At 41.4% G+C, this 1,153,433-nt stretch overlaps 3 protein-coding genes and 4 non-coding genes across 7 annotated transcripts; 5 read left to right on the top strand and 2 right to left on the bottom strand.

The window, feature by feature from the left end:
- The first annotated feature begins 19,862 nt into the window (after window positions 1-19,862).
- Window positions 19,863-25,932, top strand: LOC124556076 (golgin subfamily A member 6-like protein 7). Its single transcript, XM_047130103.1, has 2 exons — window positions 19,863-21,062; window positions 25,894-25,932. The coding sequence occupies exons 1-2, from the start codon at window positions 19,863-19,865 to the stop codon at window positions 25,930-25,932; spliced, it is 1,239 nt and encodes a 412-aa protein (XP_046986059.1).
- A 145,391-nt stretch (window positions 25,933-171,323) lies between these two features.
- Trnat-ugu lies at window positions 171,324-171,398 on the top strand. The gene has a single exon. It is a non-coding gene; the product is annotated as a tRNA-Thr (tRNA).
- Window positions 171,399-327,979: 156,581 nt separating this feature from the next.
- LOC124554842 lies at window positions 327,980-839,578 on the bottom strand. The gene is made up of 47 exons (XM_047128504.1): window positions 839,240-839,578; window positions 788,441-788,644; window positions 742,300-742,524; window positions 721,483-721,560; window positions 721,053-721,118; window positions 711,055-711,144; window positions 708,293-708,382; window positions 707,569-707,658; window positions 685,579-685,674; window positions 681,030-681,125; window positions 650,200-650,286; window positions 641,120-641,212; window positions 632,145-632,231; window positions 629,515-629,607; window positions 616,553-616,639; window positions 598,369-598,449; window positions 578,218-578,307; window positions 563,860-563,946; window positions 546,598-546,690; window positions 532,694-532,786; window positions 530,630-530,722; window positions 526,075-526,167; window positions 525,589-525,654; window positions 516,481-516,567; window positions 506,089-506,193; window positions 502,818-502,892; window positions 497,124-497,210; window positions 482,237-482,299; window positions 477,722-477,784; window positions 472,423-472,485; window positions 463,275-463,337; window positions 461,504-461,566; window positions 452,275-452,337; window positions 447,572-447,634; window positions 437,259-437,321; window positions 435,500-435,562; window positions 418,586-418,648; window positions 410,941-411,003; window positions 397,429-397,491; window positions 391,524-391,583; window positions 390,218-390,316; window positions 388,553-388,621; window positions 385,251-385,313; window positions 384,079-384,138; window positions 380,474-380,566; window positions 366,851-366,888; window positions 327,980-330,811 (listed from the first exon to the last, which is right to left on the bottom strand). Exons 1-47 carry the CDS (start codon window positions 839,255-839,257, stop codon window positions 328,678-328,680), a joined length of 5,922 nt encoding a protein of 1,973 aa, XP_046984460.1. The 5' UTR covers window positions 839,258-839,578; the 3' UTR covers window positions 327,980-328,677.
- A 104,849-nt stretch (window positions 839,579-944,427) lies between these two features.
- Window positions 944,428-944,502, top strand: Trnas-uga. Its single transcript has one exon. It is a non-coding gene; the product is annotated as a tRNA-Ser (tRNA).
- Window positions 944,503-1,002,954: 58,452 nt separating this feature from the next.
- Window positions 1,002,955-1,003,029, bottom strand: Trnas-cga. The gene has a single exon. It is a non-coding gene; the product is annotated as a tRNA-Ser (tRNA).
- A 146-nt stretch (window positions 1,003,030-1,003,175) lies between these two features.
- Trnas-cga lies at window positions 1,003,176-1,003,250 on the top strand. Its single transcript has one exon. It is a non-coding gene; the product is annotated as a tRNA-Ser (tRNA).
- Window positions 1,003,251-1,030,654: 27,404 nt separating this feature from the next.
- Window positions 1,030,655-1,097,615, top strand: LOC124556075 (speckle-type POZ protein-like). Its single transcript, XM_047130102.1, has 3 exons — window positions 1,030,655-1,030,712; window positions 1,061,676-1,062,234; window positions 1,097,123-1,097,615. Exons 2-3 carry the CDS (start codon window positions 1,061,687-1,061,689, stop codon window positions 1,097,613-1,097,615), a joined length of 1,041 nt encoding a protein of 346 aa, XP_046986058.1. The 5' UTR covers window positions 1,030,655-1,030,712; window positions 1,061,676-1,061,686.
- The last annotated feature ends 55,818 nt before the right edge of the window (window positions 1,097,616-1,153,433 follow it).

Here is a 1,153,433-nt window from a genome sequence, read left to right as displayed (position 1 = left end):
TAGAATTTTCATATTCGATTTAAAGAAGGAATTGGTGTATAATATTATGAAACCAAAATATAGAAAAAATATTGAGGTTTCTTATAACGATTTATCAGTGACATAAAATATACAAACAGCATATGTTTATGAAGATATGAAGAGCTTGCTTGATAAATTTGAAAAAAGTCCGAAAATTTTCAGTTGACGTTCTGCTTCATCTTCCTTGTGCCTTACCTTGCCATTTTTAAGAATATGTTCTGTCACACACATTTTATCAGTAAGAGATGAAGTTAATCCTACTAAAAGTGAAGAAGATATAAATGGATCTTCGATTTTATATAAAATATTCCTTCTTATGGTAACAAAATCAAATAGTCTTGCTGTATAATTACAATTAAATTATTATTAGATTTTCCATCATACGTGAAATAATCTCTTCAGTGAGCAGTAATATTTGTAAAGCTTATATAAAAATAACTGAGCATCATCGGTATGTAGCCAGCCATCAGTAATAATTATGTTAATTTCTACATCTTTATTTGGAATATCAAAGTTAGTTCCATTTTTCTCATTCATAGGAAAATAATAAAAGCTTTAGCCCTCAATCTTGTTCATTTATATAATGAATATATTTTATTAATTCATTTCTAAAATAACTGTTACTGTAGCATCATTAAAGTGAATCAATTTATGTGCATGGTGATGAAATATGCATTGCTTACGATAATTCCAAAAAAAAAACTATTATATCTACTTCAATTTTCTCTCAAGTTTTCTTTAGTTACATTAATTGTAGGTCCCTTTTTGTTTATTTTATAACCACTATTGTATAAGTATTTTTAAAAATCTCTTTTTAGTATTTTATCCTTATTAGGATATAATAAGTAACATTCTTTTATTGCTTGTTCTATTTCTTCTTCACTGACGCCATCTAATTATATTTTAGCCATTTTATTATTATTGACTTTACCTGTAAGCTCTTGAATGGGAGTGACAGAACATGTATTCTGATGATGTTACATGATTATCAGGTAATTTCCTTTTACTTTCATTATTATTAAGATTAGATTTGTTTAGCATTAAATTCATCAACAATAAAGGAACCTACTGTTTGTAATATTTAATATCTACAATTTCACATTATATATATATATATATATATATATATATATATATATATATATATATGTGAAATTGTAGATATTAAATATTAAATATTAAATATATATATATATATATATATATATATAATGTGAAATTGTAGATATTAAATATTAAATATTACAAACAGTAGGTTCCTTTATTGTTGATGAATTTAATGCTAAACAAATCTAATCTTAATAATTATGAAAGTAAAAGGAAATTACCTGATAATCATGTAACATCATCAGAATACATGTTCTGACACTCCCATTCAAGAGCTTACAGGTAAAGTCAATAATAATAAAGTGGCTAATATATATATATATATATATATATATATATATATATATATATATATATATATATATTCGTCTGTATTTTATATAGACACCATTGATTTAATTGGTTTTCTAGCTCTATCACCAACTCCAACAACATAACTTTCTTAAGTACATCTGCTGTAAAAATATAAATTACATCATTCCACCTTGTTTTAAATTTGTTGAATTTTACCATTCTTACCTTTATAATCTTCATTTTTTCTCATTCTAATTCTATGGCAGCCTGGCTTTGCTCTTCTTCTATTTTAGTTTATTTTCAAATGCAACTATGAGTTGTCCTCTTTACACTCCTGAAAATTGAAATAAGAACACCGTGAATTCATTGTCCCAGGAAGGGGAAACTTTACTGACACATTCCTGGGGTCAGATACATCACATGATCACACTGACAGAACCACAGGCACATAGACACAGGCAACAGAGCATGCACAATGTCGGCACTAGTACAGTGTATATCCACCTTTCGCAGCAATGCAGGCTGCTATTCTCCCATGGAGACGATCGTAGAGATGCTGGATGTAGTCCTGTGGAACGGCTTGCCATGCCATTTCCATCTGGCGCCTCAGTTGGACCAGCGTTCGTGCTGGACGTGCAGACCGCGTGAGACGACGCTTCATCCAGTCCGAAACATGCTCAATGGGGGACAGATCCGGAGATCTTGCTGGCCAGGGTAGTTGACTTACACATTCTAGAGCACGTTGGGTGGCACGGGATACATGCGGACGTGCATTGTCCTGTTGGAACAGCAAGTTCCCTTGCCGGTCTAGGAATGGTAGAACGATGGGTTCGATGACGGTTTGGATGTACCGTGCACTATTCAGTGTCCCCTCGACGATCACCAGTGGTGTACGGCCAGTGTAGGAGATCGCTCCCCACACCATGATGCCGGGTGTTGGCCCTGTGTGCCTCGGTCGTATGCAGTCCTGATTGTGGCGCTCACCTGCACGGCGCCAAACACACATACGACCATCATTGGCACCAAGGCAGAAGCGACTCTCATCGCTGAAGACGACACGTCTCCATTCGTCCCTCCATTCACGCCTGTCGCGACACCACTGGAGGCGGGCTGTACGATGTTGGGGCGTGAGCGGAAGACGGCCTAACGGTGTGCGGGACCGTAGCCCAGCTTCATGAAGACGGTTGCGAATGGTCCTCGCCGATACCCCAGGAGCAACAGTGTCCCTAATTTGCTGGGAAGTGGCGGTGCGGTCCCCTACGGCACTGCGTAGGATCCTACGGTCTTGGCGTGCATTCGTGCGTCGCTGCGGTCCGGTCCCAGGTCGACGGGCACGTGCACCTTCCGCCGACCACTGGCGACAACATCGATGTACTGTGGAGACCTCACGCCCCACGTGTTGAGCAATTCGGCGGTACGTCCACCCGGCCTCCCGCATGCCCACTATACGCCCTCGCCCAAAGTCCGTCAACTGCACATACGGTTCACGTCCACGCTGTCGCGGCATGCTACCAGTGTTAAAGACTGCGATGGAGCTCCGTATGCCATGGCAAACTGCCTGACACTGACGGCGGTGGTGCACAAATGCTGCGCAGCTAGCGCCATTCGACGGCCAACACCGCGGTTCCTGGTGTGTCCGCTGTGCCGTGCGTGTGATCATTGCTTGTACAGCCTTCTCACAGTGTCCGGAGCAAGTATGGTGGGTCTGACACACAAGTGTCAATGTGTTCTTTTTTCCATTTCCAGGAGTGTATTTTCGTAATTCATTTTCACTGTATTTTCTAGTCCATTGTGAAATATCATTTGTTACCGTTTTTTCCATTTTTTTTACTTTACTAGATGCTAAAATTAAACTGTATAATACAGGTTTCTCAATAAATTTTTAGAATTATCCATATCTGCAATGGACATGCATCCCATTGACAAATAGCTCATTAGAGAAGGACTGCGAGCTCAGATTAGGGAAGGATGTGGAGGAAATTGGCTGTGCCCTTTAAATGGAACCGTCCTGGCTTTTGCCTGAAGCAATTCAGGGCAATCACAGAAAATCTAAATCTCGATGACCAGGCATGAGTTTGAACTGTCATCTTCCCAAATGCGAATCCAACATGCTAACGTCAGCGCCACCTCACTCCGAGTAAATTCTCTAAAAAATTGTTTCTTACTCATCATCACTGTGTTTAAAAGGGTTATGTGCATGATAATCTTCTACTATTTCATTAACATGTGTACTTTAAGTCATAGATTATTTCTTTCATCAATGAACTTGCAGCTAACTGTAGAAAATGACTATGGGAGATTTTATGTATCACTAAAAATGTTATGTAACAAAATTTCTTTCATAAAAATTATTAGTTTTTAGTTTTATTTATTTTTCAGACACATCACATAATATTTATAAATATAAATTACAGAAATTAGAACACACTATTAGCTTTTAATTTTTTTCTAGTATATTTCTTTCTCTTACATCAATGATATTAAACTAAAAAGTTCAAGTCGTGTCGAATTCTCAAATTCAGAAGTCAATTGGCAATTTTAATTTGCAAGACTATACAAAAGGTGGTTATGGGACAATCTGTAGACAACTTTTTAAGAGTATCATAAAAAACATGTAGTTTTAAGTGATTTCTTTGTATATGTGGAAACATTTTTGATGTGATGCTCCAGGTAGATATGAAATTGACTGCAATGATTAACATTCATAATATTATAATCAATGGAAAATTATGAGCAAACTCAGTGTGATAAGACATGTATTAACTCACAATAAGTTTCTATTGTTTTTAGTTAAATTCATATTCTGGAGGTAAGCTTACTAGTAAATATAAAAATTGTATTTGGGAAGACAACAAAAGAATACATATAGCATTATCCAAATTGAGTTCGAACTTATCATAGCAAATAAATAAATGTTTAGATGTACAGAAATTAAAAATTTCCAACGATTTTACTCAAATTCATCATCAATAGTCAAATATTTAAGCAAATGTAAAAGCTGTATCCCAGAAATTATCAAAAATCTTAAAAAATTGCGATAGAGCTTAAATTAACCTAATCTAGTAATACCTAAAGTTTTGGCCCCATTACTTAGAAATTGGCTCAAAATTATTCATTTATTTTATATTTTCATAATCAGTATTTCTCATTTTCTTAAAAAAAGGTTTTCCCTTATAAACTTTGAGCAAATTGAGACAGTTCATGATTGTTAATCTCTGTGATTTTTGTGAGAGATACAAAATTATTGGACTTAGTAATGGTATAATTGCTTTTATAACCAAGCATTGTGATGTTAAGAAAAATATTTTGAGACTTGTTCTCATTTTGAAATTAGAAATAATGAAAATTTAATATGATGAAAGTAAGGAATTGTAAAAGATATTTTCGATCCCTACAAATATAGCCAGGAAACAAAAAATAGAAAAATGGTTAATCACATTCTAATCAATGAACAATTCGAAATTAGATTACAGACTATAAATTTAAACAACAATGTTAACCTCATTGATCCCAAATTCTTTAGTAATGCATCATGTACTAAGTTATGAAAAAGAGAAAGAAATAAACTTCCATAATGGACTGAAAGTTAATTTTATACTTTTCGTGATATTAAAATAAAAATCATCCGATTCTGAAGAAAGAATAGTTTTAAAATATCAACTATATAATTACAATCATGAATGAAATAAATTTGGTCAAAAGTTACAAATATGATGAAATTGAAAATATTTCAGGAATGTCTGAATTTCGAGCTCAAGGGTCTAGTTGGAGTCTAAATTATTCGATTACAGTCAGTCATTAATAATTACATTACATTAAGATGTCCATCTTCCATCGAATTACGAGAAATTATAAAAAATAAAAAAGCTTATGCTAGTATCAATAATAATGAAATAAAAAGAAGCCAGTGGTGTGTAAAAACCTGCATTTTCTCCTGTACATAAAAACGTGGACACAGTTACATAATATAAAAATGTAACAAATTTCAATTTCTCATTATAGTTGAAGATTTCCAGAAACTGAGACTAAAATTAATGTATCTATTAATGATTATTCAATTGATGAAAGATACCAAGTATAGTCATTGAAAACAACTAAGTGTAAACAAGACAACCAAATTACATTCAAATCCTTTAAAGATGAAAGTAATCACATATTGCTGAATAAAAAAGCTGACACAATTAGTTCTAGCTCATTGAAAACAACATGCAGGTGTATAAATTATTTATTATATCTGTTTTACAAATTTTAACCACAAAAAAATTGAACAAACATAATGAAAGTTGTTTAGTTAACATAGCGTTAAAAGCTGAATTATCAGTTAAAATTTGTTGTATAGGTTTTAGAAGTTATCGAGATCACAATGAAAGTTCCATTTGTCATTTATGCTGAAATTTGGAACTTTGTTTTTAATGATGAATAATTTTCAAGCTGATCCTGAAAAGTAATATACAATGAATTATCAAAAACTTGAAACAAGTGATTTTTATTGTACTTTAATGATTTGAATGTACAGTACAAAGATATAGTTGCATATAGAGGACCACAAAAATTTATTAAATGTTTAAAAGAATACAGCAAAGAAACTGGTATTTTATATTCTGCAATTGAAGAAATGGAATAGTTAAACTGTGAAAAAACAATCGTTTTATGCTAAATCATTAACATATTCATTATGTCAATTTCATTATTCACAAAAAAACAAAAAAATGCATCATCATGCTTGCTAAACTGTGATAATTTGTAGATTCATTATGTAATAACATTAATTATAAACCAAAGTATCCAGTTTTCTTTGGCAATTTAGTTATATAAGCTCCCATAATATAAAGCCCATTTGTTTGTAACTCTCATGGTTATGATGTAGATGAAATAAATTGAATCCTTAACAATGAAGATAGATGTATTTTTTTGGTAAAAAGGCAGAAAATTAGAAAATGAGGTTCATTGAAACATTTATATTTATTGTTTCAAGTCTCAATATACTTTCATCAAATTAAGGGAAGAATTAGTGACGAAAGTCAGAATACTTTTCCCAGAATTTCCAGTCAGTTTAGTAATTAAAAAAGGCATGGGGAAAAAAATTTAAGAAATCTACCTACCACTGACACATAAATTCCTTAATAAAGAGAATTAATGTTGTTGTGATGGGAAGATAATAACCGTGAAAACTTGATATAAGAAAACTTGGTGAAAGTCAGGAATTATATCTCAGAACTGATATTTTTTTATCTCATGTTTCTGAAAATTTTTGAGAAACTTGTACAGAAGTGATGATTTTCTTCCACCTTGGTATTTTGTAGTGGCAGGTTTAGGTTGAGTAAACATAAATTCCAATTATTAGATGATTATGATATGATATTTACGTTTGAAAGAGGTATTAGACATGGTATACCTGAATATTGTAATAGATATGTAAAAACAAGTAACAAATATTTGAAAGATTTAGATTAAAAGAAAAATCCAATTATTTAACATATATAGAAGAAAATAATGGGCTATGAGTCAATATTTACCATATTGAAATTATGAGAAGAAAAATAAATCAGATTTTGGTGTGATAAATGTCCAAAAAATGTAACTGATAAACATAGAGATTCACCATTAGCTTCTGAAAATAAAAATATTTAAGGACCATTTTGAATGATATAAATAATTACACAGTTCGTTTTAGAGATATTAAATAGCTTTTCTCTAGGAACGAAGTTAACAAAAATACACTTAAATCTATACTCGACGTTAACAAATTTTTCTTCTTCAGAAACGCTTTCCTTGCCACTGCCAGCGTACATTTTATATCCTCTCTACTTCGACCATCATTAGTTATTTTCCTCCCCTAATAGCAAAACTCATTTAGCACTTCAAGCTTCTCATTCCCTAATCTAATACCCTCAGGATCACCCGATTTAATTCGACTACATTCCATTATCCTCATTTTGCTTTTGTTGATGTTCACCTTATATCCTCCTTTCAACACACTGTCCATTCCGTTCAGCTGCTCTTCCAGGTCCTTTGCTGTCTCTGACAGAACTACAATGTCATCGGCGAACCTGAAAGTTGTTATTTCTTTTCCATGGATTTTAATTCTTACTACGAATTTTTCTTTTGTTTTCTTTACTGCTTGCTCGATATACAGATTGAATAACATTGGGGATGTGCTAGAACCCTGTCAGACTCCCTTCCCAACCACTGCTTCCCTTCCATGCCCCTCGACTCTTATAACTGCCATCCGGTTTCTGTACAAATTGTAAATGGCCTTTCACTCCCTGTATTTTACCCCTGCCACCTTCAGAATTTGAATAAGAGTATTCCAGTCAACATTGTCAAAAGCTTTCTCTAAGTTTGCAAATGCTAGAAACGTAGGTTTGCCTTTCCTTAATCTATTTTTTAAAATAAGTCGTAGGGTCAGTATTGCCTCGCGCCTTCCAACATTTCTACAGAATACAAACTGACCTTCCCCGAGGTCAGCTTCTACCAGTTTTTCCATTCGTCTGTAAGGAATTCATGTTACTATTTTGCGGCTGTGGCTTATTAAACTGATAGTTCGGTAATTTTCACAACTATCAGCCCCTGCTTTCTTTGGGATTGGAATTATTATATTCTTCTTGAAGTCTGAGGGTATTTCGCCTGTCTCATACATCTTGCTCACCAGATGGTAGAGTTTTGTCAGGGCTGGCTCTCCCAAAGCTATTCGTAGTTCTAATGGAATGTTGTCTGCTCCCGGGCCCTTGTTTCGACTTAAGTATTTCAGTGCTCTGTCAAACTCTTCACGCAGTATCATATCTCTCATTTGATCTTCATATATATCCTCTTCCATTTCCATAATATTGTCCTCAAGAACATCGCCCTTGTATAGACCCTCTATATACTCCTTCCAACTTTCTGCTTTCCCTTCTTTGCTTAGAATTGGGTTTCCATCTGAGCTCTTGATATTCATGCAAGTGGTTCTCTTTTCTCCAAAGGACTCTTTAATTTTCCTGTAGGCAGTATCTATCTTACCCCTAGTGATATGCGCCTCTACATCCTTATATTTGTCCTCTAGCCATCCCTACTTAGCCATTTTGCACTTCCTGTCGATCTCATTTTTGAGACGTTTGTATTCCATTTTGCCTGCTTCATTTACTGCATTTTTGTATTTTCTCTGTTCATCAATTAAATTCAGTATCTCTTCTGTTACCCAAGGATTTCTATTAGCTCTCGTCTTTTTACCTACTTGATCCTCTGCTGCCTTCACTATTTTATCTCTCAAAGCTACCCTCTTCTTCTACCGTATTTCTTTCCCCCATTCATGTCAATCGTTCCCTGATGCTTTCCCAGAAACTCTCTACAACCTCTGGTTCTGTCAGTTTATCCAGGTCCGATCTCTTTAAATTCCCACCTTTTTGCAGTTTCTTTAATTTTAATCTACAGTTCATAACCATTACATTGTGGTCAGAGTCCACATCTGCCCCTGGAAATGTCTTGCAACTTAAAATCTGGTTCCTAAATCTCTGTCTTACCATTATATAATCTATCTGAAACCTGTCAATATCTCCAGGCTTCTTCCATGTATTCAACCTTCTTTTATGATTCTTGGACGAAGTGTTAGCTATAATTAAGTTATGTTCTGTGCAAAATTCTACCAGGCGGCTTCCTCTTTTATTCCTTACCCCCATTCCATATTCACCTACTACGTTTCCTTCTCTTCCCTTTCCTACTATCGAATTCCAGTCACCTTCATCATACATTTCATCACTCTCTTCATCATATGCGGAGCTTAGTCAGCAAATAAACTTGTGCTACTGTGGTAGCGTGGACTTTGTATCTGTCTTGCACACAATAATGCGTTCACTATGCTGTTTGTAGTAGCTTACCCGCATTCCTACTTTTTTATTCATTATTAAACCTACTCCTGCATTACCCCGTTTTGATTTTGTATTTATAACCCTGTATTCACCTGACCAGAAGTCTTGTTCCTCCTGCCACCGAACTTCACTAATTCCCACTATATCTAACTTTAAGCTACCCATTTCCCTTTTTAAATTTTCTAACTTACCTGCCCGATTAAGGGATCTGACGTCCCACGCTCCGACCCTTAGAACGCCAGTTATCTTTCTCCTGATAACAACGTCCTCCTGAGTAGTCCCCGCCCGGAGATCCGAATGGGGGACTATTTTACCTCCGGAATATTTTACCCAAGAGGACGCCATCATCATTTAACCATACAGTAAAGCTGCATGCCCTCGGGAAAAATTGCGGCTGTAGTTTCCTCTTGCTTTCAGCCGTTCGCAGTACCAGCACAGCAAGGCTGTTTTGGTTAGTGGTACAAGGCCAGATCAGTCAATCATCCAGACTGTTGCCCCTGCAACCACAGAAAAGGCTGCTGCCCCTGTTCAGGTACCACACGTTTGTCTGGCCACTCAACAGATACCCCTCCGTTGTGGTTGCACCTACGATACTGCTATCGGTATCGCTGAGGTACGCAAGCCTCCCCACCAACGGCAAGGTCCAGTGTTCGGGAGGGGGGGGGGAAGGGGGGGGACATATTTGTCCTTATCTTTGTTGGTAAATTCTCATCCACCATTTAAATTCTGGTAAATCTGGAAGGCATTTGGCAACCTCAACATTTGGTTCTGATGTGACTTCTTCTGTCTGCCTTCTTTTGATGAGTGGGCTAAATATTTCCTTTTCAGGACCTACTATAATAACATGTTCTCTTTCACTTCCCCTGCTATAGTTCTTGCTGGAGACATGACTTGGTACAGAACTTTAGTATGAATCGCCAGTAATACGAGAACATTCCGATAAATCTTCTTATATCATGAATGTGCTGAGGAATCAGGCAATCTGTGACCGTTCTTATTTTTATCTGGATCAGGGTGGACTCCATCGCTATTATCGAGGTGCCCTATTTCTTCCATTTCTTTGGCTAGGAAAGGTACTTTTATGAGAGGAGGTGGAGCACTCCAGTGTGAACACATTTTAACAGTTATCAGTTGGTGTAGCTGTTCTTTTAGTGTTTTGGAGAAAAGATAGTGTCTTCCACAAAGCGCACTCCAGTGTGAACACATTTTAATACAGTTATCAGTTGGCGTAGCTGTTCTTTTAGTGTCTTCCAGAAAAGATAGTGTCTTCCACAAAGCAAAATTCATTGTAGATTTAAGACGTCGGAAGTCGGAACAGGTTGTCCATCATGGACCCGTAATCTTCGATAAGGCGCGTACTGCTTATGGGTTACCGAAGATACATAAGGATGGGACGCCATTTCGCCTTATTCTGTCCACAATAGGTTCTCCAACATACAAGCTAGCGAAGTACTTGCCCAAGCTCCTCGCTCCGCATGTGGGACACTGCGAACATCATACAAAAACCTCAGCAGAATTTATCAGCAGAATCAACCGTCTACGCCTTAGTGAGGATGATATTATGGTCTGATTTGATGTAGTGGTGCTGTTAACGAATGTGCCTATCAAAGACGTCTTGGACCTAATTTTTCAGTACTTTGTAAGTGACGTGGTCGAGCTATTTAGACACTCTTACGTCCTCCTATTTCGTGTACAACGACCAGTATTACGATCAGACAGACGGCGTAGCAGTGGGTAGCTCGTTGGCTCCAGCTGTTGCAAACCTCTTCATGGAGAATTTTGAGGATATTGCCATAGATACTGCGCCATTAAAGCCGAAGTGTTTCTTTCGATACGTCGACGACACATTCGTCATTTGGGCACACGGACGCGAAAACTAGACGAGTTTTAGGAACACCTCAATGGCATCAACAGTAATATCCAGTTCACCATGGAGGTGGAAAAAGATAATGCATTGCACTTCCTCGACGTCCTTGTCCACCGTAAACGAAAAAGGTGCCTTGACCATAGCGTCTATAGAGAACCCACCCACACAGACCTGTACCTGCACGCCACCAGCCATCATCATCCAGCACAGAAGCCCACAGTATTTGCCGACTCAAAACATGCCCATATATGGCAATGTCAAGGGCACCAGTGACGTCACAGCCGGCAGCTAGCGTATATAAGGGCGCACCAACAGCCCACTGGCAGTAATACCACTTGACAATGGCCAAGGAGTGCTTGGTCGTAAGCTCGTGTAGTTTTAAGCAATTGACGTGGTTGGAAACCCGAGAACATTTTATTCAATGTTATCGCCGCGAGACTCTGCATTCATAAGAGACGTAAACTATTTGATAATCCAAAAGTAACAAAACTGTATCGTTATAGAACCCCTGATGATGTCTTAGAACAATAAAAAGGCGAAACGTATCTGGGAAAAATAAATTAAGTGGCACCAGGAAGAGACGGTTTTATTTACAAAACAAGTATGACCACCATTTGTTTGAAGGTGACCAAATGGAATTACTTTGAACTCATAGACCGTGCCAGCAGCTATGAAGGTAGTCTTTTCCCAGTAGGCCTCAACAAACTTGATTTGCCAGTAGCCTTTCTGCTTGCCCACAGTTGATGGTAGTTGACGCAGGAGCACCATATGCCACCTTCTGTCATTACAAGGACCAAGGAAAGGTCCTAGGACTGTCTGAAGATTCAGTGATATCATTTTGCAACATTTTCGTTACCTCCTTCCGGATTATCTGTCATTTAGCTTTCTGGGTAATTGCTGAATGATCCCCAGTGTTGACAAAATATTTTACATGGGCTGTCTGGTCTCTAATTTCTCCGCTCTGGATTTGTAAGCACATGAAAACTATGGCAGGACAGCTAGTTCCGACGTTGTTCTTCAGTCAGGCCAGCTCCTTTTGACATTTTGATAGTAGTTTGCACCGATGTATAGCATGTAGTGATAGCAGAGCACAATCATTCAGTGATTGCACAAAGTGCCCTTCCTGGAGTAGTTTGGCTGTTCCTACACACATCCCTTTAGGTACGAGATGGGGCTGCTCATGACAGAACTGTTCTGATGGTTGACGACTGGCGGCGCAGTGGACGTCGAAAACTCATATTCTTTCTCTGCAATAGCGTACAACCTAACCGTCCTGTCCGCAGTGGAAACAAACTAGCGTTATACTTGGCCGAGGAGCTGGTTGTACCTGTGTTCGAATGCTGAGTTGTCGTTGAACGGCGTGGGCATAAGTTCGAGTTGGCCGAGTTCATTCTTACTGCTGCATTTGATTGGCGGCTGAGAGTGGTACTAAAGACTGATACAACAGTTCTTCAACATTCTCTACTGTCTCTTGACGTATACAGCTGACACTGGTGGCTGCTATTTCTTGCTTATTCTCCCAATTGCTCATATACCGATATATCTCTTCTCTGTTTTGCTGTTGCATGGGAGAGATCAGGTCCTGATGGCCTTCCACAACTGTCATAAGGATCAAATGGTTCAAATGGCTCTGAGCACTATGTGACTTAACTTCTCAGATCATCAGTCCCCTAGAACTTAGAACTACTTAAACCTAACTAACCTAAGGACATCACACACATCCATGCCCGAGGCAGGATTCGAACCGGTGACCGTAGCAGTCGCGCAGTTCCAGACTGTAGCGCCTAGAACCGCTCGGCCACTCCTGCCGACCCATAAGGATCACATTCAGGATTCCGTCATACACTTTTCTGTTGCTGTCCTCGACGTCTGCTATACTTCCACAGCCTGGATTATTCTATGACTGAATAAACTGCTTTGCCCACTTGATGAATTCTTTGTCTTTGTGACATCCTTGACATGAAGAGCCTGGCACTTATCCCTTGCGGCTCTTTTCGTCAAGTATGATACTACGCCGGCTTCTGACATATTCGTATTTACAATCTGGCATAGAGCTAAAAAATTCCGTATGTAAGACTATCGTTTCTCTGTGCTGTGAGCTGTGCTCTTCGATTGTTCCTCCGTTAAGCGGACTTGCTACCAATTTTTACCAAATTTCTACTTCAGTTTGGCCTGGAATTTGTCCCAAATTCAAATGGCTCTGAGCACTATGGGACTTAACTTCTGAGGTCATCAGTCCCCTAGAACTTAAAACTACTTAAACCTAACTAACCTAAGGACATCACACACATCCATGCCCAAGGCAGGATTCGAACCTGCGACCGTAGCGCTCGCGCAGTTACAGAGTGTAGCGCCTAGAACCACTCGGCCACTCCGACGGCAATTTCTCCCAGCTATGGAGCTTCTCTTCGTGGTTCTCGAACCACTGCTGGGCTGTGCCGTCCGAGTAAAAGTGCACTTTCACCAAACAGATCATGTCATCCCAAATGTTGTATCTTGCGAGTCGGTAGAAGGCTTCGAGCGATTTCGTCAGGTCCTGACCAGCAGCTCCAGAAAACATTGATGGACGCCTGACTGGCAGATGACTTGCTGCTGTTTTGGAAACTATTGACTTCCTAAATACACGGCCTTTGGGAACGGTATACTACTTGTATTCCGGTTCCCACTACCTTAAGCGACGGCTTCAACAGTGCTGAAATGGAACCACGGTGATGTGTATATTTTGAAGTATCTAGCGTCTGCATCAAAGAATGTCACGTCGCAACCATAATCAAGTCCAGACCTAAAAACAGGGTCGTCAATGAAATACAACACATACCACTGTAAGCAAATTTATTACGAACCTCGACGTACATACAGAACAAAACTCAGTTCCTAGATGGAGAGCGCTGCTATTTATTCAGATATTGAACATTACAGAATATGCAAATATTATAAACATAGTCCGCAGCTCGTGGTCGTGCGGTAGCGTTCTCGCTTCCCACGCCCGGGTTCCCGGGTTCGATTCCCGGCGGGGTCAGGGATTTTCTCTGCCTCGTGATGACTGGGTGTTGTGTGATGTCCTTAGGTTAGTTAGGTTTAAGTAGTTCTAAGTTCTAGGGGACTAATGACCATAGCTGTTAAGTCCCATAGTGCTCAGAGCCATTTGAACCATTTTTTTATTATAAACATAAGAAGTTCTGCGAACGTTCCAGCAATGACAAATACTAAATAATAAATAACTGCCGATGGTCCGGTTTTAAATGGTGACCTGCAGCATACAAGAGGGCGACGCTAACTGAGACGCTGCACTGAACACAGTACAATGTCGACAATCATTTTTGCATCACGTCTTCTTTGCCTTCCTTGCCCCTTCTTATGCGCCTCCCTGCCCGCGATGTCTGCTTCCCCCATAGATCACCATTATTACTCAGGCGCTAAGTCGCTGCTGCTGAAACGGTTATTCTTCGCATTTTTCTGTCCCTGTTAGTACATGTCGCTGAAACGAATATCGCATTAGACTAACGTGGAACAGCTCTATCGAATGGTTGCGAAAAATATCGCATTTTTGTTTTACTTATTTATTTCTTTTTGCAACTGGAAACATACAAGCGCTTTCTTTCCATTGGTACTGGGCGTCAAATGAAAAGTGTGATGACCTGTCTTTGGTCTGGCCGACTGTATCTACTTACTGCAAAAACAATATTGAAAATACAATTCTAAACAAAAGAGAAAATGTGCCAGATGTCTGTTAGGAGAAGCACCCTGTATATTATTTTGCAATTCGTTCTGATTTCTTAATAATTTTACTAGACGGTAAACGAAAGCATCGTCTGCAATCTTATAATTAATATCGATTAAAAACAGCAGACGCCTACAACCCTTGGAGAATCCCAGACATAATATCGGTTTCACGTAATGCCTTCCCGTCAGTTACGACGGACTGTGATCTTCCTGACAAGAAATCACGAATCCAGTCTCATAGATGAGACGATATACCGTAGCCTTCAATTTTATTACAAGCCACTTCTAAGAAACGGTGCCAAAAGCCCTCTGGAAATCAAGATATACAGAATCAAGTTGACTCCTGTCGATAGCATCCATTATTTACTGGTAATAAAGAGGCAGTCCTGTTTCACTGGAAAGAGATGTTCTGAATTCGTGCTTGTTATATCTCAACAGATCGTTTTCGTCAAGGTATTTCATAATATTGGAATACAGCACAACTTCCAAATTCTACTATTTACAAAACACTGCTTTCCACTTACCAGACAATATTACCGGAAATACCCAGATGAACCTGTCCATACCACTAATCTAGCAGCCTGAATAGTCTTTAGAAACGCAAACAACTGCCAGCGTAACCTACTTACAAGGGAACGCTCCAATCCAACGTCTCCAAACCTGCCCTGAAATATTTTATACAGAAGGAATGCAGCGAAAAAAACAGTGTCAAAATTTTAGCTGCTATGACACACTGCAAGCATTTTTTTAAAAAAAAGTGTCGAAAACTGTCAAATTCATAGCTTATCAGGTGCTTGAGAACACCTATCGAGGTTGTAGCGGACAGCACATGCACAACACAGCAGACACCATAGCATTAGTTGACAGCACACAGGTAAACAGATAACGTGGCACAACGCCATCATAATTTGTAAAGCCAATTTCAGATTCCTTTCTTAGTTTCTGTGATACAATTCACAGTTAATATTTGCTCAAATTTGCAATTCATTTAATATCCATAATAGTTAGCACCTACATTTGCGGTGTCCCTGAGCGTTCACGATGGTGTTTAAACTGAATTAATTTTCTTTGTGATTTCTTCGTAAGTGCTTGCTAACAGCATCTGCCTTTGTACATATTCCAAAGTTTCACAGTTAATGTGGTTTCGAATTGATGTCCCCTACCTTGCAAAGATGTAATATTAAGAATATGGTACGCAATCGAAATCATTTACTTCTCCTGAAGCCCTAGATACATGTTCTTTATTTGTTATTTTCTAGGACATTCATGGTGTTGACATTTCGTTAGAAACTGTGGTAACATTAGATGAAACAGAAAAGTCTGTATTATGTGTGGTTTGAACGATAACTGTTGTGCTCATTGAAGTGCATACCAAAAGTGTAGTACCTACCTGGCCCAAAGAAATCACGTACAGTATTAGCTTTCCGAGACAAAGGAAAGACTGTAAATGTTTTGATTAAACGAAGAATGGAGAAAATGCTTAAAGTTAAGCAGTGCGCAAAGCCGGCTTCATTTCGTAAAACCTGAACGTGAACTGTATATATGGAAGAAATACACTCCTGGAAATGGAAAAAAGAACACATTGACACCGGTGTGTCAGACCCACCATACTTGCTCCGGACACTGCGAGAGGGCTGTACAAGCAATGATCACACGCACGGCACAGCGGACACACCAGGAACCGCGGTGTTGGCCGTCGAATGGCACTAGCTGCGCAGCATTTGTGCACCGCCGCCGTCAGTGTCAGCCAGTTTGCCGTGGCATACAGAGCTCCATCGCAGTCTTTAACACTGGTAGCATGCCGCGACAGCGTGGACGTGAACCGTATGTGCAGTTGACGGACTTTGAGCGAGGGCGTATAGTGGGCATGCGGGAGGCCGGGTGGACGTACCACCGAATTGCTCAACACGTGGGGCGTGAGGTCTCCACAGTACATCGATGTTGTCGCCAGTGGTCGGCGGAAGGTGCACGTGCCCGTCGACCTGGGACCGGACCGCAGCGACGCACGGATGCACGCCAAGACCGTAGGATCCTACGCAGTGCCGTAGGGGACCGCACCGCCACTTCAAAGCAAATTAGGGACACTGTTGCTCCTGGGGTATCGGCGAGGACCATTCGCAACCGTCTCCATGAAGCTGGGCTACGGTCCCGCACACCGTTAGGCCGTCTTCCGCTCACGCCCCAACATCGTGCAGCCCGCCTCCAGTGGTGTCGCGACAGGCGTGAATGGAGGGACGAATGGAGACGTGTCGTCTTCAGCGATGAGAGTCGCTTCTGCCTTGGTGCCAATGATGGTCGTATGCGTGTTTGGCGCCGTGCAGGTGAGCGTCACAATCAGGACTGCATACGACCGAGGCACACAGGGCCAACACCCGGCATCATGGTGTGGGGAGCGATCTCCTACACTGGCCGTACACCACTGGTGATCGTCGAGGGGACACTGAATAGTGCACGGTACATCCAAACCGTCATCGAACCCATCGATCTACCATTCCTAGACCGGCAAGGGAACTTGCTGTTCCAACAGGACAATGCAAGTCCGCATGTATCCCGTGCCACCCAACGTGCTCTAGAAGGTGTAAGTCAACTACCCTGGCCAGCAAGATCTCCGGATCTGTCCCCCATTGAGCATGTTTGGGACTGGATGAAGCGTCGTCTCACGCGGTCTGCACGTCCAGCACGAACGCTGGTCCAACTGAGGCGCCAGGTGGAAATGGCATGGCAAGCCGTTCCACAGGACTACATCCAGCATCTCTACGATCGTCTCCATGGGAGAATAGCAGCCTGCATTGCTGCGAAAGGTGGATATACACTGTACTAGTGCCGACATTGTGCATGCTCTGTTGCCTGTGCCTATTGAAAGGTCTCTGTTGGATTCCTTTCATGTTTGATTTCTTAAATCTGTTGTCATTTATGGAATAAATTCCTCTTCTAAATTTACTTTGGCGTTTCTGACTATCTGGGAGGAGACTGAGTAGTGGAACGTGTTACTTTTACACGTAAACAAGAACGATCTGTCACACTACTACACTTTAAAACACAGTTTATATGTAATTCATGTCACACAGTCTCATACGGAACCTACATCCGCTTTCTTTTATATACTGTATATGATAAGATACTGTCATCCCCCTTCCCTTCTGTGTGAGAGGATGAATGATCAAATGTGTTTGTAGTTGCATGCTTGAGGGTAGCAGACAAGCCTGTCTGCTAGAGAACAGTAGGACCAACGTCGGAACAGGTAGCTACGCTTCCTAAAAGCAAAGAGGTTTCTATCCTTAGTATGGTTCTGTCCGGCCGTTGTCATGTTGGTATAGGAAGCTGCCCCTCTGGCCACTTCCGTTTGTCTTTGTGAGCCACCCTCAGGAAACACGCTCGGCAGTAGGCAGTTGCAGGGTGGCCGTGGCGAGCGTCTGAAGTGGTAAGATCTCCGGCTAAGCGCGTGTCTGCTAAGTCCATAGGACAATGGATTTGTTAAGTTCAGCCTAACTGAAAATTTAATCATCTTTATTTCGGTTTTAACTCTAAAATATCTAAGGTTATCTTAAATTGCAGCGTAGTGTAATTCTCGTGTGAAGTTCAGATTATTTTGGGGTAGTTGCTTCGTCATTACTTTGCGAGTAAAGTGGAACCACGTGTTGATCAGTAACTCTAACTAAGTTCATCAGTCTTAAATGTGAATGCTTGTGTGATTATAACGTCTCGTCTTGACAATATTTTACAATATAACAACTTTTCTTTATGCTTTTCTTTATGTTCAACCCACGTGGAGTGTACTTTGCGAGACCAGTACCACGTGCTTATATAACTGTTTGACCCATCAGGTTAATAGTAAGACGTTAGTAACCAGTTCAAGGTTTTGCTTTTGTCAATTGCTTTTCGATCTAATGTATTTTAATTATCAAAATTATTGTGGAGTTGTACGCTTTGTGTAAACCAAGTTGACCACGTGGAGCATGTGGTGTAATCATCAAAGTAGCCCTCAGCTATTCTTTTTGGGAAGATTTCACAAAGAGTTAATATGAATTTAGTATACCAGTGTGTGGTAATTACATGACGGACAGGATTGTGGTATGAACGTAATTTCTTTGGGTAAAAACTGAATCTGTTGGTTGTGGTTAATTTCTTCTTGCTTATGTTTCAATGTTCTTCGTGAGTTATTTTATGAATGCAGTGTCGTATGCAGTCTCCCAATCTTGGCTCCATATTTTATGTGTTCCGTAAGATTACAATCTCACATTTTTCAATCGTAAATAAGGCACCAGCTCAGTTATAACTCACGTATAATATGCTGAAATTTCAATGAACAATCATAAAATAAATTTCCAAATATAAACTGATTTCTTTCTTTTTATTTAAATTCTCTTTATATATATATATATTACCGGTTTTGTATGACTATTAAAAGATTATCATTAATGTTAGTCTGCTTGGTAAACCTAGACTAAATATCTGATGAAACAGTTGCCCAGTAATCCACGGTTAACGTCCCCAGACAGATCACAGCTTTTAACCCGGTTTTATTGTCAGTCAGTACCGCTTTCATCATACCAAATTAAGTAGCAATATTACACATGGCGACCCTGTTCTGCGATTTCGCTAGACTCTGGAATCTCTGAAACGTTAGATTGCGAGCGTGTTATAATCTTAATTTTTTTTCTACAGGGCTCAAACAACTTCTGTGTTGTTTCCGAGCAGACTTTCAAAAGATTCACGGCGTTGTTGATCGGCGTTGCGGTGTTTGTCTTGTTTTGTTTTTTATATTTGTGTGTTTTATATGTCCGTGTGTTTTTTATTCTCGCTTGTATATTCCACTGTTTCGATCAAAGATAAAAATTTGTTTTGCATGTGAAAAAGTGTGTACTAGGTTGGGTATCTTTCGTGTGACTGTCGTAATTTTTGGGGGACACATTTATTGTGATTAGTGTGTTGCGTACTGAGTATAAATTGCACTAATGCAAACACGTAACCAAGCTAAAAGTAAGCGGTCCAACAACTTAAGCAACATGGACAAAGGGGATAATTTGATTTCCAATATTAACGCGTCGGGCGGTTCCGAAAATGCAATGGGGAATACTTCAGACGAAATGCAAAACAGCACGAACGGGCTCACAGCAGAGCCAGAAATAAATTTGCCTCCTACTAACCAAATTGATTTGGCAGAACTCATGAAAGCCTTATTGCAACAAAATAAAGAATCATCCGAAAAATCGATCCGCGAGCTAGGCGAACAAATGACGCAGAAATCGGAAAAATCGTTCCGAGAACAAAAAGAATCATCCGAAAAATCGATCCGCGAGCTAGGCGAACAAATGACGCAGAAATCAGAAAAATCGTTCCGAGAACAAAAAGAATCATCCGAAAAATCGATCCGCGAGCTAGGCGAACAAATAGACGAAAAACTAATCCAGCAGACAAATAAAGTCGACAAGTCGATGCAGAGAGTGTCCGATGATATCTCACAAAGAATAAACAATCTGGCAAGTGAAATAAAAAGTGATATTATGAAAGAATTAGGCCGTACATTTGAACAAATCGATGATCGTCTGCAAGCCTTAGAACAGAGCAAGAGGAGTCGCGATGCCGAATCTAAAGAAAGCGAAAAACGGCTACTTAGGAATTTCCAAGAGCTGAGGGAAGAATGCCAAAGGGAACATCAGCAGGTACTCTCGAGGGTCCAAGAGGCAGAAACGCATTGTCCCACGTCCGTTAGCAACACAATAGCGGACAACAGTTTAGCGATCCACGCGTTGGAACAGCAAGTAGAACAATTGAAGCAGACTGGGGCGGAGGACAAGAGACAAATAGATGATAAGATTGCGGCATTAGCGGACATTGTAGGCATGATGAAGCTGACGGAAAGCGAGAACAATACTACACTGGTAGCGGCCGCAGAGACCGAAGAAGTGCGTTCGCTTCTGAGATTTCAGAAGGGACAATTCGAAGTGAACAGGCAACACAAGGCTGTAACAGGCGAATTACAAGAACGCGTGGCGCATCTGGAAAACCGCATGGCGTGTGATTCCGAACTCGCCAATAGCACTAAAAATAGCCGTACGAACAGTGCAGAGAGGGACTCCGGCCACGAGGGAGATTTTGACGACAGGGAAGAATGTAATTTGAGGGGCAGACATAAAAAAAATAGAAACATTCAAGGGCCTCGACAGGAGGAAATGCGGGGATTTGATTTCAAACATTTCCTTACGGTAAGAAAGTTTGAGATATTCCGAAATTCGCAAAAAGGTATACATCCACGTGCATGGCTCGAGCAATTTGAGTTTTGTCTTCCCCCCGACTGGTCAAGTTCACATAAGATAGAATATATGTGTGGCTATTTGGAAGGCGAACCGGCGAGTCGCATGAGGTCGGCAGCGCGTCACTGCAACTCCACTCGGGAGTTTCGACAAGCCTTTCTCTCCGCCTATTGGTCGGAAGCGGCACAAGACAGGGTCAAACATGGCATAATTATGCTGCCAAATTTGAACCAGTCTGGTTTCGGCAGCCCGGCACGCCTATTCGACCACATGCTGCAGGCAAATCAATTTTTATACGACCCATACGGGCCTGCGGAACTAATTAGGATATGCATCACCAAATTGCCGATGCACTTGCGGCACGTCATTCTTGCGGGACGATGCAAAGAGGACGTGGAAACGTTTAAGACGCTTCTCCAAGAGTTGGAATACAATACAGGAGAATGCCCGCCTAATCAGGCACAAAGTTATTACGGGGCACAGCAGCGCGACCGCAGTCGTGGCCGTATTACTAATCAACGGCGTGACTGGTCGTCGCGACGCGAACGGAACAATAATCGGGACAGGCCGTATAGAAACTGGGGTGACAGTCGCGAACACAGGTGGAACAACAGAAATGATCGAGGACGTAGACAGAATCGTGAACGGAACAGTTACGGCAACCAGAATCGATACTACGGTGAACACGGTGGGAATAGGACTATAGGCAGAGCACCTCATGATGTTGAAATTCGGCCAGCTAACCCTAGACATAATCCAGCAAATGGAAATGAACAAAACCGGCAATGACAAACGATCAGCGCAGAAGGCGCCCAATCGGAAACAATGAACGACATGGCAAAGGAGTGCATACGGTATATAGAGAGGGAAGATATTAGAGAGGATTTGTTGCAAGAAACTACGAGTACTAAAATTTCGGGAGTAAATCCAGTCGTGACAGTTGCAGTAAACGAAATATGTTTTAAGTGTGTCATTGACACTGGAAGCCCTTTCTCGATAGTGAGCGAGGCAGCATTTCAAAAATGCGAAGGGACTGGGACTTGGCCCGTTTTTCAAGTGCGAGGAATTAAGGTGAAGGGCGCAATCTACGGTAAGAGCATAGAAATCCGAAGGCAAACTCGGCTTAATTTCACCTGCCAGGGAAGAGAGTTTGAGTACAACTTCTTTGTGCTCCCAATGCTGAATGTGGCAATGATTTTAGGAAATGACTTCATGAATGCCCACCATGCAGTAATTGACATGGGTGGAGGAGTAATGACAGTTCAAGTAGGGGATCAGCCAATTTGTTTAGAATTTGATGAATGCATATTACGTGCAGAGTCAGAAATTAGTTGCCTAAAATTTCAAGCTCAAACCGAGTCGCAACCCAGACTGGAGCTACTCGTGAACTATGTAAGTGAGTCGTGCTCTACGTCTGGTGAGCAGGGGAAAGATGTTGCTATTGCTGATGCACTGAGAAAGAGCATCGCGAGTGTCAGAACCACGGACAGGGAAAAGGAGAAATTGTATTGCCTACTTAGGAATCATGAACGGGTATTTTCTGAGACTCCGGGGGCTATTAAGGGTTTTACGTACCAATTCAGAGTACGTGACCATCAGAAGTTTTCTGTTAGACCATACCCTATTCCCGTGGCGTATAAAGCCCAGGTGGAGAAGGAAATAAACAAGATGTTAGAACAAGGAATAATTGAGCGGGCAGTAAGCTCGTACAACTCACCCTTGCTTGTCGTGCCAAAACGCGACAACTCAGTTCGTTTGGTGCTAGACTCGAGACAGATAAACACAATTATTATGTCGGAAACGGACAGGCCTGAGAGCCTTGAGGAACTCTTACAACGTTTCCACGGGGTAAAGGTACTATCATCTGTCGACCTCCGTTCGAGTTTTTGGCAAATCGTGCTACACCCATCTTGCAGATTATATACAGCGTTCTTGTGTTACGGAAATTGTTTCCAATTCCGGCGTCTCCCGTTCGGACTAAACGTCTCATCAGCTGCTTTTATAAGGGGATTAAATAGCATTTTACCTGATGATTTGAAACAGCGAGTGACAATTTACGTGGATGACATATTAATTGCGGAAAAGTCGTGGGAGGACCATAATGACGTTCTGAACAGACTACTGGATGTTTTTGAGAAGGCAGGTGTAACAGTCAACTTAGATAAGTCACAGTTCGGACGAGAGAACATAAAATTCTTAGGCCATATTGTCTCAGCAAATGGAATACAACCTGACCCGGAGAAAATTGCGGCGATAGCGGAGTGTGCAATTCCGACAAATAAAAAACAGTTGCGAGCATTCTTAGGCCTGTGCAATTTTTATAAGCGATTTATAAATTTTAGTGTACTTGGTACACCCCGTCTATGTGGACTAACAGGGAAGAACGCTTTGTGGGTCTGGGATCAAGAGGCACAGGATGAATTTTATAAATTAAAAAAGGCATTGGTAGAGGCTCCCATCCTCGTGCATCCCGACCTGACACAAGAATTCTGTTTAATGACGGACAGTTCCTTGTCAGGATTAGGTGCGGTACTGTTTCAAACGGGAGGAAATGATGATATTACAACTTGGAAAACAATCTCGTTTGGGAGCAGGGTGCTCTCTCGATGTGAAAAAAATTATTCTGTCACGGAACTCGAAGCACTCGCGATAGTTTGGGCATTCTCAAAATTTAGGTATTTTTTATTTGGGAGGACCACCAAGGTGTACACTGACCATCGTGCACTCCAATTTCTTATGAGCACAAAAATCACGCATGGGAGACTAGGACGCTGGGCACTATACCTACAGGAATATAACTTCACTGTAGAATACATTCCTGGACAGAAAAATGTAATTGCTGACGCTTTATCGCGCATTCCTATAGGTTTGGTTCACACAGAAGAAAGGGAACTCGGTGAAAATAATTTTAGCATCCTATACTTACAGAATGTAGCGTTCGAGAATTTTGTTACCACCTCTTTAGGGAGTATAGCGGACGAACAGGATAAGGACGCAGTATTGAAAGATATAAAGAAGAAGTGGGAGGACAAGGAGAATGTAGGAATACGCCAGTACTACTTAGTGCGCAATAGAATATTATTCAAGAAACGAGCCCCGGACGACTCCAGATGGGTGTTGGTGATTCCGGAGGAACTCGTAAACAAAATTATATGGTACATACATTTGAGTTATGGTCACTTCGGAGCACAGAAATGTTGTGAAAAACTGAAAGAGACATGCTATTTTAATAACATGCTACGGCGTATTCGTGGTGTACTTAGAGTGTGCGGAGCTTGTCAGCGAGCAAAGGCGGCCACAGTGACTTATGCTGCATCATTGCACCCGATAATACCAAGAAAACTTTGTGACCTCGCGGCCGTGGATCTATTTGGGCCACTAATAAGATCTAAAGCAGGTTTTGCATATGTTTTCGTAGCGGTGGAGCTAACCTCCAAGTTTGTGTGTCTGACTCCGTTGAAGAGAGCCACAGGAAGGGCAGTGGCAACTGCATTTGCAAAGCAGTTTCTGCATGAAGTTGGGAGCGTGAAAAGGGTTATCTCGGATAATGGACCACAATTTAGATCACAATACTGGCAGCGGATGCTTCGAAGAAGAAGAATTAAACCTATATATATATCTCTCTTTCACCCCAGCTCGAACCCCAGTGAGCGTATTATGCGTGAATTAGGAAAATTATGTAGGTTATACTGCAGTCGTGATCACCGATCGTGGGACATACACCTAAAAGGATTTCAGAACATAATTAATGAGTTGCCTAATACGTCAACAAAGCTTCCGCCAATCACTGTGCTAAAAAACAAGGAGCCCCCGAGCAAAATCAAAGAGGTGGTGCCTTGGCCACTAGAGCCGAGACTACGCCGGAACGCAATTGTTGACTTAGCTTTACGCAACATCAAGCGTGCAGCAGAAGCCAGAGTCAAGGCGTATAAGAAACACGTGAGAAAAACAGTGTTTCATGTAGGACAAAAAGTTCTTATCAGATCACACAAGCTGTCTAACAAACGGTCAGGTGTCTGCAAGAAATTTTTTAATCTCTTTAACGGCCCGTATCGGATAAGGAAGATTCCCCATGAAAACGCCATAGAAGTGGAAACTCTTCGATCGAAGAAATCAAAAGGGCTACACCATGTGTCAAACGTAAAACCATACATTGAGTAGAAAGGGTAGTGGGGAGTAGAGAGGACGGTGAAGAGAATGAATTGATTAGTTTAAATTTGTGACATGCATTTTGAATAATATGTTGGTAAAAATTAATGATAAAAATGTTTTTATGTGATTGATTGAAGTGATGTTGTTAATTTGTTTTCTTTCCTTGTGCAATTAGGATTTAGTTTGATTCAAACGTAAAGATAAAAGGTTTCCTTGTGAACGAGTGAAATGCTGTTTATGTTTTTTTTGTGTGTAAATTGAAAAGAGTCGCTCCTGAGGAAAGCAAGATCGTTGCTGAATTAGTGCATAAACTCAGGGGAATATACGATCTGTGGGTATTATGGGTCTGGCAAACCCAGGTCCCCAGCTGTTAGTAGCCTTGTTTCCGATTTTCTGCTTTCAGTGCTACTATCTATCTATTACTATTCTATATCTGTCAGTATAAATGAGGATCTCTTACTATAGTATGTGTGCTGTATGAATATTTTAAGACAGGAGAACTCTGAGAAAGGAATGAGTAAATCTGGAATCTTGAAAACAGGACGCGATAATACGATTGTTTAACCATTGGCTTCCCAATATGCGATGATATGTTAATATTGATGATATATGTCTTTTTTGTTCTTTATAGCTGAGTACGGAAAGTGCTGTCTGTGGATTTCGTAAGTAGATTGATTCCCTTCAAGGTGAAAGAAGAATTGTGGTTTGTGTAATTTACGTCGCCCTGAAATATTATTGTGGCAGTCAAATACGAGCAGTTTTCCAGCAAATGGAGAATGGAACGGAAATGTGGATCCTTTTTGTAGTCTTCACTGATGTTGAGCCAGAGCCTAAAAAAATTATTCTGCGTTAATACTTGTCCTAGAAAAGCGACGTTTATGTATTTTTGCTGATGCTGTGAGCATTACAGCTTACCGTTTTCGCTGGTGCGGGATGCACTGCAGCCTATATGATTTGTACTGAGGAAATTTCCCTCTTGAAGGTAGAGGATGATTAAATAATTTTGATTATGGGAACGAAGGAAAGCTTGGTTTAAGGTAATAAGGATGAAGCAAAACATTTGTCATTTAAACTGCAGGAGGATTCGGATCTTTTGTGTCTGTTGTAAGTTCAATATGTTAAGATGATACTGTTTTACAGAATAGAGGTGACCACAATTTTGCCATTCATGAGAAATGAATCCAGAATAACCACCACAGGCAAAATAACTGATTTGGAAGCGAAAGGTAACTTAAAGAAGGAACGAAATCGCAACGAAATGGGTAAGAAAATGTAGTATAACCTGTATAATTAAAATATTTGTACCCTTCTCAGAGCCATCTGTGTGATTAATTCTTGTGATAACGTAATTTTAGATGAAATTTTCTTACTGTTTTATGTGTGAATATATGAGTATGATAAATGTATAATTGCGAGTCTCTTTTCAGGTGTGCGAACTGGTATAAATGTTTTGGTGTGTAAATAACCATTGTTTTTTTTACTGTGTATGTTTAAGGAAAGTTTCTCCATATTTATCATGTGACAAGACGTATGCCGCGAGCGTCAAGAAGAGGACGAATTAGAACAATGTTGTAGTGGTATATACACGGTGTTGAAATAGCATTGAAGTAGCTTATTGGCTTAACTAGTAGTGGATAGAAGTAGAGTATTGAGTAATGCATGTTTATGGGTAGTTAGTTTGTAGAATAGACAACAGGTGTGCATGTATGTGTGTGTAAATAACATGTGAACCCTATGCTGTCCTGACCTATGCTTGCACAAGGCATAATCCTATTCATTTTAGTGAATTAATAAATAGCATTGGATTTATTAAAACATAAGTGAACCACATTAGTGATGTGGATTTAAATATTATATTGTCAGTTCATTTAATTCTTATTTTTTTTACATTGTAAAGTCATTTCATTTTTATTCTTTTACATTGTCAAGTCATTTAACTTTTATTTTATATTGTCGATTCATCTAATTATTTTTATAAAAAAAAAATTAAGTCTCACTTTGTTCTTAAAAATTGTGAAAGACAATACTAAGTGGTAATATGTATGATATTGTGTAATCACATAAGGATGATGAAAAATTTCTGTGAATGCAGTTGAGAACGTGAAAGCGAACTGGCAAAACTCTTAAGAGACAGCGGGAGCAGCCGGACTAGTTGTAAACTGGCGGGTTTCCCAGCGGGGGACGCTGTCAACCGGGCCACTTCGGGAGCGCGGTCGACCACAAAAGAAGGGCATGCGGCAAACACTTTCCCTTGCACCTGGAGCTAATGGGCGGCCGCCCCGTGCGACCCTTCCTGAAGGCGACGACCTGAGATGGGCGAGCGGTCCACCGCGCGGAAATCCATCTGCTGGCAACGCACCACACGCACGCGACCGTGACGAGACGGCCGCGGAGAAACAACACAAGGGGCGTGGAGCTTTTTGACAGGTACTGTCCAGAGAAACTGGCAGACTTCAACGATGCCTATCAACATTTCCTGATGGATGCCTACTGTCAAGCGACAGTAAATCATGGTTCGATGTTCTCTGGTCGCTAAGGGTGGCACAAAAGAAGAGCCACTAAGTGCCATCCTTGCCCAGGAATATAAAACTGGCGTGTCAATCGAGGATACTGCACGAATTTGACAACACAAACATGGAACCAAATCGAGATGTACATGACACAGACCACCAAGAGAAACTTCATGAGAGGGCAGAGACGGCGGGATTGCACGCAACAGATGGACAAAAAAATCCCTACTGACAGCGGCGGCGACGCACCCCCTTCCCCTCCCCTTATATTGTGCCTCGGAACAGTGGAACTAGTGAGTGTATCAGTGAACAGTGATTATACGGTTCTTAGTTCAATGCGTATACGTGTGTTTCTGTCACAGAAACTTTGACTCGTGTGTGTTGCAGGGATTCGATTTATTGGTGTTTACTAGACTGACTCTTGTATTTTGCAGGTGTTCTATTTATTAATTTTTTTTAGACTTTGACTCTCGTATTTTGCAGGTGTTCTATTTATTAATTTTTTTTAGACTTTGACTCTCGTATTTTGCAGGTGTTCTATTTATTGTTTATTTTAGACTTTGACTCTTGTATTTTGCAAGGTGTTTTATTATTGGTTTTTTTTTAGATGTTGACTAGTGTACTGTTTTATTGATCAATGTTTGTTCTTGTGTGATGTATTAGATTTGTGTTATTTTGTTTCGTAAATTCATTCATGTGGCATTGCATAGTTTATCAGTCAGATTGCTATTCATTCTCATTGGACTGTGATCGATTAGCCTTTGCATGGGGCATATTTATTGTGAGGAACCCCTTAAGGGTAACAATCACATAATTAATTGCATTTTCAGTATAATGACACAGTGCTCATTGTTTGCTAACTAACTGAAATATAGTAGAGTGATTAAATTAATGCCACATAGTTATGTTAATTCTACAAATTATTAGTTTTATAAAATATAGAATTTTTTTGCGATAACCACTTTGTAAAACATGTTTTTTCTCTTATCATTTTTTTGCTTTTGCGGATTGTGCATTGTAATGTTCTGCTTTATAATACCGATGTTATTTGATGTTCTTTTTTTAATTGCTGTGGCATCTTTGCTATTTTCATAAATTTTACTTGTTAATAAACAGTCATAAATTTTCCTGTGATCAGTTGGCTCTTGCAATGAGCAAATACTGGTGAACTCCATAAGGGTAACAACCAGAAATTGTTTTCATATTAATGACACAGGAACCATTGTTTTTACTTGCTGACCGAATTAGGTCTACACTACCTTTTAAATAGGTGTCACAGATTGTGTTCTTTTTTTTCTGTTTGAAATTGGTAGATTCTAAAGATGTGTTGAAATTATTGTGTTTTAGCAAGTAGCTGGTGTCCTTTTGCCTTTTCTTTTACACTTTTGGTTTAAGTAGGGTGTGAGAAGCCTGCTTGGGAATGTCCTAGCATGGCCAGAAAATTCCCTGCACAGTCTTTTCCCGGAGCGTTGGGGTTATGAAAGGTCTCTGTTGGATTCCTTTCATGTTTGATTTCTTAAATCTGTTGTCATTTATGGAATAAATTCCTCTTCTAAATTTACTTTGGCGTTTCTGACTATCTGGGAGGAGACTGAGTAGTGGAACGTGTTACTTTTACACGTAAACAAGAACGATCTGTCACACTACTACACTTTAAAACACAGTTTATATGTAATTCATGTCACACAGTCTCATACGGAACCTACATCCGCTTTCTTTTATATACTGTATATGATAAGATACTGTCATCCCCCTTCCCTTCTGTGTGAGAGGATGAATGATCAAATGTGTTTGTAGTTGCATGCTTGAGGGTAGCAGACAAGCCTGTCTGCTAGAGAACAGTAGGACCAACGTCGGAACAGGTAGCTACGCTTCCTAAAAGCAAAGAGGTTTCTATCCTTAGTATGGTTCTGTCCGGCCGTTGTCATGTTGGTATAGGAAGCTGCCCCTCTGGCCACTTCCGTTTGTCTTTGTGAGCCACCCTCAGGAAACACGCTCGGCAGTAGGCAGTTGCAGGGTGGCCGTGGCGAGCGTCTGAAGTGGTAAGATCTCCGGCTAAGCGCGTGTCTGCTAAGTCCATAGGACAATGGATTTGTTAAGTTCAGCCTAACTGAAAATTTAATCATCTTTATTTCGGTTTTAACTCTAAAATATCTAAGGTTATCTTAAATTGCAGCGTAGTGTAATTCTCGTGTGAAGTTCAGATTATTTTGGGGTAGTTGCTTCGTCATTACTTTGCGAGTAAAGTGGAACCACGTGTTGATCAGTAACTCTAACTAAGTTCATCAGTCTTAAATGTGAATGCTTGTGTGATTATAACGTCTCGTCTTGACAATATTTTACAATATAACAACTTTTCTTTATGCTTTTCTTTATGTTCAACCCACGTGGAGTGTACTTTGCGAGACCAGTACCACGTGCTTATATAACTGTTTGACCCATCAGGTTAATAGTAAGACGTTAGTAACCAGTTCAAGGTTTTGCTTTTGTCAATTGCTTTTCGATCTAATGTATTTTAATTATCAAAATTATTGTGGAGTTGTACGCTTTGTGTAAACCAAGTTGACCACGTGGAGCATGTGGTGTAATCATCAAAGTAGCCCTCAGCTATTCTTTTTGGGAAGATTTCACAAAGAGTTAATATGAATTTAGTATACCAGTGTGTGGTAATTACATGACGGACAGGATTGTGGTATGAACGTAATTTCTTTGGGTAAAAACTGAATCTGTTGGTTGTGGTTAATTTCTTCTTGCTTATGTTTCAATGTTCTTCGTGAGTTATTTTATGAATGCAGTGTCGTATGCAGTCTCCCAATCTTGGCTCCATATTTTATGTGTTCCGTAAGATTACAATCTCACATTTTTCAATCGTAAATAAGGCACCAGCTCAGTTATAACTCACGTATAATATGCTGAAATTTCAATGAACAATCATAAAATAAATTTCCAAATATAAACTGATTTCTTTCTTTTTATTTAAATTCTCTTTATATATATATATATTACCGGTTTTGTATGACTATTAAAAGATTATCATTAATGTTAGTCTGCTTGGTAAACCTAGACTAAATATCTGATGAAACAGTTGCCCAGTAATCCACGGTTAACGTCCCCAGACAGATCACAGCTTTTAACCCGGTTTTATTGTCAGTCAGTACCGCTTTCATCATACCAAATTAAGTAGCAATATTACACTATGTGCCTGTGGTTCTGTCAGTGTGATCATGTGATGTATCTGACCCCAGGAATGTGTCAATAAAGTTTCCCCTTCCTGGGACAATGAATTCACGGTGTTCTTATTTCAATTTCCAGGAGTGTATTTACACAAATTATGAAATATCCACTAAAATAAAACTCGTCAAAGTGTGAAAGAAAAGCTATAGGAAAGACTTAGAACTGATTTTGAGAGTCATTGCATCATTATCAAGTGAGATCCACGAGACTGGACCCTCTGAATTGCAAGTGAGATGAACGTAACTGATTTCCAGTCTTCATCGATCTAGTTAAACAGATTCAGAAAATTATACAGAAAAGGAAGTCGTAAATTTATGACGTTTACTTCAAATAAAAGTATAGAGGAGATATCATTAACAGGTAATACTGCAGAAAAATTCGTAGCTGACATGAAGACAAAACTTCTTGCTATCTCCTAAAATGTTGTGTATACAAGGTGCGTTCCATAAGTAATGCGACCAAATCCGTAAAAAATCATTTATTGAATATATTCGTACAAATAATGAAAAATTTTCAAAATAGCACCCTCTTGCGTCGATACACTTCTGTAGGCGGTGTTTCCATGACTGGAAGGCAACCTGGAATGCCTTTTCCGGAATGTCCTTTAGAGCTGATGTAAGATACGCCTGGATGCTTTCAGTTGTGTCCCAATATTTTCCTTTCATGACTCCTTTTAACTGAGGAAACAAAAAAAGTTAGCGGGAGCCAGATCAGGACTATAGGGAGCATGGGGAATCTATGGGGTCTTCGTCCTGGCTAGGAAGTCGTTGACAATGAAGGCGCTGTGACTCGGCGCGTTGTCATGATGAACTCTTCATGTGTCCTTGATGTCGCTTTGGGAGCGCGAGACCCTCCTTTTCAGTCTTTTGAGCTCTTCCAAGTAGAAAGCTGAGTTCACTGTGGTCCCAGTAGGTAAGAATTCGTGGTGGACAATGCCTCTGACGCCAAAGAAGACAATGAGTATGGTTTGATCGTGGACTTCCTCATGCGTGCCTTCTTGGGATGGGGCGACGATGGTGTGTGCCACTCAGAACTCTACCTTTTTGTCTCAGGGTCGTACTCAAAAAACCACAACTCATCACCAGTGATAACTGAGTTTAAAAATGAGGATCATTTTCACACATTTCCAACATTTCTCGGCACCAAAGCACTGACATTGCTTGTGTTCGTCGGTCAACACTTTTGGGACGAGTTTAGCACACACCTTTCTCATGTTCAAATCTTCGGTCACAATGCGGAAAACAGTTGTTTTTGACATGTTTAGAGTTTGTGCTATCAATTGAAGGCTCAGCCGCCTGTCAGAGTTCAAACAACCGTGCACACGCGGCACATTTCCGTCGACTCGTGCGGTTGATGGCCGTCCACAGCGAGGTTCGTCGGTGATCTCCTCTCGGCCCTCCATGAACGACTTGTGCCATCGGAAAACTTGTGATTTGGACAGGCGATCATTCCCAAAGGCATGCTGAAGTAATGGAAACGTTTCGGTGGCGGACTTCTCAAGTTTAACGCAAAATTTGATAGCGTAACGGCCGGCCGGGATGGCTGAGCGGTTCTAGGCGCTACAGTCTGGTTCGAATCCTGCCTCAGTCATGGATGTGTGTGATGTCCTTAGGTTAGTTAGGTTTAAGTAGTTCTTAGTTCTAGGGGACTGATGACCTCAGGACTTAAGTCCCATAGTGCTCATAGCCATTTGAACCATTTTTTTTTTTTTTTTTTTTTTTTGATAGCGTAACGTTGCTGTACAGCATGATTCATTGTGCCGTGTTACATAAACTCAAAACAGGGTTGACGGAAACGCACGTCCTGACTCTCCGGCAGCTCGCAACCGAATGAGGCAAAGAGCGTTTTGAAGCTAACACCCCCATCCACTTAGCCCAGCCGGTTACAACACACTGTGGTGTACCGTTGCGTCAGAAAAAAATTGGTCGCATTACTTACGGAATGCACTCGGTAAAGCCAATCAGTCAGGTTTCGTGCAAGAACTGCGTGCAGACCATACTTCATCATTTCGAGCAAAAACGAAAAAAGGCAGAGTTGCTTGTGCAGTCGATAAATGCTGTGGCACATTCATATACAACAATGCCGGTAATAAGTATCAGTGGATTACTGTTGGATTACTGTTTCCGCAGCTTTATATCTGTTTTTGGGAAACTCAGTGCTAACTAGGATCAAATATTGAAAAAGAGACTCTTTAGTTGCAAAAATCTTGTAATCGGCGTAACAAAATCTGGAATAATGCGAGACTATAATTTTCAATATTACATCTCAAACGACTTCTCACCAGTGGCAGAAAACAGTTCAATGCTTTTGCTGGACTCTTCGCCTCTACATTACACCTCTTTCTTGACGAGGGTGACAGAAAGGCTGTTAATATAATCCGGATGTGATCTATAGCTAGTAGTGTGATTCAGAATTTCGATAAAGAAACTTTTTGACAGTATAAAGCATTTTTCAGAAAATTGTTGGACAGTATGGTTTCCGATACCTCTTTGTTATTTCAAGTTCATCAGCAGAACAATATTGTTCAGCTTCAGTCGTTACTGCAGTGTCAGTTTGCATCACCACGACTACGAATTTGAGCAAGTATGCCTGAAACACACAAGTGTAGAAAACTGGCCACGACTATTTCTTACTGCGTCAGAATTCAATATAAATAAAACTAATAATTACTGTGAAGTGCCTGAATGAATTAAGTTTTCTTTTTTCTGGTGTGCCTTATGTAAGGATAATGCCGGCCGGAGTGGCCGAGTGGTTCTAGGCGCTACAGTCTGGAACCACGCGAGCGCTACGGTCGCAGGTTCAAATCCTGCCTCGGGCATGGATGTGTGTGATGTCCGTAGGTTAGTTAGGTTTAAGTAGTTCTAAGTTCTAGGGGACTGATGACCACAGCAGTTAAGTCCCATAGTGCTCAGAGCCAGTTGAACCAGTTGTAAGGATAATGTTTATTTCCGTCATCCCACACACACTTCGAATTTTTGCGATGACTGCAGGGAATAAACAAGGAACTCTTTCATTGTTAATAAAATATGGCTTAAGTATGGTTTAAGCGCTTAAACGCAATGTGTGTGCAGCTTTTATTTCGCGCTACGCGACGCTACGTTCTCTTGTCACGGCCAGGACTGCTTATTCGTTGATTCACACGCTAGACAGGGAGGACTATGCAAACCGCTGTTTGCGCCAAAAATGAGTAATTTTAACAATATTTTTAAATACCTGCAGCGCACCTTACCAGGTAAAATTTTGACAGAGCATTTCTATCAGTGTATTGTTCCTGTGTGAAAAATTTCAGGCTATGTTTCGACATGTCGAAATAGACCATTCCATTGTTACATCTGCTCCATGTAAAATAGCACACCTAATGCAAAATGTCAAACTATTTTATGAAACCAGCAGACACCTCCTGTTTGTGGCAGGGTCTCCCTCACTCGCCGTAGCCCCTACAATCCACATTGAACCATCAGTCATTTACCGTCGCCATGTCCTCCAGTCAATAAAAACCCGTTACCTACTCCGCCGTCCTAGTGCAGACATAGCAGTAACATGCTGCCAGCACGACAGCTACAGAGAATGGCGATCATTGCCGCAAAGTTCCACAGTGCGAGGGAATCTTCAGTGACATGCACATAGTGAACATTCGCTATACAACTGTCTCTTGGCTAAAGACTACAAATTCGTTTCTAACGCTGCTACTACAGTCGACAGTGGTACGACGGGTAATAGCACCCCTCCATCTCCAGTTCTCCATAATATTCCAGAATGACCGCGCCATTTACAATAGGAAGCATTATGTTGCTGTTTCTTTTCACCATGTCCAAGCACTGTTGTTATCGCGTCTTTGTGTAGACCGAGGGCAGTCTTTGTTATGGTTTCGCATGGAACAGTCTTACGCAGTCTAGTCCTATCGGTCGTATGCAACCCAGTCGCACCAAAAAGGTATGGAAGGTTGGCAGATGTTGATCAGATGTGAGTTTGGAAGTTCTACGTCTAATAGCAGAGACGAGTGAATGATTAATAGATTTATTCGCAGAGAGTGTACGTAACTACATAAGAAATCATGGGGCAAATCAGTGTCGTTATTCTTAAGCACTAGCACCTATTAGCGGGTTATATTACTACTTGAAGAGTTGTTAAGGTTACCGTGAACCTCTATTGCGTCTTAGTTTCATTTGGGAAAGCAATTCAGCAATGACAAGCTTCAGCATGAAAGTAGAACTGAATGTAACTACTAATATCAGCGTGGATGGGTCTGCACATTGTTAGGGAATGTGGTAATTACGAACTGAGTAAATGAAGTAAATGATATGGACTGTAATCTTTCCAAAGCTATCTTTTCACTTAAACTGAAGAGGTGATGACTAATACTCTTAAAGTAGAGAATGACGTTTACGTTCAGGCATCACGTTCAGGTTTCGAACGAAGCGTGTTCTCTCTGTTAACTATCTCTTACTATGTCCGACGGCCGCAAAATGTAGTGGACACTTGAAGATTTAAAACTTCATAGACGTTACACATTTGTATATGACCATTCCAAGTTAGTCTTTAACTTTGTTTTTTTTTTATTTGTTCCTCTATCATTCCTTCTGGGTAATAAAAGATCATTATTGTAGTCCGTTCTTTCCAAGATAGAGTTCCCTCCTGTCCTTTAACTAGGAATGATTTGTACAGAGCAGAACAGTGCTACGCCTCGTGCTGTAGCGGACGCTCTGGCAGAGCCACACAGACACGCACACGCATACGCAAATGTAAAAACACTCTTCCTGGATTGCTGAAGTCTATACCTATTCTCCTTTTTTTACCGTTGTAGCCTTTCCACGGCAGTGGAAAGGCTGCGAAGAACATTTTAAGTGGTCTTAGCTCTGAGCTCGTAAGAGTTGACTACGAGGGCACGAATTTTTTAAAAGTTTAAGCCGTGACGATCCGCGCACGCACTTCGCGGCTTCTTGAGCGTGTTGCGCACGTGCTCTGCGAGGCACTGGGCTCCCGCGAATTTAGCAATTGTTCCGCACGGAAGAAAAGCCTCGGAAGGCGTCTTTTTCACGACTGAAATGACACTGCAGACTTTGCTAAGCACCGTAGTCGTTGTTTCGTAAAATGTGCTCTTCTGTGAGCAGAAGGCTCGGAAGGAATACTGGATGACACTACTCCCATCAAACTCACGATTCGCCGCTTTCCTTATTTGTTTATAAAAAGCTACCGTTGAAATTGAGCGAATTGAATACAATGAATACCAAAATATTTTGCGTGAGCAGTATTCCACACCAACGTATTTCAAAGAAAGTCACTGTACTCAGCCAAAAGCTGTTTTACTTCCTACTTTCTTTTTTATCGAAACTGCTCCCATTCACATAAACAGCTGAATGATCCGCTATTCACGTCGGGAACAAGTCGATATGGTGTTTGTGTACTGCCAAGAAGACGGAAACAATCGAGAGGCAGCACTACTATACCAAAACAAGTCCCCTCACATACACCAACCACTTCACACAACATTTCAAGGGCTTTTTGGGCGTTTGTGTGATCATGAGTCCTTTCAGACAGACGAACGTGCAGAGAGGCGGTGGACTGTGCGTATAGCAGATCTGGAGGACCGGATTCTACGGGATATTGAGGCGAACCATGCTCCAGGCAAGTGGTCTGCCAATACATTCGTCTGTTTGAAAGGGCCCCTGATCACACAAACACCCAAAAATGGCTTGAAATGTTGTGTGATGTGGTTAGTGTCTGTGAGGGTACTTGTTTTGGTACAGCCGTGCTGCCTCTCGACCGTTTCCATCTGCTTCGCCATACACAGACACCATTTCGGCTTGTTCCATACGTGATTTCCGGACCATTCTGCTGCCTGCAGTACACTGCATAAGTCGCACAGCTTGCAACACACAAAGAGCACATGGCACGTGGTTAGACGAACTTTTATTCGTAACGCCATCTACTGAAGGAAAGATGCTTCTCCGGACGCATGTTCATATGACCTTTTTTTCGTCTATTTCCTGTCAGAAACCTGTCCCTGAAGTTTGTCGGTTTTATAATGTTCACTCTGTGTATAAGTAAAGATAAACAGAATAATTTACCAAACAGGTAGATATTAACATGAATATGAAGTTTTAATTTAGCTGTGAAGCCTGTTAGACATATTCTTGGCGTTAAAAAATACAGAAACATTACAGTTATAACAGTAAAATAATGTCATATCACTCCTACAAACTTTGGGTCTTAACATCACTGCTTGCATTCGAAAAAAATGGGAATTGTTAAAATACGAATTTTTATGCTTCCATTCGACATTGCTACTACCTAGTGAGCACTGACATTGTCCAGTTCCAATGATGCAACGATCCTAGGCCTTCGATTAGCTGACAGGGATTATGCGATGCCGTAGCTTCCGGATAGTCGATCATATACATAGATCAGTCGAAGATACATACACTGAAGCGCCAAAGAGCCTGGAATGGCATGCGTATTCAAATACAGAGATATGTAAACAGGCTGAATACGGTGCTGCGCTCGGCAACGCCTATATAAGACAACATGTGCCTGGCGCGGTTGTTATATCGGTTACTACTGCTATGATGGAAGGTTATCAAGATTTAAGTGAGTTTGGACGTGGTGTTATAGTCGACTCACGAGCGATGGGACACAGCATCTCCGAGCTACCGATGACATGGGAAGTTTCCCATTCGACCATTTCACGGATGTATCATGAATATCAGGAATCTGGTAAAACATCAGATCTCCGACATCCCTATGCCCGGGTGCAAGAACGTGACCAGTGACGACTGAAGAGGATCGTTCAGCATGACAGAATCGGAACCCTTCCGCAAATTGCTGCAGATTCCAATGCTGAGCCATCAACAAATGTCAGCGTGCGAACCATTCAATGAAACATCATCGGTATTGGCATTCGGAGCCGAACGCCCATTCGCGTACTCTTGATGACTGCACGACACAAAGATTTACGCCTCGCCTGGGCCCAACAACACCGACATTGGACTGTGGATGGTTGGAAACATGTTGCCTGGTCGGATGAGTCTCATTTCAAATTGCATCGAGCGCATGGACGTGTAAGATTTTGGAGACAACCTCATGAATCTATGAACCCTGCATGCCAGCAGGGGACTGTTCGAGCTGGTGGAGGCTCTGTAATGATGTGGGGCGCGTGCAGCTGAAGTGATAAGGGCCCCTGACAGGTAACACGTACGTAAGTATCCTGTCTGATCATCTGCATCCATTCATGTCCATTGTGCATTCTGACGGACTTGGGCAATTCCAGCAGGGCTATGCGACAACCCACACGTCCAAAGTTGCTACATAGTGGCTCCAGGAACACTCTTCTGAGTTTAGACACTTCCGATGGCCACCAAACTCCCCAGAGATGGATGTTATTGAGCATATCTGGGATGCCTTGCAGCGTGCTCTTCAGAAGTGATCTCCACCCCCTCATAATCCTACGGATTTGTGGACAGCCCTGCAGGATTGATGGTGTCACTTCCCTCCAGCACTACTTCAGACAATATTCGAGTCCATGCCACGTCATGTTGCGGCATTTCTGCGTGTTCGCGGGGGCCATACACGGTATTAGGCCAGTGTACCAGTTTCTTTGGCTCTTCAGTGTATATGTTCTATCCTTATATAAGGTTGTACACTTGTGAAAGGATTTTCAACCAAATAATTTTATTAGTTACACTGTTCAGCGCCTGGGATGTCCGCAACTCGTGGTCTAGTGCCTAGCGTTGCTACTCTGGATCACGGGGTCACGTGTTCGATTCCCGGCCGCGTTGGGGATTTTTTCTGCCCGGAGACTGGGTGTTCGTGTTGTCCTCATCATTTCATCACCATCATCATCATTCGTGACAGTGGCTGGATTGGACTGTGTAAAAAAATAAAAAAAACTAGACTGTGTAAAAATTGGGACTTTGTATGGGCGCTGATGACCGCGCAGTTGAGCACCCTACGAACCAGACATCATCATCAACGCCTGGGATATAACAGTTTGACATGACAGATTATCGATAAAAGTATATACCTGGAAACCGAAGGGAAAATCAAAAACGATTTATTTGGAATAATTAGCTCCACCATCCAGCTACTTCTCTAAATAGTCGCCGCTCCGACTTAGACAGTCGTTGTAGCGTGGTGTCAACTTTCCAATATCCTCGTCACAGAAAGCAGCTGCCCGTGATTCCTGCCAATTCCCTACGCTGATCTGCAACTCACTGTCTGGGCCAAAATGCTGTCCTCTTAGCCACCGGTTAATGTGATCGAAGAGAAGAAACTCAGAGGGCGCCAAGTCAAACACTGCAAAACGCTGCAGGAATGTCTTCACTTGCTCCTGCTGTATGACGGCGAGACTTGTCACGAACAAAGAAACGCTGGACAGTAACGTTTTGTGGGCTGCATGACATCAGGTGGTGCTCTCTTGGCGTCTTTAAGCGTTCACTGTGCGCTCAGTACTGCAATGTGAGACGCGATGCAATAGACCTGCATACTAGAGACACTGTGCAAAATTCCACCGGATTTTCACTGTGGTTTTAATTTCGAGATCGATCGGAGGTTGATAAAAAACCAGCCCTCGTACATATACAGCAATACGAGAAACTAACTCATTTTCATTATTTCATTTTATAGAAAGTTCAGACTGTACCCCTATCGCCTACAACAAACTGACTTACGCCTACTTGTTCGTGACATGGAGAATATCACAGACCATAATATTTTCGCTACGCACTGCGTTACTATGCTATAACGAAGTTACTACAACGCTTACAGTTCTTTGTGGACAACAACTTCCTACTAGAATGAAGACCCTATTTGCAACAAATGATATGTTAATACATAAAAATACTCTCTATTTGAATTTTTAGCGGTTGCACAAATTAAAATTTATGTAACTTAAAATATTTACAGCTTAATGTAAAAATTCGATCATATGATTTGAATATGTAGAATGTCATGTATCCGAAGACCTCAACGAAACAAAGTAGTAGGTTTTTGTAGAAACCACAATGTCATTTAACGCATCGGCCGTTACATATTTGTGTACACTAGGCGAAAAGAGCGTGCATCACATATGATTTGAATATGACAGTGTCTCTCTCTCTCTCTCTCTCTCTCTCTCTCTCTCTCTCTCTCTCTATCTCTATCTGGCTCTGAGCGCTATGGGACTTAACATCTGAGGTCATCAGTTCCCTAGAACTTAGAACTACTTAAACCTAACTAACCTAAGGACATCACACACATCCATGCCCGAGGCAGGATTCGAACCTGCGACCGTAGCGGTCACGCGGTTCCAGACTGAAGCGCCTGGAACCGCACGCCTACACCGGCCGGCCTATCTGATTTAAAAATGTATATATATTTACATATATATGTACATTTTTCCAGATCATATGATCGAATTTTGTATCTGAGTATGTGAGTATGTTATTAAATTATATATGTCATTTATTTCCTAAAATAAATGTTACGATAATTTGTAGAATGTCATGTATCAGAGGCTTCCGGAATGGATAATGTCCGAAGACCTCAATGAAAAATAATAGTAGCTTTTTGTAGGAACCACAATGTCATTTCACGCATCGGCCGTTACATGTTTGTGTACACTACGTGAAAAGAGCGTGCATATCCCGTCGGAGTGGCTCCAAGCTTCCTTCTCCCTCGCACAGATGCCAGACTCAGATACAATGGTTATTGATGATCTGCATTTGCGTACATCTATTAAATTACAACGCGATATAAGAGACTAAAGTCCTAGCTTCTCAATTTCATTAAATGATAACTTGTGTATTCAATAAATGAAACGAAAAGTCGGATGAGAAAACAGTAATCCCTGATTGGCCAATTTCAAGAGCCTTTTCGCGGTCCGAGGGAGAGACTTATTTGCAGAGTTCCAGTTAGTAGAAGTGTATTCTCGATCACTTCGAGAACGCGATGGTTTACATGTGCAGTTACGTTTCTGCTGTTAATGTATTTGAAGTAATGACATGCTCTTCGTGACATTACAATCTGAGGAGATAGTATTGAACATCATGTAGTTTAAGTAATGTTTTGTTACAAAACTGATGGTGTTAAGATTTCTGGTAGTTTTGCATTTCGTATGCTAGTAATTTAAGCACGATATACCAAGGCGTGCTGAAAAGCAATGCCTCCGAATTTTTATACTGTTCCCTATATCGGTTGAGGTATTACACGGAACGTATATTACTAAGTCGAATTTCCCCGCCTAGTTGCAAACCTCCGCCGTTAAAAGGCTTCAAATTGTAGCTTGTAACATGGCGGTTTGTAACGTAAATATATAGGAGTGTGAAAAACAGCGTGCTGTAATCGAGTTTCTAATCGCAGACAATGTGCATCCAATTGAAATCCACATGGAGCACCACCCTCTCCTTCAGCAAGTCAGTGCCAGATCACACACGAGCGCTGAGCCTACGGCAGTAATCCGACGACTTGTGTTCACTGTCATCAATCATCCTCCATACAATCCCCACTTGGCCGATCCGATTTTCACCTGTTTCCAAAACTTAATGGACACCTTCGAGGATTTCACTTTGAAAGTGATGAAGCGGTGCGGAGATGACGTTGTGGCTCCGAGGACTTCGCTTTGTAAGTAGTGAAGCGGTGCGGAGATCACGTTGTGGCTTCGACAACAAAGTCAATCATTTTACAATAACCAGCAAACTGGTTCGAAGTATGTACATCGCCAGGGTGACTATGTTAACAAATAAGTGGCTGCACGGTTTAAGGCGCCATGTCACGGATTCGAGTCCTCCTTCGGGGGTGAGTGTGTGTGATGTTCTTAGCATAAGTTAGCTTAAGTTAGTTTAAGTATTGTGTAAGTCTAGGGACCGATGACCTCAGCAGTTTGCTCCCATAGGAATTCACACACATCTGATCATTTTTGAACAAATAAGTATATATAAAGACGGAAATGAGCGTTTGGCGTCATTGGCCGGGAGGCCCCTCGCGGGGCAGGTCCGGCCGCCATATCGCAGGTCTTATTACATTCGGCGCCACATTGGGCGACCTGCACGCCGGATGGGGATGAAATGATGATGAACACAACACAACACCCAGTCCCAGAGCGGAGAAAATCTCCGACCCAGCCGGGAATCGAACCCGGGCACAGAGGACGGCAATCCGTCACGCTGACCACTCAGCTACTGGGGCGGGCATGTATAAAGATGAAGAAAGTTAACAAGGTTCAAAATGGTTCAAATGGCTCTGAGCACTATGCGACTTAACTTCTGAGGTCATCAGTCGCCTAGAACGTAGAACTAATTAAACCTAACTAACCTAAGGACATCACACACATCCATGCCCGAGGCAGGATGCGAACCTGCGACCGTAGCAGTCCCGCGGTTCCGTAACAAGGTTCGTTTAATGTAAAAATCTTTAGAGTTTGTACGTAAAAAATTCAGGGGCACTAGTGTTCAGCAATTCCTTGTACAAATGTTGTCGCCTATTCTGCAGAGCAGCATGTTCTTATTCTGGGTGAAACCCAGCCGGGAATCGAACCCGGGCACAGAGGACGGCAATCCGTCACGCTGACCACTCAGCTACTGGGGCGGACATATATAAAGATGAAGAAAGTTAACAAGGTTCAAAATGGTTCAAATGGCTCTGAGCACTATGCGACTTAACTTCTGAGGTCATCAGTCGCCTAGAACGTAGAACTAATTAAACCTAACTAACCTAAGGACATCACACACATCCATGCCCGAGGCAGGATGCGAACCTGCGACCGTAGCAGTCCCGCGGTTCCGTAACAAGGTTCGTTTAATGTAAAAATCTTTAGAGTTTGTACGTAAAAAATTCAGGGGCACTAGTGTTCAGCAATTCCTTGTACAAATGTTGTCGCCTATTCTGCAGAGCAGCATGTTCTTATTCTGGGTGAAGTTTGAAATGCATATCAACGTGTTCTAATTGAGACAACAGAAAAGTAGGATAGCTATGGAATGGTGGCGTTAGAGTCCTATTTCTTAATTTCACAACGGAATATAAATTCATTAAGGCCAAAAAAAGTATTAACTCACGGCCATTGCGATATTACTTATTTTCTTTCCATACAACAAACTCAGTTAGATAAATCAGCATACATTGTGGAAACAAATCGCAACTCCAAAACATAATTAATGTAAAGTAATGACATTTCGGGATTAAATTTGTACATTTGTCTAGGTAACATACTTAAGTGGTTAACACAGCAAAATCACAGATTAATGTAAGCGCGAGATAAGTCACTGCAAACGTGAAGCGCTGGTACATTAATAATCGTTGTAATCATCAGGGTGTTGAATACAAGTATGGATTATGTTGTAAATGTGACGGATGTCAGTTTGTGAGGGGAGTTCCATTCCTGGAGCACTTGGCGGTCATTTCAGGAACGGTTAAAGCTGTTACAACAGCGGTATGTGAACGAAAGTTGTCCTGTTGGAAAATACCCGCTGGAATGCTGTACATTAAAGGCAGCACGACAGGTCGAATCACCAGATTTGACTTACAAATTTGCAGTCCGGGTGCGTGGGATAACCAGGAGAGTGCTCCTGCTCTCATACTAAATCGCACCACACACCATAACTTCAGGTTTAGGTCCAGTGAGTCTAGCACGCAGAAATGGTTGCACGCCGTCAACTGGCCTTCTAACCAACACACGGTCATAACTGGCACCGAGGCAGAACCAGCTTTCATGATAAAACACAAGATACCTCCATTCTGACCTCCAATGGGCTCTCGCTTGGCACCACTGAAGTCACAAATGTCATTGGTTTGGGATTAGTGGAAAGCAAGCTAAAGGGCGTCTGGCCCTGAGCTGTCCTTGTAGTAATTAATTTGTAAAGTTCGTTGTGTCACTGCGCTGTCACCTGCTGCTCATGTTGCTGCTGCAGATGCAGTACGATGCGCCACAGCACTGGGGCGAACACAATGGTTTTCCCTCTCAGCAGTGTCACGCGGGCGTCCGGAGCCCGGTCTTTTTTCGATCGTACGTTCTCGTAACCACCGCTGAGAGGAATCACGTATAGTGGCTACACTCCTGCCAAGTCTTTCTGCAAATATCGCAGAAGAAACATCCAGCTGCTCGCAGCCCTATTACACGATATCGTTCAAACTCAGTGCGGTGTTGATATTGTCTCCTTAAAGGCATTTTACACTAACATTAAGTCACCACGTCCAATCTTAAAGCTAACTAAGTCACCTGATTTGTCTCCACATAGTGGTGCTACTAGCGTCACTTTCACGCGACTGGCGCGATATTTCAGTAGACATAATCTTTCAGATATAGAAACGCGCCTACCAACTATCCTTTATGTCGCATAACTCCTTACCAGTATTTTGATTTCTTGCAGTCAGTGTATATTGATATAAGAGTTTGTAATTCTTTCAAAAGATTTTTAGAAGTTTACGAGGTATGCCCATCACACATCTAAAATAGAGTCAAAAATTATTTTTTAAACTCTTTGAAAACATCCCATTAAAAGACAATGGAATTGAACAAATTCTACAGAACTGTTAACGCTTAAAATATCATTTAAAATAACCTACATCTTAAAAAATTTCGAAGAAACCTAAACAAAGTGTACACCTATAAAATAATATAACTGACATGTAATAAATACCAGCTCCTAATAATAAGTAAGAGGAGATCCGTTACAAACAACACAACTCCCAGCCTCATCAATAGTTGACGGGGCCGATTAATTCCCTTCAAGGACAATCTGTGGTAGCATACAACTTTAACAGTATGGGAAGCAGCCAAGAACTGTAACCAGACTGCAGCCACAACACTCCTGCTGTAATGCAAACTAGCTGACGCCACCTCTTCCGTACGCCACTCATGCATGGCAACTACCTGGTAGTGGAACATCCTTCAGTAATTTTCTGCAGTTTGACCGACTGCTGCCTGACAACAGCCAGACCCCAGTCGTTGACCTCTTTCCCCTAGGTTCCGAAGCGACACAGAAACATGGCTCTTCCGCAGACTTAGCGCTAGGCAGCAGTGTTTGAACCCCCATGTAAAGTTCGTCATCATCACCACAGTTGGACGGTACTATGACGTACAGCCTGTGTCAGTCGTCGCCATACTTACGACGCAGCTGCGTTCGGTGTGTCTGAGCCACGAAGCAGGATCCGCAGTCACTCTGCCTGAACGTGGGCCGCTAGCCACCCGCCGCCGCCTCCGTGGTCCAGATCATGCAGTGATTTCCAGTTGGTGTTGACCGCCACCTGCTGCCGCTCTCCAAACCGCAGTTCCACGTTCATCACTAGGGTAGCAACGCAAGGCCCGGCTTTCTGGTCCTGGCTGCCACCTGACTCGTCGCTTCCCACCCCTTGCCGTCTTCCTCCTGTAGATACATTGTTCTATGTCCATCTATGATTGTTAATAAAGAGTCTGGCAACAGATTGGCTGCCTATATCATCTGCACCTTCACCTACCTCCAGCAGAGAATGAGTCACCCACACCTTCCAGAAGCTCAACCCGTTACAAATCATTACCCCTCACCTGTAATTGAGTGGAAAGTAATTCGAAAATGTGGCAGGAAGAGGAAGACATTCTGGGCAGCCAAAGGAAGGACCTCCCCAGTTTTTCTGACGAACAGGTCCCAGAAGCTGCCTGTGCCTGATAAAGATTCTGAGGCAGATGCAGTTGCTTGCCCTATTTCAGAGGACCCTCTCACCCTTCAAGATCTGGCCATTAACAGAGGGTGGTATTATTGGTAGTTGAGAGCTCCAATGTCGAACGCGTAATAGGCCCTTTAGGGATGTGGCTGATAAGGAGGGCAGAAGTCCAGTGTGCACTCTGTGTGCATACTGGGTGGAGTTATCCTAAACGTGAACGGATGTTTCCAGATGCCATGATGAGCTCAGGATGCAGCTGACTGTACGCGGTGACTCATGTCGGTACTAACGATGTGTGTCGCTTTGCATCGGAAGGGATTCTCTCTGGTTTGAGACACCTATCTGAAGTTGTAAAGTAGGCCAGCCTTACTTGCGAGATGAAGGCAGAGCTCACCATCTGCACCCTCGTCGACAGGACCGATGTGGACCTTTGGTAAAGAGCCGAGTGGACGGACTGAATCCGAGGCTACAAATCTTTTGGCTTGTGACATGGGGTGGTGGGGTAACAGGTCTTACGTCATAGGTCAGGGGTCTACTACATACAGGTGGCGGCTTCACGGGTAGTGAGGCTATGTGGAGCGGACTTTTTTAGGTTCTAGGTCCTCAGGATAATACAGAAAGGGTGTTGGTCTTGAACGGTGCAGCACAAAAGAGAGACGAGAAAGAGCTAGCAACAATAGGTATTGGAGTTTTATACTGATGCAGATGTTTTGGGAAATAACCAGGGCTCCAAGCGCTAATAGAAAGTACTGAAGCTTAAATCGTTATAGGTACTGAAAGCCGGCTAAAACCGGAGATACATTCGGATAATTTCCACAAAAGGCGTAACGGTATTCAGAAAGGATAGATAAAATACAGTTGGTGGTGGAGTGTTTATTGCTGTTGTAAGTGGTTTACCGTGTAGTGAAACTGATATGAATAATTCCTGTGAGTCAGTATGGGTATAAGTTATACTTGACTCCCGGAATAAATTAATGACAGGTTCCTTTTACAGAGTTCCCCGATGCAGTTGAGACAGTTGCTGAATAGTTCAAAGAAAACTTGAATCCCATTTCAAATTGGTATCCCACTCATACTATTATTCTTTGTGGTGACTGCAATCTATCCTCGACATGTTGGCGAAAATACAAGTTCATAGCTCATGGTAGGTATAAAATATCGTCCGAAATTGTACTGAATGCTTTCTCTGAAAATTAGTTAAGGAAAACATACTTGACCTCTTAGCAACAAACAATCCTGAACAAGTAGGGAGCATCATGACACATACAGGGATTAGTGATCACTAGGTCATTGTCGAAGATCACTAGGTCATTGTCGAAGGACTGAAAACCGTACCATCCAAATCCACGAATAATAAACAAAAAATATACCTATTTAAAATAGCAGATAAAAATTCTCTTGACACCCTCTCAAGAGAGAGTCTCCACTCCTTCCAAACAGACTATATAAGCGTAGACCAGATGTGGCACCAGTGGTATCGACAGCAATTGAGAGATTTATACCAAGTAAATTAACAAAAGACGGAGCTGATCCCCTATAGCGCACAAAAAATGCCCGCACACTGTTGTAGAAACAATGAAAACAGAATGCCAATCTCTAAGATAGGCGATGTTTTACTGAAGTACGAAATTTAGCGCGGACTTTAATGCGAAGTCCTTTCAATAGTGTCCACAACGAAACTCTGTCCCGCAATCTGGCAGAAAATCCAGAGATTCTGGTCGTATGTAACGTACACCAGAGGCAAGGCACTGCCATTACCTTCGCTGCACGGTAGCAATGGTAATGTTACAGATGACAGTGTCACTAAGGCGGAGTGACTAAACACGGTTTTTCGAAATTCCTTCACCAAAGAAGACGAAGTAAATATTCCAGAATTTCGACCAAGAATAGCTACCAACTTGAGTAACTTAAAAGTAGATTCCCTAGGTCCAGATTGGACACCAGTTAGGTTCATTTCAGAGTATTCCGATACAGTCGTTCCATACTTAGAGGCCATTCACTACAGCTCACTCGAGAAATGATCTGTACCGAAAGACTGGAAAGTTACGCGGATCACGTCAATACTTAAGAAAGAAAATAGGAGTAATCCGCTAAATTACAGACCCTACCACTAATGTCGATTTACAGTAGGATTTTGGAACATATACACACATCAAAAAAAGTTTTACATCACCTCGGTTCCGAGAGTTCCGGAACCTGTACAGAAATTGGAGTAGAGATCAACATAAACATCTTTTCCGACCTTTTTATTGCTCATGAAAATCGTACATTGCATGTTTTACCACCAGACGGTGAGACCTTCAGAGCCGGCCGGGGTGGCCGAGCGGTTCTAGGTGTTACAGTCTGGAACCGCGCGACCGCTACGGTTGCAGGTTCAAATCCTGCCTCGGGCATGGATGTGTGTGATGTCCTTAGGTTAGTTAGGTTTAAGTATTTCTAAGTTCTAGGGGACTGATGACCTCAGAAGTTAAGTCCCATAGTGCTCAGAGCCATTTGAACCATTTGAGACCTTCAGAGGCGGTGGTCCAAACTGCTGTACACACCGGTACCTCTAATACCCAGTAGCATGTCCTCTTGCATTGATGCATGCCTGTATTCGTTGTGGCATACTATCCACAAGTTCATCAAGGCACTGTTGGTCCAGATTGTCCCACTCCTCAACAGCGACCGAACGAGGTGGCACAGTGGTTAGACACTGGACTCGCATTCTGAAAGACGACGGTTCAATCCCGCGTCCGGCCATCCTGATTTAGGTTTTCCGTGATTTCCCTAAATCGCTCCAGGCAAATTCCGGGATGGTTCCTTTCAAAGGGCGCGGCCAACTTCCTTCCCCGTCCTTCCCTAATCCGATGAGACCGATGACCTCGCTGTCTGGTCTCCTTCCCCAACCAACCTCAACAGCGATTCGGCGTAGATCCCTCAGAGTGGTTGGTGGGTCACGTTCGATAGCGTTCATGTCTGTAGAACATGCTGACCACTCTAGTCGAGCGAAGTCGTTATCCTGAAGGAAGTCATTCACAAGATGTGCACCATGGAGGTGCGAATTGTTGTCCATGGAGACGAATGTCTCGCCAATATGCTGCCGATGTGGTTGTACTATCGGTCGGAGGATGAAATTCACGTATCGTACAGCCGTTACGGCGCCTTCCATGACCACCGGCGGCGTACGTCAGCCCCACATAATGCCACCCCTAAACATTAAAGAACCTTCACCTTGCAGCACTAGCTGGACAGTGTATCTAAGGCGTTCAGACTGACCAGGTTTCCTCTAAACACGTCTCCGACGATTGTCTGGTTGAAGGCATATGTGACACTAACCGTTGAAGAGAACGTGATGCCAATCCTGAGCGGTCCATTCGGCATGTTGTTGAGCCCACCTGTACCGCGCTGCATGGTGTCGTGGTTGCAAAGATGGACCTCGCCATGGACGTCGGGAGTGAAGTTGCGCATCATGCAGCTTATTACGCACAGTTTGAGACGTAACACAACGTCCTGAGGCTGTACGAAAAGCATTATTCAACGTGGTGGCGTTGCTGTCAGGGTTCCTCCGAGCCATAATTCGTAGGTAACGGTCATCCACTGCAGTAGTAGTCCTTGGGCGACCTGAGCGAGGAATGTCATCGACAGTTCCTGTCTCTCTGTATCTCCTCCATGTCCGAACAACATCGCTCTGGATCAATCCGAGACGCCTGGGTACTTCCCTTATTGAGAGCCCTTCCTCGTGCAAAGTGACAATGCGTACGCGATCGAACGGCGATATTGACCGTCTAGGCATGGTTGAACTACGGACAACACGAGCCGTGTACCTAGTTCCTGGTGGAATGACTGGAACTGATCGGCTGTCGGACCCCCTCCGTCTAATAGGCGATGCTCGTGCATGGTTGTTTACATCTTTGGGCGGGTTTAGTGACATCTCTGAACAGTCAAAGGGACTGTGTCTGTGATACAATATCCACAGTCAACGTCTTCAGGAGTTCTGGGAACCGGAGTGACGCAAAACGGTTTTTGATGTGTGTATTAGTGTCTTCTGTCTTCTAGTGCTTCGCACTGGAAGATCAACTGTGATATGGTATCATTCCCCACACCATATAGTCTACACTTAGGAGCTTCTTTCCCTAACTGATTCATGTATAGATGTTTCTTAAAATTACCATGGGCAGTCATGACTTAACTCTGCCTCCTTTTCAACCTCAGAATTGCAGAACTTCTCTTTCAGTGTGGTTTGGGTGTTATTATTTTCCATCTTTTTATTTTGGGCTTCAGTTCAAAGTTCTATGTGCTGGCTTCTGATACAGCCACGTAGTGTCCAACAAATAGAGTCATTGCCACTGTCTTGGTTAGTCTATCAGCTTGTTCATTACCAATAACACCTGAGTGACAAGGAACCCACAGCAAGTTTATCCTGCTGCTTTCTCCTAACCTCACACGCACTTGATGACATTCTGCAGCAAGTTTTGAACTCGTTGCAGGGGCTGAAAGAAGATTTCAGAGCTTCTTAGCTCTCTGAATGAACGTAGATGCTACGACCCTTGAAGAACCTTTGTTGATTCTCCCCCACGTACTCTATTACCGAGTATGTCCAACTCTCCCCTGAGGGATTGCGAGCTTTTGTCGACGGTGTACCCTGTATACACCAGCCTCAGCACCATCATGTTTTCTAGACATCATTAAACCAGGGAATGTCACACTAACGCTATTGTGGTCAATTCTTCCACTGCTCCCTACTTCCAGTTGAGAGGGTTGTTGAAGCATCTGGAAGCTATTGTGTTGTCAGCGGTAATCTTCTCAACAATTTCTATATTTACGACATTCATTACATTTGTGTGGTATTCTGGATGGCCTAAATAACTCCACATTTTCGCGGTTTTTAACCTGTATCCCCCTGCCTCATTGTAACCAGAATATGCAATGAGGGTATGACCGGCTTGGTCTCTATCTCAGCAGTGGATGTACTGATAATAACACCTGTTATGGCTAAGCAGGCCAATCTGCACCTTCTCGAGTTTCTTAACAGGTACCTTCCGTTCTACTTTATTCCACAGTATTTTAGCCCCATATATTATCACAGGTCTTCTTACGGATGTGTAAATCCAGTACATGCTGCTGGGACTTAGACCCTCGTTTTTTGTACAGGCCTTTCCAGGATACATGAGGGCACCTTTTGGCTTGGAACTCATATTCTTTAAATGTGGTGTCCAAGTAGGTTTCGCGTCCAGGGTTATACCTAGATACTTCACTACACACCTACAAGCAGAATTTCATCGAAAAGCTAAAGTTTCCAGTCTACGTCGTGGATATGCTTCCTCGTGAACTGTTTCTTGCATCAGTTTTACACAGTGCTCAGAGCGAGCTGTGACAGTGTGCTAAAAGAACTTGCAGATTTATCCGGTCTTACCATGACTTTAGGTATTACTATGACTTCACAGTAGTTTTCAGAGTATAGATGTAGATGTAGCTGCAGCTGTAAATCGTTTGCGTATCCTTCACAGAAATAACATTTAGCATTTACCTCTATAATGAGCCCATTCACCACCACCTTCCGCAATATCAGGGACAAAAAAGTCGCCTTGTAGACACCCTCTGGTGGTGTTGGTCACCAACTTCACATCCATCATGATGGCTTCTATCTTCTTCAGCATGGTATCAATTCACCAACATAAATGGCCTTAATGCCATGCTATTCTGCAGCTCTATCAGTGGATTCGAAGGAAGTATCGCTAAAAGTCCCTCTGTATCTGGGAAGATGCAGAGAGGGCGAACAATTTCCTGAAAAGTAGAGCTTTAGTCTACCTTCTCAGTAAATCGGTGAAGTTCTCTTTCGCATGGTTTGGCTGGTTGATATGTATGTTGGCTTTTATATAAAAGAACCCCAGTTAGCTTGAGGAATATTGTAACCCCCAAATCCTCTAGAGATAAACGTAAAATATACCTATTCAAAAATGCAGGTAAAAATTGACTTGACGCCTTCCTGAGAGACAATCTCCACCTCTTTCAAATCAACAATGTAAGTGTAGACCAGATGCAGCTTGAATTTCAAGAAATGGTATCTGCAGCAAATGAGAGATTGAAACCAAATAAATTAACAAACGACGGAGTTGGTCCTCCGTGGTACACAAAATGTGTCAGAAAACTGTTGCAGAAACAACGAAAAGAACATGTCAAATTTAAACAGACAAAGATTGGCGATCTTTTATAGAAGCTCGAAACTTAGGGCGGACTTCAATGCGAGATGCTTATAATACTTTCCACAGTGAAACCTTGTCTCGAAACTTGGCAGAAAATCCAAAGAGATTCTGGTCGTATGTGAAGCATAATAGCGGCAGGACACAATCAATGCCTTCTCTGCGAGGTAGCAATGGACATCCTATCGAAGAAGATGCTGTCGAAGACAGTGCTGCCATAGCAGAGTTACTAAACACAGCCTTCCGAAATGCCTTCACAAAAGAAGACGAAGTAAATATTCCAGAATTCGAATCAAGAAGAGCCGCCAACTTGAGTAACGTAAAAGTAGATATCCTGGGAATAGTGAAGCAACTTAAATCACTTAATAAAAGCAAGTCTTCTGGTTCAGACTGCATACCAATTAGGTTGCTTTCAGAGTATGCTGATGCAACAGCTCCATACTTAACAGTCATATACAACCGTTCATTCGACTAAAGATCCGTACCAAAAGACTGGAAAGTGGCACAGGTCACACCAATATTCAAAAAAGGTAGTAGGAGTAATCCACTATATTATTGGCCCATGTCATTAACGTCGATATGCAACAGAATTTTGTAACATATAATGTGTTGGAACATTATGAATTACCTCGAAGAAAACGGTCTATTGACACACAGTCAACACGGATTTAGAAAAGATCGTTCTTGTGAGACACAACTAGCTCTTTACTCGCACGACGTGTTGAGTGCTATCGACAAGAGATTTCAAATTGATTCCGTATTTCTGGATTTCCGGCCGGGTTTTGACACTGTACCACACAAGCGGCTTGTAGTGAAATTGCGTGCCTATGGAATATCGTCTCATTTATGTGACTTGATTCGTGATTTCCTGCCACAGAGGTCACAGTTCGTAGTAATTGACGGAAAGTATTGCTGTGCGGTGTGGGATTCGCATCAGATGGGACTGACGGATGACATCGAAAAAGAATAAAGAAGAGCAGCTCGTTTCGTATTATCGCGAAATAGGGGAGATAGTGTCACAGACATGATATGTGAATTGGAGTGGCAATCATTAAAACAAAGACGTTTTTCGTTGCGACGGGATCTTACCATGAAATTTCAATCATCAGTTTTCTCCTCTGATTGCGAAAACATTCTGTTGGCACCCACCTACATAGGAAGAAATGATCATCACGAGAAAATAAGAGAAATCAGGGCTTGCACAGAGAAACATAAGTGCTCGTTTTTCCCGCGTGCCGTTCGAGAGTGGAACGGTAGAGAGACAGCTTGATGGAGGTTCATTGAACCCTCTGCCAGGTACTTTATTGTGAATAGCAGAGTGATACCGTAGATGCACGTAGATGCAGAATGTCATGGAGTAAAACAGAAGTGATTTTTGGCTTTCCCCAAGGTGGTGTTATGGGACCTTTGCTGTTCCTTATCTATATAAACGATTTGGAAGACAATCCTAGCAGACGTCTTAGGTTGTTTGTAGATGACGCTGTCGTTTATCGACTAGTAAAGTCATCAGATGATCAAAACAAATTTGCAAAACGATTTAGAAAAGATATATGTATAGTGCGAAAATTGGCAATTGACCCTAAATAACGAAAAATGTGAGATCATCCAAATGACTGCTGAAAGTAATCCGTTAAACTTCGGTTACACGATAAATCAGTCAAATCTAAAGGCCGTAAATTCAACTAAATACCTAGGAATTACAATTACGAAGAAAATTAAATAGGATGGAGCAAATAGAAAATGTTGTTGGAGAAGACAGCGTTTTATTGGCAGGACACTTACGAAATGTAACAAATCTACTAAGTAGACTGTCTACACTACGCTCGTCCTTCCTCTCTTAGAATACTGCTGCGTGGTGTGGGATCCTTGCCAGATAAGACTGACGGAATACATCGAAAAAGTTCAAAGAAGGCTAGCACGTTTTGTATTATCGCGAAATAGGGGTGAGAGTGTCGCTGAAATGATACAGGGTTTGGGATAGACATCATTAAAGCAAAGGCGTTTTTCGTTGCGGAGGAATATTCTCACGAAATTTTGATCACCAGCTTTCTCCTCCGAATGCGAAGATATTTTGTTGACGCCGACCTACATAGGGCGAATCGATCACCATGACAAAATAAGGGAAATTAGAGCTCGCACTGAAATATATAGCTGTTCGTTTTTTTCCGCGCTCTATACTTGATCAGAATAATGGAGGATTGAGAAGGTGGTTCGATGAACCCTCTGCCAGGCACTTAAAGGTGATTTGCAGAGTATCCATGTATATGTAGATATAGAACCCCCTTTCCCAAACGTGTGATTTAACCAGTCTTTCTAATGTGTTTAAAAGAAAGGAGGACTGGCTGACTGATCTCATATACTTAGCCTTGGTATGATCAGTTCTTTCTGGCTTCGGAATGAAAACAACCTTCACTGGCCTCCAAGCATTAGGAATAACTAGTGCCACTAGACCAACTCCAAACAGTCTGCAGAGAAGTCTAATTAATCATTCTCCTCCTTGTTACAGTACTGCTGTATGAATTCCAGTTGGGCCCTGTGATTTGAACGGTTGAAACTTTCCCACCATTTACAAGACTTTTTAAATCCACACATTCTTTGAAATATTCCCAGTTCTCCCATTGGTTACATGTAAACCATTACCACACACAGACTTAATCTTGGCCTGTGTCATCTGCCAGAATGCATTGAAAGAAGTGAGTCTTGAAGAATACACTCAGATTCGACTTAATCTTGGCCTGTGTCATCTGCCAGAATGCATTGAAAGAAGTGAGTCTTGAAGAATACATTCAGATTCCCATGTGCTGTCCATGTATACTCACCACCCTCCTTCCTTCATGTGTACCTTGGATTAGTTCGTCTTCTTGGCAGGATTTTGTCATAACTAGCCCTTCCATCATGTAGAGTTGAACAGTGTTCTTAAGTTGTATTTTTTTCTTGTACTTCTTGGTGACTGGACAGCTGTATAGGAACGAAATTATGGTGGAGGACGTCGCTTAATCTCCCATTTCCTCTAAATCTACAGAAATTTTTCATAGTTTTAATTTCAGATAAGCATTAGCTCATGTCTTTCCTTTATGAAGCCCAGTTTTCTCCTAGAATTTCTATATGCCATGGTCTGTTTGGATCCATTTAAACACCAAACAATTTACATGTAGTCAGGTTGAGAGGTGGCATGAGCCCCTCTCATTTTTCTATCTTACTCTGAGTATTTCGATTTTCCTCTCTAATTGCATACAGTGAAAAGTTGCTATTCCTTCACACACGGACTTCTCACGCCGTCTCTCGTTACCCGGGTTTTCTGGTGACGGCGGGTTCTGCTGATCCTGACAGGGTTAAGCCGACGGGTGTGAGGGAGTCGAGTGGATGCTTTCCAGACGCCGACATTGTCATAAGAGCGGGAGCGACACGCCCACAGGGGCCTGAAGGAGTGGCTGGGCTCGAGATTCCGTTACTTCGCAGAAACTTGGTGAAAACACTTTCTGGCGGGCTACCAGCGAGCGTGGGAATGACTTGTGTTCCCAGGTAGTCTTGGTGGGCAAATTCCCGTGTTTTCTGCAAAATCGTAACTGTGATTGGCTTGCTCAGGGCATAGCTCCGTGACGTAGCAAAATCGGCGTAGAAAATGGCGCCAAGAATCTCCATTGGTGGAATGGTAGTGCTTCAGCAATAGAGTGGAATTTTTCGCCGGTTTTCGAGTTGCTGACTGGAACGTTTAACCACGGCCACTGTCGTTGGGGTGGGAATGTTCTGTGTTCGGCTTGTGTGGGTGCTCTAGAGGTAGTCGGCTCTCGTTTTTCGGTCGGGGTAGGTTACAAGACTGAGCTCTCGCTGCTCTGGACAGTGTCCCTTCCGTTGGCAGTCTAATGTACTTTCATTTCATTGTAACTGTGTGACGAAGTTGCTGACGTTTCGACTTCAACGTAACTTTCCGAGTACAGTTGGCAATTGAGCGTTCTGCGTACAAGCGGCCTATGTTGTCCATCTTAAGCAGTTTTGGCTATAGTTGACTGTATCAGAGGTACTGTGTGACTTCGCATGTTAAAATCAATAACTGTACCATCAGTGATTGTGTGGCGAGCCTTCTTCGTCTCCCTCAGAGGTGCATTTGTATTGATAGGAAGTCTTCAGTCTGGAACAACCAGACCAGGACAATTTGTTTTGGGCTATAGTCGCGACATTATCATCACCACGACGGGACGTCGAAGCAACCAGCCATCGCTTCCGGTACGCCATAACATGTCCTTGCAGTTAAGAAGACAGCTTGGTAATGTATGTCCACATTTTTAGCAGGACAGGACGATTGGGTCATTGACGAGGAAGGTAATTTGGTAGAGCAACGTCGCCACCGTGTTTATGATAGTGAGGTAGAGGATGAAACAGAGACAGGCACTCAGGTCGAGACGGTAGCAGAAGTTTATAGTCAAACGAACGAGAACAGACAGAGGCCAGCTCGGTCACGTCAGAGCTCTAGCGCCCAGGTGTCCAGAGTTACATCGCCCATGTGTGACGAGGATCAAAAAGATGACATTAACTCAATACTGAGTTTCCTACGATCAATGAAAGAAGAAGCTGACGAACAACGTAAGAAGGAGAAGGAAAAAGATGAGAAACAGCGTAAGAAGGAGAAGGAAGAAGATGAGAGACAGCGTAAGAAGGAGAAAGAAGAAGATGAGAAACAGCGTAGGAAGGAGAAGGAAGAACCTGACGAATAGCGTAAGAAGGACACTCAGGCAATAATTTCGCATATAGGGGAAATTAGTGGGGAATTACTAACAATAAAGAAAGAATGTAGAGACGTAAAACAAATGTCAATGGTTGCACAAAAAGTAGCTGGCCTAGCCAAAACGGCAGCAACAGGGGCAATGAAAATCGCAAAAGCAACTTCTAAACTCGCAGGGCGCTTGCGATGTGCGACACAAGCCCATTCAAAATCCCTAGCATTCTTAAAAACCGAAGCTAATATCGCGGTTACGAACATCACGAAACGAATGGAGGAATTAGAGAGTAGGATAGCAAAACTAGAGCGAAACGGGCACACGAGCACTGCGCGTTCGGATACTAAGGATGTGTCTGCGAGGAAAAGCCCGCCGCGCTCTAGCACAGTGACAGAGTGCGGATCTAACAGTGCATACGCAGAAGCATCGAGTAATAGCTCCAATAATTGCAGCCCAGTTAGGAGAGTGAATGCTGAATTCCATTTCCACGGTGATACAGAGGTAGCACATCACAGTTACCAGCAAGATAGATCAGGACACTCAGCAGAAGTGCGAGAATCGGAAACGAGTGACAACATGAACGCGAGGATCAGACAGGATTTTGATCACAATCACTTCCTGTCGATACTAAAATTCCAGAAGTTCAAAGATAATGGAGGGTCAATGCATCCCAATAGCTGGGTGATGCAGTTTACAAATTCATTACCGTCATCATGGCCAACCCAGGCAAAATTAGAATTCATGTGTGGATACATCGAAGGCCAAGCCGCGGAAAAGATGCGGGGTGTGGCAGCGACGTGTCGTACATATCAGAAATTTGTTGATGCGTTCCTGCGGACCTACTGGTCAAAGGAAACGCAAGACCGGATTAAAGAGGAAATAATATTTTTTCCTGAACTGGAAGTGTCTGGGCATAGGACCGCAACCAAATCTTTTGATGATTTACTTAAGAAGAATCAACTTTTAGATAGTCTATATAGCAACGGAGAAATCATTAAATTTTGCTTTTCCAACTTGCCAGTTAGGTACCAACAGACACTTGTCGGGAAGTGTGGATCTGACATAGAAGCATTCAAGAGTCTATTGCGTGAACTCGAGGTTGTCTTTGACAAACAAGACGCAAACGACAGGAAGAAGGGGCAGAGTAACAAATACCAACGACCAGCAAGGGAGGACGACAACAGATCGCACAATCGCACTGGTCATTTAGGAAACCAGGGTTACGGAAATCAAGATTACGCTAGCCAAGGTTTTGGAAATCAGAGACACGGAAACCAGAACGTCAGGGAACAGGGTCATGCTAGACAAGGAAGCGGGGACAGGACGAATAACGAACGGCAAAGCGACCGTAATTGGAGAGAGCGAAATCAAGGACAACAGGAGAACCAGAAGATTGAAATTAGACCTGCAAATCCTAATGCACGTCAGAGGAGGGGGAGTCTAACAAGGGATTGGCGCTAGTCCATAGGACTCCACCACATCTCTCACACAAAGAAGTTCATGGAATAATAGTAGTTTAAGTGGTGTGCATAGTAGAATAGGAAAATATATGAACCTTTCTTCGGGGAACAATAATCGTTGCATTAATAGATTAAGGTTATTAAAGTATTAATTCGCTGCGTTGTCTCGCATAAGAATTTACTGCTGCTATCCTTTTTGGTTTATGTTCGCGACTTACAATGTCGATGGAGTAGAAGGCACTACCATTCCATGAGCGATGTTTTTGACCTTTCCTGTATGGTGTCCATGTTGAGGGATAATGATGAGTGAGAAGAGGTCGCACAAACGGGCGCATACAAGAACGTGCTCCTAGAAGCGTTCTGGGAAGTCGTGATACGCTCCATAGCGGCCACAACCAGTCCGCGAGACGTTCATAACAATGGTTGCAAGCACGCGTCAGTGCAGTGCAAGATTGTGGTATATTGCGTGATTTCGAGGATGAATATGGGCAGTATTGTTTTTACAGTGGTGCGCCAGCATCGTTGTCTTGCAAGTCGGGGTGAACCTGTGAGCGTTTGACTCCAGTGGTGCCCGATACAGTAGAAATGTGGGCATAAAGCCTACCACGCCAATGTGCTGGTTGGGGATTTAGCGTGCTGTTCGTGACTGTCACAGATAAATAACCAAGGAATTATACTAGGAGATTCGTGACATACTGTGTAGCTGGCATGTGGTGGGCGACTGAATCCTCAACAGGAACCAGTCCTGGCTTGGTCATATTACATTGCCTCTGGAAAGTTGTGCTTTGATCACAAAAACCTCATCACATAGAAAAAGAAGTTGCAACTATAAATTTATTGTCTTGTATAGCCATGGCCAACCCAGTCTCTGGAGTTTCAGTGAGGCGTAGTGAGAACTCGGAGGCCATGTCGTACGGCGCACACATCACTGTCGTCAATAGCGGCGAGCAGCGAGACATCTCAGGGTAACAGGAATTATGTTAGAGTATTGTATAAGGTATAAAAAAAGAGTACCATATACTAGGATAAGTTAAACTTTATGATTTAACAATAACTAGATCCTTAATATTGTGTAATTTTTCTACTACAATTAGGAATGTTTGGCGCGCGCCTGTTGGGATGCTATTTTTCAGGTCACCAAACCACAGACCCGAGATGGAGGGACGACGGGCGAGCAAACGTAGAATAGTTGCATGTTCTTTATAACTCAATAAAACTTCCACCTGCATAATAAGATAATTTATTCAAAAGACGTAGAATGTAGATCGTTGGCAAATGGTAATTAACTCTTGAGCATATCTACTGTCACTCTCATTTAGTTGTTCATCCAATATAGCATCACACACCATGTACAGTAGTGAGATCGGTCTCTATCAAGATAAATTATTTCCATGTCTAGATTAGACACACCAAGATTTTGTTATAATGATAGCCATAGATTGATAACTATAAAATTAAAATAATAGTGTCTGAAATGACAGACCATCAGTGTATCGTTATGTAAATTTATTATAACATAGAAGGTCATGGGAAAAAGTTAGGCATAAGATTTTTGTCAGAATTGTGCAGATGACGGGGATCGTGGCAATGCAGAGCCCAGCCGGAGCAAAAACAAAAGGTCAAAGGCTATCTGCAAGAAGGGGAGTGTCAGCACGCCACCTGACGAGAAAGGCGCGGGAACGTCCGGTCCTACAAGCTGTCAGTCACCGGGCCGTATACATGAGGGATTAGGCAGCAGACAGCCCTCGCCGGGCCACAAGCGAAAGTGTGGCTGGCCGTTGACACTGACACACGACCAACACGCAACAGCCAGCTAGCTCTCCGGACGCGGCAGCGGTTTGAATGGATTCCCTGCGGCAGACCACGTTGTGGTGAGTACACGGAGAAGATCACATACGGTGTCAGAACCTGCGCCTCATGTGCCTCAGGACAGAAAGTGACGCTATATACTCACCTGTTTGAGTTTTTACAACTCACTAGCATTGGCCGATCTGCATATGCAAAGCAGTATCATGCCACAAACTCTAAAAAATGAATTGTCTCACTTCTAACTTCTCCTCTCACTTAGTGAGCAGTTGTAGCAAACGTCGCTCCTAGTTCGATCCTGTCTGGATGACCTCACACACTTGTGGAGTCACTCCACTTGCCATCAGCCCTCATCGAACTGCAATATTGGGAAACGTAAAGTACTGACCAGGGAGAGAAGGGATCTGGACTAGTGATGTATCCCAACTGGTAGACCTCAGAGACAATTAATCGACGTGAGGAGAGCCTGACACTATGTCTTCCTACCGTACTGCCCTGCTCACATGCGTGGGTCTTGCTGCAATCTCAAAAGCGTACTGCAGATGCTCCAGCACACCCTATTGCTGTTGCAACAACGTAGCAACAACACCCAGCGTTTAGCACTATGTGATGTCAGTACTGTGGCCCCATCCCAAAAGCCCCCTCCGATGCTAAAGACATGGAACCACTTGCATCAATGCATATGACTCAACAGACCAGCCCCCTCAGAGAAACCAACGAATTTGTGAAGTACTTCGAATATTTCTAACTTTTTGATTTAGTGCCTCATTCTCAGCATAGTCATAAACATTGTGCAATGTGCAAGCACAACTTGACACCCCATGAACCTTGTTTTTTTTCTTAAATTTATTTCTCTAGTGTTGTTTTTGTAATGTATGTTACACCTTGTATGTGTTTGTGTTTTGCACTGTAATTCTGATTTAAGTGATAGAGTAGGGCGCACAAATTACTGTATTGTTCTCTACACCATGTTTTTTCATATTCTGTATTTCTTGTTGTGTGTATGCAAACAGTGTGCCTGAAGTCCTCATAAACTGAAGCAGATATCAACACTGTCATTGTGAATGGACCATCAGTTCAGGGAACACTTTGTAAAGGTTATTATTGCTGTGATTGGCTTGCTCAGGGCATAGCTCCGTGAAGTATCAAAATCGGCGCAGAAATTGGCGCCAAGAATCTCCGTTGGTGGAATGGTAGTGCTTCGGCAATTGAGCGGAATTTTCCGCCGGTTTTCGAGTTGCTGATTGGAACGTTTAACCACGGCCACTGTCGTTGGGGTGGGAATGTTCTGTGTTCGGCTTGTACGGGTGCTCTTGAGGTAGTCGGCTCTCGCCTTTCGGTCGGGGTCGGTTACAAGACTGAGCTCTCGCTGCTCTGGACAGTCTCCCTTCTGTTGGCAGTCTAATGTACTTTCATTTCATTGTAACTGTTTGACGAAGTTGCTGACGCAATGGTAGCAGGCTCCGAGTGAGGCTGGAAGCTTCTAGTCTGGACTCTCCACACACCACTTGGTCATAAATGTCACAATCTAGTTTATGGACAACCTCATATTCACAGCATTTATTTGAGTATCCAGTTTTGATGTATTGTAAATGTTTCATGTGTTTTGTTTACTATTTTGAGTTTAGTCATAATAAATCAAATTGTTATTTTGGACAGAACTTTCATTCTGTTAATCGATAGAGCAACCCTTTCATTTCACACTACGTTCATGAAAGTTTCCTTTATCTACTTAATTTCTATGAAATTAAATTATTGCAGGTTCCAAACTTTTTTCCACTCCACTTGCAGGGTCGATTACAGTCAGTTCGTGTTTCTTCTTAATCCATGTGCAACAGCAAAAGTCGGAGTTAGAAAAGGGGGGGGGGGCTTAGAGAATCATTTCCATATGAAGATTCTAGAAGAATTTAGTGTTAAATACACTGCTAACCCCGGCACCTCGCAAGATAAGGATAGCTCAGTCGCCACATGCCAATGTTGTACGTAACTACTCATTAAAATGGACCCAAAAGTTATGTCAGTCAGTTCTTCTCAACTTTTATTTCTGAAGGTAGGTTCCTTAACCCTATTCAAACTCTCTAGATTGCTCTCCAGTACGTATTCAAGTTGGTATTCATCTCTGCTGTTGATGTCACTACTTCCCCACACCAAGTTGTGAGGATTGGCCGCTTACTGTGTTGCAGGTTCATCTGCAACACTTAGAGCAGCCAATCTGCCGTCATTGTGGCTTCTGATATCCTTAATGATCCAGACAGTAGCCTACAATGCCCCTTAGTACAGTTTTAGGTCCCATTCTCGTACTGCCTTCAGGCATTTGTCACCGACTTCTGCAACAAGGGGGTTGGCCTTCACATGAAACCTTCCAATTAATTAGCCTCCAGTTAGGTTCTCAACGATCGTGGAGGCGGAAGAGGTCATGCCAGACGAACTGGCTGTAAAGGCGCCGCTCAGCCATCATTGAGCTCGCGGCAGTTCGTTGCAGTTCTGGTACCTGAAGTCACATGTCACATACATATGTGCCGTGATGAATTGTTCCAGAATCATAGTGTATGGGTCACTTCCTCGCAAGCTGTAATCCACCTTAAACAAATTCACGCTAATGGCAATTTCTCCTGTCATTTTCTCTAAGGACAATGGTAGCAGGCTCCGAGTGAGGCTGGAAGCTACTAGTCTGGACCTGCACATTGGCGGCAGGTGTGTGATGGTCGCCTTCCTGAGAACCCGTCCTGCATCTGCGACTGGGCAGGCCTATTTAGGATGACCGCTGCCCACCCTGAATGGGGAAGGCCCTAGAAAATGTGGGCTAAACATCGGAAATCACACTTGAACCGGGCTGGAAATCCGCACCCAGTATGTCACTCCTTATACTGCGGACGTAAACAAAAGAAGAATGAAATGATTATGACAATAGGAACATGGAATGTCAGGACCCTCCTGGACGTGAACAATTACAGGCCAGAGAGAAGAACCGCTCTTATCACCCAAGAACTAGCCCGGCTAGATATAGACATAGCTGCCTTGAGTGAGACAAGACTCTCAGGTGCCGGCCGCGGTGGCCAAGCGGTTCTAGGCGCTTCAGTCCGGAACCGCGTGACTGCTACGGTCGCAGGTTCGAATCCTGCCTCGGGCATGGATGTGTGTGATGTCCTTAGGTTAGTTAGGTTTAAGTAGTTCTAAGTTCTAGGGGACTGATGACCTTAGATGTTAAGTCCCATAGTGCTCAGAGCCATTTTTGACTCTCAGGTGAGGGATACATTAGCGAGGTACGTTCAGGGTACACCATCTTCTGGAAGGGAAAGGATGCAGGAGAACCACGCATCCATGGTGCAGGATTTGCCGTAAAAACGAAAATAGTGAAAGATCTTCGACTTACACCTGTCTCAGTTAATGAAAGACTGATGACTCTTAGAGTACCCATTGGTTCAGACAGATTCATCACCTTCGTCTCTGCATATGCTTCTACTTTAGACAGTGATGAAGACACAAAGAATCAGTTCTACCACCAACTGAACAGTACTCTCTCTAAAATACCCATTCAAGATAAATTAATTTTACTTGGTGATTTCAATTCCAGAGTGGGAAGGAACAACCGTTTTTGGAGACACGTCATGGGTAAACAAGGGGTGGGAAACTGCAATGCAAATGGGTTGTTACTTCTTGGTCTATGTGCTGAGCACGAGCTTTTCATCTCCAATACCCAATTCCGCTTGCGTAACCGTTGTAAGACCACATGGGTGCACCCACGCTCCAAACATTGGCATCTTATAGACTACGTTATTACGCGACAACGTGACAAGAAAGACATTCTCATCACAAAAGCAGCAATAAACATCGATGAGTGCTGGACTGACCATAGACTTTTAGTCAGCCGTTTGAGAGTACCGAAGTATCGCAAGCCACGATCCCACTTTTCAAACCCACCACGCAGAAAATTCAACATAAGCAACCTGAACAACAAAAACGTTCGCTCACACTTCCAAGACATACTGTCTGAACAACTTAACAAAGCTCCAGCAACCACAGATGACGTCGAACAAGAATGGACCACATTAAGGAACATCATCAAAGAAACTGCTGAGAATGTTGTTGGTTTTAGTGCACGGAAAAGAAGTGACTGGTTTGATGACAACCATGGAGAAATCCAAGCCATCATCAATGCAAAGCGGGATGCTTACCTATCCCTTGCTCAAGATCCGTCCTGCGCAGAAAAGAAAGCACACTTTCAAGAACTCAAGCAGAAATGTCAAAGTGAAATACGAGTAATCAAGAACAAATGGTGGCAACAGAAAGCCACAGAACTCCAAAATCTTTCCGATGCAAGGAACCTGCGTGGCTTCTACGCTGGTATTAAAGAGCTGTATGGACCTATCCGCTCCTCATCAGGAACACTGAAAGCTGCTGACAACTCCACCATTCGTACTGAAAGTCAGGACATCTTAAATCGTTGGAAAGAGCACTTCAGCTCACTGTTAAACCGCCCTTCTACTGCCGCTGGAGATTTTCTCAAAAATGTCCCACAGCACCCTCCAAAACCCTGGATGGCTGATCCTCCAACTTTTCAAGAATTTTGCAAGGCACTAAAGAGTGTGAAACCTGGGAAGGCTCCTGGACCTAACAGCATCCCGATGGAGCTTATTGAGGGTGGCGGCTTGCCTCTAAAAGCTAGACTCTTCTCACTCATTCTATTAATGTGCGAAACCCGCAACGTACCAGCTGACTTGAAGAACTCCACAACTGTCACCATCTTCTAGAAGGGCGACAGAAGCGTCTGTGGTAACAACCGGGGAATATCTCTACTCTCTGTCACTGGCAAAATGTTTGCAAGAATCCTTTTAAATCGCCTCCAGACACTTTCAGAGACTATACTACCTAAGTCTCAATACGGGTTTCGACCTTCAAGAGGGACAATTGACATGATTTTCTGTGCACGACTACTAAAAGAGAAGTGCAGAGAACAGCAAAAGCCTTTACTACTTGTTTTCTACGATCTACGAAAGGCCTTTGATACAGTTCCCAGAGAGCCATGTGGATGGTCTTAAAACGCTTCGGCTGCCCTGAACATTTTGTTGACCTTATTGAATCTCTCCACGATGATATGACTGGACAGGTCCTCTGCCAGAATGAAACGACTGGTGAATTCCTAATAACAAGTGGACTTAAACAAGGATGCGTTCTTGCACCAACATTATTTGCATTGTATCTGGCAGCTATGCTTTACGAGACAACCGTAAACAATGCAGGAATAGAACTAAAGTACAGGTTTGATGGAGGATTATTCAACCAGTCCAGACTCCATTCAAAAAGGTTCACCAGTACCACTCGTGTGACAGAGCTGCAGTATGCTGATGACAATGCTTCTCCAGCTCATTCACCTGCAGCGTTGCAGCTGTCAGTTGATTCCTTCAGCAGGGCGTACGAACGATTTGGTCTCTCCATCAATATTCCAAAGACAAAAGTGATGGCGCAGCCAACTCCTGGCTCCTCCGTTCCTGACTTCAGAATATCCATTAGTTGTTTTCTTTTCTTGGAAAAAGTGGACCATTTTCTCTACCTGGGAAGCATACTGTCATCTAACTGCTCATCTGGAAAAGATGTGGAGAATATATTACGTGCTGCCCATGTAGCATTTGGACGTCTTACAAAGCGTGTCTTCCTGAATAAAGACCTAACACAGTACACCAAACTGATGGTGTACAAAGCTGTAGTCATTTCCACCCTGCTGTATGGTTGCGAAACATGGACGTTATATCGCTGTGATCTGAAGGAACTAGAACGCTTCAACCAACAGAAGCTAAGATATATCATGAACATGAAATGGGATGACTTCATATCCAACACAGCTGTTCTTGAGAAAGCAAAAATGTATAGCATGGAAGCTCTTATCATTGGGCATCAACTCAGATGGGTCGGACATGTCCAGCGGATGAAAAATGACAGACTTCCACGCCAAATGCTGTACAGCGAAGTGAGCACAGGTAAAAGGCCACGAGGTGCCCCTCTCAAACGTTATAAGGATCAGTACAAGAAAAATCTGAAAAACTTGAACATCGATCCGAGTAATTGGTCCACAATAGCAGAAGACCGAGGTCGCTGGCGCTCAGTTACCTCAAATGCTCTACAAAACTTTGAGCTGGAACGTCGAAGAATGGAGAATGACAAACGCCGGAGACGTAAACTCCTCCAGGCTCAGCCACGTCCTCCACCTTCCACTAGCTGTAATGTCTGTGGCCGCCTGTTCCACGCTAGGATTGGATTGCTAAGCCATCAACGACACTTCCACGCCTGAACCGTGACAAAGGAAATCTCAGGAGAGAAATGAAAACTCGGATACGAGTATCAGCCGACGACGACGACGACCTGTCGAGACTTCCTGACTCTTAACCGGTACTTTCTCGAACAGGGTCTTTGAAGGAACATTCTTAAATGGTTTAGGTACCCATATTTATGATTTACTCGGTTCTGAAGCGTTCCTCTGCTATCTTAACCAACAGATTCACGTCCTTCCACCGAGATATCTTGCGCACCATCTCCTTCAGTCAATCTACTGTTCCCATCACCTCACAGGCAAAGGTGGGAGCACATTTGTTACGATAGACTGCTGAATGTGCGGTCTTTACTTCCGTCTTGACTAGTCTTTGTAATGACAGGCATCAAGAGCAGCTCCTCCTGCTGCGAAGTGATGTCAACAAGTGGATATCCTTGTTGGATTACCAGTACCTTAAAAACTGATACTGTAGTAATTTAGGTCTGTTTACTTCCTTCTTTGGTCAGATTTCTCTGGATCTGGTTATTACTGGAAGTGGGAATAATGGACTCCTCTCTCGTCCTTTTATTCCCCATTTTGGAAGTAGGAGAGGGGGTGTGTGTTTACCCATTTCAATCTGACAAAGTCTTTTCTTGGGGGTCTTGGGTTCAAGACCTTTTAATTTCCTCCATTCGTTCTCTCCCCTTCTCTTTATTTTCTTAGTTGTTTTCTTTCATGTGCCCCAGACAAAGTTTGAAGGCTTTGGTATTGATCTGGTCCAAATTATGAATGAAGTTTTCCACTTCCTGGATTAGTCGTTACCGCATTTCAGTTACAGAAATAGCTTCCATCGTTCCCACCAGAACTGGCCATATATCGATCCATACTAGCGAAGCCTCACGCCAGTGTAAGGCTGATTACTCAGGGAGGTCACCCAGTAGCCCTGAGCCTCTATCCACGACATAGTTTCCATAAAGGATGCATCCATCGGCACAGATCACGTCACATCTTGGTTTGGGCGAATGCTATTGTTCCGTCCTGCTTGTTAAATCCGACACAAATTTTATTGTAAGATGGACAGCCGAATGAGTACTTATCTCTCTCATCCCTAAACAGATCTACTTTTACATGGGGTCAAGTTCTACAGATAAAAGTAATCACACTCTCGAACCTCTATTGCGTCAACAGCACTATTTGCCACAACCAGCCGGTGCAGCATTTTACCACCATGCCTGTCTAAGTACACTGGCATATTCAGCTGGTCAATGATCAGTGGTGTTACCGAAACCTGGGACGCTTAAGCCACATTGCAGAAAGTGGAACACATGACCATCAGGAAGCGCCCCTTGCAGGCATAATTACTCGCCGTCCAGTTGCCAAGTGACATCTAAAGGAAGACTGCTGTAGAGTGGGCTACTACAATCAGGACATCGTCACTCATGTTCCATCCGCTGAAGCAGTCATCTCCATGCGTCATCCCATGGGACCACGTACTGGGTTTCCACAAATGTCACATGTTACCAGGCAGACGTGAAGGCCATCCTGGATGCATCCGTCATTGACTACACCTGGGCAGGCCTCCAATGTGCCTTGCTAGCAGCACAGCAAGGGCAGACCACTCCGCCAGAATCTGACATAGCTGAGGAATATTTGCCACGTAAGGTCACCGCATTACATGGTAGCACTGGACAGGGCGTCTTCATAGCTACACATCGCGCACTGGGGACCGTGGGTTCGATGTCAACCATCCATTTGTCACATCGGGGGAGGATGTTTTGATTTTTGTGGATAACCTACTCACGGCCGCGAACTTAAGACTATGGAATTACGATCAGTTGTTGAGTATGGCTCTGTTGTAATTCACAGTGGGACGCAAGGATATATGTGATGGGCCATGGCAAACTGCAGAATGCTCGCTCCTTCCAGGACTTGCGGGAAGATGTGCTGGAACGCCGTAGGAGGAATAATATTTCTGGGTATTATCGAGAGCAACGCAGTAACATTATGAAAAGGCAAGGGGAATCCGTGAAAAGTTTTGTAACCAAATTAGGGAGTTAAATATTAAAACTTATGAACTAACATATAATGACGTCGTCAAAAAAGCCATTCTTCAGAAGGCAGACCAAAGGGCGCCAGATACATTCTTGGAGGGTTAGCCAGGTGAAATTTTCCATTTCGTATTACATAGTGAATTTCCGATGTTTTTAAACAAAGCTGACCGAGCGGTCTCGGGCGCTGCAGTTACGGACCGTGCGGCTGGTCCCGGCGGAGGCTCGAGTCCTCCCTCGGGCATGGGTTTGTGTGTTTGTCCTTAGGATAATTTAGGTTAAGTAGTGTGTAAGCTTAGGGACTGATGACCTTAGCAGTTAAGGCCCATAAGACTTCACACACATTGAACATAAAGAAAGCTGAAGCAACTGCAACGGCTTTGACAGAAATAAATGTGCTGACCTGAACTGGGATAGGAGTGTCATTTTTAATGTGGCAGTTGCATATTATCGGTGTGCGCGTTTCCTAGTAAGTGTGAACACGGGAAATCCGTGTGCGGAATCAGTGGAAGATTACTGTTTGACCGTCTGTATAGGAGAGGATTGAAGGTAACTGTGGCAAGTCAAACTTTTCAACCCGCCTCATGTAGATTGGCGTAAGTGATGATACGTTCATTCGCTCAATAAGGCTTTAATAAATTATCGAATTGAAGAGAAAGATTACCAGGCTTGCGTGGAAGTACTTTCTCAGGCTGCACCAGCTACGATCTGATCATCGACTGGAGTTTTCCCAGTGATCATCAAGTCAAAAGTCGATCTTGAGTGGTGCTCAGTCGAACATTACGGTACATCATTCTGTTTAGGCATTACTGACAGGAAGACTGAACTGCTGCAGGGCTCATCCCAGGCGCAAGGGAAACTACTTAGCCTGCATGCACAGTCGCTTAGTATCGATAAGTGTGATGAAATACCTCGAAGTACAGGGAAACTAGCCTGGGTAGGTGCACAAGCAGATTTGCCAGTTAGTACTTTCTGTGTAGTTGAACCGTTGATGGGAAATGAAGTACTCGGTAAATTACTGTAGTCTATAGTATGTGCAGTAGATTGACGGAAGCTGGGTAATGGCCGTTAGCATGGACAATTTTGGTTCTATGTAAGCAGAACAATCACGAGATGTACACACAATCCACGAACGGAGAAAATCTCCAACCGGGCCCACTGCATGTTAGGCAAATACGTTACCACTCAGCTAAGCAGGCTGACTACCGAAAGAGATTATCCAGTTGCTTTAAGGTCAATACTGTATGCAGCTTAGAATGAACTATATGCTGCACAGCAGGATTTTAAATATTATTTAACACACATTCCCGGCAAATATCAATAATGAGTTCTTTTGCAGATGAAGGTTCCACATCTTTTGCTCCACATTTTGCCTCAGTTTCGAGAGTGTACACTTTTGAGCTCACTCTTATGAATTTTGCAATGATTTCCTCTGATAATTCATCTTCCACTGAACTCACTTTCTTTTTATTGACACATAGGACGTTATAAACGTGACTATCAGTGTAAGCTAAGTGCGAAACCACTTATGCAAAAAAATGGTTCAAATGGCTCTGAGCACTGTGGGACTTAACTTCTGAGGTCATCAGTCCCCTAAAACGTAGAACTGCTTAAACCTAACTAACCTAAGGACATCAGACACATCCATGCCCGAGGCAGGATTCGAACCTGAGACCGTAGCGGTCGCACCGTTCCAGACTTTAGCGCCTAGAACCGCTCGGCCACTCCGGCCGGCCCACTTATGCAAATCACTTTTAATAATATCATAAATATTTGCCGTAGTTACGTGACATAACTATCCATGTCTGTGTGCCACTTTTATTACTTCTGACTACAATTTCTTCAGCATACAACCATAATGAAAATCTACAAGTTGCGTCTCAGAAATGTATAAAATAGCCATCCCACAGCTATAGATTTATCAAAAACAATGTTAAGTCTTTTAACACAGCTGCAACCGAATTTTCATTAAATACAACATCGTGATTGAAATTCGGTCTTGCAGTCAGAGCAACACCTCTGTATCTACCTTCCCACCTTTTTACTTCATTCACACCACACATATTTCGTAGATTTTGTAAAGTTTTCCCACAAACACTGTTTTCATAAGTTTCAGAATTTTTTTTCGTACTGTGACACATTTTGCGATGTGCTCGTGCAAAAGGGAAGCTTCTAACTATCTTCAGCTTAAAAATGTAAGTATTAAGGAGCTTACTACCAATAGTCTTAACTTTTTTTTTACCAAAGGTTTCAGAGAATTTTCTTACAATTCTTGGAGACACAAAACATGACTGGAATAATGTGACGTCTTACAGTTTGCTGGTGAAGAAGAGGGGATGGATGAGATACCTCCCAAGCCTGTTAAAATCACAGATGATAGAATGAGTTTGCGTGGATTCAGATTTTAAACGGTGAACATGTACTAGCGTAAGAACCTGTCATGCTGGGTTTAAGGATCACATACAGTTTAATGCTGCATATCTCCCAGTTTTCAGTTGAGTGAGATAACTGAACCAGCCACTTAAGATAAACGTCTCACATCTCTGTAAATTCCAATTGCCCATATCAGGTGAGATCGCGGGCATGTATACGAAAAACAAAAATGCATCTCTTTCGTCGTCTGATACCATCAATGACTGATACTTAACCACTGTCACAGAATGACCTTTAAAATATTAGAGACTTTCCAAGTTACGTTTCCAGTTGAGGGTTAGAAAAGATTTTGGATCTTAGTATTAACAGGCGTATAAATAAATGATTTTATGCAGAGATCCACAGAAAACTACCAAACTGTGACTATAAACAAAAAAGGTGTGATAGATATTCACTCATATAATGATAATTATTGCTTCCAGTGGTCTGTTATAGTTGTTTTGCATCCGATAAATGGTTATGTGAGCCATGTATCTAGTTACCTTCCTTATGCACATGCATTAAAATTTGAGAATACTTTATTTCCTATTGAACTGATGTGGAAATATTTGAGAAAAATATTGAAAATATGTTTGCTAATGGGTGTGGCATACAGTACTCCAAGAACAAGTGGATGGTTTAGGAGGGACGGAATATCGTGAAAGAAAGAGTTTCAAATGGTTCCAAAGTATGTCTCAAAAAGTAATAAATGCGGGAAGCATTGAATCTCTCAATGCTGCCTGGTGAAAACATAGAAATTCACCATCTTTTGAGACTAGCCCACAGTAGCATTACTGCTCATAAACAGTCATCTGAATTATGTGAGCGCCGTCTGTGATGTTTTCACACCAAACAGAAGTTAGCTACACATTTAATTGACTGTTGGCAATTCAGACTAGCCAAATGCATCATGCCCAAAGTAGAAAAACAGTTCATAAAATTCGACTTGTATAACAAGCAATTAAAGCTACTGCTTGTCATATATGCAGATATCGACTGCTTGGTGCAACCAGATGTTAGTAACGAACTTCCTTTACACAAACGTCATAATATTGCATTCCATGTGCACTACAGTTACAGTAAGGAATACTCACAGTCGCAGCTGTACTCAAGTGCCGACGGCACTAATTCGTTTAGCAAATAGCTGTGTCAGATTGCAGTGCACATAAAAAATTACTTGTTCCAAAAAAGTAATTGATTATTAGTGCAGAAGAAGAAGCGTTTTTAACAGCATAAATTTGCCAATTTTGCAAGGAACGCTTCACAAAGACTGATGTGAAACCCAGAAATAATTGTCATATTAAGCCGGCCGGGGTAGCCGAGCGGTTCTAGGCGCTACAGTCTGGAACCGCGCGACCGCTACGGTCGCAGGTTCGAATCCTGCCTCGGGCATGGATGTGTGTGATGTCCTTAGGTTAGTTAGGTTTAAGTAGTTCTAAGTTCTAGGGGACTGATGACCTCAGAAGTTAAGTCCCATAGTGCTCAGAGCCATTTGTCATTTTAAGGGCGGATTGCATGGAGCTGCACTATAATTTAAATTACGTACCAAATTCTATGGCGCATGCTATGTTTCACAATTTTACAAATTACGTTGCACATTTTACAATTATAAACTTGCGTGGACGAATGGAAGAAATTACTAAAACAAATACGAGCCATCTTTCTGTGAAGGCGGCGAACGTAGTAAAATTTAAAAATATGCTAAATCTATCGGACTGGTCTATCAAGCCATATAAAAATCAGTTTATAGATTACATCAACTGTCTGACGTGCTCTTTAAAAAAAATGCGTCTCATTTTTAAGGTCTGATGAGTTGAAAGCAACAAGAGAGTATTTCCCCAACAGCAACCAGTTTATTTTGAACAATAAGAAATGCATGTTTCCTTATAAGCATGTAACTGACGAAGCTGATTTGTTGGAAGAACAGTTGCCACCAATAGAGCCATTCGAAAACTTGCTGTGTGGTGAAACTACAGTCAAAGAATTGGAGTATCAAAGAGCATGCAAAGTGTGGAGTTTATATGAGTGCAAAATATTAGGAGATAACTCCAATTTATATTTGAAAACTGATGCCTAGCTTTTGTACGATATCTTTGAAAATTTTCGTGCACGCTGTCTTAAAACGTATGGTTCAAATGGTTCAAATGGCTCTGAGCACTATGGGACTTAACTGCTGTGGTCATCAGTCCCCTAGAACTTAGAACTACTTAAACCTAACTAACCTAAGGACATCACACACATCCATGCCCGAGGCAGGATTCGAACCTGCGACCGTAGCGGTCACGCGATTCCAGACTGTAGCGCCTAGAACCGCACGGCCACTCCGGCCGGCTAAAACGTATGAACTAAATCAGTACTGTTATGTTACTTCACACGACTTATCATCTGATGAACTGCTGGAACCTAATAATGCAAAATAGCCGTTTATTATGGACATGGAACATTCGGAGCCTGTTGAGTGTGATGTCAGAGGTTGTATTGTTCACTGTTCACACAGACATGCAGCTGCAAACAATAGGTCCATGGCTGATTACCATGAACATAATGACGAGCCTTATGTACTTCGATGTTAACAGTGTGAATATTTGGGCTATAATATACGGCTGTGCACACCAGTGGCTGAGTCGGACGCATTAGGTTGATCAGCGTATGGGTTCTGCGCCCGCGAATTTGTCAAGCCTGAGACGCTAGGATTTTAGTCTAAGGCAAAATACCGCACTTTATGCCTATCAAACTCTGCATCCGCACGGCAAGGGGAATGCATGCCAGTGTGGGATGCTGCGTGGTGGGCTTATAATGGATCTCGTAGGTATACTTACTTAGGAACAACGACCACCGCTGCTGTTGCTGTGCCGTCTTATCGGGAAGTTTCGAATGGGGACTGAACAGCGAAATGAGGTGTTTGTGATTGCTGATTAGATGAAACGTAGCACCATAGAGATACTTCATGACGCAATATTGGGCAGAAAAACTTTTCCTCAATTTGAGAGTAATTCCGCTAAGTCACATTTAATATTTTAGACTATTCCATGCTGTTGACGTATTTGTGGGACAAAACGGCACCAGTGACACATCAGAGGCAACCATTAAAGGTTTTAGAGTATGGAACGTTGCTGAAAAGGGGTCTACCTAACTTTTTTTCTAAGCTGCCTTCGGACGCGGCTCTGACAACACAAAGTAAACAGCTCTTTCACGCCACTAACTAAGTGGATGGGAAACCTGGACAGCTTTGGGAGTAAACTTCACATCATAATTTACTTTTGAGAGGAACGATTGTAGCTCCTTGAGGTTCCTAGGAGCTAGTAAGACAGTGGGATTTCTTAACTACAACAGTGGACATAACCCATTGGCTGTAGATACTGAGGATACTTATCTAGCTGGATTATAACTTGGTTATGCACAGCGAAAAGCACTGGGCGATCTCTACAACATGTAGGCACTCTTGTTTGCTGTAAAGACACGTGGACCTGGAATCCTATTGCACAACCTAATGAAGATTTAAACAGCTGCTTAAATTACACGTGTAACGCATCAGGTTCTCTGAATGGTATCGCTGTCGAAAAGAGATTTACTTGGTCCTGAAACTAAAAACAAAAAAGCGCTAAAGCGTCTGAACAAAATTGTTAGTTGTCGTCGAAGAGTTGACTACTGGAAACATTAGCTGCCGAGCTATCTTTTTATACTTAGCTTCGACTACGGTCTGACCATTAAATGGGATCGATTGGCCACTGAACGTCACCACTTTGCTCTGAAGCGACCACAGCTGCAGGGAGCCGATGCACCGGTAACTGTCGTCATTAATCAGAGACACTGTCGTGCCTGTGTCAGACTGGAAATCCGCCATCGCCCCATTAATGCCCAGTTACAACGTGACATGCTACATCCTGTCTGCTGTTGCCACGGGCACCGTCAAGATAGAGTGTAGCACTCTGGCGGCCGAAGTTTTTGGCACACGCAGGACGAGGCAGACACTCGTTAGACGCCTTGGTTAGCGGCATGCAAAACAGATTACATGACAGAAAGGACAATGGTGTCGTTGATGATGGGCCGAAACCTGGTGGCTATTTAATACCAGAAACGTTTCTGGGACCCTTTCACGATAAAAGAGAGGAAAACGATGCATGAGCCTCCACTCACTTTGTGAAACGCCGACAGTGAACAAAGTGCTTCTGTGTTGGCGCAAATACCGACGACGCGGGCGATAGATGGCTAATTGTGCAATAACTACTAAATCCTGATACTATTAAAAACGTGGAGACCAGACGAATCGTGAAACATAACATGTACTGATTCAGTTACTTCCTGAGCTTTGACAATTTTTAACACGTCGCTCATGATGAGATCAGATGCCTCTAAAGCCTTCACACTAATTTCTCGATGAGGAGCGAACCGGATAATATCACAGATTAAGGAGTCCGCAAGCGATTCACCGCACTGTTTACAGGGAAAAAAATCCCTTCTTTGCCTAGCTTGTAAGTCAGTAGTTCGTACTGAGTAGGATTAGTTACGCCCAGTTGAAAAAAAGTCAGTTTTGTGACGGTAATAGTCAATCAACAAACCACAAACATCTGAAACAGTAAATGTACTAGTGTCCGACGGGCGTAGTTATTGCACCACTCGTACAGTTTATTACTCGAAGACAGTAAGAGCACACACTGACGTTCAGGGTAATGTATGTGAATTCCCTTGCATTGAAGGAAAAAGCGAAGTAAATAGATATCCCAACTCTCGTTTTCCTCGTCGAAGCCAACGAATGACGGTGGGGGAGGTGAGAAAACTGCACCTGTCGACTGTTGTTGGTTTTGCAGCAGTAGTAACAGTAATGTCTGCTGATCCTGATGTAATTCTCATTGTTTTTCTTGCTGTTCTTGTTGTTTTCGTTGTTGCTGCAGGTGCAACTGCTGCTGCCACAACTTTAGAAACTCAAGATCCATGCCTCACTGTAATAGTTGCACAATTAGAAAGTTCTTTTCACAGTAGACTGAACCGAGATTATGATCGCTCGCACTGGCGGTAATATAGAGACTGGTGAACAAACAGGCGGTTTCTGATAGTAATGCTCAAGAAATGAAATGGTAACCAAACAACGTCTATGGCGTAGCAAGTCGTCTTAATCGTATACAGTGGTCCAGGGAGCAACCGAAATCACAAACATAAGTCGTACAAGATCAGGACTACTGTTCTATGACGCATAATTAAAGGCTTCAGAGACTAGCAAGAGACTGACTATTACGAGCAGGACCACAGTTATTTACCAGGATACACGTGTCAGAGAGCCGCGCCACTTAACGTGCTTACGGCAGCTGCGGCGCCCCGCATGGGCGCAAGCTGCGGCTATAGTATAAGTATGAAGCCGAGTATCTCTGATGTCTTCTCGCTTTTGGCACACAGGCTGGGCTTGGAATCCGAATCACAGTCAGATACTAAAGTTAAAATACCTGCCACTCTCTGATTTTCCATGGGTGTCTGAGTGTGATTTTGATATAAGGAGCATACCAGAGGAGTCAGATATAGATTACATTTTAGAAGTGGATCTTAGGTATCCAGAAAATTCACGTGTACGTCACTCTGCTCTGTCATTACGTTCAGTGTAAACTGTACCACCACCTATCCTCAACAAACCAGAAGTTCAAATTAAACTTATTTCCACATTATAAGATAAGAAAGATTATATGAATCACTATAGAAATTTAAAGCAATGTCTAAACGGTAATCTTACTCTAACCAAAATTCCCTGGATGTTGCCATTCAGTCAAGCTGTTAAAATGTAACCATGTATTGATATTAATGCGAGAACTTTGTGAATGCAGAAAAAATTTCAAAAAAATATTTATGAATAACAACATTTTCTCAAAACTATGTAAAATGTTCTAAGGATGAGTGATGTGAAGCTAGTAACAAGCTGGGGAGGTAGATACAGAGCTGCTGCTCTGATTGTGAGACCAAATTTCGAGAACAACGCTATATTTAACGAAAATTCGGTTGCAATTGAATTAAGCAGACTTAACATCGTTTTTGAAAAATCAGTAGCTGTAAGAATAGCTATTTTAGACATATCTGAGATGTGGCTTGCACGTTTCTATCATGGTTATATGCTGAAGAAATATAAGGCAAAAAATGTTCATATATGTTACGCAGACACAAGTAGTTTGATACATCTTGTAGCTACCTCAGAGGTTTATGATATTATTAAATGTGATGCGGTTGGGTGGTTTGACACTTTAACTTACTCTGATAATAATATTTGCAACATCCCATGTGTCAATAAAAAGAAAGCGAGTTTAGTGAAAGATGAATTATCAGGGGAGACTGTTACAGAAATCATAGAGGGGAGATCAAAAATATAGGCTCTCAAAACTAAGGCACAATGCATAATGCATAGAGTGAAATATGTGAAAGGTTCAACAGAAAAAGAACTAAGCACTGATATTTACTGGAAATATGTGTTAAATACTATTATAAAACTGACTGTGCACTGTATGGTTTGTCCTAAGATGCATACAGTTTCGAATACAAAGCAATGTAAATTAGCACTTATAGCTAATGATATCATACTAGATGACATTCTTAGCACAGTTGTATGGGGCCATTGTTGTGTGTGCAACTGTTGATTTAGCAGTAACCTATGGTAATTGTAGCCTATGTGTTGTAGAGATATAGAAAAGATGTCACAGAGAAATGTGAGACAATTGCTGTATATAGAAAAAAGATGTATAATGAAATTTTTATGAGTGTATTGCAAATATGAACTTTGAACGTAGTCTAAATGTTGTAGATATAGAAAGGATGGAAACTGATAATATAAACTAAATGTTGTAGATACAGAAAAAGATGTAAACTGAATTTTTAATCTTTGTATATATATAATATATATATATATATATATATATATATATATATGTTATGGTGTATACTTATTGTTTTAAGTTTTATAATATACTGAGCAACATAGCTCAATGGTATTCTTGTGATCTATGCCTGTTATCCCTTTTCGGACTTCCATACCAAACACAGTATTCCATCTCCTTCTTCCATTGAATATTTTTTAACTCTTGATTGCTTTCTGAGTAATAACATGGCTTCATACAGACAAAAAGAGTATATGGATTACGTTATGCAATTGTCCTCACTACTAAAGGGAACCGATAGCATGTCTCATCATATGTAGCACTCTGATTAGCATATTTAGAAGAAATAATGTTAAAAATGGTGCAGGTAGCATTTCTTCAGAAGTAATTGAAAACTTGGCTGACACACTGAAATATTGGGCTGTAATTGGCTGTTTCGTTTTAATAGATGGTAAAAATACTGGACTTTGATGGTGGAGTAGTGAGGGGTCGGGAGAAGAGGAAGGGTGCAGAGCATGGTATCATAGAAAGTGGTGTGGCCTAGGAAGGTAGTATGGTCTCCACCTGCCACTGTCAAGGCCACCAGTTTCCACAGTCTGAAGAACAGCCAGGGTGCATATTTGGCCCCTAAACCCCATTGCCTTCCTACTGAAGAATATGTAAATCAACAGCTCCATGATGGGTTTACACAGGAGAGTACCAGCCCTTGGTGGCTTCCAGTAGTAATTGTGCCTAATAAAGTTTGCACAGGAATAAGTCCCATAGATTCTATTGTGAAAAGCGGTATTTAAATCAGCATATAGTCACGGATGTATACCCAGTGGGGAGTATCACAGAAAATTTAGATAACTTTGGGCAATACCGTTATTTTATGAGTACGGATTTGTGGTGGAATACACACCAAAGGATGAACCAAAGACCGTGTTTACAGTTCTGTTTGGTCATTATCAGCTCCGCCTAATGCCATATTCCAGTGCCTGCTAGACAGATTACTACAATATCCACAACCAAAGCAGTGTTTGGTATACTTGGTTGATATTACATTGTTTTCTAAGAACATCCAAGAATATGTATTGTGCGTACAGGGCGTGTTTAATCACTTGAGAGTGGCACAGCTAACACTGAGTTTGGAACTGTGTCCATTGATCTTGATGGAAGTTTACTGTTAAGGCATATTACTTTGGCAGGATTGTGTGCAAACAGATCCGCAGCTCGTACAAGGTGTGTGGGAATCTCCTACTAATGGTGAGGAAAGAGAGCACAATCCTTTTTAGGTTTTGATAATTATTGTACGACGTTTGAATTCCGATTTTCGAAAGCTATGAGATCCCTTCTACATCTGTTGAAGAAAGAAATATAGTTAAAGGCTACCCGGCCATTGACCTTCTTCTGTGTGCACGCACACGCTTTGCCCGAACTCTTACGGGACTCGTCAGCTTAGAGTAATGAGTGAATGGGCAAATATCTATTAGGACCACTACGAATGTAGGTTGTGGACAGTTGGGGATGTGGGTCTCACGGGAAGCGTGCAAGGGATAAGTCCCTGCAGTCGCACTATCTTCTGTGCCCTCGTTGGTTCAGATGGATAGAGCCCTGGTGAGATGGAACGGATGGAGAAACTTATAACTGATAGGATGGATAAATGTCACTGCAGATTTCATTGTCGGGGAGAGCGAGACAGTTGAATTTTCCTTGTGAGAGGATGTGGAGAGTATGTTTGTGTAGGATTCGTGTAATGTGGCGCCATAGCGGTGGCAGCGTACTAAGAATGGAAATTAAGAAGGAGATAATAGCAGCATTGTATTCCAGTTTGCAGCTGGTGTGGAATGTTCGAAGGTCTTCAGAGTACGTGAAGAGAGATGGGAATTTGATGAGATGTAAGGGATCCTTGTTGGGGAAGGTAAACGGATGCGGATAGCAAGTGGATTGCATGGCGTTATAAATTTGGAGAGACTGATATGGCTTGGGACAAGCGGATATCGATGCAGTGTTTGTATAGGAGACGATGGGGCGGATCGAAGTTTCGTAGGTGCGGAGGATAGTGGAGAAGTGTAATCTCCAAGTTCGGGCAGTTAGTATTTTTAGTAGCTTTAATCGATTGTTTGATTTCTGTTGGATGGTTAGTAGGTGAGGTTTCCGTGATAGTTTCCGATCGACGCTTGGTCCAAGATGTTTTAGTGTCTTAGTTAATGAGATGAGAAGATTGTAAATAGAGAGTAAAGTAACAGGTGGTTCTACCTAAAATTATTGCTTGGGTTTTGAAAGGGTTGATCTGGAGGAGCCATTGTTTACACCAGAAGGCATTTTTAGGAATCGTTGGAATCTCTGAACTATATGGTAGAGGGCTGGGAAAGAGGGTCATCAACATACTGATGGAGGTGGACTGCAATGACGGCCAGTCGCACCGTCAAAGTATTGTGACAATTTGTGTTGAAGATCCGGTTGCCAACTCAAGAAGAGTAGCACAATGCGCACGATTTTTTGTTTATTTGCATATTTATTATTATTCTTTTTTTGCATTATCTCTCCGCAGTCCTTCAATGTAGTCTCCTCGCTTCTGAATGACCGCATGCCAACGTTGGAGCCGGTTACGTTAGACGCAAATTTTCTGTAATTTTCATTGGGTGCAACTTGACTACCATATTAACCACATTAAACGTACAGAAATGACGTTAATTTGTTTAAGGTAATAAACAGCAGCATAGTCGGACAAAACCCCACTGCTAGACACACTCATTCACTTTCGCTTATAGGGCAAGGTTCCGTGCGCCCGTCGCTAATTAGTGGTCGTTTTACGGCCGTAGATCCACAACGATATATTTCCGACCTTACCTTGTTCTCACCTTATTAGCAGGTTGTTTTTCTCCGCTGTGTATTTTACCTCTAGATACAGTACAAACTTTTGAAATACTTGATCGATATTAACATTATTGAAAAATATGAGTTGAAACTCAAACTTCCTTCACATTACCCTCATTGTACAGAAATTTGCCAATTAGCGAACGGCAATAAAAACAGACAGTTGAAGGTAGACGCAAACTGTTTTGCGAAAGCCTAAATACAAAGTTTCAAGAATCAGTATGAACTGAACAATCTTGAGATATTGTCTATTTCCCTACGTATCATTCCTGTCAGGACCATAAAGATGAAATTAGACTAATTACAATATGCATAGAGGAATTCTTCCCACGCTTCATATCCGACTCGAACAGGGAAAACATCTCTATATGTGGTACAATGCTAAGTACCCTCTCCATGCACTTCACAATACTTTGCAGATTATGTATGTAGATGTTGACATATGCGTTAAGAGCATAGGTTAGCAAAGACCAGAAAAAACTGTTCAATAAAGATAAGATAGCGAGGTTGACCCGGATGTGAGCGTCCTTCTGGGTGCAATAACAGCGACGGCTCCTGTCAGCCCGGGATGACATGGCGCTGACCTGGCCGTGTTTGCTGCCGCTGGTGAGCGTGTTTGCATTGTCGACAGCGCCGGCCGCTGTTAGTATTGCGAAACTGCGCGCTGTGCCTTGTGGCCGACCTATGTCGTATTCCGTGCCGCCGAGTTTCAGTATCCATCGTGATAGAGCTGCCTACACAGCTGTCTCCGACAAAGCTACTGTTGCATAGCAATCGACGTTGTATGACTCACATTAACAATGCGGTTGAAGACACCGCAAGCACTACCCTAACTATATTGCCAGCAAAATAAGATAACTCGTTGAGTGATCCAGTGAAGCTTAAAAAAATCGGTTGATTTTTGTGTCGAATGCGCGACAGTTTTCACTTCCTCCCGACCTTTTGTTTACTATAAGGAATCATTCCAACCGTTAGCAAGTAGATACATTCCACACTACATTCGAAGAATGTTCTAAGTATGATTACTTTGTGTTTACTTGCGTCAAAACCCTTGCAAAATTTAAAAAAATAACGATATTTACCGGCTTGTTTGTTATTAAACGTATTTATTCTTATTAACGATGTAGTCCCATTAGGCCATTCTTAAGTTACGACCGTAACAACATAAACTTCTTCAAGACCAGTTCAGCTTTAAGAATACTTCCCTTCTCAAAACATTGTTTTTATAAAAATTTATGCATGCTTCACAGGGAGGTGCGTTAATGGATACTCGATCTTTTAGCGGACACAGACCTCGTGTGAAATATTATACAGCATTTCGTATGTATAGTGGGATCTATTGTAGTAAGCAATGTGTTTATAGAATGTTGAGTGAATTCTTGCTGAACCATTTGGTTTGACATAACGTTCACGTTGTGGTGGAGTGCTACGCCCTTTTATGCAGATGCCAACTACTGTCTTATCGCACACGAAGTACTGTGTATTATGCTTTAGACGAGGTTAATGTCCGCCTAAAAGGAACGATAATTCATTGACACTCTTCAATATGAGGTAGGACGTGGCATAATTTTTTTTTACAAAAATAATATATTTGATAACGAAGTTTATTCCTAAATTTGAACTGTTCTTAACTAATATATATTGATACAGTTGATATTTGAGCATCGAATAATAGACTTAAATCGCGATTGTGAATGTATACATTTAATGACACTTCTGCCGGATAATATTGTCATTCATAAAAAAAGGGAGTAATGAGTTTGGATAAACAACAACGCACTCCTCTATTTGTTGTTTAAACCCAGAATAACAGGGAATGAACATCTTTGACGAAGAAGCTTTAGTTCTTAAATGGCGAAATGGCTTAGGAACCTCAATAACACTGACAGTGTAGATTAAATGTGTTTTAAATTGTATAAACTGATAGAAAACTGCAATCACTCACATTTTATTTTCTTTAGTTATTGTACCGTCGCCGATTTCAAACCAAACTGGCACATCTTCAGAAGTAAATATCGTTTGCGGAGTGTTGAAATAATTGGACGAAATACAAAAGTTTAGAGTAATAGGTTCAGGTTTTCTGTCAGTTTATGGTGCCTAAAACAGCAGTCCACGAAAGCAGACCTTAAAAAGTAGAGATATGTCTAGTGGTACTATCAATACAACTTTGAATGTGCATATTTTGCTGTCAGAAAGATGGATGGGACACCTGGCTGCAATAGCACTGTGTATGACAACCGTTCAGTGTTGTTTTTGCTATTGCTAAAAAAGATGTCTATAACTGTTATAGGAAGTTATGAAGGAGTAACAGAAACATTCTCAACTATTTAAAATAGTGATATTTCTTTATTGCACCATATGCTTTGAGTCATCACTGACCATAAACCTCGAGGCAAACAACCGAGTTAATGAAGGGCTGAATCACTTTTCAAAGTGGGTAGAGGATAAGGCAAAAGTAGACGGCATTTAATACGTAAAAATAAAAGCACCCGGAATATTCCAATACTAAACATAGAGCTTCGATGTGATGCAGTTATTGCTGCAGAACTGATTATCTAAATGGTGATGCCATTAAACAGTAAGCATGATGAAGATCATTTCCGTTATTTTACAGTAGGAAGCTCAATTGATCAGCTTCCTTTGATTGAGTTCTAGAGGCACTTCCAAATAGAGTTTAATTCCCGTTTCTTGCAATGTAGCATGTGTTAGTACGTAGTGTGCTTCAGAGTATATACTAACTCTTACTCATTTACCCCGCTCCTAGAATGTCCTGAATGAGACATAAGCCTCTTCAGTATTTGACTTTCAATAGCTAAGTGTATAGAACAGTCCATTCTACAAAAATCATGATGTTGTAAAGACAGTCAGTGTTAATATAGCTAAAATTAAATGAAAAGCACCATTATGTTCCTCGTGTAGTTCTCTGTCTGTTTGATATATCTCATGACCCTCTTTCCATTAGATAATTACGAGCTGCATCCAGGATGTCGGCTTACAAAATGGCTATTTAGCCTCACAAGTTTCCCCCTCTCCCGTCTTCTTATACTATTTTTCTTTAAATTTCTGTTTATCCAGCTGTTTTCGTTTTTAATGGACCACCCTGAATATCAGAAACCAGTATCAACCCATCCACTGTGTTTCGTCAAATAACTACCTCATCCATTTCAGCATTGCGTCCTATGACAGCACGGTAAATGACCAGAAGCAGAGGAAGTACGCTGGACAGAACCTGTGATTTACTCTCCAATTAGCCAGATACATTATACTCTGTCATCAAATGCTCCGACCGGGCACTGATTGCTCGCCGTCTACTGCAGTAGTACGAGAAATGTTTGTGGGAATGCACTAGAGATAACTTCGAGTTACTTACCATTTTACCCGATCCTTACCTCTCTCACCGTCTCTCTCTCTCCCTCTCAGTCTTTCTCTCACGCACTCACTGACTCATTCACTCACTCTCTCTCTCTCTCCTTCTCTTGTTATTCCTATTCTTACTCAGTGACCTTCCTTGGTGCACACACCAAAAATTATACTTCAAAGAATTGCACACCGCACGAACCATTATGACATAAAGTGCCCAACTTCAGTCTAGCGAACACTGCATTCAAGGGAGCTCTAGCTAGATTAGTTCACTTAAAATAGTCCATCATTCATTATCAGCAGGACTCAATTTGTTCATGTCACATAAAACAAAAAAGAAATAGGGAAAATGTCAGAAGAAAATAATTTTGCAAGTTGAGTCTTCCGTATTCCTGGGACTGTATACTTATAGATACCTAAACTGGCCATTTGATGTACTTAACCTATTTAAAAGACTGAGTTCTGCAGCAGTTACCATTTGTTCGACTGCATCTATTTGTGACATGGAAACAATGAAAGCTGCACACTTAGAATATTTCCATTCACTCTTGACATAAGCCATCATACACTGCAGAATCAAGTCCAGATCATATCAAGTCTTTATAGTACAGAAGAGTGTCATCGGAATTATGAGTACACTCCACCCTAGAGGCTCTTGCAGGAATTTATTCAAACAGCTGGGGATACCTGTCATGCCATTCCATTGCGTTGTTTCACTTGTGGGCTTTAAAAGCAACCATCACACAATTTACAAACTGAACAGCGAATACTAAGATCATTGTACAAGAAATAAACATGATCAACACAAAGATATAAAAAACTCATAATGGAACAGAAGGGAGTACATTATTCCAGCACAAAGGTATAAAATAAACTTCTAATTAATGCAAATCAATTATTAAAGACCTGTTAAAAGTAAGCAAACTGCTGGAACTTTTGCCTTTTGGGTAGCTCTTCCTTTTTTGCACATGAATTTTTTTGACAGTGTGTATAGCTACATGAACTTTGACGAATTTCAAGCGTTTCTGCATGTTTTCAGAATAGAATCAGTCTCCAGTTGCAAATATCTTTTTATTTCACTTTATCGGTTTCGACAAATTAGTTTGTCATCTTCAAAAGCCCACAAAATTAGGGATACGATAAATCTTTAGACCTTGGCTATTTGTTTATGTAAATTATAATAAGTGTATTACAAAAACTTATGAAGTACTGATTTAGCATCTGTCAATATCTTCTTCACACAAGCATAATTCCATGATATGTCCAAAAGGACATATTGTATGTGATTATAGTAAACCCAGATTGACAGATTAACAATTTACAGTAAATGAATGACATCTATGTACATGTCAAGCTGTTGTGCCAGCAGCAAGAAACATTCATAAAAGCATATAAAAAGTATAACTAAGATGTATGTAAGGAAGTTATATAGACTGCATCAGAAACAAACATGGCACGCACTTATACTTCTCAGTGCAAGCTGATCATTCAACAATCTTTCTGAATTTAGATGGGAATGTTCATATGTTTCAAATTCTTCTAAATGTTTCATTCTGTAGTGCTTCTCGACTAAATGCAAAATTTCCGTGTTGAGCAAGGATAGAGGAGGAAGAGTGTGTTTCTCAGCTTAATGAAATTAAGGGATTTATGAGTTTTTTGAGACTCATTCTAAGAAACAACTACTTCAGTTGCAATCAGCTATATCAACAAGATGAAGGCGTTGCTATGGGGAACTGCCTCGTTGGATTTCCAGCTGACATCTTCATTAATAATTTTGAAATACTTCTTTTTAATTCCCACCTCATTTTCGCCAGTAACATTTCTCTGTACGGGCGATATCTTGATGATACCATCAATGCTTTAACCCTTTCGCTGCTGTGGGCGTGTATACGCTTCTTGCTACTCCGCTCGCCAGATGTTGTGGGCGTGCATACATTCACTGCCTGGATTCTCCTAGAGTGCTAGGGACATCTGAATACGTCCTCAGCCGCCAACCTCTTACTGCTACGGACGAGTTGCTTCCATATGAAGCATATAGTGAAAGAGGTTTGAGTACTTATCATACAACATATGTGTCTTATTGGGTGCTATACTTTGCAGAAACCCTGGTTTCGATCGTTTGAATCATTTATGAGATATGACGATTTTTATGATCACATTATTCCCGATGCGCAAGTATTTCAATGTGAGCATCATGCGCGACAGTCCTTCGGATATACAAGGCAATAACTCGAGAACGAAATGAGATACCCTTCTACTCTTAATTTTAAATAAATTTTAGATATCTACATTCCATTCACTACAGTGTATAAGCTGAAATCAACCATATGTATAGTCTACATAAGCATTTGGTGAGCGGTACAGCTATAACAAAGCCAACCTCAGCACAGAATGCAAATAGTTCGTCTGTAACAGCGAAAGGGTTAAAAGGAAATGTGAAGGATGTCACAATAATTAGTGCGTCATTCAACTGCTTCCCCCTAAAATTTATTTTACATCTGAAATACAAAATCAACATAATGAACATGGTTTTCTGGATCTGAAACTGTGTTTAGTAGATGGCAAAATTAACTCTGGTATTTACAGAAATCCTACCACAACAGATAACATCCCTGATGCCTTTTCTTGTCACCCTTTTAAGCATAAATTGGCGTTCTTTCACGCTGTGATCAACCTTGTCATTGAGGTGTCCCTAATCCGTTCTGCTATGGCTACTGAACTTAATAACTTAAAGTACATATCGTTCAAAAACTGATGTCAAACAAGCTTTCTACACATACTTTATAAAAATTAAACCAACAAGAATATAAATTCCTCTGCATGCAACAAAAATGGCGTTACTGTTCATAAATACACTACAGTCCCATTTCTAGGTGACATTTCGTATTGTATAGCAAATTTATTTAAAAAATAAGACATCAGTGTGTCTTTTACCACCAGTAGTGTCATCCATTTGATCTTTATTCGTACTGACAAATCTCCGACTAACAAATTTCACAGTCTGCAATGCAATACATGTCTGAGTTTTTATATAGAATGAACTGGGCATTTAATAGGCCTACACACTTTCGTGAGCAGTTGCTCAATGAAGACAGTGAGAACTGATATAAGACAACTTTCGCAGAACATATCAAAATTGAGAAATACACACTTCCTCCGCCACCCTTGTTAAACATGGAAATTTATCATCTAGTTGACAACAGCTACAAGATGAACCTTTTAGAAGAATTCCAACTTAAGTTCAAAAAAATTGTCAGATAATCAGCTTGAATTAAAAATGTACACTACCTCTATTGTATATAATTTCTTACGGAATGTGTAAATTAGTCAGTTCTTTTTGTGTATTAGAACTGTGTGCCATGTTTCTTCAAATGTATTCTATATAATTTCTTTATACAACTTAGTTATAGATTTTATATGTTTCTTGCTGCTCGTACAGCAGCTTGCCACGTACATAGATGTGACTCATTTGCTTGTATAGTAAATTATTAATCTGTCAATATACTTTACATAAATATACAGCCAAGATATATATTTATTTATAATATCTCCAATTTTGTATGCTACTTAAGATGATAAATTAATTTGTCAAAACTGGTAAAACAAAATAGAAATATATTTGAAACACGTCTGAATTATATTCTGAAATATGTACTGCAGTTGCTGAAAAATAAGAGCTCTCAATAAAATAGTATCCTGAACGAAATGCGTGGTGGGTCTACCTATGAGCTCTATCTCTGCCCTACCTCGGACCTACCCCCCTGCGAGAAACCAATACTCAAACATACAAAAAAGTAGCACAAGTTCGCTAGGTGCTTGCAGTTCGCCTACATTTAGAAGCTAATTTAGAATACATGGCCAGAAGTGACATCATGATCACGTGACCAGAAATGTTGGCATGTGTGATCTTTAGAGTAGGTTACATACGAAGGGCTTATTTCAATAGTGGTACAAGTCCATTTTTTTTTTCATTCTGAGATACAGCGTCCTAAAGTTAAAAGAGCGCTGAAAAATCTGCTGTTGAGATACCAGAAATATTCAGGTATATGTAAAAGGAGCCTTAAATCAGGTCGCCCTGTAACAAGTAGAGATTCGTGCGTCTGTGGAAAGATGATGTTGGAGAGGTATATCAGTGGGTAAAACTGTTTCTTTGATACGATACTTGTAACCTGCACAGAATGGAGACACTTCCACATTCATCTCCTGAATCAGCACTGCTCTGCAGAAGATTCGGTTAGCTCATCCTAAAGAACATACAATGCGAGGCTGGAATCTTTCCAAGGTTGGTCTTTAGCTGCTAAGCAACATCCTGACAAATTAAGTGAAACTTCTTATTTTTATAACTGTGACAGCGATAATACAGAGTGTTTGCAATGTGGTGGAGGTTTGAAATACTGAGATGAAACGAATAACCCATGGGTTGAACATGCTACGTGGTTTTCCAAGTGTGTGTTTGTGTTTGCTGTAGGTGTTGTTTGTGAGACGGAAAGCTTTTTGCACTAACAGTAGAATGCTTCGACTTCTGGGGAGATAGCCATATTATTCTCGAAGGCTGCTGCTGAAAGGGCTTTCCTGGTTATTGACAACTGGAAGGGTAGAGAGCTGTGTCCGAAATAACCCAGAGCCGACTTTGTCTGTGAAAATTATTGATTCTTATGTTACATTGGTGATAGCGTTTTACTTAAACTTATGGCTTAACCTTTTTGGATTCATAAACATTTTATTTTATCTGTTATTACTTTTATGTTGTAATTTCATGTACTGACACGTTCCATGACCTAGGAGATTTGCTCCTCAATTTGGTCCTACGAAATTAGACATGTTAATATAAATAATACACTCCTGGAAATTGAAATAAGAACACCGTGAATTCATTGTCCCAGGAAGGGGAAACTTTATTGACACATTCCTGGGGTCAGATACATCACATGATCACACTGACAGAACCACAGGCACATAGACACAGGCAACAGAGCATGCACAATGTCGGCACTAGTACAGTGCATATCCACCTTTCGCAGCAATGCAGGCTGCTATTCTCCCATGGAGACGATCGTAGAGATGCTGGATGTAGTCCTGTGGAACGGCTTGCCATGGCATTTCCACCTGGCGCCTCAGTTGGACCAGCGTTCGTGCTGGACGTGCAGACCGCGTGAGACGACGCTTCATCCAGTCCCAAACATGCTCAATGGGGGACAGATCCGGAGATCTTGCTGGCCAGGGTAGTTGACTTACACCTTCTAGAGCACGTTGGGTGGCACGGGATACATGCGGACGTGCATTGTCCTATTGGAACAGCAAGTTCCCTTGCCAGTCTAGGAATGGTAGAACGATGGGTTCGATTACGGTTTGGATGTACCGTGCACTATTCAGTGTCCCCTCGACGATCACCAGTGGTGTACGGCCAGTGTAAGAGATCGCTCCCCACACCATGATGCCGGGTGTTGGCCCTGTGTGCCTCGGTCGTATGCAGTCCTGATTGTGGCGCTCACCTGCACGGCGCCAAACACACATACGACCATCATTGGCACCAAGGCAGAAGCGACTCTCATCGCTGAAGACGACACGTCTCCATTCGTCCCTCCATTCACGCCTGTCGCGACACCACTGGAGGCGGGCTGCACGATGTTGGGGCGTGAGCGGAAGACGGCCTAACGGTGCGCGGGACCGTAGCCCAGCTTCATGGAGACGGTTGCGAATGGTCCTCGCCGATACCCCAGGAGCAACAGTGTCCCTAATTTGCTGGGAAGTGGCGGTGCGGTCCCCTACGGCACTGCGTAGGATCCTACGGTCCTGGCGTGCATCCGTGCGTCGCTGCGGTCCGGTCCCAGGTCGACGGGCACGTGCACCTTCCGCCGACCACTGGCGACAACATCGATGTACTGTGGAGACCTCACGCCCCACGTGTTGAGCAATTCGGCGGTACGTCCACCCGGCCTCCCGCATGCCCACTATACGCCCTCGCTCAAAGTCCGTCAACTGCACATACGGTTCACGTCCACGCTGTCGCGGCATGCTACCAGTGTTAAAGACTGCGATGGAGCTCCGTATGCCACGGCAAACTGGCTGACACTGACGGCGGCGGTGCACAAATGCTGCGCAGCTAGCGCCATTCGACGGCCAACACCGCGGTTCCTGGTGTGTCCGCTGTGCCGTGCGTGTGATCATTGCTTGTACAGCCCTCTCGCAGTGTCCGGAGCAAGTATGGTGGGTCTGACACACCGGTGTCAATGTGTTCTTTTTTCCATTTCCAGGAGTGTATATTTTGGATCGAAGGATGCTGTCATATATATCGCTACCTTAAAAGGGAGAAGCTTATGCACTATAGAGACATTGTACCACTTTCCATAGTAAAGAGTAGGTGTATATTAGAAGAAAATGGTATGGATGCAGCAGGGATATGAAAATTCTATCTAAAGCAGAACTGGCTGACGTTGAACTGACCCATTAGCCTGTACTATTGCTATGTCCTTCCATGGATGACTATTAGCTTAAGGATTCGTATAAAACGCTAGACATGTTTAGCAGAATGGACATGTGCCACCACATGACGTTTGAGCGAAAAGTTTATATCTTCCTCCACTAAAAAAAATAAAAAATAAAAAAAACTGGTTTTTAAGCTCTGATTTATAACTATGGAAATGGACTGTTCGAGTTTGATCCTGCCTAAATGCTAGCGATACGGAAGTACATTTCAGAAATCAGAAATCAGAGCCTATGTTACACGCCTTTGATTCCATTGCACTGCAGGATTACCAAGTATCTTTTTCCGTTTCTAACCAAATTACATTTCGAAACCTGGATGGAATCTTTATGCGTGTATATGGCATGGAAGACTTTAGTTTAAATGGAACATTTGTTAATGGTAGGATGGAGTACCACACACAGTGGCACTGTGCTTAGATAGCATTAACTTACATTTGGAGATTATGCGACAGTATTTCGCAAATAATTGTTTTTGTATACTTCGAATTCTACATTTATTCCATCTAAAACCTGTTGGAGTTAGCTTTCGCTGATGTTAGAATGACTGAATGATCGAAATCAGAAACAGCACCTCTCCATCTCAATGCTCCCAATGTCTTAAGCAAGGCAGTATCACAGACCTAGTCTCACTCCACTGCAGCACATATAGCCTTCTGCAGCCCACATGTGAATGACATTTTTATGCTCCAGTAATACTCCCTGCAATGACTCTCGAGCTGTTAATTTTAACGTAGGAACATCAAGCGCAATTAATATTGATGCACTAACACTGCTGCTGTCAGAGACGGGAATGCCGTGACAGAATGTATCATACTTAGCCGTCCACGATATATATGTCAGTTTGCCGCATAGCTTCTCCCATTCTATTTGAATGAGCCTTACCTTCGTACCTCATCATACTGTCTCAACTTCCACTATAACTTTGATGTCATTATCGGCTGCTATCCCGAAAGAGCCGTTTGATGGCTCAACCTTAACCGCGATAGCCGTTTTGTGGCATGCTTTCGATTTAAATTATATTCTCAATCCAGTTTTATTTGTATTTACTTACAGAGTACGTTTGGGCAGATGGCGACCCAGCAACTTAAAAAAATGGTTCAAATGGCTCTGAGCACTATGGGACTTAACTTCTGAGGTCATCAGTCCCCTAGAACTTAGAATTACTTAAACCTAACTAACCTAAGGACATCACACACATCCATGCCCGAGGCAGGATTCGAACCTGCGACCGTAGCGGTCCCGTGGTTCCAGACTGCAGCGCCTAGAATCGCTCGGCCACCTCCAGCAACTTAAATTTCAATCAATTTTAAAAATAACTAAAGTCACTTTCTTTCCAAAGACTAGGAATGCAGTGTAGCATCTTCATATGATATGATATTATATGTGGCTTCCACAGCCATAATCGACATCAAGAACCATTTACGATGTAACAGCAAACAGTCAGAAACTTACAACCCGTTTGTGGTTAAATGATATGTACTGATGAACAATAACATCGATTCGACAGCTCAAAACTACATAACTCCTGTCCATCAATCATGTGAGCCCACATCAGTTCGTGTTACGTGGCTGACCAGTGCACCCGCGGTAAAGCGAAGCTCTGATGTCGCCTCGGTGTTATCATCACTTACCCAATCCCGAAGCATTTTTCCACAGCTTGTACGTACAGATCAGATACAGAGCTTGTGTCCTTTTGTGTGCTTCCATACGGGTAACAGATACGGGTAACAGAAGCGGCGAGAGCAGTATTCTAGGAGTTTTCCAAGATATATATACCTCCTGGTGGATGTGTAAGGTCTTCTACAACGCTCATCATTGTTCATCTAAGACGTGAATTTCACTAAATCCAAAGGGAAGTTTCCGCTAAGATGCTTGAAAAGTAGTTGCTTTAGATGTGTTACAAGCTGATGGAAATTTTTTTTTTTGCAATTTCACGACTTCGATAGAAAATCGAGAAATCAACTGATATTATTAAGAACCGATTCTGTAGTATCTGGACAGAGTTATGGAATTTCTCTCACCTAGCACCCACTACAGGGATAAGTAAAAGACATTCTGTGCGGGTATGTTGTTACAGACATCCGTCAGATTTGATTTAGATATTATATGAAAGCGTGTAAGCATGGCAGTAGAAGTCCAACTACCCCTCGTCATTCGATTATGAGCATCCTCGGTTGCCGTTCACGTAAGTTTTCTAAGAAAGCAAATGGCCCCGCTGTAAGATTACTGGATTGCGTGAAATCACCGTCAGCATTTTCACATTATGTGTGTTCTGCACTACAGGCTTGTGTGCATACGTCTGATTCAAAAAAGTTGAAAAAATTGCCCGCCAATTCAAAAATTACACTGCTCGTCTGAAATGTGTATGAAACTTTCTGACTGATACAACTAAAGATCTATATCGCTAGCGCTAGTCGGCTCTTCAGTTTTGGAGAACGTATATACAGTCCTGGAGACAATACTCTGTCCCATTCAGTCTATCAAGAGGCTGTTTAATCCATGTCAGACAGAATCGCAACTCTTGAAAGAGGTGGACCAACACAGCAGAATACAGTGTTGAGTTCCGAAATATTCAAGCGAGAATTATGACTAAATTGTGGGTTCTTACACGCTGTAATCCAGTAACACAATCACCACTTCAGAATCGCACTTAGTTGTGCTGAATTCTGGACCTGTCCTCTTGTATCCCTCAACAAACATACATACACATACATAGTAACGACATTTCTAAAAAGGAAGACGCTAGTACGATCGATTTTAGAGCGTATTACAAACAGATATCGAACGAACCCATAGACATCCTGCTAGGATCAAACATTTACGTCTACGTCAGAGGAAAGTGTATCAGTATGACGCGAAATTCACCTCTTTTGCTAAAGTTTTAATCGATTTAAGCACAAAGTTGTGTAATTTGGAATGGACGCCTTACGTGAGATGTGAATCGTTCTGCTACCTACCTCAACTGTGAGTACTGTAAAGTTTTGCACCAATCTATGGAATTGTAGTTGTTAACGTATATTTTCACTGTCCTTGTATGGTTCTTACACATTGTAATCCAGTAACGCCATTAGCGCATGATAATTGCACTTATTTGAGCGGAATTCAATCCTGCCCTGTTCTTTCCTTGAAAAAAAAAATATATACATACATCGGTAATGACTTTTGCTGTAAAGGAAGGTGCTAGTACGACTGATTTTAGAGTGCCTTACAAACAGATACTGAACAAACTCATAGACCTCCTTCTAATAGGTCAGACGAAAGTGTGGCGGTATGAAGTTAAATTCGCTTCTTTCAGTAAAATTTTCATCGATTTAAGCACGAACTTGGGTGATTTGGTTTGGATGCCTTACTTGAGACGTGAATCATTCCTGTCTCAAGTGTGGGTCCTGTAAAGTTTCTCGCGAAATAATCGCCCAGACGCCTCTCAGTTGGCTTGTAATTGGTGGAATGGAAGTGCTGCATTCTCCCATAGTCACGTCCGAACAGAGAGATGAAACTGAATACGCCGGTGTGCTTAGTACTGCGTGCATCTCTCACACTGCAAACAAATGTACTACTCTGCCCACTATTTTTTTTTTTTTTTGGGAAGCAATAGGAATGCTTTTACAGGGCTGTATTCTGAGGGAAACCCAGGTCTGTAGGCTCATACACGTTTGGGATGGAGTTATCGGTAAACAGGTATTTTGCTATTGTTCACTGGATCAGTCTTCCCAGCATATTTCGGAAACATACCTCAGAAATTTTGGGTTTTCAGGTGGAAACATATTGTTCAACATCCAGGTACTTACCCCAGTGACAAGCCGGCCGGAGTGGCCGTGCGGTTCTGGGCGCTACAGTCTGGAGCCGCGTGACCGCTACGGTCGCAGGTTCGAATCCTGCCTCGAGCATGGATGTGTGTGATGTCCTTAGGTTGGTTAGGTTTAAGTAGTTCTAAGTTCTAGGAGACTGATGACCACAGCAGTTAAGTCCCATAGTGCTCAGAGCCATTTGAACCATTTTTGAACCCCAGTGACACTTAGGCACCCAATCCTTCTGAGGTGGATAGGATGGCTTTTGTGAGTCTGGAACCATCAACAGGTGAATGCTCTGATTTCTGGGGAAAGAGCGACACAAAATAATACCCATGTTACTGTTTTGCGAGTCTGGAACCATCAACAGATGAATGCTCTGATTTCTGGAGAAAGAGCGACACAAAATAATACCCATGTTACTGTTGGTGGCTGCTGTTGAAAGGGATCTCCTGAAAGTATTACTTATCTCTGCTGTAGGTGTCGTTTGTGAGACGGAAAGCTTTATGCACTAACAGTAGAATGCTTCGACTTCTGGGGAGATAGCCATACTATTATCGAAGGCTGCTGCTGAAAGGGCTTTCCTGTTTCTTGACAACGGGAAGGGTAGAGAGCTGTGTCCGAAATAAACCAGAAAGGACTTTGTCTGTGAAAATGATTTATAGAGTTCTTAATTTGCGAACGAAGAGGATCACTGGCTGTGTAGCACAGTATTCGAAAATACCAGTTGTTCGCCCCCTGCAGTTCTGCGTCTGTTATTCCAGACCGGCGCCAGCCGATAGAAGAAGAAACTACACTGGAGTCGATAAGAAGATCCAGTATTGGAGAAAGAATTTAAACGACCTCTGGAAGACTTGAGTTTCAAATAAAGCAGAAGGGATATATTACATTTCATCAGGACTTCTAAAATCATTATGGGGAAAAAGTGACCAAATTACTATTCAAGTTAGTGTGTAGAATCTATGAGACTGGTGGCATACCATCAGACTTTTCGGGAAGTATCTACCACATAATTCCGAAGATTGAACAGCAAACAGGTGCGCAAACTATAGCAAAATCAGTTTAACATGACAAGATTAATATGCAGAGGAATGCAAAAAGAAAACTGAGGATCTGTGGTGCAATGATTTCGATATGTAGAACAAATTACATTCACACATACACATCTGATGGGTACATGACACAGTTGTGTGAATAACTACATAACAGTGATTGGAAAATTCTATTTCACTGAAGGCTGCTGATGGTTCATTAACAACTACAGCTTTGCAGATATACATTTCAAAATCAGGGTGACATAAATCAGAAATTTATGTGTTGTAACTCATATTAATATCCACACACAGGTGTCTGTACACATTTGATAGGATGGTGTTATGGGTGCATGTGCCAGTTTCGTCGGTATATTGGTGTTCCATCTACTTGAAGGTATGTATACTCAAGATCTGGCCACTAATTTAGTGGGAACCAATAGCATCTCTTCTACAGGGGGAAGACCCTGGTTAGCAGGTTCAGACACGTGAGGTGGTGTTGTCCCACGAATACAGGTGAAACAGCAACCAGTTCTTCTTCTTCTTCTCCTTCTTCTTCTTCTTCTTCTTCTTCCAGGAATGTTCACCAGTCCTCCTCGGAGACTATGTTGTCAGCTACATCAAAGCTGGTGCATAATCCTCAGGGGCTTGGTATTTGCTCACAAGGTCAATGTCTCTGGAATGTCTTTGTCGGCGTTCGCCAGTCAACTCTAATAAATCGGTTGTCAGCTGCATCAAAGACAATGCCCGTCTTCCAGGAATGCCTTATGACTTTTCCGACAACTTTGAAGCAATTGCTCGTGTGTGGAGACAGGAAACGCACCGTTGTTTGTTGGTGTTCGCCTGTCATTCTAGCAAGGCTTTTCAAGCTGCCACTACAGGTCTGCTGGCCCAAACATGTTGGAAGACGGCGTGGTTCTCAAGGAATGAACATATTTCAGACATAATGCAGGAAGTAAATTGTTAAGTGAGTACTTCTCCCAGGGATATCTTTGATGCAACCGCTGGAAGCTAACAGATGACATCAAGGCGAGACCGATACAAAGACGAGCTGTTTCTGGTCTGCAGATAAAGCGCCATGTGGGTGCCGCAGTGGTTTCTCACGAGACCACGCTACAGCATTGGCTGTCTGTATGCATCTCCAGCTTTGAGTGGGCGAGGCAAGACCTAGGTGGAGCGTTCAGTTCGCATGCGTTATAGACCCATCAATACGGTCTCGAGCATGTGTTCGGTGCCCACCTTGCGTGTTTTTCTTTACTTTTTTTTCCTCACAGTAAGTAAAACATCTTCAGCACTGTGTAGACGATCTTTAGCACCATGTATTGGATACGTTTTTAACTGAGGTCTTTAGCACTGTGTATTGCGACGTTTTTAACTGTCTGAGGTGCTGCTTTTTCACAATATGTATGTTTTCTCGCCGGTTTCTGCGCGTTTTATAGGTGTAAAATCGTGTCAGTTCAGTTTCCCACGGCTTTCGTTATTATTATTTACCGTGACGATGTTATTAACTACAGTTTTTTTGCTATATCTACTATTTACCATCAAAAAGACCTCTGCTTTGCCAGGTATGCCTGGACTGACTATATTTGATGCTACGACTGTGATCTGTAGCACTGTAATTACCAGTACGTGAAGTGAGTGTTTCTGTTGATGTTGGTGCCAATTTCATGGCAGTATTGCATGCATAACCAGAAAAAAGGTATCTATTTCCGTAGTTAAATACTTTTTGACAGGATTATAACTTTTTCAAAGTATTTTACAGTACCTCCACCTTCCAAAATTAAATAAACAGCAGAGAATTATGAGCTTTCCCCACCAAATAGTGAGATAAAACCTTGCAAATTGTTATGCAAATTGAATTTTATAGACAAACAATATATCCTCTGGAATGTAACTGACACTATTGGATCATACGGGAAACCATCCCTCTGGATCACAAGCATTGCCTGAAAAGTATTCTTCTTCTTACGCTCCTCTATTGTCTTTCCTTTCCAGTCCCCATTTACGGTGCTATGGACATAGTTCTTGATTGAATGCTTACATGTAATACAGTTATTAAACTCTTCTCTGTCCAATCCAAAACATCATCAACTGAACACAATTACCAACAAAAACTTGAATTTGCACCCAATTTACAACAGGATAACAGCGAAAATAAACTATCCTATGTCCTCTCACACCAGCAGCTCAGCAAAGGCAGAGCTTTCTTCCCACCAATTCCCAGTGGGTGAGGGGAGGGGAAGTGGGGAAGGGGTGGTAGAGGACGAGGTAGAGGGATAGGGGAGAAACCCCTAATGTCATCAGTGCGACATTGTCACATCTACACCAGGAGGCAGAGATGGGGAGAGGATCTGCCGTCCTGAATACATTTGCCAACAATGCAGACTGCACCTTCTTCTGGGGCGCATCTTCTGCTGGCATGTGAACAAATGCTATCGTTTAGCCAGTTCGTTCATTTCCCTAGCGCAGTACAGTCAGAAAGGTGATCAGTTTTTAAGACAATTTGTCATAGGCCATGAAATATGGGCAGCCCACATTATACCTGAATCAAAGCAGCAATCCATGGAATTGCGACATTCAACATCACCTAAAAAAGTGAAGTTCAAGCAAACAATTTCAGCGCAGAAACCCATGTGTACAGTAGTTTTTGGGACACGAAGACCCGTGTTGGTGGACTTTTTGTCTCGTGGTAGCACCACAAATTCTACAGCTCATTGTGAGACCCTAGAAAGACTGTACCATGCAATTGAAAACAAGAGGCGTGGCTTTCTGGGTAAGGGGATAATTTTGCTTCACGCAATGATCATCCATATGCGGACAATATAACTCAAGAGCTGCTCAGATCTTTTGGCTGCGAACAACTTTATCATGCTCTGTTCAGCCCCGATCTAGCACCCAGCAACTACGACATGTTGCTGCATTTGAAGAATCATCTACGTTATCAGCGCCACTACAATTACGAAGGTATAAAAACGACTATGTAGCAATCGTTGTCTAATCAGGTGGCAGATTTCTATGAGGGTGGTATCCAAAAGCTAGTTGCGTCATATTATAAGTATCTTAATACCAGTGGGAATTACACAGAAAAGTAGATTAATACACTCCTGGAAATGGAAAAAAGAACACATTGACACCGGTGTGTCAGACCCACCATACTTGCTCCGGACACTGCGAGAGGGCTGTACAAGCAATGATCACACGCACGGCGCAGCGGACACACCAGGAACCGCGGTGTTGGCCGTCGAATGGCGCTAGCTGTGCAGCATTTGTGCACCGCCGCCGTCAGCGTCAGCCAGTTTGCCGTGGCATACGGAGCTCCATCGCAGTCTTTAACACTGGTAGCATGCCGCGACAGCGTGGACGTGAACCGTATGTGCAGTTGACGGACTTTGAGCGAGGGCGTATAGTGGGCATGCGGGAGGCCGGGTGGACGTACCGCCGAATTGCTCAACACGTGGGGCGTGAGGTCTCCACAGTACATCGATGTTGTCGCCAGTGGTCGGCGGAAGGTGCACGTGCCCGTCGACCTGGGACCGGACCGCAGCGACGCACGGATGCACGCCAAGACCGTAGGGTCCTACGCAGTGCCGTAGGGGACCGCACCGCCACTTCCCAGCAAATTAGGGACACTGTTGCTCCTGGGGTATCGGCGAGGACCATTCGCAACCGTCTCCATGAAGCTGGGCTACGGCCCCGCGCACCGTTAGGCCATCTTCCGCTCACGCCCCAACATCGTGCAGCCCGCCTCCAGTGGTGTCGCGACAGGCGTGAATGGAGGGACGAATGGAGACGTGTCGTCTTCAGCGATGAGAGTCGCTTCTGCCTTGGTGCCAATGATGGTCGTATGCGTGTTTGGCGCCGTGCAGGTGAGCGCCACAATCAGGACTGCATACGACCGAGGCACACAGGGCCAACACCCGGCATCATGGTGTGGGGAGCGATCTCCTACACTGGCCGTACACCACTGGTGATCGTCGAGGGGACACTGAATAGTGCACGGTACATCCAAACCGTCATCGAACCCATCGTTCTACCATTCCTAGACCGGCAAGGGAACTTGCTGTTCCAACAGGACAATGCACGACTGCATGTATCCTGTGCCACCCAACGTGCTCTAGAAGGTGTAAGTCAACTACCCTGGCCAGCAAGATCTCCGGATCTGTCCCCCATTGAGCATGTTTGGGACTGGATGAAGCGTCGTCTCACGCGGTCTGCACGTCCAGCACGAACGCTGGTCCAACTGAGGCGCCAGGTGGAAATGCCATGGCAAGCCGTTCCACAGGACTACATCCAGCATCTCTACGATCGTCTCCATGGGAGAATAGCAGCCTGCATTGCTGCGAAAGGTGGATATACACTGTACTAGTGCCGATATTGTGCATGCTCTGTTGCCCGTGTCTATGTGCCTGTGGTTCTGTCAGTGTGATCATGTGATGTATCTGACCCCAGGAATGTGTCAATAAAGTTTCCCCTTCCTGGGACAATGAATTCACGGTGTTCTTATTTCAATTTCCAGGAGTGTAGGTTAAAGTACAGGCTTTCTTATAAAAATAAAATTGCTAATAATAGTCTGTTTCTTTTATTTTTATTTCAAAATGGTGCTTACAAACTTGCCTCGTTGCGCTAGGTAGAAAACGTTATGAGATCATTCCACTCTCAAATTCTTGCTGACACTGATATTTAAACTGCAGGTGGTGCTGTGCAGTTTAATTGTAACAGCCCGCTGCATTCTGTGGCGGGGCGGGGTTGGTGCGCTGCATCGTGATTTAATTATTGATGTCCACTTACCTCAGTATAGCGTCCATTCACCACCCGTTGCTCTGCACTCGTAGGTACTATGTAGACGATGAGAAAAGCAGCGTTGAAGAAAATCACCGTCCATACTTACGATTACAAAGTCCGCGCAACTCAAGTAACAAGATAAACCTGTAAAAAACTATTAATAACGGGCAAAGTGGGTGCTTCCTCCCTTCATTGAAAATGTTTGTTCGTAGATACTGATGTTTTATTACAGTCATTTTCATTTATGGTGTCACCAAGCCCACATTTACGTTGGTAGTACATCTACCACTAGTTCGTGCAGCTTATATCACACGTAAGACAGCCAGGAATGTGGTAAGTCCAACCCAAAATATTACGAGATTCACACAGGCAACACACTGTAACAAAACGAGTTCGCATTCGGTCCTTTTCACTGGATTCTTCGAAAGAAGATGCTCGCCAAAATGTTCTGTACATGCATACGGAACACGCCACGCAGAACATTCACAAGGACGGATAGTTTCACACGCGGTTTGTTCTGCAACCAACATTCCAAAAGCTCTCAAAACTTCACCAAAATGTCAGTAATTGCATTTGCTAGCACGGCGATATAAACCGAGCGCGATTTAACCGTCATTTCTTCATCTACGGACAATTTTTTCGGACACATTTAACATGACCTTCTCGTCTGACAGCGGCTCCACGAGTGACTAAATGCCGTCGCTCACAGAGCATATAACTCATTCAATTACGCGGGAAACACTCTTCTCTCATTGCTCGATCAAAACGATCATCCAATCATATTAACCCCTCATGATCAATTTCGCGCGCAATCCACTTTACTCCAATCAGCATTCGCAGATGCATCTATTTCTTTTCATATAACAAAAATTCACAAAATGTTCCACAAAACCAAACGAAACGAAAATTAAAAGAAAACTATGTTTGAACTATACTTTAAAACTAATATCCTGTTACTATCTTTCTGGCTGTCTTATTACAAAAGCAGACGCTCCTAGACGTACCTCATCCATTAGTTAGGGGGCTTCACCATTTTCAGGACATCCTGGTTATGTAACACTTGCTAGTTACCGATGGTGTAATACACTATAAAATTGTAATTTGACGTATGTCCCCACATACACACTCACATTCTCTCTCATCTACTCCCACCCTAACACAAAATATAAATATCAACTTTTAAACTGTTATTTCCATTACAAAGGCAAAAAATTATTACAAGTTAGAATCAAAATTCCTTAAAATTAACTTGTTCACACTGAGAGTGCTGTTATTGTTTTCAGATAACAAAGAAAATTAAACTGTCATTATTCCTATCTGAATTTACTTTAATAAGTGTCGGTTAAGTACTTTCGTAATAGGTTTTTATATTTTCAAAACTATTAAAGTTATCCACATGAAAATTTTACACACTGGTCTTCTAAATTATAGAAGCAGATCATATTTATCATAATTATTTAGTTTCTTACGTGAGATGAATAATTAACTAAAAATTTTTCTCTGAAACGGTTTTTATGTTTCTTATAAGTTTTTTGGCTGTAATGATTATTTTCCTTAACTATACCGACACTTTTCATTAAACTGTATTTTCCAAAAACAAAATTTTTCATTTGATCAAAATCATTTAAATAATATAACATCGTCACAAGAGATATCTATTTACATCAGTTGCTCATGGCTAGGATATGATGACGTACAAGAAATTTATTGTACAAAAGAGAAAATTATTTTTCATCAACCGAAAAGAAATAACACATCTAATGCTCTTACAGGATTCGACATAATCAACTTCCAAAATTTTCGTATAACAATATTCACTTTAGTTTACATTAACAATTTTTTTTACTGAAACCTAAAGTTATCTGGCGATATAGAGGTCGTCCGTCCCTGCAGTGAATTCATTCCCTAACACAACTGTGTTCTTTTCCACTAACAAAGCAAATGAATATAAACATAACTGACACTTCACCTTTAACCATATAATGGCTCTTCACTGGGGATGTAGTGTCTGGCTCTATTTCGTCCTGGAGTTCTTTCCCAGCGCTGTATCTGGCTGTGTAATATTTTTGCGTACCTGCAATATAAAGCCCTTATCAATGTCCATTCTTAATTTCTACATCTTATTCCTAACACACATATATACTTTAGTCCACAATTGCTGCTCCCAACTCAAAAGTAAAGACTTCCATGAAAAAAAGGGACTTTTTTTTAAAAACTTTACTGTCCTCCAGAAATTATTTCTTATTTACTAAAAGCTTTTTTCCTTTCTCAGGCCAATTCCTATCCATTTTAACTCAACATGTTAATTAAATCAGTTGAAAATGAAATAACTGCTATTAAAAATCTTTAATAGAGCACCCAAGATTGGCACTACTACTTAAATCCTATTTTCAAAATCTGTTTTTAATTATTAAGCAAGTTGCTGCTACAAAATCTACTGCTCCAAAAAATAAATTTAACCTTTTTTTCAGAAGACTGGTTAGCTTTATACATAATCTATTATACACAAAGAATAATTACAACATCAGAAAATACACTGAAAAACTACTTCTGCCACTCTCAGCGGTGCTGAAAATTGTCATTATACATTACACAAATAGATACAAAATTGTTGAGGGCTGAAAATAATTCAGTCCACCTCCTGCAGTTCCTCCACACTTCCTATATACATCATACAAAAAAGAGAAAACAGTTTTAGAACATCACTACAATTACTCATGTCCTGCATACTACTATATACAAAGAATACCTATTCCATACAAAGTTATACTTAGAAGGAGAGACAGCATTGGTCGTATTTTTGTTATAATAACCGCAAAATCGATTTTCGGTCACTTAGTGACCATCCTCAGTGCTGTAATATACAATTTAAATTGGTAGGCACTGGTGTCAACAAGCTTAGAGCGATCACATAAACTGCTATTAAAAATCTTTAATAGGGCACCCAAGATTGGCACTACTACTTAAATCTTATTTTCAAAGTCTGTTTTTAATTATTAAGCAAGTTGCTGCTACAAAATCTACTGCTCCAAAAAATAATTTTAACCTTCTTTCAGAAAACTGATTAGCTTTACACATAACCTATTTCTAGAGTTTATGTGATCACTCTAAGCTTGTTGACACCAGTGCCTACCAATTTAAATTGTATATTACAGCACTGAGGATGGTCACTAAGTGACCGAAAATCGATTTTGCGGTTAATAAAACAAAAAAATACGACCAATGCTGTCTCCCCTTCTAAGTATATCCATTATCTGGTCGTGGTGCACAGGACACTGCATGGAGTTGCCAATCACTACCATACAAAGTGTCCAGGAAACGTCTTTGAAAAATATCCTAGCCAGCTTCAGTGGCTCAGTACAGTCTTCACATTTAACACACATAAGAAATACATATTTGTTGGCAAAGCACACCAAAAGTCTTAGTAGAAAATATTTAAAAATTACTCACGCCACTTCTGTGGTGCTACTCATCGTGTACACAATCTTCAAGAAAAACATATATGACTGAAAATATTAAACACACTTAAGTCCACCTCTCTGTGTCTTTCAAAAGTCATCAAGTACAAATTTTATCTTCACTCTTTCGGCAGATAATCCTCTTTTGCCACTCAACATATTAATTTTTTCACAAACTTCTGACAACCCTTCACACTACGGTAGAGTCACATGTGAGCATACTTCTCCACATTGCTTTCAACTGTTCTTTTCCGTCATCAATAGGCAAATCTCCCTCATCTGATTAGTTATTTTACTCCTGTTATAAAATTTACTAGCTATAGCATTATAAGGAAGGAGGAAAAACAATAAAAAAATTCTGAATGATGAAGAGCAAGGTTGTTAAGAATGCATAAAACGAGACTCGGCGGATTCATTTGATTATTCATGTTCCCATTAAGGTAACTCAGTATTCCCTATTCGAGCATTTTTTGAATCATATCTCACACTGCTCATTTTTGTACTTCTGTTACAGTGAATGGTTTTCGGAAAAAATGTGCGTCCTCTTTTACTGTCAAATAGCACTCATAATTCCGAATTAGGTCCGCTTGGTCTGAAAACACTTCACAATAGTTATTCAAAATCTGTCTCAAATCTTTCTTTGCACATCATTCAGCTCTGTTAATTCTTCCTATTTTTCGTCGATCGTAAGCCTGACATTTTCTATCTCAGAAGGATCCACTTCCTTTCTTTCGCCGTATTCGTTATAGCCCTCGATTGCCTCAGTGGTCCTACAGTACCTTATTGGAATATCACTTTGTTCATCCTCTACCTTTTGTCTCTTCCCTATAAAGAGAATAACTACAGGTTTCTCATTTATTGTAATAATCACATCCTTTGTCCGAAAATTAACCCATCCTTCATATTGATGCAAGAAGTCGACACCTACTAACATTTCAACACTGAGTCTATTAATAACCAAAAAATTTAGTTCTATTTGTACTCCAATTACTATGATTGGTAGCAATATTTCCCGTTTAACCACCTTCTTACTTTTCCCAGTGGCCACCACAATGTTCAGCCCACTTATATGCATTATAACAATCTTCCTACTTTTAGGGAGAGCACTCACAAAATTCTGAGACACTGCACATACTTCCGAACCAGTATCTATTAAACAAGGGACCTTTTCTTTAAACACTATCACCTCAATTATAGGTTGTCCAATATATTCTTTTCTGACTACAGACTTCGGTTCATCTAGTAAATCCTGCACCACTTCACGCCTATCAAAACCTTCCTCTTCTGTGGAAAGCACATTTAATTTAACTGGCCCCCCTTTCGCTCATTATTAGTGGTAGCTTTCACTATCCGTTCCACTGCAGACAAATCAAAATATCGTTCTAATTTCTCACCCTCCATACTACTCTTTGTATCTGCAACCCTATACAGAATTACTTAACTCATTCACTTCTTCTTCCTCTTCCGTCCCTCCATCCTCACTCTCCGAAATTACTTGATGCAGTCAATTCACAATCTCCTCTTGTATCCCCCTAGTGTTACTTCCACAGTCTACAGGTAGTCTCACGTCGGTTTCGCAGTGCTGATTTACCCCCACCTCCTGATCTGAGTCTTCACTTCCTGTATTTAGTTCCTTCTTAATATGGTTAGTGGTTTCTTTATTTGAGCTCTCCCTTTCACAAAAACCTATTGCATTTTCTAAATAACCCAATTGTTTCGTAGTATCATTCTCCCTTACCCTTTTATTTTCTAGTATGCTACCCCCATGTTGTTTAGTAGGTGCCTTCTTAATAAAGGGCGTCGCTAGCAGGTTTAACTTGCGTGCCTTCAGCCTGCAAACGTTAGCGTCATTACCGACTGCTAACAGTTTTCCTCCTGTATGACGTCACTGCCTCTGACGTTTGTGTCACCTGTCGGGCCGCGCTTACCCGTTATGTCATCGTCTCTCAGCTGATAGTAGGTGGCACGCAAGTCCGGGTTAATAAACCTGCTTCCTGCAGTACCTCCTCTCCCTCTGTATCCACCCCGGTAGCCATTACCTCTTTGTATGCCTATTCTGTTTACATTGACTTCGGCTCTGTTGTCATTTGACCTAACAGGAGGCCTATACTCTCTTCTGTCATTTTCCTCTTCTTTTAAGATGTTTTCTACTCGCTCAAGAAAATGAATAAACCGGTCAATGTCATCCCCAGTTGCCGAAATAATCTTATTTCTCCAACACAACGGCAATTTATTTTGAATCCCCATAATGATTTGCTGTGTTTCAACCTTAGCAGTTAAATATGACAAAGTAGTTACCCATTTCTGTATAAATCTTTTAATGATCTCTCTCTTTGGATCGTACTCTTCCCCTGACCAAAATTTATTTAAAACCTCGATTTGTTTCCGTTTTCTCCAATACACTTCAAAAAAGGCTTGCTCAAATTCCGCTAATTTATCGTATTTATCTGAGGCAGAGTTTCCCCGAATTATTGCTTCTCCCATCAAATTTGAAGTAATGAGTCCAATCTTCTGTTTATCATTCCACACTTTTGGCAAAATATCCTCAAAGTCACTCCAAAATTCCTTTGGATGAACATTTTTGCTGGGATCAAATGTTTAAAACTGTCAGTGGGTAACATATGCAATTTCATATCATTCTATTCCACCACTGGAAACAATACAGCCACTAATGTTGTTAACATTTTGTTCTACTTTTGTTAGTTTACGTTCATACTCACACAGCTGCTCATTTACCTCAGTACTAAACTAACTAATGTTAGTTTCAATATTACTGATTTTATTAGACACTTGCACTCCAAATCTTGAACACACATCTTTCCCTTCTTTAATTTGTGTTTCCAATACCACATGACTATCCTCACAGTGTCTCTCTACTTTGTGACCCTGTTCATTAACTTTGTTTAATTCTAAATTTATTTTCTCTTTAATTTGTTCGCTATCCTCAGCAACTTGCTCAATTCGCGAATGTAATTCACTTTTCACCGTTACAATGGCAGCATTACATTTTCACCTGACCCGATTAATGTCACTTTTAACATTAATACTGAACAAAGTCATATCATTTTTTAAAGACTCCTTCAACTCCGACATTTTATCCATTTTAGATTCCAGTTCGACCGACAAGTTATTAAATCCCTGATCAAATTCGGAATGCAATTCATTTATTTCTGAACTTAACATACTCATTTTGGAATCCATATCAACAACTTCAGTGCGTAATTCCTTTATTTCAGAGCTTAGTGAAGTTTTTATGTCTGACCCCAGTTTGGTCATTTTGGAATGCATTCCACTTATTCTGCCATTAAGTTCTAAGCCCATTTCCTTTACATGTGGTAAAATATTTGTTAACATTTCGGAAACACTATCCTTTGGAACACTAGTAACTAACATTGTTTCCTGTTTTGTTTTTGGAATAGCTACAGGCATTATCGGGCTACTAGGATCCGATACATTGTGCTCACTATCCGTCCCATAATTAGCATACATTGAGTCTGTCAAGCTGCTACTCGCATTTGCTTGTGATACTTCAAAACTGAAATTACTACTCATCGAATCATTTTCAGCTTTACCTTTCTTCAAATCTACCTCCAGTTTCTCATCTACAATTTCCTGATTTTTTACAGCCATTTCATACAGTTTTCAGCACACACACATAAAACTTTGAATAGAACACTACTTATCTTTTCTACCTTGCGATCTGCACGGCGAGGCAATACAGCGGGTCCGTTCTCCGGGCCCTGCTTCCACCGATCCAGTTTACGGGCCAGCACTCCGTCCATAGCTGCCAACTGCTCCGTCTGCCTGACTGCTTTAGCGCGACGTCACCTCTCGTAGCTCCGCTGTCGCTGCCGAAATCTGCCGCCTCGTTCCACTCGTTGTCGTCCCACTCGTTGTCGTTCTACTCGTTGTCATATTTTCAACGCACGTTCAATTGCACACGTGTCTTTAGTCCTACATTCCAATTCCTTTTTTCACACCGTGTGATCACTTAACGAGTTCAATTAAACACTGCTGCTTTTTCATATACAGTTCCTACTCTCCCGAACTCTATATTGTACAATTTTATTTGATTACCAGGTCGATGCACCAATGGCGGCGGGGCGGGGTGGGTGCACTGCGTTGTAATTTATTTATTGATGTCCACTTACCTCAGTATAGCGTCCATTCACCACCCGTTGCCCTGCATTCGTTGGTACTATATAGACGATGAGAAGAGCAGCACTGAAGAAAATCACCATCCATGCTTACGATTACAATGTCCGCGTAACTCAAGTAATAAGATAAACATGTAAATCTTTACTAATAACGGGCAAAGTGAGTACTTCCTCCCGTCATTGAAAATTTTTGTTTGTAGATACTGATGTTTTATTACGGTCCTTTTCATTTATGGTGTCACCAAGCCCACATATACGTTGGTAGTACATCTACTACTAGTTCGTGCAGCTTATACCACACGTAAGACAGCCAGAAATGTGCTAAGTCCAACCCGAAATATTACGAGATTCGCACTGGCAACACACTGTTACAAAACGAGTTCACATTCGGTCCTTTCCAGTGGATTCTTCGAAAGAAGATGCTCGCCAAAATGTTCTGTACATGCATACGGAACACGCCACGTAGAATATTCACAAAGGCCGATGGTTTCACACGCAGTTTATTCTGCAACCAACATTCCAAAACCTCTCAAAACTTCACCGAAATGTCCGCAATTGCATCTGCTAGCACGGCGATATAAACCGAGCGCGATTTAACCGTCTTTTCTTCATCTTACAGATAATTTTTTCGGACACATTTAACATGACCTTCTCGTCCGACAGCGACTCCACGACTGACTAAATGCCGTCGCTCACAGAGCATGCAACTCATTCAATTACGCGGGAAACACTCTTGTCTCATTGGTTGATAAATCGATCATCCAATCAGATTAACCTTTCATTATCAATTTCGCGCTCAAAAAGCTTTACTCCAATCAGCATTCACAGATGCATCTACTTCATTTCATACTGCAAAAATTCACAAAACCAAACGAAACGAAAATTAAAAGAAAACTATGCTTGAACTATACTTTAGGACTAAATATCCTCTTACTATATATCTGGCTGCCTTATTACAAAAGCAAACGCTCGTAAACACACGTCATCCACCAGTTAGGGGGCTTCATCGTTTTCAGGACATCCTGGTTATGTAACACTTGCTAGTTACGGATTGGTGTAATACACTATAAAACTGAAATTTGACGTATGTTCCCACATACACACTCACATTCACTCTCATCTACTCCCACTCTAACACAAAACATAAATATCAACTTTTAAACTATTATTTCCATTACAAAAGCAAAAAATTATTACAAGTTTAGAATCAAAATTCCTTAAAGATAAATTGTGCGCACCGAGAGTTCTGTTACTGTTTTCAAATAACAAAGAAAATTAAGCTGTCATGATTCCGTGGCCGAGCGGTTCTAGGCGCTACAGTCTGGAACCGTTCGACCGCTACGGTCGCAGGTTCGAATCCTGCCTCGGGCATGGATGTGTGTGATGTCCTTAGGTTAGTTAGGTTTAAGTAGTTCTAGGTTCTAGGGGACTGATGACCTCAGAAGTTAAGTCCCATAGTGCTCAGAGCCATTTGAACCTTTTTTTGTCATGTTTCCTATCTGAATTTAGTTTACTAAGTGTCTGTTAAGTACTTTTTAATAGTTTTTTTATATTTTCAAAACTATTAAAATTATCCACATGAAAATTTTACACACTGTTCTTTTAAATTATAGTCGGCCGAAGTGGCCGTGCGGTTAAAGGCGCTGCAGTCTGGAACCGCAAGACCGCTACGGTCGCAGGTTCGAATCCTGCCTCGGGCATGGATGTTTGTGATGTCCTTAGGTTAGTTAGGTTTAACTAGTTCTAAGTTCTAGGGGACTAATGACCTCAGCAGTTGAGTCCCATAGTGCTCAGAGCCATTTTTTTTTTTCAATTATAAAAGTTCCTATACCAAATTTGAAAACAAACAGATCATATTTATCATAGTTATTTAGTTTCTTATGTGAGATGAATAAGTGATCTTAGTACACTCCACACAGAGCAGTTCTCACGGTCTGCACACCGCGACAGATGGCATTATGACGCCAGCAGCAGACTACGCAATGGCCGGGGCTGGAGGCTTCATTGCGAGCCTCAAATACAGCTCGACTTAACGGAATAAAACTTACTGCAAAACTCTGCAGCCGTGTAAATAGCTGCGACGTTGCAATTCTTGTACTAACGCCACCACCACTAATACTTACTTGCCACTTGGCTGAAGGAGGAGGCGAGTTGCGATACATGGTTTGGTATCTTCACACTTTATCAGTTCTTACTCGACTGGTGTAGTGCTATTTTAAACTGTCATTAATATACAGTATTTGCAGTAGTGTATGAAACAACAGAAAATGAAAAAAACTACATGCATATATATTGGTTTCAGGTATATATATATCGGAAAAAACACTTAGAGATCTCCACCATCAGTTCACCACACAATAAAATGAGTAAGATTATGATACCACATTATTCGTTAATTTACACACAAGTAACAAGTGTATGCTGTAAGTGCAGTTCAGCACTCTGCAAGTGTAGTTCAGCACTCTGCAATAGACCATTAAGATATTATTAATGGAAAAAGACGATTGCGAGACGTTGATGTTCTCAGAAAATGTGCAACGTCCAGCCATTCTAAATTTTCAAGAGACAATTATATTTGAATATATGACGATGGCGGAATCAGAGTGTCGATGCATATTACATATTTTCAATGCAACAGATTACTACATGTTTCCTATGATACCAGCTTTGTGTAGTATTACACACACATATTTGGGAAGGCACCTCCAGTGTTTCAGAGTGAAGAGCTTATTTTGAAGTATGACTCTCGTGATTAGCATTTTGAGTCGGATGGATATTGTGAGGTTGATGGACCACAGCTTATTAAACTGTGCTGTGAAGTTTCTCAGAAAGGGATCGAATAAAAGCAACATGTCTTGTCTACTCAGAACAACATATCAGAGTATTGTGACGCGGTGTTCTGAGTAGACAAGACGGGTTTTTGATGAAATTACTTACATCTGAAGATGGTCCAGAGTAATTGAAACACGTAATAGATTAAAAATAGTGTGCAACTGAGACGGAACAATAAATGAGAATTATCCTTAAATATTTACCAAAATTTCATACTTAAATTGAAATTATTGCTTTTCCGCTTTGCTAATGTTAGATTACAGTACTATTGTCATTACAGTATGTTCTGCTGTTGCCAAAGAATCCTTGTTTTATTCCTTCACTACTTTTTGTTAGGTTAAACTATTCGTTTTCGAAAACGTTGTGTGGATATAATGATTAGGGATGAGCTCTGTAAATTGTCGAGTGCGCGGTAGGGGGGAGGGGGCGAGGGGTATGGACGTAAAATGAATGTACTTACTTTTCGTTGATTCCGCCTTTTCATTCCTCCACGGGGTGTGTAATCTTCGCTTCCTAATATGCACTGTGTCGTTGTTAATCAGATGTTCATTGGTTCCACCGTCTGGTTTTGTGTGTTCTGGGCGGGAATTTCGATTTTATAAAGACTTTGGTCTTTGGGGCGTCTTTCCCTCCCCCCCCCCCCCCTCTCTCTCTGTCTCTCTCTCTCTCTCTCTCTCTCTCTCTCTCTCTCTGTGTGTGTGTGTGTGTGTGTGTGTGTGTGTGTGTGTGTGTGTGTGTGTGTTTTATGTACCTTGATCTTCTGATTGTTCTTTTAGAACTGAGGACAAGATTCCATTACAGAGTGCTGCGTATTCGTTTTAGACAGGAGGTTCAAAAAAAGGACGTAGCCTGCGAGCCTATGCCCTCTTCGCTAAAAAATAGCCACAGCGCAGAGTGCTCTCGATAAGCTTTTCTGGAGAATTCTCCAGTTCTCCAGCGTCTGATGACACAGGTACCCTTCCACCGCGGAAGACGCAGCGGAAGGCCCCGCGCAGACCGCACGCCTTACATGGTGAAGCGTGTGCTACGTTCGGTGGCAGAAACCCCTGGGACCAGTGTGCGGCGATTAGTAGCAGCAGAAGGCGTGTCTCACTCTCTTATCTGGACGATACTTCATGAACAATTACTGTACCGTTATCATCTATAGCGCGTCAAGGCCTTAAGGCCACAGAATCATCATGGCAGACGGCGGTTCTGTCAATGGCTGCTGCAGAAGTGTGCCGCAGACCCACTGTTCACATCCAATATTTTACTTGCCGATGAGGCAGGGCTGATAATAGATGATTTTGTGAATTTCCATAACCAGAATGTATAGCCAGACGTAAATCCCCAAGAAATTCAGGAAAGAGGGCATCAACACCGATTCTCAATCAACGTATGGGCAGGCGTACTTGGCGAAAGATTAATAGGACCCTACGTGCTACCACAAAGGTTAACTAGGGCGCATTATCTCGACTTTCCCATTAATGTATTGCTTGCCTGACTGGAAACCATACCATTGCAACAACGAATACAAATGCGTTTCATGCATGATGGTGCACCAGTACATTTCCATCACAATTTGCGCGAACGTCTGACGCAGACATTTCACGACAGATGGATTGTTCGGGGAGGCATACCTTGGGACACACCTTGGTCTGCTCGTTCCCCAGACCCCAATCCTCTTGACGTTTGGTTTTGGGGACACTTGAAGGAATTTGTCTACGCCACGCCTATCAACGATGAGCGGACGCTACAGGGTCGCATCTTCGCAGCGTGCCGGCAGTTACAACAACAGGTTATACTTCAAATGGTGGGTCATTTCTTACGCCAGAGGACAGAGGGGTGCACTGTAATGAATGAACACCACGTTGAACACCTCCTGTAAACACATGTTTATCGCAGAGAGTATGCATTTCCGGACCCGTGTTTATTGAACTTATCTTAGAAAGAATGCATTTCTGGACTCTCAAAGTATTCGACACTTTCGTTTTGAACATTTTCCTTCCACTATGGCTTTTTGTATATGGTTATTTTCTTCACTATCAGATTCTGTGGAGTGCTGTTGAATTTAAGAATTTTTAGACCGGCTTTTATGTCTCCTGACCAGTGGTTCATGTTCATAAGGTGATTTGCAAACATAAATAACAGCTGTTACTCTTAAGTGCCCATTTCTATTCATTGTTAAAATTTCCACCTGTCTCCCCGTCATAACTTGACTTGCAATCTTGGCATGTGAATTGATAGATTCTAGGAGAGTTGTGTTTGCCTGTATTATTGTTGGTTATCGTCAGTTTCTTTTGTGAAGAGTTGTCTGTTGTGTAGGCTATTTTCAGTGCTTCGTTTCTGAATATGTGCCATAGCATGTGACCTGCAATGTTGTTAGGAGTGAGTATGTACGTTTAATTGTTGTGGATTTCTCTTGGTCAGATGTGCTGTATGTGTTTGTGTTCTGTGTGTTTATATTCTGTGTGTCTGTGGCTGTGCGTAGTTGTTGATCTGTTTCATGCTGTGTGTTAGTATCCATTCCACTTTTTTTCTAATTTTGTGGATAGGTTGTCTAACTTTTTTTTATGAAAGAGACACCCAACAAACAGCCACTTAATATCCCATCGAAAGGCCTTCAACTTCAATGACTGTCTGCAGTCTGCAAGGGGGGAGTCTATTATGTGGATAAATAAATCTCTCATTTTCTGCCACTTCCTCCAAGGCAGTTAAGATGACATTCCGAAGGTAATCACGGTTTCTTGGCGAGGGTTCAGATCAGTTTTCTAGCATATGCTGTTTCGTCCCTGCCCATACGTTTTCAGTGGGATTTAGGTCTGGTGCACAATGAGGCCAATCGAGAAGAGAAATCTTATTCTGCTCTGGAAAATACTCCTGTGTCATCGCTGACATATGTATAAGAGACTTGTCATGGTTCAGACTGGTTACTCCTTCATAATATAGATGTCACACTGATGGGAGAATAATAGCACTGTTAACATGGGTATACTGGGCAGCATAAAGTCGACCATTTATTTTGTGAAACGTTCCAAGCCCACGTGAACACTTCCAGCCCCAAACTGCTACATAAACACAGCCCCTGTGAAATGACTTATAGATGTATTTCGGGTCGAAACAGGCACCTTGCGCCTGTATCCTCGTACTGGACCATCATTTGCTTAGGACAATACTGATTTGTCAGTCAATATCACGTCTCGCCAGTCAGGATTTACATTGTTCTCGTCAAATGGTAATCAGCAGAATCGATGATCGACCACCGATCCTCTCCTTGATGGCGGTAAGTTAGCTAAGTAATCCTGCCTCCCGGCGCCGAATTGTATCCAATAACCTGGAAAACGCAGTAGGATGTTACAACTACACGACTTGCAAAAAAAGCATTTTGCCGTAACGTGTTGACAAGTTCATTACCCTGGACAGGTGTTGCTGCACGCCAAAGTCCAGTACCCACGGAGTTATTGGATTCTCCAGCATGTTTTCCGCAGCTCGTGGTCTAGTGGTTGACGTTGCTGCCTCTGGATCACTGGATTTCGGGTTCGATTCCTGACCGGGTCCGGGGTTTCCTCTGCCCGGAGACAGGGTGTTTGTGTTGTCCTGATCATTTCAGCATAATCTTTCTCGACTGGGGCTAGACTGGACTGTGTAAAAAAATTGGACTATGTAAAAATTGGGACTTTGTACGGGCGCTGATGATCACGCAGTAGAGCACCCCACAAACCAAACATCATCATCATCCAGCATGTCGATAACGTTTTATCATCGTCGCGCAGTGTGCTTAGGAACACATACAGGTCCCTGGCCTCCGACGCTGTCAAATTCCCATCCTCTACAAGAGCAATGACGCGATCACAAATAACCTTTTGACGATGAGGGTCGTAGCACGAAAGATGTGATTCGACTGAAAGTCGTGTAGTTTAGGTACTTGGCCTTGCTCGCGTATTGTCATTGGCTATTACAGAACGAACTGTGCACTTGCAGACCTAACTCGCTGCGATGGCCTGTTATTCTGTTACCGTGTAATATCAATGAAACTTCGTAAATAATTATCATGTATTATGTCAAATACAGCCAATGATATTAAGTTTTCGGCCCCATCATCGGAATGTGTTTTATATAAAACCATCAGGGGTTTCATAGACAACAAATTGTTGAACCGGAAGACTGTATCTCCTCTGGCGGAAAAAAGGATTCTAACATGAGACACTTCACATATAAAGTCTGTATGTTTAATTTTCTGCTACAACGATCATTTATGAACTTATATCTATTCAGTTAACATGCACTATATTATTAGATAATACCTGCTGTTCTGTTTGGAGAAATGATTTTGTGCCTTCTTGGAACAAATCTGGAATCCTGAGAAAATCTTTTTCCTATAATTTTTTAATTAAAATTTTCTCGTTGACATGTTTCCAAGGGACATAGAAAAATACATAATGATGCATCTCATTGGCGTCATTGCTGTACTGTACTAACTGTGCCTGCGATTACCGCCGGCCAATTTTTGTGCTGTCAAGTGTACAATGATATTTACACCACTTTTCTGCGACCTACTGGAACCCGGCAAAACAGGCGAGTGCAGAACTGCGCATCTATTTGGCACAGTATGCGTCACAGTGGCACCAATCCATGGCAAATTATGCTGCTCATTTTGACATTCTCGCAGGATATTTGGACGACAAAATGACAGATTAGGAATGATCTAGTGCACTTCAGGTATAATTTCCTGCTTACATACAGCATGCAGTCTTTGGGATGGCGTCGAGAGAACAGTTCCTTGGCATTTTAAGCTCGCAGGACGACATGGAAGAAGAAGCGTAGCAAAGGACGCCGCACCTTAGCGCACAAAGGATGTAGGATGAGGCGGTGAAAGTGTTCGCGCAACGCAACGGCAGGCCAAACTGGCACAATGTCAGTGGAAGAAGATGTAAAAGAATTAGGTGACACTAGGACAGACCAAGTGGCCTACTCCAGAAGAAACGATCCCAGAACAGATGACTGCACTATCTAAGCTGTGTCAATTGCGTTCAACCATCGCGCAAACAGAAGCAGCGCGTAAGTGAGGTGTGTGCACCACCACTGGCCTGATCCACGGCAGTGATGCGAAAGATCATGCAAAAACGTGACCAAAGACAACTGGGTTTCCCAAATGATACCCAATTACAGAAGGAACATCACCGTGCGGTATTAGTACAAGATGAGACTGTTCAGCATTGTGAAGATCCAATAATTCCTGAGAAGGTAGATAATCGGAGTCCCCTCATCAAAATAACCATGAATGGAATGAAGACCAGGATAAGCCTGTATCTCGCTCGGAGGCGAAGGCACCTTCTACGTCATTTTACCAAAACTGATAGAGAGGCAGCACGTTAATGGAGATACCCGCTAATGAGCTGTCACCGTTTCCCGCGTTCAAGAGAAAAAGAAGAGAGTGGAAATATAGATCTTGGTGTCTCTAAGCGACAGAGGGAAAAACTTTCACGTGAATGCAACTGTTATCGGTATTTCGTCACTCGATTTTATAATCGGCAATAATTTGCTCTCTGACAGACACGTGATCAGGGACTGGACAACTAAAACTGCAACTGATTTGTTTGAAGATCCGATCGCATGTACTACAAAGGGCACTAAAGGCTCATTTAATTTAATTAAGTGTAAGGAGGATGAGAAAGTCTTAATACATGAGTCATGGAAGCTAGACGGTAATTTATTAGATGTGTCAGGAGTTTCAGATGACGTCATTTTACCGTCCACAGGTCGTGAAGTAGAATCTGACACACATGTTGTAACTGCTCGTGGGTTAGAGAGCGTCGTACAGGTACTCATAGAATTTAGAGAGCCAGAGGCTCTAGAAACCCCACACCGGCCATGCGAATACAGAAGTCATGTACTGAGAAGAACATATTTGTACATGGCGTCAAGTCTTAATCAAACGACGAGGCGATAAAACTATCGATAAGCGAGCGTTTTGTGAACGTGTTGCGTGTAACAAGAATGAATATGTGTTTCTTGTGGTTACATAGTAATTTCTGTGCGTGAGGATAATATTATATTAGTATGGATATCCAGAGATGGCACGTCGAGAGCATGTAGGAGTGCACTTGGTACATGGGCGGGATTCAACGCAGTTTGTGCTGGTCACAGCCATTTATTTTATGCTATTCCTTTTGTTTATGCATAATTTTAATCTGATGTGCCTATATTTTGGTGTACTGTCAGCTAATACATAGAGTTGGATGACGCTAACAAGGTTGATGAGAGTCACACAATCGCAATGATATTGTAGCTTTACGTTGCAGCTTATTAGTGAAAGGGAACCAGGGAAAAGACGACACAGGCTACAGTGTTACTATATCTCCACCCCTACCACTCTGTCCCCTTCATCCTACCAACTTGTAGAAAGCTGGATAAGGTATAAATGGCAGAAAATTAAAGAATGGGGAAAATGAGGAAGGGATCGTTGTCCTACTGGTAAGGCTACTTGGTAGTCAGATTTCTCAGGTGTATTTAGAATCTAATTTATGATCCTATTAGCTTATCGCTACAATTTATGGTTATATTTATGTCACCCTTATCTTTACTGATGTAATTCCTAAGCCAAAATGGCTGCTGCTGTAATTTATAATACAATATGGCTGCCTTACCTTGATGAGCATATCGTGCGACCTAAAATGTGTGCCACTAGAAAAACATGGCTGCCTCTATACTTACGTTAGCCTTATAATTATCGCAATAATTTATGACTCAATATGGTGACTCACTACGACGTCACTTTCAGATTGCTCTGGGCAATTCAGACACTATGGTAGTAGAGTAAAAGAGTAAAAACGGAGGGAAGCTAAAGTAAAGCAATCAGTATTATGTTAATAAATACACACTGCACGTCATAAAAAAAGACATCGCTAAAGAGAACTGATATCCCATGGCTCCTTGATTAAACATTACGACAGGCATTTTATTTACGCGGTCACGCTATACCACCGAGTGCAGTAGCAGAAATGGAACATTTGTGATGTCTTTATGTAAAACAAACGAAATGTACGAAGAGAGCTGTTGCTGTGTGTTCATAACTGTTTCCGTACAGGCCGGCCGAAGTGGCCGTGCGCTTAAAGGCGCTGCAGTCTGGAACCGCAAGACCGCTACGGTCGCAGGTTCGAATCCTGCCTCGGGCATGGATGTTTGTGATGTCCTTAGGTTAGTTAGGTTTAACTAGTTCTAAGTTCTAGGGGCCTAATGACCTCAGCAGTTGAGTCCCATAGTGCTCAGAGCCATTTGAACCATTTTTTTTTTGTTTCCGTACACGCCGCTCCAGTTCTGGCCATGTCGGTAATATTTTGCGCCACTGCAGCCAACTCTCTTGCAACTATCCTCCTCTCACTACAGGCACAGCAATGTGACCGCAGGGAACGTCAGGCAGGCAGCGGCCAGCAGGGCATTGACTGGAGACGTGTTCCACCCCATCTTGAGGCTGGGGCAGCAACCGCTGCATGTGCATAAGAACTTAAATCGCTCCTAACATGCCGGGGGCATATAAGGCGTGTCACTCGCTGCCACCGTACAGCCCATCAGAAGCATCATATAAACGTACGCTGTACGTAGTGAGTGGCCACCCAACTTACACACTTGAACACATTGCAATTTTACATATAATTGTAACATTCCCAGGAATGAGACGTAACTGTTAACATTGCATCATCTTGATGTACATATTATCCCTTGCGATGTCCTCCCGTACAGAAATCCAACACACTTCAATCTCAACTTCAAAAAGGATGAAACTCCTGTACAATAAACACATAGAAGCTGCAAGCACCATATAACACTGCCAAGGTCAGAGGTTTCCGATAGAGGCGTTGGGCTGTCTGTCGCTGATTAAACATATCTTTCTTTAACCTCCAGCGTTGTCAGCAGCTGTTGCCAATGGGCATCGCTGTGGGGGACTGGACGTGGGGATGTGGGGATGCAAAGTACCCTTCACCTGTGATCTTTCGAGGTGTGGCAAGCAGAGAAAGACTTTCTGGGGGACCGATCGAAGGGCCCCGCCGGTTTGTCTGACTAACAGGTTTCGGGAACTGTCTGTGGCTGGCAAAGACGCTGAGCCAGATGCAGTCGCTCGCCCTATTCCAGAGGAAGCCTCTCGGCCTGTAAGAGCAAGGCATTCACAGGGAGTGGGTTTACTGATAGTTGGGAGTTCCAGTGTAAGGCACGTAATGGGACCCCTTGGGGATAAGGTTGCCAAGGAGGGGAAGAAATCCAGCGTGCGCTCACATAAGCGTACTGGGAGGAGTTATTCCAGATGTGGAAGGAGTGCTTTCAGATGCCATGAAGAGCACAGGGTGCAGCCAACTGTAGGCGGTGGCTCATATTGGTGCTCACGAAGTGTGTCGCTTTGGCCCACAAGGGATTCTTTCTGTTTTCGGGAGGCTAGCTTAAGTGTTAAAGACTGTCAGACTTGCTAGCGAGACAAAGACAGAGCTCATCATATGTAGCATCATCGACAGGTCCGACTGCGGACCTTTGCTACAGAGCCGAGAGGAGGGTCTGAATCAGAGGCTCAGACGGTTCTGCGACTGTGCAGGTTGCAGATTTATCGATTTATGCCATAGGGTTGTGGGGTTTCGGGTTCCGTTTAATAGGTGAGATCTCCACTACACGCAGGAGGCGGCTACGGGTAGTGGGGCTGTGTTAAATGGACTGGGAAGTGTTTTTGATTAGAGAACCTCGCGAATGTGCAAAAAGGGCTTCTGATTCAAAGGGTGCATGGCGAACACACGAAGAGGGTAGACATAGCTAGAATCAATATTGTAGTTCTAAATTGTCGTAGCTTTGTTGGGAAAGAACCCGAGTTCCAAGCTCTAATAGAAAGCACTGAATCTCAAATCGTAACAGCTACCGAAAGCTGACCAAAGCCTAAGATAAGTCCAGCAGAAAGTTTTAAAAAGAACCTAACAATACTTAGAAAGGATAAATTAAATACAGCTGGTGGCGGCGTCTTTGTTGCTGTTAGAAGTAGTTTATGTTGTAGCTAAATTGAAGCAGATAGTTCCTATGACTTAGTATGGGTAGGCGCTATACATGACAACCGGAATAAATTAATGATTGATTCCTTTTATCGACCTCCGACTCAGACGATACAGTTGTTGTACAGTTAAAAGAAAACTTGAGTCTCATGAAAAATAGTTACCCCGCTCATATAATTATAGTTAGTGGTGACTTGAGTCTATCCTGGTGTTGTTGGCGAAAATACGTATTGAGAAAGCGAGTGAGCCGGTGGTTCGTACAAAACGCCGTAAAAATTGTACTAAATGCTTTCTCCGAAAATTATTTTGAGCAATTTGATCAGGAAGTGTAAATGTTTGCGAAAATATACTTGACCTCTTAGCAACAAATATTCCTGAGAAAATTGGGAGTATCATGATGTATACAAAGATTAGTGATCACAAGATCGTTGCAGCGAGACTGACCACCGCAACATCCAAATCCACCAAAAATTAACGGAAAATACGAGGTGCATTCAAGTTCTGCGGCCTCCGATTTTTTTTCTAATTAACTACTCACCCGAAATCGATGAAACTGGCGTTACTTCTCGACGTAATCGCCCTGCAGACGTACACATTTTTCACAACGCTGACGTCATGATTCCATGGCAGCGGCGAAGGCTTCTTTAGGAGTCTGTTTTGACCACTGGAAAATCGCTGAGGCAATAGCAGCACGGCTGGTGAATGTGCGGCCATGGAGAGTGTCTTTCATTGTTGGAAAAAGCCAAAAGTCACTAGGAGCCAGGTCAGGTGAGTAGGGAGCATGAGGAGTCACTTCAAAGTTGTTATCACGAAGAAACTGTTGCGTAACATTAGCTCGATGTGCGGGTGCGTTGTCTTGGTGAAACAGCACACGTGCAGCCCTTCCCGGACGTTTTTGTTGCAGTGCAGGAAGGAATTTGTTCTTCAAAACATTTTCGTAGGATGCACCTGTTACTGTAGTGCCCTTTGGAACGCAATGGGTAAGGATAACGCCCTCGCTGTCCCAGAACATGGACACCATCATTTTTTCAGCACTGACGGTTACCCGAAATTTTTTTGGTGGCGGTGAATCTGTGTGCTTCCATTGAGCTGACTGGCGCTTTGTTTCTGGATTGAAAAATGGCATCCACGTCTCATCCATTGTCACAACCGACGAAAAGAAAGACCCATTCATGCAGTCATTGTGCGTCAACATTGCTTGGCAACATACCACATGGGCAGCCATGTGGTCGTCCGTCACCATACGTGGCACCCACCTGGATGACACTTTTCGCGTTTTCAGGTCGTCACGCAGGATTGTGTGCACAGAACCCACAGAAATGCCAACTCTGGAGGCCATCTGTTCAACAGTCATTCGGCAATCCCCCAAAACAATTCTCTCCACTTTCTCGATTATGTGGTCAGACCGGTTTGTGCGGGCCCGAGGTTGTTTCGGTTTGTTGTCACACGATCTTCTGCCTTCATTAAACTGTCGCACCCACGAACGCACTTTCGACACATCCATAACGCCATCACCACATGTCTCCTTCAACTGTCGATGAATTTCAATTGGTTTCACACCACGCAAATTCAGAAAACGAATGATTGCACGCTGTTCAAGTAAGGAAAACGTCGCCATTTTAAGTACTTAAAACAGTTCTCATTCTCGCCGCTGGTGGTAAAATTCCATCTGCCGTACGGTGCTGCCATCTCTGGGATGTATTAACAATGAACGCGGCCTCATTTTAAAACAATGCGCATGTTTCTATCTCTTTCCAGTCCGGAGAAAAAAAATCGGAGGCCTTAGAACTTGAATGCACCTCGTATATCTAGATATATTTAAAAAAGGCATACAAAAATTCGCTTGACTTCTTCTTAAGACACAGCCTCCATTGCTTTCCAACTAACTATGTAAATGTAGACGAGATGTGGATTAAATTCAAAGAAATGGTATATCAGGCAGTTGAGAGATTTATACCAAATAAATTAATAAAAGTTGGTGATGATCCCCCATTGAACACAAAACAGGTTACAACACTGATGGAGAATCAACAAATAAAAAACTATGCCAAATGCAAAAGAACACGAAGTCTCAGAGATTGGCAACGTTTTACTGAAGTTCGAAATTTATTGTAGACTCCAGTACGAGATGCTTTTTATAGCTTCCACAATAAAACTCTGTTTCAAAATCCGACTGAAAGTCCAAGGAGAATCTGGTCATACGTATAGTACACCAGTGTCAACACATAGTCAATACCTTTACTCCGTGATAACAGTGGTCATGTTGCTGTTGATAGCCCCAATAAAGCAGAGTTATTCAACACAGTTTTTCGAAATTTCTTCACCAAAGAAGATGAAAAAATATCTCAGAACTCGAATCGAGAACAACTGTCAACATGAGTAACTTAAAAGTTGATATCCCCAGTGAAGCAAAGCAGCTTACAGCATTTAATCAAGACAGGTCTTCTGGTCCAGATAGTATACTAATAAGGTTCCTTTCAGAGTATGTTGATACAATAGCTCCATACATAGCAATCATATATAACCGTTCGCTTGACGAAAGAGCCTCACCAAAAGATTGGAAAGTTGCACAGGTCACACCGACACTTAACAAAGGAAATAGGAGTAATCCGCTGAATTATAGACTCATATTACTAACGTCGATTTGCAGTAGGATTATGGAACATATACTGTGTTCAAGCACAGTACCTTAAATGTAAAGGCCTATTGACACACAATCAGCACAGATTCAGAAAATATCGTTATTTTGAAACACAGCTAGATCTTTACTCACACGAAGTAATAAGTGTTACTACAGGAATCCCAAACTGATTCCATATTTCTAGATTTTCAGAAGGCTTTTCACACCGTTCCTCACAAGTGACTTCTAGTCAAATTGCATGCCTATGAAGTATAGCGTCACTTGTACGATTGGATCCGACATTTTCTCTCAGAAAGGTCACAGCATATATAAATTGACAGAAAATTATCGAGTAGAACAGAAGTGATATCCGGCGTTTCCGGAAGAAGTGTTATAAGCCATCAGCTGTTCCTAATTTACATAAACCATTTAGGAGTTAATCTGGGCAATTGGTGCCAAGTTCTATGAGACCAAACTGCTGAGGTCATTGGTCCCTAGGCCTATACACCACTTAATCCAACATAAACTAACTTACACTAAGTACATCCATGCCGGAAGGAGGACTCGAACCTCTGACGGGGGGAGCCACGTGAACCGTAGCAAGGCGCCCGAGACCACGCGTCTACCCCACGCAGCAATCTGACCAATTCTCTTATATTGTTTGGAAATCATTCTGTCATTTACCATCTAGTAAAGTCACCGAAAATCAGAGTCAATTGGAAAATCACTTCGACAGGATTTCTGAATGTTGGGAAAAGTGGCAGTTTTGTGTTGAAAAGGGAAAGTGTGAAGTCATCCACATGAGCACAAAAATGTACCCGCTAAATTTCGATTACACATTACAAGTAGTGGGGCTACAGGGCCGTCACCCCACATTCCATTGTCGCCAAGATGGCGGCGCTGACGTCATTCAAGATGGCGGCATGTAGACTTGGCAACAGCACATGACGTCATCCAAGATGGCCGATTTTGGCGGGAAAATAGGCCAATTGTGCTATGTCCACTAACGTAACCTCCAGGAAAAGTGGCGGGGATTTTGAATTTTGGTGGGAAAATAGACCAATTGGGTTACGTCCACTAACCTAAGCCTCCAGAAAAAATAGACGCGAAATTCAAATTCCAGCAGGATAATGCATGCAAAATAATAATTATTCATTATTATTGATTATCATTTATTATCATTCATTATAATTTATTATCATTTATTATTATTTATTATTATTAGCCTACCTCCACCAGAAAATTCACCCCAAATTCAAATTCCAAAATAAGAGCCTACTCATCCTCTCCGAAATTGTATAGTGCCCCCAGAAATAGTTAACGCTCACTTTCGTGTTTTCTCAGCTTATTTGTTAATACAAATTCTTACCCTCACAGAACTTGTTCACGAAAATAATACTGAATGCGCTCCTAACCTCCTACCTTTCCAGCTCTCAACATACGCAAATGTTCTAAACCCTCCTATATCACAGCACAACCAATTGATCATTCTTATTCCTTTTTATCGAATTTACTGGCCTAATTTACTAAGGACCCGTTATTGAAGTATCATCCTGCTTTCCTCTCTGAGGCTTTCTGTGCCTACTTTTACAGATATCGCTAAATTGCCTCCACAGCCCCCTCAATCTACACACACACACACACACACACACACACACACACACACACATACACACACGGTCATCGTCTATACTCATCCCATAACATAAGCGATACTAACTTTACAATCCATTACATACAAACCCTACACAATGTAAGCCACAGTAACTTTACAATACCGACTACATGCCCCAATTCTATCTATTCCTAAGGAAGCACTGTGAACCTGCTCTTTCTTTCTACACACGCAACACTCAGCGGTAATCAGCCCTTCTACATCAACGGAAGGTAGTCCCTCTCAGAACTGTTCCACAAATTCGGCGATCGCTTCCCCTCAACACAAATGCGTTGCTGTCTCTTCTTCAAATGGTTCAAATGGCTCTGAGCACTATGGGACTTGACTTCTAAGGTCATCTGTCCCCTAGAACTTAGAACTACTTAAACCTAACTAACCTAAGGACATCACACACATCCATGCCCAAGGCAGGATTCGAACCTGCGACCGCAGCCGTCACGCGGTTCCAGACTGTAGCGCCTTTAACCGCTTGGCCACACCGGCCGGCGTCTCTTCTTCTTCCTTGCCTGCTCGCTTTTTTTCTACAAAACATCTCCAGACTCATAGACTACAACAACACACCAAAATTTTTCTAAGTACTTCATCCTGTAAATCACTGAGTAACTAGAAACAAACAGACCAAAATATGAGATCCGCACTCTCTAATACCGAAGTCGTTGATGTCATTATACTTGCATTTAAATCTTACAATCGCGGTCTCAATTGATTCGCATTCCACAACGAGCTAAGTATCGGAAATACACTCTCTTGACCGCTGTTACTCTGGAAATATTTCTACCGTCCTTACGACTTCTTCTCTACTCTTCACATAATATAAACAATATTAACTTTACAATGCAATATATACAAACGCTACACAATGTAAACCACAGTAACTTTACAATACAGTATATACACATTTGACACAAAACAGTGCAAATATCCAATATATCTCTACAGCATGCGAAGAAAATATCCTATTCCTACAGCGTCTATATACCGCAATACTCTCCAGTCCTAGGAAAGCACCGTCAACCTGCTCTTTCTCTCTACAGACCCGACACTCAGAACTAATCTTCCCTCTTACATCAGCGGACCTAAGTCATCCTCAGTACTGTTTACAAATCCAGTATCGTCCCTGCTCAGCAGAAACGACTTACTGTCTTTCCTTCCTTGTCTGTTCGCTTTTCTACTAACATCCTCAGACTCACAGACTGCAAGAATACATGTACTTTCTCGATAATATTACGCCATTTTAGCAGTACTTCTCAATTTCATGCACTAGGCTACACCCTACCAATCACTAGTTCATCATAATTCCCAAGATATAAACGTCAAATTAATTCTCTACAAACGCTGAACTTTATCTACGTGCAGCATGCTGTAAACCACTGACTAACTAGAAACAAACATACGCAAAATGATATTTCCACTCTCGAATACCGGTCTCAGTCATGTAACATATTCGAGATCTTGGCTATCATTTACACATCAACTAAGGTCTGTCGCAGGTCTAGAGAACAGACAAGCATGTATCCAACACACCACAATCGATCTTCACTCATCTAAATAAAGGAAGCAAATGTGCAGAAGTAGTCAACTGAACAATCTACATCCCATTGAATAACACTCCAACGCAAATCAATCATCTTCTCAAATTCTCACTTGATCACCAAAGCTGCCCAACACATACTATTACTTCGCTATTCGGTTGCCTAGAGAACATCAAAGTTAACTCTTTCAGATTGATACACTCCAACAAGTCTCTGCATTTGGACAGGTGTTCCAGTTATTTATTATTATTTGTTATCATTTATTATTATTTATTATTATTCTTTTTTTTATTTTGCGTATGGCTAATACAGACATATCATGAAGTTACATATACATATGTACATACTGACACACAAGAAACTTTAGTTTGTCTTTACAACTGAATATCCAGTCCTTCAATCCAGTGCACTGCATCTGGAGTTGCTAGCAGGAAGTCCTCTTTGGCGCCGTGATAGGCTCGAATCCTGCATTCACTGACAATGTGGTGAACAGTCTGGTATGGAGCCCCGCAGTCACAAGCTGGATCAGGCAGCTTCTTCCACTTAAAGAGAGCATCCCTGCATCGCCCATGGCTGGTACGGATTCTGTTGGGAGTAGACCAAGTCTTGCATGGTAAGTCGAATCCACTTGGAAGTTTAGCACCTGAGAACCTGTTATGCAGGTGCACATCTGTCACTGCTTCCCACCGACCTTTCCATTCTTCAAGAGGTTTGAAATTCTTAGCAACCATGTCAGCAGCATCACACAGAGTTGGATGACGTGATTTCAGTCTCTTGTGATTTAAAAGTGGCAGGTCGCTATGCACGGGTAGGTTAGAATTCCTGGAGATCTTGTGGAATTCTCTCATAAGGGCAGTACATCTGCGTAGATCAGGAGGCATTATACCGATTAACAGTGGAAGCCAATAAACTGGAGTAGATCTGATTGTGCCAGATATTATGCGCATTGTCGTATTCAGCTGGGTATCAACAAGCCTTGTATGATGACTATTCATCCAAACAGGTGCACAATACTCAGCACTTGAGTATACCAAGCCCAGAGCTGAAGTTCGCAGGGTGGTTGCTGAAGATCCTCAGGTAGTTCTGCATAGCTTATGGAGGATGTTGTTTCGAGACCGCAGCTTTTGAGCTAAGTTAAGAAGGTGTTGTTTGAAGCATAGTGTACGATCCAGGATGACACCAAGATATTTTGGGTTCCAATTGTGACGAAAAATTCTGCCTCTGAAACTTACCTCCAGTTTTACGTTCGTCAACTGGTTATTTAGATGGAAGCAACACGCTTCTGTTTTACTCACACTGGGTTGGAGTCTCCAGATTTTGAAGTAATTGTCTAATGCAGACAGGTCATTGGCTAAAATCTCTTCTGTTGTCTTCATTTCCTGGTGTTTGATGGATAGAGCCCGGTCATCAAAAATGGTTCAAATGGCTCTGAGCACTATGGGACTTAACATCTATGGTCATCAGTCCCCTAGAACTTAGAACTACTTAAACCTAACTAACCTAAGGACATCACACAACACCCAGCCATCACGAGGCAGAGAAAATCCCTGACCCCGCCGGGAATCGAACCCGGGAACCTGAGCGTGGGAAGCGAGAACGCTACCGCACGACCATGAGATGCGGGCGCCCGGTCATCGGCATAGTAGTATTTTCTGGACGAAGTGTTAGGTAGATCAGATAGATATAGGTTGAATAGTAAGGGTGAGAGAACTGATCCTTGAGGCAATCCGTTGTTCAGCTTCCTCTCCTTACTTATGTTGCTTCCAGTGATTACCTGGAACTTTCGATCACTTAGCATGCTGTTAATCAGTCGAGCCATTGTTCTGCAGGGTATGATGTGGAGAAATTCGTAGATAAGGCCTTCCCTCCACACAGTGTCGAAGGCGGCAGTTAGATCAACAAATGCCACAGATGTTTCCTGCTTCATTTGGTATCCTGACTCTATGAAGGATGTGAGAGACAATACTTGGTTGCAGCAGCTACGCCCTGGTCTGAAGCCTGCCTGATCAACTGGAAAGTTCTCTAAGATAGCGCTACTTATTCTGTTACATATTAGCCTTTCAAAAAGCTTGTAGCAGCAGCTGAGTGGGGGAAATGGGGCGATAGTTTTCTACCTTGTTGCTGGGTTTGCCAGGTTTCAGAACAGATATTATCTTCACCTTTTTAAACTCAGATGGAAGTTGACCAGTCAGCAGGATGTCAGTGAAGAATTCTGTCAGCCATTTCTTAGCTTTTCCTCCCATATGGATCAGGAATTCTGGATGGATACCATCGAATCCAGGTGCCTTAAGAGGTTTGAGGTCCTTCAGTCCAGAGTCAATGTCTGAAACTGTGAAGGGATGGGTATACTCAGATGAGGGAGATGCCTTCTTTTTCAGGTCACGAAGCTGTCGTCTGATATGTCTTGTATGTTTCTTGTCAGGAGGTACTCTTGAGGTAGTAATGATGTGGGAAGCAATTTGGTCTGGTGTTACTTCGGAATTTTTTCTGCATGCTGGTGCACTTTATTATTTATTATTAGTTATATCATTTATTATTTATTATTAGTTATATCATGTTCGTGTGTTCGCCACGAGGTCTGGAGTCCAACTGGGTTAGTACACATCGCCACCAGCAGAGGGTCTCATTCAAGATGTCCGATTTTGGTAGGGAGTTTGAATTTTGGTTGAAGATCATACAGTTCGTTTACCTAACAAAAATGGCTCCTAGTTCAACTGTGTTTAGCTCCTATCTCAACCACCAGAGTGCTCTGTTATCACGACAGTTGATTACGCAATTACTATTATTCAAGATCGCTGCACAAAGTGCGAAACGTGTCACCTTTCCCGAACCTGCATGCTACAGTAAAATTCCAATTTGGCTTTAGTCACATGCTACACATCGTTCAGCTGACCCCATTTCCAGATCTTTGCGCATCTGACATCTGCAACTTAAGTCGGAGAAAGACATATCCATTACCTTCTGCAGCCTGTCTAGAAACAAAACGACCTCAGTAACTGCAACAGGACCTTGTCTTGACCATTCGCCGGAAATGCGAGCGCAGCCGGCGGCATGTCAAAGCCACATATCTGCCCATCTAAACAGCCATCCACTCAGCCCCCAGGACCAGCACGCTTTCACAGAACTTGTTCTACTTATATGCCACCCACCCTGTTATAATAATTTTGTACAAGCATTTACGCCCCCACGTACACAGACATCTCCAGACTCGCGTACTAGAAGACCAAAAATATTTTAAATATAATATTATAAAATTCACCTCATACTCGTCGATATTAAGCACAGTCCTAGTACTTTAGCGTGCCATAGACCTCTGACTAACTAGAATTCCTGCCTTGCACAGACATTAACACAGACTGATGCATGGCCTCTAACAGGAAACTATAACTTGCACCTTGTAAATCATATTCTTACGATCGATAGCATAACATTGAATGATTTTAAATAAAGGACAGCCACAACACAAGGAAACTAGAAGAGCCTGGTGGCGTTGTGGCGACTTTCCAAACTACCCCCCGAAAGTGGTTGACGGCCTCTACATTTAAACTCATATGTCGCAATAGTTGATAACTCTGTGTTCCATTTCTAGTGATTGTTCATTTTACACACCAGTACAGGATCACCGTTTTCGGTATTAGCAATCCCAGAAGTTGCGGTCCATCAACCAAAATTTCTTCCCCAACTCAAACAAGCATTGTCACTCAACCATTATGTTGTACCCAATGGGATGGATAAGACACCACCGATCTACTGTAATATTATCCATCACAGCTGATATCGCGAAAAATTTTACAGTAAGTCCAACACTGGCCAATCATGTGACAGCATGTTTTCCTAATTTCAGTATCATAGCTAACCCATACCTCCTCTACTTTGCAAGTATCATTGCGAGCATTGATAGATGACTGCTCAGTACGTTCATTCACACTTAATTCTCGAACACATAAAAACGATCAAAGTATACCAGACAACGATATACATATTTCTAAGACCTCGCGCATAGTACTCGATCATTCTCTCTGAGTATGGCGGTCACAGAGCAATCTCGCCCTCTTACGTTAAAAGACCACCCTCACTTCGGCATTGACCAGAATACCCCGCAACATCGCTACCCAATTAATCCTCAACTGAGCAGACGAATATAGCTACACTTCACCTCTCTTGACTGAATAGAGCTTTCCTAGTCCTAACCCCTCCAAGTGCACCACATTTCTTGAGATGTAACCAAGTCTTGGAGCTTAGCACACCATATCCATCTATAGTAACAGATCTCAAAGTGCCTTAATTTAATAGCATACAGTTAAGAAGAACAAGAACGGAATGATATTTATACACAACGTAGTTCTACACGTTTTTACGTAAATCATCCAATCTATCACGTGTAAAGTATTGTACCTGCATACGACTAGAACGGTGCTTTCCTAGGACTGGGGAGCATTGCGGTATATAGACGCTGTAGGAATAGGATATTTTCTTCGCATGCTGTAGAGATATACTGGATATGTGCATAGTTTTGTGTCAAATGTGGATATACTGTATTGTAAAGTTACTGTGGTTTACATCGTGTAGCGTTTGTATATATTGCATTTTACAGTTAATATTGTTTATGTTATGTGATGAGTAGAGAGGAAGTCGTAAGGACGGTAGAAATATTTCCAGAGTAACAGCGGTCAAGAGAGTGTATTTCCGATACTTAGCTCGTTGTGGAATGCCAATGAATTGAGACCGCGATCGTAAGATTGAACTGTAAGTATAATGACATCAACGACTTCGGTATTAGAGAGTGCGAATATCATTTTTTGGTCTGTTTGTTTTTAGTTACTCAGTGATTTACAGATGCTGTACTTAGAAAAATTTTGGTGTGTTCTTGTAGTCTATGAGTCTGGAGATGTTTTGTAGAAAAAAAGCGAGCAGGCAAGGAAGAAGAAGAGACAGCAACGCATTTGTGTTGAGGGGAAGCGATCGCCGAATTTGTGGGACAGTTCTGAGAGGGACTACCTTCCGTTGATGTAGAAGGGCTGATTACCGCTGAGTGTTGCGTGTGTAGAAAGAAAGAGCAGGTTCACAGTGCTTCCTTAGGAATGGAGAGAAATGGGACATGTAGTCGGTATTGTAAAGTTACTGTGGCTTACATTGTGTAGGGTTTGTATGTAATGGATTGTAAAGTTAGTATCGCTTATGTTATGGGATGAGTATAGACGATGACCGCGCGCGCGCGCGCGCGCGCGTGTGTGTGTGTGTGTGTGTGTGTGTGTGTGTGTGTGTGTGTGTAGATTGAGGGGTCTGTGGAGGTAATTTAGCGATCTCTGTAAAAGTCAGCACAGAAAGCCTCAGAGAGAAAAGCAAGATGGTACTTCGATAATGGGTCCTTAGGAAATTAGACCAGTAAATTCGATAAAAAGGAATAAGAATGATTAATCGGTTGTGCTGGGATATAGGAGGGTTGAGAACCTTTGCGTATGTTGAGAGCTGGAAAGGTAGGAGGTTAGGAGCCCATTCAGCATTATTTTCGTGAACAAGTTCTGTGAGGGTAAGAATTTGAATTAACAAATAAGCTGAGAAAACACGAAAGCGAGCGTTAACTATTTCTGTGGCCACTATACAATTTCGGAGAGGATGACTGGGGGGGGCGGGAGGGGGGGAGGGCGCTAGGATGTGTGCAGACGGTGTGTGTGAACTCGCTCTCGGCTATTCTGACAACAGACGTGAAGGTGGAGATGTGTCGCAAATAGGCCGGCAAGCCACGGAATGCGGCCTTAACGTGTGTGTTTGACCACACTGAGTTAGGACGGTGACAGACGACGCACGCGGCCTGGCTTGGATAGTCATGTTCGGCGTGTAGGTGATATGAATTTCTCAGGTGTTAAATGTGAATGTGGTTGTCACCAAGTCATGTTTGAGGTGTTTAAGAGAGACCTTTGAGCGAATTGAGAGCTGTCGGACGTGTGACTTAGTGTGGGACAGGTTGATTGCGCGCGTCTGTTGAGTTACTTTGCTATGCGTTGTTTGGACAGGTTACGTGTACTCATGGTGTTTACAGTTATGTGTACTGCATTATTTAGGAGCAGTTTGATATTGTGCAACGAAATTAGGAGCTGATTGCGTGTCGACCGACTGTGCAACATGACACCAAGTACATCAGGGCGAGTGTTTTTTGAATGAGAGTGATAGATATATTCGATGCCTAAATAAAATGTACGTTAAGTATTTGTGGGACGATATAGAATATGAGAGAGTTCGAGTTGGTTATTATTTTTTCTACTAGGAGGTTTTGTTAGATCAAATTGCTGAGGCAAGTAGCTACGAGAGCGCGAGGGGTGTGATTGCAGCCTATCTCCGTCTCTCAACGGTTAACTACAGGTGGGGCGAGTGATGTACTCGGCTTAGGTACTGGGGGTGTGCTCTGGCCATGTCTTAGACCGTGTGGATTGAACAACAGTTTTCTGATCATAGTTTAGCTAGAATGTTTACAGAGGAGTATTTCCGACGCGAGTATAAAGGTCCAGGCTGTGACGTGGGTGGTCTCGCGCTCGTGGTGTGTGAGAGAGGCAAAGCAGACGATTTTGAGTCATCACAGGTAACTTAAGTTAGTGGCTTTGTTTCCCACAATTTTCTTGTGTTGGTAGCGAAACACGAACTGACCATCAGATTTCAAGCTTGCTTTATTTGTATAGTCAAAATGTGATATTAGTTCATGTAGGTTAGTACACGTTAGTGCACGTTAGTAAACGGAAGTACACTTTAGTGTATGTTAGCCAACAAACATGGGTCGGTAAAGGGACGTGGTGGTCGGTAGGGATTTTAACTACTCCATTTCAAGTCCAGGTGGGCGTGGCAGTGGCGAAAATTGATTCCAAGTCTAGGTTGACGTGGCAGTCTTCCGCATCAGAGAGGTTAATTAACTGATCAAATTAATTAAGTAGTCATACGAACTTTGTTACATTCACTTGCGGAGGTACTAAGCTAGGCGCGCGCGGTGGCTCATGTGTACAGACATGTGTTTTCGCGACGATCTTGGATTAGGTAAGCGCAGAATGTGAATAATGTGAATAATGAGAGTCGGGTGATCAATTAACTTAGCGAGGGACGTCGTGGCGAGCAATAGTGCTGGACAACCTGTTGCGACGTCATGGCGGATTCCACTCTCGAGCAAACTTTGGCGCCAAACGTGCGGCAGAGCGTTCTTGGTCAACCAAGTGCTGTATCAACCGACCTACTGCTATGAAGTCGACAGGTTCCAACCTGTCTAGCGTTAAATATTCGCAGCCGCGCTCCGTGTAAACATATTTACGTAGGTGGACTCTGCAGCACCGGCGGGGGAGCGCGCGCCGGCCCGGCGACCAGGCTCCAGTCGCCCGGGAACAGACGCGTGGTAACGATGATCGGGGCAGCCTCCTCTACAGGCGACGATATGAACTAAGTCAGTCGGAGCGTGGACCTCGTGCTGAGTGCACAGGGTGTTGCCGCGATCTCGAGGATGTGTACTAAGTCAGTTGGAGAACAAGTGATGACGGTACTGTTTGAAATAAAGACTTCAGTCCTTTTCCCATGAGTTCACAGGAGGTGACTTACGTTAGTAGAAGTGCAGTTTATTACTATTTGACGCGATTTTCATAGCTTAAGAGTGAAACAAAAAGTGAGGGCGAAAAATCCAGACTTCGTAAGATGAGGTCGACTTAGGTTAGTGCACATGGCCCAGGTGGTCTCTTTTTTTTTCGTAGGTGTGACAGATTATCGTGTTTGAATTTGAATTTGTGAGAGATTTTTTGTTATGGAAGTAAGGGAATTGGCTTTCTTGCCACAAAAATCGACCATCTTGAATAATTAATAATAAATAGTAATAAATGCTAATAAATAATAGTAAATGATAATAATAATAAATAGAAGTACCGTTTTCCAGAGATTATGGAGTGTGAATTTGAACTTCGCGCGATTTTCTATGTTAGTGGAGGTAGACCAATAATAATAAATAATAATAAACGATAATAAATAATAAATGATAATAAATAATAATAAATGATGAATGTTAATGAATAATAATAAAGATAAGTATGCTTTTGCAGCCATTATCGTTTTGGAATTTGAATTTGGGGTGAATTTTCTTGTGGAGGTAGGCCAATAATAATAAATGATAATGAATGATAATAAATGATAATCAATGATAGTGACTAATAATAAAGACAAGTATAGTTTTGTACGCATTATCCTGTTCGAATTTGAATTTCGCGCCTTTTTTTTCTGGAGGCTTAGGTTAGTGGACGTAGCCCTATTGGTCTATTTTCCCGCCAAAATTCAAAATTCCCGCCATTTTTTCTGGAGGTTAGGTTAGTGGACATTGAACAATTGGCCTATTTTCCCGCCAAAATCGGTCATCTTGGATGACGTCATGTGCTGTTGCCTAGTCTACATGCCGCCATCTTGAATGACGTCAGCGCTGCCATCTTGAATAAATTTGACAACAATGGAATGTGGGGTGACGGCCCTGTAGCCCCACTACTCTTACAACACACAAATGTGAAGGCTGTCAAGTCGACTACATACCTAGTAATTACAATTACGAACAGCGTAAGTTGGAACTATCACATCGATAATGTAATGCGAAAGGAAAACCAAAGACTAAGTTTTATTGGTAGAACACTTAAAAGATGGAATAGATCTACTAAAGAGGCTGCCGACACTACACTTGTTCGTCCTCTGCTAGAGTAATGCTGGCGGTGCTGTATGGGATCCTTAGCAGACAGGATTGATAGAGGACTTCGGAAAACTTCAAAGAATGGCAACTCGTTTTCAATTATCACGAAATACGGGAGATCGTGGCATGAATATGATGAGCGAGCTGAGTTGACAATCATTAAGACAAAGGCGATTTTCGTTGCGTCAAGATCTTTTCGTTAAATTTCAGTCACAAACTTTCTCCCCTGAATGAGAAAATATTTTATTGCCACCAACTTACATAGGGAGAAATGATCCTCATAACAAAATAATAGAAATCAGACCTCGTATAGTAATATTTAAGGGCTCATTTTTCCCATGCCCTTTTAGAGAGTGGATCAGTAGAGAATTAGTCTGAATGCGGTTCAAAGAACTCTCTGCTAGTCACTTAAGTGTAAATTGTAGAGGAGTCATCTAGATTTAGATGTAGATGTCATCAGTTTGAGGAGGATATCGTTTCATGGAACGGAGTGCTCTGACTAAACAAACGTCGATACCTTGTGAACTATGTATTATCCTTAACAGAACAAGGTCTAATTAAGAAACATATGCATCATTGCACAGTTGCTGTACCTGTAAAACATGTGGAACAAAATGATTACATATATGAATTTTCAGTAATTGATACCGCAGATCCATGTCATAATTTCTATAATTGCCGGAATGAGGAGTTACGATACGTGCGTATTATAACATTCGAAGCCCCATACAACTTTCCAGTCGCCTTTACATACTGTTACTTAAACAACAGACGTCATAAACTAACTTGAGGAGGTATTATGGAAACATATGACGTTAATTATGCAGCGACCGTCTGCAGCAGAGAGCAACAGTGAAGAACTGCTATACAGGGTGTTCTTGCGAAGTTCTAGGACTGAGTAGAGGGGACTGATTAGATATTATTTTGGATTGGAATCCATGTCCGGAAACGTACCGTTTCCGTTCTGCTCTGAAGTGCCAAAGAGACTGGTATAGGCAAGAGTATTCAAATACAGAGATATGCAAACAGGCAGAATACGGCGCTGCGGTCGGCAACGCCTATATAGGACAACAAGTGTACAGCGCAGTTGTCAGATCGGTTACTGCTGCTACAATGGCAGGTTATCAAGATTTAAGTGAGTTTGGACGTGGTGTTATGGTCGGCGCACGAGCGATGGGACACAGCATCTCCGAGGTAGCGATGAAGTGGGGATTTTCCCGCACGACCAATCACGAGTGTACCGTGAATATCAGAAATCGGGTAAAACATCAGATCTCCGACATCGGTGCGGCCGGAAGAAGATCCTGCAACAACAGGATCAACGACGACTGAGGAGAATCATTCAACGTGACAGAAGTGCGACCCTTCCACATATTGCTGCAGATTTCAATGCTGGGCCATAAACAAGTATCAGCGTGCGAACCATTCAACGGAACATCATCGATATGGGCTTTCGGAGCCGAAGGCCCACTCGTGTACCCTTGATGACTGCACAACACAAAGTTTTACTCCTCGCTTGGGCCCGTCAACACCGACATTGGAATGTTGATGGCTGGAAACATATTGTGTAGTCGGACAAGTCTCGTTTCAAATTGTATCGAGCGGAGGGATGTGAGCGGGTAAGGAGACAACCTCATGAATCCATGGACCCTGCATGTCAGCGGGGGACTGTTTACGATGGTGGAGGCTCTGTAATGGTGTGGGGCGTGTTCAGTTGGAGTATATGGGACCCCTGGTACGTCTAGATACGACTCTGACGGGTTACACGTACGTAGGCATCCTGTCTGATCACTTGCACCTATTCATGCCCATTGTGCATTCCGACGGACTTGGACAATTCCAGCAGGACAATGCTACACCCCACGCGTCCAGAATTGCTGCAGAGTGGCTCCAGGAACACACTTCTGAGTTTAAACATTTCCGCTGGCCACCAAACTCTCCAGACATGAACATTATTGAGCATATCTGGGACGCGTTGCAACGTACTGTTCAGAAGAGAACTCCATCCCCTCTTACTCTTACGGATTTATCGACAGCCCTACATGATTCATGGTGTCAGTTCCCTCCAGCACTACTTCAGTCATTACTCGAGTCCATGCCACGTCGTTTTGCGGCACTTCTGCGTGCTCTCCGGCCCTAGTGTACAACCACTTCACAGCATGTTGGTAACGCGACAAGTTTTACAAGTAATTTATTAGGCAAGAGCCAGTACATCACTTGTTTTACGAGTACAGTTCCACTCATCAATAACCAACTAAACAAAAAGGAAGCTTAATTATTTTTCCAAACATCGCTGTTTACAGTTAAACAGTTTGTGTCCTTTTCAAAGGAGGGTTAGCATTCTGATCAACTACAAGTAGGGTTTAATATCGCTCCAACGAAGGTCAGTACACACATTGTACCTACGAATGATGTTTTCTTCAACGTCTCGCAGTACGGACTCTTCCACTTCAGGTGTGCGGCGTCTCCTTGGAGCACCACAGCCACGCCTGCTGACGGTGGAGGTACCCCTTATTCGAAGCTGTTGCGTAATTGTAGCAAAAAGGGCACGCGATAGAGTCGGATGTTGTGAATAACGATCCTGATAAAGGTGACGAGCAGCTCTTCCATTGTCGCGAGCTTCACCATACAGAAGGATCATGTCCGCGTATTCTGCAAATGTGTACTCAGCCCTGTATCTCTAACTTTCATATGCATGTGAATGAGGCTCTAACCGATCCGACGTAACCACCCCGGCCCCACCATGACTACGCTGTTGCAACCTGCCTAGCAAACATTTTTTCAAACGGCTGTTGCACGGAAACGGTAAGTTTCCGGACGTGGGTTCCAACTCAAAACATTGTGTACGCAGTACCATCTACAAGTCTTAATAGTTTGTAACATAATCACACTAGAGTATTGCAACAAGTAAAATGTGTGTATTTTGTAGGAACTTATATGGAATTCCATGGAGGAACAACAATATAGTTCTTGCCAAACCTTGTTCGATATGCAGAGCACAATGTGACTAAATTATCAAGAGCAATTCCAACACTTCATTTTAGGTCATTGATATAGGTTTTTGGGTAGGAATACCGTATGCGTCCTGCCACTTGAGCAATGTGTATGTGCGAACTACCCTATTAGTTGCTTGTAGTGCGTTGTGCGATCTACATTGTGCGTATACTGTTTGATCAAAAGTATCTGGATATCTGCTATGGAACATTAATGTAGATTGAATTTACTAGTCGAAAAGCACACTGTATTTAGGTGTGCTGGCTCTTTCATATGACACTCTACTATTCTGCTATTTAAGTTGCGACAATCGCAACAAAATTTATACTTCTGCATTCCATCTGATAACTTCTGTGGTACAATGATGTCAGCAGCCCCTACCCCTTCCCCAGGGACTAGTGCGTTCGATTATTATGCCATCGTTCAAATGCTGGCTGATAATTTTTTCAATAATTGGTTTTAAGTGACTGGAGACTATACAGTCCTCGACACAGGTGGTTTTTCTTCATTTGGAATTTTGTATTGTGTTATGGCTGTCGCTGGAAATGTACGATGAGAATTAAAACAGAACCTCGAGTTTTAACAACTTCTGCATAGCTACTCTCTCAGCTCCCTTCAAATGTTCCACTTTTTCATGTAACGCAGCTGCACTGGCTGCACCTTGTGACACCACATCACTGCCCCCCGCTCCATGTAACCTATAACGTGGAAGGTTCAATTGTTTTTCACACAACAGAGGCAGACATGCCTCTGATGCCTGCACCTATACCTCGAAAAAAAATTTATGCCTCTTACCATTTACAACAGCTACTAAGTAACACTCTGCATCAGTGTATGTTTCCGTAACGTTAAACCGACTGGGAACCACCACTGGCGAATATGCAGTACCTGTTGGTGTGTATCACTTCAGTATTCAACCTCAGCCCATTTCGTTTTACAATCTTGCAATCCTGCTGCTGGTATCCAAGCACACCAATCTTCTTACATTGTGGTTCGTGACACTGCCTCTGGATGAGGCCCAAATTTCCACATCCATAATACCATACCTCAGTAGAAAAGATGCCTCTTTTACGCTTTACTGACGTTACTACACCTATCACCTCAAGCTCCATAGCTAACATGATGGCAGCAGGCAAATCCTTCACGGTTTCCAACCTGTACCCTCTGCTACATATCGGATGAGAGTCCCATTAAGTAAGCATCTAATGCAATATGCCTCACCTACTGGAGAATAACTTTTTTTGCTTCGTCATTTCCCATCACCCTTACATATCTGCATTATGTTTCTTCATTCTGTCGGCAAAGTATTCTATCTGCCTCTGTGATGCCTCACTCAGCTACTCCTGAAAAAATTTCAAGCTATTCTCCATCCTAGAACTATAGGAGACCCCCTTTTAGTTGTCAGAATGTAAGCATTTTTGTTAACTGATCATCATACCTACGACTGTGTTCCACCATCGTGGATCTGTAATCATATACATGTATTATGGTAAGTAACATGCGTGTGTCTTTTTTGTATGTATAGTGTTACTCTATACCTCCAATAAGGGCGGAAATTTAAAGGTGTATATTTGTTAAAGTATCAGCCTTCGTGTGTTTTTAATGTGAGATGTCACTCCCAAACAAACATTACATACCACCTGACAACTCAGTAGAACAACCAATACAAAATGCAAGAGTAACGCTAGTCAGCTGTTAACGTTGGACATGACGATAGTCTGGGGATCACTGTAATATATTAATGTCACAGATACAGGTATTAGCAGAACTAACAAGGGGAGGCCGCCAAATGTGAAATTCAGATTCGATTCATACTGCGCATAATAAAAGCCCATGGCCAGAGGTGTAATGTGGCAAAGCACCAAGATGCACTTCTCAGCCGTTATCGAGAAAATCGAGTTACAAGAAACCGTTGCGATGAAATACTCTCTACGATTAATAATTTTCTACGGCGTCGTGGCTCAGCGGATGCCGGCACGGCTCAGCGTGTTCGGTCAGAGGGTTAGCTGCACTCTATAATAAAAAACCTGAGTTATTGGATTAACAACGAACTGAAACGAGTGTCTTGCGATGTCCGCGCCGAGCAGATGCAACGAACTAAAATGAACAAAATGAGTTTAAAAAGAAGTGATGAAAAAAAATTTAAAAAATGCGGTAAGAGCTCGGGTTCGTAATCCGAAGGTCGCCGGATCGAATCTCGCGCCATGCAACTTTTTTATTAGTTTTTTGTATCATAAACTATTAATGAATTGCTTATGCATGTTGGTGAAGGCGGATCGCTCTCCAATTGTACCGCCTCCATTTTTCCGTTAGTTTAACAGGGTGTACTAAAGCTCTCCCGTTCGCACTGATTTTCGACGATGTTATAAGTTGCGCTAGGGACCGCATCTACCTTCTTTCGAAGTTAGCAGGTAACTACGCTGTTATGCGGCTGCTCGTCTCGGCCCATTCAACATCTGTCCTTCAAGTGTAACGAGCGAGTAACGGAGTTTATATTTCATACCTGCCACAGCAAATTTGTGTTCGTGGGGTCTCTGTTCTAATTCGAACGTTTGACTTACGCTACACGCATTCGTTTCGGAATATCGTTTCTACGTCTTCCGTTAACTATACGTGGTTAACATTATGAAGACAATTAATAACATTTGTGAAATACAACTTTGTTTGCGGAAAACATAATGATGTTCGAAGTCGCCAGTTTTTCCACGAGAAACGAGTTTCAACAACTTATTATATGCATAATTGTTGCAACTGACTGCCGGGAATTATATATATATATATATATATATATATATATATATATATATATATATATATGTGTGTGTGTGTGTGTGTGTGTGTATATATATATATATATATATATATATATATATACACATTAAAATTACAAAAAACAAATACTAAAAAAAAAGATTGCATGGCGCGAGATTCGATCCGGCGACCTTCGGATTATGAACCCGAGCGCTTACCGCTGCGCCACGACGATGTAGAAAAAAATATTAATCGTAGAGAGTATTTCACTGCAACGGTTTCTTTTAACTGTCGATTTTCTCGACAACGGCTGAGAAGTGCATCTTGGTGCTTTGCCACATTACACCTCTGGCCATGGGCTTTTATTATGCGCAGTATGAATCGAATCTGAATTTCACAATTAGCGGCCTCCCCTTGTTAGACGAGCTTGGTGAAAAAATAGTATAGACAATTCAGACGTGGAATAACATTGATTACTTTGTTAGAAAGATCAAAGAGCAAAGGAATATTTTGTAAGTGATCAGAAATCTATAAACATACCTGTCTTTAAGATAAGCAGCCTGATCATGTATGAATAACATTTGTTCGGACAGGGGGAAAGAATGTCATGAGATGACAATCAGTAAAACAATGAGAAAATATTCTGGTGGAACCTCCTACATAGGGACAAATAGTCAACATTATAGAATAAGAGAAACCCGAGGTGCCACAAAAAGATATAGGTGTTTAATATGTGCTTTATGGATTTTCCCACGTGATGTTCAAGAGCCGAATTATCGAGAAATAATCTGCGAACCCTATGCCAAGAAATTGGATCTCCACTGCAGAGCAGTTTTTCTACAGCTGCTTTGCTGCAACATATAGATGTATTGAGTAAATTATCACAGTCTTTTACTTATCTCTAACCAAGAATATTATCAGGAATCCTAAAAGAATATCTTGTACAAGTCGACTTTGACACCAAATTCATTGCTTTCGAATCAAAGGCAATGATTTAAACAAAGGATCAGCAGATTTTTTTCTTAGAATTTCAAGTATCTATCGTTTTAGATATGCTTCTTTGTTTTGACCGAAAGGACTGACTAAGATATAAACTTAGATCATTAGAAATAGCGTCACTTTGTAATACTTATGCATTTCATGTGATGCACAGCAGTCTGAAGTGTTGGATGTGGTGGGACAGCTATACCAGATGTTAGCCTGGGTGTGCAGCACAGGATTGCGCCCTATGGGTGGACTACTTAAAATGGGTATTACACGACGATCCGCCGCGAACGGTACTGGTCTAGTGTGACAGCCATCTAGCGACAGAACTCGGGGAAACTACGAAAATTAGCAGACACATTATCCGTGCGCCAGAATAGACGGCAGTTCTAAACTGCCATCAATCCGCGCATGCGCACTAGATAGCGATAACTCGCACATGCGCAGAGGGAGGTACCTAAGTGATTTCTGCTGTTATTTACTTATTGTTTGGCGGCTAGTAGCTAATTTCAGTTTTCATGTTGGGGATTTTCCGCCTTTTTTTCAGTAAGTAGGTTTTCATAAATGCAGAAAAAAAACTTCCTTTTAGACTAGCTGTTTGCGATAGCATTTTTTCTTTTGATTACTTCGTATTACAGAAATTAAATGGAGCAAAGAGGCGTTAAGCGTCTTAATTCAGGCATACAGCGAGGAGATGTGTCTATTTGACCCGCTGCATCATAATACTGTACACTGGCAATCCTTTCTTTCTGAGTAATATGCGTATAACGTTACATGGTTATTTTCGATTTGTATCGTAATGCCTTAGCTTACCAAAGTTCATATTTGATTTGACTGCATTTCTTGTTTTATTTAAACATGCCAGAAAAGAGATACTGACAGTGATGGCGAGAAAGTGCGTGCAGCAGTTTCACCCAGTGGAAGGACTGCAAAACCCTGAGTAGCACTTTGCACATTTCATTCCATTTTCCAAACTTGGAAAAATAACGCTAGTGCACCTTTAAGTATTTGTCCTTTAAAGTGTTGTAAATTTCAGTACATACACCCACAACAACTTTTGAAATGGTGGGCTGTACTATTCTGTGGCTAAAAGAATCCACAGTCGCCAGGAAACGTAGTCTTACAACCAGCGTGCAACATAATAGGACATGTACTGGTATTTTATCAATGATCTAGGTTGGTATGAATACAAAACATATAAATATATGATTTAATTCTTACTTTCGAGAAGGTGAGATAGCCTCCCTCGTGACTGTCACACTTGCTAATTCCATCTTCTATCGCAGACAGCAGCTTCTCGAGAAACTCCACAACATCTAGCTATTCGTTTTCGTCGTTGTTTCGCCATAATCCGAAGATTAACTGGTACTGTCAGGGCAATAGCTCCAAAAACAAGTGGGTCCTCCAGGTGCAAAATGTAGATTTAGGTATACATGTACCTGTGTACCAAGTGTCTAATATAAAACTAACTGTTGAGTCTGTAATTCAGAACAGTAGTAACCTACGTAATAGAATAACAGTTACTTAATAAATACTGATAAAAAACAATTTCTTATTAAACAGGAACCTTGATATCACATACATAATTTGAAAGAATGACGTTCCTATATGCCACATGGTCCGCCTTGTGTTTCGCGAGGTAGAACGAACGACTTTACAAGAGATCAGACGGTTCGGTTTCCGTTTCGCGCGTTGTTACCGACTACTGCGCATGTGCGGCAGATATATCCTGCGTGGACGGCATAGAGTAAATATCTCTGGAGTGAGCATTGCTTTCTGCGCATGTTCTCAACATTAAACCAGGATTGCCACGTGTTTTCGGGACTTCGCTGTGCGTGTGTGTTTTCCTCAGAGTTTGAAGTTTATAATATCAAGAGTTTTTGTTGTGTTTTCACCGTTTGTTGATAGTGTAACAGCGATGGTGAATTACTGTTGTTGCTACGGATGCAAAGAAAAATATGTGAAAGGAAGGATAGTAACTTTTCATGGGTACTATGTTTAAACATTTCGAGACGCATTATAATTAAGGCTTGATTCTGTAGACCTATTTTTCTACGATTTTATGACTATATAATAGATGTTACGGCTCATACAAAAGCTTACAAACAATCGCTTCCTCTTGTAAATTTGCTAATGGAACAGGAAAGAGAATGGTTAGTTGTTTCAGCAAATACTATCCTTCATTCATTTATCAGTGACTTGTCGATTATGTATATAGATTTGAAAGACGAGGGACAGATAAATTCAACAGAGTGGGAGTCTGTAATTTTCTTGGTATAATATGTGTGTCCAAACCTTTTTGTTTACTATAAAGTTACAGTAGGAGACCATGTTAAGTGTGTCTAGGACATGGAGATTGATTATGTGTGATTTATATTTGAGTATCCCGAAGGATGAACAACGAGTAAAGATGTGGCTCCAGAAAATAAGGAGGAGTAAGTTTGTCCCCACAAAATATTCCAAAGTATGTTCAAAACACTTTGAAAAGGAATGTTTAGAAAGAGAAAAGTTTGGACGTGTGTGGCTGAAGGTAGATGCTATACCAACTATTTTTAATTTTCCACAGCACCTACTACCAATTTCTGCATTCATCTTAAACACATTTTCTGCACAAATCAAATAAAAATAGTGTAGCTAATCAAAGTACAGATTCATCTTCTTTGGTGTATTTTGCCTTCAATTTATTTTCTTCACCATTTGATTAAGAAGCGTAAAATATTAGTAGCTAAACATGTCCCCAAACTCTTTCATTTGTGTCACTTTCCACTTCCCTTAATGGTGTTATATGGTTTGACTGTTACATGACCAACTGTGTTTGCTTTACAGTACATTTATTCTCCGATCGCCTTTTTTCCCCCTTCTTACTCAGTCTACTATTTATTTAATAAACTGGTAGCAAGTACGTAAAATGTGTTAAATAAACATTTCAAAGTGTCATCAGTAAGAAAAATTGTTCTGTAGGTCGCAAAAACGAGAAAACAAATACGCAGAAATAGCAGAAAAAAGGACGAATTAGCAGGGATATAATCGCTAATGTGAGGCAAATTCGGTGTTTTTCGGACACTTGCGAAAGTACTAGCGTACTGTCAAGTCGTTTTGCAAGACTATCACTGCAAAAATGTACGTCAGACTCTGTAATACTATAAAGTGCCGTATCATACCGAAAACTACCAAAAATCGAGTGCATCTGAACTGTGACACCCATCGAAAAGAAGCAGAATGCAATATCACTTGCCCTTAAAAGTTACTTAGGTGGTTTATTCCCGGTATCAAATGGATACTGTTAAAATATCAACATATATAAATAATCCGCGACACGTACGAAAAGAATCCGTCTGTACTAGGGATATAGTGACATTCAAAATATGCAGTGCTCTATACGGACAAATACACAACGTCCCGAGAACACGTGACCAGGCCGGCAATGTATGTTGACAAGACAAAATCTGTTCTGCGCATGTGAATGCTCACTCCAGAGATATTTACTCTATGGTGGATGGTGTAACTGGTCTACATGAACCCGCTTGTAGTTACAGATATGCACTGTTGGGGCGCTGATGCATAGGTGTATGGTTTACTCGCATCGTGTAATAGGGGCTAACCACATAGTGGCTCTATGTGGCATGTCTGCAGGCATACCACTCTCTGTAGCAATCTCACAAGCTACTGCAGATGTTCATGTAACTGAACTAAGACAATGAAGTAGATAAACTTCTGTCCTAGAATAAAACACTGGCGTACATAACCATCCCACAATGTGGCAGTAACACAATAGTGAAGCGTTTAAATAGAAACAATGTGACTCAGATATTGACGAGTAGGTAATCATCTCACTGACCTTTAACAAAATCCCCTTATTTCCTTCTCTCTGGCTAAATTACATGCTATAAAGCACTACAGTGAGGTTAAGCACTTCTCATACCAAGAAGCAGTATTCTGTGCTGTGCTCTTCAATATGTCCACTGGGGTTATAAGAATACCTTAGTAAGTATATAGAAGCTAAACAGCCGTTTCTCGATTTTTCAGTACGCTAGAATTACTATTGTTTAGGACCATTCATTCGATGAAGTGGTTTACTTGGATACTAACTATGTGTAAATTGATTACACAGACTCCAGCTCTATATACGATTAGTAGTAAGTGGAAATCTTGAATTCACTAGGTATATTTTTAATCCAGAACTTTTTTTACAAATTCTTAAAAGCTGTCCACACACACACGCATATAAAATTCATGAAAAAGGTTGACATTAAAAACATGTATAGTGTTCTCACTGTACTTTCTTACTACAGTAGATTGCATTGGAAATAATGGACACTTTGAGTGCACTAGAATTAAAAAAATTAGAGAGGTTTTTTCATTCCTAATCACAATCTATAAAGAATTAAATCAAATTTTAGTTAAAAATAATGGGGATTTTGAGCGCACTAGACATGATTTAAAGCAAAAAGTTTTGGTCATTAAATTCATTATCATTATATTTAAGTTTCTTCATTTCTTTCTATCTTAGTTTAATATTCCCTCCTTCAAGAAATTGAAAATCCCAACCACTAATCAGTTTCAAATATCTGCCTAGCAAACTAATTTCAAATTCATTATTCAGTTCCAAAAATATGTTATCTCCATATCCAGTATTCAAATATTCACAACTGGCAATGTTGTATAAAAACTGCTTTTAGCTTGCTGATCTTTTAAAAAAAATTAGTATTGCTAGTGTTGCTGAGCTTCTTCAGTAAGTCCTCCATTTATAGAGAATAAATATGCATTAATAAAATTTAAAATCCATATGATACTGTATCACATTTTCTAAAATTATTCTTTTATCACACTAAAATGAGAGTTCTTTCATAGCTTGCTTGTTGATTAAGTCTTTAGTATTTATTTCGATAGTTAGTTGGTTGTATTTAGTTGTATCCTAATTATATCTTTTCTTTCACTTCATCCTCAATTAATGTTATCATAGATCCACCATTCAGCTTTTCAATATTCTTGCAGTTTAAAGTGAATTCCTTTCTTTTCAGCTCTGTATTTTTATCTTTTTCTCAAAATAATAATTTGTTGGTCCAGTCAAAGTCCAGTCTGTAATCCAGTTATTTTTTAATTCATCAGTCCATTCACCTAGCATACAGCCTATTTTCCACAGTTTTTTAACCATTATCAATATATACTATACTGTCTGTATCAAAATATGTAACAGCACTTTCTAGCTTATCTAACATATCACATAAATTGAGTCTTGCATTTGATGTAGTGAATGCTGCCATAAAAATATTTGAAGCTGTGCTTTTTTGCACATAATACTCTTTGAAACTGTAACTCATCTAAACCATATTGCCATTAATAAAATTTATATCTATATTATCTAACCAATCATCCAGTAGCATCTTATAAAATTTTTGTAAATCTGTAACATACTCAGCTTTATTCATACTTTGACATTGCCTAAATTTCCCCCATAATGAATTCATTTTCCTGAGTTTACTTTTATTCTCTTTAGATCTAATTCAATACCTATTTTTTTCTTTTACGTATATTACATACATCTTTTCAGTTTCAGACTTATGAGGGCTGGTTTCTAATTTCATTTCCATAAAGTTCCTCATATAATTTTCAAAGAATATATTGCATTTACTTCTAAAATTCCACACTTCATACATATCTAAAATTTAACATCCTTTTTCTATAGCTTCATTTATTTTTTTATTTCATCCGTTGTCCATGTTCCAACAAAACTTCTTTTGGTATCGTTATGATTACATTTCTTCACTCATTCTTCTGCATACCTCTAATCTTAAACCCTCCATTTTAGGAAACACACCAACATGTGACCACCTTACATTCGTTTTTACATTAAATGCATATATCCTGTATTCTCAATTCGTATAAAGAATGTATGCATACAAGATGTTTAAAGTAATTTATAAATGTCACTTGCATCTTAGCTATGACACACTCAGTTTCGAATAGAAGTTTATAGTTTTCCTTAGTGGTAGCTATTTGCACCAGGTACCATTGTTCTATTTTTTTGGCCTCAATCCCTTTGATTTCCAGTTTTCTACACTAACTGCACTTAAAAGAGTGATTTCTTTAGTAGAGACCCACTTAACTCTATTCATTACATTGATTCATTTTCTTAAGGCCTGTGATATGGCATTATTAGTGGGAACAGTAACAGTTTTTTTAAGACCTGTGGAATTGTGGAACAAAAAGATACACAATGCATCTGTTCATACAATATAACAAGCCTTTTCTAAACAGATACAAATATAAATGGAGGTTTACAGATCTTTCATATGTCCCCCAATGTAGTAAACACCCTCAAATCCATCTTTTGTGCAAACACTCTGCTGTGTGGCCTTTTACAGTGACCATTTACATTAAAAGCAAATATCAAGTATTCCTCATTTGTATCCAGATGTTTTTCCATATGCTGTGTGTAAATGTATATGCAAAGTTTAATTAACTTTTGTCCAAGATTACTTGTTTTCTTATTCATTTATTCCTACCAGGTGTGTGTTGGCTTCTATAGCATCTAACAGTGATTCAGATACCCCCAAGCATCCAGAGTATCAACAGAGTGTCACTTCTTCATCTTCTTCCAAATGTCTACACACAGAAACTTCCGCCAACACTATGCTACATTAGAAAGACGCCCCTGATATGCATTAAGACAAATGGATTGAGGTGGACATGGAATGGAGGTCGACTGTGCCTCATCGCGTGAACACCTTACTGCATTCATGTACAGCGTTATGCTATGCTGTCAAGAATGTACTGTACTACCCAGTCCAGGCACTGCATTCAGGTACAACTGTACTACATCATCCAGCTAATGTAGTGCACTGTAATGTCAGTGTATCACATTGGGGTTTCAGTGAGATACTATACTGTTTGGCTAATGTACTTCACTACCCCTACGTAAGGATGCTACTCAGGAGGGTCAGTCTCCATCCCTGCCATGTTCATCTTGCGTGCTTCCTCTAAGACTATTTCCAGCTGTTCCATACATATTGGGTCTTTAGAGTATATAAGATTTGACAGCAGCAGTTGATGAGTATTCCGTGTTCTCAGTATACAAGAAAGTAAAAATTATGACATAATTCTTTAGTGGTCATGGAGCTAGATTTTGCACGAATTAGTGTGCATAAAGCTGTATTTAAGATAGCTAAAGTCAAAACAGCTGGCTATGATACGCTAAAATTGTACCTCACTCTACCTCCATCATAATCCATGTATTTTAGCGCATATAAGGGGCGGTCTTGACAGCTACATTGCTTAAACAGGAGTTTCCCTGAGGGACATTCGGAAGGTGGAGGAAGAAGTGGTCTTGCAAACACTGGCTGTGTAGTGACGGCGATCTGAAAATTTAAATTGTGTCGCTGTACAAGATACTATGGAAAGTGCATAGAAATTGTAAATGCATAACTTTGTTAAAAAAAAGTCAGTGTCATTCTGTTTCTTTCAAAACTGAAGTCACTATTGTTTTTATAAGCAATGAAATCATAAGCATGATGGCAATGCATTGTAAACAATAAAGTGAGAGTAAATTATTCCCGATTCCTGTAAGACAGTCTTTGGTACAGGTTTCAAATGTACTGCATACCCTGTGAGACTCATCTCTGATCATAAAGTCCACACAGCACACCTTTTGTGATGACTGCATGATCTGGGACCGCTGCACCCAGTAGTTAATTGTTCTGTTTTGTAATAATTTATATTTAGACTTGAATTTTTTAAGTGTTAGCCAGCTTTCTCGAAGTATCCACATTCGCTTATTCTCTTTTTATACGATCGTTAAGGCGATTACCTAATAATAAATAGTGTCGGAGCTTGCATTCAACTTAAAAATTTTAACACACGAATATAGTAATTCCAGAGTTTTTAGAAATTGACTAACTGCTTCCTAGCTTCTAGATGCATACCATGGTATTCTTAAAACTTCAGTGGACACATTGCAGAACACGGAACAGAATACTGCTTGTTAGTGTGATAAATGCCTAGCCCCATTGTAGAAATATAAATTATAGCTTTATACCATGTTCTTTATCCAGGGAGAGGCAAATTGGGGGATTTGTTATTTCATTAGTGAGATGGTTACCTAATCGTGAATGTACACTTCGCATTGTCTCTATATAAACATTTCGGTAGACTGTTACTACCACATTGTGTAGTAGGTTGGTAATATAGGCCAGTGTTTCATTCTAGGATTGGAACACTGGTTTATTTATTTCATTGTTTTATTTCAGTTACATGAACATCTATAGTAGCTTGTGAGACTGCTACATCGAGTGGTATGCCAGCAGACATGCCATGTGAGGTGCTATGTGTAGTCTATTCCTCAATCGACGGAAGTCACTAAGTAGTCAACCCAAAGAGTACAGTACTGTGCTGGGCACATAGGCTAACATCAGGAGCAGCCGTTTGACCCCATCCAACATCTCTAGCTGCTGCTTACCATACACAAGTATGTTCATAGAGTTCTGATCACTTGCAAAAAAATTCTTTTATATTTGTACCAGAGAAATCATTGTTATTTCCACTTCTGAATTTTCTATATTATTTGGTCAAAAATTGATCTTAGTCCTGCTGACACCTGAACCATCTTAGTATATTATTGTATGATTATAGTGACACCCATACTAAGGTCATGTCCAAAATTAACAGCTGGCCGACATTGCCTTTCTTTCTGCTTTGCACATTCTATTAAGTTGTCGAGTGGAATACAATGCTTGCTTGGGAGTGACATCTCACATTAAAAACACGTTGTGCTGATACTTTAATAAACATACACCTCTAAATTTCCTCCCCAATTAGGTGTGTAGAGTAACATTATGCATACAAAAAGATACATGCATGTTAATTGCCATAATACATGCATATGATTACAGATCCATGATGGCGGAATACAGTCATAGGTATATGACGATCAATCAGCGAACTTGCTTACATTCAGGCAACTAAAAGAGTGTTGTATAGCTCTAGGATGCAGAATAGAATTAAATACTTTCTGGAATAGCTGAGTGGGTTATCAAAGATGTGGAATGAGTTAGTAGAAAGTTTTCCAACTGAATAAGGAAAAATAATGAAAATATATAAGAGTCATGAGGAATGGAAAAGCAAATAAAGTTATTCTCCAGGAGGTGAGACGTATTGATTTAGATGCTTGTGTAAGAGGATTGTCACCTGATATATCACAGTGGGTACAGGCAAGAAACAGTGAAAGACCTGGTTGCCGCCATCGTTTTAGCTATGGAGCTTGAGGTGATAGATGTAGTAACATGAGTTCAGGATAAAAGAGGTGTCTTTTCTGCTGATTCATGGTATTATAGGTTTGGACATTTGGGCCATATCCCAAGGCAGTCTCATAAATCACGGTCTAAGAAGAGTGGTTTGCTAGCGTACCAGCAGCAGGATTGTGGGAATGTAAAACGAAATGGGCAGAGGTAGAATAACGAAGTTTTAAACACCGACAGAAATTTGAAATCCACCTGGGTCGATCCCTGTCGGTTCCAGTGATACAGAAACTTACTCAGATGCAGATTGTTACTTAGTAGGTGTTGTAAATGGTAATCAGATATAGGTACATATCTCAGAGGCATGTCTCGATCCCTTGTGTAAAAAGTAGTTGAACCTTCCACGTTATAGGTTACATGGAGTAGGGAACAGTGATAAACCAACAGGTTCACCATTATTGAGTTCTCAGTTTGGAGCAGAACGTTCCTGGACAATGTGTAAGTTGTGTCCTACATTGTGGAAGGGTATGGCGCAATCTTGCGTTTGGAGTTACCGTTTAATCATGATGATTAAACTGATCTTCTCTGGTGCACAGTAGGACTCAGGTTGGGGGAACTTTCGTCAGTGACATACTATTGCAAAGATCACCTGTCATCAATTTAACTGCAAACTATATCACTAAGGCTTGAGTCACATGGTAAAGAGCCACAGTACACTGGTAAATTACTTTGTGCTAGCGTATGGACAGAACAATCTATTGCCATATTGTGTAGTAGTAATATTATAGGGGAACTGTTTATTGAATGGGTCATGACTTTTTAGTCATAGAAGTTGCGTACACTTTGGGGATGTAGATAGTGGTTCCTGTTAGTGTGGATGGTATTGCCGCCGATGAAGTATGTCTGTTTAAGGACTTGTTACATGCTGATTTAGATGTGTTAGATGATTCTGATCTACACAGATCAAATATGCCCTGTAGGGAGAGGCAAGCCGCCAGTACAGCAGCATTACATGCAAAAATCCAGCAAAGACGGTAGCAATGGAAAAGCTGTTGTTGTTGGAAATCGAGGACATGTTTAACGCTCATCTTCCGTAGGCAACGACATCCATAACACTACACGGAATTGCAACTGGAGAAAAACCTCCCAGTATCGACAATCTTAGTGATCTTCAATCACTTACGACCGATTGTGGAAGAATTTATCAACCAGAAATCGAACCATAACATAATAAAGGAAGGTACTAATTCCTGGGGAACTGCTTTCGTCATTGTGCCAAAGACTTCATCAGGCAGAAAGAATAAATATAGATTTTGTTGCGATTATTGCTTCTTAAATAGTAGAACAGTGACAGATGAATATCCCATGGCTAACATTAATGTAACTCTGTATAATTTAGAGCAGCGTAAGCACTTATCCACAATACACCTAAAGAGTGGTTACCTTCAGTCAGAAATAGTGTCGGCGAATCTAAATAATGTGCACGTTTGAGCCAACAGACACACACTAGCCGGCGTAAAGATTCATTAGATCCAATGCATCTGCATTGGATAACACACTAGGTCATTGGCTGGCTGGCCACTGTACTGTGCTGAGCGGGCTGCTTGGACGCCCCGCGACGCTGATTAAAGTGTCTCCGCGGACTGCTGGCGGCCTTGTTACATAAGCCAGCCGAGCGGTTCACGTGCCAGCAGTGTGTGCACTCGACGCTGGTGTAACTGCTATGGGCCCAGGTGGCACCTGGATGCATCTCGGCAGGGGCTGACCACCTCGGTGAGGTGCCCATCCTGCGATGGCGGACAATGGCTTGTGTCAAGGAGGAGCGACCTGTAGCCCCCTGGGCAGGAGTCATCTGAGCTGTTGGAGTTGACGTGGGATGGCCAGCTGCGTCATGGTACTAACAAGGGAACCTCCCCATCGCACACCCCTCAGATTTAGGTACACGTTGGCACAGTGGATAGGCCTAGAAAAATTGAACACAGATCAATCGAGAAAACAGGAAGAAGTTGTGTGGAACTAGGGAAAAACTAAGCAAAATACACAAACTGAGTAGTCCAGTGACTTCTACAGGCAGCTCCATGTGGTGACCTCGTCTGGCACAGCCCCATCTTCCTGGTAGAATAGCGAGACTGAGAATAATTTCGTTACACAATGTCCAGTACTTGTATTCAGCAGCGGCGTGCACGTTATGCATATGTGCCACTACCAGTCACGTATTCTAAAACTACACTTCCCTGTCAGTGTGGGAATATGCCTTGCCCTTGCTGCACAAATTTGTGCAGCACCACCAAGTTATCTACTTCAGGAGGCCTACCTGCCTCGCAATACTGCATCGGTCTCGTTGAATTATTGCAATCACAACATTCCGCTCTCGCCTACCGTCAGCCTGCCGAGCTCAAAATCATTTCCATAGTACACTACATGTTCGTACAAAATACAACGAAACTGATAATCAAAACAACTGACAACCTGCCCCCAATCTTACTTTCTATGCTGCTTATTGCTACTTGCTTACGAGTCTGTTTGTTACACTTGTTTTAGCCTTCTGGCAATTTAACCTTCGCAGCCTGTCTCGTTACTTCCTTTTCTCTTAACCCGCAGTTGACACCTTCTCCCGCATTTACCTACAAGGTTACACTCTCCCTCTCCCATATAATCTAGGCATCTAGTCTACTATAATCTGGGCTAATGGTGGTTTATGGTAACAGTCAGCTCCTCGCCTCAAAAGAATAAAAGCTATGCACGGCAGAATTAGAGCCACTGTGGCAGTCGGTATTATGGCACTCAAAATCACTGTCACGTGTCGTTGTTCCTTTCTGAGCCACTCTACATGATGCATTAACTACTGAAATGCGTCCTTCCCCTGGTAAGGAATCGACTCATTGAATGGATTAGATCAGGTTCTGGAGTTTGATTTAGGAGTTTTATAGTCGGTGCTGGCAATAATTTTAAAGGTACAGCTAGCCAGTATAGCTATGGCTGTGAAACGCTCACTTGCTTGATTCCTGTAATCGTTGCTGCTAGATGGAAGCTTGGCCCTGTTATGTCGCATGTAGTCCCATTGACTAATAACCCACTTCCCTTAAGTTCAATCTGTCTGGCCTCAGTGAGATTCTCCTGCTCATACCAATTCGCCGATACTGCCATGTCATTATAAGTGAGGTAAATCATCCAGTGAAAACCTACATGCAGGAAATGTAGTCTGGGTTCAACTATATCCTTCGGATAACCTAGTCCCTCCTGTCTGGCTAAGATCAACTGTACTGCCCATATGCGCTGACTGGCTTGTATCACCCTGGTCGGACAACTTCACTGGGTGTGAGTGAATGGCGTAACACTTAAACTGCGAATGTCTTCCTGTTACCGGGAATAGAATTAGAATATACGATAATGCTTGGTCAGTTTTCACTTCTACTGGTGCTCTGTTGTACTAAGAGGAAAGGTTTTGTCTACTGAGTTCCATGATCAGGCGTAACTCAGGAGGTAACTTTCTCTGTGCCTTTTGTAACCTAGACAAGTACTGTCCAGGCGACGGAACATTAACACTAACTTGTCAGAGCAACGCGTGATGTATGGCTTCTTGCAGGTTGCCTTTAGAACCGAAAGTACGTCGGGGAAAAGGGGTCGTCATAACGTCTCACAGAGAAAGAATAAATATTTACACTGTTATGTTTATAAGATAACATGTGATGACTGACAAAAGAATTAAATTGGAGAAGCAGGCCGAACATTTAAAACTCGTTTTAATGAATATGTTTATATATTTGCGTATGTATAGGACTATAGTGAATAGGTTACTTCAGTGTGAAGATGTCTTCTATTGTTTTTATTGTATATGGGTGGGCCTGCTAGTGATGCTGCATTCTGAGGAGGGAGAAATTGTGATATTTGTCTCTGTCCTTAGGTTCTGATGCGTCAAGGGCAAGATTGGAAGGAATGCGAGACGTAGCAATATTGCATTTCGTCCCCTGGATTGAGAAAGAGGCTTTGCAGAACCAGAACCTGGAGGGAGGAGTACTGTTCTCGAGGGAAGAGGATGCGCTAGTTACCAGCGGTCAGTGGACGCTGAAGGTGGTTTTTAACGCATGGGAAATGCGGAATGGGATGAGAAGGTTGGAAGAAGTATTCGACTGACTTGGGCGAAGTGGCAAGGGAATGAGGGCACTGATGGAAGTATCAGAGGAATGTGATAAAGTACACAGATCCTACGAGAGCAAATGACACCGTGCAAGTATTAAAAATAGTCAGAGGGTAGTATGTTGGCAGAAGGGTGGCACGCTACACAGATAGCAAATTTGGTGAGCGAAGTGCTTAACAAAACGCGGATGATACGGACTGAGGGGTAGAGTATTATTCATTAAAATGAAGGCAAATTCGCAAAGTTTTAAATACGCTCGGTGATTCTGCACTGTCCTTTAAAATATATAAAGAGAATAAATGTGTATGATACAAATGTGCTGTCAGTATGTTTGTAACATTTGCGTTTATCTTATTGTGTAACGCATCTTTACTATTGAAATTTTCTACATTAACGCAGTTATTGTTATGTCGTAACTAGACTCCTTTTCTACCCCCCCCCCTCCTTCTCCCCAACCACCCCCTTTCACACTACAGTAAGAGTCATCAGTGTATTTCCATCTTTTTGTTTTGTTTCCATTAAAATGAAGGCAAATTTCTTAAAGTCTCAGATTATGTTCAGCAATTTTGCACTGGCTTTTTAATTCTTTTGAAAAGTATACGTAAACAAGAACGAAAGTGTACGATTAACGATGTACTCTAAGGATATCTATAAGACTTGTTTTTATCTGTTGTTGTGGAGTGCGTCGTTTCTGTTGAAATGTACTAGACTAACGTGTCCTTTAATTGTGAATTTTATTATTTTTTATTTAATTACATAGGGGAAATAGTTTTACACTGTTTTAATGTACAAATCTATGAGTTATGCACTGCCCATATACGCTGACTGGCTTGTATCACTGGTTTTTATGTAAGTTTCACAACGTTGACAAACTGCACTTTGCGCCGCAAGTTACATGTGATTTCATGATTTTTGTTGCCATTTCTACTATACATGAGACAAGTGTTCGTAACATCACACTTCATTAAAGCCATTATTGTTCTTGCCTTTTTGTTCCAACCTAGACCTGAAGACAAACTGCAGCTTAGATTGAAACTGGTTGTCAGCAAATAAAAAGTTGTGATGCAGATGGTATTTGTTTATTTACTGTAATAAATTGGTCACGGTTCCTAAGATATGACATCAATTATGAAATTTCTCAAAGTATTGGTTTTCATTTAGCCACATCACTGAACCCCACGATATGATACCCTCCTCGAGCTGATGACAACTCTGAAGCATGAACATAAAGATACGTTTAATCAGTGAGATGAAACACAGCTTTTCTATCTGAGACTCCTGACCTCAGCAGTGGTATATAATCGTTGCAGACTATGTGATTATTGTAGAGGAGTTTCATCATTTTTAAACTTTGAGATCAAGGTGTGTGTCGAGTTGTATACAATAGAAACTTGATAGGAGCAATATGTAAGTCAGGTTAATGGAAGGATAATAATAACTTGTCATTCCTGTAAATATTGCAGCTTTAACACTAGAGTGTGTTTAACTGTGTGAGACTGGTGGCTACTCCCTACATATATCTTTCATTTAGCCAGTGCCCCTGGCAGACTTTGCGATGGCTCAGAGAAACACATCTTATCTGTTCCTGGGGTGCGAAGGGTGATTTAATTTGTCTATGCATGTGCACTGGTCACTCCTCCGCTGCCCACCCACATCTTCTCCCACTCCCCCAGGCTCGCAGTGCAGTTGGGAGGCGTGTGCGTCCTGTGGACTCCCAGAAGTTTGCTGCCTGGCATTTCCTGCATATCCTCGTAACATGAGGAAGACGGACGCAAGATAGGTGGCAGCGGCAGCGTTAAATATTGCCTACATGGCCGGAGTCGCCACACTGTCAGCAGGCTTACTGTCGAATACACTACCATAGCTGGGTTCATACATTTTGTTTTGTTTAAAATAAAGATGTCACATCGTCTCATTCCTTCTTCTTATATCTGGTGGAAGTGTATGACTGCGTAGATAAAATGTCTATGGTAATTGTTAAACACTGAGCCATGGGATATCAATTTAATTTAGCCATGCCTTTTTTTGACCTGCCATGTGTCTTTCATAACACAACACTGACTTCAATTTCTTTTATTTCCCCCAGTTTTACATGTTTAGTCTAATTTCGGTGTCTCACTTACCCTGGGCAGCCTGATAGCGACGTCATAGTGTGTTGGTGATATTAAGTGATAAATTGTAGCGATAAATACAGAATGACATAAATACAGAGACAGCTGTGTTTCGATAGAGGCACAAGTTTTTGGCCAAAAGTTATATTGTTTAAGATAAGACTGCTATATTTCATTATAAATGAAGGCAGTTACCAAATTGAGGTTATAAATTATCATCATAAAGATAAGGGTGACTTGAATACAGCCACAAATTGTAGTAGTAAACTACTTGGATCATAAATTCGAGCCAGCCAAAGTGGCCGTGCGGTTAAAGGCGCTGCAGTCTGGAACCGCAAGACCGCTACGGTCGCAGGTTCGAATCCTGCCTCGGGCATGGATGTTTGTGATGTCCTTAGGTTAGTTAGGTTTAACTAGTTCTAAGTTCTAGGGGACTAATGACCTCAGCAGTTAAGTCCCATAGTGCTCAGAGCCATTTGAACCATAAATTCGATCCTAAATATAAATTGTAAATCTGGCAAACATGCAGGCTGTGCCAGCTCTCTCAACTAACAGTACATTGCCCAATACCCCACTTTTGAATTTCCTGCCACCTGTACCTTACTCGCTTGTCCTAGATACGGTGGGAGAGGGAGGGGAGGGTTGGAGATCTGGCAACAATGCAGGCAGTACCAACTTGCCCCTTGTTCCCGTGCTTACGAGTACGCACAAAGAGAACCGTACATTTGCCAGAGAAGCACATTTTTTGTAAATCAGTGCTTGTGAAGTAGACTGGACATGTTAAGTTTTTTCTGCATACTCCAAATCAAGGGTCGGCTACAGCAGCTTAATCCCATTCATGATTTATGTTTTTTGACATTTGAAGGACACAGAGATGCCTCAGAAGAAGTAATTTTTCATGCTGCTTCGTAAAAAACCTTCAAACGTTGTGTTATGGAGGTCTGTCAACTTGTTTTCAGACTCTGAAGTCAGATCCCTGTATTCATTGCGATGTCTGTCGTCAGCTTGTGACGCGTTCTTTTTCCATTCCATGATAAATGGACCTTCTGACAGTCTCACGATTCATTCACTAACCAGCCTGCTGCCTTTTCCTTGTCTGACCTCGGCTTTCAAATGTTACACTGACACCACCACTGTGAAATAACCACTTCAGATGCCGAGGGAAAGGACAGTAACACAATGCCAGCGTTGTGCAGCACTCTGTCTGTAGGAGGATTAAGGAGGAAGCGTGAGGGTAAGCTGCTTAGGGCGTCGTCTCAGTGCTGAGGACACCGGAGACGGAGATTGCCTACTGTCAGTGAGCGGAAATCGACATGTCGCGCTGACATAACATTAGCCGCCCATACCTGAACGTGGTGATATGAAGCGATAAAACACTCCCCCCTACTTACCCAAGTACAGAGCCTTCTGTGTATCATAGCAAGCCTAGATTTACTTCAGTTATTACAAAACAGTTTACTTTAATAAAACTATTTCACTTAACTTAGATACGTTCCATGTCCACTTGAACAACAACAAATATTTATTACTTTCGACGAGTACAATAATACTCTTTTTACTGACTAGTACTGAAGGACAGTCACACGTCAGTTTAATTTTATACTACTACAACCAATAGTTCTGACTAATAATGCAAGTACTGCCGGATCTGAGCTATGTTGACACTGCAGTCTTCATCGATGATCACTGAATGGGTAGAGTCGCGCTGTGCTCTAACTTAAGTATTCTTCCGGTAGTAGCGGTGTATGAAACCTCTAGAGGGCATGTCTTCGCTGACGACTCACGTTCGTACCTGCATCTGGCAGCGAGCGTCTTTAGTTTGTGGAGCCTCACCAACTATAACCTCAGACATTACTCTTTGGATGAAACCGCATCCCCCCCTCCCCGTCCGCCAACCTCATCATCATCACCGTGTAGTGCTGGTCACGTGATGATGCTGCGGGGAAGACCTGAATGTGGACGTAGATGAAGAGACATGGACTGTAGCGACAGCCAGTGTCAGCTCCCTGTTCCCACATTGCGAGTGACCGAGAACACCGGCTGAAATACGGGCTGCAGGGTGCATGTCCTCATCCAGGTACAAAGATGCTGTGGTCTACAGGACAGCAGGCGCAGTTCCAGGGGCGTCGTGACGGCTGTCCACTGGCGGCACCTCCATGGACTTTGGCTCCAGTTGCAAGATCAGTGGAAGTAATGGTGTCTGTGACGGAATATCAATCTCCAGCGGCACCGCTCTAGACGACGCCGACGACGTCGGGCGGAGAGACGCAGATGACTGCTTTGCAGACCCCAGTGCCGTGTTTGTTCAAAATGTTCAAATGTGTGTGAAATCTTACGGAACTTAACTGCTAAGGTCATTAGTCCCTAAGCTTACACACCACTTAACCTAAATTATCCTAAGGACAAACACACACACCCATGCCCGAGGGAAGACTCGAACCTCCGCCGTGTTTGGTCTGTGGGCAAAAATTCTGCGGCAGAGTAGCTGACATAAGAGGGCCGCAGCTGGTTCTAGTCACGCCCGTGCAGCACATAGGGATCTTGAATAATGTAATACATCTACATCTACATCTACATCTATACTCCGCGAGCCACCTTACGGTGTGTGGCGGAGGGTACTTATTGTACCACTATCTGATCCCCCCTTCCCTGTTCCATTCACGAATTGTGCGTGGAAAGAACGACTGCTTGTAAGTCTCCGTATTTGCTCTAATTTCTCGGATCTTTTCGTTGTGATCATTACGCGAGATATATGTGGGCGGTAGTAATATGTTGCCCATCTCTTCCCGGAATGTGCTCTCTCGTAATTTCGATAATAAACCTCTCCGTATTGCGTAACGCCTTTCTTGAAGTGTCCGCCACTGGAGCTTGTTCAGCATCTCCGTAATGCTCTCGCGCTGACTAAATGTCCCCATGACGAATCGCGCTGCTTTTCGCTGGATCATGTCTATCTCTTCTATTAATCCAACCTGGTAAGGGTCCCATACTGATGAGCAATACTCAAGAATCGGACGAACAAGCGTTTTGTAAGCTACTTCTTTTGTCGATGAGTCACATTTTCTTAGAATTCTTCCTATGAATCTCAACCTGGCGCCTGCTTTTCCCACTATTTGTTTTATGTGATCATTCCACTTCAGATCGCTCCGGATAGTAACTCCTAAGTATTTTACGGTCGTTACCGCTTCCAATGATTTACCACCTATGGCATAATCGTACTGGAATGGATTTCTGCCCCTATGTATGCGCATAGTTTCGTGATGACACCATGTTCCCAAATCTGTTTCTTTCCAAAAACTTTAAAGAAAACTTTATCCTATGGCTGAAACTTTGTCTGACCCTGGCGGAATTAACTTTTTCCATGACGGCCCCAGAAGATGCGACAGAGTATGATTATGTAACCATGTGATAACTGTGTCAATGACTTGCCACAGAGTAGCAAGAAGTGCTCGGAGGAATGAAAAATCTTCAAGGTTTGCTCCTATGTGTTGGAGGAACGGAATTCCTCCATGTAACAATGGTACATTGGAACGAACTGTTCAGCTTCACTGTCAGGTTGGGGATGAAAAGGAGCAGCGTTACGTGGTATTACTGTTCTCGTCGCAAAACTGTTGAAAATCGGCTAACGTGAATTGTGGTCCTGAGACAAGGTTGTCAGGAAGACCTTCGAGACGAAAATTGGAGGACAAAACCGTCACAGTACTAGCAGAAGTGGTGGATGTCAAGGGGATTACAAAAGGAAATTCACGGTATGCGTCAACCACAAACAACCATGGAGTGTTCCAGAACAGACCCACGAAATCAAAGTGCATGTGTTGCCACGATCAGGACGGACGCGGCCACTGAAAACGCATTGGGGCAGACAGGACTGATGCTCTGTACAGATATTACAATGAGAGGTCATTTGCAGAATCTGGCCGTCCACGCCCCGCTAAGTATAATGACACCAGGCTAGTTGTATTGCGTGAAAGATGCTCCTGTAACCTTGGATCAGCAATGATAAAACTTCTCGCTGGATCTAATGAGGAATCACAAACCGTGAATCTTCACGGTCTATATACAGTAGCAGAACACCTGACTGCACCGATAGCGGGTTATGATGCGAAAATTCATCTTTCAAACTACATGGCCACCATAGCGCAAATACTACAAAACTACCTGTAGAGCTTGGAAAGAAGCAGTTGTTCCAACAATATGCCGAAAATCGAGAGGATAATTGTGAAGAATTTCAAAATCTTAAATATCGATTTGATAACACGATTCCTCAGACGAATCGAACTCTGGGTCGGTAGTGAGCAGTAACTGAGACAACTAGTCAGCATTCGAATACTGTGCAGCGGGCCTGCACAAGAGCCAGTATTAATAATTAGACAATAATAGAGCCCAGAGTTGCAATTTTTGTGCTGTCCGTGGTGATACAGTCGTGGGAGGATTGAACAAGGTCATTACAGGCCGGTTATCTGAAATCACACAGAACTTTCGACTGTGCCTGTTTTGCAAGTTGACTATAATTGCGCTTTTTTGAGAGTTTTGAGGCAAATGTGACTATCCGATGAATCTCTTCCGTGGAAGAGCACAGCTCCAATCCCCTAAGAAGAGCCGCGCGGGGTAGCCGCGCGGCCTGTGGGATCTTGCTTGTCAAGGTCCATGCGGCTCCCCCCGTCGGAGATTCGAGTCCTCCCTCGGGCATGAGTGTGTGTGTGTGTCGTCCTTAGCGTAAGTTAGTTTAAGTTAGATTAAATAGTGTGTAAGCTTAGGGACCGATGACCTCAGCAGTTTGGTCCCATAAGACCTTACCCCAAATTTCCAATTTTTTTTCCCTAAGAAGATTCATCCACAGCTAACACCACAGGCTTAGTGGGATCAAAATGAATCAGATAATGACGACTTCACAATGTTTCCTTTAACTTCTGAAATGCGTCCTCACGTTCCTGGGACCACACAAATGAAACATCTTTCCAAAATGTTCAAATGGCTCTGGGCACTATGGGACTTAACATCTGAGGTCATCAGTCCCCTAGAATTTAGAACTTCTTAAACCTAACTAACCGAAGGACATCACACACATCCATGCCCGAGGTAGGATTCGAACCTGCGACCGTAGCGGTCGCTCGATTCCAGACTGAAAACATCTTTCCAGCACAGCCAGTTTAGCAGAGCAGGAATTTACGCAACATTTGCAATTAACTTAACGCAATGTGTTGTCTACCCTATGTCGGCCTGTAGCTCTTTAATGTTATGGGGCGTCAGCAAATCTTCAAATGCAGCCCATCAATAAGCAATATGAATACCCTGTGCGTTTATGACATGTCCCAAATGTCCAAGTTCTTCATGGAAGAAGGAGTACTTTTCATTGTTACGCTTTAAGCCACCCGTGGCAAGTGTGTTAAACAAACATTCTGAATCTGCCAAATGTTCCGCAGGTGTATGAAGTGCGACAACAATATCATCCAGGCAGTCTGTATATGAAGGGACTTTTGCTGATAACTTTTACAGGAAACGTTGAAAAATAGCAGGAGCTTCAGAACTGCCGAACGGTAGTCTTTGAAACTGGAACAGACCCAGGTGAGTATTGATCACAAAATATTACTTGGACTGCTTGTCCAGTGGTAATTGTTAGTATGTTTCACGTAAATCAGTCTTGGGAAAAAATCTGTACTGTCCCAGTTTGTCCAGTAATTCTCCGGTCACTGGAGATGAAATGAATCCGCAATTGTTTATAGGTTTACCATGGCCTAGAAACCAGAACACAGATGTAAACCTCCTGATGTCTTTTTAACTATGATTAATGGGGATCCCCACTAACTTATAGAAACCGTTTGTATTACCCCACTGTCTTTTCATCGTTACAGTTACTGAGGAATCCCCACACATACAGCATGGTGGACAGGGCTAGCACAATGTGATCATGGTTGCGAATTATCTTTAACAGTAATGTGCACCTCAAAATCTTGAGAACTTCCTAATCCTAGTTCAAAAATTTCACACTATTTATTGCCAAGTCAGAAGCTTTAGTGTGAGGCACTGAAACATGGTTTTGTAACTCTCTGATCTGTATGCACAGGTAGAACAAATCAAACAAGTCCAAGCCAAAAAAGTCTGCACTGTTTCTAGGACATAGAATATGAAATGGAACATACTTTGTAACGTCACAGAAAGTTGCTGGCCAGCTACACACGCAAAATAATGGTATTCAGTGTCCGTTATAAGTAGATAAAGCAGAAGTAGCATGGGCAACCAATCATTTCAAAGGTGTCTTTATCGATTAGGGGAACATATGCACCTGTGTCTAACTGAAATTTAATTGCATTTTGAACCACTCTTACTTGGACGAAAAGTTTGTATTCTGTCTGTGAACGACAGCAGAAGGTTTCGCGAAGCAGAAAAGCGAACATTCATCGGTGCCGGCAGTGTTGGCAGTGCCGACACAACGTTTACTTTCCGAGAGCTGCGCTCGAGCCGTGCGGTTGCCTGGCGCCTGCCCTGGCAGCATTGAAAACAGTTGTATGTATATTACCTTCTTTACCGCACCTGAAACACTTTGCATCACGACAAGAACAAGCTTTTCTGTCATGATTTGAAAAACACTGAGGATAAGACACCCTCTCCGTATTCTGAAGTACGTACATCTCGTGTAGCTTATGACTGAAAAGTTTTACCTTCAACTTTCCTTCCAGTCTCATCGCTGTTTTTATTCACATCGACATCAACTGTGTGCCTTGTGAATTATGAGAAAGTGAAATAGACGGAGCCCTAAAATCACAGTACTTTGTGTCCCTAGAATTGGCTAAACTGTTTTCACATCCAGATCTGGCAATTTGGGGACAGCAGTGCATACAGTATGTGTGTGTCTAACATGTTTTGCTTTATCGCATCATGTAACACAAAATCATTATAACTTATTCCGAGAGAACACTTGTACTTGTAATGCCTTGTTAGCCCTTTGAGATCAGCAATCAATTGTTTTAACGACTGTTCAGGGTGCTTCTAAAGACGAAAATATTTAAATGTCATCGCAGCAACATGAATCTGTGCCTCTTAATTCTCGTCGATTTTTTGAACAAGTTCGTCATAATCAACATCTGCCGGACGAGAGTCGGGGAATAACTGTGAACACAGTCTGTAAATGTCGGCTCCGACAGATCATTAAAAAAATGCTATGCGCGCCGTAAGTTTAAAATGCATAGTATGACGTTGGTTACCAGTTGAGCGTGGTGTTCAAGCCAATCCTCTTCTTTGCTATTGAACTGAAGAAACCTGGACGCGGCAACCGGATGTGGGCTGCTTGTTGCGGCAGTAAGCTCGTCATCTATTGTACAATGAGCAGCGGTCGTTCAATCTGCTGCGCCTGAAATTGAACAACTTCGTTTAGAGACAGTTCTCATTGTGGGTAAGACATGGTTAAATACTTTGTGTTTAATAAAACACAATATTACGTTGGTCACTGAGACTAGTCGAACACTTCGGACATCTACTAAGCAGGTGACGAAAGTCTACGCAACTGAACAGTCGTTGGACCAGGATCATCATCGTTTTACATGGCGGAAAGGGAGTAACAATGCATGACAAAAACAGTCATCATTGCCGCCATTTCTGGGTATCGTAGGAAGCCTAGATTTACTAACAGGAGGAGGTCGAGCAGTTACTATTACACACACAAAATATTAGTTCATTTTGGCAAAACACTTAATCTCTAATATCATGTCTAATAGAATGTACATTATTGCTGTCACCGACTGTAACAATACTGTTTACACTGAATAGCACTGATGGACAGTCACGTATCAACTGAACTTTAAACATTGGTACACAGGTGCGATTAATAATACAAGCGCTGCCGGGTCTGACCAATGTTGACGTTGCAGTTCAAATGGCTCTAAGCACTATGGGACTCAACATCTGAGGTCATCAGTCCTCTAGAACTTAGAACTATTTAAACCTAACTAACCTAAGGACATCACACACATCCATGCCCGAGGCAGAATTCGAACCTGCGACCGTAGCGGTTACGCGGTTCCAGACTGAAGCGCCTAGAACCGCTCGTCCACTACGGCCGGCCGACGTTGCAGTCTTCATCGACAGACACAGAGTGGAGGGAGCGTCGCTGCATCCTGACGTAAGTAGTCTTCCAGCAGTGGTGACGTATGGCACCTCTTGAGGGGGCGTGTTCACCGATGACTCTCATTCGTGGCTGCGGCTGGCAGCGACTGTCTTTAGCTTGTAGTGCTGTTGTGAGGTACCAACTGTAAGCACAGTCGTGTCTATGCCCATCCAAATCAATCCTGAGAATATACATGTATTGTTCATTTGTGATTGATACTACTAATAATAATAATGATAATGATAAATATAATAATAATAAATATAAATGATTCCATGTACACTTATGTTCAGAAAAAAACAGAACACCTTGAACGACTAGAGATAGGACGTTCGTACACGCGGGACATGTACAAAAAATGGTTCAAATGGCCCTGAGCACTGTGGGACTTCACATCTGAGGTCATCAGTCCCCTAGAGCTCAGAACTACTTAAACCTAACTAACCTAAGGACATCACACACATCCATGCCCGAGGCAGGATTCGAACCTGCGACCGTAGCGGTCGCGCGGTTCCAGACTGAAACGCCTTGAACCGCTCGGGCACAACGGCTGGTGGACATGTACACTACTATCTTCTGCAAAAATGATTAGCATTTCAGTCACCTCGGTTCAGCATGGACCTGTTGCCTATTACGCACTGCGTCCTCCATTGGCCCTGATAACTTGTTCCATACGTCATGGCATCGAAGCGTACAAAACGCGAATGATGTCCTGTGGTATAGCCATCCATGCTGCATTCACCTGTTTCCAAAGTTCATCTTTGGTCGTTGGCATTGGATCACAGCGCTGCACCCGTCGCTTCAGCATATCTCACACATTTTTGATTGGCGACAAGTCTCGTGACCTGGCGGGCCAGTATAAAAGGCTAACATCCTGGTACATCAAGAAGGCGCGTGTTCGTGTAGCTACACGTTGTCGTGCATTGTCCTGCTGAAAAGTAGCGTCTGGGGTGTTGTGCAGAAAGGGTATGGCTAAGGGTTGCAGGATGTCATTCACGTAGGTCACACTGGTCACAGTGCTCTGGACACGCGCCAGCTGTGATTTGTGGTTCTATCCAACAACACCCCCACCGTAAGGTCTCGAGTTGGCACTGTGTGTCTTCTGCGAATGCAGTCACGAGAATACCGCTCTCTCTGTCTGCGGCTAACCAAAATACGACAATCATTTTCAACCAAACATAACCTGGATTCGCCCGAGAACGTTATCGGATTCCGTTCCTGTTCCCAGTGACGCCGTTCCATACACCATTGCCCTCTACCATGTTTCTAATGTCAAGGGCAAGCTGAGAAGTGGACGACGCACACATAACCTATGCAGCAATAAACGGCGACGGACTGTCACCCTGATAGTGTACGATGTGTTCCTTTGTTCCACTGTTGCGCCAGAGCCGAGGAGAACTCAGATCTCTCCTGTGATGCTATTCAGATGAGGCGTCGATCTTCTGGGTGGTGCGACCTGACGCATCTCATCGTGTTCCATGGCCTTCCGTGAGCGATTCTGCACACACCCGTTGCATTGCCGGAACACTTCGACCCACACGAGCAGCAATTTCCTGGGTGGATGCATCAGTTCTCTCATGCCAATAATGTTCTTTCAATCTCACTGATTGGAACGGTTCACGCATACGTCTGCCAGGCATCCTGCACGCCTGCTCAAGTCACATTGATCCATTACCATTCTTATAGGGGCAACAAGAGTCCCAGGCACATTTTACCGGTAGATGGTGTTGCGCCACAATATCAGTGTTGACCTTGAACCCGCGCGCCGATGTGGTTCAAATGCTAATATTTTCTGCAGAAAATACTAATGCACATGTATTGTCAATATGAACATCCTATCTCTAGTCGCTCAACGTGTTCTTTTTTTTCTGAATATGAGTCTATTCGTCACTTCTCAGCTCTGCTTGCTAAATTTTTGGTACCCAGCGTGCAATGGCCGTTTGCGTATTAATCCCTCAATCGATTGAATTCAGTCACAACATGGCAAGGAGCTATGTTCTGAGGAAACTGGATAATTTTTATTTGGTCCGTCTCTGTCGCAATGACGTAAAATTCAGCTGTAGTGGTTTCCAGTTTCGGGCCTACACGCCCATTCTCAAACCATACACCTTGTTATTAATCGTAATTATTTAGTTATTCAGTTGCGGTTAATAGCAAAGTGTGTTGTATGAGAATGGACGTATCAGCCCGAAACCGATAACCACTACCACTGAATTTTATATCAATGCAACTGGGACGGACGAAATAAAAAAGTATCCAATTCCCGCAATAACGAACAGTTGTGGACCTACCATCCCGTGGCAGCATGTCTCCAATAAGCAAGGAGCTATGTAATATGTCACCGTCGGCTACTCCGGAGAAAAGGCCTCCAAATAAACCACATTCCGGACACCTGAGACTATCCAAAAACGTAGGCAGCTATAGTTTAAATGAAATGTTTTCTTTGCTCTGGAAAGGTCGTCCCATTTAAAAAATGACTTACAGCAGAGGGACATCATCGACTCCCAAACGCCTGGAGACACTTGAACAAAGCATAGCCATTCCCATTACAAACATGCTGGTTTGTCGCTAGGCTGATACCTTATTGACATTTTAGAAATGAAGGCAAACACTTGCAGTAATTCCTAGATATGTTTACGATAAAATTTGCGAAATAATCTGCTACGGAGCCCCCAGCCAACCTGAGTTGTACCACAACAAGGAACCAGAATTGGGACAATGTGTGAATGTCCAATGGCACATGTCAGCTGCTGTCCTAGGTCGTTTCGACACACAAGATCAAGAATTATTGTCACCTTGTGTCTATCATTTATTGGGAGGGATTACGCATTGGACCCACCAATGACAAAAACAATACATTAGGAAATTTAGTGTCCTGGAGGACAGAATGACTGAATCATGAAGAAACCTGCTGAACAGCGGCAACCACTAGACCAGTCAGACAGTCAGTAAGAATAGAGGGACAGTGATGGCTTGGACAGTCAGTGAGTGAAGATAATGATTTATAGATAAGAGAGAAGACTACTTTGAGATGCCTGAGAGGGAGTTGTGTTGGGTTGTTTCGGGAAGGAGACCAGACAGCCAGGTCATCGGTCTCATCGGATTAGGGAAGGATGGGGAAGGAAGTCGGCCGTGCCCTTTCAAAGGAACCATCCCGGCATTTGCCTGGAGCGATTTAGGGAAATCACGGAAAACCTAAATCAGGATGGCCGGACGCGGGATTGAACCGTCGTCCTCCCGAATGCGAGTCCAGTGTCTAACCACTGCGCCACCTCGCTCGGTCTAGCTTTGCCTTCTGGAGACATGTCACCCTTTCGTCGACTCAATTCTCAAGACTGCGTCAGAGTTCTGCATTCTTTCCAGTGTTTATTATCGGTCACCTTGTGATAAACTAATTTTCTGTTCCATGCCAAATGGAGTTTCTAGGGAGTCGGTACTTCAATCCAGCTGCATTTACCTTGTCTGACCTTAGATTTCAAATATTACATTGCTAAGGCTTTTGAGAGATAATCACCGCAGACAACAGAAGCTGCGGGCGAGGGCAACAGCACTTTGTCGGCCGATGAGTAGTACTCTAGCTGGAAAGGGGTTGGTTCGCTAAGGGCTGGGGCTGCCACAGCTGTAAACAAGGTGTCACGCATGCGACTAGAAGCGATCGACAAATGGTTCAAATGGCTCTGAGCACTATGGGACTTAACATCTATGGTCATCAGTCCCCTAGAACTTAGAACTATTTAAACCTAACTAACCTAAGGACATCACACAACACCCAGCCATCACGAGGCAGAGAAAATCCCTGACCCCGCCGGGAATCGAACCCGGGAACCCGGGCGTGGGAAGCGAGAACGCTACCGCACGACCACGAGATGCGGGCAGCGATCGACACCTCGTATCAACACTGCATAAGCTGCCCATGCCTGCAGGTGGTGAAATGAAGTGATTAACACCCCCAACTTGCTTACTACCTGAGTCGTGTCTATTGCCAGTCAAATAGACTATGAATTTATATTTGTATTGTTGATCTGTGAATACTAATCATAATAATAATAACAATCAACATGAATGGTTCCATATATTTATCAAATTTTAACTGACTACACCCATTTTTAGTTCATTAGCAGTTCAATTCCTGGATTTATTTACCACATTTTGGCTCCCACCATGAGGGCGACTTAACTAGATTCAATCACAATATTTTGGTGTCTAACGCAGAGAAACACAATTAGCATAATCAACTCTATATCATGACAATAGCGACATCAGCAATTCTCAATGCAGGTGATGACATGTGATTTGTGCTATGAAGCACTCTTAATCCTGTCATATGGAGCTTCTGATATAATTCTATAGAATTCTCTGCTCTTTTTGTGAATCAAAGATCGACTGTGAGCACTTGATTTGTACGTACTGTAATTGTTTGCTTCAGCAGCGAGGCTGTTCTTTCATCGCAACATAAACTGTGGCGTAATAAAACTTGGCGGTGATGTAACATGACATACATTTTCTGCTACTGCATAAAACTGATTGAAATTATCTGTCTCTTTCCATATCCATTATTTTAGTTACATTTACTTTATTAGTTCCCTTGTCTGTATTTATGTCCTTCTTATATGAGTGCACTGCGTATGAAAAGCTTCCAAAAGCAATCGAAGTATCACAGTCGATGTATAAGATTGAAATACCGCGATATAGGTAACCTGTGAAACAAATTTAACATTTTGATTTTTATGTCAACCTCATTTTGTTTTGTGTTCATTCTGACCTTTTAATAGCGATTTTCGTTTTCTTATGTTTTAGCCCTTCCGTTACCATGTCAACACGGTTCAACCTACAGATTTTGAACGTTATTTCCATGCGAACAGAACTTACAATCTGTGGAGGTCTCCGAATTCTATTTCGATCCACTGAATCATATTGAAGATTAGTCTAGCGTGTCACTGGAAATTGTACATAAGACACGTCGTAATTCTGATGGAGGGCTTGCTTAACCCCATTAGAATCACGTAGTAAACCACCATAATTACAAAAGCCACCTCAGCTGAAGGTGGGTAGTTCTGTGCAGTTTTCAAGGACATTAGGACAGTTACTACCAGAGTTGCGGGAGCCACAGTTTCAGAATACACTCTGTGTTTTCACATCTAATAAACAGTATGATGGCAACTTTGACGACGCTGTACTGAAGAGGAACAATGCGTTTTTATTTAATGGTGAATAATAATACGTAAACATCAGTCACAGCCTTCGTTTCCTATTAAAATCTCCTCAAACAATGATGAAGTTGTGAACGTGCAACCTTGATCAAATCAACAAACAAGAGGTAAGTATATCCGCCGGTGTTATGAATTTGAGACTTTATTAACATAAATACGCCTTCCACGGCAAAATAGTAATAACAGATGATGTGAAACTCACATCGTCTTGCATCGTCACCTGCCTAAGCTGTTGTTATTATTACGGATGTTGCGTAGGTTATGGACTTTGTATCAGATTACCGCTACGTGACTGTATTACTTTTTGTATATTGTAACTGTAGAGTAAACGACTCAGCGTATAAAACATTGGCGAAGAGATTATTCAAACTCAACATGACACTAATCTGGTTTTAGCAACAACCTTATTTAAGCAACAGTAACTGGTACTTGTACTGCAACAAACCTTACAGCAAAAGAACGACGGCAACATTAGGTAGAGCTGCACTTTCAGCAGCAGCATCTCTTTCCCGACTGGTTCCTGCAGCAATCCATAAATTCGAGTGCGCTAAAAGAACAGGCGCTGTCTATGATTCCGCGTATCTTTTGATGAGGCCTAGAAAGGTTGACCGAGCGAGGTGGCACAATTGTTACCACACTGCACTCGCATTCTGGAGATCGCCCGTCCAAATGCTGGTCCGGCCATCACGGTTTAGGTTTCCCATGGTTTCCCGAAATCGCTTACGGTAATGCCGAGATGGTTTCTTTGAAAGAGCACGGCCTATTTCCTTCCCCAGGCTTCCCTTAACCGAGCTCGGTCTCTGTCTCTAATGACCTCGTTGTCGATAGGATATTTAATTCCAATATTCCTTCCTGTTTAGAAAGATTGGAACTAACATGTTCAGTGATTTCGGCGGTATTTTCAGTCTTTACACGTTTCAGATGCTAAACTTCAGAAGCTTCCTTCTTATCGTAGTGAAATGAAACTAATGTTGCCTTGCTCGGTTGCTCAAACTAGTTCTTTTAGTGAATCCAGTAGACTTGACTTTTGAGGAAATGTGTCAGGTCTTGGACAGCTATTTCTGTAGCCTTACGTTTATCGTAATGTCCTGGCTAACAGTCCATAACAAATACGCAAACGACAAGATCAGTTATATTTTCTGTAGGTTGTCAACCTCCACCGCTGTAGGCGTAAACCTGAATTCAGTTTGTTAAACGTGTCAAAACATTGTTCAGGATAGGTAACCTGCCATGTTGTCTCGCGTTGGACATGTAAAGCACAAAATTGTCTGATCCAACCTTATAGGAAATGCTGCACTGTTGGCGTAATGTGGATCAGACACAAAGAGCGAGTGACTGCGTGTGAGATCGCTCTCTAAGTTTTCATATATTTTTAGGTTTCAGATACATATTTTAACGGTTTTTGTGATAATATTTACTATATAAGTGAACTGATAATTAAATGGACAACCTAGCTGCAAACAGGCGTTGATGTTCTTCATTGGGGACATGTTGAAAATGTGTACCCCGACCGGGACTCGAACCCGGGATCTTCGGCTTACATGGCAGACGCTCTATCCATCTGAGCCACCGTGGACACAGAGGACACTGCGACTGCAGGGACTTATCCCTTGCACGCTCCCCGTGAGGTCCACATTCCCAACATGTCCACACCACTACATTCGTAGTACGCCAAATAGATGTTTGCCCATCATACTCATTACTCGTCGCAGATTAATCTACCAAGTCCCGTACGAGTTCGGGCATAGCGTGTGCGTTCGCACAAGAAGGTCAATGGCCGGGAAGCCATATTTAACTATATTTGACGGTAGTATCTGTTCCCGAAAGAACAGTTACCGTGGGTGACCATGCAGCTTTGGTAGAAATGAAATGATAATTAAATGGACAACCTAGCTGCAAACAGGCGTAGATGTTCTTCTAGCAAAGCTACATGGTCACCCATGGTAACTGTTCTTTCGGGAACAGATACTACCGTCAAATATAGTTAAATATGGCTTCCCGGCCATTGACCTTCTTGTGCGAACGCACACGCTATGCCCGAACTCGTACGGGACTTGGTAGATTAATCTGCGACGAGTAATGAGTATGATGGGCAAACATCTATTTGGCGTACTACGAATGTAGTGGTGTGGACATGTTGGGAATGTGGACCTCACGGGGAGCGTGCAAGGGATAAGTCCCTGCAGTCGCAGTATCCTCTGTGCCCACGGTGGCTCAGATGGATAGAACGTCTGCCATGTAAGCAGAAGATCCCGGGTTCGAGTCCCGGTCGGGGCACACATTTTCAACATGTCCTCAATGAAGAACATCAACGCCTGTTTGCAGCTAGGTTGTCCATTTAATTATCATTTCATATCTAGCAAAGCTGCATGGTACCCCACGGTAACCGTTCTTTCGGGAACAGATACTACCGTCAAATATACTATATAAGTGACGTATTAGTGGTTTCTTCATTCACCTCTGCCTTTCTTGTGTTGTGACCTGATATTTGTGAGTGTTTCGTATCGAGCAACTGAACCTCTTGCCTGTGTTTACATTCCGCGCTGACCAGTTGCAGCTGTAGCGGCGCATCGAAAGCTAAGTACTAATTAATTGTTTGTGTATAGTGGTTTATTTAGGAACTTTAGTAGTCTTCAATCGGTGTTTTCTGGTGAAATAATTTCAGAAGAACCTTTTGGGAACTGTTTTCAGCTTCGTTACTGTGTCATTAGACGTTTGATTCTCTTTCTGTATTAGTCTTTTGTTATATTCACATTTGTTGTTTGTTAATACTGTTAATAATAGTAGTTACCTCCCTTGTAGAGTAAGTTTGTGATTATTGTAGTCTGGTTTTTAACATCTTCTTATTGTAGTAGCGGAACTTAGAAAATGTAAAATTTTACCATGAGTGAGAAGTGTGGGCTTTGCCGTAGGTTCGTGAGTAGTGGATTGCGCTGTGAGACTTGTTCGAAGTATTTTCACTGGTGGGAATGCAGTGGGGAAGCCAGTGGGCATTCTGGTGAGATCGTCTCCTGGAACTGCAGGTTATGTAGCAAGAGTAAGTTGATAGAGGAGAGAAGCGTAACATATGTGCCCTTCAGGTGCAGTTGAAAAACGTACAGGAGGAGCTAGATAGGATGAGGAGGGAGAAAGGGGTTGGGGAATGGGAGGTGGCTGTTGGCAAGAGATCTGCTAGGAGAAAAAGATTTTCAGATAGTTTTACTATTGGTGTTTACAAGAGATATGACCAACTGTCAGAGTCTAGTGGAGAGGAATCTCTAGTAGCTGTAGATGTAGGAAGTATGCAGCAGACCTCAGTAGTTACTGTGCCTAGAACAGTTGCAAAATCGAAGAGGAAGAAGAAGGTTTTGCTGTTAGGTAGTTCTCATGGCAGAGGTGTAGGCCAGCAGTTGCAGGAAGTGCTGGGGAGTGAGTACCAGGTCACCAGCATTGTGAAGCCTAATACAGGGTTGGCTCAGATGACTGTTAACATAGGGGGGTTATGTAGGGATTTTACTAAAGAGGATCAGGTAGTGATTGTGGGTGGGGCTGGTAATAGTATTGATAGGGATGGGGAGTATAACATAGATGGTGACCTGGAAAAGATAGCCACTCAGACTGGCAACACGAGTGTGCATTTCGTGGAACTGTTTCAGCGTCACGATCGGCCTCATCTTAATACAGCCGTCAGGCGTAATAGCATGAGACTTTGGGGTGCGCTGATGACAGAAAGCATGGGTCACATTTCAGTGGTGTCGGTGGAGTCTATCAGCAGGACGGGTTTCACTAGACATGGCCTGCACCTCAACAGGTATGGGAAGGGGAGGTTGGCAAAGCTTATAGGTGACAGCATAGGTGGGGTTGGTGGGATCACACATGGGAAAATTCCTGCAGTAGTGGGTGTTAGAGCTGCACCTTTTTTAGATTGAAGTCAGCTGATAGGTATTCCTGCTTAAGGGAAGTCTCTCTAAAAAGGGAATCACTTTTGACAAAGCTTAGGTATCCGAGTAATGAGGGAATTAGTATATTTCATCAAAATATACAAGGTATTAGAGATAAAGTTAGTGAACTGCTTATAGATGTTGACTCTGAAATTATTGGTATATCTGAACACTTCTTAAATAAGGAGATAATTCAGAGGCTTCCTTTACCAGGATACAGGTTGGCTGGCAGCTTTTCGAGGAGCTCTTTGCGGTGTGGGGGAGTAACCATGTATGTGAAAAACGGCATCCCATTTGAGTCAATTGATGTTTCAAAGTACTGCACTGAAAAGGTGATTGAATGTTGTGCAGGTGTGGTTAAATTTAACGGAGCTAAACTTCTAACTGTTGTTATTTATAGATCCCCAGACTCCGATTTCACAACATTTTTGCCAAAGCTAGAGGAGGTTCTTGGTTCACTTTATAGGAAATACAAAAAGTTAGTTATATGTGGTGACTTCAATATTAATTGTATAAGAGATTGTGCAAGGAAGAGGATGCTGGTAGACCTCTGTAATTCATATAATCTTATGCAAACCGTGTTATTTCCAACGAGAGTGCAAGGGAACAGTAGAACAACCATAGACAACATTTTTGTTCATTCCTCATTACTAGAAGGGCATTCTGTTAGCAAAAAGGTGAATGGCCTTTCAGATCATGATCCACAAATTTTAACTTTAAAAGATTTTTGTGCTGCAACACGTGTTAAATATAGTCATCAGCTCTTCAGGAAAGCTGATCCAGTTGCTGTAGAGACCTTTATAAACCTTATAAAGGAACAAGAGTGGCAAGATGTTTATAGCGCTGATACAGTAGACGATAAATGTAATGCTTTTTTCAAGACTTTTCTCATGCTCTTTGAAAGTTGCTTTCCGTTAGAACGCTTAAAACAGGGTACTAGCACAAACAGGCAGCCTGAGTGGCTGACTAGAGGCATAAGAATATCTTGTAGAACAAAGTATCAATTATATCAAAACGTTAGAAACAGTCAAAATCTAAATGCAGCAGCCCATTACAAACAGTATTGTAAGGTGCTTAAAATGTTATTAGGAAGGCAAAAAGTATGTGGTATGCAGATAGAATAGCTAAGTCTCAGGATAAAATTAAAACCATAAGGTCAGTCGTAAAGGAAGTTGCTGGTCTGCAGAGACAGGTCGACGATATAGAATCAGTGCGTAGTGGGAATGTCCGTGTTACTGATAAGTCGCATATACGTACAGTATTTAATAATCACTTTCTGAATATAGCAGGTGAACTAAATAGAAACCTAGTCCCAACAGGGAATCATATAGCGCTCTTAGAAAAAAGTGTTCCGAGACTGTTACCTGAAATGCTCCTCCATGATGCTGACAAGAGGGAGATTGAGTTGATAATTAAATCACTAAAGACAAAGAACTCTCATGGATATGACGGGGTATCTAGCAGAATACTGAAGTATTGTTCTATGTATGTTAGCCCAGTTCTCAGCCATATCTGTAACTTTTCCTTTAGGAGTGGTCGGTTTCCTGACCGATTAAAGTACTCGGTAGTGAAGCCACTTTATAAAAAGGGAGACATTGATAATGTTGACAATTTTAGACCTATTTCTATGCCATCGGTGTTTGCTAAAGTTATCGAGAAGGTTGTATATACAAGGTTACTGGAGCATTTAAATTCACATAATTTGCTGTCAAATGTTCAGTTTGGTTTTAGAAATGGTTTCACAACTGAAAATGCTATATTCTCTTTTCTCTGTGAGGTTTTGGACGGATTAAATAAAAGGTTGCGAACGCTAGGTGTTTTCTTTGATTTAACGAAGGCTTTTGACTGTGTTGACCACAAAATATTACTGCAGAAGTTGGGCCATTATGGAGTAAGGGGAGTAGCTTACAATTGGTTCTCCTCTTACTTTAAGAACAGAAAGCAGAGGGTAATTCTCCGCAATATTGAGAGTGGTAGTGATGTTCAGTCCCAATGGGGCACTGTTAAGTGGGGCGTTCCCCAAGGGTCGGTGCTGGGGCCACTGCTGTTTCTTATTTATATAAATGATATGCCTTCTAGTATTACAGGTGATTCAAAAATATTTCTGTTTGCTGATGGCACCTGCTTGATAGTGAAGGATCTTGTGTGTAATATTGAAACAGTAACAAATAATGTAGTTCATGAAATAAGTTCGTGGCTTGTGGGAAATAATTTGATGCTAAATCACAGTAAGACTCAGTTTTTACAGTTTCTAACTCACAATTCAACAAGAACCGATATTTTGATCAGACAGAATAGGCATATTATAAGCGAGACGGAACAGTTCAAGTTCCTAGGCGTTCGGATAGATAGTAAGCTGTTGTGGAAAGCCCATGTCCAGGATCTTGTTCAGAAGCTAAATGCTGCTTTATTTACCATTAGAACAGTATCTGAAATAAGTGACACTTCAACACGAAAAGTAGTCTACTTCGCATATTTTCATACGCTTATGTTGTATGGTATAATTTTTTGGGGTAATTCTTCTGATTCAAAAAGGGTATTTTTGGCTCAAAAACGGGCTGTTCGAGCTATATGTGGTGTAAGTTCGAGAACCTCTTGTCGACCCCTTTTCAAAAATCTGGGAATTCTGACATTGCCCTCACAGTATATATTTTCTTTAATGTCGTTTGTTGTTAGCAATATTAGCCTATTCCCCAGAGTTAGCAGCTTTCACTCAGTTAATACTAGGCAGAAATCAAATCTGCATGTAGAATGCACTTCCTTGACTCTTGTGCAGAAAGGAGTGCAGTATTCTGCTGCATCCATTTTCAATAAGCTACCACAAGAACTCAAAAATCTTAGCAGTAGCCCAAACACTTGTAAGTCTAAACTGAAGAGTTTCCTCATGGCTCACTCCTTCTATTCTGTCGAGGAGCTCCTGGAAGAGCTAAAAAATTAAGCAATACCAGTGTTACATTGTTGATTTTCTTCATTTAAACTTACGACTTGTCACCTGAATACGTTTTTTATATTTCATTTTATCTGTTTCTAATATCGTGTTATAATTTCATGTATTGACTCGTTCCATGACCATGGAGACTTCTCCTTAATTTGGTCCCACGGAACAATAAATAAATAAATAAAAGAATTGCAGGAGCAAGTGCCCGTATCACACGTACAAAACTTGTCCCAGAGATTGCCCTTTCTCTTTGGACGAATCAAAACAAACACTAAGTTAGCCACTTAATATGATTTGTGTAGGGTAAAAAGGATAATCCACCCATTTGTTCTAGTTGTAAAATATGTTTTAGAAATGAGTAACGCATGATAGTTAAAGTGTCTCAGCAAGTTTTTTGCACATTGGCTTCAGCGTTGCAGTGAAAATGGAAATACTTTTTTTTCATCCTAGGCACTCTAGCCTGGATCGTTAGAAGTTTGTGAATATTTTAGAAACCCAAGCCACGTATCTGATGTTTGTTTAACCAAGCGACAGTGTGAAAGTTGAACTCCCGCAACCGAACACAGTTTTAACACAATATGTTCCCGGCACAGAGTTGCTACGCAACGTTTTCCTATCCGTTTGCGTCCAGGACAACGATATAAAATTTCGGATTGGTATGTCTCCTTAGGCCCCTTAGATTAATTTATAGATATGCCAGCTAGTTTGAGCCACATCTTCATCATGCAAGGCACAATGACTTGCGTCTCTGAAGAAGTAAAAGCTTCGAGTGTAAGCGAAATTTACAGGGAGATCTTAACAAGAAAGGTAGCAGACGCGTCGGGCACTAGCCTGGTCTATTTAGTACAAGTGCAAAAAATCTTTGATTTAGATACTTGAATGGCGTTTGATTTCTCAATATAGAGTTCAGTAAATATAGTTTCTACCATTTCTTTCACGGAAATGAAGGATCTTTATCAAGAGTTTGCACAACTACTTGAACCCTTACTGGGGTGCTCTGTTCTCAGATCAACATCAATCCTAAAGTTTTGTAAGGCTCGACTGGCTCCATTCATTTTCAAAGAATCACGTATTTTAGAAATGGACATATTTCAAAGCACGGGAATTTTCGAAGCTGTTTCCAAATGCGAGTGAGCCACACCCATATCAGTCTCGAAGAAACCAAACTAATCGTTAAGAGTTTGAAAGGCATTAAGAATTATTATTATCGTAAAAGCAATTTTGCTCACTTACCCTACGCGTCGTCTGATTGTTTTTAAGCTAAATTAGCGGTTGGCAAATATGGATGACTACTTACTATGTTTCGTAGGTAAGACGTCGTTAAGAAGTGATGTAATTAATATGCCTTTCGGGTGCCGTCACTTTCGTTGGAATGTCAAGTGCTCCAGCAATGTTCTAAAATTTTTGAGAACACCTAACAACATATACCATACTATGCAAACTATCTCAGTGACGTTATACAGTATCACTAGAATAACTCCAGTATTTTATTTACTGTGCTTGATGAGACTTAACCTAAGAAAATGTAGTTAGAATATCTTATTTGTGTACTGAGGGCGACAGTTGTTTCACTACAGAGGTACACATGCTTTCAATTGAAGCGCTATCAGCTGCCAAAAGCTTAACGGATTTACAGGCCTTGTTACGCTGGGTAAATTACTATAATAAAGTCATTCCCAAGGCTGCACAAATTATGCATCCACCAAATAGCCTGCGCCGCAAAGAAGTGCACTTTCACTGGTCATCAGACTGTAAGCAGAATTCAGAACTCCTAAAATAATCCACGCCTCACACTATCTTTTGTGACGTTCACTCTAGATCAACTGCGAGACACGTGAATGCGAATGATCTTTATAAATTCCAGTGGGCCGGAACTACAGTTTCAAGAGCAAGGAATTCTGCATTTCCAGCTTCATAATGTTCTCAATGCGGTGGTGGACTGCTTTCTTGTTATGGTTCTAATTTCGAAATTTACGAAACAGGACCTCATCTTAACGCGTCTAATTGCGTTACATTAGAAGCGAGTGGTCCAATTTTAGCACTAAGGAATCTGAATTACGGTCCCTTCTCCTCAGAAGCATTAATCGGCAGTTGTACAAGGGGAACCAGAAACCACAACACCCCAGACCAACATCATTCCGTTGTTTCTCAAATCGTTCACCAAGATATTTTAGCACTCCTACATAGAAACCACTGAAAAGAATGCATATATATCTACCTTATTGCTCCACAAGCTACTGTACAGTGCATGGTGGAGTGTACCGTATCATTTAGATAAAATAATCGTTCAAATTGTATATGGAACACATGAGTAACTTACTAGCTACATCGTGCGGGTATTATCAGTGTTCTTTCGTATTCCATTCATGTGACGAGCAGGAGCACCCTGCCGTCGGATTGCCACAACGTGTACAGTGAATCGTCACTCACATAACTTTTTCCACTGTTCAGTTGTCCAATGATTACGCTCCTTACACCAAGCGAGGCGTCATTTGGCATTTACCGGCGTGATTGGCGGCTTATGAGCAGCCGCTCGACCATGAAATCCAAGTCTTCTCACCTCCCACCTAACTGTCATAGTAATTACAGTGGATCCTGATGCAGTTTAGAATTCCTGTGTGTTGGTCTGAATAGATGTCTGCGTATTGCACATTACGACACCTTCAACTGTCGGTGGACTCTTTCAGTCAACAGACGAGGTCGGCCTGTACGCTTTTGTGCTGTACGTGTACCTTCACGTTTCCACTTCACTATCACATCGGAAACAGTGGACCTAGGGATGTTTAGGGGTGTGGAAATCTCGGGTACAGAAGTATGACACAAATGACACCCATTACCTGACCACGTCCGAAGTCCATGAGTTCCGCGGAGCGCCCCATTCTGGTCTCTCACGATGTCTAATGACTACTGAGGTCGCTGATACGGAGTACCTGGCTGTAGGTGCCACCACAATGCACCTTATATGAAAAACGTATGTTTTTGGGGTTGCCCGGATACTTTTGATCACATAGTGTACCAAGAACCGACAGAACAGTCACTCAGTATTCCCATTTACGTTCAGTATTGTCTATGCTGACCTTCTGCGATCCTACCAGGGCATCTCTGAATTTGTTGTCATGCTCAGTTGATGAGAATTCCAAACTCTGTAATAAGATTATAGAATTAATCGCAGTAGCGCCTTATCCCTTAGAGATGCAGTGCTCTTTCCCAGAAGCATCCCCTCACAAGTCTTCCATTCGCTTTTTCTTAACACTGGTTTCACGGGATAATCCTGTTTCATACAGCTTCAAAGTATTACCCCTAAATATTTATATTGTATGACGTACTCAACATGTTCACTATTAATCTCATAATCATATGCAATACTGTTCTTTCTCTTTGTCACAGCAGTGATCTTAAATTTATCCACATTTAAATAGAGCTACCACTCAATACACGAAGTGGAAGTTTTGTCCAAACCTTTCAAGAATTCCTTACCATCATCTAGCGACGATGCTTCCTGCACACTCCCACATTGTCAGCTGTTGATCCTATTTGATAAATCATTTATACACCGTAAACTGAAAACATTAGAGGTCCTGTTATTCTTACTTGGAGCACATCCGACGCTACTTTCGATTCTGTGGACTCGTCCATAAAATCGTACTGGATTCTATCAGTCAAAGATTCCTCCAACCAATCACATATTTTCGAAGATACTTGTATTTCGGTTAGTAGCCGACGGCTTGGTAAAATGTTGGAAACCATACGGAAACCTAGGAAGACGCAATCTACCTGATCCTATAATGCACAGATTTTAGCGATATTACTCTACAATTCTGTGCATCCGACCTATCATCTGTTTTATAAGCAAGAGTGACTTGCGCTCTGTTCCCGTCACTGCGAGAAATATGAGCTAGAAAAAGAGCTGATTCCGTGGCGTATTCAATTCAAAATGTTCCATCAGGGCCTGTTTTCAAGTTCCCTTTAAGTAGTTTTGTTTGTTTTTCAGTACATGAGGTGCTATCATCGGTAACATCGGTGTTACCCATTTGCCTTAATACATTTTTAAATGTGAAATTTCTCTCTGCTCTCTTCAGTTTTGACACGAGATGAATACACGTGTAATCGAATGGAATATTTGTGATCATTCATTGACTTTAAATATGACCAGTACTTCCGAAGATTTTCTGATAACTCCGTAAATTACGGTAGACGTCACGCATCCTTCAGATACTTGAGTTCTTATTAACTTTGTTCTGTCAGAATACGTACAATCTCTCTTGTAGCGAGAATGTTGTAGTCTTTTTTTACGCAACAGTGTGCGAATGGTACTATTAAACAAGGGTGGGCCTTTGGTTTATCTTATTACTTTACTTCGAACGTACTTACCCTGATCACGGTTTATAACTTCTTTCACCATTAACCACAACTTTGCCACGGTTGTCACATATGAACTAAATAGTCTCAGTTCGTCTTTTAAGTGAGCTAAAAGTGACGTTCTATCAGGTAAACTCAAATAATCTCCTAGCTTGCTTAATGATCTTTTTACCTTTGGTAACCGCCGTTCCTGTAATAACATCATGGTCGGTAATCGCTTCCTCACTGGTGACGCACTCGAAAAGATCAGATCTGTAACTAAGAGATTTAAAATATTTATTCTGCGTATGGGTTGTCGGACTCGTTGTTCGAGGCAACTGTCAGACTAAGTTTTCAACTGTTTTAAACAGGCTGATTGTCCTTACTGCCGATAAATTACGTGTTATTTCCCTAGTCGGTACTGGACAGGTTAAAGGTACCTTCTACTGATGCCGTATCCTCATGGTGTTTCCATGCTATTGACTTTTGACTATCTTTGAACGTCTGTAAGACCTATCTGGCTGCATGTTGTGGTCGGTGAAAACACCTAATTACTAATCTAACAAGGAACCCCTTGAGTGCGAGATCGCAAAGAGCCAATAACGTTTACGGCTTTCGACGCCCCACATATTGTGTATCACACAACCACGGTATTGGCTGCTAATAGCAACAGGGGACGGGACTAGAGGTGAGCCCAGCAGAGGCTACAATGCATATTTGAACTGTTTAGTCGACGAGTAACAACAGTGCCACAGCGCTAGTGGTGTTCATACAAAGTAGAGCAATGGCAAAGATAAACAAAACAGATTATATCTACAGTAACAGTTGACGAAATTGAACTTTCGTCAGAAAGGAACCCAAGGAAGTTCACAGACTCAGAGAGAATGAAATATTAGCGTTTCTGCAAGGTGAGTCAGTGGAATGTGTGGTGTCATGTACGCTCGACTGTGCGGAAAATCTACATGAGGGGTACAATGACGACGACACGTGCTTAACAAATGAAAGCGATACCGAAATAGGTGTCGACTTATGTAGTTCGTCATAATTGTCTGACAGAGAGCCACAAATTCCGTTTCCAGTCAAAGTTGATAGAGGAAAATCGTTGTCCAAGGAGCGGGTACTAAACTTAATTACGTGCACGGAAGATCATCCATAGCATAGTAAAAAACCATTTGTGGACAGCTTCCGAATAGGCCCGCAGCCATATGTCTGTGTAAGGATATTCAATGGAGGATAAGGCGCACTTGTTACAAAATTGGTGTTTGCGCGTTTCAAGGATGCTCGATACAATTTACACGATGTGCATGATAGTGAACTATTACGTTATGCTCATCAAATTGTGCGGGACATGGAGTACAGCGATTTCAAGGGACGAAAGGGATGGTTGCATAACATCAAACAGTGCTACAGAATTGGAAGGCGTAAGATGACGAAATTTCAAATAAAGTGTCAGCTTGACGATGCACAGCAAACTGCGGAATCGACCCGAAAATTTGTAAATGGTATAAAAAACTTATCCCATAGTTCAGTAAGGAATTTGTTTTCAACTCAGACCAGTCGAGATTTGAAAAGAAAATGTATATGAAAGGAACCCTGGAAATTAGAGTTACCAAGAGAACTGTATCAAGATCAACTAACATCGATGCCTTAACGCAATCGTATACAATTGTGCTGACTGTTAATCTGGATGGCAGATTTTCTGGAAAGCTATTTATTGTGCTGCAAGAAGCGGAGCTGCTCTACCCCCTACGACTCTCTCTAATGTGCATGATCTTGCAAGAGTAGTAGGAAATATTTACGTCACAGCAAGCAAGAGTGGGGAAAACGGGCGTAAGAGAAGTACAAGTATGGTATGAGCACTGCTTTTGGCCAATTGCTGATGAAAATAACTTGCTTTTGTTTGATTCCCGGTCCGTATATAAAAATCAGGCCCGTTTAGAGCAAACTATCTCTCTTGAAAAGTGTACAATATTGCAATTCGTCCCACCTGGAACCACTGGACAAATTCAACTTCTGGTTGTTTACTTTTTACGTGCCTATAAAACATATTATGGCACTATCTGCAGCAACGCCTCAAAGTATAATAAGTTGCATGATAAGCTCCATGACACACCGTTTCGTACTCGATTACATGCCATCACACTCCATCAGTTCTCAACACCCCGTTGCACCAATGTGATTCTATATGCATTTTTTAAGAGTAGATACCTAGCTGAACACCCTGCACTGTTTGTAATTCTCAAGGAGTTCACCTTCAATCGTGACGGTGCGAACCTTTCTGATTACTACGGTGCGCCATTTTTCACTTAGTGTTCATGGTGCTAGTTAATGGTTTGTTTTGAACATTTCTTGAATATGGACGATGTCCATTTTGTGAAGTCTAATACATACATCCCACTCAAGATTGATCTCTACACCTTCCAGACATTCATTTTCGGTCTCCCTCCTGTTGCGCACGGTGAGTCATTAGCAGATAATATTTTTCCTCTCATAACCTTTGACACAATACTTTGCAGTTAGCCTTACTAAAGACTGATCTTGCGACATTGCACTCAGAGGGTTCCTTGTGAGACAGTTGTGCATGTCATACTTCGCTGACATCAGCATCAACATTTCCTTATATTCAAAATCATTCCAGGGATCATGACATCCTGCCACATCCTAAGGTGTGAGGTGTGGGAAGGAGGAGAGGAGAGAGGAGTGGAGGTGACGGGAGGGCCCTGCCACCTTCCCAGCCACCCTGCACTTCTGCAAATTCTGCATGAAGCACCCCCCCCCACCCCTCAATCCAAAGTGCCCCCAATATGTCCATTTAATCCTAGAGTGTGTGAAGAAAAAGTAAATGGATTGCAGCTATAGCTCCGATAATAAAAGTTACTACAAAATAGATTGTAAAAAATCGATTTAAAACTACATTATCTGTATCAAAACTTCCTCATACTCACTGAACTAAATCTATTCCTAGGTATGGAATTGCTAATAATAAATTTGTACAGTAAAACCCCAAGAGAAGTCACTCCCTTAAGCCGACCCCACTTTAAACCAACATATTTTTAAATAAACTTCCATAGGGCCAATGCACCTTTATCCCCTTTAAGATGACCACCCCTTTTCCCATTCAACGGCCACCCTTTAACTATGCCCCGCCTTTAAGACGACCACAAACAACCGTAGAAGAGGAAATTAGAATACTGTATGACTGTAAGGTTTCTAGTCGACTATGTGACAGAATAATCTCTAAAATTTCATTGTCATTTGTACTTCTAACAGAGAATAGCTCTGATTTTTCATCTCTAATGAACAGTCATGGCTACTTCAAATAAAAGAAAAACTTGTTGTTCTTCACAACTACAGCGAATTTCTGTTATTAGAGAGAGTGAAAAAGGAAAATCTCTGTGTCAGTCAGTGAGTGAGTTTAATGGTGGAAAAAGTCAAGGACAGTACATAATTGCATACCGCGGCAGGTGTTAACGAATGGGAAGGAACGCCAACAAAAATTTAAAGAAAAGACGGTGACAACCATTTCAAGACGTTAATAATGCTGTTTTAGAGTGGTTTAATAGAGCACGTGTCAAAGGATTGACTATTAGTGGACTGATGCTACAAAAAAGCTCTTAAATTTGCTTCTAATCTTGTAATTCCTAATTTCAGGGCAAGCAACGGCTGGTTGAACCGATTTCGTGTTCATCGCCATATTGTTTCCCGAACAGTCTGTGGGGAAAGCGCAGAAGTTAATCAAAATATGTGGCAGTCGAGACGTAGTGTAATTACAAGTTGCTAATGTGACAGTGACATTTACAGCATGGATGAAATTGGTCTATTTTTTATAGCTATTCCAGACAAAACACTAACTGTGAAAGATGAACAGCGCAAAGGCGGCATAATCACGAAACAAATATTAACGACCGGTCCTTGTGCTAACCTCTGTGGCGAAAAGGAAGAACCACTAGTGATACATACAGATATCATTCACTGTGCTTCAAAAAAAATCACATTGTTTTGCTTAGAGTCTCCTGGCTTGCAAATAAAAATGCGTGACTAATATTTGGTATTTTTCGATGTTCGCCTGAGAACTTAGATTGAAAAATGAGTATTCACAAACGTAAAATGCTACTTTTCGTAGGTAATGAACAATGTCATTGCAGCGAGAACTTATCAAATATGGAAGTAAAACTTTTTCGTGCCAGCACAATATCGTGTGTTCAGCCACTTGACCGAGGAATTAAATACCGAAAGAAACTTCTGTGTTCCATAGTTCGGAAAACTGACGTCACATCCGTGATTAGCCTAGCAAAGTTTGTGACAGTAGGTGATGCTGTCCACTGGATTAAAAGTGCGTCAAATGAGGTGAAAATTGAAACAATTAGAAAGTGCTTCATTCATTCTGGTTTTCAGTCTTCGCGAAATGTGGGTTCTGGAGAAGAAGAAGGTGGTAATGAATCCATAAATACCCTGAATAATGTGTGTGATACTGCCAATACTGAATTGCACATTTCTGCAGTGATTAAGAAAACTGATTGCTTCAGTAGTGGTGATAATTGGGAAGATGTCATTGCAGGAATGAACCCAGATCCTCAGCGTATTGACAATCAAAACAGTGATAGTTAAGATTAGTTAAGATGATGCTTTCCTTTAGATGCCGACCCATTAGGCAATGCCTTACATAGTACTGCTAGACACAAGTCAGTTGCTTCTGAACTTTCCACCCAGAAATTACAGTGCTTACTATCCGAGATGGAAAAGGAATATGAGAATGAATTGTAAACAAATGTTTGAAGAAGTATGCACATATGTCAGTTTCCAGATATTTTAATATGTAAAAGTATTATTACAGTTATTAATACATCATAAAAGCTTGTTTTAGGTTGTAGCAGTTGTTGTGATGGTAAAACATATATATCTGATCCATAATAAATTCCCTATTTACATGTAAAGAAATATAAAAGAAAAATTTGGACGCTCCATTTGCATATATTATTTAAATAATTCAGCCAATATTTATGTTTCAACCAATTTGAGCTACTCTTGTAAATGCTGTTTTTATTTTGGGAGCAATGTATAGCTAAAACAATGTGGTTGCAATTTGAATTACTAAACACAGTCCTAATGATGATCGGAAATTTCAACAAAGTGTTCGTTGGTGCTGGTAAGTCAACTAGAGAGTAATGAATCATTGTAATTAAAGGGTGTCTTAATCATAAGGGCTTATTCATTGGTCCTAATTGTCTTATTTATGGATATATCCTTGAGTAATGTTAGTAGTTATGACAACTGCTAGTAATGGTGGAAGTGAATAAATTATTATCATTACTTCAATAATGAATGTTGGATTGTTATGTAATTGTTCTTGTAGTATTGTTATTTCTTGATAGTTAATTGAATAATCAATATTTGTAGTTTTGGTAGTTTTCATGAATTCTGTAAGTATAATTATATCTAAGACAATTAATGTAGATATAATGGTAGTTCATATTGTGAAAGTAAAGCTTATAGTAATTGATTTTGATTTCATTTTACACAATTCTTGTAATATAAACAAATATAACTAAGATACTACCAAGAAATGCTGCAAGTAAAATGAATGATAATCAGTAACATACTATTATTTTTCCAGTTACTAAACCAATATGTGAGGTTTTCAGATTACTATAATTACTTAATTAAACAGAATTTACATTTATTACATTTGATAGTAACAAAATTATTATTATGTTCTTATTTTTAGATAATATTTATAAATGTAAATATATGATTTTTACAGTGGGAATGCAATGTTTTATTTAAGCTGTTTAAATGTTAGATAAATGTAAATATATGATTTTTACAGTGGGAATGCAATGTTTTATTTAAGCTGTTTAAATGTTAGAAATATTAACAGAATTTAACCACTAATGTAAAGAATTCCTTAGTTGGAACTTAATAGTTCAGTAGTATTATGAACAGTAAGATGACTCCTTTTGCCTTCAGTTAATAACACTCATGTTCATAAATTAAGGATAATTCCAGAATGTGGTGCCACACAACGTGCCACTACACAGATCTGTCGCTAATAGCATAGGCACATAGGGAACACACACGACACAGATCTGTAAGTCCATGGTATTGGTGATAAATTGGGAAAACCGTCCCAAAAGACATGTGCTACAAAACGCCACTGTTTCCTGCACATGAACCCCGACATCAATATGGGATATGATCACCATGCACACATACATAGGCCTCACAATGGGCTGGCATACTCTGGATCAGGTGGTCGAGCAGCTGCTGGGGTATAGTCTCCCATTCTTGCGCCAGTGTCTGTCAGAGCTCCTGATGTGTCCTAGGGGTTTGAAGATGAGCAATGACACGTCGACCGAGAGCATCCCAGAAGTGCTCGAAGGCGTTTAGGTCTGGACAACAGGCAGGCCACTCCATTCACTTGATATCTCCTGTTTCAGGGTACTTCTCCACGATGGCAGCTCGGTGGGGCCGTGCGTTACCATCCATCAGGAGGAAGGTGGGACCCACTGCACCCCTGAAAAGATGGTCATACTGGTGCAAAATTACGTCCTGATACACCTGACCAGTTACAGTTTCTCTGTCAAAGACATACAGGGGTGTATGTGCACCAATCATAATCTCACCCCACACCATCAAAGCACGACCTCCACACAGGTCCCTTTCAAGAACATTAAGGGGTTGGTATCTGGTTCCTGGTTCACACTAGATGAAAACACAGCGAGAATCACTGTTCAGGCTAAACCTGGACTCGTCCATGAACATAACCTGGGACCACTGTTCCAATCACCATGTACTGTGTTTTTGACGCCAGGCTTTACAGGCTCTCCTGTAACCAGGGGTCAGTGGGATGCACCTTGCAGGTCTCTGGGCGAATAAACCATCTCCGTTCACTCGTCTGTAGACTGTGTGTCTGTAGACAACTGTGCCAGTGGCTGCGATAAGGTCCCGAGCAAAGCTACCTGCAGTAATCTGTGCCGTCTGCGTGCGCTGATGGTGAGATATCGGTCTTCTTGTGGTGTTGTACACTGTGGACGTCCCGTGCTGTAGAGCCTGGACACGTTTCCTGTCTGCTGGAATCGTTGCCACAATCTTGAGGTCACACTTCGTGGCACACAGAGGGCCCGTGCTACTACCTGCTGTGTTTGACCAGACTCCAGTCGCCCTAATATTCTACCCCTGATAACGTCATCAATATGTGCTCTCTAAGCCATTTTCAACACACAGTCACCATTAGCACGTCTGAAAACGTCTGCACACTTACTCGCTGCACCGTACTCTGACATGTACCAACACGCCTCTGCGTATGTGGACTGCTGCCAGCACCACGGTGCGACGACCGCCGGTCAAATGCACCGCATGAGCATACCCCGAGGTCATTTAAACCCGCAAACTGCCCACCTGAGCGTTGTTTCACCATTTATCAGCATTATCCTTAATTTATGAGCAAGAGTGTAGATTAAAAGTATATTTTACCAAACCTCCAGTTCGAAACGGACTTCAATAATTCACTTCTTACCCTCCATAAAGTCGACTGATCAATATCAATAACTTTCGAATGCAACTCAATTGTTATAGTAAACTACAACCCTTTATTCTGCTCATTGTAGGACTCCTTGATTTTATTCGTGATATTCCTCCTAGAAGTACTAAAATAGGGAATTCAGTTTACACTGTACAGATTATAAGATTTGATACTTTTATAATGATTACAGTTGGTAAAATTAATGAAATTTCTACATCAAAGATTAGGAAGATTAAGGCAATTAGTAAGAAATGGAGGGAAAAGGATGTTCATGGTGATATTTTTGGATTGCATCCACATTCGAATGTTGATCCATTTTCTTAATCATTAATTAAGTTTTTTAAGGAATTGTTGCAAGAATTATGACAATTATTGGAACAATAAGACTAATAAAAATTATTGTAGACAGAATGGGGAATGTTTCCATAAGTGATTCTATAACAATTCATTTTGGTAAAAATCCAAGGAAGGGTGGTTATCCAAAGGGATATAATTGATAAAAAAATTATGGATTTAATTCCTGTTATCATATTTCTTGCTGAGTAGATTTTCTTTACGAAATATAATTTATTTTCTTGACCAATAGTACAATAATTATTACTAGTAATGAATACAGAACAAAATAATATTCTGATATTTTTTCTAACGATTAGTGATCTGATTATCACCCTAGGTTTCTAATAAATAAATATGCCAAAAGTTTTAGTCATGTTTGCTCTAAACCACTTATTGCTCCAATAATTCTTAGGGTAGTAATATTTCAAATAAATGTTCTTAATTGGATAAAATATAAAATGACTCGTGTTAATGGAAATTTTGTCATCCTATTAGAGTTAAACCATGATTTCAACTTGATTCCCAAATAACTTCCGGAAAACAAAGTGAAATTGGGCTGCTTGCATCTTTAACAATCTAGATCTGACTTTTTTCAAACAACTTATTTGAATTCAGCCAGGTAATATTAACAGCGACCGCCGACATTTCGGTGGGAGCACACCCCGCCTTTTTCAAGGCAAACTGCAATGGGCAGGCTATGTACAGGCAAATTTAAAACCTCGGTTCTTGGACTAATGCTGGAAAGATAACATACACACTGAACACTAGTGCCAACAAAGATGACCAAAGTCAGAGATCGATAGTGAGACTACGAACTAGCAGGTAAGGTAACACTGACTCTGTCCTTCTGGGTTTTGACAAGGGAGAGAGCAGCATTCCAAACAGAGTTTAAACAAAAACCTCCATTCCTGTTTACAAGTTGCGCGCTAATTTAATCTCGAGTGCGTCCTTAATAACATTGTCCCGATAGCTGGACGTGCATGCCAATATCTCAGTGTTGTTGTATAACCTATGGTGACCAGTATCCAAGCAATGTTTGGCAATAGCAGATCAACTTGACTGCTGTAATCGTGTGTGCCGCTAATGCTCAGTACATCAGTTCTCCGCGGTCCTGATAGTTTGACTAATATATGCCATGCCACAGCTAAAGGAAATATACACCGTCCTTACGCAAACGAAGGTCATCCCTAACGGAACCCAAAAGCACTCTAATATTTGATGGAGGTCAGAAACATTTCACATCGTATTCCCGTAAAATACGATCGATCGTGTTGGAAGTGCTTCCTACGTAAGGCAAAAAGGCAGTAGACTTACGTCTCGACTCAGTATTATCATCAATTACCCGATGCACAGTTGGTCGATAACGCAACGCACGTTCAATCTGTCTTTCACTATAACCATTTTGACGAAACTTAGCTTCAAGATAGGACAGCTCAGCCGGCAAAGTCTCAGTGTCGGAAATGACACGTACCCTGTGTACGAAGGTACAAAGTACGCCTTCACACTGAGCCGGATGGAGACAAGTATTAGCCCGTAAATACAAGTCGGTGTGAGTACATTTCCTGTAAACATGTTCGTCCCAGTGATCCATCATCCTTCCCCATAAGCAAAACGTCAAGAAAGGGAAGGCAACTATCCTCTTACACCTCCATCGTAAAATGAATGTACGGTTGATTGAGTTCAGATGTTCTATAAAGGCATTCAAATTCTCCCTACCACGAGGCCTAACAACAATGGTATCATCAACATATCTCAAGAAACAGGAGTGTTTCAAAGGCGACGACTCCAATGCACGCTCCTCAAAGTCTTCCATAAATAAATTTGCGATAGCAGGAGACAACGGACAGCGCATCACAACTCCATCCGTCTGTTCGTAATACTAATCACTGAATAAAAAGTAGATGGATGTCAACACATGCCAAACGACATTAGTTACTTCGGCACCAAACCTAACTTCAACTAACTGCAGCGAATCAGATAGAGAAACACGAGTGAAGAGAGAGAGCACATCAAAACTTACTGAAATATCAGAGTCATTCAACCGTAGTCGCTCCAAACGACGTAAGAAATCAGCTGAGTTCCTGATATGATGTTCACACCCACCAACTTGTGGACTCAACACAGAAGCAAGATGCTTGGCGACACGATATGTCGGGGCGCCGATATTACTCACTATAGTTAGGAAAGAAACCCCTTCCTTGTGTACCTACAGGAGGTCATATAACCTAGGGGAAACAGCACTATAGGTGTTAAGACTCTTGATAGTGTCCTGCGACAAACCACTTTTCTTCAGAAGAATGCTGGTCTTTCTCAACACTTTTTATGGAGTCAGCATCGATTCTGTGATACGCTGAGTCAGATAATAAACGTTGCAACTTTTGTACATAATCCTGTTTGTTTATAACAACAGTGGCATTGCCCTTGTCCGCAGGTAAAATAACAATATCAGGATAACCTTTAAGACGGACTGAGTCGATTGTACCTCACCTGCTAGTTCATAGTCTCACTATCGATATCTCTGACATAGGTCATCTTTGGTGGCACTAGTGTTCAGTGTGTGTGTTACCTTTCTTGCATTAGGTCAAGAACTGAGGTTTTAAACTTGCCTGTAGATCGCCTGTCCGTTGCAGTTTGCCTTGAAAATGGCGGGGTGTGCTTCCACCGAAACATCGGCGGTCGCTGTTAATATTACCTGGCTGAATTCCCGTAAGTTGTTAAAAAAACTGTATACGCCAAGAGAAACTCAGGTCTTACATTGATCTGTCAGTTACTGATGGAATGAATTCTCTTTGTTAACCTAATGGATCTCATATTTGAATCAATAGAATTAAAATTAATATTTTTATTTCTATCACTTCAACAATAAAAAATCTCATTTGTTATTATATTTTTATTTCTTGTTAATGGGAGAATTAATGACAGTAAGTTGGTCTCTAGCCCTATTACACTCCAAATCAGAAATTTGATGAGATGGACAGGATTATTGCTCTCATTGGGTTGACGGGGAAAGACGTTCTGCAGAGTTGCTAGTCATTAATAAGAAGAGAACTGACATCTCTATAAACGAGGTATGAACTCATCAGAATCGTTAGCTTACCTTTTTATATTACATTATGGCATATAGCACATGTTAGTTTTGATACTAACAGTGGTAGTTTCATTCTATCTCATGTAACATTAATTAATTAATTAATTAATTTAACCTGATCAGGCCCTCTCTTACATTGGACCAGTGTTCCACACATGCAGCATTTCACACATCAGAGCTACATCATGACAATAGTTTAAATGAGAAAACTAGATTACTCTAGTGACAATATGAATAAAGAGTAATGACAAAGACCTAATAAAGTAAGTGCTGGCAGTATTTTTGCAACAGGTGCTGTACATACAAATTATGATAAAAGCAATAAGAATAACAGTAAAAAAATCCAATAATAATGATAAAATGAGAAAAATTGGCAATATAAATGAAGATTTGTGCAGGTGTATATTAATATCTTGGTGTGTAAAGTAGATGTTTGCTAGTATAGCGAGTTTTGGGGAAGCGGGATTTAAGGGGGGGGGGGGGGGAATGAGATGAAGTGCATTCATGTACAGAGGAAGGCATTACTGTTGCTTAAGTAGATACGTCGTTAACTGTTTTTCTGAAGCCACACATGTTTTTAAGTTCTCTAACATAACGAGGGAGGTTATTCCTGCCGGCCGAAGTGGCCGTCCGGTTCTAGGCGCTGTAGTCTGGAGCCGCGGGACCGCTGCGGTCGCAGGTTCGAGCCCTGCCTCGGGCATGGATGTGTGTGATGTCCTTAGGTTAGTTAGGTTTAACTAGTTCTAAGTTCTAGGGGACTAATGACCTCAGCAGTTGAGTCCCATAGTGCTCAGAGCCATTTTGAGGTTATTCCAGAGTCGGGTTCCCGCTACTGTGAAGGACTTGGAGAAGGTGACTGAGCGATGCAGTGGAACAGAGAGGATTTTATTATGATGGGAACGTGTGTTTCTGTCATGTTGTTCCGACATAAACGTTAAGGACGAGGAGAGATATAAGGGACAGTGTACATTTATAAGGGAGTAGATGAGACAGAGTGTATGGAAATCTCTGCGTTTGTCTGCACGCAGCCAGGACAATTTTGCATATGCTGGTGAAATCTGATCAAAAAGTCGAACGTCACAGATATATCGGACGCAGGAATTCATGACCAGTTCGAGACGTCGCGAATTTTCCTGAGAGAGGCCTTGTAGGATAATATTGCTGTAGTCAATGATTGGGAGTATAAGCGTTTGTACTAATTTCTTTTTCAGATCGAAGGGGAAGAGTTTTTTATATTTTTGTAGGACAGGAAGGGATGCTGATGCTTTTTTGCACACTGCGGTTACGTGCTCTGTCCAATAGATTTTCATCTATTATTACTCCAGAACTCTTTGCTGAGGGAGAGAAGTTAATATTTGTTCCATTTAGGATAAGAGATGGTACGGATTCCCAATGTTTTGGGCTAATGAGCTTAGAGTGACCAACAAGTACCGCTTGGGTTTTAGATGGGATTAGTTTTAATCCTATGTCCTGTGCCCATTTTAATAGTGCATTGAGGTCAGTATTGAAATTTTCAATAGCTTTCTTAAGATTGCTTGGTTTCGCACTTAGATACAAGTGAAGGTCATCAGCATACATATATTATTTTGCAATAGGTCAGAACCGATGACACATCATTGACATACAGAGAGAAGAGTATAGGTCCTAATACTGAGCCTTGGGGATCGCCTGACACTACCTGCCGCCATTGTGATTTTATTTTCCCGGACAGGACGCATTGCTGACTAGACGTCATATATGAGCGAAAACATTGCACTGCACTTGGTGAGAAATTTAGACCGCTAAATTTGGCTAGTAGGATGTCGAAGTCGACAGTATCAAATGCTTTGCTGAAATCTAAAAAGCAAATGATAGTCGCTTCTTGCCTGTCCATGGCAAGTTTCAGGTCATCTGTCACCTTTATCAGTGCGGATGTTGTGCTTCGATGTTTACGGAAACCTGATTGGTATTCGTAGAAGGCAGATTGGGCGCTAGTCAGAGGGTGCTGTGGCGATGTCCTTTTTAGGCAGTGGCTTAATATGTCCCAGTTTCCAGACCTCAGGGAAAACACTTGTGATTAATGAATCGTTGAAAATGTCTGTTATAGAGGGCAGTAGTTGATCAATAATAAGTTTTACCATGTGGATAGTGATGCCATCATGTCCAGTAGATGCTGATCTAATCCGCATTATGGCTTTCTTGATAGTATTGCAAGTGACGTGCTGTAGATAGAATTTTTCTTTGCTACAGTCGTTCATCCCCATGAAGTAATCAATGATTTTCTCTTTTTTTGCGGTTCAATTGTGGTTGTAGGTAATGTGAAGAATCGGTTTAGTTCTTCAGCTGGGACCATGGGATTTTCTGCAACTTTTATTTTGCCTAAACCGAGACTACGGAGATTTTTCCACGGGATAGCTGGTCTACATCTATTGTCAGCTAATGTACGGGCATGCCTGAGCTTAGCGTTTCTCACCGCAAGACTGACTATGGTGCAAGTTTCGCAGGAGAACTTCTGTGAAGTTTGGACGGCAGGAGACGAGGTACTGGCGGAAGTAAAGTTGTGAGGACGGCTTGCGAGTCGTGCTTGGTTAGCTCATTCCCGCTTCGTGCGTCGGGCGACTAGGATGTGCTATTACTTCTGCGTCTACCGTAGCGCTGCGTGTTTTCCTCGTGTCCGTTTTAGTGTCGTGTTGGTTTCTGTGCGCGTCGCATCGCTGGTTGTCGGCTTGTGTTTGGTTTCGTGCGGCCCTTCTGTCGCGGCGTCGTCTCGCGCCGTGATGTCCACCATGGTTCCCACGAAAATTCCGCGTACAGGTACTGTCAGCTTCACCTTCGACAAATCCACGCGTCACGTCCATCCCGGTACTTTGGAGATACATGACTGGTTAGTAGATACAATTAAAGTCACTACTGATCAGGTGCATACTGCGTATTTTGACAGCGAATTGTACGTGTCTTTTGGTAAGTTTCTTGACCCACTCCAGGTTGATAGGATACTTTTTCGTCACGGTTCTCAGGTACTCTTCACGCACAGTGATGGTTCCACTAGTATGGTTCTCTTGGCAAATACAGAAATGATATACACGAATGTCCGGGTGTTTAACCCTCCGCCTGAGGTAGACGACTGTTTTCTGAGGCCTGTTTTGCTTCCTCATGGGGAAATACGTCATATTCGAAAGGAACGCTGGTCTGCTCAGCACCGCTTACAGGTCTATAGTGGTATTCGGTCAGTGGAAATGATGGTCAAACACATCCATGCCTGAGGCAGGATTCGAACCTGCGACCGTAGCAGTCGCGCGGTTCCGGACTGAGCGCCTAGAACCGCTAGACCACCGCGGCCGGCCCCTTCGGACGTTTAATTACGAGCAGCATCCGGTAAAATTATTTCGTCCTCCCTGGATGCACAATATAGCCTATTTACAGGATACCTCTTTTGGTGTCGTCCTGGAGGACGTATGGGTTCGTTGTTCTCGTACTATGGACCGGTACATGTCTATTGTGGCATGGTGGACACTGCATGCTAAACCACAAATCCGTAGGGCTCTCATGGGTTTTGGAGCTGCGAAGGTGGCAGACGATCGACGAACGCAAGAATTTTACTACTCACTCTTACGTCTACTGTACGATAGTGCTACGCATGCTCCCCTACGGGTTACTGATATACCACGCATCAAAGCCAAATTGCTGCAGCTCAAACGCATTCAAATGGAGGGACTGCGGACGAGGTCTCAACCACGTTCCGTTTCACAAGATGAATTGACGTCATTATACCATCTAGTCTGTTTATGGGCGCGCCGGATACGTGTGTGCCTTGCCTCCCTCACAACCGCTGACGGCCGCATGTTCACCTCTCACCGTGACATTTCCGACTTTATTTACACCTATTTTACTGATCTGTACGATACCCATGTCCTGGCTGAAAACTCTCTCGACAACTTTACATCCTTGCTGCATCACGTCGTCACTCCTCAATTAAATGACGCCTTTCTGCGTTCCTTTCACAAGGATGATATATATGATGTTGCTACAGGATCTCAGTCCCGCTGGTCGCCTGGATTAGACGGTATTCCTAAGGTGTTTTATGTTCAGTTTTGGCCAGTCATTGGTGTCACATTAACGTCAATGGTAAATGAAGTGATGCGGGGAGTCTCACTTCCTGCTCCTTTTCAGGAAGGTCAACTGGTCCTCCTCTCGAAATCCACAGGTCACCCTGCGATTGATTCCCTCCGTCCTATTACTCTCCTTAACTTCAATTATAAAATTGTCACTCGAGCATTTAATATCCGTCTCCCTAAGCTCCTCGATACTATTATTGCCGAAAAAAAAGAAAAAAAACTGTGTGCCTGGACGCACGATACTGACTTCTGTTCTCGAATGTCGCGATATAATTTCGGTGGCGGCTGCCGCTAATATTCTAGGGGCTTTGCTTTTTCTTGATTTCCAAAAAGCGTTTGATCGTGTCAGCCACGATTTTTTAACGAGAGTGCTCACCGCTGTCGGCTTTAATAATGATGCTCGACAGGTCTTAATTCACCTTTTTACCGGTATCAGTGTTTCGGTGATTGCGAACGCTCACCCTACCCCCCGGACATCGATCAGATGGGGTTTACCCCAGGGAAGCCCCTTATCCATGTCACTTTTTGTCTTGTTCTTAGAGCCCTTACTTCGCCTCCTCGCCATGCAGTTACTTGGCTGAACTATATTGGGGGAACTTCTTTCGGTCCGTGCATACGCCGATGACGCCATGGTTTTAGTACGACATGTCGAGGACATACCGAGGCTTTTCAGCTGATTTATTCAAAATATATATTCCTGAGACGAATTGTTTCAAAAGAATTAATTGTTTAAATTTTTATATTTTTTCTATTGGTTTATCACCTTATTCTTTTCGTTTGTTTTATTATTCAATATCTGGTGATATAACCTTTTATTCAGCGATAGCCTTTTATCTTGAGTGATTTTTCCAATCACTTGTATAACTGCTTTACTTGTTATTTGAAAATTCTAATTTGTTTCAGTTTCTCATCTGGCTTACATTATTTCTGAGTTTCACTTTTTCTCACAATTTTTCTTTTGTGGTATTTGTTGTTCTGTATGATTTATACATTATCTTTCACCTGCATTTCTTAGACATTTGCCTTTAAAAATGGGTTGTTATTCATAAAAGTCGTTGGGGAGATTTATTAGGCTGTCTGTGTTTATACACTTTGTTTATTTATGTAACTGGTTATATCCAAAGATGATACGAGTCTGTTTTTAAGTTTTATATCTTAAATTTTATTTTTTGTTGTATTTATTTGAGTTGTATTATTTTTATGCTACTTAAATAGCCTTTAATTAGAGCGTGACACTGTAATGTATTATGTAAACTGTATAAATGTGGGAATTGTTGATGAAATTTAACCACTAAAATAAAAAGTTAACAGCCTTTGTATCTCTTTGCATTTCCTTAACCTGAACGTAAGAGTTCAGTTATATTATTAACAGTAATACACCGATTTTTGGTTTCAGTTAATGTAGAATTAGGATTATATTAACCAAAGTGCCAAGTCGGAATGGACTTCAATAATTTTATTCCTATTCTATATTATGTTGATGGATTAATATCAATACTTATTGAATGCAACTCAGCTGTTATATTAAATTTCTTTCTTTCACTTTCGCCTTTTCTCGCAGTTTTTCGCAAGGTCGGCATGGTTACGATGGATTTGGCATGGTTAATGGAAAGGGGTGGCCAGATGCCCTTCCTGCCACCACCCCATACCCCCCAGGATGGAATCAGTATACCCCAGCTGTCTGTGTCTAGTATAAGTCAGGAAAGAGTGCGAACGTTTTCAAATATCTGTGAGTTGTGTAACTGAGGCGGAACTTGGGGACCAGCCGTGTATTCACCAAGTGGGATGTGGAAAACCGCCTAAGAACCACATCCAGGCTGGCTGGCATACCGGACCTCGTCGTTAATCCGCCTGCTGGATTCGATCCGGAGCTGGCGCGCCTACCCGAGTCCAGGAAACAGCGCATTAGTGCTCTTGGCTACCCTGGTGCATCAACTGTTATATTAAATTACAACCCCTTATTCCGCTCATTGTAGGTATCCTTGATTTCATTCATGATATAGTCCTCCAGAAAGAGTAAAATGAGGAATATTGTTTGTACTGTTCACCTTATAATAACTGATTGTTTTATAAGGATTACAACCAGGAAAATCATTGAAATTTATACATAAGAGATTGAGAAGTTCATGGCAATCAGAAAGGCTTCAAGAGAAAAATGTATTTGTGGTGATCTTCTTCTTTTGAATCCACATTCAAATGGTAATATTTTTTCTGAGCCAGTAATTATTTTTTGAAAGGAATTTGTAACAATTATGATACTTATTGGAATAAAAAAACTAATAAAATTATTGTAGACATGACTACAACTGTTTTCCTTGATTGATAATCAAACTTTTTGATTGGAAATCAAGCTGTACTATTTATACTGAAAAAAGAATTATCTACTTCATCAATAACCTGAGATTAATAGGATCAATTAAGCTACATATACAAAATGTCAGTATCATACTGCAGCCTCAAATCTGAAGAGGTGTCTGTGTGAATTGATTCATTGCATTTTGAAGTAAAAATGTTGTCAAAAAAATTGTTTCAGTAATGATGTGAAGTCCATGAAATGTTCTGGCAAACAAAATTGTTGATGTGATTGATGTGAATCGTTTGTCTACATCTTCTTCTTGAGTTATGTAAGTGTCAAATCCGACATCTATAAAATCTGAGTATTCATAGCTTGTCATCCAATTGTTTCCTTGGTCACAGAGTAAATATAATTATCACAATGAAGGCCATGCAATCAAATTATTTCAGTTGCTTGTTATGCTCTTCAAATGGTTTAAATTAAATATGCAGAAAGTATGTTTCGATTTGTATAAGCAATGACTAATACATAACTAAGAGCATAACCAGCAGTTACCGTAATTAATAATAATACAACTATATTATGGTTATGGAAGAATGATAATTGTTCAGTTAATGCTTAAGATCTGTTTTAAAGTAATACATTTGATCAAGCTGCCATTGACTATTTCTAACAAAAGATCAAATCCTTATTTGTAGAGCTTAAATCTATTCTAATAATATGCCATACTAGAATCTGGAAGTGAATGATGCTTCAGAGTAACCATGGTCTACAGGTGATTTATTTTGTAGTCATTCACTTTATTTACTTATGTTAGTGTCAAATATCATTCTTTATTTGTAATTATTCTTTCCCACATCATTACAACAAATTCAATAATACAAACAATTTAGATTGTTGATCCAATACTTGATTTATATGCATCTGGATAATCAGAATGCCAATGTGGTATCCCTGTTAATCCTAGAAAGTGTTGAGTGAAGAAAGCAAAGTTTACTCTCATAAATCTAATGGGGAACTTAATTTTTAATCATGTGTTATTTATAGGTAGTATTGTAAATGAAGTGTATCATTGGATAATACTTCCTATAATTTAAAATACTGCTTCCTGTAGATAATGCACTACGAAAGTGTGCTACAATACCACAACAAGTGTCATGTAGGAAAATATCAAGGCATGATATTGCTAATATTAATGTTATAAATTCATTACGTTGTAAATTTTAAAATGAATGCCAGACTTCATAACAACAATGGGTTAAACTTGAACTTGGTTCCAGATGATGTTATTACTCATCTGAATAGCTTAATTCCTGTTGGTATTCCAGTATTTATTGTTTCTGGTGTGAAACATGATTGTGTATCAACATCCAGTCTAACTGCAAATATGTGATGTGCTCATACAATATATTCTATTAATATAATTCATAATATTGCATATATTTCATCTAGTCTTACCAGTAATTCAATTTTTCCACTTGCTTGATATACAATGTGTCAAGTAATGCCTAATCTGTAGAACAGGATCACCACCGGCTGCAGGGCCAAACACTGATGTATTTAAGTTGTGATCAGCTAATAAAATAGTAATAGCACATATTGGGACTAGACGTGTGAAAAGAAGAACAAGTGCTGTAGTAACAGCTGATCTCACAAATAAAGGTGTCTAAGCTAAAGTCATTCTTTCTGATCGTATATTAATAGCTGGTGCAGTAAAATTTAGTACTCCTAGAATGGATCAAATAAGTACTAAGTGTAATGATAAATTGACCAGCTCTACTGAATCTCCAAACTGAGCAATAGGTCCTGCTAGTGGAGGGTTAACTGTTCATCTTGTACCAGCACCATTCTATAACACATTCTATGTAAGAAGGAGGGTCAATGATTGAGGTAATAATGAAAAATTTATATTGTTTATTCAGTGAAATATCTGGCTCTTTCATTATTAGTGGAACAAGTCAGTTACAAAATAAATCAGTTATCACAGCTATTCTTCTTTCTTGGGTCCTTTGTTCCACTTCAATGCGAGGTCGGCCATGTTACTATTGATTTGGCAGTCGTTGTGGCTGAGGATGGCCAGATGTGCTTCCTGCCGCCAACCCAAACTCCCTGGGACGGAATGAGTGTACGGCAGCTGTCTGCATCTATTGAAGCCATGGAATAGTGCAAAGGTTTTCTAATGTTTGCAAGGCGTGTAACTGAGGTGCAACGTGGGGACCAGCCCAGTATTCACCTAGCAGGATGTGGAAAACCGCCTAAACACCACATCCACCAGGTGGATTCGACCCAGGGCCGGCGCGCCTACGTGAGTCCAGGAAGCAGTGCATTAGCGCTCTCAGATACCCTGGTGGGTAATTATCATAGCTACTGCTATCAAGGAAATCCTTATGAATATGTGAGCTGTCAATACAGATTTGATAATCTCCAATAATATAACTATAGTAGGTGTAAGATTATCTATACACTTGTTAATTAATAATCTTCATCTACCTAAAAGGTCATAAAAAATATTTGATAAATGAGAAGAACATGAACCATGGCCAACTACTAAGGAAAGTGCACCAAGACTTCGACTAAACTTGATGAAAACAAATAAATCTAATGATAAACTGCATGATAAATATAAAACTAAACAAAAATAATTGTAACTCAAATAAGTCATAACATGTATTACATAAAAAATACAATATCCACCTAACTTCGTTAATAACAGCAAGAATTATTCTATCAGAAATAGGAGCATGTACAACAGCCTTTGGATGTCAAAGACGAATAAAAACTTTAGCATCTTCACCAAAAAAGCCATAGTTATAAAAAATATAAAAATAACATAGTAAGAACCAAAATCAAATATCAAAGTAAAAGAAAGTGTGTTAGCAAAATCATCAACCTTAAGAAAAACTAATCATAAAGGTAATCTAGTTATTATAATATAAAGGATAACTCCGACCCAAAATCAAACATAGGGTAGGAACCAATCTATCCTCAAAGAAAAAATAAAAACAAAGTAAACTTAGTCTAGCAAACAAGCAGTGGAGCAATATTATTAAAATTAAAACCACAAAAATAAAATAGAACGATAAGAAGATAAATCAACTGAATCTCTAGTAATAATTATTAAAAACAAGTTCAAAAACTTAACAATATGAAATGAAAAGAAAACTAATTGATACCAAAACAATGGCTTATTATATTTAAATCATTATAACAATCTATACAAACCATAAAATAAACCTCAACAGCAGTATCAAAGAATGAACCAACTATTAACAATTAACTAGTAAATAAAGAGGGATAAAAGAACTAAAATCAATACTTAGACTTAAAGAAAACACAAGTGAATTAATGAAACAGTGTCCATGATAACGAATCAATGAAATTATAATAAATAGTTCTAAAGCCCCTTTGCAAAAAACAAAACTAACACGAAAAGAGTAATAATCATAGTAAAATTTAGTAAGAGAATTATTATTTAATAGAAAGCAAGAAAGAACAATGTATTCTAATATCAACAAAACCATTAATAAATGATTGTTTTGAAGAAAAAAATAAACAATAGCAAAATTACAAATTAAGGAGTAAATCATTTATCCATTAGTTTTAGCAGTTTAAACAAATTGGCCTTATTAACCAGAAATAAATCTAGCTCCCACTTTTAAAACGGCCTAAAAGCAAAGTTTTCATAAACTGGTCATTGTAATATATGCATAACAAGTACAATACAGTCACATGTAGTAAATATTAATTTTATTCAGTTAACTCATTAATACTGTTTGGTATTCTGCAAAAGTGCGTTAGTGGTTTATTGAAAGGAAATTTAATTGAAAGTTTTTGATTATGTTACTGTTCATTTTTATCATTTCTCTTTATTTATTTATCTTACAAGAATTTTATCAAATGAAATAGTTCAAAGAATATCAGTTGCTATAATCTTTACTTTATCAATATGAATTAAAATTATTCTTATATTACCTTTTTATACATAATAAAATGTATAGCCTTCCATAAAAATTCAATATTCATTATTACAATAATGGTAACGATTTATTTATTTCTAACATTATCACCACTGGTCAAAATTATTTACATTATTCACGTATCCATATCTAAAATAAGGTAACTGTACTAATGAATATCCTTTAAGAGTACGGAACCATGTCATTCATTTATTAGGAGTAGCTCATTAGTTGACTTATCAGCATCAACAAATATTTCATTTTGATAAAATTTAGGATCATTATTAGAATTATTTTTAGTAATTAAACTGTAACTACATTATTTTTAGCTATACATTACACGTCAGATGCTTAAATGGGATTTAGAAGTGTAGTTTGTATTTGTCAATATGTAACTATTGGTTCAGTTATGTGCATATTATACGCAAATAGGGCAATTATATTTTTAATTTGCATTTACTTATGCATGGAATGGGGAATTTAGTGTGGATGTTATATGTATATACTCACGTGAATAACAGGAACAGTAATTCTACTTTTAGTTGCTGCAACTTCATTCACAGTATGCACTTTACCTTGAGATACAACATGTCCTTAAGAGAACAGTAATTACAAATTTATTTTCAGCAATTCCACATCTAGGAAGAAAATTTAGCTCAATGAATATAAAGAGATTTTGGTGTAGATGATGCAAATTCAAATCGATTTTTTACATTCCATTTTGTATTACCCTTTATTACTGCATCTGTAGGTGCGATCCATTAATGTTTTTGTGACCAGATAGGGATTAATAGCACTCCAGGATTAAATGGGGAAATGAAAAGCATTCCATTCTACCTATCTCTTAAATTGATGGCCTCAGCTACATTCATATTAATGATATCATTATTAATAATGTTATGGTTAATTAATCTATACCTACTTCTTAACTGACATCGACATAGGAAATGAATGAGCCAGATTAATTAAGGGATGCATATTAAGTAAGTTATTTAGCTTAGGAAAAGCATATGTTTCGAAAACATACAACTTCAAGTTTAACTCTTCCACTGACTTCTTATTGCTTAAAAAATGTCACTAAATAAGTGAAATGAATAAATTTTTAATACCAATAAATGAAATAAAAAATTAAAGATAAAGGTAAAAGAACTTTCAACCCAAATAAAGTAAGTTATCGTAACGAAATTGTGGCAAAGTAAATCCCACACTAATAAATCCAAAATATGTAACCGCAAACCTAACAAAAAACACAAAAGAATAAAAATTACTGCCAAAACAGATTGAAGCTAATACTCTACTTTTAGATATATTTATAGTACACTCTGCCAAAAAAGTGAAAGAAAAATCACCAGCACCACACACAATATTAAATTCTGAAATTAATGCAGACTTTCCATCAGCAAAATCAAAAGGGGTACAGTGAGTGTCACTCACAAATGGAGCAAAGCAAGCTGAAGGTAAAGGCAAAGAAATAATAGTAAATCAGCAGGAAAGCTGATATTTAAAGAAATTAAATATATGAAAACTATCAGTTAAAGTAATTGAAGATAATAGAATCAACGCTAATGTATAATCATGCAAAACAGTCTGAGCCACAGAAAATAAGAAGTTTTATAAAGAATAATTTTTATTTGATGACCAACTAGCAACTATTATAATACGCCTAATCTAGTACAACATAAAAAATTGAATACACTATAATAAACACAACACATATAACGTGAATAAGTAATTATTACCCAAGCAGCCAAAGAAATTATTAAATTCACAACTTGAGAAAAATAATAAGGCATATAGGTTTCATATCTTAGGAATAAGTTGCTTCTTACAAGCTAATTTAATTGCCTCACTAAAAGATTTGACACTTTGAGTCAGTCGAAAAACCTTACTTTCTAATGAAATTAAAAATGGTACACTAATTAGAATGCAAATAATTAAATGCAATTATTCAAAACAAATATAATTGTAGAGTATATTTGTAGAAAAAATATATATAAATAAATTCTAAATTCAACACATGAATCTCTGAATACACTAATAAAATATTATTAATCAGTAATAAAAAGAATGTTTTATCCATATGCTCCTTTCATAGTTCAGGAACAGGATGCTTTCTGCTTGAAAAAAAAGGAGTATAAGATTTTATTTCTTTTATCTTGTATGTTGAATCCATGTTTTTGGCTTCCAAATCCCTCGGGACAACTTTCTGTGGCAAAATGTACTTTTGGCAATTTTTCAGGCTTTCTCCTATTACTCGGAAACATTTTATCCAATACTAAAATGTGAGAGCATTAAATTTTGCATCGAATGACCTACTTAAATTTCAAAATCGGTACAGCCGTTTGGCAGCAATCAGCTGTGAAATTTCGTTCATTTGTACTGAAGTGACTAAAAAGTCGGTTCCAGCGCCTGTAAGTCAAAATCAGCTACTGCAAATAAAAAATATCTAGTTATCAAAGTTGTAGATCATGATATTTTATTTTACAAAAGCATCTAGTTTTTCAATTTTAGGCACTATTAAGTTCTCATACACTAGAAAGGCAACATAATTCCATTTTGTTGTTTTTTTTTGTGAGTCAAATTTATTGAATGAAATGAAATTTACAGTGGAAAAATGGCTCTCTGATGAGCACATAAGCTTTTTTCTATGTATACTTTTTTAATTTTCTTCATTCATATGAACTATTATTCATTTTTATCCATGTTTTAATTGGTAAGAGTGGCTTCCTAAAATGAAAATTGTGTACATAATAATGGGCAATATTTATTTTCATATGAATAATGTAAAAATTGGTACAAATAAACAAATAAAAGGGCATGGTAATATTAAGAAAAATTTAACCATCAGAGATTCATCTATTTTCAAATTTCATTTCCATCAAACTCGTTTGGGAGACTATAACAGGTCCTGGTCCACTATTCGATCCTCAGAATTGATTGTGGCACTCACCAACTTCCTCATCCTCGTCGTGCTTAATTTCTGGGACGTTTTCGCAAGATAAGCCACACCAGTGTTTGCACGTCAATTAATAGTTCACATCTGTAACACTCACATACTGCTGTGCACCCTGTTTCGTATGTGCAGGATACCATCTACAGTGGCATGTGTAGTGCTGTATCTTTCGTCATCGTCACAGGAAACAAGCCTGATAAGTTTTTGTTCCAGCTCCACTGGCATTGATTAGTTTTCTTCCCCAGCCATGAATGCACTTGATGGTAGGATCGCAATGAGTACCACCTTGCTTCGTTCAGTGTTGACAGGCTGTACAAAAAGCTCGTACCTGAGCTCATCCAAAGTCACACAGTTGGAATTCCCATACAAGGCTAACACAGCTGTTCTGCTGCCTGTGGTATTACGTCTTGGGAGGCAGAGGGTTTAACAAATTCAGAAGCTTGCACTTCAGTGTGTGGTTGTTGCTCCATAATGTTTGGTAATTTCTCTTTAGCCTGGCCAAAAGAAAGGGATGTGATATCACATCCTATGATGGTATGGTTGAAAGGGCAAATACAGGATTACTGGTGTACTACACTGCTGCTGATTTCTCTCTTCCCAGTTTATGGAAGTAGAAGTTGTAGCTGTTTCCTCCACACGTTAGGAGAATATGCACATCAATGTCCATGCTCACGACTGTCACACTGCCACACTCGGGAAACACAATAGCACTTGAATATCTCCATCCTCAAATTTCTGCTTGAACATCAAAGTGAAACGGTTCTTGTTCGTCTCATTTGCAAAAAACCTCTCATGTATGACTACAGAATTTGTATCTTCATCATACCTGATAAAGAACCTGGTGTCTTTAATCGCTGACGTCTTTCAGAAGAATTAGTTCCCCTTTGCAAAGCATCACTTGGGTAGCCATCGAATGTATCTGTGATTTCGGATCTGTGTTTCTTTCTCAAATAGCTTTCATATTTCCCACAGATGCGTCTTTGATGTTCCAAACAACCTTATGGAGTGGATGATCACTGTATATAACAAAACTTTTTATTTTGGGTGTTTCATTCTGTTTGAGAGGTATGAATGCATCATAGAGATATGATTTTTTACGCTTTTTGAGACCATCTTCCATGAACTACGATATGAGGTATGGGGAAAGTTCAGAGAAGAAACAGAAGTTCAAGTCTTTATCAGATTGCTTTATAACACACAGTCTGTGAAAAAATGTTAAGGGGTTTATGGTAGGAATCCTTTTCTTCCCTATCTTGAGAGCCATAGTTCAGGATGTGAGAGTGTTATACCTTTGTGGTTCTGTTGAAATGAGACATTTTTAAACATTTCCTTCAGTTCTGGTGCCCCCCTTAATTCCTTTCACTAATGCTTCATGGCAATTATTAATTCATCACCAATTACTCCACTGCTTACTGACATAAGCACATTACGTTTTGGAAAAAGTGAATGTTTCAACACCTAATCATTCAGTTTGTCAGTGGCTGCTGTACTTCTTTTCTTCGTGAAGAGCTTAAATGCACATGTTGCTCACTTGTTTTTTATGATATATCACAGAATTTGAAAACTTTTTGGAAATTTGTGATAAGTTCCTATGGAACCAAACTGCTGAGGTCATTGGTCCCTAGGCTTACACACTACTTAATCTAACTTAAACTAACTTACGCTAAGGACAACACACACACACACACATGCCTGAGGGAGGACTCGATCCTCTGACGGGGACAGCTGCACAAACTGTGGCAAGACGCCTGCTCCGCGTGGCTCCACAGAATTCTTCACACTACTGCACTCTCTGGCCGGCACACCGGACCTCAACACTAATCTGCTGAGTGGATTCGTGCCGGGGACCGGCACTTTTTCCCGCTGAGGAAGCAGCGCGTTATACCGTGCGGCTAGCCGTGTAGGCTTAAATCAACCTAAATCGAAATAAATATATAAGTACTAAAATTTTGATAAATCCCGACACAAAAGGTACAACAAACTAAATTTACTTCAGTAAATTTCAATAAACATTTCATAAATCATATACATTACCAGGAAACTATAGTATAAAATAATCAGTTTTAGAAAATATACTAAGACAACATAATGCAATAAAATTATTTTATTTAATAATAAAATAGAAAAAAATTCCACATTCCACAATTAATAATGAAGACATCCTGATTTGCACAGAGAAATTCCAGTGTAAGTGAAATACGGTACTAATAAATTATATCTTGACCTCTTCCTAGATACACTTTCCTCTATGTATACTGTGTTACAGCTTACCTCATCTAAACTGAAGCTACCTTATCAAAACAATTTATAGAATAATCAATAATGAGAGTGATGAGCAATGTGTACAGAGCCATATGACACATTTTGTAATTTTAAATGCGTTACGTAATTGAAAAAGAATGGTCATATAAGTCCATACAATTTCCTTAAAATTATCCTACCTATGCCATAAGCATGGCACATAGAAAATCATTGTAGTGACACAAAAAATGGCAATGGAATTGTGTGCTACTTTTAATGCTACTCTACTGGCCATTAAAATTGCTACACCAAGAAGAAATGCAGATGATAAATGGGTATTAATTGGACAAATATATTATACTAGAACTGACATATGATTACATTGTCACGCAATTTGGGTGCATAGATCCTGAGAAATCAGTATCCAGAACAACCACCTCTGGCCGTAATAACGGCCTAGATACGCTTGGGCATTGAGTCAAACAGAGCTTAGATGGCGTGAGCAGGTACAGCTGCCCATGCAGCTTCAACACGATACCACAGTTCATCAAGAGTAATGACTAGCGTATTGTGACGAGCCAGTTGCTCGGCCACCATTGACCAGACGTTTTCAATTGGTGAGAGGTATGGAGAATGTGCTGGCCAAGGCAGCTGTATCCAGAATGGCCCGTACAGGACCTGCGACATGCGGTCGTGCATTACCCTGCTGAAATGTAGGGTTTCGCAGGCATCAAATGAAGGGTAGAGCCACGGGTCGTAACACATCTGAAATGTAACGTCCACTGTTCAAAGTGCCGTCAGTGCGAACAAGAGGTGACCGAGAAGTGTAACCAATGGCACCCCATACCATCACGCCAGGTGATACGCCAGTATGGCGATGACGAATACACGCTTCCAATGTGCGTTCACCGCGATGTTGCCAAACACGGGTGCGACTAACATTATGCTGAAAACAGAATCTGGATTCAGCCGAAAAAATGACGTTTTGCCATTCGTGCACCCAGGTTCGTCGTTGAGTACACCATCGCAGGCGCTCCTGTCTGTGATGCAGCGTCAAGGGTAACCGCAGCCATAGTCTCCGAGCTGATAGTCCATGCTGCTGCAAACGTCGTCGAACTGTTCGTGCAGATGGTTGTTGTCTTGCAAAAGTCCCCATCTGTTGACTCAGGGATCGAGACGTGGCTGCACGATCCGTTACAAAAAAATGTTCAAATGTGTGTGAAATCTTACGGGACTTAACTGCTACGGTCATCAGTCCCTAACCTTACACACTACTCAACCTAAATTATCCTAAGGACAATGACACACACCCATGCCCGAGGGAGGACTCGAACCTCCACCGGGACCAGCCGCACAGGCCGTGACTGCGCATAAGATGCCTGTCATCTCGACTGCTAGTGATACGAGGCCGTTGGGATCCATCACGGCATTCCGTATTACCCTCCTGAACCCACCGGTTCCATATTCTGCTAACAGTCATTCGATCTCGACCAACGCGAGCAGCAATGTTGCGATACGATAAACCGCAATCACAATAGGCTACAATCCGACCTCTATCAAAGTCGGAAATGTGATGGTACGCATTTCTCCTCCTTACACGAGGCATGACAACAACGTTTCACCAGGCAACGCCGGTCAACTTCCGTTTGTGTATGACAAACCGGTTGGTAAGTTCCCTCATGTCAGCACGTTGTAGGTGTCGCCACCGGCGCCAACCTTGTGTGAATGCTCTGAAAAGCTAATCATTTGCATATCACAGCATCCTCTTCCTGTCGGTTAAATTTCGCGTCTGTAGTACGTCATCTTTGTGACGAAGCAAGTTTAATGGCCAGTAGTGTAATAACCAGCTGATACACTTGTGTACATAATTATGTATGGAAAAATAAAAACAATACGATGCACAATATAGAACACTTAGCGAAAAATGTTAAATCAAAACAAACAATGAAAGAAAAAACAGAAGTATTTTATCTTTCCCTTTTTTTAATTTTTAAAACTTTCAAATATTTTGGTTACTGTGTGAGAAACGTTTAGAAATAATATAAAGGACAGTTACAACTGTTTTGCGAAATATATGGAAAACTACACATTGGATTACAAAAAGGTAGGAATAATAGCTATTCATCTCGATGGGGGTCATTCAGTGATACGGAACTCGAATCTCTGCTCCACCTCCAGGGATTTGGAGGGGGATAGCTATGAAATATTCGATAGGAACCCTTAATTTTTACTGCGGATACGGCTTCTCCGGAAAAGATAAGTAATTTTTCAATGGAACAGTTTTTACCGTTGGGTGATAGATGGCGTCGTAATCGACACAAATCAAAACGGGTTACACTCATCTGTAACATGATGGTATCTCAGGAAATTACCTGAATGATCAGGATCACAGGAGGGTAGAAGGGTTGTATTCTTACATACCGTAATGCAAAACCAGTGTTTTGTTGCATCCTGACGTGATTGTCTACACCATAACACATTACGATGTCCACATTGTTGGTGTAATTACCTTCACATATGGCGCCGAAATGGAAAGCGGTTGTAACAGGTCACTAGCCTGTTTATCAGTAGAGTAGCAACTACATTTAGCGTTACCCATGAGCAACTATGTGGATGTAGTAGTAATAGTAGTATTCTGTTCCCTTGTACGTGGTTTTTTAATGTGAGTCCCCTTGCCTGTCACCATCGGGGTGCTTATTTTAGGTGAGTCTCCTTGCGCCTCACCATTGGGGTACTTGTCTTAGGTACATGTCCTTGCCTCTCACACATCTTTATGTTTTATTGAAGCAAATTTCGAAATGGTGCCCGTTAACTGCAATACAAGCTGCAACCCTATTTCTGTAAGACAATCCTACGTCTCTAAGTTTGCACATGCATCGATCAGGATAATGTCGATTCATAACTTCACGAGATATCCACAAATAATGCGCTGGACAACCATTGTGTTGAAACACATATCTACTCCTGTTTGAAGTGAGACGTCTTCCAGTAGTACTGACAAAATATTATCTAAAATGTCGCCATACATTCGACCATTGACACTACCGTCTGTAAAGTATGGGTCAAATATCCCGGTACCTAATACACTGCACCAGTAGCACTGAAGCTCGACTTCCCTTAACCAGTAGGTATTCTCCACTGCCCAGTGTGACTATGATTCCTAAACGCTGCTTCACCAGAGAAAAGTACCTGTGAATGAAAATCATCATTGGCTAGTAGTTATTGTTGTACTCAAATGCTGAACTTCAAGCGGCTTTGAAAGTCGCCCCTGTGTAGGGCTTGATGCAACGACATGTGATATGGGTTGTATTTGTGTTCAGGAAGAGCACTTTGTCGTGAAATACCTGCACCTCGTGCGATTTGCCGCGAACTAATGTGACGCAGCAGCTACAGCTAAAACATCCACTGCGGCGTTTTCGTTCGTCGCAGGCCGTGAGCGGATTCTTCGTGTGCGTTGAACACTTCCAATTGCAGTAAACGGTTGGATAATTCTGCGAAATGTCGTTACAGAAGGTGCATTCCTCTCAGAGAACAGGTTCCCATACCGTCGACGAGCTTCACCCACATGCCTATTTGAAGCAAAGTACGAATCATTGATATTTACCCTGACTGCAATGGTCAACATCGTTGCACGCGTAGGAAGAGATGTTTGCTGCGCGAATGTCTGCAGTAAGGTGAACCGCGACCGCTTCGCCCCGCTGTTTCCTTGTCCGTTACTCGCGGTACGGCCACAATCGTGCTCGACACAATGAAACTATATCCTTGCACCTAGACGTGTTGCACTTACAGCGAGAGTTTGATCACGGACTGTGACGCATGTTCGTCGTCCGTGCATCACAGACGGTTATTTTAATGGTACAAAACGTATCTCGAACGATGATTAATATATCGAACATTCCCCTATCACTTTTCAACAGTATGTAACCCTTTCTGATTTGTGTCGATTTCAACGCCATCCTTCACGCAGCGATAAAACTGTTCCTTACCAAAGTTACTATTTTTTCCCCAGAGAATGCGAATCGGCAATAAGAAATGGGGTTTCCTTTTGAAGATTTCCGAGTTGTCTCCCTTCCTCCTCCTGGGGGTGGGGCAGGGGTGTCAAGTTTAGTGTCATTGGATGTCCCCTTTCGAGACGAAAAACTTTTATTACAAGCTTTTTCTCATCTGGGTTGTAGAGCCCACATATTTCCACAAACATATTAACCGCCCCACATTGTATAAAGGCAGGAATAATGTGCGTACGCAGTTGAATACATACTTGCATTTTGTTTGCGTGCTTTTCAAGGTAATGACTTATAAAAAACAATTGGAAGCACGTTACAATAGCACTGTCACGTAAATGCTCATGCAATGGTGTGTGATGTGTTTAACATTGTTTACTTGCTTAATGAAGTATTCGCCTTTATCCGATTAGTAACACTTTATGGTTCACATTTCCGTTCAAGAACATAGGCGGGGATAGTTGTAGATGTCATGTGTATCTACATCATCCTCAGATCCATACAGCTCATTCCTGGAAAGCATGTTATTGCCACGGCCACGGCACTTGTTAGGACGAAAGGCAGCAACGTCTGTGGCACTGACGACAATTTACATGCACTCATCGTCCGAATGTTGCCACTAGCTAGAACCTGAATTTCGTGATAAAGCTGCTACCCCTCGGGTTATCGTAGAACTTTCAGCTGACATGTTTTACATGTAATAACTCAGTTTCCTAACGAGGGTCACTTATCATTTTTAACAGCCGAGATCTTCATTCCATGTCTCATGTAAAGTAAAACATAGAATTTCATGAACAGTACATTCACTTGCAATAGGCTCGTATTCAACTTTTCATAGCTCTCGTCTACCACTTTCACTGCAGGGAGAAAATGTCATTCTCTTGGCAGTGGGTACTCTGCACGTACATTGTTCTTTGGATCAGCTGATGGCACATCAGTGATGCATGAACCTGAATCTTTATCTTCCCATCTACTGTTATCATCATTCTTTCGACAACTAGAATCAGCTGATGGCACATCAATTATGCATGGACCTCAATCATTACCTTCCTATCTACTGTTATCACTGTTCTTTTACTACTACGGCAGTGATCACAGGTATGACTGAAGCTGCTTCTTCCTCTTCTGAAATTCCTGATTCCATTTTGATCAGGGAAATCCTCCCAATTTCTTTGACTGTCATAGCCATGTCTGCCTCTATCCAAATCATGTTGCCCACGATCATAGTTTCTGTTCCTCTGTGGTCTGGGTTCAGGATACGTTAATTGATTGTCTCCAGAATTAAGATTGTTCTTTTCATCACTGGCATACTATATCACTTGGAGTACACTGTGGAAATCTTCAAGATCATCTTTGCAATGACGAGAAGGAATGATTTGTCATAAACGAGTGGCAAGTTTCATTATACAAATGCGAATTAACTCAGCAGGTCTGTATTGGGTGTTAAGAATTGATTTTTTAACAACACATTTTCAATGAAATGGGTATGATTTGTGAAATTCAACTGACTGAAATTTGTCATCAGAAGAATTCCATGTTTTACTCTATCTTGAACTGCTTCAGACCAGTGTGAAGACAAGAAAAAGTGACGAGATTCGTTGTGCGACTCTTAATTATGAGCTAATGTAGGCATACACAGAATAGTTTCTCCTTCCAAGTAAACACACACAAATTCACTTTTGACAGACAGATGAAGTGGGAGGAAGTGAAAACTCAAACTGCTCTAACCAAGCATGAGGATGAATGCTGTCTGATGTGTTTCTAAACATTTGAAAATTACTCACTGATAAGAAAATATTCTAATCTAACCTAAGTATCCCTGTGAGGTTCAGGATCTGGCTCCTTTCCATGACCCTAGCGGACATCATCAGGCACATCACTGGCCATAGCAATGAAGTCCAGAAACTTTAACCTATCCTTGCTTCAATTTTAGACATCCGTTCTTGCAATTCTTGACCTAACGCTCTCCTTCTCCTACTAATTGCCACCCGACCTTTCTTAAATCTTAACAGTGGTGTCACTTCTTCCAAATCAGCAAAGTTTACTGGCACTGTCTCATTTGAAGTTTGTTTAGCGGTAACCACTAACTGGTCTATAGCACTATCTAGGTCATCATCGTTCTTAACAGCCTTTTTCATCTCTTCCCAAATGTCTACAACATCTCTTTCTGACCTGATTTTTAATACTTCAGTACCTTTTTTAATACTTTGTAACACAGTAGAATGATTCAACACCTGTTCATGTATTTGATTAACGAACCTCTGAGTTGAGACAGCATCTAATCTCTCTGACATATCTATCTTCTTTTTTACACACTCTCCCTTTAGAATATAGAAATCCCCTTGGAATGATTTATGCTTCTCATCCCTAATCTCTTTCAATTTAACCTGACTCACCTCTACAGTAACAGTTTTGTTCTCCATAGAAGCGATTTTCTCATTCATCCAGTTAACCAATATGAAAATGGCAGGCAGTACAAACGGAAGAATTATCTGGTCAATATCAGAACTACTAATGGATTCTAGTAGTAACATCACCTCAGAATCACTAACATCCCCACTCATAGTAACATTACTAATCTCCTCAGTCACAACAGCTGAATTACAAGCCTCTCTACTCTCTACTTGACTATTTAGTATCACACTAATCACTCGGAAGCACCTTTTCATCACCATGAGTAGCAACAGCAGCCTACGCATCACTTGCGTCAAACTGCACTACCAACTTAATACTTTTCACTTCTATCTAAACTCCTACCCAGCTTATTGTTCTACGTACCTCTCTGACTTGTAATAGACTTCTCCATTTTTAATGAATAGCAAAGGAGCCATAAGAGTAATCCACTCACTAAGATTAACACACCAAGCCACAGAAATGCAATGGGCACAAGTCAAACAGCTGATAAAAAAATTATTCTTCACTGATCCATTAAATTCGGTATTTAGCATGTGCAGATAACCAACAGAAGACAATAATATTCAATCCTTCTCCTGAATAACCAACAGAATATTCAAAATTTAAAAAATGAACAAACACCACCATGCATGAAAAAATTTAAATTATCGCTTCACAAAGGCTTAATATTCATGAAAACTGCGGTATCATCAAAAAATTGCGGTACCACACCGAAGTCAGCAATGCGCATCGATACCACAGACATTAGTGATGTCACTGCAATCTGCGGTTAGAAGTGGAAGGAGCTTCTGAAGACATGCCTTCTCTCTCAGCACTGGAGTGTCACAGCACAGAGGTCGATTTAGGTCCGAGCATGGACTTCCTCAGGACCAGTTCTCTACCCCTGGTGAAGCAATCAATATTATCGAGTTAGAACACTAGTGCTATTCATGTCTCAGACGAAACTGTACTTTTATAAATGCTGTACTTCAACAGAAAAGTTTGTAATTGTGTGCATCAAGTGATGTCTTACTATTCAAACACAGTTGTAAATGTTCGACACACTCCTGTGGCAATGGACATTATAAAGTTAAGTACATCTTTTTATAATTCTAATAAAGTGAACTAATGTTTCATATGTTGTAGTTCTGATCAGTCATCTCCCGGAGCAATCAAAGAACCCACAGTTCTGACCAGACAATTGTTGTTTCGTTATGTCATAACAAAAACCAATAGCCAGTTAGTGTTAGAAGCATGAAATCTTTCAAACATGAAATCTTTCAAATCACAGCACACATTGTTCAATAGTGATTCAAGCCTGTTCAGATCACAAATGTTTTCAAAGCTTAAAATCCACTGTTTCTAAGTAAATGAATATTATAAAATCATTAAAATTGTTTATTGCAATTTATTTAGCGCCCTTAAGCAATATGACAGTGATTTTACACTCAACTATACACAAAGTCTCACTCAGCTTCACCATAGGGGGTGAAGGACTGAAATTTTTGCTCTACAGCCTGTGTGCCAACCTCTCTCCAGAACTGATTTCCGCCACTGGACAGTTAAGCAAACTCGTTCCAAACTTTCCACTATAATGAGACTATTTGTTTCAGTAAGCCAAAAGAGCTCCAGTAACGAATTCCCTTCGTTACTAATTGACAACGTGGCAAATCCAAATGTGTACTCTATTGTACAGACATAACTCCAATGAACCATTAATAACAACTCTGAATCCAAAATACCACAAAATAAAATACATTTAATGCCCATCAGAATTTCACACCTCAGGTAGAATAATGAAACTTGTACACACAATATTGGTACAGACAGTCAGTTCTGTACACTTCCTGGCGGGAAGTTCATATCTCCTGAACGCAGAATGAAAATCAAAGAGAATATCATTTTCACCGAATAATAAGCTATCATTGGTCCCATGTAATCTGAAAACACGCCTCAGATATCTGCAGTAACATACAAAGAAAAAATTCTGAAGAAAAATCATTGTAGCTTGCCTGATCTCGACCACACAGCAATACTACAATAAATTCTAAGAAAATACTCACCAAATCTTTGATTCAAAATATTTCGCTCCTCATAGTCATTCACAAGTACTTTACAACTTTCTTGACCAATAGCAGACGACATAATAGCTATAAAACTCCAATGCATATTCCAAACACAAAGTAACGATGAATTCACTTTACAGTATGACAAACAAAATTTCTAACTTCAATTTAAGCGCAAGAAAAAGCAGAAAACGTTTCATTGCTCTCTCGTTAAGCACTTCCACACATCAGTAACAAATTTTCACCAGCATATGTTTACAATATGTTGAATAATAAGTGCATAAGTATTAAGCTCTGATCTCAATAAGCGTAGAAAGGCAGAGCAAAACACATAAATATAATTACTGTTTGCTCAAGCATGTTCTTGGAATTCAAAAGCATTTTCAACTGGCCCAGAGCCACTCATACAGAGTGCTTTCAACATCAAAAATTTAAATACAGGCAAATCAAATGCAATATAGCACCCAGATCTTTTTAAACGTCCAGACATTTAACTAAGGTTCTCTATTGTTATTTATAAATGATTTCACAGTATTCTTAACTCTGTCATCTGCAACATACAGTAACAGGGCTTACAAACAGCTAAATAGCGTACACAAGTAAGATACATCTCAGTGCGTAATAAGCAAATACAACACAATGAAATCAATACTGTAAGAAATAATCACTCAGCTTCATGTAGAGTGAAAACACATCAGACATTTTTTACGCAATCCTGACAGCATAGATTGTAGTTCACACTGAGTACTGTTACCTGCAGAAAAATGTACTGACAAGGAATGTATTTGGAAATGCTAGCCGTAATTCAATTATACGTATGTGATAAATATTAATTAATACCTTTCAGCCATATTAACTACACTCAGTACTTGAAATCAGTAGATAACGCAGTAGTAATATACACCATTACCGAACTCAAAGAACATAGGACAAAGGAGGAAATTTTATATCATTTCGATTCCAAAGATAAGTCATTACTTGAACGCTTGCACTCGAACTAGTGTCGACTCAGTCTCTACCGAGGTCGCCCCACCAAACCCCCACCTTCTCATAGAGCTGCAGTTCGTCCTGCATCTTGTAGACTTATTGACTTGTCTGATAGACTCCAGCTTACTGTCGCGATCTGTTGTTGCAAAACCAGGGGTCCGTCTGATGAGAGTAAACTTGCAACTTACTTGTCTGCCAGACCGCGTGAACATTAGCGTCGATTTTGTAAGAGATTTTAACAATAGACTAGGAACTTGTGCATATACTAGCGGTTCCCACGCGTCAGTCTCTGGTACTTCTGCCTAAAGTGGTAAGTGGACCAGAGCGCTGGTAGTTGCAAGTGTGGTGTCCTCTATATATGATGGTTTGTGGTGTTTAAATAAAATTCTCTCTTCCTTACTCTTTTTCTCTATTGTGAAAGTCTTGTCACTGCTTTTAATCACCCTAAAGGGACCTGTAAACAGTGGAGTGAGTGGAGGTCTTATGGCGTCATTCGTCAGCCACACACACTTAAATAAGTCCTTGAAAAAGAACATTTTCCTTTCTCCATGCTTCACAGGGTTTTACGGCATTGTAAGACGCATATGCCAACATAATTGGCGTAAGAACGCTGCCGAATCATCTTGCGGAAGCTGGGGAACAAGTGCGGCGGAAAAGAACTCTCCCGGTACTCGTAACCATTTACCATACCCGAGATGTGCGGCCAAACAAGCCAAATTCCTTTTATCGCTGTGGGCAATCCCCGTAGCACCAAAGGCAGTGCGTCTTATCGGACTTCAGCGCGACGTGTCAGTGACGCCCTTAAACAGTGATGCATATGTTCTACCATCCCCACTGCTTGCGGGATGATTGTACGTAGTGTGAAAATGTTTGCGTCAGATTCACTTCAAGAGCTCCTCAAACAACTAACCCTCGTTCTGGCTGCCCCTGTCCATAGTAATTATCTGCAGAGTTCCCAACTTTGTGAACCAACAATTGGCTAGAGAACTGTATGTTAATGCAAAACAATGTCTGGGACAGATGGTGCTTCAGACCACCTGGTTAACCTATCAGTCATAGTAAGTAAGTATCGAAATCTGTGAGAGAATTGGATAGTATCCACAATGTCAATACTTATGTGCAGATACCTTTCTGAAGGGGTAGGGAAGCAATCCACAGGCGTAAATACATGCCTGTAAACTTTTCAGCTTTGGCATCCCCTATGAGCATCATCTTACCCATGACCAGTTTTGCAGATGTTTTAATGCTGGGATGTGACAGAGTATGGTAAACGTTTAAAATCCTATGTCACCATTTTGTAGAAATGAACGAGCGTATTATGCTATCCAATGTGTCACACCAATACCTCTTGATGTGTTCCCTGCTTCAGTACGTGCACTAGCCACAACACGGTGGAATCTGAGTTAACTGTAACCTGTCAGAGGAAAGTATCTGTTTTTGTTCCGCCACCAAATCACCCAGTCAACTGCACTAAAGCTTGCACAGTTCCAACACAGAAAGTCTGTTACGACATTGTTTTCATCTACAGCCCTGATGGATGTCAGTCGTAAACTGTGCAATGAACTCAGCGTGTTTGCACTGATGAGGCAAACTGAATTCTGTCACTTGTTGCAAGATCTGTAAAAACTTTGGAATGATGGCTTTCCAGTCAACACCTAAAATGTTTCACTGCCAAATATTTCGCAAGTGATTTTAGGTTATACACTCCATTGTGGTGTTCAGCCAAAAGATGTTTAGAAAAGAAGGCTGGTGGTTACAAGTTTGCAGAAACGAACTGTTGCAACACTATATCTTCAGCCGTCTCACTCGCATCAAGCATGAATGCCAAAGCAGCACCTGCAACTGGGTGTGCTAGCATGGTAGCGTTCGCCAGTCCAATTTTTAAGTCACGAAATGCACCTGCAGCTTCTGTTGTCAAAGGAACCCTTCTGCTGCCAACCGTGTTTTTATCGATGAACAGTCTATTTAGAGGTTTCTGTACCTGTGTCGAATGTGGTAGATGTCTTATATATCAGTTCAACATTCCTAAAAATCTTTTAGGTCTTCTTACGTAGGGGGGCAGGAGAACCTGCAGAATATTGCCCACATTTTCAGGAAGATGTGAGACACCTGCGTGAGATACTGTATGGTCTAAACACTACACTTCATCTTTGGCAAAGACACACTTATCACAATTGGTCACTATTCCAAAACTCTCTAGTCTTTCAAACAGCATCCACAAATACTTTATGTGCTGCTTCCCTGTCTCAGAAAACACCAATATATTACCCTGGTAGCAGAAAACGAAAGCAATCCCTTGCAGAACTTCGTGCATGAAGTGCTGTCATGTCAGAGCAATGTTCCTTTCGTCGAAAGGCATAGTATTATATTCAAATAGCCCGAATGGGTTTAGTGCTTATTTGTCTTTGCCATCGGTATTTGTGAGAATGTCTTTGTATAATCTATCATGCTAAAAATACATGCATCAGACACGGTATTCTTAAAATCAGCCACATTTGGAAGTGGATATCTGTCTGTAAAGGTATGTATGTTAAAGACTCTATAGTCCTCACACATTCTCCACAAGACATTCTTTTTCCTAACAATTTGCAAACCTTGTGACTGTTCTCTCTGAATGCATTTTATTGAAATCTAGCAATGTGGCGTGTAATTTATCCAATGGTAAACGCCAAGGTCTTACAGTGAGAGGTTGTCCAGGTATGGTCTGGATTTGATGTTGTGTGGAATGATACCATTATCTCTCAGTCAGTACTGTGTCTGTGAGTACAGGAACGTCTTGGAGCAGCTGTTGACAGAGGTCTTCGTCAGCATGCATCAACACATTGGTAGCTGGCACAGAGATATCCATATAACTCAGATTGGGTAACTCAGCAGAGCAGTCCAAACACTGCAATAGTTTCATGACATTGTCCAACTCAGTCTGCATAGCAGCAGTTTTAGCTCTCTTTTGTAGCTCACCTATGATCACATGAACCTTGACATGCTTCACTTCGATCTCACAGATGCCTTGTGCTGAATATCTCATAAGCTTCTCTCCACGTCGAAGTTTCGTTAACACTGAGCACAGTCTGTTTTGAGTTCATCCCGTGTTACATACGCATGTGTTTTTCTTCTTGTGATGAGTGTCGCAGCGAGTTACGTAAAACCAGCACGGAAGTCGCCTTCCCGGAAATCTTCAAGCGATGCTTGTAAACAGCATCACACACTACACGACCCGATGCAGAAGAGAGGCATTTGATTAAACAGCAGTTGGTCAAGTCCGGCACTGTGGAAGAATGGTGAAGGACGTCTGCTTCACTAATTGTACCACTCACATCCACTATCAGAAATGTCGACATGGGGCAGAAATCTCTATCCAGATCTGACAAAATCTTCTGTCCATATGTGGCAATTGCAAAATTATTCACTGCCATAAGTAAGGGAAGTGCTGAAGATGTACAGAATTCATATAGTCCCTTAGGTTACACACTGGTTCCTGATCCTGTGTCTATAGGGTAATGGCCACTGTTCACACTGCCTTGTACAAAAAGCTGGCGAGAGCCGGTAGCCGCCGATACTATGATGTTTTTACAGCAAGTAAAGTGCTTCATCTCCCATTGATGAGCACGCATTCCCACTTCATACTCATAATTTAGATTTATCGCAGTAACGATAACGAATAACAAAAATAAATCTAGTCCATCATTGAGCGAAGATGTGAGACAATAAGTTGCAAAAAGAAATATTTTTACAAGTAGATTTATTGCATCGCAAAAAACTGATAGGGTACAGTGGAGTAAAATTAAGAACCCTGACATGGCTAATGCAAGAAGTCGCATAAGCAGATAAGACCACCGCTGACCGAACATTATCAAATTGTGGGCTGTTTGCAGATACATCAGGAATCGACAATACCATTCTGGGCTATTATCACATCGCCGCCGGCCGCAGTGGCCGAGCGGTTCTAGGCGCTTCAGTCCGGAGCCGCGCTGCTACTACGGTCGCAGGTTCGAATCCTGCCTCGGGCATGGATGTGTGTGATGTCCTTAGGTTAGGTAGATTTAAGTAGTTCTAAGTCTCGGGGACTGATGACCTCAGATGTTAAGTCCCATAGTGTTTAGAGCCATTTTGAACCATATCGCCAGGCAGAGCCAAACGACCAGAGTTGAATTATCACCAACTCAGCATGAAGACAATGCAGGATTGATGGCCAACTCACATCACATCTGAGCCATGGATCTGTTGTGGCTTACATGATCAAAACCAATATTGTAGCAAAACAAGGGCACAACACCAGTCTTGAGGCAGGGACCTATGCTGGTCCACGAATCTATGAGTCCATGAATCTACACTCCTGGAAATGGAAAAAAGAAGACATTGACACCGGTGTGTCAGACCCACCATACTTGCTCCGGACACTGCGAGAGGGCTGTACAAGCAATGATCACACGCACGGCACAGCGGACACACCAGGAACCGCGGTGTTGGCCGTCGAATGGCGCTAGCTGCGCAGCATTTGTGCACCGCCGCCGTCAGTGTCAGCCAGTTTGCCGTGGCATACGGAGCTCCATCGCAGTCTTTAACACTGGTAGCATGCCGCGACAGCGTGGACGTGAACCGTATGTGCAGTTGACGGACTTTGAGCGAGGGCGTATAGTGGGCATGCGGGAGGCCGGGTGGACGTACCGCCGAATTGCTCAACACGTGGGGCGTGAGGTCTCCACAGTACATCGATGTTGTCGCCAGTGGTCGGCGGAAGGTGCACGTGCCCGTCGATCTGGGACCGGACCGCAGCGACGCACGGATGCACGCCAAGACCGTAGGATCCTACGCAGTGCCGTAGGGGACCGCACCGCCACTTCCCAGCAAATTAGGGACACTGTTGCTCCTGGGGTATCGGCGAGGACCATTCGCAACCGTCTCCATGAAGCTGGGCTATGGTCCCGCACACCGTTAGGCCGTCTTCCGCTCACGCCCCAACATCGTGCAGCCCGCCTCCAGTGGTGTCGCGACAGGCGTGAATGGAGGGACGAATGGAGACGTGTCGTCTTCAGCGATGAGAGTCGCTTCTGCCTTGGTGCCAATGATGGTCGTATGCGTGTTTGGCGCCGTGCAGGTGAGCGCCACAATCAGGACTGCATACGACCGAGGCACACAGGGCCAACGCCCGGCATCATGGTGTGGGGAGCGATCTCCTACACTGGCCGTACACCACTGGTGATCGTCGAGGGGACACTGAATAGTGCACGGTACATCCAAACCGTCATCGAACCCATCGTTCTACCATTTCTAGACCGGCAAGGGAACTTGCAGTTCCAACAGGACAATGCACGTCCGCATGTATCCCGTGCCACCCAACGTGCTCTAGAAGGTGTAAGTCAACTACCCTGGCCAGCAAGATCTCCGGATCTGTCCCCCATTGAGCATGTTTGGGACTGGATGAAGCGTCGTCTCACGCGGTCTGCACGTCCAGCACGAACGCTGGTCCAACTGCGGCGCCAGGTGGAAATGGCATGGCAAGCCGTTCCACAGGACTACATCCAGCATCTCTACGATCGTCTCCATGGGAGAATAGCAGCCTGCATTGCTGCGAAAGGTGGATATACACTGTACTAGTGCCGACATTGTGCATGCTCTGTTGCCTGTGTCTATGTGCCTGTGGTTCTGTCAGTGTGATCATGTGATGTATCTGACCCCAGGAATGTGTCAATAAAGTTTCCCCTTCCTGGGACGATGAATTCACGGTGTTCTTATTTCAATTTCCAGGAGTGTATAAGTCTACGACTCTGCTATGCTATGTGGCTCAACCAGTTACCCTCTTCGCACGCTGTCACTGTTGGTAGCTAGGGTTCTGCTGCTGGTGCCAAGTCAAGTGCTCTGGGCTTAGCGCGCTCCAGCCGGCATGCCACATATAGGCTTACTTAAGATGCTGCCTGCCTCCTACACTGAAGGTCTACAACTCAGCCTGGGACTGTGCAACTGTTCAATTTAGTGAGAGAGACAATCCTCTCTTACTAGTCGAACTGTATGCGACGATATGGATTATGAATAGTGAATGGAGAACCTAGAACTTGTTGGTTCCTGAAAATAATTGTTCAATCAATAGCTCGTGAGCCCTAACGTGCAACTGCACAAAAAATTATAAATCAGAAAGTCACTGTTGATAAGGCCTCCGAACTATGTGGTTGGATTTTTAAATGTTGGCTATGCTGCAGGCTATTGACCAACCAAGACATCTGTCACATTAACCCTAAATAAATCCAGTCACAAATTTCAAATAAATGCAAGCAGAAATCTGTAGCGCAATTAACGTTCACTACTCGCTGTGTTTTAAATTTTAACAAAACTGTGTTTATTTCAATTTCAGCAACACTTAGCACAGTTAACAATCGTTCATCACTGAAATAATAATCGTCTGAGTGAGGGCTTAAATAAAACAGAATACTATATCATGTTCACACAAACTTCTGGGAAAATCACAGAAAAAAATAACTGAAGTTCCTTTAGCATAAGTCTAAATTTAAAGTCCCACAACTATGAACAAACTAAATTCCGAGTGCAGATAACTCTCAAAAACAACCACAGCAAATTTTTAAAGTTCATACTAGATTACCTAACTCGAAATATCCAAAGTCCACACGTTAAAAATATTTTAGAGTAAATGTTATCGATACATGCAAATATTACAAGACCAAAACTCAGTACTTAGAAATATTTTGACCTGCTCGATAGGCAGTCCACTACTGTACATACGTACAGTCTGTTCCAGATCTCATAACTATAAACTGAGTGTTAAATTACATAATAATAGATTCCATAATTTGGAATTTTTGGTGTGAATTTCTTATCTTACTTAATTTACTTGAAGAGAAAAATATACATGGGATCTCAGAATGGGTGAGCATCCCCCTGGAACTACTAAACAAATAATTTAAAGAATAAAAAATATATTTCAAATCAATAAAATAAAATATAATATAAAAAGTGTATATAAAAAATTGGTCATTTTCTTTCTCATTTGCTTCATTATTTTTCCTAGGATTGAGTTGAATGCACTGAATGATTCAAAAGAAAGCAGAATCCTTTTGTAGGTTCTGCTTTTTTTTCTGTAGAAAAAATGACATAAATCGCGAAATTCTGGGGGAATCTGAGAGATTTTGTGATTTATGGAGATTTTTTTTTCGTCGAATGATCGTTGAATGATCTAGAACCTGCAAAAGAATTCTACCTGCAATTCATCACACCAACTGGAAATTTTGTATAAGTCATCTTGATCCTCCTTATAGTCAGTCAACGATGGCAGCTTCCCATGTACCTCAATACCATAAGCAAACAACAGTAGATTGCTGCTCATTCTGTCCGACAGATCACTTGTGTATACAGAAAATAGCAGATATTCTATCACACTTCCCTCGGGTACTCCTGACAATACCTTCGTCTTTGATGAACACTTCCATCTGAGGATCACGTACTTGGTTCTCTTACCATCATCTCTTTAGATATTAAAAATTCTATGTAAATAAACCCCTTTCTGAAACCATTAACATTACTGAAGAGAATTTACTGTGGTCTAAAGTTATGAACACAGATTAAAGAGATGAGTTTATATACCTGATGCAAAATACCGTCAGTTTCAATTATTTTTCATTTAATGATGAAATATATTATCAAAGATGTGACTTATCAATGGTAAATTCTTTGACCAGTACTGTGACTGACATTTTTGTAAATTTTATTGAATCACAATTTTTTAAAATCAATCAGCAGATAGCAAATGAAATTCTCTACTGCAAAAGGTATGTGAATGGCTCAATAATTTCATATAATGGGCCCAAAGAAGAATTAGATGCTGAGACTAACATTTTCAGCAGTATTCATACAAAATTAGTCTTTATGATTAAAGATGAGAATAATGTAATTATAAATTTTCTCGATTTGACAGCCTCTGATTGCAGTGGTAAACAGTGTTTCAAAATTTAGAGAAAGCCAACTGCATCTGGTGTGATCATAAATGTATCATCCTACTAAGTTTAAAAAAGCATTTTTTCGACCAGCAATTCACAGAATGCTGAAATTGTCCTCGAGCCTATTTGTATCCAGAGACAGTTAGGTATTTTATAGCAAATTGGCACACTCAGTCATTTTGACGCTGATATAGTTGATACTTTATTTCATAAATTGCAACAGTCCAATAGCACACCTGTAGCTAGTAGCAGAAAAAGTTCTAAAATGATTTATACCGGAATTATTTATGACAGAATAAACAGATTACTTAAAAACATTGAAGTGGCCACTGCATTCTCTACTAACAGGCTACTACAAAGTAAAATGAGAAACACGACTGTCGAGACAATAATAGGTATGCTATTTAAATTTAAGTGTGTATAAAACACCGTGCCAGGGATGTGATAAGCACTATATTCGCCAGAACGGAAGAAACTTTGCTTTGCGGTTTAAGTAATATGCAGTAGGTACCTCTTGCAACAACAGCAGGTACCTCTTGCAACATATCACTGTTCAGTCAACATTTGATGCAGATTAAGCGTTCAGAAGGTTCCATTGACACTAACTTGATTATTCTTCATAACACTCTTATGGGATTACTACTTAATATCCTTAGGAGATGGAAATTTGTGCACATTTTAAAGGCGTTGAATGAACAGCTTGACTTTAGAGAAAGATATTTCTTTGACCTTTTTGACGATTTATTGTAAGAGAACTGCAGCCTTCTCTTCATGTATAATAAGAAATCAAGAGCTCCATTCAGTATCACTTGCCATTCGTTCCAACAATCCTAGTTAAGAAGATTATGGTTGTATCTATTATGATACCATAGTTACATCCATTATATCCATGGATGACCACTCAGATTCTCTCTCCTTCAACCAAGCATTTTAGGATTTTGATGTAAATACTACATTATTTGACAAACTCTTTTCTACAGCAGTTATTCACTCTCTTACTGATGTAACTGACGCATATTTTACATATACCAAATACGCTATTTTATTTGCACGATTTTCTGTCGCCAGTTAGTGGGGTGAAGAATTTATATTTTTTGGAGTACTTTACTCTCACCTTATTTAACACAGAATTTATTTATAAGGTTAATGCGCTATTGTATGTGGGAAATATTTCGTTAGTTTTGAATAGTAAATAGAGATTCTGAAACCAGTATTTGTCCGAGTTTATAGCTAGGTTCTTTGACAGTAGTCTAGAAACCACGCTAGTGATCACGTCAAAGGTTTGACTGACCACTGGAGGCCGAATTGTGGCAGTCAGTATCTTTGCTTCTATCGTCTACCGAAGCTGAAACAGGACTATCGACTTCCAAGTCATCAGACAGCGGCTGTATCCTCAGCGTTCCGTCCTTCACCATGGTGTGTATGGTGTGCCTCGCTGGAGTGTGACAATCGATACCGACAAGCTATTCCTATACTAATCAAGTACAGCCAACTCTGCTACGCCTGCTACGCCTACTTTCGGCATGATCATCAAATGCCCATATACACACAAAAACGACCAAATCATGTCTGTTATTTAGTTTCTTTACTTTAAATTAATTATGATAGGATTTGCTGTGAACATTTATTTATGTCGTACTTGTATATATTTATATATCTATTTTTCTTGTAAATTCGACAACACCATTCAGTATAGCATCCGTCATATAAGAAGTACATGATTGGTTTTCAATGATGTAATGCTGCATTCAGTGGGTGGATCTTACAGTATACATCCCTTTCACTGCTGTGGTCGTCTCTACACATCCTGCTACGCCGTTCCTCAGCTGTTGTGGACGTATGTACGCGCACCCCTTGGATTTTCCTACAGTGCTATATACGTCTGAATGTGTCCTGAGCCGCCGACCTCTAATTGCACCGGACGAGTTGCTTTCACATCTTGTCAAATAAAAAGGTTTCGATTATTTATCACAAAACGTATGTGCCTCACTGCGCCCTATCATTTGCAGAAAACCTCGTTTCAGATATCTTGAATCTTTTTGAGATATAACGATTTTTATGAGCGCGTGATTGGAGATGCGCAAGAACGTGAGGGGGTGCGTCGCGCGCGCCCGTCCCACTGATATAAAACCCAATAACTCGAGAACGAAATGAGACAGCCTTCTGCTCGCAATTTTAAATAAAATTTCGATATCTTGTTTACATTTCATTCCTGCGATGTATGAGGTCAAATCAATCATACGCAAAGTTTACCCAGTCCGTTTTTATCTCTGCGAAGTCTTTAAAGTTTCATATCATGTTTTAGTTAATTTGATGCAACGAACGGATAACGAAATAGAATTCAATTCCTTATCAAGTGAATATATCGGTCTGTAAGATGTGCGAAAATCAAATATTTTCACCTAATAGTCCTCGAAAAATCGAATGATAAGTATTTCATATCGGCCAAAACGCCGTCTCTCAGCACTGGCACCCACATTTGCCTAGAAGTACAGTCATAACATAAGCACCCTAAGCACGGAAAGCAAAGAGCTCGTCTGTAGCAACGAAAGGGATATTCTCGAGTAACGCTGTCTTATTCAGCAGTTGACGTCCGTGCTCTTTCGGATATTCATCTGTCCGCCGTCACCAGCCTCCATCACGGGTATAAAATCGTACATTATTATCGTTGTAGCTTTTGTTTTAGATGCTTTTTAGCCATATTATCAGCTTTTTGTGCAGAAATCCCTCCGAATACGTTCTATTGCAGTGCATAGGCCTGAAGATGGTCTAAGGTATAGACCGGAACTGGTTGCCAACCTAAATAAACTTCTGTTACGATCGAGACTGTTTTACTGAATTTTAACATTTTATACCATTCGATGTTTACGCTACATTGATAGAAAGCTTTCCAAAATTTTCTGTTACTTCAGACGTTTTCGATCCACTCGCATATTTGGGAACCTATTCTGTAGGCGAGTACCGTCGTTAACAGTCTGCGGTGGGGCACAGCGTCACACGCTTTTCGGAAATCAAGGAGTATGGAATCTGCCTGTTACCCTTCATCCATAGTTTGCAGTATCTCATTTGAGAAAAGGGGAAGCTGAGTATCGCATGAACGATGCTTTCCAAAACAGTGCTGGTTCATCGACAGAAACTTTTCCGTCTCAAGGAAATTATATGAGAACTGAGAATATGTTCATGAACTATACAGCAAACCGATGTCAAGGATATTGGTCCGTAATTTTGCGGATCTGTTCTTTTGCCCTCCTTATATACAGGAGTGACCAGCGCTTTCTTCGGTTCGCTTGGGACTTTGTGCTTGGAGAGAGATTCACGATAAATGCAACCTCAGTAAGGAACCAATGTCATAAAGTGCTCTTTGTGAAAGCGAGTTGAGATTCCACCCGGGGCTGGAGACTCATTTGTTTTCAACTCATTTAGTCGTTTACCCACGCCAGCGATGGCTATTACTATGTTCATACGGAAGTCTTTGCGACCGTCACGCGACGGTATGTTTGTACAGTTCTCCTGCCTGAAAGATTTCTTAAAAGCGAAATTGAAACTTCGGCTTTCCTTCTACTATCTTCTACAGGGTGAAAAGTATTTAGACCGACAAACTCTGGGAGGTTGTAGGGGACATCAAAACAAATATTTTTTCCTAATGTCATTTTCTCCTATGAGGAGTATTTAAACCGGTAGAGGAAGATTTCTCTGGCGGCAAATTAATTAAACCAACACACACGTTTCCATTTTTTTATGACCAAGAGACAACACATTAACACAACCCAATTTCAATTACAGTAGGTTTTCAAAAATGCCTTCATTTTCACGTAAACAAAGGTTACACCGTCGGATCATGTTCTGTCTGACACTGGCAAAAACCCCAGGAGTATCCTGAATTGTTCCTGCTGCTGCTGCTACTATCCGGACAACCAGATCCTCTTCTGATGCAACAGGAGTTGCGTAAACAAGGTTTCGCATCTCTCCCCACACAAGAAAAGTCCAGACGGAGATATCTGGGGATCGAGCAGGCCATGGTACAGGATCACCTCTGCCAATCCACGTTTCCGGGAGCCGTCGGTCCAGGAATCGACGCACACGACTACTGAAATGTGCCGGCGCCCCGTCATGTTGGCACCACATGCGTTGTCTTGTAGGGAACGGGACGTCTTCCAGCAGTTCTGGCAACGCTCTGGCGACAAAATTGCAATAGTGCCGCGCATTTAATGGCCTAGGTAGCAGTTACGGCCCAATTAAACAGACCGCAACAACACCGAACCACACATTAACGAATAACCGCACTTGATGAGTGCTAGTAACTGTGGCATGTGGGTTATCCTCACTCCAAACATGCGAATTGTGCATGTTGAAGACTCCATCACGCCCGAACGTTGCTCCATCGGTAAATAACACAGAGGATGGAAATGTTGGATGCATTTCACACTGTTCCGGGTACCACTACGAAAACTGTGCTCTGGGTGGATAATCAACGGGTTCCAGGTTGTGGACACGCTGTAAGTGAAATGGACGTAACAATTGCTCTCGAAGCACTGTTCTTACATTCGTCTGATTCGTCCCCATGTTACGTACAATTGCGCCAGTGCTGATTGAAGGATCCCGCTCCATATGCTGCAAGACAGCTTCTTCAAATTGCAGCGTTCTTACCGTGCGACGGCGTCCCTGTCCAGGTAATCTGCTAAATGACCCGGTCTCACGCAGACGTTGGTACACATCAGCAAAGGTCGTATGATGCGGGATACGGTGATTAGGATATTATTGTTGATAAACTCACTGTGCAGCTCGTCCGTTGTGGTGCGCTACGTAGTACGCACCAACCATACCAGTGAACTCACTCCAGGTGTATCGCTCCATTAGTAAACAGGGACAATGCACTACTACAAATGAAGAGCGTAATACGGCGCCTATCAACTGAAGAGCGTTAAACGGCCTCCACCGGTTTATATAATCCTCATAGGAAAAAATGACACTAGGGAAAAATGTTTGTTTTGATGGTCCCTACAACCTCCCAGAATTTGTCGGTTTAAATACTTTTCACCCTGTCTTACAACTCTAGACAGGCCGACGAGTGACTGGATAGGAGCTATTGACCCGCTTAGTGATTTTATGTAGGACCTGAATTTTCTCCTGTCCTCTCCATGAACTTTTGCTAAGGTATGGCGGTGGTAGCTGTTGTATACTTGGGGCATAGAACGTTTCACTGACGCACGATCTCTGCTAACCCTTTGCCTGTCTCGTTTGCGCGTTCTCTTTTTTTGAAGCGAAAGTGCAACTGCCTTAACTTTCTCACCGTTTTCCGAATTTCGTCTTTAAAGCACGGTCGGTCTTTCCGTTATTAATCCACCTAGAAATTTATCTATTCAAATGACATCCTAAAACCAGATCTCCTTCATTCATTGGTTTAGCTTTTATAGCCTCACAAGAGAGTCGAATTACCACTGACCAAATGTTCCAATGAGTACGTCTGTATTGTGATGAGCTGCGCCACAACGTCAAGACTTAAGTACCTCGGTTTCTGGTCCTGTCGTGATTCTGAATTTGCTTTGTGTAATCTAGAGCTCCAGGGGCTAGACAAAAATGTGGGAGCACAGCGGGAAACGAGTTCTTGAACATAAATGCAGATGATAACCAAGCCTGCACGTTGCGCTGTTGTGTTAAACCATGAACAGCAACTGTGCAATCTCCCCAATACGTTGCAAGTGTCAGTCGTGGTCAGAACAGTATTCTGTGTAGTGCTTTAAGTTAGAGCTAAGAGAATTCGAACGTGGGCCAATTGTTGGTGCTCGTCTGGTGGGTGCTTTCATAACCAAGGGAGCTGCAGGTTTTGGTGTATCAAAACGTATCCTATCGAAGATTTATAACGCGTACAGGGGAAGTGGAAAAACATCATCGACTAAGTCACAACGCGGACGGAAGTGTGTTTTAAATGATCGTGACAGATTGTCATTGAAGAGGATTATGGTGAAAAATAAGAGGACGAGAGCTGCAAAAGTCACTGCAGAACTAAATGTCGCATTCGCGAACACTGCCAGCAAACATAAAAAATTTAGTTACAAATAAAGATCAGTTTAAAAGGTGCCTGAAAGACTTACTAGTGGCCAACTCCTTCTACATCTACATCTACATACATACTCCGCAATCCACCATACGGTGCGTGGCGGAGGGTACCTCGTACCACAACTAGCATCTTCTCTCCCTGTTTCACTCCCAAACAGAACGAGGGAAAAATGACTGCCTATATGTCTCTGTACGAGCCCTTATCTCCCTTATCTTATCTTTGTGGTCTTTCCGCGAAATATAAGTTGGCGGCAATAAAATTGTACTGCAGTACGGTGTGGCCGTGCGGTTCTAGACGCTTCAGTCTAGAACCGCGTGAGCGCTACGGTCGCAGGCTCGAATTCTGCTTCGGGCATGGATGTGTGTGATGTCTTTAGGTTAGTTAGGTTTAAGTAGTTCTAAGTTTTAGGGGACTGATGACCTCAGATGTTAAGACCCATAGTGCTCAGAGCCATTTGCAGTCAGCCTCAAATGCTGGTTCTCTAAATTTCCTCAGTAGCGATTCACGAAAAGAACGCCTCCTTTCCTCTAGAGCCAGTTCCTGAAGCATTTCCGTAACACTCGCGTGATGGTCAAACCTACCAGTAACAAATCTAGCAGCCCGCCTATGAATTGCTTCTATGTCCTCCATCAATCCGACCTGATAGGGATCCCAAACGCTCGAGCAGTACTCAAGAATAGGTCGCACCAGCGTTCTATAAGCGCTCTCCTTTACAGATGAACCACATCTTCCCAAAATTCTACCAATGAACAGAAGACGAGCATCCGCCTTCCCCACAACTACCATTACATGCTTGTCCCACTTCATATCGCTCTGCAATGTTATGCCCAAATATTTAATCGACGTGACTATGTCAAGCGCTACACTGTTAATGGAGTATTCAAACATTACAGGATTCTTTTTCCTATTCATCTGCATTAATTTACATTTATCTATATTTAGAGTTAGCTGCCATTCTTTACACCAACCACAAATCCTGTCCAAGTCATCTTGTATCCTCCCACAGTCACTCAATGACGACACCTTCCCGTACACCACAGCATCATCAGCAAACAGCCGCACATTGCTATCCACCCTATCCAAAAGATCATTTGTGTAGACAGAAAACAACAGCGGGCCTACCACACTTCCCTGGGGCACTCCAGATGATACCCTCACCTCCGATGAACACTCACCATCGAGGACAACGTACTGAATTCTATTACTTAAGAAGTAATACTCCATTGACGAATTTTTTAATAGAAACAAATGATGTATTGTATATATGCATACTATTAGTATCGTTATTTCAGCTTTAAAAAAATTGACATGTTCCACATCTACGATGATCTCCTCACCACGGATCTATGGAACGAAAACTAATCTAATCTAATCTGTCTAATCTGTCAGCACCAGTGAGACCTCTCAGTCCCTGCAACTGTTTAGTGTAACTTATTTTCTAGTTCACGCATACACTGTCCTACCCCTTGTGCTTGCTATTGCTCCCAGAGTTAGGCTAAAAGAGGCAAAATAGGTTGGCAGGGTCCGGCCTGTCTCCGATGACGACTCACAAAATCTCCCTCACCTACACCTTTAGAATTCCTATACGTAAGACCCTCCATAATCTGTTTTAAAACAGAATTTAGCGTATTCTTTCTCCATATTATTTCAGGACAAATGAACTCGGTTTTACCACAACTCACATATCTAAAGCTAAATTAACTCCTTTAATGTGATCGCGTGTATTGTTATGAGGTTCTTATTCATTAACTGGAATACTACGTTTGGTCCACGAGTCCTGACAAAATGAAAACGTCCTCTCTATGGGCTTGTTAACTTCTTTGACGGCCTCTTCTCACATTTTCATCGTGTAATAGTACCTCGTCTCCTGCGATGAACTACGTGGAGTTTTGAGTACGACGGTTAATATGTTGGAAATGCAGGAGGACGGCGTAGGTTATCTTCAATCAGAAAGGTTCCCAAGAATTAGTAATAAAATGATATTTATCAAGCATGAAAAATACTCAACTTAAATGATTCTTCTTGTGGAATGAGCAGCACAATTAAACGTTTGAAATTATTACAAGCCCTCTAAAATATTAACTTCCCGTCACTGTGCCTCTGAATGATGCCTACGTAGAGTCCACAGCTGGTCTACGATGCCTACAGAGCCTAGGTCTCAGAGACGACGGACAAACACTGCGCTTTGTAGACTCCGCGGTAATTGGAGACTGTACACGACTCGGCGCCCTGAAGAGAACTTCCCGCCGTAGCTCAGTGCTTCGGTATTTAACGAGGAGGCATCGACCGATCGCTACGCACACACACGTGACGCTCATGGGTTGGCGGCTGCGTCCCTGGCAGACCTCGGGTGTTTCGAGCACGGCTTATCGAATGTGTTTCCGTACTCTCTGGAATCGTGAGTACCGTCAACACATAATATTTCCTGTCTTCTCCTTACATCCATTATTAAAACACCTTGTCATTTAATGCATCTGGCGCATCCATTCCTTTAGTTCCGTTACGTAACCATCATAGTTGTATTTGGCTAGATCCCAGTGGGGCATCCCGGGAATGTTGCATATTCTCCCGAAAAATACTCGAATGGTGTGAACGTAGTTGATGAATACGGTATGGCGTTATATATAAAAATGACAAAATGCATCTATTTACCTCAGTTTTCCTTCTTCTTTAACACATAATGACATAGCCATTCTGTTAGAGTTCGATGGGTTGTTTCGACTGCTCCATTCGTTTGCGAATGGTATGCACAAGACTGAATCTTCTCAGTCTTCAGTAAACGGCAAACCCTGTTTAGGATGTCACTTGGGAAGGTTGTTTCTTGGTCACTCACTAATATTGATGGCATTTCGCAATTGGAAATTATTCTCTATACTAAAATTAGCGCTATTGTGTCAGCAACCGGTTGTGCTATACGCTCTGCTACAACGAATTTCGTGAGGGCAAGCTGAAACGTTAGGGTGTATCTGTTCCTTTTCTTTGTTATTTGGTGCAGTCTGACTACGTCGATGTCACAACGAGAGAATAACTGGTTACATATTTTGGTCAGGACTAACTTCACCTTCACCTTCTTCTGCGTAATCTTGTTCTTCCGACAACTCTACGAACTTCGAATGTACTCTTCTATGTCTTACTTCATACCTCTCCATGATCCATACCTTTTAAAACGGTCATATGTACGACTGATTCCTCGGTGTCCATCTGTTGGCGAATCATGAAACTGCTTCAGAACAGCTTCTTTCTCCATTTCATTAATCATTGGTTGCTGTTCGTCTTGTCCTTCCTCTTCGGTCTCTTCCGTATTCTTAATGGCATCAGATGGGTCCTCTGCTATGCGTGACAGTCCATCTGCTTCTGTATTTTGTGGTCCCTTTTTGTGTATTATTAGGTTTGTGCATAAGTTCATACCGTTCTTGTTTTGAAAGTTGGTATTCCTTTGCTATTGGTTTATTTACGGATTTTCATTTTTTATTTGTAGTTGAGTGTTGCTATTTCCGTTTACATATTGTCATTTTGTCACTTACAGATAGTGAGTTGAGATGTGGACGCTAGAAAATGGAGTGGTAAATGGGGAAATCGGAATGCTTCTCACGTATCCTTCTGTTTGAGTTCAGTACAGTGGTGCCAGCAGCGGAGGCAGCCAGAAACATTTGCCCCGTGTATGGGAATAATTCCACTGGACAGAGCACGGCAAGAAAATGGTTTGCTCGTTTGAAGGAGGATCATTTTGACATCAGTGACTCTCTACGATCAGGAAGACATTCGCGGTTTGATGTAGATCGTTTAAACGCATTAATTCAGAATTATCCAAGTCATTGTACTTGATAACTGGCAGCTATGATGAACTGTGATCATTTTACCACCTTGCGACATTTGCATGCAATGGGGAAGGTTCAAAAATCGGGTGCTCGGCACCGCGTGCGCTACGCTAAACTCACAAAAATCAACCAGTGGCCATATGTGCATCTCTACTTGCCTGTCATTAATTGGATCGTGAACAACACCGACCAGTCCTATCCTGCATCGTTACTACTGACGAAAAATGGTGTCTTTATGCTAACATAATGAAAAGAAAGGAATGGATGAGTCCAAACAAAGCAGCAGCTCCCCGTACGAAAACCTGCTCGCATCCACAAAAGATAATGTTATACATCTAATGGAACAGCGACGGTTTGGTATGTTACGAATTGCTTCCTCGAGGTGTAACCATCACTTCCGACATTAATTGTCAGCAACTGAGACGTCTTGTAGACGCAGTCCAAGAACAATGACCAGGAAGACTGTGTGAAGTGATTTTACTCCACGACAACGCCCGCCGCGTTCTGCTAGACTGACAAAAAACACTATACAGGAGTTGGGTTTGGAAGTCATTCCGCACCCATCTCATTCACCTTGCGCCCTCAGATTTTCACCTTGTGTGCTCTTTATCAAACAGCCTTCAAGGAACTTCCTTTGCTGATGAAAATACACTCTGAGCCTGTCTCAACGAGTTCCTCGCTTCAAAACCAAATGATTTCTGAAGTCACGGAATCGGATATTAACCCCAGCGTTAGCCGACTGTTGTAAATAGTAATCGAGAATATATTATTGATGACCACTGTCTCTGTTGTGCGTATCTGTTGTGCTTAACGCTATGTACTTATGCACTAATCCAATACAATACAATAATTAGACATTTAAAATTCTGTAACCTACAAAATAAAACTCCGTTTATTTGGAAAGTAAAGCAAAATATTTTCTGCAGGTGGAAGAGATTTTGTTTTTCTTGTTGGTTGAAATTGACCACAGTTCCATTGATTGAGGATGTGATACACATTTAAAACCACAAGTAACTGGATAATACAGGGTGTCCGAAAAGTCTTTCCCTGATTACATAAATTGATAACTCAGGCTAGAAGTAAGATACAAATATGAAACTGGTGTCTAATTGTTTACAAACTATCAAAGTTTTTTCCACACATCAGTAAACTTCCACATGAGCGCCCTTGGTAGCACGTAGCACAGCTAGGCGATATTCAGTTTCCGTCCGCACATTATCCAACATCACTGGAGGGATCGATTCAACGACTGTGGTTATCAGTTGCCACAGGGTTTCAAGATCTGGTACACGTGTTCGATAGACCTCGTCCTTGACATAACCCAATAAAAAGAAGTCTAATGGGGTTATGTCAGGAGAGCGTGGAGGCCAAGTCGTTGGCCCATCACCACCAATCCATCGCCCAGGAAAGGCCATATCGAGATAGGCACGGACGTCCAAAACCCAATGCGGCTGTGCACCGTCTTGCTGTAACAAGACATCGGGGTGATACTGAAGCAGCTGAGGAACAGCATGCAGTTGCAACGTGTCCAGATACGCTGCAGATGTGATGGTAGCCTCAGCGAAGAGGAATGGTCCGATAATTCGATCGTGCAATAGCGCGCACCAAACATTCACCTTTGGACTGCCTCTGGTGCACTCTTTGACCTCGCCAGGGGGTTGTGAACCGCAAATGCGCACATTATGACGATTCACCACTCCACTGACAAAAAAGGTCGCTTCGTCGGAAAAGGCAATTCGTCTGAGATAACCATCATCGTCCTCAATACGTGATAGCATTTCGACCGCAAAGTCATATCGACGTGTACTGTCATTGGGCAACAAGGCCTGAACGATTTGCACTTTGTATGCACGAAACAATAAATGTTTGTGTAAAGTGTCATGGAGAGAGCTTTTTGGCAACTGTAATTTACGTGAGGCCCTGCGCACCGATTTCTTAAGACTTCGCAGAAAAGACTGCCTTACAGCTTCCACCCTGTCTGCTGAGGTTCTTGGTCGACCAGACCTCGGAAGGTCAGCAACCGATTTTGTGTTCTTGAACTTCTCATACCAGGCTTTAATGCTCTTGACATCAGGTGGATTCCTTCCAAATGTTGTCTGGAAGTGTCTCTGCACTGTGGTTGGTGATCGTGTCTCATGGTACCACAGGACACACTGTGCCTTCTCCTGATTGGTTAACATGGCTTCTTGGGCACTGCACCTCATCCACTACTTACGTACTGCGAACCTAACACAGAAAGAAAACTTTGATAGTTGTAAACAATTCGACACAAGTTTCATATTTGTATCTTACTTCTAGCCTGAGTTATCAATTTATGTAATCAGGGAAAGTCTTTTCGGACACCCGTATTAGGTATGGTCTGTCTAGTCATTTTGGTAGAATCTAAGTTGGGCAGATCTTAACCAATATGAAAGTAATATGGCTTCAAATTATATAAAATATTTCAAAACATCCAATAAGAAGGGTAGGTGTTTTTTGCGGATAATTAGTAGTTACTCAAGAGTTTTCCTCATTTCAACACATTTTTTAGCAGATAAATCCACTAGAATAGGAGAGTGTTGTACCTTGGAGCACATTTCAGACATCCAACTGTAGCTAGTCCTGTAATAAATGTTTAATATACTTCTATAAACTCTATGACAAAAAAAGATGCACCGTGAAGGAATTCTCCGAATGGGATGAAAATCGGTAGGTGATATGTACATGTACAGAAAAAAAGTTTATAATTTCGGAAAAATTTAATACTTTATTCATGAGCTATACATATTTAGCAAGTGAATAACGCATTGGTCCGCCTCTGCCCGTTATACCAGCTATTAATCGGTTTCGCATTGATTGAGAGAGTTGCTGGGTGTCCTCCTGAGGGATATTGTGCCAAATGATGTCACATTGGCACCTTAGATCGTAAAAACCCAGAGCTGATTGGAGGACGCTGCCCATAATGCACCGAAAGTTCTCAGCTGCAGAGAGATTTGGCGACCTAGCTGACCAAGGTAGGATTTGGCAAGCATGAAGACAAGAAATAGAAACTCTCGCCGTATGCGGAAGGGCATTACATTGCTTAATGGGAAGCCCAGGGTGGCTTTCCATGAAGGGCACAAAACAGGGAGCAGAATATCGTCGATGAACCGCTGTGCTGTAAGGGTCCACGGTTAATAGCCAAAGGTGTCCTGTTATGAAGCCTGATAGCACCCAAAACCACCATTCCTGGTTATCGAGCCGCATTGCGGGTGACACTCAGGCTGGTATACCACCACTATCCGGGGCATCTCCAGAAACGTCTTAGCAGGTCATTAGGGCTCAGTTCGAAGCAGGTCTCATCACTGAAGACAGTTCCTCTCCAGTCAATGAGATTCCAAGGCGAAGAGGTCTCTGGAAACGCCCGAGACAGCGGCGGGATACCAGCCTGACAACCAGGACTGATGATCTGAGGTGACATTTCGTTTCGTAGCAGGACCCCTTTCGTTGTCATCCGTGGTACCCTTACAGCACTGCGGTATGTCAACAATATCTTGTGCCTCATTTTGTTGTCCTTCATGGCAAAACCATCCTGGGCTTACATTTCAGTAAGATAATGACCACCCACACAAGGCGAAATTTTCTACCGCTTGTCTTTGTGCTTGCCAAACCAAAACTTAAAAACCAAGGTCGCCAGATCTCTGCCAAATTGAGAATGTTTGGAGCATTACGAGCATGGACCTCCAAACAAATGGGGATTTTCACGATCTAAGTCTCCAGTTGGTCAGAATATGGCAAATATCCCTCAGGAGGACATCCAACAACGCTGTCAATCGATGCCAAGCCGAATTATTGGTTGCATAAGGCCCAGAGGTGGACCAGTGTGTTATTGACTTGCTCAATTTCTGAAGCTCTTTCTCTTCAATAAATCATCCGATTTTTTTTTAATTGTAATCATTTGTTTATGTATACGTGAACATCACATCTACCGATTTCCGGCCCATTCAGATAATTCCTTCGTGCTGTGTTGTTTTTTGTTTGTCTTAGAAGGGTATTTTCTTAGTCCATTTTTAAAAGATGGTATTCACTTTTTATATGCTTCAGCCTTTTCTGAAATTATGAAACTTACTACAAAAAGTAACATTTTTCCAAATGTTAGGAAATGCTCCAACGTAGGACGTGGTCATATATCAAGGAACAAACATTCTGTTGAAATTTAAAAGCATTCCAACCGAAGAAAAGAATTTTAGAGTTTAACATCCTGTCAACAATAAGACTGGTAGAGACGGAGCACAAGCACGGATTAGAGAAGGATGGTCAAGGAAACCGGCCCTGCCCTTTTGAATGTAACAATACCTGCATTTGTCTTCAGTGATTTCTGAACATCACAGAAAATTTAAATCTGGATGGTTGGACGATGCGTCATCGCCCCAACTGTGAGTCAAGTGTACTAACCACTGCGCTACCCGTCTCCATTCCAGTCGAGAAAATGTGTTCATCTCTGTATTTAACGTTATACCTGTTAATATTTTTACTTTACTACATACCAATAGCCACTAAGTGACATCAAATTCAACATATAGCTGTTATAAAAATCTAGTTACAAGTTAAATCAGTTTTGAAAATACATAGGTGCTATTGAAAACTAACACAAATTTTCCATTGGAGAGGCAGGTAAGGTTGATAATACATTACGAAAATCATCTTATTTACAAATATAACACACATATGACTCCATTCATTCTTGCTAATGCTAGCACAAAGTTCGTGACACCATTTGGGCACTTTAAGGAACGAATACACTGCTCTTCATTCTTTACTTCACAGCGTGACTGATTAAAAAAAGCACGCTATTCATTAGCACTGTCCTCATCATCATTTGAGACCACTGGCACAATTTAATCTTCAGAGGAAGAAGGAAGCACGACTTGTCCTTAGGCTGATTTCTCAGATTTATTTGGAATGTTGATGAAGTCGTTCTTTCACGCTGCATTTTTGTTGAGATCCTCTTTGCCATCAGTGATTGTGTATCTTGTTTTTGAAGACTATCAATGACAGTTCATGTTTTGTTAGCTTTTCATCCAAAGTTATTAGCTTTCCTAGCCATTGCTTTACGATAAGATTGAGTTTCCTCAGATGTTATGAGTTTATCTCCTGTTATGGGTTTCTGACTGCTTAACCTGGGTTTTTCAATTGAGTTGCCACCTCCCATCTCAGTAGGAGCAGGGACGGAGTGTTAAGGTGCGGGGCCGAAATTATATTACTAATTTTGCTTCAGATAATTAATTACTTAAATTCTACCTTCACTTTTAAAATCCAAAAATCTTGTTTTAACTTTCACTGCGTGATAAATGCATGCTATGTACTCCATATTGTTGTGATGACATCGTGCTATAAGAAATAACAGTTTAACAGTGAGATGGTTATCCACATGAAGCCAAGTTCAAACCACAAATTTTACACACTAACTATAGCTCAAGAAAATATTTCAGAACTGACGTCAGTTTCATAGAGCTTATTACCTAAGCTATTTGTGTTAGTTTTCAATAGCACCTATGTATTTTCAAAACTGATTTAACTTGTAACTGGATTTTTATAACAGCTATATTTTGAATTTGATGTCACTTAGTGGTTATTGGTATGTAGTAAAGTAAAAACATTAACAGGTATAACGTTAAATACAGAGATGAACACATTTTCTCGACTGGAATGGAGACGGGTAGCGCAGTGGTTAGTACACTTGACTCACAGTTGGGGCGATGACGTATCGTCCAATCATCCAGATTTAAATTTTCTGTGATGTTCAGAAATCACTGAAGACAAATGCAGGTATTGTTACATTCAAAAGGGCAGGGCCGACTTCCTTGACCATCCTTCTCTAATCCGTGCTTGTGCTCCGTCTCTACCAGTCTTATTGTTGACAGGATGTTAAACTCTAAAATTCTTTTCTTCGGTTGGAATGCTTTTAAATTTCAACAGAATGTTTGTTCCTTGATATATGACCACGTCCTACGTTGGAGCATTTCCTAACATTTGGAAAAATGTTACTTTTTGTAGTAAGTTTCATAATTTCAGAAAAGGCTGAAGCATATAAAAAGTGAATACCATCTTTTAAAAATGGACTAAGAAAATACCCTTCTAAGACAAACAAAAAACAACACAGCATGAAGGAATTATCTGAATGGGCCGGAAATCGGTAGATGTGATGTTCATGTATACATAAACAAATGATTACAATTTAAAACAAAATTGGATGATCTATTGAAGAGAAAGAGCTTCAGAAATTGAGCAAGTCAATAACACACTGGTCCACCTCTGGGCCTTATGCAACCAATAATTCGGCTTGGCATCGATTGACAGCGTTGTTGGATGTCCTCCTGAGGGATATTTGCCATATTCTGACCAACTGGAGACTTAGATCGTGAAAATCCCCATTTGTTTGGAGGTCCATGCTCGTAATGCTCCAAACATTCTCAGTTTGGCAGAGATCTGGCGACCTTGGTTTTTGAGTTTTGGTTTGGCAAGCACAAAGACAAGCGGTAGAAAATCTCGCCTTGTGTGGGTAGTTATCATCTTACTGAAATGTAAGCCCAGGATTGTTTGCCATGAAGGGCAACAAAATGGGGCACAAGATATTATCGATATACCGCAGTGCTGTAAGGGTACCACGGATGACAACGAAAGGGGTCCTGCTGCGAAACGAAATGTCACCTCAGATCATCAGTCCTGGTTGTCGGGATGGTATCCCGCCGCTGTCTCGGGCGTTTCCAGAGACCTCTTCGCCCTGGAATCTCATTGACTGGAGAGGAACTGTCTTCAGTGATGAGACCTGCTTCGAACCTTCAGAAAATATTTTGCTTTACTTTATAAATAAACGGAGTTTTATTTTGTAGGTTACAGAATTTTAAATGTCTAATGGTTGTAGTACTGCTATATTGTCATGCGCTGAAAATATATTTCTTACATTGTAATATTGATAGCGTTGCATTCTGTGTGACTAATAGGTCAGAAACTGCAACGATCTAACATTATAGCCTGTTTTAAGTGCAATACTGTGTAGCCTTAGGAGTGTATGTGTTTATGTTCTCTCTTACCAATGTCTTTTGGCACTGATCCCAGACAGTAGAACAATACTTTAGAATTGATAGCGTAGTTTATTTACGTAAAATGCTTCGAACTCCGTCCATCTGAAGCTGGATTATGCCTAAAATCCACCCGTTTCTTGTTCTTCTTAACTGTCTGCTATTATATCACAATACTTTCATATCTCCTAGTATGCACCGGTAAGGGCTGCTAACGTCCTCGACATGCACGCATCTGGAGAAATCCTTGTGCACCTGGATGGGTACGGAACAGCAGTTATGGACTCGGTACACTCTATTCATTCACTAGACGCGGAATGTAGCGGTCTACTTCTGGTCAGCTGCAGATTAAGTCGGTGACAGTGCTGTAGGGTGGGCTGGTCTACGACAGTGTGAGGAGATCTTTCAATCTCTAACATTTATCCTAAGGATTCGAGAATGCCCTGTGACTCCCATCTGCATACAGAGAGATCATAAATTACCTGCTATACTCGAAGTGCTAGAAATATGTAGATTGCTGTCTGGTATACTTTGATGCATATGTTCGAGAATTAACAATGAATGGACGTACTGCACAGTCATCTACCTACATTCGCAATGGTAGTCCCAAAGAAGAGCAGGGGCGGTTTAGCGATGATACAGAATCTGGGAAGCATGCTGTCGCATCGCTGGTCGATGCTGAAATTACTCTAAAATTTCTTAAACTGTCTGCGCTATCAACTGTGATGCTTATTATTGCAGCACATCGATGGTGTCTTTTCCATCCCATCCGTTCACTGGAACGCTGTTGATTACCACATAATGACTGTCTGAGATCGCTTGTTTGAGAGGGAGAAAGAGTCTTTCTGGAGGGGCAACATCTTATGGGGATGGCTGGCACCGACACAGAGATTGCGTACATGACTACAACATGAGGAACCAGTCGAAATGGAACAGAGAGCCATCAGCTATTCCGTCACTGTGAAATATGAGTTTAAATGTAGAGACTGTCAATCACCTTCGGACAGCAGTTTGGAAACGTTCCACAGTACCTCAAAAATCTTCCAGTTTCCGTATTTTGTGATTGTCTTTTATATAAAATAATCCAGTGTGTGTGTGTGTGTGTGTGTGTGTGTGTGTGTGTGTGTGTGTGTGTGAGAGAGAGAGAGAGAGAGAGAGAGAGAGAGAGTGAGAGTCTGCACGTGTGTTGTGGTAGCAGCAGTCAACAACATGATTTACACCATGCAACATCTCGTATTCTGCGAGAGGAAATGGATCAGAACGTGTTAATGTCAGTTTAGAACCTGACACAAATCTCGAAGTCGTGGCGGAAAAAACAAAATATATGGCAGTGTACAAAGCGGGTAACAGCAGAAATAAACAGTATTTCAAACAAAGACACAGGGACCCTCTCTTGTAACTTATAGTCTGTGGGATACGGTCATCCTTCTACAGGCCTTGCAATAGATCAATACCTGTATGTTTGATAGGATCGCTGGATATTCTCGATGCCGGTAAGTATTCGGTATTTGCTTTGGAAATATCGAAAGAGAGAGGTGCGGTGAAAATCTTGTTGGATTCTCTGTCGGATAAAGTTAGTGGAACTATTATAGTTCGTAATTTTTCTCTGCTGAATGGTACAGAATAGCGATGATAAAATGTTGGGGTGATATATGTGAATGGGCCCTGAGAGATGTGGATGTGCTTCGGACTGCAGTTCCTATATGATGTTGAATCTTCCTAATTATCCTGATAAGAAATACTACCACAACTGTTGGTACTGTCTTTTTTATACTACCTCGTGTTCCAGGAACAGGCTTCGTTTGGCGCTGACCTTACACACTGTACATGGTTGGCGGTGCTACAATAGTGTGCTCCCTTTTCCAAACAATAGTCAAAACACGGTCCTCTTACATTAACTCAGGTCACTCTGTTTTACACAGGTTGCAGAATGCGATAGACGTCTGCTCAGTTCCGACTTACATTGGAACGATCGCAAATCTGCAGAGATGGCAGGGCAGAGTCTGAGGAGCAGTTATAAGATGCATAGGGACTATTTAAAACCACACTGGAATTTTACTGTAACAGACAGGTTCGAAAAAGGTGAATCATTTAGAGATATGAGAGTGCCACGAATATAATTCACTTGTGGCTGTAATCATTAAATTCTCAATCAACCATCACCTATAACCCAGTGGATACATTGCAGAACCTCTGATCTGGCATTGAGACAAAATGCGCTACAAATACTGGAGAAATATCTAGCAGTAGCGTGAGGGAGTTGCAAATACCGATTTCATGGAACGTTCCTTAGCCGAATCACTTCCTAAATTTGGTGTTTTTATGATGAGCTTACACCGTCGTCGTTTTTACACAAACATCTGCACAGACAAGATAAGTTCCTAGTTACTCAGTAGTTTACAGCACAATCCAGCTCGCTAAATTTTCGAGTTTCTAAAGATATAATTTCCAGTCTATATCTTTGGAATTATACTGTGCAAGTTTATAGCGGTATGCAAGCGATATTGCTATGTGTTTGATATCCTGAAGTATCGCGAAAATGGTATGATATTCTGGCAAACCATATAAAAATACATATGTTCTTGTAATCCCACAGTCTAGCGATGGGTGAAGAAAGCAAGCAAGCAAGTGGGTCGGTGCCAAAACAGTGAGCCTTCGTGCTGAGGGCAAACGACCAAGCCCTTGTGCAACAGTTCGGTGAGTGACCTCTGTCTGCTGAGGGCGCTCTGGTCATGCATCGAGCCAGTGTATATGTGAGGGCAGATGACTTGTGACCATTCGCTGCAGTGAATAACCTACTGGGCTGCAGGAGATATCAAATGCTGCAAGGAGTATTTACAAAATGGCTCTGAGCACTATGGGACTTAACTTCTGAGGTCATCAGTCCCCCAGAACGTAGAACTAGTTAAACCTAACTAACCTAAGAACATCACACACACCCATGCCCGAGGCAGGATTCGAACCTGCGACCGTAGCGGTCGCGCGGTTCCAGACTGTAGCGTCTAGAACCGATCGGCCACCCCGGCCGGCGGAGTATTTACAGTACATGTGCTTATGCTATCTGTCTTTGTGGTATATGTACTAGTGTCTGGCGGTCGATAGCTATATGCAGGATACGGAAGTGACGATTTTGTATGGCGCAGGATACGAGTTGTGTGTTTACTACAGCTACATTGTTGTGATGACATAGCCGGATTGAAGGTTGGTTTCACGCTGAAATATTCAATCTTTCATCGTCAGTGGCAGAGCAGTGTAATTGAGGAAGTGTCTCACCGTATTTCATGATTTGTAGATCACTTTTGCAGGGTTTAACTGTCAGTGCGATAAGGCGATCTGTACAAAATAGTTTTCTTTCTGAAAGTCTCATCTGCAGAGAAAAATGGCGGACAGTGCTCCCTCACTGACAGCATCAGTGACTTGGTGGGTAAATTCAGTAAGAGCTAATCAGAGTGCCCCATTCAATCACAACACATCCATGTGATGGGGCATGGGAGCCTCTACAGACTGCTTCGAACAAGATGGGGGCAAGGTATCTACAGAAAGTTCTGGGAGTAACATGATGTCTTCTTTGTTCAAGTGTTCAAAGACAACTTGAAGGAGACCAGCCATCTCTAGCAGGATGCTGTCTCTCATCATCCACTGTGGCATTCGGACACTCCAGATCAACAGCTGTAGGACACCGAAAATTCCAGCCATTTCTGTTTCCATAATTGGTCTTATTTTCCGATTTGTCTTAGACGGTGATCCCTTTCCAAACAATAAAAATGTTTTTATGATTATCGGTGTTTTCGCAAACATGATGAAGGCTTTTAGCGGCGAGAATGTTTACCGCTTCTGAGACATATGTTGAAATCAGGACGTTACAACTTCTGGGACGGGTAACACATGATGGATGGGGTGTCTCGTTAAGACCATCAGGAAGAATTCAGTCGGTGTTATTCTGGGCTATTTTCGTAAACAGGTCCTGTTAGAACAAGAACTTCCATACAGACAAGCTGAGAGATGACGAAAACTCCTACAACAACAAAAGTGACGGTTAACTATTTCTGTGACACTTTAAGATTTGTGTGAGGGGCTGATATGTAATGGATAGGCTGTACCATTAGGATTGCTGGGAAGAATGCCTCCTTTGTTATTCTGGGATATTTTCATAAAAACTTTCTGGGTGCAATCCAACAGATTTCTATAGCGCATCCAGAGGAAGACTGGCTGTTATTTACATAGACAGGTGACGTCAGTACAACACTAACAATCTTTTAGCATTGCCTGCAAGGTTGAGCCGCTGTGCAAACAACTCGTTGGACCCATATGTACAAAGACTATGCGTCAGCCACAGTGGCTAGCTAAACACGTGTTTTGACAGGAATTTCTGAGGTGTCAAGTATGAAAGGGATGCCGGCACCTCATGCTTGTGAGGCATGAATGGACATCTGCGTGTTCCTCAGCCGCAGACAGGCGCATTGTCACTCTGCGGGGCAGGCCACACCAGCGTGTGCATGCCGCCCAGCGTTCACGTGTTGGACCTCTGTAGGGAGCAGTTCACTGGTAAGTTGTGGTCGAATTTCTTAATGACAGTTCGGAAGCTTTTTATGTGCAGTGATTGTTTGTGCACTGCATTATTTTCGGCTGTTTAAGCGTTGTGAGCGTGTTTGCAGAGCTTTATACATGCATTAACGGTATGATATTCTGGCAAACCATGTGAAAATACATATGTTCTTGTAATCCCAGATTCTAGCGATGGGTGAAAAAAGCAAGCAAGCAAGTAGGTCAGTGCCAAAAGCAGTGAGCCTTTGTGCTGAGTTGTCTGCGTATCTGTACATCAGTGTACTGAATTATTTCGGTAATTTACGAGTAGTGTGCACGTAGTTCCAGTTTACCACAGGAAATAAGTAACGTACACACCTTCTTCTCCAGCAGCTGGACACAGACTGAGTCCTTTTCCCACCATTTCTCCCCAAACTGTCATCTTGGATTATGCCACAGGAGGGACGTCAGTGCCCTCTGATGGCAGTACTGTGTTCTAGGTCAGTTGGACTCAAGACCTCATGGTGAACACACTGGATGGAGCTACTGCCTATGACACCTCAAACTGTTTAAATAAACACTGCATGCAAAATAAAGACTTATGTCCATCCTGTCCAGCAGTCCAGTACAGGCTGAGTTCTTTTCCCACTAATTCCGTGGAAGAGGTGGTGGTCAGATGACTTATGTTAGTGGAGATAGCCCAAATGACCTTTTTCCCAACAAAATTTTCTCTTGATTTTCTTAGTTTTGTGGAGCTATTCCAAGTGACCTTTTTCCCACCAAAATTTGAACATCCTGCCATGATGTCATAGCGATGTTGCCTCATCTATCGCCACTATCTTGAATAAATTTGAATAAATTTGGCAACAATGAAGAGTGGGGTGACACAGGCCTTGCCCTACTACTCTAGTCATATAACCCATGACAAGAAGCTTGCACTGGTGGGGTGGCATTAGCCCACGTGCTAACGGTTAGTACCGCTATATGATGCAGTTTTCCGCTGAGTGCAGATAGCCTCATCTCGCAATTTCCTTATGCACGCAGGCCGGTGTGGCCGTGCGGTTCTAGGCGCTTCAGTCTGGAACCACGCGGCCTTCTATGGTCGCAGGTTCGAATCCTGCCTCGGGCATGGATGTGTGTGATGTCCTTAGGTTAGTTAGGTTTAAGTAGTTCTAAGTCTAGGGGACTGATGACCTCAGATGTTAAGTCCCATAGTGCTCAGAGCCATTTGAACCATTTGAACCTTACGCACATGTTTTTCTGACCCACATGTCACCATACTGCGGCCACTAGCCTGTGGCTGCTAATGCGGTACTTCATGGCTGCTTTCTCACCACTTCCTATTACTTTTGCTGAAAGACTGGGTAGCAACACTACACTGCCCCCCTCCACAAAGGAGACCCTTCTTTTGGGTCTTGCTTTGGCCCAGTTCTCTATTTAAATTACCTACACCCTTAATTTGTGTAATACGTGTAGACTGCTGAAGTTAAAATCTTCAGGGTTGTTAGGCCGCAGCGTATTTCCTCTGAAATAATCGACATTTCGACCCCTCTGCTGGGATCTTTTTAAGGATCTTCCGGTGTCCAATACTGCTAGCAATATTGGAAATCCCAGAAGAAGAAGACCCCAGCGGAGGGATCAAAATGTCGATTACATTAGAGGAAATATTATGTGGCCTAACAACCTAGAAGATTTTAACTTTAGTGACAACAGCCATGAAAGCCTGCAGACCTGCATATATACTCCTATATTGGCTATTACTGAATACTATACAGGGTGACTTTTTCCAGCATGTACAAACTCTATGGGTTGATTGATGGGAGGATATGGAACAAAAAGGTCTAATGAACTTACAAAAAAATGGTTCAAATGGCTCTGAGCTCTATGGGACTCAACATCTATGGTCATCAGTCCCCTAGAACTTAGAACTACTTAAACCTAACTAACCTAAGGACATGACACACATCCATGCCCGAGGCAGGATTCGAACCTGCGGCCGTAGTGGTCACGCGGTTCCAGACTGAAACGCCTAGAACCGCACGGCCACACCGGCCGGCTAATGAACTTCCATATGGAAATACATGGTTTCCATGCTAGAGACCATTATTCGACCATATATTGTTACAGAGACTGCAGTCTAATACGCACTGTACCACGCAGCCCCAGTTACAGTATGTGTTGAAAAAGGTTTCCATGTGCCTCAACATATGCATGTACGTGCCGTAGCATGTTCAGTCTCGTCGTACACATCGGCTAGGCCGCATCCAAATAGTGGGAAAGGCAACAGCAGGCGCTGCTCCAGTGTCTCCACATCTGGAATGGACTCTGCATACTCCCACAACCAGAAATCGCATGGGTTGAGATCCAGTGGTTGCCTGGTGAATAAACCGGTGACAAAACTATTCCTGATGTGGAAAGTCTGTCACTAGTAAGCCTTGCACACGCTATAAGCGATAAGGGTAGTAACAGTTGCGATGGGGAATGTTCCACATGGTCCTCTTGGCTTACCCTGTACTGGCAGGTCAACTGCCTGGTACTGACATGGCGATCGCTGTCAACAGTGTTAATCGCATTTTCCTGCAACACTGGTGTCCAAACATTTTGGATGCATCCTTCATGATTTCCTGCTTCCTGAAACGACCGTGTCGCCATGCATACTGTAACTGTGGTTGCATGTTACTAGGCATATTACATTGCAGTCTCTCTAACAAAGTATGATTGAATAAATGGTCTCTAGTATGGAAAACAGGCGTTTCCAGATAGAAGTTCATTAGACTTTTTTGTTCCATATCCTCTCATCGATCAACCCCAAGAGTTTGTACACTGTGGAAAAACTCACCATGTACAACTACTACTTCAATCCTCAACTTCATAAATCCATTTTTCGTCCCTCGCTAAGGAAATCCAGGCCACAGGTACGTGAATTACACCTGAATAAAATTACTGCATGGCTCGTCATTTCAGACACATAAAATCTAGACAGAGAAAAATCGTTCCTTATGACAGTAGGGACTGTCACAGATCACGAGCATCTGTTGTCTACCACCCTGATACTGTTCCACATGCTGCTGCAACTGCTCCGCAGTGATTCGCCCCTCCTGGGCGACTACCATCTGGCTTAGTGAATGGTCCAGGTTTAGTTCCCAGGTGTCGTTTAAAATGGTTAGGTTTTTTTGGATAGTATGTCTAGAGGTCTGTCTGCCCAGCGTAGCTGTGGCTGTGTTACATTCAACAGAGTATCCCCCATCATTGTTGCTCATAAATGAAACATAGGCCATGTAACATCACGCATAGTGCCATTGATCAACAGTCCACTGCCTAATAATTCCGTATGTCTTGCTCCCATGAGCTTGCCTTGCCCATGGCAACTAGCTACCACTATTATGCCATCACATACTGACGGCGCCCAATGTAAACCTGTTCTCTGAAAATACGGCTTTGGTTACATCACCATTTTTGGCAAGGATAAACTGCTTTACCCCTGCATAATGCATGTGCTTCCACCCATCATGACCTGATGAGTTAGGAACATAGTGGCCATCCTTCTCAGACATTGCAGAAGCTCACCCTCAGTCAACATCACTTGTCAATTCCCATTTTATGCCGTTAGTAATACCCTCTCCTCTCTCATTTGCACATATCTCCCAATTGCCACAGGCTTCACTGGACAGGTGTACACCATGCAACATTTAAACAACGCATGCTTATTCGATACTGGGCTCCTCAATGATAGATACAACCATGCATTACCTATTATCAAACCCATAGTTGTTCCACAGTAGTAGAATGGCAAGTTCATGCTACTCAGCTCTGCTACCAACTGTAATTCCAGTGGCAATTCCCCCTGCATCTTTATCCATATACCAACCTGAGGACAGGGATCATTATCACCTCCCCTTACGTCAGAAGCCTGCTGTATCCCAATAGCACATGTTATTGCACTAAGGATAATTTCTACCTTAACGTAGCATATAACCTTATCCAAAATAACTTCTATAATATATACGATACATCAAAAGGAAAATACCCAATAACAAAATAAAAAACAATGAATGTATACAGAGACTGAGGTATATGCACCACCTCGTCCCATTGCTTATCTTTCCGCTTCTTCTTTCTTGCCTCATTAATCGATTTCATTAATGCCTCACATGGAACTGCTTCTGTCATACCCTTGAAGGGTTGTTGGTGCCGATATGCGCAGTCGTTGACCTCGTTGGTCACTGTAGTTTCATATTTGCTGATGATGTGGTTTCAATTACTTGGTATGGGCTCTGGTACCATGTTACAAACTTTATCCTTTCCCCCTTTGGAGTATATGGACTGCACAACATCATCCATTGGCGTATTTACTGAGGTAACGTTGCCATTCGCTTTACTGTCTTTTCATGCTTCTCTAATGCCCTAGTATTTTGCTTGCGGTACCTTCTTCCATGCTTCCCCCACTGCTCTCGCAAATTCTCAGACCAACTCTCCATTCCTGCATCTTCCCAACTGTCCAGTGAACTCATTCTGTCCTTCTGTTAGCCTGAGAATAAAATGGACTAGTTCTTAACTTCTTTATTTTTAACAGCCGGCACAAGTCCTTCATTAGGTCTGACATAAAGTTCGTCCCTTGGTCCTTAAGTATTGTCTCCGGCACCCCAAACATCAATACTTACCTATTAACTAGCGTATACGTAACTGTACCTGTTGATCCAGCTCTGGCACAACCTCGATGTAATGAGAAAAATGGTCTCTTATGGTCAGTACAAATCGATTACCTGCAGGTGTTTGGCTGAATGGTCCTAAAACATGCACACCAATGAAACTAAATAGATCCGTTGGTTTTTACAATCTCTGCAATAATACCTGCTTCCGATTCAAATCTGCATGCTGACCACATTCTACACAATTTTGGATGTGCTGATCGACATCATTCTTCCTTCCTTGTCAGTGCTCCTCACTGTCTGCCATTCAGCAAGCTCCTGACCCAGTGCTTGTACTACTGCTGTTTTCCTACTTAACCTGACTGCATTTCCGTGCTTCTTCCCTTGTTTGTGGAGTACTTCATAGTCATATTCACTGGGGTTTAATGCCCGTCTCATCAGTCGACTGGGTGAGTCCTTCAGACCGTGCAACCAGTTCAAAACAGCATGGCCCATCACATCCTTAAACTTCTTTCTGCACTGGTAACACTGGAAGTATATTACTCCGTACACCAATCTAAGCACCTCTCTCTCTATTCTAAAACAATTATTCTTCACACCATTCAAATGTCTTGATGCAAAGGCAATAGGACGTTCTTAACCATCGACCTCGTGGCTCAAAATGCAGCCTAGAGCATGGTTCGATGCATCACACGACAATGTAAACTCCTTCCAAAGGTCCAGAAATATAAACACTGGACTCGATGTTAACACCGTCTTTAATTCAACAAATGATCCCTGACATTCCTCTGACCACACAAACTGAACACCCTTCTTCACCAACTGCATAGATAGTCATGCAATATCTGCAAACCCGTTCACGAACTTTCTACAGTAATTTGTGAGGTCCACAAAACACTGTAACTCCTAGGTTGTTCCTAGTACCAGAAATCTTTCAGTGCTTGGACTAATCCAGGATCAACTCATACGCCGTCCTTACTAATTACGTGGCCGAAGTAGTTGATTTCCTGTAGGGGAAAGTGTGCTTTTTCAGTATTTAGTGTTAAATGAGCTGCCCATAACCTCTTGAATACATCTCTCAGTTGTTGTGTGTACTCCTGCGTATCTCTCGAAAAGACGATCATGTCACTGAGATACACGAGACACTGACATGGTTTTAATCCTTTTAGTATTCCATCTAATAAACGCTGGAATGTTGCTGGTGCTTGTTTTGAACCAAGCGGCGTTCTTCTGTACTGACACTGTCCCCTAGGCGATGAAAACGTGATTTTCACTCTATCCTCCAGAGCCACTTCTAACTGATGGTATCCCCTCTTCAAGTCCATTGTCGAGAAGTACCAGCATTGTCCAATATTATCAATTATTTCTGTGATGTTCGAAACTTAGTAGGCATCTGTCATAGTTTTACTACTTACATCAAAGTTGATATTTCTTCGAACTGTTCATAGACTTGTTCGCTACAATTCCTGCCCTCCAGGGGCTACTACTTTCTTCTATCATATCATCATCCCATGCTGATTAATAAATTCTTCGAAAATTTGTTGCAGAGATAATAGTATTCATTGTGGTAGTCTGTATGGTCTCTGATACACTAGTGCTTTATTCCCTGTCAGTATCCTGTGATGTGTTACTGGAGCAGATGGTAACGGCCCTTGCGCGAAAATAAAAAAAAAAGACAGATCTTCAAATTCTAGCAACTGTTCCTCTATGTGTGTCCTTTCTGACCCCTTCAAATGCCTTAATTTTTCACAAAATGCTGTCCTAGCGTTCACAAAATGCAGTCCTACCCGCACCCTGTGCCCTATTACAGCGTACACCACCTGTGCGGTAATCTTCCTCGTACAGAATCTCCAATATACCCAATAATGTTGCCTTCAACAACTTAACCTCCTTGACTCCAAAATTATACACATTCATGGGTCCTACCTTGCTTCTTGAACGTGTGCCATACTACATCTCACCAAACAAGATGCTGCATCCAATACCTCAGTATCCACTATATACAACATATTACTTGCTAATTTAGGCTCCACATTCACTCGTAACGACTTTTCAGTGCCACTCGAAACACAGTCATGAGAATTAAACCATAATATACGGTGTCTGATACGCTAATGCTTCATTGTTCGCGGTTTAACTGGATTGTCCTGTACCCTAGATGCGCCACGTGAAACATCAAACGGTCGCAGGTTCGAATCCTGCCTCCATCATGGATGTGTGTGATGTCCTTAGGTTGGTTAGGTTTAAGTAGTTCTAAGTCTAGGGGACTGATGACCTCAGATGTTAAGTCCCATAGTACTTAGAGCCATTTTTTTGAAACATCAACACTAACAACAGCTTTGTCAGCAGTGGCATGAAGTGAATGCAAGAAGTCTAACTCTAGGATAATGCTGTAGCCCATGCTTGCATGAGATGATCGGCCCTTATGGTCGTGTATCACTAACCCTACTCGACACAACATGTAACAAGGGGGGTTCCAACGTCTCCTACTTACTAACTCTATTAAGGCCCTCACACCTGTTGACACATAAATGTTATCATACTCCAATGCTAATCTAACAACTGCATGGAGCTAATCAGGGATCCCAGTGCGTACCTTCCTAGACTTCTGTGGTGCTAAACTTCTTAGGAAAGCATCAAGCACACACTGGTCAGCTTTCTGTAGCAACACTCTATTTACGTCCTCACTCTTTGTTAACTAATAAATATGTACATTAATCTATTCGCAAAGGCTCCTACTGCTTCATTATGCCGTTTGAAAAACACTCAACTGCTCACGGAAAAATCATGCACACTTCTGCTTCCTACGTCATTGTTCTAATCCTCGTCTGAGCTGATCAAAAGTCTCTGACTGGCACAGTGCCTCTGTACACGATACAAAGGACTCAGCTTCTCCTGTTAACGTAATATTGCTATCTGTCATTGCTTAGCTAAGCAATTTTGATGCTCTAGTGATTGAGCTATTCGAGTTTTCTGATATTTCTTAATGCAGATGTTGTTGTGAGATGATCCTTGAAATCATTGGTTAGCGGGTATAGTTGGGCAGTAATGAAGAAGGTCTATGCAAGACCTATACATGCTCTCAGTGTTATTGTAAGTGATTATGTATGAACAATTCTGATAACCTGAAATAAAAGGAACATGGCCATTATTGAGGATTCCATAGATTAGACGCCAGTGCAGCAAGCACTATAGTTGTTCGAGGTGTGAGAAAGAAAATTGTTGCCTCAAAGGATGAAGAAACCCAATATTTCATGAAGACTTTCATGAGATTTGGATTTTTTATGCATCTGTAAATAAAGTTATATTAATGAGATTTTATTTCCAGATGGATGCAACTTTGTAATGGATTTATTGAAGGACATGAGATGAAATGTGAAATATACCACCACCAGCTAAGTGTATTAACAATTATGGAGATGTAAATATGACAGATTAATATGGGCATCCAGTTACCATCCTGCCGCAGAAAGATTCTATGTTAAGGAAACAAATTGAGGTTTGGAAAGTAAAGTGAGTGTAACCTAATTGATACCATTTCTGAGGACATGTTTTGTGGGTGATTATAGTTCACTATTTGGCTACTGTCAGTAATTCAGTGAATGAGGTAGGTTTCTACGGTAATAGGAAATGAAGATAACCTTAAGTAATGTCTTTTGAATCTTTTTCAATAACAGAAGTGAGAGTTAAATTAGAAATTTGGGTGTCCAGTATGTACGACCATGCTGTGTGTGTGTGTGTGTGTGTGTGTGTGTGTGTGTGTGTGTGTGTGTGTGTGAAGATACTGTACAAAACAGTTTCCGTGGATGGAGTGAAATAGTAAAGGGACAGTGAGGAAAGAGCATCCTTAGACATTAAATTTAAACATGTAAGTACAGACTAAGTACATGTTAGAATGGTTAGTGAAATACGGTATATATTTTTATGTCTGTGACGATAAAGTCGATAACACACTTATTGATGTGCCAGTGATAGTGATGAACAACACTTTAATAAGTCAGTAAACATGGAATATGAGTAATAGGAAAATGAAGAGTTACTGCTTGATGACAAGAACGAGATAAAGAGGCACTTCTAGACAACGAGAAACAAGACTACTTTGCATCCACTAGTAAGAAGGTTTAGTTAGAATCTAGGTTTGATAACTGAAGTAGAACTGTCTCACAGTGCTCATCAGTGCGCGTCCAGAAGTCAGTGTTTGGTAGTGAGCACATGTGGACCTGGTGATGGCCAAATGGATTGAAGTATGTAGGGCAGGCAGTGTCTAGCAAGGCCACTGCTGGGGGTTGAGAGGTGGCTGTGTAGTAATGGCATAGCAACTCGTGGAGCGCACTGTAGCTGAAGTTTTTCCAAACTGCGAATGGCGGTGCTGCTGGTTTGGCTACTGATGGAGATGGCTGGTGCTGGAGCTTGCAGAAAGACTGGCTGGCTGTTGGCTGGGCAGCTGGTTAAGTACATGCCTAGTGAAACCATAGACAAACAGTTTCTGTGCAGTACATGGCCAGCATAGGAAACAGGCAAGTGATTGAGGCGCTGCCTGGAGTGATACTGGCTCTGCAGTGTTACGCAGTGCTTTCCATAAGTTTGTCAGTAAATATGGTTCAAATGGCTCTGAGCACTATGGGACTTAACTGCTGAGGTCATCAGTCCTCTAGAACTTAGAACTACTTAAAGCTAACTAACCTAAGGACATCACACACATCCATGCACGAGGCAGGATTCGAACCTGCGACCATAGCGGTCGCGCGGTTCCAGACTGTAGCGCCTAGAACCGCAAGGCCACTCCGGCTGGCCTCAGTAAATATGCTTACGTTTACTACCCACAGATACGAAGTATCGCGTTTGTTTTCCCATGATAGAGTAATGGCAAGACAGTCACTGGAAGGCTGAATGTAGTGCAGTGCAACCAAATCATCCAGGGTACTGCATCAGAGGTACTGCACCTTTCCCCATTCAATGATAGATGGTGAAGACATCTCGAGAGAGTGACGCTCTGAGGGTGAGGGCATGAACCAAAGAGGAGACACACGATGGTGCACTGTAAGGCAGAAGCTAATGCATCGGTGGGTCATATGAAGGGTCAATGTATAGTGAGGCCAAGGAGGTGTTGGTAGGTATCAGCATCCTGAAGGCCAATGATGGAAGTAAGGGTGCTAAAGGACTCACCAGTAAAATGTGGTGAGGGTGTGGCAGCACCAAGGTTGATGTTGTGGTGAGTGCAGCCATCAGGCAGCAGACAGGATGTGAAGCCGCTGTGTGTGTGGCCTTGAAGATAATGGCACCTCCACGTCATAGACCACTGATGGGAGCAACTGCCAGTGAGAGCTCCAAGAAAGGGGGATGGGAGAGTGACCAGTGTGTGCCTGGAATGTAAAGTAAAGAAGAGGGTTGGATTGTTTGGGGGAGGAGACCAGACAGTGAGGTCATCGGTCTCATCAGATCAGGGAAGGACGGGGAAGGAAGTCAGACGTGCACTTTCAAAGGAACCATTCCGGTTGTTGCCTGGAACGATTTAGGAACATCACGGAAAACCTAAATCAGGATGGCCCGACTAGGGATTGAACCGTCGTCCTCCCGAATGCAAGTCCAGTGTGATAGCCACTGCGCCACCTCGCTCCGTAAGGAAAGATGAATGTGAGTGCATGCAGAAGGCTGAAGAACTGGGAAATAGTTCAGGAATGCCAGTGATCGAGGACAAACCAGAGAAACAGAGAGGGCATATGGTGGAGTGCATGCTTGAGCCTACATATTGGCGTGTGGAGAGGTGCGGCGATGTACGTTGTAACGTGAAGAAGAGCGTTCATATGCATTGTGGTGTCTATAAGGGAGTTGGCATGCATTGTATCACACAGAAGGCTGATGGTGTATGTTGGAGCGCACACATTAAAAACAAGGGAAAGGAAAATAGCTGTTCAGTATTGTACTGGAAAAGCGCAAGGAGAGTCACAAAAGACGACAACCAGCAAAGGAGTGATGGTGGTCATGGGAATTAACAACAGGACATCAATGCCAATGGGCTGTGGACCGTTGAACGATGAAGCCAGTGTCAGAAGGGTGAGCAGCGAGAACAGGAGGCGCCAGAGGAGCTGCCAGCGCGGAAACAGGTGGCGCCCAGTGAGCTGTTGGAGAGTCAGCAGCATTCGTGGTGCAGGAGTTGGTGGGACCCACAGTGCATCAGCTTTTGGGGCCTGAGGCACAGGGAGGACAAGAGGCGCGCATGCGTGTGTGTACCTGTGTTTGTGCGTACATGAGTGAGTGTTTGTGTGTGTGTGTGTGTGCGTGTGTGTGTGTGTGTGTGTGTGTGTGTGTGTGTGTGTGGAGTTTAGGCGCACCCAAAAGCGATGTTATTGGTGCCAATACAAATATTAAAAGTAACGAGAGAGTGAAAGGGAAGTACACTCCCACCTCACTTGGATTGACACATAAAATCACTTCAGCTCATACATCATCACATCATAAGACAATCGAGAAAGGGTGAAAGGTGCTAAACTTGGGATTAAAAGATAACGAAAACGACAGAGGGGAACACCACAGGGAAATTTGACTGACTGACCACTTACAAAATATGGGTGAACCAGTCTCCCTGTTAATACATTAGGAAATTAAAATTTTAGGCAACAAGCTGAACAATTCACAAAACGTTAAAACTCTAACCACATCCATTTGAATGCACTTAAAACAAAGGGCAGATTTGATGACATATCTTTCACTGCCCTCTGGTCTGAAAATAAAATACAACCTAGTAAAACATGGCACGCAGGAATCTGTATGCCATAAGCACGACACATTAGAGGGTTCTCTCATCAGAGAAGGAAGCCATGTGTCATAGGGCCATGGCTTATGCAAATATGAGTAAGGAGGACTCTTCATCCCGTCTGCGTGAGTGGAAGGAAGTATGCCATGGTGTTGTGTATTTTACTGGAAGCAGCTTATCGTCTCTCACTTCCAACCACTCTCCTTCCCATCAACGTATGACTCTTTACCGCAACAGTGAGGCGATAGCATGCAGATCAGTGACACACTGAACAAACTGAGCATAACGACACACCTCCTTGGCTGCTCCATCCATCCTTTCATCCCCCACAATACCTGTGTGCCCTGTCACCCTGTAGAAATATACCTCCTTTCCCAGCCTTTGTAAGTGGAGAAGGTCGTCCTGGATATCGTAGACTACTTTCTCGGCTGGATACGTGAGTTGCAGAGACTGAAGGGCACTCATGGAGTCAGAACATACAAGGAATTCAGCTGGCACAGCACATCTCATATACTCTAGCACCCTCAAGACCGCAGACAACTCAGCATCGAAGTCTGGAGGCAACCAAACCTTGAGGATACGATCAGGGAAAACAACAGAGCAGTAAATGGAATCCACCTGTTAAGACCCGTCTGTGAATACAGCTAGATATTTATGGTGCTTATTTAAAATCTCAGAAAATATTGTACTAAAAACATATTTAGGAATGCAGTCTCTCCTCTGCTGCACTAACTCTATCATCATTCTGGACCTTTGCAGTAATTAGGGTGCCAGTCGGTTAAAACCCCGGATTTGAGTATCTATGTGTCCTACACCAACGGACTCCAGCACACAATTCACGCAGATCCCAAATGGCCTTGTTGACTAGCGGTTGGTAAAGAGGCACGCTGCAGCTGGAGAACCAGCGGTATGGTATGCCGACGAGGTGGGAATTGCGAGGAACTTACACTCCTGACACACGTCGAGGAGTTGGCATTGGATGGTAAGTGGTGAGTCACCAGCCTCAGCACAGAGGCTGGGTATGGGGCTGCTCCTACAAGCGCCCATGGCCAGCCTAATCCCCTTACGGTGTATAACATCAATGATCCTCAGATAAGAAAGCCTCGCTGAGCCATACACTGTGCACCCATACTCAAGTTGCCATCACACAAATGCCCTATAAAACTGGAGCACATGTGCCCTGTCTGTTCCCCAGGACCTGTGGCTAAGACGCTTCAAGACGTTCAGTGCCTTCAGGGCGCTTGTCTTCACGTCCTTTATGTGTGGTAACCACGACAGTCTGGAGTCAAAAATGGTGCCCAGAAACCTCATAAAGTCTTTAAAAGAGAGAATGGGGTCCCACATACGCAATTCAGGTAAACTGAAAAGACGATGACAATGATTAAAATGAACAAACACACACTTCTCTGCAGAAAATGTAAAACCAGTCTTCGCAGCCCACTCCTCCAACGTTTTCAATGTAAACTGCAACTGACGAGTCACTGCTTCAATATTGGAGGAAGAGCAGAAGACCGTAAGAACACCCACAAATAAGGAGCATTGCACATGTCTCTGTACTGTAGACATTATACTTTTGACAGCTATGACAAAGAGGATGACACTTTAAACACTGCCCTGGGGAACAGAATTCTTCTGCACAAAACTGTCTGACAGCATGTCACCGAATCTATGCATCAATGGCGTCTTGAGAGGAAGGACCAAATGAAGATGGAGAGGTGTCGATGAAAGCCACACTGGTATAGATGACTGAGAATATTGTCTCCACGTAGCGTCATGCGCATTACTGGCCTCAAGAGATACCTCTAGACAATGCTTTTTATGCAGGAACGCCTGCTGGATTTTTGCCTCTAGCAGGGTCAGGCTGTTGGCAGTTGACCGACACGTGAACCCATGCTGCTATCGGCTAAGGAGTTGCATGGTCTCTGATAGCCAGACCACATGAAGGTTGACCGTGTACTCTAGGGTCTTTCCACAGCTCTCTATGGCGATCCTCTGATAGCTACTGGGACACATTCAGTCCTTACTGCTTTGGGGAGAGGTATCAAAACTTCCTCTCACATGTCGGGAAATCGACCTGTCAGCCATATCGAACTGAAGCATCGTAAGAGGATTTCCTTTGATACTGTTGGCAAGTGCTGCATCATGCTATACCAGATTTGATCGTGAATGGGCGCCATATCACAAGCAGCAGACGACACTGATAGCTTCTCATACTATTGTGGAACGAGTGGAAAGGTCGACAGCGTCCAGGAACGCTTGCCATGACCTTTTTTTACTCTCCTCGATGATGTGGTGAGCTCTGGCCCTCGTTAGTCCAAAGGATGTGAGGTTTTCCGCCATTCAGCAGCACTTAAACTGTTGTGGGACCACACTGCTGACCTGGATTACTGAACAGCACTCTTCAATCAACAAAGTGTAGGTTGCCTCCAACGATGACTGGAGAAGTTTAGGATGGAGACGACAGCGGAACGGTGGGTCACTTGTGTGATGTGGTCTGCCCCTCTTGGATGCTGTTGCGGCGTTCAAACACAGCCAGCTGGCTGAACGTCGTCCAGTTGGTTCTGCTGATCATCATCATAACTGTGTGTTTTCATGGACAGTTGCTTCAAGTAGGTGACTCTGGAGTGGGACTTGGTAACTAGTACGAAGGTCGTCAGTGTCTTCCAACTGAACAGCATACACAAGGGCTGGAGAGTAAAAAGAGTGATCGATGGATGAGGATGACCCTAGTAGCAGCACAGAAATGGGTGGGAGCACCTATGTTGGGGGTGCACAGCTTATGAGACATCATGAGGTTCTCCAAAATCCTACCCCTAGGGAAAGTATAGGTCGAGCCCCACAAGACATGATGGGCATTGAAGTCCCCCAGTAGTAGAAATGGTCAAGGGAGTTGTTCTACAACATCTGTGAGAGCCTCAGGGTCTATCGCAACTTGTGGAGTAATTACAGCAAGCAAACAGCGATCTCCTGGCACACATGAATTTCAACTGCAACCACTGGTAGGTCTGTAGCCAGGGAGAGAGCAGAAGAGTGGGGAGTGTTATTGACAAACACAGGGACCCCTTCATTGACCCTCTCCTCAGTGGAGTCATCATGGTGATGGAAGGTACTGCCTCAGAGTAGAAGCACACGGGGCCTGCTTTTGTTCTTCCACATGTGTCCTAAACCCACTGATGTTCCACTGTAGTAAGAGCGCCATTAATCACTGGGGCTGTACTTTTACCCTTCTTTCCACCTGGAGCCCGCCTTGGATAGAGCTCAGTCTTATGGCGGAATGAGTGCCCAGGTCGACATCAAGCTCCATCGGCTCTGAAGATGAATCGAGAGCGACGTCAGGCAGAGTGACATCGAGAGAGACATCATAGAGAGTGAGATCTACATCTTAAGGCCGTGTTTTCCCCGTCTCTGTCAGTGGTTGACGTGTGACTTCAGAGCTATAATCACGGCAGTGGTAGTGACAGCGCAGATTGAATCATTGGAGTGGTATCGAGCTCCAAAACGTCAGCAACCACGGCCTTTTACGATGTTCTAGGGGGAGGTACGGGCATCAAAACAATTGTAGCTGCACAAATGCATTGACAAACACTAATACAGACGGTAGCCACATCTGTTCGTATAGCAATATTGGCTTTCTGAACAGGCTTTTTAAGAACTGACGCAAAGGTGGTAGTGAACATGTAAGGCAACAGGGCCTTATACATCTTTTTGACTGGACTGTAATAAATGTTCTTCGTTGTTTTAAGCTCTTGTAACTTCCATTCATCAAGATATACACTGCAGTCCGTACTCCGGACAGGATGACACCCAGAGCAATTCAGACACACAAAACGAGATGGACAAATGACTCTTGGTGGGTGACCTTACCACATTTACCATAAATAGCTTCTCCCTTACATCCTCAAGTGGTGTGCTCAGAACGCTGCCATTTAAAACAGCGCATTGATTTGGGGACATAAGGCTGCACGTTTAAATGAACGAAACTGACTTTGACAATCTCTGTGAGTTCTGTGCCATTTAATGTAAGGATAATGAAGATAGATTGTTGTATCCTACCTAGTTGCCAAAGATGGGGTGTCTGGGAAATCTGCTTCTCAGATCGCTGGACAACAATTCAAGCAAGTCATATTAATGAGTTTTATTAAAGAAAATAAATGACAATACTTAACTACATCTACATCTACATTTATACTCTGCAAGCCACCCAACGGTGTGTGGCGGATGGCACTTTACGTGCCACTGTCATTACCTCCCTTTCCTGTTCCAGTCACGTATGGTTCGCGGGAAGAACGACTGCCGGAAAGCCTCCATGCGCGCTCGAATCTCTCTAATTTTACACTCGTGATCTCCTCGGGAGGTATAGGTAGGGGGAAGCAATATATTCGGTACCTCACCCAGAAACGCACCCTCTCGAAACTTGGACAGCAAGCTACACCGCGGTGCAGAGCGCCTCTCTTGCAGAGTCTGCCACTTGAGTTTGTTAAACATCTCCGTAACGCTATCACGCTTACCAAATAACCCTGTGACGAAACGTGCCGATCGTCTTTGGATCTTCTCTATCTCCTCTGTCAACACCGACCTGGTATGGATCCCACACTGATGAGCAATACTCAAGTATAGGTCGAACGAGCGTTTTGTAAGCCACCTCCTTTGCTGATGGACTACATTTTCTAAGGACTCTCCCAATGAATCTCAACCTGGCACCCGCCTTACCAACAATTAATTTTATATGATCATTCCACTTCAAATCGTTCTGTACGCATACTCCCAGATATTTTACAGAAGTAACTGCTACCAGTGTTTGTTCCTCTATCATATAATCATACAATAAAGAATCCTTCTTTCTATGTATTCGCAATACATTGCATTTGTCTATGTTAAGGGTCGGTTGCCACTCCCTGCACCGAGTGCCTATCGGCTGCAGATCTTCCTGCATTTCGCTGGAATTTTCTAATGCTGCATCTTCTCTGTATGCTACAGCATCATCCGCGAAAAGCCGCACTGAACTTCCGACACTATCTACTAGGTCATTTATATATATTGTGAAAAGCAATGGTCCCGTAACACTCCCCTGTGGGACGACAGAGGTTACTTTAACGTCTATAGACGTCACTCCATTGAGAACAACATGCTGTGTTCTGTTTGCTAAAAACTCTTCAATCCAGCCACACAGCTGGTCCGATATTCCATAGGCTCTTACTTTGTTTATCAGGCGACAGTGCGAAACTGTATCGAACGCCTTCCGAAAGTAAAGGAAAATGGCATCTACCTGGGAGCCTGTATCTAATATTTTCTGAGTCTCATGAGTCCCACACGATCGCTGTTTCCGGAATCCATGTTGATTCCTACCGCGTAGATTCTGGGTTTCCAGAAATGACATGATGCGCAAGCAAAAAATATGTTCTAAAATTCTACAACAGATCGATGTCAGAGATATAGGCCTATAGTTTTGCGCATCTGCTCGACGACCCATCTTGAAAACTGGAACTACCTGTGCTCTTTTCCAATCATTTGGAACCTTCCGTTCCTCTAGAGACTTGCGGTACACGGCTGTTAGAAGGGGGGCAAGTTCTTCCGCGTACTCTGTGTAGAATCAAATTGATATCTCGTCAGGTCCAGTGGACTTTCCTCTATTGAGTGATTTCAGTTGCTTTTCTATTCCTTGGACACTTATTTCGATGTCAGCCATTTTTTTCGTTCGTGCGAGGATTTAGAGAAGGAACTGCAGTACGGTCATCCTCTGTGAAACAGCTTTGGAAAAAGGTGTTTAGTATTTCAGCTTTACGCGTGTCATCCTCTGTTTCAATGCCATCATCATCCCGGAGTGTCTGGATATGCTGTTTCGAGCCACTTACTGATTTAACGTAAGACCAGAACTTCCTAGGATTTTCTGTCTAGTCGGTACACAGAATTTTACTTTCGAATTCACTGAACGCTTTACGCATAGCCCTCCTTACGCTAGCTTTGACATCGCTTAGCTTCTGTTTGTCTCAGAGGTTTTGGCTGCGTTTAAATTTGCAGTGAAGTTCTCTTTGCTTTCGCAGTAGTTTCCTAACTTTGTTGTTGAACCACAGTGGGTTTTTCCCGTCCTCACAGTTTTACTTGGCACGTACCTGTATAAATTGCCTTGAACTTTTCCCATAAACGCTCAACATTGTCAGTGCCGGAACAGAAATTTTCGTTTTGATCTATTAGGTAGTCTGAAATCTGCCTCCTATTACTCTTACTAAACAGATAAAACTTCTCCCTTTTTTTATATTCCTATTTACTTCCATATTCATGTATGCTGCAACGGCCTTATGATCACTGATTCCCTGTTCTGCGCTTACAGCGTCGAAAAGTGCGGCTAAAAAATCGTGCGACTGACAAGGGATCGAACCCGAGACCTTTGTATTTGTAGTCTTCCACTTTAACACTTTTTTTTAAATCTCATTTTGTTCGTTTTCGTTCGTTTCATCTGCTCGTTGCGGACGTCGCAAGACACCCGTTTCAGTTCGTCGTTGATCTCTTAACTCAGTTTTTTTTTTATTATTATTATTACAGAGGGTAGCTAACCCTCTGACCGAACACGCTGAGTTACCATGCTGGCTGCCACTTTGCCACCATGTAGGCGGTAAATACATAAATGAATACATACATGCCTCGCAAGCAAAGGGCAACATGCAATATAATCAATGTTTTTCAGTATAACGATTCCAATACAAGTGAAGTAATACAATCGATGCTTCTATCCAGGTCACAGAACTCGATGCTTGTGTAGAACTAGGCTGTGGCCAGACAGCGCACCGCTTATGTCCTCTTTGTGTAGAGAGCGCTGTCATCGCATTGTCATCCTGGAGAGGGGTCAGTCAGTGTGCAATTTGCTGACATCTCTTCACGGCCCTCTCTTCTCTTTCATTCCCGTCTGCCATACTGTGGCTTGACTTTATGCTGGAATTTTCCTCACCCCAAAAGCGATGGAGTGCCATCACATACGGAACTCGATAATGGCGGGGGAAGCGGGATTGTGGATTCTCTGAGGAACTGGAAGCTATTGCTGTAGGGGACGTCAGGCTTCCAGTCTTACCCCGCCATCCGGCCTTCGCTCTGGCAGAAATGTCCCCTGGAAAACTACCAGAAGGGTACGCGTCCTCCTCCTGAGGCCCATAGCAAGATACAGAAGGCGTGGAGAGGCGAAGGCTCTGACTCCATGAGGTCGTCCCGCGGCAGCACCTGTGGCCACGCTGTCCTCAGGATCAGTGAATCTGGGGGAAGAGACACTAAGGATCACTGTGCACGTGATAGTGGCGAATTTGATTGTGATGTCGGCGCTGCAATCTCTCGGGGCCTGAAATGAGATACATGCATGCACCAAGTCGACGAAGGATCTCGCCTCGCGCCTACCGTCTGCTGCTGCTAAAAACTCTGAAAAACGCAATATTATGCTATGCAAAGCGATACTTGCAGCCTTCCTTCGGCGCTGGATGCTGCGACAGGGCGATAAATAATAAGAACTGCGGTTGAAGGAGTGTTCACATGAATGTGTATATACAAATGTTGATAAAAAATGTTATCGCAAATTTTGACTCTCACGTAAGTCTCAGGGGATGATTTCCACACTTGGTGCATTAGTACACTTCCACACCCGCGCATTGTTATAGTTTTTGAATTAATTATTCACTCAGACATAAGTACAGTTTATGCTAGGGAACAAGAATTAGGCGATTATTATAGCAAAATCAGTTTTTTACGACACAGTTCAATCACTATTTATTGGCGTTGTTCTTTTCTTTCACACAATGAAATTAGCACTGGTGAGACGGTTTACAGTTTTACTTTAATAATAGTTTGACTCCGAGCCCCCAATAGCAGTAATGTAGGCTGCTATAAACTAAAATTACTCAATCAATTCGAACAGAACCACAAGTCCCACTGTCCTTTTTGTTCTAACAGTTTTGGCGCGAAAACACAGTTCGCCACATGTTCACTTACGACGATGTATACCTCGTAAATCGTACTCACACAAACAATCGTAGCACTTCCAGTTCACCAAATATATGCTTGCACACTTGCACTCTTAAACAATACTCTTTGTCGAAATAAATCGGCGCGAAAAAGAATTCTCAAACGACCACATGGGCCACCCTCAAGTGGGGCTTGCTCGCCACCCACCCTCCAAAACGACTGCCCAACGACTGACCTCTGACCAAGATGGCCGCTCGCTTATATAGGCTCGGACGTCAATCCCCTGGTTATGCAAGTACCAATCTCACCAGTTAAGGTTACAAATTTTGATACATACATCCCTCGACAGAAATAAGTTCAGCATCGGAACCGCGCTAAGAAGTTCATCTTATTTACTATGTTACATAAATTTCTAGGATTATTCTATCGCCCGTAAATCAAGTTTTAGTTTTTGCAATATTTCGCCACTTAGCGCAGATTTGTTTGTTGACATCTGTGCTGCAAAGTTTTAACATAGAACTGGATATAGCAGCGTTTTTAGGCGTAATCTATAGTGATCTACACATTGCACTGCTCAAAATCTTCATATCTATATTAATTAATTAAGTATGAGCTATAAATGTTAATAATAATTTGCAAACAATGAAAATTATTGCAAGTTAAGTGTATAGTATAACTTAACTAGTTTAAAATACGTGTGATGCCACCCAAAATATTATATAGTGCCGTTCTTTACGTCATGAATTTTCTATTGAATTTTATAAACAATTTCCCCTCAAACTTTGTTTATTGCTCTTTATAGGCTTCATTATTTATGAATCTTAACATATGACTACGGAACTCGATCCGCTATGACGAAACGTTTTTAACGAGTGCTTGCTCATCCCTGTAAGTTGTTATTTACTATTTTTATTAATCTTTCAGTATTCGTAATATTAACCGATTTTGAGGTTACTATAACTTTTGCGTCTCGTGACTTGAAATAAAGATCGATCTTTCAGAAGTGCATATTGTTGACGACAATCCACTGCCGCATCGCTCTTCACCGTAAGTTACATAGTTTTCGCGAAATGCGCGAAAAACCTAACAATGCCCCAAGCTGCAGGCCACGTGGCCACCCGGCAGCGGAGACAGTTGAAAATCTCGCGCGGGCGCGCCACGCGCTTCCGCGGATCTCGCACCACGTCGCGCTCACTCTCCACAAAGTAATCCGTGCATACTAGAAAAATTCATCTAATAACGGGGGTTTGTACCGTCACAATGCTGAGGAGGTGGGAGCAGGTGGAACAGTGTACGAAGGCGGCGACCGTGAAGCAATTCCGCCGGCGATGGTCCATCTTGTGGATGCGAATGATAGGGGCGAGAACACACTTTTTGAGATGCTTCATCTAGTGCTATCTAGAGATATGCGTCGCTCAAGTCAATTTTTGAAAAGTTACGACCAGTGCCTAATTTGCCCATGAGATCCTCTGGGCATGCCAATGGATAAGTATCAATCATAGTTCGTGGCTTAACTGTAGACTTAAAGTCAACACAGAGTGAAATGCGACAAGATAGTTTGGGGAGCAAAACCAGTATACTTGCCCATTGACTACCTTGTGTGATGTCCTTAGGTTAGTTAGGTTTAATTAGTTCTAAGTTCTAGGCGACTGATGCCCTCAGAAGTTAAGTCGCATAGTGCTCAGAGCCATTTTTGACTAGCTTGTATGGGCGCAATAGCTCCGCTATCTTGCAATTCTGAAAGTTCAGCAGCGACTTTGTCCCATAATGCAACGGGAACAGTTCTGACCCAGCAAAATTTCGTCTGAGCATTGTCTTTCATAATAATATGTGCAACAAAATTGTTAGCCTTGCCTAAACCTTCAGAAAAAAGTTCAGGGAGTTCTTTCAGCAAGCTAGCTACACTGTCTTAAAAGCAGTGAATGCAGTCACTGATAACACATTGTCTTGAATTAGAAATCCAAACAAATCGGGGCCAAATACGTTCTCACAATTGCGTGATTGTAGCACTGTGAAAGTCACAGTTTACGTATGCAAACGAAACATGGCAGGCAAAGTAAATTTTCCGGGAATGGGAATGTCTTGTCCATTATAAGCCGTCAGGTGTGTGCTAGTTTTAGAGAGGCGTGAGGAGCCTAACAGTTCATATGTATTACGAGTCAGCAATGTCCAACCGAAATTTCACACGTTTTCCACTAATATGCAAATGAACAAAAAGTTTGTTGGAGTGGCGTAGCACTGAAGAAACTGTTCACTTGCTGGTTTTGCTAATTTCCATAGCAGGCTTTGAATACACTGCATTGATTACATGAGCCCTGCGACTATACTTTTATGAGTCGACGGAATTCTTATGTTTATACCATTGCAAACATACAGAGTTTATGTGACCTTTCTTGACACAAGCATAGCACTGTGCTTGGCATATGTGCTGTGAACGGCACCGAGGGCATGACTTAATTCTGTTTGCCTGTTCAGAGAGCTGTTTACGCAGCATGGAGAACTATTTATGTGGCGTGGCATGTGCAAGCTGTTGCTGCCTAATGGGCCGGTCGCGGACAAGGGGTGACTCGACACAGCAAATTTGTGGCTGCTCAAATTCATCAGCCGACACAGCACCTGAATCGTACTGATAGAGTATTTGCACTACATGCTGCAATGATGGATCGGACTGTTTCAAACTCTGTTCTCTTAGTCTGACATCATCTACATTGTACACGATCGCAACACACAACATACCATCTGAACATAAAGCACCACAAGCACATCTGAATTTGCGTTTCCTCGTCATACCCAGCAAATCTGTTACCTGATTGTGATAAGTTTGTTCTGAGCTCTTCTAATAGTTAACGAATCTACAACCTGATCACAAGAAAGTTCATTCAGAGTGTCGTTAGGGAACAACTTCCGTATGAGGTGAAACATTGCTCTGCCTACAGTGGACAAAAAGAAATGGCCTTTCACAGTACGTGGTACATTGTGAGCAATTATGTGGGCTTCAAACAGTTGCAAACACTCAAGCCATTCCTCTCGTTTTTCCTTAAACTGGCGAAACGGCTGTTGCACATGGAGCTTGCAGCTTGTTGTCCTGTAGCGGTGGCTCAAGTTGTCAAGAGTTGTTGTACTGTGTTTAGCAGTGCTGATATTTGCTGGATCTGAAACTGAAACATCCGCATTACTTGAGTTGCATCTATTGCTTGCAGCTGTGGCGCCTGAGCAGGGGGTGGGAGATGTGGGTTGCTCATTGTGAGAGAAACAAGTGCAATAAAGGGACAAAGCAAGCAATAAAAATAAGTACACAAACTATGAAAATTTCTTCAACGCCCACCTGAAAACGCTGATTAGCAAAAAGTACTATAAGAAACACTATTAAAGCAAGCAAACACACACCTTCAACGAAAAAAAGACAAAGTATAATTAAGGCGCCAGCAAAACACAATGTCCCACGAAAAATCAAAAATTTGTAGCAGCCAGCTGCGTTATTCCTCTTTTAACTCATCGTCAATGTTGTATCCTGGCTCGTTTCCAAAGATGGGGTGTCTAGGAAACCTGCTTCTTGGATCGCTAGACAACAATTCAAGAAAATCGTGTTAATAAGTTTTACTACAGAAAATAAATGAGAATACTTAACTTTGAGAAATACAAAGATGTGTCGCAGGCAAAGGGCAATATGCAATATAATCAATGTCTTTCAATATAACGATTCCAATACAAGTGAAGTTATACAGTGGATGCTTCTATCCAGGTCACGGGTTTTGATGCTTTTGTAGAACTGGGCTTCAGGCAGGCGGCGCGGCTCTTATGTCCTCTTCGTGTGGAGGGTGCTGCCGTCGCATTGTCGTCCTGGAGAAGGATCGGTCAGCGTGCAATTGACTGACGTCTCTTTACAGCCCTCTGTCCTCTTTCGTTCCTGCCTGGCGTGCCGGCACTTGACTTTACGCCGGAACACAGATTTTGCTAGATTCCTAGCCACCCTTTTCATGATATTCTGCACATCAGCAGTGCTCTCTTGAGCCCACTCAACTGTCAGTTCTTCTTTGGGAATGTCCAGCAGATGCCTGCACGTAACAACACCTTTTATGTAGCTTAACGTCGTGTGTAGCTCATTTGCAATAGTATATTCAGCACGTCTTCTCATGTTCTACAGATTTGTCGCTTATTAGGAACTAGAGGTTTCGACCAACAGCATCCCAAGCCGCAACCGCTTGACAAGATTTTAATGTACTCACTATTCCTTCTCAACGCTTCTCAGTGTAAAAAGGTGGAACTTTCTCCATGCTTCCCTTCCTCTCCAGGTGGTAGTCTAATTAAAGAATTGCCATGTTGCTAATGGTTTCATATTAATTTGGAATAAGGCATCGAATCCGAAATGAAAGTGTTACCGAGAAGACGTCAGGTGCTGTCATACCTTAATCGTTATTGGGTGGTTTATTTCGTGCAGTAACGATCGGCAGAAATGAAAAATGGAAAAAATAATACGGAAAGTAGCTAGTGAAATTTTCGTCCGAAATGATGAATTAATTTTGGCGCTGTTTGGAAACTACTGTAAATGAACGGTCGCCAGCTCACTTAGTGTGAGCGAAATCAATTAAAACTCTTGACTTTGTGATTAAATTACGTTACTATTGTAACATGTTGGCAGGCGAGGACAGTAACACAGGCACTGACTTGCGCTCATAATCCAAACACAATGATCACCCAGAAAAATTTCAGTCATGGACAAAAGCAAACTTGCAACTGCTTCATGAAGTTAATTACTAGTTCTCCACACTACCTGTTACGTAACAACTGAACTGCGTTTCTCGCTTTAACGCTAACTCCTATTAAGCTGTTTTGTAGAAGGTAAACTTTTCGAAAAGAATAATTTTAGTATTTAAATTGGCTGTTCTAAAATAATAACTGCTTTTTAAACTGATTACGGAGCTCGCTACTTTGACTGATTGTTACGTATGTTACTTCGCATACAAAAATGTCTGAACATGAATTGTTAAACATACTGCTTTGTCATATTACTTGTCAATAATCAGTACTTAATTAGCAACTCCAAAAAAACAAACTTTTTGTTACTTAAATTACTTCCCACAGAAAATTGTCTGAACATGAAATATTGTTAACTACACTGATTTGTCAAATTATTTGTGAATAATCAGCACTTAATTAGCAAGTCCAAAAAAACTAACTTTTTGGTTCAATTTCATTTAAACTATTAATCAGTTCGATAAACTTTACTCTTCTTACCCCACTTACTTTCACTTCATTAATGGTTAGTTACGGATACAGAAAGGATACTATCAAGTACCTGTTACTGAGGATTACACACCGTAACGCACGTAAGTTGCTAAGGTATTTGTTATTCAACGATTTTCAAATAACACTGGCAAGTCTTTTACAATTCTAAATGATAAACTGGTCGGGTCTTACTTCATGGCGATGTGGTCGGTGCGGCGAGGTCCATTATACCACGACAATGTACGCCACAGGTACTTCACCACAATTAACTCTGGGCCTCCAGCGCTCTTCTTAGACACTGGTTAATCTCGATCCCTTTGCGCTGTGTCCAATTACTTCTCCACATTATGCCTGACGATGCCGTTATTGGGATCTTGCAGTGAAACAAGTCTTGCGTCTTCTCACAGCAGAATTCCTCCTTTTCGTCCGACCCGCTTACTCGTTGCTAATCGACTCTCGTTACCATCTGACAAACACTGCCCAACGGCGCCGCGCTCCTGCGCCCAGCCACAGTACGACAATAACAATAACCACTTTGGTTTAAAAACGGCTCTGAGCACTATGGGACTTAAATCTGAGGTCGTCAGTCCACTAGACTTGGAACTACTTAAATCTAACTAACCTAAGGACATCACACACATCCATGCTGGAGGCAGGATTCGATAGAACATGTGCACATCACACTAATATACACAACATTTTTATATACTTTATTAAATGTACACTGTTAATAAAGCAGGAAAAAATTGTATGTGGGCAATGTGTTGTTGTGTCACACCCTTTCCCGTTTTAACTATCAAAAACAAATTCTGGCTTGCAGTATGTTTTCTGTTACTACTCAGGGTGCTGATTTTCACTGAAGGCATTGAAATATCTCGAAACCTACACATCTGATCAAAAAAAGTTATAAGTCCAGTTTGTCTGTCTCAGAGAGGGAAATCAACGATACCACACTCGACCCGCCACCCCACGTCCTGCGTAGATGGCAGGGGGCTACTTTGAAATCCTCAGTGGGAACCCTCGTTTTTTATTGCTGATCTACATACGTTTTGTCTGAAGCATTTTGTTAGTTTCGCTACAGATAGCGCTGTAATCGGAGCAATAGAAATGGGTACATGATCCTAATTTACGACATGCTGCTCAATGGTCCCTAAATATCCAAAGGCACATGAGAACCCACCTCCATGCTTCAAAGGTATGACAGGCCAGTGTTTCATAGCTTCTAATTGGAAGCCCCATTCGCAACATTGTATTCCTCTAACATATCGAACAGAGGACTACTCGACACTCCACTGTGTCCGTGTAGCGAACTCCGACGTATCATAACAAGCAGTACACGGTGACCGGAACTCACGTCATGCAAACGTAAAACAGATAGTAGCTCTAAACGCTAGAGTACGAGTGCAATGTTTATTGCCTGCATTTGGAGAACAGACATGCAAGTGGACGATGAATGTTGTAACCACAGAAGAAAAAATTGAAATGATCCTCATTTATGGAGAATATAGGAGAAGTTTTGAGGCTACTGTTGCCACGTATGCCGAGCGTTTTCCGGAGAAAACTCATTCTCGTTCGTTCTTTTGCAAGTCTGTGAACGCCTTTATGTCTGATGGCAGCGTAAAGACCTGCAAAAGGAAACAAAGCAAACGTGTTACAGGACAATGTAATGAAATAGCTGTACTACCGGCAGTGCACCACAACTCACAAATAAGTGCCCAGGAATTACACAGCGATTCTGGTATGTTTGTAGGTAGTATTGTCACAATGCTGCATCGTCATAAGTATCGTCCATACCACATGTAAATGAATCAAGAACATCATGGCGCCGACTTCCATAACTGGGTAGAGTTTTGTGAATGGACATTCCAACAAATGCAAACGACTCCCACCTTCTTTGACAAGGTACTATTTCCCGATGGGTCTACATTCTCAAACAATCGAAGCATTAACCGGCATAATATGCATTACTGGAGTGTAGACAATCCCCAGTGGTTATGGCAAGTTGACGGTCAGTGTCCTTCGTCGGTTAACGTGTGGTGCGGCACCATGGGGAACCAACTCACTGGTCCGTATTTAGTCGATGGCACGTTGAATGGACGCAAATATCGAATATTTTTGGAACAGGAACTACCAAAACTACTGCAGAATGTTGCCCTGGACGTTCGACAACGTATGTAATTTCAGCATGACGGCTTCCCAGTGCATTATGCAACTGAAGCACGGGAGGTATTAGACTATGTTTACACTGGTCGGTGGATCGGCAGAAGTGGCTCTATTAATTGGTTTGCTAGGTCGCCGGACGTCTTTCTGTGGGGATATTTAAATGATAAGGTGTACCAGCAAGTGCAAACAAACCATGAAGAGGTGGTCGGCTGCATTAGAAACGCCTGTGCTGACATTCCCGCAGATATGCTTCTGTTCTGTGTACCATCATTTGAAAAGCAGATTACTGAGTGCACTGAAGTTGTCAGTACTACGTTTGAATATTTACTCTAATTGGAAAAGCCACAGCCACAGTGGTGCGTTGAGGAGCCCGTGTTCGATATGTCGAAGGAATACAACGTAGTGAATGGTGTTTCCAAATAGAAGTTATGAAATAGTGGCCTGTCCTACTCTCGCAGCATAGAGGTAGGGATCCCACGTGCCATTGGATATTCAAGGGCCATTGAGGAGCACGTCGTAAACTACGACTGTGTACTCATTTCTATTCCTCCGATTACAGCATCTTCTGTGGCGAAACGAAGAAAATGCAATCGACAAAATGTACACAAATTTTTCCGTAGAATCTTAATCTGGAACAAAAAATGGAGGTTTCCACTGAAGATTTCAAAGTTGTCACCCCCCCCCCCCCCCCCCCCCAACCCATGCACAGGGCAGGGTGAGGGGTCGAGCGTGGTTTCATTGGATGTCTCCCTCCGAGACAAACAAATTGGAATTGTAACTTTTTTTGATCTGATATGTAGTTTTCGAGATATTTCAATGCCTTCATTTAAAATTAACACCCTGTGTACTAAACTAATCTGAACAAATCTACAGTTGGGAAAACTCGCAGCGTGAGGCCGCTTGAGAGGTTGGGTGTGAGTTCGTATAAGCTGCCCATCCATTCCACTGGGAGGAGGAGAAGAAAATTTCGAAGGGTCCCATCTCCGTCCCACAAGCAGCTAGAGAAAAAAGGGACCACTCAGACAGACGGCACTTACCTGAGTAAGCCTCATACAACCGAGGTGCGGGAGTTTCCCCAGAGGTCGTCCACTAACGACTGTTCTAACTCAAAAGCAATGCAGCTTATCAGCACACAGAATACCTTGCGATCAAAGGATTTTTAAAGAGATTTTTACTGATCTCGTGACCTGAGCAGTTAAGCTAAGATCCTCATTCCCTGTGACACACAAGATTCCACCGCTGCACAACTCAGTAGTCACTCAGGCATGCCCAGAGCTTATCGCGACAGAGGACTGGCGGCACTTACTCCACTCCAGCTCAGGAACTCCAGAGCCGCCAAGCCCATACCCAGGAAATGCTGATCCCCTGAGGAAACAGGAATAGGCGCATGGACTGGTGTTATGCAGGGTGGTGGCACGGAGGCTGGAGTAGACAGGCCAGTAACGTGCAGACTGGTGGCATGCACGCCAGCGGGATGTGGGCTAGTGGCATACCAGCAAACACTGGGCTTACCAGCAACGAGAGCACCAGTGGCGCGCAAGTCAGAGCCTGAGGTACTGCAGCAGGAGGCCGAACGGAACCAGGGCATGGGTGTGGAGCAGTCTGTCTGCATAATGTCTGCTGCACCTCCTGTTGAGAGACCCATAGTAGTTTTCAGCTGCAAAAGAACTGGGTCCATAATAGTCACGATAATGAAATAAACGTCTAGGAAAGAAGTGTTACACATGTTCACACATGTAAACCCATTCCTGGTTGCAGCTTTTATATCTCTGACCACAAAGGAGATAACACATTTACTTATGTGCCACCGATAGTGATGAATAACACTTTATGAAGTCAGTAAACGAGGACCAAGAGTAATAAGAAAGTAAAGAGTTACTGCTAGATGACAAGATCGAAATATAGAGTCACATCTAGGCAATGAGACAATGAGTTACTTTGTATCCACCAGTATGAAATTTCAGTCAGAGTGTAGGTTCAATCACTGAAGGAGAATTGACTCACAGCATTCATAATTGACAAGTCCATGAGATAGTGTATTTCTCACTGACCTCAATAGAAATAACAGTCCATTTTTTGGAAAATCGTAGCAAAATACAGACAACAATACTTAAGATAATAATCAGATTATTTAGCTGCCTGCAGTAGTATTTGGCAGTCTATGTTTGCAAACACTTAGCCACATATTTACATAGAAAATACTCAAAAGAATTTCAATTTTTTGCACATTGCACATCACTGATGTATGGTATTCCATGATAAACGTACACTCTCTTGCCCCAGTTAGGCAAGTCCTTATTGCTGGCCGCATTGTTTTCAAGGCAGTCCTTTCTCATTTTCTTTGTCGTTGTTTGTCTGCCCCGTAACAGCCTCGGCAGTCCATATACTCATACTGCAATACTTCATTATCGCAGTCTTTCTACATCTCATAGTCAGGAACATATATACAGGTATATAGTACATTTCATTTTGTTATATTGAATCTGAAACTTACAGACAGGCATTAGAAATTTGGTAACAGAAAAAAAATTCTTTACAAAATGACAACACTTGGTAATAACTGTGAAAACAAAATCATATACATTAAGGTGTATATATAGAGATCATTTTCACTGCCTCTTATTGTTCGTTTCTGTGGACATACAGCTTTATATCTACAATATTGCGAACCCCTAGTGGATTTTTGGTTTTGGGGTACATGAGATAATATGCATTGGTGTGCAGAGTTCCTTGCACTTCAAAAATACACTCCTGGAAATTGAAATAAGAACACCGTGAATTCATTGGCCCAGGAAGGGGAAACTTTATTGACACATTCCTGGGGTCAGATACATCACATGATCACACTGACAGAACCACAGGCACATAGACACAGGCAACAGAGCATGCACAATGTCGGCACTAGTACAGTGTATATCCACCTTTCGCAGCAATGCAGGCTGCTATTCTCCCATGGAGACGATCGTAGAGATGCTGGATGTAGTCCTGTGGAACGGCTGGCCATGCCATTTCCACCTGGCGCCTCAGTTGGACCAGCGTTCGTGATGGACGTGCAGACCACGTGAGACGACGCTTCATCCAGTCCCAAACATGCTCAATGGGGGACAGATCCGGAGATCTTGCTGGCCAGGGTAGTTGACTTACACCTTCTAGAGCACGTCTGTGGCACGGGATACATGCAGACGTGCATTGTCCTGTTGGAACAGCAAGTTCCCTTGCCGGTCTAGGAATGGTAGAACGATGGGTTCGATGACGGTTTGGATGTACCGTGCACTATTCAGTGTCCCCTCGACGATCACCAGTGGTGTACGGCCAGTGTAGGAGATTGCTCCCCACACCATGATGCCGGGTGTTGGCCCTGTGTGCCTCGGTCGTACGCAGTCCTGATTGTGGCGCTCACCTGCACGGCGCCAAACACGCATACGACCATCATTGGCACCAAGGCAGAAGCGACTCTCATCGCTGAAGACGACACGTCTCCATTCGTCCCTCCATTCACGCCTGTCGCGACACCACTGGAGGCGGGCTGCACGATGTTGGGGCGTGAGCGGAAGACGTGTTAAAGACTGCGATGGAGCTCCGTATGCCACGGCAAACTGGCTGACACTGACGGCGGCGGTGCACAAATGCTGCGCAGCTAGCGCCATTCGACGGCCAACACCGCGGTTCCTGGTGTGTCCGCTGTGCCGTGCGTGTGATCATTGCTTGTACAGCCCTCTCGCAGTGTCCGGAGCAAGTATGGTGGGTCTGACACACCGGTGTTAATGTGTTCTTTTTTCCATTTCCAGGAGTGTATGTTTGAATTTAGAAAATTTCATGGTTTATTTTGCTGGATTTTTCATGAGTTTTTACTAAAATAAAATCACCAATTTTGAATTTAGCCACTTTGAGGCCCTTATCGTGCCTTTTAGCTCTGGCTTCCGCTTTTCCTTTCATTCTTTTCCTAACCGAATCTTTTTTTTCTTTCAGATCAAGATCTATAATGGGTGGAAATTGCAAAGTTTCTTCCATTACACTTTTACTTTTACAGTTTAATAGGTTTTCTTCAGGTGTAAAACCTGTAGTTTCATGAAAAAGGGTATTCATTATGTTTTCAAAATATGTAACAAACCTGCCCCAAGCCTTGTGATTGTGGTGGCAGTAAATTGTTACTTACTGAACGATCACCTACATCTGGTGGCTTCTTTGGTCTCCTGCTTTCTACATCTTTCACTATCCCATTCAACTCTTCCAATTGTATTGTATCATCAGGTGGCTCTTTCGGTTTTGACAGTTCAAAGTCTTTAACTACTGTAATCAATTTCTGCCCCAGCATCATGCATCATATTATCTGGAGGCTCTTTTTTTCGGTCAGTTTCTACTGCCGGGTTTTGTTTTGAAAGAAACTTCATTGGGTCTTTCATATTCATTTTCACTAAAGTAGTGTTCCTTTTCCTCTATTTCTATGTATTCTTCCTCAGAACTATCACTGGGTTCTTCCTCAGTATCTGAGTCAATCATGAATCCAACCATGAGACAACGAGCTAAATCATCAGTTGACGTTTCATTATTTTCAGTTTTTCGATCATTTTTTTAAATGCTTCACTTGATCTACTGTTTCAGGCACTTCTTCAACATCACTTTGAATTATTTCGGCTTTTATTTCGTACTTGTTGTGATCATTATGCACTTCAGTGATTCTCATGTTACAGTCGGACTCAACCTCATTTTCTCTACCACTGACAATTGCATGTCCAGGATTTTTGTTAGTCATAACCTTATTCATATGTTAGAGAATTTCATCCTCCACCCTATTTCTGTTTATAATGGCCATTTTATCACCTTCTGCACTACTTTCCTTAATAACGGCAGCTCACGTACCTTGCGCGGCACCTTCATTTCTTCCTCTAACTTCTACCACATTCGCTGCACGCACACCCTGCATGGGAAATCCTATTTCCCTCTCTTTTCTATTTATTGATACTGTCTCTACTTCTACGCCTCCTCTCTTTATTACATTATCCTGCTCTTTTTCGCTCCTTGACAATTCCTTCCTGCACAACATTTCTCTCTTATTGCCTCCACTAGTTAATATGTCCAAACTACGATTTGCTTCGGAGACCTTTACTACTGAAATTTGTTCACTGAAGTCTTCGATTCCATCATCTCTTTTCACCACAGCTATCTTGTTCTCACAGTGGCCAGCAGAACGCTACACAAGGTTCATCGCACGCTGTGGCTTATTTTGCAAGTGCCTGCCTGCCTTGGTGCCCGATTATGACTCGCATGCAACACCTGTCGCCCCGCGTGCACCAACTAGTGACACATTCCTGCCATTAGCTCATTGTGTGCATTCATATTTATTATTTCCGTATGATTTCTCTCGTTTGGGCATGAAGTCATTGTCCGCGTGAATCTGGCCCATAATACATGCTGGCCCTAGTTTACTGCATCGTCCCTATTTTGAAAATTTTGCTGCGTAAATCCCCTACCGCGAACTGAACTGTTACCGCATCCTCCACCTCTGCTTGTCTGTATCATGTTTACGCGATATTGATCATTCTCTGTTTGTTCGTTTTGGTCATGGTTTTCCCTTAATCGGTTATTATTGATTGGACGATAGTCACGGTTTCCTCTCCAGTGATCTTTGTCCTCTACTCTCTCCAAGAATTATGAGAAGCTTATGTGGTTGCTTCCCACATATCTTTTCGAATCCTCTGGAAGCTTCTTCCATAATTCCCACACTATTTCAGATTCTGTTCACCTAGATCTTAAATGAGTCAATTTTCTGTACCATATTTCACTGAATTCTTTCATGGAATTCCTGCCCCTAGTATCGTACAGTCTGGCCATAATAAATTCTCTCCACAAATAGTCCTGCTTCTGCTCTGACCAGTATTCCTCAATAAATTTTTGCTTAAATTCCTCATATGACATCTGGTCTGTTTCTAGATTTAATCCCCACCTTTTTGCGTCACCTGCTAAAGCACTGATCATCACATTAATTTTCTCCTGATCTGTCAAGTAATCAGGGAAATTTCTTTCGCAATTTTTCAGAAAGTCTAGAGGATGCCATCCATTATGTCTTTTTGCAGGGTCGAAACGTTCTTTGCCCTCTAATAATTTGCTATAAATCATCCTTTCGGTAATATGATTAGGTCTTTCTCTTATCTTTCTTTCAAGGTCACACATTTTGCCTTGAATCTCAGAAGTGTTTGTTTGCACTTCTGTCGCAGTTTGTTACTTGTTTACAGAACTCTCTTTCGGATTCTGTCACCGATTGTCTCATTTGAGCAATTTCGGTGTTGCATTTAGTTATTAGACTGAATACTTTTTCGTCAACTTTAGTTATTACTATAGCTTCTACCTTGTCTTGAATTTTCATCATCTTGGTGTCAAATCGATTAATAATTTCATCAATTTGCCATTGCATTGTGGCAACATTTCCATTGATAATATTTATCTCACTTTTTAAATCGTTAATGGCATTGCTCACTATCCCTATTCTTGAATATATTCATCATTTTGTTTCCTGATCTTGATCCTTTGTATTTCAATTTTCTGACCTTGTGTTTTTATTTGTTTGTTAATATCACTACTCGGCACTCTCATTTGTTGACCCTGTGCTGCAATCTGTGCATTAATATTGCTACTGTGTACTGCAAGTTGTGCAGACAACATTTTTAATACGTCATTCATGCTCATTGGTTTTTCGCTCTCCTGTCCTAATGCATTCTCATTCACTTCACTTTTGACTTTCGATTACTCCAACATATCCATCGATTTGTTGATATACCCATTGTTTTTGATTGCGTCCTCTTTCCTGTCTTGTTCCATTTGAGATAAGTTCATTATTTGATTCCGTTCATTTACGTTTGTATGATATTCCACGTAAGCCTGCTGCCATCTCATGGCGTCATCTGTGGTTGCACCTGTCGAACTACTGCCACCTAATGCATTCTGTACTTTCCCGTCCCGCTCGTCTTGTTCTACTTTTGCTTTTGTATCCATCTTTTATATTCTGTTACTGTTTTATATCTTTATTTTTCAACTCTGGGAAACTCTCTACAAACTATTTCACCTTATATGTTACAAGCTCGTGCCGCTGGACGTTTACTACACGTTCTGGTGTTGTTTTTCGCTCAATATTTACGTTTTACACTATCTCTGAGACGAAAACTGAATAACGTCCTGGACGCTGCGCCAAGTACAACGCTACCACGGAATTTTAAATGTGCCAAATATCACCTTAACATACAGCAAGCGTTACCCTCTGGGAGGAACTTTGAAAAGTTTGATCATGCATTAACCTAAGGGACAGAGGGAATTGAACGTGAATTTCCTAAGGATGGCAATTAGTAGAAAGCAGGAAGACTATAATTTAGAAAATAATGAAAGTAGAGAAAATTTACGTAAATGAAACAGAAAAAACGATCGCCAGTCTAATTAGGCATAATAATGTGCAAACATTATTGTCAGTGGGTTTATATATACTCTTGCAAAAGCAGCTTTCATTAATTCTTTCTTAGTAAAATGCAATGAACACCTATAACGACCACGCGAACTACACAGTGGGTAGCAGTAATTATCAACAGTATAGGTTAGCATTCACAGAAATGTAAAAGAGACTTTCTCCCTGTTAACTACAATCATCACCTCAACCATTAACTAATTCAGCACAGAAAATGTTCTCAAAAAACAACACGATACTAGGTGGCACCAGACAAGAGTTCAAGTTTAACTAACATACACATACACATCACAAATGCAATAATATGACACTGAAATAACACATTTCATATTCATACCACAGTGGGAATGTTTCAGATTCATTTGCAAAACCCAGATTCAAATTTACTTTCCCCTGCTAGTAAAGATTAAGTGGAGGCCCTTAAACTGTCCCTTTCTTTATAAGTAACTATGCTCACATTTCAGAGACACTTTGCATCGCATAAATGCTGAACTGCAACTCCACTTAAGATTATTTAGCTCTCAATGGTTTAAAACAATTTACGCTAGCAATATTCTGATTAAGCTTTGGAAATAAATTGAAGTTCAAGTTAAGTTTCAAATAGGATCAAATTTAAGTGCGTCATAACACCTCTAGTGAAGCAAGTGATCAAACTAACCACATTTATGTTCATTAGTGCTAAACTTTGACACTTTCAAATTAAAGCAGTTCATAGCAAATTAAAACTTTTCATCAGTTAAATATTATGTGTCTCTCTTTTTATCTGTGAAACAAATGATTACCTTGCAACTTATATATGCTTTAAAACTGAATTTACGCACATTTAAATGGAAACAAATTAGCATTTCTTCATAATTAGGATACTCGGTGTTTAGTACTAACAGGATAGGACTCTACTTGGTATCATGAAGAGGGAACTTAAAAGTCTAAACACATGTTTTGCAACACTGATTATTATTGCAAAAGCACAGACAAGCACACTAGTTCACACTGACATATATACAGGTATCTGTTTCCCAAAGTAGTTGAAGCAGTTGCGCAATATTGGTGGCAAGCACCTGGTGCCTATCAGGTCTCCTTTTGGCGGTTTTAAGCACTATTTAATTCTTCTTGGCGGTGATTTCATCATCTTTAGAACTTTTCCAAATATGAGAGCACCCTTTTTACAGCTGGAACCACATCTGATGCCATTCCATTGTAGATTTGGTTACAGATCGCCTCACTTGTCACCTGCGGTGTTGACTATGCGACTGCTGGCTACTGGCTGCATAACGTGCTCTATCTCTTGCCGCCCAGAATGACCGCCATTTCCACATTTTCTTGCGCGCCAAGCCCCTTCCGTGGTGGAGGGGGTTCTCTACATCTTTTCTTTACATACAAAACCACTCCCTAAGTATGAACCAGTTATTTACATTCAGTTTTGTTTTCATAAACAGACATATTAAATAAAGTTTCATTATTTAAGCACACTGGTAAGCTAAACAAAAATATATCACAAGTTTTCCTTTCCCTCCAAAAATTCAAAGATCTTAACTCATACAGAATAAACACTTCATAATAAATTTACACTGTACAAATTACTCACAATCGATAGTGGTGTTACAGGTACTGAGAGTGGTTGCACCTGACGACAACGGAGTGGATTGAAGGACGTAAGGTAGGTGGTGTCCAGCAAGGCCGCATTCGGCCGGTGAGAGGTAGCTGTGTGTTGATGGTGTAGTGGCTCATGGAGAATACTGGAGGTGAAATCATTCCAGGCTGCCAATGAAGAGCTGCTGGTTTGGCTGCTCGTGGAGGCGGTAGGTGTTGGAGGTTGCAGAATGACTGGCAGGCTGTTAGCCAGGCAGCTGGTTGTGTACACGCCCAGAAAAAGCATAAACAAACAGTTTCCAGGTGGCATGTGGCCGCCTGGAGTGATACTGGTACTGTGGTGTTCAGCAATGCTTTCCGTAAGTTGGTTGGTAAATATGATTATGTTTTATACCCACAGATGTGAAGTCTCGTGTTTGTTTTCCGTGGCCAAGTTATGGCGAGAGAGTCACTCGAAGGCTGAATGTGGTGTGGTACAGCCCAGTTATACAGGTGTACCCCAACAAGATACTGCATACATAAATTTTTATTATGTGCGCAGTGTTGGAAGATGAATCTGATGTGTGTCAGAAAAGTTACATGAGTAATAGGAAGTGATACCAGCCAATGACTTGATGTCAACTGATGACAAATTCTAACACATCCTCGGACGACCGACCAGAAAAGGGAGAAATGAGGTTAGCAACAGCCAGATCCACTTCTAGAGCCTGCGAGTTTAGCAGTCTTATCTACTCATTTTTCTCCACTAGTTTGTAATCTGAAAGTAATTTATTTGCGCTTAATTGAACTATCAGATGCACTAATGACGATCTAGCCTCCTCTCTTGTAACACTTCGTGTCTCTTATTTTGCCAGTGCCTCACCGTTACTCTCTGTCATGACTCAGAATTAATAATCTAAAAACAACACATGAATAATAATCCAATAACAACACAGCTAGAACACTCTGTGGCTACCTGTGCTACCAACCCACTTCTTTTGCTTCATCATGAGCTAGCTGGACTCTATATTGTCTAGCCATGTGCTCAGAATGATTACACATAAAACGAAGAATTGGTATAGACTCAGCACAAGGGACAGAGTGCCAAATCAAATAACTACTTGTGTGCAACGCACAGGTTCTAACCATTCACCTCTAGAATTACCCTTAAACTGTGAGCAGTCCACTGGTTTTTAACCCTACTATTATCATGCCCCCTAATCTCCAACCCCATGATTTTCACCACAAAAGAACAAAAATAGTCTCACTCACTACAAACGACGATATTGTAGGCTGTGGATCAGAAGTTGGACTGTCGACTGGGGTGACATTGGTTCCCCAGACACCACTCTGAAGAGTTCAGTTGCACTTGGTGTGGTGAGTGGTGTTGGTAAGGGGTCAGAATGCTAGTGCAAATTCAGCTGACAGTAAAGAATGCTTTATTCAACGGGGTACATGCTTTGTCATAGGTCAACAAGGCAAAACACATCTCACTCTCAGGAACCTAGCTGGTGCTGATGTACAGGCAGAAGCTTACACCCTGGTGAGAGGATGCTGTGGAGGCACCCTCCATTGCTAACAGAAGGTCCAAAAGTGGCTGACAGCCGCTGTAGGCTACAGCCATTATACCAGCAACGCACTATTTCTTCACCAGTGATGGCATCTGGAGCAGCCCCTTGGCCCATCACACGTTTACCACAATGGCTCATGGAGACTGTCCACAAGAGTCTAGCTGCTGCCTTCTGACAGGAGTTGGAGGCTGGCTGGTGCTGAGACACCAACTCTCATGGGGAATTCTGTGCTGGTGGCAGCAGCTGTGGATGGAAAGTTGGCAGTGCTGGTTGGTTGGTTGGTTTAAAAGAGGGGGGAGGGACCAAACTGCTAGTTGATTGGCCCCTTGTTCTGATTAAAATAATTCCGCAAGGATGGGAGTAAAGTAATCTAGACATACAAAACACAGCTGGAAGAAAGGAGAAAACCACAAGAATGACAGAAGGGCAACAAACACTAAAATGGACAAAATCGGACAAGAACACCACAGAGAGACGCAAGAAACATGTAGAAGAGATCAAAACAAGAGAGCAGATTACCATGGCTGGCTGACCATGAGAATAAAACGGAGAAGCCAGCCACTCTGCAACGCATTAAAACCTCCACCCTAAAAGCACTAAGGTGGAGGACACAGAGGGACAAAGGACATGCACTAAAACTTAGATCAAATGATAAAACCCACCCTCACGAATAAAACGAAGAAACTAAAGCTGCTGTTGAGGCATTGTCATCCAACACCGATGGTAGGGTGCTGTGAAAGTTAAAAGTATGCAGCAGAGTGGCTAAAAGTGGTCAGTCCAGCAAGAGGTGGACTACTGTCATTTGTGAGCCACAGTGATACCGAGGTGGGTCCTTGTGATAGAGGAGGTAACCATGCATTAGCCAAATACGACCAATGCAGAGCCGGCAGAGGACAACTGATTCGCTGTGAGAGGACTGCACAGAAGACTTCCACACAATCGTAGCCTCCTTAATGACATGCAGCTTGTTGTGCGTACTGTTATGCCATTCCATCTCCCAAAACTGAAAAACCCTATGGCATAAGACAGAACGCAGGTCAGTTTTGGAGATGCCCATCTTCAGAAGCAGTTTCCGCGTAGCCTGTTTGGCCAGCCTCTCGGCAAGTTCGTTGCCTGGGATTCCAAAGCGTCCTGGGGTCCTCACGAACACCACTAAATGATGGGACCGTTCCAGGGCATAGATGGACTCCTGAATGGACGCTACCAAAGGATGGTGAGGGTAGAACTGGTCGATATCTTGTAGTTAGAAGGAAGGTCAGCGTTCGCCGTAATTTTGATGGTTTATTGCTGTCAATAAACCATCAAAATTACGGCCAACGCTGACCTTCCTTCTAATTTCACATATATGGTCGTTGTGCACAAAGCATTCTATGGAGTCGCAAATCGATAGGTTGTAGGCTGCTCAAGGAGTCAGTACACAGGAGAAATGGCTCCCTGTAGGTGCCACTTAACAACACCAGTGCTGGAGTAGCAGTACGAAATGAAGAAGTCATCTGCATACAGAGAAAGTGAGACTGACGGTTCTAGAGCTGCTGCTAGACCATTAATGGCCACTAAAAATAGAGAGACACTCAATTCGGTGCCCTGCGGAACGCCATTCTCCTGAATATGGCGGGAACTATGGGAGGTACCGACTTGGACACGGAAAGTACTTTGCGACAGCAAGTTTTCGATAAAAAATGGGAGCGGGCCCCAGAGACCCCACTCATACAATGTGGTAAAGATATGATGTTGCCAGGTCGAGTCGTATGCTTTACCTAAGTCAAAAAAGAAGGCAATCAGATGTTGGCATCTGGAAAAGGCTGTTCGGATGGCAGACTCGAGGGACACAAGATTATCAGTGGTAGAGCGACCCTGGCGGAAGCCGCCCTTACATTGATCTAGTAGGCCATGTGACTCCAGGACCCAACCCAACTGCCGACACACCACATGTTCCAACAGCTTACAAAGAAAGTTAGTGAGGCTGATGGGATGGTAACTATCCACATCAAGCGGGTTTTGACTGGGTTTGAGCACTGGAATGATGGTGTTCTCACAGCATTGCGATAGAAAGTCGCCATCACACCAAATCTGGTTGAAGATGATGAGGAGATGTCTCTTGCAGTCAGATGAGAGATGTTTAATCATCTGACTGTGGATCCGATCCAGTCCAGGAGCTATGTCGGGGCAATGTGCAAGGGAGCTGAGGAGCTCCCACTCTGTAAATGGAGCGATATAGGGTTCACTATGGCGTGTAGTGAATGAGAGGACTTTCTCTTCCAGCCGCCGTTTGAGAGTGCGAAAGGCTGGGGGGTAATTCTCCGACACAGAGGCTCGAGCATAGTGTTCAGCAAAGTGCTCGGCTATGTTAATAATAGGAACACCTGCTGGAGTCTGGTACCCAAAAAGACGTCTAATCTTCGACCAGAATTGGGAAGGCGACGTATGGTACCCAACGGTTGACACGTACCTCTCCCAACACTCCTTGTTCCGTCGTTTTATAAGCTGGCGAACGCGGGCACAGAATCACTTAAAGGCTATTAGGTGCTCGAGGGAAGGGTGCCGCTTATGTCGCTGAAGAGATCTCCGACGCTCTTTAATTGCCCCACCGACTTCCGGCGATCACCAAGGTACTGTCTTTCGCCAGGGGCAACCTAAAGAACGAGGGATCGCTCTTTTCTGCTGCAGAAACGATCGTTGTAGTAACCTGCTCAACGACAAAATCGATGGAACCATGTGGGGGAGGTTAAGCAGTGACAGCAGAGGTGAAGGGTTCCCAGCTGGCCTTGTTTAAAGCCCATCTGAGTAGGTGTCCATGGGCAAGACGCCGGGAGAGTGACTGGAAGATGGGAACTGGTCACTACCACACAGGTTGTCATGTGCTCTCCAATGGATAGGTGGGAGAAGGCCAGGACTGCAAATCGAGAGATCAATGGCCGAATATGTGCCATGTGCCACACTGAAATGTTTGAGGGCACCTCAGCCAGTAAGCATGGCGCCACCCCACAAGGAGCTATGCACATTTAAATGTCCAAAAAGTAGGAAAGGTGCAGCCAATATGTTCAGGAATACTACACCATCTGGAGGGAGATATACATTGCAAACAGCTATTTCCTGCATCGTCCTTATCCTGACAGCCGCAGCTTCAAGAGGGGTTTGAAGGGGCAAATGTTCACTACATACTGACACTCTATTATAGTCACTATGGTTCGTGTAACATCCCTTACAGCCACAGACGGCAGGGGTCTGCATTGCCAGGAACCAGATTTCCTGGAGGGAAAAAGTGGTGGAAAAAATCACCGCAATTCTGCTGGAGGATTACGTGATAGTGATACTGGGAAGGCATGAAACGCTCAATGAGGCAGTCTACGCCTCAGTGTCACCTGCTGCCACCAGATGAGTACCCGTGCAATCGACATCCATTGTATCTGAGTGCCCAGCGAGATCTAGGTGATCAGTGGATGCCAGAATCTCTACCTCATCCTCAGACATAAAGCTTGTAGGTAGTGGTAGTGTGGGTGCGACTGCAGTGCCTTGGTTCTATGGGGTGTTTTTCTTTTTAGGTTTCTCTCACTGCTCCTTAGGTTTGTCCAACTGGGAGGGCTTCACTGATTTAGTCTAAGGGACTGAGGAGGACTGTGAAGCCCTACCACCAGCTACCTGTGGTTGCTTCAGCCACCGGCAGGTGTCAGCTTTGCCACTGGTAGTAACCTGGGGAGGGAGGGAACCAAGGGATCCCTTCCTGGTGAGAGGATCTGAAGAAGACTTACGATACTCCAGCTGAGAAGTGGTGACTTAAGTCCCCAATGGTTGAGGGGGGGGGGGGGGGTGTTGCTCTTGAAGAAGGTGAAACCTCCCCTTAGAAAAATTATACATGACTGTGCTTAAACTGACACACAATATTTTTAGCGCAACGCAATCTGACTTTCAATAATCCCTACAAAAGAATGGCCCTGACTAACATTAAACTATACCTTTCACAGATCACTTACCTCACAAAAATCTTCGTTACTCGAACTACTGCAATACAGCGAGCGCCACTACTGCCAGCTAAATAAAAGATTCTAACTACTGAAGGCACTAACTACTGATAGGCATAGTTAGCAAACGAAAGATTTTGATAGAGAACAAACAATGTATTTACCTTAATAGTGTTCAAAAGTCATAATATATATAGCAGTTCATGACATCCATTCTTACAAATGTACTGTTTCTGATGGACACACGTCCAGATCAGCCGCTTTCAAAATTCCGCCATTTCTCTCCCCACATCCACCACTGCTGGCGGCTCACCTCCAACTGCGCAATGCTACGCGCTGTTAACAGCCAACTGCCCAACACTACAATAGCAAATTCATACAATGCCACACAGCCACAGACTGCACACGGCACAGCCAGTGATTTTCATACAGAGCGCTAGGTGGCGGTGGCGTTACCAATATAAGAACCTAAACAGCCTACTTACATAGCCCCTATGCTCCCCACAAAAAAATTTACAAATTGTTTTGGGCACTGGCCAATATATATTTGTTAAAATTTTTCATAATCATAATTACAATAACAAAGAAATCAAATGCACACACTTATTGATACAATGTTGGTCAAAAGCTAAAATTTTCTCACAGTCCATAACGACAGTCCTGATCGTTCATCAAAGTAAAATAGCAGTGTTTTTCTCAAAGTCTGAGCAGTAAAAGAAAATGCACACGGAAGTAGTGGATTTCCATGCAGTATTGAAGAAGTAGTGTTGTCCTTCCAACGGAAAGACAGTGCTGACTCTTGACATGCAGACAGGTAATGGGCCACAACAGAGCAAACCAACAGCAGAGTCAGTCGAAGTTTTGAAGAATATTGGTAGGTAGGTCATCACAGAGCAGATCCACTGTAGTCTTGGTAGAGATTATGGTATTGGTGGGACACCAGAGGTGCAGACCCACTGCAGTCCTTGTAGAAATAATGGTATTGGTAGGCCATCAAAGATGCAGACCCACTGTAGTCCCTGTAGAGATGGCCAGCAGCCATCTGTTGCGACTGTGCAGGTGCACAATCACGGAGAATACAGCAAGTCCATAAACCACCACTTGTGCACGCACAAAGTTTTTGGAATTGTTCTTAGAACCAGCAATGCTGTTAATCGGTCCCTTGCTGAATTATTAACAAACGTGCAAACACTAACAGTCCCTACTTCTCACATATTGTCCATATACAATGACCAACAGAAACGTGTGCAATGAAATGTAACTTACAAGTTACTTAATTTGATCAACTGGTGTCAATTACAATTTTATAACATAAGAATACAATAACAAAGGTACAAAATACATCATTAAGGAACATAACAGTACGGATAACATCTGTAATAACACAGGCCTTACAAAAGAATAGAAATAAACATATACATCAGTGTTACAGAAATTATGATATAAGTAAATACATAAAAGATCAGAATAGCTTTTGAAACATCAACTTCACACATGAGCATTAAAACAGAACAGAATAAATAATGTCTAAACATCTTTACAAAGTAAATAACATATTATTAGAAAAATTCTACAATATAACTCTTATCAGATAGACACATAAAAACAAGAAGAACACAAATACACAAGGGTACACAAAAGGAAAGGACAGGGATTGTTTTACTGCAGTATTTTGCAAACAAAACCTTTTTTCTTGGAGATCTCCCTTCGTTCATCATTATTCCCAATAAGTCCTATCTAAGCCAGCTTTCTGTATTCTATTCATCCTCTTTTAAAATAAATGTTTCTCATTGTACAATACTCATTTTTGCCAAAATCTTTTTCATATAACTTCTCAATGCATTCTTTCCCTATTCTTCATAGTTAGTTTCTTATATAGTCTACTCCCTCTTAAGCTAACTTAAATCTACTGAGCTCAGATATATATAATAAGGGACGAGGCAATGCAGCAGCACAAAACAATTAACACAAACAGCAATGACAAAAAATGCAAATTGGCAAAGCAAGCAGCAAATAATATAAATTAGCAAAGCAAATGCAACATTATCACTAAGCCGGACGAAGTGGCCGTGCGGTTAAAGGCGCTGCAGTCTGGAACCGCAAGACCGCTACGGTCGCAGGTTCGAATCCTGCCTCGGGCATGGATGTTTGTGATGTCCTTAGGTTAGTTAGGTTTAACTAGTTCTAAGTTCTAGGGGACTAATGACCTCAGCAGTTGAGTCCCATAGCGCTCAGAGCCATTTGAGCCATTATCACTAATATGAGCCAATGTGCAGCAAAGAGAAAAATAAATCAGTAGTAAAACTGGCTTAATACAATGCAAAATTCAGTAGAACTGTACCCGACAAACACTAGCAGCAAATGCTATAACTTATACCTAAACATGACAAAGCTCAAGCAGAAAAAATATTACAGTAAAAATGGCCATGTTTAATACCTGTGTCACATCTTAACACTAGAGTGATGCATCACAATATTTCTTATTGTTCTTTCCATTCCAAGTGCTCCTTTCTCGAGGAATGTGGATCATAAAATTATTATTTAATAGATCCGTTGGCAGAAAGTGTTCACATTAGCAAATGCACTTAATTTTATTTTATAAAAGCAATGCTGCAACACAGCTGGAAACCAGATATTAAACAAAATGAGCAATCTCTCAACTAGAAAGACAATAGATGTAAAATGTTTCTCATCATTTCATTAGGCATTTTAGTAAATATCGTAAATTAAGAGCTCCACAGTATAATCATATGTTTTCAAGTTTGAGCGTGTCGTATTTGCAACGCTTTCTACAAAGAAATTTCAATAGCAAGGATAATGGCCTCCTTTTCTCTCCACCTGTGCCTCTGAAAGGCACACACTAATGGCTTTTTTCCAGGTGCCTGTCACGCAGCTGTGTGCCCATGACGCATTATGTGAAGGTCACTTAACTTTCTTACCGAAATATTTACGACACCAGTTTGCACTACAGTGACAGTCTCATATAAAAAATTTCACAGGTCGAGAATTTGCGTTGCAAATGTGTAGAAATGAAATCCTATGAATATAACAGTGTGCAAAAAATTTTTGCCTGCATTGTGATACATTTACGCATTTACACACATTTCATAACTCTTAAAGTACAATTCTTGGTTTCCAACATCCTTTTTCACAAACCAGAGTCCATAACCACTACTCATTATTCCTTACCTTATTACACGTATACATATTCGTTGACACTTCTTCAATATTTCATCATAATAAATACATATCATAATAAACATTCCTCAACAGCATAATACACATCGTCGCCGTAATAATAACATCATAACACCTCAGTCAAATCTCAAAAACGTCGTAGCTTTCTGAATAATTTCAAAACCTAAAAAAAATTCTCTGCTCATTTCAATAGTGTCATCTGCATCAAACGTACTTTAGTAATCATGATCCCATACCGAATGCATCATTCAAAGCTCTCATAGTATCACAATGGTTCCGAAAAATATATGAACAGTTCACAAAGTACAGGCAAAATACAATTTCGTAAGTGTGAAGTTATCCAACGGTGTAAATACGTAAACATCTGTCACTGATGTTGTGAAATAATTTTTTGTCTTTCTCAGTTAAATGATCAGATAGGTGTGTAATTTATGTGTTAGAGAAATGTGGTACCGATGTGTAAAATTGTATAAGCAAATACCATATTTGCTAGGGCTCCTTGTGCTTGCCAGACACATGGTACACAAAGTAGGTGGATACCCCCCTGAGGATTAATGTAATTATACCATCAAGTGTTACAAATTACAGCAATGGAATGAAATGTATCATGGAAAACCTTTGTATCTTTGTAATTCAAAAATCTTTAAAAACAAATGTTTTAAGTACAAAATTAATCACTCAAATACGTGTAATGTAGTGCTAAACTGTGCGTCTTGTTGTAAGATAATCTCTGTCATTACTTAACGGTAAAAAATGTGCCAAGTGTCGTTATTATCGTCGTCCGTAAGTAAAGTTCTGTGGAAGTCAATGTACTTACCTCGTAATAAACAGAAGCGAAATGCTATGGGTATAGATATCGTAGTTATTACGTACAGTACCGTGATCAAGAAAGTACTACCCTGTAACGTATTGCTGTGTTACGAAAAAGGCTCTCTCATTGTAGCTATACCACAAAAGTTACTACTAAAACATGTTTTACTTTCCAGAAGAATTCAGAAGAACTGTGCAGATATAAAACAGATACACCACAAAAGCAACAATGTAAATTGTGTCACACATTAGTAGCGTCGTGATATAATCGTGTAGCTATCAAAGAAACCAAATGCTAAGTCATCTTTAATCCCACAGAAAGTACTTCAAATAAAGAATGTCTTTTCAACTAAACCAAAATGTTGCATGAAAATGTCATTAGCAGTGCCGATATATGTTCTAAGTATGTAAGCCTTATAGTCGTTACGTAATCGTGCAACTAACAAGCAAGAATGTACACACACAGTAACACTGTGTCCTCTGTTCACTATAACAATGCTTTTGTAATTACTTGTCTAAATAAGTTCCCTAGGTTCTTGACTGGATAGTTAACTTTAGAACATAGTTACACGTTAACAGTTTCTAAGTGTGACAAAGAGGACTAGTAACACGAAGTGAAAAATTTTATAGCAAAGACTAAGTTAAAAAAACAGATTATCCTTCAATAAACGGTTTTACATGTGAAATGTGGTGTAAACCTTTACTCTTCCTACTATGCAGAGCTCCAGCTTCAACGGAATTATCATGTGGTATATGGTACATTGGTAAAGAATGCTCAAATTTTTCTCAAGGTTAGCGTCTATGTTATTTTTCTCTGAGCCAGCCGGCGCACGTGGCTGCCTGCGGTGCGAGCCATTGTCTGTCTCTTTGTTGGCGTGCATCGTTATTGGGATTTGGAGATCTACAAATTCACCTTGCCGAGACGGCCCAGCCCTGTTCGAATCCCGCCAGTTCTGATGAAATTCAGGTCTGTCGTTATGATTATATCGTCTGTCGTCATGTCGGTAGATTCCACAGTTTTTTTCTTGTCGGTCACGAGATGGAGAATTTCTCCCTGAATCGTAACTGCGCGCTGAAATGTTGCGTCTGAAGTTATTCTGTCTCCCTTGATAATAGCTGTTTTGGTTCCCATATTGTCTGTTTCCTTGGTTATCTCTGTCATATTCATTATAACGGAAATCCGATCTTTCTCTGTAACTATTATTCTGCCAACGGTTGTCATACAGGTGGTGTCTGTTTTGGTCACGACTTACGTTGTAAGAACAGCCTTGTTGTGTCCAGTTATTACTTCTTTCATCGTGGAATTGTGACGGATGTGATCTGTAATTGTTGTGCTCCTGTTTTCGCGTTCCGCGATTGTCAGTGTCAGTTTCCAATTCTTGTAATAGTCCCTGAAAAACTTCAATGTCGTCTTTGCAACGTCCTGCCAAAATAATATGTCGTAAATGTTCAGGCAATTTGATTAAGCAAATGCGGATGAGTTCTGAGGGGCTGTAAGGGTTTGACAGGCACTGATTCTTGTGCAACACGTCTTCAAAATATTTCACAAGACTGGAAAATTCAGATTGTTCGAAATGTTTCATCATTATGATGCTATGTTTTACTCGATCTTGTGTGGCTTGAGACCAATATGCTGCGAGGAAGGCATGGTAAAATTCTCCTTCACTGTGGCAATCGTGAAATGACCGATCGCATTCTTACAGCTGGTTCATTCTCTAAATAGCCACACATAAATTTTAATCTGTGCTCTAATGACCAGCTGGGAGGAAAACAATGAGAGAATTGATGAAGCCACGCTTGTGGGTGAATGTCGTTGCCAGAATTCTTGAATGTTTTGAATTTGCGTGTAGTAATGAACAGCTTACAGTCAAAATCATCGTGTCGGCGAGTCGCATGTCCATCATTGTTACGTCGTGTCGGCGGTTCCATCACAAAATTCGGTGCACCTTGCCAATTTCTTTCATAATTTCCGAAATGCCCTGTGTTATTATTTTGCGGCTTTTCCGTATTTCTAAGTCCCTCTTCCCATGTCGGAGCGCGAGTGTCCTCTGAAATATGTAATTTTTGTATTACTTGTGCCAACTGATCTTGTACTTCCCGGATTTCTCTTTTGTGTTGCGTGTTAGTTTGATTCAGATTTTGTTTGAATTTCTTAATTTGTTCATACTCTTCTGTGTCAGTGATGGCTACAGGTCTTGTGTCATTCAGATCATCATCTACCTTTGTAGATAAGTTAGTGAACTGATCCGAAAGTTCGGCTACTTTTTCCGATAGTGTACTTATTTCCTCAGTGTGTTTTTCTGAACCAAGTTTCAGAGTGTCCATTTGTGTTGAAATCGTATCTACTGTGTCCTTTACGTTTTCCTGAGTTTTTGCAAGTTGCGTAACCGAATCGGTAGATGCAACTGAGTCAATTTTAGCTTGCAAGGTCTCATGATTTTCATGAACAATAGTTTGCAATTCTTTTATGGCTGTTTCGTGATTCTGTAATGTATTTTCATGCCGCGAAAAAATAGGTTGAAAATGCTCACAAATTTGTGTTTTTACGTCATTACAGACTTTTTGACATTTCGATTCGATTTTATGTAACTCAGTAGTTAAATTTTCACGTGTTTGTTCAAGTGTGGTGTCTAATTTTTGAAGATTCTGTTCCATTGCGCCTAACTGTTGCTGTGTTTGTCTCTGGTGTTGTTCCATTGTGTCTAACTTTTGAAGATTTTGTTCCATTGTGTCTAACTTTTGCAGATTTTGTTCCATTGTGTCTAGCTGTTGCTGTGTTTGTCTCTGATTTTGTTTCATTTGTTGCATTAATTGCAATAATAATGTATTACTGTGCGGAATCTATTCCTCTATGCTTTTCGGCAGTGCATTTGAACCGGCAATATTTGCATTTTGAAAAGCAGAAAACGTGTCTTGACTTATTTGAGAAAACGGCGAGGACCCAAAACCTGAATCTACAGTATTTACGAGATTGTGTACTGTCATTTCGGATTCCTGAGGTGAGCTGTTGCTGACCGATCGATCGATAATGCTTCCCTGTTCACTAATTGTTTCACTGTCTACACCATTATTTGCAACCCCCCTCCATTCCGCTATGCACAATTACCAAATTACTACTTTGAACGTTAGTTAATTCATTACACGGTGGCACTAACACACTGCTTTCCTTCTCACTGTCATTTCTCAGTTTACTTTGGAATCTAGTATTACGTTTTTCACACGCCATTATTGTCACAAAATTTCACACGATAACACAGAAAAGCACAATTTGAAGAGCAAAATAGGAAAACACATTAACATAGCATTGAAAATAATATCTCGTTAATTGCAAGCGCAGCTGCGAAATACTTGGTGCAAATCTACATCTATGCCACAACTGTTTTACTGTACAACAATGAAAAACTACAACTACAAAGGAAATTCTCTCTATAATTAACAATAAACAATAGTTACACTAATTACACAATCTACAAGAAAAAATCAGAAGATTCCAGTGAGGTATCCTCGGCTAAGCGTCGATGTATGAAACGTCCCCTTAGAAAAATGAATGAATGACTGTGCTGATAGACCTCTTACATTATTTGATTTTCAAACAGCTCAGTAGAACTGGACGTACTCAGACATTTCGCTCTTTACCTGTTCTGATCAACACTAAACTGACACACAATATTTTTAGCGCAAGACAATCTGACTTTCAATAATCCCTACAAAAGAATGGCCCTGACTAACATTAAACTATACCTTTCACAAATCACTTACCTCACAAAAATCTTCGTTACTCGAACTACTGCAATACAGCGAGCGCCACTACTGCCAGCTAAATAAAAGATTCTAACTACTGAAGGCACTAACTACTGATAGGCATAAGCAAACGAAAGATTTTGATAGAGAACAAACAATGTATTTACCTTAATAGTGTTCAAAATTCATAATATATATAGCAGTTCATGACATCCATTCTTACAAATGTACTGTTTCTGATGGACACACGTCCAGATCAGCCGCTCTCAAAATTCCGCCATTTCTCTCCCCACATCCACCACTGCTGGCGGCTCACCTCCAACTGCGCAATGCTACGCGCTGTTAACAGCCAACTGCCCAACACTACAATAGCAAATTCCAACAATGCCACACAGCCACAGACTGCACACGGCACAGCCAGTGATTTTCATACAGAGCGCTAGGTGGCGGTGGCGTTACCAACATAAGAACCTAAATAGCCTGCTTACAAAGGTTGTTCAGGAGCACCTGCCCCCCACTATCAAGGAGGCAGGTGGAGTCTGTACGTGGAGGAATGGAAGATGGTAGAACTGTTGTCATAGCAGAGGCGTAGGTTGACATCATATGCAGAGGATGCAGCTCTCATATTTTTTCTTAGCCTCAGGGTAGGTCAGTTGGTCCAGGGTCTTGTACTCCATTATTTTTCTTTCCTTCTAGAGAATCCTGCAGTCTGGCGAGCAAGGTATATGGTGCTCTCGGCAGTTGACACAGATGGGAGGCGGGCCACAGGGAGTATTGGGATGTGAAGGACGTAAGCAATCCCGACAGGTGAAGCTGGAAGTACAGTTGGAAGACATATGGCTGAACTTCCAGCACTTAAAGCACCGCATCGGGGAAGGGATATAGGGCTTTACGTCACAGCGGTAGACCATCACCTTGACCTTCCTGGGTAATGTGTCATCCTCGAAGGCCAAGATGAAGGCACTGGTGGCAGCCTGATTATCCCTCAGACCCCAGTGGACGCGCTGGACGAAATGGACAACTCATTGGTCTAAATTGACATGCAGCTCATCGTCAGACTGCAAAAGAAGGTCCCCGTGAAATATGATACCCTGAACCAGATTTAAGCTCTTATGGGGTGTAATGGAAACAGAAACATCCCCCAGCTTGTCACAGGCGAGTAGTGCCCGTGACTGGGCAGAGGACGTTGTTTTGATCAAGTTCAACCCGGACTGCATTTTGGACAAGCCCTCCACCTCCCCAAACTTGTCCTTTAAATGCTCCACAAAAAAACTGAGGTTTCATTGACAAGAAAGATGCCACATCAACTCTCATTCATATGAGGCACCGGGGTGAATAAGCTTCGTTGCCATCCTTAGCTTGGCGTTCTCCCATAGTGTGGCCAGGGGGAGGGGACGATTTGGGGTCGTATTTCTTAGCCCTGAAGTTAGACCTTGCCCGCTTAGAGACTGCTGGTGTTTGACCACCAGCAAGAGATGACGTACTACACTTAATGGCATGTCATCCACCCTGATGCCACCCACTCCGACCAGGGGCCCTCCCCACAGGTGCCACCCAGCTGCAGCAAAGGCCACCTAGCAGGATGGCCAGTGCCGGGAGTCCCAATGAGCCATGGTGATGGACATCTACTCCTTGGCATACGTGGGGAGTTAACAGCGCAGGCATCAACAGAGCGATCCCTGTGTAGTCAGGGGGTTACAACCAACAGGGTATATGGCAGCCCCACCACAACGGACTGGTTACCGTGCTGGTATCAGGTGCAAACGAACTAAGATGCCCATTACCGTCGACAGCACAGAAAGCGATACTGCACAGAGGATGGAGGATAACGCACCCAGGAAGGTGACCTCGCCCAACAGCTGGAGAATCAGCGGAGGTGCATATCCACATCGATGAAAGATGCGAGAGGTCTCAGCACATGAAGGACACTATGCACCATATAAGGTGTCCTTCCCCAACTTGCTCGCTCTTCGGGAAAATTTTGGGAAATGGAGGTCAAACCCTACAGGGGACCATCACATAAAAGCCAAATGTGTGAGACTCCATTTAGTCGCCTCTTACAACAGGCAGGAATACCTTGGGCCTATTATAACCCCTGGGCCCACAGGGGGGATTGGCAGTGCTGTAGCTTTTAACTCCCTTGAGGAACACAGTGCTGGCAGCGACAGGTGCAGTCTGCTGTTGAACCCATGGCTGCTGCTGGTGATGCCCAGTCTTACTGCTATCCAGTGCGGCCTTGGTCTCATGGTGGTGCTGTTGGACTCCTGCAAAATAAAGTGCCTCTGCCTGAAGGAAGATTCACATATTTGAGGACTGTGTTTAAAGAAAATAGGTACTCTGTGGACCAGATTCGTCAGGTTATGGAGTTTGGACCATCCCTGGAGGTGCATGAAGAAGAGTATAGATCAGTGGCCTTTATTCCCTATGCTAGGGGCATATCCTTTAAGACTGGAAGGACTATAAGGAGTTTTAAGATTAGGTGTGTTCTGTCCACCTTCCAAGATTAAAGCACTACTCGGCTCTGTCAGTAATGATTTGGGACTTAGGAAGCCTGGAGTATACAAAATTCCATGTCAGTGTAGCGCAGCTCCCAGCAGCCTGAAAAACTGGCAGTAGAGGAACATTGTTTAAGCGAAGGACATGGAATGAAATTTGGCGAGACTTTGATAGTTGGACTGTACATGAAAAGAATTGCTACACCATAGTACACAAAGTAACTGAATGAAATACGAGATGAGATGAACAGAAACGACACTTCTATTCAAAAACATTATTACATCGATGTCACTGTCATTTATGATGGTTCCCTGGAGAATAAAAAAGGCAGGTCATGGTTTTTAGGACGATGACTGCCAAGAGACTGCTAGTGGCGCAGCAGAGCCGCCTGGTATGGCCGCCAGTGGCCACAAGGCAGTCAATGCGTTGTAGGGTGTGTGATCACCATGCTCTGCAACATGCTCCCATGATGACCATAAGTTTGGTAAGGAGTTCTTTTGGTATGGTGTTCCAATCTTCCGCCAGCAGAATTGACAACTGTTGGATGGTCATTGGCGCATGTGAATGTGCTGCAGTACATCTTCTTAGCACATAGCATACATGCTCGACTGGATTTATGTCAGCAGAACGGGCAGGCTAGCCCATTCGTCAAATATACAAGAGCTCCTCCATCTGAGCAGTTGGATACAGTCGAGCATTGTCATCCATACAAATGAAGTCAAGCCTCAATGCGCTCCAGAAAAGACGCATAAGGGAAAGGAGTACAGTGTCACAATAACGCTGACCATGAGTTTACGATATTCTAAGATCTGGAGGTCAGCACGCATGTGGAACATTGTGCCTCTCCATACCATAACATGTGGCCCATCAAAATGATTACATTCGACACTGTTCCTGGGTGCAGTGTATGTTCCCACCTCGCGCCATATATGGGTATTAATACACCAAGGAATACTATTTAACATGACCGTTTTGGTGGTCCGGTATTAGACCGTGGGGAGGCATAAAGTTGTATAGATTTACCGACCTCCAGATATTTGAATATAGTATGCTCATCAGTCAACGTTATTGTGACACTGCAATCCTTTCCCAAGTCCATCTTTTCAGGGATGCGTTCAGTCCTGACTTAATTTTTATGGATGGCAATGCATGACTTCATTGAACTGCACATGTGGAAGAGCTCATGGAATGAGACAATATTTGGCGAATGGAATGACCTGTCTGTTCTGCTGATCTAAATCCCATCGTTCTTGATCCATGTGTACCAAAGACCATCCAGCAGTAGTCAACCATTTTGGTGAAGGATTGGATTGCCCTATCACAAGAACTCCTTAATAACCTTGTCGTTAACATGGTAGCACATTACATAATTTGCATTGTGACCCAGGGTGATCACACATGCTATGTAAAACCATGTCCCGCCATTTGTAATATTGAGTGAACAATCATTAATTGCAGTGCCTTCAGGGTAATCATTGTCTTTGAATAAAAGTGTAATTTCAGTTTGTTTGACTGTGTATTTCTTTCAATTATTTCCCGTACTAAACTGTAGCAGTTCCTTCTATGTACGGTAGAAATTTCATTTATCTATGTTTCTTAGCACTGGCGCATCACAGGAAAGTTGCTTTTGTCCTGAAGTGTGGCACACCAGTGTGTATATACAGAGCAAAGCAAAACTCCATCAACAAACTTCCGAAGGTTGTTCATGGATACCTTCAGAGTATTTTAATGTGAAAGACCCATGATCTCTGGTGGCTCGTTACATAGTTATTGCATTTCATTTGGTCGGCAAGGGATGGTCACAGTGGTCCTGTTCCATGCCCAGCTCAGCTCCCAGATATGAAATTTTTCCAGGCCATGTGAGTCTTGAGCATGTAAGACAGTAGATGGTGCATTACTGCGCGCACTACCACAACCATGGTGGTCGACATTTTCAACAATATCTGTAAGGTAAAAGTTCTGCATTTGTTACATGCTGTGTTGTACACTGATAGAACAGACTGAGCACACTGCAATGAAAGTACGTGTTTCGACTGAGCATTGTTGCAGTACTCTGTGTTGTATGTTGTGCGTTTTTGTTGCTGCAAACTACGCGCTTCTTCACGGCTGTGAAGACATATTACCAGTCATAAGTTTCCGATCACCCACAGTAAAGGCTATATACTTTATTTGAATGCACCAACACATCATACAAATTTAATAGACCAACAAAATAAAAATTCCTGTGTCTATCATTACGTACAATGCAACATGTGTTAGATTTTATCCTCTTTGAAGTAGCCACCTTTTACCCACAGAAGAGCTGCAAAAACTCTTGGCATTCTGGAGATAACATTTGTAGGGTTTTTGGAGATATTGCATTCCAATATACAGTGGTGGCTGGCGTGCAAGAGCACAAGTGCACAAGGACATTCTAACTTTGGGCATCTTGCAGATTTATTGGTTATGTTTCTTTGAATGGTATTAAACAGGTAACATAGACGCTGCAACCTGAAAAATATGTCACTTAACTCTACCTCGTAACTGCTCTTCTAGACTCTGTGAAACTTGGCAACATGAGCGTACCTTCAGTTGCGCACATTTTAAGGAGCTTTTGCACATGCACAACTGGCGTGACGTAATTGCCTTATGGGCCAAATATATACGGATTTGATAAACAGCATGCGCGGTTCACACTGTGCACGGAAAGCCCTTGCCACTCAACTAGAAGTTTATGTCAGTGCCACCAGATGGTAGCACACCACGGCAGACTTTCATCCCTTTTCGCTCGGCATAAATCGTGCTAGATTATAGCGCACATCTTAGATGTTCTAATTCACTCACTATGTACTGTAGTAAAATTAAACCGGACGTCAGTATATCTTAAAGCTGTACTGGCAGTAAACCTATTTTGTGGGTTTTTCAATGAGTTAATAGCATATTCAGTTATGTATTTTACAGTTATCCATTTGAGGTGCAGCGAAACATAACGGCCTAAAGCACATCACCATCAATTGTGAGACTGTGGCATTTACTCATGCTTCTGAAATATGCTGATCTTATGGTGAGTCAGGCTTATTTGTGTTGTAGGCCCACTTTGTATATATGAAAATTCGCGAACAGCTGTATCACCGGTTTCTCTGATATTTACTTAAATGTGGGATCGACGACAGTGTGCTTTGGGCCCTTGTGGATCTCAGTGCCTATTCTAGTCAAGTCACCATGTTGGTAGACATTACTACTTGAGCTTAATCATTTCCACAAACTCCACTTTGTGTTTGGAGTTGGTTGTTTACTATGCGGGAATCGACTTTAGTGTGCAGTGTAAATGTGAACTGTGCTGAATCTGTTTTAAATACTAACCAAAAAGTAAAACTGTGAGGAGGGATCGTGAGTCGTGCTTGGGTAGCTCAGTTGTTAGAGCACTTGCCCGAAAAAGGCAAAGGTTCCGAGTTCGAGTCTCAGTCCGGCATACAGCTTTAATCTGCCAGGAAGTTTCATATCAGAGCACACTCCGCTGCAGAGTGCAAATCAAATTCTGGAATAAAAAAAGTAAATTACCACGAAAAGTTAGCCGCAAACGAACTAGGGCCTCCGAGAACAGATCCATTGGCTGAGATAGTGACGAAATCAAAAAGACTGACTACAAGCGAACATTTAAAAAGGAAGTGTTCAGTCAGCACAAGCTGTTGTGTGGGTGCAGCTTAAGAATATCTGATTTTTAGCCCAGAAGTAAATTCGTGAACTAATATATCTGTTAGGAATCTTGCACATTCGTCTGAAAAAATGGAAAACCATGAAAACTTTCACTTACACAAAAATGCGATATGGAGAGTTGCGAAAGCCTGCACTTTTTTCGTTATTGTCCTAAACTGTGTTAAATCATGTACAAAAAACAACAAAATTCTAAAAAAATATTTCTTTTGTCATATAAGTTACGCATCTTGTTATTATTATTGGCAGTGGCTATATTTGTATAAACTTCTTGATAAGTGTAACTGTTATACAGCAGATGCTATTCATTTCACACACTCATATTTATCTGAATCTAAAAATTTGTGAACACCCAGAATGTATACTCACGAGCCGCCACTGCCAATAATCATTCCAGAGATCTTCAACATTAGATAACCTCAGTTTCCTGGCCTCTCTGTAAAGTCCATCCCATAAGACTTCATTGCGATTTCAATGTGATGTCTGACTTGGCCAAATTATGCTCTTCAGCTCCCCACATTTCTATTTCCTATTGACGTACCCAATGCACGATTTAGCAGCATGTCCGGGATCACTGCCCTGCTCCAGAACAAATTCATGACCACTAAGTCTCTTGCCAGGTGGTACAGCATTGTTCTTAAGTATCCTCTGATACCCTTCCTTCCTTAATATTCCATTAAGTCTCACTAGATAACCTACTTTATAGCTTGTAAAACATACCCACACCATGACTCACCCTCCACCATGCTTCACCATTGGTGTCACCCACTAACTTTTCATATGTTCTCCATGAAACCAACGAACAAACGTTCTCTGATAGCCTCCAAATACCTCAAACTTTCATTTGCCTGTGAACAACGCGTTGGACCATAGCTCCAGTTATGTTTCTGTACCCACTGTAATCTTTTCACCTTATTTTGTTCATGACTAAAGGTTATCTGGCTACTCTGCACAACCTTGACACCTTTTTCTCGAAGACGGCGTTGCACTGTTGAGATGGATATTGGAGCTGCAGGTGGAAAACGCCACAGAAAATCCTTTTGTTAACAGTTAATTGGGCTAAACTGTTTGGATCCTATTAGTGTTTAAATTTCCAACATAGGAGGTTTTGTGATGGACATAGTTCTTAAGCCAATTCCTAATTGCGTAAAATACCAGCTTTTCATGATCATTAAACAAATTTGGTATGAGGTAAAATACTCAGAAATGGCTAATTCTGCACACAAACCATGTGAATTAGCTGACAACTGGTGTTAGTTGGTAAAAGGCAGTTAAAGACATACGTTTATGAAACATTCGCGCAATGTATGAGGTAAGGTCATTAGAGAAGGGCAAGAAAATAGTTTTCTCGTTTTAAGGAGGATCAGTTTGACATTGGTGACTCTCCACGTTCAGGAAGACCTTATGGGTCATTCCACCATTGTGTGACATTTGAGTCAATGGAGTAAGTTAAAAAATCGGGTGTATGGGTATCGTATGCTCTAAGCCAAAATAACAAAAATCAAAAGGTGGTCACATGTGCATCTCTGCTTGGTTGTCATCAGTTTGCTCATGAACAACACCAACCCTTCCTACACTGCACCATGAAATGAAATTGTTGGCATTTATTGGTCGGGATATCCCCTTCGGGGTTCGGCTGTCATATTGCAAGTCTAATTTATAGTTGACGCCACTTCGGCGACTTGCATGTCGATGATGATGAAAATGATGATGAAGGGCAAACAGCACCCAGTTCCCTGCCTGGAATTGAACCCAGACCCCCTTGTGTGGTAGGCGGTAACGCTACCCCTGTGCTACGGAGGCGGACGCTGTATCAGCGACAAGAAATGTTGTCTACATGGAAACATAAGGAAAACAAAGGAATGTCTGAGCCCAAAGAAAGCAGCAACTCCCTATACAAAGACCTGTGCACATCCAAAAAGATAATGTTAAGCATCTAGTGGAACAACAGCGACAGTGTGGTGGAATATGACTTGCTTCTCCAATGTATAACAGTCATTGCTGACATTTACTGTGAACAACTGAGTCTTCTTGCATATGAAATCAAATAACACCGACCAGGACGACAGGGCGCAGTTGAAAACATTATACAGGAGTTGGGGTTGATCTTACAGCCTCAGGTTTTCCACTTTTACTCTTTCTATCGAACAAAGGTGGGAATTTAAGGAGATTGTGGGAATTTAAGGAGATGGGACCTGGATAAACTGAAAGAATCAGAGGTTGTAGAGAGTTTCAGGGAGAGCATTAGGGAACGATTGACAAGAAATACAGTAGAAGAAGAATGGGTAGATTTGAGACATGAAATAGTGAAGGCAATAGAGGATCAAGTAGGTAAAAAGACGAGGGCTAGTAGAAATCCTTGGGTAACAGAAGAAATACTGGATTTAAATAATGAAAGGAGAAAATATAAAAATGTAGTAAATGAAGCAGGCAAAAAGGAATACAAACGTCTCAAAAATAAGATCGACAGGATATGCATAATGGCTAAGCAGTGATAGCTAGAGGACAAATGTAAGGACGTAGAGGCATATATCACTAGGGGTAAGATAGATACTGCCTCACAGCAAAATTAAAGAGACCTTTGGAAAAAAGAGAACCAGTTGTATGATGAATATCAAGAGCTCAGATGGAAACCCACTTGTAAGCAAAGAAGGGAAAGTAGAAAGTTGGAAGGAGTATACAGAGGGCCAACACAAGGACAACATTATGGAAATGGAAGAGGATGTAGATGTAGATGAAATGGGAGATATGATACTGCGTGAAGGGTGTGACAAAGCACTGGAAGACTTAAGTCGAAACAAGGCCCCAGGAGTAGACAACATTCCATTAGAACTACTGATAGTCTTGGGAGAGTCAGCCCTGACAAAAATCTTCCATCTGTTGAGCAAGATGTATCAGACAGGCGAAATACCCTCAGACTTCAAGAAGAAAATCATAATTCCAATCCCAAAGAAAGCAGGTGTTGACAGATGTGAAAATTATCGGATTATCAGTTTAATAAGTCACGGCTGCAAAATACTAACACGAATTCTTTACAGACGAATGGAAAAACTGGTAGAAGCTGACCTTGGGGAAGGTCAGTTTAGAGTCCATAGAAATATTGGAACACGTGAGGCTATACTGACCCTACGACTTATTTTAGAAGAAAGATTAAGAAAAGGCAAACCTACGTTTCTAGCATTTGTAGACTTAGAGCAAGCTTTTGACAATGTTAGCTGGAATATTCTCTTTCAAATTCTGAAGGTGGCAGGGGTCAAATACATCGAGAGAAGGACTATTTACAATTTGTACAGAAACCAGATGGCAGTTATAAGAGTCCAAGGGCATGAAAGGGAAGCAGTGGTTGGGAAGGGAGTGAGACAGGGTCGTGGCCTATCCCCCATGTTATTCAATCTCTAGGGGAGCCTGGCCTAAAATGAAATGCTAGGATAAAATGACACACCACTTGTTTCTCGAATACCATGATACTCAGCTTTGAATCTAGTGTAGTGCGCAAGTAATAAGTTGGTTGTAGTGGTACTGTGTTAATGGCGTGCGCCTCTTGCGTCTATTTTCCGTGCTAGAGCTCAAAGTCGTAATCAACAGTTGCTGATCTAATATCGGTAAGCCACATAATGCTCTAAACACGTGCTTTATTATATTGTTGTCAAAAATGATGTAAATTAAGGTCACGGAACCGTGTTCTCTTTTTTTTTTTTTTTGACTACAAAGTTTTGTTGATGGACATAAGCTGGTTATGCGTCTGTTGTTCCGAGTACAAAATGGCTGTACAGGGTAAAATGTTACTCCAGTTACTTGGGTATAATGAAACAGTGGGTCATTTACCCTGGCAGATAAATCGTATATTTTGAATGTTTATTGCTGTGTTTACGTATTAAAATTAATTATAATACTAAAAACAACAAAACGGTGTCAATAAGATAATGAAATTATATATCATATGTATGTGCATATGTGTGTGAAATCTTATGGGACTTAATTGCTAATGTCATCAGTCCCTAAGCTTACACACTACTTAACCTAAATTATCCTAAGGACAGACACACACACCCATGTCTGAGGGAGGACTCGAACCTCCGCCAGGACCAGCCGCACAGTCCATGACTGCAGCGCCCTAGAGCGCTCGGCTAATACCGGGCGGCAAAATTATATATCGTAAATGTTTTATATACAGAAATATTTATGGGCGTAGGCTATAACTGCTGGTTGATAGTAATTGATGCAATATAATAATATCATATGCCTAACTTTCTAAGTATGCCGTCTATGTAGGATCATAAAACATCTTTCTTTAGTAACAAACATTGATGAAGAGCGCGAAGAGACTGGCAATGGAGAGGTTACAGTGGAGAATATACACTCCTGGAAATGGAAAAAAGAACACATTGACACCGGTGTGTCAGACCCACCATACTTGCTCCGGACACTGCGAGAGGGCTGTACAAGCAATGATCACACGCACGGCACAGCGGACACACCAGGAACCGCGGTGTTGGCCGTCGAATGGCGCTAGCTGCGCAGCATTTGTGCACCGCCGCCGTCAGTGTCAGCCAGTTTGCCGTGGCATACGGAGCTCCATCGCAGTCTTTAACACTGGTAGCATGCCGCGACAGCGTGGACGTGAACCGTATGTGCAGTTGACGGACTTTGAGCGAGGGCGTATAGTGGGCATGCGGGAGGCCGGGTGGACGTACCGCCGAATTGCTCAACACGTGGGGCGTGAGGTCTCCACAGTACATCGATGTTGTCGCCAGTGGTCGGCGGAAGGTGCACGTGCCCGTCGATCTGGGACCGGACCGCAGCGACGCACGGATGCACGCCAAGACCGTAGGATCCTACGCAGTGCCGTAGGGGACCGCACCGCCACTTCCCAGCAAATTAGGGACACTGTTGCTCCTGGGGTATCGGCGAGGACCATTCGCAACCGTCTCCATGAAGCTGGGCTACGGTCCCGCACACCGTTAGGCCGTCTTCCGCTCACGCCCCAACATCGTGCAGCCCGCCTCCAGTGGTGTCGCGACAGGCGTGAATGGAGGGACGAATGGAGACGTGTCGTCTTCAGCGATGAGAGTCGCTTCTGCCTTGGTGCCAATGATGGTCGTATGCGTGTTTGGCGCCGTGCAGGTGAGCGCCACAGTCAGGACTGCATACGACCGAGGCACACAGGGCCAACACCCGGCATCATGGTGTGGGGAGCGATCTCCTACACTGGCCGTACACCACTGGTGATCGTCGAGAGGACACTGAATAGTGCACGGTACATCCAAACCGTCATCGAACCCATCGTTCTACCATTCCTAGACCGGCAAGGGAACTTGCTGTTCCAACAGGACAATGCACGTCCGCATGTATCCCGTGCCACCCAACGTGGTCTAGAAGGTGTAAGTCAACTACCCTGGCCAGCAAGATCTCCGGATCTGTCCCCCATTGAGCATGTTTGGGACTGGATGAAGCATCGTCTCACGCGGTCTGCACGTCCAGCACGAACGCTGGTCCAACTGAGGCGCCAGGTGGAAATGGCATGGCAAGCCGTTCCACAGGACTACATCCAGCATCTCTACGATCGTCTCCATGGGAGAATAGCAGCCTGCATTGCTGCGAAAGGTGGATATACACTGTACTAGTGCCGACATTGTGCATGCTCTGTTGCCTGTGTCTATGTGCCTGTGGTTCTGTCAGTGTGATCATGTGATGTATCTGACCCCAGGAATGTGTCATTAAAGTTTCCCCTTCCTGGGACAATGAATTCACGGTGTTCTTATTTCAATTTCCAGGAGTGTAGTTTGAGCCAACACATTCAGAAGAACATCGTATCCAGAATGACCCGACTTCAAAAGTGCGTAATACTCAGCTTCTTTTCAACCCAAATGGTTGGGAGATACATGAGAGAGACAGATCGTCAGTCATGGAACGAAGACTCAATGAAACAAGCTATTCAACCTATTGAAAGAGAAGATATCGGATGGCTAAAAGCTTCAAAGACATTTGGTCTTCCGAAAGCTACATTACGTCGAAGAGTTATGGGAAAAAATAAACATATCACTGGAGCAGACAAAGGATTGGGAAGAGTCATTCCTACATTTCCTAAGAGACTTGAAACATTGCTAGTCGATCACATAAAAGATTTAGAATCCTGAATGTTTGGTTTTAGATGTAACGATATACGAAAATTAGCTTTTCAGTTAGCAGAGCCAAATAGAGTACCTCACAGATTCATCAAAAAAGATGAAATGGCAAGCTGGGATTGGCTTAGGGGATTTCGAAAGAGAAATCCAGACATTTCTCTCAGAAAAGTTTTTTAACAATCTTGAACAAACATTACAGAAAAATAATATTGAGCCCGCTAGAGTATGGAATATTGACGAATCAACACATTCAACACTGCAGAAACCTCAAAAAGTGTTTGTGGCAACTGGTAAAAAGCAAGTTGGGACAATCACCAGTACACAGAGAGTACATCATGTTACTGTTGTATGCCACATGAGTTCATCAGGAAACTTTATCCCGCCAACTCTACTTTTTCCAAGGAAAAGATGGAAGCACAAGCTTTTAGATGGCGCACCTGCAGGATCACTAGGGCTGCCTAGTGAGTCTGTCTGGATGACGGGAGAATCATTTCTCACTCGGTTTAAACATTTTCAAAAGTATCCAAATGGAAGCAAAGATAACAAGGTTTTATTACTATTATATGGACATAGTACGCATAAAGGCTTAGAAGTAGTCACTTACGCGAGAGAATACGGCATAATTATGATTTCTTTTCCTCCTCATTGCACACACAAGCTGCAACCTCTAGATGTATGTTTCTATAGTCCCCTGAAGAATTACTATGATCAGTCCGCCACAATGTAGTTAAAAAATCATCCTGGAAGAGTCATAACTCAATTTCAGGTAGCTGAAATATTTTGTGAGGCATATGGCAAAGCTGCTACTATTAGTAGCCTAGTGCCTTAAGTGGTTTCAGGAAAACCGAAATTTGGCCGTTCAACCCACAAATATTTCCGGAGCACGAATTTTTGCCTTCTTTAGTAACAAACATTGATGAAGAGCGCGAAGAGACTGGGAATGGAGAAGTTACAGTGGAGAATATAGTTGAGCCAACACATTCAGAAGAACAACGTATCCAGAATGACACGACTTCAAAAGAAGACGTTACGCTTCCATACGGTTCTAATGAAAATAGTGAGAATAGTCCAGATCTAAGGGGAACATACTGTTCCGAGACCCAACATACCCGAGTTTACCACAGGATATATTACCAGTCCCATCAGCTTCTGGATCTTATGTTCGAAGCAAAAGAAAACGGGATGGTTCCCAAATTTTAACCAGTAGTCCATATCTATTGAACTTACAAGCAAAGGTTGCGGGAAAGTGTTGTGAACATAGTTCCGTGTAGTCAGCGCATACACAACTTTCCCACTAGAGCGCGCCCCGCTAAGCACAACAGCGCAGGCGCAGCGCTTGTCCGTCTCTGCACTACGAGATGGCGCTGCCATGGAGACAGACCAAATTCTGCTTCCGCCGATCCGCGTATTAATATGTAACACAGCCAGTGAGATTGCTGCTAACGTAGAACCTTTTCTCCTAGCGGATCACACTCGTGCAGTGATACATGAACGCGTGAGATATTATAATGAGTGTACAGACCTCCGATTAGTCAGTCTGCATTTGTCTGCACCAGTCTGTACCAGTCTGCATTTGTCTGTACCAGTCTGTACGAGTTCTACATTTGTCTGTACCAGTCTATAGTCAAGTTTCAGTCTGCGCCTAATAAGATTACCATATTCCTGTACATAGCCATGAAGATAAATTTTCCCCCAGTAACTAGGGTAAAATGAAAGACTGAAGTAATTTTGCAATCCTAATTTTCTGAAAAAAATATTTTCTTTTTATAAAATATCTTGTGTACGAAAACATACGTTTGTTAGTTATCTTCGTGTTTGCAACTTTGTACAAACAAATATCAACAAATATCGAGTATAGAGTCAGTTTTGCTTAGGGTGTGTTATTTTAGGCCAGGTTCCCCTATATTGAGCAAGCAGTAAAAGAAAAAAAAGAAAAATGCGGAGTATGAATTAAAATCCATGGAGAAGAAGTAAAAACTTTGAGGTTTGCCGATGACATTGTAATTCTGTCAGAGACCGAAAAGGAGCTGGAAGAGCAGTTGAATGGAAAGGTCAGTGTCTTGAACACCAACAAAAGCAAAACGAGGATAATGGAATGTGGTCGAATTAAATTGGGTGATGCTGAAGGAATTAGATTAGGGAATGAGACACTTAAAGTAGTGAATGAGTTTTGCTATTTGGGGAGCAAAATAACAGATGATGGTCGAAGTAGAGAGGATATGAAATGTAGACTGGCAAAGCCAAGAAAAGCGCTTCTGAAGACGAGAAAAGTGTTTACATCAAGGAGGCCCTATAGATTTATGTGTTAGGAAGTCTTTTCTGAAAGTATTTGTATGGAGTATAGCCATGTATGGAAGTGAAACGTGAACGATAAATAGTTTACACAAGAAGAGAATAGAAGCATTTGGAATGTCGTGCTACAGAAGAATGTTGAATATTAGATGGCTAGATCACATAACTAATGAGGAGGTACTGAATAGAATTGGGGAGAAGAGAAATGTGTGGTACAGCTTGACTAGAAGAAGGGATCGGTTGGTAGGACATGTTCTGAGGCATCAAGGGATCACCAATTTGGTATTGAGGGGCACCATGGAGGGTAAAAATCGTAGAGGGAGACCAAGAGATGAATACACTAAGCAGATGAACAGGATAGAGTAGCATGGAGAACTGCATCAAACCAGTCTGGACTGCAGACCACAACAACAACAACATCGAACAAATTTAAAGGGACTCTCTTTTTCGAATGAAAATGGACTCCAAACGCGGCTCGGCGTGTTCTTCGCCTCAAAACCACGCCATTTCTGCTGTCGCCGAATCGAAAATGTTACCACAGCATCGGCAGACGGTTGTAAATAGTGAAGGAAAATACGTCATTGATGGCTAAAGTCTCTGTTATGTCTATTTGATGTGTTTATTATTATATATTGTGGAAAAACACTACGAACTTACGCACCAGTCATGTATTGGTTCTTAGATGCTGTCTTGATGACCTTTTACGTTAATGCACTTGTGCTCTGATAAACGCTTCACTAAAATTTTTACTTTATTTGAAGCCTGTGATTTCTCTTCCCTCTTTACACTGTTTTTCAATCTGATTTGTTTTTGTTATGAGCATTAAGTATTGCTTAGTCATTTGCTAACTTTTTTGCAGCAAGCACCACTTCCTGTATTTGCATCTTTGACAGAAGTTTAACCCCAGCTTCTGTTTAACGATATGCTTGAAAAATCTCGAATTTTGAGCTTCAAAAGAGCTCTTTTATAAGCGTGTAGTCTGATTGACATATCCATTGCAGCTATGTCTTTTATTAATTGACAGTAATTACGAGATGATCCAATATCTTTTACATGTACAACACCGTGTTCACTATCAATATTTATAACAATACGATCATTTATTGATACTGTGGTATTTGTTACACTTGTTGTATATGTGATTAAAGAGAGATCCTTATATTAGCACTGAGTGTTTTGTACACAGAAAGAATGATTTTTCTTAAATACCGATGATTCTTTGTTTTTTTTTTTTTTGGTAAGGTGATGTCTGAGTTTCAATCCTGTTCGCTTACACTCACAGTGTAAACCAGAGCTGATTGATTGACTGATTTCTTTATTAATCCATGTAACAATTTACATTGTGTGGATTTCGTCAGCAAAATCATATACAATACAATATACCTACAATTTGTACACATAAAATTAATATTTACACACATTTTTAAAGTATCTTACATTAGTTTTATATCCTTGTGTACATGGAAGAACCCTGGAGATACTAAAAGGTATCAGATAGATTATATAATGGTAAGACAGAGATTTAGGAACCAGGTTTTAAATTGTAAGACATTTCCAGGGGCAGATGTAGACTCTGACCACAATCTATTGGTTATGAACTGTAGATTAAAACTAAAGAAACTGCAAAAAAGTGAGAATTTAAGGAGATGGAACCTGGATAAACTGAAAGAACCAGAGGTTGTACAGAGTTTCAGGGAGAGCATAAGGGAACGATTGACAAGAACAGGGGAAAGAAACACAGTAGAAGAAGAATGGGTAGCTTTGAGGCATGAAGTGGTGAAGGCAGCAGAGGATCAAATAGGTAAAAAGACGAGGGCTAGTAGAAACCCTTGGGTAACAGAAGAAATATTGAATTTAATTGATGAAAGGAGAAAATATAAAAATGCAGTAAATGAAGCAGGCAAAAAGGAATACAAACGTCTCAAAAATGATATCGATAGGAAGTGCAAAATGGCTAAGCAGGCATGGGTAGAGGACAAATGTAAGGATGTAGAGGCTTATCTCAATAGGGGTAAGATAGATACTGCCTACAGGAAAATTAAAGAGACCTTTGGAGAAAGGAGTACCACTTGCATGAATATAAAGAGCTTTGATGGAAACCCAGTTCTAAGCAAAGAAGGGAAAGTAGGAAGGTGGAAGGAGTATATAGAGAGTCTTGTACAAGGGCGATGAACTTGAGGACAATATTATGGAAATGGAAGAGGATGTAGATGAAGATGAAATGGGAGATATGCTACTGCGTGAAGAGTTTGACAAAGCACTAAAAGACCTGAGTCGAAACAAGGCCCCCAGAGTAGACAACATTCCATTAGAACTACTGACAGCCTTGGGAGAGCCAGTCCTGACAAAACTATACCATCTGGTGAGCAAGATGTATCAGACAGGCGAAATACCCTCAGACTTCAAGAAGAATATAATAATTCCAGTCCCAAAGAAATCAGGCATTGGCAGATGTGAAAATTACCGAACTATCAGTCTAATAAGTCATAGCTGCAAAATACCAACGCGAATTCTTTACAGACGAATGGAAAAACTGATAGAAGCCGACCTTGGGGAAGATCAGTTTGGATTCCGTAGAAATGTTGGAACACGTGAGGCAATACTGACCCTATGACTTATCTTAGAAGAAAGATTAAGGAAAGACAAACCTACGTTTCTAGCTTTTGTAGACTTAGAGAAAGCTTTTGAAAATGTTGATTGGAATACTCTCTTTCAAATTCTGAAGGTGGCAGGGGTAAAATACAGGGAGCGAAAGGCTATTTACAATTTGTACAGAAAGCAGATGGAAGTCATACGAGTCGAGGGGTATGAAAGGGAAGCAGTGGTTGGGAAGGGAGTGAGACAGGGTTGTAGCCTATCCCCCATGTTATTCAATCTGTATATGGAGCAAGCAATAAAGGAAACAAAAGAAAAGTTCAGAGTAGGTACTAAAATCCATGGAGAAGAAATAAAAACTTTGAGGTTCGCCGGTGACATTGTAATTCTGTCAGAGACAGCAAAGGACTTGGGAGAGCAGTTGAACGGAATGGACAGTGGCTTGAAAGAAGGGTATAAGATGAACATCAACAAAAGCAAAACGAGGATAATGGAATGTAGTCGAATTAAGTCGGGTGATGCTGAGGGAATTAGATTAGGAAATGAGACACTTAAAGCAGTAAAGGAGTTTTGCTATTTGGGGAGCAAAATAACGGATGATGGTCGAAGTAGAGAGGATTTAAAATGTAGACTGGCAAGTCAAGGAAAGCATTTCTGAAGAAGAAAAATTTGTTAACATCGAGTATAGATTTAAATGTCAGGAAGTCGTTTCTGAAAGCATTTGCATGGAGTGTAGCCATGTATGGAAGTGAAACGTGGACGATAAATAGTTTAGGCAAGAAGAGAATAGAAGCTTTCGAAATGTGGTGCTACAGAAGAATGCTGAAGATTAGATGGATAGATCACATAACTAATCAGGAGGTATTGAATAGAATTGGGGAGAAGAGGAGCTTGTGGCACAACTTGACTACAAGAAGGGATCAGTTGGTAGGACATGTTCTGAGGCATCAAGGGATCACCAATTTAGTATTGGAGGGCAGCGTGGAGGGTAAAAATAGTAGAGGGAGACCAAGAGATGAATACACTAAGCAGATTCAGAAGGATGTAGGCTGCAGTAGGTACTGGGAGATGAAGAAGCTTGCACAGGATAGAGTAGCATGGAGAGCTGCATCAAACCAGTCTCGGGACTGAAGAACACAACAACAACAATTGTCTTATAGTACTGTACAATTCTGGATTTCATATTATAATTATATCCTCATGTATTACAATGCAGGTTACTTTAATTACACTAAATGTTTTAATTCAGATAGTCTGTTACTGCGTAATAACTTTTATTTAATAAATTTTTTTAGTTTTGTTTTGAACTGTCCAATTGTGTCAATATCTTTTATATTTTTGGGTAATTTATTATATAATTTAGTGGAATTGTACAACAATCTCTGCTGAGTTTTAACTTTATTTTTCCTCTTTACATGCAGATTGTACTGGTTTCTAGTTTCATAGCTGTGTACTAAAGAATTTTTTACACAGCAGTCAATATTTTTTTTTACATACATAACACTTCGAAAAATGTATTTACAGGGGACAGTTAGGATATCCAACTTTTGGAAATGTTCAAGGTAGTGAGCCCCACTGCCGCTCTTGGTTATTATACGAATTGCTCTTTTCTGTAACTTGAAAACTATTTGAATATTTTTACTGTTGGCTTCCGAAAATATTATTTCGTAGGTAATAACAGAGTGCATATAAGAAAAATATACAGATCTGACACTGCAGTCAGAATTCTAAGAGCATAGCATGCTGCAGCGATTCTGTTACTGAGTATTTTAATATGTTCTTCCCACTTTAACTGTCTGTCAACATGCAAAACAAGAAATTTTGTGTAGTCTACACATTCTATAGTTTCATCGTTTAACTTAAAGTTGTTATAGTGTGTTTTTTTTTGCAGACATGGAAGTTAACAGCATTTTTTTTTTTAAATTTAGAGTTAGTTTATTATTGGATGCTCACTCATGTACACCATTTAGTGTTTGTTCAGCTTTTCCTTTCAGTGCATCTGGTGATTTGTCACTGATTAGAACATTTGAGTCATCTGCAAACAATATTGTTTATCCATGCTTGATGCTCTGTGGGAAGTCATTTATGTAAATGAGGAATAGTATTGGGCCAAGGACACTGCCCTGCGGGACAACTATATTTACATAATTTGGATCTGAAGTATACTTTACAATATAGTTTGAGCAACTTGAAATACATGAGATTTCAGTTATCTGTCTTCTATTTTTTGATATGACTGTAACCACTTTTTTCACAAGTCACCTTATTCCCAGTTCATCTAACTTATTTAACAATATGTTGTGGTCAACTGTATCAAACGCTATAGTTAGATCAAGAAATACACCTGTTGTGTAATTCCCTTTATCTAATGCTTCTAGAATGTGTTTTGTGAGGTGTACTATTGCTGATTCTGTGCTTTTCCCTGATCGAAATCCAAACTGATCAACAGACAGCAAGTTGTATTTATTTAAATAATTCATTAGCCTATCTTTCATAAAAGTTTCTAATATTTTTGCAAAGCATGAGAGTAGAGAAATTGGCCTATAATTTTCAATTTTTCCTGCATCACCTTTTTTGAAGAGAGGTAGTAATTTAGCACATTTTAAATAGTCTGGAAAGTAGCCCTGCTTGAAAGATTGATTTCTCTCAACTAAAGGTGGATGCAGGCTCTTGATACAGTCCTTAATTATAAAAACGGGGACTTCATTCAGACCAGCTGAGTTTTTGTTTTTCAGTTTGCTGACTGCTTTGTAGACTTCTTCCTGTGTTGCAGGGAATAACACCATTGAGTGTGATACACCATTATTTGGCTTTTCGATCTGAGGGGCTGTTAGAAAATTTTCCTTTAGTTTTATTTCTATGCTATTAAAATAATCATTTATATAGTTTGCTAAATATATTGGGTCTTTTATTAGAGTCCCTTCCTCTTTGATTTTCGAGTCTGACAGATTCATTTTCCTGGTACCCGTTTCCTGCTTTACAATCATCCGTACTGCCTTATTTATGTTTTCAGCAGAGAGAACCAGTTTGGAGAGAACCAGTTTGGAGTTATGAGCTCTCTTAGCTGCAAGCAATATTTTCCTATATCTTTTATAAAGGAGTGAGAAAGCAGGATTAGTTTGGCTGTGTTTAATGGAGCTCAGGTGCTTTACTGTTTCAGACGATTTTTTGTTGCCTTTTGTGACCCACTTGTTTTTTCCTGCTGTTGATAATGGACATAACACTTCAGGAGATGTTTGTTCAAAATTTAATTCAAACAATGTCATGAAATTTTTGAATTTTTCATTTGCATCTACCTCTATACTGAGTCCCATGTTTGTCCTGCTATCTGTTTGGCAAACTCATATCTATTTTGTTTAGAAAAAATTCGTCTGTAACTATGTGTTTTCTTTGTTTCTTCTGGAGCCACTTTTATATTAATGATTGGACGTGAGTGATCAGATAATCCTAGCTCTGCTACCACCACCTCACAGTTTTCTTTGCCTAAATCTGTTAATACCTGATCAACAGCTGTCTTTGAGTATTTTGTTATTCTTGTTGCACTGTTAACCATTGGAACTAGATTGAAACTTTGAGCAAGAGTTAGTAATGAATCCCATGTAGCATCAGGATTCAGTTTATCTACATGTAGGTCTCCACATATGAGAATGTGGTTCTTTGGAGTGGATATCTTGTCAAGAACATGATTAAGTTTGGAGAAAAAGATGTCGAAGTCTAAACTAGGAGATCTGTATATACATAAGATAATCAAATTCCTACACCTGTATTGGTCCCTGATTTCAACTGTTGCCAGTTCAAAATGTCGCTTTTCACTGATTACACATAAATCGCTTCTGGTCTTATACTGATAATTTTGTTTTACATAAATACAACACCCTCCACACTTCATAGAAGTCCTACCGTATGCACACAGTAAATTATAAGACTGCAAGACTAATTGGTTAATTTCAGCCTCATTGCACCAACGCTCAGTGAGACAAACAACTGAGCACTCTGTAGACTCCAGCTCCACTTCTAGCTGTTGGGTCTTATTTGCTAGGTTACATATATTTTGGTTAACAACTGTTAAGTAATTTTTTGCTAACACTATTTGCGTTCCCACTTCTTTTCGTTTTAATGTCGTTCTGTGTTGGTTCAACTGCTTCCTTATTACGATTAGGGGAGAGTGGGGGAAGTACACGCACCTAAGGATAAATCGATGTGAACCATTCGTTACGTCATTAAAACCTACGACAATAAGTACATACCATACACTGGACATTTCTCCACATATTCCAATCGTCTGTAAATTGTTATATACAGTACCTTAATTTTGAACATTAAAATAAAAAAAGTGCAAATGCGTGGTATTCCCCACACCTGAGGGTAATGACACGCAAAGTACTGGTAATAACACGTAAAACAAACAGACCATAAAAGTGTACAATAATTGCTGTTTTTATTTGCTTATTAGTTACTACAAATAGTAAACAGTATATTTAAGAACGAAATAATGTAATTCTACAAACATCTCTTATAATTTTCGTTTTTTACATTTTTATTGATGTGAAAAGAGTTCATTTTCTCATACAGCAAAGATCGCACTTGTAACCTTTTGGAGTGTTCCAGCCACTACATTCTTCATGACTCCATCTGCTACAATAAATACATGGGTACCATAGTTCTCCATCTTTCCCAAACTCTCCACAAATTAAACAGACATCTTCTGAAACCGCCAATGGATCAATATCATCCATGTCATCGTCATCACAAATGTTCTGCAAGTCCAGATTTAGGTCATCCTTGCTGCTACTTTCACTTTCTTGGTGGTGTTTCTTCTTATACAATGTCTGTTTCTTCTTTGAGACTTTTTTAAGTTGCAGATTTCTGCACTTATCTGCTTTATCCTTAAGATTTCTTTTTTTGTTTCCTTCAGCTTTCTTTTTCATGGCTTCTTTTCGTTTCTTTATTGCTAACTCCGTTAGCAGTTTATTCTTCTCTGGAGTTGCTGTAAGGATAACTGACTTTCCCTTCGGCTTTCTCTTGGCTTGTTTCGTCTTAGGAAGAACTTGTTTTTGTTTTGGAACAGGAGATATGTCAAATACACTAACGTGCTTGACACATGCACTTTTAGTTGATGTTGTGACCTCTTCTAGGCTTACTAGAAGTGGAACATCTTCTGCTGAAGATCCAGGAATCTGTTCTTGACTCCTTTTGGGGATATGCGGCTCGTTTGTAGATGCAATCACTTCATTTCCATTTGCTGCATTCAGAACATGTTCATCTTCAAGGACAATATCTCTGAAGATCTCACATTGTTGTAAGTCGTCATGCTGAAATTTGTTTGGATTGAAAGGGCAAATCCCACATGCCTTAAACCCTGACTGCCCTTTGTCCATGGTAGCGACCTTAATATATGCCTTCTTAAAAAGTTCTGCTAACTCATATGGTGTAATTTTTTGATACACCTGTGACTTCATATACATGTCACATTCACGATTGATAGCTGATTTCAAAGAGGATGGCTCTGAGCACTATGGGACTTAACATCTATGGTCATCAGTCCCCTAGAACTTAGAACTACTTAAACCTAACTAACCTAAGGACATCACACACATCCATGCCCGAGGCAGGATTCGAACCTGCGACCGTAGCAGCCGCGCGGCTCCGGACTGAGCGCCTAGGACTGCTAGACCACCGCGGCCGGCACTTCAAAGAGGAAAAGAATGTTACATCTAGTGGTTGAAGCTTGTGAGAAGTGTGTGGAGGTATGGTTACCATGACAATAGAAAGTTTTTTACAAAATTCAAAAATATCAAGTGAAATGTGGCTGCTGTGATTATCTAAAATCAGCAGCACAGGGTCATCAATAGGTGATTTTACATTGTTCTGAAAATGTTGGATCCATTCGAAAAATAATGACTCATTGGACCAGCCATTGACGGAACAACCATATATTGCTCCAACTGGTCCACCTTTACTTAAGAGATTTGACATCCTCTTCCTGGGGAAGATAAACATAGGGGGGATGTAGGTACCAGCAGCACTGAAACAACATATCACAGTAACGTTTTCCCCCTTTCCCAAGACGTGGCCCCACCTATTTGTTTAACACCTTTAGGAGCCAAAATTCTGTCAGGCTTTTGTACAGTATTTATGCCCGTTTCATCGACGTTGAACACTCGCCCCTCCTTAAATTTACATTTTTCAAAGACACGTTCTAAATTTTTAAAATATGCATTAACCTCTTCATCATTAAATGCCTGTATTCTGTTAATGCTAGTTGCTTCAGGTTTTCTCATGCTAATACTTGGGTTTCTTTTTAAAAATAGAGCTAGCCAATCCTTTCCAGCTAACCTAGATGACTTATCAAAATTGTTTGCAATGTTGTTAGCCTCTGCATACTCAAATGCAATCTTTCGCAGCTGGATGCGTGTAATGCCATAGAACAGCTTGGCCATTGTAATAATATGATCCCTAATCTCAATTTCCTGTTCTGTCGAAAATGTTGGGTTTCTTCCAAGTTTTGGACCCTCGGTATTTTTAACCTTCATTCTCGTTCGCAGTGTAGCTTAATGAATCCCGAAAGCTCTTGATACTTCTCTTATTTTTCTTCCAGATTTGATGGCGTCAAGAGTCTTACAAAGTTCCTCCTGCGTCCATTTTGCTTTCTGGGTTTTTCTTTTATAATATCTACCCATCTGAAATTAAAAAAAACCTCGTTAGTATTGAAAATATAACCTGGAAGGGGGAATACCACGCACTTCAACAGCTGCGTGGCATTACCCCACCGTAAGTTCGATGACTAACCTAAGCATAACTCGGCACCTAATTCAAATAGCGGGACAAATCTAAGATATAATTAAAGGTTTCATCTAGGGTTAGTAGTTGATACGCAAGAATTACATTAAAGCAACTTATAGTAGCACTTACCTTGCAAAATACAGCTGACCAAAATTACATCAGACACACCGAAAATAAACAATACTTCACTGCTCCAACAATGGCACTGGAAAATGGCTGGCGTAAGCTGCATAGTAGTTGTTACTCCTGCCGGCAGGGTGTAGCACCAACTGGGAACAGCTTGTGATATTCAAACTGCATAAATCAGCCTGCGTGGGATTACCCACATTCGTGTAATTCCCCCACCTTCCCCTACACTCGCGTTTTCTGTTTGCATATGGTATTCTTGGCTAGTGACCCCCTTCAGACTGTATTAGTTTCCCTTATTTTTTATAATTTTACGTGAGTCCAGGAGAATTTTGCTGAAAGTCACTGCACCTAGTCTGTTTAGGTGCAGGCCATCCCTACCAAGACATTTGTCGTCGAGAAATTTATTTTGGTCAACAAATACAACACCAAGTTCGTCGCACTGTTCCCTGATGCCAGTGTATATTTTGTTTATATACGTGTTACTCACCGATCTTCTTTGTGGAATTCCGTTGATAACAATTCTGGAGCTTGTAAACAAACCTTTGGCTGACCGAATTACTTTACGAATATCATTTATGATTTCGTCTTGTCTGCTGCTTCTAATAGAGTTGGTCCCTACGGGAATTATCACGCCTCTAAAATTTGTGTTGAAATCATTGCTGTTTTGGTTGGATTTTTCCGTGTTCCTAATGTTGTTGAAATGTTTCACACTCTGCTGTGGTCGGATTCCAGGGCGAACATAGACTTTACAGTTCGGAACCACTACATTCTTTTTTTTACATGGAATCTCCAATAACAAATAAATCACTTTTGTCGATCTGTTTTGCTGGATTGCTTTCACATTTATCATTTTTCTTATACGTCACAGTTTTCCAGTTATATTTGATTACAGATTTACCGCATGATTCGTTTTCCGCCACTGTTTTCACTGGGATTTGCACATGCGAGTTTACACAGGTTTCTTTACTTCTCAGTAACGGAGTTTCCACGCGGGAGTTTACGGAATTACCACATGTTTCGCTTCCCGCCACTGTTTTTGCCGGAATATGCACATGTTAGTTTTCACGGTTTTGTTTTTTGCTCGGTAACGGAGTTTGCACACAAAGAGACCTCACATTTGTTTGTTTTGTTCTGTAATGGGTTTCCACATACGCAGCTTGCCGATTTTCTTTTTAGCTTTGCGTTTTCTTCTTTCAGAGACTGCCTCTCTTTTTTGAGGGTTCCGATATCACTTTGTAGCACTTTAATTATTTCTTCTTTCGATTTTATGGTACTTAACAAGTTCTGATGTTTCCCACTACAAACAGTCGGTGCATGTCCACGGAACTCCGTCACTAATGAATTTTAGGTTCACTTTTGCGCACCTCTCATGGAGCCAAAAATTGGACTTTACGCACAAGACTCCTTTTATCACAAGTTTTCTGCATTTCTTACGTGTAGAGACAGACGTGTCGTTACACTTTTCATTCGGCGCCATCTTGACTCCAGTGACAAACGTTCAGAGGTTGTTCAGTGATACTTTCTGAGTATCTCGATATAAGAGACAAATGGACTTGCTCGTTACAGTGACATAATGTACTTATGATTTATTTGGTTTGTTGCCTGAATCATCCTTGTTTCTGTGAAAATACAGTCAGGTCTAAAGTTTTTGATCAATTATGACAACTATGGATTTACAGTTAAAACAGAGATTTCATTTTGAATATTCTATCATATCCCTGTTCTGATGATATATACATAAAACGTGTAAAGACTATGTGCTTTCTGTTGTGTATTTGACTGTTGTTCACAAAGAAGGGTGCTGATGAGTATTCACAACACAGACCAGCTTTTACCTAAGACGGTTCCATTCAAACACGGCTCACTCATTCAGCTGTCTGTGTAGCAATCAGTTCACGTTAGTGTACAGTACACAGTGTGCATGTAGCAGTTTGTGTACCTGGTCAAGTTCATAGCATATTACCTCCTAATGAGACATAAGTGGGAGATTGGAATTAAAAAACGTGTTCTAATTGTAGCTCGGTATCAGGAAGGCTATTCTAGCAGGAAGTCTATTCTAGTAAGACAATAGCAACAAAAGCTGGCGTAGCCCAATCTTTTTGCAGAGTTTCTTTCAACAACATGCTACATATGTTGTGAATTTGATTGTATTTTGGTTTGGATATGTGGAACACAAAGCATTTCCTTCAGTATATTTTCCAGTTCCCTAATTCTACCTATTTTCTTTTTCTCCAAATGTTTAGCTAATGTCTGCATATGGTTAACATATGATGCCAATGAGCATGCACACTTGAAGCCATAGTTTTTACCAGATAATAATGGCTGTTTTACAAGAATGTAAATACTACAAAATGTGCAAGTTGAAGTCTATTACAGATGGATGATCATTGCAAAAATGTCAAAATAACATTCAAGTGGACCTTGTCTAAATTGTGTTGTCGAGACATAGAGTCTGAATTCTGTTTTCCGTTAGTACTCAGATATTGCTGATGTACATCCAATAGTTAATCTTTTGTAAATTTCAGAGATGTTTTTCCAGAACTAGTGGCAAGAATTTATGCTTGAAGCAATGCTTTTACCCAATGAGTGACTTAATTTTTAGAAGTATGCTGTCTAGAAGAAACATCACTTTTCAATTGGCACCTCAGTACGACTGTATCAACCATGATTTTCTGTTCCTTCCTGAATTTTGTATGATCTAGGAAATACCATAGATTTGTCTTCTCCTTTTCACGTGCAAACTGATGTCTTTGTGGACTTATTTTTGTAGTGGCTATTCTAAGTTTATTTCACAATCATAAAATTTTTAGTCACTAACACTTCACTATTATTTTTAATGAAACTGTTGTTGCAACTAGCATGAATTAGTTCCATGCGTTTTATTGGACAGAGGAACCTCTGCCAACATTGCAGTCATTTTATTTTCTATAAAACAGTTTTTCTATTGTTATTATTGGCTGTTTTCTTTTGTTTAATGTCTTCAATGGGTAAACTTGGACGAAAATGTGGAACGGTTCCAAACTTTTAAACACCATCTTTCTCTTGGAAAATCAACTTGTTTATCACAGAGGATAAACAAGACTGCTTCTGTTATAAGCTACTCTATGAAATGCGAACTGCTCTCAAAACTGTTAACCATCAGGTTTGTAACTTTCTCAGGAATTGCTCACACACATTTTAAAAAAATTCTGATTTAATTTTTGGAGGTTTAAGGAAATGTATACCTTTACTTTCATTGCAGCCAGACCTGCTCAACTTTTTCATCATAGCCTTTAATTTCAGGGTTTACAAACAATACCATTTTTAAAAAATTACAAAATAAGCACAATCAATTTTAACAGTCACCATCCAATAAAGCAGTATCAGACCAACCTAAATCTCAAATGACCGTGCTGTTAGTTGCTTGCATAATGCAATCTGTCCTGTGCTGTTTGTGTTAACACATGAAAGAACATCCTGAATTCTACTATCTCTATGCTAGTCTCTCTGTGACCTAAAATTTATATCACCATTGTGAAAAAGTAAATACAATGTGCATAACAGAAGTTACATCATATATTTTAATTTGGAAAATCCGCAATTTACCTAGATGCTTCCTTGTCTATTGGTTTCTCAAAATTAGTAAGGGGAGGTGGTCAAATCCAAAAAAATACGATTTTTTGCTATCAAAAAGTGATGAGAAAATTCCTCTTTAATGCAAACTTTGAATTATTGTTCTATTCGCCCTAGAAGTGGAGTTATTACCATTTTCTCCCACGCCTGCGGAGGAAATTGGCGGCGCCACTGAATGCACCTGACACCCTCTCGTGATTTCTTGGCAAACTACTTGGCATTTTCTCGTCCTGAAGTTGTATATTTCCTTATGTTACCCAGACAGCGAGTGTGCAGAGGTTGGCTACATTGCTTTCTGTGACAAATGAAGCGCTAGGGGCATCGAACATCATCTCTTTGTTATTGATTGGTCTGAATTACTTCAATGTTGCGCCGGTTGTTAGTAATATTATGCTTCTTGTGTAAAGCGTTCCTCTGTTTGTGATGCCATTTTTGGTAATCGTGTATATAAGAAGAGGAAGAATGCAGGGAAAAGAAAATTAACACTAATACCCAGTTGTGATGATGTACTTATGGAAATAATGCGTTCTTGTGCTAATCAACACATGGCTGGCCATAGGCCTGAGACATCTTCTAGCAAGAAGTTGACTGGTGGAAGTGACAGATTTTGTGAATATATGAGTGACATGATAATATTAATGAAGTACTGAATATCGGACTGTTATTTTCTCTGCTGAAAGAGTGTTCTGTGAAAAATCCGTTCAAGTGAAGCAGTACGACTAGAGATAACAAAGAACTTTGGTTTAGCTTGTGAGCTGAAGATAATCTGTACATGTTGTAAGTATGAAGTGACTTTGTACAATGCCAGTCTCTTTGGAGAAAATGGGCAATCTAAGGGTTTGATGTGAATGTTTGACTTGTACATGGTCTTTGATCCATTGGAAAAGGATCTGCTGCTGGTAAACTTTTTTGTGGCATTATGAAATTGCCATTGCCTCCATGCAACTTTGGTTACTACTGTGAACTGGTAGGATCCTCTATTGAAGATGTGGCTTTAAAACCCATGAAGGAAGCAGTCAAGGAATCGATAGGGACTTTGTAGTCGCATCAGATGTTTGCTGGCAAAAGAGGGTTCTTAACTTCCTGAATGGGGTCATAACTGCTACTTGTGGTGATAGTGCAAAAGTGATAAGGCAATATTGTCAAAACACTGAAAGTTCATAAATAAAATCAAAGGAGAGCACAGTGGTACCTGTGAGGCAAATTTTAGTGGATCAAGTTGAGCTATGGAAGTGGAAGGAGTGAAACAAATTTCTGAACGTTCAGTTCCCAGATACAATGTTAGGAACAAATACTACCCTGGGGATGGTGACTCCAAAGGTTTCAATACTATAAAGGAACTGAAACCATACGGAAATGAATTTGTAGTTCAGAAGTTGGAATGCACTGAGTATGTGCAAAACTTGATGGGTGCACAGCTTCAAAGGCTCAAGCAAACTTTGTGTTCAAGTAAGCTCAGTGACGGAAAGTCAATACAAGGGAGAGGCAGGTGTACTGATGAAATGATTGAACGTCTACAGAGATACTATGGGTATGCAGTAAGGTAAAATACTAGTAATGCTAGTGACATACAAAAAGCGGTGTGGGCATTGTTCTTCGTAGTGCCTCTTACAATGAATGCCCTCAACACAGTCTGCATCCAAAAGATTCTTGGTGCAAATATACTGCCAAAAAGGACTTGGTTTTCCAGCAGATGTGATAAAGGCAATAAAACAAGTTTTTCATGACTTAACACAGCAGGAATTGTTACACAAATGTGTACACGGAAAAACGCAAAATCCTAATGAGAGCGATAACAATTTAATTTGGACAATGATTCCTAAAATGGTATTTGTAAGCATAAAAACATTTCACTTTGGAATTTATGATGCAATAGCAACCTACAATTGAGAGAACAGTGTGAAGTGTGAAGTACTGAAGGCATTAGGATTTCCAGCTGGGTTAAACACTGTATGAGCACTAAGAAATATTCACAGAGAGAGGATAAGAGGAGCAGAAAGAAGAGGAAGGGATATGAAATATAATGGAACAACAGGCCAGAAAAGAAGAGCAAAAAGGAAGCTTTTGGAGGATGAAGAAAAAGACCCTGATAATCCATCCTATAGTGCAGGAACGTATTAAGAAACTTTGACAGCCATTTCTTGTAAATTAGAATTTTCTCAAAATTCACTCAAACTAGAGAGCTGAAATTTTTAGACAGCATTCCTTGTGGTCAAATTTATATTGTAACACAGCCATTTGGCAATATGTTGAGTAGTTTTGTCTCAATTTGATTAAATAAAGCAATTCTTTTGTAAAAAAATGTTGGGTCAATAGTGAAAAAAATTACTGAAAGCAAACTAGAAAAGATACTCCAGATCATAACTGCAATACTAAGCCACTCTATGTATTGAAAAAAGTTGAAATTTTTCTATTTGGTAGATTATTCATAAATGTTCCTCAAACTTAGCAATTTTTACACGGGTAGCATAGGCACCTCTTAAAGTGTGCTTAAAGATCTACACTTGAGTCTGTCCTTTTTCATTACATCCAAGTACACAATGTGTAAAAATATACTAATAAAGATTTATCGTTGGTCAGTCTTCAACTAGTAATTGTCTCGTGACTGTGTGCAAGAGAGTAACATCCAGCTTTCCCAAATTGGTTTTCAAATTGTTGTAAAACGCCAATGGTATTTACAAGGAGAAACTTATCAGTCCGACTGTCTTTTGCTCAAAATATGACCAGTATGAAAATTTTGCATCTTCTAATTGGATATTATAATTTAACCTGATTTTTATGAAACTGGCATTGTATCAACACAAATTTGCTATTGTGGTTGAATGCCCATATATAGGTAACACAAAATAGAGCCACTTTGTAATTTCATAAGTGAATGGTTATCTTTGACCAAAAATTGTCTTCATACATAATAGGTGTTGTACAACGTTTTGCAATAATAAATGAAATAAAATTTTAAAATGTCTTGAACATTCATTGCCAGTAGAAAAACCAACCTGGATCATCAATCTTATTATGTAGGTATAATGTATATACTTACTGAGACAGTAAGCTTTTCAAAACTTTTAATCAGACAAATAAAATTATTAATTAAGAACCATAAAAAGTGATGATCATCAGAGTATTTTTCTAGACTGGAGCAAGGAAGATACAATAAAAACAGCCCACAAAAATCAGAAAACACACTGAAAAGGTAAACGGAACCTGCCAAAAGAAGACAGTCATATCTTTCAACTTCAAGTTATCTGAATTGACATGAAGAGATAAAAGGAATTACAGTGTGACAGCAAATTGCGTAATAAGCAATTTGAGATTCAGAGAAGGAAAATATATTCGATTTGTACTTGACAGTAACAAAAAATCTTAGATGATGGCTTACCGTATACGCAAAGGATAATCTTTTGGGACTGCTAAAGCGCTGAAATGATGCCCTTTAACTAGATATAACTGTATATTTCATCACACAATAGTATCAACAGGCTGACAGCTTGCATTCATTATCTGCTAACATTCTGGCTATCTGGATTCATGGTCAGAAGTTAGTGACAACCTACTCAAAATTTATTGTTGCATCAGTTTCAGTACAAGAATAATCCTAGTAACACTAAATCTTTTGTGGGATTCATTCAGCTTTTGATAATTTTGTCAGGTTACAAATCAGGAAACCTAGCACAGGTGTCAATCTACTACAGACTTCAATTATAGTTCTATGTGCTGTACATGGAACACAGGGAGTCCAACAGGCTTTTCTATGGGATCTGTAGCTATACCTCAAATTAATGTATCGTCCATAAATTGGATTTACTCTGAGAAGTTTCTAAGAAAACATAATTTGATGTTTAGATTCTAATCATGTCAATGTAGCTGATAGTACTTGATGGAGGAAATATTTTTCATGTGTCTTGGCTCTGTAACAAGTGGTGTGTGTATGTTTTATATAACAGATTAACACTTTCCCCCCCTCTTATAGGCAACAGTCATATTATGAGTGAATCATACCATCAGTGTTGGCAGTAATTTTTCTATGAATTGTTGTCATACCATGCGCAACTGAGTACATGATACATATGCACATATATGCACTCACTACTGTCATGCATAAAATCTATATTTATCAGTGTTGCAAAATATTATGCTTACCAGGCTTTGGCCTAGTGTAGCACAATTTTCGAAAGGACACTATCTACCCCACATTTCTTTCTTGTTCTTGAAAGCATGTTCATAAATCGGCAACTAGTTTAATTGTGAAAAAGCATTAGGAATGCAAAGAAACCTACGACCAGTTGATGAATGAGAAAGGTGAAAGATTCATAACAGTCAAATGATCTGTTGCAGCGAAGTTTAAATATAAATAGTGGAAAGAAGGGAGCGAGCATGTATACAATGATACAATTCTGCTGTGTCTAGTTTCCTGAAGCAGTTAGTAACAACTAATAAAGTGTATTGTGGTAACATAAGAAATGAAAATACAATGAGGAGACAAAACTCATGGGATACCTTCTAATATAATGCTGGACCTCCTTTCGCCCAGCGTAGTGCAGAAACTCAACATGGTAAGGACTCTGCAGCTCATTGGCAGTCCCATGCTGAAATTTTAAGCCATGCTGACTTTAATAGCCATCCATAATTGCACAAGGATTTGCCAGTGCAGCATTTTGTGCACTAACTGATCTTTTATGTCTCATTAATATTTTATGGGATACATATCGGGCGATCCGAGTGGACAAACCATTTATTTAAACTGTCCATAATGTTCTTAACATCAATGATTAACAATTATGGCTCAGTGAAATGGTGCACTGTCATCTACAAAAATTCCATCATTGTTTGGGAACATGACACCCACAAATAAGTCACAAATTAAAGCACACTTGACAGCACTACTCAGAACCCTACAGTGACAGCCTAGATATCTGCAGAATGTACTCTGAACCTTACTTTCCTTCTAATCTCATACACATATTCTGACACAAACTATAAATCAATGTCAAACTTAATAATGTGACTATTTGTATGAGATAGCACTATTTTCTAGACAAAAAATGTCACATATACTAATTAGTATTTCTGTGAATGGAAAATAATAGACAATAAACATACAGAATTTTGAATGTACCAAGATAACTGTAACACAGTGAAACAACATCTGATGTAAAAACAAACATATTATGTAGAGTGAAACACTTCAGGTGCATTTCATTTTCTTACAATACAGAAAATAGTATGCAACAATAGTTACAGTGTTTGCTAAACTGATAAGAAAATGCTCCAAAGTGTCATAAAAGGTAAAATAGTTCCAACATAAAAAAACTGTTAGTAGACATAAAGACTCAAAGTGAGATGAAACTACTGCCATTATCCACCGTTTATCCTCTGAAAAAGCAGTTACAAATATTTTTAGACTTATTAAATAACACTGAAAACACACATTCGCTCACATGGATATAGACCAGTAACCATTACAACACAGCGTGATACACAGCCCCCCAAATACCAAATCCATTGCAGAATGAAAATATCGTCAATAAATACTCTATTTTATAATCTGACTCATTAAACCTCAGTTCCCTGCATATAAAATACAAAAGATAAATTGAGACATAAAATTTATTTTCATACATTATACAAATTTTTGGATTTCAATACATAATTGTGACAAAATAGTTTGAGACATTACATTATCTTTACAAATATGTATTATCTTTTTAACATGCTGAAAAATATCACCACATGGTACCTGTGATAAATAGATAATATATTAGCACAACAGAAATACATCTCACAACATTAATCCAAATTTATGTATCACCAGAATAATGCCAATATCTTTTAAATATTGTAGCAATATCCAGCCAATATCTTTCAGATACTGTAATCCTATCATATGTATCACCAGAATAATGCCAATATCTTTTAAATACTGTAGCAATATCCAGCCGATATCTTTCAGATACTGTAATCCTATCATTCATACTAGGTTATGCACATTCAAGAATAACTTTCAACAGCCTTATACAAAATTTGCATTTCTGAGGGCTGATGGATGCATCTTGTACAGAAAGCCAATGAGTCCGAACCTGCAGCACAGGTTATTTTATGCCATCTCATAATACTAAGTTTAAACATACATCATACACTTTACACAGTGAAGTTCTCCCCAGTATGTACACTCATAAAATATTTTTATTATCTCTCTACAACCCAAAATTATGTGACACAAAATTTGTATCATTGTATCTAAATGCATCTTATGCTAAACATACAGAAGACAGTACCATGTGCACACATTACATTGTATTATGTACTCTTAAATGTCGCCTCATACTGCTGGACTGGTTAAAAGTTTTTCCACATACTTCACATTTGTATGGTTTTTCTCCAGTATGTACATACATGTGTATCTTCAAATTACCAGATCCAATAAAAGATTTCCCACAAACATTACACTTGTAACGTCGTACTCCTGTATGGATAGCAAGGTGTTGTTTCAGAAGACAATATCGATAGAAGTATTTACAACAAAAGGTACATTTATATCGCCTGCCTTCACTTGGGGCAATGCATGAATGCTTTTTCAGCGTAGTGGACTTGCTAAAAGATTTAAAACAAATGTCACACCTATAGCATCTTTCCTTTGCATGTGTATATGTATGCTGCTTCAAATTGCCAAGAAGACCAAAAGTTTTACCACAAATTTCACACTTGTGTGGCTTTTCTCCTGTATGTACAACTTTATGTTTTTGCAATGAGCCTGATTGCTTGAAACACTTTCCACAAATGCAGCACTTATGAGGTCTCTCTCCTGTATGGATACGCCCATGCCTCTTCAAATGTTCTTTCTGCTTAAACTGTCTATTGCAAACATTACACGTATACGGATATTCTCCTGAATGTGACATCAAATGTCTCTTCAAATTGCCCATCACACCAAATGATTTACCACAGATATTGCAGATGCAGTTTTTTTCTCCAGTATGCGTACGTCGGTGTGTTAAAAGGTTACTTGATTTTTTAAAGGGTTTATCACATAAATCACAAAGATACATTTTCACCTTCCGTCCACTCCTAACTGACCATTTGTATGTGACACGTATATTCTTAAATTTGGAATTTGATGACTGTGCAGCACTAGTAGATATGGCCAACTCCTGTTGTGACACATTATAAATCTGAGGCAAAAACCTTTTCTTGTCAGAAAGGTCAAGGTCAACAACACCGTCTCTCTGTTCTACAGCTGTGCACTGTTCCTTTCTGCTCATGTGCATTTCCAAGTGAAATTCTGTATTGAAAACCTTGCCACACTGTTTACAGTTGTATGAAGGGGCATATGTAGTATCTATATGAGTAAATTCATGTTTCGTAAGACTATCTTTTGATAACAAGACTTTTGGACATGAACTACATTTGAATTCAGAATGAGTAGTTCCTCCTGTAGTTCTGTCAGACTTATCTGAGCAATCACTCATTTTCTTTTCTTGTGTCCTCCTTTGTATTCCATTAAGGTACTGTATGGAATCATCTATTCTGCTACAAAGTTTCAAAAAATGTTTTTTCAGTCTTGATGCCGTACTAAACGTTCCACCACACACACTGCAGATGTACGAGTATGTTTCTTCGCCATCAACATGATCATAGACATCTTTTGATGATAACTCTTTATTGTTGGTGTTGGGAGCATGTTTAACTCGTGCCACTTCTTCCTTGACCACTTCATTCTCCTGCAAGTTCCTGTGATCATGATGTGTATCTTCTTGCAACTGATTATCGCTATTCCATGATTCAACACGATATGACTTCTTACAACCATACTTATAGTGTCTTCTCAAGCTAAAAGCTGCACTTAAAATCTTGCCACACAATTTACAAATATGTGAAGGTGCCTGTACACCATCCATATGAGTAAATACATGTCTTATGAGACAATATTTTGATGGAAAAACTTTTTCACAAGAACTGCAAGTAAATTCACCATCTGCACTTTCATTTTTGGCCAAGAAACTATTAATATCAGTTTTACATTTCCCTTCTTGAGTCTTATGACTAAAATGACAGGGTTCTTTGTGCAATATTCTAGAACAACTCTTTTCATTGTGTCTCTGCAATTCAACATCTGAATTAAAAACTATCCCACAAAATTTACAAATGTGTACAGGAGCATCCAAACCAGTATGGGTAAATACATGTTTGATAAGACTGTATTTTGATAAGAAAACATCTGAGCAGGAATTGCAATTATAATTACAAGCAGAATCTCCTACTTTTTCACAGTCCTCTTGGTTGGAATCTTCTGTGATATTTTCAAGGCTCCCTGACCTGTTACGGTGACCTTGATTTCCATTTCCTGGAATATGATTTGTGTAGTCTTCTGACAGTGTCACAATACAGCTGTCAACCTGCAGTTGATCTTTTTTTGCCATATTCCTAGAGAAAAAAAACCATAAAATAAAAATACAGACACTGCTATCTTAAACCTAAGAGAACACAGTATACATAGTTACAAAATTTGTAAATCACAAGCATATTTTCTGGAAGGCACAAGGATGCTAAACTACTGGTGTTCAATTTATATTGGAAAACCTGTGATTTATCACTCACACTTTTTAGCTCTGTTGGAAGTTTACTGACAAAATAACCTGGAACAGTGCACATCATTCTGTATAATGGTCAAGTAACTGTTATCAAAACGCCTGTTATTCTAAACACAAATGTCACCATGGAATATATGTACTGGGATGGCACAGTTAGACTTCCAATATACCTGTAGACTGAGCTGCACAAACTTCAAGTACAGAAAAAAACTTACATAAATTGGGAGCAAATCTGATAAAATTAAACAAATATATCATTTCCATTTATACTATGAATATAATAGAGGGAAACATTCCACGTGGGAAAAATATATATAAAAAACGAAGATGCTGTAACTTACCAAATGAGAAAGCGCTGGTATGTTGATAGACACAATAACAGTCGAGGCGGAAGTATAGAGGCAAAGATGTTTTTGAATGACAGGTGAGGTATGAGGGGCGGCAACTTGAAATTAGAGGAGGTTGAGGCCTGGTGGGTGACGGGAAGAGAGAATATATTGAAGGGCAAGTTCCCATCTCAGGAGTTCTGATAGGTTGGTGTCAGTGGGAAGTATCCAGATAGCCCGGACGGTGTAACACTGTGCCAAGACATGCTGGCCATGTGCCAAGGCATGTTTAGCCACAGGGTGATCCTCATTACCAACAAACACTGTCTGCCCGTGTCCATTCATGCGAATGTACAGTTTGTTGCTGGTCATAGAAGGCTTCACAGTGTAGGCATGTCAGTTGGTAAATCACATGGGTGCTTTCACACGTGGCTCTGCCTTGATTGTATACACCTTCCAGGTTACACGACTGGATGGCTTGGCTCTGAGCACTATGCGACTTAACTTCTGAGGTCATCAGTCGCCTAGAACTTAGAACTAATTAAACCTAACTAACCTAAGGACGTCACACACATCCATGCCCGAGGCAGGATTCGAACCTGCGACCGTAGCGGTCACGCGGTTACAGACTGAAGCGCCTTTAACCGCACGGCCACACCGGCCGGCTACAGGACTGGAGGAGTAGGTGGTCATGGGAGGGTGTATGGGACAGGTTTTACATCAGGAGCGGTTACAAGGGTAGGAGCCAGAGGGTAGGGAAGGTGGTTTGAGGATTTCATAGAGATGAACGAAGAGGTTATGAAGGTTAGGTGGATGGCAGAAGGGCACTCTTGGTGGAGTGGGGAGGATTTCATGAAGGATGGATCTCATTTCAGGGCAAGATTTGAGGAAGTCGTATCCCTGCTGGAGAGCCACATTCAGAGTCTGATCCAGTCCCGGAAAGTATCCTGTCACAAGTGCGGCACTTTTGGGGTTCTTCTGTGGGAGGTTCTGGGTTTGAGGGGATGAGGAAGTGGCTCTAGCTATTTGCTTCTGTACCAGGTCAGGAGGGTAGGGTAGTTGCGGGATGCGAAAGCTGTTTTCAGGTTATTGGTGTAATGGTTCAGGGATTCAGGATTGGAGCAGATTCGTTTGTCACAAAGACCTAAGCTGTAGGGAAGGGACTGTTTGATATGGAATGGGTGGCAGCTGTCATAATGGAGGTACTGTTGCTCGTTAGTGGGTTTTATGTGGACGGATGTGTGAAGCTGGCCACTGGACAGATGGAGGTCAATGTTGAGGAAAGTGGCATAGGATTTGGAGTAGGACCAGGTGAATGTGATGGAACCAAAGGAGTTGAGGTTGGAGAGGAAATTCTGGAGTTCTTCTTCATTGTGAGTCCAGATCATGAAGATGTCATCAATAAATCTGTACCAAACTTTGGGTTGGCAGGCTTGGGTAACCAAGAAGGCTTCCTCTAAGCGACCCATAAATAGGTTGGCATACAAGCTGACCATCCTGGTACCCATGGCTGTTCCCTTTAATTGTTGGTATGTCTGGCCTTCAAAAGTGAAGAAGTTGTGGGTTAGGATGAAGCTGGCTAAGGTAATGAGGAAAGAGGTTTTAGGCAGGGTAGCAGGTGATCAGCGTGAAAGGAAGTGCTCCATCGCAGTGAGGCCCTAGATGTGCAGGATGTTTGTGTATAAGGAAGTGGCATCAATGGTTACAAGGATGGTTTCCGGGGGTAACAGACTGGGTAAGGATTCCAGGCGTTCGAGAAAGTGGTTGGTGTCTTTGATGAAGGATGTGTGTCTATCAACATACCAGCGCTTCCTTGTTTGGTAAGCTACAGCATGTTTGATTTCCATTTATCAGCTGTATTATCCCATTTGCCCACATTTCTTTCAATACAGTAAACTGTGCCTGATTATACCCAAAATCCTGGACTAGTGTGAGCATAATTCGCAATCTGATGGTTCCACACAAACTGAATTATGTATATAGATAATGATGTTGATGATGACAACAACAATAATAATCATAATTTAGTGTGGTTCAAGTGCAAGTCTTTCTAAGTGACGTGAGTACCCCTATCCTACCCCAATTATCCAACCAGCGATATGGGATCTACAGTTTAATGTGTAATATGAACCACGTTTTGTTTCTGGTGACTCATCACACTGTTGAGAGCTGAAGGTTAAGTTAAAACAAAGGCTGAAAGATCTGTGGTCCGACCAAGATTTGATCCTGCAACTTCTCAGTTTCGAGATAAACACTTTACCACAAGACCACCAGGCTTGGCAGATTAAAGTGTTTACACCACGAAGGGACCTTAAGCACTTTACCACTAGACCACCTGGCCTGGCAGGTTCAACTGTTTACTCCACCAAGGGACCTTCATTCCTGACATAAATATCAACTTGACAGCTATACTCCTTCCTGAGAAAAAGGGTTCTTAACAGATTCATGAGAAAAGTGGGTTTAACAGATGGACAGGCAGACAACACAGTGATCCTATAAGGGTTCCAGTTTTACTGGCTGAGTTATAGAACCCTAAAATGAATGAAAAATAATAATTATATTATGGTTTCTTAAACAATTTTTTTACACTATACTTCTCACATATGTAGGTTAAGTATGCTCACACATGCTGTATAAACATAAAATTTCCATTTTAAAGTATGACACATGAACAGGAGTGGCAGTTTATTATAGGAGTACAGTGAGTGCTTGATGAGCACTTGATGTGTTCCTTCCCTTCCAGTTTTTAATATTTTTATAACTGTTTATATTCATTAGCAATTTTACATTTTTGTTTTTTTAGATTTAGTTCGGATGATGGTTCATTGAAGTCAAAACCTGTTAACTGTAATACAACCATCAAATATAATAATGGCATTTGGGAATGAAGTGTCTCTCAAATACATTTGTGCTCCAGTTTGACAATTTCCAATTCAAACAAATTTTATTTTCCGCATATTATCCTCTTCTTACGCCAGATTGGATACTGAGATGTGTTATTACTCTCAGCTGTACTCAAAACCACCAGTAGCATGGCAATTGTCTACATTATCTCTCTATCCCTTTTTATAGGGTCATTTTAATAATGAGCATTTCAGTCTATATGTAAACCACCCTTAAGTCAAATATATGTAGCACAGGTCACAGTAGCCAACCAATGCATGATGAACTGATCTTAATTAAGTCTATTTGATACTACATCACATCCATGCAATGTATCCATTTTCAGCGATTTGATAATTGCTTCAGTTTTCTCCTTGCTTGTTTCCTGCAGCTGCATGTAGCATAATTGGCTTTGTGTACTAACTTTTAGAAGTTCTGCACATTTGCCTACATTCTGAACAACTCTTCTGGATCACTAATAGTATCCTTCCCCACAGAATAGATGTGATACCTTGAACATCCACATTTTGTCCTAATACTTCTTTAACTGACCATATTGCTTTAATTTTGTTTCAAAAGCTGCTTATTCTCCTGATGTGATGTGTTGTTTCAGCCTATGTAATGACTTTCTTCAGCACTTTGCAGTATTACCTGTAGGGACATTCTGTAACTTGCCTATGACTGACGACATTATTATACAACTTCAGTTTCCTCCTAATTCCATCAGTTACCCAAATGAATTGCTTTCAAGTATACTTCGAATCTGCATAAGAATATGTGCACTATTTCTTTCCTATATTTCATATTTCTGTCTGAAAGATAGTAACACCACTGCCATCCGAACAGCTACCAGAGCAGCTGATGGGAGCTTGTGGAACCATTTTGAGCTTTTGTAGTGGACAGCCTTACCATACCTACTGCAAGTTAGGTCTTTGCACTACACGATGGTGGTCCCAAGATCAACTGCTATATAGCCATGAAACAAGCACATGTAATTTGGAAAATATGAGCTACTTCTTGATGGATCCACACTGCTGATGACTTTATACACACATGCAGCACTGGCAAATTAAATATAAACATAAAAACCCCTGTTCTCTAATGCACATCATTAACAGGACTTCCCTTACATATGCGTTACATACTTCAGTTAATGCTCTATACAAGAATTTAATTACACTCTATAATAAATACCTCCCCATTAGGTCATTAACACTTAAAAAAATAGTGTGTTTGCCTTTCAGTTTGTTGTGGCTTCAACTAAATTTGTCTTCCCAGCAGTCACTTTTTTCCACCCGAGTTCTGTCTGTAAATCAGAAAAGGATCTTTACTTAAGGTTGGTTGGTTGATTTGGGGAAAGGGACCAGACAGTGAGGTCATCCATCCCATTTGATTAGGGATGGATGGGGAAGGAAGTTGGTCACGTTGTTTCAAAGAAACCATCCTGGCATTTGCCTAATCGATTTAGGGAAATCACAGAAAATGTAAATCAGGATGGCTGGAAGTGTGTTTCAACTGTCATCCTTCTGAAAGCAAGTCCAGTGTCCTAACCACCGCACCACCTCGCTCAGTGGTCTGTACTTAGGACGATATCTGTGGATGATCACATACACAAGGTCACCATAAAAGTCAGCAATTCTTTGATTAACATCATCTATAAACCTGCTTTCAACAATCACTTGAATCAAATACTTTATTCTCTGCATCTTCTCTCCTGAAATCTACCTAGGAGATTTTAACAAGCGGCATGAACAAAAAATGCTGAATAGTGAACAAGGACAGGGATGGCCTAGTACACCGGGGTGAAGAAAGTAATCTTAATTTAGCTTTTGATGCAAATGATGGTAACATCTTTCAATTGAAATCTTGGAGAACTGAAAGCAAGCCTCATCTTTATTTTGTCACAACAAATGAAAACAACCTATCTTTGCAGCCTTCCCTTGAGCATTGCCTAATTTTCCTCATTCTCCACATTGGCAAGAAGTACTAGGAGAGGGAATTACTGTTCTTATAATAATATCATGCTTCACACCACACAGAATTTCTGAAAAGCTAACTAGCTTCTCTAGGTAGTTTGATTTGACAGGCAGCTTGATAGGATTCCTACAAATTAACAGAACAACAGTACAAACTGGGGTGATATGAGCACAATGAGGAACTCTTATAACCAATTCTTCAAAGGTTAAGGTAGGGAGGTTGAAGATCAAATTCTATATATCCATGAAATAAGCAAATGGTTAGACATAATGGAACAACTGAACTTCTCCAGAACAAGTAGGAAAGCAAGATGTCTGCTATGCTGGCTGTGAGAAAGCAATCTGTTTACATGAAAAACTAACCACGTATCAGCAACCTGCAAAACAAAGCTGCAAATCACATCACAGAAACTTACATGGCTGTAGGAGTCTGAGTTCTTACCACCACATAAAATGATGATGTAAAAGGCTATGATCATTTGCTGATAACCTGCCTTGATGACAAACTTTTTGAAGTGATGAAATTACTGCCACCCTGAAAAAAATGAAAGGCTACTAGTTTCAATGGTACTCACTAAGTGTTCCTGTTTCACTGCTGTAAATATCCAATTAGGAGGCTCTCACGATTTATCACCAATACAAGGGGGTGGGTTGTTTGGGGTGAAGAGACCAAACAGTGAGGTCATTGGTCTCATCAGATTAGGCAAGGACGGGGAAGAAAGTTGGCCATGCCCTTTCAGAGGAACCACCCCGGCATTTGCCTGGAGCGATTTAGGGAAATCACGGAAAACCTAAATCAGGATGGCCGGACGTGGGATTGAACCGTCATCCTCCCGAATGCGAGTCCAGTGTGCTAATCACTGTGTATCACCAACACAATGCAATCAGGTAATAAACTTCACTTTATCAGGAAAGCATCAATAGTCACCATGCTTACATCAGATAAATCAAATATGCCACAGTTGCCACACGAATACCCTCTTCTGTATATATACAAGTGTCTTGAGAGGGTAATTTTTAGTCATATGAGCTGTCTCATACTGTCACATAAAACTGAGGATCAAATACCAGTTATGGCAACAGAGTCAACAACAAGAACTCACACTTCCCTCTGAATGATGTTTATTAAGCACACACAATGTACCGATAGAGCTGAACTGCCCATCTCACCAAACTGTGCTCCTATTCATACATACTTATGAAGTTTCACTGCATTCTATATTCCATAAATAAGTCACAAAACTTCCCAAGTCTTAAATGATAAATAATTGCAGTAGACATGAGTAGAACTGGTTCCCCACATATTACAATCCTGTGACCTATAATTGTTACTCCATGATGGACTACATCTTCCTGGATCAATCTAGCCTGTGGGCTTTCATGTGGCAGGGATGATGGAACCCCAAATACTGGCTGTGTTTTAACATCCTCACGGCCAGTGTGATGTTCAAATGGAGTTACTTCCATCAAGCCATCATAATTGTTCGTCAAATCTTCATGTTCTTGTATTGGAAACACCTATTATCAATCTGTAGATCAAGACTATAAAGGATTTCATGCAAAGGGCGTGATTGACAACTGCACTGTTGTCTCCTCTATGTAGGATAACTATCCGTGGCTTTCTGGTACTGTATGATGAGTAACATAGCATTCAGTAGAATCCAAAGAAGCATTTTAATCATTTTTCTGGTACACCAACATTCCACACAGAAGTAACAGTCAATATTATTCCCCTGAGTTTAGCTTACAGGTCTGTGTTTGTACATAAAAGGTCTTTATGCATGCCACCTGTTTTGTTTCTTCAGCTTAAGTGAAGAGCTGTTTGATGTAAACATCCTCAGCATCAACAGGTTGAAACAGAAACAATGTATCCACTGTTGTTTCACCTTCTGAAACATACAGTGTCATTCTTTGCTGTGTTGTATATTAATGGCATGACAGGCAGTAACATATTCCAGTCTCTTTGTTAAGTATCAACATACATTAAGAGGTTATCTGCTAATGTCTTATTAAAATGTTCTGTGAGGCCATTCATCTGTGGCTGGTAAGCAGTGTGTGAACAATGTTGCATAAGCATCTAGTTACTTCAAATAACAGTTTGATAGAAACTCTTTACGAACAATGTTGCGTAAGCATATAGTTACTTCAAATAACAGTTTGATAGAAACTCTTTACCACAATCAGAAATTATCACACATGGTGTAGCAACTTAAAAAAAAAATTATTTCTTGAGTATTTCCTGGTGCTTTGGCAGTCAGAATAGCAAGTAAAGTAGGATGTTTCATACTACCCTTAATTTATTCACATCTGTTAACTTGGGAAGCCTATGCAAGAGGTCAATTCTGATTCAGTGAAATGTAGGACCTGCAGGAGGAATTGATGCCTAATGAGCTTAGGGTAACTGAGGCACACCTCAGTTGTCAGAATTCCCTATGATGGCTTACATACTGCCCGACAGATTATACCTGCTTCTGATCCTATAACAGTCTTCACAGATCCCCAATGGCATGATGTCATATGTTTCAGATGGCTCTGAGCACTATGCGACTTAACTTTTGAGGTCATCAGTCGCCTAGAACTTAGAACTAATTAAATCTAACTAACCTAAGGACATCACACACATCCATGCCCGAGGCAGGATTCGAACCTGCGACCGTAGTGGTCGCTCAGCTCCAGACTGTAGCGCCTAGAACCGCACGGCCACTCCGGCCGGCGCATGATGTCAGAAGATCATGAAAGTACTTCTGGGCTGTATGGCTGTGGTCCATGGAACTTTTCTATCTCTGACGTTTTGTCCAAAGCTACTTTTATTTTTTATTTTTATTTACACGTCAAGTTCCGTAGGACCAAATTGAGGAGCAAATCTCCAAGGGCATGGAACGTGTCAGTACATGAACTTACAACATAAAAGTAATAACACATAAAAATAAATGTTCATGAACCTGAAAAAAAGTCTATCCATAAGTTTAAGTAAACGCTATCAGCATTACAAAAGAATCAGCTTAACTTTTCAAGGAACTCCCCGACAGAATAGAAGGAGTGACCCATGACGAAACTCTTCAGTTTCGATTTGAAAGCGCGTAGATTACTGCTAAGATTTTTGAATTCGAGTGGCAGCTTACTGAAAATGGATGCAGCAGTATACTGCACACCTTTTTGCACTGGAGTTAAGGGAGTCCGATCCAAATGGAGGTTTGATTTCTGCCGAGTATTAACCGAGTCAAAGCTGCTTATTCTTGGGAATAAACTAATATTGGTAACAAGAAACGACAATAAGGAATATACATATTGAGAGGCCAATGTCAAAATACCCAGACTCATGTACAGAGGTCGACAAGAGGTTCGTGAACTCACACCACTTATTGTCCGAACCACCTGTTTCTGAGCCAAAAATGTCCTTTTAGAATGGGAAGAGTTACCCCAAAACATAATACCATACGACATAAGTGAATGAAAATAAGCAAAGTAGACTAATTTGTGGGTCGAAGTATCACTCACTTTTGATACCGTTCGAATAGTAAAAATGGCAGTATTAAGTCTTTGAACAAGATCCTGAATGTGGGCTTTCCATGACAGCTTACTATCTATCTGAACACCTAGAAATTTGAACTGTTCAGTTTCACTAATCATATGCCCGTTCTGTGAGATTAAAACATCAGGTTTTGTTGAATTGTGTGTTAGAAACTGTAAAAACTGAGTCTTACTGTGATTTAACGTTAGTTTATTTTCTACAAGCCATGAACTGAGGTCATGTACTGCACTATTTGAAACCGAGTCAATGTTGCACAAAACATCCTTTACTACCAAGCTAGTGGCATCAGCAAATATTTCACAGTTACCCATAATACTAGAGGGCATATCATTTATATAACTAAGGAACAGGAGTAGCCCCAACACTGATCCCTGGGGCACCCCCCACTTGACAGTACCCCACTCAGATCCCACGTCACAGCCGTTATCAACATTATGAATAATGACCTTTTTCTGCCTGTTGCTAAAGTAAGAGGTGAACCAATTGTGAGCTACTCCCCTTATTCCGTAATGGTCCAACTTCTGGAGCAATATTGTGTGATCAACACAGTCAAATGCCTTAGTTAAATCAAAGAATACGCCAAGTGTTCCAAACTTTTTGTTTAGCCCATCCAGTACCTCGCAGAGAAAAGAGAATATAGCATTTTCAGTTGTTAAACGACTTCTAAAGCCGAACTGTACATTTGATAGCAAATCGTGCGATATAAAGTGATCAATTAACCTTACATACACAGCCTTTTCGATCACTTTTGCAAACACTGATGGCATAGAAATAGGTCTAAAATGATCTACATTATCCCTTTCTCCCTTTTTATAAAGCGGCTTTACTTCTGGGTACTTTAATTGCTCAGGAAACTGACCATTCCTAAAGGAAAAATTACAAATATGGCTAAATACATGGCTAACATGTGCAGCACAGTACTTTAATATTCAGCTAGACACTCCATCATAACCATGAGAGTCCTTAGTCTTCAGTGGTTTAATTATTGACTCAATCTCCCTCTTGTCTGTATCACAGAGGAGTATTTCAGATATCAATCTTGGAAAGGCATTTGCTACGAAATTTATATGATTTCCTGTAGAAACCAAAATTTTTATTTAATTCACCAGCAATGCTCAGAAAATGATTGTTAAATACTGTACATATATCTGATTTATCAGTAACAGAAATATTATTACTGCGAACTGACTTTATATCATCAACCTTGTGCTGCTGACCAGACATTTCCTTCACAACTGACCATATGGCTTTAATTTTATCCTGTGAATTAGCTATTCTATTTGCATACCACAAACTCTTTGCCTTGCTAATAACATTTTTAAGCACTTTACAATACTGTTTGTAATGGGCTACTGTAGCTTGATTGTGACTACTTCTAACATTTTGATATAATTCCCACTTTGTTCTACAAGATATCCTTATCCTACTAGACAGCCAACCGGGCTGTCCATTACTGCTAGTACCCCGTTTAGAATGTTGTAATGGAAAGCAACTCTCAAAGAGCATGAGAAATGTGTTATGGAAAGCATTGTATTTATCATCTATATTATCGGCACTATAAACATCTTGCCACTCTTGTTCCTTGACAAGTTTTAAAAAACTCTCTATTGCTGTTGGATTAACTTTCCTACATAGTTTGTAATTAAATATGACATTGGTTTGAGTACAAAAGCCTTTTAGTGTTAAAATTTGTGCATCAAGGTCTGAAAGGCATTTTCACCCTTTTACTAACAGAATGCACATCTAGTAATGAAGAATGAATAAAAATATTGTCTACTGTTCTCCTGCACCCTTGTTGAAAAAAACACAGTATGCATCAGATCATATGAATTTAGGAGATCTACCAACATCCTTTTTCTTGCACAATCATATACAAAATTAATATTGAAGTCACCACATATAACTACTTTCTGGTACTTCCTACAAAATGAATCAAGAACCCTCTCTAGCTTAAGAAACAGCCAGCTAATCTGTAGCCTGGTAAAGGAAGCCTCTGAATTATCAAATTATTTAGGTGGTGCTGTGATATACCAATAATTTCAGAGTTAACATCTATTAGCATGTCATTAACTTTATCTCTAATACCTCTTACATTTTGACGAAATATGCTAGTTCGTTCTCTACTTGGAAACATTACATCCTCTGAAGCTGAGCCCTTAGTTAGAGGGACTTCCTTTAAGCAGGTATATCTATCAGCTGACTTCAATCTAAAAAAGGTGCAGCTCTAACACCAACTATTACAAGAATTTTTCCACGAGTGACACCACTGCCGCCGCCACCACCACCACCACCACCACCCACTACACTGTCACCTATAAGCTTAGCCAGCCTCCCCTTCCCACACCTATTGAGGTGCAGGCCATGCCTAGTGAAACCCCATCTACTGATGGAACGAACTGGCACCACTGAGATGTGATCCATGCCCTCCACCATCAGTGCCCTCCCCTACGTTGGACATCTTCGGAGGTGCCCCTGGTTGTGCTGAGTCTTGCCGACTGACGAGTCGGACGTTGAAGAACAGCCTAACCTAAATACCGTCGAAAGTGGGCATGGTCTGGATTTCACATGATAGCAGAAATAAACCTTGTCAAGGATAAAATATAGCTATCGACCGTAGTACGTCAAAAATAACAACTTCTCATCGATTCTGTAGCACCACTGTCCTTATATTGCTGAGTTTCATAGCTTCTTCTTTTCTGTTAAAATTATCCCCATGTTTATATATTCCAATGGCTTCTCTATATAGCCATGGATAATAGTTTGACATAATACATAAAACTTCTGTTTCCGAAAATTTCACTATGTGATCACCTGATTGACGAGCATGTTATGCCACAATTGACTTGTCTGTTTTCCCTAATCAGTAAAGACTTTTATGTTCCTACAACCATATATTCACACTTCTCTTTGTAGTTCCAATGTAGACCCTACCACATGTACACGGAATCTTGTATACGTCACTTGCAGACAGAGGGGGTCGTTTATCCTTAACAGAATGAAGTGCTTGGCCTATTTTCTTAGTTGGTCTGAAAATCTGTCGAACATTATGTTTCCTTAAAATCTTGCCAATTTGATCAGTTACTTTTTTGATGAAGGGTAGAGAAACTGTGTTCTTTCACCGCTGTGTCCTATCGTTGTCCTTAGGCCTCCTGTTATTTGGTCACAAAACTCTATTTATTTCCTTACTAGAGTACCTATTCTTCTCAAAAGCCTGCTTTCGATGTTTTAACTCGATGTCCAGGTATTCCAGCGCACTAATCCTTTTCGCTCTGTCCACTAGACTTTTAATTACACCTCTTTTCTGTTGTGGATGATGATTGGAATCCTTATGAAGATATCTGTTAGTATATATAACTTTCTGAAAGACTATGTTTCAAGCTGCCATCAGTTTGTCTTATAACGAAGACATCCAAGAAGGATACTGCATTGTCTTCCTCCATTCCCATGGTAAACTTCACTCCTCACCAAACCTTTCTTCTCCTCCTCAAGCTACACCTAAAAAAGTACCAGTTGAGGAGATAATTGTGAACGTAGAAGCAGGGACACAAACCCTCCCCAAGGAAACTGCAAATGCAATTCGAATTGAAACCACCAGGGTCTTAATGAGTGAAGCTATACGTCCCACACTTTATGGCCTACCTAAAGTTCATAAGATTAACCGTCCTCTGTGACCCATTGTCAGTGCTATTAATTACCCAATGTCCCAAATAGCAAGATATCTGGCATCTTGTTTACAACCGCATATTCGCCAAACTGATTCTTATGTAAAAAGACTCATGTCATTTCATTGAGAAACTGAAGGTACTAACTTTGGCTCCTGAGGATATTCCTGTCAGTTTTGACATAGTGTCTTTATTTACGATGATTCTGCTTAACGAAGTTATGGTTTACATAGCAGATGCTTTCCCAGCAGATTTGACTGCTCTTTTCAGACACTGCTTCACCTCTAGTTAGTTCCAGTGCGAGGATGAGTTTTATGAAAAGGTTGATGGTGTGGCCATGGGTAACCCATTGAGTCCTAAGATCGCCAATTTTCACATGGAAAAATTTGAATAATTAGCTCTGCAAAAAGTAAAGAAGAAACCATGTCAATGGCACAGATACATTTGTGGTTTGGTCACATGGCACAAAAGCTTTAGAGGAATTCTTTTGTTATTTAAATAGTTCAAATCCTAAAATCTAGTTTACCATGGAAATGGAGAACGACAATGCAATATCCTTCTTGGATGTCTTCGTTATAAGACAGACTGATGGTAGCTTGAAACATAAAGTCTTTTGGTAGGTTACACATACCGATAGATACTTGCATAAGGATTCCAATCATCATCCACAAAAGAAAAGAGGTGTAATTAAAAGTCTAGTGGACAGAGCTAAAATGATTTGTGTGCCGGAATATCTAGATGTCGAGTTAAAACATCTTAAGCAGGCTTTTGACAAGAATGGGTGCTCTAGTAAGGAAATAAATAGAGTTTTGCAACCGAATAACAGGAAGCCTAAGGACAACGATAGGACACAGTGATGGAAGAACACAGTTTCTCTACCCTTCACAAAAAAGTAACATATCAAATCGGCAAGATTTTAAGGAAACACAACGTTCGACTGATTTTCAGACCAACTAAGAAAATAGGCCGAGCACTTCGTTCTGTTAAGGATAAATGTCCCCCTCTGTCTGCAAGTGGTGGATACAAGATTCCGCGTACATGTGGTAGGTCTACATTGGAACTACAAAGAGAAGTGTGAATACATGCTTGAAGGAACATAAAAGTCTTTGGTGACTAGGGAAAACAGACAAGTCAGTTGTGGCATAACATGCTCTTCAGTCAGGTGATCACGTAGTGAAATTTTCGGAAACTGAAGTTTTATGATTTATGTCGAACTATTATCCACAGCTATATAGAGAAGCCGTTGGAATATATAAACATGGGGATAATTTTAACAGAAAAGCAGCAGCTATGAAACTCAGCAATATATCGACTGTGGCACTACAGAATCAATGAGAAGTTTTTATCTTTGACATACTATGGTCGATAGTTATATTTTATCCTTGACAAGGTTTATCTCTGCTATCATGTGAAATCTAGACCACACCCACTTTCCACAGTATTTAGGCTGTTCTTCGATGTCTGACTCATCAGTTGGCAAGACTCAGCACAACCAGGAGCACCTCCATAGATGTCCAACATAGCTTTGGACGAAACATCAGGGATAGAAGAGTTCCATGGCACAGCCATACAACCCGGAAGAGTTCTCGGCAGCTGAAACATCCGGTAGTGAAAGCCTTCATTGTATGATCATAAAAATACTTCTATACAGCTATTTGTAAATCAGCAGGGATGACAAGCAGCAATTTTGATCCCCTTGGGTCATACTTTCTTTTATACAATTTTCCGTATATTAGTCTGAATTATTCTTTGGCAGTTTCTGCCTTCTGTAAGGCCTCTATCATCGCCCATTAATGCTGGATCTTCCTTTTTTTCAGCTGTGGCATATCACTAGCATTGCACTGCTCTTCCCATGGATTCCATGACAGGCAGTTGGCAACCATTTTTGTACACTGCCCAGAAAGTTCTGATACTGATTTCATTCCTGGCATAAGGCAATGTCAGTGTAGTAACTACTATGGCAATCTGAACTAACAACTGTAAACAACAGATGCGCATTTGATCAGTCAATTGTCAGCAGGCAGTGTTAAGCCAGTATTACATGTCACACCTAACGTGTACAAGTCAGATGCAGATGGCCTGCCAGCTAACAGCAGAACTGGTGCAGCTATGATTTTAGCTGATGGTTTATCCATCAATGAGAAATGAGAACCTTTCTATTCTGCCATGGATCCACACATACACAGTAGAGAAAGTGTAAACACGCATGTACAGAACACAGCATTTCAAGTGGGCTTTCTGCTTGTTACTGTTTCCACCTGTGGTCAGCAGATAAAATATACATGATCTCTTGAGGACTCTTTCTTGCAATTGCACAAGACACTTTACACGTTTTTCAATGAATAATTTTTTTTATAAATACAGTAATAAAATCAACAAAAATTCCCATTTTTTGTATTGCCACTGAGAAAGTTGTAAATCTAATGACAGCTTCTTACTGTGATATGGAAAGGAACAAACAACATTTAAGCATGCTTACAGAGACACACAGCAATGAAAGGTGTCTATATGATCCTCTAGATACACTATACCACAATGAGGTATGTCTACAAATGTTAAATTCCGAGTTTATACGTTTTACATAAATGAACACACAATTTTACTTTTTATATGAGCATGTAACACCTACATTAGTGAAAGTAACACATGTTTGATTTGACTGCAGCTTTTGCATTATTACAGTGAGCAAGGATGGATAGTGTTGGGAGAATAGTCACAAGAGTAAGAGCAGTTGTGACACCTATGACCAGTGAGGACAGCAAAAGCCGTTTTGCATCTTTGCGGATGTACTATTGAGCTGAAAAAAATAAGAGAGACTGAAACAAGTGGCACAGGCATCATAAAAATGCATAAAATGACAGTGAAGTGGTTCCCTTACACGGCTTTCTTAACACACCATGTCACTCCTAAAAAATCCCTCAAGAACATCCACCTCCCGTGGATCTTTCAGCCTCGGCTCCTTCATTAACAGAATGTATTTGTCCGTGCCTTCATCCCATCTTCTGAGTCAGCATCGAACTTAGTTGTTTCTTGGCATTACATCATCATTCTGTCCTGCTCTTAACAACTACAGTGGCTACTGTCACAACAAGTGCTGCAGAGGTAATAATTTGTTAGTATCAGCACGGCATGAAACTAACACTGTAGTCCATAATTCTGTATAATTATAACGTAATTTCATGACAGCTGCACAATTAATAAATACAAACCCAGACCCCTCAGAAATTTTAATATGAGTAAAAAGCAGCTTTACAAAAAGATCAGTTTTTCCAATTAATGTCATAAACAAGACTGCAGTTCAAAGTATGTACCCTTGGGGTGCTTGTACAGACTTGTACAAGTTAGTAGTATTGTGTAATAAGGAAAATAAAAATTTGGCAGTTCCAGGCTTGTACACTTGGGGTGCTGGTGAAGACATGTATATGACATGTGTACCATGTAATGGGGGCTTTATGTAGTGGACATGTGGCTGTAGTGTGTGAACACTGTTGTGTCACAAATTGCAATGGAGCAACATCTCTAAATCAAGTATTCAAGACACACTGCAGAATGAATGGAAAATGAGAGAAGCATGTGCAGAGTTTGCACTGCACACCTTGACTCCCAAACAAAAATTATGACGTGTGGATATCTGGTGTGACTTGATTGAAATGAAAATACAAACTGTGGTGTCACTGCCAGACACCACACTTGCTAGGTGGTAGCCTTTTAAATCGGCCGCGGTCCGCTAGTATACGACGGACCCGCGTGTCGCCACTGTCAGTGATAGCAGACCGAGCGCCACCACACGGCAGGTCTAGAGAGAATTACTAGCACTCGCCCAGTTGTACAGCCGACTTTGCTAGGAAAGGTTCACTGAGAATTACGCTCTCATTTGCCGAGACGATAGTTAGCATAGCCTACAGCTAAGTCAATTGCTACGACCTAGCAAGGCGCCAATTATCCTTTGCTATGTATCTAAGGACGCATATACTGTATCAACAAGACCAATGTTCACCAATTGTGGATTAAAGTTTAGTATTCCAGCAGCTACGTACTTTTCTTTATAGCATTCATTACGTATCCTGTTTCAGACCTCACGCCAGCCTGCGTGAGTTTAAGCGCGTGCTTTTCGGTTAGCCGTCACTGTGGATTGGCTGTCTTGCCAATCCACAACATTATTGGTGACGGCGATTTAACGGTTGTATTGCTCTAATTTCCTTGTCATGGCTTCACCACAATCTCCAGATGTACTGTCCGAATTTTATCGCTTGCAGAATCAGCAGACGCAGGCCTCATTGGATGCCCTTGGACAGCTCGTCTAGGGTCAACGTGCGATGCAAAACGATGCGGCAGCCGCCGCTCAACCGCTACCGCACCCACAACATGCAGTTGCACCACCGTTTCGACACTTCGATGCGGCGATGGAAACCTGGACGGAGTGGTCACGCCAATTTGGATTTCATCTCCCCGCCTACAGAATTCAAGGTAACGAGCGGCAGCCTCATTTATTGGCGTGTGTAGGGGTGCAAACGTACCGTGTGATAGTGAAATTATTTCCCCGACGCGACGTAGCAACTCTGTCTTACGACGAAATTTTGTCTGCTTTAGATGCCTATTTCAAGGAATCAGTTAATGTAGTTGCAAAAAGGTATACGTTCTTTCGTACAAAACGTACGGCCAGTCAAACTAATCGGGAGTGGGTTGCAACTTTGCAAGGCCTTACCAGGGATTGTGCTTTTGAGTGTGAATGTGGACTCCCTTATTCCGATACTATGGTGCGTGATGCAATTGCACAGAACGTTTCTGATGTTCATATACGGGAGCAAATTTTGAAACTAGTCAATCCCTCCCTTCAACAAGTGATAAACATATTGGATAGGCAAGACACGCTTGACTTTGCTCAGGAATCATTTGAAACTTCGCCAGCTGTGTGTCACATTAACCGGTCCGCCGGGCGAGCTACACGGAACTGTAAACAGCCCTCGCGCTCGTCCGTGCAGCTGCCGCCAAGCTCTCAACCACGTGTCCCGCGGCAGCAAGCAAATGCGGTGCTAAAATCATGCCCGCGGTGTGCTACTAGACATTCGCGTGAGAATTGCCCGTCATGCCAAGCTATTTGCTTTTTCTGTAATAAAAAAGGACATGTTCAGAGTGTTTGCCAGAAAAAGCTCAGATCAGACACTCACAACCATTCCAGGCGCTTTGCTTCACGCCGGAATCGGAATCGAACCAAGAATACTCAGGCTCGTGAACCTTTGCCCATGGACATTCATGTGGTTAATTCCACTCTGCCCAGTGCCACTCTCTCTAAAAGTGACTGTGTTCGTCCCACAAAAAGTGTGCGTCGACGTCGCTGGAAATCACGTCAATTGGCAAGTGATTCTGTACCAGTGTCTGTTCAAATTGCACGAGACAGTCGCTCTTGTCGTCAGCAGGACAATAAACTTTTTGTAGACTTAGACATTAATGGCAACGTGATACCATTCCAGCTCGATACAGGAGCTGCGGGTTTTCCCTGATCAATAAAGACACGTACAAACAACTGGGCACACCTCCGTTGCGTGCCGCTAATGTTAAGCTAACTACATATTCAGGACAGCATATCCCCGTGTTAGGACAGTGCAGCCTTCTTGCAACATACAAAGGACAGACAAAACTTGTGTCTTTTTACGTCCTTCGTTCTTCTTCTGCTGTGAACTTGTTTGGTTTAGATTTATTTCAGTTGTTTAACTTGTCTATAGTCATTCAGGTCCTATCAGTGAACCAGACTGTGCCTTCAGATAGTGTTTCTCGTCTGTGTGAAGAATTTGCAGACATTTTTGCACCGGGCCTTGGTTGCGCTAAGAACTATAAAGCACATTTGGAACTGAAAGTAAACGCGCAACCAAAATTTTTCAGAGCGCACAATGTTCCTCACGCATTGCGTGATGAGGTAGCAAGAACATTACACGATTTGGAATCACAAGGTGTGATAGAACGTGTGCAGGCTTCTCTCTGGGCATCACCCTTAGTAATTTTGCCAAAACCTTCCGGTAAATTGAGATTTTGTGTGGACTTCAAAGCTACAGTGAATCCACAACTAGTGATTGCCACTTATCCTTTACCCCGCCCGGAAGATCTTTTTGACAAACTGTGCCCGGGTAAATATTTTTCGAAGTTGGACCTGGCAGATGCGTACTTGCAAATACCAGTGGACAACGAATCTCAGCGCGTCTTGGTGGTTAACACACATCTTGGTTTGTATCGATTCAAAAGACTGCCATGCGGGTGTGCCTCCGCCCCTGCATTGTTTCAGCAGTATCTACAAACTGTTTGTGCGTCGGTCCCTACTGCAGCAAACTATCTGGACGATATTGTGATCTCCGAAAAGACAGAAGAGGAACATTTAGCCAACCTCCGAACATTGTTTCAGGTCTTGCGACAAAATGGTCTTCGCTTGCGGAAGGACAAATGTGTGTTTTTTGCTCATGACTTACCATATTTGGGACATGTAATCAATGCACAAGGCATCCATCCTAGTCCAGAGCACCTCCGTGCCATACAAGACTTGCCTTCGCCGCAGAATTTGAAGCAGCTACAGAGTGTGCTGGGAAAAATTAATTAGTATAATAAATATATCCCGCATGCCTCTTCCATTTCAGCTCCGCTTCATCGCTTACGCCGTAAAGGTGTTCCGTTCGTCTGGACGACGGAATGCGAACGCGCCTTTCGCCAATTGAAATCGGCGTTGCTTTCTAATACTTGCCTTGCGTCATTCGATCCTCAGAAACCCCTTTTGTTGATGGTAGATGCATCGGATTTCAGGATCGGAGCTGTGCTTGCGCACAAAGATGGCTCGCATGATCGCCCTATTGCCTTTGCGTCCAAATTGCTCTCGTCAGCGCAAAGGAATTATTCACAGATAGAAAAAGAAGCTTTGGCTCTCGTCTTTGGTGTTACTAAGTTTCATGATTTCTTGTATGGTCGTCACTTTACCATCATCACAGACCACAAACCGTTGACATCGCTTTTTCATCCGAACAAGCCTGTACCTCCACGTACAGTGCAGAAATTCATTCGCTGGTCTATTTTCCTCTCGCAGTACCGCTACGATATCTTATATCGGTCCACTGCTAAGCACGGAAACGCCGATGCGTTGTCCCGCTTGCCTGTTGCTGAGGATAGAGCATTCGTTTCTTCCGAGCTTGCTTGCATGTTCATTGATGCAGAAACCGATGACGTGGTCGAATCGTTTCCGATTGATTTTCGTCGTGTAGCTACAGCCACAGCTGCTGACCCTGTCCTTGCTACCGTTTTGCGTTTTGTTGCTCCGCAATGGCCCTTGTCAAAGTCACGGATCGAGGATCCGTTGCTTCGCCGATTTTTTGCTCACAAGGAGAGACTTTTTGTTCGACGTGGTGTTTTGTTGTTGCGTTCTGATAATGATCAGTCTTGGGTCGTGGTCCCACGTTCATTACAGTCCTCTGTTTTACGGCTTCTCCACCAAGGACATTGGGGTTTAGTGCGAACGAAACAACTTGCTCGTCAGCACTGTACTTGGTTCAGAATCGATGCTGCGATTACGAATATGTGCTCTTCTTGCACGGCGTGTGCCGAACAACAATCCGCACCGCCATGGAAATTCTTTGCATGGCCGAAAGCCACTTCCCCTTGGCAACGCTTACACATCGATTTTGCTGGTCCATTCTGGAATGCTCGATGGTTGGTTGTGGTCGATTCTTTCAGTAATTTTCCTTTTGTTGTCCGGATGTCTGCCACGACGTCATCTGCCACCATCCAAGCGTTATCCGCTATCTTTTGTATTGCAGGTCTTCCACAGACTATTGTTTCCGACAATGGCCCACAATTCATGTCCGCAGACTTTCAGTCATTCTGCAAGGCCAATGGTATTCAACATCTGACATCCGCGCCGTTTTCGCCTCAGTCAAACGTTGCCGCCGAATGACTGGTCCGGACTATCAAGTCACAGATGTTGAAGCTGAAAGAGTCGCATTCTCGGGAGGACGCATTATTGCTCTTTTTGTCTTCGTATCGCTCTCAGCCCCGAGATGGTCGCTCGCCGGCTGAGTTGCTCCACGGTCGTCCTCATCGAACCTTGATGTCTTTGCTACATCCGCCGCATCAGGTTCCTGTGCAGCGGCAGACGCTTGCTTTTGCTCCAGGCGACGTTGTCTACTATCGCGGTTCACAGCGTTGGCTCGCAGGGCGCATTCTTCGCTGCCTCGGCCTCGCTATGTATCTGGTTTTGGGGGCCTCTGGTGAGGTGCGTCGGCATCTCAATCAGCTGCGCCTCTGTCGTCGCACGGGTTCTGCCGCTCCCTGTCTGCTTTCAGTGACGGTGCTGTCCGGTCAGTGCCCTGGGGACCCATCTACTGGCTCGCCTCATCCCCAGGTGTTACCGACGCTGCCTTCCATTTTGCCCCATGGCGTCGTGCCGCCGCCGCCTGTTATCCCGCCAGCGGCGCCCGCAGAGGACGCGTCGCTGCTGCCGCCGGGCGCCTCCCTATGTCACGCGCCACCGATTGCTTCCCGTGACCAGCTGTCAGCTGACATGGAACTCTTGCCCGCTCCGGACCAGATGTCGTCTTCGTCAGTCGGGTGCTCCGACTCGATGGAGGTCGACCCGTTGGCCCCTCCTGACTATCTACGGGCGCATACACCGCATGTTGGCGTGCACCCTGGACTAGGTTTTCAGGCGTTTCCTAGCTCCCCTCGGACCGAATGGCAGGGTGCGGGTGGCACAGCCTTGCCTGTTGTTAGGCTCCCCACCTCGTCGCATACGCCAACATGGGGTCCTCTCCACGGCGGGCAGAAGCCTTATACCACAACCGTCCGCCGATTTGCGGGGGAGGAATGTGGTGTCACCGCCAGACACCACACTTGCTAGGTGGTAGCCTTTTAAATTGGCCGCGGTCTGCTAGTATACGATGGACCCGCGTGTCGCCACTGTCAGTGATAGCAGACCGAGCGCCACCACACGGCAGGTCTAGAGAGACTTACTAGCACTCGCCCAGTTGTACAGCCGACTTTGCTAGGAAAGGTTCACTGAGAATTACGCTCTCATTTGCCGAGATGATAGTTAGCATAGCCTTCAGCTAAGTCAATTGCTACAACCTAGCAAGGCGCCAATTATCCTTTGCTATGTATCTAATGACGCATATACTGTATCAACAAGACCATGTTCACCAATTGTGGATTAAAGTTTAGTATTCCAGCAGCTACGTACTTTTCTCTATAGCATTCATTACGGATCCTGTTTCAGACCTCACGCCAGCCTGCGTGAGTTTAATCGCGTGCCTTTCGGTTACCCGTCACTGTGGATTGGCTGTCTTGCCAGTCCACAACACAAACAACTCATGTCTAGAAATAATCATCACGAGTGAGAAGACTTGATGTTATCAAGATGAACCTACTACAAAATGACAGTCTGGAAATTCACATGAAGGTTCAACACTTTGATGACATAACCGATGTTCAAGCTAATGTGACAAGTTGGACAAAATGTCAAAGAAGGACTTTTCTGACAGTTTCGTATGGTAGTGCTAATGTTCTGTGCATTGTTCTCAAGTGGGGGGAGGCTACATAGAATACTGTAAGTCTTAAAATTATCATCTTAACGTTTCTACATTTTTTATTAATCCTGACCTGAAACTTTTTGGTCTGGTGGGGTATACTACTGGGGCGACATACTACAGAAGCTTCAACGCCCATTTTGCAAATGTACCGGATAGATGCTTCATGCTTGTCAATCTGCATAAATAATGGCAGTCAGTCACAACAGGAAATGGTCTATCATATCAACTTACTGATTGCCTAAGAAACTGCAAGACACACTTTCTTACTCATAAAGTGGCTCTCATAGTTAGGAACATACTGTGGAGTTGCAAGGCATCACACTTTCTGCACCTTCCTGGTTTTTCACTAGAACTGGGCCTATCTTTTAATCACGAGCATCAGAGTGTAGTTACATCCCTGTATTCTTGTCAAAAAGTGCCATGAGTGGAAAAGATGTCAGTGTCTCCTTCAAGATATGGGAAGATCTTCTTGTTGGTCTTAGAAAATTTTGTGTCTTTGTAGTGGTCATGTCATCCAACTGAAATTCTTTGAGAAGCATCTGTAGCACAATACTTCCTAAGGAAACCTCGCACTTCATAAATTTGCAGAGTACTTAAAAATCTGTCATGCCTCTTACATTTTCTGGATCCAGACACACTCAATTCCAATCAACTATATTCCAGTTACAATTACTTTGTGGCTGATAGCCAGTCGAGCAGTAGAGGCCAGCCACCAGCCAATCACTGTTCTTTGTCAAATGACACTTTCTCCCTGGATTGCATGTATTGCAGGTTACGTGCAGCACTTATAAAGCAAGAATGGCTGCATACCAGCAACATTTTCTGCCCCCCCCCCCCCCCCACTCTCCCTGCCACTGCCAAATACCCATCACAAAGTAGTAATTTTAGGCAGAGTACAGGAACTCCAAGACTTTTACATGCTGGCCATTTGTCTCAAATTGCTCTATCACATATAAACTTCATAACATTAGTCAAATGGCTTACATGTGGTTCAAATATCTTCCAAGAAAATGATAATGTCATCACAATGGGAAAGAAACATTGTATATTTATGAAGCCAAAGCAGGTTGTCTATCATATGCCCAAAGGTGGCTTTGTACATTGTACATTCAAAACAGTATAACACTGATCTCTCAGAGGCCATCCATTATTATGAAAGCACACTTTTCCCAGTTAGTCTCACCATCCTCAATCTGTCAGTCTGGAATGGAAAAATACTTCACTCCTTTCAAACAGTTCATGCCATCAGTTCAAAGCAATGGTAAAAAATCCTTTATGGTTATTTTGTTCAGCCACTTGCAATCAACACAAATGCCATACATCATCTTTCTTCTTCACGAGGACCCTAGCGGATGACCAAGGACTCTCGATGACTGACTGATGATGACCTGAAGCTTCTTCTCAATTTCCTTTTGAATATCCATTGCACAGCTGCAAAAACCACATAAAAGCATTGACTGAGGGGGGGATGAGCCCTAGTGTTGGTATGGTTTTCACACTGGGTTGGCTAGTCTGCCTTGTCTCCTCTCCAGATTTGAATGCACTGAAAAATTTATGCAGAATGGCCAATATTCACTGAAGTCAACACAGGACTTATTGGCAGCTGGATGTAGATTCCTCTGATGAGTAGCCCATGATTTGGCAGTGTGATATGATTCTCCATTGATGGCAGTGACCTGACCTCCTGGGAATGGTTTGGCTTTACCTATCCACATACACGCAAGGATGAGTTGTGACTATTCATGGCAACTGGTGACCCACTGCTCTCCTTGTCTACTTGTGATGGTTATCATCATCTTTAGCACACAGATCTGTTTTGTGAGCATGAAGACCTTTTTTTTCACTCCACTAAAAATCCACAGGTTAGCTGAGCTTCCATGTTGTTGATTAGAACTCACTGATGAAGATTTGATAAGTGTATCTTCAATAGTTGACAGTCATTGAGAGCAGACATTCTTGTGTGAACTTCTTTGAGTAGCATCATCAATTCAGAGCTCTGATCTTGCATTTCATGACTGCTTGTGACACCTGCAAGAAGTTCTATCCTAAGGTAATACTGTGGCTGCATTTTCATAAAACAACAAATTTGAAGAGTTGTTTTGTGTCACAGATACCCACTGTCACAACACAGGTTCTGCCAGCTGGACATATTTTCCATTTGCAACCATCTGCACAATGGCCTTTGAATATCCAGATATAATACACTGACAGAAAAATAATTGCAACACCAAGGAGGAAAAAAAGTTGGTAGGTGTGTTTCTACATCTGAAAAATTATGTCCACTCCTATTTCAAGCCCATCACATTACAGTGGCACCAGTAGAGAATGCTAACCAGGTTTGCTTTAAATTCACGTTGTGACAGTCATCATGAGCATTACTTAACTTTGAGATTGGATGCGGTGAGTTGTTTGTCAAGAATGCCTTTAAGGTAATAAAGGCACCATTATCAGCACCTCACAAGATTGAATTAGACCATGTGGTAGAGCTCCGAGAAGCTGGATGTTCATTCTGTGATATTACAGAAAGTGTTGTTAGGAATGTAGCCACTGCACATGACTGCTGGCAGCAGTCGCCACAAGACTGTACAGTTGCAAGACCAGTCTCTGGCTGGCCATGTGGCACTACTGACAGAAAAGATAATTGTGTTTGGCATATGGCTCTGGTGCATCATACAGCAATTGCAGCAGCAATCTGAGCACCAGTTGGCACCACAGTAACATAACAAACTGTTCCAAACTGGATACCTGAAGGACAGCTCCAGGCCTGATGCCATGTAACGTGCATTCCACTGACTGCCATTTGCGATTTCAGCTGTATGAAGTGAGAGCTCATTGGTGAGTAGGGTGGAGGTCTGTTGTTTTTTCTGACGAAAGCTAGTGTTGCCTCAGTGCCATTGATGCCTTGTGTTGGTTAGGAGGAGGCCAGCAGAACACCTGCAACCAACCTGTCTGCACGCTACACACACTGGACCTACAACTAGAGTTATGGTCTGAGGTGTCATTTTGTATCATAGCATGTGCACCCCTTTCATTAATGAACTGTATCCTAAAGAGTGTTTTCCAACAGGATAATGCTCACCCACATACCACTCTTGTAACCCATACATAGTTTTGGCATGTTGTCTTGGCTTGCTTCATCACCAGACCTGTCTCCAGCTGAGCACATGTGGGACACCATCAGACAACTCTTGCATCCTTTTTTTTTATGAACTACATTTTAACCATCAGCTGTTTATTTGTCCCATTAGCCATCAACCAGTTTTAGTTATTAAGCATCATCCATGATATAGGGTACAACAGATTGGTTAAAAGCATTGCACATTTTTTTAAAGCTGAACAACATTGAAATTATCCAGTGAAAATGTACAAGCACCGGACATAATCTGTCTTGGAATACTGACAGTCATATCTCATGTCAAATAGACAGACATCTTATTTTCCTTGTGACATCTGTCTATTTGACATGAGATGTGACTGTCAGTATCCTAAGACAAATTATGTCAGGTGTTTGAACAATTTCATTGGATAATTTTCATATTGTTCAGCTTCAGAGGAATATGGGATGCTTTTAACTAAATCCTGGATGTTGGTTAATAACCGGAACCAGTAGATGACTAATGGGACAAATAAACAACTGATGATTAAAATGCATTTTTAAAAATACTTTACAGCTGTTGAACCTCACCTTATGGAAACATTACAAACTACAGCTTCATTCACAAACAGTATTAACTGTCTCTGTACAAACTGACCATCTGTAACAGGAAAGAACTCTATCCGACAAACTGATATCTGACACCTGCACAACATGATGCGTGCTTGCATTCAACATTCTGGCTGTGACACAGGTTACTAATGTACCAGCATTTCTCATTTGCACAGGCTTATCTCATTATTACATTAGCCTATGCTCTGGCAATGTTAGTCACGTAAATACTGGGCGGTTATAATTCATCTTTCTCTATTTAACATGTTATAACACAGAAAATATTACAGTACGAGTACAAAACTTGGTAGCATTAATGTCCAGAGTATGGGGCATACGACTTCCATGCGTCACAGCGCCACTGTCCTGTTCCAACTATGACCACCAGGTGCCGTGATTCACAGTCTCATACACTTGACCAGTCATGGTGCACTTGTTGACGTGTCAACATGTGCTTGGACAAAAGCAGCAGGGCATTATTGGTGAAGCTCTATTATCAAAACAAAAGTAATGGCTGCAGCTGCACTTCAAGAATATCACCAACTGAAAGGATTATGGAAGGGTACTTTTTCTCTACCTGCTGTGGGGAGCATGATGATGAAATTCGAATAAACTGGAGAACTGAGCGTCATGCCAGGAAGAGGCCGATGACCGGTTGCACCACAGGTGGTTGATGAAATCACTGTTGCTATGGCAGACAATGCTGCACGCTATTCCTGATCATCAGGCAGTGCGCATGCTCTGTCATGACAGTTGAACAACCCACGGTCACTGTATGGAAGGTGCTTTGAACCATTCTCACATGGTAGCCATATCGTACAGCAGTTTGCACCACAGGATACACAACGATTGCCAGGATTGAAATTGACAAGGGCTGGTTCTGGACAATCCTATAGGCAGACGAAGCTCATTTTTCTCTGCAGGTGAGGTGAACACACAGAATTGCCAAATGTGTAGATCTTCACTTCCAGTCATTGTACATGTAGTTCCTTTGTATGGTGAGTGTGTCACCGTGTGGTGTAGCTCCATGGCTACATTAATCATTCGTCCACTCTTTTTTGAATAGGTTAGTGCTCCAGCACCTGCTGTGTAGTGTGACTGGCCAGCATTACTGCGATATGCTTCGCCAGCATGTCATACCCGTCCTATAGGAGAGAGATGCATCGCACTTGACTGTTTTCATGAAAGATGAGGCATCACCGCACATTGCTCGTGAAGTTCACCAGCTTCTCTGAAACACATCTGGAAAAACTTAATTATCAGCCAATCATTTCGAAATGCTTGGCCAGCACGAACACCTGATCTCACTCCCTGTAATTTCATGCTGATCTGAAGCGCAGCATATCAAGAGAGGTAGCCAGCATACCCATGTACATGCTTTGTTCTGCTGTGCAGAATGCAATCCTGCACTTTTAGACTCTTCTGGACACTAATGGGTGCCATATTGAGCCCTTTTTGTAGCAGTAATGGTACCGGTATGTATCGTATGATGTACCATAGCAGCACACTGAAAGTGTTTCAATTGAACTTATTCTCCATTTTTTTTCTTCCTCACATCCTTGACATTAATGCTACCAAGTTTGGCACTGATATGGTAATTAGTTTCCGTGTTGTAATGTGTTAAATAGGGAAAGTTTAATTATAGCCACCTGGTATGTTACCTAGACAAACGGATTCCGAAATTTCATTGCTCTACATTTATTATACTCTGGTGTTGCGATTTTTTTTCTGTCAGTATATTATAAAGGATGAGCCAGTCAGTAGAAAAATTTTAATTTATTTTATTAGCTCCCAGAAGTAACTTCATTTTTCCATTACAGCCAAGCCTTGGCCGGCAGCGTCGGCTGCCACGCTGCAGTGCGCGCCCTGTGCATGTTTACTGGCACAGCCACAGCCCGTGTGGAGCAAATGTGGTGGCCAGTGGGCACATTCCATGCGCAAAGTGCACGGCATCTTGCCGGAAAGAATTAAGTGTAGCGACAAAGTCGCTACGGAAACGGATCCCACTTCTGCCACCAGTTGTACACGATGGGCAGATGGGAAGGCAGTGGGCGTAATTAATTCATCAGGATAACATTTAGACAAAGGTCATTTATTGGCAAAAGCATGATAAAAAGGGGTCACATAGCCAGGCCTAGGGAGGTGAGGGTGAGCCAGAAGGTAAAGGATGGCGAAGGTTGGTATCTGCGAAAACTAAGTCCACAGTCCCGCAGCACCGGGAGAAGCGGAAGATGTTCACTGCTACAGGGTGCGCGTCCGACTTACAGGAGAGCAAGAAAACAAGAGTGTGGGCCCAGCAATGAGCGGCCGGGTATATTCAATGCACCGTGCGGCTTCCTCCACCCTGATTGGTCGGGATCGAGAAAACCGTGCGGACGGCATGGAACTTTCCAGAGCGCCGCCTGCTAAGCAACGCCTGGGGCAGCATTACCTCGTCAGCACACGAGGGAGGCACGGGATCAAGGTGCTCTTCCTCATTGCTGACTTCCTGTTGCTAGACCGTGGGACGAAAGAATCTACAGGCAGCCAATATTGCCAGCCATGACTTTGCCGTAATGGAAAAATGAAGTTACTTCTGGGAGCTAATGAAAGAAATTAAAATTTTCCTACAAACTGGCTCATCCTTTACAATATTATTCAGCTGGTGACAAGAAGCATTATACGTCACAGAAAATAATGCCTCAGAACTGACTAAAACCTGAACAGATTTGTCATCAAAACCACTGCTGTTCTGTACTATTCAAGTAAAAGTAGATGTTGGCACAAAAGTAGACGTTTGTGACACACACAATTTCATCCACCTGTTGTATTTATCAGTAAGTTCAAATTCCTTTAGCTATTTTGTTGGATCCTGGTTAGCTTCAGCTGAAAATACAGCATCAGAATCATTACACATTACACTCATTGAAACAAACAAATGTGGCTCAAAACCCAAAAATTGTTCCACACTCATGCACTTGAATTGACCACAACATCTCATATGTGTTAAAACAACAGAGAAAAAGTACAAGTAACTATACACGAGTTTAAAACACAATTAAAATGAGAAAGGAGCTAAAAGAAAGGTGCAGGCAAATGTCACTGGCTGACCACTTACAAAAAGCGTGGGTGAGCTAGTAATTCCGTTAACATATGAAAACCATCTCCCTAAATTCTTGGGAAAGATGTTGGAAACTTAACAAAACTTTAAAACTCAAACCACATTCGTTTGAACATTACTTAACATACTGGACCGATCCATCAGAAAATCTGTGATGGTGTACTGGTTGGGAAATGAAATACAGTCCAATAAAATGTGGTGCACAGTGATCTGTATGCCACAAACACCACAAAGTGGTGGGTCCTCTCGCCGTAGCAAGAGGCCAGGCATGATAGTGCTGTGCCCTATGCGAAGACGAGTAAGGAGGACCTTATCACATCGACATTCCTGGAAGGAGGTACTCCATGGCTCCATTGCGGCTTTTATAGATGGAGCTTATTGTCTGCCACTCCCAGCCACTTGTCTTCCCACTGCCGCTTGACTTAGTACCTCAACAATGAGGTGATAGCCTGCAGTGGGATGGTACACTGAAATAACTGAGGATCACAACACACCTTCCTGGCTGCTACATCCACCCTTTCATTCCCCACGATATCCATGTGCCCAGGTACACAGTAAAAAGACACCTCCTTTTCCACTCATTACAGTTGAAGGCAGGCATTCTGGATTATTTTATCTGCTGGGTACAAACATTGGAGACAATGAAGGGCACTCAAAGAATCAGAACAGACAAGAAATTTAGCACTGGAAGAACATCTCATCTGCTCCAGTGCCATCACATATAATTCTGTGTCAAAGAGAGTAAATGCTTGAAGCAGTTGGAGCTTGAGGACTTCATCTGGGAAAACGACAGAGCAACAAACAGAGTCCCCCTCTTTGGAAACATCCACGAAGACAGCTACATAGTTGGGATGCTCAGTTAAAATGTCAGAAAATATAGCATTAAAAACAGGAGGAGGAGTGCAATCTCTCCTATACTGCACTAAATCTAAAAATCACCCAAGGCCTCTCCAGTAACCAGGGTGGCAGACAGTTAAAACCTTGGATTTGGGGTTTACTCACTCCACATCAAGTGACTCCAGCACATGCTGCGCGCAGATCCCAAACAGCATTGTGGCTCATGGACGGTTGGAGAAAAGGCGTTCCACAAGTGGACGAACAACAGTATGGTATGCGGGTGACGCCGGAGGTGTGAGGAACTTACATGCCTTATGCACCATGACGAGCTGGTGGTTCGCACGCCTCACCACAGAGACTAGGTATGAGGCTGGTCCTATAAGCACGCATGGCCAGCCAAATCCCCTCATGGTGGACAGCATTAATGATATTCAAATAAGAAGGTCTTGCCGATCCATATACCGTGCATGTGACTGTAGGCTTTCCCGGTGTGAACTATTGATGAAGGTTTCTCGGGTATCCAGCTGGGTGGTAGCATTGATATATCGCGATGCAATGCTACCACTGGGCTGGAGACCTGAGAAACCTTCATCAACAGTTTATACTGGGAAAGCCCACAGTCACATATATGACACCTCTATGAGGAGGAAATAGTCTGCAGCTTCAAACGGCTGTAGAGAGAACGCTCCAGAAAAGCAAAACTTCTCAGTACACTGGCTTTGCTACAACACTGTCGTGACACTATGCCAGAAGATGGGTAGTATGACACTTCCCGAAACGTCACGATATATCAATGCTACCACCTGGCTGGAGACGCGAGAAACCTTCATCAACCATATATCATGCACCTGTAGTCTAGTCATGAAAGCATGAAAGTGCTATAAAATTGGAGAAGAAATGGCCTGTCCTCTCCCCAAGACCTGTGGCTATGGCACTTTATGATGTTCATGTGCCTTGAGGGTTCTGGCTTTCAGGTCTCTCAGGTGTGGCAACAACAACAACAACAACAACAACCTGGAATAAAAAATAAGGCCCAGAAACCTCACTGAGTTTCTAAAATGTAGGACTGAGTTTCCTTATATGCAACTCAGGTAAATTAACAAGACAATGAGAACAATTAAAATGAACACACACACACACACACACACACACACACACACACACACACACACTTATCTGCAGAAAACTGAAAACCCATCTTTGCAGCCAACCCCACAAACCTCCGCAATTTAAGTTGCACCTGACAGTTTGCTGTTGCAACATTGGTGAAGGAAGAGAAAACAGCAAAATCATCCAGAAATAAGGAGCGCTGTACACCGACCATTGCTGTGAAAGTGATACTGTCAATGCCTATGGCAAAGAGGGTAACACTTAAAACACTGTCCCGAGGAACACCATTCTCCTGCTCAAAATGATCTGACAGCGTGTCACCGACTAAGGTTCTAAAACACTGCTGAGACAAGAAAGACTGTATGAAGATGGGGAGGTGGCCACAAAAGCCCCACTGACAGAGTTGTCCGAGAACACAGTGTCTCCAAATAGTATTGTACACCTTGCTGATATCGAAGAATACACCAATACAGTGATGTTTACATAGGAAAGCCTGCTGAAGAGCCACCTTGAGCAAGGTCAGATGGTCAACAGTCGACGAAAATCTCCAGAATCCACACTGAGAAGCGCTAAGGAGTTGTCTGGTCTCTAACAATGAGACCAGATGACAGTTAACCATTCGCTCCAGGATCTTTCCTACTCAGCTTGTAAAGGCAATACTCCGATAACTACTGCGACATGTGCAGTCCTTTCCTTGTTTGTGGAGAGGTACCAAATTTGCCTCTCTCCATGAGTTTGGTAATTGACCTGACTGCTGTATTAAATTAAAACATTTGAGGAGGATTTCAATTGATACTGCTGGCAAATGTCGAAGCATGAAGTACTGGATTTGATTGTGACCAGGTACGGTATCACGAGTCTCAGACAGTGACTACTCCAGCTCCCGCATGGAGAAAGGGCAGTTGTAAGACTCAGAATCAGGGGATCTGAAAACCAAATTGCCCCTCTCTACAGTCACATTGTACCGGTGAAATACTGGATCTCAGTTGGCCCTGGCAGTAGTTGTCGTCAATTGCTCCGCCAGTGTCTGAAAGATGGCTCCGGGTGTTGTTTGGAGACACCCCTTTTTCAGCACTGCTGCTGTCAGTAAATGACTGTGTTTATCAAAAATCCTCTGGATGGCTTCCCATACTTTTTTAGAACATGTGGAACGATTGAGAGTCCAGGAACACTTGCCATGACCTTTTCTTGCTATCCTTAATTACATGTTGAGCCTTGGCTCTGGTGCCTCTAAAGGCTATGAGTGTGTCAGCTGTCAGACAGCATTTAGAATGTCTGAGCCACACGCCTGTCCTGGATTGTTGAATGGCACTCATCTGTCCACCAAGGTACAGGTCACCTCCTAAGACCAACTGAGGACTTTGGAATCAATAGGTCAGTGGCAAGATGGATCACTTGTGTGATGTGGTCCACCCATTCCCGGACACTGTTGCAGTGTTCAAACAAAGCCAGCTGGCTGAACAGCATCCAGTTAGCCTTACTGACCATCCATTTTTGTGGCTTCTCTTCAGGAAATGCTCCATCCAAAATGTGAAAGCCGAGTGGGAGATGGGTCACTAGAATGGTCAGCAATGAGCTCCCACTGAACAGAGTCTGCAAGAGCTTGAGAGCAGAAAGAGAAGTCGATGGCTAAGAATGACCCAGTAGCAGTACAGAAATGAGTGTGAGTATCCATGTTGAGAGTGCGCAGCTCATGAGATGTCATGAGGCTTTCCAAAACCTGACCCCAAGGGCAAGTATAGATTGAGTCCCACAAGACATGATGGGCACTGAAGTCTCCCAAGAGGAGAAATGGTCATGGGAGTTGTTCCACAAGACCTACGAGAGTCTCAGAGGCTAATGGATCTTGTGGAGGGAGATACAGGGAGCGCACAGTGATCCTCCAAGAGCAGACGAGTGATTCGCATTATTGACAAACACAGGAACACCTCTCTTGGCTCTGTCCCCAGTTAGGTCATCCTTGCGGTGAAAGGTATAGCCTTGTAGCATAGGAGTGTCAGTGGCTTTAAAAATATGTTTCTTGTATACACAGTCACATGGGGCGTTACTGCACTAGCAGTTTCAGTTCTTCCACATGTGCCCTGAAGTGATTATTGTTCCATTGTAATGTTGGAGCCTCTATCATGTGAGCTGAGCTTTCACCCAGTCTTTTTGCTGAGCACACGAGCCTGTAATGGGCGTGGAGCATGGGGCGAAACGATTACCCCAGTCAGACAACGTCCATTACTTCTACCAAAGAGTCAAGGGAGACATCAAACAGTATGAAATTGACATAATCAGACTGCTTACTTCCCAACTCCATCGGTAGCTCAGATGGTAGAGCACTTGCCCGCGAAAGGCAAAGGTCCCGAGTTCGAGTCTCGGTCGGGCACACAGTTTTAATCTGCCAGGAAGTTTCAGACAGTCTACCTGGTTTAGCAAAACTGTGACTCACCCAAGGAGCCGACATATTTCCAGTGATCGACAGTTGTATCCCAATGGTTCTGGGCCCACTGCAATCATTATTGAAATGTTGCAGGGTCAACATGTGAACACATGGGGATGGTCTGCTGCACAGCTACATTTTCAACAATGTATGATGAACGGTGTGCTCTGAAAAACTTGGGCGTGCACCAGCATTGTGCACTTTTGGCAGGGGTGCCACAGACCACGATCTATCCTACTTTACAGAGCATTAAGTTCCAAAGCCCATATTCTGTGAAGAGTTGTGGATGTCCAACCATTCAGCATCTAGTAGTAGTTTTACTGTCCTCCTACCTCTTTCCATAGATGCTCATAACAGTAGCACCTGAACATTCCACCAGCTTTGCCATTTTTGAGATACCGGTTCATAGACACTGTGTAATAATAATCTGCCCTTTGTCAAAGTTTCTTATCTCAATGGATTTCCTTATTTGCAGCCCATACCTTCACCAGGTGAACCCTCGTCTGTATCTGCTCTGCTTACATACTTTTCCTACTGCTTCAGGTACCGTGGCACCACTAGGAAGCATCCAACATCACGATGGCAGTGGTCATAATGTTTTGGCTTTATCAGTGTATATTTTACATGGCTTAGTAAAACATCAGCCATAAAATTGGCGTGATCATTCATTTTGCCACACACACAGCTAGTGCGATACTCTTCTTTCCATCCAATGTTAATATTATTTTATTGGCAATATTTGAAGAAATGGCATGTTTGCTATAAGAGTCAAGAAAAAGCAGTGAATCAGCTATTGATCTTAACAAAAACTTAAACTACAAGAGTTGGGGGCCATAAACTCTGCTACTACTAATCACACGTCTACTATTTTATTACTACAGTAAGACAGCTGGTAAAATATAATTCATCATCTTGATGAATCAGTTTAAACTGCAGCTGAGAACCTTTTATATCAGTGTGTTTTAGGACACAAAAATATTTTGTACCTCTCCACACTTCTGCGTGTATACAAATCCAAGATTTGGGAGTATGGTTACAATCAAGCTGCCATCAAACAAAGCTTTGAAACTATTTAACAGCTTAAAATACACACGTTAAAAACGTTTTGCATCACCCAGTCCCCAGAACTCCTGAAGATATAGGTTGACTGTGGATATTGTATCATAGACACAGTCTCTTTGACTGTTCACAGATGTCACTAAACCCACCCAAAGATGTGAACAACCAGTGCCTATTAGATGGTGGGGTCCAACAGCCGATCAGTTCCAGTCATTCCACCAGAAAGGAAGTACACGGCTCATGTCTGTAGTTCAATCATGCCTAGATGGTCAGTACCACGGTTTGATCATGTCCGCATTGTTACTTTGTGCCTGGAAGAGCTCTCAATGAGGGAAGTGTCCAGGTGTCTCGGAGTGAACCAAATTGATGTTGTTCAGACACAGAGAGAGAGAGAGAGAGAGAGAGAGAGAGAGAGAGAGAGAGAGACAGACAGACAGACAGACAGACAGACAGGAACTGTCGATGACACGCCTTGCTCAGACAGACAGACAGACAGACAGCAACTGTCGATGACATGCCTCACTCAGGCCGCCCAAGGGCTACTACTGCAATGGATGACTGCTACCTATGGATTATGGCTTGGAGGAACGCTGAGAGCAACACCACCATGTTGAATAATGATTTTCGTGCAACCACAGGACATCGTGTTATGACTCAAACTGTGCGCAATAGGCTGCATAATGTGCAACTTCACTCCTGACATCCATGGCGAGGTTCATTTTTGCAACCATGACACCATGCAGCACGGTACAGATGAGCCTAACAACATGCCAAATGGACCGCCCAGGATTGCCATCACGTTCTTTTCACTGATGAGCATTGTGTATGCCTTCAACCATACAATCATTGGAGACGTGTTTAGAGGCAACCCAGTCAGGCTGAGTGCCTTACACACACTGTCCAACAAGTGCAGCAAAGGTGGAGGTTACCTGCTGTTTTGGGGTGGCATTATGTGGGACCGATATACACCACTGTTGGTCATTGAAGGGCCATAATGGCTGTACAATACGTGAATGCCATCCTCCGACGAATAATGCAACCATATTGGCAGCACATTGTCGAGGCATTCATCTTCATAGGCGACAATTCGCGTCCCCATTGTGCACATCTTGTGAATGACTTCCTTCAGAATAACGACATTGCTCGACTAGAGTGGCCAGCATGTTCTACAGACATGAACCCTATTGAACATGCCTGGGACAGATTGAAAAGGGCTGTTTATGGATGACAAGACCCACCAACCACACAGGGATCTACGCCGAATCGCTGTTGAGGAGTAGGACAATCTGGACCAACAGTGCCTTGATGAACTTGTGGACAGTATGCCACGACGAATACAGGCATGCATCAATGCAAGAGGACTTGCTACTGGGTATTAGAGGTAGTGGTGTGTACAGCAATCTGGACCACCACCTCTGAAGGTCTCGCTGTATGGTGGTACAACATGCATTGTGTGGTTTTCATGAGGAATAAAAATGACAGAAATGATGTTTATACTCCAATTTTCTGTACAGATTCCAGAACCGAGGTGATGCAAAACTTTTTTTGGTCTGTGTAGAAATATTATTTCACTTTCCAAGCACATTATTCCACACAAAGATAGATTATTGTCTATTGAGTATAAGTCGAATGCATTCTGTAGAAACCACCACTGGTCACATACACTGACTTCTTTGGAAAAAGGAATGAAAATCCTTACCTTATGTTACTCGACTTTCTGTCCCTCACGTGAGATTCCTGGAACAATATGTGAAAGTCTATTTTTTCAGCCTGTAGTAAATGTGCAACACACATCTAATATTATAGCACTACTAATTCAGTTTTACATCTTAAAATAATATGAATGAGATACTTATTTATAAAATATGGCTCACTTTAGAGCAATGGCTAACTCCTGCTGTTATTCATAGACACATGAAAATGTTGAATTTACTTTTGGCCAAATTAGAATATTATTTTTTCAAATGGTTAGCTGTCTAAAGTTAAAAAAAATTCGTCCTTCCTGTTACTAGTGTATCTTACGTATTCTACCTGGTAACTGCTACATTAATTGCTACTTTTTTCACAAATTTCTTTGAGGATAGACAGAACACAGACACTCAATAGGTTGGCATAGGATGATGCCATTTACTTACCCATTGCTGTACCATAGATTAGTTTGTAGGTAAGGAGAAGTAATTGTTGTTGAGGATGTAGTTTAACTTGGTGACCATCCATTTTAGTTTGTTTGTATTTTTTGTGATATGTCCATGTATTTTTACACTTTTTATTATTGACTATGAGCTGCTGTTATATTCATCTGTACCAATACAGAAATGTTTCCCTACCTCTAGTGAGACAGCAATCCTACCTAATGTTCCTTCATTGTTGCCTAGGTCATGAAATCCTCCCAAATGGCCTCACCATCAAATTATCCATCTCTGGCTGCAACGTGTCTTTCCACAATGAACTCTACCTGTTTAAATTCTGTCTGTCCATAGCCCTCATCAACTTAGCCTTACAAAACCATATACATCAGGTTCAAACCACCTTGATCTACATTCTCTCCACCATACGAAACCCTTGGCTGCCAACAATTAGAGCAGCATGCACAATGCCACCTCAAAAAAAAAAAAAAGAGTTCAATGTATTCACCTCACACTCCCACCTTTGACTACCACTATCCATCACCACCAGAGCCTGCCTCAAACTTCCTCTGAATCCCTACATATCCGCCAAATGCTGCCTTGAAGACATATGACATTTACCACATCTGCAAAAATTCACTCGCTCCACCCTACAGATCCCAGAGCCTAAACAGACCTGCAACACAGTCATGAACTTGTTGTCCACAATCCTCAATCCCAAAGAAGTATCAATCAGTTCAAAGACCCCACATTTTGCCCCACTTCCAAATTAAATTACACTGGACTTGTCCCCTTTACCCAGTACCTATAGGCAAACATTTTTTTACCATTAATCCTACCAATCAGATCAAAACCAATTCTGAATCCCACCCTACTCAATTTACTCCTCCATCTGATTCTGATACCCCACCATCCCCAAATAATCCCCTGTTCACTTTCCAGAATTCCCTAACCTTGAACCTTGCATCACCATCATTCCCCACATCCATCAACATGAAAACCAATCTCACATCCACAGACAGAACTACAATCCACCACCTAAAAACTGATACTCACCTTACTACATTACCTGCCAAGCAAGGCCATTATGATTATGAATTGCAGGGACTACCTGGTGAAGGGAATCTGCCAGCTGTTAGGCACGTCCATCTACAAGCCCTGCCACAGTGAACCCATTCCAGAAATCCAGCAGGATCTACAGTTCTTCCTCAAATCTCTAGGTACATCACAGAACATCTCCCCTGAGTCTATCTACCAACTCACCCCTCCACTCGCCGCACTCCTACCTTCAACATGCTTCCTAAAGCACTTAAGTCCAACCACCCAGGACATCTCCTCGTGTCTGGTTAACCCCCCCCCCCCCCCAAAAAAAGAGAATCTTTGCCCTTGTGGACCAACACTTTTAGCATATTATCTGTAACTTTCTCGCATACATAAAAGAATCCCACCAGTACCTCTACTGACTCTCCACAGTTCTTGTTCCTTTACCTACTGGCATCCTGCTTGTCCCTGTCAGTGCCACCCCCCTCCATATTAATATGCCCAATGACCATGGCCTTCTCGTTACTGAACGCTACCTTTCCCAATGCCTGACTGATCTCCTTCCTGGTCACCAGAACCAACTATATCCTCACCCAAAATTACCTCTCCATAAAACATATCAACCATAAACAAATCCAAAATTCAGCACTGGGTGCCCACATTACACCATCCTATGCCAACCTGTTTACGGGCTATCTCGAAGAATCCTCCCTAACCACCGTGAATCCAAAACCTTTAACACCTGGTTCAGATTCATTGATGACATCTTCATGATCAGAGTAGAGGGTGTATATTCCTCCAGATCCTCAAAACCTTCTCCCCCATTCACTTTACCGGGTCCTTCTCAGCCAAACAAGCCACCTTCCTCATTGTCAAACTCCACAAACTCCACCTAATGGATGGCTCCGCCAGTACCCCCCCCCCCCCCCCCCCCCCACACACACACCAAACCTACCAACCACCAACATCTCCAATTTGAAAACTGCCACCCATTTGACACAGAAAAGACCATTCCATATACAATAGCCACCCATGGTTATACCATCTGTAGTGATGAGCAGTCTAAATATTCTGAGGATCTCACTAAGGCCTTCAAAGACTGAAATTACTCTCCCCACCTTGTCTAGAAATAGATCCCCATGTCTTCTCCCTCCAGTTACCTACCATCCTGCACATACTCACTGCCCAGCCAAAACAGAGCATCCCTCCCATGACTCAGTACCACCCATGACTGGAGCAACTGAATCATCTTTTGTGCCAGAGTTTCAGCTACCTCTCATTGTGGTCTGATATGTCCTTGCCATCCATCCCACAGTGAAAGTCTGCCACACAACCAACCCTCCCAATATCTACATCTACATCTTTACTGACGGTGTGTGGTGGAGGGTGCCTTGAGTACCTCTATCGGCTCTCCCTCCTATTCCAGTCTTGTATTGTTTGTAGAAAGAAAGATTGTCAGTATGCCTCTGCGTGGGCTCTAATCTCTCTGATTTTATCCTCATGGTCTCTTTACTATTCCGCCCCTGCTCCCAACCCCTTGCTCCATGATTCATATCCCTGCAACAGACCTACATGCAAGGCCTGACCTGTACACCTTCCCAGTACCACCGACTCCAGTCCTGTCACAGAAATCTATTACCCCCTCATAGGCACGGCTACCAGTGAAAGTAGACATGTGATCTACTAACTTAGCTGCAACCATCGTACTACATTCTATGAGGGCACTAATGAGCTGCCTGCATGAATGGCCACTGATAAACTGTGCCCAAGAGACAGCTGGACTACTCAGTTGTTGAGCATGCCACCCAACACGACGTGCCAGCTTTTCTTAACTGTGCAGGTGGGAATTCTCCATGCAACATATTCTTGGTTCCCATAGCCCCCTGGCTTCAATCTCTACCAGTGCTGGTCCTCCACTTGCCTATCTCCTTTCTTGCTCTCACTCCTACCCTACAAATACCTTCTCCCTTGCCAGCACACCTGCACAGTCCATTCTCTCCTCTACATCTCTCCACTCCGATTTGCCCTCCCCCTTACCAAGACAAACTCCGATGTTGTACCTAACAGCCCACTACGCTGTCCCCATCACAACCTTGCATGCTCCCACTGGAAGCACTAACACTGTCCCTCACCCCAACTCTGTTAGCCTTTCCTCTCCCATCACTACATCTCAATGGTCATGAACTATCCTCCCCTGCAAGTCTGTCACTTAGCATACGGAGTTACCACATCAGCTGTCACTCAATTAAAAGTGACACACAAACACAGTGGGACACTTCACAAGTGCTACAGTGCTACTCATGTAATGTGGATCAATGTTCAAAGCAGCTGCTGTCGGGTATGGTGGCAACATGAGAAACTCCATCCACACACTGATTTTAAGTAACAAAACTGTGACTGATGACGTGTTTTGTAGTGCTGAATTTACACTCGCGTCCCAACCTAACCATTGCCTCCTGATGTGCAATGTATTCCAGAAAACAGTGGTCAACATCCTGTTGGGAAACTATTATTGATGCTTATTTTGCTCATTGCAATTGTTTAAACCAGACTTCCATGAGCAAACAAGAGGCAGAAAAATTTCAGTTTCAGTACTAAAAGTGAACTGTAACTTCTCACTTTCATTTTTTACTGGAAACTATACAAGCTGACATGATACCAACCAATGAGCAATCCTGGTTGGCACTTGGTTACAGGGTATAGGCAGCACAAGCAGATTACAAACAAAACAGGAATGATAGGAAGAAAAATAAGCACAAAGAAAAAATAAGAGCAAATAAAAAAGTCAATCCAATGATGAAAGTGATGCAACAAAAGGTTAAAAATAAAAATAAAAGGATTATATCATCTTATGAGATACAAACCCACAACCTTCAGCATGCAGAGTTGCAACTTCACTATTGCACTATGGCACCACAGACCAATCTCTGTGATGATTATAAACAAATACATGATCCCAAATTGAGTCGTGTGTGAAAGGATCCAGTAGTGTTTGACTAATGCTGTGTACGAAATGTGCATATTTAGTTACTATCGTTTTGTGTGTGTTGTTTTTGGGGTGGTTATCATGTCTGACACAATGTGAAATTAAGAGGCCAGACTCAGGACCCTGGATCCATATAGATCAAGAATCAAAGCCTGACACGGAATTAGGAGTGAACTGATCATTTGTTGCGGCAATAGCGAACAGTTCAGGTGAGGCGATGAGTGTTCTGAATGGAGCAAGACAGCTCCAATACATGAAGCATGAACTATTAAGTATGTTTAATCAGACTATAGTCTGTAAATACTTTAGGAGTGAAGGAGGTCATCCAACGAAGAGCAAACACATTGAGACGTCAAGAGGAACACATGAAAAGAAGAAAGAAAACTTGCTAGCTTTCAGAGTAATCCTTACATATGAGTGCGGGGGCACACACACACACACACACACACACACACACACACACACACACACACACACACACACACACTCACTCTCTCTCTCTCTCTCTCTCTCTCTCTCTCTCTCTCTCTCTCTGTGTGTGTGTGTGTGTGTGTGTGTGTGTGTGTGTGTGTTTGTGTGTGTCAGCTAGACCCAAAATGCCAGTGCTGCAGTTCAGCAAGTGACTAGAGGTGGGCTGAGGGTTCTGTTGGGTGGAGTGGTAGAGGGAGAGAGAGACGGGGGACAGGAAGAGGGGTTGACGTGGGTTGCTAGAGACTCAGCAGCAGGCAGCCAGTTTGCTGGCTAGAAATGTAGGATGGAGGGTTGGCAGGTGCATAGGCTAGGCATGAGATGCACCAATGTCGGAGCTGGTAGGGAGCAGCATATGCAGAAAGTGATTTGGGGGCATGAGTTTGGATATGCTGATGGATGAAGGGGAACAGATTGGGGCCAGGACAATGGAGGGAAAGGTGTGTTGCAAGGAAGCTCCCATCTGTGTTGTTTGGAGAATCTGATGCTGGAGGGAAGGATCCACATAGCTCTGATTGTGAAGCAGCCATTGAAATTAAGCATGTTATGCTCAGCTGCATGTTGTGGCACCAGGTGCTCAGCTTTAATCTTGTCAACAGTTTGGTGCTTGTCATTCATCCTGCTTGACAGCTAATTGGTAGTTATATCTACATAAAAAGCTGTGCAGAGCTGATGAGGTAGGATAAGCCTGTGACAATACTGGAGTGCTGGGTGGGTGGATTGGGCAGCTCTTGCATCTAGGTATTCAACAGGGATAGGAACCTTGTGGCAAGGGGTTGGACATTATTGTGGCATAGGTATGAACTAGGATGTTATGTAGGTTGGGTGGCTGATGGAACATCACTTTAGGAGCAGTGAGAAGGATCTTAGGTAGGATGTCCTTTATTTCAGGGCATGATAGAAAATCTAAGTCCTGTTCAAATAACTTACGAGTTTGCTGCCAGGTGACGTTGTCAAACACTGACGATATTTCGACAGGAGCACACCCTGCCATTCTCAAGGCACAAATGCAAGGAAGAAGAAATGTGCAAGCAAATTTAATACCTCAGCTCACAGAGGAGAAACAAGGAAGACAACACACACAGAACAAGTGTCAACACAAACAAAGATAACAAACATCAGAAATATCGATAGTTACCATTAATCAACAGGTGAGGTAGCACTAATTCTGTCCCTTTGTTTTTTGATGAGAGACAGAGCCGGATTCCAAGCAGCATTTAAACAAAACCCACCATCTCTGTTAATAAGGTTGCTTGATAGTCTGATTTCAACAGCTTCCTTAATAACACTATCCCAACAGCTGGACGTGCAAGCCAGAATCTCCGTGTTGTTGTATTCCATAGCATGACCGGTGTCAAGGCAATGTTCTGCAATAGCGGATTTGCTCGGCTGTTGTAAGTGTGTGTGACGATTATGTTCAATACACCAGTCTTCCACAGTCCTGATTGTCTGACCAATATATGACATGCCACAACTGCAAGGAATACGATAGACCCCAGCCTTACGCAAACCAAGATCATCTTTTACGGATGCCAACAGGGCCTTAATCTTAGAAGGTGGTCAAAAAACACATTTCACATCATATTTTTGCACAATACGGCCAATCCTGTTGGGAATGCTTCCTGCGTATGGCAAAAAGGCCGTAGACTTAGGTGCCACTTCGTTGCTATCGTCACTCACCCATTGCACAGAAGGCTGATGGCACAACGCACGTTTGATCTGCCTCTCACTATAACCGTTCTGACGAAAGGTGCCTTCGAGATGTGATAGCTCAGCTGCCAAACTTTCAGGGTCTGAGATAACGTGGGCCCTGTGAACCAAGGTGTGAAGTACTCCTTGTGTGTGTGTGTGTGTGTGTGTGTGTGTGTGTGTGTGTGTGAGAGAGAGAGAGAGAGAGAGAGAGAGAGAGAGAGGACTGGCATAGTCTGATAGCTAATAATATCTAGCTGTCTTTTTTCATTGTGCCCCTCTGTCAATCAACATCTCCTCTACATGGTAAGTAGCACTCTATCCCTTTCATATTGTTGTTATTCAATCCCAGATGGTTACACTAAAAATGCTAGAATGCCATTAGATAATATGCAAGACAATGGGAATAATTTACCCAATATGTAATGCATCTCATGATGTCTTATGACTACTTAGGTCGCTGATATGGAGTACCTGGCAGTAGGTGGTAGCACAATGCACCTAATATGCAAAACGTGATGCCTGTCACATGGGTCTTGAGGCCATCTTCAGTTCATGTGGGCAACTGGTGGTAGTGATGATGATTACTGGTCTTGCTTGCAGATGCAAGCAGAGCTTCCTATTTGCGGTATCATACCCTGAGTTGATTGGGGTAATTTTGTTTGGGGCCTTCTGAAGGATCTCATGAAGATCCTCCAGTGATTCGGTAATGGTTGTGGCTGTAGATTTCTGGATCTACATTTAGAGGTGGAGAACAGTATGATTCCCCCGATTAGGTCAGGAGTGCACTACACAGAGGAAGCAGCAACTTGGGGGGTTGCAGAGCACTTGTGGAGTGAGCACAAGGGTTTTTTAGATTAGGCAATAGTTTGAGGCCCTCTGATGAATGCATACCACATGATATGCAGATAGTGAAATCAGATCACGTACAAAGTAAAGACACTTCGTATGTCACAATTTTAAAAGTAATTGCTGATGCATCATAACAAAGGCCACGAATTCACCATCCTTCAGGACAACTGTCATGCTCAAATTATACTTGGGATAGAGAGATGGATGAAATGCAAAGTGGAATACTCCCACATATTTAATGAGGGCGGAACGTATATTGAAAGGATAGGTTATATGCCAAGACAGGGAGTGTTCATTGTACTTCACAAAAATGTTGTCTATTGAGATCTAAATCGAGTCTGACTGCAAAGTTATGAAGATGCAAGTAACTAGCTTAGGTGAACTAAAATCTTTATATATTTTTCAGCCACCTAATTCAGCTGTAATAGTCGAAAAATGATTCAAAGGAAGCCTATGCTATGTCACCCGGAAGTACCCCAATCATCCAATATTAGCTGAATGTGGCTTTAACCTAACAAGTATAGATTGGGATGTCTATGGATTCAATGCAGGTGGTATGGACAGGCAGTCTTGCGACACAGTTCTGAAAACATTCTCCAAAACTGTCTCAAATAGCTAGTTCTACAATCCAGACGAAAGGGAAATATTTTATACCTTGTAAATACAAACAGGCAGTGGTGTGCATTCAGGGAAGCAACTGAAGCACTGCTTCGGTAACAATAACTGTAACAATATATTACATTCTTATAATCATACATTTATTCCAATGTATTTACATAAAACCCTTACAGTTCCTTGAAACACACAGAACTAATACAATTGTTACACTACATTATTGACAGAGCATTGTGAGCTGAGACAAAGCAATGCCCATGTAGCTTAGATGTGCAGTGAGAGAGTTTCGTGTGCAGCTCTGTTGGTCGTGCATAGTGTGCACTTTTCTGTCACAACTGGAGCCAGTTTCAGGCTATGAGAGACTCATGGATGCACCTCTATTGGCTCATGGGCCATGTACATGTTTTTCAGCCACAAGCATGTTAGCTTGCATGGGCATATAATACAGGGTAATGGAGTGTATCAATAATAGTATAGTATTGCAATGCTCAGTTTATGAGTTTGCCGAATCTGTATGAAAGACTGTCAAGGTGTCTGGTAGTAACTAGTAATAATATAGAAATATGTCTGTGTGTACTACAAAAGAGCTCTTGCCTAAACCATTTTGTGCAAATTCTTTCTCAAAAAAGAAGATGATAGTTAAAAATGGGCAGTCAACATCAGAACTACCGAACTTGGTTCAAAATATTAATAAATGAACTAGACATTTTCAATGTAATATTTATACCAAATGTTACTGGTTAACTAGTAGCAGTGATCAAAATATGGTATTTAGCTGGTATTGTCCATTGTTTGGTCTGTTAAACATCTAGAATCATCTGTAGCTATTGCTGCTTTCAGGGAAAGAAGAACAGAAACTACATTTGCTGACCAGCTAAAAAATGAAATATCTCTACACAATTAAAAGCAAGGCAAACAGGGATATCCTTAAAAGGCAAATTAATGCAGAGTTTTTCTGAGAAAAAAAGAGTTGGCCTTCTGACATGATGGAACAACAATTTCTATTAACCAGGGAAATTATGTGGAATTGCTGAAGTAAACTGCAGAGTACAATCCTCATTTGGAAGAGCATGTAGAAACCTTTGCTATGTTTAAAGGAATTTCTAATCAAATTTAAAACTATCCAATATAAGCTGTAGGTTAGACCGTTTTATCAGCTATAAAGTGGGAAATTGTGGATGTTCCTTTTGTTGCCATCACTGTTTACAAAACCTCAGATGTGTCTAATAAAGCACAGTTTTCTACTGTCATGTATTATCACATGAAATAGAGATAAAGGAAAGATTCTTGGTGTTCTGTAATACACGTAATACTCATGTTCTAAACCTTGTTTTGTCTCAAAGCACCAGACAAATACTAAAGTCTTAAATATTTTTTTAATTTGCTTGATGTACTTGCAGTTTTTCCCCAAAAATCTTGTAAATGTATTAAATTTTTGGATGATTTTTCTGTGTTGTCTTCCACATGTCTGTCCACTGCAATGCAATTCCACATAAAGATTGATGAATGCTGAGTACAGAAGTAGAACTTTATATTGTAGTGGGTTTAGTGCCATGCTAGAACCTCAAGAAATTGATTCAGCTATTTTACCACCAATTAAGGTATTTTTGCCACTTTTAGACAATTTCAAATTTGTTTTTTTCTCTAGAATACATCCAACAGAATATTTATCTTCAATGGCATGCTTTATAATGTCCTGCAGAACCAGGCAAGTGATGTTTTGTACTGAGAACATAAAATCCAAGAAACCCGCCACTCCATAGTCATTCTACTTGATGACTGTGAACAAGTTTTGCAAGGAACTATGTCTCAAGTAGGAGAACATTCGAAAGGGAAAAATATCAACTATAAATGAATCTCTTACAAAGTGTTTGATAACACTAATACCCACTTTTGTTTAAGATTTGAAGATTTTTAAATTTATTGTTGCTTTAAAACTGTGGACAATACTTTAACCAGTTCCCTGAAAGCAGCTTATAAAGCCTTTAGGTGCATATGGAAAGTTCTTTGGGCCATTCAGTAGAAAAATAAGCTGACTGTAGAGTACAGTACTGAAGAGTTTAGAAATACAACCATGAGTGAACCTACAAAACTACTGATCACTAATTCAATGCCAAACAAAACTTTTCAGCAATTTAATATGTTACTTTAACTATGGTATACAATTCCAGTGAGTGTGTATTCAGTAAAAAAGTTGTTCTCGGCTGTGAAGAGGATCAATGGCTACTCTGTAACTTCAACTGGAGAAGAGAGACATTCTCAACTTTCAGTTGAAGCTCACCTACTACGAGAACTCAAAAAGAAGAAACATTTCTTTGAGGAAGTGGTTACCAAATTTGCTTCCTATGAGAGAAGAATGGACTTTCAATCCTAATGATCTTGCAGAGATGGTCTACCAAAGCATTAAGGTAGAGATTAAAGCCAGGAACTAGTTATTTTCAACAAAAATTTTGCTTGTAGCAGTATAAATTGATACTGGATATAATTACTTCAATACCTATTCTTTCAATTTAAACTCTTACCAATTACAATTTCAATCTTTAATATTTATTCATTTAATTTAAAATATTACCAGTTGTGAGTGTTATCAAGATGAGCTGGCCACTTTATTTAGAATAGTTTACTTAAAATACCAAAATAAATAAATTATTAATAATATAAATATAATTCACATAATAATAACATAATTAAAATATAATATTTTGTGCTTCAGCTATTTGAACGGTCACCACATGCCACTGCAAACAAGCCTGACCTAATCAACTGTGTCAGTAAGGAGACCGAGATTAGTGATCACGATATCATACAGATGGCTTACGAAAGTTAATGCACTACGAAGGCCAGGAGACTTTTTATGTTTGAAACAGAAGCCATTCAGTTGTTAGCATGCTGCTTAGGCAATAAATGAACATCACTCAGTTCCAATATTATGATCAAAATTTAAACTGATTGTAAATCGCGTTCTGGGAACGTGTGCTGAGTAAGTGGATTAAGGATGAAGAATACCCACCATGATTTAATAACAAAATTTGGAAAATCTGAGCCAATAGAGACTGCTGCATTCATGGTTCAAGAAAGAATGCAGAACTATTGACAGGCAAATGTTAGTAGAGATTTTTGTGTGTCTCCAAAAAGATTCACGCATGAAGCATACAACTTCCACCACCATACATTAGAGAAAGGCATGGCTAGGACTTTAGAAAATTCTGATCCTGCATAAGATCGATAAGCAAATTGATGGTTTGTTTCAGTCACTCCTTGACCACTCTGACATAGCAATAGAAGACAGCAAAAGGAGAGCTGAAGTTTTAATTCTTGTGTTTTCATTTTAAAAAAATTATCCACAGAGGGTGGTTCTACAGACATACCATCATTTGACTGTTACACAAACTCCTGTATGGAGGACATATAGTGTGTTTAAAATTAGTTCGAACTTTTGACGTTTGGCTCACTGGAGGGGACATGATGCCATCCCCCACTTAACACCAACAGCATCCCCCACATAACACCAACAGTGAGCTGGTTTTCCCTACTATGCTGCCAGCAGTTTGGTTACTAACATGCCCCTGCTGCCATGCTGTGGATAAACAGTACCCTGTGGTGTAATGTGTTAGATGAATCTACATATATTGGCTCTTTTTGTAAAATGGTATTTTCTGACACTGAAGTGCTCTGCAGTCATCAGGTATAGTGACCAAGTGTTTTGTGTTGGCCTGGCAATAAGAGTGCAACACATCTGAACATGAGCTTTACAATGAAAGTGGTAGACCAAGAACAAATTCACCACTGTGAAAATAATGTTCTGCTGCAAAATATTCTTCTGAATTCGATAATAGCAATTGACAACATGCCATACCACTGTGTTGTGTTCAGTAAAGCTACAACAATGAAGTGGAGGAAAGTGGATATTTTGCTCTAGGTGCAAAGAAATGTTCCACAGGATAAAGTTGAACCTAGCATGTATAAGGTGAAGTTAATGGACTTGTAGTGCTGTTAGAGCCAGAAACTTCATGCTATCAGGCCGACAAACTGACTGATACTAAGGGACATAGTTTTATCAGGCTTCCTCTATATCATGCTCATTTAAATCCAAATAAGAATATATGGGCCTAGGTGAGAAGTAATATGGCAAAAAACAACAAGAAGCTTATGCTCAATGAGACTGAAACAGCCAGTCACAGCACAGGACATACAACGTCATGCAAATGTCTTCCTAGTGGTAAAAGCCAAGAGTGAGAATGTTTACGTGAATATTACTGCACTGCACTGCATTAAAGATCACTAAGAAACACATCATTTTTGGTAACAATGGGACAGTGGGAAGGAGATGGCAGTATTGAAGGCAAAACTGTATGCAAGATATGCAGGATGAAAATGGAGGAAGTGACAGGGGCAAAACTGATTGGACAGCAAAGAGATGAAAAACTGAAGATTTACAAACTGGTTGGATGAGTGAAGAAGTTCAGAAAAGAACAACATGGGAGGAAGATGAAGATAGAGAAACAGCAAGGAGAAAGAGGAAGGAGGGGGTCATGTGACCTTGGGATGGGGGTTTCATATGCAGCATCCTGAGAATATCTTCATCTGTTTGATTATTGCATGCAAGAAAGTAAGCATATCTTCCAATCTCAACACTATCATGGAAAACCCAACACTTTTAATCTCACCCCTACAGTGTGTAAGAATGATGACAGTGTCCTTTGTCGCAGAAAAAAGCTTTCTCCACATAGGAGAAGGGGTGGAGATTCTGGAATCATTCAATAAATCTGCAGATACTGATGTTTGTTTCAAACTAAGGTGCAGAAAAAGTGTACTATGTTCTCATAATCAGTATACACAGAACTTATAGAATTAGTGCAGTAAATAACAACACTTGATACAATTTCTATCACAGGTATTTATGCAACACAAAATAATGTTCATTGTGTCAGTGTGCAGTTTAAGCATGAAGACAAGAAAATATTAAAAGTACTTTTCTCTCATTTCATGCTAATGTACATCTATTTGCTACATAACAATCACCAACTGTGCATATTTTTCGATCCCATTTTACAGAAATCTCATAACATGTGCAATAAAGGATGAATAAGTCATGAAATTCAAATGTATACAGGTACCCTTGCATATACAAGCAACATGTCCTTAAACTGACTGCACTACAAACTGTAGCCTACACTTGTCCACCTACAACTGCAGTTTCTTGTTTCCTCTGTACAGTAGCACACATTTATTTCAAAGTTCTCGATACACATTTATTTCACAGGTATATACTAATTCAATTTACAGTTTAGTTAATAGAATTACTGTTTTAATAAAAGCACCTCAGTCACTTCATACACTTATTTTTAATCCAAAAACCAGTTCCAGGATCTCATCCAATTCTCAAGTGGTAGTCTGTCATATGGCATCAGTTAAGCAAATATGATACCATATGACACACAACCACCTGAAACTTAGATCATCCTGAAATCAGTTCTGAAGTTAATAGCATTATGTCAGATGCTGGATTACTTTGAAATTCTTACAGTACTTTTATGGTACTCACAATTCCTTTATAGTAATCACTCACTTCAGTTTTTCTCAGCTTTACTACAAGGATTCTATTTGGGTTCCAGCTTTCAGGAACACAGCAAGAGAGCTGAAATGAAGTAAGCTAACTAAGACATTCGTAAGAGTAAAACTGTAGTGTCTTATTCGTAGTCATATTTTATGGCACAGAATGAAGAATTTGAATTCATTTCACATAAAAGATGGTATTGCTATTTACCTCAAAGAATGTGGGTGAACTGTGCAACACACAATCAGGTTGACAACACAATCTGAACTGCAAACATTTTACCTAGGAGCTTACAAGAGGATAATTTATAACAGTAATTCAGCTGAGGACCCATGCCCTAGCACAAGTGCCATAGTGCTCATCATGGCTGCATATTTTGCCCACCACCAAAGAACACTGCCCGAGCATGATGAGGGGGAAGAGGGGAAAACCTGGAAATGCACTGTATTTAGATGGCACTGCAATAGCACTGCATATGACTTTGTTTCGTATTTCATATTTCTCAACAGCATAGATCACAAACAAAAACTTTTCAGTATTATTTAATTATTTTTGGGGTGCTGAAGACAATATAATTTTTATCTTGTATAAACTGTCAGACAGAAACAAAATTTCAGAGATTTTTGCAATCAGGTTGTCATATAATTGTCACTTATTTAGTTTCAAAATCAAAAAAGGTCTTTCACACACATATTGATTGAAACATTGTAGTACTCTTCTATCCTCATGATGGATACTTGGAAACCCTACCCAAGGAAAACAATGTATACATTGAGGGCAGTTTTAATGTAAAAGGATTTGGCTTTCAAACAAGAACTACATTGTAGATAAATCAGTTAGATCAGCACCTGAACAGGGGCATTTTCAACTACAACAGCACACAGTCTTGAAAAACAGCTCAAAAACAGCTGTAAGCTTGGCAGTGTCCTTAAAACATTTAGACAGCTATCTCTGCAATTCTTTCAAGGTCACAATGAATTCTTTGAATCTCATATTTCCAGTGAGCTTAAGGAACTGGAGTGTGTGTGTGTGTGTGTGTGTGTGTGTGTGTGTGTGTGTGTCAGAATTTCTTCATTCTACAATTTTTTTTTTTTTTTTTTTTTTAATTGCAACCCCATAAAATCAGAAATAAGTTATTTTTTACCTTGCAATGTCTGACTGTGGACAGTGTGCAGTCCAGTTTACTTAAAATGTGAAATCTGAAATACATTCCAGATGTTCTAATTTTTCTTCCTGTTCTCTCTTTTCCTTCATAAATTCAACAAAAGCAGGTTTTAAATCAAAAAAATTGTTCCAGGCATGCCCCTTAACATAACCAACCTACTTTTCAGTAATACATTAAGTCTTTGGTCTGTTCCATCATAAACTGTTGCAACTGACAGTGGAATAATGTGTGCAACTTTGGAAAAGTTACTATTTGTAGCACCAATTTCTTCAGGTGTTCCATGCATATAATTTAGCACAACATGCCTATTGATATACAGAACACTGAATTCCATTTGTTGAGTGCTGTAATTTTTTGCTCTTTGAATGACAATTAAATCTTTATATTCTTCCTGCATGGCACTGTAATGTCATTTCATAGCAAGTTTGCAGTACCCAGCAATTATTTGCAAGCCAACCCTCAGCCTACATGTGATCTGCACATTTGGCTCACATGCAGTTTGGTACGCCACAGCCTGCCCTGTTGTAAGCAAACCCTAGCAAGCACTGCTTACATGACAAAAATAGTTGAACAATAAATACATAGTACAGACCACTTGCATTGAAGGAAGAGGCTATTCACATCACAGAGTCAACCGATGTGGCTTTGTTAACACACAGTGGAGTAATACTGTTACAAGTTTACAATTTCTCTGATAACCCAAAAATTTAAAGAAAGGAATTCCGTGTTTCTCAAGTTACATAGTAAACACTTTCCAGGAATGGTCTTCATTCTATCTGCAACAAAACATCCCTAGTGCAGAGGTATTAACTTTTAGCTGTACCAAATGTTCAAATTAAACAATGGAATGTAACAATATTGTTAATGAATGTTCAAATTATTATTTTTAACACATTAAATATGACACATCAATTTCACAAGGTAGATAAATTTTCACAATTAAAAAACAGTCCTTGTTCAGTGGATCAACAGGGATATTTGGGGCTGTTATCACTCTCATTGTACTTAATAATAATAATACTTTGTTTATATGACGTGGCATACACAAACAAAAAGTGAGCTTTTACTACTCCATATTCCTCAGTAAAACAAGCTGTGAAACAATAACCCAGCAGTTAAATCTCGAAAGTCTATTTCAGACACTAGAAATCTAAAATATTTGTACACTAAAATGGCAAAACTTAGATACTGGCTACTACTTGCACATAGAGCTGATAATTTAGCAAATCTTCATATCTGCTGGCAAATGCTTTGCTCTAAGGATCAGATTGAAACTAACATAACAACCTAAACTTTTATACAAAAACTTCCTACACAGTCTTTCTGTTAATGATATTTACAAGTCACTTATCACCCATACTCATGTTGCTGTAGAGTCTAGCCACACTGGTAGATAAACTGTATCTTTCACTACAGTATATTTTGCTGAAGCTCTATGACAATAAACAATGAATTCAGTTATAAAAAAATTGAGTAAGCACATTACAACACAAAACAAACAATTTACAGTTCTATGCAACTGTATAACATTTACTCCTTTGGATTATAAGGATTTAATCAGTCACCCATGTGTAAGTACAAGCCACATTTTTAAAGTAAATGGCATTTTAAAATAAAATAAAAAACCAAAACAATATTATAACAACTATAACAACTTTATTTTCATAAGAAAACCCAGCCAATGATCAACTTTCTGTCATATGTTCCTCTTATTTTAAGGTTCTTACAGTACCGTTACTTCTGAAACCAATCCTCATGGAAATCTGCCGCTTGTGTACACCTTCCAATACTGTAGACTTTTTTTTCACTATTTCATACAGAAAAGTTTTTGAAATCTGATGTAAGGTATGAGAAATGATGAAATTCTATAGTGTCTGTATTCTCAAATTTGTTTATTGATATTCTGGACCAGGCCACCAGTTCTGAACAATGGTCACCCATTTTGTTTCTCATTGTCTTTTTTCTAACCATTCCAGCACTAATAGCATTTTCTATATACATTTCATTAATCTGCCAATGAATTTCGGCAACTATCGTATCTCCTGCATTTAAGAAACAAATAACAGTGTGCATTTCACAATTGCAGACATTTTTAATCAGCTCAGCCATTTGAAACACTCATAAATAAATGATCATTGTGGCATTTGTGAATAGCCAACAGCTAAAGGAACTTTGCAAGGATTTGCTGTACGGCAACCACAGAGTGCAAGGGGCCATATTTGAAAATGGTACTTTAAAAATGCACTTCATATATTCTTTTCAAACTCACTGAAGATGTAATTCTGATTTACTCACTGTTCAGTTCAATATGAAATACAAGTTTCTCAGCAGTAAGTACTGACATTTAATGAAGATTTTATGTCACAGAAATTACAACTACTAATCTATACCAGATCTAGAGAATCAGTATCATAATGAGGATACTTACAACACTACCTTGTCTTGAAACTACAGGTCTTTTCAGTTTTTGCATAGAAAGTCCAGATTCCTGTAATTAAACAAAAATCGGTTTTCAAATAAGAAATAGCAAATGTCCAAATATAAACTGTGGTGTCTTGCACGTTAATGACAGTCTGCTATACAGAGTGGCAAGTAATTCAATGTAAAAATCGAGATGCTGAAAGTGATACAAAATATAATGTTTCCATCAACTGAAGTTGATGTACAGAATAATATCACTAATTCCACATACAGGTTATACAATGTACTTCAACACTTATGCTACAAAAACTTCACTCATATAGATAAAAAATTTAGCAGGGCTTAATCAGTTAACAACACAATTCTGCATAACTAAACAAAACTATTAGCATAATGCTCCTAGTAGTATTTAGATTGATCATTCAGAATTATGTAAACACATTATATGCAACTCACATTAGGTTATGGAAAAAATCCACACATTTCTCTTTTTAATTCTACATGAAATACAAAGGTTATTACATTTATTAAACATTTGTTGCCACTGAAATTGCACTAAGTCTTCAAATATATTATACATACAATGCAACTGGGACTTTTGCAGGAGATGTTGGAGCATAACCATGCAATTGCAAACTAATTTATGGGCTGCTGCACTGGGAGGGGGAAACAAGCCCTGTCTTTTTCTCACATGGCAGGCAGCACACTGGAATAAAAATTGCATTCACAATGCTTACAACACTACGATGGTGTGCTGTATTGTTTAGTACTTAAGGCTGGCAATGGGCACAAACATTCCACACTGGCCCAAAGTCTTTCAACTTACACTGATCCCTTCATTTCTGGAAAAGGGTCAAATTATGCTGTGTATCTAGTAAGCTGAAACGATTACTTGTAGCACATTCCATCCATTTCAAACACCAGTCCCTCACAGTACTTGAGAAATTTTCTCTGTAAGGAGTTAATTATTTGTATACTCTCTCCCAACTTTATCATGCTTTATTATTATTTTGTTTACAAATTTTCTGATCTGTATTCTATAAACTATGTACTGACCCATTCCGTGACAATGTAGCTTTGGATCACATAGTCCCATGAAACCTGATAAATAAATGAAATAAAAATAAAATGCCAACTATTTTACATCAGAGCTCTTTAAGTAGTAATGGCAATACTTACAACATTGTTATCATCTTTTGTAACTACAGAGCTTCTCAGTTTTCCTGTTTGAAGACTCGATTCCTGTAATTAAGTAAATGAGGTGGTTTATTCAGACAAGAAATTACAAATTAATACAGATAAACTATGTTGAATTGCATGGCAGTGACAAAAACTGCTACATACAGTGGCAAATATTAAATCACGAAAGGGGAATACAGGAAATCTAGTAATACTGGCTGGTTGTAATTACACTTGCTCTATTTATCACATTATAACACAGAAATTAATTGCCGTAAGAGTACCAAACTTCGTAACATTAATGTCAAGGACATGAGGAAAGGAAATAATGCAGAATCAATTCAACTGAAACACTTTTAATGTGCCGCAATGGTACATCATACTATTACATACTGGTACCATTACTGCTACAAAAAGGGCTCAATATGGCGCCCATCAGTGTCCAGAAGACTCTGAAAGTGAGGATTGCATTCTGCACGGCAGAACAAAGCATGTACATGGGTATGAAGGCTACCTGTCTTGACATACTGCACTTCAGGTCAATGGATGTATGAATGTTGCCCTAGTAAACCCTGTCATTCAGGTAGCTACACAACCAGAAATAACCGGCAGTGGGACCAGATGATTGTGTAGGCCAAGCATTTAGAAACAATTGGCTGACAATTCAATCATTTTAAAATGTGTTTCAGAGAAGCAGGTGAACTTCACGAGCGATGTGCAGTGGGGGCCCATTTTGCATGAAAACTGTCGAGTCCAATGTGTCTCTCTCCTATAGGGCGGGTATTACATGCTGGCGAAGAATATAGCAGTAATGCTGGCCAGTCACACTGTATGTCTTTGGGCCATGAGCACCAACCTGTTCAAAAAAGAATGGGCCAATGATGAACGTAGCTGGGAAGCCACACCATAGGGTGACACGTTCACCATAAGAGGAACTTCATACAAAGTGATTGGAGGTGAAGATGCCCACACTCAGCAATTCTGTAAGCTCAACTCACCCATCAGGGAAATATGAGCTTTGTCTGTCCATAGGATGGACCAGGGCCACCCTCATTAACTTCAGTCCTTGTGAGAAAGTGGAGGGCGATATCAACACATTGTAGTGCGTCCTGTGGTGCAAGCTACTGTACAATATGGATCTTTTACAGATACCATTTGAGAATGGCTCAAAGCACCTTCCATACAGTTGACTACATGATGTTCTACTGCCATGACACAGCATGCACACTGCCTGATGATCAGGAAATGCATGCAGTATTGTCTGCCATAGCAACAGCTATTACATCAACCAACTGTGGTGCAACTGGTCTTCGGCTTCTTCCGAGAGCGACGCCCAGTTCTCAAGTTGATTCAGATTTCTTCATCATGCTCCCCACAGAAGGTGGAGAAATAGGACCCTTCTGTAATTCTTTCAGCCACTGATATTCTCAAAGTGCAGCTGCAGGATTACTTTTCTTTTGATAATAGAGCTTCACCAATAATACCCTGCTCCTTTTGTCCCAGCTCAAGTTGACACGTCAACAAGTGCACTGCAACTGGTCAGGTGTGTGAGATTGTGAATCACGATGACTGCTCACGGCACCTGGTGGTCATAGTTGGAACTAGATGGTGGCACTGCAATGCAGGGAAATCATGCACTCCATACTCTGGACATTAATGCTACCAAGTCTGGTACTTGTACGGTAATGTGTTAGATAGGGAAAGTTTAATTATAACCGCCTGGTACATTAGGTACCCATTAACTGAATATTACACACTACAATTGTAGTTCTTCCATACAAATAAAACTTTGCATTTCAATGCCTACGCCAAAGAAAAATTCTCTCATACAGATAAGAAATTAATATGGAGTAATAATATGTTGCTATGTAGCTTCCTTAATGTACTAACTACTCGAAAGGATTTTTAGCATTCTGTCAGATGCTGTTGTTGAATCCACAGTATTTCAACAATGAAGGTGCTCATGATATTCAGATGCAACTGTGGGGAACTGTAATGATGAGTTAATTTTCATGCTAGCTAGCCAGAAAAGTGCACGGACCATGAGGTGGTAAGGGGCTCTAATGTCATCACAGGAGATGCTGACTTCCACAGGCCTTGCTGGAGAAATGAGCAACAAATACCACACTGTGTGATATGGGAATGCCACACTGCACAGTGCAGGAAGCCTGGCTGCTAACGTATGAACTTGGGCAACTTTAAGAACAGTCTGCCCAAGATGGCTTAGAGTCCTCATCAGTACATTCTTGCTGTATTCACTTCTCTAGCCCACACAATATTGCACTTCTAAATAAAGTTGTGATTAACATAAACACAATGCCAGGAGAGATCAGCCAAAGAATCTGTTGTTTCTGGCTGCTGTCTAGATAAGATACACATCTGCCTCGACCTACCGGAACACTGTCATCATAAAATGGCCAAAATATGTATTCCAAATAATGTAATGAAAAAAAAAAAAAAAAAAAAACAGAGGATTTCAGCTCATCAAAGTGTGGGAATCAACAGTGGCAACACTAAAACATTGTTGCCTGCATAGAAACAAGTCTACAAAGAACACACGGATGAGACTCCAACCCATATCACCTAGGTCAAGCAGCAGCAACTTCCTTGAGCACATATACTGGGCTCCCTGGTCTGTTGCCAGGCTTCCTGCATTGCACAGTGGTCGATGGACCGTTGCTCCGGAAGGGTCGGAACACCAAAGTGCCCTCACTGAGGGGGAAAAAAGTGCAAAGAAGTATGTGGTGTTCTATGAAAGCTATTAAATATTCCCGCAAACAAAACATACGTTGGGTTTCACGCCGCTGAAAAACAACAGAAGATACACATATCAGTACCACACTGTTTCTAGAAACAGAACTGCTAGAATCTGATAGGAAAAGACAGCAGTACATCACTTTGTTTCAGAGTGCCTCAAAGTATACAACACTAAGAGTTCACTTTACATGACGAAGTATCTTTTAAACTTAATAAACATCTATTGTTAAAATAGCCTGAAAATTTCATTAATTTGTGACACTTAATTCCTGTACTGTGGCAATTTAAATAAAATGTTAAGTTCCTATACCAGTAAGCTGTTTAAACTACCACCAGTAGGATAAGTTCATTCACAGAGACTAACAGATTAAAGGGTTAACTCATCACAAGTAAATTGATTTTTTTCAATTTTAAAATTCTACAAAATATGTACTACATGTTCTACATATTAAGAATTTAGTACTAAAGTGTATTATTTACAAGTGAAATTGTGAACAGTGTTCTGTACTGTATCAGACCATTAAATCTACAATGACAGTACTTACGACAACAACTGTGTTATCTTCCTTTGCAGCTGGAGGGCTGTCATCTATTCTTGATTGAAGACCACATTCCTGTAATTACAAAAAATTAATCCACACCAAAGAATGGAAATGATTACAGAGTATCTGTGGTTTACTGTTCTCCCAGAAGGTCCGTAACATGTGGTAGGAAGTATTAGAATGTAAATGGAGATTGTGAAAGTGGTATTTTACATCAGCTGAATATCAATTTATATTTATGTACTGTATTATATTATTGATAGTTTCACAGACAGTTGTTCCAACTCTGCCTCATGGGGCATGGGTACTCCCAACTTGCCCAGTGGATAGGTGCATACTGTTGGCTGCCCACCACATGACCTTTGTGCTCCACATTTGCACCTTCTCTCACTGATAAATGTGTAATTAAATAATCTAAATATGACACTTCCAGTGAGGGATCTACAGATGAATTCCTGCATGAGCTGTAACTTTTTTAAAGACAGCCTGGTAGAGTAAACTGGACTTTTGTCAAATGTCTGTCTTCACTACAGTTACCTCCAGATACATGTTTCCTGGTTTATTGCGAAAACATTGTGTAGCTTGGTCATAGTACTGAGAAATGTATTCAGGACCTGTGTAGCCCAGAAAATAAATGAAAATCATTTACCATTCCATTTTTTATTTGAATCTTGCATTGCATATCTGGAAATGCAAGTGATTGATTTACAAAACTGCTCTCTGCTCAAGAACATGTACTACATTATGGAACCATGACACACATGTAGAAGTTTCCTAAGCTACAAATAAATACAGATGACATCAAGTTTATGAACAATGTTTTCTTCATTAATAGCTTTTTCTGTCACGAAAGTGCCAAAAAAAGAGAAAGGTCCCAGATTCATAATCCACCATGGATTAGCATTTTGCAACTTATGGAAAAGTTGGGTTTAGCAAAAGATTTTATCACTTTCATATAATGAGGAACATAATGTTCTACAAACAAAATAATATGTTAGTATTTTTTATTTAGGTTCAATTTTTCTATTGGCTTGATTCTCTTACTACCACATTTCCTTAGTTGTGGTTAATTCACTATTCTCCTATTAAAATTACTTTGTGATTTAGGTTTCAGCTAGTCGGGTGGTAGTGGCCAGCCATCACATGTCCACTCTGCTACCTCTTTTGTACGTATGTGCAGTGTGAGCCATATGCTGGCAATGCTACTCCCTGCCCCCACTATAATCTGTACAGTAATTTTAATTGGAGTATACCCACTAATACTGAGCACAAAGTGTTGACTCCCTGACCAAAGGTTCCTCATTCCCAGACAGTCCCTGCATGAGAAGTTCCATGTGGAACAACTTGGATTTTACCATACACATCTTTGTTCAAGCTAGAAAAAACATTTTTCACATAGATAAAAATCTCATACTAATTAAATACTTTAAAATATAACTCAGACAATGTAATTGTTCTACACAAATGCATTTAACAGCTTACCAATGTGTTACATTTGATATCTTCTCTGGTCACTTATATTTACAACAATACCATTTAGTCAGCTCAACAAATTTAGTCTAGACTGATTCACTTTTTAATTCTATACAACATGAAATGCAAGGCTTGGTGGTATCAAGTTTGGACAGTTAATTAACATCAGTTGACATCAAAACTATAACCGCTTACCTGTATATCTACTAAATCAATATTGACTGTACTTAAAACATTGTTATCTTCAGCTGAAACTGGAGAACTTATCCGATTTCCTACGCAGAGATCTGAATCCTGAAATTAAACAAGAAGAGGACACTGCTCAGAACAAGGAATATAGTATAATGGTTGGTAGTGATAAAACATCACAGCAGATCTGCAATATACAATAAAAGGATTTCAAAGTAAACTGAGGATGTGATATGTAATTACACACATATATTACAGACTACACTCCAGTGCTTGCTCCATCACTAACTTCTTATACAGGAAATTTTTTACATTGATTAAGCACTAGACAATATAATTCAGTGCTGTAGACTTAAAAAGTTTTAAAATGTTACTCCTGATGAAATCATTAACCAATCATATTTTGAAAAATACTCTTTATTTAACTCACTACAAATACTGTCCCTGTCCATATCTTTTACTTAATTTCACAGAATAAGGAGAACAACTTTCTGACACGAACTGCCACCAGAACTATTAAATCCAGAATGGAATCACTTACTACACTGTTATGTTACACTGAAACTGAACAACTTCTCAGTTTCCCCACTTTGAAGTTATGCTAAAGTAATTAAACAAAGAAACAATATTCTAGACAACAAATTAAAACAGAACACAGCTACATTATGATGTATTATAATTATGTATGTATTATAATTATTAAAAATATTATTTGGTCTATGGAGTACCATGGCATTTGTTACAATCACCTCAAACTGTAAGCACAGGGACCTTATTACACATGAATCAACACTACACATGAATCAACACTTATAATAAATTAAAAGGGGAAGTTGATGCAGATGAATTTAGGTCCATTTAAAACAAAGCTATGTGAGGCACAGAAACTGAAATGTTATTACTCAGTGGATGAATTTATGCCAGACAAACTGGAAATTTGAGCTGGATACAACACGGTACATACATTTAAAAAATTTCATTTTAATGTTATTATTCTTTTTTTGTATTATTATTGAGAAAATCATTGCCCATGCTGTAAATTTTTTACAAATGAACTGCAACATTATACTGTACTATCAGTAATCCAATATGAATTATACAAAAAACTTAAAATGTTCATGCCAGCAAAAATGCCTCTTCTAAAATAAACCATAAAAGGATTAACTAACAATTTGCAGCAGTTACTATGTACAAAGCATGTACCACTTGTTTTACCAAACTAAGCTGCAGCAATCTAAGAGGACTTCCTGTTCCTGAAGAAGCAGTCAGCCAACAGTTTCAGAGCTACTAAATCAGCTGTGACAATACTTACATTATTAGCTCTGTCTGGAGGTAAAGGGCTGTCCAATACTCTTGTCTGAGGAACTGACACCTATAATTAGAGAAGTAAAGAGGGTATTTAAACCAAGTAGTAAGGAAAGTAAATACTTCATTCAATAGTGCAGAAAAGGGAAATTCTGAGGTATTCAACTGCCTAAGTAATTGTATAAAACAAAAGAAAATGGATAAAATTACAGAGACATAAACAGATTGGCCAAATAGTTAAATACCTAAGGTATTATTTTCTAAAATAATTTTCTCTTTCATCAGTAACAGGAATTACATCTCATGAAGGGATGTATCGGCAAACCTTAACTTATCTTTCTACCTACTGTACATAATCCACATGTGATGGTGAGATGTTCACAACACTCTTTTACATACATTGCTTACATTGATGATAGAAAATACAAGGTAAAATTATTGTGCTAGCACAATAGCTTCAGAAACAAAATTTAACCCATTGAGATCCCAAAACAATCTCTATTCTCTCATCTCAGTACATGATCATACCATGCAAATTTACAAGTACGAACTATAAACAAGAGAACTATAAGGTGCTTGACAGGTCAATGCCTAGTATATTTAAAAATTAGCTAATTACATCTTCACTAGAAACACGACACAAACTTGCTTAGAAAAAGACAAAGACATAGGTAACTAAGATAACTCTGAAATTTGATTCTAGTACTTTCTACTTAATTACGTAAAATTCATTTTTAAGAGCATATTTTTATTTGCTTTGCTGCATTTAATATTTTATGATTTAACTCTTACAACAAATTTACCTTACACATCACTTGAATATCTTAATGAAACCATGGAGATTTGCTCTTAGCTGTATGAACACTTCCTGATCACAAGCAACATCATTTGAATTTTGTTGTTGAGCTCTCAATCTTTTAAATAAGGCATGTGCTTCAAAGCTTATCAGTAACTCAGCTCAGTGCCGTACATTATGAAACTCAGGGGCTGCATGTGAACGGTTAATATTTTAACAGTTAAAAGGAGGTGCAGTTTGGTGTGTCCTGGAGAAGAATACAGCATTAACTTTTATTCTTTACACATATGTAAATGACCATCAAGGTCTAGCAGTGGTGACTTTGATTATTACTCAAATCATTGTAGGTCTTGGTGCAACTGAGGCCACTGCTTAAGTCATGAATAAACAGCAGCAGTAATGGAAGCAGAAGAATTTAAGTTTCAGGATTCACCTCATTATACAAATGACCTTGTGTAGGAGGGTGGAAGAATAGCTAGAGGTTCAGGGTACCCTCTTGGCCTTCGAGTGGAAAGCTGCCCATAAACAAGGAGGAATTGGCAAAACATCAATGGCATTAGGATGTAGGTGGCAATGGACAGCACTGCATTAGACACTGCATTATCCACAAGACATGTGGCCTGTAATCAAAAATCTGATGATGATCTCTCCACTGATAAAAAACACTGAATTAGTACCCAGTTACAAGGCTACTAAATGCATGGTTACTATAAATGATCCATTCCTTTCCAAAGTTACATTTTTTCGAAGCATTACATGTACAAATATGACTGACGTGATGCGTAAATAGAACTGTAAACTCACTGAGTTTGCATTGCACCCACCAGCTGGCATTAGGAATGCAGTGCCTTGACAAAATGACATTAAAGCAAAAATAGAGTTTTGCCTTCAAGTTGAAGTTCAGTGGTGAAGCAACCTTCCATTTATCTGGTAAAATGATTGCTGATTACAAAAATTTTATCTCACAACAAGACAGAGCACCCTTTCATTGAAGCATTGATATTCATTGCTAGGTAAACAACAAACTTCCAGAGTGATGGACTTGGCAAAATGGTGAAGATGATGTGGCTCTGTTCCTCGCCTACCACCCTCCAGATTGCTTGACCTAATGCCTTGTGAATTTTTCCTAAAGGGGCTCATTAAAGACTGTGTTTAGGTACTCACACTGCCAAGAACACTGGAACAGCTCAGAGAATCCATCACCACTGCTGTGATGGTCATTGTCACCACTGCTGTGATGATCACTGTCAAGGAACTGCTACATACCGGTAAACCTGACTATTGCTTGGACGTGTGTCATGTGACCAAACAGGTACTTCAAAATGCATCCTTGTGTTTGTATCTGTTTTTGTACACCACTGTGATGCCATACTCCTGAAGCCTTGGTGTCCATCTAGCCAGACAACCCAACTGATTCATGATGATAGTCATCTAAATATGAGAATCTTGATTCATCACCAGCATGAGTAATTTGCAAATAAATAAAGCTGCACTAGATCATGGCCCAAACAATTTCAGGGCATTTTTTTGGTTGGAGAGGAGATCATCTCAGACTTGGAAGAGAGTACTCTGGACGCATAAGCTATAACCTTTTCAGCAACTACCTGACGATGTAGTAGAGATTCCCCTAACCCATAACTGTTGGTGTTGTTGTGACGTTCCGGATCAGCATTCTTGTCATAAAAATGACTGAAGATGACGTTCTTGCATCCCTAAAGACAAGGAAAGATCTTCTTGCGACCCATTCTAGGAAAATTTAGCATCTCCCTGCAGCAGTTCATGCAATCGGCATGCATTGTTCCACAAGTCCTTTCTGAATCACTGGTAGGATCAGCACATCCTGAAGGAACTTCTCACAGTACAGTCATGTTGAGAAGGTGGAAAATCTGTGCTTGCTTTTATTTTCTTTGGATCAGGATAGACTCCATTGCCATTAACTAAATGACTCAAGAATTTTTCACATTCAGGGGGAGGCGTTCAGTATGAACATTCTTCAGCACAGTTCTCAGGTGGCTCACATGTTCTTGAAATGTCTTCCAGCGAACAAAAACATGTTGTCCATATAAGGTGTCGAGGAAAGTTGTCCATCATATGTTCAAGTGGGGCTAAGGGATTACACAGACCTAAATGCATAACTTTGAACTCATACAGACCATCAGGAATTATGACAGCAATCTTTCTTCAGTCGGCCTTGTCAGCCTCAGTTTTCCAACAGCCTGTCTATATGTCCTAGTTAAAAAAAAACTTTGCTTCTTTTGAGCAATCTAGGCTGCTGTCAACAGCTGGAATGGATAGCTATTATTCTTCTTGACACAGTTCAATGGTTACTACACAATGCAGGAACACCATGTGCCAGGTATATTTTTCACTATTCACACGGGAGAGAACCAAGGACTCTCTGAAGGTTTAGCGATAAAATGTTGCAGTACCTTCGCAACTCCAGCTGCATTATTCATCATTCAGCTGGCAACACACTATATGACTGCTGGCTAATTGAAGGATGAGTCTCAGTCTTAACATGATGTTTTACCATTAGCGCATAATGTCTGTCTGTTTACCACTCTGGATTTGAAAGCATTCGAAAACTAACACAAAATGATTATCGCTCTCTGACACTGTTCTTTCCTCAGGCCAGATCCCATAGGTAATTCAATAGTAGCTTCCTCCCCTGCATTGTCCAGCTGCTCCTGTTAGGGATGAGTTGTGGCAGCTCATAACAGTTAGTGAGACTAAGTTCTCATTGAACACCTGCAGTACTTATGATCGTCTCTATCATGTAGATTCCTTTTGTGGGTCTGAGTACCTTTTTGCAATTGGCTAAAGCTTCACAGTAAAAGCGAGTATCTAGCCTGGTGACTTGAATTCTTGTTGTTGATCATTGTGGGATAAAAATGCTTCAACAACACACACCCATATCAATGTTTATTATGTACTTGTTGGAATAGCTTCATGATGCCTGCAAGAAGTACCATCCAAGAATGATATTATGACTACATTCTGTTGACACAACAAATGTGAAGGACTGTGTTCCATCAGTGATAGTTATTCTTGCAAAACATGTTTCTCTTAGCTGGGCATATTTCCCATTTACAAGTATCAACACAATTGCATTCATATCACAGAATACAACTTCTTCAGCTGGCAATGAGAAGCATTCAACATTACAGAGAAACAAACCTCTGAGTTGGCTAGCTCCTAGATAGGTTGGCCATCGATGATGACTTCCATCACATTTCCTGACATCTTAGTGACTGTTATCCATGGTGGGTTCCCTCTTATGGTGGATTCACCTCCACAGATGCTCGTTTCAATTAGTTTTCCTGAATTCAGTGACTAGGTGAGTGGCTGGTACCACTCTACCACAATGGGGAGTGGCTAATGAATGTTGCAAAACCATCTCACCCAAAATATTTGTCCCACTGTTCACTATAATCACCTACAGTTTAATTATGTGAATAGAACTGTTGTGATGGTTGACAGCTGGTGGTGTAATAGATGTTGAATACATCTTCAGGAGATGGTTGTACTTGCTTTGGGCAGGTGTTGGGTTGTCATGTGATGGTTATGGTTTAAGTTTAAGTTGGCCAAGTGAATTCTTACTGACATGTTTGACTGGTGGCACAAATTGGTACTAGAAATTGATAAACGTCTGCTTTAAAATACTCTACATCGGCCTCACATGGGGTCAGGTTACATGACTGCTACCTCTTGTGTACTTAGTTTCACAGTTCTGGTTGTCATAAAATGCTGAATCCACTCTCTCACTACCGAGTATATGTGAGAGGCAAGATCGTGGGGGTCTTCCACAGCTGCAACAGTTACCACATTCGCGATTCAAGACATAACTCATTCATCTGACTTTTTTCTCTGCATTCCCTCAATTCTCTAGCACCACTTCATGAATTATTCTGTTGTTATCACATACTTTATCACAAGAACAGCACACTTTCTGCAAAGTGTGAGGTTTTGTCAGCTTCTTTTATATTCAGATTTACAATGTGGCACAAGGCCATAATATTCTGTATGTAAGACTGTTGTTTCTGCACACCAGTGTCACCAGCTTTGCAATTGTTCTCCCACTAGGCAGAGGTGATGGTAATTGCCACCAACTGTTTTCTTCAGTTTGGCATGGCTTTTATCCCAACTATCATATTCCTCCTCATTCTTCTTGGGACACAGGTGGGCTGAGCCACCCAACTAGAGTACACATTTGTCAAGCTCATCGTGTCATCCTACATGCTGTATTTGCAGACTTAGTGAGCCCCTTCAACCATTTAGACATGCCCTGACCAGTAATCCAGAAAACATTGTTGGATGCCTGACTTCCTGTTCTTTTGGAATCGATTGGTTTCCTGAATATATAGACCATGGGAATGATGTACTGCGACATCTCCACCAAACAATGTCACACTGCCCAAATTCAAAAGTTGCAACTTCAGCAAAATGTAACACTTAGCATTGACAGCATTTATATTGTATACTCCAATGTGCAGAGAGAACAGAAGTGAACTCTTTCATAGAAACTTCAAATATTCCACAATATGCAAACATTACTAACTTAAGAAATTTCAAGAACCTTCCAGAAATGATAAATAATAAATGAGGATTAACTAATGGCGATCAGTTTGAATTGACAACTCAGAGCATGCAAACCAGTGCTCCTAACCTCTACACAACACCACATGCCGTATAACTTGAAGCACAATAAAGAGTTAATATTTTAAATGTTAGACGAAAGTGTCACAGCGACTGATACTGAATTAACTTCTATTCTTGATATTCATATAAATGATCACCATGGTCTAGGATTGATGTCTATGAATACTGCTGAAAATTTCCTGGGTCTTACGTTTGATACAAGCCACTGCTTAAATTATGTATCAAAAATCAGCAGCAAAAGCTGCTGAAGAACTCCAGTGTAAGAGTCAGCATTATTCTGTGAACAACCTTGTTAGAAAGGACGGTACTGTGGATGTATGTTCAGGATACCCCTTTCCACTTTGTGTCGCAAAGTGCCACATCAGTGGCATGTGGAGAATGTATATGTAATGCAGATGTATAAATAACAATTAGTTAACTGTTTCTGAATTACTGAATTGACAATTGCATTACTTACAGCACTACTGTCTTCATTTGAAAGTTGAGGGCTATCCGGTAGTCTTGTCACAAGAACTGACTCCTGTAATGAGAGTAGTAGAGGTGGTATTTCAGACAAGTAGTGAAGGAAGTACTCACAATACTGCATAATAGCAACAATTTTGAGATAATAAATTACCTTTCCAGGTAATAGTAATACATAATTAAAACAAAACAAAAAAGGTTAAAATTACAGAAAGATAAATAGATGGGCCAAAGTTAAGACCCACAGCTGTTATTTTCTGCATCAACTTTCTTTGTCATCGGCAGCAAGACTTGTCCCCCCGAAGGGAAGTACTCGACAGCCTTAACAATCTTTCTAACTACTGAACATAATCCACATGTGATGGTGAGATGTTCACACCACTCATGCACATAAAATTGCTTATGTTCACGACAGAAATATGAAAGATAAAAACACTGTAATGGCACAATAACTTCAGAGACAAACTTCAAGCCACTAGGATCCCTAAAGGTTCTCTCTTCTTTCATCTCAATATATGAGTGTAATGTGTAAATTTACAAGCATAAACTATATTCACAGTACACTAAGGTGCCTGACATGTCATTGCCTAGTGTATTTAAAAATTGGCTACAGGCAATTGAAGGAAGGAAGGCCTGTATTTAACATCCTATCAATAACATTTTCATTAGAAACACAGCACACACATGCTTACAAAAATACAAAGACGAAAATAACTAAGATATCTTTGAAATTTGCTTCTACCACTTTCTACTTAATTATGTAAAATTCATTTTTAAGAACTCTTTCTTTTATTTGCCTTGCTGCATTAATAATTTATTATTTAACTCTAAACCTGGTAGCAGTAAATACACAAAAATTTTTTTATCTTACACATCATTAGAATTTTTTAAAATAAACTCTCAAGATTTCCCGCCTGAAGCATTCTCTCGGCTGTACAAACAAAGGCTGCTAATGATTACACTGCCACTTTCAAGCCAGAGGTGACATAACACTATTTACCTAACTCATACAAATAATGTGCAGACTGTGTTCTGCAGGATTTGTGTGGTTAGTAGTGTTGGTGTCATAGCTTGCTGTTAGGCACTGGCACTGGAATGTCAACAGGGTTGAAACATAATCATCAGTGTGCTTTACAGTTGCAGACAGTCAACACGGGTCTGCACAATGTCAACAGGGATTACTCAAAAGCCGTTCTACCGAAACAGTGGCAATACTGCTGCTGCTGTTTATGAGAATTGATCCAGTGAAGGAATACAGAGATGTTTGCTCTCCACAATGGGGTTCAAAAACACAATTCAAAAGCTCGAATTAACCGGTGATTTGGGAGTTACTACCGCGAGAAGCTGATGGACAATTGCACCTTAAATTGTTCAAGAAGTTAGTGTTGAAATCACTGAGAATGCTGGATGAAATGTTCAATCTTCAAGCAGTGCACAATTTGTGTCATGACAGCTGCATATTCCATGGTCTACCATTTGAAAAGTGCTGCAGACAAATGTGAAATCAATTTATGTAGGTACCTGGCTACAGAAGCAAGATATTTATACAGAAGAATGATTGTTTGGAAAATATGCTGTGTAATTTTATTTACTCCACCCATTTCAGTTCTTTCAATCATCATCAACTGGATGAAAAAATTATAACGTCTGTTGGTTTAGATATGTATATTTCTCATAGAACACACTTACATACACCGTATGGCTACATACGGTGTATGTAGCCATAAAACAGAAAATGCAACATAATCAGATTCTGACAAACTCTTAAAAACTTATAGAAACTACATATGTAATCCTGATAGTTAACAGTCAGGAATGCATGTGGAATTTATATAAGTGTTTTACAAGTGTGTCACAATCTGATAATGATTCATTTTAAATTTGCCAGTGCTACAGTTGGTGTATGAAAGTGCCTTCTATGAGAAATACGCTTTTCTAAACCAACACATATAATCATTATTTCCTCCAGTTGATGATGGTTGAAACAACAAAAAGTAGCTGTATAGATGTAATTTATACACCTTATTGGTAAACAATACACTTTTCTATAAACTGTGGAACAGTATCTCTAGTGCAGTTCCAGGCTGTCTGTGGATGCAGATGGTCATCGACAGTGAGATGTGTTTCTAACCTGTAATGAAAATATGGTAGGCAATTAATGAATTTTATTCTTTCATGTGGGAATTAAAATGTGTTTCTATCAACGGTTTATTCATTATTTATGTTTCCCATGTCCTTAATTACAACCACCCTGAACATACATCACAACAAACCATTATCATTTGAACTTTTTCTACTGACTTCCAATCTTTTAAATAAGACGTGTTCTTCTTCTAGCCTTTTCCATTATTTCCCTCATTGCCATACATTAATAAATTCAGCAGTGGCATATTGTCACATTGTAACCACAATCAAGTTGAAATGTGATTGCAGGATTGTCAATGAAGAACATTACTTTGCACTGTAAGCACATTTATTACGAACACCCGTGTATAGATAGGATGGAACTAAACTCATCAATCAGAAATGCTGCTATTTACAAAAATGTTAAATATTTCAGAATAAGTAAACATAAGAAATTTTGAGAACTAGAATTAATAAATAGTAAATTCAAGTAATTGCTGGTGGTCAGGTTCAGCCTGGCAATCCACCAAATGCCAGCCAGTGATGTTAACTGTTACACCATGCTGTATGCTGCAGAGCTCTGGAATCACTCACGAATGAGAGAAACAGGAATTGCAGGGAAGCAAACGTAAAATGGCTGCACAAAAAATGTGAAGAAATTGAAAAACAAATGATTATCAGATGGACTGTCCAGCATATAAAAAAGTAAAAACAAGCTCCAGTGAAATTATAAGGAAGGGTGGCAACATTAAGAGTGCAATGGGAATTCCACTGTTGAATACAGAGTGGTGAGGAGATAGGTGGAGAGAGTACACAGAACTCCTCTATGAGAGGGAGGAGGTGTGTCATGACATGACAGTACAAGAAATTGAAATCAGTATGGAAGAGGTAACGGGTTCATGTTGGAACTTAAAAGAACTTTGGAAGGACTTGAGAACAAATAAATCACAAGGGAAAGATAATATTCCCCCAAAGATTTCTAAAATCATTGAGGGAATTGGGGCAATACTGCTATTCAAACTGTTGTGTAGAATCAACGATCTTGGTGACATACCATCTGTAGAACAAACCCCGAAGTTCAGTTCACTCCAGATGCCGACCTCATGTACTTTGACCATGGAAGATTACATCTTCGTCTCTGAATTGGATTATTACTAGTGTGTGTGTGTTTACCATGAACCACTGTGGAAAATTGGAAGCGAACTTCTGTTTGCCTCAAGTAGGAGACTTTTACTGGCATCGTTATTATTACCTTTCATTTGTTGTTCAGCCATCAACCTCGTGAACTTACATCAATAGAAGTTGTGTTTGTGAAAAATTGCGAATTGTCAGTCACAACACAAATGGCAATGAGTTGGTGCCTGCATGTGTCTTCCTCATGGCGGAAGTTGTCCTTCAGCGACTGGTCCAAAACGTGCACAACAAACCAGTTTTGCAAGAAATCTCAGGATATACAAGAACGTTTATTTATGGAACTCTTGCAAAACCGCCAGTTCCGACGCCCCTGCTGTTTCCAGCTTACAGTGCGGATGCGGAAGACTGGAAAACATTCAATAAGCGGCTCCAGCAGCATTTTCAAATCCACCGGGTTGTCCAGGAGGCTGCTCGTTGTTCCTACTTTTTGTCCTGGAACCAGTCCAAATTGTATGATCTCTTGACGAAACTCCAACCTCAACCTCCAGATTCTTTGACTTTCTCCCAGATTTGTGAGGTTCTGGCGGCTTGCTACCGATGACAGTTCCACGTGTTGGCTTCCCAAGTTGAATTTTACCAGTGTCGCAAGAAGGCTGGATAATCCTATCACCGGTGGGCAGTGGAACTGAAAGGTCTCAGCAAGAAATGTCACTTCAACACACGAGTCTCCAAAGAGTCCACGACCAGCTCATCTAGCCCCACCCCAACGCGGCTTTCCGGCGCGACGCCCTCAGACTCAACGATCATACTCTGGACCAGATCATTGATCTAGCATTGAAGTACGAAGTCTCTACGGTGGCCAACAAGCATTTGGAATCCTCGGCAGAAGTGGCAGCCCTCTGCGACTATGATGCCTCGGAGTACGATGCATCGCTGGCGGAGGTCGAAGACGTTGCCGCCGTCCATTCCGATGACCGGTGCCAACCGCCCTGTTCTGCACAGCAGTGACAGGGCAGCCGCCCTGTCCAGGACTTTGCACCCTCGGATGGCTCCGCGGGTCCGGTGCAGACCGTCAGTGCACAAAGGCCCCCACGCCCTCGCCAGCGCCGCCAGACCCTCCTGCTGCCGTCCTGCCCGGGATGCTTTAAGAAACACGCAAGGGAAGACTGCCCTGACAGGTGGGCGTATTGTGCAGCATGTACCCGTAACCGACATGTCAGTTTGGTCTGCTGATCTCAGCAGCCCCCTCCTCACCCAGCCAATAACCATTCAGGGCCTATACCCATGGATGCAGTCTTGCAGGTGCAGTCTTCGGGATCTTCCAAGCTGATGATCGATCTTCATGTCAACGGTCAGCCGCTGCAGATGCAGGTGGATACCAGAGCAGTGGTCTCACTGATGAACTATTCCTCTTATGCAAAGATTGGGGTGGCCCCCCCAGGCGCCCACACCTCGGAGCCTCCCCCTTACTTATAATAAGCAAGCGATCGCCCTCTTGGGTCAGTTCACAGCTTCTGCCATGTATAAATTGGTTCGCCAGGAAGTTACCTTCCTTGTGGTCAACAATGCGGCCATGGCGTATCTCTTTGGGTTGGATGCCTTTTGGGCTTTTGGCTTCGCCATCCATTGACAATAATGTTCATCTGGTGTCTTCCCAGGTTCTGTTCCCGGCAGTCAATACCTTGTGCATGCAAGGAATTCCAGGACCTGTTCTTGCCAGGCGTCATCTGTGCTCCAGATTGTCATACGTCGCTCCAGCTGAAACCGTCTGCCCACCTGAAGTACTTCCAAGCCCGGCAGGTTTCCCATGCCCTCCAGCAGCCTCTTCAACAAGAAATGGACTGTCTCACCATGGAGGGAGTTGTCACTCCAGTCCGTTACAGTTCATGGGCGACACCCTCGGTCGTCCTCAAGAGACCAGATAGGCATCTTCAAGTTTGTGGCAACTTCAAGGCTGCGCTTAACCCTCAGCTACAGGGTGAAGACTATCCTCTCCCGCATCCCGAGGACCTGTTCTCAAAGCTTGGGGAGGGGAGGGGGGACAATTTTTTTCGAAGATCTTGCTGACGCCTACCTCCAATTACCTTTAGAGGAGCCTTGTACTCACTTTGCCATCGTCAACACATCATTTGGGCTGTTCCGGTGGAACTGCCTCATGTATGGCATCACTAGTGCACCGGCCATCTTTCAGCGTTACTTGGAACAGCTCTTGTGGGATGTACCAGGTTGTATAAACTACCTCGACGACATCGTCGTCACCAGCTGTACCGCAAATGAACATCTCAGTCATCTGCGACAATTGTTCCTGCGCCTGCGGACTGTGGGCCTAAAATGCAACCTTGCTAAATGCCCCTTTTTTTCAACCTGCTATCTCCTACCTGGGTCACATCATTTCCCGTGATGGCATATCGCCTACCTCCTCCCACAGCGCTGCTATAATGCCCCTTCCTTGTCCGTGCGATGTCCGCCAATAGCGGTCTTTCCTGGGTAAAATTGCTTACTGTCAAAAGTTCATAGTTCATTCCCTCCGCCACCCACATTGTGCTGCCCCCCCCCCCCCCCCCCCTGCCAAAAAATCACATATGTTGAAAGAACGTGCCTTTTCATTTGTTCCCAGCTTATGAATCAGCTTTCCATACCTTAAAGTGGAGGTTGCACTCTGCAGCATGTCTCACACCATATAACCCCTCTCTTCCTCTCCTCTTGGCTATGGACGCCTTAGACTATTGTGTTGGAGCAGTCCTTTCGCACCGTCTAAAGGATGGATCAGAATGCCCAGTGGCGTACATATCTAACTCCCTTACAGAGGCCCAATGCAAATAATCTCAAATTGAGAAGGACACCCTAGCCATCATGTTTGCCTGTACCAAATTCCTCCCGTATCTTTACAGTAGGTCTTTTTGTGGCCTTATTTTCACTGTCAGCCCAGTGACCCATGAAGACTTCCCACCTCCTGCAGCTATGGGCCATATTCCTTTCACGTTTCACATACACGATCCAATTCTGGCCCACCTCCCAGCATGCCAACGCCAATGCCTTGTCTCGGCTCCCCTCCGGCCAGGATTCGGCATTCGATTCGTTGGACCTCCTAATTATTCAGGTTGACGACGATATACAGGATGTGTTAGCTGCATTCCCAGTCACAGCTGATATGGTGGCCGCAGCGACGACCGCAAATCCGCTCCTCCAACTGGTGCACCGCTATGTTCACCGCGGCTGTCCGATGCTTCCTCCGCCTCGTGCCCAGGCTGACCTCCGATTCTTCTTCTCCATCTGCCATCAACTTGTGGCCATCAACTGGGTGCTTCTCCATGCGGAAAATAACGCCACTCCACGAGTCATCGTACCAACTTCCCTGCGGTCCTGGACTACCCACGTCTTACATCAAGGTCACTGGGGAATTGCCCAGACAAAAACGCTCACATGTCGTCATGTCTTCTGAGCAGACATGACAGCAGACGTGGAGCACATGGTTCGGGGTTGTCAGCAGTGTACCCAGGCACATCCCACCCGCGCGGATCCCTCCAGTCCTGGCCGACTGCTTCCCTTGCATGGGAAAGCATCCATGTGGATTTTGCGGGACCCTTTCTTGGCGCTTAGTGGTTTCTCATCGCAGATGCCTACTCCAACTTCCCTTTCATTATCCGCCGCTCCACTATCACCACAGAGAATACTATCATGGCCCTGTCAAAAATATTTTCCACTGAAAGCCTTTCCGTCACCTTGGTATCAGACAACAGCCCATAATTTCACAGTCACGAGTATGCCAAATTCTGTCACGATAATGGTATCCACAATGTCTTTACCCCTCCTTTCCATCCTCAATCCGATGGAGAGGCAGAGCGCCTTGTTCACACTTTTAAAACTCAAATGAAGAAGTACCTACAGGGCCACGCCGGTGGGTGACAAGAGTCCAGCCGAACTGCTCCATGGTCGCCAGCCTGAGACCCGACTACATCTCCTCCTGCCATAGGTTGGACCTCGCACCCTGCCAGGCGCTTCACGGTATGCCTCCAGCTCCAAGGTGTGGGCTTTCAGTTTTGGGCCCCGGACCAGCTGGCTTCTGGGGGTCATTATTTGGCCCCATGGTTGACAACTGTTCAGCATATGCCTAGCTGACAAGGTGGTTTTGCGGCACCACAACCAAATGTGTCGTTGTTTCCTCAAGCAGCCGCATCCCCAAACACGGGCTCCTGTCTCTCTCCCATTGCCGGTCCCTTCCTTGGGGCCTATGTTAATGCCCTCTCCTCAGTTGGTGGATGATCTTCCCAGAGATAGCCAGCAGGCACCGGCTGCTAGCCCCGCGCCACCGCAGACTCTCCACCCGGGACAGCTCCGGGACCTTCCCCTGAACCCTCTTCCTGGCACCTCTTCGGCGCCGCCTCAGTTTGACGACGCGGACGTCCCCATGCTGCTTGCCCAGCCCGTCGCCACCTCACAACCACCACCACTGTGGCATTACAGCCACCTCGCGTGGAAGGAGGCGCCCTTCTCTCCGGCAGCCAGGTTCCACCGCCTCCTTCAGGAGGGCTTAGCTGCAGATCAGCCTACGGCACAGGGATATATTGATACTCTTTCCCCTGCGGTCGCCTGTGAAGCATCAGCTTTTCCAAGGGGGCAGGGATGTTATAGCGGAGCAAAGGTAGCCCCTGAGGGCCGGCAACCCATATTACACCACAGAGGATGACGTTGTCTATGTCCAAGGCATACCAAAAGCACCTTGGTAAACACGGGCTATTTACATACAAGATAATGGAAACAGACATTACGAGCACTACTTCCTGCAGGGGGAGCTCGAGCTACCGCCTGCAGGAAATATCAGTACACCAAAACCTGGAGACAGCTATTTAGGGGCTAGAACCAGCACCAAAGTTCAGTTCACTCCGGATGACGACCTCGTGTACTTCAACTGTGGAAGATTATGTCTTCATCTCTGAATTGGACTATTACTAGAGTGTGTGTGTTTACCACAAACCTTTGTGGAAAACTAGAAGTGAACTTATGTTTGCCTCAATTAGGAGACTTTTACTGGCATCCTTATTGATACCTTTTGTTGGTTGTTCAGTTATCAACCTTGTGAACTTACATCAACAAAAGTTGTGTTTGTGAAAAATACCGAATTGCCAGTCACAACAAAAGGCACTCAGCATCCTTATGTTTGCATCTGATTCTGTACACCACTGGGACACCATATTCCTGAAGCCTCAGCATACATACAGCCAGTCAACATGGCTGATTCATCATGCTCGTTTTCTAGAAAAGAGAATCTTGGTTCATCACCGGCATGAGTAATTTGCAAATAAATAAAAATGCACTTGTTCACTGCCCCAACAATTTCAGGGCAATATTTTGGTTTGAGAGTACTTCATCTGACACTTGGAGGAGAGTACTCTGGAAGCATAAGCTATCTCCATTTCAGCACCTACCTGTAGATGTAGTAGAAATTCACCTAACCCCTAACTGTTAGTGTGGGTATGAAGTTCTGGATCAGCATTCTTGTCAAAAAGTGCTATGACTGAAGATGACATTCGTGCCTCCTTAGGGACAGGAAAGATCTCATTGTGCCTCATTCTAGGAAAATTTAGCATCTCCCAACAGCAGTTCATGCAATGGGCATACCTTGTTCCAGAAGTCCTTTCCAAGTCACTGGTAGGATCACCACATTCTGAAGGAACTTCTCACACCACAGTCATGCTGAGAAGATGGAAAATCTGTGCTTGCTTTTATTTTCTTTGGAACAGGATGGGCTCCATTGCCATTAACTAAATGGCCCAATATTATAATTATTTTTTAGGTAACCAACAGGAAATCTTTCAGATTCATGTAGGACTTCAGTGTGAACACACTTAAGCACAGTTCTCAGGATGTTCTTCAAATGTCTTCCAAAAATGACAATATCATCCAGACAGCACAAATATGTTGTCCGTATAAGGTTTTGAAGAAGGTACTCCATTATATATTCAAACATGGCTGGTGCATTATATAGTGCAAATTGCATAACTTTGAACCCATTGAGACTGTCAGGAGTTTGATGGAAATCTTTCTCAAGTCAGCCTGACCAACCTCCATTTCCCAATAGCCTGACTATATGTCCTTAGTGGAGAAACAGTTTGCTCCTTACTAGAAAACTGGATTCTCATCAACAACTGGCAAATGGAGAAATATACTATGTGATCAAAAGTATCCGGACACCCCCAAAAACATGTGTGTTCATATTACGTGCATTGTGCTGCCACCTACTGCCAGGTACTCCATATCAGTAACCTCAGTAGTCGTTAGACATCATGAGAGAGCAGAGTGGCGCACTCCGCAGAATTCATGGACTTCGAACATGGTAGGGTGATTGAATGTTACTTGTGCGATACATCTGTACACGAGATTTCCACACTCCTAAACATCCCTAGGTCCACTGTTTCTGATGGGATAGTGAAGTGGAAACGTGAAGGGACATGTACAGCACAAAAATGTACAGGCCAAACCTCACCATTGGACTGACAGAGACCGCCGACAGTTGAAGAGGGTCGAGTACTATGACAGTTAGGCGGGAGGTGAGAAAACATGGATTTCATGGTAGAGCAGCTGCTCATAAGCCACACATGATGCCGGTAAATGCCAAACAATGCCTCGTTTGGTGTAAGGAGCGTAAACATTGGATGATTTAACAGTGGAATAACATTGTGTGGAGTGACAAATTGCACAATGTGGTGATCCGATGGTAGCGTGTGGGTTTGGCGAATGCCCAGTGAACATCATCTGCCAATGTATGTAGTGTCAACATTAAATTCGGAGGTGGTGGTGTTATGGTGTGGTAATGTTTCTTATGGAGGGGGCTTGCATCCCTTGTTGTTTCTCATGGCACTATCACAGCACAGGCCTACCTTGGTCTTTTAAGTACCTTCTTGCTTCCCACTGTTGAAGAGCAATTCAGGGATGGCGATTGCACCTTTCAGCACGATCGATCACCAGTTCATAATACACAACCTGTGGCAAAGTGGTTACACGACAATAACATGCCTGTAATGGATTGGCCTGCACACAGTCTGACCTGAATCCTATAAAACACCTTTGGGATGTTTTGGAATGACAACTTCATGCCAGGCCTCACTGACCGACATCGATACCTCTCCTCAGTGCAGTACTCTGTGAAGAATGGGTTGCCATTCTCCAAGAAACCTTCCAGCACCTGACAGGACGTACGCCTCGAGTGGAAGCTGTAATCAAGGCTAAGGGTGGGCCAACACCTAATTGAATTCCACAATTACCAATGGAGGGCACCAGGAACTTGTAAGTCATTTTCAGCCAGGTGTTCAGATACTTTTGATCACATAGTGTGAATTTCTTGTTTATATAGTTCAGTTCTTAGTTGTCAATTCACAAATGTCATACACCATGTGTGTTTCTCACTACAACCATAGGAGAGAACCAAGGACACACTGAGTGTGTAATGATGACATCTTGCACCACTTTCTCCACTCTACCTGGGTTATTCATCATTCATCCGGCAACAATCTATATGAGTGCTGGCTAATTGAAGGATGATCCCCAGTGGATTCAACACTACACAGAAACACTTCTCTGAATTGGCTAGCTCATAGAGAGGCTGGTCGTCGATGAAGATGGCAATGAGATTTTGTGATATCTTAGTGACTGTCATCTGTGGAGGATCTTTATCTGTGGCAGATTCACTTCCACTGATAGGCGATTCACATAGTTTTTTTCAAATTCAGTGGCTAGGAGAGTGGCTGGTACCTCTGACAAAGACAGGACATGGCAACACCATTTTGGAGAACAACTTCACACAGGGTATGACAATGGCCTTCATCCCATAGTGGACTATAATCATCTACAACCTGCTGGCATGAAGAGAACTGTTGTAATGGTTGACATCTGGTGGTGTAACAATTGCCAAACACTTGCCTTCTTCCCCTGCAACAGTACACACTGTGTCCAGGCAGAGTACAGTGGATAAAAATGTCTTGTTTCCTCTGCTCTCCAAATGTCTGTTGCTCAGCGGTGCGTTATCCTTGGCAGAAGGAATGGTTGCACCTGCTTTGGTCAGGTGCTGGGTTGTCATGTGATGGCTACAGTATTAGTTCAAGTTGACAAAATCAATTCATGCTGACACGTTTCACTGGTGCCAGAGACTGATAAATTACTTCTTTAACACACTGTGTGTGTGTGTGTGTGTGTGTGTGTGAGTGTGTGTGTGTGTGTGTGTGTGTGCATTTGAAGCAGTTCAACAATGCAGTCATCAGCACCCATATGCTGACTATGTGAGCCAATGGGGCTTCTCCCTTGTGCTCTTGTTCACATGAACACACACGACTTCTCTGAATGGGGCAATGGAGCAAGTGAGGCAAGGCAGACCATTACAAACAATGACATCTGATTTCGACAGCCACTATTTGCAAGTGCAGAAAAGAAGATTGGCGGGTCATAACAACAGCAACAGCAGGAGCCAGTCATTCTCAAACATACTGAAAGCGGTTACCTAAGGGCTGAGGTAGAAGAGAAGACAAAACACAAAATCGTAAAACACGTGACACGTTCAACTCATTATCACCTAAATTTGAGGACAGGTATGTCACATTTTACATAATGTATGACTTGCTGGAATGTGGTCAGTGTACATGGCCACTGCCTCTTGTGTTCTTAGTCTGACATTCTAGCTGTCATGATATGTTTAATCTCTTCTTGGTCGACCTGTCATATAAGACAGGCAAGATCGTATTGGTCTACCACAACCACAACGGGTACCACATTCAGGATTCAAATCATGTCTCATTCCTCTGACTCTTTTCTCTTGCCTTCCCTCAATTCTCTGGTGCCACTTAATGAATTATTCTGTTGTTGTGACATCATTTACCACAAGAGCTGAACACATTTCATAAAGTATGTATTTTGTAAGCTCTCTTGTATTCCGGTTTAAGAAGTGGCATTAGGGTCAAACCTCCACTAGGCAAATCTGCTAGTAATTTCGATCAAATGTTTTCTTCAGTTCAGCATGGAATTTACACGAACGCTGAGAAGCTTCTCTTCGTTGTTCTCAGAACACTGGTGGGCTGATCACTCAAGTAAAAGTACACATTTGCCCAACTTATTGTGTCATCCCACATGTAGTACTTGCTAACTTGGTGAGCCCCTTCAAACAATTTGTCAGGCACAGACCGAAAGTTCCAGGAAACATTGATGGATGCCCGACTTCCAGCTGTTTTGGAATCCATTGGTTTCCTGAATATACAGACCATGGGAATTATGTACTGCTTATATTCCAGTAATGTACATGTTTTGAAGTACTCAACGTCTCCACCACACAGTGCCATATCATAACCACAATTAAGTCCAAATCAAAAAGTTTCATCGTCAGTGACATACGACACCTAACACTAAAATAATTTTTATTGTAGACAACAATGTACAGAGAGAACAGAACTGAACTCTTCGATACAAACTTCAAATATCCCACAACATGCAAAGATTACAAACTTAATAAATGTCAAGTACCTTCCAGATATGATAAATAATAAAATAAGCATTAACTATTGGTGGTCAGTCTGAACACAAAACCCAGAGTATGCAAGACAGTGCCACTAACCTCTGCACAACATTCCATGCTGTATAGCTTGATGTAAAATAATGAGTTAATATTTTAAAAGTTAGAAGAAAGGGTCACACAGAAAAATACTGAATTAACTTCTATTCTTGATATTCAAATAAATGATCACCATGGACTAGGGGTGGCACCCATGACTACTGCTGAAATTGACCTGGGTCTTATGTTTGATTCAAGCCGATGCTTAAATTATGAATTAAAATCTACAGCAATGGCATCTGAAGAGCTCCAGTGTAAGGGTCACCATCATTAGCATTATAAGGAAGGACAGATATCCATCTGCACTTTGTGTCAGAGAGTGCCGTATCAGTGACATTTGAGTATGTACATACATAGATATGTATTCAAGCATGTTCAAATGGTTCAAATGGCTCTGAGCACTATGGGACTCAACTGCTGAAGTCATTAGTCCCCTAGAACTTAGAACTAGTTAAACCTAACTAACCTAAGGACATCACAAACATCCATGCCCGAGGCAGGATTCGAACCTGCGACCGTAGCGGTCTTGCGGTTCCAGACTGCAGCGCCTTTAACCGCACAGCCACTTCGGCCGGCATTCAAGCATGTAATGCAGATGCAGAAATAACTATCAGTTAACAGTATCTGAACTACTGATTCGACAATTGCAATACTTACAGCACTACTGTCTTCCTTTGAAGGTTGAGGGCTATCCGGTACTCTTGTCTCAAGAACTGACTCCTGTAATCAGAGTAATTACCTTTTCTGGTAAGTGTTATACATAATTAAAACAAAACAAAAAATGTTAAAACTATAGACACATAAATAGCCTGGCCAAATAGTTAAAACCTACAGGCGTTATTCTTTGCAACAACTTTCTCTACCATCAGTAGCAAGAATTATGTCCCCTGAAGGGAAGTACTCGACAGCCTTAACAATCTTTATAACTACTGAACATAATCCACATATGGTGGTGAGATGTTCACACCACTCATGCACATAAAATTGCTTATGTTCACGACAGAAATATGAAAGATAAAATCACTGTAATGGCACAATAACTCCACAGACAAACTTTAAGCCACTCGGATACCTAAAGGTTCTCTCTTCTTTCATCTCAATATATGAGTGTAATGTGCAAATTTACAAGTATAAACTATATTCACAGTACACTAAGGTGCCTGACATGTCAGTGCCTAGTGTATTTAAAAATTGGCTACAGGCAATTGAAGGAAGGAAGGCCTGTATTTAATATCCTATCAATAACATCTTCATCAGAAACACAGGACTAACATGGTAACAAAAACACAAAGACCTAAATAACAAATATTCTGTCTAGTACTTTCTACCCAATTATGTAAAATTCATTTTAAGAACTCTTTCTTTTAATTGCCTAGTTGCATTAATATTTTATTATTTAACTCTGAACTTGGTAGTAGTAAATTCTCACAAAAAATTAATCTTACACATCACTTGAATTTTTAAAATAAACTCCCAAGATTTCCTGCCTGAAGCATCCTCTTGACTGTACAAACACGAGGTGCTAATAACTACACTTTAAATTTCAAACCAGTGTAGACATAACACTGTTTACCATATGGGTACCCAACTTTATAAGGATGATGTGCCGACTGTGTGCTGCAGGATTTGCACGGTTAGTAGTGTTGGTGTCATAACTTGCTGTTAGGCACTGGCACTGGAATGTCAACAGGGTTGGAACATAATCATCAGTGTGCTTTATAGTTGCAGTCAGTCAACACGGTTCTGAACAATGCCAGCAGGGCTTTCTCAGTAGCCATTCTACCAAAACAGTGGCTATACTGCTGCTGCTGTTCATGCGTATTGATCCAGTGAAGGAGTACCGAGATGTTTGCTTTCCACACTGGGGTTCAAGAACATGAATCAAAAGCTAGAATTAACTGGTGATTTGGGAGTTACTCCTCGGAGAAGCTGATGGACAACTGCACCACAAATCGTTCAAGAAGTTAGTGTTGAAATCACTGAAAATGCTGGATGAATTGTGGAGTCTTCAAGCACTGCAGAAGCTGTGTCATGACAGCTGAAGATTCCATGGTGTACCATTGGAAAAGTGCTGCAAACAATTGGAAAATCAATTTATGTTGGGAACTGGCTATAGCAGAAAGATATTTCACAGAAGCATGTTAATCTGTAAAATATGCTGTATGATTTTATTTACTCCATCAATTTCAGTTGTGTCAACCATCATCAACTGTATGAAAAAATTATATGATCTGATGGTTTAGAAATGTATATTTCTCATAGAACACACTTACATATATCACATGTATCAAAACAGAAAATGCTACACAATGAGATTGAGACAAAATCTTAAAAACTTATAGAAACTATATATGTAATCATGATAGTTAATAGTCAGGAATGCATGTGTAATTTATATAAGCTTTTTACAAGTGTGTCAAAATCTGATTATGATGCATTTTAAATTAGCCAATGCTACAGTTAGTATGTGAGTATGAAAGTGTCTTCTATGAGAAATACACTTTTCTAAACCAACAGATAAAATCATTTTCTCCTCCTGTTGATCTTGGGTGAACAACCATAAGTGGCTCAATAAATATAATTTATTCAACGGTTTGCTCATTATTTGTTTCCTGCATGTCCTTAATTATAACCACCCTCAGAACATCCATCACGACAAACCATTTTCATTTGAACTTATTCTACTGACTTCCAATCTTTTAAATAAGACATGTTCTACTAGGCTTATCCTTTATTCCCCTCATTGCCACACATTAATAAATTCAGCAGTGGCACATTGTCAATTCGTAACCACAATTAAGTTGAAATATGATTGCAGGATTGTCAATGAAGAACATCACTTTGCACTGTAAGCAAGTTTATTACGGACACCCATGTACAGATAGGATAGAAATAAAATCATCGATCAGAAATGCTGCTATTTACGAAAATGTTGAATATTTCAGAATATGCAAACATAAGAAATGTTGGGAACTAGAATTAATAAATAGTAAATTCAAGTAATTGCAGGTGGTCAGGTTCAGCCTCTCAATCAACCAGATGCCAGCCAGTGATGTTAACTGCTACACCTTGTTGTATGCTGCAGAGCTGTAGAATCACTGAGGAATGAGAGAAACAGGAAGTGTCGGGAAGCAAACGAAAAATGGCTGAACAAAAAATATGAAGAAATCGATAAAAAAAATGATCATCAGAAGGACTGTCTCAGCATATATAAAAGTCAAAACAAGCTCCACTGAAATTAAAAGGAAGGGTGGCAACATTAAGAGTGCAATGGGAATTCCACTATTGAATACAGAGGGAAGAGGAGACAGGTGGGAAGAGTACACAGAATGCCTCTATGAGGGGGAGGAGTTGTCTGATGACATGAGAGAACAAGAAATTGAAGTCAATATGGAAGAGGCGAGGGATCCAGTATTAGTGTTAGAATTCTTAAGACCTTTGGAAGACTTGATATCAAATAAATCACAAGGGAAAGATAACATTCCATCAGAATCTGTAAAATCATTGGGGGAAATGGCAACAAAATTGCTATTCAACCTGCTGCGTAAAATCTATGATCCTGGTGACATACCATCAGTCTCATGGAAAAATTATCACCCACACGTTTCCATTTCAAGGGCAGATTCGTGTGATATCTGTTGGACAATCAGAGTAACAATTCATGCACGCAAGTTGCTGTCAAGAATAACATACAGAAGAATGGAAAAGAAAACTGAGGATCTACTACATGAGAGTTAATTTGTGGTATTAGGAAAGGCAAAGACAAACTGAGGGCAGTCCTGACACGCTTCATAATCAAAGCAAAATTGAACAAAAATCAAAGTGCATTCACTGGATTTGTCAACACAGAAAAAGTGTTCAGCAGAGTAAAATGATTTAAGATGTTTGAAATTCTGAGAAAAATAGGAGCAAGCTATAGGGAAAGAATGGTAATACACAGTGTGTATGAGAACCAAGAGGGAAGAATAAGACTGGAAACCAAGAGCAAATTGCTTGGATTAAAAAGAGAGTAAGGTTGAGATGTAACCTTTCATCTCTACCAATCAGTTCGTGCACCAAGTAAGCAATGACAAATATACAAAACTGGTACAAGATTGTGTTTAAGATTCAGGGTGAAATGATATCAGCGATAAGATTTGCTGATGAATTACAGGACCTGTTGAATAGAATAAACATTCCAATACATACTCAACATGGACTTAGAGTAAACCAAAGAGGAACAAAAGTAGTGGGAAGTTGCAAAATAAGAATAAAAAGCTTGTTAACATCAAAACTGGTGATCACTATGTTAAGGAATTCTCCTACCTTGGAAGGAAAATAACACGTCAGAAGAAGCAAGGAGGACCTAACAAGCGGACTAGCAGAGACAAAGAGGGTATTCCTGGTCAAAAGAAGTATACCTGTATCACACATTGATCTTAATTTGAGGAAGAAATTTCTGAGAATGTATATTCGGAGCATATTTTTATATAGTAGTGAATTATAGACTGTGCGAAAGCTAGAACACAAGAGAATCAAAGTGTCTGGGATGTATTTTTACAGAACTTGAAAACTTGGTTGACTGATACGGTAAGGAATGAGGAGGTGCTCCACAGAATCGATGAAGAATGAAACATATCAAAAACACTAACAAGAAGAAGGGACAGGATGGTAGGACATGAGTTATCACATCGGCCAATAACTTTCATGGTACTAGAGGGAGCTGTAGAGGGTAAATACTGCACTGGAAGATGGAGATTGAGACACATTCAATGTAAGGTACAAGTGCTATTCTGAGATGAAGAGAGAGCCACAGAAAAGGAATTCATAGCATGCTGCATCAAAACCAGATCACCACTTTAGTAAAAATCCTTGAAATGCACTCAGCATCCTTGTGATTGTATCTGTTTTTGTACACCACCGTGACGCCATACTCCTGAAGCCTCGGCATCCATCTAGCCAGTCAACCCTACTGATTCATCATGTTAGTCATCTAGAAAAGAGAATCTTGATTCATCACCAGCACAAGTAATTCGCAAATAAGTAAAGCTGCACTTGTTCATAGCCCAAACAATTTCAGGTCACTCTTTTGGTTGAAGAGTAGTTCATCTCAGTCTTGTAGGAGCGAACTCTGGATGCATAAGCTATCACCTTTTCAGCACCTACCTGTAGATGTAGTAGAAATTCACCTAACCCATAATGTTAGTGTTGGTGTGAAGTTCTGGATCTGCATACTTGTCAAAAAGCGCTATGACTGAAGATGACGTTCATGCCTCCTTAAGGATGGAATGGATAGCTGTATTTCTTCTTGATATAGTTCAATGATCATTTCACAATGCAGGAACACCATGTGTCATGTGTATTTTTCACTACTCACATGGGAGAGAACCAAGGACTCTCTGAAGGTTTAGTGATAAAATGTTGCAGTAACTTCTCCACTCCAGCTGCGTTATCTGTCATTCAACTGGCGACACACTATATGACTGCTGGCTAAGTGAAGGACGAGTCCCAGTCTTAAAATGGTGTTTTACCATTAGCACATTATGCCTGTCTGTTTTCCACTCCGGAATTGAAAGCACTCAAAAACTAACACAAAACTATTATCACTCGCTGACACGGTTCTTTCCTCACGCCAGATCCCATAGGTAATTCAACGGTAGCTTCCTCCCCTGCATTGTCCAGAGTCATAGAACAGCATGACTCTTTTCATCAATGGCACTCAGCTGCCCAGCTGGGACAGCTTTGGCTGCTCTTGTTAGGGATGAGTTGTGGCAATTTATCACAGTTAGTGAGACTAAGTTCTCGTTGAACACCTGCAGTACTTATGATCGTCACCATCATGTAGATTCCTTTTTTGGACCTGAGTACCTTTTTGCAATTGGCTAAGGCTTCACAGTAAAAGTGAGTATCTAGCCTGGTGACTGGAACTCTTGTTGTTGATCATTGTGGGATAAAAATGCTTCAACACACACCCACATCAATGTTTATTATGTACTTGTTGGAATAGCTTCATGATGCCTGCAAGAAGTACCATCCAAGAATGATATTATGACTACATTCTGTTGACACAACAAATGTGAAGGACTGTGTTCCGTCAGTGATAGTTATTCTTGCAAAACATGTTTCTCTTAGCTGGGCATATTTCCCATTTACAAGTATCAATGCAATTGCATTCATATCACAGAATACAACTTCTTCAGCTGGCAATGAGAAGCATTCAACATTACAGAGAAACAGACCTCTGAGTTGCGTAGCTCCTAGATAGGTTGGCCATCAATGATGACTTCCATCACATTTCCTGACATCTTAGTGACTGTTATCCATGGAGGGTTCCCTCTTATGGTGGATTCACCTCCACAGATGCTCGTTTCAATTAGTTTGCCTGAATTCAGTGACTAGGTGAGTGGCTGGTACCACTCTGCAACAACTGGGAGTGGCTATGGAATGTTGGGGAACAATCTCACCAAAGATATGATAATGGGCTTCGTCCCACTGTTCACTATAATCATCTACAGCTTAATGATGTGAATAGAACTGTTGTGATGGTTGATAATTGGTGGTGTAATAGTTGTTGAATATGTATTTTTCTCTCCAGAAGCATACCGCGTGTACAGTGCGGGAACAATGGAAACAAACTGTCTTGTATCGTCTGTTCTCCAAATGTCAGTTCTTTTGCAGGACATCATACTTAGCTAAGGATATGATTGTACTTGCTTTTGTCGGGTGCTGGGTTGTCATGTCATGGCTATGACTTAAGTTTAAGTTGGCCGAGTCAATTCTTACGGACATGTTTGAGTGGTGGCACAGATTGGTACTAAAAATTGATAAACTTCTGTTTTAAAATACTCTACATCGGCCTCACATGGGGACAGGGTATATGGCTGCTACCTCTTGTGTACTTAGTTTCACAGTTCTGGCTGTCATAAAATGCTGAATCCACTCTCTCACTACCGAGTATATATGAGCGGCAAGATCGTGGGGGTCTGCCACAGCTGCAACAGTTACCACATTCGCGAGTCAAGACATAATTCATTTGTCTGACTCTTTTCTCTGCATTCCCTCAATTCTCTAACACCACTTCATAAATTCTTCTGTTGTTATCACATCCTTTATCACAAGAACAGCACACTTTCTGCAAAGTGTGTGGTTTTGTCAGCTTCTTTTATATTCATATTTACAATGTAGCAAAGGGCCATAATTTTCTGTATGTAAGACTGTCATTTTTGCATGCCAGTGCCACCTGCTTTGCAATTGTTCTTCCACTAGGTAGAGTTGCTGGTAATTGTCACCAACTGTTTTCTTTGGTTTGGCACGGCCTTTATCCCAACTATCACACTCCTCTTCATTCTTCTTGGGACTCTGAACTCAAGTAGAAGTACACATTTGCCAAGCTCATCGTGTCATCCCACTTGTTGTATTTGCAGACTTAGTGAGCCCCTTCAACAATTTAGTCATGACCTGACTAGAAATCCAGAAAACATTGTTGGATGCCTGACTTCCTGTTCTTTTGGAATCGATTGGTTTCCTGAATATATAGACCATGGGTTTGATGTACTGCTTACATTCTGGTGATGTACATATTTTGAAGTAATCAACATCTCCACCAAACAATGTCACACTGCCCAAATTCAAAAGTTGCATCTTCAGCAAAATGTAACACTTAGCACTGACAGCATTTATATTGTATACTCCAATGTGCAGAGAGAACAGAAGTGAACTCTTTCATAGAAACACCAAATATTCCACAATATGCAAACATTACAAACATAAGAAATTTCAAGAACCTTCCAGAAATGAAAAATATAAATGAGGATTAACTATTGGCGATCAATTTGAATTGACAACTCAGAGCACGCAAACCAGTGCTCCTAACCTCTACACAACACCGCATGCCATATAGCTTGAAGCAAAATGAACAGTTAATCTTTTAAATGTTAGAAGAAAGTGTCACAGCGACTGATACTGAATTAACTTCTATTCTTGATATTCATATAAATGATCACCATGGTCTAGGACTGATGTCTATGAATACTGCTGAAAATTTCCTGGGTCTTACGTTTGATACAAGCCACTGCTTAAATTATGTATCAAAAACCAGCAGCAAAAGCTGCTGAAGAACTCCAGTGTAAGGGTCACCATTAATCTGTGAACAACCTTGTCAGAAAGGACGGTACTGTGGATGTATGTTCAGGATCCCCCTTGCCACTTTGTGTCGCACAGTGCCACATCAGTGGCGTGTGGAGAATGTATATGTAATGCAGATGTAGAAATGACAATTAGTTAACAGTTTCTGAACTACTGAATTGGCAATTGTATTACTTACAGCATTAATGTCTTCCTTTGAAGGTTGAGGGCTATCCGGTAGTCTTGTCACAGGAACTGACTCCTGTAATCAGAGAAGTAGATGGGATATTTCAGACAAGTAGTCAGGGAAGTACTCACAATACTGCATAAAAGCAACAATTTTGGGATAATCAATTACCTTTCCAGGTAAGAGTAATACATAATCAAAACAAAACAAACGAAGGTTAAAATTAGAGAAAGAAAAATAGATGGGCCAAAGTTAAGACCCACAGCTGTTATTTTCTGCAACAACTTTCTCTATTATCAGTAGCAAGACTTGTCCCCCGAAGGGAAGTTCTCGGCAGCCTTAACAATCTTTCTAACTACTGAACATAATCCAAATTTGATGCTGAGTGTTCACACCACTCATTCACATTAAATTGCTTATGTTCATGACAGAAATATGAAAGACAAAATCATTGTAATGGCACAAAAACTTCAGAGACAAACTAGGATTCCTAAAGCCTCTCTGTACTCTCATCTCATTATAATTGTGTAACATGCAAATTTACAAGTACAAGCTATTGACATGTCATTGCCCAGAATATTTAAAATTGGCTACTGGCAACTGAAGGAAGGAAGGTCTGTATTTAATATCCTATCAATAACATCTTCATCAGAAACAGAGGACAAACACACTAACAAAAACACAAAGATCTAAATAACAAAATATCTTTTAAATTTGTGTCTAGTACTTTCTATCCAATTATGTAAAATTCATTTTACGAACTCTTTCTTTTAATTTCCTAGTTGCATTAATATTTTATTATTTAACTCTAAACTTGGTAGCAGTAAATTCTCACAAAAAATTAATCTTACACATCACTTGAATTTTTAAAATAAACTCTCAAGATTTCCTACCTGAAGCATTCTCTTGACTGTACGAACACTGGGTGCTAATAATTACACTTTCACTTACAAGCCAGAGTAGACATAACACTATTTACCGTATGGGTGCCCAACTTTATAAGAATGATGTGCCGACTGTGTGCTGCAGGATTTGCACGGTTAGTAGTGCAGGTGTCATAACTTGCTGTTAGGCACTGGTACTGGAATGTCAACAGGGTTGAAACATAATCATCAGCGTGCTTTATAGTTGCAGTCAGTCATCATGGGTCTGAACAATGTCAGGAAGGCTTTCTCAGAAGCGACTCTATGAAAACAGTGGCAATACTGCTGCTGCTGTTCATGAGTATTGATCCATTGAAGGAATACGGAGATATTTGCTTTTCATGAACATGATTCAAAAGCTCGAATTAATTGGTGATTTGGGAGTTACTCCTGGGAGAAGCTGATGGCCAATTACACCACAAATTGTTGAAGATGTTAGTGTTGAAATCACTGAGAATGCTGGATGAATTGTGGAGTCTCCAAGTGGTGCATAAGCTGTGTCATGACAACTGAAGATTCCATGGCCTACAATTTGAAAGGTGCTGTAGACAATTGTGAAATTAGTTTATGTAGGTAACTGGCCATTTCAGTTGTTTCAACCATCATCAACTGGATGAAAAAATTATAACATCTGCTGGTTTAGAAACACAGATTTCTCATAGAAGACACTTTCACATACCATATGTAGCATTGGCAAAACAGAAAATGCAACATAATCCAATTCTGACAAACTCTTAAAAAACTTATAGAAAGTACATATGTCATCTTGATAGTTAATAGTCAGGAGTGCATGAGTGCTTTTTACAAGTGTGTCAAAATCTGATTATAATGCATTTTAAATTTTCCAATGCTACAGTTTGTATATGAAAGTGTCTTCTGTGAGAATTATGTTATTCTAAACCAACAGATATAATCATTTTCTCCTCCAATTAATGATGGTTGAAAGAACCAAAAGTGTTTGAATAAATGTAATTTATACATCTAATTGGCATACAATATGCTTTTCTATAAGCTGTGGAACAGTATATCTAGTGCAGTTCCAGACTGTCTGTGGATGCAGATGGTTGTCCACAGTGAGCAGTGTTTCTAACCTGAAATGAAAATATGGTAGGCAATTAATGAAATTTATTCTCTCATGTGGGAATTAAATATCTGTCTCTTTCTGTGGTTTATTCATTACTTGTCTCTTGCAAGTCCTTAATTACAACCACCATGAACATCTATCACAACAAACAAATATCATTTGAACTTTTTTACTGACTTCCAATCTTCTTCTAGGCTTTTCCTTTATTCCCCTCATTGCCATACATTAATAAATTCAGCAGTGGCACATTGTCAATTCGTAACCACAATTACGTTGAAATAACTTTGCAGCATTGTCAATGAAGAACATCACTTTGCACTGTAAGCAAGTTTATTACGGACACCCATGTACGGATAGGATAGAAATAAATATCATTGACCAGAAATGCTGCTATTTACAAAACTGTTGAATATTTCAGAATATGCAAACATACAAAATTTGGGGAATTAGAATCAATAAATAGTAAATTCAAGTAATTGCTGGTGGTCAGGTTCAGCCTCACAATCAACCAGATGCCAGCTAGTGATGTTAACTGCTTCACCACGTTGTATGCTGCAGAGCTGTAGAATCACTCAGAAATGAGAGAAACAGGAAGTGCCAGGAAGCAAATGCAAAATGGCTGAACAAAAAATATGAAGAAATCGATAAAGAAATGATCATCAGAAGGACTGTCTCAGCATATGTAAAAGTCTAAACAAGCTCCACTGAAATTAAAAGGCAGGGTGCCAACATTAAGAGTGCAATGGGAATTCCACTGTTGAATACAGAGGAGAGAGGACATACATGGAAAGAGTACACAGAATGCTCTATGAGGGGGAGGAGTTATGTGACGACATAACAGAACAAGAAATTGAAGTCAATATGGAAGAGATAAGGGATCCAGTATTAGTGTTAGAATTTAAAAGACCTTAGGAACACTTGAGATCAAATAAATCAGAAGGGAAAGATAACATTCCATCAGAATTTCTAAAATCATTGGGTGAAGTGGCAACAAAATTGCTAATCATCCTGGTGTGTAGAGTCTATGATCCTGGTTGCATACCATCAGCCTTTTGGGAAAATTATCACCTACACATATCCATTTCCCAAAACACCAAGGGCAGATTTGTGTGGGATCTATTGGACAATCAGAGTAACAAGAGTAATATACAGAAGAATGGAAAAGATAACTGAGGATCTATTACATGACAATCAGTTCAGCATTAGGAAAGGGAAAGGTAAAATGGGGGCAGCCCTGACATGCTTGACTATCAAAGAAAAATCAAAGCACATTCATTGGATCTGCCAACAAAGAAAAAGTGTTAAGACACTGTAAAATGGTGTAAGATGTTCCAAATTCTGAGAAAAATAGACAATTGTGAAATCAATTTATCCATCCACCACAACTAACCATTTTCATTTAAACTAGGAGTAAGTTAAAGGAACAGATGGGTAATACACAATTTGTGTAAGAACCAAGAGGGAACAATAAAACTGGAAACAAAGAAAGCAGTGCTCAGATTAAAACGAGTGTAAGATTGAAACATAATCTTTCACCTCTACTGATCAGAGAACAAGGTGACATAATGTCAGTGATAAGATTTGCTGATGAATTATAGGATCTGTTGAATAGACTAAACAGTCCAATGAGTACTGACTACGGAGTGAGAGTGAACCAAACAAAGACCAAAGTAATGAGAAGCTGCAGATAAGAGAATACAATGCAAAACTGATAATCACTATGTTAAGGAGTTCTCATACCTCAGAAGGAAAATGACACATGATGGGAAAAGCAAGGAGGACCTAACAAGCAGACCGGGACAGACAAAGAGGGTATTCCTGGCCAAGATGTATACTAGTATCACACACTGCCCTAAATTTGAGAAAGAAATTTCTGAGAATGCACATTCGGAGCACAGCTATGTACGATAGTGTCTCACGGACTGTGTAAAAGCTGGAACAGAAGATAATCGAAGTGTTTGAAATGTGGTTTTACAGAAGAACGTAAAAAATTTGGTGGGCTAATAAGGTAAAAAATCAGGAGGTTCTCCACAGAACAGTTGAAGAATGTAATGTATGGAGAACACTAACAAGAAGAATATGTAGGACAATAGGACATGAGTTACAAGCTTAGGCGATAACTTTCATGGTACTAGAGGGAGCTGCAGAAGGAAAAACAGCAGCGGAAGATAGAGATTGAGAAACATGCAACAAATAACCGAGGCTATAAGGTGCAAGTGCTATTCTGAGGTGAATAGATCACCACAGGAAAGGAATTCATAGCATGCTCCATCAAACAAGTCTGACGTCTGATCACCACTCAAAAAAGAAGTCCTTTAAAGGCACTCAGCATCCTTGTGTTTGTATGTGGTTTTGTACACCACTGTGACACCATACTCCTGAAGCATCAGCATACATACAGCCAGTCAACCTGACTGATTCATCATGCTCGTCATCTAGAAAAGAGAATCTTAGTTCATCATCAGCATGAGTAATTTGCAAACAAATGAAGCTGCACTTGTTCATGGCCCCAACAATTTCAGGGCACTCTTTTGATTTAAGAGTAGTTCATCTCAGACTTGGAGGAGAAACCCTGGAAGTGTAAGCTATCTCCTATTCGGCACCTCCCTGAACATGTACTAGAAATTTACCTAACCCATCAATGCTAGTGTTGGTGTGAAGTTCTGGATCAGTATTCCTGTCATAAAAAGCTATGGCTGAAGGTGACGTTCATGCGTCCTTAAGGAAAACTCAAGATTTTCTTGCACCACATTCTAGGAAAATTTGGCATCTCCCTGCAGCAGTTCATGCAATGGACATGTGTGGGTAGGATAAGCACATCCTGAAGGAACTCACACCACAGTTGTGTCAAGAAGGTGGAAAAACTTGTGCCTGCTTTTATTTTCCATGGATCAGGTTGACTCCATTGCCATTAACTAAATGCTCCAATGTTTTTTTTTTCTTTTATTATCTTCCTTTTTTTCTTTTCTTATTTTTTCTGACCATTAGGAAGTCTTTCAGAAAGAGGGAGGCCTTCAATGTGAATACACTTTAGCACAATTCTCAGGTGGCTCGGATGTTCTTCAAATGTCTTCCAAAAATGACTGTATCATTCAGACAGCACAAATATGTTGTCCATATAACTTGTTGAAGAAGGTTCTCCATAATACAGGGTGGTCCATTGATAGTGACCGGGCCAAATATCTCACGAAATAAGCATCAAATGAAAACACTACAAAGAACGCAACTCGTCTAACTTGAAGGGGGAAACAAGATGGCGCTATGGTTGGCCCACTAGATGGCGCTGCCATAGGTCATACGGGTATCAGCTGCATTTCTTAAAATAGGAACCCCCCCCCCCTTTTTTATTACATATTCATGTAGTACGTAAAGATAAATGAATGTTTTAGTTGGACTACGTTTTTCGCTTTGTGATAGATGGTGCTGTAATAGTCACAAAGATATGGCTCACAATTTTACACGAACAGTTGGTAACAGGTAGGTTTTTTTAATTAAAATACAGAATGTAGGTACATTTGAACATTTTATTTAGGTTGTTTCAATGTGATACATGCACCTTTGTGAACTTATTATTTCTGAGAACGCATGTTGTTACAGCGTGATTACCTGTAAATACTACATTAATGCAATAAATGCTCAAATGATGTCCATCAACCTCAATGCATTTGGCAACACGTGTAATGACATTCCTCTCAACAGCAAGTAGTTTGCCTTCTGTAGTGTTCGCAAATGCATTGACAATGAGCTGATGCATGTTGTCAGGCGTTGTTGGTGGATCACGACAGCAAATATCCTTCAACGTTCCCCACAGAAATAAATCCTGGGATGTCAGATCTGGTGAACGTGCAGGTCATGGTATGGTGCTTCAACAAACAATCCACCTGTCTTGAAATATGCTATTCAATACTGCTTCAATGGCACGCGAGCTATGTGCCGGACATCCATCATGTTGGAAGTACATCGCCATTCTGTCGTGCAGTGAAACATCTTGTAGTAACATCGGTAGAACATTACATAGGAAATCAGCATACATTGCACCAATTAGATTGCCATCGATAAAATGGAGGCCAATTATCCTTCCTCCCATAATGCCGCACCATACATTGACTGGCCAAGGTCAATGATGTTCCACCTGTCGCGGCCATCGTGAATTTTCTGTTCCCCAATAGCGCACATTATACCGGTTTACATTACCACTGTTGGTGAATGATGCTTCATCACTAAATAGAACACGTGCAAAAAATCTGTCTATGTCCCGCAATTTCTCTTGTGCCCAGTGGCAGAACTGTACACAATGTTCAGTCTTCGTCATGCAATTCCTGGTGCATAGAAATATGGTATGGGTGCAATCGATGTTGATGTAGCATTCTCAGCAACGACATTTTTGAGATTCCCGATTCTCACGCAATTTGTCTGCTACTGATGTGCGGATTAGCCGCGACAGCAGCTGAAACACCTACTTCAGCATCATCATTTGTTGCAGGTCATGGTTGATGCTTCACAAGTGGCTGAACACTTCCTGTTCCCTTAAATAACGTAACTATTCGGCAAACGGTCTGGACACTTGGATGATGTCATCCAGGATACCAAATAACGTACATAGCACATGCCTGTTGGCCATTTCGATCACAATAGCCATACATCAACACGATATCGAACTTTTACACAGTTGGTAAGCGGTCCATTTTAACACGGGTAATGTATCAAGAAGCAAATAGCGTCCGTACTGGCGGAATGTTACGTGATACCATGTACTTATACGTTTGTGACTATTACAGCGCCATCTATCACAAAGCAAAAAAAGTGGTCTAACTAAAACATTAACATTTCTTTATGCACTACACAAACATGTAATAAAAAATGGGGGTTCCTTTTTAAAAAAACGCAGTTGATATACGTTTGACCTATGGCAGCCCCATCTAGCAGGCCAACCATAGCGCCATGTGGTTACCCCCTCCAAACTGGACAAGTTTCAGTCATTGTAGTTTTATCATTTGATGCTTATTTCGTGAGATATTTGGCATAGTCACTATCAATAGACCACCCTGTATATTCTAATTTGGCTGGTGCATTATATAGTCCAAAAGGCATAACTTTGAACTCATAGAAACTGTCAGGAGTTTTGATGGAAATCTTTCTCATGTCAGCCTGATCAAATTCAGTTTTCCAATAGCCTGTCTATATGTCATTAGTTCAGAAATATTTTGCTCCTTTCGAGCAATCTGGATTGTCATCAACAACTGACAATGGAGAAATACACTATGTGATCAAAAGTATCCAGCCACCACCAAAAGTATTTCCACTTACTCCATATCAGTACCCTCAGTAGTCATTAGACATTGTGGGAAAGCAGAATGGGGCGCTCCACGGAACTCATGGACTTCGAATGTGGTAGGGTGATTGGGTGTCACTTGTGTCATATGTCTGTACTCGAGATTTCCACACTCCTAAACATCCCTAGGTCCACTGTTTCCGATGTGATAGTGAAGTGGAAACGTGAAGGGACATGTACAGCACAAAAATGTAGAGGCGGACCTCATCTACTGACTGACAGGGACTGCAGACAGTTGAAGAAAGTCGGGTACTACAATAGTTAGGCAGGTGAGAAAACTTGGATTTAGTGACCGAGCGGCTGCTCATAAGCCACACATGATGTCGGTAAATACCAGACAACTTTTTGCTTGGTGTAAGGAGCATAAACATTTGATGATTGAATAGTGAAATATTATTGAGTGGAGTGACAAATTACGGTACACAATGTGGAGGGGACTTGCATCCCTTGTTGTTTTTCATGGCACGGTCACAGCACAGGCCTACATTGATGTTTTAAAGCACCTTCTGCATTCCCTCTGTTGAAGAGCAATTCGGGGATGGAGATTGCATCTTTCAACACGACTAAGCGCCTACTCATAATGCACAACCTGTGGCACAGTGGTTACAAGACAGTAACATACCTGTAATGTATTCGCCTGCACAGAGTCCTAACCTGAATCCTATAGAACACCTTTGGGATGTTTTGGAACACCGACTTTGTGCCAGGCTTCACCGAGCAACATTAATACCTCTCCTCAGTGCAGCACACTTTGAAGAATGGGTTGCCATTTCCCACGAAACCTTCCAGCACATGTTTGAACATATGCCTATGGTGGAAGCTGTCATCAAGGCTAGGGGTGGGCTAACACCATATTGAATTCCAGCATTATCGATGGAGTGTGCCAGAAACTTTTAACTCATTTTCAGCCAGGTGTTCAGATACTTGTGATCACATAGTGTGTATTTCTTGTTTATATAGTTCAGTTCTCAACAGTCAATGCACAAATATCATATGTCATGTGTGTTTCTCACTAGGACCATAGCAACCATAGCTGAGAACCAAGGACACACTGAGCGTTTAATGATGACATCTTGCACCACTTTCTCCACTCCACTTGGGTTATTCATCATTCATCTGTTGTTTTGGTGAAGGAGACCAGACAGCGAGGTCATCGGTCTCATCAGATTAGGGAAGGATGGGGAAGGATATCGGCCGTGCCCTTTCAAAGGAACCATCCCGGCTTTTGCTTGGAGCGATTTAGGGAAATCACGGAAAACCTAAATCAGGATAGCCGGACGCGGGATTGAACCGTCGTCCTCCCGAATGCGAGTCCAGTGTCTAACCACTGAGTCATTCATCTGTTAACCATCTATATGAGGGCTGGCTAATTGAAGGATGATCTACAGTGCATTCAACATTACACAGAAACAAACCTCTGAATTGGCTAGCTCCTAGGGAGGGTGGCTGTCGATGAAGATTTCAATGAGATTTTGTGATATATTAGTGACTGTCATCCATGGAGGATCTTTATCTGTGGCGGATTCACCTTCATAGATAGTCGATTCACATAGTTTTTTTCAAATTCAGTGGCTAGGAGAGTGGCTGGTACCTCTGACAAAGACAGGACATGGCAACACCATTTTGGAGAACAACTTCACACAGGGTATGACAATGGCCTTCATCCCATAGTGAACTATAACCATCTACAACCTGCTGGCATGAAAAGAACTGTTGTGATGGTTGACATCTGGTGGTGTAACAATTGCCAAACACTTGCCTTCTTCCCCTGCTACAGTATACACTGTGTCCAGGTGGACTACAGTGGATACAAAATGCCTACTTTCCCCTGCTCTCCAAACGTCAGTTGCTCAGCGGTGCATTATCCTTGATAGGAGGAATGGTTGAACCTGCTTTGGTGAGGTGCTGGGTTGTCATGTGATGGCTACAGTATTAGTTCAAGTTGACCAAATCAATTCATGCTGACAAGTTTCACTGGTGCCCGAGACTGGTGCTGAAGACTGATATACTACTTCTTTAACACACTGAGTGTGTGTGTGTGTGTGTGTGTGTGTGTGTGTGTGTGTGTGTGTGTGTGCTCGCGCATTAGAAGTGATTCAACGATGTAGTCATCAGCACCCATACGCTGACTATGTGAGACCAATGGGGCTTCTACCTTGAGCTCTTGTTTACATCAACACACACGACTCCTCTGTATGGGGCAATGGAGCAAGTGAGGCAAGGCAGACCATTACTAACAATGACATCTGATATGGACAGCCTCTAAGAGGCAAGTCCAGAAAAGAAGATCGGTGGATTATAAAAGCAGTAATGGGAGGAGCCAGACATTCTCTAACAGGGTGTATACATGGACAAGGAAAAAAAATTCCCAGATTTTTCCCGGAATTCCTGGTTAAAAATACACTTTCTCCCGGGTGACAGTATATTTTCCCTTATCAATCTTTTGAATGGTTATGGTTTTATAGACGGGCGTACAATTTCCCAGCACTTTAGAAATTGAAACTCAGGGAAAAAGACACGTTTTAGAAATATTTTCGATGTGCAGCAACATGTACGCTGCGTATTTTCGTATTACGAAAGTATACATTGGAATTCCATCAGACTCCGCATGTTACTTTCCGAATCATTGAGATCAAGATTTCAATGCGCTTTTGTAAGCCGTTCGGAGCTTATGTCACATGATCTCGCCAGCCGATGACAGCAGATATTCAGAGCATAGGACACGTGATGTAGTCAGCCAACAGCAACATCACTATTAAGTAGCACAAACACACAAACGGGCAAAGTTAATAGTTTGAATTAATCTACATAGTGTTGCTACAAGAAAAGCAATGCTTTAACATATAATAATATTGGTCTGTAAGGTCAATACGCTGCAAGAGAAGCTAAGCTTTCGCATATACTGTTGATCTTTTTTGCGCATGTTACACTTTAAGATACATCACACAAATTTTGAATAATGACATAAATGTCTAAACTTCAGGGTTCGAAATTCTTCTAAATGGCTCATCATCAAAGAGTTGATTTTTAAATGAGAGTCAAATGCTCTGTGATTTAATAAATTCATGGCACATCCTTGCACATAGTTCAACTTACGTAAAAGGATATTTACTTTGAAAGTAATGCTTTTCAAACCACTATTCACAATATTTTCCCGCGACCTGTTAGAAATAGGTTTGTTTCAGCAGTTGCCAGGGAGTGCAGATAACAGGCGACACCGCGCTTGGGTAGCTATCATGACGTAGGAAGCCCGTATGTACTTACGTGTAAAACATTGAAAGATCATACATTATGTCATAAAAGAAACAAGATATCAGAGAATACTGCAAGAGCATCCGAATTTCGTGCACATTTAAAGTGCATACTTAAAGTGCACATTCGTATGTCCAGATTCCCAACGAAGTAGACCTCAACCTGATATTAAGCTTTTCAGTGTGGTTTTCGGGATGTAAATTTTCTTGGAGCACAAGTACTGTATTATATCATGTTTGGTTCTTCATTATGGCATAATGCCTTATGTGCTAGAAAATGAAAACGTGCACTTGAAATGCAGCGAACAATTGAAACTAGCCAGTACTGTGACATTAAACATTTCATTTCAAATACATTGACTGCCTCTGCAGAAAAGGTTAACAAAAGTCGAGTTTTTTTAGCAAACAGACAAAAATACCTTCATTGTTCCGCAAGGTGATTAGACTGTCAGAAAGGTGGAAATGACATCAAATCTAAAACTAACGACATAAAATGGTTCAAATGGCTCTGAGCACTATGGGACTTAACATCTGTGGTCATCAGTCCTCTCAAACTTAGAGCTACTTAAACCTAACTAACCTAAGGACATCACGCACATCCATGCCCGAGGCAGGATTCGAACCTGCGACTGTAGCGGTCACGCGGTTCCAGACTGAAGCGCCGATAACCGCACGGCCACACCGGCCAGCAACTAATGACATATTTTAGCCTTCCGTAATTATGTGAATGTGTTTTAATTCACTTGATAGCTCCTGACCACATATAACTGTTTTTTTCATTTGACGTGAGAGTAAACGAAGGGGAAACAGCATAATCATTAAATGTAAACACGGGTCACGTGGAGTCTACCCATTATAACTCAGACTACTCTGCGCATCAGCCCCGGATCTATGATATTTGCGAACTGGGTTAACACTAAAAAAAAAAATCGAATTTTCAAAATACACTCCTGGAAATGGAAAAAAGAACACATTGACACCGGTGTGTCAGACCCACCATACTTGCTCCGGACACTGCGAGAGGGCTGTACAAGCAATGATCACACGCACGGCACAGCGGACACACCAGGAACCGCGGTGTTGGCCGTCGAATGGCGCTAGCTGCGCAGCATTTGTGCACCGCCGCCGCCAGTGTCAGCCAAATTGCCGTGGCATACGGAGCTCCATCGCAGTCTTTAACACTGGTAGCATGCCGCGACAGCGTGGACGTGAACCGTATGTGCAGTTGACGGGCTTTGAGCGAGGGCGTATAGTGGGCATGCGGGAGGCCGGGTGGACGTACCGCCGAATTGCTCAACACGTGGGGCGTGAGGTCTCCACAGTACATCGATGTTGTCGCCAGTGATCGGCGGAAGGTGCACATGCCCGTCGACCTGGGACCGGACCGCAGCGAAGCACGGATGCACGCCAAGACCGTAGGATCCTACGCAGTGCCGTAGGGGACCGCACCGCCACTTCCCAGCAAATTAGGGACACTGTTGCTCCTGGGGTATCGGCGAGGACCATTCGCAACCGCCTCCATGAAGCTGGGATACGGTCCCGCACACCGTTAGGCCGTCTTCCGCTCACGCCCCAACATCGTGCAGCCCGCCTCCAGTGGTGTCGCGACAGGCGTGAATGGAGGGACGAATGGAGACGTGCCGTCTTCAGCGATGAGAGTCGCTTCTGCCTTGGTGGCAATGATGGTCGTATGCGTGTTTGGCGCCGTGCAGGTGAGCGCCACAATCAGGACTACGTACGACCGAGGCACACAGGGCCAACACCCGGCATCATGGTGTGGGGAGCGATCTCCTACACTGGCCGTACACCACTGGTGATCGTCGACAGGACACTGAATAGTGCACGGTACATCCAAACCGTCATCGAACCCATCGTTCTACCATTCCTAGACCGACAAGGGAACTTGCTGTTCCAACAGGACAATGCACATCCGCATGTATCCCGTGCCACCCAACGTGCTCTAGAAGGTGTAAGTCAACTACCCTGGCCAGCAAGATCTCCGGATCTGTCCCCCATTGAGCATGTTTGGGACTGGATGAAGCGTCGTCTCACGCGGTCTGCACGTCCAGCACGAACGCTGGTCCAACTGAGGCGCCAGGTGGAAATGGCATGGCAAGCCGTTGCACAGGACTACATCCAGCATCTCCACGATCGTCTCCATGGGAGAATAGCAGCCTGCATTGCTGCGAAAGATGGATATACACTGTACTAGTGCCGACATTGTGCATGCTCTGTTGCCTGTGTCTATGTGCCTGTGGTTCTGTCAGTGTGATCATGTGATGTATCTGACCCCAGGAATGTGTCAATAAAGTTTCCCCTTCCTGGGACAATGAATTCACGGTGTTCTTATTTCAATTTCCAGGAGTGTATGTTCATTTTGTAGCGTACATCTTTCGGAAAAGTTTGAAACGTAAAACATATGTATTCGAGGAAATGTAAGACATATTATTTGGTCTTAAGTATGCCAAAGTGCAGTGCCACGCCTCTTCATAAAGCATATTTCTACCGCACATCCAAACTATATTTAGGAGAGTGGAAACTGAAATGTCCTGTGGTGCCTCTCCTACTCCCAGTCGGCCGGTTTGACAGCCAGCCCCTCTTAAAAAAAATCTCGAAATTAATAACGGATGGGATTATTTGTAATCGAGAGAACAAGAACTCTTCAGAAAACCTGAACTCTTTATTGCCTATTAGTTAATAACTTGCTGTTTTGTGTGACATAAAATTAAATATAGGATATATAAAACCAATACTGACACGAGATAAGCAAGAAATTACACATTTCTTCAAACCTTTTTTTCCTCTCTAATCTTGCTGCAACTTTTCATGGCATGCTTTCCTTTCTGCGAAAGTATCTATTACGTCATCGCCAGCTAATGTGGCCGAGCGGTTCTACGCACTTGTCTGGAACTGCGCGACCGATATGGTCGCAGGTTCGAATCCTGCCTCGGGCATGAATGTGTGTGATGTCCTTAGGTTGGTTAGGTTTAAGTAGCTCTAAGTTCGAGGGGACTGATGACCTCAGATGTTAAGTCCCATAGTGCTCAGAGCCATTTGAACCATTTTTTTATTATGTCATCAAAGTTCGTCAAACGTTTTGCTACATGAAAAATCGAAATGTCGTTATCTAATACTGAAAAAGCCTTAATACAAATAATACCCATGACTGGTGTGGTTTCTCGATTTTATTACATCTATTTTGTCACTGTCTGTAGATAAAACAAAATAGGCCATTTGTAACACACCAAATAAACAAGACTGTTTTGGCACAAATGGCCATTCACGAAGTATTAATATCAAATGCCTATTAGGCCTCCTACAAGCAAAAAGCTTTATGTTACGAAATAGTTTCACATTTCATTCATACGCACCGGCTTCTCAAGCATGAGATTGAAAAGTAGTGTTACGAAATTTTTATATAAATTTGGAATCATCTTATTCTTCCATAATTTGTGTGATGTCCCCTTTTCTTCTCCGTCCTCATTCTAACAAACAATCTGTCATCACCAATTCTGTAGCTATTCCTGCCATTGTCAAAATTTGTTCTCCAATTAACTTAACTAACCCTGCCAGAATCACAGGTTTAGTTATCCCACGATTATTTTCCAGTTAGGCATTATTACGTGTTCGAGCAACACGTTTTCCGCGTTACTTCCGGAATAGAACTTAAGCGGCTGCTAGCCAGGGACTGTACAACTGGTCCTTACTAGTGTAGCGATCTGGCCAAAACTTTTCTGCCAAAATTTCATTTTCTTGGATACACCGAGAAGATTATATGTAATCTTTCTCACCTGTTATTCCTGTCAGTTGTTTACTTCAATTCTGGTAGTCTGAATCTATGGATTTCGCTAGTAATTATAAGCAATGCTGATCATTCGCAAGCCCAATCAACCGCATAATCAGACAGTGATAGGCATTCATCCATTCGGCTTTACTCCCTCAGCTCGTATAGCCCCGTCAACTTTTCTCTGCGGAAAGTTTATTTCTTACGCGACAAGGATTCTCCTGACAGAGACATCACATACACTATGCATGGATTCAAAAGTCAACTTATGATTCATTCAGAAATCAAAATGTGTTCAAAAATGTTCAAAAACCAACAGGGAAGCATTTCAAAATCATATGAATAATCGATAGACAAACGTGCGCTGGATGCTAGGCGCTTTGTGAAACAAGGTTTCTTCCTCAAGAATATGAATTTGGCAATCGCTTTTCCCGGTAGCATCTAGCTGCTTGCTGCGACTGCTTGCACCCTGTAGCCAGCAGCTGGAGAATCTACTACTCAAACGTGACTCAACTGCGCATGTGCATGAGCCTGCGCATAACTGCTAAAACAAATCTAAGGTAAACAGTTGCTCATTTTAAGCAACTTCTTGTTACGAAGCATTGAATATCTTCCTGAAGCCTTTGAAACATTTTCAATTGGTAGACGCTTGCATAAACACTGTGTGTCGTCGTTGTATATGGCACATTTCCTTTGCAATTTAAGTTATTTTCGTTTTTTTCTCTCGTTTACGTTTTGTTGTTGACGTATTATTCTGCCGTAATGGGATACAGTAATATTCTTTGTTAGAGTATCGGTTCTTACCAGTCAAAATTACAAAAAATTAACTGAAAACTAAAACAATGAAAAATTCCCAGAATTCTGAAAATATCCCGGGATTTTTTCCGGTTTTCTCCCGCATGACAAAATTCCTGGGTTTTTCCCGGATCTCCCGGTTGTCCCGGGTCGTATACACCCTGTTTAACACACTGAAAGCGATGACCTAAGACCTGATGTAGATGTGAAGGCAAAACACAAAATCGTAAAACACGTGACACATTCAACTCCTTATCACCTAAATTTGAGGACAGGTCTGTCACATTTTACATAATCTACCACTTGCTGGCATGTGGTCAGTGTACATGGCCTTTACCTCTTGTGTTCTTAGTCTGACATTCTGGCTATCATGATATGTTTAATCTCATATTGCACTACCTGTCATATAAGACAGGCAAGATCATAGTGGTCTTCCACAACTACAACGGGTACAACATTTGGGAGTCAAATCAGATCTCATTCCTCTGACTCTTTTTTCTTCTCTTCCCTCAATTCTCTGGCGCCACTTCATGAATTTTTCTGCTGTTGTGACATCCTTTACCACAAGAGCTGAACATATTTCATAAAGTGTGTGTTTTATAAGCTCTCTTGTATTCCACTTTAAGAAGTGGCATTAGGGTCAAACTTCCACTTGGCAAATCTGCTAGTGATTTTCACCACGTTTTCTTCAGTTCAGCATGAAATTTATCCCAGCTATCAAGCTTCTCTTCGTTTTTTCTGATGGCACTAGTGGTCTGAGAACTCAAGTAAAAGTACACATTTGCCAAGCTTATCATGTCATCCCACATGTTGTATTTGCCAACTTGGTTAACCCCTTCAAACAATTTGTCAGGCACTGACCAGAAGTTCCAGGAAACATTGATGGATACCCGACTTCCAGTTCTTTTGGAATCCATTGGTTTCCTGAATATACAGACCATAGGAATTATGTACTGCTTATATTCCAGTAATGTACATGTTTTGAAGTACTCAATATCTCCACCAAACAATGCCATATCATAACCCCAATCAAGTCCAAATCAAAAAGTTTCATTGTCAGTGAAATACTACACCTAACACTAAAATAATTTTTATTGTAGACACCAATGTACAGAGAGAATAGAACTGAACTCTTTGATAGAAACATCAAATATTCCACAATACGCAAACACTACAAACTTAATAATTGTCAAGTACCTTCCAGAAATGATATATAATAAATAAGCATTATCTATTGGTGGTCAGTCTGAACACACAACCCAGAGTATGTAAGTCAGTGCTACTAGCCTCCGCACAACATTCCATGCTGTATAGCTTGAAGCAAAATAATGAGTTGATATTTTAAAAGTTAGAACCATGAGTCACAGTGACAAATACTGAATTAACTTCTATTCCTGATATTCAAATAAATGATCACCATGGACTACGGGTGGCACCCATGACTACTGCTGATAATGTCCTGGGTCTTACGTTTGATTCAAGTCACTGCTTAAATTATGAATTAAAATCTACAGCAATGGCACCTGAAGAGCTCCAGTGTAAGGGTCACCATCATTCTGTCAAAAGCCTCATAAGAAGGGATGGTACAGTGGATGGAGTTTCAAGATACCCATTTGCCTCTTTGTGTCGGAAAGTGGCACATCAGTGATATCTGGAGTACGTACATACGTATATGTATGCAACCATGTAATGCAGATGTAGAAATAACTATCACTTAACAGTTTCTGAAATACTGATTTGGCAATTGCAATACTTACAGAACTACTGTCTTCCTTTGAAGTTTGAGCGCTATCCGGTACTCTTGTCTCAAGAACTGATTCCTGTAATCAGAGCAATTACCTTTTCAGGTAAGTGTTATACATACTTAAAACAAAACAAAAAATGTTAAAATTATACAAAGACAAATAGCCTGGTCAAATACTTAAAACCTACGAGTGTTTTTTCTGCAACAACTTTCTCAACCATCGGTAGCAAGAATTATGTACCCTGAAGGGAGGTACTCTACAGTCTTAACAATCTCTCTAACTACTGAACATAATCCACATATGATGGTGAGATGTTCACATCACTCTTTCACATAAATTGCTTATGTTCATGACAGAAAAATAAAAGATAAAATCACTGTAATGGCAAAATAACTTCAGAGACAAACTTCAAGCCTCTAGGCTACCTAAGTACACTAAGGTGTTTCACAATGTCATTGCCTAGTATACATAAACATCGGCTACAGGCAATTGAAGGAAGGAAGTCCTGTATTTAATATCCTATAAATAACATTTTCATCAGAAACACTGCACAAACACACAGCACAGCACAAACACAAAGTTGAACACATTTCATAAAGTATGTGTTTCGTAAGCTGTCTTGTATTTTGATTTAAGAAGAGGCATTAGGGTCAAACTTCCACAAGGCAAATCTGCAAGTCATTGTCACCAAAAGTTTTCTTCCGTTCAGCATGGAATTTATCCCAGCTATCAAGCTTCTCTTCGTTTTTCTCACAACACTGGTGGGCTGAGAACTCAAGTAAAAGTACGCATTTGCCTAGCTTATCGTGTCATCCCACATGTTGTATTTCCTAACATGGTGAGCTCCTTCAACCATTTTGTCAGGCACTGACCAGAACTCCCGGGAAAAATTGACAGATTCCCAATTTCAAATTCTTTTGGAATCCATTGGTTTCCTGAATATACAGAACGTGGGAATTATGTACTGCTTGTATTCCAGTAATATACATGTTTTGAAGTACTCAACATCTCCACCAAACAGTGCCACATCATAACCACAATCAAGTCCAAATCAAAAAGTTTCATCGTCAGTGACATACAACATCTAGCACTAAAATAATTTTTATTGTAGACAGCATTGTACAGAGAGAATGGAACTGAACTTTTCAATAGAAACTTCAAATACTCCAAAATATGCAAACATTACAAACTTAAGAAATGTCAAGTACCTTCCAGAAATGATAAGTAACAAAATAAGCATTAACTATTGGTGGTCAGTCTGAACACAAAACCCAGAGTACACGAGCCAGTGCCACTAACTTCTCCACAACATTCCATGCTGTATAGCTTGAAGCAAAATAATGAGTTAATATTTCAAATGTTAGAAGAAAGTGTCACATAGACAAATACTGAATTAACTTCTACTCTTGATATTCAAATAAATGATCACCATTGGATAGGGATGGCACCCATGAATAGTGCTGAAAATGACCTGGGTCTTACGTTTGATTCAAGCCACTGCTTAAATTATGAATTAAAATCTACAGCAATGGCACCTGAAGAGCTCCAGTGTAGGGGTCACCATCATTCTGTCAAAAGCGTTATAAGAAAGGACAGTACAGCGGATGGAGTTTCAAGACACCCATTTGCCACTTTGTGTCGGAAAGTGGCACATCAGTGACATGTGGATTACGTACATACATAGATGTGTATTCAAGCATGTAATGCACATGCAGAAATAACTATCAGTTAACAGTATCTGAAATACTGATCCGACAATTGCAATACTTACAGCACTACTGTCTTCCTTTGAAGGTTGAGGGCTATCAGGTAATCTTGCCTCAAGAACTGGCTCCTGTAATCAGAGCAATTGCCTTTTCAGGTAAGTGTTATACATAATTAAAACAAAACAAATAATGTTAAAAATTATAGAGAGATAAATAGCCTGGCCAAATAGTTAAAACCTATGAGTGTTACTTTCTGGAACAACTTTCTCTAGCATCAGTAGCAAGAATTATGTCCCCCGAAGAGAAGTACTCGACAGCCTTAACAATTTTTCTAACTACTGAAATAATTCACATATGGTGGTGAGATGTTCACACCACTCTTTCACATAAATTGCTTATGTTCATGACAGAAAAATAAAAGATAAAATCATTGTAATGGCACAATAACTTCAGAGAAAAACTTCAAGCCACTCAGATACCTAAAGGTTCGTCCTTCTTTCATCGCAATATATGAGTGTAATGTGCAAACTTACAAGTTCAAACTATATTCACAGTACACTAAGGTGTTTCACAATGTCATTGCCTAGTATATTTAAAAATTGGCTACAGGCAATTGAAGGAAGGAAGGCCTGTATTTAATATCCTATCAATAACATCTTCATCAGAAACACAGCACAAACACACTTACACAAAGGCAAAGACATAAATAATGAAGATATCTCTGAAATTTGTTCTTAGTACTTTCTACCGAATTATGTAAAATTCATTTTTAAGAACTCTTTCTTTTATTTTCCATGCTGTCTTAATATTCTATTATTTGATTCTGAACATGGTAACAAAAAATTCTCACAATAATTTTTATCTTACACATCATTTGAATTCTTTAAATAATTCTCAAGATTTCCTTCCTGAAGCATTCTCTTGGCTGCACAAACAAAGGCTGCTAATAATTACACTTTATATTTGAAGCCAATGTAGGCATAACACTGTTTACCGTATGGGTGACCAACTTTATGAGAATGATGTGCAGACTGTGCTGCAGGATTTGCATGGTTAGTAGTGTTGGTGTCATAACTTGCTGTTAGGCACTGGTACTGGAATGTCAATAGGGTTGAAACATCAGCATCAGTGTCCATTACAGTTGCAGAAGGTCAATATGGGTCTGCACAATGTCAGCAGGTCTTTCTCAAAAGCCATTCTACCAAAACACTGGCAATACTGCTGCTGCTGTTCATGAATAGTGATCCATTGAAGGAATACGGAGATGCTCACTTTCCACACTGGGGTTCAAGAATATGAATCAAAAGCTAGAATTAACTGCTGATTTGGGAGTTACTCCTGGGAGAGGTCAATGGACAGTTGCACCACAAATTGTTGAAGAAGTTAGTGCTGGAATCTCCGAGAATGCTGGATGAATTGTGCAGTCTTCAAGCAGTGCACAAACAGTGTCATGACAACTGAACATTCCATGGTCTACGATTTGAAAAGTGCTGCAGACAACTGTGAAACCAATTTATGTAGGTACCTGGCTACAGCAGCAAGATATTTCTACAGAAGCATATTTGTTTGGAAAATATGCTGTATAATTTTATTTACTCCACCCATTTCAGTTCTTTCAACCATCATCAACTGGATGAAAAAATTATAACATCTGCTGGTTTAGAAACACAGATTTCTCATAGAAGACACTTTCACATACCATATGTAGCATTAGCAAAACAGAAAATGCAACACAATACAAGTCTGACAAACTCTTAAAAGAACTTATAGGAAGTACATACGTCATCTTGATAGTTAATAGTCAGGAGTACATGTTTAATTTATATAAGTTTTTTACAAGTGTGTCAAAATCTGATTATGATGCATTTTAAATTTGCCAATGCTACAGTTGGTGTATGAAAGTGTCTTCTATGAGAAATACGCTTTTCTAAACCAACACATTTAATCATGTTCTCCTCCAGTTGATGATGGTTGAAACAACCAAAAGTGGGTGAGGATATATAATTTATACACCTCATTGGCAAACAATACACTTTTCTATAAGCTGTGGAACAGTATCTCTAGCGCAGTTCCAGGCTGTCTGTGGATGCAGATGGTTGTCCACAGTGAGCAGTGTTTCTAACCTGAAATGTAAATATGGTACACAATTAATGAATGTTATTTTCTCATGTGGGAATTATAATTTGTTTCTTTCTGCAGTTTATTCATTACTTTGTTTTTTGTATGTCCTTAATTACAACCACCCAGAACATCCACCACAACAAACCAACATCATTTGAACTTTTTCTACTGACTTCCAGACTTTTAAATGAGGCATGTTTTTCTAGGCTTTTCCTTTATTCCCTCATTGCCATATATTAATAAATTCAGCAGTGGCACATTGTCAAATCGTAACCACAATTAAGTTGAAATATGTTTGCAGCATTGTCAATGAAGAACATCACTTTGCACTGTAAGCAAGTTTATTATGGACACCCATGTACGGATAGGATAGAAATAAATATCATTGACCAGAAATGCTGCTATTTACAAAACTGTTGAATCGTTCAGAATATGCAAACATAAGAAATTTTGGGAACTAGAATTAAAAAATAGTAAATTCAAGTAATTGCTGGTGGTCAGGTTCAGCCTCGCAATCCACCAGATGCCAGCAAGTGATGTTAACTGCTTCACCACGTTGTATGCTGCAGAGCTCTGGAATCACTCAGGAATGAGAGAAACAGGAAGTGGCAGGAAGCAAACGCAAAATGGCTGAACAAAAAATATGGAGAAATCCATAAAGAAATGATCATCATAAGGACTGTCTCAGCATATATAAGTCAAAACAAGCTCCACTGAATTTAAAAGGCAGGGTGGCAACATTAAGAGCGCAATGGGAATTCCACTGTTGAATACAGAGGAGAGAGAACATACATGGAAAGAGTACACAGAATGCTCTATGAGGGGGAGGAGTCATGTGATGACATGACAGAACAAGAAATTGAAGTCAATATGGAAGAGATAAGGGATCCAGTATTAGTGTTAGAATTTAAAAGACCTTAGGAAGACTTGAGATCAAATAAATCAGAAGTGAAAGATAACATTCCATCAGAATTTCTAAAATCATTGGGTGAAGTGGCAACAAAATTGCTAATCATCCTGGTGTGTAGAATCTATGATCCTAGTGACATACCATTAGCCTTTTGGGAAAATTCTCGCCTACACATTTCCATTTCCCAAGACACCAAGGGCAGATTCGTGTGGGATCTATTGGACATTCAGGGTTACAATTCATGTATGCAAGTTGCTGTCAAGAATAATATACAGAAGAATGGAAAAGATAACAGAGGATCTATTACATGACAATCAGTTCAGCATTAGGAAAGGGAAAGGTAAAATGGGGGCAGTCCTGACATGCTTGACAATCAAAGCAATATCAAAGAAAAATCGAAACACATTCATTGGATCTGCCAACAAAGAAAGAGTGTTAAGACACTGTAAAATGGTGTAAGATGTTCGAAATTCTGAGAAAAATAGACAATTGTGAAATCAATTTATCCATCCACCACAACTAACCATTTTCATTTAAACTAGGAGTAAGTTATAGGAACAGATGGGTAATACACAATTTGTATAAGAAACAAGAGGGAACAATACAACTGGAAACAAAGAAAGCAGTGCTCACATTAAAATGAGTGTAAGATTGAGACATAATCTTTCACCTCTACTGATCAGTAAATACATCAAATAAACAGTGACGGGAAGGATCGGGGATTTGCTGATGAATTACAGGATCTATTGAATAGACTAAACACATTCGGAGCACAGCTACGTACGATAGTGTCTCACGGACTGTGTAAAAGCCGGAACAGAAGATAATCGAAGTGTTTGAAATGTGGTTTTACAGAAGAATGTAAAAAATTTGGTGGGCTAATAAGGTAAAAAATCAGGAGGTTCTCCACAGAACAGTTGAAGAATGTAATGTATGGAGAACACTAACAAGAGGAATAAGTAGGACAATAGGACATGAGTTATGAGATTAAGCGATAACTTTAATGGTACTAGAGGGACCTGCAGAAGGTAAAAGCAGCAGCAGAAGATAGAGATTGAGAAACATTCAAAAAATAACTAAGGCTCTAAGGTGCAAGTGCTATTCTGAGATGAAGAGATCGCCACAGGAAACGAATTTATAGCATGCTCCATTAAACCAGTCTGACATCTGATCACCACTTTAAAAAAAATCTTTGAAAGGCACACAGCATCATTGTGTTTGTATGTGGTTTTGTGCACCACTGTGACACCATACTCCTGAAGCCTCAGCATACAAACAACCAGTCAATCTGACTGATTCATTATGCTCATCATCTAGAAAAGAGAATCTTGGTTCATTACTGGCATGACTAATTTGCAAATAAATAAAGATACTCTTGTTCATTACCCCCACAGTTCCTGGGCACTCTTTTGGTTTGAGAGTAGTCATCTCAGACTTGGAGGAGAATTCTCTGGAAGCATAAGCTATCACCTATTCGGCACCTTCCTCAACATGTACTATAAAAGCTATGATGGTAGGTGAAGTTCATGCTTCCTTAAGGACAAGTCAAGATTTTCTTACACCACACTCTAGAAAAATTTGTCATCTCTCTGCAGCAGTTGTTGCAATGGACATGCGTGGGTAGGGTAAGCACATCCTGAAGGAACTTCTCACATCACAGTTGTGCCAAGAAGGTGGAAAATCTTGTGCCTGCTTTTATTTTCTTTGGATCAGGATGACTCCATTGCCATCAACTAACTGGACAATTTTTTTTTTCTTTTCCTTTTTTTCAGGCGAACGATAGGAAGTCTTTCAGATTCGGGGAGGCTTTCAGTGTGTATACACTTTAGCACAGTTCTCAGGTGGCTCGGATGTTCTTCAAATGTCTTCCAAAAATGACAGTATCATCCAGACAGCACAAATATGTTGCCCATATAAGGTGTTGAAGAATGATGTCCATTATACACTCCTGGAAATGGAAAAAAGAACACATTGACACCGGTGTGTCAGACCCACCATACTTGCTCCAGACACTGCGAGAGGGCTGTACAAGCAATGATCACACGCACGGCACAGCGGACACACCAGGAACCGCGGTGTTGGCCGTCGAATGGCGCTAGCTGCGCAGCATTTGTGCACCGCCGCCGTCAGTGTCAGCCAGTTTGCCATGGCATACGGAGCTCCATCGCAGTCTTTAACACTGGTAGCATGCCGCAACAGCGTGGACGTGAACCGTATGTGCAGTTGACGGACTTTGAGCGAGGGTGTATAGTGGGCATGCGGGAGGCCGGGTGGACGTACCGCCGAATTCCTCAACACGTGGGGCGTGAGGTCTCCACAGTACATCGGTCGCCAGTGGTCGGCGGAAGGTGCACATGCCCGTCGACCTGGGACCGGACCGCAGCGCCGCACGGATGCACGCCAAGACCGTAGGATCCTACGCAGTGCTGTAGGGGACCGCACCGCCACTTCCCAGCAAATTAGGGACACTGTTGCTCCTGGGGTATCGGCGAGGACCATTCGCAACCGCCTCCATGAAGCTGGGCTACGGTCCCGCACACCGTTAGGCCGTCTTCCGCTCACGCCCCAACATCGTGCAGCCCGCCTCCAGTGGTGTCGCGACAGGCGTGAATGGAGGGACGAATGGAGACGTGTCGTCTTCAGCGATGGAAGTCGCTTCTGTCTTGGTGCCAATGATGGTCGTATGCGTGTTTGGCGCCGTGCAGGTGAGCGCCACAATCAGGACTGCATACGACCGAGGCACACAGGGCCAACACCCGGCATCATGGTGTGGGGAGCGATCTCCTACACTGGCCGTACACCACTGGTGATCGTCGAGGGGACACTGAATAGTGCACGGTACATCCAAACCGTCATCGAACCCATCGTTCTACCATTCCTAGACCAGCAGGGGAACTTGCTGTTCCAACAGGACAATGCACGCCCGCATGTATCCCGTGCCACCCAACGTGCTCTAGAAGGTGTAAGTCAACTACCCTGGCCAGCAAGATCTCCGGATCTGTCCCCCATTGAGCATGTTTGGGACTGGACGAAGCATCGTCTCACGCGGTCTGCACGTCCAGCACGAACGCTGGTCCAACTGAGGCGCCAGGTGGAAATGGCATGGCAAGCCGTTCCACAGGACTACATCCAGCATCTCTACGATCGTCTCCATGGGAGAATAGCAGCCTGCATTGCTGCGAAAGGTGGATATACACTGTACTAGTGCCGACATTGTCCATGCTCTGTTGCCTGTGTCTATGTGCTTGTGGTTCTGTCAGTGTGATCATGTGATGTATCTGACCCCAGGTATGTGTCAATAAAGTTTCCCCTTCCTGGGACAATGAATTCACGGTGTTCTTATTTCAATTTCCAGGAGTGTATATTCAAATGCGGTTGGTGCATTATATTGTCCAAAAGGCATAATTTTGAACTGATAAAAACTGTCAGGAGTTTTGATGGAAATCTTTGTCATGTCAGCCTGATCAACCTCAGTTTTCCAATAGCCTGTCTATATGTCGTTAACTTAGAAATAATTTGCTCCTTTTGAGCAATCTGGATGGTCATCAACAACTGGCAATGGAGAAATACACTATGTCATCAAAAGTATCTAGACACCACCAAAAACATACATGTTTCATATTAAGTGCATTGTCCTGCCACCTACTGCCAGATATTCCATATCAGCAACCTCAGTAGTAATTAGACATTGTGACGGAGCAGAATGGGGCACTCCATGGAACTCACGGACTTCAAACGTGGTAGGGTGAGTGGGTGTCACTTGTGTCATACGTCTGCACTCTAGATTTCCACACTCCTAAACATCCCTAGGTCCACTGTTTCCGATGTGATAGTGAAGTGGAAACATGTAGGAACATGTACAGCACAAAAATGTAGAGGTCGAACTCATCTGTTGACTGACAGGGATCGCAGACAGTTGAAGTGAGTCTAGTACTATGACACTTAGGCGGGAGGTGAGAAAACTTCGATTTTGTGGTTGAGCGCCTGCTCATAAGCCACACATAATATCCGTAAATGCCAGACAACTCCTCGCTTGGTGTAAGGAGCATAAACATTTGATGATTGAATAGTGAAATATTATTGAGTGGAGTGACAAATTACGGTACACAATGTGGAGGGGACTTGCATCCCTTGTTGTTTTTCATGGCTCTATCACGGCACAGGCCTACATTGATGTTTTAAAGCACCTTCTGCATTCCCACTGTTGAAGAGCAATTCGGGGATGGAGATTGCATCTTTCAACACGACTGAGCGCCTATTCATAATGCACAACCTGTGGCACAGTGGTTACAAGACAATAACATACCTGTAATGTACTGGCCTGCACAAAGTCCTGTCCTGAATCCTGTAGAACAACTTTGGGATGTTTCGGGACACCGACTTTGTGCCAGGACTCACCGAGCAACATTAATACCTGTCCTCAATGCAGCACACTTTGAAGAATTGGTTGCCATTTCCCACGAAACCTTCCGGCACATGACTGAACATATGCCTAGGGTGGAAGCTGTCATGAAGGCTAGGAGTGGACCAACACCATATTAAATTCCAGCATTATCGATGAAGTGTGCCAGAAACTTGTGACTCATTTTCAGCCAGGTGTTCAGATACTTCTGTTCACACAGTGTGTATTTCTTGTTAATATAGTTCAGTTCTCAGTAGTCAATGCACAAATGTCATATGCCATGTGTGTTTCTCACTATGACCATAGCAACCATAGCAGAGAACCAAGGACACACTGAGCGTTTAATGATGACATTTTGCACCACTTTCTCCATTCCACCTGTGTTATTCATCATTCATCTGGCAACAATTTATATGATTGCTGGCTAATTGAAGGATGATCCACAGTGCAATCAACAATACACAGAAACAAACCTCTGAATTGGCTAGCTCATAGAGAGGCTGGTCGTCAATGAAGATGTCAATGAGATTTTGTGATATCATACTGACTGTCATCCATGGAGGATCTTTATCTGTGGTGGATTCACCTCCATAGATGGTCGATTCACTTAGTTTTTCAAATTCAGTGGCTAGGAGAGTGGCTGGTACCTCTGACAAAGACAGGACATGGCAACACCATTTTGGAGAACAACTACACAACGGTATGACAATGGCGTTCATTCCATAGTTGACTGTAATCATTTACAGCTTGCTGGCATGAAAAGAACTGTTGTGATGGTTGACATCTGGTGGTGTAACAATTGCCAAACAGTTGCCTTCTTCCCCTGCTACAGTATACACTGTGTCCAGGTGGACTACAGTGGATACAAACTGCCTTGTTTCTCCTGCTCTCCAAATGTCTGTTTCTCAGCGGTGCATTATCCTTGGCAGGAGTAATGGTTGAACCTGCTTTAGTGAGGTGCTGGGTTGTCATGTGTTGGATACAGTATTAGTTCAAGTTGACCAAATCAATTCATGGTGACAAGTTTCACTGGTGGCCGAGACTGGTGCTGAAGACTGAGAAACTTATTCTTTAACACACTGTGTGTGCGTGCGTGCGTGTGTGGATTTCGAGCGGTTCAACGATGCAGTCATCAGCACCCATATGCTGACTATGTGAGACCAAAGGAGCTTCTCCCTTGTGCTCTTGTTTATATCAACACACAGGACTCCTCTGAATGGGGCAATGGAGCAAGTGAGGCAAGGCAGACCATTACTAACAATGACATCTGATATGGGCAGCCACTGAGAGGCAAGTACAGAAAAGAAGATCGGTGGATTATAAAATGAGTAATGGGAGGAGCCAGACATTCTCTAACATACTGAAAGCGGTGACCTAAGAGCTGAGGTAGAGTGAAGACAAAACACAAAATCGTAGAACACATGCCTCATTCAACTCATTATCACCTAAATTTGAGGACAGGTCTGTCACATTTTACATCATCTATCACTTGCTGGCATGTGGTCAGTGTACATGGCCATTACCTCTTGTGTTGTTAGTCTGACATTCCGGCTATCATGAAATGTTTAATCTCTTCTTGCACTACCTGTCACATAAGACAGGCAAGATCGTAGTGGACTTCCACAACTACAACGGGTACCACATTTGGGAGTCAAATCAGATCTCATTCCTCTGACTCTTTTCTCTTCTCTTCCCTCAATCTTCCCTCAATTCTCTGGCACCACTTCATGAATTCTTCTGCTGTTGTGACATCCTTTACCTCAAGAGCTGAACACATTTCATAAAGTATGTGTTTGGTAAGCTCTCTTGTATTCTGATTTAACAATTGGCATTAGGGTCAAACTTCCACTAGGCAAATCTGCTAGTGATTTTCACCAAATGTTTTCTTCAGTTCAGCATGGAACTTATCCCAGCTATCAAGCTTCTCTTCATTGTTCTCAGAACACTGGTGGGCTAATCACTCAAGAAAAAGTACACATTTACCCAACTTATTGTGTCATCCCACATGTAGTACTTGCTAACTTGGTGAGCCCCTTCAAACAATTTGTCAGGCACAGACCGAAAGTTCCAGGAAACATTGATGGATGCCCAACTTCCAGGTTTTTTGGAATCCATTGGTTTCCTGAATAAACAGAACGTCGGAATTATGTACTTCTTATATTCCAGTAATATACATGTTTTGAAGTACTCAACATCTCCACCAAACAATGCCACATCATAACCACAAACAAGTCCATATCAAAAAATTTCATCTTCAGTGACATACAACACCTAACACTAAAATAATTTTTATTGTAGACACCAATGTACAGAGAGAACAGAACTGAACTCTTCGATAGAAACATCAAATATTCCAATCATTACAAACTTAAGAAATGTCAAGTACCTTCCAGAAATGATAAATAATAAATAAGCATTATCTATTGGTGGTCAGTCTGAACACACAACCCAGAGTATGTAAGTCAGTGCCACTAACCTCCGCACAACATTCCATGCTGTTGCTTGAAGCAAAATAATGAGTTAATATTTTAAAAGTTAGAACCATGCGTCACAGTGACAAATAATGAATTAACTTCTATTCTTGATATTCAAATAAATGATCACCATCGACTAGGGGTGGCACCCATGACTACTGCTGAAAATGACCTGGGTCTTACGTTTGATTCAAGCCACTGCTTAAATTATGAATTAAAATCTACAGCAATGGCACCTGAAGAGCTCCAGTGTAGGGGTCACCATCATTCTGTCAAAAGCGTTACAAGAAAGGACACTACAGCGGATGGAGTTTCAAGATATCCATTTGCATTTTGTGTCGGAAAGTGGCACATCAGTGACATGTGGAGTATTTACATACATAGATATGTATTCAAGCATGTAATTCAAATGAAGAAATAACTATCAGTTAACAGTATCTGAACTACTGATTCGACAATTGCAATACTTACAGCACTACTGTCTTCCTTTGAAGGTTGAGGGCTATCCGGTAATCTTGTCTCAAGAACTGGCTCCTGTAATCAGAGCAATTGCCTTTTCAGGTAAGTGTTATACATAATTAAAACAAAACAAATAATGTTAAAAATTGTAGAGAGATAAATAGCCTGGCCAAATAGTTAAAACCTACGAGTGTTACTTTCTGCAACAACTTTCTCTAGCATCGGTAGCAAGAATTATGTCCCCCGAAGAGAAGTACTCGACAGCTTTAACAACTTTTCTAACTACTGAAATAATCCACATATGGTGGTGAGATGTTCACACCACTCTTTCACATAAATTGCTGAAGTTCATGACAGAAAAATAAAAGATAAAATCACTGTAATGGCACAATAACTTCAGAGAAAAACTTCAAGCCACTCGGATACCTAAAGGTTCGCCCTTCTTTCATCTCAATATATGAGTGTAATGTGCAAATTTACAAGTATAAACTATATTCACAGTACACTAAGGTGCCTGACATGTCATTGCCTAGTGTATTTAAAAATTGGCTACAGGCAATTGAAGGAAGGAAGACCTGTATTTAATATCCCATCAATAACATCTTCATCAGAAACACAGCACAAACACACTTACAAAAAGGCAAAGACATAAATAATGAAGATATCTCTGAAATTTGTTCTTAGTACTTTCTACCGAATTATGTAAAATTCATTTTTAAGACTCTTTCTTTTATTTGCCATGCTGCCTTAATATTTTATTATTTAACTCTAAACTTGGTAGCTGAAAATTCTCACATAACTTTTTATTTTACACATTACATCAATTTTCTAAACAAACTCTCAAGATTTCTGGCCTGAAGCATTCTCTTGGCTGTACAAACAAAGGCTGCTAATAATTACACTTCATATTTGAAGCCAGTGCAGACATAACACTCTTTACCATATGGGTACCCAACTTTATAAGAATGATGTGCAGACTGTGTGCTGCCGGATTTGGCTGGTTAGTAAATAAAGATGCCCTTGTTCATGGCAGCAACAAATTCAGGGCAGTCCTTTGGTTTGAGATTAGTTCATCTCAGACTTGGAGGAGAATACTCTGGAAGCATAAGCTGTCACCTATTCGGCACCTTTCTGAACAGGTACTAGAAATTTACCTAACCCATCAATGCTAGTGTTGGTGTGAAGTTCTGGATATTCCTATCAGAAAAAGCTATGACTGAAGGTGACGTACATGCCTCCTTAAGGACAAGAAAAGATCTTCTTGCACCTCATTCTAGGAAAATTCTGCATCTCCCTACAGCAGTTCACGCAATGGGCATCCCTTGTTGCAGAAGTCCTTTCTGAATCACTGGTAGGGTCAGCACATCCTGAAGGAACTTCTCCCACCACAGTCATGTTGAGAAGATGGAAAATCTGTGCCTGCGTTTATTTTCTTTGGATCAGGATGGACTCCAATGCCATTAACTAAATGCCTCAACATTTTAACAGATTCAGGGGAAGACGTTCAGTATGAACATACTTCACCACAGTTCTGAGGTGGCTCACATGTTCTTGAAATGTCTTCCAGAGAGCAAAATCATATTGTACATATAAGGTGTTGAAACAAGCTGTCCATCATATGTTCAATTGTGGCTAGAGGATTATACAGACCAAAATACACAACTCTGAGCTCATACAGACCATCAGGAATTATGAGGGCAATCTTTCTCCAATCAGCCTTGTCAGCCTCAGATTCCCAATAGCCTGTCTATATGTGATAGTTAAGAAAAACTTTGCTACTTTTCAGCAATCTAGGCTGTCATCAATGGCTGGAATGGACAGCTGTATTTCTTCTTGATATAGTTCAATGGTTAGTACACAATGCAGGAACACCACGTGTCATGTGTATTTTTCACTATTCACATGGGAGAGAACCAAGGACTCTCTGAAGGTTTAGTGATAAAATGTTGCAGTAACTTCTCCACTCCAGCTGCGTTATCTGTCATTCAATTGGCGACACACTATATGACTGCTGGCTAAGTGAAGGACGAGTCCCAGTCTTAAAATGGTGTTTTACCATTAGCACATTATGTCTGTCTGTTTTCCACTCCGGAATTGAAAGCACTCGAAAACTAACACAAAACTATTATCACTCGCTGACACGGTTCTTTCCTCAGGCCAGATCCCATAGGTAATTCGGCAGTAGCTTCCTCCCCTGCATTGTCCAGAGTCGTAGAACAGCATGACTCTTTTCATCAATGGCACTCAGCTGCCCACCTGGGACAGCTTTGGCTGCTCTTGTTAGGGATGAGTTGTGGCAATTTATCACAGTTAGTGAGACTAAGTTCTCGTTGAACACCTGCAGTGCTTATGATCATCACTATCATGTAGATTCCTTTTATGGGCCTGAGTACCTTTTTGCAATTGGCTAAAGCTTCACAGTAAAAGTGAGTATCTAGCCTGGTGACTGGAACTCTTGTTGTTGATCATTGTGGGATAAAAATGCATCAACAACACACATCCACAGCAATGTTTATTATGTACTTGCTGGAATGGCTTCGTGATGCCTGCAAGAAGTACCATCCAAGAATGATATTATGACTACATTCTGTTGGCACAACAAATGTGAAGGACTGTGTTCCGATAGTGATAGTTATTCTTGCAAATCATGTTTCTCTTGGCTGAGGATATTTCCCATTTACAAGTATCAACACAATTGTAATCATATCACATAATACAACTTCTTTAGCTGGCAATGAGAAGCATTCAACATTACAGAGAAACAAACCTCTGAGTTGCCTAGCTCCTAGACGGGTTGGCTGTCAATGATGACTTCCATCACATTTCCTGACATCTTAATGACTGTCACACATGGAGGGTTCCCTCTTATGGTGGATTCACCTACACAGATGCTCGTTTCAATTAGTTTTCCTGAATTCAGGGACTAGGTGAGTGGCTGGTACCACTCTACGACAATGGGGAGTGGCTATGGAATGTTGGGGAACAATCTCAGCCAAGATATTATAATGGGATTTGTCCCACTGTTCACTATAATCACCTACAGCTTAATGATGTGAATAGAACTGTTGTGATGGTTGATAGCTGGTGGTGTAATAGATGTTGAATACATCTTTAGGAGATGGTTGTACTTGCTTTGGGCAGGTGTTGGGTTGTCATGTGATGGTTATGGTTTAAGTTTAAGTTGGCCAAGTGAATTTTTACTGACATGTTTGACTGGTGGCACAGATTGGTGCTAAAAATTGATAAACTTCTGCTTTAAAATACTCTACATCGGCCTCACATGGGGTCAGGGTACATGGCTGCTACCTCTTGTGTACGTAGTTTCACAGTTCTGGCTGTCATAAAATGCTGAATCCACACTCTCACTACCGAGTATATGTGAGAGGCAAGATCATGGGGGTCTTCCACAGATGCAACAGTTACCACATTTGCGAGTCAAGACATAACTCATTCGTCTGACTCTTTTCTCTGCATTCCCTCATTTCTCTAACACCACTTCATAAACTCTTCTGTTGTTATCACATCCTTTACCACACGAACAGCACACCTTCTGCAAAGTGTGAGGTTTTGTCAGCTTCTTTTATATTCAGATTTACAATGTGGCATAGGGCCATAATATTCTGTAACACTGTCCCTTCTGCATGCCAGTGCCACCTGCTTTGCAATAGTTCTCCCACTAGGTAGAGTTGCTGGTAATTGTCACCAACTGTTTTCTTTGGTTTGGCACGGCCTTTATCCCAACTATCACACTCCTCTTCATTCTTCTTGGGACTCTGGTGGACTGAGAACTCAAGTAAAAGTACACATTTGCCAAGCTCATCGTGTCATCCTACATGTTGTATTTGCAGACTTAGTCATGCCCTGACCAGAAATCCAGAAAACATTGTTGGCTGCCTGACTTCCTGTTCTTTTTGAATTGATTGGTTTCCTGAATATATAGACCATGGGAATAATGTACTGCTTACATTCTGGTGATGCACATATTTTGAAGTAATCAACATCTCCACCAAACAATGTCACACTGCCCAAATTCAAAAGTTGCATCTTCAGTAAAATGTAACACTTAGCACTGACAGCATTTTTATTGTATACTCCAATGTACAGAGAGAACAGAAGTGAACTCTTTCATAGAAACACCAAATATTCCAATATATGCAAACATTACAAACATAAGAAATTTCAAGAACCTTCCAGAAATGATAAATAACAAATGAGGATTAACTATTGGCGATCAATTTGAATTGACAACTCAGAGCAGGCAAATCAGTGCTCCTAACCTCTACACAACACCACATGCCATATAGCTTGAAGCAAAATAAACAGTTAATCTTTTAAACGTTAGAAGAAAGTGTCACAGCGACTGATACTGAATTAACTTCTATTCTTGATATTCATATAAATGATCACCATGGTCTAGGATTGATGTCTATGAATACTGCAGAAAATTTCCTGGGTCTTATGTCTGATACAAGCCACTGCTCAAAAACCAGCAGCAAAAGCTGCTGAAGAACTCCAGTATAAGGGTCACCATTATTCTGTGAACAACCTTGTCAGAAAGGACGGTATTGTGGATGTATGTTCAGGATACCCCTTTTCACTTTGTGTTGGAAAGTGCCACATCAGTGGCATGTGGAGATTGTATATGTAATGCAGATGTAGAAATAACAATTAGTTAACAGTTTCTGAACTACTGAATTGGCAATTGCATTACTTACAGCACTACTGTCTTCATTTGAAGGTTGAGGCCTATCCGGTAGTCTTGTCACAAGAACTGACTCCTGTAATCAGAGTAGTATAGGGGGTATTTCAGACAAGTAGTGAAGGAAGTACTCACAATACAGCATAAAAGTAACAATTTTGAGATGATAAATTACCTTTTCAGGTTAGAGTAATGCATAATTAAAACAAAACAAAAAAGCTTAAAACTACAGAAAGATAAATAGATGGGCCAAAGTTAAGACCCACAGATGTTATTTTCTGCAACAACTTTCTCTATCATCAGTAGCAAAACTTGTCCCCCGAAGGGAAGTACTCGACAGTCTTAACAATCTTTCTAACTACTGAACATAATCCACATGTGATGCTGAGTGTTCACACCACTCACTCACATTAAATTATTTGTGTTCACAAAATAAAAATGAAAGATAAAATCATTGTAATGGCACAAAAACTTCAGAGGCTAACTTCAAGCTACAAAGACTCGGACAGGCTCTCTGTTCTCTCATCTCAATATACACTTTACCACAGTTCTCAGGTGGCTTGGATGTTCTTCAATTGTCTTCCAAAAATGACAGTATCATCCAGACAGCACAAATATGTTGTCCATATAGGGTAATGAAGAAGGTTGTCCATTATATATTCAAATGTGGCTGCTGCATTATTAAGTCCAAAAGGAATAACTTTGAACTCGTAGAAACTGTCAGGAGTTTTGATGGAAATCTTTCTCAAGACAGCCTGAACAACCTCAGTTTTCCAATAGCCTGTCTACATGTCCTTAGTTCAGAAATACTTTGCTCCTTTCTAGCAATCTGGATTGCCATCAACAACTGGCAATCGAAATTTACACTATGTGATCAATAGTATCTAGACACCACCAAAAACATACGTGTTACATGTTAAGAGCATTGTGCTGCCGCCTACTGCCAGGTACTCCACATCAGTGACCTCAGTAGTCATTAAACATCATGAGAGAGCAGAATGGGGCACTCCATGGAACTCATGGACTCCAAATATGGTAGGGTGATTGGGTGTCACTTGTGTCATATGTCTGTACTTGAGATTTCCACACTCCTAAATATCCCCAGGTCCACTGTTTCCGCTGTGATAGTGAAGTGGAAACATGTAGGAACATGTACAGCACAAAAATGTACAGGTTGAACTCATGTGTTGACTGACAGGGACTGCAGACAGCTGAAGAGAGTCGAGTACTATGAAACTTAGGCGGGAGGTGAGAAAACTTCGATTTTGTGGTTGAGCGCCTGCTCATAAGCCACACATAATGTCCGTAAATGCCAGACAACTCCTCGCTTGGTGTAAGGAGCGTAAACATTTGATGATTGAATAGTGAAATATTACTGAGTGGAGTGACAAATTACGGTACACAATGTGGCTATCCGATGGTAGAGTGTGGGTATGGCGAATGCCACTGTGTGTAGAGCCAACAGTAAAATTCGGAGGTGGTGGTATTATGGTATGGATGTGTTTTTTATGGAGGGGGCTTGCATCCCTTGTTGTTTTTCATGGCACGGTCACAGCACAGGCCTACATTGATGTTTTAAAGCACCTTCTGCATTCCCTCTGTTGAAGAGCAATTCGGGGATGGAGATTGCATCTTTCAACACGACTAAGCGCCTACTCATAATGCACAACCTGTGGCACAGTGGTTACAAGACAGTAACATACCTGTAATGTATTCGCCTGCACAGAGTCCTAACCTGAATCCTATAGAACACCTTTGGGATGTTTTGGAACACCGACTTTGTGCCAGGCTTCACTGAGCAACATTAATACCTCTCCTCAGTGCAGCACACTTTGAAGAATGGGTTGCCATTTCCCACGAAACCTTCCAGCACATTTTTGAACATATGCCTGTGGTGGAAGCTGTCACCAAGGCTAGGGGTGGGCTAACACCATATTGAATTCCAGCATTATCGATGGAGTGTGCCAGAAACTTTTAACTCATTTTCAGCCATGTGTTCAGATACTTGTGATCACATAGTGTGTATTTCTTGTTTATATAGTTCAGTTCCCAACAGTCAATGCACATATATCATATGCCATGTGTGTTTCTCACTAGGACCATAGCAACCATAGCTGAGAACCAAGGACACACTGAGCGTTTAATGATGACATCTTGCACCACTTTCTCCACTCCACTTGGGTTATTCATCATTCATCCATTGTTTTGGGGAAGGAGACCAGACAGCGAGGTCATCGGTCTCATCAGGATGGGCAAGGAAGTCGGCCGTGCCCTTTCAAAGGAACCATCCCGGCTTTTGCCTGGAGCAATTTAGGGAAATCACGGAAAACCTAAATCAGGATGGCCGGATGCGGGATTGAACCGTCGTCCTCCCGAATGCGAGTCCAGTGTCTAACCACTGAGTCATTCATCTGTTAACCATCTATATGAGTGCTGGCTAATTGAAGGATGATCTGCAGTGCATTCAACATTACACAGAAACAAACCTCTGAATTAGCTAGCTCCTAGACAGGCTGGCCGTCGATGAAGATTTCAATGAGATTTTGTGATATATTAGTGACTGTCATCCATGGAGGATCTCTATCTGTGGCAGATTCACTTCCATAGATAGTCGATTCACATAGTTTTTTTCAAATTCAGTGGCTAGGAGAGTGGCTTGTACCTCTGACAATGACAGGACATGGCAACACCATTTTGGAGAACAACTTCACACAGGGTATGACAATGGCCTTCATCCCATAGTGGACTATAACCATCTACAACTTGCTGGCATGAAAAGAACTGTTGTGATGGTTGACATCTGGTGGTGTAACAATTGCCAAACACTTGCCTTCTTCCCCTGCAACAATATACACTGTGTCCAGGTGGACTACAGTGATAAAAAATGCCTACTTTCCCCTGCTCTCCAAACGTCTGTTGCTCAGCGGTGCATTATCCTTGGCAGGAGGAATGGTTGAACCTGCTTTGGTGAGGTGCTGGGTTGTCATGTGATGGCTACAGTATTAGTTCAAGTTGACCAAATCAATTCATGCTGACAAGTTTCACTGGTGGCCGAGACTGGTGCTGAAGACTGATATACTACTTCTTTAACACACTGTGTGAGTGTGTGTGTGTGTGTGTGTGTGTGTGTGTGTGTGTGTGTGAGTGCGCGCGCTCGCGCATTAGAAGTGGTTCAACGATGTAGTCATCAGCACCCATACGCTGACTATGTGAGACCAATGGGGCTTCTCCCTTGTGCTCTTGTTTACATCAACACACACGACTCCTCTGTATGGGGCAATGGAGCAAGTGAGGCAAGGCAGACCATTACTAACAATGACATCTGATATGGACAGCCACTAAGAGGCAAGTCCAGAAAAGAAGATCGGTGGATTAAAAAAGCAGTAATGGGAGGAGCCAGACATTCTCTAACAGGGTGTATACATGGACAAGGAAAAAAAATTCCCAGATTTTTCCCGGAATTCCTGGTTAAAAATACACTTTCTCCCGGGTGACAGTATATTTTCCCTTATCAATCCTTTGAATGGTTATGGCTTTATACACGGGCGTACAATTTCCCAGCACTTTAGAAAATGAAACTCAGGGAAAAAGACACGTTTTAGAAATATTTTTGATGTGCAGCAACATGTACGCTGCGTATTTTCGTATTACGAAAGTATACATTGGAATTCCATCAGACTCCGCATGTTACTTTCCGAATCATTGAGATCAAGATTTCAATGCGCTTTTGTAAGCCGTTCGGAGCTTATGTCACATGATCTCGCCAGCCGATGACAGCAGATATTCAGAGCATAGGACACGTGATGTAGTCAGCCAACAGCAACATCACTATTAAGTAGCACAAACACACAAACGGGCAAAGTTAATAGTTTGAATTAATCTACATAGTGTTGCTACAAGAAAAGCAATGCTTTAACATATAATAATATTGGTCTGTAAGGTCAATACGCTGCAAGAGAAGCTAAGCTTTCGCATATACTGTTGATCTTTTTTGCGCATGTTACACTTTAAGATACATCACACAAATTTTGAATAATGACATAAATGTCTAAACTTCAGGGTTCGAAATTCTTCTAAATGGCTCATCATCAAAGAGTTGATTTTTAAATGAGAGTCAAATGCTCTGTGATTTAATAAATTCATGGCACATCCTTGCACATAGTTCAACTTACGTAAAAGGATATTTACTTTGAAAGTAATGCTTTTCAAACCACTATTCACAATATTTTCCCGCGACCTGTTAGAAATAGGTTTGTTTCAGCAGTTGCCAGGGAGCGCAGATAACAGGCGACACCGCGCTTGGGTAGCTATCATGACGTAGGAAGCCCGTATGTACTTACGTGTAAAACATTGAAAGATCATACATTATGTCATAAAAGAAACAAGATATCAGAGAATACTGCAAGAGCATCCGAATTTCGTGCACATTTAAAGTGCATACTTAAAGTGCACATTCGTATGTCCAGATTCCCAACGAAGTAGACCTCAACCTGATATTAAGCTTTTCAGTGTGGTTTTCGGGATGTAAATTTTCTTGGAGCACAAGTACTGTATTATATCATGTTTGGTTCTTCATTATGGCATAATGCCTTATGTGCTAGAAAATGAAAACGTGCACTTGAAATGCAGCGAACAATTGAAACTAGCCAGTACTGTGACATTAAACATTTCATTTCAAATACATTGACTGCCTCTGCAGAAAAGGTTAACAAAAGTCGAGTTTTTTTAGCAAACAGACAAAAATACCTTCATTGTTCCGCAAGGTGATTAGACTGTCAGAAAGGTGGAAATGACATCAAATCTAAAACTAACGACATAAAATGGTTCAAATGGCTCTGAGCACTATGGGACTTAACATCTGTGGTCATCAGTCCTCTCAAACTTAGAGCTACTTAAACCTAACTAACCTAAGGACATCACGCACATCCATGCCCGAGGCAGGATTCGAACCTGCGACTGTAGCGGTCACGCGGTTCCAGACTGAAGCGCCTATAACCGCACGGCCACACCGGCCAGCAACTAATGACATATTTTAGCCTTCCGTAATTATGTGAATGTGTTTTAATTCACTTGATAGCTCCTGACCACATATATCTGTTTTTTTCATTTGACGTGAGAGTAAACGAAGGGGAAACAGCATAATCATTAAATGTAAACACGGGTCACGTGGAGTCTACCCATTATAACTCAGACTGCTCTGCGCATCAGCCCCGGATCTATGATATTTGCGAACCGGGTTAACACTAAAAAAAAAATCGAATTTTCAAAATATGTTCATTTTGTAGCGTACATCTTTCGGAAAAGTCTGAAACATAAAACATATGTATTCGAGGAAATGTAAGACATATTATTTGGTCTTAAGTATGCCAAAGTGCAGTGCCACGCCTCTTCATAAAGCATATTTCTACCGCACTTCCAAACTATATTTAGGAGAGTGGAAATTGAAATGTCCTGTGGTGCCTCTCCTACTCCCAGTCGGCCGGTTTGACAGCCAGCCCCTCTTAAAAAAAATCTCGAAATTAATAACGGATGGGATTATTTGTAATCGAGAGAACAAGAGCTCTTCAGAAAACCTGAACTTTTTATTGCCTATTAGTTAATAACTTGCTGTTTTGTGTGACATAAAATTATATATAGGATATATAAAACCAATACTGACAAGAGATAAGCAAGAAATTACACATTTCTTCAAACCTTTTTTTCCTCTCTAATCTTGCTGCAACTTTTCATGGCATGCTTTCCTTTCTGCGAAAGTATCTATTACGTCATCGCCAGCTAATGTGGCCGAGCGGTTCTACGCACTTGTCTGGAACTGCGCGACCGCTATGGTCGCAGGTTCGAATCCTGCCTCGGGCATGAATGTGTGTGACGTCCTTAGGTTGGTTAGGTTTAAGTAGCTCTAAGTTCGAGGGGACTGATGACCTCAGATGTTAAGTCCCATAGTGCTCAGAGCCATTTGAACCACTTTTTTATTATGTCATCAAAGTTCGTCAAACGTTTTGCTACATGAAAAATCGAAATGTCGTTATCTAATACTGAAAAAGCCTTAATACAAATAATACCCAAGACTGGTGTGGTTTCTCGATTTTATTACATCTATTTTGTCACTGTCTGTAGATAAAACAAAATAGGCCTTTTGTAACACACCAAATAAACAAGACTGTTTTGGCACAAATGGCCATTCACGAAGTATCAATATCAAATGCCTATTAGGCCTCCTACAAGCAAAAAGCTTTATGTTACGAAATAGTTTCACATTTTATTCATACGCACCAGCTTCTCAAGCATGAGTTCGAAAAGTAGTGTTACGAAATTTTTATATAAATTTGGAATCGTCTTATTCTTCCATAATTTGTGTGATGTCCCCTTTTCTTCTCCGTCCTCATTCTAACAAACAATCTGTCATCACCAATTCTGTAGCTATTCCTGCCATTGTCAAAATTTGTTCTCCAATTAACTTAACTAACCCTGCCAGAATCACAGGTTTAGTTATCCCACGATTATTTTCCAGTTAGGCATTATTACGTGTTCGAACAACATGTTTTCCGCATTACTTCCAGAATAGAACTTAAGCGGCTGCTAGCCAGGGACTGTACAACTGGTCCTTACTAGTGTAGCGATCTGGCCAAAACTTTTCTGTCAAAACTTCATTTTCTTGGATACACCGAGAAGATAATATGTAATCTTTCTCACCTGTTATTCCTGTCAGTCGTTTATTTCCATTCTGGTAGTCTGAATCTACGGATTTCGCTACTAATTATAAACAATGCTGATCATTCGCAAGCCCAATCAACCACATAATCAGACAGTGATTGGCATTCATCCATTCGGCTTTACTCCCTCAGCTCGTATAGCCCCGTCAACTTTTCTCTGCGGAAAGTTTATTTCTTACGCGACAAGGATTCTCCTGACAGAGACATCACATACACTATGCATGGATTCAAAAGTCAACTTATGATTCATTCAGAAATCAAAATGTGTTCAAAAATGTTCAAAAACCAACAGGGAAGTATTTCAAAATCATATGAATAATCGATAGACAAACGTGCGCTGGATGCTAGGCGCTTTGTGAAACAAGGTTTCTTCCTCAAGAATATGAATTTGGCAATCGCTTTTCCCGGTAGCATCTAGCTGCTTGCTGCGACTGCTTGCACAGCCACATTCCTGTAGCCAGCAGTTGGAGAATCTACTACTCAAACGTGACTCAACTGCGCATGTGCATGAGCCTGCGCATAACTGCTAAAACAAATCTAAGGTAAACAGTTGCTCATTTTAAGCAACTTCTTGTTACGAAGCATTGAATATCTTCCTGAAGCCTTTGAAACATTTTCAATTGGCAGACGCTTGCATAAACACTGTGTGTCGTCGTCGTATATGACACATTTCCTTTGCAATTTAAGTTATTTTCGTTTTTTTCTCTCGTTTACGTTTTGTTGTTGAAGTATTATTCTGCCGTAATGGGATACAGTAATATCCTTTGTTAGAGTATCGGTTCTTACCAGTCAAAATTACAAAAAATTAACTGAAAACTAAAACAATGAAAAATTCCCAGAATTCTGAAAATATCCCGGGATTTTTTCCGGTTTTCTCCCGCATGACAAAATTCCCGGGTTTTTCCCGGATCTCCCGGTTGTCCCGGGTCGTATACACCCTGTCTAACATACTGAAAGCGATGACCTAAGAGCTGAAGTAGATGTAAAGGCAAAACACAAAATCGTAAAACACGTGACACATTCAACTCCTTATCACCTAAATTTGAGGACACGTCTGTCACATTTTACATAATCTACCACTTGCTGGCATGTGGTCAGTGTACATGGCCTTTACCTCTTGTGTTCTTAGTCTGACATTCTGGCTATCATGATATGTTTAATCTCATATTGCACTACCTGTCATATAAGACAGGCAAGATCATAGTGGTCTTCCACAACTACAATGGGTACGACATTTGGGAGTCAAATCAGATCTCATTCCTCTGACTCTTTTCTCTTCTCTTCCCTCAATTCTCTGGCGCCACTTCATGAATTTTTCTGCTGTTGTGACATCCTTTACCACAAGAGTTGAACATATTTCATAAAGTATGTGTTTTATAAGCTGTCTTGTATTCCGATTTAAGAAGAGGCATTAGGGTCAAACTTCCACTAGGCAAATCTCCTAGTGATTTTCACCACGTTTTCTTCAGTTCAGCATGAAATTTATCCCAGCTATCAAGCTTCTCTTCGTTTTTTCTCATGACACTGGTGGTCTGAGAACTCAAGTAAAAGTACACATTTGCCAAGCTTATCATGTCATCCCACATGTTGTATTTGCTAATTTGGTTAACCCCTTCAAACAATTTGTCAGGCACTGACCAGAAGTTCCAGGAAACATTGATGGATACCCGACTTCCAGCTCTTTTGGAATCCATTGGTTTCCTGAATATACAGACCATGGGAATTATGTACTGCTTATATTCCAGTAATGTACATGTTTTGAAATACTCAACATCTCCACCAAACAATGCCATATCATAACCACAATCAAGTCCAAATCAAAAAGTTTCATTGTCAGTGAAATACTACACCTAACACTAAAATAATTTTTATTGTAGAAACCAATGTACAGAGAGAATAGAACTGAACTCTTTGATAGAAACATCAAATATTCCACAATATGCAAACACTACAAACTTAATAAATGTCAAGTACCTTCCAGAAATGATATATAATAAATAAGCATTATCTATTGGTGGTCAGTCTGAACACAAAACCCAGAGTATGTAAGGCAGTGCCACTAACATCCGCACAACATTCCATGCTGTATTTTGAAGCAAAATAATGAGTTAATATTTTAAAAGTTAGAACCATGTGTCACAGTGACAAATACTGAATTAACTTCTATTCCTGATATTCAAATAAATGATCACCATCGACTAGGGGTGGCACCCATGACTACTGCTGAAAATGTCCTGGGTCTTACGTTTGATTCAAGTCACTGCTTAAATTATGAATTAAAATCTACAGCAATGGTACCTGAAGAGCTCCAGTGTAAGGGTCACCATCACTCTGTCAAAAGCCTCATAAGAAGGGACGGTACAGTGGATGGAGTTTCAAGATACCCATTTGCCACTTTGTGTCGGAAAGTGGCACATCAGTGATATGTGGAGTACGTACATACGTATATGTATTCAAGCACGTAATGCAGATGTAGAAATAACTATCACTTAACAGTTTCTGAAATACTGATTTGGCAATTGCAATACTTACAGAACTACTGTCTTCCTTTGAAGTTTGAGCGCTATCCGGTACTCTTGTCTCAAGAACTGATTCCTGTAATCAGAGCAATTACCTTTTCAGGTAAGTGTTATACATACTTAAAACAAAACAAAAAATGTTAAAATTATACAAAGACAAATAGCCTGGTCAAATACTTAAAACCTACGAGTGTTTTTTCTGCAACAACTTTCTCAACCATCGGTAGCAAGAATTATGTACCCTGAAGGGAGGTACTCTACAGTCTTAACAATCTCTCTAACTACTGAACATAATCCAAATGTGATGGTGAGATGTTCACATCACTCTTTCACATAAATTGCTTATGTTCATGACAGAAAAATAAAAGATAATATCACTGTAATGGCAAAATAACTTCAGAGACAAACTTCAGAGACAAACTTCAAGCCTCTAGGCTACCTAAGTACACTAAGGTGTTTCACAATGTCATTGCCTAGTATACATAAACATCGGCTACAGGCAATTGAAGGAAGGAAGTCCTGTATTTAATATCCTATAAATAACATCTTCATCAGAAACACTGCACAAACACACAGCACAGCACAAACACAAAGTTGAACACATTTCATAAAGTATGTGTTTCGTAAGCTGTCTTGTATTTTGATTTAAGAAGAGGCACTAGGGTCAAACTTCCACTAGGCAAATCTGCAAGTCATTGTCACCAAAAGTTTTCTTCCGTTCAGCATGGAATTTATCCCAGCTATCAAGCTTCTCTTCGTTTTTCTCACAACACTGGTGGGCTGAGAACTCAAGTAAAAGTACACATTTGCCTAGCTTATCGTGTCATCCCACATGTTGTATTTCCTAACTTGGTGAGCTCCTTCAACCATTTTGTCAGGCACTGACCAGAACTCCCGGGAAACATTGACAGATTCCCAATTTCAAACTCTTTTGGAATCCATTGGTTTCCTGAATATACAGACCATGGGAATTATGTACTGCTTATATTCCAGTAATGTACATGTTTTGAAGTACTCAACATCTCCACCAAACAATGCCATATCATAACCACAATCAAGTCCAAATCAAAAAGTTTCATCGTCAGTGACATACAACATCTAGCACTAAAATAATTTTTACTGTAGACAGCATTGTACAGAGAGAATAGAACTGAACTTTTCAATAGAAACTTCAAATACTCCAAAATATGCAAACATTACAAACTTAAGAAATGTCAAGTACCTTCCAGAAATGATAAATAATAAAATAAGCATTAACTATTGATGGTCAGTCTGAACACAGAATCCAGAGTACACAAGCCAGTGCCACTAACTTCTCCACAACATTCCATGCTCTATAGCTTGAAGCAAAATAATGAGTTAATATTTCAAAAGTTAGAAGATAGTGTCACATAGACAAATACTGAATTAACTTCTACTCTTGATATTCAAATAAATGATCACCATCGACTAGGGTTGGCACCCATGAATAGTGCTGAAAATGACCTGGGTCTTACGTTTGATTCAAGCCACTGCTTAAATTATGAATTAAAATCTACAGCAATGGCACCTGAAGAGCTCCAGTGTAGGGGTCACCATCATTCTGTCAAAAGCGTTATAAGAAAGGACAGTACAGCGGATGGAGTTTCAAGATATCCATTTGCATTTTGTGTCAGTAAGTGCCACATCAGTGACATGTGGATTATGTACATACATGGATGTGTATTCAAGCATGTAATGCAGATGCAGAAATAACTCTCAGTTAACAGTATCTGAACTACCGATTCAACAATTGCAATACTTACAGCACTACTGTCTTCCTTTGAAGGTTGAGGGCTATCCGGTAATCTTGTCTCAAGAACTGGCTCCTGTAATCAGAGCAATTGCCTTTTCAGGTAAGTGTTATACATAATTAAAACAAAACAAATAATGTTAAAAATTGTAGAGAGATAAATAGCCTGGCCAAATAGTTAAAACCTACGAGTGTTACTTTCTGCAACAACTTTCTCTAGCATCGGTAGCAAGAATTATGTCCCCCGAAGAGAAGTACTCGACAGCCTTAACAATTTTTCTAACTACTGAAATAATCCACATATGGTGGTGATTGCTTATGTTCATGACAGAAAAATAAAAGATAAAATCATTGTAATGGCACAATAACTTCAGAGAAAAACTTCAAGCCACTCAGATACCTAAAGGTTCGTCCTTCTTTCATCGCAATATATGAGTGTAATGTGCAAACTTACAAGTTCAAACTATATTCACAGTACACTAAGGTGTTTCACAATGTCATTGCCTAGTATATTTAAAAATTGGCTACAGGCAATTGAAGGAAGGAAGGCCTGTATTTAATATCCTATCAATAACATCTTCATCAGAAACACAGCACAAACACACTTACACAAAGGCAAAGACATAAATAATGAAGATATCTCTGAAATTTGTTCTTAGTACTTTCCACCGAATTATGTAAAATTCATTTTTAAGAACTCTTTCTTTTATTTTCCATGCTGTCTTAATATTCTATTATTTGATTCTGAACATGGTAACAAAAAATTCTCACAATAATTTTTATCTTACACATCATTTGAATTCTTTAAATAATTCTCAAGATTTCCTTCCTGAAGCATTCTCTTGGCTGCACAAACAAAGGCTGCTAATAATTACACTTTATATTTGAAGCCAATGTAGGCATAACACTGTTTACCGTATGGGTGACCAACTTTATGAGAATGATGTGCAGACTGTGCTGCAGGATTTGCATGGTTAGTAGTGTTGGTGTCATAACTTGCTGTTAGGCACTGGTACTGGAATGTCAATAGGGTTGAAACATCAGCATCAGTGTCCATTACAGTTGCAGAAGGTCAATATGGGTCTGCACAATGTCAGCAGGTCTTTCTCAAAAGCCATTCTACCAAAACACTGGCAATACTGCTGCTGCTGTTCATGAATAGTGATCCATTGAAGGAATACGGAGATGTTCACTTTCCACACTGGGGTTCAAGAATATGAATCAAAAGCTAGAATTAACTGCTGATTTGGGAGTTACTCCTGGGAGAGGTCAATGGACAGTTGCACCACAAATTGTTGAAGAAGTTAGTGCTGGAATCTCTGAGAATGCTGGATGAATTGTGCAGTCTTCAAGCAGTGCACAAACAGTGTCATGACAACTGAACATTCCATGGTCTACGATTTGAAAAGTGCTGCAGACAACTGTGAAAACAATTTATGTAGGTACCTGGCTACAGCAGCAAGATATTTCTACACAAGCATATTTGTTTGGAAAATATGCTGTATAATTTTATTTACTCCACCCATTTCAGTTCTTTCAACCATCATCAACTGGATGAAAAAATTATAACATCTGCTGGTTTAGAAACACAGATTTCTCATAGAAGACACTTTCACATACCATATGTAGCATTAGCAAAACAGAAAATGCAACACAATACAAGTCTGACAAACTCTTAAAAGAACTTATAGGAAGTACATACGTCATCTTGATAGTTAATAGTCAGGAGTACATGTTTAATTTATATAAGTTTTTTACAAGTGTGTCAAAATCTGATTATGATGCATTTTAAATTTGCCAATGCTACAGTTGGTGTATGAAAGTGTCTTCTATGAGAAATACGCTTTTCTAAACCAACACATTTAATCATGTTCTCCTCCAGTTGATGATGGTTGAAACAACCAAAAGTGGGTGAGGATATATAATTTATACACCTCATTGGCAAACAATACACTTTTCTATAAGCTGTGGAACAGTATCTCTAGCGCAGTTCCAGGCTGTCTGTGGATGCAGATGGTTGTCCACAGTGAGCAGTGTTTCTAACCTGAAATGTAAATATGGTACGCAATTAATGTATGTTATTTTCTCATGTGGGAATTATAATTTGTTTATTTCTACAGTTTATTCATTACTTGTTTTCTGTATGTCCTTAATTACAACCACCCAGAACATCCACCACAACAAACCAACATCATTTGAACTTTTTCTACTGACTTCCAGACTTTTAAATGAGGCATGTTCTTCTAGGCTTTTCCTTTATTCCCCTCATTGGCATATATTAATAAATTCAGCAGTGGCACATTGTCAATTCGTAACCACAATTAAGTTTAATATGTTTGCAGCATTGTCAATGAAGAACATCACTTTGCACTGTAAGCAAGTTTATTACGGACACCCATGTACGGATAGGATAGAAATAAAAATCATTGACCAGAAATGCTGCTATTTACAAAACTGTTGAATATTTCAGAACATGCAAACATAAGAAATTTTGGGAACTAGAATTAAAAAATAGTAAATTCAAGTAATTGCTGGTAGTCAGGTTCAGCCTCGCAATCCACCAGATGCCAGCAAGTGATGTTAACTGCTTCACCATGTTGTATGCTGCAGAGCTCTGGAATCACTCAGGAATGAGAGAAACAGGAAGTGCCAGGAAGCAAACGCAAAATGGCTGAACAAAAAATATGAAGAAATCGATAAAGAAATGATCATCAGAAGGACTGTCTCAGCATATATAAAAGTCAAAACAAGCTCCACTGAAATTAAAAGGCAGGGTGGCAACATTAAGAGTGCATTGGGAATTCCACTGTTGAATACAGAGAAGAGAGGACATACGTGGAAAGAGTACACAGAATGCTCTATGAGGGGGAGGAGTTATGTGATGACATGACAGTACAAGAAATTGAAGTCAATATGGAAGAGATAAGGGATCCAGTAATAGTGTTAGAATTTAAAAGACCTTAGGAAGACTTGAGATCAAATAAATCAGAAGTGAAAGATAACATTCCATCAGAATTTCTAAAATCATTGGGTGAAGTGGCAAACAAAATTGCTAATCATCCTGGTGTGTAGAATCTATGATCCTATTGACATACCATTAGCCTTTTGGGAAAATTCTCACCTACACATTTCCATTTAGCAAGACACCAAAGGCAGATTCGTGTGGGATCTATTGGACATTCAGGGTTACAATTCATGTATGCAAGTTGCTGTCAAGAATAATATACAGAAGAATGGAAAAGATAACAGAGGATCTATTACATGACAATCAGTTCAGCATTAGGAAAGGGAAAGGTAAAATGGGGGCAGCCCTGACATTCTTGGCAATCAAAGCAATATCAAAGAAAAATCAAAGCACATTCATTGGATCTGCCAACAAAGAAAAAGTGTTAAGACACTGTAAAATGGTGTAAGATGTTCGAAATTCTGAGAAAAATAGACAATTGTGAAATCAATTTATCCATCCACCACAACTAACCATTTTCATTTAAACTAGGAGTAAGTTATAGGAAAAGATGGGTAATACACAATTTGTGTAAGAACCAAGAGGGAACAACAAAACTGGAAACAAAGAAAGCAGTGCTCATATTAAAACGAGTGTAAGATTGAGACATAATGTTTCACATCTACTGATCAGTATATACATCAAATAAACAGAGACAAGAAGGGTGGGGGGGGGGGGGGGGGGGGGAAGAGTAAGGTGACATAATGTCAGTGATAAGATTTGCTGATGAATTACAGGATCTGTTGAATAGACTAAACAGTCCAATGAGTACTGACTATGGAGTGAGAGTAAACCAAACAAAGACCAAAGTAATGAGAAGCTGCAGATAAGAGAATACAATGCAAAACTGATAATCACTATGTTAAGGAGTTCTCATACCTCAGAAGGAAAATGACACATGATGGGAAAAGCAAGGAGTACCTAACAAGCAGACCGGGACAGACAAAGAGGGTATTCCTGGCCAAAAGATGTATACTAGTATTACACACTGCCCTAAATTTGAAAAAGAAATTTCTGAGAATGCACATTCGGAGCACAGCTATGTACGATAGTGTCTCACGGACTGTGTAAAAGCCGGAACAGAAGATAATCGAAGTGTATGAAATGCGGTTTTACAGAAGAATGTAAAAAATTTGGTGGGCTAATAAGGTAAAAAATCAGGAGGTTCTCCACAGAACAGTTGAAGAATGTAACGTATGGAGAACACTAACAAGAGGAATAAGTAGGACAATAGGACATGAGTTATGAGATTAAGCGATAACTTTAATGGTACTAGAGGGAGCTGCAGAAGGTAAAAGCAGCAGCAGAAGATAGAGATTGAGAAACATTCAAAAAATAACTAAGGCTCTAAGGTGCAAGTGCTATTCTGAGATGAAGAGATCGCCACAGGAAACGAATTTATAGCATGCTCCATTAAACCAGTCTGACATCTGATCACCACTTTAAAAAAATCTTTGTAAGGCACACAGCATCCTTGTGTTTGTATGTGGTTTTGTGCACCACTGTGACACCATACTCCTGAAGCCTCAGCATACAAACAACCAGTCAATCTGACTGATTCATTATGCTCATCATCTAGAAAAGAGAATCTTGGTTCATTACTGGCATGACTAATTTGCAAATAAATAAAGATACTCTTGTTCATTATCCCCACAATTCCTGGGCACTCTTTTGGTTTGAGAGTAGTCATCTCAGACTTGGAGGAGAATTCTCTGGAAGCATAAGCTATCACCTATTCGGCACCTTCCTCAATATGTACTATAAAAGCTATGATGGTAGGTGAAGTTCATGCTTCCTTAAGGACAAGTCAAGATTTTCTTGCACCACACTCTAGAAAAATTTGTCATCTCCCTGCAGCAGTTGTTGCAATGGACATGCATGGGTAGGGTAAGCACATCCTGAAGGAACTTCTCACATCACAGTTGTGCCAAGAAGGTGGAAAAACTTGTGCCTGCTTTTATTTTCTTTGGATCAGGATGACTCCATTGCCATCAACTAACTGGACAATTTTTTTTTTTTTCTTTTCCTTTTTTTCAGGTGAACGATAGGAAGTCTTTCAGATTCGGGGAGGCTTTCAGTGTGTATACACTTTAGCACAGTTCTCAGGTGGCTCGGATGTTCTTCAAATGTCTTCCAAAAATGGCAGTATCATCCAGACAGCACAAATATGTTGCCCATTTACGGTGTTGAAGAATGATGTCCATTACATATTCAAATGTGGTTGGTGCATTATATTGTCCAAAAGGCATAATTTTGAACTGATAAAAACTGTCAGGAGTTTTGATGGAAATCTTTCTCATGTCAGCATGATCAACCCCAGTTTTCCAATAGCCTGTCTATATGTCGTTAACTCAGAAATACTTTGCTCCTTCTGAGCAATCTGGATGGTCATCAACAACTGGCAATGGAGAAATACACTATGTGATCAAAAGTATCTAGACACCACCAAAAACATACATGTTTCATATTAAGTGCGTTGTCCTGCCACCTACTGCCAGATATTCCATATCAGCAACCTCAGTAGTAATTAGATTTGTGATGGAGCAGACTCCATGGAACTCACGGACTTCAAACGTGGTAGGGTGATCGGGTGCCACTTGTGTCATATGTCTGTACTCGAGATTTCCACACTCCTACACATCCCTAGGTCCACTGTTTCCGATGTGATAGTGAAGTGGAAACATGTAGGAACATGTACAGCACAAAAATGTAGAGGTCAAACTCATCTGTTGACTGACAGGGACCGCAGACAGTTGAAGAGAGTCGAGTACTATGACACTTAGGCGGGAGCTGAGAATACTTCGATTTTGTGGTTGAGCACCTGCTCATAAGCCACACATAATGTCCGTAAATGCCAGACAACTCCTCGCTTGGTTTAAGGAGCGTAAACATTTGATGACTGAATAGTGAAATATTATTGAGTGGAGTGACAAATTACAGTACACAATGTGGAGGGGACTTGCATCCCTTGATGTTTTAAAGCACCTTCTGGATTCCCACTGTTAAAGAGCAATTCGGGGATGGAGATTGGATCTTTCAACACAACTGAGCGCCTATTCATAATGCACAACCTGTGGCACAGTGGTTACAAGACAATAACATACCTGTAATGTACTGGCCTGCACAGAGTCCTGACCTGAATCCTATAGAACACCTTTGGGATGTTTTGGAACACCGACTTTGTGCCAGGACTCACCGAGCAACATTAATACCTGTCCTCAATGCAGCACACTTTGAAGAATTGGTTGCCATTTCCCACGAAACCTTCCAGCACCTGACTGAACATATGCCTAGGGTGGAGGCTGTCATGAAGGCTAGGAGTGGACCAACACCATATTAAATTCCAGCATTATCGATGAAGTGTGCCAGAAACTTGTGACTCATTTTCAGCCAGGTGTTCAGATACTTCTGATCACATAGTGTGTATTTCTTGTTAATATAGTTCAGTTCTCAGTAGTCAATGCACAAATGTCATATGCTATGTGTTTTTCTCACTATGACCATAGCAACCATAGCAGAGAACCAAGGACACACTGGGCGTTTAATGATGACATTTTGCACCACTTTCTCCATTCCACCTGTGTTATTCATCATTCATCTGGCAACAATTTATATGATTGCTGGCTAATTGAAGGATGATCCACAGTGCAATCAACAATACACAGAAACAAACCTCTGAATTGGCTAGCTCATAGAGAGGCTGGTCGTCGATGAAGATGTCAATGAGATTTTGTGATATCATACTGACTGTCATCCATGGAGGATCTTTATCTGTGGTGGATTCACCTCCATAGATGGTCGATTCACTTATTTTTTCAAATTCAGTGGCTAGGAGAGTGGCTGGTACCTCTGACAATGACAGGACATGGCAACACCATTTTGGAGAACAACTTCACACAGGGTATGACAATGGCCTTCATCCCATAGTGGACTATAACCATCTACAACTTGCTGGCATGAAAAGAACTGTTGTGATGGTTGACATCTGGTGGTGTAACAATTGCCAAACACTTGCCTTCTTCCCCTGCAACAGTATACACTGTGTCCAGGTGGACTACAGTGGATACAAACTGCCTTGTTTCTCCTGCTCTCCAAATGTCTGTTTCTCAGCGGTGCATTATCCTTGGCAGGAGTAACGGTTGAACCTGCTTTGGTCAGGTGCTGGGTTGTCATGTGATGGCTATAGTATTAGTTCAAGTTGACCAAATCAATTCATGCTGACAAGTTTCACTGGTGGCCGAGACTGGTGCTGAAGGCTGATATACTACTTCTTTAACACACTGTGTGTGTGTGTGCGTGTGTGTGTGTGTGTGTGTGTGCATTTGAAGTGGTTCAACGATGTAGTCATCAGCACCCATACGCTGACTATGTGAGACCAATGGGGCTTCTCCCTTGTGCTCTTGTTTACAAAACACACGACTCCTCTGAATGGTACAATGAAGCAAGTGAGGCAAGGTAGACCATTACAAACAATGACATCTGATCTGGACAGCCACTAAGAGGCAAGTCCCGAAAAGAAGATCGGCGGATCATAAAAAGAGTAACGGGCGGAGACAGTCGATCGCTAACGTACTAAGTGCGGTGACCTAAGACCTGAGGTAGAAGTGGAGACAAAACACAAAATCGTAAAACATGTGACACATTCAACTCATTATCACCTAAATTTGTGGACAGGTCTGTCACATTTTACACAATCTATCACTTGCTGGCATGTGGTCAGTGTACATGGCCATTACCTCTTGTGTTCTTAGTCTGACATTCTGGCTATCATGATATGTTTAATCTCATATTGCACTACCTGTCATATAAGACAGGAAAGATCGTGGTGGTCCTCCACAACTACAACTGGTACCACATTTGGGAGTTTAATCATATCTCATTACTCTGACTCTATTCTCTACTCCTCCCTCAATTCTCTGGAGCCACATCATGAATTTTTCTGCTGTTGTGACATCCTTTACCTCAAGAGCTGAACATGTTTCATAAAGTATGTGTTTTGTAAGCTGTCTTGTATTTCGATTTAAGAAGTGGCATTAGGGTCAAACTTCCACTAGGCAAATCTGAAGTCATTGTCACCAAAAATTTTCTGCAGTTCAGCATGGAATTTATCCCAGCTATCAATCTTCTCTTCATTTTTCTCACAACACTGGTGGGCTGAGAACTCAAGTAAAAGTACACATCTTCCTAGCTTATCGTGTCATCCCACATGTTGTATTTGCTAACTTGGTGAGTTCCTTCAACCATTTTGTCAGGCACTGCCCAGAACTCCCAGGAAACATTGAAGGATGCCCGACTTCCAGCTCTTTTGGAATCCATTGGTTTCCTGAATATACAGAATGTGGGAATTATGTACTGCTTATATTCCAGTAATATACATGTTTTGAATTACTCAACATCTCCACCAAACAGTGCCATATCATAACCACAATTAAGTCCAAATCAAAAAGTTTCCTCGTCATTGACATAAAACATCTAGCACTAAAATAATTTTCATTGTTGACACTATTGTACAGAGAGAACAGAACTGAACTCTTCGATAGAAACTTCAAATATTCCACAATATGCAAACATTACAAACTTAAGAAGTGTCAAGTACCTTCCAGAAATGATAAATAATAAAATAAGCAGTAACTATTGGTGGTCAGTCTGAACACAAAACCCAGAGTATGCAAGCCAGTGCCACTAACCTCTGCACAACATTCCATGGTGTATAGCTTGAAGCAAAATAATGAGTTAATATTTTAAAAGTTAGAACCATGTGTCACAGTGACAAATACTGAATTAACTTCTATTCTTGATATTCAAATAAATGATCACCATCAACTAGGGGTGGCACCCATGACTACCGTTGAAAATGTCCTGGGTCTTACGTTTGATTCAAGTCACTGCTTAAATTATGAATTAAAATCTACAGCAATGGCACCTGAAGAGCTCCAGTGTAAGGGTCACCATCATTCTGTCAAAAGCCTAATAAGAAGGGATGGTACAGTGGATGGAGTTTCAAGACACCCATTTGCCACTTTGTGTCGGAAAGTGGCACATCAGTGATATGTGGAGTACGTACGTACGTGTATGTATTCAAGCGTGTAATTCAGATGAAGAAATAACTATCAGTTAACAGTTTCTGAACTACTGATTTAGGAATTGCAATACTTACAGAACTACTGTCTTCCTTTGAAGGTTGAGGGCTATCCGGTACTCTTGTCTCAAGAACTGGCTCCTGTAATCAGAGCAATTAGCATTTCAGGTAAGTGTTATACATAATTAAAACAAAACAAAAAATGTTAAAATTATAGAGAGATAAATAGCCAGGTCAAATACTTAAAACCTACGAGTGTTATTTTCTGCAACAACTTTCTCTACCATCGGTAGCAGGAATTGTGTACCCTGAAGGGAGGTAGTGAACAGCCTTAACAATCTTTCCAACTACTGAACATAATCCACATATGATGGTGAGACGTTCACACCACTCTTTCACATAAATTGCTTATGTTCATGACAGAAAAATAAAAGATAAAATCACTGTAATGGCACAATAACTTTAGAGACAAACTTCAAGCCACTAGGATACCTAAAGGTTCTCCCTTCTTTCAGCTCAATATATGAGCATAATGTGCAAATTCACAAGTATAAACTATATTCACAGTACACTAAGGTGCTTGACATGTCATTGCCTAGTTTATTTAAAAATTTTCTACAGGCAATTGAAGGAAGGAAGGCCTGTATTTAATATCCTATCAATAACATCTTCATTAGAACCACAGCACAAACTTACTTAAAAAAAAAAAGACAAAGAGATAAATAACGAACATATCTCTGATATTTGTTCCTAGTACTTTCTAACAAATTATGTAACATTCATTTTTAAGAACTCTTTCTTTTATTTGCCATGCTGCATTAATATTTTATTATTTAACTCTAATCTTGGTAGTAGAAAATTCTCACAATTTTTTTTTATTTTACACATCACTTGAATTTTCTAAATAAACTCTCAAGATTTCTGGCCTGAAGCACTCTCTTGGCTGTACAAACAAAGGCTGCTAATAATTACACTTTATATTTGAAGCCACTGTAGACATAACACTGTTTACAATATGGGTGACCAACTTTATGAGAATGATGTGCAGACTGTGTGCTGCAGGATTTGTGTGGTTAGTAGCGTTGGTGTCATAACTTGCTGTCATCAGTGTCTATTACAGTTGCAGACAGTCAACATGGGTCTACAAAATGTCAGCAGGGATTTCTCAGAAGCCATTCTACCAAAACAGTGGCAATACTGCTGCTGCTGTTCATGAGTATTGATCCATTGAAGGAATACAGAGATGTTTGCTTTCCACACTGGGGTATAAGAACATGAATCAAAAGCTCGAATTAACTAGTGATTTGGGAGTTACTCCTGGGAGAAGCTGATGGACAATTGCACCACAAATCGTTCAAAAAGTTAGTGTTGAAATCACTGAGAATGCTGGATGAATTGTGCAGTCTTCAAGCAGTGCACAACCTGTGTCATGACAGCTGAACATTCCATGGTCTACCATTTGAAAAGTGCTGTAGACAATTGGAAAATCAATTTATGTTGGTAACTGGCTAGAGCAGAAAGTTATTTCACAGAAGCATGTTTATTTGGAAAATATGCTGTATAATTTTATTTACTCCGTCAATTTCAATTGTGTCAACCATCATCAACTGGATGAAAAAATTATATCATCTGTTGGTTTAGAAATGTATATTTCTCATAGATTACACTTAGATATATCACATGTAGCTTCGGCAAAACAGAAAATGCTACACAATGAGATTGTGACAAACTCTTAAAAACTTATAGAAACTACATATGTAATCCTGATAGTTAACAGTCAGGAATGCATGTGTAATTTATATAAGCTTTTTACAAGTGTGTCAAAATCTGGTTATGATGCATTTTAAATTAGCCAATGCTACAGTTAGTATGTGAGTAGTATGTGTATGTGAGTATGAAAGTGTCTTCTATGAGAAATACACTTTTCTAAACCAACAGATATAATCATTTTCTCCTCCAGTTGATGATGGGTGAACAACCATAAGTCGCTGAATAAATATAATTTATACACCTCAATGGCAAACAATACACTTTTCTATAAACTGTGAAACAGAATCTCTAGTAGAGTTCCAGGCTGTCTGTGGATGCAGATGGTTGTCCACAGTGAGCAGTGTTTCTAAAGTGAAATGTAAATACGGGATGCAATTAATGAATGTTATTTTCTCATGTGGGAATTAAAATGTGTTTCAACGGTTTGCTCATTATTTGTCTTCTGCATGTCCTTAATTATAACCACCCTGAGAACATCCATCACGACAAAACATTTTCATTTGAACTTATTCTACTGACTTTCAATCTTTTAAATGAGGCATGTTCTTCTAGGTTTTTCTTTAACTCCTCTCTTTGCCGCACATTAATAAATTCAGCAGTGACATATTGTCACATTGTAACGACAATCAAGTTGAAATGTGATTGCAGCATTGTCAATGAAGAACAGCATTTTGCACTGTATACCAGTTTATTACAGACACCCATGTACAGATAGGATGGAACTAAAACTATTGATTAGAAATGCTGCTATTTACAAAAATGTTGAATATTTCAGAATATGCAAACATAAGAAATTTGAAGAACTATAAGTAATAAATACTAAATTCAAGTAATTGCTGGTGGTCAGGTTCTGCCTGGCAATGCACCGGATGCCAACCAGTGATGTTAACTGCTACACCATGTTGTATGCTAAAGAGCTCTGTAATCACTCAGGAATGAGAGAAACAGGAAGTTCCAGGAAGCAAATGCAAAATGACTGCACAAAAAATATGAAGAAATCCATAAAGAAATGATCATCATAAGGACTGTCTCAGCATATATAAAAGTTAAAACAAGCTCCACTGAAATTAAAAGGAAGGGTGGCAACATTAAGAGTGCAATGGGAATTCCACTGTTGAATACAGACGAGAGAGGACATACGTGGAAAGAGTACACAGAATGGCTCTATGAAGGGGAGGAATTGTCTCATGAGATGAGAGAACAAGAAATTGAAGTCAATATAAAGGACATAAGGGATCCAGTATTAGTGTTAGAATTTGAAAGACCTTTGGAAGACTTGAAATCAAATAAATCACAAGAGAAAGATAACATTCCCCCAATGAATTCTAAAATCATTGGGGGAAATTGGAACAATACTGCTATTCAACCTGTTGTGTAGACTCAATGATCCTGGTGACATACCATCAGCCTTTTGGGGAAAAATGTCATGTACACATTTCAAAAGTTACCAAGGGCTAATATGTGTAAGATCTACTGGACAATCAGATTAACAATTCAATCATGCAAGTTGCTGTTACGGATTACATACAGAAGAATGGAAAAGAAAACTGAGGATCTATTACATGACAATCAATTTGTGGCATTAGGAAAGGGAAAGGCAAACCGAGGGCAGTCCTGACACACTTGATTATCAAAGCAAGATCAAATAAAAACCAAAGCACATTCACTGGAATTGTCAACACAGAAAAACTGTTCAACAACATAAAATGATGTAAGATGTTCCAATTTCTGATAAAAATAGGAGCAAGCTATAGGCAAACAAGGGTAATACACAGTATGTACAAGAATCAAGAGAAAAAAGTAAGACTAGAAACCAAGAGCAAAGTGCTCAGGTTAAAATGAGTGTAAAGTTGAGACGTAATCTTTCATCTCGGCTGATCAGTTCATACACCAAATAAACAACGACAGATATAAAAAAATGGTACAAGAGTGCATTTAAGATTCAGGGTGAAATGATATCAGCAATAAGATTTGCTGATGAATTACAGGATCAGTTGAAAAGAATAAACAGTCCAATGAGTACTGAAAATGGACTGAGAGTACACCAAAGCAGGACAAAAGTAATGAGAAGTTGCAGATATGAGAATACAAAGCAGGTTAACATCAAAAATGGTGATCCTTATGTTAAGGAATTCTCCTACCTTGGAAGGACATGGCCGATGAAGCAAAGAGGACCTAACAAGCTGACTAGCACAGACAAAGAGGGTATTCTTGGTCACAAGAAGTATACCAGTATCACACATGGATCTTAATTTGAGGAGGAAATTTCTGAGAATGTATGTTCACAGTACAGCTTTGTATGGTAGTGAATTATAGACTGTGCAAAAGATGGAACAGAAGGGAATCAAAGTGTTTCAGATGTGGTTTTACAGAAGAGTGTTGAAAATTTGGTAAGTTGATAAAGTACGGAATGAGGAGGTGCTCCACAGAATCGTTGAAGAATGGAAGGCATGGAAAACACTAACAAGAAGAAGGAACAGAATGGTAGGACATCAGTTATCACATCTGCCAATAACTTTCATGGTACTAGAGGGAGCTGTAGAGTGTAAAAACTGCAGCAGAAGATGGAGATTGAGACACATTCAATGTAAGGTGCAAGTGCTATTCTGAGATGAAGAGATAGCCACAGAAAAGGAATTCGTAGCATGCTGCATTAAACCAGTCTGGTATCTGATCACCACTTTAAAAAAATCCTTGACATGAACTCAGCATCCTTGTGTTTGTATCTGGTTTTTGTACACCATTGTGACGCCATACCACTGAAGCCTCAGGATTGATCTAGCCAGTCAACCTGACTGAATCATCATGCTAGTCATCTAGAAAAGAGAATCTTGATTCATCACCAGCATGAGTAATTTGCAAATAAATAAAGCTGCACTAGTTCATGACCCAAACAATTTCAGGGCACTCTTCTGGTTGGAGGGTAGTTCATCTCAGACTTGGCGGATAGTACTCTGGACGCATACGCTATCACCTTCTGAGCACCTAACTGTAGATGTAGAACAAATTCACCTAACCCATAACTGTTTGTGTTGGTGTGAAGTTCTGGATCAGAATTCTTGTCATAAAACGCTATGACTGAAGATGATGTTCATGCCTCCTTAAGGACAAGGAAAGAACTTTTGCGCCTCATTCTAGGAAAATTTAGCATCTTCCTGCAGCAATTCATGCAATGGACATACCTTGTTCCAGAAGTCCTTTCTGAATCTCTGGTAGGATCAGCACATCCTGAAAGAACTTCTCACACCACAGTCTTGCTGAGAAGGTGGAAAATCTGTGCTTGCTTTTATTTTCTTTGGAACAGGATGGACTCCATTGCCATTAACCATATGTCTCTAGATTTTTTTCAGATTCATAGGGAGACCTAAGTGTGAACACACTTTAGCGCAGTTCTCAGGTGGCTTACATGTTCTTCAAATGTCTCAAAGAGCAAAAACATGTTGTCAATGTAAGGTGTCGAAGGATGGAGGTTCAGGATACCCCTTTCCACTTTGTGTTGGAAAGTGCCACATCAGTGGCATGTGGAGTATCTACAAGTAATGCAGATGTAGAAATAACTATCAGTTAACAGTTTCTGAACTACTGAATTGTCAATTGCATTACTTACACCACTACCGTCTTCCTTTGAAGGTTGAGGGCTATCCGGTAGTATTGTCACAAGAACTGACTCCTGTAATCAGAGAAGTAGAGGGGGTATTTCAGGCAAGTAGTGAGGGAAGTACACACAATAATGCATAAAAGCGACAATTTTGAGATATTCAATTACCTTTTCAAGTAAGTGTTACACATAACTATAATGAAACAAAAATGTTAAAAATACAGAGCGATAAATAGCCTGGCCAAATAGTTAAAACCTAGAGGTGTTATTTTCTGCAACAACTTTGTCTATCATCAGTAGCAAGAATTATGTCCTCCGAAAAGAAGTACTCCACAGCCTCAACAATCTTTCTAACTACTGAACATATTCCACTTGTGATGGTGAGATGTACACAACACTCTTACCCATAAATTGCTTATGTTCATGACAGAAAAATCGAAGATAAAATGATTGTAATGGCACAATAACTTCAGAGACAAACTTCAAGCCACTACGATACTTAAAGGCTCTCTCTTATCTCTTGATATATAAGCCTAACATGCAAATTTACAAGTACACACTACATTCACAGTACACTAAGGTGCTTGACATGTCATTGCCTAGTAGATTCAAAAATTTGCTACTGGCAATTGAAAGAAGGAAGGTCTGTATTTAATATCCTATCAATAACATTTTCATCAGAAACACAGCACAAACACGCTTACAAAAAGACAAAGACATAAATAACTAAGATATCTCTGAAGTTTGTTTCTACCATTTTCTACCCAACTACGTAAAATTCACTTTTAAAAACTCTTTCTTTTATTTGCCATGCTGCATTAATATTTCATTATTTAACTCTAAACTCGGTAGCAGTAAATTATCTTACACATCTCATGGATGACTGAAGATGAGTAGGATAAGCACATCCTGAAGAAACTTCTCACACCACAGTTGTGCGAAAAAGGTGGAAAAACTTGTGCCTGCCTCTATTTTCTTTGGATCAGGATTACTCCTTGCCATTGAGTAAATGGCCCAATATCTTTTTATTTTTTTCTAGGTGACCAATAGAAAGTCTTTCAGATTCAGGGAGGCCTAGGCCTTCATTGTGAACACACTTTAGCACACTTCTCAGGTGGCTCGGATGTTCTTCAAATGTCTTTCAAAACTGACAATATCATCCAGAGAGCAAAAATATTATGTCCATATAGGGTGTTGCAGAAGGTTGTCCATTATATATTCAAATGTGGCTGGTGCATTACGTGGTGGAAATTGCATAACTTTGAACTCATAGAGACAGTTGGGGGTTTTGATGGAAACCTTACTCATGTCAGCCTGAACAACCTCAGTTCTCCAATAGCCTGTCTATGTGTCCTTAGTTGAGAAATAAATTGCTCCTTTCAAGCCATCTGGATTGTCATCAACAACTGGCAATGGAGAAAGACACTATGTCATCAGAATTATCCGGACACCCCCAAAAACATACGTGTTTCATATTAGATATGTTGTGCTGCCACCTACTGCCAGGTACTCCACATCAGTAGTCATTAGACATCGTGAGAGAGCAGAATGGGGCACTCCACAGAACTCACGGACTTCGAACATGGTAGGGTGATTGGGTGTCACTTGTGTCATACGTCTGCACATGAGACTTACACGCTCCTAAACATCCTGTTGCCAATGTGATAGTGAAATGGAAACGTGGAGGGGCATGTATAGCACAAAAAAGTAGAGGCTGACCGCATCTGTTGACTGACAGGAACCGCAGACACTTGAAGAGGGTTGAGTACTATGTCAGTTAGGTGGGAGGTGAGAAGACGTGGATTTCGTCGTCAAGTGGCTGCTCGTAAGGCACATATGATGACGGTAAATGCCAACCAACTTCTCGCTTGGTGTAAGGAGCATAAACATTGGATGATTGAACAGTGGAATAACATTGAGTGGAGTGGTAAATCATGGTACACAATGTGGTGATCCACTGGTAGCGTGTGGGTATGACGAATGCTAGGTGAACATGATCTGCAAGTGTGTGTAGTGCCAACAGTAACATTCGGAGGTGGTGGTGTTACAGTGTGGTCTTGTTTTTTATGGAGCGGACTTGCTTTCCTTGTTGATTTGTGTGGCACTATCACAGCACAGGCCTACATCGATGTTTTAAGCATCTTCTTGCTTTCCACTGTTGAAAATCAATTCGGGAATGGTGATTGCATCTTTCAGCACAATCGAGCACCTGTCCATAATGCACAACCTGTGGCATAGTGGTTACAAGACAATAACATCCCTGTAATGGATTGGTCTGCACAGAGTCCGACCTGAATCCTATACAACACCTTTGGGATGTTTTGGAACACCGACTTTGTGCCAGGCCACACCGACCAACATTGATACCTCTCCTCAGTACAGCACTCCATAAAGAATGGGTTTCCATTTCCCACGAAACCTTCCAGCATCTAACTGAACATACGCCTAGGGTGGAAGCTGTCATCTACCCTAGGGGTGGGCGAACACCAAATTGAATTCCAGCATTATCGATGGAGTGCACCAGAAACTTGTAAGTCATTTACAGCCAGGTGTTCAGATACTTCTGTACACACTGTGTCCAGGTGGACTATAGTGGATACAGAATGCCTTGTTTCCCGTGCTCTTCAAATGTCTGTTGTTCTGTGGTGCGTTATCCGTGGCAGAAGGAATGATTGCACCTGCTTTGGTCAGGTGTTCAGTTGTCGTGATGGCTACAGTATTAGTTCAAGTTGACCAAATCAATTCATGCTGACATGTTTCACTGATGGCAGAGACTGGTGCTGAAGACTGATAACCTACTTCTTTAACACACTGTGTGTGTGTGTGTGTGTGTGTGTGTGTGTGTGTGTGTGTATTTGAAGTGGTTCAACGATGCAGTCATCAGCACCCATATGCTGACTGTGAAGCCAATGGGGTTTCTCCCTTGAGCTCTTGTTTACATGAATACACACGACTCCTCTGAATGGGACAATTTAGCAAGTGAGCCAAGGCAGACCATTACAAACAATGACATCTGATCTGGACAGCCATTAAGAGGCAAGTCCAGAAAAGAAGATCGGCGTATCATAAAAACAGCAGCAGGAGGAGCCAGTCATTCTGTAACATACTAAAAGTGGTGACCTATGAGCTGAGGTACAAGTGAAGACAAAACACAAAAACATAAAACACGTGCCACATTCAACTCATTATCACCTAAATTTGAGGACAGGTATGTCACATTTTACATAATCTATCACTTGCTGGAATGCGGTAAGTGTACATGGCCATTGCCTCTTATGTTCTTAGTCTGACATTCTGGCTGTCATGATATGTTGTGACATCCTTTAGCACAAGAGCTGAACAAATTTCATAAAGTATGTGTTTTATCAGTTCTCTTGTATTCAGATTTAAGAAGTGGCATAAGGGTCAAACTTCCACTAGGTAAATCTGCTATTGATTTTCACCAGATATTTTCTTCAGTTCAGCATGGAATTTATCCCAGCTATCAAGCTTCTCTTCATTGTTCTCAGAACACTGGTGGGCTGAGCGCTCAAATAAAAGTACACATTTGCCAAACTTATTGTGTCATCCCACATGTTGTATTTGCTAACTTGGTGAGCCCCTTCAACCATTCTGTCAGGCACTGATCAGAACTTCCAGGAAACATTGATGGATGCCCGACTTCCAGCTCTTTTGGAATCCATTGGTTTCCTGAATAGACAGACTATGGGAATTATGTACTGCTTATATTCCAGTGATGTTCATGTTTTATAGTACTCAACATCTCCACCAAACAATGTCACATCATAACCACAATCAAGTCCAAATCAAAAAATTTCATCGTCAGTGACATACAACACCTAACACTAAAATAATTTTTATTGTAGACACCACTGTACAGGGAAAATAGAACTTAACTCGTCGATACAAACTTCAAATTTTCCACAGTGTGCAAACGTTATCAACTTAAGAAATCTCAAGTACCTTCCAGAAATGATAATTAATAAATAAGGATTAACTATTGGTGGTCAGTCTGAACAGACAACCCAGAGCATGCACACCAGTGCTACTAACCCATACACAACACTGCATGCCGTACAGCTTGCAGGACAATAAAGAGTTAATATTCTAAGTGTTAGAAGAAAGTGTCACAGTGACTGATACTGAAGTAACTTCTGTTCTTGATATGCATATAAATGATAACCATGATGTAGGATTGATGTCCATGACTACTGCTGAAAATGTCCTGGGTCTTACATTTGATTCAAGCCACTGCTTAAATCATGAATTAAAATCTACAGCAATGGCACCTGAAGAGCTCCAGTGTAAGGGTCATCATCATCCCGTCAAAAGCCTCATCACATAGGACGGTGCAGTGGATGGAGGTTCAGGATACCCATTTGCACTTTGTGTCAGGAAGTGCCATGTTAGTGACATGTGGAGTATGTACATACGTACATATGTACATAAGCATGTAACTCAGATGTAGGAATAGCTATCAGTTAACAGTTTCTGAACTACTGACTCGGCAACTGCAATACTTACAGCACTATTGTCTTCCTTTGAAGGTTGAGGACTATCCAGTACTCTTGTCTGAAGAACTGAATCCTGTAATTAGAGAAGTACAGAGAGTATTTCAGGCACGTAGTGAGAGAAGTATACACAACAATGCACAAAAGTGAAATTCTGAGATTTTCAATTATCTTTCCATCATTGTAATGGCACCAGTGCTAGCACAATAACTTCAGAAACAAACTTCAAGTCACTGGGTTCCCGAAAGGATCTCTCTTCCCTCATCTCAATATATGTGTGTTATGTGCAAGTTTACAAAGTACAAACTATATTCACAGAACTGTAAGGTGCTCAAAATGTCATTGCCTAATATATTTAAAAATTGACTACTGACAACTGAAGGAAGGAAGGAAGGTCTGTATTTAATATCCTATCAATAACATCTTCATTACAAACTGAGCATAAACTTGCTAACAAAAAGACACAGACAGATAACTAGGATATCTCTGAAATGAGCTTCTAGTAATTTCTACCCAATTATGTAAAATTCATTTTTAAGAACTCTTTCATTTATTTGCCTTAATGCATTAATATTTTGTTATTTAACTCTGAACTTGCTGTTAGTAAATTTAAAAAAAAAATTATATTACACATCACTTGAATTTTTTAAATGAACTCTTAAGATTTCCTGCCTGATACATTCTCTGACCTGCACAAATGAAGGGTTTTTATAATTATACTTTCACTTTTGAGCCAATGTAGATAGTCACGAATGTGTGTGTAATTTATCTAAGTTTTTTAAGAGTTAGTGAGAATCTGATTATGCTGCATTTTACATTTTCCAATGCTACATGTGGTATATGAAAGCATCTTCTATGAGAAATATGTTTTCTTCCTCCAGTTGATGATGGCTGAAACAACCAAAAGTGGCTGAATAAATATAATTTATACACCTGACTGGGAAATGAAAATGCTTTTCTATAAATTGTCAAATAGTACCTCTAGTGCAGTTCCAGACTGACTGTTGAAGCAGATGATTGTAAATATGGTATGCAATTAATGAATGGTATCTTCTCATGTGAGAATTAAAATGTGTGTTCCTTTCAATGATCTATTCATTATTTGTCTTCTGCAGGTCCTTAATTACAACCAGCCTTTACTTCCATCACAACAAACCATTATCATTTGAATTTTTTCTACTGGCTTCTGATCCTTTAAATAAGGTATGTTCTTCAAGGGTCTTCAATCATTCTGCTCAGTGCCTTACATTAAGAAACTCGGTGGTGACATTATTGGTGCATCGAAACCACAATCAAGTCAAAATGCAAAAGCAATGTAGTCAGTGATGAACAACACTCTGCACTGAAAGCATATTTATTATGTACACCAATGCAGAGATGGAATGGAGCTAAGTCTTTGACAGAAAGTGTTGCTTTATAAAAAAACATTGCATATTTCAGAATATGCAAACATAAGAAATTCTGAAAACTAGAAATGATAAATACTAAATTCAAATAATGGCTGGTGGTCAGGTTTGGTCTGCCAACTCACACCATACCAGCCAGTGATGCTAACTGCTACACAATGTTGTATGTTGCAGAGCTCTGGCATTGCTCCCTCTCCTGGAGAAACGGTGACCCTTTGTTTCAGAAGTTCTCACTGGAGATGGCTACATCACACAGTATCTAGATCTTGCCACTGGGCCTCTGTGTGGCAGCATTGGTGGACCCTCTCTCTGTCTCGTTGTGTTGTTACTTCCTCTTCACTACGATAAACACAGGCAGTTGCTACTACCATCAAAGCTTCATGATCATCAAGTGGACCTAAAGTTTTCTTGAGTAAGAAGCCTCCAACCATCAAACTGTGCCTCAAGGTTATAGTCGGGCCTCATACAAAGGTCATAAACAAAGTCTCTGTGTGTTTGTCTGCATGATAAAGGGTATTAACCCTCGCCTTCATCTGTTATGCCTGACAAACTGTACCTTACTTGCCTGTCCTTGGCATTACAGCAATGTTAGTCCTTTTCCTCACCTTCCAGGGCCTGTATGCAAGGTAAGTACCTATCTTGCTTCTTTGCTGCAGTTGATGAGGCACATCATGTAGTTATCCTGAGGACTGTCAAGCTGAAATGAGGACAGTGTATCCTTCACCAATTGTCATTTCAGCCTGGTGATTGTGGAGCAAAATAATTGTGGAAAGCACGTAGTTACTTGCTTCTCTAGGTTACATGTCAATGTCATGATGGACGGTACTGTATCCAACCTCTCTATTCAGTATCAATGCACATCAAGAACATATTTACCAACATCTTATTACGGCATTCTCTGTGGCCACTTGTGGGTGGTAGACAGTTGTCACTGTGTGGAAGACACCACAATACGAAATTATCTCTGATAATAGCCACAATTGGAAAACTTTTCCACGATCAGAAAGCATAACATGGGATGCTCTGCTCTTCAAAATGATGTCTTTTATGACAAACCTTTCAGTTTCTGGAAATTTGGTAGTTGGCAGAGCTTTGGTTGCTGCATAGTGAGTGAGGTATTCACTGCAGATTATTATCCACCAATTCCCATTTTCTACTTTGGGAACTACTGCAAGGAGCTGAGTTCAATTTGGTGGAATGACACTGTTGCAAGTGGAGTTGGTACCAGATGACCCAAAAGTAACTGCAAAATGTGCTTCCCAAACCGTCATTTGTTACAGTGGCTCACATTGTGTCTAACAGAATAATAGGAACCTGGCCAGTGACACATCTGATTCTTTCTACAGTCATGACAAATCCAGAGTTACCAGATGTTGGAGTTCCTCTTGCACAATGAAGCATTTACTAACGGCAATTCTCCTTTGATCACTTCCTTCTACTTCAAGGCTTCTGTGGTTTTCTTGATTATCCCTCTGTTCACAAGCAATGTCATTTACTGCAAGCAATGACTGAGACTTCACCCACACTGCTGTGTTACAACAAAAAGTATTCCTTCTATTGATTGATGTATGGTCTCGTGGTAGCATCTTTGACTAGTAATCAGAACATCAATGGCCCAGGTTCGAAGCTAGCCAATACTTAAATGTTGAATAAAAATTATCTGAAATGACATTTGAAGACTTCCAGCATAAGAAATCTCCCTCATTCTGTTAATGGTTTTGACAAATAGGGCAGAGGGGCAGAGAAGTCCTGGGCACCCTCTTGCTCTTGGAGTGGGAAACTGTTCTTAAAAGGTAGAGGAATCAGAATTGATCAATGGTGCAAGGGTGCAGAAGGCAACAGAAAACACTGCATTAAAGACACATAAGGTGTATCCACAGGACATGAAACCTCTAATACAAAGTGTCTTGATTATCTCTCCAATGGAAAAAGATTCTCGAATTAGTTCCCCATTCAGATCTCTGTGAAAGGACTGCCAAAATGGAGGTGGCCATTAGAAGAAGCAGAATAACGAATTAAAGGGGAACATTCTATATTTTGGAGCATGGGATGTCAAGAAGTCTCAGTGTGATAAAAGGGAAGCATGTAGTTTCAATCTATATATAGTGTGGTTTTGTGAAGTAACATGTAAAGAAGATAATGATTTCTGGTCAGACAAACACAGGGTCATATCAACAGTAGGAAAAAATGGTATAATGCGAATAGGATTTGTTATGAGCACGAAAATAGGGCAGACAATGAATTACTGGGAAGATTCAGTGATAGGGTACTTATCATCATAACTAATACCAAACCAACACCAACAACAATAGTCAAGACATACATGCCGACATCACAAGCAGAAGATGAAGAGAAGTATTCAAGATACTGAACAGGTAATTTAGTATGTAAATGGAGATGAAAATCTAATAACCATAAGGGAGTGGAGTGCTATTCTGGGGGAAAGAGTAGAAGAAAGAGTTATGGCAGAATATGGGCTCGGTAGTGTGAATGAGGGAGACTACTGAGTTTTGCAATAAAAGTTAACTAGTAATTGTGAATACTCTGCTCAAAAATCACAAGGGAGGTTGTATACTTGGGAAACACCAAGAGAGACAGGAAGATTAAAGCTGGGTTACATCATATTCAGAAGAGATCCTGAAATTAGATACTGAATTATACAGCATATCCAGGAGCAGATATAGATTTAGATCATAATTTAGTATGGGACTGATATAACTTCTGTTCTCAATATTAATGTAAATGATCGCCATGGTCTAGGGGTGGTGTCATTGACCACTGCTCACAATTTCCTGGGTCTTGCATTTGATTACAGACCACTGCTTAAATTATGCATTAAAAATCTGCAGCAATGGCAGCAGATGAACTCCAGTGCAAGGGTCACCATCATTCTGTCAACAGCCTTGTCAGAAAGGATGGTACAGTGGTTGGAGGTTCAGGAGGCTCTTTTGCACTTAAGTGTAGGAAAGTTCCACTAAAGGAGGAGTTATCAGCAAAACATCGATGGTATTAGGGTACAGGTGGCAATGGAAACCATTACATACAAGATATAAAATGTGTGTCCACAGGATGTGTGGCCTGTAATTAAAAGTGTCTTGATGATCTCTCCACAGGTAAAAGATATTCAATTAGTTCCCCATTCAGAACTACAGTAGGATACTACCAAGGGGGAGATAAGCACGAGAGTAAGATTGAATACACAATGGAATGGCAACATTCTACAAGTTAGAGCACTGTATGCCAAGAGATCTCAATGTGATAGGGAAGGTACAAAATCTGAGAAGGGAAACACTATGGTTAACTCTATATATAATGGGGATCAGTGAAGTGAAATGGAAAAAAGATAAGATGTATGGTCAGCCTAAAACAGGGTAATACCACCAGCAACAGAAAATGGTAGAACAAAGGATAGGATTTGTTACTAATGGGGCAGTTGGGCAGGCAGTGATTTACTGTGAATAGTTCAAAAACAGTGTTTCTCTCAACCAAATCAACAGTAAACCTACACCAACAGTATACAGAGTCAGCAATATGAGAGAAGACAAAAACCTATTGAGTTCTGCAATACCTTTCAGCTAGTAATAGTGGATATACCGATAAAAAATCACATGAGGAGGAGGTATACTTGGGAAAAGCCTCAAGTTACAAAAAGATACCAGCTTGATTAAATCATGGTAAGAGAGAGATTTCATAATCAGATATTGGCCTGTAAGGTATAGCCAGAAGCACATATAGACACACACCACAATTTAGTGTTGACGGAGGTTAGGTTGAAATTTAAGGGACTCATCAGGAAGAAACAATGTGTAAAGAAGTGGCCTGTATCAGTGCTGGAATGACTCCCCATTATCTCTGCTCTGCTTATACTGGGATAGGCAAGAACCTGTGCAGAGCTCTCGCTCATGTGTAGATCTCTCTTGCCTGACTGCACACTTCCCCCACCACCACACCATGCTGTGTGAGTGGGAAGAGGGGGAAATTGCTAATGAAATGAAAGTGCAGTGGTGCAAGGAACATTGAATTGCTTGTATGCAGTTTTGTTGCACATTTAATATTTCACAACAACACAGATCACAAACAATACCAGTTTTCACTACTACTTGCTGCAGACATAATAAAATTAATATCTATAAAAAAACTATCAGTACACAGACAGACAGATACAGACAATTTTGCAGATTTTCATCAAACAGATTGCCACATATTTGCTACTTAATTAGGATCATCATTGAAATAAAATTGATATCACATTTGCAATCTCATTATGGAAATTTGGAAACACCTTCCAATTTGAAATTTTATCACGATATGACTGAATATTTGTGTAGATTATTTCAGACAGTACTTCACTATAGATAGAAAAGTCTGAGGTTACTATTAATATTGCCCAGAAGATCACTAATACACAACATGAACAGCAATGGTCTCAACACATTTCCTTGAGGCAAACCCTAGGTTAGCTCTACGCTGATGACTCTCCATCCAAGATAACTCGCTGCATCCTCTCTACTAAAAATTTCTCAATCGAGTCACAAATTACACATGATACCCCATCTGATTGAACTTTCAATTATAAGTGTAGATGTGGGACTGAGCCAAATGCTTTCTGAAGAATCAAAAAATACTGCATCTATTTGACTACCTCGATCCAAAACGTTCGGTATGTCACGTGTAGTACAAGTAGTTACTCTTTTCTTTACTGCCGAAGGACAAATACTGATGTCATAATGCAGAAGTGATGTCAACTAAAGTGGGAGACACTCAAGCATATGCCCCATATGATTAACATAACTTCTGTCCCTTAAAAAAGGCCTCAAAGGATCGATGTTTCCTGTCAGATGAGGATGTGCAGCATGCAGTTATGGAATTCTTCACGCAGCAGGACACGGTGTTTTACCAAGCAGATATCTTCAACCTGATCTCTTGGTGGTATATGCCTCAATGCTCACGGCTATTTTGCCGGATTGGCGTACCAATTCTGGACTGTACAGCCTTCCAACGGAAACGTGTTGATCAACTCTTATATTTGCATGACGACGGGGGTTCCGAATTATCTGCCTGATGTCTTGTCATGCCCACCACTAACAAAACTAATTTTTCCATTTGTTTGTTGCATGACTAAAGTCTCCACTGATCAGTACTCTATGATTGGGGAACTTATGCACAAGTGAATTGAGGTTCTCTCTAAAGTTTTCAGTTACATCAAGAGTTGAGTCTGGTGGTTGATAGGAGCTCTTGACACAGAACAAAGTAGGTTTTTCCAAGACAGGTGACGTGAGTCCCAATAGTTCAGTTTCAGTGAAAGACAGCAGCTCGAACTTGCTAGTTAGGGGGATCAGTATCACACTACAAGTCCTCCCCGGTCTCTGTCTACTTGTAGAGGATGCCTAGAACTAAAACAAACACATTACTCCCAGTCATCAGGTGGATGAGCCATGTCAAATCCCACACTTTCTGCAGAAAAGACAGGAGTCACAGGTAAGTACAGTACTTGAGGTACCACAGGTAACTCTGGTACGTGACTCTGGGGAGCTCTCCCAGCACAAAAATTCAACAAACCACAAATAAGTTGGTTCTCACCTTGCATGGTCTTACTAAGGGCATTCAACTGTGCAGTCAATTCCACCAAAAATGTGAAGTCTGCAATCAATTCTGGATTTTCTAATTTAGGTTCCTGGTTTCACTTTTCCTTCAGAAATTCAACAATAGCATGCCTTTAATAGAAAAATTGAAGACATTGGTACAACAACCAGATATGTCCACTTTTGGCCAAAATGAAATTTTACTAACATTGCATAGTTTGAAAATTGCTCTATTGAATGGTGCATGAATGAGACCTATTCATGGGACCATTTCAGAAGAACATAAGGTATGGACTTGTCGATGGTTGGTGTTTGGGATAAGAACGAGACATGTCCAGGGCTTGCTTTGTCATTGCAGCAAACAGTAGTCACATATTGGTATGTGAAATACATCCAAGAAATTCACTGTGATTGATGTTACATAAGATCAATTTTTAGACTTATTGTTCCACCCAAGAAATCTGTTTGCAGCTAACATTATGAGTGCTGATAATGAGAAGTTTACTGTTTTAAAGTACAGGTTCTTTGAGTACTTCACTGCACACAACCATGTAGTTTATTGTCATGCACCATTATCACAACTTATCTATCATGACTTCATCACTCAAAAAGCCTCAACTTCAGTCAGATTTCCCAGTAAAAAACTTTATTAAGTGCCTCTGCCAATTAAATATGAGAAATATAAGGATTACATCTTGAGGTCTCATGTATTCTGCTGGATATCAGTGTCGTTCTTGCACAATATTTCCAACAACCTGACACGAAATCTTCATCACCTGCTAGCTGAGATTGCTCACTGAGTGGAACAGGTCCAATACTTGCATCTATGCTCTTGCCCCTCCATCAAAGGTTCCAGGCTTTCTGTCCTGCTAGCAGTATTCTTAGGAATTTCCTCTTTGGTCTGGAGCACCTGTCTGTGGGCTGGCATTCCGTTTTTGATCCACTGCAGTTTCAGGTTTTCTCTCTGCTGTGTGCTCCTGCTATAAACTTTCTTAGGTGTTTCCTCTTCGGTTCAGTATGCCAGGGCAAGCACTGGTGTTTTGCCTTCAGTCCCATGCACCTGTCTGTGCATTGGCATTCCATTTTCAGTCCGGTGCAGTTCTAGGTGTTCCCTTCATGGTTTCCTCCCATTAGAAGCACCCTGTGACATTCCATCTATGGTTCAGTGCACCTGCTGCTCTATGTGGGGTTCGTTTCCCACGTCCACACCCTCAGTTCTGCTTTTTGTAGAGTTCTACTGCTGCTCCCATTGTGTTTTCAGCAACTCCAGTGCAGGATCCCAGGCTCTGCTGAGTTGGTACCCAGTGTCCCGATTCATGTGGTTGTCCATCACCATCACTCTCTTGTAACCTTGCCCCACCATCTGGGGGTCTGTGTCAGAACCCTTGTTTCAGTATAGTTCATATTAGGATTGAGTTCCAGGCAGTGCCTGGCAATGGCTGATTTAGGGGCCTATCTTAGTCGAATGTGTCACTGATGTTCTTTGTATATAATGTCCATGGTCTTAGTTGTTTAGCCAATGTATGATATACCACATTTGCAAGGTACATTATAAATTTTTGGTTTTTGTAGTCCCAGGTCATCTTGCACATTTCCAAGTAGCCCTCTTATTGTGGTAGCTGGACAGAACACACATGGTATTGTGCTCGCTGAGAATCCTGCTGGGGCACAAATAGATCCCGCATAGGACAGGTGGGCCAGCCTTTGTCTCATCTTGCTCTTCTTCTAGATTGTGTGGCAGAGTGGCTGGTTGAAGGGCCTTCCGAATATGTTTGGTCATATCTCCATTCTTGCGTAACACTGATCATAGATGCTCTATTTCTACTTGAAAACTATCTGGGCCTGACAAGGTGTATGCCCTGTGGACCAATGTCTTCAGAATCTCGTTTTTCTGCACTGGGTCATGAGTGCTGCTGGCTCACAGGTATAAATAACTGTGCGCTGGTTTTCCATACACAATGCGGCCAAATGAGCGACACACCCTCCTTTTGACATGTGCATCCAGGAACAGCAACTTGCCACCCTTTTCCAGTTCTATGATGAACTTAGGTTTGTATCTAGCCATCTCTAATGCCTCCTCTTCAAATCTCTCCCTAAACATATTGGCAACCACTGTAGACAGAGTGCTGTCCACAGCTACACCCTCTGTTTGTTCGTAATATTGGCTCCCATACAGAAAATAAATTGAGGTCAGTATATGCCTGAAAACGTAAAACAGAGGTCCAAAGATGTCATGAAGCTCACTAAAAAGTATGTGGCAGCCTCAGACATGGATTTTTATAATAAGGTGGTCTGTGACAGAATTGTTACAGATGCTACATACACCACAATGAACTTATTAACCCCCCACACCTTTGACATTTATCAGAGTACCCTTTTTTTATTCTCAGCTTTCTCTTCACATTCAATAACCTATAAATTGCTTACCGTTGTCTCTTTAGTTACATTTTTTTGACATATTCAAAAAATGAAGTTGTTTGATACATGAGTAAGACATGCCCATCTTTTTAATTTGATAAATGTCATAAAAATGTTGTTGCACCAATGCTTTCAATTGTTCCGGGCATGCTCTTCGACTTAACCAACATAATAATACGAAGGCTGCCCAGAAAGTGACAGACATTTTCAAACATAAAGTTAACAGTATGAAATAAACAAATTTTATTATATAAATTTTAAAGGTAAACTTTTACACTGTTTTTCTGCACGATTGCCATTCAAATTGAGGCACTTGTCATACCACAGCACATATTTTTCAATAACATCTCTGTAGAAATCTGCTGCCTGCAATTGCAACCTCTCACTCATACTGGCTTGCAGTTCGGAGTCAGTATCAAAGCTTCGTGTAGCGAGCCATGTCTTCACTGCTGAGAAGAGGTGATACTCGCTCGGCACCAAATCCAGGCTGTATGGTGGATGATCACAAATCTCCTGTCCAAAACTCTGTAGGACCTCTCAGGTACAATTGGACTGGCCCTATGTGGATGTGCATTGTCAAGAGAAAATAAAACTTTTGTGCTAAGTTTTCCCTGAAATGTGTTTTGTATTGCCTGCATTAACTCTGTCAGTCTTAGACAATACCTCTATGAGTTAATTGTTGTGCCAAATTCAAGGAAATCAACAAGAATCACTCCCTTTGAGTCCCAAAACAGAGTATCCATGAGCTGTCTTGCTGACAGTATTTGCAAATACTTCCTTGGTTTCTCAGAAAAATTTGTGGGTCCCCATTCCATTGACTGTCTTTTTGTTTCACAAATGGCATGCTTCACCCAAGTCTCAACCCAATTACCATACAATCGATAACTTTGTTAGAACTTTTCTCGTAATCTGCACAGGAGATCTGTGATGTAGCCAGTCTCTGTATTTTCGTCATCTTTCGTTGGGATAATGAGAACCCACCTAGCACAAAATTTGTGGTTATCAAGCTTCTTCATCACAGTTTCATGCATCAAACTCCATGAAACTGGGGGAAAATATTGTGGAAGTTCCATAATCATGAAACGACAATTTTCACAAATTTTATCATTGCTTTTCATCAGCAGTTTGTCAGTCACAAAGCTAGGCCTACCACTGTGGTCCTGATCATGAAAATTGGTACAGCAATTTTTAAAATCAGTGCACCATTGCCTCACTAGGCTTTCACTCATTATTCCTTTCCCATGCACATCACAGAGATCATGATAAATTTCAGTTGGTTTGCAGTTTTTTGCCAACAAAATCCTAATCACATAGCACACCTCACAAATGGTGAGATTTTCTATTGCAGCGCACATTTTAACAAGCCACAGAAAACAAAGTGGCAGAGTAACAGGCAACATGCTACCATTGCTGCAATAGACTAAAAGTCTGTTACTTTCCAGATAGCCCTCATACACAATGCCTCAGTGCTTTTTGCTCAGTTCGATCAAACACTATTGGAACTGATGATGTAATAATGCACATGACACAAGAAAATCTACTACTGTACCACCAATATCAACATGAGCTCCATTCTTTCTAATTTATCACAAAGTGTTCATTGTAATTTTTTGCTCTTCCATCATCAACTAATCCTTTGTGCACGCTGCTGCAATACCATTCCATAGTATATTTCCAGTACTGTAGATTATGTGAGTTCCTAATAGAGATTGAGAATTCTGAATCTTCTTTTCAAAGAATCTGATTCCCATTTATTTTTAAAAACTTGTGACAGCAGATCACTAGACAGCCTCTTTTTTTTAGCAACAGCCACTGGATCTTTGATCTCCCTAAACACCATGAGAAAATAGCTAGGGATAAACAGTGCTGCCACTATAAGTCTGCCAAAAGGAAGAAAGTGGTGTTAAATGAAAAATGCTGCACTAAATGCCAGAAGAAGCAGTGTCATATCGCACAGCTAAATTATTTGTCATGCTGTACCAAGTAGTTCCAAGAAAGGCAGAGCATTGCCAAGATGAACCTAATGAAGCGGAGGAATACTGAGTAGTGGCAGACAAACTGAGCCCCAGACCACACATGCGATGTTCTGCATGCCGTGGTGAACTCTGACTCATATACTTACCTTGCCCCATATGTCCCACAACACCACCAGGAGGTATTCCGTCTCATGGTGTGCAGTCATCATAATGCTTGGCTCATCAGTGTGTCACTCAGGAATGTAATCAATATAAGGTGCACGAACAATTTGAAGAATTCTAACAAGTGGTAGTCCACGAATAAATGCAGAGGAGAGAATGGACAGGTGAAAAGAGAACACTGAAGTTCTCTGCAAGAGGGAGGAACTATAGGCTAATGTGATCGAAGAAGAAATGGGAGTTGACTTGGAAAGCCAGTATTGGAGCCACAGTTGGACAGAGCTTTGGAAAACTTGAGATCAAAAAGGTAGAATGTATAGATACCATCCTTTCACTGATTTTAAAATCACTACGGGAAATGATAACCAAACAACTATTGAGGTTAGTGTGTGGTATATATGAGAATTGAGACCTTCACAAAAATACCATACACACAAATGTGAAGACAGTGAGGGTGGAACTGTGTGAGAACTATTCCACAATCAGCTTAGCAAATTGTTCACTCAGGATGCTGAAAAGAATAATACACAGAAGAATGGAAGTTCCCCATTGTGAAACACAAAAACACCAGTGAGGCTGTTCTTATATTGTGCTTGATAATGGAAGCAGGACATAAGAAAACCAAGTTACTTTCATAGGATATGTTTAGCTAGAAAAAGTGTTTGTCAATGTAAAATGGTGCACAGGATTTGAAATTCTCAGAAAAACAGGTGTAAGTTGCAGATAAAGACAAGTAGTATACAATATGTACAGGAGCCAAGACGGAACAGTATGGATGAAAGGTCGAGAATAAAGTGCAGATTAAAAAGCATGTAACACAGGGATGCAGTCGGTCACTCCCACTGCGTTCTCAGAGTCTTTGGACATTGAGCAAAGATGTAGGACTGACGCCTGTAGGGATGTGGGAGCAGCTGTTTCAAATGTGGCCCCAGCCGCTTGCACCATGTGAAGTTACTTGACCCCATGTGCCTTCTGTGTATGCGACACTTTGGCACTATGGAAGGTTCAGATGCTCCATTAAATCTATATAAAGCAGAACACCATGCCAGTCCCGGCAGTCTGTGGTTTCAACTCCTGATTATGGAGTAGACAGATGTCAAAAGCTTGATTGTTTTATTCAAAATGACACAGCTTCTAAACCCAGAAGGTTTTATTGTTCATCCCTACTGTTCAATCTATACATTTAAAAAATAATAATAGAAATAAAAGAAAGGTCTAAGTGTGAGACTAAAATTCAGGGTGAAAGGATGTCAATGACAAAATTTCCTGATGAAATTGCTATTGTCAGTGAAACTAGGGAAGAATTACAGGGCCTGCTGAATAGAATAAGTGCTCATAAGGCTCTTCGCATTATGTGCACTTATTATTTATTGAGACTACAGTGAAGAAATATGAAATTAATGAGGAGCAGCAGAATCAAGATTGAGATAAACTGAACATTAAAACTGAGGTCCACAAAGCAAAAAAAATAAAGGAATTCTGCTACCTTCGAGGCAAAATAGCATATGAGGTATGAATGCAGAATATACGAAGCAGACCAACACACTCAAGAAGGCCTTCATTGAAGCAAAAATTGGCCAAAGACAGAACACTTTATGCCACCATCATCACAATAAAAATAGCATCATTAGAAAGTGTTAGTGTGAGAGACTTCCATTTTCCTGGATAGGTAAGGAAACATGTACAGTACTGGGTGCAATACAGATCCAAAAATTCAACCATATATATATATATATATATATATATATATATATATATATATATATATATATATATATATATATATATATATATATATATATATAATGGAAGGAAACATTCCACGTGGGAAAAATTATATATAAAAACAAAGATGAGGTGACTTACCGAACAAAAACGCTGGCAGGTCGATAGACACACAAACAAACACAAACATACACACAAAATTCAAGCTTTCGCAACAAATTGTTGCCTCATCAGGAAAGAGGGAAGGAGAGGGGAAGACGAAAGGAAGTGGGTTTTAAAGGAGAGGGTAAGGAGTCATTCCAATCCCGGGAGCGGAAAGACTTACCTTAGGGGGAAAAAAGGACAGGTATACACTCGCACATATCCATCCACACATACAGACACAAGCAGACATATTTAAAAATATGTCTGCTTGTGTCTGTATGTGTGGATGGATATGTGCGAGTGTATACCTGTCCTTTTTTCCCCCTAAGGTAAGTCTTTCCGCTCCCGGGATTGGAATGACTCCTTACCCTCTCCTTTAAAACCCACTTCCTTTCGTCTTCCCCTCTCCTTCCCTCTTTCCTGATGAGGCAACAATTTGTTGCGAAAGCTTGAATTTTGTGTGTATGTTTGTGTTTGTTTGTGTGTCTATCGACCTGCCAGCGTTTTTGTTCGGTAAGTCACCTCATCTTTGTTTTTTTTTTATATATATATATATCCTCTCTTACATATTAACGGATAGCACATGAAATGGGTGTGCTTTCAGATCTATATATCACATCTATCTATTCACTATTATATAAAGACAAGTCGCATTTTAAAGTTGTTACCAAACATCTCAAAAAGTTTTTGACCAATTTACTTTAAATTTTTTCATTATACTCTAATAACTGTTTGGACGGATACAAGCCACACAATTTACAATATGTATGGTATATAAGTATGTGTATACTATATAAATGGGAAAGGTTGTCCACAGCTCGTGATCTAGTGGCTAGTGCTGATGCCTCTGGATCATGGGGTCCCAGGTTCGATTCCCGGCCGGGTTGGGGATTTTTATGCACTCGGGGACCTAGTGTTTGTGTTGTCCTCATAATTTCATCAACATTCGTGAAAGTGGCAAGACTGAACTGTGTAAAGATTGGGAATTTGTACGGGTGCTCATCATCATCATCATCATCATCATCATCATCATCATTATCATCATCTGGGAAAAGTTCTTAGCAAATACCTTGAAAAATACTTCACCGATTTATTTCAAATTGTACTGGGAAGTAGTTTAGGATGTATATTGATTTACCATACATATTTATCAATTATGAAGCATGGCTGGGTTTGCTCGTGATGTAATAAAATTCAACTGTTTATTAACAAACCAGAGCAAGTCATTAAATGATTAAGTGCATGAATTTCTGTATTTCAGGGACTTCTGTGTGCTTGGTGTGGATGGGAAAGACAACAGTCTGAAGGTAATATAAACAGCGATACTAATGATTGTGTATGAGTCTTTAACATAAATCTTACATTTAAAGGTTTTTTAATTAAATGAGATAGGCTAATGAATCTAGTATAAGCTATCCAAGTTAAGACGCAAATAGTCAAATGAGAGCCCTTTTTATATAAAACAGCATGTAAGTTATAACAATACTCACAATGTATTCATCTGAAATTACAGTTTCTTGGAGATCTCTCTCAATGTTAGCATCTGGGTTCCGTATTTCTGGTGGACAATCAGTTTCCTGGAACAAAGTAACACAAACTTGCAGCTGAGAAATATATATGAATATAAAATGTGTGTAAATTTACGGAGTTGTCTACAACATTCTCGCCAACAGAGTATCCAGAACAAAGAGGTACATATGCCAAGTATTGACATCATCAATGCAACAGGGTGTTTCTGTCACAAGGCTAATATGCAATTTAATATGCAAGTATTGAAAATATATGACAAACATCTGGTCAGTACCATCTCAATATCAACCCATACTCTTGAAAAAACATTCCCATCAAGTGTAGTAGATGTACATTACAAATTCATATTTTGATTTTAAATAACATACGTTTCTCTTTTAAAGATGTTACGTTTCTGATGTGACAGTTTAAAAATTTATATCACATAAAACTTCAATACACAGACTAGATGCCAATGTAAGTGGACACAGATTAAAAACAAATTTGGTATGTTTATCACTGCATTACGACAGTATTATTGGAAAGACAGACTGCTACTCACCATATAGAGGAGGTGTTGACTTGCAGACAGGCACAACAAGAAGACAGCTATACACTTAAACTTTCAGCCAAAAGGCCTCCTCCTGAAGTGTAATACACACACATTCACATGAGCACAACTCACACACACATAAAGCTGGAGACAGTGATCATGTGTGTCTGAGAAGTCTTTCTGTTGTGCCTGTCTGCGACTCAGTGTCTACCCTTTTAATAATACTGTCATTATTCCATCCTGGACTTTTTATTGTTTGATTGTTACTGTATTATTCCTGAGGGCCTGTGCCAGTGGTTGATCCTCAGATTTTCTGTTGCACGTAACATGACTTCTGGCTCTTGGAACACTTAGTAAGTGCAAAAAATTACAAATCACACTGCACTTTAGTTTCTACATTAAATCACTGGTGGGTCCATCCCATATGGAAGACGCAGTTTACAAGGTGGAAAAAAATGTTTATGATGACATTTTCTTCTCAAGCCAGTTTACCTCATTTATGAATAACTAAAAATAACTGATGTTTTAGTTTTCAAAAGTCTGAAACTAAAGTTTTAGTACAGGAGACATAGCAGTTTTAGTACAGGAGACATAGCAGTTTTCCCCAGTTTTACACACATACACTTGCTGTAAAATCTATCTTGCAGTCAATGAGACAATGAATGAGCTCTGATAATCCACTGCCAGTATGCATACTCAAATAACAGTCTGGATTGCTACTATTGACCATAAAATGTTTATGAGCAGTGTTTTGGATTTGGTCTTTCACATTACCTATGACCACCAGATCATTTCCGTCATGACTAGCACAACTCGGTGAGGACTTAGTATTGGACTGTTATTTTATTCATTAAGATGCTGTAGCTTTAGCCTCATTTCCTGTTTTGTTTAAATGCAGACAACCTGAAGATATTCAAACAACGAAACCACTCACAGCACAATAAATGTGTAATAACACAGATGGGGTGGTTTTTATTAATCATTAACAGTATCAACAGTGCCACACTGGAAGAAACTGGGTTTCTAAAAATCCAGGATAAGAGAAAAGTCATTATACAAGATCTGCAACTTCATTTTAGCACAATGTAGTCTGCCTATCAGGCACTCTCTCTTTTTCCTGCCCTGGAAATAAGGTGAATTACACTATCTACTACACCTTAGTGTACAACATTCTGTCTCATACATATGTGGTTATTACATGTTGCTCTGTTAGATTACTTTCCATTATATTGTATTTCACAAGTTATATTTACTCTTAGTTCGGTGCAGTCTACACAAAAACATTTGTTAAAAGTATGTGAATTTTCTGTAGCTAAACAAAAGTATAACTAACAGGAAAGTTGCACACCCACTTGTTAAGTACACTGTACTTTACCATAGCTCTGATTTTTACAGTTGCCTCAATCCATCTGAATTTGATCTACAACACCAGATCATCTAAATCGCGAATTGGTATCGCCCTTTTCCCATAATCAACTTTATGTGTATCTTCACTGACTATTGTTCTCTGCATATTCTTATGTCTCTCTTCAGCACTTCAGTTTTATTATTTTTTCATTCTGTCATCATTTTATTTTCCCATTTTAGCAGTGCCATTTTTATCTATTAGTCCACTTAATTTTAACTATAATATAAATGGATCAGAAAAAGTTTTGCACCGCTTGCAAATCTGCAACTACACGTTGCTTGGAGCTAAAAGAATAAGTTTTATAACATAAACATCGTTACTGTAAAATAAAAACGAAACAATAACCAAATCAAAGACAGTCTGCACAGAAGTGTACATTTTTGCACATATGTGATGTCAAAATCCACTGCTGGGTAACATTCAATAGAGTACTGTGTCAACCCTTGCACTGTAACATGCTTGGATCTTCCTTAGCATGTGACACACAAGGTGGTCAAGACAACGCCACACAAGCAATGTTGCACTTTTCAACAGTAAGCTTTCTTAGGTCATACAGTGTGTGAGGGGAGTTTCTGCAATGTCATACTTCAAGTTTCCAACAGGTCCTTAGTATGCTCAGTATGGACCACGACAGCAGATACCACAGGCAATGCCATTTAGTTCATTGTCTCCTGAAGAATAGTGTTGACGATGTGTGCACATTGCACTTGTGCGTTACTGACTTGAAAGATGAACCCATCACAAAAATTCTGATTGTACAGCTCAAATTACCCTCAACAGTAATAATAGGGTTGTAACACCTCTACATGACATTTGCTTAAAACACAGCAGACCCACCTCCATTTTGAACATATGGGCCTCCATGCTTGAGATATGTATTGGTATTTATACTCCAATAAAAAATTACTTTGTGACTGACAGATTGCAATGGTAGGGGCACCCAGACACACTTCATAAGGTGTTGCACATATCTACAAAACAGACAACACAGAGAGAGTGTAGCACTCAAGAAAGAACTACGACTGGATGGTGGCTGACCGCTACCACTCAACTCACTGATATCTCAATCACAAAGTAATTTTAATCAGAGTATAGACATCTCTATGAATGTATAGGATGATCTTGAGCCATCAGATCAACTCAACTTGTCCATAGCAAGAACCCAGCCCCACTGATTCAGCTTCCATTGCAGGTGTTCCCTTGCCCAATTTCTTCACACACCAAGCTGCTGGAGGTTTTGTACTGTTGTTCATAATCAGTGCATACACGCAAAATTTATTAAGTGGAGGCGGTTGCATACTGTCTAGGTAGAAATACCCCTCTCTGATCCCTGCAAGAAGGTAGCACACAGTTTGTACCATCATCCTCAAGATATTTATGACCCATAATTTGCAGGGAGTGACCATTAATTTGTGTCACTGAACATGGGCAACCACTACAAGGCAGTGTTAATGTTCTGTGTCTCACAATAGCAGCTGAACATTCAAAATGCCAATTTGGTGAGCAACTTCTCTTGCTGGCAATCCTAGACTAAGCTTGAAATTGCCCTTCAAGAACTTTCAGTGTACCATTCTAAAACTCCCAAGTGGAGAGACAGTGTGCTTGACCAAACAGCAATGAGAAAGCAGGTTTACTTCTATCTGCAACACACAGGTGGCTGTATGCAGCAATTTTCGAATATAAACTACGCAAGCCATCAGGGTGCTATTAAAATTTTAGAAGTTTACTTTTCCACTTCATTTTTTATGTTTTTAGCTTCACGTGTCCTCAGTGCACTATCCTAGTGTCATACTAAACTTCCAAGTTAACAGCACTCTTGTATATTCTTGCTATTCCTTTCTACCTCTTCCTCAGTTTTCTGCTGTGCTTGCCACTTCCACTTCCTTCCTTCTGCAAACATTTCTTCACTTAGTCTTTTCTGTTCTGCTGCTCCATTGGTACACTCATCCCAGTTGTTATCTGATGGAAATTCTTCCTATCGAAAAGTTAGACTGAATACACTTATGGTGAGGGATTATTGGCAACAGAAATAGACTGAATCTTCAGGATATCTTACCACACTTTGCTGTAACAGGATATGTATTATGGAGTGGGTTAATGTACCTTCACAGAACTATGATGGTTATTCAGGTCCAGTGCACTCTTACAACCCTTAGTGTGTAAAAAGAGAACTACAGCTTCTGTCTACAAATGCATTCAGATGCTGTCTTCTGATCTAAAGAACAGAGAATCTGAGTTCTTAATATGATGCTAACTAAATTGATTCACCTACAATCTTTCTTTTAAAAAGAAAGGTTATTCTGAAAGTATGATTTGGTTATCTCATGTTGAAATATACCCAAAATAACTTACCAACGTGGAGGATAACAACTTCAAAATAGTATCACATTCCCCTCATGAGCTCCCTTTCTTTCAAAAGAGAGATAATTTAATTTGAAGAGTATAGTAAAACAAATTTACATTATAAATATCTCCTGTCACATACAGTTAATCAAAAATCTACTGTAGTGACAGTTCTCCTCTACATAGGTACAGAGTGGCAGTCATTCATTTCTGCCATTACAAAAGGTAGTAAATCTCCTCTTGTTATCTCAAAGGCACACTCACATTTCACACACCAGTGTATAGTGCAAGTTTCCAAGTTGTATCATTGGATATAAGAATTGAATATCATAAAAAATCTCACTATCAGTTAATTTTTTGACGTATAAAACAGCAACTACAGTTGACTTTGAAATTGGAACAAGTCAGTTCTTCATATCTTGAAGAGTAATGGTTAGAAGTGGAAAAAATGCCTTGTCTTTTGTGTATCCTTACAAATAAAAATAATTTGAAAAGTCACAAATTAATGAACATAGTATTTCATCCATCTATAGTAATTCATTATCCAGGCATATTGTTAACAAATTAATGTTGGGCATCCAAGTTGGAAAAATAAGCAGTTTTGATATGATTGTTACAGAAATGAATATTCAGCCAAAGCATTTTCTGCGAGCCTTTTCTTGCCTACTGTCCAGTTGAAGACCAACTCCCAATAATTTTAACATCGTGGAGACTAATGAAATAAAGTGTTGAATCACTGGTTTTTTTATCAACTATCTTTCTTCACAATGCTAAATCCAGAATTCGAATCCTTTTCAGGGTTGCCTGAATGCAATGTTTTAATGCCTGAAACCTGAACAGTTCAAATGTGGACAAATTTTTAAAAACATCTGCTAAGGGAAAGTTCACTGCTTGCCATGGAGTGATATTTTTTATGTGAAATAATGTACTGTATATTCATCATTTTCAATTGATTTCTGGTGTGTGACGATGTACACTTATTTCCCACATGTGTATACAATTATTACCCTCAACTTTCTTTATGCCTGACACACAGCAACTATTTGTTGACCCAACAATGGACATCACACTGCACATGAACAATATATCTATAATTCCAAAGTAAGAAAAATGCCTAAACATGCTGAATGATTAAAATAAGTATGGTTGTATGCCGATTACCATAATTTTTAGGCATGCATTTTTAACTTTTAACCTACTTTAAAGTAATGAAGTGTATGAACCCTTTCTCTGTTTAGAAGAGTGTTAAAAAAATAAAAAATAAGTTTTAAGATCAGTTATTTCTTTGGTTTCCATTCATTAGCCCATCGTCTTTGAAACTAAAAAATAAGTAAAACACACTAAATTGAGATTTATGCTAAAGACACATACCCAGTCATCAGTAACCTCATTAATATCTGCTTCAGACTCTTGTCTTTTCCATCCAAACCAAGAATATGAAAGTCCCTGAAATACAGAATGTCATGCAATTAATCATTTAATAACCTGGTGTGGTATGCACTCAAAACAGTCAAATTTTATTGGCTACTTGACTACATTGTTAATTTCTATAGACTGTGGTGTGATCTTGTACATAGCAAGAAGATACTATATTCTCTTGGTCTAACATAACATGAAGGCTGTAGGAGGCATCAATTGTATGACTTGGAGATCATTTGTGGATCTGAAGCAAATGAGAATAATTGTTGTTCTTAAGCAAATTGTCACACATTGTGAATTTGTTTATGAAAAAACTGGAAACAGGTCAAATAAAACATCTGAGTAATACAGTAGATTTCCCGCTAAAAATTGGCAGCATAAATCATGGCGATAAAATGATGCTTAGATAAATTTGCGTGCATAGGAATTATGGAATAAAAAGAAAACTTTGCAAAGAAGAAGCAGGATATGGTAAACCAATTAGTTAACACCACAATTAGCAAGGAAAAGTTATTTTCTCTATTTATTTGCATCCATATTATCATACAAGTGACTAAGTAATTGGATACGGATGCAGTGCCACAAGTTATGACTAGGATAACATGGAAGTAAAGCTTTGTTTCCTCATAGCATGGTGCCATTGTCTGTTGGCCAATACAGATGATTTACTCAACATGTTAATATTGTACATGCAGAAAGTAACAGAGGAAAACTTGAACGCCCATAAAGGCTCACAGCAAATTGTGGCTGAAATTCTGAGACAAGACAAATATCTTGCGTTGAGAGGAATGAGGTGGTGTTATACTAATGGCTGAGGATACTTGAATGAGAGTGAGCAGTCAGCATGACCTGGCATCTGACATACCATTGTGGATACATTTATGGAAGAGAATTTAATTTTTTTATCTTTGATCATTTCTCAGGGAGTTCGCATTTCATGGGTATAATGGAAGATTTTATGTGACTAAAATGCTGGAAGATATGCAAAAGGGTGATTATAATTGACAGGTTATTATAATTATAAGGTCAATAGAATCACATCATCACTACTACATTTACAAGATTACTCTGACAGTGAAAAGTTTTTCGATGATAGAGTCTGAACTGAGAGTCTTGAATTTCACACCAGAATTCAAACAGAAGAGCATGGTGTGTGAACATCTTAAGTCACCTGTAAAGAGATTCCACCATATGCCATCCATTAGGAAGCTGTTTTTACAGTATTTTGGGACTTATGAGGACCTTCCTCACTCAATTACACACCAAAACCTGTTACCACCAATGCTTCACACTCACATTTCTGTAACTTGTCACTAAGAAACAGTTAAGCATAATTCTCGAAGTAGTTGCAGTTTTTCTTTTTGACACTGTCTAGCCTCACTTGGCAAATAGAACTGCAGTCATTTGGGAAGGATCCAGAGGAAATACCACATAATTCAGATCTTGACACTTCTGATTACGTGTTCAGTCCACTGAAATTCATGGGTGGCCAGACATTCTCCTCTGAAATCAGGTATGTGGTAGTTGTTCTATGACCAAACCACCAGATTCAATACTGGAATCTCTAAACTGCTGATGCAATGCAATAAAGGCTTCAACTGCTGTGCAACTGAGTGGAAAAACTAAAAGTTGTTCTTGGATGGCCTGGAGGCTATACAAAAAGTTATAGTTAATACTGTCATTTTTCTATAGCTAGTGTGGAGGCTGATACTTCTAGCATTGGTCACTGTAGAGTTACACAGTTTCGTGAAAACTTCAAAAAATTTGTATCAATTCAGACATAATATGCAAACTCTTTGCAGGCATTGATTGACATGTATTTTTAGGTACAGTTAGCAGATACCAATTTCAATGTGGCCAATACTTTTGGAGAGTAAGGATATTGTCATTTTATGCAGCATGAAAAAGAGTAGATATAAATTGAATCCATGATAAGTTCAATCAGATCTCTTCATGAGTGGACTCTGCTTTTGCATTGATTCCTAACATGCACCAGCTTTGAGAACACTAATGATAATCAACAATTATTCCCCTATCACTGCACACAAAATGTTCTAATTTCCATTTCTTTCTTCTTATGTTGAGCAGTATATTACAAGAATACATTACAAAAACATACTTTCAGTATATAATCTCATCAGACAGCAGAACACTGAGTCGTTGACAGCCCAATAGACAAGACTGAAAACTGTGCATCATACAACTTTTACTCCTAAATTGTTTACATTCTACTATACCTTTCCATTACCATATTTTCAGTAAATGACTTCTATAATATACCAAAACTAAAATTTTATTGCACCTGTGAAAAGACAAGCTGACCCACTTTCAATCTTGCTAAAAATCTCATTCTGTGTTACATCTTGCCCAATACATACTTTCATAGTGTAAATCCCAGGGAGTTCCATTGTTTACTGAAACACAATGCTATGATGATTATATAATTGAGGGTGTCACAGTACAGAATGCAAATACGTGAACTACAGGTAATGCCCATATGACCTGTTGTACCATAAAGAGTTACTGTTGAAATATAAGTGGAATCTTATAAAGTTAACAATTAGAATGTGAATAGTACTGCTTCGAAATGCACTTGTGGTCAGTTCAAATCCTTCATGTCGGACAGCACAGACAGGTATCACAATGAATGACACACCAAACGATACACTGGCCAAACACACTGAATGTCTATTTTTCTCCTAGCACCTCGGTTGCGGCACTGGTCATCACACCTGTGGACCAAAGGTTCTAAATACAATCCTCCATTTGTTGATCTCAAACACTGCTAAACTATGGCTACCTAAATACAATCTTCAGTAATGGAAGTAAAGATGTTAAGAACTTCCAATGTGCATGACTTAGCTCACCTTAACCTTTCTCTTCACACACAACAATCAACAACCACACTCCAGAAGCTAGTATCTCCCCCTAGCCATCTCTCCCATATCCCCCCCTCCTGCCCCCCCCCCCCCCCCCCCTCTCTCTCTCTCTCTCTCTCTCTCTCTCTCTCTCTCTCACACACACACACACACACACACACACCCACACACACTATTTTTACAGTTTCTGGCTCCACTAGCTGAATTGCAGGATAACAGTTACTAAAGAGCTTATTGAAAAAATGGGTTTTATTCTATAAGGAAGATTCCATGGTTATTAACTGGTGAAACATATAATAAGGTAATTTGTGCTACCTTAATTAATAAACAGTGGAAATACTTACAAGGCTGTCTTCAGCTTCATGAGACAAGTGAGACAAGGAAGCTTCTTCAGGGCTTGTGTTAATATCTCTTTTAAAACTGGAAATTTCAGTTGTGTAATCAGAAGTCTGAAATAAAGACATAACAGTTCTCTATGTACACAGCTATATACTGTAGTCTTCCAAAATTACACTGAAGAGCCAAAGAAACTGATACACCTGCCTAATATCGTGTAGGGCTCCTGCAAGCATGCAGAAGAGCCGCAACACGACGGGGCATGGACTCAACTAATGTCTGATGTAGTGCTGGAGGAAATTGACACCATGAATCCTGCAGGGCTGTCCATAAACCTGTAAGAGTACGAGCGGGTGGAGGTCTCTTCTGAACAGTATGTTGCAAGGCATCCCAGATATGCTCAATAATGTCTATGTCTGGGGAGTTTGATGGCCAGCGGAAGTGTTCAAATTCAGAAGAATGTTCTTGGAGCCACTCTTTAGCTATTCTGGACATGTGGGGTGTCACTCTCTCCTGCTGGAATTGCACAAGTCCATGAGAACGCACAATGGACACGAATGGATGCAGGTGATCAGGCAGCGTGCTTACGTACATTTCACCTGTCTGAGTCATATCTACTCTTATCAGGGGTCCCATATCACTCCAACTGCACACACCCTACACCATTATAGAGCCTCCTTCATCTTGAACAGTCCCCTGCTGACATGCAGGGTCCATGGATTCATGAGGTTGTCTCCATACCTTTACACGTCCATCTGCTCAATACAATTTGAAACATGACTTGTCCGACCAGGCAACATGTTTCTAGTCATCACCAGTCCAACGTCTGTGTAGACTAGCCCAGGCAAGGTATTAAGCTTTGTGTCATGCTGTCATCAAGGGTACATGAATGGGCTTCGGCTCCAAAAGCCCATATCAATGACGTTTTGTTGAATAGTTCACAAACGTTGATGGCCCAGCACTGACATCTGCAGCAATTTCCAGAAGGGCTGCACTTCTATCACATTGAATGATTCTCTTTAGTTGTCATTGGTTCCAGTCTTGCAGGATCTTTTTCCAGCTGCAGCAATGTGAGAGATTTGATGATTTACCGGATTCCTGACATTCACACAGTACACTCGTGAAATGGTCTTACTGGAAATCCTCACTTCATCGTTACCTCGGAGATGCCGTGTCCCATTGCATGTGCACCGGCTATAACACCAGGTTTAAACTCACTTAAATGTTGATAACCTGCCATTGTAGCAGCAGTAACCAATCTAACAGCTGCGCCAGACACTTGTTGTCTTATATAGGCATTACTGACTGTAACGCCACATTCTGCCTGTTCACATATCTCTGTATTTGAATGCGCATGTCTATACCAGTTCCTCTTGCACTTCAGTGTATATGCATCACACTCAATACACAAGGATTAGTATTACAACATGAGACATAAATCACACTATCTTCAGTTTGATTTCCAGATTCCTTTTGTTGGACAATTTGAAACTCAGTGGCCCACTTGGACACTGAAATACTGAGTTTCACATTACTTAGGATGAAATTCTGAACAGGAAGTGTACTACATCCACATCCACACCTGCATCTGCACCTGAATTTATATACATTCTCCACAAGCCACACACAGTGCATGGCAGGATGTACCTGCTACCAACATATCAACATATCTTTCCCCTTCCTTTCCTGTTCCACTCTCAAATGAAATGGAGGAAAAAATGACTGTTTATATGCCTCCATATGAGCCCTAATGTTACTTATCTTGTCTTCACGGTTCTTAGAAAAGTACCCTACCAGTGGACATTCTGATGGAGGCAGAAGACCTGGTGTGGGCAGCACAGCAGAACTGTGCAAATATCTACCATATAGGTTGCACGCGACACATAGTATGGGCATATCCATTGACAGAAGTGTTTACCAGTGAGTGGCAGTAAGCCGGGTGGGAAAGTGCTTACACTGATTTCAACCACCACACATCTTGCCTTGCACTTCATGTCGAGGATTGTTGTAGACTGTTCAGTCATCACTCGCATGCTGAGTTTATAACTGTACATGCGTACACATGGTTTTGGCCATGTCTGCTTCCCATAGATTGACTCACATGGAGAGTTTTCATTTCCTCTTACAGGGTTCTGTTCCCCAGTTATAATTGAGCCACCATCAGCCCATGAAGTACCTGTGTCAACAGTGTAGTGTAGCAGCATTGTCACACACATGCAGAAACTAAACACACAATGTATATTGATAGTTACAGATATGATCTGCAGTCAGCTGCAAATGTCTGTTACCTAAATTTTCTCAATAGTGTTTTGCAAAAACATCATCATCTTCCCTCAAGGAATTCCCATTTGAGTACACAAAACATCTCAGTAATACTTGTATGTTGATCAAATCTACCAGTAACAAATCTAGTAGCAACCTCTGAATTGCTTCAATTTCTTCCTTTAATCTGAACTGGAGGGGATTTCAAACACTCAAGCAGTACTGAATAATGGGTCACATTAATGTTCCATATGCTGTCTCCTTTGTAGATGGGCTACACATTCCTAATATTCTCTCAATAAACCAAAGCCAACCATTTGCCTTCCCTATAACTGACCTCACATGCTAGTTCCATCTTGTATTGCTTCGCAACATTACACCTAGACGTAACTGTGAAGCAGCACACTACTGACGTTCTATCTGAAAATTACAAGTTTATTCTTCCTACTCACCTGCATAAACATACTTTTTTCTACAATTAGAATACGGTGGCATTCATTACATCAAATAGAAATTCTATCTAAGTCATCCCATAGCCTCCTACAGTCACTCAACAACGATACACTACGGCATCTTCAGCAAACAGATTACAGATTGCTGTTCATGCAATTTATGTACACAGAGAACATGAGTAGTCCAGTCGTACTGCCCTAGGACACCCCTAACAATGTCTTTGTCTCTGATGAACACTCATCACCCAGGACAACTTACTTGATTTTATTATTTGAAGGGACTTCAAGCTACTCACATATCTGGGAACCTATTCCAGATGCTCAGACATTAATTAAAGTCTGCTGTGGGGCACTATGACAAACGATTTCTGGAACTCCAGAAATATGGAATGTACCAGTTACCCTTCATCCATGGTTTGCAGTGTGTTATGTGATAAAGTGTCAAATTGAAATCTGCAAGAGCGATGGTCTCTCAATCGCTGCTGATCTGTGGACATAAGTTTTTCTGCCACATGGAAATTTATTATATTCAGACTTAGAATAAGATCAAGAATTTTGGAGTAAACTGATGTTAAGGATATTGGTATGTAATTTTATAAGATCATTCTTTTGACCTTATATACAGGAGTCACCCCCACTTTTTCCAGTTGCTTGGGACTTTGTGCTAGACAAGAGATTTGCAATATATCCAAACTAGGTAAGGAGCTAACTCTGAAGAGCACACACTGTAAAAATGCACTGGAATTCCATCTGGACCTGTCGACCTACTTGTTTTCAAATCTTTCAGTTCGTTCTCACTGCTGGGGATGACTATTACTATGGTCTCCGTACCGAGGTCTGTGTGATGGTCAAATGATGATATGACTGTACATCCTTCTGCATGAATTTCTACTAATTTTTGCCTGTTGGCATTTCTGTGGTTTTTCTCGAACCAAAAGTACCAAAATTTCTGCTTCCTTGATTTTTCCAAATTCTGTTATTAAACTATGGTGGGTCTTTTCAGTCCTTAATCCACATACTCAGCACATACTTCTCCAGAGCATGATCTGCAATGAGTTTAAACATTGGCCCTAATTTGTCTACATCCATCATACTGGAACTAAATTGTGTCCATGCATTGTCTATGTATGATCCTAACAACTGCTTATCTGCTCTTTCTAGCATAAATACTCTCCTAGCCTTCTTGATGCAGTTATTAAGTTTAGCAGCCATAGTCACAATGATGACATCAAGTTAACTAATCCCTGTCTCTATACTGACAATGTTGATAAGATCAGACCTGTTCATAGTTATAAGGGATAAAATATTTCCATTGCATGTGAGTTGTCACATTAGCTGTTGCAGACAATTTTTGGAAAACCTGTGTTCAGAACTGTGTAGCCATTTCCTGCATGTAGTGGACTCCTGACCTGTTTAACGGAACCTTGAAATCCAGAACCCTATGGCACAAGTCGAAGAATCTGCAACTTATACAGTTGCAGAACCGTCTGGGCCTTTGATTAAGATCCTCCCCTCAGCTCTGTACTGAAGGACCACAGTTGATTCTACAGTTTATTCCGTCAACAATAATACAGACTGTCTCAAGGAAGTAAGTTTTAAGTGAATTTTTATCTGCTTTTTTAAATAGATATATTTTGCATTTATTTTTGGTAGGTTTGACCGTTCAGTTTAGCTACAACTACCTTGCAGTCACTAATCCCTGTATCTGTCAAGATGCTCCTTATTTGGTTGGGATTATTTGTTGCAAAGAGGTCAAGTATGTTTTTGCAACCATTTATGCTTTGAGCTGAGCTACTAAACATGGTTTTCCAAAATTCCTTCACAATATGAAGTAAATATCTCAGAATTCGAACCAAGAACAACTGCCAACATTAATAACTTAAAAGTACATATCCTTGGTGTAGTGAACCAGGTTAAAACACTTGAGAAAGGCAAGGCTTCATGTCCAGATTGTACACCACTCCGATTTCTTTCAGAGTATGCTGATACAATAGCTCTGTACTTAGCAATCATACAAAGAAAACGACTTACTGACAAATAGCCAACAAGGCTTCAGAAAATATCAATCTTGTGAAAGACAACTAGCTCTTTATTCTCACAAAGTAATGTGTGCTATTGACAGCGGATGTCAAATTGATTCCACATTTCCAGATTTCCAGAAAGTATTTGACACCCTTCCTCACAAGCAATTTGTAATTAAATTGTGTGTCTATGAAGTATAATCTCAGTTGTGGATTTCCTGTCAGAAAGGCCGAAGTTCATAATAACTGACAAAGAGTCATCAAGTAAAACAGTAGTAATATCTGGCATTCCCCAAGGAAACATTATAGGCTCTCTATTGTTCCTGATCTACATAAAGGATTTAGAATACGATTTGAGAAGATGTCTTAATTTGTTTGCAGATGATGCTGTCATTTACCGCCAAGTAATGTCGTCAGATGATCAAAACAAACTGCAAAATGATTTAGAGTCTACTGGTATGGTGCAAAAATTGGAAATTGATTCTAAATCATGAAAGTATGTGAAGTCATCCACATGAGAACTAAAAAGAATCTGTTAAACTTCTCTTACATGATAAATCCCACAAATCTAGACAGTAAAACTTCAACTAAATACTTAGGGATTACTATTACAAATAATTTAAACTGGAATGATCAGACTGTTGTGGGGGAAAGCAAACCAAAGACTGATTTACTGGATGAACACCTACTTCTGGAGAATTGTTGTGCGGTGTGGGATCCACATCAGATGGGATTGATTGAGGACATCAAAAAAATTCAAAGAATGCAGCTCATTTTTTACCATCACAAAACAGCGGAAAGAAAGACATGGCTAAGACACACAAATTGGGGTGGCTGTCATTAAAACAAAGACGCTTTTCGCTGTGGCAGTACCTTCTTGCGAAAGTTCAAACACCAACTTTCTCGTCAGAGGGTGAAAATATTTTGTTGGCACCAACCTACATAGTGAGACATGGTCACAATAAAATAAGAGAAACTGGAGCTCACAGAGAAATATTTAAATGTTCATTTTTTCAGCATACTGTTTGAGGTTGGAACAGCAGAGAAGTTGCTTATAGATGGTTCAATGAACACTCTGTCACACAACTGTGAATTGCAGGGTAATCATGTAGATGTAGATGTTTTATGAGTTTTTAATATGATATAATATGACCTTTTGTTTCCTCTTTAAGCAATTTCATCTTTTCAGTCACTTGAGAGCCACCTCTTCTCCCTTTCGTCTCTGCATCTTCTTCCATAATCATCTTAGCATCATACTCAACTTTGGACCTTACTACACTTAAAATTCCAAGAAATGTTTTTTATACACCCTCAAAGGTCCCTATTGTATCTGAACAGTGTAGATGGTGCTCTATAAACAGTTTCTTTTTCGATTTTCTGAAGAATGTGTGTGGATCGTGGCTACTTGAATAGTCTGTTGAATGCATTGTCTTGCAAAGTCCAAACCTTATAGTGAAACACTCCAACGTCATTTCTAGCAATTTCCTTAGTTTTACACAAGTGGGTAGTTTTATGATTACAATATACTTTCCACCCTTTGTTTCTTTTAGTCAGTTTTTCTATTTTCCATTTGGTTTTTATTTCATCTTTATTTGTTGATACCTCTTTTTTGACTCTTCTCCTTTTCTATTTATTCTACAATGTCAGCAAAATCTTCACTTTCAAACATATTTCAACAAACTCATAATTACCACAAGCTGAATGCTCTTTATAACAAGATGTTCATACTAGAAGAGAAATAACAGCATTATTACAGTGCTGACAATGTGACAGGTGTCCAACAATAAACACAAGTTTGCCAACCACAACTGAATATATCACAAAGCTATCCATTTTTGGGAATGAACATTTTCTGAGAATTTTCTTCAGAACTTAAATAACAGGTTTTCTAATTAATGCTGTGTTGCCCTACACTTAGTATAGCAAAACAGCTGATTTTTGGCACAGAAAATAAATAGCCATGAGATGGAAACAAAATTTCATTTCAGATCATTAAAAGTAGCAGGTTTTGGAAAAAACCTTGAACTTTTGAGAGTAGTTTAAACACCATATAGTAAGAACTGATGACAAATGTTCTCAGCATTGAATTCACAAGGTGAAAATGCACAGAGTAACATTTATAACCAAGAAATGACCATTTCCAAAAGCAGCAGGTTTTGGAAGCAAACTACTTTAACAATGTTAATGGTAGCATGATTTCTGTTGAAACATATTTCGTGGATCTGCAGCTTCACATGAGACAACACTGCTATATGTTGAAAGTTAATTTTTTATTCAAGAAAATTGTACATTCCAAGTCCTACATAATTACCAACAAAGAGTTCATGAAGTATGTTAAAGAACCAGTAAGTGATGATACACATTACCATTAACATAGGGCCTTGAGGCATGAAATTTTTTTAGAACTGTCATTCCTGTAAAAAAGAATTAATCATCCACAGAGGGTTTCAAGAGCCCAGCAATGATATTTTGCTCATCCACGCCTTTCCTATGCTTTCTACAACACAAGGCCTATGTAGATGTGCCAAACAGCATAATACTATCACCACCGTCCTATGTATGTTCAATGGTACATTTGTCAAGACACTCTCCCAGAAGACAATATAGTGTGAAATTATTATTCACATGCAGTATTGGGTGATTTAGGAGACTAGGCAACTTGTTCCAATTATTTCATGATGCAGTTGCTATGTTTCTGTGGCTACTGCAATTGTACATTATCATCTTGTGCAACGAACGTGGTCAATATACAGTTTTTCTGTTGTGATGCCTTATTTATATTAATGAAAAATTAAAACAGCATGTAAAAATAACTGTTACTCCACAGTTGTACTACACAGTCATTTTTTACTTTAGACAGTTATTCAGTCCACTTCACGGCACAGACAAGTCTCTAACACAGACATTCTTGGAATATTCACAGATCTTTCAGTATCCCATCATTTACGTGTATTTGTCCATTTCTAACAGCACTGTACATGCTGGGCTGACACCTTACAACACGGTCACCATTCTTACAGATGTGTACCATGGGTAGATGCAGCCCTGGCCTGCTAGTAACATTACCCCATGAGATCGCACGTAAACAGCAGACATCAACACAACTCATCAAGCTGTTTTCAAGTAAGCCTCACACAGTCTCCATGGCATTGGGTGGCGCAACCCTCAACGATATGTGGTGCACAGATCAGAGTACGCAGTACTGCTGTTGTGGGCACCACTTTCCTAAATGAAATCACCTGCTGACTAAACGCCACTGAAGTATCCATCTGCTGGTGGCTGCTTGGGCCAGTACATGCTCCATGCTCTATACTGGCCGTATCTACAGCCCATCCAGTGAAGTCACCTTTGCCATTGCCATGAGCACCTGCCGTCTGACACTCGCTGCACTTCCATCAGTTGACAAAGTGCAACACATCACAGGACTTCCATTGGCAGCCCTCGAGTGCAACGTGTCACTGGACTTCCATCAGGCACTTTCAGGTGCCACGCTGCACTGGACTTGGGTCTCAGCTGCCCTCAAGCTCAAGGCTGTGGGGCCTTTTGTCTCCATTTCCATGAGCCCCCTATCTGCTTGTCAGCAACTACGCTTTCACGGGTCACGCCATTGTGAGTCTGGATTGACTTTTCAGTTTGTAATCAAGTAGTGTGGACACCACATCCCTTGAAACTGTGCACTGAGTTCTGTTTCACAGTTAATAAACAAACTGTTGTGACAGCTATCTGTATATTTCAGAAGTGTCACCTGTAGCAATGCTCAATTTCAGACACTAAAAATGGATGCTAATGACAAAAGCACTGGAACATCAGAGGTGAGGTTATTTTTTCTTCATACTCATTCTCAGTCACCAGGCCATGATGACAGATTTCTTTGCATTTTTAGCACCTGTAATGCATCTTTGTCTGCCTCCATAGTTTAGATGGTTGCCATGCAGAGGGTCTGGGTTCGATTCCCAGTACTGCCACAGTTTTTTCCTTGGTGAGAGGACTGGTAAGTGGGGCACTCAGCCTTGTGATATCAAGTGAGGACTTACTTGACTAATTAGTAGTGGTTCCACAATATGGAAAGTCTGAAAAATAGCCGGGAGAGTAGTGTGCTAACCACATCCCCATCCAAACTGCATCCGCATGATGCCACAAGGCAGAGGATGACACGGCAGCTGATAGACATCCTTGGAACTCATGACCTGAATGAGGATTGGCTCCAAGCACTACGGGACTTAACTTCTGAGGTCATCAGTCCCCTAGAACTTAGAACTACTTAACCTAACTAACCTAAGGACATCACACACATCCATGCCCAAGGCAGGATTCGAACCTGCGACCGTAGCGGTCGCGCAGCTCCAGACTGTAGCTCCTAGAACTGCTCGGCCATCCCGGCCGGCCCTGAATGAGGAGCTTGTAATGTATCTTTGATACCACATCATGTAACCTTCATGTATCCTGTAAGTACTTAATTCTATGGAACAGAGATGGTGACAGTATTCCAGTTTATCGGTGCACATATGGGTAGGGTGAGGAAACCTGTGACATAGTAGGTAGATCTGTCTTATTTAATGTATGGAACCAACTGAAATTCTACACCTGGATGGACAAATATGGGTTTGAACCTCACTGCTCCCCAATGTGTTAATTACTTAACCAATGATTATTACAAAAGTTTGCAATTATAAAAAAGAAAACTTGTTTCAGCCTCAAGATGGTTGTACTGTCATACAACCCTTGATCTTGAATCACTTCATTTGAGAAACAGGATCAAAACACAGATTTAATAATTCTGCTTCTGCTATGGCATTCAGTAGCAGTTAATTTGGTTCTGGAAGGAACAGTGGAGGTAAAAAAATTGTAAATGAAGACAAAAACCTAAAAATAAAAAAAGAGATTGTATGGGACATTGGGAGTAATAGTTGCATATAGGTGAAAGATATAATGAGTTGGGGTACAACAGAATCAGAAACAGAAGACGCTTCCCTAGATTCTACTCTTGTGTGTGGTGTTATGCTGACTGCACTTATTTCATCTTTTATATCTATTTCACTTGAACTCATATCGATTTTTTTTTAGAGCCTCTGATACTTTGATGTCTTCTCCTTTGCTCTACTCCTTCCTTTATATAACAAATAACATTGTGAAACAAATTTCTATTAGCATGTGCTCTTCTCACAGATTCTGAATATTTCCACCCATTGATGTAGAGCATTTTTCAGAGTAAACTAGTAATATCCTTGGTTAGATGTCCTATTTAAGACATAATCAAAGAACCTGAATATAACTTATAAATCTCGCTGAACATGCATTACAGTGTAACACAGTGGTAGTGATTACTTGAAAGTAAGCTAAGAACTGGTATTTAAATATTTTTACACAGGAAAGAAATAATATGCAACATATAGCAGCTAAGTTTAAATACATAGTTCAATGGACTAACACATTACTGGCTCATCTTTAAGATTTAGCTAATTTCTGAGTGATGGATAGTCCAACAACAACAATGCTACATAAAGGGGTTACAGCTCCTATTAAACAAAACCATTCCTGTTATTAGGATTGTTACTTGAAACAACACAGAAATTGAAAATCAAAGTAAACACAACTTTCAGCAATTCAGCCATGTAACTAACCTCAAAATAAATACATCAATAAATATTATAATAAAAATACTAACCAAGTCATGTTCCTCAGTATCAATACTATCTTCTTCCTTCTCTTCGACTGCAGATATTTCACAATGCTGTACAGGAGATGCATGCCCCTGAAATGCAGAACTTCCTGCAATATCTGACAATGCATTCTTAACTTCTAGGCACAGTGCCACTTTTCCTGGCTGTAGAAATACCATATCCCGCACAATAAGAAACTGTTTTAGTTCAAATGGCTCTGAGCACTATGGGACTTAACATCTGTGGTCATCAGTCCCCTAGAATTTAGAACTACTTAAACCCAATGAACCTAAGGACACCACACACATCCATGCGCGAGGCAGGATTCGAACCTGCAACCGTAGTGGTCACGCGGTACCAGACTGAAGCGCCTAGAACCGCATGGCCACACCGGCCGGCTTTGTTTTAGTAACTGAAATATGTACTAGTGTACATAGCACCCACAAACAATAAAGTGGAAGGTTTACAAGATTAAAGATTATTAGAGTGTGCACTATATTAAAAAAAAAAAAAAAAACACAAAAATTATTTTTTGAGTGGAGAGTTTCATACATTGGAAGTAGCCTTATCATGAAACAATATTATTTGCAGATGATGCTATTCTACATATTTGGGAACACTATAATAACATTCTTCAGAAGTTCAGGTACAATAATTTTGCTACCATAACAACCCAAATCAGTTCCTCATACCGTAATTATTGATTCCATATCCACTGATAAACTTTTTAAAAATCAGAGAAAGCAGATGGAAATAAGTTATTATTGTTATAGTCATATTTCCTCCAAAAAACACATGAAGTCTGTTTGCCATTTATCAATGCAATAAGTTCAGATTAAAACCTAGTGCAGAATATTTCCAGTGCACTTTTTATATACCATTGACCTGCAATGGAGCCTCAATACAGCCAATACATGACAAGGAGATATGCACAGAAATCTGTAGCATATTTTTACACACAATGATGAAATAATAATCAAGAAACTTTTCTTCACACAGTTTTAAGTACGGAACTACAGTTGAGACAGCATAAGAAGATCCCCGACAGCTAGCAGTGCTGTTGTCAGCTTCCAACTGTGACTCGCAAACAGCTGGAGTTAGCCTCCTATAGAGCTGCAACAACACTGAGGCATTACCAAAGAGATGTTTACATAATTGAATTATGTGATTGGTTGAGGTGGGAAACCACCACACCCAGGCCTTTCCAACTGTCACGGATCTTCTTAATCTGCCTTGACTACAGCTAACTTCATCAAATTTCACTGCTACTGAACAAATTATATGAAAACATAGGGGTGAAACCTATTTATGAGAACAGCCCGAATATTAGTTTGAAGACCTCAGTACTTTATTAGGCATAGTCCCCTCAAATTCTTTCAACCTTTGAACAGAATTATCCAGACAGTGTTGAGGGGCATACAGTTTAACATCTGACAATTTACATTTTTCACACATGATACTCACTGACAGAGGTGACAGGAGCAGTAACTGAGAGAAAAAAGTTCTTGGACCAACTATGGACCTTTGTATGTGTCTGACACTTACCCACTGATACACACTGTCATATGTCATATGCAATATTAACTCAGAAACAGCAGTACAGCACTATTTTATTAAATAGTGGAAATTTATATACTGAGACAGTGTAGTGAACCTAATATTTCATGCCTTTTGTTGTTAACAAAATACACTTGTTTGCAAGGAACAGCTGTTTACATAAAGACAAAGCTCAGTAGCTGCGGAGTATATTAAAGTGTTTCATTCAGAAAAGTAGACATTATTCTTAAGCATACATTTTCAGTTTCCAGGAGAACTGAAAACAGTCAGTAGTAATCGACATATTTTGAAGTTTAGTTTCACAGCTTTTTCCTTAACAAACTCCTACTCTGCAAAGATATCTAAGATTCATAAAACTGTAATTAGGATCACCATGGCTCAGTGATTAAATGGTTTAGGTGTCAGGCTACAAATATAAAGTTCTGAGGTTCAAACTCCAGTGAATCTCACAATGTTTTTATGTCATTTTTCAGTTATTTCACCTCTGGAAATGATTTGTATACACAGAATAGTAAAGTGCTTCACAGTTCAAACCCCACATTAAACTGCAGCTCCCCATATCATTGATTGGGTAAGGAATAATGCAAGGATATACCACCTCCAACACAAACATGCCTAGTAAATTACTGTGCAGTTTAAACCAAGCATCGGGTTGATGACACATTTAACTTTCTTTAATAGGCTTAGTCACTTGGGGTTTAGGTAAAACTATTCTTAAAATGCTGTCTCATGACAGGGAGGCCAATCCATCGTGATGTGAAAGAGGGAAGGAAATTTAGGATTTAACATCCTATTGAAAAATGAGGTCATTAGATAACGAGTATGAGCTCCAGTTGGGGAAAATTGGGTTGGAAATCGGCCGTGCCATTTTCGAAGGAACCATCCCTCCCTTAAGTGATTTAGGGAATCTACGAAACACCTCAATCTGAATGTGTACAGATACACTGTTCTCATTTTTAAATTTATTTAATCATTATTAAATTTATTTATTCTTCACTTAATTTAATGATGTGTTTTATGACTGAGTGTGTATGATGCACTGGTATCCCAAAATAACATACAAAATAAAACGAAAGGACTGTCAATGCCACATATCAGATAAAAACTAGATTTTAGTGCAATGTGTAATTTAAAAACTATATCTAACTTTCACATTCAACAGTTATTAATTAGTGGAATTAGGTGGTCATCTGTATAAATTTTCTCTGTTGAATAACCAGGTTCGATTCCGGGCGAGTTGGGGGTTTTCTCTGCCCGGGGACTGGGCGTTTGTGTTGTCCTCATCATTTCATCATCATCCTCATCATTCATGACAGTGACTACATTGGACTGTGAAAAAAATTGGACTATGAAAAAATTGGGACTTTGTACGGGCACTGATGAGCGTGCAATTAAGTGCCCCACAAACCTAACATCATCATAATCTGTTGAATAATATTCTACATTAATCAATTACCAACAGCTGCATGGCAAAATATCCAGTAAATCTAAAACTGAAATTTGATTTCCTACTGAAGACACATTTTTGGATATATATGGATCCTTGTCTATACTGACAAAATCCAGCAATAGGATGACTGCTACAACAGCTGGCTACTGAATGAAAACAAACAGTTTCACAGGTACTTTTCCTTTCAATGCGGCCATAGGAACCACTGTAAGCACTGCACAACACACTTTTTGCCCTCTGCATGAAGATAGGTGATTATTGACAACTGTCATATGCTGAATTCATATTTGATTTTCAGTTTTTCTCCATCATGTACAGTTTCCTCTGGATATTGATTTCTTTTCTCTGTTATAGAAATATTCTTTAATTTAATTGGAATAAGTTTCAATTCACATGCAACTCAGTAACTTTCTTCTCTATTTTATTCTTATCTCTGTGTCTGTCCATCTTGTGTTAGCTATCATAAAAGGAGTCACAATTTTGCCTTGTGCTACCACACGGTGAGTTTTCATGCAGTTTTGACAAAAGAGTATTGGTGCTGTATTGTAATGGCAGTCAATATTGTATCGCATGTTGTGCATATGTCAAGAGTGTGATATATGAGTATATTCTGTCAGAAATTTCTGGACAAAATATCTAGATATGTGTAAATAACCTCAATATGTTTGTTACACATGTGGGGAATATAGAGTGAAGAGCCAAAGGTATAACTTACTCATGCAGTTAAGAAGGTGTACTACAGCAAAAACTCATTTTTATGTTGCCGCATTTTACGTTTTCCTCTTTTTTTATATTAATTTTTGTCGGTCCCAACAGAAGTCCTATTCTCTCAATAAAATGCTTTCCCATCATTAATGATTCCATGTTACATTTCCCACATTTTAAGTTTCCTTTGACATCAATTTTTATGCAGAGTTCTGCTAAAAGTGCATTATATTCCTTCTCAGAGTCAGCCCCCCCCCCCCCCCCCCCCTCTCTGTTCCACTCACAGATCACGCGAGGGAAAAATGACTGTCTGAATACCTCAGTACAATCACTAATTTCCCTATTTCCCTTATCTTTGAATGGTGATCATTGCACGATTTGAAAGTTGGTGGTACTAATATATGCTTTACATCCTCAGTGAAGATCGGATTTTGGAATTTAGTGAGCAGCCCCTTACGTTTAGCATGTTGTATGTGTCCCACTTCAAACTTTCTATGAGATTTGTAATGCTCTCGAGACGGCTAAATGTACCAGTCACAAATCTTGCTGCTCTTCTTTGGACCTTCTCAATCTCTTGAATCAGACCCAACTGGTAAGGGTCCCATACAGACGAGCAATACTGCTTGGAGCAAAGCAGAAAATGCAGACTATACACAAAGTTATTGATCATGTAATGTAGTGTGGTAAGAAAGATTTTCATTGTCAGTGTGTTAAGTCAAGGCTGCCAGTATCATAGGTTAGCAATGTTTGGAAGGGTGGGAAAGTGTGCTAAGTCACTGCCTTAATGACACTCACGATCTGATGATAGTGACTCTAGTAGGAACTTTTCTTCTGCTCCTTGTGTTGCATTACAAGAGCTTTAATTTAATTTCACAATCCTTTACACAAATAAACACTGCTTTTGAAGATGGCTGTCTCTATAATAGGCTTTCGCAAACTGTCGTTACCTCTGCATGAAATATGCTAATCTGTACTATGCTGGCAGTCTTAGGTTGGTATGACTTGATGTCAGACGTACACATTCCTCCTCAAGATACCCCATAACATGACGACAGTGTCTGTCCATTTTCTCACCCACGACATACCCGAGCCAAGTGACCTCCTTGTTGGCAATAAGCTGTACATTTCCTGCCAACTGTTCTCCATTTATGAAAACTGCCAACTTTAGTGTTTTACACAATACTGTGTTTCAAGTTTTATTTACTTAATTTTACAATGATTATCAACAATAAGTCTCACATTAGAACATGAATATCATTTTAATTTACACCGTTGGACACAATTAGAATGAAGAGGGAAACCCAAAACCCACGTACGTGTGTGTGTGTGTGTGTGTGTGTGTGTGTGTGTGTGTGTGTGTCAGCACTTGACCACTGCTTTTGTGACTGATGCTTTGTATAGTGTGGAGAGACAAGCAGAGCTAACTGCTGTTATAAGGAAACAAAAACAACTTCTTCAGATATTTTAAATAGACAAAATTTAAATTGTTTTAATTTAATATTTTGAATGACATAAAGAGAATGACAGTACGAGCAATTTACTCATTTTCATTTGTAGTATTTCCATGCTTCCCTGTACTTTATACTTTCCTACATTTTACTGTTTTTTGGGTCAGTCCACCAAAAAGTGTTAAAATAGGGTTTTGGCTGCACAGTTGGGGACCAAGGTAAGGCCTTTCCTCCTTATCTTTGTTGTGGCACATGTACAAGCAACTTGTGTTAGTCGTTGCAGGGTTCTTGAACATCAGTGTCATTTATGGTAACAAAACATGCTGCAAACAGAAGACAATGACTCCTACTTTTGCTTGACCAAGGTGAAAGTGTAAACTGCAAAATCAAAACTATATACAAACCTGCCCTCAGCCATGAAGACAGTTCCTCATGATGCTTCTCTGTCTCCTATGCCACCAAGTGATTGGACCATTGATGAACAACGTATAGAGATGTTATCCGATAGCAGTGGGAACAAAACAGCAGCAGCAACCAGTGTAACACATGTTGTTCCAGATCAAGAATATTTGCCACCACAATCAACATCACCACATCACATTATACCGGGAGAACTTAATGAACTCTGTTGGGACTTGACTCTGTCACAGGCACAACCTGAGTTACTGACTTCGTGACTACAAGGATGGAATTTGCTCATTCAGAGAGTTAAAGTGACTTCATATAGTAGGTGTCAGAATGTGTTTGAAACAACCTTTTCCTTTTCCTCCAATGGGTTTTTGTACAGCAGTGACATCAGCCATTTGTTTGGAACACTGTGTCACATTCACAACCCTAAAGAATGGAGACACTTTACTGATTCCTCAAGATCAAATTTAAAGGCAGTCCTCCTCCATAATAGTAAGAAATATCTCTCAGTTCCAGTCCGATACTCGATTAACATGAAAGAGACTTATGAAACTTTGCGAGTTTTACTCAGTTACTTATACTATGATATGTATAACTGGAAATTGTGTGCAGATCTGAAAGTAACAGGATTATCAACTGGTATGCAACCAGGTTATATGAAGTACTGTTGCTTTCTGTGCGAGTGGAGCAGCCACAACAACAAAGAACATTACTTATGTAAAGAGCAGGCTAAGTGAAACGTCTACATTCCGGGTAAAAGGAGTATGTCATATAAATCGTTAGTAAACTCTGAAGATGTATATCTCCTACATCAGTATATTAAAATGTGGTTAACACAGACATTTGCGAAGACGCTGGACAGAGAAGGGGAAGCTTTTGCAAATCTGGGAAGAAAGATTCCCCACTAAAAGCAATGCAAAGGTTAAAGAGGGAGTATTTTTTAGCCACCAAGTACGACAGCTTATGCGAGATACAGATTTTGCCAACTCATTAAGTGAGACTGAAAAAGGTACACGGAATGCCTTCAAGTCAGTGCATATGCAATTTATTGGAAACCACAAATCTGATGACTATAAAGAGATTGTGAATAACATGATCACCTGTTTCCAACATATGAAATGCCATACGGCACCAAAATTACATTTGCTTGATTTTCATCTGGACTTTGTCCACCTCAAACTTTGGGGGATATAAGCGATGAACATGGGGAATGCTTTCAACAAGACATTGCAGTAATGGAAAAGTGGTTTGTAGGGTGGTGGAACTGCAGCATGTTAGCAGATTATTGTCAGTCCTTATTTGCCATAACCATGAAAAGAGAAAAACCATAATTTTATTCAAAGGGAAGACCACAAGTTAAAATGACTTTAACAGTGAAACCACAATATGACCACAGTACAGTATCCATTATTCTCCAGAGTGGGTTGAAGATATTTTCCCTTGCATTTTCATTACATCAAGATTCTATGATAAGGAACAGCGTAAAAGTAGACTTCGGACAACAAATTATAGTTTGTTTTTTTTCCTTTAAATAGCACTTCTGCAATGAAAGTTTTATTTATACAGGGTTTGTTACACTGTTTTCATATACGCAGTATTCTTTTAACTTACATCAGGGTCAGGAGAAAGTTTCTCAGAAAGTATCTTGTTATAGCTTATAGGTAACAATTTTCTGTAACTAGAGAAATGACTATCTCAAGTAAACAATGCAAAAGTAGTATTTTTAGTAATTTAATGTGAAAGCATCATTTTTTTGTAAAATGTAAACAGATTTGTCAGTTTTACCATTCCCATGTAAACATGTCATAAATATGTGGGCATAAGTTTAATAATCTTGATAACTGAAAGGTATTTTAATAGTGTGATTGGATCCTGATTTTGTCTTCAATGTTGATTTTCTGGTACAACCTAAAAATGACTTAACTTCCCACACAAATAAATGATGGCCTACATGTGACATCAGTCAAAAATAACCCATTTCCAATTAACTCCACTACAGTAACAGTATTAAATGCTATGTCACATTTTCTGCCACTTTTGCATGAACCAGAAATAATGTATTTTCAAGAGATCTCTAGTGTGTTGTATCAATTAAAATGTATTTTTTCGTAATACGCAAGAAAAACCACATTGGCATTTGAACCTATTTCTGCACTGTAGAAAATTCAAGCCTCTAACAACAAATGTTTCTATCTGTTAGCACAGCATGGCTCATAATGCAAAAGGCATATGGAACATATTAAGTAATGACTAATGATGTAATAAAACTAAAAATCAGTGTATATATATGCCATATGTGATCAAAGTATCCGGACACCACCACAAACATACATTTTTCATATTAGGTGCATTGTGCTGCCACCTACTGCCAAGTAGTCCATATCAGCGACCTCAGTAGTCATTAGATATTGTGAGAAAGCAGAATGGGGCACTCCGTGGAACTCATGGACTTCGAACGTGGTCAGGTGATTGGGTGTCACTTTTGTCATAAATCTTTGTGGAAGATTTCCACACTCCTGAACAACCCTAGGTCCACTGTTTCCAATGTGATAGTGAAGTGTAAACATGAAGGGACATGTACAGCAAAAAAACATATAGGCCGACCTCGCCTGTTGACTGACAGAAACCGCTGACCATTGAAGAGATTCGTAATGTGTAACAGGCAGGCATTTATCCAGACCATCACACAGGAATTCCAAACTGCATCAGGATCCACTGCAAGTACTATGACAGTTAGGTGGGAAGTGAGAAAACTTGGATTTCATGGTCGAGCGGCTGCTCATAAGCCACACATCACACTGGTAAATTCCAAATGACGGCTTGCATGGTGTGAGGAGCGTAAACCTTGGACAATTGAACTGTGGAAAAATGTTGCGTGGAGTGATGAATCATGGTACACAATGTGGCAATCTGATGGCAGGGTGTGGGCATGGCGAATGCTCTGCGAACATAATCTGCCAGTGTGTGTAGTGCCAACAGTAAAATTCAGAGGTGGTAGGGTTATGGTGATGTGTCGTGGGATTGCACCCCTTGTTTTTTTGCATGCCACTATCACAGCACAGGCCTACATTGATGTTTTAAGCATGTTCTTGCTTCCCACTGTTGAAGAGCAATTCGAGGATGGCGATTGCATCTTTCAACATGATCGAGCAACTGTTCATAATGCACAGCCTGTGGCGCAGTGGTTACACAACATAAAGTCTGTGTAATGAGCTGGCATGCACAGAGTCGTTACCTGATTCCTATAGAACACCTCTGGATGTTTTGGAACAACGACTTCGTGCCAAGCCTCACCGACTGACATTTATACCTCTCCTCAGCGCAGCACTCCATGAAGAATGTGTTGCCATTCCCCATGAAACCTTCCAGCACCTGATTGAACATATGCCTGTGAGAGTGGAAGCTGTCATCAAGGCTGAGGGTGGGCCAACAGCATACTGCATTCCAGCATTACCAATGGAGGGTGCCAGGAACTTATAAGTCATTTTCAGCCAGGTGTTCGGATACTTTTGATCACATAGTGTATATATATCTTGAATTCTTACCGAGTCATCTGGATCTACTGTGTAGTCTACTATTGTTTCTTCTTTCACAAAGGAAGTCTCAGATTCCTGAAATGGGGTATAACAATTAGTCTTCCACATTGTTTTATGTTTAGTGGTGTTAACCTTAGAATAAAAGGTCATTGTTCAGATTACAGATTTGTTATGATTTTGAACTACTATGATGTCTATTACAGCTACCTATAACCTGTAAACAGAGCACTGTTTCAAAACCATTCTTCACAGCAAAATATGAATTAAACTCCCCTCACCTTTTTCAAAAGGTTTACAGGTGTTAAGTAAAGTAACTACTACACCACTAAGCTTCAAATGATTGTATAATGATTGAACATTTCATTGTTTCAGCTTATTTCCATAAAAACCTTAGTATAATATGTTAATTTAACAACATATCTCACACCTCCACATTTTTGCACAATGTAAGAGAACAACAACTGCTTTCACAATCCAAACATAAAATATACTTACATCGTCCTTCACACTGTCTAGAGCAGCAGTTACCCCTTGGTTTCCTTCAGTATCAGTATCTGAAGCACTAACTACAGCTGGACAATCACAGTTCTGAAACCAAGAAATACTTATTTTCATGAAATATACTAAAAACATAATAGCAATTTGTGGGGTGCTGTTAAACCTCATTTAACACACTTCCACATGTAATGACAAGGATTAAAATCTTACTGATTTGCTAGCACTTCACTTTATACTACAACAGAGCATGTTCCACATGTATCAACATTCTTAGTGTAATATGACCACTCCACACTTTTCTTTGGATTTTAAGTGACATATTACTTGAATCTATTTTCATAATAAAGTTGAACAACTACTTTTCTTCTACTTCCTCATCTCTTCTTTACTTTCCATTTTACACTGTGTATTACAAGCTACGATTCCCATATTTCCCTCAGTCTTCCCGGGTCTCATTTTCCATTTGGTTCCTATTTCTTTATTTTTACTGGCAATTTTTCATTATCCATTGTTTGTAGATGTTCCTTTCAACTTCTATTTTCTTCTGACTCTTCTTCTACAGTGCATACATTTAGTTCATTTCTGATTATATCATCATTCTTTTTGGAGTTCTATACTTAAATCTGGAAAAGCAGAATCCTTATAGGGTCACTTTGTGCAGATGACACTACTTTTACAATACCAAGAAGGACTTAGACAAATTAAAATCACAAAGTGAAGAACAATTACGAGCATTTAATGACTGGTTTGAAATCAATGAGTGAAGAATCAAACCTGACAAAACAATAAGTATTCTATTCAGTCTATGTAATATAGAAAGAGATACTAAATCAGCAGAGCTCCTTGGTATTCACCTTGGTTCAAGATTAACTTGGGAGACACATTCAAATTTTATATACACAAAAACAGCAAGGGTCATTTTTGTATTGGGTAAACTTAAAACTTATGTTAGTGATAATATTACACTTACTTCATATTGTGCATTCTTCCACTGTTTATTATACATGAAAGAAAAAGGTACCCTCAGAAAATAAATTCACCTACATGAGGTATGACAAAGAAAACATACACCTCCAACTAGACATCACATGGGATGTGTATGCGAACAAGGAACAAAAAAATTTACCGATTTCTCAGTTAAAAATACTCTTTTTCCCAGGTGAAAACACACATTTTCCCCAGGTGAAAATACACTTTCTTTGTGTTAAGTGACAGCATACTTTCCCTCAGACATGTAAAACTTATATATCCTTTAAAAGGTAAAGGTTTTATACAAAAGTGTAGAACTTTCCACATTTTAGGGACTGAAACCCAGTAAAAAAAAATAATGCATTTTGGAAAGATCTTTGATGCGCAGCAACATGTACACTGCATATTTTCACATTACAAAAGTATAAATACAAATTTCATCAAACTCAGTGGGCTAGTTTTCGAAACACTGAAATTGAGATTGTGATGCACTTCTGTCAGCCAATCATAGCTTATGTCACCTTATCCCATCAGCAAATGACAGCAGATATTCAGAGCATATGGCACATTATGTTGTCAGCTGATACCAACATCACTATTAAGTAGTGTGAACACACAAATAGGAAAAGTTCATGGCTTAAATCAATATACATACAGTACAGGAAAAAAAGCTAAGCTTTCACATATAATACTGCTTTTTTTTCATGTCTTATCCTTTACCTTTACAATGTATTAAACACAAATGTGCCAGTAAAATTTTAAATGATGACATAAATGTCTGGTCTTTTAGGCTGAAATATTTTTTAAGTGACTGGTCCTCAAAGTGTCAAGTTTTGAACGAAAGTCAAATGCTCTGTCATTTAAGAAATTCATCGCATAATCTTACATGTAACATAATTCATCTTGGGTAAAAGAAAATTTGTTTTGAAAGTAACACTTCTCAGATCACCACTCACAATATTTTCCCCACAACCTGTTAGAAATAGGTTGGTTTGAGCAGTTGCCAAAGAGCACCAGATGACAGGCATTGCTGCATATGCACAGCTAAAATTACGCAGGCAGCCTGTGTTTTGTGCTTGTTCTGCTCATACACCTTTCGCCGATTTCTGTTTGGAATTTCATGTCTATCACATCACCACGTGAAGCAGTGGGGCATGATGTTCGAAGAGGAAATACAGAATATTTGTACTAAGGCAATTGTTTTATCACATCCTATCCAAATAAGGAATGCAAAATTACAAAGCAGTTCTTGGAACTAGACTCAACAATTCAAAGTACCCTAATATTTTGCTATATGGTAACTTTAACATAGTTTTTTTTCCATAGTGTTTTTAATCAAATTTATGTGCACACATACTTGCAAAATGCTAGTAAGAAGGAATGCAAATTTCTTGTAAAAATAAAATACATAAATAACAACAGTTGTTTCTATACACTGGAACTAAGAACAACGAGCTTTTCTTAACCTTTTCAAACTGTATAAAAATTAACTAGGTTACCTGTAAAGCCAAGAAACTATAAATTGGCAGAACTAGGTTACTTGTGAAGCCAAGAAACTGTACAATTGGCAGTTTATACTCTACTCCAGGAGTAAATATAAAGCCTTGTGAGGAGTTATGATGATAAAACATGGTGTGCTCCCAGTCTATAATTTATTGAAGAATGGCAAGCATTCTGTAAATTTAAGATGTAAACAACACAAATTAAGAAATAATGAGCCTAGAGGAGGTACCAAGCAAGTTTTGAAACATGTCTTGTGATCAAAAAACATTGTGTTTCATGGAAGGCAGATATGTCAAATACTACTAAGGTTTTTTTCAGTGTGGGTTTCCAGTAGCCAATTTTCTTGGCATACCAGTAATCTATTGTCTCATTTTGGTACTTTATTATGGCATAATGCTTTACAAGCAAGAAGATGAAAATATGTACTTGAAATTCAGCGAACAGTTGAAGTTAGCTAATAGTGTGCAATGAAACACTTCACTTCAAACAAATTTACTGCCTCCGTGGAAAAGATTAATAAAAGCCAAATTTCTCTAGCAAACTGACAAAAATAACTTCATTGCCCTGCAAGCAATTAATGTTTGATTGCCAGAAATGTGGAAATAAGATGAAACCATAAAACTGGAACTAATACCATATTTTAGCCTTCTGTAATTATGTGAATGTATTTTAATTCATTTGATAACTCCCATCCACAGAAATCCATTTACTTTCATCTGGCATGAGAGTTGTAAACAAAGAGAGAACAGCAAAATCATAAAATCTAAACACAGGTTACGTGAAGACGACTCCCCACTGCAACTGATTGCTCCATGAATGCGAGAATCTGGAAGTTCGGGTGCACCAGAAAAAATTTTCCGGGTAGCATCCGGCTGCTTGCAGCTACTGCTTACGCATTTAACAGCCACACTTCAAGTAGCAAGAAGCAGGAGGCAGCCCTACTCATACACAACTTCAGCTCAGCGCGTGCGCATGAACCCGATGGCAACTGCTCAAATAAACCTAAGTCAAACAGTTGCGACGCCACATTCATTGAAAGCAGTTTGTTGTTACAAAGTATTGCATAGTCTTCGTCCCAAAGCTTTTGACACATTTTGCTGTCAGCAGATGCTTGTGTGTGCACTGTTTTGTTGTTGTAAATGGCACATTTTCTTTCCAATTTAAGTTTTATATTGATGTTTTCTCCTGTTTATGTTTTTTTGCTGCAGTATTATTCTGCAGTAGCACACTAAATTAAAATTCTTTGTTACAGTATCAATTCTTATCAGTCAAAATTACAAAAAAATGTAACTCAAAACTAAAACAATGAAAAATTCCTGGAATTCTAAAAAATTGCTGGATTTTTTTCCCTATTTTCTTCTGGATGAAAAACTTCCCGGGTCTTCCCTGGATTTCCCAACTGTCCTGGAGCGTATACACCCTGACCGGAAGAGAATTAACATCTACCAGTATTTGGCAGTTAAGTTTTTTGATTCATTAACTTTACAGGCATATGATGTGTTACACTGTCTGCTTTTAAAAATATTACAAAGAAATGGCTAAAAGAAAGCTTTTTATACTCTTGAAGATTTTATACATGCTGTAAAGATCATCTTATCTACTGACACTTGTTTGTGAGAATCTGACAATCCTGTAGACCTGAATTGCAAATATTTTAACCAAACATGGTGCAGGTCACATTCTTTGTATAAAGTCTCCATGTATTTTCTACATATTTGTTTTTATGTACTGTAACTAATGTATTTCTGTATGTCAAAATCAAGAACATTGTAAAATGTTTAAAGATGTAATAAAACGATTTTATTTTATTTGATTGGACTCGATTTGTTATCCGTCTGTCTGTCTGTCCATCCAACTGTTATGACCTCTTTTCCTCAGGAACAGGTAAAGGTATCAAGTTCAAATTTATGAAACATACCAAGGGCTATAGTCTCCTGGTAGTGTGAAAACTTTAAACTTCTGAGTCAAAGCAATCAACAGATACAGCCATTTATGTCAACATACATCTCATACCTGTATTTTTTGTATACTGTAATAGAAAAGAAACTGCTTTACCAATCCAGACATGAAATATACTTACTTCATCCTTCACAATGTCTTCATCATCAGATATCTCTTGGTTTCCTTCAGTAACATTACTTGAAGCACTAACTGTGGTTGGACAACCAGATATCTGAAACAAAAAAATAATGATTTGTATGAAATGCACTGAAAAAAAAAAAAAAAAGACAATTTGTGATGTAATGTTCAGCTACATTTAATGCACTTCTATGTACAATGACACGGATTAAAATCTTAATACACATAAATCACTGCTAGCATTCTCTTAATAATACAATTGAGCACGTACATGTGTCAACATTCTTACTGGTATATGACCACTGCATACTTTTCTTTGGACTTAATGTGACACACACTTCTTGAATGTATGTTTATTATAAAATTTAACTACAACAACATTTTCTTCTACTTCCTCTTCTCTTCTTCACTTCCCATTTTAGGTTATCACAAATAGGTATGGTTCTCATCTTTTCCTCAGTTTCCCAGGGTCTTGTTTTCATTCTGGTTAATATTTCTTTATTTTTACTGGTAACACTTCATTATTCATTCTCTGTAGATGTTCCATTCACCTTCACCTATTTTCTTCTAACTCCTCTTTTAAATTCCATATGTTTAGTTAATTTCTGATAAAACCATATCTTTTTTTTTTCCTGTGCCATAGGCGGTAAAAGTGGAACCCTTATGACAGCACATCACTTTGTTTTCTCTCGCTGTCCATCCAACTGTTTAAGACCCCTTATTCACACAAGCAGGTAAAAGTCTCAATTTCAAATTATGTCACGTAAAAAAATGCATGGTCCCTTGGTGCTGTGACAATTTTAAGTTTCTAAGTCAATGTAATCAAAAGAAATAGCCATATATGTCAAGATACGAGGTCTGTTCAAAAAATTCCAGAACTTAATCCACAAAATTTTTCTTCACTTACTTCGTATTTATTGTGCACGGTCTGCTTTGAAATACTCTCCTCCACAATTGATACACCACTTCCACCTCCAGAAGCAGTCTTGGTACACCTCTTGCTGGTTTGGGTGAAGTGCAGTCTGCAAATTTTCCTTTATCTTGTTTGTAGTTGCAAATCTTTGTCCTTTAAATAGGGTTTTCAAATTTGGAAATGTAAAAGTCCACAGGGGCAAGGTATGGAGAGTACGGAGGATGAGGCAGCACAATGATTTCATTTTTTGCGCAATAGTCACTCATGACTCATGAGCTGTGGGATGTACTTTGCGGCAACACAATGCATCCCAAGATGCTGTGTCAGGATTTCATGACATGTTCCAACCGAAATGTTACATTCTGCAATCTCTCGGACAGTCAATCTTCAATTGGCTTTGTCCGCAGCTCGTGGTCGTGCGGTAGCGTTCTCGCTTCCCGCGCCTGGGTTCCCGGGTTCGATTCCCGGCGGGGTCAGGGATTTTCTCTGCCTCGTGATGACTGGGTGGTGTGTGATGTCCTTAGGTTAGTTAGGTTTAAGTAGTTCTAAGTTCTAGGGGACTGATGACCATAGATGTTAAGTCCCATAGTGCTCAGAGCCATTTGAATCATTTTTTTTTTTTTTTTTTTCAATTGGCTTGCACAATTTTGTTGACATTCCTGACATGAGCATCATCTGTAGACACTGAAGAGTGTCCTGAATAAGAGTCTTTTTAACTTCCGTCCAGCAAATTGTAAACCATGTGAACCTTTCATAATACCGAATATGACTTGAGCACTCATCTCCTTAGGCTGCCTGCATCATCTGGTGTGTCTCTGTAAAGGTTTTCTAGAGTTTCAAGCAAAAGTTAATGCACTTCTGTACCTCAATTAGTAAAAACAGAACCCTTATAGAATCACTTCATTGTCTGTCTACCCATCTGCCCATCCGTCTGCTACCACCCATTCTTCTCAGGAACAGGTAAAGGTATCAAGTTCAAATTTATGTCAAACACATGAATAATCCCTTGGTGGTGTGAAAAATATAAGCTTTTAACTCATTACAATCAAACGATATGGCCATTTATGTCAACATATATCTCATACATGTATGTTCTTGCATATTGTAATATAAAAACAACCGCTTTCCCAATTTAACATAAAATATACTTACTTGCTCCTGCACACTGTCGATAGCAGCATTCACCCGCTGGTTTCCTTCAGTATCATTGTTTGAAACAATAACAGCAGTTGGACAACCAGAGCTCTGAAACAAAAGAACACCGATTTTCCTGAAATCCACTGAGAAACTGAAGACAATTTGTGAAGTATTACATAGCCACATCTAACACATGTCTACATATATTACAAGGATTAGAATTATAATTCATACTAATCACTGTGAGCCATCTTCTTTATAATACAATAGAGTATGTTCCACTTGTATCAATACTCTTATTGTTGTACAATCACCCCACGCTTTCTTTGGACTTTATGTGACACATGCTTCTTGAATTTATTTTTATTATAAACTTTGGTCCATATCAAGTATTTGTCCAGCCCACCCTTCTCAACTGCATATTATAACAAAATGCATTTAGCATGTAGCAACCGAATCCAAACACCTCAACTTACATTAAGAGGTTCTTAATATTGTAGTTACCCTGCTAAGTAACAAACTAAAATACTTAGAGAGACAGTAATATTTTTACATTTCAATTGAGGTTAGTGAATATGGTCATGAGTAAAGTGAAGTTTGCCACTTACCTCAGGGACAGAATAGTAAGTAGAGTGTCCATTGTGAGTTAGAAGACGTGAGAAGGGGAATTAGCTATTATTTGTCTTCTGGTGCTGACAACTCATGTGCCTGTGTGCCTCGTACCGATCAGCTGCTATGGTATAAATTTCAAACAGGAGCAACGTGGATTTGTGAAGGTTCATTATAGTGACGGTCATCTTCAAATTACGTACATATTTGTAGCAATGAATATGAAATTAATTTAAGACTGTTAAAACACAATGCAATGCGTAGAAGAAAAATGATATTCTAAACATCTAGTAAACATCTGTGATTGTGTTCCATAGTGCATAATGCATTTAAATCGTCTATTGGTTGCGTCTTTGATTAGTAATCAAATCGTCCTCGGTCCCAGGTTCCAAAACTGCCACAGCTTAACTTTTGATTATTAATCAGCGCTTGCCGCTGAAGACTTCTGGCATAAGAACTCACCCTCATTCTGCCAACAGCTTTGTAAAAAAGGACAGATGAGTGGACAGAGGGTCAGGGCCTCTCTTGTCCCTGGGATGGGAAACTGCCCCTAAAGGTAGAAGAATCACTAATGATTAACGACATGAGGATACAGAAGGCAATGTAAACCACTGCATTAAATCCACATAACATGTATCTACAGGGCTTTTAGCCTGTAGCTGAAAAAGTCTCATGATGATATCGCCATTGGCAAAAGATTCCACAATTATCCCCCATTCAGATCTTGAAGTGGAGACCGCCAAAGGGGGAGGTGATCACGAGAAAAAGACTGAATGAGCAATGAAATGATAACATTGTGCAAGTCAGGGCATGGAATGTCAGAAGCTTGGCTGTGGTAGGGAAGCTAGAAAATCTGAAAAGGGAAATGCAAAGGCTCAATCTAGATATACACTCATGCTCACAAATTAAGAATAATTGCAGAATGTGGTGTCACACGATGTGTCACTACACAAAACTGGCGCTAATAGCATAGGCACATAGGGAACACACACGACACAGATATGTAAGTCCATGGTATTGGTGATAAGTTGAGAAAATCATCCCGAAGCACATGTGCTACAAAACGCCATTGTGTCCTGCGCACGTACCCCGACATCAATAGGGGATATGATCACCGTGCACATGTACACAGGCCGCACAATGGGTTGGCATACTCTGGATCATATGGTCGAGCAGCTGCTGGGGTATAACCTCGCATTCTTGCACCAGTACTTGTCAGAGCTCCTGAAGTGTCGTAGGGGTTTGAAGATTTGCAGCGATACGTTGACTGAGAGCATCCCAGACGTGCTTGAAGGGGGTCTGGAGAACAGGCAGGCCACTCCATTCGCCTGATATCTTATGTCTCAAGGTACTCCACAATGGCAGCTCAGTGGGGCCGTGCGTTACCATCTATCAGGAAGAAGGTGGGACCCACTGCACCCCTGAAAAGGCAGACATACTGGTGCAAAATGACGTCCCGATACACCTGACCTGTTACACTTCCTCTGTCAAAGACACGCAAGGATGTACATGCACCAATCATAATCCCACACCACACCATCCAACCACGACCTCCATACAGGTGCCTTTCAAGGACATTAAGGGGTTGGTATCTGGTTCCTGGTTCACGCCAGATGAAAACTTGGCGAGGATAACTATTCAGACTACACCTGGACTCGTCTGTGAACATAACTTGAGAGCACTATTCCAATGACCATGTACTGCGTTCTTGACACCATGCTTTACGGTCTCTCCTGTGACCAGGGGTCAGTGGAATACCCTGCAGGTCTCTAGGTGAATAAACCATGTCTGGTCAGTAGTCTGTAGACTGTGTGTCTGGAGAGAACTGTTCCAGTGGCTGCAGTAAGGTCCCGAGCAAGGCTACTTGCAGTACTCCGTGGCCATCTGCTGGTACTGATGATGAAATTTCGGTCTTCTTGTGGTGTTGTACACTGTGGACGTCCCGTACTGTAGTGCCTGGACATGTTTCCTGTCTGCTGGAATGGTTGCCATAATCTTGAGATCACACTTTGTGACACACAGAGGGCCCTTGCTATGACCTGCTGTGTTTGACCAGCCTCCAGTCGCCCTAGTATTCTACCCCTCATAATGTCATCAATATGTGTTCTTTGAGCCATTTTCAATACACAGTCACCATTAGCACGTCTGAAAACGTCTGCGCACTTACTCGCTGCACTGTACTCTGACATGCACCAACACACCTCTGTGTATGTGGACTGCTGCCAGAGCCACCGTGCGACGACCGCAGCTCAAATGCACTGCATAGTCATACCCCAAGGTGATTTAAACCCGCAAACCACCCACCAGAGTATTGTTTCACCATGTACCAGCATTATCCTTAATTTATGAGCGTGAGTGTAGTAGGGGTGACTAAAGTGAAATGGGAGAAAGACAACGATTTCTTGTCCGATGAGTAAAGGTAACTTCAACTGCAGCAGATATTGGTATAATGGTAGTAGTATTCATTATGAATAGGGAAGTAGGGCAGAGAGAGTGTTACTGTGAACAGTTCAGTGATAGGGCTGTTCTTATCAGAATTGACAGCAAACCAACACTGACAATGATAGTTCCAGCATACATGCTGACATCGCAAGCTGAAGATGAAGAGATAGAGAAAGTATATGAGGATATTGAATGGGTAACATAGTATGTAAGGGGAGATGAAAATCTAACAGTCATGGAGGACCGGAATGCAGTTGTGGGGGAAGGTGAAGGGGAAAAGGTTACAGGAGAATATAGGCTTGGGACAAAGAATGAGACAGGAGAAAGTCTAATTGAGTCGTGTAGTACATTTCAGGTACTAACAGCGAATACTCTGTTATAGAATAACAAGAGGAGTCGGTATACTCGGAAAAGGTAGGGTGATACGGGAAGATTTCAATTAGATTACATCATAGTCAGACAGAGATTCCAAAATCAGAAACTAGATTGTAAGGCGTGCCTCGGAGCAGATACAGACTCAGATCACAATGTAGTAGTGATTAGGCTGAAGTTTAAGACCTTGGTCAGGAAGAATCAATAAGCAAAGAAGTGGGATGGAGAAGTACTAAGGAATGACAAGATATGCTTGAAGTTCTATGAGGCAATAGATACAGCAATAAGGAATAGCGCAGTAGGCAGTACAGTTGAAGAGGAATGGACATCTCCAAAAAGGGCAGTCACAGAATTTGGAAAGAAAAACATATGCACAAAGAAGGTAACTGTAAAGAAACAATGGGTAACAGAAGAAATACTGTAGTTGATCGATGAAAGGAGGAAGTACAAATATGTACAGGGAAATTCTGGGATACAGAAACACAGCTCACTGAGGAATGAAATAAATAGGAAGTGCAGGGAAGCTAACATGAAATGGCAGCATGAAAAATGTTAAGAAATAGAAAAATAAGTGATTGTCGGAAGGAATGACTCAGTATATAGGAAAGTCAAAACAACCTTTGGCAAAATTAAAAGAAAGGGTGGTAAAATTAAGAGTGCAATGGGAATCTCACTCTTAAATGGTTGGTTGGTTCAAAAGAGGGGGGAGGGACCACACTGCTAGGTCATCCATCCCTCGTTCTGATTAGACTCGCCAGAGCAAGAGCTGATGGGCTCCAGAGCACGAGAAATGGCTGCCAGTTCGGTAGTGAAAACACTGCAGCCATCTGGCAAAGAGTGCTGTTCAATATGTCCTCCACGAACATACGCGAAGCCAATATGACCATCAGCCCTCTTGCCATTGGTGCAAAGCACTTCACTCCATGGTCTTGGCACATGTTAAGAATCAAGAGGAGAGCCACGGGGTTAACCGAGTCCTTAGGACCATGGGGAAAGGTCCAAGCAAAGCTTCAGCCTAGGTATACACCATGGAGTTGTACGTGAATGGACCTCGAGTATAGGTGGACAGAAGAGATCGGACGTGAACCCCTATCATATGCCCTGTACTGGGCCTCCGTTGCGCGAGATGAACCGTCGTGGGTGGGAAAAGGAGACGGTAATTCGGATGCTCAGGAGAACTACGAGGGTAGTTCAATAAGTAACGCAACACATTTTTTTTCTCGGCCAATTTTGGTTGAAAAAACCGGAAATTTCTTGTGGAATATTTTCAAACATTCCCGCTTCGTCTCGTATAGTTTCATTGACATCCGATGGGTGGCAGCGCTGTACGGAGCTGTTAAAATGGCGTCTGTAACGGATGTCCGTTGCAAACAACGGACAGTGATCGAGTTTCTTTTGGCAGAAAACCAGGGCATCTCAGATATTCATAGGCGCTTGCAGAATGTCTACGGTGATCTGGTTGGTTGGTTGGTTGGTTGGTTTGGGGAAGGAGACCAGACAGCGTGGTCATCGGCCTCATCGGATTAGGGAAGGATGGGGAAGGAAGTCGGCCGTGCCCTTTCAGAGGAACCATCCTGGCATTTGCCTGGAGTGATTTAGGAAAATCACGGAAAACCTAAATCAGGATGGCCGGACGCGGGATTGAACCGTCGTCCTTCCGAATGCGAGTCCAGTGTCTAACCACTGCGCCACCTCGCTCGGTTACGGTGATCTGGCAGTGGACAAAAGCACGGTGAGTCGTTGGGCAAAGCGTGTGTCATCATCGCCGCAAGGTCAAGCAAGACTGCCTGATCTCCCGCATGCGGGCCGGCCGTGCACAGCTGTGACTCCTGTAATGGCGGAGCGTGCGAACACACTCGTTCGAGATGATCGACGGATCACCATCAAACAAATCAGTGCTCAACTTGACATCTCTGTTGGTAGTGCTGTCACAATTGTTCACCAATTGGGATATTCAAAGGTTTGTTCCCGCTGGGTCCCTCGTTGTCTAACCGAACACCATAAAGAGCAAAGGAGAACCATCTGTGCGGAATTGCTTGCTCGTCATGTGGCTGAGGGTGACAATTTCTTGTCAAAGATTGTTACAGGCGATGAAACATGGGTTCATCACTTCGAACCTGAAACAAAACGGCAATCAATGGAGTGGCGCCACACCCACTCCCCTACCAAGAAAAAGTTTAAAGCCATACCCTCAGCCGGTAAAGTCACGGTTACAGTCTTCTGGGACGCTGAAGGGGTTATTCTGTTCGATGTCCTTCCCCGTGGTCAAACGATCAACTCTGAAGTGTATTGTGCTACTCTTCAGAAATTGAAGAAACGACTTCAGCGTGTTCGTAGGCACAAAAATCTGAACGAACTTCTCCTTCTTCATGACAACGCAAGACCTCACACAAGTCTTCGCACCCGAGAGGAGCTCACAAAACTTCAGTGGACTGTTCTTCCTCATGCACCCTACAGCCCCGATCTCGCACCGTCGGATTTCCATATGTTTGGCCCAATGAAGGACGCAATCCGTGGGAGGCACTACGCGGATGATGAAGAAGTTATTGATGCAGTACGACGTTGGCTCCGACATCGACCAGTGGAATGTTACCGTGCAGGCATACAGGCCCTCATTTCAAGGTGGCGTAAGGCCGTAGCATTGAATGGAGATTACGTTGAAAAATAGTGTTGTGTAGCTAAAAGATTGGGGAATAACCTGGTGTATTTCAATGCTGAATAAAACAACCCCTGTTTCAGAAAAAAAAAATTGTTGCATTACTTATTGAACTGCCCTCGTACAAATGTGTGCAACGTAACTGGTGACAGCAGTTGTGCAAGCCTAACCTTCAATGGAGGGACTCCGGCCTCCACCAGAACACTGGTCACTGGAGATATGCTAAAATCTCCCATTGCCAGTCAAATGCCACAGTGGTGCACAGGGGAGAGTAAATGCAATGCTGAGGGTCCTGCCAAAACATAAACCAGGCTTCCATAGTCAAGGCAGGATTGAACAAGGGCTCTGTAGAACTGTAGCAGCGTAGAGCAATCTGCACCCCAGTTGGTGTTGCTCAGGCAGCAGAGGGCATTAAGGTGCTGCCAGCACTTCTCCTTCAGCTGAATAAGATGAGGAAGCAATGTCAATCGGGCTTCGGAAACCAGTCCTAAGAATTGATATGTCTCCACTAGAGTGAGTGGATCATCATTAAGGTAAAGTTCTGGTTCCAGATTAATGGTGCAATGCCAAGAGAAGAGCATGAAACACGACTTCGTGCCTGGAAACTGGAAGACGTGGGCTACAGCCTATGACTGTGCCTTGTGGATGGCTCCCTGTAGGCACCGCTCAGCAACACCAGTACTGGTGTAGCAGTACGAAATGCAGAAGTCGTCTGCATACAGAGAAGGTGAGACGGACGGCCCAACAGCTGCCGCTAGACCGTTAATGACCACTAAAAATAGAGATACACTCAATACAGAGCCCTGCGGGACCCCATTCTCCTGGATATGGGGGAACTATGGGAGGCACCAACTTGGACACAGAAAGTACAGAGCGATAGGAAATTTTGGATAAAAATTGGGAATGGGCCCCAGATATCCCACTCATATAATGTAGAAAGGATATGATGTCAACAGCTCGTGTCGTAAGCTTTTCGTAAATCAAAAAAGACGGCAGCCAAATGTTGGCATTTGCAAAAGACTGTCCGGATGGCAGATTCGAGGGACAGAAGATCATCATTGGTTGAGCAACCATGGCGGAGGCCACCCTGACATGGAGGCAGTAGACCATGTGACTACAGGACCCAACCCAACCGCTGACACACCATATGTTCCAGTAGCTTACAAAGAAAGTTGGTGAGACTGATGGGCCGGTAGCTATCCACATCAAGCAGGTTTTTACCGGGTTTGAGCACCGGAATGATGGTGCTCTCTTGCCATCGCAATGGAATGACGCCATCGCACCAGATCTGGTTGAAGATGACAAGGAGATGTCGCTTGTATTCGGACGAGAGATGTTTGATCATCTGACTGTGGATCCAACCTGGCCCAGGAGCTGTGTCAAGGCACTGTGCAAGGACGCTAAGGAGCTCCCACTCTGTAAATGGAGCATTACAGCATTCACTGTGACATTCAGTGAACAAGAGAGCTTTCCTTTCCATCTGCTGTTTGAGGGTGCAAAATGCTGGGGGTAATTCTCTGACGCAGAGGCTCGAGCATAGTGATCAGTAAAGTGCTCGGCAATTGCGTTTGTGTTGGTAGATAACACACCGCTGATGTTAATGCCCATGACACCTTTCAGGGTCTGATACCCACAAACATATCTTATCTTTGTCCAGACTTGGGAAGGAGACATATGGCACCCAATTGTCGAGACGGACCTCTCCCAACATTCCTGTTTCTGTCTTTTTAGAAGCTGGCAGACGCGGGCACAGAGCTGTCAAAAAGCTATTAAGTACTCTAGGGAAGGGTGCCGCATATGTTGCTGTAGAGCACGCTGATGCTTTTTAATGACCTCAGCAATTTCCAGCTACTACCGAGGAACTGGATTTTGCCGGGGCACCACAAAAAACAAAGGATCATATTTTCCGCCACAGAAATGATCGTTCTAGTGACCCACTCAACTACCACATCGATGGTACCATGTGGGGGGAGATTCAAACGGTGACAGCAGAGGTGAAAGCTTCCCAGTCTGCCTTGCTTAAAGCCCATCTTGGTAGACATCCAGGAGAATGGCGCTGGGGGAGTGACAGGAAGATGGGGAAGTGGTCACTACCAAACAAGTCATCATGGGCTCTCCAGTGGATAGATGGGAGAAGACCTGGGCTGCCAATTGATAAATCAATGGCCGAGTAAATGCCACGACCACGAGTGTGTGTGTGTGTGTGTGTGTGGGGGGGGGGGGGGGGGGGGTATTTAAGAGGCAGAGGTCGAGTTTAGACAGGAAAGTTTTGACATCCCTACCTCGGCCAATAAGCACGGTGGCAACCCGCAAGGGGTTATGGGCATTAAAATCTCTCAAAAGTAGGAAAGGTTTAGGGAGTTGATGAATCAGTGCAGTCAACATGTTCAGGGGTACTGCACCATCTGGAGGAAGGTATACGTTGCAGACAGTTATTTCCTGCATCGTCCTTATCCTAACAGCCACAGCTTCAAGAGGGGTTTGATGGGGCACAAGTTCACTGCATACTGAGTTCAGGACATAGACACAAACTCCATCTGACACACTATTATAGTCGTTACGGTTCTATTAATGTCTCCAATAGCCACGGAGGGCAAAGGTCCGCATTGCCGGGAACCAGGTTTCCTGAAGAGCAATGCAGAAAGCAGGTGTAAATCTTAACAGCTGCCATAGCTCAGCCAGGTTGTGGAAAAAACCGAAGCAGTTCCACTGGAGGATGACGTTATCGTGAGGCTGGGAAGGCACAAAGCAGGCAAGGAGGCAGGTTATGTCTCAGAGCCACCTGCTGCCACCAACTGAGTATTTGTCTCCATTCCTATTGTGGATGAGGCATCACTGAGATGCAGGTCCTCAGGGGACGCTAAGATCTCCACCTCATCCTCAGGTGCAAAATTGGTAGGGAGTGGTGGTGTTGGGGCCACTGGAGGGTCCTTTTTCTTAGCTGACTTCTTTGTTTGCTTGCTCCCTCGCTTCTCTTTAGGGGTTTGCTGGGAGGACTTCTCCGAAGTAGCTTCAGGCATGGAGGAAGACAATGAAGCTCTTTGTCCAGCAGCATTTGACTTCTTTAGTCACTAGCGAGCGTCCGCTGTGGCATTAACAGAGAGCTTCGGAGAGTGGGTCTCAAAGGACCCCTTCCACACGAGAGGAGCCGGAGGAGGCTGTTGCTTCTTTGGCTGGTGGGAGGGGACCGATGTCCCCTGTGTTTTGTGGAGGGGAGAGGGGGGCTTGCTCAAGAAGGAGCAATGGAAGGAGATTTTCCCCTTACCACCAAGTGGGCGGATGTATTATGGAGGTCTGGAGGGCCCACTGTTCGGGGCACAGAGTGTGGCACAACTGGTACTTGTGACAGCAATGGTACTGTAGCTGCAGCATATGTGGACATCAACCAAATGGGGTGTTATCTTTCAAATTTATGTTTAGCCTCTTGGTAAGTCAACCAGTCCAGGGTCTTGTACTCCATGATGTTCCGTTCCTTTTGCAATACTGTGCAGTCTGGCAAGCAGGGGGAGTGCTGCTCTCCACAGTTGATACAAGGGGGGAGGAGGTGCACATTGAGTATTTGGATGAAGTGGACGCCTGCAGTCTCGACATGGGGTGCTGGAAGTGCAGTGGAAAGACATGTGCCTGAATTCCCAGCACTTAAAGCACCGCATAGGGGGAGGGAAGTATGGTTTAACATCACAGCGATAAACCACCACCTTCACCTTTTCAGGCATTGATCACCCTCACAGGCAAAGATGAAGGCACCAGTAGCAACCCTGTTGTCTTTGGGTCCCCTGTAAACGCACTGGATGAAATGAACACCCTGCCATTCTAGATTGGCGTGGAGCTCATCGTCAGACTGCAAGAGGAGGATGCGATGGAAAATAATCCCCTGGACCATGTTGAGGCTTTTATGGGGACTGATGGAAACAGGAATATCACCCAGCCAGTCACAAGCGAGTAATGCCTGGGATTGGGCCGGGGATGCTGTCTGAATCAAGACTGCACTGCTTCTCATCTTGAACAGCACTGTCACTTCCCCAAACTTATCCTCAAGATGTTCAACAAATAACTGAGGATTCGTAGGTAGAAAGGAGAAGCAGAAGCGATAGATAACATTCCATCAGAATTTCTAAAATCATTGGAGGAAGTGACAACAAAACATCTATTCATGTTTGTGTGTAGAATATATGGGTCTGGCGACATACCCTATGACTTTCAGAAAAATATCATCCACACAATTCCAAAGACTGCAAGAGTTGGCAAGTGTGAGAATTATCACACAATCAGCTTAACAGCTCATGCATCCTAGGTGCTGACAAGGATAATATAAAGAAGAATGGTGCTTTACATGACCATCAGTTTGGCTATAGGAAAGGTAAAGGCACCAGAGAGGCAATTCTGGCGTTGTGGCTGATAATGGAAGCACAACTTAAGAAAAATGAAGACACATTCACAGGATCTGTCGACCTGAAAAACGTGTTCGACAACGTAAAATGGTGCAATATGTTGGAAATTCTGAGAAAAATAGGGATAAGCTATAGGGGAGATGGGTAATATACAATATGTATAAGAGCCATGGGGGAATAACAAGAAAGGACAACCAAGAACTAAGTGCTAGGATTAAAAAGGGTGTAAGACAGGGACGTAGTTTTTCACCAATCTATACATCAAAGAAGCAATTATGGAAATAAAAGAAAGGTTGAGGACTAGGATTGAAATTCTAGGTGAAAGGATATCAATGATATGATTTGCTGAAGACATTGCTATCCTGAGTGAAAGTGAAAAAGAATTACATGATCTGCTGAATGGAATGAACAATCTAATGAGAAGTAGCAGAAATGAGAACAGCGAGAAACTTAACATTAGGATTGATGGTCATGAAGTTGATGAAGTTAAGGAATTCTGCTACCTAGGCAGCAAAATAACCAGTCACAGATGAAGCAAGGAGGACATCAAAAGCAGACTAGTACTGGCACAAAGGATATTCCTGGCCAAGAAAAGTCTACTACTATCAAGCACAGGCCATAATTTGAGGAAGAAATTTCTGAGCACTGCATTGTACAGTTGTGAAACATGGACCATGGGAAAACCAGAACAGAAGAGAATTGAAATATTTGAGATGTGGTGCTACAGACGAATGTTGAAAATTAGATGGATTGATAAGGTAAAAAATGAGAAGGTTCTTCGCAGTATCGGAGAGGAAAGAAGCATGTGGAAAACACTGACAAGAAGAAGCAACAGGATGATAGGATATCTGTTAACACATCAGAGAATGACTTCCATGGTACTAAAGGAAGCTGTAGAGGAAGACAGGGAGTGGAATACATCCAGCAAATAATTGAGTAAATAGGTTGCAAGTGCTACTCTGAGATGAAGAGGTTGGCACGGAGAGGAATTCATGGCATGCCGCTTCAAACCAGTCAGAAAACTGATGACTCAAAAATGTTGAATTACTACTTCTTTGTCTTCTACTTCCACATCTCTTCTCTACTTTCCATTTTAGGCTATGTACTACAAGCTATGGTTCCCATTTCTTCCTCAGTCTTCCAGGGTCTCATTTTCCTTCTTGATCACATTTCTTTATTTTTACTGGTAATTTTTCATTAGCAATTGTTTGTTGATGTTCCAGTCAACTTCTTCCATTTTCTTCTGACTCTTCTTTTACAGTGCATATGTTTAGTTCATAACCCTTTTTAGGGTTCAGTACCTCAATCAGCAAAAGCAAATTTCATACAGGGTGCGTACGCGGACAAGGAATGAACTTTTCTGGATTTTCCCAGATTTTCCAGTTAAAAATACACTTTTTCCCTGGTGAAAATACAAATTTTCACTGGTAAAAACACATTTCTTCATGTTACGTGACAGTATACTTTCCCTCAGAACTGTAAAACTTTTCAATCCTGTGAATCGTAAAGATTTTATACGCCAGTATAGAACATCCTGGCACTTTAGGACAAGAAACCCAGCAAAAAAAATAATGCATTTTGGAAAGATATTTGATGCATAGCAACATGTACGTTGCGTATTTTTGTATTACGAAAGTATACATACGAATTTCACCAAACACAGCATATTAGTTTGCGACGCACTGAAATCGAGATTGCGACACACTTCTGTCAGACATGTTATCTCACCAGCAAATGACAGAGCATAGCAAATGTGATTTATTCATAGTCAATACCAACATCATTGTTCAGTAGTGTGAACATAGACAGGAAAAGTTCATGATGGTTTTTTTTTTTTTTTTTTTTTTTTTTTTTTTTTTTTTTTTTTTTTTTTTTTGCTTGTGTTACCCTTGTGGTGAGTTATTATTTATTATTCAAAAATGGTGTTCTGCAGATTTAAGATGCAAACAACACAAATTAAGAAATAACATCAAGCCCAGGCGAGGTACCAGAGAAGTCTTGAAACATGTCTTCTGATTTAAAAACAGTGTTTCACGGAAAGAAGATATGTAAAATTCTGCAAAGCTTTTCAGTGTGGTTTTTGGGAAGCCAGTTTTCTTGGGGAGTGCCACTACTGTATAATCTAATACTTGGTTCTTTATTATGGCATAATGCCACTCGTGCCTGAAGATGAAAATGTGCACTTAAAATTCAGTGAACAGTTGAAATTAGGTAATAGTATATAATGGAACACTTCATTTCCAATAAACTGATTACCTTTGTGAAAAATATTAATAAAAGCCAAATTTCTTTAGTAAACTTACAAAAATAACTTCATTGTTCTGCAAAGCAATTAATGCTTGATTACCAATAACATGGAAATAAAAAAGAATCACAAAACTGAAACTAATAACATATTTAAGTCTTCTGTAATTATGTGAATGTATTTTAATTCATTTGGTAGCTCCCAGCCACAGATATCCATTTTATTTTCATTTGATGTGAGAGCTGAACATGAAGAGAGAACAGCAAACCCACAAAACACAAACTACGGCCACATGGAGACTACTCCACACTGTAATGACTGCTCCGTGCATGAGTGAACCTGGCAGCTTGAGCACATCAGTAAATTTTTTCTGAGCAGCATCTGGCTACCTGCTGTTACTGCTCATACAGCTAATAGCCACACTCCAAGTAACAAGAATTGGAAGAAGGTGCAGCTCATATGCAACTACAGCTCAGCAGATACATATGAGGCCGTGGGCAACTGCTCAAGTGAACCCAATTTAAACAGTTGTCACACCATGCTCAGTGAAAGCAGTTTGCTGTTATGAAGTATTGCATAGTCTTTACCCTAAAGCCTTTGACACATTTTGCTGTTGGTGGATGCTTGTTTGCACACTGTGTTTTGTTGTTGTAAAAGGCACATTTTCTTTGTAAAAGTTTTATATTGGTGTTTTTCTCTCCTTTATGTTTTAATCCCGCATGATTATTCTGCAGTAGTGGGCTAAATTAAAATTCTTTGTTACAGTATCAGTTGTTACCTCTCAAAATTACAAAAATTTAACTCAAAACTAAAACAATGAAAAATTGTTAGAATTCTAAAAAATTCATGGGTTTCCCCGCTTTTCTCCTAGATGAGACAATTCCAGGTTTTTTCCCTGATTTCCCACTTGTTTTGGGGCGTATACACCCTGTTATAGGTCCACTTTGATGTATGTCTTCCTATCTGTGTGTCCGCCAGACTGTTAGGACCCCTTCTTCTCAGGAATAGGTAAAGGTATCAAGTTTAAATTTACATCACACACTAAGGTGAATAATCCCTTAGTAGTGTGAAAAATTTACACTTTCAAGACAATGCAATCAAACGATATGGCCATTTACGTCAACCTACTGTCGTACCTGTACGTTTTTGCATATTGTAATATAACAGCAACTGCTTTTCCAATCCAAACATAAAATATATTTACCTGCCCCTGCACATTGTCGAGAGCAGCAGTTACCCACTGATCTCCTTCAGTAACACTGCTTGAAGCACTAACTACAGCTGGACAACCAGATTTCTGAAACAAAGCAATACTGAGTTTTATGAAATTCATCAAGCACCTGAAGATAATTTGTGAAGAATTGTATAGTCATATTTATCATGTATCCACACATAATGACAAGGATTTAAATCTTAATGCACATCAACCACTGCTGCCACTTCAGTTTATACACTGATATGCCAAAACATTATGACCACTGGAACTTCCTGGCAGATTAAAAATTGTGCCAGGCTGAGACTCAAACTCAGGACCTTTGCCTTTCGTGGACAAGTGCTCTACCAACTGAGCTACCCAAGCACAATTCACGACCCACCTTCACAGCTCCAGCTCCGCCAGTACCTTGTCTCCTACCTTCCAAACTTCAGAGAAGCACTCCTGCGAAACTTGAGTGAATCATGCTTGGTTAGCTCAGATGGTAGAGTACTTGCTCACAAAAGGCAAAGATCTCGAGTTCGAGTCTCTGTCCAGCACACAGTTTTAATCTGTCAGGAAGTTTCATATCAGCGCACACTCCAATGCAGAGTGAAAATTTTACTCTCTAAACATCCCCCAGGCTGTGGCAAAGCTATATCTCCACAATATCCTTTATTCCAGGAGTGCTTGTCCTACAAGTTTTGCAAGAGAGCTTCTGTGAAGTTTGGAAGGTAGAAGATGAAGTACTGGTGGAATTGGAGCTGTGAGGATGGGCTGTCAGTCGTTCTTGGGTAGCTCAGTTGGTAAAGCACTTGCCTGTGAAAGGCAAAGGTCCTGAGTTCGAGTCTCAGTCCAGAACACAGTTTAAACCTGCCAGAAAGTTTCATATCAGTGCACACTATGCAGCAGAGTGAAAATTTCATTCTGAATTATGACCAATGTCCACAGCAATGTTGGATGCCACCTGGTGGTGTCATTGGCACGCAATGCAGTAGCAAAATTATGGGGGGGGAGGGGGGGGGGGGGTTGGGAGAAGAGACCAAACAGCGAGGTCAATGGTCTCTGGTCTCATCAGATTAGGGAAGGACGGGGAAGGAAGTCGGCCGCACCCTTTGAAAGGAACCATCCCGGAATTTGCCTGGTGCGATTTATGGAAATCACAGAAAACCTAAATAGATGGGGTATCACGTCAGCAAAGATATGGGCTCCAAATAGGAAAATCCATTGAGAGAAGCAGCTTTGACAAAGAGTAGATAATTATTACACAGAGCCTGTGAGTGAGTATCTCAAATTTTCATGTGCAAATGTCGTGACCATCTATGGCAAGAGGTAGAATGACACAAACTACCACTAGGCACTATACGGTTCAACATCCGTGACTCTTCACAGAACGTAGAGTTTGGAGGCTTCCCTGCTCTGTAAAGTAGGATATATGGTGACCTGTGGCATCTCTGCCAAAAGAGCACAATGCTATTGCACACACAAGTGTTTCAGAGCAAACCATTCATCATACATTGTTCAACATGGAGCTCTGCAACAGACCACACCTATGTGTTCACATGCTGAACAAAAGACATCGTCAATTATGATTGCAGTTGGCATGGGACCATTGGGAATACCCTGTCAATCAATGAAAATGTGTTGGCTTTTACAGTGACTCACATTTTTGCTACTACAGGTCCATGGCCATCTCCACAAAGACCACCACCAAGATGAACAGCAGCTCAAAAAGTGCAGCATGACACAGACACAGGCTGGTGGGAGCAGTATTATGCTGTGGGAGACATTCTCTTATGCCAGTATGGGACCTGTGTTAGTAATCAAAGACATGCTGTCAGCTGCAACTACCTGCAGACCTTCATGCTTGATGTCTTCCCCCACAGTGATGTCATTTTTCAGCCGTATAATTGTCCATCTCTGGGAGCCATAATTCTACTACAGTGGTTTGAGGAGCATTAAAGTAAACTCATGTTGATGTCTTGGGGACCAAATTTGCCTGATGTAAATCTTATGGAACTGATGTGGGTCGTTATCGGGCTGCACCAATGCGTACACAAATCAGTGGCCTCTTACATATGCGAATTACATGACCTTTGCCTACAAATCTGGTGCAACATACCTCCATGAACCTACCAACAAACTGTCAGATCCCTGATATGCAGAATCAGTGACGTATTTCATTCCAAAGAAGAACGAAGAAGCTACTGAGTACATGGTTGTAATCTTTTGGATCATCACTGTAATAGAATAGAGCATGTTCCACATGTATCAAGGAGACACACCCTGTCCACTGCCCAAGACCTGTGGCTAAGGCACTTGATGATGTTCAGTACCTTCAGGATTCTGGCTTTCCAGTCACAGGTGTTGTAACCATGATAACCGGGAGTAAAAAATTAAGCCCAGAAACCGCACTGTGTCTCTAAAATGTAGGATAGTCTCCCTCATATTCAAGGCAGGCAAATTAAAAAGACAACAAGAACAATTAAAATGAACTCACACACATTTATCAGCAAAAAACTGGATACCCATCTTTGCAGACCACTCCTCTAGCCTCCGCACTCTCAGTGGAGGAGGAACAGAAAACAGCAAAATCGTCTACAAATAAAGGGCACTGTACAGGACTCCTCACCATAGATGAGTTGCTGTTGATGGCTATGGCAAAGAGGGTAACACTTAAAACACTGCCCTGAGGAACACCATTCTCCTGCTCAAATTGATCAGACAGCGTGTCACCAACTCGTGTCCTAAAAAAACGCTGAGACAGGAAAGACCATTTGAAGATGGGGATGTGACCACGAAAGCCCCATTGATGCAGTTGTGGGAGAATACAGTGTCTCCAAGTAGTATCGCATGCCTCACTGATATCGAAGAATATGCCGACACAGTAATGCTTACAGAGGAAAGCATGGTGAATAGCCACCTCTAGAAGGGTCAGATTGTCGATAGTGGACTGAAATCTTCGGAATCCACACTGAGAGAGGCTAAGGAGTTGCCTGGTCTCTAACAACCCGACCAGACAATGGTTAACCATTTGCTCCAGGGTCTTCCCTACGCAGCTCGTTAAGGCGATACTCTGGTAACTACTGGGACACGTGCAGTCCTCTTCTGGTTTGAGGAGATGGATCCAAATTGCCTCCCTCCATGAGTTGGGGAAGGTTGATTGGTTTAAAAGAGGGGTTGGGGTGAGGGTGGGGGAGGGGGGGGGGGGAGGGGGACGAAGAGACCAAACTGCGAGGTTATTTGTCCCTTGTTCCCAGTAAAATAAATACACAAGGGAAAGAAGAAAATAAATGAGATGTAAAGCACCATAACATGAGAAAGGAAGAGCCAGAAGAATGACAAAGGACAACCAACACTACTATGGACAAAACTGGAAAAGAAAACCACAGAGAGAAGCAAGAAACAGAAGAAACAGGTAGAAGAGATAAGAACAAGAGAGCAGATAACCGTGGCTGGCCAACTACGAGAATAAAAAGGAAAAGCCAGCCACTCTGTGACACACTGAAACATCTAGCCTAAGAGCATTAGAGTCGAGAACACAAAGGGACAAAGGACATGCACTAAACTTATATAGAATGATAAAACCCACTGTCACGTATAAAATTTAAAACTAAAGTAGCCGATGACGCATCGTCAGCTAAAATTAATATCAAAGAGTCCGGTAAATGAAGAGTCTGTCGCAGGGCAACCAAAGGAGGACAGCTCACCAAGATATGGGCCATTGTCAGCCAGGTGTCACACCAACACTGAGGTGCGTCATCACGGCACAGGAGGTAGCCATGTGTCCCCCCAAGTGTGGCCAATGCGGAGCTGACAGAGAACCACAGAGTCTCTAGGAGAAGCCCATGTGGAGGTCTTCCACACATTTGTAGTCTCCTTAATGGCACACAGTTTGCTTGCAAACTGCGGTTATGCCATTCTATCTCCCGAAGACGCAAAACCCTGCGCCATAGTACTGAACGCAGGTCAGTTGCAGAGAAACCAATCTCCATAAGCGGTTTCCGCATAGCCTGTTTGACCAGCCTGTCGGCAAGTTCATTGCCTGGGATTCCAACATTACCTGGGGTCCAGATGAACACCACTGAATGACGTTCCAAGGCAGAGACGGACTCTAGGATCGCCACTACCAAAGGATGACTCCTGTCGCTAGGCGAACGCCAGAGTGGCGCACTGGGTTGAGTAAACATAACGCTGAGGGCACTGCCGGACATAAACCAGACTCCCATAGTTAAGGCGGGATTGAACAAGGGCTCTGTAGAGCAGCAGCAGCGTAGAGCGATCTGCACCCCAGTTGGTGTTGCTCAGGCAGTGGAGGGCACTGAGGTGCTGCCAGCACTTCCGCTTAAGCTGACGAAGGTGAGGAAGCCAAGTCAATCGGGAATCGAAAAGCAGACCTAAGAATCGATATGTCTCCACTGCAGTGAGTGCAACATCATTAGGTTAAAATTCTGGTTCTGGATGAATGGTACAACGCCGACAGAAGTGCACAACACTCGACTTTGCAGCCAAAAACTGGAAAACGTGGGCTAGGGCCCATGACTGCGCCTTATGGATGGCTCCCTGTAGGTGCCACTCAGCAACACCAGTACTGGTGTAGCAGTACAAAATTCAGAAGTCATCTGCGTACAGAGGAGGTGAGACAGGCGGCCCGACAGCTGCTGCTAGACCGTTAATGGCCACTAAAAATAGAAATACACTCAATACAGAACCCTGCGGGACCCAATTGTCCTGAATATGGGGGGAACTAAGGGAGGCACCAACGTGGACACAGAATATATGGAGCAACAGGAAATTTTGAGTAAAAATTTGGAGCGGGCCTCGGACTCCCCACCCGTATAATTTGGCAAGGATATGATGTCTTCATGTCGTGTCATACGCTTTCCATAAATCAAAATAGACTGCAACCAGGTGTGGCGTCTGGAAAAGACTGTCCAGATGGCAGACTCAAGGGACAGAAGATCATCAGTGGTAGAGCAACCCTGGCGGAAGCCACCCTGACATGGAGCCAGTAGACCATGTGACTACAGGACCCAACCCAACCACCAACACACCATATGTTCCAGTAGCTTACAAAGAAAGTTGGTGAAACTGATGGGCCGGTAGCTATCCACATCAAGCAGGTTTTTACCGGGTTTGAGCACCGGAATGATGGTGCTCTCTCACCATTGCAATGGAAGACGCCATCGCACCAGATCTGGTTGAAGATAACAAGGAGATGTCGCTTGCAGTCAGATGAGAGATGTTTAATCATCTGACTGTGGATTCGATCTGGCCCAGGAGCTGTGTCAGGGCAATGTGAAAGGAGGGCACTGAGGAGCTCCCACTCTGTAAATGGGGCATTATAGGATTCACTGCGGCGTGTAGTGAATGAGAGGACTTTCCCCTTCAGCCGCCGTTTGAGAATGTGAAAGGCTGGGGGGTAATTCTCCGATGCAGAGGCTTGAGAATAGTGCTCAGCAAAAAGTGCTCAGCAAAGTGCTCGGTAATTGCATTTGCATCAGTAGATAACGCGCCATTTATGTTAACATCGTTAACACCTGTTGGGGTCTGGTACCTGAAAACATGTTTGATCTTTGCCTAGGCTTGGGAAAGTGACATATGGCACCAAATGGTCGAGACGTCTCTCTCCCAACACTACTGCTTCCATCGTTTGATAAGTTGGCGAATGCGGGCACTGAGCTGTTTAAAGGATATCAAGTGCTCCAGGGAAGGGTGCTGCTTATGCCACTGTAGAGCTGGTCGACACTCCTTAAATGCTTCAGCAACTTACGGCAACCACCATGGGACTGCCTTTCGCCAAGGGCACCCTAAAGAGCAAGGGATCACATTTTCTGCTGCAGAAATGATTTCTGTAGTCACCTGCTCAACCATAACATCAATGTTACTGTGTGGGGGAGATTGAACGGTGACAGCAGAGGTGAAAGTTTCCCAGTCTGCCTTCCTTACAGCCCATCTTGGTAGACGTCCGGGGGAATGGCGCCGGGACAGTGACAGGAAGATGGGGAAGTGGTCACTACCACACAGGTTATCATGTACTCTCCAGCGCGGGCGCTAAAGACTACACTGTTGAGCGCCCATAACACCATATCCATCCATCCATCCTACTCTCCACTGGATAGATGGGAAAGTTCTGGGCTGCAAATTGATAAATCAATGGTCGAGTAACTACCATGAGCCACACTGAAATGTGTGCCAGCCCCAGTATTTAAGAGGCAGAGGTCAAACTGAGGCAGGAAAGTTTCGACATCTCTGCCTCGGCCAGTAAGCACGCTGACACCCCACAAGGGGTTATAGGCATTAAAATCTCCCAAAAGTAGGAAAGGTTTAGGGAGTTGTTCAATCAGTGCAGCGAATACATCCAGGGGTACTGCACCACCTGGAGGAAGATATACATTGCAGACAGGAAGCATCATCCTTATTCTGACAGCCACAGATTCACTAAAGACTGAGTTTGGACACAAACGCAAACTCCACCTCATACTTGATTATAGTTGCTATGGTTCCTGTAATATCCCTTAAAGCCGTGGAGGCCAGGGGTCCGCATTGCCGGGAACCAGGTTTCCTGGAGGTAAATGCAGAATGCAGGTGTATAGCTTAACAGTTGGCGTAGCTCAGACAGGTGGTGGAAAAAACCACCGCAATTCCACTGGAGGACAACGTCGTCATGAGACTGGGAAGGCATGAACATTCAATGAGGCACTTTACACCTCAGGGTCACCTGCTACCACCGACTTATTGCCTGAGCAGTCTATATCCATTGTGTGTGAGTGTCGGGCGAGATCTATGACCTCAGCGGATGCCAGAACCTCCACCTCATCCTCAGATGCAGAGCTTGTAGGTAGCGGTGGTGTGGGTGCCACCACAATTCCCTTGGGCTTGGGAATCTTTTTGGATCTCTCTCGCTGTTCCTTGGGTTTCCCTGGTTGGGAGGACTTCACTCTCTGGGACTGAAGACGAGCATGAAGCCCTAGGCCCAGCTGCTTTTGGGCTCTTCAACCACTGGTGGGTGTCATCTTTCCCACTAGCAGAAACATGGGAAGGGAGTGACCATAGGGACCCCATCCTAGAGAGATGAGCAGAAGAAGTTGTACGCTTCTCCGGCTTAGAAGTGGGGATGGATGTCACCAATGGTGATCGAGGGGTGGGGGGGGGTGGGGGGGGGGGGAGTGTTGCTCCTGAAGTAGGTGGTGCAGGAGCAACAGAGAGGGAAGTGCCCCCACCATCAAGGGGGCAGGTGCAGTCTTCTGGCTCTGAGAGGTGACTGGGGCTGGCGGAGCTGATGGGACTAGAACTGTTGTAGCGGTGGTGTCTTGTACTCCATAATTTTCCTTTCTTTCTGGAGAATACTGCAGTCTGGCGAGCAAGGTGAATGGTGCTCTCCGCAGTTGACACAGGTGGGAGGCGGGGCACATGGAATATTGGGATGTGATGAGCGTCCACAATCTCGACATGTGATGCTGAGGGTACAGTGGGAAGACATATGGCTGAACTTCCAGCATTTGAAGCACCATATTGGGGGAGGGATATAGGGCTTTACATCACAGCGCCAGGCCATCACCTCGACCTTCTTGGGTAATGTACACTCCTGGAAATTGAAATAAGAACACCGTGAATTCATTGTCCCAGGAAGGGGAAACTTTATTGACACATTCCTGGGGTCAGATACATCACATGATCACACCGACAGAACCACAGGCACATAGACACAGGCAACAGAGCATGCACAATGTCGGCACTAGTACAGTGTATATCCACCTTTCGCAGCAATGCAGGCTGCTATTCTCCCATGGAGACGATCGTAGAGATGCTGGATGTAGTCCTGTGGAATGGCTTGCCATGCCATTTCCACCTGGCGCCTCAGTTGGACCAGCGTTCGTGCTGGACGTGCAGACCGCGTGAGACGATGCTTCATCCAGTCCCAAACATGCTCAATGGGGGACAGATCCGGAGATCTTGCTGGCCAGGGTAGTTGACTTACACCTTCTAGAGCACGTTGGGTGGCACGGGATACATGCGGACGTGCATTGTCCTGTTGGAACAGCAAGTTCCCTTGCCGGTCTAGGAATGGTAGAACGATGGGTTCGATGACGGTTTGGATGTACCGTGCACTATTCAGTGTCCCCTCGACGATCACCAGTGGTGTACGGCCAGTGTAGGAGATCGCTCCCCACACCATGATGCCGGGTGTTGGCCCTGTGTGCCTCGGCCGTATGCAGTCCTGATTGTGGCGCTCACCTGCACGGCGCCAAACACGCATACGACCATCATTGGCACCAAGGCAGAAGCGACTCTCACCGCTGAAGACGACACGTCTCCATTCGTCCCTCCATTCACGCCTCTCGCGACACCACTGGAGGCGGGCTGCACGATGTTGGGGCGTAAGCGGAAGACGGCCTAACGGTGTGCGGGACCGTAGCCCAGCTTCATGGAGACTGTTGCGAATGGTCCTCGCCGATACCCCAGGAGCAACAGTGTCCCTAATTTGCTGGGAAGTGGCGGTGCGGTCCCCTACGGCACTGCGTAGGATCCTACGGTCTTGGCGTGCATCCGTGCGTCGCTGCGGTCCGGTCCCAGGTCGACGGTCATGTGCACCTTCCGCCGACCAGTGGCGACAACATCGATGTACTGTGGAGACCTCACGCCCCACGTGTTGAGCAATTCGGCGGTACGTCCACCCGGCCTCCCGCATGCCCACTATACGCCCTCGCTCAAAGTCCGTCAACTGCACGTACGGTTAACGTCCACGCTGTCGCGGCATGCTACCAGTGTTAAAGATTGCGATGGAGCTCCGTATGCCACGGCAAACTGGCTGACACTGACGGCGGCGGTGCACAAATGCTGCGCAGCTAGCGCCATTCGACGGCCAACACCGCAGTTCCTGGTGTGTCTGCTGTGCCGTGCGTGTGATCGTTGCTTGTACAGCCCTCTCGCAGTGTCCGGAGCAAGTATGGTGGGTCTGACACACCGGTGTCAATGTGTTCTTTTTTCCATTTCCAGGAGTGTATCACCCTTGAAGGCCAAGATGAAGGCACCGGTGGCAACCTGATTATTCCTCGGACCCTGGCGGACATACTGAATGAAATGAACACCTCGCCGCTCTAAATTGGCACGCAGCTCATCGTCAGATTGCAAAAGAAGGTCCCTGTGAAATATGATACACTGGACCATATTTAAGCTCTTATGGGGCATGATGGTTACAAAAACATCCCGCAGCTTGTCACAAGCGATTAACGCCCGTGACTGGGCAGAGGATGCTGTTTTGATCAAGACTGAGCCAGATCTCAATTTGGAGAATCCCTCCACCTCCCCAAACTTGCCCTGTAAGTGCTCAACAAAAAACTGAGGCTTCATCATCATGAAAGATTCCCCATCACCTCCCAAACATACAAGCTACCGGGACGAACAAGAGCTACTGCCATCCTTAGCCTGATGTTCCTCCCATGGTGTGGCCAGGGAGGGGCACGATTTGGGGTTGTACTTCTGTGTGTTGAATTGAGCCCCTGAATGCTTAGAAACTGCTGGTGTTTGACCACCAGCAAGAGATGATGCACTACGCTTCATCGTATGTCATCCATCCTGATGCCACCCACTCCAACCAGGGGCTCTCTCCACGGGCACCACCCAGCCACAGCAAAGGCCACCTGGCAGGATGGCCATTGCCGGGAGTCCTGATTGCCCAATGGGGATGGGCATCTACCCCTTGGCATATGTGGGGAGTTAAAGGCACAGGCATCAGTAGAGCAATCCCTGTGTGGTCAGGAGGCTACAACAAACAGGGTACATGGCAGCCCCACCACAATGGACTGGTTACTTTGCTGGATATCAGGTGCAAACAAGTCCCTTACCACCGTCAGTGCAAAAACCAATACTGCACAGTGGATGGAGGGTGACCAAGCCTGACAGCTGGAAAATGAGCAGAAGTGCAGATCCACATCGATGTAGGATGTGAAAGGTCACAGCGCACGATGGACACAATGCACCATGTAAGGTGGCCTTCCCCTATTGGCTCGCTCTCCAGGAAGATTTTGAAATATGGACGTCAAACCCCACAGGGGACCATAACACGAAGTCCAAAACATGAGACACTCCTTTTAGTCCCCTCTTACGACAGGCAGTAATACCTTGGGCCTATTCTAACGCCAGAACCCGCAGGGGGGAGTTGGGGAAGTTGCCTGTCTGCCCGCCATATTAGATTCAAACATTTGAGGAGAGTTTCCTTTGATGCCACTGACAAATGTCGAAGCATGTAGTACCCAATTTGGTCATGACCGGGTACAGTGTCATGAATCTCGGTCAGTGGCGATTCGACTCTCAGATGGAGAAATGGGAGTTGTAGGCCTCAGAACTGTTGTACCTGAAGTCCAACTTTTCACTCTCTACAGTGACGAAATACCTGATCCTGGCTTGCATTGGCAGTAGTTCGTGCAAAATGTTTGGCCAATGTCTGGGTGTTGTTTGGAGGCACTCATGTTTCAGCACTGCTAATATCGGTAAACAACTGCATTTACCGGAAATCCTCCGATGGCTTCCCATACTTCTATAGATGAAGTGGAATGATTGATAGAGTCCAGGAACGCTTCCCATGACCTTTTTTTACTCTCCCTAATGATGTGTTGAGCCTTGGCCCTCGTGACTCGAAAGGTCCTAAGGTTTCTGCTTTCGGTCGGCATTTAAAATGTCGAAGAGCTGCATGCCTTTCCCAGATCACAGAATGGCACTCATCTGTCCACCAAGCTACTGATTGCCTTTTCCAGATCATGGAATGGCACTCATCTGTCCACCATGCTATCGGTTTCCTCCTAAGATTACCTGAGGACTGTGGGATGGAGAGCCAGCGGCACGATGGATCACTTGTGTCATGCGATCCATCCATCCTTGGGTGCTGTTGCAGTGTTCGAACACAGAGGGAAGTGGTCACTAGAAGGAAGGTCATCAATGTCCTCCCACTGAACAGAGTCAGCAAGCACGGGAGAACAGAAAGAGAGGTCAATGGCTGAGAATGACCCAGTAGCACTGGAGAAATGTGTGTGTGTGTACTTATGTTGAGGATGCATAGCTTGTGAGACATGATGAGGCCCTCCAAAAACGCAACCCCAAGGGCAAACATTGGTCCAGCCTCACAGGACATGATGGGCATTGAAGTCTCCCAGGGAGGAGGAGTGGTCGCAGGAGTTGTGCAATAAGATCCGTGAGAGCCTCAGAGTCTAGTGCATCTTGTGGAGGTAAATACAGTGAGCAAACGGTGATCCTTTGACACATGAATTTGAACTGCACCTGCTTGTAGGTCAGTAGCCAAGGGGAGAGCAGAGGAGTGGTGCGCATTAGTGACAAACACTGCGACATCTCCCTTGGCCGTTTCCCCCTATATGTCATCACTGCGGTACAGCGTATATCCCTGTAGCACAGGGACATCTATATCTTTAAAATGTGTTTCTTGTAATCAAAAGCACAAGGTACGTACCTGTGTTACAAGTTTCAGTTCCTCCACACGAATCCTGAACCCATTCATGTTCCACTGTAGTGTGGAAGCCATGTCATTAGTGCGGTTTTACTTTACCCCTATCTTTGCATCAGGGACGTGAAGCACTTTAAGAGAGAGGGGGAGTGGAGGGGCTGACTGGATCCAAGGCATCCAAATCCATGATATCCTTCTAATCAGTCAGACGGGAAAGGATGATGTCTGACAGCACTTGGGACAGTTTTTGACTCAAAAATCGTGAGCCTTTCCCTGCACCCTGTCCCTTCGAGAGCACTGAGAGGCACACTGTTTTCTTGTGTCTTCTGGGTGCTTGATGTGGAACTGTTGTTGGTCTTTCCTGGTGCAGCTACCTGGATTTCTTTGTCCTTACTCTTTTTCCCTTGACATGTACATGTGCAAGTACTGGTGCCTGTGGTGGATACAGGCACACTACGGGTCATCTGTGTCGAAGTGTGCGCCTTGGGAATAGGTTTCTGCATCACTGTAGAATATGAAGTGACAAAGATAGGGGGTTTTGTCGCTTTATATTGTTTTTTGGCTTCAGCATAGGGGATCCACTTGGTCACTTTTATCTCGTGTATTTTGCATTCTTCAGCAAAAACAGGGCAGTCTCAGCTCAAGACTGGGTGGTTCCCAGAGCAGTTGATGCAGATCACCCGAGACACGCAGTCAGTCAGTCTCAGCATCATGAGTGACTTTTCCGCAGTTCTCGCATATCGTTTCACCTGCTCCACAACTCATGGCTGTATGGCTGAAGTGCTGGCATTAATAGCACTGCATACGGTTTGGAATGTAAGGCTGAACATTAAGTTGAAGGAACACTGCCACAAGATGTTCAGGCAGCGTCGGAGAATTGAATGTGATAACAAAAGTGGCAGTCTTTTCAGTAGCTGTATTATTCCTGCGTATTTTATTGCTCCACATTGACCACTCCCTGGGATGCCCATTCTTGCTTCAGTTCTGCTATGTCCATGTCCATGATATCTCAAGCATGCAAAAACGCCCTTACAGGAGTTGATAGAGGTATGCATCTCAACAGTGATATCATAGTCACCCACTTTCTGCGATTTCTTAAGGTCTACCTGCTTTGACCTGTTAGTTTTGACCAACAATGAGCCATTATGCAATTGTTTTATATATTTTAATGTTCCTGCAAGGCCTTCCAAACCCTTATGGATCTAAAAGGGGGCAGTTTCTAAACTGTTCCCCGCTTCCTCTTTATCACCAAAAACACATTATTATTCATGACTCCATGAGCCCTGTTACTGCAGTCCAAAGTATTCTTATTATCAGGAGGACTAGCCCCTCTCATTCTTTTGGATGAATGGGTGTGAATACTCCCAGGCAGTACACCCTTCCCGCTGGGAGGAGAAGATGATGATTTTGAGGGTTCCATCTCTCTGTAGTAATAATAGTAGTAGTAGTAGTAGTAGTAGTAGTAGTAGTACTGACAAGTATTACTTAATTATTAGATATAATATCTAAAGCGTCATTTTTAAAATAATACAAATTATTTGGCTCTTTTTCTGATTCACTAAGTAGTGAAAATTATTGCCGTTATATTAAATTAAAACTGGGATAGAAATTAAGCTAATATATAACCAGTAGCAGCATTTTGGTGACTATATCAGATATTCTGATTGATACAGACCCGCCCCGGACATCCACTTTTTTTATCCACTCAGCAAGTAAACAGGTAGTATCACTTAACTTCTAATGCTCGTTTTTAGGTGATGGCAATAAATACACCGAGGAGTCAAAACAATATGACCACCCACTTAATAGCGCATTGATCAACCTCTGAATGCAATTCAGCAGTGATTCTGCATGCCTTAGACTCAACAAGTACTTGATAGGTTTCCAGAGGTTTATGGCACCAGATGCCTACACACAGGTCACACACATCCAGTGATTTATGGGTGCTTGATTTGTGGGTGTGGAGCTGGTGCCTGATAGCATCCCAGCTGGGTTTCATCGGCTTCAGATATGCCGAATTTGACGGACAAGACATCAATGTGAGGTCACTATCATGCTCCTCAAACCATTGCAGCACGGTTTTGGCCTTTTGACATGAACAGTTATCCTGCTGGAAGATGCCATAGCTGTTGAGGAAGATGTCAAGCATAAAGAGTTCCAGGTGGTCCTTAATAATGTTCACGTAGTCCACTACTGTCATGGTGCCTTTGATTACTACCACAAGTCCCATGGGAGCCCAGGTGAATGTAGCTGTGTGTTTCGAGCAGCCATTCGCCAGGATGACAGCATATCTGGACATGGCCATCAATCTGGTTCAACAATAAATGGTATTCATCTGACCAGGCAACATAATTTCATTGATCCATGGTCCAATTTCAATGATCCAGTGCCCATTGTAATCATACCTGACAATGTTGTTGGGTCAACAGGGTTGGCTGGTTGGGGCAGGGGCCAAACTGCTGGGTCAGCAGTCCCAGCCAACATGGGAACATCTAGGGGTCCTCTGCTGCAGAACACCATCTTCCACACTTTTTGCTCAACTGTGTGCTCCAAAACACTTGTCCCTGTGACAGCAATGTACTCTGCCATCAGATCTGCCACAGATCACCCCCTACCCTGCTTCAAAAAGAGGGCAAGCTCCCAATCCCTACATTGATGAGGTATAGATGTCCAACTTCTTGTCATCTTTCATGGTTTCAGCATTCTTCAACCACTTTCCATAGATGCTCAGGACAGTAGCATACAAACAGCCATCCAGCTTTGGCATTTCCAAGATCCTCAATCCCAGGCACTGGGCCACAACAACCTGGCTTTTTCCAAAGTCACTTAAGTCAGCGAATTTCCGTATTTGTGTCACTATTGTCACTAGAATGATTCCCCATTCATCTTAGCTCCACTCACATACTTCTCTTATCACATCACATGCCCTCAGCACCACCAGGCAGCATACAACCTAGCGGTTGGCAGTGGTCATAATGTTTTGGCTCATCAGTATATTTAGCTTATATTCTTCATCAAATGATTTACTGTATGTATGTCACTGATGCCCAGTTTGTTTCTTTTTTAATCTGAGATAACATTTCATCAGTTAAATGAAATAAAATGAGAGGCTCATTCAGTCTTTTTTTATATGATAGAAAAACGTCAGAGTAATAATACTCCACAACCAGACAGGTAGAATATATTTTTCCCCCTCATTACACAGATGACTTTCTAGCTGTGCGGCTGTTGTCATTGTGGTTAGTGTTTTTTTCAAGTATGTTGACACTGTTACAAGATGATTAAATTCAAAAGAGTAACAGTGAAATTTAACTATACCTATACACAATTTATCTCAATACACTGTACACTACAGTCATGATCATATCATGTTATACATGTTCCGACTGTATAACCAAAATTTACATTTGACACACAGTACATACATCACGAAGACTATTCGATTTCCATTATCCTTACTAGTGCAAATATATAATTAAATGATTACAAACACCCTAGCTAGATTCAGATCTAATTTTTTATACTGAAGCATAAAAGCACATAAATAGCCTCAAATCACCTGAGGATGTGTTCCATTAGAACACTGTACTATTCTGTGATACCTCAGAGTGAGCCTAGTTCAGTTCTTGAGTAGAAGAAACAGTTCTCAAACACCAAGCACAAAACAGCAGCTTGAAAAAATGCCATGTAGAAGCTGAGAGGTAGCGTTTAAGCAGCACTGCTAAAAACTCTTCAGATATCTTCAGTAGCACTATGATATTCTGTTATTGAATATGCATATCTGGTGTGATACAGATCCACTTTCAAGTGAATGCTGCTGTTAAAGAAACCTGCCGCATCATCATAGGCTGCTTATGACTAACTTAAACACAGAAACTGTACAGCCTTGCCAGCATTTCACAAGGAATAGCTGCAATGCTTAACATATAGATCCCACCCTCTGTAAGTACCAGCCATCATGCTCATGACCAAAATCAAGAAAAAGTTCCCTCAGAAAAGCAAAGACCCAGCAAAGCAAAATGGATTACACCAAGCGAATAATTTGCATAGAACAGAGGGTAACCTGTAAGATTCCTAAAAAAACTGCAATCAGTAGTTGTGAGCTGCCCAAATTATCTGCAGAAGCAAGACTTTCTGGTGGAGTCAATGATGCATGTATTAAAATAATAATAAACAACACTAATCTAGTCCTACGTAGTCATCGAAGCCAGGTTCAAGAACTTAGCAGAACACCCAAAGTGCATACTCTATAAAGCAGCTGACGAAACAACTGAGCATATCTTGAGCTGCTGCAAACTAATCCCTCAGAATGATTACCAGCAGACATACACTGCTGGGGCACAAATGATTCACTGGAACTTATAGCACAGTTATCATCTGTTGGTGGCAAGAAACTTACGGTACCCTACGCCGAAAAAAGTTGTCAAAAATAAACATACCAGATTACCTCTGAACTTGTCACTTCAGACAGATTGAATGCTGGAACACAATACACCAGACATCACAACTGGATAGAAAAACAAAGTTTGGATCATTGACATTGACATCCTAAATGACAGCAGAATCAATCAGAAACAACTTGAAAAACTGCCAGATATGAGGATTTGAAAATTGAGCTTCAGTGATTCTGGCATAAACCCATGAAAGTGGTCCCAGTGGTTGTTGGCACACTGGTAATAGTCCCAAATGATCTAAGGGTGCACTTGAAAACCATTAGTATCAATAAAATATCCACCTACAAACTACAAAATACCACTTTACAGAGATTTCCACAAATTATTTGGAGATTCATCATGTACTGCTAGATGTTTGGAAAGAGTCCCACTAGTGGTCAATTATGATGTCTAGCACAGTGATCTCATTTTTCGTGTTTACAGCTGTAAAAATAGCAGCAGTAGCAGTAGTAGTAGTAGTAGTAGTAGTAGTAGTAGGTAGTACTAGATCTAGTAGTAGTAGCAGCAGCAGCAGCAGGAGCAGGAGCAGTATATAGGAATCTCACTGCATAGATGATAAGCTACATTCCCTACAATTTTGGAGGGTTATTACCAGATTGACAATACAATATATGAAAAATGAATAATGACGCTATATTTTCCACTATCAAGTGGATGTTTGCATAGTCTACATCATCACACAATATGTATATGGCTTTGTTAATATTTTCAGTCATTATTCCTCAGTCACTGTATCAGTTATGTTTATCATGTAGATAATAACATAACCGGCTCTTGCAAATTAATGTTTATTTTGTTCTTAACCAAACATATTTCACCTATTCCTACTCAGCATCATCCAGTAGCTTACATATTTCTGTACTTTCTGGTGTACACTGATTCTTCTGCAGGTACTAAATGCACAAAGCACATACAGAAGGAACAACGAATACATAAAAGGAGCAGAAAAATGAAAACTACTGATGACACCTCGTATGAACAGGTGAAACATGTTTGCCCCAAAACAAAACAAACATTTATATGCAGAAGGATGGACTTTTCCTTGTCTACATGAACAATATAATGTTTATAGCTTGTTGTTCACATGTTTCTCTTTTGTTTTGTGGTTTTTGGGACTTGCCTCGCATATTTCATGCTGATGTATTTCAGTATAGTCATACTACATAATGAAATAATTTGGAAGATAAAGAAATTTTTGGTATAACTAATGAAAAAAAAATCGTACCTGTTCACTTTATTGCTTCATTCTCAAAAATTGTTGTTAAGTGCAAATGATACTGCACATTATACACATAACTGAATAACACAGAACATCAAGTTAGCCGACATTCAAGATGTACACATCAAACCTTATATACCCACCGAATTGTCTGTAATTGCTTTCAAATAGCCTGCATTCTTTTGCTTATCATCAGTGGTGTGGGATGCAGCCAAGACACACATAGGACACTGAAACATAGAATTTCAAATAATGGTTCAGAAATTTATCCCATCAATTTATAAGTACCAAGCTAACTTTCTGAAATCTTTGCTGAATTGTCACTTACATCAATTAACTTTTAATTTAAACCATTATCTATAACAGTGTATCAAACACAATGCATAGCAAATCTGGTTATAGCCAAACTTGAAGCACCATACTAATACTAAACATTTTTTGTATCAAACAAATATTAACACAAAAATTAGATCTAAGAAAAGTAAATCATCAGACAAATACGAGGTAGCAGCAGGAGAGTAGTTTGCTAAGCAAAGTAATGAAATAAAGTACACACAAATCATTCCATGTGTGTCTGACTTTTTATTGTAGAAGTGGAAGACTGATCATGATTGATCAAGTGATGTAAAAAAAAGGAAGGCAAAGAATAATAGTAACTGAGAAGACATGGTTGCAGGATACAGACCTACAATTTACAATGTGTGAAGCGAAGAAGAAGAAGAAGAAGAAGAAGAAGAAAATGAGAGCCTCTTCAGTATAACACATAAGAATGTGGGGTCAACGGAGGCGTCCGATCCCAACCGTCAGCTTTGACCCGTGATGTAAGGGTGCTGTGTTGCGTTGTGTGACGTCATGATGGCGTAGAGTTTAGTTTATGAGTGTGTTGTGTTTGTAGATGTCGTCTTGTTGTGGTTGGTGGTGTCCTCTGGTGGTTATTGGGTTCATTTGGGTGTCAGTGTTTGAAGTGCGCATTTATCGGTCACGACTGTTATAGAAGAGTAGAAATTAGATTCAATGAGTTAGGAATTAAGTTTTTGTTGTGTTTATGTTATTGCGGTGTCACCTGATGTTATTGGTTTGCTGTTTGTCGCACAGTAAGTCGTTTAATTCAATTTGTTGCTTCTTTTGTTAGGTATGGATATGACTTCTAAGTTTAATAGTGTGTGTCTGTGGGGTGAAATGGGGGACGACATGTTGTCTGTCATTAAGTTTCTGCAAATTTTTGGGCTTGTGATGGAGATAGTGAAATGCAGTGTATATAAGCAGAATATGCGAGCTGGGGGTTAGTGTGTAGCACCAGAACTTTTTAATGCTAAGTAGTCTTTCTTTTTTCTGTTTTCCCCCACATGTTATGATGTTTTATGTGTTGTTGGGTCGGTGTTATTTACTGCACGTGTTGGTGGCTGATTTATGTATTTTTCTTTTTTGGTATCGTCAGTTGTATTTCAGCTGCATAGGTCATAGGAAGTGACCAATTGCAATTTGTTGTCATAGCTATGTGTGTTTTGGTATCGTGAGTTGCTGTTGACCTATATAAGTCAAGGGAAGTGTCCGATTCCAATGTCTTGTCGTAACTGTGTTTGTTTTGGTATCATGAGTTGCTGTTGACCTATTTAGGTCAAGGGAAGTGCCCGATTACAATGTGTCGTTGTAGCTATGTGTGTTTTGGTATCGTGAGCTGCTGTTGATCTATATAGGTCAAGGCAAGTGTCCGATTCCAATTTTTGTTGTTTTAGGTGTTGGTTTTGTGGTATCGATAGTTACGGAGTGATTATAATTTTTGTAGCAGTTGGTTTTTATTTTGTGGTATCGACAATTGCGGTTGAGCTATGTAGGTGAAGGGAAGTGACCGATTCCTGTTGATATTGCTAGTGCAGCAGAACTTGGGAATTTTGTGCTGTTTTTAAGTTGTTGTTTTCTGTGGTTTGGGATTGTGCTGTGTGTGTGTGTGTGTGTGTGTGTGTGTGTGTGTGTGTGTGTGTGTGTATATATGTTTACATTTAGTTTGTCCTCACCCAAAAACCTCCAATTTCCTGAGCTGGTCCCATCAGTTTGATTATATTTTTGGAGAGAGATATGTATGTGTGTTGGTTTTACAAGTATTTTCATGTTTGTTGTCGTTTATGTAATGAAACCATATTGGAAATGTTGAGAATGGTCGTTTACACCATAATGGTGACGCCATGGGTCAAAGCAGAAAGGGTAGAATCGGATGATTCTGTATTCCCAGAAAGTGAATGCGCCAGATCAGTGTCTAAGATTGGAATCTATATGAGGACACATTTCTGTCCACTGAATGTAAGAGGCAACAGCAGCAACAGGTGGGGAGATATGCAGGTCTATGCACATTCTTTTTTTGTGTGTGTGTGTGTGTGTGTGTGTGTGTGTGTGTGTGTGTGTGTGTGTGTGTGTGTGTGTGTGTCGAGCGAGAGGGGGAGGGGGGGGGGGGGGGGAGAGGTGTGTGTTATTAGCTCTCTGCAGCAGCTAGCAACTTTCTTTTTCTATATGCCTCTATTATGGGAGTTGTAATCTATCTTCGTCTGATATTTATAATCCACTGTGAATTTTCCACTGAATTACTGAGTAAAAATTAATATTTGCCTCGATTATTACAGTAATTCAACTGAATGAAAGGATTCATACATACTACAGAATTTGGACAGCTATCAAACTTCAAATCTGAAACATGTTGAAGTAAGACAGAACCATCTGTAAGGTACAAAAATATGAAACTGTTATACTCCTACATAAAAAACTCTGTAATCATTTCTATTTACTATATTTTTTAAACAAACTTTCAAGAAAGTTCTGAAAATAATGATAATTGACATGTTGTTGTTGTTGTTGTGGTCTTCAGTCCTGAGACTGGTTTGATGCAGCTCTCCATGCTACTCTATCCTGTGCAAGCTTCTTCATCTCCCAGTACTTACTGCAACCTACATCCTTCTGAATCTGCTTACTGTATTCATCTCTTGGTCTCCCTCTACGATTTTTACCCTCCACGCTGCCCTCCAATGCTAAATTTGTGATCCCTTGATGCCTCAAAACATGTCCTACCAACCGATCCCTTCTTCTAGTCAAGTTGTGCCACAAACTTCTCTTCTCCCCAATCCTATTCAATACCTCCTCATTAGTTACGTGATCTACCCACCTTATCTTCAGCATTCTTCTGTAGCACCACATTTCGAAAGCTTCTATTCTCTTCTTGTCCAAACTAGCTATCGTCCATGTTTCACTTCCATACATGGCTACACTCCATACAAATACTTTCAGAAACGACTTCCTGACACTTAAATCTATACTCGATGTTAACAAATTTATCTTCTTCAGAAACGATTTCCTTGCCATTGCCAATCTACATTTTATATCCTCTCTACTTCGATCATCATCAGTTATTTTGCTCCCCAAATAGCAAAACTCCTTTACTACTTTAAGTGTCTCATTTCCTAATCTAATTCCCTCCACATCACCCGATTTAATTTGACTACATTCCATTATCCTCGTTTTGCTTTTGTTGATGTTCATCTTATATCCTCCTTTCAAGAAACTGTCCATTCCGTTCAACTGCTCTTCCAAGTCCTTTGCTGTCTCTGACAGAATTACAATGTCATCGGTGAACCTCAAAGTTTTTACTTCTTCTCCATGAATTTTAATACCTACTCCGAATTTTTCTTTTGTTTCCTTTACTGCTTGCTCAATATACAGATTGAATAACATTGGGGAGAGGCTTCAACCCTGTCTCACTCCTTTCCCAACCACTGCTTCCCGTTCATGCCCCTCAACTCTTATAACTGCCATCTGGTTTCTGTACAAATTGTAAATAGCCTTTCGCTCCCTGTATTTTACCCCTGCCACCTTCAGAATTTGAAAGAGAGTATTCCAGTTAACATTGTCAAAAGCTTTCTCTAAGTCTACAAATGCTAGAAACGTAGGTTTGCCTTTTCTTAATCTTTCTTCTAAGATAAGTCGTAAGGTTAGTATTGCCTCACGTGTTCCAACATTTCTACGGAATCCAAACTGATCTTCCCCGAGGTCCGCTTCTACCAGTTTTTCCATTCGTCTGTAAAGAATTCGCGTTAGTATTTTACAGCTGTGACTTATTAAACTGATAGTTCGGTAATTTTCACATCTGTCAACACCTGCTTTCTTTGGGATTGGAATTATTATATTCTTCTTGAAGTCTGAGGGTATTTCGCCTGTCTCATACATCTTGCTCACCAGATGGTAGAGTTTTGTCAAAGGCCATCAGTAGTTCTAATGGAATGTTGTCTACTCCCGGGGCCTTGTTTCGACTCAGGTCTTTCAGTGCTCTGTCAAACTCTTCACGCAGTATCTTATCTCCCATTTCGTCTTCATCTACATCCTTTTCCATTTCCATAATATTGTCCTCAAGTACATCGCCCTTGTATAAACCCTCTATATACTCCTTCCACCTTTCTGCCTTCCCTTCTTTGCTTAGAACTGGGTTGCCATCTGAGCTCTTGATATTCATACAAGTGGTTCTCTTCTCTCCAAAGGTCTCTTTAATTTTCCTGTAGGCAGTATCTATCTTACCCCTAGTGAGACAAGCCTCTACATCCTTACATTTGTCCTCTAGCCATCCCTGCTTAGCCATTTTTCACTTCCTGTCGATCTCATTTTTGAGATGTTTGTATTCCTTTTTGCCTGCTTCATTTACTGCATTTTTATATTTTCTCCTTTCATCAATTAAATTCAATATTTCTTCTGTTACCCAAGGATTTCTATTAGCCCTCGTCTTTTTACCTACTTGATCGTCTGCTGCCTTCACTACTTCATCCCTCAGAGCTACCCATTCTTCTTCTACTGTATTTCCTTCCCCCATTCTTGTCAATTGTTCCCTTATGCTCTCCCTGAAACTCTCTACAACCTCTGGTTCTTTCAGTTTATCCAGGTCCCATCTCCTTAAATTCCCACCTTTTTGCAGTTTCTTCAGTTTCAATCTGCAGTTCATAACCAATAGATTGTGGTCAGAATCCACATCTGCCCCTGGAAATGTCTTACAATTTAAAACCTGGTTCCTAAATCTCTGTCTTACCATTATATAATCTATCTGATTCCTTTTAGTATCTCCAGGATTCTTCCAGGTATACAACCTTCTTTTATGATTCTTGAACCAAGTGTTAGCTATGATTAAGTTATGCTCTGTGCAAAATTCTACAAGGCGGCTTCCTCTTTCATTTCTTCCCCCAATCCATATTCACCTACTATGTTTCCATCTCTCCCTTTTCCTACTGACGAATTCCAGTCACCCATGACTATTAAATTTTCGTCTCCCTTCACTACCTGAATAATTTCTTTTATCTCGTCATACATTTCATCTATTTCTTCATCATCTGCAGAGCTAGTTGGCATATAAACTTGTACTACTGTAGTAGGCATGGGCTTTGTGTCTATCTTCGCCACAATAATGCGTTCACTATGCTGTTTGTAGTAGCTAACCTGCACTCCTATTTTTTTTATTCATTATTAAACCTACTCCTGCATTACCCCTATTTGATTTTGTATTTATAACCCTGTAATCACCTGACCAAAAGTCTTGTTCCTCCTGCCACCGAACTTCACTAATTCCCACTATATCTCCGGAATATTTTACCCAAGAGGACGCCATCATCATTTAATCATACAGTAAAGCTACATGTCCTCGGGAAAAATTATGGCTGTAGTTTCCCCTTGCTTTCAGCCGTTCTCAGTACCAGCACAGCAAGGCCGTTTTGGTTAATGTTACAAGGCCAGATCATTCAATCATCCAGACTGTTGCCCCTGCAACTACTGAAAAGGCTGCTGCCCCTCTTCAGGAACCACATGTTTGTCTGGCCTCTCAACAGATACCCCTCCGTTGTGGTTGCACCTACGGTACGGCCATCTGTATCGCTGAGGCACGCAAGCCTCCCCACCAACGGCAAGGTCCATGGTTCATGGGGGGGGGGGGGGATAATTGACATAATAACCGACAATTCCAATAATTACAAAACATGACAACAGGAATAACGTATAGACCACCACAGAAAAAAATACTTCTGTAATGAAGATATGTGCTCAGAATTGTATAGAAAGTGTTTTTTATATGAGGAAGTTAGCAATTACAGGACACAGGTTTGTATTATATCTTGCACAAATGACTGTCACTGATAAAATAAACACCAATTTTAACTTCTAGCTTGACACTCTTAAGTATTTCAGAAAACTGATATTAAAGTTTTCTCTGTTGCACACGCCCTAATTACTATAGCCAGTTTGGTGAGTTTGTCCAATGGACACATCACACTCAGAAAATATAAATTCACATTCAAGTCTCCCATAAGTCCAACCCCTTGTCCAAGTCCTGGGAGATGGGCAATGGCTCAAAGTAGGGGACTGCCTATAGGGGCGATGTACAGCGGGGACTTCGTGTGCCCCAGGACCGCTACGGTAGCTGGGAAGGCCCTATGGGAACCCTGAAACGTGACAGCTAATGGGGCTCTGGTGAAGCTGCGATAGGCCTAGCAAGCCAGTAGTGGATAAATCAACTGCTTTCAAAAAGGGAACATGCCTCGGATCACGGAACGGATTTAAAGGAAACCGACCAAGCAATGGAAAAGGATTACGAGATGGTTTACAACTGGGCACCTTAAACGTGAGGACTCTAACTGGGAAGTTAGAAGAAATTGTAGAAATGATGGAAAGGAGGAAATTGGACATCTTGGGACTTGCTGAGACTAGGTGGAGAGGAGTTGGTGAAAAACCACTAAGTAAAGGATGTAAACTGTACTGGATAGGGGATGAGAGGGGAAGAAATGGAGTGGCAATAGTGGTCAGAGAGGGTCTGCAGGAGGAGGTGGAAGGTATCAATGATCGAATGATAAAAGCCAGAGTACGAGTGAAAGGAAAAAGCATTGAAATCATCCAAGCATATGCCCCACAGGTGGGGTGTACAAAAAAGGAGAAGAAGGAATTTGAAGATGACATGCAAAAGCAGCTAAATGGAGGTAATCAGACTATAATAGGGGACCTCAATGCACATGTTGGCACAGACAGGAAAGGATTCGAGGAGATAATGGGACCAGAGGGGTGGGGGAACCGAAATAGAGAAGGAAAATTGTTGCTGGAATTCTGCAAGAGGAATGGGCTGGCGATCGCAAATTCCTGGTACAAGGAGAGAAGTAGCCACAAAATAACTTGGTACAGTGGAGACTGGTCCCAAACTTCAGTAGTAGACTATGTACTAGTGGATAGGCAGATGATGAGCAGCCTCAAAGATGTTAAGGTCATTCCATCTGAGGCCTTAGACAGTGACCATCAGCTGTTGGTAGACACCCTGAGAGAGAAAAAAGATAGGAGGGCAACAGACATACAGGAGAAAAGGTTGAAGACATGGATGCTGAAAGAGGATGAACGGAGGACCCAGTACCAGACACTGATCAGGAAGAAGCTGCCAAAGGAAGATCAGGGAACAGTGGAAGAAGAATGGCGAGATTTTAAGAGGGCTCTAGTTGAGGCAGCTGAGACTGTGTGCGGAAGAACTAGCACAAAGAGGAGAAGTAAGGAAACCCCATGGTGGAACAACATACGTAAAGAGGCAGTACTTCGAAAGAACAAAGCCTTCAGAGAATGGTTCCAGACCCGAACAGAGGAAGCTAGGGTAAAATATAAGGAAAGCAAGAAAGCGGCACAGACCATAGTAAGGGCGGAGAAGAAGAAGTGGGTGGAAAAATGGACAAGAATGTTAGAAGAGGACAGTGAAGGGAACAAAAAAGTACTTTACACCATGGTAAGAAATAAGAAGAACGACAGAAGCGAGTGCCTGAGGATCATGGATAATAATGGAAGAGTTGTGGAGGAAATGCATGAGCTCAAAAAGATTTGGAAGGAGTACTTTGAAGATCTGTTGAATGCCGCCAAGCGGGTAACTAACAGCGATGGAGAGCCTAAGGCAGCAGATGATTATAATAGTGGGGAAATTGATGATCTAACTTGGAATGAAGTGGAAGAAGCCATAAAGAGGATGAAAGGGGGCAAGGCACCAGGTTGGGACGAAGTAACAGTGGATATGATACGAGCAGCAGGAGAAGTAGGAACCCAGTGGCTATACAGAGTGCTGAGGGTGGTGTGGAAGGAGAACAGAATTCCTGAGGATTGGAAGAAAGGAATTATAGTCCCGATCTTCAAGAAAGGGGATAAAAGGAGATGTGAGAACTACAGAGGAATCACCCTGCCATGCCACTGTGGAAAAATCTATGAAAAGATCCTGGAGAAGAGAATAAGAAGCAGTATTGAAAGTAGACTGCAAGAGGAGCAGTATGGTTTCAGACCGGGAAGATCAACAACGGACCTCATATTTGCGGTAAGGCAACTGCAGGAAAGGCACTATGAGTACGGGAAGGACTTAATCATGGCCTTTTTAGATATTGAGAAGGCGTATGACAGTATCTATAGGGACAAGCTCTGGGATGTGCTGAACGCAAAAGGGATAGATGAAGAGATAACATGAAAAGTCAGAAAAATGTATGAGGGAAGTGAGAGTTGTGTGAAAGTGGGGAGGGAACGTACTGCATGGTTCAAGCTGGAAAACGGGCTGCGACAGGGAAGTGCACTTTCGCCTTTATTGTTTATTATTGTTATGGATGAAATCCTGCAGCAAGTATCAGATGCAATTGGAGATCATAAAATGAAAGCAGTGCTTTTTGCCGATGACCTGATGTTATGGGGAAATTGCGAGAAGGAGGTGCAAGAGCAGTTAGATGTATGGGAGGCAACGGCAGCACAATATGGAATGCATTTCTCTGCAAAGAAAAGTGAAATAATTGTCACAACAAGGAAGAAGAATAGGCCAAATGTGGATATAACTTGTGGAGGGGAAAAACTACAAGTGGTAGAGAACTTCAAGTACCTGGGAAGCATGATTGAAAGTAAGGGGGGAAACGCAATGGAAATAAATGAAAGGTGCAGAAAAAGCAGGGCAGTTCTTCAAATGCATTAGGGGGCTTATTTGGAGCAAGGAGGTGCCACAGAAATCCAAGGGAATTATATACCGAACCTACTTTGTCCCCATATTGGCATACGGAAGTGAGACATGGGTAATGCACAAAAGCGACAAAAGTAGAATACAAGCTAGTGAAATGAAGTTCCAGAGGAGCAGGTTGAGTGTAACAAGACGAGACAGATTGCGAAATGTGTATGTGAGGGAAAGACTAAACGAGGAACCAGTACAGGACAGGATAGAAAAATCAAGACTGCAGTGGTATGGACACATGAAGAGAATGGATGAGGGAAGAATTCCAAAGAGGATGTTTGATCTGCAACTGGAGGGGAAGAGGCCCAGGGGAAGACCAAGAGATAGATGGGTGAAGGGAGTGAAGGAATGTGTGGCGAGAAGAGGAGAGAACTGGACGAAGGTGGAAGAGGGGGAATGGTGGAAAGACAGAACACGATGGAGAGGCTTGTGTTCCCGACAGACCCAGCCAGTGGCTGGAAACTGTCCAAGATGATGATGATGATGATGATTCAAGTCTATTTTTGATTTTGGAAAACTTTATTATCAATGTAAAATAAATATATATTTTACAAATAGCCAACATTTCCATAATATAAATGGCTTTATTCATTTGATGTGGAAGTACTGGCTATGCAGTTTGCATCATTCGTTTGATGATGACAAAAATAATAATAATAACAATAATGACAGATACGAAGAAAGTAAATTGGAAAAAGAAAACACTACATGGCAAGCACCCGTATCATCTAACACAGCCACACATCGATCAAGACGCATCCAACACATGGCTAAGAAAAGGCAATACATACAGTGAGACGGAAGGATTCATGATTGCAATACAGGATCAAACAATAAACACCAGATATTACAGTAAGCATATTATTAAAGATCCCAATACCACAACAGATAAATGCAGACTTTGCAAACAACAAATAGAAACAGTAGATCACATCACAAGCGGATGTACAATACTAGCAAATACAGAATACCCCAGAAGACATGACAATGTAGCAAAAATAATACATCAACAGCTTGCCTTACAACATAAACTTATAAAACAACACGTTCCCACATTCAAGTATGCACCACAAAATGTACTGGAGAATGATGAATACAAATTATACTGGAACAGAACCATTATAACAGATAAAACAACACCACATAACAAACCTGACATCATACTCACCAATAAAAAGAAGAAATTAACACAACTAATCGAAATATCCATACCCAATACAAAAAACAGGAGAAAAAATTGAAAAATACATCCAACTGGCTGAGGAAGTAAAGGACATGTGGCATCAGGATAAAGTTGACATTATACCAATTATACTATCAACTACTGGAGTCATACCACACAATATCCACCAGTACATCAATGCAATACAGCTACATCCAAACTTATATATACAACTACAGAAATCCATAATTATTAATACATGTTCAATTACCCGAAAGTTCCTAAATGCAATATAATATAATGACAATAATAATAATAATAATAATAATAATAATAATCGACAGAAGAATGAAAGGAACAAGAATAAAGCAGTACTGGGAAGGCAAAAAATGAAAAGAATATGATCTTACAAATCAGCTACATTGTCCCAATCTGGGCAAATTCTTACAACAAGAACAACAACAACAATAATAATACTGACAACAATAATTTCATGCAGTTCAATGTCCTAGTGCAAATCTTTCAACTTTATGCCCCTTCAGCGACTCACATGTCCGTAACCTAACATAGTAATTCCCTGGGGAATGTGAAATTTGAAACATGTGTTGCTCCTAGTGCATCTTCCACCATTGAGACGTGAAGGATAAGGTAAAGGCAGACTGAAATATTTCCATGGTCCCATTACCTCCCAGTTTTTAGTTGCGCTTTACAACTAGACCAATCAGCCTGACAATTATTTGCTGCACTGAGCAGATTTTCAGGCAAAATTAAGGGGTATACCTGAATCTGTAAATTAATCACAACATCTCCCACCACTCAGCCACCTCGCTAACTCATCAATCAGATCTGGGCAATACAGACAACAGCTGTGTCATGTTTCTGTAAAACTACTGACTTCTGAGATGAAATCTATGTTCTCAGTGCATTTGAGTACAACTCCATCCAAGCTCGTGACCTAGAACTGCTGTCTCCTCTTATTTGACAGTGTAACAGTACCATTAGTAAGGTATAAAATAGATCCATGTAAAAACAAAAAGCAAATCTTGACTTAAAAGTAAGAGAGGAGAAATAAGTCAAGAGAGTGATGTATTTTACTAGTAAAAACAGTACGAAGCAAATAATCCATGTGGTAAATGAAAGACTTGGGGTTGAACGTTCTCACACTCAACTATTATTTTGGTGTTAAAATAACTGCATCTCCAGAACTCTTATACAAATGATTTTCTTTATTTCCAGGAATTAATAACTGTGCAGATTATAAAAGCATAAATGTGGTATATCACGAAAGATTACAAAACAACTGAAAGGGCATCATTCTCCTCATAATGCAACTTCCAAAGCATATACAAGATGTGGACGGGTAACTGTCACTGAAAATAGATGCCGTCTATCTGTCGCTACTCCAGTGCCATCTGGTGGTTGATCACAACATCTCTACTGTTTACATCAGACACTCAGTCTTCATCCAGCTACTATATAAACATGAGAATGTATAGTTGGTCCAACATGCATGTCATTTTATGTAACGTTTTCTTTATACCTGACATGCCAATATATCATGGTTTCCATGTTTTTGAAATGTCTTTTTATGATACAATGTGGTATAATGTGCACATGGTCGAGATTCATTGAAATGTATGGCATAAGGTATCTTATATTATACATCCTTGTTACGTAAGAATGTATCACACCCCATTTTATATGAACCTATTGTCCTTACAATTTTGAGCTCTGCTTTACATGTCCAAGCCAATGGCCTTGCTTCAGTGGTAACACTAGTTCCTGTCAGATAACCGAAGTTAAAAACTGTTGGGCTAGGCTATCACTTGGATGGGTGAACATCTGGTCTGCCGAGTGCTGTTGGCAAGTGGAGTACTGTCAGCCCTTGTCAGGCAATCTGAGGAGATACTTGATTGAGAAGTAGTAACTTCAGTCTCGTAAACTGACATATGGCTGGGAGAGCGGTGTGCTGACCACATGCCTCTCCATATTCTCATCCAGTGATGCCTGTGGGCTGAGGATAACATGGCAGCTGATCAGTACCACTGGGCCTTCATAACTTGTTTGGGTGGAGTTTAGGTGGTGGTTTCCCCCTCTCACACCTACAGATGGAAACTTAGTTTGTTGAAACCTGAACTCTAAATAAATGCTGTAAAATAGTGACCTTGGCTGTGTGAAGCTCTTTACTTCTATTTTCATATTAAGCTAGATCACCCCCATAACTGAAGAATAAAATACTTGTCATTTACTAAAAGACAAATAATCTCAGTTAAGGTATTAAAAAGGAACCTCTATATTACCAAAAGCATTTCCGGTTATTTTTACTCTTCTATTTCCTTTGCTCTCCATTTAGCTTCTGTCTTTAATTGCCATAAATACAATGACCACCTTGATATATGATTTCACTGCTCATTTGTACAAGTTTATTTCTGATACATTAATTAAACATTATTTTCAAATCTGCTCTTTTAAGTTATCCCATTTGCTGTTGAAATATCCCACACTATAAGCAATGAGTATATCACCAAGTAAACAAATGTGGTTGAGGTATCTACCATTAAACTGTTTTCTTTCTCCATTTTCATAATTTAGGAATCTGAAGACTACTTCTAGGGGTGTTATGAATAGTTTTGGTGATACTGAATCTCCATGACTGACTCCAATTACAATTCTGAATTTCCCTCTACTGTAATGAAACTTTCACATATATATCCTCAAGTATACTAACACTGTTTGCATTAGTACCTTCTTGTTCATCCAGGTACATTAGTAGAGATTAGTACAGAATTTAAGTCAAAAATTTTCTCAGAATCTATTAATCCCATGCAAAGTGCTAATTAATACTGATTACATCTATAGCTCCAGCCCTGACTTGCTAACCAACCACTGTGCTACATCCACATTTTAAACTGGCTTGTTCTTTTGCCTGATTGAAGTATAGTGCTTTTTATGTGTGTCTGGATATATACTTGGTGAATACCATGTACATTATGGAAAGGAAATTGATAGGACTTTTACGTATTTTCTGTATTCTTTCTTGTGAGGCAGAACAATTACAGAATTTTTCAGGTTTTATGGAAATCCGGCTTTTCCAGGCACTCGGTAAATTGTTTTGTAGGTTTCTTTTGTATTCTTTTCCTTGGTAATTATTTATTTCTACCAAACCACCACCATTTGTTGGTTCCTTTCTTCATACCTCAAATGGCTTTATACATATCATCTGGAATCACTTTCAGAATAGTGCTGTTTCAATTATTAACTACTTGTGTTTGGGGTTCATCTCTTGAACTATACAAACATTTTAAGAAGTCCTGGACTGCTTATACAAACGGTTTTCTGTTGTTAGTTTCTGTGCCATCATAACTGATGGACTGTGGTGTCTAGCAAACATAAGATTCTGTTTTACCTTCTTCATACTCATGGTTTTCAATTATTTCTCTCATTACATTTTCTGTGTGTAGATGCGTTGTTCTATCTGATAATTTCTTTTTTTTTTCTTTTTTAGGTCTATCTGACCTACATCATTTGCTGTTTCCTTAAGTACCTTTGCTTATTTAGTATACAGCCCTTTTGTCTATGTCTGTAAAACTTTCTTTTTGGAACATACGGAACCAGTTACTTAATGTAATATGATATGCCTCACTATTCTTAAATGATATCACATATTTTACACTTATGATTTTATGGCTCATGGGTTTCTTTCTTTCCAGCTTTTTTTCAAGTTTTACTCTTGGTCTTATCAGTCTATGATCATCTTAAAATTTTGGAGAGACTTAAAGCATTCATATCCTGTAAAATTTACTCACTGTTTGATCAGATTTAGTCACTTTCATTTTTTAATTTAATTTAGTCTATGCCAAGACCATTTGCTATTGCTTTATGAAAGACAATTTTAAGAACAATCATGTTGTTTCAACAAATGTCTCTCTCTCTCTCTCTCACTATAAAAAAAATAAAAAATAAAATAAAAACACCACCTCATACAGGCCTTCAGTTTCTGCATCAGAATGTGAGAACATTGGTGCAAGCTTGAATGATAAAATGAAATACCTTTTGTTTATTTTCAAAACAAGTTTTGTCATTATGTGCACGATTTCTCCAATACTGTTAATTTTTTTTAAGCACTAAGTTTCCTACCAGCTCTGTCCCTCTGTAATGTAAATATGTCCTGATTTTAATTCTATTTGGTCTTCATTTGTTTTAGCCACAATTACAACAGGCTACACAAGATCTCATCAACCCTGAATTCATTACACAATAAACGTTTCACAATAAAACACTAGATGCAGTACTGCTTCATTTCTGCATGTCACTACCAATAATACTTACAACATATTCAATGTTTGCTCCATCAGATTTTTCAGTGTCTACAATATTGTTGTGTTTAGCAGCATTCGTGCCAGGTGGAATATTGGAGACCTGAAACAAACACAACATTGATAATCATATTACTACTTCTCAACAAATGTTATTATGATCACTCTTCTCCATGGAAATTGCTGATAAATTGCATCTCAATTTTCTAAATTCTTCAGAATTGTATGTATAGTGTGTACCGTTGGGTGTGTTGTATGTATAGTGTGTACCGTGTGTACTGTTGGTTGGGTTGATTTTGGGGAAGGAGACCAGACAGCGTGGTCATCGGTCTCATCGGATTAGGGAAGGATGGGGGAAGGAAGTCGGCTGTGCCCTTTCAGAGGAACCATCCCGGCATTTGCCTGGAGTGATTTAGGGAAATCACGGAAAACCTAAATCAGGATGGCCGGACGCGGGATTGAACCGCCGTCCTCCCGAATGCGAGTCCAGTGTCTTACCACTGCGCCACCTCGCTCAGTCTTATATCTCTCTCTCTCTCTCTCTCTCTCTCTCTCTCTCTCTCTCTCTCTCTTTCCCCTCCAGTGTCAGAATGGGCACTACTGCACTTGACTTTCACCCTCTGTACAGTCTGAATTGGCAAGAACCTGCACTTTTATTTGCTGAGGCTCCATGTTGTTCCTTAAATGACATTATTCTTATGCATTTTCCCTCTTCTATGACATTGAAGACAGCATAGTGAATGGCCTCTCAGGCATATGGCACTATTCTACGTCAAACTATTTATGGGCCATCTAGAGGAATCCTTCCTAGCCACCTAGAATGCCAAACCCCCAACTGGTTCAGGTTCATTGATGACAGTCTGAGGTGGAGATTTCAATTTACCAGATATAGACTGGGACACTCAGATATTTAGGACAGGCGGTAGGGGCAGAGCATCGAGTGACATTACACTGAGTGCACTATCCGAAAATTACCTCCAGCAATTAAACAGAGAACTGACTCGTGGAGATAACATCTTGGACCTACTGATAACAAACAGACCCGAACTTCTCAACTCTGTAAGCACAGAACAGGGAATCAGTGATCATAAGGTTGTTGCAGCATCCCTGAATATGGAAGTAAATAGGAATATAAAAAAGGGAGGAAGGTTTATCTGTTTAGCAGGAGTAATAGGAGGCAGATTTCAGACTACCTAACAGATCAAAACGAAATTTTCTGTTCCGACACTGACAATGTTGAGTGTTTATGGAAAAAATTCAAGGCAATCATTAAATTCTTTTTAGACAGGTACGTGCCGGTAAAACTGTGAGGGACAGGAAAAACCCACCGTGGTTCAACAACAAAGTTAGGAAACTACTGCGAAAGCAAAGAGAGCTTCACTGCAAATTTAAACACTGCCAAAACGTCTCAGACAAACAGAAGCTAAACAATGTCAAAGTTAGCACAAAGAGGGCTATGCGTGAAGCGTTCAGTGATTTCAAAAGTAAAATTCTATGTACTGACTTGACAGCAAATCCTAGGAAGGTCTTGTCTTATGTTAAATCAGTAAGACACTCTGGGATGATAATGGCATTGAACCAGAGGATGACACATGTAAAGCTGAAATACTAAACACCTTTTTCCAAAGCTGTTTCACAGAGGAAGACCCCACTGCAGTTCCTTCTCCAAATCTCGCACGAACGAAAAAATGGCTGACATCGAAATAAGTGTCCAAGGAATAGAAAAGCAACTGGAATCACTCAACAGAGGAAAGTCCACTGGACCTGATGGGATACCAATTCGATTCTACACAGAGTACGCAAAAGAACTTGCCCCCCTTCTAACAGCCGTGTACCGCAAGTCTCTAAAGGAACGGAAGGTTCCAAATGATTGGAAAAGAGCACAGGTAGTCCCTGTTTTCAAAAAGGGTCGTCGAGCAGATGCACAAAGCTATAGGCCTATATCTCTGACATCGATCTATTGTAGAATTTTAGAACATGTTTTTTGCTTGCTTATCACTTCATTTCTGGAAACCCAGAATCTACTTTGTAGGAATCAACGTGGATTCCGGAAACAGTGATCGTGTGAGACCCAGCTCGCTTTATTTGTTCATGAGACGCAGAAAATATTAGATACAGGCTCCCAGGTAGATGCCATTTTCCTTGACTTCTGGAAGGCGTTCACAGGTCCACACTGTCGCCTGATAAACAAAGTAAGGACCTATGGAATATCAGACCAGCTGTGTGGCTGGATTGAAGAGTTTTTAGCAAACAGAACACAGCATGTTGTTCTCAATGGAGAGACGTCTACAGACGTTAAAGTAACCTCTGGCGTGCCACAGGGGAGTGTTGTGGGACCATTGCTTTTCACAATATATATAAATGACCCAGCAGATAGTGTCGGAAGTTCCATGTGGCTTTTCGTGGATAATGCTGCAGTATACAGAGAAGTTGCAGCATTAGAAAATTGCAGTGAAATGCAGGAAGATCTGCAGCAGATAGGCAATTAGTGCAGGGAGTGGCAACTGACCCTTAACATAGACAAATGTAATGTATTGCGAATACATAGAAAGAAGGATCCTTTATTGTATGATTATACGATAGCAGAACAAACACTGGTAGCAGTTACTTCTGTAAAATATCTGGGAGTATGCGAATGATTTGAAATGGAATGATCATATACAATTAATTGTTGGTAAGGTGGGTGCCAGGTTGAGATTCATTGGGAGAGTCCTTAGAAAATGTAGTCCATCAACAAATGAGGTGGCTTACAAAACACTTGTTCGACCTATACTTGAGTATTGCTCATCAGTGTGGGATTTGTACCAGGTCAGGTTGACAGAGGAGATAGAGAAGATCCAAACAAGAGTGGTGCATTTCATCACAGGGTTATTTGGTAAGCGTAATAGCATTACAGAGATGTTTAACAAACTCAAGTGGCAGACTCTGCAAGAGAGGCGCTCTGCATTGCGGTGTAGCTTGCTGTCCAGGTATCGAGAGGGTGTGTTTCTGGATGAGGTATTGAATATATTGCTTCCCCCTATTTATACCTCCCGAGGAGATCACGAATGTAAAATTAGAGAGATTCGAGCATGTACAGAGGCTTTCTGGCAGTCATTCTTCCCGCAAACCATATGCGATTGGAACAGGAAAGTGAGGTAATGACAGTGGCACGTAAAGTGCCCTCCGCCACACACTGTTGGGTGGCTTGCGGAGTATAAATTAGATGTAGATCTGCAATGAGGGTGAGTACATCCTATCTACATTCCTCTGAAACCTCAACACCTTCCCCCATTTGCTTAATCTGGTCCTCCTGAACCCAATGAGTGTAGTATTGGCAGGAAAAGCTAGTGTGAATGCTTTCTTCTATTGTGAGATCAGCTAACTTTCATTGGTGCCCTAAAATGAAAAATATCCTCCTCACTATTCTCATCATCCTCCCACAGTGGTATTTTGCCACCCGCCCAACCTACGCAATCTCCTTACCTTGTCCGTCCTGCTCTCAAACACTTGCCATGTGACTCATATCCTTGTAACAGATCTAGATGCAAGACCTGTTCCAAAGATTTCCTCCCATTACCACATACTCTAGACCTGTCAGAGGTATCTGCTAGCTCATCAAAGGCGGGGGCCACATATGAAAGTAGCCGTGTGATATACTAATTGCCTGCTACCACTGTACAGCATTCTATGTGAGCACACCCATTAACAAGCTGTCTGTTCATACAAATAGTCACTATGAAACTGTGGCCAACTGACAGCTGAACCATCTAGTTGTTGAGCTCGCCACCCAATACACAATGTGCTGGAGTTGAACAATTGCTACACAGCCTGTGCCATGTGGATTCTTCCCACCAATACCAGCTTTTCTGAAATGCACAAGTAGGAAGTCTCCCTGCAACATACCATTCGTTCCTGTTAACCCCCATGGCCTCAACTTGCACTAATGCCTGTCTGTCAACTGCCTCTATTTCCCTCCCTGCTTCTACCCAAGCCTTAAACATGCCTTACATTCCATCAGCACAACTGCAAAATTCTTTCCCCTTCTCTACTACTCTCCTCTCCTCTTTGACAGCCCCCCTCCCCAGCGCCCAGCACAAATACTGCACCTATCTAGTGATGATGATTATTATTTTGGCTGAGGAGCACTCAACATCATGGTCATCAGTGCCCTGACAAAAAGTCAGCATGCTAATCTCACGGGTATGGACAAAGGCTGTCTCCAAATGCAGTGCAGTTTATAATGTATTAAAATCTGCCACCTTTCCCCACCAATTCAGGGATGAGCCCTGACAGTTCACAAAATTTCACCACCCTTGTAACACTAGAATCGGTATCTGCAAGAATGGTGGACAGGTCTACATCGAAACTGAGGGCTGCCCTAATATCAGTATATAGGACACATGTAGCGACAATATGCTGAACTGGAAACATCACGCCACAAACTTCACAGAGTGGTAAATCATCCTGCTGCAGGACGGAGTTTTGCGTTAAAGGTCTATGCCCGATGCACAGTCTGGTAAGTAGAACCTCCTTCCAATGGCGAGGCTGACAGGAAGTCGGCCAAGCCTTTGTGATCGATTTGAGCAACCATTCAGTCTCCCATTGACACATGATGCATCTGTCAGAAAATGAGATGATGGCATGCACCAGGAAGGGGCATCACTGGACAGCATCATCCCAACGTGCTTCCTTGGTGACTTTGTTGGCCATGTCGTTGTCCTGTATCCCAATGTGGGCAGGTACCCAGCAAAAGATCATCTCCTTGCCACAGTGTTTGAGTCGCTGTAAGGAGTCATGGATGAGCTGAATCAGTGGGTATACTGGATACTTTTGGTGAAGTGCTTGCAATGTACTAAGAGAGTTGGAACAGATAAGAAACCTTGTATGGTGATTTCTGTGAACCCTCTCCAGTGCCATCAGAATGCCATATAATATCACATTACAATTTGTAAATTGTTCCGAAAGATGCATTTTAAAAATGCTATCAGGGAAAACAGCAGAACGACAGAGCATTCTCTTACTGGGATCCATCTGCATACACAATGATAAAACTGTGGTACGTACTTAAAATGGATGAAAACAAAGTTCCAAAAATGTGATCGGGAGTACAAGTTTTCTCGTACTGTGCCACACTTAAAATCACTTTCGGCCTCTGATGACACCAAAGAGGCAATGTGTACCATTCCTGGCTGTGTACTTTGATGCCTGAGAGAGCCAGATCTTTGAGACAGTCTGTATCATGTATCCCAAATGGCTTGGTCGCTTGGGGCACATCCTGAACAGCTGTTCAGAGGTGGGTTGAAACACTGAACTAAAAGTCAATGACTGAGGTGACGCTGAGAATTTCAGCACCTGTCAAGCCAAAAGCATATGTCACCGAATCCAGAGTGGTGGTTCATCACCCTCTGCACACAGACTCAAAACTGGGCTGGTCCGAAAGGCTCCAGTCGATATCCGAATGCCCTCATGGTGGACAGCACCCAACACCTTGAGATAGGAAGGATGGGCCGATCTGTAGACCACGCTGCCATAATCTAAATGTGACCAAACAAATGCCTTATTAAACTGCAGGAGGTGGGACCTGTCAGCTCCCTATGTTTTTCTGCTAAGGCATTTCAAAATATTCGATGACTGGAAGCCCACTGTTCACAGGTCTTTCAGATGTGGGAGCCAAGTTAATTTAGAGTCAAATAATTAACCCAAAAAGTGCACAGTGTCTTGAAAATATAAAATATTGTCCCCCACTGTGAGAACTGGTTGGTTAAAAATTCGCCGAGTACGATTAAAATTGACACATGTTGTCTTCTTGGGTGAGAATCGAAAACAATTTCCTGGCCCAGTTTCCAGTCTCCTAATGGTCAGCTGTAGCTGCCCCGTTGTTGTTACATGATCAGAGGAAGAGTAGAAGGTTGCAAAGCTGTCCCCAAACAAAGAGCATTTGACAGGGCTCCTGACTGCGGAGGAAATGCCATTGATGGTGATGGCAAACAATGTGAGACTGAGGACACGGCTCTGGGGGACACCATTCTCCTTAACATTGTAGTCAGACAAGGCATCGCCAATGCGATATCGAAAACACTCTGTCCTTGAGAAAGGATTGGATAAGAAGCAACAGGTGTCCACATAGTCCCCGTTCATGAATTTGGCGAAGGATGTTGTACCTCCAAGTAGTGTCATACGCTTCATTTGAGGTCAAAAAACACACAAACCAAATGGTTTCAGCATAAGGAGAACTCCTGTATTGTCGCCTCCAGTAGAAGTTATCAAGGGTGGAACGGTAGTGCCTGAAACTGTACTGAGAATGGCTCAGGTGACCTAAGGATTCGAGCAGCCAGACGAGGCAGTAATTGACCATGCATTCAAGAGTCTTACCCATACAACTAGTAATGACTACACCCTGGTGACTTTTAGGGGTGCTACAGTCCCTGCCTAGTTTCCAGAACGGAATTAATATTGCCTCCTTCCAAGTTGTAGGGTACTGTTAATCAAACCAGATTGGATTGAAACAAAAGAGGAGCTGTCACTTTCACTTCAGGGCACAGATGACGAAGCATGGCACAATGGATCTCATCAGGCCCTGGAGTAGTGTCCCTGGCTGTGCAGACAAAGCTGATTCCAGTTTCCACATGGAGAATGGAAGGTTGTAGACGTCCTCATTATGCAAGAAGAAATTGAGCTTCCTCATCTCTGCAGTCCTACAGAACACCTGAAAAGCAGAAGCTTGTCTGGATGACATAGTAACAGTAAAGAAGTGTTCATTTAAAACCTGAGCTATGTCTTTTGGTATGTCCACCAAGACCCCATTACTTGACAAGGCCTTAATTGGACATGTACTACCCTTGCCTTAAATCCATCTAATTGATTCCCATACTTGTGCAGTGGAAGTGGACCAATTACCGTATTTACTCGAATCTAAGCCGCACTTTTTTTCCGGTTTTTGTAATCCAAAAAACCGCCTGCGGCTTAGAATCGAGTGCAAAGCAAATGGAAGTTCTGAAAAATGGTGGTAGGTGCCGCCACAACTAACTTCTGCCGTCGAATATATGTAGCACTACACAGGCATGCTTTGTAAGCACAAAGATAAATACTGGCGCCAAAACCACTGCGTCAGTTAATAAATTTTAACAAACAAAAAGGTGGAAGACGAGTTTTTTTTTCTCTGCCCCGAGTTTCGACCACTTCATTTTCATACATTATCCAACGAAGTAAATACAAATTCCGTATTGTTCATTTTAAATGTAGCAGAATTTCAATGTACTACGAAAATCCGACTGGCAAGACTGTTTGGGATGTTTGTCAATATGGCCAACTCTACGTTCTGAATTTTTTCCTACCTGTGAGAAGAGATGGTTGCTAATAGGAACCTGATGAAATTTGAATCACATGCAGTATTCTCTTCACCATAAGAATAATACGAATATAAACATTTTGCCATGTATTCTTTCTTGTTTGCTGCTATCTCATTTAAATCCGGTCTGCCTAATACACTACGAAACTAGAGTGAGACAACAGCAAACGCGGAAGAATATACGTATCGTGTCACGCTTATATTCGTATTATTCTTATGCATAATAGTGATACAGTCAGAAATGAAGCACGGCAACTGACTAGATTTTTAAATCTAAAATGACTAATTTCTGTGCAGAATTTGATGTACTAAAGTAGCGGCCACAAAGATTTTCAAACGCAGAAAAATTTTCGCCTAACTCTCGTTCAGAACATGTTCTATCATACGCAGTCTACTATTTTTGGTTCTTGTTGATCATTATCAAAGAAAGCAGCAGTGTAAGTAACAACAAATAGCAGTCTCTTGCCATTGTTTCGCTAATGAGACGATTCCTCACTTCTTCTTCTTCTCCTTCTTCTTCTTCCTCTTCTTTCTTTTTTTTTTTAAAGCGCAGTAGCGTGCACAAAAGCAAGCCATGCTGCGAGCGGCGACAGGTCGTAAACATGCACTATCAGAATGCGACGAGCAATGCATGACACAGTACAGTAATGCATTTCCAGCTTAGAGTGACGACACTTATCAGATCAAAGCAATATAAGCAATCGATTCAAACCAGACGAAACGTGTGAAAAGGGAAGGGTACCAGTATAAATACAGACGGAGCGCCTGACCCATAGCAATGGCTACCTTGTAAGGCTTAATTGCTAAGCTTACGACTCGAACCAAACTACTGTGGCTGTATTGTCATTCAATCGACCTAAATTGTGTTTCATATTACAATGGACCAACTTTGTTTCAATTTGGAGGTGCGGCCTAAAACTTTTCTCTCCCCTTGAATTTCGAGTCTCAAATTTCAGGTGCGGCTTAGATTCAGGAAATTTTTTTTTCCTTTATTTCGAGTCTCATTTTTCAGGTGCGGCTTAGATTCGAGTGCGGCTTAGATTCAAGTAAATACGGTAATGGAAGTTGAAAATTCTCTCCAGGAAGCCCTCTTACAGTCTTTTATCACTCACCTCACATGTGCTCTCGCAGATCTGAAGGCATAAAGATTTTCTGTAGTTAGACAGTGTTTGGAATTCTGCAGAGCTGTTCATCCGGCCCTGACTGCAAATCGACAGCCATCATTCCGCCAATATACAGGCCACTGTCTGTGGTGGTTACTAGACTGGGGGTGGACTCTGTGGCAGCCCGTTGGATCCCACAAGTGATACGGGCCACTGTATCCTGTGCACAATTCTTTTGTTCCCAAATAGCCTGTTGACTGTACTGCAACCAATTTGCCCTTTGTATCTTCCATCTGTGTGGCCTCCTGTCAGCCACTGTCCTAATTGGCAGACGGATCCCGGTCACTAGAATGTAGATCTTGAGCCATTTCCAACTGAACTGAGTCTGTAATAGCTGGGGGAACAAAAACAAAGGCCAATGGCTGAAAAAGACCCTGTAGCTGTGGAAACGTATCTGACCCATGTTCAGCAGGCAGATATTCTCAGAATGGCTTAGTCACTCGATCAGACATCCCCTGAGCCCCACAGCACAATGTGTGGGCTGAAGTCCCCCACAAGGAGGAATGGGCATGGGAGTGCCCGGAAGAGTTCTGCCAGTACATCTGCATCCAAAACATCATTAGGTGGAAGGTACAAAGAACACACTGTCATATTAAAGGGTGCAAGAACTTTCACGACAATTGCTTGCAATGTTGTGGTAAGAGGGACAGGACAGGAGTGGCATCTGTCATCAATGAAAACAGCCACTCCACCTGTAGCCCTGTCTCCAGGAGTATCGTCCTTTCTGTATGCATGGTAGCCCCGTAATGCAGATGTGTCACCAACTTTAAGATGTGTTTCTTGTAAGCAGATGCAGAATGGTTTCTCCTGGACCAAGAGCTGCAGTTCTTCCAAATGTGAGCAATATCTGTTCAAATTCCACTGCAGCACAGAAGTCCCTGTGAAAGGCATTGTTTGGCAATGGTCGTTCTTTTCTTGCTCCCTTGGAGGCGGTGATGTACCACGGAGGTCAGGAGGAATGTTAGTTGGTTCCTTAATCTCTGGTGCCTCTGATTGGAAGTCCATATCCTCAAGAGCATAGTCCCCATCACAAAGGGAAAGAGCTCACCGATCTGAAGGCTTAACTACCACTTTCCATTGGTAAAATTTCCCATATAATGTGAAGTAATTATGTACCAATATTAGTTGCAGTGGCCTCTAATGTTTCTGAAACTGATAAATTTTTATGCTTTACTTAGTTGTTAAAGATTATTTCTATTGCTTCTTCAATTCGTATATTTGTAAATAGGTTAGTTACATTAAATGAAGCAAAAAGATTAAAATTGTTCTTCCTTGTTTGTCCAACTAATTTTTCATAGGGGTTTTTTTTTCCTCCCCACATGCTGCTGCATTCAATTCACGAAATATGAAACCTATCTAACTTTCTTATAATAGGAAAATGCATTTCACCTCACTGAAGAGCAAATGTAAATTATGTATTAGACGATTTACATCTGAAGATAAACCCACATGGTCAGAAATGCATCATGTAATTTAATAAAACATTAACAAGTTGTGGCTGAAGGTATTTGTATTCAAACTTCCTGTGTACAATGTATTCAGTTCTGCACATATACATATACAGTATAACACACAGCGAGGAAATAATAACTACGGTGGAAATGTCAAAATTTTAAGTGTCTAGGTAGATGAGAATTTAAACTGGAAAAAAACACATTTCGGAACTCCTGAAACAAATTAGTATGGCTATATTTGCATTTAGAATCATTGTAAATCTAGGGAAAAGACAAATTAGTAAGCTGACATATTTTACATATTTTCAGTAAATAATGTCAAACAGGATAATGTTCAGGTACCTCAACTTTAAGCAAGAAAGTATTCATTGCCCAAAAATGTGCTGTAAGAATATATGTGGTGCTCAACCACAGTCATCATGTAGACATATTTTTAAGGAGTTACGCATTTTGACTACTGTGTCACAGTATATTCATCCCCTTGTGATGTTTTTAGTAAATAATCCACTGCAGTTCAAAAGAAACAATGATGTACATAATTACAATATAAGAACAAAATGACATTAATTATGACATATTACAGTTGTCTTTATCACAAAAAGAGTGTACACAATGCTTCCACCAAACGTTTTGATTACTTACTCACTAACATAAAATGTCTGACAGACAGAAAAGTAAAATATGGGACAAACTGAAGAGGTTTCTCCTTGACAACTCCTTTTATTCCATAGAAGAATTTATAGTTACACACACACACACACACACACACACACACACACACACACACACACACTCCTCACATGAAACTGACACAGCAAAATGTAAATTATTACTCAATAATAAACAATCAATCACTAAAAAAGTGTAAAAGGTGATGTGTACAAATTATTAACTCTCAACAGTGCAACAAAAGAGAAAAATCGGCATGTAACCTTATTTACATGTGAATGTGTAATGTGAATCTAAAAGTCCGATTCCAAAACATTATTATTAATTGTACAAATTATTTATGAAACACGAAACTAACTAACTGTGTGCTTATTAATAAAACCTGATATTTCTCATAGGCCTATCTATCATGTTAGTCACAAATTTTTGGGAAAATATTTGTCAAGTATGATTAAAAATTTTTGTAACAAGTGCTTACATGGCCTGGATATGTCTCCATAAAGTTCTCCTAGAATAAATGGAACATAGTGGAGCTGTGTACGAGTATATCACTTCGGAATAAGATTAACTGTTGCACTTATTACGTTCCAGCTTCAAGATGTTTGGGGACCTCATAGCAGCTGCCCACCTGAGATACAGTTTTGCACAACCTAATGATCAGAGCAACAAAATTTTGCATGTTGCAAAGTTACCTATACACGACAGCTATCCATGTATATATCAATTGTTCTGTTAAATAGTAGTTCACCACAAAGAAAAGCTTAAGGTTCTTCTAAAACTGTATTAGTAGCTAAAACTTTTTTTATGATTGCTGGAAAGCTATTGAAAATGTCTCTCTTGAACAGAAAATTTTTAGACCAAAGTATATGACTTTAATTCTTTATGAAGATTGTTCTTATTTCTGGTATTATTCTGTGAACTAAGCTGGTGTTTCAAAAAGGGATATAATCCTTACAACAAATCTCATTAAGGAACAAATGTGTTGAGAATCAGTAGTTAGTACTTACAATTCTTTGAACACATTTTTTTCAAAACTTTCTTGAATTTACACCACAGTTAATTCATATTATACTCTTTGGAGTGGAAAAACATTAGTTTGGCATCACAAATAACCAAAAATATGATTCCATATGACATCACTGAATGAATGCAGACAATGTATGCCATTTTTATGTCAAATATGTCTGACAAGACTCACATTTCAAAGAAGTATTTATTTAGGTGTTTCAGTAGCTCTTAAGTAGGCTCCTATTAAAAAAAAATTCTATCAAGGTTTCGCTTGTTTAGCCCCAATAATTTTGGGCTGTTAGATCCTAATATTATTTTCATATGTTAAGTTGAAACAATTTGGAAGCTCTGAACTGCATTTAGTGAATTAGATTGCTGTGAATTAACTATGAACCTTTGTTAATGAGCATGTAAATTTCAGTAACTGATCTTTCTAAAACTAAATTTAATTTGTTACTTGGATGAACACTGATAAAGAAATGATTCTTTCCAATTGACACAATTTGTTCACTGTTTTCTCATCACTTTGGAGAATTTGCTGACACACTACACTATTCTAATTCACTTGAGAGGAATTTGTGATTCAACAACATAAATGCCTTTTGACAGATCACATATTATAGCTGTAACCAGTAACTTATTGTAAAATTAGTTAATTACAATGTCACTGGACATGTAAATAGCCTTCTGAGTATCCAAATACTCCAGAAATCTAAAGTGTGTCTTCAACAATATATTATTTGTAGACAGATAGTATAGAAACAGCTTTTCAAAATTTATTGAGAATGTTGGCAAAAGTTATAGTGGACATAAGTTTGATCCCTTTCTTAACTAGTGGCTTAAGTTCAGCATGTGTTAGCTAATCAGAAAACTTTCACTGTTAAACCATAAAGTAAATAAAGAATTTAAGATTTTATTAAACTCTTAACAACACTCCTTTGTTAATTTTGGTGCATACAAATATAAAAAATGCAGCCAAATTTTTGGTTACTGGTATTGCACATCATCTGGAGAACCCCAGTTTGGAAAGATAATGTGCGTAAGAAAGTGTTAGCACAATAAAAAGGTGCATAAATGCAATGGTGCACCAGCAAACTTGATTCTCCAATTGTGAGTGGCAGAATGGTCTGTATAAGATACAGCACATGTAATGCAGTGTTGTACTCAGCCATTGGACCTAATATCTTAGAACAAAGAAAGGCACAAATCTGTCTGCTAGCTTAAGTTCAAAAGTTGATATAATTAAAAAACTTTTAAAGTGGCAGTTGTAGGTAGCGGATGCTTTCAGCTGTGATTGCATGAAATATCACTAGAGATCAGGCCTGAACTACCTCGTTTACAATATTCTGCAAACCTCAGCAGCAATAGCCCAGTAGCCACTCTCTTAATCATTCTTTTATTTTCTTATTTTGCAGTGAATGAAAAGACTAATCCTGGTCTATTACGGATTGATTATGACTCACACAACACCAGAAGGGATTTGTGATTCCTGTGAACATGAGTCAGTCTTGCTTTCGCAGAAACATAGAACACAGATGCAGGGTTCCGTCCTGTGAAACGAAGGCAGGGCTTGTTTCCCTGCACTGCCCCTCTCCCCTCTGGTGGTGAAAATTCTCAATTGTTTACTCTTGCGGTCATCAGCAAATATTTAGTGTCAAAGCTCTGCACTACAGAGACTGCAAAACAAAACAGTGTATTTCAACCATACCAAAATTCTTCCCCTAACATGTGAGTGAACAAGTAAGTTATTTTCGGTGTACTTCTATGCTAAGTGCCTTCTCAGTTCTACCTACAGCATTGTCAAGTATACATATCACAGCCTTGAAACCCTGCAAAAGCTCAGAGTTAATATTCTGCAGATTTTATAATTATCTCACTTGGCAGAAAAAGAAAAAGTAGTATTGTGGAGCACCTTAAATCCGAGATACATTCAGTTCACTGGCGGGGAAAATGCTACTGCTTCTCAACAGAACGAGCACTTGTTGAAAGCTTGACTACAACAAAAGAAGAAAAACAAATGCCACTACAGAAAAAAAACTGCAGAAGCTTTTGCAAAAAGCAAATGCTCCAGTCGAAAAGTTCCCCGAATGCCATCCTCCGCCCCCCCCCCCCCCTACCCCCCATCAGTTTTGAAGCACTAAGTCTTTGTCTTCACGCACATAGCTTGACAATCTTTTAAATCTGTTTATATAATCATTCACAAACAAACAAAATTAGATGTGAATTTTTCCAAAAATAGAGGCAAATTTCACCAAAAACAGATGCTATATTTTCTCATCTCTACCCAGGTGCACTACACAAACATGTTATAACTTACTAAGTGGCATATCCCTCTATACTGGCATGACTGTTACTATGATACTATAACATAACTACTACATATGATTTATGTTTTGCTTGTACATACTGATGATGACACTATAAAATGGTCCTGTAAACTGAAAATAACTGGATATGTTTGAAAAGAGAAATAAAGAAGTGTTTTAGTATCAAATGTGATTTGTTTTAGCAGCAGCAGTAACAGTATCAGTAGCAGCAGCAGCAGCAGCAGCAGCATACTCCTATTAAAATTACTTTGTGATTGACAGATGGCAGCGGTGATGAGCAGAGTTGCCTGCTCATACACAACATGCCGCATGCTGATTTGATTGATAGTTGTGCATGCATCAAAAAAGAAACAAGTCGCATACTAACTTACTGACAGTTGCTAACATCATTGTAGGTAGTGGGGAAGTTAGTGGTGGGGCACTGCTTCTGTAGGTACAGCACTGTATTAACTTGCCATTAAAGACAAATAACAGCAATAAGATAAGTATTCAGTCACACACATCACAAATTAAGAAATTATCTAACTAAGCGAAGAACAATGTGAGGGGTGAACACAAATGAATTTTCGTTTACACACTATTCCACTAACAGATGCATGCCAGTTACGACTGAATAACTTTCACCACCTTCTGTTAGTTGCCAGAACTGCAGTCAGAATTTGACGAAATAATAAGTTGGCCTATGTTACTTTCACTACACATTCGTTTTCCCATGCATGCACCAAAAAAGGAACAAGTCGCATACTAACTTACAGACAGTTGCTAACATCATTGAAGGTAGTGGGGAAGTTAGTGGTGGGGCACTTCCTTCATGTGTCTTACAACATTATGATAATATGATGGTGATCGGTTTATAGTAACTTTTGTCAATGGTTCCACTTCTGTCTGTGTACATTTTTTTGTTGTTCTTTGCCATGTAGCCCTTGAGTCCATATGAATATAATGTAATTAAAGTGGCAGTGATATGATGGCAGTATGAGGACCCTAGAGCCATATGTTTTGCCAATTCATCTATAGCGTATTGATGTAAGGGGCTTTATTGTGAGCCACACGATCCAGTTCTTCAGTCTTGGTATAGTCATCTGCTATGGGAATGTTTTTTCGTTATACCCAATTGACAATGTCTTGTTTTCTGGAAGTTACTGCAGGTGCCTTATCAATAACATTACAATGATAACTAATCCTGAAGGTTTGCTCAAGTTCTTGATGGCTCTTTGATATCAACAACACCGACAGAACAATTCACAGATTTGAGTTATGTATGCCTGTGGCAGGGATAAAGTTTCATTGCAATCTAATACATCGATCAGCAACCAAACTCAAAGGATACTGATTTATATAAATTCTCAGCTTTTTACATGTATGGATGTAGAAATAAAATAACAAAACAGTTTATTACATTGACAAAAATGCTACACTAACTAAAATGAGAGCTATTAATTTCATCAATGCATTACTATGGGAACAGATTTTTTTTTAGAGACAAGTAAAGCAAGCTTAAAGAAAGATTGAATGTGTCCTTGGTATTATCAAAATTTCCATTTACAGACCAGCATTTTGCTTTTACACTAATGAGCCAAACATACAATTTTGTTTCATTTAATCTCGTTGCAGTACAGTATAACTGTAATGCCAACTTAGATCGTAGGTGTGACTGATGTGATAAATTGCACATTAAACAGTTACATGAAATGAAACACGAGATTGGCATAGTGCATGGGAACAACTGTGACCGTGGCAAATAGTGGTGAACTGTGAGTATATAAATTATATTTACTCCACAATGTAGTGAGATATGGCTGTCCTCCCACCCTTAAAACAATTTTGGTATGATGGCAGCATTTCATGTTTAGTATCATATGGCAAAGTTCACTGAACATAAATCAGTCAGATTTTTCACTGCAAGTTCTTCAAATTAAGCACTGTATGTTTCTTAATTTCAAACCATCATAATAACTTTGACCACTAAAGGCAAGCTATGATGTTACATCATAAAATGTGACAGAAAGAAAGAACTCTTTTAACCAAACAGTTAATTTATTATCATGTAATAAAGATTGACCATCTAAAATTATTCTTTCCTTATTTTTGTACACTAACTAAAATATTTACCAAAGACTAACTTTAGTAGCAAATATAGTTTTGCCTTATTTGCACAAAAATATTTTTACAGTGGTGTAATGTGAAAATCAGTACATATACGGAGCTCCTTCCCCTTCCCTCCTGCCCCTGTGGCTGGCCATTGCTGCTCCCTCCCATACCCTGTAGACACATCCACATCACCTTGAAAGACTTGTAACAGCAGAGCAGGCAACACAGTGAGCACATAGAGCCCGAGAAACAGCTACGATTGGTTGATGACTGGTCCCTACAACTCAACTCACTAAAACGTCAACCACAAAGTAATTTTAATTGAACTATAGTAGTAGTAGTAGTAGTAGTAGTAGTATTCGTCCGTAGATCACTTTTACAAAGATATTGAAATGTCACGGTATTACAATTTAATCCTTAGCTACTATGGATGTTAACAGGAACATGGAGGGGACTCTCAGGCTGTCTTTTTATTTTCGGGACTTCCTGTTGTTTGTTATACTTCTTGGAGACAGACTCAACGGGAATTTCAATTTTTTAAACAATACAGAATTTCAAAAACTTTGAAAACTACAACAGAGCTAAGTTTGCAGATTATTTATATTTTATATATTACTAAACTAATTGTTGTGACTCACTGATCTTTCAAAGTGCTGCCGCGCAGTTACGCGAGTCTTCTACATGCGGAGCTGTCTGCCAGCCATGCAGCAGCCGTGCCACCTAAGCGGCCGGCCAGCCAGCGGCCGCTAGACTTGGACTCGGTGCTGATTTGACTGTTACCATGTACACATGTCTTACTTTGTCTACTTGCTCTGTGACTTACATGTGTTGTGTTGTTTTTGAAATGTGTGTGTTCAATTTGACGTTATAACACTAATGGCACTTAGTTACATCTCTACTCACTCACAGATTATCGTCAGGGAGATAGAGCATTACAGATTCACAACATAACTGTATGGAAAAACATATTTCACTAATGACAAATTTTATTTGGAATCAGTTTTGTGTTTACTTCTCACTTCAGCCTAAGAGCAATTATTCCACCCCATAATTCTATCAAAGGCGAAATTTTGCCAAATTTTTATTTTAAAAATCAAGAAGGTAGTGATTACCTATTGTATTCTTCTGAAGCCCTGAATAAAATTTTAATTGTGTTCAGTGTGCATGTATTTCATGCAGACCCTCCAACAATTCTTCAACAAAATCAAACCACTACACTGTCAACATGGGTATCTTGTTTTCCACTTCAAACAAGGACAACAAATGGCTGATGCTTTTTGTTTTTCAAAAAAAACTGTTTCTGTGTTTGAGGCTCATATCCCAAAACAGCAAGTTTTCTCCAAGACTTTTTGGAATCTGTTGCAGACCAGGCAGCTGCAAGACAATATTGAATCACCTTGTTCTTACATTAGGTAGTGGCTTCCATTTTATCCATCAAAAACATCTTTCTATTCTTACCAAAGAAGTATTCTTCTCCATCATCATCACCTGTGCTGTGCCATCTTTATTACTTCCAGTTTCCTCTTCCAAATTAGTATTGTGATCAAGAAACATTCAAAATCAGGGTCATTGTCACTGTCACCAAAGTCTTCATCTGAGAACTCACTGAGGCTTTCTTGAACACTTACATCAGTCTCACATAGTAAACATTGCATAGAAGGCCTAGCTTTCCTTACCATGGAGAAACAGTAACATTCAACAAAAACATTACACACAAACACTATGGTACATCTGTGAGACTTCTCAAGGCCCAAAAAATAACAAACAAATTGCAACAACAATGGCAGATTTCTGGCTCACGTAACTCGCCATCCAATAGCAAGGTACACAGAAGAATCCACTTCATTTCACAGGGGTGTATGAAATATCACAAGACAAAAAGCTGTAGTGGTCTCAGAAACCATCCATAGTAGTTAAAGATTAAACATAACAAAAACTACAACATTCATATACACAGGCATTTACATGCTTACAGGTCTTGTAGACAGGAACGGGACAGATAGTCAGCTATGGCCTTATGGCAGCAACGATCATGGCATTTGCCTAAAGTAATTTAGGGAAACCATGGAAAATCTAAATCAGAAAAACCAGATGAAGACTCGACACACTATCCTGTCAAATACATGGCTAATCTGTTTAGAACAGTGTTACCTCATTCAGTTTGTCCCTAGTGTACAATACAGTTTTGCGAAGAAGTTATTAAACAATTTCATTTTATTTATTCTGTAAGAAAAAGAGGGTTTCTTCAAAGTGTAATCTTATTTACACACAGATTATATCCAATTCCATTAAGTGTTTAATATTTCTGTTCACATAAAAAACATTATCACAATTTTTATCATTTTGCAATATAATTCCTAGATCGTTTGTAACACAGGTAACTTCTTCACTCACTGAAAAGTTCTTCCCAACAGGCCAATTCTTGAGGTAAGAAAACAGACACAACTCGTGCGGTGAAACCAGTCCAATGTACCTTCATAGACTGCACTTCAACTATGGAAATAGACACTCAATCCAAGTAACTAATCGCGATGATATAACCTAAACCACAAAAAGCAGCCACCATTACTTTCTCCATACAAAACACAACAGCTTTTGCTTTTATTCAGTGCAGTTTCACCTTTGCTGATACACTGTTTTGTCTACAATTTTATGTTTCTGGAGTAATGGTCGATGCATGTTTTATCTACTGCCAGAGTCCTTCAGATTATGTTTCAACTTCTGTAAAGATCATTTAGAAACATTTTTCCTCCAACTGCTTTTGTCTGAAGTCAATGTACACTCAGTTTCTTCATATGCAAAACTTAATTCAGAACACTACGTAACAATTCGTACGAGGCTCCTACCATCTAAACAACCTCACAAACATTAATTGTTGAGATCTCCTTTTATGATAAAATCACTTTTTTCCAAAATATTTTGTCATTAGAAACCTCAATTGGGAATTTGAAATATGTGATGTCATCATTGTTCCTATGACTGCATTTTAATCTATTTATACAGTAATGTTTCAACTTACATAGTGGTGGTGCAGAGTTCACTCAACTGACATCCAAACCACATTACACTTTTTTATATACAGAAAATTGTTTCATAAATGATAGATACTCATTTTTCTTCAATTCTAACAATAAAAGTTTGAGACTAATCATCAAAGATATGCACTAACAAACAATTGTGCATTGTATCTGGTTCAAACCTTGAACAAAATCTTTAGAAGCATATTGCAGTACAACAGTAAAGGTAATGAACAAAATTTCCCATTTTTATGCAGAAATTTATGACTTGTGCAGTTAACCTTACAGTGGAAACCATTAGTTCTGAGGAAAACATATACTTCAGCTTAAATAGTTGCAATGCCATCAAATTTCGCATTATCACACAACACTACATGAAAATTCATAGAATATTTGCATAGAAATTATGGTACACCACTTTCTGGGTAGCAACAACATGGTGAATCTTTCACATCTAGAACTATAGGTGATTTCACTATCAATCTCTTCAACTTTATATGCTTACTCCAGTCAGAAGTCTGGATTCTGTTTGTCTTTCACATCTCACAGCTGTTCCTGTTCTCACATCAGGAGATATTTAACCTCCCTGCTGAAATTTCCACCTCCTTTCAATGCTAATGCCTATTTACCAACTTCCACTTCCACTTTTACCTTGTCACCAATTATTCAATTATCTTTCAGTGTTTCACAATTTTTTATTTATTTATTTTTTTTTTATTTTAGAATATCATTTCTAGTTAGACTTTGCCAACTGCTGTTACTTTTAACTAAACCACAACCACCATTAAGGCCATGACATATATTACTGAACAGGCATTACAACCTATGCAATAATCATAAACAAGTAACAAAAAAAAGGTTCAAATGGCTCTGAGCACAATGGGACTTAACTTCTAAGGTCATCAGTCCCCTAGAACTTAGAACTACTTAAACCTAACTAACCTAAGGACATCACACAAATCCATGCCCGAGGCAGGATTCGAACCTGCGACTGTAGTGGTCGCGCGGTTCCAGACTGAAGCGCCTTTAACCGCTTGGCCACCCCGGCCGGCAAACAAGTAACATGTGATGCAAAATCAGTGATTATCAAGCTTCAAATACTTACCGAGACACCTGTATCCACATTAAAGCTCCTTTCTTCCTCTTGTTGACCAGGTTCCCCACACTGTAATGCATTCACCGATTCCTATAATATGAAATACCACGTAGTTCATTACATTTTTATTAAATTTAACAGAACAGTCACTGAGCAACAACATTTCAAGAAAACTACAGTTAAGAGTTATTTTCATTACAGCCAACATATTTGTCACGAGAGAACAGCAACTGCATTGACATTTTAAAAAGTTCTCATTTATTCCTCAGTCTCAGTTGCACATTTTATCTATCTGGATCACCTTTATATCTAAAACAAACTAAAACTAAATATGAACCATCTATTACTTTACAATATGTAGAAAAGAATACATAAATGTATAATTTACCTATTTAGTAACATCAGGAAGCTGTCACGTCTAAGCCAGAAACTCATACCAGAGTACTGTTTTTTTAACTGCAGTCAGGAGTTTTAAATTGGTATGTGGTGGATGTAGGGGTGAGGGGAAGGTGAAATGGGAAAAATGGAGTGAGGGTGAACGAGAGAAGGTGAAGGAAGCAGAGAGGGGGAGTGGTAGAAACATCATGAGTTTAGCAAGAGAGGATCTTAACTTATAATTACAAAAAGTATAATCATGCAAAAAAATCTCATTAAAATACTTAAAGTGTAGAACAATGTACGTGTGAACTGTAAAAGGCATAAAATAGTAAAATTATGAAATGCAGTGATGGGGACAGAAGGCAGGGAGGGGGAAGAGAGTGCTAGACATGATATGAGTTTAACAAAAGAGTGTCTTACACTAAAATTGTAAAACGTAAATAATGTACAAAAATTTCCATTAAAGTATCAAAAGTGTAGACCAATGGATGCGAAAAACTGTAAAGGGCATACAATAGTAAATTATAAAAGAGGAAATAATGTGACTAAAACTGAATTAGTGTCTTTTACAATATTAAAAGCATGAAACACTGGTATAAAACCATGAGGGTCTTATATTAAAAGTATAGAACAATGAAAGAACAAACAGTATAATTATAAAAGCAGAATTATGTAAAGTATCCCTCCCCCATCTTCTCTCACCTCTCTCAATTCCCCTCACTACATTTTATAGTTTCACAATTTTATGCATTTTACAGTTTACACAACAACTGTTCTACACTTTACTTATTTCACTGAGAATTTTTATACAGTTATAATTTTTGTAATCTCAGCATAAGACCCTCTCTTGTTCAACTTGTGACAACTCTACCATTCCCCCTCTCTGCTTCCTTCCCCTCTCCCAATCACCCTCACTCCATTTTTCCCCTCCCCCTTCTATTCCCCCTTTCCTCCCTCTCCTCTCCCCCACCTCCAGCAGGTACAAAGTTAAAACATTGAGAGCAGCAGCAAAATAAAGTATTGTGATTTGAGATTCTGACACAGACATGACAGCTTGCATATGCAACTAGACAGGTAAGTTCTACATTTATGTACTATTCTTTTCAACTCATTGTAAAATAATAGACAGTTCGTATTTTGTTTTACTTTGAACTAGATCTTAAGAAGATCCAGATACGTTGAAATGTGTCATGCATTTAAATGTGTGACTGAGAATGAAGAATAAATGAGAATTATTTTGAACAGTTAAGAGTGTGTGAAAAAATAGTAGCAATCAGAACAAGCTTGTAGTATGATCTGTTAGAACTGCTTGACCATGAAACTCTCACAAACATCCTGTAATTCAAAGACGGCCTATGTATACTGGACAGCACAAAGAAGGGTGGTGGGAATTCGTAGTCAGTGTCAAAGTTCAGGCAAGCACTGATGCAAATCTCGTCTGTACTCTTGACCTATTTCAGGAGGCACAAAAGTTTTCTGCAAATAAAATGTACTGTTGGTGGGAACAGATGCATTACATAAATCCTTAACATGGAATTTCCTGCTGGCCTCATTGTAGCTGAAGGGTCAACTTGTGGGCTTTCTATGGAAGGATACAGAGGTTCTTATAAAGCTTCCAAGACTAGCAGTTTTTTTTCTTGTTCTGAGAGACATACTATTTGGAAAACATCCCTTTATTACAATAATGTGTAGTTAATTTTCCACAACAGATGTAAAAGTTTCTGCATTGTAAATCAGTGTGGATCACTTGTTGTGGCAAGTACAATCAAATTGGAAGTAACATTTGCTGTTAGCCCACCAATACGGGATATCTTTGACATAAAGAATAATAATAATAATGATAATATTAATAATAATAATAAATTAATTTCATCACAGACTAGCAGTAGGCTGAAATTATCAAAAGCTGGTTATTCAGTCTAAACAACAACACCAGCACCAATACTGAGGTTTCTGCATGATTATATCACCGAATTCTGTTAAAGGGAGGCTTCACATGATGATCCACTGATTTCACTGATGATAACTTTCTTCTGAACTGTAGAAGTTAAATGACATACCCAGTCCCATACTGCACAGCCACATGACTATTGCTAGACGACATTTGGATATATCGGTGTTTGGGGTCGAAAAGGACACCAATTGGCCTATATACTTGTACTGAACTTTCATTTACAGTGGTAAACACTGATTCATCAGAAAATATTAAATTATACCACTTACAATACAGTACAGTAGAGTTGTTGATCTTCATGGAGACCACTCAAAAGTAACCCTTGCAGAAGTGTGCAGGTCACTAGGTCTCAGTTTTAAAAGAAATAGGTAACCATAAATTCGAAATTTCCTGGCAGATTAAAACTGTGTGCTGGACCAAGACCCAAATTTGGGATCTTTGCCTTTCACAGGCAAATGCTCATCGACTGAGATACCCAAGTACAACTCACAATCCATTCCCACAGTTTAACTTCCACCAGTACCTCATCTTCTACCATCCAGCTTCACAGAAGCTCTCCTGCAAAACGTCATTTCATTCTGGAATTGTCCCCCAGGCTGTGGCTAAGCATGTCTCTGCAATATCATTTTTTCCAGATGTGCTAGTCTTGCTAGTTTTGCAGGGCAACTTCTGTGAAGCTTGGAAGCTAGGAGACAATGTGCTGGTGGAAGTAAAGCTGTGAGAATGGCTAGTGATTCATGCTTGGATAGCTCAGTTGGCTGGGCACTTGCCCACGAAAGGCAAAGGTCCTGAGTTCTAGTCTCAGACTAGCACACAGTTTTAATCTGCCAGGAAGTTTCACATCAGTACACACTCTGCTGCAGAATGAAAATTTCATTCTGGAATCATAAGTTTTGTGAGAAATGTGTTTATGTCAAACCCTTTAATCCTTTTTGCAAAGCACAGTGTTACTTTTGAAGGTTTGTGAATGTATCATTTGTCAGTGTAAGATAACTAAAGCAACTGTTTTAATAATGCACCTGTAGCTTTGAATTGCTATTTTTTACAAATACAATGGCTGCACCTGCACAGTGACAGTTCAGTTACTGAGGACAGTACAGTCAGTTCCTGGTTGTTGAAGTGTTAATAAGGCAGTACTTGTAGCAAGGTTTGTAATTATCAATACCTGAAATTGAAATAATTTGAAAAATGGAAGTGAAGTTTGTTTAAATTTGTGGATGCGTCCACTGCACCTGAAGAAAATAAATGTAAAGTTATATACAAAAGCTCTCAGGCTATTAATTTACATTGAAGAATCCAGGACCTCTTTATTTAACATCAAAATTAAGTATTCACATTGTCTTATAATTACTAGTGTCTTATCAAATACTGATCTCAGTGGTACATACTGGGTTCATATTTTAAAGTAAGTAAATTGAAATGTGAAAAATGTTCTTGCGACAAATAAAAACTTTCTATTTAGAGAATTGGGTAGTAATGTTAGAACACAATGTGACCATTTCAAACCAATTAAGAATTTAAGTAACCATACACTCATAAAATGCAGGGTAAAGACGAGTACAAATCTAAAAAAGAAACAGACTCCTCATGCAAGAAGCCAGATATGCAGATTGTGGGAATTTATCTAAGACTATGCATGTATACCAGATAAAATTAACCAACAAGTTCAACAGCTTTTTTAACAAATGAGGACATTTTTGAACACAGGCACTCACAGAAATAACAAAAGATGGTACACATTAAAAAGAAAGCAAAGAATACAAAACGCTCAAATGGAATGCCACAGCAACTGAAAATGTGAGAAAATGATAACAGGAATATGATGGAATATGCTGAATTAAACCGAACTATTTGGAAATGCCTTCACAAGGATATGAATAGATACAATGAAAATTTGCTATGAGTAACAACTGGAAGGTACGGAAGTAAGGAGGAAACAAAACAGAAACTTAATTTGGTGCATTCTACAATTGAAAAAAAGCATCAGATAAGGAGATATCCTATCACTGTAACTATTCTGAGGAGTCCCAGAGAAAGCTCTCAGGTTGTTAAAATGAGAAAAAGATGAAGTAACAAATCATACTGGAACATACATGAAACATACACATTTTTCAGGTCAAATTGCACTGTTAGATAAGGTACGACCAAGATGACACCCTGATGAAAGATGAGTAGATGGCATTAAGCATGTGTGGGAATTACATGGATACACATAGCTGGCATCCCTAATGAATGAGTCGGTCCAGAGGAACCAAAGAGCCAAGAGTGGCAGAAGTAATGGTTTTTATATACCTGTAGGAACTGAATCAGTTGACACTGTAATTATAAAACACTGTCATTTATGGCAACTGCCTACTAGGCATTCACAGGCACATTCCCACTGCTGCATCCTCCCACCACACTGGTAATCTTTGATTACAAATTGCCACGTTCTCCAGTATATCTCATGAAAAACATTGACGTACCAGCAGACCTGGCCTTCACTTAGTAACAAATGAGCCCAATGAGAGGACCTTCTAGAACATACTAACCCTTTGCAAAGGATTGATTGATGGACCACTTCAGTTGTTTATCTGCAGTATCTACATGAATTCATGCCCAATTATGAGCTGATCATCTCAGATTCCTGCGGGGACATCTGATCTGATCATTGAGACTGACAGAGGGGCATGATTTCTGGACCATTTGTTGATTTTTCAGTTCAGCTTCTAAGGATTTAGAATACTCTGATTTCCCACATATGAATTATCTCCAAAGTGTGGGATTAGGTATTTGTGCTGTGCACAGACTGCTTCAAAAGGGATAAGAACTTATTGTCTTGGAAGCAATCTAGAGCCAGTGAAAGCTTTGGAATGTCAGGAACGAGAAGAATAATCTATGCGCGTGAACTTTAAGTTCAGCAAAGATAATGTACTATTTACTCAACTATGTTGTACATTACAGAATTTCTTCAAAATAGTTAACACCACTTTCAATACAGGTGTAACATCTTTGCAGAAAATACTGGTGCACTCTACAAAGTGCACCAGGCATTGCACAAATCCCACCACACAATACAAGTATCTTAGCGAGAAGTGTTTCTTCGTCACGAACTGGTGTTACATGCACAAGGCTCTGATATGCTCTTAACAAGAAAAAAGCTAGCAGTGTCACATCAGTGGAGTGATGTGCCCATGCAATTTATTGTCCTCATTGTTTCTGACATTCCAGAGCTTTCGCTGACCCTAGATTACTTCCAAGATCATAAGTTCCTATTCCAAAGTTGTTCTATTTAGACTTCTCTATAAGTTGCTTTATTTATGCACAATCTTTGAAATATACCAACAGACTTGCAGTGCTGGGTTCCATCCTAGTTTAATGATAGTATATTTGCAGATAGCCAATTGGTAATTTTCAACACAATCTTAGTTACATTTTAAAGGGCTGACATTTCTCTTACATTTGATTATAAAAGTTGCATTGTCATCAAAGAGAACTAATTCAACTTCTAGGATATTTTGTGGCAGATCGTTTATACATAACATGAAAAAGATGCTGTTTCATTACATACACCCCCGCCCCCTTTCTAAATGTGGCCGTCAGCATTCTTTTAGTTAGACAGAACTAAAACCAGTTGCCTACAAGATGTCTGCTGCCACAATATTTGGGATTATTTAGGAAATACTGTGAACTGTACAAGAAAATGCTTTTCACAGATCACAGAAATTATCCGCTGGCATGATTTCATCACTTAAACTTTGTAGTATAAGTTGATTTTTGAATCGAAAAATGGAATTTTTGTAGAGTGATCCTTTTAAACCCCAAATTGATACTAAGTTTCATTTTATGATTGGTGTTTTATTGCTCTTGCATACATAATACAGAGGATTGAGTAACTGAGACTTATCTGCATACGTATGGTACTGCTTTCGCACATATTCTATTGACTTATCCCTTGAATTATCCACATAAATCTTATGAGCTACATTCGGAAAATATTTATCAAATATGTTGGTAACCTGACTGCTAACACTTATTATTTCATCATTCTCTTTAATAACCCAGTCCTTACTTTCCTTAACTGATTTTCAGGTTTCTCTATTATCTTTTGTCTACACATTGTTAATTTTATTGGCTGATTTGTTAATTTTAGACATTACAGTTTCTTATTGTTTAATCACTTTGCTTTAGTCAGGACAGTATTTGTTGTAATATGAAAAAGGGTCATACTTGAGCACTTAAGGTGCAGTGAAATGGCGTGATTTTGGACAGTTTTCAGGTTATTCTCACGATAACATGCATAGGTTATGTTAGATTCCATTTTATGTTAGAGAAGTTGTGAGGTGTATGTATAATGAATACAATATCCTAAAAACAGAAAGTCTATGTGTAGCTATATTTGCCTGAGATAGACGAGGTGTCACCCCATGGATTGGGATGATACTGGGCCCAAGTTTTTTAAACATATATCCATAGTTACAAAGTATTTGGAGAGGGGATTTTGACATAAATTGATTATTAAATTAAATTAAATTCTACATTCTTCCTACTTGATTTTAGTTACTTTTCACACATTTTAAGGATGTCCATCATTACAAACAAGTAATAAAGACTGAGATGATAAATTTTATATATTAAAGATCAGTTCTAAGTTTCTAACAAATTAAAGTGCATATTTTTACAGTTCTAACTTTAAATAATAAAAACAAATACAATACAAAGAAATTCTAGTAAAAAATCCAAATAAATTTTCTTACTCAACATTCAAAGTTAAGTGGCAAACACTTCAAACATTGACTATAACATTACAATGGCCTACGAGTCTAAAGCACATCTGCTCTAAAAATAAACATCCCTCTCTTCTGAACTGCTATAGGAAGTACTCGCGAAACTTGTCCTTTTTGTATTGCGTCTTTAGTAGGGACTTTAGCAAACATAAATAAGTGTCTAGTGTTGTTGTGTGGGTACAAGAATTTCACACATACTTCCCTTGCACCAATATTTGTGGCTACACTTTTCTATATGATAATTTGCCACACTGAATATAATGAACAGCTTTATCTAAAAGTTGAAGGTCATAATTACACTGTACTTTAGCACCGAAATCACCCAGACACAGTACTCAGTTTGGTAAAATCTGTCATTATTTTATAACTTTACATGAATATCTTGACAAACTTGAACAGCAGTTGTCTCAATGCCATAGGCTACTGACTTCATTGACAACTGTAGTTATAATACTTTTCCACTGGTCGCAACAATAAAAAGTTTCTAATTGATAATACTGTGTGAACTTTCAACAGTGAGCGTGTTTTCATCAGATATTTACCCAGGTAAACATTCAATCCAAAATAAAAGTCACAGAATCTGGGAAGTACAATCTTGCATTTAAAATAATAGGTATGTAGAATTAAAACTGGCAGAACTTCATTGCTGAGTGGCAGGAAAGAACAAATAAACCATACTGTCCAAAATCACTCCGCTTGTTGGTACATGATTTCATGTAATTTCCTTTTCCTTCTGCAATATATTGTTAACTTTTGAAACCTATGATTTTTTTTTTTTTTTTTTTTTTTTAATGTTTCACTAGGGCCGCACTTTATTTGTTTCTTGAGAGAGCAGCTGTTAAAACACACACACACACACACACACACACACACACACACACACACACACACACAAAAATTTCTAACACACATCTATCACACTACTATAAACAACACTCCTGTCAGCTCTGCGTAACAGTGTGTTGAAATGTTTTGGTGTGTCTTCGTTGATCACTCTGTTTTCAATGATACCTTTCTATTATATCAGCACTCTCTATCACTGATTGAGTGTTCAGCTACAAATCTGCTGTCTATCAGTGTTCAAATTTCCTGTGCAATTTTGGTGGGAAAATCAACCGCAGAACTCCTATGATCTGTGTCAAATAATCTTCCAAATTATTTCCTTCATCCGGAACTTTCAGAAAATTAATATTAAAATCTGTACAGATTAATATTTACTTTCTTTTGTATACTAGGTAATATAATAGTGACTCGATTTTTTCTAGAAATATCCAAGAAGTTCCCAATGGGGATATAAGCACTGTAATAACTATAAACAAGTTTTCCAACAGCACCAAACAGCACAAGGACATAGAAGTATAACACGTGGATTTTAATTAAAGGGGCTTTACTCCAAAACCCTCTAGAGATCTTAGGAGAATAATTAACTTCTACAAAAACTGAATCTCTAACACAGCTTATTTAAGTCAGTGCATGTGTTCTTTCTCCAAAGTGAGAGAGAACAAGCTAATTTATTTCTGTCCTATCAAAATTATCATTCAGTGACTAATGGTGTTGTTATACACTGTGATGGCATGGTGCAACACTCTTGCGTATCACAACACATACTGAACTTAGAACAATGGTACACCCAAAAGCCGTCATCTTGAATAAGGTTTGCCACCAGCAGCAAGCCACCCAGAAGTACACATCTGAGCACTGTATTGTTCAACACCTTTCTGCACATTACAAAGAACTGATCCATTTTTTCATCAGTAAATCTTTCATCAGTCCTCCTGTTTGCCTTGCAGCTAAATAGAGATAAGTCCTCTGCATCTGGTCATGTCCCACAATATAGGTTTCTTCAAGGTGGGAGTGTCAATGCATATATACAGTCTGACTGCAAACCAAAAGTCATAAGTACACTGGAACCTAATGAAGAAAGACAGGCACAATTTATGTGCATCAGAATAAGTTATCTGGGCCACAAAAGCTTAAATTGTATAGTTTACAAGACACCAAACATTAGCACACCAACATCCTTCCAGTCAGAATCACATTCAATTTAGTGCCAAGATGACCATATCATTGGAATAGGAGACATGAGTATACACTTTTTGAGACACACTCCACTATAAACCTAAGACGAATATTTTTGCAACAACATGAGCTCCCTTCTAATAAAATCTACTCACTACACCACAAACAGTGACATTCTTATATATGTTACCACAAAGACAAACCTTGACTAATCAAGAGAGATCAGTCAGATCTCAGCTCCATGAATCTCATAAAGGAAGGCCCCGTACACAGTCAAACAATTTAGCTCATATTTGGCAGGTCAGTGGTGTACAACCTAAAGTTAAATACTCTTAAGATATTTTGGCTCAATACTTATCCATTTTTGAGAAAATTACCCCAATAGTTCATGACATGCAATCAACTGGAAAGCAACGGGATCACTAGATAATCGAAAAATTTGATCATTTTTATTCTCACATATGGGTGCTCACAAAAACATATTTTCCTATAAACCGAAGAATGAAACTTATTCCACTGCATCTATGCAACCATAACGTAAATTCTATCCAATGAAAGCACCGCTGGCACTGTGATCAAGGCATTTAGCTGGAAAGCAGACAACCTCTGTTCAATTCCTGGATGCATTCTGCATTTTCTGCATCAAAATTGGTATGAATAGCAGGGTTAAGAAGGTAAGTAACCCAATACGAAATAATAACAAGATACACACAAAAATTTCTGAAAAGATTTCAATTAGCAAAGAATTAAAATTTTAAGCCTCATTGTATGAAGTAAATTCCAAGTAGGACTGCAACGAAGATGAGCATTCAGTGCACGTTACTGTGTAAGGTAGGAAAACAAATCCTTGTCGCAGCTGGTAGTATAAATACACAGAGGTAACAAAAGTCATGAAACAGCAATATGCATAAATACAGAGGGTGGTAGTATTGCTTACACAATGTATAAAAGGGCAGTGCATTGGCGGAGCTGTCATTTTTACTCAGGTGATTCATGTGAAAAGTTTTCCGATGTGATTATGGCTGCAAAACAGGACTTAACAGGCTTTGAATGCGGAATGGTAGTTTGAGTGAAGACGCATGTGAAATTCCACTTCAGAAATCATTAAAAAGAATACGCTGAGAATACCAAATTTCAGGCATTACCTCTCCCCACGGACAATGCAGTGATCGACAACCTTCACTTAACAACTGAGAACAGTGACATTTGTGAAGAGTTGTCAGTGCTAACAAACAACCAACACTGCATGAAATAACCACAGAAATCAATGTGGGACATACAACGAACATATCCGTTAGGACAATGTGGCAAAATTTGGCGTTAATGGGCTATGGCAGCAAATGATCAACGCAAGAGCCTTTGCCAACAGGCCAACAGCAACTGCAGAACCTCTCCTGGGCTTGTGACCATAAAGGTTGGACCCCAGATGAATGGAAAACTGTGGCTTGGTCAATTAAGTAGGGTTCAAGAAAGGCACAGACCCCACAAAGCCATGAACACAAGTTGTCAAGAAGGCACTGTGCCAGCTGGTGGTGGCTACATAATGGTGTGGGCTGTTTTTACATGGAATGGACTGGGTACTCTGGTCTACCTGAACCAATCACTAACTGAAAATGGTTATGTTTGGCTACTTGGAGACCATTTGCAGCTATTCATGGGCTTCATGTTACCAAAAAGCAATGGAATTTTTATGGATGACAGTGTGCCATGTCACCGGGTCACAACTGTTCATGACTGGTTTGAAGACCATTCTGAACAATTCAAGAGAATGATTTGCCCACCCAGATCACAAGACATGAACCCCATCAAACATTTATGGGACACAATCAAGAGATCAGCTCATGCACAAGATTCAGCACTGGCAACACTTTCTGAATTATGGATGGTTATAGAGGCAGCATGGCTCAATATTTGTGCAAGGGACTTCCAACAACGTGTTGAGATCATGCCACATCGAGTTGCTCCACTACACCAGGCAAAAGGGGGTCCTACATGTTATTAGGAGATGTCCCATGACTTTTGTCACCTCACTGTAGAATATCACAGCAAAATACTCCATTACAGTATCTTGAATGTTGTTACCTAATATTTTCCTGTGCTTAGACCCATATCACGCTGTCAAAATCATTTGATCAATGATTTTTGTAAGCGATTTTGTCAAATTGCTTTGATCCAACGACTTAACTGGAGCGTTATTTAACGTAATATTGGCAGCAAGTGCTTTGCTTACAAAGAAAGAGAAGGATAAACAACTGTGAGTGAACCCATGGATAGTGAGAGGAGAAGCTTGAAGTGTTCACCAGAATTTGCTTCTTGAGCTACAGTGCAATGACATAAAGAGCTACGAAAATTATTTAAGAACAGATGAACAAATATTTCAATTTGTTCTTATGAAAGTAGCCCCTCATATTTGCAAACAAGATACTCATTTAAGAAACGCAATTTCTACTAAAGATCGTCTCATGGTTATTTTAGAATTTGTAGCAAGATCCTCCATCGAAACAGGCCTTGAAGGCCCAATGGTACTGACTGACTGCATGTCATCCTCATTCCATAGTTGTCATTGGATGCGGATATGGAGGGGCATGTAATCAGCACACTGCCTCCCAGCTGTTGTTAATTTTCATGACTGGAGCCACTACTTCTCAGTCAAGTAGCTCCTCAATCAGTTTCACAAGGGCTGAGAGCACCCCGCTTGCAAATAGCGCTTGGCAGCCCTTGACAGTCACCCATCCAACTACTAGCTGAGCCCAACAACACTTAACTTTGATGATCTGATGGGAACTGATGTTACCACTCCGGCAAAGCTGTTGGCAGTTTATAGCAAGAGGTGAAAGCTATTCTAGCTTGCAATACGGTACTATAGCAAAGCCACAGACAATTTATAGTGAGAGGTGAAAGCTATTCTAGCTTGTAATAATATAGTACTCAAATCCCACAGTGTACCATTTCAATTATTATTCCAGAAACACGTGAACCAACAAATAAATCAACTGAGGAGGAATTTATGAAGATTAGGTTATGTTATTTAGAATATCAAATTAATACATGTATTCCACCTATGTACAGTTTATTGACAACACTTTCATTTCCATTTCACCATAGACATCTTAAGTCTATTTTTTTTCTTCATTACATTGTCCAAAGTGCAGCCACTTCGAGTACTGGTGATCACTGCAGCTATTTCTTTACGACTGTCTAACCATTTATTGAAATTTTTATAGACAATGTGTCTGGTGTTATGAAGAATGTTGCATTCTTATACCTGGAAATTATGAATGTGGTGAAAATGAAATGATTATATGGCATTTATTGGCCGGGATATCCCCTTCGGGGTGCAGCCGCAAAACATGGTAAAACAATACATTCACAATGCCAAAATCAGGTACACTCATTCGATTGTAAGTAGTGATACAAATTCTGTGATTCTGTAGTAGAATATCATTAGCTTGGATGTTGAAAAGACAAAATCAGAAACTATTTTTCTTATCTAAGCTGATGAACAGAATGAATTTTTTCAGTACCAGCCAGCCCCCAAGCTCCCAAGAACTATCGTCTGTTAGACACCCTCCCTGGCCCCCTTTCAGACACTGAATAACCTAAAACATATAACAATAAACACAAGAATAAAATACTGAGAAATAATTAGAATCTCTTCTAAAATGAAAGGCAATGATTGTATCACCACTACCATGATTATAGATAACTTAGTAGCAGTCTTGACAGAAATACAGGGTGTTCCACTCAAACCCCCCTGATTTCAAAGACCCAGGAAAAAACCACAGTAGATACAACAATGAAAAATGCACCACATTGTAGAGTATCTCAAAGAACTTATTTATTTATCATCAATACACCTCTACATGTGAACCATTTATAGCATGAAGAACATTGAGTCTATTTTAAATTTCTTGCCAAGTTCTTTGTAACATTTCCTCTGTTATTGTTGCAATCGCATTAGTGATACAATGTCGCAACGTAAGAATATGGTCCACTTTGGTGGCATACACGTGGTCCTTCACGAATCCCCACATGAAGAAATCAAGCGGCATAATGTCAGGTGAATGTGGTGGCCAGGCAATTGGTCCTTCGCGTCCGATCCAACGATTTGGAATTTCCTATCCGAGAAGTTGCAAACAGCCATTGACCAATGTGGTGGAGTTCCATCTTGTTGAAAAATGATGTTGGGTTGCAAGTCTTGTATCTGAGGGTACACAAACTGCTCCAACATGTCCAGATACACTGACCCATTCACTGTTTGTTCTGCAACGAAGAACAGTCCAACAATCCTGTCGTGTATTAGCCCGCACCAGACATGTAATCTAGGGCTATCACAAACAAGTTCAATGACAATGTGCGGATTTTGCGAACCCCAAATCCAAACATTATACCTATTAACCCTTCCAGATAAATGAAAGATTGCCTCATCTGAGAATAAATATCTTTCCATATCAATACACTGCAGCATATCTGCAGCAAATTGTCGTCAGCGTGGTTTGTTGTACGGCATCAGATGTTGCAGAATTAGCAATTTGTAAGCACACGTATGCAGATGCTGGTGAACTATGTGATGCAATGTTGATCAAGGCATATCCAGTTGCCTAGGTGCTTGACAAACTGACTTACATGAGCTTCTTAGAAACGTCTGTCTGATGTCCTCCACTGTTTCTTCAGAAACGATGTAATGTGCACCACCAGAATGTTTCAGAACACTTCCTGTTGCCAGAAACTTCCTTTACCATTCCTTAATTGTTTTCACATCAGGTGAATCACATTCACACACACAACAATAATTTCTTAGCATATTAATCGCTGACTTTGTTTCTGAAAACCACACTACTGTTTGCGCATGCTGCTGTGGAGTCACCATTTTCACTTCATGCGACCATGCTGCACTCTGGCAACGGTACTTGGCACTTCTGATGCGGGAATATAAATTATTCGAGATGCTCTAAAATGTGGTGCATATTTCGTTGTCGTATCTACTGTGGTTTTTCTCTCCTGGGTCCTAGATATCAGGGAGGTTTGAGTGGGACACCCTGTATTTAACTTTTTTTTTCCTCATGAATGGGATGTATTCCAATCAACAGATAAGAAGTAGAGTCTGAAATGATCCTTTAGAATTTCGACCAGTGGCCATCATGACGGAGGCAGCCAGGCTGGGATGGATAGCACAGTGGGAGAGTGCAAAAACCTACCATAGAGGGTGCAAGCAACATGTAGTATAGGCAGACCCACTGGTGGAGGTGTTCATCTGCGGGTGGCAGTAGCTGCCGTGGAGTCGATATTTTTCCCACATTGACTTGCATGATGCCTACCTGCAGTGTCATTGGACACTGTTTCTCAGACTTTCCTGGTCCTCAACACCCTCCTTCAGGCCTTACCATTTAATAATTTGCCTTTTGGAATCTTGATTGTGCCTGGAATTTATCAACGGTATTTGGAGCAATTGATTCAGGACATTCCACGTAGCATCAGTTACCTTGATAAATCTGGGTACTGGATCCTACGCAAGAGGAGCACTTAAGAAACCTGCAGTTGGTTTTCCAGTGCCTCCTGGAGAATGGTTTTCATTGGAAACTGGGAAATTGCAGTGTTTTCTCACCAAGGCTTCATTTTTTTGGGACATGTGCTTAGCAAAGATAGTCTTGTTGCTACAGACAACTAAATCAAAGCCACTGTCAACCCGCCAGCATTGTCTACTTTCCCCTACATAGCCAAGCTGTCCAAGTCGTCAACAGCCACTGTTTGCACGTTGTCAGTTATTTTTGCCACTGAAGAATCTCCAGGGACCCTTATGTCTGATAACAGTAGGCAATTTGTATCACAGGAATTAGTCGACTTTTGTATTTGCAAAGGTATCCGGCATCTGACTACTGCCCTATATCACCTAGCTTCTAACTCGGAGGCGGAGCACTTCGTGCATACATTTAAGACCCAAATGAAGTAGTCTGTGACTGCCTCTTCCTGTGACAATGCGGTGTCAAGTTGTCTGGCTACATACCTGGCAACACCGGTCAACGAGTGCAGTCTGGCAGAACGTTTCCGGAGGTGCCAGCCGCAGGGTCTCCTGGATTTGCTGCACCCAGAGTCGCATGCCATGGACCACCATGGACCACTGCATTTTCCTTCCAGGGTTGCTGTTTAGGCCCAGTCCTCCAGCCAGCGGCAGGAGCGGCTGTCGGGTGGTGTTGCGGGCCACAAAGGTCAGCAGTGGTTTGTGGTGGATGTCAGCAGGGAGCAGCTGACCTGGCCAGCTAATCAGCTGCACCCGCACCCTGTTGGGACATCACCACCGTGGTCTTCCGGTCAGGCAGCTGGCAGGGTTGGTCACGACGCGGTTCCGGGTGAGGGCTCCCACTTGCAGTGGCGTGCTTCCCCGTTGCCTTCCCCTCCATGCCCTCCGCTGTCCTCCCGTCACCTGCAACCACGGCCCCCAGTGAATCTCACACCTACGCCTGCCAATGTGGAGCCCATGGATTTTGATCAGCCTTACTCCTCGCCCCTCACCTCACCCCCAACCCCCACCCCCCCTCTGCCCCCCACCCACCGATGGAGGCTAGGCCGCCTCCACTGCTGCTGCTGGTCAACCACTACTGCCTCAGTCTCTGGGCCCTTCTGCCCTTCCAGTGGAGCCAGTTGCGATACCGTTGTCTACTTCAGAGGTCGATCAGCTGGCGAGTTCTCCAGGGGCCTCTCTGGTTCTTCGCCGGAGTTGGGGCCCAAGTCTGGTCATTTTCAGCCCTACACGGTCTTTTCAGGATGGAGGGAGTTAGTATTCCCACCAGTAGACACCATGAATGACATAAATGAGCTGACATGGATAGCACAGTAGGATAATGCAAAATCCTGCCACAGAAAGTAGTAGGGGCAGACCTGTTGGTGAGGTGTTTACCAGCAGGCAGCAGTAGCCCAGGCGGGCCACTGCCTATCTGGAGTTCAACCACCACAGACATCATCTTGCACTTTGTGCCGTGTAATTTTGCTGAGTGCTTAGCTTAGCTATTAGCCGTCCACACCAGCTGCATGTTGAGTCATTCCTGTGTCCATCTCTACATGGGTTCAGACTCTCTGCTTCCTGTAGACTGACTCAATAGCATGTTCATTTTTCTCTCACAGGGTTTTGTTCCCCAGGTATTATCAAGCCACTGTTAGTCTGTGAAATATCTGTGCTGATCATGAAACGTAGCGACATTGTCACACCTGTGCAGATAGTTAAGTTCCTAAGAACAAAACCTCGCAATCATTTTCCATTAAGAACCAATTACTACCTTGCCTACTGTTTCCAAAGCCCTGAACCATACTGCCCACAATAAATCAACTGAATATTTACACAAATTCACTTATATGGCATACCTGGCCTGTTTACTTAGACACCACAGCACAAACCCTGCCCTAATTAAGATAACTGATCACCTGTAACATACAATGACAACCATGAGGCCACAATATTGGCACTACTAGACTTCAGCAAAACTAAGGTCTCATATTAAATGTGACAAAGTCACAAGTAATTTTAGTATCCCCATCAGAAATTAAGAAGTTCTTGATTTTGCAAAATATTGTCTCCTATTCTTCTCAATGGTATCCCAATACCAAATCAGAAAATGGTGAAAAACTTTGGTGTAACTTTTGATGAGCACTTAACTAACAGAGGATACTGTCACCACATGCAAAAAGACTCCCACATGCTCTATACCCTCCACAAGTTTTCGCACATATTCCCACAGGATGTGAAACAAACACATGCAACCACTTGTTCTGCAGAACCTCTATATTGTGATTTAATCCAACATTGTACTACTAGTTGAAACTACAGTAGATTACTGCTAACAATGAGTGCCTTTGTGCATTAAATGTGCAATATCTGTCTATTTACCATGTCAGTGCCTCATACATCCACTTAGGATGGTTGCCATCAGACAAGTTACGTGATTACCATATGCTATATCCCATTCATCATCTTCCTGCTGCACATGCACCTCAGTATCTCACAATAATCACAACAGGTGTCACATATCAAGTATCCAAGCTGTGTGCAACCATAAAATACAAACATTACCTGACTCCTTTCTGTAGCTGTTGTTCACTTCTGGAATAAGCTACTCTGCACTGTGTTAAATGCCCACTGCCATTTCCTCTCTGTCAAACTGTAGTGCAAAAGCTTCTATCTTCCCCCACTTACAAGTCTTTGTCTTTCCTCTTCTCAATCAGTCATGCCACTTTCTTCCATCCTCTCTTCATTTCAAGTGTTCTACCATGTTTCAGTTTCTCCCTCTCCCACCCCTTTTCTTATGCTCATTGCTCAGAGTGAAATCAGTTCAAATCTGCCTGCTTGTAATTTGTCTTTGCTGTTACACTTTTCATGAATGAAATGTTTCTGCTACTTAAATAGTAGTTTTTTTAATTGTCAGGTTTTCTATTAAATGTAAAGATTCTTATATGACCCAGCATTTTATTTCTGTGGAGTTTACCAAACTGTAAGCATATGATTTTTCTTTTAAAGGACAAACATGTTAGCAGAAAAATGAATTTCTCACTTCAGTAATCTTTCACAAGAATCTAACAACAATGATCAAAAAAGAATGACAGTATGTGAGTCTAAAATTGTTACTTTTTGCTCAAAATATTGTCAAGCACATCAGATATTCCATTTTCAGGTATTAATTACTTCCTTGAAGTCCAGAGAAAAATGGAAGTAATGTCAAATTAACTAAAATTTTAGTGGGTGTTCTTTTGTATCATAATATCTGATTATTTTGGTGTTTGAACTATTCAATATTATGACACGGCAGCTAATACAGAATGAGTTTAATAAAACTGACAAAGAAAAGTGTTATGAATCTGATAACTTTGTAATAAGGACCTTCCATAAACTTTTGCTAGTAATAACATAGGGTCTACATTTTATTCATGTGAATAAATGTTCAGCTACCTGAGAAAAATAATTTTGTCTGATGTGAAAATTAGCCCTCCCTCCCTTGAGTGTTAACAGAAAGATAAATAAATCTAGATGTCAATAATTGCAATTAGCATATTATTCACATTGTAACATGTTCATTTGACATATACTTACCGCAACTTTTACGCCCACACTAAAATGACCTGCCTCCTCTTGCAGAACTGCACTTTTTTGATATTTTACAACCGGAGAGGTGGACACCTGAAACAATTCGTAATTACACTTTATTACAGGTGAAAGCAAAACACTAGAAGCTACTTTCCATAACTGGTAATGGAAGACTTTCTTGGTTTTTCAGGCCTAAGAAACTGGGTGTATCCTGTTATTAACACATACACTTCTATACTAAAAATATTGTTTCCTATAATGAAGTTGTCCTCAAGCATCTCATATTGTATGTTTTTAGGTCAAAATAAGTATATGCTGTGGTAATGTTAGTAAAAATTTCCTTTACTTTACGTCTATGGTCACAAAATTTTTTGTCAACAGATTACCAGTGTCAGTCTATAATGACCATCTTCAAATCTGGAGCAAAATATGGGAAACATAAATACATATGCATCTGTGCACGTTAAGTATGAAGAGGCATACCTGTTTTATGAAAACAATGTCCTAATGTCCTGCAGCCATAGTGGCATCGTCAAATGTTAAATGCAAAATCAGCACCAGCATCATCAAATATATATATATAACAGCATATGCATGAGTCATGTTGTCAGCAGCACTACTGTTCAAAACAAACTGTTGTACAGTAGCCACAAGATATTTGTGTTGTAAGTTCACCAGATGTCACTACTGTAGGCATACACAAGTCTTCAATGATTAACTGAACAGCGTAAAATAATACAGGGGGTATATAATCGATAAAATCTGTAATGGGCTTGTAAGGTATAAGAGGCATTACAGTGATAAAAAGCGATGAAATAGAACACGACGAAAGTTAAGATTGTTAAATTGAGGAAAAGTTAAGAGACAGTAATTGACATATGCTCAAGTGCCAATATTCTAGATAATGACATAAGTAATAAACAGCTTTCATAGCGCACAGAGTAATATAAGAACTATAAAACAAATAGCTAAAGAAAGCCACAATTAAAGAAAACATACTGCTGCGCATAATCAGTGCCCTCTGTTAATGCTAATGGCAGAATTACGCATAGGAGAGAAGTGGTTAGAAGAACGTGACCGTCAGAGGACCCCTCCTACCCTGTGGCACGCTGTTGCAAGAAAAGAATGATAAAATTGCATACCAGTGCTAGAGTTATGCATACAATGTACAAAAACGAAGTAAATATGTAAGGCACTCTATACAATTTGATAGTTTCACCCAGTAAATATGTAAGGCACTCTATACAATTTGATAGTTTCACCCAGTATAGAGTGCCTTACATATTTACTTCGTTTTTGTATGTTGTACCCATAACTCTAGTATTTTCTTGTTCCCGCTCTGTTCATTTAATATACTGCATTAACTAAATAATATTGTTCATGCACTGGTATGGAATTTTATCATTCTTTCCTTGCAGTGGCATGCCGCAGGGAACAAGGGGCCTTCTGGCACTCACGTTCCTCTAAACACTTCTTGTCTATGTGTAATTCTAGCGTTAGCACTAACAGAGGGCGCCGATTATGTCAACAGTATGTTTTCTTTCATTGTGACCAAGCGAGGTGGCGCAGTGGTTATTACACTGGACTCGCATTCGGGAGGACGACAGTTCAATCCCGTGTCCGGCCATCCTGGTTTAGGTTTTCCGTGATTTCCCTAAATCGCTCCAGGCAAATGCCTGGATGGTTCCTTTGAAAGGGCACAGCCGACTTCCTTTCCCGTCCTTCCCTAACCCGATGAGACCGATGACCTCGCAGTTTGGTCTCTTCCCCCAAAACAACCCAACCCAACCCTTTCATTGTGGCTTCTTTAGCTATTTGTTTTATAGTTTTTATATTACTCTGTGCGCTATGAAAGCTGTTTATTACTTATGTCATTATCTATAATATTGGCACTTGAGCATATGTCAATTACTGTCTCTTAACTTTTCCTCAATTTAACAATCTAACTTTCATCGTGTTCTATTTCATCGCTTTTTATTACTGTAATGCCTCTTATACCTTACAAGCCCATATACAAAGAACTTTCATGAACTATTTTCAAATCCAAATTGACAGGATATTTTTAAAAAACAAGCAAACAATTTGTGCCATGCAGATGTTCATGTGGTTTCAAGATCTTTCCCTCTCTACTGGTCTACAACTGCCAACATCAAATTTCTTAACTCTCTCTGTTTCGCCAAGAAACATTTAAGTGTTCTTTTGTTATTCTTTCCTTATACTTGAAGTGTAGGTTGCAAAGGGGGTTATCAGTGTTATCACAGTAACTTAAAACAACATGTAACAATGGTAAATTTAGGATAAATATAATACGTGTAAGAGGACAGATCACGATAAACCAAAGAGAGGAAGCTGTGTGTAGCCAAGAGGCATCTAAAAAAAAGGCAGGAAATGATTAGCTTTCAGACAAGGTTCATCATAACATATAACAATAGTATATTACCACTGCACAAATAAACTGAGGAAAGTTGAATGGCTCCAAAGGAGAGTTATTCCTGAGGTAACAGCATAAGTAACATGACTATTTCCTTGTATTCAGATCAATAAACATATTCACAAATTTTATGTAGGTAATGTCATGGGTGACCACAGCTCATGCTCTCATGGTAGTGTTCTCGCTTCCCAAGCACAGGGTCCCGTGTTCGATTCCCGGCAGGTCAGGGATTTTCACCTGCCCCGAGATGAGTGGGTGTTGTTGTGTCGTCTTCCTCATCATCACTCATCCCCATTATGGTTGGAGGAAGGCAACGGAAAACCACTTCCATTAGGACCTTGACTAGTACAGCGGTGCAGGTCTCCCGCATCGTTCCCCTACGCTCTATCAAGAAGGATGGACTTCATCATCAATGTCATGGGTACAGAGAAATGATTCCATTTTTAACTGTACAATTATGACCTGGACAACCTATTTGTATTGCTCAGAGATGGCCAAGAACTGTGCTCAAGGTGTGGTGCTCATGCACGCGTGTGAATCTCTCTCAGACAAGTGTATAAGTCCCCCACTCTCTCTACCACACAACACTGTCTGGATGAGATTAGAAGGGGGGGGGGTGGAGGGGGGGGGGGGGGGCGTAAACTGCAAAAGTGCAGCATGTGGCTTTGTTTCATATATAATAATTCTCAACAATGAATATCACAAACAAAATGCATTTTTTGTGTTATTTAACTATTTTTGGCACACTGAAGTCATAACAAAATTTATATCTGGCCCAAACGTAATTGGGGCTTATGTGCTTTTCCAGCACATATTTAATCATCACTTTTACAACCTTATTATGAAGATGTGGAAACTCTTCCTGAGGAAAACAACATACAATTCCTGGACAGTTTTAAAATAAAAGAATCTGCCTTTTAAACATGAATTACATTACATATCGACCAGGTCCATTTGCAGATGCAACACGGGTGCTTTTTACTGAAATGGCAAATGGCCTTGAACACAGCTCAAAACCACATTTAAGATTGGCAGTGTCCTCGAATGTTTAGAAAGCTATTCCTGAAAGTCTTTCAACACCACAATGGACTGTCCAAATTTCGTGTTTCCTTTAATACCAGTGAGCTTAGGGACATCATGGTGTTCCTTATCAGAAGTTGTCCCTTGCACAATGCAATATTCTTTTTAAATGCACCCATTTTTGCCATAAAATCAGAAATAACTTGCTTCTCACCCTGTAATGTCTTACTGAGGACAGTTTTATTTAAAATGCAAGTTCTGCAATCCATTCCACATCTTCTAACTTTCATTATTGCTTTCATTTTCCCTTCATAAATTCAACAATAGTGGCTGTTAAGTCAAAAACTCATTCCACACATGTCCTTTGACTTAACCAACATACTTTGCTGTAATATATAACATCTCCATACTTTCGTTCAGTTCTGTCAAAGACTGTTGCGACTGACAAAGCAATAATGCATATGCCTTCAGAAAATTTACAATTCACACCATCAATTCTATCATGTGTTCCATGCCTGCATCTTTAACACAAAAAGAACAATGAACACTGTACAAATCTTCAGTTGATCATAAAAAATTTAAGTCTTTCATCATCAACTACATCTTTAAATTTTATTTGCATGGTGTTGTAATGCCCCTTCATAGCAATTCTGCACTACCCACTGATTACAAGGCTACATAATAGATACCGAGAGATGATATCATCCTCCTCTGAGATTCCTATTCATTTTTGTAGGATTGTGATAGTGCCTCTTTTTGCGCAGCCATTGGACCTGTGACCTTCCTCTATACTGCAAACAAATACTGAAGGATAAACAGCACATATACTATGATTCTGTTTAACTGAAGAAATTCATGCTGACCAAAACAAGCCGCAAATGCTGGAAGAAAGTGTCTCATCCCATTGATAAATTAAATGTCACGGTATACCAAGAACGATGGTGCAAAGTAGACATACCAAGTAGTGCCGAGATCACATGTGGGCAGCACATTGTGCATATGTGAAGTTTTTAAGTTTTGCACTCCATGGCCAACCCTGGTCTACCTTAAGGTGCAGCACACTAGCTTGAAAGATGGGGATGTGACCCAGGCCCAGACCGAATCTACGTGTGAGATTAAGGACCACTGGTCTGGTACACTAGCTAGCCTGAGTACGGTTTTAGGCATTTTCCACACTTATTTAGGGAAATGCTGGAGTTGTCCACAACATCTGCCTAAAAAAGGACATCTAAATAGCTACAATGCAATGACACAGTGAACAAAATTTATATGATTCAAAGGCAGATGACGCACAGGCCTTCCTTCCTTGGATTAACTGATGACTGATATAACAGGATGAGGATCCGGCCACAAAATAAAACCAAAAATAAATTTGCCATGAAAGCAATAACAGGTCCTGTAGGAAGAGATAAACACTACAAAAGAAAAAATTGTAACATGGACAGTGTGGAATTAGCACAGGAACAGTATCACAGAAGACTTGTCAGTAGCAAATTTATAGAAACTCTATGGCAATTCATTTCAGGCTATTACTAGGCATGTAAAATACAGTACTTTGAGAGAAGAACTGGAGCTATTGCAAATTATTTAAAAATGCAGTCAATGAAATTTTATTAACTACATTAAATTGGTGCAGTTAATTTGTCATTTTTGTTTTCTTGTTTACACATCACCACAACAGCATGGCAAAATCTATCGTTTCTCAATTCAACATCCCTTTTTCTCAACACATACTAATCAAACTGGGATGAATATGGTATTGTTAGAAAGGTTTTTGAACCAACTTCTGACACTTCATATTAATTTTTAACTAAAACTTACCATTTCATGACTATTTTAAGATAAAAGGGACTTTTAACTATCATACGCAAAAGGGGCATCATGGCTGACCAGCTGAATACCTGTATTATACGAAGTTAATTTATTAGTGATGAATAAGAGACTCCCTTTCTATATAATCTTATTACAAGTACCATTTTATTTGTTTTAAAGTACTTATTAACTGGATAATATGTTACAGCATTGGCATAGGTAATAACCATGACCACTTGTGGTAGTTCATTATCTCTGCCTGTCATACAAGTTGACTTTTCCGAACAAATGTACTTTCTGAAACAATAAACATAGCTGTCATTGTTGACTTGAATAATGATTTACGTATTGTTACTATGGGCTAACGTGCTTACACAAAGTAAGAAGTGCATTAAAATCTTAAAGTACAGTTATATGTTATTGTGGCATTAGTGATATACCATGTAAGAAGTGAATAGTACATTCTAACCTATACATTCTACATTTATTTACTTCTGACAATTTTATATTAGTATTTGTCATTAAACTTCTCTTCAGTGACGAGTAAACATTAATATTATGATCAAAATTTACAAATTACAAGCAGTAATTCATGGAACTGTGTGTACAATGACGTATCATAAATTCATGGTTATTATTTCACATCATTTGATTCATTGTTAAAGATGTTTTCTCTTCAGTCCCACAACTACCCTTATGCCAACAAATGCACTTATTCCAAATACTATCATTATTTAAAACAATCAAAGTGTGAAAATTTCACATGTTCTCTTTGTTTTTCCTATTGAGAAGTGACATGTAGACGGTGATTCAGCAATGCTGATCACTTGAAATATTTAGGGTATGACTTAAGGTATCACAATTATGTTACAACTCTGATGAATTTCAGGAACTCCTCGTTAAATGACATACAGTCTCTTGATGTTTCCCTATATGAGAAAGGTATTAGTATCTATGTTGTTTGTACAAATGGAACTATAGTAAATATTTGTTGCTAGTATCACAGACCTCAAAATGGCAAATTCATTCAAGTTTCATTCTGTGGAACCTTTAACTCATTTAATATTTCTCTGTACTGAATATCAGACTGATTGCTATCTTATGCTAAAGTTCATGATTCCACGTCCAAATAAGGAAATACGATATTATGCATACTGAGGAAGGGAGAATGTTGCACCATTATGAAACAGGTATAAAAGGGTACCAAGAAGATGTGGCTTTTTATTCTGCCTGTTTATTTCACATTATCAAACACTGGTTACATTCTGCATGGCAGACTCTTTCTTACACACTTAGATAATTAAATATCTCTGGCGACTTTAATTATATTGGCATTGGACCATTATCTATGGCATGTTCCTGAGTGTAAAGTTTGATCTCCTAAAGCTAATGACATCTTCAGAAGCTATAAAGATATGGCTATTGATTTTTTTAACTCAAACATGTTGAACAAGCTGAAATCTTTAAACATAGCCTGCAATGGTATGGTCATGGATTCACTCAACCACTGCTACAGATCACGGACTTGCATTAGCGCATTTTATAGAGCTTGTACTGTGGAAGAAATGGTGCTGTTTGCTTTATTTAGCACTAAGGTCTACAATTACTTTTCTGTTTAAGCTGTTTTTCTGTTTTGAGTTTCTATTGCATCTCTTTAGATCCTAGCACAGTAATGACTGGAACTCGATAGACCTACAGTACCAGGAATTGAATTTGGTGATTTCCTAATCTCAGTGCATCGTCTGCTGCTGGTGATTTAACAGTGTTACCATGACAATAAATCCTCTTATGTTCTTTAAGCTAGGCATTGGTGCTTATGTTCACATGTGCAACTGACGAATGTGCAAGAACTTTTGCACACTTCTGCCGTGACACGCAGTGATCATGGGTTCTTCATAGTATTCAAATATCCATGTCCTTTACTTGTCAGTTTAATCACAGTGTCAATACCATGTCTTCGTAGCAGTATGCTGATGTAATCTGTGCTTTATTTATGAATGGAAATATGGAAATAAAACTTTCCCTTTAGTGCTCCCTCTCTCTCTCTCTCTCTCTCTCTCTCTCTCTCTCTCTCTCTCTCTCTCTCTCTCTCTCTCTCTCTTTCTTTCTTTTAATGACAGAATCTCCAAACCTTTTAGTGTGTGTGTTATCCTATTTATCTCTTGTAATCAAAGCATTTATTTCTTCTGAAAGTATTTCTTAAATGACTGAGCTCCTTCTCCAAGTATCAAGGTCACAGATTTATTTAGCCCATTCCACCTATGTCTTTCTTACTCCATTTCTCCTTTGAGATGGTGATTGGAATTTCTTTGATGGTATTTCCACATGAGTGGACTTCCTATAGATTGTTTGCCCCCAAGTTCCGTAAGATTTTCTAAGTACTTGCTTATATAACAATGAAATTTGATGTTCTTATTCTATTTCTATTGTGAACTTTACATCAGAATTATTATTACTCAGGAAATTCAGAAATTTCAAGAGTTTGTTTGCTCTGCAATAACATATATTGAAGATGTCACCAACATACTAAAACCAAGAAGTAGATTTCTTCTTGTCCATCTGAAGGGTTGCTTCTTCTAATTTTTCCATACACTACAAATGCACTGAATGGGACCGCTTGACCACAATATCAGTTTGCTCCTATAATTTGTTGTCACACTGAAAGTAAGCTGATGAAAGACAATGTTTAAAGGGATTTGTCATATTCTTCATAAAAATATGTTCCATCTGCAACTTCACCTCAATCAACTATACAGCATCAAAACTGGCCAAGCTACCTCTAGGACTCACTGAGAGAAACTTTATTTTTTTCAATAAAGCAATCAGAATATTTAATATACGACACTTTTTCATATAAATGGCTGTAGGTGAGTTGCCACGTGTTTTGCAATTCCACTGGGTGGGCAATCAATACTGCTAACAATCATAATGGAATGCCTGGTTTTTCCAATTTTGGTAAACCACTGTCAAGGTGGCAACATTTCTAATGTGATGAGACACTTCTTGTCAATGGGAGAAATTGGAGATCCTTTAATTTATTTGTCCACTAAACTTAGTACAAAACTGGTGGTATCTCAACTAAGCTTTCTAAATCTCCTTGGTTCTAATATGTTCCACATTTTGCTTCTGAAGTCTTCTTCCCTCAATTTTATAGTAGCATTGCCCTGATGAGCTGGATGAATAAGCATGACTTTATCAGACTTCAAATCTCAGAGATTATTCTCACCTTTTATTAAGTCACATTTACAAGGTTTGCCCCTAAACAACATACTGTCTGATTCCCAGTACATTTCATCTTCAGTTGGTTTAGGTAAATGACTGATTCCAGCTGAGTGTTAGGAAGAATATTGTCTGCTCGTATTCTGGACAGAGCAACCACATAGGGTGAGTATGGCTATTTCATTCTTAGAAATTCATGGACAGATACCTTCACAAAAAATACCATGAGCATCCCAAGCAGGAAAGGGGCTCGCTACTCACAGGTACCTAGGAAGCTGTTGCCCAACTCTTTCTATGGGTGCTGAATATAATGTGAAGACATTGCCAGTTGGTGTATACATCCACCCAATTTGACTCCAATGGACTTTTTTCTCTCGGATATGACGACAGTTGAAAATCAGTACACAAGTTGCAAAGACCTAAGAGCATCTATAACATGGCACTGTTTCAGTATACACAATGACATTTAAGGAATGTCTTCAGCCTACATTAGAGTCTGTAAATATGTATTGGAGTTGGTGGTGGGCACTGCAAACACTTGATGACATGAATGGAAATGTTTCTTACCACTTTCTCAGTTAAATCCTTTTTATTGTTAGTGATGTAATTTTACATTGTAACTGTGTAGAGCAAAAAGATCACTTAACGATCTTTATAGCTCAATTTCCTGTTTCTCAAATCTATTCTGCTTGTGAGATTCACCATTCTTCCAAGGCTTTGGTAGGAACAATACCAGAACTGATACCATACTTCACTGGTGAACTGTGTTGTGGCTTGGCAAGACAGCCAAGCCACTATGAGGAAGCCGAAAGGCACGCGTTTAAGCTCATGCAGGCTGGCGTGAGGTCTGGAGCAGGACAAGGTAATTAATATAGCCAATAACATACGTAGCTGCTGGAATACTTAACTTTAATCCATAATTGGTGAACATCGCTCTTGACGGTACATGTTTTACAGCATCAATAGTAACTGCTAATGGCACCTTGCTAGGTCGTAGCAAATGACGTAGCTGAAGGCTATCGTCTCGGCAAATGAGAGCCTAATTTGTCAGTGAACCATCGCTAGCAAAGTCGGCTGTACAACTGGGGCGAGTGCTAGGAAGTGTCTCTAGACCTGCCGTGTGGCGGCGCTCGGTCTGCAATCACTGATAGTGGCGACACGTGGGTCCGGCGTATACTAACAGATCGCGGCCGATTTATAGGCTACCACCTAGCAAGTGTGGTGTCTGGCAGTGACACCACAAACTGTCCCAACAGGCTACATCCTCTGTATTCCACAGTTTTAATTTAAATTCTTATCAACTATTTCAAATCAATAACTAGACCTCCAGTTGCATGAAAATGAACCGTCCCACTAGCCAAATGTGGCTGTTTAGAAACATAATACAAACTTCCACTATAGACAGCAATTGGCTTGATATGTATGTTTTTGGATAGGGTCTGCCTTTAGCAAAACACATTTTTGTTTTTTAACCCAAACATGTTTCACTGCAGCTGCAGCATCTTCAGTGGGCTTTCATTTTCCATCTGTTAAAGATAAAGAGTGTTCTTTGCTGTTTGTATACATGTAGCTACTAGTTTTTAGATTGTAATTACAGATAACTGAAAAAACACATAAATTATGAATTCATACCTTTTTACCACATGGTGTGGTTTTTCTAATGTGTTGTGCTTCTACAGTGACCATTTTTTTGCACAGTTTGTCATCTGAAACCACTTATACCTTAAAGTAGACAAACTGTTTAAGCCAAAATTACGATTTGAAAACTTGTTATTTATATGTCTGAAATTAATTAATTCTATGTGAAACAGTTACAGTGACAGTGACAGGGACAGTGACAACTCAATATATAGTGTTCAACAGTGATGAAGATGATTAAAAGGAAAATGTAAGTAAAACATTATGTAAATAGACACACACATAGAATTAAATAAACACAACACATTAGGCATGAATTCGTAATTTATGTGGTTTTTTTTTCAAATATTTGTAATTACTATCTAAAAACTAATAGCTACATGTATACAAACAGCAAAGAACACTCTTTATCTTTAACAGATGGAAAATGAAAGCCCACTGCAACTACAGTGAAATATGTTTGGGTTAAAAAACAAAAATGTGTTTTGCTAAAGGTGGACCCTATCCAAAACATACATATTGCTAAAGCAAACACAGAAAAAAAGAGCTTCAACCCCAAGATGATTCATTGGCTTGATGTTGGAAAATACATACATCTTGAGTTCTAAATGTTACAATTTCTCCACAATTACTGATCAGATTTCTTAGAGCAAAACATGGTTGAATTCGTCTCTTTGAATTCTACAACACAAGCTCCAGAAATTACTACAGTTCCATTTAGATAAGTGAAATTGGCACCAATGCCTTAAAACAATTCTGACAGACAGAACTAGGTAGACAGCATCACCCTGTATATTGTAAAAAGTATACATCTTTACTGACCACTTGAAACCATGAAGTCATTTCAGTTTAGTTGAATTATTTATGTGTTCACTCACAGTGCCAGCCAGTATTACATTGATAGTGCTCCAAAAAGCTAAACACAGATGCCATTGCTTAGGTTTCCAGCATTGCATGATGGAGGTGGCCATTGCTTACCCCTTCCCCTGTCCATGTGGTAATCCAAGCGCAGGGCAGAGCTAATTTCTCCACTCCCCATATCAAACAAAACCTCACGATTCACAGTTGCTGCAAAATCCACCAGCCAAATTAAGTCTCCATATGTTTCTTTGGGTAAACTATTGTTTCAGTACACCTGTATTCATAACTTACAATGTTTATAACTGACCAAACAATAAGGTTCCTAGAGATACAATCACACTCATTTATTTATTCAACTATCACTAAACATGTAGCTATGGTACAACATTTTTTACCCACAAGTTAAATGACACTCCATGCCTGCGTGTCTTCGAATCCTATGCCTTAAGGTAATAACATGTAAAATATCAATGTAACTTCTTCTTTATTTCAAAATATACATAATGTATCATTCTTGAAAGCTATGGAATCCACGCAGATCATAAAAATGGATGTACATGTATGTATGCTTATGTATGTATGTTCCACATTTCCTCCTAAACCACAGGATCGATTTCCACCATAGTACACATATCATTTACTGTCTGGAAAGAGTCACTGTGAGTGTAAGAACCATGTACTTATCAAAAGGGTGGGGGTGGGGGTGAAAAAGCAGCTTAGCTCATGATGTGAGAATACCCTACATTTATTTATCCAGTATTTGAGAATGAGAGCACTCAGAAACTTGCAACAGACGTTACACGTAATTTCAGACCTTTACAAAACTTTTTCTCACTGCCCCATGTAGAATCATAAAAGGAGAAAAGTTAGTAGCTTACTACATTTTCACTGTTCATGCAGTAACAGTGCCACATGAAGCACGACATTTTAATTTATTACTCCTTTACTACTGACTGTATTTGTGACACATTGTGCAGACAGTATTCACAAATATCACTGAATGTACAAGAAAAATTACATCATTCTGAGACACTTAGTTAAGGATATTGATGTCATAAACACTGAATGTGTGAAAAACAACTGCATCATGCAAGACATTTAAATTTATTGCTTCATTGCTACTAACTCTACTCACAACACTTTTTGTAGATGGTATTCAAATCTGTTGCTGAATGTAACTACAAAAATATATCACTGTACAACACACAGTTCAGGAGATAACACTGAGACCAAAGAAAAAACTTCCGTATCATGTCTGATGGCCTAATTTAGTACTTCTTTACTGTTAACTCAATTCTTGAAGGATTTCACAGACAGTATCCACATATGTCAGTGAATGTACCTAGGCAAATACGTCATTTTACAATGAACAGTTCAGCAGTTACGACGTCAGAAACACTGAGATGCATGAGAAACTGCCGCATCGTGCATGTTTTTTAATTTATTACTTCCATTCACAACACATTTTGCAGACAGTAGGCACATATATAACTGGATGTACTAGCAAAATTATATGACTATACAGCACCTGGTTCAGGAGATATGAGTCATAAACATTACGGTGCGTGGAAATAAAACTGCAAGGTGAAATTTGTTACACATACAGATGAAATACATGTACAAACATGCATTAAATATGGGTAAATATACTGGATGTGTGTATGCAATCAAAGCCATGGACAAAAAGCTCATCCAAAACCCATGGATGATTTCAATCAAATTTGGTACACATATTAGTTACCATCTGGAAAGAAATACTGTACAGGTAAGAGCCACCATCCCCCTATTGGGGTGAGTGTGATAATGTAGAGAGAGAAGGGAGGATGAGAAGATGGACAGACAGTGGAGGGGAAAGAGGGGAGAGGCACAGATAAGAGGAGATGGACGGACACAGGAGGGACGACGAGATGACCTAATAGATGACTGGAATAAATAAATACATAGGAAAATTTAATGTTTCTTGTGCATGAAAAATGTGAATACTTACATGTTTTTTCCTTTCGTATATAACTTGCACCTCGTCCGAATCTCCTTCAGTAGCACTATTGTGGATATCATCAGGTGTTGGGTTACGGGGGTGCTGAAAGAATAAAACAAAGTTATGCACAAAACATTTAAAAAGCATAATGAACTGCAGGCTGATTCCTCAAAAGTGCTTTGTTGGTCATATGGAATGTAAGTGAGTGCACAGAGGAGAGGGAGAAGGCGTTACGCACATGATTGAATGGGCAAGAGTGTCTATAGTACAAGTATTTAATGCAGTGTTGAATTCCTGATCAACTATTACTGTTCAGAAAGAGGAAGTAAAATACAGAACCAAAAGAGTCTGCCAAAAGTCTAATTACTGTCATGACATCTACTTCAGGATTATAAATGTGCAGATTAACCAATAAATATTTTATATCAACTGAAGCACCAAGTTGTTGGGTTATGTGGTAGTACTTGAATACAAACTAAATTAATATATGCTCAGTCACTGGACTTTTTACTCTTTTAAGATAGTTGCAACTCTTTTTGCACCTAAGGATCATGTTTGTTCCAACATTAATAATTTGAATAATGATCAAAATTAATAATTTTCTCATTCTTCTGTGACACCTAAACGTGCTTACATGAGGTAAGAAGTAATCGACAGCAGCAAATACAGAATGACCTCAATCTCAAAAGTCTATATGGTTTTAACGTCAAACTGATTGAGTGCTTTTGATTCTTTACCCTACAACAATGTAATAATTATGTTTTTACATGCTCATAATGTAACTCTGTTGTGTTTAGGAAGCTACTAACTTTTACTCAGTACAGAATATTGTGAAGTTGGAAGCTCCGTGATAACTATTACACAATGTTGTCAGACTAGGAGTCTGCCAGTACATTTTTTCTACAGAAAGGCTGGTGACATAATACTAAGTGAGGAAACGTGTCAGGAATCTGATAACTATGTAATAAAGACCCTTCATAAACTTTTACTAGTAGTAACACAGTGTCTACATTTTATTCACATGAATAAATATTCAGCTACCCAGGAAAAATTATTTTTTATCTGACGTGAAAATTACTTTGTTATTTTTATTTTGAGTGATGACAGAAATACATACACTCCTGGAAATTGAAATAAGAACACCGTGAATTCATTGTCCCAGGAAGGGGAAACTTTATTGACACATTCCTGGGGTCAGATACATCACATGATCACACCGACAGAACCACAGGCACATAGACACAGGCAACAGAGCATGCACAATGTCGGCACTAGTACAGTGTATATCCACCTTTCGCAGCAATGCAGGCTGCTATTCTCCCATGGAGACGACCGTAGAGATGCTGGATGTAGTCCTGTGGAACGGCTTGCCATGCCATTTCCACCTGGCGCCTCAGTTGGACCAGCGTTCGTGATGGACGTGCAGACCGCGTGAGACGACGCTTCATCCAGTCCCAAACATGCTCAATGGGGGACAGATCCGGAGATCTTGCTGGCCAGGGTAGTTGACTTACACCTTCTAGAGCACGTTGGGTGGCACGGGATACATGCAGACGTGCATTGTCCTGTTGGAACAGCAAGTTCCCTTGCCGGTCTAGGAATGGTAGAACGATGGGTTCGATGACGGTTTGGATGTACCGTGCACTATTCAGTGTCCCCTCGACGATCACGAGTGGTGTACGGCCAGTGTAGGAGATCGCTCCCCAAACCATGATGCCGGGTGTTGGCCCTGTGTGCCTCGGTCGTATGCAGTCCTGATTGTGGCGCTCACCTGCACGGCGCCAAACACGCATACGACCATCATTGGCACCAAGGCAGAAGCGACTCTCATCGCTGAAGACGACACGTCTCCATTCGTCCCTCCATTCACGCCTGTCGCGACACCACTGGAGGCGGGCTGCACGATGTTGGGGCGTGAGCAGAAGACGGCCTAACGGTGTGCGGGACCGTAGCCCAGCTTCATGGAGACGGTTGCGAATGGTCCTCGCCGATACCCCAGGAGCAACAGTGTCCCTAATTTGCTGGGAAGTGGCGGTGCGGTCCCCTACGGCACTGCGTAGGATCCTACGGTCTTGGCGTGCATCCGTGCGTCGCTGCGGTCCGGTCCCAGGTCGACGGGCACGTGCACCTTCCGCCGACCACTGGCAACAACATCGATGTACTGTGGAGACCTCACGCCCCACGTGTTGAGCAATTCGGCGGTACGTCCACCCGGCCTCCCGCATGCCCACTATACGCCCTCGCTCAAAGTCCGTCAACTGCACATACGGTTCACGTCCACGCTGTCGCGGCATGCTACCAGTGTTAAACACTGCGATGGAGCTCCGTATGCCACGGCAAACTGGCTGACACTGACGGCGGCGGTGCACAAATGCTGCGCAGCTAGCGCCATTCGACGGCCAACACCGCGGTTCCTGGTGTGTCCGCTGTGCCGTGCGTGTGATCATTGCTTGTACAGCCCTCTCGCAGTGTCCGGAGCAAGTATGGTGGGTCTGACACACCGGTGTCAATGTGTTCTTTTTTCCATTTCCAGGAGTGTATAAATCTAAATGTCAACAATTGTAGAATGAGAGTGAAACATCTGATAAGCAATCAGCATCTTATTCACATTGTAATACGTTCATCTGACACATACTTACCGCAACTTTTATGTCCACACTAAAATGACTTGCCTCCTCTGGCTGAACTGCACTTTTTTGATATTTTACAACAGGAGATGTGGACATCTGAAACAAAACCCATGTACTTTTTTCATAATTACACCATATGACAGGTGAAAGCAATACTTTCCATAATTGTTAAGGGAGAATTTTCTTGGTTTTTGAGGCATAGGAAATGGAGTGCATCCTGCTATTCATACATACACTTCTACACAAAAAATATTGTTTCCTATAATGAGGTTGTCCTCAAGCATCTCATACTGTATGTTTTTAGGTCAAAACAAGTATAGCCTGTGGTAATGTTAGTTTTCTCTAATCCTTACACTATTTACACTTTGTTTTGGAGACTGTTATGTAATTTACATTACTGTAAACCAGTGAGCATGCACCAATATCACAAACCAAACTGCTGATTACCTATTATTTTGCATCACATTCACCATGTTATACAATGCTGTAATTGCCAATCCAGAAATTAGGATAGATCATTGTCTTATTCAACAGTATACTATGAAATATTGCCATGAATTGTAGTGCACTAATCTGTAATGCTTCCATAAGTTGTGTAGGACATGATACCCATATCTAACACCACAAAATTATGCAGAAAGACCTCAGATGTGACTATAAGAAGTACTTAGAAACACAATTAAAAAAAAAACTTACACACAATGACAATACAATACTTGATACAGAACGTTATCACTTTGTCTGATACCAGCTCTTCTTCAAAACATCAAAGTAAAAATCTAGTGCTTAGACAACGAATGTTTATAGTGTTCCAGAAAATGTTGAGCACATGTTTCCTACATGCATTTTTCATTTTGTAGCAGAGTGTAAGCTGTTACAAAGTGTCTTGATGAAGGTAATAGAAGAATGACTTTTGGGTCTGGCTGGGTCAGAAAAAGGCATATGGTTTCAAGTGCTGGTAAAGCTTATGTTTTTAATCTGTCAATACATTTCATGAGTCCATACTCATGCACACAAACAAAAACAAAAAAAATAGATTGAGTGCTAAAAAATACTGTGATCATATCCATAAAATGGGCACCAAACAAATACTTCTAGATCATGAAGCAGAAGTGGATAATACGAGTACTTAGAAACTTGGAATTTGTCACAACAGAGAAACAAATCGTAAAATTATTGCTGTGCAGCATATGTTAGGTTCCTGTTATCCACCTGTTTTAAATATATGCTATTATTTCTGGTGGTTACCTTCACCAGTCCTCCTCCAATTTCTATTGTAGCATTACCACTCTTTGAGAAACATTTCAGTAACTCTTTCCCTTTTGTACCCTCCTTTTACATTCCGTGGCTGTTCTACTGTTTTATTTTCTTTGGCTTATTCTCCAATATGGTTATCCTTTCCTTTTACTTAAAAACTGTCCACTTTTGTCCATTCACAATTACAGATTCTGATTATCTTTCCCCTACCTTGAACTTACACATTCTGCCCTTTTCCAGTTCTTACCATTCATGTTTTCCAACCTCATTTGTTGCTACCATTTCATCAAAATTTCCTTCTTGTCTTGTTTCACTGAGTTCTCTCAGATCTAAAATTCCTGATGCAGTTCATATCTAATTATTAAATAATTTCAGTTTCATCAAACCTCTTCATTCTTCTGAGAAACAAAGGAGGTTCTCAATATTACATCCATACAGAACAGCATTGTGAGGGCTGTGCCACCATGCATTTTGATGGTTCACACTATCAACTTCAGGTGGAGAACTGTTTAGTTACGTTGCTGGTGTTAGTGGAAAGACATCCGTGCTCTTCACTAACACCAGCTATGTAACTTTACAACTGTCCACCTGAAAATGGTGGTGGTGGTAGCCATCAAAATGAAAAAAGAATATTTTATAACCGATATGATTAATATATTCTTTATTTTTTTTCCTACTGGCAATTATTCTTCAAACCAACACGATAATCTCTTTTCAAAGAAACATGATAGTTTAATAAGTAATTACAGCTCTGAATGTTACCCTGCATAAACAATTACAAGGGGCACAACACTTTGTTGTTTTACAAAATTTGTACAAAGTTAGTAATGTTTAATAATATGCACGTTGCAACACTCCACCATCTCCATTTGCACACTTGTCAATTCATCTGCTAAGGACTGAATTTCTACTTTGGCTGTGATACTATCAGTGATGAAGTCACTTTACCAAACAAATCCAGGTGATTTAAATCTAGAGGCCTTCAATACCAGAGAAATTTCACTTAACCACCTCATCCATTGATAAAACAACACATCTGATGCAGGTAGTTTTAGGTCCTTAAGCTGGTGACAATGTACTGTCATGTTGTAACCACATGAAAGATTTGACAGTATACAAAAATTTAAAACATGGCCCTTAGTCTGTCATTATCTAGAATGGTAATTTACTACTTAAACCAAAAGCTGTTCTCCTGCCAGGACACATAATACACCAGTAAAAATATGTTTTACTGAAATCAGTAGGTCACTACCATCACACCCAAGTGGTCCTAGCACTGAAGCAAGAGTCTTGTCAGTTAATGAAGTAGGCTAATATGTAGATGGGTAATAACAATATCATTACAGCCCCAGAAGTCAATCTAATGCTCTCACGACAGATTTGAGCTAGAAATTTCAGTTATGGAAACTGTAGCTCAATGGATGCTGCAGTCACAGTCAATGCGGGACCAAATACAATTTATGTAAAATTATAGGAACTATGTTCAGCTTATCATTCCCAAGAAAATCAAAAATGAAGATAGTGGTTTAATGCCATGTAGACGATGAGGCCATTGGACAGAGCGTAAGCCAGGACTGGAAATGAAATTGGCTGTGTCCCCTTCAGAGGAATAATCATCCTAGCCTTAGCCTTCAGCAATTTAGAAATATCACAAGAAACCTAAATCTGGATAACTGGATGGGGATTTCAACTGCCATCTTCCAGAATACGAGTACAGTGTCTTATTACTGTACCATCTCAGTCACATACACTATGAAATTTTGCCATTTAAAAATTTCAATGGTTCAAGTTCTTTCACAGGTCTAGCTTTGAGGTATTTCATATTTGTCAGTCAAGTCAGTCTCTCGTTAACCACACAACCTGTGAATCATATTCATAAACGCTAACATTAAAAAGATCTAAATCATGTACAATAAAAACACAACAGGTATGATTAAAATTTATGCTCACTGTTTTATCACTGCAAACTTTAAAATAAGTATTCGCTGCCCATTTCTCCAAGTTCTTGATAGCCAGCCAAGGCTGATGAGATGGGGCTGCAAAACTGGATTAAAGGTAAAAATAGAGAATTCATCCACACACAAAGAAAACTCAACAGGGCCCTTTACTGTGGGTGAGATAGAATTAGTAGGAACAACACAAAAATAAACAGTTTCCTTAAAGGCACCATTCTTCTGACTGTGTATTTAAAACAGCATCAATCAATTTCAAAAGAACCACAGTAAAAAGAACACACACTCACAGAATCCACAGCTGAGTGAGCTAATACATGATACAGCAAATGCAATACCATTTGCCTTCTCTAGATTAGAGAATACCTCTACACGGTGTAGCATATGTAGAAAATAAGTGTAGAAACACTTCCAGTTGTCTAGGGTGGTCTTGTGTAGAATACATCTACACGGTGTAGCATACCTGTTCAGAATTTATACAGGCTGAGTGTTGAACATCCACTAAACATCCTTTCCTACACAACAGCTAGGAGAAGTACTGTAACATCAACTCTGAGAGCTTCAGGAGTCTTCCCTGATTCAGAAGTCAATCAGGATAGCATTCTCAATGAGTCAGAATACTGTCCTGTTGCTTGAAAGGTTCCAGAGGATTCAGTTGCAACAGCATGTGACAGTGAACATTGTTAAAACCAGGAACTGCATTCTCCACTACATACATTATTACGAAGTATAACGGCTTTCTCTTTTGCACAGTTTCCTGGCAGCATTGAAATTTTGGTCTTGTCTAATACTAGATGTCATAATGTCAAAATACTCTGCCACTGTCTGGCTCAAACAGATGCTTACAACTCATTTTTTCTGTGCACCATTTAAATATGCAACAGGAAAGAGGGAAATGTTAGTGGTACATGAACAACACTTCATCACACACTGTAATGTGGCCTGTGGATTACAGTTGTAGATTTTGATGTTAATGTAGTGGACTGGTGATACAGAACAGCACCCACCTCCGAAAGTAAGACCTAGTAAACTACGATGCACATGTTTCACTTCCACGCAAAAAGGTCATATAAATACTATACTGCGTTGCAAAAGAAGGAACGTGCTAACAAACTGAACAGGACAGGGGAAGCAGCACAGCACAACATTGTGGAGCCTTCAAAACTTGGAATGGCCAGTGGTATCATGCAGATGTTGGAGTGGTACTGAAAAGTTTCCCCCTCTCCTGGTCTACAAATACCTAAAAATCAGACTTTTTTTCTCTCTCTACTTCACCAAGGAAACATTTAATCATTCTTATGTTACCCTTAGCATTTAAATGAAGTGTAAGGTGGCAAAGGGTGTTATCACAACAACTAAAAACAATATGTAACAACGGTAAGTCTAGAATAAATACAATATGTGTAAGAGGATAGATTATTGTTGACCACAGGAGGCCGCATGCAGCCAACAGGCATTTAAATGTGGCAGAAAATGATAAGCTTCACTTTCAGACGAAGTTCATCTTAACATACAACAAAAGCATATCTCCTCGGAGGCTATAAAGACCTCATTAGTCACTTTTCAAACTAAAACAAGCTGATCAGGCTGTAATATTTAAATAGGACATGGAATGATATGGCTGTGATGTCATTCAACCAATGCCACAGATCATGGAGCTGCAGTAGTGTGTGTATGGATCTTGTACTGTAGAAGAGTTGGTGCTGTTTGCTTTAGTTTGGAGTATATCTACATCTACATCTATGTAGGTACTCTACAAGCCACTGTACAGTGCATGGCAGAGGGTACCCTGTACCACTATGAATCATTTCCTTTCTGGTTCCACTCACAAACAGAGCACGGGAGAAGCGAGTGTCTATATGCCTCCATATGAGTTCTAATTTCTTGTACCTTATCTTTGTTGTCCATATGCACAATGTATCGGCCACAGTAGAATCGTTCTGCAGTCGGCTTCAAATGCTGGTTCTCTAAATTTTCTCAGTAGTGTTTCTCAACAAGAAGGTTACCTTCCCTCTAGGGATTCTTATTCGAGTTTCTGAAGCATCTCTGTAACACTTGTGTGTTGTTCGATCCTACCGGTAACAAATCTAGCAGCCCGCCTCTGAACTGCTTCGATGTCTTCCTTCAATCCAACATGGTACGGATGCCAAATACTCAAGCAGTACTCAAGAATAGGTCACACCAGAGTCCTATATGCGGTCTCCTTTACAGATGAATCACCCTTTCCTAAAATTCTCCCAACAAACCGAAGTCAGCCATTCATCTTCGCTACCACAGTTGTCACATGCTCATTCCATCTCATATCGCTTTGTAACATTATGCCCAGATATTTAAATGACTTGAATGTGTCAAGAGGGACACTAGTAATAATGTATCTGAACATAACAGGTTTGATCTTCCTATTCATCTGCATTAACTTATATTTTTCCACATTTAGGGATACCTGCCATTCATCACAGCAACTGGAAATTTTGTCTAAGTCTTCTTGTATCTTCCTACAGTCACTCAACTTTGACACCTTACTGTACACCATGGCATCATCAGCAGAAAACCACAGATTGCTGCCCGCCAGGTCTGCCACATCATTAATGTATATACATATGTATATGGATAACAACAGCAGTTCTATCACACTTCCCTGGGGCACTCCTGATGAATACCCTTGTATCTGACGAACACTCGCCATTGAGGAAAACATAATGGGTTCTATTATTTAAGAAGTCTTCGAGCCACTCACATATCTGTGAACTTATTCCATATGCTCATACCTTCGTTAACAGCCTGCAAAGGGACACCACATCAAATGCTTTCAAGAAATCTAGAAATATGGAATCTACCTATTGCCCCTCATCCATAGTTCATAGTATATCATGTGAGGAAAGGGCAAGCTGAGTTTTGCAAGAGCGATGTTTTCTGAAACCATGCCGATTTGTGGACATAAGCTTCTCAGTCTCAAAAAAATTTATTATATTCAAATTGAGAATATGTTCTAGGGTTGTGTGAGGTCTGCAGCTTGTCTAATTTTAGTACTAGTACTTTTCTGTTAAAGATGTTTTTGTGTTTGAATTTCTATTGCCTCTCTTTACATTCTAGCATAGTAATGACTAGAACTTGAGAGACCTACAGTACCAGGAATAGAATTTGGTGATTCAGGAATAGAATTTCGTGATTCTCTAGTCTCAGTGTGTGATCTGCTACTGCTAATTTAACAGTGTTGCCAAGACAACAATTTCTCACATTTCTTAAGCCAGGCATTGACGAAAAAATTTCTCACATTTCTTAAGCCAGGCATTGACGCTTCTTTTAAATGTTCCCATGTGTGCTTAACCACATGTACAAGAAATTTTGTACACTCCTGCAGTGGCAAGTGGTGTTCAAGTATCCACGCACTTTTCATGTCGGTCTAATCACAATGTCAATATAGCACTATACTGACGTGATCTGTGCTGTATTTATGAATGGGAGTGCAACTTCTCCTTGCTCTCTCTCTCTCTCTCTCTCTCTCTCTCTCTCTCTCTCTCTCTCTCTCTCTCTCACTCACTCACTCCACCCCCTTTTCTTTTTTACAATAGAATCTCCAAAACTTTTAGCATGTGGTACTGACTGTTGTTAATGTGTTTCTTAAATGATTGATCTCCTCCTGCTCCAAGTCTTAATTACTTCATTTTTCTTTTGGGATAGTGATTGGAATTTCTATGAAGTGGACTTTTAGATTGTCTGCCCTTAAGTTCCAAACGTTTTTCAAAGTACATGAACACCCAAAAATGAAATCTGACATTCTTATTCTCTTTCTATTGTGAACTTTACATTAGACTTAATACTATTCAGAAAATATAGAAATTCCAAGAGTTGTTTCCTCCACAAGACCATATAATGAAAGTGTCATCAACATACCAAAACCAACAACTGGGTTTCTTCTTGGCTATCCAAAGAGGGCTAATTCTTCCAATTTTACCATACAGAAATTTGCAACAAATGCACTGAGTGGATCCTCATGGCCATAATATCAATTTTCTCCTATAATTTGTCCTCACACTGAAAGTAAATTGATGTGAGACAATATGTAAGGTGATTTGTCATATTCTTCATGAAAATACATTCCGTGTGTGACTTTACTTCATTCAGAACTACCACGGTAAACAGTGATACAACATCAAAAGTGGCCAAACTACCACTTGGACTCAATGTGAAGAATTTTAATTTTCTGATAAAGCAATTAGAATCCTTAATATTAGAGATGGTTTTTTTTATAAATTGCTGTAGGTGAGTTGTCAAGTGTTTGGCAATTCCACAGGTTGAGTAATCAGTTGTACGAACAACAGGTCTTCATGAAATGCCCCAGTTGTGAAATTTTAGCAAATCACACAGTCTCAGTGTCAATGTTTTTCATTTGATGATGCACAGATTTAAAACACTACATTAATGTAACACATGCAAGATATCAAAGGAATTCCTTCAGCCTGACCAGATGCCCCTGCATCAGTGGCTGTACATATGTAATTGAGTTGATGGTGGACACTGCAGACACTTGATGATACGAATGGAATTTTATGGAAATTTTTCTTATCACTTTCCCAGTAAATTACTTTTTGCTGTTGATGATGTAAATTTACACTGTAACTGCACAAATCCATTCAACTTGAGAATTTCACCATCCTTTCAAGACTTTGGCAATAACAGTACTTGAACTAATACCATACTTCACTTCCATCTGGTGCGTCAGCCCATTCACATGTAGCAAAAAATGATTTGTATCAGTTTTAATTTAAACTCTTCTCTCAACTATTCCAGATTCATAATCTGACTTCCAGTTGCATCAAACTGAACTGTTCCACAAGTCAGATGTGGCAGTTTAGGATGATATTACAAACTTCCGCTTTCGACAGCAACTGGTTTGATACTGGAAATACTTACACTTTGAGTTCTAAATATTATAATTTGTCTGCAATTACTTATTGGATTTCTTAGAGTTAAACATAGTAGAATTCATCTCTACGAGATCTATGACATAAGGTGCAAAAATTATTGTAGAACCATTTGGACAAGTGAAATTGGCACCAATGTCTTAAAGAAGTTCTGACAGACAGAACTAGGTAGATAGCATCACCCTGTATATTGTAGAAAAGTATATACCTTTCTGACCACCTTAAAACCATGAATTCATTTCTGTTTACTTGAATTATTTGTGTGTTCATTCACTCTGCAGGCCAGTATTACATTGATAGTGCTCCAAAAAGCCAAACACAGATGCCACTTCTGAGGTTTCCAATGTTGCATGAAGGAAGGGACCATTGCTTAGCTCCTCCCCTGTCCATCCTCTGGTGACCCGAGCGCAGGGCAGAGCTAATTTCTCCACTCCCCATATCAAGCACAATATTGTAATCCTCAGTCACGATAAAATCCACTACCTAACTGGATGAGCAACGTTCCTCTAGTGGCTGACTAGAGCTCCATATTATCTTTGTTGACACTATTACTTCAGTCCAACTGTATTCGTGACCTAAAGTGTTCATAACTAACCAAATCATGAAGTCCCCAGAGATAAATTCACACACATTTATCATTTCCACCCCCAAAAAATTACACTCTATGCCTGTCTTTCATGTCTGTGTGTCTTAAAATTCTATGCCTTAAGGTAATAATATTGTAAGAAATCAGTGAAACCTGTTCTTTATTCCAAAATCTACGTAAGTTATCAGTCTTGAAAACTATGAAATTTGTACTAAAATTGTTGCAATTTCATGTTACTTATACATTAAAAATGTGAATACTTACATGCTTTTTTCTTTCATATATAACTTCAAGCTCATCTGAATCTTCTTCAGTGCCACCATTGCGGATATCATCAGGTGTTGGGTTACTGGGGTGCTGAAAGAATAAAACATTACATTATACACAAAAAATTAACAAAGTATGATGAGTTGTGGGCCGATTCTTCACAAGTGTTTACTTAGTCATATGGAACTTAAGAGCGTGCACACAGGAGAGGGAGATGGTGTTACAGTCATGTTTGAATAGGCAAGAGTGCCTAAAATACTAGGACATAATGAATTGAATTCATGACCAACTATTACAGTTCAGAAACAGGAAGCAAAATACAGAATCAAGAGAGTATATCAAAAGCCCAGTTACTGCTGTGACATCAACTTCAGGATTATAAATATGCAGGTCAATCAATAAATAGTTTACATCAATTGAAGTATCAAGTTGTTGGGTTATGTGGTAGTACTTGAATACAAAATGAATTAATATATGCTGAGTAACCGGACTTTCTACTCTTTTAAGACAGTTACAACTTCTATTGCACTAAAGGATCAACGTCTGTTCCCGTATATAATAAATGGTTCAAATGCCTCTGATACCGAGCGAGGTGGCGCAGTGGTTAGCACACTGGACTCGCATTCGGGAGGACGACGGTTCAATCCCGTCTCCGGCCATCCTGATTTAAGTTTTCCGTGATTTCCCTAAATCGCTTCAGGCAAATGCCGGGATGGTTCCTTTGAAAGGGCACGGCCGATTTCCTTCCCCTTCCTTCCCTCATCCGAGCTTGCGCTCCGTCTCTAATGACCTAGTTGTCGACGGGACGTTAAACACTAATGTCCTCCTCCTCAAATGCCTCTGAGCACTATGGGACTTAACATCTGAGGTCATCAGTCCCCAAGACTTAGAACTACTTAAACCTAACTAACCTAAGGACATCACACACATACATGCCCGAAGCAGGATTCAAACCTGCGACCGTAGCAGTAGCGCGGTTCCGGACTAAAGTGCCTAGAACTGCTTGGCCACAACGGCCGGCTCCTGTATATAATAACCAATATTAACAATGTGAAAGATGATCAATATTAATAATATTGTTAATTTTTGCTGGATTTTTTGTTGTACTAGTCATTTCGCATTCAGAAGCATAACTGCATATATTTATGGGAAGTCAGGTTAGCCAATATTTTCTAAAAATTCACAATGGGTCTAGTTTTGTAGTAAACAAATTTTGCCACTTTTCTAAGTACACAAAACAAATGTAAGTTAAAGCCTGTAAACCAAATATACATAGGGGTGAGGAAAATAATGTTAAAATCATGCTTTTAGAAAATTTGGTTTTCCTGACTAGTCACTGCAGAAGTCTATTGTGTGTGTCAACTGTTTGTAGTCATTACATTTTTGCACATAATTTAGTATTGTACACTATATTTTAATCTCTCAAGTGCAAACAGCCCCAACATCAACAAAATGGAGTAGTCAACAGTGGTTGATACACAGCCTATTTCTAGTGTATTCTTCTGCTGCATTTCTTAGAAAACAATGTCACATTAACAAACCAATGGGAAAATTACCAAGGGTTATTATGACAATCAAATTTCAAGGTCAGGCAGAATCAGTTACGAGAAATTGATCTCCTATGAAATGTAACATGAAACAACAAGATAAAATACATGTGAGAGCTATTTCCAAAAGCTCCTTTCCATCTTTCTTACAAAATCTACACACTCTAATGCCGAGCTTCACGGCGTACATGCCTCATAAACGGGAAGTATGCACTACAGTAAAACTAAAGGTAAATAGTAAATGTTTTAACACATTGTATATATCAGCTCTTGATCAAACAATACTATGTTCCTACCAATTCAAGGGAGTATCCAGTGCAAGTTAGGGGATTGCAGCTGCACCCTCCTTGGATTTTCTTTTTATCTTTCACAAGGGTACCTTTTGTTGCTTCCATCTGTAAATTATCCCTTACTATCACTTTACCACTTGCAAAAGTTAACCAGCATCATCCTTCTTAGTTTCAATGCTTAAAAGTTTAAGTAGTAATCTGAATTTCAATTACTTGTGACATTCTTGTATTATTTTTTCCAACATACAGTTTAACAATAATGGTGAGAGTTGGCAGCCATTCACCGGGTGAGGTAGTTGGCAGCCCTATGTCAGGCAAGACGTGTGAGTTTTTGCAATATCATAAAGGTAAGTTATTTGGGTTTCAATAAAAGTTAGTTTAGTACATATTACTCATTAAATACACTACCGCTCATTAATCTCAATACACCCAATAAATGACATCTAGATCCCTGTAGATAAGGTCTAAGGAAGAAAAGCAATAGTACAACAGTTGTACACATGTCACGATTTTTGTTTGTGGCCATTGAGATACAACAGATACAATAGTATCCAATAAACAATGTAAAGTACATAAGTGTTATACCTATCTGATATGTTTGTTTACCTACTTGCCAACAGACGTCGCATTTGGTGCACCTGTGTTGTTCCCTGCAGTGACGTGATGTCCGCAGTGAACAGCAAGCACTGCCACGATACATAACATGTGGTTCCTCCACGTCAGTTCCTTCCCAGCATTGATGTGTGCACATCGCTAGTATGGCTCCACAAGTGAAGATATCCACAGAAAAACATGCTGCAATTGTAGCACTTAGCCAAGCAGGTTTATCTATTCGCCAAATTGTGAAACATTGTAGTGTGTCTATAAGGGGAGGGTAATACACCCTTCACCGCCAAAAGACAACAGATAGCAATAAGGACATAACACAACAAGAATGACCTCATAAAGCAACTAAAAGTGATGATAAATATATCAGAATTACCAGTAAGAGAAACAGATTCAAAACAGTGCCACAAATTTGTGCATAATTGGTAGAAATGAACATGTCAACAATATCTGTTGCAACAGTAAAAAGGAGATTGATGGAAGCCAGCTTGAAAAGATGTGTCACAGCAAGTAAAACCCTTATAAGGCCCATAAATAAACAGAAGAGACTTGAATGGGCTAGAAAACATCGTAATTGGACACCGGAAGAGTGGACAAAGGTGTTATTCACCAATGAATCAAAGTTTGAGAGTTTTGGAACCAGAAGGAGAATATTTGTTCGCCAACTTGTATCAAAAAGGGTAGCCAGCAGTGTATTCTACCTACAGTTAAACACGGTGGAGGTTCTAGTGTGGTTTGCAGATGTTTTGCCAGAGATAGAGTTGGCGATAGCGTGAAAACAGAAGGATGTATGGATCAGATGCAGTACCACTGCATACTTCAGTATCATGCAATACGAAGTGGACTGCACTTAATAGGGAAAGGGTTCACCTTAAAACAGGATGATGACCCAAAAAATTGGTCGGCATACTGTACGAAATACAAAGCATTAAAGGAAAAACAGAAAGTACCGAATGATATGGTAGGGCTGTCCTAAAGCCCCGATTGTAATCCCATTGAAATGGTCTTGGATGAAGTGGACAGATATATCAGGAAAGTTAATATATCCAGCAAGGAACATCTCTGGAATATTTTTAAGGATGTGTGGAATCATATAGATTCACAATACCTACAAAAACTGATTGACCGCATGCTCTGAGTTTGTGAGGCAGTCATTAAATTCAAAGAATGATACTTTGATTAAAGTAAAATATAATGACTGAGATTGTGTTATATATGTGGAAGTTAATATAATTATATTTTGTGAGAAAAAACGTTCGATTTGAGTTGTAAATCTGAAATACCAGGGTGTATTGAAATTAATGAGCGGTATTGTATGTATATTAGTGTGGGTTTTTAGCTTCCTATTAAAGGCATCAATTTTCTCTCTGTTTTATTCCAGAAAATGTGAAAATATCTTTAGGTTGGAGTCATATTTTTGTTTATGTTTTGGTGCAATTAACTTAGAGAATCTCATTTCATTGTTCTTTTTTTCTTTCCAGCAATTTGAGTAGAGCATAACAATCCATTACTAAGTTCATATCTCCAGAAATTTGTGTAAATGTTAAGTTGTTTGATTTAGAAACATATGCACTAGTAGAATGAGATTTCCACTCTGCAGCAGAGTGTGCGCTGATATGAAACTTCCTGGCAGATTAAAACTGTGTGCCGGACCGAGACTCGAACTAGGGACCTTTGCCTTTCACGGGCCAGTGCTCTACCAACTGAGCAACCCAAGCACGACTCACGCCCCGTCCTCACAGCTTTACTTCTGCCAGTATCTCATCTCCTACCTAGTCTCCTGCACTAGTAGTTTGTTTACATAACACTCTACTGTGATGAAGTTAATTAACAGATACTGAAGTTAAGTACTGAGTTCTTGTTGTAGGCAGAAATAATTAACTTTTTATGTTATATCATACATCTGAAGTACAAAACTGTGGGCCTAATTTTTGCGGCTCGCAAATAATGAAACTTATTGTAGCTTAAAGTGTGTTCAGTGAATTAATTATACTTTTAAGTATGTAATCTGTGCTGCAATATGTGATGATGTGCATGAATCTTGCGGTTACATGTGTCAGGCAGGTACCTTTTTTAGGTTAAAATCAGGATTCAGGGATCCTGTTTTGAAAGAAGTCAGAACAACAGAAGAGCTCCGCAAAATGCTTAATAATGCACAGAAAAGTAAAGTTAGCCCATTTCATCAAAATGTTACAGGGCTGAGAAGTAAGATAGAAGAGCTTCTTGCCTGTTTGGGACATTGAGAGAGCTCTGACAAGATAGATATACTGTGCCTATGTGAGCACCACATAATAACAGGATTAGATAAGTTACACAGAAAAGATTACAACTAGCAGCTTACTCAGGCAGAATTAATATGGGAAAATGAAGATTTATTACATAAATTAAGACAGAACACAAGTTCAAAAACTTTAAGAACCATAGATTTTATACCGATCACCACTCAGATGTATGTACTTGGGAATTAATACTGAAAAATAGTTAACTTTAAATTTTAGCTGTATATTATTCCCCAACAATGAGATTTTGAACTGTTTATAAGGAATTTGGTTTCCTTACTAGGCTATCTGTAAGACATCAACAAGCGGTTAATAGTCTGTGGTGGCTTCAATGTAGATTTCCTAAGTATTTTGATACAAAAAATTATCTGGAAACTTTATTTTGATCTCAGTAATTAACTTTGCAACAAGGATGGATAAAGACGGTAGGGCATTAACTAATAATGTTTTCTTTAGTGAAGCTCAAAGCAAAACAATACCTATTTACCCGGTAACAACAGCTCTTTATGATCACTATGCACAGTTACTTAGGATAAATAACTTAGTGCCTTACAGTATGGATACTCCTTAGTGAAAATCAGTTTGAATAATTTGACACCAGGACAAATGTTTTTCAAATTAATTTACAAGAGATGACTTGGGGTGATATTTATAGTGAAATGAGTGCAAACACTTTAAATTTAATCTATTGCATGAGACATTCGTATCATTATTTGAAACCAACTTTCTGCATAAACTAATAGAAAGGAAATTAAACAGCCATGTAAATAACTGGGGATCATTAGAGGGATTAAAGTATCTTATGAAAGGGAAAGGGAAATGTATCTAGTGGCAAGAACAAGCAGAGATCCTGCAGTAGTTGCACACTACAAAAAAATAACTTGGAATTACTAAGAAAGGTTATCAGAAGGTCAAGTAACATGCACATTATGTCAGTAATCATCAATTTCAACAACAGATTTAAGGCTATAGTGAATGTAGTGAAATGAGGGATGGGACAACTTGCCACATGACAAGATAACATCACTATTGAACTGAATGGAAGGGCTATAAATGGTAAGTCACAAACAGCAAATATCTATAATAATTATTTCTTAAATACAGTAGAAAGTAGAGGACCAAACAGTTCAAAGAAAAAAATCACAGCAATATGTTAAAGAAGCAACTGTCATTAAATTCAATCATATGAATATATCACCAACTTTTCCTTTTGAAATTAGGAAAATTACATATTCTCTCAAAAATAAAAGCTAACTGGTTTTGATTGTGCTTCCAATAGAGTACTGAAGCTTTGCTCTCATACAGTAAGCCCACTCTGATCTGAAATATGTAATGTATCACCAACTCAAGGAATTTTTCCAGAGTTACTGAAATATGACATTGTGAGGTGTAGGAGAGAGATGTCAATAACTACTGACCCATTTCACTGCTGACATCATTTTTCAAATTTTCTGAGAAGACTATGTATTCTAGAATAGTATCTCACCTTAGCAGCAAATAATATCATCACCATATTAGAGTTTGGATTTCAAAAGAGCTCTACTGGGAATACCACTTACATGTTCACTCACCTAATTTTACAGTTATTAAATAGTAAAATAGTGCCAGTTGTTATTTTCTATGACCTTTCCAAGGCACTTGCTGTGTGAATCGAAGTATTCCCATAGAGAAATTTAAGTTTCATGAGCTTGATGGTATAGCCAACCAATAGAAAATATCACATCCAACCAAAAGAATGCAGAAAACTGTACCTAGTAATACAACCAATGTAGTCTGTGGACATTATTCTGACTGGGGATAGATGACATATGGGGTTCACCAAGGCTCAATCTTAGATCCACTATTGTCCCTCATCTATGTAAACAAACTTCCACCTACCACACAATGAGCAGAATTAGTTCTCTTTGAAGATGACACTAGTACTGCGATCTGTCAAAGCATACATACAGAAACAGAAGAAATGGCAAATAATGTTCTAAAAATATCATTGACTGGTTTTCTGCAAATGGTCTCACTCTCAATTTTATAAAGACACAACATACTCAGCTCTGCACATCTAGGGGTGCTAAACCAATGATAAGTATAACACATGATGAGAAAATAATACATAAGGTGGAAACTTCAAACTGGAAAATAGTACATTTTGGAACTCCTAAAACAACTCAGTTCAGCCGCATTGGCACTGCAAATCCTGACAAATCGATACACTGACATATTTTGCAAATTTTCATTCAGTAATGTCACATGGACTACTGTTTTAGAGTATCTCATCTTTAGGAAAGGAAGTCTTCACAGGTCATAAATGTGCTGCAAGAATAATGTGTGATGCTCACCCATGAGCATCTTGTAAACATCTGTTTAAGGAGTTGGGCATCCTGACAATAGTGTACGTAACGGCAACACCAGAAGGAAAATTGACATTGATTATTCCACATTAAGGTTGTCTTTAGAAAGAAAAAAAAGAGTGCACACTGCTGCAACTAAAATTTTTGATCACTTAGCCAGTGATATAAAATGAAACTACTAGCAAAAACTCTAAGAGATTACAACCAACCATGACTGCTTGTGTATGTTACATCTGCAATATCTGTCTATTTACCACGTCAGTGATTCATACACCCACTTAGGAGTGTTGCCACTAGACAAGTTACATGGTTACCACATGCTATGTCTAGTTCTTCACCTCGCTGTACATGCACCTCAATATCTCACATCAGAGATCAGGTATTTCATGACAACCACAACATAAGGCCTCACGTGCCATATTTATCCAATTATAAAATGAAGTTTTTTCCTAAATTTGTCATTCAAAAAATACAGGATCATCTTATATTTATGATGATGCTAACACTTTTATGTTATTTGATGGAGTATCAAGGAATCGTCTTACAGTCACGTGCAGATATATTTTGAAGAATTCAGAAGGGCAAGCGAGACTCACATTCGAGAAAACTCAAGTTTTCCCAATACACTGGAACACTCTATACAGCACCAACATTGCTTGAATGATGTGTGACATTTGACTTGCACAGCACTGGTGCAATGAATACGCGAGAAACTACCAATTGGTCTGTTTAAAATTTGACAGTTTTGTGAAACACACTGTCAGAAACAGCACTAAATTGTATCATCTTAAAAATCTTGTTGTATTTGAACAGCTCTGCAATGAAACTGCTCACCCTTGTATGGATACTGTTTACAAACATTAATGCTGTTTTGTAAGTGAAGGTAACATTTAAAAGCGGAAGTGATGTTCTTAAAAAAAATGTTAGTTGATTCTGAACCCAGATCAATATTTTAGTTGATTATGAGAGACTGTAATGATTTACTAAATGGGTTACAAATGAGAAATTCAGTCACTGTTCACGTATTACAATACTGGGTACAAACATTACCAGATTTTAGTCAGCTTTAGAACATGATAGTGACATTCCGATGAAACAAAAAGGAAAATTAATCCAGAATGAAGTCGTTATTAAACAAAATAAATCATATTAAACTGACTGTAACTGTTATTGCAAAAATAAATTACAGCGGCAAGGTCCGTTGCAGAGACAGTACCAAAAGACATCAGCAGATCACAAGAAGAGTAAAAGTTTGAGACTTGGACTGAATTGTGATTGTGATCTTTTATTTATGTATTAGTTCCTGTTGTCACATATGAGTTGCACCCTATATAATATTGCTGTTTGTGTTTCATAGTCGCTCAAGCACAGCACCATGGAAGGCTTGGATGGATAACAGTGGTATCAGCTTGGCTGAGAACTAGATGAATATGGGGAGGGGGGTAGTAAGCAGGCAGAAAATTATGTCATATTGCCAACCAAACGAATCTGCACCACATACTTTGGCTTTTTAGGAACGTCTGCCATGTTTAAACTGCAGTTTCCCTGAAGTGACCATCCATACAACACCTATTGCAGTCAGACAAAGCATAGGTTGACAGAACTCTTCTGTGATGCATCCAAATATCTTTTTCGTATTTCAGTTGACTCACCACCACTTGACTTCCACCAATTAGGGTCACTTCAGGAATTGATCAAAGAATAGTGACTCCAAGACAATTATTGTGTGGCACAGTGTGTGTGTAACTAGCTGCATACATCTTTTTTTTAATTTTTACAAAAGAGAATACAAGAAACTTCCCATTTGATTGCACAAATGCCTAAAAAAGTGGAGCTATTATTTTCCAAAATATTATTTTCTTTTGTTTCATTCTTTAATCTTACATCTTAATAAACAAAATCCAATGAAGATCCGTCTACGTTTGAAATACCTTGCACACAGCAATTAATGAGCTGGTATGCTAATTAACATTATATATCACATGGAAATTTGACACATCAAGCACTTACCCTTTCCTCTACATCTCCATTAAAACCATCTTTTTTCTCTTGCTTCACAGTACACTTTTCATGTCCAACGGAAATGCTGACAGAGACCTGAAACATAAAAATTATAAATTGAATTTTATCAACAGCTGCTATCCTGAAAGCAAACCTACACTTCTGAGATCACTAACAAAGCTTGCACAATTACTCAAGTTGCATTGGAAATATACCTAATAAAATATAATTAACAGAAGAGTCACTTCAGAGGTCACAGAAGCTATCAGGACACAACTCAGAACAATTCTGAAATAGCTGCCTATGTGAACCAACATAGTAGCTGATGATCATGATGATGATGATGATGATGATGATGATGTCTGTCTCTGTAATTATTTAAGACTTCACTAGCATTTAAAAAGGGAATTAAAGTAAAAGGACATGTATAAATTAATATCAGTACCAGCATGACACTAAATGGAAGTAATAAAATAAATTTATGTCTATATCCTCTAGATTATATATATTTAACTGATTGTACTGTACTGTGTCTTTTAATTAGGTATTTATATTTAGATTATCTTAGTGTGATTCTGATAATGGTGTTTATTTTGTAAGTAGAATAGAAGTATGGTACTTCAGTGATAATAACTGTCAATTTACAATGCAAACAATTATTCCAAATGTACACTGACTCATGCTGTTACTTAACAACATTTTATACATTTCACGAACAATCTGATAATTTTGCAAAAATTTTAACATTTAAATCAGGATTGGTTGAGATATAACTTAGTTTTGATGAAGATGCTTTGGGACATTTTTATTTTGATTTTGCATTGAGAAGTATAATTTTGTGTATTATAATAGTTTTGTTTGATTGAAAGTCGAGGAAATGATCTTTTTTACCCATTGTTGTGCTACATGGTTTCATCAGATTCAGTATAATTCACTGACAAAAAAAAGGGTGGGAGTGGAGCAGGGTGATGAAAATTCTGCCAGTCCCCACTCCCTCTCACACACATGTACACATGCACACACAAATTAATATGAATTTATTTGTAATTTTCATAGTGCATAACTGTTTAGTTAAGAATTATTACCATATTGGCTGTTCTCTGGTGAAACTAATTTTACATATATGGTATATAATTACCAAATTAAATTCCTCTGAAAAGAAATGTGATACTGGAAACACGAACCAAGTTGACATCCAACCTATTTTATTTCATGATGCTGATGTGATTTTATTTTAAAAGATTTGCTGATATATTTTACTGTACTGTGTATGCAGATATGGTGACAAGATCCAGATACACAAGTTGCACTTTTATCCATTCTACAGAGAGAACTTTGCATCTGTAATTGTTATGCCCATACCTACTATGGTGGTGTTGCATTCTTATTAGGAGCAGAACTACATGCCATCCTTTTGACACTTTTATGTGTATCATAACATGCCTTAAGCATACAATGTAATTTTTTGTGATGTCTTTTAATAATGCCAAAATGGACAAAATTACAGTATAATCCCCCCACCCCCTTTTAAATCCCCAGAATGAATATTTTTAGATTGTTAAGATATTTCTTATCAGTTCCTTCCCATTTTCTGCTTACAGTGTTAATTTGCAACTGCTTTCGTGTTATCTTAATTACTCGCCATTCACATCTGATGAAACAATGATAATGGGGGGAAAACAATGAAGTATTTGAAACTTCCTGGCACATTAAAACTGTGTGCTAGACTGAGACTGAGACTCGAACAAAGAACCTTTGCCTTTTGTAGGCAAATGCTCTACTGACCCAAGCATGACCAACATCCCATCCCGTTCTCAGAGCTATACTTCTGGCAGTACCTCGTCTCCTACCTCCTCACTGTTGGAAGTAAAGCTGTGAGGATAGGTCATGACTCATGCTTGGGTAGCTCAGTCAGTAGAGCTCTTGCCTGCGGAAGGCAGAGGTCCTGAGTTCAAGTCTCAGTCTGGCAAACAGTTTCAATCTGCCAGGAAGTTTCATATTGGCGCACACAACAATGCAGAGTGAAAATTTAATTCTTGAAACATCCTCCAGGCTGTGACTAAGCCATGCCTCCGCAATATCCTTTCTTCCAGGAGTGATGGTCCTGCAAAATTTTACAGGAGAGCTTCTGTTTAAGTTTGGAAGGGAGGAGACGAGGTATTGTCCAAAGTAAAGCTGCAAGGACAGGTCATGAATTGTGATTGGGTAGCTCAGTCAGTGAAGCACTCACTAGCAAAAGGCAAAAGTGCCCGAGTTCGAGTCTCAGTCTGGCATGCATTCTTAACTTGCCAGGAAGTTTCATATCAGCACACATACACACCACTGCAGAGTGAAAATTTCATTCTAGAATGATGTACTTGTAACTGTCATAAAATGATGGTAGCAAGGCACTGGCTACCAAGTAGTGTTTACAAGAATTACACAGTTAACTTTCTTGAGCTCTGGACTCAGTAGTTCTGAAGCAGCAGAGGCCATTAAAAGTCAGAACAATTCACGCCACTAGTGCTTTGTCTCCTAATACTGCTAACCTAACAATAGCTATATTGTGTGTAGTGTTCTTCATAGTTACATCATTGAATAAATTTGGACTGAACGTCAGCGTTAGTTCAAATGAATGCAAACTGTCACAGATGTGGTATCTATTATGAAAAATGTAAGCACTATATGAGAATTGCTGGTATAATGTTCTGCAGAAAAATCCAATAACTTTGATTTGTAGTTGCAGGGAGACATTATCAAGTGGTGTATAGTGTATTTTTCTTTTCCAGAAAATGTAGTGATTTCTGAGATTGTGATTAGGTTGGGACCTAACAGCACAGCTTAAATAGCTGAGACAAACACACAGCACAAATATTTAAATACCATCATAACTGTCATACACTTTTGGCATTTCTATCAGAATATAACCCGATTTACATGCGCTGGCTGTGTTGGGACCTGATAGCACAGCTAAAATTTAACTGCACATTCCACTCTGTATGAGTTAACTGGAATACTCTCTTTCAAATTCTGAAGGTGGCAGGTATAAAATACAGGGAGCGAAAGGCTATTTACAATTTGTACAGAAATCAGATGACAGTTATAAGAGTCGAGGGGCATGAAAGGGAAGCAGTGGTTGGGAAAGGAGTGAGACAGGGTTGTAGCCTCTCCCCGATGTTATTCAATCTGTATATTGAGCAAGCAGTAAAGGAAACAAAAGAAAAATTCGGAGTAGGTATTAAAATTCATGGAGAAGAAGTAAAAACTTTGACGTTCGCCGATGACATTGTAATTCTGTCAGAGACAGCAAAGGACTTGGAAGAGCAGTTGAACGGAATGGACAGTGTCTTGAAAGGAGGATATAAGATGAATATCAACAGAAGCAAAACGAGGATAATGGAATGTAGTCAAATTAAATTGGGTGATGCTGAGGGAATTAGATTAGGAAATGAGACACTTCAAGTAGTAAAGGAGTTTTGCTACTTAGGGAGTAAAATAACTGATGATGGTTGAAGTAGAGAGGATATAAAATGTAGAGTGGCAATGGCAAGGAAATCGTTTCTGAAGAAGAGAACATCGAGTATAGATTTAAGTGTCAGGAAGTCGTTTCTGAAAGTATTTGTATGGAGTGTAGCCATGTATGGAAGTGAAACATGGACGATAACTAGTTTGGACAAGAAGAGAATAGAAGCTTTCGAAATGTGGTGCTACAGAAGAATGCTGAAGATAAGGTGGGTAGATCACGTAACTAATGAGGAGGTATTGAATAGGATTGGGGAGAAGAGAAGTTTGTGGCACAACTTGACTAGAAGAAGGGATCGGTTGGTAGGGCATGTTTTGAGGCATCAAGGGATCACAAATTTAGCATTGGAGGGCAGCATGGAGGGTAAAAATCGTCGAGAGAGACCAAGAGATGAATACACTAAGCAGATTCAGAAGGATGTAGGTTGCAGTAGGTACTGGGAGATGAAGAAGCTTGCACAGGATAGAGTAGCATGGAGCGCTGCATCAAACCAGTCTCAGGACTGAAGACCACAACAACAACAACATAGCCTACAGACATACACATGAGCTTCGAAAAGTAATTACACATTTCGTCCCACATTAAGGCCTTTATGCAATGAGAGTGGCACATTGTCAGAAGATAGTACACTTTTCGGTGTCCTGCTGTCACAACTCTGCCATGGTACGGATAACAGGTGCAGCACAGTGTATGAGTGACATGATGTGGAAACTGGAAAAGTACTCCAGGGCTGAAGTACATAGGACAGTGTATTTCATGTGGGGGGGGGGGGGGGGGGGGGGGGGAATCGAAATTCGCAATGAAATTCTGGCAGTATGCGGATCAAATACAATGTCATGTCCAATCATAGTGAAATGGCACCAACAATTTGACTGAGGCCATACAGATGTGGGTGATGCCAATTCACCATAGAGTCCACATCTTGCAACATTTGTTTTCCATCTTTCTGGCAAGCTGAAAGAACATCTGGGGAAAGAGATTTTTCAATGATAAGGATATTCACACATCAGTTCTTGAATGGTTTCATGACTAAGGAGCAGATTTCTATCATTAAAGTACTGAACTACCGATAGAAAGTTTTGTCTGTTGTTCACAGAGACTTGGTGACTATGTCGAAAAACAGAGTTGTGTATCCGTGTCGCTTTGAAGCGCTGAAGTTACTTGGCCTGCCGTGCTAATTTTTCATTTACCATGGAGTCCCTTCATATATTTCATTACTCCACCACATATCAACAAACGTTGTGATGACATTAACGGAATGCAATAGGTCTGCCAATTTGTGTAATCACTAAATATCACCTGTTGACACCTGCTATAATGTATCTGGCATACTTTCTTTAAAAAATCATTTATGGTGTTTGATGTAGCAAGTATTGTATTTTTAAGTTAGATATATTTGTCTACAGTTTGGTGTCATCTGTATAATATATTTTTATGAACAAGTAAACCAGACAGAAAAAAATCCCCTTAAGCAATTGAAACAAACTATAATTCTAAGTTTTTCATAACTTAGTATGAACTACCGATGTGTTCACGCAATGTAAAACTTATCTAAGACCAAATGTTTCAAATTAACTTGCTATGAGTCAAGTTCGAGGTTGTTAACTGTGGAGTGCATGAGGCGTGTGATGTCAGCAGCAAAGGTAGCCTCGTGTTCTATCTGGCAAAGTACACACTTGTCATTTTGGAGTATGTGGCTTGATGATGTTGAGTGTGCAATTGTCACAGAGGTTTCTGACATTTTTGACATGTTCATTATTGTATGATCTGCAAGTAAATGTGATTAGCATGTCTCTAGAAAGGTAATGCTTCACCCTGGCACCATAAAGTGATGTTTCTGTTAATTCTGCGCTCGCTTAACTGGAGTGAGTGGACTGTATTAGTTCACTCTAATGTACTGTAACTTATTGTTTGATGAACTGGCCATTAATAATGAGGTTATGCCACAGTGAATGAAGTTTTCATTGTATGTGAATGGGTACAATCAAGCAGAATCAGTTATTGTTCAAACTGACATTCTTAATATGCTTTTGTGTCTTGTGTCTAATACTGAAGTTTCAGATAAACCTTTGAGTAGTGGTTAATTTTAATGTTAACGATATATTTACATCATTTTGATGTAAACTATATATTTATATTATGATTTTTCAGCTAAAATTATGTTGCAACTAGTCCGCATGACCAGTGGAACCTGGTGGATGTTTAACAGCAGCCAGATTTGAGCAACATCGTCTGCGATCCAAACCTGGAATCATCAAAGTTCTTCATCCAAACAAAAGCTACCTTTCTTAAATGTTTGAGTTTTAAAAGATTGTGTTATGTAACGGTCAGCACCATAATTCATTGGTTGCTACCAGTAAGCTATATTTTAAAAATGCTCTGATTTTTAAGCTCTGTTTCTTAAAGTTTGTGAAACTACTTTTAAATTCCTAAGTGCTTTGTTAGAACTATTTTGGATTTGTTAATGCCTTTAATCTTGTCTCTCTTTACTAGACATTTTGTAACATCACTCAAGCTAAATTTCGAGAACAAAATGTGTTTTGTAAAAAGCAATAGTCAAGTTGTAATAATCTGTTACACATTACAAAGGTGATTGCTTAAATAAATGTAACAATTATTGCAATTTGTAACTCAATCAATCTCTCCCAGCCTTCCATCCTACTGTCCAGTACCACTACACTACACACATAGAGACCAAAATGTGCAGTTTCATTGCTTGTGAGCATAAATTCCATTAAGTAAGTGTCATAACTTCGTATCACGTCTACAACGAGATGGATCGAGTACACATAAACAGATGTGTATCAGTCTTCTTTATGTTTACAAGTTCAAGAATCAAAAAACAATTATTTTCTTCCAAATGATAATAAACTGTTTCTTGTTATTCACATTACCCACAACAATTCTGGCTTAAGGAGATAGATAACGATGAGATCATTGTACGTTCTCTGAAAATCTTTAGAGATCCTGTTCTGGCACTTCTCAAACCCCGATCAATCTTCTTTTGTTAAGAGATGCGGGGACGGAGGCAACGTTCACCTACAGCAGACTGAAGGTGACTTGCACCTTTAACAGAAAAAATAAATGACCTTAACACTCCTGAATTTGGTAAAGCTGGTTTGAGGAACATTCCACAGATACAAATGTGGTGCATTAATGAGAGCCATTTTGCCAATTTTTGGAGTTTCCACACCTGTCCTGTTTTCTTCTTCTTCTTCTTCTTCTTCTTCCTCCTCCTCCTCCTCCTCCTCCTCCTCCTGCTGCTGCTCCTACTATCATACTAATATGTCTCTCTTCATCTCTGACTCCCATCAACACCCGTATATTTTATTCTTGTCATATCATATTCACCAACATTTTCTGTCAAATAACACAATAATGAAACATCCCGGATGGAATACGAACAATGGAATGAGTAAATGCAAGCATTTACCATAAGACTAAGGTATTGAGCAATGGACATGCACAGCAACCAGAAGTTTACAGTTGTAGCTTTTCACATTTGAGACACGCAGTGAGTATGTCCATGTGCTCTTAAGGGGTCCATAAGCTGAAAATGCTACAACAATCAACTTTTTGTTGACATGACAATCCACTAGTCAGCACTTCAACAACATGGGGAATGATTCTCTTCACTCATTCCATTCTGACTTCTATAATCAGGTAAGCTGAGTCAATCATGTGGCAGGCAAAGGAAGCACCACAAATGGAGGTTCCTCTTCCTTCACTAATAGTTAAACTGTTAGTTCAACATGTAACTGAGATCCAGTCAATGCCTGCACAGCCACAAAGATGACTAAAGATCATGACCACACTATTAGGCATCAAAACATTGTCATTTACATTGCAACATCATATGAAATAAATTGGAATCAGGACATTCGACAGCAGTTCTGTTAGTAATAAAAAGTAAAATGTGTTTGTTATAAATACATGTGCCTATGCATAGAGTCTAGTAGTTTCACCCTCAATATTCCTTTTATAATTATTACTTGATATTTTGCTAGAAACACATCACAAGTAATTATAAAAGGAAATGACTTAACATATTAATCTTCACTAAATTCAAAAACTGCTGAGACACATGAAAGTAGTTAGTGAGACAGGCTATTGCTTGTGTATTATAGTGGTATACACAATTTCCAGAGGGGCATTATTTTTATTCAAGTCTCAGTAATACTCATAATGAAAATACCAATATTATGAAAGGTACAAAAGGAGAAATCTTTCAGAAAGTTATTAATGCAAGTACCTTCAGCACCTTACTGACAAGCTTATCTAGACACATGGACCAGTGGATTCCCAATTCAGAGCTGCAGTTTCAGGGGCTTAATGATGTAAAAAATGAGAAACAAAGGCAGAAAAAGAGGAGCAGTAAAGTATGTGTAAATAAATAAATTAAATCGAAGGGTTGTGTGATTGTACTTAGTGTGGGGTTACACGGAGGCTTACAGACCATTGCCATAATTATTAGGATATAATCTTACTTCATCTGCTGTGCCAAGTGTGTTTGGCCTTTATGACAACCACTATTTAATCTGAAATCTAATATTTGTACATATATCCTTCCAAAATTCAATTGTTATTATGTGTCGGGACACAGTTTAATATTTAAATGTGGCTAATATGAGTTTTATAATGCAACAATGAATAGCCTAAATGTTAGCAATGTAATTTTGGTCAAAAATGGTTTTATAACAGTTGTTAATCACAATGGGGAAATGGATAATTATTGTTTTATGTTATGCCGCAGAAAACAGTAAACATAAAAATAACAATATTTCTGGAAATTACAGACTATTATTTCTTTTTCAGTCTTTGGTAAAGGAGGAAATATTAAGGTATAATGTGTGGAGCTGTAACATTTTCAGGGCAAAACTTTGGGTGGTCAAAGGGAGATTAATGTCATTTCTTTTAAAATTATAGATATATTTCATTTAAGACTTTAGTGTATACCGACAAAACTTCCACTTGTTATGCTGCACAGATTGCTTTAAAGAATATCATCAGACTGACAAAACAGATCTCTCTTACAAACAATGTCCTCACACACTGTAACAGTGGGAATGCATCTTTCACTCAGCTGTTTCCTTTTTCACAACTTTCCAAAGAAATAGACTGTATTTCTCATGTTGGTCAATTAAATACACATATCACTCACAAAAAGATGTATACCAAGAAGTCTGCAAATTGAGGGTTTTGCTAGCTCATACCTGCTTCAGTGTGCCAAGCACAGGAATGATATGCCCAAGTTCAAATGCTCACAGCAAGCCTGCTGCAACCAAATGGGACACTGCGGGGTGGGATGAGGCAGCCTGGTCTGGTACCCTAGTTACTAAGTGCTTTAACTGTAGTAGCTCTATGTCTGTAACCCAGTGTCACTTCTGATATTCCTAGCACCTGGCGGAGCTATTACTCGGATCAATTTATTTATACCGTACATATACATCCCCACATGGTAGTGTCTAAAGGTGACATAATTGTGTTCTATAAGAGGAAACAAGGTGGTTGTGGACAACAGAATTTTGGAAGCAGTTACAAGTTTCACAGAAAAATGAAGCAACTATCAGCTTTTGGAATGATGGTTGAACTTGAGCTGAAACATCCCCTTCCTGCTGTTTACAATGTGCTTTGTTTTATTAATTCAAATTTACATGCTACATTCTGTCAGTACTGGTATTAATGTTACCACTTGAGAAATTAAAAATACATCACACGAAAAGTATTTTAAAAACTCCTCAATTAAACATCGTTTCAGCAACGTGATTGTTAATAAACTTTCCATGTTTTTTTTTTTGTTCTCGGTCTACATATCTGCCATACACGAGAAGGAATTCACATTTATGGCCTCAGAACTACTGAACATCACATTTGGCCACATTTCAGTGTCGCGTGGCCCTATTGTAGGATGATGCAAAATGTTGGGGGCATCCAAACTGTGAACTGACACCTACAAACTGCTGACATCAAACATGATATCCTACACCTGATACTAACGTAAGTGGGCATAGCTCTCTGGCACACACTGCTATACCATTTTCAGTGACAGCATCTTTCAATGAAGTTGGTATTGCTTCGAAATTACATGATGGTGGGTTCTGTAGACATGTGCCTTCAGATGAGTCATAATGGAACTGAAAGAGATGATAGTACATGTTGTGACAGTGCCACGACATTTAACAGTGCCGCCACGACAGTACGCGCAAATGGCGATAGAGGCGCTCCGCAACTCGGCTGAGCGCAGGAGCGCCACCTAGCTTCGAACGGTGCCGGCCGCATGTCACAGCACGGCAGTCGAATGAGAGATACTGAGTTGTTATCATGTAACCAGCTACTGTTTCTAAGTGAGTGTGTTTGAATATCCATGCAAGTATTGGTGATTAAAGGTTATAACACTTTTTGGCGACGAGGATGGGATATTTTCACTGCGTTGTGGATTTGTGTGTTCGTGATGGGGCAGACACGGAACAGCTTATGCAAGCGCTCATTGAACAACAAACACAGCTGACGGCTGCTATTCAGGCGTTGTCGACGTTGCTTACTCATCGTCTGTCTTCCTCTTCTCCGCCTCCATTCCCTCCTTACGATGAGGCCGCTGAAGACTGGGAGGATTATGAGAAGTGTTTGCGGCAACACTTCTTGGTTTTCGGCGTTGTCGACGCTCCTATGTGTAAGTCGTTATTTCTATCTTGGATTTCCCCACGGATCTATCAGCTGCTATCTCAGTTAGCCCCTCTGCAGGAACCTGCCTCCCTATCCTTCCACGAAATGTGTGACTTATTGTCTAACTATTACTGCAAAAACACCCACGTCGTTGCCGCCCGCGTGGCGTTCTACCCGTGTTGTAAAAGCCCCATCAATCTTACCGGGCTTGGGTGGCGGAACTACACGGTCTGAGTAGGAAATGTCAGTTTGTCACGGACACTCATCATGAATCTTATGCTGATTCAATGGTTAGGGATGCTATTCTACGGCTTGCTCCTGATAAAGAAGTTCGGCAATGTGCCCTACAACTGCCAAACCCGTCATTGTTGGAAGTTCTAAGCATCACTCAATCCTTTGAAGTGTCTCACGCTGCTGGCGCACAAATAGACGCGTGGTGTGATGTAGGCGCTGTACAGTCAACTTTCGACACGGACAATTTGCCTGTTTCACAGGAAAACGAAGATGTGGCGGCGGTTCACTCGCGTAAACAACGTCGTGTTGAGCCACAACGCTCGCAGCGAAAACAGCAACCACAGAAGCAGGTTCGTTCCGCACTTCCTTCTTGTCCACGTTGTTTCGTACAGCATGACAGGGCCGCATGTCCAAAACGTTGGGCCACGTGTAATTCATGTAGGAAAAAAGGCCACACTGCTTGTGTGTGTCAGTCCCCTAAAGTTCCTGTCGACGAGGACGAGGCATCGGACATGGATGTTAAATGTGTGCTTTCTCAAACAAATAAGTTGTTTGTTACTGTTCGCGTTCTGGATAAAGACATTCGCATGCAAGTGGACACTGGCTCTGCAGTAACTCACATTAATTCTCGCACGCATTTGGAGTTGGGCTCCCCTCCCTTGTCTCCAGTTACGCGAAATCTGAGAACTTATAATAAACAGAAAATTCCTATCATTGGCCAGTTTGATGCTTCCACTGCCTACAAGTCTGTTGCTAGGCCCCTCACGTTTTATTTGGTGGATCATGCGAGCACTGAAAACCTGTTCGGTTATGATGCTTTCCAGTTGTTCGGGTTCTCCATTGATGATGATGTGCACCTCATATCTGAGGATATTCCGTATCAACAGCTGGATGGATTGTTTGCTGAATTTTCGTCCGTGTTCTCTGCTGGTCTGGGTCGTGCCAAGGATTTTGAAGCCCACATTACTCTTAAACCTACAGCTCGCCATAAGTTTTTCCGGGCATGCCCTATTCCGGTGGCGTTACGTGCACCTGTCAAGGCTGAGATAGACAGGTTAACAGCTTCAGGGATTCTCCTTCCTGTTACCTCCAACGAATGGGCATCGCCAATCGTGGTGGTTTCTAAACCAAACGGGAGTCTGGGATTGTCTGGTGATTTTAAAGCCACCGTCAACACTCAGAGCCTCATTGACACTTATCCTCTTCCCCGCCCTGAGGACTTATTTACCAAGCTCACTGGGGGCCAGTTCTTTTCCAAGCTTGCCGTTGGATGCTTCTTCCAAGGAATTTCTTGTCATCAACACTCCTTGTGAGTTGTATCAGTACCAGCGGTTACCATTTGGCGTCGCTAGCGCGCCGGCCACTTTTCAGCGGTTTTTGGAACAGCTCACGGCTTCTGTTTCCGGCTGCATAAACTATCTGAATGACATTGTTGTCACGGGGGCCTCCACTGAGGAGCACCTTCGCAATTTGCGTTCACTGTTTCGGGTTTTGCATTCGGCTGGGTTGAAGTGCAATCTGGACAAGTCACAGTTCTTCCAACCCTCCATTATGTATCTTGGTTTCCACTTGTCCCGTGAGGGTATACGTCCTCTACGTCAGCACATTGCGGCCATTAATGCTCCATCCCAGCCATCTACGGTCAAAGAACTTCAGGCGTTTCTAGGCAAGATTGCTTATTATCACAAATTCATTCCATCCGTGGCGGCGGTAGCTCATCCTCTGCATCAGCTGTTACGCAAAAATGTCCCTTCCTGTTGGTCCGACGAGTGTGAGCAGGCTTTTGTCCGCCTGAAGGCTCATTTGCAGTCGGCGCCTTGTCTTGCCACATTCCGTCCGGGTCAGCACTTGGTTCTGGCGACTGACGCGTCACAGTATGGCCTAGGGGTTGTTCTCGCCCATCGGTATGAGGATGGGTCGGAATTACCCATCGCCTATGCTTCCAAGACCCTCAACGATGCGCAACGGCGTTACTCTCAAATTGAAAAGGAGGCGCTCGCTATCATTTATGCTCTAAAAAAGTTCAGCGTTTTTTTGTATGGTTCTAAGTTTCACCTCATCACCGACCACAATCCGCTGGTCTCTCTGTTCAGCCCATCGGCATCGCTTCCTGATAAGGCAGCTCACCGCCTGCAACGTTGGGCCTTATACTTGTCTCGTTTTCACTACGAGATTCACTATCGCCCCACGGCCCAGCACGCCAAAGCTGACGCATTGTCGCGATTGCCGATGGGCCCCGACCCAGTTTTCGATCGTGATGAACTACTCTGTTTCCACATTGATGAGGAAGAACGTCATGCGGTCGAGGGTTTTCCACTTACAGGTTCGCAGGTCGCGTTGGCTACTGCGCGAGACCCAGTCCTGCGTCAGGTGATCGGTTTTGTTCGACGGGGTTGGCCGGACAGGACCAAGGGCCGGGCATCGGATCCCTTTCGCAACTACCATGCCTTGCGCCTTCGTCTGTCTGTTCGTGATGGTGTTGTTCTTCTGGCCACGGATGGCGCATCTCCACGGGTCGTGGTGCCAGCCTCGCTCCGCAAAGATGTTCTCAAACTGTTGCATGAAGGCCATTGGGGGATTTCTCGGACTAAGTCCCTGGCCCGCAGGCACGTTTATTGGCCCGGTATTGATTCGGACATTGCCCACATGGTTGCTGCGTGTGGTCAGTGTGCTCAACAACTGGCTGCACCTCATTCAATGCCCTCTCCGTGACCTGATCCGGCGCAGCCATGGGAACGGGTGCACGCTGACTTTGCCGGCCCCTTCCTCGGTACTTATTGGCTACTGTTGATTGACGCCTTCTCGAAGTTTCCGTTTGTTGTTCGATGTCCGTCGCCCACCACTGCGGCGATGACGCTGGCTTCGTCCAAAATCTTTGCGCTAGAAGGTCTTCCATCCACGATCGTCACGGACAATGGCCCTCAGTTCTCTTCGCAGGCCTTCCGTAATTTTTGTACTGGACAAGGGATTCATCATGTTACAGCACCGCCCTTCCATCTGCAATCGAATGGGGAGGTCGAGCACCTTGTCCGCACTTTCAAAAGCCAGATGAAAAAATTCCTTAGTGATTTTTCCACAGATAACGCTCTGCTGCAATTTCTAAGTTCTTATGGCTTCACGCCTCTGGGTGATCGCAGCCCTGCTGAACTTTTGCATGGCCGCCAACCGCGCACCCTACTACACCTGCTTCACCCTGTGAGGCCTTGTGCTGTGTCCCCTAGTGCGGGAAAATACTCGGTGGGCGCCGACGTGTGGGCACGAGGGTATGGATCTCGCCCTAAATGGATTCCAGGGGTGGTCAAGGCTCTTTGCGGCTGCCGGCTTTGTGAAATACGTACGGACAACGGCATGGTTGTTCGCCATTACGACCAGATGCGCCCACGAGTGGTGGCCACGCCGGTGCCACCGCCCCTTCCTTCGAATCCACCAGGCCGAGAATCCAGTCCTGTCGCTGCTGCCAATCTACCGTATGTGTTGATGCAGCCGACGTCGCTGCCGCTTCCGAGTACGCCGGAACCGGCCCCAGTCGCGACGCCACCTTCTCCGGGACCCATCTCGCTGGAGCACACCCCCAGGTCCACGACACCTATGGATGCTGCTCTGGAGTTTTCACCCATCATCTCGTCCAGGAGGCACGTTCCACGCACGAGCTTCCGCCCTGGACATTTTCAATCATACTCTCGTGTCTCTCCGCGGGATCTTCTTGGGGCCTCACAAGAGGCCACGGATGTCTCCGCACTGTCCATGTCTCCAAGGAAGTGAGTGTTTTTTTTTTTTCCAAGGGGGGAAAAGTGTTGTGACAGTGCCACGACATTTAACAGTGCCGCCACGACAGTACGCGCAAACGGCGATAGAGGCGCTCCGCAACTCGGCTGAGCGCGGGAGCGCCACCTGGCTACGAACGGCACTGGCCGCATGTCACGGCACGGCAGTCGAATGAGAGATACTGAGTTGTTATCATGTAACCAGCTTTTGTTTCTAAGTGAGTGTGCTCGAAATCCATGCAAGTATTGGTGATTAAAGGTTATAACAGTACAACACCTGTGCTGCTAAAGTGCACATAGCCAAGCTAACTTCCATCCTGTGTAACAGGAAACACTGCTATGACCATCATATTTTGCACTCAAGACATATTCTTTGGAATCTAGCTTCACTCTCACATATAAGCTCAAATTAATGCACCATGATTCCGCAGCAAGTGGCCGAGCAGCAATCAGATAGGTAGAATACTGAGTCCTTCAAGCATGGGCCACGTCAGTTGTTGCTTGTTCCCCCATGGGCTCTGCTGCTGAGGCACCTCCTAGTGTATACAACACAATGGATCCACCCTCACAGCAAGGTGAGTGGTGGGTGGTAATGCATTACCATCACTTGAGGCACAGGACCAATTGTGAACTGGCCATCTGGCCTCGTCCATTCACCCTGTGAGTGGACATGTGGCCACTGCTTCAGCAGACTCTGAGCAGGCAAACAGGGGTAGGAGTTAACTAGTTGTCAGGAGCTCCAACATTAGGTGCATTATGGAACCCTTCAGACCAACGCATTCAGGGATGGACTGTCTGCCAGAGGGCCTCCTCATATAAGATGTGGAGGTGGCCCTGCAAGTTGTGGCTCATATCAGCACCAAAAACGTCTGTCACATGGATTCTGATGCCATCCTCATTTCATTCAGGCAGCTGACTGAGATGGTGAAGGCTGCTGGCATCGCACATGGAGTGCAAGCAGATGTCACAGTTTGCTGCACTGTTCTCAGAGTTGATTGGGGACCTTTGGTTTGTTTAGAGTCAAGTGGGGGGTCTCAACCAAAGATTTGATCAACTCTGTGATGGTCTCAGTTGCAGATTTTTAGACCTGTGTTATTGGGTGGGGACTTGTGGGGATTCCCACGATAGGTCTGGGATTCATTGCACAATGGAAGCAGCTACTCGGATAGTAGAGCACTTGTGGAATGCACATGATGTTTTTAAGCTAGGCTCATGCTCCAAATAGGAAGTATTAAGTATCAATGTCCTTATGGTTTGTTGAGAATAATTATTTTTGCAGAAAGATGGCTGAAGTTATAGGTGATGAACACTCGCCAGTCAACATGCAAGAGGGAAGTCAGACTGTATTCAAAGTAAAAACACTCTGACTGTCAAAATTTTAGCAGTAAACTGTTGAAGTATTTGTAACAAAGACCCGAAGTGTACTGCCCTCCAGGAAAGTTCTTGCACTCAATTTATTCTTGGGAGCAAGAGCTAGCTGAAACCCAAAGTGGAAAGCCATGAGATGTTTAACAAGTCATGAAATGTACATCATAAAGACAGATTAAACACCTTAGGGGAAGAGTTTTTTATTTATTTTTTTTTTTACGGCGCAAAACTGCTATGGCCATTAGCGCCTGGTCTGTGACTCAGGAAATGGTAAAAAACGAAAATGGAAAGCAGCAGCAATGGGAACGAAACTCAAAAAATTGGAGAAACTAAAAGGAGAAGAAAAGCTTAAAAATCCACTACAGAAAGGGGTTGGTTGTCCCCAAAAAGAGCTTCAAATGACTGACGTCATCTCACTGGCACTAATATACTCAAGAACGCGATCGGCCGAGCGCGTGTCATCTGCTAAAATGGAAGATATATCAGGCGACAGCTGTAGACGGGCGCGTAACGGAGTAAAATAGGGGCACTCAATTAAAAGGGGTCGTACCGTCCACAGCTGAGAGCAGTGGGGACAGAGTGGGGGAGGATCGCCGCTTAAAAGATGTCGATGGCTAAATAGACAGTGCCCTATCCGGAGTCTAGTTAAGATTACCTCCTCCCGACGACGCGTTCGTGAGGAAGAGGTCCAAGCACAGGGAAGAGCTTTCACATCCCGCAATTTATTATAGAGAAGTGTCGATCAATGTGCGTGCCATAAAAGAACAACACAACGACATAAAACGCTCCGTAGTTCGGCGAAGGGAATCGATCGAATAGCTGGCCGAAGATGAGAGACTGCAGCCTTGGCCGCTATATCGGCCGCCTCATTGCCACAGATACCAACGTGTCCTGGGAGCCAGAGGAACGCCACAGAGATGCCCCCCAAATGGAGCAAGTGCAGGCAGTCCTGAATCTGGTGGACCAGAGGGTGGACAGGGTAGAGAGCTTGGAGACTGAGGAGAGAGCTGAGAAAATCTGAACAGATAACATACTGTACCCGCTGATGGCGGCGCCAAACGATGTTTTCGAGCCATCAGTGTAAATAAATGTGGCTTCCTTCATTTGTGCACATAGAGCAGCAAATGCCTGATGATAAAAAAGTGAAGGGGTACCATCCTTGGGAAATTGACAAAGGTCACGGAGCAGGCAGATCTAAGGACAGAGCCAAGGCAGTGCTGTACCCCAAGTTGTCAAGAAGGTTTTAGGAAAGCGGAAGGAAAGAGAATGGAGCAGTTGACGGAAGTGGACTCCCGGTGGTAGTAGGGAGGAAGGGCGGCCTGCATACCCTACATCCAAGGAGGCATCGAAAAAAATGTCATGGGCCAGATTAGCAGGCATGGAAGACAGATGGCTAGCATAACGACTCAGAAGGAAAGCTCGCCGACTGGACAGCGGAGGTTCAGCAGTCTCAGCATAAAGGCTTTCCACAGGGCTGGTGTAAAAAGCTCCAGACACTAAAGTAATCCACGGTGGTGGATAGAGTCAAGACGCCAAAGAATAGACGGCCGAGCAGAGGAGCAAACTATGCTTCCATAGTCCAATTTCGAGCGCACTAAGGTGCGATAGAGGCGGAGAAGGACCACTCGGTCCGCTCCCCAGGAGGTACCATTCAGGACACTGAGGGTGTTGAGGGATCGCAGACAGCGAGCTGAAAGATAGGAAACATGGGAGGACCAGCACAGTTTTCTGTCAAACATAAGACCCAAGAATGCTCCAAAGCCTTACATACACTACTCGTGAGAGAAATGGGGCGATAGCTAGAGGGGAGATGTTTGTCCTTTCCAGGTTTCGGAACAGGAACGACAATAGCTTCCCGCCATCGTCTGGGAAAAGTATTGTCGGTCCAAATTCGATTATAAAGGTGAAGGAGGTAAAGCAGACTATGGTATGATAAACGCAGCAACATTTGGATGTGGATCCCATCCGGTCCTGGGGCAGAGGAGCGAGAAGAAGAGAGGGCATGTTGGAGTTCCCGCATGGAGAAAACAGTATTGTAGCTTTCACGATTTTGAGAGGAGAAAGCAAGAGGTCGCATTTCCGCTGCAGGTTTCTTCAGGAGAAACGCTGGCAGGTAATTTGAAGAGCTCAAAATCTCAGCAAAGTGTTGACCCAATGAGTTAGAAATTGCGATGGGGCCCACTAATGTATCACGCGCGAGAGTGAGCCCAGAGACTGGGGAGAAACTAGGCGCGCCTGAGAACCGGCGAATCCGACTCCAAACTTCCGAGGAGGGAGTGAAGGTGTTAAATGAGCTAGTAAAGAATTTCCAGCTTTCCTTCTTGCTATTGCACATGATGCGACGGCATCGCACTCGGAACTGCTTATAGCGGATACAGTTGTCCAAAGTAGGATGGTGGCGGAAAACACGTATTGCGTCATGGCATGCCGCGTTCCACCAAGGAACTGGAGGGCGCCGGGGCAATACGGAGGTGCGTGGTATTGAACGTTCCGCAGCTGTAAGAATAACGTCTGTAATATGTGTGACCTCATCGTCGACGCTAGGAAAGTGACAGTCATCGAATGTCGCTAGAGACGAAAAAAGTGTCCAATCGGCTTTGCCAAACTTCCAGCGTCGCGGGCACATATATGGCTGTTGAGGCTGCAGTCTAAGGACACATGGAAAGTGGTCACTCGAGTGTGTATCACCAAGGACGAACCATTCGAAGCGCCGAGCTAGCGGAACAGTACCGACCGAAAGGTCCAAATGAGAGAAATTTGTCGTGGAGGCAGACAAAAATGTAGCGTCCCCAGTGTTGAGGCAAACTAGATCCGCTTGGTGGAAGACGTCTAGCAATAGTGAGCCACGCGGACAAGGATGTGGAGACCCCAAAGTGGGTGGTGGGCAATGAAGTCCCCAACCAGCAAATAGGGGGTGGGGGGTGGAAGCTGACCAAGAAGATGAAGGAGATCAGCTCGTGCCATTTGTGTGGACAATGGAATGTACACAGTACAAAGAGAAAAGGTATATCCAGAAGGGGAAAGACGGACAGCGACAGCTTGGAAGGAAGTGTTTAAGGGGATTGGGTGATAATGGAGAGTATCATGGAGAAGAATCATGAGTCCTCCATGTGCTGGAGTGCCTTCAACAGAGGGGAGATCAAATCGGAAGGACTGAAAATGGGGGAGAACAAAGCGGTCAAGGGGACCCAGCTTTGTTTCCTGAAGACAGAAGATGACCGGCGAGTAGGATCGTAAGAGGTTCGACAATTCATCCCGATTGGCTCGAAGGCCGCGGATATTCCAGTGGATAATGGACATAGGGTGAACAGAAAATGGAGGAATGTGACCAAGGTTGCCGTCAACTCAGTGACTGATCAGGGCTTGCGACCGACAGCATGGAATGGCATTCAGCCGAAGGCAGAAGATCCTGATCTACAGGTTGTTCAGGAGCAGCTCCTGCCACCAGCGATCGGCCGGTTGATCGGCCGCCAGCAGTGCGCCTCGGCAACACAGAAGACGGCCGAGGGCGATTACCGCCAGGTGGTGCTGTAGATGAGACACGCCTTGGCGGAGAAGGAGAGGAACTGGGTTTATTACTAGCCTTCTTGGAAACATGATGTTTAGATGAAGGAGGAACCGATGGTTGGGAAGTTGGGGTACATAAAAAATCTTCACGAGTATGCTCTTTTTTCGAAGTCTTGGTGTCTGACTTTTGGGCTCGAGATTTAGCAGAACCCGATGAAGGGTGAGCCACAGAGTGGGCAGGCGAAAGTGGGGAGGTTGAACGGGCGATCTTTGCGCTGGCCGATCTGACGACCGTGGCACTAAAGGTAAGGTCACAAGTCTGTGTGGCCGCCTCCTTTGTTGGCCGAGGATAGGCAAGGACAGTGCTGTATTTTCCTGTCTGAGGCACGGTGGGCTGTCGACTGGCGATTAATTTTCGAGCAGCAAAGGTCGACACCTTTTCCTTCATTCTCATTTCCTGAATGAGCTTTTCGTCTTTAAAAATTGGGCAATCTCGAGAGGAAGCAGCGTGGTCACCCATACAGTTGATGCAACGAGGGGATGGAGGTGGACAAGCACCCTCATGGGCATCCTTGCCACACGTAAAACATTTGGCCGGATTGGAACAGGACTGGCTGGTGTGATTGAACCGCTGACACCGATAGCAACGTGAAGGGTTTGGGATGTAAGGGCGAACGGAAATTATCTCATAGCCTGCTTTGATTTTTGATGGGAGTTGAACTTTGTCAAATGTCAAGAAGACAGTACGGGTTGGAATGATGTTCGTGTCAACCCGTTTCATGACTCTATGAACTGCCGTTACCCCCTGGTCAGACAGGTAGTGTTGAATTTCCTCGTCAGACAATCCGTTGAGAGAGCGTGTATAAACGACCCCATGTGACGAATTTAAAGTACAGTGCGGTTCCACCCGGACAGGGAAGGTGTGTAGCAGTGAAGTACGCAGCAATTTTTGTGCCTGGAGGGCACTGACTGTTTCTAACAAGGTGCCATTTCGTAATCTGGAACACGACTTTACAGGACCTGCAATTGCGTCAACATCTTTCTGAATAATGAAAGGGTCGACCGTGGAGAAGTCGTGACCTTCATCAGACCGAGAAACAACAAGGAACTGTGGCAACAATGGAAGGACTGTCTGTGGCTGAGACTCATTGAACTTACGCTTGTGAGCTGACATAGTAGAAGATGAGGAACCCATTGCGAAAGTATCCCCCATGATTACCGGCGTCTCCGATGGCATGCTCCATCCTTGTGGGGGACCCCTCTGAGGCCACTCCCGCCTTAGGTGATTGTTCACACCTCAGGTCACACCTCCCGACAAACGGACGGAGGGACCAATCAGCACTTTTGGAAGGTATCAGCTCAGGTAATCACCCCTCCCTGGGCCTGGCCGTTACCAGGGGGTACGTACGTGTCCTACCTGTCTACCCGGAGCGGGGAATTACGTGTTACCCCGTCACCAGCTACGCATGGAAATGCGTGGGTCGGCCTTCAGACACGCACAGGGAGGAAAAAAGAGAAAGGGAAAGGAAAGAAGAGATCTCTGAAATGCCGCAGCGGAGAAAAGGGCAAAGAGAAGAGGTAAGGAAAGGAGAAGGACAAAGGAAGGACAAAGACTTGCAAGCGGAGAAAGCAAAGAATTTGTTACAGTTTCAAGCGTCCGTCTCCGGACGTAGGCACAAAACATACTCCCAGAGGGGGAGAAAGGGAAGGAAAGAGGCGGAGGTGTGGGGAGGGGGGTGAAGAGGGGGGTGAAGAGGGGGGATGGGGAAGGATGCGGAAAGGGAAGGTATGCAGCCCGGAAAGGAAGGAAGGCCACATTAGCTCTGGGTCCCGTGCTCGCTACGCACGTATCCACAAAAGAGTTGTGGACCCCCTGGGGGGCAGGGGAGGAGTGTTTGTTGGATTTGAAAAAGCTATTTTCTCTATTGAGGTTGAATTTGAATGGGACTGTGGAGTTATTTGGTTATGTATACTAGATGTAGATGAAATCAAGTTAATTACTGGGTGTTTTTACTGGCCACTCAATTCTTACCCAGATCATGCAATGCTATCTGACAGACTATTGTGCAAAGTACTTTTGAACACATCTTCTGAAAACTGTCTTGAGCAGCTAGTTCAGCAGCCCACACACAATGAGAATATCTTAGACCCTCTAGCTACAAATATGCCTGACCTTATTGACATCAGTGTGAAAATGGGGTTAGAGATCATGATGTCATTATAGCAACTATGGTTATGAAAGTTAATACATCAGTCAAGGTGGCTAGGAGAGTGTTTCTGCTAGAAAGGGTAGATAAGCAGCCTTACCATGCCACTTAGGCAGTGAATTGACATCAGTTAGTTCCAGTATGCTAGACGTAGAGGAATTATGGTCAAAGTTTAAGCAGACTGTACATCATGGTCTGGAGAGTTGTGTGTCTATAGTAGGGTGCAGGTAAGACAGCAGCTGAATGAAGTGTTCTGCACAGAGACAGAGAGAGAGAGAGAGAGAGAGAGAGAGAGAGAATGCTTGCAACATTGCCAGTTTACACTGCCAGCGCTGCACTGTTCGACATTCGCTGAGTGGTAAGCAGTCACATGTCTATCAATGTTGTTATTCATAAGAATCTCACCATTCCAATGGATATGTTATGTACCTATACTTTAAGTTCACATTTCAGTCATACTTTCTGAGCAGATTTGCTTGCTGTTTTCATAGATTCCAATCTCTTTTTCATCTACTCAATGTATTTTTTGTTCTTATACATGATTCTTCTTATTGAGACAAAATAATGACAGTGGTGACGCTTCCTAAGTGAAGAAGCACTCTCTTCAACATGCAGCTGAGACCAATTAGAAATGTTTTACAAGGTATCTTCAAATGTTTCATTTATACTGCCATGAACATGCAGTTCCTGCACACATTAACATATATAGCAAGCAACATCGTAGCCACGTAAATGAACAGTATACTACTGATTTTGTAGGAAATGCAATTGTCAGCCACTATTTCAGAACGACCGCAGACAGCAAGAAAACAGACATGTACTGGAATTATTTTAACTGTGGGAGTGAAAATAGTGTGATCAAGCGAAAACAACAGCAATGAGAATGAATTTCAATAGCAGCTTGATGCTATATAAATTAAAAATTTTAGCAAAGTATACCTGGACCAGCCAAGACAGGCAGTCCTGTAAGTACATATGTGGATGCAAGAAAAGCCCCATTGATCAGTGTGTAATAACGCTAAAATATTTCTGAGTGAAAATATAAACAACGTACTGTGTGTTACTCAACAGTGACATAAATGTAGCACATTTTGAAATAATGCAAACTGTTGATCATAAACTTGTGATTTATATATTCAGGTCAACCTAATGAACTACTCAACTAACTAATCTTGTACTTTCACAGTTTGTCAAATCGTTTCAAGATAAAAAAAAAAAAGAAGACTGATTTTTTTGAAATGTCAGAAATTATTTTCAGGTACTTAGAATAGCTACTAACAATCACAATTTCCCTCTACACAAATAAAATATAAAACTGCATAATCATTGTTTCAAAGATGCATTCTCAGCTACTAATAACTAATAACAGAGATCCAACTGCCACACAGAAAAGGTGGTGATGAGTTAAGTACTTACCAACTACAAGCCAATTAATCAACACCACCTTCTTCGCAGTCAGACTGCGATGAATCTGACTCATGGAGGTTTATTATGAAAGGCTCAATAATGCAGTCCCCACTGATTTCTTGTTGATAGTCCTCAGCCTGTAATTTTTCTGCATGCCTTACACAGTCCAACCATGCAGAAATCATGATGTTCTCAATTATTGCATACATAGGACTCTCAATATCTGCAGTTTTAAAGGTACTGTTCTTTTCTGTGATGTAAGCTTTCAACTGCACCCACACCATCTCGATGGGATTGTAATGGTAGTGGTACTCTAATTACTTGGTGCCCATATTGTTTAGCAATCTTGTCTATCTCATAGGTATGGTAAGCTTGCTTATTTGCATTGAAAAGCAGCATCAGTTCTGCTCTGGTTCGTGATATATCGTGAGGGATGTTATTACTTGATAACCAAATGACAACATCTGACTTCATGGTATTGGTGCTAGGGACATTGTTGAGTTGTGTTGAGTGGACACTGGCATTGTCCGTCACAATAACTGAATTTGGACAGAGATATGGCCATAATTGTTTTGTAAACCATTGTCTGAATACACTGTACATCATCTTGCTTACTTTCAGGAATAAATCATGTGTCCACTGACCCTGCAAGTACACTAATAAGCCGACTACTCTCACCTATTTGAACTTTAAGACCACCAAACCCATTGCTCATTTTCCAGCACATTGATCTTGTGTGGTTTTGGTTCACATACATTTTGTCTATATAACAAATGCGAGATGTCCCACTGTCTCGAATCTCCTGCATTCTTCTTCAAAATACAGTCCTTGCAGCTACAATATCATTCTTCTCCATAGAGAATTTTCTCCCATTGTTCATCTTATGATATTCAAAGCCTATTTCCTTTAATATCCATGGCATTGTCCATCAACTGTCATTAAAATCCAATTTGTCTTTCATTCAGGAAACTAAATTGTCTGCAGTCAGGTATTCGCCTTTTGAATACATATCAAATATTGTCCGAAGTAAAATATTACTAGAACAATTGTCCACATCACCTACTTCCCTGGTGATTTAAAAGATGCTGACTCATTGGCTTTGATAGATGCATTCATTTCACTGGAGATACAATGCACAGTTCACAGTCCCACACAGCATGCCTCAGCTGTTTTCACCCGGCTGCCGGCAACGCTAGAGTGACAACCCTGTGGCGATGAGTTGTCTGCTTTGGCTTCACTTTCGAAGAAGTTGTACAATCAGAATACTATAGCTCTTACTTGCTTGTGTAGTGCTTGCCTCTTTCCTGATCCATCAGCCATAATTAACACTTTGCAGACAATATAATCATCCACACATGTACACTGGAGAAGAAATCACCACTACACATTTAAAGCACACACAACAATGCATAAAACAGACTGAAGAGGGGGAATGACGCTACTGTTTGGGGTGTCACATAGTACACTGACCCTTGCTACTGCGCATCACACCATCACCTGCTGTCTTAGCTCCACACAGCTATAGTAGGTGGATTAAGGATGGAAAAGACCCACCATGGTTTAGTAACGAAATTCAGAAAATGCTGAGGAAGCAGAGGCTGTTGCACTCTCAGTTCAAAAGAGAATGCACAAATGCCAGTGAGCAAAGGTTAGTAGAGATTTGTGTGTCTGTGAAAAGATCTATGCACAAAGTATACAACAACTACCACCATCACATCTTAGCAGAAGATCTGGCAGACAACTATTACGTAAAATCACTAAGCATATCTAAGGCTTCCATCCAGTCCCTTGTTGGCTAGTCTGGTATGGCAGTTGAAGATAACAACATAAAAGCCGAAGTTTTAAATTTCACGTTCAAAAAATTGTTCACACAGGAGAATCACATGAACATGCCATCATTTGACTATCGAACAGACTCCTATATGGACGACGTAGTATTAAGCATCCCTGGTATAGAGAAGCAACTGAAAGATTTGATTGCAAATAGTCACCACATCCAGATGGAACACCAATTCAGTTTTACAAAGAGCGCTTTACAGCACTGGCCCCTTACCTAGCTTGCATTTACGGTAAATCTTTCACCCGGTGCAAAGTCCCAAGCAACTGAAAAAAGTGTAAGTAACACATGTATATAAGAAGGGTGAAAGAACAGACCCACAAAATTACAGACCAATACCACTAACATTGGGTAGCTGTAGAATCCTTGAACACATTCTCAGTTTGACTACAATAAATTTTCTTGAGACCAAGAATCTTATACACACGAATCAGCATGCTATTAGAAAGCATCATTCATGCAAAACTCAACTTGCCCTTTTCTCACATGATTCTACTGCAAACTATGGATGAAGAGCAACAGGCAGATTCCATATTTCTAGATTTCTGGCAATCATTTGACAAAGGTAATAGCATATGGAATAGCATTAGAGACAAGGATATCATCAGGAAAAAGGATATCATCAGGAAAACCACAGGAAAATGTGATAGGACTGCTGTAGTTCTCTATGTACATAAACAATTTCGTGGATAAGGTGGGGGGCATTCTGCATTTGTTTGTTGATGATGGTATGGCGTATGGTAACATGTTGAAGTTGAGTGACTGTAGGATGATACAGAGTGACTTAAGACAAAATTTCTAGTTGGTGTCATGAATGGTAGCTAGCTCTAAATGTAGCATTAGCAGTGTCCTGCTTGACACAGTCACGTCGTTTAAATATCTGGGCATAACATTACACAGTGATATGAAATGGAACAAGCACGTGAGGACAGCGCTAGGGAAGGCAAATGGTCAACTTCAGTTAACTGGAAGAATTTTAGGAAAGTGTGGTTCATCTGTAAAGAAGATCACATATAGGCTGCTGGTGCGACCTATTCTTGAGTACTGCTCAAGTGTTCAGGACCTGTACCAGGTCGGATTAGAGAAAAACATCAAAGCAACTCAGAGGCACACTGCTAGATTTGTTATCGGTAGGGAATTCCTGGAGGGAAGGAGATGTTCTTTTCAAGAAACACTACTGAGAAAATTTAGAGAACCAGCATTTGAATCTGACTGCCGAACAATCTTACTGACACCAACATAAATTGCACATAAGAACCACGAAGATAAGATATGAGAAATCAGGTCTTATACGAAGGCATATAGGCAGTCATTTCTCCCTTGCAGAACAGAAAAGGTAATGACTAGTAGCGGTACAGGGTACCCTCAGCCATGTGCTGTACGGTGGCTTGTGGAGTATCTATGTGCATGTAGATGTGGATGCCTGAACAACCACGAGTGAAGGCAAATGCAGTTGTTCCCCACACACAAAACGCCAGCTGCAGATCTCTAATGTATACACCACTTCTGTAAAGTGATAGAGAAATGAGTCTTACAGTTCTCATCTGTCTGACTTAGAAAGTTTACAGCAGTTCTCTAGTGTCACCAAAGTTTGTCAATGAAAAATCGAAATTTCGTTATTTAATACTAAAAAAGCTGTTAATACAAATAATACCCAAAACTGGTGTGGTTTCTCGATCTGATTATGTCTATTTTGTCATTGTATGCTAGATAAAACAAAATACGCCTTTCTAATATTGCAGCAATTCTGTAACACACACCAAATAAGCGAGACTGTTTTGGCACAAATGATCATTTTTATAACACGACAGAATATAATTCACAAAGTACCAATATCAAATGCCTATTACGCATACTAGAAGCAAAAAGCTTTATGTCAGGAAACATTTTCACATTTCATTCATACACACCAGTTTCTCAAGCATGAGATCAAAAAGTAGTATTACGAAATTTTTATATAAATTTGGAATCGTCTTATTCTTCCATAATTTGTGTGATGTCCCCGTTTCTTCTGCTTCCTCATTCTAACAATCTTGTCATCACCAATTCTGTAGCTATTCCTGCCATTGTCAAAATTTGTTCACCGATTAACTTCACTGACCCGGCCAGAATCACTGGTTTAGTTACCCCGCGATTAATATGCAGTTAGGCATTGTTAGATATTCGTACAAAACTTTTCTGCGTTACTTCCAAAATAGAACTTAAGCGGCTGCTAACCGGGGACTGTACAACTAGTCCTTAGTAGTGCCGCGATCTGGCCAAAAATTTTCTGTCCAAATTTAATTTTCTTGGATACGACAAGAAGTTAATATGTAATCTTTCTCACTTGTTATTCCTATAGTCGTTTATTTCCATTCTGGTAGACTCAATCTATGGATTTCGCTAGTAATTATAACAATGCTGATCATTTGGAGACCCAATCAACCACATAATACAACAGCGATTGGCATTCATCCGTTCAGCTTTACTCCGCTCAGCTCGTATAGCCCCATCCCCTTTTATCTGTGGAAAGTTTATTTCTAGATGTGACGAGGATTCTCCTGACAGAGACAACACGTACACTATGCACGCATTCAAAAATCAACTTATGATTCATTCAGAAATGAACTTAAAACGAGTTCAAAAATGTTCAAAAACCAACAAGGATGCATTTCAAGATCATATAAATGATTGATAGATCAATATGCGCTGGATGCTAGGCGCTTTGAGAAACAAGTTATTTTTCCTTGAGAATTTGAATTTGGTGCCCCCCTTTTCCCGGTAGCATCTAGCTGCTTGCTGCAACTGCTTGCATAGCCAACAGCCACATTCCTGTAGCCAGAAGGGGGAGAATCTACTACTCAAACACAACTCAACAGCGCATGTGTATGAACCCGCTCGTAACTGCTAACACAAATCAAATGTAAACAGTCGTGACTTCGTGCTCATCGGAGGGAATTTGTTGTTATGAAGTATTGCATAGTCTTCCTAAAGCCTTAAAAACATTTGCTGTTGGCAGAAGCTTGCATGAGGACTACGTGTAGTCGTCGTATATAGCGCACTTCCTCTACAATTTAAGTTATTTTCCTTTTTTTCCTCTCATTTATGTTTTACTGTTGAAGTATTATTCTGCAGTAGCAGGATACAGTAATATCCTTTGTTAGAGTAATGGTTCTTACCAAACAAAATTACAAAAATTTAACTGAAAACTAAAACAATGAAAAATTCCCGGAATTCTAAAAAATTCCCGGGTCTTTCCCGGTTTTTACCCAGATGAAAAAATTCCCAGGTTTTTCCCGGATCTCCCGGTTGTCCCGGGTCATATACACCCTGTATGTGGCAAGATAAATACTTCCATAACAAGACTGTGGCAACATAGTGTACCTTTACAGTTAAATGCAAGGGCTTTAGTTTGAGAATACCACTGATGGCTTCCTGAATGAGAATGCATGAAAAGCGTCTAGTTGAAGGTCTACAAAATGTCTATCTCATCTCAGAATTAGAGAGGTGTCAACATTGTGAATTATTCCACACATTGTTTACTGACAAATCAATATTTATTCACAACGAAACCAACACGTCACATCCCTCAAACACGACAAGTGACTGTAAGACTAGTTGTTTCATTTTTAATGTATGGTGAAACATTACTGACAATCAGTTCACAAGTCCAGTGGTTGTCAACGATCATCATAAGGGAGTGAGATCTCAGCAATTCCTTCAGAAATTAAACTTTGGGACATTCCAATGGAATTTGCTATCTCAGTCTGTGAATTGTTAGCTCATTTCCGTGAATGATTTAACTAGTCACAGATGCATCATACTGTTGAGACAACAACTTTAATCATTGAAATTACCACAAGTACTACATAATTGATGCTCCTGTGATTAGAAATGTAATCATGATTATAATCAATAGCTATACAGCAAACCCACACTAGGAAGCAGCTAAACTGGCAGCCGGGAGGGGAATATCAGTTCTCCCACCTTTAGTCCAACTTGGTCAGTTGCACTCAAGTGCACACTGTCGCCAAAATGTCACTTCTGCCATAGCTGTGACCCAGGTAATACATAAGAAGCAACAGCTATCAGAGAGACACCTATTGTTGACAGGGTTTATGTGGCAACACACAACTTCATTCACATTGCAGCAGGCACAGCTTAACAACTTTGTTGCTAACCACAATCTGCTTGTGTGTTCACTGTGTAAACATGATGTACATCTGCAAAGAGAGCTGTGACTTTCATCACGTGCTGCTGCTGTTCTTCTTTGCAAGTTAAGATAACTCAATTACAAGACATATTGGGTCAAACAGAAGTAAGCATATCAAATGTATAAAAATTTATTTGCAACCTTAAAGATAATCCTAGAGGAAATGAAGTCTTACTGGACTACAGACTGCAACTGCCATGTTGTTATTTCTCTTCCCTGAAGTTACACACTGTTTCCTCTCTGCTCCCTTTCCCATCATCTCCCACTTTTGTTTTCCCTCCTTAAACTTTATCAATTTGAGGCAGAACACTTGCCGGACAAACAGTATTCTACTTGTCCTGTCTCATATGCCGATGTTACTTGTAAGAAGCAAGACTCCAATTTTTTTTCCCCACAAAGATTAAAACCAACAGACAGAGATAATGAATGCTTAAATGGTCATGTAGTTAAAACAGAAATAGTTACATAATTTAGATGAGTAGTTACAGTTCATTCTGCTACAATATACCTTATTACCCGTACAAGAATATATTACTAAACAGGAATATAGCTGTAGTTGCTATTTCAATATAGTACTTCAAACATTTGCTTGGTGCATAGTTTCACTGCCATTATACAATGTTTAAAAGAAGTCACTGTCTATTTCTGGCCACATACAGGGTGACAATTATTGAACTATATGACAAAAAGCTAAGTTACTTGCAAACTATGGCATGCACACACTTTTTTCAACATGTAAATATCATTACAGATACTTGGATTTAGATTATGACATGTTCGACATGCCTGCCATCATTGGCAATGATGTGGTGCTGACAAATAGCGAAACTCTGCATGATCCACTGTAGTGTCGGAACATCGATGCTGTCGATGACTTCCTGAATTGTTATTTTCAGCTGCAATGGTTTTGGGATTATTGCTGTGCACCTTGTCCTCAATATAGCCACACAAAAAGGAGTCACATGTGTTCAGATCCAGAGAATATGGCGGCCAATCGAGGCCTATGCCAGTGGCCTCTGGGTACCCAAGAGCCAGAATGCAGTTCCCAAAGCGATCCTCCAGGACATCAAAAACTCTCCTGCTTCGATGGGGTTGAGCTCCGTGTTACATGAACCACAACATGTTGAAATCAGGGTCACTTTGGATAATGGGGAATAAATCATCTTCCAAAACCTTCACAAACCGTTCAGCAGTCACCGTGCCATCAAGGACTATCGCACACTGCTAACTACACAGTCACCCGTTGAAGGGGATTCTCAATCCCCCAAATGTGCCAATTTTGCTTATTGATGAATCCATTCAAATGCAAATGGGAATGGCTGACTCCAAGAAGGTGCAGGCGCATGTGCCCCATGCCCAACAAAGCAGTTGGGACATCCTAACACAAATTGTTCAGAAGTTATGATGATTTTATTTCATATAGCTCAATAATTGTCACCCTGTAAGTCTTTATTGCAATATGCTTTATGCTATCCATTGATTTCTGTAATTTTGTCATTTTCAAATGAGTGCCTTGTAATTCATTGTGGTTACATGTCAGACAGCATTGTTCAGCAGATAGTTTTCTGGTTCGGCTAGACAAGCATGGGCATTTGGGACAAAGGCTTCTGACATCTAATGACTGTGGTGTATGGTGAGAACACAAGAGGGAGAATCGTATGGAATATGTGGAAAGGGTACTGTCTATACTCGCATGTCCCTGCATTAGTTTCAGGTTTCTATAGCATAATTTGTATGTACAATTGAGCAGAACTGCCTTTTCCTCTTTCTGTGTGCGTAAATGCCAGTATCTTTTGCCCAGAGCCTCAATTATTTTAAACAGTATATAATTATCTAGAAAGCAATGTATGATACTTGTCTGACAAATTTAATAAAATACTTCCTAGTATACACACACACACACACACACACACACACACACACACACACACACACACACAAATTCCTACACAGATGCAATACAAAAACTATAATGATTTAGGTACAGAAATTAGGACATATATACATCAGTAATTTGCTTTTTTTTGTGCAGAATTACTGAATGGAACAAGACAGGGAACAAGTATTCTTATCAAGTTCCCTCCACCACACACTCCATGGCAGCTTTCTTAGTACATAAGGAATCAGCCAAGGATACATAAACAATTAGAGTACTCACCTCAACATTAACTTTATCAGTGGCCATAACTGCTTTAATATTTCCTTTTGTATCAATGTCAGCAGCAGCATCAATGTTTACTGGGCAATCAGAGTCCTAAAATAATACAGAGTGTCTTATAAACAACATACCAAAATGTAAATACTGCAATGGAAAGTCCTTAATGGAATATAAATATGAAAGGAATAAAGGTAACAGCTCACCATATAGTTGAGGCACTGAGTGGTCAATGGAGGCATAAACACAATTGAGACATCTTTCCCAGTCTCCCTCTTCCTCCATTCCACCTCCTCCCCTCAATCTAATCGTACACATCAATGCACACTGAGCCCAATTCCCTCTGCCTTTGGCCAGAAGGAGCTCATTGGTACTATATTCTAATCACTTGTGCCTGCTACCTCTGCTTCCCAGCCAGCATAAACCCTTCCCCCAACCCTCCCTCTCATCGCCTCCATCTCCTCATTGCCCATACTATCCAACACAACCCCACATCTCAGTCGAGATATAGACCAGTCACAATGTAGTCAGTCAAGTCAATGTAGCCATGCAGAGGTGTATGCATAGGACGACAACTCATTCAAAAGCTAGAAATATTCCCAGTCTCGCTTAAGTGCCTATCAATGATTCAATGCCTCAATTATATGGTGAGTTGTTTTACGTATAGCTTACATGATTTATATCAAAATGGAAAACGTACTATTACAATAAATGTAGCCATCTTAAATCATCTTCACATGGACAACTGAAAGCAATTAAGGAAAAAGAAACAACCAAATGTACAAATCAGGTACATCAACAAAACAGAATAGATTTACATTACAATTATTAAAAGTTTTCTTCACATTCACATACAAATTGCAACAAAAATTTGGGGCCACATTTACTGAAAAGCTTGAAGCATGTTGTCATATTCTGAGGGGGCCACACAGTAAAAGTGTAATTACTGCTGATGTCCCTGTAGGCTGGAAACTTGTGTACTCACAAGTGCTAACAGTATGATTTTCATATGAAGCCATTGTGGGCTATAACTACTATCTGCTTCTGTTGTTCGTTTCTATAATCTCATCTGTGTCCTTTCATCTCTATATGATAATGTTGTCAAAGAAAATAGATACACCAAACACAAAATTAAAAGCAAACAGGTAACTGATTTTAATTATAACTAGGTGGAATTTCTCAAGGTGAGCTGTACTTGTAACTTCATTAGTACTGGCACTGTAGTTCTGAGAATAAAAGTATTAAACTGCAGCATTAAACAGGTAAGCACAGGCAACTGAGCAGATGGATTGCAAGGATGGCTGGGGATGGAGAATGGAGGTTTGGACAGCACAGAACACATATTCAAAACAGGACCCAAAGAAAAATGCCAATATGTTCTTAACTATAATGCCCTGCATCTTTTAAAATATGCAGCAGTAAGAACATATACCAATTTATCATGATTATTTATCCATTCAACAAGCACAAGCAGAGTGGAATCAGAAGCTGAGAATGAAGTACTAAGTCAGTTCATTGCCTCACTACTTAGTGAAGCAATTTGCATGTGATAAATCTAAATTTATCTCGCTCACCACTTCTAAAAAAAAAAAATCATGATATACAGGCCTATGTAAGATGAACAAGTGGTACAAAACATGCAAACCACCTGTACATTGGAAAGCTGTGTAGGACTAGTTAGAAAACAGTTTTTCCATTTTCTCTGTCACTGAAATGAACCTACTTGTCTCGTAAACAGCTGATGAGATTCGTCTGACATTTTCTTTCCTGCCAATAATAAGAAATGTTTTTCAATGAAGTCAATGTCCACAAGAGCCAAACAGCATTCTTCTAGGCTCTGTAACTTTACACACAAAATATAGATGTAACTCACATCTATTTATGTTTTATTTATCAGACAGATATTTAACTAATATGCAGCAGAAATTACCAATAAAACTGTGGACAATTTGCACCTAACAGTAATTGAATGAACCATATAATAATGACTCAAAAATAACCAGATGAGGAAACCGTGTTTATGAATACAATACTTCAAAATTACCTTCAGGGAAACACAAATTATGAACTGCATACACTAGGGGTGTCTGTCCCTCACCAACTATTTTACACACAGCAAAGACACTAGGTGTATATGAGCTCAATGAATGTTCATGATATCAGTTACTTTGGTATCACATTTCCTTGTTCACTGAAAAACAGAAGTTCTCCTCTTTTGAAAATGGTATTGCTTTGTGTTGTTGATTTGTAAATATTCACTCAAAATAGGTTTCAGTGACACACTGCAATAAAATGCCACTGGAATGCAAAACATAGCTCTACAAACAGAATAGGAGCAGGACTGAACCAATGGCCACCCACTACCAGCAGTATGCCATCATTTGGAACTTATGGAGTCTTTTGACAGAATACTCTCTTCAATTCTTCCTTAATAAAGAGTGTTCTCAAATTGAGATCTAACATATCCATTAGAAAACTGGAGCAGTGATCTATCAGCTCTTCAAGCACATCTGCTGGGGCACTTCACTATTTTCAGTGATTTATTACCCTTAGTTTTATTTTACTCAAGTGCAAGAAGCACAATATCTTACTTTCAAAACCAATAGTAACTGTGGAAATAATAATTTGATAAAATTTAGAATAGCATCCCCCATACACAGTTTCAATAGGTAAAAAATGAGGAACTGTTTATAAAAATGAATAAAAATAATTTTCTTTGTAGATAACTTACTGCCATTTTTTCTACCCTTTCTTTAGGGCTTTGCACAGCCATGAAGATGACTACACACCATGACCACACTATTAGACAGCAAAGCACTGTCATTTACATGGTGAGATATTATGAAATAAATTGGAATCAGGACATTGCCAGCAATTCTGTTAACAATAAACAGGAACACACCACTTATGTGTACACACTAGCAGTTTCACCACCAATATTACTTTCACATTTAATATGTGACATTCTGCTGGAGATACATGAAAAGTCATTATACATAGGAACAACTTTGTGCTGTAACAACTTATCAAATTAGTCTTCACTAAATTCATAAACAAGCTGCTCAGATGTAGGAAAGAAAATAGTGAGACAGGCTGACTTGTGTATTATAGTTGTGTTCTCAGAGGGGCAGCATTTTCATTCAGGTCTCAGTAATAAAATGAAAATGTCAGTATTACAAAAGGTACAAAAGAAAAAAATCTATCAGTGAGTTATTAACCCCAGGAATACCAACACATTTCTCATAATGCGCATTACCAAGTGCGGGTACTTCATGCCCATCCTTAAAATAAAAAAATAAAAATAAACATTATTTGTTCCTGACTTGCATCAACATCATACTTTTTAACACATAATGATATGTAAGTGAGAGTAAAGCAGCTGGGTATATCTTTTAGCCCACTCTTAGAAATAACAACATGTTTTCACTAATGTGTACTACCAACGGGAGGGTACTTTTTCATTCCCATTTGTGAAAAAAATTTCTGAAATGCAAATTTTGTTAACTGTTGTTGACTTTTACTCTCAAATACTATTTAAATAGATACTGATGTGTCAGTAAGGCCCAGAGCCTGAAAGTACTGATTGTGACATTGATTGGGTAAGTGACATCTGCTCCTACAACTTAAATTTTCGGGTTCAGTTTAACAGAAAAATTTGAAACATTTGTGGAATCTAGAAGAACAAATCATTAAAAACAATAATATTTTTTTCAAAATTTTAAAATATGAAGTAACTGACTAGACTGCAACGTTTTCAAAAGCTGAGCACCAATTGACTAGCAAGTCGCAATGTACTCAAAGAACACACAAGCACACACTGTAAGCAAACATAACAACATCGTACCTAGCCTCTAAGTAGGCTGAATGGCACGAATAAGTGTCAGTGTGGAAACTTTTCAAAATACAGTATCTTGTTAATGACGCACGCTAGAATACTGCAACAAACACCACTGACATTTTAATTTACCCTATTTTTGATCTGTTACTGTTAATAGGCATTTTTCCATTTAAAAAACTGTATGTATGCAAAAGAAATACACTTTCTAAACATTATTACAATCTGCTTATTGGCAAACAAAGAAGTAACTGACTACCAATCCAGTATGTGAAAACCACACATCAATGGCATTTTCCATTTCCACAACGTTTACAGTGCAAGTTTTAGGTGACTCACCATGTATAATTATCTAGTAGGCAATGTATAATACAGAGAGACAGACAGACAGGTACGACTGCATATGAAGTGAACACAGATCTTTACTGGGGTGATGTGCGCAAGCGAGTGCGCTCTTGCTCTTGCTCCGCTCCCCCCCCCCCCCCCCCACCCACACACACACACACACACACACACACACACACACACACACACACACACACACACACACACACACCAGTAACTAACTTTCGTTTTGGTCTTGTGCAGAATTGCTAAATGGAACAACATGGGGAACACGTTTTCTTAGTCTCAAGTTACCTCCTGAACACATTCCATGTCAGCTTTATTAGTACATAGAAAATCTGCAGAGGATACATCAACAATTAGAACACTTACCCCATCATCAACTTGATCAGTGGCCACAACTGCATCAATATTTTCTTTTATATCAATGTCAGCAGCAGGATCAGTGTTTTCTGGGCAACCAGCATCCTAAAAGGACACACGGTATTTTATAAACAACACATAAAAAGACAAATATAGTAATGGAAAGTCCTTGGTGGAACATAGATAATGAAAGAAACGAATGTAACAGCTCACCGTGTAGCTGAAACACTGAGTAGTCAATGGGGGTATAAACAAGATTGAGACCTTCTCCCCGAAGTCTTCCTCCCGACACACACTTGCACATTAATGTGCACTGAAGTACAATTCAACCCTGCCTGTGGTGAGAAGAAGGTCACTGGTGCTATGTTCCAATTCCCTGTGCCTGCTACGTCTGCCGTCCAGCTGTCTGCAACCCTTCCTCCAGCCCTCTCTCCCATTCATCACCTCCTTTACCCACTCACCCATTCTATCAAACACAAGCCATTGTCTTAGTCGAGCTACAGTGTAGTCACAATGTAGTTAGGTATACCATTGTAGTCGTGCAGGTGTATGTGCATAAGTAAATGTGTGTGTGTGTGTGTGTGTGTGTGTGTGTGTGTGTGTGTGTGTGTGTAGCTTGGAAAAATGACTAATCCCAATATGCTCAGTCTCATTTATGTGCTTATCAAGGTGAACTGTTATATTTATTCCTTACATAATTTATAGCAAAATAGAAAATGTACTAATACAATAACTGCAGCCATTTTAAATCATCCTCGCATTGACAACTGTACAAATTAGATTTGTCGCCAAAAGACAATTCAACATTTACATTACAAACAATTATTAAAAAAATTTCTTCACATTTATTGATCTCATTCATTAAGCCTAAAAAAATCATAAGAACAAGTTGATACAAAACATGTGAACCACATTGTACACTGGAAAGCTATACAGAATTAGTTAGAAAACAGTTTTTCCATATTCTCTGTCCCTGAAATGAACATATATGTCTTGTGAACAGTATTTCAGTCCTGATGCATTCAATACACTTTAATATGCTAATTTTTTGCATAAAGCAGAATGTGCCTAACACAGAAATGGAATAAAGTTTAAAGATTTAATTAATAATTCATTGTATAATGTGGAAAAGAGCATACACATTAATACTGCATTGCAGTATACATTAGTTATTCATGACTCTTCAAATACACTACTTTTAACACAGAGACTATACAGCCCTACAATGTTTTTAAGTGGCACAAAAACAAGAAAAGAGGTTTGGCATAGAGTGGCACTAAAGGTGTGGACATCAAACTGCCCCACTCCGTGTAACAACGAACAACTTATGCATGGTGTCGGTACATCAAATGAAGTGGTTTGTTTGTGAGCATTCTGTTTGTGGGCATTTCTCATTTTACATTATTACTGATGTGCAACAATGGACACTAGAGCATTGTTCTGCACTTACAAACAACCTGTCGCAATCTGCACGGTGAAGAGTTTTTTCCTTTTTTTTTCCGTTAAACAATAGTTTTACCTGGCAAGGTCAAGCATTCCAAAGAAATACACTAACTTCATTATTTACTGCCAGTTTCAGTTGACTAATAGCACTTCAAGTGATAAAATGTTGTCGAGCAAAAAGTATGTGTTGCTAACACATCACGAAAAGGTTCAGGTAATCGAGGTGAGTGAAAATGACAAACTCCCTGCATGTGAAATAATGTTGTGTTTCAAATGAGGTAAAACAAAAATTTATGATGCTTTAAGAAACAAGGATAAGATACAGGATGAATGGATGAAAGGGAATGGACAAATGAAAAAAGGCGAAGAAGACAGGAAATGAAGAAAATAATGAGAGTGTATGGGAATCATTCATAAGTGCTCAAGCAAAAAACTTACCTCTGTGTGGACCCATGTTGCAGAGTGAGGCTCTGAAAGTCACTAGATGACTGGACAGATTCAAAGCTAGGCATAACATACGGAATGAAGTGTGTGATGAAGCTAAGAATCTGTAGGAAAGTGTAGCAACAGAATGGAAAACAATAATGTACAACCTAATGGCAAATTATGACCCAAAAGACTTTTCCAATGCCAATGAAACGGGACTGTTATTGTGTACTGCCTTCAAAATCTCTAGCAATTCAAGGTGAGAAGTGCACCAGTGGAAAAATTTCTAAGGAAAGACTCACTGTACTGCTGTGTGGAACATGTTAGGTAATATGGAAAAGCCACTGCTGACTGGAAAAGTAGCAAAACCACATTGTTTCAAAAAATAGACATCAGTAAGTTTCCAGTCACATGGTGAAGCAATAAAAAGTTGTGGATGGTGAGTGGTTATGGAAGAATTGCTGGGCTCTCAAAATGCCAAAACAAAAAAAGGAAATTGCGAAGTTCTCCTATTCCTAGACAATGCAACTTGCCACCTAAAAGTCAAATTATCAAACATGAAATTGGCTTGGTTCCCACCAGTTGCAACCAGCCTCATGCAATCCATCGACCAGGGAGTTATTTAGACATTCAAGTCGCATGATAGGCAATTACTGAAGCAGTCTCTTATTCTTGGTGTCGAAGAAGCAGAAAGTGCATTTTCTCTTGCCTCGTCAGTTTTTGTCCTGGATTGGCTTGGCAGTAAGGGAAATAAAGCCTGAAACTGTTACCAAGTGAGTCAACAAAGCGGGTTTTGGAGGTCAAGAACAAGACACTTCTGTGGCCATTCAAGCTCAAGAAAATGCAACACAGCAACTGCTGAATTAAAATACAAAACATTTCATATAGTGCAGATGACTACATTCAAAGTTACTACTTTTTGTGAACTCATTCCATTTTTACTTCAGCAACGAATTTAACAGAAATCCACAATACAGAAGATGACCAGAAAGGAACAAAGGAGGAAGAGGAGAAGAAAAATGATGGCCCTAGAAAAATTAATACGTATGAAGGAGCATAGACAATGTTCTGCCATCAGCAGCACACACAAATTCTCCCAAGCTGTTAGAACTATCGTATAGTGCAAAATATTGCATAGGAAAAAAAGTTTTTTTTCAGGAAATTCAAGCAGGTTTCCCACCTTGATATGTGATGAAAAAAGTGGAATGTAAAGCAAATAAACACAGGAATAATACGTGAAAACATACAACAATAAATGAAATTAAAGTTAGAGTAAAAACACAAATATACTGTGTTATTTACCAATTAGTGTAATCGTGTAGTATTCTATTGTACAACATACAGTAAATAAACACCTACTATGCAGTAGTGAAGGTACATAAATTTGTGCATAATTATAAATTTGTATTTTTATGTATGATATCTGATAAATTTTATGTAACCTAGTGAGCTCTGTGTAATTTGGAAACTTTTCCAACTTGGAAAATTATTTTAGTCCCATGTGATTTCATTTTGATCAAGTTTTACTGTACAGTGGTAATTCACCACCTTATCTGCTCAATAGCTGATGGCAGCAACATAAAAAACATCTTATATCCTTTCTTGTTTCCAGGAGGGAATGACTACTGCCTTTTTCCTAAAATAAAAATACTGTTCATCAGAATAATATTCATTAAAAAATAAGGCTTAAAAACTGAGGTGGCATACCATTGTGTACTCTATCTGACCAATGACCATGCTATCTTCCATATGATATACTTTATGTAATCAGGCTCCTAACATGTAAAAGGGGAGATGCTTCTTGGTCGAGTCAATGTTTAGACTTCATGAAAGATGTGAATGCTAGACTCTGGCTGAGGTACTGTTTTCAAAACAGTGTTCCATTCCATCCTTTGCCCTGTTCCACAGCGCCAATTCTCAATAAGATAGTTCAATCCTTTTGATTCATCCACACACTTATGTAGCTGGTACGGAATTGCTTAATGAAATAAGGAAGTCTCTCCAAGCCATCACTCACCTTTCGTGTCGACAGAAGAGAAACATACATAATTAAATACAGATCTGAGATGTAAGTACATACAACTTTTCTACCACAATGACTTCTGTCAAATTTGACAGATAACAGATAAAACCGCTATCAGTCATATGGGTGCTTAGTGGTGTTATATGGGAAGTACTGGTTCACAGATAATATTGTCCTGAATTAAATCTCAAATTCAAGCAATGGAAAAACCTGGAATGAAATAAAAACAATATAAAACGGATGGATTGCTATTTACCACATACAGCAGGCACTGAGTCGCAAACATGCACAACAAAAAAGACTGCTAGTTGTTATTCGCCTACCGAACTGAGAGTCCTTCATCAAACTAACTAAAGCATAACTCACACAGACACAGACACTCCAGGTGCTAATGCCCAGCTGCACCTGAGATGAACAGGCACTGGTGTGCCTAGTGGGGATACAGAGGAATTGTGGGGTAGGTTGCTAGGTGATGGGAAAAGGGAGAGTGGGCACAGGGGAGAGAAGTAGAGAAGGGGAAGGGGGACTCTGCAAGCACACTGGGAATATATAGAATGAAGAAAAATTCATGCATTCTGACTTCACACTGCGAGTCTTCACATACTAGCCATACAAAAATGCTGGTCTCAAAATTTCATAGTGTGCATATTTCTGGCAGAAAATGAACATTAAAGACTGGCAGTTTGGCAACACAGTGATCACACATATGGTAACTACTTCTGTCCGCATGCAGGAGCAGCGATGTGCAGTTGGTATAGTGGATAGTGTTTATGGCTAGCATGCAGAAGGTCGAGGGTTCAATTCTGGGTCAAAGCTTATTTGTTTTTATTTGATAAATGTAGTCTATATGGTACAGGATCTGGTGTCTTAATCACCAAACAGTGATTACAGTGGGTCACCTATGAAACATTTACACTTACTTACTACAAACACAGAAATGGAAGTACAATTGTTTTTGTTGGTCAGTTTTTGAATAAGCCTATTGCAGGTCGATGACGTGAACTTTTTCACACCACTACATCTACTAGATTCCAAACCTATTTTCTGTGTACCCTTCCCCAATGGTCCCATCAATTAGTACCACTATTATTCTTGCCACATTCAGGTCCATAACATTTCATTAGGGCGTTATGTCACCAGTAGAGCTAGCAATGTGCTATGAATATAATTTCCAAACTCTGTTACTATTTGTATGAATTATCATCATGAAACCTTAAGCATTGAGTCTGATAGGCACATCCTGTTTAGTAAGTATCTCCACATACTACTACTACTACTACTACTACTACTGTTATTAAACATCACATTCATTACCAGTAGGGAAACAGTATAATTCTAAAATGAACATTTCACATTTAGCAGTGTCTGGATGAATCATGCAGAACAAAAGCTGTAAGAGAGGTGATGTGCATTAGATGGAACAGCCTGCTGCAACCAATGAAGTGTTAATACTGTGTGTGTTGTTCACCAGGCAGGGACTAGCTGCTAGAATAGTGATGTGCCCATAACAGACCCTTGTATATTTGTAATCAAATCATATTTTCTTCTTGTATTATTCTAAAACAGTGTGTCAGACATACACAAATGATGAATACATGGGTAGCTTCCGGTCCTTGGTGCATCTGATAAATGGGCTGGTGTTTTCACTCGTGAATATGCTGCAAGATATCCTGGTTGATATCATCCAGATAAAAATGTGTTACAATGTCTGCAGCTACGTCTTCAAGAGGCATGTTCCCATCTGCCACCATCGTGGGACAGAGGTCATTCATCGACTCACCATACTCCAGCTACTGAAGAACCTATTCTGGAGGTCATAAACAAAAAACACCAGCGAAGTACAGGTAATGTAGCAAGGCAGCTACGTGTCTTGCAATGCATGGTTGTTAACGTGTTGCACGAGCAAGGGCAACACCCCTATCATTATTCTATAACGCAACATGATCATTCTACAGACAGCGGTCTGCAGATGCAATTCTGTGAATGGTTCCAACAATGACAGGAAGCCAATAACGTATTCATACACACCGTAACTTGGTTGGATGAAGCAGCATTCATTTGTGAAGTTGTCCTCAATATGCACAATGCCCACAATTGGTGTGATGTTAACCCGCACATCTCCCACAACCATGGATATCAAGTTCACTTTGGCACCAACATCTGAGCCAGAATACTGGGAGACAGGAGTTTGGGTCCCTACTCGTTGCCTGACCAGTTGACTGCACAAACGTATTATGCATTCCTCTCACACTATTTGTCTGATGCACTGGGAGATGCTTCACTTCATGTTCGGCAGAGGTTATGGTTTCAATACGATGGTGCACACCACACTTTGGAATTAATGCGCAACAGTATTTAGCCAGAACTTTTCCAGGGAAACGGCTCAGACAGGGAGGTCCAGTTGTATGGCCTCTACATTCACCTGACCTAAATCTCCTGGATTTCTTCCAATGGGGAAACAGGAAGGAGCACACATATTCTACTCTGCCGACAAGTGTGGATGGTTGGTTGGTTTTTTGGGGGAAGAGACCAAACAGCAAGGTCATCGGTCTCATCGGATTAGGGAAGGACAGGGACGGAAGTCGGCCGTGCCCTTTCAGAGGAACCATCCCGGCATTTGCCTGAAGCGATTTAGGGAAATCACGGAAAACCTAAATCAGGATGGCCGGACGTGGGATTGAACCGTCGTCCTCCCAAATGCGAGTCCAGTGTGCTAACTACTGCGCCACCTCGCTCGGTGACAAGTGTGGAAGAACAGATAGTGTGTATTCACATTGTATCTATGGGATGTAGCAAAAATGGTTCAATTGGCTCTGAGCACTATGGGACTCAACTTTTGAGGTCATTAGTCCCCTAGAACTTAGAACTAGTTAAACCTAACTAACCTAAGGACATCACACACATCCATGCCTGAGGCAGGATTCGAACCTGCGACCGTAGCGGTCTCGCGGTTCCAGACTGCAGCGCCTTGAACCGCACGACCACTTCGGCCAGCTGGGATGTAGCCATATTGCTCAGAGTCCATAGCTGCATGATCCAGTGGGTTGTGCAATGTTTGGACACGCAGAGGGGTAGTTTTGAGCAAATGTTCTGGAGTAATTCATTTTTAAGAAACAGAGTTCATTGTGCAAAAACTTGCTGTAAGACTATTATGTAGTGCTCACCCACGATCAACTTGTAGACATGTGTTTAAGGCGTTGGGCATCCTGAGGTCAAAATATTATTTTGTAAATATCTTGCACTCATTAATACGAAAATTATCATTGTTATTGGTTGCTAGTGTGTTGCATCTGAGTGGACGTACTGCATGTACTATAAATGTCTAGTAGATGTTGAGTTATTTAACTGTGCAATCATCTTAGCATCTCACAACTGATACTATTTTTGAAGTTATTCTGTCATATTTCTGACTTGTCTGACCACATTTTTGTTTTGTTCACTGTCACAGAAAACTGTATTAGGTAAATGTCGGATACACATGGGTTTAGGAAACAACGTATGCTACAATATTATATGATACAATCAAACTGGAATAACAATTTGTTTTTACACCTGCATTCACTTTGAACCCACAACCTCAAGCATGCTAATGCAACATGCTATCCACTGCAACAACTGCACAGCTCCTATATCCTGACACAGGTAGTTACCATATGAGATTACAGCATTGCCAGATTGCCTATCTTTAAGGTCCATTTATTGCCAGAAATATGCGCAAGTTGAAATTTTGTGACAGACATTTTTGGTTTGCTAGTATGTGAGGAACCACACTGCGAAGTCCAAGTGCGCGAATTTTTCTTCATCCTGTAGATGGCATGTGTAGGGCTGGACTGGGAGCAAGGAAAGGGATAGGCAGGTGGATGGCTGCAACCAGTAAAGGTTACACTAAGGAAGATTATGTGAATGAAGTATACATTGCAGGGAGAGTTCTCACTTGTGCAGTTCAGAAAATCTGGCATCCCTATACTTTCCCACCCCACACCACCTCTGTATCCCAACTACCCAACCCAGCACAGATCGCCTCAGACAAAGTTGCAGTTGGTCCTTAGCACTCAGAGATGACAATGGCCATGAGCGTACTAGTTGTGCTTGTGTGAACATGTGTGAGTTCTGTTTTGTCTACGATTGACAAATGATGTAATAAAATAGCTGAAGATTATCTGGTCATCTTTCGAGAACTGTGCCTATCTGCCATTCAATGCCTCCTCCATGTGCAGTACATACAGATACTCGTGTAGATGCAGTGTTCCTCAACTTCTAGAAGGTGTTCAACACAGTTATGCACTGCCACCTAATGAACAAAATAGAAGCATACAGAATATCAAACCAACTGTGTGATTTAACTGAAGAGTTTCTAGCAAACAAAAACACAGCATGTCATTCTACATAGAAGGAAGTCTTCAATCATGAAAGTAATTTGGAGTATGCCCCACAGGAGTGTTACAGGACAATTATTTTTCACTATAAATGAACCAGTAGATAACATTGGAAGTTCCACAAGGGTTTACGCGGATGGTGTTGTTGATAGAGACAACTTGAAAGGCCAGAAAACTGTAGCAAAATGCAGGAAGTTAGTTAGTTAGTTCATTAGTTTCATGTTTCATAAACCATTTTAGACAATTAATTGTAGTGAAGTGGAGCAATCATTTTACATTCACATCATGAATTAATTTGTCAATATGGTTGAATATACAGATGTGAGTTAGTAATTCCTACCCACCACCTTTTATACATTACAGCAATAGAAATTCTTCTATGGAATAGAAGGAGTTGTCACGAAGAAACTTTCTCAGTTTGTTATCAAATTTTACATTTTATGTCACTGGATAAGTATTCAAAAATTTTTGTTGCAATATTGTGTACCCCTTCTTGTAGTAAAGACAACCTTAATGGAGAGTAATGTATGTCTTTTTCTTTCTGGTATTGTAATTATGTATCTCGTTGCTCTTTTTGAGCTGTAGTGGATTATTTACAGCAAACTTCATGAGGGAATAAATATACTGTGAAGCAGTAGTTAAAATTCCCAACGCCTTAAACACATGTCTACAAGTTGATTGTGGGTGAGCACTACATAATAGTCTTACAGCAAGTTTTTGCACAATGAAGTCTGTTTCTTAAAAATGAATTACTCTAGAACATTATTCTATACGACACTCCTGAATGAAAATAAGCAAAATATGTCAACTTACTGATTTGTCTCTTCTATATTATGAAAAGGATGGATTGCTACTCAACATATAATGGAAATGTTGATTCACAGACGGGCACAACAGAAAGACTGCTAAACAAGTAATTTATCAGCCAAAAAGTCTCCTGAATTAAACACACACACACACACACACACACACACACACACACACACACACACACACACACACACAGAGAGAGAGAGATATATATATATATATATATATATATATATATATATATATATATATATATATATGCAACTTGTGCACACATGACCACTGTCCCTGGCTGCCGTGGCCAGATGGCGAGCAACAGCACATGACGGGTGAAGCAAACTGAGTGGTGGGGGGGTGGGGGTAAGGAGGAGGATTCAAGGGGGAGGGATAGCAGGGCAGGGCTGGAGGACAGTAATGTGCTGCTTGTGAGAGCATACAGGGACAAGGTGGAGAGAGGGTACGGCAGGTAGTCGCAGTCAGGATGCTACAATGGAGGGTGGGGGTGGGGAAGGGGGGGGGGGGGATGGTGGTAGGAGCAGAAAAGAAGAGAAGCAGAAAGACTGTGGCGTGTTGGTGGAATACGAGGCTGTGCAGCTCTGTAATACTGGAATCGGGACAGGGAAGGGGATAGGTACGTAAAGGTCAATGACTACCGAAGGTTGAGGCCAGGAGGTTATGGGAACATGGGTATACTGCAGGAAGAGTTCCCACCTGCACTATTCAGAAAAGTTGGTGTTGGTAGGAAGGATTAAGATGGCACAGGCTGTGAAGCAGGAACTGAAATGAAGAACATCATGTTGGGCAGCATGCTCAGCAACTGGATGGTCTAACTGTTTCTTGGCCACCGTTTGTTGGTGGCCATTCATGCCAACAGACAGCTTGTTGGTTGTCATGCTCATGTAGAAAGCAGCACAGTGTTTGCAGTTTAGCTTGTAGATCACATGACTGATTTCACAGGTTGTCCTGACTTTAATGGGATAGGTGATGCTTGTGACCAGAATGGAGTAGGTGGTGGTGGGAGGATGTATGAGACATGTCTTGCATCTGCAATGCTTAATTTTTCTTAATATTTGAAGGAGAAGTTGGTGTTACATTCATATGATTGAATTTTATGACTGATTCTTTTTCAACATATTGCAGTCTTTTCTCTTTAGAACTGTTTGTCCCTATACTTTCTACTATATTTAAGAAATAATTATTAAGTATGTTTGCTATCTGTGACTCGTCATTTATAGCCCTTCCATTCATTTCAATAGTGTTGTTATCCTGTGGCAGGCTGTCCTGTCTCTCATTTCACTACTCTCCACATAGCCTTAATTCTGTTGCCTGAATTACTGATTTCTGTCATAATGTGTGTGTTAATATCTTTTTTAATAACCTTTCTTAGTAAATTTGAGTAGTTTTAGTAGTGTGCAACTACTGCAGGATCTGTACTTGGTCATGCCAACAGATAAATTTCCTTTTTCCTTTCACAAGATACTTTAATCCCTCTACTGATCCATGGTTTTTATATGGCTGTTTAATTTTCTTTCAAATAATGATATGAATTTATCATGGAAAAGATTGCATTTAATGTTAGCATTTGGTTCATTACAAATTCAGTCCCAGGTTATCTCTTATAAAGTATGCTTAAAAACCTATGTCCTGGAGTCATTAATTAATCTAACTGATTTCCACTTAAAAGTTTCCATACTGTAGGGCACTATGTTATTTATCCTAACTAACTGTGCATCATGTTCAAAGAGAGCATTTTTTACTGGGTAAACAGTTATTTTCTTGCCTTGAGCTTCATCAAAGAAAATAATATCAATTAGGATCCAAATTTCTTTATCCACCCATGTTGGAAACTTAATCACTGAGCTCAAATTGTAGGATTTCAAATCATTTTTTCTATCAGAATCCTTTATAAAATCTACATTGGAGTCACCACAGACTATTAACTGTTGCTGCTGTCTGACAGATAGCCTAGTACGAAATCCAGATGCCTCATAAACATTGCAAAATTTCCAAGTGGAGACCTATACACAATTACAATTAAAAGTGATATTTTTTAGTATTAATTCCCAAACACATACACCTGTGTACTGATCAGTAGAAAATCTAAGTTTCACAATGTTTTTGAACTTGTGTTCCATCTTGATTTATGTCATAAATCTTCGTTTTCCCATATTAGTTCTGCACGAGTAAGCTGCTAGTTGTAGTCTTTCCTATGCAACTTATCTAATCCTGTCGTTATGTAGTGCTCAGATAGGCACAGAATATCTATAATTTCAGAGCTCTCTCAATTTTCCAAACAGACAAGAAGCTCTTTTACCTTATTACTCAGTCCCCTCTAAAATATGGATGAAATAAGCTAACCTTACTTTCCTGTGCATTCTTAAGCATTTTGTGAGGCTCTTCTGTTATTCTGACTTCTTTCAAAATAGGGTGCCTGAATCCTGATCCTAATATAAAAAGGTTACCTCTCTGACACCAGTAATCACAAAGACCTTACTTTGTGTGGCCTCCCATATATTACCTGCCTCCTGTACATTACCTGCAAGAAGCTCAACCAAACTATCTTTCCCTCTTCTATTGAGGTGTAGGTCATGTCTAGTGTATCTCCATCTCCCAGCTGTAGCAACAGGCACTGAACTCATATGAGATTTCATTTTAGTCAGCATCTGCCTGGCTGACTCAGTGTTCTCACAGTCCTCAGCAATATTAACCCAGGACTGGTCATGATGCTGCAGGACCACCACAAAACACATTTGTGTGTGCAGTTGCTATTCCTTTTTCACCCAGGCCACCCCTAGTGCTGTAACTACTGTCCTTAGGCAGGCTCACCCTGCTCCACCTGCACAGGATCGACGTTTGGTGTAGGGAGTGGCAACTGACTCTCAACACAAATAAATATAACATATTACAAATACTCAGACAGAGACCCTTTTACTGTATGATGCAGAACAATCGCTATAAGGAGTTACTTCCATAAAATATTTAGAAGTAAGTGTATGGAGTGATTTGAAGTGAAACACCTACATAGAATTAACTGTGGGTACGGCAAATGCCAAAAAGATTAATTGGAAGAATCCTCAGGAAATGTAGTCCATCAACAATGGAAGTAGCTTACAAAACATTTGTTCAATTAATATTTGAATACTGCTTGTCAGTCTGGGATCCACACTAGATACGATTGACAGAGGAAATAGACAAGGTCCAAAGAAGAGCTGCATATTTCATTACAGGTCTATTTTGTAATCACAAAAGCATCACAGATATGCTCAGTCAACTCCAGTGGCAGATACTGCATGAGAGGCATTCTGCATCACTGTTTGGTCTACTGTTAAAATTCTAAGAATGTACGTTCCTGGAAGAGTCAACCAATATATTGCTTCCTCCTTTTTTTATATCTCGTAAGAAGCCTGTGAAGATAAAATTAAAGATTCAAGTCCACGCAGAGGCTTATGAGAACCTGTTCTTCTTGTTAACCACACGCAATTGGAACAGGAAAATGGGGAAGTGACAATGGCACACCAAGTGCTGAAGCAATGAATTAGGTTCCCTTCTACGCTCCTGAGGGGCATACATGCTAATTAAAAAAGATAACAATAAATAATGGGGTGTCCTGGAAGAGGCACAGCAGCTGGTTCAGGGATGTTACTCCAAAAAGCAAACAGCTAGGGTAAAATTTAATGAGGTGCTACTTATGAATCAAGGGAGGTCCTCGCTCGTGGTGGAATCTTTGAACAGGGTGGCTACGAATGGTTTCCAGTACTTTGTACTGCGCCACTGGGCAGTGCGGAAACACTGACTTCAGTGGCACACTTAGCAGTAAAGGGACGCCAAAACGGCTGGGATTGGAATGGTAATAAACCCAAATGGTACTCCTGGTACACTCTACACTTCACCACACTGCACATGGTATTCCAGGTGCGAATAATGGAGGGGGGGGGGGGGGGGGGGTCACCAGACGCCTGGCATCAGGCTATCAGGCCATGTACAGTCAAGGGTATCCCCTCAAGGAGGGAAAGCGGCTCAGGAAGGTGGAGCTGAAGACATGGTAGCAGTCCTCTTGTTAATCAAACCACAACAAAATAATGACACTGGATGAAATTGTAAAATCCTGCAGTCTACACATACTCCAGAGTAGTGTGGCAGGCAACAATGAGGGCCACTTCACGTTGCGCAGGACGGGCTGCCAGGAGCACAGCCGGGAGGTGTTGCTTCGTCGAAGCAGAAGAAGAGACTGCTCAGGCGATGGTTCAGCATGCAAGGTGTCTGGAAAGTGTGGTAAACTAAGATCTACCTCAAGCGGAAGTGACCAGCAAGGGTTCTGGGGAAATGCGGTGGTACTTCATCCAGCACGAACTACGCTGATCACTAGTTTTCAGTCAACACAACCCGTCATCTGCTGCTAAAGTTGGAGGCGAATAGAAGGAGTCACCACAGCACCTTCCACCACATCATAAGGTAGTTTGCAGAGCATGGATGTAGAGGTGGGAAAGTGTAGACATTCAGCTCTAAATTGGTTAGTATTTTCCAATAAAAAATTTTTGTTCCTGAAGCAATGACAAAATTTGGAAATATCAGATACATTGATGTGTGACCTGAGGTTTTCCCGGTGTACAAAAATCTTGAAAATTTCTCAGGTATTCAGCCGGGTAGCAGCGTCCAAAAGGCGCAATATTTCGGCAAGCCGACTTCTTGCCATCTACAGGAATTCTTGGTGTCTGATTGATCTCTGATGGATGTCGATTTAATATAATCTCCACGCCTCTCCCGTAGCATCCGTCTTGGCATTTCCGAGTGGTCCGCGGCCGGTGGTGGGGGAAGGGTGGCGGTGAGTGGTGGGGGAACCATGGCGCCCCACGACACATCATCGGCCGCAGTCCTTCCATGGCTACGGCCGCTTGCGGAATTCTGCCATCCTGGTGACAATGCTTCTTCTTCTTCTTCCTCTTCTTCTTCTGATGTCCCGACAGGAGCGGATTTCCGTGTAGACTGTCGTCATGTTTTAATCATACTCAAAGCTGGATCCCAGGCTTTGCTTAACTGGAAATCACTGTCTTTATTTTTATTAGTTCGTCATGCAGCTGGATCTCCACTGCCTCTTTGAGGAGACAATCCCAGAAGGTGTTCGATTGCTGTAACACCCATCGTAGTTCATGTCATGTCCATGTGAGATGCAGTGCTCTCCGACGGCGGACTTGGTCAGCTGTGCATTGTCAGAAAGTGAGCTTTCAGCCATAAGGCCATCATCAGAAATAGAACACACACACACACACACACACACACACACACACACACACACAACCCTGGCCTCCAGCAGCCAGAAACTGTTGTCGTGTAAGTAGCATCTATCCTTTTCACAATATTGTCACACTCTATCCCGGATTTTACATTGTTAGGCTAAAAGAAATAATTAAATATTTCCCTGAGACATTTAAGTCTCTTCATTATCTACGATAATGATTGAAGCAGAAGAAATGAATTAAGTTCGAGTCCCGGGCATAGCACAAATTTTAATTCATTTCTTCTGCTTCAATTATTATAAAAGAAATGTTATATTCACAGAACACCTACATTCAGGTGCACACTGGATAGTAGTCTCCTTCAAGTGGTGTAATTCTCAATACTGTTGAGGTGAAAACATAAAAATAAGCAACAGTATTCCTTGATTTCCGAACCCAAAGTTTCTTCAGGGAAAGAGCTTTTTTTCAAATGAATGTGACATCATTATGATGTGTCCATGCTATATTGAAAATGATGAAAGTCATGTATCGACTTTCGTGAACATATGATATGCTAAATTGTGGTAGTCATTCTAGCAGATGAATTAAAGGAGCAGCTCATTATACCTTCAATTGGTGTGTTCATTGCAATTTGTTTCTTTGCAAGTGAGAACCTGTCAGCTTTATGAAAAGAATCTGACAATATGATTTGTGCATGGTAAATTAGTGTTTACAGTTCCTATGTCCTTGTTGTTCAGTTGGTTAAGTGCTGTCACACTGTGGCGTGCAGAGTTCATGTTCAACTGAATAAGTTAGTTCTAAGATCATAAGAAGAGAACAAGATACTGTAATCCCTCACAGCAGTAATATACAATATTGGATTTTGTACATATATGTGAGAAGTGCTGAAAGAGTTTTGCAAGTTTTCCAACACGTGCATACTGAAGCACCACTTTTTTTCAATCATTGTATGGCCAGTACCTGTAAAAGAATTAAATTGTGCCAAAATTGTGTGTACAAATTTCATAATAAACACATTGCAGGACATTTCCAGTAAAACTCAATTACTGTGTAATAGAGCTTCAGATTAGTGTGTTTAACCTTAAAAAAATTGAAAACTCAAATCAAAATGGAAATTAATTCTACATTTGTAAAGCAGAGTGCTCCAAAAATATCAATGAAAATGTCTACAAAAAAGAATTATTGCAAAACACTCTAGTGTCAAATTTTAGAATAGTGTTAAAATGTATGGGAGCCTTACCAAATATTACAGAACATATACAAAGAAGAATGGCACAAATGATCACAGGTATGTTGGAGTTGTGGAAGAATGTCGCCAAAATAGTGAAACATGTGGATTGGTGGAGTGGTAGACACTTGAAGCCTATTCATTAAGTTTCAAGAATCAATATTAAGTGAAGAATATAGAGATATTCTTCAGTCCTCTATGTATAACTTTGCAGATACCACAAAGACAAGATTGGACTAATTACAGCATGCACAAAGGTGTTTAAACAATCATTTACCCGCACTCTATATGTGACTGAAATGGGAAGAAACATTATTTCATGGTAAATCTGCTATGCATTTCACAATGATTTGCAGAATAACAATGTACATGTAAAGAACATTGTGTTAAATGGAAACTGCTGTCACTGGAGTGGTGCTGTTACCTCCAGAATGTCCTTGCCTTCCTGATCCAGTCTTTAAATTAATTTATTGAGTTTAATGTGAACTTTTTACCACAGTGCAACTTGGCAGCATTTTTCTCTTAAAGGAGAAAAAACTCACGACACACACTAGGTTCAAGCATAGAATCTCTCCCACCATATAAAAGCACTTAACCGACTAAGCCACAATGACATATAACAACTGTTAACACTAATTTACAATTCAAAAAACTGTACTGTTAGGTCCTTATTGCTATGAACGTACTAACTGGAGATATAGTGAGCTAACTTTTGAAAGTATTTCTATGGAGGTAAAACAGTGATCTCAACAAAACGTTTTAAAATTAAAAGAGTCATGACTGCAACAAAACATTTATTAAAAATGGCAACTGCATGCCTCCATGATACATGCTCTGTTCACCACCAACAGCTGCCATCATTGTGTATATGGCCTGAAGACGGTCACTACTTGACCAAAACAGGTCGGCATTTTTAATACATGTACTCTCATGATCAAGTCAATTTTAATTTTAAAATATAATGAGTTGTTCATTTAATTCATCTATTAGAATGGCTATTGCAGTTCAGTGTCTCGAATAATCACAAAAGTTGACAGATGGCTTATGTCGTCATGTCATCGTGTTAGCCTGAATCAATGTGAGGTGAGGGTTACTCATGTTAGACAGGAGAGTGGGGTTTTGATGAACTACCAGTCCCCCTTCCTTAATCCAACCCCTATAAATCAATTCTTCTTCCCTCACAGAATGAGGAACCTGTGGTTCTGCATACTGTTCCATATTCTGATGTTTCTACATACGGTACTGAGAACAGCATCTCACGAAACTATACTTTTAGAATGGGAAGAGTTACCCCAAAATATAATATATGACATAAGCAAATGAAAATAAGCAAAGTAGACTAACTTTCAGGTCAAACCATCACTCACTTCAGATACCATTCGAATAGTAAAAATTGCAGCAATTAAGTCTCTGAACAAGACTCTGAACGTGGGCTTTCCACGACAGTTTACTATCTATCTGAACACCTAGAAATTTGAACTGTTCGGTTTCATTAATTATAGGCCCATTCTGTGAAATGAAAAGATCATGTTTTGTTGAATTGTGTGTTCGACACTGTAAAAACCGAGTCTTATTGAGATTTAGCATTAGTTAATTTTCTACAAGCCATGAACTTAGGTCATGAACTGCACTATTTGAAACTGAGCCAATGTCACACACAACATCCTTTACTGCCAAGCCAGTGTCATCTGTGAACAGAAATATTTTATCAAAACCAGACATGATTGTCTTATTGGGATTACCGCAATTGTTCTTTAAATAAAAATATGGCATTTCAGTCTTTGATCACTATTTTTTATTTTCAATGAACGGTTTTAGGCTAGCTGCCCATCTTCAGATCATAATTGCAGTTACAGAGTAACCTGTCAGTACAGAGCTGTTATGACAGTGAACCAATAGTTCTGTACTGACAGGTTACTCTGTAACTGCAATTATGATCCGAAGATGGGCAGCTAGCCTGAAACCAGTCATAGAAAATAAAAAATAGCGATCAGAGACTGAAATGCCATATTTTTACAGAAATATTTTAGAGTTACTCGTAATACTAGAGGGTGTATCATTTATATAAATAACGAACAGGAGTGGCCTCAACACTGATCCCTGGAGCATCCCCTACTTGACCGTACCCCACTCAGACCCCACAACACAGCCATTCTTAACATTGTGAATAATGACCTTTTGCTGTCTATTGCCAAAGTAAGAGGTGAACCAATTGTGAGCTACTCCCTGTATTCCGTAATGGTCCAACTTCTGGCGCAATATTTTGTGATCAACACAATCAAACACCTTAGTTAAATAAAAAATTTGCCTAGTATTTGAAACCTGTTGTTTAACCCATCCAGTACCTCACAGAGAAAAGAGAATATAGCATTTTCAGTTGTTAAACAACTTCTAAATCCGAACTGTACATTCAATAGCAAATCGTGTAATATAAAATGATCAATTATCCTTACATACACAGCATTTTCAATTACTTTAGCAAACACTGATGGCATACAAATAGATCTAAAATTGTCTGCATTATTCCTTTCTCCCTTTTTATAAAGCAGCTTTACTACTGAGTACTTTAATCGTTCATGAAACTGACCATTCCTAAAGGAAAAATTACAAATATGGCTAAATACAGGGCTAACATGTGCAGTACAGTACTTTAATATTCTGCTAGGCACTCTGTCATAACCATGAGAGTCCTTAGTCTTCAGTGATTTAATTATCGACTGAATCTCCCCCTTGTCTGTATCACAGAGGAGTATTTCAAACATCAATCTTGGAAAGGCATTTGCCAAGAAAGTTATATGATTCCCTGTAGAAACTAAAATTTTATTTAATTCAGCAGCAATGCTCAGGAAATGATTGTTAATTACTGTACATATATCTGATTTATCAGTAACAGAAATATTTTTACTATGAACTGACTTTATATTGTCGACCTTGTGCTGCTGACCAGACGTGTCCTTCACAACTGACCACATGGTTTTAATTTTATCCTGTGAATTACCTATTCTATTTGCATACCACATACTCTTTGTCTTCCCAATAACATTTTAAGCACCTTACAGTACTGTTTGTAGTGGGCTACTGTAGCTTGATTGTGACTACTTCCAACATTTTGTTATAATTCTCACTTTGTTCTACATGATATCCTTATCCCACTAGTCAGCCACCCGGGCTGCCTACTACTGCTAGAACCCCATTTAGAACATTCTAATGGAAAGCAACTCTCAAATATCATGAGAAATTTGTTAAGGAAAGCATTATATTTATCATCCAATGATCAGAACATTGTCCAACATGACCCACAATTGTGGCTGAGACAAGTGACATTGCACTTCACACACAATTAATGGAACTAATTGTCTAGTGGTCGTTTTTCAATGTGTTTCAAAGAGATCATCATTCTCATTCCGTTCCATGTCTAACAGTTTTATAAGATGTACATATGACAATCTATGTACCACAGAGATCAACATCATTTATAATCATCATAAAGATTTTACGCCTGACAGGCATGTCAATTCATGTAGACATGCACAGTATGTGCCACTGGTGATGGGTTGTATGCCAGAACGCTGGTCTGTCACATAAATACTTTAGAAATCCACCTCATGGTGCAGCTCAGACATTTAAGATGTCCCTTATTGAATACATTCAAATTTCAAAGTGCCCAGCATACAAAGAAATATAGTTGACTAATTGCTTACAAGAAGTGGGTAAGCCTGTCATGCAGATGACAAATTATTATTTAGATAGGCAGTCACACATAATATATGATTTTCAGGTATGTTCCACATCAATCTTATCATCAGATGTAATGGAGGACAGATCAGTCAGTAAACTGACTGATCTTCTTATTTAGAGAATTATCCCTGATGACTGGAATGTTAATGAAAAACTGAACTCAAGCCTGCCTGCCTTCCGTGTATACAGCAGGCACAATGATAAAATGTGAGACATAGAAAACTGTAGCGACTTAGGCTGTACTGGTTTCTCACACCAGAAAAGGTACACAAGTGTCCAAAGACGTTAATCAAAGGTGTATCAGGATGATCATTTTCAAGCAAGTAGCCAAGTGGCAGACCAGTATGCCCAGATCATTGTTTTCACCAGCTGTTATACCTCTGTGCATCCACATCCTCAAACTTACGAATGAGCTCATATCTTAAAAGTCAGGAATGTAGCAGGTCAGCTCAGCAATTGGTGAGTGACACACAAGCGTTATTAGCAGTTTCACCTGCAGCCACACTTACCTGAATTCTGATGTTGACCGAGTACCTAGAAGAATAGCACCTCCTTCTTTTTCCTTTGTAGCCAAAATGACTTTGCCACGTATAACACGAATTTACCTCTTGTCTGGATATGTGGATAAGGAATATCAAAAAGCAGTTTATTGATTCTCCCTACGTTCACACTTCAGAATTACAATAATTCCACATCTCCTTAATAAACAGGGTAGTAACTTAATCCACACTTTGGTAAGAATATTAAATTGTTCTCCATAAAGTGTGACCAGATCTTGCTTTTCATAAATGCCAAATTATCTTACTGCACAAAGTTTTCATATAGACATGGAAGAAAAGAGATTAGTGTTTAATGCATCTATGACTTCAAGGTCATTTAACATCAGAGTTTATCACATCTGGCCAAAGCTGCATAAAATGAACTGATATCTGGCTGCTAATGGGAAGACTCTGGCATTCACCTAAGATGATTTCGAGCAATGAAAGCTAGGTAAGTATGACTGTAAATAGTTCAAATATTGCTAGTCCCAAATAAGAATCTAATGCCTTAACCAGTGTGTCATTTGGCTTAAAATATATGAGAGATTTATTTAAGTGGTAAGAACCACCAAGCTTCCCCCTGGAGTGAGGGTGATATAGGAGGTGAATACAGAGAGAAAGGGAGAGGAGGAGCTGGACAGCTAGAGGGGAAGGAGGAGAAGGCCAGAGGGAGGGGGAGCAGAGAGGGGGAAGAAGGAGATGGACAGAGAGGGGGGAAGGAGATGGACAGAGAGGGGGGAAGGAGCTGGACAGAGAGAGGGTGAGGAGGTGGATAGGGGGGGGGGGGGGGAGAGGCAGACAGAGAGAGTGATTTGGGGGTGGGGGGGACAGAGAGAGTGATAACGTGGACAGAGAGAGGGGAGGAGCAGATGGACAGAGAGGGGGGAAGAGGAGATGGAGACAGAGAGGTGGAGGAAGAAGAAGACGAGGAGGAGGAGGAGGAGGAGGAGGAGGAGTTGGACATGGAGAGGTGGGACAAGAAGATGTATGCAATATATGTGACATATGCACGCATGAGCAAAGCCACAGGTATGAAATTAGTAATTCATAATTATCAACTCAGTTGTTGGATACACGATGATATGGAATGCCAGGATCATGCAAAAACCTTGTCAAACTGGTGCTTTCTCAGTTGGCTTCATACAATCTGTGAATCTGAGATTTGATGGTGTTTAGTCGTCTGAGGATGTTGACATTAAAATCCTCAACACGTAGCAACAGTGTAAGTTACTTCCAAAAATGGGACATAAATACCTCAGCAAACTTTGTCAACTCAAGCAGTGGCCTCGGTATGAACCAAAAATAGTTTAAGAAAGACTGTGATAGACTAATTAACAGTGACATAATTTTTCTGAACAAAAATTTAAAATCAGTGCTAGCTGCTCATTCCATCAACCACTGTACCATCAGTCACAACTGAGAAGTAGCTTTTTGAAAGCTAATCACAAACAATGAAAACCGAAGGGAGAATTTTACTGTCGATGAACTATAATCACACTAGAAACAGAGGACCAAGGGTTAGCTTTTTACTGTTCAGTGTGTGTATTCTTGTCTTGATAACTGAAAAATCATTATGAAAGTTTGGATCTTATGAAGATGCAAACATGTCACTGCAAGCTAGATTTGTGGAGCTACCAAAGCATATCAATCTTCCAAGTACATTCATAGCTCTCCTCAACATTGTAAAATATATTTAAAAGTTACCCATGCAGAAATGTCTGTCATATTGTTACCTCAAGCAGTCACAATTATAATAGTAGATCAACACCTCTTACAGGTCAGTAGTATCCTGGAATCTAGGACTGAAATGTCCAACATCAAATGTATGTTTGTGCATCACCATGTGCATGTCATGTACAGTATTGATTCAGAGGACAATAAATAAATAAAAATTTTTAAATCACAAACCAGTTGGCCACACTTTTCTGATGCAGCTTCTAAGTGCAACACCATGATGTGCTGAGTAAAAGATTATTTCCACAACATTATTTCTGTTCTGAAACATACGGTAGTGCATTTGGATATTTAGCACAATTTCACTCACTAACAATAAGCAGAGTTCAGCTCCCACATGGAAAAAGGGCAGTTGAACTCTTCAGTAAGGTTGGAATTAAAGCCTCAAGGATCGCTCTTCAAGTGTGATCTGCTTAAAGAATGTAAGATTGATAAATTCAATACTCACATCATCTCTGACGTCATCTGACGTTATAGCTTCTTCTAGGTTGTCTTCGATATTACCACTAGTGACATCAGTGATTACTGGACCATTGCCCTGAAACAACAAAATGCTAGCTTTCAGACAATGCAAAACATTTTTTTGTCAGCTAGTAATACTGTATTGTAGAATCTTGCCAAATCACTAACCCCACAAACCAGGGCCTGACAGAACCTTTCCTTTAATAATATATTTCCAAACACACACACACACACACACACACACACACACACACACACACACACACACACACACATTAAGCACACTCTCTTCCAATATGGAAAGAAGGAACAAATATTAATGTTCAGTAGTCAAAGCCAAATGTATTAGACACTGGCTTCAAATACGACAGATTAATGTGAGGTTTAAAGTTTCCACAGTTTATAGATTATTCTGTGAAATTTCAGGCTAATACTAGACATGTAGCAGTTCCCCTAAAATTTCACAGGACAAGAAAGACTGCATTAATAAAAGCAATAAGGATTTTTTCCCATGACTTTCTACATTCTGCAAAATGCTGTAATACATTCGGCTTTTAGAACAATTTTTGCAAGTCTATACATTGCAGACTCTACTTCTCACAGAAAGAAAAATCAGTTTCACTCTTCATCAGGACTGAAATGAGACACTCAAGTACCTCTCTTGAAGCATGAACTGTTTAAAGGATAGTAGATTCAGATTTGAAACTTACATCATCTTCAAGGTGATTTGGGATGAGAGTTTCCTCCAGGTTGTTTTCAATAATAGCACTAGCAGCATCAAGTGCTACTGGAACAGTGGCCTGAAACATTCAAAATGCCAACTTTCCAACAAACTGCTATATTTTGGAAACAGGCTATAAGTACTGTAATCGATTCAAATTCTATGGTTGACCGAAACTTTCTTTCAATATTTACTTTAATACATCAACAAGAATCACAGTAAATTCAGTTACTACAAAAACAAACACACAAAATTAAATTCACTCTCTTCCAATAAGGAAAGAAGGAAGGAATTTTAACATTAGACATTCAGATGTCAAAGCCAAATTCATTACACACTAGCTACAAATAAGACTGCAAGATTTTAAAATATTGACAGCTTATACATTATTCCATGAAATTTCATTAATTGAAAATAACTTTCCAGATAAGTTAATCAGAAAGGGTACTAAACAGCCATATAAAAAACAATGGATCACTAGAGGGATTAAAGTGTGTTGTGAAATGTACCTTTTGGCAAGAACAAGTAGGGATCCTGCAGCAGTTGTACTCTATGAAAACTACTCAAAATTACTAAGAAAGATTATTAAATAATCAAGAAACTTGCACATAATGTCAGAAATCAGTTCTTCGGACAACAGACTTAAGCCTATATTGAATGTAGTGAAATGAGAGACAGGATAACCAGCCACAGAACATGACATCACTACTGAACTGAATAGAAGGGCTATAAATGATGAGTCATGGGTAGCAAATGCATTTAATAATCATTTCTTAAATATAGTAGAAAGTATAAGAACAAAAAGTTCAAAAGCAATATCCCAGCAGTATGCTGAAAAAGCAACTTCCATAAAATTTGATCATAAACTTTTAGTTTTGAAATTAAGAAAATTATACATTCTCTCAAAAATAAAAGTTCATCTGCTTTTGATGATGTTTCCAATAGAGCACTAAAAATTTGTTCCATGTAATAAGCCCAGTCTTGTCTGAAATATGTAACGCATCACTAACTCAGGACATTTTTACAGAGAGACTGAAATATGTGTAGTTAAATCCGTCTTCAAGAAAAGTGATAAGAGATATGTCAGTAACTACCAACCTGTTTCACTGTTGTCAACATTCCAAATTTTTGAGAAGATGAAGCATTCTAGAATAGTATCTCACCTTAGCAACAATAGTATGCTTCAGAAGGGTTGCTCTACTGAGAATGCCATTTACACGTTCACTCACCAAATTTTACACACATGAAATAATAAAATACCACTGATTGGTAATTTCTGCAACCTCTCTAAGGCATTTGGTTGCACGAGTCAGAGAATTCTACCAGATAAATTGACTTTTATGGGACTGAGGTTATACCCAATCAATGGATAATGTCATATCTTACCAAAAGAATGTAGAACGTTGTACTTAGTTAATCGAGCAATATATTCCAGGGACTTAATTCTGACTGGGAAGAAATCACGTATGGGGCTCCCCAAAGTACTATTCCTCATATGTGTACATGATCTTCCATTCAGTATACAACAAGCAGAATTAGTTCTTTTTGCGGACGACACTAGTATTGTAATCAATCCAAGCATACATATGGAAACAGAAGAAACGGTGAACAAAGTTCTTAGAACAAAACACATTCACTTCTGCACATCTAGAGGTACTATACCAATGATAAGTGTAACACATGGTGAAGAAATAATAAACTGGGTAAACAACTCCTAAAACAATTTAGTTCAGCCACACTTGCACATACAATCATTGCAAATCTTGGGGATAGACAAATCAGTAAGATGACATATTTTGCTCATTTTCATTCAGTAATGTCATATGGAATAATGTTGTGGGATAACTCATCTTGAAGAAACAGTCTTCATTGTGCAAAACCTTGCTGTAAGAATATTATCTGGTATTCACCCATGATCATCTTGTCGGCACCTGTTTAAGGAGTTGGGCATTCTGACTACTGCTTCACAGTATATTTATTCCATCAAGAAGTTTGTTGTAAATAATCCACTACAGTTCAAAAGGAATAATGAGGTCCATAATTAAAATACCAGAAAGAAAAACGACATTCATTACTCCATCTTAAGGTGGTCTTTAGCACAAAAAGGGATGCACGATGTTGCAACAAAATGTTTTCATCACTTACCCCGTGATATAAAATATCTGACAGACAGCAAAGTAAAATTTTGTAACAAACTGAATAAGTTTCTCCTTGACAACTTCTATTCCATAGACGAATTTCTATTACTGTAATGTGAAAAAGGTGGTGGGTAGGAATTATTAACTCATATCTGAATAGCTTTTTTCCACTAGAAATAGAGAGAGAGAGAGAGAGAGAGAGAGAGAGAGAGAATGGAGAAAACCTTAGAAATGTTCAAAATGTAACCATACGTACAAATTAATTTGCGATGTAAATATCAAAAGACTCATTCCACATCATGACAATCTAGTGTGCAAAATGATCCACTGAAAATCTGACTAACTAACTCAGGCTAATACTGACACCTGGCAGTTCCCCCGAAATTTCACAGAACAAGAAAAACGGCATTAAGGGAAGCAATTAGGATGTCTACCACCTCATCTGTATGTACTGCATTGGGGTTTTAGAAGCAGTTCTGTAAGCCTACCCATTGAAGAGTAGTTCTCACAGAGAGTCAGTTCCACTGTTTATCATGATTGAAATCAGACACTCAAGTACCTTTCATGAAATATTAACTGTTTAAATGATAATAGACGTAAATATGAAACTTACATCATCTTCAGGGTGATTTGGGGTGAGAGTTTTATCCTGGTTAATTTCAGTAATAGCATTAATGACATCAACAGCAACTGGAACAGTGCCCTGAAACAATCAACATGGCAGCTTTGCAGCAAACCGCAATATTTTGGAAACAAACTATTAACACTATAACGTAGATTCAATTTCCATGACTGATAGAAACTTCGTTTCAATACTTACTTTAATACATCAACAAGATTCACATTAAATTCAATTGCACACACACACACACACACACACACACAAATAGATATAAGAATTTATTTCACATTATTGTCTAAACTCTGCACTGTATTTGAATTTTTAGGAGCGGTTAAATGACACCAGAAGTGCATTGCGAATACATAGAAAGAAGGATCCTTTATTGTATGATTATATGATAGCGGAACAAACACTGGTAGCAGTTACTTCTGTAAAATATCTGGGAGTATGCGTGCGGAACGATTTGAAGTGGAATGATCATATAAAATTAATTGTTGGTAAGGCGGGTACCAGGTTGAGATTCATTGGGAGAGTGCTTAGAAAATGTAGTCCATCAACAAAGGAGGTGGCTTACAAAACACTCGTTCGACCTATACTTGAGTATTGCTCATCAGTGTGGGATCCGTACCAGATCGGTCTGACGGAGGAGATAGAGAAGATCCAAAGAAGAGCGGCGCGTTTCGTCACAGGGTTATTTGGTAACCGTGATAGCATTACGGAGATGTTTAATAAACTCAAGTGGCAGACTCTGCAAGAGAGGCGCTCTGCATCGCGGTGTAGCTCGCTCGCCAGGTTTTGAGAGGGTGCGTTTCTGGATGAGGTATCGAATATATTGCTTCCCCCTACTTATACCTCCCGAGGAGATCACGAATGTAAAATTAGAGAGATTAGAGCGTGCACGGAGGCTTTCAGACAGTCGTTCTTCCCGCGAACCATACGCGACTGGAACAGGAAAGGGAGGTAATGACAGTGGCACGTAAAGTGCCCTCCGCCACACACCGTTGGGTGGCTTGCGGAGTATCAATGTAAATGTAGATGTAGATGTGCAGAATTCAGTTCCCAGATGGAGACAGGGTTCAAAATGGCTCTAAGCACTATGGGACTTATCATCTGAGGTCATCAGTCCCCTAGACTTGGAACTACTTAAACCTAACTAACCTAAGGACATCACACACATCCATGCCCGAGGCAGGATTTGAACCTGAGACTGTAGCAGCAGTGCGGTTCTGGACTGAAGTGCCTAGAACTGCTTGGCCACAGCGGCCGGCTTGGAGACAGGGAAGTTGCACTTTCGAATTGAAATCTCTCTCTTCACCAACTGCCTTGCTTCATAAATGCTCTGTGGAATCTGATATTTTCTAATCCTTTTCACAGCGTTACTTGATTTGAAACCTATGGAAATATGTGTTTCACAGGATACATCTGTAGTTGGTACACCTTAAGAGTAGCTTATATAATTGCAGAAATATGTACTGATTATTGGATGATAGATTCATAAACATAGTATTCCCATCATCCCCGAGTTGATTTAGGATAACAGTTGCTTCCCAGTTCCCTGCAGTTTTGTCTTTAGTTACATCAGCTATCTCAAGCCCACAGCCCTGAAACAGCCAAATACTAGCTTTTTGACATATCATAATATTTAAGAAAAACAAAAAACTGTCATCGGTGGCTGGGTTTACCAACACTAAACCCACACCACAGTCGGATGAGTTTGCTATAGTGTTATACTTTTTGTACTTTCTTGTTACTTGGCAGAAAATCAATATCCAACCTTGAGAACGTTTTAAGGAGTAGACAACAATAATCCATATAGTAATGGCTATTGTCTCTCCAGTGTGATGTATGGATGTAAGAATTGGACCATAAGAAAGACTGAATGGCGTATAATAGACTTCTTTGGATTGTAGTGTTGGAGGAAACTCTTCAGAGTTCCATGGACCACAAAGAAAACGAATAGGTCAGTACTGCAACAAATAAAACCAGACTGCTCCTCGAAAGGTCTGATACTGAAATAAAAACTGACGTATTACAGGTACATCATGATAAGGCACGATTCACTGGAAAACACCTGAGTGCTAGGGAAGATTGAAGGAACAACAAGAAAATGGTAGCAAAGAATGAGATGGATTGATGGAATCACAGAAGTAATGGGTTCCAACCTGGAAAGTCTGCAGAAAGTAGTGCATGATAGAAGAAATTGGCATGCTTTAGTTCATATGTTCACAGAGAGGCTATCACCTAAACAACTAGAGTGTGTGAGTGTGTGTGAGTGTGTGTGTGTGTGTGATAGAGAGAGAGAGAGAGAGAGAGAGAGAGAGAGAGAGAGAGAGAGAGAGAGAGAGATACTAGATGACACACACAGTTCAGTAGCGGAATGTTACAAGTTTAACACACTGTTGGAAACACACTTTAAGAAGGCACCATTAGTAACTGAGACATAGGAGAATTTCCTATATGTCCAAAATCGAGACTCTTCATTGTCCACCTAGCAGTCTTGCTCTGATGCCTTCTTATAAAAGGGCAGTCAAATGAAATTGAGACAGGTGGAAAAAAAGTACGTGGATGTGTAACGGCTTTCCAATGAAACTCTTGCAGCATAGTCGAAACAACATTGACAACATGTGGGCAGGGATTACTCTGCAACAGAGTGTTGCTGTCCATCAATATTCTTGGGCCCTTGAACTTGGTGCACTACATTTCTGCAAAGTGTCCATGAACTGCTGTGCATTCAATGAAGGATGCCATCAAGTCCAAATGTCCAGGAATGTTGACGGACGCCATCATTCTGTTGCAAGACAATGTCTGCCCCATGTTGCAAAGGTTGTTTTGACTACACTGCAGCAGTTTGACTGGGAAATCTTTCAAGGCCTGAAGAAAGACATTTGTGGCCGCCTATTGGCTTCAGATGAAGAGGTGCACACCTGGGTACAATCACGGTTTCATAGGCAACAGTTACCATTTTTCCAGAAAGGCACTGATTGCCTTATGTCACAATGGGATAAATGCATTAACAGTTATGGTGATTACTGTCTGACAAAAATGTGAAGCACCCAGAAGACCCAGATGTCAACATAACTTTGTACACATACACAATCAGCAGGTATGAAAATGATTCTAGTTGTAATCTCTGTGACAGGTAGAACAATCACTGGAGCACATAAATAATGTTAATGTATCATTTAAACAATGCAAACTCCAGGCTGGAATAACAACAATAAAAGGAATAGGATAGATTACTACTCACAGTAAAGATGACCCGTTGAGTTGCAGACAGGCACTACGAAAAAACATGCCTATGCAGCTATCGGCCAAAGCCTTCCTCAGCAAAAAAAAAAACAAAAAACATACACACAATCAAGCACACCTGACGCACATTTGGCCACCACCATTGACAGCTCTGATCAGAATTCCAGTAAGAGTTGCCGGTGGTGGTGGCCGAGTGTGTGTGAGGTGTGTGTGCTTGCATAAATGTGTGTATGTTTTCTTTGCTGATGAAGGTTTTGGCTGATAGCTGCATGTGTAGCAGTCTTTTCATTGTGCCTGTCCACAACCTAACAGGTCATCTTTACGGTAAGTAGCACTCTATCCTACTCCTTATATTCATGCTTAGTTTATTTACTAAAACTTACTAGTCTTACCAGTATACAACAGCAAAAGCAGCATCAGATGTCGAATGACCAGTGAGGAGATGGAGATGCCATGTACTCAAGTGAGACAGTTTAGCAGCACCTGACAATCTGAAAGAGGCTTCGTGGTGCATGCGCGTGCATGCATGTGTGTGTGTATGTGTGGAGGGGGGGGGGGGGGGGGGGCGCACTCAATGTCGAGGTTATCAGCACCCTAACACACATTAAAAGAAACGAATGTGGACAAAATTTGTAAAATGGTAGTATATAAGTAAAGAAAGCTGGAAACGATGAAAAATGCTGCATAAGAAAATAAAACATAAGTAAAATGAGAAAGGAGTGTCAAGGACGCCACAGAAAATTGTCACTGGCTGGCCACCTATGTAAAATACGGGTGAGCCAGTCACCCTGTGAACAAATTAAGACCCTCTCCCTAAGATCTTGGTAAAAACATTGGACAAGTCACAGAACTTTAAAACTTTAACCACATTTGTTTGATTATTTCCTAAAAGAGATGGCAGATCCACAGGCAAGTCAGCCATGGGACGCTGGTCAGAAAATAAAACACAACCCAATAAAACATGATCTGGATGCCACAAGCACCACACATTGGAGGGTCCTCTCCACAGAGCAAAGAACCATGTGTCAAAGGCCTATGACCTATATGAAGACGAGTGAGGAGAATCTCGTCCCGTCTACGTGACTGGAAGTAGTACACCACACACGCGTTGTGGGCTCAACTAAACAGGGCTTACTGCCAGTCATTTCCAGCCACTCATCCTCCCAGATGTAAGACTCTTGAGCTCAACAGTGAGGTGAGTGCGTGCAGGGGGATGGCACACTGAAATAGTTTCGAATCAAGACACGCCTCCTTGGCTGCGAGATCTGTCTTTTTGTTCCCAGCAATGCCCATGTACCCTAGAACCCAGTAGAAAGCCACCTCCTTCCCCAGTTGTTGTAGTTGAAGGAGGGCATCCTGGATCGTGTGGAGTATATTAGTTGCTGGGTACAAATGTTGCAACGAGTGAAAGCACTTCGTGAATCTGAACGGGCAAGAAATTTAGGACGGGAAGAGGGTCTCATCTGCTCCAGTGCCCGCAAGATCGCAGAAATTGTTGCATCAAAGGCAGTAAACGTCTGAGGCAGTCGGACATTGAGGACACAACCCAAAAAAACAACAAAGCAACCAATAGAATCCCCCTGTTTCGACCCATCCATAGAAACAGCTACATAGTCGTGCTGCTCAGATAAAATGGTAGAAAATGTTGCATTAAAAATGGAAGCAGGGGTCCAATCTCTCTTGTACCGCACCAAATCTAAAAATCACTCTGGGCCTCTCCAGTAACCAGGGTGGCAGGTGGTTAAAACCCTGGATTTGGACCATACAGGGATTCCAGCACACATTGCACATGAATCCCAAATGGCATCATGGCTCAGGGACAGTGGGAAAAAAGATGGTCCAAAGGTGGATGACCAACAATAACAGTGAACGGGTGAAGTTGGAGCTGCAAGAAACTTCCACACCTGGCGCACGAGGAGGAGCTGCCGCCAGATGGTAAGTGGTAGTTCCCTGGCCTCAACACAGAGGCTGGGTATGGGACTGGTCCAATAAGCACCCGTGGCCAGTCAAATCCCCACATGGTGGACAGCATCAACAATCTGCAAATACGAGGGCCTCACTGACCCATACACCGTGCACCTGTAGTCCAGCCATGAAGGCACAATATTCCGATAAAACTGGAGGAGACATGCCCTGTCGCCTCCCCCAAGACCTGCAGCTAAGGCACTTGAGGATGTTCAGTGCCTTCAGGGTTCTGGCTTTCAAGTCTCGCAGATGTGGGCAACCATGACAATCTGGAGTCAAAAATGCAGCCCATAAATCACACTGTGTCTCTAAAATGTAGGATAGTGTCCCCCCTATTCAAGGCAGGCAAATTAAAAAGATGAGGAGAATGATTAAAATGAACACACACACACACACACACTTACCAGCAGAAAACTGAAAACCTGTCTTTGCAGCACACTGCAAGTTGCAGCCGATGGCTCGCTGTTGCAACACTGGAGGAGGAACAGAAAACAGCAAAATTGTCCACATATAAGGAGCACTGTACAGGACTCCTTACTGTAGATGTGATACTGTTGATGGCTATAGAAAAGAGGGTAACACTTAAAAAACACTGCCCTGAGGGACACCATTCTCCTGCTCAAATATATCAGATGGCGTGTCACCAACTCAGGTCCTAAAAAACTGCTGAAACTGGAAAGACCAAATTAAAATGGGGAGGTGGCAACCAAAGGCCCATTGATGCAGTTGTATGGGAATACAGTGTCTCCAAGTAGTATCGCATGCCTTACTGACATCAAAAAATATGCCAATACAGTGATGCTGACCGAGGAAAGCCTGCTGAATAGCCACCTCTAAGAGGGTCTGGTTGTCGACGGTGGACTGAAATTTCTGGAATCCACACCAAGAGCAGCTAAGGAGTTACCTGGTCTCTAACAGCCAGACCAGATGACAGTTAACCATCTTTCCCAGGGTCTTTCCTACACAGCTCGTTGAGGCGATACTCCGGTAACTACTGGGTCATGTGCGGTCCTTTTCTGGTTTGAGGAGAGGGATTAGAATTGCCTCCCGCCACGAGTTGTGGAATACGACTGTCTGCCATATTAGATTGAAACATTCAAGGACGACTTCCTTTGACGCCGCTGGCGAATGTCAAAGCATGCAGTACCAGATGTGGTCATGACTGGGTGCAGTGTCGGAGGTCGGAAGTCAGTGCCGATTCAAGCTCCCATGAGGGGAGTTGTAGACCTCAGAACTGTTGGATCTGAAGTTCAATTTTTCCCTCTCGACAGTCGCACAGTAGTGATGAAACGTTGGATCCTGGCTTGCACTGGCAGTAGTTTGTGCAAAATGCTCGGCCAGCATCTGAGCAATGTCTCTAGGTGTTGTTTGGAGGCAACCTTAGTGCAGCACTGCAGCTATCAGTAAATGGCTGTGTTTACCAGAAATCCTCTGGTTGGCTTCCCATACTTTGGAGGAACGACTGGAATGATTTATGGAGTTCAGGAACTCATGCCATGACCACTTTTTGCTCTCTCTAATGACGCGGTGAGCCCTGGCTCTCGCTAGTCGAAATGGTGTGAGATTGTCTGCTGTCAGGCGGCATTTAAACTGTCGAAGCACCACACGCCTGTCTCGGATGGCTAAATGGCACTCTTCTGTCCACCAAGGGACAGGTCGCATCTGAAGAGGGCCGAAAAACTTTGGTATGGATACACCACACGCCTGTCTCGGATGGCTAAATGGCACTCTTCTGTCCACCAAGGGACAGGTCGCATCTGAAGAGGGCCGAAAAACTTTGGTATGGATACATCAGCAACATGATGGAACACGTGTGATGTGATCCACCCATTCCTGGACGCTGTCATGGTGTTCAAAACACAGCCAACTAGCCAAACGGTGTCCAGTTAGCCCCACCAATCATCCATATTGGTGGCTTCTGTTCCTACAACACACCTTCAAGTAGCTGAAGGCGGATTAGGAAGTGGTCGCTGGAATGAAGGTTGTCAATGACCTCCCAGTGAACAGAGTCGGCGAAGGCTGGAGAGAAGAGAGGTAGAAAATGGTTCTAAGCACTATTTGACTTAACACCTGAGATCATCAGTGCCCTAGAACTTAGAACTACTTAAACCTAACTAACCTAAGGATCTCTCACACATCCATGCCCGAGGCAGGATTTGAACCTGCGACCGTAGTAGTCGCGCAGTTCTGGACTGAAGCGCCTAGAAATACTTGGCCACCGCGGCCGGCAGAAGAGAGGTAGGTCAATGGCTGAGAATGACCCAGAAGCAGCACAAAAATGAGTTGGAGTACTAGTATTTAGGATGCACAGCTCTCGAGATGTCAGGAGGCTTTCCAAAACTCAACCCCGACGGTAAGTAGATGTTGAGCCCCACAGGGCACGATGGGCATTGAAGTCTCCCAGGAAGAGAAATGGTCGGGAGAGTTCAGTGATAAGATCCACAAGAGCCTCAGAGTCTACTGCATCCAGTGGAGGTAAATAAGGAGAACAAACTTTAAGCCTCTAACGTGCAGAAATTTCAGCTGCAACTGCTTGCAGGTTGGTATACAGAAAAAGGGCAGAGGAGTGGTGCCCATTATTGACAAAATTGACAAACACGGTAACCCCTCCTTTGCCTCTGCCCCCGTCAGGACATCCTTGTGATATAGCGATAGCCCCATAGTGCAGGGGCATCAGATGCTTTGAAACGTGTTTCCTGTAAACACAAGCACAGAGGGCATTGCTGCATTAGGAGTTTCAGTTCCTCAATGAGCATCCTGAATCCTTTCATGTTTGTATAATAGGAGCCATCTATTTGGGCGGGGGTGGGGGGTGGGGGTGCCTGGGGTAGTACTTTCATCCTGACTTACTGATGGGGAGGTGAGCCCACAATGGGTGGAAGCTCAGTTTTGTAGCAAGATGGTTGCCCCTATCCGACATCAAGCTCCATAGCCTCTAAAGAAGACTCAAGAGAGATGTCAGAGAGGTCGTTCTCAAGAACGTCAGGCTGTTTTCTGCCCAGTTCAACCGGTGTTGGACTTTTTGCCTTGGATTTTTTCCCCTGCCTGGACTTTGCAGCCACTACTGCAGTTGTGGGTGTGGCAGCATTGTACAGCATATCAGATGGAACCTTTGGATGGGTAGGGAGCGCCACAATGTCAGCAACCACAGCTTTTTCTGAAGTTCTTTGGGGAGGGACAGGCTTAGAAACGACTGCAGTAGCACAAGTGCATGGACACACGCAGGTACTAGTGCTGACATTAGCAGCCTCCGTTTTTGTAGCAGCACTAGCTTTCCGGCATTGGCTGTTTAACAACTGAAGTGAAGGAGGTAGCAAAACACGGGTGCAGCATGGCTTTCCATAAGTTTTTTGCCTCCCATAGGGGATGAGCTTCATAGTTTTAAGCTCCTGTATCTTCCATTCTTCCAGATACACACTGCAGTCCTGACACCAGACAGGGTGAAGTCCAGAGCAATTCACAAACTTCAATGGAGACTAACAATGGACACCTTCCTGACCGCACTTGCCACAAGTAACTTCTCCATGACACCCAAGAGTATTATGCCCAGAGCACTGTCATTTGAATCACTGCATTGGGTTATGTACATAAGGCCGCACACTTAAGCGAAGGAAACCTGCCTTAATATGCTCAGCGAGTTTCATGCTACTGAACATCAGGATAAAGGAGTCAGACTTAACAAGAACCCCATCCACCCTCTTCATGATATTTTGCATGTCAACTATTACTTCTGGAGCCCACTCATCTTTCAGTTCCTCTTTGGGAATATCCCTGGATGTCACAACACCTTTGCTGTCATTCAAGGTGGTGTGCAGCTCAGTTTCGATGGCATATTCCCCAACAGATTGCGCATTCTGCAGATTCTTAGCTTAATAGGAAACCAGCAGTTTCCATCTGCAGTGTCCCATTACGCAATTGCTTAGCAGATTTTCAACTTTCAGCAAAGCCCTCCAGCCCTTTTTGAATATAGGAAGGTGAAACTTTCTCAAAGCTGCCCTCTTTCCTTTTAACAATTAAAAACAAATTCTGACTACCAGCATGTGTTCTGTTACTAGACATGATACCCTTAGATTTCGCTCCTGAGTCAGGACGACTGGCTACACGAGCCCTCTTGTCAGACTGAGTGTTGGTAGCTACCAGTGGCCCACCCTATATATAATAATCATTTCAAGGCACCATAAGCATCTACATCTCCCTGCAGACTTTTAAACAACCAGCTCAAGTAACAATTTATTAAAGTATTTCACTGTGTCGTTTTAGAGAATGCCCAAGAGCACACAACTAGAAAGGAAGTAAATTTATGACATGTAACAAAAAGTTTTTGTAAAGTATCTATTTCTGACACTTTTTCAAAATATTCAGAGTAGCCCTTCATATATACTTTCCTTGTAAATATAGTTTTAACAAAGACTACTATGGTATCAGCATCTGTCATGACTCATGAACATAATCTTCCAACATTCAGATGTGCATCCTCTTATATTGCTAAATAGATTAATCATTAGTAGTGTTCAAAACAATATAGATGAAAAATACTGTTTACAACAAAGTATCATACATTCCAAAACTGAAGTTACACCTTTACTTTATTTCATGTCCTTTCAAAGATATTGACTTACATCTTGACGCTGATGTGAAGAGTTATCTACAATGTCTAAGTAATTTGAGATGAAGGACTGGTTTCAACTGTATTAAATTCAGAGGAGAAATAAGACCGTTGTACATGCTAGCTGTTTGTTTAAAGTTCAGTGCTGTATGACTAGAACAATACTCACATTATGTTCAGTTTGTTCATGGTTTATAGCATTTTCCCCCATAACTTCATCATTGACACCAGATCTCTGAAATAAAGAAATATTCACAAATGAACACAAAGTAACAGCACTGTAGATATCCATTAACCTAAGAGTGCTCTGGACACAGGTACAATCATTACAAAAAGAGGATGGGCGAAGGAAAATGCCATAACCTTGTCCAAGGTACACCCTGTTAGCATCAGTGTGATTTGTAAGTAGTCAGGAAGCACTGTTAATGTTCACTGCAATATTACAGAGCATTTTCATAAGTAAAGGTCTAACTATAATAAAAATTATGAATGTGTAACATATGGTTCATCAGGTATTAAATTCAAAGGAGAAACAAGATTATTGCACAATTTAGCTGTTTGTTTAAAGTTTAATGCTGTGTGACTAGATCAGTACTCACATTATCTTCTGTTTGTGTGTCGTTTGTAACATTTCTTTTGGTTTCTTCATCATTAGTACCAAAAGTACAACCAGATCTCTGAAATAAATAAATAAATAAATATTCACAAATTAACACAGAGTAGCAGCACTGTAAATATCCACTCACCTAAAAGTACTCTGGATAGGAACAATTGTTAGAACAAGAACTCCTACAACTGCAAAAGAGCATTTGCACAGAAGAGAAAACCTCAATGGAATTGTGCAGACACCCAAGCTGTCACATGATACCCATGTCACTGGCTCTTTCACCACAAACATATTACTACACTTCAACTAAAATTACTTTGTGACTGACAGACTGCAGTCATGGGTCTGCGTTGCCTGCTTACAGCCAGCCATCCCTGGTGAAGCTCTGCACATGCCAATAGAATCAGCAACACAGCAAACATGCTGCACTCGAGAAGGAATTACGATGGGCTTGTCACTGCACTATACCACTCAACTCACTGAAACGTCAATCAGAAAGTTATTTTAATCAAAGTATATACCATATAATGGAAAATAATAAAGAACCTGTTCTGCTCTTACAAAATACAGACCTCTTAGTGGACCAAAAGGTCACTATGTAGTGAAGAGTGGTGCATAATGACATCATTTAGCACAGAGAGATCATGGAACATGACAAAATAACAGGGAACGTTAAGCTTTCAAGCATGTGTAATAGCATGTGCTGTCCTTTGCCTGACTGTGCCTTCCGCATGAAGTATGACAATGCCATCACCATTTTTAGAGTAAAGCTTTTGTCTCTACTGATCAATTTCATGGGGCAAAAAATAGACTGTAGTGTGGTAAATTTTTTCAGCAATAACTTGAAGAAACTGTCATTTTTGTATTGTACAGTCGAAGTTCTTATGAACATTTCCTTCATATTTTTTTGCAAATTAAATTGTGGGAGATGACACACAAGGACTGGGTTCACTGACTAGGTTCTGTGGCAATAAATGCAAACTATAAATCAAGAAACATGCATCTTTATTTTGACCCAATGTGTATTTAGCTGATAAAATCAATTTGACATCATGCTGTATACAATATAAACTGAAACTGCATGCCTCAGTTAATTTAAGCCCATTAGCTTAGCTGATGAGTCATAACTTGATTTCTTGACAAGGAAATAATATTCTTTGAAGAGATTTTGGGATTGCAGTCAGTCAGCAGAAACTTTATTCCACAATATTGGTTATCATCACACAAACAAAACTATATTTGCTTTCGACCTGTCATAAGGACTAGCCTAGGTAACAGATCATGCTGTCACCACAGACTTCATTGATAAATAGAACAAAATAACATTGAACAAACACTGAAATGAATATTCCCAGTGTTATGTTCTACCACCAGAAACACATCTGCGTGACATCATGTGTCCTGAGCTGTGACTGGCTGACAAGTAAACCAAGTGGGTATGGTGTGATTTGTGTGTTTGTGGGGCCATAGTATACTTTTGAACTACAAAAACATGCAGTATAACTGATGCACAACATTAAAGATCTCCCAAACTGTATTGTTCTTGGTATGATTTGTTTCACAAAAATTTTGGGAAATGTGATGTTGACTGTTAAAACATTTACTGTATTGGGACAAATACTTCAGGAAGAGATGGAGGGAATGCTGAAATGCATTGGGTTGCACCTGCAAATTACACTAACAACTCTTATGGACACAGATTCATGTATTAAGTCTGTGTTCACAGTTCTAGGTTCTTGCTTCAACAAAGGGCTCTTCAACAATGAGCTCTATTAATGCTGCTATGTCAAACAGATATGCATACCTAGAAAGGTAGGGCTCAGCCATGTAAAGACATTCTGGTGGATACACATCCCTTATAATTTAGTGGAAAAACAAATTTCCATGCCAGCAGGATATGTGGATATTGTCCAATGTCAGTACTGTGCTGAAGGCAGTTTGTCTCTGAAGTTCAAATTTTGACTTTGGACAGCTGCTTTCACACTATAGTGAAGTATTGACAGTTTAAAGGCACAAAGTCTCGAAAGAGAACTTTGAAGTTATGACAGTGCTTTGTTTCGAAAACTTTCAACAGTGTATGATTACCAACATTTTTAACTGATTAGATTTAGTGATTTTAATACAAATTGCTTCATTTTTAATAACATAAATAAACGTGATGTGATGTCAATAAATATAATGTAACTGGTAGGTTTGTTTTAATTTTCAATGTAACATTGAAAAGAAATAAGGCAAAAATAGGAACATACAGTACTTCCAAAATTAGCCATCACAAACTTATACCAAAATTGGCAACATAAAGCAAGAATAGGCAGAAAATAACACAAAAATTGACCAAAAATAACTCTGAAATAGGTAAAAAATAAAAGCAAACTGGAGGGATATAACACATAAACTGGAAATAAAATATTTTTTTTCTGCTCCTATTAATGTCTCATCACTAAGAAGCTCAGTAGTAAAAGCTCCTAGTAGACAATGACAGGGAAGAAAATCATGCACAATCATTTGCTAGAAACCATACAACATATACTCGAAAAATTAAGAGAAAGGCACTATAGAACGTACATCTGAATAGCTGGAGGAAAATAAGAACCCCATCAAATGTGAGTCAGCTGCCTTAAACAATGTGGTAAATTGCTTGACATGAGTATTAAAGATTAGTAGCAGCTACCTCCCAGCGAATTTTAAGATACTGGTAACTCTGAATATAAATCAACCAAAGAATCTACAGCTTAATTAGTAGGGCACTGCATCTGCGTGGCAAAACTGCATGAGTAACACTCACTGCCCATCATTCACTTCATACATGTAAGCTCATACTCAGTAGTCTCCTCAGTTGGTATCATACAGCTTCATTTGGTATCATGCAGCACTCACTCACTGAATGTGGAGGCAACAGGCGCATAGCCTTGAAAGCTGCTGAGGAAACATAGACACTATACAGCTTTGTCACAATGTAGTGACACTAACTGGCCTGGCAAGCATGCTTTATGCTTGAGATTCATCAGTTATTATCACAGCAAATGAGTATGATTGCGTATAATGAAACATAAAGTGAGAATTCAATATTGAATGTTTTGGAAGGTCATCAATTTAGCTGTGTAACTACAAATTTTCATGAATGAAAGCTGATGAAATAACGCTCACACTGTCTCCAGCCATAATCGCTCTGCTGTTCAGAAATATTTTGAAGAGAACAAACTGAAAGATTTACATTGACAAGCATGACAAATAATTGTAATTGTCTGGTTTGTTCAAAATTAGCAAAAAATAATTTCAATCCAGCTACACTGGAGGCTCTCATGAGTAAATCAAGCACATTAATTAATAAGACTAATTACAGTTGATAGCATTAACTGCAATGACCAGAGAGAGGAAGGATGCACAAGGTGTAGTGATAAGCAGAGATGATCCTTATTCGAATATATTTCTAACTAGGTCATTATTCAAATACACTCCTGGAAATTGAAATAAGAACACCGTGAATTCATTGTCCCAGGAAGGGGAAACTTTATTGACACATTCCTGGGGTCAGATACATCACATGATCACACTGACAGAACCACAGGCACATAGACACAGGCAACAGAGCATGCACAATGTCGGCACTAGTACAGTGTATATCCACCTTTCGCAGCAATGCAGGCTGCTATTCTCCCATGGAGACGATCGTAGAGATGCTGGATGTAGTCCTGTGGAACGGCTTGCCATGCCATTTCCACCTGGCGCCTCAGTTGGACCAGCGTTCGTGCTGGACGTGCAGACCGCGTGAGACGACGCTTCATCCAGTCCCAAACATGCTCAATGGGGGACAGATCCGGAGATCTTGCTGGCCAGGGTAGTTGACTTACACCTTCTAGAGCACGTTGGGTGGCACGGGATACATGCGGACGTGCATTGTCCTGTTGGAACAGCAAGTTCCCTTGCCGGTCTAGGAATGGTAGAACGATGGGTTCGATGACGGTTTGGATGTACCGTGCACTATTCAGTGTCCCCTCGACGATCACCAGTGGTGTACGGCCAGTGTAGGAGATCGCTCCCCACACCATGATGCCGGGTGTTGGCCCTGTGTGCCTCGGTCGTATGCAGTCCTGATTGTGGCGCTCACCTGCACGGCGCCAAACACGCATACGACCATCATTGGCACCAAGGCAGAAGCGACTCTCATCGCTGAAGACGACACGTCTCCATTCGTCCCTCCATTCACGCCTGTCGCGACACCACTGGAGGCGGGCTGCACGATGTTGGGGCGTGAGCGGAAGACGGCCTAACGGTGTGCGGGACCGTAGCCCAGCTTCATGGAGATGGTTGCGAATGGTCCTCGCCGATACCCCAGGAGCAACAGTGTCCCTACTTTGCTGGGAAGTGGCGGTGCGGTCCCCTACGGCACTGCGTAGGATCCTACGGTCTTGGCGTGCATCCGTGCGTCGCTGCGGTCCGGTCGCAGGTCGGCGGGCACGTGCACCTTCCGCCGACCACTGGCGACAACATCGATGTACTGTGGAGACCTCACGCCCCACGTGTTGAGCAATTCGGCGGTACGTCCACCCGGCCTCCCGCATGCCCACTATACGCCCTCGCTCAAAGTCCGTCAACTGCACATAGGGTTCACGTCCACGCTGTCGTGGCATGCTACCAGTGTTAAAGACTGCGATGGAGCTCCGTATGCCACGGCAAACTGGCTGACACTGACGGCGGCGGTGCACAAATGCTGCGCAGCTAGCGCCATTCGACGGCCAACACCGCGGTTCCTGGTGTGTCCGCTGTGCCGTGCGTGTGATCATTGCTTGTACAGCCCTCTCGCAGTGTCCGGAGCAAGTATGGTGGGTCTGACACACCGGTGTCAATGTGTTCTTTTTTCCATTTCCAGGAGTGTATGTAGATAATTCAAACAAATTTATTTATGAATAAATTATTTGTAATTTAAATAATTAATAATGTAAGCCACTGTATTTTCTTTGTTTACTTTGGGTACTGAATTCTAGGACTAGTGTATGTTCCCTTGGCCCACTGCAGCTTCTATTTGATAAATAGCTTATTAACGGTTTGTACAGAAATGTACCTCTGCGGCTCAGTGGGTGAAATTCAAGGTTTTGTGTTTGATCCTCTACAGGTTGCCCTATTTTATCCATTACTTATCACTTCTTTCACCTTAAACAATGACAAAAATGTCAAGCCAAGTTGCATGCACCACGTTTTGGAGTAGATGCTGAAATGTAGGTCTCTCTAACTAATTGTATAAGTCAGTTCAGCGGTGTGAGGAAATCAAGGGCACACTATCATGCCCAGTGTACCACTGCAGTGTTCAATCCAACCTTTGGGTTGAGCATCGCTCTACTTGATTTACAACACAGCAAATTAAACTTAATATTACTTATAGACGGACAGTTTCAGCAGTTACACTACCGACATAGACCCATTCGATTGTGTCTCTATCTTCCAGTTCCCCCCTCCCCCTGTTAACATGCACAAGTACTCTACATAAGTAGCTAAAGAATTCAATCAACAAAATCTCTTAACTTCCAATACTTTACTTAGAGTGCTAACACATCTAATATGGGTGCAGCCTTGATATACAAGGGCATGTTGGAAAGCAATTCCTCCAAATTTTTTTGTGAAAACTCTTAAAGCTTTTTAAATAAAACATATGTTATTAACTTTCTATATCTTTATTCTTCGTGTCTACATATTCACAGCCCTCTGCTGCTAGAAGGCACTAAACTTTAGCATGTAACAAGGTGGTGTGTAACAGAACTATGTTGATGTGCAAGAAACAGTGTGCTGTAATCGAGTTTCGATTTCAAAGACTTCGTCAACACATGGAGCACCCTCTCCTTCAGCATCACAATGCCATGCCACACATGAGCTCTGTGACATCTGCAACTCCAACACCTTGAGTTCACTGCCATCCACCTTCCCAATTTAGTCCCACCCAATTTTCATCTGTTTCCAAAACTTAAAGAACACCTTCAAGAGCTTCACTTTGATCATGATGAAGTGGTGCAAGCAGAGGTGAGGTTATGGCTCTGACAACAATTTCAAATATTCAACACTGACCATATCAACAAATTAAGAAGAGGGGAGGTCATGAACCCATTAACAAAGTCAGACATTCCACAGTGACGGTATCAACAACTTGGTCTTTCCTTCAGAGAAATGTGTTTGTCATCAAACTAACTAAAGGAAGAAATATGTAGACATGAAGTCTAAAGTTGCAGAATGTTAATAAAGTGTGTTTTATTTTAAAAACTTAAGGAGTTTTTACACAAAAAATGTGAAAGCATTCCATTTCAGCACGTCCCCATAATTATGCAATCTGTTGATGTTTGTAGTGCTAAAAAATGAGTGAACACTGCAAGAACTCGCTGGCTGCTAACGACTAATATCAATAGACTTATAATTTAAACTCTACTAAAATGTTCATGGAATGCTGATGAACATCCAAAGTCATTTGAAAAAGTTTTGGGATTAACTCTAAGTATGCTTTCCAGTAGATGATGGAATAGTTTTTCAATGCAATGTGCATCTATGCAGATTCATAATATTGCAGCACACTTGCACCTTTTTTTTTTTTAAGTGTCAAGAGACAATTGGAAGACTTTTTCCATATATCTACACCAACTGTAAATATTGCAGCAATGTCTTACCCACAATATATATGCAAATAGAGCACCAGCATTGCTGTCCAAGACCTAGGGAGGCTCCCAACAAAATACAGACACACAATAGCCAAAGAAATGGTGAAGAAACTGGGTCACGGGTTTCAAATGATGTTCTGTCATAAAAAGATGATTTTATTTTGAACGTGACTTGAGAGGTGAAGGTAACGTCGAATCAGAATGAGTAATTTGCAGAAAACTGCAGCAGAGTTGATCAGTTCTCAAGTTTTGTTGAAGACAACTGTGATTTGAAAGTCTTGTATCATTACCCATGATTACAGGATTTAAAATGCACCGATATTCTCTTTACATGTACAGAACATATTTTGATTAGTGTGTCACAGAGGCAACTATTTGAAAATCAAAAAAGATTTCTGATGAGATGTTTGTAAAAATGAGGTTTTTTGAAAACTAAATTTAAAAGCGATAAAAAATAAAAGTGTATGATAAATGACAAAGAATTGGAGTAATAAATGTAATTGGATTTCAAGAATATCTATTATTCATAACATTCTTTTTTATTCACAGATAAGTAATAAATACTTTTATCAGTGTAAATTAATAATATTTCAAATAAATATCTTTATTTGTTAGTCACAAATAATAAATAAATGCGCCCAACTCTGGATGGAAGCAAAGTGCATCACACATGAGCACACTACAAATTCACACCCTATGTGCAAGTGAATGTGAGAGCATGATATCCGCATAGCTGTGCACAAGTGCTCATTCACTTATGTTATAAGGTGAGGAAACATTGGTCTTCTTCAGCAACTTCTGCCAATGTTAGAAAAATGTATTTGTGCTCTTTTCCTTGCACACCAAATCCATGTACTGATCACCCAGATGGCCACATGTTTGCAGGCCTCTGTTAATTAGTGTATGAAATTATCACATAGTCATTATTAATTACTTTAAACTTGAATTGCCATGTGGAACCATCCAAGCCAAGGCAATTTGGTCATGGTACCAGTCACACACACAAATTATTTAATTTCTGGCACAAAAAAAAATTAATTTATAAAATAAATGAAAAGAATGTTTCTTTTGTATGCTGTTCTGCAGCCACAAGAAATTGTATGAAATGCATACAAGCGTAGTACTAATCCACCAGAGGCCCTTTTATCCATTATATTTACTGTTACTGGTTTTCGGCGATGGCAAATTCTCAAGCAGTGTGTGCGCACCCCCCCCCCCCCCCACCCCCACACACACACACAAACACCCACACTCTCACTCTCACTCTCACTCTCTCTCTCTCTCTCTCTCTCTCTCTCTGGAAAGCCACAGATACTCGTGTGCCTGCCTAATATTGTGTGGGGCCCTGCAAGGACACAGAAGTGCCGCAACATGATGCAGCATGGACTCGACTAATGTCTGAAGTAGCACTGAAGGGAATTGACGCCATGAATCCTGCAGGGCTGTCCATAAATCTGCAAAGAGTATGAGGGGGTGGAGATCTCTTATGAACAATATGTTGCAAGGCATCCCAGATATGGTCAATAAAGTTCAAGTATGGGGACTTTGTTGGCCAGCGGAAAAGTTGAAACTCAAGAGAGTGTTCCTGGAGCCACTCTGTAGCAATTCTGGATGTGTGGGGCGTCACACTGTCCTGCGCAATACACAATGGACATGAATGGATGCAGGTGATCAGACAGGATGCTTAAGTACATGTCACCTGTCAGGAACCTATCTAGACATATCAGAATCCTATCTAGATGTATCAGGGGTCCCATATCACTCGAACTGCTCACGCCCCACACTATTACAGAGCCTCCACCAGCTTGAACAGTCCCCTGGTTGGCATGCACGATCCATGGATTCCTGAGGTTGTCTCCATACCTGTACACATCCATCCACTCAATACAATTTGGAACGAGACTTGACCGAACAGGCAACATGTTTCCTGCCATCAACAGTCCAATGTCGGTGTTGATGGGCCCAGGTGATGCATAAAGCTTTGTGTCGTGCAGTCATCAAGGGTACAGAAGTGGACATCTGGCTCTGAAAGGCCATGTCGACGATGTTTCGTTGAATGGTTCGCACGCTGACACTTGTTGATGGCCTAGCAGTGAAATCTGCATCAATTTGTGGAAGGGTTGCACTTCTGTCCCATTGAATGATTCTCTTCAGTTGTAGCTTGTCCTGTTCTTGCAGGATATTTTTCCGGGTGTAGCAATGTCGGAGATTTAACATTTTACCGGATTCCTGGTATTCACGGTAAACTCGTGAAATGGCCTTATGGGAAATTGCACACTTTGTCGCTATCTCAGACAATATTACATTACAGCAACTACTACCATGGCAAAATGTGTTTAAAAAAAGTTAACAATAGCAGCTGAGAAAAAAAAGTAGTGAAAAATGCAAATATAAAGACTTTTTGAGCAAATTGCTTTACTTAGTATATATGAAATTAGGAAAAATTTACTTCATACTCATTTTGATTTAATAGTGAATACACTGTCCAAATATGCATATAGAGCAACTGATGTGGTCAGGCAAAAACACGTCAGGAAGCTTACTGCTCTGACTGACAAAATAAATAAATCCAAGAGAAAGACAAACCAAGTCAAATGTTAAGTTTTATGAAAGACTGGCCAATAATATACACAAAAATTTTGACAGTAATGATTTAGAATAAGTGCATAAAGGACTAAGCTGCAATATAATTCCTACATATAATGATAATATTAAACCCATAATTGCCCATTGCAAAGTCAGATTAGATACAGCAAAATTTCCAATAATGAAACAGAACCACATAATCACGAAATATGCAGGTTGAATTAATAAGCAAGTACAGAAAAATAAAACTTTTAAAATGATAATAACAATAATAATAATAATAATAATAAGGAAAACAAAGACAGAGGATGAGACGGTCAGATCAAGTTAATCGACACCTCATGTTCTGTTATTACCAAGCAACAAACCTAGGAACCAACACAACTGGATTCCGATCACAAGTATACACAGTATTTATTACCAGATACCCAGAATTAAAATTTTTAACAGAACAATGACTAGCTGATCAGATCCGTGTAATAATCAAAAATAACAGGATACCCCAGTCAGAATTAGAAAACATCAAACAACAAGTACAACAGATACTGGAACAAAATAATGTGCAATCAGAAGAAGAAGAAGAAAATACAGTAATGGACTCAAACATCCCAGAGCAAACAAACAAAGAACAACACGCATCAATTAAACAATCAGAGGAAAACGAAATCTTAAGACAGCCACCAGAACAAGCACAAATAGAACACGAAGTGACACACATGTTAGATATAGAAGAAAAATTTCAGCTGACATATATAGAATACAAAGACACAAATACAGACATTAGACCATTCTTGCATAGACTGCCAAATAACCCACAAGTCGAAACAACAATAAAAACTATCAACACAATCATACACAACAAAATAAATGAAAACACAACTATGGAAGAGTTACAACTACTGGTTTATATAGGAGCACTCACTACACTAAATATACACACTAGGCAGAGATCAGAACCAACCAAGGCACAGAAGAACCCCACAAAACCAGCATGGCAACACAGGCTACAGATCAGAATAGAAAAACTGAGAAAAGACATCGGACAGCTAACACAATTTATAAGAAATGAAATTACAGAAAAAAAAGAAAAAGGTTAGGTAAAATCTCAAAACATGAAGCAATAGAGCAATTAGATGAAAAGAAGCAGAAATTACAAGCATTGCCCAAAAGACTTAGAAGATAAAAAAAGTGAAAATAGAAGGAAACAAAACCAAACATTCAACACAAACCAAAAGAGATTTTACCAGACAATAGATAACACACACATTAAAATAGACAATCCACCAAATATAACAAACATGGAACACTTCTGGAGCAACATATGGTCAAACCCGGTACAACATAACAGGCATTCACGGTGGATACAAGCAGAAAGCGACACATACAAGATGATACCACAAATGCCTGAAGTGACAATTTTGCAACATGAAGTCACCCAAGCAATTAATTCTACTCACAATTGTAAAGCCCCTGGAAAAGATAAAATAGCAAATTTCTGGCTAAAGAAGTTCACCTCAACACATTCACATCTAACTAAATTATTTAACAGTTACATTGCAGACCCATACACATTCCCTGATACACTTACACATGGAATAACGTATCTGAAACCTAAAGATCAAGCAGACACAGCAAACCCAGCAAAATATCGCCCCATAACATGCCTACCAACAATATATAAAATATTAACTTCAGTCATTACACAGAAATTTATGACACATACAACACAGAACAAAATAATAAATGAAGAACAAAAAAGCTGTTGCAAAGGAGCACGAAGGTGTAAAGAGCAACTGATAATAGATGCAGAGGTGACATATCAAGCTAAAACTAAACAAAGGTTGCTACACTACGCATACATTCATTACCAAAAAGCTTTTGATAGTGTACCCCACTCATGGTTACTACAAATATTGGAAATATACAAAGTAGATCCTAAATTGATACAGTTCCTAAACATAGTAATGAAAAATTGGAAGACCACACTTAATATCCAAACAAATTCAAATAATATCACAGCACAGCCAATACAGATTAAGCGTGGAATATACCAAGGAGACTCACTAAGTCCTTTCTGGTTCTGCCTTGCTCTGAACCCACTATCCAACATGCTAAATAATACAAATTATGGATACAATATTACTGGAACATACCCACACAAAATCACACATTTGCTATACATGGATGATCTAAAACTACTGGCAGCAACAAATCAACAACTCAACCAATTACTAAAGATAACAGAAGTATTCAGCAATGATATAAATATGGCTTTTGGAACAGACAAATGTAAGAAAAATAGCATAGTCAAGGGAAAACGCACTAAACAAGAAGATTACATATTGGATAACCACAGCGACTGCATAGAAGCGATGGAAAAAACAGATGCCTATAAATATCTAGGATACAGACAAAAAATAGGAATAGATAACACAAATATTAAAGAAGAACTAAAAGAAAAATATAGACAAAGACTAACAAAAATACTGAAAACAGAATTGACAGCAAGAAACAAGACAAAAGCTATAAATACTTATGCTATACCAATATTGACCTACTCATTTGGAGTAGTGAAATGGAGTAACACAGACCTAGAAGCACTCAATTACACTTACACGATCACAATGCCACAAATATAGAATACATCACATACATTCAGCAACAGAAAGATTCACATTAAGCAGAAAGGAAGGAGGAAGGGGATTCATCGACATAAAAAACCTACATTATGGACAGGTAGACAATTTAAGAAAATTCTTTCTAGAACGAGCAGAAACTAGCAAAATACACAAAGCAATCACTCACTCATATAAATACATCGGCTACACCACTGCAACTTCATAACCACTTCTACAACCCTTTAGATAACATCACATAACATCAATAGATACGAAGAAAGTAAATTGGAAAAAGAAAACACTACATGGCAAACACCCGTATCATCTAACACAGCCACACATCGACCAAGACACATCCAACACATGGCTAAGAAAAGGCAATATATACAGTGAGACAGAAGGATTCATGATTGCAATACAGGATCAAACAATAAACACCAGATATTACAGTAAGCATATTATTAAAGATCCCAGTACCACAACAGATAAATGCAGACTTTGCAAACAACAAATAGAAACAGTAGATCACATCACAAGCGGATGTACAATATTGGCAAATACTGAATACCCCAGAAGACATGACAATGTAGCAAAAATAATACATCAACAGCTTGCCTTACAACAAAACTTATAAAACAACACGTTCCCACATACAAGTATGCACCACAAAATGTACTGGAGAATGATGAATACAAATTATACTGGAACAGAACCATTATAACAGATAAAACAACACCACATAACAATCCTGACATCACACTCACTAATAAAAAGAAGAAATTAACACAACTAATCGAAATATCCATACCCAGTACAACAAATATACAAAAGAAAACAGGAGAAAAAATAGAAAAGTACATCCAACTGGCTGAGGAAGTAAAGGACATGTGGCATCAGTATAAAGTTGACATTATACCAATTATACTACCAACTACAGGAGTCATACCACACAATATCCATCAGTACATCAATGCAATACAGCTACATCCAAACTTATATATACAACTACAGAAATCCGTAATTATTGATACATGTTCAATAACCCAAAAGTTCCTAAATGCAATATAACATACACCGTACAGTTAAAAGGAAGTGACGCTTGATCAAGGTCCGCATCACTTTCCATTTTTAACCAGGCTTAACATCTGAGAAAGTAAAGAAATGATAATAATAATAATAATAATAATAATGATGAAATGAAATTACTAACTTAGAAATGCACAATCAATAAATTACAATAACATAATGCAGTAGCAACGAAAGCAATACAACTGTAGTTATGTATAAAGATGACTCCATTTTTTTTAAGAAGAAAAGAATTTTTCAGAGTAAATGACACTGTGAGAGTGCACAAAAAACCAACAAACAAATTTCAGAGAATTATTAAACAAGCAGTTAGAAAATGTGATTTTTTTACTTCCTAGTAAGGAAATGAGCAGTTTCGTAGTTATGAACCCAGAAGTACCGAAACTGAGAGCACAATTGAAAATACACCAAAATGGTATTCCTATTATACCTTAGTAAATTACATAAATAGCCCAGCATACTTAGTTACTAAAAGAAGAACTAAATGAATTGCTTAAACAATACTATACACATACCAAAAAATATACAATTAAAATTATATTGGATGTAACCAATCAGATTACAGACACAAAAATACCAGTAGTAACTAATACTGTCACCCACTAGCACATAAAACAATGCATTTTCACGATATGATAGATCACACGATTAGAGTTCCCCTTGCTGAAGAATATATGAAGACAGAATTAGATCCAATTAAAGCTGAAGTAGCAAATGATGGCTACAATCTGACTATAATTGATAAAACACAGAAAGAAAATTATGGCCAAATGTAGAAAGAAACATTAGCAAACAACATTCACATTAGTAGAAAGAAAGAAGACATAAAAATTCATTTCACTACGATACATGGGAAATATTTCTCAAAAATAAGTAACACATCTTGAAATACTAAAGTAAAAATCAGCTTCTGGACAGAACATAAACTAAAAATGAAGATACAAGGTACAAAGAACATATAAACAAAAGCCAAAGCAATCACTACACATTTAATATCCATCTTTGAGAAAATGGACACACCACAGTACCCACACATAAGCTCAAATCTTTTCATTTCTCATACAGCAGAAAAAGGAAGCTACATGAGCATCTTAGAGGAAGTAGAAATCTATACACATGTGGCAAAAAAATCTGAATAACATCTTAAATGAACAAACAGAACCCAGATATTAAAAAAGAAATAAAGAAAGGTATTGAGAGCTTCGACAAAATTCTTATCAGTGACAGATAGTTCAGTACAAAAGAACAATTCTAAATTTTACACATGATATAAATCAATTTTCATCAGTGACATAAATTTAATAACAAACTATATCTGAACACACAAATAAAAAATGTAACATCCATGGACAAATATGACAAAATAACAATATATTTGAAAAAAAATAAGATCTTATGGAGGAAAAGGGGTGTGTGTGTGTGTGTGTGTGTGTGTGTGTGCATGCGCAGGCACGCGTGCGCGCGCGCGCCCACACACACACACACACACACACACACACAAACCAATCTTCTTCTTCTTCTTCTCTCTCTCTCTCTCTCTCTCTCTCTCTCTCTCCAATTTAATGTCAGATACTGTCCTCACACCTCATAACAGTTGTGCTTTTCAGCCTGAGTACCTATCGAACAAAAGTAAGGTTCCTGAAAAAATATGTAAAACATGTTTGCTTTGCATACCTCATTAGTTCTCAGCTTAGATTTTATGAACAGGAAGTGTATATTTGTGGTCAAGCATTGTTCTAGGGCAAGTTACAATGAAAATAATATTTAAAAAATTGGCATGAGTCACCAAGATTTTAAGACATGTTCAGACCAAATACTAATTACATTATAAAATAATTGAAATATGTTTGATATTCAGAACACTCAATGCTGAACACCTAACAATTACACTGTAGTCACATTAATGTGACCACCTGTCAGGAGCTCTAATAACCACCTTTTGCAGCATAGACCACAATGAGACATGCAAGAAGTGAGAGAACGAGACTCTGGAAGGTACTGACAGGGGCATGGAGCCATGCCAACTCCAGTGATATGGCCAGCTATGCTAGGTTTCTCAGCTGAGGATCCATGGCACATATAGCCCAAGCATGGTGGTCCCACATATTCTCATTTGGGTTTAAACCTAGGGTGTTTGGTGACCTCTAAAGTATGGCAAACTCATCCTGATGATCTTCATACAAGCATGTACACTGTGAGGTAGGTGACATGTTGAATTGCCCTGCTGCTAGATGCCATCATGCCGAGGAAAAACAAACTGCATGCTGGGTGGACATGGGCCCTAAGAATAGATGCATACTTGTACTGAGCCACTGTCCCTCCATAATGACAAAATCACTCACGGAATGCCACGAAAACATTCTCCAGAATGTGATGCCCCCTCCTCTGCCCTGGATCTCTCTGACAACTGTTGCATGGTGTTTGCTTTGAGATGTTTCATGCCATACATGCCAACAGCCATCTGTCCAATGGAGCATAAATGTGATTTATCTGAAAAGGTCACCTGTTGCCACTCAGTGGACATCCAGGTGCTGTACTGGCGTGCAAATCGCAGCCTTAGTTGGCAATGAACAGTAGTCATCAAGAGTGCATGAACCAGGAGCCTGCTGCGGAGTTCCAAACACAGTAGCATTCATTGAATGGTCATTAGAAGAGACACTGTTGGTAGCCGTTTGGTTCATCTGAGCAGTTAGCTGCTCATCAGTTGCACATCTATTCACACATACACATCTCCATTGTTGCTGTTCACCCCTGTCCTCTACGGCCCGTGGTGCACCACAGTTGGCTTGGTGGCAGTTTTGCACAGTACCATTTTGCTATGCACAGCATACTTTAACCATGTCAGCGCACAAACAGTTTACGAACTTAGGCATTTCAAAAAGCTTCCACCCATGGCTCAATAGCCGAAAATCATGCCCTTTTGTAATTCAGATAAATCACTCCATGTATGCATTACAGCAGTGTCTGTATTGTTTCCCACATCCCTCGACTTCTAGTGTTGCCACCTGTCGTGAGTGAGTTGTTATTGCACACTGACGGCAGAAATAGATGGTGGTCACATTAAAGTGGCGGGACTGTGTACGCAAATAACGCCACTTATTGAAAAAAAATATATATTGCTGTATTGTTGTGATGAAACAAATTTATTGAATATATTATGGTCTATTGCATATTATGGTACATTCTAAACACATTCAAGTCCAATATGTCTGAAAACAAACACATATTAACTTTATTTCTGGAAGACATGTTGACACTACAATAATGAGGTGGGAGAGGGGAAGGTACAAGAAAGGTACAGGTGACTGAAGGTTTGAGATGAGTCATGATTCAAACTAAGGTGGAAACTAACTAAAGTCTAGCTTGAATATTGGCTGAACAGACAACTTTTACTCTATCAATAGCATTTTTGCACTTTTAGTTTCAACTGAAGTGCTTCTGTATCTTAAGAGCTCATCTTGTAACCTCTAGCTTGCAATGGTTTGCTTACAAGATTTGTCTGAAAACTCCCCTACTCCTTTTCCAGATTAACATCATTCTGCACTAAATTTATACATATTTACACCTATTTTTCTAGGATTCATTTGTAACAACATGTGAGCAACATAAATTATCAAGAGTTCACTGTTCACACCAGTTTACTACTCTTTATTTTAATTCTGGCAAACTGGAAGTCTAACTGAACTACAGTATGTTGCAGTTTCCTCATTTATTACAATATGTGTTCCATGTGGAAGTCTACCAGTATTTCTATCTTAGATTAGAATAACAAAGTGATGGATGGCTAGCTGTTTACAAAAGGGCAAACCATAGCAACCTTCAACCACAGAACAAACTTGGTCGCACCTACTCTTTCGTTCACCATTGGCATATCGCTCTGCTTGTGACAAAGTCTCTAATGTAACTGTTGCAATTCATTTAGTCATGTGGTTTGTTTTTTTGAGTTGATTTCTTTATAATATGCAAAATAAAGACTGCAGCTAAAAGTGAATGTGAACAGAAAAAAGGTTAAGGTTCTTGTGATCCTGCAATGGTAATAGCAAATATACAAAGGAATTCAGTGCTGAACTACACAGCTGTTGCTGCTGTGCCCACATTACGCATGTGAACTGAACTAACAAATCTAACTGACAGTCACTTTGTTATTCTGGTCAAGTTAGAACTTGCTTTTCCTTGCTTCAGTGGTTCACAGGCGTCTTGTCAGATAATGTGAGAGCTCAACAATGTTTAATGAGACAGCTGCTCATCATATGAGCTAAGCTGGAGGAGGAAATCTCACATCTTTTCAAGTATATGCTTACCTCGATTTTGTTGCTATGGGTATCCCCCTGTGTCTCCCATAGTAGCTAAACTTTTTATGGAAGACTGAGAACAAAGCACTAAGTTAGTAGTTTTGAAACCTAAACATTTCTGGAGGTATGTGGATGACACCTTTGTGGTATGGCCACATGGGACAGCAACATTCCCTTCATTTCCTTAACACCTGAACTCCTTACAGCTGAGCATTTGCTTCACAGTGGTAGAGGAGAAAAATTGAGAGTTCTCATTTTTAGATGTCTTGGCCAACAGAAAAAAGGTGATTCCTTGGGCCACTATGTGTTCTGTAAACCAAATCACACTGACCTATAACTACAAGTTGCCACCACCCATCACAATATAGTAGTGTATTACAGACACTAGTTCACAGGGATCTCTGATCCAGAGAGCCAATCAGCAGAGTTTAGCCATCTTCACTCTGTTTGTGCACAATGGATACTTTGATAAGCAGATCTGAAATGTGTGTCAACCAGAATGCACTAAGCTTCAAGAACAGCCAGAAGAAACAGAACTGCACGAGGACAGTTTCTCTACTTTATGTTGGTGCCTTGTGTTTTAACCCTGTCAAGCTATTCAAGAAACATCAAACTAAGTGTGTCTTCTGCCTTCCAAAGCAAGTGCAAATGATGTTGGGTTCTGCTAAAGACAACCTAGGTCTAAGGTGACCAGAAACACATAAAATATGCAAGTGTGTGATACCGTATAATTGCCAGGCGTGTTGCACTGTTAAAGATAGATGTGATGAACACAAATGTTACACCAGATTATGTCAACCATAAGAGCTTACTGTTGCTGAACACTGCCTGGACACAGGACATAGCAAGAACTACAGAAATACAGAGATCCTTTCATCCATCTCCATCTATTGGAACTCCATCATCCAAGAAACAGTGGAGATACATACAGTTAACAACCTGATCAACAGAGGCACATGATTAAAAGTTAGCAAGGCATGCAAACTAGCGCCGGCAGTACTAAGGCATTGTCACCCACAGTCGAACAAATTCAATGTGTCAACACTTACTGGGAAATCAAAGTCAGGAAACTTAAACTGGGGGCCAACACTCTGCCCGTGCACATGCTGGGCTGCATTCTGCAGCTGCGCTTTGCCCGCGTCAGACGTGCAATGATAGTGGCCTGTTTCTCTAGCGGGGGCTCCTGATATTGACGTTCTTTATGATTCGTCTACAATGACATTATAGCCCCACCCTTTGGTGACTGTGCTTTTCTGGCAACCCAGCATATAAATTGATGAGCCACAGCAAAAAACTAAGTGCCTGAGGATGATGGGCAGCTGCCTTGTTAAAATATTATGCAGCTTTCACAACATTATCTGATGTGACACTTGTGAACCCCTGAAGCAGTTATTGTCGGGAAAGTGTCAAAAAGCATGGTCACTCGCCTCCTTGACAGCACTCACACCATGATCTATTTTGTACTTTCACATAAGACACTGAAATAGGACATTTCCCAACCATTACTTAAATCTGTCACCACAAACACTACTGAAACCCAAAACAGTTTGATACATCCATCAAATAGTTCACAGGATAACATTCGAAGTGTTTGTCTATTGAGAAACCGAATTTAAACTCTCTCCATACTGAACTTCAATTAGATTAGTTAATAATCATTTACTGTGTTAGAGTAGCATTGATGCAGGACTTTACATCAGTGCCACACCTTCTCTGGATACCAAACCTGAGTATATTTTGGTTTCATTTCAACAAATGACATTATATATATATACTAAGATGGTATCTGTTCTTTCGGACATGTCTGAAAGAACAGATACCATCTTCGTATATATATAGTTAAGGCTCACCGGCCACTTGACCATTTTCTTCTTCCGTGCCCGAACTCTTACGGGAATCAGCAATGCACCACGAGTAATGAGTATAATGGGCGGGGACACTATGAATGTAGTTGAGAATTTGGGTTTCGCGGGAGGCATGCCAGAGATAAATCCCTGCAGTCGCACTATCCTCTGTGTCCTCGGTGGCTCAGATGGATAGAGCGTCTGCCATGTAAGCAGGAGATCCCGGGTTCGAGTCCTGGTCGGGGCACACATTTTCACCTACCCCGTTGGCATATGTCAACGCCTGTAAGCAGCTAAGGGTGTTCATTTCATTGTAAATGACATTATTATTTCTCATGTGTTGCTTAAGGAGTTTGTTTTAGAGATACTGCCCTGTGAAGAGATTGTAGCTAATGTGCAGGAAGCCCACTTCCATTTAGCTACAGATGTGTGTGGCAGTGGAGATTCCTTCCTGCTACATTTGTTGGGCACCCACCTTTGGTGAACACAATCATGGCTATTATAAAAGCAATAATTTACTCATCTACTTTCATCTGCATATTCTATTAAAAGTACTTCTCCAATTGTGTTCACAAACTACATGTTGAACACAGCTTATTTTGAGTCTTTCCTTTGACTCCAGTTTCATCAATTACATTCTTAAGTCTTTCACTAATGAATTTCAAATCTGTGACATTCTCCTACAGCTGGTTCAGTTTTAATCTACTTCTTACTTGTATGTCTGAAAGAAGAGACATTACTATTGACAGTTCTACAAAACTATTTCGAAATAAATTACTTCAGTGGGAATATCATGGCATCAGCAGTATTAGATATCGATATACGACCTATTAGGGACATAAAAATTTGTGCAGACTGGAACTCAAATCTAGATTTCCCACTTATCATGAATGGTTGCCTTAACCATTTTGGCTATCCACACATGCCTCTCGGACCGATCCAAACTTCCACATATCACTACATCCTTGCACAGCAGTCCCCTACATTTATTACTTAATGCTTGCAGCATTACTCTGGATTCCCACACTAGTGAGAATGAGAATCTGAGAAATCACGACCAAATGATGTTATCTTTTCGCCCAACTTGGTGTGTAATACTTACTTGTATGATGGAAAGAGACTGACATTACTAGCGATCAACGACTGTATCAAATTAGTTCGAAATAAATTCGCTGAGTGTGAATGCCTTGGCTCAGCCTTATTAGGTATTGATGTACTACCAACTGGTGACACATGAAAATTTCTCGAACCCAAATTTCCCATTTATCACAAGCAGCTGCATTAACCACTTTGGCTATCCATGCACACCTCCTGGACTCATTCTTACTGGTGCAGGAATAAAGAGTAATGCTGTGAGCATCAAATTACAAATGTAGGGGATTAGGATACAATGATATAGGAATATGGAAGTTTGAGCTGGTCCAGGAGGCATGTACGGATAGTCAAAGTGGTTAATGTGACTGATTGTGAAGAGAGAAATCTGAGTTCAAGTCCGTATCAGGCACAAATTTTCACATGTCACTAATAGATAGTATGTCTATATGGAATAACAGCCAATACCAAATTATTCACATTCAGTGTACTTATTTTGGTTTAATCTACATGTTTTTCAAGCCAGTTGGTATTCCTATGAAGAAAACTGAGTTGTCATGTACGTTACAGGCAAAACAGCAGAATCACAACTACAAACTGAGTTTGTGTTATTTGGTAATTACATTCAAAACATTTAAGCTGCAGTACAGTACCTTCATTTGCATTTCTGCCAATATTTGGACTATCTCTTGTTCCACACTTAAGAGAGAATGTAGTGTTCGTCTCTTCGGAGGACACTCTTCGGGCTCCTCTATTGTGTCCGAAAGCACTGGTGCAGGTGTTGAACAGGCAGTTTCTGACTGTCCAGCTGGCAAATCACCCTTAACAAGGTTGCATTCTGGTTCTTTCTGCAGACGGGAGGAAGGTGCCACAGACCGCTGCACACACAAAAACATGTTTGTGTATTTCGTCTCCACTGATAATACCAGAGAAGAAATTCATTCAGGATTTTTTAGTAAAATGGGTGGAAATTGACACCTAATCAGCAAATTTCAACAATTATTACAATATTGGGATCAACATGTACAGATACAGGAAGTAACACTTTTCTTACACCAAATTTAAATCAGGATACATTAAAAAAATTATGAATGTCAAAAACACCAGTACAGACTAATCCATAGAAACATAGGGTCAGAGACATGCATGCACACAAGCAAGTGCTACAAGAAAGTGCCAACAGGGATAGACTTACAACTTTATTTCACAGGTCTAATTATCAAAGTGAAACTGATTTTATTAACATTAATTACGCAAAACAATATGATTTTAAGTCTACTATGTAACCCGAACAGCATTTTTTTTTTCAATTTGGTTTAAATAATATGTTCACTACAACATAAAGAGAGCTGAATGGGTATTTCAATTATAAAAAGAGTTGAAGGAAGCAACATGGACTTTGTGAAGTGTAATTATGTAAACCGTAAACAATCTAAATCATAAACTTGAATGTGAGGCCTGACAACACAACATACCAATAACGTCATACTACAGATAACATCAGAAAAACTGAAACACACAAAACTTGGGCTTCTCCTGGGGTCTCAAATGTTCAAATAACTTATGACATCCTCAACAACCGATGTTCAACAGGTGACAGAGGTGCACTGTGTTGCATATGCGCTACAACTTTCCCTCAAAAAGAAATCTTCTGATTGCCGCTTATAATATCCCCACCAGGAAAGAATGTGGAGAGTGGATCTGAGGCACTATAAGTTAGCATCTGTCCAATGCCACCTGAGGCACAATCACAGGGTCACATGGTCCGAGCTGATAGCAGCATGGAGCTAAGCAAACGACTGTGGGCCCGTCTACTGTAGTATGCTGCAGTGAGCTCAGTTAAATCTCACCAAGCTGATATTCAGATTTCAACCCTCCTTTGAACACAGAGTTTTTAACTTACATTCGAAGTTTTCATACAGTGCTCCGCTCAAGACAACCTTGGGTTTGTTCATGCATTACACAATGGTGAAAGGAATGCACACTTTAGTGGCAACAAATTCTTACCCTATCATGTTTACGGCAACGTTCATGGAACTTTGGCAGTAACAGATGTCACTGCAGCAGCTACAAGAGCAACAGTTTGCAGCTCAGGTGCAACAGGCTGCTCTTCCCCTGCTCGTGTCTCAGCAGCAACAAATACATCAGTCAGTGGTAGTGGCTATGCTCCCATCGCCATTCACTGCATTTGACCAGTTGTCAAAGAGCTGAGAAGTCTACCATCATCATTTTGAACTTAACTGCTTTACTTATAACATTTCTGGTGGGGAGCATAGTTCTTTGCCTTTGTCTTCTAATAGTTATTTATAAGAAGAGGTGCAAAAAATTAAACCTCTCTCAGATGCCAGTGAATTGTCTTTCAGTGATCTCTGTGCCCTGTTAACTGAATACTACAGTCAGCTGATACACCTTGCTCCAGCAAGGCTCCAGCTTAATCAGCATCATAAACAACACGGGCAGGCATGTACAGCATCAGCTGCTGGCTTGCAGGGACTCACAAGGAAGTGTAGTTTCATGTGCCACAACTGTAAGGTTTTCTTTGTGGAATCATTGATTCCATGTGTGACTGTGCATCTTACTCTTGACAGGGAGGTCACTACAAAAGCTTTAGCTAAACATGATCCTAGTTTTGGTGACGTACTTCAAATTGCAAAATCTTCCAAGGTTGCTTTGAAAGCTCAGCAGGTTCTTACAAATGATACTGAAGTTACTTAGGTTGTTAGTCACTGCTGCAAGCACTGGTCACTCAGCAGGTCAGAAACACCCTCCCTCCTTGGGGTTGTGAGATGTCACGCACATCAAAGAATCTGCAGTCCTGTCTGGAATGTGGCAGCAAGCACAACAGAAGCCGATGCCTGCATCATGTAGAAAACTGCTGGGCCTGCGGCAAATGGGTCACCTGGCCATTATCTGTCAATGAGTGGCATACAGCCACATGCTCAGGAGCAACATGAGGACTACGTTGCAGTACACAGTCATGGATGGAGAACTATAGGATTTCCTTGCTGCCATGGAAACTCATTTTGGCTTTGATGTCATTCAGCCAGTCCATAGAGTTCCAGCTACACATCTTGTTGAACAAGAACACACGCCGCCAGCTTCACCTTGGTGCAACAGACACAATATCATGTCCTGTCTTACTGCCACAGGTGCATTCCTCTCCTTGCGGAACTGTCATTGGCAGCTAAGTATAAAAATGTTGAATGCATACAAACCTTCCTAGTCATATGCTCCCATACTGATACTAACATTAATGGCTTAGACAGTTTTAGCAGTTTTGGGCCCACAATAGAAGTCCAAGTCAATGCAGTGACAACCACAGCTCCTTTCTCTGATCCTGATGCCCTGTGCACATCATATACGGAGCTTTATGAACCAATGTTTGGTATGTATGTGTAACTTCAAGAGTCACATTTATCTGATGCCTCTGGAAGTACCTAAATTTTGTCGAGCTCACCTGCTTCCACTTGCAGCTCATGAGACTGTTCAGGCAGAACTCGTGTGGCTTCAGGACCACGATATTATGTCCTCAGTTTTCACAAGTCAATGGACAGTGCCTATGGTGATCATTAAACATTGAATGGGTTGTTAAGTGCTCGTGGTTGTTTGAAGTCCACAGTTTACTTACAGTCTAACATTGATCTATACCTACTGCCTTATCCTGAGGATTAGTTATCTAAACTAGCTGTGGGCCACTAGTTTACAAAAATTCATTTTTAGGATATACTCCTCCAACTGCCACTTGATGAGAATTCAGAGCAATTACTAGTATTAAATATACTGTTCAGCTCATGCAGGTATAATCGCTAGGCACTTGAGATTTCAAGTGCACTTACCATTTTCCAAAAGTAGTTTCAACAGAGGATTCAACGTACTCTGCATAGTGTCATCTACACTGAGCAATACCAATACAAAGTCACTTTCACTTTTTCAAAACCCCATAACTGTCTCCCATTGGCCCGTAGAGGTTTGAAATACGGCTCAGCGGTGCCTAAAACCTCCTTCTGTAACAGTGAAAAAGCATGGCAACCTGTAACGTCACCTTTGGGCCCAGTGATGCTTCAAACAGCAGGGTATAAACACAAGTGAAAGAAAGCCCAGAGCTCGGAAGTTCATTTGAGGTGTAATGTGGGTTAATGCTGCCACATTGGAACAAAATTTTACCACAATTCTGCCGAACATCATTGTGGGCATCTCACTTGAAGGGAAAGTCATCACACCCTCTCTTATCTACATTTCACCCCTTCTCTTGATACATATCCTATGGAGATCAGAACTGCAACACCCAGCACTGAAAACAAGTGATTTTTCTTATGTGTGGCCAAGGAAAACTTTTCAGACACACCTCCACTCAGAACAGACACAAGAAGTTCTCTGAGAGTGGCATAACAGACATAAATGAAAACACCCCTCCTCTTTGGGCATTTATTCCCACACAGTTTGCACACAAAAAAAAACAGTTCACAGTATGATGAGCAACAGGATGACATTCTTGACAACCTTTGACACTGCTGATACCCCTAGATGATAAAACACTTCTCTAAGCACACCATGGGCCTGCAACCCCATTGAACATGATCACACCCCACTGATGCACTGGACAGAATCGCTAAGGATCATTCGAAACCATTTGATGCAATTTGAATGTGATCCAAAGCAGCAAAGGGTGTTCGTATTTTTTCAGCCCTTCTGTTTCATGCCCTCCTGTGACGTGATCAAGGAGTACAATATTTACGTGTGGATAAAATGGTAAAGGGACCCTCTAAGCCAGCCCCCCCCCCCCCCCCCAGTTTGGCAACATCCTCAGTACCAACTGCACAGCTTTGTTGGCCACTTTAAAATATCCCTGTATGGAGACAGCCATTCACCATTTCCTAAGTGCTGACATGAAAGGCATCCTTTTCAACACTTAATAGGTTTCACATGTGGCCAGCAGGCACCAGTTCAGCGTCATAGCACCACTCAGCTGAGATGTGTCGAAATAGGTGCCTGTCACACTGGTGCCTAGGAAACAATGAATGTCTGTCTCTGTAGGAGGACGTTTTTAAAGTATCCAATAAAGTGCATGGGTGGCATCCAAACTGGGGTGGCCTTAGAGGGACCCTTTGCCCTTCTATTCATGCATGTATCAATGTCATACCCCCATGCCCATGAATATGCATCAGGAGGGCATGAAACAGGAGGACTGAACATGCATGAACACCCTTTGCTACCTCATATCACATACCAGTTTTGTCAAATGGTTTTGAACGATCCCTAGTGGTTCTGCCCTGTAGGCCAGAACACAAACTGAGGCTGCACTACACTCCAAAGGGATGTAATCATGTTCAGTATGGTTGCATGCCCATTATGTCCTTACAGAAGGGTAGATTCGTCCAGAGGGGTGTCAGCAGTGTCAAAGATTAAGAACATCATCCTGTAGGAAATCACACAGTAAATGTTCCGGCTCAATGTCAAGAACGTTAGAGCAGAGGGGGCAGTGAGACAACTTCAGCCAATATTACACTTAGTATGCTGACCGACCCCTCCCTAAGATGACGACGAGACAGTAGCGCCATCTACACGGAGGGGACATAAGCGCCTCACTGCCTGGCCACAGCCCAGTGGAAGACTAGCCGTTCTACGAGATCTACAGCAGCGACTTATGTTATGAGTTGCATATACTGAAGAGATTTCTTATTTGTCTGTTGCCCATTGAGTGCAACACTTCTCATATTTCAAAAAGTTAAGTATTGCAATCATTTCCTTGTGTAATAAATTTTGTTAATACGATTTGCTTGAACTGTCTATCGATCCGAGAAAGCAGGTTTCCTAGGCACCTTAAATTAGACGTGTGAACAGGACACAACAGTGAACTGTTGTTTTCGAACATGGAATGTGTGGGAATCAACACTCCAAAAGGAATGGTGGTTTCATTGACATACTTCATGGCACCGCCTGAGGCCTTTTCATGTTGATTCCGAGTAGTGATATACCTCAGATGTTATCCACAGACACCCATAAGAAAACCACGTGATTTTAAATCTGGGCATCGCAGTTCTGACCTCCATTGCAAAGGAAGGGGTGATGTGTACATAAGAAGGGGTATAACTACCTTCCCATCATGTACGATGTTGACAGTGATATTGGGCAGAATTGTAGCAAAATTTGGTGCCAATGTGATATCATTAACACACATTACACATCACATGAACTTCTGAGCTCTTACCCTTTTTGCATATGTCAACACCTTGCTGTTTGAAGCATCACTGAGCCTGAGGGTGAAGTTGCAGGTGCCACGCTTTTTCACTATCAAAGAGAAAGGTTGTAGACACCTTCAGGCCAAATTTCAAACTTCTGCATTGTAATGGGACAGTAAGACGGAGTTTCGAAAATGTGACCCTTTAATTGGGTAGCGAAGTATATTTCGATGACATTATCGCTATAGGGGCAATGAGTGCAGAGCTTCACAAGTATCTTGCCAGCCTTTTTTGAAAAGCACCTGGAAAATGGACTCTGCTGCCAACTGGAAAAGAGCTGTTTCTTTGTCCTCAGCATGAATTACCTGAGGCACATTCTTTGTCATAGAGATGTCACAGTAATGTGCAACCATGTCAGATTGTTCAGAGTGCCCGCTTGCCTTCACCTCCAAAATGTTAAACACTGTACAGCTCAATTATCCCCAGACTGAGGAGGAGGCTTCAGTGATCATTTATGGTGTCAAGAAGTTTCATGTATATTTGTAAGCCTGCAAACTTCACTTGCTGACTGATCGCATACCCTCCATTTCCTTGTTCAGGAATCAGTCTAAGTTCCCAAATAAGATGGCACAGAGTCTGCTGCAGGGCTTTGTTTTTAAGCAGTTAACTTTACGAAATCCATTTTCGTCCTGCCACCCAACATACAAATGCAGATGCCCTGTCCTGCCTCCCTCTTTGCCCCAACACAGAACTGATTCGCCAGAATACTGTTTATTTTGCACTGGTACAACAGCTGCAAACAAAATTGGATGAATTCCCACTGATGGCGTGTAATATCGCCTTGGCAGCATTCCGCAATCCAGTCCCATGCGAGGTTTTGTTAGCGATCCAGAAGGGGTGGTGGAGCATATTTACCACCATACTGACTCAGTTTTTTGGAATTATTTCACATTGCATTTCGAGTTCAATAGCACACATGGCATTTTAACACTGGCCATGGAGGACTTACACTTCAGAGTCATAATTCTACTCTTGCCCCAGCCCTGCATCCTCAAGCCCTTTCATGCATTACACTGGGGATGAGGTGCATGAAGGCACTGACCAGGTAGCAAGTTTATTGGCCCAGCATCAATGCCAACACTGAATGTGCATGCTGGTTCTGCTGTGCCTGCTCTCAATCAAGCATCCCCAGCTCAGTATTTTTCACCATGGCCCCACCCTGCCCACCCTTGGGTCAGGATTGACATCAAGGGGCCATTCCTGGGCACTATCTACATGCTGGTGGTGGATGCCTTCATCAACTTTCTGTTTGTCACAGGCATGCCGTTGTTAACTACACCTTTTACCATGCTTGCCCTTGGAGGGTTTTTGCCACTGATGGGTGCCCTGCAGCCTGGTATCAGACAATGCGTCCCAATTTACATCCACTCAGTTCGTAATGACCTTTTGCCCCAACAGCTCTCAACATCTGACCACCACCCATTTCCACAGTGCCTTCAGCCCAGAGGCTGATGTATGGTCCACACCCTCACAATACATAGGGTGTTACAAAAGGGTACAGCCAAACTTTCAGGAAACATTCCTCACACACAAAGAAAGAAGAGATGTTATGTGGACATGTGTCCAGAAACGCTTAATTTCCATGTTAGAGCTCATTTGAGTTTCGTCAGTATGTACTGTACTTCCTCAATTCACCGCCAGTTGGCCCAATTGAGGGAAGGTAATGTTGGCTTCGGTGCTTGTGTTCATCACGAACGTGGTTTTGCAGTCAGTGCAATGTTTACAAATGCGGAGTTGGCAGATGCCCATTTGATGTATGGATTACCACGGGTCAATAGCCGTGGCGCGGTACGTTTGTATCGAGACAGATTTCCAGAACGAAGATGTCCCCGACAGGAACACGTTCGAAGCAATTGATCGGCATCTTAGGGAGCACGGAACATTCCAGCCTATGACTCGCTACTGGGGAAGACCTAGAACGACGAGGGCACCTGCAATGGACGAGGCAATTCTTCGTGCAGTTGACGATAACCCTAACGTCAGCGTCAGAGAAGTTGCTGCTGTACAAGGTAATGTTGACCACGTCACTGTATGGAGAGTGCTACGGAAGAACCAGTTGTTTCCGTACCATGTACAGCGTGTGCAGGCACTATCAGCAGCTGATTGGCCTCCACGGGTACACTTCTGCGAATGGTTCATCCAACAATGTGTCAATCCTCATTTCAGCGCAAATGTTCTCTTTACAGATGAGGCTTCATTCCAATGTGATCAAATTGTAAATTTTCACAATCAACATTTGTGGGCTGACGAGAATCCGCACGCAATTGTGCAATCATGTCACCAACACAGATTTTCTGTGAACGTTTGGGCAGGCATTGTTGGTGATGTCTTGATTGGGCCCCATATTCTTCCACCTACGCTCAATGGAGCACGTTACCATGATTTCATACGGGATACTCTACCTGTGCTGCTAGAACATGTGCCTTTACAAGTATGACACAACATGTGGTTCATGCACGATGGAGCTCCTGCACATTTCAGTCGAAGTGTTTGTACACTTCTCAACAACAGATTCGGTGACCGATGGATTGGTAGAGGCGGACCAATTCCCTGGCCTCCACACTCTCCTGACCTCAACCCTCTTGACTTTCATTTATGGGGGCATTTGAAAGCTCTTGTCTACGCAACCCCGGTACCAAATGTAGAGACTCTTCGTGCTCGTATTGTGGACGGCTGTGATACAATACGCCATTCTCCAGTGCTGCATCAGCGCATCAGGGATTCCATGCGATGGAGGGTGGATGCATGTATCCTCGCTAACGGAGGACATTTTGAACATTTCCTATAACAAAGTGTTTGAAGTCATGCTGGTACGTTCTGTTGCTGTGCGTTTCCATTTCATGATTAATGTGATTTGAAGAGAAGTAATAAAATGAGCTCTAACATGGAAAGTAAGTGTTTCCGGACATATGTCCACATAATATATTTTCTTTCTCTGTGTGTGAGGAATGTTTCCTGGAAGTTTGGCCATACCTTTTTGTAACACCCTGTATATGTGGAAGGCCTTGCAGAAGAGGTAAGCCCCAAGTATGACTTGTACAGCTTTCTCATGACGTATCACTGAGGTGTTGCAGAAGTGGGGGTCTTGCAGCAACCCTTAGCCATGTCATTCACGCATGTGTCCATGTCACCCCCCCCCCCCCCCCTCCACGATCACACAGAGGGCTGAAAAAATGTAAATACCCTTTGCTGCTTCGGATCACATTCCAATTTCATTAAATGCTTTTGAACAGTCCTAATGGTTCCATCCTGTACACCAAAGCAAAAATTGTGGTCTCGCTACACTCCAAAAGAGGTATGCACAGTCGACCGGTGTTCAGGGTCAACTGAAGGAGTCATCATGGCCCAAATGGCTAGTCAGTTGTTTGACATAGTTGTCAGCCACATTTGCCTGACCCGTCACTGCAAACAGCTCCAGTGACGACTGCAGTCACTACTGGTGCCTCTCGCTGTCTCTGCCTGTGACCCACAGATCACACACCGGGGTCGCCTCCAGCCAGGTCTTTCTCCCTCTTGTGACTTCTGCCCCCATGCCACCATGGTGAGGGGTGATTGTTTGGGAATCTATGGAGCCAGAACTATTCTCTCTATCCCAACTGTCCCTCACCCAGGTGGCCCTAGGGCAGCGCCCTTCCATACGCTCGACCCGCCTCCACTACCCCCAGTCCTTAGCCAGGCTTCCTGATGGGGTTGACCCTGAGTTGATGGTCCTCCTCCTGATGGCAGGAAGTTCTCCTGCTCTACCCACTGACACTGGCCAACCTGATAGTAGCACAGAGCTAAGTGAGCAGCTGCAGGTTCGTCTAGTATAGTAGGCTTCATGATCTCAGTTAAATCTCATCTAGCTGCTATTTAGATTTCAACCCTGCTTTGGACAATGACTTTCTCACACGAGTTATTGATGTTGATACAATGCTCCACTCATGACACCTTGGCTTCATTCACGGATTCCACATTTAAGCCAGGTGCAGACACTTTAGAAATATTGTGTTCTATTGATGGTGCAGCCCTAAAAATGAACTAGGACTCTAAAACCGTATCAATTCAAATGTCTAGGAGAGGAAGTGATCCAAATTCCTGAAACATATCTAAGAAATCAAAATTCTGAAAATGGACAAAATTATATGAGAATTAAAGCTCTATTTACAGCATCAGAAAAAAAGCCAAAATCAATTATCAATTATGAGTGCAAGATTGTCAATAACCTATAACGCTTCAGACTGAAAGCATGTTTATTGATCAAATGGTTTAAATGGCTCTGAGCTAACATCTGAGGTCATCAGCCCCTAGAACTTAGAACTACTTAAATTTAACTAACCTAAGGACATCACACACATCCATGCCCAAGGCAGGATTCAAATCTGCGACCGTAGCAGTCGCGCAGTTCCAGACTGAAGCGCCTAGAACTGCTCGGCCACACGGGACGGCCTATTGATCAAATACATAAGTACATATAGAGCTGAGTTTCCTACCTCATCAGAGCGTCCTCCCACTCACACGTACGTACAATGCTCACACAAATTCCAATATTGCATTAATAAGTCCCAGAACCCCCTACAAATCTTTCATGATGAATGACAAAAAATTTCAGAAGGCAGAACTGAAACAGTGACCCTCATGTCACCAGCTACCATAAACAACTGCCAAAGGTGGACTGTATCTTCCTGAATCTGGGTCCTAAGGGCTTTCATAGGGCAGCAGTGGTGGATTCCTACATTCTGCTTGTGTTGTCACATCATCATGGTCACTGTGACATGTAAACAGAATTACTTCTGCCAAGGCATCACAATCATCATGCAGATCTTAATGTTCCTTGTATTGGAAACTACCATCATTGACCTGCTGTTGCAGGGCAGGACAGATCTTCATGGGAAAGACCATGATAACATCTCTAGTAATTTTGCCTTCTCAAAGTTTGATCAACATTCTCAACTTTGTAGGTGATGAGTGACAAATGACGCAGCATTTGGTAAGGACCAAAGTAGCATTATTAATTTTTCTGATTCTGATATTTCACACTGGTATAAACTTTCATATTAAGTCACCTGGGTTTTCGCTTACAGGTCGGTGTTCTGAATTACAATGTTAATGGTCAAGATCCATATGCATCCCAGTTGTTTCAAATTTATTGCGATACTTGACGTTTGGCTGACTGGAGGGGGACGTGACGCCGTCGCACAGGTAATATCAATGCCGAGCCGGCATTCCCTGCCCCGCTGCCTGCGGTTCGGCTGATAAAGCACCTCTGTGTGGCTCACTATGAAACCACGTGGTGTCACACATTACACGAAGCAACATTCCTCAGCACTCAAGAGTCGTATTTTCTAGGGTTTAAGTGTTCCGTAGTTGGTAGGTATTGTGAACAAGCATTTTATGTTGGTGTTGCATTAATAACAACAGTGCAATACATCTGAATACGAGATTTGCAATAAAAGTGCTGTCCAAGAACGCTTCTACTGGCTGGTGAGATAACGTTCTGCTGCAAAAAAAACCTTGGAAGTCGACAATAGTAATGGGCAAAACGCCTTACCACTGTGTTGTGATGCATAAAGCTTCAACAGTGTAGTGGAGGAAAACGGATAATTTGCTCTGGGTACAAAGAAATTTTCCATGAGATAAAGCTGAACCTAGCATGTACAAAGCTGTGTTAATGGAACTTTTAGTGCTGTACAAACCACAACTTCACGCTGCCAGGTCGACGAACTGGGTACTGGTAAAGGGCATAGCTCAATCGTGCTTCCTCCGTATCATGCTCGTTTGAATGTGACTGAGAACATGTGGACCTAGGTGAAAAGTAATGATGCAATAAACAGCAGCAAGTTAACGCTCAGTGATTTTGAAATATTGAGAAAAGAAGCCACTGCGAACGCTATACGACAGGACTGGTCTTGAGTTGTCAGCCATACCGAGAAGGTAGCTGAGGAGACATTTGTTCATGAAGGACTGTGACGAGTTTTGAGGGATGCGTAACTTCTCTTGTTGCCATGTTAGAACAGTTTAGAAATATTCATCTCACTAACATTCTAATGGATATGAAATTGCAACAGAATGCTGAAATAGTGTATTATTAAACTAGCAAGTCAGGACAATACTTTATGAAACAACCCATTCTCGGTAGAAAAATAAACGCGTAACTTCACTTATATTGTTACAAAGCCCACAGCAGTTCTCGTTTCATTAGCTATCAATGGACATAAATAATTACATTACTTCATTGAAAAAAATCTGTAGTCGCTTGAATCTCGCGGTACATATGGAAGTTTCGCGTAGTAATCATATGGCAAAACACTCTAGTCTTTGCGCGCTACCTTTTGCCAAAATCTTTTTTCGATAGATACGAGAAGTTTATGAATATTTCACTCTAGTTTTTTCACTGACGCACGAGTTAGTGACTGAAGGCTTTACACACATTCCATTATTTCGAGATTAGGAACAGACGAAGTTCAAGGAATAATTCAATATATTATCTACATTTAATATGCGGCAGCATGTAACATAACACGCAACAAACACAAATTCACAGCGACCCGTATTTTTCACTGCAAACTAAGAATTTCTTGCAGTAGTTCACCTACTATCGAAATATCACAATAACAATGACCATTAATGAAATGATAAGTGGCTCATCATGAAGCTGACTAATTAAACTATAAGCTGCGCTAGAATGAGAGTTTATTACCGATTAGTTTCTTTAAAATCGTTTGAGAAAGATAGCAGATCGGCCGTTTTGCTGATCACGCAGTCAAGCGAGCCTGTCCGGTCCACTTGCTGACGCGCCCAGCCACTACACTTCCCTCCCCTCGCTCCGTACTGAACTGTCAAAAGTCGCAACTTATTTTAAACACACTATAGTGATCAGCCTGTTTGAGGTACCCATACGGAGCACCAATTTCTTCATGAATAGTATATATCGGATATAAACAAAGACACAGATGAATAAATATATTTATACGCATGCTGCTACCGTTTGTTCATGTCACTGTGGAGTACTTATGGCCTGACACGATTGATAGTAATCTGCCACTTTAACCTCCAATAACTCATGTACTATTCAAGTTACATGCCTGTAATTTATACCAATTTAGGTTTACACTAATATCTTTCTAAAGACGCATCGATCGACGAAATGGGATGAAGCGTTTAGATTTTGGAAATTTGTTGCTGGGTGTTACTTGTATAATTTATCGTCAGATACTAAACTTTAAACTAATAAAGATATTGAAAATGTGATTACACCATCAGAATCGTCGTGCAAATAATGGTAATGTACATGTTTCTTTTTGAGGTATCATGATTCATCTGGTTACTATTAATGAAGATGGAAGTTTTCATAAGTACTTTGTTATTAGAAAGTACAGTAAATTTACCTGAACAAGAATGGTACTATTTCAAACGTGAAACAATTTGAGTTCAGATTTTTTTATTTTTAATGTCATGAGACAGGTTCAGAATGATCAGAAATAGTGACACTTTCCAGATAATTCAACCAAAATATGAATCAATATCCAGATTTTTGGTATTGTTTAATCTTCCATTTTCTTTACATGCCCAAACAATTTAAACCTGTTCTTCTGAATTCTACTTCTATTTTGTTCCTAACATCTTCATTTCTCACTCTGTCTCTCCTAGAATTTAACTGGTTTGGCTTCTCACTGTCCATGTCTACGTTCGTATTTCAGCACTGGTGTGAAGTATGTCTTACACAGCACTTCCTCACACTTCTTTGGCACCTCCCTTCCCCAGTCTATACCCCTACTTAGATAAAATGCATTTCTTTGTTGCACTATTTCCTAACCTCTGCCTACATTCTTGCATTCTCCATTATCACACTTTCTAATATTGAGACTTATCCACAATTTCAATGTCCTGTCCATTAATATTGATTTATCCCTTGCCTTCTCTGTCTTCTCTAATTACCACCATAGTTTTGCTTTTCTCCATGCTGCATTTCATTCCATATTTCTTGATTTTATCATTTAATGATGTCTATTTGTCCTTGGCCATACTTACTGTTCGTTCCCCACACCTCAATATCATCAGCAAAAGCAATAACTTCATCTCCCTTCCTCTATGTACTTCTATTATCTCTTTCACAATTTCGTCCATCACTATAAGGATTTCCTCCCGAACTCCTGCATCTACTTGAACCAAATTTGGAACAGTAACAGCAGGCTTCACAAGTATCAGCACTGTGAGTTTAGTAATCCTGTAACTGCAATATGAGCAGAGATACAAACAAAAATGTATTTTTCCACCCCTTGGCATATAGATGAAGAGGCTGCCCTCCACAACAGGCAGACTGTGCTGGAATACTATCAGCCTGCTATACTGCCCTGCTTATAAGTGCAGCCTACACATCCACATCAGGGGGTAACAAATGGTTTTACAGCCTCCAATGTGCAGGCTGCCCTGCATGACGCATTTTCTGTAGGAGCAGTATTGGCCTGCTTTATCAACCTACTGTACAAGTGCTATATACATGCAGATAACCATAGGTAAGTAGAGTTGGGGGCAGGGGGGAGGTGGAGAGAGACAGAGACAGAGAGAGAGAGAGAGAGAGAGAGAGAGAGAGAGAGAGAGAGAGAGAGAGAGAGAGAGCAATGGGAGCAAGGTGAGTGGGGAGCAAGGGGGAGTGAAGGAGGAGGGATGGGAGGTAGTGGAGGGGTGGGGAGGGAAAGCAGATGGCGAGAGGAGGGAGGGATTGAGGTTTAGGGGGATGGAGGGAAGCAAAGGAAGGGGGAAGGGTGAGGGGGATGGAGGGATGGAAAGGAAGGGGGAGGGGGGATGGAGGGAGGGAAAGGAAGGGGGAGGGGGGATGGAGGGAGGGAAAGGAAGGGGAGGGGGGATGGAGGGAGGGGAAGGAAGGGGGAGGGGGATGGAGGGAGGGAAAGGAAGGGGAGGGGGGATGGAGGGAGGGGAAGGAAGGGGGAGGGGGGATGGAGGGAGGGGAAGGAAGGGGGAGGGGGGATGGAGGGAGGGGAAGGAAGGGGGAGGGGGGATGGAGGGAGGGGAAGGAAGGGGGAGGGGGGATGGAGGGGGGAAGGAAGGGGGAGGGGGTATGGAGGGAGGGGAAGGAAGGGGGAGGGGGGATGGAGGGAGGGGAATGAAGGGGGAGGGGGGATGGTGGGAGTGGAAGGAAGGAGCAGGGGGGGGTGGAGGGAGGGAAGGAAAGGGGAGGGGGATGGAGGGAGGGGAAGGAAGGGGGAGGGGGGATGGAGGGAGGGGAAGGAAGGGGGAGGGGGGATGGAGGGAGGGGAAGGAAGGGGGAGGGGGGATGGAGGGAGGGGAAGGAAGGGGGAGGGGGATGGAGGGAGGGTTAGGAAGGGGGAGGGGGCATAGAGGGAGTGAAAGGAAGGGGGAGGGGGCATGGAGGGAGTGAAAGGAAAGAGGAGGGGGAATGGAGGGAGGGAAAGGAAGTGGGGAGGGGGAATGGAGGGAGGGAGAGGAAGTGGGGAGGGGGAATGGAGGGAGGGAAAGGAAGTGGGGAGGGGGAATGGAGGGAGGGAAAGGAAGTGGGGAGGGGGAATGGAGGGAGGGAAAGGAAGGGGGGAGGGGGAATGGAGGGAGGGAAAGGAAGTGGGGAGGGGGAATGGAGGGAGGGAAAGGAAGTGGGGAGGGGGAATCGAGGGAGGGAAAGGAAGTGGGGAGGGGGAATGGAGGGAGGGAAAGGAAGTGGGGAGGGGGAATGGAGGGAGGGAAAGGAAGTGGGGAGGGGGGATGGAGGGAGGGAAAGGAAGGGGGAGGGGGAATGGAGGGAGGGAAAGGAAGTGGGGAGGCGGATGGAGGGAGGGAAAGGAAGGGGGAGGGGGAAAGAGGTGGAGGAGGATGGAGGGGAAAGGGCTGGAGGGCGTTGGGAAGGAGGGGGAAGGATGGAGGGGAAAGGGCTGGAGGGCGTTGGGAAGGAGGGGGAAGGATGGAGGAGAAAGGATGGAGGGCGTTGGGAAGGAGGGGGAAGGAAGGAGAAAGGATGGAGGGCGTTGGGGAAGAGGGAGAGGGAGGATGAGTTGGGTAGAGGGGGGCGAGAGATGGGGACCAATGGAGGGGGAGAGGGGGCCAGAGGGGGGAGACTGGGGACCAGAGGGGGGAGGGGGACCACAGGGGGAGAGAGGGGACCCAGGGGTCCAGAGGGGGGAGAGGGGGGCCAGAGTAGGGCCAGAGCGGGGAGAGGGTGGCCAGAGCAGGGCGAGAGTAGGGCCAGAGGGGGGCCAGAGTAGGGCCAGAGGGGGGAGAGGGGGGGCCAGAGTAGGGCCAGAGAGGGGAGAGGGGGGCCAGAGTAGGGCCAGAGGGGGGAGAGGGGGGCCAGAGTAGGGCCAGAGGGGGGAGAGGGGGGCCAGAGTAGGGCCAGAGGGGGGAGAGGGGGGGCCAGAGTAGGGCCAGAGGGGGGGGAGAGGGGGGGCCAGAGGGGGGAGAGGGGGGGGCCAGAGTAGGGCCAGAGGGAGGAGAGGGGGGGCCAGAGTAAAGCCAGAGGGGGGAGAGGGGCCAGAGTGGGACCAGAGGGGGGAGAGAGGGGCCAGAGTGGGACCAGAGGAAGGAGAGAGGGGCCAGAGTGGGACCAGAGGAAGGAGAGAGGGGCCAGAGTGGCACCAGAGGGGGGAGAGAGGGGCCAGAGTGGGACCAGAGGGGGGAGAGAGGGGCCAGAGTGGGACCAGAGGGGGGAGAGAGGGGCCAGAGTGGGACCAGAGGGGGGAGAGAGGGGCCAGAGTGGGACCAGAGGGGGGAGAGAGGGGCCAGAGTGGGACCAGAGGGGGGAGAGAGGGGCCAGAGTGGGACCAGAGGGGGGAGAGAGGGGCCAGAGTGGGACCAGAGGGGGGAGAGAGGGGCCAGAGTGGGACCATACGGGGGAGAGAGGGGCCAGAGTGGGACCATAGGGGGGAGAGAGGGGCCAGAGTGGGACCAGAGGGGGGAGAGAGGGGCCAGAGTGGGACCAGAGGGGGGAGAGAGGGGCCAGAGTGGGACCAGAGGGGGGAGAGAGGGGCCAGAGTGGGACCATAGGGGGGAGAGAGGGGCCAGAGTGGGACCAGAGGGGGGAGAGAGGGGCCAGAGTGGGACCATAGGGGGGAGAGAGGGGCCAGAGTGGGACCAGAGGGGGGAGAGAGGGGCCAGAGTGGGACCAGAGGGGGGGAGAGGGGCCAGAGTGGGACCAGAGGGGGGGAGAGGGGCCAGAGTGGGACCAGAGGGGGGGAGAGGGGCCACAGTGGGACCAGAGGGGGGGAGAGGGGCCAGAGTGGGACCAGAGGGGGGGAGAGGGGCCAGAGTGGGACCAGAGGGGGGGAGAGAGGGGCCAGAGTGGGGCCAGAGGGGGGGAGAGAGGGGCCAGAGTGGGACCAGAGGGGGGAGAGAGGGGCCAGAGTGGGACCAGAGGGGGGAGAGAGGGGCCAGAGTGGGACCAGAGGGGGGAGACAGGGGCCAGAGTGGGACCAGAGGGGGGAGACAGGGGCCAGAGTGGGACCAGAGGGGGGAGACAGGGGCCAGAGTGGGACCAGAGGGGGGAGAGAGGGGCCAGAGTGGGGCCAGAGGGGGGGAGAGAGGGGTCAGAGTGGGGCCAGAGGGGGGAGAGAGGGGCCAGAGTGGGACCAGAGGGGGGAGAGAGGGGCCAGAGTGGGACCAGAGGGGGGAGAGAGGGGCCAGAGTGGGACCAGAGGGGGGAGAGAGGGGCCAGAGTGGGACCAGAGGGGGGAGAGAGGGGCCAGAGTGGGACCAGAGGGGCCAGAGTGGGACCAGAGGGGGGAGAGAGGGGCCAGAGTGGGATCAGAGGGGGGAGAGAGGGGCCAGAGTGGGACCAGAGGGGGGAGAGAGGGTCCAGAGTGGGACCAGAGAGGGGAGAGAGAGGAGAGAGGGGCCAGAGTGGGACCAGAGGGCGGAGAGAGGGGCCAGAGTGGGACCAGAGCGCGGAGAGAGGGGCCAGACTAGGACCAGAGGGGGGTGAGGGGCCAGAGTGGGACCAGAGAGGGGACAGAGGGGCCAGAGTGGGACCAGAGAGGGGACAGAGGGGCCAGAGTGGGACCAGAGGGCGGAGAGAGGGGCCAGATTAGGACCAGAGGGGGCGAGGGGCCAGAGGGGGCGAGGGGCCAGCGTGGGACCAGAGGGGTGCGAGGGGGCCTGGGTGGGAAGAGAGGCAGGGAGAGCAGGAGGGAGGGGGACGGGAGGGGATGGAGTGTCAGGGATTGGGGGGCAAGAGGGGGACAGAGGGGTGGGGGGAAAGGAGGGAGGGGAGGGGAGGGAAGGGAGGGGAGGGAAGGGAGTGGAGGAGAGGGAGTGGAGGGGAGGGGAGGGAGGGGAGAGAAGGGAGAGAGTGGAGGCAGGAGAGAGGGGTGGGGAGGAAGGGGAAGAAGGAGAGAGAGGGGATGGAGGGGACTGTGGGAGGGAGGTGGAGGGGAGGGAGTGGAGGGACAGGTAGAGAGGGGGGAGGGGATGGAGTGGAGAGAGGGGGATGGAGGGGAGAGGGGGAGGGGATGGAGTGGAGAGGTGGGGATGGAGGGGAGAGGGGGGATAAGGGGAGAACGGGTAGGGGGAAGCGGGAGAGGGAGACAGAGGGAGAGTGGGTAGGGGGAAGGGGGAGAGAGGGACAGATGAAGAGTGGGTAGGGGGAGAGGGGAACAGAGGGAGAGCAGGTAGGGGGATAGGGGGGCAGGGGAGGGGAAAGAGTGTGAGAGAGGGAGGGAGGGAGGGAGGGAGGGGAGAGAGGGAGGGGAGGGAGGGAGGGAGGGGGGAGAGGGGAGAGAGAGGGAGGCAGGGGAGAGAGAGGGAGGCATGGGAGAGAGAGGGAGGCAGGGGAGAGAGAGGGAGGCATGGGAGAGAGAGGGAGGCAGGGGAGAGATGGGGAGAGTGGGGCCAGAAGGGAGAGAGGAGAGGACTGGGAGAGAGGGGAGAGAGGGGAGTGAGGGGAGTGAGGGGAGAGAGGGGAGAGAGGGGAGGGAGGGGAGGGAGGGGAAGGATGTGACGAAGGGGAGGGAGGGGAGAGAGGGGACTGAGGGGAGGGAGGGGAGAGAGGGGAGAGAGGGGAGAGAGGGGAGAGAGGGGAGAGAGGGGAGAGAGGGGAGAGAGGGGGAGAGGGGAGAGAGGGGAAGGATGTGATGGAGGGAGGGAGGGGAGAGAGGGGAGAGACAGGAGAGAGGGGAGTTGGGTTGGGTTGTTTTGGGGAAGGAGACCAGACAGCGAGGTCATCGGTCTCGTCGGATCAGGGAAGGATTGGGAAGGAAGTCGGCCGTGCCCTTTCGAAAGAACCATCCCGGCATTTCCCTGGAGCGATTTAGGGAATTCACGGAAAACCTAAATCAGGATGGCCGGACGTGGGATTGAACCGTCGTCCTCCCGAATGCGAGTCCAGTGTCTAACCACTGCGCCACCTCGCTCGGTCAGGAGGGAGGGGAGAGAGGGAAGGGATGGGAGAGGCGAGGGCAGGGAGAGAGGGAAGGGATGGGAGAGGCGAGGGCAGGGAGAGAGGGGGGAGAGGCGAGGGCAGGGAGAGAGGGGGGAGAGGCGAGGGCATGAGGGAGGGGAGGGAGGGGAGAGACGACGAGGGAAGGGGGTGAGTGTGAGGGAGAGGGAGGGAGGGGAGAGACGACGAGGGAAGGGGGAGGGGGTGAGTGTGAGGGTGAGGGAGAGGGAGGGAGAGGGAGGGAGGGGGAGAAGGAGGGAGGGGGAGAAGGAGGGAGGGGGAGAAGGAGGGAGGTGGAGAAGGAGGGAGGTGGAGAAGGAGGGAGGTGGAGAAGGAGGGAGGTGGAGAAGGAGGGAGGGGAGAGAGTGTGAGGGAGGTGGTGGGAGGGGAGATGGGGAGGGGGGAGAGGGGGAGAGAGGGGGAGGGGGAGAGGGGGAACGGGGAGGGGAAGAGAGGTGGAGGGAAAGAGAGGTGGAGGGAAAGAGAGGTGGAGGGAAAGAGAGGTGGAGGGAAAGAGAGGTGGAGGGAAAGAGAGGTGGAGGGAAAGAGAGGTGGAGGGAAAGAGGGGTGGAGGGAAAGAGGGGTGGAGGGAAAGAGGGGTGGAGGGGAAAGAGAGGTGGAGGGAAAAGAGAGGTGGAGGGAAAAGAGAGGTGGAGGGAAAAGAGAGGTGGAGGGGAAAGAGAGGTGGAGGGAAAAGAGAGGTGGAGGGACAGAGCGGGGGAGGGGAAGAGCGGGGGAGGGGAAGAGCGGGGGAGGGGAAGAGCGGGGGAGGGGAAGAGCGGGGGAGGGGAAGAGCGGGGGAGGGGAAGAGCGGGGGAGGGAAGGAGAGGGCGGAGGGGAAGAGCGGGGGAGGGGAGGGAAGGAGAGGGCGGAGGGGAGGAGAGGGCGGAGGGGTGGAGAGGGCGGAGGGGTGGAGAGGGCGGAGGGGAGGAGAGGGCGGAGGGGTGGAGAGGGCGGAGGGGAGGAGAGGGCGGAGGAGTGGAGAGGGCGGAGGGGAGGGGAGGGCGGAAAGGAGGAGAGGGCGGAGGGGAGGAGAGGGCGGAGGGGAGGAGAGGGCGGAGGGGAGGAGAGGGAAGGAGAGGGAGAGGGAAGGATAGGGGGAAGGAAGGAGAGGGGGAGGGAAGGAGAGGGGGGAGTAGAGGGGGGAAGGAGAGGGGGAGGGAAGGAGACGGGGGAGTAGAACGGGGAGGGAAGGAGAGGGGGAGGGAAGGAGAGGGGGAGGGAAGGAGAGGGGGGAGTAGAGGAGGGAAGGAGAGGGGGGAGTAGAAGGGGGAGGTAAGGAGAGGGGGAAGGAAGGAGTGGGGGAGGGAAGGAGAGGGGGAGGGAAGGAGAGGGGGGAGGGAAAGAGAGGGGGGAGGGAAAGAGAGGGGGAGGGAAAGAGAGGGGGAGGGAAAGAGAGGGGGAGGGAAAGAGAGGGGGAGGGAAAGAGAGGGGAGGGAAAGAGAGGGGGTGGGAAAGAGAGGGGGTGGGAGAGAGAGGGGGGTGGGAGAGAGAGGGGGTGGGAGAGAGGGGGGGTGGGGAGAGAGAGGGGGTGGGAGAGAGAGGAGGAGGGAAAGTGAGGAGGAGGGAAAGTGAGGAGGAGGGAGAGAGGGGGGAGGGAGAGAGGAGGGAGGAGAGAGGGGGGAGGGAGAGAGGGGGGAGGGAGAGAGAGGGGAAGGGGAAAGAGGGGGGAAGGGTAAGAGAGGGGGAGGGGAAGAGAGGGGGTTGGAAAGAGAGGGGGAGGGTAAGAGAGGGGGAGGGGAAGAGAGGGGGTTGGAAAGAGAGGGGGAGGGTAAGAGAGGGGGAGGGGAAGAGAGGGGGTTGGAAAGAGAGGGGGAGGGGAAGAGAGGGGTTGTAAAGAGAGGCGGTGGGAAAGAGAGGGGGTGGGTAGAGAGGGGGTGGGAAAGAGAGGGGGTGGGTAAGATAGGGGGCGGGGAAGAGCGGGGGCGGGGAAGAGAGGGGGCGGGGAAGAGAGGGGGCGGGGAAGAGAGGGGGCGGGGAAGAGAGGGGGCGGGGAAGAGAGGGGGCGGGGAAGAGAGGGGGCGGGGGAAGAGAGGGGGGCGGGGAAAGAGAGGGGGCGGGGGAAGAGAGGGGGCGGGGAAGAGAGGGGGCGGGGAAGAGAGGGGGCGGGGGAAGAGAGGGGGCGGGGAAGAGAGGGGGCGGGGAAGAGAGGGGGCGGGAAGAGAGGGGGCGGGGAAGAGAGGGGGCGGGGAAGAGAGGGGGAGGGGAAGAGAGGGGGAGGGAAGAGAAGGGGCGGGGAAGAGAGGAGAGGGGAAGGGAAGGAAGGGTGAGGGGGAGGGGAAGGGAAGGTGAGTTGGGAGGGGAGGGGAAGGGAGGGGAGGGGGAGGGGGAGGTACGGGAGGGGGAGGGGAAGGGATGGGAAGGGAGGGGGGAGGGGAGGGAGGGGAAGGGGAAGGGAGGGGGAAGAGATGGGGAGGGGTAGAGATGGGGAGGGGTAGAGATGGGGAGGGGTAGAGATGGGGAGGGGTAGAGATGGGGAGGGGTAGAGATGGGGAGGGGTAGAGATGGGGAGGGGTAGAGATGGGGAGGGGAAGAGATGGGGAGGGGAAGAGATGGGGAGGGGAAGAGATGGGGAGGGGAAGAGATGGGGAGGGGAAGAGATGGGGAGGGGAAGAGAGGGGGAGGGGAGGAGAGGGGGAGGGGAAGAGACGGGGAGGGGAAGAGAGGGGGAGGGGAAGAGAGTGGGAGGGGAAGAAAGGGGGAGGGGAATATTGGGGGAGGGGAAGAGAGGGGGAGGGGAAGAGGGTGAGATTGGAGTTGGGGTGACGAAGTGGAGGAAGGGAGGGAGCATGACGTGGAGAGAGGAAAGAGGGAGGCGATAAACAGAGGTAAAAAAGGGTGATGGGTAGAGGTAAAAAAGAGAGGAGATGAACAGCGAGGGGGGAAGGAGGAATGTCGCGCGGGTAGCATTGGCATACCTCACAGGGGTTACACCTAGGGACAGGTACGGCTGAGCAGAGAGAGGGATGTGGGGACAACATAAGGAGGGGAAGGAAGGAAAAGATATACACCGAGGGGGGAGATGCAGAAGAAAGGTAGAAAGGATACAGGGGAAGTGGGCAGGTGGAAAAGCAGGAGGCGATGAGGATATGGGCAGTGGGAGGGGTAGCAGGATATAGATAGAACAAGGGGGGAACAAGCTATGGTCAGAGAGGTGCAGAGGACATGGACAAAGGGAGAGCGAGCGCGTGGGGGAGAGAAGGGGGGGGGAATAGGAGATGGACCAAGACGTGTGCATTATAGGTGGCAAACACATATGTAGATGAAGAACTTCTCCCAATCCCTGGGCCAAAGTGGGCCAAATCTGACAAAGTACTTGCCTCTAACATTTACAGCCTTTTTAAGCCCTGTTATATACACTGCCCTGCAAGACAGGTGTGCTGTGTGAAAATAGTACTGATCTGTGTTACTGAACTGCTCTGCAGTGCAGCCTACACATCAGACCATATACAGGCACCTGAACATGCAACATTCCATATGCACATCCCCCCCCCCCCCCAGCATACACCCATCCATTTCCATCCTTCCACTGACAACAGAGTGTCGTTTCCATAGAGATGGCCATTAGTACATCACAGGAAGTGCACTGCATATGTAGCAATAAAACTTCCAAAGTGTGCTCCATGTCGTGAGGTCACTCAGCTCTTAATGCAAGTATGTACCACTGCGTTTATCCAATGTGAAATGCCTACATGTTTCCATCTCCATTACCACATTCATTCATAACGTATCCAGTAAGGATGACATCGTACACTGTGTGACGTGGCTGAACAGCATTGACACTTCCTGGCAATGGACCTGAACACACTTCACAACTCCTCTACTGCAATTCACATGACATAAAATGGTGCAACATGGCAAGACAACAGCACACCCCAAAGTTTAAGTGTGCCCCAGTGCCAAAGGCCAAAAAAAGTTGCGTGTGCAGGATCGTCCTGAAGACATGAAATGTAATGTACAGATGTGACTTACTACAGCAACATGTAGAGCATTTGAGTATGCCAATGCCTGTGCTATGAGGTTTGAATGGCTAATACAGTATGACTCCCACTCATGAGGACATGGGACTCCACTACAGCATGAGACATGCCTTGAAAACACACGACATTATCAGGCAGAGGCACATTCACTCCTCTGCATACTGGCCTATCATTAGACACCTCAGGAGACACACGCAGAGATACAAATTGTTTGTGTGGTTTCCCGGTTAAACAACCACACCTCCGTCCACCACCAGACGAATCAGATACACTGACACAAAGTGACATGGTGCAGTCAATACTTTTCTTAAACCACATTTGAAAATATAATGCTGTGTTCCAGATGACGTCATTCGATACACCACCACCATTTATGCACACTGTCGTGTGCACCAGATTGAAGATCCTGGGGCAGGTATATCACAAGGTGGGGTCCATATTGCCCTCCGAACATAATGCACACAAATACATACAACCATATTTCCTAGGTAATGAGGTCCTCAAGACAGGCAGACAATGCGAATGCAACCCCAGCACACATCATATTATCCTGATTGCATTACAAACAATGTATGCTGAAGGATGAGTAGAAATTAGTTGTACAGTCTCACAGATGACCACTAGTAGAGCATGAATGCCATCCAGCCCAGTTGTCTGAGGTTTCAGTGGTCAGAGATGGAGGACAGAAGGGGGAAGAGAAGATTAACAGAAAGAGGAGGGGGGGAAAGAGGAGACGGGTTGGGAAGTAGAGTGAGATGGATAGACAGGGAGGCAACAAGGTGATGGGCAGAGAGATGGGAGGAGAAGAGGGACCAAGAGATATCTATTTTATACATTCAGGTGACAAAAGTCACAGACTACCTAATATCATTTCAGGGACAGGTACGGCTGAGCAGAGAGAGGGATGTGGGGACAACATAAGGAGGGGAAGGAAAAGATATACACCGAGGGGGGAGATGCAGAAGAAAGGTAGAAAGGATACAGGGGAAGTGGGCAGGTGGAAAAGCAGGAGGCGATGAGGATATGGGCAGTGGGAGGGGTAGCAGGATATAGATAGAACAAGGGGGGAACAAGCTATGGTCAGAGAGGTGCAGAGGACATGGACAAAGGGAGAGCGAGCGCGTGGGGGAGAGAAGGGGGGGGAATAGGAGATGGACCAAGACGTGTGCATTATAGGTGGCAAACACATATGTAGATGAAGAACTTCTCCCAATCCCTGGGCCAAAGTGGGCCAAATCTGACAAAGTACTTGCCTCTAACATTTACAGCCTTTTTAAGCCCTGTTATATACACTGCCCTGCAAGACAGGTGTGCTGTGTGAAAATAGTACTGATCTGTGTTACTGAACTGCTCTGCAGTGCAGCCTACACATCAGACCATATACAGGCACCTGAACATGCAACATTCCATATGCACATCCCCCCCCCCCCCAGCATACACCCATCCATTTCCATCCTTCCACTGACAACAGAGTGTCGTTTCCATAGAGATGGCCATTAGTACATCACAGGAAGTGCACTGCATATGTAGCAATAAAACTTCCAAAGTGTGCTCCATGTCGTGAGGTCACTCAGCTCTTAATGCAAGTATGTACCACTGCGTTTATCCAATGTGAAATGCCTACATGTTTCCATCTCCATTACCACATTCATTCATAACGTATCCAGTAAGGATGACATCGTACACTGTGTGACGTGGCTGAACAGCATTGACACTTCCTGGCAATGGACCTGAACACACTTCACAACTCCTCTACTGCAATTCACATGACATAAAATGGTGCAACATGGCAAGACAACAGCACACCCCAAAGTTTAAGTGTGCCCCAGTGCCAAAGGCCAAAAAAAGTTGCGTGTGCAGGATCGTCCTGAAGACATGAAATGTAATGTACAGATGTGACTTACTACAGCAACATGTAGAGCATTTGAGTATGCCAATGCCTGTGCTATGAGGTTTGAATGGCTAATACAGTATGACTCCCACTCATGAGGACATGGGACTCCACTACAGCATGAGACATGCCTTGAAAACACACGACATTATCAGGCAGAGGCACATTCACTCCTCTGCATACTGGCCTATCATTAGACACCTCAGGAGACACACGCAGAGATACAAATTGTTTGTGTGGTTTCCCGGTTAAACAACCACACCTCCGTCCACCACCAGACGAATCAGATACACTGACACAAAGTGACATGGTGCAGTCAATACTTTTCTTAAACCACATTTGAAAATATAATGCTGTGTTCCAGATGACGTCATTCGATACACCACCACCATTTATGCACACTGTCGTGTGCACCAGATTGAAGATCCTGGGGCAGGTATATCACAAGGTGGGGTCCATATTGCCCTCCGAACATAATGCACACAAATACATACAACCATATTTCCTAGGTAATGAGGTCCTCAAGACAGGCAGACAATGCGAATGCAACCCCAGCACACATCATATTATCCTGATTGCATTACAAACAATGTATGCTGAAGGATGAGTAGAAATTAGTTGTACAGTCTCACAGATGACCACTAGTAGAGCATGAATGCCATCCAGCCCAGTTGTCTGAGGTTTCAGTGGTCAGAGATGGAGGACAGAAGGGGGAAGAGAAGATTAACAGAAAGAGGAGGGGGGGAAAGAGGAGACGGGTTGGGAAGTAGAGTGAGATGGATAGACAGGGAGGCAACAAGGTGATGGGCAGAGAGATGGGAGGAGAAGAGGGACCAAGAGATATCTATTTTATACATTCAGGTGACAAAAGTCACAGACTACCTAATATCATTTCAGACGTCTTTTTGCATGGTGTAGTGCAGCAATTCGATATGGCATAGACTCACCAAGTCATTGGAAGACCCCTACAGAAATATTGAACCATTCTACTCTACAGCTGTCCATTGAAAAGGTGTTGCTTCTACAGGATGTTGTGCACGAACCAATCTCTCAATAATGTCCCATGAAAGTTCGATGGGCATCATCATTTAAGGTGATGTCAGTGGCCAAATAATTCGCATGAATTAACCAGAATGATCAAACCAATTGTGAACAGTTCTGGCCCAGTGACATGGAGCATTGTCATTTATTCAAATTGTATCACCAAATTTCATCCCACTGTCCTAACAAATAAGTTCGTAGTACATCCTACATTGATTTCTGCAGTTATTTCATGCAGTATTCTTGTCTGTTTGCACTGATCACTCTACACAAACAATGCTGCTCCTGGTCATTAAGTGAAGGCCATCAGCCAATGTGTTGTCTGTGGTGAGATGTGATACCTGAAATTTGGTGTTCTCAGCACACTCTTGACATTGTGAATCTAGGGAAATTGAATTCCCTAATGATTTCTGAAATGGAATGTCTATTGGATCCAACTCCAACTTCCATTCTGTGTTAAAAGTCTGTTAATTCCCATAGTACATATACACTCCTCCCAGGCCCCTCCACCAAATTGGGCACAGAAACTCCTGGCCCCAAGAGGACCAAGGCAGGAAGGTTTATAATGCTCTAGCTCTAATATGTATGGAGATACAGACATGTGACTTCTTTAAGCCCCTACCATATAGACTGCTCTGCACAATGTGTGTGTTGTGTGGGAACAGTATTGACCTGCATTATGGAACTGCTCTGAAGGGCAGCCTACACATCATCAAGCCCCTTATGGGTAATCAGTTAGGCAATCGACCATATGTGGATGAATTGCCTGCCTCCCCCCCCCCCCCCACCACACACACACACACACACACACACACACACACACACACACACATACGTCCATCTTAATATGTATACAATGTATATATAAGAACTGCTCCCTGGGCCCTGGACCGATATGCTCCAAATTTAAAACACAAACTGCTTGACCTGAGAGGACCAACATACAGGGCGTTACAATGCTCTACCTCTGATAGTTACGGAGATACATGTTACATGATGATTCAAGGCCCTGTCATACAGGGTACTGCTACACGACTTGCCTTATTGACATACTTTGCAGGACAGCATACAGATCATGGGCAAGAAATGGTTTTCCAGCCCTTGATTTGTAGGCTGCAAAACACAACAGGCATGTTGTGTTGGAGCAGTAGAGGCCTTCTTTGCATGGCAGGCAACATGTCATGGGTTTCCAAGCCTTTGGTGTATATGCTTTGCTGCTCAAGACATGTGGGAGCAGTACTGGCCAGCTTTATCAACCTCTTCTGCAGGGACTCCAGGTGCATATGGACAAGGGAGGGAGGAGGGAGGGGAGGTGGAAGGGGAGGGGGACAGGGGAGAGAGGGGGAGAGGGAGGGGGAGAGGGAGGGAGAGAGAGGGGGAGGGAGGGAGAGGAGAGGAGCAGGTGGACAAAGAGATGTGCACATTACATGCAGGGAAAAGGATAAGTTCGGAAATCCCCATTACAAACTTTTATGACTTGTAGAGGCGAACAGGATCTCAAATCAGGAAATGTTCCATTTCCAGCTACAATGATTTCAATTCAGATGTTTAATGCATCCACGTTTGCTGAGCGAAAGAAAAAAAGTCTCAGAGCTGCTTGTCCTGGTATGCAATAGGATAGACATGATGACATGTACTCCATCAAATGGTCACCTGATGCCCTTAACATCTGTTGTAATGCATCAGTACTGTGCTATAAGTGCAGCAGCAGCAGCACCACCACCACCACCACCACCACTCCGTGTTCAGTCCACAAGTGACTCATCGGGACCATCCGCAGCTAAGGATGCGGATATGAGGAGCATGTGGTCAGCACCCCACTCTCCTGGTCATTACGATGGGTTTCTTTGACTGGAACTGCTACTATTCAGTCAAGTAGCTCAACTGGCATCATGAGGCTGACTGCACCCCAAAAAATTGCAACAGCACATGGTGGCCCAGATGGTCACCCACCCAAGTGCCGACCATGCCCAACAGTGCTTAAACGGACCAGACCCTGCCTATCTAACCCATGTAATTTAGGCAAGTGTTTGACCCGTGTCTGAAAAAAACTATTTGATGCAGGACCTTAATATTTTTTACTGTATGTCACATGATGCTTACAGAGTCAACTATACTAAAATCTACTTCATCCATTTTATACTTTTTTAAAATTTATTAACAAAAAATATTAAGTTTTCCTGCAGAAAATATTTTTTTGTGAACTTCCTAATGGGGGAATATTAATAAATGTAGTACCAGAGATGGCTTTTTATGTTATGCAGAGTCTCTGAAAATTTCATTCATTTATCTATGAGAGTTTCTGATATAATCGGGCATATGTACTGAAAATTTTAGTTTGCAGGAAATTGACTTAGAGAAAAAACTTTTGAAATTTGTTACTTAAGAGTTAATTAAAACTGTCCTGCTGCATATGATGGCCGTTCTTGGGCCTCTAGCAGGTCTTCCAGCTTCTTTTTCACCTTCCTGGATGTTTGTCTTGCTTTCTTGGCCATATTAGATGCAGACCTGTCTGATATGGCTATCCTCATTTTATCACAATGTTGCAGCCCAGTGATCATATTTTCACCAGGATTAATTCCCAGTTTTTTCATTACCCAACACTTTGCAATATTACCACAATTGAATGCAATAACAGCATCGTGAACTCCTAGTTTCATTGTAAGCATGCCTACAAATACAGTTTTAGGAAGGTGGTTCCAAATTATGCTGCTGAAACATTCATTTGGGTTCTGTGTTCGCCCATGCAGACATTTCCTTAGAAGGTCAGGATGAGCCAAGTCTCTGAAAATAGGTTTAATTGCTGTAATAACAGCAGCAGGAAGAGACTGCTGGTGAGAATAAGATTTTCCTGTTGCCTGAGCCCTTTTGTATTTGCATCACGAATTTTCTCCTGATGGACACAATCCATGACATGGCTTATCATCAGTAGAGGACTTATGGAAGAATATGGTCCGAACATCTCTCTTCATTGCCTCCAGATTTTCTTTATTTCTCCTAATTGCCTGCCTATAGTATACCTGCAAGTTTTCTATTTCAGTTTTAGTTAACTGACCCTGTCCGGTCAACAATTTTCCATTTTCTAAATTTTTTCCTTTCATATCAACAGTGTTTTCTCAGTCTTGTTCCCAAACGTTTTTGAACATGGCCTTCACATTCTATTTTACTAATAATGGCATCTCCATATTGCTTAGAGTTTACCACATTGTTGCATACCTTACTGTCACCATTGCCCAAAGATTTGGTGTACCATACATCCCTTGTTTCTACGGAGAGATGAAATATTTTTTGTACTCCATGAACTTCCATGCCACCACTTGTTCCTCTAAAATTAGCCACACAGTTGTGTTCTTCATATTCATTGACTTTACAACATTTGCAATATTTAGACATTATCTCCACATCTAACACTTTACCGGTGTTTACACTCGTAGCAGTCACTTCTCCATTCAGAGAAGTATATCCTCATTTCTGCCAACTTCCATCAAGTGTAACTGCAATATCCGTACATCCATCATTTTCTTCCACTGTTTCCCTAGCAGCCAGTTTCATGCTTTTCTCATTGACCTCATACAGCTTTCTCTAATATTGCAGTCAGTTTTTCAAATTTATACGGTGGTTGATGTAAGTTCATCACTGAACAAAATGTTCTCCCTGCAGCCGTGCCCTAGCCAATGGATCATAAGGCATAAACTAACCTAGTATTGATTTCATACGGGTAACTTGCATCTGGTTTTGAATAACTCATAAATGAAATCACAGCTTAGCATTTAGTGCAAATTAAATCCAAAGCAATTGCTAGGCCTTTTCTCCTACTGGCACTCTCACAAATTTTCACTCTCTGTGACTCACCACTCTGTCTACATTGAACAAATTTAGAAATTACATCTGATAATATTCTTTAATTTATAATAATGTTACTGTACCCCTCGTCACTTACAGAAAATTCATTGTAACACTCTTGAAATGGTGAGAGCACATGTTAAAGAATTACAATTAGAAACATCGTTTCCAGGCGACATAACCTCTTGCACAGAAAGCTATCTAAACTTGTTTCCTCTAAACTGTCGTTTCTCGAAAATGGCTTTACATTTCGTCATCTTCAATAAACACAACAAAACACACGTAAACAAGCACTGAAAACGTAAGTATAAAAACTACTCGCATGTTGTTTACAAACAGCAGAAACAAAAGAATACCGACAGTTGCATTCCAAGGATAGCCAACACACTTGGGAGTAAAAAAAATACCTGCCGTGCAATGTAGGAGATATAAAGATCTAAAATATATTCAGAAAAGTGGGTGACAGAAAAGTGGGTGACAGAAAAGTGGGCGTGGCACATAAACACACGTGGTAGGAAATCGTGTTTAATTGATCAAAAAAAATTTTTTTCAGCAAAATCCTTTTCAGAGTACTTAAATAAAACCTTAATCTATCGAAATATGATGAAAACCGAAAACCGATTTTTTTTTTACCTGAACCAGGATGTGGTTGCCTTAACTTCGGTGATGTGACGGAAACTGGTGTATCCACTGTGGCAAGGCTGTTGTCTGTGCTATAAGTACAGTATACTCGATTTCTTTTGTTTTGGAATAAGGTACAAACACAATGTGCGTAAGTGAGAAATGTAAGTTTCATCACGTTTCCTTTTGAACCGTTGCCTAAAAATTGTAGAGTGTCATGCCTAATGCAATTCCAGAAGCAGAAATGGATGAGTTGAACATCTGAATTGAAACCATCATAGAACAGAAACAGTACACTTTGGAACTTGGGTTCCTATTTAAAATATTGTGTACTCACTCCCCTCTACAAGTTTGTAACGGAAATTTACAAACACACTGCATAAAGCTGAGCATCTGTATGTATGTATGTATGTATGTATATATGTATAAGAACTCCTCCCAGGTTTTTGGACTGAAGTGGACCAAATTTGATACATGAAATCCTTGCCCCGAGAGGACCAACATAAGGGATTTGTAATGTTATAGCTCTAAAACTCACAGATACAAATTTGTGTTTTTTTAAGACCCTGCCAAATAGGCTGCCTGCATGACAGGTATCTTGTGTGGGAACAGTACCGATCTGATTTGTAGGGCAGCCTACACGTCAGGGGTAAGACAGTTTTTCCACTCCAAACGTATAGGTTGCCCAGCACAAATAGGTTTTCCAGCCCTTCGCATATAGGTTGTACTGCACGAGAGGCGTGTTGTGTGAATAGTACCAGGCTGATTCATCAACAACCTCTGCAGGGGCTACACGTGTGGATGAGCATGCCAGTCTGGAACCGCGCGGCTGCTGCGGTCGCAGGTTTGAATCCTGCCTTGGGCATGGATGTGTGTGATGTCCTTAGGTTAGTTAGGTTTAAGTAGTTCTAGGGGACTGATGACCTCAGATGTTAAGTCCCAGAGTGCTCAGAGCCATTTGAACCATTTGACCCCTTGACAGTTTTCACACACTTTTCTGTCCTCCTTCTCAAACATTGGAATTATTACCTTTCCCCATTTACATGCATGCATTTTGGAGTAGATCTGCTTCTTAGCAATCTATATAACAATTGCGGCCCAGTAGGTCCCATTGCTTTTATCATCTTTGCACCTGCTTTTTCTATCCCAAGTGCCTTTCCTGTTTTCATTCTTCTAAGTGCTACTTCTACTTCTAACACAAAACATTTTTCTGTTCTTCCAGGCCAGTGTCCCCATGCTGAATCTCTATTCCCTTTTCAATGCTGTTTCTCGTATTTAGTAGTTTGTCAAAGTACTCTTTCCATTTTTACCTTATCTCGTATCGTTATGAAAAGTATACAAAGTTACTGAATATTTATGAAACTAGTTCAGCTCAGTTTTAATTCCAGAATGAATTGGTAGCATGTATGAAAGTTTTATTATTATTACTATTATTCAAAGGAAGACTTCAGTGGAAACAGTATATACCAACAAAATGATCTTCCTCTGATATAAAATCAACTGTTCTGTGCGAATCATAATCAGGTTACATGTGGAACTTTTTATTTTACGTTGGCAAAAGTATGGCATTCTTGGATAAGTATAAGGAATACCATATGTCTACCAAAAATGTTTAACATCTAATCAATTCTCTATCAGACAGATGCTATTGTGTAATAAATGACAATTTTTACACATCACATGAACTAGCTGATTATTGGGTACAATGCAGAATAGGCATTTGTGCAATTCTTTGAACAAATGGAAAGGATCTACTGACCGTGTTTGCAGATACAAAATCTAAAAAGGTAAATACCAGTGCTTTACAAAGAGGAAAATCATGGTTGTAACATGACAAGACAAAAAAATGCACTTTCAGCCCCATACACTCACCACCATTGCATATAACCGAAATAAAAAAAGTGACAAAATTAATAATTTAACCTCAGTTGAAATATGACTATATCGATACAATGGGTAGCATATCATGAAATTTTTTATTATGAAATCATAAGGAAACATCAAAAGAAGTATCACACCAAAGTATTTCTGTACCTTATTGATCATTCTCTACTCAATGCATTTATTTTACTCCAAAAAATCCAAACAACAAAGAAAACCTTTTTGGAATTTAGAATGGATGCAATGAAGTGATTTTCAAGAAACATGCATGAGCATTACCTAGACATGTACAAGGAGATGCAAATACAACAAGACTGACAAAATGGTTCAAATGGCTCTGAGCACTATGGGAATAACAGCTGAGGTCATCAGTCCCCTAGAACTTAGAACTACTTAAACCTAACTAACCTAAGTACATCACACACATCCATGCCTGAGGCACAAGACTGACAGAAAGGCACTGTGCATCCCATATACATCTGAATGCAGCAAATAACAAATCTTGTAGGTGTGCTGTATGCTATTTCAGAAGAAATGCTGATGAAAAATATGCAGAAAGAAACAAGAACTTGGAATGAAGATTGCAATGTGGCCTTATGTATGCAACATTTCTTCATGATACACACCACTCAGAAAATGTATCAATAACTCTCTCCTGTGTTTATAACATTTGAATGTGATTTGTGAGCTTCACACATTATGTACATTGAATGTCAATTAAAACTCACTTTCAAATTCAGTTTTTGGTATTCTTGTTACATTCATTTAAGACAAACTTTATAACTCTTCTCATTATTGAATAAAACTGGTCCACAGTTTTATATGAAAAAGAATTGAAAAATCACCTGCAGTTGGGAGGTTAAATTTGCACTTTGCATACTTTCAATGAGGCTGATAAGATGTATTTATGCACACCATGTGTATGTTGGTAACCATGTATGTGGAAACATGTGGCATACAGATATTTACATCAGCAAAGTTCAAGACAACACTCCCAGGTGTATTTGTTCAAGAAATGGCAGCATGAGAAGAAAAGTGGAAGAGAACTGTATGCTAATTTCAGAAAGGAAGAGGAAAAAGTGACTAGAAAGGGAGGAGGAAGTACTTTTACATGTACTGTCAGGAGACAACATGTGACTTGCAAAACTACATGTTGTGGAGAAATACATTGTGTGTATTACCATAAGTAATAATATATAACAGAATGGTTGCAAATCTTCCCACTGACAATGTGTGACAGATTGCTTCAGAACCCCCCACTGATCATTTCTACAAGAATTCTGTCTTTGCGCTGTGCAGGTGTCACCTTCACCGACATTCTCAGATCCTGCCACATAGAAATATTTCAGGTCCACAAAACTTGTAATTTATGACATCATTTAAAGTGTAACTGGCACATTTGTTTGATGTATCTTAAAGGGTAATACACATTTTAAAAAATACCAAGCTTCAAGGTTAAATTATAATATTTATTGTAGTTTTGTGATGGATTACAAATCTTTGGTTTTTGTACCAAAAAAAAAAAAAAATAGAAGCATTCTGGTGCACAAGAGGTATGTTGCAATCAGGGCAATACCAGCTTGCTTCTCTCCTACTTATTTTGCCAGTTAATTGTCTCATCTTCTTGAACCAAATCTTGGAATCCCATGTTGGCTACTGCTTTGCCAGGAGATAAAACTGAAAAAAAAAGGTTAAGATAAACAAAACAGAATTAAATTGTATTTACAGAAGAAGTATCTGTAGCAACAATATTATTGATGAAAAATTGAAGCAGATTGCAGCTTACCTGAATACGAACCTTCTTCAGACAATTCCTACTCAGAAATTCTCCGTCCTGATCCAGAATCACCAAATTCTTCCTCTACAGCAGGCTGTTCCAATGCTGGTTCACTGAGCATGGGCACCCATGTGTGCCTCTCAATTTGCCCTCAGGCAGGCACAAGTTTGGTAGGCAACCCATCAGGCAGTCCTTTGACACCACACAATCACATTGTGTGCTCCACTGGGTGCACACCTGACTAATGGCATCACAGGATTTATTAATACTTCACACTTCATGGTGAACATAGCTATAGTGATGATGTCTCTAAACATCCTGTTGCCCATCTCCCTTAGTTGGGAAGAACAGTTCTCATTTATTGTAAAGGATGGGTTGCCTCAGTGTCTAGTGTGCCATTAGATGCTTAGTACAATATGCTGCATCACTACATGTCCCTTCATGCCGGGCAGTTTGTCAAGGTTGACAGAGCGGCAAGAAAGCAACCTGTTGCCACACTGAAAGGGCAAAGTACAACAGGTAATTTTGAGCCAGCAAAACATCATAACATAGACTTTCTGCATGTTCTTCACGTGTGTCAATTTCAATTTTTACATACATTTTATGCAATTAATTTTAGACAGCTGATGAGCAGCATTCTGATAATGCACCTATGTTGCATTAAGAGCAAGGTACAAAGTTGCACATATTTTTGCAAGGAGTGGCATATTTTCAATGGAGCCTCTGTTCAAATCCTGTTTGTTAGCTGTCACAGAGTGCTTAACACCAGGAGAGGTAAGAAAATTTGAAGGAGTTTGCCTCTCCAAACAAACAGTTTCTTGTTGGATTCGAGATATGGATGTAGAGGATTGAAGGAGAAAGGTCAGACTTTCATTGCTTATTCATTAGCACTCAATGAACCCACCAACTAACAGACTATGCACAGCCTGAAACATTTTTGCAGGGTGCTGACTATGAAGTACAGGTTTTGAGAAACTATTAGATGTTATGCCTACAGATTACACAACCATAGATCATGAAATATTCAAGGTAGTGTGTGAATTCACTTAAAACACATTTGCTGTGGGACAGGCTCTGTTCTGTGGCAACAGATGGAGCTCCGCACATGGTTGCAAGTCAGAATGGATTTGTCTCGTATGAAGGAAAAAAAAAAGACCAAATTTGGGAAAGACTTATCAAGTACACACTGTTTTATCCACTAGGAAGCCCTATGCACAGAAAGTGTGCAATATAGCGAAGTCATGAAGGTCATTATACAATGTGTGAATTTTGTAAGGCACCATGGTATCAGTCACTACCAGCTCCAAGAAGTTTTAAAAGACTCCGCAGCAGCATAATGATGATAGGCAATGAAAACCTCGTAACTCCACTTTGTTAAATTTTACAGGAGAAGCAAAAATAGCTTCTTAAAAAATACATAAAGTAATACAGATAGTGTTGTTACAGTTGTAATTATATAATACAAGCCTAGTTATTGACAGTTTGGAGAAATCCATGCACTTCCAAATCTGTCTTTGATAATGCAGTCACTGGCTATTGGAATTATGAAGTTTTCATTGCCTACCATTGATTTGGTGATGTACTCTATCATTGTGTAGTACAATGGCTTAGAGGAAGCACGAGGTTCTCAAAGGTTTTTCTTTTGTTTTTTTTTTTTTTTTTTTTTTGCTTTTTGGGAGGAAATCACCATATTTATGGAAATGAAAGGAGAGAGACAGCCAGCACTCGGTAATGACAAATGGGTTGCAGACTTAGTCTTTCTTACTGATATCACAGGACACTTAATTCACTTAAATTGTCATTTCAAGGAAATTATATGCTTATTCCTAGCCTGTATGACAAAATTCGTGCATTCATGGACAAACTATGTCTGTTTGAAAGGCAGCTCATGAAAGCCTAATGTTTTGCATCACTACCATTACCTCCAGACTCATGTTTTGCAGTTTATCAACAAAATATTGTGCTACTCTGACAGTCATACTAAACCAGGTTTAGAGACCTATGTAACCTGAAAAATGAATTCAAAGTGATCAGCAAGCCATTTTCTGCTGCACCTGACACTGTGCCTTTGGAGATGCAGTTATAACTCATTAATTTGCAAAACTGCACTGCCCTCAAGAAGAGATATTACAGTACAACCAATTTGTTAAGATGGTACCCTAATGCTCATGCAGAAGAGTTTCCACAGCTGCACACAAATGCAGCTAACATTATTTCTATGTTTGGCTCCATGTATTGTTGTGAACAGCTGTTTTCCGTTATGAAGAGAATAAAAACTGCAGAAAACCAACACTGAAAAGCAGTCTGCGTCTTGCCACAGCAAGGGACCTCACTCCAATTTTTTCGATTCTTGTAATAAAAAAGAAATGTCTTGTTTCACAAATGTAATAGAATTTTACTATTTTTCACTCGGGCTGAATTTCTCTGTTTGCAGATCCTGTTACAATGCATTACTTAGTCATACTCTCCATATAACCAGTTCTATTATGTACCCATTTTCCCATCCCCGTAAGTGTGCAGCAGACTTCCTTGCTGCACGCATGTGCAGTTTCTGCATCAGGCACGCGCACTAGAGCAACCTGCTCCAGAGCTTTCAAAGTTTCTTGCCCACTCAAGAAATGTGAACATTTGTAGCAGAATTACAACACCTAGCAATGCTTAATGACTACACAAGGGAATCTCACAATTCATGCACACAACAGCTCAGTCAGTTGTGACAGCAGCTCCTACATTCACTACGATTCTTTCGAAATATATTTAGAAACCGACAACAGAAGGTAGCACCTGGCAATGGACAGGTAGTGAAATGTCTGTACATTGTTCTCATATGGCACCAGTTTTCAAGCAACAGATTGATTGTGCAGTGCGAACATCATAGCCCAATATATACTTGGGCAAGGTATTTTGAATACTGTGTTGTGGCTCAAGTTGTGCTCAGGCTTGGTCATGAAAGTGTTAGGCAGGTGAAATGGAATCTCGACTCTGGTGGTGTTTTTCGAATTATATTTAATCACTGATAATATTGTTTTATTTCACTCTATTTTGTGTGTGTCTAATGTAAGTGTCTGATAATGAGAGTCTATGAGTAGTGGAGGTATTCTCTCTGTGTGATATTGTTGTGTGTCAGTTTATGAAGTACTGGAATGGTGGCATCACTAACATCGCTGCTAAGTCATCAAATGCAAGTAAATGGTTCACTGGAATAACAAGATGGCAGCTCATGTGACATCATGAGTTAACAAGTGCTCCACAACATGGCCCTGCAGTGCTACCAGTTCTTGATAGACTGTGATATGAACTGACAACTCAGCAGTGTGCAAAAGGCACTGCTGAACTACTCACACATGATGCTCTGCAATATGAGCTGTCAATCCAGATGAGTGTGGAATGTTCTGGTCCAGTCCATTTGTGATACAACACAACAGAGTGCCACTACATGTGGCCCTGGAGTCTTTGTGCTTGTAACCACAACCACATGGATTAAACACCACTATGGCACATCATTTATGAAGCAAGTGCCAGTTAGTATCTTAACAAAGCAGAACATCCATGAGTAAAGGGAAAGATTAAAATAAAATAGTGTGATGTAAACTGTGTTCACATACAGTTCCTTTTTTTTTTTAATTTATTTAGAAACTTTTTTTAACACATGCGAACTGTGTGCCACAAACTTATCTTTGCCCATTCTGCATTTTCTCATTTCTCATACTAATAATCTTAACATTTACTTGAATGGGTTTAAAAATTATTGCACCTTATGTGTACACTCAGTACATTTGATAATTTTCCCAAGTGCCTGACATTCTGATAATGTTATGGACTTGCATCACATTAGTCTTGCCACGTGGCTATATAATTATTTGATCTGTTGCTCATAATGGCAATATTTAATGATTAGTGTAAGTAGACACACTTCATATCATGATGAGTTTGTTTAGGAATACAGACCACACTTGAGAAGCATTTTCTTCTCTTTTACTAAAAGTCATTTGAAAAATTGTTTGACAAAACAATTTTGATGTCAAATTAGTAGATATTCCTGAACCACATCAAACGAGTAACAATATTTCTTGAGATTATAAGTACGTAATTATATTTGCTGTTGTAGACACAAGTTTAGTTCTTCTCACGAACCTGTGTAATGTGATTGACAGATGTTTACATCCATTTTGTTTCCTGTATTTTCTATGTGGTAACCAAGTTCTAAAAATTTTGTTTGTTTTCTTCACTTGCATTTTTTCCCTTAAACATCACATTCTGTCACTTGTATTACTTTTGCATTTGTTTCTTGAAGCTGTATTCTTATGTACTTTTGAACATAGACATAATGAGTGTTATTCTTATAGCTCATAATCTGGATATACCCAAAAAATATCTGCAAGACTGTAACTGAGCAATATGGATGAAGGAATGAAGGAAGTGTGGATAAAATTAATCCCGAAAATTTAAACTGATTTTCACATATCCAATCGAGAACTCGTTTGTGAAAAGCTTCTGGAATTCTGCAGAAAGTTTTGTAACTTTTTCAGACACTGTTGTAATGGGAGATGAGCCACAGGTTTTCAAATACGGTCCTGAGAAAAATAGAAAGCAGAATGGCATATCTCACTGTCACCATACCATAAAAAGGCATTCCTGAGCAGATCAAATGTGAAGGAAATGCTCATTGTCTTTCTCAGTGCTAATAGTATCATCATTCACCATGAGTTTCAACCTGCTGAACAGACCGTCAATGCTACGTTTTATGTGGAACTGCTCAAAGATAAAAAACTGACCACGTATCACTCATTCTTGGAAACACCACCAAGACAATGCATACAGCCACACCACCTTCTTAGCAAAATATTATCTGGTCACAAACCGTGATGTTACATGACTCCTAATACAGCCCCCACCTTGCTCCAGTGAACATTTGTGTTTCCCCTGCTCAAGACACTCTTGAAACTACATCATTTTGAGACAGTGAACAACGTGAAATCTGATGTTATGTGCACACTACAGGATTATGTGCACGCTACAAGACTTCCATCCCATGATTTCAAGGATGCCTACAAAGCATGGAGACTGTATTGACACAGGAGGCTCCTATTTTAAAAAATTCAGGTTCATTTTACAGCTCTGATTCGTAACATGCAGATGTGATTAGATACCTAAGTTTTGATGTAACTGGGATGAAACTGCACCCACTTTGACATTATTTTCCATTTAATTACTCATTCCATGGTAGTTGTATATACCTAAAATTTCTATATGAAGAAATTCAGTGTTGTGGCACATAGGACTTTTCATCTATGTGTAGCTCAAGCTGAATTTTGTACACGAGTAAGTGGAATAATAAACAATAGTTTTTGTGATTCATCATTACTTGACGTCAATTATACAATGTCCATATTATAATATGCTACTGAAGGAATACATATGAGCTACTGAAGGAATACATATGATTGGCTGATTGGGAAAACAGATTTGGCGAGGAGTAGTATAGCACTGTCGCTAAAACCTTTGTGGCAGTGTCACAAAGTCTTGTAGATCTCCATCAATAAAGGAACATATTCATTCATGGACAGTTATAAATCTTTCAAATTTTTTTTTTTTATTTCGCACCTCTCAGCTTCATTTGGTGCATGATTTTTTCCATGTAATTCTTTGTTTCATTTGTACAATTTAGACTCAAATTTTACAAAACTTAACAGACTTTGCACTTGCCCACATCTGAGCTTCTTCCCATCCTTCATTTAACTAAAAATTCACAGACTTTTCTTTATCACAGAAAACTACTGCAGTTCATGATTTTTGTATCAGGCTGTTTCATAGCACAATTATCATGCTTCAACAGAATTTTTCTGAATCATCAGCATTTATTTCTAACATTTCCACAATTTCTAGTGAAATGTCAAGAACATTCACATGCTTGAAATGTTCTCAGTCACAGCACTGGATCATTTAGTCTAATTTCCACAAGGCAGTTGCTCATTGTCTTCAGGTATCACTGTGGCAAGCCGTTGTGGCTCAACTATTTATTCAGTGGTCCACTAGGAAAGTGCAGGCATCCACGAGGCAGGGCTATATCATCATTACACAGGACACTGTCATCCAAAAGTCACGCAATTCATGTAAATAACAGGCCGCTGATTTGTGTATGGGTTATGGTGCCCGATAGTGCCCCAGTTGGTTCCATAGGATTTATATCAGGGGAATTTGGTTGCTGAGACATCAACGTAAGTCCACCATAAAGCTCCCCAAACCACTGTAGCATGCTTCTGGCTAGAAGACATGGACGATTATACTGTTGAATGATGACATCACTGTCGGGAAATACATCAAGCGTGGAGGAATGCAGGTGGTTTGCAGCTATCAGCATGTCTTCAATTACTACCATACGAGAATTTTCCCATAGTATAACACCGCTCCCACCAGCCAGCGTCCATGGTGCTGCAAGTTTCAGGCTGCCATTCACTTAGACGATGGCGTTTTTGGAGATGACAATTGACCTACTATAGCAAAACTCTGATTCACCCGAAGAGCTGACACGTCTCCATTGATCAACAGTCAAATCCCGATGGTCCCATGCCTGCTGCAATCATAATTGATGACGTCGTTGGGTCATCATGTGAGCACATAGCAGTGGTCTGCTGTTGAGCTCCATGTTCAACAAAGTATGATGAACGGTGTGCTCCAAACCACTTGTGCGTGCACCAGCATTGTGCTCTTTTGGCACAGGTGTCACAGATAATCACATTCTGTGAAGTGTCATGGACGTCCAACCAGTGATAGTTTCATTGTCCTCCTACCTCTTTCCATAGGTGCTCACAACAGTAGTATGTGAACATTTTACCAACTTCACTGTTTGTGGGATACTTGCTCAGTCTGTGTAGTAATAACCTTCTATTTGTCAAAGTCAGTCATCTCAATAGATTTCCCCATTTGCAGCCCACACCTTCACTACAGTGATCTCCTGTCCATGTCTGTTCCGCTTATGTAGTTCTCTTAGCATGTCACATGTCCACAATGCCACTAGGTGGCTTCCAACATCGAGGTGGGCAGAGGTCATAATGTTTTAGCTTATCAGTCTATCTCCTACACTGTATAGTTCCAAAGCACTTGTCCCTGATAGCATCCTGGTTGAAGTCAGTCTCAGGACAATGCCTAACATTTAAACTTCTCTGTGTGCAATATATAACTGGTGCTTGTGGGTTGGTAAATTTTTCCATGAGAAAGTGGCAGAAGTTGTGAACATTTAGAAACACTCTAGCAAGGGCACTGTGAATCCAAAATCTTATCATCCAATATGATTCCTGGACGTTGGCCCTGTATTTTCGGATGTCAATATGAAACCATTGCTCACCATCCAGCAGCCCACTGCTGCCATGCAGGGATCAGTAGTCTATGTAGATCCAGCAGGCTTGATGCAGAAGAAAGAGGTAAATATGCAATCCATAATTTAACATACTGGAGTGCCCAAACAATATTTCAAATCACCCCTTTGAAGTTCAAATATCTTCTACTAAAATACAACAGGGTGTATACGTGGACAAGAAAAAAAAATCCTGGATTTTCACCGGATTTCCCAATTACAATTGCCTGGTGAAACGTCGTCGTGGTGCCTGGTGTAAGGAGGAGAAATGCGTACCATCACGTTTCCGACTTTGATAAAGGTCGGATTGTAGCCTATCGCGATTGCGGTTTATCGTATCGCAACATTGCTGCTCGCATTGGTCGAGATCCAATGACTGTTAGCAGAATATGGAATCAGTGGCTTCAGGAGGGTAATACGGAACATTGTGCTGGATCCCACCAGCCTCGTATCACGAGCAGTCGAGGTGACAGGCATCTTATCCGCATGGTCGTAATGGGAGTGGCTGTAAACAATCACATGAAATCAGCAGACGGACTCACTCATGACTAACGAAGTGCTAGCAGCAGTCCAGCCAGCACAATGACTGTGTGTAGGGAGTTAAAGAGGATGGCACACGATAGTCGAGGAGAGTGATTTCAAGTAATGAATCACATTATACCTAGTGGTAGTCCGATGAAAGGGTTTGGGTTTGGTGAATGCCTGGAAAACATTACCTGCCACCACATGTAGTGCTAACAGTGAAGTACGGAGGAGGAGGAGGAGGAGGAGGAGGAGGAGGAGGAGATGATTGGTGTGGACGCACAACTGCAACATCTTTAGCATTCATATTAAAATACTATGTGGATAAGGGACACAAAATTATTTACGCTTTGTGCTCCAGCTACTCATAAAAATTGTGAGTCCTGATGATCAGACCATTATGTCATTTTTTTAAATGCTACAGGCATATTTGTGTTTAACACATCTTACAGGGTAATACACACTAAAAGATGCCAAATTTAAATGTTTATTTTTCTTATTAGTTTAGTTCTTTGACATTATAAAAATTTAACAATAATTGTGACAGAAAGTACAATCATCCTTCCAAAAAGCAGTGAGAGGTTAGTTCCTTATTTTGCACACAACTGGATTTTGCCTGAAGTAGTCTGAAGCATTCTGCCATACACAGAGGTACATTACAATCACGGCAATACGAGCTTGGTTTTTTTTCCTGTTTATTTTGCCATAAAACTGTCTCATCTTCTCCAAAAAATCTTGGAAACCCATGCTGGATGCTGCTTTGTCTTGAAAATCCTCCGTAAAAAAAAAAAAAGAAAAAAAAAGGATTAAGACAAATAAAATACAATTAAAATCCATTTACGGCAGCAGTATATGTAGCAACATTAGTGATGAAAAATTGTAGCAAACTGCAGCTTACATGAATATGAATCTTCTTCAGGCTGATCCCATCTTGATGTTTCTTCCTCTGATGCAAAATCATTGAATTCTTCCTCTTGAGCTTCCAAAACTTCTTGCTCACTCAAATGTGACATATTTGTAGACAAACTATAGCAAACTGCAAAAACTAACAAGTAAATACATGAAATTCACAATGATGCGGGCATGCAATGGCTATCAGTTGTGATAGCAGCTCTTAGAATCACTACTTCCTCTTTCAAATAAATTACAGAAATTGACAACAGAAGGCAGCACCTGTCACAGGACAAATAGCAACACATCTGTAGATTACTCAGATATGAAAGCAGTCCAGGTTTCAAATGATAGGTGGCTCCTGCATCATGAAAACTGGAGCACGAGATATGCTCCTTTGTTGTGGCTCAAGTTACGCTTGGGCTTGTTCACCGAAGTGTTACACACCAGAAATATCTAGAAACAGGTGCTCAAAGAGATTAGAGAGGATGTCGCTGACACAACAGCAAAATTAGCATGGTGAGAGGAAGGAACCTTCAAAAACCCCATTCATATAAATTCCTGAGGATGAAATTTCAAACTACTATTACAGGCCTTCTCTGCATCAAATAATATACCCAGGAGGTGATAACAGCACCAGAGAGCCTGTTGCATGGGTGCCTCCAGGAGAGCAATGTTATCAAAGGTAGAGTGATACTTCCTCAACCCACAAAGAGAGTGACTCAGGACCTGCCTAGATTCTAAGATCATCAACTTCACACCCAGCTAATGAGGGCAACACTACAATAACTAACAAGGTATGTGTGATTCTTCGCAGGTTTTAAAAGTTGTATTCAAACTGCTTCTCGCCACAAGTTGGGAAAATGAACTGACGCCCAACTGACGTTAAAAAGGAGGATTTCTAGGTTTTGCCCTGTTTGCTGCTCTGACATACTTTGGACCAAGAATTGCAGGATGAGCTGGGATTCCAAAAGCACTCACCAGTGATGCAAATGCCTGTAACAGGAAAATGGGATGCCAAAGGCATGAAGCCTGGACTATGGAACAATGGAAGAATGTCATTTGATTGGATGAGTCTTCTTTTATACTGTTTCCAACTCCTGGATGAGTTTAGGTGCCAAGAGTGAATTTGGTGATTATTTGGGCAGCCATATAATGGTATTCCATGGGCTCCATGGTTACTCTGCAAGGTCACATTACAGCCAAGAATTAAGTGACCATCCTGGCTGATATCATCTGTCCCACGGTACAGTGATTGTTACCCAATGGTAACGCTGTGTTCCTAGACAACAGGGACTATGTTCACATTACCCGCATTGTCCGGAACTGGTTTTGTCAGCACTAGGATGAATTGTCCCAGCCACCAGTACCAGATTTTAATATTATTGAGGCTTTGTGGTCTACTTTGGAAAAAAGGAGAAGGGTGCATGATCGCTAGACAACTGTACCATCATTACCTGAAACAGACACTATTTTGCAGAAAGAATGGTATAAGGTACATCATACAGGAGTTGAATTTATCAATTCAGAGACAACGGGATGCTCTTTTGCATGCTAACAGTTTTCCTACACCTTATTAGGTACAGTAATGTATTGCGTTTGTGGTGTTCACATTTTTTTTTCATCACCCCTGTATGTACAAGTGAAAATATCAAGGCACTGGAAGTACTATTTGTGCAAAACATCAGAAATAACTGCCTCAGAGATAGAAGCATATGAGTGCACACATCTGCAGGCCAGAGAGCAGATGAAGACACACCACCATCCTACTACGTACATTTTCAGCAAGAGGTGCCTCCTCCACGCACAAGTGACTCCCCACCTGTCTCATGCTTTGAGAGGACAGTAACGGAATGAATAATTCCTTATAGCTAAGTAGAAATGAAATCCTGTAACAGTAATGTGGGATTATCCTAGTTGTTCTTATACCACTCCTAATGTCAGTAATACTTTCTTTCTCTGGTTTTGTTAGTAGTATGTATGTGATAGTTCATGAAATGACTAACTTCATACTGATTGCTGATGGCAATAGTATATCTGATTCTTACAGAAACATTTTATCTGTAGATGTGTTCATGACCTACTACATCTGTACATCACGTACACATACGATTTCAGTACAGTTTGTTACAAGATTGATATCACTCATTTAAATCCATCATTCTTCACTTTTCAACAAACATTTTACTTTTCAACAAACATTTTACTTTTCACCAAAAACTTAATACTCTGAAACCTATTTGTGTATAAAATTTGTGTGTTCCAGAAAGTTTCAATATTAAGACATCATTCTTTCCGAAACTCAGTGCCTCAGTTTAGTGGCCCTGATTTTTCTCTTTCAAAAAATGTATAATTTCACTAAAATAACCTGTTAGTTTATTAAATATTTCACTTTCTACAGACTTTTTGGCAAACTTTGGGAATGCACATGCACATTAAAACTGCTCTCCCATAAGACTGTACCGATGATTTTGCTATTTGCTAGTTATACACGTCTTAGTTAAATGAACATACTTCTCTACCACATCTTTGTCCCTTTTAACCAACCAGTCTTTTATGTTAATATCTAAAATGGAATAATTCAGAATTTTACCAATTTGTAATTGCTATAATATGCATGTCTATAAGTAGGCGTACCACGCAAAGCCTCAGTCAGTCTGCGGCTGGTGTTCATTAATATAATCACTAAATCAGTCCGTCAGTATTTGGTAGCTATGTGTGTATTTTAGAAACTGCAAGTTAACTTTGCTGCATTGAATTTTACACACTGAAAAACTCAAGACAGCAAAGTTAACATGTATCTTGTAAAATATATTCACCCTGTCAATTGTTGTCTTAAAAAAGTTCAAAATGTACAATTACTATGTGACAGTCCGGTAAAGTTCTTATTGAGTCTCCAACATGCACAGATATTTTGTTCCTTATTGCTGTATGCGAAAAGAATGAGTTTGTTTAACTTAATGAGTATGCAAAAATATAATTTACAAAGGTGATCACTGAATTACACTGTGTGTTAATAAATGTGAAGAGAAATAAAAACCAAACTCCACATTATTGTGTATATCTTTTAGTAACAGTTTATCATAGTCATCAACAACAGGATGATGATTAAAGCATAAATTCCAAGAGATTTATGAAACAGAGGCATAGTGGGCAGGACAGCGAGTTACAATCCATAAGAGTAAAAGTGAAATGGCTAAAAACATAATGTACACCAATAAGATTGACAATAATAAAACAAGGTGAGGGCATCAAGCCAGTTAGTGGGTGGGTGCACTTGAGTGAAAGCATTTGATTTTCTACATTCAGGATGAGCAGACAGCAGTAAATATGTACAAGCCTTCTATTCATTAGATTATTAATCCAAAAAATGTACCTTTCTTTTTCTTGTCCTGTTTGCCACAGATGACCCTTTAACTGTTGGAGAAGATGGGGAGGATTTCACTTTCTTCTGACGAGAGCTAGACTCCTTCAATGTATCCTGAGATGGTGAAACCTCTTTCTCCTTCACAGGCAGGTCAAATCTAACTCTGCGAGGCCTTAAGGTTTTCCGCGGCAGTGTTTTAGGTGTCACCGTTTCCTGCATAGGTAAGTATATGAACAGATCAGATACATGTTAAGCTTGAAAACAAGCTCACATTCAAGAACATCACAACAAAAAGCAAAAGAACTTTAACACCCATGTTATAATGAAAAATATACGCATGCATTAGCTGAATCAGACGCAACATGTTGCCCACTCAATCCACCTACTATGGGATGAATCCCTATAAATTCTATGGCAAATTAGTCCAAAACTGTAGGTACAGGCACTCAACAATGGGACTATCAGCATCTGTAGCAAAATAATTGAAGATAAATGTGGTTTAAATGTCTAAAATACTAAAACAGGAGTACACAAGAAGTCTGCAACACTGACAGAGAGGTGTGTGACTGCCTAATTAATAACAAAAAAAGGATAAGCCATCCCTGTAATGACATTAAAAATGGACAAAATAGTTCATGGATGAACAGACGAGCATCAGTGTCCAATGAACACCGCATTTCAGCAAAGCATACTGATGAACTGGATGCCAAGGAGCTGGCGCTGACCTTGTAACTCCTATGCCTCCTGCTCCTCCCTCCTACCTGGTGTTCTGTACGAGGTCCACACCCAAGTGAGGGCATGCATCCAGTTTCTCTTTTACACTCTTCCTGCCACCAAGTCGTTCTGTCGAAGATCTGCACACAGAGACGCACGCAGGTGGCATCCATGCTGTTGCTCTGCCCAGCTCTGAAATCGTTTCATCATAGGATATCTCCTCCGTCTTCTTAATCAAACTCAGTGTGGGTTTCCAGGTCTTATTAAGGATCACGACTGATCAGCGGCTCACTTTCTCAAATCTCAATTGATTTTTAACTACACAGTCCCAGAAGACATCTGTTTCAGAACGTTAGTACAGTCGTAATACATTTCATGTAATTCTGATAGGCAATGTTCCGTGACTGTCAAATTTATAGGCTGCTGAAGTCTGGTGTGTCATTGGTTTTCTTGACAATGATCTATGACAGTATGCACCATTTGGCTTATATAAGTTATGGCACATTGAAAGGGAGGTTTGATAAACAATAGATTTCTGTAGTTAGAGGTCGTCCTTTATGCTAACAAGCAGTGCCTGTATTTTAATGAGAGGTGGAAGACAGTTTCCACTTTATATTTCCAAATAATTTGTCCAATCTTCCCCACTACTGCACCACAAAATTGATTAATTGCAATAGGCGAATCCTCCTAAGGTTCCTTTTATGTTTCCACTTGTTTTGAAATTAGTGCAGGATGCAGAGCTCTCTGAATTTGTCACTCTGTTTATCTCTTTTTCTGCAATACCATCCTCAGAAGTTTTTGGTTTAGACACCCATTGTCAGGGAACATGAAAGTCACATGTACCTATGTTTTGAGCATACCACTCCTCCGTGCCTCATAGTGGCAGCTGTGCAAATATAAATTTAGGTCACTGTTCATCTTCTTATGGTACACGCTGTAGCTCACATACTATGGTTCTGACACCAACCAGCTTCTGGTGCTGTCTAATTACAGTATTATATTGATATTCAAGTAAGGGAGACACTGATCAATCATGATAGTGATACCATCCTTAGGAAGGCCAAGGAACCTGTACAGAGTCTGATTGAGAAGAGGAAAGAGAACTCCCATAACAAACTGAATTCAGGAGCAGGCAAAGCAGCAGCAGCAGAGATGCCACCGGCATGTGTCCCGGTGTGCGAATCTTGGATGGTACGGCCTGGCTCTGGGAGGAGTGTGAGGACAAGATGCTCGAGGCACACCCGCACTTGGATGTGGGTCTCATACAGAATGCCAGGCAGGAGGGAGAAGAGGAGATAAAAGCCTGGTGCTAATTCCAAAGGCTTTCAATTCATCAGCACACCTGATGATGGCAAAGTGGTCATTTGTTGAAATATTGTACCCACTGGACACTGAGATCCCACTGTTCACTATGAAGCACTTTGCCATGAATTACACAGGACAAAGTTGAAGAAACACACATTAAAAACCCTCAAATATTTTAGGAAGCAAGTCAGACATGGCACAGAATCTTAAAAATTGTACCTCGTTCATCTCATTATCAGCTATAGAGGGTACACTGGGTAACTAAGCTTCTGTCCTCTTGTCAGAATACAAAATATTGTCAGAATGCAAAATGTAGTCACAATAAATGTGACTTGATCTGAACACTGATCAGCCAGAACATTAAGACTACCTACCTAAAAGACGGTATGCCCACCTTTGGCACAAATAATAGCGGCGACACATCATGACATGTAAGCAGTGAGACCTTGGTAGGTCACAGGAGGGAGCTGGCCCTACATCTGCACACCCAACTCACCTAATTCCCATAAATTCCGGGGAGGGGAACAGTGAGCTCTGATGTCACGTTCAATCACATCCCCGATGTGTTTATCAGGTTCAGATCTGGACAGTTGGGGGCGCCGCACATCAATTGGAACTCGTCACTGTGTTCCTCAAATCACTCCATCACACTCCAGGCCTTCTGACAAGGAGCATTAGCTCACTGAAAAATGCCACTTAAATCGGGAAACACGATCATCGTGAAAAGGTGTATGAGGTATGCAGTGTATGATACTCCTTAGCCATCATGGTGCCTTGCACCAGCCCTACTGGACCCATAGGTGCCCACCTGAATGTTCCCCAGAGCAGAATGGAGCCGCTGCCAGCTTGTCTCTGTCCCACAGTACAGGTGTCAAGGAGCTGTTCCCCTTATGAGTGACAGATTCATGACCTTCCACTGGCATGAGGAAGAAAGTATCAGGACTCGTCATACCATGCAACGCTCTGCCACTATGTCAACGTCCAGTGCCAATGGTCACAGGCCCATTTCTGTCTTAGTTGTCCACGTCATAGTGTTAATATTGGCACATGCATGTTAGGAGTGTTCAAAGAACTGAGTGTTCAGACACATTTGTACTCTGCCCAGCATTAAAGTCTGATGTTAGTTACACCAGTTCACTGCCTCTGTGCCATCACAATCTGCACTTGGTCAAATTCTGATAGATCATGCACCTCCCCCATTGTACACATGGACAGTACACTCACTAATACTACATGCACCATGCGTGTGTCTGACTAGCAGTCATTCCTCACCATGTGATGCTGTTATTGTCTGGATGGGTTTATATTGATAGCAGGTCAGTGGTCATAATGTTCTGGCTGATCAGCATATGCCACAAACACCACACATTGGATAGTCTTCTCACTGTGCCATACAACTGTGTCTTACTTGTAGGGGGCCATGCTGAAAAGTTATGTCTCTGATTTTTTCTGTGAAAACTCTTAAACCTTTTTAAATAAAACAAACTTTATTAACATTCTACATCTTTATTCTTTACGTCTACATATTTATTTCTCAACATAGTCACTATGGTGATGAACGCATTTCTCTGAATGAGAGAGAAGTTTGTTGATACAATCATTGTTGACTTTGACAGAGCCACAACCTCACTTCTGCTTGCATCACTCCATCACTATCAAAGTGAATGCCTCGAACATGTTCTTTAAGTTTTGCAAGCAGACTAAAATCGGATGGGGCCAAAGTGGGACTTCATGGAGGATGACTGATTACAGTGAATCCAAGAAGTCTGACTATCATGGTGCTCACATGTGGTCTAGTATTGTCATGCTGAAGGAGAGGTTGCTCCATGTGTGGAAGAACTCTTGGAATTCAAAACTCAATTACAGCACACCATTTCTCATGCACCGACATAGTTACATGATGCACCAAGAGTTTTCACATAAAAAATTCGGAGCAATTATGTTCTGCATGCTATTATGGAGGAGTGAGAAGAGCACCACCTCATTTGTATGGTTAGAAGGAGGTATACCACAGCAGAGTAGTTGATTTAGCGACAGCAACTTATTGCCCATCACCTGTAGCCACTTTTCTTTACACTGAGTCATGACCTTATAGCTCAAGAGCTAAAATGTAGCATATAAGGAGATAGCATATTGATCCACATGATTTAAGGTACTCGCCTACTTCGTTGTCACATCCTCCTTGCATTAAATTCCCATGGGCACTGGTACCCAGCAGAAAGAGACATACTTCTCCATCCTTTGTAGGTAGGGGTGGGGGTTGGGGGGATCCTGGGTGCTTTATCTATTAGGAACAGGCTAGGTAGAGGTTGAAGAGCAGTTGCAGTCAGAGTACAAATGGCAATTAGCAGTCTAAATACGTATCTGCACCAGTGCCCTCAAAATCATGTGCATCATACACAGTTAATTCCTTAAACATGCAGGTATTGAGGACGAGATCAGGAAAAACCACAGAGGAACCAACAGAGGCCCATCTGTAATTGCAGCTAAGTGGTAGTTGTGCTCATTTAAAATTTCACAAAACACTGTATTAAAAATACATGCAGGAGTGCATTCCCTCCTTCACCTCACAACATCTGAAATTATTCTACAGCCAGGGTGGAAGTTGGCTCCAATCCTTGGTTTGGGTTGGTACTTACTTGCTCAACAACTGGTATCTCTAGCTCATATTTTACAAAGTGATGCAAATAACCTCGTTGCTTATGGACGATTTCATTCAGGATATTTATTCCACAGTACAATAACCAACAGATCGGTATGGGGCGAATTTGGTTTAACGTGGATCAGTCCTAGTGGGTGGTTATAACTAAAGTGCAGCTACTCACAGAAGTCGCATGTGGGGGCTGCAATTATCGTATGGTAGTTAAAACTAGGTACATATTCTAATTTGTTAATGTGGCATTGATTTATGCTGAAAAAAAACCCTTACAATTTTGGCCACCAGCTGCAAATTCAGTGCTGTGGATGCAAGAAAGGCATACAGAAATGTTTCCATTCATACAGATTATGAACAGGAAGTAGGTAAAAACATAAAACAAGTGAAAAAGCATAATGTTGGATTTATTATTAACCACTGTTTACAAAATTTGTTCGATATGAGGACTGAAGATGCTGACAAGATGCTGCACCCATAAAATGATGTGAGCAACAGTTTCTGTTCCAATGGAATCTGAGCACTGTGTCCCTGTATACTGGCATTCAGATCAGATGGAGACTAAAGGAGTCCCTGGTAAACACATTCTTTTAGATATCTCCAGAGCCAAAAGTCACATGGATTCAGGTCAGGCAATCTTATACACTACGCATCCGGAAAACCTCTCGAGATAATATGTTCGTGGTAGGTTGTATTAAGCAGATCTTCGATTGGACAAGCAATACAAGATGTTGCCCCATCTTGGATGAAAACAGTGGTTTCCACACAGCTGCACTCTTCCACATCAGGAATCACATACTGTACAAGGTTGTCTCAATAATGTGCAGATGTCACAGTACATTTGACAGACTCTCTGTGGAAGTTCTCTTCAAAGAACACATTGAGAATAAAGGTGCCTGTGAATCAACTCTACACAGTTTCACATGGTGAGTGCAATGCCTCTCTGTGCACAACAATTTAAGGGGACATTGTATGACCTATGCAGCCAATGTTATATTATCAAACATTGTGACCCATTATCTTAAAATTTTTTTCAGATGCCAGCTTTCCATAATTACTGAAAGCACTTTTGTAGATGAACAGAAGTAGACTTATTGCAAAAATCATGTGGGACACTCAGATGTTTAGGACGGGTGGTAGGGACAGAGCATCGAGTGACATTATACTGAGTGCACTATCCGAAAATTACCTCGAGCAATTAAACAGAGAACCGACTCGTGGAGATAACATCTTGGACCAACTGATAACAAACAGACCCGAACTTTTCGACTCTGTATGTACAGAACAGGGAATCAGTGATCATAAGGCCGTTGCAGCATCCCTGAATATGGAAGTTAATAGGAATATAAAAAAAGGGAGGAAGGTTTATCTGTTTAGCAAGAGTAATAGAAGGCAGATTTCAGACTACCTAACAGATCAAAACGAAAATTTCTGTTCCCACACTGACAATGTTGAGTGTTTATGGAAAAAGTTCAAGGCAATCGTAAAATGCGTTTTAGACAGGTACGTGCAGAGTAAAACTGTGAGGGACGGGAAAAACCCACCGTGGTACAACAACAAAGTTAGGAAACTACTGCGAAAGCAAAGAGAGCTCCACTCCAAGTTTAAACGCAGCCAAAACCTCTCAGACAAACAGAAGCTAAACGATGTCAACGTTAGCGTAAGGAGGGCTATGCGTGAAGCGTTCATTGAATTCGAAAGTAAAATTCTATGTACCGACTTGACAGAAAATCCTAGGAAGTTCTGGTCTTACGTTAAATCAGTAAGTGGCTCGAAACAGCATATCCAGACACTACGGGATGATGATGGCATTGAAACAGAGGATGACACGCGTAAAGCTAAAATACTTAACACCTTTTTCCAAAGCTGTTTCACAGAGGAAGACCGCACTGCAGTTCCTTCTCTAAATCCTCGCACAAACGAAAAAATGGCTGACATCGAAATAAGTGTCCAAGGAATAGAAAAGCAACTGGAATCACTCAATAGATGAAAGTCCACTGGACCTGACGGGATACCAATTCGATTCTACACAGAGTACGCGAAAGAACTTGCCCCCCTTCTAACAGCCGTGTACCGCAAGTCTCTAGAGGAACAGAGGGTTCCAAATGATTGGAAAAGAGCACAGGTAGTTCCAGTTTTCAAGAAGGGTCGTCGAGCAGATGCGCAAAACTATAGACCTATATCTCTGACGTCGATCTCTTGTAGAATTTTAGAACATGTTTTTTGCTCGAGTATCATGTCATTTCTGGAAACCCAGAATCTACTATGTAGGAATCAACATGGATTCCGGAAACAGCGATCGTGTGAGACCCAACTCGCTTTATTTGTTCATGAGACCAAGAAAATATTAGATACAGGCTCCCAGGTAGATGCTATTTTTCTTGACTTCCGGAAGGCGTTTGACACAGTTCCGCACTGTCGCCTGATAAAGTAAGAGCCTACGGAATATCAGACCAGCTGTGTGGCTGGATTGAAGAGTTTTTAGCAAACAGAACACAGCATGTTGTTATCAATGGAGAGACGTCTACAGACGTTAAAGTAACCTCTGGCGTGCCACAGGGGAGTGTTATGGGACCATTGCTTTTCACAATATATATAAATGACCTAGTAGATAGTGTCGGAAGTTCCATGCGGCTTTTCGCGGATGATGCTGTAGTATACAGGGAAGTTGCAGCATTAGAAAATTGTAGCGAAATGCAGGAAGATCTGCAGCGGATAGGCACTTGGTGCAGGGAGTGGCAACTGACCCTTAACATAGACAAATGTAATGTATTGCGAATACATAGAAAGAAGGATCCTTTATTGTATGATTATATGATAGTGGAACAAACACTGGTAGCAGTTACTTCTGTAAAATATCTGGGAGTATGCGTGCGGAACGATTTGAAGTGGAATGATCATATAAAATTAATTGTTGGTAAGGCGGGTACCAGGTTGAGATTCATTGGGAGAGTGCTTAGAAAATGTAGTCCATCAACAAAGGAGGTGGCTTACAAAACACTCGTTCGGCCTATACTTGAGTATTGCTCATCAGTGTGGGATCCGTACCAGATCGGTCTGACGGAGGAGATAGAGGAGATCCAAAGAAGAGCGGCGCGTTTTGTCACAGGGTTATTTGGTAACCGTGATAGCGTTACGGAGATGTTTAATAAACTCAAGTGGCAGACTCTGCAAGAGAGGCACTCTGCATCGCGGTGTAGTTTGCTCGGCAGGTTTCGAGAGGGTGCGTTTCTGGATGAGGTATCGAATATATTGCTTCCCCCTACTTATACCTCCCGAGCAGATCACGAATGTAAAATTAGAGAGATTAGAGCGCGCACGGAGGCTTTCAGACAGTCGTTCTTCCCGCGAACCGTACGCGACTGGAACAGGAAAGGGAGGTAATGACAGTGGCACGTAAAGTGCCCTCCGCCACACGCCGTTGGGTGGCTTGCGGAGTATCAATGTAGATGTAGATGTAGATGTAGACATGTGTTAGGATTTTTCTCTCAAACATGCAACTTTTTGGCAGAATTCTGTAAATAAATGAATATAAAAATTAAACACCATGGTATACTTTTTGTGTTGAATCTCATACTTGGCATACTGTGGAAACCTCATGTCTCTACGATCAGTACTTTTCCAGAAAATGGTCATTTATGGCAAAAAATGTAGTTCTGAGATAGTGAGGTTCGAAGTTCTTTTTATTACAAATTCTCATATAGACTTATATTTCTAAGGCTTTTAAGCACTAGAATTGTCCTGGCTCATTTTCTGAGGCCTCTTCAGTGTCACAATTGCCCGGTTTTGCCTTCTTTTCTTTCTTGCTTCTTTCGTCATTTGCTAAGTAGCACACACTGCTTCACATACACAAAGCTCACCCAGTTCCCTTGGTCCTTTATCTATGTTCTGTCCAAACCTCATCCCTAACTTCTCCAGAACCTTCAGTCTTACGTAGTTCCCATCTTTCCTAGTTCCCACAGTTAAAAGTTATTACAGCATCAGACACTGCTAACTTTTAGAGTCATGAGGCCAACAACAACCTTTTTAGGCACACAGCATCACACATTATTGAAGGACTCATTCACATTCTGGGTCTTCCCATACAAACATTTCTTTCGTAGCTCTAGATTTGTCAAATACTTGAAAATAGGTTTAACTGCCTCCATACAGGCAAAGGAAGAGGCCTTTGTTTATACCCAGTGATTGGTGGAGGTGGACACAACACATGACATGGCTTTTCATCAGTTAATATACAATGAAAGACAGTGCTTCACACAGCTCTTTTCATGTTCTCTAAATTATCACAGTTTTCTCTAATGGCCTTCCCATAATATTCCTGTGATTCGTCAATTACCTTTTCCATTAGTTTTCCACCACATTTTACTGTCTTCCAATCGTACAGTTTTGTGTCACCCAGTTTGGTTTCTAGGTGACACAGGCATGTTTCCATTTCCTTCTTGATATGTCCAGCACATTCATGTTTTAGTAGAGCAGCATCATACAGCTTACTGTTCTGTACTGTAATGAATGTCTTGCTGTCTCAATGACCTAAGTAACTCACATATACAACACTTCTCTCCTCCTGCAAATATTGGAAAATGTTGACTGCCCCTCTTACCTCCATTCCTCCACTTCTGCCATCATAATTGTTTTATACATTGCCAGGGTCGACCGAAGCATCTGATCCCACCCGTCGGCTTTGACCCGCGACGTAAGGCTGCTGTGGTGTGTGACGTCACGATGGCGCGGAATTTAGTTTGTGAGAGTGGCATGTTTGTAGGTATCGTTTTGATGCAATCGGTGTTGCTCTCTGGTGGTGTGTTAGGTGATGTTTTTGGTTTAGTTTGCGAGTGTGATGTCGTGTGTGATTTTTGGTAAATTGCTTTTTTTTATGTCTTTTGTAGGTATGGATATGACTGACAGGGTCAACAGTTTTCGGTTGTCGGCTGTGATGGGGGACAGTGCATTGTCTCTAGTAAAATTTCTTCAACTATTCGGATTTTTGGATGAAGTTGTGAAGTGTTCAGTATGTCGTGAAGAAATGAGGCTTACTTAAAGCTCCAGCGTCTCGGACCAGGGACGGCTGTATGTGGAGATGTCGTAAGGATAACAGGACAAGGGAAGTGTTCAATCCCAATGTGTGGCTGTGAATGTTGGTATTGGTATCGAGAGATGTTTTTAAGCTATATAGGTCAAGGGAAGTGTTAGGTCCTAATTTATGGGATCAGGAGCTGCTGTTGAGCTATATAGGTCAAGGGAAGTGTCCGATTCCAGATGATATTGTGTTTAGTGGTGGGGAGTTTTGTGACATCGGTTCTTTTCGTCGTTTTGTGTGATTTTGTATGGGGGTGGGTTTCTAAATTTGTTTATATTTAGTTTGTCCCCACTCAAAAAACCCCTATTTCCCGCGCTTGACCCGTTAGTGTCATTAGGCTTTTTGTGGAACGTGTGTGTGTTTGTTTTTCGATGTATTTTCGTCCTCATAATGTGTACATAATAACTTTATATGCGCCATATTGGAATCGTGGTTTACGGTCGTTTCCGCCATATTTGTGACGCCATGGGTCAAAGCAGACGGGCGGGATCGGACGCTTCCGTATTTCCCATTGCTACATATGAAAGGTTCTGTTTTTATAGTTCACTGTACAACCTTGGAAGTTCTTACTGAGAACTTCAAAATCCAAAACTCTGCCAGTGTCAATACTGATTATAGTTGTAATACCATTTTTAGAACTAAACCCATGCTTCTGTCAGGATCCATCTACAGCAATGTTGATGTCTGAGTCACCTTCATTCTGTTCCACAGCTTCTGATGTAGCAGCAACAACTGACTCTTCAGCCACAAAATTTACACAGGCCCTGGCAGCTTTACATATTTACTATATCTAGGAGGAGGTTTCAGCAAATTCAACAAAGGGCAGAGAACATTACCAGCCTTTGCACCTTTGGCAACACATCTAAGGCCCTAGAACAGTCTCACATTAGTCTCATACAATCCATTGCCTGAAATGCTTTTTCAGCTTTGCACTTTTTACATTTAATAATTAATTTACACACACCATCCACCCTGGCTTCAATATCTTCATAAAGTTTATCTTCACCATGAAAGAAAACAAGAAATCAAAGAAATCAAGTTATGAGAAAGAACTTGAGCAAGGATTTGCAATTCAATAATGATGTTGGCCATAAAATAATCACTTTTACCATTGTCAAGCATTTCTAATGTTACTTTTCTTTTGGGTGCATTAGGAGGTGTGATCAATTCAAAAACTTCTTCTTCACTGTTAGCACGTTTTCTAATACTTCAGATCTCACATATCTGTTACCCGCAAATTTGCATTTCTTAAACATACTTTTACACAGTCATTTTATTTAGATATGAAAGAGCAATATAAGCAAGTGTACTACGGATACTGCTGGCTATCACACTACTTTCAGTCAAAAACTTGTGCCAGAAACAAAGGACTGGTTTGTTTATTCTTAATGCCAATGTAATAGTAGACACAAAACAAGCCAATTCACAGGCTTCTAGATTGTGCAGTTCCCAAGATATGACTGTTCAATGGTGGCAGTGTATGCAAAGTCGTGAAAATTGTAAGTCACATGTCAACTTTCAAAATACTATTCAAATACTTTAAAATTGTATGTTTTTAATGAATGATATATCAAAATGTTCAGAAAGCCCAAAGTACATCATGGAATAGAAAACAGAGCATGTCAAATTTCACTGAATTTGACGTACAGTGTCCCCTTAACAGTACCCCAAATTCAGCAGTTCTGTGAACTCACTGATCCCTGTAATGAAAAATGTGCCTTGGCATTCTACAGAATATTGCTCAGCCACATGTCATGATCTTCAGTATGTGCCAGAAACCAAAGTGCAAATTCAGAACATTGCTGCAGATCATGAGGTTTCAATTGCTGCATCATCTGAATCTTGTACAGGTACCAGTGTAACACAGATCACAAAATGTTATTGTGTTGACCACAGGCTTCTCATGATGCTGCATGAACATCAGCAGTACCCAGGTCACATGCTGCATGGTCAGTTACAGCAACAACAACTTCTTCAGTAACTTCCAGTGGGATAGGATGCCTTATTCTTCCAGGTGCCGCACCAAGTTCACCTGTGTTTTAGCGTTTCTTCATCACCTTCTTTAAACCATTTGGTGGCAACAGACCTCTCCTCAAACCTTTCAATCTGCGATGCTCTGTCAATGCAGGACTGCAATGGCCGCCGTTCACATAAAACAGTTTCACTGAGAGTGCACTGTCTCATATCTTAATAGTCATACTGTTCACTCATGTTATGGCTTATCAAATGATAGTGTGGGTGTCATACCTTAATACAAACACTGTACAATGCCTGATTTGCACCTGGTGGCCAAAATTCGACCTAATTTTTTTCTAGTGTAAATCGGTTCCACATTAACACATTAGCATATCCACCAGGTTTCACCAATATAGTTAGTAGCTGCACTTGTTCCAAATTTTGCAGTCCATACTGGACCTCCATCAGTAGCTGCACTTTAATTACGAGTATAACCACCCAGCATGTGCCTCACACATCATGAGAAGTTGCCACCAGATGGAAAGTAGCAGCTCCCAACACTCAGCAGAGAGATTGGATAACAGCCTTATAAAGCCTTCAATCTGTGGTTATCACACTGTAAGATGTTCACTGTCTTCATGTCCTTAATGTGGGACATTATAGCAATTTTGAATCAAATATGAGTACAAGAGCCATGCCGAATCCTGAAAGATAGAGCGATATCCCTCATTTGTAGGTCACATCAAACTGCAAATATGATGAAAAAGGTTAAAAATTAACACACACAGTTATCTGTAGAAAATTAAAGACCTGTCTCCACACCTGCTACTCCAATCTCTTAACAATGAATTGCCATTGAGGGGTTGGAAGAAGTAAAAAACTACAAGAATGTTCACAGGTAAATAACATGGTAAATACAGAACGACTTTACACACTTCCTTGAGGTACACAATTCTACTGCTGAAAATTGAAAGAAAATTTCACCAACTTGGTGTCTAAAAAGTCATTGCGATAATGAAGGACCGAATAAATACAGACAGATGCGTACTAAAGCTCCATTGCTGAGTCTGCCCTAGAATGCTGTCTTTCCATGTAGGGTTGTTCATCTTAACTACGTTAAAAAAGATTTCTACAATTCTATCTGTGTTTGAAAGCCTATCATACAGCCATCTCCAGCTAGGTCTGGTTGTTGACTGCCAATCAAAACCTTCCGAGCATAAACAGAGTGGCTACAGAGCTCCCTATCCTCTAGTGACCAACCTACGTGACAGGTGACCATTTGTTCCATTGTCGTTCCTACATAGCTCAACAATGTGACACATTTGTAATCACTGAGACACAGTTAACCCTTTATAGATTTGAGGAGAGCTACCAGAATTGTCTCTCTTTATGAGCAGGGAAATATCCTGCCTGGAATACTGAATTGGGATTCTATTTATGCCATACAATTTTGAATGCCACTGACTAAGCTACCTAAGTACAACTCACGACTCACCCTCACTGTCTCCACAGTATCCTTTCTTCCAAGAGTGCTAATGCCACAAAGTATGCAAGAGAACTTCTACATCTACATCTACATTTACATTCATACTCCGCAAGCCACCCAATGGTGTGGGGGGGGGGGGGGGGGGGGGCACTTTACATGCCACTGCCATTACCTCCCTTTTCTGTTCCAGTCGCGTATGGTTCGCGGGAAGAACGGCAGTTGGAAAGCCTCTGTGTGCGCTCGAATCTCTCTAATTTTACACTCGTGATCTCCTTGGAAGGTATAAGTAGGGGAAAGCAATATATTCGATACCTCATCCAGAAAAGCACCCTCTCGAAACTTGGACAGAAAGCTACACCGCGATGCAGAGCGCCTCTCTTGCAGAGTCTGCCACTTGAGTTTGCCAAACATCTCCGTAACACTATCACGCTTACCAAATAACTTTTATATGATCATTCCACATCAAATCGTTCTGCACACATACTCCCAGATATTTTACAGAAGTAACTGCTACCAGTGTTCGTTCCACTATCATATAATCATACAATAAAGGATCCTTCTTTCTATTTTTTCGCAATACATTACATTTGTCTATGTTAAGGGTCAGTTGCCACTCCCTGCACCAAGTGCCTATCCGCTGCAGATCTTCCTGCATTTCACTACAATTTTCTAATGCTGCAACTTCTCTGTATACTACAGCATCATCCGCGAAAAGCCGCATGGAACTTCCGACACTATCTACTAGGTCATTTATATATATTGTGAAAAGCAATGGTCCCATAACACTCCCCTGTGGCACGCCAGTGGTTACTTTAATGTCTGTAGACGTCTCTCCATTGATAACAACATGCTGTGTTCTGCTTGCTAAAAACTCTTCAATCCAGCCACACAGCTGGTCTGATATTTCATAGGCTCTTACTTTGTTTATCAGGCGACAGTGCGGAACTGTATCGAACGCTTTCCGGAAGTCAAGGAAAATAGCATCTACCTGGGAGCCTGTATCTAATATTTTCTGGGTCTCATGAACAAATAAAGTGAGTTGGGTCTCACACGGTCGTTGTTTCCGGAATCCATGTTGATTCCTACAGAGTAAATTCTGGGTTTCCAGAAATGACGTGATATGCGAGCAAAAAACATGTTCTAAAATTCTACAACAGATCGACGTCAGAGATATAGGTCTATAGTTTTTGCGCATCTGATCGACAGCCCTTCTTGAAGACTGGGACTACCTGTGCTCTTTTCCAATCATTTGGAACCTTCCGTACCTCTAGAGACTTGCGGTACACGGCTGTTAGAATGGGGGCAAGTTCTTTCGCGTACTCTGTGTAGAATCGAATTGGTATCCTGTCGGGTCCAGTGGACTTTCCTCTGTTGAGTGATTCCAGTTGCTTTTCTATTCCTTGGACACTCATTTCGATGTCAGCCATTTTTTCTTTTGTGCGAGGATTTAGAGAAGGAACTGCAGTGCTGTCTTCCTCTGCGAAACAACTTTGAAAAAAGGTGTCCAGTATTTCAGCTTTACGTGTGTCATCCTCTGTTTCAATGCCATCATCATACCAGAGTGTCTGGATATGCTGTTTCGAGCCACTTACTGATTTAACATAAGACCAGAACTTCGTAGGATTTTCTGTCAAATAGGTACATAGACTTTCGAATTCACTGAACGCTTCACGCATAGCCCTCCTTACGCTAACTTTGACATCGTTTAGCTTCTGTTTGTCTGAGAGGTTTTGGCTGCATTTAAACTTGGAGTGAAGCTCTTTTTGCTTTCGCAGTAGTTTCCTAACTTTGTTGTTGAACCACAGTGGGTTTTTCCCGTCCCTCACAGTTTTACTCGGCATGTACCTGTCTAAAACGCATTTTACGACTGCCTTGAACTTTTTCCATAAATACTGAAAATTGTCAGTGTCGGAACAGAAATTTTCATTTTGATCTGTTAGGTAGTCTGAAATCTGCCTTCTATTACTCTTGCTAAACAGATAAACCTTCCTCCCTTTTTTTAATATTCCTATTAACTTCCATATTCAGTGATGCTGCAACGGCCTTATGATCATTGATTCCCTGTTCTGCGCTTACAGAGTCGAAAAGTTCGGGTCTGTTTGTTATCAGTAGGTCCAAGATGTTATCTCCACAAGTCGGTTCTCTGTTTAATTGCTCAAGGTAATTTTCGGATAGTGCACTCAGTATAATGTCACTCGATGCCCTGTCCCTACCAGCCGTCCTAAACATCTGAGTGTCCCAGTCTATATCTGGTAAATTGAAATCTCCACCACATGCTGAGAAAATTTATGTGAAATGTATTCCAAATTTTCTCTCAGTTGTTCTGCCACTAATGCTGCTGAGTCGGGAGGTCGGAAAAAGGAGCCAATTATTAACCTAGCTCGGTTGTTGAGTGTAACCTCCAACCATAATAATTTAGAGGAACTATCCACTTCTACTTCACTACAGGATAAACTACTACTAACAGCGACAAACACGCCACCACTGGTTGCATGCAATCTATCCTTTCTAAACACCGTCTGTGCCTTTGTAAAAATTTCGGCAGATTTTATCTCTGGCTTCAGCCAGCATTCCGTACCTATAATGATTTCAGCTTCGGTGCTTTTTATCAGCGCTTGAAGTTCCGGTACTTTACCAATGCAGCTTTGACAGTTTACAATTACAATACCGATTGCTGCTTGGTCCCCGCATGTCCTGACTTTGCCCCGCACCCTTTGAGGCTGTTGCCCTTTCTGTACTTGCCCGAGGCCATCTAACCTAAAAAACCGCCCAGTCCACACAACCCCTGCACAACTTCTGTGAAGTTTGGAAGGAACAAGATGAGGCATGATGGAATTAGAGTTGTGAAGGTGGGCCATGAGTCGTGCTTGGCCAGCTCAGTTGGTAGATAAGTTGTCCGTATAACAAAACTGTGATCTAGTATCCTGATCCTTCATCATAGTGCAAAAGTTGGTCTACATCTCTAGCACAATAACTACCAGACAACAAAAATTTCTCTCTCTTTACTCACTTCCTTAGCTTCTTACTTTTCAATTCCTTGCTGAAAGTTGGTTGAGTTAGTCATGGCCCGCCTACATTTAAATCTACTTGACGCTCATCTGTTTCTAACTGAAGTAACACATCAAACTTATTTTTCACGTTCCTTACAAAGCAGGCAGATGAAGTTCTACACCTGTTCTTTCCATTATCTGTTGTCACTTTCCACATTCTTAACCTGTGTACATATTTTGTAGTCTTACATAATTCAGCCTAAAGGGCAGCAATTTTCCCCTTCTGTTCTCCAATCTTCTCATCTCTTTTTTGGTCAAACCTTTACTGCAATTTTTATTTATGTGAAATTCAATATATGTACATACTTTCAGACGGAGATGTACACCATGTAACTGTAGTGTAGATTCTAAACACGCGCATCTAGCAATGATTAAGTTTGTCATTAATATACATAACTTGCAGGCACTGAAAAATTCATAAATAATAGTACAAGAACAAAACATGGAAATCACTATTCAGACCTTAACATTAATTTTGTAAGAAAGGAAGGAATTATGCAGCAAGAATCAACAATTGATTCCCCGGTGAATTAATAGATTCTAAGAGATAATGAAAATAATTTAAAAATGATCTGCAACTATTCCTCCTGGCTAACTTTTCATATTCTACTGAGAAATTATGCTCAATGTTGCTAAGAAACAGAAAGACAAATATAAATAGCTAGAATGAAAAAGTATTAGTTCAACTGATGTGTCCCGCAGTATAATGAGCTATTGTGTAAATTACCACATGAGGGAAGAAAACATACAACATGAATGGACAAAGATTTGTAGCCTACTAGTTACTCGTAAGAGCACATTGTCTGAGCCACTGTGTACTTAGCAAACTGATAAACCAAACTAGATGCAGAGAGTCATCTAGGCCAGTAATTAATAATCTAAAAGGACTGTATCTGCCTTGTTTGTAGGTACCTAGTATAGCTATGGAATACAAGTCTCTAAATGATGCAAGAGCTGAAAAGACTAAAGAATCTACAGCCAAAACATTAATATTCTGTGTCATGAAACTGTACAGAAGCTTAGTTTATAAGCGCACAGAAAAACAAGAGTGCCAGTGTATCACATAGCAGTTATCCTACAGAACATTAGTCTTATTTTAAATGTATACATTCAAACTGAATGACTTGAAAATGACACTGAAACAGCTCTTAAATGACTGGAATTAGTTAAAGCAATACTCAAAAAGATAAGCTGGTGAGGTCATTGACATAGATGAAATGTTAGCACTGAGGAACAACCAGAATAAGAAAACATTAGCAAATTAAAATTCAACCAACACGCAGGACCTTCTTGAAAATAGTTATAGTGGTCAAATATTTTTACAAGCTTACTTTACATTTAATTCAACATCCTAATAAGCATACTGAATGACTAGTTATTGTTTTTGTGATTAACGGCACCTGATTTAGTTACCAACTGAATGCAGATGGCACAAAAGCTTTAGAGAATAATATACATATAAATAATAACTTTCTTCCTCATTTTAACTTGTTATAAGACAACTACACTTAATCTCACTTAATGTTTGAGTTGCCAAAATGATTATTATATACAATTTCCCACAATATTTGTAACAAAAATACATATAATGTTATAATAATATTCCCCATTGTGATTTGCCTCTAGGTTTTCTGACTAAATGAGTTTGAATGTGTTTTGATATATGCTTATGAGACGAAATATCACATAATTCCATGTGGGCATTGAGCTGAAGTCCAACAGCATCACAGATGTGTTCAATCAGGCTCAGCTAAGGCGAATTTCGCAGCCAAGACTTCAACATTAATTTCCTACCACGCCCCTCAAACCACTGTAGCATGAATTTGGGTTTGTGACACAAACAGTTAGCCTGCTGGAAGATACTATCACTATTGGGAAAGATATCACATATGAAGGGATTACTCCACAAAGTATTTGTCCAACCGTGGCGCACAGACTAAATATGCACAGTCATACAAATATAGCTGTGAAATGAATAATAACTATATCCCTACATTGGTTGATTTCTACACTTGGAAATAAAACGCTCTTTATGGTTCATATGTTTCTTAATTTGTGACCAAATACACGCTATGTAAAACCACTCCGCAATAAGTGCCAAACAAGTATTCGTCTAGTAAGTAATATCTGTGGTATTGGGCCGCACTGACACACTCCCCTCTCGCATTCGTTATGCAGTTGTGTTCCACCCAGCGCAGTTAATAGTTGTCTCTCCGGTCTGAAAGCCGTTGAGTAATATTTATGTAATATGGGTCAAAAACATTGTGAAACTACAAAGGAAGAGAGAGAAATTTGAGTCAGGTTCTTTCGACAAGGAAAATTTTCAAGAAATCGGAGAGACCATCAGTAGACCTACCAGTACAGTGAAGAGTATTATATACATGTTTAATCAGAGCAGAAAGTGCGAAAACAAATCACGACGTGGTTATCCTGCAGTTCTATCCTAGACGGAGAAATGACAGCTACTTCGAGAAGTCATCAAAAATCCAAAACTGAGCACTCCACACCTTGCTACTACTTTTCATTTGTGTACAGGATAGTCCTTTTCAGCACAGACTGTCAGAAATATGCTTCATGAAGCTGAGCATGGAGGCCGAACAGCCTATAGAAAACCGTACGTCAGTATAATCAACAGAAGAAAGTGACGCATTTGCAAGGGAACATAAATCAGATGGGTTTGATTTCTGGAAGAAAATTTTATTTACTAACAAGAGTCGACTTGAGCTGTTTAAGTCTAAAAAGCGCAAATGGTGTGGAGAAAAAAGAACTGTGAACTTTAAGAGAAATATAACATTCTCAGGAGGTTCAGCACTTGTGTGAGGGTGAATGAGTGCAAATGGTGTGGGGGATTTGTGTTTTACTGATGGCATTATGGACCACAAGGTCTACATAAATATCCTAAAAACACATCTATCCTGTAGTGTGAATCATATAGATCTCAGTTGGGATTATATTTTCACACAAGATAATGATCCAAAACACACTGTTCTAGATACAAAGCCGTGGTTGTTGTATAACACACCTCACTGGGTGCAGACACCACCACAATCCCCTGACATTAAGCCTTTTGGAAATTTGTGGCATTTACTCAACGAAGACATCAGGAATCGTCACATGTCCAGTAGTAATTATGTACAGACCATTCTACAAGAGGAATGGCGTAAAATTACAGTGCAAACAACAGAATCTCTGGTGAAATACATGCCAAGAAGGATGCAAGCGATTATAATGAGGAAAGGAGGCCCTACTAAATACTAACAACAACATTCTATGTTTAAAGTGTGATTTTCAGTACTGTACACGAATACTTGTTTTGCGTCTTACATTGCCTATCTGTACTTCTGAATGCTTAACCATGTTCATTTACATAGCAAACTGTATTTCTTTATTGTATTCTCATTTTCACTCATCAATAAAGACATCCTTGTCCCTGCTTTATTTCAATCCGCCAGTTTTCCACCCTTAAACATACAATCATGTATTAGACGAATACTTTGTGGAGTAACTGTAGTCCTCCACAGTCACAGTGTCTTTGATTACTAGCACAGGTCCAACAGAAGCCTAGGCGAATATTCCCCATAGCATACTACAGTCCCTATCGACTTGAAAACGTGGTGCAATGAATGATTCACCTGGATGATGGTGTATCGGGGCAAAGCCATTGCCCTGGCATAACAAGAAAGAAGATTCTGGTGACATGTTTCTATTGATTCAGATTACAATGATCCCATGCTGAATGCAATAATAATTAAGGATATCATTAGGTCAACACAGAAACATATAGGGGTCTGCTACAGCAGAGCCCCATGATCAACAATGCGCGTTGAATGTTCTGCTCTGAAACCATTTTATCTGCACCTACATTGTATGCTGTTATCACATCTGCCACAGATTGCTACATATACTGCTGGATAGAGTGGATGAGCTTCCGATATCCACATTCTGCAATTAGGTGTGGATGCACAGCACCTTGTCACCTACTTGTGGTTTCACTGTCATTCAGCAACTTTCCACAAATTCTCAGAATGGCAGACCAGCACCACTATGTCTGAGAGACTCACTGCCTAGTTGTTTACATTAGTGGATTTCGCCCACTTGGGGGCTCATATTGTCACTAGAATGGTTCCCATTCTTACCTGTTTTGCTTATACACTGATGAGTAGACCTCGGATTTTTGGTAAAAACCTATTTTGTTTCTCATTAAAATAAAGGCAATAAAAGTTGTATATACACGAATTAAGCTAATTTATGACCGAAAACACTAGTTTTATAGCACCTAAAAATACCTAATTGCAGATTACTACCTGATTGTACCTCAATTTTAAAAATCCAATTAATACAATTTTTTATGACTAACATTCTCTCATGGTCTTCCCAGCTAAGAATTACGCAAATATTTTATCGAAAATTGTAATTTTATCATATCTAAAATACCTAATTTCATGTTAGAACCTGACTATATCTAATTTTTAAAAATACAGCCAAATTAAATTTGCATGACTAAAACTATGTTTCAGGTCTTCGCAACTACTTAAAACACAGTAACTGAATGATAACTGGTTTGTTTGCATATCTGAACACCAATCGTGAGTTAGACGACGACAGCTTAAGCCAGGCTGTTCCAGTCCGCCCTGCTCGGCAGAGCGTTGTCACTCGCTGTGAACCGTCAAATGAGCCGGCAGGGCACTGAGGAGCCTTTTGATCTGTCTCCGGCATCTTCCTTCCTTGTCAGAACAACTAGTTTAAAACACCAGCACTGTCTTCATTTGGTCGAATGTGGTGAAATATTGTCGCAGAAGCAGCTAAGTAGCACAGTCATCGTGCTGTAGTGATTATGATACTAGACTGTTGCATGGAGGGTCACGAGTTCAAAACTCACCTGAACTGTAAAATTTTAATTTCTAATTCGGTTTGAGTACATTCTAGAAGTATCCACAAATGTCAAGAATCATTGCACTGGAATGTTCTGTAACAGTATATATAACGTATGTGTTCTGGCCAGAGGCAGTTCAGTCCGAGCTCTTGTATGTGCAAGTGCTGAATAAACCTTCATTAAGTGAAGTTAGTGTTCATCATTCATCTAATTACACCTTCTTCTACTTGACATTATTCTGGTGAAGGTGCTGGGTATTGGAACTTGTGATAGCACACATTATTGACGACACAGTGGCTTCCATCAGGCCACGACAGATCCGCCGTTTAGGTGGCGAGAAACCAGAGTTCAAGCCATTTTCAAAAGATCACAATCTGTCAGAGACAGAAGAAGAAGAGGACATTATGATGACAGTAACTGTGTGCCACCACATGAGACATCTTTCTGGGTTCTCTGGTGACAATGGCCAAGATCCAAATATATGGGCATATAGCCAAATTTAACAAATGGGATGGCACCGTGTGTTTCACTAATGTACTCGTATTTTTCTACTTGGAGGGCACTGCCAAGCAATGGTATGAGAACAATGAGGAGATCACAAGCTGGGAAGTATTACAGGTGGAACTGTGCAAGTATTTCGGTGAGACACAATGACAGAAGTGCAAGGCTGAAGACAAATTAAAGTACAGGGCACAGTGTCCAGGAGAAACTTACATTCAAGACGTCTTGGAGCTGTGTAAAATAGTAGATCGTAGACTGAAGGAGGAAGATAAGGTTGCACATCTCATGAAGGGTGTTGCTGAGGACATGTATCAAGCCCTACTCCTGAAGGAGGTTTCGACAGCAGACAACTTCATAAAATGGTGCCAGTATATCGAGACAATGCATCAAAAAAGAATTACACGCAAGAAGTTTCAACGGCTTCCAAACATCATATGTCTGTGATGGAGGAAGCAACTGATTTCACAAGTGTTCTTCATCAGATAGTGAGAGAGGAAGTTCAAAAGGCACTTGGATTGCACGGTGAGCAAAAAACAGAGATTCTTCAAGAGGTCATAAGGGAGGAAGTGGAACAGATATTGAACCCAATCTTTCGTCCTTCATTTCTCTTTAAAACGGTGAAAAAGTCGAGACCCAGGCGAAGTTAAATTCCTACAATGCCACATCAGGAACCTGTTTGGGCACCAAGGAAGACTGACATCTGGAGGACCCAGGATAATCAACTAGGATGTTTCCACTGCGGACGACCGGGACATGTGGTGCGCTATTGTCGAGAAAGGCGGTAGATATTTGATGACGCCCACACCAGAAGACCAATCTTAGCTGATGCCAACTCCAGGACGACGAAAATGAACAAGATGATGTGGGTGCAAAACGACGTAGGTCACCATCGCCGCAAGCTAGCCGCTGGCGAAGATGCTCCCCAACACGCCAATCAAGGTCTCCATCGCTGTTTGAAAGATCCAGCCGATCATCACCTAGCCACCGCAACCTGGAAAACTAAAGGGTGCGACCTTCCTTACAGGTGAGGCCGCTGAAGAGAAAAATCCTCCGCTGTCGATCACTACCAAAATGATAGGAAACTACGTCAATATCCTCATGGATGACCGACCAGCCCAAGCTCTTGTGGACTCTGGAGCATCATATTCAGTCATTTCGGAGACGTACCGTCGCCAATTGCAGAAAACCGTATTCGTCGCCAACAAAACATCTCTGCTGAAGGTGGCTAATGGGAAATATGTAAAACCTACAGCAAGATGTGTCATTCATGCGGGTATAAGTGGCCATACACAGCCCTTAGAATTCATCATCTTATAAGAGTGTAGTCATGACGTCATTCTTGGATGGGATTTTTTGAAAGCTTCTCAAGCAATTACAGATTGTGGTCACTCGAAGATTATGGTAGACAAGATGAGATACTGTGGACAGGAAGATGCGCATCCGAGTGTGTGAAGATTGTGTGTGTTGGATGAAGTGATCATTCCTGCAGTCAGCGCTAGAAAGGTAATTGTCATGTGCCATGCCATGCATCAACCCATGGATCTTGTAATGGGATGCAGAGAAGCATACCACTGAAGAATAACTTGGTCATTAGGTGAATTGTGGATAGTTAACTGTCATGAAGAACCGCAGATCCTTCCAAGATGCATGTGCATAGCAAACGCTGAGCCGTTAATTGCAGAACATCTGAACGTCACAGGAACTTCCCATGCCGAGTTTGTGGGCGAAATTGGTGCTACCACTATGAGACAAGATCTTCTAGCTTGACTATCACCAGATCTCACTAAGGAACAACAGAAGAAGCTACTTGCCATTCTTCAAGAGTTCCCTGAATGCTTCAATCCACAGGTGAAGAGCGTATTAGACAAATCAATGGTGAAGCAAGGGATTAGCACTGGAGACTATCAACCAATAAGCCAGAGAGCATACCATGTGTCAGCAATGGAACGTCGAATAAATCACGACGAGGTAGAGAAAATGATGAAGAATGACATCATTCAGCCGTCACAGAGCTCATGGTCATCACCAGTGGTCATTGTCAGGACGAAGGATGGCAGTTGGTGCTTTTGTGTAGATTACAGGAAGCTTAATAAGATAACTAAAAAGGAAGTTTACCCCCTGCCACGAATTGACAATACACTAGATTGTCTGAGCGGGGCTAAGTTTTTCTCAACCAGGGACATGTACTCGGCATACTGGCAAATCAAAGTAGATTATGCTGATCGTGAGAAAACTGCATTCATCACCCCTGAGGGTCTGTATGAGTTTAAGGTAATGCCTTTTGGTTTGTGTAATTTACCAGCAACTTTTGAACGGATGATGGATAATCTTCTAAGTCACTTGAAGTGGACGATGTGTCTTTGTTATTTAGATGACATTATAGTGTTCTCAGAGACATTTGATGAACATATAAAAAGACTGAGGGCCATTCTCAAGTGTCTCCAACTAGGCAGACTGAAACTTGATCCATGAAAGTCTCTCTTTGGAGCAAAAGAAATCAAAATACTTGGACACCTTGTGTCACACGAAGGTGTGCAGCCAAACCCAGAAAAGGTGAGATCTATAGCAGAATTTCCTATTCCTAAAAGTAGAGATGTGAGAAGCTTCCTCGGATTATGTTCTTATTACCGTCGTTTTACCAAAGACTTTTCTATCAAAGCCAGGCCATACCAAGAGTTGTTAAAAGCCGATGCTAAATTTATCTGGTGTGGTGCTCAACAAGATTCTTTCAATGTGCTGTGAAAAGCTGTGATGACTGACCCTGTACTTGGTCTGTATGATGAGAGAGCACCTACAGAACTACACACAGATGCCAGTGGGTACGGGATCAGTGCTGTTCTGGTGCAAATTTCGGATGGAAAAGAGAAGGTTATAGCCTATGCTTCTAAGACACTTACAAAAGCTGAGAGAAACTACTGAACTACACAAAGAGAATGTCTTGCTGTGATCAGGGTCATTTACAAATTTCAACAGTATCTCTATGGAAGGCCATTCACAGTTGTTACAGACCATCATTCACTTTGTTGGTTGACAGGTCTTAAGGATCCAACAGGACAACTCACCAGGCGGGCACTACGTCTTCAAGAGTATGACATTACCATAGTGTACAAAAGTGGAAGAAAACACCAAGATGCCAACTGTCTCTCAAGAAACCCTGTGCAAGACCATCAAGACTTTGATGAAGATAGTGACTGGATGGCTGCACTCCAGGATCTCTCTGCCGAGCAGAAGAAGGATGCCAAGATATCTCACATTATGCTTGCCTTAAATCAGAGGCTGTGAAAGGACAATTTAAGGTAGTTAATGGATTACTTTGCAAGAAAAACTCTAACCCATTTGGAAAAAGGTGGCTACCAGTGATTCCTAAACACATGTGCTTAGATGTTCTACAGAAATTCCATGACACACATGAGGCTTGACATTTAGGATTTCATAAGACATACGATAGAATCTGAAAGAGATTTTTTTGGCCAGGTTTATTTAGGGGTATCCGTCACTATGTGTCGCACTGACGAGAGTGCCAGAAGAGAGAGGCAGTTCCTCAGAAACGACCTGGCCGATTAATACCAATCCCACCAGCCGAAACACCTTTCCAGCGTCTTGGGATTGACCTCCTTGGACAAGTTCCAATGTCTGCTAGTGGCAATAGATGGATTATTGTTTCCACTTATTATCTGACACACTATGCCATGTAAACAGCCGAAGCATTCGAGGTAGCCAAATTCATCATGTAAGACATTGTATTAAAACACAGTGCCCCACGGTTGTTAATTATAGATTGAGGGAAAGATTTTAAATCGAATCTTGTGACAGAGATAAACCGCTGGTGCAACATTACTCATCACATGATGACTGCCTACCATCCGTAAACTAATGCACTTACTGAACGCCTTAGTAAGACCTTGGTCGACATGCTATCGATGTTTGTCCATGTTGAGCAGAACAACTGGGATGAAGTGCTACCTTTCACGACATTTGCCTACAACACCACCAAACAAGACACCACAGGATTTACGCAATTTCTCCTGGTGCATGGGTGTGAGGCGATTATGACGACGAACACTGTGTTTCCATTACATCTTGATAACGTGGACGATGACTAAATCGGCCAGGAAGCTCAGCAGTTAGCTTGATTAAGCATGCTGCAGGCTCAAGAAAACGATCGCTGAAGGTATGACATGAGCCACTGACCTGTTCTCTACCAGCCTGGTGACCTGATCTGGATCTTCACTCCTGTTCGGAAGGTTGGTCTCTCTGAGAAGCTCCTCAGGCGCTACTTTGGACCTTATAAGGTTCTAAAACAGTCGACTGATGTTACTTTTTAAGTTGAAGATTTCGACCCCGACACAAGATGAGGAAAGATCAGAGATACGGTTCACGTCCTTCGAATGAAGCACTATAAGGATCCTGCAACCCAAGGTAAATTCGAAGCTCCAGCGAAAGGCAACAAGCGGAAAGGTGATGAAGACCGTGGCAGCAAAGGAGGTTCTAAGAAGATCCCCGCCAGGGCAAACATTAGTCATCAGGAGTGTGAGTATGCAGGACCAATGAATCATTCCCGGACTAGGAGGACATAACACAGAGATGCTGTTCTCTTACGGAGGGAGCAATGTCACAGAAGAAGATGAGTAGCACAGTCACCGTGGTTTAGTGGTTATGATACTAGAGTGTTGCATGGAGGGTCATGAGTCCAAAACTCACCTGAACTGTAAAATTTTAATTTCTATATTCGGTTCGAGTACCTTCTAGAAGTATCCACAAATGTAAAGAATCTTTGTACTGGAATGTTCTGTAACTGTATATATTTCATATGTGTTCTGGCCTCAGGCAGTTCGCTCCACACACTTGTATGTGTAAGTGCTGAATAAACCTTCATTAGGTGAAGTTGGTGTTCGTCATTCATCTAATTACACCTTCTTCTACATGACATTATTTCACAGCACCAGTATATTTGTAGAAAGTCAAGCACGTCAACAGTAACCAGCTTCAAATCACCTATGATTCATCAGTGGTTACAAGAATTTCCCGATTTCTCTACAGACAAAAGAGAGTTATTCGCTGCAATGTGTGCAACAAAGATATAAATAAAATGTTAACCTTTTATCTGCTACACCCACTCAGGGAACAGTGATGCCACTGTTTTTCCTGAGTTAACTTAGACCAGACACATGCAAGTGCAAAAATATTGTTTCTAAACCCTTAATGTGGTTTAATTTTGCTAAGGAGATCTCTTACGTAAATTCTTCCAGAAAGTATTTCTCAATTGTTTTTGTTTTTAGGCACGTTCTGAACCGAGGTCGCATTTAATCAGCATGCTGCAGAGATTAAACACCAGGCAAAATTAAAAAATAAATCAAATTTGAAACAAACATTTGTAGCTAAACCAAACGTAACAAACAAAAACTAATTTCACTGTGACCTGTGTCGAGCCATTGTAGCAGCAAACGTACCATTCAATGCAGTTGAAAATAGCCAATTCAAAAGTCTTCTAGAGAAATACTGTCACCACAGCATTCCATCATAATCCACACTGAGAAAGAACTATTTAAATACTTTATATGAAAATACATTGAACAGGATAAGGGAATACATAGGTGATCCATACATGTGGATCTCTGCCGATGGGACAACTAACAGACAAGGTTGATATGTGGCTAATCTGATTGTTGGAAAGTTGGACCCTGACACTCGCTCTGTACCTCATCTGATACGCAGCAAGGAGCTAACAATACTAACCAGGAAACAATTGCTCACTTTGTTAATAAAGCCCTCAAATTACTTTTCCCCAATGGTATAGATGAAAATAAAGTAATTGTAATCTACACTGATGCAGCCATATACATGATTCCTGCTGTTAAATTGTTGAAAGTATTTTACCCAGCCTCGCTCCATATCACATGTCTTGTCCATGCCACGAATCGTGTAGCTGAGATGATAGTCTCAAATTTCCACATGTAAATAAGCTAGTTTCAACCATCAAAAAGGTTTTTATTAAAGCACCTACCACCATTGGTTGGTTAGTTGGTTGGTTTAAAAGAGGGGTGGAGGGACCAAACTGCTAGGTCATCGGTCCCTTGTTCCAATTAAAATAATTCCACAAGGGTGGGAGTAAAATAATAGACATACACAACACAGCTGGAAGAAAGGAGAAAACCACAAGAATGAGATAAGGGCAACAAACACTAAAATGGACAAAATCAGACAAGAAAACCACAGAGAGACATAAGAAACCTGTAGAAGATATCAAAACAAGAGAGCAGATTACCATGGCTGGGTGACCATGAGAATAAAAAGGAGAGGCCAGCCACTCTGCAACACATTAAAACCTCCACCCTAAAAGCACTAGGATGGAGGACACAGAGACAAAGGACGTGCGCTAAAACTTAGGTCAAATGATAAAACCCACCCTCACAAATAATAGGTAAAACTAAAGCTGCTGTTGAGGCAATGTCACCCAACACCAAAGGTAGGGTGCTGGGAAAGTTACAAGTCTGCCACAGAGCGGTTAAAAGTGGACAATCCAACAAGAGGTGGACAACCGTCATTTGTGAGCCACAGCGACACCGAGGTGAGTCCTCGCAACAGAGGAAGTAACCATGCATTAGCCACGTGACTGAATGCAGGTCAATTTTGGAGATGCCTATCTACAGAAGCAGTTTCCGTGTTGTCTGTTTGGCCAGCCTGTCAGCAAGTTCGTTGCCTGGGATTCCGACGTGTCCTGGGGTCTACACAAACACCACCGAACGATGGGACCACTCCAGGGCACAGATGGACTCCTGAATGTATGCTACCAAAGGATGGCGAAGGTAGCACTGGTCGATAGCTTGTCGGCTGCTCAAGGAGTCAATACACAGGAGAAATGACTCGCCAGGGCATGAGCAGATGCGCTCAAGAGCACGAGATATGGCCGCCAGCTCTGCAGTGAGAACACTGCAGCCATCTGCAAAGGAGTGTGGTTCAATATGTCCTCCACAAACATACACAAAGCCTACATGACTATGAGCCATCAAGCCGTAGGTGTAAACCACTTCATGGCCCAGGTACATGTCAAGAATCGAGAGGAAGTGATAGTGTAGAGTCGCAGGGTTAATAGAGTTCTTAGGGCCATGCAAGATCCAGAAGAATCTGCGGCCTACGTGTATACCATGGGGGGGTACGTGAATGGACCTTGAGGAGAGGTCTTAACGGGAAGTACTCTAGTTCAGACAGAAGGGGCCGGACATGAACCGCAAATGTAAGCCCTGACCTTGGCCGTGGATGCGCGAGATGAACCGCTGTGGTTGGGAAATGGAACGGTAATTCGGATGCGCAGGAGAACTACAAACATGTAAAACGTAAACTGGTGAGCAGTTGTGCACACCTAACCTTCAATGGAGGGACTCCGGCCTCCACCAGGACACTGGTCACTGGACTCGTTCTAAAAGCTCCTGTCGCTAGGCGAACGCCACAGTGGTGCACTGGGTCGAGTAAACACAATGCCGAGGGCGTTGCCGAACCGTAAACCAGGCTGCCATAGTCTAGGCAGGATTGAACAAGGGCTCTGTAGAGCTGGGGCAGCGTAGAGCGATCTCCACCCCAGTTGGTGTTGCTCAGGCAGCGGAGGGCATTGAGGTGCTGCCAGCACTTCCGCTTAAGCTGACGAAAGTGACATAGCCAATTCAATCGGGCATTGAAAACCAGTCCTAAAAATCCATATGTCTCCACTACAGTGAGTGGATCATCATTAAAGTAAAGTTCTGGTTCTGGATGAATGGTGCGGTGCTGATAGAAATGCATGACACATGACTTCGCGACTGAAAATTGGAAGGCATGGGCTAGAGCCGATGACTCCACCTTGTGAACAGCTCCCTGTAGGCACCGCTCAGTAACACCAGTACTGGAGGAACAGTACGAAATGCAGAAGTCATCCACATACAGAGAAGGTGAGACCAACAGCCCTACACCTGCTGCTAGACTGTTAATAGCCACTAAAGATAGAGAGCCACTCAATACAGAGCCCTGCAGAACACCATTCTCCTGAATACAGGGGGAACTATGGGAGGCACCGACTTGGACACCGAAAGTACAGAGTGACAGGAAGTTTTGGGTAAGAAATGTGAGCGGGCCTCGGAGACCCCACCCACACAATGTGGCAAGGATATGATGTCGCCAGGTCATGTCGTATGCTTTACCTGAGTCAAAAAAGATGGCAACCAGATGTTGGCATCTGAAAAGGCCGTTCAGATGGCAGACTCGAGGGATACAAGATTATCTGTGGTAGAGCGATCCTGGCAGAAGCCGCCCTGACATGGAGCCAGTAGCCCACGTGACTCCAGCACCCAAACAACCGTTGACACGCCATACATTCCAGCAGCTTACAAAGAAAGTTGGTGAGGCTGATGAGATGATAGCTATCCACATCAAGCGGGTTTTGACCAGGTTTGGGCACCGAAATGATGGTGCTCTCCCGCCACTGTGATGGAAAGACACCATCGCACCAGATCTGAATGAAGATGATGAGGAGACGTCGCTTGTAGTCAGACAAGAGATGTTTAATCATCTGACTGTGAATCTGATCCGGCCCAGGAGCTGTGTCAGGGCAATTTGCAAGGGCGCTGAGGAGCTCCCACTCTGTAAATGGGGCATTATAGGGTTCACTGTGGCATGCAGTGAATGAGAGGACTTTCCTTTCCATCCACCGTTCGAGGGTGCGAAAGGGTGGGGGCAGTTCTCTGATGGAGAGGCTCAAGCACAGTGTTCACCAAAGTGCTCGGCAATCGCATTCGCGTCAGCATATAACATGTAATTGGTGTTAATGGCAGGAACACCTGTTGGTGTCTGGTACCCAAAAAGACGTCTGATCTTCATTCAGACTTGGGAAGGTGACGTATGGCTCCCGATGGTCGACACTTACCTTTCCTGACACTCCTGTTTAAATCGTTTTATAAGCTGGCCAATGCAGGCATGGAGCTTCTTAAAGGTTACTAGGTGCTCTGGGGAATGGTGCCACTTATGTCGCTGTAGAGCCTCCAACGCTCTTTAATTGCCTCAGCCACTTCCGGCAACCACCAAGGGACTGTCTTTCATTGGGGGCACCCTAAAGAACGAGGGATCGTGGTTTCTGCCGCTGAAATGATCATTGTAGTGACCTGCTCGACGACAACATCTATGGAACCATGTGGGGGAGATTCAGCAGTGACAGCAGAGGTGAAGGCTTCCCTTTCTGCCTTGTTTAAAGCACATCTGGGTAGGCGTCTGTGGGCTTGATGCTGGGGAGTGACAGGAAGATGAGGAAGTGGTCACTACCACACAGGTCATCATGTGCTCTCCAGTGAATAGATGGGATAAGGCCAAGGCTGCAAGCCGAGAGATCAACGGCCGAATATGTGTTATGTGCTACAGTGAAATGTGTGGGGGCATCTGTATTTAAGGGGCAGAGGTCGAGTTGTGACAGTAAATTTTAAACCACCCTACCTCGGCCAATAAGCATCGCACCACCCCACAAGGTGTTTTGCACGTTAAAATCTCCCAAAAGTAGGAAAGATTTGAGGAGTTGATCACTCAGTGCAGCCAATATGTTCAGGGGTACTGAACCATCTAGAGGAAGATATACACTGCACACAGTTATTTCCTGTATTGTCCTTATCCTGACAGCCACAGCTTCAAGAGGGGTTTGAAGGGGCATAGGTTCACTACATACTGAGTTCAGGACATACGACACAAACCCCACCTGACACACTATTATAGTCACTACGGTTCCTGTAACATACCTTATAGCTGCACAGGGCAGGAGTCCACATTGTCGGGAACCAGGTTTCCTGGAGGGCAATGCAGAAAGCAGGTGTAACGCTTAACAGTTGTCATAGCTCAGCCAGGTGGTGGAAGAAACTGCCATAATTCCACTGGAGGATTACGTGACCGTGAGACTGGGAAGGCATGAAACACTCAATGAGGCAGACTACGACTCAGGGCCACCTGCTGCCACCAGATGAGTACCTGTGCGATCGACATCCATTGTGTCGGAGGTCCTAGCGAGATCTAGGTCCTCAGCAGATCTCAGAATCTCCACCTCATCTTCAGACACAGAGTTTGTAGGTAGTGGTGGTGTGGGTGCCACCACAGTGCCTTGGGTGGAGGTCTTTTTCTTTTTAGGTTTCTCTCGGTGCTCCTTACGTGTGTCCAGCTTGGAGGGCTTCACTGATTCAGTCTCAGCAACTGAGGAGGGCTGTGAAGCCCTACGACCAGCTACCTGTGGTTGCTTCAGCCACTGGCGGGTGTCAGCTTTGCCACTGGTAGGAACCTGGGAAGGGAGTGACCCAAGGGATCCCTTCCTGGCGAGAGAAGCCAAAGACGACTTACGCTTCTCTACCTGAGAAGTGGGGATTGTTGACGTCCCCGATGGCTGGGGGAGGGGGGGGGGGGGGGGTTGTTGCTCCTGAAGTAGATTGTGCAGGAGCAACAGGGAGGGAAGTGCCCCCCACCATCAAGGGAAGCAGATGTAGTTTATGGCTCTGAGAGCCAACTGTATATGGCGGAACAGAAGATGGTAGAACTGTTGTCATAGCGGCAGTGTAGGTTGACTTCATATGCACAGTACGTAGCCTCTCGTATTTTCTCTTAGCCCCAGTGTAGGTCAGTTGGTCCAGGGTCTTGTCTTCCATTATTTTTCTTTCTTTCTGGAGAATCCAGCAGTCTGGCGAGCAAGGCGAATGATGCTCTCTGCAGTTGACACAGATGGGAGGCGGGGCACAGGAAGTTTGGAATGCGAAGGATGTTCACAATCTTGACAGGTGACCCTGGAAGTAAGGTAGGAAGACATATGGCCAAACTTCCAGCACTTAAAGCACCGCATCGGGGTGTAACATCAGAGCTCTATGGCTCTATTAATTTACTTGGCCTTTTTGTGTTTTATTTAACATTCTGTAGGTAAACTGTTGTAAATACTGTTTGTTATACTGATAACACAAAAGGGTTCGCTTTTTCCTTTGTAAAAACTTCGATATGGTTTGATTCTATGCAATGTAATGTACCTATCATTTAAATTCTTTGTCTGGAGACAAAACTTGTAGTATATAACTGGAATTCCTGTAAATAATTTTTTGTAGAATTGTCAATATGTGCAAACAATATGTTTTGTTCAAAAAATCTTGTAGCTATGCTGTATTTCCTGATCCTCACTTAGGGTTCTTAGTTCTTTATATGTATAAAAGGTGTTGTGGTTCCCCATGGGAACGGAATCGTGCAGCACGCGAAAAATGTGGTTGGTGTTAATGAAAAGGTGAACCAAGAGTTAGTCGGGGACAAGCTACCAAACTGCCAACAGCTTATGTAAAAGTCATGTATTGTGCTGGTGCCGAGAGAGATTTTTCGTGCCATTTTCCGATGTGCCAAAGCCTCAGATTGATGGATAAAGAGCTGGCTTTATTCTAGAAATGATACTAATCTGAGGATCGTCGCTACCAAGAAATGATAGAGCTCAACATTACCTACTGCAAATCCATCTGCCAAGACGTACTCGCCACCACATTGCGCAATCACTGTAACGTAATGGAGGAATTGTAGATATGCAAAGTGAAGGATCAGCTCATTGGATGTTTTAGTGTGCTCAAATATAAGGTAACTAATACCTGAATTTATGTACCTACCTTGATTTTTTCATTATCACAACAACTCTTAGGTTCCTCTCCACTTGAACTATGATTATCGAGTGTCCATGTAGTGAAAAATGAAAGTCATAAAGTAAAACAGTTAGTAAATTAATTTTATTTGAAATTTGGTAAAAAGGAATATTTAAATTTGCTGTGGAATTTGGTAAAGTTGAGGGAGGCAGTAAGTGTAGTTTTGTGAGAGCTTCCCAGTATTTAAGATAAATCAATTTAAAGTTTAGTGGACTTTTAAAATCACTTGCTTAATGATTGATTTTAAAGTTAAAGACTGTGATGATAATGAAAAGGCAATAGGCCATTTTGAGGTAAGTTGCAAATTAAATGTAATCAAAGATTGGTTTGAAATGCTTTCCCTAGTAAATAAATTCGTTGTGCAGCTTGTTGAAATAGAACCAAAGATGAGTCAATGTTCATAAAAATGTACCAGTTTGCTTTACTTCAGTAGTCAAGATTAAGGGCCACCACTCACTGAAAGTTGCTCAAATGCACAAAGTTACTTGATTATAGAAAGTTCTAACTACTCTTGATATTTACGTTGAGTTCTGTACTCCTTGTGTTCTAAAAAGTGTAATATCAGTTTACAAGCACCCACTTTGTTTTATCCTCACTAAAGGTAAAGTTGCCATGAATGTCATTGTCCATGAGAACAGTTACTTCTTTGCCTTTGAAGAATAGTGTGAATCTTATTGCATGTGAATATTATTTAAATTTGTACTGTGCAGAAAATATTTGATGAAGGAAGACTAGGCCCATGCCCAATTTCCAGTTTAACAATGACTTGCATGTGTAGTGTTGATGGAGTTATTCAGTTTGGCAGAGCATTTAATATTGATGAACATAACAGTGTATTTTGTGATTGTGAAAACGTGAACATCTTGCTGCAACTACTTTTACCCACTGAAACGTTTGTCGTGGCTTGTGACTGGGCCCATTGCACTTTCGTAAGAGAAAAGTATAGGCCGTGTCTTTATACTAAAACTGCTTACTTTTTCTTGAATAGAAACATTACTGCGACCCCCTCCCCCCCCCCCCCCCATTCAAGTATTTGGACAGTTAGGATAGATAAAATATTGTTTGTTACTTGTTAAACCTTCATGTAAGTCAGACTTTCACGTCCGATAAACCAGCTCATTTAGGTACATTAAGGTCAAAACAACAAAATTCCTTTCAGAGAGTAACACTGCTCTGCTTCTTCATACTGTAATTGCTTTAATAAAAATAATTTCACTATATGAACTGCTTTGAGGTTATAGTATAACAGAAGTGGGCGGTAGTGTTATAGAGGGAGGGATATATGGCTTTAAGTCACAGTTGTAGACCATCATCTTGACCTTCTCGGGTAATGTGTCACTCTCGAAGGCCGAGGTGAAGGCACCAGTGGAGGTGGCAACCTGATTATCCCTTGGGCCCCGGTGGACGCACCAGATGAAATGGGCACCTTGCCGCTCTAAATTGGTGCACAGCTCATCGTCAGACTGCAAAAGAAGGTCCCTGTGAAATATGATATCCTGGACCATATTTAAGCTCTCATGGGGCGTGAAGGAAACAGAAACATCCCCAGATTGTCATAGGCGAGTAGTGCCCATAACTGGACAAAGAATGCTGTTTTGATTAAGACTGACCCTGACCACATTTTGGACAAGCCCTCCACCTACACAAACTTGTCCTATAAATGCTCCACAAAAAACTGATGTTTCATTGACTAGAAAGATTCCCCATCAACACTCGTACATGCGAGGTACCAGCAAGACATGATGTACTACCCTTTATGGTGTGTCATTTACCCTGATGCCACCCACTCTGACCAGGGGCCGTCCCCACGGGCACCACCCAGCCGCAGCGAAGGCCACCTGGCAGGATGGCCATTGCCAGGAGTCCCGAAGCCAGGGTGATGGGCATCTACTCCTTGGCATTGTGGGGAGTTAACGGCGCAGGCATCAGCAGAGCAATCCCAGTGTGGTCAAGAGGCTACAACCAACAGGGTATGTGGCCCAAATTAGCTAGTGCAGAAAGCGGTGCTGCACAGAGGATGGAGGAAAACGCACCCAGGAGGGTGACCTCACCCAACAGCTGGAGAATGAGCGGAAGTGCAGATCCACGTCAACGAAGGTTGCGAGAGGTCTCAGAACATGATAGACACTATGCACCATGTAAGGCACCCTTCCCCAATTGGCTTGCTCTTCAGGAAAATTTTGAAAAATGGTGGTCAAACCCTGCAGGGAACCATCACATGAAGGCCGAAACATGTGAGACTCCTTTAGTCACCTCTTACAACAGGCAGGAATACCTCGGACCTATGCTAACAACCGGACCCACAGAGGGGTGCGGCCCACCGTGACGTTGAATGCTGCCTGGTGGCTGGTTTGGAGTGAAAGAGACTAAAATCCTTCCGTTAAGGGGAAAACCAGGAGTGATCGTTGAAGAAGGGAGATGAAAGGCAAATCCTGGAAAGCCCAAGTGTAACTAACACAATAAAAACAGATAAAAAAGCACATAAAAAAGACACCACAGACAAGTTGTTAAAAGATCACCCAAGACAAGGTTTAAAACCAATAAATGAAAAAGAACAAAGAAAAAAAGGTCGAAAGGATGGAAGCCAGGCTGGGCAACACAGTAAGGGCCAACAAGAGACAACTGGGGGCGGGTGGAGTGGGGGAGGAAAGAGCAGGAGAAGGGTGCCCCACCAACCCTTTAGGCAATCAATGAGGCCAAATGGCCGTACCTTAGGTTGGTTGGTTGGTTTGGGGGATGAAAGGGACCAGACTGCCATGGTCATCGGTCCCTTTTTCCAAAGACAAAGAACACCCACAGAGAATAAAAAAAGAGGAACAGAAGAGATCACAGACGATACAGAACAAGAGAGACGGAGACAAGGACAAGACAAAACGAACTAAAACCACACAGAGTGTGACGGTGGTTGGCCGACCATAGAAATAAATAAGGAAAAGCCAACCACTTAGAAACACATTAAAAAACCAGTGGAAAATCATAGGCCAAAGGCCAGAGTCAACACAAAACAATAAAATAAAACAGAAACACTCAGAGTAAATGATAAAATCCCCCTGCCCGAAGAAAACGTAAAACTAAGTCAGCCATAGTGGAGTCGTCTGTTAAAAGGGCAGGGAGCGTAGCAGGCAGCGCAAATGTCTGCCTGACCACCGCTAAAAGGGGGCAGGCCAGCAAAATGTGGGCCACTGTCAAAGCTGCCCTACAGCGACAGAGAGGGGGGTCCTCCCGGCGCAGTAAATAACTGTGTGTCAGCCGGGAGTGGCCAATGCGGAGCCGGCAAAGAACTACCGAGTCCCTGCGAGTGGCTCGCAGGGATGACCGCCACACAGCCGTCGTCTCCTTGACAGCACGGAGTTTATTGGACATTGTCAGTTCGCGCCATTCCTCGTCCCATAGCGCCAAGATTTTGCGGCGGAAGACTGCCCGCAAATCAGTCTCAGGGAGGCCAAGGTCCAGAGATGGCTTGCTGGTGGCCTCTTTCGCCAGGCGGTCAACATGTTCGTTACCCGGGATACCGACATGACCGGGGGTCCACACAAAGACCACAGAGCGGCCGCAACAGGCGAGAGTATGCAGAGACTCGTGGATAGCCATCACCAAACGAGAACGAGGGAAACACTGGTCGAGAGCTCGTAAACCGCTCAGGGAATCGCTACAGATAACGAAGGACTCACCTGAGCAGGAGCGGATATACTCTAGGGCACGAAAGATGGCGACCAGTTCAGCAGTGTAAACGCTGCAGCCAGCCGGCAAGGAACGTTGTTCGGAACGGTCCCCTAGAGTGAGCGCATACCCGACACGACCAGCAACCATCGAACCGTCAGTGTAGACAATACCAGAGCCCTGATACGTGGCCAGGATAGAATAAAAGCGGCGGCGGAAGGCCTCTGGAGGGACTGAGTCCTTCGGGCCCTGTGCCAGGTCCAGCCGAAGGCAAGGGCGACGAACACACCATGGGGGTGTATGCAAAGTAGCCCGGAAAGTAGGTGGAACAGTAAAAACCTGAAGCACAGAGAGAAGCTCTTTGACGCGGACCGCTATTGTACAACCAGACCGGGGCCGACGATCTGGCAGATGGACGACCGATCGCGGGAACAGGAGACGATAATTTGGATGCCCGGGCGAGCTTAGAACATGGGCAGCATAAGCGGCCAGCAAACGTTGGCGTCGGAACCGCAGGGGAGGTACACCTGCCTCCACTAGTACGCTGTCCACGGGGCTGGTGCGGAAAGCACCAGTGGCAAGGCGTATCCCGCTGTGGAGAATTGGGTCCAGCACCTGTAACGCAGATGGGGATGCTGAGCCATAAGCCAGGCTCCCATAATCCAGACGGGACTGGATTAACGCCTGGTAGAGCCGCAACAGGGTAAAGCGGTCGGCGCCCCAGCGGGTGTGGCTCAAGCATCTCAGAGCGTTTAGATGCCGCCAACACGTCTGTTTAAGCTGCCGGATATGAGGCAGCCAAGTCAACCGGGCATCGAAAACCACCCCCAAAAACCTGTGGGTCTCCACCACAGCAAGGAGTTCGTCGGCAAGATAAAGCCGCGGCTCAGGATGGACTGTTCGGCGCCGGCAGAAATGCATAACGCGGGTCTTGGCTGCCGAAAACTGAAACCCATGGGCTACAGCCCAAGACTGCGCCTTACGGATAGCGCCCTGTAGCTGACGTTCAACAGCTGCAATGCTGGGAGAGCTGTAATAAAGGCAGAAGTCGTCAGCATACAGGGAAGCGGAGACAGAGTTTCCCACGGCCGCAGCAAGACCGTTAATGGCTATTAAAAACAGACAGACACTTAAAACGGAACCCTGTGGCACACCGTTCTCCTGGACGTGGGAGGAACTATACGAGGCCGCGACTTGCACGCGGAAGGTACGACACGACAGAAAATTGCGGATAAAAATCGGCAGAGGACCCCGAAGACCCCATCCATGGAGCGTAGAAAGAATGTGATGACGCCACGTCGTATCGTACGCCTTCCGCATGTCGAAAAAGACAGCGACCAGGTGCCGACGGCGGGAAAAGGCAGTACGGATGGCCGACTCCAGGCTCACCAGATTGTCGGCGGCGGAGCGGCCTTTACGGAACCCACCCTGAGATGGAGCCAGAAGGCCCCTAGACTCCAGTACCCAATTCAAGCGCCGGCTCACCATCCGTTCAAGCAACTTGCAAAGAACGTTGGTGAGGCTAATGGGACGGTAGCTGTCCACCTCCAGAGGGTTCTTTCCAGGCTTCAAAACGGGGATGACAATGCCTTCCCGCCATTGCGACGGAAACTCCCCCTCGACCCAAAGACGGTTGTAAAGATCGAGAAGGCGCCGCTGGCAGTCCACTGAAAGGTGTTTCAGCATCTGACAGTGGATGCCATCTGGCCCAGGAGCGGTATCAGGGCAAGCAGCGAGGGCACTGCGAAATTCCCATGCACTAAATGGAGCATTGTAAGATTCTGGGTGGTTGGTGCGAAACGAAAGGCTCCGACGTTCCATCCGCTCTTTAATGGAGCGGAAGGCCTGGGGGTAATTCGCAGAAGCGGAACTCATAGCAAAATGCTCTGCTAAGCGATTGGCAATGACGTCGGAGTCAGTACAAACTGCTCCATTCAGTGAGAGCGCAGGGACGCTGGCAGGTGGCCGATAGCCGTAGACGCGTCGAATCTTGGCCCAGACCTGCGAGGGAGTGACATGGAGGCCAATGGTGGACACATACCGCTCCCAGCACTCCTTCTTGCCTTGGCGGATAAGGAGGCGGGCCCGCGCACGCAGCCGTTTGAAGGCGATAAGGTGGTCGAGGGAGGGGTGTCGCTTGTGACGCTGGAGCGCCCGCCGGCGATCTTTAATCGCTTCAGCGATCTCAGGCGACCACCAAGGCACAGCCTTCCGCCGAGGGGACCCACAGGAATGGGGAATGGCAGATTCGGCGGCAGTAACGATGCCGGTGGTGACCGATTGAACCACCGCATCAATGTCATCGGTAGAGAGAGGCTCAAAAGCGGCAGTGGAGGAGAACAAGTCCCAGTCAGCCTTATTCATAGCCCATCTGCTAGGGCGCCCAGAAGAGTGGCGCTGTGGTAGTGACAAAAAGACCGGAAAATGGTCACTACCACACAGGTCGTCATGCACACTCCATTGGACAGACGGTAAGAGGCTATGGCTACAGATTGAAAGGTCAATGGCAGAGTAGGTGCCATGCGCCACACTGAAGTGTGTGAAGGCACCATCATTTAACAGCGAGAGATCGAGCTGCGACAATAAATGCTCAACGATGGCGCCTCGACCTGTTGCCACTGACCCACCCCACAGAGGGTTATGAGCGTTGAAGTCGCCCAATAGCAAAAAAGGTGGCGGCAATTGGGCGACCAGTGCAGCCAGGACATGCTGCGAGACATCACCATCCGGTGGAATGTAAACACTGCAGACGGTAACAGCCTGTGGCGTCCACACGCGTACAGCGACAGCCTCTAAAGGCGTCTGGAGAGGGACAGACTCGCTGTGCAGAGTGTGAAGGACATATATGCAGACGCCACCAGACACCCTTTCATAAGCTGCTCGGTTCTTGTAATAACCCCGATAGCCACGGAGGGCGGGGGTTCGCATCGCTGGAAACCAAGTTTCCTGGAGAGCAATGCAGAAGAAAGGGCGAAGGCTGAGAAGTTGGCGGAGCTCAGCTAAATGGTGGAAAAAACCGCCGCAGTTCCACTGGAGGATGGTATTGTCCATGGCTGAGAAAGGCGTGACGGGACGGGGAAGGCAGATTACGCTGCTGGGTCACCTGCTGCCTCCGATTGAGCACCCGTGCTAGTGTTATCCATGGCGTCTGAGGGACCGGCGAGTTCCAGGTCCTCAGCGGACGCCAGGATCTCCACCTCGTCCTCAGACGCAGAGCTGTAAGGTGGCGGTGGGGTGGCTGCCACCGCGAGTTCCTTGGGCTTAGAGCTCTTCTTCTTTGATTTCTCACGCTGCTCCTTGGGTTTAACTGGCTGGGAGGGCTTCACCGATACAGTCTCCGGGACTGAGGAGGATCGTGAAGCCCGTCGACCAGCTGATTGCGGGCACTTACGCCACTGTCCGTACCTTACAGAGATAAATATAGACCACCTTTGTGAACAAAACATAACACGAGATAAACTTGTTTTGATATCGCCTTTTAACACAAGATGTAGCTTGGCAGGAAGATTAGGATGCCGCCTCAAAGCAGTCCAGTTAGGGCAGCCTATGAGTAAGTGGGCCACCATCAGGTGGGCTCCACATCGACAGTGAGGATTCTCGCTTCAGAGAATGTGGCCATGGGCCAGCCAACTGTGGCCAATACGGACTCAACAGAGGACGGTGGATTTCCTGTGAGATGCACGCAAGAAAGATTGCCACAGGGTCATGGTCTCCTTAATTGTCCTCAGTTTGTTTGGCAAGGTCAGGGCAGACCATTCTAACTTCCAGAAATTCATGGTGTAAAAATGACCAAAGGTCCAGTTCTGGGACCCCCCATTTCCAGAATCGGCACCCTGGTGGCCAGCTTGACTAACGTGTTCATTTCCTGAAATCCCACTCTGACCGCCGGGGGTACAAACGAAAACGACTGGCCATTCAGCTTGATGGATGTCAAGATCCTGGATAGCTGTAACCAGTGGGTGAGGAGAGAAGCACTTGTCTGAAGTCTGCTAAGGGAATGACTACAGATTAGGATACTCTTGCCAATGCAAGAACGAACATAACTAAGGGCTAGTTTAATGGCCATCAATTCAGCAGTGAAGACACTTAAGCCATTTGACAGAGAGTGGGGTTCACTGCACTGTGCACACGTGTATGCAAAGTCTGTTCGTCCATCAACTGTTGAGCCATCTGAATATCACTTCCAAGCCCAGATATGTCTCAAAGAGAGGCCAGAACAGGCAGTGAAATATTGTGGGGTCTATGGAATCTTTCGGACCAAAGGATACTTCGAGACATATCTCAGGTTGAGCCACAAACCATGGGGGCACAGGGCAATGTCTCGCAGCCCAAAGGTGACAGCAGAGGAAGTTGCAGTTCCGAACAGACACACGAGGCAGTCATGAATTGCAAACTCAGTTCTGCGAGGTGCAGCACCCTTCCAGGCAAAAGGACATGGTAGCTGGGATGTTCTGTGAAGCTACAAAAGCATATAGTGTAATTCAGTAGCTGTTGTTGGTGCCTGATAGGTAATAGAGGAACTCCAGCCTCGACAGTAAGCTATTCACAGTGCTAGTTCAGAAGGCTCCTGTCGCAAGTCAGACCCACAATGAGGAATGGAGTCCAGTATCCGCAATACTGAGAGTGAGGCTGAACCATATGTGAGACTCCCGTAATCTAGATGGAACAGAAATGGGGCTTTGTAGAACTGCAAAACAATAAAGCAATCTGCATACGTGATAGTGTTGCCGAGTGTTACAGAGAATGACAGTAAGGCTGATTGGGTGATAACTGTCCATCTCTGGGTGTTCTCACCCACTTTCAGAACTGGAGTACGCACACTTTCTCACCACTGAGTTGGGAAGTCACTCTTATTCCAGACTGGATTAAAGAGGGCAAGGATGAAATGCTGACAATCCACTGACAGATGATTCAGCACTTGGTTGTGGATGTGGTCTGGACCTAGGACTACATCGCAGCAATGGACTAGGACAATGGAGAGTTCCCATTCACTGACTCGAGTATTATACGGCTCCAGGTGGTGGGTAGTAAAAGATAAGTGCATTTCCTTCACCCACTGTTTAATGAGCCAAAAGGTGGGCTGGTAGTTCTCAGATGCAGATGTACAAGCATAATGCTGAGTAAAATGTTCAGCAACAGTGCCGGGATCAGTATAAATGATACAATCTAAAGAAATGCTTGGCACACCTGCAGGCATCTGATCTTTCCCCATATCTGTGATGGAGAGGTACATGATCAAATGATTGAAACATACGATTCCCAGGATTTTTGCTTTCATCGTTTCATGGGAAGCTGACTCTGGCACACAGCCATTTACAGCCAATGAGATGCTCCAGTGAAGGATGCCAATTATGGCACTGGAGAGCCCACCTACAATCTCTAATGGTCACAGTGATCTCAGGGGCCACCAGGGTACAGTCTTCTGGTGACTGAATCCAGAGGAAGAGGGGATGGTTTGGTTGGTTGCCAAAAAAATGGCTGCTGTGGTATTCTGAACAGCTGCATCAATACTGCCTTGTGGTTGGGAGCTAAAGACAACAGCAGAGGTGAACCCATCTGGGTGGGTGTCCAGGGGAGAAATGCTGAGGGAGGTACAGGAAGGTCAGGAAGTGGTCAGTATCACACAGGTCATTATGGACCCTCCAGTGGATAGATGGTAGAAGGCCAGAGCTGCAAAAAGAGAGATCAATGACCAAATAAGTTCCGTGTGCTACACTGAAGAGTGTGGTGGCACCAGAGTTCAAGAGGCAAAGATTGAGCCGTGCCAGTAAAGACTCAATGTCTTTACCACGGCCAGTGATCACTGTAACACTCCACAAAGGGTTACGGATGTTGAAGTCACCCAAGATTAGGAAAGGGGTGGGAGCTGACAGAGTAATGCAGGTGGTAAAACCCTGATGTGCCCTTACTTACCTGAACAGAGACAGCCTCGAAAGGTGTATGAAGAGGCACAAGGTCACTGTATACTGAATCCACCACACACGTACAACCACCACCTGATACCCTCTCATAGTCAGTACAATTCTTAAACTAACCCCAGTATCCACGAAAGATGGGATCCGAGTTGCTGGAAACCACATTTCCTAGATGGCAACAGAGAACGCAGGTAAGTGCTTAAAAGTTGCCGTAGCTCAACCAGGCGGGCAGGTTATGACCTAGGGTCACGTGCTGCCACTGACTAAGACATTAGGTGATCCATTAACACAGGTTCTGCAACACACTGCCTGGGGAAATCCATTGCCTCAGGGGCCACTGGGATCTCCACCATGGGCACAGGAGGACATGCAGAGCCCAGTGGTGTGGGGGCCACTAGAGTTTCCTTCATCTTAAGGACTTCTTTTTGTCCTTCTGATTAGAAGATGAGAACTGAGAAGGTTCCCCTGAACTTGTTTCAGGGTCAGAGGAAGAACGAGAAGTTTGACGGCCAGCAGCCTGTGGTTGGGACCTCTTCTTAGCTAGAGAAACCAGAGGATAGGGCTCCTCCCACTGGGGGATGGGGACTGGTGTCCCTGGCGGGTGGGGAGTCAGTGCTGCTGAAGTGGGTGCAGTGGACGCACCAGAAGGGGGCCCAACCGGCTGGGGAACAGGAATTAGCAGGTGGGTCTGAGGGCTCACTGTAAGATGCACAGTAGGGGAAAGCACAATCAACAGAAGGCAAAGACATTGCGGCTGTAGCATAAGATTGAGTCACTTGTATGTATTCAAGATGCTCATACTTTTTCTGGCCTCTTGATATGTGAGCTTATCTAGAGTTTTACACTCCTGGATTTTCTTTTCATGATTCAAAATGAAGCAATCTGGAGAACAGGGAGAGTGGAGCTCGCTGCAGTTTACACAAATGGGGGGAGGGGCACAAGCAATGTTCACGTGCAGAGGATGTCCGCAATACATGCAGATGGTGGTGACGGTGCAATGGGAAGACACAAGTCCAAATTTCATATTCCTCAAGCATCCCGTATGAGACGGAACATAGGGTTTCACGTTACACTGGTACACCATCACCTTGACATTCTCAGTGAACATATCATCCTCGAAAGCCAAGATGAGGGCTCCGGTAGCAACTCTGTTTTCCCTTGGTCCCCTATGGACACGATGGATGAAGTACACACTCTGTCACTCCAAGTTGACCCACAGTTCATCGTCAGACTGTAAAAGAAGATCACAGTAAGAGATGACACTGCAGACCATACTGAGATTCTTTTGGGGAATGACTTTCATGGGAACGTCACCCAATTTTTGACGAGAGAGTCAGCCTGTTACTGGGCAGGAGATGACATTTTAATCAGGAGAGAACTGTTCTTCATTTTAAGGGTGGCTACAGATTTCCCGTATTTGTCCTCAACGTATTCAAGAAAAAAAATAAAGGCTTTGTGGCCAAACAGGTGTCCCTGTCAGTCCTGGTACAGACCAGATACTGGAAGGAGGATTTTGCTCCTTGTTGTCTAGTCCTGCATTCCTCCCACAGCACGGCCAGGGAAGGGAACTTGTTGGGATCATAAGAGGCCTTTCCATGCGAAGAGACTGCTGGGGCTGTGGGGCCACCAGTGTGAGAAAGCTTAAGTTACTTCATGTGCAAAACATCCACCACAGTGTCATCCTCTCCAGGCAGGGGCTCTCCCCATGGGCATCATCCAGCCACAGCTACCTGGCCAGTAATCCTCTGTTGGGGGTCCCCGTGCCCCAGTCATGATGGGCACATGCTCCATGGCATACATGTGGAGTGTGCAGCACAGCCACAAAGAGTGTGATCCCTGTATGGTCAGGGGTTACCACCGTGCAGGTACATGATGAACACCCCCCCCCCCCCCACGCCACCCAAGCCCACAATGGGATTGCTACCATGCTGGTGTTTGATTGTATGACAACAAGAAGGGAGGGTGCCAGGCCAGAAAGGTACAGAGGCAGAGCATACACCACAGCAGGCGACCTTTGCTGCACGACATGCACTTCTGTAAAATCTGGAAAAGATAGCAGATCGAACCCAATAATGGGGACCATATAATCCTTAATGGAAGGTGAAGGCAGCGCTAAGAATGAAACCAGAAATCAATGCCAAAATCTTGAACCACATCCAGGCAGGGTCTGTACCAAAAGGACCATCTGACAGAAAGTCAGAGGAGGTAACAGATAGTTGCAGCATAGGTTTGTGGCACAGAAAGAGGAAGTAGTGCCGCAAAGGCTGGGGCACCGTGGTAGCCAAGCACATACTCACCGAAGAGCAGTCAGAGCCCCTGGGAGGGGAGGGGGCGGGAAACGCCTGGTGGTGCGGCGGACACGTGGTGCAGTAACAAAAGTAAATGGATTGTCAGACCACAATGAACAGATAGTCACATTATGTAACTTGGCTCCATGTACAATTCAAAAAGACTCTAGGAAAACTATGACGGTGATTAATGTAAAAACTACTGAAAATTGTAAAGAAAGTTAAGAAATAGTGGCCGAGACAGAGTTTACAATGAGCCTAATTCCAGCTCTAAATTCAAGATATTTCTTAATGAGTTTGCATCCGTTTCTGAAAGTAGTTTTTCCAGAAAGATAATTAAATGTAATAATAGTAGGAAGTCATTACATAAATGTTGGATCACAACAGATATAAGTGTCTCTTCACAATGATAAAAGAGCTTGTACAAAATATAAAGAACAAGTAACCATGCAGAAATATTTTCATATCATGAACAGTACTGTGATATACTGATAGAAGTTGAGAAAGACCTTGAGCATGCATATCTTATAAGAAACTGACACAATGGAAGCACCGTTAAAGATAGTTCATGTGTAGCAGATATTTTTAGTAATCAATTTTAAAAAATAAGTGAGAAAAGTGATGCAAATAGTTCAGAAGATAAAACAAAACAGTACAATGAAAGATCAATGCAGAGGAGGTTTAGTGAAATAAAAATTAATCGCACATCTGAAATATGGAAGATGATCATAACAAAAGTAAAAGTTTGTATGGAGGGAATAATACCTCCATCAAGATACTAAAAAGTTGTGGCCTTATAAAATGTAATGTTCACAGTCACTTGTGTATCATTGATTTGAGGTGTTTTCCCAAACTTATTACAATGTGCCATTCCATATGAAGAATGACTCCGCAGATGTCAACAACTACTGCCCGGCATCACTCCTTACATCATTCTCTAAAATCTTTGAGGTGGTAATGTGGTTCAGCATTTCCACCTACCTGCGTGGTAATGGGATGTTTAGCTAGCCAGGATTTCAAAAGGGCCACTCTACTGAGTGAACTACCTATACATTTGCAAAGCATATAATAAAACCTTTCAGTCAACAGAAGTGTTCAGTTTCAGGCCTCGATGCAAGTGACTTGGCATTGTGTGACATCATCGGGGCATGGCATGTTTGAAATAGACTGTGTTTGCTAAGGAAATGTTAAAGTAAGCAGCTGTGCACTCCAGTTTGAAATGTTTATGTTCCTGAGTTGTTTGTGAGTGATGTTAGTGCAGCACTGGACTTAATAATTTGTGTTACTTGAAGTTTTGGGGCTTCATTTTTGTGACCTTGCAGTGTGTTATTTTCATTTCAGCTGTTGGCCACTGATATGTTTTGAATATGTTATTTCATCGTGTTGTTAATGGCCTGAAACCTTTTTTTTTTTGTACACTAAGTGTGGATATTTTATAACGAAATTTACTAACAGTTCATTGGTTGCTGCAATGGACAACAATATAATGTCTACAATTAAATTTCTTTAGTTATGTGGCCTCTTGCCATAATGTACGAAGTGTCAGCAGTGCTTGGGGTGGTAAGTAAGTATGTTTTATTGTACTTTTGGTCTTTATTGTTAGAATAGTATTGTGTTTCTTTACATTCATAATTTACTTTGATATACATGCATTGAAATTTATGTTGCACTAGTTTTTTATGATGTGGTTTGTGTTGGTAATTGTAGTTCATATTTGGTAACTTATAGCTGTATGTATCATGGAGTGTGTTGCAGTTATTTTGATATCATTATGTTTCAATAATAGTTCTGCTATGTTATTAACAGACATTAAGTCATAGACTGTTCATGACTATAACTTCTACATTAGGGATTATTAGTTAATAACATTCAATCATTAATCACCGAATTTTATTACTTAATTGCTGTCCCACATGAGTTGGAGCTAAAACTCTAGTTTCAAGAACTGTTTGGCTATAATGGGTATTCCACCTGCTTCATAAAGTGTTTATTAATGATTCTGTCAACAATTACAGTATTTAAATTAAGCGACTAGTTTCAAACCTTACAAGACTCATTTTCGAGCCTGGCCTACTGAGGCTGCATTGACAGTACATCATCTTAACAATAAACATCAAAGCAGCAATATGTTTTACAAATGTTTGCAGAATGAATACCACAAACCACATGGGCCTCTTAAAAAGTCAAAACCAAAGTCTGTTTATCATGTAACAGAATGACAACTGTTAAATTTGAAAAGATAAATTATAGCTCAACTGGGAATAATGATAAAATACTAGAGAAATTTGAGGCATAAAGTCTTGTAACATATTACTTGCATTTCAGCGTGTAACTTTCACCTTCTGCATTGGCGAAAGGCTTCCACATTTGCACATACATTCTGAAACTACTTAACATGTTTATGATAGTATTACATGACTCAAATGCTGCATATATAACTGATGTTTTAGTGATACGATGGAGTATTGGATTTACTATTATGCAAATGGGAATAATAATAAATCCAGTCTAGCATTTTCTCATTAATGCCAACTGAGGTAGAGTTTATCCCATTACATAAAACAACTGTGTCATCCTGTTACTATTAGGTGAAAAACTGAAGCAGCTGTAACATCCACTGTCACCATACAGTCCTTGAAAATGGAGTTGTAGCTCCAAAATGTGTTAAACGGCAATTAAAAAATAAAAATACGTGACTGATGACGGAATATTATTAATTAATAATTCCTAACTTACAGTTGCGTTAGTTGTGTGTTCTTGGTACCATGGGTTTTGTATAATCTATATAGGTCATGTGAACTTTCTAATACTGGTTTTTGTGGTTGTGTCGGTTTTTTTAGCTGTCTTGGTTTGAACCATAATTCAAGAGAAATTTGCAATACTAGTTTTGTGTGTGTGTTTTCGTCTGAGCTCTACAGGGCAAATATTCAAGTAACTGTGTTTTTTTTTTTGGGTTATTCTCAAGTATTCTGTGTGTATTGTTTTTCAGTTTTGCTTGTTTTGGAACGGGGATGTTATTCTCAATATTGTATATTTGACTTGTTCCAACCCTAAATCCCCCACTTCCCACATTAGTTGTATTAGTTTCATTTTATTGTTGGTGTGAGATGTTTTGTGTCATTTATATCACTGTTCATGGGTGTATTTGGTATGTTGTGTTTGCCATATAGTATATATGCTGGAAACAGGGGTGTCTGCCACCTTAATGACATATGGGTCAAAGCAGACAGGCAGAATTAGAAACTTCCACATTGATAAAATATCACCAGTTGGAATCATCTGTGATTTATCAAAGGCATCTGATTGTGACTGAGGCATACTATTCTATTCAGAAAGTGGTAGTTTTTTTTCTTTCTTTGGAAAACATAGTTCAGCTCTCATTTACAAAACAGAATGGAGAATGTTGCTGTAGGCAGACCAGGGGTAACAAAGAGGGATGCCTCACCATCTGCATGGGGAGAAATTACAATGGGAGTCTCTCAAAGTCTGATCATTGGTCCACTACTGTTCTTGCTTCATGTTAATGATCTACCACTTCATTTGAATCATGGTGCAAAATTACTCATGACTGCAGATGATACAAGCATTCTTTTGAGGCTAAGTGAAACAGGCATTAACAGGAAAAATAGTAAATAGTGTTTTCGTGAAAGTTACTAACTGATTTTGCACAGATAGGCTAGGCTTAAACGTTGAAAAAATGCTATAAATCTTGTTTTGTGTAGTAAAAACCAGTCTATTCCCAATTAAACTATCATACCAACAATAAATTGTAAAAAAACACAGAAAATTGTAAGTTCTGAGGTGTGCATCTTGATGAAAACTTAAAAGTGGAAAATCCTTATAGAAAACTTGCTACAATGTTTATTATCGGTTACTTTTGCCATAGCAATAACTGCTAACTTTGTGAATATAGAAGCCAGTAACTTAACATATTTTCATCCACTAATGCGTTATGCATTTATACTATGGGGTAACTTCTGACACACACAAAAGTATTCATAGGACAAAACAAAGTAGGCCTAATTAGATTTTGGGAGGTGTTCACACATGCACACATTGCAGTCACACCTTTAAGCAGCTGTGAATAGTAATCACTGCCTCACAGTACACTTCTTCAATCATGAAATGTGGTATCAACAGTCGAACTGAATTTGAGAGTAGCAACAGTACTCACAAGTCCAACAAAAGTAGGTAAAATCACAAGTGTTAACCATTAATAAAACTATGGTGCAGAAAGGAGTGAAACATACAAGTAAAAAACTTTCTGACAATGTATATGTGGAAATAAAATGTATAACAAACAGCTGAAATGTTTTCACAGTTTCTCCTCAATAGCTTCTCCTACACCATAAACAAATTTTGAATAGAAATAGTCTCTCTTTCTCTCTCACACACACACACAGGTGTGTGTGTGTGTGAGAGAGAGAGAGAGAGAGAGAGAGAGAGAGAGAGAGAGAGAGAGAGAGATAGATAGATATTGGAAGGACAGTGCCATTAGAGCCCTATCATCAGTATGTAAAAGACTGTGCTTTGTGATGACATACTATTGCTTTGTACATACAGTTCTTAGACACAGGATTCTATCCTAGAGATCAAATACATTAAACATGGACCCTGTTTCCAAGCTGCAGATAAGGGTTGTAATAAAAATATTTGTCAGGCTCACTGAATGAAAATATTTAACAAATCCTTAGGGTACTGTGCCACATATGGTCATATACAGTACCAACAATTTGTGCACATTATGAAACACATTATTAAGTATTCCACGAATAGTTTTACACATTATTATGGAACAAGAGCCAGTTTGTGCTTACACTTAACAAGTGAAAACACTTTTCTAACAGGGACTAAAACTGTATATTAATCTGTCCAAAGAGAGAAAAGATATTGGTAAAAAATACATTTATTTACATTAGCAATCTAAGTGCACCTGTTAAATATTGCATACTCTGCAATAACAGATTACTTGCAGAACTCTGAAACTGATAACAGAAGAAAGGTGATGCTAGGGCACAATACTGCGTGTTTTCCCGCCATACCGTCTGCATTTGTAAATAACGTGCAAAATATGTCTACACGACACAAAATTCTCCGATATTTCATTACCCATTTGAAGAAGCTGCAACGAACAAAAGATCTAAATGTAGCCCACGTGTTTCATGTTCTGACCACAATGACGGCGCATTTGTTCAGACATTGTAAATATTTTGACATGGTTACGGAATGAATATTAATGTTCTGCAGGGCGTCTTTCAACTAAAAAGAAACATTCTCTCTCAAGCGCATGACTTTATTTGCATAGTATATCATACCCCCAGTGTGCACTATCAATCTGTCCGCCTCGCTTGTGTACGCATTATCTACTTGATATCAAAACAGGCACGGCATGAAACGATTATTCTTAACCTATAATTAAATAGAATTGAGTTTCAGGTGCATTACATATGGGCTATCGCCGCAAATCGAATAAAAACCGCAGTATAAAAACCCGATATTCACACGCGAATGTACATACAGTGTGAAACACGGTAAGGTCCTGACACCAGAAATATGGCACTATATATTATAATTTGGCAGTTCAAAAAAGAAATAGTTACAAGTGCACATTGTAAAATAGATAATATATGTGTCCGTGTATAACATGGTGCATAACCACGTTTTATTAAATACCTTATGAGATTTCTTCATGTCTAGCTTCGTGGAATACCGTAATCCTCTTGATATCTGATGGAAACATAAAAAATGTCCACAAACAGATAAAACACAGTAACTTCCACAACACCAGCACGCCTAAACACACGGATTTTGTAACACTAACCACCACTACACAAACAAACCGTTGAACTACAGTCGCTATCTCGCTAAGGAACATTCGACCTCTGCATTCGATACGACTCTTATCGAGGATAATATCTGTACGATAGAATCGAAACAACTGATTCGATAGAAACAAAATCTGTAACATCTATTGTTTCTACAGCTACAGCTGTACGTATCAAAGCGCTGTGAAGTGTATGGTAGGACGTACTTTCCATTACGACACGTAATGTACTCACGTGCGCTTATTTCCTCGACCTAAAATACATTCCATTCCAAAGTCAAATCTTGCAGTCAACCAATGAGCACGAAGTTACTGACAGCCAATGAAAACGTTCGGCGCGAATCGACTGGAAATTAACTTCCGACGTTGTAATTGTGTAGTAAATGATTGGAGAAACAAAAGAAATATTCGTGCCAGTTTAGCAAACCGTGTAACTTTCTGTTTTGTCTCCTTTATTTTTTTCCCACAAAGCCATGATTCACCCTGACATTTAATATTTCATGTTCGTTACTGTTTTAATGTGGAATTCAATGAACCTGTGAGTGAAGTGTGTGGCAGTGTAGTCATTGTGCACCAGTATTCATATCCCCACAGGCCCAAAATTCGCAAAATCTAATTTTGTGTATGTAGGCTAAATTTGATTTTGTACTACGGAAATTAAAACCTTGGAAAAATCGTCGATGGATACTTGGTTAATTACAACAGATGGTAAAATGTGTGTTGCTCTTAATGCTATAAATTTCCATATATTTACATAAATACCAAAGTATTACATACTATTTCAACCACAGCACAACCATGATGACAAGATGCAGACAGAAGAAAAAAGAAAAAGAAACAGAGAGCAAAACGCATATTAAAAAAATAGAAAAAAGTTAAAGCAAAATAATTACGTTACCACTACTTGAACATGCGTGACATCTATTCGTTCCTGAAAGGAAGTTTGCAAATCTCTGAAACAAGTAAATGATCAGCTAAGATGTGCATAGTAGAAAGGTGCATTGTTCATTGGAGGCTTGACATATGCAACACTTGAATATTCTATGTACTTCTCATTGGATTGCCATATTCTGAAACCGCAAAATGAGGACTCCCGCAACAGGATTAATCACCATGCTTTCAAGACCGGTCCAGTATCGACCTCACTGAGAGTGTAGAACAAGGCAAAGATTGTTGATTTCTTATCATATACAGCTGACCAAGATTTTTTAATAAAGAGGTATGACTGCACTACCTCTTACCTGTACCATAGCCCAGGTAATCGGTACTAGGTTGGGATTTTTTTAAAATAAGAAAATACAATTGTTGCGAAACAGTGACTATGATGTTCCAATAGAGATCCAGATCAAACCATTTAGGACTGCCGAATGAAACATTGTTAGTTCAGTTTCATGTTGATGTCATATTGCTATATTAGATATGAAACAAAAAAAATAAAAATATTATAGACGACACATCACAATACCTAACTTGCTTTACATCCCATGTCTCTTGTGTATTTTGCACTAGCCTGAATTTTCTTTAGAAGTTCCTTTTGTTTGGCATAACTAAAATTTTACATAAATTAAATTTTCCATTTTACACATTCAGTTGCCAGCTTGTTTCTCTCCTTTCTCCACTGGAACTGTATTAAGGAGAACAACCTCTCAATACAAGTGTTATGGGCTGGCACTTCAAGGACAAAATTCGCTATTTCAATTAATTCACTAAACTGTTTTTCACTGCTACACTACCCAACATACTTGCACCATTTCTTCTGGTTTGGTTCAGAGTTTCCATCATAAGGGTCCACGATTTCCTTTTTAAATTTGCAAACTGATCGATACTCTTTTCGCCATCAGTTTCAAAGATTTATCCACATAATTCCATGATGATGTAGGTCAATACCTGAAGTATAAATTATTGATGAGATGTGACGAAACCAAATTCCCAAAACTAAAGAAAATGACATTAGCAGAATATGTAAAACTGTATGTGGACACGTCCATATAAATGCAAACGAATGCTGACTTTGGATGTAGCAATACGTTTATAGAGATTTGCTGTAGCACTTTGGGTAAAAATCGAGTTACTTATGTAGTTTTGTGTTTCCTTGCCAAGGTTGTGCGACCTTTCCGTAACTGTGGCTGTCATTGGTACATCCAGTTGTCGCATTTCACTCTTTTGTATTGCTCTCGCTGTTTTATAACTGTGATCAGTAACAGAATCTCTAGCCTTGGCTATAGTGTGCAAAACAGGAAGTCTCTTTAAAGGATAACGGTTGAGGAATATAAGAGTTTAGGTTAGTGAGTTGTGCTGCTTTAGGCCTAACTCCTCCACTCCTGCAGTTGTAACTAAGTGAAGGTAGCAGTCACTAGCAGTGTCTGTATTAATTATATGTCACAAAGTATGACCAGTAGGCCTATAATTACTGTTCCACAGTCTATACCATTCTGCTTCAAATAACTTTATATTTGCTGTGTCACGTTATCTTCTTTAGCACATTGAATTTTTTGAAACGTCTAAATTACGCTCTTTTATGGATTACACCCTCAATCACCTATTTTCCAGTTTAATACAAGGATAAAAATAATTAATTTTACAATACTTCAGGCACAGACGACTTCATTCAGTGCTTCTCTGCTGCCTTCTTGCAGCATCTGAGCCTGTTCCTGCTTTTGCAAATAGCTTCACGTTTCAGTCTAGGTGTGCATGTCTAAATCTCATCTAGAACCTACATGCTACAAAAATATCTATAGCTCAAAAAGTTGAGACATCAGATCTTTTGTATGTGTACCTGTGCACCACAAATCAGTTATCTACGAATGAGTAATTGCCTGTCTTACGTTTTTGTTTTTTCTGTCACGCTCTTCTAATTTGTAATTCCTTGCACATTTAGCTAACAGACTAAAAACCAACAACCATCGTACATGGGTGGAAGAATAAGAATGTATTGGCAGTAGGTGCATGTAGAGGAGACACAGAGATGATGATTGCTTTCAAATACTTGAGGTAACAGTGTGGCACCACTTGATAGCAGATTCATATGTAGGACAAAATTCCCCATGGAATCAAATCTGATGAAGGCGCATATGTGTCAAAAGGTGTACGTAGCTGCCAGATCTTATGCAATCACAGACCATCATTACTTTGCCGCTAAGTTTGATTGATCCCACGTGACTCCACTGGAAAGATCATGTAATGTATAGTTGTTTCGTCAGTTGAAATTGAAAGCTTGCTAATCATAGGCCGGAAATTTATGACACACAGTTCTACAGTCAATGAGAATCCTGCAATTTAAACACAACTTTAGAAGCAACGATGAATCTCTACCAGATGCCATAAATCTAATGGATGTTGTTTTAGGCCATAGAGAACGAACTCATGCAGCATTTGATGTTTGCCGGCCGGAGTGGCCGAGCGGTTCTAGGCGCTACATTCTGGAACCGCGCGACCGCTACGGTCGCAGGTTCGAATCCTGCCTCGGGCATGGATGTGTGTGATGCCCTTAGGTTAGTTAGGTTTAAGTAGTTCTAAGTTCTAGGGGACTCATGACCTCAGAAGTAAAGCCCCATAGTGCTCAGAGCCATTTGAGCCACTTGATGTTTAGTGTAGTCATTATTGCTCTGAAAGTGCCCTGCTACTTAAATGAAAGTTTTTATAGATTGCAGTCCAGTATTTCCCTTTTTGTTCATATATTGCAATATGTCTATGTTGTGGGAAAATTAACTGGTAGCAATTTATGCAGGCACCATGTGTCCTCAATGTAGCTCTAAATGAAAAAGAAATATTGTAATGCTCTGCACTTAAACCTGGTGTCATGATTTGCTCTAAACTTTGTTGGCAGATAACTCGATCTTGAGATTCTCAGACATTCTCTTCCATAGGAAAAAGCACATAGGTTATAAATTTTTGGCTAGAAAATAATGTATCCTTCACCTTACGAATGTCTGAGTTTCTTTCCTTACACAAGAAAACAATTATAGATAAGTAAATTGTTCAAATTTTGTAGCAGTGAAGGTTTAGTACAATTCCCTTTGATCCAAGTGACGGACTGATGAGTAATGCTGGTTTTTTACATGAAAAATGCTAGCAGTGAATAGACTGAATGGACAGATGCGTCAGAATAATGTCCACTATCGGAAAATTATCTTGCCATAAAAATCCTGGAAATGTACCTTTTACATTTCATGCTTGTTAGTCTAGTCTACAATCAGACAAGTCATTATGTGCATCTGCCCACAAAATAAATCTGCAATTGTGTGGGGTGGAAACCGCGAAGTAAGTAGAACTATCCATGGTAATTGTATAGATGTTCTCACTGCATGTTGAGCTCATCCATGCAAACGTGTCTAAGACGGCCTTCACATGAGAATGCAGAATGTGCGTTCAGAGGTTCAAAGAATGAAAATAGTAAGTATTTTGTTCTCAGGAGCGAGCCTGTTACATGGAAGCTTCAGAAGTGTAATAGGTGAACAAAGAGGCACAATTCAGTTATAATGCAGCCCATTAAAGAAAATATTTATTCAACTTTTGTTGTGAAACCACGAGATTGCTAACAGTCAGGAAGATGACTGATTCTGTGTAGAGGACTGAGCAATGGCATGTTGATATACTACTTTGTGCCACTGTATGCACAACTGCGATAAAACAAAACTTACCAAAACAGTGTCTTGTGGATATTTTTCATCTTTTTAGCCTTTCACTTATCCAAATACCACGAGAGTGAGAGAGAGAGAAAGAGAGAGAGAGTTTTCCAGGAGAGTAAGGCATGGGAAACATAAGGCACGAGAAAATGTCTTGCATATCCAGTTTCTTCTTCAAGATTGTACATTGTTGTATTCATTGTATCCCAATAGTAGTTCTCCAGAAAATGGATTAAACTGTGATGATGCCAACTTTTATTATCTGTTAATCCCCAGATAGAGTTGCCAGATTTCAGATTTCAGTGAGGGAAAGTAGAAACACATTTACTCACATATTTACTCACATTTTGTTCCTAATACATTCAAAACAATGGAGAGTAGTACTTTTTTGTTGAGTGTGCAGTTCTCAACTTTTTTCATTAGACAATACTGTCTTATAAAAAACGTTGCAAGTTTCATCATAATTGAAATAAGTGCACAATTCATTTTTTTATTAGATCAACTGAACATCTGTTTCACTCATTCCTGCATTTAATGTTCATAATGAAGAAAACTCGCTCTCTGTGAATGCATTTGAAAGAAATATACTCAAAACAAATGCAAATAAAATTAAAACACTGCACAATTTTGATGCACCAATCATTTATATAATGTAGACTCATCTCTGTGGTATTGTCATAGTAGCTAATTTTTCTTTCAAATGCTCATTCCATCCCCCCCCCCCCCCACAACGAATCAGAAACCACAGTGACCTCTGAATACATATTATCTACGTTAAGGAAAGCAGCAAGACAAAGTGATTCAGCTAATTTCAAAATTTTTTGAAACTCATTTTTTTTCACGTGATATGCAATCCATTAAGGACAAAATGTTACTCTCATCAAAATGAAACCATTTATTTAAACATTTCAACAAACTCCAAATATATGTTTGCATTCTTCCAGTTGTGTTTGTTTTTCACCTGGGATCAGGTTCTCCAATTTATCTAGCAATTGTTGCAACTTATAAAAAAAACAGATCATCTATCTTTTGTTATAACTCCATTTATACTTCCTCCTTCACACAGTAGACTTTACAAATTGTTAGTTCATTTTTTTCTAAGTTGAGTACACCCTTCGAAAAAATGTCACTTAAGTGCAAGGAAAATTGTAGGTATAATTCCACTAAAATAACACCTATCAGGTTGTTTTTAATGAAGCTTGGGCAATCATCTGCATTATAAAAGTATGATATAACTACAGGAAGATTTTTCAACAATCTTTTTATGTCAGGCTTTAGTCTTAACCACCTTATAGGTACATGTCTAACAAAACATTGTATTCTATATCAACAAATTGAAAGAAATCTGTCAGCTGAGATACCCTTTTAGCTGAATTTGAGAAATAGCTGAAAGTCTTAATTACTAACATTTCACTATCTATTGACATAGCATCCATACCAGATGTACAGCAGTTATGGACTATATGTGTGCAGCAGTTTGATTTCACTACAACATGATCTTCCTTTTTTAAGTGAACGTAAACAGTATTTTTCTTCGCATAGTTTGAATTTGTATTACCTGTAGTAAAACTTAAAGTCTGGGACGAATTCAATTCGTGTTTTCAAAAAATGTTCAAATGTGTGTGAAATCTTATGGGACTTAACTGCTAAGGGCATAAGTCCCTAAGCCTACACACTACTTAACCTAAATTATGGTAAGAAAAAACACACACATCCATGCCCTAGGGAGAACTCGAACCTCAGCCGGGACCAGCCCCACAGTGCATGACTGCAACGCCTTAGACCGTTCAGCTAATCCCGCGAGGCAATTCGTGTTTTGGAATCATTTTCAAGATCTGCTCAGACAATGCAGATGCAGATTCACTAGAGTCCTCATACAACTCTAGAATTCTGTGGGGCATGCCTGCTTGCAGATCAAAGTACCTTACACAAATAGGATAACATTTTTGATTACCTTTGTCGGAAGCATCAAACCCCACACCTAAAAACTTGTTATCCTTAGTTAAATTATTGGTGCTATTTGGTCCCAAAACACCATTAATTAATGCCTCACATTATGTTTTACCACACGTGATTTTATCTGCAATTGTCTAATCTGAGAATAACTGAGAAGATATATTTTAAATTGCAGTCAGTGCTGGCATAGATAAGATGATGTTCAACTCAGTGAAACGTGAATGTACGCTCAAATGCTGTTATGTGCAAACGAAAAAAGAAGCAGTAATAATAGCTTCTTTTTATACTTGCTTAAACAGTTCTATTTTTATCTTGAAAAGTAGAAATGTTTAAATTAGCATGCACCTGCTACTTACCTTGTCTGCTTCGACAGAGTCTGTCTTGTAGAGACTTTTCATCAATGTGGTATGTACTGGCATTAAGAGTCTGCGTTTGTGGTTGACACTTAAAATGGTGCCTAACGTCGGTTATGCCTACGTGTGAAATCGAAAATCCCTCTCCAGCTTTTCCAACCTAAAAGATACACGTTGCTTTATATACATTTCCTGGAACTGGCCGCGATTCTGGACACTCTTTTACCCAAACTGAGCGATACAATTGCAGTCTCCTATTCCAGTATGTGCTGGTTTGAATATGTAATTTTCTTTTCGTGGGATTTGTCACAATCCCATCCATTTTGAACACCCTACTTCCACAAAGAAATAAGTTCTAAAACATAAGATATGCGATGGCTTACCGTAAGGTATTGAACCTGCTCCCAAAATGAGCGAATTAATGTGGCTTGTTGCATGGAGTGGAAGTACAGCTTGTAGCTTGTTCTCAAAATGTAGAATAATTCGGGGGGGGGGGGGGTGCAGTGTTGTGTGAACAAGCCGCACTTCCGTCATGCAGTGCTATAGCTCGCATCATGTTGGAAGGTGGCCCTATTTTCAGTAGTTCTGCGCATCCCCCACCATTAACTGTTGTAGCCAATAGGATTAATTCTCCTTCCGAGCGGCTAGCCGCCAAGTTGCAAACTGGACTGCGAGAATCCCTCTCCCACAAGCTGCACTGTTGCCATATTTTGTAACAATGCAGTTTCATTCGCAGAGCGACCGATTTATTCACTCAGATGTTGATGTTACTTTCTTGTAGCAGTACTGCTCTGAATGTGTATCTGTAAACGTTTTGTTGTGATTTCCAAATGAAAATGTCATGTGACAGCAATAAACATGAAATTCCTCACAAGCGACTTTAAGGGGCTCCGGAAAGGCTCAAAATCATGAAATGTTTAATTTTTACTTTTTTGCGTTTTCTGAATCTGCAGATTATTACTTTTTAATAGACATATAATTTATTCAATTCCGAAGACTACAACAATTTTTAAATTTTTTTTGAAATGTGTTCTACATGGGCGTGACCCACTGTGGCGCTGTTAAACTGCTGTCAAATGGTGTTATTATTAACGTCCGTGTTCATCAGGTACATTTTAGTGATGTGAGATAAAGTATGTGTTGTGGCTAACCTGTGATGGTTCAATATATATCGCTGGTGTGATTGTCGATTGTTTCATGTTTATTTACTCCGTCGTTATCTCGAAAATATTCGTAATTAATGCTGTTTCTTGAGTCTCTGTTTTGTTGAAGTATAATAATGAGTAAAAGTAAAGTTATTAGAAATCCTCTGAAGGCTTTTAAGAAAAGGAGAAATGTTGGAAAGCCAAAGGTATGTGTTATTACTGTAAACAATAAAGACGATAACCAAGTGAGTGAACCTAACCTATCAAGTACACCTGCCCATAGCAGTCAAAGTGGGAAAGAAAATACTTCACAGAAGAAGCTTGGTTCAATGAGTGAAAACTATGAATGTTTTATGGGCGAATCGGATGTGAATGAAATATTTGATATGTCGGTTCTCAAAGGAATTTTTTCAAACTGTGTAAGATGTATTCATTGTAGTGAAGTTGGTCTGGAACTCTCCATAATAAAGCATGTAGGACTTGCTAGTGAAATACAACTGAAATGTGATAAGTGTTCATATATGACCACCTTTTGGAACAGTGTTGCAGTAACTGCAACTGAAGAAAATGGTAGCAAAATCTATGAACACAACAACGAGCGATGCTTGCTTTAGACAAGGAACGCCTTCGGGCTGCAGACAGGGCTGTAAAGAGTCTAGAAATACAAGCAAGAGTAAACAGGAGGAGGAACAAGAGGAAGCTGGAGGAAGAGTCTGCAGAGGATGAAGATAATCCATCCTATGGACCTGGAATGCACTAAAAAGTTAATCCAATCTTTGTCACTCGATTCCCAAAACTTTTATTTTCTCATACTAATTACATGTTTTCTAAGGATCTTCCAAACATATTTGTTTCAAACTTTCAGTAAATGTTACACAGTACCTTCTGCATAATTTAACACAGCCTTTTTCCAAAAACTGTATATTTTTGAATATATAAATAAAAAATTGCAAAAAAATGTTGTGAATTTTCATTACAATTGAAAAAAAATCATCTTTAATAACTGAACCAAAATTTTGTAAAATCCCTGTGTTAAGTTGTAGCCCATATTCCAATAAATAATCTGTAAAAAGTTCAACTTCCTACCTCAAATACTTTGTGAGGAAAGATGTAATTTATAAGCGTTATTTTAACATTGCAAGTATAGGACGTTCCGGAGCCCCTTAATTAAATTGCGTGCCTACGGAATATCATCTTAGTTGTGGGACTGGTTTCATGATTTCCTGCCAGAAAGATCACTGTATGTAGTAATCGACCGAAAATCATCGAGTAAAACAGAAGTGATATCTGGCATTGGCAAGGAAGTGTTATAGGCGCTCCTCTGTTCCTGATCTAATAAACGATTTAGGAGACAATCTGAGCAGCCCTCTTAGGCTGTTTGCGGATGATGCTGTGATTTATCGTCTTATGAAGTCAGTAGAGATTAAAATAAATTAAAAAACGACTTAGACAAGATATCTGTATTGTGAGAAAAGTGGCAATTGACTCTAAATAATGGAAAGTCTGAAGTCATCCACATTAGCACTAAATGGAATCCGCTAATTTCGGTTGACAGGATAAAACACACGATTCTAAAGGCTGTGAATTCAACTAAATGCTTATGGATTAAAATTACGAATAACTTAAAATGCAACTATCACACGGATAACGTTGTGTGGGAAGCAAAGACTGCGATTTATTGGTAGAACACTTAGAAAGTGCAACAGGTCTACTAAAGAGACTACTTACACTATGCTTTTCCGTGCCCTCTTCTGGAATATTGCTGTCAGATGGTGGATCCACTGCAGATAGAATTGATCGAAAAAGTTCAAAGAAGGGCAGCTCGTTTTGTATTTTCGCGAAATAGGGGAGAGACCCACGGATATGATACGCGAATTGGGGTGGCAACCATCAAAACAAAGGCGTTTTCCGTTGTGGCAGCATTTTTTCATGAAGTTTTAGTCGTCAACTTTCTCCTCAGAGCGGGAAAACACTTTGTTGGCGCCCACCTACATGGGTAGGAGCGTTCATCATAATAAAAACAAGATAAATTAGAGCTGGAAAGGAAGGATGAAAGCGTTCGTGTTTCTTGCACGCAGTTCGATAGGGGAACAGTAAAGAAAAACGTAGCTTGAAGGTGATTCTATGAACGCTCTACTAGACACTTAATTATGAATTGCAGAGTAATCATGTAGATATAGGCTATATGCTTCACAATCAGTCGAGGAGCTTTATGTCCCGCATTTGTAACTTCAAATGTGAATCTGAAAGCGATACTTCTATTTTTGACATTTTGAAGACTCAAGAAAGAACTGCAGAAGCACGTGTCGGCAAGAGAACTGTACGGAAAATAGCAAACAAAAGTGTGGGGGCTGTAGAAACCTAAGAAAAATTGGTTTTCGTGTCGCTTGAAAATCGTCGAAAAAGCAAGAAAGCTCTAACACAAATAGACGGTTTTGACAACGATTTTTTAAAGCGCTCCGTGTTCGAAATGTATATAAGAACGGAATACCCAACACCACAAAAACTTGTTACGATTATGCTTGTGCAAATTGGCTTCAAAGGTAGCGCTTCGTCAATGTAAAGAATTTTAAAATACATTGGTTTTAAACATGTTAAGAAGAGAGTTTTTAATTGATACAAGTGACACAGAAGCAGCACGAAGCACGTCCGTTGTAAATATATACGATACAAGAGGAGGATGTAGTTCTACAGTGTATTACGTTGATCATTCCATCAGTACCTGCTGGAAAGTGAGTGATGGAACTGGCGGTTTTGAAGTTCCCTTAGGAAATGGTTTTCGGATACTTATTCTGGATGCTGGTTCTTCTGATTTGGTTCCTGATAGTAAAGTCGTATTTAGGTGTAAGAAAAACAGTAGTAACTACCATTCGGAAATGAATGCTGTCACTTTTAAGACGTGATTCAGTGAATAACTCTTGCCATACCTAGCTTCACAGTCGGTCATTGTAATTACCGTGCCAGTTATCATTCAGCTGTTACAGAGAAATGAGCAAGTAAGAGCACCAGGAAAGGGGATATTTTGCACTGGCTGAAAAATAAAAATATTGCAGCTAATATAAGGAAAAATTGTGGTGAACCCCTGCAGCTCGTTAATTTATAAAAGTCATAAGACAGAATGCACAAATTTGACTTTCTTGGATGTGAATGATGTCACACAGTTTCGTGTTTACCCACATATTATTGTCAGTATAACCCGACAGAATAAATTTGCGCACAGTTTGCAAGCTATATGAGGAAAAAAGAAAACATTCAAGATAACAGACACTGAAAGTCTTGTGGACGAAGCAACAGACAGCGTGGGCACACTATATGAGTAACGCTGAAAAGTTTCAAAAATAAGACTTTCACAGGGCGGTGAAGATGGATAAAAACCTTTTCCCTGCCTGTTGTCTTACATGCGAGAACGCACCTGGATAAATTCTTCAAAAATCCCAGTATTTCGTAACGTAAAGCCTCGACATTTTCATGGCAAGAATTGGAAAATGCCTTAAAATGAAAGGGAGGCTTACATGTCGAGATATCGGAGGTTTTCGACGTTATCGGTCAGCATACCGTCGAGTTATTCACAGAAGACGGTTAATTGTTAGCTTGTTCAATGGATCATAAATACGTTCTCCCACTATAATGTTGAACGAGTTAGTTTAAACTCATAATGCCTGTTGACATCGAAAAATATGATACCACCCTGACAATTTTTACGATAGTCTTTTGCACTAGTGTTTGTTACCAGCAATTCTTTTTTACGCATAATGATTTACGCTGAACAGCAATGAAACACACCCACATACGCGCATTATACACATTTAAAAATTATATGGAGTAAGAGCTGTTATCAAACGAACATAATGATTTCGGTTCGAGTTTGAAATTTGAAAATTTGTGTAAGTTCCTATGGGACGTTTATTTTGTTATGCATTACATATTTACTTATAATACAGTCCAAATCGAAATAAATGGCAATTATTGCAACTATTTTCGATGATCTTGTGCGTTAGACAGTCGTAGTTTTGAGAAACATTGTTCTTGACTTCTTCACAAAGTTTTATTAGTTGTTGTTACCTTCCAGTGTCACACAGACAATTGCCGTGGAGCAGCGGATACAACCTCAAGATTCACAAGTAAGATTTCTCTCACGTAGAAGAATGATCGAAATCGGTTTTAACATGTGTTATTCCCTCATAGATTTGAATGTATAATACAACGTACCGAAGGAAAATGAACAGGATTGTTGTCCCCAGCAACACAGTTCGGCAACACGGACTTTGCCTGCTGTCTGCCTACACGCATGCGAAAACCCCATCACAACAATCACTTCGCAATGGGTAAACTGCAACGTTCTGTGTTGAATCGCTGACGTTGACAGTGCTTGACACAAAACATGAGGAGGCCAATGCTGACCAAGTTCTGGCGAGCCAGAACTAGGCAGGCGTAGTTGGTCTCTTTCTTAGTAGACTGAACACAACGCAGTTTTGCGTTTGACGTCACATCTATCTCACTCTCAGTCTGAACTGCCATCACAAGCGCGCCCTAGCATGAAAAACGTAATCTGCATCGTAAAATTTGGTACTGAAAGATTAAAAAGTATAAGTCATTATGCCTTATGTTTAAAATCAGAAGATTTGGCGTATGGTTAAAGGTTTGCACCGTACCCGGCACAAAATGCGAAAATTCCGTATAGCTGGCTAAAACTGTTCGTTTGGCAAGCCTACCCCGGACCCTTGATGATCAAAGACTTGGAGAACAGTGGTAAACAGATTTGTAGGAATTGTGCAAATGATGTACACTACACAATTTCCAACATGGCTCTTTTCTATTTTATTTCCAACAAAAAAACACTGATGATCAAATCTGATTGCATATCGAAATGTTTCTATGCAAGCAGACAGCCTCACTCTCCTATGACACAATACCACAGTGGCATATACAATCACAGTCTGAAGTTACAGTCCTTTTTAGACACATTATCAGTACACAGTTTGTCAAATAGTAACACGCCTTTATGTTGCAAACACACACTGCTGTTTAAATGAGTCAGTAATTCCGAAATATTCTTTATTTGTAACGATATTTATTCATACTTTTATTAAATAGTTCATGTTTTTCCCATCCTAAATGACTATGTAACCCTAGTTGTAGATATTTCATGCAAGATATTTGTTCAGTCACAGCCCCAAATTCAAGTATTGTATTAATTTCAGTTGGTGTGTAAATAGATGTCAAGTTCCTCACATGCATTTCCCTGACTTCACCTCTAACTTTTCACTGTGGGAATGTGTAAAGCATATTACATCAATAAGAAGAGTAGTTGGGTTTTTCAATTGTATATGTGCATCTTTCATAAACTTGGTCCACACTGACATATAATACTTTAAGCAACAGTCTTAAGGCATCCGTAATGCTATATTACGACTTGATGGCATTATTAAGTTTATATTTCAATACAATGCAAGTATATGAAGACTGATAATCATCATTCGCTATTACAAACTGATCATTCATTGTTGCAAAATGTTTTCACTGTATATATGTTATCAACAGAACATTATTCCCCATGTTTAATGCAACATTCAATTCAACTCTCAGCAAGTCAGCACTTTTGATTTTTAACTGTAGGATGATTATTCCTGTATATCTGAACCAAGTAAGGACATGCATAATCTTTGTTTAGCATAAATATAATAGTTGATGAACAGCTTTAAAGCTTCTTTATCAAAAAAATTAATTTTCACACTCTTTACAATACTTATCACATTTGTTGTACCAATATTTGTATGTACAATATACGATTTTAACAAGAAAACTGATGAATTGTAGATTCTGTTCAAAGGTATCAACACTTTTTCATTCCAGTTTTACAGAAATACAGTTATTACCTTATTTCTACGAAGAAACTGCCTTGCTTCTGTCAACTGCATTGTTAAAATATGTTAGTTTAAACATTAAACATGTTGCTAACAAGTCTAATCACCTATTGTTTGCTGCACGGAACAATTCCAATATAAAGTAATCTCCAATTTTTTTTTAAATCACATTAATATTTCATAATATTAATTAAGTGTTCATACTGGAGTGACTTGGTAAATGTGTTTCAAATAGCATCTGAGCAACACTGATTAGGGTTATACAATACATATAGTTTTACTGCAAACTGAATCAATAAAAATTTCAATACGAGCTATTTTTCTTGGAGAAGGCCAGAAATGTCTTTTGGGTTGGCTTTTGTTGGAGTGAGTGGCACAAACCTTTACATTGCTTCATCCTGGAATTTGACCAAATGTTTCCTTGAAAAAGTCCCCTTTAAAAATCGACGACAGTTCGACTTCTGGCAGCTCTCAAGAACCTGATTTACAATGAAATACAATATGTTGAGGGCATCTACAGGTTGGAGACTACAGGAAGTCGACAGTTACAGCAGGTTGAGAGCAGTGGGTCAGTAACAGGAACAAGTTGTTGACTGCCTGGAGATGAGTGTATGCTCTTCAGGATCTCATGATGGTGGTCATGTTGTACATGTAACAGACTGTACAAAATATATTAGTTTCATGCACAGTAAACAACAACAAGGTCCCTCAAGAATTCACAGGCCCATACATTCAAACTACACTGGTGTGAAAACAATGACAAAAGTAACTTTCGCATTATGTACCACTGTCAAGTAACACAGCCTGATGAAACCATGGAGAGAAATAACTACTTGACTAAAGTGCAGCAGGTAACCGAAATAAATACAGTTTATCATAAACAGAAATGATGCTTTCATTCAAAGACAATACTTACCTCAAAGTCACCAGGAACTATAATCGTCCTCTGGACATTACACAAGCCTGGACATGGTTCTTAATAGGGTGTGTAATAACCACAGATGGCAAAATATGCTCTGCAACATGCTCACACATTAGTCACAAGAATGGCAAGGAGTTGTAATAGTAGGGTGTTCCATTCCTCCACCAGTGTGGTTCGCAACAGCTGGATGGTAGTTGGCGTATGTGGCCATGCTGCAACACATCTCCCCAACATGCCCAATGGAATTTAAGTCAGGGGAACAGCCAAGCCAGTCCATTTGTCGAATATCCTCATATTCCAAGAGCTCCTCCACCTACACTGTTCGATTAGGTCAAGCATTGTCATCAATAAAAACGAATTCAGGGCCAAATGCGCTACTGAAAAACAAACATCAGGAAGGAACAGATTATCATAACGACACTGACTGGTGAGTATTGTGTTCAAAGATTTGAAGGCAATACGCCTATGCAACATTGTGCATCCCCACACCGTAACAACTGAACCACAAAAACTATTGTTTGGCAACATTGTTGGGGTGCATTACATGCTCACACCATGAGGCCACATGGTCATTTTGGTGGTCTAGATGTTACAATATGGGGAGCCATGATGTTACATGGGCATACTGCCTCAAAATCTTTGAACACGATACACTTACAGATCGACAACACTGTGACACTACTTCTTCCAGATGCGTCTTTTCAGGAGTGCATTCAGCCACAATTTAATTTTTATGGATGACAACGCATGGCTGCATTGACCAGTGCAGGTGCAAGATATTTGGCAAGTGGGCTGACTGCCCAATACCCTGCGTTAATTCATACCTACCATGTGTGGGTGTGTTGAGGAGATACTCTGCAGCACATCCATAAGCACGAACAGCCATCCTGCAGTTGTCAACTGTGCTGGTGGAGGAATGGAAAGCCCTACCACAAGAACTACATACCAAACTTGCGACCAGCATGGCAGCATGTTGCAGAGCATGCACTGCTATCTGTGGTTATCACAAGAGACATGTCCTGCCTTTTGTAATGTCCAGTGTTCTGCTTGCAACCATAAATACACAAGTATCAATTGTGATAAATTATTTGTCACTTAAAAATTTTGTAAAATTGTTTTTCTCAAGGAAACACACTAAATACTGAAGTGAAATGAACCTAATTGCACCTTATAACTGAGCAAAGTCTATATACAATAATGAATACATAGGTTTGAGGCTTCAGCCTAACATCTATTCCTGAATCAAGATTACTTGGGGGGGGGGGGGGGGGTTGGGAGGTACCCTGTCCATATCACTCTGACTCACGAAAAGGAAAAAGATAAACATTTCCAACAACAAAAACTGTTAGCAATCAAATAAGCCACATGCAAGGGGACAAGAAGTCAATTACTGGTTGCTACAATTATTGTTCTTCCTTTGTTTTGTTCTATTAAATATGGCTTGAGTGCTATAGTGCTCTCACACGAAATATTGACCCAGGCGACAGACTGATCTGTGTCATACCCTGAGATCTAGGTTAGGTTGACAAGTGGCAGTTTGGTCATGGGTCAGTGAATGCGATATAAGTGAAGGACTGATTTATAGCATAGCCCATTGTCGCATCTTCCTAACGTAAGGGTGCAAACAAACACAAATACAACAAAATACGCTGAAAATGTGTTTCCTTACCTGGCACAGACACACACCAGTTTTATCACCCTTTCTTTCATGTGAAAATTTTCCAGCTGCATGACAGATTAACAAAGGAACAGGATACATGGTAAGGATGTTCACAACACTACAGTACATCGTATTATATTGAATACTCTCCTTATCTGTCCTATTGTAGGCCTGCATGTTTTCATGTATCTTTTGAGATCCGTTGCAAATGTGACACTGTTTTTTTCTCTGCCTTGCTGTAACTGTGTCAAACGCACATACGTTTCTATAAGTTATAGCTGTGGACAAAATTTTCCCACAAACATTGCAGAACACTGCACATTCCATCCTTATTCAAACCACGTGAACCAGGAAGGTGTAGACAATATGTCACTTGTATCAGAATGTTTTCATTGGCTGATTTCAACCTGTGTCGTCATTGGCTGACTGTGAATGGAGCAAATATATTTGGAATTGAGTGCATTTTAGGGCGGCCAAATAAGCATTTGTATTGTAGTTAATAGTTCAATCAGAGTAAGCAGGTGAGAACTCACTTGTGTGGTACAATATGGCTCAATCTTAGGTCCACTACCGTTTCCCATATACGTAAAGGACCTTCTGTAGTAGTAGTAGTTTTATTCACCTGTAGATTTCTTTTACAAGGATGTTGGACGTGTCTTGGCATTTCAATTTAAAAACAACCAAAGTAAAGTAATTCACAAATACAGACATCTACAAACTTTAAGGTCTAGTATGAAGAGAATGGGACAGGTAGTCAGCTGTGGCCTTATAGTAGAAACCATCCCATCATTCACCTAAAATAAACTAGGATAACCACGAGATACTACGATCAGGATGGTTGATGAAGATTGAAGCCTCCAGCCTCCCAAACACAAGGTTTCCGCGTTTAAAACAGTGTTACCCCATTTGGTTTACCCCTACTGTACAGTACTGTGTAACAGATAAGTTATTTAATACATAAAGAGGCTAATGCTACACTGTTCATACATTTCTCACTCCCAGTTACTACACACAGAACACACGTTCTTCACACATTGTTTTATAACGCTACACATACTATCAGCTGATGTCAGGTCCATTTTGTGCACCACAACTTTCCACTTGCTAGGATGATAAGCTGAGTCAGCATCCCTGCAAAACGAGTTGGACACTTAGCTCAGGAAGAGGATAAGGTGTCAGTATTACACACAGCATAGCTTCATGAACAAATTTCTCCAGAAATGGAAACAAAAATATAAATTTGTTTTAGGGTGGGAGTCCACCTTACACCAAACAGAACGTTTTCTTTTTCTTCTTTACCGAAACACGTTTTGATGAAGTTCCAGCATCATCAGTGGGCTCTTATTTTCTTTCTCTTAAACAGGAAAAAATGCTCTTTGCAACATGTACACATATAATTTTGAGTTTTTAAGTAAATGCTTACAGATTTGGAAAATGGGAAATTTTTTTGCATTTATAACTTTGTCTGTTTTTCAAATTTCATCCCCAGAAATTTTGTACTTTTTACACCGTCTACGCAGGTGCCATCTACATTTAATTTAACAGTGTCACTTTCCCACTTCAAACTGAAATTCATGACATTTGTTTTATTTATGTTCAGTGTCATTTATACTGCTTATTCACCAATAGTAAAATTCCTTGAGGATTTCAAGTCCAAGGGGTTCTCTTGTTTTCTCAGTGATTATAATACTGCTGTCATCAGCAAAGAGAATATTTTTCCCCATGACTAATACTGCTGGGGAAGTCACTGATGTGTATCAGGAATAGTCTTGGTCCTAAAACGATACTTTGAGGAACTCTTAAATTAATGCATTTTGGCTCTGATAACCCTTTTACCAAAAGTGTATACTTATTTGGGGTATGTTTTAGCCCTGCTCTTTGTACCCTGTCTGCTAGGTATAATCAGAGCCAGTCGTTCACCATCTCTTATTTCGATGCTTCTAACTTATTTAGTAGAATCTTACAGTCAACAGTATCAAAAGCCTGAGAAAGATATAAAAATATGCCTGTGAAACACTCATCTTTGCCAAGAGCAGAGCATGAAGAGCCACTTTTGTGAATTCTACTATGACTGATTCTGTACTTCTACCCTTTCAGGGTATTTATTCAAAGCAGAGAAATGGGCTGGCAGTTTTCTATGTCTTCTGTATTATCATTGTTTAGTAGGGGTGTAACTTTGCCTCTTTTAAATACTCTGGAAATTTCCCTGTTATGAAGGACCTTATTTTTTTTTTTTTTTTTTTTTTTTTTTGCTGTCCAATTGACCAACTACGATCATGTTAACAACTTCAGTTCCTCATCTTCCTTTGTCGTTGTTTCCTATTTTTCCAGTGTTACCTCATTTCCTCCCCATGAAGTCTCTTTCTTTCTTCTGTCCATGTTCACGATTTTTTTATTTCTTTTGCTTTGAAAGCCTTCCAAATTTAGTATTTTATTTTTAAAACGGTTTCTTTCTGCTATTTCTGATTCTTTGATGTTGTTTCTTTCTAGATCTTTCCTTAGTTCTGTTACCCATGCTATTGTCCATTCCTCCTTCCAGAAATATAGGAATATTTGTTTTGTTAGTCTATTTCCATCCATTTGGTAGAGGTGTCCGAAAACCGTTAATCTTTGTTTGGCCATTACTTCAGATATTTTCTCTATATTTTTATAGATCTTCTTATTACTTCTTACTTTCGAACCAACTGCAGTTTTTATTGCACCCATTATTTTTCGAATAATCCTTCTTTCCAGCACCTCTAGTTTGTCCTTCGTTTAGGCATTCAGATCCATATAAACAAACTGGTCATACCACTGTGGTGTAGTGTTTCAGTTTTGTTTTCTTAGATATACAATTCTTATTGTAAATATATTTGGTCAAACCATAAGGTCTTTCCATTTTGTTCATTCTTACATCTATTGCAAATTTTTCTAGTCCATTCTGTTGTATAGTTTCTCCAAGATATTTAAATCTACCTGCTTGCTCTATTTTACCTATTTGTGTTTCTATGAGTTTTGGCGCATTTTTTATATTTGTCACGAATTTTGTTTTTTCAGCTGAAATTATGAGACCAGTTCTGTTTCCCGAAGGTTTATCTGAGTAACTGCTTCTGTCAGGTTTTTTTAGAGTAGTGCAAAACCATCCGCAAAAGCCAAGCAATTTACCTTAATTCCGTTTGTTTTCCTTTCCAGAGCTATTGGTTCAATTTTGTGATTTTTAGCTCCAAATTCCAGATCCTTACAATTTTTTTCTAGAACACAATTAAACAGAAAAGGTGATAAACCATCACCTTTACTAACACCAGTTTTTATTTCAAATGGCTGAGATACTTTCCCACAAATTTGACTTTAGATATTGTACCTGTTAGTGTTTCACAAATTATATTTGTTAATTTTGACTTAACTCCAAATTCTCTAATGACCTTGTCTATTGTTTCTCTGTCTATAGAATCAATTGCTTTCTTGAAATCAGTAAATTACACTATTATTGGTTTGGTGGTTAACATTCTATGGCGAATTATTGACTTTAAGTCAAAAGTTTGTTCTGTACAAGATCTTCCCATTCGAAAACCACCCTGATATTCCTCCAATTGTCTGTTTAAAGTATCTACCATTCTGTTCAGGAGAAGTTTTGCTAATATTTTGCATGCCACTTTCAGAAGTGACACTCCTCTGTAATTATTGACATTTTGTTTGTCTCCCTTTTTATGTAGTGGGTAGATTAATGCTGTTTCCATTCAACTGGAATCTTTTCAGTTTTCCAAATGTCCTCAAAAAATGCAGATGAAGATCATTTATGATTTTTGGTTCTGACCACTCCAATAATTCTCCTCTAATGGAGTCTTCACTACTTGCTTTATTGTATTTGTGTGTTTTGATGGCTTCATGAATTTCTAACTCTGTTGGTGGGAAAACTTCTTCTAGACTTCGAGATGTCACTGGAAATTCTAATTTATCTTTTGGAACCGGACAGTTTAACAGCTTTTAAAAAAATTTTGGTAAAATTTCACAATTCCCTTTACTTGTCTCAGTTTCTTCTCCAAATTGTTCTATATTTTCTTTTGTAATATTAAGTGTAGTGGTGTTGTATATAATCACTTTCTTTGTCGCCTTTTTTGTTTTAGATGGGAGAAATTTTATTTTAATCTTAGAGGGATAATGATCTGAATCAAATTCCCCATTTCTATTTTAACATTCATAATTTCTGAGGTATACCTTTTAGACATGACTATGTGATCCAGTTGAAATTCTCCTTGATCAGTATTTCACAATTTTTGTTTGTTCTTGAGTGTGCTGGATATTAACCTACAATAGTCCAAAACTTCTTTTCCCTCCCAATTTGCACACTGTAGTCATCAAAAAGTATTTTTACGTTCTTATTAGGTATGATAGAAATTTCAGATTCTAAAAGGTCCCACAATTGATTTAGTTTCTCCAGATTTCTTCTGTTTTCAGCATCTGTAGGTGCATGACAGTTTATGAGGGTGTAACCTTTATTCTTGCACTTTATTGTTAACATGGATATTCTTTCTGAATTCAATCTAGATTGTGTTACACTGTCTACGATTTTTCTGTTTACATAAAGTGCTGTTCCAAACATCAGCATGTTTTCCATTATTATCACTGTTGGTAAACGTGTTTCCTGGACTGCTATAATTTGTACATCGTTCTTCTTCAGAAGTAATTCTTATTCCTTTTGTTTGCCAATTTTCAGAAGAGAATCTATATTTGATGTTCCAGAGTAGAACTGCTTCCTGAACTGAAACTTGGAAGGCTTTTCAATATACTCCATCTCTTCTTTACTGCAAATGTTGGGACTCCCCAGAATCCTAGGTCCCATTGCGTTACATGATGTAATCGTGGATTCGTCATCAGAGTTACCACCTGGGGTAGAGCATCCATTGTGTGAACTTTTCATTTTGCGATTTGAAGCTGTAAATTGGAAAGCGTAGGGAATCCAAAGTCATCCCTGAATTCCCAAAGTAAGACCAGGTTGTTAGCCTGGAATATTACTTATTCAGCCGCCACTAACATGTGGAACAGATGCTGTTGGGATGCCGCCACTAACATGTGGAACTGTCATACCCTCTCTCCATTTTGGCCTTGGACAAAAGGTTGCCTCTACCACCACCTCTGCCGTATTGAATTCCATCTTCTCCACTTTTGCTGCCATTGAGGTCTTCACCGTATCCCTGGCAAGAGGCCCTCACAAGGTACTATCACACGGACCAGGTGAACCAAGGTTTTTTAATGAAGTGTTACTCCTCCCCCTCCTCCTCTCTCAACCGGTCTTGGGACTGGCTACGGTGGAGTTGAAGGATTCTTTTATTATTTTCGTAAAATGAGCTTTTATTCTCTCTATATAAAACCAAAATTAGTTCTTTTTGCAGATGGCATTAGTATTGTATCCAGTCCAAACATACATGTAACAACATAGGAAATGATAAATAATATTCTTGAAAATATTATTGATTGGTTTTCTCGAATGGTCTCACTCTCAATTTCAAACAAATACAACAAACTCAGTTGCCATCAAGTGGTAATATACCAATGATAAGTGTAACACATGGTGAGGACGTAATATAGTGGAGACTAAAAAAATTTTCGGTGTACATATTGGTAAGAATTTAAACTGGAGGAAACACATTTTGGAACTCCTAGAAAACTTTGTTCAGTCAAATCAGACAAATCAGTAAGTTGACATATTTTGCGTATTTTCATTCAATACTGTCATATGGAATAACATTCAGGGTTAATTCATCTTTTAGAGATGAACATGCTGAAACATACTCAAAAACAGGTGGTGCTCACCTATGATCATCTTGCAGACATCTGTCAAAGGAGTTAGACATTTTGGCTTCTGCTTCACAGTACGCTCATTCCCTCGTGAAGTTTGCTGTAGATAATTGTCTGCAGTTCAGAAGGAATAGGACAGTGCATAATTATAATAACACAACAAAAACTGACATTAATTATTCAACATTGACTTTAGCACAAAAGGGTACACAGTAACTTAACCAAAATTTATCATCACTTAAGCCCGGTCCACACGCAACGATCTGTCTGCGCAGACATCGGCGCAGATGTCTGTACATGCAAAAGATCGCTGCAAATGTGGTGTGTTCACACGACACAAACCCCAATCTACTACTCGCCCGCCATCTTTCGGTGTAGAAAAGAAATATCAGTGGCAAGCGACTACGCTCCCCGTAAACGTCAAAAATTTAATTCAGTTATTTTGAATTATAGAAATGGAGAAAGTTCTGTTGTGGTCTGTGTTCGCAACTGGTGTTGGAAAAAACATTCAGACCAACCGCATGAAACAGAGAAAGCGGTCAAAATGGTGTAGACAGTGGCTGCTAAAGCGAAAGCAGTTTTCTTACGTAAATTTACTGCGAGTTGCTGAGCGAACCTAACGACTGGCGAAATTATTTGCGGATGGATGTCGAAACTTATAATTATCTCTTAAAGCTTGTAACCCCTCATATTACGAGAAAAAATACTTGTATGAGAAGGACAATTTCTCCTCACGAACGGCTGGCCAAGCAGATCAAAATACCATAACGTTGGCTGGTATACTTGATCTACTCCTACAACAGATCTTCTAGATTTCTGAACTTTGGATAACTCTTTTCGGTAAACAGTTCGCAACGAATTTTTTAAAAGCATATATTACTGTTTCTCTGTTTGCCGAGGGGTCAACTGCCCGCAATTTTTCAATATAGAGCATTGTATGCTGCTCTCTTTTTGTCTCGGTCATTATATTCTTTACTTTTAATCTTCCACTAACATGGGTGGTTTCTATATATTTCAATGAATTCACTTACAAGCTCTCGAGGACACTAAAGAGTATCAGCCATTTTAATGCCCTGTGCGCACAAATACAAACACTAGACTGAGCAAACAGCTGTTTCGGGCCAGATTTGCGGCGATTTCCTGTCCACACGCTCCAACTTGTCTGCGCAGATGTGGTTTGAACCCACAGATTTGAGAGGTTTCGCTCAAACCTCCTACTCCAACTTCCAGGTTTGCACACACCTAAGGTTGGTGCAAATCTTCTGTCCACACGCAACGATCTGTCTGCGCATATGTGATGTGTGCAGACATTTGCGCAGACAGATCGTTGCGTGTGGACGGGCCTTTACAGTGAGATATAAAATATCTGACAACCAGCAAAGGTAAATTTGAAAACAAACTGAAAAAGTTTCTCCTTACAACTCTTTCTATTCTGAAGAAGTATTTCTATTTTTTAACCTGCAGAAGGTTTATTGCATAGTACAAAATTTTTAATGTTTGAACAGGAACTATATTCATGAGCTGGGAGCAGTGCACTGATGTCTACTTAAAAAGAATGTTGGTATTATACTTATACATTTCATAGGCCATAGGGCATCATGCAGAGATGTGTTTGTGAAATACAAATAATTAACACAATATTCTTTAGCCACATACAAATTACTAACATTTTTATGAGCCAGCTAAGTGTAGTTATCAACTGTATTGATGTACATGATCACTCCACCACTACAAAAGGTAACTACTTCCAGTAAAACAAAAGGTAAAAATTAGTTGGTGAAGCCCAAAAACCAATGATTCGATTTGGTCTAGGAAACTACTAAACTTTCTGAACACATGTAGTGCAACGATTTTAACAAAAAATTAAAATCTTTTCTGAGAGGGAAATGTTTTTATTTAGTCAATGAATTTTAAGACATTACTTTTGATATAAAGCAGTAACATGTCAACCATAAAATAAAAAAAATATAGAAAATAGGTATATGATGTTACAATTGTACTATATAATATACTTTTAGTGTAATTATTGTAGTACTATTTTTCCAATGTTTGTAAAAGTCATCATTGGAAGGGACTCCATGCAAAAAAATTAATATATGAAAAAGTAAGTCTGTCAGCTGCTTTACCTACAGCTGTACCTACATGATCATTGCATCCCATATAAACATATATCATCACACTCAGGTATTTGTACGATTTAAGGGAATCCAAAAATGATTCTCTGGTACTTTAGTGATAGGATGCTACGTTTTTGAAATTGGATTTTTATTTTCCCCATAAATTACCTTATATGCAGCCATGTAGTTATAGCAAATGGCACATCATTACGCTTACAACCTAGACAATATAATTATACATATAATAGCTTACACAGAATTGATTTACAATACACATTGTTTAACAGTAAATACTGTTACCTGATATCAATATTATGGTTTAAAAGACATGTTTGTAAGATCACTGATAACACCCATCAAGAATTTCATGAAATGCATATTTGACCATCTGCTGTTTTATTGAAAAACTTAACCATCAACCAGTTTCGATCTCAGACTGTCATTAATGGATATCTATCCATTTTAAAATGTAATGAATTCTAGAATAAAATGTGCTTGGAGCAAGTGTTAATATTCATTGTGTCAGAACAAACTGAACAATTTAACCATCTCTGTGTGCCAAGACAGACTAGGTGTTCTGTGCATTGATAAATAGTGTCTAGCTGAGCATGAAAGGGATTATTGTAGACACATGGAATATATTGAAACGATAAGTGCATGGTATCATAAAACAGCCACTCATGGTGGGGTATCTGTTTATGCAGACAACATTTTTAGAGTCTGTGAAGTTGACCTTAAACAGTTTTATGCTGACCTGAATTTATAGTTGGCTACGTTACAACTTTGTGTTGTAAATATTGTTATTGTGTCTGTTACCATGCACTCGTTGGAGACTTTGATAATTTTATCACCACGATGGATAACTGTTTGTGCTACCTAATGGGTATGAAGTCAGAAATTGTGTTGTGTGGTGACTTCAACATTCATTTTAGAGAATTCAATGCTAAGGAGAAAACATTTACATGCTTGATGAGTAGCTATGGTTTGTATGTGGCTAACCATATACCAACAATGGAAGAGACTTGCCTCAACACTGTCATCACCAACCTAAACACCTGGGACTACAAAATATGTGTGATGTAGCCTCTGACAGAAGATTTTGATGCATTAGTTGTCCACCTAAATAGTCAAAGAAACCTTCTTTGAAAAGGCAATGTGTAGTACTCTGACTATACATTCACTAAAGGAGTTATAACAGAGCAAGGAATAAATATCTTTAAAAATGTGCTTGCCAGGATTGACTGTCAGTCTGAAGTTTGTCGGCCTGGGACCAAGTGACACTTTTAAGCGCATTTTCTAGCTCCTCAGAATAAATTTTGACACCTGTTTCCAGCAATAACCATGAAGAATCGCTTAGATAAACTACAAAATAGAAGAAAAATAAACAGAGACAAAGCATGTTACACTCCCAAGCTGGAAAACATAAAGTGTGTTGTCTTTCTGCTACAAGACCAAGTTATAACAGCAACAGATGCCAGAGCCTTAGATATGCTTCATTGTTATTACCTGAAAACCAAAACAGGAAGGCAGCAGAAGCAGCCAAGGATGAATATAACATTAGGTTCATTTCTGAAGTCCACAAGCCACGCAAAGCATCCTGGAAGCACAGAAATAGATGAACTGCCACAATAAAGGCTTGCAACCATGACAATTATAGGAAATATTTTATTGATGTTGTTGGGAACAATGTAGCTGAAGTACCATATTTAATTATTGATATTACTAGCAATATGGGTGTTAGCAATAGTTGAACTTTGACCCGGTGGAAGAAAATGCTTACAGAGGACATATTTAAAACTGTGGATGATTTTAAACACTTTGTTGGCATATATATATGTGGCATTTCATGTGCTATTCTGTCATGTGCTATATCTCATATTGCTGGACCTTTGGCTGCTGTCATTAATCAATGCCTTGAGGTTGGTACTTTTCCAGGGATCTTAAAACAGAAAAAGACAGTACCAATGTATAAGAAAAGGTTATCCTGACATCACATCCAGCTATTGACCAATTTATGTAATACCTATAGTAGAAAAAGTGATTGAAAGTATAACGAAGAAACGGCTATTATGTCATTTAGAAGACAACAGCCTCTTCCTGCGCAATCAACCAACCAACATTTAAAAGCAAATTAAAAGAATTTCTGAATGACAACTCCTTCTACTCAATAGATGAATTGTTAGATATGAATAGTAACTATTAAAAAAATTAATTAATTAAATATTTTTTGTAAAGAAAACTTTTGTTAAAGTGACATGTTCCACATCATTAGGAAATGTATTCATGATCTATGGAACAAGGATCAATGTATGTATGTCCCACACAGCTCAGTACTTGGCACTCTGTTCTTTTTAATATTTGTCAGTCTCTTAAGTTGTGGTGGTCATATCCTTGCTCTTTGCAGATGATAGAACATTAATGGCGAAGGGCGTAAATTTAGTTGAGGCACTAAAAGATGCTGATAGTTTGTTTGAAGTAGCCAAAAAGTATCTCATAGCGAGTGAAACGAAATGGAATTAAAATAAGACCCAGAAAATATAATGCAGCCTTGGTGACTCTGGATCAATAGCAGATGTTGATAATGTCAAAGTCTTGGTAATCACAATAGGCTATAAGCTGATGTGGACACAATACACTGTACATGCATGTTCTAAGCTGTCAAGAGTAAATATCTCCTCAGTAAGCTCAAATGTGTGATAACAGATCATCACTGAATCACATAATATTATCCACAGCTACATGACATATGAACTGCTGCTTTGGGGACACACTACTGGAAGCAAAATCATATTACTACTACAAAAGGAGGTTGTAAGAATAATATCTTCCAGTAAGATATTTGAACATTGTAGACTCATTTTCAAGCAGTAGCCAGTATGTTTTCCACTCTTTTCTCTATATAAAAGAAAATCAAGAGTCCTTCTGTATGAGACAAGACATTCAGAACTACAACACACGAAATAAGAGCGACATTGATATTCGAAGCTGTCGCGTAATGAAGACATTGGGAAATTTACCCACAGCTGTCCTGAAGATGTTCAACCACCTACCAGACATTGCCACTGAGGATGTTCAGAGCTAGACTGATGCATATGCTCAATCAACAACCACTATATTCTGTAAATTAATTTTTCTCTACAAGCGGAACTGTAGCCTGGTCATGATGATGCCGTTACTGGGCGCTTCATCACACAGAAGGATCATGTCGGCGTATTCTGCAAATGTGTACTCAAGCACGTTGCTCTAAGACTCCCAGTCATGTGAATGAGGCCTGAACCAGGTGAGAGAGGATAGACTTCAAATGACATCAGCCAATCAAACTTAAGCAGCCCACACCATGTCTACCCTGTTGCAAATCTGCCTAGCAAGCATGTATTAAAATGTCTGTATTGCGAACATGAGCTCCTATTCAAAGTTTTATCTGTTCACTCTCCTCTACAAGCCCTTGAAATTTGTAACAGAAATTTTCGAACACCCTGTATACAGCAATGAGAACGCTAGAGATGTAGTTACTATCATGGTACAAACACTGAAAAGCTGGATGATGACCTTCATTAAGCCTTTTCAGCATATGATATAAAGTATATCAGATTATTTCGGTGAACTTCTTTAGCAGTTTATCATGTAGGCATAAAGTGGAAAACGACGTTGCCATTAGAAATATAGAAAGCCATCCATCCTACAGTAAGAAGGTAAAACTTCTGCAATATCCAAATCCTTAACACTAGCACAATTATTTCATAATAATCCATCAAGTGTGTAAAAACAAACATGAATAACGATGTAAACGTAATTTAAATGGCGTTCATAACATAAAATAGGTTAAAAACAATATTTTGTGATGTATTATTATTTTTGATTGTCTATGTGATATGGTACATAAAATTCGTTGCTCACAGGGTACACAAGTATTGTTAGCTCACTTTCTGTTCGCATATCCTGCCACACTAAAGAATTCTTTTCCATCAGAAAATTTTCTAGGGTTATAGGGAAAGTCTTTTCAGTTCTGAGGCTTTATAGTTCTGTTGGAAATGTTTGTAATAATTTTTATTGAAGCATTGAGGTCCTTTCTTAAATATCTGTAGTCAATACGAAAGACACCACAATCATTTTCTGTTTCTTGTCTTATGGGGATAAAAAATCTCGTTGGTCTCCAGTTTTGTGGGATACTGTAACACAGCTGCCACAGTCTTGAATACAGACACTGATGGAAATGTTAAAATCTTAAGATCCTTAAAACAATTCCTACACTAATGTATTTTTTAAATTGTGTTAATGGCTTTTTTCTGTGGAGTGAATATTGTTTTTATTCCTGTGATCCTAGAGTTCCCCCATATTGTGATTCCATATTGCACATACAGCTCAAAAAAACCATTATAGACAGTGAACAAGAGCAGTTGGTATACACTTATTTCAATTACAAATGTCACTGAATTAAATTTGTCGGAAACTGTGTTTACCTGCAGTCTTCAGTTTAGCTCACTGTTTGTCATTAGACCTTAAAACTAAACTAAATCTACTTCTTCCAGTCGTTATACGTCAAAAAATCAATCCATGTGTTTTCCTTTTTGTTTAATGTGAACAACTGCGCTCACAATTTTTTTCAGATTAATTATTAGCTCAGTTTTCATGATCCATTGTTCTGTATTACTGCTAGATATGAAACTGTTTTTCTCAAACACTTCAACATTATTGGTCACATTCAGTACAGTCGTATCATCTGCATGCAGTATCTATTTTTTTTATTTGTTAACATGATCTGACTAGGGTCATCAGGTCCTCTCTTACAAAAGACCAGGATTTCACAAGTACAGCATTTATTACATCATAGTTACCCAAGAATTAAGAATTTTAATACGACAATGAGTATTAAAATGATTTTAATATTCAAAATGGCAGTGTGGGTAAATTGTAATGACTATGAACCAACAAAGTTGATACTGGCATTTCTTGTACTACTGCAGCTGCTGCCACTAATTGTGACAATAATAATAATAATAAAATCATCAACAAAAGCAAAACGAGGATGATGGAATGTAGTTGAATGAAGTCGGGTGATGCTGAGGGAATTAGATTTGGAAATGAGACACCTAAAGTAGTAAAGGAGTTTTGCTATTTGGGGAGCAAAATAACTGATGATGGTCGAAGTAGAGAGGATATAAAATGTAGACTGGCAATGGAAAGGAAAGCGCTTCTGAAGAAGAGAAATTTGTTAACATCGAATATAGATTTAAGTGTTAGGAAGTCATTTATGAAAGTATTTGTATGGAGTGTAGCCATGTATGGAAGTGAAACATGGACAATAAATAGTTTGGACAAGAAGAGAATAGAAGCTTTCGAAATGTGGTGCTACAGAAGAATGCTGAAGATTAGATGGGTAGATCAGATAACTAATGAGGAGGTATTGAATTGGATTGGCAAGAAGAGAAGTTTGTGGCACAACTTGACTAGAAGAAGGGATCGGGTGGTAGGACATGTTCTGAGGCATCAAGAAATCACCAATTTAGTATTGGAGGGCAGCGTGCAGGGTAAAAATTGTAGAGGGAGACCAAGAGATGAATACACTAAGCAGATTCAAAAGGATGTAGGTTGCAGTAGCTGAGAGATGAAGAAGCTTCCACAGGATAGAGTAGCATGGAGAGCTGCATCAAACCAGTCTCAGGACTGAAGACCACAACAACAACAATAATAAAATGACAGTAATTGTGACGTTAAGAACAATAAGCAGGTATAAGAAGAGTTTATAGGTGAAGAAACATGTTGTCTGATACAGAGAGTTCTGGGAGAAGGAAATGTGAGGATACTACATTGGTTAAGAATACAGGAAAAAGAGGAATACCAGGTTGTAAAGAGGGGTGTACAAGGGTAATGAGTGCAGGGACAGTGATAATTCTTATTGGTGCTTTAGTAGATATGTCATTATCTATCTTCTGAAGCTCGAAGTGTTATTTAACTCTCTAATATAATTTGGCAGTTTGTTCCACAGTTGGGTTCTGCTACTGAGAAGGACTTTGAGAAGGTTCCTGAACGATGATGTGGGTGTACTGTGTTGCTCAGACAAGGAGAGATATGAGGAACAGTGTTCAATGATGAGACAGTAGAGAAGACAGAAGGTACAGAAATATATGTCTGCATGCAGCCAGGATAGCTGTGCATATGACGGTGAAATGAAATCAAAGAGTCGAGCATCACAGATTTAGTGAAGACAGGCATTCATAACCAGTTCCCAAGCACCTTGAGCTTTCCTGATAAAGGCCTTGCGAGATAAGATCGCTGCAATCAATAATTGGAGGTATAAATATTTGTACAAGTTTATTTTTCAGGTCAAGAGGAAAGAACTTTTTATATTTTTGTAGGGCACAGAGAGATACTGATGATTTCTTGCACATTGCAGTTATGTGGTCAGTCCAACTTAGATTTTCATCTGTTATTACTCATAGACTCTTTGCTGAAGCAGAAGGATTAAAGATGGCAGGGATTCGTGATATTTCGGACTTATGAGCCTAGAAAGACCAATCAGCACATCTTGGGTTTTGGGTAGATTGTACTTTAATCCTATGTCCTGTACCCATTATGATAGTGAACAAAAGTCGACACTGAGATTCTCGATAGCTGTCTTCAGGTTTGTTGGTTTTGCACATAGATACAACTCGAAGTCATCAGTCTATAAGTGGTATCTGTAATAGGGCAAAACTGATGACACATCATTTCTGTACAATGAAAAGCATATAAGACATAATACCAAACCCTGGGGGACGCCTGATACTACTGACTGCATTGTGACTTCATTGTGCCAGACATGACATATTGCTGATGAGACGTCAGATATGGGTGAAACCATTGCACTACTCTTGGTGTGAAATTTAGGCTGCTAAGTTTGCCAATTAAAATGTCATAGTCGACGGTCTCGAGGGCTTTGTTGACATCTACGAAGTACGTGATGGTTCCTTGTTGTGTGTCCATGGCCAGCTTCATGTCATCTGTTACCTTTATTATGACAGAAGTTGTGTTGAAATGTTTACGGAAACCTATTGGTATTTGTCTAGCAGGCTGTTTGTAGCTAGGTAGTTTGTTATATTCCTTCATATTTCTATTTCATATATTTGTACATTGTTAACAAATAAATTGAACATGATAGGTTCTATTAATTTCCTTCCGAAACACTGCACTTAATGCTTCTAACTTCTGATCTTTGTAAGCTGTCAGTCGTTACGTATTGTCTCCTTTTACTGATATATGATATTCTACAGCCTGCTGCATTCTCTGTCGCCTAACAAGATTCTGCCTTGTGGCAGGTGATTTAGCTGGCAGGACAACCCAAAACTCTCACCATATTTCATTAATGACACAGATGTCATTAGAACAATAATAAAATATCCTTAATATGCATGCTGAATATGTTCATTCTATGTGTCACAGATAAATTCCCTTGTCTCAAAGTCACTAATTCTAATTTACCTATAAGTATTAGTCCAATTTCCACCATTATATAACTCAAAAAGTATTACCTACTATTTTCTTATTATAGATTACTTGAAATTTGTAGCCATCAGAATTACAATCAAAAACTTTTAACAATATTATTTTTTCTGACCAGTTTACAAAATCTCCCACTGTTGTCATTATTTTCTTTCCATCGAACATTTTTGTTACTTAATAAGTGTTTAAATACTTGCCCACAAGAATTATAATACTAATTCATTCAAACAGTAACACAACTTTTGCAAAAGTAATGTCTCTTTAGGAAAAGTACATGACTTAAGTGATGTTGTCAACACACTACTTTATGCATGTTTATTCTTGATCTGCGTCATCAATTTTGCAGTTTGCTGAGTAATGAGTATAAACGAAAGAAAAATTAAAAAGAAAAAATTAAAGAAGAAAAAAAATCAATCAGAAGTGAAAGACAAAATAGGGATCAAAAGAAAATAATGAATATGAAACATACCTGTGCATTGTGTTTTCCTTTTATCACTTGTATTATACAATACCACACAACATTGGCAGTCACATTATAATTCCTGTTATTTCTTTAGCAAAACTGTGTAATTAATTGTGTCAAATGCCTTAGATAAGTTAAGGAAAACTTACGAAACTACTGTTTCGTCTAAATCTTACATAATGATCTCTGCTAAACATTGAATTTCTGTTTCATTAATTTCCATATCTGCTACCCATGTTGTGTTAGAGTTATTATATTATGATTTTCCAGGGAAGCAGTAAGTCTATTCAGTGTGAGCATTGATTCTAGTTGTGACAAGGCTGATACTAAAGATATTGGTCTGCAATTTTTAGGATCATAGTTGTTTGCGTTTTTACTTTAACTAATTTAAATTGATCATGAAACAGTCCTTCTTTGAAGGAGCAGTTGGCGATATCCAATAGTGTTGTAGTTCTTTCTACAGCGTCTCCTTGGTTATATAGTTTGATATTTCCTCATTTCCAGCAGACTTTTTTACCTTTAGCTTTTTTAAACCATTTGCCAGCTCCTTTTCAGGTACCAGTTGCAAGAACATTGAGTGGTTTGGATTATTTGTAACTATGGTCTGGTGACTTACTTGGCTATTTATTCCATTCTGTATGTTTTCTACTGTATTGATATAGTTATTATTAATGGTTTTGGCAATTTCTGTTTTAACCAGGACGATTTTGTCACTCACTTTCACACTTGACATTTAATTTGTTCTCTCTGTGTGTTTTTGTAACCCCTCTCATTATTAGTTATATCCTTCGCTCATTTCATTTTATTTGTTGATTCTGAAACAATTTCATTTGCTGATTTGGCTCTTGTTTGTCTTATCAACTGCTTTTGGTTCTTTTTGAAGGCTTCAATATTTTTCACTTGCCTGACATACCTTTCTACATATTTTCCTCTCCTGTTTGTGAGTTCCTACCACCATATACTTTACGTTGCTGTCAAAATGATCAGAAAGTCCTTTTCATAGATCCATGCATTAGCGGTTTTGTTTTGAGAGGTTCACAGTTTTACATTTCTCAACATTTAAGACAAGTTGACAATATCGGAACCATACTGAAAATTTATCAGGATCTAACAAGAAATTGTGCTGATTTTTGCTGATAGTAGTTTATTATAGAACAGATCTCAGCAAGTTTGGTGTTTCCAAATAATTACCTCTATCTCTATATCTGGCCGAAGGTTTATAATACCAGTGAACAATGTCAGCACACATTGACTTGAGGATTTGGAGACTTGCTACTTTCTTGACTACCTGCAAACACATTAACTATAGATTGGAGCATATATATGCATCTTGAACAATGCCAATCCAGCACTTACTGTTGTCATTACACCCAAGCGTTGACCTGATACTTAGCTGTGTTACATCCTGTAACTACTCAGTACCGTATGGTACCTTATGAAAAAAGTGTGTAAGGAAGCACATAAAAAAGTTGCTCTCAGGAATTCGCCTTATGATGCGAGGCTTAACGAGATCGCTTTCGTGATGCTTACAATCAAAGGTCGTGAGAGTAATATTCACTAAGTAACGTTGGCCAGAATGTGATCGAAAGTAAAATCTAACAGAATTTGTGAATTTCACTTGTATTCAAGATAGTAAAAGTGACAAACAGTAGAAACTGAAACTGCTCTGCCATGTGTGACTCTACATCATCCTTCAGAGACAGAAAGTAAAAGTGTGCTTTGAAACGCAATGCTTCCACATCTGGATATTCCGAACTTAACATTGAAACGAGAGTTAAAACTTCGTCATACGACCAGTGGGCCATCAACATGTACGAAATCTAAGCAAACACAGAAAATCACGCAAATGAAAACTTAATTCCAGAATCACTTACCTGTCTTGATGTAGCAGCATCATGTCTAAAGAAGTTGGAACTACCGTAATTCTAAATACCTTCACATGTACAAATTATACTTTTTCACATGACTTAAGTCACTGCCTGGTCGACACATAATGTATGTATATTTGGGGGGAATTAAAACTTGCTGCCACTCAGAGTTTGTTTAGACAGCAACATAGTATACAAACCGGGTTCGAAATTTACTCTGAGCAATATATACTTGACTATTGTGGATATAATGAGCAAATTGTGTTTGTATCCAGTGCGATACAAAAGTTAGTAAACATAAAAGTACTTTATTAGCACCAAGGTTAGTATTTTCATGGAGCGTTGTGTACGTGATCGTCTGCTATGGAAGTCGAATATCGAATCTCGGTGGACTGCACATCAAGGCATCAGTAGACACGTCTTTCCACTTTATGTATGCTTTCAAAAGTTAAATTAGTATGTAAATCTCTGTTTATGAAGTAATGAAGTGATATTCATTATTGAAGTGGAATTTACCTCAGTAGGCCATCTTCTACACTTTCTGCTTGAATTTGTCATTAAAAAAATGCTATATAACCCGAAAGGTTAATAAACTGATAGTACAACTTCATGATGTCAGTGTATTGCTCAGCAGACCACCTCCTACCATTCGCCTATGGATGAGTCGTTCCATGCATTTCTCATGCTACAGAAGCTCTACATCCACCAAGAACTTCCTTAACACTTGAGAAAGAAACTGTTTTCCCATGTGCCATTTCTGACCAAATACACCTGAAACAGCACTGTCACCCTGAAGTAGCTCACTGCCTCGTCTACATAATGTTCTACTTAAGCTTACATCACACCAGTTCCTGTACTCTTTGTACCTTACCCATATTGAAATTTAATAAGGAAGCAGGTTTTACAAATAAACAGTTATGTCACGTCACCTCATAGGATACATGATTCTTTTGCATTAAATTTAGGTGGAGGCTTTAGGTATCATTAGTACTGATAATTTCCCTCATCATGAGCTGGGGACCTTGCCAAGGAGGAGTGTGTTGCATGCCCTACCACGTCAATGATAAAGGTAGATGTAGTGTAGTGCAACCACAACAGAGAGGTATCTATGGAGAGGACACGCTAACCTGTGCCTCCTGAAGATGGTAAAAGCTTTATCAGTAGTTGCAGGGGCAACAGTCTAAATAACTGAATGATCTGGCCTTGTAGTATGAGCCAAGTTGAACTTGTACTGGAACTGCAAATGACTGAAAGTGAGGTAAAGCTTATCTGATATTTTTTTCCCGAGGACATGCAGCTCCTCTGTATTGTTCAGTGATGATGGAATTCTCTTGGACATGATTAACGACAGGTAAAATAGTACCTCATTTGAATCTTCAGCTGGGTCTAGTCATGAGGATGTCATCATCAGAAAACACAAAACTGGCATTTTATGAGTTGGAATCTGAAGTGTTAAACTATTTAGGTGGGTAGACAGGTTGGAGAATTTAAAAATGGAAATGAGTAAGTTGACATTAGATAGAGTTGGAACTACTGAAGTGTGGTGTCAGGAAGAACAATAGTTCTGGTAAGATGAATATAGGGCTTTCTACACAAATTCAAATAGTGGTAACGCAGGAGAAGCCCTAAGACAATCCTCACATGGTACAAGGCAACTGTTATTGACGTGGATGCATATGGGAAATCCAACTGCATGATACACAACATCCATGTCGCATGGGATGTGCTGTTTAACACGATTTGCTACTGCAGTGCACTCCATGGCAGATGTCAGCTGTCTCAGACTCGCAAACCACACAATTTGTTAATGAAAATGGACATGCAAAAACTTCCCTAAGCTCTATTAAAGCGCCCATTTCCGCCCTTGCTCCTGTATTACTCGTGTTGGTCAGTCTGTAACATACATAAATAAAAAATTCGATATCCATGAATATTTTATAAAACAAAAAGGAAAGTTTCATATCCAGTCAGTAACTGTATCAGCTTATAAAAGTCCCATTACAAACAGTATGACATAAATCTACAACAGTCTTCCACATAAGATAAAATTATTTCACCATTCTCACTTTTTAGTAAAATCCTAAGGCCATTCTTACTTGATCATCGTTTCTATTCAATAGAAGGATTCTTAAAACATGTAAAATACAAAACTTGACACATGAAATTGCAAAATATCATACTGCAAATACTGCACACACTCTTGTAGATAAAGCAACAAAATCATTTATTTCCTGCAATATTAATGTACAATACTGTTACATTTTCTGTATTTTACTAAGTGAGTGTGTGTGTGTGTGTGTGTGTGTGTGTGTGTGTGTGTGTGTGTGTGTGTGTGTGCGTGAGAGAGAGAGAGAGAGAGAGAGAGAGAAAGAGAGAGAGAGAAGAGAGATCGTGTTACATAGCCATAAACAATATTCATAACAGAATTATGCATCCCAAAATCTAGATCTTATTTTGGCTAAAGAAGAAAATAATGAATTGTGATCGAATCAGACAGTAACTAAAAAGAAATGAGTCATCTGAGAGCCACCTTCACTCTGTCAGTTGCAGAGGTAGTGCACTTGACTGTCTGGTGCAAATTGTTGACAATGCTGCAGGAATGTAATACAAGAATAATGACATTTCACAGCTGACACACCCTGCATGGTTGCTGTGACATCATACTATATGACAGTTGTCAGATTTGAACCATCTGACTTACTTTCCCAGGACACTTGTGCTAAGCATAAATATGGCTTATTTCAACTGAACAACACTGTTAATGATGCAAAAATGTGTCCCTTCTCATAGGAAAACGCGTGCAATGCAGGTGTAACTGCACACTGTATGGTCTCAAAATCCCTATTCAATTGTTGTATACAATTATTTGGCATACCCACATGGGACAGAAGCATGAGGACTGTGTGCCAAGGGATGGCCTGAGGATGATATGTGTACCAAAACTGGTAGCCAGTAGACAAAATGAATAAATTGTGACTGTAGATATAAACATAGAAAGAAAAACTATGGGGCATGCGTGCACTGCTGTTCACGCAGCGCAGCCATCTCTCCCCACAGTGGACTGCCTGCGCTGCATGCCTGAGCCATCTAGTGGTTGCCGAGTAAACTCAGGCCTGTGCTCTGGCAGTTGCGACCTTGGAAGACCTGCAGGGTGGTGGGTGGCCTATTGTCCCTTAGGCTGCCCCACCAGCTTACTGAGTGCCGTAAAAAACCAATGGGTCTTGCTCTGTATCCATAGGTAGTCTCCAGAATTGGGTTTTCCCCAGATCTTTCTTTGTTGGCAGCTTGCTTTCACGACTAGCTGCTCATAATGCCCTCTTGAAGTTCTGCCTGAAACACCAACAAAGAGTGAAAGGATTCCTGGAATACCTGCACACTTGAAAGACACTGACAAAGAACTAAGAATTTCCTGGAACAGCTACACACTTAAGTCTAGTTTACACCACGACATTGGGTTGCACCACTCATTGCGTAGTATGATTTGCACGCAGATGGTTTCATATTTGGCTGTAGACACAGCGAAACCAGTATACACTTCAGTTTCGTCGTTTTGTGGGTTCCTGAGTCATGTCTGAAATGAAAGTTTTGGCAGCTGCACGTCGCATGAGTGGTGATAGAGTTAAAGCTTGTTGCATGGAATCGCTGCATAAGAAAAAAATAAGAAACGTGTTTCGATTAGTGACTGGATGAAGAAAAGACGTCAGCTGGGTTGCTCAGCAACCTGAAATAATTTCTAATGGAAGACCCAAGAAGTTATTTTAGTTATCTTATAATGTCACCATAACTGTTAACGTTTCTTCTAAATAGAGTTAATTATGCGACAAGGAATAAAGATATTACAATACATGAAGCGCTGTCGCCAGAACTGAAATTACATATCACATTTCATGCATTACAATCCACAACACTCGGAATGCTATGATATGCGGTTTTAGTTGGTGATGACGCTTTTTCATTAACACCAATAATTATTAACAGTAATAATTATTAACTTTAACACCAGGTCGCATTAAGAAGAGAATGGTTTGCATACTACTCTCTTGAAGATAGTACAGTACTGTACAGTACTGTACAGTGGCAATATTTCAAAATTAAGACATAAGTTAATGAGGAACACTGTGTGACGTTTTAAATAGAGGAATATTGAATAAAGAATGTGGCTTCTTTATTTGTGTAGCCTTCCCTCCTACTAACAATATTCCTTAAAAAAAGTCAGCCAACTCGAACGATGGGATTTTAGTCTTGTAGACAAGAACATTTCTATAGCTAGAATTAAATTTGCTTGTATTTTTCTTAATCCAGTTGTATATGTGCTCCTAATTCAATAAATTTTGCCCTGCAGCTCACATATTGTCAAACTATCTACGTTCTGATCGCACGTGATGGTCTCAGGAGCAGCAATATGTTGCTTATTTTTGTAATCAGCATCACTAAAATCCCACAAACACCTATGCAAAGCATAGATATCCAAAAAGCGAACATTATTCTCCGTTCCCCACTTCATATTTCAGTTTGCCTACACTTTATGAACACACATAATTTCAAAACTCATGCAACTAGTGTGGCTAAAGTTGGAACACGCCAAAACTGTTTAGTTTCACCGACGAGTTGCGCAAACGCGTGGCGCGCATGCACAGTAGCTGGTAGCACAGTTGCCTGCAACCTAGTGTCGTCATGTAAACTAGGCTTTAAGCTGTGACCGACCTCCAGAACTGATAGGAAACACCATCATGCTTCCTGTCTGAGGACCTGAAAACCATTAACGGCTTGTTTTGTGTTGGCGCTGCCCTAACAGCTTGCTTTGTGTAAGCCCCCACAGTACTTGTTATTCCTGGAACACCTGCACACTAAAAGGCGTGACAAAGAGCAAAGGGATTCGTATCTTCAAACACGAGAGGGTGCTTTGAGGGTGGTTCAGAGATATTCCTCAACTTGTTCAGACTCGCAAAAGCCATCCTATTCTTCTCAGAAGGAGTGATGGACACATGGGCACTTAAACGTCACCAACCCCCAGAACTGGGGAAATACCAGAACGTTTCACCAACAGCAAACAATATGCTTCCCATCTTCCCACCTGAAAATCGTTAAGTGCAGTTGGAATGCCCTATCCTGACAATGTTAAATTTAGTGACTTGGCTGCACTGTATTTCAAGAACCACTGTAACCATTGACATGAAACTAATACAGGATAATAAACTGTATGTTCTGACCCTACTGAACTACAATAATTGCATTTCCGCCACTGCTTTCGGTAATACAATTTTTTAATTACATAGTTAAAATGTTGTGTACAATTTTGTATGTTATCCTAAATAATTTCAATTATACATAACATTATGTTGTTCTTTCAGTTCAGTAGACTCATGATACGTATGTTATTCCTGCCTGAACATTTAAATACTCTACTAGAAGTGATTTCTGAGATTTTGGGGAAAAATGCAACAGAAAATGTAAATTTTCAGGAACGGCTTCTAAAAGTTTCAAAAGACTGTAACACACTTAATATATGCTTAATTTTTTATTTTTAGTCACTCAGAAGTACCCTGCGCCATACTGTACATCATCCTCTTAATCTTTTCCAAGTATTTTCTTCTTTGTGGACTCCTTAGTGGCCAACTGTGCTGCATACTCTTCTTTATCAATGTGAACCTTGTCCACCCATTCAAGTTCTCTGACACAGTTTGCTCCAGTATTATATCCCATATGCTGTAGCACTTTCACCCTACCAATGTTGCCATTGCAATAACAGTATCACTGACCCCCCACTTCAATCTCTTCATTCCAACAAAAACATTTTTTGGTATGTGAGTCCATATAAGATTATTGAATGACTCATTGCGATTTTGAGTCTGACCATAGAGAAACTTCTTCAGTAATTCAGGATTTGCCAGATCTCTGTAAATAGGTTTTATGATAACCATGACTGCTGCTGGGATGGAATGTTGATGGATGTATGAAGTGTCTGACTACAGGGCATTGCAGTAATTGCACCATGCATCAGGTCCAGGAGGGCAAAGGTAATGTACTGATTTTTCATCAATTGACAGTCTGTGGAATAAGGTAGTACATACTGCCTGCTTCATTTTCAACAAATCCTCAGTATTATTTCTAATGGTCATCCCATAATATTGTTGTAGTTCATCAATCATTTTGTCTGTCAGCCTGCCTCTTATTGTTTTACCACCAGAAAATTTCTTTTCTCTCAAACTTTGTTTCAACTTCATCAACCCGGTGCCCATCCTCTTCTGGACATGACCTTTATAACACAGCAATCCACAGCCGTCTATATAAAAAAATTACCGATTTTATTAGATCTTGAAGCAATGAAAGTAAAAATTTTAACATTTTCAACCGGTGTAGATTATATTTAAAGTACTTCCCATGTGTACTTTTAATAATTTCCGGGTATGCAGCCGGATCCCGTCGACATTCTACCACGATATTTCGGCCCGGAGACGTCCGTACACAACTACTCAAGGTTATTTAAAAGGGACGTTGGGCCCGAAGCTAAATCGGCTGCGATTGGCTGGCGCAGTGACGTCACTGTAGGAGCAATGCGAGGCAGCAGGTTGAGCAACAAGCGACTCTTACTAAGGATAAGCAACTCCTTTAACAGCAATAAGTTCTCAGGAAATTATTTAAAACAGTTGATTTACCTGTTTAGATGTTTGCAGTGGTAGAAGAGTGCCACTGTCTTGATTTCCGCTTCTGTGCTGCAGCTGCTTTCTGCATTTTATGCTTCGTATTGAGGAACCGCATACGAATGAAAAGTCGCGTTCAGACATACAGTTTTATAACTTGTGAAGAACATTCCGAGTATTTAGTTTTGACAGCAGTGCATATTGTTTTCACTATATTTTTTTCCTTGGAAATATTACCCAATCCATTAAATTCATTAAAAATTAGTTAAAACTGAGACATCTTATGTAGCCACTCACCTGTTGGAACTGTAAGATAGGACTTCAATCCAACCATAATTTTCATTTGTTGGAGGACTTAAAATATCAGGAGACAGCGTTCCCAGTGTCTTGTCACAGTTCTTTGCATGATATGCAATGTAGCCAGCCAGGTAACGGAATCCTTCCGCAAAGCAGTCACATCCCTCTTTGACAGCAGATTCTTCTGGTGCAGGTTGAAGAGGAAAGTTAATATCTCGTTGCTGTTTTTCACCATCTACCATCTGCAGTGCTTCGCTCATGTCAGGCAAAATTCCTGCGAACGGGTATGACGTTAAAAATCCCTCACACTCATCTGCCTCTACTGATGTGTCACTTGACAGAGGAATGTCATGAGCACTGTGTCCTAGCAGTAACAGCCGTAATCGATATTTTACTTCTGTTGGAGAAGGGTTCAAATGGAAATGACCAATTCCTCTGATCTGTGAGAAAAAATTTTCCAGTGCATCCTGGTTCAATCTTGCAGTTAAAATATATGTCATTTGTAGTGTCTGAAGGTCTTAAAACAGTCCAAATAATGACCGAACAGTTGTCATAATGTCTTTCTAGAATGGGAGCAAGTGATTTGCATTGCCTACGCGCATTTTTTCGACACACTTACACAGTTCTCTCAATTTTCTTTCTTGAACATCCTCATGTATCCCATAACCACATGATAACGCATTCTTATTGTACCTTCGAGCATTCAGAATATCAAATGCGTCGTTTGCTAACTGAACAAAAATTTGCTGCTTCCTCTTCTTCAGGCATTAGGTACTTTATAGCTTCAGCTGTGGTACTCGAAAAAAGTTACATTGCCAAATAAACCTTTTGACGCTCTCTCCCCTTGACACTGGGTTTCGGACACAACTTCACTTCACTCCTAGCTAATGCGAGCAGTCTTTCTACAATAGATTTATTAACAATTTTCCCACTTGGAAGCTTTAGTTCGTCATCCAGAAAGTGGTTCCTCATTAATTTAAACAAATGCGGAACATCTGAAAACACCCAGATTCGTTTCTTTTCATACTGCGGATTGGAAAAGCAGGAATTTGCTTCTGTTACATTAAAATCTTTCCACACAGATCGATTTTTTATTCCAAGGTCGCACACTACCGCAACAACATCGTAACCAACATCTCGTACAGAGACACGATCTTCAACAGGATCATTAGTAATATTGCTATCTACATTCATTTCGTCGAATGATAGCACACACACACGTTCAGTTTTTGTCAATACAGATGAGTGGGCTTTCATTAGTTGCAAAACATCTGTCAGTACACCAGGAAAGCATCTGAAAGAGCGTGACGTCCATCTCTTAAGTGTTGACAGTCCTGGAAGTGGGAAACCGACCTGATTTCTTAGAAACAAATAACACTTCCTAGACATAGCACTAAGTGTAACCGCTTTACAAATATCTTCACTTGGCTATTTTGCTCATTTCTTTCCACTCAACAAGCAGTTTATCTGTGTTTTTGAAAACAATTTGCCTAATATTTGAGTCACTTTCTCCTGCACTTGCTTCTTTTGTCACTTTTGTTGATATTTTATTTTCTCACCACAAGCTTTCAATTTGAGTTTCAAACACTTCTCACTACACATGAGGTTTGCACACATAGCTGTCAGTCTGCGGTTCCTGTATTCTAATTCTTCTATACGTTTACAGAGTTCGCTGATCTGTTTACTATCAGTGTCACAGTCATCTGTCGCTGTTGACTGGCCTATTTTTCTTTTTTTCGGAGATACGCTAGCCAGTTGCTCAATTGCATTTTTCATTGTCTGTCTTGCCTGCAACCTGTCTGCCCTATTCAGAGAAACTGTGTCATCAGGGCCTGAATTTCCACTAACACTGGGTACACTTCTTGGTATATTTACACTCGGCACTGCATCCAGTTTAAGTGTTTTCTTCGGCGGTAAATTGAGAAGTTCTGCTCGCAAGTCACGTAGATAATCATCGGATGTGAAATGCAACGAACAAACAGTTGACGTCGCAACATTGAAGCTATCTTTTCGGTGGCACTTCATTATCCAGGTCTTCTGCACTTTAACGTCTTTGGGAACGAATGATAAATTATATCCGTGCCATTTGTCTTTCGGCTGCACGACAGACACCCTGTTACACCACATTCAGGCATTTTAACGCAAAACTTTTACAAAGTAACGCAACAACACCACAAACTAAAGTAAAACAACAACACCGATAAAAAAAGCTCTTTTGGCGCCTAGACACAATGTGCTCCTATGCTGACGTCATGCGCAGAACGACGAAATATTCGCCGATCTACTCAGGCCATTTAGGCTCCCCATGCAACTACTGAAAAGCACAGGTGCAGTCGCGGTATTTATGCCGAATCTCGCGCATGCGAAATGTACTGGCATCCTGCAGCGCATGCGTCAGTTGTTGACATGCGCGGCATAGCCGAGTTGTACGTGCTGCCCTCAGTGGTGAAAGTAAAAGATCATCTAGTCATTGAGTATCGAATGACGCCGTCGATTCCGTTGTGATTGTATAATTTTAATAACAGGGTTCTGATTTTTATACAACTGAAAGCCGTTGTCACGATTTATAAGATTATCGGCAAGATGTATTTCCACTGATTCTTTGATTACAGAATCCCAAAATCCGGAAACCGGAGCTAGAATTTTTGTTCCATTGTATTCCAGTGAATCTCCCAAAGAAATACAGTGTTGTGCTACTGCCGATTTTGACGGGTGTATCTTTCATGTTCTGTACATCGTTCATAGACAGTTCTTGTCGTCTGGCCAATATATGCAGAGCCACATTCACAGGGAATTTTGTAGACGCCTGTTTTCTTCAGTTGTCAATCGTCTTTAACGGATCCAACCAAGGCCCGGTTCTTTGCTGGTGGACGGAAGATAACCTTGATTTTATTTTTCTTCAGTAATCTGCCTATTTTCGACGACACAATCCCGGCGTATGGAAGGAACGCAGTTGATTTATAGTCGTCATCAGCGTCCTCAGTGCGTTGCTTCTTGTTATGACAGTTGCGCATGGCCTTCCTTATTTGGCGTGAAGTGTAGCCATTCTCTTTAAAAACCTTCTCCAAGTGTTCTAATTCTGCGTGGGGGTTTTCAGCATGCGATATTACACAAGCTCGATGTATTAAGGTACTGAGAAACACTGGCTGTTTGTGCTGGGTGATGGCTGCTTGACGCCTGGAGGTACAGATCTGTGTGAGTCGGGTTCCTGGACACAGAATGTGCTAATGACCCATCATTTTTACGGCGTACTAGCGCGTCTAGGATTGGTAAAGTGCCATCTTTTTCAATCTCCATCGTGAATTTGATGTTCTCATATAATGAGTTTAAGTGATGAAGGAATTTCTCCGGTTCCTGTCTGCCATGAGGCCATACAACAAAAGTATCATCTGCGCACCGCCAGAAGACCGAAGGCTTTAAAACAGCAGACTCAAGTGCTTTCTCCTCAAAATCCTCCATAAAAATACTAGCTAGCACAAGAGACAAAGGGCTCCTCATGGTGACGCCGTCTGTTTGTTCAAAGAATTCGTCATTGAATAAAAATTACGTCGAGGGGAGTATATGTTCAAACAAGGCCGTCAGTTCTGCACTGCATAAGTTACCAATAAGATGTAACGAATCTATTAAAGGCACTTTGGTAAAAAGTGAGACCACACCAAAGCTGACTAATAAATCCGAGCTGCTAAGCTTAACTTTCTTCAAGCGATTGACAAAATCCTCAGAATTACATATTTGGTGGAATCCTGTTATTAAAATTATACAATCACAGCGGAATCGACGGCGACATTCGATACTCAATGACTAGATGATCTTTTACTTTCACCACTGAGGGCAGCACGTACAACTCGGCTATGCCGCTCATGTCAACACCTGATGCATGCGCAATAGGATGCCAGTACACTTCGCATGCGCGAGATTTGGCTCAAATACCGCGACCACACCTGGGCTCTTCGGTAGTTGTGTACTCACCTGATGAAAGCCGGACGTCTCTGGGCCGAAATATCGTGGCAGAATGTCGACTGGATCTGGCTGCATACCCGGAAATTATTAGCAGAAAAAATACGCTGGGAAAATTTCAGAAGTCACATGAAATACCTCTACGGGGAGGAGATGGTTCAGGATATCCACGGGCTGGATAAATTACGCGAGAAAGAGCCAGGATGCTGTGTTCACTAAATTTTTTGCTGAAATGTAGAGACTTGATTCCAACTTTCGCAAGAGTTCTTCATTTTATTAATAGTGTGGCCTCCAACAATATAAAACGCAAGGCGAGACTGGCCTTAGTAAGAGAACGAATTCGTTTTACACGTCGTGAGTTAGACGCTGTTTCCAGGAATTTATATTATTTACATCTGAAGATTGCAGCAAGATGTTCTTCTCTCAGCTGGGACTGGATTGACGGCGTATCCTGTGCCAAGGCAGACTGGGCTCACAGGAACAGTACGAACAAGCAAGCCATTAGACGTCTCCCTGTGGATTCTGCTGACGAAATTCGATGTGAATCTTGCCGAACGTTGTTGAAGTGTGCCTAATAACGAATTAACATCTCGCCAGCTGAAAGAGCTGCTCTCCGCAGCCTCAGAGAAGATACTAGCACAGCCGTACTGCCTGCGGATAAGGGTAATGCCACAGTTCTTCTGACAAGAGAAGCCTACAACGAGAAGATATATAGTCAGCTAAATGATTCTACTTACTGCAGAATTGAAAAGGACCCAACAAGCCGAATATCAAGGAAAACTGCTACACTTCTGAACGACTGTTCTCCACCTGAACAAGTTATCAAGAGATTGAGACCACACAACGCAGTACCACCAAGACTCTATGGTCTTCCCAAGATGCACAAAGAATGGTGCCCCATTACGATTAATAATGAGTAATATTGGTGCTGCGACCTATTCTACAGCAAAATATCTGGTCTCACTACTAAAGCCATATGTGGGTAAGTGTTGCCATCATATACGTAATTCCGATGATTTTGTCAGTCGCTTGAAGAAAGTTAAGCTTAGCAGCTCGGATTTATTAGTCAGCTTTGATGTGGTCTCACTTTTTACCAAAGTGCCTTTAATGGATTCGTTACATCTTATTGGTAACTTATTCGGTGCAGAACTGACGGCCTTGTTTGAACATATACTCCCCTCGACGTACTTTTTATTCAATGACGAATTCTTTGAACAAACAGACGGCGTCACCACGAGGAGCCCTTTATCTCCTGTGCTAGCTAATCTTTTTATGGAGGATTTTGAGGAGAAAGCACTTGAGTCTGCTGTTTTAAAGCCTTCGGTCTTCTGGCGGTGCGCAGATGATACTTTTGTTGTATGGCCTCATGGCAGACAGGAACCGGAGAAATTCCTTCATCACTTAAACTCATTATATGAGAACATCAAATTCACGATGGAGATTGAAAAAGATGGCACTTTACCATTCCTAGACGCGCTAGTACGCCGTAGAAATGATGGGTCATTAGCACATTCTGTGTCCAGAAACCCGACTCACACAGATCTGTACCTCCAGGCGTCAAGCAGCCATCACCCAGCACAAACAGCCAGTGTTTCTCAGTACCTTAATACATCGAGCGCATGTAATATCCCATGCTGAAAACTCCCACGCAGAATTAGAACACTTGGAGAAGGTTTTTAAAGAGAATGGCTACACTTCACGCCAAATAAGGAAGGCCATGCGCAACTGTCATAACAAGAAGCAACGCACTGAGGACGCCGATGACGACTATAAATCAACTGCGTTCCTTCCATACGCCGGGATTGTGTCGTCGAAAATAGGCAGATTACTGAAGAAAAATAAAATCAAGGTTATCTTCCGTCCACCAGCAGAGAACCGGGCCCTGGCTGGATCCCGGCCGGCGTGGCCGTACGGTTCTAGGCGCTACAGTCTGGAACTGGGCGACCGCTACGTTCGCAGGTTCGAATCCTGTCTCGGGGATGGATGCGTGTGATGTCCTTAGGTTAGTTAGGTTTAATTAGTTCTAAGTTCTAGGTGAATGATGACCTCAGAAGTTAAGCCGCGGAGTGCTCAGAGCCATTTTGATCCTGGTTGGATCCGTTAAAGACGATTTACAACTGAAGAAAGCAGGCGTCTACAAAATTCCCTGTGAATGAGGCTCTGCATATATTAGCCAGACGACAAGAACTGTCCATGAACGATGTGCAGAACATGAAAGATACACCCGTCTGCTGCAACCACGAAAATCGGCAGTAGCAGAGCACTGTATTTCTTTGGGACATTCACTGGAATACAATGGAACAAAAATTCTAGCTCCGGTTTCCGGATTTTGGGATTCTGTAATCAAAGAATCAGTGGAAATACGTCTTGCCGATAATCTTATAAATCGTGACAACGGCTTTCAGTTGTATATAAATTGGTACCCTGTTATTAAAATTATACAATCACAGCGCAATCGACGGCGTCATTCGATACCCAATGACTAGATGACCTTTTACTTTCACCACCGAGGGCAGCACATGCAGCTCGGCTATACCGCGCAAGTGAACAGTTGACGCATGCGCTGTAGGATGCCAGTACATTTCGCATACGCGAGATTCGGCATAAATACCGCGACTGCACCTGGACTCTTCAGTAGTTGTGTACTCACCTGATGATGGCCGGACGTCTCTGAGCCGAAATATCGTGGCAGAATGTCGACGGGATCCGGCTGCATACCCGTCAATTATTAGAAGAAGAAATACGCCGAGAAAATTTCAGAAGTCACTTCCCATGTGAGTTTATAAGTGATATGTATATCATTTTATTCGTAAAATTGCAAATTTTATAATGAGATAAAAATCCAATAATGTGAGTTTTTCCGTTGTAACTCCCCTTAAGCGTATTTCCACGGACGACACGTTCTGTGTGTGGTCCTAAAGATGTGTTTTCAAGACATTTCTTTCAGTCTACCTATTAAGATGTCAGTTTATTCATTTATAGGCAAACAAAACTCACACAAGCATGCTGCCTCTCATTTATCAGGAAAACAAAAGACGGAACTTGTGTTACTTTGTATTATCCCCTAATTTTGTCATAGCAGTCACTTCGCAAGAGGTATGTGGGAGGGAGTAATACGGTTCCTCACAACATTTAGATGAAGCTCACCTCTCGACTCCCCCTTTGTCGGTGCATCACGTACCCTCCCACAGTCTTATGAATTTTCCAGTATTCGAAATTTGGCAGTTGCATCACATATATTTCACGAGTAAGGATGTCTCAGACAAGTCACAGACCCCTGCTAATTCTGTCGAAATCCCATCATATCCTGATAGCATTGTTCCAATAGTTAGAAGGCTGTCGAGCCCTCTACCCATCACTGGTTAGATAGAGAGCTACCACAATAAGAAAATTAGCAGAGTAACGTACAGGAAGGATTTCACAAGAATGCAGATGCTTACATCCAGATATTTTTTATGACTGGTGTTGCTTCTAGTGATTTCTTGTCAATGGTGTAATGGAGCAACAGCAGAAGGTCTCTCCCTGCAATTCATCCCAATACAGAATCTAGTCCCTACTATCTTATTGGGGTGCACATGTCGCAAAGCACTTGTTGCTGAATCATATGGAACTTTCTAGCACAGATCTTAACAATAGTACTCTGCTGGAGGAGGAAGTGATGTTTTCTGAACCCATGTAAGTCTGCACACATTGACAAAATGGTAGTATTGTACGTCAGTTCCACGCCTCGACAGTAAAAAATCACAATTCTTCAATACAGGCCAAGAGCTGTTAAGATCACAATGTAATCATAGTTATCATATTAAGGGAAAACCTAAGTGTGATTGATGTAGGAAAAAAAAGGACAAGAACCCATTTTAACTATAATACTTTATCGTTCACAGTATGTGTTAAGTATAAAAATACATTGTAAAATATATTATTTCTTAAAAAATTGTTTCCATCGTCAAAGATGCCTTTACTGTAGCTAAAACAGGGCTCTGACACACAGCACACGAGGAAAGGGGAGGTTCACATTTAACACAAGCAGCAGTATTTCTGTAGGAAAAGAACAGTACTCCCACTTCTTCGTGGAACCCGATTTTACACAGCTAATCATTGTCAGAAGCTCTCACAGCCACATGGTGTTCTGATGCTGTTTTCAGAAGATCTGATGGAGTTCTAATATTAGCTGCAGCCTGCAGTAATTTTTGCATCTCTCTTCTGACAAATATTACCCACAAAATCCTTATCCCTCACAAGAAGCAAAAGTGTACAGGCATCTATTGGTGAACTTATCCTGTTAACAGAATGACTGTGGTTGTGCTCTGGACAGGTGCATCAGTACCTTCAGATGACAGATTGCTAAAGACGATGGGAGAGGCGAAGGGATCTAAATCTGCCCAATGTTTCATCGTAATTCAATTCTTAAAATGGCCCTGACAGCCAAGGAGAGTAAAAGTTCTCAATGCTGGGAAAAAACTTCCCTGGATAACAATGCAGAAACTAGGGGAAACATGTAAGAGGTATTGTACCTCAATCAGGTTTCACTGGAAGATCATGCTATCAATGTCCTGTGGGGGCGTGAAGGGACCAGAGAGGCAGGTCATACCCTTTGGTGTCCTTCTGCCATCATTTATGGGGATACAGCATCAATACACATTGGTTCTGAATGAGGTCATGTGGGGGTATCCTGTACTACAGGGACCACTGGGAGTTCCACCTCATGCAATGAAAGAGAACATGTGACGTCCGGAGGTATGGGGACCACTGCAACCTCCTTCATCTTGGAGGTCTTCTTTTTGTTCCTCTTTTCATTGGATGATTTTGATGTTCATGAGGGCTTGTGTGTCCTAGTTTCAGGGGTGGAGGAGGAACACAAAGCTGTGTGACCAGCAACCTGTGGCTCCTTCAACCACTGGCTAGTGTCTGGTTACAGATCAGCAGAATCCTGGGAGGGGAGCATCCTGAGGGCCATGTCCTGGTGATATACCGTAGGAAGGTGTTGCTTCTCCAGCTGGGTGTTGGGGATTGATAGTCCCATTGGGTAGGGAGCCAATACTCGCAAAGTCTGTGTGAGGGAAACAGTAGGAGGGGGTCCCCAAGTACCAGAGGTATGGGTGTAGCTGAGCAGTCCCAAGGGCCTGACATAGAAGGTACAAAGGCAAGGATACCAGTGATAGAGAGGCTGATGTCATAGCCATAGCATACATCATCGTCATCATCATCATCATCATCATCATACATACATACATACATACATACGAAATGCAGACAATCATATTTCTTCTTGGCCTCCTGATACTTGAGTCAGTCAAGAGTTTTGTATTGTTACATTTGTTTCTCTCTTTGAATGACTGTGCAGTCTGGTGAAGAGTGGGAATGGTGCTTCCTGCAGCTGACGAAGATGAGGAATGGGGCACAAGCAGTGTCCATGTACGACTGAAGTCCACGATCCCTGCAGACTGGTATTACACTAAAAAGACATATACACGAATCTCATGCATCTGAAGCACTATAATGGAGGAAGAACATATGGTTTCAGATCACACTGGCACACTAGCACCTTGATCTTTTTAGGCAATGAATCGCCTCCAAACGCCAAGGTAAATGCCCCAGTATGAACTCTATTACCCTTTGGTTCCCACTGGACACAGACGAAATGCACACCCCATCATTCCAAATTGGTACTTAACTCGTCATCGGTCAGTAAAAGGAGGTCACAGGGAAAGATGATACCTTGTACCGTATTGAAACTGTTATGGGAGTTGTAGTTACAGAATTTCACCCAGCTTTTCACTGGTGAACAGCACGTGTGATTGAGTGGAGGATGCCATTTAGTCACAATTGAATCACTTTTCATTTTAGAAATTGCTGCTGCGTCCCCAAACCTGTCCAACAAAGGATAATGGTTTTGTGGTCAAAAAGGAATCTCCTTTTGCCCTAGAGCATACTAAATATTGTGGGGAGTATTTCTTCCCTTTCCTCACAGCCCTACGCTCCTCCCATGGTGTAGTCAGGGAAGGGAACATGGTGGGGTCATATCAGTCTGCATTGTAGTAGTCCTTCACTTCAGAAGAGATTGCTATGGTATGTGGCCACCAGCAGAATAAAGACTGATCAGCTTCATTTCCGGGTCATTCGTTTTGTTGTCACACACTTCGAACTGGTGCTAACTCCATGGGGGCCACTCAGCCACAGCCATCGGCAACCTGGTCAGTAAACCATTGCCTGGAGTCCTTGTGCCCCAACCATCATGGGTACATACTCCTTGGTACTTGGGGCGTTTCCAGTTCAGGCACCAATAGGATGAACTCTACGTGGTTAAGGGGCGACCACCACGCAGATGTTAGACGACACCCGACACCCGACACCCGACACCCGACATCCTCCCCCCCCCCCCCCCCCCCTCCAATGAGATGGCTACTATGTTGGGTTTTGGGTGCAGTATTTTTACTGGAAAGGGAAGTTGCAAAGATAGAAAGGCACAAAAGGTGGAATGAATACCATGCTGAGTGCCCTTCGCTGCTCACTCCGCACATCTGTAATATTTGGAAGAGGAATGGTAAATCAGACTAAATGATTAATAGGGACCATATATTAAAGGACGCAAAGTTATAGAAAGTGTCAGAAGAGAGAAAAACGAATGTCGAAAATCGTAAACTAAATCCAAGCATGGTCGGTATCAAGAAAACCGTCCACTGGAAAGGCAAAGGCGAAAAGAGAGAATAGTAGCACTTGTAGCACGGAAAGGGAAGTAGCGCTGCAAACGATGGGGCACTGTGGAGGCCAAGCACGTATTCACAAAAGAGACGAGAGCCACCTTGAGAGAACTGATACTGTTCATTCCTGATAGTCATACATATTATCACAAAGCATGACCTTTTTTTTCTTCTTCACTATATATCGTTTTGTTATCTTCATTTGGAGCGCAGGCAGCATGTGATGTGCCGCCTTTTCTTCCTGCTTTCATGTTTCATAGCTGGTTGTTGGTTGATGGTTGATTTTAGAGAGGGGACCAAACAGCGAGGTCATCGGTCCCACCGGTTTAGGGAAGGATGGGAAAGTCGGCCGTGGTCTTTCAAAGGAACCATCCCGGCATTTGCTTGAAGCAATGTAGGGAAATCACCGAAAACGTAAATCAGGATGGCCACACCCAGGTTTGAACAGTCATCTTCCCAGATGCGAGTCCAGTGTGCTAACCACTGCGCCACCTCGCTCAGTTGCTTGTTGTAGAGAATACGTAGATATACAATGTAAGTTTACGATGTTTCACTTTACTTTCTTCTCGACTGTTCTTTTATAGCTGCTGGTGATATGCCGAAACTGCTTTATAATTCTGCTAATAATTCCATAATTATTCTTCCTTCCCTTAAAATACGTAATATGATTTATTTCATTGCAAATCTCAGCTCTAAACGTGTAGGTCCTTAATATTCCTATTTTTAGATCGGAATTTCATTGCCTCTGTTAGTGCTCAGAATTCCATACGCAACTACGGTTATCTACGAGAAAAACTCCTGTACTTCATTCCTCAATGTTGCCGCCCATAAAAAATATTTGATATGAATCTTCCCATGTTACATAAATTCACCTCATTTCTACTTCAAGCTTGCTGATGATACAAGTATAGTAATAACATCCAAAAATCAAGAACTAAGTGATGTAATTGTAAATGATGTTTTTCACAAAATTATTAAGTGGTTCTCAACAAACGGACTCTCTTTAAATTTTGATAAAACACAGTATATACAGTTCCGTACAGTAAATGGCACAACTCCAGTAATAAAATAGATTTTGAACAGAAGTCTGTAGCTAAGGTAGAATTTTCAAAATTTTTAGGTGTGTCCATTGATGAGAGGTTAAACTGGACGCAACACATTGATGGTCTGCTGAAACGTCTGAGTTCAGCTACGTATGCTATTAGGATTATTGCAAATTTTGGTGACAAGAATCTCAGTAAATTAGCTTACTATGCCTACTTTCATTCACTGCTTTCGTATGGCATCATATTCTGGGGTAATTCATCGTTGAGTAGAAAAGTATTCATTGCTCAAAAACGTGTAATAAGATTAATTGCTGGAGCTCACCCACGGTCATCCTCCAGACACCTATTTAAGGATCTAGGGATCCTCACAGTAACCTCACAGTATATATATTCACTTATGAAATTTGTTGTTAATAATCCAACCCAGTTCAAAAGTAATAGCAGTGTGCATAGCTATAACACCAGGAGAAAGGATGATCTTCATTATGCAGGGTTACATCAGACGTTGGCACAGAAAGGGGTAAATTAAGCTGCCACAAAAGTCTTTGGTCACCTACCAAACAGCATCAAAAGGCTGACAGATAGCCAACTAACATTTAAAAATAAATTAAAAGAATTTCTAGATGACAACCCCTTCTACTCATTAGCTGAATTTTTAGATATAAATTAAGGGAAAAAACAACACCAACTTAAACATTAGTGTCATGCAATATTTTGTGTAATGTAATATCTTGTACAGACATCTTTTATTAACTTGACACGTTCCACATCATTACGAAGTGTCGTATTCATGATCTATTGAACAAGTATTAGTCTAATCTAATCTAATCTCACTTCCTCTCTTTTCTTTGTAATATTTCTTTGTAACATTGCGTCAATACAGCCATCATTCTGCCTGTAAATACGGCACAACGATATGTCCAGGCAGTATATTTTTCCCTAACATTTGAACTTCCCCCTTTTAAGTCCAGCAACTCAAGGCAGTCTATAGGATTGTACTATTTGTCCACAGTGCCTTTTTCCTTTAAGTCCACTAACCTGAAAGATTTGTAATACTATTTTTCCTTCAGTACTTTTGTGTAGACATTACACACTATGGCATATCTCCAGAGTCTATTACTAATTTTATTGTTTGTCCATATAATTTGATTTTTATTGTATAATTACTAACTAAACTAAACTCCATCAGAACAGGTCTCGGAATACCCTAACGATGCTACCTTCTTTAAATAAATTTAATTCCCCTAATTATCATTCTTGTTTTCCAATACTTGTTTTGCAATACTTTTGCACCTCTAGCTGCTTGTGAGCCAATACATTTTGTGTATTCACACTAAAGCAGGAGATTTCCTGTGCTGTGATTGGCTGGCTGCTGCACGCCCATTCTCCTCGTTCACTTTGCTTTGCGTTTTCCTTCGCTCAGACCACGCCGTTCTCCCCTGCCTACTACTTCATGGTTGCATCCACAATGATACCCATCGTATCTGCTTTTTCCTTCTGCTTCATGGCGGATTCTTGTCTTCCGTCCACAGCGTGGAAGAACTAGTTTTGCGTGTCCGACAGTCTCTTTATGGGCCGTTGCTGCGTGCATACTGTTCTTCCTCGTGTCACCATACGTACGTCCTAGCCTATGAGGAGGCTGCATACCTCGTTCTCGATCAGCGCGCATATTACTCTTTCTTGTTCTGTTGTCATTTTTACTGCTATTGCTATTGTTCCTATTCGAAAGCTGCAAGTTTTGCATGGAAGTTCTTGCAGTTTCCACGTACTACATTTTGGTCATCATCTTGTGTGTCTCGATCTTTATTTCCTTCGATTTCTCTTTCCGCAAAAGGCTTTTTTTTTACACGAAACTTTTATTGTGCGTCTTAACACTGTACTACCGGTAGATCGTTTGTAGAATTTATTGCTCTCTTTTCAGTAGAAAAAGATGTGGTTTGTCGTTTGATTCTTGCTCTAAACATACTTCCCTGATTTTGGATGCTCTGTACCACTTGGCAAACACTGGCTACGTGTCTGACAATGTGTAAAGTAGTGTCATATTACTTCTGCGCATTCATATTTGTTAGAACTACGACTGTGTCTACTCTTACTGTCCCATGTTGTTTCTGCTGTTCTCGTATTTCGTTAGTTTTTTTTCCCTGTCTTCCTACATGCGACTAATTTTTTGCTCGTTTTGCGTAGTTCTTCCCATATTGATTTTGTTTTCTCATCTACCTCTTTCTTTCATGCTTCGAAAATTTCCTTGAATCAAGATTTGCCTTTCCTGAATTTGCTTAATTGCCTGAATTTCTAATTTTACTTCTCTGTCCGGTTATTCATCAAATGACGGTCTTTATGCTTTCATTCACTTATCTGGTTTTTTCAGTCATTTTTATCCATACTAATGATTTCAGTTCTTTCTAATTATTTGAATTATTATCTACTGAGGACTTAAGTTCCTCCGGTTATGGTCCTACTAATGACTGAACTTGTTTCATTAGATTGTTTTCGTGTTTCTGTACACGCTCCATAGCAAGCCACTATCTGTGCTTGCCACTACGACTTCGCGCTGCACCGTTTTAGGTGTAGTTATGCTTCCCTCACTTATTGTCTGGTGTGTGGCCGTATTTTCCACACTATTTTTTCCCAGTGCTATTGGCAGAGGAGAATTTCGTCGAGTTATCGATCTGATATCTTCGGACCCGTTCTCCATTTTAATTTCTCTTCGTGATAACAATTGTTCTTTTTCCTACATTTACTTGACAATTGTCCTCATCTAACACACTCTCCCGTTTGGCCTTATCTACCGATAATATTGACTTCATTTGCTATATATTAAGCTTACTATTTTTCCTGAATATTACACAACTGTATCAATACCTGAAATTTGCGAATACTACTTTTTATCAAAAATAACTTTGAGTATACTGTTTAGCCGACTACAGCAGCTATCCTTATCGCATATTGCGGCACTGTTTGATTACTTTCTACAGCAGTGATTTTAGTTAATGGCCGAGAGCAACTTGCTACACATTCGCTGTTTTCTGCTACTGATGGCTGCTGTGCATTGTGATGTGACATCTGCTTTATCCACAGGCTCGTCACGTGGTCCAGCTTGTCTCTTCTTCATAGTATCAGTTGCCTCGGCGCATGCGAATGCTTGGAACCTACCCCTACTCTTTTTACACTATCACCTCTGAAAACCTAACTGTTCGGTCATGTCACTGGTTGACATATGTAAGCCACTCATTTTTAATTGAAAGTACTTGCAGTAATTTGGCTGTCTGAAATTCATAAGCATCAAACTTGTTGGGTTTGACAGCATACGAGGGCGAACTTACAATCAAGGTAGACGTGCCAAATCGTGCTTGTTCTTGACGAGGAGGCTAATGACATGTGTTTTTTCTATTTCTTCTGTAACTGTTCACAACCCACACCAAAATACTAGCATTAAAATGATACGGCAAATGATATTAACATTGATGTAATGAACAGTCGATTTATTGCAGTTTAGTTGCAAGTAGTAGATTAGATTAGATTACATTAGATTTACTTTCATTCCAATTGATCCGTAGTGAGGAGGTCAACCAGTATGTGGAACATGTCAGAAAAACAACAATACATGACAAATATTTACAACTAAAACAAATAAGCTAATGTACCATTCCACAGGACCCAAGTGGAATGATCGTCATTTTTTAATGAACACTATATGAAAGAATCATTTTACAAATACTAATGCACTGAATTTAAAATAAAAAAGTTATTTATTTATAAGGTAATAAAGATGTAATACAACTACTATAATACTTATTTACAATGAACACATGACTGCAATGAAATGGTGCAGAAGTTAGATTGTACTTTTGCGCACACACACACACACACACACACACACACACACACACACACACACACACACACACACACATATATATATATATATATATATATATATATATATATATATATATACAACGGACACATTACTGCACTGAAATTGTGCAGAAGTTATATTGTACTTATACATATATACACAAATCAGTGGGTATATCTTTACGTTTCAATTCTCAGTCGTTCTACAGCCACAGTCATTAACTAAACACCACTTCGTTTGAGTTAGTCGTCGCTGTCCGATACTTTACGGTCGACGTTGACTTAAATGTCTTTCTCTGATTGACGAAATACGATCAGCTCTACAAATTATGAAAATTTTCTGAGCCATAAATAACCACATCATATACGTAATCCACATCACATGGTTCCTCAATTTGAACTCTAAGTATTGCAAAATGTCTCAATTAATACGGAAATGTCACCAATATTAATCCTTTCACAGAGCTACACTGACGGAAAAAAGTCGCAACATCAAGGAGGAGTTGATAGGTGTGTTTCTACGTCTGAAAGATTATGTACATTCAAATTTCGCGCCAGTAGCATAGAAGTGGCGCTAGTAGCACCAGTATGAGGATTCAAATCAGATTTGCTATAAATACACGCTGTAACGGCTGTGAATGTTAGTTACTTGTGACACTGAACGTGGTGAGTTGATGTTAGTCAAGAATGCCTTTTTTTTTTTTTTTATTTACCTGTGTGGTGTCGTTGCCGAAGTGCTACCACCTCTGGCGGCTGGACTTCCATGGTTGAAAGGTGGGTTTTGTACATCTTTATTGTAATCGTTTATAGGACTTTGGGCTCACTGGGGTCCTTTGTGCCCTACATACCGTAGCTTCACTTTTTACTGAGTTGTGAGCAAGAATGCCTTAAGGCGGCAAAGACGCCATTACCAACACCTCACTGAGTTAGAAAGAGATCGTGTGTTAGGGCTACGAGAAGCTGAATGTTCCTTCTGTGATATTGCAGGACGACTATGCAGAAATGTAGCCACAGACGTGATTACTGGCAGCAGTGGTCAAGAGAATGTACGGTCACAAGAAGATCGGGTTCTGGACGGCCACGTGGCACTACGGAGAGGGAAGACTGTCGTTTTCGACGTGTGGCTCACGGACATCGTACTGCGTCTGCAGCAGCAATTTGAGCAGCAGTTGACACAACAGTGACACAACGAACTGTTACAAATCGGCTACGCCAAGGACTACTCTGAGCCGTGCCAGACGCACTGTACCGTGCATTCCACTGACACCAAACCACTGTCATTTGCGACTTCAGTGGTGTTAATATGGAGTTCATTGGAGGTCCGTTGTTTTTTCTGGTGAAAGCTGGTTCTGCCTTGGTAACAGTGACGGTCGTGTGTTGTTTAGGAGGGGAAAGTTGAGGGCCTGCAGCGAACCTATCTTGCGTGGTAGTCACACTAGACATACACCTGGAGTTACGGTCTTAGGTGCAATCTCGATTGGCAGCAGAAGCACTCTCACGGTTATCCCACGCAAACTGACTTCAAATTTGTACTTCAGTCTGGTGATTTGACCTGTTGTACTGCCATTCATGAACGGCATTCCAGGGGATAACACTCGCCCACATACCGCTGTTGTATCGTAACATACTCTATTGAGTGTCGACATGCTACCTTGGCCTGCACGGTCACCAGATCTGTTTCGAATGTAGCACATATGGGACATCAGACGACAACTCCAGCGTCATCCGCAACCATCATCAACTGTCCCTGTACTGACCGACCAACTGCAACAGGCATGGAACTCATCCCATAAACTGACATGCGCCACGAGTACGACACAATGCAAGCACGTCTGTATGCTTGCATTCAACATTCTGGCGGTCACACCAGTTATTGATGTACCAGCAGTTCATATTTGCAACAGCTTACCTCGAGCTTGCATTAACCTGTGATCTTGCAATGTTAATCACTTAAATATGTTACCTAGACAAATGTACTCCAGAAATTTGATTACGCTACATTAACTATTTTTTGGTGCTTCAAGTTCCTTTCCTTCAGTTTTTTTCACTTTTATTTATAATCATGTGAAGCGCAATCACCCAGCACCTGCCCTGCCAGGTAGCTCAGGCTCGACTGAACTAAGGATCTACAGCCCCCAAAACTGTACCCTTTGGAGCATCCCCATCAGCAACACTACATTGCTCGAGCAAAAATGTGTAAGGATAGATATGATCCATCAGAGACAAGATCGATATCTGTGCCCTTACCAAGTGGAAATGCAAAAGTCAATCATTGGAAGCATATATGACAGCAAAGGTTGCTCGCTAGTAGATATGTAACAAACATAATGTGTTGAAGCTGGCAAATATGAGCGACAGCTTTCATCACACTTGCCTGGAATTGAAGGGCATATTAGAGTGTTTTTGTAGAGTAACCAACAGAACAGATTCCAAGCTGACAGTCTAAAGCATCCTAACAAGCATAAAAGTGGGCGTCATTCACCATAGTAGGACAATAATCAATATAGTTCAAAATGTGTCAAACACTGAAACAAAGACACATAGTCCTCATTAGCCTTAGAGTGGTATAACAAAATTCTTCTAAATATTTGTAAAAGAGCAGTCACATTTCATAATTCAAATATTGACACACTAATACAAAAATTATACAGAAATTTTCAGATTAAACAAAATATCGAAGGTGTTTTAAATACACAATAAGTTGTGTCATCTGTGCTAATGACACCATGGCATGGTCTGAATATTGACATAATAACGCACAAGCTATACAAAAATCATTAAAATGAAAATGTAACAACTTTTTTAAATATTCATAGAGGCGCATTACTTCTGCTGTAAATAGTACAGTAGTGTGGCCTAAATTTGTTATATGTTATATAAAAGTAAAAAAAAAAATTAAGTAGAGAAGTGCCATTTACAAAAGGCATATGTAAGTTATCAAGGTGGTAGGTGTAGAAAATAGATTTAAAGTCATAGCCTCATTTTGGCCGTGATGTCACACATAGAAGCTGGTGTGAACATCCTCAAATTATGTAGAAAAGATGCTCATAAATTAGAAAACTGAAAAAGATGTAATTTCAAATATGGCCTTGCTGTAGACTTTATATGCACAAAAAAGGTATGAACATCTTTTAATAATGTAAAAAATGCTCTGAAACAACAGAGGTTAAACATGTGGCTACTACTGAGCCTATATACCCATAACTTTAAAAGTACTGCCTGAAATATTACATGGACATGATCCTTTTACTTAAGCATTGCCTCTCTGGACCTAAATGTGGTCATTGTGGCATATGATAGACGGAATCAATTGTATCACTGTATATAACTCATAAGATCGTCGCATCTGTGGCCTTACCACATTAGTTCAGCAAAGTGAATAGCCTCCGATTTAACACAAATACAAATGATTGTCTGAGAAATCTTGTTGAAGTGTGATTATGTTTGAAAACTTACGGTTATCATTAAATAATATATATAAAAAGTTGTTGGATAAATGAAAAAAATTAACACCACACGTTATTAATTGGATTTGACTGTTCAAAGCAGCAAAAATTAGTTCACTCTCTCACTCACTGATGGTAGGTAACGGTACTATTGTCATTTTATGGTAGTGTTCATCATAGTTTTGTAGCACATGTTGGGCTGGAGAGTGAGCTAATATCAACATTGGTTCTGATCACCTGAAAACAAACTTTCTCAAACTTTGGCTGGAGGACACAGAAGCTTCATACATGCGGCACAACTCATCTTGACAGTACTGGCTGCTGAAGGTCGCACAGCTGGAACCTGTTTGTCCCTACTATCTCAGGTGAGCTTCCTTCACAAGGCCCATTCTCTGGCTTGGACTTCTCATGTTCTGCTGGTAGTCTCAGTCTCTTACCTTCTCCCTCAAGTAGTCATATTAATTCTTACATGAAACATATTAAATCAAGTATAATTAAACTGGTTATCACCACTTCTCAATCAAAATAATACATTATCTCTAGTAATCAGGTATATTAACAAAATTACACATGGAATTATTGGTTAACTTACACATTTATATGTATGGCTTTAGTGCACATATTTGCTAAGCATGATTTACATTTCTTAATAAATTGTATTGCATTTTCTTTTAATGTAGTTATGGTTTACTTGCAGAGTGAACTTCTTCTGCAAAGTTCACTAATACTGCAAACACCTCTTTGTAAGCTGGTCTAATGTGTTCTTTACTAATTGCAATAATTTACACCCCACTATATTAGCTATCACAACGCACTTGACCAACAAACTACATATTCTATGTTACTTTCTGATAGCAAATACGTGTCAGCTGTGTATACTAGATCAATAAACATTCAATTCAATGTCAAATTATAAGGTAACATATTTTCCTCCTGTGGAGAAAACATTAGTAACAACAAATGGAAACAGGCAATGAACAGTATTCAGTAAACATGACAAAGTAATTCTTAAAGATAATTAATACACAAAAGTAAATGATTCCCTAGCCTAAAAACTTTACACAGGGATTCCTGGGAACCTATAACCACAAAGATAAGAACATGACCATTTGTGTTACCATTGCTCTAATCATAACCAAATAGGGAGCTTCATTGACAAGAACCATTACAGTTCATCCTCTATCTATCTTCCAATCACGAATTTCAAACCGAGTGAGGTGACGCAGTGGTTACCACACTGGACTTGCACTCAGGAGGATGAGGGTTTAAACTCGCATCCAGCTATCCTGGTTTAGGTTTTCCATGATTTTCCAAAATTGCTTAAGCCACATACGGGGATGATTCATTTGAAATGGCTCCGCCGATTTCCTTCCCCATCTTCCCTAAACTGAGATTGCGCTCTGCCTCTAATGACCTCATGGTCAACGAGATATTAAACACTGGTACCCTCCTCCGTGAACTTCAAGTACATTTTCGTTCTCTCTCTTACAAATACATGTATCACCGTCTCTCAATATCGATCTACCAGTTTTATTTAATGCAGGCCTAATTATTTGAATGTATTTGTAGCCACGCTTTGAATTTAATGGTTTGTGAGAGAGGTGGGTTTGGCTGCAGGCATTGCTAGCCTCTAGAATTCTGAAGATCTCGTGCCACGTAACTCGTTTTAGGAGGTCTAATTTTAAACAATAGACTGCATAATCCTCCTGTACCCATGAATGTTCCATCGTGAATTACTAAATTAACGACATCGACATCTAACGGTGAATCAGTAATCATTCACACTCAGTATAATGCATTCTGTCTACTGGTTTACTAAAATATTATGTTACCAGTCTACACCATGCCTCTGGCATAATTTTCTCTCATGGCTCTACTTGATCTCCATCGCCATCATCTTCGTCTTCTGCTTTCCTAAGTACTTTAGATACCCCTCCCTTGTCTGGGAAAGTCTTATTCTTCCGCCAGAATAGTTCTACCAAACTCTCTTGTGGTTGACAAATGGGTCTAAATGCCCTTCCCAATACAGAGTCAGCAGCTTGAGCTTGCCTTTCATGAAGCAATGCCAGTTTCCTGCGGATATTTCAACATCTGTCTGTCAAGACTACTCTTCCATCCAATCGATCTGAGACATGTTGACTACTGCATTTCTCAATCACGGCAAGCAAATGTCTCAGTTTATACCACTCCTCACAGCATTAGATGTTAGAGGTCACTGTGTCTTAAATAGTATTCTAACACCAGGGGGATGTCAGCTGCTGCACAGGAGAAAACTGTACTCCCTCTGTAATATAATTCTGTTATGTGTTAGCCATTAAGCATTAGGGGTTACTGGGTCTTACATAGCATTCTAATGGCAGATGGATGAGGGAAGGGAAGGTGGAAAACTGTATTATAACGCTGCTGCCTGGAGGCATTATGCACTAGCCGTTAGGCTATAATTAATACAGTAGGCAGATGAAGAATAGTTTACCTAACATTTCTGTGGTTATGATTTGAAGGTATACTTTTACACAAGCCAACTTTTACATGTTCTTGTTACTGCAGAATGACGGTAGCATCACATTTTGTTAGTGATTAATGATCAGCAGTCAGTGATTGTCAGTGTCCAGTGATACTCAGTGATCAATGATAATCAGTGACCAGTGATGTGAAGTGATTAATGATGGTCAGTCATCAATCAAGACCACTGATGCTCATTGATCACTGATGTTTAGTCATCAATGATGGTTGGTGATCACTGATGATCAGTGATCACTGATGGTCAGTGATTAACGATATTCAGTGATCAATAATGATGAATGGTCAACAGGGCTGGTCCAAGAACATTTTTTCACATAAGCGACTTATTGTTTAGCGCCCTTCTCTTCTTCCCTTCTACACTTTCGCCTGTTTCAGTTGTTGTACTAACTGTGATATGCACTGTTTACACATCTTACACATGGGAACCCATCTCACATTGGTGCCCCAGGCGGCCACTACCAATTGTGATACGTCCTGTATAGAAATCTTACAGTCTTACAATCTGTCGATCCACTCAGCTTGGTGTTGCAAGAGGTGGCTTGTGTTATTTGGGCATTAAACTGGCGCTGGTTGCCAGTGATCAGTGATGGTCAGTGGTCAATGACGGTCAGTAATGTAATGTTTACTGTATGTTTGGAGCATCGTTTTAATACTATGAGCTGATTGGGATAGGGTACAAAAGAACATAATTGGCCTGTACATAAATAATGAACATTGACACAATTTTTAATGCCAGAAATAATGAATCTCTTTAATTTTCATGGAGATAATGAGACTTTCAGGTGCATCAGATATAATTTTTTTCTGCTGCATATCTGGAGCAATTTCTAATACAATGCTCCGATTGGCCCCGGACTAGGATGTTTAATACTGCAGTGGAGTTCAGGAACGGAGGGTTAGAGGGGTAATATAGGTATGTACTGCCTGGGACACTTTGTTTAAATAGGAAATTATGGTGTTGCTTACATCAAATGGCTGAGGTCATCGACCTAGTGTTGTCATCATTATTTTCAGTGATGTCATACATGATGTTATCGATGACTTTGAACTAATGATGTCATCAGTGATGTAATATTTTTGTATTAGGAGGTCATGCTCTTCCTTATCTCCAGGCAATCATAATGCAGTATTAAAAAATCCAAGACAGCAGAAATAGCCTAACTGCATTAATGGAAAATTAGAAAACCCCTTCCCTCTCCCTATCACCAACAAATCACACAGTTTGTTTTCATCCAGTCATATTGTGGTATTAAAAATCCAAAATGATGGACATAGCACAATTGCGTTAATTGAATATTGGAAACCCCCTCAACACCTTGCATGGAGACATACCCATTATTTGTTTCATGTGCCCTTCTCCTCTTCTTTCAAACCAGTAAGAATATGGTGTTAAAATGATGTCAAATTACATTATTTTTGATGTACACATCAAGTCACCCCCTTTCCCTCCTTATTTCCAGCAAATCATAGGACAATACTAAATATCCAAGAGGGCAGAAACGGGACAGCTGTGTTAATGGGGCACCCCCACCTCCATATATGGAAACAGACCGGTTGTGTTCTTTGTACCCCATCTCCTCCCCTTTCTACCCTTGAGGACGTAGTATTTAAAAGATGTGTGACAATGGTGCCACTCGAAAGTCACATTATTCCCTTGAAAGTCAACGATATTCATTATTTTCTAACAAAAATGGTGTCAAGCTATATTGTTTGTGTACAGACCAATGACATACATTACAATCCCCCCTCCCCATCTCCTTCCATCGTGATGTTAAAATTCCAAGTTTATGAAAATAGATGAGCCATGTGTTTTACACCCCATGCCCTCTCTAGGATATGCTAAACGCATAACAGTAAACAGTAAATGCTAAATAGTATACGGTAAATACTAAACAGTAAATGGTAAATGCTTAACCATAAATGATAAGCAGCAAAGATAAATGCTAAATGGTAAACATTTAATGGTAAAGGCTAAACCATAAACGCTAAATGCTTAACAATGAAGGCTAAATAGTAAATGGTAAACACTAGATAGTAGACGCTAATAGCTAAACACTAAATGCTAAAGAGTAAATGTGAAACCATAAACAGCAAATGCTAAACACTAAACAGTAAACACTAAATGGTAAATGGTAAGCAGTAAATGCTAAATGAGTAAAAGTAAACACTATAAATTCTTAATGGTAAATGGTAAATGCTAAATGTTAAATGGTAAATGCTAAATGCAAAATGGTAGATGCTTAATAGTAAATGGTAAACACTACATTCTAAACTGTAAATGATACGCCTGGGTTCCTGGGTTCGATTGCCGGCGGGGTCAGGGATTTTCTCTGCCTCGTGATGGCTGGGTGTTGTGTGATGTCCTTAGGTTAGTTAGGTTTAAGTAGTTCTAAGTTCTAGGGGACTGATGACCATTGATGTTAAGTCCCATAGTGCTCAGAGCCATTTGAACCATTTGTAAATGATAAATGGTAAAAACTAAACACTTAATGGTAAATGCTAAACACTAAATACTACACAGGAAATGCTAAATGCTCATAGTAAATGCTAAATACTAAATGGTAATTAGTGAAAAGGAAATAGTAAACATCAAATGCTAAACACTAAATGGTAATTGTTAAACAGTAGACACTAAACACTATCTCAAAATGCAAGTATTATTACAGATTTCTACAAAAATTTATGATCTATGAAAAGTGGTATCAATGTAATTTGTTTCTGTGAAAGTCAAAGATGATTGTGTACATAAATATACCTTTGGCATAACATTAGAAAATGAACCCAAGGCCAAAAAGTTCTGCATCATTTATATACACACTTATTTCTATATTTTATACCGTGAAAATTCTGTACACCCCTTTTCTTTTCTAGTAATCGTTTCTTGCATCACACACACACACACACACACACACACACACACACACACACAAATGTATCAGAATTAATATAATTTTAATACATTACTGAGGAATAAAACGAAAAACAAACAATATATAAAAACTTTATTATATAAAAATGTTTACAGTTAGCTGTTACATTTTATATTGTGAAAAAGTACAAACTTAATGCACTTTCTACATAATCCTACACACTTTTTACAGCACTGTCTCTTGCAAACCGTAGTGTCTTGCAATCTGAGCAGATATTTAAAACAATGGCATCAGACAACCGAGATTTCACTACTGTATCTGCATTAATGAAATTCAAACGGCGCTGAGCAGCATTTTGTGAGGAAACTGTGTACATTATAAATATATATCCTTAGTGTAGCAATCGACCAGCTTCTTACACTGGAACTGAAGCAGTTATGTGTAATAAACATACTTGTACCTATGGTTCAAAATGGCTCTGAGCACTATGCGACTTAACTTCTGAGGTCATCAGTCGCATAGAACTTAGAACTAATTAAACCTAACTAACCTAAGGACATCACACACATCCATGCCCGAAGCAGGATTCGAACCTGGGACCGTAGCGGTCGCTCGGCTCCAGACTGTAGCGCCTAGAACCGCACGGCCACTCCGGCCGGCATGTACCTATGATTTACATAAAATACAACATAGTTTAATGTGTCGTTAGATTTTTTAATTTTGAATGCGGCAAACGATAACGTTCTGACTATCATCTCAAGCGCAGGGTGGTAAACAGACATTCCACATAGCTATTCATTCTGTCCCTATCTCAAAGTAATCAAAAATGCTACTGTGACATTCAAAGAATACAAAAATTGATATTAACGACAAGTTTGGGATTAAACCTAAAATGATAACACAATCTCTCCCTTTTCCATATTACATTTAATTTACCAAAGCTCTCAAGAGTCCTTCTTCTCTCAATAAATCAAGAAATATTTAAAGATTGAATATGCAGTTAATCAAACTATATCTCTATATGTGAAAATGTTATCAATTGAAACGAGTATATCTTCAGCAGTGAAAATTACACCTGCGCCATAGCTGTACAATGAACTAAGTTGGGGGAGGATGACTTTATCTAATCTATTCACATGTACTCATTGGAGGGTAGGTTAGTAATTAGCTCTTGAATTTCTCTATTCAAAGTGTACGCATGTTAACGTATGCAACTCTCACAAAATTGGACTCAACATTAAATTTCGCCAAAAGCGCTTCGTACATTACCAAACGGCAACTGCGGCGGCGTTGTCTCCATGCTGGATCTGAAGTCGCTAATTCCCTACTCTGGCCTTGACTGAAAGTAATCAGTCTCAAACGCTATGCGTTTTGTGGAATGTTCAATCTTACCTAATCGAAATTAATGGCAGTTGCACACTCGCTCTGGATTGAAGCGACATGCACAAAATTCAGCCAGAAAAGATACCCGCAGGAATATTTAACTGTCGCTTTACGTTTGTCGCCACGATACGTGAAGTGTATCGCCCTCACTTCGCAATTGTAAAGTAGAGTCAAAGTCGAGCCTTTACCACACGCAGGTGTGTGGCCCGCCGCTAGACGTGCGTGCCTGCTCTCTCTCTGTCTTTGTGTCATAACTGAGTTCTCAAAGTGCTTTTATATGACGTTATCATCCCCACCTTTATTTTACTACGTCACACGTCTGGCTTCAGCCGACTGCTCCCACGTTAAAGGTAAACTCTTATTTTTCTTGCCTGGGTCTCCACTTGCCACGCGGGATTAGTCGAGCGGTCTAGGGCACTCCAGTCGTGGACTGTGCGGCTGGTTCCGCCGGAGGTTCGAGTCCTCCCTCGGGCATGGGTGTGTGTGTTTGTCCTTAGGATAATTTAGGTTAAGTAGTGTGTAAGCTTAGGGACTGATGACCATAGCAGTTCAGTCCTATAAGATTTCACACACATTTGAACATTTTTTGGTCTCCACTCATTAATGTACTCTGACCACTTACTTGCGTCTCGGCCGTGTTTATTCTGATAGGTATTACATTGATTTTGCCTTAATTCTTTCTGCAGTGCACCTGGGCTTTCTTTTGTTAAAGCTATTTGAGTCGTTCCAATATCATTAGCCACCTGCCCTGTCCATCTCCAAGCTGCGATCACTTTGTTATATTACTCATGCCCCTGTCGTTAAAAGGGTAAATCGTTTAATATTCCATACATGAGATGGCTCTAATTACTTCTTGTTGTCAATAATATCGTTATTTGCTGGTGATTTTATTCGATATCGTCGTTATGCAGTTTATGTAAGGCCCGAAAATGTGGACACCTTACTATAGTGTTTGGAATCAGTAAAGCACTCTCATTGAAGCGATTATATTGTTCAGCCCTTGACTTCTGTAAAAGACATATGATACTGCAGTGCCTGTGTCATTCAGAAGTATGAGGCAATGTTCCTTTGGGCATGCATACATGTCTGAAGGAACAAGTGCTGTGGTGACTATAGCCATTATGAAATGCATTAGATGTATTTGCAGCTGCCATGATGGACAACCACCTGCTGTATAGTGGAATGACGACAATGAACGTTTGTGTCAGACTGGGACTCGAACCTAGATTTCCCACTCATTGCGAGTGTTCGCCTTACCATTAGGTTATCCAAGCACAACTCATCGCCACACCCAATCGTGCATCTCTGAAGGAATATTGCATCATACTTCTGAATAACACAGGCACTGCAATGTCGCATTTATCCACCCACACCAGGCAAGGGACTTTTGAGTAAAATGTCTCACTTGTACGGGAATATACATAATGAATGTACGAGTGCAGGTTGTAGACGCATGGTTGACGAAATATGGATGTTTAATTCAGGCCGTGAGTCGCGCTCAGATAGCCTAATGGTACGGTGACCATGGGGGAAATCCTGGTTTGAGTCCTGGTCCAGCACAAATTTTCATTGTCTTCATTCTCTAGTACAGCTGATGGTTTTCCATATTCGCAACTGCGAATATATTTCATGGGTTCTCTAAAAACCTTTGAATTACAAATACGTGGGAGTTCAACACTTCGAAATAAAACGATAGTCTTGTTGTAGAGCTCTAATATTACTATCTCTTATTCTTCCACAGTGTGATACTTTGTAAATAGAAACAGACATTTTCTTAATCACAAACAACTACACGCCATTAATTTCTAAATTTTCAGTGTCTGTGTTATCCTCTCTTCTACACTATATTATGCACACTTTATTGTTGTTGAGGAAGTCAAGTTTGGCAGGACGGAGGGTCAGGAATCTTAATGGTAGATATACCTTGCATTCCATTCGATGAACCAGTACCATTGCTCCAAATCTGGTGATGATGCGTTTTGCGATCAGTATCAGGTGGTGCTGCTCCTTTTTCAGTGTTGACAGTCTTGCAATGCATATTGTGCTCTACAGAGCTGTTCAAGTACAGCAACATCTTACATGTATTACAGAAAGTAATTGATAATAAAAATATATAAGCAGGGATTCTTATTATGTTCTTGTACATACATTTTTTCATGACTCTCCAAAGGTTCAACAAATAGCTTCTAAGTGAGATTTTACCAGTTTTTATGCCACCCTGATGAAGCAGCAGAAATTTCTTATCTCATGTGCTGAATCAGGGATTGTGCAGCAAACATTCTCGGAAACACCTGTTTCCCACAAAGCAGATAAATCTAAGCTAGGTAAGAGATTTGTTTTTTTTTCTGATAGAGACATGAAAATGCAATGTGAAATTTGGAAAGGCTTATCACACTCAATTTCTTGTTCTCCCGACTGCTAGGCTCTAGAGAACCATAGGAGACACCCTGCATTAAAAAAGTGACATAAATTACATCAATTTTTATTTGTATTATCAAGAGAGAAATTCCCCCCCCCCTGCATATAATGTTTTAATACATAAGCACTTGTCTCAACAGTGGCAATAAGCATGGCACCATTCTTGCAAGAGAGAGATCAGATTACGTTTATCTGTTATCTTGCAGAATGTTGTCTTGAGTGCACTTATTTCTTTGCCTCACTCCACGTATCCAGTATTATTTACCCTAATATTTACATATTTCCCACATGAAGTCAGGGCAGGACCAGCAACTTGCATAGCAAATTCTTTATTGCAATTCCATCACAGTTGAGTTTTATTCAGCTGGCGTCTAGTTTCGAACTACCAAGTTCATTTTCAAGACAGGCCTAATAAAGCTGCATTCATAGTGTTTGATTTTGTGACACCAATTCACACATACGTAATATGCACATGATACATAGTCACATGGAATGTCAGACGAATTTCACAATGTAGATGTACCCTCATTCATAAAGTTTACTGCCGTCTAATTCACCCACACTTTATGAATACACCTACATTGTGAAATCGGTTTGAGATTCCATATGACTACACATAATGTATTTACTACCTATGTGTGAATTGACTGTTGCCTATCCAGGCATTATAAGTGCAGCTTTAATAGGCTTGGCTTGAAAATGAACTTGGCAGCATGAATCTAGATGCCAGCTTAATGAAACGCTGCTGTGGTGAATATGCAAAAAAGAAATACTCTAATATTTTTTAAATTTTTCTGCAGAGGTCCATATTCCAGTGCATGCAGTTCAATCTTAAAATCGATAGTCATGTGGACTGTTTCCGAATCTAGTTTTTCACTACATTGTTTCATCATATATCATAAACTTTTAGACAATAATAAATGCTTCCCAAAGCTCTTCTTCAGTAGATATTACTTCATTATTGTGTAACCTAATGCCCACTGCTTTCGAATCCAGCAAGGGAACTAACTGCTCCACCTTTTTAGTTGCATCGAAATGTGCTGGTGATTTGTTCGAGACCATCTTGCAATCATGAATGTCATCATCCTCAACTTCTGTGTCGTAAGCTCCATCTTCCTGACCACAATACTCTTCTTCTTCTCCACCTTCTGCTTTCATAATACATTGTTTTTAATGTCTTCATCAGTCTCCGTTCAGCACAGCTGCCCCAATCTCTGAGATGTGGGTTGAAGTGCAAGTTTATTAAATTGCATATTCTTCTTGTCCTCTGACAATAACTTGCGAGATTTTTTAAGTACAGCTGGAATTTCGTTCTCTCCCATGCTGATATGTGTGTCATCATCTCCCAAAAATGATCCACCAGTTTTATCTGATGCAGCGTCAACTATTTGTAACCTCTGTTGAAGTTCACTTGTCCGTAGGCGAAATAGCTTTGTTTATGAGGACTGTTGGCCTTGACAATTTTACCATGATTTCGAAGATCTTTGTTGCCTAACTTTTTTCACGAGGTTTAATTTTAAACAATAGATTATATAATCGTATTGTTCTAAGGTAGTTTACATTGCGAATAATTAAATCATTCCCACTGACATCTACCAGTGAATCACCAGTTATCCACACCCTTGATGTTGCTTTACATCTTTAGCTGTATACAGTCTCACACATTTTGTCTGTTTGTTCAACGATGATGACAGCAGTTCATACTCTGCCTCTTCTTCACCACTGTATTTATCTTCTTCTACTACTTTCACAAATACAATTTTTAACATCTTTATCTGTCTTCTTTCAGAATAGTTGTCTCAGTCTCTAAGAAACACGTGTAATAGGAAGTTGAAATGCACACTTGATCTTGAACCATATCTTCCTCTCCTCTCCCAAAAGCTGACAAGTTGTTTTTAGGAACAGCAGGATTATGGTCTGAAACGAAAAATATCTCATTAATATCGCTGTTAACCAATGATAAGGCATTATTCAATTATAGTTAGTTTACATTTTTATGCACCGAGCCTGATGGAAAGTTGAAGTGCTAGCATCCTCTTCTATGAAAAAACTTGGTGAGAGTTTTTTTTTTGCATCCAACTTTAGGCAAAGTTGGATTAGGATCTGATACTCGGAACAATAACTCATTAATATCTCTTTCAAGTAATGCTAAAGGGATACATAAATATTCTTATTTAATACTTTTACTCACTCAATCTAGTGGGAAGTTGAATTGCTTGCACCCTCTTCTCCTCCTCTGTAAAAATGTAGCGAAATTTTTTGCATCCAGCGTTAGGTACATCTTCTTTGTCTAGTTTCTCATGCTACCTTCACAATAAATCACAACAAAATTAAACAAGTTGCCCATACATTGCCTTTTTATACTTGACTGAAGAGTGCATCAATGAACATGTTCAGATGTTGTCATGGTGTTGACTAAGCAAGATGAGATTTGTTCCTGCAAGGCACAACAAGAGCAAACAAGTTGAGACTTAATAACTCAAGAGACTGTAGTTTGTTATCTCATTAAAATAAACATTACAAAGAGGGAGAAGAAATTTACTGCAGTGTATAAATGAGAGAGATGAGTCTGAGCCAGATGTGTAAATAAAGCAGGTAATTTATTGACATTAAATGCAGTAGCAAATTGCATCAAATTACCTTATCTGTATAGCCCCCCTCAAACAGTGTCAAATTACCTCAAAAATCTATCAAGTTGTATCAAAAGTCTATGAAACTAAACCTCACACTGTATTAAGTTGCCCCAAAAATGCGTCAACTTGGCCCCCAAAAATGTATGAAATTACTGCTGAGTCTGTATCAACTTGCCCCAAAAGTGTATCAAATGATGCCTAAAACTATATCAGTTTCCCAGAAAACTGTATCAAATCAACCCTCAAACTTTATCAACTTGCCAAAAAAGTGTATCTACTTGCCCCTCAGTCCTAATCAACTTGCCCAAAATATGTATAAACTTGCCCCAAAAGTGCACTAAATTTCCTATCAAACTGCTGCAACTAGCCCCAAATGCTTATTAGTTAGGTATTAAATTACTCTTCAAACTGTATCAATTTGCTTCAAATGTGTATCAACTCGCCCCAAAAGTGGATCAACTTGCCCTTCTAACTGTATCAACTAGTCCCAAAAGTGTATCAGATTGGCCCCTCAAACTGTACCAAACTGCCCCAAAATTTCTGTCACGTCTTTGCATTTGCTCATATTATGATCAAACCAAGTTATGGAATGCTGTGCAACCAAGTTCCACACCTCCCTGCCTCAGAAGAACTTAGGAGATACCAGAAATCCAATCCATATTCTTTAACACAAAAGTAGTGACACTAAGCATGATGAGAGGAACATGTAACTCTCACCATAAAATGGTTAAGGCTTCTTTGGACAACATTTGCCTGTGTAAAATTTGCTTTCAAGATGAAAAGGGCGTGCCATTATTTCTATGCGGACACATCGCTGTTTCTATTCACTTTTTACTTTCCCTTTCTTAAACTACTGAGTGTATCAGAATCATATTTTAGCTACAGTAATAGCATATCTGTCGTAATAAATTCACTATCAACGAAGAGTTTTGACATATAAAATGGAAAGTTGACAAACATTTTTGTACATCGTTAACTGTAAAAATAAATCACTATTTTAGAAAGAATGTAATTACTTTTCTGTTTCATAGTGGAATATTTAGGGGTAGTACACATCTGTAGCTCTTAACAATACTGCTGAACCTAAAGTTGTTGCCTATAGTGCCAATACGCAAGTAGTGAGTACTTTAATGAGTAATACAGACATTTATGTACAGAAATATTTAACTTGAAACTTACAAAAGTGTGTGACATCTCACATAAAACACAACATTGTTTTAGCTCGGATTTTCATAGTGGTCTTTCTTGCGTTTTATGATAAGCATGCAAGCTGTGTGTATTTTAATAAGTAATACAGACAATTTAGATGCTGAAATATTTAATTTGAAGCTTCATTGTGCTTGTAAAGTGTGAGAAGTCTCACAATAAATGGTAAATAATTCTATTTACTTTCGAGATTCTTTGGAAATGTCATATCTTTCACTGTTACCATCTTTCGTCAGCTCTCATGAGTGCATTTATAAACAGTCAATGTCATTTTTATTAGATGTTTGTGTAGTATTTCTTTAGGCTTTCCTTGCGATATGTTGACATGTTGAATAATCAGGACATCTGACATTTCTTTGCATCATTCTCGCAACATTCTCAGGGAGGACCTGAAGAAGACAGTGATCCACTGTGTCGAAATACTGAGCAAGAATTTTACAAACAACTGGCAGAGGTCTCAATCATTCAAGATGTTTCTGTAGTCGATTACATTTTTGTTTTCATGAACCATAGTTTCCTGAAAGATTTAGCAGAAGTTTGTTTCTAACACTTCTCATAGATTGTATTTTTTTCTTGTAAAGCATTATCTTCGTTTCTTCTCCTAAACTGATGATGAAAGAAAAAGCGTTAGGTAATGAGAGAAGAAAAATAATCAGAGTGAGTACACATCACATATTTAGACAGTGTTGCAACATAAACATTACATTTTCTGATGCATTTTAGAATATTGTAGCATTTTTTACAAGTATTATACATGATGTAAAATAATTTACTTGAGCCTTACGTAATTTGCCTTGTACTTAAACCGAGCGAGGTGGCGCAGTGGTTAGCACACTGGACTCGCATTCGGGAGGACGACGGTTCAATCCCGTCTCTGGCCATCCTGATTTAGGTTTACCGTGATTTCCTTAAATCGTTTCAGGCAAATGCCGGGATGGTTCCTTTGAAAGGGCACGGCCGATTTCCTTCCCAATCCTTCCCTAACCCGAGCTTGCGCTCCGTCTCTAATGACCTCGTTGTCGACGGGACGTTAAACACTACCCACCACCATCATCACCACCACCACCACCACCACCTTGTACTTAACCTGAACTACGTCCCAATCATTTTTCCAATAATTGTTATTGATTATATTTTTCCAGTGTTACATTATCTTGACTTTCCCCTCTCCTGACATACTTTAGAGTTTGCAATCAAGGCAACAATGTGTGGAAATTAACTTGATGTAAACACATTTGATAATCCAAATAAAGATAGATGTTGTTGTTGTTGTTGTCTTCAGTCCTGAGACTGGTTTGATGCAGCTCTCTATGCTACTCTATCCTGTGCAAGCTTCTTCATCTTCCAGTACTTACTGCAACCTACATCCTTCTGAATCTGCTTAGTGTATTCATCTCTTGGTCTCCCTCTACGATTTTTATCCTCCACCCTGTCCTCCAATACTAAATTGGTGATCCCTTGATGCCTCAAAACATGTCCTACCAACCGATCCCTTCTTCTAGTCAAGTTGTGCCACAAACTTCTCTTCTCCCCAATCCTATTCAATACCTCCTCATTAGTTATGTGATCTACCCATTTAATCTTCAGCATTCTTCTGTAGCAAAACATTTCAAAAGCTTCTTTTCTCTTCTTGTCCAAACTATTTATCGTCCATGTTTCACTTCCATACATGGCTACACTCCATACAAATACTTTCAGAAATGACTTCCTGACACTTAAATCTATACTCGATATTAACAAATTTCTCTTCTTCAGAAACGCTTCCCTTTCCATTGCCAGTCTACATTTATATCGTCTCTACTTCGACCATTATCAGTTATTTTGCTCCCCAAATAGCAAAACTCCTTTACTACTTTAAGTGTCTCATTTCCTAATCTAATTCCCTCAGCATCACCCGACTTAATTCGACTACATTCCATTGTCCTCGTTTTGCTTTTGTTGATGTTCATCTTATATCCTCTTTTCAAGACACTATCCATTCCGTTCAACTGCTCTTCCAAGTCCTTTGCCGTTTCTGACGGAATTACAATGTCATCGGCGAACCTCAAAGTTTTTATTTCTTCTCCATGGATTTTAATACCTACTCCGAATTTTTTTTTTGTTTCCTTCACTGCTTGCTCAATATACAGATTGAATAACTTCGGGATAGGCTACAGCCCTGTCTCACTCTCTTCCCAACCACAGCTTCCCTTTCATGCCTCTCGATTCTTATAACTGCCATCTGGTTTCTCTACAAATTGTAAATAGCCTTTCGCTCCCTATATTTCATCCCTGCCACCTTCAGAATTTGAAAGAGAGTATTCCAGTCAACATTGTCAATAGCTTTCTCTAAGTCTACAAATGCTAGAAACGTAGGTTTGCCTTTCCTTAATGTAGCTTCTAAGATGAGTCGTAGGGCCAGTATGGCCTCACGTGTTCCAACATTTCTACGGAATCCAAACTGATCTTCCCCGAGGTCGGCTTCTACCAGTTTTTCCATTCGTCTGTAAATAATTCGTGTTAGTATTTTGCAGCTGTGACTTATTAAACTGATAGTTCGGTAATTTTCACATCTGTCAACACCTGTTTTCTGTGGGATTGGAATTATTATATTCTTCTTGAAGTCTGAGGGTATTTCGCCTGTTTCATACATCTTGCTCACGAGATGGTAGAGTTTTGTCAGGGCTGGCTCTCCCAAGGCCGTCAGTAGTTCCAATGGAATGTTGTCTACTCCGGGGGCCTTGTTTCGACTCACGTCTTTCAGTGCTCTGTCAAACTCTTCACGCAGTATCGTATCTCCCATTTCATCTTCATCTACATCCTCTTCCATTTCCATAATATTGTCCTCAAGTACATCGCCCTTGTATAGACCTTCTATATGCTCCTTCCACCTTTTTGCTTTCCCTTCTTTGCTTAGAACTGGGTATCCATCTGAGCTCTTGATGTTCATGCAAGTGGTTCTCTTATCTCCAAAGGTCTCTTTAATTTTCCTGTAGGCAGTATCTATCTTACCCTTAGTGAGATAAGCCTCTACATCCTTACGTATGTCCTCTGGCCATCCCTGCTTAGCCATTTTGCACTTCCTGTCGATCTCATTTTTGAGACGTTTGTATTCCTTTTTGCCTGCTTCATTTACTGCATTTTTATATTTCCTCCTTTTATCAATTGAATTCAATATATCTTCTGTTACCCTAGGATTTCTACTAGCCCTCTTCTTTTTACCTACTTGATCCTCTGCTGCCTTCACCATTTCATCCCTCAAAGCTACCCATTCTTCTTCTACTGTATTTCTTTCCCCCATTCCTGTCAATTGTTCCCTTATGCTCTCCCTGAAACTCTGTACAACCTCAGGTTCTTTCAGTTTATCCAGGTCCCATCTCCTTAAATTTCCACATTTTTGCAGTTTCTTCAGTTTTAATCTACAGGTCATAACCAATAGATTGTGGTCAGAGTCCACATCTGCCCCTGGAAACGTCTTACAATTTAAAACCTGGTTCCTAAATCTCTGTCTTACCATTAGATAATCTATCTGAAACCTGTCAGTATCTCCAGGCTTCTTCCATGTATACAGCCTTCTTTTATGATTCTTGATCCAAGTGTTAGGCACGATTAAGTTGTGCTCTGTGCAAAATTCTACCAGGCGGCTTCCTCTTTCATTTCTTAGCCCCAGTCCATATTCACCTACTACGTTTCCTTCTCTCTCTCTTCGTACTACCGAATTCCAGTTACCCATGGCTAGTAAATTTTCGTCATCCTTCACTATCTGAATAATTTCTTTTATTTCATCATACTTTTCTTCAATTTCTTCATCATCTGCAGAGCTAGTTGGCATATAAACTTGTACTACTGTAGTAGGCGTGGGCTTCGTATCTATCTTGACCACAATAATGCGTTCACTATGCTATTTGTAGTAGCTTACCCGCATTCCTATTTTCCTATTCATTATTAAACCTACTCCTGCATTACCCCTATTTGATTTTGTGTTTATAACCCTGTAGTCACCTGACCAGAAGTCTTGTTCCTCCTGCTACCGAACTTCACTAATTCCCACTATATCTAACTTTAACCTATCCATTTCCTTTTTTAAATTTTCTAACCTACCTGTCCGATTAAGGGATCTGACATTCCACACTCCGATCCGTAGAACGCTAGTTTTCTTTCTCCTGATAACGACGTCCTCTTGAGTAGTCCCCGCCCGGAGATCCGAATGGGGGACTATTTTACCTCCGGAATATTTTACCCAAGAGGACGCCATCATCATTTAACCATACAGTAAAGCTGCATGCCCTCGGGAAAAATTACAGCTGTAGTTTCCCTTGCTTTCAGCCGTTCACAATACCAGCACAGCAAGGCCGTTTTGGTTAGTGTTACGAGGCCAGATCAGTTAGTCATCCAGACTGTTGCCCTTGCAACTACTGAAAAGGCTGCTTCCCCTCTTCAGGAACCACATGTTTGTCTGGCCTCTCAACAGATACCCCTCCATTGTGGTTGCACCTACGGTACAGCTATCTGTATGGCTGAGGCACGCAAGCCTCCCCACCAACGGCAAGGTCCATGGTTCATGGGGGGAGGGGGGGGGGGGGAAAGATAGATATGTGTGGAAAATAATTTGATGTAAATAAACATCACACTTCCAGAATGAGATTTTCACTCTGCAGCGGTTAAACATCAGGCTTATTGCACAGACTATAAACTTTACATACTTATATAATGTTGCAATGTAAACATTATATTTTCTGATAGATTTTAGAATACTGTGATATTTCTGATAAGCATCATAGCTGAGATAAAATAATTAATTTGTGTCTTACAACATTTTTCTTGTGTATAACGTCAAGTAGGTGCACAATCACTTGTAAAAATTGTTATCTATTATATTTCTCTGCCGGCTGAAGTGGCCGTGCGGTTAAAGGCGCTGCAGTCTGGAACCGCAAGACCGCTACGGTCGCAGGTTCGAATGCTGCCCCGGGCATGGATGTTTGTGATGTCCTTAGGTTAGTTAGGTTTAACTAGTTCTAAGTTCTAGGGGACTAATGACCTCAGCAGTTGAGTCCCATAGTGCTCAGAGCCATTTGAACCATATATTTCTCTAGTGATACATTATCTTCACTCTTTCATACACCCTAACACATAATTTAGGGTTCTAAGTTATGTTTTGTAGATGGAACATAACTTGACAAAAAATAACTCTGTGATAATCGATGGAATCATCGCCCTTCTTGCGTTGCCGTCATATTTTGCAAACATTTTGAAACATTATGATACCATAGACGTGGAAAATAATTTATTTAAGGCTTTGTTGTGTCTTAATCGAAGTATGGTACATACATCGAATTTTGATTGTTTTTATGAGTACAGACACTTGTTGATTACAGTGACAAAAATTCGTGCTAGAGATAGAACTTTTGTCGATTCTTAACACTGTCACTACTACAGGTGTGTTTTCAGCATTCTCTGCTGAGTGCAGCTATGTTGTCACTGTACTGCTTGATAATGCTGCTACCTGTGCTGAGAGATGGCCCTCTAGCCACTGTGAAATACTTATCATACAGTTTTATGAAAAATATTTTCTGAAAAATTGATGTTTCCACATCTCACAATTAGATATCTTCAGTCGCTAAAGGCCTTCATTTCTTTTCGTTATTCATCATTGTTACTGTGCTGCATCAAATTAAGTAAAGCATTGCACGAAAGAGTTTTCAAAGGTAAAAACGCACTGCATAAATATTGCATACAGTAGACTGTAGCTCATACTTTTCTTTGTATGAACTGCAGATGAGATATCGAAATTTTATTTAAAACTGAGAGAAGAATGATACTTCATTTTGGTCTCGGCGTATTGGTATTTATATCGAGCAGATGAATATGTGGATTACATACAATTCCATCCCTGCACATCAGGAATGGTGTAGTCATAACAATCGTCATATTTCATAAAAGGTTTAAGATGTAAGATTTTATAAGCAAATATTGGTATTTAATTATTTATTGAGAATTGTTATATACTCATTCCAATATTCCATAGCAAATGATATATAGCTTTGAATGAAATTTACTGATGTGATTGGTAAGCTAGATAAACTATTTTTTGGAAGTCAGTAATGCAAACATAGTTGAGAACATTTTCGATATTTTAGGCAATTCAGATAACTTGACAAATTTTTTCGTAGAAAAAATGTTTGTGATACCTTTCAGCACAGCCCAGATGGGGTTACGTTGCAATAGTAATACTAGGCTCTGATTGGATGTTAGGGGAGGAAGAGAGTGAGTGAGTGAGAAAGAGAGAGAGAGAGAGAGAGAGAGAGAGAGAGAGAGGGAGAGAGAGAGAGAATCATAGCCCAGATTGGGTTACACTGTAATCAGATGTTGCATATTAATACTGGGCATCAGAGAGAAAGATGGAATGGAACTCCATGCAATGTGTGTGTGTGTGTGTGTGTGTGTGTGTGTGTGTGTGTGTGTGGTATTTCACACATATGGTGTATATCTTTGACCATACAGTCATTTTAATATCATCTCAGAGGTATATGTGTGTATGAAATTATAAAATTTGACATTTTTTCGTCAGAGGTCAATGTCTTTTGAGAATAATGAGTATCATTGACTGTAATCTGAGGGTTACACGATTTTTACTGCACATTTAGCACTATTTTGAGTACTGCAGTGACTGGTTAGAGATAGAGAAGTGTATGTCAGAAATTATGTAAGTATGGAGACAAGGCCTGCATCAGCTGGTTTTATTAGTGTGGGTTGCCTACGTAAGGCACAAACACACATTCAGTGGCAAATCTATTGTTCACTTCTGATTGACAGGTCCGTAATCTTTTGTTCTGCTAAGAGGATTAAGACCCCCTAGTGATAATCCACCCTTTTGATTGATAGGTCCTTATCCGATTGTTGCCCCACCTGTCCACCTCCCCCAACCTCTCAAGAAACTTCCAACCCTCCCCCCTCCCCCTCGCTGATACAGGTACACCTTCAGGCCCAAGGTGTTTGAATAGCCCCCAATCACTCCCTCAATTTCATTGGCTACTTAATTAAATGGATCAGTTATTATTTAACCACTCCCCCTCTGGTAAACTCCCGAACATTCCCCTCCCCTCCCCCATCCCCTACCTGAAATTGGCGGGTCTATGATGGAGTGGAAGGATCTCATGACAGGACATTCAATTACAAAGCAGAGGGTATATTGTTTATTTATAAGAAATTCATTTTATTGTCATCCCCACATCGAAGAGATGTAATTAAATCGATCGTTTTTTATCCTGATTATGTAAGGCAACGTGTAATTACGCTGTTAAAAATCTTTCAGTTGTGAAGCGCATACAGTCCACCATCTCCTGTCCACTGGCCCACACCCAATGCTAGCTTGCATCAACGCGTATGCAACTTGCTTGGGTTCTGAAAAGCACAACCCTGCCACATGCCTATCCAAGAGTGTCTGGTAGGGTACCATGACTGACAGACCAGATGTCATGTTAATCTCAAACACATGCACCCAAGACACGTGCCCCTGTGGAATGCTGACACATGTGAGAACTCTTTCCAAGGCAAATTCCTGCTTGAGAATGGATTCCACCATGGACTATAAGCTGCCATCTGTGATGGAGTGGAATGATTTCACGAACAGAAATTCAATTACATTGCATAGTTTATTTATAAAATTTAATTTGCAGAGGCTGGATCTCACTTTTATTTGTGTGGAAAAAGTTCACAACCACCACCTACATGTCCTAATTATGTAATTACACTGTTGCAGGTTGAAGCTGTCATCTTATTGAAAAACATTCTTCTCTGTACTCACCTTGACATGCGGGGCTCGACTGAGCTGGTGCACAGTGCCACCACCAGATGACGTCCCAATCCCCTAACTCTCGCCCCCCCCCCCCCTCCCCACATCTTCTAGAAAAAATTAATAGGAAAAATACTCACTCTGTGCAGGAGAAGATGGATCTCATGACACGAAATTCAAATGAAAGCCACAATATACTGACACATATCCTTTATTTAATCAGTTTGTGGGATATGGGGTTCCCCCACTTCGGTAGACATGATGACTGCACCCCACACCCTAGCTCTCCATGATACAATAACTGTAATCACAAGGGAATGGAATGAAGTGCAGTGTAGTAGCCACCGTTTTGGTTCTCCTGTTTGTGTGTCTACCGTCATGACACCACCATGAAGGTCAAAACAGTCAAATGTCCTAATTACAGATCATGTTACTAAATACCATCACCATGGGCCAGATATAAGCGTCCTTTAATCTCGCAGCTCCTAACAAAGCATCAAGTGACAATATTATATTGATTGGCAAATTGCATACTCGCTTACTGTCTGTCACTCTCAAGAAGCCACTCTCTGCTTGACCGTGTGAACCAGCGTCTGCAAACACAAAGATGGATGTCTTCCTCTCTCCTCATAATACTGTATTCCTATTGGCTAATGGTGGACACAAATGGATAGCTGTCGCAATTTCGATATAAAAATTAGAGTGAGATAATCTATATGCATCGCTTAAAATTACTCACTTCCACCTTACAACGATCCTTCTTCATAATAACACATATTTTCAACTTTTGGTATCTCACACAAACATTATGCATATCAAGTAATGAAATTTACGTCACAAATAGGTCGTATACTACACAAAACTGAGGTCTTACATGTGCCCTTCTCCACCACAGTGCTCCCATTAAACGTATCAGATGGAAAAAAAGTCCTACCAATCAAACAAAATAGCAGTTGCAAGGCATGTGCTGTTTGCCATATACAGCACAGCCCTCGGCCGCGCCGGCTGGGAGTGAGACCCACACCCGAATGCATGCGTGCACGCAATAAAACAAGCGGAAACAATAAATTGATCAATCGAGAATTTGACGTCTCGATTGGCTTTTTAAAAGTACTATAGGCTTCCTAAATGAATTCTCTACATTACATTCAGAAGGTTCTGCCGCATGATAAGTTCTACTGCATGATAGACTAGAGACAACAGCATACACCACTGCAAGATGCAGTCCACTGCGATGTACAGAGTAGGCCTAGAAATGACACACTTAAATCATGATCCAGTCCGTAGCAATAAGCTGTCATGGCTAGATGTCGAAGATAGCTGAAAACACTCGCACACTCCTGTCACAGTGTCCAAACACAGTGCTCCTGCCACATGTGCAGTCTTAGACGTAAAAACTGACCGCCGGCCGGTCGCCACAGAGACTAAGTCCGAGTCGTTCACATAAGGTGGCCAATAAAACTGACCGCCCCTGACAACTCCAAGCCCGGCCAGCTGCACAATCTGGCAACACTGTAAGATGTGGAAGTGTTAGGAGGAAGTGTTGTCTACTTCCGATATGTTCTCAGGTTGTATGAGCCCGTGATCTAGTGGTAACGGTCGTGCATCCTAATCTTACAGTCGCCTGTTCGCGCCCAACTGTATTTTTTTTTTTTACCCATTTCGGTCTAAAGTTATGAGTCTGACTGAACATCGAAGATAATTCGCTTAACATTATACCCACCAGCAATAACAAGTATTCCAGAAACAATTCCGCAGGACAGCTCGTGGCTGCGTAGCGATCGTAACAGCTTACACTCGAGCGCTTCCTCGCGCTGCAGCGGCTCCCGGCCACCGGCCAGACGCCACCCGCCGCCTGAAATCCGGCGCCGCCCGCGTGAAAGCAGCGCGACGCTGTCAGTGTATGTATCAACTGTCATTTTCGAATTTGAAGTTCTAGTTATCATCTTGCAGTTCAGCATTGGATTTCGCATACTTGAAAATCATGAACTACCGTTATGCATTGTAAAATTGAGGCGCAAGTGGGAAAAGGTGTACATCTACATCTACATCTACATTGATACTCCGCAAGCCACCCAACGGTGTGTGGCGGAGGGCACTTTACGTGCCACTGTCATTACCTCCCTTTCCTGTTCCAGTCGCGTATGGTTCGCGGGAAGAACGACTGTCTGAAAGCCTCCGTGCGCGCTCTAATCTCTCTCATTTTACATTCGTGATCTCCTCGGGAAGTATAAGTAGGGGGAAGCAATATATTCGATACCTCATCCAGAAACGCACCCTCTCGAAACCTGGCGAGCAAGCTACACCGCGATGCAGAGCGCCTCTCTTGCAGAGTCTGCCACTTGAGTTTATTAAACATCTCCGTAACGCTATCACGGTTACCAAATAACCCAGTGACGAAACGCGCCGCTCTTCTTTGGATCTTCTCTATCTCCTCCGTCAACCCGACCTGGTACGGATCCCACACTGATGAGCAATACTCAAGTATAGGTCGAACGAGTGTTTTGTAAGCCACCTCCTTTGTTGATGGACTACATTTTCTAAGCACTCTCCCAATGAATCTCAACCTGGTACCCGCCTTACCAACAATTAGTTTTATATGATCATTCCACTTCAAATCGTTCCGTACGCATACTCCCAGATATTTTACAGAAGTAACTGCTACCAGTGTTTGTTCCGCTATCATATAATCATACAATAAAGGATCCTTCTTTCTATGTATTCGCAATACATTACATTTGTCTATGTTAAGGGTCAGTTGCCACTCCCTGCACCAAGTGCCTATCCGCTGCAGATCTTCCTGTATTTCGCTGCAATTTTCTAATGCAGCAACTTCTCTGTATACTACAGCATCATCCGCGAAAAGCCGCATGGAACTTCCGACACTATCTACTAAGTCATTTATATATATTGTGAAAAGCAATGGTCCCATAACACTCCCCTGTGGCACGCCAGAGGTTACTTTAACGTCTGTAGACGTCTCTCCATTGATAACAACATGCTGTGTTCTGTTTGCTAAAAACTCTTCAATCCAGCCACACAGCTGGTCTGATATTCCGTAGGCTCTTACTTTGTTTATCAGGCGACAGTGCGGAACTGTATCGAACGCCTTCCGGAAGTCAAGAAAAATAGCATCTACCTGGGAGCCTGTATCTAATATTTTCTGGGTCTCATGAACAAATAAGGCGAGTTGGGTCTCACACGATCGCTGTTTCCGGAATCCATGTTGATTCCTACATAGTAGATTCTGGGTTTCCAGAAATGACATGATACGCGAGCAAAAAACATGTTCTAAAATTCTACAAGAGATCGACGTAAGAGATATAGGTCTATAGTTTTGCGCATCTGCTCGACGACCCTTCTTGAAGACTGGGACTATCTGTGCTCTTTTCCAATCATTTGGAACCCTCCGTTCCTCTAGAGACTTGCGGTACACGGCTGTTAGAAGGGGGGCAAGTTCTTTCGCGTACTCTGTGTAGAATCGAATTGGTATCCCGTCAGGTCCAGTGGACTTTCCTCTATTGAGTGATTCCAGTTGCTTTTCTATTCCTTGGACACTTATTTCGATGTCAGCCATTTTTTCGTTTGAGCGAGGATTTAGAGAAGGAACTGCAGTGCGGTCTTCCTCTGTGAAACAGCTTTGGAAAAAGGTGTTTAGTATTTCAGCTTTACGCGTGTCATCCTCTGTTTCAATGCCATCATCATCCCGTAGTGTCTGGATATGCTGTTTCGAGCCACTTACTGATTTAACGTAAGACCAGAACTTCCTAGGATTTTCTGTCAAGTCGGTACATAGAATTTTACTTTCGAATTCAATGAACGCTTCACGCATAGCCCTCCTTACGCTAACTTTGACATCGTTTAGCTTCAGTTTGTCTGAGAGGTTTTGGCTGCGTTTAAACTTGGAGTGGAGCTCTCTTTGCTTTCGCAGTAGTTTCCTAACTTTGTTGTTGTACCACGGTGGGTTTTTCCCGTCCCTCACAGTTTTACTCGGCACGTACCTGTCTAAAACGCATTTTACGATTGCCTTGAACTTTTTCCATAAACACTCAACATTGTCAGTGTCGGAACAGAAATTTTCGTTTTGATCTGTTAGGTAGTCTGAAATCTGCCTTCTATTACTCTTGCTAAACAGATAAACCTTCCTCCCTTTTTTTATATTCCTATTAACTTCTATATTCAGGGATGCTGCAACGGCCTTATGATCACTGATTCCCTGTTCTGTACATACAGATTCGAAAAGTTCGGGTCTGTTTGTTATCAGTAGGTCCAAGATGTTATCTCCACGAGTCGGTTCTCTGTTTAATTGCTCGAGGTAATTTTCGGATAGTGCACTCAGTATAATGTCACTCGATGCTCTGTCCCTACCACCCGTCCTAAACATCTGAGTGTCCCAGTCTATATCTGGTAAATTGAAATCTCCACCTAAGACTATAACATGCTGAGAAAATTTATGTGAAATGTATTCCAAATTTTCTCTCAGTTGTTCTGCCACTAATGCTGCTGAGTCGGGAGGTCGGTAAAAGGAGCCAATTATTAACCTAGTTCGGTTGTTTAGTGTAACCTCAACCCATAATAATTCACAGGAACTATCCACTTCTACTTCACTACAGGATAAACTACTACTAACAGCGATGAACACTCCACCACCGGTTGCATGCAATCTATCCTTTCTAAACACCGTGTGTACCTTTGTAAAAATTTCGGCAGAATTTATCTCTGGCTTAAGCCAGCTTTCTGTACCTATAACGATTTCAGCTTCGGTGCTTTCTATCAGCGCTTGAAGTTCCGGTACTTTACCAACGCAGCTTCGACAGTTGACAATTACAATACCGATTGCTGCTTGGTCCCCGCATGTCCTGACTTTGCCCCGCACCCGTTGAGGCTGTTGCCCTTTCTGTACTTGCCCAAGGCCATCTAACCTAAAAAACCGCCCAGCCCACGCCACACAACCCCTGCTACCCGTGTAGCCGCTTGTTGCGTGTAGTGGACTCCTGACCTATCCAGCGGAACCCGAAACCCCACCACCCTATGGCGCAAGTCGAGGAATCTGCAGCCCACACGGTCGCAGAACCGTCTCAGCCTCTGATTCAGACCCTCCACTCGGCTCTGTACCAAAGGTCCGCAGTCAGTCCTGTCGACGATGCTGCAGATGGTGAGCTCTGCTTTCATCCCGCTAGCGAGACTGGCAGTCTTCACCAAATCAGATAGCCGCCGGAAGCCAGAGAGGATAACATCTGCAACACAACGTTTACTTTTGGAATAACAGAGGGGTGAATGCAGAGGAGGCAGCTAGAAAGATTTGAACTGTTTGTGGAGCGAGTGCTTTTGTGAAAAATACGCCAGAAAAAGATATTCTTGTTTCAACAAAGATCGTTCTGGCATGAATGATTTTCCACGTTAATGAAGTCTCGACTACTGATATATGTGATAGATTACTATTTTACTATCATGCGACATTTGCATTCAACAGGCAAAGTTCAGAAGTCTGGTGTAGGAGTACTGCATGCTCTAATTCGAAATAACAGAAATCAACGGAGTGACTATACTTGAACGTCATCAGGTCGCTCATTGAGCATTCCTATGCAGTACTGTTACCGGTGACGTGTTATGATGCCTTTATCGTTAACTTCCTAGGAAGAAATGAAAGGCTGAGCCCCACCGAAAGACGTAAACTTGAGCAAAGAGTAGTGTGAACATAATATTTTACATCTGATAGCTCCAAAAGTGTGTTTTGGGCTACGAATTCTGCCCCAAGGGGTGTGTGCAACACAGCTGGAATTTGTTGCCGACAACTAAGACACCTTTCGGTCGCAGTGTAAGAAAATCGAGCGACAAAACTACATCACCTGTGCTACTGCATGATAACACACACTGTTGATCTGCGAAACAAAACTATCCAGGAGATGGATAGGAAAGTCGTCTCTCAGGCACTTGTATTGGTAGGGAAGTCCTCTCTCAAGCACTTGCCCCTCACGTCATATATTCGTAAAATTTTACCTTTCCCGCTCTTGATCGATCAACCGTCAAGGCAATTCATTTATACGACGAAAATGCTCTTAAAACTACACTGGTTTAATGACACCAGTAGAACCAGTAGGTTTCTACTGGCGTAGAATTTGTAAACAACTTTAGCATTGTCAGATAGTTTTAGATATCGTGAAAGAAAATTCTGCTGCTGATTAATTTCTCGTTGATGATTACTGTTGCGTTTAGTAAACTAATGGAAAATGCAATTAAAATATTCACTGTACTAAGGCAAATTAAATTCAGCTTACTACAGAAACACCACGACTGCAGTCTATCTTAATAAAGCATTAAGTGTCTGTAAGACGATTGAGCCTATTTAAACACGAATTTGTAGTATGTTACCGACTTTTGACTTCGAAAAGATCTGTATTTACTTCATTTCGTGTATCATTCGCAAGTATTATGAAAATGTGGCATCTCGTAGATAAAATTATGTATTCACAACAATAAAAAATATGTCGGCAGAAAACAAAAGTGGCATTATGAATTTGGCAGTACCGTAAGGTTTTCGCTCTGACACTAAGGGTTACTGAAAATAGCAAGACGAATTTTGCTCGAGCGTTGTCTTACGATTCCCTTATTGAGTTTGTAGCTGCCTGCTTGTAGCTCTGCTACAAAATAATTAAAAATCTGGCTTTCAGCGAGTCTCGAAAGGCGAACGAAAGCAGCTCGCACATGGCAGCCAAGCATGTTACCTGGAAACTGGTTTTTTCCTAAAGTGGGAAGACATCCTTTTGTGGTTGAATTGTTGGCAAATGTCAGTCAGACGTGTGTCGTTGGTCTAAGCGTTTCGGTGTGTTGAATTTGTACCAATAATTTTTCTACAGGTTTTTCTGTCCCAAATAGAGTGTTGAAGTCTCCCATTAGTATTTTCACGTCATCTTAGTGAATTATGCTCATAGTATTTTCGAACGTCTTCCAGAACGTTTCGACAATTTCTGTGTTTTTCTTATTTTCGAGGTTGGTGGGGGCACGTGCATTGATGAGTGTATATTTTTTACTGGGGCTCTGAATGAGCATAGTCATAAGTCGATTGTTGATGGGTGTGATTTCTTTGTCAGAGTTGATGATAGATCTGTGTTCGAGAAATGCAATGCCGAAGATTGGTACGCCTTTCGCTACCTTTTGTTGTATTTTGCTCTTGAAGATACAATGGTTTCCGTAATGCAAGGTTTCATAGTCAATTAGTCGTGGTTCTTGAAGAGCAAGCATGAGAAATTTTTGTCGGTCGATTTCTTTTGTGAGATTATTTAGTTTTCGTGTTTGGATCAATGTATCGATGTTTAGTTTCCAAATGCATGTTTTCTGCTCGTAGGGAAATTTACCAGAGATCTTCGGTATTCTCTACCGTGCTAACTTGGACTCCCCAGAATCCGAAAATCCAACTGCCGCCTGTCGACAGCCGGGTTGTGTACCACCTGGGGTAAAGCTGACTATGCTTGCACAGTTCATGTTTGCTTGTGTTTCTTTGGTTTGGCTTGCGTGATACCAGTACCGGACAGGACCAGAGAGTGGCGAAGCGTTTGGAAGCAAATATTTTCTGCCAAGCTCATTGAGCTAAGAGACGGTGACCAGAGTAGCGGTGATTTTCACTCTGAGACGTGTCTGTATTATGGGTTCAACGGATTGAGTAACCGTTCAGGATTGAGTTAGTATTTTGTTCACCCCAAGTATTTGATTTTCTCGGTACCACCCATATGGGGGAAGGTTTTCCCTATCAGCCACACGGGATTATTATTATTATTATTATTGTCATTATGTCATCAGCAAATCCGATATGGTTTATCTTCCCACCACTGAAATAGATGTGTATTGTTCGATTCAGTATTTCCATCACATTAATATGGGTTGTAATTACGTTACATTGCTGCTTGTAGACATACGAGGGATGTTTTTTAAGTAAGGGCCGTTCGCGCGTATAGTCCCGTAGTTCTCGCGGACGCCGCAACAAGCCACCGCGCCACTTGCCGGCATACTTCCCGTTCACACTGTTGCAAGTTGCAGCTCTGTAGCTGACGTGTACGCATCGCTGTGCTACTTTATAATGTTTACGATTATTGAATCGCCCGCCGCGTGTGAGATACGGTCAGTGATACGTTTTTTGACCGCGAGAAGCTAATCAGCTGCAGAAATTCATCGTCAGTTAACAGAAGTTTATGGCTTGAATGCAATGAGTGAAGGTAAAGTGCGCCAATGGGTTAGAGAGTTTAAAAATGGCCGTCAAAACGTCCATGACGAAGAACGCTCAGGCCGGCCCTCTGTGATCACTGATGATTTGGTGGCTGCAGTCGAAACAAAGATTCGTGAGGACAGAAGATTCACAATTTCCACTCTTTCTTTGGAATTTACACAAGTTTCAAGATCGGTTTTGTACAAAATTGTGTCTGAAAACCTAAACTTTAAGAAACTGTGTTCTCGGTGGGTACCCAGACTCCTCACAGAGGACCACAAAAGGGAAGAGATTTGCCACTTCATTGGACTTTTTGATTCGTTACGAGGAAGAAGGGGGTGACATGTTGAGTCAAATTGTCACTGGAGATGAAACATGGGTATCCCACATCACTCCCGAAAGCAAGCGACAATCGATGGAATGGCGACACACAACCTCACCCGTCAAAGTCAAAGCCAAACAGACGCTGTCAAAGCGCAAAATTATGGCAACTGTGTTCCGGGACCGGCGCGGTGTTTTGCTAGTGGACTTTATGCCACGAGGAACGGCAATCAACTCAGATGCCTACTGTGCAACTCTAAAGAAGCTCCGCAGAGCAATTCAAAACAAAAGGCGCGGCATGCTGACAAAAGGAGTTTTGCTCCTGCACGATAACGCTAGGCCTCACACCTCTCAAAAGACTCGGGATTTTATTGATTCTTTTGGCTGGGAAGTTTTGGACCATGCACCATACAGCCCCGACCTTGCTCCTAGCGATTTTCACCTTTTCCGGCACCTGAAACACCATCTTGGCGGGCAGCACTTCAATGACGACGATGAAGTAAAAGCGGCCGTGAACTCTTGGCTGTCGGAGCAGGCGGCCGAATTCTTTGAAGAGGGAATTAAAAAGTTGGTTGTACGGTATGACAAGTGCTTAAATAAACAAGGCAACTATGTAGAAAAATAGGTAAAAGTGTGTAGAATCAGAAAATAAAAGTTTTTTTACGAAAGTATTTGTATCTTTTTTTTTAAATAAAAACGGCCCTTACTTAAAGAACAACTCTCGTATTTCTCACTTTTTCTTAGGCAGTTGCTACCTGTTACTCCATCATAGGAATTCATGTGCGCAACATTGTTGCAATACAGACGTTCAAATTATCCGATTTCTGTAATTTCATTTCGATACCAGATCGTTCCACTCGGATTCAGCCAGTCAGTCTTAATGTGGATATCCGACTACGACTCTTATCATATGATAGACTGGCTAAACCACAATCTTAATCGGACTGTTGAATTTAGATATCTAATCTATGACAGGGCCTGAATTCTTAAACACTGCGGAAAATGATAATGCAATGTGCTTATTACAAACACGGTATTTAAATATAAACACGTTTATTTACAGGAGCAGAGCCCCATCCATCATAGCAGAGCAGTGCGAGATTGGTTTCAGGGCCAAGAGAGGATAAAGCTGTTGCCGTTTGTTCCACGAGCACCGAACATCAACCAGATAGAGAACATGTGGGCAGAGGTAACAAGGTCATTGCCATGTGGACCTACAAATGCAAGCTACCTGTGGACGAATATAGCAAACGTACGGTGGGAAGTAAACCATCACGCTACACTGTTGACGACTTAATGAAATCAATTCCCCTACCCCTTCGAGAAAAATGGTTCAAATGGCTCTGAGCACTGTGCGACTCAACTTCTGAGGTCATCAGTCGCCTAAAACTTAGAACGAATTAAACCTAACTAACCTAAGGACATCACACACATCCATGCCCGAGGCAGGATTCGAAGCTGCGACCGTAGAGGTCTCTCGGTTCCAGACTGTAGCGCCCAGAACCGCACGGCCACTACGGCCGGCGGTTCGAGAAATCTCACGTAATGATCGTGGGTGGATGGTTACTAAAAGTATACTCGTCCACAAAACCCATCTGGACAATTATCTAATAATCGGTCAAGCTTTGCTTTGTCGCAGCTGTTTAGCACACAAGTCCATTTACTTTCAGTCTCCTCCTTACAATTCTGGCAGTGCAAGGTAATTGAAAAATCTCATCCACTCGACGCCAACTGAGGAATTGGCTGGTGCTTGTGTTGTTCAACATACAGTAGTTGTCACCCTCACTGGAATCAATGACTGTGTGTGTGTGTGTGTGTGTGTGTGTGTGTGTGTGTGTGTGTGTGTGTTTTCGTGTTCACACACAATCTGAATCAATACTATTAACATTAGAGAGACAACATCAAATATGACTGTAAAGTATTTTAAATGATGCGAAGTTACAAACTGAATTTTTACCCAACCCACGTCCTGCATACTACGTTAAGTAAGATGTATTAACTCCATAGTATCGTTAGCAGAGACAATGCGCTCTTGTTGTCGAGGCTCGCGACAAGTGCAGTGATTAGCAGTGCCCAATGCCGCCGCGATTTGTTTATGTTGGCTGAGCGCGGACACTGCAGCAGACGCTTCGCCATAAACAGAAGGAAATCATCTTGGCTCTGACTGCAGTGAGTAACCAACGTGAGAGTCTATTCACAGGTGCCATGGAGCAGTTGCAACGGGTATCATGTCATTAGTCTTCAAAATATTAACCAATGATGAAATGTACACTTTATTTGAATCCCAAAAAAATAGGAACCTTCTCACAAAGGAATGTGAGGTGAAATCAAAACTTATCCGACATACAAAAATTAACCGCAGGGCTTTCATGTATGCAGTAGTAGCACACAAGGAAATATTATGTCTTGGAAGCGTATATTTCACTTCCTCTTCTCATATTAACGCCCTTGTTTTAGTATGAAGTGAGAAAATAAGCACGAAAAACTAAAGTTCCTGAGAAGCATGTAAGACATTTCATCGTCTCTTATCATAACTTTTGTTTTAGTATGAAGTAAAATAATAAACAGTTTAGGGTTCTAAAGCATAATATGATACCAGATTCTTATCGTAGGCGCTATCGGAAACGCAAAAAGCAGGGAGCTATCCATTCTTTTGTCCAGCAGTCTGCCGGCCGCGGTGGTCTAGCGGTTCTAGGCGCACAGTCCGGAACCGCGCGACTGCTACGGTCGCAGGTTCGAATCCTGCCTCGGGCATGGATGTGTGTGATGTCCTTAGGTTAGTTAGGTTAAAGTAGTTCTAAGTTCTAGGGGGACTGATGACCACAGATGTTAAGTCCCATAGTGCTCAGAGCCATTTGAACCATTTTTTTTGTCTAGCAGTCTGATTCCTTTCATGCATTACTCCCGCTAGGAGATTCTTATTTAAGGACTTGTGGGCATCAAGTTCTTCAGCAGAATAAGCCTTGTGTTATTGTGCTAATTACGGTATGGAAAAAATGCAACAAACACGAGTTCCCCTAGTGCAGTGAGGATATTAACGCATGTCTGTATTCAGCAATGACTGTCAGCTGCCACAACACATCACATAATCCCTGCGGCAGGCAACACAACTGTGCGTGCACTTCAGACTTCATTCAATAAGACGTCAGGAGATCGATGGAAACGTCAAATTAACGCCACTTTCCGAGTAGTATTCAATCCAGAATGAGGTGTTAGTAAGGTAGTTGAGCGTTCTAGCAATTACACTTTTGTAATTCCCATATGAGTATTCCGACAGCCGAAAGAACCCGTTAGTGTGAAACCATGGGGAACTGCATTAATATCAAACTGCAAGAACTTGAGACAATACCTGGACTCTTCTCTTCGCTGGGTGACCTACTACTGTTATTTCGGATTCTCTCCGTCCTAGGGGTAATGCTAATGGAACTTCAGAGGCGCTTTCCGCTAATCTTCACAAACATCAGCAACCTGTAATCACTGCGAGTTACAAATGCGTGATGATAATGGTTCAGGTTGTCAGTAGTTGTGGTGGTGTTATGCTGTCGAACTGCTTACAGCAACGTTAATGGTGGCGCCATAATTTAGCGCTGACTACCTACTTAAGTAAGGATAGTGTTGTGGCGTCGTCGCTTGTCTTTATTTGGGCTCAGTTTGAGCAATCCGATTTAACGAACATAGTACTCCATTCGCGGGCTGCTAATGATACAGTATGACTACAGAGATCATCGTGCGGGTATTACATTAATTCTGCAATGAATTGTTGAACAAATATTACCCTCAGCTGTGCAGCTGGAATGACTCATTACAAAGGTAATCTATGTTGCACTTGGTTAAGTGATCAGTTCGCTGCAATCTTGCTTCTACTGTTTGTAAATACTTGTATACTTCAAAAATTGTTCAAATGGCTCCTAGCACTATGGGACTTAACTTCTGAGGTCAGCAGTCCGCTAGAACTTAGAACTACTTAAACCTAACTAACCTAAGGACTTCAGACACGTCCATGCCCGAGACAGGATTCGAACCTGCGACCGTAGCGGTAGCGCCGTTACAGACTGTAGCGCCTAGAACCGCTCGGCCACCCCGGCCGGCATACTTGTGAACTGACCATTCGTTATTTGACTAAATATGAACTACAATCTGATTGGCGTATATGACACGGATTAGCGCCCGCACAAAGCAATGACTATGGGTTGGATGCCGTTGAAGTCCCATTACATTGATGGCAAGAGAAATTTTCGCAGATCACCTCTATTGCCTCAAAAACAATTGCATCTTAAATATCGAAGGACCGACGTCCACACTGTCACAGCGCGTTGAAATACAGCAAGGACGCAGATGAAAATTTGTGACCGACTGGGCTTCGAACCTAGACCTCCTGCTTACTTGACAGACGTACTGATCAGTGCAATTTTTTTTTTTTAAGTTTGAGAAGACTTTCAGCACCGGGTAGGCGGAGGCAAAAAGGGCAGGGGTCGAAGATCTGAGGCCTGGCCACAATGCCTCCCCCATACCTGTCACTGAGCAGCTGTATTGTTCCCATGTATTCCATGTTTGCACCCAAATATTCCTTTAAAATGTAGAACAAAACTGACGTAGTAATTAAGGTAAAATAAATTACAGATTGCCGCCTTCATGGCGTGCGTTCCTTGTAGAATAAAACTTATAACAGTGAAAAGGGGGGCGGAAAAATACATAACAAACATTCATTCAGAAATATATTCAGAATTTAAGTTAGTATGCACTGTATGCATATGAGGTCTGTAAGGAAGCCACATATTTTTCAACAAGTGAAAGAAATTTTGGAGCCGGAGGGGTTCTGCCAAATTAAAACAGTTCTAATTTTAGAACCAACGTAAAAGAATATTACAGGAATAAAAACAGTGAAAGGATAGTATTCTGCTTCTAATCAATAAAACTGCCCACCTCTTTGTAGCCCACATAAAGCAATAGATAAAAAATTTTAAACCATTCCTTATATTTGTTATTCTTCTTCAGCTTAAAATGTTCTTCTGCAATATAAAACATGTACTCTTTTAAGTTTTGTTTGTTACCACGTAAAACACAAACTGTCCCAGGAGCCACGAATAACTGTTATTCTTTGCGGACGGATAACATTTCCAGTCGGGTTGTAAAGCTTCAGTTATCGGTATATAACTTTCTGAGGTTCTGTTGATAGTGCTAATTTCATCTTAGTCCAGTTCAAAAATCTGATTCTATTTTCACATAAGATGTGCGCTACAGTTTCTACAAGCTGACATTTGTCGCAGTATGGAAATGGTCTCCATTTGATTTTCCACAATCGTTCCGCGGTGGGTATGTTTTCGTTTGCAACGTCGTACCATACGGCACTGACTCTAGTTGGTGTAATTTTACTGTTGATATTTTTCCAGACGTTCCTCCAGGTTTTTGTAGGTTAATTTACCGGAATTGGTTTGTGAAGACGATGTCTGGTAATATAATCATAAACGGTTCTAGTGATGGTTTGTGCTGGTGGAAGTCTTATACAGCTCCAATTGCCATAGTACTTTCTGATATAATCTAGGCTGGCGTGCTACATTAACAGCAGCGTTCCTATCCCCAGGGTCTAACGAGACGAACAGAAGTTTCGTGATGCCTGTCTTAGTGGCATGTATTAGTTCAAAAGTACGTCGTTAATTCCAAGTCCTCCGTTTTGTCTCTGCAAAGTCGCCGCGTGAAAGGATACTTTGAAGATATTTTGTTTCCACACATACCAAGAGGCTACAGTTAATATTTTATGTGCAGTGACCTGCAGTATCGGTAAGAAGATATTTTGTTTCCACACATACCAAGAGGCTACAGTTAATATTTTATGTGCAGTGACCTGCAGTATCGGTAAGACTGTTGCGACATGATAAATTTTGCTAAGTATGTGTGTATGGCTAGATTACAAATGTAAGCTATTTGAACCATTTTTAAAGTATACAAGTATTTACAAACAGTAGAAGCAGGATTGCAGCGAACTGATCACTTAACCAAGTGCAATATAGAGTACCTGTGCAATGAGTCATTCCAGCTACATAGCTGAGGGTAATATTTGTTCAACAATTCATTGCAGAATTAATGTAATACCCGCAAGATGATCTCTGTAGTCATACTGTATCATTAGCAGCACACAAATGGAGTACTATGTTCGTTAAATCGGATTACTGAAGCTGAGGCCAGATAAAGACAATCGACGACGCCACAACACTGTCTTTACTTAAGTACGTAGTCAGCGCTAAATTATGTGCGCCACCATTAACGTTACTGTAGGCAGTTTGACAGCACAACACCACCACCACAAGTACTGCCAACCTGAACCACTATCATCACGCATTTGTAACTCGCAGTGATTACAAATTGCTGATGTTTGTCAAGAATAGCGGAAAGGGCCTCTGAAGTTTTATTTGCATTACGCCTGGGACGGAGAGAATCCTAAATAACAGTAATAGGTAAGCCAGCGAAGAGAAGAGTCCACGTATTGTCTCAAGTTCTTGCAATTTGATATTAATGCAGTTCCACATGGTTTCACACTAACGGGTTCTTTTGGCTATCGGAATACTCATATGGGAATTATAAAACTGTAATTGCTAGAACCCCCTATGAACCATGGACCTTGCCGTTGGTCGGGAGGCTTGCGTGCCTCAACGATACAGACAGCCGTACCGTGGGTGCAGCCACAACGGAGGAGTATCTGTTGAGAGGCTAGACAAACGTGTGGTTGCTGAAGAGGGGCAGCAGCCTTTTCAGTAGTTGCAGGGGCAACAGTCTAGATGATTGACTGATCTGGTCTTGTAACACTAACCAAAACGGCCTAGCTGTGCTGGTACTGCGAACGGCTGACGTCGTTATCAGGAGAAAGAAAACTGGCGTTCTACGGATCGGAGCGTGGAATGTCAGATCCCTTAAGCGGGCAGGCACGTTAGAAAATTTAAAAAGGGAAATGGATAGGTTAAAGTTAGATATAGTGGGAATTAGTGAGTTCGGTGGCAGGAGGAACAAGACTTTTGGTCAGGTGAATACAGGGTTATAAATACAAAAACAAGTAGGAGTAGTGCAGGAGTGGGTTTAATAGTGAATAATAAAATATGAATGTTGGTAAGCTAATACAAACAGCATAGTGAACGCATTATTGTGGTCAAGATAAATACGAAGCCCACACCTAACACAGTAGTACAAATGTATATGCCAGCTAGCTCCGCAGATGAGGAGGAGATTGAGGAAATGTATGATGAGATAAAAGAAATTATTCAGATAGTGAAGGGAGATGAAAATTTAACAGTCATGGGTGACAGGAATTCAAGAGTAGGAAAAGGTAGAGAAGGAAACATAGTAGGTGAGTATGGATTGAGGCTAAGAAATGAAAGAGGAAGCCGCCTGGTAGAATTTTGTGCAGAGCATAACTTAATCATAGCTAACACTTGGCTCAAGAGTCATGAAAGAAGGTTGTATACATGGAAGAACCCTGGAGATACTAAAAGGTATCAGATAGATTATATAATGGTAAGAGAGAGATTTAGGAACCAGGTTTTAAATTATAAGACATTTCCAGGGGCAGATGTGGACTCTGACCACAATCTATTGGTTATGAACTGTAGGTTAAAACTGAAGAAACTGCAAAAAGGTGGGAATTTAAGGAGATGGGACCTGGATAATCTGAAAGAACCAGAGGTTGTACACAGTTTCTGAGAGAGCATAAGAGAACAATTGACAGGAATGGGGGAAAGAAATACAGTAGAAGAAGAATGGGTAGCTTTGAGGGATGAAATAGTGAAGGCAGCATAGGATCAAATAGGTTACCCTTGGGTAACAGAAGAAACATTTAATATAAATGACGAAAGAAGAAGATATAAAAATACAGTAAATGGAGCAGGCAAAAAGGAATACAAACGTCTCAAAAATAAGATCGACAGGAGGTGCAAAATGGCTAAGCAGGGATGGCGAGAGGACAAATGTAAGGATGAAGAGGCTTATCTCACTAGGGCCAAGATAGATACTGCCTACAGGAAAATTAAAGAGACCTTTGGAGAGAAGAGAACCACTTGTATGAATATCAAGAGCTCAGATGGCAACCCAGATCTAAGCAAAGAAGGGAAAGCAGAAAGGTGGAAGGAGTATAGAGAGGGTGTATACAAGGGCGATGTACTTGAGGACAATATTATAGAAGTGGAAGAGGATGTAGATGAAGATGAAGTGGGAGATACGATTCTGCGTGAAGAGTTTGACAGAGCACTGAAAGACCTGAGGCGAAACAAGGCCCCGGGAGTAGACAACATTCCATTAGAACTACTGACAACCTTGGGAGAGCCAGTCCTGACAAAACTCTACCATCTGGAGAGCAAGATGTGCGAGACAGGCGAAATACCCTCATATTTCAAGAAGAATATAATAATTCCAATCCCAAAGAAAGCAGGTGTTGACAGATGTGAAAATTACCGAACTATCAGTTTCATAAATCACGGCTGCAAAATACTAATGCGAATTCTTTACAGACGAATGGAGAAAGTGGTAGAAGCCGACCTCGGGGAAGATCAGTTTGGATTCCGTAGAAATGTTGGAACACGTGAGCCAATACTGACCTTACGACTTATCTTAGAAGAAAGATTATGGAAAGGCGAACCTACGTTTCTATCATTTGTAGACTTAGAGAAAGCTTTCGACAATGTTGACTGGAATACTCTCTTTCAAATTCTAAAGGTGACAGGGGTAAAATACACGGAGCGGAGGGCTATTTACAATTTGTACAGAAACCAGATGGCAGTTATGTGAGTCGAGGAGCATGAAAGGGAAGCAATGGTTGGCAAGGGAGTGAGACATGGTTGCAGCCTATCCCCGATGTTATTCAATCTGTATATTGAGCAAGAAATAAAGGAAACAAAGGAGAAGTTCGGAGTAGGTATTAAAATCCATGGAGAAGAAATAAGAACTTTGAGGCTCGCCGATGACAGTGTAATTCTTTCAGACACAGCAAAGGACTTGGAAGAGCAGTTGAACGGATTGGACAGTGTCTTGAAAAGAGGATATAAGATGAACATCAACAAAAGCAAAACGAGGATAATGGAATGTAGTCAAATTTAGTCGGGTGATGCTTAGGGAATTATATCAGGAAATGAGACACTTAAAGTAGTAAAGGAGTTTTGCTATACGGGGAGCAAAATAACTGATAATGGTCGAAGTAGAGACGATATAAATATAGACTGGCAATGGCAAGGAAAGCGTTTCTGAAGAAGAGAAATTTGTTAACATCGAGTATAGATTTAAGTGTCAGGAAGTCGTTTCTCAAAGTATTTGCACGGAATGTAGCCATGTATGGAAGTGAAACATGGACGATAAATAATTTGGACAAGAAGAGAGTAGAAGCTTTCGAAATGTGGTGCTACAGAAGAATGCTGAAGATTAGATGGGTAGATCTCATAACTATTGCGGAGGTATTGGAGAGAAGAGGAGTTTTTGGCACAACTTGACAAGAAGAAGGGACCGGTTGGTAGGACATGTTCTGAGGCATCAAGGGATCACAAATTTAGCATTGGAGGGGAGCGTGGAGGGTAAAAATCGTAGAGGAAGACCAAGAGAGGAATACACTAAGCGGACTCAGAAGGATGTAGGCTGCAGTAAGTACTGGAAGATGAAAAAGCTTGCACAGGATATAGTAGCATGGAGAGCTGCATCAAACCAGTCTCAGGACTGAAGACCACAACCACAACAACAACAACAACATTTGCTAGGACGCTCAAGTACCTTAATAACACCTCATTCTGGATTGAATACGACTCGTAAAGTGACGTTAATTTGAGATTGCCATCGATCTCCTGACGTCTTACTGAATGAAGTCTGAAGTGCACGTACAGTTGTGTTGCCTGCCGCAGGGATTCTGTGATGTGTTGTGGCAGCTGCCAGTCATTGCTGAATGCTCTAGGGGAACTCGTGTTTGTTGCATTTTTTCCATACCGTAATTAGCACAATAACACAAGGCTTATTCTGCTGAAGAACTTGATGCCCACAAGTCCTTAAATAAGAATCTCCTAGCGGGAGTAATGCATGAAAGGAAACAGACTGCTGGACAAAAGAATGGATAGCTCCCTGTTTTTTGCGTTTCCGATAGCGCCTACGATAAGAATCTGGTGCCACATTATGCTTCAAAACCGTAAACTGTTCATTATTCTACTTCATACTAAAACAAAAGTTATGATAAGAGACGAGGAAATGTCTTATATGCCTCTCAGGAACTTTAGTTTTTCTTGTTTATTGTCTCACTTCATACTAAAACAAGGGCGTTAATATGAGAAGAGGAAGTGAAATATGCGCTTCCAAGACATAATATTTCCTTGTGTGCTACTACTGCATACATGAAAGCCCTGCGGTTAATTTTTGTATGTCGGATAAGTTTTGATTTCACCTCACATTCCTTTGTGAGAAGGTTCCTATTTTCTTGAGATTCAAGTAGAGTGGACATTTCATCGCTGGTTAATATTCTGATGACTAATGACATGCTACCCGTTGCAACTGCTCCATGGCACCTGTGAGTAGAGTCTCACGTTGGTTACTCTAAGAATACGCAGGCAGTGATATCCGCTCACTGCAGTCAGGGGCAAGGTGATTTCCTTCTGTTTATGGCGAAGTGTCTGCTCCAGTGTCCGCGCTCAGCCAACATAAACAAATCGCGGCGGTAATTGGCACTGCTAGTCGCTGCAATTGTCGCGAGCCTCGACAACAAGAGCGCGCTGTCTCTGCTAACGATACTATGGAGTTAATACATCTTACTTAACGTAGTATGCAGGACGTGGGTTGGGTAAAAATTCAGTTTGTAACTTCGCATCACTTAAAATACTTTACAGTCATATTTGATGAAATATTTATTGTTGGTTGTCTCTCTAATGTTGATAGTATTGATTCAGATTGTGTGTGAACACGAAAACACACACACACACACACACACACACACACACACACACACAGTCATTGATTCCAGTGAGGGTGACAACTACTGTGTATTGAACAACACAAGCACCAGCCAATTCCTCAGTTGGCGTCGAGTGGATGAGATTTTTCAATTACATTGCACTGCCAGAATTGTAAGGAGGAGACTGAAAGTAAATGGGGACTTGTGTGCTAAAGAGCTGCGACAAAGCAAAGCTTGACCGATTATTAGATAATTGCCCACATGGGTTTTGTGGACGAGTATACTTTTAGTAACCAACCCACGATCATTACGTGAGATTTCTCGAAGGCGTAGGGGAATTGATTTCATTAAGTCGTCAACAGTGTAGCGTGATTCCAGAATGAGATTTTCACTCTGCAGCGGAGTGTGCGCTGATATGAAACTTCCTGGCAGATTAAAACTGTGTGCCCGACCGAGACTCGAACTCGGGACCTTTGCCTTTCGCGGGTAAATGCTCTACCACCTTTTTTTTCTGCCAAAACATATGTTTTTAACGTTTTCAAATTTTTCCGTGTGTAGACCGTCAAATCCTGCATATGTCCAAGCAAATCTGAACATGTCCTGCAATTTTGGAGAGCGAAGTTGATTGTGTGTGAGTGCCTGAGCTCTGATAATTGTCTGAAAATAAAAAATTTTCACTCAAGGGAAGACTTGAACCAAAGAGCTCTGTCTTTTTTTTACCCCTTTTTTTTCTTTCTCTATCCACTTTTTTTATCCATCCTTTTTTCCAGCAATCCAATTTTTATTAACCACTTTTATTTTCTTTTTATTTTTATTTATTTTTTATTTATTTATTTGTATTTTTAGGATGGTCAGGGCGTGGTACACGCCGCACTAGCAGTGGGGTATTTTCACGGCACTGCCAGTGCGTCGAGTCCCAAACCCCTCCCACCCCTTTTTCATGTTCCCTGTTGGGTCATAGCACTAAATGTGCAGAAATCTTAACACAATATTCCCATTCTCTGATGTATGAAAGACAAAGAAACCTCTTCTCTGAGTAGAAACTGAACACTGATAAAAAAAAAAAATCTTAACAAATCTTCTCGAATCAAACAAATACTTTGGAAGTCGAACACGAGTAATTTTGAAAAAAAAAAAGTTCCGGAAGCAAGGTAATAGTAAATAATAATAAGAAACCAAGTGACTTTTAATTTTCTTCTGTTCGTTTTCGTTCAAGGTGTTGTAGTGGTTCCACATATTTAACCAACACCCATTCTTTCAAAAATGATCTTCAGCATGTTGCCGTAGTGCTTCTTGTGGTTGCGATACGTGCCGATTTTTGCATATTCACACTTCATGTAAACGCGGAATTCTGTCTCGTTGTCCGACCCAAGTGTGTGGATGACATAACTAACATATTTTCCCAGTAACCAGCTAATGGCGTTGGTTTTTAATTTCGGAAAGTATGTCATATCCGGTCTCAGGAGGAGCGATGGTGTTATATATTCCGTAGAGGATCTGGTGAGAAAGGCGATTTGTTGCCTGATCTAATTCCAGTTATGCACATTGTCACCACAGGTGAATCTGTGGCTGAGTGTATCCAGCAGATTGCATTTTCCACAAAGGTGTGTCTGGTTTAAACCGATCCAATATAGTCTCTCGTTGGTGTTGATGACATTATTAACTGTTTTGTACCATGCGGAAATAGCGTCTGTAGATAGCCCGGCATAGTTGATGTTCCGCCATACAGCTTTCCAGCCACAATTTGGGAATTTCGTTTCAATTTTGTTTCTACCCTCATTTAACTTCCCTTCAAGTATGATGTCGCGCGCTGTGATACGTGTGTTGCTTCTGATTTCGTCACTAAGATAACTTGCTTCGAGGAAAAAGTTCCTCACATACTGCAGACGGGCATTAATCCTTCGCACATCAATCGGTGCTTGCAGGCTATGGGGTGTCACAGCCTCAAAGAGCTTTGCGGTTATACATTGTGGAAGTTCTCTGAGTATATGGAAAGTCCGTTTGAGGAACAGAGCAGACGCTTTATTGCGAATATCCACCAAACCGAGGCCCCCGTTTCTGACATCCAGTATAACGGTAGTCGCACCTACCCTGAATATGTCTCCTCGCCATAAATAATTGGTAACAGTGGACATGATCCCTTTCGCTACTAGTTTAGGGATTGGAAATACCTGCGCAGTGAAATACGCTTTAGACAAAACGCAGGAGTTGATGAGTCTGACTTTTTGCACCAGGTCCATAGTTCGATGGATGTTCTCCATTACAGCACCATGAACTTTCCTCCCAGTTTCCGTCCAGTTAAAAGCAGCCATCCGGATCGGACATGCCATTAAGGTTATTCCCAAAGTTTTGTGTTTGTTGTCTTGTTTTGCCCATGCCAGTCGAAGGTGATCTAGGCCCCGTAGATTCAATGTTTGACTTTTGTTTTCATTTGCTGTCGCTCCCGACGCTAGACAATACCTTTGGATTTCTCTTTCCAGTGTAACTGTCTCCTCCTTATTCCTTATTACAACGCCCACGTCATCAGCATAAGCTCGTATGACAGTTTTCTCACCACTCAATGTTATGCCTGTTAATCTTGCGTGGACAGTGCGGAGAAAGGGCTCTAAAGATACAGAAAATAAAAACATAGATAAGGGACTGCCCTGTGGAACCCCTCGCCTTATCTGTATGGGTTTAGATGTTTGGCCATTGATTGCTATTTTCGCATTTATACCTGTTGCAATATTCCTTAGCATGTTCACAATCTGGGGGTGGAAAGCCATTCTTGACAGTGTCGCAAAGAGGTATCTATGACTGTTGTCGTCTTCAGTCCTGAGACTGGTTTTATGCAGCTCTCCATGCTACTCTATCCTGTGCAAGCTTCTTCACCTCCCAGTACCTACTGCAACCTACATCCTTCTGAATCTGCTTAGTGTATTCATCTCTTGGTCTCCCTCTACGATTTTTACCCTCCACGGTGCCCTCCAATGCTAAATTTGCGATCCCTTGATGCCTCAAAACATGTCCTAGCAAACGGTTCCTTCTTCTAGTCAAGTTGTGCCACAAACTTCTCTTCTCTCCAATCCTATTCAATACCTCCTTATTAGTTACGTGATCTACCCACCTTATCTTCAGCATTCTTCTGTAGCACCACATTTCGAAAGCTTCTATTCTCTTCTAATCTATGACTAACGCGGTCAAAAGCTTTGTTGAAATCTATAAAGATTAACGCACATTTTATACTTGTCACTAAGGTAATTGCAATGACGTCTCTGTACGCAGATAGACTTTCGAATATCGTTCTGGTCGGAGAACAAGATTGATGATGACTCAACATTTTCTTGGTAAAGGCAGAGAGTCTTTTGTTGATAATACGCGAAATTATTTTGTAATCAGAATTTAGTAGCGAAAGTGGCCGAAAATTGTTTAAGTTGGTTTTGCCTTTACTCTTAGGAATCAGTATTATTTTACTTTCCTTAAACTCTGCAGGGACCAGTTTTCCGTTCAGGACCTCATTTGCCATGGAAGTGATCTTGTCCCCAATTATAGACCAGTAGTGGGCATAAAACTCCACAGGGAGGCCATCAAGTCCCGGAGATTTTTTGAGAGGTGACTTACGCACTGCCTCATGCACTTCATCTTTAGTAATAGGTGACAGGATGTCAGCGTTGTCTGTTCCCGACGATTGTGGGCCTAAAATAGTGAGAAAGTCCTCGAGAGCTGCATCTTCCACTGTGGTAGGGGCATATAAGGTTTCATAGTACCTGTGGACTTCGTCCAGTACTTGTTTCTGGCGTGTGAGCCTCGTACCAGCATGCGTCTGGACTACATCAATTAAAGTTAGACGTCTGTTTTTAGCATGCCGCACCAAGTGATACAGAGAAGCTGTTTCATCTGCTACGACTGATGTGGCTTTCGATTTAATTTTGAGTCCCTCCATCTGTTGCCGTTTAATGCGTAATAACTTGGCTTTTATTTTTTTGATATCATTCAGACGAATTACGTCATCATGGGCCTGTTGATATAAGTCTCTTAAAACTTTATAATAAAACTCCATTGTATTCCTCAACTCCCTGTGCCTCGCTGCACTATACTGCATGACAACTTTCCGCATACCATCTGAGCTACCGAAGCACGACTCACGCCCGGTACTCACAGCTTTACTTCTGCCAGTACCTCGTCTCCTACCTTCCAAACTTTACAGAAGCTCTCCTGCGAACCTTGCAGAACTAGCACTCCTGAAAGAAAGGATATTGCGGAGACATGGCTTAGCCACAGCCTGGGGGATGTTTCCAGAATGAGATTTTCACTCTGCAGCGGAGTGTGCGCTGATATGAAACTTCCTGGCGTGAGTCGTGCTTCGGTAGCTCAGTTGGTAGAGTACTTGCCCGCGAAAGGCAAAGGTCCCGAGTTCGAGTCTCGGTCGGGCACACAGTTTTAATCTGCCAGGAAGTTTCATATCAGCGCACACTCCGCTGCAGAGTGAAAATCTCATTCTGGAAACATCCCCCAGGCTGTGGCTAAGCCATGTCTCCGCAATATCCTTTCTTTCAGGAGTGCTAGTTCTGCAAGGTTCGCAGGAGAGCTTCTGTAAAGTTTGGAAGGTAGGAGACGAGGTACTGGCAGAAGTAAAGCTGTGAGTACCGGGCGTGAGTCGTGCTTCGGTAGCTCAGTTGGTAGAGCACTTGCCCGTGAAAGGCAAAGGTCCCGAGTTCGAGTCTCGGTCGGGCACACAGTTTTAATCTGCCAGGAAGTTTCATATCAGCGCACACTCCGCTGCAGAGTGAAAATCTCATTCTGGAATCTTCATGGTGTATGTACGAGTGTCTGGTGGTTTCAGCACATCGATAGCGTAAGGGAAATGAAAGGTGTCTTTTTTTGGTTTTTTTCCATGGAAAATTATGTGTGCCATAGATATTGAGATTCGTTCCAGAACCACAGCTGTCAAGATGAAATATTTCCAATACATTGGTCGGTGGCAAACAGCGACGACGGCAATCTAATATTTAGTTGTAGTTACACAGATAAATATGGCCGTAGAAAGCGCAGCAGCAAGCAAGCAGGTCGCAGCAACAAACAGCATCTCAGTGAACGCCTTTGTTCCGAGCTGGGGCTTGCCTATCCTTGGTACAACGGTTCAGAGAGTCCGAGAAAGCTTTCGACTTATGACGATTTGGCTCGCGGCTCCCCTGGATGGGTAAATAGTACAAAATAGTTTTTTGCCACTGAAAGTCGTTTACAGAAAAAGAAAGACGGACAGTGCCCAGTTCCTCCACACCGGCAGAATCAGTAATTTGATGGGTAAATTCAGTAAGAGCCAACCATAATGCTTCATTCATTCACAAGACATCCTGTGTGCTGGGACATAGGAGCCTCTACGGACTGGTTCGAACAAGATGGGGGGGGGGGGGCAAGGCATCTATGAAAAGTTTTGAGTAATATTGAGAAACTTTTATCTGTGTTTGTGAGGGTGAGCCACTATGTAACGTCTCTCTCGGCGCTGGACGCAGGTACGCCTCAGCCACATTGGTGAGGTGAACACGTGCACATCCAGAGGCTGACTTGGCTCTTATTTACATAGTCATGTGACGTCAGTGTAACACTTGAAGAATTCTAACTCTATACCCGAAAATAGATACGACTTTCACCTGCTGACTGTAGGCGGCAGCGGCCTGAGCGTAATGGCTTGCGCATCTGCGTTCGTCTCTCCAGTGGTGGCTCACGTCCGGAGTCGGCGGCGTCAGTGGCGGCACGTGAAGGAACCTCTGATACATTGTGGTTGACGATAGTTCGAAAGTGGTTTTTTTTTTTTTTTTTTTTTTTTTTTTTTTTTTTTTTTTTTTTTTTTTACATGCGCTGTGTGTTTGTGCAGTCCATTATTTTCGGTTGTTTGTGCATTGTGAGCGTGTTGGCAGAGTGTTAAATATGTATTATTTTGACAATTTATGAGTTGTTTGCGTGTCTGTACATCAGTGAACTGTATTATTCCGGTGATTTAGAGTAGTTTGCAGGTCTGTGGGCTATGTAGTGTGACTCCAAGCAATTCAGAGTGAGTGATTTGTATCGGTGTAATAAATGAACTATGTGAAATCCATTGCTACATAAATTGTTCCGAAATAAATAAGATACAGTCCTTCCTATCCAACAGCCCAGAAAAGGCCGAATCCTTTTCTCGCCATTTTTCCCCCAGACCTCCATGGGATGATAGTGCCCTCTGGTGGTAGTACTGTATACTGGGTCAGTTGGACTCTGGATGTCATGGTGAACACACTGAATGGAGCTGCTGCCTCAAATGTCTAAAATTAATCACTGCATGCAAAATAAAGACTTACATCCATCCTATACAGTGGCCCAGCAGAGGCTTAGTTCTTTTCCCGCCAGTTGCAAGGAAGAGGCGGCGGTCAGATGACTTATGTTAGTGGAGGTAGCCCAAGTGACCTATTTTCCCACCATTTTCTTAGGTTAGTGGAGGTAGACCATGTGCCCTTTATTCCCCACGAAAGTATGAAATTCCCACCATTTTATAGGGGAGGGTGGGAGGGGAGGGGAAGGGAAGGAAAAGAGGAGGGGTTAGGTTAGTGGAAGTAGCCCAATTGACCTATTTTCCCGCCAGAATTTGAACTTCCCGCCATGACGTCATTGCAACGTTGCCATATCTATTGCCGCCATTTTGGATGCGCCATCTTCAATAAATTTGGCAACAATACAACATGGAGCCGTTCGAACATTGTCCCACTACTTATGGCAACTGTGGGCGCTGGGAAAGAGGTGGGATTTAGTAATAGATTGGCTCTTTTATATACTTAATTGCAGATCCCGATGGTTTGCAATGCTGCCACCAGAACCAAATTTGTTAGTGTATTTGCTGCTTTTCTCCCCCAGATTCACGGCCTCATGGAATCGTGGAGCCTTCATAGCCACCTGCTGATGCCACCATGTCACGCCAGGAGGAGCAGATAGATGATGTGCCCTCGCCCCCACCATCCCCGCTCGCCGACCCTATGGACCTGGACCCCTCGTCGCCGTCGCCGTCGCCGTCGCCGCCCAAGGACACGCCCTCAGGACTTGACTTGTACCATGGAAGCAGATTTCCAGAGGATATTCCTGTTGCATCGCATGCCAGATGGTGGAATACAGTTGGGAGTACACCGTCCTCCACTGTCACTGCTCCCAGCTCATCTCTACATCCACCATCCTGCTTCCCTCCCAGTTGTGGTTCGCATTTTCCCTACACGACAATGGTGCGCTATTTTGGGGGGTGGGGTAGGGTTGGGGGGGGGGGGAGAAATGTTCTGGCATAAGCTGTCGCCAATGCCCTCTCAACTGCAAGTATTTAGATCACCGCTGCTCACCAGAGGGTTGCAGATAGTCACAGCCCCACTCACTAGTGCAGTCGCTCAGTCACTAGCTCAGTCACTGATGCACCAATTCGCACACCAGTTTGGCGGCTGTCATTCATCACACAGCGGAACTCGTAATGCACCAGCAGTCAGGCTAATGTGAACTAATATTGAACAGCTTGTACCACAACACACAGACTCTCTTACAGATAAGTAGCTTCCTGTTCATTTAAATATGGAACCATGTTAATAGACGTGTGCAGTAGGGTTGTAGAAAGAGGATACCGGCCACCAAATAACATCCTCTCCCTTGATTCCTATGTTACAAGATTCGACAGTGACGACGAGGACACAACACATAAAGTGGTCAAAGCACGGCCCTGTTGCATTAACTCAGCTTACCCTGTTTCTACACGGGTTGCAGAAGGTGGTGGACAAAGCGCTCTCCGACTTCTACTCAGTTCCGACTAAAATTGGAACGATCACATGCGCAAAGCTGCAGTGGTGACGGTGACAGGCTGAGGAGCAGTTACAAGATGCGTAGGGGCTACCTAAGCCACGTTGGAGTTTTGCTGTAGCAGATAGGTTCGAAAAAAGTGACTCGTTTCGATATATGAGAGTGGCACGAATATTATTCACCTGTGGCTGTAATCATTAAAAGTTGTCTCCATAGGATGCAACCTAAGTATGTGGCTGAATTAAGAGACTTGATTCCAAGTCGCTGACAACATTTCTACCAGAAAGCGTTATACTAACAGTGACTCTTGTGTGTGCATGTACAACCAAGACTGCTTTTTATGTAGGGTGACAGTAACATAGTTGCTGTGATCGTGTTTTTAATAGAGCGGTCCTTACGCATGATATATGTTGCCAGCGGCAGAATCCTTCTGTGGTCAGCTGCAAATGTCGGTTCTCAATAGTGTTCCCCGAAAAGGACATCGTCTTCCCTCCAGGGATTTCAAGTTGAAATACCTGATGAGTGTAATCAACTACTGACAAAAAATTACTCACCACGCAAAGTGACTCATTATCAGTTTAATTAATTAGCCTATTAATTTGACATCTGTGACATGCCCACTGTTGGGTGTAGCCGAGGGCTAGTGCATCATGAATATGATCTTTCACTTGGTGTTTTTTCGTTGCGGTGATATCTTTTAACGATATTTCAATCGTCCACCTGTACAAGGAGAGACAACCATCGTAATAAAATCATATTTGTTACCAAATTCATAAAGTGGTATGTAACATAAAACTTATATTTACGACTTGTGTTACCTTAAGAGAACCTCGTATGTGACGAGACAGTTGGTCACCTTAAGAGAGAGTTCGAAAGTGAGGAGGCGTCCGGTGACATTGGTACATCTTAGCACTCCGTCATGTACCAAAAATGAATTTAACATTCCAGTTCTGTGATGCATCATGTGATAGATAGAAGATATTTTTCTACGTGCTGAAAGAATACTTGGAGGGTATATAACCTATGCCATAGTCCTGTACAGGATTTTCACAGTAAGTAACGATACTTTATCGACGTAAAAACGTGTATATTGTCTTGTTTCTTCTATCTTCGAAAATAACTCGTATAAACGGGAGGAACCTACATTTCCTGTGAGAAATTCGAAGTACATAGTCAACAACATCGTTTCCTCGGTTTGGGTAAAGTAGATTTCTGAAACTGGTGGACCTATGTAGGGATGAAATTGTTTAGAACTATTGTATACACCCAAGCTGCAGCTGCTTGTTTCGCATTGCACTGCGGCTGCCTTACAAGGGCGGCCATGAGAAGTCGGCAACCAGAAGTAACGTATTAGCTCAGCCTTTGATGTATACAAAGAATGCACCTACTTGTTTCATCTTGCCCGCGGCAGCTAGGGGCGGCGAAGTGACCACTGTGCTGGGCGAGCGTGACACAAGCGGAAGCGTATTTGTTGCGCAAGAGAAGATTGCAAATGGTGGACGTTTGCGCTGGACGTATTGATAATATCCGAATTCCTACCACTTCAATCATCGTCAGATTCTCTCCATGGCAGGGGGTGGTGCACTCTGGCATACTGTACATGCGCCTCCATTACTGCGACTGCGGCAGCGGCGGAAATTTTCTTTGACCTATTAACGAAGCGCTGACTATGTACATGGGGGAAGGCGCTGTGTGTGGACCTTGGGACAGGAGTTTGCGGAGCGTGCAATGGTTTCAGCTATCTCTGACACCAATCCATGACAGATTATTGATATCGATTGGATGGCGGTTTTAGTGCGTCGTGTTTAGTGCTTCTCAACACATTGCAGTGGACACACTCTTGCAGTGTTATTTGCTGTTGTTTCTATTCTATCACGTAGTAGAACCTTCCTCCCTCCTTCCGAAGGGAGCACGGAGAATAAATTTAAGAAGTTCATGCTACTATTAAAAATCAAAACGCGGTGTGAAGTTTTGAGTGATCAATTTATTGTTTCAGATAGTTTTACTGCATGCATGCATGCATGCATGCATGCATGGGTTCAGGTGTGGATATCTCTTCCGGCTGGTGCAGATGGGAGTATTGGTACTTGGCCAGTTCTACCCCAAGGTACCATTATCTAAGATGGCGGCTTTTGGAGATTAAGTGTCACACCCCCATCCCCTCCCCTCACCCAGAAAAATGTCAGGAAGTTCAAATTCCAACAGGATAATGCATCACACTAAGGTTATCTCTTCTAACCTAACAAAATCGCGGGAAGATACGTCACTTGGGCTACCTCCACTAACCTAACTCATCCGAATGCCACCTCTTCCTAGGAACTGGCGCCGAGTCTGAATTTTGATGGTAAAGATAGGTCAGTTCGCATATCTCTACTAAGCTAAGAAAATGGCGCGAAAAAAGGACACTTGGACTAACCTCAGTCACCCGACCACCACCTCCTCCTAGGGTTTCATGGGAAAAGGACTGGACCAGTGCTGGATATAAGTCTTTATTATTTTGCATACACTAATTTATTTAAACAATTAGAGGCACTACCATGATCCAGTGTAGTTACCAAGGGGTCTGGACTCCAACTGACATAGTACACACTACCACCACCACCAGAGGCCGCTCTCATCTGTGATGTAATCCAAGATGGCGGGGGAAAATGGCGACAGGCAGTATCTCCACCAAGAAATCTAGAGTCCAACTGACCTAGTACACAGTACTGCCACCAGAAGTTGCTGTCATCCCTCCTGTGATGTAATCCAAGATGGTGGTCTGGAGGGGTAAAATGGCATGAAAATGACTCAGCCTGCTCTTGGCTGCTGGAGAGAGTAAGGAAGGAGTGTACTTTATTTATTTTGGACCAGTTTATTTATGGATGGAGTATGTTTATCACACTGATATGAAACACATGCTTCAGTTCACAATACACAGTCTGCAGACCTGTAAACTACGCCTAAATAACGCTTGGCAGCCACGCAAACAACTCCTAACTTACCAAAATAATTTCAGTACAGATCTGCAAGCTGCTCCTAAACAATGCAGCACAGTGATGTGTCAACGCACTCAGTACTCACGAACTGTCCAAATAGTGCATAGCACAGTGTACAGACCCACTCGCAAATTAATGCAACAGACTTGCACAGACACTGCCTACCATCTCCTGTCCATTGGATCGCGCACACTCCCAGAAATCAGGATGCATCAACAGTGCCGTGAAGTGACACAGACGTCAGCTGTCAAACCACACACAGGTGCCAGTCCGTGCGTGCGTGTTCACTGCTGCTGGCCTGAACCCCCTCTCTACCTACGGTCCGGTGAAGAGCTTATTGCTGAGCGACACTGCAGAAATACATTCCAGAATAGCACAAGTGGCTTCCTCCCTAGCAGTTGCAAAGGACCATGCATGACGTGTGGCTGATGCATCGCTGCACATAGCTACATACCTTCGCAAGCGCATCTAGCAATGTTATACTGAAGCCAAATGGCTATCTAAAATAATAACCAATAACTCTAGTAAATTGCATAGTGTCCCAGAAACACTTAAACTGCGCTTTTGTAGAAGTTTTCGTGATGTCTCACCTTGTATGCACGGAAATTCTTTCCCAAACAGAACCTGTTTATCAAAATAGCACAGAATAACATCGAATGCACTCTTCCCAGCGGTCTTAACATAATACCCTTCCTGCTCTCAATATACGCAGACGTTCACACTGCTATGTAGAGACGCCTATATCCCAGCACAAAGGATGTCTTGTGAATGAATCAAGCATTATGATTGGCTCTCATCGAATTTACCCACCAAATTACTGATGCCATCGGTATCGAAGAACCATCCACCTTTCGTTTCTTTCTGGAGATGGGACTTTCAGTGGTAAAATTATTTTGTAGAGATCGCTTAATTTCATTGACAGTTAAACCCGCAAAGTTGTCTATAGATCATCAAATAATTACGAGACACACAAGAATATTGGAAGCCAGGAACACTACAATTAAATATTATGATTGCTGCTACAGTGTGACACGAATCGATGTGCAGGTAATGTCCCCTCTTGATGGCTGTGCTTCTGGAATGAATCTCAGTATCTATAGCGCACATAATTTTCCACGTAAAAAATCTCTCCCATACCCTTGCAGCTATCAATGTGTTGAATCTGTACGTCCCTCACGACAGGACACACAGTCATCTTCTCTAGTCATGCCACAACACAAACCACAGTAACTTTACAATGCAATACATACACATTTTACACTATATAAGCCACAGTAACTTTACAATGTAATATATACACATTTTGTACAAACAGTGCAGTTACCTTTTACATCTGTGCAACACCCGAAAAAAATTGATCGCCATATTGCACCGAAAACTAAACCTTGCAAAGTGCCATACGTATTATCAAATACAGAAAGGCTCTTACTCAATTATACTGCTCTCCCACTGAGGACAGGAGCTTGAATATAAGAGCATGAAATCGATATACAACCCAACAATATATCACCGTGTACCGTGTTGATGTAGTAAACATACAATTCATATCCTCCACCATACAAAATCATCCCTTTTATATCAGAAAGCCATCAGTGGATCGAAGTCACTCTCAGAACTGTTCTACAAATTCGGCCTCATTTCCCCCCCTCAGCACAAACGCGTTACTGTTCCTGGTCTGGACCTGCTTGCTTGCTCACTTTTCTACACCCATCTTCAGACTCTGGGATTACAAGAACATATCTAATCTCGCATGGTTTGCTAAATATCATACCACTTTCGCAGTACTTCTCAATATCAAGCACATATCAATATCGCTTGCACAGCAGTACCACTCGTGTGGTATAATTCCAAAGATATAGACCGGAAATTATTTCTCTAGAAACCTGAAACTAGGTGGGTCGTGATGTAAACCACTGACTAACTAGAAACCTGTCACGTCTGCGAAGACATTTACTCAGAAACTACAAACAAATAGAAGAAACTGATATTTCCACTCTTGAATACTGATGTTGGTGATGTAGTAGCTTCCAAATCATCCCTATAATTTACAAAGTCAACTAAAGTGTTTCTCATATCTAGAGAACCAGCAAACGTTTCTTGCACACGCTAGATGCACACACCACAATCGATCTTCCCTCAACTAAATAAAGGCGCGAAATGTGCAGAAGCAGTCAACCGAACAATTTACATGGGAGGGAATAACGATCCAGAGCAAAGGCACCTCCATATTCAATCTTCTCAAATTTCCATGCAATCACGAATGCTATCCAACATATACTAAGTATTAGTTCGCTACTCGATCGTCTAGAGGTCAACACAGTTAATTCATCTACATTCCTACACTCCAACAGGCCTCTCCATTCTGACAGCTCCTCTCATTAACGGGAAACATGAATCACCCCTGCACAGGTCACCGGCGCTGCAGGCCGAGCACGCACAGGTAGAATCAATTATCCTAAGAAATCACTCACACATATATTTTATTCATGTACTTACAACTAAATGTTACGTTCACGGTCTCAGTTGAACGATATTCGACAATGAGCGAAGTGTCGGAAATACACCCTGTTGACGGCTGTGGCTTTGGAAATAGAAATACCAGTACCATTCTTATGACTTGACATACTCTTCCCATTCTATCACAGTCCTCCATGTCAAATCCATACATTCCTTACGACTGGACATAGTTATTTCCTTTGCATATGTCGGAACATACTTTATAAGAATGATGCTCAACGCAAACACGTCTCACAGACTCTATTACTAAGTATAATACTTCGTCAATAACTGATCGCTGGCAATACGGAATAATACTGAGACAAAGATGTCTCAAGTCTTTCTTCCACGTGCTACCACTGTGTCTTAGAGAGACGTAATAGGCCAGATGTTAAAAAGACTCGATCCCAACAACTACTTTATGTTACTGTCACAAGCGGTCATGCTTCTACAGGTGCACACAAATATTCATGTTAAAAGCTATGCAGGCTTTATAAATCGAGGTACGACATTACCTCTGAGTGAAGTGGTTTTTCTATCCGTACAAATACAGAGACAGTGATCACTGGAGTGTATATTATCAGACCAGCCTTACACATAGCCCACGACGCAACCTCGTGATAAAATCGCTGTATTTTGAAAGTTACTCGGCTAAGGAATGTGGTATGAAATAGGTATTTGCGACGCCCTCACACCGCTAGATATTTATCCAGTAGATGTAATGTATTCTGTCTCGATACCATGTCAGAGGTTTTGCTATATATTCACTGAGTTATAGGCGATGACTGACTGAGAAGAATCACAAACAGTAGTAAATCATATGCTTACTGAGGTCGTAAGAAATGTACACTAGCTTCTCAGATCTCTAGTGTTACGCTATCCGCTACAAATAGCGTCCATGATTTGGAATCAGGTCTTTCCATTCAAACGCATACCTGCGTTGGATCCTATTGACAATTCCTTTAATGATTACAACCACTACTCAACCATATTTCTGGCACTCTCGAAACGAGTCACATTTCCCGAACCTAGCTGCTAAAGTAAAATTCCAACGTGGTTTTAGTCAATCTCTACGCATCTTGCAACTGCTCCCATTTCTACAGCTTTCCGCATGTGGTCGTTCCAGTTTAGGCTGGAACTGAGCAGAAGTCGGAGAAAGACATATCCACGACCATCTGCAACCCGTGTAGAAACAGAATGACCCGAGTTAGTGCAACAGAACCGTGTTTTGACTATTCGGTGGAAATGCGCTCAATGTGGTACGTCTCCGAACTAGATACAGATACTACAGTCCAAAGCAGATCCGTATCCATTCAAATCAGTCAGCCCTACATGCTATCATCGCGCTATATAAAATGATCGTTAGTAACGGCGAATACCTCTTACAAGGGCCGGCCGTGGTGGCTGTGCGGTTCTAGGCGCTGCAGTCCGGAACCGCGTGACTGCTACGGTCGCAGGTTCGAATCCTGCCTCGGGCATGGATGTGTGTAATGTCCTTAGGTTAGGTTTAAGTAGTTCTAAGTTCTAGGGGACTGATGGCCTAAGATGTTAAGTCCCATAGTGCTCAGAGCCATTTGAACCATTTTTGAACCTCTTACAAGGAAACAGATAAACGCATAGCAGCAGCGTCCGACATGCTAAAATTACAGGTCATTTCGTCACTAACTCTGTAAACAGCACACCTGTCAGGCAAATGTGGACACAGGGATTGCACTGCCTCACAAGCACCTATCGTTAACTTAGTTATGACACTGAAGTCTTGATTTTACACCCAAGATGCGACAGGGGGGATGGAGTACATTGCATAAATCAAAGTTTGTTTAGAGGAATGTGCCACGTTTCATCACACATGGGATGGAAGTCCTCTGATGACCGACAGGTTTACCGTTAACGATAGCAAGTAGACAGTGCTTTAAACCACGTACAGGACACGTGGCTGTATATGAGTAGAACGCAGCCTGTGTCACGTGACTGATGCATCCTGACAGAACACTGGCAAAATTGACCTCCAGCAACTTCTCCTTCTCTAGAACGCATCATCAGTCAAGCATTAAATCTTACCTCGTTACAGCTGCATCTCAATCTATCACCCCCTCCACTATCTGTTATCCTTTAACGCAGATGCAAGTAAGTTTAGAGGCGGATGGTTCGAAGTCTTCCTGAAAAGCATCAAATACAGTAGTCAACTCGAATGTATCACTGGTACCTCATTAGACATACAGTATAATGCTATCTCGACGGAGAAAAATTGACTGCCTCCCCGATTCCCTTCGATTCGATGTCAATGTTTTCCCAGATTTAGACAGACAACTTTGTGGGTTTAACTGTCAGTACAATTTAGCAATCTGTGCAAAATAATTTTACTGCTGAAGTCCCGTCTGCATAAAGAAAGAAAAGGTGGATGGTGTTTCGGTACCGATGGCATCAGTTATTCGGCAGGTAAATTCGTTAAGAGCTAATCATAATGCTCGATTCATTCACAAGTCATCCTTTGTGCTGGGATATAGCAGTCTCTACATAACAGTGAGAACACATGCGTATGTTGAGAGCAGGAAGTTTATCACGTTAGGACCGCTGGGAAGAGTGCATTCGATGTTATTCTGCGCTATTCTAATAAACAGGTTCTGTTTGGGAAAGAATTTCCGTGCATACGACGTGAGACATCATGAAAACTCCTACAAAAGCGCACGTTAAGTGTTTCTGGGACACTATGCAATTTACTGGAGTTCGACGTGGTTATTATTTGATATAGCCATTTGGCTTCAGTATAACATTGACAGTGTTGCTAGACGCCCCTGTGAAGGTATGCAGCTATGCGCAGAGATGCATCAGCCCAAACGTCATGCATGGTCTATTACAATCGCTAGGGAGAAAGCCACTTGTGCTATTCTGGAACGGATTTCTACAGGGTCGCTCAGCAATAAGCTCTTCACCGGACCACAGGTGGAGAGAGAATTCAGGCCAGCAGCAGTGAACACGCACGCACAGACTGGCGCCTGTGTGTGGTTTGACAGCTGACATCCGTGTCACCTGGTTGGGACTGTCTATGCATCCCAACTTCTGGGAGCATGTGCAGGCCAATGGACAGGAGGTGGTGGGCAGTGTCTGTGCGTGTCTGTTGCATTATTTTGCGATTGGGTCTGTAGGCTGTGCTATGCACTATTTGGACAGTTTATGAGTAGTGAGCGTGTCTACACTTCACTGTGCTGCATTATTTAGGAGCAGCTTGCAGGTCTGTAATGAAATTATTTTGGTAAGTTAGGAGTTGTTTGTATGGCTGCTGAGAGTTATTTAGGAGTAGTTTACAGGTCTGCAGACTGTGTATTGTGACCCCAAGCGTGTGTTTCGTATCAGTGTGATAAATATACTCCATTCTCATATAAATTGTTCCAAAATAAATAAAGTACACTCCTTCCTTACTCTCCCCAGCAGCCCAGCGCAGGCTGAGTACTTTTTGTGCCATTTTATCCCTCCAGACCACCATCTTGGAGTATGTCACAAGACAGATGGCAGCACCCTCTGGTGCCAGTACTGTGAACTCGGTCAGTTGGACTCGAGATTTCTTGGTGGAGATACTGTCTGCCGCCATTCTCCCCCGCCATCTTGGATTATGTTACAGATGAGAAATCTGGTGGTGATGAAAGGGTACAGTACCGCCCGACAGTGAAAATAGGTACAACATACTTCATTATTTTTGTCAGAACAACATATTTTTTTTCTAATAATAACTCAATTTCAATTAATACAGTGAAGCCGGATACCAGTGTGGGAAAGAATGACTTTATTTAATTGATCACATGTGCACTCCCACAAAATAAATCCCTACATCCAGTTTGGTGAGATCTGTGAAATGAATGAACGTATGTTGGTCTGCTAACCGCAGATAGTGAATGTGAATATATGATCATCTATGAGACGATCCTTTGGCCACCTTTGGTGGAACCAAAGAGATGAAACTTACCGGAGCTTTGAGCGCCTGAAATGTGGCTGACCAATACGGTAGGCCGGCCGAAGTGGCTGAGCGATTAAAGGCGCTGCAGTCTGGAACCGCACGACCGCTACAGTCGCAGGTTCGAATCCTGCCTCGGGCATGGATGTGTGTGATGTCCTTAGGTTAGTTAGGTTTAAGTAGTTCTAAGTTCTAGGGGACTTATGACCACAGCAGTTGAGTCCCATAGTGCTGAGAGCCATTTGAACCAACCAATACAGTAGCATGGTCATACCCCACCTCAACAGAGGTGTGAGATGACCTAAAGAACGGCCATGTTTCAGCACTCTGCCGCTGGACCCTGTGCTGTTAAGACCCGTCTTAGTTGTGCTCCGTAGAGACGAAAGAGTGGAGGCATGGTATGCATGTGGAATATTTAAGAGTAATTTGAAATAATAATTTCTCTATTTCAGGAACTTTTGTGGGGAGAATTAAATGTCAGGCAGGTAATATTAATGGGATTGTAGTAATCTTCGGAAGTGACCAACGGTCACAATGAAACCATGTGTAGCAATAAGTTGAAATACTTCCGTGTGCTTAAGTTAAGCTGAATTACTAGCGTGTGTACAATAAGTTGAAATATTTAAGAAAGAGCGTGTGTACCATAAGTTGAAATATTTAAGAAATGGCGTGTGCAGGACTTGAAATTAGAGACGAGTACTTCCACGTGGTGAGTCTCAAACTGTGTATGAGACAAAAGATAAAGAGAAGTACTCGTCCATGGTATCAGTTGAGAACTCGCGTGTGTGATGAATACATTCTTAATATTACTTTGCGTGATATGATTCCGTGTGACACTAGATTGAAACTCAGAGAGAAGCAAGGTGAGTCGGCCGTCTATCCAGCAACGCCACTTGGCTTGCATTGCACAGGAAGACGTGCATATATCTCCAGAGTTCATAGTAGGAAAGTAGAATTACGAAGTGGGGCAGTGTCGTGTGAAACTGGGATAAATATTAATTGAAGTGGGAAAGCTGAAAGTGATAATGTTGTGACTATTCCCTGTGTAGTATTTCATATTGTAGTGTGGTGTATGTCATGTAATTTGGGTATGTGTGGTTTGCATGGGAGAGTAGCGAGGTAGTTTCAAAAGATTAGTGGGTTATGCTTGTTCCTTCTGTACCGCTCGGTCTGGAGGAAAGTTTCGTGATGATGATTGTGAGAGTCGAAGTGTGAGATATAATAAAAGATCCACCATCCTATCCAGAAAGTGCACTGTAGAGTTAAATAATTACGAGACCATAAGGTAGAGAATCACCAATGTTAAGCCATGCCCACTGGGCGGAATTTCTCATGTGTTATTGTTGTAGGTTATAGAATTTGTGTGTTTAGGTTATAGAATTTATCGGAATAAACAAGTTAGTGAAAAGAAAAAGATTGGTGGACTTTTCCTTCGAATTGTATGTTGTCATGATGTCCCGAATTTATAATGTGTGCGCCATTCATATTCAGTGCGGTGGCCACATGTTGATAAAAGCCGTTAAAGAAAAGAAAAAAGGAAATGTGGTATTGCCAGTGCGTAGTGAACAGTCAGAGTTCTGCAAATTACTGATAGTCAGAAGTGCATTTCCGTTGCGTATTATTCATACAGGAGGTTGATTAGTGACTTAATTGTGAGTACGAGAGTTCATGTTACTCGATAAATAAGAATGAATCCACTCGCTTGGCAGACCACTCATCTTGCAGGCCTGACTGCTTGATGCCACAGTATGAGCAAGGTACGTGGGTGCCTCTCATAATTTCGAACCTGCCAGGATATTTTGCTCTTAGGGTTTGCTGTTAAGATTTTTTTTTATTTTGATGGAATATATTGTGATAGCGCTATGAAGTAAAATATTTTTGTATGCAATTTCTTTCTGGATTGTTGAGGATCTTTTATTTTTTTTATGTAATTAATTGCTATATCGTCCAAGGCTGGAAGATCGTTGTACAATTTTTTTTGCGTAATGTCCGTAGTAACTAGGTCACAGTCGAAAAGTGTAGTCACCATGGAGAATAGCGATTCTGGGGTGAACGTAGCAGTGCAGCAGGAAGTAGGTGTCGACCATGGGCTAATGAGCGGGAACGGCAAACACTCGGAAGGGACTGAATTGTTCAGTGGACCGCTGCTAGGTGATCCTTTGAGCGGCGGGCTTTGTCCACAACCGGGGGCTTTTCCCGACGACGCGGGCGAGCCGGGACTAGGTCAGGTATGCAGTGAAAGTGCAGCTACCCTTAGCGAAGCTACGGTTTCTCAGGCGAACGAGGTGAGCGCACCGAAAGTAGCAAATGACAATGTGCTACTGCAGTTTTTACAGAGGATGGATAGAGATAATAAGGAAAGATTGGAAGCGATGGATAGAGATAATAAGGAAAGATTGGAAGCGATGAATAGAGATATTAAGGAGAGAGAGATAGGGAGACTAAGGAAAGATTGGAGGCAATGGATAAGGGAAATAAAGAGGCAATGAGGAAGCTACACACAGATATCGATGAGCGTCTGTCCGCAGTTAATGATCGGTTAGATGAGGGGGAGAAGAATCTGGATGTGTTGAAGCAAGTATGTGATGCCGTGAAAGAAAAAGCCAATAATTTGGAGGTACGAATAAGTGCAATAGAGAGCAATATTACAGAACGTAGCGACATGTTGCCGGATGAGCGAATCAAAGAGATAGTGGGGGACTTACTTGCAGATAAACAAGGGGCATTAGACAGCGTGGAAGCTCAAGTCACCCGGCAGGAAATGGCGCTAAATAAACACAGGGATGAAGTTGCGGAGGTAGTGGTCAGAATGAATACGATTAGCGCAGATGTAGAAAAGATTAGTATGAGAGGAGAAACAGGCTCTGACAGTACGCAACGAGAGGTTTATGCCGACCAGGAGGAGATACAATCACTATTACAGTTTAAAGAGGCACAATTAGAAACAAATAGGAAACATAAGGAAAAACTAGCACAGTTGCAATTAGCGTGCAGAAGCGAAGGTGAAACACCACCAGGTAGACTGCAGAGGGAGAGTGAGATAAATTCAAAAAACGAAAATAGGCAGAAAGAGGAAGACGAACTCAGAGAGTTAGAAGAACGGTTGTGTCGGATAAAACAGGTGGCAAACCCAACTGGGTATAGTCCAAGGTCGGAAAACGTAAATGCGGAAGAAGAATGTAGGAGGCACTTCGTGTCGGTACAAACGTACACTTGTTTTCTCGGATCCTGATAATTACCAACATCCATGCCTGTGGCAGTCTCAATTTCAAGATTCATTACCTTCATCGTGGTGACCGCTCCTCAAAATGAAGTTTGTGTGTAACCATTTGAGGGACGAGGCTAGAGCGAAAATGCAGGAAGTTATTAAAGACTGTAGTAGCTACAAGATATTTTGTGAGAAGTTTTTAAATGAATTCTGGTCGAAAAGTAAGCAGGACCAGGTTAAGCAAAGCATATTGATGATGCCAAAGTGTAACGAAGGTGGTATAAGAGATCCAGTGTCGTGCTATCAGGAAATGCTGAGACGAAATAGGTATTTGGATGTGCTATACGAAACTGGGGAGCTCATTAGAATATGTATAACGAAGTTGCCAGTGAGATTGCGCAGAGATATAGTGATAGCAGGCAGAGGCTTAGACGATTCCGCGTCATTTCAGCACTTGTTACAGGAACTGGGTAATGAGAGCAACATTGTGAATGGCGACACGACTCATAGGTCAGACAGAGTCGAGGATAGGAACGGCAGAAACTATCAGAATGACAGGAGAGCATGGAATCAGAGGAATGACGGAAATGGAAGATGGCGAGGAAATAGGGGGCAGAATTCATGGGGATATCGACCGGCAAACCGGGAAAATAGAAGATGGGACAGAGATGGAAGAAGAAGGGAAAATGAAAATGATGGGCGAAGAGAGGATAGGCAGTCATCGGGTTCACGACAGGACAATCACTGTCACAATGACGGAGGGACAAGAAGGTGACTACATGATAGACGGGTACAAACCAGGACTATTAATGATGTAAATATTAGGTATATCGATTACGGAAAATTAAGGGAGAATCTGTTAGAGGAGGTAGGAGATGTGGGGAGTGAAGTCCACCCAATAATTAGCGTAGAAATAAATAATATAATCGTACCTTGTGTCATCGACACAGGCAGTGTAATGAGTGTTTTGAGGGAAGATGTGTTTAAGTGCTGTAGTCTTACAAAACCATGGCCAACGTTGCCATTGCAAAGGACAACAGTGAGAGGGGCAGTTACAGGAAAGGGAACTGAGGTGAAGTTACAAGCGCAGGTAGACTTTGTGTGCCAGGCGCAGAGGTTTAGTACAGTGTTCATGATTGTGTCACCTCTAACTGTTGAAGGGATATTAGGCGTTAATTTTTTGAACCAATATAAAGCAGTCGTTAACATGAGAAATGGTTCGATGGAGTTGAAACGAGATTCGGAGGAAATTACATTAAGATTCGACGATTGTTTATATGCTAAAGATAACGCACACTTAGCATTATGTCTGGCGGTAAAGTCCGGTAGACAGGCACAGAATACGGGGTTCGAACAAGAGAAGAAGGAAATTCATAAATGTTTGGTGGAGGAGATCAGGGAGAAAATCTGGCATTTACGAGGGACCACGGTCTACGGGGAATTGCAGAAAATTTTATACGAGAATAGAAAGGTATTTAAACAAGCTGCGGGTACAATAAGAAATTTTGTGTATAGATTCAAGGTCAAGCCTCATAAACAGTTTAGGGCCCAAGTGTACCCGATACCTGTTGTGTACAAAGAAAGAGTGGATGCTGAGATCGAGAGCATGCTACAACAAGGGATTATCGAACCAGCATCCAGTCCGTACAACAGCCCTTTAGTTTGTGTCAAAAAAAGGATGGGTCAATTAGATTAGTTTTGGACGCAAGAAGGATTAATAAGATAATAGAGCCAGAGACAGATCGGCTGCTGACACTGGACGAATTGCTACAAAAGTTCCACGGGATCAGAGTTCTCAGCTCAGTTGATTTGAGAATGAGTTTCTGGCAGGTGGAGTTAGATAGGGGGTGTAGAAAATACACTGCTTTCTTGTGCTACGGGAAATCGTATCAATTCCGGAAACTACCATTTGGGTTAAATGTATCATCCGCGGCATTTATCAGAGCCCTAAATACTGTCATTCCTAATGAAATAAAAGATAAGGTAACACAGTACGTGGATGATGTCCTGATAGCCGAAAGAAACTGGGAAGACCACAATAGAACATTAAGCATATTGCTCGGTGCACTGGAGAGACATGGGGTAACCGTGAATTTGGGAAAGTCAGAATTTGGACGAAAAGAAATCGAGTTTCTAGGTCACATTGTGACACCAGAGGGAATAAGACCAAATCCAGACAAACTTGAAGCAATCAGAGATTTTCCGGTGCCAAGAACAAAACGTCAGCTACGGGGTTATTTAGGATTAATCAATTTTTACAGGAGGCTCATTAAGATTGGAGGTGCAGCGACACCCAGACTGTCAGCTGACTGGAAAGAAAACGGTATGGAATTGGGACCCTGTCGCGCAGGAAGAATATGAGGCGTTAAAGAAGGGACTGCTATCGGCACCTCTTCTCGGGCATCCAGACCTAGGGAAAGAGTTTTGTATGGCCACGGACAGTTCCCGTAGTGGACTTGGGGTAACATTGTTCCAAGAGCAAGAGCAAGGAGGAGAAGTAATACAACAACCTATTGCATTTGCGAGCCGAGTGCTTAGCAAAGCTGAGAGAAATTACACGGTAACTGAGCTTTAAGCTTTGGCAATAGTATGGGGTTTTAGTAAGTTTAGATACTATTTGTATGGGAGGCATACTAAAATCTATACTGACCACAAGTCACTACAGTTTCTGATGTAGGCCAAACTTAACCATAGGCGACTCGCTAAGTGGGCACTCTATTTACAGGAGTTTCAGTTTTCGGTCATGTATATTCCTGGGCCACAGAATATAGTAGCAGATGCGTTGTCAAGGAACCCAGTAGGTCATGGTCAATGCTTTGATGAGGAGGTAAACGAGAACAGATATGACATATTGTATATGCAGGGCGTGCCGTTCGAGAAATACATAGGGGCGGTACTCACAAATATCGCGAAAGAGCAGGATAAAGACGCGTCACGGAGAATGGTGAAGGACAGAGTTAGAGCGAACTTAGATGCCAATATAGCGCGCTTTTATACAATTCAGAACGGGGTCCTTTTCTACCGTAGAAATCCGAACACACAGGACTGAGTGTTGTGTATACCAAATGAAATAGTCAACAAGTTGATCTGGTACACGCACCTAAGTTACGGGCATTACGGGGCAAGGAAATGCTGTAAGAAGTTAAGGGAATCAGTTTATTTCATTAGTATGGAGAGGAGGATCAAGAACGTGCTGGGTAGTTGCAAATTGTGCCAGGAGGCAAAATCGTTAACTATCTCATGCAAAGCACCGCGTTTTCCGATAGTGCCAGGTAGATTGAGGGAATTCGGAGCAACAGATTTGTTTGGCCCGCTACCTAAGTCAGTGCAAGGATATAGATATGTTTTAGTAGCAGTGGAATTGGTGTCAAAGTATGTGACTTCTACCGCATTGAAACGTGCGACGGGAAGGACAGTAGCAGCAGCGATCGTTAAAAACTTTTTGCGAGAAGTAGGAACTGTAGAAAAATTCATAGCTGACAATGGACCACAATATAGATCCAGACAATGGCTAACCACACTGAAGAGAAGATGGATAAAACCGGTGTTCATATCCCGATACCATGCTGCAAGTAACCCCAGTGAAAGAGTGGTAAAAGAACTGGGAAAGTTGTGTAAGATCTATTGCCATAGGCAACATAGAAGTTGGAGTATTTTTCTCAAAGATTTTCAGGACATCCTCAATGAGCTACCACATGGAGCAACTGGTTTATCACCAATTACGGTACTAAAGAATGAACCACCACCAGATCGAGTCAGGGAGCTGGTAGAGTTTCCGCGATCAGGAAAGCAGAGGCACACAGAAATTGTCAAGGTTGCGATAGAGCGTATTAAGAAAGCAGCTAAGGATAGGCAGGAGAAGCAGAAAGGAAAAATCCGTAAGATCGAATTGGCAGTATGAGACAAGGTTCTAATTAAAACTCATCGATTATCAAAGAAGCACAGATTCCTAACTAGCAAATTCTTTACGGTGTATAGTGGACCATTCAGAGTGAGGCGGATTGTCCATGAAAATGCTGTACTGATTGAGACGATCAAGGGAAAACAATCTCGTGGGCATCACATTTCTAACATCAAATTATGGAAAAGTTAAGGATAGATCGAAAGTAGGCAATTTATGGTAAATAGTGTATTTATTTGTGGTGTGTAACGTTGTGCAGGGGCAGATCGAACATAACAATTTTCAGGCGGGATGTCAGGAAGTATGACGAAATAGACTGGTCGAATGAGTCATGAACAGGAGTCGACAGAATGGTGTATGTGCGTATTTTTTGTCATATGAATAAGGATCAAGCAGAAACGACGTGATGATTAATGAGTGGATAAAGATGGTAGATAGAGAAGCGACGTGATAAATAGTAGTGGATAAAGGTGATATTTAAGGAGAGAAGCGACGTGAAGCAGTGTGATTAATAAAGAGAGATTCGACGTGATGAAACAGTGGTAAATAAAGGTGAGTAGAACTAATAATGTGGAGATGTCTTAGAGGTATGTTACAGAGAGGCCTGTGTATGCTGCAATCGAGATTGATGCGAATGGCGAAGGAAGACCAGGAAATGATGGAGTAATCGACAGACGGAGAGCCGAAATACGAATGAAGAGATGAGGACAACTGCACAACGTGAAAGGACATAAAGGGAGTATGAGATCCAGATGTAATATTAGTGTAAACCTAATTCTTACCATAACATTTGCTATATGCAAAAAATAATTGTTGTTGTTGTTGAAGCCTGGTACCAGTATAACTAATCAAAACGGTACCAAGAATGTGTACAGTTATTTTGCAGGTGCCAGAGTGAAGGACGAATTCGGAGACTGGAATGCTATCTCCGAAACAGCTTCATGTGTTATGTGGTTGAGTATAAGGGAGCAAAGGTATGGTATGTTGTCGTGAGTGTGGTGGTGTTAGGGTTAGCTGACTTCTAGACCTATTCTGTTAGTGTATTAATGGATTGAATGAGAAGGAAAATGTGATGTTTGGTGAGAGAGTCGTAGAGTAGCATGATCAATGCGTACACTCGTGTAAAGGGGATGCTACCGATCCATAACTAAAACATTATTGTGTTTTATTGTTTGATTGGGATGAACCTCGATGGCAGGTCAGGATCTGACATGTGGATGGTACATACGTGTCCTAGAAATGTTATATATAATAAAATGTAAAATATATAAAGAGATACTAATTTCAGTCTGTCACAAGCACAAAGGTGCATTGTATGTTGTAGATTTAGAGTCACCAGTTTCTAAAATGTTTATTGTGTTAGGATGTTAAAGTAGTTTACTATTTAATGACATGTGGTAGGTAATTGTGAGCTGTGTAGATTATTTCTTATTTTTTGTTAGAACACTTTCAAGGGGTATTAATTTCAGTCTGTCACAAGCACAAAGGTGCGTTGTATATTGTAGTTTTAGGATCAACAGTTTCTAATATTTTCACTGTGATAGGATGTTAAAGTAGTCTGCTATTTGATATTGTAATTATGAGCTGTATAGATTGTTTCTTATTCCTTTTTTTTTAACACTTTCATGTTTTGTATGAGGGACGACAGGTACAATCAGTAGCACAAGTATGGGCTGTATACAGAAAAGGGATAAATGTTGATGTATGTGTAGAAAACTAGGGTGTATAATTTTATTTTTTTTAGAACAAAGATTCTTTTATTACCAATGTATCTAATAGATCATACATGTAATCAATGAGTATTTAAATAAGGTAAGAATATCCTTTTGTCTGTAATGTTGCGAGATGCATGGAAGGGTCTGACTGGTTGGGTGTCATAGCGCTGAGGGGCTACACAGAACAAGCCCGTACCACATAAGCCAAGCAGACGTCGGCAACAGAACGGCTGCACTCCCCACTCCACTGCTGGTCAGGGTACACCCCACGCGCCCGCTACACCAAGTCAACGGCCTGGGGCGACAAGCACGTACCACTGGCCATTCATAAGTTCCGCCACCTTTACGACTGTGGAAACTATCCCGCGGAGGCAACAGCGGGTGGTTTCTTCTGCTCAACGGCGCGCGCGGCGGCGCCACGGCAGAATGAACGACGCGCGGCAGAGTCCGGCGGGCATTTTGTAACAGCAACTATTAACTAGTAGTGGACTGTGGAGCCGTGAAACAAGATGACTGCTCGTATGTCTCCATAAGGTGGAAAGTGAAGGACTGGTGTTTCCGCATTGTGAGTGGTGAAAAAGATTTTGTCTTTAGCAGACAGGACGATTGTTTTGTTTTGTCTTGACCACTGAACGGTGGGATCCATAAACTTTTGGCAGTCTCTCGTTAAGTGTGCTTTGTGAATTGCATGTGGGACGCTTGGTATTCTTGAAGAGGACAGTTGTCGTTTGGTGACTAATTATTGGATGAACGCAAGAAACTAAAGTGGGACATTGACATTTGCATTTGTAGTAGGAGACATTTCTTTAATTGGTGTGGGAATAAGTGCTGTTTGTTGGAACTTATGACTTTTAATTACACCATGAACTGAAAGGACAGAACCGTGGGTAATAGTAGTTGTAGGGCCATTTCTGGACGACCAGATTCGTGTGGATGGTACGCTGAGAGTGACTATGACATTTGTGTTTAATGTGAGATACAGTTTACTGTTCAGTTCGTGTTTAAAATGCCGATTTGAGTGACTTAAAGACTTTCGTCCGGGTAACCATGGGAGAGCTTTGACACCGAGAAAGTGTTTCTAGGGAACCTGTCAGCAACTTTTTTGACCCCAAGAAAATCACAGAATGAAATGATTCCGTGTAACTAGCAAGACAGGGAATAATGTATTTGTACTTGTAATTGTGTAAATTTTGTTATATGTTTCATTCCTGAAGGGACAGCAAGTGTAATTGTATTTCATTAACATTTGTGTTTAGAATAGTTAGTTTTTTTTTTTGTTTGTTATTGGCTACCGGTTCACGTAGCATGTTTATTAGAAAATTTGGTACAATGATGCTTTAATTATTAGCCAGTGGCGTAATACTAACATAGCGGCTCTTGTTGCATAGGTCAGTAAGGTTGTCACAGGGGACAAGAGTTTGCATTGCACAACAAGTATCGGAATTAATAAATGCATTTTGATGTCGTGGACAGTATTGATCTTGTTGGTGTGTTGACTGAAGCCACTTATTTTCATTATCACCGTGGTGATATTTCACATTAAAGTGTAACGAAGGCTAGTCGAAATGCAAGTTCTTGTCGTCCGAATGTGTAAGAACAGAGAAATGAGCAGTAGAGTAAGATACGAGAGCTACTGGTGGATTCAAGAACTTATTGCTAAACTATTTACTGCGTGTATTGATCAAAGTTGATGGACTGACTGGCTCAGCAGCAGGCATTTGTACTGGTGGACAAGGATAAGGTTAAACTCCCAGTCAAGTAGTGGTGGCAATTGCTTAAGTGATGATAGTTAACGAGGTGTGACATGACGTCTTAGGTTGACTATACTACGTAACCAGTATGTAACTTGTGGTATATTTCATTGTTTTTCTTCTCAGTTTTATTTCTCTGTAGGTTTGATGTATATTTTAGAGTACTGATATGGAGCCTGACTTCTACGTGTAACTAGTGTACGCAATTTTTTTCTTTTGTTGATTTTGTTCTGTATTTAGACTTTGCTGTGTAAAGGTTTTTACCCCGCAATTTATGAATGTCAGATTTCTTGCTCTGTGTTTGGACGGTGAGCTATTTAAAATTTCATGAGCACAATTAGTATTTTTTTATTTGTTTTAGAATTATTGAAGTTTGGATTACTCCTAAAAATAACGGAGATCCCGGTAACTAAGCCAATTTTTATCTCACCATTATTTTTTATTTGTATGATGTGATGTTTTATTTGTCATTTGGATTGTTGTAAATTTGTATGTGTACGTTACTCCGGATTGTGGAGAGTACAATAATGCAACAACTGTGTCAATAATTTGGTAAATTAACAGCATTTGGTCGTCTATTTGAGGTCACCAGGGGCTAAGGTCTCCTCCTGGTTATTTTGATGACTTGCTATGTTTGTTCTAATACAGCTTTCTTAAAAAAAATGTTCGGAACTACCCTAGCATTGCAAGGATAGTACCGTGCCATTTTTTTCTGCATGGGTAGCCGGTGGTGAAAGGGTACAGTACCGCCCGACAGTGAAAATAGGTACAACATACTTCATTATTTTTGTCAGAACAACATATTTTTTTTCTAATAATAACTCAATTTCAATTAATACAGTGAAGCCGGATACCAGTGTGGGAAAGAATGACTTTATTTAATTGATCACATGTGCACTCCCACAAAATAAATCCCTACATCCAGTTTGGTGAGATCTGTGAAATGAATGAACGTATGTTGGTCTGCTAACCGCAGATAGTGAATGTGAATATATGATCATCTATGAGACGATCCTTTGGCCACCTTTGGTGGAACCAAAGAGATGAAACTTACCGGAGCTTTGACTGCCTGAAATGTGGCTGACCAATACGGTAGGCCGGCCGAAGTGGCCGAGCGGTTAAAGGCGCTACAGTCTGGAACCGCACGACCGCTACAGTCGCAGGTTCGAATCCTGTCTCGGGCATGGATGTGTGTGATGTGCTTAGGTTAGTTAGGTTTAAATAGTTCTAAGTTCTAGGGGACTTATGACCACAGCAGTTGAGTCCCATAGTGCTCAGAGCCATTTGAACCAACCAATACGGTAGCATGGTCATCCCCCACCTTGACAGAGGTGTGAGATGACCTAAAGAACGGCCATGTTTCAGCACTCTGCCACTGGACCTTGTGCTGTTAAGACCCGTCTTAGTTGTGCTCCATAGAGACGAAAGAGTGGAGGCATGGTATGCATGTGGAATATTTAAGAGTAATTTGAAATAATAATTTCTCTATTTCGGGAACTTTTGTGGGGAGAATTAAATGTCAGGCAGGTAATATTAATGGGATTGTAGTAATCTTCGGAAGTGACCAACGGTCACAATGAAACCATGTGTAGCAATAAGTTGAAATACTTCCGTGTGCTTAAGTTAAGCTGAATTACTAGCGTGTGTACAATAAGTTGAAATATTTAAGAAATAGCGTGTGTACCATAAGTTGAAATATTTAAGAAATGGCGTGTGCAGGACTTGAAATTAGAGACGAGTACTTCCACGTGGTGAGTCTCAAACTGTGTATGAGACAAAAGATAAAGAGAAGTACTCGTCCATGGTATCAGTTGAGAACTCGCGTGTGTGATGAATACATTCTTAATATTACTTTGCGTGATATGATTCCGTGTGACGCTAGATTGAAACTCAGAGAGAAGCAAGGTGAGTCGGCCGTCTATCCAGCAACGCCACTTGGCTTGCATTGCACAGGAAGACGTGCATATATCTCCAGAGTTCATAGTAGGAAAGTAGAATTACGAAGTGGGGCAGTGTCGTGTGAAACTGGGATAAATATTAATTGAAGTGGGAAAGCTGAAAGTGATAATGTTGTGACTATTCCCTGTGTAGTATTTCATATTGTAGTGTGGTGTATGTCATGTAATTTGGGTATGTGTGGTTTGCATGGGAGAGTAGCGAGGTAGTTTCAAAAGATTAGTGGGTTATGCTTATTCCTTCTGTACCGCTCGGTCTGGAGGAAAGTTTCGTGATGATGATTGTGAGAGTCGAAGTGTGAGATATAATAAAAGATCCACCATCCTATCCAGAAAGTGCACTGCAGAGTTAAATAATTACGAGACCATAAGGTAGAGAATCACCAATGTTAAGCCATGCCCACTGGGCGGAATTTCTCATGTGTTATTGTTGTAGGTTATAGAATTTGTGTGTTTAGGTTATAGAATTTATTGGAATAAACAAGTTAGTGAAAAGAAAAAGATTGGTGGACTTTTCCTTCGAATTGTATGTTGTCATGATGTCCCGAATTTATAATGTTAAATAAAAGAAAAAAGAAAATGTGGTATTGTCAGTGCGTAGTGAACAGTCAGAGTTCTGCAAATTACTGATAGTCAGAGGTGCGTTTCTGTTGCGTGTTATTCATACAGGAGGTTGATTAGTGACTTAGTTGTGAGTACGAGAGTTCATGTTACTCGATAAATAAGAATGAATCCACTCGCTTGGCAGACCACTCATCTTGCAGGCCTGACTGCTTGATGCCACAGTATGAGCATGGTACGTGGGTGCCTCTCGGTGGTACTGTGTACTGGGTGGTGGTGGTGGTGGTGGTGGTGGTGGTGGTGGTGGTGGTTGTTGGGATGTTTAAGGGGGACTAAACAGCTAAGGTCATCAGTCCCCCATTACAAAAACAGGCGAGACATAAATGCACAAAGCAGGTAAAACCCCAAGGGGAAGGAGACTCCCCCCCAGGCCCTAAAAGAACACAAATGCGGTAACGAACAGTACAGACACGAAGAGTACAGATGAACACCAGACAAAAGGAAACAGAAGAAAAGAAGATGGCCGGAGACTCGTTGACTAACCACGACAACAAAAAAAGGGAGAGTCAACCAACCGACTACACACTAAAATCTGCAACCAAATATGAGAGACTCGAGGACAAGAGACACACAAAGGGAAAGGAGCAGGACCTCCCTAAATGGAACCATAAAAAGGACTACCACGGATAAAATTTAAAACGTCATCAGCCATGGAAGCATTGTCGCTTAAAACCAAAGGCAAAGTGCCTGGAGATTAAAAGACTTCCGAAGGGTGCGCAGTCGGGGACACTCCAATAAAATGTGGGCGACCGTCAGCCGGGACCCACACCGACACCGGAGGGGATCCTCCTGACACAAAAGATGGCCGTGCGTCAGGTATGTATGGCCAATGCGGAGCCGACACAGGATAACAGAGCCCCTGCGAGAAGCCCGCAGGGAGGAGCGCCACACATCGGTCGTCTCCTTAACAGCCCGCAGTTTATTCAGGGATGTCATGCCACGCCACTCAGCAGTCCACATCCCAAGCACCTTACGGCGCAACACCAGCTGCTGATCGCGAGCTGTGAGGCCGATTTCCTAAGCTGGGGTGTCGATCGCCCCTTTGGCCATCCTGTCGACACGTTCGTTCCCCGGGATGCCAACGTGACCTGACGTCCAAATAAAGACCACCGAACGACCAGAGCGGGTAATGGCGGAAACAGACTCCTGAATAGAGGACACCAGAGGAGAAGAGGTATAGCAGCTCGATGGCCTGGAGGCTGCTCAGGGAGTCACTGCAGATGACAATGGACGTACCTGAGCAGGAATGCATATGCTCAAGAGCGCGCAATATGGCCACCAGCTCTGCAGTAAAAATACTGCAGCCAGCCGGCAAGGAGCGCTGTTCAACATGGGCAGTGTGAGCAAAAGCATAGGCAGCGCGACCGTCAACCAGGGAACCATCAGTGTAGACAGTCTCACAGCCCGGAAATGAGGCGAGGAGCGCAAGAAAACGGCGACGGAGGGCCACAGGCGGAACCGAGTCCTTGGGTCCCTGTGCCAAGTCCAGATGGACGGACGGCCGGGGCAAACACCAGGGAGGCGTAGGTGCACGGACCCGGAAGGGAGGCAGAAGAGGGAATGAGCCCAGTTCCGACTGCAGGGACTGGATGCAGACAGCTATGGAAAGCCCAGACCGAGGTCGCCGTTCTGGCAGATGGAGGACCATGGCAGGGAAAAGCAGGTGAAGATTGGGATGGCCCGGCGAGCAATGCAAGTGGACAGCATAGTCGGCGAGCAGTCGAAGGCGGCGAATCCACAGTGGGGGAACCCCAGCCTCCACCAGTAGACTATCCACGGGGCTCGTACGGAAAGTGCCAGTTGGAAGCCGAACCCCACAGTGGTGTATGGTGCCTAACATCGTCAACACTGAGGGTGACGCAGACCCATAGGCCAGGCTCCCATAATCAAGCCTGGACTGCACAAGGGCTCTGTACAATCGCAACAGCGTGCAGCGATCTGCACCCCAAGACGTGTGGCTCAGGCAGCAGAGGGCGTTGAGGTGCCGCCAGCATTTTTGCTTCAGCTGAGTAATATGAGGAACCCATGTGAGCCGGGCATCAAACACGAGTCCTAAGAAGCGGCAAGTGTCCACCACTTCAAGCAGGTGGCCGTGGAGGTAAACTTCAGGATGAGGGTGGACCGTCCGACGCCTGCAGAAGTGCATAACTCGAGTCTTGGCTGCAGCGAACTGAAAACCGTGAGTCAGAGCCCAAGATGCTGCCTTGCGAACGGCTACTTGCAGCCTGCGTTCGGCGACTCCCGTAGTCGTGTAGCTAAAGGAGATGCAGATGTCGTCGGCATACAAAGAAGGAGACACCGACGACCCCACGGCTGCAGCCAGACCATTAATGGCCACTAGAAATAAGGAGACGTTCAACACCGAGCCCTGCGGGACCCCATTTTCCTGTATATAAGATGAACTAGAGGCGGCACCCACTTGCACCCGGAAAGAGCGGCGCAATAAAAAGGTTTGAAGAAAAGCCGGGAGCTGACCACGAAGACCCCACTCATGCAACGTAGCAAGGATGTGATACCTCCATGTGGTGTCATACGCCTTCTGCAGATCAAAAAATACAGCAACGAGATGCTGACGTCGGGCAAAGGCCGTACGGATAGCAGATTCCAGCCGCACGAAATTGTCTGCTGCAGACCGGCCCCGACGGAAGCCACCCTGGGATGGAGCGAGGAGACCGCGCGACTCAAGGACCCAACACAAACGCCGCCCCACCATACGTTCGAGCAATTTGCACAAAACGTTGGTGAGGGTAATGGGACGATAGCTGTCCACCACCAGTGGGTCCGCACCGGGCTTCAAGATGGGGACAATAACACCCTCTCGCCATTGTGATGGGAACACACCTTCGCTCCAAATGCAGTTAAATATCGCGAGAATTTGTCTCTGGCAGTCCGTGGAGAGATGCTTCAGCATCTGTGCGTGGATGCAGTCTGGTCCTGGTGCTGTATCAGGGCAATCGGCGAGGGCAGCGAGAAATTCCCTCTCGCTGAAAGGAGCACTGTATTTTTCAGAACGATGCGTGTGGAATGAGAACGGCGTCCGCTCGGCTCGCTCCTTTAGAGAGCGAAAGGCGGGGGGATAAGATGCAGTCGCAGAGCTCCTAGCAAAGTGCGCGGCAATCTGTTCAGCAATGGCGGCTGCGTCCGTGCAGACAGCGCCGCCCAAGGAGAGCCCGGGGACATCCATAGGGGTCTGGTATCCATAAATCCACCGGATCCAGGACCACACGAGCGAGGGGGAGACACGGGAGCCCAAGGATGAGACATACCTCTCCCAGCACTCCTGCTTACGCCAGGCAATAAGACGGCGGGCCAAGGCACGGAGCCTCTTAAAGGCGATGAGGGTCTCCAGAGACGGGTGCCACCTATGACGCTGGAGAGCCCGCCTACAGTCGCAAATAGCCTCAGCAATCTCCGGCGACCACCAGGGTACAGCCTTCCTCTGAGGGAGTCCAGAAGAGCGGGGGATGGCAGCCTCGGCCGCCGAAATGATGGATGTGGTTAAGACACGGACCACCTCGTCAATGTCACCCTGTGGGGGAGACTCAATGGTTGCAGCAGAAGTAAAAGCCAGCCAGTCAGCCCTGTGGAGAGCCCAGCGGGGCAGGCGCCCAGAAGAATGACACTGGGGCAGTGATAAATAGATGGGAAAATGGTCACTACCACACAGGTCAGGATGCACTCTCCAGTGGAGGGATGGGACAAGCCCGGGGCTGCAAAGAGAGAGATCGATGGCCGAGAAAGAGCCATGGGGCACACTGAAATGCGTGGGAGCACCGGTATTCAAGAGGCTAAGGTCGAGCTGAGCCAACACATGCTCCACGGCCCGACCACGGTCATCAGAGACAGTCCCACCCCATAGAGGTTTGTGGGCAATGAAATCGCCCAGAAGCAGCAAAGGTGGCGGGAGTTGAGCCAGCAGCACAGCCAAGACATGTTGGGGGAGCTCCCCATCCGGAGGAATGTAAACAGAGCAAACAGTAATAGCCGGCGAGAGCTCAACCCTGGCAGCGACTGCCTCTAAAGGCGTCAGAAGGGGTACTGGCGAGCTACAAACAGAGTGGTGAACAAAAAGGCAAACCCCACCTGACGCTCGTTGACAGGCAGTGCGGTTCTTATAGTATCCCCGATAACCGCGAAGGGCGGGGGTCCGCATTGCCGGAAACCAAGTTTCCTGCAGAGCAATGCAGAGAGCAGGGGAAACACTCAGAAGCATCCAGAGCTCAGGCAGGTGGCGGAAATAACCGCCGCAGTTCCACTGGAGAATGGAAGCAGAAAGGGACTGGGAGGGCGTGAATGCGACGAAGAGGCAGACGGCGCCTCAGAGCCAACTGCCGCCACCGGGGGAGAGTCAGCTGAGTCCATAGGAAAGACCCCAAGGGTTCCGTGAGGGCGAGATCTGCGGCAGAGGCGAGGATCTCCACCTCATCCCCGGAGCCAGGACTATGTACAGCAGGCGGTACTGAAACCGCCGGAACGTCCTTCTTCTTGGACACATTCCATTCCTTCTCCTCACGTCGGCCCTTAGGGTGAGATGGCTGGGAGAGCTTCTCTGAAGGAGCGTCGGAGGCTGACGACGACGCAGAAGCCCTACGACCAGCAGGTGGCGGAACCTTCAGCCACTGGCTGACATCCGGCTGGGTAGGAGAAGAAACGGAGGAAGGGAGAGCCCCGAGGGACCCCTTCCGCGAGAGAGGAACCGGCAGAGGCAACGGCGGCGGAGAAGGAGGGGGAGGGATCGAGCCCCCCGGTTTTGGAGGAGATGTCACTCCCGAAGTAAGCGTGGGGGGAGCGACAGAAGAGGGTTTGCCCCCAACTGCTAAGGGGCAACAGAGGAAGGCTTGCCCCCAGGCACGAGGGGAGCAGACAGAGATGCATGGCCCCCAGGGCCCACTGAAGGCGGCACAGATGAGGCGACAACCGTCGCTCGCGTGGGCGACGATAACGTGGCTGCAGCATAAGATGTTCGAATGGAAGCAGGATACAACCTTTCATATTTCAGTTTTGCCTCTCGATAAGTAAGCCAGTCCAGGGTCTTAAATTCCATGATCTTCCGCTCCTTATGAAGAACGGGGCAATCCGGCGAGCATGGAGAGTGGTGCTCCCCACAGTTGACACATACAGGCGGAGGCGCACATGGAGAATCGGGATTAGAGGGGCGTCCGCAATCTCGACATGTAGCGCTGGACAGGCAACGGGAGGACATATGCCCAAACTTCCAGCACTGGAAGCACCGCATCGGGGGAGGGACGTATGGCTTGACGTTGCAACGGTAAACCATCACCTTGACCTTCTCGGGCAAGACATCACCCTCGAAGGCCAAGATAAAGGCACTGGTGGCCACCCTGCTAGTCTTGGGTCCTCTATGTACACGACGGACAAAATGTACACCACGTCGTTCCAAGTCGGCTCTCAGCTCGTCATCGGATTGTAGCAAGAGGTCACGATGGTAAATAATCCCCTGGACCATATTTAAGCTACTGTGGGGAGTGACGGTAACAGGGACGTCACCCAGCTTATCACACAAGAGCAACGCTCGTGACTGGGCTGGGGAGGACGTCTTGAGGAGGATGGACCCATTCCTCAGTTTAGACAACCCCGCCACTTCCCCAAAGTTATCCTCCAGGTGTTCCACAAAAAACAGAGGCTTCGTCATAAGAAAGGAGTCACCATCAGTCCTGTTGCAGACAAGGTACTGCGGTACGTAAGGCTCCTGCTTGGCACTAGATCGGCGTCCCTCCCATGGCGCAGCCAACGAGGGGAACGACTGAGGGTCATATTGCACAGCATCAAAGTCTACTCTACCTCGCTTAGAGACGCTGGTGGCCGTGCGACCACCAGCTTGGTGGGATTTATTGCGCTTCATTGCGCCACATGCGCCCAGATGCCACCTACTCCGAACGAGGGCTCTCCCCAAGGGCGCCACCCAGCCAAAGCAACAGGTACCTGGCCGATATCCTGTTGCCCGGAGTCCCCGTGCCCCAGACAAGATGGGCACATACTCCTTGGCATGCATGGGGAGGAAACAGCTCTGGCATCTGTAGTGCGATCCCTGCGTGGTCAGGGGGCTACCACCAAGAGGGTACATTATGACCCCACCACAACGGACTGGCTACCATGCTGGATTTTAGGTGTTGAAAGGGTCCACAGTTGTCGTGGGCGCTAAGAAGAGGATTGCGCACAAGACGAGAAGGAGACAACCCGGAAGATGTTGGGTGTAGTCCCCCCCACACGACAATAGGTAACATGCAAGATGGTGGTGCATGATGGACCAATAGAAAAACACCACATAAGGTGTCCTTCCCCAAATTCACGCACTAACAACGGAAATTTGGATGAAAGGAGGTCAAACCCAAGAGGGGACCATCACAGAAGGCCGAAACGTTTGAGACTCCTTTTAGTCGCCTCTTACGACAGGCAGGAATGCCGCGGGCCTATTCTTACCCCCGAACCCGCAGGGGGCTGTGTACTAGGTCAGTTGGAGTTCAGAACCCTTGGCGACCACACTGGATATTGGTAGTGCCTCTAATTGTTTAAATAAAATAGTGTATGTAAAATTATAAAGACTTATGTCCAGCACTGGTCAAGTCCATTTCCCACGAATCCCTATGAGGAGGTGGCAGTCGGGTGACTGAGGTTACTCCAAGTGTCCTTTTTTTCGCGCCATTTACTTAGCTTAGTAGTGATACGCGAAATGACCTATCTTTACCGCCAAAATTCAAACTTTGCGCCAGTTCCTAGGAAGAGATGATGGTTAGATGACATTGGTTAGTGGAGGTATCCCAAATGATCGGTCTTCCCGCGATTTTCTTAGGTAAGTAGAGAGAGCCTTGGTGTGATGCATTATCCTGTTGGAATTTGAACTTCCCGCCATTTTTCTAGGCTAGGCGGAAGAAGGGGGTGCCGAAATTACCCGCCAAAAGCCGCCATCTTGGATAACGTGTCTTGTGTCATCAGTTGACGGTATGGTCGGCATCTTGGATGACGTCATCGGCGCCATAAAGGTAGTTTGGGGCAGAACCGGCCTAGTACCAACACTGATGGGAGCTACACTATAGATGGCTAACAGCGCGTGCCTCGCAGTCGTTAGTTTGTGAGATTGACAGGATTTTTTTTCCTCTGATATGTTTAGTGGATACGTTGTCATGCAGGACGACATGTACAGGACCTCGGATATGTTTAGTGATACAATCTACTTGTGATGGAAGTTTCATTACTTGATTTGCATAATGTTTGCGGCAATACTCAAACGTTGAAAATATATTTTATTATGAAGATAGATCATTGTCAGGTGGAAGTGAGTGTTTTATGTGATCTATTTGATTCCTGTAAATTTTTAAACAATTAATTTGATGGGATAGTGCAAATGGATTATTTCACTCTATTTTTGATCTCGAAATTACGTTAGCTTTCCCTTTGTCTTCAGCATTAGCCAATTGGAATACAGTATTCTGAGGAGAGATGAAAACCTCCACCTTCATGTTTGGAAAAAATTTGCAAATTTGTGGTAAGTTCCTACGTGCCCAAACTGCTTAGTTCATCGATCCCTAGGCTTACAGGCTACTTAATCTAACTTAATCTAACTTACGCTAAGGATAACACACACACCCTTGCCCGAGGGAGGACTCGAAACTCCAACGGTGTTGTATTTCGAGATAGACAAGCAAGGAGTGGCTTTTTGAGAGCGACAGATCCAGGAAGCGAGTTTGGAATTTGCCAATCAACATAACGCTGTCACTTGATGATTTGTTTCGGGGCCGTGACATCGAAGGAGGCCGATATCGGGTCCGTCGTCGGTGGTATTTGGTAAGGTGAACTGTAAATAGGACATTGAACTGTTTTGACCTTCATGACGGCGCCCTGACGGTAGACGCACGCTTGGGAGACCTCAAATGGTTGCTATTACATCGCACTTCATTCCATTCCCTTGTGATTACAGTTATTATGCAATGGAGAGCAAGGGTACGGGGTGCAGTCGAGATGTCTAACCAAGTGGTGGAACCCCGTCTCCCACAAACTAATTAAATAAAGAATATGTATCAATATATTATTAACTTCGATTTGAATTTCGTGTAGTGAGATCTTTCTTCTCGAGCACAGAGTGAGTATTTTTCCTACCAATTTTTTCTGGGAGTGGTGGGGAGAGAGGCGCGAGCGGTAGGGGATTGGGACGTCGTCTGGTGGTGGCACTGTGCACTAGCTCAGTCGACCCCTGCATGTCAAGGTGAGCACAAACAGGAAAATTTCATATTAGACGACAACTTCAATATACAGCAGCGTAATTACACAATCAGGACATGTAGTTGCTGGATGTGAAAAATGAGATCCAGCCCCTGCAAATTAAATTTTATAAGCAAACTGTGCTATATAATTGAATTTCTGTTCGTGAGAGCCTTTCTTTCCAGCACAGACGACAGCTTAGAGCCCATGGCGGAATCCATTCTCAGTCAGGAATTTGCCTTGGAAAGAGTTCTTGCATGCGTCGGTATTCCACAGGGGCACTGTTTCGATGGGAATTTCTCTTGTCCTTTTGTTCAGGGGTTAGCATTGTAGCGGGACGTCCTCCTCTAGAATTACTTTTCCTCAACAGTAGTTGTCTGCAACAGTATTATTTTTCGAATTTTGGACAGGTCAATATTACCTCTATTGCTTTTTGAAAACTTTCATATAATTTTATAAAAATTATCTTACATTTAAAGCTAAAATTTATGAAAAGGAATTTCTTTATAAAATATTTTAGTTTCGATGTTATAATCGATAAGTACTAGTTCTGACTACAGTTAAAATTACTTTTTTTTTAGAAACATTTGAAATTACAAATTATTTGCACACTTAAAATTTCTATTATTAATTACGCAATCTTGTACTGTTGTCTATGTTTATTTCTGGATTCATTTATGAAATAAAAATCGAAATTAATAACGTAACGAAAACTGGTAGGAATTCATTTGTTAAGAAAAACTTTAAACCCTTTGGAATATTGTTACTTCCACAGAGTGTGAGAGTCGTAAGCTTCCCCTGATGTGATCAGACGTATTTTTGTATAATGGGTGCTAACAATGAAATTTCGGCTTTGTTAATGTGAAAAATCAAAATACTATATGATATACTAAAATGTGAGAAATCAGTGAAAAATACAGTATTTATGAAAAAAGTTCAGCAGGAACAACCTTCCAATTTATTTTGTTCAAACCAACCATGAGGACTTCATGTTAGATTTTCATCTTCAAGAATGAGGTCCCTAGACAAGAAGAACTGGAGCCATCTCAACGTGGTAAGCTAAATAAACTCGAAAGTTTATTTTAATCTTCGCTCCTCTCAGATCTTCATAAAGGACTTTGCTTTATTAATTACTTGGACTGGGCATTGTTTAATGTGGACAATAGATGGCAGAAGGAAGGAGGGGGAGATTACATCGTGGCATCCGGCCTGTCAGTCGCGGAGCCTGCGTGACACTCTTGTGAATAGGCGCTCGGCGCGGTCGCGCTTTGCAGAATCCCGAGCGAGTTGTGTATGCATTGGTGCGAGCCGGCACTGGGTGCGGGCCAGAGGACCGGAGACGCCGAAAGCACGTGCTTCGCTATCGAAAGATTTTTAACAGCGTAATTATGTGTTTCCTTACGCGGTCGGGATAAAAAAACGATCAATTTAATTACTTCTTTTCGATGTATTTTACAAGACCTGCATCATTCCCAAACAGCAGAGAATGATGAGCTGGAGAGATACAACCCATGCAAAACGAATTTTTTATAAATAACCAGTCAATCAAATAGTCAATCAAATTGATGGAGTGATAGGGGGCTATTCGAATAACTCTGGCCTGAACGTGTACTTGTATCAGTGAGGGCGATGGGGAGGGTTCGGGGGGGGGGGGGGGGGAGGGAACAATAGGTTAAGTACCTGTCAATCAAAAGAGAACAATAGGTTTGACCCTTATTGTACGTTTGCTCCTGATGTAAGCAACCTGCACTAACAAAACGCGCTGATGCTGGCCTTGTCCCCCTATTAATGTTATTTGACACAATTTTTACGCTTCACTTAATACAATGGTCTGACTGATTGGAAATCAGAGGGGGGTGGGGGTCCACTTCTATCAATTTATAGTTTTAATACCGCACTATGATGGACTGGAGATATTTGGGATGATGGAACTTTTAATTTCCCAATAACACAATTTAGCTGTTTCCACAATCTTCGATTTTTACACACTATAACTGGCTGGAGATAGGAGGTACTGCACTGTGGGACTGATTGTGATTTGGGGGAGGGGAAGAGTTTTTAAATTTTCCACTAATTGAGTTAGTGTATCACCACAATCCTGGATTTTTTTAATATTGCATTATGATTTTCCGGAGATGAGGAGGGAGGAAGGTAGGGGGGAGGGCGGAGGAAGGGGTGTGGCTTCACACTGATAAGAATAATGATGTCACATATTAGTATGATAACGTTATGAGTTCAAGGTCATTGATGATATCACGCATGACTTTCAAAGAAGGTCAATGATTGTGTTCAAGATCAGCTAGTGGAACCGTAAAAATTCAAGGTGGGCTAGGTAGTACATACCTATAGTAATGAGGATGTCCATTATTTCTTATTCTGAAATTCAATCATGACGTCTTTTATTGTCTAATAAGGAAAGTTGGTAAACACACTGCAAGATCCTCATGCTCTAGAACAGCGTTTTGAACCACATAATAAGTAGCTGCTGGTGCTGTCTTGAATTCGATATACGTTCACAGCCATACAGCATGACACTGTTAGAAATCTGTGGACCCTGTTTATATATCAGTTGATCTATAACCATTGGATACAATCTTCCAATGCTTGTTTCTTTATGCACACTTCCAATGAGTGCAAGTAATGTCCAACGTCACACTGTTCATTAAAATTTTTAGCAGTGTGTTCTACCTTTTTCTGGCGATTTGATTCGCAGTGATGAATGTAACTGTTGCTGTGCTCGTTGCTTGTTGTGAAGCTACCCCCCAGGACCTTCTGTCACATCGGTAGTTTATTGGCCTTGATGAGCAGTTGTGGATCCTCTCCACATTGCCATTTCACAGGTGGATTGGAAACAAGCTTCTATTGGTTATCAGAGAAGCTGAGATCACTGGCTGATTCGTCCATATGGTCTCTGTCAGTGTTCAGGAGCTGAAGAGCACTGTAAATAGCGTTCAGAACCCTGCGTGGTGCTACTGACGAACGATTACGAGTGGCCAGCAGTTCCCTACCTTCACCACTTTGACCACCGACCTTTCAACATGCATGACAGAATGCACACGTTACAAACAGTTAACACACAGTTAAGGTATCACCTGGAACCCGAAACTGTGGTATCGTCCAAATACCGAGGTGCCACACCAAAGTCGGCAACGTGCATCGATACCATAGTCATTAGCGATGTCTCGCTGCAGTCCGCAACAACGAACGAGAGGCGCTCCTGAAGACATTCCTCTTTCTTAGCATCACAGCGCTATCGCACAGAAGTCGATAGACAGCCGAGTATGGGCTCACTCTGCCCCAGTTCGTATCCTCCGATGAAACAGTCAACATCATGTAGTTAGGATACCCATATTATTCAAGTATCAGATGGAACTGTGCTCTTGTAAATGTTGAACTAGTACTTCAAGAGAACAGTTTGTAATTGTGTGCATCAAGTGAAGCTTTAATGTTCAAAGACAGTTGTAAATATTCGATTCATTCCTGTGCCAATGAACAGTATAAAGTGAAGTATAGCATTTTATCATTTTTGTAATAAAGTGGGCTAGTGTTTCGTATGTTGTAGTTCCGACCACCCATCTCCCAGAGCGATAAAAGTACCCACGGTTATCACCGGAAGGTTGTAGTATTGTCAGATCGTAACAGAAATAATATCTCAAACTAATACCTGAAGGGCAAATTTCGAGCGCGATCTCCGTGGAGTGGTAATTGCTAGGCAACCCAATTTTGGGTTTTGAACTTCTGTAGCTTTCATATTTTCTTCAGAAGCCATTTTTTTCACTTTGACAGGGCACAATGGTCTAGTTATCTATTTTTATTTCACCTGAGATCTCTTATTATCCTTATTCCTTATCTTGTCGTTTTTTGTTTTTTTTTTAAATCTTGTTCTTTTTCTTTGCAATATTTTTCTCTGTCACATCTGTTTACGTTGGCCCGCTCTATTATCTCCTCCTTCCACCTATGTGAAAGGATTTTCTCTGTGTACCATTAGATTTCCTTCTTTGTACTGTTCACCTAAAGTATCTGTCACCGGTTAATCGTACCCTTGGGCTTAGTTATTGTGGTAGCCGCACACCATTCTTCCTCATAAACTGTCCCCTTTTGTGGCTTTGCTTGCCGTTGTGTCTTGTTTCGAAACTGAAAACTTGCACACTGTTCCATATTCTTATTTCCAGTGTCCTGCAGTACCTACGCTCTTTGCTATATCCTTGGAACGTGGTTAGAATACCTCTTCTTCTCATCTAATGATGACTGTACTCTCTTTGTCGTTGTGTCTACTTGCCCCTGATGAAATTAAATTTGATTATGGCATTTGTGGCCGGGATCCCTCTTCTGGGGAATTCGGCCACCTACTGCCAGCCTCTTTAGTTCACGCCACACGCAACGTTGCGCTATGTAGACCAGCGATTTGGCCGCCTGGAGGTGGTGCGAGGGGAGGTGAAATTGTTGTACAACTTAACACTAGCGGGCAGAGGGTTCACGACGCGCCGCGGAAGGTCCGGTTAAGTGACTAGTACGAGTGAGTCCAGGTACAAAGATAAGTAGCTTCGCCGGAAATTGGTAAATACCAAAGATGGGAATATGTACCTCTGTTGCTCGCATGGCCTTTGTGCAGGAGATGCACCAAATATGACGGATTGTCAGACAAGCTGAAAGATGGCTCTTCTTACCGCTCTGAGAATCTACGATAACTCGCAGTCATCTAATAATACAAATCTGAATACATCAGCAACCTCTAATAAATGAGGTGCAACCAACGCCACAACGGTATTTTCAATATCTTTAAAACTACAGAAGTTGATATTTCACAATGAATAAACATTTTTATAAGGAACCTCTGAACTAAGAATTTTTAAACGATTTATGCAATAGCAACAAACGATATCTCAGATGATAGCATTGCATGATAACTATCATCACTGAAAGCCACCTATCTGTATCTGTTTTATTTATTGACTTGTGAAGTCCTTATGTATTTTTTATTACGCAAATGTTTATCAGAATATCATATGCTCCACAGTTACCTAGCAAATAAATGGACTATGAATACCTCATATTTTGCCGTACGTAAGTAATTATTTTATGAATAATTTATTATTTGGCCAATAACTTTACGTCAATATTAATTGCACCTGATAATGCAGAATCATGGTAATGTAAGACGTGGTCAATCGTATATGTTAGCTCATAGCACGTCTGTAAAAGAGTGTCAAAAGACGTTTCTGACAAGTAGGCTTAAATAATTGTTAAAACAATATTAAGCAACAATTTGCTTTCATTTATCGTGAGCACACTTACGCAAGAATGCTGGCTTATTTAATGATGAATAATACATTATTTACATTCTCTGTGCATGGTGCCCAAATTTTTATAATACTTCATTTATTTAAATACTGTTGCAATATGCTAGTTTAGTGCGAGAAAGTGGTCAAGTTGAATAAAATCATGTATGTAGAAATTAGGAACAACGCGTTTTTGGTAGGGATGGCCTCCATTCAATGGTAAAGCAGACAGTATCGGAACATTACTGGACTCAAGTGGAGCTGGGACTTTTTCGAGTGAAGAGCTCAAGGGAGTGATTCTGGATACTTCTACATTTGTGTTTCAAGGAGACAGACCTCACGAGTTGTATTCGCTCGTATAGGTGATTGATTCTGAGCGGTGGGCGGCCGCTACAACACTTTTACTTCTTAAGGGACTTAATATATTTCGAGCCGTCTGAATGTGCTCCAGTATTGGACCCTAACATTTTACACTTGTATAACGGAACTGAGGATAGACAGAGTATGAGTTACTATTCTTAGTATCGTGTGTGATAATTCGTAAATCATCATGCTAAACTCTCAACTGTTTTGAGCTGGTGAATATTTCGTGTATGCGATTACGAAATAACTTCGTTTTTGGGAACTTTGATTCCAGCTTAGTTTGGTGATTTTGCTAACATTCCCATAACGGTCTCAACGTAACATTACTACATTTGATGATGGTGTTTTCTGCCTGTGTTTTAACTGAGTATCGTAGGACAACTTCCCTTTTTTTGAGATCTCCTTTCTAGAATAAACATTATTCTACATAATTCTCTGTTGTCTGCATCAATTACAGACGTTAGAATAGAACCCTCGTTATTACATTACTCATTTAAGTTTTATTTTTTTATTTCTGTGTGTTTTATTAATTTGCAGTTATAGCCGATGCACAGACACTTTGAATGCAGGATCGCAGCTACAGATTATTACTTGCAGCGAAATGGCTGTTGTGGGCGAAAGTAGACGTGCGCGGCTCGACCCTGTGACTATATCGAGCTTCCCTTTTTAAACAGAGTCGTGCAGAGTAGCTAAAGTACGAGTAACCACAGGTAAAGACGCAACTGGTTTGCTCATATGTGATGCTGTTTAGAAGAGCAACTCACCTGCAGTAGCCCATTAGATACCGTCGCACACTTCGGTGACTTGCACATCTTCAGTCCCGAGTGGAGAAAATCCCCGACCCAGCCGGAAATCTTACTCAGAGCCCCATAACCAGGGTCAGCAACGCTAACCACAAGATCACCAACTGCTGACTTGTCGTCCCTGACTTTTTGTAATGATGCTAGTGTACATGACTGGGATTCATGTATTCTCGTTTACTTTACTGGAAAATGGTCTACACCCGTCAAAAGTTTCTCCTAAACTAAAATTAGCATAAGAAGAACCCAGCATAAAGTATTCAACGAATTCAAAAGCAGTAATTCGTTTATTGGTATGACAGAAAATCCTGAGAAGTTTGAGTCTTATGATAATCAGTAAACGGATCGAAGCCATCAGTCCAGAAATTCTGTGACCACTATAGCATCGAAACACAGAATGTCAGAGACAACGCTGAAATAGCAAATTCGGTTTTTCGAAAACTGTTTCACTGAGGAGAATCGTACTGCGGTTCCTCCGTTGAATCGTCATACGAATATCAAATTGACACATATAGAAATAAGTGACGAGAGGACGTAAGATCAGCTGAAATCGCACAGAAGAGGAGAGACTACTGCCGGCCGTTGTGGCTGAGCGGTTCTAGGCGCTACAACCTGGAACCGTGTGACCGCTACTGTCGCAGGTTCGAATCCTGCCTCGGGCATGGATGTGTGTGATGTCCTTAGGTTAGTTAGGTTTAAGTAGTTCTAAGTTCTACGGTCTGAGGTCATCAGTCCCCTAGAACTTAGAACTACTTAAACCTACCTAACCTAAGGACATCACACACATCCATGCCCGAGGCAGGATTCGAACCTGCGACAGTATCGGTCGCGCGGTTCCAGGCTGTAGCGTCTAGAACCGCTCGGCCACTCCTGCCGGCAAAGACGACTAAACGACACTATACTACAGTATACTATATAGAGCATGCAGTAGAACTAGCTCCTCTTCTAACAGCAGTCTACTTTAGGGTGCTGCAGGAGCGAATTGGTAACAGTAACTGTAAAAACAGTGCAGGTCACTCATGTTTGCAAATAGCCGAGGTGAGAGGCCGGTGCAGCAGCGCCGCCAGCAGCAGCAGTTTTCTCATAAACAGTAAATTAATTTAGTCTTTCTCTTTTCACGCAATACATGTGTATTTTACTGTGTAGACTGGTGGTTAGAAAATTAATTGTTTTTGTTTTTGTGTAAGCCTTGTGAATATCCTTGCGTAGGGTGGCTTCCTAGTATAAATTTTCCCGTCTCCAGTAGCTCCGCCATGTCCCTAAGTTCTAATCCGCAAACATACTCGTAAATTATCGAAATGATGCAGTACACTGATGTACAGACACGCAAACAATTCGTAAATTACCGAAATAATACAGTACACAGCACACAGACCTGCAAGCTACTCGTAAATCACCGAAATAGTGCAGTGCACTGATGTGAAGACACGAAAACAGCTCTTAAATTATCAAAATAACGGATGCAAAAGGCTCTGAAAACACGCTCACTAATTGTAAACTGTCGAAATAATGCAGTACACTGACGAACAGACACGCAAACAACTCATAAAGTGTCAAAAAATAGTGCACGTAAAAGGCTCTGCAAACATGCTCACAATGCTTAAACAGCCGAAAATAATGCTATGCACAAACAGTGCACGTAAAATACGCTTTCGAACTATCGTCAACCGCAATGTATTAGAAGCTCCAACGTGCGCACGCGCACGCGCACACACGCACGCACGCGCACACACGCACGCACGCGCACACCGACGCCACTGACACCGCACAGGCGCTTTGCAGGGGCAGCCGGGTGCAGGGGCACGAGCCATTGCTCTCAGGCTGCTGCCACGTACAACAAGCAGGTGCATGTCGTGTCTGTTTTCGAGTATACAGTTAGAATTCTTCGAGTGCTATACTGATGTCACAAGTCAATGTGTCTGGACGCGCACGTGGTCACCTAACCACCGTGGCTGGCGCGATGACGGTTCCCAATGTTATACTGGCGTCACAAGTCGCGCCATAGAAATATGCTCCAATGCTTCTCAGAGTAGCACAGGGTGCATTGTTCCTAGCGATACTAACAGAACATGTGAGCTGCGTCTAGCCTGTTTTAAGTGCAGACTCGTGTAGCCTTAGGAGTGCATGTGTTTATGTTCTCACTTACCAGTACCCTCCTGGTACTGATCCCACACACTAGAACAGTACTTTAAAATTGATAGCGTAGTTGATTTACGTAAAATACTTAGATATCCATCCGTCTGGAGATCCATCATTCATAAAAATCAGCTGTTTCTTGGTCTTCTTAATCGTCTACTTTTATAACACTTTCAAACGTGTTACTATACACTGATAAGGGGTGCTAACCTCCTCGACATGGGAGCATCTGGAGAAATCTTGTGCACTTGGATGGGCGAGGGCTTGGTGATGTCTATTCATTCACAAGACACAGAATGTAGCGGTGTACTTCTGGTCAAAAATCAAATGGCTCTGAGCACTATGGGACTTAACTTCTGAGGTCATCAGTCCCCTAGAACTTAGAACTACTTAAACCTAACTAACCTAAGGACATGACACACACCCATGCCCGAGGCAGGATTCGAACCTGCGACGGTAGCGGTCGCGCGGTTCCAAACTGTAGCGCCTAGAACCGCTCTGCCACCCCGGCCGGCTACTAGTTCTGGTCAGCTGCAGATTAAATCGGTAACGGTGATGCAGGGAGGGTTGGTCAAAGAAAGTGCGAGGGAGTCTTTCAGTCTCTAATTTTATCATAAGACTGCATGAATGCTCTGTGACTCCCATCCGCATAGAGATATATTGTAACCTATGCACTATGCTCGAGGTGCTGGAAATATGTAGAGTGCTGTCTGGTATACTCTGATGATGCATATGTTCGAGTATTAACAATGAATGGATGTACTGCACAGTCATATATCTACATTCGCAATGATACTCGCAGAGTAGAGAAGGGGCGATTTAGCTATGATACTGAAATTGGGAAACCTGCTGTCGTATCACTGGTTGGTGCTGAAATTACTGTAAAATTGCTAAAGTTGTTCGCACTATCAACTGTGATACTTATTATTACAGTACATCAAAGTTGTCTTTTCCATTCCATCTGTCCACTGTTACGCTGCTGGTTATCACTTAGTGATTGACTGACGTTTGTTTCAGATGGAGAGAGAGTTTTGGTGGAAGTGCACCTTCTGGGGGTGGCTAACACCGAAATAGTGATTGCATACATGACTGCAATGTGAGGAATCAGTCGAAAGGAAATGCAGAGCCATCAGCTATTCCATCACTGTGACAGATGAATTTAAATGTAGATGTGTTTAATCATCTCCGGCCTGCAGTTAGGAAACGTTCCACAACGCCGCCAAACTCTCCCAGTTTCCTTATGTTGCAACTATCTTTTATTTAAAATCATCCAGTGCAAGTGTGGTTTGTTATCGTAGCAGCAGTTATAACGTGATGTAGGCCGTGCGACGTCTAGTTTTCTGTGAGCAGCAATGGATCAGAATGTGGATCAGTTTAGAGCCTGACACAGACCTCAAAGTTGTGGCGGAAAAATAAAATTTATGGCAGTGTACAAAGCGTGTTACAGTAGAACAAAAAAGCCATGTTTCAAACAACGACACAGGGTCACAGGGAGCATCTCTTGCGACTTACAGTATAGCCTGCAGGGTATGGTCATCCTCCTACACTACAGGCGATGGATCTTTAAACTGGTCTGTGCAGTGGATCAATGCAAGTATATTTAACAGGATCGCCACATGTGCGTGCTCAGTGCCAGCACGCACACGGTATTTGTTTTCGACATATGGGAGGAGAGAGATGCCGTAAAAGTCTTATCGAGTGCTCTATCAAATGAAGTTAATGGAGCTTTCATAGTTCGTAATTTTCCCTGTTGGATGCTACAGGATAATGATGATAGAATATTGGGGTGATAGACGTGAATGGGCCCTGAGGGACGCGAATCTGCTTTGGACTGCAGTATCTGTAAGTAGTTTGGAAAAGCACTACAGTGCAGTAGCAAAACCCTCGTCCTTCTCCCAGTTCCTGTACTGTCTTTTATACTACCTGGTATTGCAGGAGCAGGCTTCGTTTGGTGCTGACCTTACACATCGTGCACTGTTGGCAGAGCTATGACAACATCTTTCCATTTCCACCAAATGGTCAAAACACAGTCCTGTCGCACTAACTCAGCTTAGCCTGTTTGTACACAGGTGTAGAAGGTGGTAGATTTCTCCCACTTCTACTCAGTTCCGACTTAAATTGTAACAATCACATGCACAAAGCTGCAGAAATGGCAGCAGTTGCAAGAGGCATAGGGACTATCTAAAATTTTACTGAAGCAGATGTATGAAAGTGCCAGGAATATGATTCACTAATGGCTGTAATCATTAAAGGGCTTCATCAGATACAACGCAGGTATGTTGTTGAATTTAAAGACTTGATTCCAAATCATAGACATCATTTCTACCGAAAGTGTGGCATTAGAGATCTGAAAAGCAAGTGTACATTTTTTACGACCTCAATCAGCACACCATCTACTGTTTGTGATCCTTCTCAATTAACCACCACCTATAAACCAGTCGTTATATCACCGAGCCTCTGACGTGGCATCAAGATGAAATGCATTACAAATACTGGAGAAATATCTAGCAGTGGCGTGAGGGAGTTGCAAATACCGGTTTCATACTATGTTCCTTAGCCGAATCACTTTCTGAATTTGGTGCACCGTCAGCGACGTGTAACCACACTACTAATCTGATAATATACACTCTGGCGATCACCGTCTACATTCAGCGTCGCAGTATTTGTCTGGGAAAACCACTTCATTTAGTGGTTATGCCATACCTCCATTTATGAAGCCAGTATAGCTTTTAACATAGATACTTGTGTGCACCTGTAGAATCAAAATCGCTTGTGATAGCAATATGGTTGTGTTTTTTAACATCTGGCTGTTTGTAAGACGATTACATCTCTCCTTCTAAGACACAGTGGTACCACTCGCAAGAAAAACTTATGAGACATGTCCACCCATCGCTGATTTTCGTTCACTATTATTTCATATCGCCAGCAATCAGTTATTGGCGGAGTATAATACTTTGTAGTAGGGGATGCATGATAGGTTCACCTTGAGCATGAGGCTTATAAAGTATGTGTGTGTGTTCCGACATATGCAAAGGAAATGACTATATCCAGACATAAGGAAGGTATGCATTTGACGTGGAATACTGCGACAGCAAAGGGGAAAGTATGTCACGTCATAAGAATGGTACTGATATTTCCATTTCCAGAGCCACAGCCGTCAGCAGGGTGTATTTCAGATACTTAGCTCAATGTCGAATGTCGTCCAATTGAGACCACGATCGCAACATTTAATTGTAAGTACACTGATAAAATATATCTGTGACCAGTTTCCTAGGATGATTTTGTCTGCGCCGGTTGCCTATGGCGGGAATGATTCACGTTTCCGGCTAACGGTTGGAGCTCCCCGAATGGAGAAGCCTGTTGGGAAGCAGAAGCGTATCTGACCTAACCGTGTCGTCCTCCACACGGTCGAATAGCGAACTGACACTTAGTATGTGTTGGACAGTTTTCGTAATCGCGTGGAAATTTGAGAAGATTCAATATGGACGTGTGCTTGCATTGGACCATTATGCCCTCTCATGTAAATTGTCTGGTTGACTGCTTCTACACATTATGTGCCTTTATTTAGTTGAGAGAACATCGATTGTGGTGTGTGCATCTAGCAGGTGAAAGACGGGTGGAAGAAATGTTTACTGGTTCTCTTAGACATGAGAAACACCTCAGTTGACTCTGTAAATTATCTGGGAGATTTGGAACCTGTTACATCACCGACATCGATATTCGCGAGTGGAAATATCAGTTTACTTTATTTTTTTCGAGTTTCCACATAAAGGTCTTCGCAGACGTGACATATTTCTAGTTAGTCATTGGTTTACATCACACTCCACCTCGCTAAAGTTTCGGGTTTCTAGAGAAAGAATTTCCAGTCTATATCTTCGGAATTACGTTGTGTGAGCGATCGGCAGCATACTGCTATGTGCTTGATATCGAGAAGTATCGCGTAAATGGTATAATATGCTGGCAAACCATGTGAAAATGAATGTGTTCTTGTAATCCCATAGTCTGTACATGTGTGTAGAAAGCAAGCAAGCAAGCAAGCAAGCAAGCAAATAGGTCAGGGCCAGAAACAGTGATGCCTGAGGGGAACCGACCCAGCCTTTGTACAGCAGTCTTCGCGGTATATGTGTGAATGTCTGATGGTTGCTACTGCGTGTTCTATCTTGAGGGAGGTTTAGATTCAGCGCATCTATAGTCATAAGGAGAATGAAAGACTTTTTTTTCGTGGAAAATTATGTGCGCTATAAACACCAACTAGAACCACAGTCGGAAAGAGGAGACATATCCAGTACATTGCTTGGTGTCAGACTGTGGCTACAATCCTAATATTTAATTGTAGCTACACTGATAAATATGTGTCTGGTTCCCAATATTCTTGTGAGTCTGGAGGTGGCCATAGATAGTGTAGCAGCAAGCAAGCAGGTCGGGGCCGGAAACAGAATCTCAGCAGATGCCTTTGTTCCAAGATGGGGCTTGCCCATCCATTGTACACCAGTTCGGAGAATCCGAGAATGCTTCCAGCTTATGACGATTTGGCTCGTGGCTCCACCTGGGCAGGCGAATAGTGGCTGGCTCTGAGCACTATAGGACTTAACATCTGTGGTCATCAGTCCCCTAGAACTTAGAACTACTTAAACCTAACTAACCTAAGGACATCACACACATCCATGCCCGAGGCAGGATTCGAACCTGGGACCGTAGTAATCGCGCGGTTCCGGACTGAGCGCCTGAACCGCTAGACCACCGCGGCCGGCGGCGAATAGTGAACTAATACTATGTTGCCCTCAGGACCACATATGCCGCATGTATACTCTGCAGAAATTTGAGAAGATCCAATACGACGAGTGTGTGCACTGGGAGTACTAATAGCAGTCGAACTGCTACCACTCAAATCCTCCTGGGGTGTGGGGGTCGTCCACGGCCAGCTGACCTCTCTCTGGCATACATGTGCTTCCGCAGCTGCGGTCATGGGCCACCTTTACAGCGGCAGTTTCCTCCGTCAGCACTGCACAGTGGCACGGTGAGTATGTGGGATGTATTTAACGAGCTGTAGACTATTTTGTGAGGTTTAACTGTCAGTGCAATATGGCGATCTGTACAAAATAATTTTGCCACCGAAAGTCTCGTCTGCAGAAAGAAAAAGGCGGTCAGTGTTTCCACACCGACAGCATCAGTAATTTAGAGGGTAACTTCAGTAAGAGCCAATCACAGTGCTGGATTGATTCACAAGACATCTTTTGTGCTGGGACATAGTAGCCTCTACATAGCAGTGAGAACGTTTGTGTTTTGGAGACGTTTGTTGAAAGCAGGAGTTAAAGATTTCCAGGAAGGGTAACACGTGATGGACGGGATGCCACATTGGAACCATCAGGAAGAATGCCTTCAGCGTTATTCTGGGCTATTTTCGTAAACAGCTTCTGTTAGGACAAGAATTTCCATACAGAAAAGCTGAGATATCATGAAAGCGACTTAACTATTTCTGCGACACTTCACAATTTCCAAGAGGTAGACTTGCCTCTTATTTACATAGCCATGTGATGTCAGTATAACACTGAAGACCTTTTAGATATGCCTGCGATGGTGAATCGCTATGTGAACATTTTGCAGTGATGTGTCAGCCATACAGTGCAGGTGAACATGTGCATGGTTAGATGCAGCATGCATGTCCTGTTAGGATCACTTGGAACAATGCATCCTGTGCTATTCTGGGAAGCATTGGAACAGATTCCTATAGCGCACCTTGAGACGTCAGTACAACATTAAGAACCTTTTAGCTGCATCTGCGAGGGTGAGCCTCCATGTAAACATCTATCTTGACACTGGACTCGCAGCTATAAGTCATCGTACCAGCCACGGTGATTAGGTGACCACATGCGTGGCCAAACAGAGAGACATGTGACATCAGTATAACACTCAAAGAATTCTAACTGCATACTCGAAAATAGACACGACTTTCATCTGCTTGCTGTAGATGGCAGCAGCCTGTGAGCGATGGCTCATCACCCTGCATCCGGCTGCCCCTGCAAAGCACCTGTGCAGTGTCGGTGACGGTGTGTGCACCGGTTGTTACCTCTGATACATTGCGGTTGACAATAGTGTGAAAGTTTTTTTTATGGGTACTGAGTGTTTGTGCATAGCATTATTTTCGGCTGTTTAAGCATTGTGAGCATGTTTGCAGAGCCTTTTACATGCACTATTTTTTGACAATTTACGAGTTGCTTGTGTGTATAATCAGTGTACTGCATTATTTCGATAATTTATGAGTAGTTTGCAGATCTGTAGACTGTACAACGTGATCTCAAGCACCTCAGGGCGAGTGTTTTGTATCAGTGTAATAAATGAACTACATGAAATCCATCCCTAAATAAATGGCTCCATAGTAAATAAAGTACACTCCTTCCTCTCTCCAGTAGCCCAGCACAGGCTGAGTCCCTTTCCTGCCATTACCCCCTCCCCCACCCCAAAGACCGCCATCTTGGATTACATCACAGAAGAGACATCAGCGCCCTCTGGTGGCAGTACTGTGTACTACTTCAGTTGGACTCCATACCTCATGGTGAACACACTTAATGGAGCTACCGACTCAAATTGCTTAGATAAACACTGCATGCAAAGTAAAGACTTATGTCCATCCTATCCATCAGCCCAGCACAGGCTGAGTCCTTTCCTGGCAATTCCTAGGAAGAGTTGGTAGTCAGATGAATTAGATTACTGGAGGTAGCCCAAGTGACTTTTTTTCCCTGCCAAAATTTGAACTTCCTGCCATTTTCTGTGATGGAGTGGGGGGAGGGGGGAAGAGTGAGGGGTGAGGTGAGGGGATTAGGTTAGTGGGGGTAGCCCAATTGACCTATTTTCCCGCCAAGATTTGAACTTCCCGCCATGACGTCATTTCGATGTTGCCATATCTATCGCTGCCGTCTTGGATCCGTCATCTTGAGTAAATGTAGAAACAATGGAGAGTGGGGCGACGGTCTCTTTGTCTCACTACTTCCGTCTTCAGTCCAGAGTGTGTGGCAGACGGTGGTGGGTTCGCGTGTCACTGAGCAGAAGGCGAAAGAGGGAGCAGGCCGTATGGCTGGCTCCTTACGCCTTAGCAACAGGCACGAAGTGCTACCCAATGTTGGTAATAACTCTGAGCCAGCACTGGATGCCCTTCCTGTTGGGCCAGCGGTCGATTTTCATGCCCAGTCCGTACAAGTACTGAGGGTAGGTATGCTTGTCATTGAGAGCTCCAATGTTAGGTGGGTGATGGAGCCCCTCAGAGAGATAACAGGCAAATCGGGAAAGAATTCCAGTGTGCATTCGGTATGTTTGCCGGCAGGTCTCATCTGCGATGTGGAGGAGGCCCTGCCAGCGGCTATCGAGCGCACTGGGTGCAACCGGCTGCACGTAGTGGCACATGTCGGCACGAATAACGCCTGCCGCTTGGGTTCTGAGGCCATCCTCTGCTTCTTTCGACGGCTGGCAGATTTGGTAAAGGCAACTAGCAACGCATGCGGTGTGCAGACTAAGCCGTCTATTTGTAGCATTGTACCCAGGGTCGATCGTGGTCCTCTGGTTTGGTGCAGAGTGGAAGGTCTAAACCAGAGGCTAAGACAGACGACTCTGCGACGGTCTAGGATGCATATTTCTCGACCTCCGTCATGAGGCGCAGAATTGTAGGGTTCCCCTTAATAGGTCAGGCGTGCACTACACACAGGAAGCGGCTACTAGGGTATCGGAGTAGGTGTGGCGTGAACATGGGGCTTTTTTAGGTAAGAGAAACCTTCCCTTGGGATCAAAGACGATTTGCCTGTTTAATCAGCCACAGTGACTTCAGAGAAGCTTAGTCCTGGCGGATCAGAGATGGAAAAGATTAACATGATTTTAGTAAACTGCAGGAGCATCCGAGGAAAGGTCCCAGAATTAGTATCGCTAGATGAAAGTTATAATGCAAAAATTGTATTGGGAACATAAAGCTGGTTGAACTCAGACGTCAATGAGAACGAAAACCTAAGTCCAGATTGGAATTTTTGTCGTAAAGACAGGTTAGTCGACAAAGGTGGTGTCGTGTTTATTGCAGTAAAAAATTCGATAACATCTAGAGAGATTATCACGGTTTCCGAATGTGAATTAATCTGGGCAAAATTGAGTATCAAAGAACGGTCAAAAATGTTGATCGGATGCTTTTATAGACCACCTGGGTGAGAATCTGTAGCTGTAGAGCGCTTCATACAGAACTTGCAGAACTTCATTCGTAATTTTCCTGATTATGCCGTTTTAAAGGGGATGACTTCAACTTGCCGGGCATAGACTGGGAGTGTTATACCATCAAAACTGGTGCCAGAGACAGGGATTCGTGTAGCGCTGTTCTGGATGTCTTGTCCGCGCCGGAATTGAAAAGCAGCTACAGTCGCTTAGTAACGGAAAGGCGTCAGGACCAGATGTTATACCTCAAAAATGGCTCTGAGCACCATGGGACTTAACAGCTGAGGTCATCAGTCCCCTAGAACTTAGAACTACTTAAACCTAACTAACCTAAGAACATCACACACATCCATCCCCGAGGCAGGATTCGAACCTGCGACCGTAGCAGTCGCGCGGTTCCAGACTGAAGCGCCTAGAACCGCTCGGCCACTCCGGCCGGCAATGTTATACCTATAAGATTCTATAAAGATTATGCGATAGAACTTCCTCCCCTTCTAGCAGTAATTTATAGTAGATCGCTTGAGCAACGAAAGGTACCTAACGACTGGAAAAACGCGCAGGTCATTCCCGTTTTTAAGAAAGGCCGTAGGACAGATCGTTGAATCAATCTGTTGTAGAATTATGGAACATGTTTTATGCTCAAGAAGTATGACGTTTTTGGAAAATGATCATCTCCTCTACAAAAATCAATATGACTTCACAAATAGAGATCCTGCCCAACTCTGCTTGCTCTGTTCCTCCATAAGATCCACAGTGCAGTGGCCAACGGCGCTCAGGTTGATGCACCGTTCCTTGATTTCAGTAAGGCATTTGACACCGTCCTTCTCTGCCGTTCAATGAAAAAAATACGAGTTTACGGAGTATCGGAGCAGACTTGAAAATTGGATCCAAGACTTTCTTGCAGACAGAACTCAACACGTCGCTCTTAACAGAACAGAATCGACAGATGTGAAGGTGATATCCGGAGTACCACAGGGAAGTGTGATAGGAGCGTTTCTGTTTACAATATATATAAATGATCTGGTAGAAAGCATCGAATTCCTTGAAGGCTATTTGCAGACGATACAGTTGTTTATACCAAAGTGGCAACGCCGGAAGTAGTAAGATTTGCAGAACGACCTGCAGAGAGTTGATGAATGGTGCAGGCTCTGGCAGTTGATCCTAAATGTAAATAAATGTAACATATTGCGCATACACAGGAAAAGAAATCCACTACTGTACAGCTACACTATTGAAGACAAACAGCTAGAGACAGCGTCTGCCGTAAAATATCCAGGCGTAATATCCAGAGCGACCTTACTTGGAATGGCCACATAAAACAGATTGTATGAAACGCAGATACCAGATTCATCGGACGTTTCTTAAGGAAATCTAACTAATCCACGAAAGAAGTGGCTTATAAGGCGCTCGTTCGCCCGATTCTTCAGTATTGTTCATCTGTCTGGGATCCCTATCATGTTGGACTGACAAAGGAAATAGTGAAGGTCCAACGAATAGCGGCGCGTTTTGTCGCGGGGTCGTTTAGCTGGTGAGAGAGCGTTACGGAGATGCTAAACAAACTCCACTGGCAGACGTTGCAAGAGAGGCGTTGTGCATCACGGAGACATTTGCTATTGAAACTTTGCGACAGCGCTTTTGAAGAGGAGTAGAACGACAAAGCAAAAATATCCGTTAATTGTCTGGGAGTAAGCGTACGGAGTAATTTAAAGCGAAATGATCACGTAAAACTAATAGCAGGCAACACAGATGCCAGACAGATTCGCTGGAAGGATGATCAGGAAGTGCCGACCTCCCAGAGAAGGAGGTAGTTTCAAAACCCTCTTTCGGCCTACACTTCAATATTGTTCGTCAATCTGCGATTCGTACCAGAGTGGATTGATAGAGTAAACAGAGAAAATCCAAAGAAGGGCAAAGCGTTTTGTCACGCGAAAGCGTCACGGAAACGCTGATCCAGCTCCAGTAGCAGACGGTGAAAAACAGCCGTTTCTCATCATGCTGTTGTTTAATGTTAATATTTCTAGAGCGTACGTTCCTAGAAAAGACAATCAATACAAGAGTTACTTCAACGTCTGTCTCAGGAAAAGGCCACGAACGTAAAATCAGGGCCGTTCGAGCTTACAGGAAGGCTTCGTTCTTCCCACGGAACATTCGCGACTGGAATAGTAAAGACGGAAAGTAACAGTGGCACATAAGTAATATCCGTCACACACCATAAGGTAGCATGCATGATACAGATGTCGTTGCATGTCCATGACTGGTGAACGACGCCATAAAATCGTACGCCGTTATACAGCATGGAATGTGTTGCTTCATAACCATTTTTTATGTATTTAATACCATTATCAACGTTGAAATACCTATTGCTTGCCCATTCGAGGTTCTACGGGGTAGTGAAACATGACAGCTTCTGTTCACGTCGTATATGAACGACAAAGAGTATACAGGGTGTCCCAGCTATCTTGTCCACCCAAGATATCTCTGGAACAATAACAGCTATTGGAAAACGACTTTCACCGGTATCAATGTAGGGCTGGGGCCCATGAATGTACATATTTGGAAACATTCTAAAATGAAAGCATATGTGTCTTTTAACACAAACTTGTGTTTTTTGAAATGGACCTATATTTTTTCTTCAGCAATCCATAGCATGACAAAGCACATACACAATGGCGTTGATTGCATCGCAATATTCCCATTACATCCCGAGATATTGAGACGCGAAGTTGACGCTTGAAAAACCCGACATGCGCTGCTAGCGCACGTCCTGAGGCTCAGGGGTGAACCCCATGCTGCCCGTAATCGCGATGTGATTGACATGTGTAATCACACCTCCATACGTATCAAGAGGACCGAAACGAATAATACGGTCTGCTGCCATCAACTCTCATAAGCACATAATGGTTTCCCTCTTGCACGTTTTACATATCTACGTACACAATATGAACCAGTACCGATCGGTGTACACCCGTCAGGTTGTCTCTTTTATTCTGCACACCCAAAATAAGGTTCATCTAATGCGTTATATGACCCAGTGTGCCTGTCGCGCAAGGCCTGGCTCTACCTAGTCATGTGTCCAACGCAGTTTCCACTACTGCCACAGTTACCACTTCGTCTTGTTTATGATTTGCGACCCATGCAAACTCCTGTACGCCACCACCTTCCGAGCAGCCCATTTGATGTTCCTTTGGCGTGCAGTACACCGCTTGCCAGTGTAGTCGTGCATCAGAGTAATCTAGTGACGGCGTGGAGGTAGTACACATTGTGAATAAACGTTGTGTTGTGGAACTTATACTGTACAGTATAATGTACACACATGAAGATATGGTAGAAATGCTGCTGATCTATGGAGAATGTACGTTGACGGGAAATACGTTATGAGATTGCTTGTTTGTTGATAGTACTGTTAGCGAACATTATGATTATTAAGTTAGTATGTCTGTTTTCTACCCTACTCTACATACCTGTACTGTACCCCGTTGTAAGTGGACGAAATGCTGTTCAGGCAGAACGACTGTACAGAAGACGATTTCCCTGACAAGCCATCGCCTTCGCGCCGGATGTTTGGTCGTCTCATCTCGTCTACGTGAAACGGGAAGCTTAAATCCAAGACCTCGACAGATGAACGTGCTGAAGTTGCTGTGCTCGCTACCATAGCTGTGAATCCTCAAATCAGCACACGTCAAATTGAACGTGAAGTTGGTGTGTCGAAATCAAGTGCACAGCGTATTCTTAAACGTCAAATTTCATCCTTACCATGTTCATTTACACCAGGATCTTCATGGAAATGACTTCCGCAATAGGGTTACATTTTGTCGGTGGGCTCAGCAAAAACTTCTGACTAATCCAAATATTTTTGCAGATGTTCTCTTTACCGACGAGGCATCATTCTCCAACAAAGGAATTGTCAATATGAGGAATATGCATTATTGGTCCGCTGGCAATCCAAAATGGCTCCGTCAGGTAGAGCATCAACGTCCGTGGAAAGTTAATGTTTGGTGTGGGATTATTGGAGATACCATTATCGGACCTTTCTTTATAAATGGCATCCAAAATGGCAGACAATACTCCAGGTTTATACGACACAATCTTCGTGTTCTCTTGGACACCGGACCTCTGAACCGGAGAATGGTCATGTGGTATCGGCATGACGGATGCCCTGCACATAACGCCTTACGAGCACGACGACTTCTGAACCGTAAGTTCCCTGGTAGGTGGATTGGACGAGGTGGCCCAGTTAGGTGGCCTGCCCGATCTTCAGACCTTACACCGCTGGATTATTTTCTTTGGGGAGCAGTGAAGGATGCTGTTTACCAACATGAACCAACAACACCAGAGGACATGAAGCAACGCATTATTGATGCTTGTACAGCCATCAAAGAGGAAACAGTAGCACGAAGTAGGGCATCCTTCATCCGCAGAGTGACCCTATGTATGCAAGCCAATGGGCATCACTTTGAGCATGAGATGTGAACGCTATGTTTAGTATGTAGTGCTGGTATTACAGGGGAAGTTTCTACAAAGGGCCATTTTATCCAGTGATGTTAAGAAACATTTGTTTGCAACAATTTGTCGTTTAACGCATTAGATAAACATTACATTGATAATTATGTGATAAAACTAATTGGTTAAACATGTTTACATTCATCTTCTATGTCTTACCTGAACTTCCCAAATCAAAACATTTTTACCTAAACAACGGTAAAACTTTTAGTCCACTTGCTCGTTTCACTAAAACCATCAACATGAATTTTACTATTACAAGTGAATGATTAACTGTCACTTGCGCTAGATCTACAGTAAAGTTTTAACGTTGAACGGCATTACCTTTTTAGAAACGCATTAACGATAAGTGAAGTTAACTTTGTGACTAACATTGCGGTACACAGATATGTTACAGAACCGCATCACCCCTAGCCTATGGGATAAATACCTGCAGGAATATACGACGTTAATGCAGGATGGCAGCAGACCGTATTATTCATTTCGGACCTCTTGATAAGTATGGAAGTGTGATTACGCATGTCAATCACATCGCGATTACGGGCAGCATGGGGTTCACGCCTGAGCCTCAGGACGTGCGTTAGCAGCGCATGTCGGGTGTTTCAAGCGTCAACTTCGCGTCTCAATATCTCGAAATGTAATGGGAATATTGCGATGCAATCAACGCCATTGTGTATGTGCTTTGTCATGCTATGGATTGCTGAAGAAAAAATATAGGAGGTCCACTTAAAAAAACATAAGTGCGTTAAAAAACACATGCTTTCGTTTTAGAATGTTTCCAAATATGTACATTCATGGGCCCCAGCCCTACATTGATACCGGTGAAAGTCGTTTTCCAATAGCTGTTATTGTTCCAGAGATATTTTGGGTGGACAAGATAGTTGGGACACCCTGTAGTAACGTCGTTATCTTTGGATTTTTGTAGTTGATTCACTAATCAATGAGGAAAATTATCCGGTGAAAACTGTCAAGATCTAATTGCACTTTACAGCAAAGTATCAGCCCAGCAGATTGCTCTCAAAGCAGAGTGTTGCAGAGTTACCCACTTCGCCACATGTAAAGCATGATATCCGTTTACTACCGGATTAATGAGTTAAAAGTAATTGGTAAGGTCATCCAAATATTTATGTGAAACAATATACAGAAGTATGAAGTGGAACAACAACGCAGACGCAGCAGATGAGAGGTTACGATGCACTAGGAGGATATGGAGAAACGCAAGTTCGTCTCCAAAAGGGATTTCATACAAAAAATTGCACGGCCAATACTTTAGTACCGCTCAAGAATCTAGGACCAATATTAAGTTGGGCTAACGGGGGAAGCCTATAAAAAGAAGGGTACTGCGAATGGTGTAAGACTTATTTCACTGGCCTGAAAATGTGAGAAATGTTGAAAAAGTATTAACTGGCAATCACTCGAAGAAAGACGCCATACATATCGATATAACTTCCATAGAAAACTTCCAAAACCGTATTTTAGAGCAGAAACTGCGAATATTCTCCAGCCTCCTACACATCTATCTCGCAGAGATGATGCAGATTAAATCAGATGACAGTCCACAAAGAGATGTACAAGCAGTCGCTTTCTCACGCTACATACATCACTGGAATGAAAGATAAAATTGATATATCTCGTAAAATGGCGAGAATGTAAATAATGGGGCGAATAGAAAAGAAACTTCTATAAAAATTCTACGCTATCGTTTCGGACGACGAATGAGAGGATTATTCAAAGATTTGTTTGTCCGGGTTAGTAGAGAACCGATCTAACAGAGAAAGTATGAATTTCAACGTTGGTGACTATCAGTTAACGTTTTGTTTACTGTATGACAAACATTGGATGTGGAGTTGAATTTGTTTACTTCGAACTGCAGCTGTGAGTACCAATCAAACTGCGTTTTTTAATTGAAGTACCGGTACCTAGCAAGCAAATTTGCAATACCTTTCGTTCGAACTTTCTACATCATTTCATTAACCACAAGTTCCGTTGTAAAGCATGCTCTAACATGACTTGTGTTTCAGCTAACTGATAAAAGACGAGTTATGTTTTCGGAATTTGTGGGGTGAATAGAAACTGTAGCCGTCAGTGTTTCTTCAGAAGAAGACCAAAAATTTGACAGAAATGACGAATCACCTATCATTGTTCTCAGCTCAAGAGATCATGCTGTGGTTTAAGTATATGGAAGAGTAAGCAGTCATATGTAAATGAAATGATCGTACGGCATTGTTGGTCGGAAGGCCCCAGTCGGGTTCGGCTGCCAAGCTCAAGTCTTACTTCAGGCGGTGCCACATTGGGCAACTTGCGGCCGCTGACGAGGATGAAATGATGATGAGGACAACACAACACCCAGTCCACGAGCGGAGAAAATCTCCATCTCGGCCGGGAATCGAACCCCGACCCAGCGTATGGGTGGTAAGCACGTTACCACTCAGCTAAGCAGGCGGACAGCAATCATATAGATTGTATGTATGTAAATTCTGTTGTTTAGAAAGCAGAGGTTGGGATAGCGTTTTTTTTGAAAAACCAAGAGCGATTAAATAAGTTTATTTTAACAGATCAGGAGTCACGTTGTTCGAAGCCTCTGCTTTGCTTATGGGGCTGCCTACAACTTTTAGATTAAAAAATGTCAGCTGCTTAATATATTAACAGGCAAATCAAGTTCATCAGTTTAATGTAACAATAACGTAATTAGAGATAACAGTTATAATTAGACGGTACAAAAGTAAAAATAACCAACATACCATAATATTACAGGCAACGCACTGTTTATTTGGAAAACAGAATTAAAAATCACAATGCATGCAAATATTATTAATTTTGTACTGAACAAAATTTTTTGAACCACATAAATTTTGTTCCTTATTCTTCTAGAAACAAAATAGTTTTTGACATGTCCCTATGCGCCCGAAGGACCAATAAACAGAAACACTAAGAAGATGAACATCGCTGTTTCCATTCACCCCTCTCTTCGAGGTGAATATAGAAACGAATTTTTATTTTTTTATGTTATAAAATCTTGAGCTAGGTCCAAAAACTTATTATAAGTTAGACGTTAGACACAAAAACCATAATCCCTTTTAATTTTGATGTTCATTTTTCTTTTTAAAACTACCAATTTGTTCTTTTAAAGTTGAAAACTGCTTCTATTCACCCATTTTACGATAATACAAGAAAAAGTTTTTTCACGGTGATTCGCAAATACAGAGGTAATGGTGAACGTGGCTAGGTGGCTGAGTACTGAGGTAGTCTACAGATTCGAAAGTTTCCAGAATGAGATTTTCACTCTGCAGCGGAGTGTGCGCTGATATGAAACTTACTGGCAGATTAAAACTGTGTGCCGGACCGAGACTCGAACTCGGGACCTTTGCCTTTCGCGGGCAAATGCTCTACCAACTGAGCTACCCAAGCACGACTCACGCCCCTTCCTCACAGCTTTACTTCTGCCAGTACCGCGTCTCCTACCTTCCAAACTTAACAGAAGCTCTCCTGTTAAGTTTGGAAGGTAGGAGACGCGGTACTGGCAGAAGTAAAGCTGTGAGGAAGGGGCGTGAGTCGTGCTTGGGTAGCTCAGTTGGTAGAGCATTTGCCCGCGAAAGGCAAAGGTCCCGAGTTCGAGTCTCGGTCCGGCACACAGTTTTAATCTGCCAGGAAGTTTCAGATTCGAAAGTGTTGGATTCGATCATTGATCAGAACTAGGACTTTTATGTCTGGCTTCTTACATCTCTGGCAACGTCTGTTAATGTGAAAAAATCCGAGTAGCACCGTAGTTTGGAATCCACATTAAACCGTAGGGCCTTCTGTAACTGCCTGAGTTCAAAGGTCGGAGGAAAGCAACAGTTTACCGACCTCCGTTAGGACCACACCTAGTAAAGCAACCTTCAGGCTGATTATAGTCTTAGATGTAGACACACTATCTGATCAAAAGTATCCTGACACTCCAATGACATGCAGAACTGACCAGTAGGTGTCACGAAGAGCAGACCTGCCAGTATAAAACGAGGCGGGGAATGCTGTGTTGTCATTAGCGAAACAGTCACGGCAGAATGGGCCGGCCAGGAGATCTCAGTGATTTTGAAGAGAGAGTAGTCACTGGATATCACCTGAGCAACAGATCCATCAGAGAATTTTCAACTGTTCTACTGCTACCCATGTCGACCGTTGGTGACGTGTTTGTGAAGTAGAAACGCGAGCGAACAACCACAACTCAACCAAGACCAAGCAGACCTCATGTACTGGTGGACAAGGATCGTTGAGCATTGCGGAGGGTGGTTGAAAAAAACCCAAATGAAATCAGAGGAGTGAATCATTTGTGCTACCAGCATTCCAACTAGCACAGTAACTACGCAGGAAGTAAAAAGTAATAGGGTACAATGGTTGACCAGTTCCTCGTAGTCACTTTTAACCGACGCTGGAGGGGGTGTAAAGACCGGCGCCACTGGACAGTGGATGACTGAAAACAAGTGATTCGGAGTGATTAATCGCACCATATGCTGCGATAATCCGAAAGAAGGGTTTGGGTCTAGCGAATGCCGGAAAATGTTACCAGCCGCCATGCGTAGTATCAACAGTGAAATACAGAGGACGTGTGTTACGGTATGGGGGAGTTTTTCGTGGTTAGGGTGTGATCCCCTTATTGCACCTAAGAAAACGCTAAATACGGAAGTATATGAACACATCTTACGGCACTGTGTATTACGTACAGTAGGTCAACAGTCTGGAGATGCTGATTATTTCTGTCAGCATGACACTGCACCCTTTCAGAAAGCAGCTGCTGTGAGGGAATGGTTTGTGAACAACACCATTCCTGAAATGGAGTGGCCTGCCCGGAATTCCTAACTTAACCTTCCAAAGGAACCATCTCGGCATTTGCCTCGAGCGATTTAGGGAAATCACGGAAAACCTAAATCAGGATGGCCGGTCGCGGGTTTGAAGCGTCGTCCTCCCGAATGCAAGTGCAGTGTGCTAACCGCTGCGCCAACTCGCTCGGGTACTGAAGCCAGCATAATTAGTGAGAAGAGTTCAACGAGTAGTAATAAGATTAACAGACACCTACTATACCCTTTTACTGGTTAAAGAAAGGCAATCAAATGGAAGTACGAAGAGTGCTTGGAACTGAGGCCAGCGCGAGAAAAGTGATAAAGGATCGCATATTACAACTGTGGCAAAATTAAAGGAACACTTCAGGCACAGGCATGAGAATATACGGATTTCTCCCTAGCATCACGGAGAGATTAAAAATGAGATTTCTTACTCCGTCGAGTGGACTGAAACATTACCTGACTGGCCATGGCCCGTATCCTACGCATCTATACAAAATCTAAAGACAGATGAACGATAGATGCGCCTGCGGCAGTGTGGGCACACCAGAACACACCTTGGGTGACTGCGTGCTCTGTGAAGATGCAGCGGGTAATGGACGTCAGGTATTAAGGATGTTTGATCCCAATGCAGCACTAAGGAGCGAGTCGACCCGGCGCACCTTGGACGACACTACAGCCGCAGTATCCAGAAAGACCAAGGAAGACTTCATGAGGCATTCAACCATAAGTCAGCATGCTGCCATCCAGGCTAAAAAACATTCTGCATATAGAGAGAAGATAACTGAGGTCGGCGACCACAGAATGAAATAGTTTCCCAAGAATCTACAATGCGTTGGTACAAGTGATTATGGACTTTAAGGTGTAATAGTGATGGGTGGAATTGCCTTCTCAAGTAGAAACTCTGCTGACGTGCTGCCCGACGCCTAAGGAATCCAGCAGACAATGGCTGTTGACCGGGGTTGTACGTATGAGGGCTGATCCAGTAGCAGAAACAACCATCAACAAATTAAATTCACCAAAATAAACGAATGAGCAGAGAACACATTCTGTAAGACTTATAGAAATGCTGTTGTTGTTGTGGTCTTCAGTCCTGAGACTGGTTTGATGCAGCTCTCCATGCAACTCTATCCTGTGCAAGCTTTTTCATCTCCCAGTACCTACTGCAACTTACATCCTTCTGAATCTAGTAGTAGGGTAACTCGTTAAGTGTTTTATTGTAGTTTTGTAGTACTATAAGTACATGTAGTATTTAAAGAAATGATATACAGGAATAAATGGTTTATATAAATTTAATACTATCGAAGAAAATGTTTCTGTATGGCTTTTCTTGCTTTTCAGATAATAGGCTGTAATTAAGAAGAACAAGGAAAATAAAATAAATCGATAATTTCTCTGGTTTCGGCTCTTGACAAAGAATGGGCTGCCATTCCTCCACAGACATCGACACACCTCACTGAAACTGTACCCAGCAGAGTTCAAACCGCCATAAACGCGAAGAGTAGACACTTCCCATATTAATGTCTACTATTAGGTGTCCGTACACTTTTGATCAGATAGTGCAGATATTTGCTTCGTACCTAAAACTTTCCTGGAAACCGTGACTACAATCCGATCGACCAATTCCGAAAGTCCCTCCCTCGCGCCATATACAAGAAACGGGATTCTGGCCCGGTTTTTCGTTTTGAAAACTGCGCTAGTAAAATCTAGGAGGACGCCGATGTGATCGGGGAAGGCGGCTTGGCAACGCGGCCGTTTTTTATCGCAGAGGCAGCGCCAGCATCGCCGCGTCGGGACGCTACAGGGACCTCGAACGGCAGTGTGTGACCTAATCCCAAACAGCTGTGATCACGCCTGCAGACGCAGTCCACTCATCGAAGAAGTCGGCACTTACTGTGAGTAGCACAAAAGGAAAAGCGTTTGCAATGTGATAACCGAGCCACGTTGAGCGAGAACACATCGTCTTGGACGTCAAGGAGAAATTCATTCGCTACAAGAGCGAAAATAAACACATTGGTTAGTTACAGAAATAATTTGATGCATTTTAACATAATTGTACTGTCCTAGCCGTTGGAAACATAAAATAGACTCCAAGTGAACCACCTCAGATGCAGCTCTGTAGAACGCTTTATCATAAAAATTGGTTTAGGGTGTCTTCCGCTGCAGGCTTATTCGTCTCCTATATGAGGACCAGTGAATTGCTATTGATCAGCTGTTATACGATAAGATAACTGCATACTTCGTTTGGCCTACTGTTAACATATTACAGCAGCAGGTATAAACTAAAAAAAATATCGTGACACAGAGGTTAGTGCTACAAATTACTCAGAAACTTTCAGATATTTGTCAAAGCACTTGTGGAAACAACAGTGACGATGAACATGCTGTTTAGAATGAGTCAGTTATACTGAAATGAGGTAACGTAATGTTATATTTTTATGCAGCGAGAAATATTAATTTACCATGGGTTTTGCGTGTTTGTAATGAGAATGTGTTTCATTCGTATGCAGCTCGTGGATAAGCTTAAGTAGTTTTTCCTATTTCATAATATATATCTTTCCGTAAGTATTTCATAGGACACGGAAACACGTTCTTCTTTATTCTTTTCTCTTGCAGTTTCCCGTAATTCCATACGCAGTGTTCAGATTTTCGCGCACTTCGAAGTTGTTTGTTAAAATCCCAGTTGCAATAGTATTTGCCTCGTGATGACTGGATGTTGTGTGATGTCCTTAGGTTCGTTAGGTTTAAGTAGTTCTAAGTTCTAGGGGACTGATGACCATAGATGTTAAGTCCCATAGTGCTCAGAGCCATTTGAACAAATAATGTTTCTATAGTTTTGTTTACCTTACGTTTTTATTCAATAACAGAACGTTTTGCATATGAACTGGCGGATGTCCTTTTTCCCTTTCACTAGAAGATTTATTTATGTGTTGTGTGAGTCTTGCTGCATCGTGTTACTTCGAGTACGTCAATCACAATTTAGGTACCTGAAGTCTGCGGCGTTTGTTACGGCTTGCCGATAACACAAATGAGAAGTAATCTCATGCTCGACAGGTGCGTGGTACGCTTTGACATTTCCACCAATAAAAATTCAAGGCTGATCCTGGACAGTTCACATCCACAACGAAATTATCACTGTACTTCTGATAAGTGCTCAAACAGCTGGATGTCTCCAGTCTGGAAATGCCTTGGCAATGATTATTTGAACCAGATGTGAAAGAGTTTCTCATCTATAAAAGTGCATATGTTGCATCATTCGTGACAGCCAACACTCCTAACATCGTATCTTGATATAATGAAACCGGAAACATTGACAGCTTTGGAAAAGTTCGATCGTGATTACTGCTCATGAAAAAGCTGGAAAAATGGCAGCATTAAACTTTGTAAGAAGCTCTTTATAGCTGTCCGGGGTGGCCGAGCGGTTCTAGGCGCTACAGTCCAGATCCGCGCGACCGCTACGGTCGCAGGTTCGAATCCTGCCTCGGGCATGGATGTGTGTGATGTCCTTAGGTTAGTTAGGTTTAAGTAGGGGACTGATGACCTCAGAAGTTGAGTCCCATAGTGCTAAGAGCCATTTGAGCCAGGCTCTTTATATTGTATCAGGAAGAAGTTAACCGTGAAATGGTGTTGGTACGGAGCAGTATCTACATATTTAATGATGCTGGAACATAACGTTGTTTAAGAGGTTCCTTTAATTAACAAGGCTTGGGCCATCGTCTTTACTTTGGTTCGATTCCCGGCTGATTGATAACATACTTCATACTTGAGTATGCAGACATTTGCATGGATCAAACACCTGCACAGGCACTTCGTAGATCACATTTTTTAAAACCTTAAGTTGAGAATTTTACCAGGGTTTTTCTGACACGAAGCTAGTGGCACGCTACGGGCAACGCGCTACCCTCATATGTAACACAAGTACGGCGCAGGAAACGGAACTCACAATCTCACTATCAGTTCGACTTCTTCCGGCCAACGTCGGTCCCTCCCCCCACCCCTCCCCATAGACCACTTCCTGAATTCGGTTCGCTGCAAAACATTTACGTCATTCCTGGCTTAGTAAGGTCGATTTTTGTCCCATTGTTACCTACAAACCTGGCAAATGATTCCTGCTCAGCATTTTTCGTTATAGTATAACATCTAATAATAGCTTCCTGCAGGTGACCCCAAAATCCCCTCGATCAGTCCTGATCGTAGGGCAGCAAACTCCTGAGCGCAGAGAATGAAACACCTTGGATGTTGACCTCCGCAATAAGTTCTACGCCACTGACAGAGCACCCAACAGCGCCATTCCCACTGTCAAGGGTAGCATGCACCCAAATGGGTCACGGATTTTGCTGGTGGCGCGATTGTAGTAGATGTAATAAAGGCTGTCAACTACGATGTGTCTCACAATGTTTTTAGAGAAATGGGGGTTCGTGGTTTTATTTTATGAGACTGTTGAATACCATACGAGAGTGCCAGCCATGGAGCAGCAGCGTCAGGGCAACCGGCTGAAGTATGATTCACACATAACGGGACTAAACGGAACGTCAAAACGTTCCACAAAGTATTTCCAATTCACACAGGCTTTCTCGAGAGAAAAAGACAGACGTTGGTGGGAGAGAGGATAGTGTCGCCGTCTGCTAACGCCGGAAGTTAACCTATTTTCGTTGCGCTCGCTCATTTTATAGTAGCGCCTATACTTTATTTTATCTATGTTCTTTCTTTTCTTGACATTGTGGAATGACGACTTCGATATTTTTTCCATTGAGTGTCCTTCCACAAAAAAAAATTCTGCAAATGAAAAATGCATTAGGTTTTATATCACCTGATCAAAAAGAGCCTACACTGTGTGTAAATAAGAAAGTAAATTGATGCAGCAGTTTTCGTTTAATAGACTTTTTTAACAGCGAAAACGGCAGCTCTATTGAAGGGGAAAAGTGCAGTCGCTTTTGACGTTATTTGGTACTTAGAAGAAGAAGAAGAAGAAGAAGAAGAAAAAAAAAGAACACCATGAATAAGGTAAACAGGCTCTTTGTATGGTCTTATCAATGCTGTTTGATGTGGTCCATGCATATATTTTCTCTAGTAAATAAATATCAATGTTTGGACAACACTTTTCCTGTTCTTCCACTTCTCAGCAATTTATTGTACAAACTTTATCGAGAATTTACTTCCGGCATTAACCCTTTCAACACGAGGCCTAAGTCTCACTCGGGTATGTGCGTTAGACGTGGTTTGCATCAAAAATTATTTCCTAACGACCATTCTTTATTGAATGTTAATGAAGCGTTCATTCGACTAAATTTATTAAAAATCAAAAGTGTGCGTCAGTAAGTGCCATTCATTCACAAAATGTACTTGGTGCAAGCCTACGCTATGCTTTTCATTCTTTTATAATAGATACTACTAAAAATGCACTCGTGTCATCAATGACGACGATAAACTAAGAATGTAATGAATTGACTGCGACGACATTTTAATAGTCACACGAAATCAGCAGTAGTTAAAAGCTCATTTTATAACGATCCATTACGATACTTAGATCATATCTCGCAACGAAAGCACCACTGTAATTATTATTATTATTATTTCCTTCACTTTCTCAGACGTTAAGTCCGGTTAAAAATGGAGTGACGCGGACCTTGATCAAGCGTCACTTCCTTTTAACTGTACGGTATGTTATATTGCACTTAGGAACTTTCGGGTAATTGAACATGTATCAATAATTACGGATTTCTGTAGTTGTATATATATGTTTGGATGTAGCTGTATTGCATTGATGTACTGGTGGATATTGTGTGGTATGACTCCTGTAGTTGATAGTATAATTGGTATGATGTCAACTTTATCCTGATGCCACATGTCTTTGACTTCCTCAGCCAGTTGGATGTATTTTTCAATTTTTTCTCCTGTTTTCTTTTGTATATTTGTTGTATTGGGTATGGATATTTCGATTAGTTGTGTTAATTTCTTCTTTCTATTGGTGAGTATGATGTCAGGTTTGTTATGTGGTGGTGCTTTATCCGTTATAATGGTTCTGTTCCAGTATAATTTGAATTCATCATTCTCCAGTACACTTTGTGGTGCATACTTGTATGTGGGAACGTGTTTTATAAGTTTATGTTGTAAGGCAAGCTGTTGATGCATTATTTTTGCTACATTGTCATGTCTTCTGGGGTATTCTGTATTTGCTAGTATTGTGCATCCGCTTGTGATGTGATCTAGTGTTTCTATTTGTTGTTTGCAAAGTCTGGTGTTTATTGTTTGATCCTGTATTGCAATCATGAATCCTTCCGTCTCACTGTATATATTGCCTTTTCTTAGCCATGTGTTGGATGCATCTTGATCGATGTGTGGCTGTGTTAGATGATACGGGTGCTTGCCATGTAGTGTTTTCTTTTTCCAATTTACTTTCTTCGTACCTGTTGATGTTATGTGATCTAAAGGGTTGTAGAAGTGGTTATGAAATTGCAGTGGTGTAGCCGATGTATTTATATGAGTGATTGCTTTGTGTATTTTGCTAGTTTCTGCTCGTTCTAGAAAGAATTTTCTTAAATTGTCTACCTGTCCATAATGCAGGTTTTTTATATCGATAAATCCCCTTCCTCCTCCTTTTCTGCTTAATGTGAATCTTTCAGTTGCTGAATGTATGTGATGTATTCTATATTTGTGGCATTGTGATCGTGTAAGTGTAATTGAGTGCTTCTAGGTGTGTGTTACTCCATTTCACTACTCCAAATGAGTAGGTCAATATTGGTATAGCATAAGTATTTATAGCTTTTGTCTTCTTTCTTGCTGTCAATTCTGTTTTCAGTATTTTTGTTAGTCTTTGTCTATATTTTCCTTTTAGTTCTTCTTTAATATTTGTATTATCTATTCCTATTTTTTCTGTATCCTATATATTTATAGGCATCTGTTTTTTCCATCGCTTCTATGCAGTTGCTGTGGTTATCCAATATGTAATCTTCTTGTTTAGTGTGTTTTCCCTTGACTATGCTATTTTTCTTACATTTGTCTGTTCCAAAAGCCCTATTTATATCATTGCTGAATATTTCTGTTATCTTTAGCAATTGGTTGAGTTGTTGATTTGTTGCTGCCAGTAGTTTTAGACCATCCATGTATAGCAAATGTGTGATTTTGTGGGGGTATGTTCCAGTAATATTGTATCCATAATTTGTATTATTTAGCATGTTTGATAGTGGGTTCAGAGCAAGACAGAACCAGAAAGGACTTAGTGAGTCTCCTTGGTATATTCCACGCTTAATCTGTATTGGCTGTGATGTGATATTATTTGAATTTGTTTCGATATTAAGTGTGGTTTTCCAATTTTTCATTACTATGTTTAGGAACTGTATCAATTTAGGATCTACTTTGTATATTTCCAATATTTGTAGTAACCATGCGTGGGGTACACTATCAAAAGCTTTTTGGTAATCTATGTATGCGTAGTGCAGCGACCTTTGTTTAGTTTTAGCTTGATATGTCACCTCTGCATCTATTATCAGTTGCTCTTTACATCCTCGTGCTCCTTTGCAACAGCCTTTTTGTTCTTCATTTATAATTTTGTTCTGTGTTGTATGTGTCATTAATTTCTGTGTAATGACTGAAGTTAATATTTTGTATATTGTTGGTAGGCATGTTATGGGGTGATATTTAGCTGGGTTTGCTGTGTCTGCTTGACCTTTAGGTTTCAGATAAGTTATTCCATGTGTAAGTGTATCAGGGAATGTGTATGGGTCTGCAATGTAACTGTTAAATAATTTAGTTAGATGTGAATGTGTTGAGGTGAAATTCTTTAGCCAGAAATTTGCTATTTTATCTTTTCCAGGGGCTTTCCAATTGTGAGTAGAATTAATTGCTTGGGTGACTTCATGTTGCACAACTATCACTTCAGGCATTTGTGGTATCATCTTGTATGTGTCGCTTTCTGCTTGTATCCACCGTGCATTCCTGTTATGTTGTACCGGGTTTGACCATATGTTGCTCCAGAAGTGTTCCATGTCTTATGTTTGGTGGATTGTTTATTTTTATGTGTGTGTTATCTATTGTCTGGTAAAATTTCTTTTGGTTTGTGTTGAATGTTTGGTTTTGTTTCCTTCTATTTTCACTTTTTTTGTATCTTCTGAGTCGTTTGGTCAATGCTTGTAATTTCTGCTTCTTTTCATCTAATTGCTCAATCACTTCTTGTTGTGAGATTTTACCTAACCTTTTTCGTTTTTTTTCTGACATTTCATTTCTTATAAATTGTGTTAGCTGTCCGATGTCTTTTCTCAGTTTTTCTATTCTGATCTGTAGCCTGTGTTTCCATGCTGGTTTTGTTGGTTTCTTCTGTGTGTTGGTTGGTTCTGATCTCTGCCTAGTGTGTATATTTAGTGTAGTGAGTGCTCCTATATAAACCAGTAGTTGTAACTCTTCCATAGTTGTGTTTTCATTTATTTTGTTGTGTATGATTGTGTTGATAGTTTATATTGTTGTTTCGACTTGTGGGTTATTTGGTGGTCTATGCAAGAATGGTCTAATGTCTGTATTTGAGTCTTTGTATTCTATATATGTTAGCTGAAATTTTTCTTCTATATCTAACATGTGTGTCACTTCGTGTTCTATTTGTGTTTGTTCTGGTGGCTGTCTTAAGATTTCGTTTTCCTCTGATTGTTTAATTGGTGCGTGTTGTTCTTTGTTTGTTTGCTCTGGGATGTTTGAGTCCATTACTGTATTTTCTTCTTCTTCTGATTGCACATTATTTTGTTCCAGTATTTGTTGTACTTGTTGTTTGATGTTTTCTAATTCTGACTGGGGTATCCTGTTATTTTTTATTATTACACGGATCTGATCAGCTAGTCGTTGTTCTGTTAAAAATTTTAATTCTGGGTATCTGGTAATAAATGTTGTGTATACTTGTGATCTGTATCCAGTTGTGTTGGTTCCTAGGTTTGTTGCTTGGTAATAACAGAACATGAAGTGTCGATTAACTTCATCTGACCATCTCATCCTCTGTCTTTGTTTTCCTTCTAGGGTGGCTGCAGGAAGCATATCTTGCAAAACACCTCTATTTGGATTTAAATCATTTTCCAGTTGGCTAGCAGTGTCGTTACCATTGTGGGCGGGCATAGGGTTCAAGCGTCGTCCCCGAACATGACGGCGCTTGTCCGAGGCTTCTTTAGTTCTGTCCTGAACCAACTAATCACACTAAAATGGGGGTTAGCCCTATTAGTGGTTTGTTCTTTTCGTCGCCTTTTACGACTGGCAGGACATACCGGGGGCCTATTCTTTTCCCGGGCCTCCACTGGGTTTATTATTATTATTATTATTATTATTATTATTATTATTACTGTTTCTTTCCTAAGAAATATGACTCGTTGTAGCGGTAGAAGTTGGTGGTGGAAGATCAGAAAAAAACTTAACATGAATGCAATACGTGCAGACCTCTAGTCTGCCACCTTAGCCCGTTACGATAACGCCATTGCTCGACGCCTAGCGCTTTCGTGTGGCTCGCAAAATTTTCAACCTCGATTCGCGAAATTCGTCAGTTTTCAGCTCCTTACTGTCAGTAGTCGTGCCATGTGAACACTAGACTGCATTTGCGTGCTGCATTTATATATCTCCTCTCACCTCTTTAACATAAAATATGCTTCTCTTCCATTTAATAAATGAAATGAATAAACTCCATTTTAAAAGACATTATGGTCGCATTCGTCTATTAAGAGTTGCAAGTGGTTGACAATAACGTTAACGTGGTACATAGTCGTGATAGTGTCTTGCATTAGCTCCATAACTCCCACGGAATTCGAAGTGATCGTCTCCCATAGCATAACGCTACTACTCTGATCTGCGCCAGTGGCACGATGTATGTATTGAGCAGCCTTTATCCCTGATGACGATATGTCACACCCTCACCTGGTATGAAAATAAATGTCATTCATCCAACCAGGATATACGTTGTTGAGCCACACTCCAATCTGGATGATCCTGTGCTCAATGAAACAGTAACTGACGATGCCGTCGGGTCAACGTGGTAATACATACGGAGTCGCCTGCTCTATAGCCCGATATTCAGCAATATACACTGAACGGTATATTCTGAAACACTTGTGTCTGCAACAGAATTGTACTCTGTCTTGTAATCCGGTTTTACGGAGCTCGCAATCCTCCGACCTCCACGTTCAGCAATGAGACGTATATATGCAACACATTGTCGCGTACTTGTGAAACCATTTTCCGTAGATGCTCCCGACAGCAGCAAGCAAACAGGCGATCATCTTTGACGTTCCCGGGATGCTCATTCTGAGGCAGCAGGGCGTAACAATCTGCCCTTTGTTAAAGTCGCCTATGTCATTTTCCGCGCGTATCGTCGTTAGAATGATTTCCCATTCATCTCTACTCCACTTCTGTTCTTTCCTTACCCCGGGATGTGCTCGCAGTGGCACCAGTCGGCATTCAGTCTCGCGATGGACAGTACTTATAATATTTTGGCTCATTCGTGTAAATCTGTTTACACACTTTGAAAATAAAGACTTCTTAGTAACACAGGGCAGTACCGGAAGGGTGCAGAGATAAGCCCATGCCATAGTAACAGGCACAGAAAAGGCGCAAAAACTGAGGAAAAATAACAAGAAATAGGGTTTGAAAAATAACAGGGAAAGGTAAGTAAGTTGTCCTAACCCTCGTGTTCCTGCCTTCTGCCTATGAGAAGAAGCCTCTCCCTCAACCTGCGGATGTAAATATACGCTGTTATCACAGTGTCATTTCGTCCAAGTAGCATCATAAATAAATGAACAATACCCAACAGACTTCTACCACTGACATGGATCACGTTGCGACAGTGCATGCGTTTGTTACACGTGGTGGCCCCTCTTACGCACCCCACTGACGTTCGACAATGGAGTTCTTGCTGCTGCTTTGGTACGGCTGCGCTTCCCAAATTGTGTTCCGCAGAACACTGGTGTTCCACCGGAAGTAAATAAGGCTCCGTGAAAAACAATAACATGGCGATTTTTTGACAGTGACAATACTAAGCGCATTTTTAATTTTCTTACGATTTCTGTGTTATTAGTAATGATTTGAAATTGAAGTAATCACCGAATAAAACAAGTTTTCCTCATTTATTTTTTTCTTAATTTTCAAAATAAACATGTTTCTCCATTATTTACATCTACATCTACATGGCTACTCTGCAAATCACGCTTAAGTGCCTGGCAGAGGGGTCATCGAACCACGGTCACAACAATTCTCTGTTATTCCACCCTCGAACAGCGCGCTGAAAAAGCGGAAACCTATATCTTTCCGTGCGAACTCCAATTTTCCTTATTTTATTATGATCGTTTCTACCTATGTATGTCGGCTTCAACAAAATATTTTCGCATTGGGAGCAGAAAGCTCGTGATTGAAATTTCGTGAAGATCCCGCTGCAACGAGAAACGACTGGTCTAAAACGTGCTGTCCAGTTAGGATCGCTAGGAACAATGCACCCTGTGCTATTCTGGGAAGCATTGGAACATCTCTCTCAGCGCTGGACCCACACCATAGCTAATCATCATCGTGGCGTCAACCGTGCCTAGGTGAGCACGTATTTCGACAGGAATTTCTCAGGTGTCAAATATGAAAGAGATGCCGCCGCCTCATCCTTGCGAGACGCAAACTTTTTTTTTTTTTTTTTTTTTTTTTTTGTGGTTTTAGGGCGCACAACTTCAATGGTCATTAGCGCCCTGACTACTCTAAGAATGCACCGCGAGGCACAAGTTGACCACAACAACTAAAAGGGAAAACACGATAAAAGACAGACTGACAGGCATAGGATTAAAAAACAGCATCATCAAATGTCCTTAGCGAGGTGCGTCAAATTGATAAAACGAAGAACACGAGCAGCTGCTCGTGGGTCATCCACTAAAATGGCATCTAAAGTATTTGGCAGGTTAAGATCGAGGCGCAGTGTGTTAAGATCTGGACAGGACATTAAAATGTGTCTAACCGTCAGCAAGTGCCCACATGGGCAGAACGGCGCCGGCGCAGCCGTCAGCAGATGGCGATGGCTGAACCGGCAGTGTCCAATTCTTAACCGGGCTAAAACGACCTCCTCCCGCCGAGAAGGGCGTGAGGACGTCGTCCAAGCCACGGGAAGAGGTTTTAAGGCCCGAAGCTTGTTGTCGGTAAGTGCAGCCCAATCGGCATGCCACAGAGATAAGATGCGCCGACAAATCACCCTGCTAAAATCGGACGAAGGGACGCAACAAGAAGCTGTCCGAGGCTGGAGGACCGCAGCCTTGGCCGCGGCATCTGCAGCTTCGTTCCCAGGGATACCGACATGGCCAGGAACCCACATAAAGCTAACTGGAGAACCGACGTCCACCAGCTGCTGAAGAGAGCGTTGGATCCGGTGTACGAAAGGGTGAACCGGGTACGGATCACTGAGGCTCTGGATGGCGCTCAGGGAATCGGAGCAGATGACATAAGCAGAATGTCGGTGGCGGCAGATGTAAAGAACAGCCTGGTAGAGGGCAAAGAGCTCAGCTGTGAAGACAGAACAATGGCCATGGAGCCGGTATTTGAAACTTTGTGCCTCGACAATAAAGGAACACCCGACCCCGTCATTGGTCTTAGAGCCATCTGTATAAATGAAAGTCATGTCGATGAACTTCGAACGAAGTTCCAAAAAACGGGAGTGGTAGACCGAACCGGGGGTTACCTCTTTTGGGAGCGAGCTGAGGTCAAGGTGAACGCGGACCTGAGCCTGGAGCCAAGGTGGCGTGCGGCTCTCGCCCACTCGAAAGGTTGCAGGGAGTGAAAAATTAAGGTGTTGAAGGAGGCGACGAAAGCGAACTCCAGGGGGTAGCAGGGCAGAGACATACAACCCGTATTGACGGTCAAGAGAGTCGTCAAAAAAGGAACGATAAGACGGATGGTCGGGCATTGACAGTAGCCGACAGGCATACCGACAAAGCAGTATATCGCGCCGGTAGGTGAGTGGCAATTCGCCAGCGTCAGCATGAAGACTCTCTACGGGACTGGTATAAAATGCTCCGATCGCAAGTCGTAAACCCCGATGTTGTATGGAGTTGAGGCGGCGTAAGATGGATGGCCGTGCAGAGGAGTATACGAAGCTCCCATAATCCAGCTTGGAGCGGACGATCGACCGATATAGACGAAGTAGGACGGTTCGATCCGCTCCCCACGACAGACCACTGAGAACACGGAGGACATTTAAAGAACGGGTACAACGGGCAGCCAAATATGACACATGTGGAGACCAGCTAAGTTTCCTGTCAAATGTAAGGCCTAAAAATTTGGTTGTCTCCACGATTGGGAGAGCAACGGGACCGAGTCGTAAGGACGGTGGGAGAAACTCTTTGTAGCGCCAGAAGTTAATACAGACCGTCTTCTCGGCAGAAAAACGGAAGCCATTGGCAACACTCCAGGAGTAAAGACGGTCAAGAGAACGCTGAAGACAGCGCTCCAGGACACGTGTACACTGCGCGCTGCAATAGATGGTAAAATCGTCCACGAAAAGGGAGCCTGATACATCAGCTGGGAGGCAATCCATTATTGGATTGATCGCGATGGCGAAGAGAGCGACGCTCAAAACTGAGCCCTGTGGCACCCCATTCTCCTGGCGAAAGGTGTCGGACAGGACAGAACCCACACGTACCCTGAACTGTCGATCCATTAAAAAGGAACGAATAAAAAGAGGGAGGCGACCGCGAAGGCCCCATGTATGCATGGTGCGGAGAATGCCCGCCTTCCAACAGGTGTCGTAAGCCTTCTCCAAATCAAAGAACACAGCCGCGGTCGGGCGCTTCCGCAAGAAGTTATTCATAATGAAGGTCGACAAGGTAACCAGATGGTCAACAGCAGAGCGGCGCCTACGAAATCCACATTGTACATTGGTAAGTAGGCGTCGAGACTCGAGCAGCCAAACCAATCGAGAGTTAACCATTCGCTCCATCACTTTACAGACACAGCTGGTAAGCGAGATAGGTCGATAACTGGAAGGCAAGTGCTTGTCCTTCCCCGGCTTAGGAATCGGGACAACAATAGACTCGCGCCAGCATGCGGGAACATGTCCCTCAATCCAGATGCGATTGTATGTACGAAGAAGAAAACCTTTACCCGCAGGAGAAAGGTTCTTCAGCATCTGAATATGAATAGAATCTGGCCCTGGAGCAGAGGACCGTGATCGGTCAAGTGCGTTTTCGAGTTCCCGCATGGTGAATGGGGCATTATAACTTTCACAATTCGAGGAGCGGAAGTTAGGTGGCCTAGCCTCCTCTGCCTCTTTTCTGGGGAGGAAGGCAGGGTGGTAATGAGCGGAGCTCGAAACCTCTGCGAAAAAGCGGCCGAAGGCATTGGAGACAGCCTCAGGGGCCACAAGGACGTCATTCGCGACCTTCAAGCCAGAAACTGGTGAGTGGACCTTAGTGCCAGATAGCCGGCGCAGGCTACCCCAGACAACAGAAGAAGGAGTAAAACTGTTGAAGGTGCTTGTGAAAGCAGCCCAGCTGGCTTTCTTGCTTTCTTTGATAATACGACGACACTGAGCACGTAATCGTTTATAATTGATACAATTCGCCACTGTAGGGTGGCGTTTAAATGTGCGTAAAGCACGTCGACGAGCACGTAAAGCGTCTCTACATGCTGCGGTCCACCAGGGGACCGGTACGCGACGTGGAGAAGAAGGAGGGTGAGGGATGGAATATTCAGCAGCAGCGAGAATGACTTCCGTGAGGTGTGCGACCTGACGATCGCAGCTTGTAAAGGTTTGATCCTGAAAGGTCGCCCTGGAAGAGAAGAGCCCCCAGTCTGCCTTGGAGATGGTCCAATTAGAGAAGCACGGAGAGGGGGTATGCTGCAGGAGATGGATAACACACGGGAAGTTCAAATGGTTCAAATGGCTCTGAGCACTATGGGACTCAACTGCTGAGGTCATTAGTCCCCTAGAACTTAGAACTAGTTAAACCTAACTAACCTAAGGACATCACAAACATCCATGCCCGAGGCAGGATTCGAACCTGCGACCGTAGCGGTCTTGCGGTTCCAGACTGCAGCGCCTTTAACCGCACGGCCACTTCGGCCGGCACACGGGAAGTGGTCGCTCGAATATGTATCAGAAAGTGCATACCACTCAAACCGGCGTGCAAGTTGGGGAGTACATATAGAGAGGTCTAAATGGGAATAGGTGTGAGATGTGTCCGAAAGAAAAGTAGGGGCGCCAGTATTGAGGCAGACAAGATCGAGCTGGTTGAAAAGGTCGGCTAACAAGGAGCCCCTCGGGCAGGATGCTGGAGAGCCCCAAAGGGGATGGTGGGCATTGAAGTCTCCAGTTAAGAAAAATGGTGCAGGTAGCTGAGCAATAAGGTGCATCACGTCTGCCCTGGTAACGGCAGATGACGATGGAGTGTAAACGGTACAAAAGGAAAACGTAAAAGTGGGGAGAGTAATGCGGATGGCAACTGCCTGCAGGCCGGTGTGCAACGTGATGGGATCGTAGTAAATATCATCCCGGACCAGCAACATAACCCCTCCATGAGCTGGGATACCTACCACAGGGGGTAGGTCAAAACGCACAGAGGTGTAGTGTGCCAAGGCAATTTGATCGCATGGGCGTAGCTTCGTTTCCTGGAGGGCTACGACGAGCGGACGGTGCAAGCGGAGCAGCAACTTCAAGTCCTCTCGGTTGGAGCGAATGCTGCGAATATTCCAGTGAATAAGTACCATCGTAAGAAAAGGAAGATGAGAGAAGTGGTCACCTCGAAGGCCGCTGAGGGCCTGGCTTCGAGCGAGCACTGCCGCCGCTATCAGTAGGCGGACAGTCATCGTCCATTGGGTCTATAGGGTCATCGGCCATCTCGGGAGGATGGCCGGGAGGGGGAGTTTCCTCCGCCAGTGAACGACCAGATGTACGGCTACCAGCGGTGCGGCCAGGCGAAACGGATGACGGCCTGGGGCGGCAACCGCTGGGTGGCGCAGGAGAAGAAATGCGCTGTGGCGGAGAAGGAGAACTGTGCTTCCTATGCGCCTTTTTGGAAGGACGTGTAGTGGAAGGACCGGTCGAAGGCTGGGAGGTCGAGGTACGGAGGAAGTCTGCACGGGATGGTTCCTTCTTGAAGGCCCGTGCATCTGACTTCGATGTCTTCGTCTTAGCAGAAGCTGAGGAAGGTGCTCGTGTCTGTGGGGTGATGGGAGGAAGAGGAGACGTCGACCGCGCGATCTTAGCACTGGCCGAACGGACGACCGTGGTGCTGAAGGTCAGATCGCATGTCTGGGTTGCTACCTCCCGGGTAGTCCGAGGAGAGGCGAGGACAGTACTGAATTTCCCCACTGGGAGCAGCGTGGGCTTCCTACTAGCCAATAGCTTGCGAGCAGCCGAGGTGGACACTTTCTCTTTGACCCGAATTTCTTGGATACAGCGTTCTTCCTTATAGACAGGACAGTCGCGGGAGGATGCGGCATGGTCACCCTGACAGTTCACACAACGAGGAGACGGAGGTGGACAGTCACCCTCATGGGCATCCCTGCCACAAGTGACACATTTAGCCGCATTGGAACAAGATTGTCGAGTGTGATTGAAACGCTGACACTGGTAGCAGCGCGTGGGTGTCGGGACATAGGGGCGAACAGAAATAACCTCGTAGCCCGCCTTGATGCGCGATGGCAGCTTAACACTATCGAAGGTCAAGAAAATTGTCCGGGTCGGTACAAGGTCATTGTTGACCTTTTTCATGACCCTATGGACAGCCGTCACGCCCTGCTCAGCGAGGAATGATTGAAGCTCCTCGTCAGTCAATCCGTCGAGGGAGCTAGTATAGACTACACCACGAGACGAAGTTCGGTGGGCCTCCACCCGGACAGGGAACGTGTACAGGAGGGTGGCCCGAAGCAGTTTTTGTGCCTGAAAGGCACTCTCAGTTTCTAGTAATAAGGTACCGTTACGCAACCTGGTACAAGATTTGACAGATCCGGCTATGGCATCTACGCCCTTCTGAATAACGAAAGGGTTGACAGTGGAAAAATCCTTTCCGTCCTCAGATCGAGAAACTACGAGGAACTGTGGGGCAGGCGGTAGTACTTTTGTCACTGTTGGCTGGTCACGTTTCCGTTTTTGGGTCGAAGTCGAAAGAGATGGAGTAGAATCCATTGCGGAGGAATCCCCCATGATTGCCAGCGTCTCCGATGGCGCGCTCCTTCCTTGTGGGGACCCTCTCAGAGGGCACTCCCGCCTTAGGTGAATGTTTACACCTCAGGTCACACCTCCCGAGAAACAGACGGAGGGACCAATCGGCATGGTCAGAAGGTATCAGCTCTGGCAATCACCCCTCCCCGGGCCTGGCCTTTACCAGGGGGTACGCGCGTGCCTTACATGTCTACCCAGGGCGGGGACTTACGCGTTACCCCGTCACCGGCTACGCGTGCGAACGCGTGGGTCGGCCTTCAGGCACGCACAGGGAGGAAGGAAGAAGAGGAAAAAGAAGAGAGAGAGGGAGAAAGAGGACAGACTGTCTCAAACGCCGAGGCGGAGACCAGAGAAGGCAAGGAGAAGAAGGCAATGAGAAAGCAAGGAGAAGAAGGCAATGAGAAGGCAAGGAGAAGAAGGCAATGAGAAGGCAAGGAGAAAAAGGCAATGAGAAGGCAAGGGGAAAAAGGCAATGAGAAGGCAAGGGGAAAAAGGCAATGAGAAGGCAAGGAGAAGTCAAGGGAAAGAGTAAGGAAGACAGTGAGGTGGAGAAGAGCAAAGAAAGGAACCAACAAAAGGAAGGAAGAAACGAGAAGTGAAAAACCAAAAAGACCACGATGATAGGTCGTGGAACCGTCCGTCTCCGGACGCAGGCGCTAACTACCCCCGTGAGGGGGATGGACTCCTTTTAGTCGCCTCTTACGACAGGCAGGAATACCGCGGGCCTATTCTAATCCCCGGACCCGCAGGGGGGGGAGACGCAAACTGACGCCTACGAGTCGCCTGGCAGCTGATGACCACGTCGTCACTTCACAGGGATTGCTGGTGCATCCCGACTCCTGGAGGACGTGTGCAGAGTCGGCAGCATTGGCTTCGGGCGTCGAGTGGTGGGATGTGTTTTTTATTAGCCATCGTTTGTTTAAACTATATTCCATCGATTTCACCCACCAATCGGACGCTGAGAATTAAAAAACTACCCCATACATGTGAAGAATATCGATTTAACTAATTTGCATAATTTTTTATACCAAGGTGCTGTTAGCTTTAGTTAAGGGGAGGGTATGCGTAAGTGGATGACATGGAGCAGAACTGCAGGTTAAGTGCAGAACAGTAGGTTAATTTGCATAATTTTTATGTAAAATGCTGTACAACAGTGTAAGGGAGTGGGTGACAAAGAAGAATGTACCAGAAATGGCGTTCAAAAGCATGTGATGTTCGAAAAGTGTACCAGAAAATGGTGGGAGGACATTACTAATTACTTAATTTGTATCAAAGGTGGTATAATAGTTTAAGGAAATTGGGGTGACGTGAAAAACCACTTAACAAAACAATAGGTTAAGTGCTGATAAAGGGCCAAACATTAGGTTAAGACACCCAGAGTACAGTGCCAAACATTAGTTTATGCAACCTGTTTGCCCATATAATTACTTCTTACAGGACCTACATGTTTACAAACAGCAGAGAATGATGAACAAGAGAAATCCAACCTGCACAAACTGAATTTTTTATAAATAAAAAATATACTCTTGAATTTCCTGTTATGAGATCCTTCCTCTCCACCACCAGACCGCCATCTTGGATTATGTCACAGAAGGGACAACAGTGCCCTCTGGTGGCAGTACTGTGTACTAGGTTAGTTGGACACTGGACCCCATGGCGAACACACTGGATGTAGGTATTGCCTCTAACTGTTTAAATAACATTTTCTAGGAAGAGGTGTCGGTCAGATGACTTAGGTCGTTGGAGGTAGCCCAAGTGACCTATTTTCCCGCCATTTTCTTAGGTTAGTAGAAGTAGCGACGGTGTGTTGCATTGTCCTGATGGAATTTGTACTTCCCACCATTTTCTGGGGGAGGGGTGGGGAGTGGGGTTAGGTTAGCGGAGGAAGCCCAGTTGACCTATCTTTCACCCAAAATTCAAACTTCCCGCCAAAATCCGCCATCTTGGATGATGTCATCAGATAACGTCACGGCCATCATCTTAGATGACGTCATCACCACCATCTTGGATAGCGTTACTTGGGGTAACGGCGGCCTAGTCCCCCTACTACTAACCTCATTCCTTACCTTATCAGTCCACCTAATTTTCAACATTTGTCTGTAGCAGCACATCTCAAATGCTTCTGTTCTCTTCCATTGCGGTTTTCCCACAGTCCATGTTTCCATTGGCAAAAGATTCCGGAATAGTCCCCCATTTAGATCTTCGGGAGGGGACTGTCGAGGTGGAGGTGACCATGAGAAAAAAGCTGTTATATTAAGAGTCGAAAAATCAGAAGTGGAAGTGTTTCACAGTGAGTGTACGTGTAGTGAATGATACGGAAAACTTATGGAAAGCTAGAAAGAGAGGAAACTAGTACCAGCAATATACACCTCTGTAAGAAACAGTAGTAGGAAAGAGTATGATACTTTAAATGTGATGATCCGTTGAAACCAATAAAGTTCGTATCGGGTGGTATCATGAATGGTACAGTTTAAACAGACACCAAAAGGATGACAACTAAAACTGAACTCGAGGTAACAGCGCAAAGACACGGCAACGAAGCATTGGTGGTGTGCCATTTTTTTTGTCTTAGAGTGTACATAGGTAAACTGGGCAAAGTTATGCAAAATTATAGAAGACTTTCCACTTAAAGTGGCCACTTAGAGCATAGATTATAAAATGCATACGCTGACTGAACTTGCAAACTAAACACATAGAGAAGCCATCTTGCATTTGAAACAAAAACTCACATCAGAATCTCCTTTAAGTTAGAAATTTAAAGAGGTTACGAAAAGGAACACGGAAAAGTAGGAAACTTTACCATTGAGTGATTACAGCTACGGAAAGAGAATTCAGATTACTGATATGTAAGGATAAAAAGACTGCATATAAGATAAATATTTATAAGACCAGGAAGAGACATTAGAAAAAATCTATACAGACAACTATGAGACAGACAGACCTTTGGCTGAGGAAGTGAACTTTGTGCTTCCCTGAGTTTTTTGCGTGTGAACACAGAGAAACACTGACGTCGACATGAGAAGGATGGGGAAATTTCGCGAAATTTCTGCTGTACAACTTCTTGCCGGACGACGGTTCACTAATAGTATACACACACAGATATTAATTACACGAATGACGTCGATATCTTGAGGACGTGACAGATTAGGCCCTTCGAGTAGCAGATAGCACACGTCGGAAATAAGCTGTTGCAATATTAACAGACATCACAGGCACATTCGACAACCTTAGGTGGCCTTCCCTGTTTGCGCGGTCTAGAGAACAGCAGATACGTCTCCTGCACTCTACAGCGTTATTATTTTTGAAACAGAATAGCAGAGTCGACTGCGGGTAGCCGGAAGGTGATCAAAGGAATCTTAAGGGATGTCCACAGTGCAAAAAAAAAATTCTTTCACAGACTTGTCGAATACATTAGGCAGAATATAGGCTGCCTTTATGTTGTATGAGAAAACACAATTTCTCACTTTTTGAGTCCATTGTTTGATTTTTCGACAAACGCATGGGCTTACTGATGAAGTCTGTCAACCAATAACACTGCAGTCACGAGAAGAAAAAGAGGGGTTCTTAGGAGACTCTCAGGAACTTTCAGGACGACGTCAGTGGACTAACTTTATGTGCTGTTGGGATTATAGCCCGTAGATGTCACCGTTAAATACAGGGCTGCAGCCTACTGGCTGAAGATGGGAAAATGGACAAGGTGTTGGCCATAACAGGAATATACAGCACAAACGTCAGTCGACTAGATAGCAGGTGGATACCTGGCAGAGCGAATGGAGAAACGGCGATGAGGGCTGCAGAATAGACATTCTTCCCCGATATGAGGCAGTGGCTAGAAATGGCACATGTGAAATCCAGCTGTGGCATGGTTCCATTTCTTGACCAGACGTGATTTTTATTCAACACACAAAGCGGGCAAATCACAGACCAGGGCTAGAACGCACTTGCAGAGAAATAGAACTCACAGGAATACACTGCAGATTATTTTGACACGTGAGATATTCTTCACAAACGCAAGAAAACTTACACAAAGCAGTACGGGACCCATACAGTAGATACAGTTAAATGATATAACAAATGCAGTCTCAGTCATTCTGAATAACGAGTGTCATACAGACAACGAAACAGAAAGGCGTGAATCAGTCAAACAGACGCACCAACTGATGAAACCACAGTCGCGAACATGTATGTGGATAACATTGGCAATGTAAACTCAGTTTGGGTAGTCAAGATCGTGATCGGATTTTAATCAACACAAGTCACACAAAACCCGCATTAACAATAAAAACAGATTTACAACTGATGCCGTTTAGATAACTGTATTACGTTATTAGCGTTAGACAAAATGCATTAGACTATCGGCATAAGGCCTACATATACGTTAGTAAATAAAAGCAGCAGTTGGGCTTCAAGTTTGCTGATCGTTTGTGATAATCCGAAGTGGCTGGTTCAAATGGCTCTAACCACTATGGGACTTAACTTCTGAGGTCATCAGTCCCCTAGAACTTACAACTACTTAAACCTAACTAACCTAAGGACACCACACACATCCATGCCTGAGGCAAGATTCGAACCTGCAACCGTAGTGGTCGCGCGGTTCCAGACTGTAGCACCTAGAACCTCTCGGCCACTCCGACCGGCATAATCCGAAGTGGGGGAGAGCTGACTGCACACCAATCTTCTCATACATGATGTCCCAGCGGACAGCCAACGGCTCGATTGGCTTGTCGTGGTTTCACTGAAACTCAATAGATTATCATTTCTCTGGTTCTAGCAACACTAACAGAATGGCAGCATAACTGAATATGTCCTTGAGCCTGCACATATGACGTGGTGGCTCTGTGTATGAACGCATTTGCCCCCGTTTATCGGTTCCGTCAGTACTCTGTCTCACGGTGGTAATTCGATAATACAGGGCGATTCAAAAAGAATACCACAACTTTAAAAATGTGTATTTAATGAAAGAAACATAATATAACCCTCTGTTATATATCATTACAAAGAGTATTTAAAAAGGTTTTTTCACTCAAAAACAAGTTCAAAGATGTTCAATATGGCCCCCTCCAGACACTCGAGCAATATCAACCCGATGCTCCAACTCGTTCCACACTCTCTGTAGCATATCAGATGTAACAGTTTGGATAGCTGCTGTTATTTCTCGTTTCAAATCATCAATGGTGGCTGGGAGAGGTGGCCGAAACACCATATCCTTAACATACCCCCATAAGAAAAAATCGCAGGGGGTAAGATCAGGGCTTCTTGGAGGCCAGTGATGAAGTGCTCTGTCACGGGCTGCCTGGCGGCCGATCCATCGCCTCGGGTAGTTGACGTTCAGGTTTCATAACTAACCTTTTTCGTAGGACTCTCCATACAGTTGATTGTGGAATTTGCAGCTCTCTGCTAGCTCTGCGAGTCGATTTTCCTGGGCTGCGAACAAATGCTTGCTGGATGCGTGCTACATTTTCATCACTCGTTCTCGGCCATCCAGAACTTTTCCCTTTGCACAAACACCCATTCTCTGTAAACTGTTTATACCAACGTTTAATACACCACCTATCAGGAGGTTTAACACCATACTTCGTTCGAAATGCACGCTGAACAACTGTCGTCGATTCACTTCTGCCGTACTCAATAACACAAAAAGCTTTCTGTTGAGCGGTCGCCATCTTAGCATCAACTGACGCTGACGCCTAGTCAACAGCGCCTCAAGCGAACAAATGTACAACTAAATGAAACTTTATAGCTCCCTTAATTCGCCGACAGTGCTTAGCTCTGCCTTTTGTCGTTGCAGAGTTTTAAATTCCTAAAGTTCTGGTATTCTTTTTGAATCACCCTGTATTATTCTGGGTGCCGAGCTCAGATCTTTCTGCTTGCTTTTGATTTTTAAGTGACACACTGGCGCTGAAATTACGAAGTATTACTTTACACTTCCTTGTTATGTAGCACTGCCACATTTGTGTTTCCGCCTCCTCACTCTGAGTTTGTGTGACAATGCTCGCTTCATGCCCTGGCGTTGGTGACAGCGGTACATCTGCTGACATTCCGATCGGTACAGCGGCCGACAGCTAGCCTTCTCTGTTCTGAGCTCCACTGCGCAACATTACCTTTGGTGATAGACTTGGAGGACAAGATTCGATCGTGTTTGCGATGCACTTTTCACCTTCTGTATCACGAAATCATCATTAGTGACAGCAGGCCTACGAGCGCACTTTCGTCGTCCTATATAACATCAACATTAGTCACATTAGTAACAGCAGGTTTTCAAACGCACTTTTGTATTTCTATATGACAACATTTGTGACAGACTTTCGAACGCACTTTCGTTCTTCTATATGACATCATTAGTGTCATTACTGAGAACGGGACCTCGAGTGCACTTTTGTCCTATATGACATCATTATCGGTGACAGATTTTCGAAGGTTTAAATGAGGCACACGTAACGGAAAGAGCATTCTCTTAATTTACTACAGTCAAAGGCATGCTAAATCCCAACAGCTCGTGTACGGATTCGATTTGACACAGCTACCACACTGATAAGGGAAATATCCCAGCTGCAGTGGTTAAAATCGTATAAAAGATTTTTAAAAATGGATATGTGTCAATACTACCCACCCATTCGCCCCATCGACGTCACTTTTCTGTAAAACTCTGCATTCGTGTAAAATCGATGTTCAAAGGTTAACGAATGTAAAAATCACTGCAGCACAAGGCGCAGAAGAAGAATCCTGTGTTACCACAGTTATGACTATCAGATTCACAAGAGTAATAAATGAACTATATCTGGCAAAGAGATATCCTACTCATACAACTACGCTTACTAACGTTTTTTTTTTCTACTGGCTACCAGTTTTTAAGTAGAAATTCGTCAGTGGAATAGAAGTAGTTTTCCAGGAGAAATGATTTTAAATTAGATTTAAAACTTACTGCGCTACCTGTCAGACATTTTATGTTATTTTGCAAGTGATCAAAAATTTTTGTTGCTGCGTATTGAACTCTCCATTTTTCCTTCCCGTGTTGCAGGTATTACATCACTGTTCTTATCAATAATCATCCTAATAAAATAAGAAAAATCAGAGCTCTTACAAAAAGATTTAAGGGCTAGTTCTTCCCATGCGCCGTTTGAGAGTGGAACGGCAGAGAAATAGCTTGAAGTTGGTTCGATGAACTCCGCCAGACAATTGTGAACTGCAGAGTAATCGTGTAGTTGTAGATGTGTCGTGAGCAGTCGCCTTAATCGTTAGGCTATCTGGGTATACTACCATGCCTGACTCAAACTTTCACTCTCAGTGATGTTATCTGTGATTTACGAATTTACCATCAGAGATTCATCCATAGAGTATGCAAAGTAGCACGACTTGGGAAATAGATTTGGAGATAGATCATGGCTATCCCTACCACAAGGGATACTGAAATGAATAGATTTTTGTGAATGGAACTATGATACAATGATGGCATGGCCGGGAGACACAGAGTGAGCAGTCTTCACTACGCAGGTTGAAGCTTATAAAATTGCTATGATTAACATCAATGTAGTAGTTTTAGAGGTTAAGTTTAAAGATCTATGCGAATATTTGTGTGCAACCGATACAGAAAACGCCATGGCTCAAGAAGTGGCCACAGTGAAAGTAGCTGATGTACATGGGTACTATGAAGTAATGTACGGGGTGAAGAGAAAATACCGCACTTCGCGGTCGGCGTGCAATTCCTCATCCCAGTTCAAGAGAAAAGTGTATCTAACAAAACCTAGTAGCGCCAGTAGGTTTAATAGAAACACGATTTAAAAAACGTGGCTCTGACAACGTCATGACTGCGTGCAGCGTGACTAACAAGGGAACCTCCCCATCGCACCCCCCTCAGATTTAGTTATACGTTGGCACAGTGGATAGGCCTTGAAACACTGAACACAGATCACAGATCACAGATCACTCGAGAAAACAGGAAGAAGTTGTATGGAACTATGAAAAAAAAATAAGCAAAATATACAAACTAGTCCATCTGCAAGATAGGCAACATAATGGATAGTGTAAGTTCAGGTTCGTCGTGGTCCTGTGGTTAGCGTGTGCACCTGCAGATCAAAAGGTTCTTGGTTCAAGTCTTCCCTCGAGCGAAAATTTTAGTTTCTTTATTTTCGCAAAGTTATGATCTGTCCGTTCGTTCATTGACGTCTCTGTCCACTACAATAAGTTTAGTGTGTGTTTTGCGACCGCACCGCAAAACTGTGCGATCAGTAGACGAAAGGACGTGACCCTCCGATGGGAACCGAAAACATTTGATCGCAGGGTCATAGGTCAACCGATTCCTCCACAGGAAAACACGTCTGATATATTCTATACGACACTGGTGACGGCATGTGCGTCACATGACAGGAATAGGTTGTCAACCCACCTAACTTTTACACTTGGCGAATGGGTAAAAAGATTCTTCTACCTTGCCCGATTTAGGTTTTCTTGTGGTTGTGATAATCAGTCCCAAAAAAAGTGATGAAAACATAAGAGTTTGTCACATAAACTGCAACAAATGAATGCAACAGTTTCACAGTCGCTTAGTTTTCCCTGTGTTCTCTCAAAACGTTTTTAACGTTTTCAAATTTTTCCGTGTGTAGACCGTCAAATCCTGCATATGTTCAAGCAAATCTGAACATGTCCTGGAATTTTGGAGATCGAAGTTGATTTTGTGTGAGTGCCTGAACTTTGATAATTGTCTGAAAATAAAAAATTAAAATTTTCACTCTAGGCAGGACTTGAACCAAGGTCCTCTCGTTCCACAGCTGCTCACGCTAATCACGAGACCCCGGCGCTCCTGAGCACACAGTCTCCTTAATGCTGCATATCTTACACATGGACTACTCAGTTTGTATATTATGCCTATTTTTTTCCTAGTTCCACACAACTTCTTCCTGTTTTCTCCATTGATCTGTGTTCAGTTTTTCAAGGCCTATCCACTGTGCCAACTTATAACTAAATCTGAGGGGGGGGGGGGGGGGGGTGCGATGGGGAGGTTCCCTTGTAAGAACAGGTACAATGAACTCGGCGCTGTGCCGGAGCTGTCCCGTTAGCAGTCTGGCTGCGTTAGCGGTGCTGTGCGGACGTGTGGTGGCTTTCGTGCTCCGTGGTCCGCTGTGCTGCGGTGTCGTAAGTAGCAGTGCTTATTGCAGCGATGCAGAAACTTCTCCGTTTATTGAAATTTGATATATGATATCTTGATGGCCCACTTCAACAGAAAAAGTACTTTGAAATTATTATTGGATTGCAATTACGCCCGACCCAAGCTACATGAAATCGAAGGCCGGTTAGAACAAGAAGTAAAACTATTTCGTGGACGTTATTGGAATACATCTTTCGACAGTGAGCAGTGTTGTTTCTGTCAAACTAAAGGATGCTAACTTGTGCGAGAGGGTACTTGGAACTGTCGGGAGAATGATGAAGTTTAAACATTGTGACAGGAAGACAGGCGAAGTTACCGTTGCTCATGCAGGGTGTGTAATACGGACGATCAGGATATTCGAACTGCCGTTCGAAGTACCAGCAGAATAGATAAATTTAGTGACAGCGCTGTACGGCAAAGCCTTCAGTCATGTTGCCGAACGGTTGTCCAATGCGCACAAATTCCAAGTGCTCAGCGGAGTGAGACAGTTAAAGGTGGATTTGCACATACCATCGTACATCAGCGTCTGTGGTTACCAAGGCATAGTTATACAGAGTGGCGCACATAAAACCGGCCCTTGCGCTGAAAGGAATATGAATAAAGAAAATCAACGTACATCATTGCTTTCTTACATTTTTATTGTACAGTTTCATTATTAACTGTGTAATTAAAAGTTTAAGTAACAGATTTACTTTTATTATTTTAATGAGCATATTTTAGAAAGTAATTTAAAGCCTGTGTTCAAAATGTTCTCCGCCATCCAAGCAAAGTTTTGCACGTAGAAGCATGTTAAGGAAAACACTTTTCAGTACTCTTTGCAGAATTGTCTCGAATGAAAAACAGCCCACAGTTGCACTAAATTATGTTTATTTTAAACCTTGACCATGGTTTCTGCTATAATAATAAATCCTTCAGAAGTCATACACACTAATAAAAAAATGCCTTAGTGTTTATGACTTCTGAAGAAGGCTATATTATTATAGCAGAAACCATGGTCAAGGTTTAAAATAAACATAATTTAGTGCAACTGTGGGCTGTTTTTCATTCGAGACAATTTCGTAACGGTTGCTGTTGTCGCTGCCATAATGAAAATAATGTCTTTGAGGAGTGTTAGAAATTTCTTCACATATGTTTAATGTGTCAAGTGTTTTGGGATTGTTGCGGTAGACTCTAGAAGAACCAGAGTTAAAAGTCATATGGTGACAAGTGGGGAGAGCGAGGTGGCCACAAGCCCTTACTAATGGTCCTCTTTTCTGTAAAATCAGCATGTATACGACCTAAGGACAAATCCGACGTATGAAGTTGCCCCATCTTGCTGGAAATATGCACAACATTTTTCGTTTGGAGTTAACAGACGAAAATTCATTGTAGATTTGCAAGTAAACATGTTCGTTGAAGAACAATGGCCTGGTAATTCTGTTACCAGATACAGCACACCATACACCAATTTTTAAATCGTGTAATGGCTCTTGCAGTTTGCCGTGGGGATTCTCTGTAGCCCAATGTCTTGTGTTTTGTGAATTAAGTTAACAAGACAGATGAAATCAAGCTTCATCCATCGAAAAAAGGAGGAACGGATCAAGATATCCCCCAGCGACATTTTCCAGCAACCAATTACAGTAATGTGTACGCTTACCCTTGTCCGCATTTTTATTTGCTGAACAAGACTCACACGGTAAGGTTTCATTTTTAAGCCACGAAGGATGCATTGACATGACCTGCAAGATATTCCACATTGCTGTGATAATCGTCGTTTTGACTTGTAGGGACTTCTTTCAATGTGTGCCGTCACGTTTGCCACAACTTCACGTGTACGTACAGTCGGTGCCTTATTTCTCTTTGAATTAACAACACTGCCTGTCGAACGCCACTTTTTCACTAGATCCTGAATCGTTGATTTTGCAGGAATTACTTTCTGGAAACTTTTCATGAAAAGTGTCACGAACAGCTTTATTGGATTTAGACCGCACATATTCAACAATAAACACACGTTCTTCAATGGAGTAAGGCATCACAATGAAGCACACGGTTTATAATGACTACTTCCCGTATGAACTACTCACACGCCACTGCTGTTGGAAGGTGGCAAAGAAACTGACAAGCTAGTAATGCTACCCACGAGCGTTCGCATTCCGGTTGGGGCCGGTTTTATGTGCGCCACTGTGTATGACGTCCGGCCAAGGACGTGCTCGGCGTGCAACTCTCCGAGCCCCGCCCGTGCTGAGTGTTTACAGCAGCGAGTGGCGCATCTGCTGGCTGGCGCGGCGCCGTCACCGCCGGCTTTAGACTGCGCTGCCAGCGACTTACTGGACTGCCCACGGACACGTTCTGACTCAAAGCCCTAACATGAATAGGGACAACCATACAACCCAAGAAGCAGCCCAGAGTGCCATCACTGACACAACAGGACCAAGACCAACCGAGCCGAAGGAAATCGTGACGTCTATAACAGATTCAGCACAACGGACCCCGGAAGGTAAAGGGGAACAGATTCACTCTTCCACTGTTAAGACTAACGTTATGCAAGAACAATCTGAATGAGCACCCTCAAAGCGAACCAATTATTCTCATCGAATGGACCTCCAATAAAAGCAAAACACCACCCTATTAGTAGAGTTGAACAATACCGAGAAAAATAACTTCAGACAGCAGCCGGCGAAACTCAAACGGCAACCACGTAAACAGAGCCTTGAAGAGATTCAAGAGCTAGAGCAAAAACTCCCACGTACCGAGAAAATTCTCAAAACAGACCCAAGCGAGAAGCATGACGTGGTTGACGTCGGAAACAAACATTACAAACACGAATGGGGCTGTACATATGAACCAAGTCTCCCCAACTGAAGAACAGATGGACACAGGACACCCTGTGGACCTGATAAGGGTGTTGCGCGGTCTGATGACAGTGTGATTAGTAGTACTACTGAATGACGCAGGCGCGTAAGATTTCCACGCTCAGTGTAAACAGCATTATTTTCAACGTGAAGTTACAATATCTAAAGGGCTACTTACACGTTGCCGACATTGACAGTGATAATACAAAAGGTTATTAAGACGAAAATAGCGGACGTATTCGGATATGAGACAAACATATGGAGTGAGTGCGAAACGGCAATTTTGCTAAAAAAAAAGCGTACAGCACAAGCTGTACTTTAATCTGGACAAGGAATAACTGCAACAATGTATGAGCTACATCTTGTAAATTTATATGCTCCCTGCGGATCCAGCGGGAAACGTGCGAGGAGCAACCCGTTTCGAAATGATATCGTCCCATTAATAACAGATGCTCGTTTGAACATAATTTTGGGTGGTAATTTTAATTACGTATTGCATCAAGAAGATCAGGTTCAGAATTTCAACTTTTGCCAGGACCTTTTGTTGTTAACTAATTGACTAGATTTAAGAGATACTTGGTGGTATCTCCGTAAGCACGAGTATACACGTACGTATCTATTAGTTCGACAAGCAGACTAGAAATGGACTATGTAATGAAAGGTTTTATCCATAATGTAACTGACTAAAATTTTATTCATTAACTTTTCGGATCACCGCTCATTTTATATAACCACGCAGCATACTAAACAAAAAATACTCCGTGGGAGGGGCGCGTGACAACTCAACGTGCCACTTTTGAAGGACGCACAATTGGAACAGGAAGTCAACGATACATGGCAACGATGCCTTCGTGTGCAATCTGGATATCCAACACGCATCTATACACACATGGCTACTCTGCAAATCACGCTTAAGTGCCTCGTAAAGGACTCATTGAAGCACCTTCACACTTATTCTCTATTATTCTACAGCACAAGGAAAAAAAACGAACACCTATATCATTCCGAGCGAACTCAGATTTCTCTTATTTTATTATGATGATCGTTTCTCCCTATGTAGGTCGGCGTCAGCGAAATATTTTCGCATTTGCAGGAAAAGTTGATTGAAATTTCGTGAGGAGATCCCGTCGGAAAGGGAAACGCCTTTGTTTTAATGATGTCCACCCCAAATCATGCACCATGTCCGTGACAATCTCTCCCCTATTTCTCGATAATACAAAACGTACTGCTCTTCTTTGAGCTTTGTCGATGTACTCCGTAAATCCTATCTGGTAAGGATCCTACACCGCACAGCAGTACTCCAAAAGAGGTCTGACAAGCGTAGTGTAGGCAGCCTCTTTAGTAGATCTGTTGCATCTTCTGAGTGTTCTACTAATAAAACGCAGTCTTTGGTTCACCTTCCCCACAACATTTCCTATGCATTAAATGTATTCGCATTTGCGAATAAGGACAGCCATCAGCTGTAGAATGGACTGACGACAAAGAAAATTTGTGCCAGATCGGGACTCGAATCCGGATTTCCCGCTTAACGCGAGCAGTAGCCTTACTATTTAGCTCAAATGTTCAGATGTGTGTGAAATCTTAGACTTAACTGCTAAGGTCATCAGTCCCTAAGCTTATACACTACTTAACCTAAATTATCCTAAGGACAAAAACAGACCCAGGCCCGAGGGAGGACTCTAACCTCCGCAGGGACCAGCTGCACAGACCATGACTGCAGCGCCTGAGACCGCTCGGCTAATCCCGCGCGGCCTTACTATTTAGCTATTCGTGCAGTTGTTGGATCAGTTACTGCTGCTACAATGGCAGGTTATCAAGATTTGAGTTTGAACGTGGTGCTATAGTCGGCGCACGAGCGATGGGACACACCATCTCCGAGGTAGCGATGAAGTGGGGATTTTCCCGTGCGACCATTTCACGAGTGTACCGTGAATATCAGGAATCCAGTAAAATATCAGATCTCCGACATCGCTGTGACCGGAAAAAGATCCTGCAAGAAACGAACCGACGACGACTGAAAATCGTTCAACGTGTCAGAAGTGCAACCCTTCCATAAATTGCTGCAGATTTGAATGCTGGGCCATCAACAAGTGTCAGTGTGTGAGCGAGTCAACGAAGCATTATCGATATGGCCTTTTGGACGTCTCGTTTGAAATTGTATCGAGCGAATGGACGTGTACGGGTATGGAGACAACCTCATGAATCCTTGGACCCTGCATATCACTAGGGAACTGTTCAAGACGGCAGAGGCTCTGTAATGGTGTGGGGCGTGTGCAGTTGGAGTGATATGGGACCCCTGATACGTCTAGATACGACTGTGACCACTGACATGTACGTGAGCATCCTGTATTATCACCTGCATCCATTCATGTCTGTTGTGCATTGCGATGGGCTTGGCAATTTCAACAGGACAATGCGACACCCCACACGTCCACAATTGCTACAGACTGGCTCCAGGAACACTTTTCTGAGTTTAAACACTTCCGGTGGTCACCAAACTCCCGAGACATGAACATTATTGAGCATATCTGAAATGGCTCTGAGCACTATGGGACTTCTGAGGTCATCAGTCCCCTAGAACTTAGAACTACTTAACCTAACTAATCTAAGGACATCACACACATCCATTCCAGAGGCAGGATTCGAACCTGCGACCGTAGCGCCTAGAACCGCTCGGCCACTTCGGCCGGCCTCCCATCTGGGATGACTTGTAAAGTGATGTTCAAAAGAGATCTCCACCCCCTCGTACTCTTATGGATTTATGGGCAGCCCTGCAGAATTCATGGCGTCAATTCCCTCCAGCACTACTTCAGACATTAGTCCATGCCACGTCGTGTTGCGCCACTTCTCCGTGCTCGCGGGAGCCCTACCCGATATTAGACATATGTACCAGTTTATTTGGCGCTTCATTGTATAAAATGTTCGTTATCTTCTACTAGGTGCAAAGGCCATTCACAAAACTGTACTCTTCGAATGCGGTATTCTGGCCGCTGGTGTCGAGTTAACGTGTAATGATACAGATGATGTTCTTCAAATATCTGGAACAGCACTGCAATATCAAGGATATTTCGCCGAAGTGATTGGTGAACGGTTTGAAGAATCGCATCCTCTGGAGTACGTCTAGTCCTTGGACGACCTCTGTCCACTACTTGCGGACGAATGTTACAGGTTTCCTGAAGGCGTTGATCCAGGCGACGAAAAAGTTCTTACTGGGATCGCACCTTTGAGGTTACCGTGCAGCTTACGCACGAGCAGCGGCAGCAGCAGCTTGGTTATCGGATGCACCAAAAGCTTATCGAAGTTGTCATCGTGTGAGCACTATCTGGAAGCCGCCCTACATGAACTCGACAGAACCAGCTATGGTTGTGCACTGTGTGGTTTAGTAGGCACGTGCATGCAGTTCAATGGATCTCGCTGTCACGTGATAGGCTACTGTGATGTGATAAAATGATGTCCTGCTTATAAACGACGAGAACTAGGGAACGGACATCTAAAAAAGTAAAAAAACAAAAAGGAGCCTGACGAGGAATCTAACGACAGCTTCATGATGTGCCAGCAGTTTACTCAGTTTTTCATTTTATTTTATTTTCTTAGCGGCAGGAAAGGACGGACACAGTCAGCTTCCAGGCTGGGAGTAGGCAAGGTGGTCAGGGGTACAAATGAGGCCAGGCCACGAAACACGATGCCTAGCCCCGTCTGTCTCTATGGTAGCCCTACACATCGTATTGGACTTTTTAAATTTTTTATCTTCATTATTTTTTGTTGAAACCTTACAACTTGCTACTCAAAAGGAAAAGGAACAAAATCGGACTTAATTCTGCATGGTTTCTCCCACTTTAAAAAGAAAAAATTAATTTTCATTCATGGCCTGCAACAATTTGTTTAGTTTTTTATTAATTAAACAAAAACAAGAGAAACAGGGTCACAAAAATCAAATAACACAAAAGTGCCGAGAGGACTAGTTAACTCAACACCTTTTTTCCTTTTGTTTTTTCAAGTTATCAAATGCAAGGAAACAAGAACGAAACATTCGAACAGAAAAGGTGTTCTATATTTCATCCAACTCCTTGACGATTAAATACCGGGTACAGCATATTCGCAAAAAGCTCACGATAGAGTGGCATCATTTGCCATGTTCAGTGGGCAGTAACCATATGTTTGGAAAAGGCACAAGGGTCCGGGTCATACCCGCTCCCCATCATGTAATTAATATCATGCAAAACAAGCCACATAACCGTATTGTTGTTTCTGGAAAAGGTGGAATCGGGACGCAGGAGAATTGTGTCCTCAGAGGGAGTGAGACCGACACTCGCTGCACGAGACAGAAGAACTTACCTCAGTCGGCGATTCTGATGAGGCACTGTTCGTGGGCCGCCTACTGTAGCCCCGACCTCAGCTGAAAAGTTGAGTATTGACTAGTGTAGAGTGTGGAACTTGATAGGAATCTGGTCGGTTAGAGGATGCAAGTCATCTACTCAGACAAGTTGTTACTTTCCCTAGAAGTACCCCGTGGCACATTCCCTAACTATATAGACGTTACTACGAACGAGTATCATAAGTATGAAACTTCAACAGCCCAACTGCTGCGCAGAGTTTTACTAAGTACTTTCTGCTACGGATTATGACAAGTCTGGCTCCTGATCCTGACCGACACAGAGGTAGCGTCCCTGACGTCTACCCACCTGAGCTCTCCCACCAGTCGGCGGGTCGCCTATTTATAACGGGTGGTTGCACCCGACACCACCCTTCTGGAACGTGCCATGAAGACTGTTTAATCTGTGACCATCTTGAGGCTTTAAGGTTTTCAGAAATTACTGCAACCAGTCGCCTTTTATGTAGATGTATTTTATTTAACCATGACCGGTTTCGAGCTGCCTAGCAACTCATCATCAGATGGTATATACATTTAGTGCTTTTTTGTACCCATTGTGTGGGTGGTTGAGTATCTGTGGCTAGACAGAAACGAGAACAAATAATCGCTACATGTGGTACAGTAACACGAAATATTTACAGCATAATTTATGTTTAACGTATAAGAGCAAATAATCACTACATGTGGTACAGTTACACGAAATATTTACAGTTTAATTTACGTTTTGAGGTGTTACTTACAGATAAATCTTTCTGCAGGTATATATATATATCTCTTTTAGGACGTATTTTTGAAACCATTGTGTCTTGTTTTTCACAATTTCACAAGTTAAAACTTTCACTAGATGTATATTACTTTTATGAGGCACTGTTGGAAACATATATCTTGTTTTTTCGCAAACATCGCTGAACACACTTAGCCACAGATACGAATACAGGATTTACACATTATAAACAAGCCAAAGATTGCAATATAACTTCAGTATCAAAGATTTCAAGTTGACCAGAGGCATTATTAGTCATCACACACACTGACAAGAGATTTGTCTTTATTACATAGAAAATAAATGTAAATTAGCTTAAACTAGTAAAATGTTTATTTATAAATTAACTGTGCAATTTTAACAGGTATATAAAAAAACTAGATTTTTTACATTATATTTCAGTTACATTTAAGATTATTGGTATTGAGAGTATTATGACAGCTAATTTCTTGCTCCTTCCATTGGCTGATCTTGGCATATGATGTCTGGGATGAGAGGTTGATGGTTAACTTGAAATAATAAGTGATGCTGGTACTTGAAAGGGTGTGGAAAAGGAGTTGACGGTGGGGGGGGGGGGGGGTGTTTGGGGGGGGGTGTATAGGAAAAAGGAGAGGGGGGGGGGGGGGTTGAGAGGGTGATGTGGAGAGAGAAGAGAGCTGAAGGGGGGGGGGCAGAAGTGGTACAGGCTTTTATGTGTGTGTGTGGGGGGGGCATTTTGTTTCTGAATGACTGTTTAGTTTTTTAAGTTCAAAGAATCCTTAAAATTCTGAAAGAAGGAGTTATTCGCCAATTCTGTCTGCTCATTTAAAATGGTATGTGGGGAATTATGTTTGTGGGTAAAAATCTCTAATTGTTCGAGAAGATCCATCTTGAATCCCTTGTCTACAGTGTGTAAGATTTGAAGGTTAGTTTTAATGTCTGTTATGGAATGTTTATTATCTGCTAGATGGGTAGCAAAAGTGGATCTATTTAAGTTGTTTAGGCGAAGTGCATCAGTGTGCTCTTTGTATCGGATCTCAAAATTTCTACCTGTTTGCCCTATGTAGTAGCAGGAGCAGCTGTCACATCTTAATTTATATATACCAGATTTTTGGTAGGGTGTGCTGGCTCTTTTGGTGTTGTGGACTATTTTGTTCTGTATTTTGTTGTTAGTGTGAAAACTTATTTTGACATTATGTGGTTTGAATAACTTAGCAAGTTTGTACGAGATATTGCCGAGAAACGGCATACAAACGAATTTGGTTTCTTCTGCTACTGAGGTCTGGCTTGCTGGTTTTGCTTTGTTAGATATAATGTTTTTATCTAATTTTTCAATTATGCTTGGGTCATAAGCATTGTTTGATGCTATTGTTTTTAATATATTGATTTCATTAATTTTTGCAGTAGGATCAGCTTGAATCTTGTTGATACGGTTAAGTGCTGATTTGAAAAAAGCTAGTTTATGCTGATTTGGGTGGCATGATGTACTGTTTATTATGACATCTGAAGTGGTGGGTTTCCTATATATCTGAAATTTATGTTTGTTGTTGTGATGTGTTATGCTTAGGTCAAGAAAATAGATACCTTTTTGGGTTTGGTGTTCTACTGTGAACTGTATTTTGGGGTGAACATTATTAAGTTTACCAGCTAAGGCCTCAATTTCAGTGGCTGTCCCATCATATAACATCAGGGTGTCATCAACATATCGTTTATAATAAATGATTTTGTCTGTTTCTATTGGGTTTGCTTTAAAGAATTTAATTTCGAGATCATTAATGTAGATGTCAGCAAGAAGGCCAGCTAGACTACTGCCCATTGCTAGACCATCATGTTGAATATATATTTTGTTGTTGAAGGTGAAGTAATTGTGGGACAGCACTAATTCAAGTAAATCCATCAGCTCACAGATTTCCATGTCACTTAACTTTTTATGTTGTAATAAGTTATTTTTTATTATTCTAAGTGTGTCTATTATAGGTATGTTTGTGTACAGGTTGATAATATCAAGGGATGCAAAGTTAGCTGCATTGGGAATGGAAATTTCTCTGATACTGTCAATCAAATCATAGGTGTTTTTTATGGAATAATTGGTTGGGAATGTATAATATTTCTTGAGTATTTCATGCAGTTTTTTAGTCACTTTGTACCCTGGGCTATTTATGGAATTCACAATCGGGCGTATCGGGTGTCCATCTTTATGAATTTTAGGTTGTGATCTAAGCTTTGGTGCTGTAGGGTTCATTATAACACATTGTTTGGCTTCAATGGATGTCAGCAGAAAGTTACAATTTTTTAACATGTCTTTTATTTTAGCTTGGTATTTGGGAGTGGGGTCAGATTTCAACTCAGTTATGTTATTATTCTTGAAAAATTCTAGGGTTTTCTTAATGTAATCAGACTCGTACATTATCACGGCTGTGCTGCCTTTGTCAGATTTAACAACAAGGGCACTACTGTTTGTTAGCTTTTTGTTAATTTGTTTCAGTGTTGCAGATTCATCATGTTTATTACTGTGGAGCCTTTGTGCATCTATGGTTTTCTTTATTATTTTGTTTGCATCATGGGCTAGAGCATTTTGATCATTCTGATCTAGTTTTGATGCTATACATGCTATTTTGGTGTTAGTTATTAGGTCTTTAACACTGTTGTAATCAAGTTTTGTGGCAATATTATGTTTAAGTCCCTTATTTAACAAATTTAATTCTGTGCTATTGAAATTAATGCTTGTTGTGTTAACTACTCTCTCAAAGAATTTATGTTGCACGGGAGGGCATTCATTTGGTGGAATGGGGGATTTTTTGGCAATCAGGAGTGAGAGCTTTTCTTTTTGTTTATGTGCAATTTTCAACATCTCTTTATTCACATTTAGTTGGGTTAGATCTAAGAAATTCGTGATTTGGCTTAGAGTGAGATAGTTGCTTAACTCTAAGTGCAGCATGTAGATGTCCCTGTTTAACAAGTCTTTTCGTTTGTAATGTGATCTAATTTCATTTTTGATCCATACAATTTCACATTTTCTCTTGGCTGCTTGTGCAGATTCACTCTGGTCTTTAACTACAACTCTTATGTAATTAGGTGTTACATTCTCTAAGATACATTGCTTATTAAATTTGATGGCAAGAATAGTTTTCATTAGTTTCACTTTGCACTTCCTGTATTTGTTCATTGTTCCTTTTACCTGGCTAGGTAGCAAAATAAGACTTTTATCCATTGTGGATGTGGAACACTGCGACTGTGGTGTGAAAAGGTTTTCAGAAATTACTGCAACCAGTCGCCTTTTATGTAGATGTATTTTATTTAACCATGACCGGTTTCGAGCTGCCTAGCAACTCATCATCAGATGGTATATACATTTAGTGCTTTTTTGTACCCATTGTGTGGGTGGTTGAGTATCTGTGGCTAGACAGAAACGAGAACAAATAATCGCTACATGTGGTACAGTAACACGAAATATTTACAGCATAATTTATGTTTAACGTATAAGAGCAAATAATCACTACATGTGGTACAGTTACACGAAATATTTACAGTTTAATTTACGTTTTGAGGTGTTACTTACAGATAAATCTTTCTGCAGGTATATATATATCTCTTTTAGGACGTATTTTTGAAACCAAGAAAGATTTATCTGTAAGTAACACCTCAAAACGTAAATTAAACTGTAAATACTTCGTGTAACTGTACCACATGTAGTGATTATTTGCTCTTATACGTTAAACATAAATTATGCTGTAAATATTTCGTGTTACTGTACCACATGTAGCGATTATTTGTTCTCGTTTCTGTCTAGCCACAGATACTCAACCACCCACACAATGGGTACAAAAAAGCACTAAATGTATATACCATCTGATGATGAGTTGCTAGGCAGCTCGAAACCGGTCATGGTTAAATAAAATACATCTACATAAAAGGCGACTGGTTGCAGTAATTTCTGAAAACCTTTTCACACCACAGTCGCAGTGTTCCACATCCACAATGGATAAAAGTCTTATTTTGCTACCTAGCCAGGTAAAAGGAACAATGAACAAATACAGGAAGTGCAAAGTGAAACTAATGAAAACTATTCTTGCCATCAAATTTAATAAGCAATGTATCTTAGAGAATGTAACACCTAATTACATAAGAGTTGTAGTTAAAGACCAGAGTGAATCTGCACAAGCAGCCAAGAGAAAATGTGAAATTGTATGGATCAAAAATGAAATTAGATCACATTACAAACGAAAAGACTTGTTAAACAGGGACATCTACATGCTGCACTTAGAGTTAAGCAACTATCTCACTCTAAGCCAAATCACGAATTTCTTAGATCTAACCCAACTAAATGTGAATAAAGAGATGTTGAAAATTGCACATAAACAAAAAGAAAAGCTCTCACTCCTGATTGCCAAAAAATCCCCCATTCCACCAAATGAATGCCCTCCCGTGCAACATAAATTCTTTGAGAGAGTAGTTAACACAACAAGCATTAATTTCAATAGCACAGAATTAAATTTGTTAAATAAGGGACTTAAACATAATATTGCCACAAAACTTGATTACAACAGTGTTAAAGACCTAATAACTAACACCAAAATAGCATGTATAGCATCAAAACTAGATCAGAATGATCAAAATGCTCTAGCCCATGATGCAAACAAAATAATAAAGAAAACCATAGATGCACAAAGGCTCCACAGTAATAAACATGATGAATCTGCAACACTGAAACAAATTAACAAAAAGCTAACAAACAGTAGTGCCCTTGTTGTTAAATCTGACAAAGGCAGCACAGCCGTGATAATGTACGAGTCTGATTACATTAAGAAAACCCTAGAATTTTTCAAGAATAATAACATAACTGAGTTGAAATCTGACCCCACTCCCAAATACCAAGCTAAAATAAAAGACATGTTAAAAAATTGTAACTTTCTGCTGACATCCATTAAAGCCAAACAATGTGTTATAATGAACCCTACAGCACCAAAGCTTAGATCACAACCTAAAATTCATAAAGATGGACACCCGATACGCCCGATTGTGAATTCCATAAATAGCCCAGGGTACAAAGTGACTAAAAAACTGCATGAAATACTCAAGAAATATTATACATTCCCAACCAATTATTCCATAAAAAACACCTATGATTTGATTGACAGTATCAGAGAAATTTCCATTCCCAATGCAGCTAACTTTGCATCCCTTGATATTATCAACCTGTACACAAACATACCTATAATAGACACACTTAGAATAATAAAAAATAACTTATTACAACATAAAAAGTTAAGTGACATGGAAATCTGTGAGCTGATGGATTTACTTGAATTAGTGCTGTCCCACAATTACTTCACCTTCAACAACAAAATATATATTCAACATGATGGTCTAGCAATGGGCAGTAGTCTAGCTGGCCTTCTTGCTGACATCTACATTAATGATCTCGAAATTAAATTCTTTAAAGCAAACCCAATAGAAACAGACAAAATCATTTATTATAAACGATATGTTGATGACACCCTGATGTTATATGATGGGACAGCCACTGAAATTGAGGCCTTAGCTGGTAAACTTAATAATGTTCACCCCAAAATACAGTTCACAGTAGAACACCAAACCCAAAAAGGTATCTATTTTCTTGACCTAAGCATAACACATCACAACAACAAACATAAATTTCAGATATATAGGAAACCCACCACTTCAGATGTCATAATAAACAATACATCATGCCACCCAAATCAGCATAAACTAGCTTTTTTCAAATCAGCACTTAACCGTATCAACAAGATTCAAGCTGATCCTACTGCAAAAATTAATGAAATCAATATATTAAAAACAATAGCATCAAACAATGCTTATGACCCAAGCATAATTGAAAAATTAGATAAAAACATTATATCTAACAAAGCAAAACCAGCAAGCCAGACCTCAGTAGCAGAAGAAACCAAATTCGTTTGTATGCCGTTTCTCGGCAATATCTCATACAAACTTGCTAAGTTATTCAAACCACATAATGTCAAAATAAGTTTTCACACTAACAACAAAATACAGAACAAAATAGTCCACAACACCAAAAGAGCCAGCACACCCTACCAAAAATCTGGTATATATAAATTAAGATGTGACAGCTGCTCCTGCTACTACATAGGGCAAACAGGTAGAAATTTTGAGATCCGATACAAAGAGCACACTGATGCACTTCGCCTAAACAACTTAAATAGATCCACTTTTGCTACCCATCTAGCAGATAATAAACATTCCATAACAGACATTAAAACTAACCTTCAAATCTTACACACTGTAGACAAGGGATTCAAGATGGATCTTCTCGAACAATTAGAGATTTTTACCCACAAACATAATTCCCCACATACCATTTTAAATGAGCAGACAGAATTGGCGAATAACTCCTTCTTTCAGAATTTTAAGGATTCTTTGAACTTAAAAAACTAAACAGTCATTCAGAAACAAAATGCCCCCCCCACACACACACATAAAAGCCTGTACCACTTCTGCCCCCCCCTTCAGCTCTCTTCTCTCTCCACATCACCCTCTCAACCCCCCCCCTCTCCTTTTTCCTATACACCCCCCCCCCAACCACCCCCCCCCCCCCCCCACCGTCAACTCCTTTTCCACACCCTTTCAAGTACCAGCATCACTTATTATTTCAAGTTAACCATCAACCTCTCATCCCAGACATCATATGCCAAGATCAGCCAATGGAAGGAGCAAGAAATTAGCTGTCATAATACTCTCAATACCAATAATCTTAAATGTAACTGAAATATAATGTAAAAAATCTAGTTTTTTTATATACCTGTTAAAATTGCACAGTTAATTTATAAATAAACATTTTACTAGTTTAAGCTAATTTACATTTATTTTCTATGTAATAAAGACAAATCTCTTGTCAGTGTGTGTGATGACTAATAATGCTTCTGGTCAACTTGAAATCTTTGATACTGAAGTTATATTGCAATCTTTGGCTTGTTTATAATGTGTAAATCCTGTATTCGTATCTGTGGCTAAGTGTGTTCAGCGATGTTTGCGAAAAAACAAGATATATGTTTCCAACAGTGCCTCATAAAAGTAATATACATCTAGTGAAAGTTTTAACTTGTGAAATTGTGAAAAACAAGACACAATGGTTTCAAAAATACGTCCTAAAAGAGATATATATATATACCTGCAGAAAGATTTATCTGTAAGTAACACCTCAAAACGTAAATTAAACTGTAAATATTTCGTGTAACTGTACCACATGTAGTGATTATTTGCTCTTATACGTTAAACATAAATTATGCTGTAAATATTTCGTGTTACTGTACCACATGTAGCGATTATTTGTTCTCGTTTCTGTCTAGCCACAGATACTCAACCACCCACACAATGGGTACAAAAAAGCACTAAATGTATATACCATCTGATGATGAGTTGCTAGGCAGCTCGAAACCGGTCATGGTTAAATAAAATACATCTACATAAAAGGCGACTGGTTGCAGTAATTTCTGAAAACCTTTTCACACCACAGTCGCAGTGTTCCACATCCACAATGGATAAAAGTCTCATCTTGAGGCTAACGTGACACTTCTTGCTGCTAGCACGTGATATTGCTCGACGTCTTCTACAAGTGCTCCCCTTGTGCTGGTGCCTGTGCCGTCCAAGGGTCAGATGGTTGTGCTTGCTAGAAACCTCGTGATGCTCCAGGGTCCATTTCTTGTTAGGAGAACATGCTCTGCAAGCGGCTTCCGGCGTGTCAGACAAGTATTTCACAGGCCACTCGCTCAGCAGCGGTTTCTAAACTGTCTTTCTGACAAAATCTGAATACTTCCCACTTGGTCATTCTACTATTCTTAGGACTGAATATTTTACTATCTACAACAAAATCTTACTGGAGACTGCCACTACCGTCGTCCTGGCAAGAAAGGACAATTGTCTGCGGAGCCATCACCAGTGTGTGTCTGCAAGGGACCAAGTGATATAATGTATCCGTTTACGACAACGACTGCATCGGTCTGTTTCACTAAGGCTAATGCGAAAAAGTCGAACGTTAGTGGGGAGAAGGTTATGAACGACTTGGTACGATGAGCACGCTACTTCCATCGGTAAATTAAGTAGGCTGACATTGGACCAACCAACGTTCCACTCTCTCTGGCGATAGGGACTCCACAGAGGAAGTGCGATTTGGAAACGTCCAGCGACATAACAGCATTCTGACAGAGATGCGGCTGAGAAAGAATATCAACACTTAAATAACTGACATCAAGAAAAAATTCACGAATATGCCTTAGTTTATTACTTATCCTACGAACATCTATAGGAGGGTGTAAGCTTGCAGGTCGGGGACAGGCAAAAAGGCGAGCTGGAAGTGATTAGGGGACGCGAAGACACGTGAAAACAGTGCGTCGAAGAAATAAAATAGAAGCCTTGGCCCGAACATCATGGAGGCCCAAACCTCGCATTGGCTGAGGTGTCGACATAACCTCACAGTGCATTAGAGTTTTACCAGATAAACTTGCCTGATAATAGTTTTAACTTTCGGGACATCACCTCAGGAAGGGGAAAAATTTGGGCAACAAAATAAGCTTTGCTCAACACACAGGTTTCCAAGGTACGAACCTTTTGAAGTAATGAGAGAGAGCGACGCTCGTATTCAAGGATCGCTCATTCAATCCTTTCAGTGACGCCCTTCCAATTTAACGCATCCACCTTAATCGTATAACTGCCAATTATAACACCCAGCGACTGATGGCGTGCGACCGCCACAGCCCATGGATCCGCGTCAAATTCCCGCAAACTGAGTAACCGACAGTTCCGGTCGTTAATCTGTGGTCCCGTAAGACGACTGAACGCATCCAACGCATCCTTGAGCATCGGTATGTCGTCACGAGTACGAAGAGATACCACAACGTCGCCGGAATATGCGTGGAAGATGAACCTTTTCCGCCAATAACGATCAGCCACCCAGTCTAGCAGCTATGGGTCGCAGTAAGGGTTCCAGAAATGGTACGAATAACGACATAGGAAGGGTACTTCCCTCCAGACACCTCTACACACTTCTATGAGGGAGTAAGACTACCATCCTCGTCAACAGACGCTTGAATACCAGAAATTAGAGAGGTGAATATCCGTCGTGCGGCATCATTCAAACCAACAGCCGTCAACACTCACAACAGAAAATCACGACTAACTCGGTCAAACGCATGATTAAAATCAATGAAAAGTAAAGCTCCCGATACAGGAACAGTGGAAGCAATAGAGATGAGATCACGACATTCAGGAACGGAAGTTAGAAGAGTACGACCTAGGGAACAACTTTGATAACGCGCGACAATGTCAGCAAGCAGAACCGCCAAACGGCTATTTATCGCCCGCTCTACGATTTTATAATCAAAATTGAGTAGAGTTATCGGTCGGACCTGATCCATGACAGAGTCTTTTTGGCAATTAAAATAATTTTTCCCATCTTCAAGGATGGCGGGATATGCACCCCTTTCACCACTTCATTACCGTATCTTCTATCTGTGGGCAATGAAGTTGGCAGGAATTACATCAGTTCACAAAAGTTAGCTTCATAAGGTAGCAGACAAAAAGGGTCCCGTCAACCACTAGAAGTAGTTGTAAAATACGTAAAACGCACTAATGTGGGATCTCTGAGGATCCAAGCACCCTGCGGACTCAACGATGCCAATAGTTATAGCTGGGAGTCTGATCCATAGGACGTAAGACGCATTTGAAATCTCCCCCTTTTCAAAATGTATCGCGGATTTTGACGAAGTAGTTAAATGCATCTTCCGTACAAGAGCGCGGGCGGTCATATGTACGACCAGATCCAGATGGATCATAAAGAAACATTAAGGCGTGCTCATAGAACGACACCGTATAACCTGACCGTCGTCCAGCGTTTCAAAGTCTGTCAACGGAATACCGTCCTTATAAAGTACGGCCATGCGAGCAAAACTTTCTGGCGCAGCATTAAAAAACATACAATATCCAGTGAGACAAAACACAAACACTTCTTGCAAACACACAACAGCTTGTGAATCCTAAATAAACTGTCGTAACGTAGCAAGCCGTAATGAAGATCTTATCCTGTTAACATAAAGGGTCAGAAATGTATACGCCTGCATTAGTCAACACAAACAAGGAACGAAAGTAGTGTTAGAAAAAAATGTACTCATGTCCCGCTCTCCACAGCACGGGCAGACAGCGGAGACGAAACTTCAGGATTTGAATCTTCTCCACCGGAAGGTGCAGATTCCACGCACTGTTTCGTTGTGACGTTGCACACCCAGGTTAAAAACGTTGTTTTACACCACTCTGTGCCAACGTAACTTCTTGACGCGGAAGGGCAGGGGGCTCATCAAGGTGTGCTGTGGAGATGGAGGCGACCCCACTCCACTCAACAGAATGAGAGAAATACAACAGGCAGCGATGAACATCAGATAAACAACAGACAGGCAATGCAGCGTCTGAAGCTGTTTCCATAATCTGACTATGCGGAAGAGAATCGGCAGTAACCAGTTGCTCCATCGTATCAGACGGAGTAAGGGATGGAATTGCACTAGAACACTGTAAAGGCAGAACAGCAGACGATGTCTCCGTTAAATCATCGGAACCCACCGGAACAGACGTTCCTACGGGCGGAGGAGAGGACATCCAACATTCAACATCAAGAGAACTAGCCTCGTCATCCCTGACGAAACAGGAACTGTTATCGTCAGTATTCAAAGCGTCACTGCTAGAAGAAGCACCCTCCACCACCACCTCCTGGGAGAGACGAGGTTGGGGAGGGGTGACTTCAAAGTCTTCCCCATCATGAGTCCGATGGCGTTTAAATTATGCCACCGGTGCCGGCGCCTTAAAGGCAACAGAGGTCGCATATGAACGTGCCGGTAACGGCGGGAAGTCGCTTGGGGTGGGGAAATGTCTCACCAACGCCTCTAAAGCTGGATAAGTACTAACAGCAGACTGCGAAGATAATTTAGCTAATGTCAGCGGACGACGTTTTTCATAGGACAACTTCAAAACCATAACACCTCGCGGACAATTGGATCTGATGTGGCCACTTTCATTACAAAAGAAGCATGTCCTTGCCCTGCATACGTGTCATGAGTTCGGTTACCACAAACATTCCGGTGTGAAGGAATATTCTTTTGAACACACATTTCTGCGGTTCGGATACCACTGTAACATTGCAAACGATGTTGAGCAGACCAGCGTTCCCGCCAGATACGCCGAACGGCTCTATAAGGAAGCAACTCCGCCTTAAGAAATGGATCGTCCACTCCGGGTGGAAGATTGTAAACTCCACCCAGAATATTCTAGAGCCCCGCATTTGCAAGGACTGGGCTAACGGAACCGTTATGATGTGTAAACATCACCTGAGAACCAACCCGAGAGAGAAGCCAGTCTACTTGTAATGGACCTCGAAACTTCAGAAAAAACGCATACAAATCAGAATCAAAGTAAGCATTCTACCTGATCAGATTTGACTAATCTTATCAACGAACCAATCATGAATTAGAAAATATAAATAGAAGCCGGCCGGTGTGTCTGAGCGGTTCTAGGCTCTTCAGTCTGGAACCGCGCGACCGCTACGGTCGCAGGTTCGAATCCTGCCTCGGGCATGGATGTGTGTGATGTCCTTAGGTTAGTTATGTTTAAGTAGTTCTAAGTTCTAGGGGACTGATGACCTCAGATGTTAAGTCCCATAGTGCTCAGCGCCATTTGAACCATTTTATAAATAGAAAATAAAAATGTTTACGCATAGGGACTCGACCCCACGACACTGACATTACCGTTGCCTTCTCTTTCCGCTGCTCCAGCCGCTGCTCGGAAACTGCGCTAATATAAATGGCTTATGTCTCTCGATCTGCATCAAAAATGCAATTTTTACTATACGCTTGGCTATCTGGAGCTCCCACCTATCTCACTTTCGTTTCTGGCAAAGCCCTCCATATACCATAAATTGGTCGAAACCTGTGACGAGTAGGAGCGGTCTCCTTGTAAGCTCACCAGCCAGGTACAATATACACTGGTCTCATACGGGCCAGTGTGTACGACACAGGATGGGTAGACAAACCTGGACCATGCGGAAAAATCAGTCCTGTGTCAGTGATCAGATGTGTTGTGTATATGCAGGTTGAAGTGACGAATAAAGATTTGTACTAAGGCCGGGATTCGAACCCAAGTCTCCTGATCACTAGGCAGACATGCTAGGCACTATGACACTGGCATAATGGCTTTGCAGACCTGCGTGTGTTACCCTAGCATGTGTCCCTCCTCGAGCTAAATTCCCATTCATGTCATAGCCCACTTGGTATTTCCAATAAACTGGAACATCCCCACAGAGGCTCTCCGACTATTTGAATAGTACCTCAGCATCGAACGAATAGGAATTTGGATCGAGGAGGGGGGCATGGTAGGGTAGTCTGTGCAGTTGTGCAAAGCCAGTATGCCAGGGTGATGTAGTCGTTAGTGTATCTGCCTAATGAGCAGGCGACCATGGTTCGAATCCTGGCCTTGGTACAAATTTTCATTCGTTGCTTCAGTCTGCATACATACACCATAGATGTTTGAGGCTTTAAAGGGTCTCTGGAACCATATAGTTTCATTTGATCATATATAGTTTCATTTGATCATATATACCCTCCAGGGCAGCGCTAATGAGTTGCTTCCTGGACTCTAGTAGGCGCGCTGGACCTGGATCGAATCTGCCTGGCGGATTACCGACAAGGGCCGGTTTTTCGACCAGCCTGGATGTGGTTTTTAGGCTGTTTCGCACATCACACTAGGTGAATACCAGGCTGGTCCCCACGTTCCGCCTCAGTTACTCGACTTGCAGACATTTGAAAACTTTTGCACGAATACATGGCTTACACTAGACGCAGGCAGTACACTACTTCCATCCCAGGGGGTTCGGTGTGATGGCAGGAAGGGTATCTAGCCACCCTCTGCAACTAACACTGCCAAGTCAATAGTAACACTCCCGACCCCACGTTGGAGTGGGACAAAGGCCCCAAGAAAGAAATATATATACAGGGTTAACATTAAAAAAAACGACGAACTGGATGGATGGATTCATGACTGCAAATTGAGGAAAAAGGTCCTATGAACATGTTTCTGGAAATGGACACTGTGCATGTGACAACAAATGGTCCAAGAACACACAAAAGTGCTGCATTGCATCCACATTATAGCAGATGTTCAAAATGGCCTCCATGGGATTGCAGATTACAGGGATACTAGTGGTTGTCATGCAGGATATGCATAATCATACTTTGGCTTACACCATATTGGCAGGCCTCTTGCCTGTAGCTTGTACTATGGTTTGTCTCAATATCCTGTAGAACCTGGTCCTCCACATCTGGTGTTTGCACAGTCCACCGCTTTCCTGCCCATTTTTCTGTTTGAAAGAACCCATGATCATGCCAACATCCATAAAAAGCGTGAAATGTGTGGCATGACTGACATCTTGTAAGGTGGTGGTATAATTTTGCCTCTTAACATACTGTTTTAAATATAGAAATGTAATCCACTCATTAAGCTGAGCAGTTTGATACCACACATGCCCTACTTCAAGTAAAGTGATACTAATTTGCAAAGTATCGAGAGTAATGATTCATGCTGCGCGGGATTAGCCGAGCAGTCTAAGGCGCTGCAGTCATGGACTGTGCGGCTGGTGCCGGCGGAGGTTTGAGTCCTCCCTCAGGCATGGGTGTGTGTGTGTGTGTGTGTGTGTGTGTGTGTGTGTGTGTGTGTTTGTCCTTGGGATAATTTAGGTTAAGTAGTGAGTAAGCTTAGGGACTGATGACCATGGTAGTTAAGTCCCATAAGATTTCACACACATTTGAACATAATCCATTCATACGCGGGCAGCTTGAGCTCGATACTAACAAGCATCCCTACTTTACATATTAATACCCACATAGTATCGCAATCACTTTGAACTGATGTAGACCCAGGGAGTTCCCAGCCTTCGAGAGGAGAACATGGAATGCATTTCAAGGCAGGCCATAAAAGGCTGACCCTTCACAGTGGGGAGGCAGGCACCATTAGCTAGAATAAGCCATTAAGCGAGCTTATCTGACATACCTGTGTTGAATGGAAGGAAACATCTTAACATAACAGTGGTCAATGTGGCCGCTTTTAGAGGACTAATACACGGAATTCGCATTTACAAAAAATGGTGAGTCGCACAAAATAAAGTAATCAGCAGGGGCGAGACGACAGGACAGAACACATGTAGGAAGACCACACCTGATGCCTGGGGAAGCTTTTAGGAAAGGAATGCCTTTAGAATCACATTGGGAGGTCTATGAAATGTACAAAAACCATTGTCGCTGTGTTTATTTTTTACAGAACAGGAAACAGGTCACAATGGAAAGCACCACTATTTTTTAACAAATACTTGCACATCACATGATGGAGTGGAGAACATGAGGGTGCTCGTGGACAGTTCATGTATCAGCGGAGTCAGAGTATAGGAGCGAAACTTCAATGCTATAAGCATGCAGGTCAAATGCACCACCTAGTCATAGCCCGAGGTGATTTAAACCCACAAACCGCCCACCAGAGTGTTGTTTTACCATGTATCAGCATGGTCCTTAATTTATGAGCATGAGTGTGGTTTTGGATTTAACAGTTAGGAGACGGTAACTCCAATGCCACACTTTCTCGTATCACTCACTCTGTGCTGACTCCCAATTTCTTCATCTACATGGCACCACACCTCAGCCAAGGAAGACTGCAATATCAACATGAAAACAAACAGTTACATACAAACTTTGTACAAAATATTTTCATGTGTCGTTAACAAAGAAAAACCTAAAAGATATATTCAGTAATTTATTTTCAAATGAATGATATGATGAAAACTAGTGCATTTATGAGGGATAAGAATAAAGGTGGGTGTCCCTCTTGTGAACAGATTGAATGTTTTGAATTGATGTCTATGATTGTAGATGAGATTGTTCTACTTATATGTGTGTATTACTATTTTACATTTTTGTTAAAGCCATATTCCTTTTTACATTTTTGTTAAAACCACATTCTCACAGGTATATATGTATGTACTAACGTTTTTGCATTGTTAGAGAGTTACAAATACTGTGTTAAAGCTATTTTGTTACAGGTTAAGTGGTATAGTGCCTGTTCATGTGCTTCTATTGGAGATACAACATCCATATTCAGGATATTAATTGATTATAAGCTTTAAGATACAAGAATTTTGACATACTTCCAGATAGCATCCAAATGATAATATTAAACTATTAGAGGACTGATGATAATTTAAATTATACAGACTGGTTGAGAAATTGTGGTTCAAGTAATTATACAAAGGAAATTTCCTCATCTTCAACCATTTTCATCATCACACTTAGCGTGTATCATTGATAAGGAAAAGTATTAGATGTAACTCAAACCATACATAATTATTGGTATTTATCAGTATTAATTTTCAGAATGATAGAGACCATCAATAGATAATTGTTGAATTAATGAACACTAATTTTCAGTATGGAATAATAGAACATGTGCCATCTATAAACAAAATTTTAGAATTGAAACATTTACAGCATATGTATCCATATTTAGGGTGTCGTGAGGGTTTCCCCCGGTTTCTGGAGGGTACTCCTTAGGTTATTTGGAACAAAAATGTAAATATAGTAATGGGATCAGATCCATAATTAAGAAGCTACAGCAATTTAAAAACTCAGGAAAGTGGCACAAAAACTTTTATTGTAGGATTTCACTATAAAAAATGCAAATAATAATTAAACAATTTTGTAGCAGTCTCTTGCATCCAGAGTGGATCTGAAGCAAATGTTCAAAATTTCCTCCCTGCATTTGAAGGCAAAGATTCACACGGGAGAGAACTGCACAAGTGGCATTTCCTAACTTCACGTGCCCATTCGCTATTTATGTTGCGGCATAGAAAATAAGTTGTGTCAATTCTTCTCATGTTTCCACCTTAACTTCGTACACAATGTCTTTCATCCATCCCCAGATGCAGTAATCTAGGGGTGTTAAATTTGGGGATCTGGCAGGCCAGATGATAGCCGCCTCCCCCCCCCCCCCCCCACCTATACATCGATTTGGGAATTGCTGATTAAGATAAGTTGTTACCACATGGTGGAAGTGTGCATGTGTCCCATCATGTTCGACATGTGGCATCTTGTTTCCAGAGAAACATCTTCAAGAAGCTGTGGTAACTCTTCTTGTTAAAAGTTACTGTACATCTAAAAAATGGTTCATACGGCTCTGAGCACTATGCGACTTCTTAGGACATCAGTCGCCTAGAACTAATTAAACCCAACTAACCTAAGGACATCACACACATCCATGCCCCAGGCAGGATTCGAACCTGCAACCGAAGCAGTCACTCAGTTCCACACTGTAGAGCCTAGAACCGCTCGACCACTCTGGCCGGCACCGTACATCTGATCATTTAAATTTCCTGGGAGAATAAATGGACCCAGTAACTGGTCACACACAACACTACACCAGACATTGACAATCTGTACTGAAATTGATATACTACCGTGGCATGTGTACGTCTGCAGGGCGATTACGTCGAGAAGTAACACCAGTTTCATCGATTTCGGGTGAGTAGTTTATTAGAAAAAAAACGGAGGCCTTAGAACTTGAATGCACCTCGTAGAGACCGGACCTATGGGTAGAAGAAGGGAGATCTCTTCAGACCAGGACTGTGTGTAGATGGAACACTTACTGTTCTTTAGGCCTAGAAGAGCTTTTTAGTGTACACTTACGTTCAGTGATCGAAAATCGCGTAACCTCCTTGGGGTGGAGATCACGGATTTCGACCCCAATTATTTGTTTCTGCGGAACAATTACAAAGGGCAGAGGCGTACATTTTGCTAAGCCAGAGCGAGTGGATGGTTCAAATGGCTCTAAGCACTATGGGACTTAACATCTGAGGTCATCAGACCCCTAGACTTAGAACTACTTAAACCTAACTAACCTAAGGACATCACACACATCCATGCCCGAGGGAGGATTCGAACCTGTGACCGTAGCAGCAGCGCGCTTCCAGACTGAAGCGCCTAGAACCGCTCAGCCACATTGGCCGGCGAAAGCGAGTGGTCATTGCCAATAGTTTATCTAGGGGGAAACAGTTTTTCGTCTCACGAAAACTCAGGACAGTTTCCGACTGCTGATACAATCAAGACCAGAATAGTATTGATGTTTACAGGTCCGCACAGCATCGACTCGCCGTCGTCGTCATACGCCACTGCCGACCACAGCAGCCGCCGACAAAGCACGATAAGTATCGCGTTTCTCAGGCGCTCAGTAAGGGAGTCACTAACGTGTGTGTGCATTTCTTGACACACAGTGGTTACGGTTACTACAAGCCACACCACAAGTTGGGAAACGGGGCCAAATTTCTAGTAGTTTACTGTCCAGTTCAGATTTTCACAAACGTTTTACTTGTATCTTACAGAAACTAGCTGTACGGCAATAAACAGCCTTTTAAACACGCCGCTAACGGCAATCAAGTAATTTATAGCAATACAAACAATTTAAAACTGAAAAAAAGCAGAAGCTAGCAATACGGCAATAAACTACCTTTTAAAACACGCCGCTAACGCCAATCAAAGTAATTTATAGCAATACAATAATTTAAAAAATTTAAAGAACATTAGTAAACAGGCTACTAAAGTAAATACAGAACTTTGTTAAAAAGGCACGGTGAGGTAGTGAAGCTACCAACACCGCCATTAAAAAAATTAAACAGGTCTCAGCAAGCACACGATTAATGGCAATAAAACGAATTTACAAACTTGGAGGAATTTAAAAAAAATTTAAATAAAAGTGTCCTGGAATATCATTAGAACATAATACACTCCTGGAAATGGAAAAAAGAACACATTGACACCGGTGTGTCAGACCCACCATACTTGCTCCGGACACTGCGAGAGGGCTGTACAAGCAATGATCACACGCACGGCACAGCGGACACACCAGGAACCGCGGTGTTGGCCGTCGAATGGCGCTAGCTGCGCAGCATTTGTGCACCGCCGCCGTCAGTGTCAGCCAGTTTGCCGTGGCATACGGAGCTCCATCGCAGTCTTTAACACTGGTAGCATGCCGCGACAGCGTGGACGTGAACCGTATGTGCAGTTGACGGACTTTGAGCGAGGGCGTACAGTGGGCATGCGGGAGGCCGGGTGGACGTACCGCCGAATTGCTCAACACGTGGGGCGTGAGGTCTCCACAGTACATCGATGTTGTCACCAGTGGTCGGCGGAAGGTGCACGTGCCCGTCGACCTGGGACCGGACCGCAGCGACGCACGGATGCACGCCAAGACCGTAGGATCCTACGCAGTGCCGTAGGGGACCGCACCGCCACTTCCCAGCAAATTAGGGACACTGTTGCTCCTGGGGTATCGGCGAGGACCATTCGCAACCGTCTCCATGAAGCTGGGCTACGGTCCCGCACACCGTTAGGCCGTCTTCCGCTCACGCCCCAACATCGTGCAGCCCGCCTCCAGTGGTGTCGCGACAGGCGTGAATGGAGGGACGAATGGAGACGTGTCGTCTTCAGCGATGAGAGTCGCTTCTGCATTGGTGCCAATGATGGTCGTATGCGTGTTTGGCGCCGTGCAGGTCAGCGCCACAATCAGGACTGCATACGACCGAGGCACACAGGGCCAGCACCCGGCATCATGGTGTGGGGAGCGATCTCCTACACTGGCCGTACACCACTGGTGATCGTCGAGGGGACACTGAATAGTGCACGGTACATCCAAACCGTCATCGAACCCATCGTTCTACCATTCCTAGACCGGCAAGGGAACTTGCTGTTCCAATAGGACAATGCACGTCCGCATGTATCCCGTGCCACCCAACGTGCTCTAGAAGGTGTAAGTCAACTACCCTGGCCAGCAAGATCTCCGGATCTGTCCCCCATTGAGCATGTTTGGGACTGGATGAAGCGTCGTCTCACGCGGTCTGCACGTCCAGCACGAACGCTGGTCCAACTGAGGTGCCAGGTGGAAACGGCATGGCAAGCCGTTCCACAGGACTACATCCAGCATCTCTACGATCGTCTCCATGGGAGAATAGCAGCCTGCATTGCTGCGAAAGGTGGATATACACTGTACTAGTGCCGACATTGTGCATGCTCTGTTGCCTGTGTCTATGTGCCTGTGGTTCTGTCAGTGTGATCATGTGATGTATCTGACCCCAGGAATGTGTCAATAAAGTTTCCCCTTCCTGGGACAATGAATTCACGGTGTTCTTATTTCAATTTCCAGGAGTGTATATATGACGGACCCGTGTAAGGCGGCCACAAATCACCCACTCAGGGATGCTCAGCCTAGACAGAATACTGACCAATTAAAATACGCCCGTAAACACAATTGCGACTCAGGCTGGTCACTGCACCGACTTTTAGCCAGCGAAAACTTGTTGTAAGATTGCTTAACTTGCTGACAGAATTAGAGCTAACCTCGTGCAAGGAAACATTACCACACACCGTCCTGAATGAGCGACCACATGATCAACCAACAAGCATGAGTTTATTCATAACCTACGACAGAATAGCGAAACAAACTGCCAAAACTACACCTCCCATCGGATAGTAACGAGAGGAGGAGGAAAGATCACCGTCTTAAATTACACCTGTGGCAGGGACAGGAAAACCGGTCGCCGGAGGCCACAAGGCAGAAGAGACGCTGGTTACACAAAATTATTACTTAATAATTAAACCTTCCACGAACTTAACTTGCAATTATGCTCGAACAGGCAGTACACGACCTCCGATGGCAAGGATCCACACATCCGACCGCGCACGCGTCGCCAGCGTACCCAACACGCCACTGTCACGCGACAACACGCTCTGTCACCGGAGTTCACGTTTTCTCTGCAACGTTGACGGGTAGTGACCGCTCCTTCATGTTAAGTGTCTCCTTTTAAACTCCAGTGTTGAAACGGAGGATTTAAAGAAGCTTGTTAACGTCCCACCAAGGCGAAATGAATAGCAACTACTTGTGGGGCGATTCTGTAGACAACCAACACGCGGGTAGCTCTTCCGTCAACTCGACCCGCTCGTTACACACAACCGACATACATCACGTGGCGACTCGGTACAACCGACCACGCCTGCTTCGCGCTGGAGAGCCACACTGCCCTCCCGTGTCCACCACACACTCTGCGCGCAACGCCCTTACTTCCGCGCCACCACACGAGGTTACAACCGGTCAAAGATCTCACTTCCTCCATAGCAGTTTCCCGGAAGCAAAAACGCCGATATAGATAGCAGAGGGAAAAGACAACGAAGCAGCCACTTAATGACAGGCAACATATCAAACAAAGATGTAAGGGGAAGAAAAGGAAAACCAATGCAATCTAAACAAGGCGTAGCACGAGTCGATACACGGCTCACTTCTATTGGAGATTGGAGTTTTATGCATTTTCTTCTCATTTCCTCGTGTCCATGCTAGCCACGTATCGCGTGTGTGTTAATAGGGCTTAAAAGTCGAGAAAGGTATCGGTAAATATACGTTATATTCCAGCTAAAATAGCATGGACAATAGGGCATATTGAAGTGAGGTGAGTGTAATATTTTGGAGGTTAAATTGTTTTGTGATTATTGTATTGTAAGTTATGCTAGGGGTTCTTTTCTCCTGTAGGAACGCTTTTGACAGGTTATGTATTAACGTTTATCACGATTAATTTCATTTAGTTTGTGAATGCCTTGTCAGGATCTTCCCAGTTGTGGAGGATTTTCCAATGTCATCAACTACACACATGAACCCTATGTGTATGGTGATTCTGTAATAAAAAGATTTAGTACAGGTAACAGTTGGAGGAGGAGGAGATTAGTGTTTAACGTCCCGTCGACAACGAGGTCATTAGAGACGGAGCGCAAGCTCGGCTGAGGAAAGGATGGGGAAGGAAATCGGCCGTGCCCTTTCAAAGGAACCATCCCGGCATTTGCCTGAAGCGATTTAGGGAAATCACGGAAAACCTAAATCAGGATGGCCGGAGACGGGGTAACAGTTGTTCGTGTGTTCTACAGTAGAGGCTACTTCTTCCTCAAAGAAACATTTTAGAGCATGTATGACGGCTGTTATTTTGATGTCTAATCGTGCCTTCATCCGGGATCTTACCTTGCAGGGCCTGGGTTCACAGGTACTTTAGTTCTGTCAGATGTAACCGTGTGTGGCAAGTAGTAAGGACGGGTCAACGACCGGGGGAGTACGTTGGAAGTCCGTGAGGTTATTTGTTTAGGCATAGCAGTGCTGCCTCTCTACCATTTCCATCTGCTTGGCCGTTCAGACACCATGTCGGCTTGTTCCCGACATGAATAACGGGTCACTCTGCTGCCTACAGTCGCTTTGTCACTCGCACAGCCTGCAAAACACAAGGAACACATGGGTCATATGTATATATTAACTAGGGAACCAGAACTCCACTGACAAACTTTCAAAGGCGGTAGTACGGACCAACACATTAAAAATGTCTAGTAAACAACTGGTCTAAATTGCACAGTTTAAGGGCTATGAGCAATTGCTCATCTTCGACACTGTGAAACACGTTTCTTCTACTGCACACTCTTTGTTTACCACATTTTGGGAGGTTTTTGTGTTAGAAGAGCCAACACCGTGTTACGAGTGCAGGCCGAAATGCACGCGTTTTAGCTCACGCAGGCTGGCTTGCAGAGGGAAGAACTATACTGACGTGAGGTCTGGAACATGACAAGGAATGAGAATTCAGAAAGCGGACGTAATTGGTTTGATACTTAACTTTAATCCATTAATGATGAACGTCGCTCTTGACGGTATATGATTCACAACATTATCTGTTCAGAATACAGTCTTGAAGTAATTATAGTAACTGAATATGGCGCCTTGCTAGGTCGTAGCAAATGACGTAGCTGAAGGCTATGCTAAACTGTCGTCTCTGCAAATGAGAGCGTAGGTAGACAGTGAACCATTGCTAGCAAAGTCGGCTGTACAACTGGGGCGAGTGCTACGGAGTCTCTAGACTAGACCTGCCGTGTGGCGGCGCTCGGTCTGCAATCACTGATAGTGGCGACACGCGAGTCCGACGTATACTAACGGACCGCGGCCGATTTAAAGGCTACCACCTAGCAAGTGTGGTGTCTGGTGGTGACACCACAGAGGTAGTATAGACCAAACGAAGAAAAAAAAGGTCCAGTAAACATGGGCTTTAAAATCCATACCTTAAGAGCTATGAGCACTTGTTTAGTAGACGTGATGTATTTCACAGTAATGAAAATGAACAAGTGCTCATAGCTGCTAAGGTATGCGTTTTAGAGCCAATATTTACTGAGTTTTTTATTGTTTTATTTCACATTAATGAAGATGAACAAGCGCTCATAGCTCTTAACTTATACGTTTTAGAGCCAATATTTACTAGAGTTTTCTATTGTTTTGGTCCGTACTACCACCTCGCAAAATGTGGGAAGCGAAGGTCATTCAGTAGAAGAGGTGTGTCTCGCAGTTGTGAAGATCGACAGGTGCTCATACCTCTTAGGATAAGCATTTTAGAGCCCATGTTTACTAGACTTTTTTTCTTGTTTCGGTGCGCACTGCCACCTCTTGGTAGGTGGAGTTCTGTATTGAAGACATTCACAGCACTTACTGAACACTGTAGACCCTTTATGCACAGTCACAACCGGAGGTGTGACCACACTTGGGGTGCTATCTGGTGTCCTTAGTATTGCGTAAATTAGCTCTAGGAATTATGAAAAACATCCATTGCAACCTCATTCTGTGTAACATTTCATTTTTACTTCCTTTCTTCGTGCAATAATTGCTCTCCATCTTTTAATTTTGAAAGGTTCAGGAATAGTATCTGCTGTATCCGTATCGTGGGCTCGCAGGGAATAGCTAACAAACAAATAAAACCAAAAAATCTTTTAGTTGTTTTTTCCTTTAGTTGTGCAATTTCCTCGCAACAAAGATTAAAACTCTCTACTCGAATACGAGCAATATTTACCCTGTTATGTCGGTTTGCCCGGTACAGTGGCGGCAGCGATGTCGCGGAACCTGCCCAGCGACCTGGAGGGGCTGCTGGTGAGCGGGGAGGGCGCCGACGTGACGCTGGTGGCCGGCGCCTCGCAGCTGCCCGCGCACCGCACCGTGCTGGCGGCTCGCAGCCCCGTCTTCGCAGCCATGTTGCGTCACCCTACACTCGAGGCGAGCAGCGGCCGTGTCCACATTCCTGACGTATCCGAGCCTGTGCTGGGCCAGCTGCTCGCCTTCGCCTACACGGACGAGGCGCCAGCGATGGCGACCATGGCGCACGACCTTCTCGCGGCGGCTGACAAGTACGACGTGGCGCTGCTCAAGAAGAGGTGCGAGCTGCAGCTGGCGAGTGACTTGTGCGTAGAGAGTGCGGCAAAAACCGCCGTGCTCGCCGTGCTGCACTCGTGTCCTCTGCTACGCGAGACGGCCGCCGCCTTCATTAGGAGCCACCCCGTGCAGGTCATGGGCACCCGCGGCTGGGAGGAGGCGCTGCGGAACCACCCGCAAATACTCATCGAAGTCTGTCGACACGTCGCATCGACGACGTCAGCCAACAGGTTCGCATTACTGCACACTTTAAATTCCCACACCCAGTGAAGTAGCGTAATGCTTGAGACGACGTGTTCGTATTCGAAGACTAATGGGGTTCAAATACCTATCTGACTGGTAGAGGTAAGTTCCTATGGGACCAAACTCCAGAGGCCATCGATTCCTAGGCTTACACAATACTTAATCTAACTTGTGCTAACTTACGCTAAGGACAACACACACACCCATGCCCGAGGGAGGACTCGAACCTCCGATGGGGGGGGGGGGGGGGGGGGGGGAAGCCGCGCGAACTGTGTCAAGGCGCCTAAGACCGCGCGGCTACCCGGCGTGGCACCTGTCTGACCATCCGTAATCAGGTTGACCGAGTTTCCATAAATCACATGGCTAATGCCAGGATAGTTCCTTAAAATAAGCTGAAAGCACATTTCCCACCCCCCTTGTCCAATATAAGCTTTTGCTCTGTCTCTGATTGCATCGACGTCAACAAGAGGTTACAGCTTAACTTTCCGTCCTTTTTATATTCCTCTGTGTCTGTGTAAAAGACTGAAGGAAGATTAGTGTCTTACGTTCCGTCAAAGAGGTCGTTAAAATTCGACCAGTGGCTTGTCTTAGGGATCAAACTCCGTCGTGCTCTTCCAAAGGACCCATCACAGAATTTGTCTTAAGGGGGTAGGATAGAATTTTATGCGCCTAAGTTTTATTGGCTTAAAATGTTCCTTAGAGAGTCTGTTTTTAACAAAAATCATTCATATAAAGTGAACGATAAATGTTAAAATATGTTAAAACCGCGATTTGCAGCCGGGGGTCTGGCGCATCTGAGTGGTCGAATATAACCGATGTAATATTGTAACAGTTACCAACTGAATAGAGGTCCTTTTAGTTTCCGAGAGTACCAACTACAATATGATTCTCAACAAGATTTCTCTTCGTAACATGATTCGTTTATGGTAAACAGGCTGAAAGCAAGTGCTTGTGTCGTGTCTGCATAACTTGTTTCGCTTGTTTATCATACGAACTACAAGGTAGAGCTTGAAAATGACAATAAAATGTATTTATACGAATAGGAAAGGTTCGAAAAGTAATCCCAGACGTGGAAATAGCGCTTCGATTCGCAAGCGGAAATGAGTTAATTGATATCATTTCGTCAAAATGCGAGTGTTTCGACATCAGCGAAAAAACGGCCAACTGTACGGTGCTGGCATTGCCGGCTAAAGGTTTGTTCAGTTTGAGTATTAAAAAACACAAGTTAAAACGTTAAACGCTGGCAGGCGCTGCAACTCATGATTCAGTCTGGAACCGCGCGACAGCTACGGTCGCTGGTTCGAATCCTGCCTCGGGCATGGATGTGTGTGATGTCCTTAGGTTAGATAGGTTTAAGTAGTTCTACGTTCTAGGGTACTGATGACCTTAGATGTTAAGTCCTATTGTGCTGAGAGCCATTTGAACCCATTTGAACAACTCATGAAATGTAAATGCACTTAAATTATACCTTTTCGTAATTTGTGAGTCGGCCGTTTTTCTACTGTAGTACGTAAGATTTTTGTAATATATATTAATTTAGATTCTGGTGCACGTTTTTAAAACTACTTTTTTGCGAAGAAATCGATTTTTACTTCACAGTCCACCATTTTGTTAAAATCAACTTCTTTTAAAATAGCCATACGTACTACGCTAGACAATATCAACAGTTTCAAAGCAGTTTTTCAAATTTTGTTCTAAGTAAAAAGTTGTGGCGTTCAGAACTCCCACCAGCCACCTTTGCATTCCACGAAAGCCTATCGTCGATGTCGTGTAGTGTCCTCTGGGAGTAAGCTTTTTACTTTAAAGAACGTGATACAATTTTGAGGGTGTACAATAAAGGTCCAAAGTCAGTTTTGTAATTTCTTTCGTTATGTTACTGAAAAAAAAATCATTAACATTAGTTTCAAACTCGAGCGTTACCCTGGTCTATCCCCTTGAGCGGTTTAGGGAAACCACACGAAACTTACATCTGGAGGACCGGACGCGGATTTGACCCGAAGGAAAGATGATGATGGTTTAACGTCCGTTTCACATCGAGGTCATTACAGACAGAACACTAGCTCGGAATGTTTCAAGAGTAGGGAAAGACATGGGCGGTACCCTTTTAAGGTAAGATCCCGACATTTGCCTGGAGTGATTAGGGAAATCACGGAAAACTTGATTCTGTATGGGGATTTGAACCATCGCCCTCCCTAATGAGAGTCCAGTGTACCAAACACTGGACTACGTAGATGGGTCTCTTCATCTCTGCCGTAATACACATGAATATATGGTCCACCACTGAATTTCATACAAGAAATGATATTTCATGAGATACAACAATAAACCCATGAGGGAAGAAGGTGCCGTCTTTGAAGAAACACGACCTAGACAGGTCATTGTTGCAAACCACATAGTATGTGGAATCTGGAAGCGAGGTAACATGTATACTCTGTTAGCAATTAAAAGTGCAATACTATGAAGGCAGTTGCAACTAGCATTAGATTGGCATGAAGGGGACTAAATTCTTGGTTATGCAACCATACATAATAGGGAGGAATAGCACCATTTACGTGGGGCATTCAGTAAGTAATGTAACACTTTTCGACGAATTTCGGTTAAAAGTTTGCGGTATTTGTTGGGAGACCTCGTGGAATATTCCCGCTTCAGCCCCTACAGTTTCATGAAGTTCCGACAGGTGGCGGCGCTATGAGTAGCCTTCAGAATGATGTCTGTAACGAAGGTGCGTTCCAAGCAGAGAGCTGTCATATAGTTTCTTTTGGTGTAAAACCAGAGCAACTCAGATATTCATAGGCGCTTGCAGAATGCCTACGGAGAGCTGGCAGTGAGTAAAAGCGCAGTGAGTCGTTGGGCGAGACATCTGTCATAATCTCAGCAAGGTCGCGCAAACCTGTCCGATCTCCAGCTTGCCGGCGGCCGCACACATCTGTGACTCATGGAGCGTTACATGTGGACACTCTCATTCGAGCTGATCGTCGCATGCATACGAACATCTCCTTCTCCATGACAACGCAACGCCTCACTCAAGTCTGCGCACCCGAGAGGACCTCACAAATCTTCATTGGCATGTTCTTCCTTCCCCACCCTAGAGCCAAAATCTTGCACCTTCCGACTTCCATCCGTTTGGTCCAATGTAGGATGCACTCCGCAGTGAGCAGTACGTGGATGATGGGGAGGTTATTGAATGATGTAGTAACACATTTGCTACGATGCCGACCACTAGAGTGGTACCATGCGACCATACAGGGACATCCAGTAGGGTGATGTATGGCTGTCGCATTGAACGGAGGTTATGTTGAAAACCAAGATTTTGTAACAGAAAGAGTGGGAAATAATATGGTGTATTGGAATCCTGCATAACATCAACCTCCTTTTAGAAAAAAAAAAATGTGTTGCATTACTAATTGAACGTGTCTCTTGCATTCTGTAAATAAGGAAATATTACGCAGATGCTTTATCTTTCAGAAGTCTCATTCGAATGTTGGTTTCTCGAGAAGATCGTATCATCTACCGAGTAAGAAGGAGAAATTTCTACCAGCATTATCGAAATTTGACAGCAGGAAGATCGAGGCTTATCAAGACTGTGGTTAATTCTTCCGTGTTATGGATGATAGTGTTGATTAGAATTCCAGAGTTGCCATTCACACGTGGAATCAATTTGTGCAGGAGGGCCATACGCAATGCTATGCAGAATGTCAGTGGTACCGTACGACTAGAGCCCGAGAGGACAAACATATCCTTCAGTTGGCCATGCAGTATTGCACACCCAAGTCACGTGCCTTGAGTCAGAAGATGAGTAAGACAAATGTCCACACAGACAGTATGACGATGTCTGGAGCGGTGCAGATTGGCAGGAAGGAGACCACTGTTGCCGCCTCCCTTGACGCGGCAGCAGAGAGCGGCTTGCCAACAGTGGTGTGACCAGCGACAACATTGGATACAGAATTGGCATCACGTCTCTTTTCAGACTAGTGCCGGTTCTATGTTCAGCATCATGATGAACCTATACATGTATGGACGCTCTGAGGAGAACGAACCTTGACAGATTGCATTCGTCATTTACAAGCAGGCCCAACATCTGGTCTTATGGTATTGTATGCCATCCAGTACACAACACAATGACCTAGGATTCGCCTACCCAGTAACCGTTATATTTCTGTTATGTTAAGACCGGTGTCTGTGACGCATCTTGGAGGTTTCCATTGCGTTTCCTTTCAACAATATAACACGTAGACCACATGTTCCCTGTATTGTCCTGACCTACCCTAATACAGACGGCGTTTGACTGTTACACTGACCAGAACGTTCTCCAGGTAACTTAACCACCGAAAGCAGCTTGTTATGGGCTGCTGAGGGAATGGCATGCCACCAGTCACTAGCCACTACGACTGATGAACACTGGTGTCGAGTTGACGTTGTATGCTATGGTGTATCCGTATCAGTTCAACTCCATGTCCAGCCGAATTAGAACCATTGTTACTGACAGAGGCGCCAGTTCCGTGTACTAAATTTCGCACTCTGTATACCCCCAAGTCGTCTACAAATTTAATTACGTACTAATCCTACAATACTGCACATACACCAAAAGTGAAAGTTCGTTATTTCCTATCCTTCCTATTGCCACTGTTTTGATGATCAGCACTGTACTCGGAGAGGACAAAAGTCATGGGATACCTCCTAATATCACGTCGGACCTCCTTTTGCCCGGCATAGTGCAAGAACTTGACATAGCATGGACTCAACAAGTCACTGCAAGTCCCCTGTAGAAATATTGAGCCATGTTGTCTCCATAACCATGCACAATTGGGAAAGTGTTTGTCGGTGCAGGATTTTGTGCATGAACTGACCTCTTGATTATGTCCTATAAATGTTCGATGGGGTTCATACCGGGCGATCTGGCTGGTCAGATCATTCGCTTGAATTGTGCAGAATGTTCTTCAAACCAACCGAAACATTGAAGTCCATAAATGGCTGAAAATGGTCTCCAAATAACCGAATATTACCATTTCCAGTCAATAATCGGTTCAGTTAGACCAGAGAACCCAATCCATTCGATGTAAGCACAGCCACATCATTACGGATCCACCACCAGTTTGCACAATGCCTTATTGACAACTTGGGTCCATGGCATCGTGGGGTATGCCCCATACCCGAATCCTACCATCAGCTCTTACCAACTGAAATGGGACTCATCTGTTCACGCCACGGTTTTCCAGTCGCCTGGGGTCCAACCGATATGGTCACGAGCCCAGGAGAGGCGCTGCGGGCGATATCGTGCTTTTAGCAAACGCACTCGCGTCGATCGTCTGCTGCCATCGTCCATTAACGCCAAATTTCGCTGCACTGTCCTAACGGATACGTTCGTCGTACGCACCACAATGGTTTCTGCGGTTATTTCACGTAGTGTTGTTTGTCTGTTAGCACTGAAAACTCTATGCAAACGCCGCTGCTCTCGATCGTTAAGTGAAGGCAGTCGGTCAATGCATTGTCCGTGGTGAGAGGTAATGACTGAAATACGGTATTCTCGGCACGCTCTTGACCCTGTGGATCTCGGAATATTGAATTCCATAACGATTTCCGAAATAGAATTTCCCGGTCGTCTAGCTCCAACTACACTATGTGATCAAGAGTATCCGGACACCCACAAAAACGTACGTTTTTCATATTAGGTGCATGGTGCTGATACCTACTGCCAGGTACTCCATATAAGCGACCACAGTAGTCATTAGACATCGTGAGACAGCAGAATGGGGCACTCCGCGGAACTCAAGGACTTCGGAGGCGGTCGGATGATTGGGTGTCACTTGTGTCATACGTCTCTCCGCAAAATTTTCACACACCTAAGCATCCCTAGGTCCACTGTTTCTGATGTGATAGTGAAGTGGAAATGTGAAGGGACATGTACAGCACAAAAGCGTACAGGCCGACCTTGTCTGCAGACTGACAAGAGACTGCCGACATTTGAAGAGGGTCGTAAGGTGTAATAGGCAGACATCTATCCAGATCAGCACACAGGAATTCCAAACTGCGTCAGGATCCACTGCAAGTACTATGACTGTTAGGCGGGAGGTGAGAAAACTTGAATTTCATGTTCGAGCGGCTGCTCATAAGCCACACATCACGCCAGTAAATGCCAAACGACGCCTCGCTTGGTGTTGTTGTCGTTGTGTCTTCAGTCCAGAGACTGGTTTGATGCTACTCTAACCTGTGCGAGCTTCTTCATCTCCAAGTAACTACTGCAACCTACATCCTTCTGAATCTGCTTAGTGTATTCATCTCTTGGCCTTCCTCTACGATTTTTGCGCTCCACGCTGCCCTCCAATGCTAAATAGGTGATCCCTTGATGCCTCAGAACAAGTCCTACCAACCGATCCCTTTTTCTAGTTAAGTTGTGCCACAAATTCCTCTTCTCCCCAATTCTGTTCAGTACCTCCTCATTAGTTACGTGATCTATCCATGTAATCTTCAGCATTCTTCTGTAGCACCACATTTCAAAAGCTTCTATTCCCTTCTTGTCTAAACTGTTTATCTTCCATGTTTCACTTCCATACGTGGTTACACTCCATACAAATTCTTTCAGAAAATACTTCAAATGGTTCAAATGGCTCTGAGCACTATGGGACTTAACATCTGAGGTCATCAGTCCCCTAGTACTTAGAACTACTTAAACCTAACTAACATAAGGACATCACACACATCCATACCCGAGGCAGGATTCGAACCTGCGACCGTAGCGGTCGCGCGGTTCCAGACTGAAGCGCCTAGAACCGCTCGGCCACACTGGCCGGCAGAAAATACTTCCTGACGGTCAAATCTACACTCGATGATATCAAATTTCTCTTCTTCAGAAACGTTTTATTTGACAGTGCCACTCTACATTTTATATCCTCTCTACTTTGACCATCATCAGCTATTTTGCTTCCCAAATAGCAAAACTCATTTGCTACCTTCAGTGTCTCATTTCCTAATCTAATTCCCTCAGCATTACCTGATTTAATTTGACTGCATTCCATTATCCTCGTTTTGCTTTTGCTGATGTTAATCTTATATCCTCCTTTCAAGACAACTGCTCTTCCAGGCCCTTTGCTGCCTCTTACAGAATTACTGTGTCGTTGGAAAACCTCAAAGTTTTTATTTCTTCTCCATGAATTTTAATTCCTACTCCGAATTTTTCTTTTGTTTCCTTTACTGCTTGCTCAATATACAATTGAATAACATCAGGGATAGGCTACAACCCTGTCTCACTCCCTTCCCAACACCTGCTTCCCTTTCATGCCCCTCGGCTCTTATTACTGCCATCTGGCTCGTGTACAAATTGTAAATAGCCTTTCGCTCCCCATATTTTACCCCTGCCACCTTCAGAAATTGAAAGAGAGTATTCCAGTAAACATTGTAAAAAGCTTTCTCTAAGTCTACAAATGCTAGAAACGTAGGTTTGCATTTCCTTAATCTATCCTCTAAGATAATTCGTAGGGTCAGTATTACCTCACGTATTCCAACATTTCTACGGAATCCAAACTGATCTTCCTCGAGGTCGGCTTCTACCAGTGTTTCATTTCGTCTGTAATTCTTGTTAGTATTTTGCAGCCGTGACTTATTAAACTGATAGTTCGGTAATTTTTACACTTGTGAACACCTGCTTTCTTTGGGACTGGAATTATTATATTATTCTTGAAGTCTGAGGGTATTTCATCTGTCTCATACATCTTGCTCAACAGATGGTAGAGTTTTGTCAGGGCTGGCTCTCCCAAGGCTATCAATAGATCTAACAGAATGTTGTCTACTCCCAGGGCCTAGTTTCAACTTAGGTCTTTGTGCTCTGTCAAATTCTTCACGCAGTATCATATCTCCCATTTCATCTTCATCTACGACCTCTTCCATTTCCATAATATTGCCCTATATATTGCCTTATATAGACCCTCTATATACTCCTTCCACCTTTCTGCTTTCCCTTCTTTGCTTGGAACTGCTTTTCCATCTAAGCTCTTGATGTTCATGCAAGTGGTTCTCTTATCTCCAAAGGTCTCTTTAATTTTCCTGTAGGCAGTATCTATCTTACCCTTAGTGAGATAAGCCTCTACATCCTTACGTATGTCCTCTAGCCATCCCTGCTTAGCCATTTTGCACTTCCTGTCGATCTCATTTTTGAGACGCTTGTATTCCTTTTTGCCTGCTTCATTTACTGCATTTTTACATTTCTCCTTTCATCAATTAAATTCAGTATCTATTCTGTTACCCAAGGATTTCTACTAGCCCTCTTCTTTTTACCTACTTGATCCTCAGCTGCCTTCACTGTTTCATCTCTCAAAACTAGCCATTCTTCTTCTACTGTTTTCTTTTACCCGTTCTTGTCAATCGTTCCCTAATGCTCTCTCTGAAACTCTCTTCAACCTCTGGTTCTTTTAGTTTAACCAGGTCCCATCTCCTTAAATTCCCACCTTTTTGCAGTTTCTTCAGTTTTAATCTACAGTTTATAACCAATAGATTGTGGTCAGAGTCCTCATTTGCCCCTGGAAACGTCTTAAAATTTAAAACCTGGTTCCTAAAACTGTTTCTTACCATTATATAATGTATCTGATACCTTCCAGTGTTTCCAGGCCTCTTACACGTATACAACCTTCTTTCATGATTCTTAAACCAAGTGTCAACTATGATTAGTTTGCGCTCTGTGCAAAATTCTATCAGGCGGCTTCCTCTTTCATTCCTTAGCCCCATTCCATGTTCGCCTATTACTTTTCCTTCCCTTCCTTTTCCTACTATCGAATTTCAGTCTCCCTTCACTATTTGAATAATTTCTTTTATCTCATCATACATTTCTTCAATCTCTTCAGCATCTGTGGGGCTAGTTGGCATATAAACTTGTACCACTGGGGTAGGCGTAGGCTTCGTGTCTACCTTGGCTACAATAATGCGTTAGCTATGCTGTTCGAAGTAGCTTACCCGCGCTCCTATTTTTTATTCACTATTAAACCTACTCCTGCATTACCCCTATTTGATTCTGTATTTATAACCCTGTATTCACCTGACCAGAAGTCTTGTTCCTCCTGCCACTGAACTTCACTAATACCCACTATATCTAACTTGAACCTATCCATGTCCCTTTTTAAATTTTTTAATCTGCCTACCCGATTAAGGGATATGACATTCCACGCTCCGATCCGTAGAAAGCCAGTTTTGTTTCTCCTGATAACGGCGTCCTCCTGAGTAGTCCCCGCCCGGAGATCCGAATGGGGGACTATTTTACCTCCGGAATATTTTACCCAAGAGGTCGCCATCATCATTTAATCACACAGTAAAACTGAATGCCTCGGGAAAAAATTACGGCTGTAGTTTCCCCTTACTTTAAGCCGTTCGCAGGCCGTTTTGGTTAATGTTACAAGGCCAGATCAATCAATCATCCAGACTGTGGCCCCAGCAACTACTGAAAAGGCTGCTACCCCTCTTCAGGAACGATATGTTTGTCTGGCCTCTCAACATATACCCCTCCGTTGTGGTTGCACCTACGGTATGGCTATCTGTATCGCTGAGGCACGCAAGGAGCGTAAACATTGGATGATGTAACAGAGGAAAAACGTTTTGTGGAGTGACGAATCACGGTACATAATGTGGGGATCCGATGGCAGGGTGTGGGCATGGCGAATGCCCGGTGAGCGTCATCTGCCAGTGTGTGTAGTGCCAGCAGTAAAATTCGGAGGCGGTGGTGTTATGGTGTGGTCGCGTGTTTCATGAAGGGGGCTTGCACCCATTCTTGTTTTGCGTGCCACTATCATAGCACAGACCTACATTGATATTTTAAGCACCTTCTTGCTTCCAACTGTTGAAGAGCAATTCGGGGATGGCGATTGCGTCTTTCAACACGATCGAGCACCTGTTCATAATGCACGGCCTGTGGCAGAGTTGTTACACGACAACAACATCCCTGTAATGGACTGGCTTGCAGAGTCCAGACCTGAGTCCTACAGAACACCTTTGTGATGTTTTGGAAAGCTGACTTCGTGCCAGGCCTTACCGACCGACATCGATACCTCTCCACATTGCAGCACCCCGTGAAGAATGGGCTGCCATTCCCCAATAAATCTTCCAGCACTTGATTCAACGTATGCCTTTTGAGAGTGGAAGCTGTCATTAAGGCTTAGGGTAGGCCAACACCATACTGAATTCCAGCATTACCGATGGAGAGCGCCACGAACTTGTAAGTCATTTTCAGCCAAGTGTCTGGATACTTTTGATCACATAGTATACCATTCGGTGTTCAAACTCTGTTAATTCCCGTCGTGCGGCTGTAATCACGTCGTAAACTTTTTCACATAGATCTCCTGAATACAAATGACAGCTCCGCCAATGCACGCTGTTTGATACCTTGTGTACGCGATACTACCGCCATCTGTATATGTACATATCACTATTCCATGACTTTCGTCACCTCAATGTAATTCAGGAGATAAGACGTCGTAAACATTGAGCTGCGTGAAAACGAAACTACAAGTCATCTACAATTCATGCTGCTACAGCAGGGATGTAGCTGAGTAGTCAGTGGATACAAGGAGGTGGAAGACAGTGGCGAACAGGCGACTATAAAATGTGGCGGAGACAGTGATCGCCACACATTTGCCGCGCGGCTATAATCACGTCGTAAACTTTTTCATGTAGATCTCCTGGCCGCATGGTTGGAGGCGCCATGTCACTAATCGTGCGGCCTCTCCCGCCGGAGGTTCGAGTCCTCCCTCGGGCATGGGTGTGAGTGTTGTCGTTAGCGTTAAGTTAGTTTAAGTAGTGTGCAAGTCTAGGGACCGATGACCTCACCAGTTTGGTCCCTTAGGCATTCACACACATCTGAACATTTGCCACGCATTTCCCGCGTAGCTGCAGTGGACTTCGTCCACTGTCCACAGTCCACGGTATTGAGACCTGTTTATACAGTGAGCTGGAGTGATTGTTCCCAGTTCACTGTAGACGGGAACTTAACATCTGAGGTCATGAGTCCCCTAGATCTTAGAACTACTTATACCGAACCTACATTGATGGCTGGTTACTTGTTGTCAACTACTGCAGTAATGGACCCGCAACTTTTATCGACATAGTGTACAATCACTAAGTGAGATGTTTTTAAGCAACCATCTGATATCGTAAACGATCACAATTTCCACTTACTGTGGACAGTTGCCATATCATGGAGGGTTTTACATCTCGACGTATTGACCTCTTCTCAAGACTAATGTCATATGTGTTTTCATAAGCCCATAAGTGACAGGTTATACATCAGATTGGATACAAAAATTTCGATTCTTCACTTTGTTACTTTTAAAATCTTTACTTTGTATATTGGAAGTTCATTTTTGCTAATATGTTTTCTGTTTGTTTTAAATGCTATAGCACGTCAAGTGCTACGGCCAGATATCTACTTTTGGATGCTTTTAGAAAGGTATAATGTTAGGTACGACATTATTTGGGTAACCATACTAAACGTAGCCAAAAGCGTGCTTAAGTCTGACTCCTACCAGGAACAACGACAGTGAAGTTAGTGTGTGGATTATTTTGGAGTGGCACTGCGAACATCTGCCATCCACAAGACTTTGGGAAACTTTGTTTACAGCTGATCTCATCATTTTCCAATACAGTCAACTTTTTAGTGAAAGTAAATTACAAAATGTTTTCAATTTACTAGAACATAAAACCAGCTGACGTCACGCTATTAAAGCTGAATTACGACTGCTCGAGACGAGCACGCGCAAATCTCTCTCCATTCCAGAATTCTGATTGGCCAGTCGGTTTGAAGATTGTCTCTGACAGCATGGTAATATCCGTTCGTGACCAACCCTCTTATCAAAATTTACTTAAATGATTTTCCAGACTTAGTATTTCCCGAAAATCAAATAAACTGAAAATGATTCCTTATTTACTGGTCGTAAAGACAAAAGTAAAGAGTTTTGCTTCTAGAATCCTTAAATTGACTATTTTACACTAAGCATGTTAAACCTTGATGGTGACACTGCTCTATTACACAATATAATTCACACGCTCATCATTAATTGTTAAGAAAATTCCAGATTCATGTATCACATACATGCCGAATTCATACGCTTTCATCGCGAGAGCTAAAAAATTGAAAATAATAATGTCGAAAACTTAATATAGTAGCCGGCCGCGGTGGCCGAGCGGCTCTAGGCGCTTCAGTCCGGAACCGCGCGACTGCTACGGTCGCAGGTTCGAATCCTGCCTCGGGCAAGGATGTATATGTTGTCCTTAGGTTAGGTTAGGTTTAAGTAGTTCGAAGTTCTAGGGGACTGATGACCTCAGATGTTAAGTCCCATAGTGCTCAGAGCCATTTGAACCATTTTTAGTATAGTAATCACTGTTTGAAAACTGAAACATTTTGCAGCAATTAACTATTGTTACGATATAAGACTAGAAATTTTATCGCGATAATGTACCGTAAATGACTTTATTAATTCACCGGTTGGTGTGTGATATGAACAATCTGCAGAGCGTATATGCACTTCAACTTGTGAGCACAGAAACGAGTGACAGCAACTTCCCAGAGTGGGAATGCGTTCTGTAGCGCTTGAGGTTACTAAGGTGAATTTTACACCTTCTTAATTATTAATGCATGTCACTACGCCACATCGCGAATATGATCGTCTGAACATGCAAAAAAATTAAGCTGAACTAAATTAACCTGTAATGCGCTTACAGGCCACAAAAAAAATCTGAAGTGGACATCCAACAGCCAGCTTATCAATTCCGAGGTAAAAGAAATTAAGGAGATTAGAATTTGTTGAAAAGACGTTTGGGTTATATGTTTGCCTCTTAAGTAGATCGATGAGGAAACATGCCGTGAACTATACTATCTGATCAAAAGTATCCGGATACCTGTATGTAATGCCGAATTGAGCACCAGACGTCATGACAAGCGGACACGCGAGTATAAAAGTAGGGAGAGTAGTAACAGCAGAATGGGTCGGTCAAGAGGTCAAGAGAGCTCAGTCACTTCGAATGTCGCTGGATGTAACCTGAGTAACAAATCCACCAGGGACATTTCAGCATTGCTAAAGCTGCTCAAGTCTACTGCTAGTGAAGTGACTGTGAAGTGGAAACGTGAAGGAACAACCTTAGCTAAACCAATACCAGGTAGATCGCATGTACCGCAAGGGGACAGTTGAGAATTACAGATGGTGGTTGTAAAGCATAGCATGAAATCAGTGGAATGAATCACTCGTGAGTTCCAAAGTGCTACGTAGCCAAGCTAGCACACAGTGACAACATGGGAAGTTAAAAATAATGGGGTACAATGGTCGAGTAGCTCTTTGTAAACTACACGTGTCTGTAGTCAGCGCTAAGTAACGCTTGAGACGATGTAAAGAGCGACACTGGACAGTCGTTGAGTGAAACGAGTGATTTTGAGTGATGAATCACGCTATACCCTCTGGCAACCTGATGGAAGGCTCTGGGTTTGGCGAATGCCTGAAGAACGTTACCTGCCTTCATGTGTAGTGCCAACAGTGAAGTGCAGTGGAGGGATTGTTGCGGTAGGGAAGTACTTTTCGTGGTTTGGGTGTGGTTTTCTTGTTGCACTTAAGAATTGCTAAGTGCGGAAGGATATCAACGCCTTTTACAGCATTGTGAGCTGTGTACAGTACAGGAATAGATCGAAGACGATGATTGTTTGTACCAACATGACGGTACACCCTGTCATAAAGCAGCTTTTCTGTGGCAATCGTTTGTGAATAGTATTATTTCCGGAAAGTTCTAATATGCCCATGGTTCCGATCTGAACCCAGTGGAACACATTTGGGGTAAGTTAGAACGTCGACTTTTCATTGGACACAAGCATTCAACATCACTACCTACCTTGGTTTCGGCTGTTGAGGAATAATGGGCTGCCAATCTTTCACAGGCATTCATTGAAAGCGCCTCCAGTTGAGTTCAAACCGTCATGAAGGCAAAGGGCAGATACACCCCCATATTAATATCCACTAATAGATGTTATGATATCAATTGTCAGATAGTTTATGTTATGCATGAAGAGAGCCGTTTCAGAGGGCCTCTAGATTCTAAAGGCTGGAGAGCAGTAAAGCCACGCATAGAGTCTTGACAGAAGACCAATTCACCCGAACCTACTGTGAAAACATTTAGTTGGCTGTGCACAAAACGCCAACGAGTCTTCCAAAGTGTAATATAAAAAACGACATCAAAATCCTTTGCACAGGCGCATGTGATGCACGTATGACTCTTGAGTAAAATTGTTTGAAAATATCTCCAATACATCAGCTTTAGGCATATCTTTAAAAAATGAAGCAGATCAAGAAAAATCACAAATACTACATAACAAACGAAATTGGGGAGGAAGATCGCAGCAAAGGCGAAAGAGTGGAAAAGAGCAATCGTGGCTATGCACCTGGCCAGGATCAGCGGCAGGTTTCCTAGCAATGTCTGCAGAAAGACCTTTTCGGATATAAAAGTTCCATTTTGACACAGACTGTTCGACATAAACCAATGAAACGTTCACCACATTGTATTACACTTCTTACAACTATTCATTTTCGTAGTTTCCTATAAAACTGTTGATCTTAGTATCAATCAACTGTAAAAACTTGTTGTAAAATTGATTTTTTAAAATGTTAAAAAATACTGCTTTTAATTCAGGTGTTATTGCTGTGGTCTTCTGTCCGAAGACAGGTCTGTTGTGGCTCTCCATGCTATTCTATCCAGTGCAGGTCTCTTCGTCTCACCACGCTAGTCCACCCGTCCAAGTCTCTACATCTCTGCATAACTAAGCCATCCTCCGTCCGTTTGAACTTGCTTACTATAAATTAGCCATAGTCTCATTCTACAATTTTTACTTCTCTTTATTACCACATTAGCTGTTCTCTGATGCCACAGGATGTGTCCTATCAAGAGATCCTTTCTTTTAATAGCCGGCGGTGGTGGCCGTGTGGTTCTAGGCGCTACAGTCTGGAACCGCACGAGCGCTACGGTCGCAGGTTCGAATCCTGCCTCGGGCATGGATGTGTGTGATGTCCTTAGGTTAGTTAGGTTTAAGTAGTTCTAAGTTCTAGGGGACTGATGACCTCAGAAGTTAAGTCCCATAGTGCTCAGAGCCATTTGAACCATTTTTTTCTTTTAGTAAAGGTGCGCTGTAAATTTCATTTCTCCCCAATTCGATTCAATTCTGGTTTTGTCTCTGTAATTGAGTGGTCTGTTCACATCCTTACTCGTACTTCACTGTAAGCGATCTTCTCTTACAGCACACTGAATAAACACATAAATAGTAGAATGAATGAAACAAATAATTGAATAACGATTTTTCTCCTTAGTTCCTTTTCCTCCTTTTCTTAATACACTGTAATACATTTTTAAATACATTTCACCTTAGTCCTTCCTATTTCAACGTTGTATTCAAACCAACTAAAATTATCTCTTTCTAGGTCTATAATTTAAGATTCAAGGTACGATTTCCATGAGAGTTTTTTTTTTCAAGGTTCAGTTCATTTATTTCAGGCCCCAACTCTTCAGCTCGTCTTACTAACCAAATCCCGGCGGAGGTTCGAGTCCTCCCTCGGGCATGGGTGTGTGTGTTTGTCCTTAGGATAATTTAGGTTAAGTCGTGTGTAAGCTTAGGGACTGATGACCTTAGCAGTTAAGTCCCATAAGATTTCACACACATTTGAACATTTGAACTAACCAAATTTTGTTTTTGTGAACAGTATATGTAACCAGTGTTTCAAAATGTATTACCGAATTACGGCTTCAGTCTTAATCACATTTATATTGACATTAACTACATTAATTACTTCCCCCATGAGCTCTATATTGTCTATTACCTTCCTAGATCTCGGTTCATTATTTAACCTATGGTTTTCTCATCTTTTTGTATAGAGATTTTGCTAGAGCCTACGACTCTCAAACAGGAGAAATATTTCGGTTCGTCACCATCGCTGGCATTCATTGCCCCTCGGTCCTTTGTGCCTATGTTTCAATGTCGTTTTTTGTGCTACTCTCTCCCTTTGTCTTCTCTCAAACTATGGGTGTTTTCTCTTTTCACCCCTATATACCCTATTTATTACTTCTTCACAAAGAAATCTGGAATTTCTGTGATTTTTTAAATTTCTTACTGATACTTTGCTTCGTGTCTTGTATTGTGTCCACAATCTCAGCGGTCGTTGTTCGCATTTTCAGTTCATTGTTTTCTAGTGCTTCGTTGTGTATTTCTTCCGTTGTGTTCAATACAGGTACTTGCTTCAGTGGGAGATATCCGTCTGTTTTCTGGATCAAACTCAGTACTCAGCTGTTTTTGCTTTCATGTTTTGCTGAAAAACCTATTGGAAGTTCTTCAAGGAGTTCACTAGTTAACTTTTATGCGACAGTCCCGATGTCACCACGGTCTTTATTCACATCTACGTCGTGTTTGTTTGTGCCTGCGACACTGCGTCACCGGCGCAGTGCGTCAACCGTGTCTTGTGATACTTAATTATGAGGAAACTGTTTTTTTTTTTTGTTTCAATTTATTGACTTTCGGTTCGTGCCCATTCAACAATTTCAGTAATGGATAGACGATACGGCAGTGCAACGAAGACGACTTTCTTGTTAGTTCGACGATACAAACGTAAGGACAACACAACATCCAGTCCCCGAGCGGAGAAAATCTCCGACCCGGCTGGGCATCGAACACGGGCCTCTTCGGTTAGCAATCTGCCACGCTGAGGAAACTGTTTCGGAGCCACCTCTAACGTTACTTTATTTTTGTCTTCGAGAGCTACTTTCGTTTACCATATGTGTAAGTCTATTTGTACGTTGTAAATTCACATTCAATACAGGAAAGAAGCTTGGGCAGCTTTCTCTGAACTGACCTTTCTCATTACATACTAAATGCAATTGTATTTCCCAGCTATGAGAGACATGAACACTTTGTTACAGCTATGATGGAATCGGATGTTGTAACGAGGCCATATTGAGGATCTAAGGACCTGTATGCTGAACTCATGGTGTGGCCACTACCAAGAAAAATTTTGTGATAACTAACACGTAAATGCAGCATTTCAGAGCGGCTTTTGAGTAGTAAGCCTACAAGGCAGCATTTAAGGTTATTATTTAATTGTAAACAATTACACTGTACAATTAATGATTTAATGTGTTGCTGAAATTTAAAAAATAAAGTGAACGGAGATAATTAAGGCATCCAACACAGTTTGTAACATCTCAGTGAGTAACTAAACGCTTTTTAAAAGGAGGAATAATCATTTCAAGTCAAAAACATCAGTATCTGAATTTTAAAAATTAATGTATTGCGCTACAAGGTTTGTTAAACAAATACAAGATAACGAAGGGAATGCAACAATCGAGCAAATATTACCTATATTTAATTAAGATGCAACAGTTGCTTGACCATGCCATGACACCATGTGTCTGAAGACATATTCTATGTATCCCGCAGTATCTGCAAAGAGAATAAAATTAGCTAAAATCGATCAAGCTCCAAGAGCCAAAGAATATGCATCTGGCGACAGGTAGTAAAAAAAAAAAAAAATAAGGTAGGCCCTGGTTTGGATGACATGAGGTTTGCAAGAAATCGACGTACCGCGAAATGGAATTCACTTTCAACTGCCAAAACTCCGTTAACCATTCTTTTCAAAGTCTTAGCGATTATCTCAACTAAAGAGCCGCTCGTTTGACTGGACGCCACGGGGAATTTGACACGAGGGAGTCCAGGATTTGAGAGATGAATGCTACCGTAATTCCTGTCAGCTGTTCTTGAAAAATTCAACCGAATCAACCCACATAAAATTATTATTCCCACCTCTGATACTACTGTAAGAGAGCCCGCACCAGTGTTAAGCAAGAACTAACATATTTAAATTTTTTTGTTATGTATGTATCGGTGTAGTGCGGACCCATAGGCTGCAGCCTAGAAAGCCTGTGAAAATGTGCGGGCCTTGCTGTAAGACTATGATTACAATAACACAGATACTGGCAGGTTCCGACGTCGACCGACACCGGCCGAAGACAGCCGAGCTTTTCAAATCAATGCGCCGCTACATGCGAAGTCATACCGCAGAACAGAAGCATACAGAAAGGAAAGCAGAGAGCGGCTCCATTGACGTGTATGAAGTGAAGCGTTGCGCTCGACGCCATACTGAAACGCTGTAAACGCAAAACGGTAGCTGCTTACCTGTACTACTACGGCTCGAATAGACATTCTTACGAAAGAGAATTAATGAACCGTAGTAAATGAAAAGTTTTGCGAAAGATAACGCTAATGAAACAAGTTGTGATAAATCGGTAGTGAAAAACTTATCATATAAACTTCAAAATTCACTACTGTGCTGTTAACATGTGCAGGCTGAGAACTGCCACTGCATTTAGCTTCAGATAACAATGAAGCTGCCGGCCGGTGTGGCCGAGCGGTTCTAGGCGCTTCAGTCTGGAACCGCGCGACCGCTACGGTTGCAGGTTCGAATCCTGCGTCGGGCATGGATGTGTGTGATGTCCCTAGGTTAGTTAGGTTTAAGTAGTTCTAAGTTCTAGGGGACTGATGACCTCAGATGTTGAGTCCCATAGTGCTCAGAGCCATTTGAACCATTTTTGAACTATGAAGCTACTTCGCCTTTTGCAAATATCGGTTTTTCCTTGCAGCGATTTTATTTTATTTCTTAATTTTTCCTTTTTTTCCTTGCAACAATTTTACTTTACTTCTTAATTTTTCTTTTATGGGGCTTTCAGCTGATAAATCAACTCCACTTCCAACAGAAACAGCTGTTATGGGACACACTGCAGGAGTTTCTGTGTAATTTTCATTCATGTTTACAACCTAAAAGTAAACATAGGTATCATTTAATTGCATGTCTGGATGAACAGTCGTTAATAACGATTGACAGCCATCTGAAATTAATTCTAATGTAATTGGTGTCCACGGGCAGCCGAAATGGTTCGAGTCCCAGTCCAGCATAAATTTTTACATATCGCTACAGTGAGGTGAGAGTCATGAGACGGTGATAGTAGGGGGTCTACAGGGGCATCAGCGCATTCCGTTAGTGCGGGTTGCCTACATCTGGGGCAGGTATGCACTCAGGGGCAAACCTATTGTTCTCCTTTGATTGACAGGTGCTTAACCTATTGTTCTCCTATGACTGACAGGTACTTAACCTATTGTTCTCCTTTGATTGACAGGTACTTAACCTATTGTTCTGCTAAAAGGATCCTTCCTTTCCATTGACAGGCACATAACCTATTGTTCCCCCACCCCCTCCCACAACCCTCCCCCTCAGGAAACCTCCAACCCACCCCCTCCCCCTTGCTGTTACAGGTACACTTTCAGGTCTGAGTTATTGGAATAGCCCCTCTCACTCTCATCAGTTTGATTGGTTACTTAATTAAATTGAACTATTAATTAACCTCTCACCCTCTGGTAAACCCCTTCCTCTTCCCTTCTACAGAAAATGGTGGGAAGTACAAATTCCATCAGTACAATGCAGCACACCATGGCTATCCCCATTAACCTAAGATAATGGCAGGAAAAAGGGCACTTGGGCTACCTCCACTAACCTAAGTCATCTGACCACCACCTCTTCCTAGGAACTGGCGGGAAAAAGACTCAGTTGATCGATTACTTGGAGGAAATTCGATTGTAGTGTATGAAATATTGTTTAAACAATTTAGACATTGTGTGGAATATTGTTTATTTAAAGAATTTAGGGGATTCAAGACAGTGTATGGAATATATGGAAACTGGTGGAGAGGAAGGATCTCATAACAGGAAATCCAAAGGTATATTGTTTATTTATAAAAAATTCAGTTTGTGGGGTTGGATTTCTCTTGCTCATCATCCTCTGCTGTTTGGAAACATATAGGTCTTGTAAGAAGCAGTTACATGGGGCAAACATGTTGCATAACTTAATGTTTGGCACTGTACTCTGGGTGTCTCAACCTAATGTTTGGGCTTTTGTTGGCACTTAACCTATTGTTCTGTTAAGTGGTTTCCATGTCACCCCCATTTCCTTAAACTGTTGTACTGCCTTTGATACCAAATTAAGAAATTAGTTATGTCCTCCTACCATCTTCTGGTACTCTTTTCAATTATCACATGCTTTGAACGACATTTCTGGCGCATTCTTCTTTGTCACCCACCCCCTTAAATTATTGTACTGCATTTTACATAAAAAACTATTCAAAGTAACCTAGTGTTCTGCACTGAACTTGCTGTTCTGCTCCATGTCACCCACTGACACACACCTGCCCCTTAACTATTGTACCGCTAATACCCTTTTGATGTAAAAAATTTATGCAAATTAATTAAATCGGTATTCTTCACATGTATGGGGTAGTTTTTTTTATTCACAGCATGCTATTGGTCAGTAAAATCGATGGAATATAGTTTAAACAAAAGATCGCTAGTAAAAAGCAAATCCAGTGAACTGATGCCCGATGTCGACACTGGAGTCCGGGTGCATCGACGGGTCCCGCGAATTGGTGGTGCAACCATCAACTGCCAAGCGATGCACAGGTGTCTGTTTGGATCCCACAAGCATGAGGCAGCGGCATCCCTTTCATACTTGACACCTGAGAAATTCCTCTTGAAATTCGTGATCACCTAGGCACTGTTGCTGACGTGACCAGACCTATTTGCAGTGCACAGACGCTCCAAGTGAACGCGCACGTCGACGTCGATGCGAACCACCACCTGATACAAGCCAGCACAAGCCATCGCTCTCACACTGCTGCTGCCTACAGTTAGCAGGTGAAAGTTGAGTCTATTTTCGGGTATACACTTAGAGTTCTTCGAGTGTTATACTGACGTCATAGAACTTAAAGGCGCGCTCACGCCAGTCCCAATACGCGAGACGCTTCTGGCAGCATGTGCTTTTACCATTGCTGACGCGATACCTGTGGATACTGTCATCACAGAATAGCACAGGGTGCATTGTTCCTAGGGATTCTAATGGGACATGAGAGCTGCATCTAGCCACGTACGCGTACCCAGCGTGGCTGACGCATCGCACGAAATGTTTGTCCTGCTATCAATATACATCTCAGAAACGTTAAACGTTCTCACCGCTAAAAGCCTGTACACGTTCGTGAAAACACCATTAATCATAAAAGCATTCTTGTTGTTTGGAAAGAGAGCACTCTCTAAGCAGAGACAGGGGGAAATCAGAACAATTATTCAATGAAGTACTGTCTTACAGAAGAGAAAAAAATGGCCAGAACTTTCTGTATCCACTAGCTACAGGTCTGGAGATGTCCTAATGCTACAGTTGCAGATGAGTGATGGCAGAGATGGATGGTCTGCTTCAATTCGTCTTTGAACACTTGCTTTCTCAGAATTTTCCCTACATACCTTGCCTCCATCTTGTTCGAATCAGTTTGTAGACACTCCTACGTCCTGACACAAAGGATGTTTTGTGAATGAATAGAGCATTATGACTGTATTTTATACAGATCCCCACATTGCACTGACAATTAAATCGTGTAGTGGCCTATAGATCGTCAAATACGGAAAGACTCTAACTCAATTACTCTCTCTCCACTGAAGACAGGAGCTTGAATATCAGAGTGTGAAAGAGATCTCCAACCCAGCAATATATCACTGTGTATCGTGTCGATGTAGTAAACATACAATTCGTATCCTGCACCATACAAAATCAGCCCTTTTACATCATTCGTACATATACAGCAAAGACAGACAGCACCGTATACACTCCTTGCATACACCCCCTGCGAAGTCGGCGGTCATCCACCCCAGAAGGGTGACCAGAGCGCCCTCAGTGGACCGCAGTCACTCTCAGAACTGTTGTGCAAATTCGGATTCGTTCCTCCTCTGCACAAACACGTTACTGTTTCTGGTTCAGACCTACCTGCTTGCTTGATTTTCTTCACCCATGTCCAGACTCTGGGATTACAAGAACACATGTATTTTCGCATGGTATGCCATAATATTATACCATTTTCGCGGTACTTCTCGATATCAAGCACACAGCAGTACCCTACATCTCGCTCGTTTAACATAATTCCGAAGATATAGACTGGAAATTATTTATCTAAAAACTCGAAAGTTTAGCTAGGTGGAGCGTGCTGTAAACCACTGACCAACTAGAAACTTGTCACGTCTGTGAAGACATTTACACAGAAACTCGAAAAAATAGAGAATGTCCGAAAGGACAGATATCACCTTCATATACATATAGTTAAGGCTCACCGGCCATTTGACCATCTTCTTCTGTGTGGATGCACAAACAGTGCCCGAACGCTTGCGGGAATCAGCAGTAAAGCCGCGAGTAATGAGTATGATGGGCAGGGGCACTATGAATATAGTGCGGGACAATAAGTCGCGAATGTGGGTCTCACGGGAGGCATACCAGAGATAAGTCCCTGCAGTCTGTGTCCTCGGTGGCTTAGATGGATAGAGCGTCTGCCATGTAAGCAGGAGATCTCCGGTTCGAGTCTCGGTCATGGGCCACAATTTCAACTGTCCCCATTGACTTATATCAACGCCTGTATGCAGCTAAGGGTATTCATTTCATTGTAATTTCATTCTAAGGAGCTGCACCATCACCGATGGTATCTGTTCTTTAGGACATGTCCAAAAGAACAGATACCATCTTCATATATGCTTACTTTATAAGCCTGATGCTCAAGGCACACCCATCACGCACCCCCTACTACTAACTCATCGCTGACGATACGAAATAATACTGACCGAAAATCAACGATGGGTGGACATGTCTCATAAGTTTTTCTTGCGAGTGCTACCACCGTGTCTTAGAAAGAGAGGTATAATCGTCTTACAGACCGCCAGATGTTAAAAAACCATATCGCAACAACTACTGTATGTTACTGTCACAGATGGTCTTGGTTCTACATGTGCACACAAGTATCCATGTTAAAAGCTACACCAGCTTTATAAACCCACATATGGCATTACCTACGAATCACGTGGTTTTTCCAGACAAATACCGAGACGGTGATCGTAGGAGTTTATACTATCAGATCAGCAGTCTGGTTACACGTAGACCATGATGCAACCTCGTCATAAAATCGCTGAATTTTGAAAGTGATTCGGCTAAGGAATGTGGTATGAAACCACTATTCTATTTGCAACCCCCCCCCCCCCCCCCCCCCCACGCCGCCGTCACTAGATATTTCTCCAGTATTTGTATTGTATTCTGCCTCGATACCACGTTAGAGGTTCTGCAATATATCCACTGAGTTATAGGCGATGACTAATTGAGAAGGATCACAAAAGAAGTAGATGGTGTGCTGATTGAGATAGTAAGAAATATACACTAGCTTTTTCATATCTCTAGTGTTACGCTATCTGCTAGAAATGAGGTCTATGATTTGGAATTAAGTCTTTCCATTCAACCACATACCTGCATTGGATCCTATGAAGAAGTCCTCTAATCATTACAGCCACAAGTGAATCATGTTTCTGGCAGTCTCATATCTCGAAACGAGTCACCTTACAACCACAAGTGAATCATAGTAGTATATGGTGTGCTGATTGAGATAGTAAGAAATATTCACTAGCTTTTCATATCTCTAGTGTTACGCTAACTGCTAGAAATGATGTCTATGATTTGGAATCAAGTCTTTCCATTCAACTATATACCTGCATTGGATCCTATGGAGAAGTCCTCTAATGATTACAGCCACAAGTGAATCATGTTTCTGGCACTCTCATATCTCGAACCGAGTCACCTTACAAACACAAGTGAATCATATTTCTGCCACTCTTGTATCTTGAAACGAATCACCTTTCTCGAACCTGTCTGCTACAGTAAAATTCCAATGTGGTTTTAGTCAGTACCTACGCATCTTGTGACTGCTGCCATTTCCGCAGTTTTGCGCATATGATCGTTCCAATTTAAGTTGGAACTGGGTAGAAGTTTGCGAAAGTCATATCCACCACCTTCCACAACCCGTGTAGAAACAGAGCAACCTGAGTAAGTGCGACAGGTCCGTGTTTTGATCATTCAGAGGAAATGGGCTCATCGTGGTGCGTAGCCAAACGACATAGAGATACTACAGTCCAAAGCAGATCCACATCACTCAGGTCCCATTCATATCTATCAGGGACACATGCTATCATCATTATTCTGTACCATCTATCAGAGAAAAATTACGAAATATAAAAGCTCCACTAACTTCATCCAATATAGAATTTGATAAGATTTTTACCTGCTCTAGTACGCTTTGTACACTGCCATACGTTTTGTTTTTCCGCCACAACTTCGAGGTCTGTGTCAGGTTCTAAGCTGACATTAACACGTTCTGATCGACAGCCTCTTGCAGAAAACTAGACCTCACACTGTGACGCGATTGACGATATTCACGAGGGCTACTGTGAGGTCAGCTGATGAAGCGAGTACCATTACCCAAGATGGCGGGAAAGTGCCCCCCCCCCCCCCACCTGACAAGCCCCCCGTGGTGGAAAGTTTGAATTTTGGAGGGAAGATAGGTCAACTGGGCTACTTCTACATTTAAACTCATCTGTCACAGTGACGGAAGAGCTGATGGCTCTGCGTTCCGTTTCGGCTGATTCCTCATATTACACTTACATACGCTATTACTGTTTTTACTGTTTTGGTGCTAGCCATACCCAGAAGGTGTCACCCATCCACAAAACTCTTTCTCCAACTCAAGCAAGCATTGTCAGTCAATCATTATGTGGTAACCAACAGCGTTTCAGTGGACAGATGGGATGGAAAAAGAGAGCGCCGATATACTGAAATAATAAGCATAACAGTTGACAGTGTGAACAATTTTAGAAAATTTACTGTAATTTCAACACCAACCAATGATGTGACAGCATGTTTCCCACTTTCAGTATCATAGCTAAACCACCCCTTCTCCACTTTGCGAGTAGCATTGCGAATGTAGATAGAGGACAGTGCAGTACGTCCATTAATTGTTAATTGTCAAACACATACAACATCAAATATACCAGACAGTGCTCTTAAAATTTCTAGCACTTTGAGCATAGTGCATAATTTACGATCTATCTCTATGCGGATGGGAGCCACAGAGCATTCTTGCCGTCTTAGGCTAAAATTAGTGACTAAAAAGTCTCCCCACACTGTCTTTGACCAGCCCGCCCTGCAACACCATTACCGATTTAATCTGCAGCTGATCGGAAGTAGACCGCTACATTCCGCGTCTGGTGAATGAATGGAGCTAGCCGAGTCCTCGCCCATCCAAGTACACAGGATTTCGCCATATGCTACCATGTCGAGGATGTTAGCACCTCTTATCGGTGTATAGTAACAGATATGAAAGTGTTGTGATGTAATAGCAGGTGGTTAAGAATAACAAGAAACGGGTGATTTTTATGCATGATGGCCGTACCTTTTTGTAACGCCTTGTATACATTTGAAATCATTATATTAGCAGTTTTACATTTAGTTTTACTTGAGGGTTTCACATTTCCCTTTGGCATGGTTCTTATTTTATACCGGAAAGAAAGCATCTTATCGCCTGTTGGTAATTATTAGTCGGACATCGGTGTTTCTGGGATTTCTTTCATATATTACTACATCTTCTTCGCTTTCGGCTAATATTAAAGGAATTCAATTTAGTTCAGGAGTTTGAACGGCTGTCGTCTTGATACAAATAGGTCGACAGCAATTTCCATCTTTTGGATCATCAGAAAACTTTTTGTATAAATACATGCAACATTTACATTTTGCACAGCATACAAACGTTATAACACCTATGATTAAACATATGTTTTAGTAAGTGACAATGGAATAATTGTGTACTTTCTTTTCTCACTCTAGTTCCAGTTGTTCTTTATCTATTAATTTATCAATATCTTCCAATTTCTTGCCCACTACTCTTAAATCGTCTAAATTGGAAGTGAAGTGTTTTAGTGGTAAGTCAGATTGTATTTTTGATTCAATAATTTTTGTTTCCATTTCCATACAACAATCTAGATTCAAATTCAAATTTGGGATTACGTCCCTTTCCTGTATATTTTGTCTGTATTACTTTGTCTGCTTGAATATACACATGTGATCCATAACCTTTACAATTTTTCTTAAACGCTAATATACCTATTCCAGATAATTTAATAACGTTTGCTGGATATGGGCTACACAGAACTGTCATGGGTTCCTCCTTAACGATTACATGTAACCACTCTTTAGTACTTCAACTAGTCTTTAAACTTCTTTCTAATGAAATCATTTTCTTGGCACAATTAGTTGGTATATGACTGACTTGTAACAATTTTACCCCACAATCTTCTTGATTGTACATGGAAATTAATCCAAACGTTTGCTCACTTATCTTTCTTTGTGCATCTAAATCTTTACAATTTAGCTCGTCCCATGATAACTTAGCATATAGTTTCTTAGAGCTATCTCCTAGTAAGTATTCCTTTTCAGGTTGATCTGCGCCTGAAGTTAATTTAATTGGTACTGGCAATATTTTGTACGGACTAAAAAACTTTGTTTTCAATAAGTGGTATACTAATAACATATCACAATATTTCATTAGTTACGAATACATCGAGAGCCATAATTTTCGATAACATATATCCACATTCTTCCATTAAGGGGCTCGGGAATTTGACTTCTCTTAAGTCAAGTTGGATTTCTCTCAGATACGTGACAATTTCTACTGGATTAACAATATGAGGTGCAAGAATACCCTTTTGCGCATAAATTATTGCACTTACAAATCCTTCATATTCCCTACATATTTCAACACATACCATTTGTAATTGTAAGAGTTATTCATTGAGTGTCATGAATCCAGCCATTTTCTTGAGGCCATAATCTGTGGTCCACAGAGAATATTTAATAAAATTTTCTAACTTATTTATTCCTTTTTTGAGCAATTGCTCATTGGTCGCCATTGTATCTACTGTTTTATTCAAGCCAGACAATGTGTCTCTGACTACTGCTACTTGCTCTTTAGATAATTTTAACAATTGTTCAGATCTCGATTCCATATTATCGATGTGCGTTTTATAGTATGCAGCATCTGCCTCATCTAAGGTTCGAAATAAAATTTTACTTATTTCCCTTACAAAATTTATAACTCCTCTCTTTTGCCTTCTCACTGGTCTGGTTAATTGATTTATGAGGGACTTGGTTTCTTTCAATTGCTCTATATGGTGCGTAAACCCGTTAGTCAACATATTACACTTTACTTGACTAATGTTTAACTGTTCCAGTCTCTCTTTGCACTGATGTATCATTTTTAATCCTACCCTTTTATTACAGCGTGAAATTTGTCATCTAATTCAATGAATAACTCTTACAATTACAAATGGTATCTGTTGAAATATGTAGGGAATATGAAGGATTTGTAAGTGCAATAATTTATGCGCAAAAGGGTATTCTTGCGCCTCATATTGTTAATCCAGTACAAATTGTCACGTATCTGAGAGAAATCCAACTTGACTTAAGAGAAGTCAAATTCCCGAGCCCCTTAATGGAAGAATGTGGATATATGTTATCGAAAATTATGGCTCTCGATGTATTCGTAACTAATGAAATATTGTGATATGTTATTAGTATACCACTTATTGAAAACAAAGTTTTTTAGTCCGTACAAAATATTGCCAGTACCAATTAAATTAACTTCAGGTGCAGATCAACCTGAAAAGGAATACTTACTAGGAGATAGCTCTAAGAAACTATATGCTAAGTTATCATGGGACGAGCTAAATTGTAAAGATTTAGATGCACAAAGAAAGATAAGTGAGCAAACGTTTGGATTAATTTCCATGTACAATCAAGAAGATTGTGGGGTAAAATTGTTACAAGTCAGTCATATACCAACTAATTGTGCCAAGAAAATGATTTCATTAGAAAGAAGTTTAAAGACTAGTTGAAGTACTAAAGAGTGGTTACATGTAATCGTTAAGGAGGAACCCATGACAGTTCTGTGTAGCCCATATCCAGCAAACGTTATTAAATTAACTGGAATAGGTATATTAGCGTTTAAGAAAAATTGTAAAGGTTATGGATCACATGTGTATATTCAAGCAGACAAAGTAATACAGACAAAGTATACTACAAAGAGACGTAATCCCAAATTTGAATTTGAATCTAGATTGTTGTATGGAAATGGAAACAAAAATTAATGAATCAAAAATACAATCTGACTTACCACTAAAACACTTCACTTCCAATTTAGACGATTTAAGAGTAGTGGGCAAGAAATTGGAAGATATTGATAAATTCATAGATAAAGAACAACTGGAACTAGAGTGAGAATGTGTTACCAATTTCCATGTTGTACTCGTAATTTCAAGGTCGCCTCTGTGATGGTAATATATTCCTGGTGATACTCTTATCTGATTAATCTTCACAAGTCCATCCATATTTCCTTGCCCGTGGCAACTGCAAACCAACCATCCATTGATGATAATTAGAATCCACGTCATTAGGATTGATGCCATCCTGATGGGTCTGTAATAGAAATCTTGATGTTACCTGTCTAGCTTCTTCAGTAATATGGTTTTAATCTATTTGCACGCACATTCAATTCCTGTCGCCTTTTCGTCTTTATGATTATATTGGGCAGTTCCACTTCCACTATCTCATATGGGCCTCTGAACTGAGAATCTAACTTTTTTGATCTCCCACGTCGTATTATTTCGTCATGCAATAACACTCTGTCGCCTATTTGAAAAGCTCTCTGATGCTCTGTTTTGTCATAATGCACCTTGCCTATTTCTTTGGCCCCTCTTATTTTTTCTCTCACTACTCGTCGCGCTTCTTGCATCCTAGCTTTGACTTTGTATACATAATCGTCGTAATCATATCCTATTGTGGCTGTTTCCTTTTGCACATTCCTTGTACGTTCACTGTTCTTCCGAACATTAATTCAAACAGGGCATACCCTGTGTACTGCTGTGTGGTGTCGTATTAAATACAAAACAACTATACGATATCCACTTGTCCCAATCACTATGATCTTCCTTGATGATGTGCCTTAGATACTCTACTAAGCTCCTGTGTGTTCGTTCCAATGTTCCATTTGTCTGCAGATGAAATGCGGTCGTTTGTATCTTCTTTATCCTTAATAATTTGCATATTCTCTTGAACACTTGACTTAGCAAATTTGATCCTTGATCTGTTAATAATAGTGAAGGAATACTAAACTTCAAAATAACTTCTTCTACGAACTTCTCGGCTATTGTAACCGCATCTTGTCTCTCTGTTGGAATTGATTCTGTAAACTTGCTTAAATCGTCCTAAAACGTCAAAATATATCTGTTCCCTTCCATGGTTTTGTCTAATGGACCAATTACATCCATATAACATTTATCAAACACAGTTTCTGCCATGTCCGTAATAACTAATGGCAATTTTGTTTTTCCCTGCGTACATTTATTCCGTTGGCACTTATCACATGTTCTAATATTCTTTTCAATATCTTTTTTTCATTCCTTTCCATGTACCATATCTTTTTAAACGATCCAGTGTCCTATGTATTCCTTGATATCCACGTAATGGATTGTCATGTACTTCCTTCATAATGTCGGCCTTTTGTTCCTCGCTTAGCTCTGTGGTGTCTTCATTTAATTCCGTGTCCTCATTTATTCTTCTAACTGGCTCTTGTTTTTCGATTACCTGTGCATCTTCATCGCTGTACCTTATTCTGCTTAAGGCATCTGCATTGGCATTTAATCTTCCCGGCTTATATACAATCTCGTATGTATATTCTTCTAATTTTAATCTCGATTTTAAGAACCTGGATGATGGATCATTCACACTAAAAATCCATGTTAAAGGCTTGTGATCTGTTACTATTTCAAATTCTCTTCCATACACATATGGTCGAAATTGTTTCGTTGCCCATGCTAATGCATAACATTTCAGCTCAGTGGCTGAATAATTTCCTTCTGCTTTATTTAATGTTCTGGAGGCGTACGGTAGGTCGCTTACAATGTTCCCTTGTGACAGTATTGCACCAAGTGCTATTCCACTTGCGCCTGTCGTAATAATAAAAGGTTTGTCGAAATCAGGATACTCCAGAATGGGAGGATTGATTAATCTTTCTTTTAATTCTTCAAATGCTTCTTGCTGTGCCCTTCCCCATTCATGTTGTTCGTCATCCTTTAATAATTTATGTAAAGGTGCTGCAATTTCATTGAAATCCTTTAGAAATTTGCGATAGTATGCTACGAGACCTAGGTATCCTTTCAATTCCTTCTTTGTCTTTGGTACTGGGAATTTCTTTACTTTTTCTACATTCCGCTCATCTGGCTGTACTCCTTCATCTGTTATCTTATGCCCCAAAAATATGACTTCGGTTCGTAAAAATTCACATTTGTCTGGCTGTAACTTCAGCCTGTGTTCTCGTAATCTATCAAAAATCTCTCTTAATTTTTCATTATTTGCCGGCCGGAGTGGCCGAGCCGTTCTAGGCGCTACAGTCTGGAACCGCGCGACCGCTACGGTCGCAGGTTCGAATCCTGCCACGGGCATGGATGTGTGTGATGTCCTTAGGTTAGTTAGGTTTAAGTAGTTCTAAATTCTAGGGGACTGATGACCTCAGAAGTTAACTCCCATAGTGCTCAGAGCCATTTGAACCATTTTTTTCATTATGTTCTTTTAGCGAACTTCCATAACATATCACGTTGTTTAAATACACTAAACTCTTGGTTCCTTGTAATCCTGATAACACTACGTTCATTAATCTCTGAAACGTACTAGGCGCTCCTTTTAAACCCATAGGCATTCTCTTATAGTGTTCATAATTAGCGCTGAACGCTGTTTTCTCTATGTCTTTGGGCTCCATTATTATCTGGTGATATCCGCTGGCTAAATCCAATGTCGAAAAGTACTTGGTTTTCCTAGCTGTTCTAATATTTCCGATGTATTCGGGATCGGGAATGCTTCCCCTACTGAAATCTCGTTTACTTTACGATAATCCGTCACGGTACCTACTTTCTTAGGGATTAATAGAATCGGCGCATTCCATTGACTTTGGCTTTCTACAATAATAACGTCTGATAACATTTCTTCTACGTACTCTCGTAATGCTTCTTTCTGGGATTCTGGTATTCTATATGGTCTGACATTGATTACTTTTCCTGAATGCTCTGGCAGTATCGGAAGACTGTGTTCTCCGATCTCTGTAAATGGTAGCTTATCTCCTTTTAAATGGAAGACATCACAGTACTCACTAGACAGTTTTTTCGCTTCATATTTCTCTTCCTCATTTAAATGATCCACTCGTAATGCGTCTCTAACCTGTGCAGTACGATTCTTGTAATCCATTACCTATTCTGGCGTTTCGTTTACCCTCCTTACTGTTGCTTCCACATATAATGGTTCTGTGCTTAAGCATACAGAACTCACATCACATTTTACTTCATTGGTATTTAACATATTAATAATACATTTCCCTTGAATGTTTTTCACTATTGCTTCTGGAATGTACACACCTTTAAGTACTTCTTGTTTCGGTATTATTACATCTCCTCCCTCGGGAGTTTTTTTTTTTTTGTGTTCAGCTAATCTAATTATCATTACTCTTTCTTCCCTAGGTCCGATTATTTCCGTAAGTTTGCGTTGCGGGAGCTCCAGATCTGGTGTCCTTCTATGCTGTGACCTTAACGTGCCGTACTGTTTACCTCTTATCTGTCCGTCCACAGCTAATGCTCCCTTGAACTTACGTAATTCTGTTGTCAGCTCCATATCGTCCTGGTAACGTGCCCTTGGCCCCGCCTTGCTGTCCTTCTGCTTCTGTTACTAACGGAATGTCATGCCCATTCACTCTGTGTTGTCTCCTGTGGTAATCGATTATAGCTCTCTGCCGTTGTAGAAAATCTCTTCCTAATAGTCCATCATATGGAACATCTGTTCCCTTGCGTAATACATGGAAAGTCTGCTTACCCAACACTTTTCCGTTTAGTCTTAAATTCAATTCCGCTATGCCCATTGTGTTCATTGTACCTTCTGTAACCCCTTTCAGTCTTTTTATTTCTCTATAATTCACAGGTATTTCCACGGTTATTGCTTCTTCCTTGAGCAGACTTATATGAGCATCTGTGTCGATTAAAAACTTTAACCTCGTACCGAATTCTTTGCAGTATATCGTAATTATTTCATTTTCTGCCTTGCAGTCTACTACCCACACTTTGGGCCATTTAACGGTGGTTACGTGCGACTGCTTTGGGTGCCACCTGCTTCATTTCCCGGCCATTCCCCTGGTTGTCTTCCGCGGTTTTCTCCACCTTTAAACATTGTATGCCCATATTTATTACTGGGACTTCAACAGTCTTTTACCCTGTGTCTTCTCCTTCTACATTTTTGGTATATAATTATCTTCTCACATGGTGCATCCGTATGCCCAGGTTTATCACAGTAGTAACAATAAATTTGAAATTTACGCGTTTCTTGCACTTTGTTGGGTGGTGGTACCCACCTGACTTGCGTATTACTACGACAATGTTTGGATACATGTCCTATCTTTCCACACTGGTAACATTTCCTTAGTCTTAGTGTCTCGTGAATGAATGGAGCTAACCGAGTCCTCGCCCATCCAAGTACACAAGATTTCGCCATATGCTCCCATGTCGAGGATGTTAGCATCCCTTATCGGTGTATAGTAACAGATTTGAAAGTGTTGTGATGTACTAGCAGATGGTTAAGAATAACAAGAAAAGGGTGATTTTTATGTATGATGGAGCTCCAGATAGATGGAGTTCGAAGGATTTTACGTGAATCAACTACGCTATCAACTTTAAAGTATGGTTCTAGAGTCTAGGATCAGTACCTGGAAGGTATTGGTAATAGAGAAGATAAACACATGCACTCCTAAGGCTACAACGTTGCGCACTTAAAACAGGCTATAACGTTAGATCGCTTGAGTTTCTTACCTTATCAGTCATGTAGAATGCAGCGCTGTTAATATTCCAATGTAAGAAATATATTTCCAGCGCATGACATACATCCTTCTTGTAGGTTTCTCTACGATAAACTATGGTATCGGACCGTAAACGAGAAAACTACTTGCTTAAAACAGTGTCTCTGTGTGATATGTCGCGTCACAGCACAGTTTTGTAGTGCAATAGGAACGTTGACGACAATCTGAGGGTTGTTGGGCTGTCCACCTTTGTTATCGGAGATGAGAGGGAGAAAGTTCTCCGAGGTAGAACTGGGTGGTTATTGGTTGCAGTGGTGATCTTTTAGGATTAATGGCAGGATGAGTATGCTGAAGAGTTAAGTATTTATTTAAGTAATTCATTTGTTATCTCTTTGATAACTTATAAAAGAGGAGCCAGTTCCTAACCTCTTCTTTAATAAATGTCAGACTCAGTTTATTCATACCAACAGGCCACTCGCCTAAGCTTGCAAGAGACAATTACTATTCCGTAAATTGTTCTTGTTAATTACGAAACTACCAATGCTATCTACTCCTTGAGACAAAGACAGATTGCCAATGTTCAAAGCTATTCCCCCAGAATAAATAATGATTACTTATCTCGCAGTTGATGTGCGTGTCACCAGATCTGATCACCGACTTCTCGCTGAGAATATTACTTCTGCATACTTGTGCTACTGCTGCCTGGCGTAACTACACGGTGGGTCCTCAAAGCGGCCACTCGCTAGTCGATCGAACTACTGCTCCCCCCGAATCCTCTCTCAGAATCTCTTTCTTGCTTATATACCGTTCTAAGTCGCGGCTGACCTATAAGATCCGTTCGGGATAGTTCCATTTGCTGGCTCCTTCAACACGTAAACACTTTAATGTTCGATTTCTCTTATAGGTTCCCACACGAAGTTACCACTTACGTATGCTGGAAAGCTTCCTTTAGCATCAGGGCTTGTGCCTCTTGGCGCAGTCTCAAATAGATCCATCACATGTTTAATCCGTGATCCGACTTGCTACTTGATGTCCCTACTTTACGTAACGTATGGTAAACTTCTGTTGACGTCCAACTGCGGTTCAAATAGTGTCTTAATGAGAGTGTATCGATCTTACGCATCTTATCTCTCTTCCCTTCACAAATATCCTCCACTATAGTTTCCCAATTCTTAAACTCTGGTACTTCTAATTTCATGAAGTTACAATTGTTCTCCTTTCATTTGATCTGGAAAGTACTGCTCGGTAATTTTTTTTGTCTTAGAAGTGGACAGATACACGCACAATATAGCTTTCCAGAGATGTATAGCGTCCACTGTCCACATCCGATCAAAGTTCAGAAATTATACTATGCCCACATCGGTCCTATATAAAATGATTTTTAGTAACGGAGAATACCTCTTACAAGGTAACATAAGCAATTTATGGGATACGACATATGTTGCGAATAGCTGTCCGATTTGCGCACGCGGGAAAGAGTGAGTGCGTCACATACGTTCAGTTTTCTGGAGCAGAGACATAAATATGATCTCCTCCCAAGTTTAAGGAAAAATATAATATGTTATTTATATTTCATGAGCAGGAATCTGTGACTTAACACGAACCAAACCTAAAGTCATAGAGACTCCTATTTTCCATTGCAAACTATTCGAATTTCGTGTGGCAAGTTAATTAGTTTTGAAATATTGCAATCACAACGATGATTAACGAAAACGATAGGAAGGCGACGAACGGACTGTAAGATGCGAAACAAATAATTTTTCATGGAATACTTTCTTTAAAATCGATTGAGATACACCACACACCAACCGGTGTGCATGCGCTGCCGTTACCGCAGTGTAGTGAGCCGGCCAGCAACACGTCAATATTCTTCACTCTGTTTCCAGCTGTCTCACGCTGTCATCCAGTGTCCGGGTAACCTGCTTCCACTACCGTGCGCACTCTAGTAAACTCGTCGTAGGCGGGACATTAAGCCCCCGTTCTTCTTCCTGTCTCCCTTCTGGCTGTAGTAATTACTGCAAACGTTAGAGAAGATCGGTGTTCCCACAGGTCGGCGCGTGAAGCGCAGGAGTCGTCGGACAGGATGCCGCAGCTGCACGAGGCGGCGATCCGAGGCAGCGCGGAAGACGTGCGGAGACTGCTGGCAGCGGGCGCGCCGGTGGACGCGCGGAACGCGGCGGGCTGGACGGCGCTGCACTGCGCGGCGGCGCTGGGCCACGACCTGGTCGTGGCGAGTCTGCTGCGCGCCGGGGCCGACGTGGACGCGCGGGACCGCTGCGGGGACACGCCGCTGCACAAGGCGGCCTGGATGCGGCGCGTCTCGCCCGCCTGCTTGCTGGCGGCCGCACACGCACACCTCGACGCACCGGGGGCGTCCGGCGGCACACCGCTGCACTGCGCCGCGCAGCTGGGCCACGCGGAAGTGGTGCGCGCACTGCTGCAGCTCGGTGCCGACCCCACCGCCACCGACCACTCCGGCAAGACGCCGTTCGACCTGGCCAAGCGCTACGGCAGAAGCGAAGTCGTCAACATCCTCACATAGTCACCGCGTGTCGCGTATTATACTGTGTTGTGTGGAGCTTTACACTGAGGCGACGAAAGTCACGGGATACCTCCTAATTTCTCTTTTTCTTTTTTTTTGTTGTCAGTAGTGGACCACAGGCTGGAGTTTATTCTCGGTGTGTGATATGTACTCACATGTTTATATCTCTTTATCTAACAATTTACTTTACACTTTGTGAGGTAGCTGGACCCTCATCGGATCCTTTGGTCCTCTAATTAGGGACGTTCTTTCATTACAATATGAGTATTTGGTATTGTAGGGACCTTTTCTTAATTCGTTCCACGAGCTGTGGTACACGCAACTTTTTAATGACTGGTGCACAAACTTATGGCGGGTGTCAGTGGACCGAGGCCTGTGGCTCTTGGTACTTATGGAAGCGCTGGAGTTGAACGGTGCCTATTAGCCGGAGCTGCAGTATTTTGTCTCTTCAGTGGTTCACTTTGTTAAAGAGCTTTGTGGCATAGTCTGTTATTTTTTCGTGCAGGTATATCTCCTTTAGAACTTTGTTGTGTACATAGTTCCGCGTAGTCAGCGCGTACACAACTTGCATTTGTCTGCACCAGTCTGTACCAGTCTGCATTAGTCTGTACCAGTCTATAGTCAAGTTTCAGTCTGCACCTAATACGATTATCATATTCCTGTACATAGCCATGAAGATAAATGTATAGACACTTTGTCAAGTATCAGATATATGTGAGAATAAGATTAATGTACCAAGACCAAAGGAACTTCAGATTGTCAATTGTAAATAGCATCCAGAATCAAGTTACGCAATGTCTATGCTTTTTATTAGTTTAATAAATGTGTGTGAAAATTAATCAAGTTCTGTTTAAAGTTGGTCACTGTCAGTCTGCTACTCTAAGCGTGCAAGTGGCATTTCTATCGTCTGACCTAACAGCAGAAGATAAACACGCCACGATAAGACCAAGAGACATATTGCTGACGCTCGCCTACTTCGTTAGAGCGACAAGTCAAATAATCTGATGGTGTGTGTACCGAAGGTCTTACAGTACGCACACCACACAAGGCCTGTGGCTCTTTGTACTTATGCAAGCGCTGGAGTTGAATGGTGCCTATTAGCCGGAGCTGCAGTATTTCGTCTCTTCAGTGGTTCACTTTGTTAAAGAGCTTTGTGGCATAGTCTGTTATTTTTTCGTGCGGGTATATCTCCTTTAGAACTTCGTGTAGCTCCCCGATTCTCATCCATTGAGGAGTACCCAGCGAACACTTAGGCACAAGTTCTGTACTGGTTAGAGTGAACATATTTGTTATCGCATGTGACTCGCCACGTTGCACAGCGGTAGACGAGTTTTGACTGGACTGTCGATCTGCAGAGTTGGTACTTCTTCTTGGCGTTGAGATGAGTGCTGGTGAAGAATGGTATCGGCGTGTGTACCATCTTCATGGTGTCCTTCTTCGTTACTGTGTATGTGTGGTGAAGGTCAGGGACTTACCCTGAATGATCCACAGATATTTCGTCGAGTGTGACCAAGGGATATCCTCTTCTTAGTAAAGAGCACTGCAGCAGTCTTCGTGGGGTTGATTGTTATCTTGTTGAACTGCACTCACTCTTCCATGATATCTGTTTGGCGTTGTGCTCTGTTTATTAGCTGGTCCTGTTTGCGGCCCGACATGACAAATGCAGTACCGTCGGCAGATAAACTGCAGGTCACCAGAGGATCGTTTGTAGGTCATTTATATGTACGCTGATCAGCAGTGGTGAGATAACAGATCCCTGTCGGATACCTGCTTCTGGTGTTTCCCTCGATGAACGTTTGCTGTCCACTGTAACGTAGTTTTTTCCTTGTAGAAAACTATCTTAACAGCTACACGTGACAGTCCGGTAAGGGTATTTGACAATATAGTTTCGATATGAGATTGTCATGCCATACTGCGTCGTCCACCTTTACGATGTCAAAAAAGTTTTTGGTGACACTTAAATGGTATTGCACTGCTCATGACGCAACATTCTGAACATTTTTTGCTTTTTGTTAATCGGCTGTGATTCACAGTCACATAAAACCAATATATTTATTTGTCACTGTCGACGACGCAGTCTGTAGAACGTGACGAGTGATGACGTTTGGTTGAAGGATTCAGGGATTGCGACGGCTTAGGGGGTGTACTCGGAGAATGTCACGTTCGACCTCCATAGAAAGTGCCATGAGAGATGAGCTTCATTAGCAGACTGATTCAGCAGAGCATCGGTACGCCTCTTATATGGGTCATAGATATCAGCTTGTGTCGCCCCGTAGCAGTTGTATCAATTCAACATTGGAGTCGATTACTTCGGACATTGCTGTTGAGATTTCCAGGGAAAAAATGTGCTGTCAGTATGGATACGACATGCAGTTAAATTGTTCCAATGTAGGTCAGTGATCGTTGTCTCATACTCATGACTAAAATTCTGGGGCGGGATTTGGGAAGGTTAATTCTTCATGCTTCTAGCCCATCTTCTTTCTTCTCCTTTTCTTGACGGTCTTCTCTTCTGCTCTTGCCGCATCTTCCCCTCATCTCTCTTGTATTTTTTTCTTCTCTGGCCTGGTATATGGCAAAATGTATTAAAATACAAAATTTGTAGATTCAGTTTACCAGGATATTTGTTATATCAGGATATGATGTGTGTCTGGTAATTATAGGATTTGCTGTGGCACAACTGCCAAAACACACCCTTTCAGCAGTTCGTTTCACGCATCCAATATCAAGTATACGCTTCCTGCCGAACAGCTCTTCCAAATTCTTGCTGCCCCTGTGTATGCCTGATGCCTGGTTCCGTTTTCACATTCCACTGACTCTCCTATCTACCTTTCTTAAAATTGTCTGCTACTGCAACAACATGAGTGGTAATTACACTCGCATCTCCGTTAACTCTTTCCGTCTTTTTCTGTCGCTTTTCCGCTGCCATATCTACCGATGCTGGAAGTTCATACTGCCTCTGGATCGTTGATCAGTTGTGGCGTTGTTTTTTGGTGAGTGTCAACCTCTCAAGCTTACAATGTTAGTCTTTGTTAAACTCTACTCTGTAATAACGTTAATCGTACATTTACATGTCGCCCTGCAATGGCCTTTACAATAGGCGTATAAACTCAACATAAATTTAAATTAGAACAAAAGGAATTAATATTAAACCGTAAAAAAACATGTTTCGGGTGTTGCATCCAAGTGGCAACATCAATTTCTTTATCCAAATCTTATAAGTTTCCTCAGTTTCATAGAGAAAGTACAGGTATGGAATAATGGTGATGCGTGATGTGGGAGATTAGTCATATCATGCGGTTGGTTACCCATCATTTTTTTCTTCACTTTATAATCTAGATCTACGAAAAGGTTAGTATGATCATGTTTAGTAATATAACTTTTTTTACGGGTTGACCTTTGCCTCTATAACGGCATTATAGTTTCCCATCAGTACTCTGTCTTTCCTGTTGGTCCCTGAAACCTTCGAAGCATAGGCGTTTTATGCTATCGACTAGATTCTTTCTTTCACTCGATAGGCATCTCAAAATTATTATTCGAATTATCATTCGAATACCTGTGATTGATTTACTGTACCATTATAAACTCTTCCTTACCTCTTTATCTTTTCTATAGCTATTTTTTTCCGGATGATGTATGTGTCAATGTCCAGATAGCTACTCCATTTCTCCTTAATTATGTGTACAACTGTAATGGCCATGATGGACAAAGACGTATTAACGCCACACGAAAGTTAAAACATCACTGGCTTACTCCTCCTTACTCAACATCTCTCCCTCATATAACGAGTTATCTTTCTTCGAATCGCCCAACTTTTGTTCCTAGATGCTAATCCAAAAATACCGCTTACAGCCCTTCCTGTCACCTATTAACCATTGTCAAAGGATCCCACACCTTCGCCGAGTCCTATAAAAATGTCGGTATCTCATGCCCTTTACTATGAGCCCAAATATCTTTAATGGTTTGGTTGCATTCTGCTTACGGAACCTCGACCTACACCTTGCTCCATTTAAACTTTGTGGCTCTTTAAGTCCACCAGCAATGATGACAACATGCCCCGCCCTTCGATAGGAGAGTTTTCAACTTCAGCTTCGTAGACTACCTTTAGTGATGCGTTTACTACAGCTTTTAATCAATTCGTAATGGGGTCGTATAGCAACATGTTATTTCTGCAGTTCAGTATAACCCTTAACTTAAACAACCATGGATGTACACACTTTCTTCACTGTTCTTTGCGTTACCTGATTCATACTTTTATGTCTCATATAGAGAGGATGAAATAGTTGTTCAGTACCATCATTTTTAATGGTACGTCTAAAGCTAACCGTCCCGTTTGTTTTCAAATTTTTAATGAACTCTTCATGATCAGAGACGTCACTTAATTGCTGTAATTTTTTGTTTCATCTATAAGTTCCTCGTCTTTGGGAACTGGTTGGTCTGTCCATGCATATCTTGGGTGTTTTTTTCCCTGTCCCTCCAGCCTCGATTTGTGTCCTCAACTGAATCAGAGGTAAGTCGGTTAACTTGTTTAGCTCTAGAAACCAAGCTTCGCAGCAGACATATATCGACAACTTCGTCTCCTCTAACGTCAACTGCATGTCTAGCCTTTACGGGTGAAATTTGTTCATAATCAAGAGTGCACGTTAGCACTATGGCGTCATAATCCCCTGAGTGGTATACATTTGTTTTTGTTTTCGATTGCACATGGGCTTATGTTTCAGTTGGGCGCGCATTATCTTCCTGAGCTTTGCTTTCATCAGCCTCTGTGTCGAACATTTGCAACAATCAATGTAACAGATGAGCGTCTTCAGGTCTTGTTACATTTATTGGTTGAATCCCAATCAATAGTATCCCAACATGTTAATTGTGACTTTCGACTTATCTGTTACATCGTTGGTACTATTTGCTTGTTTCCTCTACCATAGTTGAGTCTATTTTATCTGTTTACCGCCAACTTCGCAATTTTCATTGGGTTGTGCATTCTCCTCCGGTTTCCCGCTTCCACAGCTGGTCAATTTTGACGTTTTCCTGAGTTAAGCGGTCTAATCTCGACCTCAGGTTGTGGTTCGTTTCGCCTTTGATCACCTCGCGTGTTCAGATTCTGTTGCTCTTGCAACACCCGTAAGGATACTCGTGTTCAAATTGTTCAGATTACGGTGCTGGAAACCACTTGGTCTGTTGTCACTCTGCTGTTACCTTTTCTGTTATTATTACTTCTCTGGAACCTATTGTTATACCCACTGTCATTTCGTGGTAGGTTACAATTTGCTCCATTTCGACAGTAATTCCGCCATGGAGTCTGTCTTCCATTATTACCATTGTTCCTGTTTCTACACGTTTCCATTTCTCGACGTATCACTGTTACTTTCTCGTTGATTTCTACGTTTACAGACATCATGCTCACGGTAAATGGAATCTAATTCACGGAGGATTCCTTTGAAAGCTTGCACTTTATCTCCTCCTTTTCCTACCAATGATTGTTGATACTGTAATGGGAGCACCGTAGTACAGAGATGTATGAATTCTCCATCGCTATACAGATTATCTAAGCACTGATTCTTCTTCACCATGTTCTCAAAGAATTTTTCTGGGTTTTCCTCTCCCGAATTTTCGTATAATGCCATCTGAAGTTGCTCATATTTCATTCTGTTCTGTGCTCCAGTTGTGCACTAACCATATAGTGTTTGTTGTAATATACTACTGCTCCTTCCTGTCGTGCGTACATTACTCTATTCTCTATGTTGTACTGCCATCGTGTACTTCCGCTGTCAACCAGACGTGTGTTACATCGTCGCAACTATACACAGTTATGTGCTTCAAACTGCACCGTAAGTACTGGACTGTCTATCATGGGTAATGCTTCGTAACCTTGGTACATGCTGTTGATTTCAAAGTCTGTGTCCTGTCTCGCCAGTGGCACTGGACTATTGTACGGTATGTACTGTCCTATTCAGTGACCTTGTGCTACCTGATTGGACTACAATAGAGCTGCGTATTAATTTGTTGACACCTGTAAGTGTAAGTTACATTTTATGCCTGATGTATCGGACTCTGGTGCTCTCCACGGAGTTCTGTTCCTATTTGAGGTATCATTTGCCCCTGCGAAAGTCATGATTTCATGTGCTGATTATCAGTACTCATTATGTGCATCGGAGTACTTGACTTTTCGCACGGTTCTTCACTTTGCAAACCGCGCACCCACATTCGCATCTGTTAACTGCTTCGCGATCTCTTTCCGGGTTATTACCACATGCGGGTGATTTCTTTCTGTTCTTACCAGCTCTGTTGTGCGGACCTACGGTTGACTGTGGCGTCACGCTTGACCCTGAACACAAGCTATCATTGTCACTCTGACATTCAATACTCTGCGACAATTCTGATCTGAGCCGTTGGATTTGTTCTTTGTTTCCGATTCTACTGTAGGCGCCCCAATGGTCCTGGTCGCCTACTGTGGACTGGAAACCGAGCGGTGACCTCTCCAGTTGACAGGATGCTAGGAAATGACTGTGGACGCGTCAGAAACGCCAAAGAAACATTATTAATTCATGACACCTTTATTCCTGCCGAGTACAATGTGGCCCGCGTAACACAGGCTGGCTGAGCTTGGTGATATCAAAGACCTTCCCCGAGTCCTCGCTGACTCGGAGCAATGACACCAGCTCCGGGCCGCACCAGTCTTGCTAGCGCAGCGCCGCGTGCTGTGATGTGGCGGTGGAATGCCCTTACTTCGGCCGCGCGTGGCTGGCGGCGCCCGGCTCGGCAGCGAACAGCAGGCCGCTGTACGTAGGAGGCTCCGAGTTGGAGTCCCGGCGCTTTCGGCATGAGAAGCCTTCTCGTAGTGTGGAGTGTACTCTATCCCACCCCGTCTTCTTCCCTGCTCCTCCTGGTGGCTCGTCTGCGGTGTACGTAAGGAACGTTCTTCTGCTGTTCTTTTAGCTTCGGTACCCTCACACCCTTTGTTACTGCTGGAGGAATGCGATAACGCATCCACTGCGCCCTTAAACGGCTTAATCCTACTCACATGAACTACTGACGACTTGGTTGGTAACTGCAACTTTACGTTCACTGTAGACACTATTTCATTTACCTGATATGGTCCAGAATATTTCGTCAAAAACTTCTTCGTTTTACCCTTCGGAACTTAAGGATTAGCCAACAATACCCATTGACCAATTCTGTATTGCGGCAGTTTACCTGTTCTTTGCCCAATACTCTCTTGTTTCTCCAAAGCTTTAGTATTAGCACGCCGTACCCTTTGCCAAATCTCTCTCAATTTCTTGGCGAAATACTTCACTGACTCATCCTGTAACCTACCTGAGGTTTGAGCACATCAAATGGTGATGGCATTTTCCGACCATAAATTACCTCATACAGAGAGAGCCCCGTTCCTGTATGAACTTTTGCACTATATGCGCTTGTCAACAGATTTAAATACACGTCCCAATCCGTGTGTTCTGAATTTATTTAATGACTAATCATCTTAACTACGTCCTATGAACCCGTTCTGTTCGTTCATTCCACTTAGGATGAAATGGGCTTGTCCGCAATTTCTTAACTTTCAATAAACGGCATAAATGCTTCATCAGTTCCAACATAAAGTTACTACCCTGATCTGTAATTATAGTATCAGGCACACCATACTTCAGCAACCAGTTATTTACTAAGGCTTGCGCAACAGTGCTTACCTTCTGATCTGGAATAGCTACCATTACCAGGTATCAGGAAAAATGATCTAATATTGTTAATACGTATCGATTACCCGCTTGGGTCTTGTTAAATGCTCCGATTACGTTTAATCCGATGAATGCGAACGGACGATCCGCTTCAGGTAGTCTCTGTAACTGAATTTTCTGATGACTTAAATCTGCTCTCTGTGCACACAGTATACAATTTTGCACATACTGCTCTACGTCATTGGACGTGTCTTCCACCAAAACCTTTCAGCTATCCGTCTGTCAGTCGTTCTTTTACCACCATGACCCGACAATACATGGTCGTGCGCTTGTTTCAACACTTCTTCCCTCAGCGACTCCGGTAATACGACGCATAGTCCGCACTTCATCTTCCTGCAAAGCAACCCATCCTGCATTTCAAACTGCGGTTGCGTTTGGAACAATTGACACTCTCTGTCAGTGGCTTGCGCCTTTATCCACTCCTTCTCACTTATGCCCACAACTTGTACAGCTGCTATTTTTCTACTAAGAGCGTCTGCATTCGTATGTTTTACCCCTGGTTTGTGAATTACCTCTTAGTCAAATTCATTTAGTTTCAGTGTTCACCTCGTTAAACGACTCGAAGGATCTTTCAACCCCAACAACCACTTCAATGCTGCGTGATCTGTAATCACCTTGGACTTACGCCCATATAAATAACAGCGAAAATACGAGATACCGTAAATCACTGCTAACATTTCTTTCTCTGTAGTTGAATAATTCTTCTCTGCCTTATTCAGTTGCCTGGAAGCATAAGCCACTGGATATTCCTGTCCATTAACCCTCTGAGAAAGAATACAACCTACAGCAATATTACTAGCATCACAAGATGGTATGAGCTCTTGTTCGAAATCAGAAGTATCAACACTGGGTCTGATGTTAGTATCTGTTTGAGCTTCTCGAATGCCTCCTGACACTGTGCTGTCCATTCAAACCTAACACCTTTCTTTAACAATCTCGTTAATGGATGTGCAATTTCCGCGAACCCCTTTACATATCGTCTGTAGTAATTACATAAACTGACATATTGCTGAACTTGTTTAGTGGTCTGTGGTACTGGAAAACGAGGATCCGTTCTTACCCCATCCTGACTGATAGATATGCCCAAGATAAGCCACTTGCGTCTGAGCAAACTGACATTTCTCGACATTAAGCGTAAGATTTGCCGCTCTTAGCCTACTAAATACTTCGTTCAGTCGTTCCACGTGCTCTTCTATATTACGCGAAAAAGTAACAATATCATCGAGGTATACCATAGCAATCTTCGGTTTCAGTCCCCGAAGCACACCATCTAACAGACTCTGGAAAGTAGCAGGACCGTTTTTCAACCCAAATGGCATTCTGCGATACTGAAAGTGACCAAGGCTTGTTGTAAAGGCCGTCTTCGGTCTATCCCCGGGACTTACTTCTATCTGATGGTACCCACTCCTTAGATCTAGTGTCGAAAAATATTTACACCGACCTAGGTTGTCAATGTTTCCGTGATGTTTGGTATTGGATACGCATCTGTTACAGTTCGTGCGTTCAAAAAACGATAATCACAACAAAACCTATACTTTTTAGTACCGTCCAATGCCTTCTTAGGAACTACCACTATGTTGGCAGACCACGGGATTTCACTGTTCTCTATAATACCGTCCCTTAGCTGTTGATTAATAAATTCTTCCACTAGTGGTTGTAGGTGTTTCGCTATCCTGTATGGTTTTCTATAGACTGGCGGACTATCGCCAATCGGTATATGGTACTGTGTAATAGGAGTCGCTGGTAATGGACCTTCTGAATTAAACAAATCTAAATACTCTAATAACAAAGCTTCCATAGCTTTCCGACCACCATTCTCCAAATGTCGAATCTTATCACGTAGTAGAGATGCCTTGACGGTTAGCTTGACGTTATAATCACCTTGGGATTCAGCTATAATACCTAGGAGTACCTAGTCTTCTCCTACCCACGAGGTGTAGACTAGCAACAGATACATGTGCCTCTGTATCAATCATAAACTTACATCTGTTATTGCTTACAACACCCATCAAGCAACAATCCGTCTCTGTACTAGTTTTCACCGTACTTCTGCTTACCGGGAATGTCTTCCGACGGACGAAACACTCCCGTTCCCGTTTAACGCTTCCCACGCCCGGGTTCCCGGGTTCGATTCCCGGCGGGGTCAGGGATTTTCTCTGCCTCGTGATGGCTGGGTGTTGTGTGCTGTCCTTAGGTTAGTTAGGTTTAATTAGTTCTAAGTTCTAGGCGACTGATGACCTCAGCAGTTGAGTCGCATAGTGCTCAGAGCCATTTGAGCCCGTTTAACGCTTTTTCCTGTTTATTCCCGTTACCATTCTGCTTACTACGACACTCATTCGCCTTGTGACCGTAGCGTTTACAAACATAGCACTGCGGCTGTCTGCATTGAGCCTTCACGTGACCTTTCCTCCCACAACAGTAACAATTCCTCTCCGACGCAAAGATGCATTTATCATTGCGAACCCTTGTTGCAATGTCTATCTCCTGCAGATGCGTTACAATACGCAGTGCTGCAGCTAAATCCCCAGGATTCTCCATCCTAACCCTACGAGAAAATTCTGCAGGAATTCCCCTGAGGAATACATCGAGGGCTCTGTTTTCTGTCTCTCGTAGTAATACACGATCCGCATCAGGATTACCCGATAATTCATAGGTCTGCGAATTCATTTTCCGTATCCTATTTGAAAAAGACTCCACTGTCTCATTGACCTTCTGTGTCAAATTACCTAACTTCTCCCTACAAAATCTTGCACTATTCTGCTTACGATATCTTTGTTGTAACCCATCTGCCAATTTTTCAAATGTGCTCGCCTTACTAAGCGTCTCACGGTACATCACGAACGTCTTGGCTTCCCCTGCAAGTCGCAAATTTGCCATATGTAACGTAGTTACGTCCGACCAATTGCTCATTGCAGCTGTTGCCAAAACATCGTTAATGAACGCTGTGACATCCTCTGTTGTTTTACCCGAGAAAGACGTGATCAGGTTAGCTACTGAAGGATATATTGCAAGGTTGGACATTGCTACTGACTTGCACTCACTTGAACCCGTTTGCAACTCTTGCGCTGAGCGCAAGATCTCCATTTGCGTCATTAATTCTACATGACGTAACTTATGCTGCGCATTCTCTTCTAACAATTTTGAGACTTGCTCCGTCAGAGCATCTATACTCACTTCAGTACTAACGGATCTTGTTTCTGGCATGATTTGTGCAAATTACCAACAACTTACTCAAATGGTTCAAATGGCTCTGAGCACTATGGGACTTAACATCTGTGGTCATCAGTCCCCTAGAACTTAGAACTACTTAAACCTAACTAACCTAAGGACATCACACACATCCATGCCCGAGGCAGGATTCGAACCTGCGACCGTAGCAGTCGCGCGGTTCCAGACTGAGCGCCTAGAACCGCGAGACCACCGCGGCCGGCAACAACTTACTCCTCAGAACAATAACTACACTAGCCACTCAACTCCTTTGTCACAGTTGAGCACTACACACAAGAAGACAAACAAGACTCACAATGCACAACTAAACAAAATTAATCCTTCCACCTTGTTATTGCCCAGCGACACTCTCTACAATTGTGCGCTGCGTGACCAAACCGTCTACAAATTGAACATTCTACTGGTACAAACTTCGTGCATGGCTCCCCATGCCCCGTTAAATTACACTCAGTACATCTGACTGGTACCAAGTACGTTTCCCAACTGTTTCCCTTAAACTCAGATAAATCTGCTGTTTCAGCAGGTCTCACAACGTGCACTCTCAACAAAGAATGTGCATCCATAGCTATTAACAAAAATCGCCTCATGCACATACTACAAGGCTGCGTAGAGTCGACAGTTCTGACCGCAACTCTGTGGTGTCAGTCCTGCAGTGGCGTTGTAGACGACCCCAGATACCAGATCTGCAGGCCAGTGCTGTAGTGGGTGGTTCGACCACATCTGATACCATATCTGTAGGCGGTGGCCGCGAGGACTTCTAACACCAAATCTGTAGGCGCCCCGGTGGTCCCGGTAGCCTACTGTGGACTGGAAGCTGAGTTGTGGCCTCTCCAGTTGACAGGATGCTAGGAAATGACTGTGGACGCGTCAGAAACGCCAAAGAAACATTATTAATTCATGACACCTTTATTCCTGCCAAGTACAATGTGGCCCGCGTAACACAGGCTGGCTGAGCTTGGTGATAGCAACGACCCTCCCTGAGTCCTTGCTGACTCAGAGTGATGACACCAGCTCTGGGCTGCACCAGTCTTGCTAGCGCAACGCCGCGTACTGTGACGTAGCGGTGGAATGCCCTTACTTTGGCCACGTGTGGCTGGCGGTGCCCGGCTAGCCGGCCAGCTTGGCGGCGGACAGCAGGCCACTGTGCGTAGGAGGCTCCGGGTTGGAGTCCTGGCGCTGTCGGCACAAGAAGCGTTCTCTTAGTGTGGAGTGTACTCTATCCCACCCCGTCTTCTTCCCTGCTCCTCCTGGTGGCTCGTCCGCGGTGAAAGGGCGGAACGGGCTGCAGTCCCCCAGCGTCGTCGGCTCACCCGGTTGTGACGGCAAATGCACAGGGCCTAGGCCCCGCACGATATCGACGACGGCTCACTGATTTGGTCAGCATTGGCGGCGAGCGAGTCTGCCACGATGTCTGCTAATCCTGGGTTGATGATTGACAGCGGTAGCAGAGAGGACCAGAGCTGGTACTGTCCCCTCACGTCTGCTGCTGGATGGGCCGCCCTTACTGCAACATCTCCTTAATAAAGATTAACATGTCGATCACCAAGCTGAACGCTACGCAGCGTCCCAGTACACATCTAACTGCAAGTCTAACTGGGAGTGCCTTGTTGCTATCAAAGCTGACGTATTTAAAGGAAGCACGAGCGACGTCCTGACGTCATACTCGTTTGTAATGAACGCATTCGTTCCACTTATACTGCTGATTTATCTGTTGTACTCGCCCCTTAGGTGTTTTTGTGACAGAGTTACGTGTTGCTGCGGCAGACTTACGCGAAGTTATGAAATGCAGTACAGCTGACGCTATACCTCTGTCTTACACTCTACGAAATTCTCCATCTAACACAAACCCACGTGGTAAGCAATTCTCTCTCGCCTGTTGTGTGTAACCAGGCCACTGCCCCTGCGTGACGACACATTCCGATACATGTGCAATCCTCTGACCTCTTGGCTAACCTACTGCCTCTTTACTATTCTGTGACACTACACTACTCTTAGAATTCGGCTACGAAATCGCTTTAAAGCTGTTTTTGTGACACTTCTCCTTATTGTTCTTTCCTCTATTACATGTTGCGCTTGAAAGTTGCGATCCTTACAAAATACTCTGAACCATTGGTTAACTTTTTCGACGCTCTGTTGAGTATCGCCACGCAACGTGTTTCTGTCCTTTTGTATCTTATATATGTCTTTCCGCATTTGTTTGTGACCAGCCGTGCACGTTTCAATCACGTCTCGTGATTCTTTCGTATCCTTTCGAATATGATATAATTGTTTATTTAGATCTGTTAGCGTGTGTTGGATTTTGTGACTGATATCCTCTCGCATTTTTTCTGTTCCGTTTCAAGATTTAGTATGCCTGTATTCGTTTGTTTCAGGGTTTGCTGCAACCCCTTTTGCATGGTTTGCATGACCTGAGTCAAGTACTGAAACAATGCAAACGCATTATCTGGTACGTTCGTGCCTCCCCCTGTAACCATTCTCATGCAGTCTTTCCCTATTCTGTGTTTCCAGTGGCGATTCCTTGAGTTCAGAGCAGAGTGCTGGTGCATTACCACTCGTTCTTTCGGCCCTATATTGTGCCGGTTGGTTCAGTACGATTTCGTTCTTTTCTACATACTCTAACTAAACTCATCTGAATCCACGTCTACCTCGCTCAAAGCCTCATCCCCATGTTCATCATGTGCAACCAGCTGCAATTGTTGTGTAACTATGCCTGCCTTATCATTTAACATTCCCTGCTCTAAATCTTGCTGTTTACGCAAATAATCTTCCCACATCTCGATCTCGATCCTATCCAGGTCGTCAACAACCTGTCTTTGTCCTGATCTATGTCTTTCCGCCTCCGGATCTCTCTAACCTTCAGGACGTTCGCGCGCTTGAATTCGCGTTAACATTCGATCATATGACTTAACTCTTTTCCCAAGCAACATAGGTACATAGTCCCCACGTAAATTTCCTACGCTTTTAAATCGAAATTTCAGTGCAAAGCTGTACTTTCAAACTCAATATTGTTGTAATGGAATCCACCGCAACTCAGCAACGACGAGACAGTCACCTGCGCACCTGCAATGAAAGAACAGAAATTTCTCTAACTACTGACTCCAACATTTAAATAAAGTATATATACATATCACACAAACGAAAACTTAAATTGTTTAGGCAGTTATAGCACACACTTTCTTTTAAGTTATACTCTCAGATCTGGCGTCAGTGTGGAGTAACAATTTTTTTTTTCTAACAGGATAATGCACCTTATGACTGCTACTAACTCACAGAATATAAGATAAATGACAATCCTGGCAGATGACGCTATTATTCCTAGTAACTAACAAAATAAATGTGTGGCTCTCACAAATACGAGGGAACTCTAGCTATTACTCCAAGCTTACACAGTTCTGAAGTGTAAGCACGCTAGTGACTCCAACATCTAGAGCCTCAGCAATGTATGATTTATGTTTCGAAGTGTGCAGCAACAATAGCGGCGGTGACCGGCTGCTTCATGCGACGTGTCTTTTACCTGCAAACCTAATACCACTATGCTTCCCTAAGTTCCCGTGAAGCGGAAGACTGCATGTGTCCCTAGCCTAAAACGCTGGCCAAGGCTGGGCGAAGTGCACAATATTGCCCTCAGAGTTCTCGCAAGAACGTTATCTAAAACGACTCATTTCGTTTTCTCCACTTTGGAGATCTACGAGGGATGAAACAAAGCCTAGCGAGCCAAAAATGTTCACAGAAAAACCTCTGTCTGAGTCACCACAGGTTGTTAAGCGCCCCGTGCAACACTCGATACCTCTCGAGAGAAGAGAGCCCTAATTATCCATCAGCAGTTGACTATATCGTCATGAACTTCTCCCATTGTACTGCGACCTTGCCTCGGATCAACATTGGTATCAGCCAATGGAGTGCTCTGTACATTCCGTACTTGCTTGTTCAATCCAATCAGAATTCTCCTGGTAAGCTTCTCCATCGCAATGACGTCGCCTTCTCCCTCCTTGTCTTTCTTTCGTTCAGTCATCGTGTGAGTTTTTATTATTGCGTTTAAGTTTCGCCAGGGTAGATGTTCTTACATGTGAAGCCCACGAGCTATTCACGACAGATCACGTGATTCGAGTGGTTACTAAAACTCCAAAGCAGAGGGTTTTTTCCACCTGCCATTGAAATGCCCAGAGGCAATGACCCAGACCCTTGTGGTGCTAAATTGGTTCCCTGTGGTGGGGGGAAGTTTTTTGTGCTTCACTAATGTTTCCTAAATGGGATTTCAATGTCACGCTTCTGCGTTCTAACTTGAGTGACTGGTCCCTTTCACTTCAATTGCACGTTGCTATAAAAATTTATGCATTTATCTGCATGCAAATTAGAGAGGACATGAAAACCACATTTGTGCCGATTGCTCATTGCACTTCTCATTATGCAAATTAAGCTAATTACGTCCAAAGTATGGCATGTGCCATATCAATCGAATCGCCATGTCGTGAAGAATCAGATATGAGGTGATAAAATACCCTGCCTCGTTACAGTGTTTATTGAGTCATACCAGTTGTAATTCTGCTGCCGAACTGCTCCAGCCTGATAATTTCGTGTTCCTGGAGACAGTTTGTCATCCTAGCCAATAGCACACGTTCCAGGATTCTTCCCAGCGTGGATAGTAATTTTATGGGCCGATGGTTCATGGGTACCGCCAGATCTTTTCCCCGTTTTGGTATTAGTACTATCTTCCCCATTTCCCACGCCACTGTAACGTATGTGGTCATCAAGCAGTTGTTTATGATCCTCGTGAAGAGGACGACGGCTTTTTATGGTAGGTGCCGAAGTTCAGTATTGGTTATACGGTCAATTCCAAAGTACCAAGTTGTTTGCCCTCCTGATGATTTGCACTACCGCTCATGGAGTGATAAGACTAGGTTGAACACTAAGCGGTTCCGTTCGGAATTGTGCAACGAAAGCCTGTATTTCTTCTTCATCGTCCCTTTTTCGTCCTCAGGGGCCTTGTCTAAATTTTGGAGACGTCATTTGCTGGATATACGTGTCTACAAACAGTTCGGCCTGTTGTGTAGCATTGTATACCAATTCATTCCGTCCAGCAAAGGTTCGCTTAGCTTATGTTTGGTTGCCGTGTCGTTTCACCAGCTTCCACTCGTTCCTTGGTTGTAAAACAAATTGGGGAACGGTGTTCTCCCTTGTTTGTTGACTCCACTCTACTGCTCATTTTGGCAGTTCTCTCGACAGACGTGTCGTTCTCCGTCTGTCAGCTGGATCTCTAAATCTCACCAACGGTTTATCACTCTGTTGCGCAGCGTCTTCATCTTTTGCAGATGGCGTGGGAAGACAGTTAATTGTGGGTCTGATATGTGACGTTTGCCGTCCTACGATATACCTGTTGGACCTTCGTTGTTGAAGTTTCTAATGCCGCATCAATATCAACAGTCGTATGTAGAAATATTGTCGGCTTGACGTTATTAGTGAGGAACCTCTTGAACTGATCCCAGTTGACTTCCGTTTGGTTAATGGGTGGTCTCACCTATCTGCAGCCGCTGATGATGTCTACGACTGACAGGTGATCCGATTATAGGTCATTTATGTCGCGTAGCTGTACGTTTGAATCAATGCCTTTTGTTAACGCAATGTCGAGGAAATCATCTCATTGACCCTGGAAGTGACTGATCCAGGTAGGATGCAGTGATCCGTGCACGACACAGTTTAGGTCCTATCGAAGCTCTAAAAGTGTGTAACCCTTCTGGTTGTTTTTCTGGAGTTCCAAGTGGAGTGTTTGGCATTTAAATCGCCCGCTAGGAGAAGTTTTGGGCACCCGTCGACGATTGTGAGTAATCTTCTCGAATGAGCCAGCAGTTTGGGCTGATATATCCTGTCACCAACGTAATGTTTCCAACTTCTGTGTGAACAGCTGTGTCCTCCAACGTCTGCAACGGTGGTAGTGTCTCCATATGGTGTCATATCGAATTTCGTGGGAAAATCGCTGTGGCACCTCAGCTCCGATCCATCCTAACCGTCCTGTACATCTGCATATTACGGAGACGAGAGAAGACTGAGTCCGTAAGCTTGGTTTTCATCACCATCGCAACTTCGACACGGTGACGTGTAATAAAGTCGGTTAGTTCCGCTTTTTTATTGTGAACGCCGTTCGCACTCCGATTAATACTCCAATGGTCACGTCACTAGCTGGCACATTGGTGGTTGCGTTGTATCTGCGAGATACTGCATCAATGTTGTCCCACTAACTTCAGTTAACCGCAGATGTTGTAGAGAATAAGAAAACATAGCGCGGAACAAAACATGTATGTATTAAAATAATAGCAACTGAACATTTATTGTGTGAGAATGAGCACTAGAACGTTTATTTATTACCATGTAGAAACTTTACTCAGAATACAGTAATGTATCTAGAATCTAACAATGAAACAGGTACGGAAGCAGTAAAAAATAACGTCCCTTTCCAAGGAAGTAAAATAAAAACGGAAGACGTATCATCACCCACTGTCTTCGATGTCTTCATCAACGTCACAGCTATCGGGACAAAACATTGCACATAAATATTGACCGTGGGTAGAGTCTTGTAGTCTTGTTCTCCCAATATATTTGGCAGCGCTTTCGCGTTTTGGTGCCCTCGGTTGTTGTGTTACCGGGAGTCGCAGGTGTTTCAAATTGGGGAAGAAGTTCCCGAAGACGGAATTAAATAATTCGAGGCAATTGGGGCAGCAGCGAACGCTTTTGCATCTGGCTTCTTTTAGTTCTTTTACCAGATTACGGAGGAGTATTCGGCGGGCCGGCACTTCGATTCTGTTTGCTAAAGATATGATCTGGTTGTTTATGCCAGCAACATTCAACATCGCGTAAAAAATAACGACTGGCCACCGTTTTGCGCCTCTTTGAACATTGTACCCAGAACACATTTTATCGACCACGTCCACACCTACAGGTAATCATATTCGATTTCTTTTTGTCCCCACTTTCAGCAGTTAAGTCCCATAGTGTTCAGAGCCATTTCGTCCCCACTTTCTTCGTCAATCGCTCCATCCATATGCATGCTGGAATTCGCAATGACGTTTTTCCTGTTATTTTATTACGGGCACATACGACACCATAGTGCCCTCTTTGCGGAATGCAAACATAGTAGAAAACGGCTCCTTTCCTTTTTATCTCTTTCAATTCATTGGGGATTTGCCATTTGTTCTTTCTGAGTGTTCCTACGTAGGAAAGTCTGTATTAGTCTCGCAACTAGCTAGAGGAATAGAAGAGGTGGGAGCTATTACGAGAATAGATAGCTTTTTTTATCTGAGAGGTCCCATGCGGCCATTAACGTCTTAAGTAAGCGGAGGTATTTCATTGCCGTTCGTAGGTCCATTTAAGGAGACACGAACGCTTTGATTGTTCCTTCCACCAAGCTGAGTAAGGATGTGGTTTTCTGCTAGAACGCTGAGAGAAGCAATGCGATGTCCATGAAAGCTTGTGGAAATGGCTTCGTAATACTTTGCGATGTCAGGTGGCTTGCGGCAAAGGGTGTTGGTTCCTGCGTACCCGGACAATTGTGAAATGCATCAGAGGAGGTTCTTGCTGTCCGCCTGACTCCTGCAGGTATATCAGTTGTGTGGGAAGTTGAGGGTTGTATTGTGGTCGGTGGTGGGGCCTGCGTCTGCTGAGGTGGTGCCTCTTGCTGTGGAAACACCAGCTTCGGTTGCGTCGTCTGTACTTGTTTGACGTCTTGGTCTTGGTCTTACGACGTAATTCTTGTTTTTGTTTCACAGCCTTTCTAAGAAGCCAGGTGGTCCTTCTCACAGCTTGCGTATTTTGCCTTTGCTGTGCGCGGCACTGTGCAGCCTTTCGATGCATGGAAACCTGCACAGCGGACACAACGTGCTAGCAACGAGCAATACAGGTAATTAGCTGTGTGCTCAAATCCCTGGCCCTTCTTACACTGTTTTGGTCCATCTTTCTTGCATTGTGATCAGTTTACACCCTTGTATACAGTAGATATTGTATGTTGTAGATCTTGTCGTTTTCCTTTGATTTTGGAAAGTTCATGACTAAGATTGGCATTGGTACCAAGTCGCTGTTTGCTTCTTTCCTCGTCATATTGATGTACCCTTGCGGCCGGGAAGCCTTTTACCTGTAGTGCCCTGGCCGCTTCCGCCACTGAAACCGGTGCAAGTAGACGTATAATTACCACTTTCAGTTCCTTTGCCTCAGAGGGCTGGTGGGTGAAAAATGGAAGTTGGTATTGTTTGAAGAAGTTCATTGCCCTTTGATGATCTTCATAGGATTCCAAATGGTACTTTGTCCTGTTTCCCTGATAAATTGCTTTGAGTGAACCCTGTAGCTGTTGTTTGAGGGTTGTATTCTACTGTACATAATTTTTCGTATAATATATGGTTATTGGCGGTATTCTGCAGTGTGTTGGTGTCGCTTCTGCAGGTCCTGCGTTGTCTGCAGCGGCGTTGCTCGTGTCTGCTGGTGCCTCTCCTTGTGCAGGAGGGGAGGTGTCAATCTGAGTAAATCGACTGGCCGTTTCCACCTTCGCTTTTCGTTAACGCGGATTTTCCTCCGCTGTTTTTTGCCGGTGGTGACGGCGTCTATATTACACCGTCTCAAACTCATTCACCTGTGGATTTTACGTTTCGTTTTGCTGTTCCGTTTCTTCCTCGCTTTGTGACGATGAAGAAACTTCGTGTGGCAGAGGTTCTTCCATTTCGTTGTGCGCAATGGAGACGTTTTCTACTGGTGTGTTGTGTGCCGGTGGAAGTTGTTCCAGGTGTTGTACAGCGCTGTTTAGGCAAAGCTGTAGTTATTCTTCGTTGGTACGGGCGCCAGTGGCGGCGGCGTGGTGAGATGTTAGCCTCCCGGTGTTCCTATGCCCCGCTTGCGTTGTAAGCGGTGCGGCCGGCGGGGCCAGCGGCTGGACATGCCCAAACGGACGGCGGCAGACAGTCTCCCGGGCGGCCGAGGTGGCTGCCTCGCCCGTTGGTGATCTTCATGGCATTCCAAATGGTACTTTGTCCTATTACCGTAAAAAATTGCTTTGAGTGCAAACACCAGCTTGTCATCCAAAACATTCCATCATTGTTTGGGAATATGAAGTGCATGAATGGCTGCAAATGGTCTCCAAATAGGCCGAGCGGTTCTAGGCGCTACAGTCTGGAAGCGAGCGACCGCTTCGGTCGTAGGTTCGAATGCTGTCTCGGGCATGGATGTGTGTGATGTCCTTAGGTTAGTTAGGTTTAAGTAGTTCTAAGTTCTAGGGGAATGATGACCTCAGAAGTTAAGTCCCATAGTGCTCAGAGCCATTTGAACCATTTTTGAACTTATGGACAACTTGGGTCCATTGCTTCGTGGGGTCTGCGCCACCTTCGAATCCTACCATCAGCTCTTACGAACTGAAATCGGGACTCATCTGACCAGACCACGGCTTTCCAGTTTTCTAGGGTCCAACCGATACGGTCACGAGGCCAGGATAGGTGCTGCAGGCGATGTCATGCTCTTAGTGTAAGCACTCACGGGGGTCGTCTGCTGCCACAACCTATTAATGCCAAATTTCGCAGCACTGCCCTAACGAATACGTTAGTCGTACGTTACACATTGATTTCTGCGGTTATTTCACGCTGTGGTGCTTGTATGTTAGTACTGACAATTCTATGGAAACATCGCTGTTGTCGGTCGTTAAGTGAAGGTCGTCGGCCACTACATTGTCCCTGGTGAGAGGTAATGCCTGAAATTTGGTATTCTCGGCATACTGTTGACACTGAGGATCTCGGAATATTGAATTCCCTAACGATTTTAGAAATTCAGTATCCCATGTGGCTAGCTCCCAGTACCATTTCGCGTTCTAAGCCTGTTGATTCCCATTGGGCGGCCATAATCACGTCGGAAACCGTTTCACATGAACCACCTGAGTACAAATGACACCTTTCGTCAACGTACTGCCCTTTTATGCCTTCTCTACGCGACTCTACCGCCATCTGCTTAAGTGCATACCGCTATCCCATGACTTTTGTCACCTCAGAGTAAAACTGAACGTGTTACCATCAGAACAATCAATATCCGAAGACAATCACGTTTTAGGGCTAAATTAGCAAAAACAAAATAATGCGCTACTCGTGCCTGTTTATCTGAACACTTATTTACTCTCAAGTGGGCCCATACGACCGTAAAGAATACGTTACTATCGTGGTCTATATCCTGTTTTGTGACCACTCATGTACCTTATGACTTGTACAACATTAGTACTCGCATGATGTTTGGACTAACGGCTGTGCTTATGACCGGGTGCCAATTAATATTTTAGACTTCTCCCTGAAGATGAAGAGTGATACTCGAAATTCCAATCATGATGAATAAAACATAAAATAATATTGACAGACATAATAAGAAATGACCATGTTTACTAAATTCAGTGTACTCTGCAGACGTTGCCTGTATTTCCTTAACCTCAATGTTCGTCAGCACTCTGTGTCAAATTATCACTTGTGTATAACGTACCTTTGTTAGACTGTGTGTGATTATTATAAGACCATTCTCACACCTCTTAAGAAGAATGAGCGTTTGGTTCCCCATCTTCAGCCTGGGACGGCAACACATAAACGTTTAACAGAAGAAAACACGCGATATATGTTTTACGAAACACAACTGTATTTGTTTCCACTACCTTTGGGGTGGTATGGCCAGAAAGGATGTATGATAACTAATAACGACAAATGACTGCTAGGAAATATAAGGTGTTTCACAATTCATGTTACACACTTCGTGAGGTTGTTGAGGGTCTTAGTAGATCAAATTTTACATAGGAACCCATGTCCGGAAATGTCATCCAACGACGCTACAGAGTGTCAAAGTAACGATCTATATACACACAGTTTGATTCCGTGATGATGTTACAAACTTTTAAGGATTATGGAGAAGGATAAACGATCAATTTGAGGTAAGGATCCTTGTACCGGAAACGAACGGGTCGAAAGTTATGATCTCTCTGACAGTGGAATACATAGGACCGTTGGATAGGTAATTTTCAGAGGTGGTAGTATGGGCCAAAACAAGAAAAAAGTCTGGTAAACATGGGCTCTAAAATGCATACCTTAAGAGCTGTGTCCGCAGCTCGTGGTCTCGCGGTAGCGTTCTCGCTTCCCGAGCACGGGTTCCCGGGTTCGATTCCCGGCGGAGTCATGGATTTTCTCTGCCTCGTGATGACTGGGTGTTGTGTGACGTCCTTAGGTTAGTTAGGTTTAAGTAGTTCTAAGTTCTAGGGGACTGATGACCATAGATATTAAGTCCCATAGTGCTCAGAGCCATTTGAACCCTTTTTTTAAAGAGCTATGAGCACTTGTCATTAGAGGATATGTGTTTCACAGCAGTGAATATGAACAAGTGCACATAGCTCCCCAGACATGCATTATAGGGCCCATGTTTACCAGACATTTTTCTTGTCTTGGTCCATACTACCACCTCCGAAAGTTGCATACCCTACATTCTCAGCAACAACATGAATTCCGCTGTCAGAGGTATCATAACTTCCGACTCGTTCATTTCAGAACCAGAGACCTTTACCCCAAATTGATAAACTTATCCGTCTCCATCATCCTTGAAAGTCTGTAACGTCATCGCAGAAGCACCCTCTATATACACAAGTTTACAGGCTCTGGCGTCTACAACTTTAATGCTCTGTAGCGTCGTTGGAAAACGTTTCCGGACATGGGTTCCTATGTAAAATTTTATCCACTACGTCCCCTCTACAACCTCTAGAAGAGTGTAAGATGAATTGTGAAACACATTGTAGATGATAACGTGAGCAAAACGGAACCAGGAAATAAAGCTCTAGAAACAAGCCGTTTTTCGAGATAATTGCGAATATGTGGTTACGAACTACCACTGATTTCCGATTAAGCTCTCTTCTAATTGGGCTCAAATTTCACTCATGACCTACCTTATCAGTAAATGATTGTTGCTCTACAGTGAGCTACAAATCCTTCCAACATACCAGATCATGTCCTTAGTTTCGAAAATTGTGTGCAGTTCACTACTTCAGTTCTTCAACCGTATTAACAGGAGTGCTGTAGACTTCACTTTTGTCACAACCTGTGGCAAAAAAAGTCCATATGATTGAGGACAGGTGACCTTGGAGTCCAGGATACAGACTCTGCGCGACCTATCCATCTTGGCCATATTGTCACGTCTCAGACATGAGTATTGTCTAAGATTGAGCGTCGTGGTTCCTAATAAAGAGAGTCTGCTTGTTGACCATTGTGAGAGGGGGTCTTGACATGGCTATGATGTTATAATCCCTTGTGCGCAAGGGAAGGAATGGGGTATAAGTTGGAAAATAAACCTGGTTGGAAGCGGTTAACAACTTCAAAGTTTATCCATATCTATAACAATTCCAAGGTAATTGCCCTGGCTGAGGCGTGCCCACGAAGTGGCCAAGTCGTAACACAGAGACGATAACTGCCTATCACCGTTCCGTCTGCTCTAAAGTCAACCTGTCAGCGGCACCTACGAGAGAACACAGAGTCTCACAGCGAGCTGCCTAAAAACCCATCAGCTCCGGCTACTACCGAACGAGGTGGCGCAGTGGTTAGACACTGGACTCGCATTCGGGAGGGCGACGGTTCAATCCCGCGTCCGGCCATCCTGATTTAGGTTTTCCGTGATTTCCCTAAATCACTCCAGGCAAATGCCGGGATGGTTCCTCTGAAAGGGCACGGCCGACATCCTTCCCTAATCCGATGAGACCGATGACCACGCTGTCTGGTCTCCTTCCCCAAACAACCAACCAACCAACCAACCGGCTACTACCTCTGCAGTAACGTCTGACAAGCTCCTCCAGCTGCCTACCTGAAACTTCTCACTTTAGACTACGACTACGAACTTCCTTATGACGCCCTCGAAGTGTTCTGCTCCCGAGTTTTGTTTATTTTTTCCTTTCGACTCCGCCTGTCCCCGACATGATATAATGTCGAAGAATCCTTGCCACCTCATTGGCTCTTTTTTACGCATTGTTCTTCAGCAGTTGTTCAAGGGGCTGTGTGGAGGGATATCGGCGCCTCTCTCTATATGGTCACACTCTGCATCCTAAGCCCTTCATTGGCTCTTCATGGCATAGAGTCGTCCCCACCAAAAGGACCTCTCTCTTTCTCCCTCTCATCCCACACTATCTCTAACCAGAGATGCCGGTCTCGCTATTATTCGATTGTGATGAGTGATGATAAGGTAAGTAAACTTGATGCGTCGCCTATGAGTGGCTCACTATCCAGTAGTGAAACGGGCCACTCAATGTGCGTGTATCATTGCCACGCACAGCTGCCTGGCAGACTAGCCTTTTGCCCTAATACCTGACTTTATTTCCGGCTTGTTAATAATTGTAACGTAAGACTTGGCTATTCCTCTGGACACGACAATATTGATTCATTAGATGTCGCCTCACACCAGTAGCAAAATGTGTCGGTGCCTGGTCTTGGATCTATGAGGGTATGCCGAATGGTAATGCCTTCGAATTTTTGTGTTAAAACTCTTAAAGCCTTTTCAATAAAACAAACGTTATTAACATTCTGCATCTTTATTTTCTATATCTACTTTTTTATTTCTCAACGTAGTCACACTGACGACGAACACATTATTCCCAAGGAGAGACTAGTTTGTTGATAGCATCACTGTAGAACGTTTAACTTTGTTGACGGAGCCACAACCTCACCTGTGCTTCCAATGCTTCATCACTATCAAAGTGAAACCCTCTAAGATGTTCTTTAAGTTTTGGAAACAAATGAAAATCATATGCGGCAAGTTGGGACTGTGCGGCGGATCATCGATGAGAGTGATGTTGCCGATATCGCAGCGCCGCGCGGGGTAGCCGCGCGGTCTTGGACGCCTTGCCACGGCTCGTGCGGCTCCCCCCGTCGGAGGTTCGAGTCCTCCCTCGGGCATGGGCATGTGTGTGTTGTCTGTGGTGTAAGTTAGATCAAGTAGTGTGTAAGCCTAGGGACCGATGACCTCAGCAGTTTGGTCCCATAGGAACTTACCACAAATTTCCGAATTTCCGATATCGCAGCGCTCGAGTGTGGTCTGGCATTGTCTTACTGAAGGAGAGGGTGCTCAATGTGTGGACGAACTCTTCGACTTCGAAACTGAATTACAGCACGCTTTTTCCCATGCACCTACATAGTTGCGTTACACACCTCCATGTTATAAGCTACAATTTGGAGCCCTCTAGCGGAAGAGGGCTGTAAATACGTACACATAAAAAAATAGATGTAAAATGTTAACAACGTTTCTTTTATTTAAATAGTCTTACGAGTTTTCGCATAAAAAATTCCAACTCATTACTTTTCAGCGCGCGCTCGTACCACATTTCCCAACCATGCTCCGTGAGTGAAGTTAGATCCCAATTAGATTGGGACTTTTCATCAAAAAGCTCACATGTTAAATACATTTTTACTACACTAAGGTGACAAAAGTCATGGGATACCGACATGCAAATTTACGGTGGCGGTATTATCGCGTACACAGGGTATAAAAGGGCTGTGCGTTAGCGGAGCTGTCAGTTATACTCATGTGAAACGGTTTCCTACGTGATTATGGCTGCACGACGGGAGTTAACATACTCTGAACGCGAAACAATAGTTGGAACTAGAAGCATGGGACATACCATTTCGAAAATCGTTAGGGAATTCAGTTTTCCGAGATGTGTAGCGTCAATAGTGTCCCAAGACCACCACACTTCAGGCATTACAACTCACCACGGACAACGTACTGGCTGACGGCCTTCACATAACGACCGAGAGCAGCGGCATTTGCGTAGAGTTGTCAATGTTGTCATTGCTAACAGACAAACAACACAGCGCCAGATACCCGCAGAAATCAATGTGGGACGTACGACTAACGTATCCGTTAGGACAGTTCGGCGAAATTTGGCGTTAATAGGCTACGAGTCCCTACAGCAGTTGGTAAGAGCTAATAATAGGGCTCCAGTGTGGCGCAGGACCCACGACGCCATGGATCCTAATTGTCAACACTGCACTCTGGAAGCTGGTGGTTGCTCCATAATGGTGTGGGCTGTGTTTTCATGGAATGAACTGGGTCCTCTAGTCCAACTGAACCAATCGTTGACTGAAAAGGTTCTGTTTGGCTACTGTGAGACCATTTGCAACCATTCATGGACTTCATGTTCCCAAACAAAGATGGCATTTTTATGGATGACAATGCACCATGTTACCATGAGCCGGCCGAAGTGACCGAGCGGTTCTAGGCGCTTCAGTTTGGAGCAGCGCGACCGCTACAGTCTCAGGTTCGAATCCTGCCTCGGGCATGGATGTGTGTGATGTCCTTAGGGTAGTTAGGTTTAAGTAGTTCTAAGTTCTAGGGGACTGATGACCTCCGATGTTAAGTCCCGTAGTGCTCAGAGCCATTTGTTACCATGGCACAATTGTTCGCGATTGGTCTGAAGAACACACTGAACAATTCGAGAGAATCATGTAGCCATCCAGATCGCCCGGCATGAATCCCATCGAAGATTTATGGGGCATAACGAGAGGTCAATTCGTGTACAATTTCCTGCACCGATAGCACTTTCGCAATTATGGATGGCTGTAGGGGCAATATGGCTCAATATTTCTTCGGTGGCCTTACAACGACTTGTTGAGTCCATGCCACGACGAGCTCCTGCACTACGCCGGGCAAAAGGAAGTATCCCATGAGTTTTATCACTTCAGCGTAATTCATACTAACGTCAGTGACTACTTGGAACCATGCAGTTATCGGAAACGGCTCGTTTTCAGAACCATGTTTACTGCTATAATCGCTTACACTCACTCGTGTCAGTTTCCGCTCTTAATTAAGAAAAATTCTCCATAGCCATTTTCGAGTGGACAAGTCTGTGAATACATGAAATATTATATCCAGTTTGACCGTTGCTAGTTTAAATAAACATAAACGTACAGTCTTGAGGAAATAATGTTGCCTCGCGAAATATTCCAAAAGACGGAACCATAGCTGAAAAAACTAATACTTTTTGAATATATCGTCGAAATGCACAGCTATTGCTGCAGTGTCAATCTCTTTATTGTGGTATCAGTTTAGATGTACATGATAACCATCAGACCATGATACATAATCCTACCTATCATACTTCCGATAACTACCATTCTATCTCAAAGTTATAAAAAATAACGTAAAATCTCACTCAAAATTTGCGCTCGCAAGCGTGATAGATTACGTATACATATTCTAAGGTGATGTTCGTGGCTTTATGACGATCTATAGGGTAAAAGCGGTAGCTCTATGAAGAGACTTAGCCAACTAGATGTTTATAAAATACATTACAGCTCCGGAAAACTGCCTATCGAAAATATTACTGAAACATATTATACACAAGGCAAGTACATTGCTCCCCTTAAATGTAGATGATGCCGACCTGAGAAAAATTTCACGTACCGATGAATCGTCAGTTCCAGGCCGTTAATGCCGGACAACGCTAGACATGCAATACAAGTAAAGGTTTTCTCAATTCGTGGACTTGTCGGCGCGTATCGCTGCCTTCATCTTTCCTTATCTTTCACAAGTCTCGTCGACACCATCGTATTTACAGCCCCTACTATGAAAGGATAGCATCTATGAGGGTTGGAACTTTAATAGTGGCAACTATTTATTTACAGCTCATACAAAATAGATACGTGTTTCAAAGTTTTACTGACCTTCAGAGTAAGCAACAGCATTGTGTATAACCCGCTGTCAACGATGAGGAAGTCAGAGGATACTCTTAGCAGTGCCAGTTGTGTCGACAGTTCGAGCGGCGCTGTCTATAGTCCAACGAATTTGTAGCAGTTCTGAAGTGAATGCCGTGAAGTATTTCCTTCAATTTAGAAATCGAGTTGAACTTACGAGGGCTTACGTCAGGGGAGTGCAGTAGGTGGTATAGTACTTAGCAACCCTATCAGTCAAACAAATCAGTAACAGCTTGGACTGTACGTGCTTGAGCATTGTCCTGTAAAATGATGGTCAGGTCCTGCAGAAAGTGGCATCACTTCTGTCTCTAAGCTGGTCGTAAATTGTGTTCCAAAAATGAACAGCAGACTTTGGCATAAACACCATACCATCCCTATTTAGATTTTTCATCGTTACCTAATAGCTTAAGATAAAATGCCGGTATGATTTCCTTCAAAAGGATAAGTCCGATTTCCGTCTCCATCCTGCCACATTGTCTTCAGCTAATGAGCTTGTTATCGAGAGGGCGGTAAACCACAGACTTCCATCGTTCTTTTTGTGCGTGTACATGAGATCCTTACGACTTTTCCAAAATATAATGCAGTTTGAAAGAACCTAAATACTGTATAACTTGGGTAAGAAAGTGTTCAAGGTATAAGGAAATTTTTCTCAACTATAGAGGATTGATACTTACTCGGTTTCTAACAGGTGAGCTTCAGAAGTGGCTCTTCTCACTTAAAGAGGTTTTCCTCAATTCACGTCAAGCAGCCACATCTTTCGCTTAACAAGGTTAAGAATAGAGGGACAAGAGGATAATGAATGCATACGAAATTAAGAACTACTGTAGTAACCAATTATCTAAATAAGTTGTTTGCAATGACACATATATTTAAATAAATCTGTCAGTTTCACTTACTGAAAGCACTTCAATTTTTCAGTTAAACATCTTGGCAACATAACGCATCTTTCTTAGTGGTCAACACCTGTCAACCAACTACGTCTTTGTTTCCCAAGGGACTGTCGCTGCGACACTTGTTTGACTGACCTGCAAAACACACACAAACATTATATTTCTCAAAATTTTAATAAATAATCAAACATTCAATTTATCTACTGTACTGTATATGGTCAGGGAAGGGGGTAGAAGGTTGTTACATATACCTTGTAAAGCTGCTGACGGGAATCTTGTGTCACGTAGGAACAACGTCAGTTGCTCTACGAGTAAACTTGTAAAGATTTGACTGGGCCTTTGAAACAAATTTTTTTAACCAATTCCGTAAAATATTCCTTGACTTGCTGCCACCATGTACACTACACACTTTCTTAGTAAGGTACGGGGGCTTCTCGTTCATGATTTGTAAGCTTAGTATCGTACCATCCTTAGTAACGTCCCTGTAACATCACATACCTCTCAGGCATCTGGCACTATTGCTGCTACAGTGGCTGTCATGCGTGCACACACACACACACACCCACACACCCACCCACCCAGCCACACACACACACACACGCACACACACACACACACACACACACACACACACACACACACACACACACACACTCACATACACGAGCACACACTGTACATTATAAGATGTGATTGTTTGTTTGCTGCACCCCAGCTCCACAATTGTATTTTCATAGGTTGTTCTACGCCCCCCGGAGCTGCTAGTGACCCATGCTTTGCCATCTTCCTCTAGCAGTGCATTCTATGTAGCCAAGAGTCGCCATTTACTGTGAAAGTTCTATCTATGGCCCTTCCTCTGCTATCTCGTTGTCATAGTTAGTTCTTCGTAACCCAGAGACGCCATCTTGCTCTGGTAGTTCCTTACAGATATCCCAGAGTCCCGTTTACTGAGAAAGTTCGATGTCTGTTCCCCGTTCCACCATCTTCCTCTCATAGTTCGTTCTACATACCCAATGAATTTACATTGTATAAACTGGTGAGTGGCCCTCTTCTAGTTTGCAAGACACATGCAAGTTACCATCCCTACGCTACTGTGCTGACTTCGTCTTTTGCTGATAACGCCAATTTATTTTGCTTTATGGTGAAAACTGTATGCAGCTGGGATCGACTTATGTACTTAAGAGACGATTTATCAACTTGATTTAATATACATTCTCAGTAATCATCAATGTGTAATTCCTTTGATGATGGATATTTCACACCCTCTGTTTTATGCATTGTGCATCGTGTTTCAGTTTCAAGACCACACATATTTGTATTCAGTCTTGTGACTTCTGTAATAATGTCCTTTGGTAACATCTTTCATTAAACACACTTCCATTTATTGACACATAAGGTGCAATAAATGTTGTTATCGGTGTTACCAGAAGTGTGAAACCACCTACGCACATCACCTTTCAAATCAACTGTAAAGGGCTGGAACAGTGGTCTCTACAGTCATCAGCATGTCATCATGAAGAATGCAGTGGTGAGGATCTGTCAGACGCCCGAAAGTGTTAATGAAACTTTGCTGTCAGTTTACACACTTATTGTCCGCAGCTCGTGGTCGTGCGGTAGCGTTCTCGCTTCCCACGCCCGGGTTCCCGGGTTCGATTCCCGGCGGGGTCACGGATTTTCTCTGCCTCGTGATGACTGGGTGTTGTGTAATGTCCTTAGGTTAGTTAGGTTTAAGTAGTTCTAAGTTCTAGGGGACTGATGACCATAGATGTTAAGTCCCATAGTGCTCAGAGCCATTACACACTTATTAACAACAAGTACAGGATCGTCTTCTCCAGATCACTGACAGCCTGGCACACCAACAGAGCGAATGGTCGATGACCCAGTCGCAGCTCAAACACAGCCAGTGCTGGCTGGTGGCCTGCTGCAGCTCTGCTATCTAATTTCTAGGGCGTCTACTGGACGTCGAAGAGAAGTCCAGGAAAGGCGCCCACCAGCTCTGCATGAAGTGGCCGTAGTCATGAACAGTTATGTCACAGCCTCTTCGTGACGTCAGTGTCTGCCCATAGCTGCGAGTTGGGGGGGGAGGGGAGGCGGGAGTAATTACTGTGCTCCCGCGGAACGACGGTCGTTGATCAGCTCACTACCTAGGACCTAGGGCACTTCAGTGACCTGCAGCGTCCTGATGTTGGAAGGCACTAAAGTCTTCCCATCAGCATAGGCAAGAATGGGGCAGCACCCGTTGTTGGCAGCAGAGTCAACCAGATCTAATTAAAAGTGGCACCGTAGATTATAGTCATCTCAGGAGAGTGGATGGAGCAATCGGAACTTGTTAGCTGCAACACTGAGAAACTAGTTCTACAAGTCAGGGTACTTTTACTTGTCTCTATGCTGTTCATTTTCGGAACACAACCTACGACCTGCTTAGAGACAGGAGTGATGACACTTTCTGCAGGACCTGACCATAATTTTGCAGGTCATTGCTCAAGCACGTACAGTCCAAGCTGTTACTGATTTGTTTGACTGCTGGGGCTTCTAAGTGCTATACCACCTACTGCACTCCCCTGACTTAAGCCCTCGCGAGCTCAACTCGATTTCTAAACTGGAGGAAACACTTCACGGCATTCACTTCAGAACTGCTACAAATTCGTCGGGCAATAGACCGCACCGCTCGAACTGTCAACACAACTGGCACTGCTAAGAGTATCCTACGACTTGCACATCGTTGGCAACGAGTTTTACACAATGCTGGTGACTACTTTGAAGGTCAGTAAAACTTTGAAAAACGTATCTATTTTGTACGAGCAGTAAATAAACAGTTGCCACTATTAAAGTTCCAAACCCCGTACATTGTGTACCTGCTGATTTTCTATTAAATGGATCTGAAATATCCAGTCCTAGCATTTTGAATTACTTCGACGCTTTTGGTAGCCTTTGTAATGTAATAGGTCAGTGACTAAAGTCATCCCATTACCCACAAGGTATGCAATTCCTAACATATTGCTCGACATCCTGTTCCCTTGTCCTCCACCAAAGCTTTTCAGCCACTTGCCAGTTACCTGCTTTACGACATCCATGACCCACCGCATCATGAACTGTGGCTGTCACTTGAATGCTTGGTGGTCGACAACTGCTGCCTGTACTTTTTGCCACTTGGCAACACTCTTGCCTAGATCTTGAAGAACTGCAGTTTTCCTTCTTAAATTATTGGTGTTACTTTGCTTTCTCCCTGGTGTATGGTCCACCTCATAATCGAATTCGTTTAACTTCAGTGCTCACCTTGTTAACCTACTGGAAGGGTCTTTAACCACATTAACGCGACATCATCTCTCACTGCCTTAAACATTTGACCACACAAATAACAATGGAAGTAGGAAAACTTGGCCGGCCGTGCTGGCCGAGCGGTTCTAGGCGCTACAGTCTGGAACCGCTACGGTCGCAGGTTCGAATCCTGCCTCGGGCATGGATGTGTGTGATGTCCTTAGGTTAGTTAGGTTTAAGTAGTTCTAAGTTCTAGGGGACTGATGACCTCCGAAGTTAAGTCCCATAGTGCTCAGAGCCATTTGAACCAGTTTTTAGGAAAACCTGTAGATAAGTGCTAACATTTGCTTCTCTATAGTGGAATAATTTCGCTCTGCTTTGTTCAATTCTTTGGATGCGTATCTACTGCACGTTCCTTGTTATCTATTCTGTGACTGAGAATGCTCCACGCTTGCATTACAGAACGAAATGGAATCCTTTACGAAGCTTGGAAATACTAATTCTGGGCCAGACGTCAGTGTGTTTCAAGATTTCAAATTCTGACTGCCAGTTGGTGTACCATTCAAATTTTGCTCATTTCTTTAATAATCAGTTCAGAGGCTCGGAAATTACGGCAAAATTATTTACAAATTTCCTATAACAATTACAGAGGACTAAAAAATGACTGCAACTGTTTCACTGTGGGAAGAAATGCTGTTCTCAGTCTTGTAAACATTTCATGCTACATTCCTCCATGTCCTGTGGTTTAATCCAAATAGACCAAGCTTTCGCCTCAAGGTAACCCACCCAACAGTCGTTGAAAATTAGCTGGGACATTCTTGAGTCCAAACAGCATTCGCTGGTATTGAAAATGGCCCCATGGGGCAGTAAAAGCTGTCTTCGGATTGTACTCCGGTGCTACTTCCAGTTGGTGATATCCACTCTTCAAATTCATTGTTGAAAACTATTAGCACTAACCAAAGTTGTCCAGAGTCTCCATTACGTTCGGTATTGGTTATGCATCGGTGATAGTTCTTCCACTGGGGATTCGATAGTCACAGCAAAAGCTATATTTATTACTGCCATCCTATGACTTTTTTGGAACCAAGGCTACCAATGCTGCCCATGGCCTGTCACTATTATTAATATCCCATCTGCTAGCTGTTGGTCAATAAATCCTTCCTTCAATAGTTGCATACATCTCTCGACCCTGTACTGGTTTACTATATACTGGAGCGTTGTTTCAGTTTGGTATCCTGTGTTACGTGCCTGGCGTTGCTGTTAATGGACCGCTTGGATCAAATAACTCTTTAAACTGCAGTAATGAGGTTTCCATTGCTTTCGTATCGCTTCCTTGTAGGTACTTTACTTTCTCACATGATGCAGACGCATCGACGGTTTGCTTGCGGCAAACGTCCTCACTTGGCCTATGCATAACGTCCTCACCAACATATAGAAAAACTTCCGTATGCTCCTGAAAACTCTTACAAGGGGAGGCCGCCAATTGTGAAATTCAGATTCGATTCATACTGCGCATTATAAAAGCTCATGGCCAGAGGTGTAATGTGGCAAAGCACCAAGATGCACTTCTCAGCCGTTGTCGAGAAAATCGACAGTTAAAAGAAACCGTTACGGTGAAATACTCTCGACGATTAGTAATTTTCTACAGCGTCGTGGCGCAGCGGTAAGCTCTCGGGTTCGTAATCTGAAGGTCGCTGGGTCGAATCTCGCGCCATGCAATTTTTTTTTTTATTATTAGTTTTTTGTAATTCAATATATATATATATATATATATATATATATATATATATATATATATATATATATGTAAAGTATTAATGAATTGCTTATGCATGTTGGTGAAGGCGGATCGGTCTCCAATTGTACCACCTCCATTTTTCCGTTTTTTTTTTTAACAGGGTGTACCAAAGCTCTCCCGTCCGCACTGATTTTCGACAATGTTATAAGTTGCGCTAGGGACCGCATCTACCTTCTGTCGAAGTTAGCAGGCAACTACGCTGTTATGCGGCGGCTCGTTTCGGCCCATTCAACATCTGTCATTCAAGTGTAACGAGCGAGTAACGGAGTTTATATTTCATACCTTCCACAGCAAATTTGTGTTCGTGGGGTCTCTATTTTAATTCGAACGTTTGACTTACGCTATACGTATTCGTTTCGGAATATCGTTTCTACGTCTTCCGTTAACTATACGTGATTAACATTATGAAGACATCGGGAGGACGACGGTTCAATCCCGCGTCCGGCCATCCTGATTTAGGTTTTCCGTGATTTCCCTAAATCACTCCAGGCAAATGCCAGGATGGTTCCTCTGAAAGGACACGGCCGACTTCCTTCCCCATCCTTCCCTAATCCGATGAGACCGATGACCACGCTGTCTGGTCTCCTTCCCCTAAACAACCAACCAACCAACCATTATGAAGACAATTAATAACATTTGTGAAATACAACTTTGTTTGCGGAAAACATAATGATGTTCGAAGTCGCCAGTTTTTCCACGACAAACGACTTTCAACAACTTATTATATGCATAATTGTTGCAACTGATTGCCTGGAATTTTATATATATATATATATATATATATATATATATATATATATATAATTTGAATTATGAAAAACAAATACAAAAAAAAAATTGTTGCATAGGGCGAGTTTCGATCCGGCGACATTCGGATTACTAACCCCAGCGCTTACCGCTGCGCCACGACGCTGTATAGAATTGCTAATCGTAGAGAGTATTTCACCACAACGGTTTGTTTTAACTGTCGATTTTCTCAACAACGGCTGAGAAGTGCATCTTGGTGCTTTCCCACATCACACCTCTGGCCATGAGCTTTTATTATGCGCAGTATGAATCGAATCTGAATTTCACAATTGGCGGCCTCCCCTTGTTAGTTGCATTAGAGCAGAGCAGCGTTGTCCCAAGTGACGACATGTCACTGTCATTACCCCACATAAGCTATATTGTGGAGGCTTTACTTACTTTCTGCCCAAGAGATCCAGACTGATGATCGACACGTGAGCACCTGTAACCAACAAAAAAAGATGTTCCTTACCGTTTAATGTGCCTAGCAAACAACATTCCATCTCTGCATACGTTTCTGCAGTACTCCGTTCCACTGGGAATGCTTCCGACAATGAGGCACCTCCATTCATGTGTATCAAATGGCCACTTGAATGTTGTTTATCTCATCTTTTGCTCTGGAAATCACGCGCCTTATGTCTGACCTCTCCATATACATAACATTCCAGCTGGCGATATTGGTTTCTGGTGTGGCCTGTATACCCATGCCTACAACACTTTACCTCGGAGTAGGAAACATTATGCTCATTCTGTCTCCCATTACCAATGTCGGTTTCTTTCAGCTGTTCGGTGATCCTAATAGCAGCAGCAAATCATTTGGGCTCCCCATCCTGAATCTTCTTGACATCTCCGCAGAAATACCGCCCACAAATACAGCTAAATCCTTGTTCTCCACCTCAAGTACGATGACCCTGTCAATATTGCATTCTGTTTAACTCATAAGTTGTGTGGTCATTTCGCGTGCATGCGTGTACGACAGTTTTCGTTGTTATCCACATTCATTTATTTTAATCATTGTTAGGGCGCTGATAACCTCGCCGTTGGGCGCCCATAAATTCCCAAACCACACACACACAAGTTTGTGCTTATATCTTCCTGATTCTGTCAGAGAAGAGGTCCACGGATTCACTGTGTTTCTGCAACAACCCACTGAGCGTCTCCCTGAAAATCTTCGCTCTGTTTTATTTACGATAGTGCTGGATGAGTCCATAACACAGTTTATTATAAGTTACCGCCTTACTTAGTGTCTCCTAATACTTGTGTCACTCGATGACCGTAAACCGTTTTATCTGGCCAGTTTCCTAAATAGGCGGAAGCCATCACATCACTAATAAATATACACTCCTGGAAATGGAAAAAAGAACACATTGACACCGGTGTGTCAGACCCACCATACTTGCTCCGGACACTGCGAGAGGGCTGTACAAGCAATGATCACACGCACGGCACAGCGGACACACCAGGAACCGCGGTGTTGGCCGTCGAATGGCGCTAGCTGCGCAGCATTTGTGCACCGCCGCCGTCAGTGTCAGCCAGTTTGCCGTGGCATATGGAGCTCCATCGCAGTCTTTAACACTGGTAGCATGCCGCGACAGCGTGGACGTGAACCGTATGTGCAGTTGACGGACTTTGAGCGAGGGCGTATAGTGGGCATGCGGGAGGCCGGGTGGACGTACCGCCGAATTGCTCAACACGTGGGGCGTGAGGTCTCCACAGTACATCGATGTTGTCGCCAGTGGTCGGCGTAAGGTGCACGTGCCCGTCGACCTGGGACCGGACCGCAGCGACGCACGGATGCACGCCAAGACCGTAGGATCCTACGCAGTGCCGTAGGGGACCGCACCGCCACTTCCCAGCAAATTAGGGACACTGTTGCTCCTGGGGTATCGGTGAGGACCATTCGCAACCGTCTCCATGAAGCTGGGCTACGGTCCCGCACACCGTTAGGCCGTCTTCCGCTCACGCCCCAACATCGTGCAGCCCGCCTCCAGTGGTGTCGCGACAGGCGTGAATGGAGGGACGAATGGAGACGTGTCGTCTTCAGCGATGAGAGTCGCTTCTGCCTTGGTGCCAATGATAGTCGTATGCGTGTTTGGCGCCGTGCAGGTGAGCGCCACAATCAGGACTGCATACGACCGAGGCACACAGGGCCAACACCCGGCATCATGGTGTGGGGAGCGATCTCCTACACTGGCCGTACACCACTGGTGATCGTCGAGAGGACACTGAATAGTGCACGGTACATCCAAACCGTCATCGAACCCATCGTTCTACCATTCCTAGACCGGCAAGGGAACTTGCTGTTCCAACAGGACAACGCACGTCCGCATGTATCCCGTGCCACCCAACGTGCTCTAGAAGGTGTAAGTCAACTACCCTGGCCAGCAAGATCTCCGGATCTGTCCCCCATTGAGCATATTTGGGACTGAATGAAGCGTCGTCTCACGCGGTCTGCACGTCCAGCACGAACGCTGGTCCAACTGAGGCGCCAGGTGGAAATGGCATGGCAAGCCGTTCCACAGGACTACATCCAGCATCTCTACGATCGTCTCCATGGGAGAATAGCAGCCTGCATTGCTGCGAAAGGTGGATATACACTGTACTAGTGCCGACATTGTGCATGCTCTGTTGCCTGTGTCTATGTGCCTGTGGTTCTGTCAGTGTGATCATGTGATGTATCTGACCCCAGGAATGTTTCAATAAAGTTTCCCCTTCCTGGGACAATGAATTCACGGTGTTCTTATTTCAATTTCCAGGAGTGTAGATATCCCTTGTAGAGTTATCTGTTAGCTGCTACGGGATTAATGGAACGGACGGCTATATTCAATAAGGTTTCAGGTTCTCGTGCGTCAGATGCTACTTGCGCGCCAGCCTTAAAATTTTAGATCTGTCCAGGGTTTCTTATATGAGGCAGTCGTATGCCCCTCTGTAAATTTATTTACGAGTATTTTACACGTCTAGTTCGGTAGGGCCAAACTGAGAAGCAAATCTCAAAGGTCATGGAACGTGGCAGTACATAAAATTACAACATGAAAGCAATGACAGATAAAATAAAATGTTTATGAATCCAAAAAGACAAGCTATAAGTTTATATAAAAGCAATCAACAATATAACACAGGAATCAGCTTAATTTTTCAAGGAACTCCTCGACAGAATAGGAGGGACCCACGAGGAAACTCTTCAGTTTCGATTTGAAAGCGCGTGGATTACTGCTAAGATTTTTGAAACCTTGTGGTAGCTTACTGAAAATGGATGCAGCAGTACACGCACACCTTTCTGCAGAAGAATCAAGGAGGTGCGACCAAATGCAGATTGGATTTCTGCCTAGCATTAACTGAGAGAAAGCTGCTAATTCTTGGGAATAGGCTGATGCTTTTAACAAGAAATGACAGTAAAGAATATATATATCGAGAGGCCAATGTCAGAATACCCAGACTGAACAGGGGTCGACAAGAGGTTCGCGAATTTACGCCACTTATTGCCCGAACCGCCCGTTTCTGAGCCAAAAATATCCTTTGAGAATGGGAAGAGCTACCCCAAAATACACTCCTGGAAATGGAAAAAAGAACACATTGACACCGGTGTGTCAGACCCACCATACTTGCTCCGGACACTGCGAGAGGGCTGTACAAGCAATGATCACACGCACGGCACAGCGGACACACCAGGAACCGCGGTGTTGGCCGTCGAATGGCGCTAGCTGCGCAGCATTTGTGCACCGCCGCCGTCAGTGTCAGCCAGTTTGCCGTGGCATACGGAGCTCCATCGCAGTCTTTAACACTGGTAGCATGCCGCGACAGCGTGGACGTGAACCGTATGTGCAGTTGGCGGACTTTGAGCGAGGGCGTATATTGGGCATGCGGGAGGCCGGGTGGACGTACCGCCGAATTGCTCAACACGTGGGGCGTGAGGTCTCCACAGTACATCGATGTTGTCGCCAGTGGTCGGCGTAAGGTGCACGTGCCCGTCGACCTGGGACCGGACCGCAGCGACGCACGGATGCACGCCAAGACCGTAGGATCCTACGCAGTGCCGTAGGGGACCGCACCGCCACTTCCCAGCAAATTAGGGACACTGTTGCTCCTGGGGTATCGGCGAGGACCATTCGCAACCGTCTCCATGAAGCTGGGCTACGGTCCCGCACACCGTTAGGCCGTCTTCCGCTCACGCCCCAACATCGTGCAGCCCGCCTCCAGTGGTGTCGCGACAGGCGTGAATGGAGGGACGAATGGAGACGTGTCGTCTTCAGCGATGACAGTCGCTTCTGCCTTGGTGCCAATGATGGTCGTATGCGTGTTTGGCGCAGTGCAGGTGAGCGCCACAATCAGGACTGCATACGACCGAGGCACACAGGGCCAACACCCGGCATCATGGTGTGGGGAGCGATCTCCTACACTGGCCGTACACCACTGCTGATCGTCGAGGGGACACTGAATAGTGCACGGTACATCCAAACCGTCATCGAACCCATCGTTCTACCATTCCTAGACCGGCAAGGGAACTTGCTGTTCCAACAGGACAACGCACGTCCGCATGTATCCCGTGCCACCCAACGTGCTCTAGAAGGTGTAAGTCAACTACCCTGGCCAGCAAGATCTCCGGATCTGTCCCCCATTGAGCATATTTGGGACTGAATGAAGCGTCGTCTCACGCGGTCTGCACGTCCAGCACGAACGCTGGTCCAACTGAGGCGCCAGGTGGAAATGGCATGGCAAGCCGTTCCACAGGACTACATCCAGCATCTCTACGATCGTCTCCATGGGAGAATGGCAGCCTGCATTGCTGCGAAAGGTGGATATACACTGTACTAGTGCCGACATTGTGCATGCTCTGTTGCCTGTGTCTATGTGCCTGTGGTTCTGTCAGTGTGATCATGTGATGTATCTGACCCCAGGAATGTGTCAATAAAGTTTCCCCTTCCTGGGACATTGAATTCACGGTGTTCTTATTTCAATTTCCAGGAGTGTATAATACCATACGTCATAAGCGAATGGAAATAAGCAAAGTAGACTAATTTTTGTGTCGAACTATCACTTACTTCAGATACCCTTCGAATAGTAAAAATAGCAGCATTAAGTCTTTCAACAAGATCCTGAACGTGGACTTTCCACGACAGTTCACTATCTATCTGAATACACAGAAATTTGAACTGCACAGTGCACTAATCATATGCCCATTCAGAGAAATTAAAATGTCGTGTTTTGTTGAACTGTGGGTTGGAAACTGTACAAACTGAGTCTTACTGTGATTTAGCGTTAGTTTATTTTCTACAAGCCATGAACTTATGTCATGACCTGCAGTATTTGAAACAGTGCCATTGTTGCACACAACATCCTTTACTACCAAACTAGGGTCATCAGCAAACAAAACTATTTTAGAATGACCTGTAATACTAGAGGACATATCATTTACATAAATCTACATCTACATCTACATCTACATTGATACTCCGCAAGCCACCCAACGGTGTGTGGCGGAGGGCACTTTACGTGCCACTGTCATTACCTCCCTTTCCTGTTCCAGTCGCGTATGGTTCGCGGGAAGAACGACTGTCTGAAAGCCTCCGTGCGCGCTCTAATCTCTCTAATTTTACATTCGTGATCTCCTCGGGAAGTATAAGTAGGGGGAAGCAATATATTCGATACCTCATCCAGAAACGCACCCTCTCGAAACCTGGCGAGCAAGCTACACCGCGATGCAGAGCGCCTCTCTTGCAGAGTCTGCCACTTGAGTTTATTAAACATCTCCGTAACGCTATCACGGTTACCAAATAACCCGGTGACGAAACGCGCCGCTCTTCATTGGGTCTTCTCTATCTCCTCCGTCAACCCGACCTGGTACGGATCCCACACTGATGAGCAATACTCAAGTATAGGTCGAACGAGTGTTTTGTAAGCCACCTCCTTTGTTGATGGACTACATTTTCTAAGCACTCTCCCAATGAATCTCAACCTGGTACCCGCCTTACCAACAATTAATTTTATATGATCATTCCACCTCAAATCGTTCCGCACGCATACTCCCAGATATTTTACAGAAGTAACTGCTACCAGTGTTTGTTCCGCTATCATATAATCATACAATAAAGGAGTGGCCTAAGCGCTGATTACTGAGGCACCCCCCATTTGACGGTGCCCCTCTCAGACCCCAGATCATAGACATTCTCTACACTGTGGATAATGACCTTTTGCTGTCTGTTGTTAAAGTAAGAGGTGAACCGGTTGTGTGCTACTCCCTGTATTCCATAATGGTCCAACTTCTGGAGTAATATTTTGTGATCAGCACAATCAAAGGCCTTAGCTAAATCAAAAAAGATGCCTAGCGTTCGAAACTTTTAGTTTAATCCATCCAATGCCTCACAAATAAAAGAGAATATTGCATTTTTAGTTGTTAACCATAGCAAATTATGTGAAATAAAATGATAAATTATCCTTGCATACACAGCCTTTTCAATAACTTTAGATGGCAAAGAAATAGGTCTAAAATTTTCTAAATTGTCCCTTTTTCCCTTTTTATAAAGCGTCTTTACTACAGAGTACTATAATCGTTCAGGATATTGACCATTCTTAAAGTAAAAATTACAAATATGGCTACGTACAGGGCTAACATGTATAGCACAGAACTTAAATATTCTGCTAGGTACTCCATCATATTCATGAGAGTCGTTAGTCTTCAGTGATTTAATTATTGACTCAGTCTCTCCCGTGTCAATGTCACAGAGGAGTATTTCAGACATCAGTCTCGGAAAGACATTTTCGAAGAGAGTTATATGTTTCCCTGTAGAAACTAAGTTTTTATTTAATTCGCAGCAATGCTCAGAAAGTGATTGTTAAATACTGTACATATCTCTGACTTCTCAATAACAGAAATATTTTTAGTACGAACTGACTTTATATTGTCAACCTTGTGCTGCTGATCACAACTGACCATATTGTTTTAATTTTATTCTGTGAATCAGCTATTCTGGCTGCGTACCACATACTATTTGCCTCCCTAATAACATTTTAAGCACCTTACAATATTGTTTGTAATGAGCTACTGTAGCTCGTTTGTAACTATTTCTGACATTTTGGTATAATTCCCAGTTTGTTCTACATGATATCCTTATCCCACTGGTCGGCCACCCACTGCTAGTATCCTATTTAGAACGTTCTAAACAACTTTCAAAGAGCATGAGAAATTTGTTAAGGAAAGCATTATGTTTGTCATCTAAGTTATCGACACCATAAACATCCTGCCACTCTTGTTCCTTAATGAGGTTTAAAAAACTCTCTATTGCCGTTGGATTAGCTTTTCTACATAGTTTGTAATTATACATAACATTTGTTTGAGTACAAAAAGCTTTTAGTGTTAAAATTTGTGCACCATGGTCTGAAAGGCCACTCACCCTTTTACTAACAGAATGCCCGCCTAGTAATGAAGAATGAATAAAAATGTTGTCTATGGCTGTGCTACTGTTCCCCTGCACCCTGGTTGGAAAAAACACAGTCTGCTTCAGATCATATGAATTTAGGAGATCTGTTTTACTTTCTAAGTGTTCTGCCAATAAACTGCATACTTTGGTTTGCTTTCCCCACATCATCTATGTGATCGTTCCAGGTTAAGTTATTCGTAATTGTAATACCTAAGTATTTAGCTGAATTTACAACCTGTAGATTTGTGTGGTTTATCGTGTCACCTAAATTAGGCTGATTTATTTTAGTACTAATGTGTACGGTTCCTCACTTTTCGTCAAAGTCAAATGCCACTTCTCGCATCATACAGATATCTTGTATAAATAATTTCGTAATTGGTTTTGCTCATCTGATGACTTTACAAGGCGATAAATGACAGTGTGATCTGCGAGCAGTCTATAAGGGCTGCTCAGATTGTCTCATATGTCGTTTATGTAGGTCAGGAACAGCAGAGGGCCTATAATAGCTCCTTGGGCAACGCCATATATTACTTCTGCTTTACTCGATGACTTTCCGTCAGTCAATACGAATTGTGACCTTTCTGACAGGAATTCACTAGTCTAGTCCCACAACTAAGGTGATACTCTATGGGAACGCACTTTGACTAGAAGTTGGTTGTGAGGAACGGCGTCAAAAGCCTTCTGAAAATCTAAAAATATGGAATCAATTTTGATATCCTCTGTCGATAGTACTCATTAATTCGTGAGAATAAAGAGCTAGTTGTGTTTCACAAGAACAGTATTTTCTGAATCCGTGTTGGTTATTCGTCAATAAACCGTTTTCTTCGAGGTGATTCATAATGTTCGAGCACAGTATACGTTATAAAACCCTATTGCAAATCGACGTTAATGATATGGGTTTGTAATTTATCGGATTATTTCTATTTATTTTCTTGAGTATTGACTTGCGCAACTTTGCAGTCTTTGGGTACGGATCTTTCTACGAACTATCGGTTGTATATCATTCCTAAGTATGAAGCTATTTTATCAGCATATCTGAAAGGGACGTGATTGGTATACAATCTGGACCGGAAGCCTTGACTTTCTTAAGTGTTTTAAGCTGCTTCGCTATACCGACGATATCTACTTCTAAGTTATTCATGTTGGCAGTTGTTCTTGATTCCAATCCTAAAATATTTAATTCGTCTGTTTATGTGAAGGAATTTCGGAAAAATGCTTTTCGTAAGTCTGCTTTAGTGTTGTAAGTAGGCTGTTTATGTTTTCTCTATGTAAGTAGGTTGTTTATGTTTTCTTATTGGCAACGTTACGTAGCGCTCAATATGAAAATCACTGGCTGTGCTGTGTGCAGTCTGTGGCTAGTTTGCATTGTTGTCTGCCATTGTAGTGTTGGGCAGCGGCAGCTGGATGTGAACAGCGCGTAGCGTTGCGCAGTTGGAGGTGAGCCGCCAGCAGTGGTGGATGTGGGGAGAGAGATGGCGGAGTTTTGAAATTTGTCATGAACTGCTATATTTATATATGATGATATCAAGGTAAATACATTGTTTGTTCTCTATTAATATCTTTCATTTGCTAACTATCCCTATCAGTAGTTAGTGCCTTCCATAGTTTGAATCTTTTATTTAGCTGGCAGTAGTGGCGCTTGCTGTATTGCAGTAGTGGGAGAAACGAAGATTATTGTGAGGTAAGTGATTTAGTGATTTGTGAAAGGTATAGTTTAATGTTAGTCAGGGCCATTCTTTTGTAGGGATTTTTGAAAGTCAGATTGCGTTGCGCTAAAAATATTGTGTGTCAGGTTAAGCACAGTCGTGTATAATTGATGAAAGGGGACGTTTCAGTGTCACTGTCATCAATAACTATTGATTACCGCGCAGTGAAGGGACTGAATGCGCCTTGCCACTGGCGTACTTCACTTACGACCAGAATCTCTTTGTGTTTTCTGCCAGGTTTCGTGAAATAGTTTGATTGTGGAATCTATTAAAAGCATCTCACACTGAAGTTCGCGCTAAATTTCGGGCTTCTGTAAAACTTTGCCAGTCTTGGAATTTTGCGTTCTTTTAAATTTGGCAGCAACAGACAAGGAACGGGTCCGTGTCCTGTTCTGCAGCCACGTCCGCCTAATCAATATCTGTAACCACCGCGCATGAGCAGGACGAGCAGTCAGCCACCACATTGCCTTACCCCGAGATACGGCGAATATCGGTGGAAAAGTGTGCAATGATTTCGGCGTGGTGCAGCTGCTGTGGGGAGTTAAGCTCTCTAACTCGTTTGAAGAAAGATGTCAGCGGTTTATTATTGGTGAAAGCAATAGCTGCAATGTAATTATCAGTCTTTATTTCACGACAGATCTGTTTTGGCTTTCATTGCCATTTTCAAGTAACCTGTGAATACATTGTTGGTGAGATAATTTGCGTATATATAATACGTCTCGCACATTTGACTGATTACATATTGCTACTTAGATGTAGGTGACCTTGATATCCATATCACATCCATAGTAAACTGTCACGCAGTTGTCAGTGCTCACTTGCTGGTAAAATAACGTAATTGTAATATTTGTTGGGGTTGAATACGTTTTGACAATATTTTGACAGCTCTCTTACTATGATATTATATGTGTACAAAGTATATGTAAATAGATAGCGATGATGTAATTTCTCACTGGTTGGATTTCAACGTAGGCTATCTATGGTTGCTGTGTGTTATTATTTTTATTTTATACCTCTTCGTGTTCTTTGTTTGTATATACATTTCTAATTGTTCAAGAATGTTCATAAGGGGACCTTTGGCTATCCTATAAAGTATTTGCAACGCATTTTCAATGTTAACAACTTTGTGGTGTTGATTTTTCAGATGGAGAAAGAAGTTGGGTTGATTATTGTCGCTGTTTCTGATGTTCTCTCTGAATCTACCTAAAGAACTATTGAAAAGCTGGAGCACGAAAAAGAATAAAATTAAAAACAAATACCACACAGTAACCAAAGATAGTCTATGTCGAAATCCAACCAGTGGGAAATAACATCATCTCTGCCTATTCGCATATACTTTGTAAACACAGAACTTCGTAGTAACAGAAATGTCAAATTACTGTCAAAACACATTCAATATATAACAGGTATTGGTTACGTAGTTTTACCAACAGCTGAGCACTGGCAGTTACGTAACAGTTTGCTATCGATGTAATATGCACATTAAGTTCACCACACATAAGTACTAATATGTAATCTATCAAATGTGCAAGGTGTATTATGTACATAAATGATCTCACCTACACTGTATTCGCAGACTACTTGGAAATGACAACGAAAGCCGAAACAGAGCTGTCGTAAAATAAAGACTGGTAATTACATTGCAGCTATTCTGGACCTTCTTCATAACAATGTCATTTTCTAAATATCTTTATGTTGCAGGCCCAAATGAGCAATAAAAAATGGACGAAAGTGTTTCGCCGCTAAATAAATAGCTAGAAGCTCTCGGACAAGGGGCTCCATAATTGTTGCTGGACTGAGACGTTATTGTAGAAGAAAGCCAATGGCTGCCACCGTCTAGATATTGACTGCTGTAAGACCGCTCCTATTGCTGTTTGGTTAGCATCCACCATTAGGGCGATGGGAGCATTGGCAATTGGATGTGCCGATGATGAAGCCTGAGCGGGTGCACTTCTTAAATCCTCGTAAGCTGTCGCTACCACTGCAGACCAAGAAATCTTCTTCTTGCCTGACTTGTTTCCGTCCTTCAGGAGGTTGTTGAGAACCTCTTTAATTTAAGTCGACATTGTTGTGTGTCTACGATAGTAGTTCTGCATACCTACAAACCGCCGAAGCCCTTTTAAAGTATCAGGAAGGGGCATCTGCACGATATCGGATACTTTCTCAGGTGTAGGTGACATGACGTTGCATGATACCACGTATCGCAGGAAAAGAATTTCCTCCTCCATAAAAAACATATTTATTGACATTAATCATAATCCCATAGTTTTCCAATCTCTGAAACACCGCACGCACATGATCCACATGTTCTTCTTGTGTTGAGGAAAAATTTGAATGTCATAAACGTAACAGAAAACAGAAGAGAGACCGTGGAGTATCTTGTGCCACGTCTGAGCAGCGTTTCATGGACCAAACGGCATCACGTTTTGCTCAGATACTCCGAATCGAGATGTTATAGCAGTTTTCGACTTGTCTTTAGGGGCCATTGGATTCTGTGCAAAAGCTTCTGTACAATCGAGCATAATAAGGAGACGCGCATCCGCCAAGCTCCTAGTAAAATCTGTTGCATTTAGTACTGGGTACCTCTTAGGTATCGTGCGAGAGTGGGTAAAATATTCCGGAGGTAAAATAGTCCCCCATTCGGATCTCCGGGCGGGGACTACTCAAGAGGACGTCGTTATCAGGAAAAAGAAAACTGGCGTTCTACGGATCGGAGCGTGGAATGTCAGATCCCTTAACCGGGAAGGTAGACTAGAAAATTTGAAAAGGGAAATGGATAGGTTAAAGTTAGATATAGTGGGAATTAGTGAAGTTCGGTGGCAGGACGAACAAGACTTTTGGTCAGGTGAATACAGGGTTATAAACACAAAAACAAATAGGGGTAATGCAGGAGTAGCTTTAGTTATGTATAAAAAAATAGGAGTGCGGGTAAGCTACTACAAACAGCATAGTGAACGCATTATTGTGGCCAAGATAGACACGAAGCCCACGCCTACTACAGTAGTACAAGTTTATATCCCAACTAGCTCTGCAGATGATGAAGAAATTGAAGAAATGTATGATGAGATAAAAGAAATTATTCAGGTACTGAAGGGAGACGAAAATTTAATAGTCACAGGTGACTGGAATTCGAGAGTAGGAAAAGGGAGAGAAGGAAACATATTAGGTGCATATGGATTGGGGCTAAGAAATGAAAGAGGAAGCCGCCTGGTAGAGTTTTGCACAGAGCATAACATAATCATAGCTAATACTTGGTTCAAGAATCATGAAAGAAGGTTGTATACATGGAAGAATCCTGGAGATACTAAAAGGTATCAGATAGATTATATAATGGTAAGACAGAGACTTAGGAACCAGGTTTTAAATTGTAGGACATTTCCAGAGGCAGATGTGGACTCTGACCACAATCTATTGGTTATGACCTGTAGATTGAAACTGAAGAAACTGCAAAAAGGTAGGAATTTAAGGAAATGGGACCTGGATAAACTGAAAGAACCAGAGGTTGTACAGAGTTTCAGGGAGAGCATAACGGAACAATTGACAGGAATGGGGGAACGAAGTACAGTAGAAGAAGAATGGGTAGCTCTGAGTGATGAAGTAGTAAAGGCAGCAGAGGATCAAGTAGGTAAAAAGACGAGGGCTAGTAGAACTCCTTGGGTAACAGAAGAAATATTGAACTTAATTTATGAAAGGAGAAAATATAAAAATGCAGTAAATGAAGCAGGCGAAAAGGAATACAGACGTCTCAAAAATGAGATCGACAGGAAGTGCAAAATGGCTAAGCAGGGATGGATGGCTAGAGGTCAAATGTAAGGATGTAGAGGCTTATCTCACTAGGGGTAAGATAGATACTGCTTACAGGAAAATTAAAGAGACCTTTGGAGAAAAGAGAACCACTTGTATGAATATCAAGAGCTCAGAGGGAAACCCAGTTCTAAGCAAAGAAGGGAAAGCAGAGAGGTGGAAGGAGAATATAGAGGGTCTATACAAGGGCGATGTACTTGAGGAAAATATTATGGAAATGGAAGAGGATATAAACGAAGATGAAATCGGAGATACGATACTGCGTGAAGAGTTTGACAGAGCACTGAAAGACCTGAGTCGAAACAAGGCCCTGGGAGTAGACAACATTCCATTAGAACTACTGACGGCCTTGGGAGAGCCAGTCCTGACAAAACTCTACCATCCGCTGAGGAAGATGTATGAGACAGGCGAAATACCCTCAGACTTCAAGAAGAATATAATAATTCCAATCCCAAAGAAAGCAGGTGTTGACAGATGTGAAAATTACCGAACTATTAGTTTAATAAGTCACAGCTGCAAAATACTAACGCGAATTTTTTACAGACGAATGGAAAAACTGGTAGAAGCCGATCTCAGGGAAGATCAGTTTGGATTCCGCAGAAATATTGGAACACGTGAGGCAATACTGACCTGACGACTTATCTTAGAAGAAAGATTAAGGAAAGGCAAACCTACGTTTATAGCATTTGTAGACTTAGAGAAAGCTTTTAACAATGTTGAATGGAATACTCTCTTTCAAATTCTAAAGGTAGCAGGGGTAAAATACAGGGAGCGAAAGGCTATTTACAATTTGTACAGAAACCAGATGGCAGTTATAAGAGTCGAGGGACATGAAAGGGAAGCAGTGGTTGGGAAGGGAGTGAGACAGGGTTGTAGCCTCTCCCCGATGTTATTCAATCTGTATATTGAGCAAGCAGTGGAGGAAACAAAAGAAAAATTCGGAGCAGGTATTAAAATCCATGGAGAAGAAATAAAAACTTTGAGGTTCGCCGATGACATTGTAATTCTATCAGAGACAGCAAAGGACTTGGAAGAGCAGTTGAACGGAATGGACAGTGTCTTGAAAGAAGGATATAAGATGAACATCAAAAAAAGCAAAACGAGGATAATGGAATGTGGTCGAATTAAGTCGGGTGATGCTGAGGGAATTAGATTAGGAAATGAGACACTTAAAGTAGTAAAGGAGTTTTGCTATTTGGGGAGCAAAATAACTGATGATGGTCGAAGTAGAGAGGATATAAAATGTAGACTGGCAATGGCAAGGAAAGCGTTTCTAAAGAAGAGAAATTTGTTAACACCGAGTATAGGTTTAAGTGTGAGGAAGTCGTTTCTGGAAGTATTTGTATGGAGTGCAGCCATGTATGGAAATGAAACATGGACGATAAATAGTTTGGACAAGAAGAATCTTTCGAAATGTGGTGCTACAGAAGAATGCTGAAGAATAGATGAGTAGATCACATAACTAATGAGGAAGTATTGAATAGAATTGGGGAGAAGAGGAGTTTGTGGCACAACTTGACAAAAAGGAGGAACCGGTTGGTAGGACATGTTCTGAGGCATCAAGGGATCACAAATTTAGCATTGGAGGGCAGCGTGGAGGGTAAAAATCGTAGAGGGAGACCAAGAGAGGAATACACTAAGCAGATTCAGAAGGATGTGGGTTGCAGTAATTACTGGGAGATGAAGAAGCTTGCACAGGATAGGGTAGCATGGAGAGCTGCATCAAACCAGTCTCAGGACTGAAGACCACAACAACAACAACAACAACAACAATGGAGATGAGCAACATTGTGAGAACGAGATACAGATCCGTCAGCAATCATCTTGGCAAATTCTTTCTTGGCTGTCCACAGCTTATCTGCAGGTAGACGTCAAGGTCGACTAACCACAGGTTTTCCTGGAATTGTCCATTACCGGCACAGAAGCAGAACCATCTTTCAGCAGAAAACATAACAGACCTCCACCCGTCCTACAATGAGCTCTCGCTTGACAACAAGGAAGTCGCAAATGGCAGTGGTTTGGGGTCAGTGGAATGCACGTTACAGGTCGTCTGGCTCGGAGCTGTCCATGTAACCGACTTTCAACAGTTCGTTGTGTCAATGTGGTGCCAACTGCTGCTCAAACTGCTGCTGCAGATGCAGTACGATGCGCCAGAGCCATACGCCGAACACGATGATCTTCCCTTCCGGTAGTGCCAAGTGGTAGTCTGGAGCCCGGCCTTCTAGCAACAGTATATTCCCGTAACCATCGCTCCCAGCAACCATGTACAGTAGCTACACTCCTGCCAAGCCTTTCTGCAATATAGCAAAAGGAACTTCCAGCTTCTCGTAGCTCTGTTACATGGCCGTGTTCAAACTCAGTGAGGTGTTAATAATGGCGTCTTTTTCGTCTTGAAGGCATTCTTGACTAACATCAACTCACCACGTCCAATCTCAAAGGTAACTAGAGCTCACGACCGTTACATCGTGTATTTAAAGCAAATCTGATTTGTATTCTCACAGTGGTGTCAATAGCGGTACTCTTGTGCGACTGACGCGAAATTTGAGTAGACATCATCTTTCCGATGTAGAAACACGCTTACCAACTTTCGTTTATGTCGGGTAACTCCTTCTTGGTGATGGCGAGTTTTTTTTTCTTTTTTTTTCACTTAAGTCTTTCGTGGCCACTTGTTACGTGATGCCTGCTGGTTTTTATGCCAGAATCTTCGGTCAACGTTTGTTTAACGATTTTTTGACCTTTCGGCAGCACAAGTGCATGGCATTTTCAAAGGTTCACCATCCATTGCTGGTGGTCACCAGAAAGGAGTGGAATATGTATGCGGCTAAAGACCTTCAGCAATTGACGGTGCACCATTGACAATGCTGGCGAAACACCAGAAACATCGTTAAACAAATATCGGCCAAAGAGTCCGAGACAGAAACAAATTTGCTACGAATCTTTGGTAATACCTAAGTAAGCCCCAGAAGTCATTTAGTTCTTTCGTCATTCTCGGATGAAGCAAGAACATCACATTTTCCACCTTCGTCGTGTCTGGAGAGATTCCTTTGTCCATAATGCAATAGCCCCTAACTATCAGCTTTATGTACATAGGCTCTGCCTCCCAAGAAAGACGTCTGTTCTAATCGAGGGCTGGATCACAAGAGAGAGAAACGACTGTATTTTGTTCTGCAGAACCCTCCAGCGTCCACACATGTGACCTGTTTCCCACGCTCGTTATTGGCTGAACCCACAGCATGAATTCACTAGGAATTTCAGCAGAGGGCTGAAGGCATCTCTCGTCAGCAGCTTTAACTAGACAGAACTGCCTCTGTTCTGAAATGCGGGTAGCTTGGGTCACTTAGGCACAGCCAAAATTACTCGAGGAGAAAACTTGTACACATTTGACTAGGATCTTTTAAATAAATTTCCTAAAAATATTCCTCGACTGTCTGCACCTTTCACATTCCTCCCCCTTCAAGAAGAGTGGGGACTAACATCGTTTACAACAAAAAGACCGTTTGCCCTAGCAGGGGCCTTAATGCTATGGGAGGAATCCACTGAAATATTTTATTTACTGTAAGTGGGAGGAGACGTAGATGGAGTCATGTTTATCAAATTTCATAATGTAAGTAAATAGTAAAATGTAAAATTTTCAATTTTTGTGTAAGGATGTAATATTCTTAGTAAATTAAATGTATTTGGGTGACAATCATAATAAATCAACATGATGCAAACATTAACGCCCAACTTGAGTAAGAACTGAATGAAGTACATTTGTGAACAACAATAACAAAGGTATAATCTTGCTGCATCCTCTGACTATTTTTGATAGGTACGAATTGCACAAAGTTCCACAGACTACAATTATTTAAGGCAATTTCAGTATAATACAGATTTCATTTAGCAAATGCAAGAGATGGTGTACCATAAAACACACAAAAATCGTATTTATGTTAACCTACACTAAAATACAGAAGTACAAAATATTTTCTTATATTACTCAGCACATACCCATTCCGAATAACGGAAAAATTTCTGATTGCTGAATATAAACAGGTGATTGATTTCCTTAGAATCCGAGGAATTTGTGCTCTACCATTATAGCGGTGACATACAGTAATGATACAATAACAGCTCATGAAATATAAGTAGATTGTTCCATTTGAAGAGGTAGTTTTGGTTCTAAGATTAAAAAGAGGTTTCAAAATAGATCCTAAGGTAAACAATTCAAAATCGTAAGTTTAGCTGCTTAAGGCAGTTGAGTAAAAGTAAAATACAGTTCATAAAAGCAATGACTGAAGTATTTAATTTCTAAGTTGATTCCATTGTCATGGATCTAAGAATTTTAGCGATTCAGTTCTACTCTGCAGCAAAAATACAATCTTGTTCTTTTAGAAATAACTAAATTAGTGCCTGTGTATCTGCGGATAAGAATGTTATAGAAACACGATAGTCATTACTTTGTGAACCGCTTTAGACTACTCTTTAGGGTTAAAATAGATAAAAAATATATGTAATCTATCTTTAACACATTAATAGATAATTATAGTGGAGAAGTTCGCCACTTCACTCTAAATGGGGATAGGAACAGAAATATGGTACAGTATTTCCTGCGAATTATTTTCATATTTTTCAGATGAAAAACAGTGAGAAAATCCTTTGGTAAGTTTCCATTCCAGTAATTCACTTTTAAAAATACGGTTCGTTGCAGGATTCCGCCAAAACTGCAATACAATTGGTAATTTATCTTTGTCTGAATTGTTAGCCATTTCTCATCTGAAGAAGCTTCATAAATTATGAAGAATGATTAAATTTCTCTTTTTGACGGGTTTAATTCCGCTCTTCTTGCCAAAACACAGTATAAATTGCACAAGCTCACCTAGTAATACCTATTGTGGCAGAATCTTGAAACAGACTGTCTTATTAAGCAAGCGATAGGTGATCAGGGTGTCCATACCTTACAGAAAAACTCATTATCTCGGTTTCCCGTATCATAAGATAAGAAATTTCATGTTTATTTCCATACTAGCAAATCCTCTATTCAATTGTTGCCGAAGAGGCTAAAAAACTGCAGTAATGGATCGAAAAAATAACATAAAAACCATAGCTTCTGCTCTATCGCCATAGATGAGAAAGTTCCATATGTTACCCATATGGCAAAATACTCTCCTCTTTGCATGGTATAACTTACCAAAATCTCGTACCGATATCTCGATTGATTTACGAGACATGAGGTACGTCATGAATATTTCATTCTCGGGCGCGTGTAGCCAGAAGTGTATGTGCTACGTAAATTCTATTTTCTCGGGGATTTAAGGCAGATAGAGACCTCCTCCTAAGTCTAAAGAAAAATTCAGTATCTTAGCTAAATTTCATTCGCAGCAATATATGGTGTAATATGCACCAAACGCAAAAGCACAGAGACCCATGTTTTTCATTGCAAATTTGTTTTGAATTTCGCGAAGCATCTTACATCAATATTACAATCAGTACGACCATCATCGCAATTTTGAGCACGTCACCATGAACATGGCATATGAAGCTATAAGTAACATGAAAATAATTTTTTATTTCAAAGCGTGCGCCTCGATTCTGTTAGCGCAGGGCGTCGCCAACGGGCGCGCCTAAAGGGGGCAAGGTATGTCTCGTTCACTTCAGCTGGCCGGCATGCGCGGGCCCGTGCTGATCGATACCGCCACACGGCTGCCATTGTGAGCTGCCTTGCCTCATTAGGTCACAAGAAGATTTTTTCCGCGCTGCGTCCGTGCGCACCATAACATCTAGTCCCAAACGTGCTCGAATAGCCGAGCAATCCAACGCGAGGCTGTGCGATGTGGTTACTCTGCGCCACATGCCCAGACCAGCCTCACGGCTAATGACAGTACATGAGAAAAATGAGTTTACGATTTCCTTGCTGTAAAAAACACTGTCTGTTGATGAAGTAGAGCTACATCATCTCCTGGAGTTAGTTGTTCGGTAGAGATTCTCCTTTTCTTTTAAAAAATTAAAAACCTCTTATTTCGGTTTTGAGCGATTTCTTCACCATATAATACATTTCATTCCACTCTGAGGATGCTAAATGGCACACAAAATTGCGGTTTTTCCTAGCTTGCAGTTTTACGTCCAGATTGATGATGAGGTGTCTATTTTTTCGATAGTGGTCACAGTTATTGTCATACTTCATTTCTAAGTAGGCAGTCGCAATAATTTGAAGGATTTATAGTGAAGAATGTGGTCACTGGCTACTTCACGTTTTGTTTGTTTTAGATGATACATTGTTGCGTATTAAATGCAGCCAACATATCGAAATCGTTTTTAAAGCTGAAATGAAAGCCATATGTAACTACCGTATGGAGAAAATGTAAGTTAAAATATTTTATTTCAGCACACTGGCGCGGAGCACATTGCCTGAACAGCTCATTGTCAGCCGTGAAGAGTTCGTGGAAGCAGAATGGCCATTCCACCGCCAGTACATTCGACCATTCGACACAGAACGTTCATTATGGGCAGACGAGAGGCATCTTTAATGGAAAACTCGTACCCTAAATATCAAATACTGAAGACACGTTGTCTACGATAAAGGAGTGAAACTAATGTTGTACAGCGGTATTTGGAAAGGCATATTCATGGAGAATTTCATCATATGTATAAAGACCTAGTAAATCTCGTTGCATGTATTATTGCTAAAAATCTTTTCTATTGAATTATAAGCTGTCATTGATGCAAATTACTGCTTTGTAATGGTGAATTTAGGCTCCTACGGCAAAGTGAATGACGGAGATGTTTTTGATGACTGTTCCTTCGGAAATGTCACAGAAATGGGAAGCCTAAAAATACGAAATTTTTTTGCCAGGATCCACTGTCAAGTGTCCAGATGTTTTCCAAGGGATGCAGTATTCCCTCTAAAGGAAAATCTAATGAGGCCTTTTCCTCCAACGACGAAGACTGCAGATGCCGCCAAAGACAGATATAGCTATGGGTCATCTTGGGAAAAATGATGGTAGATTGAACTTTTGATTCTACAGGGTGATGATGTTCCAAATTTTAAGGGGCGATGGAGAAGGGCAAATGTATCAATTCGAGGTAAAGGACCCTGGTCTGGAAACAACCGAATCAAAAGTTATAAGCGAAAATCGTTCTGATGGCTCTGTTAGTGGACCTCTTCTACTGCAAACTCTTTGTTTTCCATATATCTGGAGGTTGTGTGGATCAAAGCAAAAAGAAATTGTCCAAGTAAACAAGGGCTCTAAAATGCATAGCTTAAGAGCTATGAGCACTTGTTCAGTAAAAGTGAGATATTTCGCAAAGGTGAACAAATGTTCATAGCTCTTAAGGCATGCAGTTTAGAACTCATGTTTACTGGTCAGTTTTTTTTCTTGTTTTGGTACATATTACCTCCTCCCAAAACAAGGTAAGTAAAGAGCTTTCAGTAGAAGAGGTCCACTGTCAGGAGTAGCAGAGTGAATTTCGCTTATAGCTTTTGACTCGGCCGTTTTCAGAACAAGATCCGTTACCTCAACCTGATATATTTATCCTTAACCATCATCCACAAAAGTTTGTAATATCATCACGGAATCACACTGCATAACATCTAAATTTACATACATCAAAAAAAGTTTTCCATCACCCCAGTTCCCAGAACGCCAGAAGATAGACGTTGACTGTGGATATTGTATCACAGGCACAGTCACCCTGACTGTTCAGAGATGCCACTAAACCCGCCCAAAGATGTAAACAGCCATGCATGAGCAGCGCCTATTAGACGGAGGGGGTCGGACAGCCGACCAGTTCCATTTATTCCACCACGAAGGAGGTACACGGCTTGTGTTGTCTGTAGTTCAACTATGCCTAGGCGGTCAATATCTTGGCTCGATTGCGTCCACATTGTTACTTTGTGCCAGGAAGGTCTCTCAACAAGGGAAGTGTCCAGGCGTCTCGGAGTAAACCAAAGCGATGTTGTTCGGACATGGAGGAGATACAGAGAGACAGGAACTGTCGATGACATGCCTCGCACAGGGCGCCCAAGGGCTACTACTGCAGTGGACGACCGCTACCTACGGATTATGGCTCGGAGGAAACCTGACAGCAACGCCACCATGTTCAATAATGCTTTTTGTGCAGCCACAGGACGTCGTGTTACGACTCGAACTGTGCGTAATAGGCTGCATGAAGCGCAACTTCACTCCCGACGTCCGTGGCGAGGTCGATCTGTGCAACCACGGCACCATGTAGCGCGGTACAGATGGGCCCAACAACAAGCCGAATGGACCGCTCAGGATTGGCATCACGTACCCTTCACCGATGAGTGTCGCATATGCCTTGAACCACACAATCGTCGGAGACGTGTTTGGAGGCAACCCGATCAAGCTGAACGCCTTAAACACACTATCCAGCGAGTGCAGCGATGTGGAGGTTCCCTGCTGTTATGGGGAGGCATTAATTATGTGAGGCCGACATGTGGTGGTCATGGAAGGCGCCGTAACGGCTGTACGATACGTGAATGCCATCCTCG

Source organism: Schistocerca americana, chromosome X (assembly GCF_021461395.2).
Source record: "Schistocerca americana isolate TAMUIC-IGC-003095 chromosome X, iqSchAmer2.1, whole genome shotgun sequence".
In the NCBI taxonomy this organism is placed as follows: domain Eukaryota; kingdom Metazoa; phylum Arthropoda; class Insecta; order Orthoptera; family Acrididae; genus Schistocerca; species Schistocerca americana.
Note: the sequence above shows the minus strand (reverse complement) of the source record. Positions and strands in the feature narration are given on the sequence as shown.

Excerpts from the sequence above, each read along its gene's own strand:
- LOC124556076 (XM_047130103.1), top strand. The coding sequence starts at position 19,863 with ATGGACAAAGGGGATAATTTGATTTCCAATATTAACGCGTCGGGCGGT. Across the intron at positions 21,063-25,893 it reads ATTTCAAACATTTCCTTACG|CTGAGTACGGAAAGTGCTGT; the intron begins GTAAGAAAGTTT and ends TGTTCTTTATAG.
- LOC124554842 (XM_047128504.1), bottom strand. Across the intron at positions 632,232-641,119 it reads TATATGAAAGAAAAAAGCAT|ATGTCCACATCTCCTGTTGT; the intron begins GTAAGTATTCAC and ends GTTTTGTTTCAG. Across the intron at positions 437,322-447,571 it reads CAAAGGAAGACAGTAGTGCT|GAGCCAGTTCTTGAGGCAAG; the intron begins GTAAGTATTGCA and ends CTCTGATTACAG.
- LOC124556075 (XM_047130102.1), top strand. The coding sequence starts at position 1,061,687 with ATGTCGCGGAACCTGCCCAGCGACCTGGAGGGGCTGCTGGTGAGCGGG. Across the intron at positions 1,062,235-1,097,122 it reads TCGACGACGTCAGCCAACAG|GTCGGCGCGTGAAGCGCAGG; the intron begins GTTCGCATTACT and ends GTGTTCCCACAG.